Source organism: Cygnus atratus, chromosome 18, assembly GCF_013377495.2.
Source record: "Cygnus atratus isolate AKBS03 ecotype Queensland, Australia chromosome 18, CAtr_DNAZoo_HiC_assembly, whole genome shotgun sequence".
Lineage (NCBI taxonomy): Eukaryota > Metazoa > Chordata > Aves > Anseriformes > Anatidae > Cygnus > Cygnus atratus.
Window position 1 is genome coordinate 7001731 of NC_066379.1, and position 1153433 is coordinate 8155163.

General features: G+C 40.0%; 10 protein-coding genes and 3 long non-coding RNA genes across 34 annotated transcripts; 7 read left to right on the forward strand and 6 right to left on the reverse strand.

Moving 5' to 3' along the window:
- Nucleotides 1-5335: 5335 nt before the first annotated feature.
- CA10 (carbonic anhydrase 10) lies at nucleotides 5336-207513 on the reverse strand. 6 transcript variants are annotated; one of them, XM_050714394.1, is made up of 10 exons: nucleotides 207412-207513; nucleotides 206305-206790; nucleotides 169485-169559; nucleotides 127477-127619; nucleotides 49886-50071; nucleotides 17561-17656; nucleotides 17017-17089; nucleotides 9750-9904; nucleotides 7243-7417; nucleotides 5336-6468 (listed from the first exon to the last, which is right to left on the reverse strand). In XM_050714394.1, exons 2-10 carry the CDS (start codon nucleotides 206363-206365, stop codon nucleotides 6446-6448), a joined length of 987 nt encoding a protein of 328 aa, XP_050570351.1. In that variant the 5' UTR covers nucleotides 206366-206790; nucleotides 207412-207513; the 3' UTR covers nucleotides 5336-6445. The 6 variants fall into 6 exon arrangements, with proteins under 6 accessions (XP_050570351.1, XP_035414802.1, XP_050570352.1 ...); XM_035558909.2 differs by having other exon boundaries at nucleotides 206305-206392; nucleotides 207412-207483; XM_050714395.1 differs by having other exon boundaries at nucleotides 206305-206787; nucleotides 207412-207474.
- A 20523-nt stretch (nucleotides 207514-228036) lies between these two features.
- On the forward strand, nucleotides 228037-287101 carry LOC118253995 (uncharacterized). Of its 2 annotated transcripts, XR_007708983.1 has the most exons (4): nucleotides 228037-228140; nucleotides 228237-228327; nucleotides 269097-269199; nucleotides 284417-287101. It is a non-coding gene; the product is annotated as an uncharacterized LOC118253995 (long non-coding RNA). The 2 variants fall into 2 exon arrangements; XR_004780569.2 differs by having other exon boundaries at nucleotides 228046-228327.
- A 6524-nt stretch (nucleotides 287102-293625) lies between these two features.
- LOC118253996 (uncharacterized) lies at nucleotides 293626-301492 on the forward strand. Of its 2 annotated transcripts, XR_004780570.1 has the most exons (5): nucleotides 293626-293752; nucleotides 295902-296025; nucleotides 300177-300341; nucleotides 300440-300524; nucleotides 300629-301492. It is a non-coding gene; the product is annotated as an uncharacterized LOC118253996 (long non-coding RNA). The 2 variants fall into 2 exon arrangements; XR_004780571.1 differs by lacking the exons at nucleotides 293626-293752; nucleotides 295902-296025 and adding an exon at nucleotides 297710-297951.
- A 41062-nt stretch (nucleotides 301493-342554) lies between these two features.
- Nucleotides 342555-864380, forward strand: TOM1L1 (target of myb1 like 1 membrane trafficking protein). 9 transcript variants are annotated; one of them, XM_035558753.2, is made up of 21 exons: nucleotides 342555-342981; nucleotides 347492-347620; nucleotides 348509-348599; nucleotides 391247-391355; nucleotides 520912-521154; nucleotides 521528-521677; nucleotides 636213-636400; nucleotides 838957-839041; nucleotides 841259-841337; nucleotides 846939-847088; nucleotides 847524-847643; nucleotides 849463-849570; nucleotides 850173-850289; nucleotides 853088-853221; nucleotides 856104-856164; nucleotides 857477-857597; nucleotides 858452-858548; nucleotides 859051-859111; nucleotides 859930-860017; nucleotides 860290-860362; nucleotides 861127-864380. In XM_035558753.2, exons 7-21 carry the CDS (start codon nucleotides 636244-636246, stop codon nucleotides 861191-861193), a joined length of 1518 nt encoding a protein of 505 aa, XP_035414646.1. In that variant the 5' UTR covers nucleotides 342555-342981; nucleotides 347492-347620; nucleotides 348509-348599; nucleotides 391247-391355; nucleotides 520912-521154; nucleotides 521528-521677; nucleotides 636213-636243; the 3' UTR covers nucleotides 861194-864380. The 9 variants fall into 9 exon arrangements, with proteins under 9 accessions (XP_035414646.1, XP_035414650.1, XP_035414651.1 ...); XM_035558757.2 differs by lacking the exons at nucleotides 347492-347620; nucleotides 348509-348599; nucleotides 391247-391355; nucleotides 850173-850289 and adding an exon at nucleotides 518651-518708 and having other exon boundaries at nucleotides 342582-342992; XM_035558758.2 differs by lacking the exons at nucleotides 342555-342981; nucleotides 347492-347620; nucleotides 348509-348599; nucleotides 391247-391355; nucleotides 847524-847643.
- Nucleotides 553880-554837, reverse strand: LOC118253896 (uncharacterized). Its single transcript, XR_004780559.2, has 2 exons — nucleotides 554680-554837; nucleotides 553880-554584 (listed from the first exon to the last, which is right to left on the reverse strand). It is a non-coding gene; the product is annotated as an uncharacterized LOC118253896 (long non-coding RNA).
- Nucleotides 616392-618389, forward strand: KIF2B (kinesin family member 2B). Its single transcript, XM_035558752.1, has 2 exons — nucleotides 616392-617975; nucleotides 618030-618389. The coding sequence occupies exons 1-2, from the start codon at nucleotides 616392-616394 to the stop codon at nucleotides 618387-618389; spliced, it is 1944 nt and encodes a 647-aa protein (XP_035414645.1).
- Nucleotides 864381-864523: 143 nt separating the features above from the next.
- On the reverse strand, nucleotides 864524-866633 carry LOC118253894 (cytochrome c oxidase assembly protein COX11, mitochondrial). The gene is made up of 4 exons (XM_035558764.2): nucleotides 866289-866633; nucleotides 866045-866200; nucleotides 865284-865409; nucleotides 864524-864854 (listed from the first exon to the last, which is right to left on the reverse strand). The coding sequence occupies exons 1-4, from the start codon at nucleotides 866592-866594 to the stop codon at nucleotides 864672-864674; spliced, it is 771 nt and encodes a 256-aa protein (XP_035414657.1). The 5' UTR covers nucleotides 866595-866633; the 3' UTR covers nucleotides 864524-864671.
- An 84-nt stretch (nucleotides 866634-866717) lies between these two features.
- On the forward strand, nucleotides 866718-940442 carry STXBP4 (syntaxin binding protein 4). Of its 4 annotated transcripts, XM_035558882.2 has the most exons (24): nucleotides 866718-866887; nucleotides 868115-868227; nucleotides 872508-872556; nucleotides 875756-875829; nucleotides 876018-876113; nucleotides 876663-876732; nucleotides 877596-877670; nucleotides 881026-881111; nucleotides 881770-881899; nucleotides 882459-882591; nucleotides 885284-885390; nucleotides 885794-885977; nucleotides 886420-886498; nucleotides 889253-889347; nucleotides 889840-889936; nucleotides 891743-891855; nucleotides 892543-892629; nucleotides 893724-893789; nucleotides 900159-900335; nucleotides 902555-902671; nucleotides 903307-903356; nucleotides 903995-904128; nucleotides 923306-923363; nucleotides 937433-940442. In XM_035558882.2, exons 4-24 carry the CDS (start codon nucleotides 875763-875765, stop codon nucleotides 937542-937544), a joined length of 2133 nt encoding a protein of 710 aa, XP_035414775.1. In that variant the 5' UTR covers nucleotides 866718-866887; nucleotides 868115-868227; nucleotides 872508-872556; nucleotides 875756-875762; the 3' UTR covers nucleotides 937545-940442. The 4 variants fall into 4 exon arrangements, with proteins under 4 accessions (XP_035414775.1, XP_035414773.1, XP_050570355.1 ...); XM_035558880.2 differs by lacking the exon at nucleotides 872508-872556; XM_050714398.1 differs by lacking the exon at nucleotides 866718-866887 and having other exon boundaries at nucleotides 868113-868227; nucleotides 872410-872556.
- A 17625-nt stretch (nucleotides 940443-958067) lies between these two features.
- Nucleotides 958068-993976, forward strand: HLF (HLF transcription factor, PAR bZIP family member). Of its 3 annotated transcripts, XM_035558837.2 has the most exons (5): nucleotides 958068-958404; nucleotides 959420-959755; nucleotides 986407-986627; nucleotides 986760-986812; nucleotides 986972-987186. In XM_035558837.2, exons 1-5 carry the CDS (start codon nucleotides 958299-958301, stop codon nucleotides 987018-987020), a joined length of 765 nt encoding a protein of 254 aa, XP_035414730.2. In that variant the 5' UTR covers nucleotides 958068-958298; the 3' UTR covers nucleotides 987021-987186. The 3 variants fall into 3 exon arrangements, with proteins under 3 accessions (XP_035414730.2, XP_035414727.1, XP_035414728.1); XM_035558834.2 differs by lacking the exons at nucleotides 986760-986812; nucleotides 986972-987186 and adding an exon at nucleotides 989747-993976; XM_035558835.2 differs by lacking the exons at nucleotides 986760-986812; nucleotides 986972-987186 and adding an exon at nucleotides 989750-993976 and having other exon boundaries at nucleotides 958071-958404.
- A 9117-nt stretch (nucleotides 993977-1003093) lies between these two features.
- MMD (monocyte to macrophage differentiation associated) lies at nucleotides 1003094-1021523 on the reverse strand. The gene is made up of 7 exons (XM_035558722.1): nucleotides 1021254-1021523; nucleotides 1015142-1015223; nucleotides 1008570-1008730; nucleotides 1007654-1007728; nucleotides 1007175-1007276; nucleotides 1006293-1006362; nucleotides 1003094-1005386 (listed from the first exon to the last, which is right to left on the reverse strand). Exons 1-7 carry the CDS (start codon nucleotides 1021280-1021282, stop codon nucleotides 1005186-1005188), a joined length of 720 nt encoding a protein of 239 aa, XP_035414615.1. The 5' UTR covers nucleotides 1021283-1021523; the 3' UTR covers nucleotides 1003094-1005185.
- Nucleotides 1021524-1046167: 24644 nt separating this feature from the next.
- Nucleotides 1046168-1046452, reverse strand: SMIM36 (small integral membrane protein 36). Its single transcript, XM_050714447.1, has one exon. The coding sequence runs from the start codon at nucleotides 1046450-1046452 to the stop codon at nucleotides 1046168-1046170; it is 285 nt and encodes a 94-aa protein (XP_050570404.1).
- A 51811-nt stretch (nucleotides 1046453-1098263) lies between these two features.
- TMEM100 (transmembrane protein 100) lies at nucleotides 1098264-1102975 on the reverse strand. Its single transcript, XM_035558917.1, has 2 exons — nucleotides 1102832-1102975; nucleotides 1098264-1099101 (listed from the first exon to the last, which is right to left on the reverse strand). The coding sequence occupies exon 2, from the start codon at nucleotides 1099037-1099039 to the stop codon at nucleotides 1098635-1098637; it is 405 nt and encodes a 134-aa protein (XP_035414810.1). The 5' UTR covers nucleotides 1099040-1099101; nucleotides 1102832-1102975; the 3' UTR covers nucleotides 1098264-1098634.
- Nucleotides 1102976-1114170: 11195 nt separating this feature from the next.
- PCTP (phosphatidylcholine transfer protein) lies at nucleotides 1114171-1125254 on the forward strand. 2 transcript variants are annotated; one of them, XM_035558918.2, is made up of 6 exons: nucleotides 1114171-1115252; nucleotides 1118453-1118570; nucleotides 1122208-1122287; nucleotides 1122623-1122794; nucleotides 1123472-1123539; nucleotides 1124010-1125254. In XM_035558918.2, exons 1-6 carry the CDS (start codon nucleotides 1115025-1115027, stop codon nucleotides 1124073-1124075), a joined length of 732 nt encoding a protein of 243 aa, XP_035414811.1. In that variant the 5' UTR covers nucleotides 1114171-1115024; the 3' UTR covers nucleotides 1124076-1125254. The 2 variants fall into 2 exon arrangements, with proteins under 2 accessions (XP_035414811.1, XP_050570363.1); XM_050714406.1 differs by lacking the exon at nucleotides 1123472-1123539.
- Nucleotides 1125255-1153433: the final 28179 nt, after the last annotated feature.

Here is a 1153433-nt window from a genome sequence, read left to right on the forward strand (position 1 = left end):
GCCTGAAAGAAGGCAGAAAGCTGAAATCAGCTTGCTGCTGTATTACTGTATCACTAAGGAAGAAATGCTGCACAGGGGCAAGTCTTTTTTTCTTTTCCCTCATTGAGATTCTCCACCATTCTGTATTTTGCTATTGTGCTTATGACTTCATGTTGTCTTAACATATCTGCACAAGATTTTTATCACATTTGAATAGTTAATTCACTGTTCGCCTCATTATTCCTACCTTTTTACTATGTATAGTTTACAATCACTCATTTTACAAGTTAAATCTGGCAGCTATCCAAAAGTCTTTTAGACCTTAATCTTGAAATGATAGCATTGTAGAAAAGTTCCCTATCAAATGGTTAATTGCTTTTTAAAAAAACCAACTTGTTGTGTAGATGTATACATAAACACCACCCGCTTGTTCTTTTGCTTTTGGTCTAGTTATCAACTATGCTGATCTTGCTACTGGTGGGAGAATTTCAGGCCTGTTTCTTTCCATTCTGTAGCCCTTGGATGGGGGAAGTCCATTTTTTACTGCTTTCCTGGTGGTACTTTCTCTTCTTTTGCTGGGGGCTTGGTCATTCCACAGCCAGGTGTTGGAAATTTCCTGCCACTTTTGGACAGATGGACCAAAAATAGTAAATAGTAAGCCCTGAGTCATCTTGAAGTGTTCCAGATCTCCTCACATGTGGGAAAAGTAGGTGAGATAGTACCAGCAACCCTTTTTGTGTGCTCTTACACACAATGCAGGCGAGTCTGGGTGCAACAATCATAGTTACAATGGTTCATAATTAAGTCATCCTTCATTGTGAGCGTTTTGACTGCTCTCTCTCTTCCTCAGCTAATCCTACCATCGGTGAAACATGAGTGAGGTCTGCTTTGCTCTTCAGATGTTAGTTTTGCATAGGTTGTGTTCCAAGGAGGCTGAACTAAAGCAAATGTGTGCAGCGGGAGAGTAAGGGAAGCACAGCGTGAGGTATTTCTGGCAGTCTCAGATTTCTTTGCAGAGTGCTAGACAGTCACAAAATCACCTGCTATAGCACTGAGGGTGCACATCCAGAATGGAGTAGAGGAACTGGGAGAGACGTTCAGAATGTGATTCAGCATTGCTTTTCCCTGATCACGTAAATACGTTGCCTGTCTATGTTTCAATGTATGCCCTGGGTTTGAATAGTGGAATGCCTCAGAAAAATGTGATCTCTTTTTTCCAAATTTCAGTGAGTGTCTCCTTGTGCTGGAAATAGCTAGCCAAGGCTGAAGGGTCAGAGCCTTAACCTGGGTGACCATAGTACCTTGCAGCTGTAACTTTGTTCCACCTGGATTTGTTTTTGATCCTTGCTCTCTCTTCCCTTAGAGGGTGGGAGCTTCTGTCTAAATTCATAGACTGTGTCAGTTTTTTCCCCTCATATTTCTAAGGATTTTTTGCTCTATTTAAATGCTAAGGGTTATTTTCCCCTCCTTTGAAGATTTATTATCCTGTTTTTCATTTTCTGCTCTGAGTATGTGTTTGACACGTCTTTAGTTATTAGAATAGAAGCCTGACACTGTGGGAAACAGAAAATGTTTGCCCGCGTTAGGTTTCACATTATAAATGGATCTTGTTCTTTACCATGCAAACAGGCTCCTTGAATAATTTTACAGTATGCTGTTGAGAACTGTGGTAAGCCATTTACTAGTAAATCAGCATTTCTTACAGTGAACTCTGTTTTGTCAGCCATTACATCTAGGGAATAAAATGTAATAAAAATCAAAGTTACAGCTCATCTTCCTGAAAAATTTATACTGTTTTGAGCATAGGAACAAAGCATCTGGGATATTTTGGGCAGTGTCCAGTACTTAAAGCTTTGAGTTGCAATAGAGAACATGAAAACATCTGCCTTTGTGCTGCATTTTCAACGTTTCTTAGTTTTCCCTCTAGTTCGTGACTTTGGGGAAAAGCTCAGCTCCTGAAAGGAAATGCTGTATGAGGGATACCCAAAATATTGGAAGGGTTTTATTTGCTTCTCGTCTTGGCTTTCTGGGTGAAATCATATCTGATTTTCCAGCTCATCTTCACCAGTTAATAGGGGTAGCAGCTCACTTTATTTTTCTTTAAATTGTATTTATTTTATGGCAGTTTAAATGTACAAGGAAAGCACTTGTTACCAGCAAGAGTAAATATCAAGAAACTTGCCAACTTTTTTATTTCTATGGCAGTATTGCGGTCCTGTGGGGGTAAACCTTCCATGCATTGCTCAGAGCTGCTGATAATTTTAAGGCTTGTGTGGGAAGTAGCCAAGTGCGAAACCCTTGGAAGACCAAAATGGGGGCACTAACAGCAGGGTCTGTCAGAAGCAGAAAGATGCTGAAGTATTATCTCAAGTGTGTGGCTCTTTCTTTTTTGTTTTGTTTTAATTAAAAACAAGTGCTTTGAGAAGTCCTATGGTTTGAAACACTGTTGGATGCAAAGTACTTAAAATAACATCAGCTGCTGGCAACCCATTTTTCCACCAGGCATCCCCAGTTTCTCAGGTGCCTGACAAACTAATGTCATCCAAGCAGCACTTGTTAAATGGCATTTCTTAAGGTCATGGTATGGAACTGTGTATGAACACCCGGGAAGCAGTGCTATTCATTATAACAGAAATTTGCATGATTTTTAAGTTCTGATTTTTGCTGGCCAATTTACCTTTTTGTTTGAGTTTCTGGATCCACACAGGGGAGGACAGCCTTGCACACCTCCAAGGGTCATTGTTCCTAGACTTGCTGGGGGCAGCCAGAAGCTTGATTTTGGGTCTCAGTGTTCAGCACCTTGCCTCATCTTCTTTCAAGGAAGTGAAAGAAGAAAAGTGAGAAAAAGTGAGAAAATCACAGAAAAGTGAGTGGTTTTAAATGTTGAGAAAGGGTGGGTTTTGATTCAAACGAGTTTGTTTCATTCTGAAACATCCAGGCTTCCAGGCAGACCCCTGAGGTGTTTAGTCACTGCTTCAGCTTTCAAGGCTGGAATAGAATGGCAGGACAGAAATGCACGGTATCTACAGGTACAGTTATACTGAATGATTTTTCCTGTCTTCATCACACAGGTCCTATTTATTTGTTGGTTTTTTGTATAGAAGTAACTTTTTGCTTTCAATTAAAGGAACAACTAAGCTTATCAAACTTGGCTAGCTATTACAATCTTTTGAACACTGCTTGAAACAGGCTTTTTCAGAACTGTAAATTTGAATTTCTTTATTTTTTTATATCATTAAATAAGCTTTAAGTTTGGTACCTGGCTAGATATTACAGTCTGTGACAGCAGAAGATCAAATTTGAACGTTCACTCTGTGTTATGTTCTTAATGTCTGTCACCATCATGCCTTGGCAACATGGTCCTCCTGCTTGTGGCGGTGATTGCTTGCACACCACTGCCAGGTTTATGTCCCGTGTCAGGTTCATGCCTGCTCTGAGCCTTTTCACAAGTGACGAATCTTGTTTGTGATCTGAGCAGCTCAGGCAGGGATGGTACGGAGGCCATGACAGCACAAATTCAGTTCTTACCACAAAATACTGAGTTTGGGCTTCGAGTACAGCCAGGCTTCTTGTGAGCACCATGGACAGAAAAGACTCAAGTCAGAGGTTGCAACTTGCATGTGTTGCATGGACTCTGATTATCAGAAGATTGTCTGTGCCTGTTGTTTGTTAGTGATGCTTTATCTTTTTGCGTAAAGGCTTTGATAGGCTTTGTGTGGCTTTCTTTGGATGCCCAGTGTCTCCTGACACAGAGGAAAGTGCCCAATTTGAAATGCTGGAAATCAGATGTCTGAGCACCGCTTAAATGTGCGGGATGTACAAGATGCTTGATTCTAAGCTTTGGTTTGGTCTATTTCTACTGCAGTCTGTTACTAGAACAAAAACCCAAACAAATCACACCAAGATGGAGTTTATTGGTTCACTAAATGGACTTGGAAATGTTGACAAACGTATTTGCAGTGTCCTGGTATGATTGCCACGTTTCTCTGTTTGCAGTGTTTCTGTATTGCAGCCTCACCTAATCCAAAGCACAGCATGACTCCTTCCTAGGACTAGTCTCTTCTATCTTATCTCTCCCTACTCTTAAATCCCTTCAACCAGCTTTCAGTAAAAATAGCACATAAGTTTTATTACTTAATAAAAGTTTCATAATGGAGGCCTGGCTTATCTTCCCTACCTTCTGTCACTGACAAACTTGGATCAACAATTGCCAGCTGTTTGTCCAAAAAATATAGATTGAGCCATTCTAGACTGTACTCTCAGTAAGTTTACTCTATTCTTAATAATCCAACGAGAAGCTTTAAAAAAAAAAAGTATTGGAAACGATCTGAATACCACAAATTTAAAAAATAAATTTAAGATCACTGTGGCATCTAAAAATATTAAATGCATGTGACTTGTGCTATACTTAGTTTTTATTAGCTAGGTAAATTGAAGGTAGTAACTTTTGCTTTTTCAGCTGCAGAATTTGACAGTATTAACCTGCAATCTAATGGTTACTGTGTGGCACTTCTGTGGTTGTGTTGTAGATTTTTCAGGTTGCTGCAGTGTTAAGCTGATGCGTGCAAGCCATTTGAAATGCTCAAACTGAAGAAAGTTAGGGATTGGGTACTACATATGTGCTAATAGCATCCTGGACCAGGGTCATCAGCCCCAACTCCTGCTACAAATAAGGCCTCAGTGTGTCACATCCCACCTGGGCTGACTGCCACCCTTCCAGCAGTGATTCTGCTGCAGCTTTCACTGAGCAATTCAGTTGTTGACAGCTTCCAGGTTCCTTACAGGCTTCCCCCTATGTCAGTGTGCCTACTTTAAGAGTCCTCTGACTACCAACCTGTACATGTACTCGCTTTCCTGATACCTTTCCCTTTCATGTCACAGATGAAATCATACAGTTTCCAGCTCACACACTGCAATCTTTCCAAACTGCTGTCTGCAACAGACTGCAGAGTTTCCAGTCTGATGCTATCCACGCTGTTCTCTTTGGCCAAAGATGAAATAGTATGTTTGGGCATGTTAAAGCTGCAACACAGACTGGGCCTCCAAGATCTTTACAGCGTCCAGTCCCCTCAAACTTCTCATAGTACGTATTTTTCAATTTTGTACGAACACTTCGTAGTCCCTGCTTGGTCTTTTTTAGCTTCATCATCTTTTCTGCGAACTTCTACTGTCATTATGTGTTGCAAAGTGAGTGTTAGGAACTGGGATAGCGTGATAGCATGAGGTCTGCCCACTCTTCAGAGAAATAAACAATTCAAAACTTCTTAATGTGCAAGAAGGCCAAACATGCGTTATGTGAACTTGTTAAACACATTTATTGAGTTCTTGACAGTAACCAAACACAGTGAATGACCATTATAAACAAGAAAAAAGGCATTCCCTTTTACTTGGTCAGCTCCTGCTTTATCTGTAAAGAAAATATATTCTTTTCCGCTACCAATTTACAGGGTTGAATTTGTCTCAATAATGGACTGAACAGGGAAAATGGCAATTTGAAACTGAGATATTTCTTCTGCAATCTGCTTTTGAGCGTGGCCTGGCTCCTGTTAATGATGGACCATACAGCACAGTCAAAGTAATGCTGGCTTTAACTGCATTTGCGATTGCCATTAACTCACTTCACTTGGCTGCAAACAAATAAATGAATTTTTTTTAAAAAGAAAAAGAAAAACAAAGAAACTCACAAACAGTGCAGCCACAAATATTTAGAGGCTTATTTCAGAAAGAAAATAAACCAAAGCAAGTTTACTAAATTAATTTGTTAAACACATTTATTGAGTTGTTAAGAGTAACCAACACAACGTATGACCTGTTGTAAAACAAGAAACAGAAAATGGATCAATTCTGATTTTGGCAAATCCTACTACAGATATGTGACAAAGAGGGAAATATTTCAATTTCCTTTATATTCTGCAGTGATATATTTACAATACTTATCTCTCAAAGTCTGTCCCTTTTTAATTAAATGAACAGAAGGATCATAATCTAGAAATAAGTTTCCTCTACAGTCTTCTTGTTCTGTCTTGTCAGTATCCATTAATGATTGTGAAATAATGAGAGCTTTCCAAGGATTACTTGGCACACAGAACACAACTCCACTTTGATGCTGCACCGAGCCACCTTTTTTCTTTTTTCTTTTATTTTGAGGGAGAGGGGAAAGGAGGAAGAATTTCATATATACAAAGGCTGAAAAGTCTTTTTTTTTTGTGAAGCTAAATTAGTTCAGGAAAACTGTATCAAAATTGTAATCACATTTACTGTAATATTGTCTTTTTACTTTTTTTAAAATTACCACCGATCATATGAATGAATTTTTAGTTGAGTTTCCAACATGGCAGCTTTTTTCCTACAGCATGCTTCCACATGCTGCCGCGAACCCAAAGAGAGTGAGGTTGGGTGCATTCTAGATTATGTCAATTCACAGTAGTAGCATTCCACTGAGGTTATGGGTTCTGCCTGCTCTGTCTTACTTGAGGAGCCATTCATTTACTGAAAGAGAAACAAAAACAGTTATGCTTTAATAAACCCTACATATGAAACTGGCTAGATTTAATGCTCTTTTAGAAATTAAACAGATCCAGAAAAAGCCAGGAGACTTGTTTTCCTCCTTTTCTTGGAAAAGTGTTGCATCTGAATGACGGTTTCTCTGCAGCACTGCAACTCAGTCACCAGCTGTTCAGTTATTGGCAAAAAGGAACTTTCACACTGTTATTGAAGGTAATAGAAGTGTAAGTGCATAGGTTAAAAGATGTATAGGATACTCAGTTGAGAGCCCCCAGCTGTGGCAGCGTAAGGCCTTACCAGCAGGTGACTGAGTTAGTTCATTTGTTTAGTGTCCACTGTGTAATACAAAACTTTCCAATCTGGATGTGCATTATGGGGGTACACCTCCAAAGTGAAATTTATTCTTTTGTCTGTGATCAGTTGGCAGCAAGACTAGCTCATCCCCTGTTTTCTTTCCAAGTGGGTAACAGAACAAAATGCTCTTTGTAAGGTGAGAAGACTTTAAAATGAGGCTACAAAGCTGAAGGCCTGTCTCATCTGCTCTTGAAAAATACCATATGTCCCCAGCTGCTTTTTGTCATGGCTTTTCCTGGATGTTTCTGGGCAAATTTCCTCTTCAATGTCAAATATGCAATGTCTGACTCATACCGCTAGTCCCACAAGATCTGGACTTTCATTTGTGTTTATCTGTACTTTTTGTTACGCACTTGGATTTTGCAGTGTGAGCATAGAAAGGATTATTCTGGAGGTGGAACATACCTCTATACTGTAGTTTCTGTGCTCTATTGTTTGGGCAATCTTTTCCCTGTAAACTAAAGTTGATATTGGTTCGGATACATCGATTGTTGAGAGGCTGGACTGGTCTGAAATTGTCGCTCATGCTCAGAAATATCTGTGATGGCTGATTCTGGCTTAGCAGTCGTAAAGAATGCATCTATACAAAATACAAAACAAGGATTTTTAGTGCTGCTCTCTCCTGTAAGTAAACAACATACAACACTATTAAATCAGCTACTTAATAAATCCAAGTTAAACAGTTTCAGTGATTTGTAGTCAGAGGTGGGCTGAAAGAGTTAACTCAAAGTAAAACTTCCTTCTGCGGTCCTCTGTTTCTAAGCCCCATTTTAAACAGAAGTAGCTAGTTTTGTGTGGAGTAAATGAAAACGGTATGAGGTGTCCTTGGCTGAGCAGGAAACAAATGGAATAGAGTACTGGATGCTATCCATACTCTGCTATCCAGAGTGCTGGATGGCAGCAGCTGGTGCAGAGAAAATGAACTTGATGAATGACAAGAGAATTTCCTAGAAGTTCTGTAGCTATTATTGTAGCTTCCAGTTGAGAAGACACAGTTTTGGGTGATGATGCTCAAGAGCTGTGTATGGCCATACATCCGGTCAGGGTGGAAAGGGTAACTGACAGTCATGTTGCTGAGGTCCTGAAATTAATGATGTTAAAAAACAGATCCTCTCTCCGTTGACACAGGTGTATTTTGATAGTCTGGGATACCTAGACAGTTTTTCTAGTGGACTCTGGCTTTCTTTTGAGATGGTTTCACAGATCAGTATAGAGGGAATTACGGGATCACCCAGGATTTCCAGGTTGCCCAGCCGTGGTAAATGCAAACTACAAGCAGACAGCAATGGTTGTTGTACACATGGTGCACCTGTACCACAAGCATGTTCATTGGTTCAAGGCAAACCCTTTCATACTTTGTGTAGGAAACCAGGAAAAAAAATTAAATAATTCCCCCTGCAATTTGTTTTAAAAAAATTTTGGTTAAAAATATTAAATATATTTTCTATATCCATGTATAATTGGAATATTTAAGAGGTAGCAAGTTGATGCTTTCCTCTAGCTGGTAACTAAAAAAAATAAAATATGCTTACATGAAGAAATCCAGTAGCTTCATTTTACATACTGATAATCTTTAGCAGCTTGCAGGGAAAACTTGAGCTGTGAATTAGCTTTTCAGTCTGAGTACACAATGTAATTAGTAAGTATTCCATGAAATCAGTTTGCAGCACTAACGTTGGAGATGTAACTAACCAGTAAACCGTGACAAGGATCAAGTGTCATGAGGTTATACTCCAGAGATACTGGTGTAGGCTCCAGAAATACTGTTTTGTACAGTAATGTTGTAACTAAAAATGTTTCATGTAGGAAATTGTTCAGGTTCCCTGTTGGAAAAGTTCAGAATGCACAGCACGGGTCTGTCTTTGTTCAATCATGTTATTCTTCCAAATTACTCATTTAGAAAAGAAAGTGCTTTTTCTGCATCTAGACAGAACTGGGCAGAAAGAATATCACAACGATAAAACATCTCTTGGACTTCGTAAAGGCATCTTATTTACAGTGTTAATACTTTAAATCTAAATGTAACATGTAGTTCTTTTATTTTCCCTCACTTCACTTCTCAGGCCAGGTTTCATCTCCTGTGAGCTTGGGACACGCAGACTGTGGTTCAAGGGTTCCTTCAGGATTCTAGTATGTAAGAGAAACAGACTTTAGCTCAGCTCACCATTCTGCAGGCAACTCGTTGATGGAAGCTCCAGGGCAGAGTGCAATTGGTGCTGATTTGGTGGTTTTCTGATGTTAGGCCCTGGATTGTGAGCGAGTCATACAGAAATGCAGTCTTCATGGCTTTTCCACTAGTGTGTTTCCTCAGCAGCGTAATTTTGACTAAGAAATGAATTGTATTCCTTTTGCATAATTTATTTGTCCTCTTTCTGCTAGGGTCTTCAATTTGTCAATCTGGCTTTTCTGCAGATACTTACAATTTCTATCCTGCTGTCTTATTCTGTAGTAGGAAATAGTGGCTGAGTGATTTTTTCAAGACAGCCCCATGTATTGGATCTCTGTCACATCAACATGCTATTGACATGTGTAAACACAACTGACACTCATGATTTGGCTGTTTCTTTCTGACCTTCGAATGGTCCGGGTTACCCTTCATAATGTCAGTTATTTTTGTACAACACTGCTCTGTTTGTTTTAGAATCCCCATTCACAGAACTGTAACTTATCAGGTTGGTTCAAACTCTCACTGAAAGTAGGGCCCACCTCAAAGTGGGTGCTTGTACAGATATTCAGGTAGTTCTAAATAGTTAAGATTTTTATTTGCCAAAAGACTCTTCTTTGCTTTTGTAATCTGTAGAAGTTGCAAGCAGAGATCCATGCAGCAAAGGGTTGAATCTTATTTTATGTATAAAGGTATAGATACGTTTAAAATGTTCTTTGTACCTAGACTAGACCAAGTAATTTCTTACCTGCATCCTTGTTATGTAGACAGGTTTGTTCATTATTATCCAACTTGCTGTTTCATAGCAGGGTGGAATTGTCATTGACCCATCGTATGTAATGAAACTAGAGGTCTCTGGATAAAGTTCCTCAATATTAAGCCCCTGTAGTAAGTATGCATCATCTGGAGAATAAAGGGAGGAAAATAAAGATAAAACAATAGATTTGAGGGGGGAGGAAAAGGTATTTACAATTCTTACTTCAAAATATCATCATCAGTTTACTGATACATGAAACACATTCCTGAGTGCTCCAGCAGATTGGACAAGAATAAGTCCCATGAATTCTGTCATCCTGCTTGGGTTGGATTGTACTCTTAGATGCCCAGCACACCCTCTGTGGGAGTTTCACACAAGCATTCAGTGTAACTCTGAACCTCCTTTAGGAACTGGAGTTAAATCCTTCTCGAAGTTATTGATTTAGATGCAGCAGTCTTTGGAGAAGACTTACCATACTTTGGAGTGCTTTACAGTTTTTGTTCAGCAAGGCCCTGGGAAGGCCAGGAGTGTTAAAACTTCATTGCCTTTCTGCCACAGGAGGAAGTTGAGGTTAATGCATGAGAATAATGATGTTCAATGAAGTCCGGTTGCCTTTCATGTGCACGGTGGGGGGCGGATGCGGTGCTAGCTCATTCGGAATGCTAAAATCAGGGTGGAAGAGTATGCTGGAAAGCAGCTTACTAGGGGCCCTGCTTCTTTTATAAGCCACTCGGGGAATTAATGAGGTATCCCTCTGCAACAGAATTCACTCTGTGGGCATCTACCAAAATAAAACAAGATAGGGATTCATCTGTTAAATCATCAAAATTCCTCAGTCTCTTTTATGCTATGGACATTATTTCCCTTGTGTAATGCTGGCCTATAATATTTTTGGCAGTGCTATCAAAGTTGGATCTCAGATTTTCCTGCCAAATCTTCATCTGTAGGAGTTCCTTAATAGGAAATACTCGGGGAAAAAACACGTTTAACTTCTGGTATGCTACTGCTATTGTGCCTCTCAGAGAAAGCTGGGCTGGTTACAGGTAGTAATGCTGTGCAATCTCTGCATGCTTTCACTTGCATGTAGTGTTCAATATGGCTTATTTGCAGAATGAGCACTAAAATGTGGGCAAGGAAGGCTGCCTTTTTAGGCAGTTCCCCTTTCAAGACACAAGAGAAACTGGCACTGATTTTAATTGAAGACAAGGATGTAAAAATGAAATAGATTACTGCTTAAACTGAAGAGAAACGTTTCAAGTCCATGTTTTCAGTCAGTGTCAATAACTCGGGCATTCCTGCTGGATTCACTGGTATTCTTCATGTGCTAGTCACTGTAGATTTAAACAGTTTTTATTTTTCATTAAAAAAAAAAGCTGATAAACAATTCCTTGGCTATTGGGAAAAGAAGATTGTAAATGGAAGCAAGGAAAGAAATATGGATGATCAAGGAAGCTTGTAAGAATGAAGAAATAAAATAGAAATTTAACTGGAATTTAACATATAGCTGAAGGACAAAGCTTAGATGAGCAAAATGCTTGTCTCAAACTATCTAATGGAGGAACAAAAAGGACTCTACTGCATTGGGCAAAAGAAAAATCCAAGTACAGAGGCAAAACAAATGTGACTTTTTTTTTTTGACATAGTGTGGTTGACATGCTGCAGCCTTCCAGGGTATAAGTATTAGTGACTACAGCATCAGTTCAAGTGTCAAGGTGAGAGTGTAGTATTTGCATCATGTTGGCCAGTGCCTTACAGCTATTTTTGTATTTAAAATGCATTTGTTATTTTAGGAAAGATAGTCTAGGCATGTCCTTTCAAGTTTATTAGCAGTACAGCCCTCTGCCACCTTCCTGCGCTTCAAGGTAGTTGCCATGCCATATAGCTGGATGCCCAAGTAAAGTGGAAAGTACTGGCAGTGTCTTACAGGTCACTGGCACCTTTGTTAACGTGCTTAGCCTTTACTGGTCCATGGCCTTGGTTATCAAGTCTGGTTTTAAACTCTAAATTTTCCAGATGGAAGTACAAAACTATTGCTATGGTACTGCAGAGCCAAAATGCTGTTACATTTTAACAGCTAGAGATGACTGAATACACCTGTGTCCTGTGTCCTATTCATTAAAAACATTATTTGCACTGCAGCAGTAATTTTTCTAGAATTACATGAGAATGAATGCATTTTTTCAAGCCAGTGCCTGTTTTCAATGAGTCATCATGCTGCTTTCCCTTCTGCACACGAACATCCTGTTCATTATTTATGAGCCACGGAGACTGGTGTGTTAACTCCAAATGGCACGGAGTCAGTCTGAATAGATAGTTTCAAACTCTAAGAACCAAATCTGCTTTGTCATATCTGTATTGACTTCAGTTGGACTAAAATGATTTAAGTAAGGTACAATTTGCCCTGAAATATTTACATGGGGATGGAAAGCTAACTAAAGATTAATGCAGATTGATGATATGTATTTTTGGTGCATGTTATGTTCTAGTGGACTAATTTGCATTCAGAAAAGCGTGCAGATTATTAGCAATAGGTCTACTTACCAAAAGCAAGGTACAGAAGCAGATTTACTGCTGGCATTAGTGCAGGTAATCATGGGGATTTTGGAGTTGCCTTGCAGAGCATTAATGGAAAATGTAATTGAGTATTTTGATGGGGGCTTTTAACTTTTGCCTGTAGATTTAGTGTGTTTAGTCATTCTCAGAATATCATAGCACTCCGGAGTGGAATATGGTAGGTAACAGCATGGGAGCAGTGTGGGGCATGGTGGTCCCGCTCATTCAGGCAAGTCCAATGTATGCCAGTGCTCTGAAGATGAGGAGAGGTGGTTGTCTCTGCCTTACTGATTTTTGGATCAGCTGCTAGGTTACCTTGCTTGCGTGCTGAGGACCTGCAAAATGTACTGCGCTCCTTGTGTTAGCCATCTTCCCCACCAGCTTCCTGCAGTGGAGCTGCATCAAATCTGATTAATTGCCTCTGTGTTCACTTGGAGTGTGTTTAAGGAGATTCAGTGGATTATACTAGGTGTCAAAATCCATCAGGCATAATTAAAGGAAAACTGAAGGAGAAAGTATCACTTAAGGAAAAAGGAAAATGGATGTGAATGAAATGAGTTTGGCTAAGTAGAAGTGGTACTCATTCATCCCTGTATGTGGGTTATATTCCCAGTGAAAGACAGAAAACTCCATGGGAATGGCTCGAGAAGTTTACAGAACAAACATTTGGTTATCGCTTTTCACATGAAGAGCTCTGCTCTTTTCCTTTCCCAACAACTTAATAAAAAAAATCCTGTACTGGAACTGAAGCAGAACTTGGGGGGTTGTATTAATACTAGGCTGCAACACTTCAGTGTGTTGTCTTTTTTGATGATATTTCCTGCAAGTTTGTGTTCAAGATGGTTGAAAACAGCGGGTGATAGCTTGCCAGTAATAAACTTCCTTTACTAAACCTGCTCAGCCTTTACTAGATTCTCAGCATCATTCCTCTCCACAGCCCGCACTGTTTATCTTGATCTGCTTGTGCCTTGGGGTGATTCCTGAACTCATGAACTCTTCTTTATACAAACTACATTTCATTAGATTTCAGTTTCATTTATATAAAGGCCTCTGACAACTTTCTTAGCAAATAATAGAAATCCTCTTTTATCCTTAGATTTGTAACAGGTGTGTGGCGTTTGCTTTCATAGCAAAAACGTGTGTTCTCTTTAAAACACCAGTACTTCTGGGGTTTCTCTCATTCAGCTAATATATTCCCTATTTGATTTCTAAGTTCATACGATAATTCAAAATGGGACACTAAATAGAATAAAGGGTAAGGTATGTAGAGATCCTCAGTTATTTAACTCTGCATCAGAGTCTCTCCATTTACCAGCCTGCACAAGTCGCGCAGACCCAGGCTGAGAGTAGCAGCGACTCCCTTGAATGCCCAAGGTTGGTCTCCTGGGGACTGGTTTGAGACAGCCGAGCTTTTACTGCTTGTGACAGGAACTGCAGGAGCTCAGTCCTTCTGGCAACCTGCTGAAACGTGAACCTTGAGAAATTAGGAGTCATATCTCCAGATATCTGGATCTTAAGCTTTTTCAGAATAATCTGTTAAAATTGGAATACTGTTCGCTTGTTATCTATAAAATAGCTCAAGATTAAATTTGAGGAAATTCAAAATTTTAGAGCTCTTCTGCCTAGCTGGGTATGTGTGAGTATTTTGATGGAGAATGATAAGCCCAAATTTCAATGCAGAGTTGGGGGAAGATAAATTGTTACTACTTTTTAGTGGTAAGCAAACACTGGGCATAGCTGTTCTGAAAGAAAGGTAACTTATCCCCTCCAATATCACACTTGAAGTAGAATATTAAAGCAGGTTTTCTTTAGAGAGACTCATATAGCTGCTGAGCAAAGTCTGTTTGAAAGAATCCTTGTTTCAACTACTTCAAAGTGGTGTGATTACAGAATAAAATAAGCATTTGAAACCTGCTTAAAAGTTCCTTGGGGTCCACTTTACCTCACTGTAACCATTAATTATCTGAGAATAGAAATTCCCCTTTCAATCTACATTGCCCATGGAAATTTCATGCAGGATAGATCCTCATTTTTTGCTGTTATGTTAAAAGAAAAAAAAATCAGCAAAAACCACGCAAGTTTAGTTATGTTATTAACTATCCTGACTCCAAAACTATTCTCTGCTTATCATTTTCTCCACACCCTTACTGAGCCTAATGAGTATTGCCTTCAGGAGTGCACCCCTAAAACACAACCTAAAAACCTCCAGCTGCTAAAAGCAGAACAGAGAAATCCATGCGCTGTAAGAAGTAAAATTAGTTTTCAGCAATGATGCTATAATCCATCACACAAGACAACTGCAAAATTACTTTTGATAACACTCTCACATTCCCAATTTGCACTAAAAAGTTCCCGGTCAATACTTGTTACTACAGTAAGTAACCCAGTGCTCTGCAGAATGGGGTGTCTGTTGTATCCACCAAAGTTTTCAATTTAAGACACGCCTGTTAGTGATAAGTGGTTAGGAATTAGAGCAGTTCCAGTACACTTCGATTTAGCAATCTGTTATGCATTCATCTCAATATGAAATTTAGCAAACCAAAATTGTGTGATTGGAATTGCATTTTCTTTTAGAGAGACAAAACAACCAAGGAAAGCTGTTAGGATGCAGTCAGTCCCACAGTGAAGGTGTGTCCGCTTACAAATGCGGTGCAAAAAGAAAATACTTTGCAGTGGGAGAGATGTGCTTGCCTGCTCGTGGGGATGGTGGTTGCACACTCATTCATGCAGCAAAGCAAAGGTGCTGCTGGTTCCTTCCAGCCCTGTGGTGTGTCATATCCATGCCTGTGGCCTCTCCTCTGCTCTGAACCACCATAAGTTGTCCAGTCTTTGTTCTGCAGGCTGGCTCTTGGAGCACACGTGGCCCAGGAGCACAAGAAAAGCTGTGGTGACCACGTAGATGCGTGAGATGGGGTTGCTGTGATGGGAAATATGAGGAAGGAGTCTTCTCTTGCTCAGTGTGTAAGACCTGGCAGGTCTCTGTGTGTGCACATGGGGAAAATAGCTTTTTCAGAGGTTCACTGTCAGATCTTCTGGCTGGTCCACAGAAAAAAGCTGGGAATACATAATTAGGGAGTGTAAGAGCCTGAAAAAGCACTTACAGCCTTAACCATGGTTTTTCCTGTCCCTCCCTGCAGCAGTGCTGTCAAGCAAGAAGCTCTTACAGAACAGTATTGTGGTGTTTTTGTAAGGAATCAAGACTGGCGGTCTAAAATCTGGGCTAATCTCCTGCTGCTTCTATGCAGAGAAGAAAACACTTCACGCAGCTACAACAATCTGGAAAAAACGTTCTCAGGAGAATCTGTCAATCACATTCCTTCCTGTAGGTATTGTGGAGAAAAGAGTTTTATCACAATAGCAGCCTCTTATTTTCACAAAGATGTACCAAGGTTTGTTAAGTGGAAGATGAAATTAGATAAAATTAAATGGGAAGAAATGTGTGTTTATAGTAGAGGGTGTGGAACTTCAGAGTGGAGTTGGATTTGCTCCGTTCCTCAAGTTCTGCATCATGAGGCAAGATTCGGTCTTTCTACTGTTCTTTTGCTCAGGAATTAGTGGAGAAAATTCTGTGTTTTCACTTTACGTAGGTCTCTAATGCATAATTTTTTCTTTATGTAAACATTGTGGGATTGTAATCTTAGCTTTGCAGGGAGAGGAAAAGATAGAGTCCAGGCAAAGAAACCCAGCTGCATACTTGAGGGAAGTGTACAGAAACCTATCCAAACATTTCTATCATACCGAGTTCAGGGACTTTGTGGAAATTAAATGGCCTTTTTTGAGTTCTCTGGAGGTTCAGATATGAAGATGTAAACTGCGTATAGACTGATAGAGCTGGGAACTAAATCCTGCCATCCTGACATCCGGTCTAATTCTAGTTATGAACAACTCTGTCCTACTCTTTGTAGATATGGCAGACTTACATAATATTTTTATTTGCTTATTTTGCTGTGTACTTTTACTGTATCATTTAGCTTATTAACTTAATGGCTGCTTGGAATTCAAGTGAATATTTGACAAAGGGAATAAGGTTTTCAGGAGAAAAGGTTTAATTTGTTCCGTTGAGATCTATGTATTTTTCATGACTTTCTCTAAATTACCCTAATTTTCACTGACATTTAAGCTCCAGTTTTCCACATTTAATATACTAACATGGAATTATTGAGCATTATCAGTTGAAGGCTTTCTAAATGTGAATACAACAAATATATATGCTATGTTGATGACCTCTTTATATATCCATTATATGCAGCAATAGTTAAATAGAGATGACATTTTTCTGAACAAAATGAAAGCATTAATGAGTATTAAATCCACAGTTGCATGTTAAAATAGGTAATGATGCAGCATCTTGACATAATTTGATTTGAAATAATCCATGTTGCTCTTCATGTTACTTCTGCTGCTAACAGTAAGCAGTTTCTCCTGAGTATTCTGTGAGTGTAGTGTGTATATATATTTAAATTTAATTTCGTTACTTTATTGCTTGTTCAAACATAAAATAGGCTTTGAAGTTCAAAATTCACTCCATGAACTTACGATTTGCTTAGATTTCTTCAAGTTCACAAGTTTATCACAGAGTCACTGGTGATAAAAGCTTTGTGACTTTTTCCTGTAACGAAGCGTCTCTTACTTCAGTGGATCACTAAATACGTTATTTGATACTAAAAGCATATAGCTGTTAGCCAACGTAAATGAAAAGACTTACTTTTATACGTTATTCTTGTTATAGTGTCTCTGTTAAGCATACGATTTAGAAATGGATTTGATGATTCAGATACCTGTAGAAGAGAAAAATGTACAGTGTCAAAACCTTCAGAGAAACATGCCTTTTCTGCAAATGTAGCTGTGCTTCGTCCCCTTCTTCCATCCCAGGACCCCAGTCTACTAGGAGATGCTTACTTTTAATTATATAATTCATCTCATGCTTCATAAAGGAATACCAAACTTGTGGAGTCAGTAACTTTAGTCAGAGCCACTAAACTGTTATGAATGATGTTTATGATACTAGTTTTTTCTTTCTTTCTTTAAATGTTATCCCTTATCCCTTTTCATTTTCCTTATGTTACTTTGTAAGGGCTTTTGAGCAGGGATTGTGTGTTCAGTTCCTAGGGTGATGCTGTCTCTGTATTCTAGATCGGAGCCCCCAGGCAGGCACTGCAGTAATGTAACGAGGAGTCCAGGTCCTAGATTTGCAGTTTGTGGGAAAAGTACATCGCCTACTGTAGGTGTTGATAACACTAAATACTTACTTTCATAAATATGGAAACTACCACCAACCCATTAGGACTCTTTGCAGCTTCTGTGACATTTGTGTACAGCTCATGGTTGTAGTGGATTAGCTGAACCTAGAAAACAGAGGAGGGAAATATTACAATTAAACAGTAGTAAATTATTCCGTATGCTGTTTGCAAATACTTTATGTACACCACTTGGTTTGTATTAGGATCGTATCTTTGTTCAGGATATTTTGTAACAGTGCAATTTTTCAGAGATTTGCAGCATGCATGATTTTAATAATTTCAGTTACCATCTGGCTTCAACTGGCACAGCACCAACATGTTTTCTTCCAAATTGCCAGTAAGTGAATTTACCCACATCAAGTTATGAATTGCACTGCAGGGGTTGACATCATTTCCCTATTGCAACAGCACTTGCCACAGGCATCAAGTAATCCATACTTTTCAGCCTCAAGCCAAACACAGGGGAGTCAGGGGTTGATATATTTGTAGAAACATATGGGATGCAGGGTTGGAACTGTTTAAAGCGGTACTTGCAGAATTCAAAATACTAATATTCATTGGCTCCAGATTTTACACACTTGGTTACAAAAGCTCCTACAGTTAGGTGCTTACTGTATTATTGTTAACCAGGTTCTCCTTAGCTCCTACAGCTTCCCTTCTGCTTGCTAGTTTTATAATTTGCTGGAACTCATCAGAACGTGTATTTTAATTTATGAAGGTATAGTTCATCTCTCTCTCGGAGTAGAAATACATTACCCAGAACAATGCTATTTTCATTTTTTCTGAGACCACTGGAAATAGTTACAGTTTACATTGCAATTAGTAGCTTTTTTTTTTTGAGATGAACAATTTTAATGAACTCATGTGAGGCAGATAAATACTTCTAAGAAATTGGAAGACTATTTAGCTTTCCTAAGCCTGCAGATACGTTATCTAGTTTTCAGATGTCCATTAGAAAAGAAAGGTCATTGTTCTGTTCATTCAGAATTGCAGCAGCCTGATGCACGTATTTAAAAATCAGGTGCATTTTCCATCTACTGGTGTAAACCTAAAGTTGGTCCAATGAAATCTGTAGACTCAATTTGATTTATATTTGGTAGTCATTTTAACTAAATAAATGGCCAAAGACTAATGCTTGCAGCAAAGGAATTTTTTCATATAGGGCTTTCCATGTTTGTAATGAGGAAGAAACTCCTTCCTCCATCCAACCAAACAACAACAAAAAAACACCACAAAACCTAAACCCACTGAAATGTTATCTAGTGACAGCACTGGTGATTTTGCCTCTTGGATGAATGTGATATCTGGAGCATCACTACTGTAAAGCAAAATACAACTGCAATGAGTTCTCTACAAGAATGACTTCCCTATATAATCTGCAATGTACATTCAAATAACAAAGACAAAGCCTTGCTATCTGGATATGTTCACCATCGTGTATGCTAGCAGCGATCAGAATGATAACAGCATCCCAAATTATTTGTAACCTACACCATTATCATCTCAGTCTATGACAAGTTGAGAAAAAAAAATGATGCCTGCGAACTCTGGGAGTATTCAGACAGTTCTACTTCCTACGCTCTGCCCTGACTGTAAAATGTATTTTTCATATGTCATATGCAAGTTACTCAGAATAAGATCTTATAGGAAGGATTTCCTAATGTAAAAATCCCCCGAGCCTTGTTTGCCCCCTGTCCCAATCCCTCAATAATGCAGTTTTAGTGCTTGGGCACTGATGCAAAATGAGCAGTGGAAATTCTGAAAGAAAAGAGAATATTTGTATTAATAAGATCAGATCTTTGTCACATAGCTTTATTATTTACAACTAGTGGCTCACAGACAAAAAAAATAAAATAAGGTAAGGGTCGAGATTACTGCTAGCATGTATTAATTTTGGTTATTTCTGTCCTTGTTGGATTGGGAACTGTTGGTTGACCTTTTTACAAATCACACGGTAGGCATTTTTTAAGGCAAACAAACCAAAATGGACCAAAAAGTAAAAATGTCAAAGTAGCCAATGAAGTCATTACTAAATTCTGACAGCTAGGAAGCAGGACGAATGCAGTAAGTTTTCTAAAGGTCTTGTGAAGAATTACAGCATTTACTGTACACCACAGAGACATTGCAGACACTCTTGTGAATTACTGGGGAAATAAGGGATGAAGTCTGCTTTAGACTTGAATTGCTTCTGTACAAAGTTCCAGAATAACAATGGATTAGATAAACCAAGCTTATCTAATAAACCGAAATGTTTAGTGCAGGAATGGGTAAAAGGAAGGACCACATTCTTCTTCTACCCTTAGAAGCCCTGAGTCGATGTCAAGCTCTCATTTTTACTGATGGGACTTATGGAAATACAATTCCTAGCGTATATATGCCACATACAAGATACGTGTCTCAGACCCACGGCAAGGACTCTAACACGTGGTGCAGTTCTAGGAGGATGTGTGGCGCTGCAATCAGCGGTACGGGGTGCAGCAGTGCCCTGGCTCCAGTGGAGACCTCTCTCAACATCAGCAAGACACCGCTCAGTCTGTGCAAAGCTGGCATGCAGGCTGCAGGCAGTCCATAGCTGGTTGTGGGAATGAGTTAACACACTTGTAACAATTAGAAATTTATAGTAGTTATTTCCTTTGCAGATCCCACAGTGATCTCTCCACTGTATGCTGCACTGTCTTTACAAGGAAAATACTTGTCAGAGAACTTTGTCATTCTTTACTAGTGCTGCAAGTGGTTTTCATATCAATTTTTCCATTCCTGCGGGTCTGTATGTGTCTGCCCCACTCCACCTCTCCTTATCACACCTCAGATAGGTTCTGAACAGTTTTGGAGAGTGTTTTTGAGAAACCTGATTTCACTACAGTTTGAGATTGTCTCCCCTCACTAAGCATTGTTGTTTCTCAAAGCAGCTAGTGCTGAATGAAGACTTCTTTTCTTCTGAGAACTGTCACATGCTTTATGTTAGTTGTATCCTTTCTCCCTGCACCTGAATCAATTTTAAAGCTGTTTCCATGGCACCGTGGTTAAGCTCGTTAGTTTTTTTAATTAAAAAAAAAAGAGTGAAACAAGATTGCTGATGCAAGGAGACAATTTTCAAAGTTTCTCACATGGAGGAACAGGCTACTTTAAAAAGGTACAAATGAATGAAAGTATCTTAGATATAGAATACTATATGCAGGATTAAAATATAATTCCCTATTAAATTCTTTCATTCCAGAATAATTTCTTCTAAACTGCCTGAAATACCTGTAATCCTGCAGTCTGCATTAAATATTACTAGCTTTTTCTATGAAGGTGAAACCACACAACTAAAATTGGTTGTATGTGAAAATCTCCCTTTTCCAAATGATGACATTGTATTAAAAACAAAACACAACTAGAGCGAACTTGCAATACTAAAAGTCCCCTTTGGTTCTGCCTTGAGTTTCAAGGCTCAAACACAATAAAAAATCTTGTTATAAGCTATTGATTTTCTTTGGAAGATTCCCCCTTTAAGATTAATTTGCCACAGAACAACTTATAGCTCTTTGTTTTCCTCAAGCAATAGAAGTTCTATTTTTCAGGGAGTAGAGAATTAAGATTAATTACTCTCATTTTAGCCGATGAAAATCCACAATGTGCCCTTGTTCCATCACCCAAAAATGTGCACTGGACCAGGAGCAGACGCAGCACTTTTTTAGACAGCTGATATTGGCGGTGCTGGGAATGTTAGCAGGAGCTGGCTACAGTACGGTAGGGTTAATTACTGAGTGTGCACTCCTCTGCCCCGTGGGCGGCGTCTCGGGCAAAATAACAGAGGCTGATTCTATGGTTTATGCTCTGGCTGCTGTGGGGAAAAACCTACCTTCCTTTCTCAACATACATGTATGTGTTTGGAAGGGTAATAACCTCTTCTTTGCCTGTGCTTTACTGAAGATTAGCCCTGCACTCATAGTACTCATATTGTCTGCATGGTACTAGTTTTCCTCTGCAATGCATTTAGGTTTTTTGATCCTTCACCCAGGTGAAATGTGCATCTTGGGGCCAAGCTAGCAGCAGGATGTCTTCCCTGTGGCATTTGGCCAAGGCTCTGTGGCTAAGCAGAAGGAGGCAGTTTGCTGCGGTGATGATTGTGCGTGCTAAAGATTCCAGGGGTTCTTTTCAGCAATCTTTTGGCAATTTTTCTAACTTGAGCAAAAACCTGTGTGAATTACAGAACTCTGTTCTAGGATGCACGTGTAACGCTTTTATAAACGTCACATCACTGCAAGATGCTCTGCTGCAGTGAGGTATGGAGAAATATGAATTTAGGATATTACAGTATCACATTTTTTGGAAAGTCCTGTTAGGAGTAACAGAAATAGCCTTTTTTCTCTCCTGGAAATGTTATAATTGAGTGCATAAACATTTTGATTGATAAATGACAAGGGTTCTAAACCGGGAAGTGAATGGCAGCAGGGAATGGGTAATCTGTAACTGCAATATTTGTATTATGCTGTGCTACCTGAAAAACTGTTGAGACAACTGATTGAGAGTGAGCACAAAGCACATTTCTAGCACAGCAGGGAGGAAAAGCAAATGAAATTGCTCAGGAAGACGAGTTCAGTGTTTGTTTTGATTCAGTGGCCAAGATCTCATTAAGGAAAATAATTATACATTTTTGATTATGTAAAGTTAAATAAAAACAGGAAAATAAATGTAATTTTAGCGTGGCAGATGTCCACTAACTAAAATAATTTTAGGTAAAAAAATGAGTTTAAAACTCATGAATAGTGTTAGATAGTCCTATGTTAAAATATATTTGCCATTACAGGTTTTGTCAAACAATTTGGAAAGAGCAGTAACAGCATATCACCTTAAAGTTATTTAAGGCATTAATTTTGTCAGTCCAACCAGGTGTGAGATCTGAGGTCCTCACTTTGTGAGAGAATCATGGAATTATAGGAGGGGCTGCATTGGAAGGAACCATTAAAGATCTTAATGGGACATAGTCCAAGCCCCTGTCAGGAGCAAACCAGTTCTTTTCAGTGTCTTGATTCTAGGATGTGTAATTTGTGTGGCCAACAAAAATATCTTTAGATTTGTCTTAATTAAATTAGATGCACCTTGTGCTTCATGGAAAGGCATAGCACCGTCTGTGAGAACACAAACAAGGCTCCTCAGCACCCGTAGTCCTGATTTGTCTCATTTTGCTGGACCAGTGCCTGGCAGTGCTCCGCAAGCGTACAGTGATGCAGGGGGAATGCTCCTGTCTTTGGCAGGCGCTTAACAACAGGACTAAGTATCTCGTGGACTGTTCAAGAAAGAAAGAAGTTCATTGCAGTTTGTTCATAGCTAGGCTTTGGAGATGGATGTTAATGTTGTATCTTCCTGAATTGCTGTAATGCTCAAATCTTGTTTGTTCACACACACTTCCTCCCATGTGAGGAGAATAGATTAAACTTGTACACGTTTAATTACTGCATTTTGGTGGTTACTGTTGGCCTGCTCAAGGCACAAGTCATTGCAACTGAAGTGGGACAAGAACTTGGACTCTGGGCCAGTTCTCAGTCCCTTTTTGCTTTCAGTTTGCCTGTTCAAAGTAACAGCTGGAGAGCTGGGCTGGTAGCAGGCTCAGAAGAATGTTGTTAAAACAGTTTAAGAAGATAAAAATTAAGATTTATTGTAATTCTTTTTGGAAGAAAAAGAAAACATCGTTCTTCATGCACAAGGTACTCTACCAAGACATGTTAGTACCTGCCAAGACAGTATTACCCCCATACTTATTAATTAACCCGTAACTGTACCGGTCTTATTTCACGTGTCTGAGTCCACAGCAGTGAGGTGGTGTTACTTGTTTGTTAATTGGTAACATAAATTTCCCTTGACCACGTAGACTTCCAGCAGTTTACTTAGCATTTTTTCAGAATACTGTGGTTTTAAGATTAAAATAAGTGTAAAAGATTTTAGTTTAAAGCAACTAAGGAAAAGCGCCCGAACCATTTGTTTTAACTATTTTTTTCTCTCTTTTCTATCAAAACTCAAGTTCTCTAGGCTGTTGCTGAGACATGTTGTTGTTGTTTTTCTGTACTGCTTTTGACAGTTATTTCATGATTTAGAAGAAATGCCTAGAAAATAGTGGTTTAATAGAAAGACTTGTCATCTGCATTTATAGCAATATGCCAGCAATTGTATCCTAGATAAATAAAATATAATTCTCTTTTCTTTAAAAGACTAAGCCTAAGAACACAAGACAGGAACTCAGTTTTGTCCTGTTTATGAGTAGATAACTGCATGTGCAGAGAAATGCAACAATGCATTCTGCAGTAAAGTGGAAATGCAGTTTAGAGTTAACTGTACCTGGCTGTGAAATCTGCTTTCCTAGAAATAACTATATCCGAGGAATTAGCACTTAAACAGCAAATGGTGTCTAACACTTCATTAGACCAGTTGGTAACAAGAATGAGCGTGTAGTACCTCTGTTCAGCAAATGGTACCCAGTGAGACTTATCCAGGGTTCCACTGGAAGTAGTTAACGCTGTGTTATTTTCAGCATGTGACTTTTTTTTTTAAAGTAACATCTGCTCCTTTAGGTTTAAAGTAATTATCTCTAGTTGCAGACATACAATTGAAAGGGAAGTAAGAGTCGTGAGGTTTTGGGGCATCTGTTCGAAGGTGCTCAAACTGGGTGTTTTACTGTACTTACGAAAGAGAGCAGTGTGAATCAGATCTGAAGCAGGCCAGCCATTTTGGCTGCTGACCTGGTCTTTTACACCTGTGAGGCTACTAACAAAGCAAAATATACTTATCCCTTCTGCCCTTCTGTTCAGTAGCTTGTTTATAGACAAACTGCAGCCAGAAAATAAAATAAAAATAATCATTGACCTGAATGAAGTGTAGATGATCTAAAAGTATTTATTTTTTAAATATTTTAGTATGCTCTTGATTTCTTTTGTAAGCCTTTCTCTAATGGATTTGCAAACAGGAAAATAAGCTATTTTAGCCAATATCTAAAACTTGCTTTTTCCACAGGACTACAGTAAAAACTACAAACTCACCAGCATAAGAGGCCAGATGGGCTGTGCATGCCTCAGAATCTATTAGGACTTTTCACCTATGTGCTAACACCAAAAAGTTAAGTAGATGATAGGCTAAAAAAATAAGTGCAAAAGGTGACGGATTGCTGCCATCCAAATGCTGCCAGAATTGTGTTCCAAGTGTCACAATCATTTGCACCCTTTCCCAGAGAGTAGGAAACACAATGAAGCAAAAACACAAGCTGAGCCCCAGAGGTACCTACAAGTGTCTGTGATGCTGGTTGCTGTGTGACATTAGGGGAATTTTTGACAGGGCAGTCGTTGCTGAAGCCTTCCACTGCTGATTACTCTTACCACGGGGTATTTTTGGCTGCCCTGCCAGTCCACCACTCTTGTCATTCATTGTTAGCAGATGAGCAAGAGCTCAGTAAACATAAATAAATGGCAGTGTTCTGTGATTCACTTTGTGTGAGGATCAAAATTAAGTCTTATACTCAAATGTTTAATGTTGATTATGTCTTGGATGGTGTAAAATTTCACTGCAAGCTGTAATTTGGCACTGACCCAATCCATCATCAACAAAACCTGCATCTTAAGAGACAATAGAGGTAATGTAGGGGGAAAAAGGCTTAGACGAGCCTGTCATCGTTCCTGGATTTGTGCAGGATTTCTGACTAAATGCTACATTTAAATTGTTTTCTCATTTTAAATACAACAGATGCTCAGACACCATGATGATGAATTCAGTATAAATGCTCAATTTGGGAGATTCAGTCATGTAACAGAGCTCTGAATTTCTGGGAGAGTTCTGTATTTCTTTAGCAATCAGTCCAGAATGCAGCAGAAATTGGTTCCTGCAAGTTAAAAACATGGTAAAATGGCCATCAGTGCTATTTTTGTTGTTTGCTTTGTTACCCTAGGATAGTGTGTCAAAAGGATGCTTGCGCAAAGTCACTGCACAGTGACAGAGATGCATTAAGTTCAAACCTTCCCTAACAATGTGATACCACGACGGCTCTCAGTCTGCCTTGCCAAAGTGGGTGGGCACAATGGGCAAGAACAGAGAAATGTGACAGTGATGGATAAAAGAAGGAGCAAGAGTAAGTCAATACAATTTAGGCTAGCACAAACCCAGTTGTTGTTCTAGGGCTTATCCCTTTTGGCCTTATCTTACAACCCAGGAGGCAAATAATAATAATAAAGAAGTCAAGCTTATTATACCCCATATAGCAACATTCCCAACAATCAAAGAAAAGGTTAGCGTTAGGATTACAAACCAGAAGCGGAAACTAAGCAATATATTTATCAATTTTCCTGGCTACTCTTGAAGTTAAAAGTATGTTATTAAACCAAGAATATAATTTTCCAGTGGCAAAAATAAAGCGTAGGATTTTTATATATAGAAAATGACAATGAAACGTACACATGATGAAAGCATATAATAACACTGAGGGTACATTTTAAAGAAGCTATTGGTGCGATGCGTCTGGGGTCCACGTAAGTCCTCACCCAGCTTGTTTGGGCAGCGGCTCCTGCCTGCCTCCCTGAGAGCTATCTTGTGTGGCCCTGTGTAGGATGGGAGGGGAATTTAGAGGGTGTGTGAAAATTGGCTGCTCTTGCAGGGAGGAGAAGGAAGGGAGATGGATCTGCTTGCCTTTTGGGAAGAGAAAGCAGTGCATAAATGTTGAGGATGGATATGTGCGTTTGGGGAGATCTGCTTTCTGTTTTAAACTAATGGGGTTGCAACCGTTCGTTTAAGTAGTAGTATATCCACTAGAAGTTAAATGTGAAAGCACACAAATGGTCTTATGGGATCTTTCTGAATGATTTATTGGCATGGGCTTTTTTTATATTTTTAAGAATTTCCTTACCTTTTAGTGATTGGGTTGCTCCCATGTGACCTGAGAAATTTAGGTTCAACTCTGCTCTCTGCCTTAAGGAAATCTTCCTACCATTTCAGGTAGGAAGGCTTCAACTTGGCAACCCTGAAGCAGGAAAGCTGCCCTTCTCTAGTAGCAATGTTGTGAGATGCTCAGATGTAACTTTAATGGCACCAGGAAAAGCATAGAGAGTACCAAGACAGATAATGAATGTCATATTACGAAGTACAATTTTTGTTATTGATCTGACTGTATGTAACACATCACCCATAAAAGGTGCAAAAAGGAGCTCACAATAAAGTAGTCTTGGCAGAAAACTGCAGGATACTTGGATTTTCAGCATCTTAAAGAGCAATAACAGAGAAACACAAAGCCTGATAAAAGGGAGAAAAAATATGAAATGGATATAATTGTCAGTGATCCTACCATTAAATCTTTTAATGTAAGTTGAAGTTTCAAACACAGAAAAGTTTGAGGCAGCCCTGCTTGACAGAAAATAGCCAAAAGCATTTCTGGAATGAATGTTTTATTGAATTATTGAAGTTCCTTTAGGATATTAATACTGGAGTAGATGAGATGATATACTACAGAGTCAGATTTTTAAACATCATTTGAAGAAATCTCACACCAGGATTTCCTGTTTAAGGTGTAGAATCAGAGATAGAGAGGAGAGATGGCACAGATCTGCCCTGCAGGCAGAAAATAAGTTGCCATTCCCTCCCATCCCCCCAGTATCTTGGAGGCTTCTTTTAAATGTAAGGAAAGTACAACTGTCTTTTGTTGTTTATGTAAATTGCTTAAGAGATTTTCAGCTAGTAGTATAAAAGGTAAGTTTGAAGATGAGGAATAATGAGTACAGCCAAAACAAGAGGACATGAATTATCTAAGAAAATGAGATAATACAGCTTAAGGCAGACAACTATAAAATTATCTTGTTGCTAAATGAATTGAGTGACGTTATACTCAGTAGGAAAGATAACTTGCACTTAGAATTTATGCTCTAAGTCAGTTATCAATTACAAAGTAAGCCTTTCAGCTCTATCTGCAGATTTGGTAAAAGAAAGCAGGATATTGGCAAACTCTACTTAACAAATGTGGTACAGCATAAATTAAAAGGGCACAAAATGACACACAGCAGCATTTGTTTAGCATAAGACCACATTCTTCTGGGTACCTTGTAAAGAGTACTGAGAATTACCCTATGGTAAGAGCGGCTCAGTACAGCCACACAACTACAAATTAGTCCCGTTTACAAACAGAGGAAAAAGATGATCACAGAAGCCTTTCCTGTAGCCTTAATTATACTGCAGTTGGTTGAAGTTCAAGGATCTAACAGTGGTTTTCTTTGTTAAAGGTATTTTCTGCAATATCCTGTTTTATATCATCTCTCAAAGCTGCTTCTCTGCATCCACAACAAATAAATGGCTCAGCTTTGTGCAGACAGCAAAAGCTCTCCTCTTCCCTTTGTCTCAAACTTTCTAATGACATATTACAGCACAGCAGTAATGTTTTTCTGAACTCGTTGGTAATTGTCACCCAGACTAGCTAAACACCAGTGACCTCTGCTTCACAGTTTGTCTTGCCTGTATAACACACGTGGTTAGAAATGAGAAGACACCTGAAAATCCCATCTAAACACCAGGAAGTAAAGCTGAGAGTTAGCCTCTGTGAATATGCCCTGAACCTACACTTATTCACAAGTTTTAAAATTTAATAAGTGAAGGTCACTGAAAAATAATGAGAACCAATTGCAGCTCTTACAGAAACACGCTAGCTGCTGCGTCTGTTTGTGGGCTGTTTGAGCAGTGAGATGCGAAGGCTAAGCCAACAGAAGGGCGAAGAATGAAAATCGGTTATGCAGACAGGTTCGTCATGAAGAATTGAATAGCACTTTAATTAGAAATCAGTCCAAGGGCTGAATGAACATAGAGGGTGAAGCTAGGGTGCAACATCCCTAACCTTAAAAGCAGATCTGCCTGTTGGGCGTTGAGGTTTGTGGAACAGAGGCTTGTGAGCACAGACTGCTTTGGGGCTCCTGTGTGTGTTTTCGTGATATAATCTCTGTTTCATTACAAATCTGGAATCTTTTAACTGGTAATTCATCTCTTCACTGGAAAGGGAGGTGAGCACAGCAAAAGCACTTCAGATCTGCAACATAAGTGTTTTATGTGCCGTTCTTTAAAACATAGCTGAGTGCAAAGAGTGCTAAGTCGTTTAGAACTCAAAATGTGCCTCATGGCCATGATGGCGGTGAAAGGGGCAGCGATAAAATCATGCTTGTCATTTGTATCAGCAGGCTTTCCACATCAGAGAATAGAAGTCAAAGCTTTTCTTCCTATTAGAAAACACAGTCTGTATTCATTTGCAAGACAATTTATGTAGCTGAAATGCTGAAAATACTGGTATGGGAATACCTCAAAGGCCAGATCGATGTTTTTCCTTAATGAAAGAAAACCAGGGAATGTGCCATGCTCCAAAATGTAAAACTCCTGAAGAAATCTTTAGTCTGTTGGACTTTCTGCTATTGGAAGAGGTGAATTTGGGTGATGATCCAATTAAAGGCTTTTAAATTTGTTTTGTCTATGCAGGAAACTATTTCCTGCTGGTGGATAGCCTGGCCTCAGCCATGCTGTGAAAGCAGCTTCTTATTCTTCCTGGCAAAGGGCCTGGCCTTCAGAACGTCCCTGTGACTCCCATGCCAATACCCCACGCTGTTTACTTCTCGCTGCTTCCAGTTCCCACTGAAAGAGCTATAGACCCCTGAAACACAACCTGAATGGGGGTCTGCAGAGTCACTGCCACGGGGAAATCATGTGTGAATGAAGTGAGGGGCTGCGAAAGGAACAGCTGCAGCTGTGCCATGACTGCCTTTCAACGTGCCCCATCCCAGTGCTCTTTCCTTTAGCAATGTCACTGATCCTAAGTGGGGAAGAGAGGCAAAAGGCAGTAGATGGTGCCTGTCCCTCTCCCCCCCTTGGCAGCAGCAACCCCTACATGCCAAAGCACCACTGGCACGATAATTGTCTTAAAGAGTGAATCGTGGGTCGTGTTTTCCCAGTGCAGCTGGGGGGCTGTGTGCTTGCAGTGTGACTAGTGCTGGGCTGTGGCAAATACCGCGGTTAGCTTTGGGCCCACGCCAATCTCATAAAATCGAGCAGGCACAAATATTTACAACTGTTGGAGCATGGCAACTGGAATGGTCTTGCTCTTTGTTAGATGTGCAAGAAAAGATCTTTTAATTCTAGCAGCATCTCTTGTGGATTTTGTGTTATTTTTACCCCAGGAAATTATTATTCACAAATTTGACCAGCTGTGGTTTCTCCAGTTTGTCTTGACGCTGCACCTGCTACCTCTTCCTTTATTTAATTTCTTTGTTATGTACGTTATCCTCTGATGTGGCTCTTGCACAGCAAAAGAGAACCTTTCTGTTAGTGCATAGATGAAATGGAGCTGAAAATTAGAGCAGATAAATATCGAGCTCTTCAAACTGTAATGTTAAGAACTCTTCAACCAGGGTAGACACCTAATTGAAGATAATGTTGACTGTATCCATGACTTCATTACTTTGTCAAGCTTATATCATTAAGTGTGTATTTGATTTCCTTACGCTGCAGTAAACAATTTTGTTGTTGTGATTATATGCTGCTCTGTAATGACTGGAGAAGTTGCGTTGTACTTTAAATGTAGATAGTGCTGTCTCTAGATCTTGAGTTATGGAGCAACACTGTAGTTATCGCATTACCTTGCTAAAACATCAAATTAATTGTGAGTGATGCAAAAAAAAAAAAAAAAAGGGAACCTAAATGTGAGAAATTATAATGGGAATCGGTACTTTAACAATATCAGTTCGCTAGGCTGTTCTGAGGAAAATATCCTGTATAAATCCCATATAAATTATAGCAATGGAGACTGTATATCACTAAAATGATACCTAACAAAAGATTGATTTGTGATTTTAATAAGTGTAGTGTATATGTGTAGTATGAGTTGGGCTTTATAATTCATTTCGATATGTATGATTAAATTTTACTGCATAATACGTTTCAAGCTGCTAATGCTATAGCCTTTGTAAAGCCAATTGCTGCAGGTTTAAAGGGGGAGACAAATAAAAACAAACAAAAAGGAAAAAACTATTCTTTAAAAAAAAAAAAGTCATTGAACTTTGAGCCCAGCTTACACTGAGGATTCTGTCTCCAGTGTTCCCTGATCTTCTCAAGCCAAGAAGTTCCCGAATCCTATTAAAAATCACAGGTTTCTCTGCAAACAGCACGAGTTTTTCCTGGGAGAAAGGTTTTAATAATTACAATTAGCCAATACTGAAGCACAGGAGATTATTTGATCTTGTTTAGAAACTGACACTTTCCAGAAGGAAAAAGAATGCAATCTCTAAAATCATTTTGTGGGAGTCAAGCAGAAGAAATTCACCTCAGAAGAAAAGAGGGCAACTCACCAGGGAAAGTTTTGCTCAAAATAATTGTGAGCTTGAACATCAAGGTTGAGATTTTTAGGACATTTCCAGAAAAAAAAGAACGAAACTGTAAGACTCGCAGGATGAGATGTAAAAATGTTTTTGTTCCTGCTTCAGGACGTTACAGCTCTCAGACACATCATATGAAGTTGCTGTTGGCTTTTGTGCTTCAGCCCAAATTTCAATTTGTCTACTTTTGCCCATGTAATTTCAACTAAAACCACCTGTTTTATCAAGTCAGTCTGTATTCCTGCACAGAACTGAAAATGTCCCCATTCCTTTAATAGGCTGAAATTTTGCCCTAGTAGCCCCTGCTACCTTTGGTTACTGTCAGCAGATGAAAATATGACATCAGAAACATGCCAGCGGATGCATGTGCCCAGTAACAGCAGGGTTCCTTTTGGGCTGTGCTCTTTCCAGACTTCCCTATCACTCAGGCTGTGTTATTTAAGCCCATCACATACTCCTTGCCCATATTCTGACCCACATATTCCTCTGCCTTTATGAACACCAAACTTGTCCCCTGCCCTCCTCTGTCCTGTTTCTTCCTGTCACTTAAAATCCATCATTCTTCCAACGTTAGCACTGTTATCCAGCTGTGCCATTCCTCACTGCGCATTTCCCAGAGAAGCGAAATGGTCCTCGAATATATCCTAGTTTCCTTTCGCGGTGGTGTTAAGAGGTTAGTGAATATATGACTGAAACCAGGCTGCTGCTTTTTCAAGGGACTATCACAGTGGGAAAGGGCAGCACTGCTGCTCTGCTGTCTACATCATTTGGAGGATGTCACAGGTTGCTCATGCAAATGTTTCTGAAAGCACAGAAAAATAAGTTCTAGGTGCTCTGGCAGGTTACAGCATCACACCTCTTCTTTTTGCTGCCAGACTTTATCAATGCATTATGCTTTTTAGCTTTGATGTTGCGTAGTTAGAGTCATTAAAGGTCAGGAATGGAACAAACAAATAAGAAAACATGTTAATTGTGTTTTTAAAGTATTATTCTCTTTTTATCATAAGAGCAGAGCAACATTAGGATACAATCCAAGTGTGTGGCGCTGCAATTCAGAATTAATGCTGTAGGTGCAATAAAAAACCCCTCAGTTTTCTTGACCTGTTTGATTATCTCTGTTTGATCTCTTTCTGTGGCAGAATAAAGGAAAAATAGATCAGCTAAAAAAGTGGAGAGGGAGGCAAAACAAGACTGGATGAAAAAAATCAAACAAATGGATGTGAAACCAACTTTTCACATTTCCAAATTTTGGAGCACTGAACTTTGACAGTCTGTAATATCATAGCTAAGTTATTTGCATTATCTGAAGTGCTACAGCATACGTATGCTGTTTGTATTGAATAAGAAAAACAAAACCAGCAGTGACACAGGACCTGCCTTTAGCATAGAACATAGGACAACGTGCACAAGCTAAATTTATTCGTACTATGAATAATGATGTGAGACTACTGTAGTTGTACTTCTGATACATGACCTCGTGTCCTTATTATCTTTGCTAAAACTCCTAAGGTTTAATTAAGGAACAATGAAACAGAATTTACTTTTTAGCATTTTTCATGCTCTTGCTGTGCTTTGCGAGTGAAATAGTCAATACCCAGTAGCTGCAGAACATTGTGGAGTTGGGGCATGGCAACTGCCAGCAGACATCAATCCTCCTGGCAGCGCTGGGAGTTTTATGGATGGCACAGGGGCAAGTTAAGCTTGCTCACAGGTCTGTGCACTTTTATTCGCTCCTTATCCTTGCACTGTTCTCAGCCAACTGAAAGTCTGGTGAATAAACAATTTCACAATGGATAAAAGTAGATCTACACTGACACTGCCATGCTCTGTAGTTCCTACTACTTGCAAAGACCCTGATAACACTTGTTCCCTTGGCTGAGGTTCAATCACAGGTCACTGTTGCAAAGTAGGTGAGACAACGTTATGTGGTATTGAATTGCTCCATTGCAAATGACTTCTGCATTATCTGCTTGTATTTTCCAGGAACTCTTTTCCCACTAAGTACCTTTGACCATTCGCTCCCATCTATGCTGCAAAACCAAGCTCTAATCTCACTACAGGCAAAACTTTTGAACAATAACAGCAACAAAAAATTAGAATGAGGATGCTGCCATGGCAAACAAATCTTCAGTAAATGATACAGACAGGTCAGAGATAGCAGTAGCCAGCAGCCGGGCTTCTGTCAGCTCCTCAGACACTAGCTTCCTTGCAGTTCCTCTACTGTTAATAACAAACAGGGAAAATGGTTAAAATAACTAGCAGCAGTAAAAGCAAAAAAGCCTGTAGCAGTTCCATAGTACAAACTACTTAAAGTAGGAGCTGCTTCTATTGCTTCAGAAGAGGAGGAGGAGGAGATTTTTCCATGAAGCAAAACACCTAAGACATCCTAAGCAAAAAAAAAAAATATATATATATATATACACATATATATTTTTTTCCACCTAGCCAACTTCCACCTGGTCCATTCACTCACAGCAGCTCAGTGCAATTGCTGCTGTTATTGTTTTGTAAACATATAGGTTGTAGCTCTTGCTGGACTGACCACTCTAGAAAACTTGGCCCAAATCCTTGAAATCTAATGCATTGCAGCAGGTCACATAAGCAGACTTCAGATTACAAAGTCACTGTTGGTCTTTCTCAGTCAGTGACAGTTTTACTGTCTGCAGTTGGAGGTGTTCACAAGGCTTTACATGGCTTTTTTATTTACATAGTGCCATTGCTGGCACCATAAGTTAGATTTCCAATATAAATTAAAATTATGAGGGAAGACTGTCATCATTTTGCTGTCACTGCTGTCTTGTTGTTTGTTTTGTAGAAACTGATATGGCTTCACTTTCCACATAGATGATTACTGTAAATAATGTATACAAATGGAATATGTGCATGTTAAGGAAAATTTGCTTTATTTGCTTCATTAATAGCAAAGTGATAAAACAGTTCTTTAGTTACAGACCTACTGATTAGAATCAATCAACATCTCAGAGTTTGAACGCTGCCGAGAAAATTAAATGGTTCAATAAATCTGAGATTATACTTTCAAACAACAATTACCGTGTATTTAGAAATATTTTAAATTATATTAACTCTGTCAGCATTTCCTAAACTTTGAAGACTCATCTTTGTAAATTATTCTCACTGCTTCGTTGACTTTTAATATCATCAATGCTTACAAGCCTACTGCATTTCAAAAGAAAGTACTTTAAGGCTTACTTAGCTTGGCATATTTACCATGCTACAGACTTTGGTATTTGGCAGTGTTTTTATCTGCCTCTTTAGCTATATTTACATTACAAGTTTGAAGGTCTAGAAAGCACTTGATCTGAGATAGCTGCAGGTATAGATGATAAAAGGTTTTCTGGGTGGCAGTGATGCATATGTGATGGGAAATTCATGATTGCCTTTTGATGGATTTGGATGTTGTAGTCTGCACAGGATGGTGTGAATTGGGGTGATTAACTTTTGTTATAGAAATAATGACAAGATCTTCCTATTCAAGATAACCCATGAATGAATTTTGAGGAAGTAGGTAGGCAACACTTCTGGGACTTTGACTACATCACAACATGTTGTGCTTTGCTCTTCGCTGTGCCATAGTCTGTTGTCATCGCTGCGGTTGACTCAGCCTCTTTCTCAGCCTACCCATTTGTAAAATCTGCAAAATAATTATACTGCAAGGTAATTGATAGTTAATGGGGAACGTGTTAATGACTGCAAAGCATTTGACAAAAAGCATTACAAGGGATATCATTATTGTCTGCAGCGAGCAGTTATCAGCATTTGTGAATATCCATGGGGAGCACGATGTGACTGCTTCCAAACCCTGGTCATAACTGAATTTGGCTTTTGGTTCGGGCCCAACTCTAAACAAAACAGCAAACTAAAAGGAGACAGATGGTCTCTTCCAGCTCTTTGCTGCACTTTTCTTTCCCTCTCACAAACATTAAAGGACAGATTTTCAGCTGATATAAGATGATACAACTCAGTAATTCTCTTAGTTTCCTAGACTTTCCCCACTTTTTTATTTTTTATTTTAAACAATGTAGGTCTTTAGATTTAATCACGGGCATTCGCTTTGAGTTATAAGCTGCCATTTTTAGAGCACAAACTAAGGAACACTGTCTAGCAATACACTGGTAAAATCAATGTACTTCAAGCTAGCCAAAGATTGTTTGATGATCACAAGCAAAATATTGATGAGTTTACAAGATTATTTGAAAGACGGATGGCATCACAAAACTGATGCGTTCTTCTGGGCTAGCAAGGAATTCTGTTCATTTTAAACAGAGGAATTTGTCTAAAAATAAGTAATAGCACAGTCCTTTTCATTTTCTCTTCAAACAGTGTTTCCATTTTATTTTAGATAACTTAACATTTTAGGTCATAAGATTGGAAAAATTGGTTCTGTGTTGTGCCCAAAGTACTGTGAGAAATTATTTGGTAATATATTATGTGTTTGTAGCAAGATTAAATGAATATGAAGGTCATATATAAGATCATAGTGGAGCCAAAACATTTTAAATTTATATGGGTCTAAATCATCGATTCAACTATTTTAAATCCTGTTTTCCATCCTGCTTTCCTGGAATTGTGTCCAACTTTGTCATGCTCCCAAAAGCTACAATTGCATCATAAACATGCCCTACTGTACTTTTATCAGAATACTGTACATTTTATCAGAATGCCTACAGTTCCACTTTTTTTTAATGGGGCTGATAATACATAGGAAGATTTATGGGAACAGACCCCAGAAATGTTGCCTGGAAACTCAAAATTCTAGCAGAAGATTTCCAGCTTTCTTTGAGGCATTTGTCTCCAGCACTGAATATATCTACAATGTAGGTACGTATTTTCAAATAGGAAAAAGGATACTGAATTTTACTTTTTTTTTTTTTTTTTTTTTTTTTTTTTTTACCCTGCCATTTTTCCTTTCATCATTTGCCTGGATTTTTAGAAGAAAATCCTATGAGAATGAAACAGATAGACATTCATTAGAATCTGGGAGAATAAAGGTGATTTTTTTTTTTTTTTAATTAGCTGCCCAAGGGAATAGCTCTGCCGGTTAGGATGGAGAACAGTTCGTCTATTGTGCCTTTTGTGACTTAGGAATAGGAGATAGGGAGGCTCTAAGCTACAAATCAAACAGTGAAAATCCTCTTAACTGAACACACCCTTGGGCTTCACGCAGAATAAGGCCTTGGAGTAATCAGAAGCAGAACTAGTTGGGATTTTTTTTTTATTATTTTTTTTGCTGAAACAGTGTTTTTGCTGGAAAATGCTTATGTGTCAAAACCCAAGTACCTTGTGGAGGGAACTTGATTTCAAAGAACTTTTGCTGAAACACAAACAGAGGCTATGGGAAACCTCCCTGATTTCCTGCAGGCTTGTCTAGTGATTCAGCCAAGAGCCTGGGCACCATCCTAACTTATTTTACAGTAATTTCTTGGTTTTCCTTTGGTGTCCCTCCCCTCAGCAGGGTTGGAAGTGTGCATAAGGGTTTGTTTGTAGGTACAGGCAGATTGTCAAAGGAATGATCTGGGCACGTACAACTTGGGAGCTTTGAGATTTCTGCAGAGAACTCTGCTTTAAAGCAGAACAGTTAGGGAAGCAGGAAGGCAGATGGGCAGGGATCAATTGCACTGTTCAAAACCCCAGCAGTAGCTTTCTCCCTAGTTTGCCCATTACCCACCTCCCTGGAAGCAACTCACAGCAGCCACTGCTCTAAAGGTAAAAATGGAACAGTATGTGCCAAAACCTGATTTAACTGGAACAATTTTGGTGCAGTAATTTGGTTTTCAGGTAAAACTGGCCCCATAGGTCAATGTCACAATACTCTTTAGAAACAATCCACAAACCTCAAAGCCACAAAGTGACTTCACAAGGAATTCTGATTCACACAGAATCAGAGCTCTGACCACCTCTTTGGCTGTTTGTTTCTGTGTTTGAAGCATAGGCATGTCCTGATAAAGGAAAGTGTGATATAGAGGGTTTTAAGTTTCACCCATGATGGGTTGTTCTGCAAATACTTTATGTATTTTTAATTATGTTTTTATTGGGAGCATATTTTTCTGATATTTTATTGACCTTTCTCTGTTTTTTATGTGAAGAAAGCAAGAAATGAACGTTAACCTCAAACCACTTGACAGCTGGAGTACACTTAGTTCTAAGAAGCCTTTTATCCTTCTCTGAATCACAATTCCTTATTTCAGACAAGTGCACCAATTCATCGTGTATGCATATTACCATAAGCTTTTTTGTTCTTGCTGCTTCTGGAGAATCTAGAACCAAATTTGAAAGCCAGGATCCTCTACTGCCTGATGTAATGATTTATAGCACAGTGAAAAAGTGCTGCAATGATAGTTTGGTGGATTGGGGCAGGAGGAAGAAACTTCGTGCTACACAACCTCACCGGGTGTTTCAAACTTGCATGGTATGAAGGAGAAAAACAGCAGGTAATGAGAACTGGGTGGCTGAACTCTCGCAGCCATGGATGCTGTAAGATTAAGTCCTGAATGAGCGTGAAAAATAACAGGCCTCTGAAGGCAATGTCCACCTGCTTTACTTTGGACACAGACTTCAAGTTACCTGGCTGCGTTGGAGATAGTGGCTAGGACTGATAGCTAAGTCCTCGATCACTTTGTGATTAGATTGTCAGAGGACCCGAGGAACTAGGAAAGCAATCGCTAAAGGTGAAAAGAGCAAAAAATCATGTAACAAAATATGCCCAGTGTATAATGTTCACATTGAATATGCCTTCGAAATAATAAAAAGCCCTGGTTTTTATCCATAGGAATTATGTATTTGAGAAAATATTACAGCTGTTTCTGATCAGTCCTATTCTGAAGGTTAAGCAGATTGGCTGTGTTACTGATTCTGTTATTAGCAGAATTTCCTGGGCCTAGATGGCAGCGGCATGTTCATATGTTGATAAGAAAGAGTAAATAAAAATTGAGATGATGGAAAGAGATGGACAGTAATGGACTTGCCCTTTCTAGCTAAAATCTAGAACTCTCTTTGCCTTTGATATAACTTCCAGAGTAATAGCTTGTGTGTGGTGCTTTTCTCATGTGCCCGTGGCAAATTGTAAGTTAGAAAATGTGTTCATGGTAGTTAGAGTAGAGGAAACAAAAAAGGGGGGGCGGGGGGGGAACCTACTGTAAAGTAACTTTCTTATTCTGTTAATTTCTGCTGAGTTTTAATCCAGCAAATCTTGGCAGATGTGTGAAATAATGTCTAGTAGTTTATCCAGAGATAAGAGTGCAGACAGGTAAAGGTGAAATGTTAGAAGATAAATGGAAAGAAAATGGACTTCAAGAAAAGTTTCAACCTTGTCAATTCTAATTCTCTGTAGAGTTAACACTGATGCTATTGTGCCTGCTATTGCATGCTAGTTTAAAGACAGGTGTGCTTGAGAAATTGGTGTAATAGTAATAACTTTAGAAGGACATGCCTGTAAAGCAATAACCACAACTTAAGTTTACTTCCCTTTATTGTTTGTAAAACATCCTAATCCATTATCTATCACAATTTTGTCCAAAGAAAAGAGTGTTTTAAACAATTTCCTTCTCAGTCTTTACTGAAAGCATCAATAAACTAGGTGGCTAAAATACAATACCTCAAAGTTGAAGTATTTTGACTTTCTAGGATGCGGTGTATACCTGTGTGCTTTTAATTAAGGAGAGGTCTGCAGTGATGGTGGAAGGTCAAGCCAGCATGCTAAATGAGAACTGTAACTCTGCAACCTCACAGCGTTCCCTGAACATGTAATAAAAAGTCAGCTAGAATCGACGTGATTTAGTTGGCTTTTTAGTAAGGCACTAAAACACCTCTTAAGAAACTATTAAACATAAGGTAAGGGACAAAGACATAACAAAGGAGGAGCTGAAGCTACAGAAATAAACTGAAGGTTAGAGAGTTAATGGTAAGGCTTCACAGCTGCTACTGTATATTAAAAAAATAATAATAACTACCAGGGAGGAAGGAGACTTCAGGCCCCTCCCTGGAGATAGACTCCTGGGCTCATTCAGTCTCTGGAGGCTGTGCTCCCTGCCCCATTCAGGTCCCAGGGAGTGAGCAGAGCACCTGGGTGGGATGTGGAAGACCTCTTAACGCCATCTTTGCTCCTTCCTTTGCCTGATTTGGACATGGGTGTGAGCTAGGAATTCCTGCCTCCCCCAAGAAAGCCTGGCCAACAAGCTTGAAGTGTACAGAAATGGGGTCACAACTGCTGTCTGAAGTGCTTCCATTTCTACAGAGTAACCTCAAAATTACTGAAGACAGCTTCCAAAGTGAATCCCTGCTCACTGGGCAGTAAAGGCTGTTCTTGCTCTCTCTGGCCTTTAAGATCAGCTGCGTTTGACTGCTCTCAGGTATGAAACAACTCAGTGCAGTCAAAATACATGTGGCTGTGTGAGTGCCCAGCACCAAACGTGCAGGTGTCAGGGATTTCACTGGGTTTGGTGGTGATGGATCAGTATCTTGAAAGTGTTCTGTGTCATCTATTACTTGACTTTGGACTCTTCTGTTACTGGTCTGATAGCCAGCATTCATCCTCCAGTCCACAGACAGTATCAGGTAAAAGAGACTGGGCTAAAAAGATTTTATTTTTTTTGCAGTCTGAGGGCAATGGTTAGTATGTACATAACAAATCATACAGTCTTACCCAAGGCAAAACTGCACTGTCTTCATTAGAGTTTTGTCTAGGGAAATGATTGCAGTAATTGTTCTCCGTTTTTTATTCTTTTGGTAAATTGCAAAGATGATAAAAAATTCACGTACGCTAGCTTTTTATTTTCTTTTGCGGTTGTCCAGGAACATTGCTGCAAGAACTTTTGCATAAGGAATTAGTTCGTTTCCTCCTCCTCTGGAACATTACATTAAATGTATTTGGGGAAAAAGTTAAAATTTACAAGAAGTATAATGGAAAAATCATTACCAAGTAACATAAAACCCACTGCAGAATGAACACATTTTTTTTGGCTGCAGAGGTAAATTGCTCTTTAATTAAAGAAGAATCACCCCATAGCAAGTAAAGTCCCCCCAAGCAAATTATAATAATTTGGAATAAGGCAAAATGCATACTTCATAAGTGACACTGGAGGTTTAGAGGGCTGAATGTTTTAATGTCCCAGTGGTTTAAAAGAGCAAATCCTACAGCTGCTACTCTAAGCAGAAAAACTCCACCTTATTGCTTTATGATGCTGGATTTTAAAATTGAGGCACCAAAGGGATTTAGATTATAGTCTGTGACAGACTGTGCTCTCAGTACATTGACACTCTCTTCCACTTCTCCCTCCTACCCAAAAAAGAGAACAGTTGGTAACTGAAAAGTAAACATGAGCAAAAAAAAATACTTATTACTAAAGGGATCTGTTTCACTCAGTATCTAAGTGATTCAACTTTTATTATTCCATGCAGCAGATATTTTGTTGTGTTGCTACATTAATACAAACTGACATTTTCATAGAGCTTGCAATTTGCTTGGACAGTTCTTACAGTTCTCCTAATGGATAAATAGAATGAATCCATCAGATTCAGAAAAGTAGTTTCCAAAGAAGAAAAGTTTTCTGGCAAGGAACATCCACATATGTGTAGATAATGAAAAAAAAAAAAAAAAAGGCAACTCTAAAAATCTGCACATAGGTTTCTTAAATTTCAATAAATAGCAGACAGTGTCTGTGGAGCCTGTGTCACAAAATCTCAAAAAGCAATAAACAGAAGCAAAAAATACCGAATTTCAGAAATGGAGCTCCTTATACCAAGCCTAGAATATTCTACGTAGAATCCAGGAAGAAACACTGAGAAATATAGGGAATTTGGGATTTGGATGCTTTCAGAGTTAGGTGATGGAACAGCAAACATTTGCAGAAACATTTCTGGTTCTTGCCAAAACTGACTTGAGAGTAGAAGTCCTATCACACATGAGTAGAAGAGGATTTTAATACCACGTAGCAGCTGGTACCTTAGTCTCAACAGCTTTCCATTCATTGCTTTAAGAATAACTCATATACGAAATTTTCTAATACATGCATGTCTAACAATGCATGTGCCTTCTATAAATCAGTTAATAATTTAGAGGAATCAGGTGATCTCAATATTGTTAGTTGTCTGAAATGTTAAGCTATTCCATTATTCCAGAAAGACTTGATGCAATTTGTTTGAGGCAAAGTCTAAATAATCAAAATGATGACACACTTGTATAAATGTAAGAAGGAGCTTCATTTATTTGATGTGATAATGAACTATAATTTTTCACCTGCACTCCTGGCCCCAAATATCAGACTAATCTGATAAAATGTAAAAGTACAAACCTAAAGTTCAAAATCCTGTCTGAGTACCTGAAATTTAGTCCCAAATTTTATAAGTGGTTAAACACTTGTTCTAAAGCATTCAAACTCCAGATGGCATCTAATGATTGTTTGGGATTATAAAATTAAATGACTGTTCCTTTCAATTATATGTTATCATTAGTCTTCCTGTTGAAAGAAATAAATACGTAATTTCCCCCACATATCTTTTCCTTAGTTTGTATCCTGCAAAGGGCCATAGCTGCAGCGAGGTCCAATCCCGATTCCCTGTTTGTGCAATAACTGCGCTTCTGTGGCTTATACACCAAGAGAAACAGGCTATTACAATTCATTTCAAAGAGAAGCATTAAACTTTTCCAGTTTTGTCTGTGCATTCAGACTTAGATGTATGACATAAACTGTAAATTCTTCCCCTTACAAAAAATAAATCAGTCAAAAAAAATCATTTGTATTTCCACTGCTAATCAAGTTTCGGGAAGGTGAAAATAGCATTAATGGTATTTATGATATCAGAGGCTGATTGCACATGAAGTAAAATTCTTTATTGCTGATATAAAGTTTGAGCATATATAATTTGATTTTGTGTAATTATTTTTTTCCCCAGGGAAGGATAAAACAGGCTATTTCTAGAATCTAATTTTCCTTTAAAAATGGCAGCATGACTACAACAGCCCAAAGTGTAGGACTGACTGCAGGATAGAGGCATTGCCAGCAGTACAGCCATTCCGAGGAAACAGCTTTACTTGCTGCATTTTTTTTTCTATTTATTTATTTTTCTCTTGATGGTCAGCAATTTATAGTTGCTATACCTCCACTTGATTCTGTAACTTCTCCTTGCTACTGAATATTGGGATTTGTTATTTTACGAGCATCTATTACCTTTGAAGATGGCTCTCTATAGCCAAAAGTAGTACAGGGAAGAACATAAGTTAAAATTCAGTGGTTCTACTTCAAAAGTGTTAATGATGAAAACTGTTTTTGAAGGTCACCAAGGTTTAAGGTGCGTTTTTAGCAAGCAGCCAGTGTAGGAAGCGCACTGTATTTTATTGTAAAATACGCCATAAAAAAATAATTCTTTTCATGTTCCTGGAAATTCTGCTTTCTTGTGGATTCCAGTAGAGTAAGTTCAAAAGGAGAAGCTTCCTTGATAAGAAACACTGACTGCATATTCCATTTTAAATATTGTCCATTTGCTGCTTACAAAATATCTGGATGTCAACACCTTATTCTGACTGCTGCTTTAAAATTGTTATTACTGCCACGTAGGCATGGATGTTCAGACAGTTCAGTTACTGCCTGGCTTTTCACCCATTTTCAGCTTTTGATTTCAAGGAATCTCTGTCATCTCCTCTCTCCACGATTCGTTCTATAATTCACGTAAGTGTATATAAATGAAAACCTGCCACAGAAAAATAACACCAAAATCTAATGGAACATGAAATCAAGTAAATGGAATTCGGTACAGCAATTAGTTTGCATTTTAATCTGCAGACCTGTTTATTATCTGTCAGCAAAATAACCATTAAATGTGTGTAACTCAGATGCTTTGAATTGTTTAAGAAAGAAAAATAGACAAGAGTCAGAAGAAAATAATATGAGAAATCTGGGAAATAAACCTACCATTGCGATTTGCAGTGCTAGATTTTTCTCGGAAATTATTTCTGTATCTCGTGAACCCTGCAGATATTTTGTGGCTTAGATGTCCCTTTCTATTTCCCCATGTAGCCACAGGGGGTTAAGTTACTTGTTCAATTGCTATGTGCCCAAAACTTTTGTATCCTTCAGTTGATTATTGTGTATTGTTTCATGTCGTGGTTCTGGAGCAGTATGATCCATACCTGACAGGATCCACACCGTACAGCGAATTGGAGTATTATCTTTATCTTCCCTTTCCATTCATACTGTACTGCTGTCACCTACTGTGCTATTCCTGGTTTCAGGTGCTGTAAACATCACCAACTCCTTTGCTTTTGCTTAGCAACTTGCTTTATGGTATCGCTGGGAAGTATTCTGGGAACATTTAAAAATAATTTTGATGAGTTTCACTGTATAACTCGCTGCAAGCCTTGCTGCCTAGATTATCTCACTGGTCTTTTCCTTGGACTGTGCCTTCCCCCTCCCCCCCCCCCCCCCCCCATGGACCACACTTTTGGATCTGACAAGATTTAAGGCTGTCAAGAGAGGTGTGTGTGCATGTGTGAGCACGTAGTATTAGAGGGGAGGCAACCTGGGCACTGGCCTACTAAATCACATCTCTGTTAAAATGCCTAATTTACTTATAGAGCCAACTGAGAGCGCAAAGGAATTTCCAATGGACAACTCAGAGCTCAGAAACTGGCAGACCACAGCCAGGTGTGAAATAACCCTTGTGCTGATATCGCTCAATCCTGTTTTCTGTTATATTAAACAGCAACCCCGCCCAACTGAAAATATGAAATTGATTTGGGTTTAGAAAAACACAATATTCATGTGTTAATGAATAAGCATATCTTTTGGACTGCAACTCTGCTTTTTATGTGCATGAATATGTTATAAAACTTGTGGTGGAATCCACCTAGAATCTTTAGGGTGGACAGAGGTGTACCCTTGCACCTAATGCACGCGTTCGTCTCCCACTGATTTTGAATTACTCACATGAATAGCCTCCTTATCCTGTAGTAATGACAATACCACCACCTCTTCCTGATTTATATTCTATTCCTCTAGCAATTTAATTCATTATCCTATTGACTTTCTCCTCTGAAGCTGAACATTAATCTGAAGGTTATAGAGATTTTACTAAACCACCCTTCCATTAGACATGTGTTCCCTCATCTGGTACTTTCCTCAGAGGCTTATTTTTCAACATTAATCAGCACGGGAGTACAGTAAACTTGTCTGCTGGCTGAAACACTTAAAAATGACCTGTATCATTTCATAGACAATTTCCAAAATGTAACGCAGGTGGACCGTGGCAACTGACAGATCTGAATTTCAGACTTTTTCTGCAGGTTGTTGGCAGGAGTGCCCGCGGCACGGGGCATAGCAGGGGCGGGCTTGTGCCCTGCCTGCTGCGGGAAGGCAGCTGTGAAGAAGCAGGAGGCTGCTGTCCTCTGCACCCAGCCTCAGCAGACCTGGGTGAGGAATCTAAATGTTGGGTAGGGAACTGTGTGGAGAAACATGTTTTTGTGCAGAATGGGCACATAAGTCAGCACCTGAGCCAAATTTCACATGGGAGTCACAGCTGAACATTTACTAGGTGACAAGTTTTGGAAGAAGATGGGGGCTTTACCAAACGAAAGGAGAGGCGGGTGGTTTGCTTACAGTTTCCTCTGACATACTAATCAGCCGTGACCCGTTGTGTTTTGCCTACATAACTGAAGTCATAGTTCATACATGGCTACATCCTGTCTATTTCGGTAAAGTTTTTCTGTTTGCTATAAGCAATACCAACAGAAGCAATTTGAGGGAGACTATTTGGAACCACACAGGCAAATCAAAGGTGTGCCGAAGGTCTCAGTGACAAAATCACTGCTGCTGATTTAACAATTGAGACCGTTCTAATTCTGCAGCGGGCTGGATTAAATTATTCCAGCTGGCCTGATGCTTCTCAGAGGCTGTTTATCTGTCAGTCCTGCTTCTAAAAATATCAGAAGTTGGATTTGCAACACTGATCTCTCTGATAAGTAATCCTTTAGTATCATTAGAAGTTCCCTACTCAGGGAAAGTTTGCCTGGTTTCACATAGAAATCAAAGTAGTAGGAGAAGGCTGGTATTTCAGAATTTCCGTGTTTCTTCTCCCACTCCTGTTTTCTTATATTTTACTTGGTTTTCTTAGGGGTTTTTAGCAGTAGCAGAAGTAAATATCTGTTTCAAATGGTGTGCATAGGGTTCACTTATCTAGTTAGTGTTCTGGCTCTCATTATATTTCTTATCACTGTGTGTTTATAATGTGTCAGTGGGTTTTCAAAATGTAACTTGGTGGGCAGAGGATTTTTTTTTTTTTTAAATATATTCTGGACTACGGCCTCTTGTTTGAGAGTTTCTAGATATTGAGTATGTGAAAAGTACATAACCCCAAATAATTAAGCTCCTTAACTTTCTTTTTAAAGTCTACTATTACAATGCATTACCATAAAATGATTGGAGCTCTCCTGCAGCATGTTTATTTATTTATTTATATGTATATATATGTGTATATATATATATATATATTTTTTTTTTTTTTTTGCTTAGGAAACAAAATGGTGTTGATTTGTAAGATTTTGCCACATAGTAATATTAGAGGGGCCCATTTTCAACATGAACCTTTTGGAGATTCAGTTACCTGATCTATTTAATTTTTACTTTAACAATGTAGACAGAAGTTGAACAGCAGCACTATTCTGCCATATTTTCTGCTTCTTCTGTCTTAAAGAAGGGTCTTTTGTTAAATGATACAGACTCGGAAGGATTAGAAGCAGTTTTGCATAGAGTTATTAGGCAGCAGACAAGATTGATTCGTGTCCTAGCTGGGGACTTTGCTTGAGCCAAGATTTTCTTTTAATTGTTATAATACAGTAGGATGCTTATGCAAGGAGTAGAGAATTGAATGCACTCAGCTATGTATCTGAGGGACAAGCAAATGCTCAATTTATTTAAATATTCCAAAGCCTTTCATTCTTTCCATGTTAGCAGTGTCAAACATATTGTCGATAATCTGATACACAATTTTAAAGCCCTTATACTCAAGCTATTTAAGCATTAGTTCAGTTATTCTGTCTATTAAAGTTATAATTATAGGCTAAAAGGTAACCAGATTATTGTAGAGATCTCTCCTGACAGCCTTTAACACCTAGTTAGATGTTAAAGCCTGGAAATTACAAGTCTCTCAGTATCACTTAGACACAGTACTTCTTGAAGCAAGTTGCTATTTCTAGATTTTTCTCATTCCATGGTACTGCTCCAGTGCTCTCTAGCTTGCTCCAAGTGCCTGTGCACTTGTGGAACATCTTCATTAGGCAAAAAAAAAAAAAAAAAGTTCTAAGAACAAACCTCTTGCTTAGCATGGATCTTAGGTTGGATTTTCAGATGTGTAAACACACTGCTCCTAGTTCAAGATGTGCTGAGGCTGTCTGACAGCTTCTGCCTGCCTTCTCTGATTTGGATGTCACTTGGTGTGTTTGAGCCAGTCTAGCAGTTTGCCAGTGCTGCTGCAGAGGCACTGCTCTTTTGCCCAGCTGCCACCCAGGGTCCCTTTTCTCTCTCCAATACAGCGACTTTAACATGCACTGGAGAATTCAGCATCAGTGAAAGTGAGGGGACAGAAATGGATGGGAGGAAAGAGGAGGAGGAACAACGAGCTGATTGTGTTCTACTCGAGTGCATCACACTGCTTGAGTAACTTCATCCCTGGGCATTGTTTCCATGGCAAACTAGAGGTTGCAGTAAACTCCATAGTGATCTTGTCCAACACAATTAAGAGCAGCAGCAACAGAGCAGTGTTGTGGGTGTTAGTGTGCAATTAGCAACCAAACAGTGTAATCCTGCAATGATTTTTCTCTGCTTGCCTTCACCTGCTAAAGCTCAGGGTAGCAATTCTTCATTGCTGTGGTTACCTGACCAAATTAAACTAATGCAGTTATGCAGTTATTTTTCTTTATCCCATCTCTTCTGACAGTATCACCCACCACAGAAGTGATAATAGTTAGCAGCAGCAGACTTGAAACATGTTACCTTATATCGTCATGTACTCTGTAACCATAAAGTCAGGTCTATAGTTTCCTTATTATAGTTGCTGAGAGCTGTAAACGTTACAGCTCCCAGTGTTGGGAGCTTATTGAAAATCACTTATTTATACAGACAGCACTTGTATGGATGAATGTATATCCGAAGAACGTTGTCAGCTGCCATCCTTCACTGAAAGTTTGCACCCATGCTAGTCAACATGATTGATTTGACTCTGTGCCTGTACTTTGGAAACAGTACGTGTTTTATTAATAAAACTTAACTGTGTAGATGCAGATTCAAATTAGTAATTAATACTTGACCTTACTGGAGCTTACCTGTCTGGCTGCCCACAACAGCTATCTGAACCTTTGAAAAGTACATCCTTGAAGGATAGAATTCATCTCAGCATCTGAAAAGGAGGCATCTAGTCTAAGCTACTTGGCCAGCTGCTTGTCTCTGCTCCGTTGTCAGGGGAGATGCATTTCCACAGGGTGATTTGTCCTGTCCTAAGAGATATGTCTCTGGCTGTCAGGAATGATCATCCTCTGAAGATGCCAATCTCTCTCCATTCACTGCAGGAGGAATTCAGATAACTAGATGAAACCTGCGTATGCTGTGGATCCAGCTGTGCGTGACTTACTGACTTACAGTGGTTTCCACTTAGGTGGATTTTATGCTTTTATTAATAAAAACTTGAGGTCTCTGTAAGCAAATAATACCAAATTTTAATAACAAAATGTATTCCTGCAATAAGTCAGAAGTAATAAGAAGGCAATGATCCTGGTCTAGAAACTCCTGAGGGAACACTGAGGGTAGTGGAAGCTAATCGTGCTGTCTCACTGCTGATGTTGGCAAACCAAGTTAGGAAGCTGACTTTTCTGCTCAGCCAGTAAATGGGCTGGGCACTGCCTGGAAAAGATTCAGGGCATTTAAACTAGGGCTCCAGCTGGCAAGTGTGACAACTTAGCTCTGCATCGTCTAAGGTTCAAGCTCAGTGGTTTCACTGAGGACTGTGCTATGAACTCCAGCGGCTGTTCACAGGCAGTCAGGCATGCCTCAGACGGGTGGGCAGCTGGGTCAGCAGCTTCTGTAGCTGTCCCAGCCGAGCAGCTGCTTTGCTACCCTGCTCTCATCCAAGAAACCATCATGTTATCTCCACTTTGAAGTCTCACTGCCTCTTTTGGTATTTTGGTGTGAACCTTCTTTAAATCAGTTAGTGATGTTTCAAGCACAATAGGGCAGTGTCTCAAATATAGCTGTTTAATATCTGGTTGTTTCAGGAATCAAAATTTCCTCTGGCCATGTGGATGTTGTTTAAATTAGTATTATCCTGGCTACAGGAAAAAGAGCTGAAGGAGAATGAAAGTGTCATAAACTGTCAAGTCTAGTCTCCAGAAAAGAAAGTAAAAGTCTTTCAGTTCAGTGCCAGCTGCATTTATGACTGTACTTCAAAACTTTTGAAGCCAGAAGAGCCTGGTTAAGTATTAACATTAAGTATAGCAAAAAAAATAAGTGCTCTACATGTTTACTTTTGTTATAGTCTATGAGTGATGAATTTCTGTCTTGTCTACTCCTTTAAAAATATCTGAAACCATACTGATATGTCATATCAAGTGCCTGGTATGTTTCAACCCCATTTTTGCTTTCTTCAGTCAAACTGTTTTCATTTGGATAGCCGCCTTCTGTAAATTTGTTTAGCAAAGCAAAGACCTTATTTACTACAACACTAGATCCTAACTTTCAGCTCTTAAAGGAGCAATACATTATAAGTCCACTTATCACAGAATTTAAACAAGGCAATGGGAAGGCAGTTGTGTAAGGCATGAATAATTTATTGAAAAAGCTGCCACTGGCTATATTAATATATCTACATAGCTTATCAAAGCAAATAATTACCATCAATTACAACATTATTTGACAATTCTGCAGTTAATAGCCTACTCTTAAATAACTGCTGTTGCACAATGCCAAAGAAATTGCCATGCATTAATTGTCTCATCACCAGAACCTGTGATAGACAGCTCAGATGGTAATTTGGTTATTCTTCCCTAACAAAATAAGTTCTTTACTATGAAAACTATTCATTTTGGTCTTCTGAAAGAATGGTAACAGGGTACTTAAGAGTATCTTTAAAAATAATCCCTACAATAATTGACAGCTACTCTGAAGCATTGCCTTATTTGTGGAGCAGAGTTGCATGCCAGTTCACGGTCATGGCACGGGCTGATGGAGGATGGGGTGCTACAAAACCCCTGAGTCTCTTCTTGCTTGTACATATGAAGAGTGAAAAGATTCTGCTTTGCGTATCAGAAAATCTGCAAACTTTCCTATATATCTTCAAATAGTACTCCAAGGCTAAAATGTTTATCCGACAGAAGTAATGAGCTGTCCTGCAAGTAGTTATCAAGATCATCAAATTATGGTCTTTTCTGGGACAATTACAGATATGCATTTAAAAGATAAAGTAAGTACTGATTCTGCTATTGTTTACTTGTAGGGTTTATTTCTTGAGCAGAGCAGCAGAGTTCTGTGGAACCATCAGTAAAATTAAGTTTGACCTTATTTCTTACATAAATTGAAGGCGGAACAATGGTCAATGTAAAATGTTACATGCCAGTGAGCAGTAAATTAGCATTTTATTAAAAAAAATAGAGCATCTTCAGTGTTACTTCATGGTTAGTCTTGTATTTGCATTTACTAGGGAAATAGAGGACCAACCAAAGCATACTCAATTACTTTGTAAGCTGTTTGTTTGTGAATATATGGTATCTATGAGTGCAATTAATACCACAGTTTCATTTTTAGATATGACTCACATGGCAATGCATGGGCCAAAAAAAACAACACAGCCAACAACCAAAAAATGAATTTCTCACGGATAAAGTGGGGATTTTTATGAGTACAAATTAGTTTGCAAATACCTTCAGGCAGAAAAGGAAAGCGTGCCCTTTCAGGCTGGTTCATTTGTAACTCCATGTGTGCTGACATACCTCCCCAGAGAAAGCCTGTCCATTGAGTAGGTGCTCTGATCCCTGGCTGTCTTCGCTTCCAAAGTGTAACCGGATTTCCTCGAGGCGGTGGCTGTATGTCATCGGCCCTCCAGAGATGTTGACCAAATGCTCTTTGTCTAATCGTAGAGATACGTGTCTCCCTGTATTATACATTGTCCCGCTGACCTAAACAATATCAGGGGAAAAAAAAAAAGCATTTTGTCAATATCATTTGTAAATCCTTGAAACCTGTTACACGTACTTCAAGCTTTTGCACCTTACACACCTTCATTTAAATGTAGCAATGTCTCTCATTGTTGTGAGATGAAATACACAACCTGAGGATATACTTCAAGTTCTACTTTGAACCTTATACTGTATATTCAAATATTTTGCTAAATCTATGCGTACATGTTTTATCCAGGGGCATGTGGTTAACACAATGAATAGGATTATTATACTTCTAAATAAGTAGGCTTTTAGAATATTTTTTATGTGAGATCTGAATAATGACTTCATTACAAAATTTCTCCACTGAAAATGGGTACATTTCAGCTGGCATAAATTATTTAAGTATACTCGGAACAAATCTGAAATTTAACTCATTTTTTTCTTCTTTTAATATTTATAACAAAGTTATCCAAAAGTAAAGGTGCTACAAAAGCAGAGAGATAATTATTCATAAAATAGGGAGCCCTACTCTTCCTGGTGCTGCAGGTAAAAACTTTCATTGTCCTCCTCTGCAAGACCCTGTTATGAATGCTTTATGTTTGCAATTGACAGGTATTTTAGATATAGTAGAGCAGAATTAATTACAGTTTGATCATATGTCTCCAGTTCCTATTACACCTTAAGTAGCTGTAATGCTCTTTAAGATTCATCTTTATTTTTAAAAAGACTGAATGCTATGCTTCGTTTGAAAACTGATTTACAGTTGCTGTAATGAAGAAGAAAATGATTGTAGAAATGTTTAATATGGAATATATTTGTCATATTTCCCACTGCCGGGAAAGGTTCCTATAGTAAGAAGTTCCTTAACTTATGCCATTAGAAAGTGAAATACGCCAGCTTGGGTTAAAGTAGAATCGTGATTTAAGAACATTCTGCATGGATACAAATGGTACACTTGAATAACATTCATTTACTTTAAGAAGAGGAAGTGCAGCAATAATATGCTTTGTTGCATTTCAATTTAAAATTAAAGACATGACTATTATGTATTATATCCTGTACTACATCAGTGCTATAGTAATTAACATTGCTGCAGTGTCATTTTATCTGTAATACTAATTACGGAGTTTAAATGACGTGTTTTGTTGCACACTATGTTGTAAAAAGTTACACTGCACAGACTGTGCAATAGAATTAAATGGATGAGATTAAAACCGCTTTTGATTATCGTAGGTTTTTAAACTTTGATACAGATGTTCTATTTTTTGTTTATTCCAATTGAAAAATAAGGAGGGATTTTTTTTAATGAAAAGCAATAAACACAAATATTCCTATTCATTTCAAATAAAACACAATGATTTTGTTTGTAAATGCCCCGTAGTTTTCTGCTTGACTTTGCATGCATAATAATTAAATACCAAGTTTAGTTTAATAGGTGAAAGAAGGTCAGTTTATTGGATTCAGTTTCAGTACACTGCATATGAATGACATAAAATTGCTTATCATAAGTAAGAAATGTAATTTAAAAACAAATAGGGGGAAATGGTGTAAAGCCTCTTATTCACATTCGGAAACTCATGCTTCACTGAACACTCAGTTAAATTTAGAAACTGTGCAAAATATTCAGAATTCATTTTCTTACTTAAATTGCTACAAATCTCAAATTAGGTTACCATTATTTTCTCTCTCAAGGTAAAAGTGACCCAAATAACCTCTAATATGAATCAAATAACTCTCTGTAGAGCAGAGAGGGGAAACGATAAGAGACAAATGCACGAACAGGAGTAACATTTGTCTTTCTCATTTTCCCCCTCATAAAAATGCAGTGCTTGTAATGAGATTGTATTGACTCTTTTAAAACAGAATTTCCCTACATGAGTGCAGATAAAAAACACCAGTAATGAAATGAAGTATCCGACATGCCTCATTTCTGACCTGCAGGGAGGGACGGACACCTGAAGTCAAACTCTAAGAGCCTCCTGCATGGACATAGAAACTTGTCACCAGGAAGGACAAAATCTAAGATCTTCAATGTCAAAAATGCAAGGTTTTGCCCTTTTTTTTGAGCCTTTTCTGGCTTAAATGAAACACTGGCTTTCTGGTTGTGATTGTGTGCATGGGGTAGAGCAGCCACGTATACCAATCCAGATCCTGGATGCAATTGCACCGATGTGACCCTGCTCATTTTTTTTCTTGAGAGTGTCAAAGTCCCCCACCCTTACTAGTGACTTCTAATGGGCGTTTCTGTTGAGGGCGTTTGCTCACTGCAGGGAGAACAGAAGTGTCTTACATTTGCCATTTACTTCGAATACATACAGATAAAAGATGGAAATGTTAAGGAACTTTTTTTTTAATAAATAAATAAATCTGGAGACTTTCTGACCTGCAGTGTTTGTATAATAAGGCAGTGCCTGATTATGGGAAGCATTAACATCTTGCTGTGTGAAATTCTCTATTGCAGTTCAGGATATTGTCTGGTTTATATACAAGCTCAACGTCTTATGACCTTTAAAAGCGTACTTTTTAGTGTAACCACTTACAGTTGCAGGACATAGTATTGCTTAGTGCAATCACCAGCTTGCAAGCTCAGAGTCTACAAATGCATTACACTCAGTGGGAAGGTGTCATGCAAGAAAGTAAGAAGTTTGCCTTGCATTTTTTTCAGCAGAAAACATTCTATTGTGTTTTAACTATGCACACCTTTGATTGTGGCTGGAGAAGAAGTAGGTTCTGATCTTATTATTTGAAGCTCCTAATAAATAGGGCTTTTCTATATTTTATGGTACTGAGCCTTTAAAGTGATGGTACGTGGTCACTTTGGAACATCAAACTCAGCTGGTCTTGTGGGCAGCAAAGTTGCGTGTGGTCTTGTATCAGGCCTCAGGCACAGAAGTTGGCTCGGTGGTATTCTCTGTATTTTGTACATTTTCCTATAGGATATGCGGTAGGAAGACAGGAGTGTTCTCTGAGAAAGATCTTGACTCAGCCTGATACAGACAACAATACCTACTACTCCACAGAGCATAGAATTAAATTTTTATACCTTTCTGTGGATCAGGTAAAATGTTATAGGGTAGTTTAAAAGGGTAATATAAAAGATCTGTTAAGATCTGTGTAACTATTTCCTTAATTTGTCAAATTAATCTTTGGTGCTAAGACCTTTACAGTCATGGCCTTTGTGTTGCTTCTTGCTCTGCTAATAACATTTTTGTTTTACCTTGATGTTTGACTTAAATATATGTATTTAACTTTACTAAAAAATGTTATGTAATGATAATTACATAGCAAACAAGCTTAGGGAAAAAAAAAGCAGTATTTCCCCCTCCTCGTTTTCAAAAGGATTGATATTGACATTTACTTTATCCACCAGAAATAAGTGCACTAAAGAAAACATATATCAAAACATCAGTAAAAGTCTGCCTGAGAAAACAGCTGCATCCAACATTTTCAAAGTTAACGATCATACCACATTCTTAGTTGACCCAATTTTCCTCAAACATTGAGAAGTATTTCCAAACAGGTAATTTTACCTATGGCAAAATCCCCAAGTAGAACGGAGAATGTTGATGGGCTTTAGCCTTAATTGTGGAATATTTCAACTTTGGTAGGCTTTAATTAAATTATTAACATATTCCTGATGTAGTTATTTTCTATCTAATCTCATTCATTTTAATTCTTGCTTCACAGAGCTTTGTGCACATAATTCCCCAGCAGCATTATTCTCTCTCTCTATCTTGATGCAAGACAGGCACGTACCGCTAATATATTCCATACTACATTTCTAAGGAAGCTCTCAATACTTGTGCAGTACGTGTGTAACCTGCTAGTCCTACGATCACAAAGAAGTCCAGAGTCTGCTGCTTGAAAGGTGGAACACAAGTAAGATCAATAGAAGTGCTTAACTAATAAACACAAATTCTTTGATGCGTGTTTATCTTGGAACCGCACAGGTCTTTATGACCATTAGAAAAAAAATTAACTGAAACAATCTTTCCTAATGTTATTCTTCAACCCTGCACTTATGAAAACATTTTGTTGTGTCCTAGTTAACCATCTATCTTGCTCACTTACTGTTTTCTTCCAGAACTAGTCCTGAACTAAATAATTTTCAGAACTTCTTTCATGTCCTACATCTTTACATTTTAATCTATGATTAAACAGCCTTCAAAACCCTGTGCAGAAAAGGTGACAGAAAGAGAAGCCTGTTTGGGGGCGAACCATGCTAGGAGGGTAAGCAAGGAGTGCAAGAGGAAAAGTGAAGGAGTTGAGATGGATTCTTTGCCTTTTAGTCCCATGCTACAGCAGCAGCTGACTGTCACGTTTCTTCAGCAGGCTCTCTGCTTCCCAAGGGTCTTGACAAAATAGTGAAATAGTCTCTCGCTATTTTGGATTTATTCAGGTAACAGTGGTCTGAAGATCAGTTCCAAGAACATTTTTTAACTTGTATCAGTACCTGCCAGTGGAGCAGCACTGAATGTAAGGAAGCGAGAAAATCAATTGTGTATGGCTCCCTGCTATGGTGTCCTTGGATCTTATCTGTGGTATTAGACATTTCTTTCTTTGGGATGAAAATAGGTACAGTCAAAGGAGGCCTAGCGCTGGGTAGGGAAGCAAATCACCAAGTATTGAAGAGTGTTTTGAAGGTGTTGTAATACCCCAGTTTTATACCCTGCAATAGCCACATTTCTGTTGCCTGCCAACTGGCTTCTGTATTTTCCTCCTGAATGCTACAGTTTATGGAATACAACAGCAGCTCTGCAAGCTCGGGGGGGTGGGCTTTCTGCCCCTTTACCAGCACCTGAGCTGTTAATGCCACTTGCTTTGCCTTGACTTCACTTTCTGCCCTTCGGTGTCAATGTGGTGAGGGCAGCAGGTGACCCGGATCCTACCTAAGGGACACATCTTGTGCCAACAGGTTTCTGCTCATCTTGTGGCCCTAGGAGGCTCATGGAGGGACCAGGGCTCCATGAAGACATTAAAATAGTAATATTAATCTGTCCCTAGTATCTGCCATCTAGGGGTCTCAAAGTGCTTCACAAATGCATAAATAAATATGCAATTGTCTTCTGTCTCCCAGGTGTCAGTAAGCTTTAATACTAGACTGTACTGTTTTCTGCCTGGGGATTGTCCTTTTGGCAGGATTGTCCCCTCCAACACTTCTGGCTGTAGCTCAGGTCACCCGAGCTTGAGTTTCTAAGTACAGCAGCAAACTGATTAAATTTTTTTTTGAGTACTCCAAGCACTTTCATTTAATGATTGTTGTTGTTGTTGTTTGTAGTATCTTGACCAGACGCTTTCTGTGATACAAATATTGTTCCCATTGATTTGGATTGATTGTTCTGTAGTAAGCTGCTTGTATCTCTCTTGTGCAAAGCAGAGACTGCTTCAGGGTTGGAAAAGAGAGTTTCCATAGACTCCAGGGCATGTCTGTGATTTGAAATCTGACTTTAGGACTGTGACTGAGCATCACACCAAAGTAGGAGTTGAGATGTGCTAAGACACACTGCTTAGTTCTCTGCACCAGGATTACCTTCCCTTATTTCAAAGCAGCGCCTAGAGAAGAACATAACTTTTCTTAATGTTGTGCTTATGGCATCCAGTTAGTTTTAGAAGTAGTTTTATGCTGCTGTTGTGATTTTCTAGAAGTTGTTAACAGGGGACTTATGATGGAAAATAAAAGATATTTCAGTGATATTCTTCTAAGGTATTTAACAGTTGTTTAAAACAGTATAATTGTTTTTAAAGTCTTCTCTTAAAGAAGAAATTGATGTTAAATAGGAGACAACTGTTGTGCAGATTTTTTACAAACTGTCATGGAGAGCTCTGTCCTTGTTCTGCAGTATTTCTGTACGCATACGTAAGGATTGTATTTCTTTAACTGTTTGTAAGCAATTGCTTTCTACAGAACATTCAAGTGCATTTGATGTATCTTTGTACATTTGAATATTTATTCTTCATAATGCTTTTTCCCTGCCTGTATCTTAAGCTCAACATGTGCAACATTATGTAAGGAAACTGTGGAAACACTGCTCATATAACATCATTTCCAGAATTATTTCTGAATAATTCTGAATTATTTCTGAATTTTTATTCAGTATAATGAAGAACATACTTTCTCGGACTTTTAAATTATGATATTTTATATATTTGCATATAGATGTCTTGGGGCTTTAGACATATATTCAAAGTATTTCATGCTTATATTTTAAGGTAGATTCTAGCTGTGTTTCCTGCAACCTTTCCCTGCTACCAGCAGAGAGCACTGTTGACCCATACCATAGAGCTATCACCTCTATACCATTGGGACTTCCACGGCCAGGAAGAAAATTAAAACTAAAATCATTTGGTTGGTTGGTTGGTTTGGTTTGTGACACGGCTGTAATCCGTGCCTTCGGTTTCAGAAGTGGTAGTTTTGGCTGTGGGACAGAAGTGTGGAGTCTGTCGCATCGGTCAAGCAGCTTTCTTCTGGTCTACCCCCCTGTGTTTGGAGGCTGCAGTTTCTGCAGGTGGCTTGAAGGCCATCAGATAAGCGACGTATCCAGAGTGCTTTTTTTTTTCTGGAAAAAATACAATGTTGTGCTTGCAAAAAAAAAAAAAAAAAAAAAAAGGAAAAGAAAAGAAAGAAAAAGTTTTCTGGGTGGGAAGAAAATTAGAGATAAGGAAATCCCAGAGTTTAGATACAGTACCACGTACTGAGAGGGAGCTGCAGCGTCAGTGCTGAGCTTTGAAGAACAATAGGCATCATCATCAATATTTGATTAAAAAGGTCTGTATGAAGAAATGTAAAATGTAAGAGAGAAGGGTAAAGATTAAAATAATCTTTTCATCTTGCAAGTTGAAAAGTTTTAAAAAGGAAATGATGTTAATGAGTCCAATTAATCTATTTACCTGCTTAACGTAACGTGGCATGTTTCAGCATATGGCATGACACACTTTTTTTTAAAGCACCATTTTCAGTAAGAATCTCTGCCATTCACTGATCTTCAGTTTTGCATGTTTACTTGCGTTAAGTGTCTGATCTGTAAAAATCTTGGAGCAAACCTCATAAATTAAATATTCAGGCTTACTGGCTAATGAGCACAATATGTCAATTTTCAGTGATCAAAATAATGTGCTTCAATAATGTATACACCGTTCTGTAACGAAAATATAATTTTAATAGAGGACCGCAGGGTCATGGTTAGCCTGAGATAATTATATGCCACAGGATGTGAAGGAATGAAACTGCTCCTAGGACATTGGTAATACCCCACAGAGTGTATATGCCACATGCTGCCTTTTAGGGATAATAAAGTGTTTTATTGTATTTCTGCTACTACATTAATGCAAAGGTTTTACCTTGTTAGTAACCATGAAGGCTAAAGTAGATGCAGCAGAATGTATGGTGTCTAGCATTAATAATTGCTGTATGCGTGTTGATGTTTACTGCTCTCCCTTAATCTAAAATATTCCAACTATATTTAAACCATATGTAGCAGATGAATTAGATCCCAGAGCTTTCGCTAGATTTTAAAATGAAAATCGAATTCGTGAAATAGACGAGCAGAAAAACTGGCTTCTGTGACTGGACAGCTTCCACCATTGCTCGCTGAAGCCTCAGGGACCAGTAAGGCTTTTAAGTGTGGGATATATCTTGATTCTGAGAGCTTCCTGCACATTGGATCCATTATATGCTGTTTGGTGTGAAAAAATAAATCATTAAGAGTGTTTTGCTCTAAGAAAGCAGGCTGGATCTCAGGGTCCATCTTCTGCTCTGTAGTATCTTGAAACCTGCAGCCTGAATACTTGCAGGGAAACTGAAGCATGGAGAGGAATGTGTGAAAACAAGTTACCTTAAAAGACAGCGTAACCTCAGAAGGCTTCTTTGCATGCAGCAGAACTGTGCAGTATCAGTGTAAACAGCATGCGGTTACTCAGAAGGTAGGGTGAGAATAATCAGGTGTATCTTCAGCCAAGTAAAACAGTGAAGGGATTGTGTTGAGTTCGAGTTAAACGTGGTCATACGCAGAATGGGGCACAGCCTCCATCCTGAGATCACTGGCAGGGATTTTTAAATAAATACCTGGTAGTGCTTCAACAGCAGTCACAGATGTGTCTTTACTATGGTAGATTCTGGAGTGACTTTGGTTTATTAGCAGAGAACTTGGGTTTGTTGTGAAGTGTCGTGTGCGTGTGTCATGCTCTGGTGTTTAAAAAAAGATGTTTGGGGGCATTCTAAACCAGACACACACTGCATTTAACTAGACTCAGCAATTTCCAGCCCTGTGCTTCTATAGCCGCATTTTTACCACTGATGACAAGACTTATCCTTTGGTGTGACACAGTTACAAGCATTATATGGAAGAGAAAGAAGGAAAAATTACATTTGCATGCTCCTTTTTGTTCATTAACCTTATTTTAGAATTAGGCTAAGTCAATAAGTAATTGAGAGAGTAACTGGGGCTTAGAGAACCCATTACCTTAATTTAGTCTAGCAATCTGTAACAAGATTTTAGTTTGAAGAATCCGCATTAAAAACTGTGTTAGGAATAATTTTTGTCTCTGTTGAAAGGATGTCAGAGCTGCCTTTTTTAAACCTAAAGGCTTAAGAGCATTTTCAAACTGGTGAGAAATCCAGACAGATGAAAACTTCACCCTGTCCATTTTAAAGGGGGGCTTAAAATGTAAAATTGAGTATGTTAAAATCCCGAGGCTCTAATTAAGTCACTATTTAATGAGTGATATTGAGATGCACTGACTCCTGGTAGCTGCCTGGATTTCAGAGCTCTTTCTGCAGAGTGCTTTGGTTGAAATGCCAGCGGTTTTCCAATGGAATCCCGATCGGATGGAAATTTATAGCACCTGTATTGAAGTTAGTGGTTCACTTCCCTTATATTTTTCTTGAGTAAGGCAGACTTTAGATAATATCTCAGTTGATTGTGTATTGATAAATGTATCCAGACTTTCTAATATCTTTATTTTGCTTGTATTTTCTCTTCAGTGCTTCCTTTCCTAATAAAACTTTCAGAATTTCCCTGCTGAACAGATGAGGTATATCTACTTGATTGATTTAAATTCTTTTTGAAACTGTTGCTTTATATTCTACTTTACTATTTGCATGTAGCATTAAAAAGAAGGCTGCACTAAATTAGTCTGGGAAACGTTTTTCAAACTAAGTTGTAAATAACACTGTAGTAAAGTGTAGATTATTAATACACTCACTACTTTATTTACCTGCATCCATCCATCTATGCATACATATATATGCATTTCTCTCAAAGTATGTATTTGTATATATACATACATAGAAATAAAATCTTTCCTTTTTTTTTTTTTTACTAACTTCTGCGGATAGAAAGAGAAAGAAAAATGCCTGTCCTCACACCCAGGCCTGGATTAATGAGTTGGCAAAACCTTCTTGCTGTGGTGCATCCAGAGCATTAGCTTGCTGTCCAAATGACTGAGAAGCATACGGCTTTCTGAGCAGGGTAAAAGATGTGCATACAAAGTTCATCTGTTTTACACCGCAGTCAAAACATACCATTATTAAGTTTAATGATACAATTTTACAAGAGCCCGAAAACCCCATTTCTCTAATTCTTTTTGCTGCTAGGAAGCTCTACGTTTCTATGCCTCTTAAGTTTTCTATCTTCTAAAGTTTTTCATCTTCTAAAGTTTTTCATCTTCTAAATTAATGAAGTGGCCGCTGCTGCTTTTTGATATCCTCTGACCGCTTGTTCTGCTTTTTGCTGGGATAGAGCTCGTTTTGTTCCCAGTACTGGTGTGGTGCCGTGTTTGGGATTTAGGCTGAGAATCACACTGGTAGCACCCCGATGGCTCGGCTGCTGCTGAGCAGTGCTCACGCGGAGCCAAGGGCTTTGGGCTCCTCGTGCTGCCCTGCCAGCGAAGAGCCTGGGGGTGCCCCAGGAGCCGGGAGGGGACACAGGCGGGCCAGCTGACCCGGGCTGCTCAGGGGGATGTTCCCCACCACGGCCTCAGGGCTCAACCCTAAAATTGGGGGAGCTGATGGGGGGCTGCTGCCACTTGGGGATGGGCTGGGCGTCTGTCAGCATGTGCTGAGCAATGTCATTGTGCATCAGAGAAGCGTGGTAATGCTTCACTGAAACTGGAAATCAGTGGAGATGAAAAGAAGAATCTATACAGCTCAACGTTTTAGCCAGGAAATGGATAAAAGTATTACTAGCTTTTTTAGCAGAAGTGTAACAAGTTTTTGAGAGCAGTGTATTTCACAAGTTGCTTCCCAAATCACTGCCAAGGAAAAAATGCATAATTATTGCAAAATAACTTCCTGGGCCCTGTATCTCTGGAGGTAAACTAGTATTTAGATAACTTGAAATTTGACCTCAATAAAATTCATTATGTGTAAAGGCAAATCCTTTGTGACATGCAAAAATCATGAGCTATTCTGCCTAGTAGCATAGTTTGCTGTTTTTTTAGTTTTATTTTTTTTTTTTGAACAGAAGGGAGCTGTTTTGTTCTAGTTCTTTAAAGAACCTTTAAAGAAGGTGAATAACTTAGCTTTTCCAGTAACAAATATTACTGTTTCTGTTTAACAGAGGACTGTTTTACTTTACTCATTTTATCTGCCTCCAAAGCATTTGTGTAGCTTTTTATGTTGAGAATAGAGGAGCTGCAGTAGAGGTAGAAATAAAAACAGGCAAATCTTATCCTGAACTTACTTTTGTTTTCCCAACAATGCAAGTTGAAAAAAAAATAATTAAAAATTGGATCTCCCTAATGCTGATAGCTATCAATTCTAGCTTAGCTAGAAGAATCTCCTCTGTGTTTCAGCATGCCTCTAATTCAAATGTATCTGAATTCAATGTGCAAGTTGGATGGAAGATAGGGAAGGTTGGTCTGCAGCATGAACTGGAGCTGCAGGCTGAATGGCAGCACGGGGACAGCCCTCACCTCCTTTGGTGGTTCCAGACCTGTGGCTACATGGTTATTCATCATCATTCTAGCAGGTGTAGATGTGAAATTCTTCCACTCAGAAAGCTTCCTAAGGCTTCACTTATGAGCACTATTCTGCTAAAAGTTGCTCAAGAGATTTTGTGTTAATTGTCCCCCCATTCCACATTACCTGCTGTGCTTTTAGATTGCATGGCTAGGGGGAAAGAGCTGGTTGTTTGATATTCTAATCTTCTGTACATCTCTACATGTAGTGGAGTCATGAAAATTAGCATTTTTACAAGTGATCAAAATGACACAATGTACAGAATTCCAAGAATCAATTTTTTACTCTTATATCATTCCCAAACATGTCCTATTTTATGCAGTGAACGATGCTCTTCCACTAGCTCAAATATAAAGAAATGATGAGACGCTACTCTGAAAAAGGCTATTAGAAAAGCAATTTTTGCATCATGCTAATTTACCATCGGTTTCCCTCTGTTTTGCTTTGTCACTGTGCTTACCAAAATACAGATTTTTCTTGCTTTGCAAAGGAGTCCATGGGGAAAAGACGAAAAGGGCTGATGGGATAAAGTTAGCTAGGAATCAGCATAGAACTGAATGCTTTTCCAGTAGGGGTACAATTAAGCCTAGGTAGGGTCTTAGCTTTCCAGACATAAAAGGCAAGTTCATTTTTAAGGAATGTTTTATCATATATAGTCTAAAGAGTTTCAAGAATGTTTAATCTGTTGAAACAAGTTCATTTTTATTATCTTCCCAGGAAGAATTTTTTAAAATAGTGGCTTGTTGTCAGTAACGAATCAGCATTCCATTTATTAGCAATTGCTTTTCCCCTTATTTCTTACACCTTTTTCCTTCTCTACAGCGTGCAAACCACAGGCTGAAAAAGCTCCCATATGGTGCTGAAGTGGTATCTTCCCCACCTCTGGGTGTTTGCACACACACTGGTGTGTTCACACTCCTATTCCTGATGAGTTACAGCCGAGAAGTTGAAAGGTACCAAACATTTTATTTACAATGTAAAGACAACCTTGCTCTCTTTATCCTAGACGAAGACACGTTTTAGAGTTCACTCTCATAGGTTTGTTCTCCTTGCCTGCAGAAAAGGAAAGTAGTTTGTGTGCTTATGTTCTTATGAATTAGATAGAACTTAGGTAGAAGTTGGACTGGAGCTTTCAAAAAAGAAGTCTTCCAGATCAGAATAAGTATTTCTTACAAGGCATTACTGAGAATTTTAGCACATTTGGTATTTCTAACAATTTGATATGCGCTTAGATTCTGAATAATGGGTCTGCCCACGAGCAACTGAAATTTGTGAGGAGTACCAGTTTTTAATATATAATTGGTGACTGATATTGTCTAAAGTAAAGATAGGAAATACTGGTCTACACTTACAGAAAAATATCCACTCCCTGATGTAATTGAAAGATTTGTAAGTCTAACGTGGCTTATGTCTTATTATTTTCACACCAACTATTTGTAAGTCTAGATGATGCCTAATAAACAACTCCTTTAATCATCTTTAAAATGACAAACCTGTTGATAAATTGAATTTTCTCCAACAAGATATTGCTATATTGATTTTAGTACTCCATTTTTAATAAGCAGAGACTGTTCAGAATTGCTTGCTATGACAGTCTTGAAAGTAGGGCATCAACTGACTTGGCAAATGGCTGAATTTATTGGGGAAGTTTTTGCTAGAACTCTAATCCATTATCCTTTTATTGTTGACATTAATTTGCAATAAGGACACTGGGCCAAATCTGCTGCAAATAAAAAATAGACAAGTATGTCTACCTAAAAGTTTCTGCGGTACATTTGCTCTTTTCAGGAATAAATAACATATCCTTCTAACCATGCCTGAAGTCACCAAATTAAATTCTGTATATAGGCAGCCTTCCTGCCCACTCCCATCCCTAAGTATGGGCAGATCACTCACTGAGCAAAGGGCTGCGCCTGCTTAATGCGGCTGCTTTGGTTAGCGTGAGCAGCAGGTATGCAGGAGTTTCTAGACCCTAGCGCTAGAGGTAACGTAAGACAGCAATGCTGAAAAAAGGTGATGCTTTTTTTCATAACTTGGAGGTGAACCACCATGGTAAGGGAAGGAAGATGCTATTTTCCTTAATTGCAAAGTTTCCAACAACTGATTATTTTCATTTGTAGCAGAATAACTTCAGTGTCTTCACCATATAAAAGGCAGGTACATTCTTACCTCTGGCCTAGATTATTTTGCTAGATGGTACACAAAATACTTTTAAGATAATGTTACGGCTAACCATATAACTCAGAAAAGGTGATGGAAACCCAGTGGCTGGGTCAACATGTAACATTTAAAATATTGCTTGTAATTGCAAATGCATTTTTGGAATTTATCTTTCTTTTCTGTGAACATATGACACATTAAGGAATATAATGGTGTTTTCAAACATCGTATGCTCAGTCTACTTACTGAAAAAGGGTTACTTGCCTTAATGACTGTTTATATTTCTTTTTGGTTAAATTGGCAGAAAATTTATATGAACATAGCATGTCTATTACTAAAGAAAACATACAAGATGGAAACAATACAAAATTCTTGCACACTTTAAAGTAGAATGAAATAAATGTAGAAACAAACATCCTAAAATGTTTCGGTTTGAGATAAAGAAATATTTTTGATATTCTAACTTCCACCTCAAGTGTGAGTGTAGCTGGTGCATTAAAACTGTGCTTTTGTACATGTACAAACCCATTCTGGGACTAAAAGCATATCCGTAATTATCCAAATACACAGGTGCACATTTGCATGTCCAGCCAGTGGTATGTGTGGATATTTATTAAAGCATTGTCTTCTTTTTTTTCCACCAGCTTATGCTTCCCTAACCAAAAAGGAAAAAAGGGAGGGGGGATTACTGAACAAAATGTGATATACACAAGTTGACAACTGACAATGTAGTAAGGGGTATTGAGTAAAAACCTGAATAAGAATGTCATGGCCAAACCACCTTTAAGGGATTTCAGGTTTCTGGTTTAAATACTGTTGCTTGTTGCCTTTTTCATTTATATATTAAAAAAAAAAAGATTTAATACTCCTAAATCCCTGCCTCTCATCCCTTGTATTCCCTGTCAAGCAAAAGCAAAACAAAATCAAACCAACAACTTCTAGGATAAAAATTCTACCCTCTAGGTCAGTGTTCCTCAAACTCTGAGCCCTGATCCCTTCACACGGAAATGGAGGCACAAAGCAACAAATGTCAGTAACTTATTTCCCCGTCAATGTAGGACTGCCATCTACCTTCACCGGCTGGCAGGAGCCGAATCCCTTCAAGGCAGTGGTGTCCACTGTGGGACCTGCAGACACGAGAAGACTGAAGAGCCCAAAGTGGTCCACACATGCTGAAAGCCTGAGGAATACCGATCTAGGTCAACTTTTTCCACGTTCAGGCACTTTAGCAGACGTGACCTGATTCTCAGAAGTGCTGAGTAAACAGAATTCTATAAATGATAACATTTCAACAGAGAGGGCTGCTTTTCATATACTAGAAAACTCCTAAATATGTCCCTTAGGTTATTAGGAAAATGTTAATCCTAATGTTTTCATCTGTAGTTGTGTGAAGTGATTTTTTCACTTTATCTTTCAGTGATTTGGTTAGTTTGGTCCCCTTTTTACTGTCCTACATACATGTGTAGTCTGCACTGTTATAATTGTAAGTCTGCTTTTCCTAAAATACTTGTTTCTATGTACCTCTGAAACAAGTTAAATACGTGCAGGAAGATCCCTAGGGTTTTCTGTTCTCCTGGGCAAAAACATTGTCTGTTCTGCGTCTCTATTTTTTGTGATGTTTGCAGAAGGATTTCCAAATGTTTTTTGCAGTATGCTGCCTGAAAGATACCTCAATCCTGACAAAACATGTAGCACAGGAATGTGTTTTCTACCCAACTAAAAATGCCCAGTAAATGCCTTTCTTTTTCAAACTGTAGGGCTTCATCCAAGCTAGTGAACACATTTTTCTCCTGATCAAGGCTGTGCAGCAGATTATAAATTCTTATCTTATCTGAATGTTAATCTGGTAGTGCTGCAAGAGCATATGACACGGGAGAACCTCAAAATGTAGTCAGCACTGACCTACCTTTAGTTCTGAGTTTAAAAGGTTGAACATATCCTTCTGTATCAATACCACAGTTACAGCCCTGAGATTCTCCTACTGAAATCATCAGAAGCAAGATCAGGTGATAATTGTCCAGATGTAAAAAAAACAAACAAAAAAACACAAAACGAAAAAACCTATCCATGTGGGAAACTCTTATTTAACTGTAGGGAAGCCTAGAAGGTTCTATAGAAAGAACTTCAAAAAAGCCCATTGTGATTATTCTCCAGGATTCTGAAGCTATTTTGCAACAGTATTTTACAGAGAGAGAATAGTCTAACATAAATATTTCAAACATCCCAAACTGGGAGACTTCAGATTCTGCTACAGAGTATCTGTGGAGGAAGATATTAAGAAGTCCAATAGAAAAGATTAATATTTCTCCTGTTAGGAATGTAGGGCTCCATCATTCAGCATGCACTGCTGACTACCTGTCTCGCATCTATATTTTTTATATTAGTAAGAGAGTCCTATCCATTTATTTTCTGTATTCACATCATAAATTAGAAGATGCTATTCCATTAACTAGTGAGGAAAAAAACATTTTGGTTACATGTGGATAACCAACCAACATGTACTCAAAACCGTTACTTGTGGTATTACTGTTCTCTTCTTCCTGAAATGTGCCTCCTACCCTAGCCACAAGGTATTCAGAACCCCTTCCAACCCCTCACACAGCCCCAGCATTTCTATGTACAAAGCTTTATTCTGGAATAAATGCACAAATAAAGTAGCAGCAGTTACACTAAAATGATTGAACAAAACCTCGTGAAGCACAGAAGAAAGCATGGCTTAAAACCCGGGATGACTGGGTGAAGTCCATACACTTTTAATTAATATTTCAGCTGGATATATCACCCCAGACAGAATAATCCCAGCTGCAATACCAGCTAGCCTACTGATATGCTGTTTCTAGCAAATCAGGGACCTAAGGCTTAATCTACATCATCTAGAAAGCATGTGTGCAGAAAATGTGTAATGCCAGATCTTACTACAAAAAAGAAGATTAAGGCTGAAAAAGGATTAGAAATTAATTAAGGAGCTTCTTCATGTTTCCCAATATCCTTCTGATCTGTTACCAGCCTATCTTCAGAGTCTCTGCTACTGATGCAGTTGTTAGTGAGCGTTCAAACCACAAGCACTACAGAGGATTATCATTATGCTTTAGGACGAGCTGTGGCTTGGGGTTTATTTCCAGTTCCACACTTTCAGATTTTTGGCAGGGATCAATGGGAGAGCTGCAGAGTCGGAGCTCAGGTAGGGACAAGGCTTTCAGGTCTCACACCACCGCCAGCAAGCGGCCCTTCTGCGGGTGGACGGGGCTGCTGCATCCCTGTGGGACTGCAGCAGGGAGCTGATGCTCTGAAACAGCCCCAGCTGGTGGCGAGGGAAGTGGCCGGGGGCCAAGTGGTTCAGGACCCTGAACTAACGAAACAAGGGGGAGACACAAGCAGCTCTCTGATCACTGTAGGCTCTTTAATTTTTCAAAGTAAAGCAAAGTTATTCCTGTCCTCAGTTTTGTGAGCGTGACAGCTGTGGGATTGTTTAGCAACCTACAATACAAACACAACATACAAGTTAGGTGCTAACATGAAAACCATCGCCTCTTAGTTGCGTTCAAACTTTGTGGTGTGCCCTCTGAAAGTTTTCATCCACGTTTGCTCTACTTATACAGTAAGATTATGCACCAGAGAATATTTCACTCTGATTAATATTAATTAGTTCTAGTTAATATTAATCATTTTAAAATTAATTATGACATTTACTATGCAGACAGTTTCTCACTTATGACACGGGGTGTTTCTATTTTCTGAAACTTGATTATATTGAAAAATTCAACCTTCACCCCACTGAGGCAGAGCAATCATTATTTTGTTTGAAATTCACAGGTTAACTTGCACACAAATGGAATTAACACCGCATGACTCTATGAGATATTCTAGAAACAGGGCCCTCAAGCTTGTTTCAGTGAAAAATCAAATGTATTTTATCACCTTTATGAATACATAGCTATGAGCAGGTTCTGAAGTAGAGAGAGAATCATATACACTGACAGCACTTATGAAAGCAAGTGGTGATAAAGGAACAGTAAACAATTTTTTGAGGAAGGTGAGTTTCGTTTCAAATGAAAACTCTAGAAATGAGCAGGGAAAAGCTGACTTGTCAAGCAGAAAGCCTTTTAGTGATTACGTCTATTCTAGCACAAACAAACAACACCCCTGAAACCCGCCCCCAAACTCATGCCATCAATATATTAGACAAACTCAAAAATAAGCAGCGTTAATGATGTCTGCAAATTACTATTGATTATTATTGCAGGATGCAGCGAGATTCAACATGAATTGAGACAACATGAAAGCATCCATTTCTTCTTACAAAACTTTAATAAACGAGTAATTCCATACAGCTGTCATGCTCAGCTCTGCAGTACTTAAGCATTCCCTTTTCCAGGACAAATTCACAGGAGGAGCCTACCCTCTTCTTGCATACATCTCAAGAGTTGTTCAAATTTACATTTTCAGCTGCAGGTTACCACATTTCCATATTGCTATGGGCTGGTTTAGCAGAGCTGAAACTTTCTTCTATTCTAACTTTTCTGTCACAGTGTTTGGGGGATAAAGCAGGACACTTCTGCTTTTCATCCACACCGGCACATTTATCAGATCCCACAAGGCCGTCCTTCTCTCTTCCCTCTGCTTAGTTTACTGTCACAGCTACGTGCTGCCCTCCTCTCCATCTCTGAAGCAGAACGCTGAAGCCTTCAGGCTGGGTTTCCATAAGACAGCAGTGCTGGACTTACTCTGCTTCCATGAAATAGCGGTATTTCAGAGAAACAGAATCAGATCAATAGTGAGCATGTCCATGCTGTGTGATGGAGCTCACACAGGCAACTCGGAGCTGCTGCTAACAGAAGCAGCCCCAGAGCCAGGAGCAAAACGATCCTGATGGCAGCTAATTGGCCATGGCGAGCTGATACCAGAAAGCTCTTCAAAAACAGGCTTTGCTGAGACCTGTGCAGCCCTGGATTCATACCGCCTGTGACACGCGACCTGTCTTCAAAGTACTGTCAAATTGTGTTATCTTTGATAAGACCCCAGTATATAAAATATTTGTGATCTGTGCAATAAGCGGGATTGATAACTAGCAAAGCTCCCTTCTATTGTTTTTGAAGCAAAATCCTATTTACAGAAAAGCCTGTCGTTACAGAGAATCCACATACTTTTAAAGAGAAAAACATCTGCTTACTACTAAAAATATATGGGAAAGGATAACTTCAGGGAATATTTAACAATACCTGCAAAATACAGAAAAGGATTCAAATCTGTTTCCAGTATCACATTTAAATTCCTATGAACTTATTCATTATGGAAAATACAGCTAGCAGCTGTTCCTCCTTGTCTTCTGACATTAAATTAGTAATTATTGTGTGTCATGTGTGTGCAAATATTTATTTACCATTAGGTTTGTTTCTCTTTCCTTTTTTTTTTTTTTTTAACCACCATAGTTATTCAGCTCCTCTAAGTCTTCTAACAATTATGTAAAGATGCCATTTGGGAACCCTGAATTGTACATTTTCTCCATATGTGGCACACCCAACCTCCTGTTCTCACATATACATATAGATGACTGCATCAACTTATCTTACATTTCATGCAGTAAACCAGTTTCTAAGAATTACCATATAAACATCAGGTGAAATATAGCACTGCTTAAAAGGGCTTCGTTAAAATGTATTTATCCAATAACTTCTGTCAGCTGGAATGGACTCTAGAAAGCTTCTTGCCAGTTATTTCTATGGAGTCTGGTGTTCTTTTTATTGGTGTCAATGGGAAACTGAGTGGTTCTTCCCTCTTTGTGGACTTACTGTAGTATAAATCCACAGGCTTCAGTATAGCTACTTCTGATTTACACTATTGTGAGAAGAGATTCAGATCCATAGTTTATAGATGAGAATTTTTAAGTGACCATTGAAAAGATAAAGTATTCAATATGCACAGCAAAAGATGCCTTCTGAAGATAAATAGTCATTCTTTATGTATAGTTCACTTATTTTTCTGCTTTGAATACTCAGTCAATGATCATTTATGGCAGAGTGCATATAAATCAGCCTTATGAGGTATTAAATCACGTTTAGGGTAAATTTTCAAGTTATCCTAACTAATACAGCTGACAAATTGTGAGCGTGTTTACTTGTACAAGTCAAGTGGCAACTCTTCCCATGGTGGCATATGCACACGTGAATTTAAGCAAATACATTTGCCTAAAAACTACAGAGGTTATCTGGCAATTTGGTCCACATAGCTAGCATCTCATCTGAAACACAACACTTCCTTGTGTCCAAATATTTTGTTTTTCTTTAAGATTCAAAATTCCTTGGTGATTTTTTTTTAGATGAAATAACAAACTATCTCCTGGCAGCACACGAGATCTGAGGATTATTGGCAAGTGGGGCGTTTTGCAGACCTGTGCAATGTTGAAGAATTCACAATAGGCTAATTAGCATGCAGGTTGTCCCAAAACAAAAAGCCAGGTTTGGATTCAGAAGCATAGCAAAATCAGCTGAAATCAGCCTGTTTGTTCTGGGGAGAGGGGCACCACTCTGCCCCCACTTCTTGCGATTTTTTGGGTGCTAAGCACAGCTTGAGATCTTACTTGGTTTTGATAGAAAGACCTCTTACCTTAGGGTGAAATGACATCATGTCAGCTCCATAACATAGGGCACAGACAGCAATTAGCAGTGACACCGTGTGCCATCCAATTTGCGGGGAACACGAGTATCAGCAAAGGTCCAGAGAAAGCGCTCTGTGTAGAGCATCGCACAGCACACAGCTGAGCGCCCTGCGCATCCCCCTGGGCGCGTGTTCAGGAGGGTGAGACGCCTGGGTCTACCACCTGGCTGGCAGGGTCCTGGCAGAGTTAGAGCTGCCTGATAGACCTTTATGTTTAGAATTTCAGAAAGTAATGTACATATGAATGAATTATTGTGCAAGTTAAGATGTAGGATGGCTGTAGAGAGCCATGTAATCTATGGTTCACAGATTAAGATGTGTAATTTTACATAACCCTATGTATGAAAACGCTATGCAGTTAAGTAGCTTCCTGCTGGGAGAAATGTGCAGTGAGAGGCAGGGTGCACCAGGTGGGCTAAGGTATTGAAGGGAAGCAGCCCAGGCAGGCATCATCAAATCAAAACTTGGCACAGCAATCTTACTCACAGTTTGATTTCCCTTGGCCTAATGCTCCTCTGCCTGCTGCACCCTGCAATATGATGTGCCCTTAAAAGCACTTTATTTTTTGTTTTGTTTCATGTGGACTCCCACCATCTTCATATTCTAAATATATTATCATAAATATATCTATAAATGTATTTTTTTAGATCTGAAATGATGCCTTTATTCTAGAATGTCTTTATCTGGAGACTATGTAATAGTTTACATGGGTTTAAATTTAATGGATAGGAAACCTAAGTACAAGGCAGACAGATCATGGCTTAAGAGGGGCTGTATCAGTGTTACAAAACGGATTCGCTGTTAGATGAACTGGTACAAACTGAATTGTAGGCTTGGAGTTCTGCTGGCATCAGTGGGAGCTGGGGAAGATTCAAGCCAAGTCCTTTTCACTCAAATGATGACAGCAGAGGCATGTATCATTTATTTCATTTATCAAGGGAGAATTTAAGAGGCTTGATCACTCAGAAAAAGCAGGCCCTTGTCCTCAGCTGTACTGAATAAAATGGGCCTTCACCGAGCTCCTGGAGCATCAGAGTATAGATGGCTGAAAATTCCCCCCACATGACCACAAACCTTTCAAAAGCTTTCAGCTAACAACAGGCTGCTCTCTAAGGCAGAACATTTGCGTTTGGATTCCCACAAGGTTTTCCTGTCCTGTCTCTTATTCAGGGTATATTTTGAACTACTAGGGACTTAAATGCCAGCAATATTCACAAGACAGCAATCTCTACATCAATAGAGATAGCGCAACTGGGCTAGCTTTTCAAGTCCTGAGAGACATCATAACAGCATCCCTGTCTTGCCTTGTTCCAGGCAGCTGAATAGAGAAATACGGCTGAAAAAGAGTCAAAGAACCAGAATTTTACTAGCAAGTGAATGGCATAAGTCATTCAGTGTAGCACTGTGTGCTTCTCAGAGATCTTAAGGATCCCATCCCTGTTCCTAAACACTCAAATGAGGTCAGTAACCTGACTGCATAACAAACTGTTTGATCTTTAAGTGTAATAATAGGAGAAGGTGACATGCTCCTCCATATTGAGACAGAGACTCCCCACCAGCTAATGTGGGGGAAGAATTCAGTAATGATCTGAGTAGTACGTAGTACTTTCTCTAAACATAGGCTGTGGTAGATGGTCTTTGTGCATTTGTTATGCATGTTAATTCTGCTTAGCTTTGTGATATCCACTGTCTGATTAAATTGTGCCCTGAAGTAATACTAGAATAAAGCTGTAAGTAGTTATTATATGCAGCAATGTCTTAATTGAAGAGCAAAACCATTTACTGAGATTTCTACAACTGCAAAATATGTTGATATTACTTGAGAAACAGCTATTTCCAAGCTCCAATTAGGAAATTACATTTATTGATTAAGGGCTGACATCAATAACTTGCAAAATAGACAGCTAAAGAAGCACTAGATCAAATCCCTCCTTGCATTTTCTGATTTCAGTCAATAGTTTTTCTTCCACTAGGTGGAATTTGGTGATACTGTCACACTGTATTTCACAATTTTTTTAAACAACTAAAATAATAATTGCAACTCCACTATTTTTACAATGTTCATATGGCTAAAGACTTGAATAAACATGTTTAAATCTGCCAAGTAGGAATGGCAGGAATGTATGTAATAGAAGCAACGTGGGGCAGAACTGAAGGAAATACATACGCTGCTTCTTTGCACAGTGCAGAGGTGAAGTCTGTAAGATCACCCAGAGCCCCATCTGCAGCTTGTTGGACACAAGTCCTCTCAAGGCTCAGTTGTTGAAGTTCACCACCCAGCCCCATGCAGGAAAAAGAGGTGGAAGGTAGCTTCTTCTGGAGGAAAACTTCCCTTCCTGCCCATCCCCAGTCCCTGGAGAATGTCTTGCTAATGTGTTCTGGGCTGACAGTAACAGATAAGACCATTAATCATATTATTTGGATCATTTTCTTCCCTAACTATAAAATGATAATGTAGAAGAAAAGACATTTGGAGGATTATTTAAAACCAAAACCAAGCTAGTGCCTTTTATAATACCAAACTTGTACAGAATAGTCAGGTACATCTGATAATTTATAAAGATATCATTTTTTGCTTATGCACTCCCTAGGCAACAAATTATAATGATCTAGAAAATACTCTGGAAGTGTCTAAGCAACAGAAGAAAACTGAAAACATTTACTATATGACTAACTGCATTAGAGTAATTGAATTTCCCTAAATGAAGAGGAAGAATTAAATTAATGGAGCAATAGTTTGACAAGCTTGGCTTCAGTTACTAGACATAAGCAAAATCATTACTTAAGCATATTGTTAATTATGTTCAAATCAAGAACAAATTGAGTGATAGCTGTTAATTAGGCTTGTGTGCACAAGAAAATAAGAGAAGCAATAACATTATAGCAGTCTATAAATACGTACATGTGTTTGCACAATACTGTTATACAGATGAGATGTGGGTGTGGGAGAGGGAGTGCTGGTGGGTGTGCACACATGGAGACGGGGAAGCAGGCACCCTGCTTGCTTTGTTTCAGGATGAAGTTGTTTTATTGTTTAATATATATGAATGAACACAGGATGCAATTCTGCCATCAGTTCACTCTGGGCCACTGATTTACCCATTTTTCACGTTAGGCACGCCAGTGAAGCCATGCAGAGCAGCTTCAGGATCTTTATGAAATGCAGCCTCATGCATGCGGCTTTAGCCAGAGGCATGGATCTGGGTTCCACGGGAGGTGATGGCCTGGTAACTGGTGGGTCACAAGGCTACAGTCCTCTAAATATTTTGGATGCTTAAATATATAGCATCCTGCAGATGTAGTAAAAGGACATGTATGTGTTCAGATGGCATTAAAGTTTTTGATAAATGAAAAATAATTTCCTGTGAAAAAATACGTATCAGCTTGTATGGAGCATCTCCATATCCCTGCCTGCTTTTCTAACCTGCAAGTCATGCTAGAATGCTCTTGTGTCCACATGCATACATGTACATAAAGAGTCTAGGAAACGAAAGATGAGCTTACATTAAGTGATAAGTTCTGTGAAGCACACTGTTATTTGTATATACAGGCTTCTTAATTCAGCAGGTTAGCTAGAAGGATGGTAGCGGACATGCAGGCATGGTGTGCCGTGTGAGCAGGGAACGGACATCAGCGTAATCAGGCAGACATCGGCTGACCTAAATCTGCACGGCAGCATCGCTGTACTCACAGCGACGGGAACAGGACAGCTTTGTAGCAAGCATCATCTGTGAGAAATGTCTTAGGAATTTTGCACTTCTTGAAATTTCTGTTCTCAAAGTCTGGGCTGACTTTTGATCTGCGTGATTCTAATAAAAGTAAGGAAACAAATAAGTTTCCTTTGGGGGAAAAACCTGAAACTGTTATGCTTTTGTGCCTTCCTGTGTCCTTTTCCCAAATCCCACTCAGTAGATTTTCACTCACTCACTCACTAAAGAATCGTAGTCTTTCTATTGCCAGTTACAAAAATGCCTCCTGATGCTTCCTGTAAGATACTTCTCCAGTAATTTATACTTGGAAGAGTTGGTGTACAATTTGACTGCACCATGTAAAATAAGCCTAAATACATAAATGGGATGATACTAGCTTCGGAAAAGGTGAATATTCTCTCCATTGAGTGTGCCAAACCACAGCACTAGCCATGCAAATCAAATTGATTGGAATGACCCAGACTTCTTCTTTGCTGTGCCATAAGAAATTACTACACAGGGAAAACTTTATTTGCAGTGGATAGACAGAATGGGTAAACGGGCCGTGTATGAAGGCTACTAATAAACTGTTTGGTCTTTTAAAAGAAAGCTCAGAAGTTTAGTTCGCAACTGTTCAGTGGGACATGAAAATCCTTAGCGTTTCTAAAAATTACATTGTCACTCTAGGGTAGAAGAGATACTACTCCATATAATAATAATAGAATTAAACATACAAACAAGTGCCAATCAACAGTGATTGCAGGAAAACAAAATGTTTAAAGACATCACATAATAAAATTCTCAGCCATAATAGTGCACGACTGTAATTTTTTATATTCTTCTGATAAAAAGTCCTTCTGGTGTCTGCAATTCTGCTCTTACTACTTTTGTTGCTTCCCGTTAAGTTATGAAGGTGGAAGAAAATGAAAGGTTATCATTAAATTGCACGAGTTATAATTTAAATAAAAAGTCAGTGTTAAAATAGTTTAAACGCTGAATAGACATTGATAGCTAAATTATTGTACGGAAACAAGCTATCTGTGGTGAAAAGACACTTTCCTCCTTCCTAGTGTCACAGGGCACATGCTCTGTATTAGTTGGGAATTCTTTCCTTGTGGTCTCACCGCTGACCTTTCTTTGTCAGGTGCTCAGCGAAGGCAGGGTCAGCGTTTCTCCACCTGCAGGACTCCCATCTGCTTCAGGACAGCTCAGACCTTGGCCTCCTTATCACGCACCTGACAGACACGGTCAGTTTTTGAAATGCAGTTTATTTTGTTGTGACTAGTGGCAGCCTGTAACTCATATATGGGAAAGGGGGAGCAGTTTTGAGATGCACCGCTCAAACTCTTTCATGTGATAATAGTTCAGGTGCTGTAACTTGCACCTTTGCCTTTTCATCTGCTTCTCTGTTCAGCTGCCAGCACAGCAAGTTCAAGCTCATGTTCATGTCTTCTCCAGTATGTGGACAATACTTGCGCTCTGACCAGTTTTGAGGGATATCCAACGAGGGCAAGGTTTGCAGAAGCATTTTGCACCCAGGAACAAAAACCGAGAACAGAGGAAGCTAAGGGGGTTGGTTCAAGAGAGTGGTGGTTCAGTTACAGTGTTTGTAAACTGGGAACTGAGCTACTTCAAAAATCTGATCAAAAAAAAGATGTGCATAAAATATCTGTCATTGCCTCTTAAGTATCCTGCTAAATCTAAAGGCCAATTCAAAGTGTTCAAAATTCCCATGAAACATCCTGATAAGACTGTGGCTTAAGAAGTGATTATGGAGTGATTTTTATGTGACTTTTACTGTTTTCACATTATCCTTTCATTTTTATTCCCACATCCATCAGCAAAGAGCACTTCTTTTAAAACAATAAAGGCTTCATTTTGTATATATCCTATCCTTAGACCAAACTGCAGGACTTTAAACAGTACATTAAATTGGGAAGGCCTGTTACCAGCACTCACTGAAAATCATCTCTTTTTTTGAGGGAGGGATCAAAGAAACAAAATTCCAATGTGTACTCCAGATACTACTAGGAAGTGTACCCACAAAATAATATGTAAATTGAAAATAAACAACTGATAAAAGTTATGAATTATAGCCCATAATATTAAAAGTACATTTTCTATAGTTGCTAGCAGTGAAGAGAGGCAAAAACATTTAAATCCAAGCACAGCTCCCTTTTTTCTCCATAAGAACCAAGCACAGCTAAACTAAATTAACTACGCATTAGAAAAGAAAGAAATATAAAGATTGAAGGAAGAAGTAGTATTAAACTATATAGCATACATGTAAAGTCAAACATAAGGCAATAAAATTTCAACTTTATGAATGTGAATCTCTAAAAATGTCAGAAGGAAAGTAAAATCTTCATTAAATACTGTTAGTTAATGATAATAGACAGCTCTCTTCAGGGGAAAAACAACCTACAGCTAAACAATGAAATTCAATTAGCAGTTACTACCCTAGGTTTATAAATACCATGCTCTCTTGGAAATGCACATTCATGAATTCTGATCCTTATTACCCTAAAGTAAATGCAGAGTAAGTCCAAGAAAATTATGTGAACTCAGTGTAGATACAGACTGCCATAACTGGAAGTAGATTGGCCGTAATCTTTTGCTGGTAATTCCCACTGAGTTGATTATGCTGTTTCAAAGGCAGTCAATGATGTGCTAAAAGGAGAGCCCCTATAAAAATGTCAGTGCAAACGAAGGGAAGATTAGGATGATTTCCCCAAAGCTGATGGAGTTCCTGATGCTCCAGATGCTACTTTGCTAAGCAGCTAAGGACTTTTCTCTGGTACCTATAAAGGGATTTCTGAAGAACAAATGTTTTGCTAAAAAAAATCACTAAATTGCACAAGATAGAAGGTATTTTGAAGGCACTTCCCAGGGTGGTGTCTCACCCTGGAAAGTCACAGTTTTCCACTTGTTTCAAATCACTCAACACCTAAGTATAACAGTATTGGGAGGAATGTTTCCAATAGACGTGCTAACTGCATACCACTTCTTTGTGCTGCTGTGTGCTGCCTACTGGACGAGCTTATCTCAAGCTCAAAAAGAAAGTGGTTGAAATAATAACAGACTGAAATTGAGGGCACGCTTATACTACAAACTGTAGTGCTGTGAACAAACATTGCCAAAGTTGGCTAGTGAAAACATTCCAGCCACAGTAGTAAGGATACCCATGTGAGGGTTGTTTTTAAATATTGCTTCACTGTAAATTTTATCTGTAGGATAAACTTGAAATCCAAGGCAAGGCACCAAATGCAACACAAATAAAAAGTCAGCGATAGATTTATGTTGGATAACAAAGAGAAATCCAAATATTAAAAAATATATATTCTGCTCTCTTTCTTAGTAAGTCTCTGAAACTTATCTCTAGGCATAGAGTAGCTTTTCCTAACTGCAAGATCTTGGGTGAGAAGATGTGCTGTCCCAGATATCAGATGTTTTGGATTGCTGGAGGGGGGAGCTTTCTGGCAGAAGCATGTTTTTCAGATGCGTCTTTGAAAGCCCCTGCCTCCCCCCTCACATTCTTGTCCTTGCTGTCTCCCACCCACAAACTCTGATGTAAGATTTTTTATTTCTGCTAACTTGTTGGGTGGTTCCACAGATTTACTAATTAGTCCTAGGTCAAAAAATAGTTTGGAACAATTGTGTCTGTATTAGTAAGTAGCACCGTGTAAAAGGAGCAGGTGTGTTAGGCAAGGTGGTGTGTGGAGGGTTAGCCTGGGACAAACTCCAGTCTGGACCCAGGCAGGGAACACCCGGGTGTGGCTGTGGGGCCCTGGACTTGCTTTTGGAGCACCCAGGTTTTGTTCAGTCCTGAGGGAACCTGGCTTGCATGCTCTGAAAGCGCAAGTGATGTAAACTAAGTGTCAGTAAGCGGAGATGAGCAGATTTGCTTCTAAAGCACCCTCTTGAGCTGAACTACAGCTCTACAGTAGATGTGGATTTTAAAAATTCCAGATGACTTTTGTGGGACTGGGCTGTTAAAACAGATACAGTTTTTTGCTGAAGGTATTGACCTGCTGCTTACAGCTATTAGAAAGTCTGGGCAATGCTAGCTTGGCAGCTACAGGTGATTATACAGTTACCAATGGGTTATTAAATCTCCTCCAAATCAATGCCTCTTCTTCCGGAAATGGATTAAAAAAGTTGGGGAGGTACAGAAACACCCAAGGGAATTATACAGAAACCATCCTATATTTTTTAAAAATCTAATTAACTGTAAAGTAATTTCACTCCACAGAGACCATAATAGCACAGACATAAGAGAAGAAGCAGTAATTTGTTTTCCTGCCTATTGATTTCTGGAAGGTAACTGGAAGAGGCAGGTATTTTTAGTCCATCTTAAAAAGATAGTTTATAAGTAAAGCTTTTTCAGCGCCCAGGGAGAAAATCTAAACAACATTTAAATGTCTTGTTTTGCTGCCTGCTCTCTTCAGACTTTGAAGTTTCATCAGTAAGCAGGGATACATATTTTAGAGATATAAAAACAGGCTGGTGTGTGCTTTGGTGTTTTTTTTTTCCGATCCACCAGGAGTATTGACTTTGCAGCCCCCTCTTCCCAATACCATATTGATGGAAGGTAGCTCTGCAGGCCTACCTGGTCACCTGCAGAGGTGCTCAGGACTGCGTTTTGCTGCTTGTTGTGCTGTCTTTTCTTTTCAGTTACACTGTCACTATTTTCCAAGGAACACTGAAAACATCTGCCAGCGTTAATACCGGTAGGAAGGCCTTTCCACCCCGAGCAGCCGTCCGTCTGTTTGACAGGGATGCTCACATACCCGCTCCGCAGACCGTTAGGAAATTCCAGGAGCGCTGAGGCACATCTTGTGCTGGCCACCAACGCTGCTGCTGAGGGTTGACACCTCCACTCTTGCAGAGAATGGCTGCCAAGGGGTGGCAGCCTGCAGTGAATTTTACATGAACCTGTCAATATCATACTTAACGTTACAATTTTGGTGCTCCTCAGAGACTTAAATCACCAAGACATCACCTCATAATTTACTGCAACAGAAATCTTTTGTCTAATATTAACCAAATTCTGCTCTTCTTCATGCCCTGTTGGGTTTGTTTCCGAATCATTTCATGCACGTACAGCAGGAACATTGCTGATGAACCTGATTCTGCTCTCAGTAATAGTGCAGGAATATTGATTTAAACACTGGTGTTCTGGCTTTCTCTCAGTCTAAGGGCACTTGTAAACACAGAAAGTTCAAAGAATGGAGTCCCAGTCTCAAAATAAATACAAAATCCCTATTGATTTCACTCAAGGATTTTAAAGCTAGAAGGAAGATGTGATGATAAAGCTTAATACGGAAAAGGGGGTAATTTTAACCAGCGCATCTTTTTCAAGATTTGAACCAGAAATCTGTCATAGTTTAGGCTTTTCTGGGTCAGGAACCACTCATCTACTCATCTGCCACAAGGACAGTGTGAGCTAGATTTGAATATGTGAAATGCATGTTGTGCTTCAGATTGCTGTCAAGCACTCACAAAATGCATATGTAAACTTTGAAAGGATAGCAATATCCTTCCTGGTGCTGCCACGTCACTCTCTCCTTGCATGCCTTGATAACTTCCCTCACTGGTCTCTTAAAGACTCTCTGTTTAGCAACTAGTTTACGCCACTTTCCTCGCCCTCAGCTAGGGAAATGATTTAAAAACTGTGAGTCTGTGAGAAAAGAGTTTGTCATATCTTGAGTTTTGATTTTTCAAATGAGTATCAAAATGCAGCTAGCTACTTGCATACCAGAATTTCTATGCAGGAACATGAGCCGCGACTCCATTGTTCACAGAAAAGCAGCTGCTTTGTGAAGACAGTGAAAGAAAGGGACAAGGTGTTGAACTACTCAGAAGTCAGCAGTGGTTGACTGCACTGGCAGGTCAGGTTTCAGACAAAGTATCTAACGTTGTGAGGAATACGGTGTTTCTGAAAGGCCACATATTGATGCTTCTAAGCAGATATTTCATAGAAAATATATTTTGCGGAAAATGGGAAAGTTACTTCTGATCTGAATCAGGATTACAAAAAAAAATTAAACAAGATAGTTTGACAATCTTTCTTATAGTTTGTCCACATCTAATACATCAGGTGAGCGTTTTCTCTCTAAACAAAGTGAGCTTTCCAACTCAGTGTCACAGCATCCTTGGTTGTGCTGTAGCCATAATTCCAGAATAAAAATCTGGTTTGATATTTTAAAAGTCACCTCTCTGTTAAATTAATCTGCCAAAGTCAGACTGCTGCAGTTAAACTCCTTCCCACAACTTATCACCCCCATATCCCCTCAAACACACACAGCTACTCCAGTTGTCCTATCTCTTGCAAGTAATAGGTTTTCCTTTGCACTTAACTCAGTGTTTTAATTTTATTTTACTCTCTTTCGAAACCGGAAGGCTACAGTTTCCCTAACCCTAATTTTTGTTCCATCTGCATCTAAACTTCAGGGTAAATATTCAGTGTTATGATAAAATGAAGCACTTAGGGAAAAATTCATATCAAAAGTCGTGTTTCTCAGAAGTAAAAGCTAATATGCACTTTTGGGAGAAACATTACAGTTGCAATCCTGTGCACATAATGCGACTATTTATCATTGTTTGGCACTTTCGACTGGATGATTCAAGATCTACTTGATAGTTTTGAGACATTTACAAGAAGATAAAGGAGAAAACATTTGGTAAAAGATGATCCCATACGTTATAAATAATGACTTCTGTGGTGTCACCATAAAATATCTCATAATAATGAACCAAGGTGAATAATTCACACAATTTTCTATTGGCTTGAAAAATTAGATTATTTTCAGGAGCTAAATGAACAATAAATTTCAGTTCCAAACGAGTAGCTTTGCAGATAGTCTCAACCCTATGCAAATATCCATGGGTAAGGGAAATAATGGCCAACAGAAGTGCACATTGCTGGATGCTGTTCATATACAGTATGTCAAAGCAATAGGACCATGTAAGTCATGGGTAGGGTATGCTCCACCAGTCTAATAATTTTTAAGGGCTTTTAAAATAATTTTCATATACTCCTAAAGTGGTCTGTCAGTTCCGTTAGAATTATAATTACTTTTCCAATGACAACTAAAGTATTAAAGCACTGCAATCAATGAGTTTGCTCAAAACTTAGCCTTTATTTTTCCAGAGAGGATTATTTTCCTCGCAGAGTGGTTGTTGCCATAAGGTGTTCAGTAAATGTGAAGATTTGTTACTGCATTCAGTAGCAAATACATTCTTGTAAAATACACCTAGGTGCAACTAAATAAAGGTAAAGGCTGAAACTCTTCCTTTTTATTGTCAGCAAGAATGACAAGGTATATAGAAAGCTCAGAGGTTAATACACTAATAAAAGGAAAGTCAACCCCAGTGATTTGGTCTGATACATTGTCTGCTAGGTCTGTGTAACTCTATCCAGAAATAAATATCCTATTTGTTAGAAATAATGAGTATTCATATCAGCGTCCTTCTTGAGAATTGTTACATACAGATATCAAACTGCATTTGAATTACACGCTAGGAAACTAAAGAAGGAAATTTCTATTTTTATTTTTTAAATAGCCATCATTTTTGCAGGCTTAAACCCCAAACATGGAAAGCTAGCCTATTCATAGTAAAAGGACAGTCTACAAAATTAAAAGAAATCTTAAAAAAAAATAAAATCTTTGTTCAAGAAACTGATTCAATACTGCCTGCTGTATTCTAGAATTATGAGTTTCAATGTTTAGTACTGAAGAAAGACCTAATATTAATTAAGATGGCATAAAATATATAACTTTGGTTCCCTGTCACGCATCCTTCATCCCCTCCATGTAACCTAAAGTTTCCAGTAATGAAACCTTCCAGCTGCTCTCAGTGCCAAGGGAGCCAGGCACATGACCGCTAGCTGCTACTGGGACGGGCAGTAGGCTCCTTTACCTTATCTTCTCCCCAACTCAGAAAACAGGAATTTATCCTTCATGTTTAGATGTTTCCATGTAGCTGCAAAATATACCTACCTGCCTCTTCACATTTGGGGTCTGCTTATCTTTGCCTTGCAGATTTGGTGGAGGAGGATTAAAAACAATCAGAATTTCACTAGTGCAACTGAGACACTTGTCTCAGTGCATGTAAACACCCGGCAGCAGCCAAGCTGAGCACAGAGATGGTACAATACCACACGCGCAGCAGCCTCTGGCAGCAGCGGAGCTGTTCAATGACCAGCACGGAAAGCTTCACACCATCAGCTTTCAAATTCTCATGCTGCCTCTGCATCAGCAAGTCCATCAGTAAGTAGTATTTGGTTTAATAAGAATTTGTTCCAACTGACCACTGGCTTCTCTCAGTTCTGGATGTAAAACCTTTCTCCATAGAGCCTGCCTATTGCTCAGCCTATACGTAACTTCGTAACTTCATAAATTCTCTTCCTTGTGAAACCATTATTATTAATATCCTATTTTGACTCATAAAATTATATCCAGGTTTTGATTTTCAGGTTAAAATATATATATATATAGTTTCCTTGGCACTAACCAAGAAAAAATCCTTTGAAAATTAAAATAAGTGGTTTGCTTGAGATGAATTCTCTAGATCTTGGCACAGCTACAGAAATAATTCCAGGCAAAACAGGCATCCACCCTACCCCCACATCTAACAACACTTGACAGTAGGAAAACAATTCAGTGCAAACAGAACCTTTGCAACTGCCAGGAATGAATCCTGGCTTACTGAAGAAAGAGACTTCTGCCATTGATTTCAGTGAAGCCAAGTTTTCTTTCCAGGTCATTTGAATCCATGTCTCACAGCTGGTTGCCCAGGTCTAGAAGCACCACGGAATGGTTTTTGGCAGTCACACACAGAGCTAGAATATCCAGTGTCTGCCTGCTACTTTGGCCCGTGGATTTCATCAAGTCAGAGCTGGTGTCGAGCAGAATCAGGCTGCAAGCTGCCAACACAGAGAAATTTCCCATTCAGAAGAGGGCTTTTTCAGGTTTATGTGCACTACCAATCTGTAGGCTGTTTGTGTCTGGAGTCCCAGTACAGTGGCAGCTCATTGTGTTGATGAATACAGAATCTGCGTGATGCACAGCTTCTCTAAGTAACCACCAGTTTCTTTTATTTAAATATTAGTAAAGGTAAACAAAACTGCTTGCAGCTCTTACTGTATACTGCCCCTAGGCATAAAAGAATGTCCTTTGTGAACACAGTAGGAGAATACAGCAGGCTTCATATTGAATATTTCTATAATCAGTAAGTGATTTTTCATAATTTTTTTTCAGAAAGAGGTAGAGCCTGCCTCGTGGTCAGTGTTAACCTCATAAAGTCAGTAAGATGCCTGTTACTTTTAGCTTTTTATTATATTAGAACTATTGAGCAGTTATACAGATATTAAACATGAGTTTTTCAGAGGAGCCTGAAGAAATTACATGTAATAGAACTTAAGCATGGACTTGGTAACCAATTTTTAAAAAGATCTATCTAAAACTTACACATTTTTGTGACTCCAAAGGCTTGAGAAATACAGGCATCTGATTTATCCTATAAATAGAATTTTACAACATCCTAGAAGCATCTAATTATCTTGGACCAATATTCTATAAGCTATAAGGAAGATTCCCCACAGCATTGTATCTCCCACAGTATTTTCTCATTTTGACTTCTTTGCATTTAATTCACAAATCTTTTTTCATCCTGATGCATTTCCCTTCCCAAGAAGAAAACCTACAACTCTCTGTTCTGTGTACAGGTAATGCCATTATGTAAAGCTTTCCAATCACTTACAAATTTTCGATAGCTTTCTTCCCTTCAACACCTTTGATTGGCATTAAAAATATTATCTTATTATTCTGCAACAAGAATTCAGGGTGTTCACACGTACACAGATATTATTTGAACAAAATGTTGACCTTGTGATTTCCTGACATAGTGTACTACGGGGAATAAAAATAGTTTCAATAGTCTCTAGTCCAAAACCTTAAATGAGATTTAAGGAAATGTGTGGAGGTGATCAAGCTGCTAATGCAAGAGTCTGGAATGACTGTGTGTTTCCAGTTTGTATGAATTTTTTGTTGCTAGCTCTCAAGTGAAACAAGCTGTTTCACATTGTAAAGTGTACTCTTAATTATGTTAGGACAAGTTATGTGTTTTTTGGAAAACTCTCAGAAAACAGGATTTGGAAAGATCTCTTGAGTTTTCATGTTAGGAGGCTTATCAAAAGTATATTTTTCTTTATATTCTATTCTGTGTGAAAAGTTACTGTGGATGATCTTGCCAAACAAAACATTTCCTGCTCCGTAGTTTAGAACAGAGATAGCCATTTATTGTAGAAAGAATTTCATGTTTAATGTAGTTGGATTCAGTGCTTCTCTGCTCCTTCCCTTTCTCGTTCACTCTTATGCATACAATTTCTCTATAAACCTGTCCCAATGACTTAGGAAGCATAAAGAAAACAGAAAAGCACCCTGTTCAAATCTGAAGTTACTGCTTACAGCCTAGCTTTAGCTGCCAAAAACCTGAGGTGTTTCTGGAGAGTCCCTGAAATCCATTAGGATTTCTGCTACTGTTACTGAGTTCTGATGGTTTAGATGAGTTTAGACGCCAGAGTGATAGGTGGCTCTATAGCTACAAATGGAGTACTGCACCAGGAGAATTGCTTCTGTTCATTTAGCCATTATTGACTCAAGATGTGGACATTCAAGGGAGCAAGGTACTCAGCTGCCATTGAATTTCAATTGCAAAATGGTGCCCAGCTCCACTAGGGACTTTTGGCCTAACTCAGCCTAAATTTCTAGGACCAAAGCCAACGAGTGGTCAACTGCTTATCAGCTGCTCTGCATGCTCTGAGCACCTCTCTGAATCCTCGAGTACATTTTAATGTACTCCTTTGCATGGGCCTGTGACAGGGGGAATCAGCTGCCATTATTTACTGAGCTCCCCGAAGGAATTTGTGAATGAACTGCATTAAGAAGCTGCTGATACCTTGTGGGAAATCTCTGAAACATCTTGTTTGAAATCGATTCTATATGTGGCCTATAGCATATTTTCTCTATTTATTTTCTTCTGTGCTGGAATCCTTATGAGAAAAGTTGTTGCCTTTTTGGGGGCAAGATTTCCATTACTGTCTCATCTCTGACTCAATTTCCATGTCTAAGTATATGCTGTTTGAAGCAGCAATTAATGCAAGCTCTATTCCCCAGAAAGAAGAGGTTGGGATTTTGCTCACAGGGAGGAGGAATGGAAAATAAAGGAGACGCCTGCATTAGCTAAAAAATTTGTCAGCTTGTCTGATGAGGGTGCAAGAGAGACCTAAGAGAATGAGGAGCAATTTATTCCCTTCCCTGTATATCGCAGCTAGACATTTTCTAAACATTTCTTTCAATACTAGTACTGAGCCAAGAGCGTTTGAAAGTAAGGCTGCATACTGCAGTACTGAAGTATGACAGTAAAAATGGCGTTGTTTAATTTATTTTAGTTTTTACAACACAGCATAGCACAGTAAGTGCATTAGATATTTTGGGATTCTACCTTCTCACATTTCACTGCTGTTATCTCAATAAGACAATATTTTAATGAGAACCTGCCAAGAATATTAGATGGGACCCAGGACCCTAACTGAGTTTTTCCTCTTCCATGTGACTACAAACGCTACAGCTATGGCTGGACAAGCTATGCCTTCAATTACACATAAGAAAATGTCCTTTCTTTAATTATATTTTGAATTACTGCCCCAAAATATCGGTAAGGTGGCAGAGAAACCAGGTGCGCAGAGCCTACAGCAATGTTTATGTGCCATAATGGCTCAGGAGCTGGGGCACTGGTTTGGCAGTGAGAGGCCTGGCAAGCTCTCCAGAAGGGCTTTTCAGGAAAACTAAACCTTTACACCAATGTACTTAAGTTGATACAGAATCAGTAAGATACACTTAAATCTGTACTAATCCCTCACTAGTTAAATTTGCATTTCAGAGATGAAACACTAAAATGAGTATGGGGGGGCATAAGGAACATGATTCCTTAAATTCTTGTTTTTGAGGGCAACATTGACAACTGAAAAAAATAACGGCAATTGCATTACAAAGGTTGAGGTGTGTGTATGTTTCTGATACTGAAATTATAAAACTGATGCAAAATCTTCCCTTGCATGAAATACACAAAGCAATAATGATAATTTCTTAATGATGGAAATTGCATTTTAGGATTAAAATCCAGTCCTAAATACAGCTAGATAATGCCAGTGATTTGGGACTGTGTGTAATTAAAAGGAAAAAGATCTTTGCCTTCTCTAAGAGTGATCAGGGCAAATCCCAGTTGGTTGCAAGAGTAACAGCATTTGGCTCTTTGTAACTGAGAAGTCTAATAAAGAACTGCTTTATCCTGCATTTACTACCGAGGTTCATACAGCTGAGCTGAAATCTCTAGCAGCTTTATGTTTGTTCAAAAATACCACTCGATATTTAAAGGTGTGTTACAAGAGTAAGCCGCTCCTGTTGCCTGATCCTGTGCTATAGCTCCCTTCGGAGCCACTATTGAAATAAGATCATCTTCTAAAATAAATGAATACAAATGCATAAAAACATTAAAACATATGAAGCTAAACAGTTTCTACTGTTGGAGTATTACCTGTAGGTGTGCTCACCCAAGTGATTCAACATTTATCCCTTCATTTGAAGTTGCTCAGTAAGTTACGTGTTCCTGTGTGCTTAACGCTGAATGCCTAAAGCCGCTGGGGGACCCGTGTGCGCAGCCACCGCAGCGCTACTCACCCCGTCCTGCTTCTGTAGGGAACTTCAGGGCCGGAGGCACATGCTGCTCACATTGGCTGAGGTACAGCAGTGCCGAGTTAAGAAAACTTGACAAACTATATATGGAGTATCTCTTTTTAGCCAGTGATTTCCATTTCCACTGACTACTCATGCTGAAAATACTTCCTTTCAGACCATCACATTGCAACAATTGATAGGACAGTTTAGAACTATTCATTTGCAATTAATTCAAGCATTTAATTTCAGTTTTTTGAAAGGTTTATAGGCCCCAATGACCATAAATATTAATTTTATTCATACACATGTATCAGAGCCTTTCCAGAACATGGCAAGGAGCTCAACACCTCTAAGCAGCACTTCAAAATAGAAACAAGCACTCCATTGGTACTGAGAACGTAGTAATAATTCAAATTTTTTTTTTTAATAGAAAGGCTGATTGTAGAAACAAAAAGATGCAAAATGAGTTTAAAGTTTAAAAAAGATTGTAAAAAGGGCAGAGGAATTTTCACCTTTGGTTTAAGTGCACAAAGGGGATGAAGTGAGTGAGAGGGAAGAGTGGAAGGAGGCTACCAAAAGCCAAATACCTTTTCATGATGTTTTTTCATTGCTTACATATTGCTTCGATAAGTGTATCTGACTGTTCTCAGGCAAATTCTCCCCTAGTCTCTCTTCCTGGTGGTTCCAAACTGAACATACAGTCAAACATAGTAAAGACCAGCATAAGTGCACTAAATCGAGAAAAATTACACCAGAAATTATTTCTGTCCTTTCAGTCTGCTTTTTACTACCTTTTGATGTGATTCATCCTTTTATTTTGTTTTTACATCTTCGCGTATTTTCTTTTTCATGACTGATTTTTCTTCTATTTTAGAAAAATATACTGGCAACATGATTTTTAAAATTACACAAAAGTACAGTGAGAAGCCAGAAACATGAGGCTAGAAAGAAAACATATTTTAAATTACTATCTTATTTTTGAGTTCTGAATGTTACCTCCAGTCAGAAGCATTTTAAAGCTGAGAAAGAATTCGTGTACACTTTTGAAGTAAGTGTCTTGGAGAAGGTGGAAAAAACAGAAGCATTACAAGAACGAACCCTTTCACAGAAGAATCGTTTACAATTTGTTTTCTGATTTTCTATGATAAATGTCTACTGCCTATTATCTTAGCTGGAAACTCTAACAGTTACTGTGGCACAATGTAAAATAATATTACAGCTTGCTGACATTAATTTATCTTGATTATTCTAATAATTTTATATTTTTATTGGTGCACTGGAATGCAAAAAAAAATGCAGTATAATTTAATTTTCACCATCATATGTGGGGAAATCACTGGAGGCATTAAAATGATGAAAGAAGAGATATGCTAATACCACAAAAAAGGATGCAAAAATGATTTATGTTACTTTCTTCTCCTATTTGCAGTTCATTAAGTCACTGTCTTCTTGTAATGACCAAGTGAAAATTAAAGTACTTCAGAAAAGAACTTTAGGTTCAAGCATCATTAGAGGAAGAGAAATGGGTTCTTTGATGAACTTGACTGCGGAAATCTATAGAGCACAACTTAATCAGACTGCACATTGATCTTTGATGCTAGAAGGCAGACGTAAGATTGAACAAATCATTTTAATGCATATTTTTCCTTTAAAAAGTAGCATATGATGCATGAGAATGATTTATATTTAATATACTTCAAGTTTATAAGGTATAATTGTACACTGCACTTTCTTTTTTACTCACTTCAAACCAAAACCTAGAAAAAATAGGTACTTATAAGGTTATGCATTTCCCTGTGCATTCTGTATTTCAGAGGATCTATGACTTTCGGAAACTATTTTTTTTTAAAACTAATAAACTCACAATTCACTTAAAACACATAATTTCCATTCCTTTGAAACGTGAACCATGAGTTATACTGTCAGTAGATAACTCTGGATAGTAAAAATATCTTCAACCTATTTGCTTTCTCTTCTCCAAAAAGATTTTTTAACAGCTTAATTAGATGGTAGGTTGAATTTCACTGAGGTATTTGTAATGCTTACTTTCTGAGGTTACTGCAAGCTGAAGTAAGGCTGAAATCCATAGAAGTTGGTCCTCTGGAAAGAATAATACAGGGTTGCCTGCATCACTGTGGTAGGGGGTAACAATGATTCTGATCCAACAATTAGTGTTCAGGAGGAAAATGTCTAACTTCTAAGTTACAATAGGAACACAGAAGAGCAGAATATAAATCTGTATGTTTTCATTTTTTTTGCCATGTTGAAATATGAAAGGTGAATACTTCTTCCTTTTCTAGAAGGATCACATAACTTTTTGTGGTAATAGGTGAGAACATATGCCCATACTTAACACATGGCAGTAACTCACATTTTTATATATGCTTTCGTACTGAAGCATCCCATAGTATTATTCACACCTAATGAAGTGGGGTATGAATATTTCACATATTTCACGTCTTCCACTTGTCTGTTCCACTCGCAAAAAGAAGATGTGCTAGCCCAGCAATAATAGGCTTTAAGATATCCAACATTCTGGGGGGAAGTTAGAGTTCAGAGGCTAACCATTTTGAAAATCTTGTCACTATTCCAGTTGATTGTTTTTTATTTATTTATTTATTTTTTGTTGGGTGGCAGTGTAGATAGAGAAGTTGGAGCCAAATGCATTGCTGCTATACGTTGCTGTAAAGTAGCTGTACCAGGACAAGATTGAGCTTTCTGAGCCTCTGGTATTTTGTTCTAATTATGCTTCGTTCTTGAGAATCTTCCCTGAGCTATCATCGCAGAGGAAAAGTCCTCCAGTATTTTGAATAATTTCTAAAGAACCCTCTTCCTTCCCTCCCAAGAAACTGTGATTGCTAGTCAGATAAATATATAAGAAATTAAATAATTTCTAAAATTACTACCTCCTTTTTCACTTTCAACTTCTCCAATTCCCCCTATTTTATTTGCTGCTGAACATGCCCATTTGATAGAGAAATCCCTTCTCAGCATAAACCAATACTGTCTTGGCAACAAAGCCGCTTGGTATTAAATACAGAATGATGGAGATAAATTTTAATCAGGTCAATGTGCTCTAATTACTATAAATTAGATTTTATTTCTGTAAGCAAGCAAACAGTATTATTTAGGTTATTTTAAAAAAGTGCTTTAAACAGTCCAAGTCATTTTGAAAAAACAGATTATTTTAAAACAAAATTACATTATCGTTCTCGATGTGTCAATAACGTTATGCAGAGTAGCATTTTTCTGAGAAAACAAGTCATACAAACCCCATGAAATTGAATTTAATACTTGTTGATACCAAACTTCCTAAAATTGTGAAGAAACAAAGATCAGGCATGAACAAATAGCAAAAGTGACCTACCTATATGAAGTGTACAGTTCTTAAAACAGTGAGCATTACCTGTAAACCATCCCTCTTCTGCGTTTTCAGTGGATGAAGTACCGTAAGCAGCACTACCACCAATCCTGCAGCTGGATTCCCTTGGCTGCATCTTTGCACCAGTGCAACCTCTTCAATTTTTCCTGAGTTCAGCAAGCGCGCTCCACAGGACAGATTTTTGTGCCAAGGAAGCCACATTTAGTTAGCAAAGATGTTTATCTAGAATCATCTCAATAGCTGCAATTTCAGACAATGTGAGAACACTTTGCAAGTGGTATTACTGATCTGCCAGTGACAGATTTTACACAGCAATATGCTACACTTGGTCTTTTTGCTCCAAATTAGATACTGAACATAGATTTTTTTTTTCTTCACAAAGGTTATCCAGTGCTTTCCCAAATATGAAACTAACTAAGCCTGTCCTTAATTTCAAGCTAGGGGACACATAACAGACACAAAATACAAATCCCATGTGTAACGGGTTTGTGTGGCAGAAGGTGTAACAAACACTTGCTCACAGTTTAATACAGATACTCTTACAGTCAAATGGTAAGATTTCATATTTAGATAATGCCAAGTCTTGATTTGTGGCAAGCAAGATTTTGTTTTCCTGCTAAAGTAACAATAGGCCTGCATCTTATGGTTCCATTTTTGTAACAACAGCTAAGTACTCTGAAGGTATTGAGAACAGTGTGCCCCAGCAGCTTTCCTAACTGTTCAAGACTGCTCTGGACTTATTTATTGCAGGCATTGTGCATCATTAACCAAACCTTTGGAATACAAATAGGATGAAGCAGAGAAGAATTTAAGGCTCCCGCATAATTTAAAACAAACTTGTGTAAAATAAAAGTATGGAGATAGAAACAAAGTGATTTACGAGAAATTTATGAGCCTAGAAATGATTTAAGTTGCTTAATTTTTGCCCAGATTCTGGTATCAGTAGTGTTGTCCTTGACTCCCATCTTCTTCCCTCCTCCCATCTTGGCTTGTGGGAATAAAGTAAAGGATGATATGAAAAACCTTTAATTTACAGTAAGTGAGTATGTGAAAGCTTAGGAAAACTTTTCTTACATGCTGCATGAGCTGCCTCAAACTAAGTGGGTTTCCAAGAAGCAGAAACAGTCAGCAGAGACACCAAAGTGTAGCAGTTGCAGGAGCTCTGCCATTAAGAGGTTCTATGGATGGTCTTTGCCTTTGATGGATGTTGGTATCAACAGAGTGGAGACACTGCATTAACTGGCATCACACCGTTCCTGAGGTGAATGCAAGAAGTAAGTATTCAGGAGGCCCAAAGAGAAAATTTGGCAAGCTGAACACAGGTTTTTACTTTTACTTTGGCAATGCCGCATACAGGAGTACTTGGAATATTTAATAGCCAGGCAGAACAGCAAGTGAAATCAATAGGTAGGTTGTAAGCGTATAGCATGGGGCTCTTGTATGTTCTCTATCAAGTACATTTAAATACTAAACCCTTTGCTATCTTCAGGTAAGGGGTTACAAGCCCTCTCTGTAATGCTACAATTCTAGTTCACGGCTGTGAGTGACAATGACAAAGCTTTCCACTATCCTTCTGCCTTCTTCCATCATGGCCTGTTTGTCTCTGTCTGTAACACGACTATTTTATTAACAGATTTTCTGAACGTTACTCCATGATCAGCTGAATTTGAAGGAATACAATATTTGTATTGCATAATAAAAGAGGGGATAATTTTTATAGGTTTTATATGTTAGGTAATCAGCTTCAGAGATGATCGAAGATTAACTTTAAATGGATGCTGCTAAGAAAGATCTTCAGTCTTAAATCAGCTTTTCTGCTTTAAACCTTTCTCTTTAATCCTCAGCTTCAAGTAATTTTATAAATAGATAAAATTGGAAAATCTTTTAAACTATAGATGTATAATATAATCAGATGAGCCTCAATGCTACCTTTTCTTTACTCGAGATAACTGTAAGAAAATGTAAACAGTTTGTCTTCGTAAAAGGTGCACTTTGCATCAGAACAGTGTAAAATGATTAATCAACAAAACCTGCATCATTTTAAAAAAGCAAACTAAAGCAATGTAAGTCCTTTCTCCTAGTTACATAATATTTCTGAGATGCTTCTGCGTTGGGATTTAAAACCAGAGGCTGTACAGTGACACCAGCACCTAACCAGCACATGTGTACAGCTGCAGGAGACTTTTCAGCTACAGTGGCCATGTGCCATGCTGTATTTCTGCCGTGCTGCATAGTGCATGTAGGCAACCCAGCAGGCCCAAAGGCTGCAAGGTGCCACAGCAAAGATAGCCCCTGGCAACAACTACCTTGTGTGCAGTCTAAATGCTTCTGCAGTTACGTAAATATTTGAAAAATGAAATCTAGAAGTTTTTTTTGGAGGAAACAGTTTGTCTTTTTTTTTTTCTTTTTTTTTAAAGTTTATTCAGGTATTAGGGCCAAGATTCATCTTGCCTTATTTGTTACTAGTCATACCTAATTATCTTTTAAATAATTGTCTTAGCTACCTGTATACTTACTGGAGAGTGTCAGGTGCCTATCATTCACCTATCTTTGATCACTGTGTTAGAGTAGGATAAATTACTGCTGGAAATGCCCCTCTCTCTGCATTGTTGCAGCCTGAATGAAAGTGGTTGGTTGAAGTACAGCAGATGAATCCCACTCTAGGAATCAGATCATTAACTCAGTTGCACAAGTATATATCTAGAGTAATTTGAACTCTTGCTGAATTTATGCTGTGTGACCCAAGCCAATCCAAACCTCAATATGCTTCAATCAACTTGAGATATGCAGCTTAATAAGAAAGGTTTAAACACAGTTTGGATATGAAAACATATCCTGAGATCCTTGCCGATTTGTGAAGTTTCATATTCACAATAATGAATAATAAAAGCGATAATAATAAAATGCTTTCCCTACTGCCAAAAAAAAATCACATAAAATGAGAGAAAGTGATTGTAAGAAATGTTGTTAAAAGGGGCGGGGGAAAAAGCCACGATTTGGAAAATATTTTATGCAAATTTTAATTACTTCTAGTGTTACTGATAGCAAGGTAAGTAAAAGGTAAACAGTTTCCAGAATATAACGGGATCTTTAAAACTACAATATTCTTGTATACGGAAGTGGTAGACCTGATTTTACTGACATTTAAATTGGGTTTGCAGTGATACCAGACCACTAGTTTAAATGCAGTTATTCCTGATGTGTATGAGTGTAAGTCAGAATACAATCCTACGCATTTCTTTGTTTTGACAGTACGCATATTTTTCCATGCAATTTAAATAATCAAATCCCCTTTCCTTCTTACGCACTGGTCACATCTCATGAAGTCAGTGAATACTTCACAACTCCAGTAAACAGTAGAAAAGACATTTAGAAGACAAACTATACATAATCATTAAAAAGACTAAGCATAAAAAACTACCAGAGCTGCAGGGCAGCAGTAATATTCACAGACAAACTCTACATTTATATTCAGCAATAAAAATAAAACCAGATAGAAACTGTCACATCCAGTGGTATGTAGGCTAGTCCTACAAAAAACAGACTTGAAAGAAATGCATACAGATGGTTATAAACTGGTTTTTGAATGTCATTAATAAAAAACAAAAGTTGCTCTGAAAAACGTTATAGAGCCCACTTAAGTATTGTACGTTAAAGCATTCAAGATGAGTGCTACAAGACTCGTGTTGCTAGGAAGAATGAATAAAGTAGGGTTGAGAAGAAATTTCGGACTGAAAATTAAATGCATTCTGTTGTGTAAAGGGCACCTACATGTACGAGCATGTTCAGGAAGGCTTCTCCTCTTCAGCATGTGTTGATTCATATAGTGAGAGAGCAACTAAATATTTTAACTGGATATTTTTAACCTCATATAATTGCAAAGTAAAGTAGCATCATTGACAAGGAAAGCAAAGGAACAGGGGCTTCCTGTCAAGGCCATTGTGTCTTTCGTATTCTCAGAGTATTTTGAGTACATCAGGAAAAAAAAGATCAGTTTGCAGGGGTTCTTCGGCATGGCTCCTTACAGAACACTTTGTCCAGCTCCGTGTTGAGACTCTCAGGCAATAAGAGCATCTGCCATTTTGCATGGGAGACTTTCATAGTCCAGCAGCTCTCACTGTTGGAAAGTTTTTCCTGATATTCAGCTTCAATTTTCCATTAATTTCTTCCCATAACTCCAGTTATGTGCCATTTATGGCTCAGCAGTGTAACCCAGGATCACAGTCTTGGTCTTTCCTTTTACAATTTTACTGCCTTTTTATAATTAACAACCTGCAAAATTCTCTGAGGAGATACTCAGGTTACCAATCTGAAAAGACAAGACATTTCAATGCCTTGGGATTGTTACCTGAGGCAAGATAACATGCTATATATTTCTCTTCTGAGGAAGGGCATACTGACAGGCACGGGCTCTGCTATCCTGCCTCTCTAACTCTGCCCATGGGTGGCATGAATTTTTTGTTATAATACACATCTAGGGCTAAATTGCACTCTGGATCCCCTTTCCAGAGCTGTGGGCGAATATAGTGGAAACCAAGCCACTAAGCAGCAGTACTTAGAGCTGTTGTGATGGTTCAGAGCAGACAAGTAACATTTTAGTTTGCTTTAAACCTGAATAAGCATTTGAATCAAATGAAAGTGCTCAGAAAGTTTTAAATCCCTCCTCTCCCTCACCCCCCCACCGTTTTTTAACATTTTTTTTCTTTTTATCTTGCATCATCCATCTAGTGTCAACAAATGCAATCCACAGAAACGATAAAGGTGCCATGGCAGCTAGCTTAATTTATTGCTGGTGTTTGAATCTCATCTTGATGGTGTAGAATATGTTGGACTATAAGGAAATACAAACAAAAGCAGAATGGTAGCAATTATTCATTCTGCTGGCAAGGTATATAAGTCAGGCATTAAAAAATGAACAAAGAGCAGTAAAGATTCTTTTGCAAAGCTAATACAATTTTCTGAATTTCTGCATTATCAGGAATACATTTACACTTGCTACTTCCACTGGTGACTAAACAACTCTAAGCCATGGCACATTTGTCTCAACCCTTTTCCTGCTGCTCCCATTTTTATCCTCTCCTTGAACAACAGAGTATTTCTTAATAGACTCCCAGATTAATTATTAATGCTAGTGTTTGTATTATAAAATAAAAATGGAAATCTGGTCTCCTCTTTTCAGAACTAACATTTTTAGCCTACTACTAAACCTGTGTTATTTTAGCACTTTAATCATTAATGTTTAATATGGTTCCAGTGTGTGTTTCAAACATCCTTTACTCAGCTGTACTAAAAACCATATAAGAGAACTAAGTTTAAAAACATCCCCTAAAAATCCAGTTCTTGTTAACCTAAAAGCAAAGGAAAATGTCAGTGAAGATGAGTGATACTTTTGCTTATTACTGCTAGGCAGAGTTTGATTTTGAGCTGTTTTGACTTTAGCCCTGTTTGGATTAGACAATTTGGGTTGGGGTCAATTCGTAACTTATGGTAGAAGCCTGCAAGAGAAAAAGCAATGTGTTCATCCAGATAAAATATTCTCACTCTGCTTTCCAAATTCCTAATCTCTGTGCTTCATCAGCAGTTTACTTCTTACTGAATCTTTTCAACACCGCAGTTATCCTCCACTGTAAAACTTTATTACCAGATTAAGGATGGTGGCCAAGGAAGCCAAAGCCCCAGGCAGGGCTCCCCTCCCAGCCTGCGTGCACTCCTACTGATGCAGCTTCTTCCCTCTCCTGTTCCCCCCATGGAAAAGCGCTGGCATCAGGCACCAATGCTCTTCAGGGCAATAAACAGCATTATTGCTTTGATGCTTGTATTTTACAGCTCAGTGGAGCAGGTGCAACCTGGAAACAATACTGCTTTATCTTGGAAAGTCATAGCACTTGCTGGTTTTCAGTTTTGTTATCTCAACTAATTTGCTTCAAAATGCAGGATGAAACAGAAGGAGCAGGCAGAGCTGAGAAATATTTGACTCTGTTTTAACCCTCGTAAGAACGTAGATTAACCCATCTTAGGGATTTGTGGAGCAGTTTCAAGGTGAGTATTTCAAAAGGTCTTCCTAATGAAAAACCCTAAAGTTTCAGGTTCAAAAGAGATTGAAGGATATGCCAGGTGCTCGTTACTTGTGGGATGGGTTTGGAAAAATTATGTGAAAATAGTTTTGGATAGCTTTTTCTCAGGTATTTCCCTCTTTTAGCAATGACTACAAAACAGACAATGTGACCCTTAGATTTTATTCAGCCTTTCCATGATATGTTTGGATTGTTTCCAGACGAGAATCCTCCCAGAATATCAAGCTGAAAGCTTGTAGGTGTCTTTTTGCTTTGTCTTAAGATAAGTTATGGGAGTCAAACTAGGACAAGAAGTAGCAAATCAAAGGAGCCTGACTGTGAGTAGTTCTGAAAACTGCCTCAGTATTTCTGTACTTCTGTTAATCTCCAGTATACAATCTTTGAATCTTTTTTTAATTTTTGATGATGTGTTTGTGGTCTCCACAAAGCAACTGCTCACTATTTGTATTTCTGTTGTGTCTAGGGACTGCTAACATAGATTGGGCATCGCTGCTACTGAGTCAGGCACCATGAAATATGTAATACTATTTCCCAAAGAGACTGCTTCCATTATCCTTTTTTCAAAACAACTGTTAATACTCTTCCTGTAGATGTCTGCCGTCTCAGCTCATTCTGGAGATGTATTTCTCAAACTGATGCTTGAGACTGCTTTAAGGACTGCTGACATTGTATAGATGAGCACCAAAGAACAGTGGACAAAGACCACTGAATTGAAAATTTTCCTTACACTAGTATACATCAGGAGTGATATTAATGTCTCAGCTGGAGATACTGATGTGCATATGATGTGACCCTCTAGTGTTTTTGGTACGCAGCTCTGCTCCCCTTTCCTTCTTGAACACATCACCTCAGAGTCTGATATCAGCAGTACCACTAATGTGACTACTGTGACTTTACAACCCTGCAAAAAGTGAGATAATGAGTTCAACTTTATTTTAATGGGTTTTTATTTTGGATAATCTGTGAATATATACAGAAGCTCTACCTATACAAATGCATAGAAGAGCATCCCAGCATAAATATATACCGAAGAACAACCTTGTTAAGAACGCACTAGCTTTCTGAGGAGGCAGGGATAAAGAAAACACATATAAATGATGCTATGGTTAAAACACATGGCTAAGTATATGTAGCTTTCAAACCACTCATTAGAAATGCCAGCTTCCTTTGTAAACACCTGCTTGGATACCTGAAGAACCATACCACAAAGAGTCTGAAACAAGTTTAGATGAACCTGGAGGGGCTACAAGGGAATGAGAGTTCATACAGGCTCCACACATCTAGCTCCACTCAGAAAAAACGATTTGCATAGCAGGCCACTGGATGAATCAGACTGTTGACATTTTCATGTGCAGAATTCCAATTAATTCTGCTGTTCATGGAGGAAATACTTGCTTTTAAAATGGACAAAAATAAGAATACTCAGCTGATGCCCATCTGTCATGAACATGGCAAAGGCGTGGGTGATAAACCCATGGCTTCAACTCACCAGTACCCCTCCAAACCATGGCAGCTGCTCTTGCATCATTCTAAGATTTTCCAGATCTAGCTGGGAAGTTTCGTGATGCCAAAATTTTAATTTTTTTTTCCAACTCTCTGTCCAGCTCTGCAAAATTCCCAGCAATCTTGATTTCTCCCTTTACTTTCTCTCTCTCTTCTCCCCCACCCCCCTTTTTTTTTTGGTCCATTGTCAGCTTTAATGTGGCAGCTGAGTAGTGTGTGCAGTTATGATTTTACTTCCCTCGATTTTCCTGTAGGGCTGACAGGACAAATCTGCTCAAGAAGGCAGTGATTTGCCACTTGTGTCTCAGTGGCAGGCCCTTGGCTTTTGCATTATTACAGTGGTGTCTCCCGTTATCCATATAAATATAAGAAGCCGTATTGGCTTGGCTGGTTGGTTGGATATAAGAATAAGGAGCTGATAATACAGGTAAAAAGAGATCCTTTTCTCAGGACAGCTTTTACAGTTGACTACAATGGGCTCAGCTGCTATGGCAAGATGTCTGAAGTAGTACTTGAGAAGACAGCAGTAGTAAGAAATGCATCTTGAATGTCCATCTATTGAGGTAGGAAATGTGCTATTAGCACTAGACTCTTTGATATTGTGTTACGCTGTCAGATAAGAGACCTGGTAATTTTCTATGTGGACATAGCAGTGGACATAGGGACTGAGATCTGGATGTAAGGTTTACAAGTGGGTTATACTCAATAACTTCTTTACTAGTACCTGTGATGGTCTCTCTGTTCTGACAGTAGGAAGTTACAATACCCTCGGGTGGCTGGACATGATTACAGATTAGGAGTTTTATCATCCTGTAGATACAGATAAGCCTTTTACTTGTAAACTGTTGGTGTTGGGTCTGTAAGCGTCAGTGAAAATGGATGGAATTAAGGAGAAAAAGGACAATCATTCTGCAGATGGCTTTACTCTTCAGCTTCTTCTGATGTTTCTTCAAAATGCAGATAAAGATGCGGCCCCAATGCAGCCTGAACAATGCCCCCTTTTCCCAAAACTCTGTCTGCCACTGTTTTTCCATAATTTCACCTCTATTATTCATAAGATCTCTTTTATATTTTCCTGCTTTCAAGGTCAGAATTTTGAAAATTGAGTTGCTGATTAGGGAATAGTTTGCCTTTTGCACATTTGTATTGTGTCTTTAACCTTGATCCAAGATGAAGACAGCAGAAACAGCCCCTGCAGGGAATGTTTAAAGTGAATTTCACTGCACCTGGCATAGAGTCTACACTTTTAAGAGCTGAAGTGATTTTGGATTACATAATGACGACTTGCAGCAAAGGCTGCACACAGGCACAGGTGGAGCAGGACACATGTACAAAAGGTGTATAGAAGGCTGCTCTGCTAGTCAAGTTCATCTTGACAGACGGTTGCAAATGCACAGAGGACAGCTCTCCACACAACCGGCAGGCCGCTTCCATTAGGCACTCGTTCTTTTCTCAGCCTGCATGGCCACTAAAAATAGCTTTCTGTTATTATCTGAAAAAATACTCTCTTTCCTGTTCCTCTGCATTTTCCTGTACTACATCTGTTCTCAGTATTTCTTCGCAACTGTACCGTATGAAATATAAACACTCCTGTGACATTCTCCTCACCAACTGGGTCACCAGTTTTAAACTGGAATATTAGGGAAACGTATAAAAAGAGAGAATATTATGTCCTACAAATGCCTGTAGTTCCAAGGAGACATGTCTGTAACCTCTCTGATCACCTAATCAGTCAACTGTCTGCCAAAAGAAGTTGAGCATAACAAAATCTAGTCAGTGGTAAGATGAACAGAAAAGTGGAAGAGGTTCTTATGGGAATTCCCTAAAAACACAGATTTCTGACATTTGAGACAGCTGTGAACAAATAGGTTTGGTTTGTGAATATTCAACAAAGCTGACGTCTGTCAGCTCAGCAACATGACATGCTTAGCCCAAGCGTTTCTAAACACATCTGCGGTGTGAACTTTTTAACGTTCTATTAATTCAGTGAACAATGGAAACTGATAGTGTCAGAATACAACTGTAGTTGTATATCTCTGGATTTACATCAGTAAATGTCTGTATTTCAGGGATTTTAAAAAGGCTTAACTCATGTTATGGAAGGTTTTTTTTTTTTTTTTTTTTAATTAGCTATATATGGCCTATATTTTAAATGGTTCTTCCCTGAATTTTAGACACGTGAAATGGTTCCAACTCGTTATGAACTTGAAATATGGTCGGCATACTTTTCTGAATGAACTATCAGGCAAAAATATCCCACAGTACCTTCTGAAATGCTTATGCTCCCTTGACAGCACAACTATTGATTTCTTAATCCTGTTAAAAACGGGGTGGTGGCACAAAAGGCGTGGTATGTGGAAACACCTTGTTTCACAAGTCAGCAAGGACACTTAATTTGTGTCAGATTAGCTGTGGATGTATTGCAGCAAAATTTAAGTTCCAGTGAAAATCTGTAGTACTGAGCAAAGGTTTGAAGAATTGTATTCGCAGCTTCCTGTAAGATGTTTCTGGGCCCCATCCTGATATTTCATTCCTCATTTGAATAATTCATTGAAGTAAACATAACAATCTGTATAAGGAAGAAAAAGGTGGTTTGGGCCTCGCATAATTCGATTAATCTTCTGTAAATCAGAATATGCTAGACTTAATCAGGTTTATATTTCAGGTAGAACCTTTTCAAGTCTACTCAGGGGAGTAGTTCTAACGTATTACCAGTGATGTCAAGTAGGGGGGTGAATCTGTAAGTAAAACAAAACAGAAAATGCAAATATTTTCCAGAAATTTGAAGAGCACCCAAGAATTATTGCCCTGATCATCAAAAGCTGCTAATTTTATTTCCTAGATGTGTAAATAAATTACCATTTTCAGAGATGCTTACATTTCAGCCACCTTCACTGTTCTGAAATCATATGTGTTTAAAAAAGAGTGTTTTCCAGTCATTTTCCAAATACAAGGCCCAATCCAGAAATACTCATGCAGGAAGAAAGGCTTATGGGATTATTTATCATACACACAAATTTGAAACAATGAGCCTCTTCTCCATTGTCCTAATTATCTTTCATAAAATGAAAATCTTATTTTGACAGGTGTAAACGTCCTTCTCACTGAGGTGGAAGTGGAAGACCAGGCCCACCAGAGGAAACCTACCTTGCAGGTAACATAATAACTGTATTTGAGCGTAATATGTCTCCCTCCTGATAGGATAAGGACTGATGAGTCATCCTTGCAAAACTTCCTACAGTCAATTCAATTGCAGTAATATAAGAAAGTTTCTGTCATTTACCTTGTGCAGGATGCAAATGAAGTCTGAAAGCCACTTGCAGTTACTTAGACTGTGAAGTGCAGAAAGGAGAAAAGATAAAACAGAAGAGAAGAGCAGCCTTGGCTACAGCAGTGAAGCACAAACACTCCTCCAATTAGCTATACACTCTGAATTTCTGTAACAATCCATAAAGCTGCTCTGGGCTTCAGAAAAATTTCTCTGCATTCTCTCAAAGCCCAGGCTGTGTGCTTTAGTGGCACCTTTTGGTCCCTAGCACTTAGGAAATTAATATGCATGTGCAAAAAATAAAAAAAAAGATAGTATTTTCTGTAAAGTGTGACAGTGCCATCCATCTTAAACTCTTGCTGGGGGGCGTTGGGTTGTGTGTATAAGCCCTTTCTTACCCACTGCTCCATGTGTGATGCAGGTGTCGTCCCTCTGCTGGCACACCCCGCTGCAGAGACGTTTCCGAGCAAGTAAACCTGCAGCTGCGTCAATTTTAGCTCAAGTCCTGTGCTCCCTTCCCGGCATGCTGCCTGCGACGTCTGCTGTCACACCAGCATTTGACAACATTTTGACAGTGAGAATTGTTCTGTTAAGATGGGGTCTGACATTATCCGTTGAGGAAGCTTCACAGGAAAGCTATAAAGCCCTCTGGTGAGTTTGAAAATCTATCCACCTACATTGCAAGCAATTAATACTTAATCATTATAATCTGCTTGTAAAATAGGTAAGTACTGTCATTTGCACTTCTCATAATCCAGCCTAAACCACTTCCAGGGCTTTTAGATGCTAACTGAGCAACTCAGAAAAAGCTGTGCTGCGTCTGGAAGAGAGAATCCCTTCCTAGATAAGCAGACAGGTCTTTTTTCACCTTCCAATTGCTGGCTGTGAAACACTTTGAAATGGATGCTCTCAGGTCAGGGAAGGTACTGAATACAGCCTCTGATGTCTGCTGTGCATGTTCTGTGTATTTTCCAAATATCATATAGGAAAATCTGGGTCAAACGAGATGTAAAACACTTTTCTAAATTAAGCACCACGTAAACAAGTGAAACTCCCACTTGCATCAAAAGCAGTTATGCTCACCTAAGCAAAGCTGTAATTTGGCTCCTCTGTCCCCAAATATTCGTATCTTAAGCAGTATCTTTTAAGAGAAAAATACTGGCTTGAGAAGTTGGCAAAATAATAAAAATGCACAGGGAACTCACATTCAATATGAAACATTTGAAAATATTAATTTCTCTCTAGTTCATAATCAGACAGCTTATTTACATCAGAAGTGTAAAATGAGCAATGGACAAATACAGGTTATATAAAACGGAATAATAATAAATAAATAAATTTAAACCATACAGTGTACTCCTAACCATTTCAGAATCATATAAAGTAGAACTGCATGATGAATCACCACAGAATTCACATTAAAAGAATGGATTTTTTCCATATCTTCCTATGAAACTCTAACTTTATTCCTCTGAAAGTGCTTTAATGAACTCTATAAACTATTTGCTTGGCAGAAAACTATATAAAAATGAATCATCAGCTATATAGAAAGGGGAAAATTGTAGCATATACAAAATACCAAAATGAAGAGACTTGCAGTTGCTTGGGAAGCATATACAGGAATGGGACAGGGCTTGCTGGTAGCACAGCAGCTCTGGCGGTTCTGTGGCTCTGGGAAGCCTTACAAGGACGTTCCTCTAGAGTCACCGATCTGTCTCAAAGGAGGACAGAGCAGCCTTGGCGACCCTGTTAATACAATTCTGAGAGACATTACTTGAACGTTGAGCTACTGGGGATATTGCTAGTTGCAATTAGCATGGAAGAGCAGGAACAGTCTGACCAAAGAAGTGCAGGGAATTGAAATTAAACCAAAACAAGCAAATGCTTTATTAACCCAAAGTTGTTGTTTTAAAGGAATTTATTCAAAGATGCAAGTTTCTGAGAAAGTGGAAAATATTCATGGGAAAAAGGCTTGCTTTTCATTGATGACCTTGAATGTCACTGCTGGTTACCCTTGGCAACAGCCAAAGAACAGCTGGGTTTCAATAAAACGAGAATGCAAGGGAGAGCAAGGACCAGTGTTGCCAGTGAGTTTAATTATCCACTTTCATGTTTGTATTAGTAATTGGTTTCTGGGGTGTTGGGCTTTTTTAATGTTTAATCCATATGGATGGTAATACCCTCTGCTACTGCTGTTCCTCACGCATGGGTGAGTGCTTTTGTGGAGACGAAACATGGAACTCCGCAGCCACCTGGAGAGCTTTGGGAGCACCTGCCTCCGCACGAGGCAGCCGCCCCCTCCATGTTGTGCTGCGTGCTGCCTCTATGGGAGGCTGTAGGCTCTACCGTGTTGTGATTTGCAGTCTCAGGTAGCAGCCACTGTCTATTCACCAGCACATTTAAGAAAAAAGCAAAACACCTTTTATTTGAGGGAAGACATGCCTGTATACTGGGAAACCCAGGCAATGCAATGGCTGACACCAGGCTTGGTAAGCACAGTGGATGTTTCAAGGTCATCACAATTGCCTATTGTGCTTTCCTTTTTTGCCCTCAAGAAATAATCAAATTAATGATCCCATTTCCTGACAAATCCAGAAACTCTATTAATTTTAGTGATTCATCCTAATACAGTGATCACTGCCAAGAATTTATTTCTGTGTTTGGTGTGCAGTGAAGCTAATGTAATTTGAAAATTATAACATTGTAAGATATGTAGTGACATAGGATTGATTAAAAACACAATCTAAATGGATCACATGCTTGCTTCCCTGGAAAGATTAGTAATGGCCAGTAGAAGAGAAAGAGATGAGACTGAAAACAGCAAGGGCATGGATTTTAAGCAACCGAGACTCCACGTGTTGGTTCGTCATTGTTAATCCAGCCTATAACACATATGGTGATGCTTTTAAATCACTGTGCATGTTTGGGTGAAGACATTTTGTTTGAATATGAGCAGAATAACATCTAAAGAAGGTGTTCAACCTATTTCTAACAATAATCTCACTCTTCCCATCGCTAATTCTACATAGTTACAAGCCCACAAACATCTTGGTGATCTGCAGTCTTAAAATTAATCAGCTTTAAGGAAAGCTGGAATCATTTGTCCTAAACAATTCAGTCATGTGATTAAAAGGAAACAGGTGTGAGATGCAAGAGTCAGAAAAGAGATTCTACTTTGGGTTTTTGTTTTATCTGAAAAGCCAGCCATCTCATCTGTTGCATTCATTCTCCTTTAGGAAACATTAATCTGCACAGATGGTGAAACCTAGTAATCTCTGCTACCAGCTGCAGAGTGGAATTTTTAATGAAATGGGAATTTGAAGGTTTTCACAGAAAGCACTAGAATCACTCCTATTATTTCCCGTGATGCCCAAATTACTTTGACTGTTATTTGACATCTACTGTACTGTAAATATAACAGCCGCATAGCTTCGGTCATAGCCCAAATACAATCATTTCAGAACGGCCTTTGTTGTTTACAAAAGCCAGATGCTGAAAGCATTTCAGTCAGAGAAATGTCATCCACCATCAGCAGATATACTACAGAAAGCTCGAGAACTTAGAACCTGTTATTTGGAACTTTATTTTACCTTTCTCTGAGATTTAAAGTAGTTTTAGCATGTTTGTAAGCCATGAAGCCAGAGATCAATCATAAAATAAGATTTGTAAAGAAAGAAGACACCTAGAAAACACAGTCACTGTCAGTTTTTTGGCCTTGTGATACAAAGGTTTTAGCTAAAGAATGTCCTCCAGCCCTTAGGTTAAAAACAACAAAAAAACAGTCCCGATCCATGAAGAGAATCATAAAGTAACAATTTGGGGTAGCAGTCCTAGTCAATAGTTACTAATTCAACGTGTATAATATGTATATTAAAGCTATGAAGTCAGAGCCATAAAGAGATATGAATTTTATCTTGATGTTAAGGTTAACCATACGATTTCTTTGCAAGCTTATACCTTTAAGAAAAGCATCAATTTCTATTAAAAAAAATCCTATAGTATTTATTTTTATAAATAAACACTAGCATTACAGTGCAATCGATCAGGTTCACTGAAGTGAGTAGGTATTTTATGCATGTATGCAGGACAGCTGCTAGTCTTTGAAATTAAAGTTTATGAAGTTTCCATTCTAGTTTCCTTTCTGATGTGTATTTCACCACAACCTCCCATTAAGCTAGTTTCACTTCAGGGATTGCAGTACTATGCTCTATTGTAGTTACAATTAATATAGCTACAACTGAGGTTTGCATTTGTATCACAGATAGCACACGAGGTATATGCGTGAGAGCAGTCACAAAGGCCAGATTATTCTTGAGTAAGTTTACTTTGAGAAAGTTCTGGAAGAGTTATAATGAAAGAGGAACACTCTTAACTGTGAAAAGCAGTAGGAACTTTATTGCCAGAAGGATCAAATCTTCTGATAATACCCGGGTGCACCAAAACTCTCCTTATTTGTGATCATGCAGGAGCATGGAGGAAAGGAAACGTAACAGATTAAAGGAAAGAAGTCATAAAATATACCCAGATTTACTTTTTTTTTTTTTTGTCCTAAAAAAACTTAAACACCTTTTTGGGGAAGAATTTATATTTAGGCTCCATTTCTGAGTAGTTTATTAAGGGTTTGTAAATGATCAGCACAAATTATGAGTATGGTACAGTTCTAAGGTGTTCTATATAGAGGAAGGATAGTGCAAAATGTCTGCCTCTGGGAGCACAGATTCATGCTCTCTTTCTGCCTTCTCAGCACAGTTACCTCAAGTATTGCAGAAAAACCAGCAAGCTTTTGGGAATAAAAATTTATCCTGCCTTTCTGCATCACAAAATTGGCAAATTCTGACATGGGTGAGAGCCAGTATTGCTCCTTTGACTTCAGCAGAAATGAAACCATTTATGCCAGACCTGATTTGTTCCTTTCAGTCCGGAAAGTGAGAGACAGAGACAAACAAGCACCAAAAGGTGCTTCTGAAGTTACACAACTTCAGGCCTAAGCTCTGAAGCCTTTGCTGCATTATTATGAACATGAGCATATTGTACAGCACTTTAAATAAGACATGTAAGTTAGTAAGGCATTTACCCCTGGAGACTTGGGACTTGTGTTTTACCCGCATTTGCCTGGTTAATTTGGTCAGAACCAAAAGGCCGTAAGTTGAATCAAGTAAATGATTTGTATTATATGTGTGCACTCTCCATGCCAAACGTGCTGTCAAAGTGTTGAGTCAAATCAAATCAATCAGTTAAAGTGCTATAAAATATGAATGCAGAATGAATAGATGAGATCCTGATGTGAATAAAAAATACTCTATAAACTATCTGAAATAAATCAATCATCCTTTCACACAAAAATACAAAATGCAATATACTTCATATTAACTGTGGCTGAAGTGAAAATGCATTCAGACGAAGATAAAATATTGGATGTCTATTTAATCTAGTGGAGGACAACATTGCTTTAAGTGATCATTTACTTCACAGAAGTCAAAGGGTCAGAATTTAAAAGTAATTCAGTCCTTAAGATACAAATAGGCGCTTGAAGTGATTTTGAAAGACAAGACTCATTTTGGCGCTAACTTCTCTTAATGAAAATGGGGATTAGAACATTTGTAAATCCTCATTAGGTATGTAACTACCTTAAAAAAGTGGTCCTAGACCTCTTAGAAAGTTTCCTCTGAAGTTTCTGTAATGGAAATGGCTTTATGCTTCAGAAAAAAATGTTTTAATAGAATACCTTTATTTCTCTTGAAAACATTCTTTACTGTGATACTCACCCCCGTAGTTCAGAAAATAGTCAATAAAGTACATGCTTTTCAGAATTCATGTTTTTAATTAAAATGAGCAACAAACATTTTGATGGAAAGCACGATGGAGAAAAGAGCCCTAACAAATTTATTTCAAACAAAAAACTCCCACTAAAAGCATCTGATTTTTCTGACTACTCGTCAGAAAAAGCATTCTTTTAGGTATATGTAATCCACCAGTCAAACGCATGCATGAAAAATGTTGATTTTCAGCAAAAAGAGAATATCCATTTACAAAAAACAGTTTTGGTTAACTCAAAATGATTTAAAAATTATAAAATACAAGCATCCTATTCTATTTCTTTCAAACATGTTCCATGTATTCATGTATTATTCTGAGTATATTTGAAAGTATACAATAAATATAAAAAAGCTAATTGATATACATGACAGAGATTGGTAAAATAACAGTAAGAGAACAGAGATTGAAGATTAACCTTTGTGAGAAAAAATTCAAAACAGTCTGTGAGAGCTTCTTTCCTAAACTGAAATGGGAACAAACAACTCATTCCTTTTAGAAGGAAAGGAGATTTCTAAAGGAAAGTCAATATTTTTACTCTCGCTACTCTTATTTCCAGTTCTAAATGCTATGGGTGAAATACTTAACACATCTTCAGATGACACCCACCTTCCCAGAATATCCACACAAATATCTGCCAGTTATATTTTTTTCACATTCAGTGACTTTTATCTCTTTCTGCACTTCATCTTTTCTGCCTTGTGCAGATACAACATGTGCATGTTTTCCAGAAATGGTACAGCACAATCTGTGGATGAGCAGTTACCTTTGAACGTATTCCAGTGACTGTAGATTAAACACATTTTTCCTGTGTGTGTTTTTTCTTATTATTCAGAGTGTCTGCTCTGAATTTGCCTTCTCAAGGAGTCATCAAAAAACAGGGTATTCATCTGCATCCAGTTCTTACAAATTCCCCAAAGGGCTACCATGATGTAAATGATCTTCCTGGTTCTCAGTGAGGCTAAAGAATGTCACGTCTCCGTATTTAGCCACAATTTTACTGATTCAGGATCTGGCCTTTTAGCTGAAGTTAACAGGGCACAATGGATAAAGATATTCAATAATAGATCTGTGTTTCAGTAATACTGGTACAAATCCAGATTTACACTGGATTTGCATTTATCTGAGACAAGAATATAATGTACAGAGTTTTTTAAATACTATTAGAATGTTTTTGTATGCATAAATGGGTAAATATTAGTTTCCATAAAAAATGTTGCTCTTGTAGAAATGATTAAAGGACAAGATGAAAGACAAAATCCTCAGTCAGCTGCTATTTGGAATTGCTAACCAGATTTTTTTCTGACTATCACTTTATCTGATAAATTCTGTTTTGCAGCATATGGCTTCAATATAAGCTAGTTACCAAAATTCTATTATTCCTTTCATATTTGCCTTTTGTAGAAGATAGAAGGGCAAATTTATAAATGAGAAACACTGTGCTGTAATTCACAGCAATAAACAGTAAAAAGGTTGTCTTTGTCACCCACTCCAAAATATTACATATTCCTTCCTCAGATTGTAAGCTTCCTTCCATTCATACTGTATGAAATTATAGACCTTTCATGAGAGTTACTGACCTATGACTTACTTTTCTGTTATGCATTTTGTGCTAGCTGTTAACTATAGTGTCACGTAAGTGTCTAACTTGCACATATAGCCATGGTAATATGTAAGTACTATGATGTGTGCCAGTAAGTTGGGGCTGAAAAATTGCAAGTGCAGTTAGTTAGCTTGTCTGTATCTGATAGCGAGACCCACCGAAATATGTAAGAGTATATCAAATGACCTTCTGTTGGAATAATAATAATAATTAAAAAAAAAGATTTTAAAGCAAATACTCTTGATAATAATATGTTTTAGTAAATTTTAATTGCTTAAAATGCTGTTCAGGTTTTGGTAACTCAGCATTACAAAAGCGATGCAATTTGTGTAGCAGAGATTCCCTAGCATTGAAAATATTGTGGCTCATAATAGTCCTGCTTCTATCCACCTCCTTTAAGTGACTAAATGTTTCTGGCTCCAGCTTTATTCTTAGGAAATCTTTGAAGTGGTGAGGAAAGTAGAGGTAAAGATAACATTGAAAAAAAAACACCAAACACAAACAAAAACAAATCAACACAACAAAAAAGGAAAGCATGAAACAGAGACAAAGGGAGTAGCAACAAGGGGAAAAAAAAAAGGCGTTGGGAATAAAGGGGGCCTCTTGTGGGGTGGGGAGAGGAGGCAAGGACTATCATCAAGAACCTCCAGGGTGATTTAAAGAAAGGCATTTTACTGCTTTTATCCTGAGCAATTACACCAGAACTATCTCCTGTTACACCATATCTGACACAATGAAAGCCACCTGCGTTATTAAAAATGAGAAGGAAAGGATCTATTCGGTTACATGAAGGCAGCACTACAAAATTTCCCAGGCCTTGCAAGACAAAGTAAAGAAAAGCTTTTATTTAACATCGTGGCTTGTTGAGCACAGCTTCTCTTTGTGACGTGTAGCCTTGCTTACAATAAACAGCTTTTGGGGTTTTCAAATGCCTCAGCTTTGCTTCAGTGTGTTTAATCACCTGCAAAAGCTGTTTATTGCCTTGTATACTTCCCCCATCGTGAACATTATCCTTTAAGTATAAGGCTTTATGGTGAGTTGAAACAGACCAAATGATGTAAGGGTACAAGGCGATATCAAAGCTATGTGCAAGCACAGATGAAATGAATCCATATGGGGACTACAGACTATGAAAGTAGAAAGATAAGCTATAGTAATGCAGTGAAATGATTTCACAGGCACTCTGGTTATCCTTTAAAATGCACCCTTGTTTTTGAGAGCCACACTGGCAATCTCATATGCAACTATCAAAGAATGACGTAGGCATTCAAAGAAAATTATGATCATGACAGACAAAGACAGAAAGGCTAATAAAGGACACATGTGTACTTCTGAAGGCTTCAGCTAAAGTGCATTAAAACAGATGCAAAAATAATAATAAAAAAGCAGAACACTGATTAAGTATTTAAATGAAAAAATGTGGTATTACATAGAGCACTTCCTTTATCAATAGAGAAGGACTATATATGTTTGTAAAGCACCTTCTGAAAGGATATCAAGACCAGGGACAAATAATCAAAGGCTTTAGCTTTTGCTCCTGTGAAAGGCAGAGAGAGATTGTTGAATTAAGTTCAGATATCTTTAAAGTTTTTTTTGCAGGTACTTTTACGTTTGGTTAAGAAAATAATATCAAAGCATCTAGCAACTGGGTTGCTGCTGAGTTTGATAACACTGATACAAAATGGTGGCCAGCATAACATCAAAGCAATGACCATGACCTACCTCTCTATTTCACAAAAAATATCTAGCATCACTAGAATTTTTGATTTCTGCATGGCCACTGTTTATGGAGAAGAAGAAAAACAACAAATTCAAGTGCATTAAAAATGGGAAGAGAAAACTGACATGAATTGTAAATTGAGAGAAACATGCTGGGCCAAATGACCTTTCTTGTCTTTAATGTCCTGAAATATTCCCACAGAGAAGGCATTTTACAGCTATTGACAAGCAGTTTGCCAATTCTTACTCAAAAGTTATGAATTTACTGTTCCCCTGTGTGTGTCTTTATGTTTTGTTTTGTTTTTTTTAAATACTAATCATCTCAAGGCACTATTGTCTCTTAGATATGCGGCCTGGATTTCAGTGTCTAATTCTGGTTACTCACTACATGAAGGGACTTGGACTTTTAAATTAAATAGTACTAGCTCAGCCAGTAAGAGTCAAAGCCATAAATCTTGCAATACATGTTTATATTGTGCAATGTTGCAAAAATAATTCAATCATCTTGTTTTTTAAGGAAAAATAAATATATTCGTTGTAATTTCACTGTGCTTATAAGATGATCAGTTGAATTAGTAAGCTAAAAATGATGACATTTGAAGTAAGTAGTGTTACAAATGCTAAACAAGTGGTGTAATTGCAAATTCATCACGGGTTTCCATAAATTCCAATCCATTATGAAGAAAATATATTTCCAGTGAATGCTTCATCCTTTCATCTCATCAAATTCACTGAAAATTTGTCTAGCTACCTTTAATTTACAATGCATTTACTTTGAGTTGTCAAATACAGTCTGAACTACTATATATTCAAGAAATGAAGAGGAAAATAATTATTTTTTTAACTGTAGCCATCTAAAAAGCTAGGTTTTTCTTAGGAAAAAAAAAAGGCAGGCATTTCCACAGGGTATTTTTAGATGTCTGTGTTAAAGCGGAGGAATACTAGTCAATGTTGTGGGAGAGAAACTAGAATTAAAGCAGCCGGAATCTGTTCAACAGACACAGACTCAGAGCAATGTTGGTTGTCAGAGCTTTCTGGCATTTTCTAGTCCAACCTCCTGCCTGCTCCAAGTGGGACTATTGTCAGTCCTACATCAGGTAATCCATGGCTTCATCTAGCTGAGTTCTTTTGTTGAAAACGAGAAAGGGAAGAGGGTTCACCTTCTACCTAGTCTATATACAAACATCTCTCGCTGACCTCAGTTTAACAAAGAATAGTCCTCACCTTTTCCCTGTGACTTTTGCACACATTTGTAAAAATATTGCATAGATATGTACATATCTACATGAAGGAAGATGCTAAATTTTTAGTTGTGGCTAATGAAATGCTACAAACAGCTGCAAGTCCTTTGCCCATTCAGTGACTCATCCATGCTCTGAAAACCCCCAAAAGCAAGACCCGTGGTAATTCCATTTTACCAAAACAAATTGGGATGCAAATTGTACCCACAAGACTTCATTGCATATATTATTACAGTGAAATGACAGCTTTTGGTTACAGCTGTAACCAAACTATCTACTTCTGATAGAACATTTTTTTCCTGCATTTCCAAATCCATCAGCAGTGAATGTAGAAAAGCAAACCAACAAGTGCTTAGAGCTAATTCCTACTTGTCGGGTAGTTATACTGAACTTCCTCTCCTTTCTTAGAAGTCATACTGGTAAAGCCGTATTTGTTACTATCTCTTGCTAGCAAATGAATTAAATTTACCACTTATCCAAGCATGAAATTATGTTTTCAATAATAATTCAATAAAAGCTGCATAAGCTGCAAACAATTATATATATCATTGAAGAATCCTTTATCTCCAAAAGTGTCCATTTGAGTCATTAAATAAAGTGTGATTGCATATCTATAGAACATCAAGAAAGAAAGCCGACCGTCCACTTAGCTGCAATGAGACAATGCAGGATGCAGGTAGCAAAGCTTATTGATTGGGCTCAAAATACCATAAAAATGTAATGAAATGTAACTTTAATTTTGCGAAAAATTGCAAAGTGCATCTCTTTAATGTTTGTGGGCTCTTGCTACCATAGCAGGTCTTGAGATGAGAACTATCCTCATTCTGGAGCTGCTGTTCCAGTTTCCCTTTTCTTTGCAGCTAGTTTCTGCCAGCTCTAATTGGATGCTGGTCCTCATGCACTGTACAGTAGTATCATTGTTTTTAATAATGTTTGATGTGCAGAACTCCTCTCTCTTTTTGTCTTCTTTCGCTATTAAAAAAATGATTGCAGCCAGACTAACAGTAATATTTATAAAGTTCATTGTAATAACTTGACACACTCAATTTTTCACCTAGTACAGCTGTTGGTTTAGAAAGATGATGGCAATGACAAAAAAAAAAAATATTCCCACAACCGGGAAGCTTTTAAAATAAATTTACTGTTTGCATAGATTCAAATTCTACAAGACAATGTAATTTCTTCCTACACAGCTTTAACAATTCTTCCCTTTAAGGTGTCAGGAAGATAAGTGGGTGATAGTGTATTGATCCAAAGCCGTTGCCTATAATTTCCCTCTTCTCACAAATGTCATACAAATATTATATTTTTTGTATCACCAATAATGCCATGATAATATTCAGTTCTGCCTGCCAATTCATTTTAGAAGTCTTTAAGGACCAAACTGGTTTTATAATTTGTAATTATGGAGGGCAGTTAAAACCTCTCCTGAACTGCTACCCAGAAGTTTCTGATGCATCCCTGGGAGGAAGCCAGTTTTATCTAAAGAACTGTCTCCAAAGATTATAGTAGAGGATTTGTTGCTAAAACTCTCTCCATCATCAAACACTTGAGAACAATCACAGAAAAATTGTGTTCTATCTGATAAACTGCTTTACCATTGTGCCAATGCGACTGATTGACACTGGTTGGACAGGACAGTCACTCCATCGTACCTCAAGAGATCTACCTTCTAAGGAAATCTGGACTCAGCTGATATATCACTCTTTCATAACACTGGATATGCAGAACTGCTCTCTCTTTCTGCCTCTTTCTCTCTCTTTCTGCCTCCTCACCTATTAAACAGTAATTGCAGCCAGACTAACAGTAATATTTATAAACTTTGTTCTAATAATTTGCCAGACTCAATATTTCATCTAGCACAGCTGTTTTATTCTCCCATTACGTACACCAGATGCTGTAATATTGTTCCTAATTTATGTGTGGAGTGTTCAGTTAAAGGCTGCTGCAGACTTCCACACGGCTCCACACCGGCTTGCAGCTCAACAGCGTGGCTCTTTCTCCAGTAATCACCTCTATGCTGCTCACAGGAAAAGAGTAGTCCCAAGCCTACTGAAGATAACAGATGGTATCTGGTGGAAGCAGGAAGAAAAGTTAAGAGCTGGCATGTATTTTGCACTTCCCAGTAGCTCTTCTCTTTAGGAATCTCTTTAGTATATGGCTCACTGCACATCCCTTTATTCATGTGAATATTTATGGTGTACTAAAGGACAAACAATACTAGACAAATGATTTTAGATATTGAAACGGATATGTGGTTTTACAGCTAAAATACTTTCAGGAAAAGATGAGGCTACGTAGAAGAGGATATGAGCAAAATCCGCTGGCCAAAAATGCTTAATCCTGTCAATGAGATAATCAGAGAGCCCAGAACTAGCTGAGGAAAGACACTGGACTGAGAATGCCTCATGATTAGGAGAGATCTGCAAATGAAACAAGTTTTTACCCAAAGAAAGATGTAGCTGCAAGTGAAATACTCCCTCACTTACAATGATTTCTGGGTTCTTATTAAGTGCCTTGTAGAGGTTTTCATTAGCACAGGCTTCGATGAACAGAAATTTTGGAGTTTGTAGTCAAGAATATATTCATAGCTGTGTTTCCGATTTTATAGTTTTTGCTTTGATTGTAGGGGATGAGAGGTAATTGTTAACAGTCCAGGCAGAAATGCAGACAGTATGGTAGTCACAGCACAGGAAAGGCTGGTCTTTCATGAGGATATTATGCCTTCACTTGCAGTGGCAAGTATGTATCATGAAAGTGGTCTAAGACTTCTTTGTGTGAAATGATTTCTCCTCTTCCTATGCACTGTTCTGGGAGAGCAGGAACAGGAGGTGATAAAGCAGCTGGACACATATAAACATCTTGATGATATTTGCAGTGAAATTCTAAAGAGAACTGAGCAAACCTTCAAATTCAAATAGCATTTAAAGAACCTGACATTTGGAAAAAATATCAGTCCATTCAAATACCCCGAGCTGTTTCAGGAGAAGTTTTCCCCAAACCAAAGAGACCAATGCAGAGATGCCCACCACGGCTGTTGGAGCTCTGGACCAGCTGGGCAGTACCAACTCAGCTGCCCAATTTTCATTATTTGAGCTGATACCTTTGCTTGTTCTTCTCTGAACTAGCTTGGGTACTTCTAAGCAGATTCTCCTGTAGTGCACCTTTGGCCTGTGAGACTTATCACGTAACTGTATGAGGATTTCAGCTGTGACCTTGCTCAGGATGAGTATTGTAGTCCTTACACATTCTTACCACCTTTGCAGTGGTTCCCAGAAAGCTTTGTCATGCTTAGCTTCCTGACTTGAATTTATCACAACAGTAAGAAGACAGCACACAATGTATGTTCAAACGCTGCTGGATCTTCTAAACAGATGAAAACTCCTTGGACAAGACACAAATCTTTTGTATGCTGTTAAGATTTTTTGTACAAGCAATGTTACATTCCTATTAGTTTACTGACTTTATTTTACTTAAATATTGAGTTATCAGTGCTGCACTCCCTGAAAGATACTGAAAACGATGCATTTCTGCTGGAGAAAATAGCAGCCAAACACTGATGTGCAAAACTACAGTACTAACAGCTGCAATATACAGGATACAGAATTTCTTTAATATATATCTACCTTTGAAATTTCTTGTTTGGTGCATAAATCCCTAGCTTCTATAGCTCCTGCCTTCATAGACACACATGGCTTTCAGTAAGATGCCTATGATACCACAAATAATTCATAATAATAATAACTGCTTTTGACCCGTTTTCTACTTTCCCTTCAGTAACTCCTGTATTTGCTGGCCAGTTTCATCCAACTTTGACAAAGAAGAAGATATCTAAGCGTTCTGTGGAAACTGTGTAGAAGGAACCAAAATATTCTGTCTTAGAAAAAGGTAGGTAAAATGAAGGTATTAAGAGATTGCTGTTAGCAGCAGTCAACTGAGCAATCAGCAGGTGCATTTGCAGGATGGCTGGCACAAAGAGCTTGAAAATTCCCACAGCATCTGCTGCCTTTGCCTTCTAATGAAGGGGATTTGTGAAGTGGTAACAGGGAACAGAAGCTATAAGGAAGCTAACGTGATTCCATAGGAAACCAGGCTTCATTATTTCTTCTGTTTATGGAACATTTTGTGTTAAAAGAAAACCTGCATAACCTCTTGCCACAGAGAGCCCCCCCAGAAGGTCAAACTAAATACGAAAATCATTCCACTAATATGTAGCCACTTCAGTGACTATGGGCATTTGGGTGATAGCAAATGGGCACTAAGATGGCACACAACTTTGCACAATAAGAGAGGATGATTCCATCTGAAATTTGACCACAGATGCTGGCATACATCTCCATGCTTCCAAACAATATTCTTCTAGTATACTTATATTTATTTATACACTTACACCAAGGAGTTTGGTGTAAGTTCTATAGAGCCTTGATACAACAACCATCTTGTCATGGGTAGACAGTAGCTTCATTATAGCAAGAAGATGTCAAATAAACAAGATAAAGCGCCAAAGGTTTAAGCCTGAAGTTGAGATTTAGAGGCATGGATTTAGTGTTCTGTATCTGCTGAATCTGAGAATCTCTCCAATATCACTGCCTTCTGTCCATGTCAAATCCTTCTTGGTAGTGAGGTTCTGGGTGCAGAGTTTCTCTCTCCAGCATTCAAATCTGTCCCTTGGCAACATACCAGGAGACCTGTTTAGCAGTATTTCTGCACTCCTAATTGAGCAATACCTAGTAAATGGCCCCAGATGTGTCAAGTAGGGATTTACATCCCAGTCTGTCTTCAGGCTATAGGAACCATGGCAGACTGTCATTTTTAATAACACACTGAAAGAAAAGATCACGAATGTACATTTGCATCAAAAGCTGAAGTCACTCGAAAGTAGCTATTAATGTCCATCACATAAATAATATGCTTTACAAAACTAAACACAAAAATGCAGTTATACGGAAGGGCTCTGATAATATCAAAAGGCCATTTGTGTGACTAAAAGTAATGCACATTTTGATCTTTTTTTTTTTTTTTTTTTTTTTCCAAAGGCTTCTTTGCACACTACATTTGAACACTATTTTGGGTAGAGGTCTGAAATAGTCCTAGATGAAATAGGACTAGATGAAATACTTAGTTAAGGCTAAATCCTTAGTTAAGGCAAAGTGTCTTCAAAGGAGCTTTTATGTGCCACCTCAGCACAGCTGTACTGCCCTTGGCATAGCCCTGGAAGCTGCTGTGATCTAAATTCATCTCTGCGATGTATTTCTTTGCACTGTTTGTGTGGCAGGGAACAGAGGACTGCAGAATGCAAGTAGAGGGATTTAATACTATCAGTAGCAAGTTATGATGTTGATATGCTGCCGCCAGCTGCTTGCTGGGGCACAGTGGAAAGTATATGGGAGTAAAGGATATACACCCATGCCTTTTTCCTACATATCCCAAGGAAGTCACAATTTGTCCTTATTAATCCCTGTCCACTTTTCTCCTTCCTGCCCCCAACCCCAATAAATATCTCTAATGGATCAATGTGGCAACGTGCCATCTAAGTAAGTGTATTCTGTGCAACACCCTCTTCTCCTGAACAGCTTCCCTGAGACAGGAGGCACTGAGCTGTTAAGTAAGTAAGTAAGAGTGCAGTAGATTTTTTTTTTTCTTCTGTGTGGTATGTCACAGGCTAGAGATTAGCACTACTTAAATTTATATGAAGGACATTTTTACCTTGGTACCAAAAGCAGTTTTGAAATAGTCAGACCTTGCAAATTCATAATAGCGACACTGAAACCAGGAGTCATCTTTCTTGAAAAAACAGTATTATCTTTTAATAGTCACTACAGATGCTCCAACTGTCTTGTGAAATGATCCCCTCAGGGAATATAAGCACCCAAATGAACTTTCTTCAGATAGTTTTAAGTTATGATGCAAGTTATACAGATTTAAGTTAAAGATAACTTTCCAGAAGCCATCCCTTTAGCCATTTTACAGCATTATTCAGAGCTGGGGCTGATGCAACAGAGACAAAACATAAATTCAGAAAATAAACAGTTTATTGACTTTCTTTACAGATGATGCTGTTTCTTTAGACTGATGCTTTAATCAAATGTCTTACAGTGAGTTTCTGGATTCTGAAAAATTCTGGAAAATAGACTGCAGATGAAATCTTATATGCTTGTTCACTTTTATTTGACTGCTGAAATGATGAATGATAGGATACAGCCTTTAGGAAAAAGGTAAGGTGAGAGTCTCATACATGTACAGACAGAAAGATACATATAAACGTACTTATTTTTCTTTCAAGACAAATGTTGTAAACTGAGATAGGAAAGACAAATTGGATTCTAGAGAAAACTCATGAAAATGAGACTGTTATGTATTTGGGTTTTTCTACTGATGTACCAGAATTCTGCACTTTCTTCTTTTATCCAAGTTTAGAAAAGGAGACATCAAAAAAGGTTTCTTTAATCATCTTCTCCATATTTGTCAGTTAAAACAGACTCCCCAGTGTTTTTTGGCAGACAAGTTTAACTTTTTTTTTTTTTTTTTTCAGTTTAGAAGCTAAGATTTCCATTGTCAGACTTAAATTGACAGTTTGGGACTGTGTATCGTTCAGGGACATGAGCAATAACTTGATAAAGAAGCTGGGTTTAAAACTATTTAGTTATAATTGCTTTCAGTTGAAAGGTACATACACTGAACTATTTATAAATTCAAACACTTACCTACATGACACAGAGGGCTGCCACACATCTTAGTAATAATACCATGCGCTATGATTTTCTGTCATTTTCTGTACAGGAACAGCGTATCCCAAATAAAAAAGGGTACATGCAAAGGATTATTTTCTCTTTCCAATTTCCTTGTACAGCTTGCAGTCCCCTGTAATATATACTGCCTCTTACATTAAGAACAATTTCTTGCCCCCAATTCGTGTACTTTTTCTTCCCCTGCTTCAGAATTATTTACTGATGTTTTTTTCTCAGCCTGTTGAGTGACACACAGGTTAAATACCCCGACTGTTTCACCATCCAGTTCCCAGTTGGACGAGGAGCTGCTGATCACAGATTTGTTTTTAATTATTAGACCACTAATTCACTGGTGATAGATAATTGACCTTTGTTTTTAATTATTAGACCACTAATTCACTGGTGATAGATAATTGACCATTGTTTCAGTTTTTGCCCTTACCCTCCTTTCTGGCATCAAATTCTAAAACACTTTGATTAATTCTCCTATCTATAAGCAAACTGCCCGCTTCACCCTTCAACAATCAGTGATTAACAGTATCAGGAGGAAGAACAACGAACTTGCACTTCTCTCTAACACTCAAAGTTCTGAATGGCATATCTGACTACCACAGCAATTTGTATTTCACCCTGACAGCAGTGTTATTTATCCTTGTCTTCACTAGCTTGCAGCAGAATTGACATGTGTCTATTATAAAGTCCCTACTCCAGTTGCAAGACGGGCAGAAACCCCTGCCAAAAATATGATGGTTTCTTGCTTACATTCAGTATAAAACAATGTAAAGAGATGCGACTGTGAGAACTGTTATCTGCTGTGCTTGAGACAAAAAACCAATAACTTTTAAAAGCACCATTCTTGCAATTATTTTGTGCTAATTCTCCAGCCACAGAGCAGGTTTACTTGTCCTTAACTTTCTTAACTTTTATGTGAATGACCTGATGATAAATCTGTGTCAAACAGATTAGTTATTTCCTGATTGTTTCCTTATTTGAGATCGCTGCAACTCAACAAAAACACAGTTCATAACTTTAACCATCAGGGATGAAAGTGAGACCTAATGTACAAAACTAAAGAGAAACTTTTCTCCAGCTTCTTTAAGGGCTGTGTCTGATTCCAGTTCATTGGGTGCTGGATCTCTTGCAGCTCACACTTCACAGCTGCAGCCAACAGGCCACAAGCTATCGCTGTGCCTGCTGTCTGCGTAACTATTTGGAAAGCTGACTTAGCACCTTTCACCCACAAACAGATCTTCAGCCAAAATGTATCTGCTGCCTACATGGGCAGCAGACACGTAGCATACATCATAGCCTCCTGTTCCCCCACATACAAACAGATTCCCAGCTACACTCCATTACAGAATTCCAGAGCAATTTGTTAATCATCTTCAGGAAAAATGGCTTGAATATAAACACATATTCGATGGGTGCAGGCTATAAAGGCTGAATGGCTAATAGCCTTGCCACCAACTGCCAGTGGTGAAGAGCCAAGTGCATAGTCAAGGTAGTGCCTTACATAAGCACTGTTTGCTATGCAATATACTCACCTGCCAACTAGGAAGCTGCAAAGCTCAAATGTTTGAACTCACATAGGAGAATAAAATAATATTGAAATAAGAAGAACTGAAGAAGAATTATTTATGAACAGTTCAAAATAATTATTGTAAGTTCAAGTTGGCCTTACATTGATTACAAAGAGAAAAAAGAAAATCTGTGTTGGATGCTGGATAAATTATTCTCAAACGTTTAAGAAACTGTTGCAATGCTGTTTTTAAACACAGATAATGTTAGCTACATTGCTGTGTAGTTATTTAAAATTCAGAATATATCACCTTCCTAAAGGACATTCATGGCACTGGTAGCAATATAACGAGTATCACACATTTGCTTAGAAAAAAAAGTCTCCAATATATATAACCAGGGATCATAAAAGCTTCTTTCCAAAGTGCAGTCTTTTGCCATTGAATTGAGAACAAAAAGTCATAAAGCTTTGAGGCCATGATTTACCAGGAGGGAAGGTACGTGGATTCTCATTAGTTCTGGTTGGCATGGAAAGTGTTTTGCTTTAATTGACCTAGTGGCAGCTGAAAAATAATCTTACATATGCTAGTATCTTCTCCGTATATCTTGACTTTGATATGATTCATTCCCATTTATTACATCAGGTTGTCTGTAAAAAGCATTTATTTAATATTATTCCAAAAATATCTGCTTGTAAGAAAACATTATTATATTTTAATAGGTTTCAATATAATGTCATACATTAATTATTGTATGTTTTTAATGAAAAGAAAGAAAGGGAAGGAAAATGAAAGACAAAGAATGCATCTGAGACCAGGAAATATGTTTTAACAATGCTAAAATACAAACTGTATTCCATTTAAAGTACGTAGTGTTAGGAGACTTGTACACCTTTACTATGTGAGCAGTGCAAGAGAAAAAAAAATCTTCAGCTTTTCCATATAGTGGTTATAGCCTCAAGTACAGCATCAAGTACAAAGACAAGATATATGTTACTTTTACTTCTGCAAGGTTTGAAATAAACATCTAGGTTTATAAATAGACTTAAGAGCAGGATGAAATAAATCCAAATAAGATAATATCAAAATACAGCACAATGTATATTAGTAGATAGAAAAAGACCATTTAGAGCAAATTTTTACTTTTGAAAATTCCTTTGAATATATCAAAATATTTAGAAATCGGAGGCCAGCTGCTACTTCAGCCACCAAGGTACTTCTCTCCAAGGTACTAGAAACTTGAAAGCAATTTATTGGAAGAAATAATTGAGGAAGGAAAAAAGAAAGCAGTGGGCAAGACCTATGGCTGGTGTCAGTTAGCTCTGCTTCAGTAACAGCACTGACTCTTTCATGTTCTCATGGTTCTACTGTCCAATGTCCACATCAGCAGATCCCCTCGATGTTTCAGACAACATTACAAATTTTATCTAGGGTTTCATCAAATAGTCTCAAACATCCCATGAATGCTGCAGACTAACTACAATGTATGAGACGTATCTGCCCACACATTTGTTCAGTTAAGTTACTGCATGCTTAAATCAGCATAGGAGAGGGTAGATTTGCCCCCTTCTTGTATATGTACATATGGCTTTTTCCTATTAATGACATGGGAAGTGCATAGTGCATACTACATGCATTTCCAGGTTTTGCATAACCACCTTTGCAAGGATACCATGGGTTGCTTTTAATTACTACATAATTGCAGCTGAGATACAGTTTGACATATCATTTGAAAGATGCTGCTGTCAAAATCAGACATCCTGAGATCCAAGCCAGGGTACCATATAGCTTGTGAAATAATCCCATTAAATCACTTCTTCCTGCCGTATCTAGGCTTTCCTAGGAAATTTCCCATGGCAGACAAGTGAGTTTGTTTTATGACACTGGACAAGATTAAATGGCAAGAAGAGGAATTGTATTGCAGCAACAAAACCTCCATACTATGAAGAAGCTGTAGAAATGCATTCCAGTGCCCTTTTACGACTCCTTCACGATGTCAGTGGTGTTCCACCATCATAGACAACCAAAAATTTAGGAAAACACAACAAGATGCACATCTGAGTTCCCACATATTCCAAATTAATTCAATCTTAAGATAGGATCACTGAAGCGATAAGGAAGCAGGAGACCCTGTAAAGAGACAGATCTAGAACCTAGATAAATGCTTTTTCCTAAGTACTTCTGAAAAGATACAATTTTTTTTCCTGTCCTAAACAGTGACGAGGACTAACAAACAACAGTTGCTTTAAAGTGCTAGTTTTGTTTTATGTTCACTTACTAATATATCTGAGAACACGCAATGCTGCAGAAGTATTAGAAATCGTTTAAGCAGCAATACTGTATCACATTTTTTATTCATTAAAGTTTTTGATGTTTGCATCAGATTTTTGACTTTCTAAAGCCACTCTAAATCAAAACCTCATATTAGTAATCTCTCTAAAAATTCATCACAAATCAGTTTACAGATGACATTGATGTCTTATTGCTATCCATTCCTCCTGGACCATTTCTAACAATTCATTTTTTATATTCCTGCAGTGCTGAAATATGGTTCACACCAGTATCTGTCCTTTTAGTAATCACCAAAGCAAAGCTTGGCAGTTGTCATATATTGCACTCTTGAGAAAAATGCTAGTAATACTCTGAATTGATTGATCAGTGTGGAATCAGAACTAGCTGGCAGAGAAACCATTAGCTGATTTCAATTCATAAATCTCTTCTCTCCCACCCTATTTTAGTTTAGAAACTGCTAAATATTACCATTATCTTGTGATGCACAGGATGAACCCATAATTTATAAATATATTAATTTAACTAATGTGTGATTGCATTCATTAATGCCCTTATAAGTAGGCAGACTTATGGATTTTACTGAGCAACTTTCATTTATGTACACTGAGCTAGCAAATGTATCTAACAGCCCTTGGCCAGCAGACATCACTCTCTTCATCTCGCCAGAGGTCAAAATCAGGCACAACGTTCTTCCTTGTCTTAAAAATAAAGTGATTTTTTTAAACAGAACTTTACCTGCTGTAAACAACAATTTAAGTCCTCCAGCGTGACCTAAAATGATTAGTAACACAGGGCATTGCTTACATGACAAGGTTTAATTAATTGGCAGGGATTCAGTGTCTAAAGCAAATGCTGTTACTTAACATGTTTTAGGAGAAAGAAAAGAAAAAAAGTATGGCCAAGAACAGGTGAAAAACTGCTAGTTGGTTAAAAAGATTTCCTGAAGAGATCTTAACATCCCATCAATAGAACTAAGTGCACTATCTCCAAGTACTTAAAAATCTAAAGGCAGAAGTGGCATACATGTAGTTTGAAGGTGAGTGTGAAATTACCCACTGGAACTTACAGGGAACAAGTTTTGGGGGAACAAAGGCAGAGATCTTGGAGAAGAGAGATGCCAGCACTGGTGAATGAAGGAGGAAATCCCAGCAGAGGACTAGCTCAGTGCAAAATGAGGAGATTTGTTCATCTGCTACTAGTAGTAGTACACACGTGATGGTCCAGAAAGCCCCGCTTTATAGACTGAAATCCATAGTGCTTGCTGCCAAAATGGCACGAGCCTGCAGCAGCTCAGCAGCAAAGTTATTCTGTTGTACTGTGCTAGTTGCCTTGGTGTTTATGTGAATCCAAAGAAAAAAAGTAGAGAAAGTAAAACTGTATTTTCCTTTGTGACAGAGTGGAGAAGTGTGATTTGCATATTAATAAGGGTTTGTATTGTTTATTAAAAAGGGCTGTTTATCTGAAAAGGGCTGCATGTTAAATTCACTAAAATGGATAATCAAGAGACAAATCTGGGCCTGAGAGAGAGCTGAAACTTTGGGAGTTTCCTCAAAAGCAGCATTTCTTTGGGGGAATTTATCTGCATGTAAACTCATTAAGTATCTTGTGCTGAGATTCTGGATCTTGAAATCCAATCAGCTGTACCAATGATATTCAGCCTTGAGGACCTGAAAAGCCACTTTCTCAGGAAATGGAGAAGCACAAACATACAAAATAACACAGCACAATTCATCTGACTACTCTTGAATTGTAAATCGCATGAGTTGATACTGCACTGCAATGGTTTAACAGCATATAAAGCAACATACTGTTGCTCACTGCATCTGTACTGTGCAAATTGGATCAAAGATATATTTGGTAAATTGCACTGCAATCCCATTTGCTTCTGAATGGATTGGGAAGAAGTTTCTTCTCAGCCTCAGGTCAGAAGTATCAACCTACCTGCTGGGTAACAGGCCACAGGCTCGTGGTAGGCTGTGGAGTAGGTAGACAGTAATGTTCTTCCTTCATACTCTCCTTTTAGACCATTCCTTTTCTTTAGGAACACGAAAATATATATATATATTTTCCCCAAGTGGTCTAAAAAAATGCAGGAATACCTCAATACAGTTTACTAAAGCGTCTTCCACTACTAATACTGAAATAAACTAAACTCTCTGTTGAAAGAGGCTAGAAAGGTGAGAATGTGAAGTGGAATTCTCAGTCCTGATAAACTGAGGAATGGAAATGGTTCGGAACAGTTTTGGTCTGTTGTTATAGAGATTGATAACTAAACAGGTAACTGGTTTACAGAAATTAAGCAACACTCTCCAGCCCCAAAAAATAAAGCCGCAAAAGAAACCAGTGGTAGGGAATGAAAGTTCGGAGGAAATACTAGGTGTGTGAGCAAGTTGCCCAGCTGTACGTTACTTGAATTGCTCTAGACTGGGCTTGAATTCTGTTCCTGGGGTTGAACCTCTTCTGTTCTTTCTTAAGTTAATTAAAAAAGTGACGAACACAAAGTAGAAATGTAGTTTTCAAAATCAGAACTCAAATAAAAACGATTTCTATGTTAATAGAAGAAATCTTTGTTAAAAATTTGAAGTTACTGTTTCAAGAGTAACTGGTATGAAAACTTCCTTCCCTCTAGCTGCTCTCCTAAGGCATGACTCCTCCAGCTCCCTTTTCACAAGCCATGTATAATTTTGTCTCTGTATGCAACTACCTGTCTCTTGTGTATTTAAGCTAGTTTATTATAAATTTGATTTCAAACCATATCAACCACCTTTTTTATTTATTCATCATTTTTCTTAGGATCAATTCCATAAATTTCTTTAGTGTAGAGCATAATCAGAGTAAAGTCTTGCCTAAGAAATTCCCTGGCTGCTGTACCAATTGGTTCATTGCCCTGAAACTGAAGTGCTTCAGCCCAACTGAAACACACCTCAGTTTTTAACGTATAAAACACATTACCGAAAAAGTGAGCATAAATATACTACCTGCCAAATCAACTCCACACTGAAGCCTTAACTATGAGAAAAGATTTTTTAAGGCATCAAATTGCAATCTTTTCCTTAAAGGAGAATTTTGATTCAGCCATTTTAGAACTATCTCTAAAATAGATTAGCCATAACTAGAACAAATCCTGTTCTCATAACACAATAGAAAGCTATCACTGCTTGACAGCAGGAGGATAACATTTGTAAGATAAGAATATCTCATTACTGATATAACATCTCCCAGGCCCTTCATGCTTCTGATATTTTATTAATAATCAGACATTTGCTTCATCCTGAAATGGGATAAAAACCAGTTAAATTCTTAGAACTGCTGAAGGCATTAAATAGTCTGAAACTCCTTGCTTTGATTCACTGACAATGCCCATGTAATTTTTTTCTTGACTTTTGCAGTATGTCATACTGTAGTTTATAAAGAACCTGAAAAACGTCATTCTTTACATACATAGCAAAATTGATACAGCTTTTTTTTTGTATCAAAATGAAAAGTCTCAATGCATTTCTGTGTATAAAGCAAAACGTGCATATTCCCCTGAAATTTGGACCATAGTTGGGAGCATTACTGTCCTTCAGTAAGTAACAATACCACCATTTTCTCCTTTCTCTGACGAAGTTTACATCAATTCTGGTCTATGTGCACATGTACCACCAGAAGCTCAATGGGAAGTACATTTACAACTTCCTCGCGAGGGGGAGTGGAGAGACAGGTGACCTATTCTCCGTTATCACCAGTGATAGGACCCGCGGGAATGGTGTTAAGCTGAGGCAGGGGAAGTTTAGGCTAGACATCAGGAAGAGGTTCTTCACCAAGAGGGTGGTTGCACACTGGAACAGGCTCCCCAGTGAAGCAGTCACTGCACCAAGCCCGTCTGAATTTAAGAAGAGATTGGACTGTGCACTAGTCACGTGGTCTAAACTTTTGGGCAGACCTGTGCAGTGCCAGGAGTTGGACTCGATGATCCTTATGGGTCCCTTCCAACTCGGGATATTCTATGATTCTATGATTCTATACAGAGCAAATTCCCATCTCACATTTTTTTCCAGAAGAAATCTAATTTGTCAAGACAACAGGAGAAGATAAATGATTTTGGAATACCTTTTGTTAGTCTCTGCTAGTTCCAATATTGTAAGTCACAGTGCTTTTTCATTTGCATTGCTCTGTGTTACAGAGACTGAATAAAAGAACTGTCCACCTAGAATAAGCAACAAATCTTTAAAATACCATTTTAAACATGCCCACGTAGGGGAAGAAACAAACAAAACAGAAAAATTAGGAACTAATGATTGTTTCCAAGTGTACTAACAGGCTCTACTAGGAACAAGATGTTTAATTTGTAAAATAATTTGAGAATTGAAAAATATAAACCCTCCAGTTGGATGAACAGAATTGATACATCATTTTTTTGAGGATTGCTCTTAAACTTCCACACTGTGAATGTATTATTTAGTAAAAAAAAATAAAATCATTAAGGATAATCAAATTAATTTCAAATTAATATTTCACTCGGCATGGTAATTTTGGAACAAAGTATATCTCAGAAATGGAAGTGGCTGATTCTTTCAGTGCTGTCTGCTAAAATTTGTCTGCACCCCTAATTTTTAGTAAGTATAATTCTTTAGTAAACATAAAAGGGAAGAATGAATTAGTACCTAACCTCAGTGATGCAGAAAATCATTTTAAGAACCATGTATGTAAAACGTCCCTAAATATGCTACTGGTATGAACAGGAGACTATTAAGAGTGAAACATACTTGGGATCCAAATCTGCTTTCATTGTTTAGATTTCCTAACTTGCCACATTTTTTTTATGTTATACACTGACATATAAAAGTTTTAATTCTGCTTATTAGCTCTGAGTCAGCAAGCACAAATGCACATACTTGAGTGTTTTTTAAATTCATAGCCATAAATAATTTCTGGTGAATTACTTTGACCTATATGCATGTATTAGCACAACACTGCAATATCTGAGTTGCAAAAACTTGTAGAAACATCACTGAACTTGAGTTTTTTACTACAATAAAAAACTTGTACAAATTTTAGCTTCTACCATAACTTAGATACAGTATAAAAAGATCACTAATGAGGACCTATCAGTAGTATTCTGGTGTGTACACATACCTCAGACACCAATCTCCACCTGTTTGAACAGCATGTCTAGGTTCCTGAGCCACAGGTAGACACATTAGCTAACCCAAGATGACTGTGGTTGCACACCTCTTTTTTTTAAGATAAACTTCCCAAATCTGTTTAAGCAAGATAAGGTTTCTATATACAACATTTAAAAAGTATTATTGGTCAGAAACAGAGCTTAACAGACTAGTCAGCCATGTCAGTCACTTTTCAACAAGGAATTACTGTGCTGATTTTATCTGAAAAAAAAATTTTTAAGCTGAGAAAGTCTTTGTCAACCTAACGTTTCCATCTGATCCAATATCTTTGGAGATTTACTTATGACCTATTAAAATAAATGTCATTTTATTTTCTAATTAATGTATGTCAGGATATGTCCAATAAAAAAAAATCTTCCTATGAGTCTAAGTGACAATACTCTCCAGATAACACAGAAACTAGGTTATTTTTTGAACATGTTTATCTGCTTGTCCTGTGCCTGGATATGAATCACATAGTTCCCTTTATTTCTTAATACAAATAAAGTCATTCATCCCTTCCTACCCCTTAACATGATGTTACTGCAATGTTATCCTGATTTAGATGAATAAAAGAAGGTTCTGGCCATCTTAAACAGCACTTTTAGAATAATGGCTTTAAAATGCCATTCAGGGTGAACACCAGATTTAATTACAAACACGCAGTTTCTAAAAGTGAGATGCTTTTCTTCCAGACAGCAGAGTTTCATGTGAAATTATAAATATGGGCTAGAAGACATCTGAAAATGTACAGCTGCTGTCTCTCCAATGGTGAATGAAATTGAACAATTTGCAAAGGATTATGTTGCTCTTATTCTGCCTCAGATCCGACTGAGACAGAAGTGTAAATGCTTTAGAAATATAAAGTACAGCTAATGTTTGTAAGTCTATTAATGTCTTGTTTTTATACCAGAACATGATAGAACACCTACCTTTCTTCCCCCTGTGTTTATGCGAAGTGGTGTTAAGAAGGGATCAAAAATCATATGGCTGGTTTCAATATTGACAGGTGACTGTCTTTTCCCAACAGAGCAAAGATTCCAAGCTGAGTTCACCAAACCCCAAAAGGAGGGAACTGTAAAACAAAAAAAGTGCAAGTTCAAGAAAAGTCTGGAAAAAGTAGAGAAATACATGCAAGGCAGATAGCCAGACAATTAAACTTGTCATGCTCTTTGCATGCACACATTGGAAGTGAACACTGGCAAATTCATCTAGCACTTGATATTTAAAACTTCCTACACAAAGACCAAAATATATTGTTTCATATATTTTTGTATCAGGAAAGAAGGTGTAATTTTTTTGCCTTTATGAATGTACCTAGCTATAGTCCCAGATTCAATTATAAATAGCTTCTTTGTTGTCAGTCTTATAGAATATTTACTTAGCAATAGGTATGTGACTCATTTGTCCTTATGCTAATTTTACACACATACTATGTGTCATTGGACTGAAACCATTCCGTTTTACTCAACTTCTTAAAAGTTTTTATATTTAGTAGAATTCATTAAAAAATACAGCTTAATTGTAGGAGAAACGCACAGTGTGGTCCCAGAGAACAGGCCTGCCCTCTAGACAGGTTCTGTTCATTTCTATTCCATTCACCCAAGTCTTTCTTAAGTCAGAATAGGATCTAAAAAAAAATCTTGTTGGAAAAGCCATGCTCTGGTGGTGATAGTTCCTTCCCTGTATGTGCAATGGTTTGGAACATGGAGGAACCCCTGACTTTTGACAAGCTGAGTTACTTTAAAAGGTTCTGTGTCCCTGATTGGAAAAGGAAGAAACGTGATCTGGTTAGCTATATACTGCTTCTCATCAGATAACTGCAGGTTGAAGGTTCCTATTGCATCTAATCTGCAATTTACAGACTATGTCAGCCTCTCATTGGATGCTGAAAAAATCCTGACTAAATGAGCAATAAGCAACTAATAAAATACAGGGAGACAGATTCAAACTTAGGTGCACACTTTATCCCTATCTAAAGTATATAAGGCAACTTTGACTTTATCAGAATTATTCTGTGTGGTTTCGTGTAGCAGGTGGGAATTTCAGTGGTGCTCATTTGGCTGTTCTTTGTTGGTTTTCTTTTTTCTTTTTATGTTTTGCTGAAAGTTTTCTTAACCTTCGAGCCTCTCAGCATTCTTCTAATCAACTGTGTGACAAAGGCTACAAACCCAGGCTGGGGGAAGGAGCCTGTGGCTGAGCCCCTGGGGCAGAAGCACAGGTGTTTTGCCTAGAGGGTGGAGCTGCGCACAACCCATCGCTGCTTATAAAAAGCCTTCTGATTGCTACAGCCTGCTATTTGGAGGACTTTGTAGTGTGAATACTTGCTTCTGCCTGCAGTTTTTGGTTACTCTAGTGAGAACCTACGTGGAGCGTTGCTTGGATTTGACCCAGATAAGTCCATTTGCAGTGGACTTAATGCATTGGGAAGGTATTTCTTTGAGGGGAGACAGGAGGAAAATCTCTTCCAAGTACTGTAGCCTCAGGACAGTGGCTGATACTTGTGTTTATGTGTTATACTTTATAGAACAGCTCATTTTTTTGCCCTCAAAGTTTAATGTTGACCCAATCAAAGTTTAATTTTAATCTGTAAAATAGTATATAACTTTATGTCTAACTGTGCTACAAAAGTAAATAATCTTTAGGATTTCTCAGGATGTCGTTGCACAGCAAAGCTCTAGCTTAAGTATCTACATAGAAGTGATGAAAAGTGTTTTGCAGTGGAGTATCAGCCTATTGCAGTAGCTTACAAGCTATTGTTCATAGATGTTACTTCTTTTACAAAATTCCTGAAAACTCTTTTTTCAGTGAAAGGTTTTTCTTTTTTTCTACTAGTCTCTAGTCTGTGCACCTGCACCTCCTCTGTCTACTCTACTAGTCAATTTCTACTTCCATGGGAAATTTAGGTAACCTCAGGAGTTTCCAGAGTATACTAAGCAATAGTGCTAATGCGCTGAAAATGAATAAAATAAATGTAGTACAGTTTAAAGTAAAACAAAGTACATTTCATTATTTGTGTGCCCTTTTTTTAAGGGAAATACCATAGGATCTCAGTATGGATTTCATCAGAGAGAAAATACCTCATTATGCAGAGGCCTAAATTAAGTCTTGCTTAATTGAGATGGTCAGGTTTACCTTGATAGATCCCACTGTGGTGTTAATTCAAACAAAATATTAATGATGAAACTGTAGAGCTGTAGGCTCAAGAGAGAAAACATTCAAAAGGAAATATATTACTGAGATGGTTTCTAAAAATTTTTTGGGCAAGAATACTTCTGGTATTGTTAAAAGTGCGTAGTTCTTTAGCAATCCTTTTAGAAACAAACAAGCCAGACATGGTAAGGGCAATAAAATGGTAAGCTAAATAGGGCAGTCCATTATATTCAAGTCTGTATTACTTAAAGAACTTATGATGTAACTGAGATTGTCCCAGAAGAGCCATGATGGAAAATATCTTTTATGAGTGGATATTTCATAATGTCCCTTCTGGTCCTGACAGGTCAACTCTGCATTCTGTGCACTGCTGGTCATGCTGGCCCACTGCTGGGAAGTCAAGGAGGTGGAGCTCTCACTTGATGCAGCACAGAAAAGGTTAGTCTTGTCACCCAGACACATAACTTTGTGCTGTTATCTTTGATGTCTTTCTAAATGCCTGGGTAGTTTATGCTTGAGCATCTCCTCAAGATGTGTTTGGTGCTATCTCTATTATATACGGTTGGACGGAAAGTACAGTAATGGTAAACTTTCCTCTGTGATCAGAAAGACTTTGCTTATGCTTCAACCAAAGGTTAATTAGGGAAGACTGACCTAAGTGTGCACACCTAAGTTAACTAGTGGATGGGGATATCATGCAATATTAATGTCTAATTATATTCAATTGAAGTAATTAGTGTTGCTGCTTAGATGCTCAAAGTAATAGAAAAGTATTCAGAACCACGATGGAAAAATCCCAGCAGTATTCATGTAGAAAACCAAGGCCTAAATTAAATATAAGTACTGAATTAACTGATTAGCCTAAAGAAATTAGTACCTGAATTTAGGAAAACATAGCAAAATATTCATTATTCTATTATTCCAGGTTAACTATCAGGGAAAGTTCTACTAGAGAGTAGGTCATTAATGAAACAGTACCTCCTTCATCACCATTACGTGCATTGTATTTCCATAAATATCTGGTCATGTGTGAGTGGGAATACGCTGCATCTTTTTGTGTGGACCTCTGAAGCATTCTTGACAGCAGCCTGGCTCCTGTGCTGTCCAGCAGCTGCTCTTGTAAGTTAGTTTGCATGCAGCCCACACAGGAGTTTACAATCTCATTTAACAAGGTTCTCCAGCTACTGGTCATTCTGCTAAAAGTTTCAGTATATTGATCATGTCATCTCTGCCTTTGTCTATAAATCCTCCTAAACTTATGCTGCTTGAGCTCATTTCTCACAAACATGTTACACAGATATGAGGCGACAAGTTTTTGCCTGACCAGTGTCATGCCTTCAACATTCTCATAACAAAGAAAATTGGATAAATTCAAAGTCTATTTACTTTGTGTTTGTGCACTATGGACAACAGGTTTTGTGTGTGTTATGTGAGGAGGAGGTGAGGGGATCACATTTTATTATACCTATGCAAAAATTGCTGATATCCTTATTCATAGCCTGGATCTTCTTGCAGCTGCTAGTTTTTTCAATTTACTAGGAACGAGTTATATTGAGATATATGAAAATGCTCTAGTATCAGCATGACACGGTAGAATGAGGGATTCTGATGGCTTTCACCAAAGTTATGCATAACAACAGTGAAATAATAGCAGCTAGAACAATAAAGTAAGGATTGAATGCAATTCTCCTAGTGATCACTACTGTGGATTTGCCTGAATGAATGCATCTCAAGAGGAAAAGCAAAGCAATGAATGCCAAGTGTCCTATAAGGACGCCCTTTTGTAGGTACAGTGAACTCGCAGGTAAGTGTAATCATACCGTCTGTAGTGTGTGTTAGACATGTAGCAGTATGCACCCATGTTACACAACCACAGAACGGCTGAGGTTGGAAGGGACCTCTGGAGGTCATCTGGGCCCTGCTCAGGAAGGGTCACCCAGTACCAGCTGCCCAGCACCATCTCCTGATGGCTTCTGAGTATCTGTAAGGAGGTAGAGGAGGCAGTAGTAACAAATCTCCATGCTGTGAGAGGAGAGGCAGAAATTTTCCTAGTATGGGATCAGAGGTGCATGCTGTGTACTACATCTGAAATATTACTTGATCTTAGAAAAGATGCTAGATTGATAGGTCTAAGTCATGAAAGGGTTGGGGACAGGTAAGTACTGTCTCCCACTTTATTTCTCTGGCACTGGAGGGCTTATTTATAAAGCAGTTTGAATTCTGCCCTGTTCTCTTTCTGCATCTTGCTCTTAGCAAAGCCACAAGTCTAACTAGAACTTCTTTGAGGTGCTTTCTGAAGAGTCCTTGAGAGGCACTGGCTGAAAGAGATTTGGTCTAGTTCAGAGGAGAAGAGATGCAACCCTCAGAGTGGGGGACAGCTTGGCACTTCTTGCACACATGGCTCTGGGGGCACAGTGCTCCTGGGGCTCATCCTGTAGTAAGGCTGTTCTGGGCTGTCAGTTTGCTACATGGAAATCCCAGATGTTTTTCATTCTGAAATGATTCTGTGACTCTCTGTGTGACTGCAAAGCTCTGTAATATCCAGGAAATATCCCAGTGTTTCTCACTATAGCTTCTGAGTTTAGAGTAGGACACAGTAGCTGTTCTAATATGTTCCTTGTTGCCTCATATAAGTAGATGAGATAGAATTGCAGCAGAACAAATAGAGGATGTCTGGGAGAAAAGCATGATAAAAATAAAATAAAAATAAAAATGACGTTTTCAGTGATAGAACAAGCTGAGACTATTCTGGCACCAACCTCCTGTCTACCTCATGTGTCTCACTAGTCTGGTCTTGCTTCCTGCACTGGGCGCTTGGAATAAGTAGGACAGTAAAATCATTTCGGCACTGTTTTTAACACGTGGTAAGGGGAGCGTTTGCTGTGCGAACCTTTCACTGAGGAAGCAACCTCTGATTTAGACCTGAGCAATGCAGAGACTCTAGTTTAAGAAGCCTCTATAGAAGAGGTGCTCTGTATAATAGATACTACTATACTGAATTTAATATTTTCATACATAAATTAAAAACCCTTATATAGTGAATTTTTGTGTAACCCCTTTAAGAAAAAGAACTAAATGGTAAAATGGACACTGGGACTGCTGGAGTGTAAGCCAAACTGGGTGTTGTGTGTTTATTCAGAGCCTATGTTTAAATAGGGTCAAGGAAAAGTCATTAAGTGTCAACAAAAATGAAGAAAGCTAAAGTAAGAATCCTTCAAAAAATGGTGTTCAAATAAGAAAAATGGAAAAAATGGTAACTCTGACATGTTAAATATAAAACTAAATAAGACAAGTCAAGAGAAGATATTGAACAATTTGCTAAAATCATAAAAACCACTAACAACTTCTCTCAAGTGTATGAGAGGCAAGGTTCCTGTCAGAGTCTGTAGGACCAGCTGGTTGTTGCAAAAGAAGCACATGAAAGATAATGTAGCAGCAAAGCTATATCAATTCTTCTCCTTATTGCTTACAAAGGTGCCTAGGGAGGTTCCCTCACAGGAGCTTCTTTATGGGGAATGAATCTGAGAAACTGTCTCAAACTCGAGCATCAGAAAATTACTTTCAGTATAAACTGACAAAATAAACAAATTCACTGAGGTCAGTCAGAACTCTTGGATGAATACCATGGTGACTTGAATTGCCAAAATCATCACTTAAAATCTGTACTGCTTCAGAGGATAAAAAGTAGCAAATAAGATCATATTTTTAAAGAGACTTAAGGAGTCTTCTACTTGCAGGTCTCCAGACCTAAAAGCAAACAGGCACGTGGAATTAATTTCCACCTTTTCCCTCCCCATAGAGAACAGGACTGAAGAATTGAGCTATTTGTTGCAGAGAAACCCTAAATAGCAACTTGCTGGAAGCAAAAGGAAATAGTGTTTAATAGTTGCTTATTTTTCCCAAGGCTTCTGCTACTGGTCACAGTCCATAATAGGAGATGAGATCTAGACAAGACAGTGAAGTTATTTGTGTTACACTGAGACTATAACTTTCTCCTTGAAATTTGCTCAGCTTTCAAGAGCACAGATTTTGTGAATTTAAGTTACTCTAGAGTCAACAAGTTTAAATAAAAGGAGTCAACTTATTCATGCAGCAGTTCTTGTTTATATATTTAAGCTTTACCATCAGCCTTGGCAATAGCATGAAACACAATCAGATTGTATTTGTGCAGCAATTATTCTTGCCCTGTGTAATTACTGGTCCCTCAGATAAAATCTCAAGCTACTTTATTGAAGCTGGGAATTGAAACCACAGAGAGAATCAGCTATCTATGTACATCAATAAAGCAGTCCATTAATTATTTCCACCTACTCAACTTGAAGAAAATTACCATACTAATGCCTCTGGATAACCACATGACCTGCTTTGCTTCTACATAAAAGCCAAATGTAAAGTCATAAAGGCTTTGAGAGATAAATCGGGGACACTAAAGAAATGACAGTATAGAATGGCATTCATGTAAGTAATTGGTCACAGAAATCTCCAGACCGCAGTAATATCACACAGTATCATAATGGCTTCAAACTTGAGAACTGAAAGTATTCTGATTTCTTTTTAACAAGCAAAAAGTTGATAGCTGAAATACATCACTGAGAATAAGACAGCACTGCGATTATTGAAAAGAAATAAATTTTTTCACCAATAGATCTTGAAACGTATCAAAAAGTAGGAATCATGAAGAACTCAACAGCATCATACTAGTCGTTCCATACTGGTCTGTTCAAATGTCATCTTCCCTTTGTATGGAAGATTCTCAATGACAGGGGAAGTTCAACAACTCCACTGGCTAAATGAGGGGAAAAAACTAGAAGGGGTATATGAAGGGTTAAGATTCTGGAAATATACTTTTTAGAAGTGTAGCTTTAATACAGACACCCTGCAATACTCTTCTCAATTTACCTTTTAAATTATAGCTGCTCATTTCTGCCTAATTAAGCATTTTCTTCAATTAAAGATATTACCCAGAAAAAAAAGTATTTAGTAATCACAATTAGTGACCTCTAACCTTCCAAGCTTTTGCTTATTTTCATGTACACATTTGGGATACCAGTGTAGATAACACCACAACTTCCTTCATCACACTGATAAGAGCAAACTAATTCACATTTATAAACCACGTTAATGATAAGGTAGAGAGCAGTTATACAACAGTATGTAATTAGATCTTGTGTCACAATGTGGACAGTTAACACGTATCCTAAAACTGTACAATCACACGCTACTTCAGCCTTTCCCAAAATATAGGTCAGCTACTTAAAAGGTACTTATAGATGCCTTTCCCATTCTCTCATCTTTTGCATTATTAATATGGCAGTGGTGTGTCTACAGGCAGAGGTATGTCCAGGTCCAAGACTAAGCAGCTTCAGTAAGAATTTTCCAGGGTCTTTTTTACTACTGCTTTAAAAATGCAATGTGCTTTCTGTTGTTCAGAAAGGAGATATAGTCTTGGGAAAAACTGTTTGTCTCTGTAATGTTAGTGAAGTTCGCACTGCTGAAAGATTTAGAATAACTATGGCAAGAAATGAAACTGATGAAAACAGGTTCAAGGACGGTTTGCTTTAAAGGTTAAAGAAACTGAGCTTTTAGTGGAGACAGCACAGACTGAACTCTAGTCTTGGATAAAGGAAATCCTTCTTGGTAGAACAGCTAAAAATTAAAAGATGGGGTTGGGGGGAAAGCACCACCCTCTTCCCCTTTTCTGAAAGAACACAAGATACTGAGAATCCATGTCTGGATCCCTGCCTGCCTTCCATTCAGATAAAACATTCGTCTCCCTTATGTCTGCCCATAATATCCCGGTGCCTGGGATGCCTGTATGAGTAACTAGCTGCATCAATTACTTGCCACTAGCTGGCAGCTTCTCATCGAGCCCGGTCAGTCTCTCAGTGATCAGTCACTGCCATGGTTCAACACATTCCCCTTGAAGCAGGCAAAGAACAAGTTGGCAACCACAACTGAGTAAGTTTGCTGGATGTTCATTGTAACTTGTGGAGAAGAGTTTGTCCTGGATTTAAAGGTAGACTGAAAGGGCAAAAGAAAAGCAAAAGAGCTGTGATGGTCATTCTGTCCTTTAAACTGAAACATAAGATACTCAGGTTTTGAGCATCACATACCTCTAAACACAACCTTTCCTCTTCATGTTTCATCTTTCATTTTTCTGTTTGTGCTGTTTTTCATTCTGTAAATCTGGGGACTTTGTTGCTACTAAAATGAGTGACTGATCTGAGGCAGGGTGAAAGCACTAAGGTTTTAGAGAAGATCCAGAAGAAAAATTGAAGAAAGCTTCAAATAGATGAAATTGGGACACAGTAGAAAACTGTTCAGATAAAGTAATTTAAAACATTTTTTAAAGGAAAGAGAGAGACTTTAAAGGAAAGAGAAAGATTCAGCAATTATGTTCTATAGATTGTTTTATTTCAATGTCTTTGGGATATTATTGATCCTTTTTCTAAAAAATATAAATGAAAGAAGGAACATACATATGCTTTCTTGTAATGTTTTATTCTTCCACAAGTGCTCTTTCTGGAGTACTGGATACTGCAGTGCTTCACAGCAGACTTACTAAAACTCTGTGCTCAGGTAGTAAGTCGGAACCTAGCTATTTCTTGCCAAATTGAATGTCTGCATCTGTTGAGCGCTTCACTTGTTCGTTAGCCTGGACATAACAAGCATCATGTTCAGAAACTGCAGGGCATTACAGGATTCAGTTTGGAGAAGGCTGGCACGGAAACTTAAGGGCAGTGTGTAAGGAACATCAGTGAGTAGTCCTGATCTCTAAAACATTTGTGGATGACAGTGGCCTCTTGAGAATTACTTGTAGCTGTGTACAACAAGACTCTTACAGCTAATGACAGCACGTAATGCAGAAATGTCCTGGCTCTGCTGACTTGCCAAGACAAGCGAGGAGCAAGCACAGAGCTCGCCACTGAGTGCTGCAGTTCTTATCTGTAATGACAGTTCAAGACAGTAACACTGATGTTCTATACTCTCATATTTTCTAGAGTAATCAGATTTCTCTGACCCCATTCCACAGGGCTATGGCCCTGCCTGGGGATGCTGTTTCCACAGTAAGTTTACCAAAGCTCTAACTTTGATTGTTCTTGGAAAGGCCAGAAGTCTTTAGGACAGCTGACTAAATGCTCTTACAGCCTGAAAATATTGTTGGGGAAATACTCATCTATTAGAATTCCAACACAGTGCTGCCAAGCCACAACTCTAAACAGAGCCATTACTACAAAATGTTTTGGGATGGAAAGAAACCTTGGCCTCTCCTTAGCTGCTACATCAGACCACTCAGCTAACTGCTGTCCAGGAATTGATCTTCCAAGTAATCTACTCATTTTCCTAACTGCAGTTATGCTCTGAATCTAGTCACTGCTTTCTTAATGATTTGTACATGCAGCACGTGGTACACAGCCTCTGCAGATATGCTTCTGCTGCTGCATACAGAAGCTAGAGTTACCTAGGAAAACCTGCATGTGTAGGAAGAATTTCACTCTTATACTGAGTGATTCAGCTCAAATACTTGTGGCTATTTCTGCTGTGCTGCATGCACAACCAAGAGAAGCAGAGAAGGTTTAGTGGTCCCTCTGATTTAGGGAGAACTTGGTTGCACAGGAGCCCCAATAGCTAAGCATCTTCTAGAGGACAGTCTCACTTGCTGCCCTTTCCCCTTCCTCCAGAACAGGTGTTGTATCCTACTGATCTCTACATTGGACAAACCCTTTACATAGGAATTACTGTCTGAGATGTAAGTGGATAGCTGAGTGCAAGGGTATTCTTCTGGTTGATGCCACATTATCTGATTTTTGTATTCTGTATGTGCACCAAGGGACAAATACGCTGCATAGGAAATGTAATGGTTTTCTACCCAACAGATCCCTGCATCATCAATCAGCTGAATGTCAAATGGTAACTAGTATAGTAAGTGTAAGGCTGGTCATTATTGGTTTAATTTTCAGAAATGCTGAAATATATTCTCAGAATTCTCTTAAATCAGAGAAAACACAGGACGATGTGGAAGGTCACTTTCTTGAAAAACTGGGCCGTTTACATAATCTGAAAATTCTATCTGTGTGCTGTCTTGTCCAGAAAAATTCTGTACAAACATAAATATTGAGAAACTGCTTAAAAAGGAAAGAAACTGCATTGGTACAAGTCTATCTGCAAGCCCCCAAACAAACCAGAGAAGAATGAAATTAGCCATTTGCTGACAATGAATAAAACGTACCAAAAGCTGAAGTGGCATCTCATGTCACTCACTTCCTCTTCTGCCACTGCTTGTTAGAGTTACTCAGGCAGGTTAGTCCCTGGTCGTGTCGGCTTTTGTAGCAAATGCTACTTGTTTACTCACGGTTTTGCACACCTATCATTCAACCAAGTTTCCTTAAAGAACTTGCCATTACTGGGAGCTGTTCTACTATTGGATTAATTGCCATATGTGTTGCTCAAATATACGGCAACTTTGTTAATCACAAGGTCATATTTCAAACCTTTTGGTCCACTAATGCATTCAGCTTTGAATTCTGCTGTGAATCTGAGCTCCCAAACAACCTTGCTGATCTTGCTGAGGCTGCTTTTGAAGAGAGATGCAGTGCATGAAACTGCTGAGTTCTGCTGTCAGTGAGAAAACATTTTGAAAATGTATTGGTTTTCACAAGGCTATGAAGGTTCTTAAATACTCACCTAAATGTGTATTTAATGACACCACTAAGTGTTTTCTTATTTACTTTGAAATTTCTGTATTTGCGGTTAAATACAGAAGAATGTTCTGCAGCGCTCCCATCAGACAGGCAACTGGGAACACTCTCAAACTGGTTTTGTCTGCAACCCCCCCCCTCCCCCCCCCCAGTACAAATAATCTAGAAGGGAGGGGGAGAAGGGAACCAAGCAAATTGATACTCTGGCATTGCTTGAGAGTGAAGAAGGAAATAACTCTAAGGAGAGAGTGCTGGATTTTAAAGGAATGGCTTTGTGCAGGAATGTATAAAGCAGTGCAGGGGCAAGGCAATAAGTGTGGGGACAGTGAGTAGGTGGGCAGGGTACCCGGTGATCCACTGTTGTTCCACATATTTCTTAAGAAAGCCTACAGATTTCAGCTGCTGTAGACTTAGCCCATAGGGGTTGAAGTTTATGTTGAACTTAGCACAGAATATGCATTTTCATCTATTTTGCTGTTGAAATTTTGAATCAACTCTGGAAGAAGGTAAATATATATATTTGGATATGTTACAGTTACTAGGCCTTTGGTGCTAAGAAATCTAAGTATGTAACACCAGGGCATACATGATTTTCTTAATGCTTTTTTTTTTTTTATGAAAAGGCCTTTTCAAATGCTACAGTGAATTCTTAAATCAGAAGATGAGAGTTCAATGCCAAAGTATTGTCATAATTTCATCTAAAAATAGCCGCCAGAGGGCAGACCGTGTGTTCATAAAAGGTTTGTGTTGGGCCAGGGAGCTGAAATGGGCAGGACCCTATTAGTGCATCCTCTGGGTTCAGTGTCTGCAGTTCCTTTGTAAATGGATCTTGGGATGGATGGGGTAGAACAGGCCAGGGATTATATAAACAAGGAGTTGGAGGAGGGCGAGCACGGAGACTGTGCAATAAGGCAGGGCTGTGCAACGCAGCAGCCTCCCAGCTGCTGGCAGGAGGCCAGGAGCTATGTGACTGAGCATCAGGTCAGAGAGCAGACCCACAGGACAGCCTGTTCAGACAAGATTACTTGCAAACAGCTCAAGGAGACTGTTAGTGTTCGCCAAGGTGCCAGAACATTATGGGTACTCTGAAGATGGAGGCTGAAGGAACTATCTCCTCTCAGTGTTGTAGGGTGATGCTATCACACTCTTGTGGGATTCTAATATACTGCTAATGCTGTTTCTAATCTGGTCATGCCTGATGGCACTGTTAACACATATATACAAAGAGTATGTCCCCAGAATAATTTGGAAACTTCTGACTGCTAGCAAACATAATTCAATCTAGCAACTGAATCAAACGATCGAATTTGTTCTCAATGTGCCAGTAAAAAAATTGATGCGGGCTATTGGCAAGGAGTGGACACTTCCTCTTGATGTAAGACAGGATCTGTAATAGTGCTGCAATGCTGCCATCAGTGCTTGAAAATGGAAATGCACCACCTCACATAAAGCCAACAGGACCAACCGAGCTGTGGACGCCAGGTCTGTGCTCAAGGTTAGATCAAATAGCTGCCACAAGGAGAACCCTTTATTATTTCCAGCTAAGAACTCCACAAGTTATGACTGCAAAGCTGTTCAGCACAGCAGTAATCCTTCCTGAACCTTTCCTTCGCTAACTGTTTTCTTAAGCTGTGGGTGTGTATGCGTGCCTCATGCTAGTGTCAGTCAGAGCACTACAGAAAAATGCTGCTCATCTGACCGGTACTGGTAGGTGGCACGAGTTTGTAAGGCACTAACTGTGTGATGCTTTCTTACCATGGCTTGCAGCGACTTATTTCAGTTTGTGCAAACTGACAGTAGCAAACATTAGGTATGTGAAAAATATAGCAGTGCACAAGCATCATCCAGTCTGCAAGGTAACTGTTCCACCTTGAAAAGCACCACAGCAGTACCACCATGTTTTAGCAAAGCAGTGGAGAGACCACTCAGAGGTCTGATGCCCAGAATGCAAAACTGTAAAGCCACTCACAGGCACAAAAACTATAATCTACTTCTCAGAGTGTCACAGGGAGAACAGACGACCTGTAGCTCTAGAATGCTCCCGACAGCCTATTTCTCTCTGCCAGAGACTGTAACAGCTCAGAAAGAATGAGCATCAATTGCTTCCAGGGGAAGCATGTAAAGGATAATGTATGTTGCCTTTCTGGCAGCCAAGATTCACCAGAAGATAGTGCCTTGGAGGCTTTATTACTTGTGACCTTCACAGAGACCCGAATACATCTTATTTTCTGAATTATTCCAGCCTGTGGACACAGCATTTGATGGTCTTTCTAGCAGTATAAGAAAAATCATACCTTCCCTGAGAAAGAGGTTTAGGGGAAAGAAGTATTAAATGGTTACATCCAAGTGGGACAGAAAACTTATGGCTATGTACATGGAAAAGGCTGCAAAGGTGACTAATGTCAAAAGTACTTTCTAATGGTTCTGAGCTCCTAAATCACTCCAAAATTCATTAAGAATTATTATCAAATACACTGGGTAATCAACAAAACATCATTTGCAGGCAAAAATTGTAGCCTCATAACCACTGAAAATGTAAGTTCAAGTTGACTTCTTTGTTACAGACTTGCTACCATTTTTAGAAATCAAAATACAAACTAATCCTGGAAATATGACCAACTGAACTAGTAATTCTGAAGTCTTGGCAATTATCAGATTGTAACCTTTCCTACCTGGTTTTCTTTTGGAAGCAAAAAATTTTGAGTGAAGTTGCCACTTGGTTTTTCAGTTTTATGTTGAATTAGTTGAATAAACATACTGAAATAAATGTTCTTCGTACCAACAGAGAAATTGCTCCTGTCTAACGATCATTTAGGACGATAAACTGGTTCCATACAGTTGGCCAGTGTCTATCAGTGCTCCAGTCTGGCCTTAACACTAGCAAAAAATACGCATTTTTAAACACAAACTGTATTAGCTGAATACATTTACTGTTAGTTGGCATGATTTTAGTTTGTACTTTCAGTGAAAATGAACACAAATTATTATTTATGAACTGAACATTTATTTTTGTATAACAGCCTTTTGTGCTTTAGATATATGGCAGTGTGTTTTACTATTGTGCACTTCCAGTAGAAGTAATATTCAGAAGGCTTAGTAAGTACAGATTAGCCACCTTTAATGTTCTTACTTCTGTTTAAACTTGGTCTAACACAAAGCTACCAAAGCTAAGTCAGTAATCATAAATCCTATTACAATTGCCATGTACAAATACCCATTCACTACAGATGAAGTTTACTCTCAACAAGTTTTTCCAGCATCATCTGGCCAAATAAAGAAAAGTAAATACCAGGCTTACAATCAAAATTGTATTTCTTTCTGGTTCACTTCATTGAATTTCAGCACCGTCCCTGGCTGACAGGAAAGGGAATGGAGAGCCTTGACAGGACAAACAGTTTTTCCTTTAGGAAAAGCTTTCTATGTTCATCTCACAACAATACATATAATTATTTTTCTGTCTGAGCTTTAAGAATGGTATTTCAAGAATCAAAACAATTCACTTCCTAGCCTGCTTTTCAAACAGCTTTACTGGTGTACATTGAAATAAAATCCCTCTTGGTTTGCATTCAGCCTAGCGGAAGAGCAGCAGTAGGTTAGCAACCATGTTATGTGCAGTGACTGAACTTACTCCAGTACATTTGCATTTTTTCTTTAACAGAAAAGATTGAATATGTTACAAGGAAAATGGAGAGGAAAGTGCTTGTTTCAGGAATATTTTCTAAGTGGAAAGTTGAGCATGAATCGTAAAAATAAATAAAAACTAACCTCTTGGCTAGCATTAGGAACATTGTCTTCATAAAGTCCTACCTGAACAACTCAAAAGAACTTGGGCTACATAATTGTGGTACAAGAGAAACAGGGCAAAGTCTGAGTTTCCCAGCTAGGTAATTATCACTGGAAGCTTCATCTACATCAATAGCGATGCTTTTTCTTTGTTCTGTGCTATTAGCTGTTGTCAGTTAGGGCAGCTGATATATCTATTATGGTTCTGAAGAAAACCAGCAGAGCAATATAATGACAATTCCTGGAACACTTATCACTAGGCTACTACCTAATGTACAAGAGGAGAATTCATTTATTTTCTGTAGCATTAACTGTGGCCTGTTTCATAGGAAAATAGTCTCTATACATCATTGCTTGGTACTTAGTCCAATGATTTGCTCCTCAGTCTTGAGATTAAACTTTGCTATCTTCACATTCAAATGTGAGATATTTCAATACCATAACAATGCTTGGTGTTCTTGTTAATCTACTGTTATGCTATGATTGTGGTTCTTGAGTAATAATCACTCTTTTGAAGCCTCAGTGTGACTTCAGTGGCAACACTTACTAAGTTTGAAGATTTTAACAGCTTCAAAAGGAAACAACTTGAGCACTGAGTATTTCCTAACAAGAAAGAAGTAGTAGCTAAAAATATTACTTGGTTTTGCAGAAAACAGTTTTAATCATGGTGATTCAAAATGGATGTCTTGCAATGTCTTGCAGTTTTTTGGTTTTGCTTTTGTTTTTTTGTGGAAGAACATCTCATTTTAGACTATCTAAAGCACCTTCTCCTTTTGTGCATGTTTCAAAAAATTCTGATTAGTTCTTCAGCAAAACAGTCTTCAGTGTTGTTTGTTTCAGGAAAGCCATGGTTATCAGGTTATCTCAGATTATCTTTCTTTTCTAGGTGAAACTTTTTTTTGTTAAAATACAATTAGTGTTTGTAGTTAACTCCCTGAGCTATATAAACATTCTGAATACACATCACTTGCTAAAAGGTACTATATTATCTACATCTAATTGCAAATTTATGCTCAATGTCTCTTACAATCTCTGAATTTCCCCTTTTTAAACTTCTGCTTCTTGGCATGTTTCTATGTTTGTTATGTAGCTTATAAAATCAAAGTGGACATAGCCTTTTAAGCAGAAGGGATATTTGCAAATGGCTGAGGAAAATACTGTATTTTTGTTCACACAGTTGGGCTTGCCCATTTTTAGTTTCTCTTCCTTTAAAAACATACACTGCACTTTGCAGGATGAAAAACTCCATAAATTGTAACCTCTGGGAATTTTCTTCTCTGATACCACCTGAAGTTTCCTGCTGCTATCGTTGGTGGGAGGATTTTGTGATGCACTTTAAATCAAAAGTTCATGTGAAATGCCTGGATAAAGCAGTTCTGATGGACTGCCTAGTGTACAAGTCTGCAGTAGCCATCACCAACCTGCCTGGGTATCCCCAAAGATGCCAGTGATTACAAAGCCTCCAGTTCTAGAATATTCTTTGAAAAAGTAGAAAGCATAGTTTTTGCAGCACGAGGAAGTTTCATTAAGATCTCTTCTCCCTGAGGTGACACTTTCTCATAACTCTTTAAAAGCCTGGAAATGCTCTATAACTCATTAAGGAGATGAACCTCATTTTCTGCAAAAACAAATATTACTTTCAAGGCAACTGAAGCTGCATAAAGCTCACATTTAAAACAGGTGTTAACAGTGTATTTTGAAACAAAACAAAACAATTTTGATGGACTCAAGTTTTCTCCCAGGATCTATTCATTATTTGCATGTTAGAGGTGTCTCCTTCACACATGCATTAATTGCCCACATAAAAGTAGTCACGAATTGTACTTCCTAGTACAATGCAAGGTCCTTCTATAACGGCCAATGAGAAAATCACCTAGTGAACACACTCAAACCTAGGAGGAGAAAATCTCCTCTTCAGAGATCTGATTTGAACTCCATTAGTCCACTGTCACAATGTGCTTTTGAGTAACATGTCATTAGGTTTAGGACAATTCCTGCAACTTTCCAGTCTTTATACAAAAACTTACTGAGATGCACAGGATATATTTACTTTACTTTTAAGCTGTATGTTCTATGTTTATTTTATTTCTATAGCCTCAGGTGCATCTAGATTTGATTGTAACAAACCATCTACTAGGCAGATTTTGATGCATTATATGGATGACAGATGAATGCAGATAGCTTGTCTATTCTGTCTGCTCTCCTACTGAAAAATAAGTCTTTTAACTCAGCTATCTTTAAACATTTTTCTTTAAACTTAAGCAATATGTCCCAGGATGTTCTGTGGCTAATACTCTAGGAAAAAATTTTCAACATGGAAGTGTTGAAACTTAAACACTTAACAGTCTGCACACATATCCTGTTATTTTGCTATGACTGAGGCTTAAATTGAAATTCCTGAGTTTGTCAGTAGTTATTAATCTTTTTTCCTAGGTTCTTGTTATCACTTGTACATTAGCATTTCTAAATTACAAAGAAATTTGGTTAAATTTTGCCTTATCAAATTTCACAGAACCTGAATTTGGCAATGACCAATCTGGCTGCTAGCTGTACGGGAGCAGGTGGCACTAGGTACAATAAATAGATTTAAGATTCAGTATGCTGCTTTTCACCCCTTAAAAACCAGATAACGTTTCATGCTTAGGCTCAACATCAAACTAGCTGTAAAATTAAGGATGCTTCCCTGAATATGGTAAAGACGCCTTAGAGTCAAATACCTGCCACAGCTCTTAAAGCAAAATGTTCAAAACCTTAAGCGTGTTTCTAATTACCAGTGCTGCCTTTTGCCTTGACTTTTGCAGAAGGAGAATAAATTGTGATGCCAATTCGGGGGGTATTTCCCATTTTGTATCTCTGAATCTGTCTCTCTCTGAATTTGGGCAACTGCAGAAACTAGGTAGGCTTGTTCAAGTTTTTTCATTACCACTGATCCATCCCCCCTTAAATGCTGACAGAATCTGACATTTTTATCTGCCTGTTACTTACTGTACACATATTGCTAGTTAAAATTATCGGTAAAACTGGCTTGCAGCTTATCTGTTAACACTTGCATGCAAACCTGTCAGTTCTTCACATTAAGATACATTTACTCTTTTCAAAACACATTCAAGCTGACTACTAATTCTTCAGTCCTTGACTTCATAGGCAGTATAAACTTTTAAATGGTAATTGAGTCATCTTTTGATGAGCTGAAAGGGAGAGCAAAGTATGATGTTGCCAACAGCACACTGTTGTTTGCTCAGCAGTAAAGTTTATGGAGTACTGCTTTATTCAGACAAATTATTAGGTTCAGTACAGGTGGTAGGTGGATGACACACAGTCATGATGTACAGAAAATCCATACCCATTATCTAGCAGCAGCATCTAGCCTTGAGATCTGTGAATTTACAGCTGACTTAGGAGCTATGACCAACAGTGACACTCAGTGTGCAGTCTGTGCCCCTCCCCGTGGAGGGCATAGAACTCATCAGTACGAAAGGCTGGCAGGAGGATCTACTTTTTGTGATAATTACTAAAATTGAGATTGTCTACTGTTTTTTTTACGTTACTATTTAGAGTACAGATGGGGGAATGGGGCGTTTCTGTATGTCCTTCCGCTTCATGCACCATGTTCTTTTGCTGCAGTGAGTTTTATGAACTACTTATTCTTTAGTTTTTAAACTGTCTAGATCATTCATAATTACATAGCACTGTATTTGTTGCCAGCTTTTATATCATTGGCAAATATAACCACTACCAAAAAAGCATCCTGCTGCAATCCATTCATAACCAAGTTTTCTCTTTCCATCTTGAAATACTACTTGCATTGGCACATTTCATTCTGTTCTCAAATTCTGAACAGTAACACTGTATTATGATTTTTTTTGTGATCAATCTTTTACTTTGAACGTCACCAAAAGTGTCTGAAACTTAGAACCATTTTCTAATTCAGTTTCTCCTTCCTCTGTTGACTTTAGTGCTTAAAACATCTTAAAGCCTAAGCGCCTCTTAGTCTAGACCAGATTTCGTGTAGACACTATACTTTTTCCTTCAGATGATAATTATTTCTTATACTTTAAATAGAAGGCAAAAGGGTCAAGTATGATTTAACATTTATCAGCAGATTTGAATGTTTTTCCAAAGTGGACATTGTTTTTTAATGCTCAATTAAGAGTTTAACACTACCTGTGAGGTGTTTGCAATGTCATCACCTGAAAATCTGCTCCCTTTTAAAGGTTTTACTGATATTGGAGCAGGAAATACTTGCTGCAAACTTAAGCATTCTTCTCTGTTAAAATTCCTATCAAAAGCATGGTATAGAAGACAACACTAACTTTATGAAAAAGGTTCTAAGCTTCCAAGGCTCTGATTAAATAGAATCATACTGACTTTATTGAAAAGGATTTGGTTCTCCATTACTTTCTCAGTTTATAAAATATATCCAACTTAGCATTAACCATCCAACATTTTTGAATGAATTGCCAAATCCTCAGATGGCAGTACTTGGTGAACATATAGCATAAATATCATTCCTCCTTATTTGGTACTTAATACGTTCGGGTTTTCTGTTCATCTGAGAAAAGTCTGGTTGCTGTCTCTTGTTCTTATGTATTGTACTGCACTTTATAATCTTCTTATCCTCAACAGACTTGATGCCAAAATCAGTGTTAGAGCTCCCAACAGAATGATACCTCTTCGAATTCAGCCTTGTCTGATATTTCACCTCAAATCGAGGAACTGAATGGTTATGGCACCTTTTCTTTACTTGGATTTCACACACTCCAGATGACAGGAATTACATTCAAAAGGCAAAGCAAAGGGTTAGAATCTATTTTTGCAGAATCCATTCAAGTATGACTTGCACATGCCTCTGTCCTGCAACACATGTTTCTGAATGATCTATAGTTCCAAATTCCTTTTAAACAAAATTTCCCCAAAACTTGCGCTGTGGGCTCCTCACACTGTCAGGCAGGCCCCTGTTGTAGGCAATAATATATTTTTCTGACATCTTCATTTCTTTCCTTCTGTTAAGATTAAAAAGAAATATAAAAAAATGCATGCCTTTCTGTAGTTTTTTCTATAATGTCATTTATCTTATTCTGATTCTCCTGACAGTTTGTAATGCTTCCAGAGCTTACATTTCAAATAACTTTTCAGCAATTCAATCTCCTTTTGGGTGCCGTGATCCGGCCTTAATTCACCCAGATGAAACATGGCCAAGGATTTTGAGGAGCAGCAGAGATTTATTTCAGTACAGTTAAAGGTGGAATAAGCATCAGGCTGCCTCCACCTTCAGCAGTTCTGTAAGGTTTGGCTTAGCTCTTCTGAAGTTTCCTAAATGAGGTTGGCCACAGGTTGCATTGAATGTGATATATCCCCCCAAAACTGTTTTCTCAGCATCTAATGGGGCAGCCGTATCAGCTTCATGAGAATCAAATTCAGTAATGGCAGAGGAGAAAGTATTTTGGAAACCTTCATTGTCTCTTTTCTCTTCCTGGGGTGAAAGTGCATGGAGTACTAGCAGCAGCAAATGGCACAGTCAGGGTTAAGTTGTTGTAACTGAGGATGAGATCCTTGCTATGTCTACAAAAGTAGACAGCAATAGAAATCTTCTTTAGAACAGAAGAAGAAATCAGCAATCTATTTTTTGTGACTAACAGAAATCCCTTTATGGCAGCCTATGCAACAAATTAAAGTTGATATTTAAAAATTATTATTTAAATATATATATATATATATAAATATATATAATAAAAATATATAATAATTATTTAAAAATTATGCACTGAAAGCACATGGAAACACCATTTATAGTTACTGCTCAAAAACTTGGATGATCCTAAAAACATCATCAAGAAAGTGGTAAGAAATTTCACTTATTCTACCATTGTACATTAATTAAACTGTTTAGTGCAGAGATCAGCATAAATAAGGAATTAGCAAACAATGATGAGCATAGGATGATTTGTAATATCAGTACATTGATGCACTGGGCTCAGATACTGTAATTTGATTGGCAGTGCTTTATTAAGTTTTGGCAGCATTTAAGTAGACTGGGAGTGCTGTTATGAAGCTCAAGCACATTAATCCAAGCTCCAGCTCTCATTAATACTGATGAGTGAAGGCAGTTAATTGAATTATGTATGAAGTGCCGCTGATTAAATAATATTTCACTCCTTGCTATAGAATTAACTCTGCTTTATTAACAGCCACTGTTGTCTCTAATAGTGAATGTCAGAGGGACCTTTTCTCAGCCATCCGCTTTCATTTTTTTAACCATCTGTTCAGGTTGCTTATATGTTTTAATCTTTTCCTATCATATTCTACTTGTACTTGCCTTTGAAAGAACTATTTGAGATTTTCAGAAGTGTTGGTATGATACTGGAAGTCTTTTATTCCCTTATAGAAAAGGTTTAGATTAAACTTTTCAATTCATTTGTTCTCATTGACAATAGAAAAGGATTTTACAGATTGTAGAAACATTTTTGATGCTATCTTATGAATGAAATATAACAGTAACTGAGTATTTGTTTTGCTATGTTGTTGATTTCACCTTTCTTTTTTTTTTTTTTTTTTTACTGTTTTGAAGTATTACATATAGAACAAGGGACACACTGTTGATGAGGGAGAGAAGGGAAAAGTCCATACACAGAATTTGAAGTCACAAAGAAATTGCAAAGCAGGGCTTCAGAAAATAAACTAATATCCTCTTAGGAACTCTTCTGAACAACTACAAGAATTACTGTCTTCACCAGTTGGCAGATGTTTACAATTAATCTCAATGGAAAGACACCTGAAAGAGATCAGCTATTTAGCTGTTCAAAGACAACATGGCAAAACCTAATTAGGAAAGTGGCAATGGCTTATAAACAACAATAAAAGCCTCAACATTGTCAAGACACAGGAGTTACTCCTGGGCTATACTGTCAGAAGGTCAGATCATGGTGTTCTTTCAGCTTTGCAAAGAGATGTTATGAGTTGGCAAAACATTTGAAATATTAACTTAAACTGTGTACTAACATATACATTAAAGAATACAGAAAGCAATATGCAAAATGTAGAAAGTAACAGCTTCTAGTTAGAAATAAGTGTTTTTAAAATATGCAGTGTTGGAGGTCTGATAGAGAGCTACTTTATTTTCAAAGCAAAAGATGCATACCTTTTCCATGATCAGCCTCAGAATATTCTAAGACTAATCTTTCAGGTGATTGTCCTATTCCTGGACCTATGTAGAAGGTTTTCAGTGAAACAAAATGAAATACTGTAGTGTACAAGTGATGGTAACAGAACACAGAAAATTAGTGTTTTAGTATATCAAAACACACGTGCAATGTTTTCACTATTTTATATTACTTTGTATTCTGTTCATTTCTTAAAGACAACTGAGGAACAGTCTTTTTAATGTGTATTTGTAGAATAGAAAGCCTGAAGCTAGTACCTTTTTATAGATGTATTAGTGTTTTGGTTTTTTAATTCCAGTGCTTACACTTGTGTGTCCCCAGAAATACAGGAATACAATTTTTCTAATTAAATTAAGTGGATGTTATAACCAGAAACCAAGATGGAAATGCTTATAAGATATTGTTTAATGAAAGTAAATCAGATATTTCTTAATTCAAACTGCAAGAACACCAACAATTAGGATCAGAGGGTACAACAAGGCCTCTAATTAAGGTTATTCACTGCTTTGACGCAGTTTTCCCTTGGTACTCTAATTATGATGTTCTAAAAGAAAATTTCAAGAATACAAATACTGCCACTGAAACCCTGTTTCATGAAACAAGCTTGTATTTTGATATTGAGATGTCTTTTCCAAAAGAGCTAAATGATGTGCATGTACAGTTATGAATAATGGAAATGGTCTGTGGATGGTGCACTGAACTCAGAACCAGAAAATCTGGGTTCCTTTCTACTCATCTATGAAGTCTTGTATAATCTGTATGATAGATGTATATAACTGACATGCTAGTTTGAAGCAAGTCCTTTCTCATGTGGGGATAATAGTCTGTGTTACAACAACTAGGAATATTCAATGGAGGGAGACAAAAACAGTTAAATCAGGGCTAAGGGTAAGATTTCTTTTAATTCACCAGGCAACTCAGATATGACATATGCGAGTCTTTCAAAAAACAGAGGCATACCCGTAATGCTAGCTACTTGCCAAAGAGGACTAATCTTCAATCTTCTACTGAAATATGATGGTGCCATAGCCAGACTAAAAAGTGAAAAATTCCGCTTTCACAGTACTGTGAAAAACAAAGTATCTTAATCAGCAGACAACAGGAGGTCCCCCTCCCAAACCATTATGATTTCTGTATTTAAAGGATGGATCCAAGGAACTGAGTGCAAGGACCAAAGGCCCTATTAAAACTAGAGCTAGAAAATCTGTTTTTCAACTTAGAATCTGAGTCACTTTGCCACTGTAAAGTTTGTCTTTTACTTTGGTAGATATATTTGGGAGAAGAAAGTTTCTTGAAAAAAAAGACTGGATGATGAAATAACTTTACCTTGGAGAGTGCAATCCCTATTGTTTGGGGATGAGGACTTCCAACACCAAGAACCATTGGCTAAGCCCATGCAAAAAAGGAAAAAAAAATGGTTACCTACAGAGGCTGGAAGCATGCATGCCCATAGAAAGTCCAGATGTAATTTTCAACCGCCTATGAAAATACTGATTTCGGAGTCACAGACTGAGGAACGGATGAGGAGGAGGCAGATAGCCATCTGTGGAGGAAGCTTTGCTTGCTTCTCATAGGTTCCAAAGATCATGAAGTGCTGTTGAGGCTGCCAGCTGGGCTGTTGCCATGAGGCTTCTCTGTTCCATTAAATAATCTCTGGGAAGTTTGCCTGTGAAGTCATAGCTTATATCCCAAAACAAGTACCACTTGATGTATCTTCACTATGAAAGCCTGCTGAGAAGCAGGTTTTCTTTCCAAAGATGTTCAGATTTCAGGTCTTCTATTGCCTGATACTGTTGGGGGCAGAGCAGTGTGTCTAGGGAGTTGTCAGTAGTACTGTAAGTCTTAACACCTGGTGTTTTTTCTTTGATCATTTTGGATTGCTGATCAGGAACACTTCCACATGTCCCTCCACTAGAGGGAAATGGAACCCTTTTCATTCTTGAAAAGAACTGAATATTGAGGTTTTCTGCTTTTATGGGCACATTTAATAATTAATCTCATTGAACTAACCAGATAAGAACTTTTTCATAACTAAGCTGCATATTTTCTCCTTTCTGTTCTTTGAAGAATGTTGCTCAAAAGTCTTATTAGCGTAAACCAGCAGAGGACCTGGTACAAGTGACAAGGCTTTAACCAGTTGATTAGCTGCAATATCTACAAAGTTGATTAGCTGATTAACATCAGTTGCTTAGCTGATTAGCTGCAGTATCTACAAATTAGTTTCAACAGTATGCTAGTCAGTAGCAGAAGGGCAAGAAGCCACATACTAAGAACTGTACTGTCGTGTGATGAGGCCATGACAGTGCAAAAACACTGCTGATAATTTTGACATCACTGTGATCGTATATACAGGCTTCTATCAGGGGTAGCTTAAATATCGCGACATACCTTAGGTACTTCCAATACTGTCTTTTGCTACTGAATGGCAATACCATGTAGAGCAGAGAAACGAAAGGGTATCTGAAAACCTCAAATACAAGAAGATAGCTGGTTCAAATATAAGTTCAAAACATAATTCTTTTGGTCAAAGATGCTTTGGGATGCTTTCAAAACAGGGAACCAACCTATTTTAATAAAGCATTTATAATCAGCTTGAAAATGGAGATTAGAATGGGAGCTACATACTAGTCTAACATATTTATATATTATGCCCACCTTAAAAACAAGAGGATAGTCACTTTTACTTATCTATTTTTACTTCTATATCTCATTACTATTATTTTGGCTGTGGTAGAATCCAAAAGCAATTCTCCAAAAACAGATTATTCCCCACACCTGTTATGCCAGGGCAAATCTGAGGTAAAAAGTAACTGAGAAGAGACTTAGTCCCACAGCCTCTAAATTTAGAACAAGAAATACCTACAGAACATGGTGAACTCAGTAGGTGATTCATTTCCTGTAAAAGATGATTCCTAAAAGCTCAAGTATCTCCAGAAGGTCACTCCCACCTTCAGAAAACATACACAACAACTTATTTTTAGACTTCTGTAGAAATGCCATGCCCACACAGTAAATTGGACATATGTTCTTGGATTTAGCTGCCAGTTTTGTTAAATTCTGGGCCTACTGTTTTTACTAAATAAAATTCCCATTTATTTCAGTCAAAGCAAAACCCCATTTTGCATAAAACTATTGCTCATGCACCTAGCAGTCAGAGCGAAGTCTGCTGTTGACGTTCTTATACTTCATGTATACTTATACTAACTTTAGATAGTGCAGCTGGAAAGGATGTTGGATTAAGTGCATGCTAACTTGCATTGCTAAATCAAAATGAAAGTGGTTAAGTCTCTTCCTTTTGCTTTCATTTGCACAATATGGATATGCAGTTTCTGTAACCGAAATGTTACAAGAAAATCCTCCCTTTTCTGATTAGCCCTGTTAGCTCTCCATTGTGTCTGCACAGGAGTACTGCAATAGTGGTTAGTTTATAAATATGGGATATAAATACCCAAATTCCTACGATCTTTTATCAAATGAATTACAGTAGTAGATTCAGTGCGGTAGTAGATTCAATGCTAGTCTATTTCAATGTCTCTCCCTGGAAATCTTGTCTACCACAAAATCCCAAAGAAGATAGTCTTTAAAAATTAGTGTACTTCATCTTTGATCATTATGATCTTTTCTTCCTCATTTATTATCATTTTTTTTAGATTCATCTGTCATTGTCAGTTTCCCCTCAAAGTCTCTCGAGTTCACTATTTACAGAACACTTGCATTTATACTCTTAATTCAGTGGACCCTCCTTTAAACTTCACCAAATGGATTTCCTGTTGTTAAAAACATATGGAGTAATTTAATTTCAACTGAGTGAAAGAATTTTTTGCTCAACTGTTTCCAATGATCGAGTATTGTAATTTCATCCATTACTTCTAAACCAGATGCATAAATTGACAGCAACTGATATGCGTATTTGATCTCTGCTCTCATTAGAAACATGTACAAAAGTTCTTACAGTGTTCACCTTAAAGTTGGCATGTACTTTTGTATATGAATGTGAAATTGGGCTGGTTTGTCATTTGAAGGTTCAACAATCTATGTTTGAAATTTAAAATCAGTCCAAATCCTGAATTACAGCTATTGCTGAAGACATTGTTTTGGATACAGTGCTCTAAATTGTTCACAAATGGCAGTGTACAAGCTATTCTTAAAATAGTAGGAGCATTTTGAAGGTACATGAAGGTAACTATGGTTGTGCATCACACAGTCTGGTACCTGAGAGCAATGAAACTGGAGGAAAAAAAAATAAATCTGGAATAAGAATTCTTCGGAAATAATGAAAAACAGGTAGACTAAAAGCTCTGGACAGGCATCAGAAGTTTCCAATATGGACCTCTCTTTTTGCATCTGCAAATAAGACAATAGGCTTTTGCCAACTATTGTTTGGCTGACATTAATGTAGAATTAAATACTCATCACATTATCATATCATACTGATTTCCTGTGGCTTATTTATAGAAAACAAAATTTTAAAAGCCCAAATCATTTCAGGAAAATATTCCCTGAAAATGTAAAACAACGACAACAAAAAATTGCATAGATACGGTGACTGATTCTTGATGGGACAGAGATGGGAAAAGTTGTGCATCTCAGTAGTTGTTCCAATTCTTAAAAGAAATAAAACCATGATAATTTATTTGTGCATCTTCATGCAAAGATGCCACCTAGCATTCAAGGAGCAATTTATTCATCTCCACATAAATTCCACAGAACTAACCCTCATTTTATAGTATAATTTACATCTGCTGTTCAACTACTGGATTAATTTCTATCATAGAAGTGTTTTCTGCTGTTGTTACACAGCTGTAGATCTTATATAAGGAATGCTACAGATAAATGTTGTATATGTCAAGCACCTCAGTGATAAATGTTAGAAATGTTTGAATTATATACATATACGCATATATGCACCTGTATACATGCACACACACGTGTCTGTATGCACGCCAACTGCAGAGCCACATAGTAGAGTAATTCTGAGATGGAACTTGAAAAATGCACCTAATTATCAGCATGAATAGAACAATTAATTTAAGCTGTTAAGAGTTTAGTGAAATTTAATATTGTGATCATCTCCTTTGGCTTGCACTAAGCACTGGCTGGTTGGAGGTTTTGGCTGTTTAAGAGGAAGAAAATACAAAAAGCAGAAATTGATCATTTCTTAGTGCAATGTCTAAAAATACAGCTATTTCTGCTTATTCATTGGACTGGGCAGGTTTGTAAGCACCACCAGCTAGCTAATGTTGCTTCAGCAGAGACAGGCACTAACAGAGGTTCTCAGGATAAAAAGTCTAGCTGAGCTCATGGTAAGGTTAGACTAAAATTTGATCATTTTTGTTAAGCTTGATAGTGAATTTAGACTCCAGTCAATGAATAAATTTGGGCGTTAGCTCAGGCAGCCAGTGAGTAGATGTAAATATATTTGGGATTATGTCCATTCACAATATGACATTTTCTATCTATTTAACAGTTACTTGCATGCGAAATATGTCAGGAGAGAATGTAAAATAACATGGCGTTGTGAGATTGTCTTAACTCCAAAAGGCTATGGGTATAGTGTTATCTTGGGGTCACTGAAAATATGTCAGGAAGTAAGGAGGACAGTTAGGGAGTCAAAACGTACCAAATCCAGAGATTCTGTGAATAAGGACACTTGAATCTAGTCCTATTTCTTACAGTTTTGCTGTAAAAGGAAAGTGCTTTGCTAAAATACAAATTTGTCTGCATGTTTAACACTGCAATATGGGGGACTTTTAGAAGTCACATTCAGTAAAAACTCCTTATCATAGAAGAATATATGCTGGGCTAGACAGCCTAATGCACTGTTTCTGACAGCGGACTCTGGATATAAAAGCAAATACATCAAGCCACAGAACAGGCTATTTGGAGGGAAGTGGAGCTTTCCTTTACGGACACAAAGACAGAAGTTCTTATGCTATTCCTTTTGTACAGAAAAGTATGACTAAAACTTTCCTTTACTGTCTCTATACTGGGACAGCAAATGGCAGGGTTTTTGACAACTGTTCTATTTATAAAAGTGCTAGGATCATCCAGAACGCAAAGAACAACCCAGTAACCCTTTTTACACCTCAATCCCTCAAACACAGTGTTTGCAGACAGGTCATGTTGCAAGATTTAGCATGCTATTTCTCTGCAAAGGCAAATGTAACACAGAGGGTAACATTCTGTAGTTTAATGCAGTTTAGGAAATGTGACTGTAGGTGTGTGATTGGTAAGCAAAAATACATCTATTAAATGGCTTTGAAAATATTTCCTTATTAAAGCTAGCTAACATTATTCCAACAGCTTTGTGTTTAGGAGCCTGCAAATAAGAATCGCCCTTTCTCCAATTATGAACAGCACGCTCCACAAAATTCTCGCTGTAAATATATGGCCCAGCAACAGTAGTATGTATTAAGTAGTGGAATGTGTCTTTATGTACATTATGCACAAAAACCGATGCAAGCTCATGTTGCAGAACGGGGTCAAGCAGGAAATTGAAAATTAAATGCCAGTATCTCAGTAACAGCTTCCTGAAGGGTGCATTAGGAACAGTTTACCAGAAATCTTCCCAGAAGGAGTCAAGAAACAAGAATACCTTTCACTTGCACCTATTTCTTCTGCCTTTACTGCTGCCTAGCAGTCATTTAATTTTCTCTGTATTTCCATTTAATATGTGGCAGGGTTTTAGGGGTAGGGGTTTAACTTAAACTTCAGTTATTCACACCACTCAACCCCTACAAGAATAAAGAACAGTCTTCCAGGGACTAAATTCTCACTTAAAGATGATTTAGATACTTTGAAACTCTGCAGTGAGAATTACCACGGTCTTCAGGCACTGAATGATCTAGTAGGTGCCTACTGGGATCATCTTATCTTCTTGCCTAAGAAAGTTGGATGCTAAATTCCCAGAGCCTTTGAGAGACTGTGCATCTTACCTACTTAGCTCCTTTTCCTTATCCAGTTGTTTGCATTTTAAACCATTTAAATAGAGTTTCTCAATCTGGCCATCAATCTTAAAAAGCCACTGGGACTTAGATTGCTAAACCACTTCTGAAACTGAAAACTCTTAGACAGAATTATCCTGTGTTTTAATCTGGACTTTCTAAATCAAGAAGTGTTGCTTATGAAACTGAGTAACTTTTCAGTATTTTAATATTCATGTTCTGGAGCTTCTTCATGTCTTTATCTTTGCAATCTATTAGTGATTTAGGTAGAGTTTTGATGCAAAACCCACACAAATGTAAAGTGCTTATTATGTTTAATGGATACAAATAACCATAAATACTCATGACTTGATGTAACAACCTGGGAGCATTTCTGTTATCTTCAATAAATACTTGTAGCCCTATATGCCTGCTTAACTCTGTATTGCTGCCTGCCTGAATGTACTAATAATTCAAATAAGGCTTTAAGAAGAGTAGTTACAGAGTCAGCAACAAAGGAGAAACAATGGTAAGGCAGGCAGAAACCTGAGCATCAGTAGTACAGGCAAAAAGCCCTATCTCTTTCATTTCAATGCAATTTTGCCACTTTAATCACTAGTTTCCCTTTGGTCCTTTCCAGAATTCCAACACTGTGTTACATTGAGTTAGATGTGTAGGAAAAGAGTCATGTCTCTGCTCACAATTCGCATCTCATTTCACATCTCAGTAAATGTATCTTCATTTTTTATCTTTTTGGCCTCTTAACTATTATTTTACTTAAACTACGCATAGGAGTTTTATGAAAAATACTGTAAAACAAGTTGGGATACAATGTTTAAAAGTCTATCTAAAAATGAATTTGCACTGGATGGCATTCTTAACTGGGAAGCTATATCTAAGCAATTGCCAGAATAATGTGACTATGGCCTGAGCCACAGCCTGTTCAAGTGAAGTGGAAGACTTCCACTGATTTCACCAGGCTCTGGGGTAAGGCACTGTCTTCTTACCATTAAACTCTAGAATTAAAAAGCCACAAGTCCAGCCTCAAAGCAATATGCCCATAAACATGAAATTACAATGAGCGATAAAATCTTGACAGATTAGTTTCTCTATTACTTTAATTTATACTCTTGTTAACCAATTTAAAATGCACATTAAAGTACCAGGTAATTCTAAAGATGTCAGTATCTGGATAATAGAGCCTGGTGAGGCCATGCAATGTAAGTGTTTCAGCCAAATCCTATTAAACTTCAGTCATTTATTTCCTCTTTATTTTAAGAGAGCCTAATTTAAAAGTAGGAAGAGAGCCATTTGAAGATGCCTAACTACTAGATAGGAAAAGCTAAATGGAATCAGAACTCGCTCCTGGGAAATGGCCCAACATGCAATAGTGAATGGGTATTCTGTAGCCACGGCCTACATAGTCTTTGTTGAAAATACAGCTCAGAAAGCTTAACTACATCATCTGGGATGCTTTCTTCTACGTTATATGCTATATCCTGTGAGTCATACAGAACAGCTAAATTCCACTGTTCTAAATTGGGAATTAGCCATCCGTCATATCTGCATGTTGTAGAAATGCAGCTGGCTCATGACAGAGCCTTAACTACATCTGAGCATCCTATTCACCCTATATGGTTAGTGCTCTGGTACCACTAGTGTGATCTCAGGTACAAAGGTTTATTCCTTCCATTCAGCCTCTCCTTCCCATAAGAAATAAAGGATAAAGTATTAAAATGTGATATCCTGAAAATGTACATTATTAATGCAATTGCAGTGTAAACACTAGAAAAAAAAGAGGTGGATACCATACTGCACAGCTGTGTAAATAAGTTAATTTCACTCAAGGTAAAGAAGTTGGAGGGAGTTCTTTTAAATATAGCTATCATAAAATGAATACAGTCTTGTAAATATTGATGATTTTTAAAAGAACTCATTTCTGATGTCCTTATCAAAGGGATGGAGCACTTGACTCAACAAGCAAATCCCACTGGTTTCAGTGGGAACTATTTTCAGACAAAAGTAATAACACAATTTTCAAAACTAGCAGTGGCTGGCTTTTGTACAGACTACTGTGGCAAAGACTTGCTTTCCAATATTATAGTGTATTTTTTTTTTAAATAATGCCTGGATTCCAGAGACATTATTGAAATAAATACAACATGAAGTCTTCCTTGTAAGCAAAGAAGAAAACTTTCATCTCTTTACCATCTGATGATTTTTACTGAAGTACCAGTGTTTAAACGCTACTGCTTCTCAACTTTTGGGTGTTTGAATTGAAACACAGCAGCTGTGCAACTGGCTGTTGCTTGGCCTGCACCTTTCTTCCTCTTCCTTTCCACTAAAGCTATGCCATACTGTGAGATAATGCCAAAACTTAACTGTGAGTAATCATGTAAGTTTCATCAACTCTATTAAAAAGAGTCTTTGAAATAAAAAATCTGCTAATGGGCATGAAGTAGGTATGCCAAATTCACAGTGCCAATCCTGTTGGCTACTGTTGCTTCTCTGTTGGGGCAGCTGTACTGCTTCACTTTAGTCAGCCAAAAGGCACAGGTTTCTCCAAAGGACCTGCAAGAACATGTTTTTTCTTTTCTAATCAACAGCACGGTGACCCTAGACAGACTAGCCTGATGATAACAGGCATCTCAAGTGGTTGGTTAGTTCTCCCAGAGCCTGCATTGTTACCTTGAATTCAGCTTATCTTTTTCGTTACCTACAACTCATTTAATATTTGTAAAATGACCTATCTGTGTAAAGATCTCCATTTTCCACATAAATCCCCATAACTGAAGCTCCTGGTTATTAAAGACATACAGAAAATAAGTTAAAGGGAGGTCATAAGATGGTCCTAAAAAAAAAAAAATATTTCTCCTTTGGGGGGCAACATCTATCAGTGATATGTTCTGGTGTCAAGTGAACGACTTCCAGCATGACCTGGTTATTTGCGTCACATATTTCAATATTTTTCTCTTTCCACCAGATCCTGAAGGCTGTAGGCTGTGATGTTGTCTACATGCACTTGTGAATTATAGCAGTGCCATTTGCACAGCTGTAGTTAACGACCTGTCAGGTTTCCCATTATGATGTTACGCTGTTATTTTCAGGGTTTATGTCCTGACTATAAAGTTGGTGACTGCTTGGTCTGGAAACACTAATGCATTTTTGTACATTTTATAAATACAAAATGAAAAAGTGCCCTAATAAAAAACCACACTCTATTCAGAAAGCAAAAAGTGGCAATTCTAAGTAATATTTTCACTTTTTGAAAAAAAAAAATCAATAACATTAAGGAAGCTTCCTTTTTTTGGCCAGAGTCATTAATTCTAATGCAATTTACAGCTCTGAAAAGGGTCAACAGGTAGCTGGAAATGCATTATGTAGGTGACTGTTTTAAGGTGAATTTCTTTGTAAGACATATTAAATGTCTTGGTGACTGCAAATAGCATGGATCCACAAATACCATGGTGGTATGATGTTATATGATAGCTGTATTTTAATATGTGTAAGTAACAGCAGTAAAGTTTTGCCAAATAATCATTCCACATACTCTTAGGCAGGCAGACGGCAAATGATGAGCATGGATTTTGCTCCTGAATTTGTTCAATGGATGCACGGTTCAGTGAATTCACAACTGACCTTTTTAGAGAGGTGCTACATGAGGAGGAAATTTTCACTGAGTACAAATGAGTGGTTTTAGACTATCAAGTCAATAGCAATCCCATAATTGAAGAGTAATCCTATACATACATGCACACGCTGCTTTCGGAAATAAATCTCTTGCAGGCTACTGAATAAATACTATAATATTACAGTCCTCTGATTCCATATTTACGATTTAAATCATAGCTGTCTGTAAAGAAAGTACTTGCATATGGTATGACAGATCTCCTTTAGGCAAAAGTGTCATTTCCTTTTCTTTTTGACCTATTTCTCCCTTAGGCAGGGGACTGGATTTGACAAGGAAGTTTTGTGAGCAACAATAAATCTTTCATTGATGAGAAGTAACCGAGAGAGCATGCTACAACAGACCATATGCAGTGTAACGGTGTGATCTTATTCCACAGAAGTTTATTTCACTTATAGATAAGTGTGTCTGCAATTAGTATTATTTTCCTCTGTATGACTTGGCAAATTCTACCCCAATGACACTAAATTGTACTAATAAGATGTACAAACTGAAAATGGCATGCTGTATTAATAGGAAATCCTCAGTGGTGCTGGGTTCATCACCCATGTAACACTCAGGAATAATCTCCCTGAAGACAGTGTAATAAACTGATGTAAATATTCTCACCAAAATAAGAGATGGATTCCTAATTGTTACTTGCAAACTGTAATTCTTAAAATATACTTCTCTTCATCAAAGTGCTTTACAAGAGTGTTTTTGTAAGTGGGATAATGATAGGAGGAGTGGTGAGGCACTCATTAACTGTTTCCATGCTAAACTGTGATCCCTCCCGGTTCTATTCCCCGCCCCCCACTACAGTTTTCTAGAAGTACCAAAGCAAACTTAAGCTGCAGCATTGTATCCCTTCTGTGGTTAAATCCAATGACGTGCCATTACAGAAGAACAAAGAAAAATACCGTTTCTTGGTACTCTCAGTGACTTCTTTCTGTATAAGGAGAAGTATGGATTATTAATTTAGAGAAGTTCTTTGGGTCTCTGAGATTGAATAGCCACTGATTCTTCTATCAGATTTCTTTGTGCTTCAATTCTGCTTCTCTAGGACATGGATACTATCAAACCCCTATTGCCAAAGGGTGATATGAACTACTGATACCACAACTACTGTGTAAAGAGTAGCCTGTCACGGCATAAGATAAGAGAAACTTATTGAATGTAACAATACGTATACTCAGTGGCACCAACATGCTGGAGCTTTGCTGGCTGGCACTTAAAATCGTTCTGAGCAATCCTTCAGACAAAGTAAGGATTTACAAGCTTTCAGTTATGACTTAGTCATGGACTACTGCTTTTATATTTGCAGCTTGTCAAGAATACAATAAACCTTTTCTGCTATATACCAGTATTTATATTTAGAATTCCTTCCTTTGCTTTTAGGTCACAGTGAAGAACCTAAGAAAAACACTCCTAGTATCGGCCTTATTGTTTCAGTGCAAACACCCAAACTTTAAATGATAGGTCTAAGGTCCTGTACAGCGATCATCGATTCTGTAACGCTTTTGACTCCACAGTGTGTAGGACAGCAGACCTTTTGGAGACTTCTCCTTGTTCTCCTGTTTGAAGGTATAAATGTCAACCACTATCTCTTAAACTTCCTTACATCTAGAAGCCATCTTCCACACAAGTTGTGATAGCCCTACCATCTACAGCTGTCACAAAGAATTAGTTTAGCTGTTCTTTCTTCTTATAACTCATACTAGTGTCACTGTAAGGTAAATAGAACAATTTCAAAAGAGTGGGAAAGAGGCATTTCAACTTCATCGGATAGTAACTGGAGTTACTTTTCCCCAAATTGGCATCTGACCTTACAGTAAAGTGTGAGATGCAGTAATTGACAAGGATCTGCAGATTAGTGCCTTGAACATCTTCCATATTAGGGGGGGATATTGCTTGTGTCTTAGCAGAAGGAGCCTGCGGGTTCATTCAGCAGGAGGGGTACAAGACAGCTGGTAACACAGCAAGATACATCAGGCTATCCAGTGCAGTATTTGTTATAAAGGGAAGGCTTGACCTTTGCAGTACCTGACCGTGGCTAGAAATAGACAGGCAGACAACTTGAATCATTTGGTCTTGTCACCGTAATAAAGCAAAGTCTGAGACACATCTGTTAGATGCAATTTTCATTCTGTGGATGTTAACTGTAAATTAGGAGAGGAACAACAGCAACAAAAAAAAGCAGCCAAGAAAGGTAATTAGGCTGTTGATGGGAAAAGGGATTGGAGACCACTTCAGCAGAGAACTGTGGTCCAACCACAAGTACAGCAAGGTTTAAAATCTGAGATTTTCAGAGATCTTTACTGTGCTTAGTTCACAATAGAATGCCCTGGAGAACTGTGTAATGTCTTGAGGTCCTGTATATTTTTCTCTGCATGGACTCAATATTTTGTTATAGTCTTCCTTTACTGCTAAGCGGAACTAATGGAGAAAGTGATAAAAAGCTGAAGTTGCTTTCTTCTGATTAAGAAATATTCTACCTATTACTATCAAGCATAGAACATCTATAGACAGAAGGTTTTCTTTGATTCTGCCTGCTCACACTACCCACCACTGCAACATTAAAAGTCCACAGGCCACAGATGAGGGAAGAAATCAGATACGACTGGGCCAAATAGTTTATCACAGTTTTTATAATGTAGTTTGATCAAGATAATGTGACTAACACATACTTTCCCCATCGGTCTCTTGTTTTATTCCCTTTCATTCTTGTCCTTCCTTCCTTTTGCCATACTAACAGAAAGGGAGTTTCCAAAAACCCCTCATTGCCTGTCAGCCTTTGCATCTCTGGACAAAACACCATCCAGAAGGCGGTAGTGGCTGTTTTTCTTCCTGGTTTGAGGCTGACCACAGTTATTAATTCAGGAAACAGTCTCTCAGAAAGCATCCAGGGAGATCTCTAGGTAATTCAAAACTACCTTGAAATGAGGAACCAATTAGAAGAAAACTTCCAGTGCAGATTGGAAAGCCACTGCAGAAGTTGGATATAGCTTAAAAAAAATATTCCTATTTAATGCAACCATCTTTGTTGGCATGCCCTTGTAAGGGCTAGCCACAGCTAACAGAAATGTCATCAAACAGGGAGTTCATATCAGCCACAGTGGTTTGTGCCTTTGAAGTTTGTTTTGTACTGCTTACAAGGTAGATGAGAATTCAGGATTCAGCTTGGTTGACAAACCCAGGGAAGGATCACTACCAAAGCTTTTAAGGCAAAACCCTTAATCCTGCTTAATTACTTAGAGTTACTGGACAGACAAAATACCACTGGGCTACAGCCAGATGAATGAGCACCTTATGTGTTCTCACTGGAACTTGCTATGAAAGTGCTGACGAGCTGAGCAATGTGCCCCTAGTGCACATCCCAGAATGCTGTTAAATTTAAACTTCTGTTCAGCAGCAATTTCTTAAATTAATAAACTAATACCATTTCTCGCACATACAGCTTCACAATTAATGTCAGCTTTGATTTTTCTACCGCGGCTGTGATTGTTATTGAAGGGGAACATTGCAGATCACCACCCAAATCGAGTATCTCATTATTTCTCCATCTATTCATGAAAGCAAGCAGATTCAGATTTGTATTAAAAGCAGGTAAATACATAAAACGACTCATGATATTTATATTTGCTTAAAGCTTTGTGTGATCTAAAGTTCAGAGACACAGCTTGAGATTGTTAAATACACTTTCTGCCATAAGCAAGTATGGCATTGTTTTTAGTTGTATCAGTGACTTGCCAAGGGATATTTCATCTCACAGTAAAATGTGAGCCACTACATAACACGAGTATTGGAGGCTTTGCCAGGAAAATCTAATGCACCAAACCTTTATCTGAAAAATTCAGAATTTAATTCAGACAGTACCCCAAAAAACCTTTCTTTCAGTAAGAATAAAAGTAGACTAAACCTGGAGACCAGGTTGTATCACATGGTATTATACTTCCTTGTGAAGGTATACTATTATGTAGAATCATAACCAGATCCCAATATGCTAAGTTCCATATTTATTCATATGTTTTCATATTTAACTTCAGGGATAAATCAAACCATTGAGGTCTAAGTTGCCCTCTAACCAGCCTCTTTATATCTTTAAGATAAAGACTCAAATTTTCAGGCTGATTCTGATGGTCTCAGTAAGCACAGTGCTACTACTCATGGGAGAAAGTGATAAAAATGATCTCAAACTCAATGCTGTAATTTGGTTTCAATTCAGAAGATGAGCAAATGATGCCATATCTGGTATTAAAAATGAGGCCATCAAATGTCCACTGTCAATAATTTTCCTTTCTTCTTCCAAGTTAACAGCAGTCAACTCACATGTTCCTTGCTATTTTAAAATAATAGATGGTATCAATTAATTCAAAAGTGAGACTGGCTTTACTTTTTATTGTATTTGACTCCCATAAAACAAACAAAAAACACTACTTAGTCTCCTTTCTGATTACAGTATTTGTAAACAGTCCATTTTTGCAGAATCACCGAAGTAAAAAAAAAAAAATCTATTACAAAATATATTTCCTTCGAGCTATCTTTAACTGACAACCAAAGCTGAAATATTGTATATACTAACCTAAGTTCCAATCAATAAATGAATGCTTTCCAGAATCTATGCTTTATCACCCTGCAGAAATGAAGTATTCCAATATATTGCTTTCTAAAAGAAAGACTGCTATTATTGTTCCAATAAATAATTATATATGCCTGGTTAATTCTTCAGAGTTGGCACTAGACTGAATGATTTTGAGAGTGCATGCAGACTGTTTAAAACACTATTGTAGCTCAGACAGCACCACTGTTTTCACTGACAATCAAAATGCACCAGACGGTGAGCAATGCTACAGCCTCCTTAAGTCCTAAAATAAGACAAGAAGAAATGTTACAGTTAGTGTAAAAGGGAGCAATGCGGGAGTAGCAGTCAGTAGGTTTATGTTTTGTATTATGTAAGCAGCCAAACTAAATGATTACTGACCTCAACATATAAAATAAACTTTCTGAAAAGCTCATGCACTAAGCCATCCTCCAGTTACTCACGAGTTTAAGATGTCTCTGGGTGTGAAGTTTCATACCTCAGTTTCAGGCCTTGGACAAATGGTTCATGGTTCTTACAGTGACCTATCTGTCAAAGGTTAGTTTTGAACATGCACATAAATTTGTAATTAAAAAGAAATCTTAATGACCACACAGGAGAAACTGAGGACACTTGAACTGCCTGCACAGGCCACAGCAAAAACATATTGATAGAGCAGGAAGTTTAATACCAGGTTTTGGCACTCATGACCACAACTGTTGGATATTTCAGGCTTCTTTTTCCTTGTAAATCACTACCAAATTCATGCATTTCCTTCTCGGAGGGAATTTCTTAGTGCTTCACAAATGCTGGCCCTGTGTTCCTTCTGAGTCATTGTAGCTTTGCCAGCTGGTCTATGTTAGGGCATAATCCCATCAACAGCAGTCTAGCATGAGCAGCATTAATCTCTAGCCATTTCTTCCCTTTTACAGTACAACGAGTTACAAAAGGAACTATGAAAAACAGATTTCTCATCTCAGAGAAATGGGTAGCCTTTGATTTCGTGATCTGTAGCCAGTAATGAATCACTGCGGAATTAGATCTTTATCTGGAGTGAAAGTAATTTTACAACTTCTAGTATACGGAAGGAGAAGAAAATTATCTGCTTCAACAAAATGGCTTCTTCCTCATAGCTAAGATTAGCATTATCACCATGTAAAGTAACTTCACGCTTGCTACAATTCAGTAAGGGTCATGAAAACAGTGTCTTCCCAGAGCAAGAAACATGCATGCCCTTTTATTAACATATATTCCACAAATTTGGTAACAGGATGGAGTTTTGGCAAGAGAAGTCTATGACCACAAATTAGATTTAACCACCTTTGTATTTTATACATACCACAGCACACTATTGTGATGTTACAAAAAAACATGAACGTGATCAAGAGAATCAATACAGTCAGACACAAGAGCATCAAAGGTTGTGAGCATGTATCTGAAGTACAAGAAATGGTACAGAGCAGTTCGAAATATTATTGCTTTTGCCACCCTGAAAATGCTTGCATGACTGCAATACACAACATATTGAAAGTCACAGCAAAGCTCAGCCAAACAAAGGATATATCAAGAGAAGTATTTTAACCCATCATGAACTACTTTGATATTCCATACAAAAAAAGTCTGTGTAGTGAAAGTATGTAATATAGATTATTTGATTATTATGCAAATCACCAAGCTGAAAGAAAAGTACCCATTCTTCATCCTTGAACATTCCCTGAAGTTTAATTCAGAACCTAATTTGCATTCAATTAACATTTTAAAGCACTACTTCCTAGTTTGTTTGCCTACATGATTTAAATCATAAGAGCCGTTCTTTGCTTTTAGGAACAGGTGAGAGATGGAAAAGATCTCTGGTATGCACAGAGACCCAGCCAGCCACTGATGCACCCTCCTTCCTGTGCTGAGTAACTCTGCACCCTTAGCAAGTAAGGCTTAGCACTAAGACAGACCTGAGCCACAGTTACTATGAGAAAACTGAAAAACTTGACAGTCACCATCACCCTCTTCTCAGTTGAGCAGTGCAAGAATGGGGGGTTGAGAAGACACTGTGAGGGGCCTTGTAGCTCATCTCTGCTTATATCTTCTCCTAGCTGTGAGATACAAATCAGTGATTGTAAGCCACTGGTTGTTAACATGTAATTTAAGCTGGGAATTCAAGATTCTGGGAAAAATAATGTGTGCCGCTACAGGTGTTATGACTGGAAAGGGATTTAAAATAATGTTTCTAAAATCTGTCCCAGAATATACAAAGAGGGGAATGTAATGAAGTATGGTTTGATTTTATGAAATGCTCAAAAACAAATTTTTGCAGGATCCACAGCATTAGTTAGAACCTGAAATACATCCAAAACAGTATTCAACTGAAAAACTTATGAATGGAATATTCTAATGTAGGCACTTTGTGGTATACTCCTAAATGTGCACTTACATAGCTATAAATGAAACAAGAAGTAATAGTGCAAAATAAGACAGTGACTTTGCTTTGAAGTAGGCAAACTATTCATACAGCCAAGGCCATGACAAACTCCTGGAACTCATCCTGAAGTGTTTCATAGTACAGTTACCCTCAATTAGTCATCTCTATGCCTGTGGTTTCTCCCCCAAGCAGATAAAGAGCTGTATTTGTGTCAATCACATTGCTTACACTGACAAAAGATATCAATTTTGAGCTGCAATGACAGAGGCTTGGACAAATACTCCTTTCTAATAGCTTTTGGGGCAGTAACTTCCAGCACAAGGACAGGACAAACAGCTGTAGAAGGGAAACATCTTTGCACATGGCTATAGCTGTTTGCTTCAGGTGCACCAGTCAGCACTTTCAGCTATAGCTCCTCAGGCTGCCCATCAGCTATCATCTCTCAGGTGTTAATTAGCATCTCATGTGAGATCTGATGTGTGACTGCTAGCATTATGGATGAGTTTAATATGCACTAACATATCCTTTGTGATGTGTTTCTCTGAGATCATAGCCATAAAATAAATCATTGAAATGCTTTAAATGTGGTTGTCAAAGACTCCAAAGTTGCTGAAAAGAATTAGTTGTTTGTTCTGTAAAAATTTGTGGGAGTTCTCTCTTCTGCTGGGGCTCATAGGTTGTAGAGTTGAATTTGAAAGACATGTGACGTTCTGCAGGGAAGGTGCCCCCAGATTACCCTTACTTTCTGCATGGCTACATCAGTGAGCTGTTCATGATAGTCCTTCTGGACCAATTATTCTTGATTATGTATGCTAGGTTAGTCCAATATTTAACATGCATGGGTAATTCCAGGTTCTTTCAGAAAGGATGTCTTTCTCCACACTAGTCTAAAAAGTCTTCCGTCTTGAATGTCTGAATCATGACTGTTCCCTCCTGATTCTTCTAAGGATATTCAGCATGTTCCCAAGCCCAAATTTCTCATGGTATTAAGACTGGAATACCACAAGCATCTACATGTTCTTCAAAGCTTACTATGATTTCCAGGTTTTCTTCCCCTCTGTTAACATTAGGAACTAAACATGCACACGCTGTAGTGTCTGACAGGCCAAATGATTCTCAAGTAAACCTGAAAAGCAGCTTTGTATTGCATCAATATGAAATTAAGCTCTGGGCTTGTAGATGTTGATTTTTGTATGTATTTTCACATGAATTTCCATGCCAGAAATGTCTGCATTGAAATATTTCATCTAATTTGCACTAGTATTCCTACCGAGATAATCAACATTTGGATATTTCTAATGACTGTCAGATTTTATCTGTTGTCACAACACTGAAAATATCTATGATAGATTAAAGCAACAGATTCTTAGGAATAGTTCGTATCATGGCAAAGTAATGTGTTCTAGTACATTGAGGAAATAAAGATCGTGTAACAGTTTTTATGGTGAATTCATGACAGAACTTGAACCACTGTTTCAACTTATAATACATAGCTAATATAAATAAATTAATACATGTTTGTCTCAATCACATTGAAAACATTGAACAAAATCAGTGAATGTCTCTGAGTATACAGTGAATGCATACTGAGCAAGCAATGAATAGCAAATGAACATTGCTAAAGTTTCCTGTATGCCCCCTCTAGTGGAAACAACTAGTCAAATGGAACAGTAAAGGCCCAAAAAAGTCATTTTGTTTGAAAGGAAGAATAAAATAATTTACAGAAACGGAGCACAAAAAGATCAGGTATCAAATGAGAGTCAAAAACAAAATAAAAAGAAGTCAGTCTAAGAACAACTAGTACCTCAGGCAGCTTGAATCCTGAAATGTTAGAGAGAGAATTAGGAAAGAGCAAGCTAAGGCCTAATCAGAGCGCAGGTTGTTTAAGGAGCATATATCATTAGGATTTCTGGTATAAATGTTTTGGAGGAACTCTACCAGTATTGAGAATACTGGGCTACTGCTATCCTGAATTTCACTTCTGTCTATCAGGTAAATTCAGTTGGCATTGCTCATTTATATCCTTTTAGCTACCCACTGATTATTTACCATTTACTAAATCTTACTGAAGCCAAGTTAAGGTTTCGTCTTCCCCCCCCCCCCCAGTGTTTCTTGTTTTGAAAACCAAAAACAGTGGAAATTTGCATGTTAGGTTCATGTTTCAATTATGTTGCTTGTTGTTTTCCTAATACACTCTATTTATAGAAATGGGATTGTCTAAAAGTGATAAAAGTGACATCACATAAGCACAGTCCTCTGCTTTTCAGTCTTCCCTTTCTCTTTCCTATACGCAGAGCGCATTCACTGTGAGAAAACAGGAATGTCATCAAAGCAATTTCTCTTTCCCTGAAAACAGCGATGGTCTTCAGAGGATATATTGATAAAAACTTTTCTACCTTTAATAATAATATGATGTTGATTACCTGTGTACTTCACATCTTTGCAGTCTATTAAAAAACAAATCTAAAAAAAATACGCCACCCCAAACCCAATTATACTAATTTCCAGTGGGGGAAAAAAAAAATAGAAAAAAAAAAAAAGGTTTTTAAAATGCACTTACCTGGAACAAAGCTTCCCTGGACCACCTCCTTATAAGCCCACCAGCCCTCATGGATTTTTGGTGAATTTTGTTGAGCTAGAAAGAAATAAACAAATCATAAAATTAACAAAAGGCATAGGAAGTATTTAATTACAGAACTTTGGGAACTCTAAATAGAATATCATCTTCAACAGAGGAGCCATTCCTTAAGTTCCCAAATGATGTCTGTTCAATTTACTGAATTATGTTAGTGCCTCTATCTTAGAGCACCTTTTCTGTTTCTCAGACAGTAAAACATACTTTCTGAAGAACTGATCACTAAATGTAAAATTTCAAATAAAAAGTGAGAATTTGTAACACTTGTGAACACTTCTATGCCAACCATAAATTCAACACAGTATAAAAATACAGATAGAAAGAGTGCACTGCAATCATTTTTGGTAGTCAGTATCGGAGCCCGAGTTTGTAGACTGAGCAGCAGTTTCTCCCCTTCCTTTCCCAAGTTCTCCAGTAATCTCTCACTTTGAATAGGAAGAAGTAACGGAGTGAATGGCAGGCAACAGCTGTATCTGTAACTGTTTGTCCTCTCATCCCACGTGCCCTGAGTTCCAAAACTAGAATGGAAATGGGTAACCCATGGCTTTACAAACATTGGCTCATACTATACTGCTCAGGCAGGAAGATAAGTTTTTTCTGCCATCTTCTCTGTCCGCAGTGTAGCACCCACTAGTTGTCCCCCACCCCAGTCATACTGTAAGCTAGGCAAGATGCTTGCTTCTGTTACCTATGACATGCAACTCTATAGCACAGTGCAGTTAAACAATAAAAGCCTTCTCTGACCAATATTCTGAATGCCATAAAGATAAAAATCTAAGCTTTGGATAATATTTGTCCCTGATGAGACTGTTGCTTAAATAACTTCTTTACGTTCCCTGAGAAGCAAAGAATAGAAAGGTCTTGACCACTCCACGAGGTCATTGCTTCCTTTTGACTTGCAGGAAATCAGCACTGGCACAAATTTTATGGTTAAAATATAAAGTATTAATACAAAAATACACAATATAATAGTTTCAAAGCATATACAGACACAGCAAGACGAACGTTCAGTTGATTTCCATAAGACAGCAGATCAGACAATATGCAAATGTTCTGCCATCACTTGTGTTTTGCTTGATGTCTTCATGTTTAGAGCAACTCTCTTTCACTGAGCTACAGAAAGCTCAGCTAGGTTGTGTATTATTAGCTTTTTTTTTTTTTAATCAGATACTTTCAATCCCTTGCACTAGGTCTAAGAAATTTTAACATCTAGTACACAGCTACAAAGATGCTGGATTTAGCAGCTTTCTGCTGCAGTTTCATTTCTAGATCACATATTATATACAGAAGGCACAATTACCCTGGGAAAAGTTCCAATATAATAAAATTGTTGTTGTCGTCATTAAAACTTACAAAGAGAATGTGATATTCAGACTAAAAGGGATAAAAGATGAGGACCACTACACACTGTTCTATCAGCAACAAAATAATAGTTATGATTTAACTGACTGTAAATTGCAGAAACAAAAGTAAAGCTGAATTTAATTAAACATACTGACAGAAGGCCCAACACTTTCTGGTTACCAGAAGCCTAGGCACACAGTGGAACGGGGTACTTCTGGATGTAGAATTCCCTTTGCAGTACTCACACTTGTGCCATCAGTTGAATGGTGACATGTTAAACTGAAAGGGCTGCCATACTGCGTACTCTTTGCCATCTGCAGATGACATTACCTTCACTTTTTAACCTCTGTATCACTGTGTAGAGAACTCAAACTGTGTCTGGCTTTGTTGTGCTGGACTACACTATAAAAACATTTGGAAAATGGCAAATCCCAACCCACAATCCAAAATATCTGAGCAGCAAAGTATTCATACCCAGTCTGAACGGTGATTTTTGGAATCTCAGCACTGGTTCACAGAGGTTACTTTTATGCTTATGTGCAACAGAAGGCCTTAAAGATTTCAGGATGCTTCAGCAATAGGAGAGAACACTAATACGTGAGTCCCAAAAAACACAGCAATTATTCTTCCACATAAAATTCTCCAGAAAATTAAAGTGCATTCAAGTCATTGCTAATACACACATCTAAAGCTAGTACAGCCAACTGGGCAGCTGCATTTTAGAAAAGGGTGAAAAAAGTATACATGTAGATACAGGTAACTTAAGTAGACTTCAGGGAGACTGGAATTTTCAAAAGCAACTGTTCTACGTCAGCATTTATAGAAACATACACAACAGAAAACTGTATAAGTTTTCCCAATCTAAATATGTGCCAGGTCCGAAAGAAATAGTCCAGTACTCAGTTTAAACCAAAATCAAAGGGCACCAGCTCTGCAGTTCTGTTTCATTGTGTTGAGCCAAACACACACACACACACACACACACAAAGCAGTATCAGGAAAACTAAAATTTTTGCCATATTTTTAAAAATCTGTTGCATTAGTATGGAAACAAAGACTGCATGAGATGAGCAAGAAAATTAGATTATCAGAGCTTTGTACTAAATAATTGGATGTCTGTGCAATCACTTCAGCTATCAAAGAAGACCATGACTTGGCATCACTCTGCACTTCCCCCAGATACCAGATCCTTATCTCTTCAATATACATGAAAATGAAACACACAAAAAGGAATGCAATAAGCAAAATAATCTGCTTTTCCACAGCTATATAAAATGCCTAAGATAGAGCAAGAGCACTGGTGGGCTACTGCCGATTCACAGAAAACTGCGGCCACTGAGGAAATTGAGAAGAAAGGCACATTGTTGTTCTGAGAGAGGAGCTAGGGAGCTGCCCAGTGCCCTGCCAAGGCTTCCTGAACCCTGAAACCTCTATCTTTTATACCAGTTCAGGCAAAACATCCTGCAATAACAGCACAGTGACTGAACACAGATTTTCACTCTGTCGTGCATATGAACTCTAGCTTGGTGCCAAAGATTTACTCCGATTGATCCTGCAGGGACTTTGCTTAAGGAAGAAGATTTATAAAGCTCTCATTCCTCTTACTGCAGAAGGAGAAGGGACTGGTAAGGGCAAGAAGCAGTGAGTGTCTTCTGAGAACTTCTCCTAACCCATTACCCAATCTGTCTTTTGAAAGTGGGCAAGTGGTCTGATCAGAGGAGCAAAAAAGCTGTTCTCTGTTTATGAAACAGACCCATACCTGTATTAGCAATGGAACAAAGGAATATAAAATTAGAATGAACAGACATATGGACAGTCCTTGCTGGGAATCCTATCTGGGCCACTTACACCTGATGCCCATACAACACAGGGTCTGTACAATTGGTGTATCAGTGCCCATCTGACAGCATGGCACTGTGCCTGGATAAACAGGTTCAACCTTATGGCTTAGGAATTATTGCCAAGGAAAAGGATTCTTCCTATGTGCCACCTCATGACACTGCAAATAGCAAAATTCTCTCCACATCCTTCTTATTTCAATTAAAGAGAAACTATTGTACATCTCATTGCAATTCTCCTGCTTGAGGACCGTAAAAAGAGACGTGTGCTTGCTTTGTAGCTTCTGGTATTCCTGCGTGCCTACCTGAATAGAGAGGTGCCTACGTGGCAGCTCCTTTGTTTTGGCAGGACTTGTCACATAAAATACTGGGGAGGCAAAAGGCCTAGAAAGCATTTCTGTGTTACTGGAGAGGGTTAAGTAAGTAAAATAAATCATTTCCAATACCTCAGGGACTTATGCTTTTACTGCTGATTTCAAAATACCTGGGGTAGGAACTTGTAGAGAACCTTTACGTGCCTTTTGATTCCAAGAAGCATCATTGCTTCTCTAAGGCATCAAAATAAACAGGCCAAACCAAAGAAACACTTCACTGTTTGGAACAGAGCACAGGTAGCTCTGCAACAGCTATGTTAGCATCAACAAGGTATTCTGCGTTAGCAGGGAAGATCCAAAATGCCACGTTTGTCCAAAGTGCTAGAGGATATTGGAATGACCTCCATTTGCTACAGTGTTCTCTCCCTCCTACTGAAATCACTAGTATCTGAGATTAGTCATCATGCGGATATAACGCCATTATGTCAGACCTATTGCAATGCAGCTGCTGTAGAGGAGACAGGATATTTATTCAGAGCAGAAATGACGTGTTGCTTTCATTTTGTCAGGTTATTGGAGGTCTATCTTATTGTGGAGTGTAAAATTAAAGGCTAACCTCTGCAAGGTGTCAAGCATTTTCGTTTCCTTGTGATTTCCATGTACAGGGAAGCAGCGCTTCCTGTATTACAGCTACAGTGCTATAAACACAAACGCCAGACGATGCCAATGCCACATAAACTCATCAGTTACCTATGTCTAGCTTATTGGTTAAAACCTGTAGGCTTGCAATTCAAAGAGGAGCTGTGTACTCAGTAAAACTGTTTTAAAATCATCACATAACAGTGTACCCAGTGTACCCAGATGCTGGGTACAGCATGCAGGTGCTGAAATACCTGCATAAGAAGATTCAGAGATGCCTTCATCTAGTTGGATGGCTAATGCTAACATAATATAAAACACAATAATTAATATAAAATTCCCCTCAATAAATATGTCTATTTGGATTAGATAAATAAGTCATTCTATGATTAGTTATTTACTTTCTCTATTTAAGCAAAAGATAGAATGGCTTGCATCTGATGCCATCCACACCTGAGCATAAGCCAGCAGCATCCTGCCAGATCAGAATTCTCCATTCCTTGACTACCATTTCACACAGATGAAAAATGCTGGACTGTGGAGAAACCTTTTTATATTTGAATTTTATTGATCTGAGCTCTTCTGATTGATATATTAATCAATCATTCTGTATGTTTCTCTCATAACAGTCTTGCTTTTGATGACCTGATTAGCATTGCTCTGGCATTAAATACATAAGAATATATATTTAAACAAAAAAAAAAGTGTAAGAAGAAGTTTAATATTTCTTCCTAAACTCCATTTCCAGAATGCTAGGTAATGTACACACTTTGTAATTATTTTAAATTCACAGTTTTAATTGCTACATTTTATATGGATCTTCTGCACACTGTTAAACCCAAGGATGGGTTGCCCAAATTCTGGAGGGAACACAGACTTGCTCAATCTAAACAATCATTTTTGACATCTTGAATCATACACGTGCCAGCTTTTGGCTCACACCAACAAATGCCTCTTAAAGCAAATGGAACAGACATGTTTAAAGTGGACCAGACAGCAGGGGAGCTAAGCAGATGCAATTAGCTTAAGATTCAGCCTTCTAAAATTAATGTTCACTTTGTTTAAAACAAGTCTGTACATAATTGTAGCTATTATTTAAGACATTTTATGTAGCCTTTTATATATTAAAAAAACAAAACAAACCTAACAACACATGCACTTCAGGCACTATATAAAGCATCATTTATAAATGAATACTTACAGGACATGAAAGGTTAGCCTGCTTATGAATATTACAGCCTACATTGTATGCATCACCATACGATGAGGGAGGAAAAACAAAACAAAGGATTATAAAGGGATCAATAAATAAAATACTTTCATCAGCTATGCCAGGTTTTTTTTTTTTTCTGGATAACATTTTGCTCAGAAAACATGCAAATGCTCTTTCATTAAGTTAATACTTTCCAATTCCATAAATCCTTCTTCCACTGTCCCCATGTGTAAAAGCTCTCACTGCTGCTGTGAATTGCAAACAGTATTCAACACAGGCAAAAAGGGACGTGACCTGTTTTTATCATGTCTGAGGGCAAAAGCAAAGTACTACCATGGGAACTCTGCTATGGCACAGAGACTTGACTATTCTCTGTATTTTCTACTTATTGTAATTTTGTGTTCCAGTATGGCTACAATTAAAAACCTGGGCCAAAGGGTAAGATTTCATACGAGCAGGCTCATATGTATGCAGGCAGTAGTGACAAACTACGTGGCATAATATCGCAATATAGCTAACAGCTGCATCTACTCTCCCTGTGTAGTTGGCTTTTGATGAGAGCCACCAAGTGTCCAGAGCCGCTAAATGCTTATTGAAGAACCTTAAACTAAGATGTTTGCTACTGCTTAAGCCCAGAGTAAAAGGAAAAACATTCTTCTTACAACACTGTCTAGCCAGAACTCTGCAAGACTTTGGTAGTATCCGGCAATAGCCTGGTTTGCAGGACGTGCAACATGTATGTAAGGCTGAGCTCTGTTCTGTGGAGAGGCAGGTCTTGTGCAGGTATTACTCTCATCCCTTCTGGTCAAATACATTTGTAAACCTTTTGACTGAAGAATTTCAAAACTTAAAAGGGAGGAAAGGGGCAAAGGTAAGGGATAGCCAGTCTAGAAGCCAGTGCACAGAATCAGCAGGAAGGGCTTCAGAACTTCACTTCTTCCTTTGCTATTAATCCTGCAGGTGACTGTGCACTTCCACTTACCTACCAGTAAATATGAGTTGTAATACTAGTTATCATCCTGTTGTGTTCGAGAAAAGGAAATGGCAGGATTTAGTAGAAGGGATCACATGAAACTGTGCTTATTAGGTGCTTGTTAAAGGCATCTGTATAAATAGATGGTTTTGAGTGGTGGGTCCTAACTTGTGATAAGCACTTTTTCATAAAGGTTATATGCCTAACCATGCAACCGTTATTTAAGTTCTAATATATTGAAGTAATATTAAATTTAGTTGTATCTAAAGCTTTTAGTCAGAAAAAGTTGAAATCACTTTGAAGTACTCCTCCCTGAGCATCTAAATACACCAACGTAAATGATGGATTGCACTGCAGGGTAAATTTATGTCACTGCGCCCAATTTAACATGAAAACTGCATACTGTTCCTAACTCCAGTTGTAAAACATCAAACATCCCTGTAAAGACATCCTTTTAATGTGACTAATGCACATGTAAAATAGGAAGTCCATATAATGTCAAAGACAGTATGTTAGCCCTCTCCAAATAGTTTTTGGCATTAATGGCTGGAATGCTAAGATGCTGTTCCATTTAATGTTATTCGCTTCAATTTTTAAAATAATACTTTTTTGGTTAATTTTCCTTCAGTAAAAATTAACTTCTGAAGAGGTTAAGAAATAGGGAACTTCAATATAGCTCTCTGTGTTGTCCAGGAAAGCTGAGCAGATTTGTTTGATATGACAGAATATTGAAGGTTCTATCCACAAATTCCTATCAACTAGGGATGTGACCCTCTTCTTACCCAGATCCCAGATGCATCTGTGGGACTCACTTTGCTTTTGAATGAGGTATGGTTGGCACAAGAGTCAGAACTGCATCAAAGCTGAACTACTGTAAGAAATCAAAGCAATTAAATTAATGCAGGAGAAAAATACATAGCTCTATTGCAGCAATTAGAACAAAATACTGTTTGTAAGTGGTGCAGGAAATTCAAAAGGGTAAGCCAGAGACTCAGCACCTTTCATTTCAAGACAGTCATTGATGGCATGCTTAGGGTTTCATGGGTCCTAAACCTTGTTAACACAATTTGGCTCTTGCCGTTTTCCAGAGTTTCCTCTATGAGTATCAGCACACAGCATAGTCTATTCTGTGTTGTGATCGATGGGGTAGTTTCTCTCTGATCAGTTGCTTAATCATGTCTAGATACAAAGTCTGAAGAGCTCTATAAAATAATGTAGTAAGAAGAAGCAAGACATCTTGTGATATTAACTTCGGAAATAGCTCTTACTTTACATTGTGCTGCATGCCCTCCACTTCCATTAATTTCAATGCAGTTTGGGGACACTCAGCAACTTCAAAGCAACGGCCTCAATATCCTTGAGCCTTTAAACTTCAATACATTATTAATGCTAAATTAATAGGGCTTCCTTTAAAAGGAAACCACTAAGTTCCTTTCACAGGAGCACACATGATATTGACATCTCATCGGGTTTCTGACCCTACTTGCTCTCTGTACTCTCTAAACATAAAGTTACCAACCAGTAACAGAACAAACAGTCAGAGACCGTCCTGTTAAGTGCCACAGGCAGATTTTTTTTTTTATTCTTTTCCTTGGCTACAGTAAAGAAAAACGATTTCTTCAGCATTCTTCCCGTGAGGGAGCTGTGCCCAGAATTTAATATTTGTCACTGCTTAGGAAAACTCGAGGGGAAAAAATAAAGGTCTTCCAATTAACCTCAAGACAAACGGCATGGCATCAATATTAGGTGCTTGATCCTACAGAATACACAGCAGCCTCATATCACACTGAATTCTACAGCTTCATGAAACCTCCACAATGTGATACGGAAACATTCTGGAGGGCTACATCATACACAAAGAATTAATAAATGCTTAACCAATCCTATTACAAATATTTCTACAGTCTTAACAGTGGGGACATACCTGAAAAAGAAGCAAGAATGCTGCCTTTAATCACCCTTGAAAACTTAGCAGAACTATAAATGACACTCTGTAGGCCTTACACACATGTTACTCTAACTTCAGTTAATATCAAATGACGCACTTTCCTGAGACGGCAAGAATTATGTTATCCTGGCTAACAAAGCTGCATATAAACAACTGCAATAACACAATGTCATTCAAAAGATAATAGAGGGGAGGCAAAATTATTCTGATTATGCTGAATTGGATTCAGAGACCTAGATTTCTAGGCATACTGGGGTTAACAGTCAGGGCACTAATCCAGATCATCTCACAGCTCACTGGACTACTGAAATCCTCAGCACTTAAACCTTATGTCCTGATGTTTTCAGAGATCAAAAAGTCAAAAAACGTTTTTCTGACCATATAATAACAGCTTTGCCACCATCAAGAAGAAACCTAATGTCAGAGGATAAGCCAAGATATGGATCCATTTCAGGCAGTGGTATCAAGACAGAAAATTGAACCCATCATAATGTGACTTTCTTGCAATTGCTCTTCATCAGCACTTCAGTTTATTAGTTTCTTAGCAGAAAGTGGTTCTTGGTTACAGTTACTAGACATTTCTTAACAGAATACAAAAAAAAAACAACAAAAAACAAACATAACTTTCTAGCTAATTTTTCTGAATTTAAAAGTGACATCCTTTATGCCAATGAGTAGTAGATTACACCATAAATTCTTTCAGTGGTGTTAAAAAGATTGTGAAGTATTTTTCAACATAAAGTATTGTTTCAGACTGACGTAGATTTTGACTTGCTCAGAATAAGGCTTCTACATCGTGCAGACTTTCAGAAAAGCCCGTTTGTGCATATCACCATCACTACACATAACAAGTGTAGAAGAGTCTTAAACAGCAATGAATTCATTAAATTCCCTTTAAACTGCCAAAAAGGGTTAGATTCATTGGGTTTAATTCTGTGTGCAACCAAACACTGAGATGCCACAAACTGTCAAAAACTCCAAGGCCCATGTTAACAATACAAGGTTTATATATACATTTCCTTCACTCCATTCCTGGAAAACTGTGGAAAATCAGTGTATATTACTGGAGGCAAGAAAAAGGACTGAAGAGAGATATCTGCTTGCGAGATACAAGGGCAACTCAGAACAAGAAAAGATTTTTAGAGACCCTGAAAAGCAAGGAAAGACTGGCCCTGCATCATAAAAAGGTATTGAAGGTCACAAACTGAGAGTATACTTACTCACTACATCATTAATGAACCCCAAATCATTTAATAAAACAAAGTGCACAGCTCAGAATCCCTGAAGTATTAACCTGGCCACAAGACAAACATGAACACTGTGTATCAACAGCATTAACTTACTTTGCATAAATTAAATTTATGATACCAGAGGCAACTTAGTAAAGTAGAGAAGAAAATAAAGTAGTCTCATCAAAACCTCAATCCACTTATTTCCTTGTAACCTAAATGATGGAGAGTCAGCCTCTATCAATAAAATGACATGCATATATTTCACCACTACCTGTTTATCCTAAGTAACCATCAATGTTAAGATGAAACACTATCCAAACTTAGAAAAAGTGAAGAAAAGCAGCTTTTTTTCAGAGTTCTAAACTTAGCAGCAGGAAACAACTGGGGAAAGTTGAACTGCAGTAGGAGAACCAGAGGAGAAGCCAGAGGGAAAAAACATTTGAGCCAGATCAGCTGCCAGGGTAGGACAAAACAGGTAAGAAACAAATGTCTTACTGATCTCAGTAGCCAGCCATGTTGTATTGTATCGACATTTCCAATTCCTTAATTACTGCTTAGCTATTACAGTGATGACGACCATATAAATTCCCAAACGTACAGCTTTTAGTGGCTTATTTTGAATTATTTTTGACAGCAGACATTGCTCAAATTCTCCTAGTTTGGAAGCATTGCTTGTTTATCTCCCTGGTCCAATGAAGATGGGGAAGAAAATAAAAACTTCTCTCTTTTTTTTTTTTTAAACTTCATCATGCTCCTGATCTTGAAAGAAGACAAATCACTCTCTCTGCCTCTCCTCACCATTTTTGCTTCCCTGCAGTTCTGTGGAATATCCCTCAGAGATTACTTCTATCATCCATCTGTCCATAGTTGTATTTATCCACTGATGCTGGACAAAGTCATACCCTTCCCCCTCTCTGGACTGATTCCTGAGATAGCAGCATTATTCTGGCACTCTGCTACTATTCTGTAGTTTACGAAACATTTTCAACAACCACCCTATTCCAGGCAACAATACACTTGGCTAGAAATGATGCAGCTATGTCTACCTTAGGTGACTGTAGAGAACAGTTTATCCTTCCAAACCTTACTAAATTTCTTGGCTTCTTGGTCCTTGCAAAGGTGTCCCCTATGCATCCTCCTCAGCCACTTCTTCAGCCATTAGTCGAAAGCAGCGATATGCTTCTTTCCTCTGTCTCTTGTTCAGTTTTGAAGTTAAGATGGAAGACATTTCACACTGGCTGCAATACCTGTACCTTCTTCATTTTGCTGTTTTAGAATTTTAATCACTTTCTAAATTTTTGATGTATAAATCCCAGGTAGGAAAAAAAAAAAAAAAACACCTTCATTTGGTTATCTCTGTTGTTCACAGCTTGCTCTCCTTGTCTTTGAGAGATGAGACTTTGGACAAAGATAAAAGAAATAAAAACACTAAAGGTAAGAATTCAAAAAATATATTTAGTTTAAGGGAACTGTATGGAGAAATATGCCACTGCAAAGATTTCATCAGGGATTTCCTAGCTTTCCTTCTTTTCATCTGTGTTCCTGTTTCTTCCAAGTCAAAACCCACAGAAGTTTCAGACAGTCTTTTATATTTGCCAGTAGCAAGAGGAAGGAATTTTCTTTAGTGAGGACAAAACCAACTCAGGACTGGAAATGGAAGCTGTAGCTTTTAAATGTGTATGTTTCCCGTCTTATTGGCCTTGCATATCTGAAGCAGAGATGCCTGGCAGTTTCCAGTGTCCTTTGAAAACCAGACAGCATTGCATCTGCTACCCAGGTTTCCTCCATATTTTATTTATGTTTACCTTTATTCTGAAAACTTCTCAAGGTCTGCTTCTATGCTAAACCTTGTTATTTCTCTATGTTTCATCTTTGGCCGAGACCTTGACTGAAATGAAAAAAAAAAGAGAAAGAAATCCTAGGAACTGTGAAAGCCCTGCCTCCTTCACACTCCATGGGGCAGAACTGGTGACAAGCTGCAGATGGGATCATCCCAGTAGCTCAGCCACAAACACCAGCTGCCCACCACCTACTGAGCAAACTACTGAATATGATGGCAGTACATGAAAACCTGTCCGTCAATAATACTCATTGCCCACATCATTTAATTTATAAACATGCTGAACAGTTACCCATCTATTGATATGTGTAGATACCCACTAAATCTCTACCTAAATGCAACCACAGTGAAGTACTACAAAGTAACATACTACCTTAGCAGTAAGCCCATGAGCCCCAGAACAGCAGCTTTCAAAATACCAGAGACAGGGAAAAACATCCTCAAGTGCAAGGCAATTCAGAGAAGCTTTCCTTCTTTCAGTTAAGATCCTTATTATTTTAAATTTTTATCAGCGAATGCTTCAAAGAACAATTGAGGGTAACTCTGGCAAATTCTTCTATGCAGCTGCCTGCAGAAAACACTACATACCCTGGGGACACAGACATCCCATACCTGATTATGCACAAATAAATGCCTGCTGAGCTTTCCACATATGCTGAGCACTGGAGATGGGAACAGAGAACAGTAGGATATGCAGAACTACAGACCTAGTCCATAAACATGGCATCTAACAGAAATCAGGCCCTGATGTCCTGTACTTGCTTCTTTCTCTGTGTTTCAGCCTGTCACTTAAGCCTTTGATTTATGCTTTGATTTATGTATGCAGAATTGGTTGCAGGTACAGATGAAAAAGCTGCGGCCAAGCGGCGTGCCCACTTCAAAGCGTCTGCACTCCTGAAAGGAAATTACCAACTACATTCTGCTGACAACTGGCTTGTTGACATTGCCTTTACTAGGATTTGCCTGGAGTCACACACGGCATAGATATCCAAGCAGCTGCAGACTGCTCTGTCTGTCAGCAGTACCAGGCTAACTTGGCTCTACAGCTGCAGGATTAGACCTGGTCTGTGCCTGGGCAGTAAGGAGCACAAACAGATATGGGCTGGCTGGAAATGCCTGTGGAAGTCAGTGACAATGCTAGCAGAAGTCAGACTGGAGGAACTAAGTTAATTCCAGCCCTTTGCTCTTCCCACTAGAACACACCAAGTTTTATATGTAACATCTCAGCTACTCGATAAACTCTAAGTCCACTTATAATAGCCTTCTGAATGTTAGACAAACTATCCAGGAGATTGACAGGATATTTGGAATAGGGAAATTAATCTAACAAAAACAAACTTTTGTTTGTGCCGCCCCCCACCCCCAAAATTAAGACATTTTGACATTAGTCTCAGATATTAAAATCATCACAGCAGCAGCCAGGAGAAACTGACTGAATGCTGCACATCTCAGTTCTTCCCTTAATACAAATGCCTGCCGAGCTGTTCGTGAAAACTCTGCACTAGCCACCAGGGAAATGCAGTGAGGGCTGATGAATAATGCATAAAAATCAAAGTCCATTACATCTGGCTGGGTGACCATACAATTATGCAACGAACAATACTACTGACTCTGTAAGCTTGATTTTGAGCCCCGTTAGACAGATGCTAGGGTCAAAATTGGATGACAAAACTGGATGCATGGAAAGGATCTTACACCAGGGTCCTTTATCCAGCTCTCAGCTTCATACCAGGACAGGTTCACTGCAACTGGCATGCTACGATGCCAGGTTTTCTCTCAGCTACACAGACAACAGAGCTACAGTACCAGAAGATGCCAACTTATTTTACATTTAGTCAGACTGATCCCCACCCTTCCATACATTCTTGGAGTTGATCCAGCCACATACCTAAAAGGAATCATGTGTTTTCTTAAATCCTTATGGTACTGTGTATGTGGCATCTGTTTGTTTTTTCCCCAACACAATTTTGTGCAGCAATATGTTGGTAAGACTGCTCTTATTTATTTTTTGTACTTTTCGCAGCACCGAAGAGTTGTAGAGGTCATATGCTAGAAACAGCATAAAACACAGAGGACCATCAATGTTCAAGAGCTTAAGAGACACCATTCTTTAGCTGGAGAACGAACAGCTTAATCGTGACTGTACCTGCTTTAAACTATTCTACGGACCTTCAGAAGTTAGGACAAATCCTTACTGTATGCATCTCCAGTTTGTAGTGTTTGCCAAAGCCCTGCCTTCACCTCCTGGTTCTGAAAATCAGGCATGTTTACGGTCTTCTTACTGGTACATCAATATACATAAGGAGCTTGAGTCTATAACTCGCAGTAATGCAAGCAGCCCATGTAACTCAAAGGGATTTCTTGTACGAGTGAAGATTAACAAGATTTAACAAGACTGACACAGTGCTCTGCAGAACACAACATTTTGATAAATGGTGCTCTTGTAGCAGCTTATTCTAGGCCCATTCTAAAAGATTTAAACTGATAGGAATTATTCTACTTCAGATAAGTTCTGAATAGAGTTCCAGAACACACATCTGGAGGGAGACCCATCTGTATCACCATCTTTCTTTTTGAGTTTGGATTTCTTTAATTGTGATTTCCCCAACTGCAACCCAAGGCAGAAGTGAAGAATGTGGCACTGGGCTTGTACTATTGCTACACAGCTCAGCTGGTTGTGTAGCTGTGCCATCAGCAGGCTTGCCCAGTGATGTGTATTTATTTTACAAACAGTCACCATTTCTTTTCATTATTTTCTGCCATTAGAGGGTAGCCTGAGTGTATGGGAGATGTCAAGATAGTAAACAAAACAACCACCTCTGATACTAAAGACGTAAGTGAGGTCTATTTACTCCCCAAGAACAGAAGACTACTTAAACAAAAATAATCAATTTTAGGTTAATGCTTTCTTAAAATACGGTTTTCTTCTACGACAATCCAAGAATTGTCAACATTTACACAAACAGTTGTTGTAGGGCAATATTTATCCTAGCAGTCTCTGTAGGGATAACAGCAGTTTGAGTTGAAAGATCTACTCCTTTCCCTCTTCCCCACCACAAAGACAGCTCATAATAAAAGAACAAATTTTCTTCTTTGGGTGGGATTTAGTTAATACAATTGCAAAATTTTTTGGTGAATTTGGCATGAGTAAAATGACACTTTGTTATGGCAGGCATTTAGCAAACTATCTTTACCACATTAGGATATCAACATTTTCTTTCTTGTAATTCTTTTGCTAGCTATTCTATGTAGAAGAAAAAAAAACAACCAAACAAACATGTAAGGCTTTGTGGACCATCAAGCTATACTTTTGAAAATTAAAACAAAAACCCAAACGATTAGGCATTCCATTTTGGAAATTAACTCAATAATCTAAAAGTGATCACTAATCACTTGTCATCATACATCTTTAAAGGATTTTTAATTCACAGTTATAGACTTGTCACAGATCAGAGGCTAAGTACACATTAAAATGTTAGGCCATAACTGTTCTGTTTCTGTTCAGCACAGTGGAAATCCACGGATAACACTACAGCAATTGGAATAAATGTCAAGGTGATACAGAAGCCTAGCAAATTTTAACTGTCTCAAAAAGCACAACAATTCTCACATCGTGTCACTTCTGATCTCAAGTGCTAATCTTTCTCTTCTTCCCCAAGCAACTTTTCATTCATCCCAGGTTTAGAAGAAGACAAAGAAATACTAGGTATATATAAGGAAAATGTTAAAGCCCAAATTCCAAACACCTGCTGAAACACCACCACCATTTCCTTACACCTGTGTTCAGCCATGTTCTTGAATTTAGTGCAGTATAATGTGCACAAGTGCTATAGTGAAATGGGGTTTGGCACTAGAAAATGATGTGGAGGACATGCACTGGCATATTTTCTTAGGACAATTTCCCCCCACGTACAGGCATTTTGCATAAAAGCTGCTTCTTCATAATTTAACACCCCCTACTCTTCTCCTTGGCACTGTTTCTCAAAGAAGTTAATCTGCAAACCCAGAAGCTACAGGAACTCATCTGACATCAGTCAAGAGAAACTAGTACAGTACTAGTCAGATTAGCATTCCAGCTATAAACACAACCTTAAGTCAACATATATGAGATCAGAATCAACTTAAAATGCCAGCACAGATATTTGTGCTGGGTTTAACTAACGCAATATAAAACTGGTATCATTTACACTATTTCATCTTTGAGTATCAACTAGCTGTGTGCAGCCTTATCTCACGTAAATCTGCAGTAAAAACAATGGAAGATTTGGACCTGGAATCCTCAAAACCCTCAAGGTGTCTTTTTATTGCTTTATAGTTTGTCTGGGAAATTATTTCTGTGCAATGTAGTGCAAAGCCCTGTGACACTGATTTGGCAGTGAGATATGAGTCCACTCTTTGACTTACCAAAGAGGGTTCTGAGCAGCAGCAACTCTTTAATGCTCTGCAACAATTAGGGGAAAACATTTTGACATACCTGAGCAAAAGGTACTACAGAAAGTTCTGTTTAAATGAATTATATTTCTCTAGGCTTTAAGAACCACAATCCCTCCTAATGGATTAAAAGGTGAGATATTTTACTTAACCTCCTACCCACGCTGATATTAAAAGGCTAGCATAGGAATTCTTTAACAGTCCTCCATGCATTACAAGACCTAAATAGTCTTTACAAAGGAAGAGATTTCCAAACTTCACTCCAAATCACAATGGAGAAGAGGATTGCTACACTTCCAAAGCTCTAATAGCTCTGGGCATTGCCTCGTTTTGTAGAGAGAGCAAAAGCTGTCTTTTTAAGAGTCTGATCCCTTTCTCCTCCACTGCAGTCTGGTCAAATGTACAGTGACTTCAACAGAACAAGATCTGAACCCAGATCTGCACCTAGCAATTATGTAAGAACCTTGTGGTTCTTAGGTTAGGTAAGTTAGCAGAAACTCAGGGGCGGCAACACTTGGAATCATAGAGCTGACTAAAAGGAGGGGACTGGTTTTGCTTTATGCTTTCCTTTGGATGGCTATTTGACTATTTTTCACAACCTTACACTTGGGATGGAGATAGAAAGGCAGCTGGTTAGACTCTCAGTGTAGAAGAGAACCCTGAAAGGCTCATCATTATCTGAAGCCAACCCAGCAATGTTATGAAAGGCCACTTCAGTCATAGTCTTCCTAGCATTTCAGGGTAAAAGTATCGTGTTTTTTTTTAAACACATGATTCAAACTCCTAAAATGTTTGATTCGTGAGCACTCCTGAGGAGGTGGTGTCCCCTTTTTTTTACAAATTAATGCTACAGTCAAAGAACGATACTCCCCAGATCTGCTTACCCAATCTGTGGCCTCAGTGTACAATTTTTACTATGCTTAGACTTGCACAGCACTTGATACATACGAAACATTTCTCCCATTGACCTCTTTTAGCTGTATCTGCTCGGCACTTCTGCAAATGGGGCCTCAGGGGAAAGAGGAAACATGTAATTAGTGACCACCCTTGAAAAGTTTGATTAAAGTGAGTTGCCAAGCAACACAAACTCTGGCAGAGACAGGGATAAAATCCTATTCTCTAGAGAAGCCTTAAATTCCTATGTGACTATCTTTTCCTCTTCCTGCAGTCCCCTCTATTCACTGTGTCCCGCAACCTCTGCAATAAAATGAGAAAGTGCTAAACTAGTAACTGTTGTGCAGGCAACAATACTTCTGTTATTTCATACTTGGAGTATTAAGATAACTTTAGATTGTGAGAGTGTATAAATTCCTCACTTGCCTCTCCCCTTCTTTTATTTTAAAGAAAACTAAAAAAAGAAAGAAAGAAAAATCTACCAAATGGCATAATTCTAGTATCTACCAACGTGGATCACAAGGTTAGGTCTTTCCTCTCCTTGCCACACCTGTCTCAGACCTAATTTTCTCCTTTCTCTCTCTGCCTCCCCCATTCCACAGCACCTCATTCAGGCACAGTCTCCTCCACACCAACTGTCTTTTCGTCTCCCCAGCCTAGCCCCAGTACAGCTGTCTTCACCCAGCCAGCCAGTCCCAGTTACAGCAGGTACCGAAATCCAGCCCAGAGCACTTCATCTGATAAACATGCGGGCTTTGTAACTTATTTGAAGCTTATGAAGGAGAGCTGATTTTCCCAGATGCTGATCCCATTTTTATCACGCTTACATGTACATGTGTGTGACATGGTACACATCTGTTTACAAATACGCATAATATTTAGCACCATAATAAACATTCATGCACTTTACATGAAAGTAAGAACAACAACAGTTCAGATCAAATAACCTGGGAAGCAACCAGTAGATGAGATGAATACTTCCTTTAAGAGCAGGTTACAGAGGAACTTGTGGGAGGGGGAAACACCCAGGGAAGTGAGCACATGGACCAGCAGCTGCAAGAAGCTTGAGGAAAGGGGCAGGCACTGCACTCAGCAAGGACAGGATCAGAGACAACAGCTGTTGGAACACATTTTACTGAGCCCCACTGATTGTGAGTAAAGGTCCTGAATGTAATCCCAATAGGAGAAAACTGTGTGAACCAGTGCTTAAGCCTTAAGGCCCTAACACCCATGGACTGTCCTTGCTCACACTGACATCCTTTCTCTGGCAAAGGATTCTCAGAGCCCCTTCAGCCCATAACCTGTATGCATTTGAAAGAGAGGCAAACAAGTCTGAGAACTGTTTATCTGCAGTAATAGCCATCAGCAAAAGCTTTGGAAAAAATAAAAATAAAAATAGCCAGCCAAGAGAGATCCTTTATCTAAGACCTTCCAGCCATTGCAGCCAGAGGTTTAGGAATCTCCTGAGCCAGGGGTTGCACTCTATTAACCTGGGAATAACTGAGAGTACCAGTAATGACTTCTTGCTTCAAGTTCCTTACTACTTGCAGAGCAAAATAAGGCCCCCAGCTCTCATCTCAAGGAAGAGACAGCCTACAGCTAGTGCGCGTCAGATGTATATTTAGCGAGATCAGTGGAGCTGAGCTGACTTACTGTGTACAATATCAGTTAAGCTGGAGTACCATCCAAAAGCTCCAATTAGGAGGAGAGCTCCATCCTGTCAGGCACTAGATAAATACCTACAGTCATGCATGCCCTATCCCAGGGAGACAAGCTAGGCTGCCTCATATGCTTCTAATTGGGCTTTCCTTGAAACAGATCCCAGGTCTGCAACATTTGCAGAATGTAGTTGTTTGTTTACTCCACTGGACTGGAACATGAGAATTACTTTACTCTACCCCTTGCGAAATGCAGGCCTTGCCAATATAGCAAAGGATAGAACTCAAAGTCTAATAAGACGGTATAAAACATACCTTCATTCTCCAGGCTCTAGGTATTTGACTGACTCATCAGTATCTGTCCATCATAAAAAACAATAAATAATTGTATCAGCCCTGTAGGCACAAGGAACAGGACATTCATAGTTCAGGCATCTTCAGCTGCCTGCAGAAAGTTGTTACCTCCATCCAGCACTTTCAGGTGACATTTTGGCCCGCTGATAGCTAATTTGCTCTTGAGTCACCCTTTTCTGACACAGCCTTTCATTGTGCTTTTTTCATTGTCATTTACAGATTGTTTTAAACAGCTTGCATAAGTGTCTTCAACAATGTAGAAATGCTGAGCATCTAAATATGATATGAGATCCATACTGTGATTTACATCATAACTAATCAACTCTGTTAGAGGAATCATTAAGCTCATCATAAATATCTTCAAAAAATGGTTTTGAGCTAGATAAAAGAATGAAAACAAAACCCAAGTCCCAAGTCCGAATGATGTATAAATTCCGTCTTGTAAATAACAAGCAGAACATTCTCTTGGGGGCAGTGGGAACTAAAACTAACTGTTGCCCTTCTTCGGGAACAGCTATGTTAGGTAAGGCACAAGGGAAAAGAGGCCACATAAAACACTTGTAATGTTTCAGCATCACCAGAGGTTAACCTGGGAAAGCTTTTACTGGAATGCTTCCAACTCTGCCAGCTCTTTTTTACATAGCGGATTTTATTCCACAGCTGAAGACCTTCAAAATAACAAAACTATGCAAAGGAAAAGCAGATTGACTTTTTGGCAGGAAGTCAATGTGCAAATACTAATGAAATAATCTGAGTAAGCAGTCAAACTCCTCAAAGGTCAACAGCTACATAGTGAAGAACTTTAGAGCATTTATGTTATTAACAATTTTGTCTTTCAGGATTCTGACGGTTTTTGTGCTCCAACTTATGGGTTTAAAATCAAGATTTGATGACTGAACAGTCAAGCTCTCTATATTTCTATCTCTGTGATTCTTCAGACAAAGAGATTGTCTTGTTCCTATGGAAGCCACCAGACTCCTGAACATTTAGGACCAGAACTAAAAGCGATTAGGAAAGTGGACTATCATCAGTGCTCTTTCTCATTTGTTTCTGACAAAGCGCACTACAAAAAACCCAATCCCAGTGCCATTTTCCATTGTCTGCAACCTTGCTATTAGTATATATCCTCATTCTTTTACCTATTCCTCCATTCTTTTTTTTATTCCATCCACCACAACCAAATGCTTTTTATCCCCCTTACTGGTCTACTCCTGTCCTTTCTCTCTCCTATCTTAGAATTAAGGAATGGGTGCAAGCAATGACAGGAGGTGAAGAAAAGAAAATTATGCTCAGGAAAGCAAGTGTATGACCTCATACTCCCTAACCTTTGAAATACTTTAGCTTTAAAATATGTCACTTCTATTAACAGTACAAGAAAGAACATTTGCTCTACTCTTGGTTGGTATCATCTTCTTAAGTTGGGAATTTAAAGAATCTTTTATTTTTTTGATGCTGCTTTAGGTGGCCCCCTCTTTTTGCAAGTCTCCATGCGTATAACTTTTGCCTCTTAAATCACAAGGAAAAAATGTGCATGTAAGGTTAGGCGGTCTTCCTATTTAATGCTCAGAAAGTACACTGGATAAATTTAAACTCTATTAGATTCACTTTAGGCCCTTTCCAAGTAAACAACCTAAATTAATACAAACAAGGTTGATTTCATTTTAGGAGTGCCTACACTACTTCTTGTAGCCTTTTAATTAAATTGATGTATTTAAAATCACTTTTTATTTAGGCTTCGCCTACAGAACATGAAACATCCTTAGCCAACAGAAAATCATAAATAAAAATACAAAATACTAGGAGAAATTACTGAATTTCCAATTCTCACTGCCCATTTAAACCACCTGAAACACAGAAGGGTTGAAATGGTTCTTTCTGTAAAAACAGTACGGGGTTGATATCATTTCCACTTACTGTACTACCCACTTTTTAGCTTCCTTATCCCTAACACAGGTCAACTATAAAAGAAATGTGAACTAAATCTTAACCTTCCATGACCCACGAAATCAACAACAGCTTAACCTTTCTGATCCAACATTTACTAAAGAAAAGAAAAGATTAAGAGAAACAAGATGGGAGCACCCTATTTCTGGCTATATTGATGTGCTTGGGATTGCTGGTCAGATCCCATCAGTTCCAAATCAGAGTAATAAAGAAGCTGAAATGAGACTTCTTATCTGCTAGTTGTATTTCTGCATCTCTCACCACCAATCTGAAGCATACGGAAAGCAACTTCCATGCTGGCACGATGCCCTTCCAACCCACACATCAAAGCGCTGTCTCTTCAGACATTGGAATTGAGAAGGCCTAGAAGTAACATCTATGTATCTAACTTATTTAAAGACTGTCACCACTGCAGGAGAAAAAGAAGAGCTTAGAATCACAGAGAAAGCAATCTTAAGGAAAAGCAAGCAGATGTAGAAGGAGGTGGGAAATTAATACAGGTATCTAGGTTTAATGCCCAGCATTAAGAACCTAATTTATATAAAAGGGAAGAGTTGTTGGCTGTAACACTACCAAAGAATTTATGGCAAGTATGAAAGAATCACAGGCACCTTATCCAATCTGTGAGAAAATGGGACATACCTGGGCTTGGCTAAATCAGAAATATTCAATCAATGTATTTTTAACTCTACTGCTATAGTACTCAAAAGACACTGATTGTGAAAACTGATCATGAATAGCACAGTAAGTTCCAGGCTTCTAAGCACTTACTGCAGTAACATGGTCTGTTTCCCAACATCTTTGCAGTCCTTGGAGAGGTGTAGATGCAGATTTAATGAGCAATGCATACCATCTGTTAATATTGCCTTTAAGAGCAACTGAGAAAAAAACAGCAATACCAAGAGTGCAAGAGATGGCAGAAGCTTTAAAAAATGGCCCAACCATAACAGGGTTCTCTTTGCATGACTGCTGTAAAAACAAATCCCCCAGAATGAGCAAACTACATGTTTATTTGGTAACTGTTAGAATATTTAAGTCAGTCTTAAATCTGGATTAGAACCATGGAATAAACATTTCCGTTAGCAGAGGTAGTGGCCATATGACTTCCAATTCAAAGCCTAACTCGCCACACTGATGCATCCCAGATCCCAGGGCCTGATCCTGCAGCACACATGCTTTGAGCTAGCTCCTTTATCTTACAAAACAGAAAAGATCTTTCAAGTTGCACTGATTTACATAAACACAGGATCTGTTTGCTTGTTATTTTGCACTCAAGCCTAGAGGGTAAAAACTGCTGTAATTCTAATAGAGTAGTATTTCTCACTAACTCACTGGGGTTATAGCTACTTTGGATGCTAGACACTGGACAGTCAAGCCCCTGGTCCCTAAAGTGTCTAAACAGAGAAAGGTAAGTCTGACAGCACAATACATTTTCAGCTATTAGATAGGGCTACTCAACTTCAAATCTACTCAACTTCAAATCTCCTGAAGCCATTCAGTAGACAGTCACAAACACAGGGATACAGAGAAACTACTTTGTGTTGCTCCACTCAACAAATGCCTCATTTGTCTGCAATGTGAACCTGATCAAGTGGGAAGAACTGCTCAGTGGCTGGCCAAAGTGCTAGCTAAAGATCCTACTGTGGGGCTGTAATTTAGAGCCAGATCTAAAACCCTTGCAACATGTGGTTGAAGCTTCAAAGCCTTTCTGTGGAGCTGCAAACATTACTCAGATCCCATATGTTGGGAGCTTATATAATGTCTAGTTCTCACAGATTAGTCTTCTGAAGAATATTATATGAGTCCTTGTATTTATATAGCACCGTGTATTTCCGTTTTAAGTAAGAGGACACTTTTTCTTTTCATTTTCACAATATCTGTTCTCATTGGTCTACTCACCTCAGTAGGTGTAACAGTTGTTTTCATTTTGATGATGAACTCTCATTTCCTGGAGGATAAGGACTGTACTTCCTAAAGGCTGTCAAGACAATTAACTTCTTAAGGGATCTTGCCTCTTTCATATAGTCATACATTTCAGTCTTATGTTAATATTTTTCTCTTTTTCAAGTGAGTTTTGAGAAATTGCCAAAAATCCATTTGAACATTTCAGATTTACTTCCACAGTCCCAGTTTTATTTGAATACACTATTCAATCTGGAGGGAAATAACTGTAGGTCTGTAGTTTGCATGATGAGTTTTCTTTGGCCTAGTTTATCCTACATAGCTTTGTGACAAGAGCAGACGTAAAAGCTCTTTGCAGTCCTTAATCAAGACCTACTACTACTGTGATAACCAGAAGGCAAAAGGATAAGCCAAATCACCAGGGTTCAGAAACAGAGATGGTCACATGAAATAAAATGTTTACTTTAATTACTAGAATTCCCTGACAGAGTTGTAAGTTAAAGTTAAAGCCATGTTACCTTACTTTATGTTAGTATAAACATGTAGAATACATTTGTAGTAAGTTAATAATCATAAAATTTTATGACATAGTGACCCTTTAAATCAGAAATGCATTCGTTTTCAGTGAGTTTAATGGGTAATTAATTTATACTCCCTTTTCCCAAGCAGATTAATGCAATTGCAGTTAAAATGCAAAAGCATACTTTCCTACGACTTTTCCACATCTCCTGCAGTGAACACAAAAGCAAAATATTTCTGCCTGTTTTCAGCATATAATGATAGGAATCAAAACCCCATTCAAAGCAAGATATAATTAGATGATAATTTAAGCATGCTTCCTGTTAAAGAGTAAGTTACGTTGTGTTTTAAACAAACACCAAAATCTAGTTGTTTAAAGCTAGACTGTTGTCATTATTTATTCAATCAAAACCCATTTCATCTTCTGTATGTCATGTAGAAATTGCATCTACACCAATCTGGCAGGCACCAGGTACTCAACTCCTTTCATCAAAGGAAATCGTATTTAAAAGAATGTATTTTACATTCTCCTATAACAAAATCAAACTCTTTTTTTTTTAATTACACTTTTAGAATGGAGTGTTTCAGAAAATTACAAACACTTGAAAGCCAAAACAATTCCAATTTGCAACTTTAAGCACAGATGTGGTAAATAGGGCCCAAAACACATAATAAGGGCCTCCATCACTCTGCTTCTCTAATATAAAACCATCCATTCAAATTAAATGTCCCCAGAACTCTCCCAGCCACTATCAATCTGATTTCTTCTGCATGCTGTTCCCTCTCCCCTAGTTCCAGTCCCCTCCATATTGTACTGATGAAGACCTGATAAAGCTCTCTTCATGCCTCTTCTTTATAGATCCCCGCTGAAACCCAAACCACTACACTGTAGTGCCCAAAATTTCCTCATATCTCTCTAAATGGATCAACCATTTCCTCATTGCTTTCCTCTTATTTTTTATACATTGTTTTTCATTTGAAGAAAACTTCTTACACCTGCACAGAAATAAGTACTGAAATTAAGCCTAGCCAGGCTAGATCTCTGGGAACAGCCCTGAGCCCTACTAATCCAAATCCTACACTGTTTTAGAAAATAAAATTTCCGCAAAGCTCTAACTAATTTTGCATTTTGCTACATCTTCAAATGCCAATGAAATCCACCTGAAGGTGGATTTCCACCAGAGGGTGGTGAAATCCACCAGCACTGTTAGCGACAGACAGACTGAAGAGAGGTAGTGGATATTTTGACAGTTAGGAGCAGTGACCACCACTTCCTTGTACCAAGGAAGTTAAAGCAAGATCTAGTTTCTGTTGTTCTTACTTGAGCCTCTACTAATAACAACTCATCTCTAAACAAAGTAAAACTTTCTTTCCACATTCATTTAAAATGATATAAACTTTTACTGTGCTATAGAGTAATATAAATAAAAATGTATAAATTCACTTCCATTCAGGAAAAGCCCAGATCAGCATCTCAAAGAGCAATAAATAATGGGATACTACTAACACCAAACATCAAGAAAGACAGTTAAAAACATTACAAACCGTATCTCAGTAACCTAACAATCTATAGGTTCAGTCAATTTAAAAGATCTAGGAACAGAGGTTTAGTGGATTAGTAACAACAGACCATTAATCTCTGCAGCCTCAATTTTAATCCAGTAATGACCAAAGTGATTGAAAATCATTCTGACCACATGACTAGCAAAGCTTCTAAGCATGGTTCTCTCACATACCGGAATCCCACAGCAGAGGTCACAGGGTGTTTTTAATGGGACTTTTTACCACGAGACCTCTACTTAATACTTGACTAAACTCAATGCCAACATTTTTGGCAGAGTAATTCCATTGCATACTACCTCTAGGAACTAGGAGCTGATCTGAAGCTTCTATTTTAGACTTTATTTCAGTCTATATTAGCAAAGCTTGTACTTCCCCACCCTCCCCCCGGCAGAATATCCAAAACACATTTGTGTAAAACAAATACATTTTTGTTTCTACGTAAGACTTTTAATCAATGTGTAGGTATTGACGACTGTCATTCCAAGCAAATGCCAGGAGATTATTTCTGTACCATTTATATAGTATGAGTGAAAGTAACATCCAAAACACTTAAGAGTTTTTTAAATGAACTAGTATTATGCTATGTACTCTGTTATTATACCTAAGAATGCTCTATTTCCAAGATTTTAGGTTCTGGGGTATTTAGTGACTAGAATCAATTTTTAGATGTCAAGCAATGTGATGATATTATGTGATCAAGATACAACTTCATCTTTTGGTCCTCCAGAGCAATTACCAGGAAATCAGTAAAGCAGCCATTGAAAGGGAGACCTTTCAGAAACGATTTATATTCCACTGTTATGTGCTGCGTTCTGAAATCTGAGTCACAAGCTCTTTTTCAGGAGCATTAAAAGGAAGATGATGACTATCTTGTCAGATATGCTCTTTTAATACTGTGAAGTAAGGAAGTATTTAAAAACATGAAGACATAGAAAGTCCCAGTCACAAAGAGTAATGAAGTTAAAATGGGAGAGGTAGGAGCACAAGTTATCAGAGTTATGTTTTTGTGTAGCACCAACTAAAACCAAAGCAGGATAACGGCTGGAGAAGAAAAAGGAGAAAGTTTGCAGGTTCCAAGCCCTTCGATAGTCACAGCCCAAATACTTAAGTATGATGTAAATATATTATAGAGCTTTATCTATCCATTTTTATAAATAGTGCAATAGTTAGGTAAACTTTCTTACCACAGTATAAATTTATTCTTAACACCACATATGAAGCCTGACCTCATTTAAGACATGAAGAACTTTTCAATTGATACATACTGACTATGCTACCACCTTCCCTCAGGAGTAGATAGGCAGTATTTGGTTTGTTTTGGTAACAGACAGAGGGATAGAATGAACCACACTTTTTTTATATATTCCCCATGAGAAGTTCCCTGTATCAGCTTGACTAAACTCTGCTTTTGCAATTTAGACCATCCCAGCTGCTTGCACAAAATTGGCATGAGGTTTACCCAGGCACCACTGTTCAGCACCCAGTATTGTGGGTCTTCCCTCATCACACAACCCAGCAGTGCACACAGGCAGCCCCACAGCCCATCCCTCCAGCAGGCACATAGGCAGCCCCACAGCCCAGGTCTCTACACAGGATGTCCTCTTTATATCAGTACTTGAGGTCTGATCAAAATAAATTTAAAATTTGTACTGGAAAATAAGTGGAACAGAAAGTCACACATGAAAATGATTGTGTACTGTCACCCATCTCTTGCTATTTTTGTTTTTGTTTACCACAGTCTAGGGGTAATCTATTTACTGTTGTGAAAAATGGCATCTGTATCATTCAGGGCATCCATATAGAGAGAGTTAACTAATTACAATGCAAATAATTTTAATCCTGATTGTACTCTCTCTTGCTATGTTAGTCATACTAGAAAAGTCCACAACTTGACTTTACCACACAAAGAACTAATATGATTTTACCTAGATCAAAACTATTTTCTATACAACTGTTTAACTTAATCAGCGATTATGAAAATTTCTGCTCATTTTAGCTGGGCATTTCCAAAGATTTTGCATTACTCGTTTATGATACCACTGCTAGTCCTTGATTCAGCAAAGCACTTAAGCACATCCTTATTCTAAGTTATTTTACACAATTGCATATTAAGACTCAGATGCAGCAAAACAATTAAGCATGTCTTTTACGCTTTGCATTTTGCTGAATCTATGTATTAATGTATACCGATAAAATCTAAAAAGGATGAATAAGTTTTTAGCTGACAAGTATGAAAACACATTAATGTTACCTAATAAAGTTAAATCGTATTATTTATTACTCTATATTGCATCCCTTTCCATAGTGAGCTAAATACCTGTGACTCTAGAGCAAAGACACAATTACAGACTGGCAAAGATGAATTGTTAACACCTTGGAGAGAGCCAAGGGGTTTACTGAGGATAAAAATTATTCATCTGCAGGTAACTTTAAATCCCACTTGCAATTACTAACTGCCTCAGGATCATCTGGGCAAATGAGAGAAGACTGGAGTCCTTGCAGATTATTTTGCTTTCCAGCAGGCATGAAAACTTACTACAACAATAAGATACCACTTATAAATATGAATATTAACAAAAAATATATATAAATAAATGGTGAAGCCAGGCGAATATACTGGAAAATAAAAAGCAGGAGTTAAGACATCATGAGCAAAATGCCCTGAGATGAGGCCACAAAATAAATTCACATATATATATGCACAGCATATCCAGTAACTAGAGTAGTAAGTAAAGGAATCTGTTGGTCTGCTGATACCATGAACTCCAAAGAAAATGTAGGGCCAGAATCTGTGGTGCCCTCAACCTTCTGTTGTTGCTTACGCCAGCACAACGCAGATGTGAAACATGAGGCATGAATGTAGGTGCTGCACTTCAAGGAACCTGTTCATTACTCCTAGTCACAATAAAAACTTAAAAGAGGCCAACTGAATGAATGTTAAAAAATTTAAGCAGAATTTAAATAACATGTTTATGGAAGAACCTTGTAATACAGGACTGAATTTTACCTTAGTAATACACTAATTCCTGGAAAGCATGCAAACCAATTTAAGTTAAACTCTAATTGATGTGATTCTTAAATACACCATAAATGTACTTCCTCATACCTTCACTGCTAGTATTATGAAGAAAAAAAATACCTTCTAATGGACAGGCAGAGAGAGGAGGAGGGATCCAGACCCTGAGAGAACACACCAGGCCCCATGCCGTGACTGTTGCATGAAGCCATGCAAGTTTAAACACCAAGGATAATTATGGTCTGAATTTTTGGGTAGACCTATGTGGAGCCAGGAGTTGGTCTCAATCATCCTTACGTGTCCCTTCCAACTGGGGATATTCTATGATTCTATGATAAATCTAGCTGAAGCAAACTACATGAGGCAAAGGAGCAGAAACTACCACAAGCTCATAGCCCTTCAAGTTTTAGAAGTTTGGAAATGGTTATTTTATGTTTCTCTGGGGCAGATTTGCCTGGTTTTCATAATCCAGCTGCAGCTGTCCCCCTTCCAGTCAGAAATCGAGAGACAGCTTAGTATGTACCTCACAGAAACTGTTTCCAGGAAGATGTTTCTAGAAGGCATTTGCAAGCACAGGAAGTGCCACAGGGGGCAGTCACCTGCCTGTGGGGCACAGTGTCCCTGAGGTGAACAGCAAGTCCAAGGAGAGCCACGCAGGGCAGCCACCCTCCTGCCATCACCAGGCACAGCTGTGGCAAGGAGAGGAGACATGTCCCTAGCGAGAAGGTCCGCTGTCAAGCCGATTAATCCAGTCAGTGAGGCGAGGTGAGGTGAGGAGCGGCAGGGTGCGCATGGCTGAGGGGCATGCGGGGGGCTGAGGTTAAAGGCATTTAGTTCTGAGCCACAGAGGCACCACACGTGGCTTCTCTTGCCACAGCAGTCTGAGCCAAGGCTATGTGGCTGTGTAGGATCAGAAATGACGTGGAAGGGAGAGGCAGATCCTGGGGGTGTTGGGGTGAGGCTGCAGAGCCCGTGGGCTTGCCCCCCAGGGCCTGTCAGCACCTTCTCTCCTGGCTCCGGCACCCACAGGCTCCCTCATTTCACTGAGGTGATTCAGTGTCAGAGCCTGACCAGAAACAAGGTTTAAGAGTAATTCAAGTGCTTCAAGGTGCAACTGAGAGTGAAAATGAATTGTAATTAAATATTTATATTGCTGTTGGGAGACTTGTCACACATTTTACCTCAGATTCTCTGTTGTGGAAGTGTGACCAACACTACTTACTATCTGCAAATTCTTCCAAGGTTTACGAATGAACCACACCATTGTTTTTTCTTTTTTATTGAAGTACAACCCAGTCTCTTCCCATCCATTACTTTCATTCTTGGAAAAATCCAGGCTGCACAATCCCATTCAGACAAATCTGCTGACAGTGGCTGTTCACACCCTCCCAAGCATCAAACACCTTTTCTTTCAAGCAACAGTTGCCCTTCCTTTCCATAACTAACTGCAGCTTCCCCTATAGGAAATTACATACCTGCAAATGCTATAGCTTTCTACCCATGTATGAACAAATAGCTTATTCTCCATATAATTTCATTTTTAGAGGACTGTGTATGAAAGTATTACTATGATTTACTGCCAGCATGCACCAATCTTCAGTACCACCTTGCTCTTAAAGAGAAAATTAGAATCAGTTTCTTTTTTTCTGCCACAGTGGCAAACGCAAATTAACGCTCCTTCTAGCAGCCCAAGTATGTCATTTGGCCAAACAAAATTTAGCTGTGGCTGTAGCAATCCTTCCCACTCCCTTCAGTTACCCAACTGCCAGAAGAGCTATCAGGCAGTTTGCTGGAAGGCATGGTCATTCTAACATCACTTTGAACGATACAGTTTTCCATACTCAGGCACACCAAAAGGCCTTTCAGTATTGCTCATTATCTTGCAGCATTAAAAAGGCAAATTCTGTAGGAGTCCTGCTATGCTAGTCTTTCTACCCGTGGCAGAACAGAAAAACGCCATTCTGAGGACTATTCTTGAAGCAGAACAGGGCATTATAGTAGTTAACAGTAGGAAAGAACTTAAATTGGAAACAACCCACAAAACTGACAAGATGATTTTGCAAAAAAAACCATTTTCCCTCTAAATCCATCTACTCAAACATTACTTCCAAAAGCTAGAGATGTCAACACATTTAGAGTTTAGCTTCCTCCTCCCTGCATGTGCTTAAAAGCCACTTTGGACCAGACAGTGCACAACTCTGTTCCATGCTTAAAAGCCAGATGACAAACATAGGGTATTCTGAGCTTGATCAAGTTAAGTGCTTGATACAGAAAGGAAGAAAGAATGTCAGAATGAATAGATAACATTATGGATAACACCCATCTTTATTTCATTATCTTGTTAAAAAGTACATTCTAATTATTATTTTTTTGTGAACTACAGCTGCTGTGATATTTTTCTAGTAATAACATTACAAAAGATGACACTGTGGGACATATTAATTTAATATTGTTTTACTACAGAAATACAGATCCACAAATCTAAACCACAAGTACTTTTGTATGGAAAAATACACCAAACAATGAAAGCATCTTTTGTTTAGTTCTGCCCATTGCTTTCATTACTCTGGGTCTGTGTGAACTAATCACCAATCATTTTTCAAGATAAATAAAAGATAAAAGGAAATATTTTAGGGCTGTTGCCCTGGATAGAGCTGTACATGGCACCCCATTGTTCTCAACAGCAGCACGGAGATCTGCCATTTAAAGCTTTTCTCATTGTCAAGCATTAAGTTTTTGAAAGTTGTAAGGCCCAAATCTCATTAACACTAAAGCCATTTATAACATTTTCAGAGTTACAAGGTCTTTTAAAGTGTGTATAAATATAGGTTTCCTTATGCCTTCTTACCTCAACTGTCAACTGCTAAGTACTGCATGAAACCTTTCCCATATTGGTAAATAACATTACACTGCCTATGACACAGCCAGTACTTGCCTGTATCACCAGAAAGGTTACTATGCTACACAGAACATAGGTCTAAAATGTTTTAGTCATCTATTTTTATGACAATAATAACTTCCTATTATATCTTCAAGATCCAGCGGAATTTCAGTGGAAGACCCTTGATAGCTTTTTAACAATCAATGGTTAAATCAGCAATAAAACATTCTACTTTGAATTCAAATGTAAACAGTTTGGGCTATAAATTACCCTATTACCCTGTTTTTAAAGAATGTATTTCCTAATTATTTAGCATTACTGTTTCAATTTATCTATCACAATGGAATTTTGTTCCATTTTTTCTCCACTGTATGGACAGGCACTTTTGCACCTTCTGATGGCATTGAGGGTTGGAACTACGATGATCTTTTAGGTCGCTTCCAACTCGAGCCATTCTATGATTACAATGGAAATACAGTCATACTAGACAATATTGCCTCTAAACAAGTCATTAAAAACTTTGTTGCCTATTTTCTGTTCCTCCCAACATGATGCATAGTTAAGATGAAAGGAAGATAGGATCAAAATAACACTTATCACAGTATGTCAGTGTTGTCCATAACTGTCATCTAGTTTTGTCTAATGCTTGAGCTGGTAATAAGATGATGTTAAACAGGCTTATATAGTCTTCTATTAACAGCCCAGATGGACCGATCTTCATTCTTTGCCATGTTAAGTTTAGCAATAAACAATTGGTAACAGTGAAAACAGCAGTTCACTCCTCATCTAAATGACAGCCTATCAGCCAAGTGGGAAAGCAATGCTTTGACCAATAGCAACAAATCAGAAAATCAGCCTTTTATAGTAGGCAGAATTCCTTGTTCATTGTTATACAAGGAATATTCATAATGCAGATGGCAAGCCCTTTCAGTCCTTGCTGAATTCAAAATCTAGCTGTAACAGACTTTAAAACAAAAACATTTTCAAGGGCAAAATTTCTCTCTAACATCAGCTGTATCTTAAAGACTTAAAGAATACCTTTAAATTGAGAGTGCTTATTTGAGTTGGGGTTTTATTCTTGTTTTAAATAATTTTGTTTTGGAGGGTTAGTATCTAGATCAATTGGATTACCAATGAGGCAACACAATGAGGACAAGAGGTCCCTTTGAAAACTGGATATATTCATCACTGAGATTTGGAAAACAATAGCAATGATTACCAGTTTCTTCCCCTCAGTGTATTGGATGGAAAATAGCTCAGCATAATATGTGCAAAACTATTCATAAATGTTCCTTTCTACTACCTTTACATAGGCTAAAAATATTGGTGTTGTTTTGACACTTTAGCGCCTATCTGGTCACGCTCTAGCTGTAAAACTAACAACAAAAATAGAATGATGAAAAACACAGGACACGCACACACAACCACACAAAAAAAAAGTAAAGCAGACATTTATAGGAGACTACAAGGCTATTTCCATAGAATTCTAAAGCAGAAACATCTTCACACCTTTTGAAAAGGCGGCAACATCTCTGAAGTGAGAAAGCATTCAAATGATAAGAAACTGAGAGTCTTTGGATACAACATATGGCCTCCATCCTGTGTTTGAATGTGAGCAGGAGGATTGAGTCCACGTGGATTTTCAGTAACATCAACAAACCCCATGCAAGCATGAAGGTTTGCCCACACACATGAAGCTGTGGAGATAGGATAAAGCAGAAAAGAATACTATAGTGGATCGGATGCCAGAAGCTCTTAGGCACCAGATGTACCAGGCTGCATATTCCACATGCCTATGTGCCTAGTGATTGCTTTCCTCTCGCATATATCTGCGCTATGAATAATTTCTTCCCCTAGGATATCGCATTTCTTAACAAAAGTGCCAGAAAACGCTATTTCTATGACATTATTTGAGAATAATTAACGTGGTTTCAACATTTTTGTCCAAACATAACAATGAAGCATTCAGCATTAGCTACCAGTGGACATGAGAGCCTTGGTATTCTCTTCTACAAGCACACATGCTGCCTTGAATTACCTCCAGTTGTACAAGGGCAGGAGAAGAAGAGTTATCAGACCTTACACATCATCATTCAATAGCTAATTCAAGCCCTGGCATAATTTAGAGATCCTATAGGACATCTGTGTTATGCCAGGTAATAAGAGCTCAGAGACCAAAGCAGCAGCAAGATGGAAAATGAAGTGCAGTTGTGCTCCAAGAACACTCATAGACCTCAATGCCAGGAGATGCTCAATACACAGGAGATTCCTTGATACCCAGAAGTTTTTTAATACCATCATAGTTGTTCATGAGACATGATTTATGACTCCTGTGTGTTCTGTCAAACAGGCTGAAGCAGTTATATCATAGAAGGGATGTGCCCCTACCTGACTTAGGATGACAGCAAAGGATGAAAATGCTTTCAAATAATGAGAGCTGTAGGGCTTGCATGAATTTCATCCATATTAGTTCCCACAAGCCAAAACAGTAAGAGATAATATATCAATTCATAGGAAGCCACAAGGATGTTGAACATGCAGGTTCTGTAAATCATTTTGTTGATGGATTAACAGAAAATGTACATAGATATCTTCTTAATCAATGCCTACTATAGTAGCACTTCCTTATTTAAATGAAGTATCCTGCAAGGGTTTGAAAACAGCATTCTGATTTTTATCCTGAAATTGATTTTTAATATGTAGAATCACAAAGGGTGCGCATGGTTTATACAAATGACTATGCAAGCAAATGTGGCAGCCATTAAGGGATCAAAAACATCTCACTTACAGCTGAGAACACTGATGATAATTAATCTTAGGTAGTATTCTCAGCCAGGAAGGATATTTTGGTCATCATACCAACAACTATAATTCTTTTTCTATACAAACAGTATAGTCCCCATGCTATGATTATCTGCATCTTCAACGGAACAACAACCAGAGGGGTCTTAATTCAGCATTCTATCTACAGGACATCTTCACTTCAAATACTCTGTGTTCCCTTTATGCTGTGCTATCATAAAAAGGAACAAACCCTCGAAAATCATAATACAAATCATGACTAGTTTTCCTCAGAGACTACAACTCAAAGGAATAAATATGCATCATGACATGCAAGGAAAGAGAGGGCTTTCATTTCTTTCTAAAGGACAGAAATTGTTTTCTTGGTCCTTCAATTTATTCTTATTTCTTGTTTGCATCTGTACAAAGAAACTAGACTCTCCTTTCAAACAAACAATTTCAAATAGCAAAAGCCTTAATTCAGTATGTCAAGAGAACAAAAATACTCCATTTATGTTCACTGATACATCATTTCCCAAACATACAGGGTAGTAATTAAAAAATATATATATATGTCAATTATCAGTACCATTTCTTCCAAACCAAGCAATCTAACATACACACAGGTAACTGACCAATAAATAATATGTTAGGTATAAAATATTTTGAAAAAATATATACCTCTTTTTAATAGATTAAATTGCTTTCCATATTCTAAGTACTCTGAAGGTACTACCAAAACTTACAGTCTTACAAAAATTCACGCAAGACACCAAAAAACCAATTGTATGTTATATCTTCATTATTTAATCTGATGAAGATACAGTGTAAGTACTACATTCAGCACATTTTATGCGTAAATGTCATGTAAATACATACCAAAAGTGTGACGTTACATCAAACCTATCTTTAATAAATACGTTTACTAATAATGATAAATTACTCATAAGCTAACTTAATAGTCAATTCTGTTCAGTGACTAACATCATCCCTTTGAACAGCAGCCCTTAAAAGGCCCTAGTCCAAATATCCACTGAAATTAGTAGGAAGGCCATTACAGGTTTAAATACACACTGAATTTAGTCTTTGCTAATGTTCAGGAAAGATCCACGCACAGAAGAACAGTCTTCATTGCTGAAACAATTAACTCACTAAGAAAAGAAAAACACTACCATATTCCTTAATTCACATTTCTGTAATTTGCAGCAATGTGCTCAAATAGTGTCTTTTTTAAGAAACATGTTGAATGAACAACCAGTGCTGAAGTGCTAAAAATACATAGTTCTGAAAACCAGTGTTAAGCTGCAGCAAACCTTAAGAGGCTTCATTACACTTTCTCTTACTTCGACTGCTATCCAGACATCCCAGCTATATAATATGCTACAAAACGTAGTGTAAAAAGGATGACAGATACAAAGCATTAGTGCCAGTCAGATATCTACAAATCTTAATCCTTTTCACCAAGATGACGAAGGATTCCTGAAAAAAATAAAAATCCCTAAGAAGAAAAAAAGAAAGGCTAAATGCATGCATTCATCCTGTATGTGGTTTAAACAAATTATCTGAAACCACAGCTTTAACCATGAAGCAAAAACATCCTCATTCACTTATTGAATGTATTCCTCAAAAAAAAAAAACAGAAAGAAAAAGAAAAGAAAAAGAAAAAGAAAACAGGCTGCTTTTAATGCTAGAGGGAGATGGAGGGTGCAGAGATCCCCTGCAGGACTGATCCCACTGTCGGTTTCAGATGCCTGGGTTCCCATGTCTGAAGGTGAGAAAAGGAAGGGGGAAGGTTAGGAAACCCTGGCAGCTAAATGCGTGGCATAAGGACCTGCACAGAATGGGACAGCTTTTTTCTGTCTCGAGATATTACTGTCAGAATGGCCAAAAAAGGGATGAGAGTTTGTTTTTCCATTCTCACTGTGGTACTTACAGAAGTGTGTAATTTGAAGGGAACTGTACAGGTGGCATATCATGCTGAGCTAAATAGGTAAGTGTGAGATTTAAATGACAAGAGGCGGCAGGTTTTGCGGTTCTAAAGAGCGAGAAAGAGAATTATTCTGATGGTACCAGTGGGCACAAGTGGAAGGTCAGCTTGGGGTGCTGCCAGCGTCACCTGGATGGCTGGTGGCAGATGGTGCCGGTCTGTAGGGATAAAAGAAGGACTCGCATACCCCGCAGGCTGAGAGCAACAGAATTTGCTCAGGAATACAAGAAGTTTTGGGGTAGGCACCGGCAGTACAAATTAATGTAGATGCTGCCACCCCAAATGTCAGTACCAGTGTCACCAGTCCAAGGGTTGCAGGGGTGGATCAGCCGGGCAGTGCTGCAGAGAGTGCAGTCAGGCAGGCGCTCTCAGGGCGAGATGCTGCAGGTGCTGCAGGCTAGGTGCTAGGCCAGGCCTGTGTCTGCGCGGTCCGAGGGGAGCTCTGGAGCTCCCTCTCCCCAGGCACCTCTGGGGGGGGCTCTGTGATGCCCACCAGGATGCCCCGCTGCCCCCCTGCAGCGTTCTGCCTGCTGTTGCTCGCGTTCCCATTTCTGGACTTATGCAACAACTCGGGGGCAGCAGCCGCCTGCAGGGAAGCGGAGCAGCAGGAGCCGCAGGCAGCTGAATCCCCACGGGGCTCCCCAGAGTGTCCCAAACTAGAAAACTGGCCATCTCCCCTCCACTGCCTCCTGCAACATAATTATTCCAGCATGACTGACATGACAAATTAACAAGGCAGCCAGGGCTTTTGCAGCAGAAGGGAGTGTTTTCCCCAGGAATAAATTGTTCCAATCCTTTACGCTAGACACCCGGCCGTGCCTATTCATTAATTGGACAAGCTCTGGTGACAACTGAAATTACCTGATTTCTACATACTGGAGAGAGAGAGAGCATTTCAAGCTTAACATGAGAAGCCTAAAGCTGGAATCCCAGCCCCCAAGGCATTCTTTGGATGGGGTTATTAAAATAAAAATCATTTTAAGAGCATAGGCACAGCAAAGCTCCCGTTTAAAAGCAGAGGCACGTTCATTAGTATCATTCCTCCCTTTGCAGTCCCTGAACTGTGGCAGCAGAACATGACAAATCTGCCAATGAACCGCAAACCTTGTAAGATCCACAGATCAACCGAGTTTAAGAACTTCAGGAACTATGAAATTCTGAGAGTACTGTGATGGTGGGATTAATTATCACAGCCATTAGCACATTAGGAATTTTAAGCATCTCCTTAACCAGCACGCCGTGGTTATTTCTTGCAACCAACGTATCATAATCACAAAACAGGCAGTGGAATTAAGGGGGGCACTATGGTTGGGGATTTCTGTCACGTTCCACACATGATATGTTGTTCACGCATTTTTTGACTACTGTTTTGACTTGGATGTAGCCGTACCTCTTGCCCCTTGCTAAGGGAAGCCCTGGGAACCCTGAAGGGTATTTTTCCCCCACACCCGCCTTTTCGATGCCAGTTGCGTACCTGAAATGCAGACGATGAAATTCGCTTGCAGAAGAAAAAGCACCTCCCAAACAATTTCCATCCTCCGATTCTCATGCCAAGTGCATCCCTCGGCGAAAAAAAATAACAAAGATCAATATCGCAGTTTGAACGATCCCAGCAATTTTCCTTTCGGACTTGCAGCCTGTATTCCCCAGATGTGCTGACAACACATGTCCGAGCTCTCTCTCTGTACGGCTCAAGCGAGATCCCTTCCCTTCCTTCGCCCTCCAAAAAAGAGCACGAAGCCGACCGCCAGCACAGGGCTCTTCCTCCACAAGCGAGTAAAAAATCCACCAGATTTCCCAACAAGACATAGACCACAAACCCCAACCGATCCGGTCCGGAGAGTGTCTCTATTCCAGGGCGGCCAGACGCGAGTTACCCCAAACTCCGCACGGCTCAGCGGGGCGCTGCCAACATGCCCGGGGCAGGGAGGCGGCGGGAGAGGGCTTTCCTCCCCGGCTGCTACAAAACGAGCGGAAAAAGATTAATACCCGCTGCAACGCCTTCTCCCGCCCCTAGAGCCCGGGGAGGGCAGCCCGGAGCGGCAGCCGGCTCGGCTCCAGCCCTGCCGGGCTTTTTCTGCAGTCCCAGCGAGCCCAAGCGGCTTTCCGCCGCCCGACTGCAGGGGTCGGGCTTGCCCCGCGTACGGGGCTGCCCTTCCCCGCCTGGGCTGGCCCCGGACCCGGTCCTGGGTCCCCTCCCCGGGTCGCCCCCGCCTGTCGCGGTGGGGCTGGGGGGGTTACATCGGCTCTGCCCCCCCCCCCCGGCGGCTCCGAGCTGCCCCAGCGGGGCAGCTGTTAGCAGCGGGGGCTGGTGCGCAGCGCCGGCCGGCTCCGCTGAGGCTGGCGATATTTTCAAACTTGTTTAAACAAGGAGGGAAAGGAGAGAACGCCGAAAAATAGCAAACTTCGGGCGGGTTTGGCGCTGGGGAGGCAGGCGGAGCGGACAGCCGGGAGTTGGCGAAGTGCTGGCGCTGCAGCGCGGCTGAGCGCATCCCGCACCCGCCGCGCTCCTGCAGAGGCACAGCCCCGCTCCCCGGCCCCAAATAACAGCGTCCCCTGGGGGGGACAACCTCTTACTTACCCCAAATCCTCCCGGCGGTTAGCTCGCTCAGCTCACCCGCTGCGCCCCTGCTGCCCGCGGTCCCACAAGCGAATCGAGGGCAGGCTCGGAGCCGCTTTGCCGCAGCCGCCCCCCGCCCGCCCCCTCGAGCAGCGCGGAGGTACCGGGGTCGGCCGCCCCCCCCCCGGCCCTATCGCCGACTATTCGCCCATCGCCCCCCGGCCGGGAGCGCGCTGCGGGATGCCGCGGGGCGGCAGCGCCGGGCACGGCGGGGGCTCGGCGCGGCGACGCGCACGGGCGGGGGGCGGCGGCGAGCGCGGGGCTCGGAGGAGGCGGCGCCAGGGCGGGGGGGGCCGGGGGGGCTGCGGCGGGCACCGGGCTGCTACGGCCGGAGGTGGGGGGGGACACACAAAAGGAGGAAGGTTCCAGGTCGCATCGGCTGTCCGGCTTCCTAGGGACGTTCTAAGAGCTGCTGCTCACTTTGGTTTAAATGTGGATCCATTTTTTTTAATTATTATTTTTTATGCTTTTTTTTTTTTTTTGCCCCAAAAAAACGAGGGCACCTGGCTCGGGGAGGGGTTGGGCTTCCCTTTCTGCGGAGATAGAAACCGGCAAGGAGCTGGGGAGCCGCGGGGCAGGGGCTGCCCCTGGCAGGCTCCGACCGGGAGGGCGAGAGGGGTCCGGGGATGCCGGCTCGGGGCAGAGAGGGGCACCTGGCTCGGCTTCCACTGCGGGAGCCTTCGTGAGCACCGTGTGACGGAGGGAGGGGAGGGAGGGAGCTGCTTTGGGCTTCCAACAGCTCCCCCAGCTCCTGGCAGGTACGCAGAGGTCGTATTACAAATCCTCCAGCGGGGGATGCATGCATAATGGAGTGAGCATGGGGTGGCTTATAAACAGCACTCCAGCCCGGGGCATGCTTGTAAAATGCACCTTTGCCTGGATTCTAGCAAAATGGGAATGCCTGGATCTCTGAACGGGGAAGGAGAGGATCTTCAAGAGACGAAACCACAGCCTGGGTTGTTATTTTCATCGGCTCTGAGAAATTTGTAGGAGTCATAGGTTTCAAGTCATCCTGACAGTATTTAATTGCAGTAGATCAGGTTCCTTGAGTGATTCAAAGACACTGGATGGGACAAAATCATCAGTATTTGAAAGGAAGAACTGGACTGCAGGTGCTTAGTAGTCAATATAAATTCCTGTATTCGTTTTGCCAGTTTTTAAGGTAGTATAAGTGCTCTTTGCACTGCAGCAGCCTCTGCTGATGTTTACTCTCTCTCTTCTGATGGGTTAAAAGGGACTCAGAGTTTTAAGAAACTATTTGCCGTCATCTGGGCAGTGAGACCAGCTAAGTGAGGCTGGTCAGGAGCCACTGTCATTCAAGGCTCTGAGGACAAATGACTTAATTTAAAGAATTCCCATAATGTTCTATGGATTTTCAGTAAACAGTGGGACTGTGTAGCAAGAGGGATTTCTTTCCTTGATAGGATTGCAGAATGCTGGGTTTAGTTTGAATACTTAAATTGAAGGAAGAGGGAATTATCTCTCGTTAGTAAAATTAATGTATAGGAGTTAGGGAACTGTGGGCGAGCAGGCATTTATTAAGGATGTCACAATATAGATATGCCTTTGGGCACCGAGTTAGTTGTCCAGAAGCACCAAACTAGTATAGATTTTTAAAGAGGTTGAAATATGATTTGCATCTGGTTCTTGAAAAGTTAATGAAATAAGAACTGCAGGGAGCCCTTCTGAATCATTCCTTTAGGATCACATTATCAAATGAAGACTCCAATAAGCAGAAGAAACAATTATTATTGGACCCAAGACCTTGTTTGTTGAGCATTCTGTGCTTTCAGAATCATATAAAATAGCATACAACTCTTTTTTATCCCTTTTTTAAAAGCCAAGTTAACACCTCCTGCTCTGGCATTATGAAAGGAATGAGTGTCACTCTCGTCTAGACATATTTAAGCATGCCTTAGGAAATTCTCTCTCATTGATGCTCACTAAACTCCTTTACTTTAATTGATGAACATTTCCCATGGAGTTGGCTGTAAATTCTCTTTTGGACTTTCCCAATTCATTTCTTAAAAGAGCATCCCTATCCAGAACACAAAGAGACCCTTATCTTTTATGTTCATATTTACACAGTCACCCTTGTTCCTAAAACAGTGCTCTTGAAATTATGGCGTCATATGTGGGGAAATGAATGTCTCAAGCAAGTAAGAAATATGCAGGATCAAGATGCAGATGTGAAAGGCTAGCATGTCTTTTAACGTCTGTATTGAAATCACCTGTTGTAAAAGCGTGTGTTGTCCATTAAGCCAGCAAGGAATCCGACTGGTGACAAGAGAGAATGCCAAATCCTATGCAGCAAGCTCATAGTTAATTCCTGTTGATATTAGTGGAACTTTAATGTCAGTTTAATGGCAGGAAATAAATAAATAAATAAATAAATAAATGATGCTGGCTGCTAGCAGATAGCCAAAATCCCAACTACATTAATGGTTGTTCATCTTTTTAGTCTGGTATATTTATCCTATCCTCCTCATGCAATCCTCATGCTTATTTCAGTGGCCTGAGATAAAGAAGTAGTTTGCGTCTTAGACCAGCGAATCTAGGAGGAATGAAAGGCAAGCTGAAAATTTTTGTCACCTGGAAAATACAGTAGTGAGCTCAGAAAATACACACTTTTTAAAAAAAAATCTAGATAAATAGTAATGAGTTCCTTCTGCTGTTGTTCACTCGCTCTGATGTTATTTGACTGGCAGTGGCCTTAAAGCTTGGTTTTGAAGTCATTATGGCTGCATTGGCTGCTGCAGCTCCACAGGAAAGCTTCCTTCAATGAAGTTGAATGGATGTCAATATGGGCCGATTCCAAAGCCCACTGAAATCAATTGAAATATTTCTGCAGACTTCGGTGACCAGGCTCTCACTGCCAAATTTGGCACAGTGTATTTGGTCCCAAGAGAGATGCCTTAATATAGTATAGTGTATTTGGGGGAGAAGGAAAAGGTACTATAGAGCAGAATGTAACTCTCCTGTGTTTATTGGTGTAGTTCAAAATAGACAAAAATGCTAGTTGTGGCATCATTTTGAATGGAGAGTAATTTAATAAAAAACTCCTTCTGTAACTCACTAAAATGAAGGGGTTTGGTATTTGCTGGTTTTATCTGATTTACATTCGTATTTGTACAGTTGGCTAAACTTCTTAAACCTAATCTTGCCAGCCTTTGAGCTGTACTGAAGTCATTGGACAACTCGTGTGCCTAGAGGTAAAGATGACTATAAAGTGTTCTTAGACAAGTATCTGAACCACGTTCATATATTTTAATTGTGAGGATTTTACTGTCTGGAAGCTGTGGCTGGGATTTTCTGTCAGAGTTTAAAAGTACCTAACATATTAATTACAAGCCAGACACTTAGTATCTTCAGGCCAGAGTTACAGGGAAATACTTTTTGTTTCAGCTATGCTAACAGAGTTCAAAAAGTACTCAAAAAATTCACATGCTTAAAGGTTTTTATACCAACGTAAAACATTCCAATTCAATAAAACAAAACTATGGTTCGTACCTTCTCAGAGGAGCCAGCATTTTGACTCATTTGACACAAAATGAGCTTGGATGGGAAAAGATCAATTGTAGAAATTGTTTTGGGCTGGGCAACTTCTGAACAAAATGGGTTGGCCGGTGGCTCCTGCTGTGTCGATGGAAGAGGTTGCTGCCATTCATCACTACCAAGCTGCCGAAGGTTCCCACTGAGGTGGTGCAGCAGCTTGCCTGTGCACTCCCTGGCTCATTTCTGTCAAAGTAAATCAGATCAGCAAAGGCCTGCTATTGAAGTTGTCTGAAGCTTCTGGCATGTTTCCAGCAATTAAGCTGGCAGAGCTGGAACAATTCCTGCTCAGACTTGTTTTCCCCTGTCCGGGGGGTTGCTGGCCCCATGGCAGGGCTGATGGAAGAACTTGTGAGTCAGCTTCCAAATTGCCACTGGGAACAGGCTAGGATGTAAGCATGAACCAAAATCAATGCTAAATCAAAATCAAAGAAAGGGCTATCGCTGCAGTTCACTCAGGTGGAAGAAAGCTCAAGGGTCTCCAGATCCAAATGGGGATTTGAAGATCATCCAAAACCAGCAGTCTATTAGTGTCCAGCTTAGGGAACCTCATCAGAGTGTGTAAAAGAACTGGACCCTGACCACTATTAAAATGAAAGTGGTTCCTTGGAATAAATTATCATAGGGATAGCACTGAGCCTTGCTATTGTAAATCATTTGAGTATGATACCGTTCCTCCTTGTCTTAAGTTTATCCTATATTTCCACTTATACTCCAGGTTGGACTTGCAGTAGTAGTTTATTATTGCAATTAACTAAATTGTTTGTAGAAGTAAGACAAAAAGGACTTTTGTGTTTAGGCTGTACATTTGAATGTCTTTCAGTGCAAGTTCCAACAGACTTCAGATAAGGCAGTAAAATATCATAATAAATAGCAAAACCCTTCCAAAAAATTTCTGTGCATTCTACGCAAACATTTGAAGTTATAATAAAGAATAACACACAGTTCTTTTAATATAAGAATCAAAACTTGTCTACTCACACCTTCAGTCTTTATTTATTTCCTCTGTAAAGAACTCCAATCTTAGGAAATGAGTATGGGATTAGGAAAGAATTCATAGTCCTGATTGTGCCAGCATTGACTATAGGGCTTTGGACAAGCTTTCTGTATCTCATTTTCTTGCATTTATAAAACAGGCTGCAATTTAGCAAGGAATTCAGTAAGACCTGGTTAAGAATTTGCAGTAAGAAAGGTGGTATTGACTTTCGCCACTTCAGGAGTAAGAACAGCTCACAAGTGCCCAAGCTCCTCTGAGGCTATAGAGCACCATGAGCCAGCAAGTACGGAGGCACTGAGGAACTCAGCCAGCTTCCAGGCCTTCCTTCCTCAGCTCTTGCAATTTTTTTTCAACACTGCTCACTCTCTAATGCACTGTGTTCCCTTCTCCCCACAAAAGCAGCAGCACCATGAGGCCTGCTGCATTGGTGGTCCAAGTCAGCCAAGGAGGATGAGGCTTAAAGGCTCTGCTGTAGCCCTGCTGGGATTTCATCATCGTCAGCAGTCTGCTGCCTGTGACAATTCCCTGCTTGCCTACATGTGAACACAGTCTTCATAGTCATGTGCCTCATTCTAATCTTTTAGTTATCCCCCTCAGTTTCCAGAGATGCTAAAGTACCTTCTTGGTTCAGGTGTTAAGCGAGTTAACATTAGAAAGCCACTAGCAATAGGTGAGCTGCTGACAGTGTAACTATAAATAGTCCTAGTGCTCCTGTTCCATATATTGTTACTGCCATGCTTTCTTGTATTTTCTGAGAATATCCTCAGTGCTTATAAATAGTGCTGACCTCACTAAGGAAACTGATAAAAAATTTAACGTATCATTATAAAAATACAGCTTCTAAGAATCCATCAGTGCAATGGACATTAAGGTAATTATTTTCTTGTATTGATGGTCTTTATCAAAACTGAGATGGAATTTACATTTTACTGGTAGAGATAATGATGCAATTTATTTGAAGTTAAAAACACCCCTAACAAAGGAGTGAGGAAAATGACTGACAGTTAACTATTAAGTCAATCAATGTGTTTTTCCCGTGACTCAGTCTATTCATTATCATAAAGACTTATTTTCAGTCCAAACCTCCTTCTTCATATCTGAACTCCAATAAACAGTGTTAAGACATCAAGTATTTGTGAAATAACATTCTTCTAATTCAAAAAGACATACGTGAACTGCGGTGATTTAGTTTTCCTGGAAGTGAGAATTTAGTCAGAAGAGTGTTTAAAACCTCTTGCTGTCTTGCAGTTCCTCAATAAACCTCAGTAGGTTCCTAGGAGACTTAGCAGCTGTGCGCCCACAGAAGTAGGTTTTTCTGAGTAGGCAAGTGGAGTGGGAAAACTGTTTCTTTTTTCTTTTTTACTAGTATCAGTCACCAGATAAAATTGACTTCAGGTGATGCAGTGATTACAGTTCTTGTAATATTCTTATTTCCCTCAGCTGGGAAGTGTATCGTTGATCTTGCCTTTAGAAGTAAATGAAAAGCTGAAAGAGCAGTGTTTAGACGTAAAGAGGGGTTGTTTTGAGTGTAACTGACTGCAGTCTGTTCAAGAGTAGTGGATGATAAGCTGGGGCATTCTTTTAATCCAGCACATGGATTTGACTAAATTCAGAGACTGTATGGACTGATATAAACTATTCCAAGTGCCTCGTGTTCCAGCAGGGTTCTTCTGGAAAACAGCAGTTATTGGCCTGTATGGGTGCCTATGCTGTGTCCCCTCTCATTTAGCTGCACTCTTGGCATCACAACCACAGATGGGTTGGGTTTAGCACACTGCTGGGCTTTGCCCCAGAATCCGTGCATGTTTGCCACCTTCAAGGTAAGTTTGGTTTGGAAAAAGGGCTGCAAAGTTGCTGTCATGTACCTCAGAAAGTCACTCTGTGTTTGATTGTTTCTAATGCTACCTGCAGTGGATATAGGAAAGAGAACTTCTTGTTTTCTGTTTTTCTGCCACAATCCTCCTCTCTTGCAAGTTTGAATTAATTAAATGATCAAAAGCAATATATATTTTTTGATATCAAGGATTCTTTGTCATCTCAATCTGAAAGAAAAGAACACATATCTTTAAAATGATTCTGATATGGATCTTACTGGTTCCTTATTACAGATTCTGACAGTCAATTGTCACCTAGTGCCTATTTAATATAATTTCTTATGCCACATAGAACAATGGTGATTGCACTATCAGATTAATAATATATATATGTGTGAGCCAAGGCAGCTATGTTGTAAATTTTCAGGCTATGCTCCTCTCGGAGCGGATTGAGTAGGGAACTCATGTTTCTTGCTAGGAAGTAAAGGCATCTGTTCGCAGGGGATTTCCCCTATTGTGCTAAAATCTACTACCAGGGCATTTGGAAGGAAAGAGGTAAATTCTGAGCGTACCTTGTTTCCTGCATGACAGCCCAGTGAGAAGTGCGGGAACTCATTAGAAGTTTTCTCTGCTGAGCTCCGTGCTTGAACCTAAAGGATGTATATCTAGTAAAAAAGTCATGTTGCCTGGCTTCTTTGTGTGCGGTTATTGTTTAGGTTTGTGTGCATGTGGACAAGAAGACACAATCTTGTTAAAATTGTCTATTTATATTCACTGTTTTTTATATTAATGCATGAACCATCTTGCTTTCTGTGGGAAATGCATTTTTTTGTTGGTGGTGGTTTTTGTAATTACAAATAGCAATTAAGAGGGAAAAGGAAGAACACAGTAAGTAGTATTGTTCTTGTCTCTTTCTGGATTTTGTCTTACATTTTGTAATCAAGGTTTTCGTTAAACAGATCTTTATTATGCAAGAAAATACTTCTCCAGTATTTTTTTTTTAGGCAAAAACAGTTAATATGAGTATTCCAAAAGCAGAGATTAATACAATCATTGTAGCGGTAGATGTTGTTCCCTGCTACTTTTCACATGTTGCAAATGTCCATAAAGCATCAATTATGGGCTTGAGCTTGGTTCCATTACAGCGAATGGGAGGTTTCACCCTCTGATTTTTACCACATTTCCTTTGAAATTAAGCCTCAATTCAGCATTTTGCCAGCTGGATAACTTTCATCACAAAAGTAATTCAGCAAATGGAATTATTTATGTGCTTAAAACAGATTATGCACTCAAATTTTTTTTTTGTAGGAGGCATCCTGAGGCACAGCGTCTCATAGTGCAGAACTGCAGTTTATAGTCAACAGACTGGAATAGCTGCAGTCTGCATGGCACTTCCTCAGCTGCTGTGTGAACCAATATTTTGTGTTCATTTGCAGCATTTCAGAAGAAACTAACCCTCTTGTAACTCCTTCCCCTAAATCTTACAGGCTCTGGGAAGAATTACTTGTACTGATGCTTTGGTTTTGTCTCCCTTAGTTTTCCTTTGTAAAATGGGAATAATCCTCACAAGGATGCAAAAAAAGGTTAACAGTTAATGCTTGCAGTAAGGTCTGAAGATAAGAACCATGTAAGTCCTAGGAAAAGATGTTACTCAAAAAATTTCCTGGCTGGCTGATCTGCAAGTGCTGTCAGTAGAATTACAGGACCTGTGAAACTTATGCATTGTATCTTTCTAGAAAGAGAGTAGGGGAATTGGCACCTAACACAATTCAAAGGGTGAGAACGAGCCCTCAAAAAGAAAATAAGACTGTTCTGACTTTTAGAAATCTTTATAAACGTCATTTAGTGTCATTTTCAAATACCTTGAAGGGATCATAAAACTTTGCTCTTCTCTGATCATTGTACCACTTAGAAGAGGAAAGGTATGAACAGCCATAACCCTGGCACATTTTTAACAATACTCAGGACCAAAGGGGATTGTAAGATGGAAGCTTTGATAACAAAAACATAAAGATGTCATTGTCAACTATCTCAAAATATACACGCTTGTTGTAAATGTCACATAAGCCTACAGCTAAGTGATGGATCACAGTTTCCTACGTTTTTGAAGTACTCATGTTGATGAACACTTTAACTCCTTCACGAACAAGTTATTCTTTGTCCCAAAATTTGCCTTCTGTCCTTGTGCTTGGAATCACTGAAACAAAATGCCTCATTTAATACGAGTCAGTTGCAAATACAGGCTAGAATTTCGGTTCTGCTCTGCACAGAGAAAAACAAATACTTGGAAAATGTTTGGTAAAAAACACGGATAATACCATAGATCTCTTTGCTAACAATTGGATGAAATATTTCCTCTTCATTAAAATAATAATGGTAGTAAGTAGTAAGCTAAACTGAGTATCAGAGACCTAAGGACTAACTTGTGCCCCAGTATATGTCAGCAAAGTATTTAACCATAAGATTAAAACTAAGCAATTGAATGTAAGCATCCTTGTTCAGCTCAGCACATGCTAGACCTCTTGGCCGAGTAAAAGGCATACAAAACTGTTAAGAACATCAGGTATGTCAGGATAGATGTTGGCCCATTAGGTCCTGACCCAGTGATCACTCATATTTGCTTGTGTTTGCCATCAGACTGGAAATTCCTTCTAACAGGGACGTTCATTATTGCAGAGTCAGGTCCTCTTGGTGATCTGGAGGCCTCAGAGGTTTAAACTCTTGAAGATTGCCATCTTCTGGTGCCACCAAGCCCTGCTTCGTGTAGACTCTCACTGTGTGACATGGAGAACATGCTGCTTGGTTTTCTACATAATTAGGACATGCACACCGTAGCCCATAGAAGTGGAGATTAATTAAGTGTTTCAACTTCTCTATCCATACTACTTCTGGACTCTGCTCCTATTTTTTTTTTTTTTAACTTGATCACCTGTTCTTCAGTCATCTTTACCAAAACCAAGAGTCAACAGTCCACTTTCCATGTATAGTTTGCTCAGATAAACTTGTGTGTTTTTTTTCTCCGGAACTCTTGGACTTTTCTTTGTGTTTAGAGATGTTTATACTTTTTAACTGGCCTGCTACAGAGTAGAAACAAAATAATCATCTCTCAATAGAGAGCTACAGGTGCATAATACAGAAACCATGTATTGCCAAAATTTATTAAGTTCATTAAGTTTTTGGAAAGAAACTTCATCACATATTAAAATCTGTAATCCCAGTGAATTAAAAGATAATTTGGAAATTACAGGCTGGTGGGTAGTGTAACTCAACTGTTAAAAATCTGTTCTACAGATTGCAAGTCATTAATAATTAGTATTACAAAACCTATTACATCTTTGATTGGGGGGAAATGGACTGAGGCTAGTATTACATTATTCAATTAGATTTGATTCCATTTGGTGTGTATTTTGCTTTATTTCAATTGCAATCTGTAAAAGGATCATGGTAACAACCATCCAAAATGTCAATTAATATGTGTATAAAGCAAATAGCACACATAATAATTTCATCATATAGTGCAGCTCTGTTGACTGACAGTGGAAGTGCTGCTAGGCTTACTATGGTTAATTAGATTTCTTTATGCATTGTACAGCAGCATTACAGGCATAATTTATAAATGAGTTTATTAAAATTTCTATGTTCATAGAGTGAAAGCATGTTAAACTTTCTTAAATGTGTATGTTCTCACCTTTACACACTTTGTCTGTTCACTAGGAAAATGTAAAATGTAATACTGTGAGCAGGGAGGGCTATATCCATCCAACCTCTTCTCCTTTCTACTCTTCTCCAAATTAAGGCCTTAATTCTTCACTCTGAATTTTGTTCCGTGCACTGCTCCCACATTTATTACGATTGCTTTCCTTGGGATACATAGCATCTTTTGTTCTGATGATGCATCTCCATTAGTCTGAAGATTTAAATTCCTGTCCTTCTCTTTCCTTTATCTCCTTTCACGTGTCAAGTTTTGTTTACTCTTTTATTTGTAAGAAACCAATCCTACTTGCATAAAACTAATTTATTCCAAAAAGAATCTTAATGCACCATAAAACTAACAGGAATATTGTTCTCAAGGTGCTCAATAATCTGACACAGCACACAGACTTTATTTTATGGTGGTATTGCTATATGCAATACCATATATAACATTCTGTATTACTTGATTATTATACAGAAATCATCCATTTTAGAACCTTGATCGCTAGACAAGTCCTTTCATCAAAATATCTGTGCAAAAGTAAACTTCAAGGTTGGGAGGGATATCTTTAAGATGTCTAGCAGAGAGTTCGCCTTGAAAATTCTGCTTGGAAACTGCTGCCTCGTCTGAGCTGAACATTCCAGACACAAAACAAAAAGGAACTGGCCAACAAGTTTAAGTGCATCTATTTGTTTCAATCATTTTCCTAGGTGCAAAGCATTGTTACACAATTTTGCTGGTTAATCTACCCGAGATTCAGGAGTATGTGTAGTAGTTGGTAATTTATGGATGTAGTCAAGCATTACTTTGAAATCACAGTAGTATGTAAAAACTGAACTGAGCCTCAGTGACAAAAGTAGTAAGGAAGAGGACAAGTGAAAGACCAAAGCAAGGAGGTAACTTGTTCTTATTCTGGCCACACATAGTAGTAGTGCTGTAGTAAGTGAATCATTTTTATATTTAGCCTGTTACACACACAAAAAAATCCTCCAGTAGAGGATTTAGTAACCATAATTGAAATATTTTTCAGTAAATTTCATATATCCAAATCCTTTGCTCCTTATTCAGCACTACTGTTTTACTTTTGTCCGGCCTATTGTTTCATGCGTGGCATGGTTCAGCAAACTATGAAGTCATCCTTGTAGATGGTCTTCAGAAAGAGAATTGGTGACATATTCTTTGTTACTGGGTTTGTTTTAAGAAGTTGAAACGTAGCAAATCTTTGAACTAAGCCCTGTGTTCTGCAAACTAATAAATGTATACAGTAGTATAGCAGAGCACAGGAGCCTTGACTCTCAGTTGTTCATGATGGGAGATTCCTAAGAGTACTAAGAAACTAAGAATTCTAGTACTAAGTACTAGAATTAACATGGCAATTCCTTACAAATTCCTGTTAGCCTAAGAAGGAACAACCAGGAGTTCGCAATGCTATTGTGATATGCTTACAGTCAAGGTCATTGTTACTGATTTTTCTGTGCTTATAAACAGTTTAGACATGAAAAAAACATGACACACCACAAACCAGGTCCATATAGACATTTAAGTGCTTAAATCCTACTGGGTAACAGAGCTAGCTCACTGTGATTACTAAAGCTCGCACCCATTTTCCCCTTAGCATCAAAACCCCGATTCCAGAAGGACAAATCTGAATCAAATGTTCCATCTTCCTACCTTAGACTAAATGGTCTGATGACATTCCAGCACAGTACATAGATGGGTACTTCATTTTTTTTCAATATACATATGCAGACTTGTGCATACAAACTGGAATGGAAAAGAGGTTATTTTTATTGCCTAAGATATACTTGTAAAAAAAAAAAAAAAACATTGCTATATTTATTTTAACAGAGCTAAATCTGAATGTAATTTTTTCAGTCTTTGAGGCCACTTTCAGAAAGACAAATGTTGCACAGGGAAAAGTGGAAGAACTGGTGTAGAACTGCCCACACTACAGATGAGGAGCATGACTACAATATTTTCTAGCATGATAATGAATTACCTGGTACTTTAGCCGAATTGTCAGATATGAGACCTTAGATCCTGCAGGCAGCAAAGCTTTCACATGCATTATATTTGCATCATAAAAATATGCTTCTATGAATATGCCTTGTAAAATTCATGCCCGTCATTCTTGAATCTGAATCCGGTTGCCTACAGATATTAAAATCACTGTTGCTACTAATAGGCTTCTAGCACAGGGACTTTCTCTTTTTTAGAAAGCAATAGCAAATAGGAGGGAAAAGAACTCTGAATTTTTTCGTGAAATAACCCAATTTTGCAGAATCAACCTGCCTTCTGCTACCATGGCATTTTTGCTCTGCTTGTTTGAGACAGTCCTTTCACCTCTGCTTTATTTCTTCTGCCTGCATCGAGTCCCTGTGGATGACAGGCTATGATGTACAAAGCCTAGCACAGCTGGGCCCTGCTGTCATCTGATACTACTTTATGAAATGCCGCTTCCACTGCTGAAATTGCAAGTCCCATTGCTTTGACCCGTATTTCCCTGACAAATGCTTGGTGTATGGTCTGTTTTCTGGTAGCATTACTCATGGTCACTTTCTGTGAAAATAGTCATAAGCTATGTTCTTATGGCCTTCTTAGATGAACCTCCAGGAGGGGCTGTGATGTAAACTGAGGTGTGGGCACACTCCAATTTGAGAATCATCTTTCTACCACTTGGAGGTGTGCTAGTGGCCAGTTAGGGGAAATTCATTCCCTCCTGGAGATGCTTACCTTCCAATTGACCTCTGCCATATGTCAGAAGCTATAGTCCTGTGTCAGACACATCATCATGGAAAAGAGGATTCTGTGGTGAGGAAAAATGAAGATGCTGGAAAGGCACCATGAGAATGATCCCAACTAATGGGGTTCTGTTATAACAGTGAAGACAATTGACTAGGTGACAACTGTCATCTCTTCATTTACCCTTCTGTCCCCCTTTATGCTGTCTCATTGCTGCATGACTCTTCCTTTTCCCTTAAAGATGTGTAACCCAGAAATTGCTTTGTGTGGCACTCCAGAAGATATTAATTCACTACTGCTTGCTTTGAGTTCCCCACCGTTTTTTTGGAAATTCCTTAATGTAGAACACATCTTGGAATCCCTCATGCTTTCAAGGAATTTCCCAGTCCAAAACTTTCCTAGAATTTCCCCAGAACTTACTAATAATTCCTAGTTGTTAAGCTTTTCTAGCACTTTACTGATGGAGAATCCTTCTAGGAATTTTTGAAGAGCTTCTCAGATTTTTCGCAATGGCTTTCCAAGAACTCATGGATCTAGTATCTCTGTTATGTTTACGTAGATCCCCTGATACCTAAAACCCCAGGAAGACCCTAGAACTCTACTGAGATGGCAACTTCTTAATCCTTGATATCTAGATCCCTTGGTGTGACTACCTACAACCTGTCCCACATCATCTACATTTCATCTTACAGTTTTATGGAGCCTTCTAAAAATGCAACATGGTGAAATGATTGCTTAAAAAAACCCAAAAGACAAATTAAGTCCCATAAAGTACAAGGACTGTGACTCTTTCGTGAGAGACATTAAAAGAGAGAAATAAACTTTTTCCGGTATTTTACAAGTTACTAAAACTGGGGATAGCAAAAGCAGGAAGTATTGCCAAAAAGGAGAATCAAAACAGTTCAAAAGTATGATATGTCACAGGATTTGAGTTAATAACATCTCCACCATGCAGTGAGTGTGGAGTTGCTGTTGATAAATAAAGTACTGAGAACAGGCCTGTAGTCAGAGCAGAACCACAAACACATCTGAAAGGATGAAAATGGCGTAAGTTCAAAACACACAGGCCTTCATTCCCCTGTCACGTAGTATGTGACTTGAATTAAGAGCTTACTCTTCGCCCCTAATGTTCTCATATTTTATTGAAGAGGCTATACTCCACAAAGACTGAGTGTAGTATCAAGTAATAGAAATAACACAAAAAAGCACAGGAGAGGACTGAGATATATAGACAGAATTGAAGATAAAACACAACCATATTAAAGTCACTGTGTTAAAAAATAAGTAGACCTGATTTTCTTCTGCATCGGAGCTTCCTTATGCCACTTTGTCAGAATAATGGGGCCATGAAGTGTGTATAACTGTAATTACTCCTACTCCAAAGGTCCTTTAAGTTGACAGACTGGTATAAATGGAGCATTGTATAAATGAGAATTGAGTTCCTTGTGGAGTAGATCGCATGTTCCTCTGAATTCCAAATGTATTCTAAAATTTTAGGTAGAAAAGTGGCAAGGCTATTTCCCTCTATGGAAAATATGTGTATTTGAGAGTCAACATTTTTTGTATAGGAGAATTTCATTGGGCTTCACTGTGCAACTTTGCCCTTCATACAAGTATGGTCACCTATGCAAAGGCGGTGAAAATTTTGCAAAATCATACTGTTAAAATTCTGTAGCAACGTTTTTTACAGTCACAGCTGAACAGACTCAGACTGTGAGATCTTAACATGAATCCAGATCAATTTAGAGGAATGTTCCGAGACTCTGGAGAAAACTGAGGAGAAAAAAAAAAAAAAAGGAGGGGGAGAGGACCCTGTCCCAGAAGGGCGTTAACCCTTCTTTTCTTTCAAAGGGTCTGCGGCTACCATTCCAGTTGATTCATCTGACAGTTGTTCTGAGACCAAAGGATGCTTTAATGGGAGATTCTCTCTTTCTACAGTTCCTTTCTAGACTGAAAGGCTGGCTTTCTGTGGCAGCATTTCTTAGGTATCAGAAGCATCAAATACTGCATAGAGCATATTCTCTACTTACATAATAAATAGATGGCCAGCCTAGAAAGATGCTTTTAAAATCATAAGATTTCTCTAGGGGTAGGATGAGGTCAGAGGAGCTGGGGATGTAATATGTTTCCAACAAGGAAATTGAAAAGCAGGTGAGAGAAACTGCCTTTCAAGATTCTCCTTTATTATTTCCCTTTCTTCACTGAAATTCATATCAGGACAAGACCCACACAACACTTAAACAATCTTGTAAGTCTGCTAGAGTATAAAATGTGCTGATCTGCTCAGGTGAATTGTACCTACCGTGTCTGTATAGGTTAATGAAATTTAATCCTGCACTCTTGATAAAATCCATTAAGTAGTGACCAGCTGTTTTAGCTGGAATCCCAGCACTGCTCTATCTCCCCTTCTCTCCCATCTGTCAGTCAACAAGGTTTCTCAGGGAAGTTTTCCATTTTTGAGGTTGAATTCTGCAGCTCTGCTGCTTTTGAATAATTTTGAATAAATAAATAATTGTGTAAAACGCAAAAATAAGGAGAATTTCTGGGACCTGGTTGTCAATTTGTTTTGGACTGTTTTATTCTGGGAGCAGTCCCTTGAGCGTGTATGATAAATACAAACAGGGTTATACCAATTATTCCCTATATTGTTTGGAAACGTTTCCTGGCTAGCTAGAGCTCTTACTGCCTTCTCAGTCTAAACACAAGAATAGCTGCCCTGGAGTCTTTAACAGCAAATTTCACCAGGTAAATTATCCTGATAAAAGTACATCTGGGAATTTGAGAGATCACCAGACTTCTGGCCAAATGCAAATTTATATGAGAAGAGTTAACCACTTCTGATTAGTGCTTCTGGAATTTTAGCTTGTGAAATGACTGCCGAGCCAAGATGCACCCACCAAAATGCTGTTCCTGCAAAGCACTTAGTCATGATCTGAAGTTCTTTGCTGAATTGGGGCTTGAGGCTGAATAAGTTTTAAATGGAAACATAACCTCGACTGTTACATATACACTGGTAAGTTATGTAGAAAAACTTCCGTTGTTATATTTTCATTCAGACAATCCAGCGGAATTAGTCAAGAGGAATAAACCTGCCATCACTGACAGGCCCAAGGGATAATCCCTGATTAGCAATGTCCTCCAAGGCCCATCTTTTGGTATTAGCCTCATTTTAAAAAAGGAGGGTTTGTGTTACAAAAGTGAAATTGAATAACATCCTGCAAATAAGTCTGAAATATGTACAGTCCAATTCTACAGTAGTCCTACCTACTTAAAAATATATTACGCAATTGTGGTGTCTCAAAAAGCACTGCTCATCTACAAAACAGACAGTAGGAACAAGAACCTATACTTGAGAGTACTTTGGTGAGAAGAAAAAAAAAAAAAAGGAAGCGATAAGGAAAATCCAGCCACTGCTTTTCTTTCTGCTGAAGAAATAGGAGAAATAGTGATGCTATGATCTCTGACGTTTTATTAACAAGGTAGTCTCTTCCAGAGGACAGTGATTCATTGCAGGCCACCTTATCTGCATTTGAACACACTCACCTCCAAGGCATCCCTTTGTCATATACTGTAACTACAGATGGCAATAGATTCCTTGTACTAGCAGAAACAGATCCGTGAAGTTTAAAGTGCTACTTTATCCTATCTGGAATATAGAAGAACCTTTAATGAGATTTAGAAAGTTATGGATAAAGCCTAGTTTAACTTCTGTAAGAAAACATACATCGACATCTCTAACTAATGTGTATTGTTGCGGTGTAAGCCTGTAGAGAATAAAGGGTGTCCTATTTGCATTATAAGTTGATAAAAGGAATATGATACAGTATTTGAAGGTGGTACAAAGGCTGAAATTTTCTGTGGGAATAAGAAAGAATAAAATGACTTTTTTGATCTTGCCGATTGTATTTTGCAAATCAAACTGCTTCAAATCAAACATTGGACTGTCAATGATGGGTAAAAGAGTATTCCTTACACAGAATAGGTAAAGGGATCCATTCTGACTGCCCTTTCAGCCAAGGTTTGGTATGCAAACTACTAACAGTGACACTCTGAATTATCCAAATGAGAAGTAATCATGGCTGAGACACTTTTTTTTTTTTTTTTTAAAATATGACCAACACAAGTAATTGTGTCTGTGTAGTTACAGTTTGAAGGGGAACTTTTAACCTTGTAAATAAAAGGTTGTTTTTTTTATGATATTTACCTAGTTTCTTAAGTTCTGGATGACTTTCGTTCCCACCTTACACCTATGTATGTTGCTTCAGAACTAAGTGTTGGATATAAACGCAAATGCCCCATGATCCTATCTGGAGCTAATAGCTTTGCTACTTCCCTTCCCTGATTTACACATAATCAGTATGTGTAAATTATGTAAATGTCATTGCTGTTTCTTCCTCAGTACAGGCTATTTTCCCTTTGTTCCTAGTCACAGCTGGTTAATTGCCACTATCCAATCTGGATAGCTCATTTTAAACTCTCCAGATGTAATTAGGATTTCTAGTACATTCATATTAAATATTTTATCAGACATAAGTTATACATTTATTCTTTTAATGTTCGTGACCTATGGCGCATTATCATTAGCTGCACCTAAACTGGAGGGCTTGGGAGTGTCCCATAACTTGAAGGTCTGGGTATGCTTCCACACTCTATTGCTTGCTTTCTACTTCATGACCTTGTTTTCATCAGAGCAAAACCCAGACACAAATAGAGCAAGAGCCATGGCTCATTTCAGAGGTTTCCCAGTTTGGCAATGGGAAGACTGTTCTCGTTGTGAAGGGTGCATCTTTTGTCATTTAAGTGTGGTGCCTAGAGAATGGATGTGACATATCAGCCAGAATGACAGAGCAGCAAGATGTCACTTGCTCTACATCTGATTAAGACAAACTCTGCCATCAGAAAGCTGTAGAAATTAGCTATTTGTAGTTATACCTATTTCTAATATGCATGTGAAGAGATGGCTCACATGGGGACTTCTGAAGGGGACAAGGCAGAACAGTGTGGAATATTCCTAACAGGGCAAGAATCTGATTTTACTACGAGCAGTAGGTAAAGCTGATTCCTAGTAGACAGCTGAGAATGTGGGAAGTGCAGTTCAATCTCTGTTGCCACTCTTCTCTACCTCCAAATATCTGCCCTCTTTGATTTTTGTCTGTATTTCTTATTATAATATAATCCTATGTGTTTTTGAGTGTGTTTTGATTTAGTGGTCTCCTTGGGCACCTTCTGCCCTTGTGAGTAATCCTTACTCATAAAGAGCTCAGTTACAGTCAATAGTGGTTTTTTTTTTTTGTTTTGTTTTTTGGGGGGAGAGGAGGGGAGGAACATTACTCCTTGTATTTACGAAGATCTATTCTCCTGAATAAAGATTTAGCTTGTGGTAGATAATGCCGGCAGCTATAGTCTGGTTCCAGCTATACCAACTCAAATGAGCTGAAAACTCAACCCCCTGTCAGTTTTCCAACTTGGAAAACTAAATAATTCCATAATATTCAGAAAAGTTTCTCCTCCTAGTAGATTATGAATTTTCAAAGTGATGCTTAATTAGTCTTGTTAGTTGTTAAGAAAGTGTGGAAGGATATCATAGGACTGGTAAAGAAGAATAAACCTGGGTATCACAAAGTAGCCAGGAGCTGGGAAGCAGATTAAACAAACCTCCATGCTTTATCTTTTGTATGACAAAATTCTTTAATTCAATTTGCACTACACACCCAACATCAATACAGTGCTAGCTGGGTGACAAGGGCGGTGCACTAACAAAGAATGCGACTGAAAGACCATGAGGAATCCACATACTTTCCTTACTGTTTGAAAAATGTTGATTAAAACTGGTGGTCATGGTAACTTCTGATGTGACATAATAAAAGAAGCATATTGTCCTTAGGATGTAGCCCTTTTCTTTAACTGAATATGTAGAAATAGATAGATAGATAGATATTTGATAATTTGTGTTTTCTAGCTCTTCTACTGGTAGGATAGCGGGTTTGGTTCTGGTAATTACTGGCTGCCTTCTCTCTGGTTTTGGACTTACAAAGTCTGCCACATTCAGGTGACTAGCAATTGAAGAACTGAACAAGCTATGTCATTATATTAACAATATAGTTCATAAACCTGTCTAGGAGAGAGAAAGTCAAACAGACAGTGTTGTTTTTTTTTTCTTTAGGTGTGGATTGTTCTTACATTTCCACGAAATAGACATAAGAATGAAGCCCCCAGCTCTGCCATTTCCTCCTGGCTTCCAGTGACCCTTCAGGGCTCTCTGGCCATTGGTGTCACATTTAAGAAAGGAGTCTCACTTGCAGGAGGGTGTGAGAGAAAATTAATACAGTCCAGAATTCTTATTTTTTGAAGGATTACTGGGTGGTGTGATATATTTGATCACACTAATTTTCTTCTGGCCTGCCCTTTGCGTGTCTAGGTAGCTTCTGGGCCAGGGCAAATGCTCAGTTAGGTGCAAGAAAGGGATGGCAGAACCCTGTCGGACAGCTCTTGAGCCCTTCTGCTTCTCCGTAGCCCTCCATCTCACTTGAGGGGAGCATGGCATGGAAAGGAAGGGTCTTCTCTTCACATTGATGTTAAAGATGTTCACAAAGTGCATGTAAGCACTTACACAGCTTTGTGAGTTAGGAGGAGCAGCATTACTTCAGCAGTATTTTTTAACGTTTACGGATGGGTGTATTGTGAAGGAGAGCTGGTTTCATCCCTAGCTGTGGTACAGCCTTGCTGTGTGACCTTGGGCAAGCCACTTAACACCTGTGTTTCCCTATTCCCCGCTGTGTAAAATATTGCTGATGCTTATCTAGATTAAAAAAGAGCAGTGAGGCGATGTTCATTAATTATTGTTGGAGAGTGTTCTGAGATCCAATCCAATAAAAGCATAGGATACAATGCCTTGCCCTTCTAGAATACATTCATTTGAGGAGGGTAAAGTATTATGTCTTCCACTTTATGTGAAAAGAAAGAAAACTAAAACACCACTTGGAAGCCTTATTTTAATTGGCCTTGGGTTTTGTGGTTTTTGTTTTAAACCGTACCCAAGGCTAAACTCACAGGTTTTTATAAAACACAAAAAGATGGAGACAGGCACCTTATGTGATTTGTATAAATTGTCTAGGAATCTGCTCCTAATGGAGTCAGGCACCTAGCGTGCTTGGGTGGCTCCATCAGTCCCAAGAGAATGCCCACCTACATCCTTAGGTGGCTAATTTTCTCTGTCAGTCTAAGCTGTAGATTTACCATTTCTAATGCTTAAAGATATAGAACAAATGTAGGGAAAAAAAGTTGTGAAGCTATTCTACAGTATAGTCCTCCATGCCATATTGGATTTTTGAAATATTTTGTAATATGAAGTTTGGGGGTGAGTCATTAACATTTTGCCCTTATTTCTTTCTGCACAGTAGTACCATTTCATTTCTGAATTGCATTGCTATTAGGGGAATGTCTTAACCGATTCCTTAGATGTAGACTCTTTCAGTACTACAAAAGCTGAACAGGTTGGAAAGCTCTTGGATTCTATCGAAGTAGTAGAGACTGTAGAAAGTATTCTAAGATGAATCAGAATAGATCCATTTCTGTATTTTCAGAGGAAAATGTAAATATTTCATGTATTCTTCATGAGATAAGTATGTGCCTCCTTTGGATGTGCTGGAAGGAAATTCAGATTCTTTGGATAATTCAAATTTTTAAGGCAGTAGTTTATCAATTATTTTTGTATTTGAAAAAGAGAATAAATTTGTTGCGCCAAGTTCTATTTTTTTTTCTGCATAGCAACGTTGTAAGGAAAAAAATACAGACACTAGCTAATGTGACAGTGAGCTGTAAAAGTCTCCTTCCAAAACAGACCAAGGAGAGAGGAGCCATCAGTCCTGCGTGGCCTTCTGCACTGCGGGAAGTAGGGCATTTTATTACAGAACGGCAGGTTGTCACAAAAGCTGATGCTACAGTCACTTCTTAGCTTGGCAGTTACAGAGTTAATTTTCTGGGACAGTATTTTCCCAGGTGGAAAGGCAGCAGAGAAGAGAAGTATACCTGGGAGAAGAGGTATTGGGTGGTTGCATAAATGCTTCGATTGGAGCCAGGTGGGTTGGATTCTGAGTGCTACAGGAAATTCCTGGGCAAAGCAGAAACAGAGATGGTTGGGTCTGTATCGTTTTAACTATTTTGAAAACCTTCTATACTGCATATATGCTTCTTCTATTTTTATTTTTATTTTATTTTAATTATATAATTTTGTCTCTTGTTGTCCTTCCATGGATTTCTGCTGTTCTGCTTTTGAATTGCTCTGTGGGTAACTGGTAAGAATGAGGGAATTAATGGTTGAAGATTGCAAGCTGTTGAGCAGGGTGTTTTCACTGGGAGAGCAGTGCTAACACGTGGTCTTCTTAATGTTTTATTGGTATAGATACTTTAAAAACTCGTATTCAAGAGACAACGCTATTTTACAATAAAAGTTTCTTAATGGTTATGGTATTCTCTTAAATGTGGTTTCTTCTGCAAATGTGTATTTTTACTTTTTAAAAACTATTAGCACAATACGGGAGCGCACGATTCAAATGGAGAACTCTGAATGCTGGCGTAGTACGTCAGAGAACAGAGAGAGTCTTCTCTTGGTATACAGCTGCATACTGCCATATGGCTGATTCTCTGGGAAAGTTCGTGTTAGTGCTCATGGGGACTTTGCCAAGTGTGCAACTCAGCGTGATGCTCTGGAGAGAGCCTCTCCTACTTGGAATTGGAGAAACTCTTGAGGGAGGGGAGAGAAACAGGGAAAGGTTATTATGAAGGTTGCAAAGACTTGCTTTAAAGAGGGTTTTAATATTTGTGTACATATCTATTTACATTTGCACATATATAAAAAGGCTGTGGTGTCTTCCAGTCTCATGAAGATAAGAGCTTAACAGTAGTTGCACTGCTACTTTACATCCATTTCTGCTTTGATGATTATAGGTTCCTGCTCTGCTGTTATGTTTTGGCAGTCAGTGAGTCTGTGCATTTCCTCCCTTCCTCCACCAGGCACCATTTCTTTCTTTGCGAGATGTGCTGGGAGTACAGTGATTGTTATCATCCTGAATACTTAGTACCAAATTAGATGTGTTTTTTTTTTTTTTCCGGTCGCTGCTCTGAGCAGCAGCTGTCTTGGTTGGATAATAGCTTACTTTGTTTGATACAGTTGGATGAGAAATTGAACAAAACAGGGAAAAATCAATAATTCTCCCTGTAATGAAAGGGATGTGTATCAAGGATAGTTTTCGTAGATACGTGCGTTGAATCATCTCATATGCGACCAAATATTAGGTAAATTCCTTCTATTCTTATTCAGAGGAGTAGTTCCAGATAGTCAAGAAGTAAACCTAAAGAACAGAGTTTAACTTTCCTTTCTGTACTATAGCTCACCAAAACAGGTACTGATAAATTTTTTAAGTGGCTGCAGATGTTTGGATATTTAGTATAAAAGAGACTTGATTTATTCGCCCCCCCCCCCCCCAAAATAATACTACTCAAAAGTGCATAGTCTGTACACCTCTAAATTCATTTTGGAAATTTTAGGCTTTAAAAGACAAGTGTTATATCTTACACTGTTTCCCCAAAGAAATTGTTGGGTGTCTATTTGTTATTATTTAATATTTGCAGTTCTTCTGTTGCCTTGGATGTAGTCAAGATTCTTTGGGAGGGATGGGGAAGAGATATTTCTGAGGAAAAAAAAATGACAGAAAATGTTAACCTTTTCTATCATTCACTTCCTTCCATAGACAAGGGAAGCGACTTCCCTTTGTGTTTTGATTTGCTTCTTTTCAGGTTAAGTAAGACAAACAGAGAGGTCAGCATGGTTTTCTCCTGATCTAATGCTAAACCTACAGGAGCTGTCTGGTGTGTGAACCTGGTGGGTCAACACGGGTGAGCTTGTTCTAAAGTCTTGAAAAAAGAGACAGTAAAAATAATATAAATAACTTGGCAAATAGCAAGGAGGAGAAAGATTATTAAAAATATATGTAGAATCCAAGAGAGTCCAACAAATCTTGGAGACATATCACTTGGACAGAACCTGGTGCAGACACAACCAGGTGGAATATGGACATTTTCTTTATTCTTTGTTTCTTAAATCTGAGGGGGGGGGAAGCCCCAAGACTAACAAGAGAGTTTGAAAGAGACCTGTGAAATCTTTCTTTCTCTTGTCCTAAAAGCCTTCCTTGTCCATGCTGAGGTTAAACTGATCAAGAGCCTAAATCAACAAGACCAATATGAGTGTCATGAGTGTCCAGGAAGTCATTAAGGGTGGTGTGATATTTTTTAAGCCCTTTCCTCTCTGGGTGTTTCTGTTTTAATAGCACACATTTTAAGGACAACTGCATGTGTGAAGTGAAGGTGCCTTTTCCCTTTTTATTTTCCTCCCTCTCTTCTGTCTTCCTTTTAGAAATCTTTTGCAGACTGTCACCTCTAAATCATGCTTAGAGGCTTCTGATCTCTGAAATATACACTACGGTGGCTTGTGCCACTGCTTTCTATTGTAATATACTAAGCCATTTAACACATGGTTGTCCCTTCAGTGAGCTGCTGGAAGGCCTTCTTTAGCTTACAGTGTTTGGGAACTTGAGGTCTTGACTCTAAATGCAGAGATGATTCTAGTATGCAGAAAGCAATTACCAGCCTTGGAACCTGTCCAGAACAGTGAGGTTAGCAGCATTCCTCCTTTCAATAGTGCCCTGGTAATATTAATAATCAAAAGCTCTGTTAGTATATCTTCCTGGAGACATGCATTCTAATAGGCAGTCATGGTCATATACTTACTCTTCTCAGTTTTCATTTGAATATATATGAATACTTTTAACACCAGGCAGAGCAGGTTGAACAGGGAACTTGCAGATAGATGTGCAGCATGGAGACTTATGGAATGCATGCAATGATAAAATGGGAGCAGGTAAATTATGGCTGCTGTAGTGTATAATCTGCACTATTATCATAATTGCTATCTGCATTATCTTCTGAATGGAGATGAAAATATTTTATATAACAGAATTAAATACCAGTGTTTGTTGTACTATATTTAATACTTTGATACCTGATAAGTAAGTTATGCTGTAAAGAATAACTCAGGTGGAATTTAGATCACTGCTTATAAAAGCTCTGAGATGCAATGTCTGAAGTTTGAGTGTTGCCAAGGCTTCTAGAATACTTTGTGAATGCAAGACCTTGAAATTGAAGTTAATTAAAGAGCACTACTAATGAAATAATAGGGTTGTTAATTCTCTTTTACAAAATTGTTCCAAACTATGACTCTATTCCACTATCCTGGTGTTTGTTGTGATTAAATGTCTCATGGCCAATTAGCTCCTAAGTCTCGGTGTGCCATTCTGCTATAAACTATTTCCTTGTTCGTGTACTGAAGTGGGTTTTCTGCTCTGGTGCACTTAGCAGTAGTCAAAGGAGGTGTCTTTCAGTTTTCTGCTCGTGAAGACCTCTGTGCCTTCAGCTTCACAACAGGCTATTGGAGTTCACATTTCTGGGGTCAAAAATAAGCAGCTCTATGTGTGGGATTTGCAGCTGCTGATAAACAGCATTTATCTGGCAATTTTAAGAAAACTCTCTTGCAGTTGTATTTCGGTTCTTTCTAATATGTGACTCAAATGTTAATGCATTACATCAAAGGCCTGATAACACCTCAAAGACTATCTATGGTTGCGGCCTTTCTGTACGGACAGACTCAGTCTCCTCTGTCGGGGCATTTTCCTTTTGTTCTTCCCAAGATTTGCTGACAGCACAGGTTCTTGGTGGGTGTGGAAGACTCAGGCAGGATAAAAATGGTAGTAAAAAGCATAAATCTTACTTCCTCTGCAATAGCTGGGGATGAGTTCTGTCTTCTGGCTTTGTTAGCAAGGTTCTCATGTTCATTTTGCATCAACAGGGAAGGAGAGTAAGATGGAGAGGTTAAGCATTTAATCAGCCACAACTTCAGGAGATGTTAGCTCAAGCTCCGATGTTGTGCGTGCTTCCTCTGACACTGCCAGTGTCACTGGCATGGGTTTTACTCATGTATTTTGTGCTGTTCTCAGATGAATACATTTCAAATTGGTCAGGTAAAGGATATGGGAGAGAAATGTTTTACCCTCCATGTAACCATCCATTAAAGAAAAGAACAATCAAGATAAACTCATGGAAATGGGTGATAGAGTTGATACTGTACAGGAACAGCACGGGGTCTCCTGTGTTCACAGACACCGGTGTGATCCCTGCAGTAAAGCTAGAGTACCGAGTTTCTCATGGAGTATTAAATGCATATTTTACCCTACCTTCAAACTGGAAAATATCCAGTCACTCATGAGAACTGTTCACATTTTATGTACCTAACTTGCTATGCCTTTATGGCTTGCAGGCAAACTTACTGTGTATGTGGGGGTCATGAAGCAAGCGGAGAGGATCTCACACCTGGTTATCTTGCCTGTGTCATGTACGGACCCAGCTATTTCCATCCTCCTGACATGGGTGGGATGAATGGTGTTCTTTGGTTAGTGTGTGCTTCACCCTGAGTGGTGAAGAACTTCTGGAGAAGGAAGGGGAGGTGTTGGTTAAAACACGTACCCCAGTAGTTGCGTATTTGTGTTTTGGTGTCTGCTTAACAAGACAGGGAAGTAGGAAAAAACTTAGAGGACCAAAAGCAGAAATGTTATGAAAAACAAAGAAAAGGCATCCTACTGTGATGATTGAAGTCGTCCCTTTTTCTTCATAATCTGCTCTGCAAGGAGCAGCCCTTCTGCTATGACTATTAGAGATGCTGCATGTTATCAGACCCACTGCCTGGAGCTCTTGGGACAAAGAGGTTTGTCTGTCTCACTAGTTACGGTCTGTTCTACTAGCGGTTGCTGGCACGTGCTTGTGATAAAGCTCTTTGTATGCAAACAAAAAGCATGTTACGCTTTGATTCACAGGATATTAAATCTCATGTAGGCTCAAAGGAGCAATTTGCTGTGTGGCACAGAATGACCTGTCCAACTGTAGCTGGTGACCTTTATCCAAATGCAAAACCTTCTTAGAAACATCTGCCTTAAATGAGGAAGATTTCTTGAACACTAATGTTGAATACTTAAATGTGGGGAACTGTAATGCGTTTTGATTAAATGAGAACAGTTCCTGTAAAGTTTTGGGAACATTTCATTACCATATTACAAGCCACAGTAGAAAGCAGTAGGAGTTGGTTAGCTTTGTTCACTTTTGGATTTTCTTCCCAGTTACAGAAGCATGGATGCAGCACGCCCTGGAATTCTGGTGCTCAGGTCTCCAAGGACTTTCCCAGTTACTGAAGTTTAATGGGTATATAAATGTCGTGCAACAATTGGATTCCAAAGGGCACGTAAAAATGTTGAATGGTATATAAACAACCAAAGCTGGATCCAAAGCTCATTGAAGTCAGCAGGGGTTTCCTAAGTAGGCTTTGATAGATGCTAGTTCTGTCACCTACTGATTTGAACATGTGTATGTGTGTCTGTTATTCCCCCCATCTACGTGTGTCACACTAAAGACACGAGACTATGCCTGTGTGCTTCTAGTATAATATATGTAATTTTTATATATAATAATTTTACATATTTCATGACATTATATATTCTGAAATAAACTGAATACCTCATTTGGCAAATAAAAAACTTTATAATGTTTTCCATCAAAGGTGCTAAATATCCAGTAGTTACTTCCACGTAAGTTCATATGAATGAGATTGTTAGCCTGAAGATTTGAATGACTTGAATCATCCAAATGCACAGTTAGGGGTTTATATTTTATCAGTAGTTCGTTAGTCTATAGTTACATGTGCACCTCTTTGCTAGGCTAAGCAGTTCCTTCCTGCAGGTGTTCATCCCTGCCTTTCATAAAGGGGCTGTACAGGTTAACATGCAGGGCCTTGGAGCAAATGGGTGGGCAGGGCAGCTGCTGCTCAGGCTGTTGTGGGGGGCAGTAATGTCTGACTGCGGTTTTGTTTCCTTTGGATCACTCTCTTACAAAACAATTACCAAATGGGTAATATAATTCTTATCCTTTACACTTTTTTTTAAGTGATCACTGCAGACATAGTAGGATGCATTTGGAATGCTTCAGACTTTTTGTCTAATGTGCCTTTTTCCTTAGGCTTGTTTTCCTTCTTAAGAAAGATGAATTGTTGAATATATTTACATGCCGTTGTGCTTGCAATTATGTATTCACAGATTTTTTTTGTCTACACACAACTAGCTGGGCGTAGATACCCATTTTTAATAAGAAAGTGGCAAGATTTCAAGACATTGTTTTCTGATTTTCTGTTTATAACAACAAAAAAAATGTCATTCTCCCCAAGGAATTACAAACGGAGATGAGGCAGATTGAGGGCAAGCTTGTGGTAACAAACAACTTCTGAATAATTTCATTTCAGATGCTCAGTGATGACTTTGAAAACTTTGCAGGTAAAACACAAACTTTTCAAGTAAAACCAAAACACATCAGATCAACAATTCCCTGTGAGTGCATGTTCATTTTGCTTTTTCCGCTTTGTTACTGTGCGACAAGAAAAATCTCAAATCATTCTGATACCCTGTTCATGCAGAAAACTTCAACAGTTGAATGTATTTCTGTTCTTAAATCAGACTTTCTTAATTAAATCTCAGATCTTGTGCAATGGTTTCTCTTGGTTTTGTAAGAGGACGGTAGCATTGAGATATTTGGAAAGAAGGCTTGAGAACGTGTGATAAGCTATAGAATACTGAGTCTCTTGTTCTCATTGTTACCCCACACAGCTTTGAAAGAAACTTTGGCAAAGTTCTTCATGTATCTGAAACTTTTTAAAGGTGGTTAAATAGTTAACTAAAGGTTCTTCCATGATGCTGGTCAAATTGGGAATAAAAGCTGTCTTTTTCAAGTCTACAAGCTTGCATAAGAAAAAAATTCTCGAGTCTTCTTACCACGTCTTAGAACTAGGCTCAAGTTTTTTGTTCCCTGTCCCCTCCCGGTCCCCCTTTCCCCCTTCAATGCAGGGTCCTTTGGTTTAGTGAGACCGGTGGAGGGAAGCTGTCTGGAGCTGGTTTTGCCCATTGCGTCTGGCTGATCTACCCTAAGCTTTGTACATTAGAACATTGCGTATCTGCTGTGGAGGAGCTGGCTGAAATAAACTGCCTTGTAGTGCTCGTGCAGAGGTAGTCAGCAAGCTCCTGATCCTGTTAAAGGAGCAGCCGTGTGGCTGTTTAATAGCTCCGTCCATTAGGCCTCACTGTCTTGGTTGTGCAGATGTAATCGATGTTCTGACCTCTCTGTCCTGAAGTTATCATAATCTTGTTTCCTACTGCAGACTTCAGTAGAGTATAAAGTATTTCTAAATTGGCTAATCTTTGGCCAAAGTTGTTTGTAAACCCATGCAGATCTTCTAGTGGTTTCTAACAGTCCCAGCTGTTGCTTCCACTGTTAATATCCCATAGTTCCTTCAGGCCAGTGTCAGCTGGTAAGATATTTTGCTCGTTAGTGTTGAATTCTGAGTCCTAAAGCAGGTAATTTTTTTTTCCCCCTCTCAGCACGTAGTGCTCATCTCCTGGATGTTGTAGTGGAGTTAAAGCAGCATTCATAACTCATCTCTCATTGCTTTGAAGAAGCAGATATAATCATAGCAGAATCAAAAAATGAATGTTAAAAAGGAGGCAAAAGGGTGAAATATATTACACTGATGACATTATGGCAACATAATGAAGAAACTGAAAGGCACAAAATGAGATCTTATATTTTCCTTAAGTTTAGTAAACCCATTCTTTTGAGCTTTATGGATGTGATGAACATCAATAAGATTGATTAAAAAAGGCTGTAGAATGTTAAAATTATACCACGTTGCTTGCAGCTCCAGTATTATTCATGCTTACAATGGGCCATTATCTATACGCTGTTCTTTACAGGGAAAATAATAAATTAATTGCTTTCTTCTGGTTTTACCTTGCCTAAAGCTTGTCAACAACTTGTCTTTAAAGATTTCTGCAATTACCATTTGCATAGTAAAATCGTCTTCTTCAGCCGGGCAGAATCTTTGCCATAAGCCTTGTTTCTTCTGAATAATTTGCTCTGCTTGCTTACAGCACACAACCTGCTGCAGTTTGATAGGAGCCATAGGAAAGGGAGTGTAGCAAGCGGCAAGGCATACTGGGGACAGACCTCTTAGGGGTGGCAGGGGCTGGAGGGACAAGGACAACTGAGCTGTTCCAGCTGAAGCTGTTAGAAGCCTTGCCATTACTATTATAACAGAAACCAAATCGAAGCCTATGGCAGCCGCAGGTCATGTGGCACTTGTTTTGTGTTTTGCAGGAAGTTTGATTATTTAAGCCGCCTTAAACCTCATACTCCCATCTACGGGCTGCAAGGAGCTCGCACAGAGAACGAGTTCCCCTTGACTGCGTATCAGAAAAGTAAAATCTGTTTTCCTTCCAAAACACTTCTTCATCTGAAAGAATAATGAGAAGGACTAGAGATGATGTAAGGTTGATTTGAAGAGAAGCAAAGCTGAGGAGGAATGGTCAGGCTGTATTTATGTCTATTTAACTTAACAATAGAGTTGTGTTTCTCGGAGGAGAATGCTCACATGAGGCAAATGTAAGGGGATTAAAAAGGGAATTTAATCTTTCATCAATTTCTCTGTGGAGCTGAAAATGTTTGGGTAATTAAACTGTTTACCTATGTTTTGTGTGCCTGCTGTTACAGCTGGATGTTGTCACCCTCATTTTTTCAACTGTATAATTTACTGCATTAGCAACTTGCTGAGACTTGCAGCAAACACATCTACCCTTGGAACGAGAAGTCTTTTTGTACTCCGTGCACAGGCTTCAGGAAGCCTCTGAGGGAGAAGGATCATTTTGTTTCATATGATATGTACATTTTTAAATTATTTGTTCCGAATTGTGACTGGGAAGGCAGGAGGAACGTCTCTCCTTTCAGATGATGAAGGGATATCTGGGCAATTGAAGAGCTGTAGGGAAGCCAGCCAAGACATTGCTCAGAAACCTGCTCCTGCTACTCTGAGTGTCTGACTAGATACCCTGTAAACTGAAAAAGGACTATGTTTTATTTGCATCATGTGCATGCCTCGTGATTTCCTGAGGTTAACTTGGGTATTATCTTTTCTGAACAGGAGGCTGTTGTGCTCCTTCCACTGCTTTTTGCGTGGTGATGTCGGGAGGGAAGGCAGCCAGGCCCCAGTGGGAAGGAGCCGTAGCAGGCACAGGTGGGCAGGGCCTCCTGCAGCTCCCACAGGGCTTCACCCCCTTCCTGACCCCTCAAGTATTCCCTTAGTATTTTTCACCCTGTACCGCCACCTCTTTCTCCAGTTCTGTTTCACTTAGCCTTTGCTGTTTTTTTTTTTTTAATTTCTTTACCTGATGTTTAATAACTCCTCCCTGCACCTGAGAGAAAGAGCTGATGCTTGTCCAAGTTCGTTTGTGTGATAATTTTTTTTCTTTACAAGAGAAGGTCTTCAGGGCAGGAAGACTTCCCTACCCTGGGTGCCTAGCATAATGGATTCTATTTATGACTGCCCCTATAAATGCAACTAATAGGCTTAATTAACAACATTACTTGACTTGAAAAATCAATAGAAAATTAACCCTTACCACTCTGAAAACTCAAAATTAATTTCAAGAGCTGCTATTTTTAAAGGAGTCCGCTGCTTACAGCTAAAGAAAAGCATCTTTGGAACGTATCAGTTTGAGAAGTGGGCACAGTTTCTCCTTTCCATCTTCTCTAGTAGAAATAGAAGCACTCCCTTAGCATGTAAATGCCATAAGACACTTTTTTTTCTGTTTGTGTTAATGGTTTTCACAAGATTTATACACAGAAGCAGATATGAAAACCACTGTTTCACACTTAACTTGCTTTCATGTGCTTCCTGATGCTTTATGGGAAAGAGTGCCAAAGACTGCCAGTGAAATTAAACTTTTAGAAGCAGGCATAAAGAAATGAGACTTCTCAGCCACGGAAACATGGTTGTGAACATCTATGGCTTCTCTGTGAATGGAACAGCATCTAGAAAGCTAGCAAGCCAGAGTGATGGAAGGCAGACCAATCTATTTACTGAAGCTGAGCAGGATAAGATATGTATTAACGCACAGTAAATATTTGTGTGTATTTAAGTTCCTTGAATAATCCCCGAGGAACAGTAGTGCTGAGACAGTGCCATGCCAGTCTCTGCCCCAGGCTAAGGAAGAAGAAGGAAAGAAGCACGGGACACTGAACAGTTTATGCAAAACCTGAAAACCAAACCAAAATAGCCCAGCAGATTCACAATGAACATCCTGGGCAAAGACAAGCCTGAGCCAACCAAATTCCTTTTTATCCTGATATGATGAGATACTTGCTAGGTGGCTTTGCAGATACCTCCTCTAGTCTGTGGCTGCTATTCCCAGCAGGACTGCTAATGCGATATCACACTGAGAAATGCCCGTGCAGCACTGTATAGGGGCCTTGAAATGCTTGAAATATGAACCAGGACTTGCTGGTACTGTGTCTGATCTTGATACAGTTTGAATTGGTAGCTTTTTATTATTATTATTTTATTTTTTGCATTACATTTATATTAAGAAGGGAAATTCATGTTCTTTGCTATTAAAAGCTTGTATGTATTTTTCATGTGGAGGCAGACTTGATTTCAGTGCTTATTTACTAACCTCAAAGTGTTATTTTGGTCTGTTTCTATGTTACTGTGTATGTTATTCTACGTTATTTTTTCTCTACCAAAAATCATACAGAAAACAGTTCAGTTATTCATTTCAACAGACTTTGCAAAGTAAGAAACAAAGAAAGAAAAACTTCTATGGAGTATACTGTAATTTAAAAATATATATATATATACTTCTAAGTTGCTCCTGAAAAAACAGAAGCAAAACCAACCAACCAACCAGTGTCTGAAGCTTGAAGCCCAATCTGTTTCTATTGTTAAATCGAAAAATACTTGGTAACTTCTAAAACTTGTGAGAAAAGCTCTTTTCAACTACAGCCAGTTCTGAGCCAGCTGTGCTCCACTGTGGGCAATGCCATGCTGATTTTATTCCTTCTATTTTGGAAGGCAGGAGTCAATGAGATATGCAGGTTTTAAACAACACCATGTGGTAGCATTGTACAAAGATACTAATTAAGGTAAAATGATTCTGGTAGAGATCATGCAGGCACATAAAAGGGAGTAGTCCTGGGGAAACAGAAGAGTTTATGAATACTTATTTGGATTTATTGCATCTACAAAACACATTAGAACCCTAAAAAATGCCATACCTATAAAACTGAATGAGCAAACAAACTGTATACAAAGGTACTTAAGGTTGCTGAGGGCCACCTTCTTGAAAGAGAGAAAATAGGAGGAAAGAATTATATGTTCTTTCATGCTGCAGTGGTGCTGACAGTCATTTGTTTGAGACTCTGAAAGCTTTTATTCCTCCTTGCATGCAGTATCAATATTCATCCAAGCTTCTGCACCTCATCCTCAGCACAGGAGCCTTGTTGCAGCATTTATTTTATTTTATTTTTTTACTACTTTGGGGAAGCTACTTTACCTTTATGTCAATGAGGATATTGCTAGGGGTTTGTTCAGAAGCTGATCTGTGCAAAAGCTCAGCAGTTCAATTATTTATGCTCCCTTTTAAGGGAGATGATCAAAGTAGTAGATGGGGAGCCATGAGTGCACCAAACCAAGGAGGAAGCAAGTGAATGTGGACAGGAGCACAAGAAAATTTCCTTTTCTTCCTTCAGTCTGATCAGAGCGTAGGGAAGAATCAGGTTGGAAAGCAGCTGGTTTGTAGTCTCTGTGCGATGGGAAGCTCTGGCTGGTGTTGATGACAGAGCCTTGTAATGAGAGGGCTCATGGCTCTGTTGTGTCCACATATACCTGAAACCTTCTGTGCTGGGAATGAAAGGGGAAAGCAGAATAGGGAATGAAAGGGGAAAGGAGAATACTGGCATTTGGGTTTAGTTGTAAGTGATACCTGTATGGTACAGGAATATAATTACCTACTGTAAGCCCTGTTTTCACTTATCCCAGTGTTGGTTTTGTTATACAGAAGTGTGAGAATAGGCTGCATTATGTATTTGTATCAGGGTAAAATCTGAACTTTAGGAGCTTATTAGCTTGTGCCAGTTCTCTCTGTTCTTGGCTTTTAAGGACCAAGAGGACCACCGTGTTCATCCTGTCTGCAGTCCTGCAGGTGATAGGTTTCATGCAGTAATTCTTGGAACCAGACAGTAACTTCCAGCACAACTGGACTGTAATTTCATGGCTTCTGCAAGAGCTATTGCCAGATTTAACTACAGCATTTTACAGATGAAGGATAAACTTCTTCACGAGGCACTTCTTCCCTAACTGTACAAAACCTTTGAAAACAAACCATATGTGCCATGCTGTGCAATTATTATAAACAAAGCCCAACAACAACAAAACAAACAAAAAACATACCAACCCTTTTAGAAATGTCTGTTGTATTTTTTGGGGGGTAACCCGTGACCAATCAAGAGTTTAATTCTTTTAGATCTGGTGGCATCTAAGCTTTGGACTGGGGAGTTCTAATACACCTGTGCTCTTTTAATGCCTATAGAAACTGTTTTTTGCAAATATTGCAAACTGTTGGCATTTCTGGCCTTCAGCAGGTCTATTTCCTCATTAGTGTGTTTTGGTTTTCCGTCTGTTTTGTTTTGGATTACACTTCAAATCTACACATCTGATATAGTTTCGTATCTGTTTTGTAGGTGGCAGCTATTTAATTTAGGAGAAAACTGTCTGCTCTGGAACTCTGCAGCTCAATTACTAGTTGTTTCTAATAGAGATGTTTATGGGAATTGATACCTACTGCTTTCTCTAATGGTTCTACAATTCAAATTGCATGTAAAATATTTTCACTTTACTATGAAAAGTATTGTCTCCTTCCTAAGCTAAATTGCATTGTTACCTGAAACTTAACATTCTCTTATTAAATGCTGGAGTGTTTCAGATGTTTCGTATATTGGCTTCCTGAAGAAATGAGCCCTCTATAGTTTTAGTGTTCTCTCCTGCATTCAAATGCTTTCCCATATTTTATAGTAACTTTGAAGATTGTTTAAACTAATCCCTTTGCATAAATTGCAAGCCATGAATATTTCACCATGAGGAAAATAGTCAAGTGGATCTTTAAAGGGGGAATATGAAGATGGGCTGGGGTGAGAATGAGCAATAAAAGCTTTTCCGTCTAATGAACATCTAAGCTTTCTGAAAATATTTTTCTCAGAGCAGAGATGTAAAGTTCAAACCTTTGAATGATTTGTGAACTGAATCTAAAAACAGTATGCACTAGGTTAATCAAAATTCATTTAGTTATTGACATTTTACACTTGGAACAAAGATTAAAAATACCCTACAATTTTGAAGTCCAAATGAAGAAATGTGTTGCTATATGTCAATACATGACTTTCCAGCAACTTAGTTTTTCTGCTTTTTTCTTCCAGAGCAGAAAATTCATCAGAACAATAAAAAATAAATCTTAAAACTGCTTCCACAAAATGATTAGCAAATAAGCATCTTTTAAGAATTACTTAAAAATTAGAGTAGCTCTGGCTGAGATCCTTCGGAAAATGATGCAAAACCATTTGACCATTAACTAAGAACTTATTGTCTAGCATCTCCTTTGGTGATTCCCCCCCAAAACTGCCTGTATGTCTTAATCTTGAATGTTTGGTAATGTTTTGATGTTAGCTGCTACAACGTATGCATAGTTCTTTCCCTAACCAAGTAATTTTATGTAGTCAGTCACATAAAAACTACCAAATATCAGACGAGATCCTTAAAGAATCAATGTAATATTACACGGGGAATTGCTTCAGCCAGGAAGAATTTCTCCTGAAAAGTGAACCTTGCTAGAGGAATTGCTGATGCCTCCCCCTTCCCAGCAGCAGTATATGGCACTCAATTTAGCATAGGAATCAGCTCATCAAATCACTTAGGAAGACAGGTGCTTATGTGCTGCTGAATAGAAGCTCTTGTCGTTGTCTTTTCTTGCTTCATCTTCGTGTAGAGGAGCAGAAAGGAATTTCACGGTTTCCCAGGAATGCTGCAGCTGATGCCAATGCAAGGAGCCTTGTTATTAGGGTGATTGCCTGTCAAGTGCGCTCACTCTCAAGCTGCAATGACCTGATGCTAAACACTTCGAGCATCCAATGTCTGGCATGCAATTATTTATTTGTATGCTACATTCCTACCATGCATTTCAATCGATATTTTACTGAACCGGAGGCATTGTCTGAAAAGCTGAAAGCTATGTGTTTTATGTTAATTGACAACATAACGTCTGAATTTAGAAATACCTGGCATGAAGAAAATGTAAACCAGGATGATTGTGTGATTAAATAGTTGACTTTTATATTGTATATTAGTCATGCCATCATCCAATTAAAAGCATAATGGAAACAATAGTGATTTTTAATTTTTAAACCCGTGTGGGCTGCGTTAAGGGGATTATGGAGCTTTATGAAGTAATTTGCATAATATAATGATCGAGAATAGAATGAGTCAAAGCTGAGCTGCACATGGTAAATTAGACAACTTTTAATTTCTCCTTGAGATAACTTCGGACAATAAATTTTGAATATAAAATGCAATGGGAGCGTCTCCAAGTTGCGAAGATGTTTGCAGAGCATGGTTGTCATTTGTGCTCTTCGAAAAATTCCTTTCAGGCCAGGCTTTGGCTTTAGCATGTGAATATTGAGGTCAAGATGGCCTGCTGAGGGTTATGTGCTTTACTGGACTGGACTTTACTCTTTCTTCAGCTGAGGCTGATTTAAATAATAGTGGTTCCTCAATGCCAATAGCTGCCCCTATATCTGCTGCAGCCTGGTTGCTTACTACCATTAGTGAGCCTTATTCTCGTAATTAACCTGGTGATCTTCTGCTGCGAGATGGATAAAGATATAGTAGTGTGGCCTCTGATACCATTGGCAAAAGTCAAAGGAGTTGAATGCGGATGTTTGCCTATGTGACCAAAGAGCATCAGGCACAACTCAGTGCAATCTGAAGTGCCATGGGAGAGGTGTTGCATCTCTTTCCCATCTCCTTTGACGTTGACAATAACCACTACTCAGTCTATTCAGTTCAGTTCTGTTCCTTGCAAGACAGGGTATTTCAGGTATTAGGCTGTTAGTGCAGTGGAGCTGACGTTTTTATAGCAAGGCTTTTTGGTCTTGCTTGTATGAAAGTCTCAGCCCTCACATAAATCTTGTCAAAGGCAAAATGTTTTATATGTTGCATAAAATAGCTTCACATCTGCTGTTTTTAATGTTTGCACATTCAGAACTCCTTTTTTTAAAAAAAAACAAAAACAACATTTTGTAACCCAACATGTCCTTATTGTTCTATAATTCTTTAAAATTGTCTGATATTTTTAATTTTTATTCTGAAATTTCTGAAATTCTGAAATTTCTTGATCATTATATCATGTCACAGGGATCATGAGTGAAACTGACTGGCAAGGATCAGATTTATACCGGTACATTAATTACCTAGATTAAATGATCCCAGTGCTCAACTGTATCACAAAAGAGAGAAACAAGCCTCTTCATTTTTAACAGGAAATCCCTTAATGCAGCAATAGATTTATAGCTTAGCTTCTCTAAATTCATCAGTCAGAGTTTTGGTGGTTTAACACAAAGATGGTCACTCTGGGGATACCTGGCTGAAGGAGGGTCTGAATTAGTACTCCTGGAAGGGGATGATTTAAATGGCTTCCTCAAGTTGCAGGGGAGGCGTTTGTAAAGAAGCCCTAATGATGTATAAAACTAATTGAAATGTAAAGCTGTTTTTCCTGATATCCTATTGCATTTGACAGTCTCTTTCCTCCTTCATTATTATATGTGAATATAAGGAAGAAAAAGAGAGAATGGGCTACCAGTCTGCCTTTTTTTTATTTAATTTCTGAGGCTGATTCTGCATATTTTTCAGTGTAGAAATGCTAGTACTATAAAGAAGATACAAACTGCCTGAGCTTATCTGTACAAACAGATACAAAAATAGAAATGCTCTCTTTCCATGGAGCTCTGTTGGATGGTAGGGTGCATTTTGCAGAACCCTGGCTTTCAGAGCAGTGATACCACCTCCTTCCCTGCTCTCGCCAGTAGCTGATTGCTGTAACTCGGAGGTGTCAAAGGACAGGGACATGAGGATCGGTGTCCTCTGTGGTTTGTTCACAACTCAGAAGACTGAGAAGTTCTTAGTAGCCCCAGTATTTTACAGCATATATTAAGTGAACTGTTCAGTGCTATGGGAAAAAAATTGAGCATGTCTGGATGTGTCCTATTACAGCTATAGAAAGCAGGTGAGAAATGACCATTACAGTCTAAAAATAAAGCATTGCCTGAACATGGCAAGAGCCATGTTAGAGGAAGATGTCTGCAGAACAAGCTATGCACCAATTTTGTGCACAAAGAACTCGGGTCTGGCTGCTATGGCACTGGCTTGCTGGGATTTCACAACATGAGGTGTTGGGGGGGAAAAAGGGGGAAAATCAAACAGGTAAAGTTATAACGGGGATGTAAATGGATGCAGCCTTGAGGAGAAGGTAGCAGATCTTTGTTGCATACTTGCATCAACAAGCTGCAAGTCTGACTGGGACTGGTGGTATGGTTGGTTCACAGCTCACTAAACCTTATGTGTGTAGTTATTTATTTGAGAGAGTGAGTGAGGCAGTAAGAGAAAAGATGCCCAAATGTGGGCTGTGCTCTGGGTCACCCTGGGGAAGGAGGGAATAAAAGCTCTGTGGAAAGGCGAGGGGAGGCAGACTGGAGGGACTGGGGTGTTGGGCAGGAGTCTGCTGGAAAGATACCGTGATCCCTGAGAGGGACGGTTTGGGGGTCAGCTCTGGTCACAAAGCCAACCGAAAGCAGCACCTGGAGGAAAACTGTGCTGCAAAACATGACTGAAGGGACCTGTCATCTTCTTCGGTGCTGTCAGAGGGGTTGTCTCTGATCCTTTTAGTTACTTTGTCTTCTTCAACAGATCTGATACTTCTTTATATTTAAGGGCTTATCTTCTACTTTATCATTTATTTTATTTTGTAATAAAAATGTGGCTTTAGAGACTAGGAACTTTTTCCTGTCTTTTGGTGCCTCTGCTTAAAGGAGAGAAGGATGGGAAGAATAAGTCCATTTCCAAGTTTTAGCTGAGTTATGCCATCAGTCAGCCCTGGAAAAATCTTCTGCACTGTAGTGGAAGAGAACCAGGTCTGTGAGCTGACATTTCAATATTCAGTACTTTTGAAAATACATTTGTTTAAAGAGGCTGCTTTAGAACAACAGCAGAAATTCAGGTTCCCAAAATGATATTGCCTGGGACTTTCTTTTCCCAGACAGTGGGCATAGCTGGCTGTTGAGTGACGGATGTCCAGGGAAATTTGTTTCTTGCTGTTGTGATGTGAATAGAGTAGTTCAGTTGGAAGGGACCTACAAAGATTGTTGAGTCTGACTGCCTGACCGCCTCAGGGCTAACCAAAAGTTAAAACATATTAAGGGCATTATCCAAATGCCTCTTGCACATTTACAGGCATGAGGCATCAAACACTTCACGAGGAAGCCTGTTCCTGTGTTTGACCACACTCATGGTCTAGAAGCTTTTCCTGATGCCCAGTGTGAACAGCTGCTGTCCCCTGGTGCTGCGTTGTGCCATTCCCACGTGTTCTGGCCTTCGTTACCAGGGAGAAGAGGTCAGTGCCTCCCTCTCTGCTTCCCCTCCTCAGGGAGCTGTGGGAAGCAATGAGGGCGCTTCTTAGCTTTGTTTTCTCCACACTAGACCATTCAAGTGTCCTCAGCTTCTCCTCATAGGACATGTCTCCCAGAAGGAAGGCATTTACACTCATCTCTGTGTTAGCCAGGCATGGGCTGGAGTTTTATGCTTTCCTTTTAATCTTGTTCCAGCCTGGCATCAGTCTCAGAGTGAAGAATTGAGGACACTAGGGACTGCAGACAGTTTTGAATAGCCTTGACCTGATTCGCCTCATGCTTAGAAAAATACAGATATCACCCAGGGCACTGAAAATTTCAAATCAATGATTTCAAAGTCACATCAACTTCTAGTGACTTCAAAGGAAATGGGACTTGACTGCTTTTACCCCTCATCCTAAGAGTACGTATTGGATTTCTCATACCACTCTCTTCTGCTCCCACAGCTGATAGAGCAGTGGTGCCATACAGTGCTCCTCTTCATAGGTGCTAGCCCCACAGCAGGGCAGCAGGTGGTATGTGAGCAGTAGGGGAATCGAGCAGGGTTCGATCTTAGAAACAGTCATGTTGGAGGCACAGCAAATGGATGACTTCCCACAATGAAACATTTGGGTAATCCATTGCCATCTGTCTTTATTTTGCAAACCCACTCAATTGGCCGACATATTCAAAATATCACCGCAATGTATTTCTCAAAGAGAATCTAAAAAAATGGGATTTAAACCTGATAAAATTACCTACATGGTTTTTTTTCCCTGTTCAAATTTCTTTACGTTCACATTACTGTAACGTTTTGTAAACTAGGCTTCTCTTGGACCAAAAACCACTCTGCAGTGGGAAGTGTAAATGTATGGTACCTTTCAGAAATGCTGTAATTTTGTTAGGTAACTAAATAAACTATGATAATGAACTACTTCTTCCAAGTAGGCTGAAAGGTAATGACTCAAGTCTGTGTCATATTTATTTGGGTATGGATGGTCTAGCACTTAAAGCGGTAGTATTAGTGCTTGTGCTCAGCTATCTTGCTCCCTCCCTTGCCTAAAACATGGAAGAAATTTCTATTTTCTTTTCATTTACATTATCTGAATGCCTGTGCCACATTTTTTTTTTTGTGGGGCACATTCAGAATGAATGGCAGCAGCAAGTCAGATGACTTGCACAATCGAGCTGTGGGACCGCCATTAATTTTGGCTCATCTGACCGCCTTCTGTCTTAGAGGGTATTACTGGGCAGTTAAGAGGTAAGGAGGATAAAGGAATGTGCTATTGGAGAATGAGTAATCCTTAAAGTTTCTTGAAGGATGGGCAACTTGAAAAAAACGGTTATTCTGAAATAAATCTTTTCCTGTTCTTGGTTACAGCTTGTCTAGTAGCTTTGCATCTCCATTCACCAATTTATTAAAAAAAAAAAAAAAAAAGAAGAAAAAAGTTAACCATTCTTTGTATCTTGCTTATGGTATTTTGCTGTATTTACGTTTAAATGAGACAGAATTCTCTGAAACAAATGAAAAGATTCTTGTGGCCATGTAAATATCTGCTGATAGATGTCCTAGAGAACTCTGAGCTTTGTGTTGTTTGTGTTGTATGCTCCCCACACTGGGCACTGTTCCCCTTACTACTACAATTGCCTAATAAACCAGGTTCTCCCCCTTATGGTTTTGACCTTATTTAACATTTTCAAAATTAAGTATTCTATAAGGAAAGCTGGGCTAAGATATGAAGGAGAACTGTTTGGGGGAGTTTGGAAATCACATCAGGTAATCTTCAGTTTTCATAGTCTTTTGTGCTCCCATACCAGTTAGATATCTGAGTATAAAACTGTTTTCTTCACAAGAGTGCTGGCAGCTATTTTTACACGTCTGATTATTCTAGTATTCCCTCCAGCCATCTCCCATTAGTTCTATTACACTTACGATATGGTCAGATTTAACACTTTGGAATGCAAATTAAGTTATTTCTATCAATAATTTCATTTTCTTCATGCTGTACTACAGTGTTCAAAGTGGGCATGTCCAGAGCGCTTCTCAGGCAGTGCCCTCTCCAATGGCAATATTGGGCCCATTGTAAACTGAGTCTTCTAATGCTTCAAAAGCAGCATTAGTAAAGAGCCCACTATTATATTTCTAAGAAGGAGAAGAAGAAAACTGCCAGTAACCTTTTAGAAAAATAAATAAAAAAAAAATCCATGTTCCATGCCTAATGATACAGTTTTAAGATCTAACGCCTCTAAACCTTCTAGGAATGAAGTGAAATGCTGTGTAAATCTGCTGAAAAGCAAGGTAATCCTTCCGTTTCACTGGTGTCTGGGAACCATGTCTGTCTCTCTCTAGAACGCGCAACATGCTGGACATTAAATCCATCACGCTGAGAGCTTTGAATCCTGCCTATCTTGTGTCTTGGAGGACTATAGTTAGGAAGGAGTGGGGGCAGTGAACTATGGAAGGAAGTAAACTTTGGAAATATAATCTTTAAAAAAATTAACTTCTAGAAAAATAGTTAACTTTAAAACTCCCTGGAGTTAGGACTGTTGCTACAGCTGAAGTGGGAAGCAGAAATGTCTCCCTATGGGAGTTTTTCTGTACCATCCTGATGAGCAACACCTTTACGAGGAGTGTACAGCTGCAACACTTACAGAGGTATGTGTCAGAGAGAACCTCGAGATGCATGGCTGCGAAGGCCTGCATCTAGCTAGGAGGAGGAGGAGATTGTGCACTTCTGTTTGTTAAATTCTGAGCTTAATTATTGTCCAAAGGAAGAACACATCCAGTTGTACCATTTGTCAGACCTCCAGGTGGCTGTCTTGGCATGCAGAACATACTCTGGAAGGTTAAAATATGTAGAATATTTTTAAAAAACACCACCACCAACAAAAAAACACAACCACACAAAATCATAGACCTGGTGCAGTCTCTAACCCTGTTCAAATATGCAATGAAAAGCTTATTTTGTACATCTTTTGCTTTTAGACAGCTAGGGAAATTAATGCTCTAGCCTGAGGCCTTTGTGTTAATGACCCCTAGCTATGCACTGATGAAAGGTTTTGTACATCAAGTTGCTCCTTAGTGCTGAAATTTTTGTGGAGCTACCTCCTTTTATGCTGAGACCTTTAAAACTTAAAATTGTAAGTGTATCAAACATGGGCATTCTCCTGTTTCCTTCCTCCCTCTTTGCATTGAACTGTGATTATATTGGAGCAGATGTTTACTGGGGAGATGGTCTCTTTTTCAGAGTGATGTTTATGGAGTCTTAATTAGTCTGGCTAGTGTGCTCTGAAGATTAGGGTACTCCCCATAGATACAAAATTATAAAGTAGACTTGAAAGAAAGCATGATATCATGATTTTTCCAGCTGCCTATGATTCAGTAAACATCTTCCCCATCCCCCTGCTTTGCATCTATTGTGGATTGAGAGGAAAAAGCTCCCTGACTCTGCCCAGTATTTCTGGCAAGGCACTAACTTTACTAAAAGGCTCATTTGCTTTTCCAGTACAAAGCCCTTATGTTGATGCAGGGGTCTGTCTGCAGAATTGCTGTTCTTCTTTTTCTCTCTCTGTTCTAACCTGCTTTCAGTTTTACGGCATTATCTTAACAATCCCTGGCCAGGTCCGAGAGCAGTGGGAATGCTGGCTTTGTGAAGGATGTTAGTCAAAATAAGGTACTTAAAGGCTCCGTTTGACTGTAGGAGGAGAGCATGCCCTATGGATCTCTGGCAGTATCTTGGTGTTTGCTTGAAGAAAAGAAGAAAGTGAGTTGAGAATTAAGCATCTTGGATCAGTTCTGGCCTCAAAATAAGCTCGAATTTTGTTGACTCTTACAGATAAAGGTGCTTCAGACCTTATCCTGTGCACAGTATCCATTTATCAGTGTGATCATTGACACAATGAAAAACCACTTACAAAGCAAACTTGAATATAGGCCAGAGGAAACTGAATCCAAGCATGAGAAAATTTATAGCTCCTAAGGCCAAGAAAGGACCCTTCAGGCTGGTTAGTCTGACTTCCTGCTGAGTGATTCATGTTTATGTGGACCTCAGCTTATTTTCCTAGTAAAAATGGCAGTTCTTTTTTGTCCTTTGCATCAGCTGTAGGATAGCTATTAACCTCTTTAACTGGTATTGTATGTAAGGTATTGGACTATTTTGGTATAGGTTAGAATGCTCTGGAACGCTGTGTGTACCTCTGGGATACGCTGGCATCTCTCTTTCTAATGCAGCAATGTCTCAGCTACAGGAAGTATCAGGTGAGGGGGATTTCAGGATATTTCTAATCAACTTGCACTAAATGAGGTCCTTGGCTTAAATGAATCAAGACATGAGTGCTAGTACAAATCCTACAGGTGGGAAGTCTTGCATTTAATTTACAATCCTTAACCGTGGTATGAAGATGGACTTAATTTAGAACCAGATCATGATTGTTCTTAACATCTTTTTAATTACAGTTGTTCCTGTTGGAATGGGTGGTGGTGATTTTAAATGTGAAGTGCTCTGTTTATTGCATATGAACAGAGCTCAACTCAATTTCTTTTTTGAGAGTATTTGTGGGATGCTTTCTAAAGCACTGTGCAAACATTAATTCATTTCTGATTATCAAAGTTGTGTTTTTGAACACCATTTCCTTTGATCGACCTACAAGTATGTTTGGTTTATTTGTGGGGGAGCATAACAGGAAAAGGATGGTATTTGGATTAGTTAAATTGAGTTGCTGATCCTCTGCCTCGTTACAATTCCAGCCAAGTGAATAATATTAAAACTGGGGCTAAAAAGGGACTTTCTTATATCTTTAATTGATAGTCTGTTTTAGAAACTTGTATACACTTAGTTTGCTTGCACAAGAATCTTATGATACTCTTCACAGACTCTTTGATCCCGGGATATTACAACATGTTGATTTACTGACTGAAATTAGAGACTCGAAAACATGCTTTAATAAGGCCGGTTGTTTTTGCATGTTAACAAAATGAACATGATAGGCAGAACAATCAGCAGTTAATCACTGTTAATACCACTGCCATTCATACAGGTAGCATTAATTGATGTGTTTGGAATGCAGCTTGTTGTCAGGAATTTCATATTAATTTAGAACTGAATGCAGAATAAAAGCTCAGTGCTACAGGACTAGACTTTAGCATGTCTGTATCACTGTACGCTACCATGTTCTGGGTACAGGAAACATAAGCGACTGAGTTGATCGCACTTTTGCTTTAATGTTCTTTGTAGCATAATGAGTGGAATGCAAAAGGGAGAGTTATCTGAAGAACTGCCTGAATTAATGCAATATTGTGGTTTGAGACTGCAAATGAGAGCTGCTCAGTGGCTGGACAGAACAGCGTGCAGCACCGTCCTGTGTGCGTACTCGCGAAGGATGCGTGTTTGATCCTGAAGCTCTGCTGGCTCCTGTGTCACCTTCACCCCCAGCTGCTCATTATCTCTGTGCTGATTTAGCTTTGAGGGTTGGATGAATACTGCCATGCACCTCCCACCTGTAACAGCAAAGAAGTGTCCTGTTTTGATATTCGTTCTTTTCTTTGTTGGTAATCAAATACTGCTGTTCTTTAAATTTGCATCGTCTCTTCAGCTTTAAAATTAATATATCTTTATGATGGGTGGGTGAATTTATGTCTCAGTTGTTTCAAGCTTCTGACAGACTTAACTAATAAACAGGTTATATGCTGCTTGACAAGCATATGCAGATGCTAGATACTCCATGAAATTTATATTAAAAATTAGTTTTTGGAGAACAAGCTACCAGCAACTACTAACCATTTCAGCTGCTGACTTCTGGTTCTCTTACTGCTTGGTCTGTTTCTTTCTGGACAGCAGAAGGGCCTGGCAGCAGCTTTCTTGGGAAGCCTGGAAAGATGGATCTGTGATCAGGGTGTGCCTTGAACATCGCTGCCTGCTTCAACTCTCAGGAGTTTATACTGTTGATTAAATTTTAAATAAATAAATAGTTTCCATTTTAATCACAGCTATGTTCAGGGTTCTATGAAGAGGTGGTTTTGACATTTTTCACACCTCAATGTTTAATTAAAACACACTTGAAAACAAATAAAGAATTGGGGATGACATTTTACAGGAGGAGTTACCTGAGCAGAATTAGAAGGCAGGCTTTTGGAAGCAGCTGTTTAGGATATGGATGAAATGTACTATTTTATGGCTCCGAGACACCTGTAAGAATAAGTCTCAGCAGAAGCTAGCAGAATAATCAATACGATAAGCAAAAACTTTGGACAGTACAATGTAAGCTTAAAAAGTGGCAGGTATTGCCAAAATATTTTGAATAGATTTCATTTTCAAAGCTAGCCCTTCCACACCCCAGCGCTCTGCACAATCAATACCATAAATTAACATGCAAAGCTGCCAGAAAAATGACAGATGAATCTATAAGCGGTGTGAGCTGACTGTGTGGTTGCAGCCGAAAAGAAACGTGAGCTTCTCTAGCAGTTCTGTCGGACAGCTCTGTTGTAGATTTAGGGTAATTTTTCTACTCCAGGGGTAAGTGCTGTGTCATTTGTGACACCATGGAGTTCAATTAGGCTCCATCTACGTTAAGGTGGCACTTGATGAAAACGATGGTTTTTAGTGTTGTCCACAGATGTCATGTAAAGTGAATCTATCAAACTGTAATTGGAAGAGAAATCAAGTCTTAAATAATTCTGTGTGGCATCTTCGATTATATTTAATAGAGGATTTTTTTTCAGGCTAATTCAGCTGAGAAAATAAAATGGGCTTGATTTAAAAACTCTTTTAATAGAGGTAGATTCTCTGTGAAGTTGCAAAGAGATGCAGGAGGAGTACAGACCCTTACAGCCTCGCATCCCTCAGTGTAGGCCAAAGGACATTTTGCTTATAAGTGGTATGAAATAAGAGGCTGCCATGTGGTGATGGCAGTGTTTTAAAAGCATGTCTAGCTAGAGCATAAGTTCCGACACTTCTGGAGTTAGAAAAGGCAGTTTTGCTAATCACAGTTTGTTAGGGCTGACAAGAAAGATGCTTATCGTATGTTGTCATTTTTGCTTTATGCTCCCCTTTTGCCCTGGTTGCTTGACTGCAAGGCAAAGTTGGCTGATGCTAATAGGCATTTAATAAAATAATCATGACAGAATAACCACCACACTGACATGTACCATAGCCCATGTCACATTCTTTAGGTTTTCTGATAATGGCCATTTATGTTGATGAGCTCACGTGTTATGATGTGAAATAACAGACTCTTACCTGAGTCCCTTTTACACTGCTGAGGTATTCCAGGAATCTGTTGCTACACCTGAGGACAGATCCCTACCCGAGTTCAAATGGCTGCAGAAGTGTTGACAGCAGTGGAGTGAAATGGGGGCAATTCCCATCAATGTCAAGACCAAGGTAAAGTGGGTATCTCCAAATCTTAACTGTGTTCATGGGTCAGAAAAATCCCAACTCTATTTCCATGAAACTAAGGCAGTGAGATGCTCAATGAATTGCTAAAATGAAAATCTGGCAGACCAGAAACTCAATCCTAGTTCTTTCTGACAGTTAAAGTGATAAATCTGGACTACCTTTCTCTCTTATCTGAGAAAATGTTCAAGTGCAAAGCAGGTTTCCAATAGCTAGAGCATGTCCAGAGCAAAGTAAGGTCCAACATTGCTGATGCACTTGCTCTGACTTGCAGCTGCGTTCTGCTACGCGTGCCTGACCTGTACTTGCCACAGAAATTATTTTTCCAGTTATCTCACTTTTCTTGCCACCAGATACTTAGAAACATACTAGATCAGCCTCTGAAGTAGACTGCAGAAGCAAACTTGATGGTAAATTTGGTAGATCTTGTTTTAAGTGAGGGATCCCTCATGCAGGAACTCTGCCATATCTAACTCTGATCTTTTTTTAGTCTTCCTCACAGAGAATCTACAACCCTCTTCAGCCAGGTGTGCCAATACCTAAGTAACGTGTCATTGAACGTGCTCAGAAACTTTCAGCATTTGACCTGTATTAAAATCTGTGAAAACATGTTAAAAACAAACAAACAACAACAAAAGAGTAAAATGTGCTGTTTGACTTCAAGATTTTACATTATTATAGTATTGGAGTTTTTTGTTATGTATGATTTTTTTAGCCTTTTTTTTTTCATGGCTTTATCGTTTGTAGCTTGAAATTAGTGATAAGTCTCTGATTTAACCTCCCTGCAAAAAATATGACTCTTAAAAGTACACTTATCCTGTTTACTGTCTGTTTTCATGGCTGCATTTTAATGTTTTCTGATGGTAGTCTACATTCTGATACATACAGTACAATCAAGGGAACATATTAACATACCCAGAGTGAGGGAAGGCATTTACCCTGTACTGTTGTAATGTCTGTTGTAATTCAGAAAACATTATCTTAAAAACCACAGCTGCACATCAAATTTTTCATATCAGTCTTCCAGGCCTGATTATCCTTCAATTTGTACCAATGTAAATTAGCAATAAAACTGTTGAACTCATTTGAGCTCTGCTGGAATAAAAGTGATATAGGACAAAAATAACTGGTGTTTAGAAATAATTGAAACACTAAAATAAAATTTATACATTTAATGTATAAATGTATGTTGACTTGAGAAAAGGTCCTGGAGATTGAGTCAGTAGACTTTTATTTAAAAAAATATATACACACAACGCACACACATATATAGTCTGGGATTTTCATTCTCATGCTTGTTGTTTCACAGAAAAAAAAGGCTTTATTTCAGCTTTTTTGAGTACCTCTTCTGCATTTATTTTTATATTGTTTTGTAAAAGTACATGGACATTTAATCACTTTCTCAGTGAAAACCAGATTGGAAACCACTTGAGTGGGTTTCTCCAATGTCCTTTTATTCATGAGGGTTAAAAACTGGCAATCCACCATCACATTCAGAAGCAATCCAGCTCAGTTGTCATGGAGATAGCCAGGATGTTAGCGATCTGTTTTATTATTTAAAAACCACTTCCTTGTGTGCTGCTTCTTCCCTCTTCCTTGATCCTGAGATCCATCAGGCTTTGAAAGTGCAATGTGCTCTTGAAAGTGATTTGCCTTTTAAAAAAATTCCTTTGGCAGGAAGAAATATTGAGTCAGGGTACACATCACCCTTCAGCTCTGAGCCTTACCTGCTTGTGCCCTTAGGTTTCGTGCTGGAGGATGCTGTGGACGTCAGTCCATGCATATGAGCAGTAGCCACGAGTGTGGAGTGCTTTGTCACTTTTGATGCCCTCGTGTTCCTATGTGCATCTTCCCGGTGTGGGAGGCAGGGTTATGCACTTGCTTGTAGACTGTATCAGTGGTAGAGCTTGATGTGCCCCAATGGCCCAGACCCTGATTTCCCTGGGGAGTGTTAGGTTTTTGTGCGCAGGGAGCAGGGCTTCTACTGGCTGACTGCTGCTGGCTGAGCTGGAGAATTTGGGATGAGCCTTACTTTATGTGATAAGGTTAAATGTTTAATGATATCTGTAATTAAGTTGTCATTAGCTCGTATTTGGTACCCTGAAGCAAACTTAATTTAAAGCTTGAATTACCAAGACTGCATATAGTTGACAAAAAGAACCTATAATCCTATATAAAAAAGTAAAATAAAAATGAAACACCAGTCCCAAGATATGAAAGATGTTTTCCATGCGTAAATAGTGCATGAGGTGTTGACAAGTTTTAAAACAAACCATAGAACTTGGGGGGAGATGATAAAAAAAAAAAAAAAAAAAAAAAAAGTGTGTGTGTGGGGGGAAACAACCAAACAAAAAGCCTTCATTTATGGTACCTGTCCTTGAAAGGTACCATGTAATGTTTCCTTATTTATTCATTCCACTCCACTTTGCCCTCTGCCATTATGCGGGCTCCAACAAAGAAGGTGACCCCCAAGTATTCAAAACAAGTCTGGAGTAATATACTAATAAAAATTCATGTGGTGTTTTTTTAAAAGAAAAAAGCAAAGCTCAAACCTTTGTTCAAGGTCCATTAAGATGTACAGATCATTCTACAATACTTTCATTAGCAGATTCCTTGCTTGAAAAAGGCCTGCCTATTGTGTGATGAATCCCCAACAGTATTATTGACTGTCTTGTCCTCTCCAAAGGTAGAAGATAAAAGAAATAGTAGCATGGTGGAAGGATGATAGCTCTTAAGTTTCATACGCAGCCTAGCATATGATATGCATTAGCTTTTGGCAAATTCTATTTGACCCCGTCTCCTTTGGCCATTCGATATCATTGAAGGGGTCTATAACTCACAGTGGAAGTAAATGAAAATGCTAGCAAAGGTCTACATCAGCTTATAATATAATATTGGAGTCTTAAACAGAGCTCTTCTAAGGCTACTGTGATGAAGTAAAGGGCAACGAAAAATAGAGGTACGTGCGAACTTAAGGACTGGAATAATTTATCACGCCTGAAAACCCTTGTGCAAGAAGTGATCATTTCAAAGGAGACACTTACGTTCTAGCAGGTCTTTTCTCAGCTTTAGGGGCTAAGGGACTAATGTTGCTTAGGAACAACCTGAATATTTAAACACTGGTTTAAATCAAAATACTGCAATTCAGTTAATGAATACCAAGCTCCAAAACTCATTTGTGGACTAGTACATCTTGTCTAAAGGCTGTCTTGGCTTGCAAGGGTATGAAACCATACAGGAGCAAGTTCTCAACCGTTCAGATAAGCTGTAAGTTTATTCCTGTTTTGTTGTCTACCCATGAAAACTTGCTGACTAGTGTCATACCCTTTGTATTTCAAGTACCATGTATACTTTCAAGGCTATGTAAGCAATTGGGCAAACTGAACTGTCATGATTTGGTGCCTCTACAACTTGAGAGCCTCTTCAGCTGCAGATAGCAAGCATTCCTGCCTTTGAATCCAGATTCTCGGTTTTCCTCTTCACATTGACTTTGCATAATGCTGAAGTGCTGCACAATGCTCAGTGAACTGCTGTGACTTGGAGCATTGGAGGGCTGAGAAATTGCTGCTCGGTCTGGAGGGATGATGGACTGTGAGGATGCGTACAACCACAGCAATACCTTTAGCTTTGCATCTTGATACTGTAATTCCGAGAGCTTCCAAGTCATTTAAAACCTGTTCAGCAGCTGAATTGCAAGTATTAGGTTGGTGAGCATTTTCACAGCAAAACGTGCAGGGGCTTGCTTCCTACCCCATGGCTGCTCAAAAGAAAAGAAGGGAACAGTACAGGTGACATGACTACTTGGCATCCTCCTCCTCCTCAAACAGTCTATGCCTGATGTTGGACGATAGCTCTCGCTGAATCAAGTTTCTTCTCAGGGCTATTAGGTCTGTGGCAGGTCTTTCCGATATATCCAGTTCTGTGAAAAGGATCTTTGCATCCTCGAGGAGGGTGGTTGGTTTTCAGTTGGATTTGCCTGAAAGCACAAGTGCTTTTCCAGCTCGTTTCTCTTCTGTGTTCTGTTGAAGGCTTTCTAATTATTCAATAAACGTATTAAAATGGAAAGGAAGAAGGGAAATCTAGAAGATAAAGGGCTTAGAATCAGCTCAGAGAAAAACAGTCACTTGTGATAAATGTAAGGTAGTTTGTAATTGATCACAGTATTGAAGAATTTTACCTCCATTAGCTTTATGGGCTGTTACATGCTTTCTAATCTAAAGTAAAACTAGATCCACGTGAGCTTTTTGTAAATAAGATCAATCAGGGCTCCTTTAAAGATTACCAACGTGATGAAGACATTTTTTCCAGTCATTGCTCTGCAGCCCTACTCGTATGGCTTGCTGGGAAGTTATCTCTGCTTTCTTGTAGTGACTGGGGGCACTTCTGCCCAAGGTGTGGGGGTGAGGAGGAGGTAGGGGAGGGGAGACTTGGGCTTTACCTTATGTGTATAGTAGGAAAGGCGAAGTAGAATTTGATGAGCTCTGTGTCTTCAGTGAACACCACAGAACTTCATAGGAGACAGAGTTTAAGATCTGGCCAGGGTCCAATAAGTCTGGAATATGAGATCAGTATCAAAAAGACACGATTCCCCTAAAACGTGTACAAAAGTTTACTTTTTTGATTGCTTTTTTTTCTTGTGTGTAGCTTCCTATTTTCTTCTATGAAAAAAGGGATGAGTGTTCTTTTCATTTTTGTATTCTTGCCTTTGTGGCTACATTTATGCTTCCTGCTTACAGTGAGTACAGATTTCAAACATCATACTTAGTGCTTATTGCTATTATCCATCAACACAGTGGCACACAATTCCACTGATTTTAATATAATTGAAGCAAATTAATTTTAATAACTAAAATCTGAACATTAGCATTAGTTGAAATGGGAATAAAATTGCTCCCATCTCACACTTAAATTACTGCTTCTTTTCAGAAATTTTAAAACAGCTGACTCTGAATTCCCACCTGCGTTTTGGGGGAAAAAATTATTACCACTATTTTTTACCAGGGTTTCATGCCGAATTCTATCGGGGCTGTGGTTATGCTAAAGATAAAGTGCAGCAAGAGGGCTGACTGCTGCACCAGGAGTGTACAGTGGAGACCATTACGGTGTGATTTCCTAGTCCATAACTGTGCATCCCCAAAGAGGGGAACATTGTTTTACCTTCTCAAGTGGTGTGAATGGATTGAACTGGAAAGAAAAATCAAAGCTTTCAGTCATTAGAATAAGATTTTATGTCAGGTTTTGTGGAATTAACTTGGTTTATTGTTCTTGTATAAAACCCTCAAACTGTTTGGAACAAAGGTCAAACTACTTCCAGCTTCAGCTTACCATAACAATTCCATTAGGAAGTTTTGGCTGATGTTTTTTTCCTTTAGTGGAGGGGACATTCTCCTGATACTTTTATGACAAAATAACCAAGTTCTCAAAATGCTCTCATTTTGGTCTGATCCTTGCTGTCTCTTAGCAGTCTGATGTTCATGCTGTAGGCAGTGATCCACAATTTTGAGGCTCACACCACATGCAAAAATAAGGGAGTTCTCATTTTGTCTCCTTGCTCTATTCAAAAGAAAAAGCAAGTGAAAGACTTGATATTTTAAAACCATCTTCAGATTTCATTGCCCTGTTTTTCTATTGATGTAGGAAGCCTCTGAAGGTATCAGAGCTGTGGAGAACCCCCGTTACACTGCCAGCCTGTGCTGTTAGCGGTCCACATTTACAGATTTGGAAACTGAAGGCAAGAAAAGCTGGAGCTTAATTGAATATGGCTTTTCTTATTCAGGCAGACTGTTTTGTCTGCTTGTGTTGAACTTTATGGAACGTGTCTGTATTCAACAAGAAAAATGTTTCTGCACAACTCGACGTCTCTGCTGTTTGGTATTTCACTTCTGTGCCACATTTGTGGCTCTGAGCAAGGCAAGTCTATCTGCAGCAAATAGCTTTGTCTGGCTGCTTGTATTGATTCGGGAAGTTACAGTGGGTGAGCACATTAGTAGAACTGTGTATTAGTAGAAAAATGCAGTTGGAGGATTTACTCTGGTTTCATCCCATCATGACCTGGTTGATTAAGCAGGCGATGCTGCAGACTTGTACCTGTACTAAGGAGCTGTGCAGCCCTCTGAGGGTTGTGTTTTGATTGCAGGCATATCCTGCTCTGGCAGCACACGTTTGCACAGGCTGGACTCGCAGCCCGAGTCTGGGCAACCCTACTGAATTTTACATCATGGTCTTGTGGTCTGGGGAGATGCTTCCCTGTCTCTGACATTCTGTAGCTTTTCTATAAGTAACTTAATCTCTCCTGCTCACAAAACTGTTTGCAAAAAAGCAAGAAATATAAGTCCGTGGTTTTGATGCAGACTAACTCTTAATTTGAGTTGAGCTTGACGATAAGTGTGCCTTATCTCTGCTGAAATTAAGTGAACCTTGGAAGATTTTCTTTGCTGCCCTGCTTTCCTCAAGTGTAAAGGATACACACTGTTGGAGCGGTGGCAGAGGGGATCATGTGGCAGATGATTCTTGGAGCGAGAATTAGAGAGTCCTTGCACATGAGAACTGCTAGCAGTGCAATAGCATTAAACTTTAATGGCTGATGTGTGTGTGCATGAAGGGAATAGGCTGGCTTCTTAATTTGGGGTAGTGAATGCTGTTAACTTCCTTCATGTTTATGAAAATTAAACTTTAATTATAAGGCATTTGTTTTGAAGTTAATTTCTTTCTCTTTGCCTTTTTGCTCAGGTTGAGAAATGGAAAGTGAGATTACATAAATTGTTTAATTTAATTAGTAGTCTCATGGTAAATGTTCTGCAGAGCACTAGTGACTGACCTGTGCCCTGACATTATTGAACTATAAAGCAAATACCCATGAGAAGAAACTATGGCAAATTAATGGATTTTCTAGCAAAAGCTGAAAATTAAACTCTTCTCTCATATAATTGTTTCTACAGAAATCCTTGTATTATTGTATCTGAGAATCTTTTACCTGAGGAGGTAAAAATTAGTTTATTTCGAACTCGTTGTTGAACAGAGGGTGTATTGCTTTATGAATTACTGCACCATGGGGGGACTGAAGAGGAGAGGCAGCCCCAGCTATTGGCCCGCCTGTGGCTGCAGAAGCTGACTTGATGGAGCCTTTTTGTCAATGGGGATCTTCCACTCTGAACCAGGTTGCTGGGTCTGTATCCTCTCTTCTGGCGTTAGGATTCAAATTCAAGAAGTGCAATTCAAAAATTCAGCTTTATACGCACCAAATATCTGTTAAACTCTGAAGCACAGTTCCTGATTAGTCTTAATTGTTTGTACTTGCTGGGAAGTGGACTGGTAGAACTGCATTCTGAAACCTTCCAGTAAGGTTTAACCTGATTTACAACTCATTTATTCCAAAGGGAGGGTGATAAAACACCTCTTCTGACTGTTTTCTAATAACTCTAACCATTCAAGACATGGGCAAAATGTTGTGGAAGATGACGTGAATTTCAGCCACTTCAATAGTGTCAATTCACTGCAAAATTGTTTAATTTTTTTTAAAATAAAATCTGTACATGAAGCCTAAGAGTAATCAATACTCAGATGGATGTTTTAATGTGGGTCACAGTACAATTACAATTAATTTGGGTAATTTTTCTTTAGGGATCTGTTGCTAATAATTCATTTCTTTAATTTCACAAAGAAGTTAGTAGCATCTCATACAGGAAATGTAAACTTTATTTTAGAATAAGAAGGGGTAGAGGTTTGTGTCTGAATGTGACTCTTAAATGTTTCTAATGCTGTCGTCTACCTAGGAAAACCAAGCCATCTTCTACGGTAATTCTGAAAGAAACCTGTGATAATTTGGTTTCGGTAGAAGATTAGACTGATGAATTTTCATCCATATTGAAAGCTCAATGGTAAAGAGCAGAAAGCCCGTCACTGCTTACTGGTATTTTATGAGCTGTGTTTTTGGTGTGTGGTTTGATTTGGCTTTGGCTTTGGTTTTTGTTTTGTTAGAATTTCCACTACTTCCCGCTATCTTGTTATCTCTTGCAAGGCTCTTGCAATGCTGGAGGTAACGGCACTGATGGATAGATTAAGGAAGAACGTTATGTCTTAATGATACATTTAATGAGAGTGTAAAAACAACATGGTATTGCTGCATAATCTCTCATTAACACTTTTACAAATCTAATTGCAAAATGTTTTAAAACTTTGAAACCTTAATCTCAGACGTCTTCAATTCTGTTATGAAAGTGTGACGTGATAGTTACGTGATGGTTTAAAGACTTCCCAGCATCCTACAAAGTGATCTTAGAGTTTCCCTTTCTCTAAAAGTATGGTTTCTGAAGACATCACCATTTACTTATTTACATCAGTATCTTCATTGCATCATCAAAAAGCAAAATATGTATTATAGCTTGAAAGCAGCACGTGATGCAGTGATCAGAGAGGGGAATGAAACGGGGCTTTTGAACAGCTTTTCCAAGAAGGTGCAATGAGGCTTCTCAGCGTTATCATTAGGTGCCAGCCTCATCCTGCTCTGAATTCTTCAAAGCAGCAGGGCTGTTGTTTCATTAAAAGAATATATCTGCTTTTAAAGTAAGAGATTGTTAATTAAATAGTGAAGTTTGCTGCCAAATATTGATAATATTTGAAGCGCTAAGTCAGGGCTTGTCAAACAGCTCAGCGTGCTATTTCTGGATGCTGAAGGCCATCTACCAGGCCGGACAGACCATGGCACTGCCTCCTCCCTTCAAGCTGCCCAGGCTTGGAGCAGTTTCCTGGCTGGGAGCTTGAAGGTAAATCATTAAATCCATTGAGTCCAACGTGCATCTGCTGAGACTGCTGATGCTGGAGAATAAGGGATACCAGCTGGCTCCATGACCAGAAGTCAGCTAATTTCACATGCCTGCTTCTCTGGGTTGCTAATAGAAATGTTGGCATTTACCTGCAGGAGCTCCTGTGCACTTGTGACACAACTGTCACCTCATTTATTTTAATGGCAAACATTTAGGTCAGCAGGTAGACATACATTATATATATATAATTATTTTTTTAGGCTGTTGGTACGTATCTGGAATAGAAGTTGAACTTAAAAGAAAATGCCATCCAATTTCTAGTACCTGAAATTCCAAAAACTGAGGGAGCTGTGTGTGTGGGAATTGCCTTGCACCAGCCGAGGAGATTAGCTTGGCTCTTTCAATTAGATTAGAAAGCCAGAGTTAACAAACCTCCCCCAGGAGCAAACAGCTGTGGTAACGATCACAATTTATAGTCGGGATTCTTAGGACTTCGGGGAAGAATGGGACAGGAGGGGAGAAATCTGCCTGAGTGCAGGAGCTGGCAGTTGTCTAGGCAAGCTTTAACTTCATAAGGCTTATCCAATTAATCCCTGTGACTCCTTGGCTCTTCTGCAATACCTAGCAGGTGGGCTTAATGTACTAAACAGCCCATGAGCAAAGGAGAGAGAGCTCATGGTACAAACAGTGTAAAACAGCTCCCAGCAGAGTGCGGAACTGGAGACAATATCATCTCCTCAACATGATGCAGTTGTATAGCCTCAAACAGTACACTTCTGGAGCACGCTGCACAGTAACTGAATGAAAGCCCTTAAGCAAACCAGGCAGAAAATATAAATTAGCTGAGAAGGCACATATATCTGAAAAATCGATTTAAATCCTGCAAGGCCCTTGCCAGCAGGACCACACTCTCAAACTTTTCAGATCCAGCAGAAATGTTCAACACAAATGTATTTTTAAGTACTAGTACTAAATAACAGACTTCTGAGCCAGTGATCTGGAGTTCACTGAATTATCCTCTATCTCAGTAAGGCACATCAGAAATGTTCATAACTGGGCAGCATAAATGAATGCAAGTTTCCATCTCAGACCCTTTAGAAATCAAGTTCTGCAAGCCTTCATATAGTACGGTAAGATAAAATTATGGCTTCACTAATGTTTTCCATTAGCTGCTATCTGCACCGCTGCTGAAAGCATTTGTGCCTTTTGAATAGGGTAGAATTCGAGGCATAAGCAATGCCTTGTAGCTCCCAGCACTCCTCTCCCTTCCCTTGTGCAGGGTGCACTGAGGAGCATTTGCTCCCTACACGCTTAGCAAATGCTGAACGCTAGAAATCATTGCGATGGTTATTAATCACTGAAAATCAGACATGCCCCAAGCAAGAGTTAAAGTGAACGCACAGCTCGCTTTATCAGATTTATCAGATGTCTGTGCTTTCAAAGTTCCAGTAAATTGCTCTTGAAATTGGTATCTGTACACAGCCATAGCTTGAGCAAGTAACTGGAGGGGCTTGGACTGAAAGGATGGGATTTCCAGGGGTGGCACGGGAGGCAGCTGGCCATTCCCACCGCTCGTGCTCTGCCTGCATGTGCCGAGCTCCTGTCAGACTCCGTACGGGCAGCATATATTGCATATTCTGGCCTTATTCAAACACATGCCTAAGTAGGAGCTGATTTTTCTTGTTACTTTTTTACGTTTGTGGGTGAATTCATTTATTAGACTTGACTTAGCAAGTTTATTAGCTTGCAGGGAGAGGAACCTGGAGAAGAGATACCTGATGCTGGTATTGCAAAAGAAAAAAAAAAAAAAAAAAGTCTTCCATTATGAAAGCAAATGGAGTAATGGGAGAAAATATACTGAGGTGACAGTTTCTATTACTTCATATTATGTGAACTAACTTCTAGCTATAAAATTAAGGGTTTCCTTTACGAGCGCTTCTGAACAAATACCACTTTTGCTCAGTTTCCTTACTCCTTCCAAAGGAGCCTAATCTCTGTCTGTGGCATCCTCCTTCACACGATAGTGATGTGGAAGATTACTGGGTGACACTGTAATGATTATGGAAGCTGAGCAATCAGTAGAAGACGACCGCTTCCAGTTCTGTAGACAGAAAGTCCTCACCCACACTAATGACAATATTAAAAAAAAATAAAATCCACAAGCTTCCATCAGCAAGACTTTGGGATTCTTGAGAAGAAAAAAAAAAAGGAAGAAAGATGTAGAACTGACTTACTATCGAACTTTTGATTCTGTAAAGGTGGAAAGTGAAAATACAGTGAACTTCAGCAATCTACCAAGAATACTAGGAAACAAAAACAAGTACTGAGTTGCACTTTTCTGGTTTGCATAATATTTTGATTTCCCAGTTGCCTTTCACACCCACCTCCATCTTAATTGCTAATATTTACTGACCCAGATCCTTCAGAAAATATCTAACAAATGTATTATAAAAAAGACAGTTTCTGCTTGCAGTGATTTTGTTGGCTTGGTGGTTGTTCTTCACTAATTAAAGAGAATAGCTCGTTATGTTAAATCTCAGTTCAGATACAGGTGATCAAAAATTTCCACGCTTAGGTTTCGTAACTGATGCTTATCCAGAGTGAAAATGCAACAGACCTGTTAAGAGTGGGAACTGGTAGGTGCCTGGAGGTATCAAATCATATAATCTTTGAAAAAGCTCCTGAAAATTAAACACGTTGAAATAAAACATTGATCAGAATAAAACATTAGCAATCCTGTTTTTGAACAATGTGGCTTTGGGAACATTAGAAGTCTTTGGAGATGATTATTCTTCAGGAATCTATATGTGTTTATGGAAACAGTATTCTTCAAAGTCTTTTTTTTTTTTTTGTGTGCATCCTTTCTTTTATACCTCTGGAGGCCTTAAATGTTGAGGTCCTAGAAGCCATCGAATTGTGATTATGACAATGATGAATGGACTGATGATGTAGTATTCACACTACAAGCAAGGCACCTATTTCTGTAAGGCTTTCACTGTAACAAAGTAGATGGTTTCAAATAGCAAAAAATCTGTTGCAATGTGATGGATTCAGTATATATGAAAGTCTTGTCTATCTTTTCCTATTTTGACATGTCCAAAGAGAGAAGAAGAAGAAGAAACAGCAGCCTTTCCCTAGACTCTACTAATAATGACTTAATAAGGGACTTAAAATGCAGCTGGAGACTCAAAGCTACGCTTTCATACCCAGGTCTCTTCGACTGCAATTTTGATAGCCACCTTACATTTGAATTTTATACACAACAGTACATGCCAGCCACAACCAGCTATAAAAGTGTCATTACATTATATTATCAACAGTTTTGAAAAGCCGTTTTATTTATGGCATTTTATACACTGTTACTTCAAGAGAATGGCACTAATGTTTACAGCAGTGTTGTCTAATCTCTGTGGTCTCCTCAGCATGGTAGTGAGGGACACAGGCTCTCACTCCTTGTCTCCCCATTTCCTTTTGATGGTGAATAATCTTGTGCAGCCTGGTGCTGAGAGGGAAATAGCACTGATCCCCAGGCACCCTCCACCAGTCAGGAGTTTGCAGAAGAGCACTACCTGCAGCCTTTATATTCAACTCTCTGAGCATATTTATTTTTAGCTTTATATCATCGTTTTATGCCAACTGAACAAATAATAAACAAATCCTTAAAAAGACTCTGTTGTTCCTGGCTGCCAACCTGGAGCAATGCCAGAATCAATTTGAAGAATTGCCTTGACATCCCACTGTGCATTAAATTGAGGGCACACTGCTTTGCCAGCAAGGTGGGCAAGGAGAGGAAAGGCAGGTGGGGAACCCCTCTTGCTCCTCTGAGTAGCCCAGTCTGGCCCCCTCTGCAGCTTGCTCAGTTCTCGGTGCCCTCTTTTGTCCCACCCAAATGTTTCTCTGAACAGTCCTTGTTGCAGAAATAGTCAATGGGAGGGGGCAGAGTTGTGCATGTCATCCCAAATTGCTTATCTTAATTAACATTTAGACAAGAGGGTGTGGTTGAATGAGTTTGGGGACAATTGAAAATGTTCACCATTGTTTTCTCATCATGTTTAACGTACTGTGTGCATGCTATAAATAGGATGACTGGTTTTGTTACTGAAGTCTGACAATTTTTCATCATTCTAGTGAAGGTACCCATGAGCCCATAACTTGGGCTTTTGCTGGAAGAATAGGGGAAGAAAGAGCACTTGTGCAATTCAAAGCTTTGTACCTTAAAAACTAAAGACTATCCCAAACCTTGTATGCTAACCTGCTGATGAGAGAGAAGACACACAAACCCATAGACTATCAAAGCAAACTCCATTCCATTATTCATTTCACAGGCAGTTCACTGGTTAGCAGCTTGCTTTCAGAGCTCCTGGAACAGAATTTTTGCTTTTGGCTTGCTCAGAGCCTTGGAGAAACAGGCTCCAATTACTATCTGTCCTGGTTTCAATTAGGACAGAGTTAATTTTCCTACTAGTAGCTGGTAGGGTGCTATGTTTTGGATTAGGATGAGAAGAGCGCTGATAACATGCTGATGTTTTAATTGTTGCAGAGCAGTGCTTACACCAAGCCAAGGACTTTTCAGCTTCTCACTCTATCCTGCCAGCGAGCAGGCTGGGGGTGCAGCAGGAGCTGGGAGGGGACAGACCCAGGACAGCTGACCCAAACTCGCCAAAGGGGTATTCCATACCATCTGACGTCATGCTGAACAATATATAGGGGTGGCTAGCCGGGGTGGGAGGGCCGGCTGCTTGGGGATAGGCTGGGCATCGGTCAGCGGGTGGTGAGCAATTGCATTGTGCATCACTTGTTTCGTACGCATTATTATTAGTAGTACTATTACCATTATTATTGTTATTATTATTTTCCTGTCTTAATAAACTGTCTTTATCTCAGCTCACAGGCTTCACTTTCCCGTTTCTCTCCCCCATCCCAGAGAGGGAGGGTGAGTGAACAGCTGTGTGGTGTTTAGCTGCCGGCCGGGTTACACCACAACACTAACACAGAGACGACTCTCCCACTTGTACTTGCAGGTCATAGCTGCCATTTACTCAGCTCCTGCCTTTACATTTATGTAAGGTATTACTGCTAGGTCTGGGCAGAGTGTGTGTATTCATGTTTGCCCCGGATAGATTGTTATGTTCCTCTAGAAAAACAAGGTGTGTGCTCTTCTTACTTCAAAGTAGCTGAGCCATGAGTACAGATCATGGTTACCAATTCATCTTAAACCACCTTATTAAGTATTCCAATTGTTTGTATTTTTTTAAACTGCCAGATAATTTTTTTCATTATGTTGGGTGAATTTTCAAGAAACAGCCACTCATCCAATTCAATATATACATATATATATATATATGTATGCATATATATGTATATATATTTAGAGATTTTGTCTGACTACTTTTATCTGAAATCCACATCTTTTTCCTCAACCCTGCAGTAACATTCACTACTTGATAAAGAGCAGCAAACATAAAAATGTAGCACTTTTACCTTATTTCTCCTCTTCCAATTAATACGTGACACACCTGGAATTACTAATGTCATTCCTGAAACAACACTTGGTGCAGTGAGAGTGCTTGATAAAAATCTTGTGCCCTGCTTAGACCCTGTTTCTGGGAATACATGGGCCATGGCAAAGAGCATGCTGGCTTTAATTACACTTCAAAAAATGAACTCAAATTGCACTAATTGTGATGATGCTTTGCTGTCTGATCTGGTAAGACAGTGAACAGCAAAGCGCAGATGGATGAGTACTGCCAGGAAAGATGAGTTGCAGGTGCAAGTTGCAAAGGTTGGGGTTTCAGCTCAGGTGCTGGGGTGTGGGTCCCAACATGCATAGCCCTGTGCCAAGCGTGGATGGAGGATCGGCTCCAGCGAGTCCTTCCTCTGAGGCCCGCTGGCTGTTAGCCAGTGCTGGGGGCAGAGGCTTCACGTGGGAAGACGGGGTTTGAGCAGGGTTACAGTTCCCTAGTTTTGACTGAATAGTGAGAATGAAGGTGGGGTTGGTTGGTTGTTTTTTCCATTTTGCTTTCAGGTGACTGTACTCGAGGGAATTTTGACTTTTTTCTTTGGCATTTGGCAAGCTGCCTATTTTTCACATAACATAATTAAAAACCTGAGCATTCAGTCTATATTAAAAAGGAGACTAGTCCATCCTCTGGGAATAGCCCTTTTTCTTTTTTGTTTATGCATAAATAAGCAAAGCACTGTGCACAATGGCTGAGCATGGTATATTTTGTTTCAAGAGACCCAGAGTGCCCACAGCTATACTTGACTTCAGCAGGAATTCTGTGTGTTCACTTCTTCTGAAAATTAGACCCTTTGTTCTTTTCCTAGAGCAATGACAATTTGTGTCTCAAAAGTAAAATCATGCTGCACCATAAGCTGTGGTTATAACAATATGCTCGTGGTTTTGTGAAGTTTGCAAGTTAAAAAAAATAAAAGGATTTTGAAAACATAGTTTTGATTAACACCTCCTTCAAGATTTTAAAATCTTGAGTGTCTTTATTTATTTATTTATTTCCCAGCTAGTATTCCTAAGGGGGACTTGTCTCGCTCTATTCTGTTTTAATAGAGCAGCAGTAAAAAATGGGTTGCCATTGTGTTTTAATAATGGTCAGAAAGCTCTCTAGGTGCTTCATGGAGCAGAGCTGCAGGAAATGGGAAATGGGTAGTTCTTATTTTATTTTTACAGGTACTTTTCCTTGCTCTTACTAGTAATTGTTTGAGAACAGAATAAAATTCAAGCGTGTTGCCAGATCTCGTAAGCATAAATGTAGGCACCCGAACTATTTCTTTGACTATTCAAATGTTCTGTGGTGGTTTTCTATAAAAAGAAGTTGTGTTCATTTCCGCGTCTAAAGTTTGGATGGTGGGGAATGTTTACTTTACAGAGGTTATGATATGTGTTCGCAGTTACATTCCCACATTGGACATATGGAAACGGGTATGTTCACAAGGGCTTATTTCTTGGAAAGTAACATTTACCCTCTGAGTTTTGCTTACCTTTTAAATTTCCCCTAGGTATTCTTGTCAGGAAGTTTGCTGGATGGCAAAACCGCCTCTCCTACGCTATCATTTTGTGGTAAAGAAGGTTGTGTTTGGATCACGTTCTAAATAGGCAAAGGTGAGAGGACCAAATCAATGTGTGTGTCAGACTATCTCTTGGCTTATCTCTAAGACCCATCCATGTTTCAGCTTCTTATCTTCTTTCAAAATGTCTTTATTATTGACTGGGTTTCCCTAATCTGCATGTGTCCAAAGTACAAATACAAATTAACTAATAATCGCATACTTAAATCACTTATATTTGTTGTCTAAGGAGATAGTAAAAGAGATTATCTGGGGTTTTATTCCTTGAAGTGTTACAAACTGACAATTTCAAGATCAGAAGCACAGCACAGAGTGAACCTTGTGCTAAGGACAGAAGATGGAGTTGGGGAAGGACCAGATGCTGGCAGGTTTTACGGGGGTGGAAAGGGAGAACCAGTAGGAGGGAAGGGTGGCAGCACTGAAGAACCAGTTACGTTCACGTCATACTGTAGAGTTGCATTTGGAGACTGACCTGGTGCTGATGCAAGCTGTTATATGCATGCAGAAGGCATGCAGCGGTATGTATCTATGTAATAAGATGTGTAAATAGATGCCCCTCATCCAGCGATCTCCTCCCAGGCTTGCAGCCCAAGCTTGCAGGTGCTGATAGTTTGAGGGTCTCTGCAGTTTTCTCTGTTACTGTGTGATATGTACGTCAGCCTGGAAACAAGGGCTTTCTGCAGCATTCCTACCAATGACTATGGAAAGAACCAACTAATGATTATTTATCAAAGACTGTGTTATTCTAGAGTGGCAAAAAGGATGACAACAGTCATGGTAGGTGGGATTGCTCCTTCACAAGCCTTGTGTCCTAAATGTCTTAAGCATTTGTCCATGGAGTTTTGTCATACATACTCTCTATTTTTGGCACTTACTATTACATTTCCTAAGGCAGACTAAAGTTCTTCTAACTCACTTCTTTAACGTCAACACCACACACCTGGACCTTCTTCAGGTTGCTGAAATATGCAGTTCTAATAGTGCCCAAGTGTAACACTTGCTGTACATGCTGGCTGCATGTCATGTTTTGATGGATGCATTGCGATTACTCTTGAAACAGTAAAATTCAATAACTTTATGAAGCTGTTTACATTGGTTACAAATAGTAATTACTGTTATATAAAATACTTAGTAGTATTTAGTTGAACTTCCAGTGTTTTTAGTTGAACCTAATTCTCAGTGTAAGACTTGGTCACTACCAGTCATTTCTATGTTAATTTTAATGGGTTTTTAATAGTAATATGTAAAGTAAATGAACTGAACATTTCAGTAGAGATCTGGTAGAATGAATGGAAATTTCAGAATAATCTGAGTGGTATGTTAATTGCTTGGTAGTTACATTAAACTGAATAGCAAAGTGGATGGTATTCAAAAGAAGCTGAAAATACTCTTCTGACTCCAAGATGGCATGTTAATTTAAGTTTTAAAGGGTTTCTAATTTAAATAATTGTGTTAAATTTTACCGTCTGTCATCTTATAAAATCAAAGTAATGAACTTAATAGCAGAGAACATATTTGAAAACATCTTTGTTGGAGCTGACTGAAAATTTTAACATAACTGTTTTTGATCACAAATAGTAATTTCATCAAATAGAAATGTTATCAGAAAGCATGATGATTTTTTCAACAGAATAAAGTAAAATAATTCCTTTAGAATTTTTCACTTTTATGTTTTTTGAGATTCACAAAGAATTTCTTTGGATGACTTCTTAATTGTGGTTCTATGATAAATATCCAATTTTTTGTATTGATTTGATACTTTGAAATGGATTACTTTTGGAATAGAAATTTTATGACAAAGTTAAATCATATTAATCAGAATAGTTCTGTATTTTATTTAGTGGCATGATGAAATAACCAATGTATTTGACTAGAATTGAATTTCTGAGTTCTTGATCCCATCATCTTGGAATAGGTGTTGGGATATAAGGCTTAACACTTTTTTTTTTTTCCTTACTGTGAAGTGCTAGGCATGCTCCTTGACTGTTCTTCTCTGCTATAAAGCATCATGTGTAGAGAATTAAGAATGAATGAGGTAAGCACATAGTTAATGAAGTTCTGAAGTGCCTTGCTGAATTTCGCTTTGAGGGGAATTAGCTGGAATATGTCAAGCAGTAGCGATCATAAAGGTATAGAGCGAAGTACTAAGCTATTTCTGAAAAATTACCATCTTTGAGATGTTTACTGTTGTAGCTAGCTAACTGCACTTAGCTCATTGGTAGCTATGTGAAATTTAGTGGTTTGCAATCAATGTCTAGCTTGCTGTAACATTTTCATCTGAAGCTAAACCACCACATATACTTTGAAAAATAAGCAAAATTCAATGTAGGTTCAGGATTATTGCTTAATAGTGCCTTCCTATTTATTTTTGGTATGGAAAGTGGAAAGATTAAATTTCATTGGCTTTATTTACAGAAACAGAAATCCTTGCTTTTCATGCCTGTTACAGCAAATTGGTTTATTAGGCAAAAAAAAAAAAAAGCAGCAAAGAAGTTGGAGTAAATATTTGCCATTTTCTGCAGAGAAAAATGTTAACCATGGAAGTATTTATTCACACAAGAAACCTGGTCTAAGTGTTACATTTATGTAGTCACGATAGAGATGGTAATCGTGATTGCTCACCACACCTTGTGCAGTCACTTCTGTTTGCCTAAATTACTGCATCAGAGCAACAGTGCTGCTGTGACATGGGCTACATGAGGGACATGAAGGAAAGGGGGATTCCCTTCTGTATGACACTTGGCTTAGCTGTTTCCTGGTGTTGTCTTTGGATTTTTGTCTGCGCACATTACCAGCCAAAACTGACCTTCATTGCAAAACCGACTTGGTACATAAGTAGAAATTAAACCACTGAGCCCATAAATTATTTCTGTTTGCTCGCCTTCAGTCTGTGAAGGCAGATACGTAATATCGTTTTGGCACAAAAGAAAGTCCAGAGTGTAAGCGTTTGGCTGGGCCATGGCCATTCATGCTGCTTTAGCTGATGATTTTACCAATGTCCTCCTGGAACAGAAGGTTTGTCTAGACTTCAGTTAACAGTAACATCAGTGAGCGTCCCAAAGTGACAAGAATGAAGTCCCCCGAGTGGTTTGCAGATGCTTTGCCAGCATCTCCTTTGTTGTCATGTTTCTTCTTGTTTTCTTACTTTCCTTCCATTTTTGCCATTGTTTAAATGAGCTTGCAGCAGCTTTTAATTACTGCCTTGTAAAACTCAGTTCTGTCAGTTCATGTGATGTTTGTTGAACTTTTCAGATCATTTTGGGTCTGTGGAGCTTCTGCCTGGTGGGACTTGTGTGGAGGTTTGGGCTCATTAAGCCTTTGCATAGCAAAGCCAGTGTGGAAACAAATTTGTCAGACTTTATTCACCTGTTACTGTGTGTGTGTGTTTGATTGTTGGTTTTGGTTGGTTGGGCTCTGTTTTGTTCTTTACCTTCAGTTGGGCATCTCTGCATGATGATGCTTGTAAAGGGAAGTGATAGGACTCAAACAGCAAAAGAAAATCTGACACTGAAACCACAGAATGTTGTGACCACCATAAAAATCAATTGGTAATTCTTTGCAGGGGCTTGAAACTCATTTTCCATCCATTTACTCTATTTACTTACCCTCTTTCACTGTGCTTCATCACCACAGCATCAAACACAGTTGATCAGCAAGAGATTTTACGGATGAAAATGAAATGATGAATCTTAGAATATTTTCTCCTCTCATAACTGTGGTAATTAGAATCTAAAAAAACATTAAAGCATAGTTCTGACGTTGCAAGCTGTGTTTGAATTGAGCTTCCAGTCTCAAAGTGATTCTTTTTGCCCAGCTCTTTGTGTTCCTTCTTACAGTAGATCAGTGCAGATTTCCATGTTCAAGCATACTCAGCCTTGCAAAATTTAGCTTTGGACTTAAGTTGAGAACTTCCTAACAGTTTCTAGCTTCAAGTTGGTCATGGGATGATTCAAAACCTAAGTGAAAGATTTTGCTCTTAATGGATCCAGACTGGGAAGACATGCAATGTAATTTCTCTGTTATTAATCAATAGCAAAACCAAATTGCCCTTGATAGTAAGGATGTTTCAGGATCATTAAAATGATCTTCCTGGTTGTTTTACTGGCAGTGTCCGTGTTACAGCATGGTTTGATTTTGCTGCTGGCCAGGAAAATTCAAATCTACTAACTCAGTGCCTCAAGGCATCAAAATAGTGCTTGTTGGGTTGGGAATGAGCTGGACTTGGTGCTGCTGCAGCGAGGGAGATTTGGCCTCATTGGGAGTGACTGTTGATGCACCCCCTAGGTAAGCAATCAATAATATTGATCTGCCTGGGTGAATTGTGTGCTGCTTGTGAGGCAGTGGCACATGCTGCAGACTAATAGCAGAACGAGCCGGCTCACCAAGCTGCTGCTGGCTTGAATTACAGGAGTTAGAAGTGACGGATGTTGGGAAGGCTAAAGGATTAGCTACTACCCAGGTTAGTGCAGTCTAATCAGGGACTAAAGATGATGTATACACTTGGCTCTGCTGCCCACTGCCTACCTGGGTGGTACACGTGGACATGGAGCCTTGGAGGGGACTGGCATCTTCTACACTTGTGCACCTCAGGTGAGGCAGTGTGAGCTAGGTCCCTGTAAGGCAGCTGCGGTATCGCACAAATAAAACAGAAAATGGAAGCTGACAAATTGTTTCTCTCTAAACTGAATATTCTAATAGCTTTTAGTTGCTTTCATTACTTTCCATGGGTACAAGGAGAGCTCTAGTATAAATGTTAATATTATGAATGAAACGTGAGTCCCTTTTATCTGAGTAGGGTCTTCAGATTCACTTAGTTTCTTTCTGGTAGAATGATTGATGGAATGTCTGATTCAGAACCGGACTGACAACAGAAATTATAGTTAAGGAATACTCTAATTTTTAAAGTGTTTAGCTTAGATGTTAGTAAGAGTTGAACACTTTTTAAATGTTTTGAAAATAATCTCTGCTAACACAATCTCACTGACAGACATTAAGAAAGCTTCACATATTGGCAAACTTTTCCTTCTTTATTTCCCCATCCTGCTTCAGAATCTGTTTTTCTTTCAGTACAAATGTGCTATTTATGGAGAAGCTTTTGCTGGGTAATCGAAACAATTCTGTGATAAGAAACTTGTAGCCACCTCTAATTCCAGTGTAAGGAGGAGGATGAAATCTCTGCACTTGAATATACTTTAGATAATTCTTCAGAAGTACAAACAAATATTTTACTCACCTGTGCACAGAACTTATATGTGACAGTATCTAACTTCTTTCACACCCCAGATAGCACAGGGTGCTGACAAGGGCTGCAGATATTTGCGAAACAGATGTGACCACTTTCTCCAAAAGCCTGTTGATGTGCTGGCACTAACTGTAGCTAAAAGTGACTTGTGCCATAACTACCTCCTAGATTCTGTCCTCTGGAGCAGGAATAGTCTGGGATCGAAGTATAGAAGTAACACCAATTCTTTGAAAAGAAGACAAATACTATATAAATTTTTATCAAAGCGGCTAATAATTAAAGATGCAATTCCTGAAGTTCTCTGCTATGAAATCTTTAAGAGGCTCTACAGAGCGTATGTGGCTCTACAGGAGAGAGAGGATTTCAGTAGTCAGTGGTAAAAGCCCTGATCAGGGGTTACGTGGCTGAAACTTGTCACCGCAAGGATGGAGATGATCTTTCTGCTGAATCCTACTGTAGTAGAACATGGTTTTACTCCGTGGGTGGAGCAGCTTTCTGTGGAATTTGTTGTAGAGTCTCTGTATAATCAGCTCCTGTGTCTACTCCCCAGAGGAAGACGTCTTTCTGATAATTATTTGCTTTCTGTATAGAATGTATTTCTTTTCTTCATAGGCAGAAATTTTATTCCAAAAGCACCTAGCTCCCCAAATCAAAATCTCGCATGATTCATTCATTCATTGAACTAGGAAATACAAAATATACTTGCACGTTTTTCTACTGAAAATAAGAAGTGTGGTAATAGGGTAGTTATGTTTCAAACACTTTTGCATATGCATTAAGACATGTATAAATTTACTTCCAGTTTAAATACTGATGTGCATATTTATATTTGTATGTGAATGTCCCTGAATGCTTGTCTTTTGAACAGATTTTTCCTCTATGGTATTGCAAAGCTTTGAAAAAATCAATTCTTTTGAGTTAAAGCAATACTGCTAGAAAGAATGATCATCACTGGCTTTAATGTGCTCAGGAACCAAGAGTTGTATTCTTGATCAGTCATAGCAGAAAGTCTTTTGTAGGGGGATAGGTATTTTATTTCAAGGTAACTATTTTAAATGAAAATCATACTAAGGAACAGCTAGCCAAGACAGTATATGAACCTCGTAAGATAGGTCATGGGTTTTCCTGTCAAAAAATGTCATATAACAGACATCTCTTTTGACAATTTAAGTGAGTATATGGCATCACAGTCTGATTCTTTTTACAACCGTGATTAGTTTGCTTTAACTTGGATTTTGTGATCACATTTTATAGCCATTACATAGACTGTGTTCTCTACATGTATTTATATGTTTAAAGCCTTAACAAAAACTTCTAAAATAAAAATAAGGCGCTAATAAATATAGCATTATTACAAGTTCTACAGGATTTGATTTTTATGTTAGGTTATGTATTTCTAGAGCTACATGTTGGAATTAAAAATATATATTTGATATTAAAATACATAAAATACATAAACATTCAATATTATTTCTTAAAGGTGTGAAGCAGAAAACAATTATACAGTTGTTAGGTAAGTGGAGTACCTGTAACAGTAGGAACAGTTTTTTCATCTCTTATGGAGAGCTGCATTGGCAGGATGGGCACTAACAGAATCTCTGCTGATATTGGACTGATGAAAAGCAGAAGTATAAAAATGAGACTTAGTGCTGTGTTCAATTTGAAAAGATGTCTGCACCCTTCTCTTTATTCTACATTTTCCTTACAACATTCAGGCTTTCATTTAAAAATAACTTTCTCCTCCTTTCCTGCCAGGAAGTTATCAGCTATCCTTGTGTAAATCTGTGCTGACACATGTTAATTCAACCTTGCTGAGAACTGTCTACTTTTAAATTGCAGTGGCAGCAAATGCATAAACTCTAGAATTTACTGAGGGTCACACCAGTATTAAGATGCATCAGCACAGCAGTCTCAAACCCTGGTCCTGCAAATGGCCATGCTTACAGGCAACCAGCTGAAGCCCTGGAGAAGTTACGAAGTTCTTCCAAGGACAGAGCTGGAGCATTAGTCTTCATAGAACACGAGCATATTTATTCAGTGGGAGTAAAGATCTGGTTGGACCTTAGTTCAGCTGTGTCTGGTCATACTTGAACAACATTAAAATGCTTAGGGTCAATCTTGGAGGTGTGCAATATGATATTTAATACCTTGTGCAAGTCTCTGGTCCTGTGTATAATGGCACTGGTCACATAAAAGGTCACAAATGAGCCCATGTTAGGAGTAGAAATATTCACTAGAGGTGCATATATGATCATATAAATGAGCGCAGATGATCACAGAGATGAACAAATCTCACAAGCTGGCCTCTTGGCTGCCCATTGGTGCAAAGAGAACAGATTTTTATAGTTGGCAAATGAGACTTTTAACCTAATCACAACAAAGCTGGTTTATTTGCTACATCTCCTGAGTTTGGCAAGGTTATACACGGAGAATTAAAAGGAGCTTATTTGAGATAAGCAGTGAACAAATGGGTAGTGAACAAAGAGGTGAGGCAAGGAGACAGCACTGGTAAGCCTCACGCAGTCACTAGCTACCAAATTTGCTGGGTATTTTTGGAGGGGTAACGAAAAAGGAGACTGATTTTTGTCTGTGGCTGCTGCCCAGAGCCAGTCCAGAAAAGTGCTTAAGCTCTGTTTAAAATCATTCCTATTTAGAAAAGCCATCAAGTTTAAATGCTTAGCTTTTAAGCATTGCTTAAGCCCATTGGCTTCAATAGGACTTAAACTGAGGGTCCTTAAGGAACGGGGATAATTCACTGAATCAGGGCCACAGAGAACAACAAAAAATATATATTTTCTCAGGTACTGGATGTACTTTAGTTCTCCAGAAAATATGCATTGCATGCAAAAGAAGTTGCTTAATTTTTGAAGTAAGTAGAATCATAGAATCATTAAGGTTGGAAAAGACCTTCAAGATCATCTGGTCCAAGTATTTTTAAGCAGTGCAAGTGCTTGCAGGGTTGAGAGCATAACCTCCAGGATGGTTTAAGTACGCTCTCTAAACAAAATCAAGACTGACAGTATACCTGAATGAGGAAAAAAAAAGGAGGGGAGGGGGGCAAGAAAACCTGTATTTTAAAGCTGTGAAATCTTGGTGTCTATATGGATAAGTGCTTCATAATTCAGTAATAATGTAGTCATGCATTTAAAAAAATCTAGGATTAGAAAAGCATGTAATTCCTTTTTCACATTTTGCTTCTTTTCCTATGCACACACCAGACCTTCCTTTCCCCAGCTAGTTGCTATACAGTGAAAGGTTTAGAAGACACCTGAGTGCAGGAAGATATACAGAAGGCAGAAACGTGCATATGCCTCTGTTTGCAGGTAGAGTTATGCAATATGCTTTTCAAAATCTGTTTGTTTGTATGTTTTTAATTGTACTGCAGCTATAATCTTCCTTACATTATACTTATTTATATAACAGCAGTCCTTTATCTAGCCTTATCAAGAATAGGGTTCTTTTTCCTTCTTCATCCATTGGCCTCTGATGAGCTTTTTTTGTGTCCTTTAAGAGTCTGGAACAGAGTTTTACCAATGGTGCTGAGAAAAAGGCTAACCCTTTATAGCAAGTAATACATTAATTTGTCCTTTCTGGAAAAATGTCTTCGCCTGAGGCCCTGATTCACCATGCTCTGAGGAAGAAAGAGTATTTTTTCCGCAGTAGTAATGGTCCAGCCAGGGGAATGTCACTTAGCACCAAGGGATGTCAACATCGCAGAGCATTTGCTAATTTCATCAAGATTAATATAATCCTTGGCACTTGGTCCTAAATCATTGGTGACAGCTCATGGCAAAATGGGAAATATCACAGGGACCAATGACACTTTCTACAGCTTTCCCTTCAGCAATAACACTTCTGACGTATTTATCTTAATTACCAGCAGCAGGAGAAAAAGAAAGAAATAGAGACAGAGAGAAATTTGATTGAATTTGAGAAAGATCATAATTTAGAGTGTGTTCTCTGTACAATTCCAAATGTAGATTTTTGACAGAGAGAAAGGAACACAATTCACTCAAATGAAGGGCAAAAAATGTTATGAAGCTTACTGGAATATATTTCATAATTTTTCCTTTTGTTAAGCATTAGCTCTAAATTCGAAATAATAAATACATCAGTATGTAACTTGTTCAGAAAGGCTTCCATTCCTTTATAGTAAAATCTTCCTAGCAATGGAAAAATAACAACAACAAAAAAGTAGTGTCCTTGCAGGCAGCTGAAAACTGAATATTTCAAGTTGTTTAAGTTTGAAATGCCTTTAAAATAAAAAATAAATGGGTGGAATGAAATATAAAACATATTCCTAGATGATTCAATTATCCCATTCTGTTCTGTGTTTTTGGAGTATCCTTACTCCTACAGCAGTAAGTGTAGGGGTGCTTCAGAGCAGTGTCATGAGGAGCTCAGCAAGCCCTGTCTGTTCATCCCCATTTCCAATGATATATGGCTGTGAAAGTGTAAGGTCAATCAGTCTCAAGTACTTAAAAAAGTACTTTTTAAAATTAATAGGATGCCTGCTTTTCAATCCACCAGGCTATCTCTAATAGTTTATAAACATCTATAATTTTGAATTGTTGAAATTGAAGAAAAATAGGAATTCTGCTTCTCCCAAGTCTTAACTTTGTTCTTCAAAATTTCTGAGTGAATCTTGCCCATCAGTGCTCTACAATGTGAGAATTTTTTTATTTTTTTTTGGTCCTGTTAAAGAAATAGAACAGCACAGAAACAGTTGGAAAGAGCAACAAAGGTACTGGAAAGAAAGACTGGTAAAGGGATGAATGAACAACTTTAAAAGAAGGATGTTCTCTGCCAAATTACTGGAAAAGGTGGTTTAGGCCTTTATAGAGCCAAGAGTGGGCAAAATCCAATAGCTCAAGATGTATAAGATAAAATGGTTCTGAAAAGCAGCTACAGAAGGACTCTACAGTAATAATGGCCTTATACAACCCCCTTTCATGTACAAGGTTTTGAATTGCTTAGTCTGACATGCCTGTGCAAAATGAGGTATGCCTCCTTTATAGAGGTGCCGATGGGGATTGCTGAATGCAGCTGGACGCACAAACCCCACATGTACCTGTATGTTACCTGTATTGCAGTGGTAGCTTGCATATATCACATGGCAATTATACGCCTAAGGTATCAAAAAATCTGCACTCTATAGGAAAACTGAGTTAGCCAAGGACTAACTTAGTGTGTAGCATTGCTGCTCACACCAATATTTCTGTTCCCTGACTAACTGGATTGTTTCTGGGAGGTGAGCAATATTAAAGTCATCTTTTTTCCCTGCTGTCAACTGTATCAGTTGCATTTTCTCCTCATTGACAAGTATCTAATAAGCTCAGATCTGCTCACTTTCATCTTTTGGAGATACTGTACATACATTGAAGGCCATTTGGTCTTGTAGACAGATTTCTCCTTCTGTCACATGCTTGGGAAGCATAATATCCTGACCAGCTTTACCTTGGGAGGCAGATACTCATTATTACGATTCACTTGCCAAATGAACAGATCTTCTTGCAGAAACTGATTGAGAATTTATGCATTTTAAAGCAATAATCTTTATGAAAAGCAAACTTTCCCTGGGGAAAAAAAAAAGTGCATATGAGAATAAAATGTTTAACAATGCAGGTTAACAATCACTGGTAAGTGAACTGTGAATATTTAAAAATAATAATAAAAAATCCCAAAGCCAGCAGAAGTGTTTGGGTGTGATGCTCTGTACAGACAGCTGGCTGGGATATCTGTGCAGATGAGTCTATATGAGCATTATCAAATGTGTGAGCAATGGAGAAACGTCATGCTTAGCCTATTCTGAATTCTACTTGAATTGAGCAGACTATTTTAGGTATTAGAGTCAAGGCATTAGCAGTTTGTAACACCTTAACTGGTGGGTTCACTTGGTGGGTGGGAATAGACAAATGTTTTCAGCAAGCAGCTCGGTCTCGCTCAGTGAAATAAAATTGAATTTGGCTATCTTGCTAAAAATGTACTTGTGGATAATCCAGCTAGCCTGTATCATGACTCATTCTCAGTCCCTCGTTAGTGGGATGTCACACTATGGATGTGACGAAAGCCATAGTGCTACTGCAGTCGCAGAGGAGAGGTCTCCGCTTTTGCTGTGATGGTGTGAAGAGAAGGTTGGATTCCACCAGCATTGATTCAGGCTTTGGGTTTCAACTATTGGCAGAATTTAGGTCCCTTCCAACCGAAGTTGTTGTTTGAACTGATCCACTTAAGTTAAACAGCTCCAATCCAGCAAAATATATGGTCTGATTATGGGAAAATGCTGAGCAGACTGGCATCGTTAAGTCTGAATGAGCTCCTGTGTCTTGAGAAAATTCAACAGATCTCAGTGTGTGGAGAGGCAAGGTACTGCCCTGCTGCTTTGCTCAGATGCAATTTCTAGAATCATTCAGAAATCCCAAACCTGCCCCTCTGTAGAGCATGTCTCCATGCTGCAGGTGCAACCACACCAATGCATCCCTGGTGTCTTGGACATGTGCTGGGTGTTGGGAGAGCAGTGCTGTGTGCTGTGCCTATAGAGCAGTGCAAAGAGGGGGTGCCTATGGCCTCCTTGTTTGCAATTCATTATAATTAAACATTCAGAAAATAATCTGGCTTTGCTTTGGTGTATACCTTTTGTTAGGAATACTGGACCCACGTGAAAGGAAAGGAGAGATGTTTGTGTGTGTTCCTGAAATTTCCAGTTTCTCCACTTTAGCATTTCTTTGGCATTTCATTTGAGATTCTTATTACTTCCTTTGTTGTACTTGAGATTTATGTTCTCTTGCCACTTACCCAAGTGACTTTATTTTCATATCTGTCAGTTTGAGATGTTACACACACAAAAAATCTGCCATCTAGCAGTTAGTCTTTTGAAAAATTAAAGCTTTTTCGAGACATACAACAGGACTGATTTTTTCTTAGTGGCTTGATCTCAATCTTAGGCTAGAATAAACTCACATAAACTAATAGCAACAATTAAAATCTATTTCTTCACTAGAATGTGCTTCCATTAATCACCTCAGTTTTCTTTCTATCCTGTTTCTCAATTTGGGCTTTTTAAAAAAACTTCTTGTGTGAGATCTGATTTTAGTTAAACACCTATTTAGTACTTTATCAGCAAAATTAGCTTCCAGTAGAATGGTGATAAGGTCTTTAAGGCAAGTTGTGCAAACTTCTAAAAGAAGACAATTACACTGCTTTTTGTGTTTTCAGTGAACTCTACAGTAAAATATTTGCTCTTATTTTTGAACAACTTGTATTTTAGTTTCCTGTTTGATTGACTGAGTGGCACAATTTGGATTTGATTGCATCAGGACGCCTTTTTTCCCCACCTCTACTCCAGAAGTAGATACAGGACTAGATGAGTGAAAAATAATCCCTGTGGCCTAAAAAATAATTAGTGAGAGCCTTTAAAGTGAGAAGGTTCACTGATTAAATTAAAATTCTTTGCAAAATCACTGTGATTTTAGAGACAGGCAACAAAAACTAATTTTACAGTCTAGGGAAGGATAGGTTGAAGGTGTGATCATCAAAACAAATGAAAACAAAACAAGCAAAAACCAAAACAAGTGGCAGAAGATCATATTGCAGTATGAGTTACCATGAGACCTGATGTGAAACTTAAGTGCTCCCACACTCACTAAGACCCTCATTTAGGAAAACACTGAAATGAGTGTAGAGCTATGCAAAGTAATTCTTGATAGTTGAGGATGGTATGTCTAGATTTGTAAGGGGTCGACCAGCTAACCCTGGTCCCACCTGAAATATTTGGGATGGACACTTTGAGGATTTCTTCTGTAAAGCACGTAAGCCTCTGACCTGGAATGGCTATAGCAGGGTAGCTGCTTTATGCTGCAATAATTGCTATGGAAGTAGTTCAGCTCTGGTGAGTCTGAGATACGGGGCATCATGCACCCCATACGTCACAGGCGAATATTGAGCAGGGATGTTAGTAAGTACCTGTCGGCTGCACACTCCACACTACGGCCTTGTCCCTCTCTGTGAGGGGGCTGTGCGATACAGGGCATGGGTAACTATGTGTACTGATAGAGCATTGCTCTTGTTTACATCTGGTGGCTCTGCCTTGGGTAAATCAATCTGTACTGCTTAATTATTCTGTAGATTTCCAGAAAAAGCACCATCGGATTTGAAGGAGAGGGAGAGATTAGCCTGACTTCAGTGAACAGGGGTTGTGTGCTGGTGGAGGAGGCACAAAGGCAAGGCTTCGGGCTGCTTCTGGAGATGCTCCACGGGGCCTGTGTTAAAGGCTCAGGTGGAAATTAAAGGTGCTGTGGGCCCTGTGCTGGTCCTTTGCACAAGGGTGAATTTTTCCTCGGGCATGGAAAGGGGCTACAGTTGCTGCCACAAACAGATTTCTCATTCAGCTTCTGGTCTCTTCATGCCTCACAGGTACTCCACAGGGAGCCGCCTCTGCTGTCGGCTCTGAGAAGTGGAAGGTTTTGTGCATATATTCAGTTCATTCTGAAATCTCAGATGTCATCTCCTCAGCCCATTTCCATAATTACTTATGTGGAACCACATCTTGCAGCCATGATGAAAATGGAAAAGAAAGAAAGAAAAGAGTAGGAGTTAAAAACAAAAGAAAGAAAAAAAAAGGTGTCTAAAAACCCCACTAGTCTCTGTCTGCCCAAACCATGGAGCTGATGTCTTGCCTAGGGGAATCTGTGCAAAGATCTTAGTTCTGTGTCTTTTTAGCCTCATTCCAGAAGTCCCGATTTCAACTTGTGTAAGATAAAAGAGCATGTGTTTTTCAGTATGTTTTAATTAGCTGTGGTTTTCAGAATCTATAATTTATATAACTTTGAGAATCTACTGACACCGAGTCAATTTTTTGGATTTTTGCTTTTTTGGGTTTATTATTTATAAAGCTCCTGGTTTTTAATATTTAAATAATCATTCTTGACTTTGAAATCATTCCACATCTTGCCCCCTCCCAGTTCATTTCTCTCTCCCGTGTGGGCTGGACTCCCAGATCCCTTGTGGTTTGTGGCAAATTTCCCACAGAACTCTGTGACTAACCCCAGCCTTACCAGTGTGGTTATTGCCTTGGTGACTGCTGGAAGCTGTACAGCAGATTCGCAAAGGGAACTGACTGGACAACACGTGCTGCAGCACCCCCTCCTTTCTGTCCTCTCCGGATGCTGTGGAGTTTTGGTTTCATTCTAGAGGTAGTGATTAACTATAGTTCAGTCCTATCACTTTGGGAAGCAAATAACCCAGTTCAATTTTTTTTTGGTTAATTGATGGGCTGAGTAGTCCATAGCAAGTGTTTTAATTTTGGTCTGTCTCTGAAGTTATTAACATTACAGAAATTAATTATCATATGTGCATAAAATTGCCTTAACCAAATTGCATTTCTTCCTGGGAAGATTACCGAGCAGATATCATTCTATTGCTGCAATTGTACTGTAAAGGCAAATGTTTGTATTGTGTTATCTCAACTAAACTTAGGAGTCTATAGTCTTGTTTTATTAAGTGTCTCACACAGATTTATAGTTTCCTTTAGCTCTGGCTTCTAGCTTCGTATCAAGCTCTTCTCTGCAGGGAGTGAAGAAAATATTTCTAAGCCTATAATGTTCATCTTTTCCTGACATGCTTTATTGTGATATATTAATTATATTTAAATAACATTCATTAAAACTGTACTTGTCCCTTCAAGATTTTAAAATCGGTGTCAGGGAAAATTAAAGCCTTTGTTTCAAATTCTCTTTCTGATTATCTTCTCTCTAATTGACTTTCGCTCCTTTCCAGTCAAGTTTTAATTTCCTTGTGTGGCTATATAAAACTGTCCAGTTCTATTTTTCTTTCTTCCGTCTTGCTTTGCATTTCTGGCCTACTGTTGTGTAACTGATCCATTTTCATTGCCTACTAAGTACTGTGCACAATGAAGACCCTAGGATGTGCCTGTGAAAAAGTTGTGGTCAAAGTGCTCTTTGCAGACCAATTTTTATTTCATATTAATTTTACTTAATGTATTTAATCCTAGATTTGTTTACTAGTTTCAACTATAAAACCCAGAAGATTTCTGATCCCCACTGAAGAAGAGCACATGTATGAAACTGTGTAACTTCGCAGTCAACTGTGAAGAGGTGTAACACAATAATACCAAGCCATAATTGAGATGCATTGGATGTTTATCATGACTATACTGACAAGAATTTGATCACCCAGTGCCATTTAACAGACTGTCTCCCGGAAGTTTGTCCTGCTTTCTAGGTTGTGTTAATGGTCTGACAGAAGTTCAAAACTTACTGCACATCTTGTTGGCAAAAAACAAAGGAAACAAAATGCCCCAAACCAAAACTGTAACATGCAAATAGATACTTCATCAATGTATTCTTTAAAAGAGGAGTTATCAGTATGCTTTGTATTTTTAAAGGAGGTAAAATAGAACCACTAACAGGACACCCGGGTGTTGTGTCTCAGCTAAACAATATGCCTTCAAAAACATGCTTCTACTTTCACAGTGTTTCTTATTCACGGCTGACAGATCAGAGTAGACATACCTGTTGATGCTGACCTGCGTGATAACATCCCTGTGAAGTTCATTGGCTAACGACGTGCCAGCAAACCAAGGTGCACTTCGAATATAAAGTCGGCAGGGAATTAACTGGGGCTTTGATCCCTTTGCCATCTGGTGGTACTGAACTTAGCATTCCCTGAGGGGTGGGGAAGGAGTATTGCTCCTTTTGCAGTATTTTGCCTACTGGAGAAAGATAAAGTTGATTGAATGGAATGCTTAAAAATCATTGCCACATCTGAAAGTATTATAAGGAGGAAGATATTTGTAAAGATGGAAAGAAGTTGCCATAATGTAGTCAAAGCACAAGTAAACTGAGAGAAAAGGCTGTCAGAGAATGAAGTCAGTCTTCATCATTGATAAATATTGGCTTCATCAAGTGCAGTGCAGGATGCAACATCTCCAAGGCAGAATTTTTTTAATACTTTCTTTGACATCACAAGGAGCTGTTGTATTCCACACTACATCAAATATATGTTTTCCAGCAGACTTTATTAACTTATTAAATCAGCAAGAAGAAATAGCCACTTTGTTCTATTTAATTTAAAACAATAAAACTAAATAATAAAAGTGTGGCTTCATAATGTAGTCTCATGTTAGATAAGAAGGTCCTTTATTCAATATTAGAATTTCTTTCAGTGTTAATGGAGTTTTCTTTACATCCATATGTTTAAGTACGTGACACAACATAGGGGCCTATATGTTTGATAGCATGTGCCGTATAATTAAATGTGAAAAGTCTTTGTTGATGCAACTAATAAGGTTCTGAATTTAAATGCACACAAGTCTATAAAGTGAAACTTATACAAAATTAAAGAAAAAAGGAAACACGATTATTTAGGTTGCATATATTGTATGTGAAGGTATGATAACTTTGATAAGAACATCAAGCTTTTATTTTCATAGATTCATAGAGCTTAAAGCCCTGCCTACCCTGTTGTGTACTACAGCCATAGACTTTTTCCAGACAACTTCTATATTAGATTCATGATGTCCATGTTGGGGAAATGTAAATTTATGAATTTATAAATGAGAATTTGTAAATTTAATGAAGGTCTGAGTAGTCTATTGAGCATGTCACCCTAAGATAATGTTGAAAACAGAATTTAAAGAATGGGGTGACATGAGGAGTGATAAGAATATCCAGAACTAGTAATTTTAAATCCTTGGCTTCACAATCTAACCTGTCCCCTAACTAACTGAGGTTTCTCTGTCAGCCGGTCACTTCACTGGTGTACCTGAGAGAATTTCTTGCACTTTCCTTCCAAGTCACCGACACTAGCTGGACTTGGACAGAAAAAAATTGTTTGAAGAAGTGATATGGGTCTGATCTGGCAGTTGCTTTGATATTATGCTATATATATCTGGAAGAATTACATCAATTTTTAAATCCTGTTCTTGATTTATTTCATATGCAATGATACTGATAGCCTAGAAATCCCTCCAAAAGTACTTGGAGCTTAGCTGAAACACAGGGATGAATGGCATGAGGGAGGGTTATGCGAGTCAAAGCCTGAGTTTGGACCATCAAAAAAGCCTGTGATTAAAAACAAAAAAAAAAAAGGGACTTGACTATCTGTTTGATTTTTGACACCATATCCTAGAAGTTAGTGAAGTCCCAGTCCTTCCTATTGAAATATCAACTCCTATAGCTTGAGAAAGCGTCTAGAATTATATACAAGTGGCTTGGCTCTTCTGAAAAGAGAAGACCTACCTCATAATTCTCATTTCTTGAATTCATGTTAAAGCCAACAGGAGCTCTGGATACCTGGTGCCATGTCAAGGAAGTGCTCAGTTTGCCCACTGCAACTCTGAGCTCAGACTCTTGGGTTGTAAATATGGAGGAACTTGTCAAATATCTTGTTTCGGAGCGTGAATGTGTTTGTTACTCTCAAGTCTGTGACAGATTTGGAATAGCAATTTTTTGAACTGACAAAAGCTTTCAAGAGCACCAACAGTAACAGCGTGTCAGTTTTAACAGTGAATTTGGTGTCTTCTGTCAATTTGTGAAACCCCTGTTATGTTATTTTAAATGTTTCTACGTTATTTTAGGTGTTTATTTTTGCATTTGATATAAATGTCTTGAAAATATTTGGAGGCTACAGTTCCAGCTTTTTGATTTGTGCTCATGCTTTACTTAATCCACCTGTTTTTCTGCCTGTGCATGTAGAAGTCTGGAGCAGACACAAATAAATATGAAAACATAGGTGCATTGTAGCTTTATTTGTTCTTTTCAATAAATATAGTTTTGATCAACTTTAATACTGTGTTTGATGCAATAGTTTCTCATAACAGCTTCAGGAGCTGAGACTCCTGGTCGATGCTCCCTGTATGCTATAAAACCTGCATATGAGCCTTCTGCAAAGTTTATAGAAATGGGGTTTGCAAATGAGATACTATTGCTCTGGAATAGTTAGGTGTTGCTATTCTTGCATTATTTTCATTTACACAAAAGCATGCACAGCTAGGAGTTAGGTCTGCTATCAAAAACTAGGGAAGGGATTTTCTACCAGTACATGGCTAATCAAAATATAAAATACAGAATACTGAAAAGGTCACCATGGCAAACAGCTGTATTGTATTTCACTGAATATATTAAGCATTTCATTTCTAATGTGTCATTCCAAAGACAAAGATTTTAATGAAACTGGAAAATGGCATGAAGCTATTTTTATCTGGGTGTGTGTTGCAAAGCAAATAGGCAGTTTCAGAGTCAGGTTGCCATTATTTATCAAGATCTTTGAGGCCACAGGAATCTAACTGAAGCCAACCACGTCTTACATAAAATAGGCAGGTATTTGATTAATTTATTGCTTTTTTATTATTACTCAAAATAATTAACACTCGCTGCTTACAGTAGTTCCCTCTTTCCTCTTATTTGTAGTCTACTTTTCAAAATGAAAGATGATTTCGGGAACCACAGCCCCTCTACCCAAAAAGGAGGATCACTGTTCTTCAGGGAGTTATCCGAAGTGCAGAGGGGTGATTACAAGTCTGTAATGGAACAGCTAGATGGAAAACTCCATTCCTTTCCCAGCTTCAGAACTCTATTTTTTGCCAGGTTTGCAGATGCTTTTTGAATTTTACAAGTACATTAGGAAATAAAACGAAACACGGTGATTGAAATTAAATGCCTTAAAGGATGTGCTTTTTATTTGTGCTGAGATCTCACTTAATGTAAAAGATGTCTCTCAAAATTCCTTATTAGTAGCTTGTCATGCAAAACCAAGTACCATAGCCTGTCTCAGGGAAACAGGATAGTGAGCTGTCACCCTCCTGTTATGCTTTCCTGAGAGCCCCGCAGCCTGTCCCCCTTGGGCCCAGACACCTCTCTGTTCAAAGAGTTTTAAATGTGCCACATACTGTGGGACAGGAGTATCTGCAGCAGCAGTATGTGCCTGGTAGGTCACCATGTGGAGTGGGAATGGAGCTCCTTGCTCATCTGGCCATGTGGTTGGATCCTGTGTGTGGTAGAGCTGCTGTTAAGATGGATGTGCCTTGCTTGTGTGTGCAAGGAGGATGGGGGTGTAGGCCCTGCCTTCCCCTTGGTTGTTTGCTGTGCCCAAAGGATTAGGTTAGAATTGTCCATAGGTGGGAATTACATGGGCAAAGGCTTTTGGTGTAGAGTACCAGTGTACTGCACGCTTTGTTTAGCTTGTCCTTCTTTCCTAAGAATCAGTAGAGATTTGATGAGGAGATAGCACATTTAAATTAAAAAAAAAGAAAAATCATAAGAGCAAATATGTTTTGGTTTATTGCTATATTTGTAGCCTTAGGTTACAGATTCGTGAACAGAAAGAAGTCTGGTGAGGATAAATGTTGTCTACTAGCCTGTTAAAAGTACACATCTACAGTACAGTTTCTTTATGCTGAGATTCAGCTGATGTGGAAGTGGTCCATAGCATTCATCAGCCTGACAAATGCTTAATTGGATAATTTGTAGGGTGAACAGGGATATTTTTGAGCAGTGATTTGACATGTTTCTAGTGTATCTACCTTTGTGCTCCTCCCCTCCCTTTAATTATGTAAGAGACTTGATTTTGTTTTGAGTAGTTATAATTAAGAGTTCAGTCTGTAGCAGCTATAGATTATTCATGAATCGTCCTTTCTCTTCTGACAGAGAGCAAATCGTGCCACCATCTCAAATCTTACAGCAAATATTTCACATTTCCAGTCCTACTGGGACAAATGCAAGAAGCAAATATTTATTTTTCTTGTAAGTCAGGAGGCAGTCATGCTGCTGGGGAAGACGAGGTAATGACATGTGCTCTGTGCTGTTTGTCATGTCCCAAGCTCCAGGGATCCAGGTTCTGCTCACTGGGCAAAACCATCCAGCAACGGATACACCTGTAATTGTAAAGAACAAGGGATCATTTCCAAGAAAGCTGAGTGTTTCAACAAAGCCTGTGTAGGTAGGTGTGGTGGAATTATAAGCAGAAAACAGCATCTGTTTTGGCTGGAGTGCTGCAGAGCAGGGGCTTCTGGGATTCGGGGACCAGAGATTCCCACTCTTTTACCCCTGGGAGAAACCACTTTCTGCTGCCTGCAGAGAGTGTGCAGGGGCATTAGCGTGGCCAGGCTGTAGTCGTTTTTTGTGGAAACCCTCCAAAGCATCCCAACTAGTTTTGTATGCTCAAAAATCCTTGGTCCTTTAAAAATAAACAAACCCCAAAGAAGCCATGTTTCAGTTCATTATGTGTACTGAAAATTCCCCTTACAGTTTTTGTCTGGATATGGATCTTTTGGGGACTGTAATAATGTAAGGGCAGTGTTCCTTGTTTTTATTTTCTGTTGTAAACTCTGGAGTCGTTATTTCTATGTGTTGTTACTCTGCTGGTTTATTTAACTGACATTTGGAGCAGAGAGAAGGCAGGTGCACTAATGTAGGTGGGATTATATGCTAAATACTTAAGATTGGCTGGAGTTCTGAAATTTGCCTCTCTGTGAGGTTTGAAGAGTCAAAAGTCTCTTATTGAGCCTGATGAGGTTTTGTGTACATAAGGGGCTTATTACCATGAAGCTAGTTATGGACTAAGAGAACAATCTATTGGGGGGGTGGCGGGGGTATGAGCTTAATTAATTGTTTAAAATGTTTTTTTTCGTGGCTTTCCTGTACAATTATTAGTGTCTCTGACATTCATGATTTTGAGACTTTTACTGAGAGGTGTGCTGTTGCTGCTATTGGACAGAAGAGGATATCTGCTTTCAGTCTTTGTTTTTTAAATAATGGTTCTATTTATTTATTTATTCTTTTTTTCTTTTCCCTTCTGATTGCCCCCTTTCTCTGCCAAAGATCAGTCTATAAAGTGTGGTCCAACCCCAACTGTAAGCTAAAAGCTGGGGACCTGAAGGCAAAACCGAACAATTAAAAAGAAATTTAAAGGATTTCTGAAGTTGATGATGTGGCGATTTTGTCATTTGGGGAACTGTTGATATATTTTATTCAATGTGGTTGGCAACAGTAATTTGAGAAAATGCTTATTTTGCTTTGTTTTTAAGACATCCACTTATTTAATGTTTTTTCTTTGAGTAACCTTTTGATGAATTATTGCTAATATTCTATTTGAGTTGAGGTTTTCTGTTTTGTTCAGCTTTACTGTCCCCTGTGTCTGACCAGTTCCCTTGACATTTTCTTAATGAACCTGTTTTCTTCACACACTTATCCAGGGAATAAGCGTACTAAGTTGATACAGTGAGAAATGAGTGTTTGCTTTTCCTGCTCAGCTGATAAGATTTGTATATTCACATGTGCAGGTATCGTGGGGTCTGCAACTGTACTTTGTGTTTCTCATGCATCAATACATAGGGAGGCAGACATAGTTGTGAAGTATATCCTTTCGTTTTATTTTCTAATCTGTTCTAGATAGGTGCAGCTTGAGATGATTCATTTAGGAAATGGGAAAAAAGTGCAATGCGGAGTATTTTCGATGCCTTTGGTGGGACAATTTTCTTAAGTTTCTTGAAAGTTTTAGATGATGTTTAAGGAAAAAAAAACAACTTTGAGTTTAATACAAACAAGCGACCCATCACCCCACAAACTCATATGACTTACACTAAATAGATGTGCTTCTTAAATATTCTTTTTCATTATATCAACAACAAATTCTGTAATTCACTTTGATTGCAATAGATGATCTTTGGTTAGTTATGGAAGATGTGCACTAAGGAATATTAGAATAGATACACTATTTCCTTCATCCTGCCTGCTTCTTTGTGTGGGTTGACTTAAAGTTGTCTCTGTTCAGGGATTTTGATGTTCACTTTATATACTAATTTGTAGATTTGAGGCTTCAGATTGTTCATCTTTTCTGCTTTACTGCAGACTGTTGTTTACTTGCTTTGCTGCTAAACAGTGGCCATGCAAGTATAATGAATGCATTGATTAATCATTTCAGTGTAAATCATTTGTATTCCAAATTAAGTGGCTTGAAAAAAACTGAGAACAACTTTTATTTATTTATTTATTTTTAATTGTTTCTCTTGCCAGAGCCTGAGCTGTCAGCACCCGTCAATCCTACAAATCCATCAGGCACCTACTTCTTCCAGCCCCATTCCTAACCAGAGAAGTCAAACATCCCTACTAGAACCAACAATAGTATCTAGATACAAAATTTACATGTAAAGAAAATTCAGTCCCACTCTAATGTCTTTGAAGGAGAAGACCTTAGGGTAACACAGGAGGAGTTTTCATTCTTTCTTTCCATGTTGGAAGAAGCACACACAAAGCCTGTCACCTCAGGGTGTTAGCAACTCCCAAAAGGTCTGAAGGCTCAATACAGTGTTTCCCTGTAGACTGGATGAGTATTTGGGTGCTCAGCATTACAGCCCAGCACCAGTTAGGTAACTCTTTCACCTGCAGACAGTCTCTCCAAGTGACGTCTGGAGCCTTTTTGAATTGTCCTGGAACATGCTGCTATGAGTGCACTGTGCACTTCAGCTGGGGAAATTGAGGCACAGAACAGTAAAGTAGCTATTAAAAGAGCTGGGAGTAAGACAGTTCTCTTGACTCCTTGTCCTGGGCTCTTTTCAAACTCTGCCAGACAAATAGACCCTAAACACTAGATTCACAAATTCTTCTCAAGTCTTTCACATCAGCAGTCAGGGTGAGGGCTATCAGAATTGGGCCTTCTTGTCATCTCAAACCTGTTTGTTTGGGTTTGTTAGGTCTCAGAGCATAGTAAAGGCAAATGAGACAGTGGCTTTCTTAGAAAACACTATTTCACCTAACAAAATGTTTCTCTACAATAGCAAAGAGCATGTTTTATTTCAGCCAAAACCTCTGCAACCAAATGGACAAAATTTATCTGTAGCTTGGCAGCCAATATGCATTATCCTCAGGTTCCTTGCTAAACTATTAAAATTAATCAGGTGGCAAACTTTCATTATGCCAGCTCTAATAAACAAGAAATCCAGGCTCCTAGCACTGGAAACATCAGTAAATAGAGCAGTACAATGAAGTGTCTGAGGAAACTCTCCAAAAGCTAGTCAAATCAAATTAAACTGTGCATATACCAAACTATTTATTTTTATATTGAATCCTTCTTACAAAAGTATCACAACCTATTATATGCCATATAATAAAGTGCAAATGCCACCAGCTTGGGGATGAGACTTTTCTGTGTACCCCTTTGGCAGTTCCATCAGCGCTGATGGTGATGTGGGAATCAGCATCTATGGGTAAATTATAAGGAAGTTAGGCTCAGAGAACATGCTTTTCTTATTAGATAAAGAAGGCTAAATAATGCCATTGCCTAGGAATAGATTGCGATTTGACACAAGAGTCGGGAAAATGCAAGCAAAATTAATCAGGCAGCAAGAAGAGATGCATTCGGGGCATTGTTTAAAATAATAGCGTTAAGATACCGCGCTCACAAGGTTCTCAGGTCAAATGGGTCTGGAATGAGGATAGAAAAGCTGCAACTCTGGCAGTTAGAATCTGCTGGGAGCGCACAGCACCAAAACATCAGTGAATTACTCAAGTACTGGATGGAGCCCGTATTTAGCATCAACAAATGGAAGAGAATGAATCAGAAAGCATGAAGCTACTAAGAGACCTTGAGGTATTGTTGACTTTAAGTGCCTGAAAGTTTATGGGAACCTCTTTGAGAAGTATGACTGCATCTATAAAGCAAGAGAAATAATAGGTTGTAGTTTCTAAAGGAGCAAGGTAAGCCAAGCAGAATTTTATGTTCATATGTGGCCATCTAACCTCCTCAGGGTTTTCTGAAATTTCTGGGGAAAAACTACTCAAAACTACTCAGGTTTCTGGGACCCCTAGATTTAACCAAAGTGCCCAACAAAGAAAATACTCTGAGAAGCTGACCCCCCCCACCCCCAAATAAACAAATAAAATGCAGGGTACTTCCTGTGCTTCCTGATGCTCAGTCAGGGGAAGCTCAGTGTAATAGGGATTTTTATAATAGGGATTTTTCTGTGTCTGAGCCTGGCAAATTTTACCAAAGGTGGTAGACTGAGAAGCAATGCATTTGTTTGTGGCATGCCTGTGAGGAAACACATCTGTGTATGTGCAAGGCAGCCAATATCCACATGGTGGATTCAGGCAGTCCTGGCAGCACCGCCAAATCCAAAATAAGAGATCTGCAACACAGGGCTGGAGAGATTTGTTTACTAAATTGGGATTAGGCTCAACAGCTGCAAAGTCTTTGTGGTTGGCACTTGGGGAATTATCAACTTGCTGCAGATGAGGGCTCTCACCTGGCAAATTAATTTCCACTTTTAAATAGATCCACCCTGACTACTGACTGAGTCTGGTTGTTGTGTGGGTCCCAGCACTACCTGCAGGTAGGTACTGCTTTGGTGCTTCCTGTGCAGACTGCTTTGGAAATGAGGCAGAAGCTGCCTTCTTGTTTATTTAATAATTGAAACTTTTAGGCACCAGTGGGTGCATTTAATCTGTTTTTCTTGGCGCTTGTACATTTATTTGACTATGCTCTTCCCTCATCATGAGTGTTGATGGAAGGTGGCAATTACATTAATCATCTGTGCTGTCACCCCTTGTTTTGAATTTGCTCAGGGTAAGTGCTCTTCCCAAAATTCTGTGCAATCTGTTCCTGCACATGGAGAATGTTTACCCAGCAATGCAGGACCACCTCCAAAGCAATCTGTGAATTTAGTAAAGTCACCCACAAAGACCAAGAAATAGATATTTTAGTGTATGGGACTGGTAGCCAACACTTTCAGAAAACTAGTCTAATAAACTTTCCCAAAACCAGAGAAAATTCTTATCTGTTTTCCCCAAAGCCTTCTTGGTTGTTGTACATGATGAGAGAGCCTTTGGGCTTAATGCAAGGCTGCCCATTGCATTCAGCATACAATAATTTCACATGTCAGTAGCTCATGGAGGGGTTTAAAGTTGTTGGCTTTTTGGGATGGGGGGTGTGGTTTTTTTTTTTTTTCTTCTTCCCAGAATACAGACTAGATATTTTGTGTTATTTGCAAAGGAGACTCTGACAGATTGGATAGAAGATCAGCCAGTCGTCAAGTGACAAATTAGATAAGATATTTGAGTTTGGTTTTGGTTTGGACATTAAACAAATGAAATGACTCATACTAAAAGAGGACTGACTGCTCTGCAAAGTGTGCGTGGTAGAAAAGGCTGTGCTTCATCTTGCACGATGTGCTGAACATACCAACAGCCCAGGCTGATTACGAGCTGGTGTGGCTGGCTTAGGAGGAATCTAGTGAGGGAGGGGGAAACCCATAACGCCCTGATCTGTTGGCACCTGGGCCTCTGCTCAGAAAGTTTTGTAAACCTGCCTTGTGGGGCAGACAGAGGAAAAAGCAACCCGTAAAAATTTTGTGTGTCCTAGAGAATATTCTATTCAGGGATCACAAAATGGGATACGGAGAGTTGTGAGTGGCTTCAGGGAAAGGGAAAGCGTTTGAGCATCCCCTCTAACTGGTATGGTAGGATTTTAGCTGACACTGGAGAGCCAGTATCCACAAGCATGTCACAGTCAGCTCAGTATAAAGAGAGGGATTCTATTATTATTATTTTGCATATATGTATCTTTCAGTTGCTGCAATGGAAAAAAACAGGTGGAGAAATATTGATGGATCCACTATTAAGATGTTCAGGCCCTGCAATTTCAGGCATCAATTTAATCAGGCCGATCAGAGTTAATGTGCTGGTCTGAAATGAGATAATACGTGGTTCTTAAGAAGGAAATGTTGGCAGACTGGAAGAAGCTGGATGGTTTTCTGGAAATATCTTTTTATATTTCTGATCCAGGAGGCATGGTAACCAATGGAGAGCCCCCTGCCAGGCCTGCTCTTTCTCTGATCAAACCCCAGGAGCTTGGCCCTCCGGTGCAAGGCAGCACTCATTTGGTTGGCTGCCAGTCGGCAGGGTCTGACTTAGTTAGGCTCTGGTTTCTGAGAGTCAGTTATGCTGCACCGAGTCCCAAGCAGAAGTTCAATCTGGGCAATGAAATAAAATTTACTTGCAGAAAAACCCACGATGTTGGAGAACTAATACAATACAGACATCCATTCATCCTTGGGCAAGTCTTGTCAAAACTCATAACTTAAGCAACTGCAGGTCTGCATGAGAGACTGGCAGAGAAAAACACTGGAGTAGGAAGCAAGGCAGATGGTTCGGCTTTAAATCAGGTGTGCCCCACTAGCATGATGTCCTGTTACGTACCAGCTCTTAGGTGTAGGGTTATATTCACTGTGCAGTGTAGCTGTAGACTGGGAAGATGACTTTGCGTTTGAATACTGAATGGTGACTTGGGAGAAATAAATTTGATTTGTGGCTTTGCCACAGGCTTCCCATGTGAGTAGGCAGCTTTGCATGTTGCTTATGTGCTCTGTGCATCAGCTGTGAGTGCCATGCAATTAAAACCTGAGCTGCTCAGCTGGAAGAGTGGTGGTACCTTGAAACACAAGATAACCATTAATTTCTTTTTTTTTTTTTTTTTTTGTACAGGAATCACAAAGCCCAGCCCTGAAGTGCTATTTTTATTGTGGTATTATCAAGCTGCCAACCAAGAATGAAGACCCAATATAGTGGGAACAACACAATGGGAGAATAAGACTCTCTTTTCCCCAAGGTATTCGTTGCTTTAAAGGCTCATCTAAAGCAGAAATGTATTCTGGTATCAGATAAAGCATGAATAAAACCCTGTAAACCAGTACAGCATCATAGGGATCCTCCGATGCCAGATTAAGAGCAACTTCTTTTTGCCTATATTTTTGTTTTCAATGATCACACTTTTTTATAGGACAGCTGTCAATGAAATAGTTTAGACTGGCATGATTTACCTCCATAAACCCAAACGTATGGAGTATTCTTTTCATCTCTTAAATTTCAGTGTGTTTTGCAGCTGTTCTATATTTATATGTGTGTGTATGTGTGTGTGTGTGTGTGTGTGTATATATATATATATATGTATGCACACACACTCTATATCCTTCCAGAGCTGGCTGTATTTTACCCGTGAGCAAAATGATTCCATAAAACATGCTCTGTAAAGAACCTGAGAGCCTTTCAAATGACACATGCTCCATCAATGAATGGCCAGTTGTTACGGTGGGTTTTTGTGATACACAAGAGAATGACAAGATGAATCTTTCCAGGACAGGGATAGAAGGGCAGCAGGCAGGTGGCATTGAAATGACTCCCAGGGAACAGAGGGGAGGGACAAATCCTCCCATGGTGTAAAATAAACTGATTCATTAAAAAGTTACTTCAGTCAAAGACCTGACCCATAAGCTGCTCCAGATGCTATGACTGATGTAGTAGCTATTAGCTGAACCTGTTCTACAAATCTTCATCTGATAAGCAGTCTGAGCTTCTTCTATATTTTAATATTTGTATAATATGATTAAAAAACATTAATTTAATTATTAGGGAGAAATTACATGGTTTCTTCCTTAGTATAAGGATGTTGTGTCCAACCTAGTTCTGCATATATTAGAAAGGAAGTAGGTAGGGAGGAGTGTAATGCAGTAGCCAGCTTTTAATATACTGTGAACTGCTTATAGGGTGAGAGCTATTTGTTCCAGTGGTTATTTTCTCATTGTTTACATATTCAGTTGCATCTGCTTCTAAATAAAACTCACAAACTGATCTTAAATATTTCAAAGCCTATAACTATGAGGGCTATATTTTAAAAAGCAAACCCATCTGACTTAAGTCAGTACATTAAATAGTAGCATTTTAATTAACTCAGAAATATTTTCCCTTATTTATTGTCTTTTATTTTTCCTCTCTTACCTAGCTCTTAAGAGCAGAATGTTATGAGTTCCCCATGGAATTCTGTTACTATAGTGAAGGTTTTCACTGAACTTTGAACAGACAAACCCTTAAGGGTATTGAAAAGTTTTCTGCCAAAAATTAAGTATTTCCAGGATTAATGGAAACACCAATTCCAGTGATTTGCTATATGCTATTCACTGTGTTTTAATGCCTCAGCAACTTGATTCAAACTTTCAAGTGTCTGTAGAGCGGTGTTCAAGATATTTCCGCAATGCTCGTTTCATTTCACAGAGCAAATCTATTCAAATAAACAGTATACACAATTAGGGAGCTTTATTTCTCTGAGATACAGCTACAGGACATAATCCTGAGGGAAGGGAAATTCTCAGCTCCTATAGACTTCTGTTGCTTCCAGGTAGCAACAGAGACATCTGACAGACAGCAAAAGCAAGAATGATTCAGGAAGTTGGAATACAAATAATTCTCAAATTCCATCAGGTAGTTGACTCAAGATACTTAATAAAGCACCAGGGAAGACTTCTGGGATTATGATCCTCGCATAGGAGGAGATAATAAGAAAACAGTGGCATCTGTGCAGTTCCATTAGGCAAATTCTTGGAATTTCATTAATGGAGCTTTAATGAGCAGAAGACATCTTGTCAAGGCTGATCTGTGTCTCTGGAACCTGGATATCAGCAGTTTATGATGGCCCTAATCTTCATCCTCTGAAGTCAATGGCATTGTAATCATCACTTATTTCCTGCACTTCTCACATAAAGTAAGTCTGTTTGTACTTTATACAAGAATTAAGGGCTTATGAAAAGTCTTGGGCTGACAGCCCTAGAGACTGAAATTCTGTTTATTCATGGAGCAGGCTGAGCTTAACTGAGAGTAGTTCTGCCACTTCATCTCAACCTGTTGGGCTGGGACTCTCTCTATAGGCAGGAAGATACCTCAGCAGCAATTTCCATTCTCTTCTCACCTCTCCCAGAAGTGCTAAGGGAGGCTACTAGCTACTGAGCACTGTTATTTTTCCTGGGCTACAAACAAGGGCAGAAATAAATGACCTTCTAAATTTAATTCATGAATATATAGGTTTTACATGTCAGCAAGAAGAATGCATTACTTTTGTTATGGATATTTGGTCCTGTTCGGACAAATTTCCTCTGTCTGCATGAGAAGTTGAATTTTAAAGAGCCAGGTTTGCAGACCACTGAAGAGCCCTCAATGGTAATGGATTTCTGTTGCGACCAGCGAAGGGCACACTGGAACAATGACCTCTGGGTGAGAGGTTCAATATCTTCTTACCAAACCTCTGAGGCCTCCAGTCATATTGATGGATTTCTTTTCACATTGCTTAGATATTAACTGTATACTAGAGGAGGAAAAACCTAAGCCATAATCTGTGAGGCAATAAACATCATTGAAGACAACCAGAAAAGTATTAATAAGTTTTATTAATATTTCTAAATAATAATACTTCAGGGGAGCTGTAAAAAAGGCAATGCACAGAATATACAAATCTTAACAATTTTAAAGTGAGAATTTTAAATATCCTTGGGGAAACCGACTGGAAGTTCAGTGGTTATTTAGAGTTTGTACGGTTTTGTATGAGGATGTCAGTTCAAACCCAAGTATAAGCTAGATGCCTTAGTCCAAAAGTCATTCATTCACTGGTAATTTGCCCTGTGACAGAATAAAATGTGAGAACTTTTTTAATGGGATTAAAATAATATTTCGGAGTGGATACATCTTGGGTTTTATGAGCTGCAATAAATGCAATTGAAGCTGTAACATTCATTTGGAAACAAGCAAATGTGTACATGCGTTTAGGAGGCAGAATTTGGTAAGCATCAATTTACAGCTGGGTCGATACAGTCATCTTCCCTGGGTTTCACGGCCGATCGGTAGCACTTCAAGGAGCTGGGAGGGATTTCTTTCTGTGAAGCAGAATTGCATAGGAAGAGTGGAGCACGTTGGGGGATTAATATCAGGTATGGCCCGTTCTAATTGAATCACACACCAGTGCTTGCTCTCAGGAGAGAGGTTCATCCAAAGAAATGCATCTTGTCCACAATATTCAGGTAGTATATTTGAAATTTGCTGTTCAACATCTTATATTATAAGATCCTTATTTTTATGAAAAGTTTGAGGTATTACATGAACAATATATATACATAAGCCACTTTCTCCTATGATCCTCAAAACGTACTGAATAAATGCTGGTATCTCTTTCTAGAACTTGAGCCTAAAAAAGAATGAGATCCTACTGTTGCTCCCAGGTAATGGAGTTATTTTTTCAATGTCAGTGATACGGACTAGTATTTCTGGCATGCTGACAGACAATAATAAAGGTCATAACACTTGCTGTCTCCAAACTCCCAGTGACTTGAATGGGAGTTTCAAGTGCACAGTATTGAACCGAAGAACTACGGCTTGAGAGAAGCGTGTCTGCTAATAGTAATTTCTGATAAACACCAGGTGAAAAAAAAAGAAAACCCTAACGCTTCTGGAGAAAAGGAGAAGAGGGAGAGAGTGGAAGCTGTGTGCAATTTCTTCATTTCTGCTAATAATATTTAATCCTTGCACTGTGTTTTATCTGTGGACTTTGGATAATAAAGATGCAAGTACCATAGAATAATTTTAGGCACAGAAAAATGAGTTGATTAATCCAAGTCCTTTGATAGATACAGGAACTATTTCTCCAGCTTCTAGACTCTTGTGTAGCCCCAAGAGAAAGCCTAGGGTTTCAGTGCTTCCTGTGCTAATTTCTGTATAATTTAAACTAAAACATTTTGTGACGGTATGAATTTTTGAAAACTTTCTTGTAGTGATTTTGTTCAGGTAAGTAAAAACATTTTCAAATTGTTTTATTTATATATGTATATGTACGCACACATTTATACACATATATATTTAAATGCCTTTTTTTTTTCTAGTGAGCCATATTTTGTTCCAAGTTAGTCAATGAATAACTCTAGATAACTATGGTAATCTTACCAGATCTGTCTAAGGCAGGACCAGGTGGACAGTGGGGCTAATGTGCAATGCAATTAAATCATATTTAACAAAGCCCTTGGAGCTGCAGCCTTTATGGATGGATGATGATGGCTTGAAGATCTGCACAAGTTGATTCAGATAGTGTTTTTCCTACACAAACTAACTAGGGTAGGTACAAATGCTATTATGTAGCTGATGTAATCAAGCATAGCTTGTTTTCTACTCCAAAACCGTACTTTCAAAGTTGGCTGTCAATGTTTTTCCAGGTTCCAATTGTTTGTCACTGAACGCCGTTTATTGCAGAAAACATGATTATTTTCTCAGCATTTTGACAGGAAATACAGGGGAACTGTGAGTAAAGCTTCTGAAATATTCCCATTTTTCATCTGGGTCTGTCATGGAGTCAATGAACGACTCGAAGGCTCCCACCCTTCCTCTTCTCTTCACTCCCTCAGGCTCCACATTACTCCCAAGATCCTGGACACAGGGGAACCAGTGAGGCTTGGCTAAACTCGGGGGTGGAAAACAAGAAGATGAAAGGGGACTACATGCTTCTTCAAAACTGTGAACCAAGCCTTATCTCAACTCTCTGAGCATCAGCAGAAAGGTGGAGAGAAGTAAAAGCACAGCCTATGGTTTCAAGCTGTATTTATCCACTGGAAATGGAGAAGACGCTAGATGGGATGTATTTGAGATGTTTAATGGATGCTGATAGAAGATATTGTGCAGTACCTGACATAAGTTCTGGGATTCTCTATCTAAATTGTGTTAGAGACTGGAATGTGTATCACAGTACTTATTTCTTTTTTCTAATATCCACAGTTAGCTACCTAAACTGCTGTCTAGTGGGTGCAGGATTGAAAGCACTCCTATTTATACAAATAACCAAAAGCTTTGTGGCCCGGGAGAGAGAAAATCAGCTTACGCTAATTATCAGAAGCCAGCAAGGTAAGGCTCGCAGAAGGTAAATTTGGATGTCTGCTGCTGTAGAAATTGGTGCTTGTGGGGAACCTTTTAAAACCAATTTTCTCTGTTTTCTCTTGCATGCAGTATAATGGGAACTCTGTTTTCAATGAACAGAAGAGTTTGTAGAAAAAGATAATAAATTTAGTCATTTTCTATTTCATGGCATTATTATACATGTTTTATGATGACTGTACAATGTTTGCCTACCTAGCTCTTCCTATGTCTTAGAGTGATTTAATCTTTTTTATTCCTGGTTGTAAATTGGTTTGTTTCCTTGGGCTCTTGTTTTGTCAAAGGGATGTTTTGACACACTGCTGAGCTAAGTGAGGTTATCCCAATTACATTTGACTGATAATATTTGTTGTCTGGTGCCTTCCATGTGAATAACTGCATGGAATAAAATGCTGCCTTTCATTTCTGTGTGATCTTGCTTTACTCATAGGCAATTTGTACACAAATTAGGATCTTTAATGCAAGAGATTAATTATGAAAATCAGTGACTAAGGCCTGAGATCAACCAGGGGTTTAAACACCGTAATCACTAAGAACAGGAACAGTAAGTGCTGATGTGGGACTCTGGTATTCAGCTCCCTGTTCTTCCTGTGCTTATGGATGGTCTCTGGGAAGTCCCTCAAACTCTGTGCCTCAGAAGGCACGTTTCAGTATTGAAAAGTGTCTCCTCTGGGGAGGGTGAACCTTCCTTAATTCCTGGATAATGCTTGCTTAATAGGGAATGTGTGAAAACAAACCTAACAGTAGTTTTAAACTGACAGCGGAAGTGCTACAGATGTACAGAAAAAAATTTCCTGGTTAAGTTTGGACTCTTCTGAGAGTGATCCAGGTCATCTGTTTGGCTTTACCAGTCTGGTAGACAGACCCATAGTGCCAGCTCCCAACAAGAAAATATGCCTTTCCAGGATTAGACAGCTAATTTTTAGACAGTCCTAGGATAAGGGAGGATGTTGAAGACTAATTTATTACAACTCTATTAGCTTTTCTTTTTCTAAATGAGAGCACAATTAAAAATGTGGCACTATTTTTATAAAGTTACTGCTAACTGTTCTTTTCAGCAATCAGATTTTCCATTTTCATATTGTTGTGACATCTTCTATCAGGGTATGGCAGTTGCATGAATTAAGTTAAGTGCTGTTGTTCAGCTTGATTACAAGGAAACTGAAATATTCTCCTCATGGGCATTATCTGTCATATTGCTAAATACAAAACCAGCATACAGCTCTGCTTCATTCTGTAAAAGCCTTGCATGCCATGCTCTGAATGCTCTTCTGTGAGGTTCTGAATGTCTCACTACTGCCAATGTCCTCTTAGTCCAATACCTTGTGGTGTTAGACCTTATGGCTGAACTACATGTGGATGGTCTGATATCCTGCTGGAGAAAGTGACAGTCTGGGACTCATGCTAAAAGAAAGCTTTTTGGCTCTCAACTGTTGCAGTGTTGGAGACAAATCTCCCAACTGCAGCTGTGCTTGATGGCAGGGAAATATGTAAATATTTTTACTCCTAGTATTCTTCAGTAGTAGCATGCCTTTAATGTGACAGAGCCCCCAGCAGTTTGGGGGTCCATTGCAATCTCAACACAGAAAACAAATAAGATGGAGGCAGCGGAGCTGTTATTCCCTTTGATCAAATGGAAATTTGAAGAAGAGGGGAATTAAATGACTTTAACCAAGTCACGTGCTGGATCTGCAGCAGAACTACGAGCTTAACTCTGCACCAACCAAGCACAAGACATCATGTATTTTCTATGTTTTTTCCTCTTAGTAACTGTAGCAGAGAGCTGGAAATTCTTTGCAAGCAACTGAAAAATAGGTATGTCTTTTAAATAAACCAGACATTTTTTATCTCTTAAAAAAAAAAAAAAAAGGAATCGTTGTTGCTTAAACTTGTTAGTTTTCTATAACATCCATGGGTTAGGATGCCAATGGGGTACATTAGCCATCCAAATATTAGTATTGGAAGTGTCTGATGATGGGGAATGGATTGCTGTCCTACAACACATGGATTTTGTTGTGTTTTGGATTTCTGAGATTGCTAAGGTCTTTTACAGGAACGCTCTTCAAATACTCTAATCCAGCCCCTTCAAACATGGAAATGACTTTTGTGTTCCACCTGAGGAGGATGCAGGAAGTGTAACTCATAGCCTCTTGACATCTGTAGGCAGATGTTCCCCTCTCAGCTGTAAAACACAACATATTCATAATCCAGGTGGCAAAACAGAGCAAAACTTTTCCTATAATCAATAATTCCATTTATGCCCCCAAAGTCACAGTCCTCACTTTTGTGAAGCGCTTGGAGGTGATAAAAATATTGAGATTAAAATATTGTGGTTCAGTCTTTAATGATCCAAGTCTCTTCAAAAGTCTTGCAGAATTGTTTTCTGTCCTCCTTGTGTCATCTTTAACGTGGCCTGTATGCTCATGCCTTCTGTGCATTGTTTATTTAATACCTGTCCTCGTTTCACTTCTATGACTGAAGAGTCTATTTTAAGCCTCCCAGAATCTTTTCTCCACCTGGTTAGAGCCATGTTATTTTGCGTGCCCTGCTCTGAAAACACGTGCCTCAAGAATGACTCAGGGTCTTGAGGAGTTGTAACATGGAGGCATAATAGTCCCCCTCAGACTGAGAAAATTGGCTGCTCTCAACTGTAAAAGCATGCTTTTGTTTTCCAGCTCATACAGACCATATGTACAAGCACTGGCTAGCCTTACATTTTAAAAGAAAAATTGCACCTTCGAAATGTTTAACTGTTTGTGACAACCTCCACCACCTGCCTTATAAACGATCTTTACATCAAAGAGCATGTAAGGCCAAAACAAGAGAATTGATCCTTTTAATTCTATATCTCTGCTTTGAATATATTGTCCTCTTTCCTTCCTTCCTTTCCTTCCCCAGTGACCCAGTCATGATTTCACATTGTCCCCCTGGTCACGCACTCCTGATAATGTGGGCATTGTCTGGCTTTCAGGGTAGGACTGAGACCTGAACTGCGGCTGACTTTTATGTAAGTGCTGACTAAATTAGTTGACCCAGGTTGAGGTACTCAGAAAATAAGGCAGTGTATGTGACATATGTAATAAAAAGAGATTTTTGTCTCCTAAATGATAGGATTCCAGGAAATGAAAACTTCATTGCGACCTGATTAGAAGCCTACTTTCTATTTAAAGAAGTTGTAATTCAAACAAGCTTTGAAATGAATGAAGAATTTTGTACTTTGAATCTTCTGTGTGAAGGGCTTTCAATTTTGACTGTGTATGGTTAATAATACCTGGACAGAAAACCTCTGTGTGGTCACATTCAGGGGCTGATGGCTATTTTGCAATTGAATTCTTAGCGAAGGGCAGAAAGGTTTGTAAGTCAGCCCCTGAGGAAGTGAGCGAAGTCACTCTCACCTTGTACCTCTGTTGTCCATCTGAAAAAGGAGGGAGTAGCTGCAGAAAGTTGTTGCTTCCTCAGTGTGTGTGTGTGTGTGTGCATGCCCTGTGCCTGTTGGTCAGGGGATGGAGCAAGGAACTTGAAGCTGTTCCTGAGTGCCTCTCAGCATGTTTATCTTCAAAATGTCCCTTGGAGGTGGAGTAGTGGTTTTGTTCCCACTTCCCACACAGGCTGCGGGGCGGTCTGCGCCTTGCGGGCTCTGTGGAGCAGTACTTGAGCTGACTGAGTGCCGGAGGCGGCGTGTCTGCCTTGCTTCGGCCCTTCTCCAGAGGAGCAGGGCGTGCTAACCTAGGCAGAGCTTCGCAATTGTTATTGGTGCTTCTCAGTTGTCTGCTGCCTGCTGCTTACACTGTGATTGACAAAATCTCACTGTAAGTTGGTGCCCGTGTGTGGAACTCAGCCACTTCCCTTGCTCCCTGATCGGTATGTGAACATCAGAGCATCCTCCTGGCTCTCTGGTCCGGCTGCAGGCATGCAGCCGGGGAACATTTCTGTGGAAGCTGTTTCTTTCTCCTTGCAGGAATTAAGTCTCAGTCCCTCTACTTACGTCAAAAAGCCTTCATGCAGTATAGCAGTCACGTTGTAGGCTATGGGTTGGGGTTCGTCTTAGCTTGAGTACTGTATTTTCTTATACTATTAAGTAGGAACCTAATGTTGGTGCCTTCTCAACAGGTGACTTAAAAGTTTGATGTTAGCTATTCTAAGGAATAAACTGTGCCTCCTTTTGAAAACATGTAGTGTATTTAATATTGACCTATAATCTTAGAAATGACTAGTCCTTCTACATGGTTAACTTGACAACTTACAAGACCTTTCAGAAACAGGTAAGTACTTACTCTCTGTAAACCAGCATCTTCTAAAGTGGCAAAAGATGGATTCCTAGATCATTTCAAAAAAAAACTTTTAAAAAGCTAGGTGATTATCCTCAGAAGTTTAGGAGTGTTTCTACACATGCACTGTTTTCAAGCTGAAAAAGAATCCAGCTGCTTAAAGGAGCAAATTACAGCTATTAGCTAGCTTCAAAAAACATTAAAAAAGGTGATATAAAACAAAGTATTTTATAATAAACAGCATCATTTCTTATCCAGTCATAGCTATTTAGTTTATAAAAGATGTCCTTGGTGTGGCAAAGAAACTAAGGGATTGACTTACATATTTTTAGACTCCACCCTGTGCTGTAGTAGTTTTAAGAGAAGCTATTGAAGAAGGAAGAGGAGATGAGAAAACTCTTAAGCCAAAAAATGAATCCAATGCATTAGTTTAACTAAACATGCCTTCAGGCTTTTTTTTCTTTTTCCCACAGGAGTAGGTAATCAAGGTATTCTGCTATGAAAAGTACTTTGTTTCAAAAAGAAAAGAAGAGGGAAAAAAATCACTAGGGAGAGCATTAAACTTCTGCCTGACATATGAAGGTTTCAAGGCAAGTGATAGGCAAAATTTATGTGATTAATATCCTTGCTTTCATGCTGCACCCTCTGTCCTGTGACCAAAAAATTGGAGTACATTTTACACACCATTATGCAGTAACATAAGAACAGGGTCTACTTTTATTTTTTCTTGAAAGCTTGTCTAGTCATTGTTTGCATTTTTTATTCCTTTTATGTACTGCTGTGGGACATTTAAAATATACCATATTCCCTTCAGAGTTATATAAATACTGAAGGTTAAATTGTACAAATGGTCTGTGTCTAAACACTTGATATCAAATCTATGCAGCTTACCAAGGAAGATGCTTTAGAGAACCAAATAAATCTCTTAGTGTTCATGTGCACATGCGTATTGATACAGATGTATTGTGTCCTTACCCTAGCCCTCCTGAAGTAAGAAAGAGCTCTGTACTTCCTGTAGTAAGGGACAAGTTTTGCAAAATGACAAGGAATCAAGATCCATGAAAGTCTGGCTTTCTCATCACTGCACTTTGTGCATAATTTGCAAACTTAATTTTAGAAAACATCTTTCATTAACTGCAGGAGAAAATTTATATTGCAGCCATTGTGAAGAATGTAGAGTAATAGAAAACAAAATGAGTTGATGTCCATTCTGTTCAAGAAAGAAATCCAAAGACTTATTGTTACCTGAATTACAAAAGTGTTCCTCGAAACTTTTTCTCAGTGGGAAATAACACAGGGGTTATGCTCTTTAACGGTTAAAATGCTGTCATACTGCAGGACAGCATTTTGACTGCTTGATTATTACTATTTTTAAATAAAGAATTGCATATACAAGCATTAAAAGAATAAAATTTATCTCAGTATTGGGGATCTGGTTAACAATTTTGATTTATAAAACTGTTGATTTCAATGCTGTTAATAAATTGTGGGTAAAACTAACTGATTTCAGTTGTTTTACAAAGTAATATGTATACTCTATAAAACAAGCAACTTTTTCAAAATACTAATAACTATGAACCAAATTCGAACTTAAAATGATTCACTTCACTTTTTTATGGATCGTTGCTAACCGGTGACTTGCAATACACTAGCAGATGAAACCTACCTAATGCAATAATTTGTATATTCTAAAAATAAAGTTACATTTTAATTTAACTGAATTTTAACCAGTTCTTGTTATTAGATCGGGAGTAAAAAAGGAGCCTAACAAGTGTTTTAGAATCTCTCTGCCTTTAAGTGGAGCTCTCAGAACCACGCAGCAGCTCCTGGAGGGATTTATCTCATTTGGAATTACATTAAGGGGATGTACGTGCATTCAGAGCTCTTGGAAATGTGATGCTCAAAATCCAAAACCTACTGCAAGTTATTAGCAACAAAAGCCATTCTCTCCTCAGATAAAATATGTAGTGTCCATATCCTATAATTCAGGATTTGGCCTATCATTTCAACCAGAATCAAATCACTCTAATTGCAAGAAGCAGTTTGCTACAGGACCAGAACTGTAAAATTCAGTATTTTTTGTACTTCTGTGTTGTTGATTCAGTTTGTCTGTATAAGCAAGCCCAAGAATTCAGACTGGAATTGTCAAAGAACAAAAGCATTTCAGTATCTCATAGTGTCGAGCAGGAAAGGGCTTTCAAATTTGGTTCAAGATGGGCTCTTACGGCCTTTGGATTCAGCCTGTTTTCTCATCATGAACTCCAACAATGCAGTTGTTGGATTGTGGTGCTGCTATTTGAAAGAAAGAAAAAAAAAACAACAAAAAAAACAGGATTGCTTGTACTTAATTTCAAAACCAGGGATGAGGATAAAAGTAGACGTTGAAGTTATTCAGTGCTCTTGGTAAGGTTTCAGGGGGAATCACCTTCTTCCCTACTTGTAACAAGACAGGCACGTTATTCTGTTTCATATATGAGTTTAGCATGACACCAAAAACATCCAAAAAACCACACCGCATCTATGATTTATTTAGCTGAGATCAAAGATATACAGCTGCAAAGACTCTAATTAAAATTTGATGATGCAGCAGGCAGGCTACATGTATTATTTAATTTGGAGGTTGTGATCTTACACAAAATTAGCTGCCAGATTTCACTTGCACTCTTGGGCTACAAATACACTTGTACTCAATCATTTTGATATGAGGTTGAACTGCCAAAATTTCACAACAGATCCTCACATGTCCTATGTGGAATTTATTGTCAGGAAGAGAGCTAATAAATTCCAGCTTTGGACCAGCTGAAATCCATTTCTGACGACATGTTGCTTAGCACTAACACAGTTCAACTTGTTTTGCTCCAAGGACCAAAACTAGTGTATTTTGAAAACATGGCTGATTACTGAGGCATGTTCAGAGTGGATTCAGACACAGCTTTTGACCTTCTCAAACTATTTAATGAGTTTCTGAAAAAAGCTTTAGAAAACTTTTTTAGAAAAAGTTCTAGCTTACTGAATAATTCCAGCTGTTTGTTTCATGAAAAGAGCAGCACAGAGGTCCACAGTCTAATTAACACTCTTTTTTGTTTTCTCCTTTTTCTTCTTTAGAATAAGAGAAAACATTTCCTTTCTATAATCTCATGATAGAAGACCAGGTAAGAAATTACTAAAATAATGAATTTTCATGGAAAATTGTTACAAATCAATCACATTATGCACAGCATTCCCTTATAAAAACAAGAAGCCCTTGAATTTGGCTAACCTTGTACCAAATCAACAAACAGCCCTGGAGATTAACGTCCTTTTACCAATAGGTATGATTTCCATATGTGGGTGGTGTGTGTTCCTCTAAGCAAGGCTTATCTTTAGCTATGCTAGTAGCCAGCTAATTTAGGTATGTGATGCTGAAGTAAAGGTAGAATCTGGTGTAAAAAGCCCAACTCTGATCCACGGGCAGCCAGCTCTGTGGAACGGGACCATCCATTGTCCCTCTAGCCTTGCGCTCCAAGTCAAGCATGTGCTAATTGGTCCCATCTCTCAACCTTGCTTTGTGCCTGTCTTCAGAATTATTATAGTTTCTCTCTACCTTGCTTTGTGTCCATCTTCAGAATTACTATAGTTTTCACATCAACAGTGGAATTTTATCTGAAGTTATAGACTGGCAATTTTAGTTCTGGTTATCTGTTCCACTGGAGATTTAAGCTAAGTTCTTTTATACTATAAAGCAGCACTCACATGGCTGGGCACTTCTTTTAGTTTAGAAATGGCCATCATTAGCTGTGAGAAAGGTAGCTTCTGCTTCTTAGCTGAAATTGATGTCTGTCTACAGGAGTATTCCTAGTTCACCTATTTGTGCTATTGTGTGAGAACACTAAGATGCTGCTATATAACCCAGCTCTGCATCTTTCAGGGTGCGAGAATGGAAAAAAATCTTGCCTGTCCTAATTTCAACTTCAGACCTGTACTTATTTCTCTGCAGCTAGGACAGGGATGGTGATGACTACAGAGAAAGTGTAGCGGGACTCTGCTGTTTGGCTCTGAGGTTTAAGGAGAACAAAAGTAGGCTGAGAAATATTGATCTCGCTTTCTTTAATGCTTTTACTGTTTGGTCTGGGAATTTGTTGTGAAATACAGAAGATGTCACTTGCAGAATCCACAGGGTTTACTTGAGATCTGGTACCTTCGCTAAGTGCATCAAGGGAGTCTGAGAGAATGGCTGTCCTTCATTACTTGCTGAGATACTCCTCCATAAATCTCATCTCTTTTATGACCGCTGAATGTGTTTGTACTTCTCTTTTTTGAAGGTACCCAGTGGCCTAATTTTGGCTTTCTTCAGCTAAAAACCAATCCAAAATCAAACCCAGATGTTAAGATGACTTTTTATATTGTTTTTATTTTTATTTTAACAAATAAGGTAGAAAGAAAGTTCTCTTTGCTGTTATTTTATTTCACTGCAGAGAATTTACACAAAACATATCACAGATTAAAAGCAGGTTAATCATATCAATAACAACCTTCAGATTTCAGATTCACCTGCTTAGGTATAAGTTTGGGGGTTGGATAATTAGAAGGTCATTGAGTCCTCTGTGTTTAATGTGTCAAAACAGAGTAGAAGGCAGAAATATACTTAACATGGAACTACGGAAGTTAATTAATGGTTTTGAGGAGGATTTTGCTGATTGGCAGACTATTTCCATGTGAGTTTAATGCTGTTGAAATATGATGCAAATGACTGAAATAAGAGATTTTAATAATGTAGAGTGGGCCTAAAACAATACATGTTTTTGATTACTGGGCTGTTTTGTTTGTTTGTTTGTTTAGTATTAGGCTTAATCAAAGAAAAAACAAATTTCAGTTAATGAAAGGAAAAAATGTGACCCAAATCTTTAGGGAGATATAACAGTTAATTGGATTTCAAGTACTGTAGCTACATTCTCAATACTGTTCCATTTTCTTTTCAGGATTACAGTTGTTTAGTTCCATTAGCCTAAATGCACAGGGTCAGCTTTTAAATTATACTGCATTAGTCTACCAGTTTCTTTTGCCTTATTCTTACTCTTTTGCCTCCATGGCTCCTCGCACAGCATTGACCTGCCTTGGCAGAGGTCGCTTGTCATAGCCACGAGAGAGAGCTGCCGCTGGAACTGACACTGCTCTGCCTAATGACTCCTGCCTCCGTTCTGGGCCTCCAGTGTGTCACTAAGAAGTTAGAGCTCTGCCTGACTCTCAAAACAACAAACCAAGGCTACTATTTGCTTGTTAAAATTAATGTATACCAACAAACCTAGTCTTCCAAGTGAAAACAAAACAAAACAAACCCCTTCACTTGGCAGCACTCTGTAACATCTGAACACAAATGAACAGATACTTCTGATTTATATTAAATTCCAGATTAACAAGAGAAATTATTAGGTGTGATGTTGGGATAAATTTATGTATCCTAGAGGAAGCATTTTCAGTGCTGGGAAGGATAGGTTCTTCAGCAGGGCAAGTTATCAGGGTTGCATGTCAATGGCATCATGCAAGGCTGTTATTTGCATGGGGTGTTATGGCTTTCCATATCATGGGATTTGTTAAAAACATTGACTTTCAGTCTTTGAAACTTGTTGGCATTTGATTTTGACAAATACCAAGTACTTTGCCAAATTTGATTTTATTTTTATTTTTTTTATGAATAATTGTCCCTTATTTTCAGTAAGCTCTCTGCATGGTGAAAAACAAGAGTAATGGATTAGAATGATGTTGGCCATTACATTCATACTTCTAGAGTAATTGCAAAACGATTTGATAAAATACCTAGCAGATTTTTTTCACTCAATTCTCCCTTTAAATTCCCACATCCTTAAAAAAAGAGAAGCATTCCACCAATATGACTAAGAGTAAACACAGGTAGTGATGAGAAGAAGCTACAAAAGCACTATGAAAGTGCCAATCTCTAGAGGCAAGACATTTAGTTTACCATAAGTTTTAAAAAATGTGTCAGCATTGTTTCTCTTTCAAAGAAACATACAATGCTTCAGTGAACTTGACATCTTTTAGAGCTGACCCTATTAATTATTTTTGACTTACTATGTACTATACATCCACAGGGATTTGCAGAGGATCAAGTGCGCTATTGTCAAGGGCTTTTATTTCTCTTTCAAATGTACTTGTGTGTGTTGGAGAGTTTACATGCAAAACTGTCTATTAATGAATGCTATGTGATAGAAGGGTTTAAAGAAATAAATGTATCCATCTTGAGGGAGAAATATGCATAGCAGATTAATAAAATGCACTTTAAATGTTTTATCTATACTGCTCAGAAGTTCAGACAGCATATAGACTACAATATCTAATTTTCCTGGAGCTCTTGAAAACTTCTAGGACCAGTTCTCCCAGTAGAAGCAGTCTGGAATATGTTCTTCAACACAGAGGACCAAATTCTGTTCTCAGTTTCAAAATCTTACTCCAAATTAACATCGGTGTGACTGAGAACAGATTCTCTCCCTGATATATTGTTTGCTCTTTGGAGATCAGTGACACTGAAAAAGTGATAAAGGGATTGGCATATAAGTTACACAGTAAAAAGAAGGGTAATAAAAGTTGGGGAGAGTAATGAGTTGAGAAGAAACTCACACAGATGCTGAGAAAATTCTTTTTTTTTTTCTCAGTCATTCAAGGCAGAAAAGATGTGAACAATAAGAAGAAAAAGAGTGGTAGAAGGCAAAACAATAAAAATGTGTCTTTGTGCAGTGGAAAGTCATTTCCCCAACTCCCACACATGCACAGGTCTTAAGAACAAAATGTATTGCTTCATGTTTCAAAAAAAAAAAAAAAGAAAAAGAAAAGGCCAGAACAAACTAAGGTGTTTTATTTGGTTGTGTTTTTTGTTGTTGTTGTTGTTTGGTTGTTTGTTTTTAGTGTATTTTTTATCTATATCTATATCCATCTATCTATATTTATTTTTTTTGTGCAAAGAGAGGTTCAGCTTGGAAATTAGGAGGAATTTTGTCTCAGAAAAAGGCATGGGAATGGGTTGCCCTGGGAGGTGGTAGAGTCACTGTCCCTGGGGCTGTTTAAGAAAAGGTTGGATGTGGTGCTTAGGAACATGGTTTAGTGGGTAAGGGTGGTGGTAGGGGAAAGGTTGGACTAGATGATCTGGGAGGTCTTTCATAACCTTAATGTTTCTGTGATATATATATATATAAAGGTAAACTTATATTTTTTTCAATAATTTTGCTTCTCCCAGAAATTCAGCTGAAGGCTAGGGCGCCATGATAAAGATAGCTTATATCCATAATAAACCCAGCATGGTTCTGAGTTTAAAACCTAGCCTGAGCCAGGCCATACCTCGGCATATGAGGATTTGGAATACAAGTTGACAAAATCAGGAATCACAGTGAATTGCCTTACCATTGTCAGATAACACTGATTTACGTTGCAAGACTGAACTTAAAAGAGAATAAGGGGGCACCATTACACTGATTGATACAATACTTAGCACTATAACATCTGCTTTTTTTTTTTTAGGTTTTATAATTCAGCTGACAAGTCATGACATACCTATATGACTATTCTCAGTTGCCAAGAATGTGGGAAAGCATCAGTATAAATGTACTGGAACAAGATTGACTCATACAGTAGTATAGTTTTTTAATACAGACTACCATTTTGGAGTCTGCTCTGTATGGATGGTCTCTTAATAAGAATTTTCTTATGTGAATCTGATTCCAGTGTTCGATCACTATCTTTCAATTGTTCCTTTTTTTTTCCCTCTGAAAAGTACCATTTCTACCTCTAAGCATTATCCAATTCATCATTTAGAAGCAACTGCTATAAGTAAAATGGTTAACTGTCTGCTAACAGTTGCCTGTAGGGTTGCCTGTGCCAGAATTTTACCCTTTACTTAAAACAGCAGAGATGAACAAAAACTGAGTGCTACTGCAAGGAAAACATGGATTTCTAATGGCATCTTTATAATCAACTGGCAAAAACATAGAAATGGCATTGAAGTAAATGCACTGTACTTCTTACAAATAATTGTGTGATTTCCTTTGCATGCTATACTGCAGGAGAGGAGATGGCAGTCCACTTTGATATTACAGAAGATGCACCAAGTCATACTGCTTTCATGGAGACAGTGGATTAACTGGAGTATAGCTGAGTAAATTATAATCTGTTTTACCTCTGTATACTTTTTAATAAGCTCTACAGAGAAGGACAGCATTACGCTAGCCTAACACCTTACAAATTTGTACTTGATTATTCACTATAGTGATGGGGTATAGTCTATAAGACTTCTGTCTTAGAACCAAATAGATGATACAGAAAATCTTGAGGAATACTAAAACTGACTTTTTAGAATTCAAAGCATTGGCTCCTGCCTACCTGCTGTTTGTCCTTGTGGTCTGAAATCCAGCCAGCCTTGCTAGCAAAAGCTAGCAAACTACGTGCAGCTGGTATTCAGGCTTCATGGACTGACAAAGGAATGTTGAGAGAGCTTTAATGTTGTAGACCATGAGCTGAGTCAGTGACCTACTTCCTAAAAAAATGAACATAGAAGAGATTAGAGAACAGAGACTTCTGAAGAGTTATATTTGAAGTATTTAAATTAGTTGATGGATCAGCTCTGAATCCATACAACTATACTACAGCCACTCAGAAGAAACTAGCTATAAAGAGCACAGTGGATATTATTATCAATCAGATAGCTTCACACCTAAAACCAGATCTTGGCTAGATTATAAATTCTTTTTAAACATTGATATACTTGAGGCTTTTTCTCTGATGGCACTTGTCATTAGTATTGCTTCTTTTTAAACCAAGAACAAAAGATCACCAAAACGTTGTCATTAATACTATGTGAATCATTGTTTAATTAGATTTTTCAACTTAAAGTTCAGTACCTTCTTTTAAAATAAATTAGGTTGGCAGAATAACAATACTTTGTATTTTTTTATTTGCATTTTTCTGCTGGAATATGCTAGAGCCTTGCTCTTCATATGAAGTGTTTAGTTTTAAGTGCAGTGTTTTAGTTTGGGATTTATTTAACATTTTAATTAAGTATGTATTAAAGTTTGCATAAAGATTTTTTTTTGAAATTGTAGTGTTTTACTTTTAAATGTTTTTAATGAATGCCTCAGCTGAGAGACTGAAGAAAAATCAAATACTTTCTGATTCTCGGAAACCTGCATTTTTCAACTGAAGACAGACTGAGTGAATACTGTGAAAGACCCTAATTCCTGAAAGACTTCTTTCCCCCCACATTGTTCAACCAAGGTATGTATAGATGATAGAAAAAACAAAGTATACAAAAACAAACAAAACACAACAAAGACTAAAACAAAATGAAAAAAAAACTCGAAAAAAAACCTCCTGTCACTTAAGTAGTTATAAAACAAGCCAAGCATATCTGAAGGTGAATGTTAATGACTAAGGAGGCTGACAGATGGTCCAAATTGTCTTTAGGTGGTTCATCATACTTTATTATTCTCAGAAAATTGTCTTAGATAAATGGATATTCAATGTTAAATGGATTTTGGGGCAATGTATGGGTCACCTTTTGATTACGGTCAAGCAGAGTACATTTGATAGCTTTCTGCCACTTCATGACAGGTCACTTTTTTTCAGAGGTTATTAGTACATACTAAACTCCACATTTATTTCCTTAACTTAAAACCAAAGTGTCATTCCACAGAAATCATGGTTTGTATTGAAGTTTCATGTTCACGACATTGTGAAATTTTCATACTAATACGGTTGCTGGTAGTGCAGGATCACTACTGCAAGCATTGTTATCTCAAGGGACGGTCTGGATCTTTCATAGAATATTTTGTATCTTGATCTTTTGGATATTTTGGATCTATATCTTTCATAGAAGACTCTGGATCTTTCAAGAAATGCTTTAGCATTGCAAAGGACTGAGACAACCACATTCCTGTTTTCTAGGAGCAGGAACTTTTTTTTTCTTGTTGAGTAATGATTGCAAAAAATGTACGCATTGCTAGCTAACCAAATGAAACTGAAAATTGGCTAGATACCAAATGCTAATACTGATACGACAAAGACTTTTCTTTGGTCTAGAGAAAGACAAGTAAGAGTATCTCAGGAAGAAGAGATGGCTTGTCCTATGACATCTTCCCCTTCCCACTCTCAGCCGTACTTGCCATTGATGATGTAAAGTGTGTCTGAGGTCTGGCTGCAGTTTGGAAAGACAGTCATTGGAATTAGAAACATAGCACCTTTTCTCTAGCCAAATTTGTTTGTCAAGAGGTCAACAGTCACCCACTTAGCAGTAGTTTCCTTCTTTTCAATACAACACAGATCCCCTAGTTACTGTAGTAATGCACATGGAAATTAGGCAAACCAGTATTTACAAGACTTAAGTTTTGTGTGTTTTGCAAGTACCAAAATGTAGGAGCAACAATTTACTTGTAAAAATTATATTTATGCAGGGGGAAAACAAGCCAGCTTTTTAACAAACGCCTGTCATTAAATCTGTATGTCTACTTCCTACTTGATGGGACTAGACAAAAAAACACCCACTGACTCCAGTTTCGCAGTGTCACAATTCTATGTGTCCTCTGCAGTTGTATGTTATTTACCAAAATATTAAAATATTACTGTTGCATAGTGTGTAACATGTATTAGGCTTCCCATTAATGTATAATATTGTATCTGGCATGCTGTGCCTTGAATTCTTCTATCAATTCACCTGTGTAATTGACCAGCGTCTCATGGGTATAGATACTGCGTTTCAGAGAATTTGAACTCCTGCAAGCTGGACAGTAAGATAGTTCTGGCCAATTTAATTATGCAAATTGAAATTCAGTTTTTCAGGAATATATTATCAGCATTACTTCAAAGACTTGCATAGAATTCTCTGCTATCATCTTTTTATTGGTTCTTTTTCTTTGTTGAACAGGAGAAAATGAAATATTACAATACATTGAGAAAAATTGGTGAGAAAATAAATGAGCTAGATACATTTTCAAATGCCTCCTGCTCCAGTTAGAGGGTGGTAAGCCAGGAATAAGGAGATAGCAATTTTGCTCTGTCTTCCTTTCCTGTTGTGCACATATGCTTTTATGGAAAAATTCTTTGGAATTTAAATGGAAACAGCATTACAGGTATTTTAAATCTCATCACAAATTTAATTGAATGTTGAGGCTGTAGCATTCTAGTATGTATAGAAAACTTTTTTAGAAAGAAATTTTCTCATAAAATCTTTTGTTTTGCAGAAGTTATTCTTTACAATTTTAAAAGATTCTACATTAAGCTACAAGGGTAACAAAGCTAAATATTTCATGTCCTTCAAAAACTCGCATTTTGAAATTAGCGTAAGAATTCAAGAATGAGTGGCATTTTGCACTACGTGGAAACTTGAAAGTTGTATCCTAATGCATATAAAGTTCTAGGAATATGAAATTAGACTCTGTCCACATTAAGTATAATTAAGAACTTCGGCACACTGATGCAGCATCACTAGCATAATGAAATTAAATACATTGGGATATTTAGACAATTGTTTTATAATTTATTTGAATATTTTGGTGAACTGTTCTTCTCTTTCCCCATGTTTTTCAAGCTTTTGGTCTTTTCTTAGGTTTACTAGGAGGAGACCTGAGAGAAGAATAGAAAATCCTGAGCTGTAAGGAACCCATGAGGATCATTGAGTGCAACTCCTGACTCCATACAAGGCAATCTAAGAGTTAAACCATGTACCTAAAAGATTCTTGTCTGAACACTTCTCGAACACTGACAGGCTTGGGGCCATATGACAATTTCCTGAGTGAGCCTGTTTCAGGGAAGAACTTTTTCCTAATATCCGATCTGAACTTCCCCTGAGAGTAGCACCCAAATGCCACAAGAGTGCCTGCTTGGCATGTTGGGGCTGAAGAAACTTCTCTACCTACTCTCTCTTTCTCTGCATTAGTGCAAGACAGAGGCAGTCACCTGCATAAACTTTGCAAAGTAGACTTATTTCTGGGACTGATTTTTTTTTCTATTTAAATTTTGAGTTGTATTTAATTAGTGCATGATTTCTTTTTGAAAGTGAATTCTTTTAAGTCATTTCTAATCACTCATAGAAGTGGACATATTTATCACTTCAGGTCTTGTTCTCAAGGAGTGATGGTAACCATAATTATAAGTGCAGGTCAGAGCTTATAACATATCCCAATAGCTTTGAGTGCTATAAAGTCATAAAATACCTTCACATTTCCATTTTTATAGTACGAGAAAATCTTTCCACAATGTAAGATGAGTTGTAGGCAATCAACCTGTTTCATGATCAGTCAAGAAGTGGACTTCTAAAAGTCTTTAAAGGGCAGGACCACAATGTTAATTCAGGGCAAAAAAAGAAAAGTTTTTTGGTGTCATAAACTCAAATGAAATTGTTCTGCCATTGAGACTGAGCTGACTGAGGGCCACCCTCGTGTGCTGCTTTGCACTGGTCAATCATTAACAGTAAGATTAATTTCCCCTAATTTTAATGATGTAAAAATAAATTATCTTAAATAATTGCTTAAGATCCCTCTTTAGTAGAGGAAAAAGTAATTCATACCTCCATAGTGTGAATTGTGTCACCTAGTAAAACACCTATGTTAGTGCTCTCTGTAATTCCAGTGAGAAACTAAATGAATAATGTGGATTAGGATGCTCTAGTTAGGTGAAGGAAAATGACTAGATCTCTGTGCTTTGCACAGAGATTATGGATAAGCTACTAAAGATCATTATCGTGTTAGCTCTCTAGAACAACCGTTCTCAGCGCCTTGGTGTATTTGCATTTTACTGTGGTTTAGAACCAGGAGAAATGAAGAAATATGAAGTAAGACTCTGGCAGTAGTTGCTTGAAAAAAAAAACAAAAAACTGAGTGATAAGTCATTTAATACATGATTTGCATAAAGATTAAGATGTGTTCCTTAAATTGACTTGTTAAATCCTTACTCATTTTATAGATTTAGCTCAAGTATGTATAGAACCAATCACTTGCTTAGCCAAGAGATCTACTTGGACTACTTTTGTAACCTGACAATCATATCTGTTTTGTCCACATGACAGGCATCTTTCCAGTTATTTTTTATTACTAATAATTTCACAATTTCAGACCGTCAGGCTAGTGACTAAGCTATTGGCTTCTGGGTTCTGTTTTCTTTACTGCCACTGATTGCCTCTTTAATCTTGCATTCCTTTGTCTCTGTTTTCTATAGATCATGAGACTTTTCAGCACAATGCATCATCTGGAGTACTGAGGTACTTGTTGGCTTTTAATCAATCATCCCATTTTTATTTATTAGTCCATTTTCCGTTGACACTGTGTAACATAAGGCCTTCCCCAATGAGCTGGTAATGAAACCAGTAGGAGCTGTGGATAATCAGTCCTTGTTTGAGAGGTAGTCACTGTCTCAAAGAATTGTGCTAAGAAAGTAATTATAGCCCAAACTGTGAAACTCTCAAAGGCTTTTATGAACATCCTATTTTATATGCACATTTCAATTTACAAGGTTCATTTGAATCAGTGGCTAAAAGGAATAATGCATAATATAGGTGACAGATACCCAATACTTCAGATTTACACATTCAGTTGATTCCTTAATGTCACTATTCAGTGACACCATCCATTTCTTCATTGTCTAGTTCATTGGTATAGTATTTTTGATTGAAAGACAGTTTGACACTCCTGCTTTTCCCCTGTGTGGGATTCTCTTACGATCTCATACTCCCTTTTTAATTTTGCACCAAGAATCAGTGCAAACCTGGAGAGGAAAGCACAAAACTTAGTCTTCATAAATGCATGACTGAAAAATGTTTTTAATGTTTAAGATCAAGTAACTGGTGACAAAAGCTTGCTGGTAGTCTGCTCTTTAACATTAACACAACCTTTGTGATACACATGTATAGGAAAAAAAGTACTCTGTATTGTCTGGCAACTAAACATCTTAAACCACTGTTTTGCTGTCTGTATGCCACAGAAACAATGTTAAAATGAGATTTAGAAGCCAAAAATCTGCATACCATTTAAAGTAAACTACATGTTAAATAACATTTCTGCCAGCCTTTAAATTGGCAAACATACCCATCCAGTTCTTGTTAAATATCATTAAAAATTATGCTCACTGAGAAATATGCGCGTTAATTCTTTATGATAGTAGCTAGACAGGCCAGTCTTCAGATTGAAAGTAATTTGCCAAGACTGAACACAAACCACTGAGAATACCTCCCCCAAAAGGCCTACGGAATACAGGGAGGGCAAAAACCAGACAGGCACAGAGACAGGGAGCAGAGGGAGATCAAGAAAACAGCATTGGCCAGCATTAAGTAACGATCTTAGCACAGTAATTGTCTGATGTCTGATTTTGATAAGCAGGACCATCTTGAGTTATTTTTACAGCCTTTGCTGCTAATCAGCACAAATTTTGGAGGTGGACCTGCTACAGTATGAGCGGGCCCCAGCCCCTCAGGGCCTGCGGGCCCACCCCAATGCCAGCCTGGGGCCTGGCCTGTCCTTGCCTCTGCCCAGACCAATGTCACCCTGCAGCCACAGTCCCTTAGGGGTGGCTGCGCCCCTTTGAGCATCGAGTCGTGACCCTGCACCCTTGAGCATCTGCAGCCCCAGAAAGCCCCAAAGCTGCCAGTCTGTTTGGGATTTTTCTAATTTTTTTTTTGTGTTGTTTTCGTCTTAACACTCTTTCACATACGGAGACAACCTCTCTGTGTGACTGATTGGAACTATGGAGCCCGGGTGTTTTTGGAGGGCTGCTGTGGGGCTGATAGGCGGTGGCGGTGACTGGCGCTTGTCCCGGCCCTGTCAGCCAGCAGCTGCCCGCGCCCTCCCACCGCGCCCTGGAGCCGCCGCGGGGGGGAGCACGGAGAAAGGCGGCGGCAAAGTGGAGCCTCGGGCCACTCCAAAAGTATTCGGCATTCTGAAGAATTCTGAGAGGCAGATTTAAGAAACAAAGCGAGTTATGATTATGGTAAATGTTGGCAAAGCCATTTCCCTGTAGAAAGAATTGCCTTACTGTAAATTTTGGACTATTAAAGGTTTGTTCTTTCTCTTCTTACTTTCAAATCATTATTATTATTATTTTTGTCACGAAATGCTGCCTTACGTAGTATTTGCCTACATCTTCAATGTCTAATTTAAAACATATGAAAGGCATGAACACACAGTCTGGCAGTGAGCAGTTAGTACAGGCCCTGTCCTCCTGATACAGCGCTGTGTCTCAGGTAAGGTGCAGGCCGCTATGAGGGTGGCAGGCTGTGTACATGATAAAATAATCCATTTTCTGACAATTACTGCTTGTAATAGAATCATACAACATTAGGGAGAAAATAATCTGTAATTTAGTAGTAATTACTACTAGGATTTTAATACTTGAGCTCAGACCTTGCAGGGGCAGAGAAAGATTTTCAAGTATTTTTTGTTGCCATCTTCACTGCAGCATCAGATTAATACTGATATTTTTTCTGTTATCAGTCATTTCAGCCACTCAATGCTAGTAGCGCTTGAAGTAAATAACAAAATAATGCCTCTTTAACAGGCATATTTTGCGGAGTATGTTAAGTGACCAAAGTCAGTTATAAGCTAAAGACAAAGCATGGTGGAAAGAATGGAAATGGTGAGAAGGAAAATGGCACTAGCAGATTAGTTAATTTTTATTTTATTTGTTTCCCTTGCTGTGGTAGTGCCTGGGACTGGTTCAGAGACTGGTGTTCTCTTGTGAAAGGTATTGGTCTGGTCACAGGTTAAAAGATTGGCCCTACCCTGCCAAACTTACGGATTCAAGCAACAAAACCAGCAAAGAGTCAGGGACAGTAAATTGCATAGGTGACCAACTGCAGTGCAGAGATACTAAATTACGTGCCCTTTACTGTCTGGGCAGCAATGGAGTATTTCCACTGCAAATTGCAGTATGGTGCTGGGGTACCTGGGCTTTCGTGACCTGCGTATATAGCATCAGAAGCAGCTCACATCTGCATATGTTTCTTAGTTAGAAATGAAGGCCCATCAGCGGTGTTACGATTCAGAATTTATTTTAAGAGAAATTATAAAAAATATTATATTGTTATACATTAATATTAAGTCAAGCAGTGAACTATGAGACAATTACTTTTTATGGTTTTATCAATTTATCATAATTTTTACTTGTATTTCATCAGCATCCACCATTCCCAAGTGTTATCAGAGCACCTCTCGAGATAGGAGCTGCATACAGGAGTAGTAAGTTGGTCCCTACTCTGAATTACCCTACACAGTAAATAAAACATGCCCTACGTGGAAGGAGGAAAAGAATTGCAGGTTGGTCAAGTGGTTGCACTGTAGCCACGCAGATATTCTAGCTGAAATAGTTACATCTCCTGGTTTGGCCATGTGCGCATTCTGCTTTTGTGAATCAGAGCTCCCTGGTGAGTAAAATAAATCTTCTGCTAATATATTTGTCTCTTAAAAGATTTTGCTAACTAGGTTTCAGCTAAGGAATTGCAGTTTAGCCAGGCATTTATAAATGGTCTTCTTCATGTGGGATTATGTATTAGGCTATTCGGCAGCACATGATTTTGCTGCGTGTTCAGATGACTTTAAAACTAAAAGAATAAGTAAAGAGTATATGTGCAATATGCTTCTTCATTCAGGTTTTGAGCTAAATTATGTTTTTTTTCAAAATCTATGAAAACTTTTAATTTACACATTTACGTACATATTCTGGTAGCATTAAGTAATAAAAACAGTGAATTCACTTCTATTCATAATAATATTATTGAATCAATCTTTGTATCATACAGAAAACTGCAGTTCTTAAGATTGTTAAGGATTTCTGATACTGTATATCACAAGAAATGAAGAAAATACGAAAGTTTTTCACTGGAAAATAAAAATATATGAAGGAATATATATATAAAATATAAAAGATATAAAATAGAAAATATATAAAAGAATATATGTTGCAATGTTTTTTCAAGTGTACAGTTTACTAATTTAAGCAACCTGTAAAAGGAAAACTAAGAAAAGTGATACACCACTCCAAGTAGCAATTGTGTATTTACAATGAATTGCTCATGTTTGCTTCTGAAAATTCATTACCTGAGGTAGAAGTGAAAAATGAAACAGAAAAACCAAGCATGTAAAATCAATTGATGTGCTGGCTAGCTACCAGAACGTCTTTATTTTCAATAACCATGTTCAACCATGTTCTATATCTATTTATCACTGAACTCATTGGGCAGAACAAAAAAGGTGCTAATGTTAACACCTCATGAATATGCACAAAAAATGTTCCCTTTTGGTTAAATATCAACATTTGTACTAACCTTTTTGTTCTTTTGTGTTTAATAAGAATGAAAGATAGTGGGTGCTGTGGGCTAAGACTTCATTTACATTGTTCTCTTGGGTATTCTTGACATTTAATTTGAAGACACACGTGAAATGAATGTAGATACTGTATTTAGTATGCATATTAAACGTCTGAAAAAGGCAAAAGTAGTGAATGTACAGAAATTCCGTAGACTTTTTGAAAGGCAGATCCCCATTTTTAGGGAAAAACAGTGTCTGATGATCAAAATGAAATGTCACAAACGTTTGCTGGAATTCAGAAGAGAAGATGGAAGTTCCAGATCAGTGTGTTTGCTAAACATGCCATTAACATGAACAGCACATCAACATCAAGCCTGTTTAGCTTACAAACCTGTTTTTTTTGCCACCAACAATAAATTTAGTGTACCACTCTGTTTAGTGTGAAAAAACTCATGAGCATACGGAGAAGATGTGGATCATCCTTCAGGGTGAAGACATAAGGAGCAGACAGACAATGTCAAATAATTTCACATATTATAACAACCCACTCGTAGCAGTTCTGCGTGTGATGAATATTGTTTAAGCCTGTCATCTGATCAGCGCAAGCACGTATGTATGCATGCTCATGTATATATGTTTCGTGTAAGATACGGAGCTTTTTATAGTTCTTGAATATTTTGGTCTGTTCTAGTGTCCCATCTGCAAAGCTTACAGCTGCCAAAGCTGGTTACATTAAAGTTAACCCTTTTAATTGATGCACAGAGACTGCTTGTAGAAATTCTGTGGGAGTTGAAAAGATGCAGAAGCCTTTCCATCTCCTCAGCAGGAAAGCGTCATGCCTCAGTACAAGATGCATGTAAACCACCTACTTGCAAATGATGTAAGTGGTAGAAGTGAGTCCAGAAAGTCCAGGTCTGTTGATGGCAACATGCAGAAAGCAACTCATTCTTACTTCAGTTTGCCTTAGGTACTCAGCTTGTGTTCTGCAGGGTTCTCAATTAGTGTTGGTTGGATGTCAAATGTCTGTTAATCTGCTTTATCTCCACATCTTCAGCTTGATTCCAGGAGAGGAATGGAGCCATTCCGTCAGGAACAATGCAGGAGAATAATCACTTAAAAAAAGGTTTGTGTGTATCCCAAAGTCATTAACAATTGTGCTTGGCCCAGGAACTCAAAATTATTTATAGTAACTATGTATTGACTTTATATAATGATTGTGGATTTCAACCACATTAAAAAAAATAATAATCCTTTGGGGTAAGTACTAGTTTGCTCTGTGTGTAATGCCAGTGCTCTGGCAAAATTACTCTTATGTGTTCTAGATGAGAAGATAACTGACATTAGAAAGCAGTCCTCGTTACACCAAACTTTGTTTTTATGAGTTCCCACATAAATTTAGCAGGTGGCCCTTGTAATGTAGATGGAATACTATTAGCTGTAATGCCCTGATCCTGTCCTAGGGAGGAAGATGTATTTTCTCTTCTGAAGTTACGATCATTACAATTATTTTAAGAGAAAAACTCTGGGAAGAACTCACTGTTTTCCCTGTTAAAATACATGTGTAGTTTGAAAAGAATGATCTCTCTCCTATTTTTCAGTCTTAGGTTTGAGGGAAAGAGAAGTTGTGACACTGACACTGTCTTGATGTGTGGGCTTGTCTTGGTTGAATCCTCTTGTGTTCTTGCATCTGTTGTACAGTCTGCTAGCTCATATAAAGGATTTTAAAATACAATCACAAATGACATTTTATGCGTTTTTATCTTTTTTGAAGAATTGAAGTTTTGCTTGGCTTATACAGTAGATTTATTTCTGATATCTTGGAGAAAAAAATACTTAGAAAACTGTATAAATCACTTCTAGGCAAATAAATAAAAAAATCTTTAGGTGACACAATATATCTAATGTCTAATTTCACAGACAGCCATATGTTACGATATTGAGATATCAGCTTTCAGTAATGCTTGTATTTTCAAGCTTCTCTGTTTTCTTTCTCTTGCAAAGCTCAGTGCATTCTCTAAGAAGAATAAATGTTAATAGTCTCATCTGAAACATGAGAAATTGAGGCATGAGTTGTTGAGTAATAGTCTAGCATCAAACAGTATCAGAAGAAGAAAAGGAAAAGTAATGAGATGGTAGCCTAAATGCTTGGGGTTTGCCATCTCATTTTGAGGATGATATCTGAATAAAAATATTAGCAGTAGGTGTTTAAATATTCTGCCTAGAAAATGAAACCAAATGAATAAATACAGTTGAATAGGGGGGAAGAAGAGTATTTTCTCACAGAGCTCCCTCAGACGGTGTCTGTATGGAGCAGCAGACTGCTTGTGTAATTTTTAAGAGTCTGAGGTACATGTGGAGACTGTCTGTGTGAACCTGAGGCTAACACAAGCTTGCGAGTTAATGGTGAAGAAGAGGAGATGAGTAGATTATTTTTCACAGGGAAGTTCAAATAGTTAACCTCCATATTCCCTCTTTATTTCCTGTTCCTCTTTCTTCAACTTGGAGCGGAGAGTGGGTAAATCTAGATTTGTCCTGAGACCCCGAAGGGAAGGAGCAGTACTGTAACTTCTAAATTTATGGTAGAACTCTATTTAAAAGATGATAATTGTATCAACATAGGGAGGAAGATACTATGACTACTGTGCCCTGCAATGAAAAACAAGTCTTGCCCTGTCTGTGGATACAGTGCTAAGTGGGTTTTCATCTAATGTGCAATCAGAGCGCCCTGTGTGAAAAGAGATGCTTGCTGATGATCAAGCATTAGAGAAACAAGAGTGCTCTGCAACTTTTAAGGGAAATCAGGTGAAATCTTCCTCCAGATGCCGTTGCTTCTTTATATGCTATATTGCACTGATAGCATACAGTGATGAATCATCTGTCATGCCACTGTATGACAGAATACATTTGTGATGAATAATGTCCTAAACACAAATTTCATTGCACCATGGTAGAATTTATCCATCTTATACTCTCCTTGGCCTATACCTACGTAAACCCATCAGGCATGATTTTGCACAGTGCAGGGGCACAGTATGGTTCCCACGTTAGGGTGATTGGTACTCCGTGTCCTCTGAGTTACCTATGCTGTGTTAATGGGATGGAGGCTCAGAGACAGGTTGAATAGTTCATCACAGCCTGAAGATCAAGTTGTGATGGGGTAGAGAACTTGACTGAGGGCAAGGATCCTTTATGAGAAAGCTGATTCCAGTGACTGCCCTTGCTTACAGAGTATCCACACAGAGCACGAGGCAGGGCTGCCCAGTTGTGTTCTGCAGTGCAATACAGTACGAACTCTTGGTGTCCAGTACCTGGGGACATCAGGAAAGGCAGAGATGATACATCAGGAGGAGGTGAGTGAAGCACTTCTGGAAGCTTATGGTTGCAGACAAATTCATTTGCATTTACAGAGTTGCAGTAGGATCATGAGAATTACCTCTAGGTTTGCATGTTAGCTGTCTGTAAGCATTGGTTTCTGTTCTTTTCATTAATGGCTGGATCTCAGCGTTGCTAGCTTAACTAAAACTTTTTGTTTGGTTAAATTAATGTCGACAGTGTAGTCTCAGAAAGGAGGGGCGACACCAACCTGTCTTTTATATGAGGGAAGTGTTCAGTTGAGTCAGTTGAAAAATAAACATGTGAACTGCAGAGTATCCCCCGGGGAAAGTGAGGAGGCATTTTCCAAGTCTTACATTTTTCTTTAGTGGCTTCATAGAGTTGCACATGGGCTTGAGCTACCTGTTCCTGAACAAAAATGCGTTATAAAGTTCCACGGTCTCTTGCCTGCTCCTAGCAGACACAGTAGGTTGCTTTCCTGAGTCACCTAGGACTATACTGGGCTGGAATACGAGTATCTGAGTAAGGGAGAGCGTTTGTGCTCTCTTCTGGGGGCTAGTGAAGTCTTGTGTAAAGACTTGTGAGAGGAAATAGGGGCCACGCTGTATTTTTCTTTTGACTTCTTTGTAACTAAGCCACTTGCTAGCAAAGGATTTGGGATTCACAAGGCAGATGCAAATGAATTTTCCCTGGGGAAAAGGAAGTTAAAGGAAAAACTTGAACCTGGGGAGGCAGAAGGAGCCTGAATTTTCAGGTTGCTCCCTTGACCCCTTTCCCCTGTGCCAGAAGCTGCTTGCACGCAGTGCATTTTATTTCCCATAGCTCAAGGCTATGCCTGAAGGCACCTTTTAGTATTACCCATTTATACTAAGGCTACACACCTGAGACTATCCACAACATTTGAAAAGATTTCACAGAGTAGAAATCCCCCTCTGCGTGTGGTTGTCTAATACAGAAAAAATTTAAAAAATCCAACTGACTTTGTTTATAAAGGGAATGTGTATTTTAAAAGCAAGTTTGCTTCCAACCTGGATTAACAGAAACATTCAAAAGCATCCTTAAGAACAGCAACATCTTGCCACACCTTACTTCCCCCCACTCTTGAAAAAACAGGTTGTTTCCATATATTTAAGTTCACTAGACTTCCTGAAATATCTCCTGCTATTTTTTTTTTGAAATTCAGTCTATTTAATATGCCTGCTAGTTTAGAGATAGTAAAATATTTTAAAAAAAAATGAATCTGTGATGCTTTTTTAGAAGGAGGTATTTTTATAGTGGCAGAATGATAGAAAAAGCTATCTGCTACAGACAGAGCCCCTTTGATGGGGAAAATTCAATCAGATCTTTAAAAAGTGCTTTAGCAGAATTCTGCGAATCCTTTCTTCTCTCTGCCACTTTCCTGAATGTCTGCAGTTGGTACTTTTTGTGCTAGTTCTGTACGTAGGAGACTTGGGAAAGAAGCTCATGTGATAATGTTATTTTCTTTTTTAAAACTGCAAGAAACATATCTACCAAAATACAAATACTGTCTTAACATAGCTTGTTTTGTAGCGTTAAACACTAAAAATCTTCTGTCATATGTGAATGACTGGGGGCTTGTTTTCTCCCAGTGTAAGAAAGGGCAAGGTGCGTAAACCTGCAGCTGCAGCAGAGCAGTTGTTAAGGTGACAGGAAGCAGCTGGTCACTGTGCAGTCCCAGCCCAAATTTGAAGGTGACTTCTGGTTAGACAGAATTTTTGGCAACTAGTTTCTTAGTTACTGTCTTTTGTTGATCCCTAACTAAGTGATGATGCGAGATTAGTAAATGTTGGTTGAGAGAACAGGGGAAACAAGTCCATGCCACAAAATGGCTTCCCAGGCTAAGTTGGGAGTGGTTGCTCAGAGTGAGTTGTTATCATTTCTTCTCCACCTGCTGCAATTCTGTGATTTGTTACCATTTCCTCTGTGCTATGATGAGCATTAGTTAGGGCTTTGTGCTCATTCATGTGCAGAAGCAGTGTTTAAGTTTCTCCACGAGGGCAGGAAGCTGCCAGCTCTTCTTTTTGTGAGGACCATTGCTGGGTTGTCACTAGCCAAAACCTATCCCAGGTGGGCTTTCCTCAAAAAAGGCCGTGAACCAGGTAGGCTTCACAACTTGATACCTGGAGTGTGTATGTAGACTAAAGGTTTTTGAGCCCTGCATGTTGAGGTTGCTAACCTGACTTTTCTGTGCCTTTGAATTCATTTTTTCATGTCTGCTCCTGAAGTGATGTGAACCCCCTTGCTCTGATGTGGCACCTTTCCCATGCCTGCAGCTCAACTTCTTACCATCCTTTTGATAAGGAAAAAAACAACAGAACAAATCCCTTTATGCAGTGCAAATGTTTTTGAGCTGCCTAGTAACTCAAGGCTGTTTTGATGGGAGGAAGGTGGCTTTAACAAAATGATATTCTTCAACCTGGGGCAAGTTTAACATCACTGCTATTACTAAACAATTGGGGTTCTCCCCTTTCAGGTGTTGCCCAAAGCACTTCTCAGGCTTTCACCTCAGCCTTACTGCAATTTTCCTAGGGATTTTTGCTAGTGCCTCTGAAAATAAACTGAAACATATTTAAAAAAAAAAAAAAAAAAGTAAACTTGTTCTCTTTGAAGTCAATAGGCAGTCTTTAAAGGACTTGCAGTGTTCCCTGAAGTGCTGCTAGTAGAAACAAAACATCTGGAAATAATATTGTCTTGGTACAGACCTCTGTGTTAGAGCTCAGACCCACTGATTGTGGCGTTGTTCTCAGAACAGCAGAAAATCTCAGGTTGTGAGAAGATCGGGATGAATCCCTTTCACAACTCTGAGTAAGATTCCTTTCTCTTTGCCTTATCTGAGCCGTACCTGGACAGGGTAAGTAGGGCCACACAGTTCCAACTAGTATATTAAAAGTATCTACCTTAACATGTAGACTCTTTCCAGTTTCCTCTTTCTGTTTAATTATCAGAAGGACAGAGATCTGGTGCCCTTTCCTGGGACCAGCTTCAGCCCACCTGGCTTTGTTTCTTGAATTTAGCTGTACTCAATCACAGGTGACTTTCCTGAATTCTGATGCTTTTATGGTATGGTAAGAGATTAGAAGCAGATCCTACTATACAGTTAGAAGTCCAAAGGGCAAGCTATTAAGAAATGATTTTCAAGGAAGAATGTTAATATGCTGGATGCTCTATGAGGAATGCTGATAGGAGAAGGGAAATGAGGAGGAATTGAGAATAGTTGGCTGCTGCTGCATGCTATGCTGGTACAGAACTGCAGAAGATTGGTAGCAAGAACATGTTAAAATGTGGCATAGAAAGAAAGTACGTATAAAGGCTCGAAGAGAAGGTGTGTTTGCCAGTAGAGGAGGGCTGTTTCAGCTTCACAGAAATGGCTTTACTCCTTAGGGTAATAGTGCAACCAAAGAAAAGTTCAGGAGAGGAAGTGAAGAAGATAGTACATCCTATTGAAACTGCAGGGGATATCCCTTAAGATGAATATAGCTACCCATGCTGATGTTATCCAGGGTAATGAAGTAAATGAAAGGTCTCACAGGATTTGTATTACCTCCAAAATTACTCAGTCCTTACTGGCCTTGAACAAAATGATGCATCCTGCATCGCAGAACTTTCATCCTCGTTAAGGCAAGGGACTCCACAAGGCCAATGTGTTAGTATGACTGTCAGGTTCTAAAACACTGAAATGGTATGCAGCTTTCCAGTATTCCCAGATACATGCAAGAATACTGAGAGCAACTATGGTGAAATTGTTCTGAAGATTTGTGTCAGGGAACCTGAGCTTGAGAAAAACGTATTGTGAAGCGGAACAGAATATTCCTTCCTCCCAGGGAATATCGCACTGTAGGTCTGAATGAGTATTTTACTACCCATTCTATTAGTTTAAACTCACAAAAATTATTCAGCTTCTACTGTTAGAGACAATATTTGGCCCTATGGTAGCTGAAACAGGAGATAGTTTATTGTTGTATGTTTTTAAGAAACAGCTGTTTCTAGTAGCAGGAAGGCAATAAGAAAACACACAAGTAACTCTGGTTCTATTTTGCTCCAAAAGAGGGTTTCACAGAAAGAAGGGGGAACATGCTGTGTTTGGTAAGTGTAGCTTGCTGTCATATTTCTGCTGAGGATGAGTTAGGGAAACGTGCATGGTGGCTCAAGCACCATGTTTTTGGCTGATTTTGAAGATGCTATACACCAAACAGAGCGGGTGGCCTCTTGAGGTAGGTGCATTACTAATACAGATGTGTATACAATGTTCTGCCCCAAAGCACTGAAAGATGAAGTACTCGTACAAAAAGAGGAACATGAGAACAGGCAAAGTGAATTATGTGACTGACACTACTTTAGCTTGTTTTATGGAAAAGAGTGTGTTAGGTAGAATGGTCACTTACTAACTGGTGCTTGATACTGCCAGTGATGTTGGATGATGAGTTCATTGAAAAAAAACCAAGCTGACTCGATATTTGTGATTTGCTCCCAAGACAGTGTTCCAGTTGTGCAGCAGACCCAACCTGCTGACGTTACTTGGTGGTAAGGCTTTGGCTTCTTAGTTAAGATGTTCCTTTTGCAAGTATGATGTGTGATTTCTATACTGTAGTTTTGTTTATTTTACTGAGCAAAGCAACTTTGGTACCATAATGGATTCTGCTAAAAAGTGCTTATCTGATTGGGCTCAACTTGGCTGGTAAAGACAACAGGCTTCGTACAACACCGTGTCAATTATTTCCATTCTTGTTAGGAAACATGACCAAGAAGCTCTGAAAGCATAACCTCATATTGCGCTTCTATTTGTTACAGAGATTTCAACAAACCCAGACTGTTGTGCTGGCTGAAAAGAAAAAAAAAACCAACATGTTCTAAAATGCTACAAACACAAAAAAAACAGGATAACACTACTTCTTAATACAGCAGCAGTAGCTGACCCGCTGTATAAACAGAAATCAGTCTGGTGCTGCCCATGTTAGTTAAGCACTCCAGATACAGCAATGTGCAGGTACATTTTTCTCTCAGATAAGAGAGTTTTCACTGTTGTGGTGTGTTTTTTCACCACTAGCTCTGATTCCCTTCAACATTTGATATCCAGCAATGCTCATTGACCTCCAGTAGTGCTTTATGGGTTATTTGTTGGTCACTGAATGTGTCCTTTGTGGTTCTCTAATTTAATTGGATTTTTTCTATTTACCTTTGTTTGTCTCTGGTATATTGCAACATACTTACTTGCATGTGAAAGTACTCCTAGAATAACCGTAATAGAAGCTAGAATATTAGGTTGGTTTCTCTATCAACTTATCATACAACAGCATTTCTATACTGCATGCTTTTTTTTTTTTATGAAGAAGCACTAACACAGAGCTGAGTAGAATGTGGAAACGTACCATAAACTATTTTTTGTTATTTAGATCAAAAATTCTATTTGAATATTGCCCTTCTTACTGCAGCCTAGTCCAGGCTCACTCAGCTTCATGCCCCTTTTCTCTGTGGCTTTGCAGTTTTATATCTGAGTGCTGTTCCTTGGTATGCAATGAATCTCCTTCCAATCGTGATTAGTTTGGTGAGTAGCCCACTTAAGGATCTCTGGCTCACAATATTACTGGTCCTTGTAGCTGAGTTTGTTGGTAATATTTTGCATTCAGAAACACGGTTACCGTAATACCCTTCTCAAATTGCAGTCTGTGTTACGTTATGGCCTGGGAGCCTGCATCGAGCCATAATTTATTGGTACATCCATCCCAGACTTCCATGAGCCTTAGGGTGTCCTTGTGACCCGCTGAGATTTCTCTGAGAAATCTGACCTGGCTGAAGCAGCTCTGCCAAGCTTCTGCCAAGTTCTGCCGATATCAGTTGCATGCCATAGGCTTTTAAGGAAATAGAGCTGTATTGTTTCAGGCTGGCATGGAGAACATGAGCAGGGAAAGTATTTGAATATATTTGCAATTATTTACTTACTGAGGTCTGCTTCTGTAGGGAAAAAATCTCTAGGATCTCAATAAAATCAAATATGTTCTTTTGCCCTTCCCCAATCTTGCCAGCAGCACCTCAGTCAGCTGTAAAGATACCTTGGCGATGCCTGCCCTGTACTGAGACACAGCAGTTATTAGATCTGTGAGCTGCTGCTGGACAATGGGTTCACGATTGCTTGAGGATTCCAGTGGTAGAAAGGATATAACAGACCTTTCCATGCCTTGGGGGATAAATTGCGCTTACTTGGAAGCATGTCTGTGGTGCTTCTGAGTCCCACCTACCAAATTCTTTTGACAGAAAAGGTAGAATGGAAATAACTGGGAACTTTCTGGTAATGAGAAATGGTAATTTTACATAAACCTCTTCCCCATAAACGCTGCATGGAAGACAGGGTGGAAGGGAGAGCAGTAATTACTTGCTGGTATGAGTGAAGCATTTGCTATTGCAAAGGTAATCGAGTGTTGCTGTTGACGGGAGTGTTAGATTAGGACCCTGAACTTCTGAGGAAGGTTGTAGCTCAGGAGCATTTTGACCCGAACATGTCCCAAATGCCACTAAAAAGCTGCACACTGATACTTTCATGGAGACTTCAGCATGTTTTGTTAGGTCCTTCTTGACTTGAGTACAAGTTACGATGTTTTAGAAATCTTATTGGGGGGCAAGTTTCTAAAAATACCCTTCTCCTGATGATCTCTTCCTTGTTTTGATGTATGTAGATGTGCAACAGACAAAAAGAATGCAAGGCATGCTTGGCAGCTGGTTCAGTGGGATTAGAATAGTAGAACAAATGTCAGAATGTATTCACCTTTTACAAGGAGGTGTGATTCAAGAGGAAAATATTATGAAACTGCTGTCAGAGTCTGGTGGGTCAGGGACTTGTAACATTTGTTATGCAGCCATTTTGATGTTTCTAAATGACAGTTGAGAAAAATGAGGCAGACTGGTGTGTTCATGACAAAGAAAATTTGATTTCTTTTCGGAACAAGTGTGGCTGTATAGTGCAGAAGTATTTACCGCAAGGTGCCTGCAGATGAACTGTATGTACTGTTACTTTTTGATTTTTTTTTTTTTTTTTTAGAATATTGTACAAAATGAGAGGATAATTTTAGACAGACTACATCTCAACACAGCTGGGAATGGCTACTAATTAAATAATTCTTATGAAAAGGTAAAAACGCTTCAAATATCTCGTCTTAAATTCAAGCATCCCAGAAGCCCAGGAGTGATTGCTCAGAGTTAATATATCTAGCAAATCCTCTTAAGTAGGAATGCCCTTAATCTGACAAATGGAAAGATGTTCACTACCGTGAAGTCTTTTTGCTGCATACTCCATCTGCTTCACGTGAGGGGCTGTCTGACTTGCAGCTTCCAAGAATCCTCTGAAGGTAGATGAAATAGTTGTCATACTTGTGAATAGTCTCCTACTTGTGAATTTGATTCACATATATCTTTGTACCCAGCATAGTGTCTGGATTTCTAAGGATTCTCATGTATTCCTAGCATAGATTGAGTTTTTAACTTGAACTATTTGACGTGGACAAGAGATGATGATTCCCACTTAACTTGGCTTGTAATTGCTTTAGGAGTTTTGAAGACTTGGTCAATAGGCCTTGAATCATTCATAAATATCAGAAGCTTCACAGAATCTCAGACTGTTTCCAGACTGTTCATTAAGGTTACCTACTCTTCGAGGGAAAGTTTCGGATTTGAGCCTGATAAATAGGAAGGCTTTATTTGAAATAACTTCAGATAATGGGCTGCCTACTAAAGGGTTCAGCTTGCCTGTGCTGTACCCACTGCCCCACACACGAAGTCATTCTTTTGCAAAGTCTACTCCACCATGGGTGGAGTGATGGAGTTTACTCCATTGGTTCAGTTTTAAGAAGGAAATCTTACTGCTATTAGTTTTTAAAGTTCCTTAGAATGGTTCAAGAATGTTTGTATTAAGAGTAACTTTTTACCCTTGTTCTAGCCAGATTGGCATAATACCCCAAACTACAGAAGATCAATCCCTGCTTTGAACTTTCTGGATCTATTGAGAGAGGGGCAGACATTTTATCTTGATAGAAGACAAGGTCAGCTCTTTTCTAAAACTTGGCTCTTATGTAAATACAAATCCAAGTGGTGCAAAGAATGATTTTTCCTGATTTATGGTGTGACCCAAGTCCTGTAATGTCCTTCAGGTCTGATTTAATGTTGGCACAGTCTCTGGTTTTGACTTTCCAGTTATTGGCCATTCATCAAGAAAATGGATGAATTTGGTCTATTGTTTTCTCGGGTGGGACACTGCTCCTACCACGTGCTTCACAAATTCAGAGGGATTTAAGCCAAAAGGGAGGGTTTTCTGATTTTTATTTTATTTTTTTTGGTCTTAAATTTTAATGTGAAGGTTTTAAAAAAAATGAGAAACAAGTGTCTTCCGTGGCTGTTATCCTCCATATAGGGCAGGCTGAACATAGCGGAAACACAAATACTATAACATTTCTGTGTGTCTAGGTCCCCTCACTGTGAAGGAACCATCAGGAAGTAATGAAACAAAAAATATGAAAAGTTGTACAGGGATTTCGGAAATATTTTCTGGTGCCTCTTTCTGAGCAGATAGATGTGGCCTTTGAATGATGCAAGAGATCTTTAAGGGCCGTTTACTGATTTCAGTGTGGAAGAGCCACAGGAGTCAGTCAGTAAAGTGAAGCTGTTTCCCACTGTTTAAAAGTGGATCATTAACATCCTGTCAAATATGCACAACTAAGATGAGGCTACTTAATTTGACATTTAGGTTGAATTACTGGAAATTACCTGTTTGCTCTACCTGGGTTCAGTTATAGGCATTTAAATGTTTAAGTTAATTTCAGCTGAGGGGCAGCAAAATAGTAAAAATAGGGAGTTCTTACACTAGACTGTAACAAAAAACAGGCTGTAAATTTGACTGCTAGTTTGTTTCTGTATGAAGAGATAGGTATCTAACTTGGGAGATAACAGCTGGGCCAGCTTCATCAAGGACTCTGCCATGTCTGGTGCTTAGTCCCTAACCAAGAAGCCTCTAAAGCTCAATGCTGACAGACTGCATATGCTTAAGCTACTAAATGTTTTCACCTCCCACTGGCTTTGTGTACTTAGGCATGGAGAACCTTGCAGTAGTGAGCTCTAAATCAGTTGATGCACTGTCACAGCTCCCTGAATTAATGGCCAAGTCATAGCTGAATTTTATTAACCTTGCTTAACTTTAACTGCGGGGGCAAATGCTGCTTCCTTTGCTTTAGTAGATGAGGTGGAACCTGTTGGATCTTTTAAGTAACTGGGGTAGGACTTGCCTTTGAAGTAGTGACCTACAAGAATAAATTTATTATTATTATTATTTTGAATTCGGTGGGAAGTATAGAAAATATTCAGGAAGGGAAGACAGGCAAGCAGTGACTAAATACTGCCTGGTTACCAATGGAAATGATGTGCCATGCTGCCATTGAAGTTAATTTGGGAGAAACCGGAAGTGAACCATGATTTTAAACAACATAATAAGCAAAATGAAAGCATCAGCTATACTGCTACGGTCAGCTGGAAATCTGACAAATAGCAGGTTTTATGGCTGAGCCTAATGCATCCTGGACTTTCTGAGGTGTGAAGGTAAGGGTTACAGATCAGCTCACCTGGACCTGCTTGGTGTTGTTATAAATGGCAGTGTGGTTACAGAGGCAGGTAGGCTGCGGTCAGCCCTGCAGGGGATGGTGGGGCAGGTAACTGCCCACGGAATTTCTGGTGCTTATCACTTTCTCTTGGGGTCTTTGTCAGCTTCTGCCAGTTGAGTGTTGTAATGATTATGACTAGAGACCTTCTTATATGTGTACCAGGCTCCCAAAATGAAGCCAAGGTGTGGAGTTTCTGTACAGGCTCTGCAGGTGACCTGTGGACTGGAATTTCCCATGACTTCCGTTATCAGTCAGTTCAGGTGATTAGGAATCCTGCTTAAGACTTAAGGCTGTATTTAAGCATTCTGTCAGGAATGAACATCAAAGAAACATGGCAGGTGTCTGCAAATGGTGTGGCAGCATTCAGTAAGGATAAAATGCAGAAAAGCACGTAGATGGATGTAGCATCTGGGGCAAGTAAATAACTTTTCTGTCTGAACCCAACCAGAAAAAAATGGTTGGTACTTCTGCTGCTTTTACAGCCAGTGAGATATTAAATTTAAAATGGCGTTAATACATGTTGTCGTATAGTTGGTGGTGTGATACAATTTCTGTAGCCTGCTAAATCTGAGATTACAACTTTAGGCCTCAGATTTAGGAACTGCATCATAAAACTTGAGGATTAACAAGTAATTTTGCAAAAAAAAGTTCTTTGACTTAACATAAGGCCCAAAGGATTTATGGAAGGAAGGGTGTATCAGATCTCTCTTAGTCAAACTGTGCTAAGTGGCAATGGGAGTACTTTCACCTGCTCTCTGTATTGTCTTAAATCACCTTCATGTACTGTCCATGAGAATACATAAAATATTGAACGGCTCCTATTAAAAAAGGAAAGCCACTAGTCTGTTTCCTTGAGTGGAAGCTGACCCATTGTGTATATACAGAAAGAAAAGCATTTAGTCCCATTGCTAACACAATACAGCAGGTTTTATCCCCCAGTCAGAGGTTTACAATCTGTAGTCAAAATTCTGTGATAAGAATGAGCCGTGCACAGATGGCAGAAGTTAATAGCCTGATCCTGACATCAGGACACACAAAAGAAATCATCAGCCATAGAAGATAGAACAGTTCTGATGGCTTGGAATAGATCTGTGCTGCCCTGTACTTTGTACCCTAATTTACATAAGTATTACCATTCTGCTGCAGTTAGTATTATCCTTAAAATAGCATATATAGTTACACAAGGCTGAGGATAATGTGGAACTGCAAGACCAAGGCGAGGAGTGTGGCATAATCTTGAAAGGAAATGCTGCCACTCCCATTGATTTCAGCTGCAGTTAATGGAAGATACTACACTGACTAAAACAATGTTTGAATTTGTCATGTTGACGAAACTCAATGAAATTCACTCGGATGCTTTCATAGCTCACTAAATGGGGAATGGCAGTGTGCTGTCCAACAGGGAAACTTTGGAACAAATACAAACCCTAAGAAACCAAGTAGTAACAGAAACCAACACATGTTCTAATGCAGAAGTGTTCTAGTTTGCTTAAGGTTCTTCTGTTTTTTTTCTGCTGAGTAGTCCAGACTTGACTTCAGCATTTCTGACCTGCTAGGTAATCAGAAGGGCAGGCACTCAGTACGTGTGATGGCAAATGAGTTTGACACCACCTGAATTAGCACAGAAGATGCTTGACCTATAATCCAGAGGTGACAGGAATAGTTATTGTTGGGCCTGATTTCTTCAGCGGTTGACTCACTTGCTTTATGGTTTAGTCATTTACATTCCATTCGATATTTTGATCCATGTGACCTTACTGACTTCTCTAATTTATTTAGAATATGGGCAAATGCTTTGGCTTCCATCACTGTTTTGAAGTAGGAATAGAAACAGTTTCTACAGAGTGATTCATATTCAGTAGATCCCTTCTGTCCTTAAGATTAAAATAGCTCGGAAGGGAACACTCTAGTTTCCTATGAATGTTTGAAGCCAGTGGAAAAGATACCGAGATCAAAGGAATCAAGGTCCATGTTTAACCTACTACGTGAGGTAGCAGTATGCTGTGTAACTCGTAAACAGCAGCAGTAAATTCACTTACATGTGAAAAAGGAGAGTTCATTTACATAATTTTTAAAAATGAAAATTGTTTGATAAACAAGTAAAAACATCATTGCAGATGAGCCTGCACCTTTAAATTAGTCGTTCTGTTTTAGATCAATAATAAAGCTATAATATATGACAAGTTCTTAAATGAGTTAGCTTATAACGTGGTTTATAAGGTTTAGCAGCATGCTGAAGGAATTTAACTGTGTATTGAAGGCAAAGAAATAAATAACTGAGCTTAAGGTTATGTTTAAATCAGTACCAAGTGGGAGCTAGAACTCCTAATATAACCCAGTTTTCAGAGGATGCCAATTTAGTTGAATGACTTTTCACCTGTGTTTTTGATGGCAAGGAATGGCTGTGTAGTTAGATCAAATGCTAATCCCCAGGCACTTGCATCTAATAGCCACCGGTGGAAGAAAGGTCACTGCCTGAGCCAATTTCGAGCCGATTTCCTTTCTGCCTGGGGTTGCCCTCTGCCCAGAGGTGGTGGGATGTGTCAAACGTTGTTCTGGTGGTACTGTCATTGTGGCTGTTACATGTTAACGCTGTTGTATCTATGCCTGGTTTCATGCACATACTGAGGAGAATGGAGACGTCCTATGTAGCCAATGCAAGACTAGTAAGTTCTTTCTGCTTGCTCCTCGGATGGTTTTAGGAGTAAGCACTGCCATTGCGATGCAGGAATTTCTGCTTCTGTGACAACACTTGGCGAGTGCCAAGTCATCTTTGTAACATAACCTTTATCCTCTGCCATGAAAGGCTTATGTTGCAGAATTAGGAATTCTTTCCTCTTGCCTGGAAACTTAATTCTGAAGTATCCAGTGTGCTGGCATAATTCTCTGTTTACTTGAATCTGGTGCTCATTGCTTTCCTTGTCAGGGTGCCTGGAGTCCAAGGTCAAAGTCAGAGGTGTGCTGCTGAGGGTAGATTTTCAGTCAGGTTTCATAGCACTGCCCTTGCATCGCTAGCCAGTGCTGTAACTCTTGTACTCATAAGCTAGCTTACTTCAACAAAACTGAGTTAATAGATGTCCAAAGGAATGCAAGTTCTGTTAAAATAACTGAAGACAAAGAAAGACTGGTGATCCCATTAACAGTGTGAACAGTAACAGTGCAGTGTAAGCTCAGTGCTTATTAGGCACGAGAGAATGTATACCAGTTCAGTCTTGTTTATTTACTGTAAGTAGAAAATCACTGTAGATTACTTCCCCTAAGCAGTTCTGACAGAAGAGGATATTTTTCATTTACCTGCTTATTCTTGCAAAAATGTTAGTCATTTTGAATTAAAGAGCTGAATGTGATTAGTTCAGCTGTTCCTCGCATTAAAAACTTTTCTTCCAGTGTTTTAATGGTTTTTAATGTCTCTGAATTTGCTAGAGTAAAATATTTATTTTATTATTTTTTTTTAGGGGAGGGGTGAGAATGGGATGCTTACATCTAGATTAGAGCCAAATAAAACATTGGGTCAGAAAAACAATAGGTTGTTTAGGGTTCAACTGAGGAAGAGCTGAAGTTGATGGCTATAGTAAAGCCAAAATGGTAAGCAGTGTGACTGTACAATCAGTTATGTCGTGAGATTGCTATCAGTGGGGATTTGAATCTTGAATATGTATCCAAATACAATCTCTTTTCTCTGGTCTGATTCTGGAATGATATATTTAAACTTTCCTTCTAACATTCAGAACTGATTGGCCCATCTTTAAACTTGAGTATAAACACCTTGGATATTTTTTCCAGCAGTTCACAGCACCCCACACCTGTTTCATGCCAGTCTTCCAGCACTTTCATGTACTGCTGAATAAGGATTGACTACTGAATCAAGAACGTAATCACAGACATAAGTCTTCTTTTTTTTTTTTTTCCAGCAGAATTTTAATTATCTGTTAATGCTTGAAATAATAAGAAAGTCTTCACTCTTGGATGGCATACTGAAATGCAGTTTTCCCCACCCAGTACTTGTACTGGACCTTTGCATTCAGTGCTTTGTTTTCCCCTTCATTGTCTGGAAACTTGGAAGCATTCTAGGTTCCAGGTATTGACTAATAAAGGTAGATTTTTGTCAGAAATCTTGGTCTCTAGAGCAAATTCAGATTGCAAATGGAATTAATACAGGTAGTTAGGAAGCTGAACAAAAGTCAATATAAAGAAAGAATTAAAAACCAAATTAGACAAATTTCGTGAAAGGTAAGGATGGTTAGTGGGATAAAGTAAAGGGATGAAATTATGACTGAAGCCTGGTGTTATGTAAATCAGTACAAATTCAGGAAATCTATCCAGTATCCATGTGAGGAATATATTCATTCCGAAGAGCACATTAATAGTAGTCATCTTTCTGATGCCAAATTAGACTGTGTTCCTTTCCTATAAGTATGCACGTCGGGTACCAGTAGTACAGATATTGGTCAGCCAAACAGTTGTTCTTTGGTAAATAATACTCCGTGGTCTGAATTTTTTATTGGATGCATTTGCTTCACTGATATTTCAAATGACTTGCATTGCTCATTTCAAACATTATCCTTTTTTTTTTTTTTTTCCTTGTTGCTTTACAGAGTAGCCAGCCTTACAATCCTTCCCTTATTGCTGGAAAACTGTGTGTTTTAAACCTACTATCAGCAATGGCAGATCAAATCGAGAGCAGCTACCCTGGGGAAGGACATTCCAGTCCGAAGGCTGCCATCCTCATATCAGGGTAGTATTCTGCCCTTTTTATCAGCAGTGCAAACCAGAAATAATTCAGCAAAACCATTATTCATTGTTTTTCTGTTCCTGATTTTGTGAGTCATATTCAGGCATGAAGTTTTCAGAAAAATGCTCCTGACAGTAGCTCATGGCTGCCTGCTCTATTTGGTAAATAAATGCTGTTGCAGGAAATAGCAACCTGAGCAATTGCCACTGTGTTAACTGAGGGACAACGAAGAATTAATCTTTTCTTTTGATTGGGAGAATTATTTTGCAACATACGTTATCTCATATTGGAAACCTGTTAGGCATGAAATGACGAGATAATTTGGGTGACCATCACAGGGGGAAGACAGCTGGATCTCACTCACTGTCTTTTTTAGATGGTGGGAAGCTGACTCTCCCCTGCCAATTACCAACCTAAATGCTACGAGTCTGAGTCTCCATTTGGTTTGGCAATGCAACTTCCAGGTCAGTTTGGATATGTGCATATGCTTTTGCATAGATGTAAAATTAGCACAACCCTGCCTTATGCAGACCTGTAGGAAATAAGCCTACAATCCACATATAGTGTTTTTTTTTCTACTTCCCAAATGATTTAACATGGATTTCATTTTGAATAAGAAATAAATTGCAGAAAATCAGCTCTATTCAGGTATAATTAAAAGGCAAAACACTGTCATTTCTGAAGGAAAATACTCATTATGAGTAATTTGTTTGGCTCTCATTAGTACAGGAATGGCAATTTCTAGTATATGCTGTGTGTAAAATTAGCTTAGAAATATTTATTTTTAATGAGCTACAAAAATGTTTCTGACTTTTTAACCGTTCCGTGATGGCTGTAGTCACTGTGTTCCTGGTGGTCACAGACACAGGATAGTGTATCCTGGAAATACGATTATCTGTTTGGGAAATAAAAGTAGTCTTGTAATGAAACCCCTTGAACAGAGATACAAGGGCTCTAATGTGGGACATGTTTTCTTGGTTCCACTCATCCACAAGAGCATACTGATGTGCAGTTTCTTCAGTGTAGGTATCCTAATACTTGGGTCTTGGGTTCTTGGTCTTGGGCAACTCTGGCTTCAGTCATATTTCCAGTAATTGTGCCGATTTCCATTTTCACAGAAAACATGCATCTGGATTGTAAGTGCAAAGTTAGGACTTACAAGGATTTGCATGTCCACTCTCATTTTATATGAGAGCAAGCTCATCAAAATAAATAATTATGCTTAGGCATTTCAGGAAACTAAGCAAGTGTGTAAACTGCTTGCATGATCAGATTGTCTCCATAAAACAGCATCAAGGTGAGATGCTTGTTCTTAGCTGACACAGAGATAACTGAAAATTTTCCTAAGCCAATATGTTGCCTATAACGGCCATGATAAAAACTACTGTTTCTGTCGTGAGAGGAAAAAGTAACATGAAATTGCGCTGTTTTAAATGAGATTTGTCCTAAGGCTGACAGCAAGTGTGAAAGAGCTTGTAGTTCACAGGACCTGTGGCAAGAGCCGAATTTTCCCAGTATGTAGGTTTTTGATTCTTTGCTATCTATTTTATACAACATTTTAAACTGGCATTTCAATTTATGGCTCTTGAATTGCTTTCAAAGATCTGCTCTAGTGTGGTTTGAACTTTCAAAATAAAATAATCATTATTTATTACACTAATTCTATGCATTATTGCAGACACTAGTGGAATATATGGACAGTATAATTACATTAGTTCATCACTTCCCAGGTGTACCATAAATAGATTGTGAAATAGTTTGGAAATTGCTCGAGTTTGAATCTTCCACATCCCTACAAAGTAAGTTTAAAAATTTCTCATAATTTCTATTATTTCAACGTTATTTAACTCACTGAAATCCCAGGACCCTGCTCCGCTCAAAATAGAACTTACAGTTTTAGCCCCATTTAAAAAGTGTCATGCAGCACATGTTTAGGAAAAACTTCAACTGCAAATCTCAAACACAAGATACAGCCCCTTTGTAAAGCACTTTTGACTACATCAGGCCAGAAGATACAGGCAGATGTGAAATAAATCAGGAGCAAAACAGACTAGCTTAATGCAGGAAGAATGAATGAATCAGTGTTTATCAACTTGGTCACTGGACAATGAACACTCTGATTCACGGTCACAGGGAAGTGAAACATCATTACAGATAAGTACTTCAAGTGAAGAACAACAGGAAAATGAAGGCAGGAATGGTGGAGGAGTATGTTTGGTGTTGAAGAGCATGGAAACTAACAGAATACCAAACAATCGTGAAGCTAAGGATCCTAGTTCTAGCTGTGTTGACAGTTTTAAGCTATGTATTTTAACAAGTTGCTTACTGCTGCTTTGTAAGTTGCACCCAGAAAATGTAGCGAGGTGTACTACATTCTGCATTGCTCTGGCTTCCAGTGCTGAATGGGCATTACCACAAGCAGTGCTAATGCTTGGCTTTGTCTTGGGCTGCGCAAGTTCTACTGAACCCCAAGTTCTACTGAATGGGATCAGATCACCAAATTCTGCTTGGACTTTTCAAAGTTTGTCCTACCTTAAGTAGACTACATAATTTAAGGATTCCTTATGCATTCAGGTTGTGTCTTGGTTGGTATTATAAACTCTTCCTACTATTTGAAGGCAATTCATTTTTAAAATAGCTTTTAAAGTGTGTCTTTGACTGTTCCTCTTTGATAAAGCTCTTTAAATTTTCTTTCTCCATGGAGTTGTGGATGTTTTTATAACTAATGGTGCTGCTGATGAGAAAGGGTTTCAGTAATACATGAATGGGAGTTGAAGGAAGCCAGCTCCCTAAGATGGGCAGCTAATTGGGGGCTTTGCTTTTTGTGTTAGGGATTGGGCTATGGGAAGGATGTTACACAATACCTTACTTTTGAATCAGAAGATGGTATTGTGATTCTCTGTTAATTAAGGAATAGAGATTGTGGCCTTATGTTAATGGAGTAGATATAACTAGATTGGAATGTATACAGAATGAATACTGGGATTGTTTTGGTACCAGACATCTCAATAAGACACCTGCAAGGTTAAATTGTAATAGTAGTGTAACCATGGTAATGCTGTTGAGTTAGGATTGATGTAATGTTAAGGACTAAGACTGATGTAGTATTAGATGAATAAATTTCAAACAAATATTCTTGAGATACTATCAGGTATGCAATCTTTTGTAGATTAAAAAGCTCTGTTAAACATTAAGGCATAGAAAAGCATGTTTATCAGGATTCTTTTCCACTTGTCTCCTCCCCCCACACCCCACTGTTCGCAGTTACTATTCCTAAAGACTGTGCGTGAGAAATGTGACCTTGCAGCTAAGGTGGCCCTAAGTATCCTGAGCTGCAGTAAGACAAGCATTGCCAGCAGGTCAGAGGAGATGCCTCTCTACTTGACACCAGTAAGACAGCATCTGGAGTGCCCAGGGCTGAATTTTCCAACACGGGAAGGACATGAATGTTCTGGAATGAGTGTGGCCTTCTGGGCCACGAAGACAGTTAAGAGGTTGGATTATCCAGCATATGAGGACAGGCTAACAGAGCTGGGGCTGCTTAGCTTAGAGAAGGCTTGATGAGATTTTTATGAATGTATAAATACCTGATGGGGGGGAGTAAAGAAGATGGAGCCAGATTCTTCTCAGAAGTGTCCAGTGAACAGACAAAGGCAATGGGCACAAACTGAAATATCTGATGTTTAAACAGAATTTCATGTATAACTTTTTTTTAATGGTGAAGATGATCAAAAACTGGAAAAGGTTACCCAGAGAGGCTGTGTAGTCTCCATTCTTTGAGATGCTTTGGGTGAGTAACCTACTTTAGCTAACTTCATTGTATCTGAGGAGTATTGGGTCTGGACTGGTCCTCTGGAAATGATCTAACATCAGCAGTTCTGATTCTATGATGGTGCCTTAAGTATCATGTTCTCCTGCCAAGATGATCAGGTTAACAGTTGTGAATATGGAAATACACAACTATTTGCAGTCAGGCTTTCACATGTCTCCATTTTAGTGGTAAATCCTTACCTATCATTTTCTGCTCTACATACATAGTGTTTCTTGCAATGACTTATGTACCGCTGTTCAGAAAGATGAACCTAATAAAGCAGCAGATGTGGGCTCTGTGCAAGGCATCAAATGCTGTATGTCCAGTCCAGAACGCATGCATCCACATTCTTCCTTCATTCTTGTAGCACGTTGAAGCTTAAATCTTGGATTTTACTCTGATGGTGTCTTCAGTACATACAGTGATCTCTGGTGTATGATGGGCACATTCCTGTTTTTGTCGTGGCTGCCCAAATCTGTTTACATGTGTGCTAAGGAGACTTGGAGGCAGAGATGTTTGCTTTCATCTGCTTGTGTGTGTGGAGGTGGAAGGGGAGCAGAAGGGTTGAAGCCTTTTTGATCCTTTTCTCTGATTTGAGTGGGAAATTCTTGTTTCAGAGCTGCAGTAATATTTGAAGTATACAGCAGCATGGGTTTTGCTTGAGGAGGGGGGGGGAGGCCCTTTCCTGAATATGGGTTCTACTGAGTTGCCTTCTTCACCCCAGCTATTGTGGGACACTAGCAGTTTTGGCTTTAGTCATGGGCAGCTTTTTCTCCCCTCCAAAAATAAGCTATAACAATTAAGTACAACAGCACTGGCTACAGAAAACAAACTCTTAATGTAATTTATATTAAACTATAATTCATTTTTCTAATAAACCTACTCTGCATTAATATCATATTTGACATTTTATAGTCCTATCTACCTTCAGAAATTTAGTTTAATTAATCAAGCCCTCATACTTATTTCCTGCTGTATTATTTGTTACCTCTTTGGCTCAGGGTAGATCACCATTATTTACTTCTTTAATTAGCTCTGCATCATTAATCTATGCTGCTTCTCATCTTTCTTTAGATGGAGTAACAGTTCACATTTTGAGGGGAGCTAACAGTTAGCTGCTGGAGTTCTCTTGACATCTCTTAAGATGTGTTAAGACCTCTGTGCTTTAGTGCAAGTGAATATGGGATTTAGCGTCAGTGTATTGCAGCCAAAGGAGTTTCTTTAGTTTCGTTAGGTAATGGTGCACCATCCCCTTAAAGCTGCTTGAAGGTGACTTATCCTAGTCAAATCTTGGGGTTTGTATGAAACTGAGCTGCCAAAACAATTGGGAAAAATGGTGTTTAAAAAGGCTTAGTGGAGCAACTCTGTGGATGTCTATCATTACTGGAACTTCCTGCACCAATAATGTGATGTTAGACTGAAGGGCCAGGTTATGCTTACGCTGCAGAAGTTAAGACTTTGAGCTCTCTGCAGCAGTACACGGTAATGTATGTTTTCATATGCTGCAGTTGATTTCTGAGGAGTCACCTCCTGTGCATTAGGCTGCAAACTCTGAAGCAACAGGTGGCTTGTCCTTGGGAAGCTTCGGATCGCCTCTGAGTGGTACTTGTCTTCCCTCTCTCCTTTTGCCCAGGGCTACTCATCCCCTGGGAGGTTTGTCTTCATGCATTTGTGGGAAACGAGGCTCTGATAGTCAGAGTAGTAAATGGAATTGTGCCCTTTCCCTGAGGCCTTCTGAGTTTGCTGTCCCCAGACTTTCTGTAGTTAGGATCTCTATCGAAGTTTAACTGATCATCTTGCTTGCCACATGTTCCATGTCGTTATTTTACAGACCATGTCTTTGGAGGAATATTTCTCTGTACTTGCATCTTGATAAGATCAGGTTCGTTCTAAAGACCAGTTCTGGCTTTTGAAAGATACAGATGATGGGTATGCTATTTTCAGCACTTGACTTTCAAGTCATCCTTCCTCTGCCTGCTCTGTATGTGAGGGGATTGTGTTAAGAAATCGCCTCCTCTTGGGCCCAGCTCTTGTTCAGGATCTAGGCAGGAATTTTGTTATTTCTCAGGATTTTTCCTTGGTAAGCTTTTCCTCGTCTTTTTGTTGGTGACCTGTAAATGCGGAGATGGGAAAACAATCAGTTTTCTTTCAGAACTTTTTATTCAGAGAAGAACTTCCCTGTCGGGATTCTAGCCATCCAGCTAAGCTCCTACCGTGCTGAGCTATTCTAATGTGTACCTGCAGTTACATGCAGTAATTAGGCAAAGGAGGCTTCTCTCTTATGTTAGAGAGAGAAACCTCTCTCTGAAGTTAGGGGCACACTGCTGGGAAAGGGCCTGCTTGTACCTCCAGGAGAAACATTTATGCTACCATGGGAAATGTGGAACATACTACCAACAGCTTCTCCCAGTTTTATGTCTTGAAATGATTCACATTTTGCAGAGAGTATTTTGATTTCATTGATTTGTTCTGAGATCCTTTAAGTGATCTCAAGAGGATTAAGATGCACAGTTCCCATTAATTTAAATTGGAATTACCAACAGTTAAATACCTTAACTGATTGGGGAAATCTGTTTATTTTATAACATTATTCAGCACAATTAACATGCAGAGTGGGAAACCCTGAGTGAGGTGAGCAGGTAGAATAGTGATTTGTGTTGGTGCCATTTTTTAATTTTATTTTAATTTTTGACAAATCTGGCTTGATTTGGGGCTCAGGAGCTCTTGCATGGCCTGTGACGAGGCAGCATGTTTAGTGACAGGGCTGCCCAGGAAGGTCAGCCATGCTCACAGCTTAGAGCTGCTCTCCCAGCTGATGCAGTTTCTTTTAGACCATGGTGAGGAGGGCACTGCAGGTGGAAGGTGCTCCAGAGCTGAGAACCAATATCTATTCTTAAAGAAATTGTTTATATAACATATATGATCCTGTTACCTATGTGTCAGAAACAATAAATTCCTGCTATGCTATCAGTGGTATGCAGGATAATCCATCCGACTGCTAGATTAGATTCTGCTGCTCAAAAAATCTACTCTTGCCTGTTTCTTGCCTTACATTTTCTTGGTTAGCCTGGCTTTTCTTTTAGGTGTCTATTGTTTCTGTTACTCAAGAATAAATCACTGAAGCTATACCTGTAACTTGATCTGAGAGGGCATTGCAGTAATTTTTGTCAATAGCTGGGAACTTGAAAGGCCCTAATTTGATTGCAGGCTTCCTGCATAATCTTTAGCAAGATGTGAGCTCTTTCTGGCTTTTTTTTTTTCAATTACTCACAGGTCATGCAGATTCCATGTATAAAGGAAAGGAGAGCTTCAACTGGGGTGCAAAGCTCTGACGTTGGAACCAAAGGAGCCAGTGTCTTCATCCTCAAACCTGTGGGAATATATCCTTAGAAGTTTTAAACGGTACTGTCAATACAAGACTTAATTGTGACAATAGCCAAATCATAATTTCTAGCCATTTTGAGTACAAGTTTGAATTCATAGCATTTTTAAATGGCAAATTCTTAATGAAGAATATTAAAAAAAAAACATTTTTAGATGGTTTGGAAAGCATGAGCAACAAAGAAACAGAACTGAGAGACAGCATTCTTAAAGAACTTCCTTTGTTTCACTCAGCTTGTCATATCCCAGCTGAGTAAACTGTATAAGGGAAAATCAGTGTGAAATCCTCACCAGGCATTAGTAAAAAAAATTGCATTGGAAGATGAGGAATATTCTGAAATAGTGTTGGGTGAGTGGTACTCCAGGTAAGCATACGTTGGCGTACTCTTCAGTTGTAAATTACAGGCAGAAATGAACGGTGCCAAACTGGTCTAAGTAAATGATCAGAGTCCCTTATTTCCACAAAAAGGTAGGTATAGGCAAGAATCAAATTTCTCATCATGGGTATGAGAGCACTACTCTGGGAAATAAGTACATTAGGGCACACAGCTTTCTTAGCATCAGCTATTATATCTTTTTAAGCCATGTTTGAGAGTACATTTCCTTCTTGAAAACTGGGAGTTTGTTCTATTTTTATAGAAATGAAATGAGCTTGTTGCAAATTGGCATACTCTGCTGTGTGCATGGCTTTCTATGCCACAGAGGGACCGCAGGGCAATTATCAGAAGCATCCATTGAAGGACTTGAGTAATTTGCCAAATGTTATTTTGTTTTCAGATAAAGTAAATAGTTAGTACTGAAGTGCATTTAAGTACTCCAACTTTTTGTTTAGTTTAAATTTTCTCTTACCCCTTTAAAAAAGCATTCTTCTCTCTACTGACTTTTCTATTTTTATGTTCTTGAGCACAGTTATGTGACTGCCTGTAATGCCTCCCATGAATCTCAGCATAGGGGAGTTTATCCCAAGATGGAGCTGTGAATGGATGTTGATTTAAAGGAGGTCAGTCAAACTTCATTAAATTAAGCTTTTTTAAAAACAAGATCATCTGTGAGGAGACAGAATGATGTCATTGATAGCTGTGGTGCTCTCCTGAAATACAAACCAACGCCTGATAGGAATGGTTTCACAAAGGCTTGACTCACACCTGTAGTGGATTGTCTCTTGATTCTGCTCTTCTGATTTTTTTAAATGGCTCAGTGATCTGTTTCAACAACAGTAAGCAATGTCACGTGATGTGTTTTAATGCAAATCTTCAACACATACAAGCTGTTCCTTGAACAACAGAGCTAGTAAAGCATCGTTTACTTACCTCCAATGTTTCCTGGATGCAGAGCAGTCTTAAACCCAAATGGTTGGTCAGATGTATGCTGCTAAGCTGTTGGGTGAGTGAAACACAACCGTTCTTTTCTTTTAGAGCGTGGTTTAGCCCTGTTGAGCTGCTCTTTCCCATGAAGCTGTTAGGAATATAATACAATGACTGTTGCTTGGAATGGTGGTTGGCCAGGTTCAGAAGCCATTACAGAGGACTGACAGACTTTGTGAACTCACAGGTCTTGTTTTCGTAAGGAACCCAGTCTAAAATTACCTTCTTCAATTACATGGTGTTGGATTACATTAATTAATGTGTGTCTTCAGGAAATGATAAATGCCACGTAGCTTACATTACCTGTGGCACTGAGTGCACTCCTAGTCCTTGTTACTGCAGTAGTGCTGTGAATTCCTAACACCTCTTCCTTTTTGGAAGGAGCCATGTACCTCCCGGTGCTGTAGAGCTCTGCTTTGTCAAAAGCTCACTTCCTTTCCTTTTAAGTTCACTTTTCTCTTGCTACTGGGGTACTAATTCTGTCATAACAGTATACTTACTACCACCTCCCAGCAGTTTCCCAGAGAGGAGCAGGTCTCTGTTCAGGGAGGGCAGTGAGGGTTGGAAATGGTGCAAAAGCTTTTTGCAGTTGACTTGTTCTTCCCTTTTGCCACTGTACAGAGAATTCTCCATGCTGGCTTCTTTCCTCTGACTGCTTTATCACCTTCAGCAGCTAGCCTTACCTAATCCCAGCCTCTGTCAATCAGCAGTCCCCATCCTCCTGCATTTATACCTTTTTGTACTCCAAACTTTTCACTGTTTTCAACACCTTCTTGTGTCTCTACTGACAAGTGGTTTTGAACATATGCCACACTGCACCTTGTCAGAGCTGTTCAGGAATATGGATCTGATGACTTTGCTGCATGCAAAAAAGAATTGGCATCCAAATTTAGCTTTCTGTGTATCTGTTTGTTTAATACATTGAACGTAGTTTCTTAGTTGGAACTAAGTAGCTGTCGTTCTTGTGAGGATTTGATTTATACTATGTTGTGGTACTTTTTATAGTGAATTTATAATTATTATCCTTTAATATAATTAATTTTCCAGCTAAGATAATATATATGGTAAAAGTGAAATAGTGTCCACCATTCCTAAAATGTTGAATGTGTAAAGAAGATCGGTAGGTCACTTACAGTGATAACAAGTGTTTGAATTCATGGTAAATGACCCATGGCTGATTTTTGAGTTGTAGGGTGGATTCTGTTGATTTTCCCCTCCTCCCCTTCCTTTACAAAAAAAAAATAAAGTCATGTGGGCTCTGCAGTTTCATTACCTCTTGGTTCTTTACCAAGTCATCTTGCCAATCTTTGCTTTGGAATTAAAAAAAAAAAAAAAGTGTACCATGAATACCTTAATACAGAAATCAAATTAATAAACAGATGATTCTTCCACTTCGTGTAAACTTTTATCCCTTGCTATCTAATGTATTGATGATGGTGTTTTCTACATCTATGTCCCTGTTTAATTTACCTTTTGTATAATCTTTTCCTGGGTTTTACAGATGTATCTAAATGGTGTTAACATCAGGATCTAAGTACTGAGTTCCTTTAATACCAGAATTTGAGAGCAGGATGAATGAATTCCTTCATCTAAAATTGTTCATGTTTTGGCATTATTCATCTCTGGCAGATTGCTTCTTTCAGTATAAAGGTGGCTGGATTGCACTATGCAAAAACAGCGGGCTGTGGAGCATGCAAAGCTTCATCAGCCTGTTCTATATTTTTATAGAATGCCTCATGGAAAAGAATCACTGTTGGCCAGCTGTTTTCTTTAAGAAAGCTTATTTGTCAGGCAAGTAAAGTGAACTAATCTGGTCAGCATAGAAGGCTGTTTACCTTGTTTAATCTTTGACTTCTGAGTGTGGATCTTAGACTTCGCAGGGATATTTTGCTGTCTCAACAACTGCTTATGTGGCCTGTTCTTTTCCTGGCGTGGGGAAGAAGTAAAACGTTTGCTGTGCCAGATGGTGTATATTAAGCTTATTCTGTGTGGTCCTGTTCATTCCTGAGTCTTGGTTTTTATGTGAGGTTTTATCCTCTACCATTGAAAAGTCTCGAAATAATCAGACACTGATGGTAAGTACAACAATAGCAGTGCAATCTTAAAACATTTTCTATAGCTTTATACTCTGTTCTTCACCTTTCATGCTAGCAAAGACCTACATTTGTTCAGTGCATTCTGCTTTGGGATGGTGGCTTTTCACATTGCATCTTTTAACTGCTGTAGTATGTTTTGTGTCTTTGCAGATTAATTCTTCTGTGAAGTGTAATTTAACTAATGACCACCTTAAAATGAATGCTGAAAACCATTATTGCCGTCCCTTTAAATTATTTAATTTGGAAGATACTTGAGTGTATTTTATAAAAGCCTCACCAGCCTGAGTTTCCCCTCAGCATGGAGCAGCAGCGATGCTTTGTACTTTCTTATAGTGGTGGTTGCAAGATAGCAAAATTAATCTTAATGCTGAAGGAGCCATCAGATGAGAAGAAAAGCGTTAAGTTTGCAGTCTGTATTCCATTCCATGACTGATTCCCTGTATTGCTGAAGAGGGAAGATGGTTACAGGTTGCTTTCAAGGGATAACTAGACTGGGATATAAAGTACAGGCTGCCGTGGGCAGTTTGGTTTGTCTGATTCTGGGTGTCATGGAAGGAGAAAGTAATTAGAAGGTCTCTGACTAAAGACCGGAGTAGTTTTGAGGCATGATCCAGGGTATCAGTCTGTAAAAATAACAAAAAATTTCTAAAAGCTTCATTGGTGTTTGTCAGATCCTTTAGAATAGAACTTAGATCAGCTTTCAAACTCTAGCAGACCTTTATAAAAAAAACATACACAAAAACTCATCTTCCACTAGAAGTTTTCTCTTCAGTGATTGTTTATGTCGTGTGCTAGGTGTGAGGTACCTAATTGTCTACTGATGGATAGGAGGGCCCAGCCTCTACACCCGCTGAGAGTGTGTTGGTAATCTAGTAATTGAGTTCATTTGGCTGTAATACGTGGTTGCTTTTAAAAGATGTTTTTTTTATCCCTTTTAAAAAGAACACACACACACTCTCTCCCTGCCTGGGGAAATGCAGTTTTTTTAAATGTAAAATCTCAGGTTCAGCTTTGGAAACTGAGCACGTGGCTCTCAAGTGGAGCCTAGTGTAAGACAAGGGGGTTATCTGTTCATTTCCATTTGCGTGGAACAGCATTCAAGATGGGGCATCAGCGTAGTGTTAATCCATAGTGTTAAAGATAAATTGCAGGTAAAACTGATGATGCTGGTCACCAGTGAAAGCATTCCTCAGTGACTGAATGTTTACATTAGGGCACTTGGTGTATGGGCATGGGGTCTTAAAAAACAAACAACATGTTTTTTCCTCACTATGTAAGCAGTGTGGTTATGAGCACTGTCCTTGAAAGCAGGCAGCAGACAATCTGATGGCTTTTCAAATTGAATGCCTCACCTGCTCTTTGTAAACGTGTTCTTCTCTCATTTACCCTGTTACCGAACAAACAGTCATTGATTTCAGTTGCACGTGTGTTTTTTAAAGCAGCAACATCCCAGATTGGATACGAATCTGGAGCCTGTCTGGTTATTGAGATATCCAGCTTAAAACTGAAAACAACTTAAACTATAGGCAGTCCTTTTTATTGCTATTGATTCTGGTAATAAGGAAGACGAAGGCAGCTGAAGAGAACAAACAGGTTATTAACATACACCTGCCCTGGGAAGTATGAAATTCGGAAATTATATGAATTGTGTTTGACTGGAATATTAGCGAAGGATAGCTTCACAGCAGACAAATGGTTAAGACTGTACTTCAGCCGGTCTTACCATCAGAATAAATTGTGAACTGTCCTACTGGTGCCAGTGTTGTGATGGAGGGCGAAGTTTGTTCATTGTTCTGGAATACGATCTATGTTTTCAATAAGAAAAAGGCACGTTTTGTTTTATAAATGTAGACTTTGTACTATGTAGGGATTGTGCATATCCTTAACTATATATATTTGTAATTTGTTTTGCTTGTTGCCTTAGTTACATTGGTCAAATTGTCATGTGCATATCTGATCTGTTTTCCTGCCCCTCTCCAACTCAATTTGATTTTGCAATAGGGAGGCTTCCAGCTCTTCTTTCCATTTGTGTTAGGTGCTGTGCACATCTGGAATGGGAGACAGGCTTGCTTTTCATGTAGTATCATTGCTGACACTCAAGACAGTATGGGAAAAGGAAATTCAACTAAAAAACAGAAGATGCAATATAAAGGCTGGAGACTTAGGCTGTGATTTTCTATGGAGGTCAACTTTTTTTTTTTTTGAAAGTATGGATAATAATTGAATCGTGCAAAGAAATCTACTTCAGGGTGGAATTAACTCAAGTGCTGAAGTTAGACTAGTTTGCCTTCAGGTTTCAGAAACTGAAATTCACTCATTGTTCTGATCAGAACTGTCCCTTAATGTAGGTGCCAAAATTTCCCCATGGTTCTCCATTGACTATGTTTAATGTCTAGAATTGATTAATTATTTCCTAGAATCAAATGCAGAACTTGTGAGTTCATCTGGTGATGAGCCTTTTGCATCCTTAGAAATCCTGTAATTCATAAATCACAAGACACTGGTAGAAGACTGTGGTGTGACAATAGGTTTAATTCCAGCACTAAAGGATGCCTTGATTAGGCTTTTCTGTAGTTGGTTTCGAAAGCATTTCCCACTCTTTGAGAATGCTATTTCCATATCTTTCTGGGAACAGAGTGGTTTCCCAGATGTGTCTAAAGAGCTCACTACATTAAGTTTATTCCACATGTTAAAGGATGAATATTACAGCATTGTCAGTCACTTGCCTTGGGCCATAAGTCACATACATTTCTTCACAATAGAGTTACCGAGTACCACTGATGATACAATATATAGTTAAGGCGTGTGGAGTTATCAGGGAGAATATACAACAGCCTTGTATAATTTCATTAAAAGGTGAACTGCATTCTTCCGTGTACAAATACCAGGTTAGTGTGTGGTGATGAATCCTCCATTCAGAGGAAGGGTCTTAGGCCTCTAAGGCCGAAACTTTCACAAGCCTCAAGACATGAAAATGCACCAATAACAACAAAACTGGCTGATTTAATCTAATGAAAGAAGAGTCAGTTTTTCTCTGCTTCGGATGACATGGGATATTATTGGTTATGTATCCTCATTCCAATACATAGAGCGTTCTCCAAGCTCTTGCTGCCAACACGCTGACAGAACTGGTTACCCTTTGTATACGGCTGTGCCTTCAACGTTGTCCCTACTAGAGCGTTCTCTGCAGAGTGTACTTTGCTGCACAAGTCTGCGGACAGAGCAAATAACCCCAGTCTTGTCCAGCTGCCATGATGCTATTCAGGCCAGCAGTATTTACAGAGAAAACCAAGACTGGTCAGCATTGGTCCTCGTATATGCTGTGAAGTTAACTGACAGTCTTCTTAATTATCAAAGCAGATCTAGACTGAGCAAAAACTCTTGTACTTCTATTGAACAGGTTAGCTCAAGTTGAGCCCCTGCACTTAAATGGCCAGCAACTTTTAACCTTGTGACAGTATGTCCAATATTCAACAAGTCTGACTGTAGCACTGCATTGCCCTTATCAGTCAGATCTGGTCAACTGCACTTAATGTGGATGATGCCCAGCTATGAGCTGATTACTCAGTGTAACTGGCGAGAGCCCATGTACGTACAGATCCACCAGCCTTACTTAAGCATTGTAATTCAGAGTACTCTTAGTGTGTTCACATTGCCGTAACCTTTGTTATTACTTGTTCTGGAATTCTTTGTGGTTTTGACTGAGGCTTTTTAAAGCACCACTTAGGAGAGAGGTTGAGGAACCCCTAGTGTGGGTCACCAGTGATAGACAACAGGAAATGTGAAATAAAATTGTATGTTTTCCTTCAAAGTTCTACTGCAAGCTTTTCTGAAACTTACTGAAACAAATGTTAAAACAAGCATTACTTTTCTAGGCCTTGTTCAAAGACTGGAGGAAAAAAAAGGCAGCAGTGTCAAACAAGGTCTGTTAAAGCAGCAGGCAAGCATGAATTTGGGCTCACTTTTCAGGTCTAGCACTGCTTGACCATCACAAATTGTTGCTGTGACAATGTTAAGTAACGCCTGAGAATACATAAGTGAGTCTTTTTGTTCCTTAAACATTAGATGCTGAAGTTTTCATTATGTATATTCTTAGACATTATCTACAGCTGCTACTGTTCCTCTTACAGATACTGACTGTCAGTGAGATTCAGTGTGGATGCTTATGGGGAGCGTCAGCTGATGAGATTTCTGCATGTATACTTACCTCCAGGGCTAGCCATTTAATTGAATCTAAAATCAATTTTCAATTAGTGGTGGTTTAGCACCTCATATTAACTGTTAGAATTGTGAATAAAGGTAAAGAGAAAAGCATGCAAATCTATAATTACTTTTATCTTAATGAAATGAACAATAGCAGTATTAGGAGGCCAGGTGCTGAGTGGTTAAGAAAGTTCCGTGCGTTCCTCCTAGCCCGGTGTCACAGCACGGCCTCGCAGGTCGCTGCTCTGGTACCTCCGAGGAGGCAGCACAGAGATGGGCATAACGGCAGGGACAGGGGAAGCGCGACTGTCTTAAACTCTGCTGCTGGTATAACTTAAGTAGAAGGCTAAAACTGAATTTCTCTCCATGAGAGATCCTTAATAGGAATAAGTATTTTTAATTCACTTATGTCTGTATATGGCATGCATGCGTTAGTGCCCTGGAGAATATAACAACTGCAAGGAGTTGCAATTGCTGGTCATCTTAAAAGTTTTTAAGGAGTTCTTATTTGTGGTTTTCCAGTTGATAGAGGGTATCGGTCCTCTAGTGCAGGAGTCCTAGCTCATTTCCTATCAGTAGTTATACCATGTTATAGTTGAGATCTGGTCAATAACTTTGCATTCAGTTCCATACTCAACATCTATTCCAGAGTGACCATTATTTTGCAACCATTGCCTTTTAGGCTGTTTTAAATTGTTGCAACATAAAATCAATACAACTGAGCAGGGCTCAAAAGGTAAACACTGAAAATAAGAACACTGTTTCTCCTGCTAACCCTTCCACATATCTTCTTAGCTTCATTATTTTAGCACTGGGGATTGTTTCTTCCTCCAATTTCCAGCAAGTTTTGTAAGTGGCGTAGCTGAATTTCTTTCAAGTGGTTCATTAGAAAGTCTGCTATGATCTTTCCACTTTTGGGATATGTTTAAACACTGGCAGTGATGAAGTGATTGGAATGTCATGAGGACATACTGGACAGTCTTCATATTTCACTTCTCAAGGGCAGTCATTTTTGCTCTTGATCAGTATGAGTCTCCAAATCTGAGTTTAGAGGGTTCAAAAGTCTGAAGTTGTGCAGTATTTCCACTTATATGAGAAAGGGCTTGAAGCTCTCCCACACCTGAGTGTCAGGACATTTTATCTACTTTTTACCAGGGCAAACCATCAGTCTGGCTGTTACACAAACAACATAATGTCTCAGGAGGTTCTATGTAACGAGTACCTGATATTTTCTTCTCTGACTCTGTACTAGGCCCTGCATCATTAAGAATTTTTATCTGTGGAGACCACCAGCTGTGCTTAACTCACTGTAACATGTTAGAGAAACCATCCTAGGAAGACTGTTTTGGTTTAAACTAGAGTATTGGTCACACGATGATGGTATGGTCTAATTTTGTGCTTGGAGAAATCACATTCACCACAAAACTATTATAGTTCAACCACTTTATCAAATTAAGTTCCTGAAGGTGATTGACAGAGAGAAGTCGACTTCACATGTTAAAATTACTGTATTATATGGATTGTCCCATTAGAGTACAAATGGCTGGCATTACGAAACAACAACAACAAAAAATGCAGTCTCCATTAGTGAGTCACAAGGTATGAAAGTAACTTAATGCACGTGTGACATCTGAAGTATGAATTAGTCTCTTCATATTAAATGGCATTATCTGAAAGCTTTAGATTTTTGGTTAATAATCAAATACTTAAACTACAGTTGTTAGGGATTTTTTTTGCTACTGAACATAGGATCTTGCTACTGCACATCTACTGCTGTTCCTTGTTTGCCTTAAGAACAGGGATGGCATAGAAATGGTCATCTTACTGCCATCTGACTGTGCACGTCTGAAAGTGCTATTATTGCTCTTAATGAGAGACTTTTCAGTCTTGTTTAGGATTGTTAATCCTTGTATGGGTTCCATCATTCTAGTTCCAGCATGACTGCTACTGTGCTATTGCGAAGGACTGGACTTGAAAGGCTGTATCCTGTCCTGTAGCAAATGCAGATGAAGTACATTTGTGGAAAGAGGGTGTCCTTTGGTCTCCTGCAAATTCTAACAGCACCTGATTTCTACTTTGGTCCCTTGTGAATGCTAAGCCAGCCCCAGAGCTGCACTGATGTAGCCTGACTGCTCATGGACCCAGAACTGTTCTGTGAGCAAGCGTTGAACAAGTCGCTGGAGATTTCCCCGTCATACTTCCTCTTCCTTGGTTGTTCCCTTCATGCAGACTGGCACTGTATCGATTCTTTGCTACAGGAATGGTCCCTGGAGAACGGGCTGTTGCTGTTAGCATGCTGATGTATCAGCATCCTTTGCTGTTCTTCCTACTCCCAGCCAAATACAAGTAGTAGCAGAGAAGTTGCAAGAAAGTTTGAACATCCCTATGGATTTTTTGTCTTAATGCTGTTATCACCAGCTGACCAATTTTTTTTCAGGTATACTGTGGCTCCAGATGGCCTTGATTTGGCATCTGAGCTTAAACTTCTTCCAATTACATCAAAGTTCAGTTGTAAGGCTAGGTCATAGCTTTCTGACAGCACCATTTCTAGCAGAAACACCCTTTGTTGTGCTGCAGTTTAAATTGATTTCCTGCAAAAATGGAGTTGTGTGTATATATTGATTAGGATATTTTGGTGTATTTTAAACTATTTTTTTTCCAAATAATTTGTTAATGGATATGTGACAGTTCTAAGGAGTAAGTACCGTTTTTATTAGTTTCTTTTGAGGCAAGTAGTAGGGCAGCTCTGAAGAGGAGATAACTTCTTTGAAGTCAGTGTTTTTTCCACTACTGCTTTGCTTAAATAAACTTGCTGGGGAAGAAGAGGGGAGAATAGGTGGTATTGATTTTCTGTATTAATTGCATGTAGTTAATGACTTAATTTTTTTTCCCGTCTCTGCTCTGTACATCCCTAAGCTTCTCTGTGGCTTTGTATTAAGTGTTTTGAAGGAATCCCGTTTGCACAGTCTGAAGGGGAATGTTTGGTCCTTAGTGCTGTGGTGAGTAAGTAACCTGAGTTATTTGTGTCAATGAGGATGATCTTGTTTGAACAGGACATAAAATAAGTGGCGACAAAGATTAGCAAGAATGCAGTATATTTAGGTAAGGCAGCTATAGCAAAGGCGCAGTCTTCACCATACAGGAATTTTAGGTACAAGTTTATAGGATGATGCCTATCAAATTGCCTTAAACATGGGTCATATGGGAGATGTCTTGCGTACTTCCTAGTGCATCTCAACTCTTCTGCATTGCTCCTTGTTAACTCTTATGTCAGTGCTGCAGTTCTTCAATGACACAAAGGAATACCAGTCAATAAATACTTAACAATGGTATGAATTATGTAAAATAAAGCATGCAAGTATTACAGGAGGAAAAAGATTAATGTGTCTGGGTACAGAGTGCTACAAAAACACCCTGAATCTTTCCAAGGAAAACAGCATTAGCTGTGATAAATGAATATTTGCAATTGTTCCTATGAATTTCTGGATGTTTATTGAAATGTTAAATGGGCTTGTGTGAGAAGCAATTGGCAACTGTAATTAAATTTTCCCTAAATATATATAATTCATGGCATGCTTATTCCCTGCAATAAGAGTTTAAAGGCTTAAGGAACTTCAGATGAACTGCAGCAATGTCTTAAGCTTCTACATCTTACTCAGTGCTTCGACTATCCTTAATGACTTTTACTGTTGAAGTGTTCTAAAAGTTTATTTACCAGTCTGTTTACAATCATTATTATAGTTGTTTCAAAATCGAAACACGTACTGCAAATGCTTTAGCTCAAGATATCTTATTATTGTCTTGATGAAGTTCCTATCTGTATTGCTTCACCACAATTTTGATTGTTGATTTCAAACCTGGGGAATGCATGGAAATGTATGTTGGATGTAACTATGGATTTTAGCTGCCCTTTCTGCAGGATGGGTGTTGCTGTGACAGTCCTATTATTAATAAAAGAAAGAAATGAGCTTTGAGAGGCTCAAAGAAAAGGAAAGCCTTGTGAAGACCCTCCATGTCTGTCAAACTCATATTAAGCTAGTGATGGCAGATTAATAAAGTTTCTATTATACCATTTAAAAGGCTGGTTCTGGGCATGCTTGAAAATTCAGGCGTCCAACAAAGTTGTACTCCTCGTGCTGACTCGATTCTTAGAAGTTTTCTGCTGAGACCAGTGCTCTGTCAGCACAGGTTTTCTGATCTGTGTGCACTAAGGTAATACCGGAGTTTCTGATAGAATTGTGAAGTGGAATAGCTGACTATGAATTATGCTTCTCTTCTTTCTGTGAATACCTAGGTGAAGTAGGGAGTGGCTTGCTGTCCTGTACCTGGAGAATTTATTTAGATGTTAGCAGAGTCCTGGGGGCTTTGTATCACTGATTCTTTATTTCAGTGACAATTAATCCATATTGTGTAGCAACTTCTTTTTCAGTCATTTCCATCCACCACTTTCATTGACAGAGTATTATTATTCTTGGAACTTTCAACTGCCCATGATAATTCCAGTGAAGAATAATTGGTCTGGGAATGTTACAACTAAGTATAATTTGCAAGACTTATTTCAGCTCTATGCATTGATTATTGCTACTTAATATTTAAAAATCAATGCTGTGACACAGAAGAACTGGTATGATAAATAGAAAGATCTTCAAGCCTTTTTTAGGTTCAGAAAGAACGTGTGTATGTAAGTGCTGCAACTTGTGTAATACTGAAATACAGATAATAGTTCGCAGATATAGAATGGGCATCCTTATTACTCTTCCGGAGACTTCAATATTTTAAAACTTATATTCACAAGAGACAGGTTGTCTTGGATCATCTAATTCTACACTTGAACCTGAGAACCTGACAATCTTTTACAAGCAAGAACACCTCAGCAAGTGAATATTAAATTGTAAAAATAAGGAAGAGTTCTTTCAAAGGGCAGAATACATTGGTAATGTCATGAGTTATAACCTATAAAGTGTACCCATATAAATACTTGAAAGGCTGTCAGACTTCAGGTAAAAAATAAAATTGTTTCCAGCAAGTAAATATTTCTAAAATTTTGACCTTTATTTTTGAGCCAGTTGAGGTATGGAGGAATTACCATGATCAGGAAAGTTCCATCAAACTTATTTTCTGTCATAATAGGTGTTATCAACAAAATTGGTGCTACACTAACAGTGGTATCCATAACAAAAACTCTAGCTGTTAACAAAGTTCAAACCAATTGTAAATGATTTCTGGAGACTGTAGCTAAATTTAAGTTTGGGTCTTCACTTTGTCCAAGATTTTGTATAATGGACACTTAGGTGTCTTTAGTGAAGAGTTCCAGACCTTAATTGCATCTTTTGTGGGGTGAGGGGGAAGCACCTCCTTTGTTCTGCTTGTGTCCCACTAGTTCACTTGCCTCCTTACCTGTGCAGCCCGTTCTTCCCTTTGTGAGCCTTCCAAAGGTTTTCTGCCGCCTTGGGCATGCACGATGTTAAGCAGCCCGAAGAACTTGTCTCTTGTGTTCTAGGACTCCTTGAATACTGAGGAAAGAAAGAATACATGTTTCCATCTTTCAGGCAAAACACCGAGAAGGAGGTCCTTGTACGTGGCCTCTGTGAAGAGTGAGAGGAAGGGTCCTTGTCTGAAGAAGGCTTGACCGAACAAAGTTGTTGCTCCCAGCAGTTTGACGTCTCTCACACGACCTGTGTTGAGGGTGTGATACGTGAGGCACCTTACTCAGCCAGAACTGGCAGCTCTCTCATCAGTTAATGCAACTGCAGGTGCTCCAAGGGGTTCTCTAACTGGACTCTGCTGTTCAGGAAGGGAAGTGTAGTGTATTCAATGACATAGATATACAGAGGTTTTCATTCCTTCTGAGCAGTGTTTTATTGTTTCTATTTGATCCCTTTTCGAATTCCTTAACTACCTCATAGCTGCCCTGTGTTAGACAGAAAAGTCTAAACTCTGTGGGTAAAAAAAAAATATAATTTAGTGCTTGAGCAGCACTAATGCAATTTTGGTCTTGCTATCCACAATTTACTAGGAAGCAAAAAGTGTACAAGCAAAATCCCCTCATGAAGTCCCATTTCATATGTGGAACATGCAAGTTTTGGCTGGGACTTGTAATCTGACCTTATTTTTAAAGTAGTAAAGTAGTCAAACCATGGCATACAAAACCAACAAACTGCCAATCCAGGAAGGCTAATGGAAGGCAGTAATAAGGTATGCCAGAACTCCTCATTTCATGTACCTCCCTCTTGCTGAGCTGTAATGGAGCTTTACAAAAAGTTCTTCAATAAATTCTCACTCTATAAGTGACTCGTGTGTGCCCCAGTGCCTGGTCACCGTGGCCTTGTCAGGCGTGTTTAGTCATCGCCTGGCAGGATATGCTTAGAGACCTCCACAAGAAAGTTGAAAATTTTCTTTCTTTAAAGAATGAGATAACTAGCACCCTTCAGGCACATACTGTTAAAGGACAAGACTAATGCTGCCAATGTTATCCTTATTTTTCCATTACAGAGAAATTTTAACTTTGAGAACACTGTTATTTTTAGTTGCCTTTTTAGGCAGCTGCAGGTATGTCACTGCAGTCTGAAGGGCAAACTTTTAGTGGTGGCTGGAGGACTGAACTGTGTAGCTCAGAAAATTGGCTTTAAGTCATCTTTATACTTTCCCTAGACAAAGCTGGAGGTGCTGAATTTACCCTCCTTAAAGTTTTTTTAGTGAACTGAAATGGTGGTCACCAGTTGGCTCTTGCACCATCTTGGTCACAGCTTTCTCTAATTGTAGGCACCCCTGAGCATAGCAGTGCTGTGGACACTCCTTAACTACAAGTCATCTCCCTCCCGCACTTTTGGCTGGGTTAAAGGTTGCTTTGTTTTGGTGACAGAGCCTAGAACTGCCAGTGTGGGTAACATTGGCTGAAAGGGTTGATTTTTTGCTTAGAAATTGGGTTCTAAGTGACTTTCAGATACACTGTGCATATAAGATTTTGATGAGACTGAAGAAATGCAGAAACCAAAGCCTTTCTGACAAGCAAACTGGGAAAGCATCAGCAAAACAAGTGTTGGTACCTGCTTCCCAGGTTATATTCTTCCCTAGGCATCTGCTTTGGATGTTTAGCAGCTGAATGGGAAGTCTGGAAGAGTCTGTGCAAACAGGTGGAGATCGAGTGTTCACCTGAGGTCCACAGGTTGGGGCTGCTTTGGCTGGCTAGTGAAGGAAGCTGCTTTATGGAGATGCTGCAGGGGGAGATCGTGGACTTAATTTAAAATTGTGAAATGTGGGCATGCGTCTCTGTGGTTTTGGAAGATGTTTTTAACTTCTTCCTACTTATCTTTTGGTAAGTAGAAGTGTTTCAGTCAAAGCTTCCTTCATTTTCCCCATACATGACTTGAAACTCGGAAGCACAGGTTTACCAAAACATGACCGCTGCAAACAATCCATGTGCTTGAATGCAGGGTGGCCAATGTAACATGAAGCACAAAAGCTGACCAAGTCTGAGGCATCTCAGCTGCTGCTCAGAACTGGATAGTAGAAGTGTTGAGCAGGGTCACAGAACTGGAGCAGTGGGCAGTCTGGGTGCTAGGCTTGTTAAAATACCATGTGTTCCCCGTCTCTTTAAAGGGCTGTAGTGTGGCTCCACAATGGTGCTGTTACAGTTGCTCAGGTCAGCTGGCTTCTGGCTTTTTCTAACTTGGAGAGCTTGGCTTCGCAGCCTTGATTATGCCATTTAAGCAGTAATTTGCATATTGCTTTTACAGGAGGTTCAGTGAATAATGATGAAATTTCTTTTCCTTGATTTTGTACACAGTTAAAGGAATGTATTCCAAGAGAGCTTCCCTAAGTTATTCTTGTAACTCTTTGGCTTTAATTGGTAAATTACTTCTTGCAAGTCTGAGATGTAGAGCCTCGTTTCCTGGTGTGATTTGATTGGCAATTTAGAGATGATTTGTTAAACTGAAAGAGTGTATTTCATAAGATTAAATATGAAATTGAAAAACTGCTCGAGGGCATAATTGCCCTGCTTTCTCCTAGAAACATTCTTGTGCTGGAAATGTATACAGCAAACATGTTTTTGCAACACTGGTATTGGAAAAGAAACACACCAAGTTGCTTGGAATTGAGTTGAGCATCCACTTAATCCTTAAGCCTGTTCCTCTGCTAGCGCTTATATTCTAGATAAACCCCCAAAATACAGTGTAAATAAATGAGCCCCAAACCATAATCTCAGCAGACCTGTAAGTGATCTCTGTTGGACCACCTCAAGGTTTTTATCTGGTTAATGCTTTTTGGTTTATATGCTTGTAAACTGGGCTTTTAAAAACTTTTTGTACATGTATAAGAACTTGTTTTTTGTTAAGCAATAGATTAGGAGGTCTGTTTCAGGGATTCCAAGAAATTCCAAGAAATTATCTTCAGAGAGACCTGTGGCAATGAGTTCCACTCTCTCATTATATTGTTTAATTCATTGTTTTAATATCATTCAATCCTTTTAGATCTAGAATGTTTAGAGTACAGTTGCTCATTTGGCAAAAGATGACCTCTTCAAATTTTTCTTTTTGCCCTTAGGCACATTTTTTTCCATTCCCCTACACAAAGCAACATAATGCTAGAGCCTGGTTATACTACTGAAGACATTTTTGAATTTTTTCCTTCTATTTGAGTTTACTTTGTAGTATTGATTTCCACCCCCCAAAAAGGAATGCAGGGAAATGATCAGGAAGGCCAAGCATATTAGTCTTACTGCCTTTAAAACTGTTTTCAGCAGTAAATGAGTGAGTTAACAGGATACCCAGGAATTTCTGTTTTTTGGTTGTAGAAAATTCCAGGAGCTATCAGCCAGGGAATTGGTAGTATGGACTCCAGTTTTCTCCCTCTGTGTTCAATAGCTCATTTGAAGTATAGCTTTGAACAAGACACACCCCGTGTGGAGTCTAACACCATAAACACTGTCCCCTTTAGGCTCGTCTCACACATCTGTCCCCATTCTCCTTTTCTGAGCAGACATAAGCGTTTTCTCCTGTGTATCGTGCAGATACTTTGGCAGGCCATGTTGCAGCCATTTCACATAGGTCACTGATTCTGACTTATTTTTCCCATCCTTTTCGACAGCAGCCTGGAAGAAAGGAGAACTGAGCCAGTTAAATATCATGTTAACATGGGCATGATTTTCTTACTAAGAGGCCAAGAAACAAGCTGTTTTATTTTCAGTTTTAGTTTTAAAATTTTTGTGTCCTTTCAAAAGAAGAAGTTGCATCCAACTTGCTAGATGGGAAGAAAGAAAGGCAAGCACATAACTGGCCACTACAGAAAATCTATGCCTAGTATAAAGAAATTCATTGATTCTAATTTTTTGGTGCTTCCTCTTTTACTATTCAAAGGAGCTAAAAGAGTGGTTTCTCTGGGCCAGTGTGGAGCCTACCTCTAGACACTCCAGCCTGAAAACCCTGACCTATAATTGTGAAGGGATGTACTCAGAGCCAAATGGAGTCTACAGCAAACTCCACAATGCAGTAAGCAGATTCATTTACTGAAACTGGTCATTTGAGGTGACTTTTAGATAGCGTACTTAACAGGAGGAGCTGACTACCACTCCTGCTGCCATGGAAGTTTATAAGGAGCAGCTTTGAGAGCAAAGACCAACATAAACCACTCCATTACATCACCAAACCAGTCTGTTCTGAGTTGTAATAAAGAAATCTCAGACTTTATGTTTCCACATATCTATCAGCAGGAAACTTTTTTTCCCCTTCTCTCATTTGAACTTCCGTCCGTGAGTTTGTATACTCAAAGAAACTTTGCCTTGACAGAAGATTTCAGACTGTATAATGTTAATGCTCAAGGACTGGGCAGAACAGCTGGGGTCTCCCATTGCCAGGAGAACAGGTGGGGCAGGTACAAGTTGATGGAACGGGCGGCTGGAGGGATTCTCTGTGAGATCTCCCCCCAGTATTGCCTTTTCAGAGCAGACTTGAAATGAGCATTCTGGGTGACAAGATCTCAAGTTGAGAGATATTTTGGCAGCCAGGACAGAAGGAAGACATTGTGCCTTCAAAATGACTGATACAGGCTGCAAATCACTTACTCAAAGAAAAGATTAATGAAGGCCAGGTCATCTGTAATGCTTTGCTGTAAGTAATTATCAGTAAACCATTTCATCTCTTATTTGACTTGATGTTGTCATTCACAAATTAAGGGCCACTCAGTCTCTGGGACTTCGGAGTGCAGAAACTCTGCTGATCTGTTATCACTTATTCCCCGGGACATTAATAGGCTTTATCTCATGTTTCAGTAATAGGTTAAATATTGGTCTGCTGGAGCACCGTAGCTGTCACTGACTAGCCACTTAAACTCATCATTGATTTTTTTCCTTTTTTTTTTTTTTAAAAGCTTTGGTATGCTGGATGTTCACAATTTAGGACCTCGTCATCATGTAACCCTTGCTTGTTATGGTGAGACCTTCATCACAGCTGCCTGTTTTTGCTGACAGTAATGAAAGCTATGTATTGTTATTCATGGCTCTCTCAAAAGCCTCAAGCGTTTGAGAATACTGTCATCCCCGTCGGGCTATCTAGTCCCAAAATCCACTACAGTTTTTGAGTCTGTCAGGAGCAGTGCATTTTTCCTTTTGCATAGGTAAATATGGAGTATTTAACTCTACAATTAACAGTGTGTGTTCTTCTGTATTCTAGATGGTTATAATGTTAAACAAGTTTGTATTTTAACTGAAAGAGAAGCACCAGTGGGAAAGACTCGCTCCCTGGAGTGTGACTGGTCTGCTGCAGGTGCTGGAGGTGAGCCAGTGTCAGGACAAAATGCTGCTTCTCTTAGGTGTCTCTTGGTAAATCTTAGATCTTACTGTGAATTAAACCAACTGTCTCCCCCCATATAGTGAGGGAGGCCGATGGAATTTGGTAGGAACTGAGCACCCATCTGGGATCTTTGGCCTGCCCCTCAGCATCTCCGCAGCAGTGCGGGATCTCCGTGGGACTCCACAGAGGGAGTTGACACAGGCAATAAAAGCAAACAGACCTCTTCTGCAAGGGAACTTGGTCTAGAGATGTTTAAATTCAGGCCTGTGATTAATCATTTTTGTGGTTTAACCTGGCCAGCAGCTAAACACCACACAGCCGTTCGCTCACCCTCCCCCCTCCCTCTCTGGGATGGGGGAGAGAAACGGGAAAGTGAAGCCTGTGAGCTGAGATAAAGACAGTTTATTAAGACAGGAAAATAATAATAACAATAATAATAATAATGATGATGATAATGGTATTACTAATAATAATGTGTACAAAGCGAGTGATGCACAATGCAATTGCTTACCACCCGCTGACCGATGCCCAGCCTATCCCCGAGCAGCCGGCCCTCCCACCCCGGCTAGCCACCCCTATATATTGTTCAGCATGACGTCAGATGGTATGGAATACGCCTTTGGCGAGTTTGGGTCAGCTGTCCTGGGTCTGTCCCCTCCCAGCTCCTGCTGCACCCCCAGCCTGCTCGCTGGCAGGGTAGAGCGAGAAGCTGAAAAGTCCTTGGCTTGGTGTAAGCACTGCTCTGCAACAATTAAAACATCAGCATGTTATCAGCGCTCTTCTCATCCTAATCCAAAACATAGCACCCTACCAGCTACTAGGAGGAAAATTAACTCTGTCCTAACTGAAACCAGGACAATCATCAAAATGACTGTGATAATGTGTGTTTTTTAAAAAAAGCTGTTTGTTGCTGTTCTGTTCATCAGCAGTAGTGGTAACATTGGAATACTTATTCTAAAATCTAGCTGATTTCATGTTGTTTTGGAGGACTGTAAGGTAAACTTGCATTCCTGCACAGGCAGGAAGAAGTTTGAAGATTTTTCTAATATCTGACTTCGCTATTTTGTTAGCAATCAGTCTGTTACAAGCTATGGCAACATTTTCTGAAGGCAGTTTTCCTGAGTTTCTACAGCTCCAGTTTTTAAGTGTATCTGGCTTTCCTTAAACCAGTGGGACTTAGGCAGCCAGACACTTTGGGGAATGATTTAGAAGTTTCTTGAAAACTTGACCCTGACCTGTTTTTGAGGTAAAAAAAAAAATAGTATTTGTATGTCACTTGAGTGGATTTTTTCCCCCAGCAATGTATACACAAACCTATTTGTAAAATTTCCCAGTGCCAGTATTTGCTATTTGTGGCTTTGGTTTTTGAAACTAAATTGTGCTGGATCTCTGAATCTCACTTTTCTTCTGAGTAGGAAGAACTAAATATTGGTCAGCTGATAATGATGATGTTTTTCAATTTCAAAAGGAAGAAGTTTCATATAAAATGCTTTTGCCTACTTTCATTCTAGTAGTGGGAAAGGCTGAAACCTTCATTACATGCTTCTTTTAAGAAAGGGACTAAGAAATGAAGAAATAAACTGATGGGGCGATAAGGGGCAAAAATGAGGCTGTACTGGTTTCTGTGATGAGATGGGAGTTGCAGGAGGAGCTTTTTTCATTGTTAGCATTCACTGCCATCATGCATGGCGCTTGATCTCGTGAATCCCTGGTCTCCAAAGCCACAGTCAATGTCTCCATCAAAGAAACTTTTCCATCTTAACGTAACGCTGCTGTCTGCCAAGCAAGCTAATACATTTCTCGTGTAGCTTTATTTCAGACTTTTCCCCTGCAAGCTCTACTTGTGGTGTGCACTCCGAAAAGCACGGTGAGCCATGCATTATCCAGCGTTGCCTCCCCACCACATCCACGCGTGATCTCTGCTTTAGGGTCATTCTGCAGACTGGGCTCACTCTGTTGGAAGAGGCCATTCGGGCTCTGCCTGGAGGCCTCTCGTGGATGTTGGTGCGCAATGACTGCACCTCACTCACGCTGAGAAGAGCTGTGGTGGGTGTGTTTATTAAAGTGAATTTCAGAGCAGAAGAGATATGTGTGCTCAAAAATGGGTGATTGTGTTTCTTGATGTAATTCCTTAGTAAGTTGACATGAAGTGGGCCTTGGACTTACACTCTAAGGATAGATTAAAAAGGAGTATTTGAACTGTTATGCTTTGTTCATATACTGCAATTATCAAAAACAAAACAAAAACCTCAGACCACCCTTTCTCAGATAAAAGAAATGAGCAAAAATTAGGGGTAATTACAGTACTTTTATGAAGCCTTGGTGGGTTGAATGTACCACCTGAACATTACAGCTGAGAGGAAAATTTTTTTCTGGCTTCTAAATTCCTGCTTTGAATAACTGGGTAATGCTAGAGGACACCCTGGTGAGGATGGATTTTTATTCTATGAATCTCCTATACTGCTGAAATTTAAAATTGACGTGACCCCCCCTAATTCTTTAGGTTACTATACCTCAGTGTTGGACCAAAAAAAAAAATCAGGATGGGATTCACGAGAGCTTTTTATTTTTTTTATTTTTTTCCCCACCAGGCTCCCTGTAATAATTCTTAATGTGTGAAAGCTCTTGAGCTAGCTGAGAAGTTTGTTCCTTTAATAGGCAGTACAGGAATTGTAGTTTTCTGTCTGCTGTTGAGCTGGTTATGGATATTTGCTGTAGACAACCTGTTGACTAATTGGATTGTTTATACCTGGAGGCTGCTTGAAGCTAGCACAGCAGTGCCTAAAAGGGTTTGATAAAAAAAAAAAAAAATACACTTCTCACATAGGGGTTGTACAGATAAGAGTCCGAATTCGCCACTGAGACCCTTTTTCTATGCTACTGCAACCAGGGAGAAAGGGAAGAATACAATGGGGAATCTGGCATGCTATCTTGAATCTTTTAAAAGCCGCCTTGTTCCCAATACTAAAGTTTCTCTCAGTTGAATTGTTTTTCCTTCCAAAAACGTTGAGCTCTGCTAACGTACCTGAAGAACAAAGTAGAAAATGTTTTATGTCCAGCATGGATAACTTAAATCGTTTCTGAAGATGAACTTGTAGCATCTGAGACAATACACGAGACGTAACGTATGTGAAGATTCCTGTGGAGCTGAATATAATAGGATAAAGGTGTTGTAGATGGCTGGAGATAAAGCTCTGAGGCCTTAGCTGGCCGCTTAAGGAAAAGGCAATGTCATCTTCTAGCCTTTAGCATTGCATTTCTTATTGCGTATGGGATGATTTCAGTAAGTGCCAGCAAGGAGCTATTAAAACCCTAGCTCACTCAAGGGTTTGGCTGTTTTGTAGGGACTTCAAAAGAAATTGGAAAATGAGGTATGAACAGAAAACTTTTTGTGTTATGGGATTTCATTTTGGCCCAGAAGCCACAAATCTCATTGCACTTATTACTGAAGTCCCAGTGGATCTGATAAATAATTGATAGAAGGGGACTGTTCTTCAAGGAAAGGGGAATGGAACTGCAAAGAGGTCAGCAGCAGGTTTGCACAAATAGATGAGCAGTGACACCTTTTAGTGTTGTATTGATCAGTGCTGGTGAAAGGGAGAGATTTGTGTGGGGTCAGGAACTACATTATCGAGGGCATAAAAGCCTCCTTGGCTTTAGCCCTGTGAGATATGGAAGGAAAACGAGTGGTTAGTCTGAGGAATGGCCGCTGCTTGGGAAAATGTGGACCTTGGCATTGGACCCACAAGAGTGCATTTTGTTATGTTATATGGTAAAGGGGAAGGAGGAGGATTAAGGGGGTTGAAACAGTGGTGATGAAATGACTTAAATGGCTGGAAAGAGACCATAGAAGCCAAAACGAATGCAGTTCTTTGCCTTGTATTCTATGAATATTGTCTGCTGCTGACCCCATGATCTTGTTTATGCAGGCAAATTCCCCCACCCGTGCAGAAAGCCACTCCATGAGGGTAACACGGCAGCACTTGTACTGCTCTTAATAAGCTTGGAGGAGTTTCTTTATGCAACTCTTTGTTTCCAACTAGTGTAAACTGAAAAGTGTGCTTTCTGATCAGCCATTTGATGATACTTAGAAATTCTCCATGTGTTTCCTGTCGTCTGTAATGAAAATTTTCTATAACAAATATTAAATATAAAATAGAATGCATTTTATAAAACCATCCACTGTTACAGATAATTGGAAAATATGCATGCTCCTAAACCAGAGATGAATCATTGTTCACAAGCATTTTAAAGCAATATTAAATTAATGAAGAAAAGTGTACCCTTGTTATAAACATGAGGTCTATAGTAGTTTTTTTGAAATAAATTTTTCTAGGCTTTGTATGCATTTTTGCCTTTATGGCAAAGCTTTCTGCCTAGCAATTGACAAAACTAAAATGCGCAGAAATATTTTGACTGTCTCAGGATAAGAGAAGGAGCATCTACATGGTGAATAAAGAGGAATTTAGCTGCTCATTCAAGGCATCTTGAGGAAAACCCTGAATTTTGGTATGGTTAGGTTCTGCAGTATTTTCCCGAAGTCGAACAGATACTCTGTTTCTCATAGCTATGCAGTGGTGCAGTGGCATTGTGCTTTTATACTTGGAAAATTTGTAGACAAAGAAGGCGTCGTCTTCCAAGTATGGAAGAGTGAATGGATACGATGGAGGAGGGGTTGTACACAGTAAGTTGATAGTGGCTCAGCGTGATACACATGTGCAGTAGACTCTTTGCATCTTTGCTTTCCAGTTGTTGTTTTTCTCACCCTTACCTGTATCAGCTTACCTGACACACTTCTCGTGTTCTTTCTCTTAACCCTCCTACCCCATCGGGAGCCAGTTTCACCCAGGCTCCCTTGCTGGCTGCCGTGGTGTGCAGCAGTGAATTTCATCAACTCGGACTGACTTTGTGTCTTGCTGGGTCAGTGTGACATGGCAGAAAGCAAAGCTAAATGCTTGGCTGTTTGCATGAAATATGGTATAAAAGTGTTTATTGGTTTCTAAGTTAGCTGCAGCAATGGGAAATGGGAGCAAAGGAAAGATGATTGTTTAGTAATAACCATTACGAGGTTTGGAGACTTTGTGGATTCATTCTGCTATAGCACACTGCATACAAAACGATGCAAAGCTGATTAAGGAATAGTGGCTTTAAAAGCAGAGTTAAATTTTCCCAAGCTTTGCTAAGAATTTATTTTCCCTGATATTACAGTAGGGTGATACCCTATAAATATAGGCTAAAACTAAGTATTGGGGCAGTTTGGTTCTGGTTTTATGCAGCTCCGGCTCCTCCAGTCCTGTGGCTCTTCTTCAGACACCCCTGGGGGTAAGGACTGACACCTTGTGATGTTTTAAGGCCTTTGCAGTGTTGGGTTTTGTTGATGCTTTTGTTGGCTTTTCATCTAAAGAACAACAACAACAAAAGTGCAATAGTCAGATGAGCCTATGGGGAGGCAGCCATTCAACTCTCAATGCACGGAGTGCCCAAACTAAATCTCACAGTGAATTTGACTTAAAATGATGTCATTAGCTTAGACGTCGGTTTTAGCCACAGCATGATTTTCTTTTCTATGCCTGAATAACTTACAAGCTAGGACAGGCAAGTGAGCTCACTATCTAGATGCTAAAAGCTACAGGGGTCTGTTCTATTAATAGCCCAGGTATTAAGATTAAACTCTTTAGGGTTTTGCCCAGGCTCTGTTTGGCTAGAAGAGACGTGCTGTCTGGCTGCACCGCGCTTTGATAGTATAAAAACAGAGTAAGCCCCAATATGCTGGCGACATTTGTTTGCTTTATTATAGGTATTCACAGTTACTTGTTTTGTAAAGGTGTCTGAAAGTTCATGTAGCAAGAAATCGTAGGTGGCCTGAGGTCTTGTTTGTATGATCACCCAGAAGCCTGGAGTACCTACAGAGCAAGCAGGGTAAGGAATCCCACGGAGCAATTTTTCATGACATCTTGGTAGTTTGATTGGATAAAACAAGGGAGTATGAATAAAATTCAGAATGGGACAGAGATTATCAAAGCATGGAGTTATGAAAGATTCATTTTGTCTGATTTGAGACACTGCTCAAAGACTTTGCAGTGCTTGTTAAAAACTTTAGAGACAATTTCATACTGAATTTTTTTGACAAACTATTGTTTTTTATCTGAGAATGGGGGTAGATTCTACATCTAGAAAGCAAGAACTGAATCAGATAAAGAAAACTGTGCTAGTGTATAAACCGGAACATGTTCAGTGCAGCTGTGTGAGGAATTGCTGTAATAGCAATGGTATGTGGGCAGTATCCTCCAGTATTCTCTTTCCCCCAGTCTAGGATGGTGCAGAACGAAATCCCCCTCCCTTGCAGGAGCATTGGGATCTGAGCTGAATTCCCTTATCCTCACTGGGTGAACTTGACAAGGAAATTGGAGAGCACTGAAATGAATTAGCAGGGGCACCCTTCCTAAAAACTTTCCTATGGTTTTGTCTGAACTGTGTCCCTGTGCTGTGCTACCTTCCACACTACGAATACCTTCATGCTGTGTGGACGGCTTGCTTTCCCCTGTTTTATCCACTTCTTTCCCTTCCCTTTCTCTAGCTTATCTGTTCCTAACAACCAACTGTATTTCCTGAGAGCAAAGTAGAAATGGTGGCAGTGGTTAGGGTGTTTGCTTTATCTGTGTGTTTTGCCACTTTAAGCCTGTTGTGTCTGCCCTGTAGTTTATAATTTTCTTGGGTCAGGGACTTGCAACAGTGTGTGTACAGTGCCTGACACAATTTGCCATTAATCTGGCTTGGGCATTAAGTGCTATGTAATAATCATAATATGAAAGAAAACTTATCAGCTTGAAAGCAATGCAATAAACAATTGGCATAAAGTTTCTCACTCATGAACTTTATCTGAACTGAACAGCTAGGGATAGATAATCCAAAAAAAAAGAAAAAAAAGCACCACAAAAAGAAAACCACCAAACCACACGTGCTGTAACATCAGAATGTTTTTGATCCTGAAACTGGGACTGTGTGATTAATCTGGTTTCCCAGAAGCTAGCAGGCAGACACTTCCAAATGTGAAATTATTCCTCTTCTGCAGAAATGAAAGAATTCAAGAGAGCTGCCTCAGCAGTTTCTGCTGGGGCTGTGCCCAGGGTATGGCATTTATTTTGTAATTTCTTTCAATTAGATTATTCACTCTTTTTCAGCTATCTGTTTAATCTAATTCACTTGCTGGTTTCGTCCTGCTGGGGCCCCCTCTGTAAATCCAATAGTGCTGGCATAGCACAGACCTTGGTACACCTCCTAGAAGCTTTTGCAGTTTTCTACTGGCCATGCTTACCTGGACCAGGATCTGCGTTACACAGAATATTTCCATTCCTCTTTTTATTTAGCTGGGAAGGATTTGGGTGGAAGGCAGTGTCAGAATTGTATATATCATTCTTAAAACAGAGAAGCATTTCAGAAGAGCATTTCTTACAGGTCACCTTCATCCATTCCTCTCTAGCCGTTTGTTCAATATCCACATTTTTTGGTGGGAATGGCCCATTTCCAGGTTTGCTTGTAGCCGTGTGGCTTGGTATTCAGCTGCTTTAGAGATCCTCATATGGCAATGAGGCTGTCTTAAGTGTTATATAGTACTGGAGTAGCTAAACATGCACCAGCAAAAGATAACAATGCTTTCTATCTGGTTTTAGATATTTAATGAGGATCATTAAAACTACAGCATGCTGTGGCCATTTTTGCTTGTTGCAACAAACAAGTAAACTGAGGACTGTCCAGCCCCTGTGGAAATATTTCCATTAGCTTCTGTGAGAAGTGGAATCTTTTTCCTTGTGAGAAACTGAGCTATTGAAAATAAGATTGACCTCCAGATCAGGGTATAACTTAGATGTTCTGTGTAACTTCATCACCATCTGCTTTGAGTTCTGTTCACGCTGCAGAAGGTCACGTACTGAAACTCAGAGTAGATTTCAGAAGTGCCCTGATGTCCTCTAAAGAAAAACATGAGGAATGGAAAACAAAAGGTGGTTGTGTTGCCAACTGGATGCTGATATAACTGTGGGAGTTGGTAATCAAGAAAATGTTATGTACACTCTTGGAGCTGTACTGGTTTTTGTAGATATCCAAGTAGGATGAATATGTTCTTTTTCTTGTGGTTATTTTAGATGCAAATGTTTCCCAGTTCTGATTAGATAAACAATGAAACATGCAATAAATGTGTATTGAAATTAGATAGAATTCCTCTTACCGGTTTGGGAATTGCCAGTGCAATAAGCAGTAACATTGTTTGTTTACTGCTCTCTAATTTTCAAATAAAATGTTTAGTACATTAAGATCAGTATGTTTAATAATGAACCATACGCAATCACATATCTTTGGCCTGGTGCTCTCAGACCACATTAAAAATGACAGACTTGCATAGCTCTGAGTTAGGAAGAGGCCATATGATGCTTACATCGCTGAGTAGGGAAATGCAGACTCCTCTGGAGTGCATTATTTATTGTGTGATACGTATTGGAGATACAGGGAGCACTTATTTGATTCCTCTGTAACATGCTGACATGTTTGGGTGCTAAAAATTATGATAAAAGTCTACTAAAAAGAATGCAATTAAATGACCTGAGTAGATACATCAGCAGTCTGAACACCATCTTTGTCAATTTATGTTTGTTTCAGGAGGAACTGACTTTGGTGTTCTTGTAGACTTGGTTAATCTTGGAGGGTTTTTTTGACCGTAAATGATGCTGTCATTGCATTAAAGAAAATGTGATTGTTAGCAATTGCTACTCATATATTACAGTAGCTTTAGAGAGCGTATCTGCAACCCAATGCCCACCAGTGCATCAGTGGCAGAAGTCTGTTCTTCCCGTAGCCCAGTAATCTGCAATTCATTTATGTTCTTCTGTCCGGGAAGGCTTCACATCATTTTGATCATGTAAAAAGACCATCAGGTAAATAACTAGCAGGAAGCATTTTCCATTCTGATGGTACAAAAAGGAGAATATATACTTTTTAAAAAAGAATTTATATTGCAGTATTCAGGTGTAAAAGTAAGGATGGAAAAGTAAGTAAAATTAAAGTGTACTAGTCTAAAACTGATTGTCATTCAAACACCTGTAATCTTTTCTGGGAGGGAACAGGTGCAAAATGTTCCATTTGTGCCATCCCTTCTCTTTTCGATTCTCTTCCTGTCATTTTCCTGAGCAGGTTTCACATAAATAGAACATGAATGGAGTTGCCTGCTCTAATCCAGATGGGAGGATACAGTGCTGGTATAATTTTAATGTGAAAGATGCATCAGCTTTCATTTCAATGATGTAAATATGCATGTTCTTCACTGAATAAGTGAAGGCAAACTGGGAGGCGTAGATGTTTGTAATATATGGAAGGCGTGAACCCTCTGAATTAACACACACACGGGTTTTCAGTGTGCTGCTTAATGCTATGGATGAATCACTGACCTGATCTTGCAAACAATTACACATGTGCTTAGTTTTATTTACTTACATAGTACTGTTACAGGCAGTACGTTAAGTGAATTTTGGGGTAAGTGCGCAGTCAATAGACCAGGTTGGAATGAAATGTTAGACAGGAATGTGGAAATTGTTTGCAAGCATGTATTTGAATTCAGCTAATTTAGGCTCTGTTTTATGAAATTACTCCGATTATTGCAGAATTTTGGACCCCAGGTAATAGTATCATTAGAGAGCAGGCAGAAGAAAGCAACCTTGAGAATAATTCACTTTTTTCCTGAGGTGAATTCCAAGGCCTTGAGTCTCTGGGTTAATTTTTCTTCTGCAGCTGACAGTCCAAACTGAGCCAAATGGATGGGTCTGGCAGCTACACACCTGAGCATTTTCTAACGATGCCATACAGAGACTGAAATTTCATAGCAGTCAAAATTATTTTGAAAGACTCAAATCAGTGCATTGCTCTAACAGGCCTGAATTATTATGAAGTAAAATATGATACATGAGCTGTACAGGGACTAAAGTTCCATTTTGAATAGCAAGTCTATTTGCTGGGAGGGCTTGGAGAGAGCTGTGCACAGGTGCATGTATTCATGTTCCACATTAGAGAAATAAAAGGTTCTCCCTTATTTTTAGCTTTTTTTTTTCTTTAGAACAATTCTATTCCCTAAAGAGAACTAAATTTAGGGAATAAAAATGTGACTTGGTATGCATGGCCACAGGAATAATTTTTTTCTGCAGTAACTGGGCCTGCAATAATAAACGTAGTACATTCCTGTGGTCCAAAAACGCTAACAAATCAAGCTCATAATCTAAATGAAAGGGAATGTGTGTTGTTTCCCTTTTTTGACCAGTTATCTCACATTTGCACAAATGACTTTCTTCGTTAGCTCTGGTGAAGCTGAGAACTGCAGTGGTGCCAGCTGTGAAGATCACGACTGCTTTCCTTTATCAATTTAAAGGAATTTATTTATTGATTTAAAGGCTTTAAAGGAATAATTTGAAATAATCTATTGACTTGATTGCCTTTTAGATATTGATGTCTGTATATACTTATCAAATACATTGTGTGCGTGTATGTATGTGTGTGAACCAGTGGTAATAGTACAGATTTTGATTTGTGATATGAACTTCGTGCTGTTAGGGCAGGGCTGATTCCTGAACATTCAGAAACAAGACACGATATTGTCCGTGGAGGCTTCTACAAAAAACATATTGTTGTCTTTCATCAAAATATTTATTGGGAAAAAAATGTTTTTCCTTTAAAAATATATATTTGGAATTAAGAAGCCACTCAACAGTGGAGAATAGGATTTGGAAATTATATCGCAGGTGGTGTTTCTTCAAAATACAGCATTTACAGTACGCAGTATCTGTGTGCAGCTTGGAATGAAGGGCTTATTAAACAATTACAGTATGCCAGAGACCAATATAACTGCATTTGCTTTTTTAAAATTTGCTTGTTTAATTAGAAATTGCTTCCTGAACATGTCTGGAGACTTCTATCTCTAGTCACTTGTTATTGATACTTTTTTAAACTGTTGTAGTATGTGATTAGCAAACATCAGAAAACATTATGCATATTTTATATGGCATATATAGTCCCCTATTTATAATTTACAACATATGTTGCTAAAACATTTATTAAACATTGATAGCTGGTTTCATGTTACTACTACTGTGTATTATAAATACAATAAAATTACTCAAATGTGCCCACAACCTTTCTATCAACATTCACTTATTGTTAATATTTTTGCAATCTGTGGCAGTGTAAAAATGACCATAATGTATCATAAATGATTTATGAAGTAATCTCCACCTGCTCATTTGTCATTTAGGTTATGCACCACAAACCATTTTAAAATCTTTTTAAAAAATAAATCGATCTGCAAGTATTGGAGAGAATCAACTCTAGTTCAAGGAAATACTGGGGTTTTCAAACAAGTTTTTAGTAAGCAAGTCCATTACTGATGTGTAGCAACCTGGGTTTACCTCCTTCAGAAGACCAGCTTCTTTAGCAAACCAGCCTAATAGTTTTTTTGCCCTTGCCCTCAAGGGCTTTTTGCATTGTTCAAAACCTTACTGCTCTGCAATTGCTGCCTTTTTTTTTTTTTTTTTTTTTTTCTCCCCAACCATTTTTCTGCATGGTACTACTTTCATTTCCTGCTTTAGTTATTATCACATCATTTCCTAATCTGCCATGGACGACACTAATCTGAGGCAGTGAAGGAAGCTGAAGTTCCTCTGGTTGGTGCTGGGCTGCTGCTCAGAAAAAAAACCCTGCAATGGGGCCACACAGCAATGGAATGGAGACCTTGCAAGTGGGCGAGCAAAGTACTCTTTGGAGAGCAAAGAGTAATAATGCTGTTCTTTTCTTCTTGCTAGTTAAGCTAAAAATCTCTCATGTGCAGTGCTCAAGCAGCTCTTGAAGCAGAAACTAGAGTTTAGGGACCCCCCCCCTTTGCTGGTGCATGGACAGTCACTCTTGCCTCCATCATCTCGTTAATGTGGATCAGAATCACAGCCACTTCTGTAGCCTGGTACATGCAAGATTAATGATTCTCCTTGCTTCTCCTATTCCTTCAAATCTCTCCTTTAGATAGTGCAGTCTAGATTGATTTGTGGCCTTTGCCCGTGCCCATACATCGTGATTCTGACAGACAGTTTTTGAGCTCTGCTTTAATGTACCTTTGCAAGTTGTTTTGCTGTACTTCTGATTTGATGCCTGCAGAGAGGAGTGCTTCTAAGGCCTGTGCAGGTAATTGGGAAACGTTGTAGACTATGCTGTAGCTGCAGCAGAACTTCCCACGTTGCCTTGGCATCTGGCTGTTTCATTACTGCTGTATCACCTGCTACGATACCTTTGCAGTGGTGAATGGGTATTTTGCAAATGTGGTCCCTGGACCGTTGGATATATACCCCGTTCTGAATGTTGGAGCTGTGTCCCTGAATCAGAACTAGCCATTTTGTGCCATTTTGGAGCAATGCTGGAATTCCTTGAAATGGACATGGCACAATATTATTTTGCTAGTATCTGTTGTTGCACTGACTATCTCGTGAATGCAACCCTATGATTTTGTACAATTTAATCTCTTCCATTTTATGTGGTCCTAATCCAGTTAAGTGTTACTGTCCAAGAAAGAATTTGCAGCCATTACAGGTATGTTAATGCAGCTGGAATTTAATCAAAAAGATTCGCGTTCAGAGATGTTGCTGTGCAGATGTCTGAATTATTCCACGGGCTATTTTTGATCCTGCAGTGGTAACTAGAAGTAGTAAGGACCCTGAATGGTGTGTTTGAGATTCAGAAGGAATAACTTTGGTGCTGTGGATTCTCCCTAGCTAAGTGTAAATTAACTGTCCATATACAGCTTCAAATCATTAATTTGATGTTTTGAAGCCTTTTCTTAATAAGGGAGGAAGCTTTGTAATCTAGTTAAAAACATGGTAAATCCACGTAAATATTAAATTTTGCAAGTACAGGCTCTTATATTTTCATATAGAGTAAAGAATCTACGAAGACGTTGATAACTTGAACAGGTAGCACTTGCTGTGTCAACACTGGTGCAAGTCAACCTGTACCTTTCTTTCCTGATCAGCGTTGTACTGGAAATAGCTCTGAGGGCTATAACAGTCATGTTTGTTTAATTCTGAAAATACGAAGAGGTTTTTTTCTCTGGTGCTTGACTGATGGCTAGGAATGCAGAATGGCTGTCTGTGTACAGTTGTATTGTGTGGTGTTATCAGACCTCTTTTCTTCCTTGTTACTAGATTACAAAGAAAGGACTGCTGGAACTGCTCTGGCCTAAAGCACAAAAGTCAGTATATGTGACTTGAGTTTGCACACATAAATTATACATAAATCATGTTCCAGGATTAAGGAGATCTGAGTTTTAGAAGTTTTGAAGAGAGGAGTCATAAAGGCATAAAATTCAGTTTCTAGCATGTTCCTTTGCAGAATCTCAATGCTGAGGCAAGCAGTGGAGAAAAAAAAATCCATAAAAACAAAACTTCAGAACTGGAGACGAATGTGATTCAAACATCCTGAGGCACTGTTCATTCTGAAGTAGACTTGTTCAAAATATTTGGAGTTTTCCTAGTGCATTCTAATAAATAGTTAGTGCCATCTTTCACCTGTTTGAGAGTTTTAGGTGCTTACAGTATACTCTTCCTAGGACGAAATAATTTCTGATCAAGTTTTACTGTTAAATTCCAAACTACTTTTCTCATATGAGAGAACAGAAGTCAAATGGTGATCTAGCTAAGTGTTGAAGTCCGCTGTGAGTTGCTCACTCTAAAAGGCAGGTGCTTTTGAAAGATGCAGAGGCTTTCCAGAGGAACGTAGCAACCCTGGGGATTCTCCAGTGCCACCTGGATGTGGTCCTGGGCAACCAGCTCTGGATGACCCAGCTGGAGCAGGGGCGTGGGACAAGGCCTTGAGAGGTCTCTTCCAACCTCAGCTGTGCTGTGATTCTTTGATATTTTATTAATCGGGCCTCTAATTCAACTCTCAGACCAATGCTTTATTTTAACCTTATTTAATGATGCATTTGCTTAATGAGGCACACAGAAAAATCAAGGTCCATTTGAAAAAACAAGACTTTTCCCTTTGCATCCTTTTAAACAAAAGGAAATAAAAGCAGAGAATTCTTCCATGAATTGTGTGATTTGTATTTGTTTTGTTGGTAATGAGCTGGGAAATTAGTGAGTGCATGGAACAGTCGAGAAGTTTGGGTGTTGCTTTGATTTCTACTACTGCTATTGTTGCAATATTAGCAGATGAGAAACCTAAGTCAAGCCAAACAGAAATTCAATACCAATATTATTATTTTTTTAGATCTGGGTAATGACGTGCATAGTGTGGGACTCTAAAGAGCAGCCCTTGAGCCCAAGCTCCCATCCTAGATGTCGCAGCGCTTCACTTAGGCTAATGGGAACCGCTGCAAGTAAAACAGCAGCAGCCCACTGAAAGAAAACCCGGGCTCGTGGCTGGGCAGCCATTTTGCAGAATGAAAACCAGCAGTTTTTCAAAAGATTGAGGGATGTGCCTGTCCAATAGCTGTCCGACAGCGAATCTACAGCAACTTCAGTGGGCTGTGGTTTGTCTTTTTAGCGTGCATAAACACGGCTCTTTGTGCGTAGCTCTTAAATGAATTGCTCTTCAGTGTGGTCGGTGTGGTGGCCTTCACTGAGGTGCCTTCACTGTGGTGGCCCCTCACTGAGTGCATCTCTAACAAGGCCTCGCAGCTTTGGGGAACTTACAGCTTTTCATGTGCTTTAGATGCTGGTGGCTGTGCGACCATCGCCGTATTCAAAACCCATGGATGGAATCAGTGCCAAAGCTCCAGGAGGGCCTAAATGATGCAGGGTAAGGCAGTGTCCCCATACTGTCTCACCTTATTTCTAATAGAAGTTCTGACTTTTTGTCAGAAGAGGTTTATCCTTCTATCAAAACGTTTCATTTGCAAAGGTTTGATCACAGCTACTTTGTTGTGGAGTTTGAAGCTGCTGGTGGGACTTCTTCTAACTGTGGTGCTGTTTGCTTTGAAACATAATGATGGCTCCAGATTGTTTTGTGCTGTAGGCGTATGAACTGATGCCCTCGTTGTTAGTGGGTGTATTTCAAATCACATTGATTTCTTGACCAAACTCCAGTCCATTTCCTTTCAAAGCTGAAAGGAACAATTTAAATTACTGAATAACATTGCTTGAGAAGCCAAAGTTACAGTGCTCTAGTAAAATAGGATATTTTGCTTATTAAAATGCTAATGGTAAAATGGAAGCTTGCAAAAGATTATATTCTTCTGTATCATTCTGTTGTATATTGTTCTGTTAATTAGTTGTTTTTTAAGTATATCCTGTATTTTCTTTTGGTGTTAGGATTTAAGATTTAATTTTGATAGTATATAAGGACTTTGTAGACAGATCTATAATTATAGATTTATTTGACGATGCACATTTTCTATTATGACTGCTTTGTAGATTAGAGGTGAAGAACCAGACTTTACATATTGTAAGTAAGCAGGGACTTATTTAAGTAGGATAGAAACAGTGTGATGTGAAATACATAACATAGTACTTTGTGCTAGACTGGTGAATTTTCTTTACTAGGGTTAGGGAAAGGTCATCTAGCCCAGACTTGTAATTTGCTGAAAATCTGTAAGTACTTTATAATGTCTCTGTAGAGTGATGCTCATATTGGTACAAATTTAGAAATTAAAACAAATGAGCAATAAATGCTAATTGACTCAGAAATCCCCAGATAGCAACTCTGAAGAGCCCATTTGCAAACACTGGGCAGCCCTTTTCCCAAACGCCCTGGGCTCCGCCTGTTACGCTGCTGGCCTCAGGGCTTCACAAACTGTTGCTGAGGCAGGTGAGAGCAGCGGTGGGGAAAGCCAAGAGTTCTTGGTGAAGGAACACAGATCTTGTTTGTATACAGAAGCGTGGGCTAGGCACTCAGTTGTTTTGTTGTTTTTCCAATGGGCTGGCTGACCTACATAGGATTGGATCTCACAGCTTGTGGTCAGAAGTCTCATGGATAGTGAGCGGATGAATTCTGAATTACGGGATGGAGCCCCAAGCCACTGTAACTTTTCTCTAGCTAGAACAGTCCAGAGGTTGGTGTTGGACATTTCATCTTCCTGCTGTGTCTGTTTCCTGTCTTACAACACAAACACAAGAACAGAATCTCATCGAAGTGCCATCACCTCATGATGTTAACATGTTACTCACAAAGTTTTCTCTAATGTGCTAATTATGTGGGTGAGCTGCCAGAACTGATGTTTTGTTTGCCCATTAATTTTATATCTGTAGATTCCCTACAAGTGTAGATCTTCTCGGCACGGCAGCCATAACACAGTGCAGATCGGGGCAGGGGTGACCACAAGATGCTCATGATGGTGGGGCCTCAGGCGTGATTGTGACTGCTCAGTGTAAGTAATGTGTCACTGTTCTGCTGGGTGTACCAGACACTTGTAAGTTCTTTAGATTAAAACAGGCTGTTGGAAAACTTTCAGGTGTTGAGTTTCTTTGCTCAACTACATGTAAAGCCATGTTTTTTTATCACGTTTAACTGGCACAGTGGTCACTCACTTCACTAGGAGAGGATCTGGGAGGAGCTGGGCTGCACTGATGTGATAAATCCCTTCATCCATGGGAACTCCTGATTGTTTTGACTGTTGCCTTGAACATCTGCTGTCTTCCCTTTTGCAAAGCCAATACTCAAAGGGAGCTGCTGCCTTCTGCTCTCTCTCAGGGTTTTGTGTGCTGGAGTAGCTCTTGTTTTCCACAAATATGGTCATTTAAGTAAGGTGTGGTGCTTTAATCACTGCTAAGTTGTAGATGTTTATCTTCTGTTGTAGTTTGTGACAGGTTATCTGTGATAATTTTGTTAATTGCCACTTGGAAGGATCCCAATTTTTTTCTCAATATGTATTCCACACATAAAAATGTCACAACTTTACACCCATTTGCGTGAAATGCTACTGCTGCTTTGTTGGAGGATTAGCTGGAACTGCTTGACAGGAGAGTGTGTTCCCATAATGGGTAGTATTCATGCCTATAAATACATTTAAACAGCAGAGCTGAGTTACTGGTGATGGAGAACTATCTGCAGGAGTCAGCAGGCTGTTCTGAAGCTCGTAGGGTGGATGTGAGTGACAGCACATTCGAGCCCTCTGAAACTGGCAGCTTTGGGGACCACCCTGGCTGCTCTGGGTGGGGACAGTAGGAGGAGGATGCGGTTCTGTGCTGTGTTCTTCCAGCTTTTTTGCAGGTGTAAAGGAATCATGTTGGCAAAAGCTGGAGGGATGGGGGAGTAGGATCCTGTGCTTCCCCTCTTCTTTCCCACACAACGTTGGTTAGAGAAGCAGAGATCGTAACAAATGCATATACAATTAACCTTCTGCTTCTTAATCTTGAGGGAGCTTAGAGTTGACAGCAACAAGAAAAAGTGCAATTGTAAGCTTATTTACTACATTTGTTAACCATCTGGGATATAAAACCTTCTAAAGTGAAGGAGCTGTCAGATTTCATTCTAGTTAACCCTCTGGAAGCAAATGATTTTAATTTGTTTTCATCAGGCATTCAGTTTAGTAAAAGCCTTGGACAAAAAGCAGTACTGATGCAAATATGTCCTTTATGTCCATGTTGTCGTAGGAGCTGCCTACTGACAGAAGTCACCAATGGTCAGCAGGACTTCTGCTGGAAACAGGGGAGGAGGTCACCAGAGGGTGATAAATTCCTCCCTGACTCACGTTGTCAGGTGTTATCGAAGGTGAGGGATCCATAGCTTGAAGGCTGATAACTAGGCCAGATGCAATGCTCCCCTTCTTCAGTTAAGGGACTGCAGTAAGCAAGTTTGGTCTTGTGGATTATGTGGATTTTCTGCAGCAGAATGAATTTGTTTTAATGGCTATGGTAGATGGAAAGTGAGATGCTAATCTGGCCTGTTGAAGTTGAGAAAAAGGAATGAACTTGGAGACCTCAGGAGGCTGCAGGATGTAATGAAGGTGCTGTGGCGTGCCCTGCAGCATGTTGTCAGCTCTCTTGGAATTTGCACAGAGAGAATGGCCAGGATCCATCTGTAGTTTCATAAGTAGGAATGTAAGAAGAACCAGCACAAACTGTAACAGTTTAAGGTACTAGAAATACTACAATCAATAATGTAATGGGGATGGTATGCTTTGCTTTATAGTAGTGAAAAGTGCTCTGCTTTTGTTGCATGGCTGTGGGAACTGGGCTGAGCCCTTTTTCTTTAATTTTTCTTGCTTGTTTAGACCTGTACTAGCAATGTTGAGAAGTGGTGCTGCTTTCCCCTTGGACACTAGTGATCAAAAGTAAAGAAATTAAGGAAGAGAAGTGACTCAATGGAAAAACAAATAAAAGCAGCTCACAGCAGGGATCCAATTTTTACACTGTAGCAACCTTGGCTTCAGTGGAGAAATCCAGTTCAGATGAGAGAATTTGTCCCTGGATTCTGAAGAAAGCGAGGAGAAAGGTTCTCCAGTACAGATTAGAAGGGGGAAAGCCAGCATCAAGGATTGGGATGCAGGACATGAGATTACATAAAGCTGCTGTACGAATTCCCTGTAAGGTCCATGCCTTAGTAGGCATCTCTTCAGTGATGCACATATTCTCTGGCCTTGAGTTCTTGCTGGTTCATGCTCAATTACCTTTCAGGAATGTGCATGAGATAGCAAGAGGTGTGGTTGCTCCAGGAGAAGTGAATAGGGGAAACTGTAGCCCTTTTGCTGTCTGGGAGTTCAGTGTTCTGCACTACTGAGAGTCGGGTTGCTTTGGTGCCAAAATATGGATTTAGTTGCTTAAAATTAAGTCTGCCTGTGTCCCAGTTTCCCCATCTGTAAAATGTATTACAGCAATTTCAGCTAATCCTATTAAATTGTAGTACTAGTGTTTCACTATTAATATATCTCCAACGACATGCATCATGGTAACTTTACCCCATGGTGGCTGAAATGTCTGTGGTAGCACAGCATAAAATAACCAGAGCCTCTGGGACTCCAGAGCTCTCCTTTATTTTTAATTGGTTGACTGGAAAGAAATTATGCCAATTTTCTCCAAGCAAAGATTTGGTCTATCCTCGCCATGAGAGAGGGATAGCAACCTATTTTTCAGATTAAGATATTTTTACTTCCTCTACCCTGCTGTTTTGGAGTATCAAGCAAGCAGTATTTGATGAGAAAGCTTTGTCTTTTCTTTGCACATTAAACTTCAGTTTTTTTTTTCCATCTGACACTGTGCAAGGAAGGACTCTGTTGCCTTCAAAATGCAAAGACTGCGTGTAATGAAAAGACTTCCTGCTAGGCAAGGAAAAAGCTTCAGAGGTAATTATATCTCAGTTTCTTCAGCATTTTGTTCCATTTAGTGTTATATTAAACCTCTCACCTGATCTTTGGTGTGTGTATGATAAAAGGAAGTTTGTAGTACAGCCACCTCTGATAGATGATATAATCCTTTTAGCAGGCAGGATGTAAAATAGGTCCCATAACACATCGGGATTACCTCAGAAATCCCTGGCAAGGCTAATTATTTTTTTCCTAGCCACTGAGCAATTGCTAACTCTCCCACAGTTACTAAGTGCTTCTGACCTTTGATATTTCTTCTACACTTGTGCACAGATTGCACCTAGAATCCCTCAAGGACACAGCACCTGGAGTACTGCTTCCAAACAGCTCACCATGAAGGACATAGTTTTTGACTGATGCAGTTTCTGCTTGCTTGGTGTATTCCCTGAAGACAGCAACGTAACGTGTTTCCATAAGAGAGAAAAAAAAGCCTGTCTGTCTTAAGAGTCCATTATATTAATAGAAATCATTAATACCCAGTTGATTGCAGTGGCAGTGCAGTAATTACAATATATCTGAAATGTCACTGTCGGAGGGATTGTAGAGGAAGGTTACAGCATGAGATTGAATAAATCCGTAGATAAAGGGAAGGTCTAGAGTGTGGTCTAGATACCTGTGTCCCAAATTCTGGTCAAACATCCAGCCTGGTGCTGAAGCCACAGTAAGTGACTGCTGCCTGCCTCCTTTGTGGTGTCTTTAATGTGAATTAAGAACCCAATGGTCACTCGCATTTTCCTTGATTTAGGAGCTAGGCTTTAATTAGGGCAAGAATTTCAAATGTTCACCAAGATGTGGGAACATTTTGGATATGCAGATTTTTTTTCAGGTATCTTTAGCTCTTCTGACTGCTTATGGATGCTTTGTAATGCTGCAAATTATTAAATAATTAAAAACAGAACTCACTTGCAAAAATGAGAGGCCTAACCTTCTTGAAATATTAGTTGTTTCAGAAAATTAGTTTGCATTTAGTTATCTTTACTGTAATTACTTTAAGATTTCAGCCATGTACGTAATTTAATGTGATGGGCAGGTGTTGAGAGTTTAAGACGCAGGTCATATATAACTTAGAAATGAATATTCTACCTCTTATTTTTTATAAGTTAAACGTTACGTGTTGCGATGCTGTATTTGAAATCAGTTTCACTGGAGGCCAGGTCAAAATCATTCACCTCATTGTGTCCTCCAAAGAAGTTTTCTCAGACTTGAAGCTTGCTCTCTTCATAATGTTCTTTTGCTTCGAACCCTAATGATGAATGGCTTCCCCTTCTCCCCCAGCTTCTCCAGACAGCAGCTGATGCCTTGGAGGAAAACACCTGGGGTTCCCAGGCCTGTCTGTAGGGAACCTGTAGGTTCCTTGTGAATGGGAAGTCAAGACTAAAAAGCCAGGCTCCTCACTGTTGTAGGCACATTTGCTCTTGAAACATTACAGTGAAGTGTCTGATGGTACCGTTTAAATAATCACCAGGGCCACATTTCCATTCAGTTGACAGCCTGTTTCTTATCTCAGTAATTTTTATGGTTCCCCAACTGGAGCTCAATACACCACATACACAAAATAATTGCCATGAAGCCAAGTGTTCCTTTGCCTTCTTTGCTGGGTACATTTTTCAAACGTTCCCTGGGAGGGAAGAAAGCCGAGAAACTTTCAGTGCTGTTATAACTGTAACTGAAGCTGTAATTAGGCAATCAAATATTAAATCTTTAATCAAATGTTCTGTATTGCTGTTAAGTTAAATCAGGAACACCCAAACTAAAAATAAATAACACAAGCTAAGTACATGATTGGTCAATCCCAATACACGTTTTTTTACAGATCTGTCCCACTACATGTAGAGGAGGCCTTATGTGAGTTTCTTGCCACCAAATGTGATTATAATGTGAAACCACTGAGGGCCAGCACAGAGAAGACAAAATCATTGCAGACTGCAGTGCCTAGCACAGTACGGTCCTCTTCCCTTAGTGAAGACTCTAGGCACTTCCTCACCTCACACTAATAATATACAGTGTCTATTAAAAACAATTCTTATGCAGGGTAGAACAACTTCACAGGTACTTAGCTGCAGCACAGACAGTGAATGGCTTGCTCAGAGATGTACAGGGAACTTGAGCGCAAATGGCTTTTAAACCCAGCTCTCATAACTTCTAGAAATGTTCTAGAGTCAAAGGGAGTATCTTTCTGTTAAGGTGATTATTATAATAAATATTGCATGTGATACTAAAAGAGCTGATTGCCTGAACTATTCCAAAGGCATGTCTGGGGTCCTTGCTAAAATGGTATTGTAACATTGAACATCAACAAAAATGAAAATAAATGCCCCAAATATATTTCCTGTCTAGTTGCTGAGTTGTCTGGTACATGCAACAAAGCTTATCTATGCATTCTGGAACACCTCTTATTTATAATTCGGGTGTTTTTAATCTAATTGGGAAGTAAAGCTGAGCAGATTTTCCCGAGTATGACACCTTTCTTGACTACTTTTAAGGCCTTTATATTGCTGGAATAGCACAGTAAAGCTCCTGTGTAATGAAAACCTGAGTCATTCAATCTATTATATTACTTCTACCAGAGGTAATTTTTAAAAGCACAGATATACTCAGTAGGGCATGATCCTTGTAGCTAATGAGATCTTTCCCTTTCTTTGCATTTGCGTGGAGTTTTGCATTTCTGAGACGTTTCTGCGAGCTCTCTGTAGAGCGCTGCTTTGCAGCCTTTTCACTGGAGACCCAAGCAGTCTGTGGTCTACCCCTGAGAAAAATTTGCTTTCATTATTATTTGTTGTGTTTGCTTTAAAGTAGGACTGAAAGTCTGTATTCTCTTTTTGTATTGATTTAATATTTGTGACTTCAAAACTTGTACTTCTGTCTAATTTTTGTCATGGCTTAAGCTCCCATTGCATTACAAGTGAGGCAGAACGAATGGAGGCTTACTTCTCCCATCCCCTTCGGTTTGTATGTGGTCACTGGTTGCACCTGGACCCTCCGGTGGTCACTACATCTTTCAGGTTTCCCTAGACTCTCCATTTATAACTAAAAAGCGAGCATTTTGCTCTCTATATATGCTGGTGATCTAACCCTGAAAAGTGATGCAGGTTGGAGTGTTCCAGCTGATAAACAGGAATTATGTACTTGTTTCTCTTTCAGAGGCAGAGCAAAGCAGGCTCTGCAGGGAGCTGGAATTGCTTGCAGCAATATTTTTTGTAATATGAATCCAAATAAGTGAAGAGGCAAAGCTTTCCACAAGGGTAAACAGCTCACAGGGAAGGAGTTCCTTTCTCAGACTCCTATAATTCATTTTTGTAGCAGGGGAACTTAGGAGGAGAACTGAAAAATGAGGGTTGCCCAGTCTCTGGTTTTGCTACAGTCTCATGTAGAGCCAACAGAGCTGGGTACTGCTGTAGCCCCCTGCACAGGCAGCTTCTCCTCTGCCAGATCCTGGCAAATGATGTCCAGTGATGGGGTTTCCAGAGAAGTGTCTAGGGGAAGGAAGAGTGTGGCTGGCTGAAAATGCAGTTCCTCACACAGGGGTGCAGTGTATGCTTTCCCTAACTGTCCTTTATACAGGCAGTGGGATTTTTGTTTATCTTAGCAGTGTGACTGGGGGGCAACGCCTCTAAGCATTACGTGGCAAAGATGTGAACTTGTCCCCTATTAACGTTTGTCCAACTTAACTGCTTTGAATGCTTTAGGATACGCAACTAATGCCAGATCCTGGGGAACTTTAACAGAGTACATTAATAGGTCAAATGAATGTTAGGGGATACTGTCAATCATTCAGAATTCCCTTATTTCCAGTGATTTAATCTTTTAAACATCAGTCCAGTATAACTATGTGCCTGAGGTGGATCCTCTGCATCCTGGATCTAGACTTTACTACAGAAGTAACTGAGAAACAGCGGTAAATAGTCTTCACCATAAATCGCGCTTCCCATCTATACACTATCACGAACTGTTTTGGTCTGGAGTGCTGGGTTATGATCACTAAGAGCGAACTGCGGGAGTTAAACTGGAAGCTCATAAGATGAACGAAATAGTCTCTCCCTGTGGTTTCAGCACCTACTGGTGTCAAAACCCAATTCTTCACATCCTCATTCAGGGGAAAGGGCAAGTAGCTCTCCTGAGCTTCTCTGTTAATTCTGGGCTCCTTCAGTTCATAGCAAGGTGTCAGCAGAAAATTGTATTTCTTCAGTTGCATGCCAGGTGTTGTATCTTTCTTTTGTCTTTCTTCTTGCAGCTGGTAAAATTGGATAACGTTTTATTTGCTGCTTATCTCATTGGGTAACCTATGACAGATATCTTAGAACAAGAGCCATTGAGCAAAGATGGTAATAATGCATAGTGTTTATCCAGCATGTTTTTATCTTCAAAAGGCTTTATTAGCAGAAATTAAGGAATAGCAAGTGAATGAGGAAAAGTACCCCAAATGTTCCAATTAGTCCCCCACACACCACCAGTGAAGTGGTCGCATCATGGCTGACTGCATAACCGAGCTGCCAAATGCTAGCCAAGTGCCACCAAGCGAGTTGTCCTGAGCAGAACCACAGCTGCACATCTGTCACCTCATGCAGGCTAAGTAGTATTAGTTCTGACAGAGAACGTGCCAGCCTTCTGGAGAATAATTGGGCTTGATAACTGGGCTTCAGTGCCATGAAATGGAGAGAGGTAGGAAAATCTGAGTGCTGCTGTGCAAATAGCTGCAAATGGTGCTTGGGCGGGCTTTGGGGAGTGTTAGTGCATGCTGTGCTGGGCTGCCTTCAGCACCCTTCTCTAAATGTGTTTGTACTTTCACGTCAACAATTAATGTGGCAATTGTTTGTGACTCACTTTTTACTGCCTTAAGTAGAAGGCACCACCAATACCTACATCAGGTGGTATCTGCTGTCTGAAGAGATACCAGAGCCACTTCTGGTACCAAGAACAGATTTGGGGTGGTAGCACAAAGGCCTTCATGGCCCTATTTGAGGCACGTGCTTCCCAAACCAGCTGGACTGCTGGATCATGGTAGCAGTGTGTTGTTCTGAGTATGGGCCTATCTCCTGGGGCTTCTGTATGTGTGCAGTTAGGCTCTGTTATGTCAGCCCAGTCTCAGACTGTTGTAGAGATGAGGATGCTTTCTGTGCAGTCAGAAAAGGGAAATAATGGGATCGAACTTTATATTTTATAGGCTTCATGCCGCAGAGCTTGATTCACGCTGCTTGAAAGGCCAGTGCATGTCTTGGCATGGCAACTTTGACATGTGCTAGATCTCTGGGGAGAGAGTGCATCTGTTAGCTGTTTATTTCATGTTGACCCTGTTGTAATCGATGAGTAGCTCATCACATAGAAATTATTTGTGCAAAGGACAAGGATATCTATTTGTAAAATACCCCCAAAGCACTAAAATAATTCCCTTCTCTGTTGTAATCAATCATTATATAGAAATGTGTGTAACAAATATTGAACTACAAAGTACTGTTATTGTTGAATCTAAGCTATTTGAAATTCTAGCTGGAGACATAATCATGAATCTATACAAATAATTTTATACTGCATTTCCTTTCAACATTAAAAATAAATAATAAAAAACCGTGAAAAGGTTTTATCACTACTGGCTTGGGGAAGAGTGTTTAGGATATCTTTTTTAAACTAGTTTAATCATGTATAACACAACTTAAAACCCTTTCACAAATAGATTTTAGAAAGTAGATGCAAATTACCATTTAAATTACAGACAGTAAGAAGGAGACGAGAGTGTAACAGAAGTTAAGCTAAGAGTTTTGAGGCAACCTGTAGAGATGTTCCAAAGAAACGTGTAATTCTGAGGCTGCGATAGGACATTCCTTTTCAGTGTTTAGGTATTCAGATCCTCACAATTTTCTATCCAATCCCCATTTTCCATACAGGAATTCTGAAGAAAGACCTTTTCTCTGCATTTCAGTTTGTGGAATAGACCCCAAAACTCTTCTATTCCTTGCTCCAGCTGTCAGGACCATTCCCATCCTGGAGCACTCTGTGAGTACTGCTCTGCATGCATCTAGGTAACGGACCCTTATTCTGAGACCTTCAGCACTGGGAAATAAATACATCCTTTTGCAGTGAGCTACCTCAAGATCTGCATGTCTTAAATTCTGAAAGTAGGGTCTTAAGTGCGCTATCCTGTACAGCAGGGAATTGCAATTCCTGAAGCACTAGCACCTCAGGTACGAGGGTGTTAGTGGACAGCAGAGCTCCTTTCTGCTTGTGGCTCTTCTGTTGTGTTTGTCACTATTTAGGGTAACAGCTTATCCAAAACCTCTAATTAGGGTCTCAACTCAGATGCTATTTTACAGTCCAGCTATGATCGTATCCCTACAGACTCTTTAAGTGTTAGGTGGAGACGGATGACAGAGCTCAAAAGTAACAGAAATAGTTTATCCATGCTGACTTTGCATTTTACACCAACTGTGAATAGTCCTCACCGTGTCATTTGGGGAAAAAGAAAGAAAGGGGTATGGGGAAAGACAGCCCAAACCTATTACGGGTCTTATCCCATAGTCTCTGCTGAGAAAAGCTGTCATGTGCACTCAATTTTTTGTGAAGGAACTGTAGTTTGCTCCAGGTTAGAACACATCTACGCTTTTTTTTTTGCAAGCTGGACAACTGGGGCATGTGAGCTCTGGAGTGCAGTAGAGAGCAGCTGTACGGATGTGCCAGGATGTTCTTGCGACTGTGGCTGCTCAGAGTGTTCAGTTCAGTTTATGGCTAGCAACTGCAGCGTTTTAGGATCCTCTACACTTTTCATGCATGCAGTGCCATTTACACTTCTCAGTTTGAAGTCCAGGAATCTCATAGTTATTAAAGAAAATCAGAGAGCAGAACACTGAACTCAATTTGTCATGCTAATTACTGGAGGCAAACTAAAAATGTGTTTAAACTTAACCAAAATAAATTATTTCTGAGCTTGCCCCTCTTCCTTGTTAAATACCAGTTCAAAACCTGTTAGAAGCAGATCTGATACTTTGTGTTGTTCCGTAGTTGCATTGTCCATATAGCAATGGAACCCTACTCCTGAGTAGCATTTCTTTTCAGATTATACCATAATGGCCTCCTGTTGAGGTAAGAACATATTTGGATATCGGAATATATTTTAGACTTTCTCTGAATGGTAGCATAATGCTTCTGAGATATTGCAAGAGGAATATTAGCATGGGCCAAGGCTACCGGATTCTGATACAGTTGAACAGCCTGAGAAGTTGCTGCTGAATCAGAATTCCCAGGTGATTTGCCTCTATCGTGCTACAAGTTCCTAAGTCTGCAGTTAACTTCCATTGGTACTTTATTCCTATGAGTATCTTCCTGAACTAAAATAGCTGGAAGAAAAATTCTATGGCCTTTGTTCAGAAGTAGTTCTGCGTTTGCATACATCAGATTTTGTTGTTTTGTGTGCATTCAGAGGAATAATTTCAGTTTAGAATTCTGCCAGAAGGAGTCAATACAAGCATAATCTATATAAAGCAATTCCATCAAATATAGGTTGGTTATGACTATTTCCTGATACTTGCTGAATCTACAATCCTTTGGCCTGTCAATATTTTTCCACTGGTACTGTCCAAATGCAGCTACTACATACACAACCACGCAATATCTTCTGTCACCATTCCCACCTCGGCCTCCAGTCAAAAAATCTAAACTAGGAACATTAAACAGGGAGCAGGGCTGGTAGTGTTGCATGTTGCTGTTGCTTTCCAAGCCACTTTTTACTTTCCTGTCTCTCTGGGGAAGTAAAGCCACACTAGGAAGCTTTGCCTTGCCTAAGCCATTCTGTCTGAGGGCTCGCGAGGCCATCAGTGCCTTCCTGCTGCAGTTCCTTGGCAGGGAACGGCTCGGTGTCTCCATGGAGCAGGCGATCGGAATGCTCTCCTGTTTAATGCCACGCAAGGCTCAGTAAGCAGTGTCCCCCACTGGACGCTGCCCACGCAGAGTGGCACAAATGATTCGTGGGTAGCTCATTTGCAATTAAACGACATGTTTTGAGCAGCTCTCCCTTGCATGTAACTGCATCACATGGGCTTTGCAGTGGATGTGAGAGACATCAGCTGCTGGGACGGCATGCTACAATTATCTTAAACAGGCCTGCTAACAAGCGTTAACATTCTGTCTTCGGGCTATATGGGGATCTAGGCTGTATGGGAGCCAATATATCTCAATTCTATAGCTTTATACAGGAGTTCTGAAACTGTCTTGTATGGCACAATTTAGTTCCCTGTCAAACTGTCTGAAAAGAACTGGGAGGGAGGAATGGGGACCTGACATCATTTAAGAGCTGAGAAAATGCACAGACTGACTGTTGGTAGAAATGGTTTTGTTTATGCTGCTGGTTTTTATTTTTTTCCTCAATTGATACGGTATTTTTATTTTAAAAAGATGCTTAGTCTGTACTATGTTATTCAAAATCTTGAACTTATGCTGTGTGGCTCACGCTCAGCAACATAATACTATTCCTGCTTCCTGGCTGAATAAACATTGCACCTGTAACTCAATTGCAGGAGCCAAAGCTTGCGGAAAATATGTTTTAAAATATATTCTGAGGAAATTGTAGAGTGTCTAATTTTTTTTTTTTTTCGAGTAGGGGTAGTAGAAAAAATGAAAATAACAAGAGATCACACATCTTGGTGGAAAGGTTGGAGGCAAGCAATCATGAGCAACATAAATTTGTTTAAAGACCTGAATGATTTCTAATGAAAAGTGCTTCATGGTTGTTGTCTGGGCATACAAGTGTACAGGGGGTCTGCTTGTGCTCTTCTGGCAAAATATGATAAAGGGCTTGGATTATTTTTGCATTTCAGTTTGGAAATAATCATAATCACTCTAGAAAGTATTTTGCAAATATTAAATTAGAAATTGTCAAGATTCTCTTTTCAGGAAGAAAAGTTATTGCTGCCTCAAGAAATTGCTAGGTTAAATAACTTGTCTAAAGTCAATGGAAAAAAAAAAAAAAAAAAAAAAACCAAGGCTCAGACCAGAGATAGTAGTGCAAAATGACAAAGTAAAACGTTTAGAGTTGCATTGAAGTTACTAGCCCTAAATTCCTGTGCTGCCCAGAAGGCTTGGGGCTTGATGCTAGCTTTGTCCCTCGTAAACAGTCTAAAGGGAAGGCCCTTAAGATTCTGTGAGCTGCATGGTCAGGGGAATGGCACAGCTGGTGCAAAGCAAAATCCATTGCAGTGTAGTTTCATGGCAAGACAACTGAGTGAAAAGTCCTAATGGAGACACAGCACTGGGGTAGCTTTCACCATGCCAAAGCAAGGTGGGCTTGGCCCCATTTCTGCAACCCAACTCCCACAGTTGCATTATGGTGGAAATTGTACAACTGTCTCTACTAGGATTAAACGTAGAAGATCTGGTGCCACTTACCCAGAGGGATTTGATATTTTTGGCAGCAAAGATACAGGGAGGCTCTTGGGGGGGGTCTCGGTAGCACTGGGTATAAATTAATAGGTTATGAGAGTCTGTTACAAAGTTGCCTAACGTTAATCTCATTGGGTGTATCTGTATTTAGAATTAATTGTGTTTCTGCTGATACAGGCTCACATAGGAGCTGTGTTTGTGTGCCTCCTCATTTGCATGTTAATGGGGTTCTCCGGGGTTTTTCCTTGATCTTTAACAATAGGAAAGATTGGCTAATTGAAATTTATTTGTAAAGGGTTTATTTGCCTCTTGGGTTAGGGACAATAGACTATGACAGCAGTGGAAAGCTGCAAAGCTCATGTTAGCAAGTTGGATTTTAATACCTGAGCATACCCACGCTGGCAGGATAAATTAACAAAGGGGGTGAATGGCTTACACTCATCCTTCTCGTGCAAACCACCCTAAATTGGTGTTGGTCCAGCCTGTTCTTGCATTGACAGCTTCAACGCAGCTCAGGTGGGAAGCCCTGATATTGGTGAAACAAAGGACCCATGTGTAAAGCTGGTCATGGACAGTTGTAACCTCCTAAGAGATGAATCTGGCTCACGAATGTAGGAATGACAGTGTGCAGACATCTGTCCCAGTCACCATCACTCATACTCCCCCAAAACTGTGGGTTTTAACCTGGACATCTGAACTGTCCTTAAATGCGCTCCATTGAATCCTGCTGTGGTTTATTGTCTTGGACTCCCTAAACCACTCATTTCCCCTGTTGCTGGGGCAAGACATTTCTGTCTTGGGTCCTCGGATCTTTGTGGAGCCTTGCATGCAGTCCCTATCAGAAGTGCTGGGAAGCAGTGGTGAAGCGTAGCAGTTGCTGGAGTGGATCACCGCGCTCTGAGAATTACCTTCGGGCTGGGAATATTCTGATGGCTCAATTCATCAGCTGCCCCCTTTGCCAGCACCATCAGTCAAATAACTGGAGCTGGAGGTCAGGATTTCAGTGTGGAAATAACATTTTGGGTGAATGATGATGATTGTTTGTTGGGGGGAAGGGTTGTATATTTTTACTGCTTATTCTCTGCAGTCTGTGTTTTCAGCCAGCTGCAGCAGAGCTGTTGTGATGTGCACCTTCTGGGGTCTTTTAACACAAATATTCTGGTTTGTTCCTGTCCAGTTAGTCACCGAGAAATACTGCAGGGCCTGATTAACATTACACTAATCTCTGTGTTTTAGAACCTGCATGTGATTTAGCGGTCTCAGTCAATCTCTTTGCAAATATTTAACTACTGGGTCAAATATTGAGGGTTTTGATTATGAAGAGTTCATTATGTGGCAGATAGCACATTTACTGGTACAGAACAGAGAATAATCACAGCTGAAGCACAGCTGTCAGAATAAAATAAGCAAGTGCAGCTATTGCTGTAGTTGTGTTTACATACTCATTAGCTCTGAAAACTTCACAGGCCAGAGTGGTTCTGCTGCTGCGCTAAGCACCAGGCTGCTGCTCTTCTGTATCCTGAGTCCGGCTGCATTTTGGCTCTGTCCTAAGACAGAGCTGACTAATGCTTGAAGAAGAGCATGGAGTTCCCTGGGCTCTTCTGAGGCAGAGAGAAATAAATGTGACAGAACACAGCAAGGACGAGACTGTCACCCTGCCAGAGGAGACAACAGCTAGTGATGGGTCAGGGCAATCAGTCTTAGGTAAGTTTAATTGTTACTTGAGGAAAATACTAGGTGCAACGTGGTTTAGGTTTTGGCTTTTTTCTCTAAAAGTTTTTGGTATGAAGACCAAAGAAGGGATTAGTCTCCCACCTATGCCTATTAGTGAGCAACTCAATTGGTCTTAGCAAGAGCAATATGAGAGCCTGGGTTCCTAAAACACCCTGCTCCAAGGTAGAAGATTTGCATGGTTAGCAATTAATAAGAACTGCCAGGTACCAACAATCTCAAAAGTTCAGGTCCTAGGATTGGCAGCAGCCGATTGGATTATCAGTTGTTTGTCAGCTCTTTGGTGCAAGATGCACTGAAGCTGAGGTCAATAAGTAAATGCAAACCTAGTCCACTGGCCCTTGTTCATCACAGCACGGACAATGCAGTATACAGAGAATGGCCCAGTGTTTGCTTGAGGTCAGATGGGCCATAATCACCAAGAAAATGTTTCTCTGTTGGTTTGTTTCTTCTCCGTGTGTGATAGAACAGAATCACAACGAAGCAGACTAGAAAGCAAATTCCCACTGAGGAGGAACGGTGAGCACGTGTATTTGACTTCTAATAGTTCACTGGCATGAAGGAAAAAAAAAAAAAAAGCAGGTGCTGGGGTGGTTCAGACTGGATGCAGACTTCGGCTTCATGCAAGCTATACCGCTTTATTCTTAACAGCTATTTCATTCGTTTTGGCCATACATCACAGTGAACGTCCAGTCAGTCTTTGTAACATACAACGGAGGAAGTTCAGTTTTGCTGTAACTGCCAGCAGCAATAGCAAAGAGAGGTATGGCACGAGAAAGTCTGAGTTCTCTTCAGGTGTAACTCCACTGTACCGTATAAGCAAAGGAGACTCAGGCTATCTAGCAGGGAAATGCAAAATAATATTCTGAGATGGATTTTACTCAGCTTTGCATCCGTTTGGGGAGTGTTCCTGCAGTTGACTGGAAATGGTGTTAAAGTAAGCAGCAGATGTGCATCCTGATATACTGAGAAGGTCTTAAATCAGTCTTTGTTTTCAAAGTATTTTGGAAAGCTGAGGGAGAGAAATAGAATATTAACAGCTGAATTGGTTTGTAAACTCTGCAAGCACTTCAGAAGTACCCTTCAAAGAAAGGATGTGGTAAACTTTAAATTGGTCCTAAGGGAGCTAGAGAGGACCATCATCAAACCGAGCACTTAAATGAAAATGTGTCAGGGATATTTTTGTAACCAGCTGCTGTTTGGAAGCATGAAATTTTTCAGTTCCGTCCAGCAAGACCTATTCGCTCTGTACCATATACTGCAACTTACCTTTGTCATATCTCTGTGGGTTTAAGCTGATATGTGCTGGAGCTTACAGCTTATAGCTCCTGCAGTATCACTGAGTGCTGTGATGGTTGCAGTGGCAAGTTATCCCACGGTACCCAGCAGTGTCCCCTCTGCCCAGCAGCTCCCACACAAAGTCAGTTTTTGATGCCCACCTTGCCCATTAATGCCAGCCGAAGTTTACTTGGGCCTTCAGCTTGTCAGGCTTTCATTCATGTACTTTTTGCTTGCATGTTGCCTCCTTGTGCTTTACAAGGGTTTCTCACCAATTCTCAGAGTTTTCCTGGAACTCTTCAAATCCTTTTTGAAAGCTGCCGTTACGATGTTTTGTAAAACTCAGCACTTAGGAGGCCGCTGGACTGTCTCAGCACCGCATCCACATGCTGGCGAAGGATTTGCCTGCCCGACGTGGGGTGAGTGGTGCAGAGATTTTCAAGCCTCTGTTAATGCAAGTGCCTGTGTGTGTTCACACAGTACAGCACCACTCGGAGAAATGAATTTCCTCCCAGTCACAGCCTGAATGCTGTCTCCACTAATAGGCCGTGGCTTTCTGCTGTATGTTGCTTTTTTCTTTTTCTTGGAGTAGCAGCTCTGCTATGGGATTGAAATCTGTTGCTAATTATTTCTTTTTGTGGTCTCTTGACTTAAATTAAAAGGTTTTGCTCTGTTTGTTTGGTGTGTAACAGAAATTTTGGTCCTGTTTAATGACTGGAGGTTTGAGACTGACTGTAGGAAGCAACGTTAGTGAGGGGGGCTTCCCTGCCAGCCCCCAGGTAAGAGTCTAGATATTGGAAACTACTGAGGCTGAATGTCAGTGAGATCCCATGCAGGCACAAGGCTTAATTTCAGAATTTAGTTAATGATATGCTTTGTTATGTTTATTCCCATTTAAAAAGAAAGAGGAGGAAACAAGATTAATATTGCAGAGAAACTATTTCCCTTTACCATGGAGTTTTAATTAAGTACTGGTGAAAGAAACGTAGACTAAACTGATTTTGCTTGCCTGGAGTAATGGATCTGGAAGCTGAAATGAGTCTTTTTCTTGTCTCAATACATTATGAATAAATAGAGGATTGAAAGCAACAACAGTCCTTCATGTAAGCATTTCAAAAGCCTTGTAAGGATAAGCCTTCAGAGGCATATCCTGCTACAAATTTTACTTTAAGTGTTTGTGCAACTGTTCTAATAGTTGATTTTTAATGTATGTTAGAGTTCATCTATTAAGCAATGGTTATCATGCATATTTGCACTTGGCAGACAGTGAAATAGAAAGTTTGACAGGCTTGCTGTGACTGATTAAATTCTTCTTCCACTTCCATTAGAGTTCTCAATCTCACCTTGAAAATCTCATCCCACACCCTTGATGTGATTTTAAAGTGGCATTTATGCTGTGCATGTGAAACACACTAACTTCTGTAAGCTCTGTGTTTAATAATGAGACTGAAAAAATACTTACAGGTTGCTCCTAGGAAATGGTAATGAGATTCCCAACAGAAGCATCTAACACTGTCAGAAATTGCTGGTGGTGGGTCTGCTCTCTCTCCTGCATCTATGTGAGATGCAGAGTGCTATTTCAGCAGGATTATAAAACAGAAAAGACACCTTTTTTTCAAAGCCATTTCCTTGCCACAAATGCGTGGATCAGCCCTTCTGATTCAAGTTCTTAGAACTTGATGAACTGAACAAAGTGGAGTTGCGGTTGTTTGGGAATAGCTGCTGGTGGGGCGCTTGCTCCTGCAGTAATTTCTGATGAGGAATGTGCACCGAGAGAGCTGGGGTTAAATACGGGAGCAGAGTTTGGAATTTGCCAGGTGGAAGTGCAAGTTCCCAGGCTTCTGATCTGCTTTTGTGCATTCATCACCTCCACTTCAGTTCTCTCTTCTCTGAAAGAAAAGAGTGTGCCAGTAGTTCTGGGAAACAGTCTTCTTCAGAACGATGATTTACTTGGTTTAATGATGTACTGAATAGTGATATTAGAAGACAGCTTTACGTGGAGCAACTTGTTTGTTCGAAAATTAGCTGTATTTGTGTAATACCAAGATGAGCACGCTTCGACAGAAGTTCCGTAATGTGGATGCTGAGATACCAGTAAGACCATTCAAGCATGTACATCCCTCCTGAACTGTGAATCCTGGACTGATTCCTGGGTTTTGAGGTGCCCATCTTCAGGATCCTAGGAACTGACGTTTGAGGAATGTACAGTCTAGACCATGAAGGTAATTTTTTTGACTGGAAATGTCTGTAGAGCAAAATACACAGCTCTGGCCAGTCTGCAGTAGTCTGCAAATTCATGCGTTTTCTGAAGTTCTTGTTTTGGAGATCTCCACCTTTAGGATAATCTTCCCTAAATGAGGACACTTTTGTGTTGCCCATTTCCTTTTTTCTTTAAAATAACTTTTTCCTGAAATAACCATTCTTTTTTTGATTAAAAGTACCATTAACTTCAAATTCTTCAACTTACATTTCTCCCACAATTTCAGCATACCCACAACTTAAATTCATTTCAGATCCCAAGCAATTGGAGGTGAGGAAGAAGGAAAACATAAGAATTCAAAGCTATTATTCACCCAAGCTTATCTGCAACTCCCTTCAAAATCAAAGCAAAATTGAAATCAGAGACAGATGATGGGAAGCAATGGGGCAGCCAGAAGGCAATGAATCTCCGGGGAATCTTTGGAAGGCTGATGCCAGCAGCTTTACATGCACATGGTGACAAATCCTCATCCTTTGTCAACTGGTGAAGCTCCACTGATTTCCCAGAGTCTGGCCAGAGACGTGCTTCTGAAGGCACATGGCTGCTCCACCAGGAAGGCCCTGCTGAGCAGCCCAGGCAGGCTGCAAAGAGGCGGTGTCTGCAGCCTCCCTGTCTCTCATTCCCTGAAGGCACTCACTCACTTTTTTTGTTAAAATTAGGATTTATTTAGGTTGCATGAAAGCCACTGCATATTCAGATGCTGCAGGCTCCTGAATGCAGAGGAGGAGGGGGGCTTTTCCTGTTGATCAGTGAAGGCCAGGAACGGTAGGTTGAAGGCTCTTCTCAGGCTATTAATGCAGAAAGTGTCTGTTAGCTCCAACTGACCTGTGAAGATGAGTGGCAGTATGCTTATCCCAGTATCTCAGCAGCATGATGGCAGCATTTGGTGGTGTTCTTACTAGAACAAAAGCTTTGGAATGCAGGGGAAAGAACCAGAAGCGTATTCCCTCATTCTCAGCTGAGCATTGCAGGTAGAATATTCTCTTTTCCCACCCTCTTCTGAAGACCTGCTGGAGATTTTTTTTAACCATAACAGTGCAGCGGCTGGTTTCAGGCTTAACTGTTGTACATCTAGCTGGTTTTAATAAGACTTTGTTACTGATTCAAAGGTCAGTTGTTCCTCCGCTCTCCCTTGACATCATGCTTGAATAAAATTCAACCCTCTGCTCTTACAAAATTTGAAGTGGGAGAAAATGCAGATGTTATATTTATTTCCAGTAGTTTTTTACTCCTGTTCAGGGAGACTGGAAAACACATCAGTGTGCAAAATGTGCCTGAAGCTACAGTTCTTTCATTTCCCTGTACAGTGCCCATAAGAATTATTAAACATGATTTTCACAAAGGCAGGCATTTGTTTTTTAAATCAGGATTGTAAGATACACTGGGGTTTAAGAGATTTATGTGCTATTGCTTCTTTTATAATTGTTTCTGTAAATAGATGTGAAAGTTGAATCACTTAGTATCGTTTGCTTTTCTGGAGAAAAGCAACAAATTTTAAACTGAGCTTATTTTCATAGCCAGGCAAGTGATCTGTTATTGCCAAGAATGCCTTGGTGTTAGGGTTTATTGTTGCATGTGTATTGCTGCCTTTCCCAGGTGGAAAAGGGGAAAAATATATACACGTATACAAACAGTAGATCATTCTGTCAAAACCAGGATGTCTAAATGTCTTTGAAAATGTGCATTTTTCTGTACCTGAGTAAGATTGATATTCACAAAGGATGTTCAAATCCTCAGCTCTTACCAATTTTGCCAGCTCAGTTCATTTCATTGGTGCCAATTTAACTTGCACCAACTTTGAAAATCAGGATCCTGGATGTGTGTGCCTGAAAGACAGCAACTTCTTGCTCAACTATCTGTAATCGAATGTGTGTCTGTGTGTATGTATATCTAGCCATATATGTATGGGTGTATATATATGTACTTATTTATGAGAGTGAAGTTTAACTCAACTAGTTTATTGCCTCTTCACCTGTTTTTGTATATACACATTATATCACTATTATGTGTATAAACTTCTACATACATGTATATAACTTATATGGACACATATGTATATGTGCATATATGCACACAAATAAAAAGCAAACTACTGTAAAAGAGAAAACTACAGAAATTCAGTGCTGTGCCCTCTGAGTGAAGCAAGGCCGTTCTGTAGCTGTTAGATGTTTGTCCAGAAATAGACTTGTGGATTCAAGCTTCTGTATTCAGAAGGAGTTTGCGTTAAGGTCAGCTGAGACCTCATTAAATCTGCATCCCAGTTCAAAGTATTTGCACTAGTGCAGTTTTCCGCACTTAAGAGTCCTGGGGAGTTGTTCAGAGGCAGATCCACAATTACAGGTGTGGATTAAGAATGACCTACTGCAAGACTTCCTCAGGGCAATGCCAAATTTTCTTATTTTGCCAGCTCTTACAAGCAGAGATCTGCATCAGATTCACATCTTTGAAAGGGCTGTTCAGACTAGCAGTGAGGAGAGCAGGATGAAGCTCACTTACTCTGTTTGTATGTGTAAGGAACAACGTTAAGGAATGCTGCTCATCTCTTATTACTGTTAAAAATGATGAAGTAGCTGATTTTTGTGTGAGTGCAGCACCAAAACTGCACTAAAAATTAAATGTAGAGTGTGGCATGCTGAGATGAGAGTTGTCACATAATTACCTTCTTGGTCTGTCATTGCAAGTGGAAAGAACCTGACTTTCAGATGGAGCCTTTTCTGTTGTTTTTAAATGTTTACCGATGTGAAACACTCAGTTTTTGTGATGCTGAGACATGTTAGAGTGCATTTTTGCGTTATTCATGATCTGGCCAAACTCTCACACAGACTGGCAGTGTGGTTTCACTCAGGAGTCCATATGCAAAAGTTGAGCATACCTTTAGGTCAGAGTTACTCAAGTAGTTTTGCTCATTATCTAAATATTTATAACTGGAAATTAAGGATGCAATTTTTCTTCCAACAGAGAATGAAATCTTACTTTAGGGACACGTAACGCAGTCAATGCTATTAATTTTGCGTGTAAAGATAAATAGAAATTTTAAATAATTAACATTAGGGTTTTTACACGTTTGTCCCTGTGAAAGAGAATTAGTTTAAGATACAGAGCAAAATACATTATTCATAATTTCATGGTAGAAATAAGAAAATCGATATGAGGATATTTGGCATGGACTATAAAATCTCATTAGCAGCAGTGTTCTGATTGCTTTTGTGAGACTTGAAGATATTAGTTATATTTCCTCTTGAAATGAATAGTGCACAGTGAGCAAGGTTCCAGAGTAAGTCATTCTGCAAAATGGCTTACAGACTTAAGCTGCTGTGTAAGCAGACGTTTTCCTATACTATTTTTTGCTCTGTCACTGTTCTGAGCTTGACTAAATGAAATACTGTGGTTTCAAGTACTGGCCAGCTCCTAACCCATGGCTGCATGCAGTTACAAGTCTTGGCAGTGTTTTTTCAACAATCTTCTTGGAGAAACTTTGCTTCCTGAGTCCCAAGAAAAGCTTCTTTCAGTGTATGCATATAGGCGATGTTTGAAACGTTGAGGTTGCCCTCCTTGGAACCTGCAGGCACTTACCCGGCAGAAGTATAATTAAGGCATTAAGATCAGCATTAAATATTCTTGTAATCTCCCAGTAAAATAATTAACTCTAGTTTGGCAGTTTGATACAGGGCTGAAGGTCTGTTTGAAGAACACGGTGTCACTAATTACTTTTTGTGATTGCATGTGTTGATATTCCGGTACGGAGTCAGAAGGCAGGGATCTGTCAATGAACTGTGTTTCTGGCAGATGACTGGGGTGAAGTCCCAGGCCTGCTGAAGTCTGCAGTAAAAAAAACCCTTTAGCTTCCATGGGCCCAGAGCTAATGTGCTTGGGTGGTGGCACGCTCTCCTTTGGCAGAATTCTGCACCTTGAGCTAAATGGTGGAGACATCATGAGAAGTTACACTGACAGCAAGCACTGATAGTCCTTGGAAATGACCAGGGGAATATAAGGAACAAAGGACCAAGGAATAAAGGTGATACTAAGTGTTTTAACTGAGCAATAGTAGACACTCACAGCTGAGGCTAAGGCAACCCCTAGGCCTTACCTCACTGGCTTTTCACAGCAATGTAAACCAGCACGTTCTCAGTGCATGCATTTAGTACCGGTTTGGCATCATTGCTTTCCCTACAGCTGATGTCCCCTTAATCCGCTCCCCGATGCGCAGTGGTCGTGTCGCCGAGGTCATCGCTATTTCAGTGGGAATTGTTCCATTACTGTCTGAACTCGTTCTGACCCCTTTGAGTGCACTATTGCATGAGGTGGATAACTGGGAGTGCCTAATGAAATACTAGAAAATAATTTATTTATTTTTAGCAGTTTCTTGCTCTAGAGACTTGTCTTCTGAGGTCAAGTAGCATCTTGTTTTCAGAAAGCACTGAGAATATGGTCACAAATTCATACAGCATCATGGAAAGCATTAAAAAGCATTTTCATAAAAATAGTCTTCAGAGGTTGCTTATGTTAGTAGTTCTTATTCTTATTTAAAACAGCACTGTGAGACTACTCAGAATCAGATAACTGCTATTTATTTATTTTTTCCAATAGGCTCTTAGCTTACTTGTAGGTTATTCTGTAGAGTAGGAGTTATTTAAAGTTGCCTGTTTGTTTTTGTGGTACCCAGGGCAGCAGAAATGTGCTCCTGATGAGCTCTCTTAGAGATGCTGTTATAAAATAAACTGTAATCTCACTAAAACTAATCTTTAAACACCGTTTTTACTTCATATGTCATAATTTTAATTTCCATCTAGCTATTGAGTCCTTCTCTCGCTCCCTCTCCTTGTGTACTTGTGCACTTCTTGTAACCTCTTACAAAAGCTTCCTGTAATGGCCATTAACATTGGCAAGGAATGCTGCAGGTAAACACGATAGTGTACATTTTAAAACAACATGGTTTTGTAAGAGTGGAAGGAAAAATTCACCTCTTTATGCTGAAGATTGATGAGGATCTGTCTGACTCTGGTAGATGTACTTGCATTCCAGTGATATGGAGGACCAATTACATGTGCTCACTATAGCACAGCAGGCACATCATCTATTTTATTAAACTTGCAGCATCTAGCTTAAATGTTCTAGAGGTCCAGAAGTCTCTAGATAGTTCAGATGGTAGGAGATACCTTCAGAGATGTGATTCAGGTTAGGTGTATGCTGGTTAACCCCTTCTCTAGGTCTGCGGAATGGCAGTTTTGATGCAAATACCTAGTTGGCCTGCTTGCTTAGGAGTTTAAATATTAGGTGAAGGGTTTCCACTGCTAGGTGAAAAGATTTGTTTGCATGCAAACACTGGCATCACAGAAGCAAGAAACTAAAGATTTTAGACACATCCAGAAAGGTGTTAGTGTGTCTGGTCTGCAGAAAAGGATCCAAGAGTGAGTGTTAGGGGGTGATGTATGATTTGGAAATGTCAGCCAAGAGGTTTCTTAGTTTTGGGGGTATAGGCTACTGCCTCTTCTGCAACTCAGCTATGTAAAGAGCACCTGATTCCTCAACATCTAACCCTAGCAATTTTGGAATAGAATAGGTTAGTTCAGTTGGAGGGGACTTTGAGCTGTCAGAGTCCAACTGCCTCATGCCTTAAGGGCTAACCAGCAGACAAAACCTATTGTTATGGGTTTTATCCAAATGCCTCGTGAACATTGACAGGCATGGGGCATCAACCACCTTGATAGGAAGCCTCTTCCAGTGTTTGACCCTTCCCAAAGTAAAGATGATGTTTTCTAATATCTAGTCTCTATTTCTAAAGAAATGTTTCCTAATATCTAGTCTGAACCTCCCATGGTGCAGGAGGTGACATTCCCATGCATCCTATCAAACCTTGAGAAGAGAGACAGTAACATATAGATAGGTCCACCTGGAAAATCAGCCATAACATTTACACATTAAATTCAGAGGAAAATGCATACTGTCTTTTTTTGCAGGAAAATCTGGATAATCTGAAATGTTTTGTGCTGACTGTAAACCTTGACAGGTTTTCTCTCTAATACATACACATGCATGAGAAACAGAAATGCCAGGAACATGAGCACTACGTGCACTGAAAAAAAAAAAAACCAAAAACAAAAAAGTTGGGAGAGTCAAAAGAAGTTTCTCCATCTAGAGAAATCAGCTCCTCGGGGGATCTATAGGTAGCTGGCTGAGGCTGCTGGGTGCTTCTGGGCAGTCCTGAGACTGATCCGTTGTTGCTACTCTACAAATCTGAGCCTTACATTTAAAGCCTTTCCTTTGGAAGATGTAGGCGTCAGTCTCATTATTCAATCATTCTTATTTTTAAACAGAGGGAACTATTCCATGGTGTTTTTTTCCTTTGCTGATTTGGTATTTGTAGCCTGTTAAAAATTTGCATGTAATTGACACTCAAATGCAAGGCTGTCTAAACCAAAATAATCATTTAGATAAACTGTGTCCTCAAAACATTTTTTCCCTTCTATTAAGAAAGCAGCTATTTGAATATTGCCATGTTCCTGCCTGACATATCCCTTTCAGCAGCTTGCTCAGAAGCACAGTAGACACAACACAGTAAAAGCGAACAGCTATTTTGCCATTTTTCATCATTGACAATGTAGCTAAACCTTCCATGAAAGCTCTGTCTCTGGAAGAACAGGTGCCTGACAGAGAAACTGCTCCCGACTGAAATGAACAGAATTGCTTTCTCAGATCTGTGGACTTTTATTAGGACAAAAATTCAATTTCCAGACGTTTGCCCAGGGATCCTTCATAGGCCTTCCATTGCTCAGTGGCCATAAAGAAGCCTGTAGTGTATGGGTAAAAGCAATGCTCGTGATTGACAACTACCCATGAGCCTTCCTTTTAATTTAGGATGCACAATGCTGGAATATGATTCCTGTATGCACTGTCGCTTAAGAATTGTTCCTTCCAAAAGAAGGTCTTATGTGACCATAAAGTGGAAGGATTTCTTTGTGCCTATAGCATTCCATGTACATTTTATGAGCCAGGGGAGATAAACAGGAGAAAGGTGCCCAAGTCGTGTTCTGTTCTTTGAATGTGGAAGAGTGTTCCCTGCCTTTCAGGAACACAAGCACGTGTTGGGGCTGAGAGTGGGAGCAGATGAAAATGAGCTGCGCAGCAAGCATCCGAGCACCAGAGGCGTATCAACTGCCAGTGTTTACAGAAGGAACTGGTGTTCAGCTTAATGTCAGTGGTTAGAAATAACTTCTCTAAATCTCTAAACAGGGGGTTTCAGAGAAGTCACTTCGGTATTTTTGGCAGGTCCTTGATCTTGTAATCTTAATGTATGAGCTGTGACAGAGAAGGGGAGAAGGCTGCACGGGCATGGATCTAGTAAAGTACCTGCACTGTCATGCATGAACATGCGGCCAGGGTCCCAGCAGCAGTTAAGTGTGCTCAGCATCTTTCAAGAGCAGACCCTTCTAGCACCATCAGAGTTTATAGCTGTTAGCTAGCTAAATTATATAAATAACTACAAGTTACAGCCCTGTATGATACTAACTGTCCATCTTGGTTTGCTAAAGGCACTCAGTTCCTGTTGACCTCCAGATGAACTAAATAAAAGCTGATGTCAAAGGGAGTTAAAAGCACGCAAAACACTTCCTTCTCTTTGGGAATAATTTGAGCCATAAAACAAGCTCTTATATCAGGAACCTAGTCTGTTTTTTCTTTACTTCTTGAGTTTTGTTTATATATGTGAATAGGTGTGTATGGGTCATATGCGTGCACATAAAACAGAGAAAGAATGAACACCAGAAAAATGAATAAATATGGAAAAATCCTAACTGACAAAAAGCAAATGTTTTCGTAGGGAAACTGCTCGTTGGAAATTCCATGCTCAACTCGGAGAAAGTTTAAATTACCTAATGTGTATATCATTGATTTTCTTCCTGAGGCACAGCTCTGTAATCTAGATGTTAACACAGCAAGATTTGTGTGTTTGGTAGCATGGTTTGGTTGTGATTTTGCTCATGGGAATGTATGCAGAGAGTTCCCCCCAGCAAGTATGAGGACAGTCTCCTAACAAGGAGCCTGCAGTTAGAGCTGGGTCTGTAATTGCTGTTCGCTCCTCATCCCACTGCTGCGGGGTCTGCCGTGTTCTGGGGGCAGTGGTTGCTGGACAGGTGAAAAGGTTTGGTGGGTAACGTCCCAACCCACAGAGATCAGCAGTCACAAGGTACGTGTTTGCTGGGGGTGGACAAGGTTTAGAGACTGAGCTCTCAAGAGGCAGCCTCAGGTGAGGGTTTGCCATCCAAAAGCTAGAAGCGAGCAGGGTTGGGTAATGAGTGGGCTGGGCACCTGCTTCTCTGGCGCTCTTGTTCCTACACCCAACCAGGTGTGTTTGATGACCCAAGGGATTTGGAGGAGTGGTGATACACATGCTCAGGACCTCACTTTGTGGGACCATGATGTGTTAAGGTGGAGAAGTACCGCAGGAATCTCTTGAGAGAGCTGCGTTGTAAGCCTGCCAGTACCATCCTTGCTGTGACTTGATGTGGGCCAACTTCAACATGTGAAAACTGTCCCTTGCTGAAGGGCTGGTGTGGGGCTGTCAGCTGGCTCATAAGGGTCCTGAATCATGTACACAATTAACCCTGCTGATGCTTCCCAGACACTGATACTAGCCCTGGTCTAGGGTGCATCTGTGTATGCAACAGACATCTCAGGCAGCTCGGCTGCCAAAAGAATTACAGCATCAGGTCATGGTGGTATGGTTGGGTGTCCAGAGTGCTGGGCTGATGGGATCATCTCCTTTCAGACAGACTGAGCACTTTCATTTCTAACACAAAATTATTTGCCTTTGAACAAGGGGTTTTCCCTGTCTTTCTGCTTCTGTGTTGTACTCGTGTATTGTGGTTTCTTTGTTCATGCCAATTAAAAGGTTATATTGCTTTTATTGAACCTTTTTAATGCTGGTTTCCTGGATTCACTTAGTATTTCCAACTGCTGTTCCTAAAGCCCTTGTTGTTTAGATAACAGAATGATTTAATCTTTTCTGCTTACACAATGTGGGTTGTGGGTTTTTTTTTTGTTTGTTTGTTTTTGGCTCAGTCCCATATAATTATCACTCTACCCACATTAAAAAGGGTACCTTTCGGAGTTCATAATTTCAGAGTATGTCACCACCAACAAAAATCTGCTGTTGAAATATGCTTTTACTTGGAAAAAAAGTAATCTGCCTCCCACTATGTAGGCTGCAGTACACTTACAGCAGGGAAGGTGCTGTGGTAGAGCTAGACAGATGCTCCCAGTAAAGTCTTCAATAGCTGCAACTCTAAGTGCAAAACAGAGTGCATTAAAATAACCAAATTTAGTGAGCACTAAAAAGAAATCCTTCAACATAGTAGCACAGAACCCAGTATTAGGCAAATGTGCAAAAGGTAAGATATCTGGAGGAAGCAAAGGACCTTCTAAGCAGATGAGCTGAAGCAGGCTTTATTGTCGTATCGAAGTTCTGTAAGTAACTGGGCAGTGCTGGGCTTGACCCACCCATGCTGGAGCTGCAGCGTGCTTGCGCAGGGAGTAATCTGCCACCATGCTGTTGATGTGGTGGCTCTAGTCCATCTGCTGTGTTTGTCCCTTCATCCCATGTTAGAAACCACTTCCTCCTCATTGCTTTCTCAAAGGGTTTTTAATGTTTCCTAATAAACTGAGGACACCTTTCCCATACTCATGTTTCAGATATTACAAACTGCTTCTCTGTTTGAGCCTTTTCTTTATCATGCTGTTTTTTTTTTCATTTGTTTGTTTTTTTTTTATGAGTTTGCACTGTGCTTTGTATTTCTGGGCCATTAATTTTGAACGCGGTCAGGGATTTCTTAGGCTCATTTCACTTTGGTAAGGTAATCTGCTACTGTGATGGTCTTGCCAGGTGTCTACTAGATAAAAATGATTCTGAAGCTTTGGTTTCCTTGTTTTTGTAGCTATTCCTTTTACATCTTCTGTTCTTTGTGTATATCTTGGTATGTATTACAAGGTCTCGTGAATGCACCCCTCAGTCTTTGGAAGATGATGCTGTGCCATTTGTTGGAATCGTGATGCTTTGGGAGACTTTGTTGTGGAATGTAATGTGCCTTGAAATAGCACCTGCCTTTGATTCCAGCCAGCTGCTCCTCACAACTAGATCACCAAATGAATCATAGCAGGTGCTTTTAGTCTGAGTAGCAGAGATCAGTGTCCTATATAGTATATGGAGAAAACTATCATGAATCTCTATTCAATTTGCCTTCTTTTTTGTGTTGTTTGATTGCCGTGTGAAACTTAAACAGTGTGGAGAAAGATGGTGATGTTCTTACCGTGAGCTTTCCTGCATGCACTCACTAATGGTGCTCTTGATCACAGGAAAAAACACCTTTCTATTAAAAACTCAAGGATTACAACACTTCTGAGGTGTTTTTTCTGTTCATATGATCTAAGCGAAGTATAAAGGGCAACTTTTTCCTCTGGTGATGAAAAGCATAATCTTTTCCTGAATCTCTCTACAGGTAGGCTGTAGATACGAGATAATGCATATTCTCTAAGTTGTTGGGAGGCTGAAGTATTGAAAGGGAAGATATTGGCATAAGTTCAAGCTCTTAACAATTCTCAGAATGAAAGTGAAAAATCAGGGAGCCCTTGCGTATAATAACCTCCTAAGGATTGAGGAGCAAAGTCATAGATATGTCTTAAAAAAATACAGCGGTTAGTATGAGTAATGGATCGGTATTCCTTTAATTACAGGTTGTGAAACAAGAAATAAATGCAAAATTAGTTAACATTTAGAGTGACACCTTGTATTGATTGGCAAGTTCTCTTTACCTCTTCTTTTTCCAGTCTAACCAAAGTCTTTGTAACAGCTCAGTAATGACTGTGTACTTACCGAGATTGGGAAAAATTCTAAGGAATCTAAAAAGCTATGGGGCAAGAAGTAAATCTGTCATTGATTAGATAGTGGTAAATGGTTCAAACAAAATTAGACATTCTGTATTAGTGAAGCAAAGGAAATAATCTTTGAAATATCCTTTTCTATGGTGCTAGAGGATGAATGAATTACCTATTGGTCAGCTTTAGCTGGTGAAAGAATAGAATAACCAAAGCAGGCAAGGGTATAGACAGCACATAATCCAGGGAGTGTTCTTAATCTTCTGAGCTATAGTTTGCTGCGCATATAAAGGATGAAATAAGATAATATGGATTTATATTAGAAGGCAGTAGAGGATGTCCAGCGTGCATGTGTTTAAATATATATATGTATATTAAGATACCTGTGGCTTTTGGTTGTAACTTCTCCATTGCCAGCTGGCAGCATGTGACTGTTTATCTTCTATTAACTATCTCAAAAGTGCAGTGAAAGCTGTTCAGTAACTTTAATATAAGAAAAAGTTTTAAAACGGGTCACAAAATTGCACTTGAAAATTGACTGCTTGGCTGAAAATACATTCATAAAGTTCAGGAAGCCTTGGGCAGAAGAGAATAGATGAGGAGGAAAAAAAAAAGTGAATGCATTCCAATTAATATGTTTAACTCCCAATTTCCTTAAATTATTCTATTCAGTATGTTTCACTGAGAATCCACCCAATGAAAATACTTCATGTTTTGCAAGAATTGCTCCAGGAAAAAAAAATAGCAGAAATTGCTCAAGGAAATACATCTTAATCTTGTTTCAGTCATTGATAGTTTAAACATTTAAGAGAGGGAGGATAAGATTACTTGATAAAAATAATTAATCTTTCCTCCATTTAAGACTTGTAGAAATTGATTAACTTCATAAAAAAAAAATCCATCCTGTTGTAACTTGCTAATTCCCAAATGTCATTTTTACAGAAAAATGCCAAGTATGACTTAAACTGGTTTATTTAGAGATTTGGAGAATTCTTCAATTCCTAACATATTTTCAGTTAGGAAGAGAAGTTCATGGACACATACTCCTAAAATCTCAAAGGGATGCTGAAATCAATAATTTTTCACAGTGAAATAAAGTGAATATATGGTACTTACCTGTGTAGTAAAGTGACTTTTTATGTGCCATTAATTATTAGTTTCTGAAAGTAGGCGAGGAATGTTTTAGATGCTTAGATTATCTGTCTGGGATGCTCTCGCCCACAGTACTTGGGTATGATTTATCTCCTATCAGCCAGGAAAAAAAATTTCTTTAAGATTAAATGCTAAATTTCCCTGTAAACTTTGTGAAGAAACTGTTACATCCTACATTTCTCCGTGTCCCTTTGTGTTCTGCAGTGCCCTCCTAAGGTATGACATAAATATTGCTCAGGAACTTCTTTTCAGCCATAATTCATTTGAAATGTTTCACTTTCAGCACATAGAAATACAAACAAACACCAGAAGAAAGGGATGTTTCAAAGGTGATTAATATTTAGGAAAGGTTATTTTTATGTAGTGAGGAATTTCTTTTGTTGCTTTGCACATGTGATCTTCGCAGCAGTAGCGACCTACAGCCCTTTTTCTTCTGCTCAAAATTAAATTTCGAGTCCACCCATGCAAAATCAATATATTTCAGTCAATCACATTTAAAGCTTTACTTGATAGCACATGTTCTTCCTATAATATACTGGGTTATCGTCTTCAAAATTTGAGAGAGCCAAGGCTTTGGGCTGAGATAAAAAATATTATTGCGGTGTGCAGTTGAAACAAATCAATGCAGCACTCGGCCCTGAACGAGCAGAGTAAACAGTTGATTCTCATTTGACATGCAGCAGTCCCAGTACTTAGCTTGGCCACCGTTCCTGCAATTTGTTTTCATTTATGTTGAACCACTCAAGTCTTTTGCGCTGCCATTAGCACTTTGGAAGCATTAAGAAGGAAAGTGAGACGGATTCAAATCCATATAGGTAAAAAATCAAAGTAATCTTCTTTTGTAGCTGAAAGTGAAACTCTGAGAAGCTCAGAATTCTTCAAAGTCGCTTCTCCAAATTCATTGTTGAAATCATCAAAGCACTGTTTTTCTGCTTTATCTTGGTCTGAAAAGGAGAACTTACTTTTCCTGACAAGGCAGTGTGTTTTATATTCCAAATACAATCCAGCGTTTGCTCAAACTGAACTTATTTATTCCTCAGAGTTACAGATGGGAGAAAAATACATTGTCCACAAAATGACTACATAAAATAGCATCTGTGGGAGAGCAGAACATGGCTAACAGATCTACCATTTACCACAGAAATATAATTAAATATTTCTTTAAAATAAAGAGATTTTCCTGGGGTCGGCAGGAAACCCTACTGAATTCTCTGTCCTGTTTTGCTTTCTGTGCATGTTGTCAAGCTTGGTAAATTTTTTAGCAGCTGTCAAAGTAAATTTATTACAGAAGAGGTCTAAGTTCTTGTGTAATCCAGAAGGGAAAAGCCCTGCTGACTGGTTTTACTTCATCTTTTGTCTTTACAACACTTTAAAAGCCTCATGTAGTTAAGATTCAGGAACAGCACTAGTTGAACAAAATTTTCCATCTGCTAGAGAGGAGTGTATTTGTGTGCAAAATATGTCTATGTTTAAAAGTAATTTCCTAGTGGCCTACTCTTGAATAGGTCTGTTTAAAGCATGTATGTTTTCAACTAATGACGTGCACTTGGAAAGCTGCAATGAGCATACTGTCAACTCAACTGCTCGGAAACAGTGAATTTTTACCGATCGTTGGCTGAGGGAACGGAAAGTTCTGTGCGGGAGGAAGGTTGGGAGGTACCTGACCAAAGGATCCAAGGTTGTGTTATCTGGGGGCTGTATTGCAGGAACTGGGCAGCGGGCCTGGTGGGACGTGCTGGATGTCATCAATGCGGAGAGACCTCTTAGAGAACCATGTCAAATAGGAGAGCAAGCCAAATCAGGAAAAAATCAGTGTGTCATCAGAGGTATTTATATTTATTAAATATCCTGGCACTGAACCTACACTTCATTCAGGAATCTGTTTGCTCAGAGACAGGCAAGGACCATGGGTTACCTCTCGCTCTCCCTCCTGCTCCAGCCTTGTGTGAGGTGCAGTCAACTGGTCTGTGTCTGCCAAGTCACTTCTGTGCTGCTCGGCGAGGCTGGGTCACTGGCAAAGAAAGCACTTTGGTGTTGTCACTCTCAAGAAATTAAAGTTAAGCAAGGCACTTAGGAGCACTTAGGAGGGAGCAGTCAAAATGATGATGAATAGCAAGTAACAGGAGGAGGCAGAAAGAAATGGGAGAGGTTTAATTTTTCGATTCATTTCTACAGGAAAGTGAAGAACTGTTTTCCTAGCAACCTTCACTTAGATGAACATGTCTGTGTCCCTGCCTATCAATTTCACCTCAAAAAAAAAAAAAAAAGCCTAGAGTTTACTTAAAGCTAAAGAAATACATTAAAAAAAAAAAAAGGAAAACCCACAAAATTACATAAATAGAATAATTTGAACTCAAGAAGGGATGTTTTGTCTTTGGGGACTGCATATTCAGCTCTCCACATGCTACTGAGCTTCTGAGAAGAATGGCTGGCTAGGTGTGTGGACGACTACAACCTCCTTTTCAGTAGAGTCACAGATTATGGAAATTTGCTGACCTTAACTGAAAGCTTTTATCCTTGTGATTACTCTTTGAACATCTGGATTCTTTCTTAGCATTTTTTAAACCTTTGATCAGCATTAGCATTTCAGAACCTGAAACACGTAATTTCCCCCTTGAATCTGTGTCTATCTGTGAACATCATGCCTGGATGACTTGAGGCTTGCCAATTCAGTTTTACGGCAGGTTTAATTTAACTGAAAGAAGGTCAATACAATCAATCTGCCTCAAACTAATTTTATTTTTTTATTTTTCTTAGCAGGAGGTATAAATGAATGAGGGGAGGGAAGACTGGGAAGATTAATTCTCTGTGAAAGGTTGCATAATTTGCTACCCAACTCTGCTAATGAGACTATCATTGTTATCGTTTTTATGGTATTTACTACATCAGTTCTTTATGAACAGTGAAATAGTACGGTTTCAGGTTAGTTTTTAATAGTCATTGTTATTACATTTTGGGGAAAATAGTTATTTGCATAATACTGTAGTTCTTTATTCCTTGTCTGTGTCTTCCACGTTTGCCATGACTTGCATAACTAATATTCCTGGCATGTGAGATTGACCTACATTTGCTAAAAATATTACCTTGATATATGTTTTAGAATAATTTATGTTTGCAAAGTATTTACTGTTTAGGAGATGTAAATACAGAAAATTGCCCCTCTTTGCCCAGTCTCTAAAAGAAATGTATAGTTCTTAGAAAAACAGTGTAATGTAGCTTTTAATGGTCTCAATAGACTTAAACTGTGAATATTTTATTTTTTAAACTTTTTGTAAATGTGTGAATTTGTTAAAGACTTCAACAGCGACCTAACTCTGTTCCCTCTGAAGTTGATGGAAAATAGTAATTGATTTCAGCAGAAGCAGAGCGGAGCGAGGCCAACAGTAGGTAATTATGAAAATCGTACCCTAGTGGGAGTAGTCTTAAGTTAAATATTGCAAAGCACCTAAGTGACTTAGGACCTTAAGTTCCATTGATTTTCATTAAGGGTAAATATCTTATCTGGAATTCTGCATGCCTCTAGCATAAGGCTTGAAACTGCATTTTATTATTTTAGGATTAGGTCACCTTTCAGATGAGTTTATGAAACTGATTTGAGGAAAACTCATTTTTTCTCTGTTCAGTTTTCAGGTTCAGTGTGTGTCCCATCTAGGAAGTGGGTCATATGTGCATACATCCTCACGATTTAGAGATTCACACTCAGTTCAGTGACACTTAGGCAAGTAAGTGCTGCCCAATACGAATAAGGGCATCAGGATAATTGGTATTGCTTCTTTTCACAATGCCATAATTTGGAAGTAGAAGGCAAAGTGGGGTGTAAAAGGTGATAAAAATAAATTTGTGCATCAGCTGGAACTGCAGCCTCAAATCTTCTAATCTTTCAGGCTGTAACCTGCAGTTTCTTCCAATTCAAAATTCACAGTGAAGTCACTGGGTCTATTTCAGTTCTTGAGCAACTCCACTGACTGTCATTATCGATGCTTATATCCAAACTAACATCTGAGCTACCAGTTCTGATTGGCATGAAGCCCTTTTACATGGCCTGAGTGGTTAAAGAGCGATGGAGTTAGGGCACACAACATTTATGTCTTTATTCGGATCTCTGAAAAGGAAAAAGAATGGGAATCAGATGTGAATAAGAATCAGCACCGTTCTGATCTCAGTATGGCCAGTTTCAGGATTGTGTTCACATAGCTGCTACTGTAAATTTTATCTTCTGCTTCAGTTTTTTAGCATCAGACTTAAAGTTCTCGTGGTTTTCTCTGTGACCTTGTTACCTCCAGGATCTCTGTATTAAATTTGCAGAACCACTGTTCCTAAGTTTCTCTAAATATTACAGATTTGGGCTCTGTTCTGATTTCATTGTCTTACCCACGTTTGCTTCCACTTTTCAGTCCTCTGCATCATGATCTGTATGTTCCAGTTATTAACATTCAAAGTGCGTATGGGTTAGGGGGTAGGGGTGTCACCATCACTCCTGGGGCATCCACCTGTCAGCTCTGTGAATCTCAGGTTGCTTCTACACCAAGTTTTTTTTTTTTTTTATGTAAGAGAGTTTGGGATGGAAGATGTCTGCAGTTTTTCCTTCTAAAAGGCTCAGTTCCTCCTTAAATAAGATGTGTGTTTGTGTAATGCTTTTTTTTTTGTCTCAGGCAGAGATCCTGTGGACATTAGTTCATTGCATAATAGTCTTGTAAAGTAAATAAAATATAATCCTCAATTTACAGGTAGGAAAACCTGGGAAGAAGCTAAGGCTTTCTAAGATAATGTTGGAAATTTGCAAGCATTTAGGATTTGAACTCTGCTACTTGAATTCTCATCAGATCATAATGCTTCCTTAATTATAATTCTAGTTAATCATAGATCTCTAGTTTATCAGCCCAGCAGGACTAAATTAAAGAGAACGGTAAGTTCGTGTGGCTTTCCAGCAGTACCTACCTTCAATATATTATATTCATGGAAGGCTTCAGAGATGCATTTGTTATCACTAAGGCTGTGTAGTTAGGAGCTTTATAATGTTACCTTATGTTAATGTGATTAATAATTAACATCTTTTTGTTAATTAAGCATTGCAAATATATTTAGGCAGCTAAAGCACTTTTTCTAGGGATGCTAAGTAAAACATCCCTTGATGCTGGTTAGGAAGACATAACTAGCTGAAGACATTACTTAGGGGCTAGGTAAAGCCCGTTATGTATGGAGCCGTGTTGTGTCGTGCCCTCCCAGTACATTGATTTATTTCATGTTTGGTTGTGAACTTCTCTTGAGCAAGATTTCCTGTGTGATTTTCTAGCTCCTTGCAGCCAATGGCAAAACTTCCTCTGCCTTTGAAAGCATGAGGAGGGGAATGTCTTTGAGGATGTGATTAATAAGCATTGATAAACTGCTGCCAGAAAAATTAATGTTACTTAATGGTAAGTTACCTCTATTGCCTGGCACCTGTGAATCCACACAAGACAGAGCACTGGCCTGGCCCTGCAAGCAGTGCTTGAGTTACAAGGGAACAGACTCTTGTTCCTAGATGATATATTAATAAAAGATGTTGTGACCCGGAATTGAAAATCTTGGTACCAGACATTTAAATTATGGTTTCAGATTATGCAAAATACTTGGATATAGCAATGACCACATTTTTATACCTCTGTTCACAAAGAATCAATCAAGTAACTGTAGCACTGTAAGGTTAGGATCCAACCTATCAAATGAATCAGTCACGTTAATCGTACCGTGCTGTACACACCACCCTCCTCTTGCCAAGCTTAATCCTTTCCTAATCATGCCTCTGAAGAACTAAAACAATCAAGAGATATCTTGAGGTAGAGCATTATTTCATGCACTTTTAATGGTAAATTTCCCTCAATTCCCATTTAGCGCTGAAAAAAGAGTGGAAATACCTCCCCTCTGCCTTTTTACTGGGAAGAGATTATGTCAGACATGAGGAGAAATTTGGTTGGCAAAGTTACTCTGCTGTTCTTTACTTTTTATTTATTTATTTTTAGATTAGCTATTTTAATACCGAATTGTCAATATTCCTTTAACTTTGTGACTTGCAAATACGAGAAAGTTCTTACTAAAAGGAAGATCAAAACCATAGCTAGAGCCTTCCCAGTTGATCAAAATTCTTGGTGTAATGTTTAAAGCCCCTTGACACAGCTTGAGGAAAACTAGCTTTGTTTTTCCCATGTTGAAACACCGTCACAATTTTCCTTGAGTCTTAAGGTGATCACATCAACTCAAGCTCTGTGATGCCATGATATGTTAAAAGAAAACTGGTTTCTTCTTGGAGAAGAGCACAGTTTTGATTGACAATACAATGTTTTTAATAATTTTTCCTAGAAAGTAGACTTGTAATAGGCTTTTCTTTCAGCCAATGAAGAGAGAGACAGGAAAATATTCCAGCTACAGAAGTCTGTAGGCTGACTTCAGCAGTTTATAAAAAATATTTTATTCTGTGATATTTTAGGAATCTCTACATATTCCCAATGCAGCATCTTTTTTTTTTCCAGAGCTGTACCATTTGTACAAACAATTTGTAAACAGGGAAATAGCAAAATTGATCAAATAAATTATTCACAAAGGAATTATTCACTCAGCTCAAGTATTTCTTTTAAACAAAACTAAAAGCTGTCAGTTCATATGTCTTGTTATAACAATTGAAACAGTGTTTTGTTTAAAAGAGCTCTTTATGACAAAATAGAAAAAAGGAAAACAATCTATACGACAGAACTGCAGAGCACGCTGTTTTCCAGCTGGTTTGGGGTATCAACTTTTAAATTACATAAAATACAGAGCACAATACAAAGAAGTATCCCATTAAAGGGATTCAAATTTTATTGTCCTTTCTGTGCATCTTGACTATAAATTCACATAAAATTTTGAGAAGCAACTACGTGAGTTAGAACAATATGTTTCTTTGAGATGTGGTCTCCTTAAATAGTGGTTCATTCAAGAAATATTCCCTCATAGGCTAGGCAATAATCCTGCAGTTGAAAGACATAAGTAAAATGTCTTTCTAACTGTAACAGATTTTATCTATAGTTCTATAATCTATTGAAAAAGAAGATTTAAACCAGTCCTTACTTAAAAGCTCTTTACAGAAATGTCTTTCAAAATTCCAAAAATCTTTGAATAACTTGTTGTAGATTTGTTTTACCAGTTCTCAAAAACTTGTTTGTATGATGACTACCTTTTTCTAGTTTGCCTTTGAACTTGGAAGCAAAGTCAAAGCTTCTTACTTGCCCTGTAAACTTCTAGTAGATGGTGATTACTGGTAAAAGGTATATTTAATTAAGCATTTAATTACTTTATATCATTCCTAGGAATTAGCCTATCTTGTTTTTTTTTAGAGCTTTTAGAACACAATTACGAACCATACCTGGACTTATGCAAAATGAGTTATTACCTAAAAATGAAAATATGAGGAGCAAAGCACATCAGAGAGACATTGAAAATTCCTTTATACTTTCTGTCCCAGAGGCAGATAAAACTAGGTTTTCTCCTGCATGGATTTTTTGACCTCTTTTTGGCTAACAGTAAGTGCTTAGCTGTTATTGGACCATAGAGGGGAAAATACTGAAGTAATTTACTGGCTTGTCATTTTGCCTGAGGGTTACTCCAGCGTATTCACTCAATAACCTGTTTTGTTTATTACCTCTACCATATTCTGAAGCATTTTTCCCTCTTTCACCATTACATGCACATCAAATTTTTATGTGAGGTGGAATATTGGAGCAAGCTACAGTCTGTGAAGACAGGCTTTGCAGTATATTGTGAATAAATTACTGGTATCGTTCATGAATACTCATACAAACACGAAAGAAGTAAACGTATTGTAAAAGTAGAGGAAATGTATGTGTAATAATGCTGAAGATGTAGGTTAACATAGCGTTTCAATAAATTTATTGACTTAGCAGCCATGCATATGTTAAAAGAAAAAAAAAATTTTAAATCAGAATTTTAGTACCACCCAGCCTACTGATACCATCACGCGAAGTCAACTATTTACACCTCTAAAGAAGAACCTCTGATATTTGTGTGGTATTGGCATGTAAAACAGGATTACGTGTATTTGCTGATTTTCTCATTTTGTTTTTAAACAAGTTAATTTAGTAAATAATTGCTCAGCAAATAATAGTCACCCCCCGCCCCTCTCATATTAAGCATTAAGAATTTTAAAGGAACGATTGTAGGTTTTTTGGTTTGAGGGAGTAATCTGAGGGAATTAAATTTCTTTACCTACTTCTGTATTGGTAAATGCTTAACTAAAGAATTTTATAGAAGACTGGGTGGATAACATGTTGAACTAACTTGGGATATACATATATGTGTTTAATCTTCCTTTCCCTACCAGCTTTCAATATGTAAGATCAATATAAAATATTTTTCTACAAAGCAAAGGCACAACATAGGTGAAGATCCCTATAGCGCTATGCAGTGTTTTTATTCAAAAAACGTTTTAAGCTAAGAGCTTTTTTTTAAAAATAAATTTAATGAAAATTTTAAAAACAACTAGAAAATCTAATCAATAAGAAGTTTTAATAAAAATGATATATTAACAACTAAATAGTCCTTTGATTTTAATGGTTTGTAAAATGAAAATATAATAATGTCAGACAATTTTTATGATCTCTCATTTCTTCTAAATTGTAGTACATCTGATCATGGAATTATGACTCCTTGATTATGGAGTTATGATTAGTCTATTAGCTATTATATGAACTTAGCTATTGTAACATGATGCACAGTCTTCAAATGATAAAGCTCAATTCCATTCCTTTCTTGGAATGCTTAGGCATTGCACCTGCTATGTAGTGACTCACATTCACTTGATCAGTTGTCACAATGATGGGTGGGCTTTGTGTGTTGAAACTTGTTTGTTAACAGTATGTGAAGATATGAAACCTTTTGATGGAGGAGAAACATTAGGTTTTATTAATTCTGCCGAGTTCTAATGCATCAGATGCTCAGGGTGAACCAAGAGGAAGATTGAGTTGCAAACAGTTTGTAGCATGAGTATATTACTACATATTGGTGGCTGATTCAGGCTTTGTCATTCCAGTTGTCTAGGTTTGTCTTTTTTTTTTTTTAGTTTGCTCCTTCTTGTTTGGAAAGACTCAGCAGATGCATGCCTAGATCCTGTTACTGCTTGTGTTCACATATGCCTTTATTGAATAGCCAGTCACATCAGAGTGTCAAACAGAATTACAAAGAACTGGTTTCTGCTTTTGTGGAAAAATAGGTACTATCAAAGTTGGAGTTTTATGTTGTTTTACTCAATAGTTTTATTGTGCAGACTTTTAAATCTTTATTATTCTTTTCATTTTAACTTTACTGTAGTATAGCTATGTCTTCCTGATAACTGTATCTTCATTACAATGGGCCTATGGGAATGTATCACCAAGATAAAAATTAGCTGCTTCAGTAAGTTTAGAGAACTCTGATATATTTCTACTGAGATGTAATTGACAGTGAGAGAGCAATACATGTATAGAAAAAAATGATGCAATTATTATTTTGCAGTTGGGGCCCTCACTTTCTTTCTCGGTTTTGCATAAATGTGTTAATTATACTTAACCTGACACATGGATCAGAAATGAATTCTTTATAGGTGGGGCAATCAGTCTGCTTTTCTGCACAGCTCAACAAGTAACTGTTTTGGCATGTATACTGGGTGTTGTGACACAAAAAAATGCCCACTTTCTTTTTCCCAGTTATTCTTGCTGGCTAATTCATATATACAATAGTCACAGTTTTTTATTTAGCTTACTGTCTAGCTGAATTCAGTGAAAACAGTACATGTTCAGAGTATGGTATTCTGTGATCAGTTCCTGCAAAATGCCTATTGATTTGAGGGTCATAGAGTTAAAATCAGGATGCCTAAAGCAATTAATTTGTCAATATTTTAATAATTATCTACATTAATATTTGTCTAGCAGTTCTAGCTATGATTGATTAGAGACTTAGGATTAAGTCAATTCTTCCTTCATTTCTTTGTGGAGAGCTTGGCCCAGCAAGATCAGATGGGGCAGAACACGGCCTGGTCCTGGAGCTGGTGTGTTAGCAAATTCCGAGGACTCTTCAGTTGCAGGTTTATGTTTGAATTAGGGCCACACTGTTTCCGTGGAAGTTGAAAAACTTTGCCAATACTTAGAAAGCTTCAGATAAGGCCTTTAAGTGGATTAAAAATTGTTAGTTATGGAAATGAATTTATTAACAGGAAATATTTTAGGTCAAATACATAAAACTTGGAGCAGCAGATGAAAAGTGTATGATAGTTTAGTGGTTCTTTATAGAAAAGTTATTCTAAATGTAAGAACCTGTGGGGGTTGCTGAGACCTGCCACATTACAGGGAGGCCTCATGGTGGCCTGCATCTCCCTCAGAGGGGAGAGGAAGGGCAGGCGCTGAGCTCTGCTTTCTGGGGACAGTGACAGGGCCAGAGGGAATGGCAAGGAACTGGGACAGGGGAGGGTCAGGGTGGGTGTTAGGGAAAGGTTCTGCACCCAGAAGGTGATCGGGCACTGGGACAGGCTGCCCAGGGCCATGGTCATGGCACTGTGCCTGCTGGAGATCAAGAAGTTTTGACAATGCTGTCAGACATGTTGTCTGCTTTCTGGGGGATCCTTTGTGGAGCCAGGAGTTGGACTCGATGACCTTGTGGGCTCCTTCCAACTTAGGATATTTTATGATTGTACGTTATTGATCGGACCGAAGCATGACAGCACTCCAGGGGTCTGGCCCAAGCACGTGCCTTGGATCAATGCCACTTGGAACAGAGCTTTAAAAAATGGAGAATTGCCAGTCTGAGTGCGGAGCGGCCACTAAAGCAGAGGTGAGGTAAGGAGTTAACAGCAGGTCATGGAATGTGTTAGCAGGCACAGTAACTGTAAGTAAACATCAAATGGGCTGCTCATGATCTACTGCCAACATAGCTAATTTGTTTTTCCAGAGGCAGAGTGGAGGACATTTGCAGCCTGTGTAAAGCTGCGTCTCTTGTCAGGATGAGGCATCGTGCATGGTTTGCTCCACTATCTGTAGTGATAGAACGATGTTTTAAAATCACTGGCAGGATTTTTAAATAAAAAAGGGCAAGATAGATAAAGCTCCAAAAGAGGATGATATCTGTTAAGTGTGTAGTTAAAGTGGGATAGAGTAATAGAAAGTAATGAGTCTTGGCAGGCATCTTTCTGTTTATAACAGCTGAATCAAGGCCTACACCGATGGAATCCTTGCATGGCAAAGCAGAAATGTGGGGGTTCCATGAACGAGGAAGTATTTCCTGATCAAATGTACTTTTCACTCTGAAATAGGTAAATCTATTTTTTGTTTGCTGTACTCTATAGCCTTATAATTCGTTAGCTGCTCTTCAGGCTTCAGTTCAACTGAGCAATTAAATCTAGTTTGGACACAGCAAAGTCCTTAAGAATTAGAGACTCTGCATGCAATTTCTGGCTAAACGTTAGTGGGATTTTATGTATTTTTTGAGATGTTTTATTTCACTCATCAGTGTTGGATCCTTCTATTCTGAAAGAATATCTCTGAACTTTTGTAATTGGGCATATCCCTACATCCAGGAATATTAGAGAATTTTAAAGCATGGCTGAATGAAAAGTATGTAGTTTGCATCTACTCTGTTTTAAAAGAAAGGAAATGATTTTCAGAAAGATACTTGGAGAGATTTTGTTTTGACAATCCTAAATAGTTTTATGAGTACAGAGACATTTCTGCAACAATATAATTAAAAACATATATATTTCTTCAGAAAAAATAGCTTTGGACCTCTTGTTACTTTTAACACCTCTTGTTACTTTTGCTTCAGTGTCAGGGAAAGATATGGTATTTGATTATGCTGTCTCTCTCTTACTTCCAGATGTTGTTTTCTGTATTCTGTGTTTTCTACCCTCCTTTAAAACTTCTGGAAGGCTGTATTTTTTCTATCAGAATTGTTTCTTGATAGCAAAAGTGGACATTCATATAGCTCTGCTGTGCTGTCTGTGTTAAAATGCAAAACTCCTGGCTTTCCTTTCTACGTGCTTAACTTGTCCATCTTAACTGGGAATGACCATCTGCAATTTCATGAGTACCACAGGTTAATTTGACTGAAATATCATCCTTTACAGGAAAATCAGATTTTCATAGTTAGTCTCTTCCCTGTGCCCTGGAGAGAGAGCACTAAAAACCAGTAAAGATGACTTCTATGTAGAAAGTATGAATTTCTCTGTGCTTCAAAATCCATCTTTATCATACACATTACTGCCTGAGTGTATCCACCTGAAACAGGGGCCTATCTGCCACTAACTTCCCTTCTTTTAGGAAACAGAATTGAGTGGGATTCATTCTAGGGGTGTATGGGTGTCACATGTGCTGAAAAGATGCTAGTGATAAAAAACTTTATAGTGTTTTGAATTCATTTCTGAAACTGTCCATTCAAACGCATTGTTGGAATTGTTGGAATATAGGTGCATACAACTGAATATATGAATAATTCCTTCATCTGAGATTCACAGTTTTCCTTTTTTTTTTTTTTTGACTTACTGTAATGCATCATACCTAATTAAAGGGCACAGGGCTGTTATTTAATCTGTACACAAAAAATAGACAGAAACATGATTAGTGAAATGTTCAGTTTTATGGACTTCTCTGTAGGATGTGTTCCCTAAGCTGATCACGAAAGCATTCACAGATGCAAGATGTAACTACTATATCTAAGCCTCCTGCTAATGGATCTTAAATTTTTCTATAGCACCCATCACTGTTATGTATAAGCCCTTAATCTAGATTTCTTAAGAACAGCATATTGAGTTTGATGACTGCTAAGTTCCTGAAGGGAGATGTTTAATGGCTTTTGTACCATACCTACTTTACTGCATTAAAATGTTTAATTATATAGAAATATTGCTTTTGGTTGTTCTGATCTTAATGACTCACATCTGTGGAGGCAGATGATACCTGGGAAAATAAAGCTGGCACACAAAGGGGCCAATTTCCTGCAGCAAGAAAAGAGCTTCTCATATCTGATTGTAAAGAGCAGGTTAACTACTTGCTGCTTCTGCTGTGAGGGACTTTCATTCTTACACTTAACAGAAGCCCAGGATTAGAAGAAATATTATTTACAAAGCCTTTTTTTTTTTTTCCTGTTAATAGGAATTGCTCTGATGTCTAGACTGATTTGTCTTATGTGCTAAAAGAAAAATTAATCGAGCAAAAGGTGTCCATAGAGGTAAAAGAAAGCCTGGCTGAAGTGTATAAGGGATGGTGTAGGTAGAATACAATGGAAAAAGAATCATGTGGATGTAGTGTGTTCCTTTTAGCTTTACACACCTCTATGGCACAGGGTTTTATTTTTTAATGGGATCTATATAGTTCTTTAAGTTTTCTTCCTTTATGGGTTGCCCACAGACACACTGAAGTGCTCAGTTGTGATCACTGCGTTATTAGCAAATGCAGCCATCTCAAGGAATTGCTTGTGGTCACATACTTTATCCTTTATGGTTTTTAGAGGCTGTGGTGTCTTTCCAAACCACAGAGGTTTCATGGTGCCAAACTACAGCAATGCTGAGGAGTCCAGGCTCTCCTGTTTTTCACAGTTAATCTAGGTTAGAGGTAGACCCAGTGCCTTGAAAGTTTTGTAAGCATCTTCATTTTCTTTAAATTCAGATGTATCTTTAGCACATTTATGGTATCAGATTGAGAACTTCTAGAGACCCAGAGTTCTACTTCCTCTTGAGATGTATACATATCTGTGTATACACACGTGTATATGTATGTGTGTATATATACATAGATATATAGGTATATTCATATATAGGCCTGAAGGGGCAAAAATTGCAGGTGGTAAGTAGGCTGTATTTGAAGGCAAGAGGCTGGTCCTACCTGCCTTCGCAAAACTGGTAAACCAGCTCGGAGAGGTTCCCAAACTGAAATGATACAGTCAGGCCTGTATTTTGAGCCTTGCCTTTGAAAAAGGAGTATCCAAGGAGTAGATCCTACTGCTAGGGAGCTCCAGGAGAGCTTTAACACTGAATTTTGGATCATGAATTGGGCCTGAAGTAAAACATAAGCATGTGCACCCCTATTGCTAGAGATTGCAATCTTGGTGGCCAGTCCTTTTCTGAAAGCCATGGGCTTTATAGGCAGCACATCCCAAATCCTGCTTTACTTTGCTGACTTGTTTTCTTTTCGTTGTGTGGCAGATAACTGAATATCTATTACTAGGGTGAGTGTGGGTGTACCTGTAGAGAGTTAGTGACCTGCACTCAATATTCATTCAGGATTATTTGCAGGAATTACTGTTCTCTGATTGTATTTTCTCCTATTTTCAAGATGTTTTTACCTGTGTGATCTTTTAGCCTATTAGAGAACTTGGGAGAAAAAAATAGTTGTAACAAAACCAGAAGATTCCTCAGTGAGTTGATCTCTTCCACTTGCTATATTGGTGCTTAATTGTTTGATCGGCCACCTGATAATCCATGCTCCTGTTAAACTTTTCAGGGTCTGTTATTACTAAGGGTCAACTAAATAATCCATGAAGATCAGACAGCTGCTGATGTTGATCTTCACTTGTTTGTATATATGCCTTGCAATAAGAGTTTACAGGCAATGCTTACAGTTCTGTTGGCTGTTCTTTTTTCAAAGTTGCCTCTGCATAGAAATGTAGGCTGAAAGGAAAATGCTTTCTTTAATGGAGGTTTTTCTAAATCACCTTTTATTTTTGCAGTTGTGCATATCAGTGTTAAGAAATATAAATGCCTGCTGCTTGTGTAACCGGAGAATTTTCATTTTCTAGAACTTACACAAAGAAAATAGCTGAAAAAGCTGCAAAACAAATGAAAATCAATGTTCCAACCTTTGTTCTGACCTAAGGAGATTTTTAAATTGTGTATAAGTTTTCATATGATTTTGGTACTTTGAAGGAAGCAATGTTTTAAAAGATACAAAAATATTCTGACATCATTCATATTTCAATTCCTTTGTAAAAATAATTGTGTGGCTTTTCACTTTGCAAATGAGTTTTTCTTCAAACAGCTGAAAAATAAGCTTCTGCTACCTCAGAAGCTCCTACAGCTTTCTTCATGGTCTTGAATCAGAAATGGGGCGTGTTGCTTTTATGATATTAGGCCTTCTGTTAGCAGGGGAAAATACTATAAGAAGTATATAATGTTACAAAGAAGACACTGCAGGTTTTATGAAATCACTTCTAGTTTCTTCTAAACATAGATAACCCTTGACAGAATTATTTGGTAGGGTCTTGTTTATCATTATGCTCTTCATGCAGTTACTAATCAGAAACAAAGTCCTAGATACTTGCCATGAGCCTTGAACATGATTTGGGCTTGTTGCTACCGCCCTTAAGAAGCCCAGACTTCCACTAGCTCTGGTAAGAACTCCTACGGAGAGCGTGGGGTCCTGGGGTGTCTGCATATCCCCATGCACTGCCACCCCTGGTGGCACAGCTCTGGTTTCATTAATGCCTTAGATACTCGATGAAGCTGTCATAAGTGAGCAAGCTGGCTTCTCCCTCCCTTCCTCTCTCAAAATTTCTGATGAACTGATGTATGCTGACCCTGAAGAGACCTGAAGCATATTTGAAAGGAGTACTCCAAGTGTGATCAGTGAATACAATCCTGTCTTTCAATGTCCTTATGAATACTATAGGATAAAAGGAAGTGTGGGTTTTTTCTTTCCCTTTTCTTTCCATAACAGCAATTCTTTGACTTGAGGAAGTGAAGCTCTAACTTATTTTATGCATTGCTTTCATCATCTGTGTAGCACCAGTCATTTTAAATGTGCTGGATTTACATCTCATGTAAATGCATAAAAATAGGAGACTATATCCAAAGCTCGATAGAAATTCCATTTCTTACAAATCAAACTATATAATTTTTCAAAAGGGTTAGACACAAAGTGATAGTGACATTCTTATCTTAATAATTTAACAAGCTATTCTTTCCCCACCCTCTCTGTCATGGTGGCCACCTCATTGACAATCAGGGTGTGATTATGCTGGGAGCAGGACCACAGGCACGAGACTTCTCCAGCAAGAGGAGCATTATTCGAGAGGATTTAAAGCATCTGAATGGCTGCAGGTCGGCAGAGAAAGGGGAATAAACCTTTTTTTTTTTTTTTTTTTGGCTTAGGACCTATTCTAAGCCCCAAATTGGATACGGACACCCCCCCCCACACACACACACAAACTTCTCTATTTAAGATACATGCTCACGATAATCATATGCTCCCTTCCGTGCCAAGTACCAGTCATTGTTCTTAGTGGCCTTTGGATCAGGCCCTAAACCCCACGGCAAAGGAATTGCAATTTGACCGTGCATACCAAAGGAATAATTCCAGCTCATTAGTATTACTTTATTCAGTCAGAATCGCTGATGTGTACCAGATGCTTTGCACCACTCTGCAGACACAAGGCAGATATAAACCTGGTGAGGTTGGGTTTATGGCTGCAGCCTGTTGGCAGGATAATAGAACCCAGCCAAAGCATGCAGGTAGATGTGACCTGCTGTTAATTGAGATAGCAGTAATCAAAGATGTTTATGCTTATTCTTCTCATGGGGATGTAATGTCCAACTAATAGTTTTTGGGAAACGTTGTGCAGAAATGGTGAAAAGATAGTTGAAATCTTGTATAGTGCCTATTGAATTTGAGTTAATTGTGGCAAGATTATACCTTGAATTGATGCATGCAGAAGCAGTGATGGAAATGCAGATCTGGTCAAATGCCACCACCCCAACTCCCAGTTACAACTGACAGCCAGTTCTTCAAACACTTGCTTTTCTGCCTAGGGCTTTACATGTGACAAACAGACTTTCTATGTCCAGCCTGAGACAGATACTTTTGATTTAGCCTTAAATTTCGAAAGACAGCATACTTTCTTCCATGAGGCTTCCTCAGGTGTTGGTATTGGTCCCCTAGTTTCTTGCAAACTTCCTGGTGGGTTGCTGAGCTCTGGGACATATTTATCCATTCTTTTGGGAGCTAAAACAAGACTGCATAAAAGTTCTTCAAAACTTGAAGCAGCAAATCTAATTTGTAATCCAGGAATGGGGCTATACCTGCAAGCAGTGCAGATGTCTCACCTGGAGTGTGGATATGTAGAAAAACTTTTCAGAGGTTTAAAACTGTCGTTTCTCAATATTTATCTTTCGGCTATTGCATTTTTCATCCTGTGATCATTCATGGGTGAAATACTAAGCTTCTCTCTAGATCAAATATTTATAATATATATCGTCCATAAAATAAGAGACAATATTGTTCTGCTGACTGCGGTCTTGAATGCACAGAAATCTGTGCTAATTCTGAGGATTCTGGAGTCCTGGTGTGGAAGCTGATTCTCTAGAAATCAAAATAAGAGCTTACTTGAAGGAAGAACTTGTTCCTGCTGAGAGAGAAATCAGTTCTTGGTTTTGGCCTAATATATTGAGAGGCAGGATAACAGCATGAAGTAGGAAAGGTATGCTATTCAGGTATGATGTATTACAGATGGTAAGGCTTCGGAAGATTTCTTTCTCACTTTCAAAACTTGTCTCTCTTTATTTTGGCCCACTCTCATGTTAGTAAGCATATTGACTAACACAGTGGGTGTCTACCAAGAGAAATCAGGTAGCTTAATTTTCTGGTGTCTGTGGTTAGAAGTTAAAAGCATATTTTTCAGCCCCCTGGAAGTCATTTTGTAATGTGATATTGAAGGAACACAAGATCTACAGGTATTCCTGCAACTAATTTTGGCAGAGAAATAGAACAGAGGAAGCAAGCTGTCCTTAAAGCACATCATACTAGGTTGAAAATGCAGGAGTCAAAAAGGATATAAGAACTCTGAATATGGGTAAAATCCCAATGGGTGTTGAGATAGGAACTCTTTGGGGACTGAGTTAAGTTATTCATCTCCACCTACTGTTCCACAGAAGATACTAACCTCATGCAGATTTTTGTGTTATTAATATTTGTAATAACTTCCCTCATCCAGAAGAAATGTTTAGCAAGAAGCATAATTCTGTGCACCTTTCTCAAACAATGTTCCCATTAATTTAATGTGGAATATGGAGTTAAATCTTCATGTTGTTTAAGAAATGCTGTCTTTTGAGGTACCTCTGCCTCCAGTTGACCCCCACATGTGCAAAGTAAAATGTGAACCAAGAGGGACTGAACACCTAAATGGGATGTGTAAAATAGCTAAGGGCTCTTTCTTTGAAAAGAATTCTTCCTACAACTCTGTCAAAGTTTTTCTCGCTATAGAAATGGATTTTCAAGACACAGGCAAGGAAAACTCAAGTTGTATGGAAAGAGGTTTCTTTGTGATTCAGGTTCTGATTCAGATGACCTTTGAAAGCAAAGAATGGTCTATGTTGAAATCTGGCATCTTAGGCAGAGGGAGGAGAACTTCGTAGTCGCTTGATATTACAAGAATATTTCATGTGTTTTAGAATAACACTGTAACGTTGGTACCTTTCTAATGGTTGGAGGACCTGTCATACACTTCATATGGAATAGTATGTGAGCACCACCACTCTGCAGACTTAAATATAGTTACATTTCAGAGAGAAAACTGAGTTCTGGCTTAGGAAAAAGGAAACGTTTCTTCTGAATGCAGTTCCTACAGCAGCCTGGATCCTGAGTTTTTCTTCCTGGTAATGTCTGCACAGCTGGGAAAGGTCACTTATGATGTGAAGCCTGTCTCTGAAATACAGCACATTTTTAAAAAATTCTGCCACTTGTGACTTATCTGGGAGTTGCATACCGTCTGGGGGGAGAAAGAAGCAAATACCATCCTTTTGAGCAGAACGTATCCTTTTCATAGTAGGTTCTATAATACATTGAAAGCTTTTAGACTAGTAGTCTTGCAAGGAATAATAAACCATCCAAAAGAGACAAACCATTCCAATTTAGGAAAAATATGATGTGTTAAAAGTAATTCTATTAAAAGGTGCTCAATCTGTTTTATTGTAAGTTTCATTTCATTATTGTTTAAACCTTCGTATATAGGTTTATATATATTTTCTGTCCCAATTTTCACAGAAACAGATGGTATATGTCTGACAATCGATCTGTCCTGAAGTGGCAGAGTAAAACACTTTTATTATAGCAAAAATTATTTAGAAAACTCCTGAGCTCACCCTTTTGTGTACAAAATTGACTTTTGGTGCAAACCAAGTTTTATTGCTGCTTAAACTAGTATTGATCAAACTATCAAAGATTGTGTTATGGTTTGAGTGGTTGTTCTCAGAGTACCTACAAGAATGATTTTTTCTATCTGAATTCTGCAATCAATCCTGATCCTGTTGAATATCTTTTTTTTTTTAAACTAATTTTAAACATGGTTACTTCTCTGACCTTTTACAAGATAAAAGGATAATTTGAAGCAGTGTTGTCCTTTTTTAATTTCCTCTTCTGAAAATAATTAATTTAAATGTTAGAAGCCTTTCTACACACCTTCAGAGCAGCTTTAATTTTGGAACTAAAGGGACCACTTAAGACTCCAGTTATTAGAGACATCCTTAACAGTAGTTAAGTCTTTACTTAATTTTAGTAAAAGGCTCTTTGTAAAATCTAGATGTAGACAAACTTTGGGCCCTAAATAAGTGCATTGGTTTTGACTATAGCACTTTGGCCTCTTGCCTTCTTAAGCCAAGAACTGGAACCTCATCCAGTCTCAGCTGTGCCACAAAAAAAAAAGCAACAAAAAAACACAAAGCACCAATACAAAAAGCTGTTACACACAAATATAGTGGCAGAAACACTTTGGCATTAAAAACAAAAAGTACTGGAACAGTTTGTGACCACAGAGAAGCTAAGAGTTTGTCACTTGGTTGTGATTAGCATCAGCAGGTTAGCAAAATGGTCCAGGGCTCTGGGTGGAAGCATTTATTGCTAACAGAAGAGATTCCAAGTTATTTATTCCTGTCAAGGAATGCTTTCTGTGAGAAGACAGATCAGTTGTAGTGGAAGTATCATTGTCAGTTTATGATCAATTAGACTCACAATCTAGCATGACAGAAGTAAATGAGGAAAATACATAATGTATAGATCTATATTCTGGTTGAAAACCTGGAAGCAGCTTACATATTCTTCTAGTACAATGGAAATGATTAAATCATTACATGTGAGAAACTAAAGCTCTGGCTTTTTTTGGGAGAGAATCTCACTGTTTAGATGTATGTGTGGTTTTAGAAGAGACTTAGCTTTTAGGCCTGAATCTCGGAGGTCAGCCCCGTCAAGGTTCATTTTCTCCCAAAAAAGTGGGTCAGGGAAGGAGAGAGGTATTAATTACAGTTAAAATCTCCGGAGGGCTTTCTCCAAATCTAGATATACCAAGGTAAGAAAAAGGTGAACTGAAAATGGCCTGATTTCTACTATTTCAGATAGTGCTGTTGACTTTTTTAATATAAATATCGTCAGGCATCTTGAAAAAGCAAAGACTTAAACCCACTCAAAGCATTGCCTTCAAAAGCTGTGCTTTTCAAGACCATGTCTAGAGGAATGCTGATGACTGGTGCATGTGGGGAAGCGCCTATTGCACTGTGGTGACATGCGAGCACCAGTTGCATAGTGCTCCAAAAAATGGGAACCCTGTGAGATGGACCCTTACTGTGCTCTGCTTTCTTCAGGAGATGCCTGAGTCTCAGTGGTGGACCCTGAGCTCTTCCATTTATTTTCAAAAATGCTTCTTAGGATTGGTAAAATTTTATGATGCAAGAACTGTAGATAATTACTGTATAAATATTGGCATAAATTAACCAGTGCAATTTTAGCACTTGATTAATGGAGTGAGTAAAGTTACCGAGATGTATTAATGTTTGCAGATGTAGACCTTGAAATAGGAAATGAAATCTATATTATCCAAATAAAATTAGCAGGAGAGTTCACATTAGAATTGTGTAAAAGCAGAGGGGAGCTCATGTAGCCTGCGTGAGAAATCTTTTATCCCTCAAAGCAAATGCAGACACCCTTTTCTCATGTATAAAGGGTTAAGAGGGAATTATGCCACCCAGTGCCAAATAGAGATCTGCCCCAGAATTTTAGTCCAAGGAACAAATAATTGACCTAAAACCCCATGCTCATTGCTAAGGGGAAATGTCTGTGGTTAATGTACTAGGTACTACTTTCCCCCTCACGTAAAACTTGATGCAAAAGTAGTGGCAGAAGGGCCTGTGGTAGCTGGCTGTGTGTTGTTCTGCGCAGAGGGTTTGTTCCACTAAATTGACATTCAAATGACCTGAAAATCAACTTTCTTTGCCTGTGTCTTTTCCCAGATAGATCTGTAAACTCCAGATTTAGTAAGGAAAATATGCAAATATTTGTTGAGGGGAACAAATGTGCTGTTTATTTTCTGTACTAAATTGAATTTGCTGAAGATTTAACAGAGCAGAGCAGCACCTGCTAGTCTAATATTACATTAATATCAGTCATACAGAGTGGGGCCCTGCTTAATGACTAGGTTGCTGTTTGCCTGTGCTCAGTAATTGAGATGCAAGAATTTTACTCTGTGCTTTGCTACGGGAGCACTGTGTTTTGTTAATCACTACTTCGTTACGGTTGGATTGCTATTCAATAATCTCTTTGATAGAGGGTGTGACTGACGAACGAAAGAAGAAGGTTAGTCTGGTAGCACGTTTGCTCCTGACTTGTGGCTTTTGCAAAATCAACACAAAGAGCAGATATTAACCTCTGCTCTGAGGTGAAAGAATTATACTTCTGCTCTGCTGTTAAATTGGCCTGTGATAATATCAATACAGGGTGGTGGTAAGCAGAAAAGCATTTCTGTTGTGTTTTGAAATTGAACTGATGTTATTTTTTAAATTAGGAACTGAAACACTGAGGATCCCCAACAATGTTTTTTTTTTTTTTTTTATTTCCCTTTTGAAAAGGATGAAAAAGAAAAGTTATATCCAAATCCAAAATGCTAGTTAGTACAGTAAGGAAGAGGTTGTATTTAAGAAACTCTCAGGGGCACTGGTTTCTGCTCCTGTTTTATAGTGTTCCGTTGCAAATTTCCTTTAGTTTTCCATTAGTGAGAAGAGGTATTTTTTTCCTCAGTTATGGCATCAGTTGTTATAACTGTCGTAGGACAAGGAATATTTTTTCATTGGTCAGTGGAAATACAGTTATGACTCTGATTTCAATTTTCACCTCCAGGTTGTAATGGTTAGACGTTAACACATGATAAGATAAGGCATAAGAAAGTACCCATCAGCAAAGAAATTAAGATGCAAGCTTTTTGGTCCAGTGGTATTATAGAGAAGAAAACTATGCTAGATATTGGAAATAAAATGCAATTTCCCATTTGGTTTCAACTGATTTCTCATAATTTACATTCAGGTGACAGTGTTTCCGAAAGTCATTGGTATCAGTGCTGCAGACAGAAGGGACAGTGTGAGTGTAGAGATGGTGTGATGAGGACATTAATAAATTCTGCACAGAGAGGTTTGAAAAACAAAACAAAATGATTGAATAGAACCTTCAGGTTCCCAGGTGACTCCTTTGTGACAAGGAAGAAGCTTGGCAGAGAGTTCAGAAAGTTGGCAGGATTTTCTGAGAAGCAAGTTCAAGATGATGCAGTTCTGGTGAAATGTACAAAACCACCAGAACACACAGGTATTGCCATTATTAAATGGAAAATGTTCTCCTTTTTCTCTGGTAGTATTTCTCCTCAATTGGTCCTTTTTTTCCTTTTTTTTTTCCTGTTGTGAAGAAAGTGTTTAATTTTCTGAGAAGGACTTCCTTGAAATGAGAACTCAATGCACTGCCAGGTATTTTCTCGGCAGGACCCACAATCGTCTGATAAAGAGTGGAGAACCTCTTGCAGTAATTTGGTGGGCTGAGATAGAAAGCATCTGATCTTATGGGGCTACTTACTCCCAACATGGGCTCTAATTCTGTTTGGAAGAGCACCTGTTAATGCTGAAATGATTGTCTTGTTAGATTTCTGTAGGGCTCATCAGTGGTTTTTCTGATGCCAGCTCTGTTCAGTGCTGTGGCATGTGACAGTACAAGGATTGTGCCTGATTACAGGGAGGCTATTGAATGTTACGAGGTTTCAATCAATTCTTTTAAGCTTTGTACACAATTGTTAGATAGCGATAGGTACCTCCTGTTCCAGTGAATGTGGTCATCTAAGTAAGCTGTAAGGCGTTTCAGAGGGAAGCTAATTGATCTCATTTTAAGTACTGTAGTTTCTTGTCTGATAGCTCCCTCGTTCATAAGAAGGTTCAGACACAATGAGAGCTGTCCCATTTCTTCCTATGGTGCAGTAGGGATAGAATTTACTGCTTTGAACTCATTGTCTCTGTCAGTCAATATTAGAAATGATTAAAGATTGAAATGATCTCTTCTTGTACAAAAATAAATCCAATGTAAAACACCGAAGTCATGTTAACCCAGCTGGTCAGTTCTGTAGCAGAACTTAAGAGTGTTTTTTTCAAGTTTATGAATGCTCTAACTTTTATGCTATACATACACATAGGTTTTAGTAAAAAAAAAAAAAAAAAAAAAAAAGTAATTTTTGTTCAGCACTTCTTGCAGTAACAGTTTTCCCTCAGGTCAACTAATTCAAATTATACTCCATTCAGTTTTTCTTTACAAGCATATGGCATAGGTGGGAGATGGGCTTTAGGTATTCACTCATCAGCAATGCTAGCTTGGTCTGTTGAATCTCTAAAGGGTTATTCTGTTGCCCAACATAATGACCACCAGAAGATGCTCTTTTTCAAGACATCTGTAAAACTAATGTAATAAGAAATAATAATAATAACAAAAGGAGGGGTGAGACCACTTCACACCTAGAAAACAAGGCCATCCCCAAAGTAATCCCATCTTGCTAATTCTTTAACTTAATTCTTCTATCCAGAAGTACCTTTCTGAATACCAGTGAAAAATGGTTTTAAAGGATTTTAAAGATTTTAAAGGCATTTAAAGATTTGCCTTGAGGTTTTTCTGTGTATTTCACTAAAGCTGAGAGAAGACTAGGTTTTATGGTAGAAATCATTGGTCTTAAAACATTTTGGTTCAGTTCCTGTTGCCTTCATTAAATTGTTATAAATCAACATTTCAAAATAACTGGCTACAAATAACTAGATTTTTAGAAATATTTAATGTCTTAATGTAGATATGTCATAATTTTCAAAAGTTCTTAGGCACAAAACTTTCATTAACTTTCATGCAGATTGCGGCATTAAATAATTCTGTTTTAATGAAATGTTAAGTTCTTAAAGGCTTTAAAAAGTGTTATCTCAAGTTCTAAAGTAGTTTTGGAAACCAATAATTAAGCAGTTTGTCAACAAAACTCCCAAAGGAACTTTCCCCTTTAGCTTTTATTAAAATTTAAGTCTCAGGCGTTTCTAAGCTTCTGTTTAATTAGCCTCAGACTCAGACCTGTACATTTAAAAACAATGAAACAATTTATTCTCATGTCCTGGCGAAAGGCAGTGTCAGCAATTTTGGATTTCTTCCCACTAAGATACAACCACTGGGGCCTCAAAGTTGGTGATTCAAGTATAGGGAAATAAACAATAAACCCCAAATCCTCAAGACAAACTAGAGTAAATTTCAGTTTTTAATTACTATTGTGCTAATGGAGACTGTGATACAATAAGGAAATGTTTCTAAAGGCTGATTAAACGACTAAAACTGAATTTCTGAAATGTCAGTCAGGAGCAAGAAGTGAATGTCTTGTGGTCCTTGTAAGCACGTGTAGAAGTGTGTGTTTTATTCCGGCTGGATGGTCCAACCCAACTCCATAGAAAGGAAATTCCAGTTTTGCGGCAGGGATGTAGAATCCGTATCTGAGAGAGAGAGTTTGATAGCATGCAATAAATGATAAATCTGACTGTTCCCATGAGAAAGGTTTGGCTGCCTTGCTGGGAGCAGCAAGTTGTGGAAATTCGGGAGGCCTAAATCTCCTTGTTCTTGGTGCTGGCAGTACAGAGGAGTGCAGAGGATTCTTGGCCGGCTGCGCAGGGGCTGTTCCTCAACAGCAGCCGCTGCCCTGGGAGGTCAGCACACAGAGATTGTCAAACAGTGGCAGAGAAGGGTAGCGGAGGAAGAACAGTCCAAACTGTTTGTTTACAGATAATGGGAATAATTTATTTTCTTTACAGTCTGTTTAAATTTTCATTAAACTTGAGTCCTTTCTCTCAGGTCTAGATTACTGTGTACTTAGAGTCAGCTCTGCCACCAGGAAGGAATCTCATTTCTATGGAAATTAAAACCAGGTCTTCAATCCAGGATTAAAGCAGAAATATATCTTTGTTTCAAAGACTGCTACAGTAAATTGTCTTTATTTAAAGCTGTATTTCCAACCTGTTATGTTAATTACATTTTTGGGTGATGACACTATGAAAGTGAATTGTATACTCAAAAAAGATTCCTCTAATGTATTTGATTCACTATCACAATTACTCACAATACTCTTGGGTAATAAAAAATTAATTCCTGCTATCTTCTTCCCCCCCCCCCCCACCTTTGATTACCATTTTGCTTTTTTTTTTTTGTCAATATGCCTGAGTTTTTTCTTTATAACCTGTCTGTAAAATAATTTGAGAGCAATGCATTTATGCTTATTTTGCTCATTTGGAAATTATTCAATTATTTATTCTCAACCTGGCATGAACCTGGGGGAGAGAGCTTGGAAAAAAACAACCTGTAAATCCAACTATTTTCACGAAACTTTATGTTTGAGGAAGAAGGAAAGCTTAAACACTTAAGAAGAATAAAAAAGTGCCCTTTATTGCTGCCCATAGAGTACCAGGATAGAGAGTTTGTGTTTTTTCCTTATTCTAGTCTTGGTTTGAAAATATGGTCTGTTTAAAAGCACAAGTATGTTACCCCCAGCTGAGACCAATCCTGGATAAAGGTCACCAATATATTCCAAAACAATTGTACCCCAGTGGTGTGATTGCCCTCAAAACCTGTGCTGCTGGATAACCGAGTCCCCAGCTGCTAGCAATGGTATCAATGTTCCCCGGGGGAGGCTGCTGATTGCAGTGGTATTGCTGGTGCCTGTGTATCGTGGAGCCGCAGGTGATGGACATAATGCAAAGCTTAAGTATGGCAGGTGTTGAACAGTCTTTGCCTGTTACCAGGAGCTTCAGGCTTGAGAAGTTGCACATACTGTTCTAGTGCTTCGACAGATTATAAAGAGTATATACGTGTAAATATTTACATAGATCAGAAGAAAAAGCAGCAGGGAAAGCAGAAGCTGAGGCTTCTCAGTGCTTTTCAAGAGGCATTTCTTTCCTCACTGGAGCAAACATCAGAACCCCAAAGAAAACTCTAGGAGTGGGTGAGCAAGAGAGTGCTTATCTCATCAGTGCTACCAGGTAAATACAGTACCTGTTGGGGGTGAGGGGAGGGAGGAAGGGTAATTTACTTAACTAACAGCAGAAAAATACACAAAACAGAACCACAGTCTGTTAAAGGCCTTGCAGTTCTGATCTTCAGAAGCTTCCCAGGTGGGCACTGCTGTGATTTCTGCTAAGTTGTCAGCTCTGAAGTCAGGTCTTAACCTGAAGACGAATGCCGGTTGCAATGGTTGCCTTAAAGTGGGCTTCGACAAAATCTTTTCAGAAGAGCAAAGCAGTTTGTTATTCTAATATCTGAAGTCTCCAGATGAGCAGCACTTGTAAATAATAGTAATGGAATATGGCATTTTTAAAAAGCCTATTTGGAACTGGCTTTGTAGTCTGTGCTGCCTGCTCTGTAGTTTGGGGGTAAGCATGTCTGTGGAGGAGGGCCACTTCCCTCTATGTACTGACAGTGTGAAGGATCATGTATCAGTATTCACCACTTCCCATCCTTTGTGATCACTTACTGTTCTCCAGGGTTGTAGTGATCAGAAGAGTCTTAAAAACTTTGTTGGGAGAGGGGTTAGGCAGGAGAAAGGTTGAAGGAAGAGGTGGGGCAGTATTGGTCTGTGTGTGGCTGTGTGCAGCCATGTAAGCAGTTGTATTTTGGAGCTTGGATATCTCTTCAAGGCCTTTATTTTTCTTGGCATTTTGGATTCTACGAAGTAGATTGTGCTGACTTTGCCTCACCCTTGTACTGCAGTACAAGTGCAGGAGTAAAGGTGACGAGATCTAGCTGCCAGTGCTTTAATAACTTACAGCATTGCTATATTAGAAAGTGGCCTTTCCACTCCTAATTGCTACAAATAACTTATTCTTAAAGCCACTCTAGTGGGGTTTTATTTAAAAAGTTTTGTTATAGGAGAAAGACAAATGATTCCTGACCAGCTTTATACCTGTGACTTCCTCCATAAATTTATTGTCATGTTTAATTGGTCTTGTTGAAACAATTAAAATGAAAGAAAAATATGCTGATTAGGTGGAAAAGTCCAGTAGGGAAATTGACTTGGTGTTCTGTTAGGGATAAAAATAAACTGTATAAATCATACCTGATATGTTGAGAACTTGAGGAATATTTCAATTTGGAGCCATTGTTACTCCTCATCAAATCTGACAGTTGGGGCGTCTCCACTAGTTCTCCTTGAGCATGATTGACTCTCTCACAGACTTCAAGAAATTTGAATCGATGCTGGCTTGCAAATAGATAGGTCTCCTATTTAACTGTCTGTCAATGGGGGAGCTTTTTCTTTCTCATCTCTACCATCATTAAACACATGATTATAGTATATGTATGTGTCTTGTCTTTCTACAGCCTGACACCTAAAATGTATGCTGTGTGACAATATAATTTACTTTATTATCAGATGTATCAGCCATTCCTTAATTTCTAAAAGAGTAGTTTAGGCAACGTGTTTGCTTTTGAACCTATACTGTACCTACGATATTTACTTACGCTGTTTCTAAACATGGCAATTCTGATTATTAAGTGGTGGTAACAGCACTGTGCATCTTTTGGCTGCTTGCTTACCGATAAAGACCCAACTTCATAGAATTGTCTCTCAGACCAGAAATCAGAATTTGTACCGAGCCCTCCTATGAACCTACTCCTCTGGTTTCTCTGTTAGGTCAGGAACCTCCCCCTGCTTCTTCCCTTCTCCGTGAAGTTTTTTGTCGATTTGGAGTTTCAAGGTGTCTCTCAGCTGTCTCCTTGTATAAGGATGGACGGTTTTTCCTGCCAGCAGGAGAACCTGTTAATACAGACACTCATTCTGATGTTGCATACATGGAAAGGTAACCCCAACCTTTGGTTGCTCAAGGTTTGAGTCTCTCAGGCTTGGCCACAACTTCTGCATTATCCTGATTCACTCTTTCTGAGAAGAGGGTTTCCTTAACTTGTCAATTTTTATCTTGATTCACCTTGCCCCCAAACAGTAGACAAGTTTAATGGTAAACAAAGAATGCATTAAACAAGACTGGAGGTCAAGGTTTTCAGGGCAAGGTTGGAAACGAAAGATCACAAGTAAACCCAATGTAAAACACAGTCCTGGTTTATCGTTGACAATATTTCTTCCAGCCTGCTCCTGTATCTCTCATCTAGAATTCTGTGTCATAGCCTCTTCGCAAACAGCGAGCTCCCAGGTTCACAGAGGCGTTTTACTTTTCAGAGGACTGGATACCTCTTCTCCTAAAGCAGCCCCACTTGCATTTCACTGCAATTGGGAGTGCATACAAATGTAAAAGCCCTGGGTGGCTCTGTGAAGCAAGGTGTGTTGGGTACCCTAATGTAATTACCCCCCCCCCCCCCCCCCCCCCCCCGCCTTGCCTTGGTTCATCTCTCTGTCATTCCTACCAGAATAATCACACGCCGCACACAAACACTGCTGGGTTTGCTCCTAGGCCCATGTTTCCGTAGGCCTCTCTTCCTACCCAGCTTTGTGCTAGCTGTTCGTCATCTTCTCCCCAGGCCTGTTGAGAGGAGCGTTGCATTCATATTAAATGTTAATATTGTTAAATTCATAATTACATGTACAGCCTGTGAAGCACATGATCTTATCTTAAAGCTAAATAGCTTTCAAAAGAGTTGTTATACTAAATATTTGTCATTATGGTTTGTTCCTCTGTTAGTGAGTTGCTTTAGTTTGAACATGTTTAGGAGTAGGATTTTTTTCCTGCTTTCATTTGCATTCCTGTGTTGTCTTACACTTCTCATGTCCCCAAAACACTGATCCTGAAATGTATTTTTAGGAAAAACGCTGCTAAAAATAGTAAAATTCAAGAAAAAAGGCTGTGAAGGAAGAAGCTCAGCTGAAGCAGCTACTGATGCTGACCTGATGCAGCATTAGAACTGCATGTGACATAGTGACTGCATAAGACAGTGACCTGAAAGGTATCTAACGACACACACACACACAAAGCTGGATCTTTTAAATTCTACAAAAATTAAATGCAGAAGAGCTCACTTAGTTGTGCTTACAGGTATTCTAAATAATTCCTTCAGAAGATTTTGTTACCTTTACTTTGAGGAAAAAGCAGCAAGCAGTAAGATCAGTGTTTATAAAAGAAGGAAGCCTCTGAATTTTCTTTTTTTTTTTCGATTTTTAAATATACTCAAGTGGTCTAGACAACTTTATTATCCATTTGATGACCTTTCAGTCAAAACAAAAACTGAACAGGCTTGAAACGTAAGTATTGCATTTTGTTCTCTTCTTTTGAATCTTTGTCTTCCTAGGCACCCACAGAATCATCTTTATTCTAACAGTTAAGTTTCCCTAGGAACCCGTAGGGGTTTTACACAGGGATTTTTCTTCACCATCTTTACTGCTCTACAGGAACCATTTCTGTGCAGAAACGGGCCAGATAATGCTCAGAGCAGACTATTCCCTTGTGCCAGGGAAGTGCAGAGGCGACCAATACATACGCTGTAGGCTGAAGCAGGCACAAAAGCAATTGGGAAATGAAGAACAGTGAAGCCACATGTGGGGTGGCTCTGCACCTTGCTTTTATTTAGAATTTACTCTTTGACATTACCTCCTTGGGTGCAGCCCACAATGGGAAGCAAATTTACACCGTTGTCCTTCTTCCCATTTACCCCTGCCGTTTGGGATGGAGGGACAGAAAGGGAAGGTGGGACCAAACCTGTATTGACCTACGTTGATTTGGAACAAAGTCCTAATACAGTATGGCACGGAGGTGGAGAGACCTGGACTATTCACCAGCTGATTAATGATGTCTCAGAGGAGCACTGCTTACTATAGCCTTTCTTGCAACATTGCTTTTCTGCAACCTGTTGCTTAAAATCCTGTAGCAATGGAATTTGCAGGCTGCTGCTGTCACAAAGCATCTTCACATCAGATATTTCTAACTCCCTTTGGGGCTTAAGTCTACGGTACTATAGGCAACATCTCTGCCTACTGTAGAGGACCAGAAAAAAAGTTTAATTATTGGCAATTCTTTGCTTTTGCCCTACTAAATCACATTGCTTGGGATACTGGAAACTGACTGGCTGGCAGAACAGAGCTCAATCTCTGGTAATTTGCCGGGCTTATGGGTACTCTGACCTCCCCACACACTTACCCCGTTTACTTTTTAAATGACCAATTTAATCAGGCACACGTACAATACAGAAATGGGTGTGTGAATATCTAAATATATGAGAGAGGGAACTTCAGATGTTTTATCTTTCATTAGTTAATAACAGCAGTAATGACCTCAGCAGCACAGGATGTCTTTTGCAAAATTAATAACCACATGAGGGTTAATGGCCCAAGGCGATGAACTCTCTCAGACAATCATTAATCTACCTTGATGATTATTGCTTCATTACTGAACACTGAAACCTCCTTGGTGTACCAGTGAATGCCTAATTTCTGCCCTCCCTACTGATGTTCATAATGTGCCCTCTTATCTTTCTTCTGGGTATGCAGGAGAACAGGAGTAAAGCTCCGAGATGCAAATGAAGGTAACCAGCAGGAGAGGTACGAAACTCATTTGAATATAGGCTTGGAGAACATGTCTCCCAGATGATTATCTGTTTTCTACCTACATATTAAAAAGAGCTTTAAGGGCTATTTTTTGTTTATGGTTTTAAGTAGCTGTAGTGTGAGAAGCAATACCATGGCTCATGAAGCAAAGGCTTTCTGAGAAGGTTATGTATATAGGCTGTTTAATTGGTTGGTCTGTGTATTTAGATAGTGCCTATTAGTACAGAGTCCTTGTTTTCCTCCCTCGGAATAGTATCCTGCAGCTCAGAGCTGCAAACATATCTCTTTCATTGCTGCTATTTATCTGAATTTAACCCTGTAAACTAGACATGGAGAAATGGAAGCTGAGACATCCTAGAGAAAGCAGCATGTCAGGCTATTTAACACAACCAGGCCCTGCAACAAACAAATTTTTATGGCAACTTAGTCTTCTGTTTTGAATAGTCTAGCTTTTTGGAGCAAGGCCAGTATCTATAGAAGGAAACAGCTCTGAAAGCACATCATCTTGCTGGCTGTGTAATATAGAAACTTGCACAATCCCACATCTAGCCTTTTTTCCTCCTTGTCAGCCTATGACAGCTGTGAACATTAACCTTCAGAACCTGTTTTTTTCCTTTTTTTTCCCCTGCTTTATCATCTCTGCTGCCAGGATTAGTTTTAGTTGGACAGTGATTAATAAAGAGAGGGTGCTGCATAACCAGCTCAGATTTGGATAGGTAATTAGGACCTCTGGCTACTAGCTCCAAGTTAGGAGCAGCTGCAGTTCATTTGGATTTTGTAGCTGCACGGCCCTGTTGCAGAGCGGATAAATCCAGAATATATATTTGAAATTTCTCTGCGTTAGTGGGCTAAAAAACATAGCAACTGTTTACACTTCTCTTGCTTTGTTTTTTGTTTGCCTTTGTGGAACATGGGAAGCATAGACAAGCATTATTGATGCAAAGAAACTGTAATTATCAACAATTATGATTGAAGATGGTTTATTGGAGGTGGGAGAGCTCTGTAAAACTCTTCAGGAACATTCTGATACTACACAAGTGTAGCCTGCTGACATTATGGGAGCTTAACAAAACACTGAAGTGTCTGTATCTGAGACATAACCTGAGCACTGGGAAATTGCCATTGTGAGAATTCATAACCTCAGTCTGCAAGGTTTCTTTCCTGCATTCTCTGATAGATGGAGGCAATACAAACCTTCTTAACCAAGGCTTCATCCACTCAGCCTGTCCAAGCTTTAAAGGTAATTTCCTAATAATATGCAGGAAAAGTGAAGCGCACCAGGAACAATAGTAATGACAGCAGTTAGCAGCCACTCCGTTCTGCACATGGCTTCATAGTTTTGGCTGTTCTTGTGCTCCCCTTTTTTTAGGGAGATCCATGTACATTGGCATTCTGGACCTCCACTAACTCATTCTTCTGTATTCCCTTGATCATAAGCCGAATGTGTGGTCAACAGCAAATTTGATGGGAGATTTTCTTTGCCCTACTCTCTAGTGAGTACTCAGTGTGTATCTAGTGATTACAAAATCTCATTCCATTACACTACTAATTTACAGGGAATTAAATTATAAACAAGGTGATTACTGAATGTTATTTATGGCCCATGTAATTATATAGCTGTCAAAGCAATGGATGCAATTGAATTGGTTTGGTTTTTTCTTTTTTTTTTTTTTTTTTTTTAAAGCCTTGGTCTGCACTTTTTTCCTGGTCTACTGATTTTGTTAATTGTCCACAGTTGAAAATACTTCTTTTACATTGCAAGATCACCAGCCTTTACTCTAAGAATGTAGCTGTAGCTGGTTATAATTAGCTGCAGAGCTGATGAGAAATTTTACCTATTGGGCTTGAAACCTCTTCAAGTAATGAAAAATAGTTTACTTTTTTGCGTACTGGTCGATGAAGAAAAGAACTTCAATTCCCTGAAAAATAGCTAGGATGCAACAGTAGTAAATAATGAAAGAATTACTTGTCATAACTGTTGCTTTTATAAAAGATACCTTGTCTACAAGCTGGTAGGACGTATGGTCATATATAATGCAAGGAGTAAATCAGAATGAAAATACTGAACGTTTGCTTTTGATAAGATTATTGACAGCATATGCATAATTTTATGATGGATTAAGCAACAAATCTGTAGAGACCTACATGGAATTGCTTTTCCACAAGCATTCAACCAGTGGAGAAAGGTGATAATACAATGGCATCTCCTCTGTTTGGAAACCACAAGTACACTTTGGAAATGATGGTAAATAAATTATATTAACTAGTATAATCCACAAACAAAGAATGAAACGGCATTGCACATAGGTCTGTTAAATAAACAGCTAAACATATGTAGTGTATATATATATATAGTTTAGAGTCAGAAGTCTTGTCCAAGTATTATTTGATGGGAATGTTAGGAATAAGATACGGAGAAATTACTGTGTCATTGCTAGGTTACCTTTATACCCTTCATCAGACTACATCAATAGTTTTAATTTTCTGAAAAGAATTTTAAAGGACAAAATCACATTTCCTTTAAGAATCTGTAGAAAAGCCTTGATTTATCTTTCTTATTTATTTATATGTATATATATATATATATTTCCTTCTTACGTATGCCAGGGATGTGGTTGGTACAGTTTTGCATTTGCTTTTCTTCTAAGAAGGAAAAATAACCTATTTGATCATTGTGTTCATGGATGCAGACACTGTTTCGGCGTTTTCAGTCTAGCATAGACTTGTGTCTCCTGCTGAAGAGTGTTGAATTTTGTGCAGCAGTGCTACTCAGTGCACTAGTTCCTGTCGTCCATCTATGCAAGTGTAAGTCAGTCTTGCTCTGGGGGCAAAAAGTTCATCTTGGTTCTATTAGCACTTTCCTCTGAAATTTTCCTCTGAAATTTTCCTCTAAAATTGTTGTAACACGTCAATAACTCAAGGCTGCTTTAACTGGAGGCTAATTGTCAGTGATTGTACCATATGTCATATGTCATGGGGGGAAACAAGAGCATTTGTCACCTATTCACAAGAAGCTTGTGGCAGTGCCTTATAATTTTTTTTGTTCACCTGGTGCTTAACTTATTACGACTGTGTTGAATCAATTTTGTCTGCCATGCCTGAGAAAGTATCAAAAAATAAAATCAAGATTTGACAGAAAAATACTGATCAGTAATATCTCCATGTGAAAACACACACACAGATTTCTCTATATCTGTAAACTGTTACTAAAATTAAACCTTTTACAGTTGGGTAGCACCACATGGAGCTCAGTCCTGTCCCACAGAAGAAGCCTGAGTCTTCAGGAGTTTGCAAACACAGAGTGAACTGTATGAGTATTGCCTTTATATATATAAAAATACAAACGTGTGTGTGTGTGTGTATATATATATAAAAGGCATAGGTAGGCAGGTGAAGCCTCTCTAGAGCTTGCAGTTTGTTTACAGCACGTGTCAGTGTTTAGGCTAAATGCCCTTAATTCAGCTATCAAAGCTGACATACAGTGTCTATTTATTAACGTCCCACCTTTGACCTTCTGTCCTACCTGCTTAGAGGACATTAAACACTGACTTAAGGAAATGCTTTGGTGTGGAGTTCTTAAATTAGGTTCTGAAGCAATCAACCTTTTAAGTAAACATTCTCTAGTGTACTTAGCTTCCCTGACTTCCTCCTGCAGGAGAGAGCTCACACTCTGGTTCTCATCTGTTATTCCCCTTCTTCCGCTCTTTTCCTAACATTAATACTAGCTTGCTAGCAATTGAAGTTTTATTCAGAAAGGCCTTTTGATGTGTGGCTTTTTTTGATGAGAAAGATGGCAGAAGGTTAAACAAAACAGACTTGTCTGCTTAGCGTGTTCTGCCAGACAGCTGCAGTATAAAGGAGCAATGTGTTGAACGCTTTGTGGTTGGAGATGTATTTGCAGCGTCATTTGAATGCCAATGTCCAAATCTTAGACCATCAGCTGTGCCTTTCACCTTGTGGCATGGTGTATGCTCCAGTATTCAGCAGTGATGTTTGAGGGCTATCCGTCACAGAAACGTGTATTTGAGTACCCAGACATGGAAGAAATGTGTAAAGTGGAGCTAGTTGGTGTTAACATCAAATCTTTCTTAAATAGCTGGTATGAACTGGGAAGATTAAATGACTCCTTTTGGTGTAATTCCTTTGCCAGTAGTTTAACCCACCTGGCCACAGACTGTTGTCACCTGTCAGTCTGCAGTCTGTTACACAAGATTTCTTCCTTTTGTATTCATTTCAATATGACTGTCTACCTTTCAAAATATTTCAGATTCAAATCTGGTAATCAAGAAATCAGTCCTCTTAACTGACTGAATAAAGAAGACTTGAGTCAGAACGAAAGACAGTAGCTGTTAATGTTAGAGAAAGGAAAGTTGACCCTTCACAACTGTTTTTCTAGAACATAAATATGGCAAATAAGTAAATAAACTTTACATTCAGTGATAGGTCTGAAATCTTCTGGCTAATCAAGGCACGTGATAAGAGGCCAAATGTGAACATTCTCTAACGTCACGAGAGAGTGGAGCTGGATAGCAAAAGTCTCCATTCTAGGCTGGAACTGTGCAGTCTGCAATTAAAGCAAAGCTCTAACTCACCTTGGTGGGGAAAAAAAAAAAGAGAGTTACAACGCAGAAAGAGTCACTGCTATATAATCTACTCATGGAAGGCTGGTAGCCTGCAAGTAGCCTACAGCGTGGAGGTCATGGCTGTAAAAGGGAGTTAAATTAAGAATCCACAGTTTTCAGGTTAGCAGTGCAGGTTGTATTTTCCTACATGAGCAGGTTATGAAAGGCTTGTCTGAAACTGGTGAGTGGGGCCAGACTTAGATCAAGAACTTGAGTGGAGGTATTACCTGATTTCAGTGTTCTTGTAAAAGATACATGCCTTCTCCCCAGCAATGCAAGTTGGGATAGCTGTATGTGGTGATTGCTGTTAACAAGCAATGTCTACTAATTGTCCCCACACACTGTGGAACGCATAATTTTCTCCCAGTCTAGATGTATCAAAGGATCTTCTGGATTGATCATTTAGTGGAAGAGAAGTGAAGGAGTGTAGTCCTAGGAAGACTGTTGGAGATCTTGGTTTTCCGTATATTTTTATTACAGCAGAAGACGATAAAGAGATGTTTCAAATTATCTTCAGTTTATCTCAAAAGGAGCAAGTGACATGACAGTGTAATAATACAAAATATCATTGTGCACCAGCAGTCTGGTCCAATTACCATGTTATATCGTGATGGATTTTGTGTTAGTGAAGCCTCAGTAGCACAGTGATATGATACAGGGAAAATGTCTGGAGAAAAACATCTATTAAAATAATTAAAAAAAATTGCTTGGGTTACGTACGTAAGAATGCAAGCAATCACCAAATAACCAGAAGGAAAGGAGAATATGATCCACAGTCTGCTAAAGTTGTTGGAACAGCTCTTGGAGGCTGCAATATCCAACCTCAAGTTCATAGTACTCTGTGTACGGATCACTTTTCTTCCGAGCTACGTTTTTTGGTACGTTTGTGCAGACAGACTTTCGTGTATCCATTTTATTATTTTTCAGGATTCTTATTGATTCTGGATTTCAGGATTATTTATTGATTCTGCTAACAAAATCAAATGTTCTCTAGTGCAACAGTAAAATTGTGTACATGATGTTCCCCAGTGAATAAAAATCTCACTCTATCATACAGGAGAAAAATCAATCATATATGCCTATTTTCCTCCAATGAAGGCCAAATTATTAGTGTGAAAAATGACTGAGATGGTCTGTATGTTGCAGGACTTCAGGCTGGGAGGTCTTTTTGGCTTTAAAATGTACCCTTTATTTAAAGAAAAAGTCTCTGCCAGAAAATGTGAAATTACATGAAGTAGTCTGTAGCTCTAGAGTGGGATTGCAAGTTGTTGGCTGGCTGTACCACATTGACAAAAGCACTGAGAAAGGGGGAGGCTCCTTTCGCCTGTGGGTTTTGTGGGGATTTTTTTCTTGTTTGGTTATCGATTCAAGGCTATTATCTTGGATGATGATATCTGGAGTTTCTGTGCTCGAATATCTAAAAGGGCCATTTAAATTACTTTGGGAAAATTACTAAGACAATTATGGGATTGTAATATAAAGTACCATAATTACACTTTAATGCTTCTCATCGATTGTTGAGGTTTGTACTTTGCAGTAGCATGAAACAGTGAAACTACGTTTTCTTTGCCCACCCAGAAAGTTAATGTTTTAATAGCGCTTCTACAATGACAGCTTTTCACAACTTGGTGAGTAGGAGCTTGTGAGATGAGAGATGTGTGCTATATATATATGAATGTGCACACACTTATTCATCCTGCTTTGAAAGCCATGCATCAGTATCTTGTCTTTCAGGTTCTTCCTCCGTCTTTAAGTAGTCCAAAGGGGCAGGTGTGTTCATGTCCGTGCATCGGGATGGAGCAAAGCTCCCCAGGTGGGGAAGGGTGAGGTGATGCGGTGGTGGCGCTCGTGCTTTGCGTGCCTAGAAGAGAGCGTGTTCTCTATGAAAGCACCAGGACGTGAAGAGGGGACAGGCTCTTTTTTGAAGAAATATTTGATCAGGGTTTCAAAATACCAGCTCTATCAGCTTTTTGGTGGTGTAGTCGAAAGGCAGCTTCTGGATAGCCTTTTTAGAAACCAACAAGAGGAGATTCAAAGAAGCTGCTTCCAGTTATTTCCAGGGTAATGTGTAAAGTTAAACTCTACAAAGAATGAAGGAAAAAAGTGACGCTGTCTTTTTCTGTTTTAGTTTTCCAGCCTGAGAATAATGAAGTATCTCTTGCTTCTTTTTCAAAGACTTTTGTTATAGTGATAAAGGAAAATAGCAATGTTCAATCACTGCTATAATTCCTTAGCATTCCTGTGCTTTCAGTGGCTATTAATGCTGTGTACCTGTATCGTCCCCTGTCTGCCACCTCAGAACTTGTGATTCCAGGACAGCCTGTGCCTCCAAGGCAGATACTATGAGGTATGGCCTTGCCTTCCAGTGCCACGTATAGGAATCTCATTCCCCCTGGTTCTGGGCTCTGGGCAGTGTTCACTTAACTTGTTGCTCTCCCTCAGATCTCTGCTTGAAACTTCTCTGTGTGCTGGTACCTCCAGCAGCTGAGTGATGACCAGGGCCGGCGCACAGATGCTGTCTCCTCAGTGGTTCCCTTTCTGCTGCCATCTTCTCTACAGTTGGATAGGGGATGGGGTGAATTTTAACACTGTTTACAGCAATTTGCCTGATGGAAGTTCTTACACAGAAGTATGTCTTGGCCTTGCGGTTAGTTTACAATCATTTATATCTATGAAATTATGGGAATATGAGAAATACTCTATCAGGTCCCACATGACAGGCTTTAACAAAGCCTGAAGATTTGCATTCGCAGGCCTTGCCTTCCCTTTATGAACTGAGTTATTCCCTCCCATCTGCCGCCAGGCCTCAGGAGGCTCCTCTGACGTTTGGATTAAGCTCTGCCATAACAATATTGATTTGAGTGTGTTAATGGTCAAGGAAGCAAAGCTGTCCTGTTCTGTAAATGCTGTATCATTATGCTATCAGAATCTTACCTTTTAAACTGTTGCAGTGTACAGTGGATTTGTCCTTCACTCGCACAGTGCACACGCATGGTCCTTTCTTCTTCTGAGGGTTGTCTGCCAGATGCACTTTCCTCCGTGTGCACGTTCACCTCTTCTGTGGAGCAAGCTATGAGCGTGCTGCCATCTCATGGCAGGCCACTGTTCAATTAGATATGACAAACAGTGCAGGACAAATTGGGATTATTATCATGCAAATGTGACCTGCCCAAATCTATGTAAATAAAAAATAAAAAGAATTCCGCCTGTGTTTTTAAACTGAGAACATTCTCTGATTTCCGTGTAGTGGATAATGAGACCTTAAGTGGCAGAGAAGGTGTGGCTGAATCCATTGTGTATCCTTCTACATGTACAATTTTTGTGCCTTTAGAAAAGTAAAGGACCTTGACTACACAGTATTAATATTAAAGATGTCTGGGATAATGCAGCAAATCCCACTGAACGTTACTATCAGTGCAATTCTCTCCTCAGAAAAACATCTTCCTTTACTTTCAGCAGCAGGTATTGGTATACATAGTAGAGGAAAACATAATTAAGTCTATTAAGGTGACTTGTTGCAGAACACGAATGTCTGAATATTGATGGAAAAAGAAAACATTTTGTCTTTCTCTTCTGAGGGTAGATAACACCGTCTTTCAATTTTTATTTAAGAATTCTCATTCTGTGAGGCTGTTCAAACATCTGACATTTCTGTGTTCAGCTGGGATTTCTATTCTGCACCCAGCTCTGTGGTATCTGGCTGCTATCATGATGGATGTTGTGCTGCTTGAAATTGTTGTCCCGTAGAGTCTTCAGTTATCATCAAGGGTATGTTGGCACAGGGCTCTAGGGGAAAAACATGATTTCATTGTGGTTTGCTTTTGAGGTCTCTATTTTAAGGCAGTGGTTTGGCCACATGGTGTTGATGTACTGCTCAGAGGACCTGAAATCCGGGATGTCACCCAGAAGGACCACCTACATCGGTGTCCTGCTTCCAATAGCAGCCGTGGGTGGTTGAGCTGAACTGGCAGGTGCATATGTGCTCATGACACAGTTCACGGGATCCGCCAAAAGATCTCTGTATTTTAGACAAAAATCCTAGTGCAGATCTTTGTTGCAAAGGCCAGGCTGTAATTGTTCTGCTGGCCCCTGCAGCAGCTGGGAGAAGTGGTGGCACTTCTCTCCTCTCCTCTGCAGTCAAGCACTCCTATCTGAGGATCCCTAATGACACGGACTGTCCTCAAGTAAAGCACCCCTAGGGAGTATCTACCAGCTCCTTGTGTTTTCAGGGAGTGAGACCCTGTCACCCATGCAGGATCTCTTTCCAGTTCTTTCGTGTTATATTTTGGGGACTTTGATCCTGTCTGCTGGTCCTCTTTCTCATTTACTGCCGACCAGAATTATTTCATTTCTCACGTTTTCAGTGGGCTCCTTTTTAGGGCTAGCTTTTAGGTTAATTTGGTGAACTGTAAGGAAGAGTGGGTGTATGCTGACACCTAGGACCAACGTAAAGGTCAGTCCTTGAGCACTAACTTGGCTTGTCTGTGGTGGGTGTCAGTTAACTAAGAGGAAGGAAGAAGGGCTGACTGGTATTTCACAGTGAATAAATTTGTGCTGTATACTGCACATCTGAGCTTCCAATTAAGAAGAGTTAATGGATGGAGCTTTGCAATACATAAAGTTACATAAATTGACAACTGAAAAACTCCCTTAACCTTCTTGCAATTTAATCATAATGCACCAGCAAGCTTGTGTTTCTGAGGCAGAAAATCATTTTTGCTATAGTCTTCCAGTCAAACATTTTACCCTTCTTATCAATGTAAACCCAGCTTTTGATACATTTGCAGGTAAGAATATATTTTCTGGGAAGTTGCTTCCCTGTTCCCCAGCAGAGTTTGTAGCTGTGTATTAATACTTGCAGCTCCGGGCTGAACTACTCAGATTTGCACCTACCATTCATCTTGTGAGCACAGAATTGCTGGGCTCTTTCATACCGCACTTCTGTCTGTGGATTTAGTGCTATCTGGCAAAGCGAGTACGTAGGAGCAGCACCACTTTACTTATATTATATTGACAGGTGAGGACCTGGTGTGCTCTTTCTGATGACTGGTGTGGATGAGGAGCTATTCTGGTGTTGAGTTCCTCTGCAACCTCTAGAACTACGTAATTGTTTGTTGCTTCATCCCTAAAATAAGGAAATACGATGTTTGTTTGTTTTTTTTCCCTGTGATAGGAGTGGGAAGTTTTCCTAACTTCAGCTGATGAAATGCAAGGATTACATTACTATGTCCATTCAGTGAAAAAATTGGAAGAACTTGTAGTCTCATGGTTGACACATCTGTGAAGTTTCTTCTGGGTTATTTCAAGGGGTAAAGCGAGAGAAGATACAATTCAGTATAATTATCTCTTCCCATCCATCTCCATGCTCTGGGAATGTCTCTGGGTTGATGCAGGTGTTTTACACCCAGCAAATAGAAAAGCATGGCACTCCCCAGAGAGCTTCCTAAGCTGCATGCTCATGTTGGGCTCTAAAAGAATGCTGGCATTCTCAGATCGCGTTACAGAATCCAGTGCGTGAAATAAGTTTTAAACTCCTCTGGACTTTGACAACTTAAATCTAAAAGGCATATTTATTTATTTTTTTACCTAGAGACCAACTCTGTCAAAATCCAAACCTGACACCTGCTATTAAAAGGCTGGTGGGAACTAGGTTTTATTTCCTTTATTTAAAAGAAATCCAGCCAGTCAATTGGATTACAACCAGTGATAGTACCCAAAGCAAAGGGTAACAAATGCTGCCTACACCTAAGCCTTGCCACAGGTACTCTTGCTAGTGCCAAGTGGGGTGAGATTTCTCCTAGTGTGTATGCAGTACCAGGAAAAGGAAAAATACAGCTCTGAAAATCTGCATATTAGTCCTGTGTATCAGGCATCCACACTGATATCTTCATTACTGTTTTTTGTGTGTTTTTTTTTTTCCTCTCAAAATTGTCTATAAGTAACTCTTCTGATGATGGCCAAACTTAGAGAAGACAAATATTCAAAATAAGAGTAAAGTTTTAAGTGACAAAATTGAGAGTTGCAAAACAATAGAATAAGCTGAACAGGTTTTTTTAGGATGTTCTTGGCTTATTTAGGAGCCTGGTGACATGCTGCCTGCCCGTCTGGGAGTGAGTGATACAGTTTTTCTCCTTGAATGCATGTTCCCCTTTTGCAAAGCACAGCATTCTTTCTTCCCTCCGTGCTCCTGTTCTTATTCTCAGTCTGGCATGTGCTGCCATGTAGGGCTTAATGTAATAAATAGGTCTCGTCCTCCCCTTTCTCAGGAAGAACCTTAGTTTTAAGACTGTGTTCATCTTTTGGCATTTACCTGTCCTCTGCACGTTCCAGTATTGTATGAAATGTATGTATGGTATTTTTGTGTGTGCATGTTACTGGATTCACCATCTTTCAATCACTCTTAGCTCTTCTAAGAGGTCATACTGGAATTGTATTACACAGGGTGGACTCGGTGTAGACAGTGATTCTTCTGAACTGCTTTTCCTTACCACAAGCCTTCTTTTATCAATTTTAGGGGTCATGCTGTCGCACCCATTCAAATAGAAATATTCCGGCAACTTTCCTCTACTTAGTCTCTTTGTGCTTCTATAACAATAAAAATTATGAGAGGTTATTCATTGTAGCTGATGAGAGGAGAAAGCATTGTGGAAGGCGGTTGTTGTTCCCCCAGGATGATGCCATATGAATAAAAGATTTAGGTGCATTTCTATGTAATAATACATTGCCTTTTTCATTAGACATTCAGTTCTGCTTCTGATATACTGAATGGAGATGTTGGCATTTCCCAGTCCAGCTTGAGGGCTGACGAACAGGAGTTCTTAATGGCTTATTGTCAAAGCAGCTGCCTCTGCTGCATCTAGTGCTCCTCAGGCCATGGCCTGCCATCGTAATTGCGGATCAGACACCAAAGATTAGCGACTCTAGCAGATTCATGGACTTTATTGCTTCATGATTATTGCAGAGATTCACCAGGCACTAGGAAGACATCAATCCTTTTAATAGATGTCAGTACTTTATCCGAATCTCTCCTTTGTCCAGCTGAACAAGGAGACCAAGTTAGTAGTTAGTGTTTGTTTAGTTTAGTTTTTTTTTTTTTCTACTAAGATGTTTTGGGTCTATATTACCCTGCATGTGGATCATAGTGTCTTCAGGACACCTCCAAAATTGTTTTTTAACAACTGACGCAAGAAACATTCCAGCTGACAGCACTGGTACAGCAGCAGTCGTACAGTGCACACCATGGCTGGGACTCACAGCAGACCCTTCATTGTTCCGCTGCACCTAACGCTCTTAGGTTGGTTCGTACATAATGAGCTAGCTCCTAACTGTTCATCTCGTCTAAAGTATATAATTGTTAGTCTGCATTTTCTTAAGGGTGAGTTTAAGAATTATAGGGAAGTAGAGGTGATCAACACCCCTGAAAGTCAGAAACCATTTTTCTATGAAAACAGACATAACTTCTCTTAACTTCTGTGTAGCATTTGTTTTAAAGGGACACACCTTGTCCTGTTAAAACCTGAGCCTTTTAAGAGTTCTGAACCTAACACAGCACTTGAAAGAATTGGATAAATGGTGTCATTGTTACATCCTGACACTTTCAGATTCATTGTATGAGAGAGACTATACCGAAACAAATAGAATACAATTCAATTCGTTCTTTTCCACTGTAAGGGAACTGTTTTACCCTGCTTAGAAAATGGATGTGTTATAAAATTATTAAACCAAATGCAGGACAAGATAAGGGGTATAAGATGTTGTATAGATGTGAAAGCCCAGGAAATTGTTTTAAACATTGTTTTTAAACCCAAGACTGATTCTTAGCAATGCTTTCTAGCAATGTGTGTTTTATTTTGTAAACAATTGTTCTGATCTTCACTGATGTTAAGTATGGGGAAGCCTTTTCTGTATTACTCATTTCTGGTAGTAAGGTACATGATGTGAACAAAGCTGTCAAAAGATATTACTTCATTCAGAAATGCCCAAGTTGTTTCACATGGCATTGCAATATGTTGGAAAACCATAAATGTGCAAATCTCTCTTGCACCATATGGTTACGTATGGTACAGTACAGAGACTGACCCGATAGTATTCAGTGGCTGGACTCCTACTGATTTCATTGCAATAGGGATTTCTACTGAGATGTTAATCCAAAGCCCCTGTGTTCTTCTTTTTCATATCTTGCTTCTTCTGACCCTAGCTGGGTCTTTTATGACATTTGGAGAGCTGGCTTGTATATGCACCACAGCAGAAGATTTTGAACTGCGTTGTGGTCGAAAATCTATTTCCCTTAAATTAAGGAAGGAAATAGATTAAGAAATGAGCAGAATTTTAAAAATAGTCTCCGATGAAGTATTTGGTTAAAGTCTTGTGAAACCACAAAACATAGGCTGAGATGTCCTTCTTCCATTTTCTTCCCTCAATAAAGCCAGTTACACTTCTGGTGCTTTCACACGCAGACAGTTGGGAGGTGTTGGGTCAGACCATTGCTCGGTCCCAGGATGGAGAGAGAGAAGGCTGCAGAACAGCTTTTAGGTATGCTGACATTAGGGCAAATGATGTCTTCATTATTTTTCAAGAGTTGCGGATTATAATTCTTTCAAGTTAATAAATTGAGATTTGTATATTTATGTCAGGCTAATGGCATCAGGGAAGACTTTAATATCATTTGCCAGATGTACCCAGATAGTTCCACTGATTTCAGCAGTATCAGCTGGGTGCGGAGAATGTGTGGCATATCACCTCTAATCTCACCCATCTCTTTCCTGCCAATTTTTAGAGGGGAAACAAGATCGCCTGAGGCCAGATTGCAGCTAATGTAACAGGAGAGACCGGGAGGTGCTAATAATTCACTCACACATGGCAATATTCAGGTTCAGTCCTGACCCCCTGCACTATCTATCACAGGAGCTATTCCTTTCCTGGAGCTCTGTGCAGTAAGAGGGGCTCATTGTGGATGCTCTCAGGAACCTGCCTCTTCACATCGATGGGCTTTCTACTTCTGTTAATGCCTCCTTCTTGTATATGTCAGAGTTCACTCTTGCCATCCTTACATTTTCAACCTCATATCTCCAAGTTCTTTTTGTTCAATCTACTGAAGGAAATAGCAAATCCATTTTCCTTGCTCTCCTTGTTGAACGGTTTAGTTATCTTCCTCGAGAGAGAACTTCATTTGTGGTGGTCCAGTGAACAAAGTTGAGGATGCTAATTAAATTATCTGTGTGGCTTTAGTTTGGGTAGGATAGTTAAATGGGTAAATCTGCACAATCTCAATGAAAACTTAGTACCCAATTTACCCTAAATTTTTTTTTGGTCACTGTAAGTATCCAGCTTTTGTGCTTAGCCATCATTACAGTGAGCTTCCTCAGTTTCTCTTAGTATTTGCCTGGAAAACTCTAACAAGTCATTTATGTTAAAGGCTTTTAAGTCTTCATCAGACTTAAATCAGGTCCTTCTGATTTCATCCACTTTTTCCTGTAAGCCTGATGAGCTGGCAGTGTTTCTTCTGTTCCTTCTCCTTTAAAGGAAAAAATGCTGAGAAATATATATTGGGAATCAACTTTTGCTGATGATGCAGATTACCAATTGCCTACAATTAGTCCTGAATTTTCTCTTTCCCCTGACACTACTGTCCTGTAAATTTTCATAATAAATTCTGAATAAACACTGCTAAAATCCCCCTGATAATAAGCAGGATTAATAGCAGCAAAGCCCAAATTACTGTTGTGTGCTTTATAAATTAACACAAAGGTGAAAGATATCAGAAAACCACTTATTTGTACACTGGGGCTGATTCTCCACTGCTTTACAACTAATCTTGCCATTAATACTTGTACAGTGTTACGATGTAAAGTTAAATGGTATATTCCAGTGCTACAGCTTGTACTTAATTAATATCGGGACCCCATTGTGTTGGATGCTGTATAAATGCTTGATAGGGAAGCATGAGTTTACCATTTGAATAAGAAGACCTGAACTTGTAAGCAGAGACACAAAAAAAGACTCAATTGAAGCCATGTTTTGGATCAGTAGCAAAGCTGGGGGGAAAGTCGAGTCTTGACTGATTGCTGCAATAGCTATGGGGGCTCCAGGCAGAAAACCTGAGCCAACTTTGTCCTTTTGGAAGAGTTGTCTATAGCTGTGTTGAATAGGAAGGCTTAAAATGTCTCTAGTAAGGAGAGCTTCTACCAAGCTCTCTGTTTTTAGAGGATTCTTTCACAGGTGTATCCAATCGAACAGTACTCTGTCAATCTTCACTGTCAATTGCTTCCATACCATCTTAACAGGGGCCTCAAAGGCATTCATTTCCCTGAGAAGTTGTTTCGGTAAGGCTTTAGTCAGAGCAATTAAGTGCTCTCATTCCATCCAGAAAATAACTTAGAAAGATGGTGTGTTGTATTTTTATTTATTTTAATGAATGGAATGTTATCTAAATACTAATTTTATTATTATGATTTTTTTTCTATTAGGCCTAGTGGTCAGAAACTTTTCAATTGCATCCTGAAGAATAATAGTGTACTTCTCTCAATTCACAGCTTGGCTTTACAAACAAAAAAAAATCTAAACAGGTTCCTCCAAATCAAACGCTTTGAGCAATAATTTCCCACTACAAATAGCTTATATGACATGCTGGAATGAAATAAGATGATACAGGAAAAAAATAATTTCCCAATCTAATTTATTTTGTGAATTCTTTTCCTGGCAGTTTTAAAGGCGCCACAGGTCATATTTTCAGCTGATACCAACTGATGCATTGCTAATTGAATGGGGAGGTGCCATATTAAGAAACCCAAACTTCTGATTTTTAACTCCTTGTACCCATCTTAACAAAAACGTGTGGGCAGCTGCATCCCAAGTGTGCCCATAAAAGATCCCTCTGTTTTCTTCCTGGGAACAAAATTCATGTGGACTTTTCTGAGTTTTCTTTGAGTTAGTAAAGCAGAACTTGTCTACTCTTTCAAAGCACTATGGAGTCTCTCTCATACATGCTATTTTATTTTGCTGTTTATGAATAACAATCTTTAATAATAACACGAATTCACAATCCATATGAAGTATTCTCTGGGGTCTCAGTGTTTCAGTCTGAACTCTGCTTGTCTGAAAAAGTTATCCTAGTTACTGTTGTAATTCTGTGTGGGTTGGTGAAAATAATTTGGTCTGTTGACAGTTTTGGGGTTCTTTTTCATTTGTGCTCTGGGGTAACCGTTTTAGAAATGATGAACATTTTTCTGTAGTCCTTTTGTTGTAGGTAATGGAATGATCACTATTGATTGTGAAGGAAGCAGGTCAGCTGATACTGAGCATTTTGAAATGTCCCTCTGTGTCTTACCCTGAAGTATGGTATTTCACTCTCCTTGGCTATGGCAGCTTGCTCATATGACATTTATGTGCTGTGTCAGGGTACCCTGCAATCACTAATACCTCTAAAGAAGGTTCTGTGTGAAACACCTGTGGTGTCCTTCCTTTCTTTATCCTTTGTACATAACAAAGGTACAGGAATGATTTTTTTTTTCCTATGTAGTTACACTGATGCCTTCCCACTGCCATTTCCTTTGAAGGAAAGCTAGCAGATCATTGCAAAAATGAAAATTACTTAAAAATATCTGAAGATGTCTCCTTACTCAGATAAATACAATCACATAGTTCTTACCCAAAATGTGAAGAGACGGTGGTGTTTGGCCATTCTTACCCTTGACCAAGTGTAACGTGTTTGACCTGAATATAACTATTGAATGAATGGATTGAGTAAGCAGGAGTGCTAGTCACACTTGAAGTAAAATCTTAATTATATTTAGTGTCTCTGCAAGCATATTTTTTCTGAAATTAAAGTCTTGTTGCTAGTTCAGAATAGCTTCTCCATATATTAAAGGAAGCATCACATTCTCTGACTTCTGTGTTGATGCCTGTTGATTTGCCTACACAATATCAGCACAAAGGACTGGCTGTTTCAAAGCAGAATGTGAAGTTACACGTGCCACTAAGACCAGTGTCTCCTACTGAAACATGACTCTAAGGGCTTGTAAATACTGGGATTTGTTCCTGGCTTGCTTTTCCAAAGTAAGTATGAAGTCTTACATTCCTCTTTGAAGACTCCTTCTCCATGAAGTGCTTTTCTTCTAGTGAGACTGTATAATTCATTTTTGAAAGTGGTTAGGATTAAACTAGAGAGAGGCAGTCATGTTCCAGCATAAAAGTTTCCTACCTGGAGAACTTTTAAGTTCACACACCTGGCTTTGTTCCAGAACAACTTTTATGTGTAGACAAGACTATATTTCCCTGCAAGACGTTTCCAATCAACTCTGGCCTGTGGGCTCTCTCTGGGAGGCAGAGTTGCATGCAGAGAACTTGCTGGATTGGGTCCGTTATGTCAAGCTTCCTTCCTCTCACCTTTCAGAGTAATTCTGAAAACTCACGTATTGTACAGAGCATGCTGGCTGCAAAGACCATCCCACGCTGTGTGCTTTCTCTCTTTGTAATCTGCTTCACTGTATTGAAACAGCTTGTATGCTCCGATTACAAACCCTCTAAGGTAGGGACATTTTTGTTACTTGTTTTGCTCAGCTCGCCTACTATAGTGTTCCTTGTTCAGCTGTTTTTGAGCACAGTGTATGCTACACCAAAATAATTTTATGTTAAAAGAAGTTGAGGTTTTGAACAAATAAATGATAAGCTTTGGGTTTCTTACTTTCATAAATTTTAACTATTTTATCCTGTATATTATATGGCAAGACAAACCTATGCAATGAGAAGGACTCTGCTCATGGCTCTTCCATGAGTTCAGAACGAGAGTATCTGATATTGCATTGGGCTGTGCTGACATGGCCTCTGCTACTTCAGGCAGTGTAATGGTTACACTACACAACATCTTGGGAGACAGATTTAAGTCTTATGCTCTCTGTTGAAAAGGAAATACAGTTATTTGGTGTGTACCGCCATACGCTGTTGCTTGTATGGGTAGCTGGCGTAAGAAGGTAAGGTACAAGCTTTTTATTGCCCTGCCGTAGCTTGGGTCATCCCTTTGCCTATAGGATATGTGCTGCCACTCTGCTTCACAATTAAGTGACTAGTGTAGCTTTTTAAATGTGTATTGTCTTTGTTTTTATGCTAAGGTTCTGCATCATGACTGTAGAAATAGTGTGGATCTTCTGGTTTTTAAAAAGCCCTATAACACACGGAATATTTTTCTGTACAGGAAATATTCTCAGATCTGATTTTGTGCCCTTTGATGCATATCCATCTATGAATTTATGCTGAGGACTTCACTTCTTTTATAGTCTTATGGGACACTTTGGCACAAATGATTGGCTTTAGTTTCAGCTGGAGTCAGGATTTTTTCTATTCTTGTGTATGCAAAACAAAGCTAGTATGGTTTACATACATGAATATTTTCAAATATTTGAATCTCCTAACTTCTGAAATATTGTTATTTCTGTAAATGCATACACAATGACCTGAAATACTTTCCTGCTCTATAGAAGGTAACAAGATGTAATTTGTATAGCTGAACTCAAAATACTTCTCCTATCGTCCATTCAGCTAAAAATGTGAATTGCTTTTCCATTTGTCCCCTTTGTCGTTCTTTTTTATTTCTTGAATAAACTATTTTTATTATCTTCTTAAGCTTTTTATCTAATTCTATTCACTGGCTTTATTGTGCCCATTGCACAGTCTTTTTATGATGGTTCTCCCTCTTTCTAAAGTCTTTTATTAATGCAGCACATATGTATATTCTTTCATTTCATTGTGTTGCATTTTTTTCTTGCTGTCCCTTTTTTCTCATCTCCAACTCATTGTGATAAATACCATTTTTGCATTCTGTTTGTGATTCTTGGTCTTTACAAAAGGCAAAGATGCTTATTTGACATCACAAAGAAAATGTCAGTGTTTAAACATCAAGGGCTTCATTTTGTAAAGGTTGAGAGTGCGCACAGTCTCCAGCAGTTCCACACTGAAATATAGATGCTCACTTCTGCAAAATTGGTTTTATTGCCTTACTTTTTAGCTGATAATAAACTGATAATGAATGCAGGACATTGCTGAATAAACATATTAATCATTTAGTGGCTGTACAAGACTCCAAAACTTGAAAATATCAAATAAAATGCAGAGATAAAACTGGGCATCCTTTGGGGGCTAAGTCTGCCCTGTGTCAAGTACTAGCTCCGTTTAAATACACGTAAATGTCACCATTACTTTTCAAACGAATGGATATAAGCTGTGGACACCATTAGCATGAGAGTTAAGGTTTCTAGAATTAGCAATATTTTCTTCTGCCAATACATGTAAAGAAGAAAACCCTTCAAATGAGGGGAATGCCATGTCTGTTGTTTGAGAACGCCTTTGGTGTTAGGTAGATGGTGACTGCCTGGCACTGAACGTAAGGCTACTGAGCCCTCAGGGTAGGCTTTGATTAAGACTCAATCACGTAATCTATTGACTGGAGTAATAATGACCTAGTCAGAGACTTCAATAATGCAGTCACAATCCTTTGTAAGGATTATTTTTCTTACCATGTCCATGTTACCTGCTTTGTCCTCTTTTTTTTTTTTTTTTTTTTTTTAAATCTTGAATTTCTGACATTGTGCCAGCAAAACAATTCAGCATGTGCTGGACTTCAAGCACGTCATTAGTGGGATGGGATGTGAGGGTGCCTTTACCAGCACTGGATACAAGAGCAGCTTGTTAGCTCTAATACAGTCATTTCCAGTGTTGCTTTGTGGTACGAGCTAGGACAAGGCCAAGACTCTTGTAAACGTAAATAACAATAGACATCGGCAGATGTTTGGGAGTTACAGAGGATGGAGAGCTAGGATATTGTTATTAAAATATTTCTCCAGCTTTATTCTTGCTGAAATTTTCTATGTCTAAGATGAGTATTTACTGTGCAATCTTTGCTGTTGAGCTCTGCCAAAACCTCTCGTTCTCCTACTCGTCAGTGCTTGTGTTTTCCTCCCAGACCTATGCTTTTCTGGAGAAGAGAGATCAGCTGGCTCAGTAATAACATGTCTGATGCATGTTCTGCCCCAGCCTTGTAGGTCACACTCAGGTTGTGCTCCCAGTCTGATGGGTTTTGCTCACCATCGAATAAAATAAAGTTTCTTTATTTCTGAAAAGCCAAACAGTTACTGTAAACCTTTCAACAAGGGCCCCCCCCCCCTTTTTTTTTTCCTTAAGTGATACCTGTGTTAATAAAGGATTTGTGCATTTCTAAATTTGAAAATGCATTAGCAATTGTTAGGGGTTTGTTTGTTTTTCAATTCAGATTCCCTCACTGTCATCCACTTCATTAATTCAGCATACTGCATTCCTTCCAGGTTTATTCTAAAATGCTGTATCGTTTACTCAGGTAAATTAAGTGATCATAGAAACTTTGCTAAGTATTAGGTCTTTTCTTACCGTTTGGCAGTATATTTTTGATTTTTAAATAAGTTTCTTTTTTCTCTTGTTCTCTATGTTTTTTTCTAATAGATCTGCTTGAAGTAGTTGTAATGATATGAATAGGTAGTTCTTCGTACTGAGCCATGTGGAGAAGTATAACAGGCCCTCAGTTTGAGACTGCATAACAGTAGCATCCAGAGTCAGGTAGCAGGGAAAAGAAGCATTTTGCAAGCACATTGAGTTTGTCAAATTATTTTCCTTTGGTGCTTTGAGCTGCTGTTCCTATTCTCTACAGTTATTAAAATAATGATTCATATATATATATATTTTTTTTTTTTGCTATTGATAGAAAAGGAATCCTGTAACTATTTGAGCAAACAGGATTAGGTGAAGATTTAAATAGCCATCTTTCACAGCTTTTTGATTTCCAGTCTTCTTGTTTCAACAGGTGTTCCATCTGTTAAGCTCTGCTTCAGGAAAGCACTTAAGCACATACTTAAATCAGTCAATACAAGGAAGACCCATAAGCCTGGATTTAACTAGGTGCATATTTCTGAATCAAGGCATTAAGCTGCTTGCTCAATATGCAGAAAATTTCATCATTTTAATCACAGTGGTTGTGTACTTCCTTACCAACATGAAGTGCTATATACAAATATTAACTACTGAACTAGCTTGAGTACAATGGGAAGTATGTTTTCTTCATGGAAAACAACAACTCGGGATGTACGTATAGCCAGATATTTTGTGATGATAAGAGAAAGAAATACCACTTAGGTTTTAGCCTTACTTTCATTGACTTTTGCTCAATAGTATAGGATTAAACGCATGCTGTGTTTGGACCAGTTTGTGACTGGAATTAATACATGTGATGACTTGGAAATCAATTAGATTTACTTGCCCAACCAGCATGTTTGTCTCTTCTTGCCTTGTTTTCCCCATTTGTTAAATACCACTTCTTCCTCTCCATGGAGATAGTTGCAGAAAGCATAATTTCCCATAACGTTACTTGTCATTAGTAACGTAATTTTCTGATGTGTTTAAGTCTTCAAAGAGAATGAATGATAGACTCTCCAAGATTTAAAATATTTCAATGGTAAGTGAATAGAATGTAAATAGTGGGCAAACATTGCTGTATATTACTATATTTTTCTTTTAAGCATACTACATGTGAATATACACGAAGAAGTCTTGCTGCACAGCATTTCAAGATGTAATGTATTTTCTTTCTATGAACCTTCAGTTCTACCATTATCGATCAAAGTCCATGTGTGCTCTTATAAAAAAGAAAATGTCTTTCTACTGTGCGCTCAAATGAGAGCATACAGTGTCTCTCTTGTTGCAGAGTTCCCCAGAAAACAGTGAAATGTGCAGCTCAGTGGTGTATACTAATACAGGAGTAGTGCAGTGATAGCATTTTGCTGTCGCAGTAGTAACTTCCATCAGGTAAGTTTTCATTAGCAGCATCAACCAGCACACATTACTGTTCCCACGTTGAGTGCATGCTAATATATCAGGTAGAGAAAATAAATTTGGTAATCCAGGTTGAGACATGGATCTCACTCTTACCTTTGAAAATATTTCCCCTAAAGTACAGTGTTGCCAGTGAAAGGTGGCCACCCAGGCTGCTGTTTTATGTCTTCGAAAATCCTCTTGTTAGACCTTTGCGGGCTTGATACTGTTAACATTTAACACCTCAGTGTGTACTACTTGCATAGCCCCCTATGAACTATTAATGGAAAACAAGTTATTCTGCTGTATTTGTCTGATTTTCCTTTAACAAAGAATTTTTGCTTCGTTGGAATCAGAAGTGATCTTTAGGAAAGCCTTTCCATTGCAGGTTACTTCACTGTTCACTTGAGCCTCTGGCTATAAACAATTACTAAAAGAGAGAATAGTACAAGAGTTGTTATTTTCATATGATGACTTTTTTGTAATAATATTCTTTATTACAATAAAAAAATCTAAATACACATAATAATTTTAAATTTCTAGATAAAATCAGTAAGCGTTGTTTATGGCCTTTGTCCTTTGAATGCAGCTGCAGGCAATGATAACCAAGGAATAAATAATCTGTGGAGTCAGTGGAAGGTACACTTCTTACCTTGCTAAACTGTTTTGGATGCACGTGTGGTTAATTGATGGACTGAATCTGTGCCATGTCTGCATGTTGTTTTCTAGCTGTTGCTGTGAGCTAGTGGAGAACAGGCAAGCTCTGTGTTGAGGAATCATCCAGAACTTACCTAGGACCTGTAAGAGGGATGGTGTGCTTGATTCATCAGATTGCCATTCACTTTATGTTAGTACTCATTACCTGGTGCTGCCAACCCTTCCACTCTGCCAGCTGTGTTTAGTGCAGAATGATGTTCAGTGCTGTTCATATAACACTGCGAAATGGCCATCAGTATATCATAGGGAGAAGGAGGAAGCTGCATTTAACCACAGTTTGAAATTTATTCCTTTAAGAATGTCGATACAGAAAAGCTCACTAAATAACAAAAAAACCTTAACAGCCAGACTTGCAAAAGCTGCCTCAAATTCAGTTTCTGGTAATGAGCTACACGCAGGAGTGTATAAACCAGCGATAAACCAATTTGCCAAATTTGGGAATTTGGGGCCTGTTTTCAAGAGTGTTTAAGTGTGTGACTCTTCGGTGCTGTCCAGGAATCCTGATTCAGGGCAGGCTTTTATCATCCCTTGGAAGTTTAGAAAAAAAGAAATCTTAGAAAAAATATTTGTCTGTAAAGGTAATTAACTCAGTGGAAGAATATGAAGCCCACTAAGTTACTCTTTTCCTAGCAGTATTGGTCTGACTACTCTGTGCTTCTTCCTTCTTATTTCTTCTTATAAATTAATTTTACATCTGGTATCACCTCTGACCACTACAATTAGTTGGAGGAAGAGAAAGTACGGAAGAACAGGGGAGAAAGAAGGGAGGAAATGTTGTTCTTACAGAATAAAACTCACTTCCTGAAAATACCACCATATTTTTTTTTCCAAAGCAAATGATTAATCAAAAGTGAAATAAAGGAGACCTCAAATTTGTGATTCTGCTGTTGGGTAAAGCAAACAAAACCCATGTATTTGTTGGTGCTCTGGCTTGCAGCACCCTGGGTGTGTTTAGAGCCACAAGCAGCCTGTGAAAGTTACGTGCAGTTTTGATGTTCCAGCAGGATTGGTGGGCACAGGGAGCTGCTGTATGCAGGGTTGTGGCTGTGACAACCCATAAATTTTAGATGGCAAGTCTGCCTGGCCATCCTGCAGGGTTCCCGCACCACAGCTCCACCTGCCCGAGGCTGGGACTCCTTGGGATGTCCTTGTCTGCTCCAGGTTGTGAATCACTCCGAGCAGCTCCTTGCTCCTTCAGTCTCTGAGGTGTGCCATGTCTGCCGTCGTCCGGGGAAGATTTAGCTGTGCAGCTTAGAGAATCAGGAATTTTAGCTGTTCAGTCTAATAAGCAAGAGTATTATGTTCCTGTATTGTTCCTCGCCACAACTGTTCCCAAAATGAAAACAAATGTGTTGTTTCCGGATGTATTTTACCAATTTTTATAGCATGGAAAACAAGGGAGAAAGAAGCAACTTAAAATGGATTTCTGTTTGATTTCTATTTAAACAATCAAAATAATTAACTTAAGAAATTACTGGGTGTTTTAAGATGGCCAGATTGTTTATATTTGAAAGCCCTTTCTGGAAAGATGGCTTATTCGCTAAAGAGTGATCTTTTAAATGCCTCCTTGTAAAACATATTTTACCATGACACCTTATAAATATTAGAACAATGCGCTTTGCAGAACAAACAGATCCAAAACCACAGAAATACACAACAATGATTCATTTCTTATATCAGTCATTCAATACATTATTAACTTCCCTGTGAGCAGGAGGTGCATTACAATCTTTATGCCCTAAGAGCAGAAGTCAAAATATTCCCAGAGCAGCAGAGGGAAATGTATTTTACAGATACTGCTATTGCATCTATTTGCAAGGTGTCTAAATGCAGAAATCTGAATGCATCTATATTCAAATCTAGAATTAAACCCAACAGTACACCCTATTAAGTTTTCCTGTGAGGTTCCTTTCAGCTCCTGTTATAAATTTCCAGCCTTATTGGGAGTTTGTAGTGCAAGCAGAAGAGAAGTCTGCACAGAGCTCCACTGTCCTGGAACATCAGGGCAGTAAGATTTTTATTTTTCATTCTGCAAGGGAGAAATTGTTTCTAATTATCCAACATATAGTCAACTCCTTTTATTTTTACTTTTTAAATTAAGCGTGGAGCATGAGAAAAATCTGTGTTGCAGTTTAATGACACAATTCACTCCTTGTACTTTTATAGGATTAATTAGCATCTAAACAATGTGTTTTTTTTTTTCTTGTTACAGCTCTAAGCTCAGCTTATGCAGAACCAATTATATCTCTGCATTTCAGTCTGTTAGAAGCTTGTGGCACAGCAGTTGTTCTGAGGAGGTCAGCAGTGGTAATAAGTTGTTCTTAGGGACTTTGTCCACTATTTGCATTTTGACAGTTAGTGTGCGCTCTATTTATGCTGACAGGTCCTCTCAGCATCCACAGGTATTAAGCCATCTGTGTCCTTGTCCTTCCTGCACTTCTTTGGCAGAGATCTAACGCTTACAGGGACCTGCGTAGTACAAGCACTGTTACTTGTGTTAGTGAAGTCTAAAATGCACGTAGCAGAGTTCAAATCAGGTAACGTTGTTCTTGTTTTGTATCGGTGGAAAGTGTATGGGAAGTCAGGGAACACTTAGGGCTACTCGTCGTACTGGTCTGAATCAAACTCAATTCTGTAATGTGCAGAGAGCGTTTGAAATGGTGCTGGTTGATGTTAGTATGCAATAGAAATCAACCAGAGGGTGAGTATTGATGGGGCTCTGATTTCCAAATCCTGACATTGTAATACCTGTTACCTCTTCGCTCTTCCTCTCTGAAAATATCCAAGAGCAGAATTCACAATAAGAGCTAGGCTGGGGTAAGACTACGCTACAATCCTTTCTGACCCATAGATCTCTAAGATGTAGCGTGGCTTCTGGTTCTTATGCAAGTATAAACCATAGCAGTGTCACGAATCGATTTAGAAGTTACATCGGAGATAAGAGGAATTACCACTTCTAATGGCAATTTCAAGAAATCCCCAGGTTTGTGTGAATTGGTACTGGGTGAGGCGATCATCCTGTGGGTAGGGAACTAAGAGGATGTCCTTTAGAGCCAGTTCACTGGAACGGCCTGGGTGAAGAAATGATTTCATTTAGGGTAAGGATGTTGATAGCATTAGGTAATTAGCTTTCTTGCTAAAATCCATATATTTTTAAATTAAAAATTCCATTTGAAGTGATCATCAATAGTTATGCTAGATGGGAATTTTTCCACTCTATAGTTATAAGTTGCCACAGTTTCTTGCCAGATACCCTGGTTAATTACAGACAAGTTAATTACTCTGCAGTCATGATTTACTGTGGCTACTGGCTGCTATTTCCACTTGATTGCTACCACATCTCAGAATGACAATGAAAAATTATGCTCCAAATTGTATGTGAAAGGAAAGAGAAATCCAGTTTAAAATGCAAAACTGAAAGAGCAGCAAACCTTGGTAAACTCACTTCAGAATGGAAAGGCTGGAGAAAATCATTCATTTTTTTTCCTCTGCCATTGTTGTGGATGCTTGAAACTACACTAATTACCAAACCCATGAATTCAGAATAGCACATTCATATTTGTCCACCCCCTGACCCTGTGTGTCTGGTATTGAGCTACTGCATCTTGTCATAAATTATGAATTCTCTGAAACAGGGTCTGCATTTGTATCAATTCTTACAATGCAGAGCAGGTCAGCTTGATCCCCAGGTTTGGCACCTGCAGTTACAAACTGCTGCATCATATCACAGTGGCATCTGTAACTAGAAGTCATAGAAAAATGTTGTAACTTAGATCCCTTCTCTTGTATGTTCTGATTGTTGTTGATTAGGTATTATCATGGTGTAATATTTGTGTGTCAGCTGGAGGTATTTTCATGGTGATTTTTGCCCATCATTATTGGGACGGCTTTCTGCTTTTGCATCACGTGCAGTGAACTGAAGGTGGGCACTATCCAAACCACCCATGTCTGGTGGCAAGTCAGCCTCACCTAGAGGCTCTTCCACCACAGCTGTGAGCCCAGTTTTAGATCCACCCTGCCTTTGAGAGCAGACAAAAATGCTTTCAGATAAAAGGAGATGGAAGTGAAGGCAGAGAAAGGAGAAGAGAAGGAATAGAGATCTCGTGTGAGCAAAGAGAGAGGGATGCCTGGGACTCCACTACTGGGGTCGGGGGGAGAATGGGGAACAGAGCCCCTTGCTCTGATGGAAGGAGTTCTGGGTGCTGGGAGGAAAGTTTGTGGTTGCAATGTCATGAAAGGGATGGGCGAGCAAAGACATGAGGGAGGTAAAGGAGATCAGCAAAGAACTAGCGTGTACTCTGTGTCTTGACCTGCGGTGGCTACCAGTGTGTTTGTGCCTCTGGCCTGCAGCGTTTGCTCAAAGTCTGGCTGTGCTCCAGGTTTTGTACAATTCGGTGAGATTCTTGCTCATTCTGGTCTCTCCCTGTTTGCATGCTGCTGACTTGAGCACTTTCCCTTGTTTTTCCATTGTGAAGGATCAGAGTTAGAATCAATTTATGCTAGAGTAAAAATTTGTAAAGTGTGGGCAGACACAAAGTGTTTTGCTTTGTCATCAAAATTTTGCAATTCCGAGAGAATTTGACCACTGAGACTTTTTGGACACCAGCCTGTTTGATCTGTTCTCTCTTCTCTGGGTTTCTTGAGAATTATTTTGAAAACATATTAATGAGAACGTCAGCTCCAGCCATCACTAATGGTTAAAATGACAAAAATGTGTCACAAAAAGGCTGAAAACTTGCTTTACCTTGAGATTCCCAAGGACATTTATGTACACGTTTCCTCTTCTAAAACAGACTCTGACTTTCCTGTTCCAAGCCTGTTCTCGCTGCACCCAAGCATTCATGGAGAAAATGTTTGTACAGTGCTTGCAGCAACTTGGGTACATTGTGTATGAGGAAGAGAAGTTGGTTCTCATTAATTAATCCAACAGTAAAGGCAATTAGTGAAGTGCATCTTGTTAGGTATCTGCTAAGATCCTACTTAATGGCTCATTACTTGTAAGCAAGCAGTCTGGTAACATTTCTAGGAGTATGTATAATAGTGTGAGATATATGGAGAAGCATAAGGGGGAGCAAGCAGTGCTGTTACTAATTTTCATTTTCTCTTTACTTCTCATAATGATGGAAAAATGAATTAATTCCAGTATGAAACTGTATTGAATCTGTCCTATCTCACTCCTTCAGCCCAGCAAGCACAGGGATTCTTTTTACTTTGTTCGGTTAAATACGTAGGATTTCCAGGTTTCCAGGATTCCAGGTTTCCAGGAGCCTTGTCTGATTGCCTAACATTCTTCACCCCCCCCAGATTTATTCCTTGCTCCTTTAGTTACTTCATACTCCGTAAAGAGAGATGGAGGCCTGTGAATGAGAACTGCAGTGATGTTCTAAACCTGTCTCTCACTGCCTTGGAGAAGCAGCGTAAGTCGTGTGGGTGATGGCTTGTGTGGTTTGTTAGCAGTGAGGAAGAGACGGTTTGCATTGCCATGCAGGCACAAGCAGGTCATTTAATTTGTACAGTGTCTGACTACTGGTGATCGTTTCCTTGTTTGTTCAGGCAGGGTTGAGTAGGCAAAAGAGACTGTCTTGTTTGGTGGTTATTGCTGCCTAATGACACAACAGGGATCTTGCAGTTATTAAAACCCTGTGTTTCCCTTTATCACAGTCTGCCTTAATGCTTTTCTGTGCAGGCAGTCAGCTACTCCATTATTTTTTGCTCCATTAGATTTTGTTGTGGTGGTTTGCAAATAACTGGCTGCTGGATAGACAGATCCTTCTAAGCAGTGGCTCTTCCCTTGTGGCAAAAGTGAAGCACAGGTCCCTCCCTGAACGAGCCCGTGTCCCCGTACCTGCAATGCCAACCTGCAGGGACAGGACACTGCGAAGCCAGCTAACAGCTGGAATTTCAAGTTTTCTTGAGATTTCCCTCATACAAAACTCCCTTGAGATCCAAGTATTAAGAGATGGAGCTCAGTCGACTGCCCTGGTGTCTGAGCAGTCATTATCCTGAGGAGCCCCACGAGCAGGTTGCACTATTTACTACCGTTACCGTCAAATAACACAGTGCTCTGTCTTGCTTTAAGAAGGGTAGTGATGCTTTAAAATGAATGGCTGCTAACAGGAGTAATCCTATAATCAGGATAATGTTTTATATACAAGTCTATTTTTGTACAATGCCACTACAGTAAATGAGCCTATTCTGATACCATTGAACAAGTACTACAATTTTCCAGGTGGGCAACTTTGATTAGACATTGGTCTTTTTCTTTGTGAACCTGAGGTTCTGCTAAACAACATACTGTGCTAAATTAGTTAGCACATTGAGTTTAAAATAAGATAATTCCTCTTTATAAATACTTGTCTTTCCACTGTATGCCCAGAAAGACTTTTTTTTTGTCTAGCAGTGTGGGGTTATGAATACTTAAATACCTAAGTACTCTGTCACAGCACTGCCTTCTCCAGCAGTATAAAATTGAGCACATAACAAGTTTTTAAAATTTATCTTGACTGTAAACATGCATGGTTAGCATCACTTTTTCAACTATTTTATTGAATTTAAGTCGTTGCTTTTGGAGCAAAACCAGCTCAAAGGTGCAATTTTATATTTTGATCTGAAAGCCATGAGATCTGTGGTTTCCTGTGCTGTTTGCCATGGCTGTGGAGGTGGTGGGGAGAGGTGGGCTGCTGGCATGACCTTTTCTGGAGCAGGCAGCTTCCTTCCCCTGGGGAGAAACCAGTCCTCTGGGAAGGAGGAGCATGCACCTGCATCCAGCCCAGCATGTCTGCAGACTTGGCCAAGCTGACACGGATTTAAATTCAAGATCAGTCACTTGCATTTGGCTCAAGTGTCTTTGGGGAGCCACAGCTTTTAAAATGACAGTGGAAAGCGGGGGGTCTGGACTCTATGTTGAAGAAGGGAGGGTGGCTGCTCAGCAGAGTACAGGGACATCAATGTCATAGGCGTAAAATTACATATTCTTAGTTAAGGTTTGAAAATGGATTTCCATTTTCTTCATCAGCCATGATCTTGTTATTTAATATAATGGCTTTCAGTAACAAGTGCTGGAGATTAAGAATTAACAGAGCCATGCTCGGCACAGCCCAGCTGAGCAGCAGTCAGATGCAGTGACAGCCAACTTGAGCAGCTGGAGCTGCCCGCGCTGAGCATCGCCTGCATGGTGGCAGCGTCTGAGCCCCAGCAACGTTGGTTCTGCATTGAAAATGTTTAACAGGACAGTGTGCTTTCTGGACTTCATGGGTCTGTGGGAATCCAGATCACCTCCTCTGGGCTCGCTCAGTGTGTCAGCATTACATCTTCATATGCGTGTAGGAAACATGCACGAATGTGCACTATCCATTTTAATTACAGATAGACTCCAACTCGGATTCATCGTCTTAGTTCCCTTCAAGACATTTTTCTGCACTTTCTTTGTGCTTTGAGTATCATTTTCATGGTTCATTCTGTAAGATTTTGCTTCCCAAATTAACATCTGAATTTGACATTTTCTTGATAATAAATAGGTAGTGTTATGATGAAAGTACCCAGGAAGGCTGCATTACATTCTCTAGCAATTTATTTTAAAGACATGTGAAGTGTGTCCTTCTTTCCAGGCAGAGCTGATGCTATTCCATATAGCATATCTCAGTGCTTTTAAATCCTCAGGGAAATTATCTTTTAAATTACTTAGGGGGGGGAAAAATAAAAAGGCAGCATGCCTTGACACCAAGGATTAACTGCTCCTACATAAGTTAATTTGGTTTAAAGATGTGATACTTTCTGGATATTGATTTGGATATTTTAGTTCTGTAACTCATAAATTATAGGCAAGCTTAGTACATTATGAAGATACTTGGCTGGATATTAAAATTTTAGAAGTACTCATGAAATAATTGGTAAAGTCATAATTGCTCTGATATTCGGGAGTTTTTAAAAAATGTAAAAACAGGGAGTAATACAGGAGAAGTGGGAAATAAATCCAGTCCTACAAAGACCAGCATCATTCATTAAAGCAAACAAATAAATCCCACGTTTGGGACACACCATCTGTGTCTTTGTTGTGTCTCTCTTTTGTACAAGTTATGCTGAGTCTTCTACAACTGATTCCAAAGAGACGTGGGAATATATGGCATGTGGAACGTTTGTCTGTGGAATATTCAGCTGGGAGAAAGTAACATAAAAAGCTTGCATCTCTTGCACAATCATTATCAGTAATCCTTGACACATTTTTTTCATTAAAGAGATTTTTTTTTAATTCATCTGGAGATTTAAATTAGTGCTCAGTGAAAAGAATGAATATTTTCAACAGATAAATAGGGTTTGAGAACCAATAAGACATTGTCAAGGTGTTTGTAGAGTAAACTATTTAATGGAAATGGTCTTAATAATAATATTAGGTAGGTAATGACAAAGGAAAACTGAATCACCACCACCTCCAATCCCTTACACCACCCGAAAAAAAAGACAAACCAAATCAACCACCACCAAAAAAATTTATTTTTTTTTTTAATATATATGTAAAGAGTAACTGGGCCTTTGTAAAATATGAATCCCCGAACCCTGGAAGTGATGGCATTTGGCATCTCTTAGTGGCCAGTCATGGGTGCCACTATTGCAGCTGTGGATTTGTGCCATCGTAATTTTCTCACACTGCTGAGGCGTCCTGGCTGTTGAGATGTTCCACCTAAATCAGACAAGGCCAGGGGATGAAGGCTGTGCAGCCTGGCTGGGGAAGGGCTGGCGGGATTTTTCTTCTGCAGAGGCTGCTGCTGGTAGGCAGAGAGGAGCGTGAGCTGAGATGTGCTGCCCAGGCAGGGGGTGCCTTCCAGCAGCGCCTCCAGGAGAGGGCTGGAAGGTGGAAGGGAGCCCCAGAGATGTGTACCTATTATTTTCTACCTTTGCAGTGATTCTGCTGCTTTTGCAGTCCCTGTGGAAATGAAGTTCAGCTAATTAACAGTAATGAACACCATGCTGTGAGCAATGTTGCAAATAAATGAAGGTTTATAGAACAGAATCGAAGACAAAAGTCATGTTTTTCAGCACTACCAGAACCTGCTGATCTGAGATCTTCCATCGCTTCTAGCCTGGCTGTAGTCACCATCACTTTTTCTTGTTTTATCTTTGTCCCTCGCAGTAATAATTCCTCTGTACTGAATTGTAGTCCGTTTATTTAGCAGGGATCCTTTGATCATGTTTGATTTCCTTCGTGCTTCAAGATAGAGATTACGGTGTGCTTCTGCGGAGATTCACACTTCAGACTACTTCTCTACTTTCTTTTTAATTGTCATGTGCATAAATTACTGCTGATCTTCTTTCATTTGTAGATTTTTGCCCTGGAGTTATGTAGTCTCCTACTGACGTTTCTTGTTGCTTGGTTTTGAAACACCTGTCACTTTGTGAGGATTTATTTCAATGTGTCTCAGGTTTTCTTTTGGCTTCCCTATGGAATTAATGCAACTTTCTTTTTAATGAGAACAATTATTTCTCTGTCTCCATGTCATTATATTTCGTTTGCTGAAATGAATGTGTCATTAGAATTCCCTTCAAATAAGTCATAAGGGCTTCCCATATATTCTAGGTGATATACAGATTATGAATTAATAGAATAGTGCTAATTAATTTCTTCTCTCTATTTTTCTCCTTTAATTCCACAGTATTACGTGAGTAATTGTCAGAGATTCAGGATCGTTTCTAGATTCGATGACTTTATTTCTGTCACTTTAAAATAAGCATGAATTACAAGATGATGATGATGATATAAGTTGATCGTACTCTGGAGTCTGCCGTTTGATGAAGTTTCTAAGAGGAAATTTAATGCAACAAATACTCAAATCTGTAGCATACAAAATTACTAATTGTTCTCAATTTTTAAGTAGACTGACTCTTTTTTTCTGTTTCTCTTTTCAAGTGGAACTGGTCCATATAGTCTATTACAAACATGTAAAAGAGAGACAAAAAGTTAGTAGTAAAAATGAATATAAGCTCTTTACATGGACATCATCTCTCCAGCATAGCATGTGCTGCACTGCAGTACTTTAAGCGGTGCCCTGAATACAAATCGTTGAGAATCTGAAGCCTTTTTTCAGATGTGGGTTTACTGGAGAGTGAAGGGGGGAACCTGGAGGCACCTGAGCATCTTAGCGGCAACCTCTTCTCAGATGAGTCTGTGGAGTGGTGATCTGGGCTGTTTTCTTCTGGGAGGGAGATAGGAAGATAAAATAATGGGGGACGTTAGCCAAGTTAGGCAATGCCCGGTTGAACAGTACACGCTAAGCTGATGAATGTGGACTATTTTTCTCTGTAGAATCAAATCTAATAGAATTCCAATATTTTAATTAAATTAGGTAAAATTCATATTCCCCTTGCAGTGTAATGATTAAGGCACAGCATCAAATCACATTGATCTGAGACTAGAAACGATACCTTTCACCTTAATTTTATGCTTACCTTTTTCCCAGCCATTAGTCAGGATTCTCAAAAAAATTTGATACAATTTATTTGAGAAAGATAAAATACAAAAACATTTATCAAAATATATCAATATCAATATATCTTGTTCATTTTCTCCCTTTCTTTCTTCCCTTTTAGCAGCTTAATTGAAACAATATTTGTGTAACTTGTCATCTGATTGTCTCATGGGCTTTCTGAGTTCCCACCCTGTCTGAGGACCCAATATCCTTTTCCATATGATCAGAGCAGGCACACATCATCATTCCCTTTCTGTCTGCTGCGTGGTCAAATAATTTGAAACATTTTCCTCTTGAAAATTCTGTTGTCATATTCTATTCTTTTCTTATTAAAATAATTATCAACCTCTACTATAATGGATTTTTTTTCCACTTAGGCTTGTTTAAATAAGTGCCTAGCAGTCTACTTTCAAAGGATCTTTTGTTTCCTCATTCAAGGTGTACTGGAGTGTTCCCTGAAATAGCTCAATTAGTTTTCATTCTTTTTCCTTTTCTTTCCTGCAGCCCTATCCATTCACTTTTGTAGTTTCTTGATCTCTCTTCAATAATTACATCTTCATCTCCCCAACTTTTCTTTTTTATCAAACAACCTTGAATCAGTGTGATGGTGCTATGAAACTGAGTTGGTTTCCCATTTTTGTGTCTATTCCCATTTTTGCACATTCTGTATTAATTTTCTTTCAAGAGAGCTAGTATGACACCGCTTTTCAGAATGCTTTGCGATAGCTTTTTTTCCCCTCAAATTTGAGGATTTTGTTACTTCTATTCAGGTTCAGAAGGAATATGTCGTTCAGAATACCATCTTCCATGTTAGAATACCCAGTAGCCCATTTGTCTTAAAAATGCGGCTTTTGAAGTCAGCCTCTGGCTCAGTAAGATAGTGTGTTCATGTGGGTCAGAAGAACTGGGGTACTAATAATCTGGTTCTGGTACATAATCTGGTTCTATAGCATTTCCTACCCTTTTCTCTTACTGAAAGCACCAGGAGAACGCCCCATTTCTGGTGTCATGGTTATCCTTTTACTGTACCAATAAATGCTTTAGGCCTCAAAGCCTTTTGATTAAAATGTACCAGAAGGGACCACTTCTGCAAACAGAAGTTTGGCTTTGAGACAGGATTAAAAAAAGTACGAAAATGAAACCAAAACCAAACCAGAAAAATGCTGGTTCTACTTGTCATGTAGCAGTTTCCTCCATGAAAAATGGCAAGTGGCTGGAATCTACATGCCAGCTCTGCAGGAACATCACACTTGTATGCTAACGGCTCTTTGGTAAGCCGTGACAGCTGTGAAGCTAAGAACGATAGTGAAAAGCTACCTAATACAGAGGAGGGGGGATACGAGTCTCAAGACCAGCCTCATCATGATAGTCTTATATCTTGCCAATTAATAGAAGGTACAGTGAGTGAAAATAGCACAATTGAGAACACAGCAGGGAAAGCAAGTGCTATTAAACTCTCTAAAGCTACCAGAGGAAATACATTAGTTCTTTAATCAGCAGAAACGGTAATTTAACAATGCAAGAAGAGGCAAAGGAATCTATTATTTTAAAAAAACAGAAATTCTAATGCAAGTGTGAATCATAGCAGAATGCCATATTAGGCTCCATTCCTCATTATGCGCAATGTGGACAAGATTGCCCCTCTCCAGCTGTAGGCTCTGGGCTCGTGCTGCTGGAGCAATCAGGAGGACGTCAGGCAGAGAGCTGGATGCACTGAGTGCTGGATCCAAATCTTGAAGGATGAATTATTGGGGCTGCACAAAGGCATTGTATACAGGATGCTTTCTGACCTATAATGTAAATAATGCAAATCTCTATTCAAACATAATTTTTTCCTCCTTGATGATGTTGCATTTTGTTACAATTATATATAACTTGCAATTGAGCAATATTAGGATTTTATTGTGTATTGGAAACATATAAAATTCAGGGATTTGTACGAATCCCAAAGACCACAAAGCAACATGGTAATGCAAAGTAAGTATCCGTCAATTAACATAAAAATGACTTCTAGTTAAAAAACAAAACAAAAAACTGATAGGAGTTTCAGGTGATATAAACAAGCCACAGCTATTCAGGTTGGCAGTTTAGTCCTCTGATAACTTCTTTTACTTTTGATTGCTGGTTTGCAAAATGTCTGTCATCAGGTGTATAGAAAAGATAGGAAATCTAGCAGGTTCCTTCGTCATGCTGTTTGCTGAAAGAGAAATGCTGTTCCTCCAGACTCCCCTTAATATCTGTGATACCTGGGAAACTACAGGTAGTTTTGCAGGCTCATGTGGATATGCGCCAAAAAGTCCTATTGTCCTGGCCAAATCCAATGCAGTGTCAGCAGCTATCAGAATAAAACCTAAATTAATTTTGAAGGACTTTTATAGGTCCTGATGGCTGGTGGATCTAGTATGTTATGATTCTTGGGCTGTCATCTTGTTTTTGTTACTTATTGTTATCTGTCTATCTATATAGTTGAGATTTTATCCGTCAGGAAACCAAACAAAAAAATAAAATTAAATTAAAAAAAACCCTAAAAACCACATACATAACCACTTGTCTTCCAGTTCTTAACATTTCTTAAATAATGATTTCTGCTTTCAAAAGAAAGGGAAGATTGAAGGGAAGCGCATGCAAAATCTCTGACATTAAATTCAAGGACCCCCTTAATAACATCGTGTACTGGGGTCACCGAATTTCCCAAACAGAATTGTGGGAAGGAGGAGTTGAATATTGTAACTACGATGCTGTGAGAGCATGAAGCAGTTAACGCTGTCTCCTACTGTATTAATGGCTTTCCCCCCTCCTTCTATAAGAGAATGCAAAATTCAAAAGTAATAGAAAAGCAATATAAATGTGTTACAGTGACACTGATGATAACGCTGCCTGTAAAATTTAAATATACTCTGAATGGATGTAAATTAACAGCTCTTGGAGCTGTGCCTTGTAAAACTCACTCATATGTGACTTAATTTTATTACATTCCTGTTGCACATACAGAGCTGAAATTACACATGTGAAGAACATTTGTAGTGGAAAAAATGAATTACTGTGTGTGTTTAACAGTTAAGATGTAGTGGTTAAACAACATAATTATGATAATCGTGGTGTTAGAAAGCTGTGAATCCATTACCACCACTGCTTTGCATTTTTTTTGAGCACTTCTCCATGAAAGCCATCAGCAGCAGAAAGATTGTCTGGGAGAGGATGCCAGGAGCAGAGAAAGGGGAAAGGAAGATGTACTAGGCATTGATTAGATGTGTTCTCATTAATGCAAGCACACTTACATGGAGGCGTGCCATATTCTCAGACTGCAAATTTAACAAGCGAGGCAGGTAAACAGTTAACCTAATGATGAGTGGGACTAGTTCTTTAGCAAGGGCAGGGATCCTTGTAATGAATAATTATCTAAGGACAGTCTCTTGTACCTGATTTAATTAGGATATGACTTGTCCTGTTTCGTTGAGAAACTGTTTGGCTCTCTGTTCCTAAGTAGGACTGTGTGACCCAAAAGCATACGACTAGTATTTGCAGTGGTTTAAGAATAATTCTGCTCCTGAAGATCTAGCTACCCTTGACCAAAATGCTACTGAAAGAGATGTATAATTGTCAAATGGTGGTTTTCTTCGAAAGTATAGAATATACAAAATAAAGGGGCTTAACATTTTGGAAACCAGAGCTGCCCAAAATATGGAGGTTTAATTATAAGTTCATTTAATTTAAATGGCTTTTTGATTTCGCTTTCTGCACCAAAAATTTTGTCAAACTTAGTGACTGAATATTTTGTTCTGCAGAAACATCCAGAAAGCTTTTACTTGAGATGAAACACTTGATAGAAACTCAAATGTATTCACAGTAGGATTAAATTTCTAAAATGGAGTGAATACTGCTTCTCTCAAGGAGTAATGCCAACAGGGAAGGGTAATAATTTTCTCTCTTTTTTGTGTGTGTGTGCATGTGGAGCGGGTGTAAAAAGCTATATTGCAAGCACACAGAGTTTTAATCCTTCTTTCCAGTTGTGTACTGTCAGATATAAATCTCTGCCAGGTGGAAGGTGGTGCAGAGTCAGGCCCCTTGGGAGCACGGCTCCTGACTGCGTGGTCGGACAGTGATGCAGGAATGCCCGGAGGGATGGCTCTGCAGGCCACGGGATCGCTAAGGGTCTTAGTTCTTCGGAAGGAGGTAACTTTCCGTCCTCTCAATGCTCTCCACTGGCAGCTCAAATCTTTCTATGGTGTTTTAATTCCAAAATGGTGAAATTGGCTTTGTGGAGATTATTCCCATCATCATATCATCTGCGTCCAAAGCACAGCAAAGTCGAGGACAGCCTTTCATTCTCAGCAAAGTACAGTGTATACTGTTATCTCTTTGGGGAATCCAGAGAACCTTACCATGGCCCATCTTCTGAGACAGGGGGAGATGTTTTTTTCTCTCTCTCTCTTTCATGGTATAGTTTCTCATATAATAGCCATAATCTTTATTGCTTTGTGGTGTATAGTGCTTGCCATCAAGATTGATTAAATGCCTCGGCTTCAGTGCGCCTCCCATAAATGGCTATAAGGATTGATTAAATGCTTCAGTTTCAATATTTAATCAAACTCACCAGCTGTCTATTGCTGTATACTACAAAATCATGAGATTATTCCTTAAATAATATGCAATAAACCAAATAATTCATAAATCAGGTACAGTATGGTGTATCTCTATAGCTTATTTCCTTTTAACTAAGGAAGAAGAGAATGGGCGATGTTGACTGCCCATGATAATTTTGCACCGTAATTTTTAAAAGTAGCACTGCATAAAAACTGTTTTCTTTTTCCTAACATTAGTGTGAGAGAGAATTTGTTGTCATGTCTCTACCAGTTAAAATCAGAGATGTGTTAGATTAAACACACTGAAGGTTTCATGTTCACCAAGGATTTTTTTAATTTATTTTTTTAAGATATTACTTGTTTTGCTGTGAACCTGTCAGAAAAAGACTAATGGAATCAGTAAACCACTGGAGCTTGTTGACTTACTGAAGGCATACTAAAAAGCCAACTTTCCTGTTAATCGAAGTAGCTTCTGAAAGTAAAAGTATGGCCATGGTGAGGTTAGAGAAATGAGTAGTTTGACAAGTGTGTTAAATTGTGAACAAATCCTGCCCATGGAATGGAGCCAAAATAGGGTGCTAAGCAGTGTGAATACCCTGGTGGTTTTCTGCACTGAATACCGTGTTTCTGTTAATCAAGCTACTAAAGCTCTTGCTAAACTTTCCGTCTTTTCTGTGGTAAAAACCAGGCCACTTGACATTAGTAAATCTATGAACCATTAAGGCTGTTCAGTACAGTCCGTGGGACTAAGTATGCTACTTGTGTAGACATGGTCCTCAGTTTCTATCTCTCTTGAGCCGTCTGAGCAGTTGTCACTGTTTTATTTCTTGGTATTCTTTCTTCTTTGTGAAGAAAGGCAGGAGGACAGATGCCCTGTTAACCTCTATGCAACTGATTACATGGGGCTCCTTAAGGGTGGATATTGTCCATGTGCGAGGATTTGGGAAATCAGCACAGCTGGTCTGAACAAGGGATTTAATCTAACTATCTGCCTAGGTGCCTGCTTTGGCACAGGGTGCCTTTGTACAAGTACCGCTTTGTCCCACTGCTAAAGTGAGGCTGGACATCAGGGCAGGTGCGTGTTGGGGCCGTTTGACTCTCACCTGGAGTATCTTTAAGGGAAATGGAGTTGGCTGGAAAGCAAATACTTCTCTCATAAAAAAATTTTGTAATGTAACAGTGAAAAATGCACATTCCTTCAGGAATTTTTGCACATCCTTAAGAGTAAACTTGTTTTGTTTTGTATTGTTTTGTTTTGCTTTGCTTTGCTTTTGTCTTGTTTTCCCAGTCATTTGAGAATCTTATTATGGTTTGGCTGATAAGCAAGACATTGAAGTAGCATTGGGAAATATTTGAACTCCTCTGTGACGTGATTGAAAAAAATTAGTAGAAGTAACATTTTCCTGCAATTTAAAGAGAAAACTTCAGAAGGTTTGATTTTTTTAATGGGAAGTTGATAAGACACATTAACTGTACGTGCTGATAAATCAGCGGTTACTTTGGTCTTCTGGTTATCTTTAGGCAAAGCTCCAAAGTCTTTATTTGTACTGAAGCACATTCCTACTTCCTTCAACATGTCACTGCTTTAGGGAGGTTGTAGGAAGGTTTTTTTCATTGTCCTCATGTTATTTACTTATAAATAACAAAACAAGTTGAAAAAAAATACTACAATAACTATAGTGCTAACAAAATTTGGAACAAGAAATATCAAACAGAACAATTTAGATGAGATAATACAAGTTTTCTGAATTAAAAAGAGAAAAAAATGAACTAGATTATTTATAAAGGTACTCTTTTTTTTTTTTTTAATCATGTCACTGCTGGGAAATAAGACTCCATTTATTTTTACACGAATTACTATCAGTTGCTGATGTTATCACATGAATAAATAGCTAAGTATTCATTCTTTATGTAGACTCCACTGTGCCACAAATGAATTCATAGCTTGTAATTTACATTTTATTTAAGTACCTGGTGGTTGAGCATCAAAATATATTCAGCAAATCCTCCCGGCTAATTGCTAAACAGGAATAACTAATTGTAGTTTATTTGAACGTGGTTAGGCTAAGCGCAGAACCATGATTTCTGAATAACTGGAGAAAAATTGCCAGCCATCATCACGGTCCTTGTAGGTCGGGGTGGCCTACTGTACATTGTCTAGGATCAGGTGATACCGGTGTGAGTGGGAAACAGCAGCATCTCCTCAGGTTCCTACTGGCCTGAGCTGCTGCTGAGGCTCCATCCAAGAATCATTCATCAACCGGAGTCATGAGCTCCACTGGGGATTTGGTCCTGCAGCACTTTATTAGCCTCTCACTTTATTTTAGCATTATCAATTGCCAAAAAGCATTCTGTTTTGCAATGAGGTCACTTTTGAAGGAGAGGGAATTGAAAAATGAGGATTACTTTTGATGGTCATTCAAAGAGGGGTAGATGTCTGTAGATGGGCATTTGTGGTGATGCAGTAAAGGCTATGTAGGTAGCAGATAATATCTGAAAATGGTAAATGAGTGATAAGTAAATGAATACAAAGAAGGCTGTAAGCGAACAAGGAAACAGCGGTATGAATTGCTTAGTGCTAAATTAGCAGATCACTGGACTCATAGTCAGGGATTAAATCCTAAATATAGGTGTACTTTGTAAGATTTGGAGGATCTGTGTATAAATTGTAGGAGCAGGATTTGGTGTGACTTGTACTTTCAAACAGGAATTAGAATATCCTAGCAAGACACCAGGGACCGAAGATGTAAATGACAGAACAGTTCAAATACCTTGGTATTTGTGTAGATCTAATCTCAACTAATAACTGTACTCCATTTAGGGAATTGCTAAATTCAAACAAAACTCATCCTGATTAACTGACGTTCTGTTGTAGTGGAGATGAGACAAAGACCAGAGGAAAAAAAGAATATATCAGCCTTAAAAAAAAAAAAAAAAAAAAAAAAGTAGTAGCTGACAAATACTCTGAAAGATGTTGCTTCCAGGGAGAGGTGCAGCTCACTGTGCTTCCTCCGGTGGGAACGGGAGCTGAGGCAGGATGCTGGCAGGCAGCGAGAGACAGCAAGGACTGACCAAAGGTGAGCATTAGAGTCTTACCAACAAAAAGGGCACAGAATAAAATAGCTTAGCTTAAACCATATGCCAAATCAGCGGTGGAACAAGGATTAATGCTCTGGTTTTACAACAAAACTGTGCTTCCATGGTTTGTGTCCAAACACCTGAATTTCCCCAGCTCCTAATAAGGCCTTTTATTCCCCCATCTGATCCCATGTACACGCCGTGTTTGTTAATGTTCGTTAAGCATCGAGCCTGTTAGTTTTCACTGAGCAGGAGGTGAAGATGAACTGAAGGTCATTTTCTTCCTTCTCCCCCTCTACATATTGCAGTGGTATGGCTTTGGATGCTTATGTCCCAAAGATCTCTGTAGGCCTAAATATATCTACAGAAATACACGTCCGTATTTTTGTGTGACTGCATTTCTTTTCCAGTTATTATCTGCAGTATTATCTGACTGTATTTTACAATCCTCTCTCACATTTTCTGTGCCGTATGATGATAAGCCTGTGCAATAAATGTTAGCAGAAGTCTAAGAGTTAGGAAAGATTGTTATTTAGTGTTTTGTGGTGGTCTTTCCTTCTTGAAATATTTTTGTGTCATGAAGTGATTTTTGCCTGATGCAGAATTATAGAAGAAAAGTACTTTTTGCTTTAACACATTTACCAAAGAAGCAATTTCCAATTGAGGAAGCACTGTAAATGCTTTTAGAAGTCTTTTTCTTTTAAACTTATGGGCTAAGTTAAGTAATACTGTTAGAGGTTACCCAGACTATTAATTATGTGCTCTTTGGGCAGGACTTTGCTTTCTTCTGTTGTGTGAAAAATAGCAGGGTGCTTGTGTCTTACTAGTTTACAGCTGATGGGATGAATGCATTAATGTAGTCTTCACAATTTACAGCGTAGACAGAAGAAACCATTGTCTCCATTTTATAGATGGAAAAATATAAAAGAGGAAATTCATCACATAATGAATATCTAATAGTTTTTTCAGCCTAGAATAGAGTTGAGCAAGGAACCATTCTTGAGTCCTTAAATTTTGTATTGAAAAGGTCTTTTTGGTGTTTGATTTTGGTGTAAGAGAAACCAATACTGCAGATATCTAAAGACTATTTTTCTTCATGTGCTGTCGGGGAGTACTGCCTCATTAAAGTAGGGTCAGGTTCCTCCTCTGAGGATCTATGATTTATCTGAAATCCCCCTTTTGTTTTTGAACTTGATGCTCGGATCCTAGCAATTCCTATGAAGTTCCCAATCTAGTCTGTTTCCTCCCTTTTCTGTTCTCCCAGCGTGGCATGGAGTCTCCTGCCTCCCTCCTTCCTTCCTTCCTTCACCGAGGTTTCTTCCTCCTCCTTCCAGAAGCATCCTCCCTTCTGTAAGGGAAACGAGGCCGCCTGCTCCTCCTGGGGAGCTGCCTTCCCTTTGGGTCTCCTTAAGCACATGGGTAGGCCTTGCTGGCTAAAATAGAAGGAAGAATTTATAATTCCAGAGGTGGAAGAGGCACTGTGGAAACTCCTTCCCTTCTCCTGTCCATCCTTTCTTCTCCAGTTTCACAGAACAGCAGCTCTGAATGCCTGGAGGTGAAGCAGTCCCTCAGCAAACCCCCAGCAGCTCCTGACAAAAGGAGGCAGAGCCAGCAGCCCTGCTTGGCTGGTGCTGAGGTGGCTAGAGAGGGCTATGGCAGTGGATTCTGCCTGGCAAGCAGACATTTTAATCCACTTCATCACTACATTTAATAATGTTTCTGCAACCTCCTGTAAAATCAGGGATGATGGAGGCCTTACGCGAGCTCTGTGAATAGCGTTATTTTGCTGAGGAGCGTGTGACGTACCTCATTCTACTGTATTTTCTCATGGCTGAACCTTGACTGTGTGGGGAAACACCCAGACAAATCCGTTTAAGGTTTTTTTGTTTTTCTCCTTTTCTCCTCACTAATGAAAGAGCTGCAGAGAAGGGAAGAGTTCCCTCAGTTAATTGATAATTTTCTAGCTGACAGCCACAGCCAAGTCCCTGGTGTGAAATGCTAGGAGAAGAGAATCCTGAGTGAAAAATAAAAATAAGAATAATTAAAAATAATAAAAAAAGAAACTAGCTATATTTTGCTCCATAACTTACTACTCCTATTTAGGCTCTAGAGATTGCTTCTCAAATAAATACCAAACAAGTAATTATGTTGCGTCGTGAGCAACAACTGAAAAGAAAAAAAAAATAAAGTGTTCTCCTAGGCAAGTGGAGAGGAAAATACACTTGATCCTTTGGATAAATATAGTACCAAATCTTCAGATAATAGAGATTCTCAAGTAATTGCTTTAAACTCCAAGCAACTATAGTGGGATGAATATTTTGCCTGTTCTTCCCATGAGTTAATGAATTTTTGGATGATTTCTGCTGCTTCTAGGAAATGTCCTCAGTTCAGAATTCTCCCAGTAAGGCAGGAAATACCCTTCTGTGTGAGTTGGGACAATGTCCCAGTTCACATTTAGTCAAGACAGCCTGGCAAATGGTGTAATAAAGGAATTAGACGCAGCAAATGTTGTTAGCAGTGTTTCTGCACCATACGATTGCGGAGATGCGATATTTTAGGTTCTCTCCCTCACCTACTCACAGTTGACTTGAGCATGTTGATGTGACTTTGGATTAGGTTCAATGAGACGTAATGCTGCTTGTACTTGCATGACAGTAGTTTTATTCTGAGGTATAAAATGACCTGACTCCACAGTCTGGAAACTGGCACCTTAAACTTAATAACTGGAGGCTGAATTTTCTTTCTTTGGCTGAACCATCACCTTCAGACCCTCACATATAGAGTTCCATAAATAAATTTTTGAGGTTTATTTCTTCCCTTAAGAATCTAGAATCACATAGTACTCTTGCTTCCCCATCACCTTTCCTTTAAATTCACACATGAGCATTAAAGTGTTAGAAATTCAGCGCAAATTTATCCTCCTGGGATTATGCTGAATGGTGATATTCAGTTACCGTACCTTGATGTCAGCCTGACTTTGGGGGAATCTGCTCTCTCTCCAACGTGCACAGAATACCCAATTCGGATATTACCATGAGGATCTGAGGGGGAAATTTTACCTCCAATGCCTGGGTGCCACTGGGATTTCTCATGCTATGTATAATGCATGATGCAAGTTGCTGCAGTTTTTTCCCCTCATTTTTGTCAATAGCTCTAATCCTTTTGACCAGACTTCTGCAGCACAAATACCTGTGAAAAGACTTTGTACTGACACTTAGTAAATGCTAATAAATGTTCTTTAAAAAAAAATATTCAGTGGAGGTGCTACTGAGGCTTGATGAAAGCGCAGTTTGCATTCATGTAAGTAAAAGCCCCATTATAATGAAATTTTGACCACCGGACAAAGGTAGGTCCAGAGATTTAGCATACTGCAGGGAAGGAGAGGGCTCTTACCTTGCTTGCTCATGTCCTGGTTGGATGCAGAAGGTGGCAGTTGGTGTAACAAAAAAAAACTTAGCATCTTGAAATGACAAAATTGAGTCTGCTTTTAGCGAAATTCAGAGTCTGCATATATTTCAGCATAGAACTCTGTTCTGAAGGAAGAATTGCTTGGAAAATAAGATCAAGGTTTTCAGTCTATAAGTGTGATGCCTTAAGAGAATAACCTCATTCGTGTCTAGAAAGAGGGGAAAAAAAAACCCTTAAGGATATGTATATCTTACTCATTAAAGCAAATAAGGCTACTTAATATCCAGCTGCAGCACAGCCTAACTTTGTGGCCCAGTTTTAAATTCTGGAATCAATCCCGTTTATGGTAGCAGGACTACTCGTGATCCATAGTCAAGCACATAGCGAGGTGTTTGCACAGGCCGTAAGTGAAGGGAGAGCTCTGCACGCTCAGGACCTTGCAAGCTAGGCATCTGGCTCTCCCTAACTTGACAAAGCTTTTATTTAGGCTTTTATTTATTAAAACAAATGATTCACTAGCAGAATTTGAGTTTTTATGAATTTCAGAAAGGCCTTTCAGTCCGGAAGTGGTAATGAGGTGAATAAAGCTGTGTGATGCTTCAGGCATTAGCGATTCCAAGCACAGCTTGAGAAGAACAGGCCTGCAAGTTCACCATTAATGCTTTTGAAAATTGATGCTGAAACATGTGTAATTTAGTCTAGAAGATTTTTTGTTTGTTTATAACTGTGCCTTGAGGATGTTGGTGTTCTGTGTAGGTTTTGGCTCTTAATACCAATGAAGTTGTGTAGGCTTTGGGGGGTTTAGCTCAACCAAGTGCTAGTAATTGCAGCAGGATGAGGAGCCAAACGAGCTGTAAGGCTGATGAGTTACTGAAGGCCATTCCCACCTGTTGCTCCAGCCATCTCTGTTTGGTGGCTGTAAACTGGGATTTCCTCTGGTGAGCTGCTTTTCAAAGACCTGCTCAGTATAAAAGGAAGGGTGGAGGTAACAGGTAAGTGGCAAACAGAGCAGGGTGGCAAAGGGATTTCTCTCTTACTGCAGAAGCAAACTTGCTGAGTGACTAGCATGCTGTAAATCAGGAGGTGGGTAAAAGAGCAGTGGGCACAGACCAGTGCTAAATTATGAGCGTTATCATTCTTGTAATTAAGAAATTAAGCAGATAGCTAAGGTAAAGGGGAGCAAAAGATAAGTTGAACCTCTTAGGGGGGAAAAAAAAAAAGTAATTTGGAGGGAAGCTGAAGGAAGGGTGGGAACTGGCCTTGGAAGCTTTTTGTAGCTTTTTGACTGTGAGTAGATTCAAGTAAATGTTTGGCAGAATATTTATTTGTAATGAGTATTTAAATACTTGGGTTATATGCTGAGAAATACTATTTCTTGCACTTCCATTTTCACAAAAAAGATGCTCAAAATGAGGAATTGTTTCTAAAAGCATGAAGGAATGTTTTCTTACATAAAATCTCAAGAGCTGAATGTTTTCAGAAAGTGCCTACAAGCTGGCAACTTCAACCCCTGGTCCCAGTTAATAAAAATCATCAAGACACTGGATACAGAGAGGGAGGAAGAAAGGTTTCTCTGGGAAATTCCAGATCGCATTCCTTCACATTCTGGCAAAATAAATGTAGCTCTTGTCAAAATTGAGTACAAGCACACTCAGTAAGTGCCACACGGAGTAGTTAATGTTTCTCAAGGAGATCTGTTTGTGCTCACGTGGTGTTTGTTAGCTGCTCTACACTGAACACCTTTAAATATGGTTAATAATGATGCATGCGGGCTTATCGGAAATAATTGCAATTACAGTTCACATGGGGCCTTTAGATTCCCAGCTCTGGTCTGGAGTGATGAGTAGCTATTTCACCTCACCGGGAGCTCAGGAATGTACCTGTGTGGCACTTGCCTGCGATATTCCTGCTGGTCTGGCCCACAGAATACGTGAGCTCTCCAGCCTCTGGTTGGCCTGCCTCAGGAGCTTGAACAGTTGGAAATTGTTTTCTGAGCTCTTCAAGTACCTTGTTCAGTCCTTAGTGGTAGGCAGCTTCACATGCAGGGGAAGTTTGGGGATTTATTTTGGATGAGATTCTGGTAAAAGAAAATGTCAGGAGTTGAAGTGCGTGTGTCACTTCGCCGTTCTTCTCATGCCCTCCAAAGAGGAAAGGAGAGAAGCTCCTGAAATTCGCAGCCAATAAAGTGCACGTCTCTGACTGAAATCTTCAAACTGGGCTATGATGCATGAGCCCCGCTCAGGAGCATACATTCTTGTCTGTTCCAGAGACAACTAAGTGTTGCTCTTGTTCTTTCACACCTACATCTTCTGTCTCTGCCAAGATGTTTCCTTCATCTGTGGCCTTATTTAGCATGCTGTCCACCTACTAGCTGCGTTCTCATTATGTATTTTAAATGAGCAATAAAATACCCATTTGCATAATGAATACATTTATATTGATATGTTATATAATTTAGAGATGTACTTAATTAAAACTTGTTTATAATTAGGTCTCTTGCTATGCCAGCTAACTCTTATGTTATTTATAAAACTTCAGGAATAGTAGAAAAACATGAATATTAGAATGTGAAAATAGACTTTGTTGTTGCTTCATTTGTAACCCTTTTATGCCTGTTTCCATTTATCTTGGGGTGTTCCTCTTTCGCTGGGATGAATATTCTTTGGAAATACTTTGAGTATTTGCTGGTGAGGACATACTTCAGAGACATCATTGATCAGTCATTGGATTTAATTTTGTAATTGTTTCAGATCGAGGGTAGAAATGGTGTTTGGTTTGAGTTTTTTGTTTGTGTTGTTTTTAAATGGGCATGACTAAATCAAATAATGCAATCGTTTTGGGACTTTACATCCTTTAGAAACTTAAGCGTGAAATGTACAAATGCTCCCCAGAGAGGTGGACACCCAAGCATCTTCTGAATTTCTTTGATACAGCTTTTATTTTTATGACACCACTCGTTGTCATCTTAAAGTCTTTCTTCTGTTGCATTAAAATGAACAGAGACGTGATATGGATGAACAGGAACAGTCTGCAAATAAGACTTTGGCTTCAGAGAACTGATTCTGAAGCTCTAGCTGTTGTAAGGAAGCAACCTTCAGACCTTCGATGGAATGGTGCATTGGTGAGAAGCTTACCTCCTTACCAAATGAGCTCTCCTAAAAACGCTGAAGACGTGCTTCCCAAATTAGTGAAAACTATCATAGTGTTCAGTCAGCACTTTCTGCATGCGATGTTCCTTAACCAGAATTATCACCGAGGTCAAACAGCACTGTTGTTTAGAGGGGAAAATAAGTTGAGGTTTCACACATTAGCTATTCCCAGCTTGTTTATCTTTTGCTGAAGCAATGACCTATGGTGCCTGTCTTGCTGAGCGTGGTTTCCATAGAAACTGGCTGACTTGTAGCACGGCTGTTCTGGCAGCAGCCTATAATGGTCTTTAGCCACGTATTGTGCTAGGGAGAGCAATAGTTGGGCTAACCATCAGGAAGGCAGTCGATGGTCTGATACTGAAGTTGAGTGTACCAGAGGCCGAGAACTGCTGTGCTCCCTTGCTGCGGTTATAAGCGATGTGTCACGTGCAGGTAGCACTGTAGGCTGTGGGTTGTGCTGGGACCCCACAAGAAGCACATGGAGCTGTTAGAGCAGGTCCAGGGGAGGCTGCCAAGGTGGTCAGAGGCCTGGAGCACCTCTCTGGTGAGGAAAGGCTGAGAGAGCTGGGGCTGTTCAGCCTAAAGAAGAGATGGCTCCTGGGTGACCTCATTGCAGCTTTTGGAGGCTTAAAGGGGGCTTATTAAAATGAGAAAGCAACTTTTAGCTCAGTCACATAACGACAGAACAAGGGGGAATGACTTTAAACTAAAAGAGGGGAGATTTGGATTAGAGGTGAGGAGGAAATTCTTCCCTCAGAGGGCAGTGAGGCCCTGACTCAGGCTGCCCAGAGAAGCTGTGGGTGCCCCATCCCTGGAGGTGCTCAAGAGCCCGCAGGATGAGGCCCTGGGTAACCTGATCTAGTGGGTGGCATGGCAGGGGGTTGGAACTGGATGTCTTTAAGGTCTCTTCCAACCTGAGCAACTCTGTGATATACAGAAAGTTGAGTTTCGGTTTACATGGTGAAAGTTATTTTTGCAAAGGTCGTAAACAATCACCAATGAGAAATAGAGCACGCCAATAACTAAACATTCAGCACTTATTACCAATGAAAAATGACAATTTTATATCGAGGGGCAGCCAGTTTTCTCTGAAAGGTGAATTCGGTTTGCTTATCACATGTGGTTCCCCCTCCTCCCTTGGGGAAAATGCAAATTCAAAAATATTTCAGACTGAATTCTGAGCTCTCTGTGATTCTTCTAAAATTAAATAAGGCAGGTTGGTCTGTGTTACCCAGTAAGAAAGCTAGAACATTCCTACTCAGTTTCTACTATACCTCTTTAGCTTCTTGTAGAAAAAGATATGTAGTGAAATGTCTAGAACTTTTTTTAAAAACACTTTTTACAGAGATAAACTGGAGGAATAGACATAATAGGGAGAGCAATCACCCATCTGGAGAACATGTTTCGGCAAGGAAATGAAAACAATTGAAAATTTCTGCTCTGTAAAGTAATTTTAAGTTTAATGTTGGACAATTGAAGAATTTTAGTTAATATCATAGTATGGTCAATGGGCATCTATGTTTTAACAATGTAGAAAAATAGCAGATACATATCAGGACAGAACTGCTGAAGCATGTTGCTCGAATTCCTAACAAATTTTCCTTTAATTTTAATTCCAATTAATTAATTGGCTCTTGGATTATCACACATTGCTTTTTGCTCCAATGCAGAGCTGTATTTCTGTAGAGGGTATGCTGTCCTCTTCACGTAGTACAGACTGACCTTGCTTTTGCTTCCAGTATGTGACATCTGGCTTGTGTATTATAATATATTAAATGCCTTTCTAGTTTTTAGCTCTTCTGTTTAGTTTTGATTGGAAATAGGTTTCACATAGTTTTGTTTGCTTTGATTGTTTTTAACTTTCTTCCTGGATAAGTCTTCTGACTGTCCATTATTTCCCAATTGATTACTTTCGTGAATGTACCTTCTTGAGAAAGAGGTGCTTTTTTCCTTCCCTTTAAAAAAAATGCTTTATATTTTTTTTAAACCATACTGATGAGCTAGAATAAGAAAATAGAATATGGAAACAGTTAACATTTAGTTTAGTGTTGTTTTTCTTTGAAACATATACAGAATAAAAGAAGTGCTGGTTGTAAGGAACCTCTGCCAGTCTCTGATCCAACCTCCTTCTCAAAGAAGGACCATCAGGTCAGCCATGCTTTTGTCTACCTTAGTCTTGAAAAACCTCCTAGGGTGGAAGACATAACGTAGTAGACTTGTTCAGATCTCCTTGAAGTGTATAAATCTTTATTGTTGATGCTCTGTTTTTCCTACATACCTCTTCTTCAGATTATTCACAGGAAAAAAAATGAGTCTCTTTGCATATTTGAAATAATCTCTTAGAGGAGTTCAGGTTTCTGACCACAGTAGCAGAAAGAGTTTTATTTTTTGCTTGAAGTGGAAAGAAAGGACTCCTTCAGTGTTAACGGAAGATTTGTATTTTGTGTCTAAAGCTTAAATTTGAATGCAAATTCAATAGAAATCAACCTCGTTCTCTCCCTAAACATGCTCTGGAGAATTATGGCCAAAATCCAGGGCTACGATATGCCTAACTTGGCAGCTTATTTATTGCTTTATTGATTAACATTCAGAGAACAGCAGCACTAGTGAAACACTCAGTGCAGTTTTCCATCTCTTTAGTCTTATTTTTCTCTCTCTGTGGATTAACTCATGTATAATCAGTAGAAAATGTCAATTGTTCTGGTATCTTGTATCTCAAAGAACAGACCAGAGATTTTAAGCTACTTAGCTGTACTTCTAACACATCATACCTATAAAGAAAAACAATTGGCAAAAAATGATCATTTTCTTGGTTTGGTTTATTTGAAAGACATTCTTATTCATACAAAATATCAGTTGTATAGTACTCCAAAGAATAAAAGCAAGAAAACAAGCTGGCAGACAAAATAGCTGCTTGAATGGATTATAGTTTTGATTTGGTACAGTAGTATTACAGGTAATGGTCTGTGAGAGTCAGCACAAGTAAGAATTTGCATAAGAGGTGTTCTCCATGGGAGTGATTTGTAAGAAGAGAAGGGAGGGCGTTCGGTGAAAGGGAATTGGAGTCTCTTCATTGTATTGAGCAGTCTGGAAAGAGTTTCACGGTTGAATGGCTGGGAGAAGGACAAATGGGGCTCTTGTGGGAGAAGTGTGTATGACACGTAGGAAGAGAACAGGTTAGACATAAGTGGCATGGAACTGCATACTGCTGTGATTTCTGGTCTCTTTTCTCTAACACCATAATGGAGCAAAGAAAAATCTTAGGATTATATCTGGATGGAAAGCCATTATTCTGTCCTCTAAAAAATTTTAAATTAAAACATGCCAAGGAATTGAACCTCTGCCATCGTTATGGATACTTCTGCACTGGAGGTTGCAACTTAAAACACTTTTGGAGGTTGTTTTAAGATAGGGCTTTTTGTATCTTTTTCTCATGCTCCTGAAGCAGACAGTTATTTTATTATCTGCAATAAGGAAGGGTTTCCAAAGTTGGTTGTTTTTAGATTGCTGTACTGGCTTTTTGATCAGTGGGAGTACACACAGGACTAAATGTGCACAGCTAATGGTAGCACTGAGAAAAGGCTAGAGCATAACAATATCTGCATGATTACATGAATAAACACTCCCAGTCCTTGTTAGCAGGTATGTCAGAGTGACGCAGGACTCGACTCATTTGAGCAACACAGATGTGCCAATTGAGTAGGACTGCACTGGAGTCAGCATAGTTGCTATTTGGAACAAATTATACTCTGTGCTTAGAAGGTGAGATGCTGCGTTACACCCCAGATAATGAGGGAAAGATATGGCCAGGCTATTGTTTAACATGTCCCAGGAGTATTTAAACAGGAAGACCAGAGGAAGCTTTCCCCATCAACCAAAAAGTAGGGGGTAGAAAGAAAGAGATCAAAGTGTCTCACTGGCTCATTTTGAAGACTGTGAATTAGCTCTGAGCAAGGTGTTAATTAAAAAACGACCCAGAAGAAAGTTTCAGAATTTGCGTTTTGCAACAAAACTTGACTTGAGTGATTTGAGAAGTTTATCGCAGGTTAAGAGAATTTTCCTCTAAGCCTGGCTTGGTGTGCGTTTCAAATAAACGATGCAAAACAGCTATCAGCAAGGATCAATGCATTTGCCACATCAAAACTGCGCTGTGTGATTTACGTTACCTGGGACTGACAGGAGCCTGATTTATCAGAGTAGCCCAGACATAAAAGCCTCCTTCTGGAGTTCCGTTTATAATTTTTCTAAACCCTTTATTGAGAGTATTTTTGTACCTTTTCTCCCTGTCACACTGTCTTTTAACAACATAAAAAGTGAAAGACTGAACAGTCAGGATTCAGGGAAGTTTTAAGATCCAGTGGGTCTTAATTTGATCTCCTGTGTGCTGTTGCTGCTTTGTGATTTATTTTTTTAGTGATTTGTCTATTGAGTAACTTGCTGTTCTCAGCTGTGTTGGTATGAATAGAGATGTGCTTCAAGAAAGCTTGAGTTTCATCACTCTTACTTGAAACCCAAGGCAATTTCATTACAAAGACAGTACTTTACCTATTTTGAAGGAGTCACTTAAAAAACTGGTAGTGATGTGGGATGGCAGGAGGGAGGTCTGATTTGCATTGCAGGCTTCCTAAGAGGTGTTGAAGAAGTCGTTCAGTTTCACTGGGCTACTGTTCTCTGCACAAACAACCCTTTTCTCCTGTGTATCTGACTTCTGAAGCCACCAGGAATTAGGTGAAAAGAGAAGCAGGGAGCCACTGTGTACTGCTGTTTTTTGGTTTGAGAAATTAATAATAAAGCACTTAGAATTTTTTAGTGTGCTACAGTAAATATATTGAAAAAGACAAGACAGTAAGTATTGCACTTAATTGATATAGTTGTGCTTTTTTTCTGTTGTTTCTACAGTGTATCCATGCTGGCTCTCACAGGAGGCACCCCTTTTCCATTAGCTGAATTTTAACTAGCAGAGCTTCCCAACACTGTGTGAGATTTATGATCTCATCTCTCTTCCAGTGTCTCTATAATTAAGCAAACCTAAGGGTAAGATTTAGTCAAATGAAGCTGAAATTAAACTCATTCTGCATGTTCTGAAAGACTCCAAACTTTATTGAAGCCAGGATATTGAATGTAAACGTGCTGTATTTTAGCCTGGTTTATTCTTCCTTTAAGACTGATGGAAAGAAATTATTTTTCAGCATTTCTGAAAAGTAACAGATCCACAGCAGTAAAAAAAAAAAAACAACAACAAAAAAACAAAACACAACAGTTCCTCCATACATGAAGCCTCGTATATGTTGTTTAGGGTCTAGAGATGCTATTGCATCTTTCTATCTAATTGTATGCTTTTTGGAGCATGGTATTCATGCATTCTGCTGTAAAAGACTATGGTATCAAGCACTGACTTGACCTCAGAGCTTGTAATCTCTCACGTGCTTTATTGCTTCAGTTTGAAGTGATTCTAGAGCTTCTGCTCTGTGCCTGTTGATTTTACAGTGCAAGTTGGAGTCCTTTTTCCCTCTACTTCGACATGGAAAGTGGTTGCTGTTATTTCTTGTTTTATTGTTGGTAGGATAACAGTACTCCCTGGTGAAAGAGTACATCATACTGATGTGATTGGCTAAAAATTTTTGCATTTTAGCAAATGAATAAATAGGATTTTTTGTTCTTTTGTGAAATAAGAGGTGAAAATATCTTCTGCAAAGTATTCTGAGATCTGCAAATAACCATTTTTCATGTACATTTCACATTGTATTTCTAACTGTATGTATAAGAAACCTAGGTAACTCAGATTTAAGTACAGGATTGCTGTGGATAGGAGAATAAAGAAGCCCACATTTCATTAAGTCAGACAATACAAGTTCTGGAGGAGGCTAATAAGTCCACCAATGCCTACGGTGTAATGTGACTCACCACGCGTTGGAGAAGAATGTTTTAAAGCGCTGATAGGTGACATAGTTTTGAGGCATCAAGTGGAGAGAGTTAACAGGAAAATTATGGCTGAACTCAGGGTAGCCACAGTGCAGTTGATGTTCCCACTGTAATTACAAGATACAATGCAAGTTCTCTGAGTAGCCTCCAAAGTCTCAGTTCCTAAGTGTATGTATTCCCTTTTCAAGCATCATTTTATTTATATTGCTTTTATTTTACTCTTTTTCATTGCAGTGGTGCTGAGTGACTATGAAATCATTATTAGAGTCGAGAAATTTTAGGGCGGTCCCATTTCAGCATGATGCTGAGTCCAGAATCTTATCAGTAACTTGCTAGCAGAAATCAAAAGGCCTCTGGCAGTCTTTACTACAGTGCTTATTTTTAAATATTTTCTACAAAAGTAAACTGATTATCATGCTTATCTCAGTGCTAATGTGCTACCCTTCTGAGACTGACTCTTACTGTAACAGCAAGTAGAAAGGCTTTATTCTCTTCTTAGGAAGAATTCGCTATGACACTAGGTCTGAAACCAAGTGGAGATTTTGATTTGACTTTGATTTAAGGAAGGTCCTGTGCGTAAAACTTAGGGTTTTCAGAGAACCCAAGTCCCTCACAAACTTGGGATAACTGATTCCTGGACACACGAGGCAGACTTGGCTCAGAGTGCAAGGTCTGTCAGCTTTGAATAAACGCTGGCTTCAGAGCTCCCTGTTAGGCAGGAATCCTTCCATTTAATTTGATAGAGGTGCAGAGGGAGAGCGGAGCGGTCTCCGCCTGCAAAGCAAAATTGCAGTGAATGATGTGCCCGGAGTGAAGTACTTGCTTCAGCTTTAGATTCAGGTTCCATGGGGACTTCATTCTGTGTGTTTCTGTACAAAAGACAATAATTTTCTACAACAAAAGCAGCATCTCTGAGCTATTTCAGCCTATCTATTTCAAGGGAAAATAGAAAGTGAGAAGAGCCATCAGCATATTTCAGTTAGTGTGGGTGCTGCGTGTAATACAGCGGTGTCACCACCTCAGGTGGAAGTTAGTGGCTGAAGTATAAAAACAGCAAAAAAGACAAATAATATAAGTCATGGTTATTACTTAATAACGTTACCATCTATATATCAAAATTATGAAAGAGGTGGGAGACAAGACAATACGGACCTGAAAACTCCTTCAGCTCCACAGGTTATTGAAATATGGAAGCAGCTGCTAAACGAAGGGCTGGTGTTGGAGTTCAGTGCTGGCATTTGTCTGTGCCTGAAACTTAGAGCGTGCCTGGATTTATTTGTTAGCTTTAGATTGGGCTAACTATAATGTCATTACTTCAAAAACCAAGAGAGCTATTGCATCAGTTTTTGTATTGTCTTGTTCTCTAGCAGTGTATGACTGCAATGTGTGGATTAGAGGTACATGCTATTGAAGCTTAAATGTAGATTGATTTATTTTATATGAGTATAGGCAAGCAAACTGCAGTAAGGAGTTGCAGCTTTCTCCAGTGGGGCATCTTGCCTTCATATACCCACAGGATCTTGTCAGTGGGTGGCTGACTTTTGGATTAGAATGCTAGCCAGTAATCCTGGGGATGTGTGGTGGTGGTGGTGCAGCGGTGCCTTTTTCACCCTCCTGCTCGTCCAGGGCCCTGGGAGCTCTGAGCTGTCCCAGGACAGAGGTGGGCTCATGCATGCAAGAGCGGAGGGAAGCAGCAGCATCCCTTGCAGTAATGCCCTGTCCCTGCTCCCACCATGGCTTCTCATAACCTCCTCGGCAAGCTCTCTGTTTAGGGGAAAGGGAGAATTTCTGTGTTAGTTTTAAATTGGGTATTGTGAACGCCACAGTTGGAAAAACCCTGTTATCATTTAACAGCTGCAGACGCTCACAGTACTGACCTGAATGGAAATTAAATTAATGTAAACGTGATGTTTCCAGGATTATGTTAAAATGACATTTTAACTTTCTGCACATTTTTTCAGTTCATTATTGCCCAAGCAACTTCATTATTCTGCAGTGCTGTATCAGAAGCTTCCCTCAGGTGATGCTTCTTTGGAGTGATGGGCTCAAGGTGGCTGCCTTGGGATGCAGCACAGAAGGAGGCAATGTGGCAATTAGCAGAAGGGCAACAGCTGTATTTCGAGTAACACTGGTCCAGCTATCCCCCTTTGTGAGGGTACAGGTAGAAAAGAGCCTGGGTATTGACCTGCTGCTGCTTTCTGAAAGCCATGACAAACTGAAATGGACACCCTGATCATATAGGTAAGGAAAGCAATTTCTCATGTAAGGGAAACACCATAAATGATTCATAGTACCCATATTTCTCACGCTTATTTCCTGTGGGTGTAGAGAAGCAGGGATTAGAAATGAATGGCAATGCTTACTGCTCCTAAGGGGTTTGCCTGGAGGTGATTTTACTTTAATCTTTACAATTAACTCTGCAGATGCCAGTCCCAAAAGCTAAAGTCTGAAAACCCTCCATGAGCTTCAAATATGCGAGAAAAGCCCAGTAGTTGGGAATTAAACACAAAGTGCAAGTATTTCAGGAAGTGTAGGGTGTTCGAAAAGTAGAGGTGTTGCAGCACCAGCCAGTGCTGAGCTGCTGCGAGTACAGGAGCAAATGGTACGTAGGGCATGGGAGGGGACTGTAAAAGTGGGAGTGGTTGCTGGTATGCAGCAGAACTTCTCCAGATGATACTTTGCTTCTGGTGGTGGTGGAGTCCGTCGTGGTCCTTTGGGCTTAGTCGTCTGGTGCGTGACAACTCATGGAGAGGAACAGGCAGGCAGATTTCCAGGGCTAGCATCCAGCATCCCCACTGGGTGACCCTATGCAAAGCCTGTGGGGTGTTTTTTTGGTTTTATTTTTGAAATTTGTTTCTTAATCCTGTTTTCAAAATAAAATCAATCTCCATCACCTGGAGATGAAATCCAGTACCAGTCTGAAATCTCTACCCTACTTTCAGCACTTCATGATGGTCTCTCTGGGGTGACGTGAGCTGATCCACTAACTTTGCTGTGAAGGAATTTGCTCAGTACCAAAGTTCCTGTTTGCCATGCCTATCTGCAGGATCAGGGCCAGCAGGCAAATCGTATTTTACTATTTACATCAGACCAGAAATTTTAAATGATTTTTCCCAGTATTATGTACAATCTGTGACACAAATAACATTTAAGCCCTAGTCTCCTGAGCCCCAGTCAAGCACTTTAGCCATAGGATGAATCCTATTTCTTTGTAACACAAGTGTGGTTTAAGTGCAAAGCAATACACGTGGGGATGGGTGGAAACTGTCTTTAATTTTAATGGAGATTTATGTGATATAATATGACTGATATTGGACTCTCTCCTGAGAGAGAGGAGATATTGCCAGGAATAAAAATGGTGCAGGAAGAAGATCATAGATTCTATCAGTGAGCAATTAGGAGCTTTGCAGACTCTGTATGTTTTGTCTGTATATCTGAATGAGCAGTATATGATATGCTAGATATACTGCACAGACTCCATAATCTCTGAAGTTGAGTACTGCAAACCAGCGTTCGCTTAATTTCCTTTTAATTTCAATTTTCACTTAAAAAAAATAAAAATATGCATCATATAAGGAAAGTATTGTAATATGTGCTTGTTTTTGTCAGTCAGTTTGACACTTGTAATCAAAACCTTTTTCAAAGCATCCTTCCTCCCCATCATTCTGTATATCAGCACTAGAAAGCCTGCTGTTTTTTTTTCAGTATTATGTTTTGCGAAGATCTCCTCACAGAGAGGTTTCCGTTTGTGCAGGATGTATATTTAGCAATCAATAGCTGTCATTTGCTGTTTAGAATAGCTTTGGTAATGTCTTAAATCTGTCCAACTAGCTGTCATTAAGTATTTTTTTATTGTGCTAGGAAAACAAAATAATTGGTATAATTCTCCGTAAAACCCTTAGTAGTCCCAAGGGTTAGGTTATAATGCAGCTTGATGGTGTGCATGTACTCATGCACAATGGAGTCCCAGTGAAGATGTTACACAAATGCCTTCTTTTTGTTCAGTAAGAAGACCTAACTTCTCGTGTCTGCTTTTTCAGAAAGGATTTTGCTGGCTCTGGACAGCTCTGTACCTTTCAGGAATAGGTCAGGTTCAGGCAGGCCTGAGATGTCCATATGTTTAAATCTCTGTTAAAGCAGATTAGGTTGCCTTTAATGTTTAATTTAAATTTTCTCTGCTGAGCAGCTGCTGAGCTGCTCTCCAATGGTTGCACATCACTAAGTATCAATGTACTGCAAAATGAAAGATTATATATGTTTATAAGCTGCCCTGGTTATGTCTGCTGCACAGGCACTGTAGTATTGGAAAACCCATCTCAAAGAAAAGCTTCAAGCTGAAGTCTTTGTAGAAAATGAAGGGAACAATTTCTGTTGATATTTCCTCTTGCTGTTACAATTTGTGACAGAACAGCCTTTTTTCAGCAAATTAATTACTATCAGGGTGAACCGTACTGCTTTTACTGTAATTTTTAGGAAGTGCAGGCTTTAAGTATGACTTCAAAATAACACAAAACTTCAGAGGATTTACCAGTGTGAAATTATTACTTCCCCCCCTCCCAAGATTCTGCTATATCATGGTGATTTCCTCAGGGAATAAGAACAAAAGATAAGATCACTCTCTAAATATTTGGTTTTATTATCAAATGTGATTGTTAACTCATTAGTGTTTAATAGTTCAGCGATATGGTGATTTCCAAGATTGAGATTACTGCGTAAATGACAAGGGAAATGCTGCAGTATCTCCTGTATATGTGAATATGTGATCCCCTCATTTGTCTGTTCCAGAAACTGAAGACAGCTCTCAATGACACCATTGTGCGTTGCCCTTCAAGGGAAATACATCTGAGCGTGCTTGAGACAGCTACATGTTGACAATTCATTTTTACATTTACATTTAATGAATACGTTTCTGGGTGAGATTCCTGTTCTAGCAAAACCTGTCCTAGGATCTTTAATAATCACAAATAGATGAGATACATCTTTGGAATTTCATCCGTTTCTTTTAGGAGAGATGTAATTTTTTCTAAGCCTGGGTAAATAGTTGTTGTATTTCATGTCAAACTTGATGTCAGTGTAAAACAACAGCTAACGAGCTATTTGTTGTGCTCTTGATTTCAGTAGCTGCACGGCACTGATTCACATGATACTCGGATTGCTTGATTGAGGAGATATCTAACAGCTTCTTTGTCAGGGGCTTCCTTCAGCTTGCGAGAGTCCTTGTGTGAAATAGGTCATGCCACAGCATTGAGTGACCTTTTACCACAGCAATACTGGAGCAGAGGCTCTAGGCAAGGGAAAGTAGACATAGCCAGAGAATTGGAGACAGAACTTAAAGCAAAATATCTCAGGTAAACCATGCTGTTAGGTTTTCCCTCTTCTCTCGTTCATGCCTCTGTTGTTCATGCACCATGTGTTCAACGTCCCACGTGTAGAGCTGCCTAGAGCAAACAGTCCCACCAGAGTTGGATGGGGAAGGCTGATCTCCTTTAGAGGGTGTTCAGCTTTTTTTGGTTGATATGCTCTCCAGAGTATCTTCATTATGTATTAAAAAAATAAATAAAATAAAAGTTCTGTACATATTATATCCAAGTGATTTGATCTGATATAGAAATGTTGAATGAAGCCAGGTGTCCCCTGGAGTCTGTTTTCAACTTCACAGGCCTTGATCTTAAAAAGACTTAATTCACATGCTGTGCTGGTACTTAAGTATAAATAATCCTGTTGATTTACTGTGCTTATATACATGCTTAGTGTTGGGAAAACTAGGACACTAATAATAATGTGTGCTTAGGATGGGTTTTAATCACAGAGCTGTATCTACATACTGTAAGATAATTTTGCCAAAATCACAACACGTGAGCAGAGGAGAATGTGTATTTCTTTTTTCCTTGTAGCTATTGCCAAGCACAAGTATAATTTGTGAAAACTTACTTTGTTTAATGACATACTCTCGCTTCCTTGCTGCTTGATTTTAAATGGCTTTGCCTTACAGTTGAGAGAGGCTGGTGCATTGCACTGAGAGCTGCTCTCATGGCAAGTCATCTGCAAACACAGGTAACAAAGACATGAAGCTAAAGGTTAGTTAATTGTATGCAAATATGCGAAACTGCTGTGGCCCACCTTCAATTGCTAGGTATTTCTGCCTTCCAATACAGGTTGTCTGTGGTCATTAAGAAACCGCATGAGAAATTTTTGAATAGGAAGACTGACAACAGAAATGACTACAAAGAAGCCCAGGTGTTCCCAATTGCACCTTGCTGGCACTGCCACTTACAAAGCTAATAGAAATGTCAGTCATGGTAGCTGGCAGGATAGGTTGTATTTAGGGAAATCAAGATTTCCAAAGTCTGTTGCTTTTTTAAACTTGTCCTGCACTCAAATTTACCAAACAAACTTTGCATTTAAAAACAACAAAACAATAACATATTGTGCAAGGTTATTGCCATTTATTTAGGACCCAGCCTTGCCGTGGGGATGTGGGTGGGTGCCAAAATGGCCCATGACAGTCCAGCTGAAGGGTGGGTATTCAGTGTGATGCCTCTGCTCCAGGATCAAAGATCTCCCTTTTCTGTTCCGTGTTTCATATCTAAATGGCAGAGTACAATTCTAATTCATGAGAGTGGTGATTTTTTGCTGGTTTTCCTTGGTTGGGGATCTGGCTTGTAGTCAAACTGGAAAGAAGCCTGGTTTACAATTTTTATTTTGTCTTCTTGATTTAGACCCAAGAGAGCAGATCTTTCCAGATCAGTTGCCTTGTTGAGATTTGTCCTTAGTTAGACTAAAATGTCACTTGCTTGAGTTGTGAGATTTCAGTGGAATCTAAAACAAACGTAGCGAATGACTTGGCTGTGTCAAACCTGTCTAAAACCTTGTTGAATCGGTCTGGATCTGATTCTGGATTCCAGTGCTGTGTTTACAGCCTTTGTCTAATTACATTTTAAGGGCATAAACAATTCAAGGGGAAATACACAGCTAGGGGAAAAGATATCTAAGCAATATGCTCCTCAGTAATGAAATTCAATGGAGTATTGCTGGCAAAGGGTTTTATTTTTAAATGCATTTACCGTGTTTAACTGCACTTATTTAGCTTTTCAATATCTTATCCTAGCCAGCATTTTACTACTTTTTTTCTGTGTTATATCTGTGTTTACAGGAAAAATCACAACTTGTCCATTCTTCAGTTGAATAATCCATTGGAATTGCAAATGCTGTTCAAATGATCTAGCTGAATCTCCAGATGTTCGTCTAATTGCATCCAGAAAAGCTATATTCAGTTGCATATAAATCTCAAAGTTCATTTGAGAAGCATAGGCAATTTATTAATCCACCTGAATTGTTTCTTCCAACCCTGAATTTAGCCTGATGAAAATTCAGTTCGTTTAAATGTACCTTTATTTTTGTCCTCTAGGAAAACAAATACTTGTTTGCATAGAAAAGCCGCACTTAGCTGTGGTAAATAGCTTCTTTGAATCATGGACAGAAGCTTTATGGGACTCCTTGTGATTCCACAGGAGTCTTATTTTCATTTACTGCCCTACTAATCATAAAAAGTTGGCAGTCACTGGAAAGCAAAGTGACTAATGTCATCTCACTGTTCTTCACACCACGACAAGAAGCATATTCCTTTGATCCAAATTGCCATTAGAATTGTTGTTCGGATAATAACAGTGGGAGATTTAGCTTAGATAGTAGGAAAACCCGCCATCTCTAAGGACACATGAGGACTTGCACAAATAACGCGGAGAGCTTGTTATATCTCTTGCGCTGAAGGTTTTAAAAAGAGGTTAGACAAATATTTGAGAAAAGGGTATAGTTGACCTTGTTGTGTGTCAGCAGCGATTGCCAGGATGACTTCTGGGCACTTAGAGGCTCCAGCTCTACATGTGCATGGTTGTGTGCTGGCTGTGACATGTGCTGGAGTCTGGGAGGTAACACGAGGCATTGTGTTAACCAGGTGCCCTGGGGTTGGGAACAGACCTGCTCCATGTAGTGGCCAGTTTGGGGTCATTTCCTCTGTAGGAACCAAAACACATGAGCTTTCTCAGGGGCTGGTACCCAGGTATCTGTGCCACTGCTGCTCTGCAGCATGTGCTGCCAGTCCGTAACCACACCGAGACTGGGAAATGACACTGCGGTGCTACAACAGAGGTCCTCTGCTATGCTCCTGGCTGTGGGACAAGGTGTTCTCAGACTGGGGGCACCACAGTTCGCAGTCATGGGAACGTGAATTTCCAGAAGCAATTGAAAATGTTTAACGTGCTTTTTCCACTTTTAGAACAGAATTATTTTTGCCTTGCCTGTTTTATATTGGCTACTTGTACAGTACCAGCACATGGAAACTTCAGCTTAATTCACTTGTCCTGAAGAGGAGCATAAAAGCCTGTGCATCGAGAGGCTGGATTTAAAGTGTACTCCAATCTCAAAATGCTTTATTTTTTATGCGTAAGGGTAAATGTGATATGCATTCAGCAAAAATGTTGCCGTTTCAGTTGCATCCAAAGAGATTAAAACACTGATAACAGTCACAGACTTTCTGGCTTAACATAAGCGTTGGTTATTGAGAATTAATGGTGTCAGAAGTGGTACTTTCAGGGAAAATAACTTTTAGGTTAGGTAATACATTATCTGCTATTTATTTCTCTTGAGGGAAAAAATAACTCGGAGCTCTATTTTGAGAGGCAGAAATAAAACTAAAGCTATCAGATTCCCATATGAAATGACCACCTCTGCATTTTGCTGCTTAATGCAGGCAGAGGAAACTAATTACAGACCTGTGTTCAGAGAGAGCTCTTCAGCCCATGCAAACCCAAAATGCTCAGACAAGGTTTTTAAATAGGACTCCAGGAGCTGATGAAAGCATACAGGTGTGTAATGAAGGCTACAGAGCCTTAGAGCAGCTTTGGAAAGAGTGAGCTGCTGAGCTTCCAATCAAATATGTAAATGTATGTGTCAAAAATAACCTCTCCCCATTATGTTAGCCCAGGCAGGTGTACAGGCGAGAGTTTGGGTGGTCCTGAGATGGCTGCCTCTGTATAGAAAGGGAGAGCATTAGGCTTTCTTAGGATATTGAAAGAAATTAGGAGATGCATATTTAATCATTCAATTTAAGGCCTTTGCCATGATTTTTTTTTTTAAAGAGCTTATCTCTAAATATTACCCTTATTTCTGAAACATCCTTATCACAAGATACTACATCTGAACAGGTGATGTTGTGTCAAATCTATTTTTGCTGCACACCACGTACACACTTTGGTTAGTAATTTGCAACAATGGAGGTGGGATTTCAAGCTATTTTCAATAAAATGTGCTCTCGGATATCTTGCTGCTGGCCCATATTTCCTCATTCCAAAAGGTTTGTTTAAAAAAGAACTAATGAAATGTCAGCTAAAAGGACTGCATTTAAATCAGCCTATATTTAGCACTGTTAAGTTTCAGAATGGTATCGGAAAAGCAAGGGGACGGTTACCTACTGACACTTTGTTTGACAGAGAAATGGGGGAAAAAGTTCTGTGCTGCTAGGAGATGGTATCAGTCACTGGGGCCTGTGGATGTAGAAAGGATGGATGAGAGAACCAACCACTCAGTGTGATTTTTGGGTCCTTAGAGCAGCTACCAGCACAGGGACATGATAGGGAACATGGTGGCTAACACAAGGGTTGCCACGAGAAACTTCTTTTTTGTCATGTATGGTGTCACCTTCTGAATTAGTAAGGAGAAAAAAGCAACAAGACCCCACAAGCCCACAACAGTGGGAGGTGGGGAATGGAAGCAGCTTTGGGGGGTGAGTGTGGACGAAGGATTTTTGCTTGTATTTGAGAACTTGTATGGCATCATTACAAATCCATCCTCATTAGTATTAGCAGCCTGGGAGATAAATTATGGGGAAAACCTTAAAGACAAATTACCTAGAACTAATAGAAAGTAGTGGTTGTGCTATAAAGGGACTTGCGTTAAATGATGCTGGTCAGCCAGGATTTGCTTTGGACTCGGGTTGGGGTCAGGCTCGTGCCCTCTTGCAGGCTGTGTCTGCTTTATTCTCTGGGCAGCAGCCTGTGGTTTCTGGCTGTCACCTGCAGGGCTGAGCGATGTGCCACCAGACCTTGCATGCTGGGGCAGGGGCTTCTAGAAATCCCAGAAAAATGACCCCTGGAGGTACATACAGTGCATACAGAGTGTCACTACAGTGAGAGTATTTCCCTGGAATCCTGCTGAACTTCAGCCTAACAGAGGCTGATCTGTTGGATCTGCCTCTTCCAACTGCGGCGACACACAGTGTAGCCGTGCCTATGCAAAGCACTGTGCATTCCCCCTGCTTTGGCACTCTCACAAGGTAATATCATTGCTGCGATACGTCTCCTATTTTTGGTTCAATTATCAGATCTTTGGCTCATAGTCTGCAGACTTTGATTGTAGTTTTTAATAAGTGTAATCTTAGTAGCTTAGACCATATGAGCTGCTAGGGAAGTGGAGGGTAATTCATCCTGCAGTCAGAAAGAAGCTAGGTGTTCCCCACAGCCAGTTTGAGCTCTTTCTGGCAAATGTGCAAGGTCTCATTGCTCCCCATACACGAGGCCAGACAGATGGCAGGTGCAAATGGGCGTCTCTGCACAACTTCCCAGCACTGTGATCATTGCAGTCCTGCCCAGCTGCATCCCTGGGCATCCCCGTTTGAAGAAAGGGGCAACTGCACACCAGCATGCATCCCGTGCTCTGGAAGAGGACAAAACTGCTCTCTTCATTTTTACCGCAGCAGTTGGTGGTTTTATTTTCCTTAACAGCAACCATTTCAAAGAATTCTTCTCCATAGTCCCCTTGAGATGAGTTTTATGTCCTTTCTAATTAGTGATCATGTTAGATAGCAATGAATGTGGTCTGTTACATATTGTCATTACTCTGTTATCAGAAATACATCATAATCTATATTACGTTATCGGTCATGCAATAGATGCGTTTCAAAAGGTACTGTGTTACTGTACTGGTACCAGTTTGAAACCAAAACTTGGCTACTATCTAAATTTCTAACCAAGCAACATGTTAATGTATTTTCCCTATGCTCCTCATTACTTGGCAGGGTTCAAGGTCTGAATTCTATAATGTATTTCGGTATTACTTGGCACATGATGTTTCAGAGGAAAAGAGCCTAATGTTCAAATAAGGTAAACAAACATAGGTTGGTAGGTTAACCCAAGAATAGGATTGGGGCTAACTGTACTTCGATGTGTTTTTTCAAGAACACTATATGATGTAGCTTTGTTTGCCGTACTCCATTGAAAAAAACTGTTTAGTAGGAAAGCTTTATCTGACAGTTGGAATCTGAAACGTTCTTTGAAATGTTTTTTCGTTCTTCTCTCCATCCTACCATGTATTTCTCTTATAATAGAAGTGTAGGGGAATAGGAAGAGACAGGAAATAAGATATTTTTCAGGAACATTATGAGTTATTCATGAAACTCAAAATCATTTGTTTCCAAACTAAGAATAAAATGTCATGGGGAAAAAAGAGAGCCTTGTTGCCTTGTTTGGAGGGTTTAAGCAGGGCTAAGGTACATATGCACTTCACCTTTGCATGAGAATGCATCGTATGTATTTTGAATAAAACACTTTCTGTTGGAAGTGTAGGACATCTAGAATCTGTTCTGTCCACTTATACCCCTTCAAAGATACTGGCTTCACCTTACAGCCTGGGTCTGCCAGTATTTGCCCCATACAGTGCTTGCCCTGAATTTAGGGATTTATTTTTCTCTTAAACAGCTTGCACAGTGTAGCCACTGCAGATGTGTTCTGAGCAAAAGAAAGAAGCTGGACAAATTCTTTGATGTCTCCCTACACTGTTACGATTCTTGATAGAACAACTATTTATCAGCAAATGAATTCCTAAAGGAAAGACAGCATATTGGATTTCTTTGCATTTTATCTTTCCTGTAATGTAGCAGAATCATCAGTACATGCACCAGTGGAGAGCAGGGAGGCACTTACTGAACTCAGAGCTGAACTTGCTCCAAAACCGCATGTTGTTATAATTACAAGGTTTAAAATTTTTAAAAGTCGAAATACTTACTTTTTTTTCCCAGAGAAGCTGATGAAGTGATGTGCTCTATTGCATGTTGAAGATGTTCTAATATACCCAAAGGAATAGGCCCTTCTGCATTTTCTGGAATTTAAGAAATGTATTAAAATAAAATTGGTATACCCTACTTTCTACTCTTAGGAGTAAGAAAAGAAAAAATCCTGTCTAAGACACTGTTTTCATTTGAGATGTAAATGACAGGCTCTTCTCAATAGATTCTGCAGCTGTGAAATGGATGGTTGCTCCATGTGTGCTAATATGAGGCTTCAAGGGCATCAGTCGTTTCAGAAGACTTTCTCATTGCATGGTAAGGAAACTTGTTCAGGAATAAAGTACTCGCCTAACTTTCAGGCTTTCCATATGGAGACATCTTCATTTGCGAATATATTTCCCTCTTTGCTCCGTGGGCAGAGCAGTTCAGTTGCACACATGCCAGAGCCTTGTTTTGGTGTGTCTGGATACATGACACCAGTCCACAGGGTCGCTGTCTTTAGCCACCCAAATTAAAGAAATGTCTGAAAGCTGCCAGAGCATCTCGCTTTACTAGTTGATCCTGTCTAGGTCAGGAGGAGTGAATTAGATAACCTTTAGAGACCCTTCCAGCTCTGTTTTTCTTACTGCTCCAAGATAAGAGCTTTCAGGTAGGAAATTGGGCAATCAGCATCATGGTCCAAAAAGAAAAAAACATAAAATAATGGTGAAATCCCTTCTCACTCTTGTGAAAAAACTTTGGAACCTGTTTGGCCTGAGCCCTAGAAGTAGCTCTCGCTGGCTATTTCAGTACACAGAAAATTACTAAACTGCGGAGAATTGTGCATCATGTCATTTAAGCTGGGAATTTTATACAGAACTGTTTTGCCACAGGAGGTGAGGTTGCACAGTAGTCCTTCACCTTTTGGAGACTTCTTTTTTTTTCTTGCTGTTTTGATTTTTCTCTCTTGTTTAAAATGTATATAGTTATGTTGAAGTAGAAAGAAAGGTAACATGGGAGAAAAGTATATTGCAAACTCTTAATCTGCACTCAAGAAATGTCTTGCCAACCTCAGTAAAATCTGAACTATGTTTTCTGTCCTGATCTCTTGACTTCTTGATGCAAATTCCTCCCAATTAGATTTCTTTAGAAAACCTCCTTATAGCTTCTTTCAGTGGTATTTAGTAACACTGAAAAAAGCTAACGTGTTTTGCATGAGGTGCCTTTTAAAAAGTTTTAAAAAGTGAGTTTTGCGTTGTTGTAGGTTTTGTTGTTTTTTTTTTTTGTTTGTTTGTTTGTTTTAGCACCAAAAACATTAGGACATTGTGCCAATAAAAGCTCATCAGCTTTAAAGACAGGTATTTGAATTTGGCTTTGTGGGTTTGCTTATCTACTTCTTCAATCTAGGTCTTGTTTTATAAATTGCTAATTTATGACTTTTCTTAGTATCTTTATTGGATTTCATTGCAGAACGAACCATGGCTCTGCCAGCAACGTGTCTGCGTGCCTCAAAGAGAGGAGCCCCAGTACTCTGAGCAGCTGTTGACAAATTATTTACTGCTGAAGCTCCCATGTTGTTCAGTGCAAGCAAAGGAGTACTCTTTGCATGCTCCCTGCTCTATAATTGTTGGTTTTAGTGCTCTGTGTCTGTGGCCAAATTGCTGCCTGAGGTGTCAGAAAATCAAATGTCTCTCTATTGTTTATCTGCAGTGCACAGCTAGAAAGCCCTAACTGATGTGCGTTCAACCTCTGTGCAGTCGATTCCAAAGACGATAGCATCCTTAAAAAGAACAAAGCAGAATGAAATGGGAGCCCAGAGTTTGCATGTGACACCATTTTGGGGCAGCAAACACCTCCGTTCAAGGAGGCTGCAGAGGCCTGAAGGTGGTGTTTCCAGGTATCGGCTTAAAAATCACGTGGGAAGTAGAGGTGAGCACGATAAAAAACGCTTTGTGATCCTGTGCCAATTGGATTTGTCCTTTGGGGAACTAATTCTTCAGTCTTATATAGTGGACTGCTGCAGGGACTGCACCGACGAGAAACTGTCGGATACGGCTGTAGTGAGATCAAGTGAGATGCTGGGTGTCAGCCGCTGAAATACGGCTAAGGTGAAAAACACTTCCAAGATGCTTAAATGATGACAGTTTGTACGTTTGCTGGGAAGGAAGGCTACCAGGAATTTAGGGTAAGGGAGGTTTGGAGTTTGAAAATTCATTTGCAGGTCTTGTACTGTTGACCCTCAGGAGAAAAAAAAATCATAGTATGTATGTTTGGCTAGCTGTGATCCTGTGCATATTTATAAGCTGAGGAGACGGCAATCAAAATTCAAATGTTCCACAGAAATACCATGTCAAAACACTGTCAAGGAAAAGAGAAGGACAAGGGAAATTTGTGACATTTTATGGTGCTGGCAAATGTAAAGTAGCGGGAAGGTTTAGAACGAGATTCTTACACGGTATAAATCTTTACTTCTAGTGGTGCTCAGACTCCCCATGAGCAGAAACCTGGCCATCAGACTGCAAGCTCTTTTTCTTTGTAAATCTCTGAATATAGCCAAAACCAATGTTATCAAGAGCTCACGTTTAAAAACAAAAACACCGAAAAAAGCAAAACCAAAGTGAACCAGAGTCTGCAGGAGGCAAGGACAGGCTAGATGGGACCAAGAAAAGCAAAGCAAATCAGAAGAGTGGAGTTAGCAGTGCTGAGTCATAATAAGACAGCAAAGGAGGAGAAGGCTGCTGGGGAGAAAATCCATTTCCTTCTTTCGCTATCTGTCAGGAAGATAAATCTTTCTCTCTGGGGTAGCGTTTCAGCCCTGTGCGCCCCACTCTATACTCATTAGAGGCACAAAGCCCCTGCTTGGTGCCAGAAGTTCAGCGCCTCTCCTCTCCATTCCCACAAGCAGTTGGCTCCGGGTTAGTGGCAGATCAGTACTTGGATATAAACAGGCAAGTCTGAAAGCAGGAGCATGGATTACAAATTCAGGTGGTGTACCCGAGGTTCAGCCCCATCTGGGGGTGCTCTGAGATGCAGGCTGCCTGCAGGGCTTGTGTACGAGTCTGCGTGCAGAGCTCATGCTCCTTGGCTGTGGTTTCTTCTCGTGTTCTTCACTAATTTATATCAGCCTGCTGTTTGCATATATTTAATTCATTTACTATTTTTCATATCTTTTCTGTAAGAAATACTTTCAGTTTTCCAGAATAGGAACTGTTGCTCTGGCAATAAGAGTGGGGAACCAGCATCAAAGCTGCTTTTACTGAGACTGCCTGATTTTTATTCTTTGCGAAACTGCAAATATAGATTTCAGGCATACTGTTGGATAGCTTTCCTAATGCTCGCTGCAGCTGCACAATATATTTGCAGTGCCTCTTGCACACACTGATACATACTTACATCTGTGATGTAAATGAATAAATGTATCTGTGGTCTGTGCAATTAAAAATGAATGGCCATGCAAAAATGATAGCGGAGTTGTTTCCATATGATGGTGATACCCATAAAAACAGATCATTGCACAGTAAATGGTCTGTTTATAGATGCAGTTTTCTTTTTTTCTTTAAAATGCCAGTTGGCTGAAGCACATTCCCACCTCTACCACCTGCTTGAGTTATTATTATGGGCTTTTTTCCTAATACCAAACTAACATTGAAATATAAATATATTCTTCATTCTTTGAAGTTCTGGCACTCACAAGCAGTGGTTATGTGTCTGTGTGGGTGTCTGTAGGTGGACATTGCTATGCAGCTGCTGAATTCACTCGTTAAATTACTAGGAGGAAAGTCCTGGCTCTACCAAAGCAAGTGCATAATTTCTGTTACCTCAAAATTCATCCAACTGTCATTGTGCCCAAATAAATGAACAGTTGAGGCAGCTTTGACTAATCTCACTATTTTATTTTATTTTATTTTTTTTAGATTAATCTGTGTTGTCCACCATAGTAATACATTGGAATGCTCTAACAGGGAGTTAATACCGCTTTTTTTCGAAGGAGTGAGATCTAACTGCAGCTGCAGCTGTTATGGCAAGCTGAGAAACTTGTCCAAGTATGCAGAGATTTTTGGCCAAGGGCCGAATCAGACATGAGGACTGTTTGAAATCTGGGAAGGAATTATTCCTTAGAAATAGATTCATAAAGTATTGTCAGTGCTGGAAAAGTCCAAGTTTATTAGGAACTTTTTTTAGGATGCTAGGAAGATCCAGATATTAACGTAATAAGAATTTTTACAAAATATCAAAGTAATTGATTTAAATTGAATGTCATTTACTTGCTGCTCACAAGGAATGTTTAGTTGAATACGCATGCAAAGAAAGGAGGTTTTGGAGGAAAGCGACAATTGGTGGAGACTGGATATTCCCAGGGTTGGTCTCTTCTTATTCAGCAATGCTTGTTCAGTGTTTTATGACAAACTTAACAGCAGCATTAGGTAGGAAAAGCCATCTGTCTTGAAAAATACATAATATCGCTGTTTAGCTGATTGACAGTCATAACCATTACCAGCTCTCATACCGAGGAATGTTTGGGATTCTAAGAAATACTCTCAGACAGGAGGCTGGACCCCAGAATGCAGTGAGGTGTGCATGGAAGCAGCGCTTTGAGCTCAGCTATTCAGCCAGGTCATTTTTCTCATAATACGTGCTAGTTCTGATGTGTACATGCTGATGCATGTAAATAGGTAGTGACTATATTATGCTAAAAATACTTTTTTGTTTTTTCCCCTCTCTGCTCTGATGCTTTCTTTCTTATTTTTCTGTGTTTTGTCAATGCCGATGTTTGTTTTGTCAAATTTAGCGGCTCAAAGGACGGAACCACTAGTGGATGACAACACAGTAGGTTTCAGTCGTATTGTTCAACATTCCTCAATTGCCAGTGTCATTTCCAGCAGAAGAATATCTTGAGCAACGTTGAACTAGCAAACCATTTAATTGTATCAGCTTTACCTGTTAGAAAATGCACACAGATTTGGCAGGGATAGGTCTTTAAGAATGTCAGGATGTTTAAAGCAAACTTTAAGCAGGCAAGCTGCTAGGTTCTTCTAGCTCATAGTTGTAAACCTACTCTATAAAAGTAAAATGAGACTTTCAAGTGAATTGAACTGAATTGAAAACTTTCCACTTTTCTTACTTTCATTTGCCATGTGTTTGTTTATCGTACATGTCTACGGATCCTTTAGAAGGTTTCCTTGTTTGCATGAGTGTGCAGAACAGCACAGACTCAGCAGACCAGCCCTGCCAGGCTGCACGTTCTGCTGTCAGACTTTCCTGGGACTGTAGCTGTCATGCTACCACTGTCGAGGTACACAATCATTTGCAGGCTGTGCTCAATGGATGCATGCTAGCAAATAGTGATGTTGTTGCACTAACCACCTTACAGAGAGATTGGGTAACTGTTAGCATCACTGCATCAACCTCATGACATCTGAGGGAAGGTGTCTGGATGTAAGATTGGGTTTTGAGTTGTTTGGAGTTGGAGCCCGCTCTTCCCTGCCCCCCCCCCCCCCCCCCCCTTGCTGTGGCACTGCATTGATATTTGTGCTTTTAAAATGCCGCATGGGTGAGATGCTGTGGCATAGCTATAAATGTTACAAAATAGAAAGTTCAGCATTGCAAATGAGACTAAACTGCCAGAGTAACACGCTCGTCACTGGGAAGATAAATCATGTCAGAAATTCCAACAAGTCTGTCTCCTTCCTGCAAGCAGAAATCTCTCAAGTGATCAGCATAGATTTCCAATAACATAAAATGAGAATATTTTACATTTTAATTCTATTTTTCCATGTATTGACTTCTTATTTAAACTTGACTCTCAGGAATTGTCAGGGAATAGAAGATTCTGTTACTTAGACATATGAGCATTTATTCAGGTACTTACCTAATTATTCAGAATTCTTACTACACCTCATCAAAAGGTGCTGAACCTGTTGTAGGCATAATTCCATTGAAGTTAGTTAGTTCTTTGTGGGAGGGGATGAGGGGATGATGTTGTGATCTATTTATGTTTGTTGTTGCTGGTGTGTTTTTTTTTTTTTTTTTTTTTAACCATTTGTGCACAAATAGTGCATATTTCCTGCCTTCGCACATGGCCTTTGTGATTTTTCTCCACTGTAGATCTTTCAAATTCTACAGCAGTAGAAATACGTCAACATCCCCCACATTATGCATTGGATCAGAGCAGGAAGGGATGCTAAATCACTTAGCTGAGGGCAAAGAATGATGATTTGAGTAAGAGGCCTTTGGATTTCTTATGCAAAGACCTGAAAATTAGCTCATAATTAAGCTGATGATTGTTTCTAGTGAAAATGTTATAATGGTATCATAAGCTTCTGTTTAAGATGAACTGTTTCATGTTCTGAGATGAGTAACTTTTCCTCCTGCTGTCATTTACCATACTTTGATCCTTATCTGCTCTAGTGAATCAAAGGTCTGTTTTTGGCAATAAGTTCAGATTTTTTTCTTTTTTTCCCCTTCCTGAAGCCTCTTGAGAAGCAACATTAGAAGTTACCTTCTCTTGTTGTTTACATCAATGATATTTTTCTTTCCTGTAGCCAGGAAGTGGAAAATTGCAGAGTGCTTCCCATTCTGTGAGTGCATGGGATGCTTCAGACTGCCTGGTGGTTGGGCTGTTTCAGTTACAAGCCTGAAGTCCCTACAAATACACTGAAGGTCAAATGCTTGGCTTTACGCACTGTATTTGTGACTTCTCTCAGTCCATTTTTATGTACAGTAGACTCTGACTTATCAGCTGTTAGAAGAGCATATTGGTGTCAGAAACGGGAAAAACTCCAATTCTCTCCCTCATTTGGGATATTATCGCGAGTTCAGCAAACAGCAAGGTATGCATTCAAACCAGCTGGAGAATGCCAGGGAGAACACGCAGCCCTGTCAGCCTCAGAGCTCGGCTGGTAACAGCACGAAGCCTGTCAGAGATGTGCAGGCCCAAAGGTCCTGCTGGAGAACTTCTGGGCCGGCCTCCTGCTTGGTGGGGTTATTGCCACTGCTGCGTCAGGTCAGCCTTGCCATTTCTTTGTCTTTAAAGCCTTCAGAGATGTAGTTTCCACAGCCTCTCCTTTAGGCCTTTCTGAGGGCCATGGTGCCCTGTTGGTGAAAGTCGTTTCCCCTGTACAAAAGGGCCAGCGCCACATTAGGCCCTAAAAGCTGAGCTGTGACCATGAGGCATGTCCCTCTGAGGCAAAAATCTCACCCTGCGCAGCCTTTCTTACAGCCACCTCCTGAACAAAGGGCTTTCCAAATCCTCTGCAGTTTCTGGTAGGTAGAGGTATGTCAGGGAGAAGAGCATAACGTGAGCATGGGTGGCTTTGCACAGCAGGCCTCGCTGAAAGCGCTGCTTAGTCATTGCTTCTCTGATGCTGACATGTTTTGTAGTGCTCTTTATAGAAGCTCACTGTGGAAAATCATAAGATTTTTGTAGACCAGTACAGCAATGTTATAGCAATATATTGTTTAGTAAACAGACTTTCATGTAGTCTGTTTCATATTATCATCACATATTTCAGTTCAGCTTTCAAGGGTCCTTTTTTCTTTTTCTTTTTTTTTTTTTTTAAGCCTAGGTATCTAATAGTGATGTCTGTGGTTATTTGTAAACAGATTTGCAAGCAGTTAGAAGGGTGACTTTATATGTATAAGCACAGCACGCATTTTTGCTGGAAGTTTCAATCTCCAATAGGTAGCATCGACTTCCTGCTGTGACAGATACAGATACACAGAAGATAACCTCTTCCTAGCTCGGGCATTCAAAAGCTCTCTGATACAGACAGGACTAGCTTGACTTTTCCAGTATTCAAGCAGCGTGTTTGAAACGTCTCCAGCAAATACAACGAAGCAGGACTTTGATACTGCAGGAATTGTGTGGTTAGGAACCCCAGAGAGGTCAAAACAGGAGTATCTATGGGCCGGATTGTGCTTGCTCCAGAATGTACAGACTGAATAGCTGCAAAGGGACATAGGGATGTGCAAAGTGGGAAGGTTGATTATTGCTGACAGTCCTGCTGTGTCAATTGTTCTAAGAGAAATTGGTCCTCCTGATGCAGCAGCTCTAAGTTGCACTTATAACAGTATATCCTGAATTACCATATTATCTAACAGTTGCAGAAACTGGGAACCTGAGCTTTAGGTTCAGTTGTGTTTAAAAGGATGTCTCTAGAATAGGCCCTTACTTGCAGCTTGTTTTCAAACGAAGCAATGATTAACCCAGATGTAGCTTTTTCGTGTGGTGTATTCATTACCTAGAGCCAGTTGAGTTAAGGAAAAAGCACTGCAGTGTGGAAGCACCATGTGTTAGCATAGCATCTTATGGACAAAGTGAGGTATTTGGACAAAAAAACAGCATTTGAAAGTGAATGTTTAATCATGATTTGTCTTTACCAGAATGCTTTTATTCATTTGTTAGCTCATTTGTTTATTCTTTAGCACATTTATTGGATTGCATTGCAAGGAATAATTGTGATCTGCTTCTGGTCTTTGACAAGGACCTTTCTGTTATGTTTTATTTGGAAGGAGTTTCTGTAGCAAAGGTATCAGGCAGCATCTGCTGACAAGTATTACAATAATTGTCATTTCTGTAACATCAAAACCACTTAGTAGCAGCCTTGTTGGGTGAAGAACTTTCTACTCTGCTGTTTATGGGAGCAAGGTAATCATTATTGTGTTTCAGAGCATGACAGGATTTTCTCCTAGTATCGTATATCTGTGCAGAATCTTCTCTTGGGTGCTACTTACATAAACTTACGTTGTATTTAAATTGTGTTACCACTGTGCTCAGTTAGGGGAAATAAATGAAACAATGCAGCATATTGCTCTGCTTTGTTCAATTTCAATTTAGACTAAACTATTCTGTTTGTTTCTGCAAATAATCCTTGGTCGCAAACAAACCGGAAGAATGTCTATTGTGATCAAGTTAACAGCAGTAGTTTACATGTGGTCTCAAAGCAGCATCAACTTGACAGATACAACAGTTCTGGGATTTTGACTTCTCTAGATAAATTCTGGAGGGAACTGAAAAACAAGAAGCATAAGAACTCATTTCTGAAGAGAAATCACAATGGGAATTAGTATATTCTTGTTAGAACTGGGAAATATGGACTGTGGTCTGGGGATGAGAAATGAAACCAGGCTGACATTTCAGACTAGACTGGTTGCTTTGAATGAATCTGGGGAATCCCCCTGAAAGGAATATCACTTCTTGAAATGCAGATTAATTCTTGGTATTTATCTGGGTGGAACAATTTCCACCCTAGACCTTAAAGGGGAGCTTCTATGAAGTTGTGCAAAGAACAGAGAAAATTTGTCTTCTAACATTGACTTTATTGCAGACCGTTCAGTAGCCATCCTCTGTGCAACTCTGACTTGTTGCAGTTTATGTCTGGCAAGTATTGTGTTGGCAAAGTAATAAATCATGTTGGTTTCCAAAATGTTTATTATGACTATGATGTTATCTAAATAATAATGATTGTGAACAATATCTGTGAACTTGCTGTCAGCTAGATTGTTCTAGAGATTCTAAAATTAGTGAAGGGCACCAGCTCTCGTGCTGCTATGAATGATAGTTGACTTGTATTTGGTTTACTTCTCACTCTTTTAAAGCAGTAACTTTAAGTCTATTGGTTCTGTTTTTCAAGTCTTCCCCCTCCCACAGCCCCTGTGAGAACTGTTGAATTGCATTTCATCCCAACCAAAATCGGTTTCATGTGGCTTTACCTTCCAAACTCTTGTTTTTCGAAAAAGTTATATAAAAGTTATAAAACATTTAGAAGGTATGTTTATAGAGGTATGTTGTAGTTACGTTTGCTAATTGAGAGGAATATTTTTCTTTGCAGTGCCAGTGAAACAGGAAATAATTGTAGTGAACATCTCTGGTTTTGTTTTTTTTTTGGGGGACACGAGACATTGTCTCTCAGGGCTTGTGAATAGTATCTGTGCCTTGTCTTCCTTTATACAGGAAAATAAAGGGCAGAGGTTTTGTAGTATTCCTGTGGTGGTCATTTGGAATGGGATTGGCATGATGATGGGGGATGTCACTGAACTAAGTAGCTGTCATGTGTCAAAGTGATCTTCCAAACTTGTAATAAACATCTAGCTAACGTTTTGTTTGGGGCTTTTGAGAAAACTGTGCTGACAGGTAGGCAATTTTTATTTTATTTTTTTCCTTTGAGGGAAAAATATCAGTCCGTAGAAGTGCTATAATCTCTTGTGTCATTCTGTACAAATGTTTCTAATCCATTTGCTTTGAGCATGCATTACCAATTGCTGGGGAGTGCAGCTTCAATGAAAGGTCTGAGTTTTGTCTATTCACCCTGCACTGTATGAAGCAATTACCTTTACATATTAATAAGTGCTTGTAATTTGTTTTTATTTTCTTTCTTCAGACATAAAAGCAAACACTTCTGAGAGGGAAGAAATACTCCTTTGTCAGGAGCTCTGGTAATTAACAAATAAGCAAACTCAGTCTCTCCTTGTTTGATAATGATGGTTTTGTAGGTGGAGTGTTTGCTCCCTTAAAATGGAAAAATGTCAGGGCTCTGTGTGGAGTTCCCGTGGTGGCAAAGTGAGGCAGAGAGGAGGTAATTTCTTTAACTGGCTGATTAGCTGGTTTGTTCTCTGCATTTAGTGCGGACTGCTTACGGAGTGGGGAGTGCTGCACAGCTTGCACTGGAGGAAATGGAGACAAAAAGGGAGGAAAAATACAGTGGGGGGCAGGAGGAAGGAAGGTTTTGTCTTTGTTGTGCTGGTCAGAAACTCAGTGAACAGGTGTGTCATGCCCTTCTGCCGTTTATCATCTTGTTAGGAATCTGAAGTTTCATGTGATTTTCTTTTTTTTTTTTTTTTTCCTCCTGGCTTTCAGGTGTATGTGAGCTGTTCCCCTGTCCCCCATACATTTATATATATATTTTTTTTATATCTTGTTAATACTCTTTGAGCTTATAATGGGTTAGGTCCCTTGCAGGCTGCGCTGTGACTGACATGAGCTTGTCTTTGTCACCTTTCCTCCCAGGCTGTGCTTTTTGGTGGGATGTAACAAAAAAAGTGAGCTGGTTGACTGGTACCTTGTGGTGGGTTATCCAATTTTATCCTTTTTATACATTAAAAAATGCCACCTATGCATGAACATGAAAAAGCTACACCTTGTGCAGATTCAGTGCCAGTTCAGCAGATGAATACGAAATATATTAATAATACAGGGACTGAAAGGAAGGGCAAAACCCTAGATATTCCCTGAATTACCACCAGAGGATGAACTAACCTGATAAAGAAGAGAGCTGACCCAGGCTGAACTTCGGCGACCTGTCCAGACAGGCTTTGTTGTGATGTCCTAAAAAAACCCCACCATAAGTCCCACATCGTTGCATTATTAAGTGTCATGCCTGTCCTGAAACATTTAGGTTTCCTGAAGCTTAGGTGCTGTTTGAAACCAGGACTCCTTGTTTCCAGCCCAGCCTGCTGCAGCGTGTAGGAGCTGGTTCTGTGCCTACTCTGTGCAGGACCAAGCTTCTGCCTCTCTGCTTTCATAAGCACGCTGCCAAAGTGCTCAGGAGCTCTTGAACGACTCCTCTGCAAAGTCAGCTTTGCTTGCATCTCACTAGCGTGTGCTTTGGGACTTTCTCACTGCTTTTCTTTTTGATCATTATTTTCACAGTTCTACCGTCTGCACATTTTATAACTTCTGTATTAAGAAACTCATCTGCTTTAGCAGCTATTAATCAGAATATTTTGAAATTGCTGTGGATATTGCCCGTTTGCTCTTGAACAGTTTAGGAATCATAAATGTGATGTGATATAAATCTGTAAATGAAATATTACCTCTCACGTGAAGCCTGTGCACATATATATGTATATATATATATTTTTTCACTTTGGTAATTTTAGTCTCTGGTCTGTGGTCAGTTATGTATCATCAAGTCTGAAGATACATGTCTCTTGTATATATAAAAAAAATTCCACTAATTATTGAACAGTCTCTCTAAGTAAAGCCAAATCAGAACTTAATGACTTCTCAGACTCAAGCTTTCATCCTTCTAATATTTCATACATGTTTTAATTGCTGTTTGTCTAATTGAAATACCCTGAGAATGTCCACAAATTGATGTCATTTTCTTTTCTCATCTGTAATCTCAAAACAGAGAACAAGAATTACCCTCTTTGCTGTGTTGTTTTTTTTCTTCCCCATTTAGTTTAATTTGAACACTATAGACAGATATTTGTTTCTGTCATCTGAAGTATCAATATGCTTTGGGCATTTCAGGTCTTTTTAAGGCTGTGATAAATTAAGTACACCTCTGATTTTTATGCTGAGTAAACTTTAAAAAAACTTAAAATTTAAGATCAGTACAGACTACTGCAGGTGTTTAATCGAAAATATTTGAGGCTGGGGAAAGTCTCTAGAATTTTTCTTAGCCAAAAATTTCATAACAGCACTTTGCTGTGTGAGGTAATTCATTTTACAAATGAGATCATTTGAACCATTAAGAAGTTTTTAGTAGTCTTGAGAGGAAAAAAAAAAAATAGACCTTTGCATTTTTCCCTTTCTGTACCTTATAAAGTTCCTGGAGGAGGGACAAGATGGCATAGATCACCAAAAAATAGTGGTGATTCAGTTTGCCTACTGCATCTCAAAAGAATGATGATTGATAGACTGAGCACAGCTATGTTTCATCACTATAAATCTGAAACTGCAAATAACTTCGGCTTTGCAGTGGCTCTGCCAGGCTCAGAGTGAGCTGACAGAATCATGAGACTGCGACAGTGAATGGACCTATGACAAATTTACACCAGTGCAATTGAGAATAGAGTTTTATAGAATATTTCTTAGACAATAACAATGATTTTCTGCTGGCTCTTTCTACAGGTCTGCAGGTCTTTTTTGTATAGTAATGAATGGTTGAAAGGATTTGCTTAGTAAATGGGTGTGCCATATACATTTCTTGATGATGTGATAGCAATGTTTCTAATCAGAATAAATGGTAGTCCCATTCACAATATGCCTTAAAATGAGGTCAGGAAAGTCTTATTAATTATTCTGAATATTCTCTGAATTATTTGGTTTGATTGCAAATGATACAAATTGTTTACTACTTTACAAGTGAGCTTAATGCCTAATATGACATCTACACGTAGACATTACATATATGGAAATATTAATGGGCTTTTGGGATCTTGGACCATATTCTTTAAATAGCTGCCTTAATGTGCAGGGAATGTGCTGACCGATAAACTATCATTAACATGACTGACTGTCCTGCCTGATTTATTTTGTAGTCATCCTGGAGAAATCACTTTGTGGTTATGATTCAGCCAATGCTGAGGAACGTACCTCTTGCCAAAATTACTAAACCTGAAACTGGCTTGCTACTCAACAGAAAGAAGGAAAAACAGGCAGCTGAAGTATGCTGGAAACAGTATCCATTTGGGATTCCAGGAAGAATCAAGTGAAGGATAAAAAGTAGTCTGCAAACAAATCAGGCATATTAAGGGTCATGCAATGCATCAAACTAGAAAAAGGTGAGCTGACGTTTCTGGTTATTTGTATTATAATTCCCTAATTGATGTTCTTATTTTAAGTTGCACTAGTCAGATTATTTTGACAAACCGTTCTAACAATATTTTATTGTGGTCAAACTTTGAGACCATTCAGTGTTGTTATTATCAAAATTAAGAAGTTTGAGATGACTGTGGCTCTAGCATAAGGAGAGTTACTGCAGGGAAGCAAGCATCTGTTCAAATTGTTTCTGCAAGGTCTTTATAGTCTTTGCTAACAATAACCAAAAATAGCCTGACCCTCAGTAATTTTCCACATTAAGATTAAGAAAATCCCTTTGATTAAAGGATTTGTGATTTATGATTTTTAACCCTTTTTTTTTCTATTATATTTTAGGATTCCCCAAAAACAAGCAAGTGGAAAACTTCCTGCAGGAAATGGGAAGGAAGCACCTGAGCATTTTGCAGACCTGAGATTGCATCCAAATGCCTTTGCAAGGATCCAGGCAAAAAGACTTTCCTTTAGTCCTTTCCAGTGAGACTTCAGGTAAGAAATGGATTTCACAATGCTACTTTCTGTCGGTCCAGCTGATGAAAGCATGCAATATCCACCTGAGTGGCTCATCGCACAGAAGGGTGTGAGTACATCAGCAAGGTCCGCTTACGCAGAGCTTCTGTCTAAGCAAATTCAGACTCTCCTGTTGTCCAAATACCTTCTGTGTTTCTTTGATTGCAGTCATTAAGGTTAGGGATTTAGTCACCCAGAGTTGGACCTGGTTTTATTTTTTGATGTTGAAAGCATTCTTCTAGTTGGAAAGGTGGAAGGTAAGTGAGTTCCCTTGGAAAATATTGGTCAGGTGTGGACTCAACAAACTTGGTGTATGCACAGAAATTCTATCCTTAACTTTCATGCGTTTTGAGGAACATTGTTCCACTCCATGTGCTTTCTGACCAAAGCTGTGCTCCATGAGTGCACCTAAGCTGCCACTGCTACTTAGAAACATAAAAAGACATCACTGGAAGATTGTTGTCTGTTCAGTATATGGTGATTTTTATGTTAGAGCTGGAGATATTTGTACCATTGCATTTTTTTTGGTATGTTTCTTCTCTAAACTTTTTAAAAACAAATTTCTTCTAATACTGCTCATAAATCCAAATAAATGCACATGGCAATGATTGGAGCTGAAGGTTTGTAGTGATTAGTCCTTTTAGAACGCCAAAGATGTGAGAAATAAGTTTGGCTCAGAGGAAGCCTGGCAGGGAAGGAAGGATGCAAACAGACATCAGACTAAGTACAACTTTCTGAAATTAAATCCTGTAGGTCAAATTAGAAGCATATCTGTCACAACGTATTCTTATCACATATAGAACAGCTAATTTAAACACCATTATAAAAATTTAATTAAGCATAATCTGCAAAAACCTGAAGTATAAAACTAAAGGACTAAAATTAATAGTGTAAGAATGAGATTCGTTCAGTTTCAAACTAATGGTTTTTACATGATATCTCCTGTTAAACCATAGACTCATTTGGGGACTGCAGGATAGTAAATTTTTATCAGCATTTAATTTTGTTTAATTTAGAGCAGAGTTCTATAATAACATTTACCATGGAATACTTGAATTAGACTAATAACGTGCGTCAATTTTTGTCCATAAATCAGTTTTAAAAATAGTCTTGGGACACAAGGTGGGTAATACACTACATTAGTGATAATGTATTTTGGAGTGGTGTTTATGTTTGGATGCAGAAAAAAACAATGGTGCTGTTCGTTGTGTATTTGTAAAAACTATAAAGACACGAGAGGAAACAACAGAAGGTTTGATGAGAAGTCCCTTGATTAAGCAAGGCAGGTTCTCCTGAATGGCCATGAATCAAATCCAAAACAGAATTTAAGCTATTCCTTGGAAATGATGTACAGAACATGTCCTGACTGTTTCTTTACAGTGATTGTAAACAGCTTTTCTAAGAAAGCAAACATCAGTCATTTTGTCAGTCACTTGAAAACCTTTTCGTAAAGTACAGGTATTGTATGTAGCATTCCTCAACAAGTGGATAACAAAAGGGAAACCTTCTGAGCTGCAGGTGTTGTCTTGTTGACAGGGTTGTCTAACTAGTGGTTCGTATAGCACGTTTGGAAAATGAATCGATCCACCAAATTGCTCTTTTATTGAAAGATGTTTCTTTTCCTAGCTGTCACAGGAACACATATTTCTTTCTACCATGAAGATACGGGCAAACATCTTCTTTTCCAAACGCAGATAACTGTTTTAAAAATCATTTAAGTTACTAAGTGACCACAGCGTACTCATCTGCCATGTTATTTACAAATCTCAGGAAGTTAACAGCTAGAAAATGATTACTTAAGGGATGTCATAAATCTTAACACAGCCCACACAATAAGCACACTGGCCTGAATCCAATTCTTGCAGCTGGCCAAAACACATTCTTTATGTGACCCAGAAAAGGAGAATTTAAATGGCTCAGGGTGGAAAAGTCACCAGTTCTGCCCATAGCACAGCCTATAGTAGGTTCGAAGTCCTTGAAGCCACAGCTTGTAGCTTCAGGAGATGTTCTTGAACATAAGGAGCACTGGGATAGTCTGGTCAAGCAGCAACCTTCAGGAGCTTGATGCCAGGGACTGGGAACGGGGCTATTGTGTGACTAAGCTGTCAGCATGTCACCAAAGAACAAGTTCATCATGTGGAATAAGTCAGAAGTTTGACAGAAGGGGGGTAATAAAGCCCATTTAGTGGCTTGCAATCAGAGCTCGAAATCTGAGGTATTTTCCTGATGAAACAGAAAGATTTCCTCATAACCTAACTCTGACTGATAGTTACTGGCACGAGGTGTGGTATTAGTTGGTGTGATTTTGGTACTGGAGCATACTCTTTCGAAGGGGGGGGGGCGTAAAGTGCACCTGCAGCAGTGCTAGTGGGTACAGTGTAGTTTTGTCGTATATGGCAGATTCTGAGAAATCTCCAGGATGAATTCAAATTCCAGTAGAAAGCCATTCACTGGATTCCTAGAAAGTAGATCTGGTGAGCCGGATTAGTCGTGTAACCATTGATTCATCTGTATAGTTGATCTAATCACTTTTATCACCTGGATCTTTTAAAATCTAATTCTATTTAATACACCCATGTTTTCTCTAACAGTCCTGTTGCTGTGTTATTTTAGTGGTGAAGCTGAAATCAATAAATGAAATGGCAAAAAGAAAGGGAGATTGATTTTCTTTTATTTTTAATTTTACATTCCTTTCCTTTTATTCTTTGTCTTCTACTTTGTTTTCTTCTTAGTACTCTAGAGAAAGCTTGTTGATTTTTTTTTTTCTCTATGTAATCCTGGAGTAGCTAAAAGCTTGTACTTAATGAAGCAATTGCCAATGCCCAGCAGAGGCCCGATTTGTCCGTGCGTTGTGGGTAACTCCATTAGCTGCAGTGAGATTGCAACACCCATTTAGGAATTATGGCTCTAATCATGTTGTGGAACGTAGTTTTGCTGATGTTCCCAGAGAATATAGATTTGTCTGTGATAGAGAGCTTGTGTGGCATAAATACACGTGCACACAGCTACAAACAAATTAATATTTGTGATGGAGCAAAGGGTCATAGTGCAATACAGAGAAATGATGGGAGCTCAAAGTGGGGAGTGTCTAGGGAAGTTGTCCTGTTCCCACCACACAGTATGATGTGAGGAAGCAGCCAGCCGCTTGACCCCCAGTGTGTCACAACAGGGACCTGCTGGCCAAATCTTCCAATTGGTCACATTGCTTGGGGTTTGAGGAAGGAAGCATCCCTTGCTGACGGAGCCTTTGCATACGATATCAGGAGTTCCTCCACATACAGCACAATTGCAGACAGAAACTATTCCACTTCTGAAGATGCTACCTGGTGTTTTTGTCCCACACGACTCCCAGCTGGCACATCCCAACATCACTGCAATGTCACGTTCCCAAATGGCTGCAGGTTGTTCTACAAGAGAGACAGAGCTACTGTTGATGAATTACTAATAGGGTCATTTTCTGTGTTTCATTGGTTTTCAAGTGACATGAACGTCAGTGAGATGTGGGTGGCTAGCCTTCTTGGCATAAGGCTGCACTGAAATTTGGAGATTTGTTTGCATCCTCAGGGACAGCGCCTAGACCTACTTTAATCTGGTAGCGAAAGTATATCAGCACGGACTCAGCGTGGCTGCTGATTGGGCTGCATTCTGAATTCCTGGAGAGCTCATTCAGACCCTGCTCAGCCTCCTTGTCACGGTTGCTATTATTTCCTAAACTGGTTCATTTGAAGTCTGTGCAGATGTGCCTACACCCACCACACTGAAGACTATACACATACCCCTAGGCTCCTGGAAGGGCTGGTTAATGATGTTTATTCCACTCAAAGACCCTTTAATTTAGCCAGCAACAACATAACATGATCCAGTGTCTGAAAATGAGAGTTGCAAGCCTTCAAGTTGGAAATAAAAGGCCAGCTTTTTAACAGTGCAGGTAATTAATCATTGGCATGGCTTATCCAAATATTAATTCATTTTTCATGTAGTTATTTAAGAAAGGCGTGTAATACTCACTTAAAATATAGGAGTGTCTTCTTGATGAAACACCTCTGTAGTAAAGGAGCTGCTACAATTACCAGAAGAACATCAGACTCATTCCTCTTCAGCAGCAGTTGTTAGGGCTTTGTACAAAGGTGGATGCGTAGTTGTATGTGGCTTGTGAAAGGCCCGAAGCCAGACCAGATTTTGGTCTTCGCTTTTGGTCATTTACAAACAAGAGACAGGTGCTTGTACTATCAGAGATTCATGTTTGTGTTTATTGAATGATTCTTCACTAATATGAAGTGAAAAAATAGTATAAAAAATAAATCCATCTACTTGAAAAAGTTTTTGCTTCCCTAGTGCTACTTGAGAACCAATGTATTAAGGTATTTTCTTAAGAAACAAATCACTATTTATATTGTTTCTGTCCTTTTCTTACTTAGTCCTGCCTATTTCCCATTTATTATCTCTCCTTGTAGCACGGTGCTAGCTGTTTGTCATATACAAGGCTTCACTGCTGAAATAATAGGATATTCATTGCTAGAAGCCTGATAATGGGTAAAAGATCAGTCCTATCTAAAAGTGCTTTTGGCTTTGAAGAGTTGTGGTCTTCTGTAACGAATGTGTTCTGGTCTTCTGTAACTAATTTAGTTGATATCTTCTTAAAATCGAGTTTTGTGCTGGCTTTGTACGTGTTCATCACATTGCATGCAAATTTCTGGTGTTCGGTAGCAAGTTGTGAATAATATTTATTAATTGGCTTACCTTTATTTTGCATGTGATTCTTCCCATTTCACTACCAAATTTCAGAAGTTGTGTTTCCACTGAAGTCAAAATCCTATTGAACATCAGGAGAGAGAAAATTAAGTCTCAGTAGTTCTTAATGAGTTCTGAATGAGAGGTAAGATCCAGGCTGGCACTCTGCACAGAGATGTTATCAGCTTTCTGTTTCCTTAACTCCTGTGTTCTTTTTGGACACACCTCCATGTACACACTAGTGTCAGTCCAGTAGACTCAGATAAGAGTTTTCCATTTAGAACTAGATCCAAGTAATGCAAGAGTAATGAGATCAATTTGTTCTGGTCTTTCACTGACTTTCTGATTACTTTTAGCTCTGGCTAGAATTCAGCATGGATAATTACATTCTTTCTACCTAATTCCCCTTGTAGCTTCAGTTGCATATGGCATTTTTTGGCTTTTACTGATTTTTTTTTTTTTCTGTTTGCTGGAAGCTATTAAACTGTTCTACATTTCACCCCAGAGTTGGCTGCATTTCAATAGCTCGTGAAGTGTTTCATATATTGTGGTGTTTGTAAACCACCTTGGGACTATTTTTGGTTTAAGGGTCCTATCTGAATTGAATATATTGTTTCCATCCCTGACATCCTTCATAATGTGTAGATCTTGGAATTTTGCTAAGTACTTCTTCATGGAATTGCTGAGGTTGGAAGGAACCTCTGAAGACTGAATGGTCCAATGCCCTGTTTGGAGCAGGTTGCTGAGGACTGTGTGCAGTTTCGTTTTGAGTATCTCCTGAAATGGAGATTACAGTACCTTGCTGAGCAACCTGTTCCAGTGCTTGGCCACCTTCACTGTAATAATTTTATATATATAAAAGATAAATGTTTTAGCAGGATTTCCTGTATAACAATTTGTCTCCTCTCGATTGACTGAATACCACTGAGAATAGTGTAGCTCCATTTTCCTCACAGTCTCCTCTCAGAGATTTATACATCTTTTATACATCTTCATAAGATCCCACTAAGCCTTCTCTTCCTCAGGCTCTCAGTCCCAGTTCTCTGCCTCTCTGTGTGTGTCAGATACTCCAGTCTGTCCACTATCTTTATGGCCATTTGCTGGACTCCAGTCTGTCTGTGTCTTTCCTGTACTGGGGAGCTCAGCTGGAGACACAGCACTCCAGATGTGCTCTCCCCAGTGGGTAGAGGGGAATAATCATTTCCCTTGACTGGCTGGCAATGCTTTTCCTAAAGCAATTGCAGGTGCTCTTGGTCATCTTCTGCCACAAGAGCACAATGGTGGCTTCTCATTCTGTGTTTTCAGAATTTTTTAAAGGGTCACCCTCCTTTTACTCATAAATCCTTCACTTCTTTTTGTCCTTTGAACCATCACAAAAAATACAAGTATTGTTTTAGCACCTCTTCATTTTCAAATCTACCTGCTGTAATTTCTGTAATAAAGTTTTTTATATTCTGGCCGGTAAAGTAGGTCCCAAAGCAGAAATTTCAGGAAGGCATGTGAACCTGAAAAGCTTTATTTCTCCCAATACTTTGTAGAATTTGAGAGTTTGCATCAAATTGTGAGTTAATGAAATAAGACTGCAACTGGAAAAATTAGTATTACGGTATTACAGGCACTGTGATTCAGGCTTTCTGGTGACTGAGGCTGTCCTATTATGTAGTTTAGGGCCTCTGAGGAGGGTTTCAGCAGCATGAAGAATTGATTAAAAATAATATAACCTATAACACATGTAAAAATCTAATTAGAGCAGTGTAAAGGTTTATAGCAATCTGGCATTCATTTCTAGCTCAACTGCAGACCTGTTGAATAACTTGCACAAGTCATTTATCTTTCCAGGTCTTTATATCTTTATCAGTAGAATAAGGAGGAAAGGCATTCCTGGATGCTTATTGTTACTTTAAAACCAGGGGAGGGGGAGTTCATCCTTGTTTTGCAGAGGTGATCCAGAGGGGAAAAAATCTGCTTAATTATCAGTCCTTCAAATGTTACAGTAATAAGAGCTGTAGATATGCATAAAATTATGTATCGAGAGATACTGTTAAAACTTGTGTTTTCTGATAAGCCACAGTTGTCCTTCATTTTAAATAGCCTATGGCCAGCGTCATCATATTGTACTGCCTACTTGAAATGAGAATTTAATTTACAGCTCAAATTCAGGGAATAGTTGGGGAATTATGTGTGAATTCTAAAAAAAAATACAAATAAAAAAATGAAGTAAAGGTTTTTTGGAATTCTTGTAAAGCCCATTAAATGGCAGTTACAAAACCAGTATAATAAACCAAAATTGTGGCACGTTTCTCATTGACATGCACGACAACTTCTGCGGTTATTTTATAGTTGAAAATTCACTTCTAAGGTGCATTAATCTCTAATTCATCCTACGGACTTTTGTTCCAGCATTCTGAATTGCCAAAAATATAAAAATACCTCGCTTTTGTACGCTGTCACTGCTTTGTCTAACAAGTTAGGATCTTTATCAGTTGTTGGGGTAGGATTTATTTTATTTTTGTTTGTTTTTTAATAAATAGAGTTTATAATTAGTCTAGCAAAAAAAAGTGTCCACAGACATTTTCAAAGCTTACCTGTCAGGATTTCTTGTTGGTATTAAGCTTATGTGCATCCATGCGAGGATTTTTCTCTTCTGTTTCTAATTAAACTCATGGGAAAACTTAGACATAACTTCTGCAGAGCTAATTCCCTGTCCAAATCTGATCATTGATTTTATCTTACTTTTTTGGCTACGTTCACCATGGCAGACTATTGCTTGCACAGTACCTGCTCCATACTTCTGAGAGCTTGCAGAGCTTTTATGATTTTCAAGTATTAACATCACATCTTTCCTAAAGTGTAGGACTTGATTGTTTTTAGTTGCAGTAAAATCATTTTGCAAATACAGAATTTCACTCAGGATTCCCAGGCTGCAAAGATGTAGATATGGTCCCAAAATAGAGAGCTGAATCTGAAACCTGTTGAGAAGCAAAATCGATTTTCAATTCTAGCTACCCAACAAAGGTCTCTTTCTTTTAGTGTGTCTTGATCTGAAAGGTAGTGCTGTGATTTTTGCAGTAAGTCTACAGTTATTTGAAAGATGAATTAATTTTGTTCCTTTCCAAAACAGAAAATAGAGACTATGAAGATACAAAATTTTGTACAGAGTGATTTTAAAAACATGATTGTTCTCATTTGTAATTTTAGGCTGTCAAATAAAATCTGTTTGTAGCAAGTTAACCTAATCTCTTATTACAAGTTATGTAATGTTTGTGCTACTGTTTTTTTATAAGATCAGTGTCATCTCCCTGAGACAGGAATATTATCTTCTTTAAAGCTGGTGTTCCTAAAATATCTCACTTTAGTAATAGTTTCTGTCACAGAAGGTGACAGGAATGGCATTATGTCTCTGACAGTACTGGAAGAGTTATTAGTACACAGAAGGTGAGCATTTTGAATGCTGCCTTCTACATGCAGCATTCATTTTTCAGTCTTGCTGTATCCTGTGGTGTTGCTGTTTCCACTGTAGCAATTACTGTGGCATCATCCCAGGTTCTGTTGCTTGCAGTATTTCCCAGTCCAGGAGAGTTATTTCTCTATTCCAGTGATGATTGTTAAACAGGGGTATCCATTACATCTCGATGCTCATAGTTGTAGTAATTTAGTTTGGTTCATCAGGATATTGACCCTAACAGAAATCTCTGGCAGGCTTTGGCTCCAGCTCCAAAGGCAGATCATATTCTCAAATCCTGCGTTTTCTTGGGAAAGCCTCAAGTCAATGGAACCTGTCTAATCTGGACTTGGAAACTTCACCTGTTTTCACTTTATAACATGAATCAAGTGGGTGTGACTCATGGTCATAAGTATGGTTGTATTAAGATCCAGCTAAGGCTGTTAGCCCACATTAACTTGTTGCCAATGTGTAGCAGTGGTTTATATGGTAAATGCTAGACAATGCCCATTATTCAAAAAGATGCAACCTAAAAGTGAGTAGTAAGATCATCTCTCAGACATTACACAAAACTGTAAGACTGTAGTTTAACTGAGTTCACAAACTATGACACTCAAGATTTTGTGATTTTTTTTTTTAGCCAGATACCTTTGTTTAGTAATTTCTTGAGAGAATTTTCATTTTCTGTTAACGTTCTACAACAGAAGAAAACCAAATCTAGCACTGAACTGAAATATTTTAACACTATCAAAACAGAATACTTGACCATCCTAGAGGCATGTAGATATCCAACCTATGTAGAAATTTTGAGACCTTGCAAAAAGTGAGTTCTTTCAATGTTTTTAAAATCTCAGATGTTCTCAGAATTGGGACGGGGGGACTCTTTAAGTTATCAGTGTTTCAAGTGTTAAATTTAAACTGTTTTCTGAACCACAGCTTAGTGGGATACGTGAATTTTTTCCTTTCTGAAGTTTAGAAATTAATCACAAGTCTTTTGTAAAGCCCTGTGCATACTACGCGTGTTCCTCTCCAGCAAATTCTCCCTTGCTGTTTGGATAATACATGCTAAGCAAAGCTCTTCACCTTGCTTACCAAGTTAATGGCACCTTGTGTTTGGTGGCCTCATCCCTTTGAGTCATGAATGGTAAAGACTGGAGAGAGTAGTTACTGCCTCATGGGAGCAGCTATTTGATAGGAAGTATCACCCATTGCAACCCTGCTCTTTATCTTTTGACTGAGGCTTGGGGGTTTAGACTTGTTTCTTAATAGCTTTACTGTAATTCACACTTCTCGTTGTGATATGTATCGAGGCGGCAGGTATTAAGTATTAATAAACCAGCTATTTAGCTTGGTTTTGCAAGGTAGGGAAAATTGAGATTCTTATTTGTTAAGGCATTTAAAAGCATGTTAAAAGTCCCATTAAAATCAGAGCAACTATTTGCGTGCTTAAAGATAAGCCTTTATAAAGACTGAGACCACTGCTCAGCACTTGACAGAATATAGTCCTAAATATATTGTCTCTATATTACCACACACTCAAGATTTGCACATTAAATAAATCAGTCATCCTTACAAGATTACAGATTGTAATAAAGCATTTAGTATCTGAAAGCCTTCGCTTTTTCATCTTACACAAGCATCATGAAATCTTAATGTTATTAGAGGTTAAATAATTTATGTTGCATGCGTAAGAGAAAATGTCATGGAGTGCCTATGGTCTGTGGGCTTGATTTTTTTCTAGATTTCTTTTACTGACAAAATACAACAACATGTATTTGAATTAGGAAAATATTTTTCACAAAAAAAAATATGCACCACCACTAAAAACAGAACAACAACAAAAAAAACAGAGGAAAATAACAATATAAATCAAGAAGACAATTCAAAGAAGAAACAGATATTGTGACAGTAGAGCTCAGTTATTTTCTAAAGTGACATTGTTTTTTCTATGCAATAGTAGATTCATCAGTCTTTAAGAATTACACAAGTATCTGTTCATTCTTTCCTTTAAAAAAATGTATTGCATGCCAACTGAAATATATGTGGACCAAGATTTAATGGTGCGCTCTACCATCAGCTGGGTTGAAAGATTTACAAGAGAAGCTCTTGCACTTATTCAGGTAGAGATCTTACTGAGTTTGTTTCAAGGTTGCAGTCATCAACAAGGAAGGCATTTAGACATGAGGCAAATGTAGTTTATAGATCTGTAGTTGGACTGGGAAATTCAGAAAGTCATATGCAATGTCTGCAAATAGCTGTCTAAGCAGATGGTTTAAATCCCATAAATTGTGCAGAGAAATGAAGAAAGGAGATAAGCCATTGCTGTTGGTTTTTTAACTTGCTGATCTGTTTCCTTGTGTAGTACTGGTTTTGTTTGGGGTTTGGACATCTATTTTTATTTATGTCCTTATTTTGAGTGCGTCTGACTGGAAAATTACATTATGAAACAGTAAAGATTCAAGTTAAATTCCAAAGATGCCTGTGATTTGGGTTCAGATTCAAATGTTCCCAAGACTGTGAACATAGGCAAGGTTCCGGTGCAGGGAGATCAAGGATTTAAACTTGCCTCTGAAGTTGAACTCTGAAGTTCAAATTCATCTTTTTTCTAAAGTACCTCAAAAACTCTTAAACCTTCAAAATAAGGTAAATTTAAGAGAATAAAACTGAGGAAAAGTTTCCTCTTCCATCAAAGCAAATCCTCTTGCTTCGTTCAGGGCTTGTGTTTGTGATTTCAGTTTCTCATCTTCCAAGCAAACTGTATTATCTGAATTTTGAGTCTAATATGCTTGGTTGTTTGTGATTAAGAACGCTTTCTCACCGTACACTTGACTGCTACAAAATAACTAAAGCTAATAAATGCTAATAAGGAGAAAATTAATGATGTTATTTACTACTTCTAATTAAGGGCATTAAAACAGATGTGCATCAGGGAGGAAAAAAAAAGATTAATACAGGCCAATAATTGCAATGTTTAAAATGAAAGCAGTTTTAAAATATTTACTTGTGAATAGCTTATAATGGAATGCTTAATTTAAGAAAAAGGTACACAATTAAAAAATCATTGTACCCTACTTTCATTTTTTTGGCCATAAACCTGATGATTTCCAGTAGGTAGAAGTCCAAAATGTAGGTCCTATCTGCTTAATAAATGTTCAATTAGAACAGTGTGATGCAAGGATTTGAATGATCTGATTTGAAGAATTTAGCCACCAGCTTTACTGCAGTGTAAAGAAATTATAATCCAAATGCAAAATAATACGCAGAGAGCTGGTGAGAACTGCACATTTAAAGGCCTGAAAATTCATGAGAAATTACTTGATTGTGGTGACAGCCAATAGATACTAGAAAATTGGCCTGCTGTGATGAAAAATGACTGAGTTAAGTAAAAGTTTTGCATGGATGCAGCTGGATAGAGCCTTTACCTGATGTTTTAGCACAGTGTTTGAAATGGGCATTGTCTGTGGGTGCTGCCTTTTGGGATAGGTAGCAAGAAGTTTTTGCTATCACATCTCATGCACATAAACACATTTTAGAGATGAAGGCACCCCACTTACATGGTTTGTTCAAAGCTGTAAATGTAGTCTTCAGTGGTGGAGCTGGGGAAGAAGTAAGTTCTATTGTCTCTTGATCATTGCTTCAAAATCAGCTTTCCTTTTCTTTTACCCACTCTTTATTTAAAATAAACAATATATGTATTCTAGTTGAATGGCTTCATTCAATGGGAAGTGTCTCAGCTGTATGGTAGGTGCTGGGAAGGTCTCAAGATGATATCAAGCACTATCCTTTATTATTAAGAACAACTTTTATGAGGGAAGTAGAATGAAGATGCTTGGAAGGTGAGTCTTCAGTGACCCTCTGATAGTAATGTTGTATGAACAAGTTGCTTTTTTGTAGTTTGCAGACAGTTGATAGAATAGGTTTGGGCTATGGGGGTTGTAGCCTCCATTTGAGTAGTAAAAGGAGCGACAGCTCTTCTATGAGGCCCGCACTAGTTGTAGAAATCCAGTCGCTCCTGTGGGTAAGATTGTGAAATAAGTGAAGAGTTTCAGGCTATCTTGCACAAAGTGTTATTTTTATGATTTTTTTCCCCTCCTCCCTGACCTTGGAAAGGAGATTTTGAGTCAATAAAGTGTATTTCTCTTTCCTGCTGCAAATAATTCAGTGTTGAGGAAGTCTGCTTGGTTGGTTTTTCTTAAACTTTTTGGCTGATTCCCTTGCCACTCTGCATGTTTTCTGATTGGACCTCTCAGAATTACAGTATTAAAATTTCCACACGGAAACAGTTTTTTGACAGAGTAATTGTAAAATCTTTATTACTGAGGGATTATACTTTAGTGACTAACACTGGAAAACATACTGTCCTTCAGGTAAAGTGTCTCTACTTCGTATTTTTCTGTCTCTAACAAATGCTATCCAGCTCTGCTTAACAGAAGCATCTCCGTCATGTGGTACCTTCTCCTTGTGAGCCCCATCAATGTCAATGAAAAATCTATTACTTCTGTGAGTTTTAAACAAAGTCCAGGCTCATGAGAGCATCTCCATCCCACACAGGCAGTAAGGGGGGGGACTTGCACTTAAGCACAGAAAAACAGTTTCATTTGAAAAATCTGAGACACTCACTAGCTCAGGCTCACCCAAATGATTAAGTACTCAGCTGAATTTTGGATGTAGTTAATGAGAATATTGCCAGAGGTTTCAGTGGTTACACAGCCTGGTACAATCTGATAAAGACAACAGGCAGAAGGGTAACATGCTGTGGGGTCTCCTTGCTGTCTGCGTCAATTGTCACTGGTGTCAGAGCCACCACGTCCTGCTGTTGTCAGTGCAGTTTCAGCGAGAATGAAACAAGTCTCTGAGGCTTTGGCTGTGTACGTAGTTTATTTCTTCTTATTGGAGTGGGAATAAACACTTTGAAGGAATAGCTTTGACAAGTAAGCTAACACCACTGAATGGTAGTAGATGGGGTTAGATGGCTGGGGTTCTGCTTCTTCCTAGAAAAGAATGGGAATGGAGGTTAGTGGAAACAAAGGAGATTTAAAAAATGACATCTAATATGCAATTCAGTATACAGCCTCAAATACTTAAATATACGTATACAAACTGCAAGTACCTTAAGGCATATAATAGAAACCCTAGACCAAAATCAGCTGGTGAGCAAATCAAGTAATGTAATCTCATGATCATGTGTTTACCACCACGCTTTGAGTCAATTCCAACACTATTTCTGAATTTTTTTGGTGCTGGACACAGCAATGGCAGAAAAATAAGTCAGTTATTTTGAGAGAGCAATGCCTTGCATTGCTTTTCACACTCCAGTGCCTTGCCATTGTTTAAACGTTTGCATCTGAGGCAAAGTGTATTTCAGCCTTTTTCAAACCTTGGGAGCAAGCTAACAGGTGCCCTTTGTACCCTATCTTCATGCATTTGCTTGACTTGTGCTCCAATTCCCAAACGTTGTTTCACAATTTCAGTTCAGAAGAAATACAAAGCAGAGACTGCTCCATGCAATGGCAATTACAATAATTATTACGGTTCTGTTCCTCTGTTAAAAATCTCATTTTAGATTGGAATCTGAGAGCAAGGGCTGAAAATATATGCCTTTTGATGGTTTGTTGGCTTTATTGTCTCTGACTAGCCAACACAGTGCTTGAAAGAATGGAAGATTACTCTTTCAGTCTTAATTTTGGTCAGAAAACAATCATAGCAGAACAGCTTTTATGAATGGATGAGCAGTATCAAGCATCAATCTTTGTTAACAGTTTATCAGTGGTAAAGCAAACCCCTAGTCGATAGATTTTAGCAGAAATAATATTGAGATTGAAGGCTGCAACAGTGGAAATAAAAAAGGAAAAAGAAATGACTATTAACATTTAGAAGGAACGAAGAACAAGCACATAGACATGATGGAGATCCATCAGCCATTGCAGTAAGCATTAATTTAGCCTTCTGGATGTAACACTTGGATAACTCAGATGTAAGCCTGGTGTGGAAAACAACATGCACATCACTGTTAACTCTGCCTGCTAAAATGTAATAGCAATTCTTTCCGCTAACTTAATCAACTGGTATCAGGTTATTAGATGCAGGCTGCCAGGATGGTATGTTGTGCAAAATGTTGAGTTTAAAAGAATAAACACTTCTCATGTCAACATCTATTGGAAAAAATAAAAATGTTTTTGAGCTTTCAATTTTCTGTGTGTTTATGAATAAGTTTTTAGGTTTTGGTTTATTTTGCAAAGGGGAAATGGAGCAGGCTTCTGAATGTTCACAGTGCCATGAAACGGAATTTCAGTCATTACATAGGGAAGAGAAGCCATTCTATCCAGTATGAGCAAAGCTTTGGGGTTGTTTGTAGGCTAAAGGAAATTAAAATAAGTGTGCAAGGTTTTGATTTAGAGGCATAGGAGGCAGGGTTGGGGGTATCTGAGGACATACTCTATTTTGCAGGATTATTTGAGAGTACAGAGGTGGATAGAAGCTATTCCAAACTTAGAGTCTAACACACTAACACTACCTTCTGCTCCAAATTTACTGTGTAGTTCAACTGAATGGTTCACTGTGAAGACACTAACGTGCTGGATTTTCGTCTTCCTGAAGACAGCAGAATCATGTGTCCTCAAAGGCTAATGCCCATCTAATGCCCATAGGAGATTATTTGGTGAGAGGAAGAGGGGGAGCAGGAGAAAGGGATAGGAAAAGGAAAGCGTGAATAATGTTGCCAGATTTTGCCCTGCAGGTCAAGTAATTACATGGATGTCTCGACTTTCTATTTTTCTATCTGTACTTCTAATTAACTTTCTTCCATTTAAGTATGTTTGTGTCCTTAAGCATGAAAACTGCAATCTAAAATATAAGATCAAAAGTTCGCTCTTCGTGATACTGCTCAGAAACTAAACTAATCACTTTGGGGTTAAAATTAAAAACAAACCTAATTTATAAGGTTTTGAATACCCAATCTGGCAACAGCTTGCTAAGTTTAGGATAGGAAACTCCTTTGTTGGGGGGTTAAACATAGAGCTGTGCCCCAGTTAACCCAGGAGTGTCCCCATTCAGCCAGTGCCTGCTAACATAGCCTCTGAGGATCTACTCCTGAGAGATGTTCAGCATCTTTTCCTTGTTCAGTCTCAAAAGAAGGTATGCAAACAAACCTAAGCACTTCTCCAAGCTGGTCTCTGAGACTTAGTTCAAAAGATGTCACGTAAGGGCTCCTCCGAAAAGTATACGAGATTCAAAGCGTAGAGGCTAGGGGTAGGGAATAAGGCAGAGAAGGTGTGTGTAATGTAAAAAGAAATGGGAGCAGAAATACAGCTATCAGGAGAAGTTTTGAAAGTGAGAAGAAATAAAAGCTTGATCTTGCTATGTCAAAGAAAAGAGGAGTCAATGAGGAGATCTGAGGATTTCTATAGACTTCCTAATCTCCAAAAGATTTTTAAAATATTAACTTTTTTATCATTTATAACTTACTATATGGGACACAGCAGATATAAAAAGCCTCTAGGCATGTATAAAACAAAAATACTTTTTAAAAAAATGAAAATACTCTGAAAAGCAGCCCAACTCCCTCAGATAAGAGGAAAGAAAGACTGAGATTTATCATCTTATCCAAGGTGAATAACCTAACAAAATTCTAGCCCTGCTCAGTGGCAATTCAGAACAGAAGGGCAGTAGTTTCCGGAATAAATTGTGAGACAGATGATTGTCAAGTGGTGCAGGTAAGCACAGCCTCTTGGACAGATTTTGAACATGGAAGCCAGTTATTATAACAGAATAAACTCAGCATGCTAAACAAAACTAAAACTCAGAAGCATGCCTGGTCTTCCTTTTTGTGATTGATGCTTCTGATCCCATGGGAACTGTAATGAAACGATATACTGCAAACTGTCCCAGCTGGTGTTACTGTTTTTATTGATAATGCTACTTGGAAGGAAATTGTGCTTGACCTTTAACTGGGTAAGCTTACAGTAGAATAACAAGGAGCTGACAATTAGTAACTGATCAATAATGAGCATCATTGGCTTGGTAGTTTCTTTCCCTGCTAGGTTTATACTCTTCTCCTTCTCTACAGATGTCAGTAGTTTAAGTTCCACCAAGGCCTTGAAGGTGGACATCTGCGTAGAGGCAGAAAGCAGTGCTGATGCAGCTCAGCTGCCCAGCTTGACTACTCAAATGCAGGTGGTGAATGGTACTTGTATTTCTGCTGATGTATTTTCAGTTGCTTAAGAAGACAGGTTTCCAGAGTGTATCAATGCACTTGTCCTCTGAAATCCAGGTTTCTGTAAGGGCTCTGTTGGTGAACACTGAACCCACTCTACTTCTCATGTTTTAAAATGAAAATCTCATTGTTATAAATGTCCAAAATTATTTCTGCACTGTGCAAACTGGTGTCACAGTGCCACTGTGTTTGCAAAAGTGATGAGCAGCACTGTGGGAATATGATGAAAAACAGCCTTATCTCATGTGAACTTAGTGAAATTCTAGAACATTTGGTGTTTCGCAGTCCCAAAATTCTGGATGGCTACAGTATACATCTCTACAGGTTGACGTTTTGATGGTAATTGTCCCTGGAGAGAAAATCTTTTGCCTCAAAGGGTTTCTCCAATTAGTGTAGAGCTTACAGAAGGGACTCTGCACTGCCCCTTCCAAGCTGCATTATAAGTAAAATGTCAGAAACACATCAGGGTGAAGAGGAGGTCAGAAAGGATATAGGATACTTCCAAAAAACTTAAACTGTTGAAGCTCTGAAGGTAACATGACATCTTTACTCATCAACCCTTTTCTATTCAAGTGTGTGTCTGAGATTCAGGATGCTGGCTGGGACAATGCGGTGTGTTTGGTGGCAAAGAGCTCACCCAGCTTTGGGGCAATAGTGGGCATCAGAGGAGAACACTATAAATAGGGAAGATGTTTGTGGCAAGCTAATGGAATGCTATCTAACTGCTTGTGGGAATAAGTAGTGTTTTCTTTAAATTACCTGATTCAAGGCACTACCAAAAACCTGTCTGTACTATGAAAATGTGCTTTTTCTCCAATGAAGGATCTTATGTGAAGTAGTTTTGATAGACTGTTGTTTATTGGTTTTAAGCTAAATCACAATTGAACACGGTGTATTGCAGTTTTAGATGAGAGGTCAATCTAATTGCCAAGTAATTGTCTGAAAATTACATGAACAATAAAACAAAGTTGTACTCTTTGTAACATACAGTGTCAGGCTGGTAAGAAAGGTTTTTGCATTTAATTGACATTTAGCAAAATAATTACAAGTCCTTCAGGATAATTAGAATACACACTGTATTTGCAAAGTGCTTAAAATACTAGTTGACCTTTAGTAAGTGTGTTAATCAATAACAAACATATAACTTGCTATTATGCCAATTAAATATCTATGTATTTGTTTCAGATATTTAAAGGTGAAGGTTAAATCATGTTAAATCATTACACTGTCAGGTTGGGCATTTTGCTGTGATGCGTTGCATCCAGTGAAAGCATGCAAATATCTTCTGAAATGCCCCAGGGATCCTACTGGTGCATTTTAAAATTTACAGCAGGGATTTTAAAATCTTGTACTCGTGTGAGTTACAATCCTGGGACTCGTTCTTAAGATGCATAGTTCTGAAGAGATGTTCCTTCTTGTGCCTCTATTTAGTCTCCTTAATGAATTTACATCAAAGGGCATGTGTCTGTGGTAGGTGGTGATCTCCAAGTGTCCCTGTTAAGCTTCCAACATCCAGAGACACATAATGAGGTGATGGCAAAATTGCCTTGAGCATAATGCCTCTTTCACCCAAGAGATGGTATCTTTTATGGAGACAAATACCATGATGTTTCATGTGTACTAACAAGTTAATACAGTAATGCTTAACGTGGAATTAAAAGATATTTGTGTTGCTTTCCTATTACACTCAGTGCGTGACCTTATGGGTAAGAAGGGGAAATGATTGGCACATACAAATACAAGTGTTAGATTCTCTGCCAAATTCAATGAAGAAGCCAAAAACAAGAAAGAAAGTATAATCTTTCTTTCTGCTTTTGTAGGATTTTTTCCAAGATGTTCTCTTTGGGAAAAAATAATCTATTCACGGTACAAATGAGCAAGAACAGAACTGTTGCTCGTGTGATGCTTAGCCATTGCTCTACCAAGCTATAGCAGTTTTAATCTGTTGAAGATCTGATTGAATACATTTTAGAGAAAGGTGCAGTAAATTAGTATGGCCATGCTCTCTCTTTTTCAAGAGTAATATACTTTTGACTTTGCATAAAGGTCAATGGAGTGTTAAATTGAGGGTGATTAAATACAGTGGGAAGGATATGACTCCAAGAGCAAGAATCAGTGAGAATAAAAATGTGAATTAAGATGCAATAAAAACAAGGTAATTGTTGAATAAAAAAAACACCTTCTGATATCCAGAGTCCAAAGCTGTGATCCTTTGAAGTAGCACATAGACCACTGAAAAAATCAAACAAAACTCTCTCATTTTTACATAATTGAGGCTTGTAGTCACATGAAAAGCATTTGGCACTGTCCCTGTAATGTAGTGTTTTTACAAAAGCTATGAGGCCAGAGAGCACTGAAATTCTAGAGCAGATGCTTTAAGATTTAGCTTTCTTTTTCTCTCTCTGTTTCTTAGGAATGATAGCATGAAAAGAAAAACTAAGTAAAAGAATTTTGACATGACTGTAGGGATAAGAAACTTCTCAGTTAAGGTGCCTCATATATCTTGTTTATTGTTTATAATGTACTGCTGTAACGTTTAGAATGAGGATTATTCAATTTAAGAGTTGAATTTCCTTAGGTACGTGGTAGTTTTACTCTACTTCTCTTGCCGGAATTGGCCACAATGCTTCTCTTGCTTGAGACAAAGCACACAGTAGATACATTTATATTATTGTATCTGGTTGGAAGAAAAGATCTCTTCCTACTCACGCAAACACAAGCATCAGGATTTTGGAGTATTGATACTGTATGTAATTGTAGGTTCTGTAGTCAACAAATATCATTGCATGACTCCTTAAATTGTATAATCCTGCCTAGGGATGCAGTCAGGAAACTTACTCAGTGAAAATGCGGGGGTTCTTTTTTCTTTAGTCTAGAATTGGTTCTCTTTCAGTTGTGGAATTATGACTTATTCTGAGGTTTCTGAAGCCTATGGTGAACAGTGATATATTTTAAAAGGAACGGAAAACAAAGGCATTGAGTCAAGGAATTCAGATCTATGCTTTTAATAATATAATCCCCAGGCACAGTGCTTCCAGGAGAATCCCTTTTCATAACTGTATAACGCTTCCATTCCTGGCCCTGCCTTTACATTGCTATCGCAATGTAAGTTGGCAAGATGCTTATCTTTAATTTGGTAAGGACATGCAAATCAGTAGATTTTCCAAGTGGTATGTAAGCTGTAACCATTGTAAAGCAATTTTTATTCACAAAGACTAAATTTACCAAAAAGGATATGAGGAGCTCTGTGTTGTCTTAAGATGCCATGGAGTTCTCAGTTGATACTGAGGCCATTTTGGACTGGAGGTTCCCGTGTTGCTCCGACATGAGGTTATGGTACAATTCCTTGTATTCACTTGTAATATCTGTCTATTGTGTTTTAAAGTGTGGCACACAAAAGAAAGTGGACCGTCTATGTCTAGATTACCCATGTGAAATAAAGCCTTATTTTACAGATACTGCCTTGTGAATAAAACAGTGCTCCCAAGACATAATCTGATTCCCCAAGCGTAAAACAGAATTCTACAATGAGGTTGATGAAACTAAAGTCAGACTTGAATCAACAGAAACTGTCCCTAAATATTCCCTAAAACATTCTTAAACTTGAGTAGTATACTTGGGGTTTAGTATACACGGAAATAGAGATTTATTGTCAGTAAGAAGTTGATGATGAAAAAGTTGAAAGACATTTTATGAGCCCTGAGGCAACAAAATGCCAAGTGCTGATATCAGTCAGGCCATTTGAAATAAAAGCCCAGAAATCACTCCCAAAGAGGGCTGCTGATGTTCCATGTTAATAATTGATAAAATAATGTACAAACATCTTAGTTGGAGTTGTAACTGCCAAAAGCTGTGAAGCTGCATTAAAACAAACTGCATTTCTCTCCTCTAGAAAGTTCAGTTTTCAGGATGATTGCTGATTCCGGTACCATTGATCTCCATCATGTATGATTTGGGAATCTTATTTGCAAGTTAAGTTCTTTCTGGTTGATGTGAAGCTTTAAAGTGTGACCCTCGTTGGATGTTTCATGCAGAAATAAGCTACTAATGATCCATTCGTGAAGCTGTCCCAGTCTGATGTGATCTTTCCTGAGCATTGGTGCATAAGATGGAACATGGTACTCCAGATGATATTTCTCTAATGCTCTGTAGAGTGGCTTTACACTTTTTCTCTTTGCTTCCAAAATGGATCGTGTTACATTGGCTTTTTCTGAGCTGTACCACTGAGTCCCATCACTCCCATTCTCTTGTTAAAACTTGGATAGAAAAATGGGTAGGGTGGAGAGAGAGGAAATGCTGTTACCCAGTAGTTGCGAAACTTGCCTAAGGAGCTTGGGATTTATTTATTTTCCATAGTCTGTAAGTCTCTTGTATGTGCTTTTTGGCAAATTATAGATCAAATCTTGCAAGGTAGTAGTGTTTTTCCACACCTGTCTATGGCCAAGCCACTGTACGTTTTGAGCTTTGGCCTTCACCTTCTTACTTCATTCAGAAAAACCATAAATTGGAGTTCCATGAATAGTTTCTGGAGTGGCAAGTGCCAATGAAGCCTAATCTTTACTGGGGGCCCTTTGAATCCACCAAAACACAAATAAATGCAGTGGACTGACAGAGGTTTCAAATCATTGCTGGTCCTTTATCTTTGCTGATTTACTTACTGTCCCAGCCTATGTCTGTAGTCTGACCAATATTTTTACTAAAACTAGAATTAATTCAAAAGTGAGTGTCTTAACGATCAAAGAGCTACATCTCATCAGAGCTACACCTCATCAGTATTGCTCTGTGTACAAGATGTGAATGTTTTAGCAGACATTAGCAAACACACAGGCATTTAAAAATGCATCAGGGTGCTAAGGATCATGTGATGGCCATACACCAAAATGTTCTTAAGCTGCAGGGGAAAAATACTGTTGAATAAGAAAGCAACTTGAGAGTAAGTGAACCATAATGGGAATTCAGCATCTAATTCTCCCTTTTGCACTGCAGTGAGGATGTAGTGACTTAAGAGGAACAATTACTTCAATCCCAGAGTAAATGGTAGTCAAGAAAAGCTGAAGGAATTTAATATGCCAGAAATAAATCAATGACTGCTTTCATACGGCTTCATGTCAGGCTTCTGTTTAGTTTCTACCTAGCAGCTAAACTAGGAAAGACAAAGCTTCCTTTATAATTCCTTGATACCAAATGCCTGTGTGGTGTAAAAATGGAGCAGTTCCATCAAAGTGAGGCAAGGTATTGAATGAATATTTGTCCCAAATTTAAAGTGTTCATCACTATGTAATCTGTTACAAGAGCCAAAGGAAGTTTTATGGGCATTTTGTTCATCATATTTAGCCTGGTTCTTTGTCTGCCTAAAGTGTTGTACTGAAGCCTCAAGGAAGAATTATAGTCTCAATTATTCCTTCTGCATTGCTCCTATATTAGTGCTGAATCCTGAGGGAAGGGTTACTACGGATAATTAATCTTTCCCTAGTTTCTCCAAGTGAAAGTACCAAACCTGCAAACAAGGGAGGGTACTTTTTAAAGGGATGACTTTGCTGCTGTGTAGAATTCAGATATCCATGTACAAATGTAAATGTACCAAATAGGCTGACATAAACTAATTACTATATTGCTTCAGTTACAACATTTAATTCCAAACTGTTACTCTGAATTGTAGCAGTCTTTTTGAAATACAACAGGCAGATTTCACACGTTGGTTCTGTCCTGTACTCGCTCAGGTCAACCATTTCAATAAATCATATGGTAATACAGAGTTCAGATTAATGTGTACTGATACCCTCTGCAATAATTATTGATACTTGAACTATAAATATGCTACTTAACCACCATTAGGTTATCACCACTTGTGTTTGTTTTTTTTTGTCCTTTATTTGCATGTTCATAGTCTCTCTTAGCTTATGTAGGGAGAGGTGGACATTAAAAGAATTGGATGGTAGGTCCAAAAAGCAAATAGCAGGCAGACTGACCTTTATTCTGCACATTTGCTTCATCTCTTGTGTGGAGGGCCGTTGTACATCCTATATACTGCTTAATTGCTAATGGATAGTACCAAGGTGAAACCATAATTAGTTGATTTTATGCTTCTGTCTGGTCAGTGATTTATGTCTCGTAGTGTATACGTTTTATTTAAAAACAGTCGGAGATCTCATTCCTTTCCTGCTTGCATTCTCCCACTTCAATAATTGTTCATAAACATCGACCAATTTTTGTTTTCTTGGCAAAATGACAATTATCTCATTTGAATTTGCTTCTGTGTTTAGATTTCAAGGAGCATCTGGAGGTCGCAAACAGAGCTCACGTTCGTTTCAGCTGCGCTTATAGATCAGAGCCACTGTCAGGCTATGCTGAGCATTACCTGCGCCCTTCAAGTCTCCGATCTTGTTACCCTCTGCCGCATGTGTCACTGTCTAGAAGAATAGCTCTGCTGCTTTCAAGAGTGTTACACCTGTGGGCTGTAGAGAGAGACCCAGCACTTTTATAATAGCTTTTAGAAAAGCAAGCCACACATCCCCTTAGAGTTTGAGTCACCATATTTCACCTTGTGATGTGGCTGATTCTAGGGTTTTCAACTCTGTCAAGCTCTTGCTGAGGGCAGAACAATGAAGGCTGCTGGGTGGTAGGAGCGTGGGAGCTGGGTAACAGCATGTTGCTGTCGCCATCCTTTCTATAGAAGCATTTTGCTATTCATAACCTCAGCAGTATGGCCATCCACCACCATGGAAATGGAATGCTGGAAGCAGTGTCAGGGCTTATGAAGTGCACAAAAGTTAGCCCTGATGAATCACTTTCTACTCCAGTTCTATTTATTTATTCATTCATCTCCTCTCTGTTCATGGTGTAGATGGTGGTTTGACATCTGAGCCATCTACTTGCTTAGGCTCTGGCAAAGTTTGGGGTCTCAGGTTTTAGAGACTTCAGCTTGCTGTGGTGAAATACTGATGAGATGAAAATATCAATGCAGTTTATGCAGGAATCTAATCTACTAATGCCCCAAATAGAGTAAGGTTGTTGTACTTACGAAAATGGTACTTTGCTGAGTTTCTTTAAATGAATTTAGTACAATTAACACATTTACTTTTTAAGTTGTAATACTGCCAGTTTGAGGCTCTGACTTCTTCAGGTATCAACTTTAGCAAAATCTCTTTTACTGCTTGCTCTAAGTAAATATTTGTTGTTAAAACACATATCATTATTTACAACTTGAAAGGTATTTGTTGTAGAAAAGTTAAGGGTTTTTGAGGTTTCGGAATGTGTCCTGAAAAGTGGTGTAACCTTTGTGAACTCGGTCACCCTGACTCAGCTCCAAAGTAACTTGAAATCCACTAGAAAGACTGTCCTTGACTCCAGTAGGCTTTGGGACAAATTTTATATGCAGCCATTTAAGTCCATCTGAAGCTTGCAGGTTTCATAGTTTTAGATGTGAAATTTAACGTTCTTATTGATGAAGCTTTTTCTTCACCTCTTCTTTCTTACTCTTTTTAGATAGCATTTGCAAATTTTTATTTATTTGTGTTTTGCACTTTGTATATAATTGCAATGCCATTTTCTACAAGTACAGTTTACTGCCTTTTATTCTCATAGGATTGTTTTTTTTTTCCCTTTTGGACAGTAAAATAATTTATAAACCTTTTTAGAAAGTTTACACACATTATAACAACTCACACGTGAAATACAAATACCTTGAGTTAGGTGCTTAGGTACACTGAAACATTTACAACCACTCAATAGAGCTATTCAAATTTGTGCCAAGGTAGGGTTTTTTTCTTTCATATCCACAAAACTTACATCATGTTAAATAAAAGTGGCAAGTTTTATGCAGCTATCAGTGAGAATTTGTGTAACTGAAAGCAATTAAAAGCTGAGAGGATTCAATCTTAATGTTACTGGTTATTTTTAAAGGTACAGAATATTCATGACCATCACTCTGCTTTTAATTCAGAAGATGAACACTGATGTGTTGTCCGTGAATGGGGATAAAATGAAGGAGAACATGTATGCAAAAGTGAGTTCAGCCACTTCCCTTTATACTACTTGACAAGTTTCCTCAAAATTAGTACATCTATATTATTATTCACAGCCATGTATGAGACAGCTTAAAATCATGTTCAGATGATTTAAAGTTGTGTATTTTATATATTCTTACAAAGAAATAGATTACACAAAATGAGTTGGTATCTGCCTGAATCCAAACAACTTTTTTCAGCTAATGTAATAGCTAATTACATGAATTTTCACTAGTTCATGTAATAGGTGGTAAATTCACAATCTGAGCCTCATTTAAATATTCTTCCTTTGCTTCAGGTCTTACTTTAAATAGAAAAATTAAAAAATATGGCTCTTAGCCTTGCTTTGGTGAGCCTAAGCCACGATGGCTACTGTACAGTGACTGGGAGCCTAGGGCCAATCTGGGGGATCCCTCATGGACCCCATCAGAGGTAATTGTGTTAAGTGAGGAATCTCTGATTCACGATGCAGAACCATGAAATGAACGTGGAATCATGAACTCAGCCTCTGGCACCACTGCTTTTCACTCAAAGCCTGTGAAGGGCTCTGGAAATGTACCCACATCTCTCAGTAGTCTGAAGCAATCAATAAAATTAACCTAGGTTCTCTTTCATTAGGAAGTATTACCTGATCAGTATGCTTAATTTCAGAGCTGCAAGTATGCCTGCCAGCTGTGACAGCCACCAATCCCTGACATCCCAAGTGGGTCACACAAGGCAGCTGAGTAGATGTTTCAATACAGAGCGAAATGAATTAAGCCATTGCTGATTCCAAATTACCCTTGCTTTTAGTATTTACATTGGCCCAAGCCCCAGGACAAATTCATCGCACAATGCAAAATAGAGTGGAAGCTTCAAAGGTAAAGTTTGTTCTCTGCTCTGCATATTAAGATCTTGGTTTAAATTCTACCTTTTCCACAAGGTGTATGTTAAAATAAATAAAAATATAGCAGGTCTGATTCTCCTTTCGATAAGATAGATTTCACAATTCAAGCTTCCAATGCTTGCAATAACGGCTTTGCTGGCTCAAATTGCAGAGGAGAAAAGAAAAATCAAACCACAAAATACACTATTTAAAACTGGACAAGAAGTAGGCTAATGGCTCACAAGGTTGACCGAACCAACATAATAGCCCATAAAGCATTCTTTGATGTTATGTGCCAAGGACAGTCTTAGAATTTGTAGAAAATAAGATATGAAATGAAAAGCTCAGCCTGATCCAGACATAAATATACGGAGTGCTCTGAGAGTTTCCTTTATGTCCAGCAGATGTCAATGTGGTGATAAACTAAAGCACGCTGGGAATCAAAAACGAGCCCGTCTGCTCTCAGAGTAAAGATAGAGTTACAGTTTGCATCCCAAGCACCAGACTCAGCCATGCTCTCACAGCATGGTAGAGCACTCATTTAGTTTTTTGGGATTCTTTTCCAAAAATGGTTTTGTTTTTCTCCATACTGTCAACATTTATTTAAGCACGGTTTAAAATGTGTTATAACTTCTGTGATGTAGGACATAGCTTGGCATTTTGCTTCCCGTATGTTTTCATCTTCATTTCCTGCAAACATGATGGTCTTGTTTTTTCCCATGTGCACTATAGTTACTGTAGGCTGCGGTATCCATGTTTTCTCTAGCGCTGGGCAGACCTTCCCTCCGGCTTACCCTGGGAATTCCCTATTGTGATATTTGTTGTGTTACATGTGGTTTCAAATTATTTATATTTGAGTATATAGTTCACTGATATCAATTATGTAGGAAACGGGAACAATGGGCAGTAGTTAAATTTTTGTAGGTGGATAGATTGTTCTCTTAGTAGTAGTTCTATTTAGTTTTTAGTGTGGTTTGAATACTCCATTGATTTTCTGTAAGTTCATTATATTGTTTAGCTGGTTTTTTAGTCTACTGTACATGATGTTTGAGTATTGCTGTATTGATTTCCCAACAAGCCATTTTAGTTTCAAAATATTAATCACTCAAACTATAAGTACTCATACATAGGTTTTCTGTTTCATAAAATCATGCAATGATGATCAAGGAATAGGAAAACTTCCTGTGCGTCTTGCATTTTGTTTGGAAACATTTCTCTAGAGCAGTGGTTTGCAGTAGGCTTTCGATGAAAAAATAGAATCTGTCACAGAATTGATAAGGAAGTCATTATCTGGATAAGATACCATAATCATCTCTGTGATGATTCACTGAGCAGAGTACTCTGGTGAGGACAAGCCGTGAACGAAAGCTCAGAGCTGATGTACTGCAGACATCCAGCAGGTGCTGGCAATTGTCACCTACAAACAGGTTCACATGGATTTGGTAGGGGTGGCAGTTTTTCCTCTATCTGAATGCTTTGTGTCATCCTTTCCTGTATTAGTGGTAAGGCTTTACAAGAAGAAGAGGAATCAGGCATACTTCAGGATAAGTGTGTCTGTTTGGTGTGGATTACCACAAGGCTGTCTGAAGCGAAGTAAGCTTTGGTGTAATTACACAACTTTCAGTTCTTGCCTCAGACTGTCAGTAGTACTCCTCTGTGTGCCGAAAGCCTTATTCTCCAAAGTGAAAATAGGGCTACATGATGGCTCATTACAGAGTTTAAATGTAAACTCTAAGGCTTGTCTTTTTGAACACAAGTGGAGGACTCCTCCACTGGAACGCAGTTCAGGAGGAGCAGATGTGTCTCACAGTTTGTGATCTACTCTTACTAAAGTAAGCCTAAAAGTAATGACTCAGAATCTAAAGGAAAGGATATTTTTAGTCTCTGTCGCATCACATCTGAAGCTCCTTTCTTAGCAGTGCTGCTTAACTGAGGCCACTTGTTATCTCTGGGATTTCAGAGCCACGGCCGACTTTTTCCAGTGTTCCTCTCTCCCCCGGCTATTAGCCCCGTGCTTGGATTCTCCGGGGAATAACTGCTAATAAATAACGATAAAAGAAGGAGGAGACTTCCCTCCCATTTTTGTTTCCCTTACTCCTGACCTCTGTTTCCTTGGATGAGAAAGTGGTGATAAGCGCATAAAAGAACTGTTCTCTACTGTTGAATATTTCATACCAGTTTCTTGTCAAAAGATTGAGTTTTGCCACAGCTCTCTGACTTTACTTGTCAGGATGAACACACACACTGTTTTGGAAACGTAAATATGGATATTTGCTCTGTTTTCTGTGTCAGAGAACCCTCTGACTATGGTCTGTTCTGCGCCCCCCTTTTCCACAATAATTTGCAACCTGTAAGCAAAGAAGTTGGGTTTAAATTGCTGTTCAGTTCAGTTGAGTTGAGAACTTTTCACACCTGTATATGTAATGTTTGCATAAATTATTATAGTCAAAGACCAATGTTTGGCAAATCACACAAAAGCAACAAGATGACACAACATACTACAGAAGATACTCATATTAAAACGTGTCCTTCTTCCTGGCACTTGCTGTACGCTACTATTTGTGTATCTTGAGATTTTTAAAACCTGTACTGTACGGTTATGTTTTAGCATAGTATCATATCATAGTATCATACTTGCATTAAAACAGAGTTCTTGCATAATAGAGTTTCTCTGACACCAGCTATCATAAGGGACTAAAACAGGAGAAATTATATTACTCCATAATGTGAACACTAGACTTGATTTTAACAGCCTAATAAATACATTAGGCCTGCAACCTTCTGCATTCAGAGTTGCTCTAAAGCGATCTTTAAACACCATAGTGCATTTCATTTATTGGTTTTGTGATGACCTCAGCTGTTGTGTGTTCTTTGGGTTACCGACTGCAGAAATCTGAAAATGTTAATAGGAGCTACTTTCAATAGCAGTCTTTTTATTTCCTCCTTCAGCCAGTCTGCCAATTTTATTATTTTTTTTTTGCTTGTTCTCTGGTGACTTTGTGAGATGTATTTGGCTCGATTCGTGCCCAGTCATCAGTTGTATTTGTTTGTTTTAAATTTTCTGATGCCCTGCTGAAGGTTTTTATAAGCTACTTCTCTAGCCTTTTTCTTGGCCATTTGGAGTGAGTGGAAGCAATGTCCCCTGCTGCCAAAGGAGGCAAGTATTCAGCACACTCTAGCAGTGAGTAGGGTTACGTGAGGGTATAACCCCGAAGTTGGTCTGAGGGGCTTGAAGTGCTGCTCTTACTGAAGGAGAAGCCCTATATGCATCCCCAGCTTACGGAGCTCTAACTAAGCGTGCAGTCATTGGGGATTGCTAATTTTCCAATTATGTTTTCAAGAGGATAATGTGCTCTTCAGAAGAGGTCTTGAGATGGCACTCACAATCACTGTACCCAAGACAAAATGATAAGGAGTGGGAGGACTGGAGAGGCAGGGCAGGACACTGCACAGGCTGTGCAGGATCACGGCCAAAGAGGCTGTGGGCAGGGCAGGAGGGTAATCTTGCATAACCTTGCAGTTAAGGCTGTAACTTGCAGTCATCCTGATTCAGCGGGGGGTGTTGTTTTTTAAATCAAGTTGTGTGTTTGCAAATACCGTAAATCCCTTATTTTCAGAGGAATAAAAATGTCTTTTTTTTTTTTTTTTTTTGCATTGCTGAGTGCTCCCTGTGGGTGTTGCCAGTCCAGCAAAGCTCTCTCCATCCATGCCCCAGGATGTGGCCCCTGCCAGCAGAGAGCTAGACCTGTGCAGCAGTGCAGCCTTCACCAGGACGTGTCCCGCATGTTAGTGCACCATGTCATCTTGCGTAGAAGAGAAGTTACTTGCTTGTTTGCCCTCTGTTAGTCCTCAGCAGTTAACCATAGATTATTTTTTTTACCTAACAGCTATATGGAACCTGGGGGGCAATACCCACTGGGATCTGTCTGCTGACTTAGATCAAATTTCAGTTCCAAATATATTTACTGTCACTTCCTCTATATGGGACTTGTAAATCTTTTCATGTAGAAACAGTGTGGAACTAAAGGTCTAAACTTTCCCTTTGATGTCAGTAAGAACTTCACTTCTTACTTGGATTGAGCTATAATAATATACTTCCACTGAAAAGAAAAAGTTAATGGGTTGTTAGAAACTTTACAGGAATTTTTAAATTAAACTTTAAGTGAGCGTATTGTTAAGGTGTAGGTTGGGGAAACATACATAAATATATATATATGATGAAATCAAAAGTATAAGTCATCTAGATATTCCTATTTTTGTGCAACGGGCTTTCTAAATCAGCTATATATATGATTTAAATCGTAAATGAGCTAAGGATACCATATGGTTTCAGTATGCATCCAAACTAGCAGAATCTTTCCTGAGGAAATATTATTAAGGGCATTTTATTCTAGACTTACTGCAGTATTTCTTCCGAGTGAGAAATATATTCGGAGTTGCTCTTGAATATAGGCATGTTGTGCATTCTGTAATGGAAACAGATGTGTTGATCTCTTCCTTATATACAATACCCGTGGGGGAAAAAAAAATCTTTTAGGGTGTGGTAACTACTCTGGATCCTATTAATGCTTCCATCCTATATCTCATGTTGGGGTTTTAAAGGTAATCACTGAGAAGTGTGCGGGGAGAATATTTGTTCTCTTCTGATAAGTATATATATTATAATCACTACACCTGGTCAGATCCTTTTGCCTTGACATTTTTAAAGTTATTTCCAGAATCTTCCCCTATTTCAAGATATGTAGACCTTTATGCAGTGCCCTAATACTTTCTTGTGTATATAAATTTCATCAATGTTTTTATATATTGATCTTCATGGTTTGGTGCATGTAATGAGATTAGTCCTTCCTTACTGCAACTGCTTTGAAGAATGCAAGCTGATATAAATATGCTAGCTACAAGAGACACTACTGTGTTGTGCAATGCCAAGTGGGTTAATTTAATTCCTAAACTAATGTAGGCTCGTTGCGAAATATATTAACTGTAGATTTTCCAGAATACTGATTTCACATGACTATGGATTGATTAACATGTAATTGAGGAAAATAATAATTCTATGCATTAGAGCTCTGATACACTGTATCATATGCAGTGCTATCTCTAACAGCTTTTGCCATTTTTGTTCTACATTTTCTCCATTCCAAAGCAGCTGAATGTGCTTTCTTAAAAATGAGTATTTCAGTTGTTAGCTTTTCATAGTGCAACAGTAATGGGGGAAAAAAGGGAAAATAAGAACAGTAACTTCTACTTGTACAGCATCTTTCATCTAAGAGTTTCCAAAGACAAACATCAGTAATGAGATAAGTCTGGTGGTTTTATTTCTGACCTACATCAAGGCTATGTTTGCTTATATTTCTCTCAAGATAATTAGCTAACAGAGAATGGGTGGCTGGCCAGGAAGAGCTTGGGTGTTACCAGAAGTGCTGCTGGGTACTTAGGGAGCTTCTCTGATTTCCCCTCTTGTGAGAAAATGGTGTCCTACCCTGGAAGAGACCTTCTGAATGGAACATAAAATTGAGATTCTAACACATGTTAAGTCATTAAATATCTTACGGATTATTTTGTGAGAGCAAGGGTCCATCCCAGTTAATTCCATTTCAGCCTCTGATGTTCTTCCACAATTTAAGTGAATAAATATTCTGCCTTCCAGGCCTTAATTAATTTGTACTTGTTTAGTTCTGTTGTGAGGTATTGAAAAGCCTCTGATCTCATCTCAAAAATCTGCTGTGATTCCTGCCTCTGTGATGCAGCAAAGCTCATTCAAGTAGCAGAAAATTTGGAAATCTTTTGCTTGGTAGCATGATACTTCACAGCTCTGATTCTGCTCTTCTACCAACTTAAATCAGAATCTGCTCTCTAAAAGCAGTTGTTTTTTCCCTCATGCCAGTTTTAGATCGGTGTTTCAGATCTGACCCTGCGTTTTTCCAGTGGTGATGTTGATTTTCATGCAGACAAACCAAAACGCAGCAGCTTAACTGAACTGACACTGGCAAGTGCTCCAAGATAACGATGGTGTTTGAATACAGCACCGACACACACCCCCCTGCCATCCTCAGAGGTGGTGGGAAGAAACTCAACTCATGCTGATCAGACCTTTCCTCTGATGGGGTCCTAGCTAATGATGTTGTCATTACCAATAGAGTCCTTATTGATCCAGTTCGTCAGACTTCCACCAACTGTGTAAGAATAGCATTGTTCATATAAACAGTGTCACTAAAGCTTATTATAAGTTTGTGCACTTTCTGCAGTGATGCTGATCTTGTCTTACAGCTATCATGGTGCGGAGTGTTGTCTTGTTTGTCTTTTATTTCTCCTCTCCCTTCACCTTTTATGCTAAGGATATAAACTATGTAGGTTAAGAAGAAAATTTGTATGGCTTATGCGTACTAATGTCATCAGGAGATTCCAATCCACTAGCTGGGGGCTGTTGATTTAACTGCAATATAGGTAGAAAATACATGATTTGGTTCATATCAATTTGAGTAAAAATCTTGTGCAAAAAACAAAAACACATCTTTGCATTTGGAAAGAAGTTTAGCAATGGATTTGTCACTAAATTTCTGGTCTTTGTCTATTTGAGGGGAATGAATATAGCTGATATTTTTTCAGTCAATTACCACATCAAAACTATCTCTAAATACACTGAAGCTTCAACAACAGAGTTATCAGTACACTGTGGTGTGATTTATGGTGTGGATAGAATGCAGATACAGAGAATCCAAAAGAGAAATGGGGTTCCTTTGCACTTCTGAAATATGTACATCTGTTTCTGCTGTTGCATAGAAAAAGAAAAAGCGGTGCAATGTGAATTGGAAGAGAAGTATGACAGTCATTCTTGGGTTAAAGAAAGGGGAAAAAAACGTGTGTGAAATCATTTTGCTATCCCAAAAATGACAGGGAGGAACATTATGAGCAGGGTCTCATATTTCCCCAGTAACTAAATATTGCTTTGGCTTTATTGCTCAGTTGACTTACAGAGAATGGATTTGTGGTTAGAGGAAAGAGCTTTAAAATTGCAACTAGATTGCTTTTTTTTTCCAAAGATTTTTTTTTGATTTAAAATGTCTTGAAGCTTAATTCCATTTTTTAGAGGAGCTCTTTCTTCAGTCAGAATTTTACAAACATTTTTACAGCAACAAAAAGATATTAAATTACACACTGTTAATTTTGCTCTTCTTTTGCCACATATTTTTAAACGGAGCTCGAAGGCAAAGCTAATTAATGATAAGCACATACATAAAGTGAGTTCAGAAGTACAGAAATCCTGATGTCTCCTCAGGTTAAGAGACTTGAACATGATGAGCTAAACATAGACTGTTTCACTGAGAAATTTGGGTCTTAAATTCAGACCTTCCCCTTCGCCCTCCTTTCTTTCAAGTCATCTTGTTTAAGATAAATTGATTGACCAAGGTGGAGTTTTCCTGAGTGATTTGTGGTTTGAAACATCCAAGTACTTTCTGGTTCTCTCTTTTCATTTCCTTAAAGTCTGAGCTTTAAAGTGAATCCTTCCATCTCGGGGCAGGTGGAGAACAAACCCTTCTGATTTGAGAGCCCGGGAGATATGGTCTGAGCGAGTTATCAGTGGCTGTTGAAGAGATGGGCATGCCCCTGCTTTTACAGAAACCTAGTCCTGATTAATAGGAAAGAAAAAAAGAGAAATCAGTATGCAATTTTTTGAATACAAACTAAAGACTGAAATATAAAGATTGAAAAGGTTGTACTTACCCCTTCTTTTACATGTTTGTGATCCCTGGGCAGTGGATCTCTGCATTTTGGAGACCTTCATGCTGTTTGTAGATTCCTAGTGCGACAAGACTTGGAAGCTTTGAAAGAAACCTTGAAAATGCAGCTCTTTCACTGAAGGTAAATCCAGTTACCACTGAATATTTAATCTCATTGGTCAACCAGTGTATAGCATGATCTTTTGCAAGCTGTGCCATGTGACTTGAGTTGGGGATAATGGAAATTGAAAGCAACCACGAGCATTTCTCTGGGCTATGAATATGTTGCCTCTTGAAAAATGTGAATACGAATTCACATCTTCATCTTGGGTCCTTGTTCCTGTGCCAGCAAAACATTTGATATCACAATAGAAAAGAGTGCTTTATTTATTGTAATGTGCAGTTGGAATCATTTTACTTTTTTTTTGCCTCAACCAGTACGACCGTAACTTAAACTGACAGTGCTAAATGCTGTGGTAAATCTGAAAACAGTTCCTTTCTTGCTTGATAAATTAAACTGACCTAAAATAAGAATCCCATTCCAAAAATATGTCCAAAGTATTAATATAAATTTGTCCAAAATTCAGAAATGCAAAATACAAGGCCAAGTACAGTTTTCTTCTGCATCTAACTTCAGTGACACATCTTTCCAAGTAGGTTTCACTGGCATAATGAAAAAATCGGGATAATAAATCTTTTCTTTCAAACATGTTTGGCTGAGTATTGGAAAAGGTTGGCTGTGCTGTGCCAGGCTCTTGGAGGCTATGTGCTTCTGTAAGTGTAAAACTCGATTGCAGGTGCGTCTCTGACCCCCTCTGAAGAACGGCTGAGGGCACTGAGCATGTGTAGGCTGCACCCATGGACATCTGTTAGGGATTCCTCCAACTCTGGGTAAAATCTTTCAAGGAAATGCATAACACATTTTGGATTATAGAGGCTTAGCCAAGTTTTTCCTTATGTTATCCTCCTAAAGTTTTGACTTAAAAAGAATTCACCATGGAGAGGGATGCTGAAGTCCTACAGGGCAGGAAGTGCTCCTTGCATTTCTGTGGCTTTGCTTTTCATTAGGCAGCCCAGACTCGGTGTGCCTCAGACTGAGGTTTGCCTGCGGTCATGTCCAGCGCCTGCAGATGGCCCAGCGCAGTGCCTGCACCACGTGCACAAGTGAGGCTCCATGGCATAATGCAGAAGGCGAGGCTGACCAGCAGAGTGTCAGAGCAGCATGCTGCAACTCCCTAATACTGTATGAATGAGTCAAGGCTTGCTTGGAAAAGCCAGGAAAGAGAGTGATGAGCAAAAGGACATTACTGAGCAGCAAGAACCCCAGGTGATGTTGAACTTGAGCAATGAGCCCAGAGTCCTGGCTTGCAGACTAATGGGAGCTGTTCCTGCAGGGTAAGAATCAGATAGGAAAACAACGCTGCTTAAAGTATGCTTTTGTCATCCAGAAACACTTAAGCTGCATGAATAAAGTTGCATTCAGTTTGCCAGGGGCATGAATAACTCCACACACTGAAGAACAAGTGCCTAAGCTTGGATGATTACCATTGTCAAGATAGCAGGCACCCCTAACTATTTACAATGGAGTTCTACAGAACAAGAGAGGAAAACAATGTCCGTGGCTAGGAAGTGGGTCAGGCACACAGAAGAAAAAAAAAAAAACAACTGGAGAGCCCACAAGCTGCATCCCAGCAGCTCTGAATGTGGGGATGGAATCCGTGTAAGGACAAATGCCATTTTTCTTATCCTCAGCAAAATCTGGCAGACCTCCCAGGCTGCTTTAAAGGAAACTTGCCTTGTCCAGCAGCTTTAAGTACTGTGCATTAAATGCTGCAGCCTCTGCTTCAGGTTCCTAAAGCTTGATTTCTGACAGTAGAGAAGTGCTTTCTCCTGTTAAGCGGGGCAGGTCTCTGACCTGGGAAAATCCTTAATCCTGGCAGTGATGGTTCCTTTCAACTCCCTGGGTCAGGCTTAAAATAGTATTTCTGTGAAGAAGAGAGCTTGATGGATGAAAACAAGGCAGCTCGTCACTTCATTGTGCCTGGTGAGCTTTCACTGTGTTTTGTTTAAACCACAGAAAGGGACTGAACATAGAGCTGCCTGTCCCTGTAACATGGAGCACTGTAAAGGCTTGGCCTGATGCTGTGGAAATAAATAGGTGCGTGTATTTTGTGCTTCAGGTTATGTGTTATTTGTATGCAGACTTAGAGCACTCAGAGAATCAGGGTTTTCCCCCAGTTCAGCCAGGGAAAGAGCTGGGTAAGGCAAAGAAAACACAGAAATGGCCTTGTAGAAGTACAAATGGAGAACCATCCATCCGTCTGCTGCACCACCCCTCTAAACACCCCAAATGAGCACAAGTTAGGGTATTTTTTTCTGCTTTCTTCATGCTTCCTTGTCTTTTCCTCCCTGGGCAGATTTGATCGTGCCTCTCCTGAACATGGAAATGATGCCTGATGGTAGCGTGAGGCTTGGGTTTGGGTCCTCCTTGTACCCCAAGCTACCCATGCAATCCTGAGCAAGTCAGGGCTCAGTCTGTACCCAGTAACTGTGCAGAGCATCATGCTGCACCTGATGGGTCTTGTGGTAACATGAACACCCAAACAAGCCATCCATGGCTTGTGGCTCAGTTGTTCAGCTCAGAGCTGCCTGCAGATCCCTCTCACCAGCAGCTCTCCTCCTGCAAGCTGTGGCACAACCCCAGTGTCACTGCAGGCCGAGGTTTTGGGCTGAGGTCTCACCAAAAGCATTTGGTTTACCACCTCCTCTCTTGTAAGGCTGCTTCTGTTTGCAGTGGCTTGTGTGTTACCCTGAGCTATAGATCTTCATCTTACCACATGGCGGTTATACAGGTGCTTTAAGTGACAGCTCACTTTCCCATCTTCCCGCGTTTTCATTTTGTAATTGAAGAAAACTTATGATCCTATTTGCAAGTTGTTGTTTATTTGTGTTTTGTGTCGAGAAGTTATGGCCTTTTGATGGATGTGTTATGTACATGCTGACTGATTAAATATGACAGTAATGAAAATATATTCAATAATACGGGCTTGGGATGGCAGCCAAAGTGTTCATGAATACATCCAAGGAATGACAGAGGACGTGTGGGTAGGGACATACAGGTTAAGCTGTGCCCTGCAGCAGGGTCTGGGGTTGGAAGAAGTGTCAGGTCCAAAGAGTTGGTCCCACTAACGGGTTTTTGGAAAGTCACACCCACCAGGGGTTAGCTTGCTCGGTACTGCACCTGCGATGGAAACCCCCCTCTGTATACTTCTCTAAAAGAGCCTGATTTCTGCCTGTTTGTTTTGAATCCTAACAAATGGCAGTGTTGAAACCAAGGCCAGAAGGGCTGGGGAGGTTCCCCTGCTCAGCCCCAGCCTCCATGGTGGTGTGCCCATCCCACCGGGTTCAACCTTTCCCAAGTCTCCCGAGGAGTGGCTGTGCCTCAACTGTCCTACAGCAAAAAGCAACTTGTTCAATTAAATCCCCTGCCTTCTGGGATCAAAGCCCTGTGGGATTGTTCCTGAAGCCTGTTTACAAACCCTGAGTTGTTTACAGAGCACACAAATCCAACACGGCCTGTTTTACTGTGGAGACTGAAAGGAAAGCATTAACGCTTTCACTGTCAGAGTTGAGGTGACTTCAATCTATTTTTCTTTTATACAAGTACTTAAATACAGGAAAACTGTGATGTCAGATTGTAGTCTAGGATGAAGATCAGGAAGCTTTTTACAGGTGAGCAATATTTTACCACATGCATCCTTTCTTTCCCCATAACCAGTGGTCTGCAGAAGGCTTTAAAACGTTTGAAGTAGTCTATATCTTCCCATGGCACTGTTAATGTTTTAGTTTCATAGGTCCCAATTCAGCAAAGCTCTTGAACACGCACTGAGCGTCAAGGGTGATCCCAAAGTTCTCTGGAAGGGATTTACACAGAGGAATAGCACCCTGGCCCAGTGAAAAGCTGTCACCAACAGAGGGAAAAAATTATACCTTTGGTATTTCGATACTACAGGTTGGAAAACCTGGATTAAAAAAAAATAAATCCTTGAGGAGGAGAGCAAAAACTTGAGTCTTCAAATTACAATAGCAAATGCAGACACTTTCCATCCTCTTTAAAGGAGAGACATCACCTCTGCTGGCAGGGACCTGGATTTTGTTTTGATAGACAGCTACGTGTTAGCTGTGCCTCTAGTTTGAGATGTGCTCTTCTAGTCTGCTCCCAACCTTTGTACCCTCTGACTATCCACAGCACAGCTTTTTTGCATCCTCCCCCCCCCCGTATCTGTGCAAGCTAATTACCTCAGCCCCATGCCACGGTGAAGAACAGAGCTCAGTCAAGGCTCAAACGTAGCGGAAAGAGGAGAAAAGTCATAAAGGGAAAGTTAATGGCCCAGCAATCTCTATTGGGAGCACTACTGAAATGGGCTCTCTTATTTCTGCCATATCAATCACAGCTCGCTTAGGGAAGCCTTGATGTTTTCCTTGCTGCTGCTGCTCCTGGGGGAAGATCCAGGTGAAGAACCCCCCAGAGCTCGGCTGCCTGCTGGGGGCTCGTTCACTGGGGAGGGTCTCTGACATTTATCCTGGTGTCACCATGTAGTGCTCAGCTGGCAGAGCAGCTCCATCTACGCCGGTGTCTCTGGAAGCAGTCATTCACTCTAAATTAATAGTTGCTTGAGTGCTGACAATCTGTTCTGGGTGCAACAAGCTGGTCAGGGTGCTGGTACAGAACAAAAGGTTACGGACAGGTGCTACAGAGCAGTATTAAAAATACACAGAGCTTTTATTGATGTTCTTTGAAGAGGTTCGGTTTTGTAGTTAGTTTATATTTGGAGAAGCTTCTAGACCAGTTATAAAGATCACTTTACCTGAATTTACTAGACCTAGTCATGGTTACAGTAGCTAACGAGGATTTGTGGATGCTAACATATTTAGAAAGTAGTTCTTGAATGTAATGATGGAGGTCTGTTAACGATATGCACATTTTAAATCAAGTAAAAAGTTAAATCTGAAAAAGACTTAATTTTCCTGGATAACACAAATGGTGCGTAATGCAAGCTGTAAGCTTTGTATCAGAGTAGTTCTTTGTATTTGTGGGCATGCTGTGAGAGAATGTCCAAAATTTCACAAATAGTGATACATCTTTAATATCCTCAGTTACTTGTTGTTATTTTGAATATTGCACTTTGATAAAGACAGTAGTACGGAACTGTTTGTGCCTTTCCTTACTTGGGAGGAGTATAATGAAGCAGTAAAAACATAAACACATGTTTTGCGTAGGATTCTACAAGCTTGGGGAGGAATAAGATCCTCTCTAAGCTTGTTTTTCCCTGTTTTATTTCTATGCATTTGCATTAGTTATAGCATTGTGGTTCAGACATTCCAATATAGTTCCGTGCTCACAGAAGAACCCGATGAGACCTGGATTACCACGGTTTTTTATTTGACTTCCACTCTAAAGCCTTAATATTTGCAAACATGAGTATATACAAATATTTGACTACAAGCTTCACTTCTGGGCTTGCAATTGGGATTTGCTTTGAAAATGTCTTTTCCTGGCTTCTCTTTCCAGCAAGGAGTGTGAGATCTTACAGTAAGTCATCAGAGGATTATGGAGTCTCAGGGTTGTAGTGTTCATTGCTGTTCCTGTCGGGTAATGACTGAAGTGAGTCCAAAGCAAAAAGCTGTTGTTCAACGCTGGTAACTTTCTGCTCCTACAACTGACTGTACAGAACATAGGGAATGGGAATGTCTCTTTCCTGGAATATTGCTGCTGACGTTTGGTCGGAGGTGGATGGAGAGGGAAGAGGAAAGGTTACTGTTAATGATGCTTTCACTAAGAAATGTAACCTGGAGCTTTGGAAGTGTTTGTTGCACGTATTCTTTGCAATTTCCCTGTGTTATGTTGTAGCCCCTGCAGCACACTGAGCAGCATAAAGCAACTGTTTAAAACTGACTCTGTGAAGGTGTAGGTTTGATGTGTATTAATGACTTCCAGATCAAATTTTCTGAAACTACTATTAAATTGTATTTTTCTAGCTGAAAATAATGCTGCTGGAAGGTATGTGTGTCCCACTAGTCATCTCTTCGGAGTAGCACCCTAAAGCGTGTAACTGAGGACAGCTACTGAGCACGGCACCTTCCAGCAGGGCTTGCTTAGATGTGCCTGGTGTGGTCCGCAGCACAGGCAGGCTCCCTGTCAGCTGCTGACGGTAGCCAACACATTTATATCCCGGAGAGGAAAAGGCCCTTATGCAGATGTACATCTGCATAAAAGAGGTGGAGCTGCTTTGGGGGAAATGCTTGCCATGCCCACAGGTACTGCGCCATCTGAGCCACAGGGAAGCAGGGAGATGTTTGGTTTGCGAGGATTATAGAAAACCAAACAGACACTTCTCATAGAATCATAGCATATCCTATGCTATGTGAGGTTGGACTCGATGATCTTGAGGTCTCTTCCAACCTAGAAATCTGTGTCTGTGTCTGTGTTGGAAGGGACAAACGGGGTTCGTGCTATGCCTGTGCTGCCTTGAGGCAGAGCACGGGGACTGCAAGGAACCCTGGCCGTTGCCCTGAGCTGGTGAAACCCATCACAGCTTCCATTAACTTCAGGAGAGCTGTGCTGTTCTGTACCAGCTTGCGGTTTTCCATCAGTCTCTCCAAGAAGCTGACTCGCTTCATGAAGAAGCGAGTTCCTCCATCGTGAGAAAGTCTTGGTGCTAATTCTGGGTGAGAGCCGAGGGACAAGTAGGAGAGTCCCAGATCTTATCCCTGCACAGAGCCCTCACGCTAGTCACTAGCAGTATAGCAACACGCCAGCCAGCATCTGTCTTGGTAGTTTCCTTTTTGCTGCTGCTGCTAAATGACTTGATGTTACCTAATGAAGATGCATATACTGTGGAGAAATTTGTGATATACATGTGAATAAGGAACACTATTCAGAGCCTCGGTGCATAGAGGGACACGGGAAAGTAACAGTAGATTGCCTGTTGCCACTGTGACTGCAGTAAGTTGTGCTTAAAAAGATTGAGAGGATGGATTTAGTAATATAAACTGCTGAAATACAATGTTTAGAGTGGCAAGTTATCATGAAAATTATAAAATATATTTAGCCATTACAAGGGCGCTGCATTTAGTGTATTATTATTCTTAGACTCTCAGTAAGCCACTCACACGCTACCTTATGTTTTCTGACATTTCCATTATTAAATTCTGGTCGTAGACATAAATAGTATTGCAGAATAACAACCCAAAACCTGAAGAAACCAACTCAATTTACCTTCAGGTTTTAAGAACTAATATTTATGCATATGTATGGAGAAATAATGGCACATTATTTTACTGTAATAAAGTCATCACTTTCTCGGCATCCAGACAGCAAGCTGTTGGCTAGTGAAAGTGTTTCAGCAGTGGTGGAGGGCCACCCCAAAGACTACAGAAAGGGAAGCCCTGAAGTAGTGGAGACTGCTCCAAGGGCAAGACCACCCCATGGGGTCAGGTAGCAAAGCTCACAGGAGATGAGCATAGCCCAGAGATGTTGTTCGCTGAGTTTGCATCTCACAGTGATTTTTCCTTGGTATCCCTTAGTGAAATGAGCCTTACCTTTTAAAACGCATCACAAGCCTGGCGTGAGTGCCACCCCACCTGCCTTGTCACATCAGCAATGGTGGCAGCAGGAGAAAGGAAGCACGAGCAGGCTGGGCTGGCCCCAACGTGGTGTCCTGCAGCCCTCTGAGATGCAAATCCTGGGGATGTGGTTGGGAGGGAGTTAGGTTTCTCATGCTGCTTATCTTACAGTATCATCTGCAATATGGCTGGCTACATGGGAAAAAGAAATACATGGAATAAAATTCAGATTGCCATTAACTTCTTTGAAGTTTAATGCAATAGGAAGTGTACCAACAAGAGCGAATTATAAAAATCACCCCTCCCTGACTTTGATGGATGCACCCCGCACAAACACACCACATACTGTTTTATGAACAAGATTATTTGCCTAAGTCATCAGCATATGATTGATTAAAGGAGCAGAATGAGTATGTAATCACTTTTGCATATCTTGCTTACTACAAATAATAAAGTTTTGTCCACCAATTTATTAGAAGCTGATGAGATTAAAGTAAATTGTACAGTTGGAGCCCTAACAAATGCTTTTTAGCATTGAAATACTCGGTGATTAAACAGCGTAGCCAGCTGAGTACTGATGCTTTCATGTCTGCTGCAGCTTCCAGAACTGTACTGTCAAAACAAGCCACCAAAATGCTGGGGCAGGAAATATTGGCTACTCGAGGGGCTGGGAGACAGTAAGTCAATTCATTTTTCATGTCTACTCCATTCTGACTAGTGATGACATCTGTATAAGAATTATTCCTTTGAGAAGGAAGGAAAAGTTCTTTCTTGCTGAGGTTTTTAATAAATGAGAGATAGGATTGGTAGGGTGGAAACAAATCCTAAATTGTAATTTTTCAGAGCTCTGAACTGACAGCAATTTTTTAATGTAGACATCCTTTTATGATATAAATTTCAAGCATGTGGAAAGTATGCATATGTTTTTATTAAAGCGTGTGGTAATACAGAATCTAAATAAAATGTTTAATCTGAAATCTAGAATTGAGGCTGCGGCACATTTGTTCCTCTGTCAAAGAGTTACGCATTTGATCTGCAAATGTAGAACAAGTACTGAAGTGATGTAGTGTAACTTGTCAATTTTAAGAAAAAAATGTGGTCATAGTAAGCAAAAGAGATTAAAGAACAAGAAAAATGATATTATATTGAAGAGCCATGGATTTTAAGTAAAATATGCTCCCAAGGTATCCAAAACTGATTCAACCTAATGTATAACCAGTCCTGAGTAAGAGGGTAAAATTGACACTTGAGCATTATATGAGTAAAAAACCATCTCTGGGCAAGGTCCTGTCTTTATCAAAGTCTTATAAACTACTCAGTTTGCTTTCAGAGATCAGTCTCTCTCCCTCCCCTCTCTCAAATTATAAATGATGGGCAAATAAGTAAAAGAAAGCACTTATTCTCTAGCTAGAGAGAAAAGATTGTCTTAGGTGTTGCATTACTTAACGTGTTGATGGGCACAATGTAATGTAATAAGTGATATGATTTCTCCTTCACCTGCTATGATGCGGGGGAACAGGTCTCATATTCCCGAGTTATTCTCCAAGAACACAGTCATGTCCAAAATGAACTTGCCCTTGGCAAGTAATGCCTAGATATCTCTGTTGTTGTAGCAGAAAACCACAGGTCCATCTCATTCAAATCAGTTGCGGTCATGAAAGTGAGCAAAATTTGGGCCGCTATAGGCATGGGAAAAGGCATGTATATGTCAGCTTATTTTTTCTAAGGGTGACTGAAACAGAATTTAAGTGGTCCTGAAAGTATCATGTGTTAATAACTGACCTACAGAGGGTCCCCAAATAGTATGAACGCTTCTTTCAAATTAAGTTAAAATCCCTTTGTTTTAAATAAAAGGGATAATTTAAATTTAATAGACTTTTCTTTTCCACATGGCATTTTTTAACAGTTTCAGTAAATTTATAAATTCTTCTAGCCATGCTCCATCAATCTCCTATTTTCTGTGAGCCCATTTTCAGCAGAAAATATTAAGAATAATTCAATGGCATGTAGTGAGAACTTAAGTAATTCTAATTGCATAGGTTTGTTTGTTAGCCTTAGATGCAGAATGATTCCTAAGCACGTGATTAAACTGATGGCTACTCACTTAAATGGCTTAAAGCTAAGCATGTGTTTTTGTTGATTGATGGACTGGTTAACAACCACTTAACCACCAAGCTGGCTGCAGTTTTTGCAGAAAGTGACACAACATGTATAAAGAGGCCATGGTCAGTGTGTTACAGCCTTATTTATCATTAGGAACGGAGCTAACTGAGCTATTGTTTTTAATTCATTTTTAATTTATTGTTTTTTAATAGGGGAGAAAAATGCCCAATGTTATAGTTGGTACAGTTCTGTAAAATGTCTACCTGTTATCCACGCTTGTTTCATGTAAAAGACAGGCTTATTAGTGTCTCAGTGCTGTAGATTGACGCAACACATCATTAAAGCTCAGACATAGTCATTACCCTGTGCTGCGGTGCTTGGGATTATTAATATTTTCAGTTCTGTGAGGACACAGGAGATGTGCCGCTGCTGCACGCATTTCTAAGCCCTGTGATGGATTAAAAAAAGGAATGCCTAGATACAAAGCCTAATAATACAGTGCTAGCCCTTTTTAAAACAGTCTTCTTTCAACGTTCAGGGAGACTTTTCTATTGTTCCACTGAGTGTGTGCTAATTAAACCGATGGGAGGACTGAGAGCTAATTGATGGCGGCACGGGTCTCCAAAAGCACTGCACTAAAGGGAGCAATATCAGATGTGCTTTTGAAGATTAAAGTTCTAAATTAGGACCCATGTAGATTCAGTAGACCTTACATTGAACTGGAGCCTAATCCCCAGAAATCAGTAGTGAGGCTCTCAGTACGTTATGAGTTCATCTTGCAGCGTCTGGCAGACATACTACAGAGCAAAGAGGACAAAACACTTCACATGTTCTCTTCTTCCTAGACACTCAGTTATGACATACTGCACATGGCCATTGGCGTAAGCAGCTCTGCTGTCTGCGGGGTGCAGGGAGAGTTGTGCAGCGCTGTCCTAGAGCATGCTACAGACTGCTGAATTTCTCTCTGGACTCAACTGGAGGGGCAGGTGCTGCTGGGTTGAACACATCACGCTGTTACACACGTGTAGCCTTTGAAGCATAGGTGTTGGTTAACCAGTTCGAAATTCTACACATTGTAGAAAAATACATGTGCATATACTACTGTGCCTAGTGCCAAGATGAGGTGCAGGAGAAATCTGCGCAGGAGGGATTTTAGTAGCATAGCTGATGCTATTCCTCTGCTCAGAATGGATTTCACTTGTAGGTTGTTTAGGTAGAGCAAATCAGTTGTAGTGAGGTTTGTGACTGTTTGTGACTGTGTCAGAAATGTCTTCTAGGCTAAATTAGGTATCCAGAAGGGTTGCCTACTGTGCTGATGTGCAGAGAGAAGGTCCCTGCCTGGGGACTGTGTGTACCTTCCTCCAGCCTAAGTACCCCTTCTACCTTTTGGTTTTGCTCAGACAGATTTCTTGAATACGAAGGTGCAGATTTTTATGACTGACTGACGTGAGAACTCTGGTTCAGTGTTTGGCTCATTGAACTCTTCTTTGGCACCACAGTGGTTTTATAATTATTATTGACTGAGCTGTCCTTTTCAATACTTAATTCCATTGTATTTTGCTGACCAAGGTAGATGCTTTAGTTGTGCTCTTACCTCTGATGCTTTCTATAGACACCTCTTGAGGTTTCTATATTTGCTCCTTGCCTGCAGAACAATCCTTGATTATAGAAGTTTCATGCATGAAATGAATGAGAGAGTAACCTCACTAGAAACGTGTAGTATGATGTAGAGAGAGCAGACCTCTGAGACACTGGAAGGGAAATTTAGTCTTACAACCTTTTGCACCAGCTTCTTTTGTTGTATTCTGCAGAGTTTAGAAAGTGACTGAGCTGTGTGCTCTCTGTTCTGCACTTTGCACGTTACCTTTACCCTCTTGTACTGATGCATTTTAACTATCAAACTTCACAATTGACATTATCTTTTCCCTCTCTATAGAGATTCGCAAGGCTAAATTCTTGGGTGAGTAATTCCACCGAACTGCTGTAGTTGCAGTGAAGTTAGTGGACTTTTGTTTTCTTTTAGCTGATAACCTGCGCCAGCCCTAATGGTACAATATTTTTTCAATGTGAATTACTTTTTAGTACAATAGTTTCTTTTTAACTGAGTGGTGTTGACTTGCCATAGGTTTGTGTCATACTTCCATCGTAATGGGAAATGACTACCATGTTCCAAAACAACTTTCCAAAAACCTCTTTGACAGAAACTGCGTGGAATACATTTTGGCTAGCACATATGTGGAGAGAGAGGAGAAACAGTTCCACAGAGCTGACATTAGCTATTTACTGATTGTGTAAGATAAAAACAAAGCAAGTGAGAATGAGAGAAAGCCAGGAACAAAGCAGTGTGAATAAACCATACACCGTACCAGGTTGCCATCCAGACTGGAGATACTTCAGCTACTATGTGTGCAGAAAACTCTCCTGTCTCTTTCTGTGTAAGACCAGCCAGCAGCCTCAGAGGAGTTGTTCAGTTCTGGCATTTTAGGATATCCGGACTTAAGAGCTTTCCAAGAATTATATGGTGTGAACTCACAGATTCCCATTAAGCTTCTGGCTGTTTTACTTCTTTTCTGCAAAATAATAATTTCTTGCCTAATGGACCATTGAGCTAGTGTTTCAGAGAAACCCCGAGCAGTTAGGCATTTGGCACCCATTGACTTTCCACCTTAGTTATTATATTGGTTAATCCAGATCATTTACATCAGCATTGCAGAAGCAATAAGCTCCCCATTTCAACGGGTTACACTGCTGTCAGTGTTTATTGACTGGTTGACAACTTCAGAACTGTTATCTATCATGATTCCAACAGCTCAGCAGGTAGTAAACATTCTCTTTAGTGTAGCATATTGAACAAAATTTGTATGCAAGTCTATTAGCAAAGCTTGTAAACACTTGACTAAACTGTGTGGCTCAATTAGCAAAGAATAATGGAGCAATAAGTAAAGTATGTGCAATTTTATCAACTCCTTGCAGCTCAGCAAAGTCTACACCATTATCAGGAAAGCATAAAGAGCAATTTTCAATGTATCTCACTGAATATTTGCATATTACCTTTGACTAAATCACAAAGGCATGTCAGAAAATCTGAAAAAAAATTATTAATGGCATCAGCATTAAATGCAGTGCAGTCGGGTGCATATATTCATTAATTAGCAAGTGTGTACTACTTGGTTAATTAAGAATATAAAAATGTAACATCTGAAGTGTGCTGTTTAATGAAATAACAAGGTTGATCACTAACATATATTACACAAACAGCTCCTTCATGAGAAGTATATATACAGCACAATTTTTTAATTATGTAAGCATGGACACAATACTGCTCTATAATCAGCATATGAAATGGATGCTGGCAGGAACTTCACTGGACATAAGCTCCGCTTGCCCTAAGGTTCAGACGAAGATTTTGGTTCAGCTGTATCAAAGTATTGGCAGTTGTCCTTAAGTGTTTCATCTTCCAACAACTTCAGTTGCTTTTACACCTGATTCATTAAACAGACAAGTTTTGTTTTCATCTATATGAGCTGCAGAGACAAAAAATTGCAATATGTAAAACTCTATTTCCATTTGTTGTGGTTTAGCCCGGCTGGCAGCCAAACACCACACAGCCGTTCACTCACCCTCCCCCCTCCCTCTCCGGGATGGGGGAGAGAAACGGGAAAGTGAAGCCTGTGAGTTGAGATAAGGACAGTTTATTAAGACAGGGAAAATAATAACAATAACAATAATAATAATAATAATAATAATAATAATAGTAATAATGTGTACAAAGTGATGCACAATGCAATTGCTCACCACCCGTTGACCGATGCCCAGCCTATCCCCGAGCAGCCGGCCCCCCCACCCCGGCTAGCCACCCCTATATATTGTTCAGCATGACGTCAGATGGTATGGAATACCCCTTTGGCCAGTTTGGGTCAGCTGTCCTGGGTCTGTCCCCTCCCAGCTCCTGCTGCACCCCCAGCCTGCTCGCTAGCAGGACAAAGCGAGAAGCTGAAAAGTCCTTGGCTTGGTGTAAGCATTGCTCTACAACAATTAAAACATCGGCATGTTATCAGCGCTCTTCTCATCCTAATCCAAAACATAGCACCCTGCCAGCTACTAGGAGGAAAATTAACTCTGTCCTACCTGAAACCAGGACACCATTTTATGCTGATGCGAGGTTGTTCTTCAAGGAGCTGTGCTGCAGCTCTGTGCTGTAGTATTAGAGGTCAGTTCTCAGCAGGCTGTGGCTGCCATCGGGTCTGTCACATACAGAGGCTGTTAAAATGAAGGTGAGGGGTGTGCTGCGATAGCCCAAGGAGAAGGATGTGTGTCCACCACAACATAAGACATGCAGAACATGTGGTGCTCTGCTGGGTGCTGCTCTGCGGTCATTTGGAGGAGGGGAGAGAGGAGTTATGGTCTCCTCTTCCTGCCACCTACAGTAAATCAGCTCCCGATTTCCCTCTTGATTAGAGATTGATGGCAATCCAAACGTGTGTAAGGAGGTGATGAATCTTTCTCAAAACACAGCAGAAAAAGAAGAATGAATGCTCCAGGTACATTTCTGTGCCCCACCAGTAATGGTCAGTTCTTGGTGCTCTGAGATGAACATGCTAGGCACCCTCAGCAACTTCCTCTGCAGTATTTCATCTAGCTCAGGTGCCACAGAGATCAGGAGAAGAAGCAGTATCAAAGAGACAGGTTGGGTTTATTCTTTGACATCTTTGAGAATAAAATCCAGGATCTGGAGTAATATAAGAGTTAAAATTGTATAAAAGTTCTTAGCAATATTTGAGACCTGTACAAAATTTACAGCATTAAAAGATACCTTGGTAGTATCAAGTATTTTGAATTTAAGACATTTAAAGTCTGGATCGTTGTGGGATTCTTACCCACAAGGTAGCTGGAGACTTCTTCTTCCTTTGAGTTTACTCCCCATTTTCTGTCCAGGCTTACCTGGTTCAGGGGCTGGGGAGCATCAGTCCCAATAGGACGTGTAATGTCAGATAGTATTAAATGTGTTGGGATCTCTTTCCCCTGTCCCGCTTCCTATCTTATTCTTCTCTCCCAGCCCAGTTTCCTTTACTAGCCTGCCATCTTTGGGTCCACAAATTTGCTGCAGTACCAGTGGGAGAGCATGTCAACAGATTTTCCTACTGCTGGTAAGGGGACAAAGAGAGGAGAAGAAATAGCGGAAATGTTATCCAGCCCGCTTCTCTTCTCTTTTTCTGCTTAGTGTATCATCCCTTCTCCAGCCATGATTGCTGATGAACTTACCCATCTTCTTTAAGGATGATCATATACAATATTAACTGCCCTTTCTTTGTTGGTCTGTCTGTGAGGACTTCTGTAGCAGATGTACTGTAAGCACTGGAGTTTTCTGCCTGATGGCAAGAGATTATGAGGAATAGGGCAAGATTAAAAAGAATATTTAAAATGCCTAAATCTTGTGCTCTTTGAAGAGATGACTTCACGTCTTTGAAGTTTACAAGTGTCTTAATGCAAAGCAATGTCTTCTCATGCAAAAAAAAAATAAATTTAACATAACTTTAAATCTAGAGAAGCTGTTAGTTAAGGGCTTTCATATAAAATGGCATTCTCTTGGTTTTGATATTTTTTCCTTTAAATATATATTTCTTTAAAAAAGCTATGTACTGATAAAGAACACATGATTTTGATCAATAGTCTCCCCTGGGGTGCATAAAGTCTCTAAAATTGATCTAACAGCTCCACGAGGTGATTATGGGTAGGGAGGTCGATACAATATCTTGCCAACTAATCTTCAGCTGTAGAGGGTTAAATTAAAGAGCTCGCACTTCCAGCTCAATATGTATTCATTCACACGGACATGTTTTGATCACAATCATTTTTCTAAAGCATCATTCTTGTGTATATAGGAGAGACGATATCAAGTAAAGGCAAGCACAGTAACACTGAAACCGTTATTGGTGTAGTCAGTAAAATGGCAACTCTCATGTTTGCACTAGGGCAGTTCAGAAATTAATTCCTTCTGTCCCTTTACTAAACCAATACTTACATTTAAACCTTCCTATATTTTTTTTTTTCAGACAGGCATCTGGCACTGAAAAATGACATGTTAAAATGTGCAGGACAATAGCAGTTATGTGGGGCGAGGTTCAGCCCTTGTGAATTACGAAGTCCTGTTTTACACCTTAAAAAAGCCTAATTCTAGGAGTGTACCTTCAGCTGAAATCATGATCCCACACATTCAGATGTGCTTTGTCCTCCCACCTGGAAAATTCCCATCTTTCTCATCAACAGCAGATAGCTGCTAGTTTGAATATATGGAAATAATTTCTCACGATACAGGCAAATTGTCTAGGAATTACCAGAAAATCACTTCGTCTTCTTTGGGAAGAGCCTTTTAGTCCAAACTCCAGCTTGCAGGCTGGAGGTAGATTAGGGAAGAAGAAGAAACAAAACACACAACCAATTGCCAGGAATAATGTGTGAAATTTACTGGTAGGGTATCTCAAGTGAAGGCAAGAGAATTACAGCAGGAATGAACTTGACCCGAAGTGTGTTTTTTTTTTCAGGTAGAGAAAGGTTCATTATTTCATATATCACTCAAAGCAATGTAATTGTATAAGTGTAGGAGACTTCACAAAGGTAGAAAGCGTTTTTCTCTATATACTTAAGGAATTTTGGTTAATATATCTGTCATAGTATAAAGAAACAAGACACTGGTAATATCTATGAATGCTTTCTGTTGTGGTCCAGCATTCAGAATTCATTGTCTGAGGTACACAGAGTCATAAAATCAGATCTGAACCATCAGGGAATTCTAGTATTTCTATTGCTTTGATTCATCCATCTGAAGGCCAAGGGCATACAGGGGGCTGAACTTTTGCTGTTTTTTTTTTTTTTTTTTTTAATAACTGTTGTTGTTACTGGCAGCTAGTGGTAGCTGCCACGTGGATTAGTGATGGATAAAAGCAGTAGCAGGCTGGAGCGGCTGACATTCAGAAACACAAACAGGTTCATCTCTTCTTGAAAGAGGCTTGTTAATTAGAATTAAAATGCAAAGTTAATGTTTGCTTTCTTCATTAATGTTGCCACAAAGCTTCATTAGGGTCTCAGAGAGTCAATCTTGTATTTATGGCTGATCATAGCAATGTAAAAATTACAGCAGTGTATTTATGTAAGTGTTTCTGTTCTGTCTGGAAATAGAAATGTATTTGTTGAACTCTTGACCTGATAAAAGCATCCTATCATCAAAGAAAAAGTGAAAATGTTGTTGCACAAGCTCATTTGCCTTTTTAATGTTCTTTAGCTGACTCCTGTGATTGACAAACTCTTCGAGGAACATTAGCTGTAGAGGTACACAAACAGTGAACAATTCTATCCTCTCACCTTAACTGGAGAAGAGGGGAGAAATAAAATATGTTGATAGCAGCTCATGAGTAACTTCAGTGGATTTATTCATCTCTTTTGCTTTAGCTGTGCGTTAAAATATGAATGTTAAACATGAAAATCAGTAACATCCGAGATTCTTGAATGGCACTAGGTTGGCAGTTGTACAGAGGCCATGGTTGCTTGTTTTGCTTGAGGTCAGGGGAATTACTTTAAATGAAAATACAAATTGCTTTCAAACTACATTCGTGGAGATTATTTGACATTTATGGGATATTTCATGTGGTGCTGCCCCTATGATTTGCATTGTCTAGTCCTACTTCAGGGGACCACAAGGGTCAATGCAAACCTTTTTTTCATCTGGAAGAAGTGTGCGTGCATGTTGTGTATATTGTAAGGGAGTTTCCTGCTCTTCTGTGTGACATCTCTCTGGCTTTGTACCTAATTGCACTGGGAACAAGTGGCCTGGGTGAAAAACATCAAAATTCATACGTTTCCAAGGTTTTCCTCAGTAACCTATAATCTGTTGGTGGACTCCGTATGTTGCCTCCATGATACTGTGAAAGCACTGAGAGGTGAGAAGCTGGGTAGCTGTATGAGCTTAGTTAGCTGAGTAGGGAAAAAAAATGTTTTAGTAGTTTACAAGTCAATAAACCACAATATAAAAATCTAGAGGAGATCAGGCATCCTTAGTTCTGCTGATTACAGAACTACTTGTTAATAACAAGATGGTATAACCTGGGCTTGAAGAGCCAAGGTGCTTGGTGCTAACAAGCTTTCGTCATCTGCAAATCAAGGCATCAGGGAGGATGCCATACCATCTTAGTATTGCATGCAGTGCCCAGGTTCTTCAGGGGGCAAGGCATCTTTGCAGGGCACTTCTGTACATGGTGGATTTTCTGTGGCTGCAGCCGCGGCTGTAGACAGGCAGTTCAGCGCCCAGCAGTGCTCTGCAGTGTGCTGGGAAGCTGTCAGATGGGCAGTAGCTGTGCAAGCAGCAAAGACCATATGACTTATAAGTGACTGACTTTAAGGCTGGTTTAGCTTAATCTCACTTAGAGATCGAGGCCTAAACTGGCTCCTAGACAGAGCCCAAAGACCTTTATGCGTTGCATGTCTCCCTTCAGCCTTCAAGGCTGCAGTTAGAGAAGACCCATGTGGTATCTGGGACTTGTGCACTGCCAAGGCTCTGCTTTCTCTTTATGTGTTTTGTGGTACCAAGTATGACGTTCAGCTCACCATGGAGCTGGGTAAAAGGTTTGCGGCTCCCAACCTCTCTGCTGCTCATCACTGCCCTCCTCCCAAGGTGGGTTGAAGAAGTGCTTATGACTGAAAATACCCATGGGTTAGGATCGTGTTGGTAGGATTCAGATAGCTTCTCGACCTTGCCAAGCAGCAGCCAAGCAACCCTTTCAACTCCAGCCTTAGTTTACTGTTTTAACAGCCTAAGGGAGACAACTCGTTTCTAGCATGGCATTTCATGTGGAAATAAAGCGGAGAAATAGAGAGAGTGCAATATTCAGGCTTCATTCACTCCCCTGCACTTACAGAGAAAGCCATTTTCAGTGGTCCCATCAATAAGGAAATTAGAAACATTGCTTGTTGTACTCTAACATGGGGGTGAATTTAACTCCTAGTTGTTCATCAGCTGGACTGTCAAGTAACAGGTTTTACGGTTTTATCCAGCATGCTGTATTCCCATTTTGTTGAACTATATGGCATATTCACGTGTACTTTTCAGTTATTCAAGCTTTTTCTCAACAAAATCAAGTCTGCCTGTACCCAGGCAGAGCAGCGATCTGTCACGCTGCATTAGGTGACTGTATTTTTTATGATAAAGAGAACAAGATTCCTTACGGACACAATAAATTGCAAGAGAGACCTCTAGAGCACTATGAATCTTCAGGCTAGCGGGCTTTTTTCACCATGAAGCCATTAAGTATGGCATTAACTACAGCATATGAATGGGTACCACAGATTATAGCCATAGGAGGTACTGAGAATCTGCCCCCTCTTACACTGTTTGTGGAAATGCACTCATGTTGTGACGATTTATGTTTTCATTACTGAACAATTCCCATAATGACAGGCATTGAATATGGATGCTTAATGTTGAGTACAGGGGAAAAAAATAGAACTACACTTTGAGTAATAAGTTTTGATTGAATGAATGGCTACTTTATAAACTTCCATTACTGTGATTTGGTCTGGGGGAAATAGCAGCTTGTCAGAATTTTTCCAATGGAAAATTTAATCAACAGAAAATGACGCATTAGGAGAATGAAAAGGCTATCAGCGTCGTTCTGCTGGAACCCCATGACTCTGTCTGCCTTTCTAATGCTTTGACAGCTTGGGCTTTCAGGCCATGGACCCTGTTCCTTGGGATTTTGATGGGATTGTAGTGGTGGGTGTACTGGGAGCTGACAGAGTCTGCAAAAGGTCTTGAGAGTTTTTTGGCTACCTTCATGCAAAGTGTGATTTTTCATCTTTTTTCCCCTGTGTTTCTCCTGGTTGAAAACTCCAATTTGAGAGGAATCTTTTTACCCAGTGTGAAAGCTTTTTGAAGGAATCCTTCCATATCCAACCTCAATCCTAAATGTTCATAGCAATTTGCTGGTGGCTTATCTTTCATTTAAGTTGCTAAATGGTTTCTTTCCTCTACTGATATACTGTCATTTTTTACCAATTATCCATCAGTTTCAGTAGTTTTGTGCTTTAAAGATGAACAGCAACAACTTCAGCCAGCAAGCTGTATTAAATTATTTGTTCTGCACTCCTAATCAGGAGACTATTAGTCTACAAACTTAGAAGAAACGTAGAAGTGATATATATAACCTAGACTGGGAAGTTGAGGATTAATTATATTGGGTCATGCAGATAAATTTACCATATAAGAAAGTGTTTGTACCAATATATATGCAAGAACCTACAGCACAACTGGGTCACAGCACATTCCAAACAATGACTAGAGAAGTACATGTATTACGGGATCCTCATGTTTTTTGTCTTGTTTCAGTGTTCTCTGTCAAATTACATCTAACAGTTTCTCCCCTTACTTAAGCTGTTAGTTGGCTTCATACTTTATATTCATTATGTACACAGTTTATGCTGCAGCAAAACAGCACAGGTGCATTGTAAATGAAAATCCACAGTTTAGGGAGCATGTTTTTCCATCTTAGTATGTTACCTATAATATGTTGTTGTGACTGCAGATATAAATTAAACGCTAGGGTAAGTTTAGCGTGACACAAATATGTCTTATCTTGAATTCTGCTTGGCCTTCTAGAATAGTCTGTAACACAAAGTCTGTCTTGTCTCTGGCAAGAAACCCTAATCAAGGAGACGTGCAAATCTGGTCACTGACTTCAAGAAAACCTAGACTTTGGGTATCATTCTGTGCACAAAGGGCAGCTTCTCTGCTGGTATAAATTGAAGCTGCTCAGCTGAAGTAAAATATTTAAGACACTCATTATGTAATTGCTCACCTGTTGGGTACATGACCCTCTCAATCACTGCCTTTCTTTATCTGCTTCTCTGATTCGAACAGCGGGTGTGATCCTGCGTTCTCACAGTTGGAGTTGAGCTCTTCATGCACCTATTGCATATGCATCAGTGAATGATGCTGCAGATTTGCTTTCAGCTATGGAATTTACTAACTTGCATAGTAAAAAGAGCACTGTACTGTTGTACTGTTTGTTAAAGAAGCACGTTACTTTTGTCTCATTTTTCATGGAAACAGCATATACAGACTAAATAAAATAACATTTACTCTTAAGGCATAAAACTTCTAGCTGGGCCAAACATAGAAAAGTCTAGTGTGCTCCTTAACGGTTTTCTCTGCTGGTAGATTTGAAAAGAAGTTACAAACTGATTTCTTCATAAAATTTTTGATAAGTCCCGGTGAGGTTTGAATAATCTTTTGAGGACTTCAGTCTGCCACTGGCAGAGGAATGATATGTTCCCATGAGTTACGTGCAAATTCAGTTCAAATCTATCCAAACAGGACAGAAACTGAACATACCACATAGCAAATGACTGTCTTAACCTTTGACCTGTGAGCTTGTCTTCAGGGACTATTTGTTTTTTCATTTCAGTAAAAATCCTGAAAGATCTCTTTTGCTTCTCATTTTGGAACCAAACTGAATTTCCAAGCTCATGCTGTTGACAAAGTCTCTGTTGGTTTCTGACTGCCCTTTGTGGCTACAGCACAAGTAGTACTCTCCCAGTCAGTATATTTGTGTTCAAGAGCAACTTTTAGCTGAACCAATGCTATATTGGTGCTTCCCAAATACCTCCCAGGTTAGGACTTAGGGAAGAGATCAGGAAGTGTGTATGACTGTTGATAGATTTAATTTGTTCATAAATGAAGACCCACGTTTTCAAGTCTGCCATGGTCAAAATGTTCACACTGATAAACTAAAGGCATTTGAAAACAGGGGGATGATGCCAAGAAACACAACAGAAGAACCTACATCTGGCATGTATTGTCTAGCCAGGCCACAGGTTATCTTTGACAATCCACGTGTAGTTTAACCTTGTGTAGTTTAGGTGGTAAGTTCTCTGCTGCAATTGCAAGATACTATTCGAGCTATACAGAAACGTTCTTCACAGAGACAGCTCCATTCATCCTGCTCATCTGAAGTTCTGCAGTATGAGTCAAAGAGATACAAGGACTAATAGAAGAGGAAGAAAAGTTGGGACTATATCCTATATCCACTTGCACGACAGGCTTCTCATGAAAGGTTTCACATTGGTTTGTTTTTGAAAGTCTCTGCTTGTGCAGGGCTCGATAAGGATGTGCTTGAGACCCCTCTGTCACTTAGGACAAAGCTCTTTCAGTGGGAACAGCAGGAACCAGAACGCTATTGCTCATCTCTCCCAACAGCATTTCCAGCTTTCAAAGCAGAGGATTTAATCACTATGAATGCCCTTGGAACACTTGGAAAAACCTTCATTGGCCTTTGATAGGGGTATCTTCAGCTGCTAGGAGGATTCTTACTACAGAGAGGTTTTGTGGCCTTTTTAAGTCTAGAACCTGAAGGCTGCTATTGATGTGGTGAGGCAGTTGAAGAGACCAGTGCAGCTACAACAGATGTATCTCCTCTGCATGAGCTCACTCCTAAATCCTCACCCTGATTGGAAACGCTCTCTACTGTTAAGCACTTACGAAATACAATCCCTAAGCAGTATTTGCTCAAAAAGCATTTGTTTCCAAGTGTCCCTGTTTCATTCTGCTAGTGATGCTGTAACTCAGAGTGACTCCAATTTGCCATGCGTCCAGCAGCTGTGCCAGCGTCGGCAGGCGTCAGAGTGGTGAGCACAGACCAGGCAAGCTGTCCTGGCACCCAGGCAGGTAGTGTGTGCAAACCAGACCCCAGCAGGGCTCAAGGCAGACATGGGGCACAGCTGCTCCTTTCACAAGCTGCTGTTGGGGTGAAAGAGCTCCAGCGGTCCCAGGTCAGGCTCAGGAGAAAGATGGGTTCTTGGGGGCCTGCAGCAGCCTCAGCTTCTCCAGTGTGCTCGTGTGATCAGGGAGGCAAGGAGCTGGGTTTACATGAGGAAGCTTTAGCAGTGATACATGCATAATTCCCAAGTCAAGTTGAACCGATTCAATTACAAAAACACTTCTCCACTTCAGCAAAGCTTTCCTCTCCCATCCTTGGGGGAAAGTTCACATCCCTCCACATTGCCATAATCCCTGTCAGAAGTATTTCCAGGGGAGAGGAAATGTCCATGCAAATGCCTTCTGAAATTCACACTTCAGCTTTTGCTGATAAAGCATTTCCTTTAAAACAAGTCTTCAGAAAGTTTGGTTGGCTAGCTTTGACTTCTGCTTTTTCAAGGAGAGGTCTTGCTACCTGGAAAGCACTGGCTACTTTTTTTCTTTGGCTCTCTGTATGTAACAGCGGCTCTTGCATACAGGGCTTTGATAACCCATGCACATCTCCTTTGAAAATATACATTCCATCTCTTCCTCACCTCCTACATCACTTTCCTTTGTGATAGAGTGACACCAGGCCACTTTTTGCTCTTATCCTGCCCTTTTCTTCTTTCAAAGGATGTGGAGTTCCCCACTTTTTCATTCTTTGTGTGCACATCCCATTCACTGGCCTTTGTTTTTCTGTTTGATGATTTATTGATAAATAGAACGTGTCGTGTTTCTCTGTATGATTTTGATCCTCAACCAAAACACCACAAAGCTAAATAAAAATCCAAGCCACAAGAAGTAAAGCCAGTAGATGGGGGAAGACAAAAAGAAGGGAGAGTTTTGTAATAATAATTCTTTCTTAATGCTATTGCCCCTTGCATTTTTGTGAGGCTTTTCTAAACCCCATACTGCAACTTTGGCCATGGAGTAAAGTGCCAAATCATTGTTTCATTTACAAATGACTGGAACTTCCTTTTCTGATGGCCTGAATGTAGACAGAAGAGTATTTACAAAAGATATGTGTATTTCTCATTCTTCTATTTAATTAAGGAACTTGTGGCTTGTCCATAAGATCCAAATCTTTGCAAAAAATTAAAAATTTCTCTCCTCAATAAAAATGGTGAAATATCCAAGCTTTCAAATGAGACCCTCTGTGCAAGCTCTGTAATAAACACACCTTCAACACATTCTGACCTCTTCATTTTTCATTGCAAAGATTAATAATAGGTAGCTTAGCAACGATGCTGTATTGTCAGCACATGTTAGAGACTTGGCAGCATTCAAGGTCGATCTGCAATAAGCTTAGATTGAATGCCATTAGCTAGATGCCACTTTGCCTCTGGAGTTTATTGCTAAATTTTTATTCCAGGAGGGAAAGAAAATACCGTGCTGACACAGTTAATATTTGGACCACAGCGGAAAGGTCCGGATCACTTACATGACTCATGTATTGAAAAAAAGCTATTCTAAATTAGATCTTAACCATTTGAAAGCTGAATCTATTATCATTTATTATTAAGTGCAGAGGTGATTTCTGCATGGAGTAGTCAATAAACTCCATACAGTTTTGAACGCAGTGGTTACATTATTGGCTCATGAGAATTAGGGTTCAACCAACAACTCTGAATCTGGAAAATCTCATACATTTGATCATTTGTTGGCTCACTTGTATGAGAAACTGTCTCCCTTCCGGGAAAATAAGATCCACAAAGTGGTGTTAGTGCCTAAAAGCAGAGATGATGTACCTACATCCAAAATTTGTAATCTCGAAATCCTCATTTAGTTGCTGCCCAACCCAAGTGCACTGAAAGATCCATTGTATAAAATCTGTAAGCAGGCCTTGGGGCAAGGATGGATTTTGCTGAAAAGGAATAAATGATGAACTCCGCTTATGGAATAGTTCTTAGAACTGGAAAGATGCTCAACACAGGGGGAAGAAAAATGAAAACAAAAACCAGGAAAGAAATATACCAGCTCATCTTCATGGCCACAAGTGAGATACAACCTGTAAGTACGTGCTTGATCAGTAATCTTCCCCCTCTAGAGACAGTTGACCAGATTTAAGGCAGTAATAAACTTTAGTTGACTTCTGAGGGAAGAAGGGTTTCACCCCAAAACTGTTTGACTAAGACTGAAAAACTGTCAAAACTCTGGAAAGGTGCACGGGGTGAAATTTTGGATATGGAATTGTTGTTGTTCGCAAAGCTTTAAACCCTGCAGTGACCAGTCATACATGCAAAGCTACATCATTTTAAGATTGTTTTCAGAACACTGAAAAACACAAGACAAAAGGTTGGAAACTTCTTTCTGATGCTTTAAAATGATTTTAAATGTTACGGCAGTAGTATGCTCCCATATGTAAAGCTTGATATGGCTGCTTAGCAATGTATGTGAGCTACAAAGATTAGTTTGTGAGGAAAGATTAAAAGAAATAGAATAGATTTTCCCAATCTGTTATTTGATGATGTAAATCACAGCTGAGGCATCTGATCTCTCTGCTCTATCCAGAGCAAGGGTTACTGCCATGGCGCTTGGGTAGTTGACTCACTTTTACCTCCAGAAAGCCCTGAATGTTTCCTCTAGGCAAGGGATGGAAAATCACGTGGCTGGCTTGCTCTGCTCCAGTTGGTAAATGTACCAAGGGAGTTTATCAAGATCTCTTCTCCCAAGACCCTTTCCTATCCGCTTTTTTCCTCTCCACCCAACTTTTGTGGCTCTTCATGGCAGGAAACTAGCTGCCTCAATAAACAAAAGGTTTTTCTCTGGCAAGAACTTCAGTGCACGAAGCCTTTGTTCAGATGTAGCCTAGCTGTAATACATGATTCAAGTGTGATGCAGAGATGGGAAAGCAGTCTGCAGGTGGGGATCTGGCATAGTAATAATGTTTCTCTTTAAGATAACAGGCATTACCTAATTTTCTTAAGCTAAGTCAGTTTCATAGTCATTATGTGCAATTTAGAATTTGTGGAGGGATTCGTGGGAGTCTTCACAGTTGTCACAGACATTGAACCATAGGATGGTTTGGATTGGAAGGGACCTTAAAAAACATTTAGTGCCAACCCCCTGCCGTGGGCAGGGACACCTTCCCCTATACAGTTTACCCAAAGCCCCATCCAGCCTGGCCTTGAGCACTTCCAGGTAAGGGGCATCCACAACTCCGTTGGTTCAAATTGTTGTGAAGAAAACAAAGCAGCAATAGAGTAGTTTTACGTTGTGAGGGGAACACAGATAGCCGTGTTGTCCCTTGTAATTTCCATGTTACCAGTGTAAGGAATCATTTGAGAATGAAAAAACAAGAGAGTAAGGACAGTTAAAAATAAAAAAAAATAAAATAAAAAAATCTGATAAATAACACTTGCACTTGGTGTTCCTACTATCACACGGTTAATAGCATGACTAAATTTTTCTTTCCCTTGCAAATATTTACTTGGTAAAATGTCATTTCTTGTAGTTTTGATTAGAGAAAATGCAATTATAAATCCAGATCCTAATGCATAGTCTTCTAGTAAAGTCAACTTTCCCCACTATTCCTATACTACAGCCATCCTCTAATTTATTTTTCATTAGGCTATGGCATCGCTAGGTAGGAGTAAAACATTCAGAAGTACATCAACAGGCCTGAGAATATATATATTTTTAAAGAATAATTATTAAAAAGATACAGAAAGGTAAATTATTGAATCATGGTTATGCTTTTTTTCTTTATTTTCTAGTCCAGAATTTAAAAAAAATCAACTCTCTCTCCTTGTGGTTGTTGTTGTTGTTGCTTTTTTGTTTTACATTTTATTAATTTGTACTCTGGGTAGTCTGTCCCAAATGCATTTATCTTGAATGGTTGTCTGAAACCACTATCACCAAAGGAAATCAAATCAAAGTTTATTCTAGCTACTCATGTTATGTTTCATATTGTATATTCCCTGTGGACTAGATAATGAGTTTTGAAGTCTCTTTCTTGAAAAGAAGTAGCTTGCGCTGGTTGGCAGTCTGTCTAGCATTCCTGTTTTGGAATCAGACATATAGTAGTAGTTCTTCACTCCTTATGTGGCATTCAGTATATTACGTACAGGGGAAAAAGTTCAAATCAGTCAGCATGCAAACTACTGCCTCCCTTTATAGTCTTCTTATATAGCAGCCCCTTTTCAAGAGCGCGGTATAACGTGGGACCTGGCTCTGGTCCCATTTATTGATGCTTTCAGGCATGATCCTCAATCAAATTTAAAAAGACCCATAAAATGGAGTATAGTCTGAACTTAATTCTTCAGTTCCATCCCAGGGGAATCGCTGCTATTGGCATTGTGCGGGTTGTTCTTGTGTCGGCACACAAAAGCTCGCCAAAGGACCTGTGCTGTGCGGGGAGTTCGAGAAGGCAAAGCCTCCAGCGATCAACAGGCACTGAGGGATGCTTCCCAACCTGACTCTGGGCTAATCAACAGACTGTAATTGCCCGTATTATGTTCAGTGAGTAAACAGAGAGTGTAGGAGAAACTATTAGCTAGATGACTTTTAAAATCAATATGATAACCATCCAGACCGATGTATACATAGGAAAAGTTGAAAAGCTTTTGGATTTGCAGAAAGTACTGCATTTCAGTCATTGATTGCCCCATTGAACACCACTGTTTGTCTTAAGGAGATTATGAAACCAATGCCCATAAGCAGCACAGCACTATTGCAACAAAACTGGCATTTCAGGGTGATCTCAGATCATCAGTGCGGTACCCCCTGCATCCTTAACATCTTATTAACACACGTTTCTAGAAGTCTCAGGAAATTATTGAGGAAAGACTGAGCCTCACCTTTAGGTCATTAGTTCTACTCTTGTGAAGACTGGCAGTGCTAAAAAGAAATTGCTCCTTTGCAGAACACGTAGTGACCCTTCACATATGGGTTATGTCGGTAACTTCTGCCTCATCTGTGACAGATAGGAAGGGCCTTGCCCACAGAAACCAGTAGGCCAGGTCACTTGTTTATTGTCTAATGCAACAAAATAGTGAAAAGCATTAACTGTTATTTTGGTACAAGCCAAATAAAAAGTTGAATGGTACAAGTAATAATAATACAACAAGTGCAGTGTGCTATCGAATCACTGATGGTGACGGAACTGTAGCAGTAAATAGGCAGTTAACTTCATAACCACACAAACCATTCTGCTTTATTTGTGTATTACTTTTCCCAGTGTGTTGTGATAGCAATAGCAAGTTAGTAGTGATGTATATTATGAAAATAACCCACTACAAAATGAACATCTGCTTTCGATTAAACAGGTGTGTGGGAAATTCAGCACATTCATAAGCATAATTAAAGATTGTTATTACTAGAAAGTAGAGAGATACTTCAGTAATTAAATATAGCTGAAAATTATTTCACTTTTTCTTTATAAAGATATTATCTTTCTTGTTTTAAAAAAGTATCCGTGGTTTATTGAACTCAAAAGACTACATAAAGCCTCATTTTGCAAGCTATTTAGCATAAAGTGTTGACCTCCGAAGTGAAACTGATCATTTTAAGGAGTACATTTATAATGTAATCAAAATTTGGGAGTAGAAATATATTACCTTTAAAACTCACCTTACTGTTTTAAGATTTTTGACTAATAACCTAAGGTCATTTGCAACTTCAGTGCCCATCTAGGCTTTACTACGAGAGGCTGTTATCTGCTTTCTGGAATACTGGGCCCTAAGTGCCAAAAGTTCAGCATCCACAAGTGGAGACACCTGAAACTAGTATTCGTATTAGCAAATGCTGACCTTTTACTCATGTATCTCCCTCAAGGCATTTGACTGAAGAATTCCTGTGTGAGACAGATATTGCCTAGGGATTATGGAACAAAATGTCAGAAGTGCTTGGAGAAATTATTGGTAGTGAATCTGGTTTTGATGAGCCAACTAGAGACAGCCAAGGAGTCATCGCTCCCCAGCAAGCTTGTAGGGTTTGTGACATGAGTTGTAAGCTAATGCAGTAACAACTGATGCAGATAGTCAAAGCCAGACCAGGATAAGAGCAAATAAGTAGTGTTACAGGCAGTTATTTTATAAGCAGAATGAAAATGAAGTTACTTTCCTTTTAGTAAAAGAATTCCAAGTATCATACAAACTGGCAGAAATTGTACTTCAGAGCAGTTTTGCTCCAGCCCAACCTCTGTTAGGGGCTTCCTTGCTAATTATTGGATGATAGACATGGGTAAGAAATACTGAAGCTCTCTGACACGTAACTGTTGTGTGAGGTCAGGTCGTTGCTCTCTCTGGTGTTTTTTGCAGTGTCCCTTCCTTCCTTCAGTGTTCCCTTCTTCACTCCTTTGGATAGTCTGCCTCTTTAAAATAACGCAATAAATACTGTTTTTGTCTGCTCACTCATGAAAGAAAAAGCTCTGTGGTCTCATATCCAGTCTGGAAAGCCAGATAAATAAGAATCTGAAGCAAGTATGTGTTATTACTTCATAAAATCATGGTAGCTTTCCTTGACTTGCCTATGCCTGGTATGATGGGGAGAAGAGAGAAGAAGAAAAAAAAAAAAAAAAGGGAATTCTTGATACGGTGTCATTTCATTATAGTTTTTCTCCTCTGTTGCTAATAGTTTAATTGATCCCCTACTTTAGTGCAGTTACTTGGCAATTCACTTGTACAGCTGAGTTTGGTTTTCATTCCTCTGTGGTTTATGCCCAGTCATCATCTTCGGCTACATAAATTGTCTAACTTTAAAACTGCTGATATAGACCTGTCATGGTCTTTTTCTTAGCTTTATAAATGATGTTTTCTAGGTGAAGGACATTGTGTTCATGGACACTCTGTATATGGCTGCTCCACTTCAGACTGTTGTCTGAGAGATATGAGAAGTCAAAGTGAACTTCACACTGCTGAACATAAGCAGGGCGGAAGAGAACAGCAATACCTGAGAAACCCTACAGTATGACCAGAAAGTAAGCCTAGATCTTTGTCCCAGACCTGTACCCAGCTCTCTCCTTGTATCTTACCGAAGAATGAGGAGAGAAAACGCTATCATTAATTTTCATACTAAATGAGCCTTAATAGCTTCTCTAGGTACTTGTGCAGTGGGGTCAGCTGCATGGTTCGTTGGCTGGGCTGTCGAAGCACTGCACAGAGCATTGAGCCAGGTGGCAGCTTTAGAGCAGTGAAAATAGAGCACTCAGCTCTGCCTTTCACTTGGCATTAATGCAAGGAGATCTACACTTGTCTAATGAATTTCTAAAGGTTTCTACCTTCATCTAGTTGTTCTCCCTTGTTTCCCCTGTTGTCTGTGACGTGTTCATGTAGAATCCATGTTTTTTTCCAAACTTTTCATCTTCCAGTGTGTATTTTCGTTTTCTTACCCACTTACACAGCAGACCAAATGTTGAACCATTGAGTTCAAGTAGAGGTAAAAATGAAGAGTAAGTGGTTGAAATACTGTCCTTGTTCACTCCATGTAAATCTGAGGTAATTACCAGAACAGGCTGAAAATGCAGTTTTCATCCCATGGGCATGTCCTTTTAATTTAGAAACCATACCAAATTTAAGAGAGTTAAAGGAAGCCGAGTTTAATGAGACATTTTGATTTCCGAGAGTCTCAAATATTGTTTCATTTCAGTTATTTCAGTGTTTTCATTGGATAATATAGCACTGCTGAGAAAATGGAAATGAAATGCTTTGCTAACTTCCTATACCAAAGATTAAGGAATCTAATCTATTACCATGTGCTTTGATTTTTGTAGATCAGCATTATTCAGTGGAACAATGATCTATAGGAAAGCTTTCAACCAATTTTAGGGTTTACCTTGAATAAATAGGTTAGATCATATTTTCAGACAAACCTACTGCCAAAATAACCTGACTTACTGTGCATACCCCAGAGTCTCTCACAAGCACCAGTGCCAGTGAAATCTAGTCCAATAAATCCATTAACATTTTTTTTCTGTATCCCTTCACCACTATGACAGTTATCGTCAATGGAAGAGCAAATTATTAGGTTCATTCAGTTTACAATTACCTTTTCTTTTAAGTAATTAATTGGCACTTGCAATAGCCAAATTTAGCTAGTTCATTATAAAGCCTGAAATAACTCCAGGTATTTTGCCTGTTGTTCTGGCTTCATTGCATGAAGGCTTTGACTGAAGTCTGCTTCAAACTACTGTCAGGTACTCACAGATCTCTGTTCTCTGTCATTTCCCCACAGAGAGCACAGACTATTTGATTATGTGTTTATTGTCAGAAGTTACTGGTGAATGAGATTCAAGGCAAGTTGGAAAATGAACAACATTCATTTTCAATATCTTGAAAAAGAGCTAAGCAAGTTGTAAGTACATGAGATAGTATACGCGCAATTGATTTTTTTTCCCATTGATTTATAGCCAATTTACAAGGTGCTTTTAAGTAAAATAGTTAGAAAAAAATAAGGGCTTTGAAGTCATTTGGAAACATCTCTTTGATAGGTGTAGTATTTGGGTTCAGTGGTAAACCTGCATTTTTTTTCAGTATTCCAAAGTGAAGTGTCTGGAAACATTTATATATTGCATATGAAAGATCTCGTACTTGATTCTTAGTTCAGTGGAACTAAATCAGACACTTTTACATCTGGGTTTTTGCAGGGCTTTTATTTATTTCTTCCTACCATCACCATAAGTGACCTAAATTTGAGACAGAGTGAGAGAGAGAGCAGTTTCAATTTCTATTTTTATTTTCACAGCAGTATGAGTGTTCATCATACTTCATAATATGACAAAATGATTAAATTCTGCTCTGACTTGCACATCTTTTAATTTGGAGCAACTTCAAGGAAGTTAGTCCAGACTTAAATATGTAAGTGGAAGTGGGAAAATTTGACTCAGTATGTGTTTGATTCTGATTTCAGCTGTGATTGTCGACACTGTAGCTCATATTTGATTCAGAACCTTGTGTTAAGTGAGCTGTGCAGTAATGTACTTTTTAGCTGGAAATTATTGCAGGACTATTTAAAGAAAAACTTAATCAGGTGCCATACAAACTCCTGATTAAGGTTTTTAAATAACAAACTTGAAGTTAAAACCAGCAAGGCATAAGAAATTCCCAGAGCAGTGAATACAAAATCATTAATCTGAACCACTTTTAATTTCTACTCAGAATTTGTTAGTAGAGTGGTAAATTAAATTGTGGTCCTGGTTTTAGAAAATACCTGCCGTGAACGTACACTCATTTTTGCTAATCAGAAACGCGAGGCAATAGTACTCATAGGAACAACTTGTCATTTAATTTTCAAATACACAATAAAAAAATCCCATGGAAAAGGTTTTCTTTCTTATGGAGAGCAATCACTTCAACATAAGACCAGCGAGAACATCAGCAGGAAAATCCTAATGCCTGGCAAATGACACAGTAATGAAAGACGATGTGGGGGGACCAGGACTGAGCAGCATCCTTTGGTATCAATAATTACATGTGGCTCCTGTTTGCAGTGGTATAAAGCAGAGATAACAGACAGTCAGTGGGATGATGCTGATGAAAAATCAGAACCAACAAGCTCAGAGTTAGACCTATGAATTCTCTTGTACTTCTTTCTGTTCACTATCTGGGTTTGCTTCTATTCCCAATCCACTCTGCGGAAGCTGCCAAGCCCATGTGCTGGTTCCACATTTGAGAGAACCAAAGCGATGCTTTGTATTCTGGGCAGTGTCTTCTGTGTCTTCAGTGTATGGAGTAGTTGGGCATAACTCAGCTGCAATTTTATCTCTACTAAGGAAGAAAGCTTCTGATGTGTCAGTCGTGTTGATGGGCTTAGTTGTTTTGCTGAGGCTACCTGCATATGCATATTGGCCATCAGCAGGGGGGCTCGCAGGAGACTCCTCGGAACCCATGTTGTCCTGGGAGGGAGGTAAGATAAGACAGCATTAGGGTGGTAAAGCTGTTTCTTCAGGAAGAGAAAAGCCTTGCCTAAGGCATCATCTTAAGGAGATTTAGGTTTCTGTGAAGCTTGTTAGTCCTCTAAAGAGGTTAAGTATTAATGGTCTTTGGTGTTATAAACAAACATGGGAACTTAGATGAAAAACCTGTAAATAACCACATTAACTGCCTCTGTGCTGCGCTCTGGAAAAACTTCTCTACTTGCCTTCCACTGCTGTCCCGTGAATGTTTCCTCAATCTGAATTCTCTAGCATGCAAGTTTGACTCTCTTCTGCTAAGTTACTGGGTTTTGAAGAGTGCTATTGCAATTTTCAGAATATGGAGGTTTTCTCAGCACAGAATGGGCCCCACCAAGCTAAGTATGATGTTTCTGCCAGCAGAGACCATATCCTCACCACTGATCTTTTGACTGTGTAGAGACAGCAAGCGTGAGGATGCAGCCAGAATCAGTACAGATGGTCTCTCTTGTTCTGTTTGTTGGTATCTGTCCAGGTCTGCCATGAAGTCAGTTGAGACACCAATTAAGATATGCCTTCATATCCAAACTTCATGGTTTCTTCAAACTTCGTTGAAGTCTTGAAGTGAGAAAAGAAATAGCACTGCTCAGGAAGAAGAGAACTCTTCTTAGTCATCTAGTAAAAACAACTGTAGACTGTAAAATGAAAAATCAGCCTCTTGTTGGCTTCCCAACAGCATGTGCTGTGGCACTGTGCTGAGCTCAAATGGCGGATCCATTTGAGACAGCTTGCAGGAATTGGCACAAAAGGACAGTAGGCAAAAGATGTTACTCCATGAGGTCCAATCCAGACTAATGCTGAAGTACCACCAGCATCATCTCCTGAGAATCACAACCCCACAGACACAATGCCTATCTGTAGGTGTTGGTGGCTTGGTTTGTGTTCTTTTATCGTTGTGTTTTTGTTTTGTTTTCCCTAAATTGAGACTAAGCAGAGGAAATGCTTAGCGAATGGCACATTCATCTGGCTTTAGCAGAATGTACATTTAAAAAATGGGAAGGAAGAAGAAGGGAGACCCGGTTTCCTCCCCAGGAAGACTTAGAGGTTGGACTAGGTGATCTAGAGGTTGGACTAGGTAATCTTGGAGGTAGGTCTCTTCCAACCTAGAAGATTCTGTGATTCTGTGAAGAGCTAGGACTTCACTTCAAGAAAGCCTTGTCCTAGAAGTCTTGTGCTGCATGACTTCAATCAGTGAGAATTTTGTCGGCTCTGGCCTAATTGCCTTTCCTGTGTTCCGTAAATGTGCATAGCTGAGTTTTAAGCATGTATTTGGATCCTGCTCTCTTTAACAAAGCTCCTCTGTGTATATCGGAGTTCTAGTAATTTTAGGTCCCTGTGAAATGCCTACTGCTACAATTTCAATTTAGTTAAAAGGCGGGGAGAAGGCTCAGCCCATCTCAGGAGGTTCCCAGCTGCTCTTTACAGGACTGTCCCTGTAGCATGAATTAGGGGATTTCTTGGACTCTCCACGCAGCAGAGCTCAAGCATGCAGCTAAGAATTAAGACTTTTATATAGGTATTGTTACAGATTCATTAATTTAAGGAAACAAGTTTTCCACAGCAAATAAACACAGGGTATGTGCAATGAATATAGCACTGCTTAAAAAAAGGGAAAAACAACAACAAAAAAAACACCATAATATGTTCTGTGTGTGATTGGAGTATCTGCAGTGCTTATTTTTCAATTAAGTGAAAGACTGCAGAAAAACAGAGAATATGTAAAGAGTATCTGTGCAGTCACATCCAGGATATTGGTAGAAGCAACTACAATAATTTTTGTCTCACAAGAGTATTGTGAGAATTAACTCATATATACAAAAATACTTTAGTTCTGGAATGAAAGACCCCGGGCAAATATAAAGTATTTTAATATTTTGAAGCAGTCTGGTAAATTTTCTTACGTTGAATAGCACCTTGTGCTATAATCCCATTACTTTTGCTAGAATTACTTATTCCAGTAGATGGAAATAAAAATAAGGGTATTAAGGACGTTGTCTTTTGTTGCATATGAGGGAAATCATTGCTTGTTTTAACTGCAAATCACCTATAGCAGTGAAACATGCTTTTGTAGCGTAGCCAACACTGGTGTCGTTGACAGTCAGTGGGTTCTTACCTCTAAAGGTTAAAGATTAACACAGGTCTGTAGGCTCCCAGCAAGACAACCAGTAGTGGTGGCTTTCAGTGGCATCTCCCCGTCCTCCACTAAAATCTGTGTCTAAAATCACTTGTAAGCTGCTGAGCTGTAAAAGAGCGTAATGCATAGACGCAGGGTTTCTAGAGCACACTGAGAAGCTATTTTTTTTTTATTTCTGAAGCTGAATAGAGAGAGTCTGGGACTTTTTATCCATTCAGTTCATTCCTTACGGAGGAGAGTGATTAAATTTACTGATTAATTATTGAGCCAAAAGAGAGGCTGTGTTGAAAAGAATGGAAATAGGAAATATATACGTATGTATATACACATATACAGGGAATGAATCCTGAAAGCTTGTTCAGAACTAAACTTCAAGCTCAAAACATTATATTTAAGGATTTCACTGGATTTTCCAGTGAGCTGTAATTTACTCTTCTGAATGCTATGAGGAGCAGGAACTGCTGATGTTAACGTTTTGTTTCCAGATGAACGAGCCATTGTGTGTAGCCTGGGCAGTGGAGCTGCTCGAGCAGCGTGCCGTGTGTACAGTGGGAGGGCACCCTGAAAATCAGAGTGAACGGGGAGGAAGATTTCAATTTGAAAAAGAAAGAAGCGGAGGGTTAGATGCAAGGTATGACAGAGGGCAGTGGTCTGATTTTGAGGCACAAGGAAAAATGAATGCTTCAGGAGCTCAGCAAGAAGTCTTTATTGGAAGTGGTTATGGTTCTCTATGAACGCTGGTTGTCAAGGATTTGACAAATGGCTATTAATCCTCAGTCATAAGTACGAATAATCCATTCCCAAGAGAAAGCAGTGAGTGTGAACCATGCAGGAGCTGAAGAATTCCTCTCTGATAAACCAGAGCAGATGCCCCGGGAGAGGGGAGACTTGACAAGAGAGGTCACTGGACACAGCAAGAAGCTGGTGTTATCTGGATGGCCGTGATGCAAGGCATACGAGGATGTTCAGAGTTCAAAAAAGGTGGAATAACTCTTTTCTTTGGGAGCTGAGTAAGGAAAAAAAAATCTACTTCTGGATTGCAAGCATTTGGATCTTTTGAGCCAACCAATTCTTTTGGGTTAATTAGAACATTTTTCTCTCTTTCTGGTATATTTTGGGCTTCTTCAGCTTGCTTTTCTCTGTGGTTAATTTCCAATATCATCTCAAAGAAATGATACTTTTACAAGATCTTAAGGTCAAGCTTCTGGAAGCTGCATTTTGATCTGGATCTGTGTTAAAGAGGAGGGAGAAGTTTCTTGCCCTGAAGAACACACAGAAGTTACTAGAGCAAAAATACTGTCGAAAGCTGTTTGGATCCTAGAAAGGGAAGGCGACAATTCGATGGGCTTATGTGTCACTGGAAATGCAGATAGAAGAATGGGTTCTATCAAACCTCATGCTTAAGGACTGTGTTTCCCTAAGTTCTTAATGTAGTTGGCATGGAAGTAGATGGGGATCTTTCTGGTTAGTTAAACAATAAGATAGTACTTGAAATCAGTTAAAACATAACAGTTTTAGGCTTTTTATGATATCAGACAATGACTTTTCACACACAAGTCAGAATTTGGCACAAGTGCACAGATCAGTGGTGCTTGTGTTCGTCTCTCAAAACTGCACACAGAAAAAAAACGTTAAGTAAATATGGTTTTGAAGCCTAAAAGTAGAAATACTAACTTTGAAAGTGTGATATAAAGTAACTAATCTTCTAGAGAGTCTGTTGATACGATATGACAGTGCATAATTTTTATCTTATCAGTGAGTGATATTTTGCATATGAGATTTGCAAACACAATATGTTTTTGTCATATAAAATACAGTTAATTTTCCTCATCGCCACAAGGGAAATTTTGAGGTAATTTTGTCAACATGCTCTGTAACGAAATGAATATGGGGGCTCACAGGCTCAGTAGTTTTCTCCAAAGAAGAAATAACACTTCTTAGACTCACTCTGAAGGTTGCTGGCAACTATAAAAACTATAAATATTTTAAATGGTAGCATTTTAAAAGGTTAGAAATGAGCCATGAAGAAATTGGCTGCACTTTCTCTAATTTCAGGAATGGGTAAGAACAACAGCCAAGGGGAATGGGGGAGAGTGCTTGCACACGAGCAAAACCTAAAGAAAATGAACCCAATTCAGAGCAAGGAGACTGAATTTTAATAAAGAATGAGAGTAATTCTTAATCATTTCTGCAAGGATGGATGATCCAAGACATTGGCAGTATGTAGGTATCACATCTGTCTTAAACGGCTGTTCACTGGTGGGTACCCTGGTTTGTGTTGTATTTACTGTGGTGGGTGTCTGGCACAATGTCCAAGGTTGAAATTGAGCAGCTGGTCAGAAGGAGCGGATATCGTAGTGGAAAATCCATTCCCTAAGACATGGTCTTTTGGCCCAGGCCCAGGCTATCACTGCAATTCTTGCATGTAGCTACCTATCCATATGTAACACTCTCATTTTCGAGTGATCTGAAAAGTACCGAAATGCCTTCTAACACAAAGGCACTGGCATGGTATGTGAACCACGAGTAAAATGGTTTGGGCATTGGGGTACTCGTGTTACACAGGGGACAGCCGAGGTGCAGGCAGGCTGGCTCCTAGCAATGCTCTCCCTCTTTAGCAAAAGGCCCCGACTGCTTCCACCTCTCCTCAGGACCACTGGGCTTGGTTTTGTGCAGCTTCTTCATGCAGCAGAGAGTTGCTGTGACATTCTGAGACACAGGTGGGACGAAGTGAGGCCCAAGTATTGCTGTGCCAATGTTACATAATCTCAGGCAAATTAAAGTTTTATTATTTGACTTAGGCAAGTTTTGTAAGTCATGAAGATAGCACACTTAAGTGCTAAATCTCCTTGCTCCATTGACTTTAATTAAACTCATCTGCAGCTTATGAGTTTTGGTGAGCTCATTACAAACACACACAAACAAAACTTGGCTTGTGTGGCTGAATTACCCTGAACTCCCCATTTCCACATTTTGCTACCTCATGTGGCCTTCTGAATAAACAAATTAGAAGTAAATGTTAGGCAAATTATTGCACTGGTGGTGTTACTCAAGTCAGGATTGATTGAAGGGCACAGAAGACTGGCTACATTCTGGTTTTTATCAGAAATACGTATTTGCACTGAAGTCCTCGTGGGCGTGAAATGAGAAAGTGAGCATCCTGGTTGATTGTCAGAGTCTGGATCTCAGGCAAATGCTCTTAACAGTGTCTGCATCTGATAAATTATTGGAACTAGGGTGGCATTTGAGGTGCCTGGATAAAGAGGCAATAAAAATATTTTGTATTTGTTTACACTGAAAAATATCATATACTGAACTGTCAAGTCTGAAAAATTGATGCTTCTGACTTCACAAATATTCAGCAGCCTAATAGAAATGTCAGATGTGTGTGGTTTTGAGAGAGAAAAAAAAAGAAAAATCAACCACACAACAAAAATGTTCATTTATTTTCATCAGATTTGATTCTCTCTCACATAAGTGATGGATCCAAAGACCAGGAAAATTTATAGGACTTTTTGTCTTCCTTATTTCAGTGATTTTTGATTAAGCACCGTAGACTACTAGGGGTGAGTAGCAGCTCTTTTAACATCTCTAGTTCTTCTTGCTGATAAAATGGGTGTCACGTGGATCCAGTTGCATGTCATTGAAGGGAAACTGATGAAGCTGACTTGTCACAGCCTCTCATGTGAGGAGCATGTGGTTTTGGTGATCAGGTAGAGCTATCCTGGCTGTGACTGCTGCCATCACGCACATTCACTGCTCCAAAAAGCCTCATTGGGAGCCTGGTCCCTGCTCATCCACTGGGATGGTGCTGTGCCTACTCTGACAGGGTGTGTTAGCTCCTGCCGGTGTAAATGCCATGCAAAGGTGAAGGCAGATAGGATGTGCAGATTGCAAAAAGGTTTACCTGCCTTCTGGCTGCCATAAAAAGCCCTTCTCTATGGAACCTACATGGATGTTGTGCCAAATCTGACCCTGTTCACATGAGACAGGGGAGCAGTGTAAGAGGGAGAGATATTCTATCCTTTCATGGCTTTAAATTTTTTGGTAATTTACTGCTGCTTTGTGCTTTAGAAAGGAAAAAAAAATGAAGTCACCGACCTTAATATTGAGAGGGTTTAATTTATTTTTCATATGATTGGTTGAGACTGTAGTGTTTTGAATTACAGCAAGTACAGATTGTGCATGGGTGGCAGGGAAGGAGGGTAAACATGCAAACAGTAGTAAAAAGGGGCTTTTGGAATACAAGGTTAAAGGCTAGGAATACTGAAGCTGGGTCATTTTGATCACTGTGGATATGAGGATGGTCGTGGGCAGGAACATCAGCAACTGGTGTGAATTGGTATGCGCTTGACATTCTGCAGGTGTGCTGTGGCTCTAGATATCTCGTGCATGTAGTCACCTACAATGAGACAAGAAAAAGGTAGAAACTCTGGTGTTAAAGCCTGCTAGAATACAAGAAAAAGTCTTATTCTTGCTCCTTTCAATTTCTCTGAAAACAGACTTCAGCCCCTAATTTCTAAAATGGCACAAGCCAATTTGGATCTGTTTTATGATGGTCTTTGTTTTCTGGTAATAGCTTAGAACAGATTATCCTTTGGGCAATAGCTGTGTTTAGGTTTAATTATGTAATTAGAGCGAACACATGTAAATCAGATAAATGGGACTTAATCAGTTATAGGATTTTGTGGCAAACATACACAGTGCATATGAAGTACATGATTTTAAGGTTCAACTAATGGAACTGTCAGCAACCATTAAGGATGATAAAGCTGCAGCTTTCAAGACATGGCTATAGGGAACGGGAAGAACGGGTATATACTAAAAATGTAGACCCACATGGCTTTTTCAGCTGGCAGTGTGGAGAGGGTAGGACCAGTCTGTGTATGCCCTGCTGCTGTGGAAGGAAACAAAGGGATTGGGGTTTGGGGAACAAAATAAATTACAACTTGGGGCACCCTGGATTTTGAAGGCTATATTTATTTCCTGTGTGCCATTTCTGTGTCAGAATAATGTTTGATAAACTAAATTTCAAAAGGGGTGTGGTAGCAGAATATTGAAGTAGGTTAAATATTAATTTCTTCTCCGAGGCAGAGCTTTAAATTTTATCTAGCCCAAGCAACCCGCTCTGTGTACAAAATGTCCCTGGGTATAGGAAAGGCCAAGATAGCAAAATACCGAGATTGAATGCCACTGAGAAGAAGAATATTGTTCTTATTTAGTCCTGTTTACGACAGCTACTTTGAACCCAAAGCCATTTTGAACTCAAACCCAGAATAAAGACGGCAATTCTTTACGTACAGACCAAGAGCTGCATTCTCATAGGAACTTATTTACAGGGATGCTTATTTTGGTCTTTGACCTAAACTTGTTCTTAAATCTTAAATACTTGCTAGGAATTAAGTCAAAGCTTACAAGATTTGAAATTACTCTGTTTAATTGTTTCTCGTTTGCTGGGAAAAAGATGGCCTTGGAAAAAGAGCCTGGGTTTGGATGAATGGGTATTGTTGTGGGATAACAGCCCCTGATAGTCTGGAACTTTTGTTCATGCAAATTAAATGGTACAACTTTTAATTACGGTAATGCTCAAATCACTGTAATGGATTGCAGGATCTTTATGTTGTTGAAAAGCTAATTCAGTTCCTAAAAAATGTTTGATGGAAACTTGTTCGCAGCCATACTGTCATTATGCTGCCGTTCGTTTGAATAGCATTGAGATTCTCAGGGCAGAGTGGCAGAACTGCACAGATGAGATATTGTTGTGCTCCAGCCATGCTATAAATAGCTGATTGGGTTGTCTTTTGTTTGGGCGCCTGAGTTTTGAAATTGCAGCACTTGGTATTCCCTTCTCTGCACAGTGATGGCTGCAGAGGCACGGCAGCGTGCGCGAGAGAAACAAATGTCCTCACACTGTGGTTTGCGTCTGGCTTCTCAGCCGAGAGAGGGTAATCTCCTTGCAGGAGTCTCTGGAGGTATCCCTAGCTGACTCTCCCGCTGCAAGTAAAGCAGTGTAGTGTTTCTTAAAAACCAGTATATATTACTCCTTGAAAGAATGTTCTAAGTTGAAAAATAGGTGCCTTGGACTTTGGGACTATTGAAAGGAAGAAAAGAAAATAGGAAAGTTGATTGAGGCAGGTTATATTGAACTGCCTGGAAACTCTGTGGAAGTAGTGCTTTGGAAAAAGCAGCAGGGGTACAAACAGATAAATAAATCAGCAGTAGAATTGCCAGCAACTGTCAAATCAAAAGCCGCAGTAAAACAGAAATATACAGTCAGTATCAGGCTGAGTACACATTCGTTAAAAACACCAAGGACAGACAGACAGTTGTGCGGAGCCATAACGTCAGTGTTTTCAAAAGACAATTGTTCCTGTGAATACTGGCTGGTAGTCAGTGCTCTGCTCTGATGAATATGCCTATTTCAGTCAAATGAATAAGGAAACGGCACCATGAAACTATTTTTAAGAGAAAGCAGTTCACATGTTAGTAGTGTTTGATGGAGTGATCCTGCAATCCTTTTTTCACTGAGAGTTTCCCATAATGGAGTCTGCTCGGAACGGAGCCTGTCAGGAGGTGAGGTGCAGTATTTAGGGAAATATCCATCAGCTGGAGACCCGGCCTGGTGCTGCACTCCTCGGTACTGCAGGTAGCTGGAAACATTTGGTTTCCCCACCACAAATATTCTTCCAAAAGTCAACGGTGGTGGGTCTCTCAGGTCAATCTGTACAGCTTTGGTTCATGCACACAGCAGCATTCCCAAAGGTGCTATTTGGTAAGATTTCAGCAGGTGCAGACTAGCAGACTACCTTGCATATCAATCCACATCAAATGCGTGCTAGAGAAATGACCAAAAAAAAAAAAAAAAAAAAAAGGTGTTCACTGACAGCCCACTGCAAAGCTGAGTTCGACAGAACATTGTCTAATGTGTAGGTAACAGACAGGACCTGTGACCTCTTGGTGTCCATATTTAAGTAAAGCTGAAATCCATGCTTGTTTGTGAGTTTTCCAGGCTGTTAACTCTGGCAAGCTAAGAATCTGGCTTTTCCTGGGCTGCAAAGAAGGACTGGTGAGATAGGTTTGGGCAGTGGAGAAAGGATACAGCTGGGGATTTCAGCCACTTCACCTGCTAGTAAATATGGGGCTGTGTTTTATTAAAATTAGAAGTGATTTTAGCTGGATGAGCTAATAATGTAAGACCATCCCTCTGTAATTTCCCTATAGTGACTCGCTTTTGCACGGCATCTCTAAATACACTTGCCACCGTTTGTGCAAGTCGTCTGACACTGCAGGAGCAGGCCACCTGAAATGCTCCCGGAACAATCTTCCCCAGTGCCCAAACAAGCTCCTTTGATAAGGATGCTCATGGCATACTTCTGAAACAGAAGGCAGCAATTGCATACTGCTGTATTCATGGTGTGGGGAATATTTTAGAAGATTCTTTTTAATGGCCTACTTTGTTTTTTTCATCTGGGATTACATCTGATAAGGACAAGCTAAAACTTTCTCTAATAGTTACAGTGAAACTCTATGCAGATGTGAGCTTTTCTGTATGAAAAGGTTCTCTAAAAACGTGCAGCTTCTAAAGCCAAGCCAAGTTGAGAGAAGCTGTGGTACCAAACGTGCATCATCAAAGTTCACAGCAGTTGGGGCTTTCTTTTCCTTGTTCTCATCCTTTAAGATACTGAGGCAGCACGCTTCAAGGGTTTGACAAGAAAGAGAAATATATATTCCCTTTTGTGCAAATCTGCTTGATGCTCATGAACACTATTCATTCTGAAACACCCTTAAGATACTCTCCTAGAGATGTGGCTCTGACAGAGGAAAACAGAATGAAATCTACAGCTAAAAAGGAGCCATCTTGCAAATCTGCTACTCCAAAGAAAACATTAATTAACATACCCTCATGAACGGGTAAGTGGCTAAGATTATTTTTTTGGGGGGGGGTGGGGGTGGGGGGAAGAAGTGTGTCCAAAAATTAAAGAATTAAAGTAGTACAGCAGAGGCATAGGCTTCATGAGCAAAAGTTGCCAGGCCCTTTGGAGCCTGGTCCAGAACGCAGCGTATTTCAGAAATCAGTCTCCTATGCAGTGCAAGCAGAGAGTGAAGCTCCTCATAATGAGAGCTGAATCCTCCTTTGAGAAAGCCAGTCTCTAGGAAAAAAATGAGGGATTTTTCTGAACCCTAACTTCCCACTTCAGGTGCTGTACTACCTCTTGGTATGTGACCCAGACCTAAATGAACAATTTGGACTCTTTTGGACTTCCAGTTGATGTTTTTGTCACCACAAGGTATTGTGTATGCAGGTTCCTTAAATGACCTGCTTTAGAAGACCTACAAACGGTTTACAAATGGTTTACCAAGGAAGTGTGTACCTGATTATTTGTACGGTTACACATCACATCTCTGTAGCCACTCATCAAATATGCATTATGTGCACCGCTGTGCAAGCAAAAAGGCTTCAGTACCTAAAAGCCTACAAGGAATTTCACAGAAAAGGAGGCAATGGGTGGATGCAGGCAGATGAGTAGTAGGGCAAGACAGAATATAGGTTTAAGATAATTCAAAATAACAGACCTTAACAGAAAATGCAAGTTTTGATAAACTGTTTCAGAGTGAAACAACTCCTTTCACTTTCACATTAAAATATATAATAAATAATATAAAAATAAATTGAAATGTCATTTAGAAACAGAGGACTGATTTCAGTCTTACAGTCAAAATGTTTCAATCTTATTCTTTGTCTTGAGATGAAATTTGCCAGAATTGATATATCCTGCAGAATATTTCAATTTTGTAGAAAGCTGTTTTCCTCCAGAAAAGTAATAATTGCAAATTTTTGTCACCTGTTATAATCTTGATATTTTAGGATTTTATTTTCTCCCTGAGAAAAAAAGTTGGGGCGATACTCTGGTCTCTTTTGTGCTGTGAAAACCAGATGTAAATGTACAAATATAGACCTGAACTTATGGTTTGATTCACTTTCCTGAGGTTACCTCTGCTGTTCTTCTGGTGAGTTTTAATAGTTTATTGTGACTGATCATACTTCCCATTAATGCATATATCATAGGAAGAGGCGGCTCAGTCTGCATATTCAGCTTTTATCATCTTTTGAGTATGTGGCAACTAATGCAACGTAGTAGTTGTGCTAGGAAAAGTGTCTGGCTGAGAAATTGTTAAAAATATAGTGTTTGAAAACCTCAATAAATTACTGTCTTTGTGTATATTCCGTATGTAAAACAACTGCTGTGACTTTTGACAGCTGGTTTTAATAATTCTCAAGGTTAAATTTTCTACTACTGCAGCTACGCATGGTTGAATATTATTTATCAAATGAATTATTTAACAATATTTTAAATCAATTATCAACTGATTTATCAGGGAGTATTTTTTCTATCTCACTATGCCTCTCCAAGACCATCTGAGTAAACACAGATATGATACAGTATATTTCTTATAATCTTTTTAATTAAAAAGATGCTGAAAAGAAGACACACCAAAAAAAAAAAGAATTGTGATCTATCAATACAACTGCTGGCATGGGTTTAGTCACAGTAGCCAGAGTACCAAATGAATAGGACCGAGTAGGAGTTAGACTGCAGTGATGGCAAATGCTCTGGCAACCTAAAGACCTCTGCCCTTGCGTGTCTTAAAGCTCTGGTTTGCAGTTCCTCAACAGTCAGATTTTACTTGTTTTAAAAAAAAGTGAGACTCAAAGATGCATTAAGTTCTTGTCACGACAATCTGGACGCTTTTTGGTAACTTCAGTGGCTGTAAACCTGTAAGTTTCAGTTTAGGCACCGTGGCAATGCCTGCCCTTCTGTGGTGGAGCTACTAGTGTCTGGGGTTTGCAGCTGCCGGTAGTACATCTCAGAAATGTGTCTTCACTTGAAGCATCCACAAAACAGTAGTTTCTTCAGGGATCGTACCATGTAATTGCACAGTTTACTTCTGTGTGTCAGTGACATACGTGCTTTGTTCAGCTTTAAGTGAGTTCCCGCAGTGGGACATGGGGCGTTTCCCTGTCTGCATCCCTGTAGTGCGGTTTGGTTTCTGAGCTGCTTCTGGGTACCCGCTGCAGGCCTCCCTGGGAGCAGGACTCAGCCTTCTGCTGAAGTTCTGACTCTACCTGTGGGCCATCACGGGACTGCGGATGGTGCCTTGGAGCAGCAGTGAAATAGGCAGTCCGACATAGGATAGGGGACCAGTGCGTATCAGGAAGGCATTCCCATCCTTCCGGCAGCTGCTATGGCAGTGTTGTCTCACCATGTGATTGTCTTATTAAGTAAGTACATTATTACCTGTGTCTCGGCGTCTCCTTTTGTTCCTTCCCACCTTCCTTCTCTCCCCTGGATGTGTGTAGTTATTTTAGTAGCACCTCAGAGACTGAAATGCAGCAGGCACCCTACTGTTTTAGGTACGGTTAATTAAGTTTCTCAATTCTCTCTTTTTCAAATGCTTAATACCCATTAAGTGTGCATTGTCTGGCACACAGGAGCCCCTGGCAATGAAGCAAGACCCCAGTGTGGCAGATGAGCCTGCTTTCTCCCTGCTTTATAAATCCTAGGTAGATGAGCTGGGATGGGATGGCAGGGAACAGCCTCGGTTTTGCTACAGACACTCTGAGGATGCTTTTCTCTGGCAGTTCAGTTTGGAAAAGTGATTACTCTGGGTTGTTTTGGGTACCCTTTTGATGCCCTTTATTTACTCCCCACTGAGTAATATTTTATTTTCCTACTAGACCCACTAAAATCACTGGGTGATAGGTGCAAAATGGAACCCAACATTATTAAAGAATCAGAAATGTGCCCATGTGATTGAGACGGTCTTTTTCCTTCCATTTTATATATTAATTTGATACTGGAGAGTTGTGGAAGGTTTGCTTTGGATTCGTTTTCACTGATTTTTTTCATTACTGAAAGAAAAGGAGTGAGAGAAGTCGTGAGTGAATGCAGATTGTCGTACTGAGAATTTTAGCTTAGGCTTCCTCAGTGTAGTTGTATGACCCTTTTGTAATCCTGCTAAAGTAGATACATTATCTGTGGACCACCAGCTGCTCAATGTTCAGACATGTAACTTACTCAACACAACAAAATGTTGTCCAAAATGAGGGCCCATATAGGGACCCAAGGGACTGCAGTTTGTTTATTTCTGTGTTTCCTCCTGCAAATACATTTGATAGACTAGCATTAAGTGCCATAGGTGACATAGTAAAGGTTTCATTTTGGGGCAAAGTCAGTGAAAAAATAGATCTGTATTTACCAATGTGGTTTCATTTATCTTTCTAGCAAAGATAAATATATTAATTTGTGCAACTCCGAGAGGCAGTAAATACAAAGACAGACAACCTTAAAAGGTCAGGCAGGGTATGATCCAAGTACAGTTTTCTGCATAATATCTGCTTCCTCCCTAATTGGAAGGGTAAGCAGATATCATGCTACTGCTTTCTTAACTATTTAGGTGAATACATGGGTGGTTTTGGTAAAAATATTACCATGCTAATGATAACAGTGCAAGCAGGAATCTTTAGAGTGTTTATGTGTCCTGCACACGTAACAGCGTAACCTCTTCTTAATATTCTTGACTTCACTAATGGGTGGCAGAATGGTAATCTAAACACAAAATAACATGCCTGCTAGTACATTTCTTTTCTCAGAACAATAAATAGGCCTGTTTTTTGGATGATTTTGGTTAAATTTTTCATTGTATTTTCACTCCTTCATGTCTCAGTGGTGTATGCTGACTGCCATCTACTAGATCTTTGATGGCAACCCTTGGTGACAGACGTGAGCTTTTCTGGTCCACAATTCTGTTTTTGGGGAAAAAAAAAAAAAAAAAAAGGAAAATTACAGGTCCTAAATGAAAGCCCTTTTTCAGCTGGTATATATTAACTCTTTTTTCATTGACATCTATGGAGCTGTGCCAATTTGCATTAAAAATGTGGCCATGTATATGTCTGTATTGATTTTTTGCTGTTTTCTGATTCGTTCTGCGTCTCTCTTCTGCCCCTCGCAGTGCTGCTTTTCACTCCTGGCTTATTAGGTTGGCTGAAAGATAAAGCCGTGGAACACTGCCAGCCTGGGAAATTATAAGGCTGCTTTTAGCTGTTCCTGGTGTACACAGTGAAAAAGTTAGAGGGGGAAATAATGGCCTTCCATAATGCTCACCTGAGAAAGCCTGCCACGTAAAAATGAAAACGCAGAATGAAATACTGGAAATGCCCAAGGAGAAGTGATACACAAAAGAACCTAGTGCTGCTGAGAGCTACATACCCCTGCTTAGTGGGGAGAGGTGCAGATCTATTTCTTTTCTCTTTTTTCTTTTGTCTCTTTTTTTCTATTTATCTGTTTTAACTTTAACTTTAGAAAAGATACAAAGAAAGAAAAACAAAAGATTGATTCATTGGCTACAGCAAGCTGAAATCGAGCTCCTTTACTCTGTTCATAACCCTGTACAAATCTTTAGGTGTAGCAGCACCCTTTCCTTCCCCCCCCCTTACAGTGCGGTCTGGGGGTTGAGTTCTGCACATCCCAGGTCCTCGTGGATCTCCCAGCATTTGTAGAAAGCAGGGAGTGACTCCTTGAAATGACAGTGCATCGTTTGGGAACCTTCTCATCGAGAAGGCAAGTGCCAGCATAGATTGGCAAACTCCTTTCCCATTGCTATCAAAGGCAATTTCTGAGTAAGGCTGCATGTTGGCTCCTGAATGAAAAACAAACAAAACACCTTCAAGGTAGTTATCCTGCATGAACAACACAAACCCCAACCTCGTCAGAATTCCTCTGCTCCTGAATGCCAGGCCAGCTCTAGACGTGCATTTCAATCTGGCAGTGATGGTGCACTCCATCCTCTTTTCTTATTCTTTCTGAAGATGCTTGTTAATGAACCTTCTCGAAAAGACACAGAGGAGGATAAAAGGCCAGGGCACTGGGCGGAAAAGCAACGCAGATTGGAAAAGACGGAAAGCTTATTTAATTCTTTCTTTTCCTGATCTCAACTCCCTCAAGTTATCTTTAAAAGGATGTTTAAAGCTTACAGTTAAAACTTTTCTGCATTTAACTGTAATAATTAAAAGCAGCTAAGGGAGCATTCAGTTCCAAAGAGAAAAATTTCAGAACTCATTTCAGCCACTGCTGATTATGTGTTTGGGGATGGATGGGATCTTGAGAAGAGTTCACAGTGGCATTTTTACCTTGTTTTTTTTTTAAGTCTGTTGTGTTCAAATTTCATTTGTTAAGCTTTAAGGTCTTCATCATGTGCCTGTAACTCACCAACCCTCTGGATTCGAAAGGAGGAAAATGGGAACTAATGAATCACAGTGACACCAACCTAAGCTTTATTTGAGGAAGTGGTTTTATTACACTTCCAGTGAAGCAAAAGATGTGGGTTGGAAGGAGAAGGAGGTGGGGATGTGAGAAAAGTAGAAGGATTGCAACAAGCCTGATTAGGTCCTTAGGAAATGGTACCGCAGTTTGCATGCTGCTCGCCATGTGGAGCACTGTCCCAACGGGATGCTCAGGATTGACTCTTTCTAATGAGAACATAAACCCAGGAAGTCTGGTATCCTGCCTACATCGACGACTAATTCCAGCCAGATAAAAGGACATAAAAAACCTATGATGAAGCTACTGATTCTGTAAGGAAAGGGAACTGCCGATGTGATATTCGAAATACCAAGATCTCAGTCAACATAATTCATGTTCAATCACAGCCATCATCTGCATTTCAGAGTGGATTGTTAAAGTGTCTTACATGCAGATTGAGAGTGTTACAGGGGAATGTCTTCAGTTTCTTCCAGGGCAGACTGGGGTCACTGGTCTAATGGCTTCTGGTCAATCTGAAGTTTTGATGTTGTAGTACCTCAAGGGCTTGGTTTAATCCTGCATCACTTTAGATCTGAAGAAACAGGATAAAAGGTAAAATATTTCTGGACAACGGCCAATGGGATATCGCATACACCTAGAGTAGGGGTTAGACATAGGGACGGCCTAGAGACTGGCACAGTTTGGGAACAGTGGTGAACAGTATCTTCACAGCTTTTCTATTGCTGTTAATCCCTAGAAATAGGATGAGTTTGCTGTCAATTCAAGTAATTTTTATTTCTTCTCCAGGTCACTGCTGCAGCTATGGGTTGAGACAGTAGAGTACTGTTAGGTTAAGGTTAGGGTTAGAGGCAAAAAGGCTCTGATGAGAGCTGTGAAGGACAGGGGTCAGCACTGATCTTGAACTGACATCCTTAGCAGAGGTGCACCGAGCGGAGCAAGTAGAGACTGTAGTATGGAGCTGCACCCTGGAAAATACTCAAGCAGAATTAGTGTTAGCTTCGATACAACTGCTTAGATACCCAAAGGTAAGCCCCAGTTCAAGCAGCTGGCTGGACTATTACCTGAGGTCTCAGAATTGCCAGGGAAAACAACCTGCATGTTTTGTGGAATTGTTCAGTATGAAACTGTCTTTCCTATTAACAGAACATCTTCTGGAGTCTGAATGTGCAGCACAGGATTTTCCTCCTGAGGTGAATTCTGTAGTTCAGTTCTCAGCTCACATAGAGCATCATGTAACTCTCATTACTGAAACACTGTATGAGTATCACGTCTCAGTATGTAGAAGTAAACTATTAGTAGAGCTAATGCAGTTTCTCAATTAAAATATGTAGATATATATATAAATCTTTTCTACTACATCTCTGAACAGGGAACAGTCACGGTGTTGCAGTGGTTGGATGAAGAGTGACTTGGCCAAGCCCTTACTCAGAGCAGTGTCAGCTAGGGTAGGTAACTCAGGACCTTCTCCAGTTGAGTTTTCTCCAAAAACGGAGATGCCACAACTTTGTTGGGCCACCTGTTGATGTTTTCTGGATATGTTAAGGCTCTAAATACAAACACACAAATTAATCTTTGCTGCAGTTGCTTTGAAAACAATGAAGTTCGGACTAGCAAGCATTTCTCGAGAAAGTTCATTTCTCTTGTTTGCATTTTTATAGGATGTCTTGCTCAGTCATACTATTAAAAATATATTTTCAAAGAAACATGGGGAAATATATATTTCAATACATATACAATTGCTCAAATTTATTAAAAGTACAGTGAGCTTCGTGTCCAAAAAATAAATCATAGGAACCAGTGGGTTACTTGCAGTTGGTACTGAGAAGGCTTCAGCAGCAGGCATCTCTGTGTGGATGCATGGCACAGCACTGCTTTTTAGTTGTTCTTTTCAGTCTCATTTTATTCCACAGCAGTAAAACTGCAATTTTAAAATCGTGCACTGATCTTTTCCACCAGCGCACATTGTACAAATCTGCTGAACTAACAGCAATTGAGAGAACACAGACCTGTAGGTTCATCTGCCACTGAATCATGATATTTAGTGTTTTTCAGGTACTGTGTCTTGTATAAATTGTTAGCATTGGAGTGCTACTAAGCCCACATCTTTCTTGGACCTTTAGCTTGCACAGGTTGTTCCCCACATGTAACTTACCACACAAATCACCATTTATGCATTAACACAGCCCTTTGACCCAAACTGTGTGGGTCCTGCAAAGGCTTGTTCATTGCAGCACTAAAATCCAAGAGAGTTGTTTCAGGTTATTAATGCTTCAGTAGGGATGCAGACAAATCCCTTTAATTGCTGATGGCTTTCCACTACCCTCCCTCCAGCTGTTCCCTTACCTGGTGCTCAGGTCTGACATGGGGGTTTTTCCCCACATTTTTCTGGAGCTTAATGGTAGAGTGCTGAGCTCCCTGACACACAGGGAGGCAGGGCCAGCCCCCAGGGATGTTCATGGATCACTTTGGCTATGCCTTTGCCTCCAGGCTCAGCTGCTGTTTGGTTCTGAGCTACTTGTCCAGGGAAGGCTTCAGGTCAGACACAGGAGCAGCAGCAGAGCTCAAGACCCCCCTGCCTGGTAAGGGAAGTACCATCCTGTATCACAGGTGCAGATGTGTGCAGAGCACCATGCATCACACAGGGCACTCCCTTCTGTTGCTCTGCAGTAGGAAGTGGACTCAAAACAGCCTCTGCCTGCTTCTCCAGTGTCTCTCAGGCTTTCTTCCATGCAGCTCCTGCATACAAATTGCAAATCCACAGCCCAGGTAACAAAGCCACTGCCCCTTTCCCTGTTCAGGTGCCTTGACGTTTCCATTGGTAAGAGCTGGGGGCAGTCGTTGATTTTATATGGACGTACAGATCATAAATAATGGCTCACCAATTCCAAGGAGGCCACCAGTGTCAAATCACATCAGCTAAAACGAAGTCAGTCTCCCAAGATACCATGCAGAAAAACGTACTCTCTAAAACAGAAGCTTTCTTTGCCGGGTCCCTGTGCCTGTTCCACTGCTTATGTATTTAGACTGTAAAATACTTCAGGTAGGGATTACCTCTCCCTGCTGTGCTTTACTCAGCACCACATGTACCACTGTCTCTTTATGCAATAATTAATAATAAATCTTCTAGTAATCTCATTACAGCACAATTTTCAGACTGTTACTTCCTCTGTGTGTTAGATAAAACAACCCAACAGATGATTTTTAGACTGAAGCAGTGCAGTATTTGGGGTTTTTCAATCACTTTAATATTGAGAGACTTACCAGGAAATCTGGATTATATGGTAGAATATGTGTTTGTCTGCTGTTGCTGTTACACTGGAGTAACATAGGAATAACTTCTCTGAAGTTATGAGAATTTAATATAATCTTCTTAAGGCAGAAAGCTTCTCACAAAGCTATGTATCATCACAGGTAGTGAAACTAAAAAAATGCTAATACCTAGCTCTTTGTGGTTACTTCATGCAGAGTATAGGTCTTGAAACTGTTTAAACAGTGCCTTGTTAATGAGCAGCATTAGCCTTGTGTTAGATCTAAGTGATACACAGGCCTTTTCTGGGCCTCTGCAAAACGCTTTGTGGTACCTTTCATGAAATGGTGGACATCATAACGCTACACAGGCATTTATTGTAAGATACCAGCTTGGTATCGAAGCAGGCAGCTCTGGACATGGAGTTCTCCTGGCACCTTTTCTACGACATCACACCTGGAGGTCTGCAGTTTTGGTTTCCACCAGCTGCATCAGCCAGCACAGGCTCGTCTCCTCCTTATTCCTGTCTTACACGTTCTGAATTGTCCCATTTGCAAAACCAGGGAAGGCTGTGGACAGGTCTGGTTTGGAAACAGCGCAGATTTGCATCGGTGTCTTATTTGCAGGGATAGTCAAATCCCATGCCTGCTTGTCTTGGATAGATTTTTGCTGGGAGAAAGCAAATTTGTGTATTTGGCCAACTAGAAAGGGAAAACACTGCATTTTTGAGTGTGTATGTAGCTGACAATTTGCATTATGCAGTCTTCTAATTCCTTCCTTCTGCATGTGTATATTTAACAGCATTTATGTATATGGACGGAGAGAAAAAAGGAGAGAAAATGAAGCTGACTACCTCCAGAATCCTGGTGTAAAATGGTTATCCCTAATGTCTGTACAGTCTGTAATTTAGGAAATTGTTATAACTGGAGTGAGGTTAAGGAAGGGGTATTTCCGAAGCTCAAGTACTGTTTGTATTTGCTGATTAATTCCAAATGAGGGCAGAAGCACTTAAAGGAATACTATAAAGGTGCATTTTCTCTTTTCATTTAGAAACATAACATCTGAGAAGCATTTATTAGCAAAACATCAACTCTATTTGCACATTTCCAAATAGAATATTAGAGCAACTGAATTTTAATTTTCATGTCTGTAATTTGTTAATATAATTATGGTACAGTACAGTTAGGTGCTTTCAGATCTTTCAGTGTTAATTAAAAAGCTAATAACTTGAAAAGCTATAAATATTGAGGTAGAGGGGCTAGTGCTTCAGGCAGTTAATCCTTTATTTGTCATTTACTAAAGATCCATGTACTAGAAAGCCAGGCTTTACACCGAGCATAGCACTTTGTGGCTCGGCTCCTCCTTGCTCCCTGATAGGTATTCCCACCACACACAAGCAGCCCAGGGTCTGATTCTCTAGCACAAATCAGCACATGCACAGCTAAATGCAAGCAGAAAGCAGAAGACATCCCACCACTTTAGTCCATTAAGTTTTCTTCCTTGTCTGATTTCACCTCCTCAGCCCGATCCAGCCCTGCCTCTCTGGATTCACGCTGGCACTATGTGAAACAGTCCATTTGTGGCTTCTTCTGAAAGATGTACCCGTCTGGCCACGAATAGGTTTGTGTAGTCTGTTATGTAGGAGCCACGAGAAACTGTCTGAAATGTTGTCAGCTGCACCAGGCGTAGCGGTGTGTGTTTGTCAGAGGTCGTGTCCTTGTGCTCACAGGGGCTCAGGCCAGCAGATTTAGGACATACACCTCGGTCAGCTCTGGTTAGAAATGGTTGGGATATTTACATTTTCAAATTTGGGGAAATTGTTCGTGGTTCCAAATTGAAAAAGGAAAGCCACTATTCATGCTTTCTTGCTGGAATCTTGATTATGAGTCTCCCAAAACAACTCGCTGCGGTTCCCAAGCAGCATGTGCCTCATTGGGACTGCCCAGGTGGCAGAGGGGTCAGTTCGTGCCTCTGTGCTGGTGTGAAGCCTCAGACCAGCATGGGGCTAATCCCAGCTAAAGGGAAAAATGCTCTGTGACTGTCATGCGGTGTCTTAAAGTAGTTGTCTTTATTCCCTCACAAAGCACTTAAATTCTGGTAGGCTAGAATATGAAATGGTTTCTGTCCACACAGTGCTTACTCTTCAGTCAATGGAAATGGAAAAAAGATTTTATATAGATGTAGTGATCCTGTTTCTGAATTAAACTTAACTGGGTATAGTCTGGTTTTAATAGAGTGACTCCTTATTGGTGCTGGTAGGGGAGAACAGTGTTTTGCATTAAATGCACTGTGTTCTGGTGCTGATTGTTTTAAACGCTCTCAAGTAAGTCATCTACTTTAACAGAAAATGGACTTGCACTTCAGTTACGTAAATGAAGCACGAACAAATGAGAATGTTGTACCACACAGGAGGAAAAGCTATGTTTTAAATTCTAAATGGTACCATTGTGCCAGAGAGCGTGCACAGCCAGATACACGCACACATGCCCAACACAAAGCGGGTGCAATTAAGAGAGTTTTTAAAACAGCCAACAGGACAAACATTGGAGCTGGGAAATGACATTCCCTCTTACAAAGGCAAGTGTTTGAGAGTGTACCTCAGCTTTGTTTCAGCACATAGTTATTTACCTTACGGAAATCATTAATTCTGCCCAGCGTTTTTGAAGAATAGCTTGATGATGAGCTTCCTAAGAGGCACTCAAAGGAAGCATTGCTTTCTGTAGTTGGTTCAACTTGTTTAATGTTTGTCAAACTTGAATTGCATTCGAAGGATACATTGTGAGTAATGGATTTCTCCTGCTATTTACACATGGGCAAGGCTGCACAGCCACTCCATGCTAGTTTATTGCACTGCATTATGTATGAGGTGGTTTTGCAAGCAGACACATAAACACAAAAGGGGGGAGGGAAGAAAAACACAAGAAAGCAGATCTGTGTATTGTCCAATATACAAGCATTAGGAATAATTTAGAAAAGTTTTAAACACTCGTGTATAATTGTTTGGAACTATAGCACCGAAATGTTATTTACTGCATGCTTAGCAGAAAACATGGTAGCTTTACCATGAAGCTGCTCCTCCTCTTGTTGGAATTAGTTTATAGCTACTGCAGTGTTGTTACATGACCCAGGCAATCCCAACAGCCTTTATTGAAAATATAGGGTCACATCTTAAAAAGAGCTATGCCGTTTCATTTCTTATTGCTTTAAGGGGATTTTAGGTGCTCAGTCCATTTGTAAGCCTGCTGCTCAGAACCATTAAGATGTAGGTGTGTGGTAAGTAAGAATCAGCAAATGGCTTAAAGACACCCATCACGCTGTGATTTCAACAGTCATTAGGGTATGCTCTGCTTAGGGATTTATCGCTAAATCCTCCTAAGCTCCTATCTGTACTCTCTAAGTAGTCAAATACCTGTGCTGTTCAAGCTGTGAGCACCAACAGATGTTCAACACCTCACAGACAGATTCACCCAGGCTGATTGCACCTTTCTGAGTAGCATGCTGCTGGTCCAGTGGGACCTCCTTCAAGTCAGCTCATTCCCTTGGTAATGGCAACGAAAGTGTAACGGCCGGTGAGAGTCACTGCTCACCCCTGGGAGTCCCCAGAGCTTACAGCATGGCTCTGCAATAGGACTAATCAGAGTACGTTTTCACTTCATGTGAGGAAGGGTGTCAGGATTTGACTCTGTCACTAGTAAGGTTACTGCCTTGGAGTTTGGCATCCTTGTAGCTGGGAATCACCACTGTCTGGACCACAAGATAGCAGCATCTTGTCAGTACGGTTCCTTGGCTTTGAGAGCTTGGAAGGGTTCGTTCCTATTTCTTTAAACCTCCCAAATACCGTGCTGGACTGAAGGTGACTATGGCTTTCCTGGGTGAGCTGTGATGGATAGTGAAAGGAGGACAGCACAGTGCATACTACAGCTAATACCTGGGCACTTGGTGTCTGAATATGAAATCCAGTGTCAGACTGTGATTTTCCAGGCAGCAGTCTGAACATGGATGTGTTGTCTTGGGTATAAACTTGTTTGTTAGTTCTGGAACAAGCTAACTAATGAGCACTACCTTGGTACAGGAGTCAGGGAAATTTTTATAAAAGAGATCCAAAGGGATCTGACAGCCATTACAGTGAACGATACCAAAGCTACTTCAGCAATCTTTGTGCAAGCTCTAATTCAGGTCCCAATAGTTTTCTGTGACTATTTATCCTCAAATGTTACGTTCTTAATTTGGCAGGAGAAATGAACTTAACCAAACAAAGACGTTTCTAAGCTGTACCTGACAGGCTGGATCCCTGGCAGCACTTCAGCCCTTCTGCAGGTTGGAACTACTACTAATATAACTAAGTAATACTAGTCCATGGAAGAAATATATTAACTTTAGACAGTCTTAATATTGTACACAAGAGCCTGAGGATTGATAGTCCTTGTAATCTCTTATCTAAACATAGGAGGGCTGCATATGCTGTTCATAAAGCGCTGAAATCAATCATTACAGTGGCAGGCAGGTAATTGGGAAGCAAGCTCCTACTTATGCAGACCGTGAGGGGATAACAGCCTTCAACAATTTTTTTACAAATATTATTATGTCTCATCTTTCAAACTTCAATCCATTTGTGAGCACTTCACAGGTAGCATAACTTTGAGAACTACAAAAACTTTGCATTTCCCATTACTTCAGAGAGCATGAGGGCATCCAGCACTTCAGGCAGAAAGATCTAGAAATGTGGGAGTGCCAGAGTTTGACATCAATTGCTGGAGCTTAGCACAGACCTGGTACCTGACTGCAAGGAGGGGGGCTCAGAATCGTAGATCCAGGTAACAAATGAAAAACAGCTCTTAGAGTAGGATCAGATTTTAATTAACATTGGTTAAGTCCTTTGAAATGTTAAGGCTTAAAACAATTATACGACTGCAGAGCTCCCTAAGTTTTTTTTTCATTGAAAGTCTTGTACAGGGGATCTTGGAGCATTTAAGTACAAGACTGTTTACACGTTCAGCCAGTTGAAGATAGTCAGAAGGATTCAGTAACTGGAGTTTGTTACTAAAAGCTTCTCCATGTATTAAACATTAGCAGAATGTTTCTAGCTATGAAATGAATTAGGCCTAACTAAACCGTTGTGTGAATTAGCAGTATTCGCTCTGATTTTCAGATTAGTTACATTAATTTTAAATACTGTTTTCTGCTGGGAAGACTAGTAAATACATGATAATAAAAATTGACTGTGTCCCATTAAAACATTGAGAAGAGAATATACTGCTTTCTTTGTTTTTAGTAACTCATTGTAATCCACAACTTCCATTGAGTTTGCTGGAATTTATCCTCTTTTATAATGACACCAATAATTATCTTATTTTGTTTTTTATTACTTCATAAGATGAATGAAAGTTGTTTCCATTGCTCAGAGGAGCGCAGTTTAGCTCTATTAGAAATGTGAGGAGTTGGCAGTGGTCCCACTTCTCTACAGAAGGATGCAAGTCCTTTAGGCTCCTCGGTATGGTAGGCCCCATCTGTGCTTCCCCACCTGAAGAACAACAGTTGTTTCCCTTATGAAGGCTTGGGTTTTTTTTGTGTGTATATTTTCGCTCGGTTTCTTCTTTCTTTTTTATAAATTATGATTCGGATCTTGGTCTTGCAAAAAACTTGTGTGGGCAGATCTGAGCATCCATACAGCTCCCATGAAGTGTGAAATACAAACTGTTGTTTGCCTCATCACGTTTCATCTGAATGCTGTTTTTCTGGCAGGAAGGACTGGTTGTCTGTATTAATGTTGAGGGTTGTGACCACAGCTTTTTGCACATAGGGCGAGCTGACAGTTAGCTGGGTAGCAGTGGAAAAGCGACAGAAGAAATGTGGGACGTTTTTTACATCCTGTGATACTAAAGCATCTTCTTTTAGCATTATATATCTTCGCTGCTGCACATTGCATTTATTCTCTGATGACTCATAGCAGGAGCAAATCCTTTACTTTCTTTCTTAATGTGGTAGTATTTTATAAAGTACAAACAAAAAACCTCATGTATGTTTGCAAATTATTTGAAGGGTGTTTGAATAAGCTACAAGTTTTTAAGCTGCTGCACAGTATGTATTAGCGTTTGTTTCAGGGCTTCTGTATAGATAAACAAAAGCTTTAAAGACTCTGGAAAAAGGCTGATCCCCTCTCCTCCCAAGAGACACCGTCCTCTTCCTTTCCTTTCCTCTCCACTTTGAAATTACTGCCTATAACCCCAGCAAAAATCACACCGAAAAAAAATTGTCTTTCTCTGGAAATATTTACATGCTGCTTAGCACAACAGGGTCCTGATTTTAATGTAAGGCCTTTAGATGCTGCCTTAATGCTGGTTGGTAAGTAACCTTTTCTAAAAATACCTGAGGACATGAATCTTGATTACACTGTAGCATTCAGGTCTGTAGCAAAATTTCCTTTTGATGATTCTTCAATTCTAATCCAGCATAAACTTTTTGCTGTGTTATAGGGATAACTATTTACTACCGTGATAAGAGTTCAGCCTTTTTTGCCAGATGCTTGCTTTTCTTCTCCAGGACACTGCAGGGAAATTGGAGCACTAAGGCAGCAGTTTCAGTTAGTTTGCTACTTGGGATCTGAAAACAGACAAAATGAACCTCAGAGTGTCCTCTTCCTTTGAGTCCTGATTTAAGTTGGCACTTGGCTGGGAGAAGTGGAAGGGGACTTTCGTGTCTCCACATGTTTGGGTTGGCATGAGAAGCTCCTCTGGTAACACAGGGCACCTGGGACATCGGATTAGGGCTGTGGCTGTGACATTCCACATTTGTCAAGGACTTAAGCACCTCTCTAAGGTAACGTGTATATACAGGCACTCTTGTAGTTCAGGAAGAGGATTTTACAGTTTAAATTACACTTTTACATTCCTTTAAATTACTGGTTAATTGATCACTGTGTTGGTCTAATCTCTCGTTTTCCTCATTTGTGTTTGATGTTAAAAGCTTGCTGAAAATGCATAGCCATCAAAACCATTAATAGTTGTCAGAGTTTAAAACATGCAATCTCAAGCCAAGTACAGGCTTTCTAAAAGTCATACTCTATGTGATGCACTTGCATAAATATTAACTCTTGTGTACAAAATCACACCAGAGAACTGCTGCAATTAGATGCCAACATGATGAGGGAGCAGCAAGACGCTCCTGTGGGTGACTTATGGAGCAATAATTCACAAGAAGGTACTGTTAGAGAAAGGCAGAAGGCCGAGTGCTGTTAAATGCAGCAGGTGTGAATTACTGCACTATAATTCACAGGCTTGGGTGTCTTATTGGAATTATAAAGTAGCCCTATGCAAATATTTCTTAAAGATGCAAGGACAAATAATCAGACGTAGTTGGGCAATCCCTCACCTAAGGATCTCAAAGTCTTAGGCAGCAACAAGGTATTTCATCAGAAAAGTAAAGGAAAAAAACGGGTTATTTTAAACTGAATAAAATAACTGAATATGAGTACATTAAAACTGTTTACTTTTAGTTTGCCTGCTTTTTCAGTTAGCCACTGAATTTGCCTGTCATGAACTCTCCAGAGCTCCCCTGTTCAGTTTTGTCCTACTAGGGTCTCTTTATGGTGCAAAGGCAGCTGAAGTGCCTACAAAAACAAGGTTCTGATTATCCTTGTTCTAGGAGCTTCCTCACAAGGATTAATCCATTCTATAAATGACAGGAGCAGATGGACAGGATCGCTGTTTTTAGAGGTATGTTCTGGTTTCGAGTACCCACCTTTAATACTGTGATGAATTTTTACTCCTACCTGAAGCAGAACTCCGAGAAGGCTGCAATTATCTGGAGCCTCTGTAAATAAGGCTGCTTCGTTTCCCATTAAAATGTTAAATCTGTAGGTAAATGGCAAGTCAGCCATTATCATTACATATACAGCCTGAAAATCGAAGCCATCCCCTCTAAAACCAAACGTGTTGATAGATCCAAGCACATTCTTATTGTTATAAAAATACCCAAATTTCAACAGATGGGCTCTCAGGAAAGAGCAGTTAGTGGTTTGTTTAAGAAAGGACAATTGATGAGTGCTTACTGTGAAAGAGGGGCTGGGATGTAGGCTGAGCTCATGAAGAACTAAATCAACTTCAGGTTGTGTGACTGTGCCAGGCAAACAGAGGAGCCTGGTGTGATCTAATGAGCTCAGCAGCTGCTAGGTGTCAATTTGCAACGATGCTATAAAAAAATGATTTGATGTTTTGTCTCATGGGAGATTCGTATTTAAAACACATATTTGGATATTTCTGTTCTTCAGAATGCTCCCCAAAAAAAGGTCCAAAATGATCTCTGATCAATAGCATTATTTCTGAGTTTGTTTGTTTTTTGTTGCTTTGGGTCATTTGCACCATTGCTAATTTGCAGGTTTTGTAACAAAAACAATATGTAGTATTGTTATCTTTCTATGCTATTTTTACTTAGCCTGTGGTCCAACCATGAGAAATGGTGGCATCTTTGGCTTCTTTTTGGGTCGGAGTGTTTGAACTGTAGTTACGTTATTTCCTAGGTGTGTTATCAGAGGTCATAAACAGTCCTGGCCCCACACTGGCCTTCTATCTGTCGCCATTTCTATGTAGGCAACGTGCAAGTGGCAGCATGCAGAAGTGTCCAGCATTTCTTCAGTATTTGTTAGTGATGAGGTGCTTTCACTTTGTTGGTGATTGTATTTTAAGAGCATTGGAAAAAGAATCTAGATCTAACCAAAATTCCTTAGCAAGCCTCAGTCAGTCAGGCTCCTTTAAAAAGCCGTCTTTCTGTGAACAAGGCTTTAATAAGCTTAGTAACGCTCTCCAGATTAGCTTTCTGCTATGGTTATTTGGGGCTATTTCAATACCTTTATGAAATTGAGTCATCTTCTCTTACAAAGATATCACTAATTAAAACCAAGATGAGCGACTGCTTACACAGTGTGGTGGGTATGATTGCAGAGTGCATGTGACAGCATATGTATCCTCTAGGAACATCCCAGGAATAAAAGTTGGTAAGCTATCCAAGAGTGAATGTCAAATTCCTCAAGCAAAGGCTTGACTGAACTGTGATGCCCATCAGAGATTCTAAAAAGGTCTCCAAACATCAGACAGAGAAGTCAGCTGGCTGGAAGGATCAATTTCATTACGTCCCTCTGGCCCATTCCTGGGATGCTGCCTCAGCCTGCCACTCCAAGGTGTTTTGACCTCTGGATCTGACAAAAGAATTTGCCAAGACTCATACTAACAGAGACAACATTGCCGTGGAAAGCAGAGCAAACCTTTAAAATCAAACCTTTGCTCTACCCTATATCCTTGATGCTCTGTGTTTCTTCAAGCTTATCTAACAGTGTACATGGCAGGCTTTTATCTCCGAAATCTAGGCAACAAGTTGCTGTCATTTTACTACTCTGCACCCTTCATCAGGCTGGCATTTTCAGGTGGAGACCCTCTATAATAGTGACATAATTTCACCACACAAAAATGTTGGGTTACATTTAAAACACATGCAAAGGCATGAGGATTTAGTAGCACACAAATAGATGAAAGGAGCAATAGCCATGGTGGCTACATCCCCAGACAAAAATGTGAATGTTAATTGCTCCCCTTTGAGAAATTATAACACGTGTTAATTGGCATTTTGGCTCCAAAGGAGGGTTGGTAAAAAGGATATCCAGGATTGTCCCTATCGTTAAGGTTTGGTGATGTCAGCCTGCCTGAGTTCATAATTTTAAGTTACCAGTCAAAAGGCTTAATGGGGTTAATTAGTTACCTTCTCAAATAAACCTTCCAAGCTGGTTTTATTTACTTCAGGGTTATGTAAATTTACCACTATTTCTGCAAGTGTTCTTCTGAGGGCTATTACGGCATTGCTTATTTTTGTAAATAACATTCCTTGTCACTGAACGTCTGTATCTACCTGCCAAAATGAACCAAAAATCTTTAACAGACAAGCTGTTAAAAAGATTTTCTTGTAGCTAGAACTTTGAAATTCTCTATTCAGGAATCCACATGATTGAAGAGCATTACAGAAATGAATTAAAAATACCATCAGTTGTTCCACTTATCAAAATGGTATCAAATCCTTCCTTGTGGTTGCAGACGTACCCACTGCACTCATACTGCAACTCCAGTTTTCATTCATTTTCTCTTAAGCCCATATTTTGTTCAAGCAGGATTTCAAGGCATGAAGAGGCCTTTAAAAGAATTCAAAATTTATATTCAAGGTAATTGAAAACAACATGTTGCTTTCTGCATTTTTATGTGGCCACTGCAGGATGAAAATGCTCTCCTGAATTTCTGTACTTGTGTCACTGCTGTAAATTCTTGTGTCACCAGCACTGGCTTAACACAACGTGACTTACCTAATTGGACACGATGCGTCACAGCAGCTGTGCGCCAGCCTGGATACTCAAATAGGCCTTTTCAGGTGGTGGCAGCTTTATATGTTCCTTCCACCTGTAGCAGCTGGTTAAAAACACATATACGTTCAAAGCCGACCCCAGTTCTGTAGCCGTGAGGGCCATTGTGACACGGTGCTGGGCGCTGGAACACAGAGCCCCAGGGGACTCCAGCCCTTCCTGTCCCAACCAGGGGCTCCTCCACTCCACAGCTGCGGCCAGGGCCCAGGGACAGCATGGCCGGGGAGTTCGGGCTCATCCAGCTGGGCACCTACGTGGAGATCAAGCGTAGCGATGGGCGCATCCATCCGGCACTGGTGACAGAGCTCCATGAAAGCACCTCCAGCATCACTGTGGAGTGGATTGAGAAAGGGACCAACAAGGGCAAGCAGGTGGATCTCCAGCTCATCTTTGACCTCAACCCTCACCTGGCCCCAAGGAGCCCGTCCACGAGCAGCATCGAGGCCCCACTGTCAGCCAAAGGAGACCAGAGCCAGGTGAGTGAAGGGCGGCCACAGCCCATCAAAGTGGAGAAGCCGTCTGGGGACAGCAGGGGCCCTGTAGCAGTCCAGCTTGGCTCCAGACCCAGGTGGACATCACCAGGCATGTGGCAGATTGAAAGGCTGCGAGAACAGCGGGAACGCCATCGGCTGGGGATGCAGGAACAGCGAGCTCAGCAGGCCACCGCGTCACTCCAGTCCAGGGCCAATGTGCTGGCCATGATCCAGGAGTGCCGCAGCCAGCTGGACTGCAAGGCACTGCAGGCCTCCATGCCCCGGCAGCCCCATCGCATCTGTGTGTGTGTCCGGAAACGGCCACTGAACCAGCGGGAGGTTGAGCTCAATGACATTGATGTGGTGATGGTGCCCTGCCAGGACGTGGTGATGGTGCATGAAGCCAAGCAGAAGCTGGACCTCACGCAGTATCTGGACAACCAGATCTTCCGCTTTGACTATGCCTTTGATGACCATGCCACCAACGAGCTGGTGTACAGGCACACCGCCCAGCCCCTGGTGGAGACCATCTTCCGGGGGGGCATGGCCAGTTGCTTTGCCTACGGCCAGACAGGCAGCGGCAAGACACATACCATGAGGGGAGGCTTCTCTAGCAAGAGCTCTGAGTGCTCCAAGGGGATCTACATCCTGGTTGCTGAGGACGTCTTCCGCAGGCTGAAGGACCCTAGCTGCCTGATACTGGAGCTTCGAGTCTATGGGGCCTTCTTTGAGATTTATGGGGGCAAAGTGTTTGACCTGCTGAACTCGAAGAAGCGGCTGAGGGTGCTAGAAGATGGGAAGCATCAGATCCAAGTGGTGGGCCTTAGGGAGGAAGAGGTCACGAGCGTGGAAGATGTCAGCAAACTGATTGAAATGGGCAGCAAGTGTCGCACGTCAGGCCACACTTCTGCCAACACTCACTCCTCCCGGAGCCATGCCATCTTCCAGATCATACTCAAGAAGAGAGGGCATTTGTATGCCAAGTTTTCGCTGATTGATTTGGCTGGGAATGAGAGAGGAGCTGACATCTCCACTGCAGACAGGCAAACGAGGCTGGAGGGGGCTGATATTAATAAAAGCCTCTTGGCACTCAAGGAGTGCATCAGGGCACTGGGATGTAACAAAGCTCACACCCCATTCAGGGCTAGCAAACTCACCCAGGTCCTGCGGGACTCATTTATAGGGGAAAACTCACGTACCTGCATGATTGCCACTGTCTCTCCAGGGATGAGATCCTGCGAGCACAGCCTTAACACCCTGCGGTATGCCAACTGCGTGAAGGAGCTGGTGGTGAATTTAAACTCCCTTGGACAATCCCGTCAGGAGGTGCCCAGGTTCCTGCATCGGCTAAAGCACATGAAGAAACCCTTGGCGGTTCAGAACTGCCCTGGGACACCTGAGTTACAGCTTTCTGGGGTACAGCCTGACAAGGAGGTATCACCCCAGTTATTTACTTTCAATGCCAAAGGAAAACCGCGGAAGAAGAGAAAAGAGACAGATGAGAAAGTGCTTCTGGGGGAGCATCAGGAGTCTCTGCGATGGTTCAAGGCGTTCTTAGAGGTGGCTGAAGAAATAGACTACAATGTGGATTTTTATGCTGCGCAGTTTGAATCAGTCCTGGGTCAAAAAATTGGCACCCTAACCGAGATTCAAGAAAAAGTCAAATTATTCCGGTCAGTTCTTTGCAAGGAAGAACAGGGCAGCAACCAGAGCTGCATGAAGAGATCTCGTGCGCTGTAAGCTGTGCTGGAACCCCCCAGCCCCCGGGACTGCTGGACGATGAGAGCTGTTAGATACCAACGCTTCAACTGCCTAACAAATCCAATGCTTAAAAAATCATAAACAGTGTCTGCAGGGATATTCTGTTTGTTGGTTTGTTTTTATTTCTTGAAAATAATGGTTTCATCTTGTGGGAGAACAGTCCTGTGTTTTTTCCAGGAATTTTTCACTGCAGAAGGTAAAACTATGCAGTTGTGAGGATCTAATCTGTAGGAAAAGAGTTTACAGAAAATGTATCTCACCTCATTTGGGCAGGTTTCCCTCTCATGCCTGTAAAACATATACCCATATACATTTATATGTGCCATCCTCCATGTGGCCTGCTATGGGGTTCTGTCAAACTGCACCAAAATGGAAGTCCCATTCCCAGGGTAGAAGGCATTTTAAAAGGTGTCTGAGTGCAAAGCACCATCATTTCTGAGCTTGATACATTTGGGAAATAAGGGTTATTTTGTCATGGCGTAAGCAGTGGCTTTTTATAGCATCTGCTCACTTTTTTTCTCTCGCCCTCTCTTTCTTAAGTGTGTTCTCATGAGACATTAAAAGGAAAAAAACACTAGAAACTGCCTTCATAAAAAGCAGACTAACGAGTATGGCAATTGCCTGGCCTATGGGGAGAAGATGGGCCTGCAGAGTTTGCAGAGGGAAGCAGGGGAGTCAGTGCCCTGTATCAGAGACCTGACGAGAGATTTGCCAGACCTAAAGGGTCAGAAAAGCTGCGTCTAACAAATCCCCACCTGCTATGGTGTGTATCAGTGCAGTGGCAGCACATGGGGTGAGGCAGCGCTTCATCCCTGAGGGTAAACCCTGCAAAAGCTGCTTTCTGTAGACAGGTTGAAGCACCAGGCTCACGTGTATGCATATTATTTAATTTGGAAATTAATTAGTATAAATTCTTAAAAGGGTAGCAAGTAAGTTGAAGAAATTAAATAGTATAAGTCATATCTAATTAATCAATGATCTTCCTCCATTTTCTCATACTGCCTTATCGCTCTCTGGCTGTTGGTCCCATCAACCAGTTTATCCTGGGGAACGTTTTAACCATCTGATCCAAAGTGTGATGAAGCCAATGGAAGAACTTCAGCAGTCCTTCACGCAGGCCAGAAATCTGTTTTCAGTGATGAAATCATTAGACACCAAACATTGTTTAAATGCTGGTCATCTCCTAGCGGTAGTAATATGCTGTGCTTTTCAGCTTCAGTGCACTTTACAAGCATTTATGTATTGGCATCCTGCTTGTTTTGATATTCCTAGTTTCAGCCGCTCATAGCATTCAGAGATGCAGTGAGATGTAAGTACTACTTGCCAGATTAAGATAAAAGTGTGTTCTATACAGCAGGAATTTACCATGGAAGGGTTTTCTCATTTCTAAAAAGAAATGTCTTTGAGATTGCTTCTTTAGCATTTTCCTTAGATTCTTGTATTTGAGGTGCTGGTCACAGTAGCAGACCAGGTTGTGAAGCCCAGGTACCCCACCACATGGTACAGGACGTGAAAGCAAGCTGGCTCCATGGTCCGTTGCCTGAAACTCTCTGGCAGGGTCCCTTCTAGCTGGTGTAGGAAGCGTCTTCCATGCAGGACGCATGATAGATTCACTCTTTTGGCTGTCTGTGGTGCTTGCTCCAGGTCTAAGTTCTTGCTGCTCACATGCTGTGGCCGCGCGTTAGTTATAAATCATTAGCATGAACTGTTTTGGCAAAAAGGGCTATGAATTAATTGAGTTGGGCACAGTTCTAGAAACACAGTTTTAATGAGCTGGAACAAAGTCTTACCAGGGTGTGATGGTTTGCAGTGAGTAGGAAAATGAATTTTATTCTCCCGTTGTTTATACTCACATATTCAGGAGGCTGTTTGCGACTAAGCACAGAAAGTGACTCATGAGCACACCCTACTGCTCCTTAAAGCAGATGCAAAAGGAATTAACTAAATTAGCCTTTTTTTTTTCGTGCTTATGTGAAATGTTGATTGACCTCTTTTCTTTATTTGATGATCTTCATCTACGTAGTTTCCTTTGCTCTCTAAACATAAATCCTGTGTATAGAGGGTGCAAAACCCATTCTGCCTATTACCTAGACTTTAAGCATGACTTCTTGTCTGGTTTCTATGAGTTTGCAGCTACAGAATACCCCTCTCTTTAGGGGGTTTGGAAACGTAGGTTAAGCATATTTACACATGCCCACAGAGCCCAGCCTATACAGGTTCAAAGGTACAGTGAAAATTCTTCCTAATTTTTATTGGACCAAGCATGCCTTTGTAATGAAACCAGAATCAGATAAGTGTGCTGAGTTCTAGGTTTGCATTGCTCTGGTGACCATGAATGTTCAATTAAATAAAGATCCCTAATTAATTATAGTAAGGTCAGCCATTCACTTAGCCTGTTAAACAACTGAAACACTTTTATGGAGTGCATCCCTGTTTATAAGTGATTGTAGCTGAATGAACAAGAGAAGCAACTGTTGCATAGACAGAGCCTGGCTAATCTAATCATTCTATGCCTGATAATTAACCATAAATATTGCTATTCTGTTATGTCGCAATGATTGAAGCCTGTTCTCTTGCTACTTTTGTCATTTCTGGGGGAGATTTCACTGGTAGTTTTGGTGTGAGACATAATTCTTCGGACATCCACCTCAATGCTTCATATGCCTCTGCTTGACATCAGTGTTTCATGGGGACTGAACATACGTACCCAGAAGCTCCTCGGTCAACAACTGACAGTAGTTATATATATATATATATATATATACATATATATATAGGTCTAACTTTCCAGCTGCTGTTTCCTAGTTCTGAGCTTGGAACAATAGAGCTTGGAACATCTTTGGCTGCAAAATATATTCTTATTTTCCATACTTCTCCAGTGTTTGCCAGGTAATTTTGTCAGAGCAGTGCTGCAATGTGTTCATAGCTTGATTCAGTCTCTGTTGAACTCCTTGTTAGGGTTTCTCATTGTTTGTTCCAGCTCTTGCATGTTCTTCTTCTGCAGTCCTCAAAGGTTTGAATTCCCTCACACTTAAAGCAACTGAATGGCTGTATGTTCCCTTGAGCAATCAGGACAGTTCAACCCATAACATGTCATGCATCAGCTGAAAAATAAAACTGATTCATCCACTAGTTTTTTTGAAATATTCAATTGCTTTGCCCTCTGCTCTCACATTCACTTACCTTCCTATCTACTCTTCCCATTCAAACTGCCTTTTTAGCTGTGTCTCTCCACATCATGCTGTTATACAGTAATTCTGTTGAGTATATCTCAAAATCTTTCCTTTCAGAATTTTTCATCATTGCCATTTCTCATGTCTCAGAAAATACATACATTTTTAATTCTTCTAGTACCTTCTAGAATTTTTTAATTTTTGGAATCATACTTTTTTGAGGGTGTGGGGGGGGCAGTTAATTAATCTTATAGGTTTCTTAGTAGCAGAAAAAAAAATTGGAAAGGTACAATCAAAATGCTACTAAGCTGGAAGGCCATGTTGAAAAATACATTTACTGAAACTTCTTATAGTGTGTGTTGTGTGATAGGAAACGAGTGAGGTACAACCCCAGCACGAGCCCCCAGATTCCCACACTGCAGCATTTGGAGTTTCCAGTTCATTTCTGAGGTGTCAGGCAAAATGGGGGCTGCGATGGATGGATCAAAATAATCTGTACCCTGCAAAGACAATCTGGGAGAACAAGACGCCTTCTGGTACTGCCTCTGCAGCAGGCGGTATGCAATTTGCTCAATTTAGCATCAAGTAAGCATGGCTGAATATAGCCCTGTATTTTTGGCTTTATTATTATCTGAGAATTACAACTCAGCCCATTATCATGAGGCTAACTCACAAGGTTTTATTCAGATTTTTCTCTGTTTTTCTGCTCAGACAAAGCCCAAGGCAACTGGGATTTTCCAGAGGAGAGACTGTCTGTTGTCACTAATAACAGCGTTAGTCAGCAACATATGTTTAGTGATGTACATCAATATTTCTACTTTCACAGATGCTTAGATTTTGTATTTTGGATATCATCGTGTCCAGGAGCATGCTTTATCTTGGTGCTCTAAAAGTACATGTAAAATACTGAATTTTCATACCTTTACTTCTCAAAGCTGGAAGCCTGTGGCTGAAATTCCTCAGTGTTGTCAGGCAACTTTATATTGCAAACCATACCATTTCCTAGTTTGTACCAGAACCCTGTAAATCTTTGAAATATGCATCTCAGCTATGATTTATGAGATATTCGTATTATTTTTCTTTTATTTTTCTGCAGAAGCAGGCAATATCTCACAGGGTATGTTGAAAGACATTATGTTTTGAAGCAATTCACCTGGTATTCTGCCTCTCTTGCTCTGTAACACTATAAGGAATGCATGATGCAAACAATGTTGTAATTTCTCAGGAAGTTCCTTGAAGTTTTCCCTTACTTCTACTTTTATATTAAGACATTCTTCTTCCTCTGACCTCCTAATCGTTTCCTCAGCAAGAGATTGGGATGTGATGTGCAAGGAGATCATTTCAAATGAAGAGGAAAAAAATACACCAGAGAGGAAAGCTGAGATGTAAGGATGCTGTTTACATGCACAACTTTCAGTAGATAGGTAAATAAATACAGGAAGGTTTGATTCTGCATCACAATGTTGTCCAAACAGCAAGCACAGACTTGTCTGCAAACTAGAGAGAAAATTCCTGGCAATTCCCTCGTGCTGGACTGCATGGAGAGATTTGCCCTCCTCGTTATAATGCTATTTTGAGGTTCAGCCCACAGCAGCAGCATTTAACCACAATGCAAGCAAACAGGAGGAGGAAGGAACACATGCAAAGCCAAGTACCTGGCCTCTACCAAGCCTGGTGGGGGCCGTATTTCTGCTCCCCTTCTTGGAAAAGTGAGATTGGGCTGTCCTTGTAGACCCTCTCTGTAGCCGTCATTCAGTGCAGAGGCTTTTATTCCGCATGGTCAAATCTACATGGTTATTTGCTTCTGTACCCTAAATACCTGAGGAAAGTTTTGGCATTTATTCACATAACACGAGCAGTTTTGTTTGAAAGAATACCTATTTTTGTGTGCAGTTCAGATGTTGTCTATCCAGAAATGTTAATTTGCCTCCATTGTGGAAGGAAAAAAGTTTACTGAAAATCTGGCATGTGGCTTTTCTTAGTTTTATAGACTTAGGTTTTGCTTGAATTAATTTACATCTTCCAAACTCATGTTAAGAAACAAAAAATTCAGGAACCTTCTCCTTATCCTAGCAACTGAACAGCACTGTGCACCAAAATGCTTGTCCACTTTTTCTAGTTATATCAATTGGTCAAAAAGAAGCATTTTGTTTCTTGTGTTACGACTGCAAATAGGGTCCCACAACCACTGAGCACAGACATTTTCTCCCAGTGTACTGTGTTATTGGTATTGAGAAAGTCAGAGCAGTAGCTGGTGAACAGCTGCTGTATAATAACCCGCCTAGTTTCCTCTGTGTCTCATCCTGAAATTGATGTTTAAACTCATTCTCATTCGTTAGACTTCACTGGTTTTGCTCATCACCTGAGAGCTGACTCTGCACAGGCCTCACTTATAGCAGAGCAAAAGGGTACCATGCTGGTCCGGAATTTCTTATATTGCTTGCAGTCTAATTTTCATAATTTTATACTAATTTCAAGCAGTGTTAAGAACCTCCTGAGACAGGCCATTAGAGCTCAAACTTCACCTGGATACTTATTCTCTTCTCTTGCAGACTAGTCCTATCTTACTGTTGTGGGATGTGCCTGTGATGCCTATTCCTCTTTTCTTGTCTCTCTACAAAGCGTGGCATATCCTTGGTCTTTACTGTTGAGTGAGTTTGTACCTGACATCTTCCATGTAATCATTCAAAGGAGAGGAGATTAAATACACCACCACTCACCCTTGAAAGAAAGAAGTCTAAGCATAAACATTTCCATCTCTGATATTTCCTCAGTTAAGCTTCCCACATCCCTTTTTCTTTTTCTCCCCCTCATGGTAACTTTTGGGTAGTGGTCCTATTCTTGTGTTTACCAATTTGCATAAAGGCATAGGAAGATATCTTTCTGATTTTGTTGAAACTGGCTTTTAAAATCTTTTACAATTTTTGTGTATAATTCGACAGATGAAAAGAGATGAGGAGAGGCAGGATCCATGTTTTAAAAAGTATCATGTGTCAGAGAGTGCCCTGGCTTTTGCAGCTTTGAGCAATGGAGGTTGGAACTACCAATAACTGTAAATATAACCCATTTTTTTATTGGCAGAACAGTGACATCTATTGTTTGATATCATACATCTGTGACACTCTGAGCAACTGCCTACAGGTATTGAACTGATCTTTCTCAATTTCATAAGATGCAAACATGCACGGTGAAATTATTGATTGAAAGAATTATGTAATAACACGTACTAATGCTACTAGACAGCTATGCAAAATTAAGTCTAATTCATTTTGTCATAGCATAATTAACAGATCAATGTGGACTGATGCACAGGAGAAACATTCTGCTAGTGAGAGCGTCAGAAGATGCTGCTTTATGAAATCCGCATATCAGCCACACCGCTGGCATGTCTGCAGCAACGCTGCATCTTTCACACTGTGGACAGGCAGAGGCTGGCAACACCCAGCAGCAGGCTTCTCCCAGGAAGAATGCTTTTGAATTCATCCACAGTGCAACTTCATACTATCTGCCCCTCTACAATCTGGATCTAACCAAGGGAACCCTGAATATTCAATTGCAAGCAGGCAAGTGTTGTGGGCAAGCAGTGGAAAACATTATAGCTTGTTTACTTTTCACTGAGTGTTTGCTGTGAGGCAGAACCACCTAAGCCAGCACTGGGTCTTACCCAGGCCCCTGAAACTTGTAAAAAACAGCCCTGGGGGTGTACAATGGCCACAGCATGCCAGGTACTTGTTCTGGGTATTTTCAGACCAACTCTTGCACTGGAAGCTGCATTCCAAAGCATCAGGCTGGGAGAGTTAAGAGAGAGTAACTTTTTCTGTAAGTCCTTTCTTCTTGTCGTCTTTTGATTATCTCTTCTATCTCTCTCTTTCCTTTTAATAGAGGATACAGAATTCAAATAGGAAAGATTTTAATATAGCAGTAATGAAATACAGGGGCTATCTAGTGTGTCAGACACTGTGGCTGATTAGACTTTCTGATTCGTGAGCTAGAACTCAAGGGAACAGCAACTGTCTCTTTTACTGCCTTGTCTATGAAAACAGCAGAAGGCTATGTATGCTCATTACTATTTTATGTGATTCTGAACATTAGAGGAGAAGTGGAGAGAGCAGAGCTATAGAAAGATACTTTTAATAATTTTAATGGAATACCACGTTTCATTCTTATATAAGCAAACTCTGGGTAAGCAATTACTCTCAGTAAAAATATTTGATATTGGTAAATGAAGCAACATAGTTCCCTTCTTTTTATGCCATAAGTTTTGATACAAGGATGCAGAAATGTAAGAAGTGTGGGTAAAGGGAACACGTTGCTTATAGAGCATGCTGTGAAGATAACACTGAAATACATCCTAAACTACCAGCTGACACTTAGAGTCTATCGGGGTATATAAATGCTGTCTTGAATAGCCATAGCATTTTCCTAAATTGAGGATGTAAAGATGGGGAATGTTGCATAACCTACCTGGCCTACCATTCTTTGAGAAAGAAACAAGAAAATACGTGTCTTGTCTTCAATGGATCTGTACATAGATGAGCTATTCCAGTCCTCTGTTCTACAGTAAAGGCTGTAGGATGAAATATTCATATTAAAAATCTTGGATTAAAATCTGTATCTCAAGTTTTTCATGTATTGTCCTCCAGAGTGATGTAAACTCACATCTAATTTCCTATGTTCAAGCTTCCCTTTTCAGATGCTCTCCACACAGTAGCACCCAGCTGCAAAATAACAGCAGCTGTATTTCTAAAGGCCTACGTTGAACTTCTGTGCTTTCCAAAGAGAGCAAAAAATAAATGATATAGGAACAAGTAACAGATTTCATAAATAAACAAGTTTCCGAAGGTCTCACTGTTCCCTCAATCAAAAGGGAAAAGGAGGGAGCATAATGAGAGCTCTGAGTACGTGCAGTGTGGTAGGGGCTGGAGATGCAGACATGCACCAAACCCCACTGGGCTAGATTTCATGAGATGCAAATATTCACAAAAGCAATGAAAGATGTTGTCTGTGCCAAAAGTTTACAGACTCACCAGTGAAGAATTAAGAGATCTTGAGGTGGCTGGAAGGAACAATGGGTTTGCCATGGGGCAGCAAGATGAGCAGTCAGCAGCTCAAGCTCACTGCCCAGAGATGCCTTACTCTGTGTCTGAAAATGTGTGGAATGGTGATAGCAGCTGGTACCACAGGCCAGGGCTGCAGTCAGGGGAATGAGAGAAAACTTGGAGCGTAGGCAAAGGCACAACCCTGGGAGTAAAGACAAGCACCTGCCAGAAAAGTCAAAACCAACCCTGCAGGAGTTACCTGCCGTGGTGAAGAGGCTTCTGTGGTGGGTGCTTTTAATAGCTGTTGTTAATTTAAAATGAAAGCCCCCAAATGGCTGGTGTACTACACAAGGAAGAGCTGTGTGTGCCCAGGGATAGTTAGCGGTGCAGCTGCATCAGCACCACTTGGGATGCAGCCGGCTGTGTAGGTCTCTTTTTGGAGGAACGTTTTCTCTGACAAGTAGGAGCATTCAGCAACAGCACCCTGACCACGGTGCTGAGGGCAGAGGCCTGGCGGAGCCGCAGGAGGGGAAGGCCCTTCACCTTCAGGAAAGCTATCCAAAATTACACGGCTTAAGATCAGGGCCAATCTTGTTTTTTGATTTTTTTTTTTTCCCTTAAAAAAAAAAAAGTCTTTCAGGAAAGCAATGCCCTATGGTTAGGAAATTCAGTTTGCTAATACATTTTTAAACATTCCCTGCTCCATCTGCACTAGCTTTAGAGCTCTTTGGAAAATCTGGCCTGTGTGAGAACTGAGCGTTTTGTTTTTTGTTTTTTTTTTTAACCTCACATGTGCCTCACATATTCACCCAGCAGGTACCAGAGGGACCAATAGCTTGGAGAGAGCCTTATCCCTAGCACTGTCAACAACAAGCTGACCAGTCCCTAAGGGGAATGTGAAAGAAGGAAGCATTTTTAACTGCATCCCGACACAAGGCAGAACTAATGGCAGTGCCAGGCTGGCAGCAGCTCTTGAGGAAAGTGTTGCTAACTTGCGGCGCTCTCAAAGACCCTGAGCAGCCGTAACAGATCCTGGCCTCTCCAACCTCTAGAGAGGCATTTCCACTTCATTTTCTTTTTATGGGCAAAACCTGAGATCTTTATTCAGTCCCTGCTTGGTCCCTGCTTGTTGTGCCAAAGCAAGTAACCGTGACTGGAATGAGTAAAAACTACGAGTCAGGCCTCGGCCTGGAGGTGGCCTAGGGGAGGAGCCACCCATTTCAGGTGAAGTTTCCTCATGTTTCTCCTCACTCCAGAGCAGATTTTCTCATCTTCTTCATGTCTGCACATAAGGTAAGTGTCCCTCCAAGCCACCCTGCCTTCCTGTTCTGGAGAAACTGAGGAAAATGGCTCTTGCCACCGACTGCTGCTGGGGCAGAGGTGTGAGATTTTTCAAAAGACCTGAGGGAGCTGGGAGCTTGTGTCACGCTGAAACTCAGAGGGCGCCACACAGTTAATTCCCCACACATAACCTTGAAATCCCAGTCCTCTGTATTTATTTATTGTCTGTGAACTTGCATCCCTTTAAATTGCAGAAGCAGAGCATGAGTGATAGTAGGTTCTGAAAAATCAGTGTTAGCAACATGCAGGCAGCCCCCAGTCTGAGTGGAAAGCAGTAATTTATTATCTATTAGGTGATCTGTCAATCAAAGAGGACTAACAGAGCAATAAACTTTGAAGAGATCTGTGGAGCTATGCCCATACTACTAGCTGGCTATCAGAAAGGTCAGGTTGGTAAGATGAATGGTTTCCTCTTCTTCAGACACTCCATCTTTTACTCTGGTGACACATGTAGCTCTCTCTCATCAGGCCAGATTGTCAGATATCTCCTGTGGATGCAGTCGACTCCAATCCAATTGCATGTTTTACTGTTTCAAAGGAAATAATTTATTTTATTTTCTTCTGACACACTTTCAAGTGAGGCCCCCATTGCTCTGCTGCTGTCAGAATGGAGCCATTTCCTCACAAGGCTAGTGCTCCCGAGAACTTCCAGGGTGGTGGCCATATGTTGAAGCTGTGAAGCTGCAAGGAGACTTTGTCAGAGGCATTATTCCCCTGTGTTGTTCCACTACAGTTGGTGTGTCTGGGCCCAGGTGCCAGACCTCTTACTTAGGATTCAAGGAGCACAGGCTTATTTCGTTTGTCTTTCACCTGATTCATCATGCTGAGGGCTCCTCCAAGGTCAGGCCCTGATCACCCTTCAGTGAAAGCTGAAATTCAGAATTCACTAAGCCAGGAAGAAAGCATGAGAGATTTATATACCTCATCTCTGGGAAAGAGGGGAAACCTTAGATTTTGGTCCAGGACCGCTTCAAATATTTCATCTCACCCTTATTCCCAGTAATGCAAAAGCATTTCTGGAGGCAGCAAGTAAAATGTGTTTTGAAAAGGTTTCTCTAAAGCAGGTTGCAGAAGCTGTCCCTAAAACGTGAGTATTTCATCATACCACTCTAAACAGACAGTCTCGCTCCTAGGATGCTGAGGAACTGTATTTCTTTATCAGACTTTTAACTCATTTGAGAGCTCCTCTCTGAATGCACTGCACAAAGCAGCCCAGAGCACTCTCGTGGTGGGGAATTAATCCACTCTCTGACATGCTCTCTGGTCCGTCCTTCCTTCCTTCCTCACTCCTTATTGCACTGACATTTGTTACCATACTCTGGCTTGCAGCTGCAAGGAAAAGTGTAACTGAACTTTCAGGCCCCTGGGAGGGAAGTGGAAATTGTCCCAGCCTCAGATTCCAGCCTGAAATACAGTTCTGGTATTCCCCATCCTTATTGTCATTGCAATGTTGTGTACATGTTTATTTGTCATACTCTAATAAGCTGTATGTGAACAGCAAGCTTGTTTATTCTCTAAGGATAGATTAGAGCAGCTAGTCTCCTCCAGGAATAAGTGGAAGTTGAATTATTTATTTTCTTTTCTTCATAAGAAGCTTATAGCATGCTGGATGAAAGGTCAGAAGTAATTAAGAAAAATACTGTTCATTCAAACAGAAGAAATACATGTAAACCAGATGAAATGAGTATCGCTACTACACCATTCATGCGTAACAGGTCACAGCTGGTCTGAGTGTGGTCTTGTGATGGGAAGGGAGGATCTTTTGGGTGTTACAGGAGTCACACTGGAAGGATGCAGTGATGTCTGTTGTTTTATATGAAACAATTACTCATGTCCACTTTCAACAGCATAAAGTAAGTTTATGGATGATGCCTTTTATCTGTCGTCGTGGAACAGTTTCACCAAGCAGGCCACCATCATGATGTATGTTTTAGAAAAGAGGATACTGAAGCGCACAGAAGGAACAAAATTTTGCGACTTGGAACAAGTTAGCTTTTTAATTACACTTTCAAATTAGGCTCTTTATTTTTAAAATATGGTTTCTTTAAATATGGTTTCTTTTATTTTTTATGCAGACAGTGTTTGAAAATACTCCTCCATTTATATTGCCTTTATAAAGGCCTTCTTTCTTCTCCAAAATATTGATACTTCCCGTAAAGCAGAAATTTTGCTTTTATGAGTTTATATTCATTGGTCCAACACCTCAAGTCAGTGTTCTGAGTAAAAGATAATATTCTCAGCCACTGAAGTTAGAGCTGGTTTATAAGGTGTGAACTAACACCTGTTAAAAAAAAAAACACACAAAAAAAAAACACCTACTATTGCTTTACTGGTATTGCGTTCATTTTACATTGCCCTAATACAAGGTTAGGTGTGTCAACTTGGAAGCATTACATATACAGAAAATCCTTTAATTATCATTTTGATCACATGAGGAACACAATTTTCTGAAACAGATTTAAGGAAAAATTAGCTGTCACGGACTACATTCTCAATAACCCCAATTGCTGGAATTCCATTTGGGAATAAATAGCCTAATGTGCTCGCTTCAGTTTAAGAAAAAAATACATGAAAGTAAAGGTATTTTGAATGAAAATGTAATCTCCTTTCCCATTTCAGCACAAACTGAGTCCATCCCACATAATCATACTTTTTACTATATACAGATCTGTGATTGCCCATAAAAACAGATTCTGTAGGTTTAAAGCCAATTGCTGCTCATAGATAAGTGAAATTGCTATTTTACCTGAGGGACAGCAGAAAATATGCATCTCACCTTATTACCAAGCCCTTAGAGTTTAATTAATGGATGTTGAAGTGCTTTGAGATCCTCAGATAAAAGATAGTTCCTAAGTGTAAATGTGATGAGGACTGCCTTGGCTAACCTGACCTGGAGATCCCTGGAGTTAAAAGCATGAGCTGCCGCAGGGGAGGGAGAACAGCAGGGCTGTCATGAGGGGCTTTAACAACCTCGCCGCTACGGATCTAACACAACAGGGAACCTATAAGCAGTGGGTTACACAGTTACCGTTATTTACTGCTACAGGCAGAGACCTATTAAACTCAGTAGGCCAGTAGATTAAGCACATACCCTTTCATTCAGACATTTTTAAGGTTAAAATCCTATGGAGTACTTCAGAGCTATGAAATATCCGTATTTTGCTAGAGCTGAGCAGAATCCAGCTGTTCAAAGAGAAGAGTTTTCCAAGACCTCCAAGGTACTTAGGTACCCAGCCTCCAGCGCAGGTCACCAGATATTACCCCAAAACTTTCCTGGAGTCCTTTGAAAATCGTGGATGTGATCAAAAACAATTCATGAAAGTTTTTAGCTTCTCTGGGAATGGGATCTGCGTACAGCTGGAAAAAAAGTCTTCTGTTATTTCTGTGTAAAGTAAATACTTTTGTATATATTTGAGGTTCTATAATTTATTATTACCAAACTTCATAATTTACCATTCTAAAATTCATTACATTCTGCACAGGCAATGTCATATTCTCTTCTGGGCACCATTGTGCTGTTGGCTTTCACAAGTTCCTTTAAACCAGGTTATTGAAATGTCCTCTTGGCTGAGGGTTTTTTCTTTCAAGCAACCTCCCTAGAACAGCCTTGAGTTAGTGAAATGTATCTTCAGACATAATGTATAGCAGTATATGGGATATAAGATTAATTGACTTAGCCGGGTTTAAAAAACTAATCCTTGTTCCCTAAATCTTGGACAAAACATTATTTTAGCTTGAAATGTTATGTGGCATGCAGTAATTCTTCCTTGGGCATAAAATTTTATTTCTACTTCAAGCCTGTTTTGGAAACCTTGGCACTTTCAGCTTACTGCAAACAACTGCCACAATGTGAAAAGTCTTTTGTGATGCTGGAGAGCAAGGTGCCCCAATGCTTTGTGATGTAAAAATTCATTTAATTGTAGGAAGAAACAATAGATTACAATTTCAGAGTTAAAACATTATCAGTGCTGGGAACATTGATGTGAATCCTCTATTGAATCCAGCATCCACTGTAGAGGGCTGACTGATGGATTCAGAGGACTGCTCTCACCCAATGTTGCCTGGAAATTGAGTGGCTGTGTGGGTTAGAAGACCCGCTGGGAACTGGTTCAGCCTCCCAGAGCTGCACACACTGACTGCTGTCTGTGGGAGCATGGTGCGTTGAGAGCAGTTGCATTGCCTGCAGCCGTCGCACCCCACCCAGCAGACGTGCCCACCAAAGCAAAGCACTGTCACTTTCACCACTTAAAAAAAGAGTCTGAATATTGTCAAGAGCCCATCCTTGTTTTATCTGAGCTGGTGCCTGATGGTTCAATCCACTAATTGTAAAGATTTAGCTTACAGCGGATCATATTTCATTGCTTTGAAAACTCATGCTCATTTTGCAAGTTAAAATAAATAAATAAATAAAAAGACAACTATCAGCTGCCTATTTTGGGAAGCTGTTAAAGCCAATACAATCCTAAACAGAAGAATGGAGATTTGGGGACCTCTCCTTTGTTGTTTTTGTTTCCCATTTAATTGTTCAGCATCACCTATATTTGATTTGTGGTCAGATGTCCTAAGCTCTGGTATAGGTATTATCCTTATTACCATTGCACATTCTTATTTAATATTTTTTAAACATCCTGACCCATTTATAGAATAAAAGTCATGAATGAGGTTAATGTATAAATAATGAGCATGATGACAGCTCAGAATAATGATGAATGAGCTGAACAGGAGATCTGAGGAGCTGTCCAAGGTCAAAGCTCATGTGGGAGTGTTAATGTTTCCTGACACAGCTTTATTTCCTTCTGATTTCCTATTTTAAATAGATTTGTTATTCTTACAGAGCTGTTAAGCCATTTAAAGTGATATGAAGATGTTCTCTGACCTCTGAGTAAGGAGTGCTTCTTGCTGCTAACCCTTTATACCATCTGCCGTGAAATACCACATCCAAAATCCATTCTTCTCTCTTGAAAGAGAGAAAGTTTTGAGGACATTTGATCTGAGGGAGGAAAAGAAAACTAACAAACAAACCTAAAGACTAATTATTGACTAATAGAAAAAAAATTGCATCAATTCCCATATGGCAAATATTGTTTACTAAAATAAATATTTATTGACACACCACAAACATCATTCCAGACTGATTTTTGAAGAACTCCTGGCCTTTCTAATACTGGTGAGAGTTTTGCCATTGGCTCTGGCGAGGCCATGAGCAACATCCCACATAGAATAGCACTTGGCTGGTGAGGGAGGTATAGAAATTGTATATTGATGCACAGCTGGACCCCATAGTTTAATTCATATAGGTAACTGTCCTGTATGTCATATAGGTACTGTCCTGTGATCCAAGCCTCCCAGCTGCCACTGTAATCTGTATGGTACTGGCAAGTTTTACAGCAGCAGCAGCAATTAATTCCGGCCTTTCTCCTTACTTAAAGGTGGGCTTGTTCATCAGTAGCCTTCCCTGTGAAACAAAACATTATGGATGATGGATGGACTGCATCTCAGGATTGCTCTGAAAACTATTTATGTCTGCTGCCTTTGGGGTTTGCTACACTGGACCATGGCCCAAGCCTGGTGGGTGCCTTGAAAATTGGCAATTTGTCTAGTTGCCATGTTTTCCACACGGTCTTAATTTACTCTTGTCTCAGGGAAGGAGGAAAGGTTTTCTGTCTCTCTAATCATTTGCTATGTATGCTGCTGCTACTTAATTTATTTTCTTTGGTCACTCTTGTCAGAGTTTGTACGCCTCTCTCAATCATGCATTGAGTCAACTGAATGCTGATACACACGCTGTCTTTCCACAAAAAGGGTGCAGAGTGTTATGCAGATTCAAGAAAAACTGTAACAAAATGCTTGAAGACTATTTTTTTCAAAAATTGCTTTTTTAAAAAATGACCTGAAACTTGTAGTTCTTATCACAGATGCTCCTCATGCAAACATGCTATTTTGTCCATATGGCCAGAACCAAAAAGCAGGCTGTGAACCCAGTACAGAAACACAGCCCGATGTGAAAAGAGGAGCATGTGGTTGGAGCAGACTCTGGCCTACACATATCCCCTCAGAGCTGGAAGAAGGCTGTGACCATTTGGATCACCTGTGGTACCTGGGGGATGCAGAATATTTCTGGCCAGCAGAAAAGCTGAAAACATTGTATTTCAGGCCACTCAGGAGCATAAACATGATTTCCTCCAGTGTTAAAGGAATATAAATCCTATGATTTGTTGACAGAGCAAATGGTATAAAGATTGTGCTAATTTTCCTTAAGGAAAAAAAAAATGTATTCAATATGCTTTTATGCAGTATGTTAGAAGAATAGGTTCCTTGTAGTGCATATCTGTTACTTGAGAGCTGGGATCACAACAAGAAAGGTAGGCAAAGGCATGGAGATATGTAACAGCTATTGGTATAAACCTACTGAATGAAAATAATTAGGGTAAAATTAGAAACACAAAATAATGCTCTGGATAAACTGTCACTTATAATTTATATGATTTAGAGTGAATTAACGTAAATCCCCAGCATAGCATATTTAGAAATTGCTTTCATTTTATCATAATCATAAGCTCAACTTTTGCTTAGATGAAGATGAATTTAACAGGACATTTATCTGCTGATGATTGCCTATAAATAGGATAAATGCAAACTAGAAACAAGAAAAAAAGTCCTTTGTATTTCCCAGAGTGCTGTATGAACAGTGGTGTGTCACCATGCAAACATACAAAATGCACACTGTGCCTTTCTAATTTTTAAGTTGAAAGTTTAAAAACAGAACTGAAAATGAAGGAAAAAGGCAACATATAGCACATCTGTGGCATTATATGCACTATACAAAAAGAGCGATCTTCAGAGTTGCTCAGGTCACAACACACAAGACAGTCCCCATTTTATAATTCAGGAACAAAAGTCAGAGGAACACATGCGTGACTCTTCCACGGTTAATATCACGGAAGACACCTGCTGTGACGTATTCACATACCCCAGGACTAGGTGCTGATTTTGTGTGGTTCTGGTGGGCAGACAGAGGGTATCGGTGCCCCATAACACGGCAGAGAGGCTGTGCAGGCAGGTACAGGTGCAGACTCGAGCAGTTTGTGCAGCTTTGCTGGTCGGGGCCCTGCCTTTGCTGGGGCTTCAGGTCACTTTCCTACATGTTGCGTCTCAGCGGAGAGCAAAGCATTGATCTCGCCCAGCTGCAAAGCAGTGAGGATATGATAGTGGAAAGAAATTAAGTTTACTCTGCTTTTCACAGTACTTTCTGTCACTCTAATAACTTCATAGATATGAAATTTTGCTTGGAATAAAACGCAGCCATGTCAGAAAGCTGACATTGGGGACTAAGTGCCCAAAACATATTTCTCATTTTCTCCTGCTGGATTTTTCCTTTTTCTCCCTGTATTTTCTTTTAGCTGCTAGGCTCAAGTTGACTCACTATTCAGGTTAGGTAAACCTCACTTCCTCCTTGGAATAGGTAGTGTCCTGTTCATGTTTATTGTTTTGTTACAGTACTAGTCCAGCTTTTTTTATTTTTTTTTCTTTTTTGCCATGATGCCTGCTGAAGCAATATCTTAATAACAGGGAAGACAAGATAAGTAATACCTTTTCTAAGAGAAAATATACCTGAATTCAACCAAATTCTGAAACGTTAGTTCAAAGAGTATAAACATTCTTACTTTCTAATGCAGACTTTTCCACCCATTTTGGAAAGGGCACATCCTCTGACGTGATACACTGTGGTTTCTAGATATCATTAGATAATGACTGATCTGACAGCACCCTCCAGGCACAAGATTTTACTTTTATTGGGATGAGTTGCCATCAAGTACAGTTCGTTAGGAGAAAATCAGAGAAAACCAGTCTCACTGGTGTACAGACCCAGCTGGCATGGGTCAAATTTAAGCAGAGGAAGTCATGACTGCAAGAACTGATCTCTCTAAGCAGTAACAAGAAGTGCCTGGAACTGAAAACAGGTTTGAGATTTTCCAAAGCTGGGTGGGCTTTGCTGTTTTTTCTTTGTTTTGTGTTTTTGAAGAGGGTAGAATAAGTGGAGCTATGTTATGTTCTTTCTAAAAGTGAAAACCGCAATAAGCGATGTCCCACTTGAAAAAGATGGTAGCATTTTGGAAGTGTGAGATGTGTGGGCCATGTGATTTGTGCTGGTTGCTAATTAATCATTCTTGAGCAGTGTTAAAAGGTGGTTTGAGGATTTAGAAGCCTAAATAGCTAATCTATTTCCTTCCTTTTGTGTTTCTTTACAGAACTGTGACTAAACCATGACGAGTTAGAAGCATGTGTAATATATGCATGAAATCTGCAGCACCCTTCCTTACAATTAATGCAGATCAACAGACCCTGATTGTTTTGGACTGCAGAGCAAGAAGCAAGTCCTACAGGCAAGTCCCCTGCCAGCATTCTTCTCTGGAGAGCATCAACAGGAAAAGATCAAGTATGTGAATGTTTCTGATTATGTCCTTAGGTTGTTAATGGGAGAAAGTGGAGGATGAACATTGGTTATCTTCTAAAATTTTAATATAAATTGCTTTTCTAGCAAGCCAAGAAACTCTGGGTCTCTTCGAGATGGGATGGTGTGCTGGGTCCAACTGGGATGGAGTTAACTTCCCCTGCAGCAGCCCATACTGTGCTGTGCTCTGCAGCTGAGACAGCCCTGGTATCACACCAGGGTTTTGTCTGTTGCTGAGCAGTGCTGGTGCAGCACCAGGGCTCCCTCCAAACCCTCCAGAGCCAGCAGGCTGGGGATGGGCAAGAGGTAGAGAGGGGATATCACCAGGCAGCTGACCTAAACCATACCATGTGGTGTCACACTCAGCAGTAAAAGGTGGGAAAGGGGAAGGAGGGGCTCTCGTTATGAAGACGTCTGTCCTCCCAAACGACTGCACATGTTGAGGCCCTGCTTTCCAGGATATGGACAAATATCACTTGTTAAGGGAAGTAGAGAACAGTATTTTTTCCTCTTTCTTCTATTTTGCCCTTGTTTTTGTTTGTTTTTCCCTCTTTTTTTTTCTCTTTAATTAAATTCTTTGTCTTATTCATGAGCCTTTTTCTTTTCCCCTCTTCTTTTAAGGAGGGTGAGTGAGAGAGGGGTTGTGGTGGAGTTTAGCTGCCCAGCAGGGTAAAATCACCACAGATAGATGCTGTATTTGGTTTGAATGTTATGACTGATTTTGAAGTCATCATTTCATGTATTCATCTGCATATGTTTATTTCATATGATCATGATTCAGTGTGTGGAATTGGAGAAAAGTATGTAAGAAAGAAGTTGTTATTCTTGTTACTGAACTAGTTCTATGCTACGATGTAGTATCAGAAAAGATTAAGAGGATTGGGATTTTTTGTTTGTTTTATTGGTTCCTTCCTACCCATTGCTTCTTACATAGCCCTTGCAAGAACCAAAACCAGTTTCCATTTCAGTACTTCAAAGATTATTTTTTTCCAAAGTTTGTTGGTTCTACTGTATTCCAGAAAGTGCAAAGTTACCATTTTAGCTCTCTCTACACCAGGAGGGTCACATTCACTCTGCATTACAAGGTGTAGAAGCTTAGATAGAAACTGAAAATATGTCTGTATGAGTTTGGACACAAGATTGCTGTAGTCCTTTCTTGAACAGTGGTTTATAGCAGGGACTTCAAGTAAGAGGTACATGAATATAGCAATGACTGAGGTGGAATTATTATTATTATGAGTATTTTCATGCTCAGCAGAGATCTGGTGAGGATCAGCATTTTTGAGAATAACAGCTTTTCTTATTGCAAACAGAAAAGAGCAGTTATGTTCTCAGGATCATGCACTAGTTCTGGTCTCTTGGAGCTCAGAAAGTTGTTCTTGGCAAAATTTCACATAGTTGAGATTACTGTTCAGCTCCAGATTGAAACCTTGGAGTCTATTCCAGTTTGCTACTTTTGATAGTTATTTAGAAATTTTTAGTGAAATTTGCACTCCACATTTTAGAAGGCTTATTCACATCATAAAATACACATCACCCCTTGCCAGTGACTCCTCTCAGTGCCTCGTGTCTAGGTGTAACCTGTAGATACCATTTTCCCTTTGTACTTGGCACTGTAATCTCAAATAAACCTCATCCTTACAAGACAGAAGATACTGAGGCTCAAAATGGTAAGTCAAGGGCAACAGAAGTCCATGGCAAAACCTTAACCCAGGTACCCTGATTCTCACTTCGGTAATTCATGGCCTGGACTTTTTTTGTTTTTCTCTCGGTAACTGGAGTTTAAATGTTGGTTTATTTAAAAACAAAAACAAAAACAAAAGCCAAAGAATTTGCAGCCAGATGTATCTGTTCTCTCCAGCTGCTTTGTGCCATGCCACTGATTCAAAGTGGCTGTAAACCTGGCCTAACTAGTTAATGGGCTGCATTTGTAACTTATTTGCGTAACCAAAGATATAAAGGCAGCATGTACCAATGAATCTGGTCTAACATCATCTGTAAAATGCTCTATGGACATTCTGCTCCTCCACAAACTTCTTTCCCTCTCTTTACTCTCAGGGAAGCCAACAACACCATAATGTTACGTGCAAAGCTGCTGTTCTGTCTGTCCTATTTCCCAAACAAAGTCATTGCAGCAGCTTCAACAGAGGCTGTTCCAAGTTAGTAATAACCTAATAAAAGCTACTTGCTCTGCCTCTCATTTGTGCTAGATATAGTTAAAATGAGAAAATAGTTTTTGCCATAAGTGTTGCTGACAGAATGCATGATTTTCCATAGAGGCCTAACTGGAATAGCTGCAATTCAGCAACCTGATTGTTCTTTCAGGTTCTTGATGAAATAAATAATTCACCCAAGGTCACACAGTAAGTCAGTAGCACAGCGCCTGGTCCTATTTGAGTGGCTCGCTGCCTTAGATTGACAGAACATGATTCATGCAGATTTCAGAAAATTCAGATTACGGGCGGGACTGTAGCAAAAATAATCTCTACTGATAACAATTTCTCCTTCAGATCAAAAAAGCATTGAACCTAAACCAAAGGAAGCTGAGTTAGATGTACAGAGATTTAGAAAGTGTTACAAAGCATCCCAATTAACAAATAAAAAATACAACATTCAAAAGGAGTTTCTCTTTACACTGTATGGGCAGAAAGAGACTTGTAGAGAAATTCTGTGATAATCCTAATCTGTTGGATGAAATCTGCGTATACCATACCTTTATTGCCACATGAAGAACACCCACGCACGCTTTATCTTTGTGTATCTGTACAGGTACTTATGGAATTTGGAAATGTTTGTTGTAGTAGCCACATTCCATTAAGAAGTCCTAAAACTGCAGCAGTATTTCAGTAAGAGGACAGACAAATTCTGCTCTGCACACACAGATTTGCAAACCCTGGGGAAACTGAATACATTTCCTGCTAACTGTTCACATGGCAAAAATATTCACTTCTTTTATTCACGTTTTTTTTTATTATTTTTTTATTTTCTAGCTTTCCTAAGCACAGTAGTCTCTGCTAACTGTTGGTGCTGCTCATTTAATTTGATACCTCAGTACTTCATTTGAAAGTTTGAAGTCCTTCTACTGTTACCCCCAGTGATTTCTTCATATTAATTAATTGAAAGCCTGCTGGTCCATTAGAGGAGTGGTTAATGACTTCTACATTCAAGTCACATTTGACTAACACAGCTATTCTACAGCATTTGCTGGATAAAGCATGAATGAAGAATGCCCTTAATCATAATAACAACCTCACTGACCCTAAACAAATTTGATTAAAGCCAGAAAGTATGTCTCAATAATAAAAAGGTGAAACCCTAAAAACACTGTACCTCCCCTTCCTATTTCCAGTTTCTGTAGATTAGGTCAAACCTCGAAGTTCCGGCTCAAATCAGCTATTAAAAGGAGGAGTCCTTGTTCCAGTGACTCATTAAAACAGAAAGGGGAATGCTATCAGGCAGACTGGTGGGAAAATGAGAAATATCAGCCCTTTTTCACTGTAATGGGGAATTTACTTTTCAAAGAGTAGGTTCACTTCAACTCTGTATTGCTCACGAAGAATTATGAAGTGCATTTAGACCTCAAATCATCCTTTCATCAATGTAATTTAATAATTCAGTATTATTTTAATGAATTTTCCAGCACTGTCTTGTGGTAAAAGCCTAAGGTTACCAACGAATGATAAATGAATAATCAATACCTGTTACATAGACACTTTTATTATTATGTTACACTTTATTGTGTTGCTTAATTAAAAATAAGCTGAACCCTTGGAGAGCTCAGCAATTACTTTCAGCTCAGTGACTATAGAAGGTCTCTTCTGAGCAGAGCTCAGAACCATAGAGGATTTTGGATCTGAGAAAGTCAGGGAAGGTGCCTCTTCCCTGCAAGAAATTTGCAGAGATTTTACCATTATTTTCAGTCTGAAATCAGAACAGAGTCCATCTGAAATGGTTTCTTCAACTTGGCAATCCCAAAAGACTGTCAACTTGGTTCAGTGAAAATATTTTGATTTGAAAGGTTTGAAATATTTTAGTTTCAAACTGTATTATTTATTCCGTTCTTTTACATGCGTGTGCACACATATGTGCACACACACCAAGAATTTCTTTAAAATTCAGGGGGGAGGAGAACTTCTTGTATTTTTTAATGGTGTAGTTTTTTTTCTTTTTTTTTCTTTCTTCCACCTGCATCCTGCCTATAATCTGCCTTTCTGCTGTGCTTCTGTTTCAAGTCAATCTTTCCCCTACCTTTTGTGGTAGAATTCAAAAACTCCCCAAATGAGCAGACTCAGGAGGACTCAAAGAATAAGTCACAAGGCCACTTCCAGGAGCACTTCGAGGGTGTGCAAGGCACTGAGTAGAACTTCATCTTCTTCCCTTTTAAAATCTGGTATCCTAACAGCCTCCTAACCTTCATGGGAAATCAGTCCTGAATAGTTTTTCATGTCTGTCTAAATAAGTTTCAGATGGATAAACACTCGCATTCCTAATTCAGGTGCTGGGAGTTGACTCTCTCTTCCAGTCAGTGCGTGGCGGTTAGAGAAGTGATTAACAAGTTGGAGCGCAGTCTGCTGAAGCTCACACGTGGAGAGAGCTGGTTGCCAGGGCTTAGAGCCATGCAGGCATGAGGGAAAAATGATTCTGCTTCTTTTTTTTCTTTTTTTTTTTTTTTTCTTCCTGAGCGTATTTGCCAGATCCTGGGCTCTACCTTGTCAGTAAAAGCTTGGCTTCTAAATAACACTTTGGGGTGTTCTTGTCATTGATGCTGTGAATATTTGCAACACCCAGAATCATTTGGAAAAGCCCATATTGTTTAGCTATCAAGGTTGTCTAATATGCAGAGGCTTTGGGAAGATTTTGGTCAACGGTAAGAAAAGGTCTTGCTACACTTTCTGCATTGAAATACGGATGAAAAAGATTCAGGTTGTCTCAAGTAGCATTTGCAATTTTGCAAATAAAACTTCCCTAATCCAGCTTAAATGTGAGAGTTTCAAGGAGCTGAAACTGAGAGATGCGAACAAAACTGGAATTATTTGTCAGTGAAATTACTTCCCTTTAGAAAAAGAGTGAATGTTTTTTCTTGCTCTTTATATTCAGTTTTCAGATAAAAGGATTGATGCCCAAATTTGACAAGTTCTCTGCTTGTTTGTCATCCTTGGAATATATTCACCGGAGTTATAGAATGCGTACACAGTATTTTTATTTTATTATTTATTAAAAACTTGCCACGTTGTGTGAGTAGAAAAACTAGAGCCTGCTTCTTCCAGCAACAGTATCAGCCAGCCTCAAAGAACAGAGTGCAGATGAAAAGGGACATTCCTGAAACATCCTGGGAATTTATGCTCCTGGCTGGGGCCATGGGACAGGTTTCTAGCCCCTGCAGAGCTGGCAGTAGGGCTTCGAGGCTGCTTTCAGTGTGATGGGGTATTCCCTTTAAAAACCTTTGTTCTGCTTAAACAAGGTGCAGGCCTTGCTGCCTGCAGGTTGGATTTGGCATGACAATACCTTTGGCCATCTGAGCACCAGTGTTTGGAGTCACAGCTTAACCACCCACCAGTGTGTTCGCTGATGTGAGGGCACCACTGCTTTGGTGGCAGGAGAGATGCACGCCCAGTTGTGTAACGAGGCAGCGATTGCTTCGTGCAGACCCCAATAACCCAGGTAAGCTCATCCTTCACCATCTGGATCCCAATTTAATGACAAGGCTTTGAGGTCTTGATATGTCTAGAGAAACATTTCCCAACTTCTAGAAAAGTTCCAGTATTCGATATGGAAGAAAAACATTTTTTAAAGCTTTGGAAAGTTTCTTTTTTGTTGTTGTTTGGTTGGTATTTGTTGTTTTTTTCCAAATCAGAACAGTCATTTTGGGGCCAGCTGTACTTGGCAGTTTCTGTTCATGGGAGGAGATGCTGAGCTGGGGGTAGCGCTTGGCAGAGTTCTGTAACACCCTCGTTATTGTCTGTGTTCTGTTCCCTCACTAATTTCATCTATTAAATAAATAAATGAGTGATTATGCCAGATGAGTTTGGTTGGTGGGTTGGGTTTTTTTTGTATATCTTTTTCTAACATTGCCATCTTGTAGTGGCAATTACCCAGTCATACAGCTGTTGCCTACAGGCAGGTTTGAAATGATGATTTTATAAGGTGTATAAATCACACCATAAAAATAAGAGACAAGTAACTAGTCAGAAGAGATAAGTGAAATAAAAAAGCTAGGGGTCTGGATTATACCTGGACAGCTAAGGCTGCCTGTAATCCGAGTCTGATTGTGATGTGGTTTTGGATGATAGCAAAATCAAGCAAGGCTCAATACTTAAAAATAAATAAATAAATAAATAAATAAATTTTTACATGTGCTGAAGTGTTCATTCCATGAGCAATTCAAGCAAGTTATTTTCTTCTGCTCAGATTCACTGTGCAGAGTTGAGGAAAAAATCGTGATGCAGGAAGTCAAGTAGATGCGTCATGTTTTGGAGGATAAAAGCAGGCCAGCGTGAAAGCTTTGAGGAAACCCAAACCTCAGACAGTCCCAAACTCACGATCTCTGCATGCAACACTTAGCTAACACATTGACTCATGCATTTGGATGAAGATCCTTCCCAACATATGGTCTGAAATGGGTCTCTCCTGTAAATTTCACAGAGTTATTTTCTTTATAGCTTCACTCTTCTGAAGCCTAGTAAAAATGCCCATTTTCTGTTTATTCTGGCTATTTAGTCTAGCAATTATGTAATGTTCATGAAACAGAAGCAGCACATAATTTTTATGGTTCATAATCTCTCCTCAGCAAAAAGCTGGCCACTCAGAGGAATTTTCTTATTCCCAGGATACTTTTTGGTGTTGGCTCTTTGGCAGCACCAAACTGCTGCAGCACAGAGGGAGTCATTTTGTAACTGATTGACTGTTCCCTTCTTGCTTGCGAGTGTTCATAACTTCCCTTGCTTCTCTCCCTTGTTTTCCCTTTCGTATTCCTGAGGCGACGATAGGAGAGAAAAGTCTAATTTTGGCTTATAAAGCTGCCAGATTTCAGGGTGATTTTGTTGTGGGTGTTTTCTTTTTCAGGAGATATTGTGTCAGTGCATTTAGGAGAGGTTTAGAAACTTTATGGATGTTTTCTATTCCATGTTATAGTTCAAATGTGTTTGCACTGTACAACTGTGATCATATCATGGTGTTTTTATTCAAAACCACGGGACACTAACCAAGATATGTGATCCCTAACTCTGCTCTCATTTTCATGCAAGTTTGCAGTAGTGCCAGTGAACCCAATGGATAAGCACTGGTTAAAAGGACGAAGACAGCAGAAGTGAAATCCTGAGTCGTCTTGTTTAACTGCTGTGAGAAAACGGTGAATCTGAATTTTAAGGAAAATACAAATTAACTAGAGAAGGCAGTTGAAAAAAAAAATGCATGATTTGGTTGGTATATGGAAAATGGACATGGATAGAGATTGTAACCTTTATTTGAATGGTGACTGAGGTGACGGGGAGGAATATTTATAGGAAAGATGTGAATTATTTATGGATTCCAAGATAGCAGAGTTTAATAGCATCCTTCCCCTGGATTTGTTACGCTGTAAGCTGGGGGTCGCATGCACAGTGATATTGTAGCTGATACCAGAGGATTTGTGTTGGACATGAGAGACTGTGTTAGAGGGAGGGGAGCAGCTCTGTTTGAGTTTGTATTTGAATTAGGTACAAAGGCCGACAAAAGCACACAGCTCTGAGTAAAGAACATTCAAGGCCCCATAAATCATTGATCTAATGTTATTATGCTACGATGGCAAATTATGCTGGTTTTGTCTCTGCAGTTAGACAGTGCAACAGATGGCAAAGATTTGCACAGCCAGTAACATGCCTGGCAAAGCAAATTCTATGAATTTGTAGCTGAAGAGTTAGTTGAGATATGCTGGTACGCTGGAATATCTGTACCAAGTGGGGGTTAGGAGGGACAACCTACTTTTTTTTTTTATATATATATAATTTCTCCTCCATTTAAAAAATAAAATAAAATTTGACATATTTGCCTAACAAGCAGTGCTATTATACCAGCGTTTCCATTCATGCTTGCATTATGATGGGGAAAACTGCCAGCCTCAAATTATCCAGGAAGCTGTTTCCAAAGGGGAAGTGCAGAGCAGGGAGCAATTACAGGTGTTAGGTCTGCTTGGGAAAGCCGGCAATAGGACACGTCATGTTTGGCTGCACAGAGCACCGGTCTTGTTCTGGTGCTTATTTACAGGCTGGTGGTTCCCAGCTTTGGCACTCTCAGCCTGGTAGGTGTGAAGGAAAGCCAGGCACTATTCCTGGCAGTGGAAACACAAGGGGAACAGTATAGAAACACCTCATCTAACTACCAACTAGTCTATATTCTGATTTCTCATCTTTAATTCATTACTGTGTTATAGTCATAATTTTACACTACAAAGACTGTAATTACATTGGAGGTTTTATTAAAGCTACAATGCAATTTCAATGCATTTTAATACATAATTATCCGTTAATAAAGCTGAACTGTTAATGTTTGGAGTACCTTTTACTCCAAAAGAATAATTCTGAAACAAGTACTGTTAAAATCCAGGTATAATAACAAAAATGCTCCCGTAATTCTCTGTTACCCAGTGAAGGGAATTGGTGCTGATTTTAAGTGAGTGCAAACCCCCGTTTACCAACAGTGCAGTTTCACAGTTGTGTTACAGGGCATCATGCTCTGCCAGTTGTTTTCTGCACTGCACGTGCATATACAGAGCCGTACATAAAGCTGCAAGGAACGGGATGTGGGTTTGCTCCTGCACTATTTATGTTTCTTGGATGGGTTTTTACAGTGAGGTCGGTGCTCTTGCAGCTCTGCCAAGAAGCACATCCACCTGCTGTGTGAAATGTGCTGGAGTGGCTGTATTTTCTCAGCATTGTGTGTGGCCTAACCTTGGTAAAGCAAAATGGAGAAACTTGTAGGCCAAACACTGCTTCTCACTGGTGCCTTGTTCAGATAACCTGGAAGGAACTGAGAGGTCTCCTGTCTCTGCAACACTTCCAGCCATCGATCCTAGCCTGAGCAAGGCTTGGGACTGGGGCTGATGGTGGGCTGTAAGGCCTAGGGAGGTTTTCCTGAGAAACCTTCATGCTTGGAGTTCTGCCTGTGTCCCGTGGTCAGCCTCTGGCGGGGCTCAGCCCAGGCACGAGGAAGAGGATTAGCACACGTGGGGGACATGCCTCCCAGTGAAAGTCTAGCCACAAAATACAGTCCTTGGGTTCTTTGTTGGAAGAAGAATGGACTGTTATTCCTCCGAGTGTCATCAAACCTAGCTTCAACCAAGCTAGGGCTGTGCTGTCGTCTCACTTCCCTTCAGTTTTAATTTGTGTGTGTGTCAGTAAGATGCTACCCTTCTGGAGAAGGGTGAAAACCAACCTGAAGATAAAACAGATATTTGTTCATTTCTCTACCAATTCACCTTCAGAGAGAAGAAAGGCAAGCAGCCCAGCCTCACTTGCGATAGTGATTTTTTCAATGCTTTTGATACATTTTTTTAGAGATTTTTTTTCCTCCAGGTTCTTCTGTATGATCCCTGCATGCAAAACAACTTCAGTCAGTTGTGTACTTGGCGCTACTCTGTCAAGCAGCACATGCATCTGCCTAAAAGATGCCAACTCCTTAGTGACTGGGGCCTGGACACAGCTCAATTTAAGAACCAAAGTCCCACAGAAGTCAGTGTAAGCTCGGTATCAAAAAGATTTTAGGGAGTCTGCTTCTGTGTCAAATTTGTGTCAGAGATGAGTGAACATGCTGTCTTGTACGATTAATTGGGAAGCAAAAGAATTTTTTTAGTGCTATGACTAAATCATTCTCAATTTGGTGACCCTGTAACGAGGCGGAGAATTTTCTTGGTTATTGTCATTCATTCTCACCAAGTGTCCATGAGGGCAGACCGGTGATGTTTGACTTTGAGCTTTAATTTTACCTGGCTGTTTCTTGGATTTATGTTATGCTATGCTATTGACTTCTTTTATATTTTTTTTAGCTGTAATAATCCTGAGAAAAATGTTGAGCCTTAATTTCCCTTTGCAGATAAACTGCGTGTCTGTGATATGGAAACAAATTGCTAACATTCCCCTCTTCTGATCAGTAGTTGTTTGGAACAGTTCTTTATATTTGCTCAGCTTTACAGATTTCTACCTAATACTCTCCGTAGCCTTCAAACACTTTGGAACATTGCTGCCGAGACAAAAAGTTGGTTTTCTTCAATTATTTTCTTAGTTACAAACTGCTGAGTGCCACACTACTGGTACTAGTTTTCAGGTTTGTAAAATTTTCTGTGGATTTTCATCTGCCATTTTGTCATTGTTTCAGTGAGTAACTGTGACTTTACATAGCCTTCTATTGAATTTGTAAAGGGTTTCTAGCTATGTTCTGGTGAGGTAATTTGGTAGAAAATTTGTTATTTTTAATCCCAAATATAATTTTATCTTCGTTTCTTACAATGAATTAGAGTGATACTTTTCCCAATATCTAGCTCTAAAACACACGTGCATAAAAGAAGCATTTTACCTTTGGAGCTGGAAATAGTCCAAATAATATATTCAGAGTAATTAAGAATAAAATAATTTTTGGCTGCTTACAACAGTCCCTAAAGCCTTCTAAGGCAGACGTGCAATAGGAATTCTTCTCTTTTAACGCAGAGATTCAAAACATTCTGCTGCTTTGTATCACAAGATCTCCCAGTGTTCTGCCCTCAGAAAGAAAAAAAAAAAATCCATCTGTAAAAGACAGAACAGAAGCATCACATTTTCCCCTTCACTTTAGTTCTACATAAGCCTTTTTTTTTTTCCTTTGGTTGTTGTTGCCAGAAGCTGGAATAACTTGATTTGATGGCATTACAGAAAAAGTTTCTTGGGTTGGGATGCAATCATCTGGGTCTAATATGATCCAAGTCAATTTTCAAGGGAAAATCTGATCCTCAGACTTCTCTTGTTCCATTTTTATTACCAACTTGCTGTGTAAGGTGTTTCTCAGCAGCCTGGCCCATTTTTTCCCCTTATTTGATAAAGGTTCCTCTTTTGACACGTTCACAGGAACAAGTAGGGGTGGGGGAACAGAATCAAAATGTAAAAGCGTGCCCAGCTGGGCAGGGGTTGTAGAGTGCTGTCATGAACTTCGTAATGCACAGCTGATCTCTCTAAGGGTATGTATTCCAGTTAATTGGAGATCTCCCCTAAATGTTCAGTGCTATAATTGAAGTTTTTTGTTAAGGACAGAAGCAAAATTAAATCTACGTGCAGCAGTTAGCTAAATGAGCAGATATTCCATGACAACATTTTTTTCATAAAGTAATTTTCAAAAGAAAGAATTAAAAGTGCATTCTTCTGCAGTTCAAGAAATAGGGCTGAAAATAGTTCTATTATAGGTTTGACTTCTCTAAATTTACATTAGTTAGGGGACAGTCTTCTCTGTCTTTAGAAGTAAAACTTTAGAAAACTAAAAACATCCTCCTTTCAACTCCATGCAAAAATAGTTCAGATAAATGTCTTTTTTTTCCTTTTTTTTTTTTTTTTTTAAGGATCCAGTGACTTAAGTGAGGAAGATTAGAAAGAAATCCTCACACCGCTTATCTGCCCAAAATGAGTAATAAGAGTAAATTAAACAATGTCAGGTAGAGGGACCCTGGGGAATAAATGAAGGTCATCGCACTTGTGAATAATTGCCTTAGAGGGCAGAGAGGGATGCAGCCGGCCACAACTTTCCCAGAACAATGAAAGCTTTGGGGGCTGAGGTATGGATGTTTTGTTGCTTTTCAAAGGTTTCTTTGATGGTTTCCCTTTCAGCAAATAAGAAGATGCTGAGAGGCAAGTGATTTCTAGTGCTGCCTTAATGATTGTGTTTAATTTTCTTGGTAAGTGCTTGAAATCTGAAACTGAGAGGGAGGGGGAGAAGAAAGGCAGCTAGATGAACAAAATCAATGACTTTTAATTTTCTCTGATGTGTCTTTGGATAAAAATTAAATCTCCTGCAGCTGAATTTGTTAAAATAGGAATTGATATTGCTATTCTTCATCCTGTGAAACTTTATTTACTACTAGAGAATCTATTTTCTTCTATTATGGCAAGGTTTCTATTTTTAACCTAATTTCCTGAAGTACTAATACTGAAGAGATACTGATCTCTTCCTTTATCCCCCACTCCTCTCCTCAATGATTTGAGTCCATTGACTGAATTCAGTCCAACCTGCAGAAGGGTAGAACTGTCCCAGAGGCAACTAACTGTTGTGGATTTCACAGGGGTAGGTGGCTGGGTAGAAATTGCTGCAAGCACTCTTTGAGGGAGAGGCTAAATGGAGAGCTCAGACCCCTTTCGAAGTCTAAAATAATCAGCACAGAGGGAGATGTTAGGAGAGCTTCAAATGCAGGGAGATCTGCAACTGGAGCTGGCATCTTATCAGACCTCAGGAAAACAATCCACGAGATCCAGAGCACTCCAGCCCTATTTAATTCTGCTGCTTGTGGAGCAACCTGTTTGCTCCGTAACTCTAAATGTGGGAGTACTTTGTATTTTCACAGCTTTGCATCAAGGCTTCTTGCTGTCCCTTTCTGTCAGCCTTGTTTTGTGCAGGTTGCTAACAGAAATTCAAAGCAGGATTTGAAAGGAGGATGTTGACACAGATGAAGCATCTGACTGTGATGATTAGATAGAGGCAGGCTGGCTTGGCTGCCTGGAAAAGAAGAGACCTCCTTAGGGCTCTGCATCTGCTAAGGAATTGATTTCTGGCTCACAGGTGAGCTCCCCAACTCTACAAAATAGTCTTGTGAGTCCTTGCAGTGTTTTTCACAATAGGAAATGTGCTAAGAGTACATCAGTACATTGGAGCTAGGAGGGGAAGTGGGGAGTGGCCCAAGGACCCTCGCTGTATGTCACCTGCCCCAAAGCCTGTTGGGCCTTCAAAGGGTCAACCAGGGGTTTATTGTTAGTCAGCCCTGGTCAGCCAGGCAGGGATAACTCTGGTCTTGGCAGTCCTGGCACTGTGGAGAGGGAAAGGAGAAATGCAAAAGGTTGTGGCTTTGCTGTGGTGCCTCCTGCTGCGGTAGCACAAGGTTAGCAAGCCCCAAATGCTGCTGGGCTGAACTTCTCCAGGCAGAGACAGATGAAAAGTTTTGAGCCAAAAAGAAACAAGTCTGTTGTAAACGAGTAAAAATCCCTGAGATGAGCACCTGGGAAGGAATAACTAATAAAAATGTCTATCCTGAGGAAGAATACCAGTTCTGAGGCTGAAATGCTATCCATGCTTTAAAGGCTGGGACACTTTGAACACTACTGAACTGTCTGGTTTATATGAGAGGGTGAATTCCATCTTCCTCACAAATTGAGTCCATGCCCTGAAATCTGTAGTTAGTTTTTGAGTTGGGCCTTGTTAGGTCGGTAATCAAATAATATCTTCATATCTTTTTTCCTGTTTCAGAGTAATTATGCTTATAAGCATAAATATTAATTTCTGCTCAATATATATATGCACTCTGGAGTCCCTAGGTGTGAATAACTGTCTAATTGCAGAAATTAGAATATTCATTAAACTCTCTCAGATAATCTTTAGATGGGTGTATTAAGATTCAGATATGTGCTAGCAGGAGGCTGTTGTGCAGAGCTGCTAAAGGCTCTTTGAAGTTTCCCTTTAGCCAGGAGGATATCACAATATACAACTACTAGCACGAAGGGGAAAAAATAGGAAAAAGGCTTTGTGTGGCCAAAAAGTCTACATATCTACAATGGTACATTAATGCTATGTTTTATATAGTTAATTCTAGCTTTTTAACACCTTGATTAGTATTTTAAAATCAGTATTTTTCATAACCATTGCAAGGTGAGCTACAATGAGAACCTTTATTTCATGATAAACCAACACTCTTCTAAAAACGATGTAATGTGGAGTTTGTTTCTTTCGTTGTAATTATTCTGAATCTCCAGAAACTTTGCATATTGTACTAAAAGCAAGGTGAAATGTGGATTGGACTGTGTCTGCTCATTTGCCACTCAGTAAAGTCAGTTTTAGGAGGGCTTCCTGAACTCATAGGAAATAAGATGGAAGGTACCCCAGGAGCCAGTCTGTGCCTTCGCTTCCCTGAGCCAGGACCAGCTATGGAGGCGTTACTGCTCCCTGATGTTTGACTTGGCATTATGATGCTGCACCATGTTCATTGTATTTATAGAAGTATGCTACTTTCTCATTTGCAAATGAGAAATCTACATAATTAATAGACTCAGCATGTGTTTTGTCTCTCTCTTTCTCAAGTTCAGCTTCCCGTGTAGTAAAATCCTGTGATGAATCATACAAATTTAGGCACTTTATAACCTCTTGTTTTCAAACTTGTAAGGATCTTGTCTGAAGATTAGTGGGAACCTCCCCAAACTAAACTCCCAGTCTGTTCGTAGTTGCTGAGTGGGTTGAGTGAGTTAACTTTCAGAACGAAGTCTGTTGGCAGCTCTGTGAACGCACAACAGGTGAGGTAGTGCATCCCAACCTTGTTGTTGAGATCTGGCAGCCTTACACCACTTACTGGATGCTCTGCAGCGGCAGTCCTACACAGATTTGTTGCAGCTGATGCACCTTTGAGCAAAATTCATGGGCATATTGTTTATCTGCTTTTCCTGCTGGAAGAAACAAAGTACAAAAGAAGTCTAGAGTCATATGTAACTCAGAAAGAGTAGTTTATAACATAAGGACACAGTGCAGGCAGTCTTAAGGAGACCATCTAATAGCCTAGCTTGTTGTCTTGTTGTCTCTTTTTCTTCCCCTCATTTCTGAACATGCTAATAGCAACGCTTACCTGATTTCAAACTGAGATGCATTTTGAAAGTCAGGTGAGTTACTCATTTTGACTGGTCACTGTTTAAATCTATTCTGTGTAGCAAGAGCTTTGAATTTTTTCCATGAATCCTTTTGCTTAAATCATACTTCTCAGTAACCTGAGTTTTGTATTCTTTTTCTGTTTGCTGCTGACTACTAGTGTGTGGAAGGATCTGACTGGTTAATTCAGTCAGGTGTTATTGTTTCTGATTTCTGACTAAATGCCCAAAACTTTTTAAACAAGGGAATAACAGGCAGTTCATAGTGAATTACCAAGCACTCTTGATCCCACAGGAATATCTTTGTTTGCATGAGAATATATTCATACAGGAACAGCCACTCCCCAACCATTTGTGCAAACAAAAACATGTTCTCTTGAATATTCATGAACAACAAGGGCCACAAACATGGTTGAACCAAGCAGCTGCCGAGAATTCATTCAAATGTTTTGTAAACACCGTTTTGCAGTATTTGACCAGCTCTAGGTACCGCTGTCAAACAGGCACACAAATGAGCTGAAATGTTGACAGTAGTAACAGCAGATTAAAAATAAAAAAAATCAGTGATACATTTACATTCTCGTTAAATCTTACGTTGTTAAATTGTTAAATCTCATAAAGGCTAACTGTGATAATGAGACCAATTCAGATTTTTTTAACTTTGATTAAATACACTAACATAATAACATGTCTCATTGGTCAGGCACCTTTTCTCAGACTGTTTTTGCTGTCTCATCTCTTCAGGTATTTTCTTCCTTCATTATCTTATTTCCATTCTGCAGTCTTGAATGCTGGAATAAATTACTTGCTTGAAAATTCATCCTGCATTAAATATTCTGCTTGATTTCTTAATCCTTTTTTCTCCACTGCTGTCCATTCTTTCCAGCTGTGAGCAGAATTATGCCCTAGGACGGGAAGTGGAGCAAAAATTATCTTTTTAGTCTGTGCTGTCCTGGCTGTCTCTTCATCAGCTCCCAGGGATGATACTGCTCTTCTCAGAAATGCTGGTGTTTTAGCTGGAGAGAAACAGGATGTGGCTGTTTAACAATGGGTAAAACTCTCCAGGTTGGTGAAGAAAATTGCAAAGAAAAATAAGTCTCTGAGGGTTTTGATGAATAAAAAGGGAGACAAGTTTTGAAGAATAGCCTGGAAGCTGTCCTCAATTTGTTTTTGAACTGCTGACTTCCCAAACCAATCTAGTCACTCATCCATGAAGCTAAATAGACTTAGATGCCGCTTTATTTCTAGGAGAATTGTGGAAACTTTTTTTTTTTCTTTTTTAAATGTACTTGTAATCACTGATGTTTTTTGTACGTAAGTGTTTTCTGGGATTTCTGGACTCTAAGTGAAAAGGTATATGAAATCTAAATTAAATTCATAGCTTTAAATTGAGAAACTCCTGATGTCTCCAGTATTTGTAAAACAAAAATCAAATTTGGTATTGTTACCTGGGGGATGTGACATGGAAGGTCTGTGTTTTAGTAGTTGCTTTGCAACCAGCTGTGTAAGTTTGCAAACTGCAGTTTCCCTGTTCACAAGAGAAGGGGAAGAGAACTGTCATTAAGAGTCAGCTACAGCTTGGGCAAACTAGTTGAAACTGGAAACCTCAAAGAGAAAGTAGTTGTTACCTTCTTGCTTGTATGATTAATTTTTTGGTTTTATGTGGAGCTGAATTAATCATGAAATTTCTTATCTCCCTGTGTGTTTTATAAAACAAGTAAAACTTAGTCGTGATCCTTTATTTTTTTTCCCCTTTCAACCATGTAATCTGTTACCGGGGATAATGCCTGTGCTCCATCCAGGCTGTCCACCTCCCATTGAGTGCTCAATGTTTGTTGATGTTGCTCAGTTACAGTTATTAATATTCTGGCAGCAAGGCTGATGCAGGAACTACAAAGTTGAAGATTAGTACAAAATAATACAAATAAGTTGGTTCTGCTCAAGCAGTTTGTCACATTAAGTAAACATTCTTGGGAATTATTCAGCAGAAGGTGGAATATATTTAGAAAAAAATGCGTATTTGCATAATGCAGCAAATTTCTTAGCTTTTGTGTACCAGTGAATGTAGATGAGATATTCATTTAAGAAGTTTACAATTCTGCAACCAGTCTGATGTCTGCTTATCATAAATAACTGTGAATGTGGTTTGAAAAGAGGAAGGTGATCTCTACAGCCCTTGGCCATTAGCCGCTACCAGCCAGCTACATTTTTAGCATGCTCTGTTTATATTGAAATTAGAGGTTTACCATGGAAACCTGTGTGTTACAATATACTATCTCGTTCTGAGGTACAGGAGAGTTAAAACCATGAATATACCATCTAATGCTTTTAGTCTGAAAGGATCTATTCTAAATATTATTTCTTCATATTTCTGTATGCTTTGTTGAGGTTTGCTCTAATGACTCATTTCGTGCAGAGGATGGGAAGTCCCATCTAGAGAAGACGAGCTTCCTTTGAGTCCTCTTCTCCCTCCAAATTCAATACTTTTCCATGAAGGGTTTCATCTGAAACTGTTGAGCAACCTGAGGCTGTTGGACGCTGCTGCTTCTTTAGCTAAACCTCTGAGCAAGGAGGAACAAATTTGAGCGTTATGTGACTGAGCTATGTGACTGAGACCACTGATTACAAGTATGGCTTCTTCCATACCTTTGGGCCTTAAAGCAGCTCCTGCGTGTATGTTGCTGTTTGTATTTTAACATATGTCAAAAATGCCTTAGCAGCTATGGACTTGGACCTTTTGCTGAAATTCATTAGAATGTAAAAAGCCAGAAATCACATCATTCTCTTTCTTCCTCTGCTATTTTATGTAGAGGAAAACTAAACTATGGTAGGGTGGGGTGGCAGGGATTCAAAAAATATAAACTGAAACAACAATAGCTTTAATAGCACTTTTTTTTTCCTTTTTTTCCCCCTTTCCCTCACCACCTTCTCCCCTCTCCTCACCCTAATCTCAACTTCTAGCTCAAAATTGTATCCACTCCTGTATCTGGTGGTTTGTACATCACTTGTCCTTTTTGAAATATTTTATATGAAAAAGTATCTCAGTGAATGAAGGGGGAAGCAGGGCTTGATGCAGCCAAAATAGATGAATAAATTAAAGCAATAACTCTTACAGAAAGCAGTTTAATAACCAGTGTGGCAGGCATTGCTAATGTTAAACCCACTTTGAAGCCTGTTATGTAGTTAAACTGGGATTTCACATCAAAAAATGTTATTTACATTTGCACATGCTAGCCCAGCTTTTGTTAACAGCACTAGAAGATTAGATGTAAATGATCTGAGACCAGTAATACAAATGCAGTAGTCTGAAGGCATTTCTCAAGGAGGCTATTACAAGACTGGGGGGAAGAAAAAGTATTCAAATTCCTAACCATGTTCCTATCATTCAAAGCATATTTTCAGATGCCAAAGCAATCTCAGCAAGCAAAAGTGAAACTTATTTGCTCAAGACTCCCATTTGCTGAACTTTACTAACAAGACACTTGAGACTTAAGTTTACATTTTTACAATGAAAATTAGATGGAATGATGCAAAGCCCTTCTTGATGTCTTCTCCCTTGAAGTCTCCACTTCTGATATCAGGGGGTTTAACTACAGTAACTGCATCTTACCCTGGACTGTAGTGTTGTTCTGATTGCTACTTGAGGAAAAATAATTCTTGGAAGTAGTGGGATTTTTAGAGAATAATAGGTAGTGTAAGGAAACTACCACATTGTTTCCCCATTTCAAACCTTGGAGTTGTATTGGGTAAGATGGGTGCGTTTGGATTTCTTGTCAGTTCTGTACCGTGAGGCTAATGCTTTTTACCTAGGCCCAGATTCAGGTCTCAGATGAGGTATTTAATTTTAGGCATCTAGATTCAAGCACGTAAGTTAGGAAGTCAGTCCTCACTAGCAGTGTAGGTGCAATGTGAATCCTGTGTGGAAGCAGGGACCTCCCTCTGATTTCTAGGGGGAGCCCAGGTTTTTGTTACAAACAACCTGATTAAGAGCAGGAAGGCAAGTAGGATACAGCCTGTTCTTCTGAGGTAATTGTGCAAACAATTACGCTATTTTTCTTCAAAGCCTTGTACAAATATCAATTAATTCTCACAAAGGACAGTCAAGATGAGTGGGACCTTGGGTCATATTTTGACATGAATCCATTCTTATTTCTGGTTCTAGGCAATCTTCAGTAGATTTCTCTTTGCCTAACGTGAAAAGTTCAAATAATAATACTGCTACTTAGAGTTAGACTTGCTCTATTCTCTCTTGCCTGGACAGCCACCGCCTTCTAGAAACCCAGGAATGAGGTTACATTCTGAAAGTAGGCAAAATTTTCTGTGGCTTTTTTTTTTTTTTTCCTTGGTGTGGTGATTGTTGTTTTGTTTTAAGGCAAACCACGATCTCTCACCGCTTTTGAACCACTTACCAGATTCTTTCTCCATGAGAGATTCAAGTAGAGAGAAATAAAAGCCTAATTCTTCTTTCAGCAGGAACAATAGGAAATGAAGGGTTATTCCACTAAGGATAATTTAATTTAATTACTAGATGTATTTTGCAAGTGAAAATCATGTTTACTGTCAGTAATAAAAGTTAAAATGAAAAACTGACAGCAGATTAAACAAATAAAAAGTCAACTGAGATTCTTCTGACCTGTTTTTGAGAAGGTCTTCATCAAAGGAACCTCAGTGCTCCTGAACATCAAACCGCTACTTCTTAGTTTTAAACAACTGATAGGCATTTAAGACGTATTTAAGGAATTCATCTCTCTTGAAAATCATTGGAAATTTGGCACCGATTTCCGTTAGGTATCTTTTGAAAAATCTTACTCTCTGTATTTTATCCTACTTCTTAAGTACCTAAAGTCATTTCATTCATGGGCTATTTGCTGATTATAAGGTGAAGTCTGGTATTTGAGGCACCTAAACAAATTAAATTTCTTATCTGTAAATTCGTTTGGTTGCTTTTTTTTGTTGTTGGTTTATTTTTTCACTCATATCTTCAAAAAAAATGCACTTTAATTGTCATTGTACTTTTTTCCACGCTAGGGCTACGTTGGTTTATAGCCCTGCACTATCCCTCTTTCTTTTTTCTTTTTTTTTTTTATTTTTTTATCAGGAAGATATAGCATAGTTCTCAATAAATAAACTTGATGGAAATTCTGAAATGAAGGTTACTTGCATACTTTATGGAACCTCTGAATAGCATCGGATGAATAGCCCAGTGATTGATTCTGATCACAACCCACATATTAAAGAGGTTTGCAGCTCCCTAGAATTTGCTTGGCCTTTCACAGGAGCTATGTGTGCATTCGTTCCCTGAAATGTTCATAGCGTCAGACCTTGGGAATGTAGTTAGCTTGAATACAAAGAAGCAGACCATGGAAAAAGAGACTGTTTGGGTCAGCCTCAGTCTGTATTATACTAGCATGAATCTGGCCTCATAAACAGAGGAAAAATAGATGATATTGTCCAAAATTTACCGGAAGAACATCTCAAGTCAAATTGTACTTCATGTGTCCTTATCCAAAAACCTAACACTGTATCACCGAACACATCTGTGCCACGTTCATTAGTCAGTTCCCTAAAAACACACTACCATGAGGATGAATGCTTATCCCTATAAAGCTCCTTTTGTTATATTGTTCATTTTACTTTAAAAAGCACAACTTCAACAGTGGAAGTGAGCTGAGAAGTGGGGGTCGCTGAGAAGAATAAAAAAAGTGATTGGCTTGGGATTTTCAAGAAGCCATGGAAATGTCACTGCCTTTTTCCCTTGGCTTGGGCCAAGGGCATCAGCTTGGGCATCAGACTTATTCTGGGCCTTTGAAAATGACAGACTCTGCATTTATGCTTTTTTTTTTTCATTTTCTGTTGATCAAAATAAGAGAATTTCCATCTTTCAATTGTCAGTAGTGGTGATGAGCAAAATCAGATAAACGTGGGGAAATTCTTATTCACTGGACCCTAGCTACATAATGCAGCCATTATCTTTTAATAGTTAACATAAAACATAATGGTTGTTCGGCTATTTTTGGAAAGCAATGCATGGCAGGAGTGTCATCCATTTGATTAAATCAAAACATGTTTTAACCATTAATTTGCACTAGCTGCTACAGGCTGGAGAGCATGGCAGCTTGTGTGGAGCATTTTGACAATATCCTTCCATGGCTGCTACCGAAGCTCTTGCTGATGCCATCTCAGCAAAGATGTCAACAATGGCACAGGTCAAATATCAGGTATTTCCTGTTGTAATTCCATGAAATGATTTACCAAATTGGCCGATTGGTCAGCTAATTAAATGGACCATTAATTGGCAACATGCATGTTATGCAATAGGTAGAAGTGGTTTTGCATGTCCCTCTCAAGTTAGGTTTGAGGCAAGTTCAGTGAGTTACTAGCAATGAAAAGAACACCAAGTTAGCCTTTCTGCAAGGTGGTTTTTAATAGATGGTGGATGTTCCCGGTGGTATGTAGGAAGGAGATGCTAGCAGAAAAGGTCTTCAAGGAATGGAAAACTAGGCTTGGAATGACTGTGCTTCAGTCTGTGCAGTAGCTTGGGGAACAGTGGGAATAGGTTCCCCTAAAAGGAACCACCCAGCAGGCAGATGGCTACTGCTCAGGTAGTTGCTGCCTCATGCTCCTTCTGTAGCTGACTCTTTGAAGGAGAGATTCATCTGACTTATTTTCAGTGTCTATCTGAGAATGAGAAAAATCTTGACCTAGAAATGCTTTTGTCTACTTTTTGCTTAGATGAGGTTGGAGACTATTTCAGGGCTCACCATCTATCTTCAGTCATTCGTTTGTACTTAAAGAATATTAAAAGGTATAAGGAAATTTTAGCTTCTACAGTATATGCCAACATATATTATTATAAATATAACAGTTTGGTTTAAAGCAAACCAACCAACCAAAAAAAAAAAAATCTTCCCAACTAATTCATATTTTGGGTCAAATCCCAGTCTTCTCTCACCTGTGGACACAAGGAAGCAGCGAATGCTGTACTGGGAGATGTGTCATTCTTGGTTTTCCTTTCTTTGATTTCCTTTGCCCATAAGTTGGACTGGATGGCCACAGATAAGGGTCCCTCAAGCAAAATCTCTGCAAAGCATTTGACTGTCTCAGGAGAACAGAATGTAACTTGCCTATATAAGCAAAGGAAGAAATCAAAACTCATTTGCAATCTTGACAGTTAGTGATGTTTCTCCTGTGCACTGTTGCCTCTGTGTGGCAGCTGAAATAAGTAGAGAGATGATTAAGCCCCTGCTATGGTATTGCCATATACAGATGTCTGATTTCTGCCACTTGTATCTTCTGTCACTATTCAATCCCTGCAGTGATTTCTCAGAGAAAAAACTTTTATTTAGCAGAAATAGCAACAGCGCTTCATGGCTGGTCTGCTGCAGCTGCGTAGCGTGGCTGCCTGTGGTGCTGCTCCCAGGGTGCTCTCCTGCTGCATCTAAACAATTATTTCTTGATCTCTCACTAATATTATGTTGAAGGAGGAATTTGGGGTCCAAAGATAGAGTGGGCAGATAATCTGTTCTGTGTTCAGTTCAGTGTTTCATGCCAAGAAAGAACAAAAGGGATAATAATACCTTCCCCCTCAATTCATGCTCTTTCCCCGCCATGCTGATGGCGCTTAAATGATAACTTTCAAAGCTTTTCTTACGCATGTATGCAAGTTAGGATCTTCGCTGACTATTCATGTGTAGTGGGATGTCTGGTGATACCCGAGCACGTCAGAACACGTCCTGAAACATCTGAGCATGTCAGAATGTGTCCTAAACCTTCTTTTTTTCTTTTTAATTTTAATTTTCAGTAAGTCTTGCTGCTGTTCTTTTTTCTTTCTTACACTTTAGTTGCAGTATTTATCATCTGCAGCTAAATGATAGCAATATGCTGGAGAAAGATCCACCAGTCATATTGATCCGCTGTTTCTTCCCTTGTCACTCCCAGGGGGGAGGACAAAATCAGATGGCAATTTACAGTTGTCTTTTCAGAGTATCTCTGCATTGGTCTTGTCACATGTAGAACATGAGTAACATTTTCAAGTTCCGTGTGCAAAGTGCCAACTTGCTTCCCTGCTCTGAAGTTCCTCCTAGGTTTTAGTTAAATGGGATGTCTCACAAGATGTTGACATACCAAAAATAAAAGAAAATCAGCATCAATCTTTGTTTTAAAAATAAGAATTTGAGTCTTCTTGAGCTATATTACCATTTCCTAACAAAAATTAGATGAGGGGTAAGTTTAAAGGAAATGTACCTGCAAAGGACCTCACTGAGGAGAGTAATTTTTAAGAGCAACAGCCATTCTAGGTAAATGCCTTACACTAGAAAAACAGTAGAATTCCCCTATTAAGCTACAAATATCCTGACATCAATACTGTCATCAAAAGCAGGTTTCTCTGTGACACATCATTATTCCAGGAAATAAGCAGAAAGAAAATGAGAGATGTGGTGGCAGATTTTAGGGACCTGAAAGAAACTGAATCCAGTTTCCTCTCATGCTTATGTAGTTAAGTGAAAACATTTCTCTGAAATCCCAAATTCTATGGAAACAAATCCAGCTACTGATTTATAAATACTAGATGCCTCTTTTTCTGGGGGGTGGGTGAAGGGGAGGAAGGAGGTGAGATTATAGTACTTTAAATTGTTGATATGAATATAAGAAATTGTTGCCTGTAACAGACAAAAGGATACACTTCCTACCAACTTATTCCTGTAAGTGTTTCTGTTGCTTTGGTGGGGCTCATTCTCTGACCACAACTCACAACCTCTTCACTTGATGGGCTTCTAACATACCTGGAGAAGTGAGCCAGAATCAACTCCAATAGCTCTTAAAAAGCTTCGTTCTGAGAATGAAAAAAGTTTTCCTGAGGTGACACTTCCCCAGAGCATAATGTGCATTGTCAGAACTGCACCTTTCTTTAGAGAGACATACAACAAAGCTTCAGTAGCACACAAGCACGCTTAGAGTTGCACATGGTGTAAGGGTTATATTTATACATGGTTGCTGCAGTGTTTCTACAGAATTATTTACTCTTTATTTTTATTTATTTATTAATTTTAAATTAAGGTAAGAGTATTTCTGAGGGTTTTAATCTCCAGTATTCCCTGTGACTCTGACTTTTTTTTCACGCACTTTTTCAAATGATGATTTTGTTGTGTTCCTCTATCTAACTGAAGCCTATAATCTGCAGTGTGAATTGGCAGCTTGCCACATGCAGCAGATGGACTTGAGCATGCTTCTGCCAGGGAGCTAGCATGTGCACCAAGCTCTGCGCGTGTGGCATCCATTTCCTAACCAGAATGTCAAAACAGCTGTCTGTGAAGGACTTCTGCATCTGTACTAACAAGATCTGCCAGAAGTTCTGTAATTTGGAGCATGGTTTCTATCTGAATAGTTTGAACAGTTTTAATGTGCCCAAAGCTAGAGCAATGGTCTCTGAGCTCTGTGATCTATAACAGTTTGTAGGAGGATTATCCTGCAGGACAGTAGGAGTGTGTGTCTAATGCACATATACCTAGCTGTGTTCACAAAGGTGCTGAAGAAGGAGACTCAGATATCTCTTGGTAACCATTTTAGTGTGGTTTCAGAAGTTCCTGGCTTCCTCAAATGGGACAGAAACGTAAAAATCTGTTTGGATGAATTTCAGAGGATTTCAAGGGAAACAGGTGCAGCAATAGTTGAGTGAAGGAAAGGTGCATTATCAGCCACTGGCAGCTGCCAGCAGGTGCTGGGAGGGAGAAAGCACTGTTCCTGTCCAGTGATGCTTCCCAGCCTGGTGGGAAGCGGTTTCTTCATTCAAGGTCCCTGCAGTTTTACATAAGCTGGCGTGCTTGCCTGCTTGGCTTTCACTCTTGTTCAGGGGATTATTTTTAATGATCGCCCCCAGTTTTTTCTTTTATAGGGCGTTTCTCTTAATGAAGAAACAAAAGTTGAAGTCTGCATTCTAAAAAATATTTTGATTTCTCCATTTTATTCATCTATTGCTGGCTGTCTGACCTTTTGTTTCCCAGTACAAATAATCACTTGAATTTTCTCAGACCTTATGAAATGGCTGTAATGAAGGCATAGCACTTGCCCTTTGGAATAGACAAGAAATTAGCCATTTCTGTCTGTAGCTGCATCTTACCAATGAAGTTAAAAATGTTTTCGAACCTTTTTCTCAATAAAAGTTGAAATAATTGCCCTATTCCAAATGTTTTTTCACCTAATTTTTCTTGTTCTTTTACTCTCACAGGCCAAATGGCAAATGAATGTTTTACTTCCTCTTTCCTTCCCTAAAATACATGGCAATAACTTCTACGAGATATTTCTGAGGTGACCAAAAATGCATTTGTCTAATCAGTTTTACTTTCATTTTAAATGGTTCTTCTTGAGATGTGCAGCAGATGATCGTATTGCGTGATTTCCTCTGGTACTCGATCATGTAGAATGGGAAACTGGGATTAATGGTTTGTTGTAAGGTCGAATAACTGTTCAGATCCACGGGATCATGTTCTGTGGCGTTGCTTATCCCACACCAACACCATGGACTTACGACCACTCTTTCATTAGACATGTTAGCCATGTCTGTGTAACACATCTTTATGCGTAAAAGATGTTAGTAGTCATTAGAGGTCCAAAGAATTTGGGATGGATTACTTCGTGCTGTTTATTTGTCCTTGCCTTTTATTTTGAAGAGAAGTCTCAGATCCTTAGGTATCACTTTTCATTCCTACTTGGCTTATGTTCCCTGCCTCTGTAAATCTCGTGTACTGGCTTTGACTTCAGATAGATGTAGGGTGACCATTAAATTGGCTTGTAGTAAAGTGAGGGCTAGCTAAATGCATTGAAACTGCATCAATATGTTGAAGCTAATACAAACCACTTGTAGAAAAACAAAGTAACCTGAGGGTGCTATTAATTTTAGATTAAGAATGCATCAAGGAATGAAGGCTAATCCATTAAACCAGGATTGTTTTGCTATGATTCTAATGTAAATCAATGTCAGAAAAGTAAAGATATTTGCAGCAACTAAGCAGTTTCACCAAGATCAAGCCAAAGCTTGAGAGACATCCTCTTCACTTTTGTGGGTTTGCAATCCTTTTTCTTATTCCTTATACAAAATTAATTAGTAAGACTGGAAATAATTCATCTCTCAACCAAAAAAAATCCTTTGGAGACTAGCGTGATGTCTACATAGAACTCATAGAATGACACAGGCTTATTAGGTAATTATGTACAAGAAGCAAACACTGAAAAAGTAGTAAAATAATAAATCAGAAGTATATAGATAGATTTTTTTTTTTTTAATTTTTTTTCCCTGACAGTTCTTTTAACTATTTGTGCTTTCTACAACCACAGATCAAAACTGCAGGGAGGAGTGTGACTTTTAAGACAAAAATATCCTTTAATTTTTTGCAGTTTATTATGCGTCGCTTTAGCTAGTAGAGTGAATCGCATAAAAAATCTGTCCCCATGTGCCTCTGTGTTAGTCTTTGAAGGTAAAAGGCAGTCACCTGCCATGGGAGGCTGCAGACAGTCCGCAGGCTTCACGAGAACAGCTCCTGCTTCCTCCCTTTTTTAGGGAGAGCCATTTTGTTGAGGTAGTCCCGATTATTATTGTTATTATTTGTCCCTTTATCAGAGTATTCTAGCAGTTTCCCGTCCATTCTGATGTTACAGCACATTCAGGCAGAGCTGGGATGAGGCTCCAAGCAGCCACTGCCTTTGACTGGGCACAAAGGAAGCAGTTTCCTTGGCAACCGCAACCCCAGAAAGGTCCCAAAACAGCATTTCCACCTGCCTGAGATTTCTTTTTAATTTAGGAGTTTGCACATCGGCTTTGCATGGAGAATTGGGTTCTGTCCTAAGGTTTTAACCGAAATTGCTTACAGGAATAACATAATTTTTGCATATGCATTTATACTTTGGACTGACTGGCTTACAAGAAAGACTGTCAATTTATGTAGTGCCAGTGGATGCTGCAGTAACATGTGGTAGGATTCAGGAAGGACATGCAACACTAAAGCTACAAAAATTAAAACACCACAAGAGAAAAAGCCTATCTAGAGAGGAATTAGCTTGCTCCTATGTCTATGTTAGAAATTATGAGATCACAGAAACTGCCAAACTTGCTTACATCTTTGGGTTGTACTAGATTTGTCAACTTGAAGCTGAAGCAGCCAAAGGGAAGGCCCTTGCATAAAGAAGTGCTACAGGCAGGTGAGGCGACTCGACTGCCCTGTGGGCTGGGATCCCCCTGTTCTTCAGCACCACTGCTGAATTCACAAAAGAATGGCCGGTTTCACAGAGAAGGGCTCATTTCTGCTCCTGAGGTCACTCAGAGCAGCTCCTGGCAGTTTTTTAATTAGGCAGTTGATGTGAGATGTTGTGTGCACAGCTCCCTCCCCCCGATGAGGGCCAGGCTGGGCCCTGCAGGCCCACGTAGGCCGCAGTGCCCCATAGCCTCCCTTCAGCTGGAACCCAGCCACCCACAGGGACCACAAGCTTCTCCTCCGGAGTGCAGAAGGATAAAAGGAAACCCTGGCAGTAACTGTGGAGTTGAAGCTCACTGTATCTGCCACTGAAAGAGTTGGAAAATATCTAAAGTGAAGAGCTACTGTTGTGGCACTGTGCTGGTGCCATGTCGGGCCAGCAGAGCCCCCAGGACCTGGACAAGGCTGGTGCTGGAAGAAACCGAAGGATGGTCCTCTGGCCTCAACATCTCCACGATTAGCAGAGGTACAAACTAAAAAATACCACAAATGCTATAACAGCAGGCCACAAGATGAGATTCTCACATGACTGACCCCTTCACAGCCATTTTATTTCGAGACACCAATGAAATTTGAAACCAGAATGTGTTTAATTTGCTTTTGGCTTTCAAATATTATCAAAAATAGCTGCATGGGGAAGGAACTGAGCACGTGTTTCTTGCCCACCACACTGTGGAAACACAGGACTGTCTTCTTAAGACAAAATAGCTGTGCCACGTAGGTGACACCAATTAGCCCCAGTGCAGGCCCTGACGAGCAGGAGGAAATTGCAAAGAGCTACAGCAATAAGGAGTGGGAGCTGGGGTAGTGTGAGGTATCTGACTTAAGGGAGAAGAGGTAAAGGAAATAACTTCTGAACTCCAAGTACAAGTGAAAGCAGAGCATTAGCTGTACAGGCAGTAAAGCTTGGTAGAGTAAAATGCTGCCTGTGATTGTAAGCCAGACCTGGAGGACAAAGGTGAAGCCTGCAATCAAGGTTTCTTAATAAGACAGATGTTCCTCAAAGGTATGTTGTTGCCTTTCCATGTTGTATTTTTAGTTTAGTTTTGCAATACTGTTCTCGCAGGGAAGCTTTTCTCTGGTCTGACTGGTGCTGTTGGTGCATCTGGTGGTACCTATTTCTGCTGCAAAGTTGTTGGGATTTCCGTGTGTAGCAGCAGTTCTGTTGTTCTCCTGTGGACTAAAGCTTACTAGAGTATGTTGGGAAAGGGAGCTGCAATCGTTTTATGATTCTTTGGGCGTTAGGTTGCTTCTTTAGCTTGTTATGCTTTTCTGCATGTCTTTACTTCTATGAATTGGCTGTCCTAAGACCATTTGCCTGTACAGATTGTATGTCACCTTCAGATTTACCAGTGCTGAATTTTGTAAGCAATTATGTGTGTGTTTTTTCCTGTGTAAGAGACATGCCTTTGTGTAGCACATGAGCATTCAGATCTGAAGTAAGGGATTTTCCAGTCATTGCTGCAACACAGAGAAATAACAACAGAAATCACGTTTTATTGCTTTGCCAAAACAGTGTTTGTGTTATAAATCTATGACTGATGTTTCCCTTTTCATGAGCTGCACCTTGAGAGGGGCTACTTAACCTTATGAATTGCAGACAGGTAGCCCCTCTAGCAGCTCTGGTGAGTGCCTTGAAAGCAGAGGTGCTAACTGAAGCAGCTGAAGGTGATAACTAAAACTAAGCAGTGACACTGTCCCTCCTCCACCTGAGTTCCCAGCAGCCAATTAATATTTCTTGAACTTGAGTGATAAGGCTCAGTGTGACTCTGTGCTTAACAGGGAGACAAAAAATTCTTCACAGCTGCAGCAGCTATTTCAATCCCTCTTTGGCAGATCTTTAATATGACATTCTTGTCTCCCTAGAAGAGCCAGATCCCACTAGCATGGAGGTATGTGCCATCTCGTTAGGAGAGCTAATGACCTGGGCTCTGTTGTTATTATCCTAATAATTAATATGTCATTTACTTGGTAACACTTCACAATATAACTTGTTTTGCTGTGAATGAAATAAAGTCAGACCCAGAAAAAGGTTTCCACAGCCTCCAGATTTGTGTGTGTGCAGAGGGGAGGAAACATTTCATGTCTTTTTCCAAGGCTCTGGTCAGAGAATGACTCTAATACCCGGTGGAAATGCTCTGTCAACAGAGAAAGACTAATGAAAAGGCAGAAGTTTCCAGGTACAAGAAAGTCAGAGCTCTGTCAGCTTTCCAAAGTGGTAGCTTGATTAGCATCTTCCATCCTGGTCACCTACGTAACAACATTTATCCATTTTATATAATGCCTCAGTGAAACTCATGAGTCTTGAAGCTAAATACTGGCATATGTGATCTCCACATATTAATGTCTCCCTCTGGTTTACACATCACTAAAATATTGCAAACCTGCTGGGTTTGAGTTATATGTATGTGAGATGACAAATCAAAGAAAATAACCTGTGTGACAGTGATATAATGAGGAAGGCAATGACCGGCCTAATGGGAGGATCAAAAAAGTAGCCCAATAAATAAAGGGGAGTTGGAAGTGTCCCCATCAGTGGCAAGCTAATATGTACACATATTGTTGTCGGTTTACCAGCTGAGCCCCTGCACAGCTGTTGGGGATCAGAAAGGCTTGTGTGCTATTCTCTGCTTTGCCAGTCTGTCTGAGCTCCCAGTGCTCTGCTTCTCTGGCAGTCAGGCCCCTGACTTCTCTCTCTTCTATCCTTGCTGGAAAAGCAAGGAAAGTGGTTCTTGCCTGAGAGAGGAAACATGAGTTACTTGCCTGGTTTTGCCTGAGTTTGCTTCCCCTGCAACAGATCCTGCTTGTAACCTCGTGTAAATTGCTTAGATGGTCATGTCCCGATATGGATTTTGGCTGCAGGGTGTTAGCGATAAATGTTCCCATTTCTCCCTCTCAGAACTGTGTTTGGTAGGGACTTTACTTTCTAAAATTAAAATTCTTCTTGTTTCTCTGTTTGGCCTCTGGTGCATGGAGAATTCTCACGCTGGCTGCCCCGGTTAGTGCTTAGGTGTGGTTCAGTCTTCTTACTGATGAAGATGCTTAGCTGCCTTCTTGATTTCTAGGGATATAGAAGTTGTGTTACAGTTATGTGATGATTTTTTTTATTATTTTTTATCTCCCATTCCTCAGTGCTTCAGATCCTCATCTAAAAGTGCAATAATTGTTACCAACACCACCATCTTTTTGGGAATATATTAAGGACTGGATATACTTGGTATTCCATACATATATAAGGTTATGAAGATACAGCAAAATAAAAATACCACTTCTCTGCCTTCTTTTTGGTAGGCTAACTAAACCAATGTCTTCTAGCTGCATTTCTTACGATGCAGCTTCATTAATTCTTCATTTCTCATCCTTGTAGTGTTCATCCTGTACCTCAGTTCCAGTTTGCCTCCCACATTTAAAAAGAGCAAATGCATTACTTCGCATATGGCTTTTCAGTTACGGACTGGCACAGTGGCAGTACCCACTGAATGGATAGATGGATAGGTGCATTAACGAGCTTTGCACGAGACCTGTAATTTCATGTGGCAAGGGGGTCACTAGGCTTCCAAGATGCAATATGTGTGTTGGTTTTATTTTTTCCTATTTATTTCAGTGGTAGTGGCTCTGATTTGTTTTATCCTGTTCCACCCCACCTTTCTGAGAAACAAGATCTGTATATAGCTTTGTTCTTGCAAATAGCTGTAGATTGTGCATGTATGGATTTAGTCCTAACATGGGTATCTACAGTGCTCTGAATTCTGCACAACTCTTCTGAACACTATCTTAATATCTTCCAATTTCTAAGAAGTGGTAGTGGCTGAGCACTAGGAATGCATATAACACTGTCTTGCAAATTTCCTTGCCTCTTAGCTTTATTCTGATAACAATCTAAACAAAATTGTTGTGAAACTCCTGTTGCTGATTTCTGCATTGTTAACATCAGCGTATTTTTAAGGTGTTTTAGGTAATGGAACTAGATGAAGGCTGAACTTTGAGGTAAAGGATTTTATCTATTTGTAGCAAAACAGTAAACAGGCATTTAGGAATTACCTCCCCGTGGACAATGCAGAAATGAACAATTCTGCCTGTGCCATGAACTGGAAATTCCTTGTTTAAGTCTGTTACTTTGGGACAGTGATTGTGGAAATCTTTCTGTTTCATGTTACTTTGGACTTGTACATGATCATAAATGTGATGAGACAATGGTTGTGTAGAATTAGAAGAGTAATTAATTAGCATGAATTATTAAGGGTTAATGATGTGTGTTATAACTGCAATGTTCTTATTAAAAAGACTAAGAAATGTGAATGGCTTCATTTTTACATTCTCTGAGTACACCTATGAGATTTGTGATAGAGAACGTTACAGCAGGTAATTTTCCAATTTACTACTTTCTCTTTTTGGATGCTCCTATTTTTCCTAAAGCACTATCTGGTATGTCCTAGCATTATCTGGGCCTTATTATACATGTGTGCACACAAACAATGCATGAGCCAAAGACAGTAACCAAACGAAGGGGTTGGGGTTGGACCATGATCCCTAATTCACAGGAAGGAAACTGATGTGCAGTGAGAATCCTCAGTTGATGTAGCATTTTCCATAAGTAGTATACTCCCTGCGTACACCAGTACTACTTCTGCACTACGGAGTTAGAGGTTTTGTATGTAACCTTGCCCTTTGTACCTTTCTAATCTGAAGTGCCCCTGAGAGGAGAATAATTTCAGTATTTAGTAATGATGATAGTGGACATCATAGAAATATGTCAGTGGAAAAGTAGATCCTATATATCTTAATAACTTTATTTTGGGTCATCTGAAGCTTGAATAAATTGGAGAATTTCAGTGTTAAAAGGGGGTAGGATGCATTAAAGATTAAACTTGAAATTTCATATTTTTATAGAAATATGACAGACAATGTTACAACAGATGACAGACAATGTTACAACAGATGACAGACCATAGGGCAGATTATTCATATACTCCAGGGGTCCCTAAAAGAGAGCAGCCTTCTCTTACTTTTGCATTCACGTTATGTGGGAGAGCTTGTTGCTTTTTGCTGCCCAATATTTTTGCCTCTTCTGCCTGTTCCATTTAGATGTCAATGTCTAATTAACTCGATGCCAGGTAATCTACTCTGGCCAAGGAGAACACAGCACAAAATAAATTGAGGAGAAAAGAAACCAATGGTGACCTTTCTAAGGTTTCAGTCTTAGGCTGGCTGTAGATGATTCTTGCTGCCATGTTTTCTTGCTTGGGGAACTGTCGTTTAGCACAGACCACCTTTCACATCTTCTAATTTATATGAAGGTGCCATATCATGTTGCAGGATACATTCAAAAGACACCACAAAATTAATGGTAATTCATCTCAGTGTCAAGGAGACCGTCTTCATCATGCAAATGTGAAGGTGAGGCGTTTGTAAGGACCTACGGTGAGGAATGAGCATAGTGATTTTTATTTTGTGGGGTGGAGGTGTCACTAGCATGGTGTTAATCATGTGTGTGCTCTACTTCTTCATGAAAAGCACGTGCAAGTACTCTGGTGAAATATTTTGTGTCATATCATGTACTCATAGCCCACTTGTGAGTGCAGTGCAGCAGAGAGATAGACCAGGCATATTTTTAAACTACTAGGAAAGCTTGTTGAAGTACACAAGGCTTTCAAAAACAAATATTATACAGAAGTAAAAGCCATTAAATCAATGCTGTGCTACCATTCAGTGATTTCTGTGTATCTTGTGCTGATACCAAGATAAACATGATTTTTAAAGCCAACAGGTTCATGAACATTGTGACAACCCTAAATATCTGTTTATTACAAGAAGATAATCAGCAGATCAATAACTGTCTGAAACGGTTGTCTTGCAGTAGTATTGGATTTTATTTTTTGCACTAGTCAGCGTTTTCTGAAGGGATGATTTTCCCAGAAAAGGAGTCACATAACCAGTTGCTGGGTCATTGTTTTGTATGGCTAAGAAAGAGGAAAGATCTGCTCTGATTGTAGCTCCTAATTAGCAGGGAACTTGGTCTGACCCCAAAGTTTATTTGTAGGCCAGCAAGGATGTCTGAATGGAGGAAAACCTAAATCTCAGATGACCTTTGATCTGTACTACGTGTGTAGCGACGCTGGTCTCCCCTGGCTTCAGCTGGGCTCTTAAAGGAGAGCTGCACCCAATGGTGATGTGCTGCGGGGAAAAGGTGTCAGCCCACGTCTAAGAACTACTTCTTAATTCTGGCTGTAGACAAGAGAAGACAGAGCGGAGGTTGTAATCCTTTATTCTCCAGTTTAGATTTTTACTTGCTATGCTTCAAAAGCGTGCAAGGAGATGGAGGACAGATTAGCACATGCAGTTGCTGATGGCTTGAATTGATGAGAAGATGCAGGTGCTGTAACCCACAGCAATTCATCCATGCAGTGGTATAACTTGAAACATTGCAGAGTCAATAGAAATCAAAACAATGTTGACTTAGATATCAGCATTAAAAACAGACTCGGATTTAAATAAGTACCAAAGGGGACAGGCAGTTTGTAATAACATTATCCCCACAGTGCTGTACTGTGGCTTCAGCAGAGATACGCATGGAAGCATCCAACAGCTGGGATGTTTCCACAGTGATAAAAAGCAAAGCAAAACCAGCCAAAGTGGGTACAGAGGGGAAAAAGATGGTTCACCTGAAGCCCAGGATTTTGTTGCAGCCTAGAGAACCTTTTGAGCATGCAGAAATTACTTGGATTAATGCAAGAAATTCATATGCGAAGAAATGCTTGGCTAAAAATTCACATTGTGTGAAATTTCAAGTACTTTTGCAAACAGCAAAAGAAATGGCTGGGAGCTTCTGATGCCTGCATTTTATAGTAGTGGAAGTAAGAGAGGGAATTCAGCATAAATTGAGAAAGGACATTTAATTAGTACGAAGCCAACTAGTAGGAAATCAGTCCAACTAATGTATTTTAAATTTCTTACTTGAAGACATCAACTATCATAGAAATTTCATTAAACATGATTAGTTTAATTATTTTGTCCTTAGTGAAGAGTGCTAATTAACTTGGGTATGATAAATATGCATCTGAATATCACTTTGAAATCCCTACAGATCCTAATTATTCTTAAAGACTGAGGTGTAGACTCTCTTATTATAATCCTTTTCAAAGTAAAGATTTCTTCAAGGGTACCAGATATTTCAAAGGTGAACAATTTTTTCCCCTGGAAAAAAGGAAGCAAGTTTTGATCAAAATCTGAGGTGAAATTATGAGGGCTCTGAAAATAACCTTGAAGTGTGTGTCTTCTTCCTAGCCATGGATCCTGCCTATGAATTGAGACCAAATGAAAATCTGCAAAGAGGGATTGCTTAACTGCTAACCATTGTAGCAGCTTTGAATATGCAATCAGGATGTACATAAGAAAAGCATTACTTACCCTTGAAGGTAAGAAGGAACAATATATGGCAAACCAGTTTAGCATACATCAGGCCTTAATTTGGGGCCATTGTTTTGTAATCACAATGGAGTGAAGATGTTCTTCCAAAAATCAGTTTAAAATCCTGTATGAATGCTTTTTCTGGTGAGCTGGAGTTTGTGATCTCCCTGACTTTTGACTAGATCTAGGACTCTCTTTGAAGACTGAGTCAAGAGGAGGAAAAACAGAAAGTGCTTTTTCTGACAACTTAAGTGCCTGTTTGTTTTTACCACCCAGAAAACTTTTACTAGAACAAGCATTTTTACATTCAAATAGATGGACTAATGATACTGTTAGGCTATCTGTTCCACAGTTTCATCTTTTGACTTCATGACAAGCATAAAAATAAATTAAAGTAGATGCAATTCCTTAAAGTGGAAATGAAGTAAAGGTGTGCTAATTAAAAATGGAGTCAGTATAGGTGTACAAAGGTGTTTTGTAGGTTTGTTTGTTTACTTATTATTCAAATTTCTACATGTCAGGATATGTTAGCTTCTAATCCCTGACCCTGTCAGCTAATCAAACAAAAGCATGTCTGTCTTATAATTAACAAAAAATTTCCCTGGTGGATACAGATGTTCCTATAAATCTGAGATAAACATCGGTGCAATTAAAGTGCCGTTCAAGTTTCTGAAATTTATTTTGGAATACCAAAATATATTGAGTCTGTAAGGAACTGATTATCACTGAAATGATTTGCACTTATTTTGTAGTAAAAAGGAGTGTTTTGCATAAATTTTACTATCAGTAATAAAAACAGTGCTTGACCACATTGTGGCTAGAAAATACTTTTGGTTCTCAAGTTGAGATAATTATAAACAGAAAAATATAAGATGAGTCTGATTTTTTTGTCAGTGATCTATCACTGGAGCATCTTAAAGTTGCAGTGATACAAGGGACATGAAAAGCAAAAAGGATCTAAGTGCCTCGACTTACAATGATAATGAGTACAACAGTTTGCTGGAGTAGCTGTAAATCAAACGTACTGTAGCTATAAAAAGCCCATAAGACATTTGGATATGATCCTGGACTGCTTCTGCAATATAGAAGCTGTGCATACAAATGAGAAGTCATCCATATTGTATTATGGGGAAGACTGCATTATTGAAACTGGAAAGATGATAATAGGAAGTTGTTTTTGGAAAACTACTGAAGCTGAGCTTCGCTGCGTTGGCACCAAAGTAGGGCAATTACATTTGGGACAACATCAATATCAGTTAAATGGAGGAAATGTAATAACGAAGGAATATGTGATCATCAGGAGTATAAATTAAATTAAATTCTGCAGATGAGAGGACTCTATATTTTAACTTGATTTTAGCCTGATTATTTTTGCTCTCATTACTTATTTCACCTTATGCTTTATTACTTTTAACCTTTTTTCTTTCTTTCTCATGGTCTGGTTAATGCTTATGACACCTTCATCCTGCATAGTGAGCTTAATTGAACTTTATATAAAGAAAGCTCTTGGAAGAGACATTTAAAAATCAATGTACCATATATAACACATATTTGAAAATGAAGGAAGATGGACAGTGCTGAGACTAAAGGGATTGCTAGAAGTTCACCTGAAAACACATTTTTCTCAGGAAAAACATGCCTAATGATTGAGGTAATGGTCTGGGAGTCAGAGAGTGTGCATTCAGTGCCTGACCCCCTCATTGCATGGCACGTAATTGTGTGTGTGTAAAAGCAGAAGAGCATCCCCTCCTCTCGCCCAGTTCCTATATAGGCATTCTTCTTCTTTTAAGTCTTTAATCACTTTTAAGTGGGGATTGGTTTTCACAGTGCAGTGCACTTAATTAGCATGCTGATTGCATTTGGAGTTTAGGTGTTAATTCTAGTGTTTGTGTTATTGTGACAGAACTTAATATTACCTCTTGTTGTGGTAGTATTAATGGATTTTTTTCATTTGGGCATTATGTCAGGATAAGGATGGGACTGTGTTCCTAGTCTGGTCTGGGAGGATCTGTCCCATAATGGCCATGCACTTGATCTACTGGAGGAAAAATCTCTGAATAGGAGCATGGTGACCTGGATTCTGTCCTCGTCTGTGCCCCGCTGTGAGCTGGCAGGCTGGTTCCCTGGTGCTGTGCCTTGGTTTGTCAGTGTGTGGGTGCACAGTAATAGCTCTCCTGTGGGGTGAGGTCTGAGTATTTGCTAAATGCTTTGTGCTCTGGAAGAGGATGCCTTAATAGCATGCTGTATTGGAGCTGCCTTATCTTCCAGTGACCAGTTAAGCAAGTCTCACAGGTGTTTTGCTTCAGCTTTTTTTTTTCCTGCTACTTTATTTTATTTTTAAAAAGTACTAAGAAAAGGAGATGTGAAGAAAAAGGTGAAAATTTGGAAGTAAGTAGCAAGGCTTTGACTTGAATATGTTGTAGGTTAAACCAATAACCATTTTCTTCTGCAGGATCAAGGTGGAAGCTTGCTTTTAGATCCCTATGTTCATAAAGCAGCAGTGATCTTTTGTTCATGCAAGTTCAAGATAAGACTTACGGTGATAAGACTTCCCTGGGCAGCATGTTCCAATGCCTAGCTACCACTTCTGTGAAGAAATTTTTCTTGATGTCTAATCTAAACCTCTCCTGGTGCAGATTGAGGCAGTTTCCTCGTGTTCATGCATAAATGCAGGGTTTACCCCAAAGTCCTGTTGCTGTTGGTACCAGTTAGCCATTGTGGGGTCACTTTTTTTTAACTGTTTCTCCTGGTTTTGCAGTACTCCAAGGCAGAGAGAGTTATTTTTGACTCTATTTCTTTTCCAATCTGAATTTAAAAGTTGTCTTGAAGGCAGAAAGGCATAGTATCCACCCAGAAACCCACTCAACCCTGGCTGATTATTTTTTCAACACATGCAGACAACTAAAAAGCCATTTAAAAATGTTGCAGTTGAACGTTTGATTCACAGATTAGTATGTCACAAAGTAATTGCTGGAACATGATTGTGTTATATCAGTTAACATGAGTCTAATTTAATTTAACTACTAACCCTCCCCTTTCCTGAAATGCTGGCTTTTGAATCTTTAACTTCTCACATTTGGAAAATGCCAATATACAAAAGCTTGCACTTTAGAGTGGGACACGTGAAAATATCAGGTGTAATATGTAGGTGATAAATCTATTGGGCTCTTTAACAGCTTTATTGATTTTTGTCTGGTGATATTTCTGTCAAGAAGAGACATCTAATCCAACTTAAAATGGTGTTATGTATAGCCCTAGCAAAAATAATCAAAACTTCTTATCTGCAATAAGTATATTTATGTACTATCCTCACACCTTGGGTACTGTTCTCTCAATTACATTGGAGTGACAAAATAACCCTGTTCCCCAGAGGCCAAGTGAATGGTATTGGTATTTTTATTTGTTCTTTCCATAGACACGGCACCCATGATGATTAATGGGAGCCATGCACATTAACCCCCACAAAACACTTATTTCCTGATGGATGGAACATCCCAGAATTGACACAGGAGGGCCAAATTCTGACAAATAGCTTCTCATCGAGCAGTTTTACAGGTGTTGCCATTGATTTCTTTCCTCTTGGTAGAGACAAAAGAGCACTGAGTCCCAGCTGCTATGAGAGTGCCCAGAAGCAGCCTAGGGCTAGGTAAACACCGTGAGGTGTGCCGTAAAAGAGAGTCACCTGCAGGCTTTCCCTGGCTTCATAATACCGACTCTAGCTTGTCTGGGCTGGCGTGTAACTGCAGGGTATTCTCCTGGAATCCTGTGGTTCTGTTTCTCCTTCATGTGTTTCTCAGCCCAATGGACGCAAAACGAACACCCCCAGGTAGACAAGAACTTCTTGTGGTATATCTTCTTCCTTGGGAACCCTGTTGGTGGCAGCAGATAGGCAGGGAATGGCAGAGACGTGTGCCTGCAGGGCAGTGTGGTGGATCTTCTCAGACTTGACTTGGGAAACAGGTAAAAACTGACATTTTTTGCTGGAAACATTTATTTCCATATGACAACATTTATTTTCTTATAATGGTAATAGTAAGTTCCTAAGTCCCAATCTATCTACCATTTTGTCTTTTGTTTGCTCGTTGTTAATTAACCATTACAGCCAATCAGCTTCTCTCAGACAAGCTCTAATTCAGACTGTTGTATCTGACAGAATGCTTCCTTCCACCTGGGTATTCTTTAACAGACAGCATAGGGCTTATCTTTTCCTTTCAAATCCATTGATATTATTTACTACTTGAAATAGCGTTAGTCTCCTGGGCCTCCTTATTTTCATGCTAGAGCTAGTTGGCAAGGATGGATACCTGTCATGACTTAACACACACATCAAAATGAAATGGGAACTTTGCCATTTGTCAGTAACAGAAGCTATTGAACATGAAACCATTCTAACATACAGTTGTTTTTCTAAAAAAAAAAAACACCTCTCAATGCTAGAGTACGTAAAAGAAAGGATTGTTAAAAATGTTGAAACTTCATCCTTTTTGCTATCCCTTCAGAGACAGGCCAAAACAAAAGCTGCTGTTGTCTTAGCAGTGAAGTTGGATGCATGCAGAGGGACCACAGCCAAAGCAGCGTGTGCTGGCGCGTGTCCACACCACGTTAGCTTGCTCAGTGGAGCTTCTCTGATTGTGTGTTTTGGTCAGGATACTGCCCACCAACTCCTGACATCTTAAAAATACTAATTCCTCCAGACTGATCCTTCAGTGTATTTGAACAAGAGCAATTACAGAGAAACCAAGGATATTAAATTCTAAAAACATGGTCTAAAATTATTGTTTCTTGCAGCTTCAGCTGATTTCAGTAGTAGTCTACTGATACCTGGGATGGCCAGCCGTGATCTCTGAGAAGGCTGAAACAAACAGTCATCTGTTTTCTGTTAGAGTTTACATATTCCGATCTTCTAAAATTGTGGGTAACAATTGGGTGGGTACAGGGAGCCACCTGCAAATGCATAGCACCAAAATTTGTTGTGGAGGGCACTTGTAGCCTGTTTTCCACCAAGACTAAGTCACTCCTCTCTCCTTGCTGTTTTCCCAGAGCAAGCACATCCCATCTCTTTTTTGTGCTTTTTTGTCACTTCTATATTCAAACATATACAGTAGTCGGGCTCCTAAAAGAGTGACAACTGCACAGTGATGTATAGTTATCAGTTATAAAAATACAATTGCCATAAATTAGGTGTGAGTGGGAATAGATATGAATAATACGTATTTATAAAACACATAAATGTCTTAGAAGCTAAACATAGATGAACGCCCTTGGTGCCAAAACACAAAATAAATTGTGAATGTTAAGCCAATTCCACACTGTAGCTGATGCCAAAACCACTTTGGGCCATGCAAGAGATCTGCAGTCCCACCTCATCTGCCTGCAACTTCCTGCTGGCAAGGTGAGTGCCACTGAACGGCTGTGGATTTGAGGAATTTGGTGGTTTGTGTTTGTTCCATAAATGGTCAGATTATTTTTGATACGTAAAAAAAAGTATACTAGAGAGGTCCAATTAAATGACAGCCAATAATAAGGTACAACTGCACATACAATAGGGCTCTTTATCTTAGAAGAAGACCCTGCAAGATAAATCCAGTAGCTATTGCAGAGCAGCAGTGCTGGTGAGCAGTGCTGCTAGCAGTGACAGGGCAGAGATGAGCCCGGTTCTGTTGGGAGAATCATGGTGGGGAGGTCTTAGTGCAGTCGAGCAAAAAGAGACCTCAGAAATCTGAGTTATTAAGCTCATGACTGAAGTAAGAACAGGTGTTCATGCTGAGGGATATAATATGCATGTACTTCCAGGCAATGAGAAATAAAGCTGCTCTTCCAGAAGCACAGCACTTCTTGGGGGTGATTTAGTTTTAGATATATTCATACCCATAATCAAGATGCTGAATAAATTGATCAGCGTGAGCTAGAATGCAGAGCGGGATGGATGGAGAAGATACAGACGGGAAAGAATAGGCTTTATTTTTGAAAGTGAAGGTCTGAAGAACAAATGGCCAGGCTAATGTTCACAAATACTGCATGGAAAACAATTTCCACTAAGAAAACACCTTGTGGCACTGTAAGGACACGCTGCTTTTTCATGTTCAGATTAATGCTTGCTGGAATACTGTCTCCTTCCTTCCCTGCAGAGCTGCTCTAGGTGGTTGTCCTAAGCCCGGTGTTGAATGTTCCTCCTGTCCCACATGCAAGATTTTGCGTTAGAACTTCACGAAGTTTCTGTCGGCCCATTCCTTCAGCCTGCTGAGATCCCTCTGAACAACAGCCTTGGAGTGGCATCGGAGCATATTGGTTGCTTCTCTGATTTGGTGACCCATGCGTGTTTGCTGAGGGTGCATTCAGCGCCCCTGTCCAGGTCACTACTTGAGGATGTTAAGAGTATCAACCACTAGTGACCAGAGGCCATTTGGACTCGAGACTGCTGACCATTTGTCCTTCAAGCCAGCGGTCCAGCTGGTTTTCCACTAACCTTTTAGCTCACCAGTTGAATCAGTATCTCAGCAGCTTAGATAAGGACGCTCTCTGCTATAAGGATACTGTGGGAGAGTGTTGAAAGTCAAAGACTGGAACATTTGCTCTGATGCTCTCATCCACAAAATGTGGTTATAGAAGGCAGTTGGGTATGATTTCCCCTTAGTGAATCCGTACTGGCAGTTCCAAATCACTGCCTTGTCTTTCATGTGCCTAGAAATGGCTTCTGCGAAGATTTGTTCCATAATCTTCTCAGAGACAGATACTAGGCTGACAAGCTGGTAGTTCCCCACATCTTCATTCCTCAGTTGTTGTTTGGGAGCAGCAATGGAACTACTTTAAGGGGAGCAATTAGAATAACAAGATTACCTAGACTTCTTCCCCCACCCCTGTAGGTATTATATGAGGGTTATGTGTGAGCTCCCTCACTGAGAGGCTCACTGTATATATGTTCTGCTTGCAATGACAGCTGTAAGGAGGAGAAGTGAAAATGGCACTAAGACCAGCCAATTACTTACTGACCTGTAAATGCTGAAATATTGTGAGCAAGTACCACTAACATCCAGACCCTGATGAATACAGCAAATGTCCTATAAGGAAGAAAACATAAAGTCTCAGCAGGGAAAATTGTAAAAGAAGGGAGGGGAATGTAGTGTTTATCCTAGATAATAAGCCATTTAGGGATAAATATAGAATTGTTCTTCAGAGGCCTGTTACAGAAAAAGTACAAAAATATACATGAATATAACTAATACACAGAGTGAGCAAATACCCACTCCAGAAAATGTTAATCTGTCATTTGAATGTCCTCTTGTGCAGTGAGCTGAATGCTGATGAAAACTAGAACATAAATCTAAGGAAAACGAGAGGGGAAAAAAAATGCATTTATTCAATTTGTTTGAAACCTGCTAATGATAGTGGGTGGCTTTCCCTGAGATGCTGTTGTTAAAACAAAGGAAATGCCAGATTATTTTGTACAAGTGACTTGCAGGTTTGGATTCATGACCCTTATCCTTCTTTCTGATGTGTGAAGGATACAGCAAGCTGCTCATTGCTTACGCCTTTGGTAGCAAGGCTGTGGGCATTTCTGAGGCAGACAGTTTCATTCAGAAGTTACTGTGCTTACATAAAATCCTTGGGTGAGTTTCTGGACATCACATTAAGTGTTAGTCAGTGATGATCTATCACTACAGTACTTGTGTAGCCCCTAACACTGCAGAAGTCAAGTGACTCCTGCTGTGTTTAATCTTCCTAAGCCTGTGAAGAAGGGAAGCACGATCAGCCCGTGGTTACTGGTGAAGGGTCTGCAGTGATCATCCCAGAAATACTCAATGTGCAAATGAACGTGATGATGACAGTGCCAGGCAGTACAATGTCTAACATCAGGCACAGCTCCAAGCTCCTTGCCACCCAGTTCCTCCTGCTGGACATGGCAGGATGGAGGGAGTTCCCTGGGGACAATGTGCAGCACATGGGAGGAACCAGGCATCTCGGTGAGGGAGCTGTTTGTCGCTGTGCTTGCAAGTCTCACTTTTTTGAGGTGCTGGCTGCTGCCGTCCAGAGACTTGCCTCGAAATCTGACCCAGAGAGGAAACACAAAACTGAGATATAATGCCAAAGGCAGAAGGTGTTGTTTCTGAGAGGAAGTTAACCTAGTTGTTGCCCAGGGTAAATAGCCAGTTTCAGGCCTACTGCAATATGAAGCAAGATGGCTGATGTGTGCTAGCTGTTTGCAGAGCTGAGAATGTTTCTGCAGAAAAACAGAGCCCTCTTCTGTTAGCTGGCACTAATACCAGAGATGGTAGCTTCTTTGAGCATTAGCAATTAGATAGAAACATTCACAAACACTGAGAAGTCATCCATCATCGGGCAATGATGCACGTACATCCTAATGCATGGCAGTACTTCTATTATTTATCCATTAGCTCCTCCAAGAATCTTTCCGTCAGTATTCAATGCCAATGTTTTTGGTGTTAGTGTGTTTTGCAAGAAGCTCGAACTGCGCCTGTCCCTTTTATGAATTTGAATTGTTAATGTGAACATTTGAGCTCATTATAACTCTGAAATGTTGCCTTTGTTACCAGTAACTGACAAACCTGCACACACTGCTCTGAAAACAGTAAGTGCTATTTCTAGGATTGTATTTTGTTCACTGCTGTACACAACAATATGCTCTTGCCTTCGCTAATGAAGTTTTTCTTTAATGAACACAATTAGAGCTAGGCAAACAATGCAAAAATATTTTCCATGAATATTCATCCAGAGTCTTAAATGAATTCCTTTCAGTTATGTTTGCACCCATTCATTGTCCTCCTTTAGAGAAGTCTTCCAAGATTTAATCTTTGATGCTTGAGTAATGAGGGGAGAAATTAAGTTTCAGCTCAGGGGTTACCCTTCTAATGTTGTCTAACTTGTTATTTCCTATTGGTATGTGCATTTTTGCAAGAATATCTGGATGGGGAAGTAGCACTGAACCAGAAATGTGTATCTGGCCACTGTTACAATGAGGTTGGAGATGAGACCCAGGCAACAGAGCCAAAAGTAGGATTTTTGAGAGGAGAAGGACAGTCAAGAGGTGTGTACAACTACTTACTCCAACTGAGGGACAGCAGCTGATGAAGACAGGCTTCTGTGAAGGTGTTGGTTCTTTCCTTTTCTATTTTTTCTTGAACAAGCTTTTGAAAAAAAAAACAACACAAAGCAAGAAAAACAATGCTTTGCTGTTGTTTCTGAACAGAACCCTGATCAATGCACATATGCACATGGTATATTGAGAGGTATTATGTTGCATTTCCATATTTAAATGGAAAAATATAATAAACCCTTAAACTTGTGGGAAATGCCAGTGAATAACCCAAGATAACAAAGAAAGCTGAGAGGTTAGTGAGTTGGTTTTAGATGTTTTCCTGAAGAGAAAAGCAGCAGCAATTAAATCAATTATAAACTCTTTGCTAAATTCTAATTACATTTAGCAGTGTGGAAGAGCGTAGAGCCTCTGCTGAGGATTGTAAGTGGGTTTTGGAACCTTTCATGTCTCTGCCACTGGTGCAGGCATCTCCTCCGGGACCCTCTGAAGTCTCAAATCGTGTCAAGGCTGCTTGGTGGTTCACAGGAAGCCCCCGGTTAGGCTGCAGTGAGCAAGGATCCCTCTGCAGCAGGAAAGAGGCGACTACACGAGCTTGTGTTAGTGTTCACATTATAAAGGAATTGCCAGATGAGGCAGATGTTACCCAGAAATTATAGGATTGGTTCTTTTTCCTTCTCTCATTTGCCTCCTCAAAGCAAGAATCACACCTTCAGCATTAAATTTCCCTGTAATTTATTGGAGAAATGGGTTCTCTTTTAAGTTCTTCCTCCCTGTTCTTCCAAAAACTTTCCTGTCCTTAAAATTTATTTTTGACTCTGCTTGGAGGCTTCCTGATCAGGATGAGTCTCTATCCACTTTATGCCTGTACTGTGAATGCTCAATGGTTAAATAAGAAAATGAGTAGATACAGTAATCAAGATCAGGAAACCTGGCTAGTTACTCTAAATTGTCCGTATTAAACATGTTTGGTCGTTGGTGGGTTTTTTTGTTGTTTGTTTGTTTTTTGTTGTTTTTTTTTTTAAAGGGGGGTGGAATCAAACACTTGCAAGGCAAATGGTTACTGGTTGATGCCTGAATCAATCGCATTTTTGCAGCTTGAAGTTTTGGGGATAGGGAACAATATTGAAAGATAAATGTGAAGACCTCACTGTAAGTACAGAGAGCTGTTATCTTGAGGGCTTTGGGAAATAAAGCTTAAATCCAACCGGCTGCTGTATAAGCCAGGTGTGTAAAAGCAGATTATTATGTATTTCATATAGAAATCTCCGTCAAGGTCACTTTAAGTTATAAGCCTTTTTTTTTTAATTTTTAGTTTTCATTCTAACACAGTTCTTTCTAGACCTCAAGTTTAGAGGCATTCAATAAGTATGACATGAGCAAAAGATGCTTTATTTGGCATGGTGCTGTATCTGATCAGAAATAGAGGAACCTCAATGGAGCGAAGATTGAGATGGGTTTGGATATCAAGGTAAACAGCTGCAGAAATCCTCTTACTGCAGAGACATTAAAATGAAAAAGCACTAAAATATTCAGAATACATTCTTTAATATCATGGTATTTGGTGGTGGTTAAACTAGCCACCTCTTTTTGTTGTTGTTTGGGTTCTGTTTTTGTTTTCCCATGTCTAAGTATACAAGCATGTATCTAAATCAAGAAGGCTGTTGTAATGACTTCTAAACGTTATTTAGATTATAACTTTGGCACGATGTGCAAGCTGGCTTAATGTGAAGAGCTACTGCACTGTGCTGAGTGAGCTGGTTGTATGGCAACACCTGAAGTCTGCTAAAGGTATAATAATTACAAGGTCTGTTTTCTGTGGTGTGGGGGGAGCACAGGCGAGCATGGCTTAATTCCCTGTTTGCTCACATAAACCAAATATTTTGTAAGGGGCACCGGGAGAGGGGACAGCATAGCTGCAGCCGGAGAGGGCTTCTTGTAAGTTGAAAGAGGAATGTTGGGAAAGAGGGAGATGCACTATTTGCATCTGTGAGCCTGAATATAATAAAGCACTAAAGCATGTGTTTAAACTCATTCCTGTTCAAGAAAAGCTTTAGGAATGCATGCGACCACCTGGAAATGCAGTGCCTGGGCAGCTGGAGCTGCTCGCCGAGCAGGGCCAGGTGGCAGCACTGCCTGAGTGCTGTCTCCTGTCCTTCCTGCAGGAACCCCTGTCTCTGGCTCCTCATCAGACTGCTAGAAGACAATGCCAAGCTCAGATCTCCATGTCCTCAGCTTGTATTGCTGCCTCCGAACTGGTTGCTGAAATCCTTACGCTTTTGCCTAATTAGTGTTACTAAGCTGGGTCTGGTATCTGCAGACTTAAGAGCAGTAATTACCTTCAGTAGCATTTGTGGAGATTTGTAATGGGAAAGCTGGTGTGTAGCTCTGTGCAAAAATAAGGCATGAGGTTGCCCTTTGCCACAGGGATGTGGCATTTGCTCTCCTGCCCTTGCTCTATCTGTAATAGTCGGCAGAAACCTGGCTGTGGGCAAGCCTTATGCATGCTGCTCACGGCCAGGTACGACCTCGGCACAGTGAGCTTGTTTGAGCGTGTTTTTATGTCTGAGGTGCACCATTGATTTGTGGGCTTGAGAGTAGTTCAAGAGAGCTTGAATTGTTAGGTATCATCATTGCCATTTCTCGTTAGTTCAGTAATGGATTTAAATTTAAAAAAAAAAAAAAGAAAAAAGATTGGGCTTCTCTTGGTTCAAATAAGGTTTGGGGCATTTTGATTTTTTTTAAAATGCCCTCATTTCAAAAATTCTAGTTTGAGACATGTTTCTTGCAGTATGTGGTAGCAGAAATTGGTAATCTTTCGTAACACCTGCAGAGGGATTGACAAGAGATAAAAATAAACATTAGATCATCTCCAACTCCAGCACCTTGTTATCCTCAGCCTTTCTAGACAAACACAAGCTACCTCTAAACTGTATGACCTATGGATTATTTTGGCTCAGTATCTGCTTTCTTAGAACAGACTCTCAGTACAATTTTTTTTAGATCCCCTTTCAAATTCGACGTTGTGACAGAAGGTTAGTTGGAAATGATTTTCCTATCCAGTGAAAGTCTGGGAGAAGGCAACTGTGCCTTTTAAATAATAAATTAATAATAATTAAAAAACCCTGGTTCTGTCCTGTGGCTGCAGGAAGAGAGGAAAAAACAAGTCAAATGCATCAAAAAAAAAAAAAAAGGGCATCTGCATCACAAAGTCTTTGGGTTGAAAAGAATTGCTTTGTCTGGCTGATTTCCAGCTTCCCCTGTGTTAACATTGACTGTGTTTCTCCTTGGCTCCTTGTATCTCAGTGTCAATAATCTACGTTTTACAAGGGCCTTTTCTGAATGCTCTTCCAAAGTTCGGGTCAAATACTTGGAATTATTTTCAGTAAATGTAAATAATGAGTACTTGCATCATATATATCTTCTGTAGATCTACTTTGTGTCTTCTCCCCTTCAGTTGCCCTGGAAGGGTTTTTGTACTAGCCAACCTCTCAATGCCAGTCGTTGTCAGAGGGCTAGTATTGAAGCCTCTTGTTGAGGCAGTTCAGTAATAAGCAGTCAGAGAAACAGAAGTTGTTGACAAAATGCTATTGAGTGGAATGAGTTTTCCTTTAAATTTCTTTTAAACAAAAGTTCAGTGGTTGCTCTGAATTATGTTCCAGGAGAAATGGCTTTTTGGAGAGTCCTTGTACTAATGGAAAATCTTTTCTGAAACAGGCGCACAGAGGCTCTTTGGCATAAGGGAAATACACCTTTAACTTCAGTAGACTCCAAGAGTTTGTGTTAATTATAAAAACAAAAGGATGGGATGGGTGGTGCCCTACTAAGATAACTGCTCCAGCACAGTATTTAATCTGAAGCAAGACCCTCATAATTCAGAAGCTACATTGCTTGTTCATGTGCTGTGCCGTGGCAGGGTCCGATGCTGGTGATGATGGGCACTGCTGCAGAGCTGCTCTAGTCCCTTTCCAGGAGAGAGGTTTTAGACTATTGCTTCTATGAATTAGCATTTCTTCGTTCTTTTGTCACCGGTGCGTCATGCTGCCTGGTTTGTTTTGAAAGGAAAAATAATCAACCAGCCTGGCATAGTGACAGCTGCAAAGATTTGTTCCACAAATTACAAGCAACAAGTTTCCTGTCTTTGACATACTGCATCAAAATATGCAAGACATTATTAACTAATTACTGCGTGGGTTTTTTGTTTGTTTTTTAACCATTCAGCAAAAGATGTGAGCTGTGACTATTGTGCCAGTTTAGCATATAAATACATATATATATAATATATATATAATACATATATAAATACAAGTAGTTTGCATACCTACAAATCATCATTTCTGTATTCATCTTTGGAACCAAAAAGCATCTTTTGTTAGAGGTGCTTTTAAAGCACTAGGTATATTATTAGAGCAATGCGAGTGATAAACAGCATTCACATACACCGGGATAATACAGCATGACTGTGCACTCCAACAACAGTATTCCATCGTATTCCATCAGAAAGGCCAACTAAGTCCCTGCTTTTAGATTATTTCTCTCCTTTTTATGGTGAAGGACCTGCAACAAGTGGAAGGTCAGAAGCTGTGTTCTTCTTATTGCTCCAGCAGGTAGATCATACACCAATGGGACTGAAACGAACACCTTTTGGATGTTTCTTGGCAGCTCGCAGGGCTTGTGCAGCATGCATTATTAATGAAGTTCAAGAACTTGGGGGTTTGAGCTGAACGAATCAATTCACACTTTCATGCAAATCAGATCAACTTTATATAATTTGGAAACATCTGAGCTGAGTCATGGAAGTTTTTTAGAGCTTTCCTCAGTTAAGTGAAGATCAGCTGTAATTCTTGTTGCATGGGAGACATCTGTCCTTCGGTGCCTTCTCCTCTCCCACTCTGTACTGTGATTTGCTGTGGGAACCCACCATTTATGAAGGGCGTAGCCTGGGGAAAGGTGGTGCTAGAGTTACTGACTGACTGCTCGGCATCTTCTCCCTATTTGTCTTCTAACACTGTTCTGAATTTACCAGCGTTTTTATTCAGGTTAATACAAATTTGGTTGCTGCTTAGTTGTGATGTGTGGAGGCAAGGGAAATCTCTGATTTGAAAATTATTTTAATGCCATGAATTCTCTTTTCACAGAGTTTCATGACCTTTGTTTCCCCCACCACTTACCTGTCTTGCCCCTGTTAATGGCTAAGAAAACAACTAAATCAGCAGACCTGAAAAATGATATTCAGTTTGCAGCAATATGTGAATTTTTTTCCCTTTAAAATAAAAAGCAATGGTTTCCATGGGAGTCTTTTTTCCAGAGCTGGGTGAATAGTGATCTCTTCTCTTTATTTTTAATTGAATTTTAAAACCGATTATGCTACTTTGTTTCTCTGCACTGTGTTGTATTTTCCCTGTCTAATATTTTAGCAAATGAGTTAATTGGTCAACCTCAATCGTGCTTGCCCTTTGTAGTGTAGCCAACCCCCTAATCATTTCTTACAGGAATTGAGGATTAGTTCCAAGTGACACCTTTCCTCAGCACCCATCCTTTACTTCTTCCCCCCAGCCCCAAGTAACATCTGTTCCCACCAAGGTTGTAGTATAATTTAAAAGAAGTCTGAAATAGTAGAATCATAGTCATCTAGGTTGCAAAAGACCCTCAAGGTCACCAAGTCCAACGGTGACCGTGACCTACTGAGCCCTGTCCCATAGTGCCACAGCCGTGTCTCAAGCACCTCCAGTAAACACCTCCGGGGATGGGGCTCCACCACTGCTCTGGGCAGCCTGTTCTGGTGCTTGACTGCCCTCCTCATGAAGAAATTCTTCCAAATGTCCAGTCCAACCCTCCCTGGTACAACTTGAGATCCTTTCCTTGTGTCCTGTCACTTACCACCTGATAAAAGAGACTGACACCTTTCAGGTGGTTGTAGAGAGTGATCAAGTCTCCCCTCAGCTTCCTCTTCTCCAGTAACTTTTAAGTGAGTTTTTAAAATAAAAATGGAAAAGTGCTTTCTTTTTTTACCTGTACTGGTTGAGATACTGCTACTATGCTGGAATTAGCAGTGCATCCTCATAGACTTAAATATTCAACTATGTTTAACTATGTTCAGATGCTCTTTTCTACAAATTAACCAACGTATGTTTGCACAGTGTCAGAGATGCTGGGTAACTAACTTGTCAGTCTAGTCAAAACAGCGCCCCTTTTGGTGCCTGGCTAAAGACCAGAACCAAACCCAGGAAGTAATTGGTGAACAGTTCCAGTAAGAACTGTGCTGGGAAGGCTGTGACCTGCTCCTGCAAAACAACTGCAGCTGCAGACAGCTCTCCCTCTCCCACCTGCCTCCTGATGTGTTCATGCAGTCATTAGCATGGGTTTCTCCAAATTCTGTTAGCACACTTTTTCTTCCTATTATGTACTGTTCTTTATTCATCCTAGTAGGTCTGCAAATATGTATCAGGGTTGGCAGAGATGCAACGAAGGCACCTTAATTAGCCATTAGTGTTTGCATGTTTTATTTTCTGTAGTTTTACCTCTAGTGTCAAAAACCACAGGCGAGGTCCTTCAGGATGAAGAAGTTCAGGGCGTTCACTAAGGGTCGTACGTTGCTATTCAGCCCCCAGAATGAAACTCCTTTCAGTCTAATTAACACACAGATTTACTGGAAGGGTAGTTTCGTAAAATTCAGATTGTCACTGGAAGATGCTGCAGACAACTCAAGCAGTCTGCCAACAAAAGGCATTTTTATTCCAGCTAATTATTTTTTAATGATGCTATTAGCAATTGGAATTCACTGTACACAGCATCCTCCAGATAGAGATCTCAGCAAGTTTTACATAATAGGAGTGTGAAGCTTCAGAACCCATTGAAGCTTAGGGGAGTGGGATTTTTTGTAGCCATAAGGGGCACAGCTGAACCAAGTTACACCCGGGCTAACACACTGGTCCTGAGTCACGCTGCTTCAGAGGCACTAAGCTCGAGCTTGAGGGTCCCATGGCTCTGTGTCCCTGCCTCTGCTCCCTGTTTGACTTCATTTGTTTTGCTCCCTCAGGGTAGTGGTTGTCATTCTCACCCAGGGACTTGGATACACTGATTTAGTCCTGTGCTCTCCAGCAGGTGCACCCTGGCCCTTCACCTATGCACGAAGGCACTGCTGCAGGTCTCCGTGCTGGAGCAGCCACCTCAGCCCTGTGTGAGCAAGCACAAGTAGGGAAGGAAATCTTTGCATGTAGTCTGCCAAGGTTCAATTTGTACTGCTTCACCCAGGAGCAAACAAGAAGCCAACAAATTGTGATTTTGCAAAAGATTAAGCTGCTGACTGAGTAAAATGAAACCTAAGCAGGGTAACCTGTTCTTACACAGCATGCCTTTGCTCTGAGTGCCACGTGGCCTGGGCCAGCAAGGGGTGGGCGCACCTGCCCCTGCCTCCAGCTGCCTTTGGGTGGTATTGTGAGGATTTCTGCCCCAGCACTGAATCAGCTCTCGGTGCACTAGAGCAGCAGCCTTTCTCTTGCCCACTAGGAAAACCTGTGCTGTGGGAGCAGGTTTTGTTATAAGGGGTTTGGGCTTCAGGTTTGTTTTTCTTTTGCCTGTGTTTCAAAACACGCTTTTTTCCCCCACACGCTTTTATCGCTTGTACTTTTTCTTTCTTAAAAGTTCTGTGTTACCCCACGTTAATTAAATTTTTAATTAGACCTGGTTAGAAAAGCTGTGTTTTAAGAGGAGATAGGACTCAGCTGGACATAGGAAGAGAATGGAAGAGACAACTGGTCTACTTGAAAAGCATCTTACCAAAGTACCAGAGAAGTCTTTAGGGATAAGAAACTCAAGCTGAGTACAGGAGAAGGACTTGGCTGAAGACTTATTTATGTGCCCGGGGCTAAGACTGGGTGAGAATGGCCTCTGTTTACTACAGTAGGGCTAACTCAGAAGATAAGAATTTGCCTCTCTCAGTGTTTCCTGAACAAAAGCAGCCCCCAGCTATACTTGGTTCCTTTCTTCAGAGGCGCTCTGACCTTCTGTTCCACATCTCTTTATTCAAAGCTATGCAAAGATAAGTTTGATACATAACGTTTCTGAACCGTTGTCCCTTCCATGTAAAATAAGCTGCTCATGTGTTCATATCCACTTCTCAGAATTTAACTCTGTACTTTTATTCTGTGGTCAGGCTAGCCACAAAGCAAGTTGTTTTTAGTGATGTTTGTAATGTCATAGTCTTCACTGCAACTTGTAAGAACAGAGGTATTTTCAGTGTTTAAATTTATGCAGGCAAGAACAAATTTCTTTTCTTGCTGTCTTCTGCAGAGATGCTTCAGCTTCTTAGCTTTTTTCATCCTTAAGTCGTGGACAGACGTTCATGTATAAACAGAGGAAATATGTAGACTTTGGGGTTTTGCTTTTGTGCTCACTAGAAAGTGAGATTCAGTAGTCATTAACTCAAAAAATGAATTCAGTCCATTTTAAAGCTATGGCTGTACTAGGTGGCTTTTGGTTGCTAAGCTGTTCGTATATCTGTCTGAACTTGAAAGATAAACTATAGGGGGAGCATTCCTGCCATATCTCATTCTGCTTAACTAGTTTTAATCTGTGCTATCAAAAAAAAAAAAAAGTAAAGAAGGAAACCAGCAATGCCAAAACCAGGTTTTGGTGCTGATCATAAAGTCGTGTGCTTGCAAGCGTAGCTCGTGTTTGCAGGACGTGCTTACCTAGCACTACTGAAGGAGACCTAATGAGTAACACTTTTCACTAACTGATTTTGGTGCTTTGGGAATAGAAATACAGAAGTAAGATTGCACTTCAGAAGAAGTGAAGATCAGTGGGTTGTGTCAGCAGAAACTTAGAGGTTTCTGCACATACAAGGATTATATGAATAGAAATATTTCATGCATCATACAAGGATTGAATTAATAGAAATATTTTTGAAACTCTTTGCAAGTTTTACTTAATATTATTGGAAGGCTGGTATGTAGATGGGGGGGGACAGGGAGGAATAAGAAATTAAGTCCAATGCAGCACTCGTCTAATAATTATAGCTTGGATGTACAGCCTAACTGGAGAGTGAACTGAGGACTAGTACGCGTTTCAGACACAGAGCTATATTACATTTGACTTTTAAAAGACTGTAGAAAGCTACATAGTAAACTAAAAAAAAATTCTTCTTCAACCCACATCTTCTACAGAAGAAGGTCACACCAAACGCTGTCAAACAGAGATCCAGAACTGAGTGAGTAGAAGCTTTCCCGTGCCTTACCAGGGTATCAGCATGTAGGATGGAGTCCAGGGAAGTGAAGCGATGCGAGCTAACTTACATTTGGTAAAGCCAGATTTTAGCTTAGCTTTGCAAGGCAGCTTGCCCAGCATTAGTTGGGATTTAATTGTTCTACGTTTTTAAAGCAAGCAAATCTTGACAGGAGCATCTGTGATTAAAAATGAACTGAAAATGTCAACTCTTGAAATTAAACAGCCTGTCTTTTCAAGCCTTTTTGTTCTTGGAGATCTGATTTTGTGCTGTTATGCCAGGTTCAGTTCTCATTAGTTTATGTGGAATTACACTTGGAAGTGAAGGGCAGATTTGACCTCATGGCTATCATTTTCTTCACTCTGCAATTACTAACACAGATAAACCTGGAGAAAAACATTAGCCTCCTTTAATTTTCATGAACAGCTGAAACATACCACATTTCTAAAGAGGACAAGGCCTAGCAAGCACACTTCTTGTCTCTCTCTCTTCTATTTTATTTTTAATGTCACTTGAATGCTATTGACCTCTCAGTACTTAATCAGGAAATCCTTAATTAGAAAATCTACTTAACTGGGACATCTTCCAGGGAACCGAGTTAAGCCTAGTGGTATTTAATTATGTTGCTTAGGAGAGGTTCGGTTTGTCTTCTGTACGTTTTCATAGCCAGTGAATTTTGGAAACTCTTACCTTACTCAGAACACTACTCTGGGACAAACTCTGTTGATCAAAGGGAATGCTGCTCCTAGGTTCTGCTCAGTCAACCTGCTTCATTGCCAGAGCATCTTCAGTTTTATGCAAAACAGGATCCCTGGCCAGGGTAAAATCCACCAGTGCTCAAGACCTCTGAGCAGGCTGATAGATCACAAACAGTGGGTTGTTGAGACTGAAGTAGTGCACAGACTTTGTTCTGGAGTTTAGCTGTGGGTCCCTAACAGCATTATAGAAACTTTAGTCCACAAGCTAATTTTATTTTTTTTAATGCAGTTCCTTGTCAAATAAAGCTGCGTGGAGAATATCGTAGTACAGCTTGGTCTGAGCTTTAAATTGGATCAGAAGGTATAGATCTCTTTGAAACATAAACTTATATTCAAATCCATGCCTCAGTATTTTTCAAGGTTGTTGATTATGTCGCAGTATGATAGCACACAATTCAAATGTAAAGCAGAGGGGAGGGAAAGGCTTAGATGTATCACTTCTGACACTAAAGCCACACATGTGACAGTGAAAAATGAGAATTCAAGCACTGGTGCTGCTGCTAGAATTAATTTGTGGTTCACAGTGTGAACTGTTGATGTGTGATGACCATGTATTTATGTTAAAAATGTCATTGCAGTAGAACATTGCTGTAGTTAACTAGGTCCATTTTCAAATGAAAGCATCAAACTTGCAAATCAAGCAGTTTGTTGTTAATTGCTGTGTTTTTATCTCTCTTCTAACAGAAGAGATTGTGTCTTTTTGCATGACTCAAAAAATTGCTCAACTGGAATGCTGGACTTTGTGCCAGAATTATGACTTGTGTTTAAAGGTATGGTGCTGAAATGAAATAAATCTGAGCTTCCCTTAAATTACCACATGTGGAAGAATTTTACTGATGAAAATGTATTTAACAAATACATTCTTCAAATAATTTTCTTTTGAGTAAGTTTTGGGGCATCCCTGCTTTCTTAATTTCCTAGCCTGTCTCCATGTGGTTTTCATAGGTAATTGACAGGAGCAGCCTGAACCAGTGCAAACGAGATTTAAACTGGCCAACTGGCCAAAGAGCAGGCTGCACTGAAATAAGATTTCTAGCTGATTGAAAACTTACGCAACTGCTGAGCATAAGCACAGCTGAAGGTCAAACTCAGTTCCATTTCCAAACATCTACCTGTGAGCACAGCCTGCCTGTTGCAAGACATTTTTGTCGATTTTTCATGGAAATTGTCCCATTGATAATAATGAGTGTCCTGTCATCATTAGTTTTGAAAAGTAGCTTGAAGTAAATTCAGCAGCAGGCAAATGCTGGAGCTGGGCAGCCAGCCAGACTGGTCCATCCATCTTTAATGAGAAAACCATATTTCCCATAACATTTGAGTGAAACCATTAACCGAGCTCGTGGTGCTTTGTGTTCTGAATTACCCTTAAAAACAATCTACCTTTTAATCCTTTCATTCTGGCTTTCAGAAGCAGCATTTAATGCCAATTTCAGAGATAAGCAATTGCTTTGGACCTGGTCGTATCAGGAGTTGAGGCTGCGTCTATAGCAGTGAATGGGGAAGCAGCCCAGCTCAAACCCAAGACCAGATGCCCCGTGAGCTAAGGCTGCTTCTGCTGCTGCAGTAAAGGTTTCTGGCAATTGAACAGCACAAACACAGAACGGATTTGAATAATTGCATCCTTGGCTATGCCCAAGTGGTACATGGTAGATATTTACAAATCAGGATGCTTTCCAGACATCAACACAGTTCTGCGTTGGGGAGGTGGAGTTCCACTGATTTCATTTTGTACAGCAAAGTGAGAATAAGAAGTGGAATTAAATGAGGTAAGGTACTGATTCTGTGTGAATCTTCATGTTGTGGGTTGTTATAATTTAAAGAAGAATATGCAGCCCCATTCATGTGGCCTTTATGGATGAGATCCAAGACAGTTTTATACATTGGATCTTGTAATGCTAGGCAAAACAGATCACTGGTGCTTTAACCAAAAGCAGAGTTCCAAATGAGTTTTGATCTTGGAAGCCATTTCCACAGTTAAGCCTCTGACTCAGATGTGTGAAAGTTTGGGAACAGAAGATTTAAAATCTCTGGGTTTAAACCTGGTTCTGCTGGTTATTCACTCTGTTCCACTGGAAATGTGTCTGAAAATCAAAATAAAATTTTCAGGTATTCAGTAGTCCACACTGGTTCTGAAGGGGAAAAAAATGAGATTAAAGTTTTTTCTTCTTACAACAGGGTTGTTTTAGTTTCATTCAGACGTATTTAAATAGAACATTTGACTTCATTAATAACGAAAAATTCACAGAAGTGGTTAAAGGAAAGAAAGTAATTTCATTTCTGGGGTATTTCACATTGTTTTTTGAAGAAAGTAATTTGGTCTGAAAAATACCATTCTTTTCTTGGTTTTCTTATCTCTGTGTTGGGTTGGGAATCATGCATCTCACCTTAAGGAAGAATTAGATATCCTGCCTCTGAGTAGCACAGAATACATGATATTACTTGACTTTATTTTTTTATCCACAAGGATATTGGAAAAGACCAGCTCTTAAAATTAAGCCTTCAAGCTACTTTTTTTGTTACTTTTTTTAAACCACTTTTAAGAACTGAAAGATCCAATACCCTGCAGCAAGTGCACAAAAGCACTAGACAGCAGTTGAGCTGATAAATGGCAAGGGCTGTTGGAGCTTTGGGGCAGAATTCGGTGCCATGGAGGAGCGAGCTGGTGCTCCCAGGGGGGTTAGCTGAAAGCAAGCACACCTCTGGGAGCGGAGGAAAGAGGAGAACACAAACAAATGGGACTTGTTGTGCCCTCAGAAGTGCAGCAGGCGCTTCCCTGTGCGAGGTCTGGGTAGACTCTTGGATTTGGGGATAGAGTAAATCCCAGGGGAGGGAAACATTCCCTCCCCACCTAATTGTAGTATTTGCTTGAGTCTCCACCAGAGCTGCTGTGGTGACCCTAGCACCTTGCTGTCGCCGTTTACTTTCTCTGTGTGTTCAAGCAATCAGGTTTTATTTGCACGAGTGCCCGTCAAAAGCACTTTTGCAGCTGTGTTGTAGAATACAGGACGGGCGTTTTCTGAGACAGTAACATCAGCCCTCCCTTCTGTTCATGCTCAGATTCTTTCTCCTTTCTTACTGGCCCCATCCCATCTCTGAAAATTTTAGTGACCCTATATCACACAATTTTTGCTCAGGAAATAACTTCTATTGAAGCCCTAAGAGAGTCTTGCCTCTGTAGATTGCCCTTTCCCCTGTTCTACCATGTGAATAACTCCCCTAGAATAGAAGCTGCTCATAAGCTGTGGAGGCAGAATGGGGTCCCAGGGTTTAATCCAGTGACTCAGTGCTTTGTCATTTAAAAGGCTTTCCTGTAGAGGGAAAAAATGTTTCAGAAGTTTAATACTTTGTAGAGATAAACTGTTCCTTTTAAAGTCATTGTTGTCTCAGTCTGATACATCATCTGTGAAGAAATAATTCAAACACTTTTATGTCCATCTCTGTGCTGCCTGCAAGTGAAATATTCAAAGCAGGTTGCATGCTCGAATGCTGAATTCAGAGAAGGGAATTTGGTGAGGTTAGGGCTCACACCTGACTTTTCGCTATTTTTCTTATCTGTGCATTTGTTTTCTCAGATTATCCTATGTGTTAGAGGAGGTCAGAGCAAACACGAGGTACCCTTTTGAGAGAAATTCAGCAAGGAAGGACATCAAGTAGCAGCAGTAGTTCTGTTCTGCACCTTGCAGCTGCAGAGTGCTGCTGGTCCTCTTCTCCCATCCAGTGGTAGCAGCGGTAAAATTAGAAGGGGCCCAGCATCTCCATTTCCTGAGATATCGTGTGTTTTGTTTTATTGTTTTTAAGAAAAAAAAATGAAAGTATTCAAAATGGGAAAGGAAGCCAAGAATCTCCACCTATAAAATGAAATGAAATATTTTAGGCCCATTGTGATATTTGACGTCAGCAGTGTAGCTGTACCATAAAGGAAATGTCTAAACAAAGTTATTTGAAACAAAAGAAATGTACAGTCTGCCCAGCAGGTATGTCTCAAGGAAACTTCATTTCATTATCAGCATGCTTTTATGTATGTCCCAAAATGAAGTTTCCTTGAAACATACCTGCTGGGCAGACTGTACTTCAAACAAAATAGCTTAGAAGAGAAGCTTTATTTGAGAATCCAAAAAGGATTTAAAAAAAAAAAAATCACAATCTTGTTGCTATAGTAGAGAAGTCGGCTGCAGATTGTGTTGAAGGGGAAAGCACCGCTCCTCCCAGCTGATCCTGGGGCCTGTGTGCTTTGGCATGCCTTGTGTGCTCTTCTAAAGCCTTCAGCTTTGGCTCTGAGCTGGTGGTGCTGCCTCGACTCAGCAACGAGGCTGTTCTGTTCCTGAAAGAACCTGAAAATATTGGGAAACAGGACATTTTACTATTAGCTGCTTCAGCAGTGAGGCTGTTCACTGGTGTCATTTTTGTCTTCTGTAACCATCTTGGCCACGATTTTGAATCTTGGCAAATTATTTTCATGCATGTCAAATGATCAGATTGCCTACGCCACGAAACGTGGCAGTGTACCAGGAGCTGGCCTGAATTCTGAGTCTCATCTTGAGTCAAACAAAGCTAGAAAAAGTTTTGGTTTTCTCCGTGAATGGTCATGGCCAGAGGTTGGGATTAGTGGTTTGCAGGCAAATGAGCAGCTTTCCAGTGGGTAAAACCAGCAGAGGATGGAATCAGACCAAGCCTGAGGAATGAAATACTGCAAACCTCTATTGAGGATGTGCATCTTAAAATGCATGGCACCTGAGGTCTTGTTTAAGACTGGGTGTGTTTCCAGAGAATAATGGACATTTTGTCTTTTTTTCAAAGACAGCAATTCCTGGCAACCGCAGAAAAGGGAGGACAACATTGCATTTTTGAACTATGCTTTTTAGACTTCGAAACTGAGAGCTTTTTACATTTGATTCGGACTTAAGAGGTACAGGTGATGATTTTTCTGGCCTTTTTGCACTAAGAGTTTCCCCATGCATTATGCTTTGAAGGCTGCAGAGTTTCACTTTAAAAGCTAAATCACATTTAAATTGTGAGGACATATAATAGCCCATGAAAATGCTAATGCTATTTTTCTGCTGTTTATATGCCAGCCAGCAAAAATGGAGCCAGGGACTTGTGAATCCCCACTGAGCAGTCTAGTCCTTTTATTTTATTTTTTTTATGGCTCTTGGCAAAGTGCAACTTTCTTACTAATTTCCAAAGAAGAAAATCGCTTTGGGGCTTAATCCTTCAGCTGAGGACTTAAGCTCATTTGCAGTAACAGCATAAGCTTAATTTCATATAACCTGTAGTTTACAGACATTTAGCATCAGCAGACCATCTTTGGGTTCCCTCAAAGAAAATGAATCCTCTTGTACATTTGAAAAATGTACTGGATGAAAAGATAATTACACTACTTCGTATCTTCACATATGGGTGAATATAAATGGATCAGGCTTGATCAGGCTTGCAGGAGACTTGGAGACGCTAATTTGGGACTAGTAACCTCAAATTTGTTGTGATGCGCTAGGCTATGTCAGTTTGAAGTTTTGCCATACAAACTTCTGAACATTATTCTTTCATAAGGGTATGACTTCCCTGTCAAGCACAGAATATAAGTGGAAACCTCTACATTAGATACAGCAGTAGCTAACTTAAATGTTTAATGTGCCCTTTGCATTTCTATCAGTCATCTGTCAGCAGCTGCAGGCAGCTATTTAGGGAGAGATCAGTACGGGGTATAGCAAGGTTTGATCAGCTCCGAGATGCACGTGTGTGACTGCATATGTGTTGGGAACAGGTGGGACATCGCCCATTCCAATCACTGAAGAAAGAATCCGGGCTCCCTTTATGTCCCCAGATAGATTAGTTTCTAAATGGCAACTTAAAAATAAATAAATAATAGATATTTTTTTTTTGGGACTCATTTCTAAAAGTAACTTGGGATGCTAAAAGGATTGGTATACCTTCCTCTTGAAAGCAGGTTTTGTCTGAAATAATGAGTTGGCACCATCTGAGACTGGTTCAAAAACCAACCTGTTATTAGGTGCTGAGACAGCAACATGCTGGGGGTAAGGACACTGTCAGTGTGTGGGCAGCTTCGGCACCCAATTAATTTAAAGGGTGACTATGCTGAGAGAGCAGGAAGGATGTGAAAGAGTGCTGTAGAAAGGTGATGTATTCAGTGGTGATTCCTGCCTAAGTCCAGGTAACATTGCTGCAGTAGACACCGAACATGGGACAGGACTGAGGCCACAAATGGGTGCTGTGACCTCTGGGATCTGGTGCACAAGGAAATACCCACCAAATCCCCTGCCAGTGCTCTCTGTTCTCCTGCAGGCAGCTCAGAAGTAGACCTGAAATGGTGTTCCTCTCCTACTGCCTAGGTACAATGTCATGAGGAAATATCATTTTCCACTTCAATTCGTAGGATCTGTCATGCTTTCCCTTGCAGTGTCCTGTTCCTGGCACGACAGTGCTAATGAGAACAGCAAATGACAATTAGACATGCAGGTGCAATCAATGTAATGAGGAATATGGGTCAGAATCGTCTCTGTTGTCATTTCCATCACATTAAATTGCAAGCCTGGCATCTCTTGCACCTTCCTGCGATGCTGATTTTGAGCATTAAGGATGAGGCTGATGGGACCTCCTCAAGCAGCTGTTTGGTAATTCTGGCCGGGAAGCACTCCTCCCCGCAAGCAATATCACACTGCTCACTTTGTTAAATACATGGTGAGGGATTCGCAGGCTCAGGCTAGAAGAGACTGGTTGTGTATCTCTATATCATGCCAAAAAAAAGAAAAAAAAAGCCTCCAGAGATAATGATCCTTTCAAAAGTTCTGTGGTGCAGAAGGTGCTGGGCGCACCCTTCCCCCTCAGGGTGCAGTCAGCCAACACGTAGGGTAGAGTGAATGGTCCTTGCAGCCTTTCTTGTGCTCTTCAAACAGACAGGACATGGTATGAGCTGGAATAGTGTATATTCCTGGTGGTGATGTTATCTGCCATTGACTTCTTGCTAACAAGGCTAACTGGTCAGTTATCTAGGAACAGACAACTTCTGCTTCATTTGTTATGGATTTGCTCAGCCGGTATGCCAGACTGACCAAAGCAGCAGTAAGATATCTTAGAAAGAGTCCTGCTTGCCTTTGGATATACATTTACTCTTGAGAGGTTGTACATGGTGGCTTCTCTTTGCTCCAAAAAGACTCGTCTACACAAACCCCAGATCACATGCAAGTGCCTATCCTCCTTTGGGGAGAGTGGCAGTGGTCAGAAAGAACAAACGGTACAACTCCAGTTCCTCACGTAACATCTCTGATTACCCAAGTACTAGTACAGCATGAGGGTGCAGGGCAGGCTGTTGAATTGAATTAGATCTTGTGCTTTTGCTGTTTTCACTCAAGTTATCAAGCCTCAAGTGAGTATGTGCATTTGCCAATATATGTGCTGCAAAAACACTCATATAGCTGTGTTAAGAGGAATACTCCCTCTTGTTACAGGTTACAATTTTGCTTTCTTGCTAACAGGTTTTTGCTGTAACTTGAAAATAGGTTTCTTGGAAATTGCCAGTGTGGGTCCTGCTGCTCTGTCTTATTTCCTTTCCAGATCTTTCCTTGCATATTAGCTGAGTATTAAGTTGTTCAACAAAGCATGCCAGTTGGCAATGTAAATATATCTTATATTCCCCTGCAAACAGCTTTGAAAGAAAAAAAAAAGTACGAGGCAGTAAAAATTAATAGGAAGGCAGTATTGTATGGGCTAATTCCATTTTACTTCTAACTGTTTCATAGAAAGAGCAGCAAGCTTCTTATTTTGCTAAGGCCTGTGACTTGGCACTGTAATTGGTGCAAACTAGCCTACCTGGACAAACTTGATTCAAATAGGATCCAGCCCTGGGAGGTGGGAATGTTGCTGTGTGGAGAGTCTGAGAGGTTTTGGAAAAATCTGAAGCTGAAAAAAATTCCATAAGTGAACAGTGATGCACAAAGCGATGCAAAGTTTCCTTTATGCTTTTTCCTTTATGCTTTAGAAGAGTTTAAAATGGAAAGGCACAGCAATAACAAAACCCAGCTCTTCATCCTCTTCATTGTCTCCAACTTCCACAGCTGTGACTTCCCAGCTGCTCTGGGATCTTTGAGTCCTTGTTCACTGTGAACTTCACCCTTGAATCGAATCCTTGTTACTCCTCACAAGGGCTCAGAAAATCCCTCCTGGGGATGAAGCTTAAGTATTAATCTTTCACCTGTTAAGTGGCACTCCTTCTCCGGACACCCAGGTAAATCCCTCCCACAGCCACTCTCCCCGTTAGGCGCTGTCTCTGCTCAAGTTACCACCTCTCACTTCTGCCTTTGAGCTTTCCTGGCCACCCTCGCAGTAACAAATCTGGTTGACCCCTAGTGCTGTATGTACAGCAGATTCAGCTGATACATTTAACACTCCCCTTTTCTCTGCTGCCCAAGGTGGAGGTACAGGAAGGCTTGTTTAAACCATCAAGTGGGTTTCTTGCTTTAAAAGCCTCCTGCTTTTCTGCAGGATCACCTGCCTGGTCCCACTCACCTGCAGCTGCACAGCTGCGAGCACTGAGACAGAGAGAGGGGTGAGGAGCACGGGGGCAGAGGAGGGGAAAAGGAAAAGGCTGCCCCATTAATCAGAAGCCTGGTATTGAATCGTCTTACGCTGAGTGTAGCTGTGCTTTTAACATATGTTTAACTACATAATCCACTGTGGTGTGAAGATACCTGAGTTGGCTCTGAATGAGCTGCCTTCCTCATTTCCTAAGTCCCAGATGCGGTATAGCTCCATTAGCATGGCAATACACCCAGACTAATGAGTTTGGGTAAAGCTGATGCTGCTATATTGCCTTCCCTTCTGGTGCTAGCTCATTGCCAGCCAGCTCAGATATTTCTTTAGTGCTGTTTTGCATGATACAGATAAACCCTAAATAACCTGTGCAAGGCAAACATGGAGTCCAGTAACACACTAACAAATCTCTGCTTCCTGGACTATCCCTCTGATCACCAGACCGGTTAACATCCAAGGTAGTATTCTGTATGTAAGGTAGGTGTATGGCTGCGTGCAGGCATTGCACTGCTTATCATCTTCCAATAGTATTGGGAGTTTGCTGATCTGAGCAGAAGGAAAAGGACTCAGACAGGCAATTCTGAAGTCGAGAGGAGAAATTTCTCACTGCAGTATCTGTTCATTTGAGGTTTTTCATTTTCTTTTTTTCCTTTTTTTTTTTTTTTTTTAGCTACACTTACCAGATGTTGAAAACGTTCGTTGTCGTTCCTTAACTAACTTGAAAGCCTCAGGTATTCAGTGCTCCTCTAAGCCGTAAATCTGGGAGGCCCCTTTGGAAATAGCAGCTACAATATGCTAACAATGACTGCATCACACAATACATTGAGATGAAAAGGAGATCGTTTCCTTGATCTCACTTCAGAAGACTGGCATGTCTCTTGGCAGAACTCATTTGGAAGTTGCTCTCTGTAATTAAGGAGTGTATCATCATGCATACAGGGCTTGGTTGAAATAAGGTCTCGGGGAGGCTGAACTAAAGTTGCATGGACAACCTTAATTTTTGGCATTTCCTAATGTTCAAATACTCGATTTGCAGCTTGAATGGTATTTCTTTCTGTGAAATTTTTTACAAGCGGGTTTCTTAGGGTTATTGATTTTCTCGTTTAACTTAAATCTGCCATCAAGTAACATGTACTTCTTGGTCACATAAAACATCAGCAGGGCTGGACCAACTTGTAAATTGGATTGCTTACAGAGTATCTGTGGTTGTAGGTTGCCATTCCACATCTGGACCTGTGCTAATTTGAGAAAGGCACGTAGCCATTGCATTTAACAGATGGTGCACATCAGGAGTGAAGAACCTTGGTTTCTGGTTTTGGTGCTCGTCTACTCAAACTTTGTCCTTTTTTTTCCTTTATTTTTGGATTATGAAGTAGTGCATCATTCTAAGAGTTTTAAAACCAGGAGTTACCATCTTCTTCCCTTACAATGCACTCCTCCTCTCAAACCTGGAAGAGCTATTTTCATCACTTCACGTTTTAAATGTCTATCTGTTTATGATTATTAGTGCAATCAACCCCCTTCATCCTTGGACTAATTAATTAGGATAGTCCTGGTGATTTTCTCTGGAAGCATAAAAATAACTTGGATAGGCAGAAATCAAGGAAAAAACTCCAGATCAAGATGTTCTTCAGCATACCAGTCATACTATGTGCACACACTTATGGCATATATAGCAATTCTTTCCAAAAGTAATATACCGTAATAGTTCAATGTGGAAGCACCTGTGTTTTCTCAGTAGCAATCTATAGGTCGTAAAGCTGAAAATGCATCTGCTACATTGTCACTGTTGCTTTAAATCAGGGGTATTTGTCTGTGCTTTTGTAGGTAGTGTTTCCTTGAATTTAGTGATTTTTGGTGGGGTTCTGGAACAGTATTGCAGTCCTGTCTTACTGCCACGTGATGACAACTGTTAATATCACAACAATGATTCCTAGATAAATGCAAAAATAGAGAATAGTTGCAGGAAAAATGCTATGGTGGGAATGCATTCAGTGGCTTTATGCTGCACTGTTTATTTTAGGACCTTGAGGTCCTCAAGAGTGAATTAGATGAAGAAGAATCGTTGAAAGAAGGATTAGGTCATCTTGTTTAGACGCAGGCCACAAAATTCTTCCTTTGTATTCCTGGACTAAGGTCAAGCAACTTGCTTTTCTCTAAATCCACTCTGTCAGAAAGACATCTGAAACTCCTGGAGGGAGAGAGACTTCATGATTTCCCCCTGGTAAGTCAGTGCAGGAGTTAGGGGAAGGGGGTAGGACTGAGCTGCACAGGGGGCAACTTGGAAAAGGCAGTAAAGAGGTCCAGGAAGCGCAGGGCTCCGTAGGTAACTGAAGTCTAGTGTTTTGTCTGATTATTTCAATTAGGGCTTTTTAGATTTAAAAATCTGAACAATGATAAATGACAGCTTTGAAGACAGAGCATTCTGTTCCCTTAATAGTTCAGTATAAGGTAACGTAACATCGTCTACGTCATTCCCTTTTATCATGTCTAATCAATGTTATACTTAATGCAGCATGACTTTTCAAGTGATTAAGGACCTGGTGGGGACATTAACAATGTAAAACTTTATTTGCATTTACACTAACGATTTTATAATGAGAGTTTTATTATATTAATGAAGACTGCTGAGAGAGGAGGGGAAAAACAAAGTTGAAACTCCCCTAATGTCTTTCTTTAATAGAGTGCCCTCTGCTAACACTTTGTTGACATAGGTGCTTGTTTGCATAGAGGAAAATGTGGGTGCTTGGAACTATTAATTACTGAATGCTCTCTGGACTTTATGATAATTATTGAGTTATTTTAGGAGGTTTTTTATGGAAATTATTTATACCATAATTCAGGAGGGGGAGAAAAGTTTTAAAATAGCTACATTTGTATCATCATGTTACCATGTCTCAATAACAAAATATGGGATAAAACTACCTGTGCAAACTGCTTACCTCCAGGAAGATGTATGCAAAAATACCATAAACTGCCATCCCTGCTACATATTGTTTCAGTGGGTTACAAATCTTTTAGCTGGAACCGAAAGCTCACAACCGGAGAGCTGCTGGCTGTGAAGCCCAGGCATTGCAGGACCTCCCAAGGAAGGTAGCTAGTCCTGGATGGGACTTTTGGGGGGGTGGAGGCAGGGAAGGTAACTTCTCCTGCTTATTACCACTTCTGGATGCTTCCTGGAGGAAAAGTTTAAAAGCAAGTAAACAAAATACCTGAGCAAAACAAGCTGAATTATTGGAACGGAATACACTTTTTTGAAGAAAGTTTTGTCCAATGCTAGACAACCTAATAGTGTAAGAAATGAAGTAGCTTCACTCAACTCCTTTGATTTTCAGTGTCACTCTGAGTGCAACTTCATGCAAACACCTATGCTAGCAGTTTGCTATGTTTTCGCATCATATTCGTCACAAAACTCTTCTGAAAGTAGGAGATCAAAAAATGTTTTCTGTCTTGTAGCTATGTCAAGTATAGCTCTGGCATGAAAAAATGAAGATATGTTAATAAAACAGAGAAATCCACCTATCAATATTGTTTTCATTCTATTTCATGGCTTCACCTAAACTCTCTTGCTTTGATTTCCTCCCTGCCTCTCCCTCCTCCAGTATAGTTAGGACCAGCAAGCTGGTTTTCTGTAATTCCTGCAAATGATTGGTTGTGTAGTAATTAGGTTTCTTCGCAGACGGCCCTAAAAGTCAGCTTGCTGTCAAGAGGTTTAATTTCATTGCATCTTACTCTAACACACGTGATGTGACCTGTATTAATTAGGAATGCTAGGAACAGAGTTTGGGGAATTAAGAACGCAGTCAGGCATCATGAGACCATAAGGCTCCTCAAAGAACCAGAGGTTTGTAGCATGAGTGTCTTGACAGAAGCAGAAAAAATATCAGGTGAGGTCTGCCAGGACCCCTCACTCTTGAACAGCCAATGCTCTACAATAACTCAAGTGATGCTGCTGGAAAGGTGGTTCAGTGGAGGAGGCAGGTGACATTGGGTGGGATTGCAGGCACGTGCTGGCTGTTGTCTGGAATCTGCAGTGGCAGAAAGGAAGAGCTGGGAGAGAGAGGGCCCAAAGTCCAAATTCTTTTGCGGTCTTTTCCTAACAGCATAAATCTTGATTAAAGGACAGTGAACTCTGAAAACTGTAGTTCAGCTTCAGCTATGACATAATGTGATTTATAGCTCTGAATCAAGTACTCTCTAGGTACCTCTTCCAAGGACTGCCAAAGTGAAGACAAAGATGGCAGTTGCATCCAGAGGCCAGAGAGGCCCTCACAACCCCAGTTGAATCCAAAGGAAGTCATTCCACTGGCTTCAGTGGGTGAGAATCTTTAATTCCTGAGTATGCTTCATATGTACAAAACTGTAACAATGATTTTAGGCAATGATATGTATGTTCAGTACAGATTATTCAGAGCACAGAATTACTATGGGACCAAATGAGTGAAACTCTGAAGTGGGTTCTGTTGAAATCGTAGCTTTCTTACAATCAGTGCTATTTTTAACGCATTGAATATCATAACAATATAGCAGCATGAAATAATTCCCTAAAAACTGTTTTAAGTAGTCTTTTTCAAATTAGAGATGGCTAGTTCTGAGCTTGCAGCACCCATTAATTAGCTTGTGTATCAGACTGGTTCTCCAGCAGTTTGCCTCATTAAAAAAATGTTACGTAGAAGTCTTCCTGCATGAGTTACCAGAAACAGATCATGATCCAAAACTTCAACTTTGTTGTCTGGTGAAAGTAAATATTTATGGTCCTGGAAAATGCATGTTGTCATTTTCCATCCACAGCTCTGCATAAACAGAGCATTTAAGTGGAAATGCAAATGTCCTTTCTTCTGCACTTCTGTGAACACCTGAAAGATGTATAATAGCGAAGTGCATTTTTTTCAGAGGGTTTCTGGAAATCAGTTTAAACTTCTCTAAAGATTCTAGCAGGAGGCAGCTGAAAAGAAATGAAAAAGAGTCGTGCCAAGGAAATTACATTACTGTCATTGTTAATTTGGTTTAAATAACCGTGAAAAGTAGTAGTCCATTCTCTGTTAAAATTTCCTATTGGCTTAAACCAACCGGTGAATATTATATTTTATAGACTCTGACATGAAGTCAGTGTTTAAATATTTATCTTCTGAACAGCTATGTTTACAGCTAAACCCTTCCTCCAACTTAAACTTCAGCAATAATGGGATACATTCCTCTTCTGAAGTTGTTCCAGGTGAAACTGTATTAGCAGGTCAGGTTTTATAAAGTTCTCCAGACTTCCCACATTTTTTGTTCAAACAGAGGTCGGTACCTTTAAAGGTCAAAGTAAAAATACATGCATTAGACCTCATTCACCCTTGCTTGTAAATTGGTTGGAGCCTTTTGGACTCTTCCATGAAACACCTTACAGTATTGACTGCATTGCATGCAAACTTCGCTGCAGCCTTTTGAATGAATAGAAGAAATTGAGGTCTTATTGCCATCCTGTGAATTTGCCAGCTTTCAAAGCCTTTTTGCAATCGCTGTTGATGTTGCGGTGTCCGGGCTCTGATGCTTCAAAGCCATCAGCTTAGCACTGCTGAAAGCCATTGTGGATGGAGGACAGGCCATTGCCGAAGTGATCAAAATACCTGCCTGTGCTTCTGCTTGGTTTTCTTCTGCTTAGTTCTGTTTTCCAAACCGTGAAATACTTGTGAGTTCCGAGACGTCTTGCTTCCCTCCATGTGCCATGTGAAGGAAGCACTGCAGTGTCTACTGTCATATAAAGAAAGGATCCTTCAAATTTATTGTGTCTACAGCTGTGGTTCAGAGAACATGCTTGAGCAGGTATAAATTTTGGTTGAGAGTCAGTGGGGCCTTGTAAAGATGCCACTAAAGCCTGCAACTCTTGAGTACTGAACTTGTTAGTGTTGTAACACCAAGGGAAGATATAAATCTGGGTTAGGTGCCACATCTGTCCCAAGCGTATGCAAGTTCATTTGGCACTGGATACTGTTGTTACAATGTCAGTTGTAATTAATTCAGGAAAGATTAAAAAGGATAATATGTGTTTTAAAAGGAGAACCCTTGACATTAAGGTCAAAAGAAAGGACAAAGTACGGTGCTGCGAGCCTCAGGAGGCCGGGCGGCACATGCAAGGTGGCAGCAGGGGCAGGGATGCTGTGAGCCAGGGCATCATTTGTGGCAGGGCGTGGTGTGGGAGGACAGACCAAAGTCCTTCTGCACGTCCAGGTCTTGGTACTTCAAGCAGCCTTTGCTTTTACGGGTGTGGAATACAATTGCAAATCCTCCAAAGCAGCTGGGGGACTGTATTTAATATCTTCACCTGGAACAATGAAATCAAAATGTCTTTTCAAATTATGCTCCAGATTCTGCTTTTGCATGCAAAGGCACTTTTCCCAATAGTGAATGTTAAGACCAAATAGCTCCAAGATTTCTTTTACGTATTTTTTTGTGTTAAAGTGAATCACCTTGCTGAAACTGGTATGCAATTTACAGTATCAATATGTATCAAGGAGCTCCTCTGAAAGGCAAGCCCTTTGCTTGAGGTTTTTTATCTCCACTGCTAGCAAAATAAATTGATTGATAGCAATTAGTCATATTAATGACACAAATGCTAGCCGAATAAGTTCTGCTGGCTTTGTCTGATTTGATTTATTTGTGTCTTCCTAGGTTAATCAAATATTTCAAAGAAAGGTGATCAGAGAATACCAAAATCTTTGAGTCTATCAGTATTCCAAGCAGTTGTCCCTAGCTCTGCAAATTCACTTGAGCTGATGTACATCTATTAGGTGCAATAGTTACTGTCCATTCAGATTCTTTTTTTTTTTTTTTTTTGTAAATGTGGTGGTCTTGCAATTAATGAAGCTCTTAGAAGCTTTTTGCAGGAAGCAATGTCCTTCACAGAAATACCAAAGGCATTTCACAAAGAAAACACATTAGGAAGATATGGAAGAAAAAGCTGCCTGATGCTCAAAATTGCACTAAGTAATTTTGGGTTTTGTGTATTTTTAATTGAGTTATTTCTGAATTTCATCCCAGTAACCATAAACAGAACCTTCTAAGTGCATCATATGCTTTTCTCTGATCTTGAAAATGCAATTTCTAATGTGTCTTTAAATTGCAGAACTATGTCAAAGTATATTTCAAAATAAACGGTTTATTGAATAAACTTCTGGGGAAAAATTGCATTTCCTAGATAAGAATATGTGAAGCATTCCTTGCTGGCATCTCAGAAGTATGGCATTTTAAGGATTGTAAAGGTGGAATCTAAATAAAAGTCACTTTTGATTAGAGGTACATTTGCTGTGGTGATGCAAATGATTTTTCTAGAGGAAAAACTGTCGTTTTGTTCAGTGCAGAGTTAGAAGACAGAACTTCATACCACTAATAAATTGTGAGGTGTTCAGGAGAGTTTTTCCTAATTGCAAGTGACACTTCTGCTTTTGATGGTCAGCTTCCTAAAAGGAAGTGATACCACGTGCCGATATCCAGATCGTCCTTTACATCCTTGTTGTTTTATCCAGTGCTCTGCTTTGGCAGCTCTTGCCATATGTGCAACCTGAAAAACGCAGTTGCAATTTAAAAATTAATCTCGGACTCCAGGCGCGGTCTGTGTGCTGGATGGAGCCCCTTCCTGGTGGGGACTGTGCTGTTGTGCCTGTTTTTAGGGCTGGCTGTGGGGCTGGGGACACAATTATTTGCATCTGTTGCTAAATTCTTAGTTGAGCATTAGCAGTTGGGTGCTTCTCCCCAAACCCTATCATGGTGGTGATGGCCTTCAGCCACAATCCCGCACGAAGAGAGGAGTTACCTACACTCGCCCTGCCCTGGAGCATCCCTGCCGTGCTCAATCCCGTGGCAGGGTGAAAAATGCCAGCCAGGCAGGCCAGAGAGGAGCTGAAGGTTTGCTTAGCATTCAGCGGGGAAAGCAGGGAAATTCCATTCTTTACTTTTAATAAGTAAAAGTTAAATAAGAAAATAATTTTATTAATCTCATTAATGTTGCTTTGTTTTAACAAGCAATAAAAATTATAAATAATTAAACAACCAGGGAAGCCATGTGCTAGTGGGTTATTAATGCAGGCCTAGGGCACATTATAAGTCATGATGGTGAAGGCAAATTGACTTTAATCAAAAGGCCTGCATTAATTACTTAGTAATTCCAGGCCCTTTCCTTTCCTTGTCATGATAATATCAACTTTTTTTGTTTAGTTTTGCTTCACATGAGCAAACAAGTACATTTTGGGGACAAAATAAAAGAAGTTGAGAATCTTCAGTATAGATTTGAATTTAATTAAATTTACTGAGTTTGAGCCTGTTACAGTCTCCAGCCTCAGTACCTAATTTTCAACTTCCATGTAAGAGCTTCAGCTCTCCTGGAGCTCCCCCCATCCAGTCCCTGATGTTGATGAACAAAGTTTTCATGCCTGGTAATTTAATCAAAACCTCTTCTGACAAAGCAAGGTAGAAGAATGCTGCCTGAACTTGTGTAAGCTGAGCAGAGAGGAGCTAGGCTGTCCTTGTGTTTGTACCCGGAGGATTCCTGCTTGTTGCTTTGCTGCTTCCTGGGCTCAGTTTTGAAACCTCATTTAGGCTCAGTTTTGAAACTTGAAGCGTTGCGAAGTCCTTGTCCTGTCACTGTTCCAAGGGCTGAATTCCCTTCAGGGTGAGAAATCCAGACTCCGTTACACCAAAACACTGATGTGGGCATGTGGAAACGTTTTTTCAGGCCTTGATTTAAGAGTTGAAGCAGACTCGAAAGGGTGCCTCCAGCTTTTAAAGGGGAAGGTGAAAACCTTTCGAAATTACCTCTGGTCTCTGCTGCTACACAAATCACAGAGCTAGGTGTATTTATTTATTTATTTAAACAACAGTTTAATTACATTTGAGGAACTTGAGGGAAGCTGAGGTGAAGGGCTCTCAGGAAAGCACGGTTAGGTGGGCTCAGCATTCATTACTGAGGTCTCAGCACCTGCAGAGCAACATCTGCCCAGTTTCATTAAGGTGCTTGCACAAGAAATTAGCTCTTCTGGCTATCTAGCCCCAAATTCATTTACAAATCTAGTTTTTACTGTTTTAGTTTTGAAGGCAAATTTGTAAGACCTCCCTTTTCCCCACTTTGTCCTTTCTGTCTTGTAGCTAACCCACCAGCCTTTGGAGGCAGTGAAGTTTTATTGTTTTAGGAGGAAATGGGAAGCTTGGGGAGCTAAGGGAAGGTTACCTGTCTGAAACAGGTAACTGTTACTGCCATCAAAAGCTTTCCTGAGGGGAATGGATCACATAGGGCCTGAGTCCAGCCAAACTGTCTCTTACAGAAAGGTTAACAAATGGAGCATTTGCAGTCATAGTCAAAATAAGAATAAGGCTCCTCCTATCCCACGAAGTCAGCTTCAGAGGAGTTGCGGTGCCCACAGGGAGAGCCTTTTCTTCCTCTTGGGGTAAAACCCTGCTAGCATCAGTGCCACTTTCCTTTAGCTGGCTCCAGAAAGAACTTGAGAAGAGCAGAAACCCTGGGATACTCTTAATGCTAAAATGGGAGGCTAATTCAAAATTAGTAAGACTCCAGATCTTTCACCGGATTCATGTGAGGGCAGATTGAAGATAGTAGAGAGGAGAAAAATAATTTATCTGTCATCAAGGCAGACTGAAGCTCAGTGAAGAAGCTTAGAGAGAACTAGAGCAGCAGATAATTATCCAGGAGCAAGGATACAAATGTAGGAATGATGGTAACTTTTCCCATGAACTGTGGTACCAATAAGGAATTAAAGTATCGAAGCAATATGAGATGACAGGCGGTGCATGTCCAGATAAGTATAGCATGCCTCAGGTAACACTGTGAAGTGGCTTGACAGCAGGCTCGCATTTAGCTTCTACCAGGTCTTACACCTTTATCTATCAATCTCAAGCGACTTTAATCACCCAAAAATGCATTGCCCGGAGTATCTGGTGAAGGAGCTTGAGACAAGTGATGAGAACAGGGAATTTGCCACCCGGAACCTCCTGTTTTCTAGTTTGGTTTCCAGCCTAACATAGGCCATACTGTATAACATAACATACACGTAGGAAATGGATCTCATGGTGTGCAGCTGCGAGGCTGCTTTAACCAGGCAAGCAGAAGTGCAGTACCTTGCTGTTTAAGGTGCTGCATCATGGCTGAATGCTTGCCATCGTTGCACCATGTGGCCACGTGTCCTGGCCAAAAGCAAGCAACACGTTGCCATAGTGTACAACTGTCTTGGAGCTGCACCTCAGATTGGAGGTGCAGAGTCAAAGAGGAGAAAAGGATATAGTATTTTTCTTGAGCATACTGTGTTTCTTTAAGAGATGCTGATTTGAAAGAAAGGAAATGGAAGACCATCTAGAAACATGGCAGAAATTTGCTTAGAATCCACATTTCTTCTACAAAAAGAAGTTTACTCAGCCTGTGCCTGGTCTGTCACCGGTTGCTCAGCCAGCAGCACTGACAGCTGACAGTAGGAGGGGTCTGGCTCCCATTGCTGTTCCTTAGGAGCAGGGTAGCCTGCTTGGGCTCCGAGTTTGTTTGAAGGCCTCCGTACCAAAACCTTATTCTTTATTTTCTGCCCTGAAATTATATTCTGTGTTACTGCTTCTAGACATCTTGCAGTTAGCCACAATGCAAATTCAAAAGGCTGCTCTCGGTGCTGTGCTGGTTTAATTGCTAAATGAAGACAAGCACCTGACAAAAATGTTAGCAACATGACTTGTACCAGATGCAGGGATGCTTATTCATTCAGATGAGGTAAGACTGGTAATTAACGAGAGCGGATTTGATTGTGTAGGCTGTTCAAGCTAGCGTCTGTCTCAAACCTTCATTGCAGAAAAACCAAACCCTGTCCTTTACTGCTGAAGATCTTTGATGCAATGCAGTAAATCTACCTGGTGAAACAAGCTCCAAGACTTGTGATGACCAATTTGTTGGGTGTCACTTGATTCCTAGATTCTGTGGTTAGCTTTGGATAACTGTAGGTTCATACAGATAAAACTGGATTTCTTTAGTATGTAAATGGTTATGGTACTGGGTGGTGTGGGTAAAAATGATCTCTGCGTGTGGATGGTTGTGAGTCACACACCAAAACGCAGTTCTGCAATCAGGACCCTGAATTTCCAAGCTGATACTAAGCTGAACAGTGATGTCTAAGCAAGGATTTAGGCAGAAGTTAGGCAAAGTGTAAATGGTGACTTTTAGCAGGATAATATCAGCTCCCAGTTCATGCAAGCAAGAATAATATTATCAGAAAAGCTTGCTTGGTTTCATGAGTTTGACATATTCCATGCAACAACATTCAAGAGACAATGATGAATCACGTTTTTGGAACTTCGCCTCAGTGGGGGGCGGGGGGGAACGTTAGATCTGCTTTAAAGGAAAAAAAAAAAGTGTTAATGTAAGAGAGACATGCAGCTCCTCTAGAGTTCCCTCCACTTTACTGGAGTCATCACAACCTGATAAACACTTGATAACAGACACATCGGTAAGTGAATTGTATAGACAGAGGTCCTTTTACTGACATCCTACAAAGCTTTAAAAAAGCTCTCTACTTAAACTGTAATAAAAACATCAATGGAGATACATTTTGCAATGCCCATATATCTAAAATGGCATAGACTGGACTAGCTCATTTTTCTGAGGTTCCAGGGAATCTACATTCTCATATGCATATTTTACAGCTATTTTGACAGCAACTGCATAAGCATACAGAATAAATACAACTCTTCAGCTAAGAGTATTCCTAGACATTGTCATTTTCATTTAGGTTTGCTGATGGTATACAAAATAATCACAGGAATATATTTACTGAGACTAGTGCAGGTTGCTGTGGTATATTATAATATTAAAAGTACAAATTCCCTCGTGGAGAAAGAAGTAAAATATGCAAAAACTTCAAACAAGTGGCAAAAGCTGTCACCACCAGTCATTGAAAAGGCTTCACCAAAAAGGTGCTATGGTCAGGTGCTTGATTTCGTGTATGGAGAGAAGTACAGAGCAATGTCATCCTCTAGACCTGGCTCCTAGGTGGTCTGTACTGCTTCACAGTACCATTGCCATTCATTGCCACTTCCCAAGTGTTAGTAAATCCTTTATCCTGTGAATTATTTTCTGTCTTACCAAGATCACTTAGAAGTGCTTACATGCATGCCTTGCTACCTTATAACTAATAAAACAGTTCATGGTACCACAGAAGATTGATATGCCCACTCTGATATGATAGTCCCACTCAGGTGTAATAATTACTCTCCAAAAATGGGTGAATGCAATTAATGCCGAAAAGACTTCATAGAAATGGTAAAGTTGAGGCTTTAAGGAGCATTAAAAGGTTTTCCATCTTTTCAATTGTAAGGAAGAAAACAATTACATGGAATGTCTGTTACAAAAATAAATGTCGAGTACATTCATACTGTGCTCTAATTAAGAAACTTGATAGAAATTATACCAAGTAAGGCCTTAACATCCTGCTGTCCTATTGTGTAGCATCTACTACAGAGCACTGCAAAGGCGTTATCAATAAACTTCTGTACCAGAGAACACACCTGTACTGGGCGGGGAACAATAGAGAGCTACCTTTTTGGATGCTGCTAAGAATGTAAACGTGGTTTCCAGAAGCTCTTTAAGAGGACGACTCATGCTGACTTCTAGTGCAGTCTTTCCTAGCTACCTGACTGTAGGCACCCAGAGGTGTTCCTCTGAAGTTAGCAGGGGGTGCAAGTTTGCAGCAAATTAGCTGGTCTGTGGCAAATCTTCCTGTTCTTGGTCTGTCTGGGGTTTGCCTCATCCCGCCTTGACCTAGGAGGGAAGTTGCTCTCCCCCCTGCAGTCGTTCTGGCAGGGGTGGGAGTAGCTCGCAGCGGTACCGTGGGCTAGCCCGTTCCTGCAGTCCCTTGTGCATCCCCACCACATGGGTCACGTTTTTCAAAAAGGAGCGTGAACTCAAGAAGCAATGGATTTTAAAAATCCCCTCCCCATCACACTAGAGGGACAACATTTTCATTTCCAACTTTTTTAAGCTTATTCCTGTGCTATTTATAAGAACTTGTTTTATAATCCTAGTGCTTTATTAACCTTAATTACTCTGAAATGCGCATCAATGCCCTTTACGTGGGTTATATAATGCACACAGCAGAACACACTGAGCTGCTTCTGCGGTGTAGTCACAACAGGGATGAGTCTGGTGTGCTGTATGCAAACCAGAGAGTGCAATGTTCCAACTGCTTTTTGTTCCCCTTGGTCTCCTTCCCAGCATGATAGCCTAGATTTGGAGTATACCCATTAATATTATCTACTAGACACAACACACTGAATAAGAAATTGAGTGGTGTGTTTTTTTTAATTGCCATATAGTGTTAATGATTCATTTAAAGAAAAATGTGCAATCTCCCTATTAATTTCGGGAGAGGAACATGTGGCTGTTTCTTAATTCATTCTAAATTCACCATGTTTCACATTCTATACCTTTATGAAAACACTTATGCTCCCTTCAGATATACATCTGTATATGAAAGACATTTTTAAAGCTGAAGAACATCTCTTGCCCCCAGAATGAAGAAGGAATATTATTTAAATTTTATATATGGCTTTGGAAATCCTAGCTCTATAAGGAGAAGACAAGAAGACATTTGCATATCCGTTGCTTCTTTCTGCCACACCACTTCCTTCAGTCTTATGGCAGTCTTCCTGCACTTCTTCCAACTTTCATCTTAATGTTTGCTTCTTGGAGCCTAGAAGGAGAAGGTAAGTGTTGTAGCCAGCATTTTACATATAACTACATATTTGTATTTCTTCTTATTTCTGCAAATTATTTATGCTTTATACTAGTTAAATAGGGTTAAAGTCCACTCAAGGTTTGGAAAAAAAAACACTGTAGAAGTTGTAGGTCATTTGAGAAAGTGGATGGTCAACAAGACTTTCTGTTTTCTTTTTTGTAAACATGTAAGAGTCTTAGGAGCGTTCTGAGTGCATTGGAGGTGGTAAGGGTGGCATTTGAAATGGCTGATGACAAGGCCAGATGTATTTAAAGTGTCTGCGTGATAACCTGATGTGCAAGATGATCTCACATCTGGCAGGCTCAGAACACCAGTGCTGCTCCCTGAAACATCTGGCTGCAACCAGGAAGAGCGCACAACACTGCAGGGACCTTTTGTCTGATTTGGTATAGCAGTTTCTAGAGCTGAATCTGAGCATTTCCCACTTAGCATATATTTGGTAGAGAATCAATACATGTGTAAAATCATGTTCTATAGGGTGATTTTTAGGTCTTAGGCATCTTGGTGTAATTACTGTACAAACCTTTGATAGAATGATTTTTTTTTTAAAAAGAATAAAACTACTGGACACATTTTGGGGCACTAATATAATAGCATGAAGTTGCTGTTAAATGCTCAAACATCTTAGTAAACTGAAAGCTTTAATTCTTCAGTTAGATAGCACAATCTGTTATCCTAAATTAAATTTCCAAAGGAGTATTTTTTCAGATATTACATACTTCATAGCTGACAGGGACACTATCTAATTAGCTATTTATATGCAAGGCATACCAGGGGATAATTAGAAACATGGATTATGCAAAGGCAATCAGACTGACAGAGGGCAAAGGAAGCTAACATATTAAATCAAATTTGTATATATGCTTATATAGTTTATCATGTGTCGTTTGGGTTGTATTACATTAATGCTTCATTTAATATGTTGTTATGCATATTACTGTAATCCACTAATTTGTAAATTAAACATGTGCCCTCCTAAATACAGTATCTGTTGGCCCAGTGAATCAGTTAGGCCTGCAGAAAAATGCTTAATTAAGTTACATATGTATTCCGTCTCTCGGGAAATGCCCTGCGCATCCCTAATTGTGTTTGTTGTCTGTGTTCAAATACAGTCTTTATGGGTTATTGCTATCCCTAGCACATCTTATTACATACTCAGTATTTCTATTGCCAAAACAATGGTGAGCGTGCCTTGAAATGCGTGGGAAATGGTTGCTGGGTCAGCCGAAGGCAGGGTGAAATGGGGAAATGCTTTTTTCTTGAGTTGCAGAGAGGAGAGACACCATGTGTTTGAATTGAAGCAGATGGGAAAAGAGGGTCATTTGCTTCGTAAGGATGTATAACTTCGACGTGCAACCTGGCTTATGTAACTAATGGGAGAGGTAGGCTCCGAAATCAGCCGCTCGGAATTGCTGCGTGAAGGTGGTTGATTAGTTGTTGCCCTGACGGTACGGAAAGTCTGAGGGGCCTGGCCAGCCCAGACAGACCCAAAGGATCAGCAGCTTGAATATCTTCTCAGGTGTGTGCCTGAGAAAATAAGGTGGTCATTTGTGACCACCATGGACAACCAAATGTTTTAAATGAAGGGTGGTTTGGGATGTGTCAGGCCTATGGCAAATGTGCATACACCTACACAGATCTATACAGGTCTTTGTAAAATGTTAAAAAGCAGGCTAATTGGTTTCATTGGCATGAAAAGGTTAAAAAACAGGCAAATTGGTTTCACTGTCATTTGGCAAGTCAACAGGAAACCTGATGAAATCTAGGTGATTCCCCTACTTTTAATGTAGACTTAGCCTAGAGTTAAAAGAATATGTCTAGTGCTTTTATTAAACTTTCAGAAGAAATTCTTTCCTTTTTATGGTGAAAAAAGGGTAAATTCTTTTGAAGGTCTTACTGTAGAAAAATCACGCAACAAAAGCAAAGGATGCGTAAAAGCAAGAGATGTGAGTATTTGTTTGTACAGTACCTGTGAGACTGGTGGCCTTTTATCTGGAAGGAAAGAAGAATGTGTGTTGTATTTTGTCCTCAATGACACCTAAGGCAAACAATGAAGGAAAATGCTTTTTAGGTTGGTTCAGATCCATCCCTTCCGAGGAATTCCTTTTGTTCTCTTCCGTTTTCTTCTTATAAAGCATGGCTCTTGGGTAGCCATCAGCAGCTTTTTCACCGTGAAAGAGCTGATGTGATCGTGTAGGAGCCTAGATACACCTGATGTTGAAATTGCTTCTGAAAAGATACTCAAATAACAGTTCTTCCTCCTTATATCTGTCTAGTTCTAATCTATAGTGACTCCATGTGGATATTAATGAATTGGGGGGGGGGGGGGGGGTGGCGGGAGGGCAGCAGGGATTCCTCTTCATGAAATCCTCCTGATAGTTCTTACAGTGAAACTGGAGCCATCCTCCAGCTCATTTCTCACAGGAATTGTCCATATTCTGCTTATGAATAGTGTGCCTCCCAAATGTCGCAGACTCTGATTTTATTCATGCCATAACCCTAACTTAAATAATTTTACTGGAATATGATCCTTGGCATAAATTAATGCGGAATTTGCCTCCTGGACTTTTGTATGCTTTTAATATTTATTCATTGGTCTGTAATAGAATATTTGTCATCTTAACTGGATTTCTGGATGGGAATCAATGGATCATTAGTTTTAATTATAATATATCAATGTCATACTAGTACAATTTATATCTAATGAAATTAACATCTATGATATACTGTACTGTCATCGCTAAATTCTTCATGATAACTATAAATACAAAAACCTGTTTTCTTTACAATACCTACAGTATTCATCCAGTACAATCTAATTAGACAGACAGTATTTTAAAGATGACTGCATATAAACATTGAATGAGGTACGGTTATCCTGGCCTATCCAACACTGAAAAAAGAACATCTTGCATAGCAAGAAAAAGGTAGACCATGTGGTGGGAATAAAGGGTTGGACTGGGAATCAGGAAACTGAGTTTTGTTCCTGCTACTGATACTGCACTATGGATTATCTTTTCCAAATTATTTGTATCTCAGCATCTTTATTTGTCAAGTTGCTATTTTTCGTTGTGAATTTCTTTGATACAAACAAGAAAAGCTGCTATCTAATAGCTATTTGTTGTCATTGTTAATAATAGTGTGTCATAACGAATATGTTTTACTGGATCAGGCTTTAGACACTGTTACCCAAATTGTCTATAATGATTGCCCTCAACTTATATTATATATCCTGCAATTAAACTATCCCAACCAATTTCACTTTTGCAGATGACAGCACAAAAAAATGTCAAGACAAATAGACTAAGTTAGAGGCCACTGACAGCCAGATAAAACAGAACTGATTAAGGGTACAATAAGTCATTTTTATTACTGTCTCACAGATGGGCAACAATTATTTAATTGGTTAATAACAAAAATAAAGCAAGATTAATAGCTTGCATTAAATGAAACTAGCTAGTATTTTACTATTTTAAGAAAGAGTTTTTAAAGTACATCGAGCACTCACCTGCAGCACCACATACACTGAGTCTAATGCTGATGCCACAACAGAATTCACAGCAAAGGTTTCTTGAGAAGGGCACATACATGAAGCATTCCTCTGAAAGAATATAAAGCTAGGCATGTAATGACTGGGGTTTTTTTGATCTCAAAGTGGAACTGCTAGCAGAGAAACAAGGTTGTTTGGGGTTTTATTTATTTATGACCAGCTGTTTTCAGTCCACTCAGCTAGGAGAGAAGATGCCTGTTCACCAGAATGCGTCTAGACAGAGTTTGGTGAACTTCACCTTGTGTTGGCTGCTGCTGTGTATGATGGATATTTTTTGCAAGTCTAGATGGTAATGATGCTACAGTAATTCATTGGCAAGTTCTTGACTGCACTCTACCAAGATGAAGGCATTGAGATCACTTGTCGTACATTTGTGTTACAGGATTAAGGCCTTGCTTTGTAAGCATGTACTGGATTTTTGCTATTATTTCTTTGCTTTGTTGTCGCTTCCTATCACTTGTTTAATTTAGAAAACTGGCAACATAATTGAGGTATGCACATGCGCGTGAAGTAGTGCTGCAGTATTTGCAGCTGGGCATAAGTTACCATTTACCTATCCGTGATCTACTGAAGGAGTTTTACCACAGCCTTACCTCCCCAGCTTAAAGAGACCCAGTTGGAAACTGTTAAAAGGCAAAAAAGCAAACAAAATCGGCTGGCCACTGATAATATGCAAACAAACAATCCTTGGGTGGTGATCTCCTCTTGGAGAATGTTAAAGCCGTCCAAGGTGTTTGTCTACGTGTATGGCAGTAGCAGCAACTTCATGCAGATTCTTTGCATCTTTCATCTGCAAAATCACTCCCAAGTTCTCTGGCAGAAGGACCCTCATACTGCAGGCTAGCGCTAGCCTTTGAATTTACGGCAGTTTCCTCTCATGATGACTGTATCTGTAAGAGCTCAGCCCGTAAATGAGGTAAAGCTTGAAAATTAGTGGAAGGTAATTCCCCCCAAGCAGTCTTCTAGAACTCTAGGATCTACGTGAACATCTGGAGGCTCAAGTGATGACGCTTTTCCCTTAATTTCTGCAGTTCAAGAAAATGGTCATTTCAAAAGCTTTGATTTACTCCAAACTAACATAATATTCTAGTCTAAACACAGCTTCTTTTTAATGAGATCTGTTGTTAATTTACTTGCCTCTGAGTCTTGTTGCTCATAGTTTCCTACTCTTGAAGGCTAATTAATTTTAATATGCTCTGTAAGAATAGTTCTATCTCCTGCGTTAATGAAATATTCTCTTGGATAGCTCAGAATATCCAAATCACTTTGGCAACTAGAGGTATGGAACAAGGTATTAGTGTAGCCCATGTTTATTTCCCAACTCTTCCTAAATGAAGTTTGCAACTAACTGTTCTTTGCTGAGGAGCGGTGAACAGTGTACAATAATGAAATGACTATCTGTCTGTGTGAGAGCATCCCTTCCCTTCTGCCTGATATGTGTCTATATTTTGTTGAATATAATTATAGGCTTCCCTGAGAGAATCCTTTCCTGTCTCTGAATGGAACTGGAGAAATAGTCCTGTCGTAAATTTGTGTGTGGAAGGGGAGTGTGCCTATGTGGGAGAGAAAAAAGCAAACATGGCACATCGCCGTCACTGGGGATATCACAAATAAGCATGCGAGATCACTGGCAGAGCTAGCTGCATATCTGTGTGAATTTTACAGCAGCTAGCTCATCTCTGTAGTTCCAGAATTTGTTTCCTCAAAAATGGAAAAGATATGTGTTTATTTCATGCTTGGAAATGTTTGGTAACAGCTAAAATTTCTACACAAATTTCCAAGAAAAGTTGAAAAGGTGGCTCTACCACTTCATCTCTTAAGTGTTATAACTTGAGGAGATGGAATAAGATTTATTTTTTTTTTTTTTGAAAAAATAACTAATCAGGGATGGGAAACAATTGAACATGGATTCCTTTTGAGAAATATTCGTAAGGAATATTCCTCTCTTCCCTATAGTACCTGAGGTCCTCTGAAACATCTCCAGTTTTGGCTTGCAAAGTTTCACAAGAGATTCAGGCAGAGTAACAGTGAAAAATATTGATGTGTGAACAGTCTGGGACCCCACATGCCTCTTCCCCCAGTATATAAAAGGTCCCAGACAGGATTCTCCTCTGCTCCTAGTCCAGGACTGGTTCCAAGTGTACTGATGCTGGAAGTAAGTCTTTACTGAACTTTGTTGCCTTGCAGCAGCACTTGTCTTGCATTGCTGTTACTGCTTCTGTCATCCAGACCAAATCAGGAAACAGAGGTAAGAATCATGAAACTCATTCTTGTTATACATAGTATTCCTTCAGTACAAAATGTCTTCCCTAGTCCACTACCTTCGTCATGTTTAGATGTAGTTTGTTATGGTCAATAATCTATTACCTTAGGTATCTGATTATAGAGAGCAAGGAGTGTTGGTGTTTCTCTTTGGCAAATGGAATTTCCTGCTGTTTTCTCTTCCCTTTCTGCTTAGGTGAAATATTGCGGCTTCATAGATGGTAAATTAAATGTCAAATATAATTTGGCATCCAAACCGTGAAGTCTATTTCTGTCCTCAGAGCAAACCTGACAGATGCCTTCGTGTACTGGCTTTATAGAGAGCTATATTGGATGATAAATCACTTTTTAGTATGTCACCACAAATGGTTCAGCTAAACTTCTTTATGAAAGTTTAGCATTTTTATAAGTGCCTTAAAAAGAAACATATTTTTATACAACTAGTAAAGTCAAGTCCTGGAGCAGCTTCAGTCAGCTTCAACTCTCCTATTTGTTTTCTCCCTTAACCATGTAAACATGCATCTAGTTTAGAAGATTGAATTAAAGCGTGAAGTGCTTGGTTCCTAAGTGTTTGATCACAACATTACCATGTGAAATGCCCGTAATTCCTTTTTTAATATAGAGCACCAATAAAACAAGGAACAATAGGAGAGTGATAACTCATGTAAGAGAGGACCCCAGAATTCCCTACATGAATCTTCTTACTTAAGAAGAGCAATCTGCATCACTAAGCAAATGTCCATTTTGTTCTGTGAACGTGGTTTCCTTAAGGTTGTCAGTGATGTATCTTCAGCTGTTGCATCACATTCTTTTGCCCACAAGCAGAGGAATATCTCAAAATGCCAAAAAAAATCATTATTAAGTGGTTTATAAAACAATATCAACGAACTACCCCCAAGCAAACAAGCAATAAAACCACCCCTACACCAGCATCTATGATAATGCTGGGAAAACATAACCAATATTCCCAATGAAAGAAGTGTCCTAATTGAGGAAAAGAGGAATTGGGATATAATTGACATAATGGTTGAAAATCATGCACATGATCATCTGGTGAATAATTTGACCACAAATATATTATCCAGCAATGCACAGTGCTTAAAGTAATGTTTGTCCATGCAGAAAAATGTCAGTGAGTGTCTGAATCAATAGTGACATTTAGAATTGCAATAAACTACATAGTCGACCAAAATCATTGTATCTGGGTAGATCATAACAGACTTTAGTCATAGTGGACTCAGTAATGTGCAGAAATCCTGAGTTATCTAAGTTGACAGGAAAAATGATTTTTCTTTACCTAGTGTTTATTTTGTCATTGTTTTCTCAAACTCCTTAAGTACATGTCAGCATTGACCATTACAGAGATAAAGGAGCCTGAGTAGATCATTATCTAGCCTCAACGCTGTCTTCAAGCTTTCAAAATAGAGAGATTAAATTTGTATGCTGGGTCATTCATGCAGTAAATACGATGAAGAAGCAAAGCAGAATATTTTATATAAAATTGATAGTATTTTCAGAACAGAAACATGGGAGTTAATGTATTGGATCAGTCCAGTATCTGTGTAGGCCAGAGCTGTCACAGATAGGTTTAAACCACGGGTTTCAGAGGCAGACCAAAGAAAAGGCAATTGTAGTCCAAGGAGCTCTAGGGGAAATATTTCTGCTATCTTCAAAGACAGGAAAAACACTTGAAACTTCCCCTGAAGCATGGGAGTTTATATCACTTCTACAGCATTTGAAGGCTGAGGCTTTTGTTTGTTTTGAATTTGTAATTAGAACTCTAGATATGATTGATATTCTTGCAAATTCATAATCTCTCTGTAACTCCTCCTGAGCTTTTAGACTTGCAGATGTACTGAGTCAAGAAATCTCACAGTCTGACTGTTCATTTTTGCCATCCTTTCTGAGAATGACATCTAGTGCTGCTGGCAAAGAAGAATGGGAGCTCGTTAGCTTTATTCCCCCTCTGCAAAACGGGACTAGTAGCACAGTTTCCATAACAGGGCTCCTTTGTCTCAGAATACCCGTTCCTCGATACATCAGGAGGAGCCACATTGGTTCCTAATCTGTGGCTCCAGGCAGATGGAAGCGAAGTGTCGTTGCTAGATTTAAGCACCTGGTTAGTGGCAGCACTGGGAAGACAGCCCTGCTCACCTGGGCCACTAAGATGCTCGTTAGACCAACGTCTCTGCCAGCCACTGCTCAGTGATAAGCATGACAATGTATGTAGCTTATCTGGTAGTATGGAGTAAAACACTGTGCTTTATGGTTCTTTAGCCTCTGTTTTTATGGTCGTGTATGAAATTAACGGGGGGAGTAAGAGCAACATGCCAGCAAATATAATGCAGAAGTCTGTGCTCATAGTGTTAATAAACAAACTAGCGTGCCAAATGAATGTAGCTAGGGAGCATAGAGCAAATATTTTATTCATTTTCTTTCTAGCTGCCGAAAGGTGATTTTTATACTGAATTGCATAAAGCACATGCAGATTGATATCTCCTGGCAGCATATTTACATAAAAGGAAGTTGAAACAAAAACCCTCCCCAGGAAAACAGTGTCCAAGACCATACTCACATTCATTGTAACTTACTCACTTGTCACCGAATGGGTTACTCCCGCCTTCCTTACAGTAGTTGATGGATAACTCTCCTCCATCTTGCAAGGATGTAACGCAAGAAGCTATGTAAAATGTAAGAAGCTTTTGAAGTGTCAGAACTAATGCGAAAGAAAAATCTAGTCCCTGATCTGAAGCCTGCTGCTGGTGTTTAACCCTCTGTATGTCTCACAGAAATGAAGGTTGCTAAGTGATCGGTACATCTTGTCCGACACGGGATCAAGGAAGGTGTTGGTTATCCCTGCCTCTTTCTGTTGTGGGGCACACTTGGGTTTTCCAGGCGTGGGTCCTTACTCTGCCAGTGTCCGCTAGGCACGGCGCACACAAGCGCAGCCAACGCCGTCCTTTGCACTTAACTTCAGCCAGTAGTTTCCCCTCAGGTTTTCTAGAGGTTGCTGTGAAATTCATGGCAAGCATAGCTGGTTCTCATAACAGCCCTTTGAACAAAGGCCTGAAGGCAAGCAAATAGTTCGCTATGTGCTGTCGGTGTGGGGGCTACAAAGTTCTGTGTTCCCTTCATGGAGATGGCCTGGGAAGGCGTGTGATAACGTACTGTTACTAACCAGAAAAGGATATTTCCTGAAGTATTATTGATAGAGAAAAATCCATCCTATTCATGATCTACTCCATCTCTATTATAAATCATAAGGACTATGGCTACAGTAGGAACTTTATCTCTATATTCCCAGCGTCACAGTATGCACCATAGGAATGCTTTCGTTGGCAGATGAATGTATTAGCTAACTAAAGGAGGAATGAGGATCCGAGTCTGCTCCTAGCTGTGCAATGTACAGATGACCCTGTGCTCTGCATCGGCAGTGTGGGCATAGCAGTACCTGCCTTGCTAGAGTGCTTTGACAGGTCTTATAAAAGAGCATTAGTACGTCTATCTGATAATACCCAGACACATTTTTGTTTTATAAAACAGTAATGAGAGAGAATTATGTGCATATATTTTGGTGAGGTGATAAGATGTGGCTTCTTCACACTAAAATATTCATAGCTAGGGGTACCTTTCCCATCAAGTGACTGTAAAAACTGAAGTAATGGAGTTCGAGATTTATTGTCTTCATGAATAGTTTTGTGTGAGTTTTGTTCTCAGTTTGTAGCTCATCAGAAGATTGTTTTTAAAACTGCAGGTATTTACAATGCAAACCAGATCCTTCAGAGACTGTATAAAAGACCCTGTAGGCAGATTACTTTGAGAGCAAATTAGGGTTGGGGTGAGCTGAGGATTCTGGAAGGGAACTAGGACTGGGCTGAATTAGAGCTGGAGTTGAGGGCAGCCCCAGAACCAAGTGGATATTTTTATTGACTGGCCTGGGATCAGCTTAGATGTTGATTGCAAGATGGGGGCTCTGAATGAGTTAAAATGGAAGCTGTGCACTACAGCTAGGTCCTTGCACAAGGTTCATTTAATGCTCATTTCCAGTGTTTTAGCTGAAGTCATGCAGTACACATACTTGGCCTGCGTGTGACTTGTTATGAGATTGGATGATGTATTTTATGATTATACTTGTCAGTTATGTCTAATCTGTCATTTATTAATCTAGCAGGTCTATAGCTCCTAGCTCTTTTTATTATCATCTTTTTCTTCCTCTAATATGTGTAACTATGAGGCATGTTCTGTGGGACTGCTGTTCCCACTTCTGTATTGTCCACGATGGTATATTTTCCTGCTTCCAAATAGCTAGTAATCCTAAAATGTTTCCATTCCAGTGTGCTGAGGCACATTTAGGGTGTTACAGTGGAGGCCATAGGCTTTCAACTAACAATCTCTTGAAAAAAACTCATGAGTCTTCTTGAAGCAGTAGCCATGGCTCTCTTGTTGATTTTTGGCCAACTCTTTCCACGTATGCTCTTTTCCCTTAGTGTTTTCTCTGTGTTTGTCATCTCATGTTTTTATTATTTAGCGGTCTGGCTACCCTTCACCTGAAGAGTCTATAAAGTTTCTGGTTATGGGAATATCCAGTAATATACACTGCATAAGGAGGTGTTTTGACAAATGTACAGAACAAGAAAGGTAGTTTTATAATCTCGAATTACCCAAATTACATGAGCGACTGTATCTCAGACCCTGAAGGATAACTTGGGTTCTGTGAAAATAGTTTTTCTGGGTCAGACCTGATGCATCTCCCCTCCAAAACTCTGAACATGGCTTCCTGCATGGTTCAGTGCAGCAGTGTAGCATTCAGCCCCACTCCAGCGCTAGACTAGCGTCTGCTCCCCAGCCTCATGCAGCTGCCGTGCACCCTACAGAAAGTACCGCATAGAGCGGATGGCGTGTCATCAAGAGTGCGATGTGATGAATCAAGAGAGCAAATCACAAGACTGCTTCTTTACCCTCCAGTTAATGAGCAAATAGGCCAACATCTCTTCTAAAGGAACGTTCATTATAATTCTAATTAGTAATATGTATAAAATTGATTTCCATATCTAAAGGAAGAAAAACTCCCTCTGAGAAATGCTAGAATTACTGGCTTAGGAAAAATAAAACACAATCCTCTGAAGCAAATCTCATATTTTCTGCTGCAATTAGCTGGTTGCTTTTTTATTTATTTATTGTTTATTCTAAGCCTTTAAATGCCTTTTAAAGTATCAAGTGGCTGACTTTGTACTTGGAATCAAAATACAGCTGATTTCAAATCAAAAGGGTTTTAAGATTCTCCTTAGCAAGCTGTTCTGATGATGCAAATCTTTGAGCTGGTATTATGTCAAGATAAACTGACAAAAAGAAAGCCAATACACATATTTTGATATTTCTCTGCATTATGAAACAAATGAGGACAGAAAATCTGTCATTCTCTCTGTCTGTGGAGTATCAAACACCTTTTCATGATTCATAAATAATTAATAGTATGAGTATTTGTTAAAATCATATTACAGGAATAATCCGTGACATTCATGTAATGCCTTGCATGATCAAGTGCTTTATAGACATTAATTAGAGTTGATTTGAATCAGTAAAACAATATTGAGGCAGGTCTATTAAACAGCTCATAGTGAATAATTGCAATATCGAAATAATACATAGCAGTGTTTTCAGCTGCATTATAGGAATTATATACATGATCTGCGGGCATAATAGTGCTTACTGGACTGAACAATGTTCTGAGTTCTAGTTCTTTGTAATTAAAACCAGGCACAGAAAATAAGAGTGTTGTTGTAACTGTAGCTGTTTGTTTTATGTTAGAAGAGATACGGAACGTTTAACATATGTTGAAACAAGTCATATTTGTAATTCAACATGTATTCAGTCTTTTAAAGCAAACGTGTGGCAGAAATATGTCTAATCTAATGGCAAGAAACTCAAAATTCAGCAGAACTGAAGACTCAAGCAGTAGCTCTGGAAAAATGTTCAGAAAATCACTCAAGCATGATCTTCCCTTCTAAGCTTTCAGTTCTAGTAGTAGTCTTTAATTTATGTTTTACAGCCTCAGAAAGCAGTGTCCTGCTCCCCGGCTAGCACTCTGTGAAGCTGTTTTCATACAAATATGCGATTTAGAGGAACGACTTCCATCAAATCATTTAGGTTTTAATACTCCTTCCTGAATTTAGGGTTCCTTTTAAACCTTTATTCAAACCTCACAATTGAAATGCAGCACAACAGCGCTGTCCTGGTTTCAGGTAGGACAGAGTTAATTTTCCTCCTAGTAGCTGGCAGGGTGCTATGTTTTGGATTAGGATGAGAAGAGCGCTGATAACATGCCGATGTTTTAATTGTTGTAGAGCAATGCTTACACCAAGCCAAGGACTTTTCAGCTTCTCGCTCTGTCCTGCTAGCGAGCAGGCTGGGGGTGCAGCAGGAGCTGGGAGGGGACAGACCCAGGACAGCTGACCCAAACTGGCCAAAGGGGTATTCCATACCATCTGACGTCATGCTGAACAATATATAGGGGTGGCTAGCCGGGGTGGGGGGGCCGGCTGCTCGGGGATAGGCTGGGCATCGGTCAACGGGTGGTGAGCAATTGCATTGTGCATCACTTTGTACACATTATTACTATTATTATTATTATTATTATTATTATTGTTATTGTTATTATTTTCCCTGTCTTAATAAACTGTCCTTATCTCAACTCACAGGCTTCACTTTCCCGTTTCTCTCCCCCATCCCGGAGAGGGAGGGGGGAGGGTGAGCGAACGGCTGTGTGGTGTTTGGCTGCCAGCCGGGCTAAACCACAACAAGCGCGCATCAAAATTCCCAGTGACCAAGTTGTTCTGAAGCGTAATGGACTTTTGATAACGTTGTGATTTCAGAGGGAAAACAATAATTTAGCCCATAGCACGGTAGACGAAGTGTTTTTATTTTATTGTTGTGTGTGTACGCCTAAGTGTGTGTGTGTATATATATATATCCACATAATATTCCTGCAAATGTAAATGAAAACACAGTCCGTTAACATGCTGGAATTGTTCACATTCTACCATGTAAAACACTAATCCTGGTTTGATCTGCAGTTACATACACATGTACTGCTTGATATACAACCATTGCTTCACCCACTACTCTGTGACAGTGTATAGCTTCTAATTGTAATGTAATACTGAGGGTCTGAAAATTCAGGCAAACAATTTTCTTTATTTCATAGCAAAATGTGCAAACATAGTTGCAAGAAGTGTAGATAGCTGTCTTCACCTGCCTGCTGGCATGGGGAAATTATTTTCTAGCTTTGCCAGGAAAGATGTTGCTAGGTTATTTGCTTTTTTTATTCAGGGATATCACTTGAAGTTAATTTTATCAGATAATATCTTTGAGGAGTCTGATATTTCTTTTCAAAAAAGAAAAACAAAGCCCAGCACAAATCCTAAGCCCACCCGCAGCACATTCATATTTATTTGTGATAGTAACTTTAAAAAGAGAAAGCAGACTGAGCCATCCATCAGTTGGACACATCACCAATTTATCATTATCATGAAAATGTGGATTGATGGCCAGTGAGTTATCCATTCTTCCACTGTTCATATCCTTAGTAAAAGGGAAGCACTGGCTTCTCAAGGTTCTTACCAGAGAACATAATCCCAGTCTCAGGTTTCAAGTGGCAGAGAAAGTACTAAGATAATGTTGATGGGTACACACATCTGGGAGGTATCTCCTGTCCCGTACAAGGACAGGAAGAAAAAAATTATCTGAAATTAGTCGGCTGTTGTTTGGAGTGACTTATTATGTATTATCCTCCATAAATGGTTTTTCTCTTTCTTAGCATGTTTACTGAAAGAAAGACATAAAATGTTTCTGCAAAGCTGTATCCCCTCTCTGCTCCTCTCCTCTCCTCCTCCTCTCGTTTCTTCTCCAGCCTCCAGTGCAGGCAGTGCCCAGGTCAGAGCGTGTGCAGCACCACGAGTTAGCAAAGACACTTGCAAAGCGCAGTTGTGCACGTACAAGCCTGTCATGTCTTAGAGAGGCTTCTCTTTTAGTTTTCATTAATTCAGGGGAAGGGAGGAAAAGAGTATCGGTGTTTCTGAAACCATAAATTTTTTCATATATATGACTACCCAGAGTACATATTGTGATGAGAATAAAGCTAAGAGGCCAGGGACTATCCAAGACCATAGGAACTGGAATCTGTAAACAAGCTCATCCAATATATTGTCAACAGGAGACGTATATTTATGGTGAAATGGTTTTCAGAGTCGAAACTATTGGGTCTTCTTTTTTTTATCTGTTCTCTGGCAGAGGAATGATTTAAAGAGAACCTCAACTCACATTTCAAATAATAGATGACAGGAGCTCATCCATTTCAATATAATTCATTGCACTGCATATGTATGGGGGAGATTTTTAAAGAAAACCAAGGAGTTATATTTTCAAGTGAGCCTCTAGATTTTTAAATGTGGTATTTCCTCCTTGTTTTCCTTCTATTAAGTTTATTGCCTTCCCTGAGTAGAAGATTACATTTTTGTGTTAGATATTGCTTTTTATCTGCTCTTGTTCTCATGCCAGCTCTAAAGCTGCGGGTGCAGGGTAGGGAACTTTTTAGTTTTGCTGTTCTTACTGTTATTGATAGCTTTTTGTTGGTGGTGTTGTATGTTTTGTTGTTGTTTCTGAAGTATTAGTTTCCTACACTACTATTAACTTTGCAGTAAAGCTGTCAGGTCTCAGAGCTCTCTCCTTCCATGTGTCAAACACATGAACTCTAATTCTCTCCAATATCATAAAACTGAAAATAAAGTCATGTCGTTTGAGCTTTCTTCAGATTTCAGGGTTGGGTTGTTTGAGGGGAGCATTTTTTTATTAATGTTTTATTTAAATCCTGCATAATGCCACTTGTTCTCTATTGAAGATATTCCTTGAAGTCTTTGAGAATCCCATATCAGAGACTGAGAGTAGCCAAACATTTCCAGTAAAAGTAAGCAAGATGAGGGTGCTGGGTGCACCCCCAGCTCAGTACTCTGTTTGGGTGAAGAATCTGAAACCTTACGTTTTTGTTGGGGGATGATGTCCAGGCTTAAATCCCATGCATATGTTGCGTGTAAACCAAAGCAGATGCTAGCATAAAAAGTGTCAGAGTTGCTCTAGGAGAAAAATCAGTCTTTTGTGGTTCCAGGCAGTTTTCCTACATGAACAGAATGTTTTATTTTTTAGAGACAACTGCTCAATGACATGAATGACAGATAGGCTTTCTTTCTGAAGGAAACAAAGTGCGTAGTCAGTGTTTTACTTTCCATTGAGCTACAAACTTATGGTGATCTTCAGCTGATGAAAACAAAAAGAAATCATTTTAAAATGATGAGGGTCAAAGCATTTTGGCATAGTAAAATCGAAGGGTATTGCCATTATAAATTGCTGCATGTTAGTGTTGGCTGGAAAGGCTTTCATCAAGACATTCACAAAACCAAAAGATATCACAGCAATCTGGGACCTGGCAGCCAGTGAATTCTGGGGCAAATAGGATAAGAGTGCCAAACCAGCTTAAGTGATCGTGTTCTCCTTGTAGCCATTTGTTTATCATCTGCTATTCTTCATAATTCCTCTTTTATTTAATTCATTTCCCCGCTCTTGGGAAAAGTCAAATTTAATAATGCTAACCTGTACAGAAAAGTATATGCATATTCATGAAAGCTCATGAATTATTGGCAAAATCAAAATGAGTCAACATTGATCATGGCAGAAGGCAATTAAATCTACTTGTCTTGTAAAATAATCTATCTCAACTGATTTTTTTCCTCGATCACCTGTAATGTGAAATGCATTTTGATAAAAAATAACACTTTAAATGGTATTGATTAAGGACCCCGTATTTCCTGTCTATAAGTGCTCTATTCTTGTTCATAAAAGTAACGTGTTTTCAAAACCTAGAGATAAAAGGGGTTTTAAAAGTTGCTCTGGGGTTAAAATCTAAATTCAGCAATCCCACCAAGTTTGCAGTGCATTCAACTTGTCCAATTCTAGTGCAAGTGTCTTCTGCCTCATTTTGTCATTCTAGGGGAGCTGACTCACTGTCTGTAGGGAACATTTCCCTGACTGTCACAGGATGTTCAAGATATGAGGACTAGCATGGGTAAAAATTCTTGACACAGCAGCATCCTGTCAGAAAATACAGATTAATCAAAATTTGAATGTCTCTCAGGGATGCTCGAACTTCTTCCAAATTATAGGTGGAAAAATGTCAGTAGGTTCACCTTTGTTATTGCTTTTCATGCCTTTCCGCTTGGACTTTTATACTGATTTTATTTTCCTTTCATTGAAATGTTTCCATGCTTTCAGCACTGTATTGCTGGGAATTTCTGCTCACCTGAAAATTTTGAGAAGCTGTTTTGTTCTGATCTGACAAACAACATGTTTCCTTCCATTTCTACTGGAATGAAAATTCAAATTTCCAGTTGTGGTGTGGATTTCCAAATCTGTTCTCTGTTTCTATGTGATCAAACCTGTGTTCACGGAAGCCTGATCCATCATATAGCAACTGCTTTGAGAAATCCACCAGCCAACCTGTTCAGCACACACACTCAACAGTTCTGCAAACCATTTCTTTTCATGAAATGCTCTGAAATCAGAGCAGAGAACGGGGGCTGTTTGTTGCTTTATCATGTGCTTAGCCTGGTCCATGTCAAATACGTGTTGGTCTTCTTGCCCCTTCTGTTCTCTACATTTGAAATGTTTTGTTAGGATTGCATTAGCAAAGGGATTACATGGAAATTCCTATGTTATACCACTGAAATAATGTAGGAAGTGTCCTCAGCAATGGGGAAGTCAGAGTGGTCTGGAAAGAGTCCATCCGTACACTTCACAAATGCAAGATCAAGTATCCTTTGTGTTCTGGGCTTTGGGCTTTTACTCCAGCACGAGTGCCGGAGCACATTCTGGGCTGTCTGCAGCTGCATCCTTTGTGCTTCATGTAAACCCATTAAGATGTTGCAAAGCTTTTCTGCAGTAATCTGCTGAAGATTTTTGCCTCAAATATGCCTTATGAGAACATCCTTCTGGAGTTATGTCCTATATTGCAGCAGTTCTAATATCAGACTCCCAAAGTCAAAGTTGCACTTGGAGGAAATACAGAGCTTTTCTAGTGCTGCTAAAGGAGGAACACGATGAGTCTTCCCTTGAGGTCTCTGATATTTCCTGGGTACAAAAAAGCCATAGACCAGTCTTTTGCTATAGAAAAGAGCATACATGGCTTCTACATGTGTTGTTTGGTTTTTTTTTTAAATCATATTCTTGTCAGTGTCCACATTTCACAGTCAGAGGAAGCTACAACAGGTAGTCTACGATCATGTTTATGTAGGTAAATTTAAATCACTAATTTGCATTTCAGGTAGTTGTGTGCGGCTCCTATTGAAACTAATGGGATTTCCACTTATAAATTCCATCACATCAGCATGGGAGTACATCCCTTGCCATAATTCATGTTCTCTCTTTCATTTGGGATCTTTTTATATTCAGTCATTTATAATTTATTCTCGCAAACTGGCTTTGAATCTCAACAGTGGTAACTTGAAAAATTACATTAATCTTTTTGAGGTGAATTAACCTCTTTTTCCACACTGTTGGTCCTTGAGTCAAATTTCCTTGATAAGACACCATTACTTCCGCTGGCTGGTAATAGTGCTAATATTTTATGTCCGTTGTAAGATTTCTGAAGCATGTATTTTTAAATTCAATGCAATCTCCTCCTTTTAAAAGAGAATTTTTAATTATTTAGCATTTTCCCCTAGAGACAGAGCCACAAGATTCTATTATTATTATTATTGTAAAATACCAAATGGCTTATACGAGTGTGTTGGATAATTTTCTTCACTGTTCTTTCATGTGTGCACTCATTTCTCGACAGGGGGATCTGATCTGAAGTTCCTGGGGTCATTCACTTGAACAAAGACTGCTTTAGGACTGCTGAGTGCAATTACCAGCCTGTGCACACTCACCTCCCATGTACAAAATCACAGGAAATTAGGTAATCCTGAGGAAAGCCCGGGAGTTATTAGCTCCAGACTCTTCAAAAATTATTCCCTCTCCACCTGCTAGTAGATGGTGTAAGTGAGGCCACATGGAGAATTACCCATGGGGAAAAAGACCTCCTTTGGCTGCTGTTTCATCAACAGTTCCTACAGAAGTAAATCTAGGGAGTATTCCAAGTTAGGTGTCTGAAATTATGGCTTTCCCCCCACCCCCCAAATACGCACATCTTTTTAAAAATATACTGTTACAAGTGGGAGGCCATTTGTAAGTCTATGTAGGTTTATAGTTTTTCAGGTGTCAAGCAAATGTAACACATCTAGTATAAGAGCATTCAAATCATCCAGATGCATCCCTGATATTGACAGTAATGCAATCTTCAGGGTTCTTTTCTATTTTTATACCAAACACTGCTATTTTCTCCCTTGTCCTTCACATCACTCAAACGTCTCCTTTTCCACCTTCTTTACCTGTTCCAGTATCTTTACTTCTTCCCCTTATTTTATCCCCATACTCAGTGAACTTAATCCTTGGGCTGGTGAACTGTGCACAGTCGCAGTGAGTGAGTTGCTTTGGGAGCTCTGCAGGTGTGGCTAGATGATACATGGTTGGGATTAGGAAGCACTGAAGTGAGGGCTTTCTGATTTGCTCTCTGAAATTTGGATGTGCTGGCAGCCTCATCTGTTTTCGGACCCGTACTGCAAACACTGTACTGCATGTTTTGAAGTAACAACAAGAAAATCAGTTTATAGTTTCTGCTCCTAATAGTACTCCTTCAGGAGGATGTGTTCTGTTTAATCATGTAAAAACACTCCTACTGTGCGTTCATTTGCAGGGTAGAAGAAAGCAGAATGAAATGCATAGCAATTAGTGACTGCCCTATGAAAACATATGCAGTAATATTCTGGTTTTAGAACTGTAGCTTGCAAGCAAATCTGGGAGGCGTGGAAGGGATTTGCACAGGGTATAATCCCAGAAGTTCTTATAATAAGCAAGAACTGACATTTATTTCCATTATCTGGAATTTTTGTTGCCACTTTTAGTAGCCTGTGTTCTACACAAAACTATGAATTCCATAGTTGAACACATAAATGTGGTGGTGTTTTATGTTCTTGATGGTTGACAGAAAGATACTTCTAATAATGCAAGGTGGTGTTTGTTAGCCATTCATTGGGTGTCAAGCTTCATTGTTTTTCCTGCTGTCATTTTTCTTGAAGGAAAAACTCAATGATAGCATGCTGAAGGACATACTTACAGCACTGATTATAGTTGTATTTCTCCCATACACCAGAAGACACATTCCCACTGAATTGCTCTTATTTTAGGTGAAGAGCATCACAAAATGAGGGAGTGCAAAAATAGAGTTTTCAGAAAAGAACATGAGATGAGCCAGGTTCTTATCATCATGCACTTGACAGTCATGTCTGGACTTCTTGAGTAAAATGCCTGTAAACTGCTCTTCAGGGAGAAAAGCTATGATTTACGTCTCTTATGAAAAGAAATAATTGACCAGCAGGAGAGATAAATGTAATGTGCATATCTCTTCTCTAACAATCTCTATTGCAGTCAATACAAAATGGCTTCTTGTCTCTGTATTGAGACAAGTCCTTGGTTATTTCAAGGTGTAATGTAGTAAAAACAAACTAGTTGATTTGGATGGTTAGTTTTATAAAACAGATTTTGAATATCTCCTGGCTTGTTGTTACATAAAAGAATAACTTCATTGAGAAACAAGTAATCAGGCCAGTGCAGTGATAAATTCCCTTTTCCCTTCATTATCATATCTCTTACCCACTTGACTTGCTGGGGTGTTTGATCCTGTAATGATTACTGTAAACATGTGGGTGTTTTTTAGGAGTAGAACGAAATTCTGGGTCTTTGTGCTTTTAAGAGCATCCCACCAAGAGGAGCTGGTGCCTCTCAGCAGCACAGAGGGACCAGTTCTGTGAGGGCTTATGCAATTTCTGTATCGTCTTCAAAGTTTCTGGGGACAGAAGGGTTTTCACTGTGGCAAGGATCTCCCAAACCTTCTTACACCCAGAAATGCAAAGCCACCAAGCTGAGCAGTACTGCATCTAGGTTGTCTGCAAGGGACAGGGGATTTGGTACACCTGGACATGTCTTTACAGCTCTGTGTCCTGCTTGTGGAAGCCTCAGGACGGGGAAAATGCTAACCCCAGGGGAAAGCATCTGCTGAGGACTGTGCGACATTACGGACTAGTAGGTCAAAGGAAGAGAGTTATCTGCGCAGGAAAAAAGAAGAAGGGAGAAAGCGGAAACCAGAGGCTAAAAGGAACTGTAAATAACAGTGAAGCGTTAAATATCAGGGCTGGAGAACAGCAGCCTCACTGTTTTGCAGCATGCCCTTACTGGACCAGAAAAGATGAATCAACCTTCCATGTGAAAAGCTGAGATAGCTTGTGTAGCAAAACTGTAGCAATACCTAGGCTGTACACAAAGTCATAAGGCCTAGTTTAATGGTTGTTGAGTCTGTCCTTCATCCATACGTGGCTAGCCGTTTTCATGTGCTTGCAGGCAGTTCCTGACTTGGTTGGTGTGCTAAACCAAGTGAAACAAGAACAAAAATACAAATGTGATTTCATGGCACTGTGATCAAGGAGATACAGTTCCTTGCCTTCTCTCAAGCCTATATGAATAGTGTCAGAGGAATTGAAAACAAAAATACCCTCAGATGGTTTGCATAGTGATGTTTCACTTCTTCATCCAACATCAGCAATAGTTTCATACACCAAAGCAGGCCTCTCGCTACCTGCGGACAGGCTCTGTCCATGGGAAACCTCCTCTGTGTTTGTGTTTCATTTGCTCTTCTAGAAATATAAAACTTCCTGTGTTGTTTTCTCTGTAGAGGTTGTTATTAGATTTTAAAACTTCATTTATGAACAAAAATTATGCCTTTATACTTAGTTCTTGTACTAAATATCTCAGTTTTCAAATGTATGATTTAGACACTTGTAAGGTGTTGAAAAGTCTATTTGGGCTCCTGTGGGATCCGTTAAAAACCTTTTTGTAACAAAAGGCTGGTGTTTATAATATTGCTTTAGAGATTAGAATGCTTGATTTCTTTTAAATTATTGACATTATTTTAGGGGTGTTGACACTCATGACTGTCTGAGTATCTTGGGTTCAAATGCAGCAAAGGTCAAGAGTTAGCAGAAATTGCTACATCCTCTGTTGGTGAATATTCGTGCAACGCAGATATTGTTAAACAGACCTCCTTGGTATCAGAGACAGGTAAGGGCTGTAGGCGGCGGAGGAGGGAGGGGAGTGCTGGTGCTGGTTTCAGCCTACCTCACTGAAGCAGATTTCTAGGTCCCGCTCATCAGTTAAGGCTTTGTCAGCGGCCTTTTTTGCCAGTAAATGGATTAGTGAAATCAGGACTCCGTGGCATTTGTTTTGGACGTGTTCTTTGCAAAGAATGGAATATTAGAGGATCCAGATCTCGGGGTTGTTAGGTTGCTGCTTTTCAAGCAGACTAAATTCAAATAGAAATGGTTCTTTCTCAGCCTGGTGCATCAGGACTCGGAATGTATCAGCTTTTTAATCTGGAGATGAAACAAGCACTCCAGGTTATTCAGAAACAATAGAGACTCTGATTGTTTAATACACTGATAATTTATTTTTTAAACACATTCTTATCTGCTAGCTGCTGGGATTGCTTGAAATTCCATTAAATGCTAATGAGAGAAGGCATCGCAGACAAATTAATAAACACCCTATGCACCAATCTAGAAAACACCAGCCTCAAACCTTTGATGCTAAAATGATTAAAATGAGAAACATATTTCATGTGAAACTGCTCAGCATATTTCAGTGTATTAATTGAGGCATAATGAAAATAGAAGATGCAACACAGAAAAGGAATAAGTCACTGTAAAGTAGGCAATAGTCCTGCAAAACACATACGCAAATGCACCCGTAGTTCACGCACATGAGCAGCTCCATAGGCTAGTAAGAGCACAGGAAAAAGTTAAATATATTTGCCATTTAAGAGCATTTTGGTTGGTGAACTCGATGATTTTATTTCAGTGAATTTGTGCATGTGTTACAAGATCATAAGTTCTTTACACATCTGCAAAATCTTCAGTCCTGCATCTCCCATTGGTCCTGAAGTAGGCTTATAACATGTGCTGGGGGAGGAGGGAAGAGTTGAAAGGAAACAAAGCTAGATTTAAAAGACAAATCTCATGTATTTTACCTTCCTTAGATTAAGTATAAATTAGAAAAGGAAGTAAGAAAAGGAAACTGGTGGTGTTAAAGCAAAAAGGAAGGTGCTGGTGCATCTGTTCAAGGCATTATGAGCTCTCAGTGCTTCGCGTTCGATGAGCAGGGGTTGTCCTGACAACCGCCGGGCGTGGGGAGATGCAGCACAGCTCTGAGCAGAGATGCAGCACAACTCCGAAAGAACTGAGGTGCCAGCCTGTTGCACCTCACAAAAAACATTATTTGCATGCAGAGTCCCAGCCCAGGTCGTGTCATCAGGGTCCTCGTATGTAGAGGTGCCCTGGCACGGGTATTTCTCTGTCCTTCACGCAGAGGGAGGCTGGTGGTACCCGCATTTGTTCTCTCGTGGAATGTGGCTGGGGGCGTAGGCATAAGTCGGGGATGTCATCTCCCATCTGGATAAAACAAGGCAATGGTTCCGAAATAGTATCTTCTGCTTCCATGATATTTGTGGCATAGCCATGGATGGAAAATCACAGTTAGTCTGGTCCAGCTCCAGAGCTGTCAGAATGGGGCAGAGAAGCCCCCAAATGAACTCGGAATCAGAGCTCCCTCCTGGACACTTGCAGCACAGGCATATAGACTTGTGTGTGCATGTGTTCCTTTACTTCTTTTCAGATTCTAAGTTTAAGTATTGTTCAGGAATCTTGTTCTTTAGAAATAATTTAAACTAAATGTTATGTATTTTTAAACAAAAGTGAGTCCATTCACTGGACTTCACAGCAAACTAAGCAGCTGTTCCTCTTCATCTAGTCATTCTTTTTGACCAATGCTACAAAGTTCATTTTTAACTGTGTTCTTCCACAAATGAGAAATATTTTTCTTGTAGCATTTGGAAAACTGATATTTTGTCTGTGGTTATTTGTATGAATCAAGCCTGCATCAGTGAGGTGTGACACACAACACAAAGATTTCTGTCAATGCAATCAGTAGGAGCAGGAACAGCCCATTATTCATTTTTGATGAAAAGGGAAGAGGAATAAACACTCCACAATAAAAAAATAAAGTGGTAGAAATGAATAAGAGTACCCTGAACACCAAGTTTGTGCTTGGAAGTCTCTGAAGCAGGCCTTTCTTCTGGTATTCATGAATCTTATTTTCCTGACAATGGAAGAGTTACATTTGATGGTGCTAGAAGTTCTGGTTTTGCTTAAGTAATAGAGTTTATTTCAGATTGAGCTATTTTAGGTACAATACATGTTTAATAAGACTATCAGTGACTAATCAGAAACAAAGGTTTTCTGCATCTTTAGTTACATATTTTCATCAAATACATTTCATAGCGATCGTACTACATCTGCAAGATGTGAATTTATTTATTTTATAGTACTTCAGTTTTACGCTTGAGTCAGGTCCCTGTCTGAAAGCCAAAGAACTGAGTGTGTTTTAATGTTCAGAAATAAGATGTACAGTTCCTGCCAGAAGCTTTGTATACGCTGTCCTGGGTACTGCTCACTTTCCTTAACCAAGCTTTCTGTATGTTAATTGAAGAATCCAACACTTCTACATTGAAAGATATCATGTATTTCTTTAAGAAAAAGAATATAGTTGTGGGTAATGTGCAGTTTAAAAGATATTAAAATATTTAAGGAAAGGTACGGGTATTTAAACTGAAGCCTCTTGGTTTTGGACTTTGAGTAGGAAAAGAACTAAAAGAGTGGTATGGTACAGAATACTTACCTGTGGTGTCCAGAACCCACTATTACCATTTATTTCAATAACAGCTTTTATATGGTTGACTGAATCTGTGGAGATAAAATATTTTTTTTTTCATTAGGACCAGTTTGCATCAGCAGTAAAGGTAGTTTCGGTACAGTTTTCAGAGTACAGGCACAGTTTCTGAGTACAGGCATGCTGATTTAGGCAAATGAAAAATTGTTTCCCAGTTCCATAGAGATGGTTTCTTTTGGAAGGCTATTGCATCCTTGGTTATCATTTCTGTATCATTCATAATCTTTGTGCGTTTGTGCTTGATTTGATGAAGCTAGAACCCTAGAAATGCCATGAGACCAGGACTTGATGCAATATGTAAAGCTTTATTTGAAACAACAAAAAAATTTATTATAGCTTTTGTCTTGCCTTCATCCTAGTTTGTGCTGGAAAATCTAAACTAGAGCCAGGCTTGAACCCCTTATTCAGGCATCGCTATTACCAAAAGCAGCACAAAAGGACACAAAGATTTGGTCATTAATGATACATTGGGTTGCTTGCCAGAGCAATGCAATAAAACCCCTCAGTGTGGAACTGACATAGTGTCTCTGAGTATATAACCACCAACATTGCAGGTCTCTCTGAAACAAACAATAATACATTTTTCTTACATCTTTCTCATTAACTTTTTAAAGCCTCTGCTGGCTTTGTGGGCTTATTGCAGTGAGTTTGAAATGATGTATGAAATGAAAAAGGAAAGGCAGGTTGTACACCACAGTCACTGCTGCGTAGTGTTGGGTTGTGTTATACTGAGCTCATAAAAAGCCAGGACAGGTCTGACTTTTATGAGACAGAGAAAGAAAACATAGGTACTCCTTCACACAGCGAAACTGGCCATAATCGGTGATTGCCTCAGTGCTGTGTCTTTGCTGAGTTTTTCCTGTTCCTTTCTGCTGGTCAAGTCTGCAAAGGTTGTCTTTTGTAAGCTTGTACCTACACCAGGAAGGTAAATCTATACTGAACTGACACCCTCTAGGGCAAGACGTAAATCATGAGTGTGGCGATGTTTTCCTGCATGACTGTGCCCAAGTTATTTAGGGAAAAAGTGCCTACAGGTAATAGCCCAGTGCCAGGGATGGCTTTTGTTTTTTATTCAGTGACATACCGAGCACAAGTTCTACTTGAGCTCATTAATAATATTTTAGTTGATGTACTTGTTTCAAGACTTCTTCTTTTTTGACTCTTGATACTCTTCCATCAGTTCCCCACATGCAAAGGAGAGTAAGACAACAGCTTTTCTTCCACTGATCTTCTTCTCTGTTGGACTGATGGACCTTTTAGACACTTTCCATTTTTTTCCCAGCTCTTAACACCATTGGTCCCCCCCCCCCCATTTTGTTTTGTAGTAAAAATAATAGTAGTATTTGCACACTATTTCATACACTATCTCTTTATGGCAAATGGAGTTTTATTTGGGAGTATGTACCTGTTCAAATGTCAGTTGTAAAGGTCAGGTGCAGCCAGAAACAAAAGTTAGAGGAAGGTATAAAAAGGTACAGTAGGAAATGAAAGAGAGAAGAGGAAATAATATGTGTATGCTCGTTTGTGTGTGATCCATTTCTGTCTGTCTTTCTGGATCTTATTGATCTATGATGTTGAACCTATCAGTCAGACTTTATCTGAATTGTAATCAAGCCCATCCATGTGTTTTTGTCACGCTCTTTGAGAGATGCTGATTGAATGTTAATTTGGTGTGATGTAGGGGACGGGGAAAGCGGAGCATTGATAACAGTGAAAAGTTCAACCAAAATGCATTTACTTCCAAAATAATGGGCAAGCTTCGGCCTCAGCTGTGCAAGTGCATGTGCTTTTGATGGATGTTTCAGCAGCAATGCTGCTCTCAAGGTTCATCCGCAGCGAAATAAGCTCCACTGAATTAATAACAGGCTCTGGTGGCTAACGAGTGTTCGGGCACATCACGCTTCACATGCCTCCTTCTCTTGTCCACACAGAAGGGGCTAAAGAGCTCCCAGTAACACATGTAGGAGGAGCACTAAGCACTTAGCACTGGAAGTTCCTACCCTGGTTCAGAGCAGTCCTGGGGGGGTCTGAAGACTTGGGAAGTGGAAGGGGAATTGTGGAGGTTGGTTTGGAAATGTAGTAGGATGGCAGGAGAGGAACCTACCCAGCTGTGTGCAACAGGAGTCCTTGTCGTTTCTTACTAAATGCGCTCTTCCAAGTCAGTATGAATCATCAGTCAGGAGACTTTCTTTTACACTGGTACCAGATAGCTGGCACCAAAATTTACATATTAAATGTAAGAAAATAATTATGGCTAATCCCTTCACATTCAACATGAGTTCTAAATCTTTTGTCTCTAATGATACTGGCTTTTATTATGAAGTATGTTAGAAGCTTATAAAATAAAGCCAAGACGAAGCGAATATAAACTTTGAAGAAGCCTGATGATCTCCAGACAGTTTTGCATAGCAATTTGAAGTAGTCAGCTATGCCGGTTTTGTGTCCTTTTCAACAAATCAAATCTTCAATTCATGCACAGTCACAAGCCGGCTGCAGACATCTTACAAAGGCCTATATGATCACCTCCCAGTCCTTTTCATTAGCAGGTTTTTACATTTAGGTTAGGAAAAAATGAAGACCTTATTCTTCATTTCAATCCATGATACCCTTTTTTACTGCGTGTATGTGGTACTTAAGTCGTTCAGCACAATATTAAAATTTTATTGTAATTGCAGTCGGGGAAGGCAGTCACACAGATTGTTCCAGTACTGACAACTTACCTTGTGAGGTGCTGAATTTCCCCAGGAGACTCCAAAAAGAAAAAGACTAAATATTCATTAAATCACCCAAGATTGGATGCATTAAGAACTAAGTCCCCAGCCACAGCGCAGGGCTTTCCTTTTAACTTCATCACCTGCTCTTCTGCGCTGTGCTTGTTGCGCAGAGAGTGGCACCATCTGCTTCTCAGAAATGTCTAGACATAATTGAATACCATTTGAGAGAATATCAGAAGTGGATTAGAGATCCCTTTGTAGCTTCATTGCGGAGAAGAAGCGAAATAAGCCTTCCTGCTACTGAGCGAGTCAGGTAGGCTGCTCCTCGACTTGGTGGGCCCCTGGGGCAGCGCATCTTGTACAGTGCCTGGTGTCCCAGGTAAGGGTGCGCAGTGCCAGGCAGTGCTGCCGGGGATGGCCAGCGCCTTCCCCATGGATCGCAACAGATCTTGTCAAATTCACAGTAGTTTAAGCAGTCTTTTGTATTGGTTTTGGTATGGAGTTTTTCTCCTCATTTATTTTGAACAGAAACGACTCTTGTTCAGCTAATAACAGAAGAACAATAAGCTATTCTATTATAACAGGATATCTTCTATATATATTATATTAGAACAGTATATTATTCTATACCAGTAAGATGCTGATGATTTAAGGTTTGGTCATTAACTGGGTATAAAGAAAGGAACTGAATCTTCTTTACGCACACGAATATGGACACGTGCATTTCCTTTGAAGGCCACAGACAATATAATTAGCTGTAACATACGATGTGGAGGCTTTCATTTTTATATTAATAGAAGCTCTATTCAGTATAATTGAAAAGTAGATTTGATGAGGTTTGGCAATCTCTTCTCGGAAAAGCTTTGCTACTTTTTTTTATGAGAGGTAGAGGCTTTTCTTTTTAATCTCTCTTTGCCAATAGTATCGCCATCTTTAAATTTGGCCCTCACCTTTATTGCTGAGACCATACACTTCATCCAGATGCTCTCCTGTGAATGCAGAGTAAGTTGGAGACATGATCAGAGACCCTGGAAAGTCAGAAAGAGGAGTTTTTTCTTTTTTTCCTAGCTACTTGCCTGTGGAGTAAGCCTCTGGTGTGTAGTTCAGCTGCTTGTTAACGGGTGCTTCACACCCTACACATCACAGCATTGTAGGCTATCCTCAGGCTGCCTGTTAATTTTTTAGAAAGAGTTTAAGTTGTTGTTTATTGGTCTATAAAACTCTTAGAGGTTGGGAACCTGTGTAGGATTCCCTCTGAGTGAATCTTCGGGGTTGGGGGCCAGCACCAAGGCAGGAGAATGAGGTGTGTTCTCTGGGCGAGGTGCTCGGAGCTGGGACTGCCCAGAGAGAGTCCACACTGGGACTCCAGCTGGGCCTGAAGAGCCTCTTCTCGGCTGTGCAGAAGGCAGGGCAGGGCTATACACAGTCAGGTCTTTAGAAAGAATGAGAAATGTCTGTTACAGAGTGGTAGGGGCCTTAACTGATGGTGTGTATTTTCCAGTTCTTTGTGTTTGAATCCACAACATGCTGAAGTAGTCCTGATGTTGGTGTAATGTTTTGACTGATCTTATGTTTAAGCTTACGTGCACAAATTTGTACTTAGAGGCTGATAGACACCTTTTAATAAAAAGTTGCTGTCTTTGGTGTGCATGTTTGGGTAGGCAGGGATTTTCTTCTAGTGGTTTCTCACAGAAAAAAGTCATAAATTTTCCTTCTTGATCAAGGTGTGAAAGTCTCAGCATGGATTCCCTTGATAAATGTGAGCTGATTTCCTAGCGATTCAGTCATGATCATTTCTAGTGTATTGCTACGCCCGTACATTGAAGTTGTGAACCTTTACAATAAAATTCAGTTTGAATCTCAGCGTTCCTGCCAAATCTCGATAAGCACAGGGATGATTTGCTGACACATTTCAACAGCAGGCTCTCAGGAACGTGTCCCTGTAAATCCTCCTTTGTCTGTTTGGCCAGTGATGCTGTTTGTAGAGGGGATGCTGCTGGGTGCTATCTTGTGACTGCTCTTCAAACCACGATGCGTGCGCTCAGTCTGTGGCTGAAGGAAGCCAGCAGCCCAGGGAGTATTTTATAAGGCGAGATGCATCTTTTCAATATTAAAGCCACAAATCTGTAAGGAGTGCAAATATTCTGTCACTAGGATGCCAATTCCCTTTTACGAGTCCCTCAGTAATTATGGAGTAATATTTATTACAGAGAAGTATACTAGGGAAAACGTGGGTTTTGTAGCTGGGACCAAAGTGAAGCTAAGGTGTTTGATAGCAGTGAGATCTGTTTGGTGAATCCAGGAACATTCTTGAAGTAGCACAAATCAGGCAGGAGTGGATTTTAAAAGCTATCTTGTGATAAAAATAAGTAGTCAAAAGTGTTTGCAATGGGTGTTATTTGGGATGCAGAGCACAGCTTGTACTTCCTTGCAAAATTTTCTTCTGCTGCCCCACTGCTCCAAGTGGGTTTCATCTGGCATGAGGAATTTGCGTGAAATGAGCTCGATTTCCATCAGACTGCTTTGACCTCGTGGGGTGGCTGGTACCAAGAACGTTTATGGAGGTTATAAACTCCTAAGGGTTCAGATACAAAGCGATTGTGTGAGCAGATCCTAGCACAGTGGGACTCATCACTGGCTCAGGTTTCTAGGCACCAACACAACACCAGTAATACCTTAGATTTTATTGGCATATGAAACTTTAAGGGCAGAAGGAACCATCAGGCTATCCTGTCAGTGCACTGAGTCGTTATTGTCCTTCAGAGACTGGCACAGATGAGATGGTAGTGCTGGACTGGGGATGGAAGAGTCAAACCCAGGTCACCCAAGTACAGGCCTAGGTGCAATAAACACCTCTTCTGAGGGATAAAATCCCTTCTGCAGAGTTGTGTTTGCCCATTGTCACTGACCTTGGCTGGGATTTCTAAGTCTTGCAGTAATGCTGATGTTAATAAAACTGGCTACAATCTTAAGAAAAACGTGTGCAGGGGAAGTGAACAAAAGCTATTTGTTTCTACCCGTCATTGCTAGTTTTCCTTTCCAAACGAAGCTTGTCACAAAACTGTGCAATGAGGATGCAGAATGCACATATTTGCAAATGTGTGCATCCATTATATTTATCACCTCATATAGTTTGTATGTATGCATTTTAATTTTTTATGTGCATGTATGAATAAGCATATCTACATGTGTGTATATATGCATGCACGTGCTTTATTTCTTTCCCATGTCTGAAATTCCAGCAACGTGAATGTTAAAAGCTTTGTTTAAATGAAGTTATGACCTTGAGCAAAACCAATAAAAGCAGTTTAATAGGAAAAGAAATGACTAAACTCTTCAGCCTAAATGTAGAATATCACAGTTATTCATTTTTGCTATTGAATGGCATCAAGTTTGTAGTGACAGCTGAAAATTTCAGCCTTTGCTGAGAATTTCCTGGCTAGTCTCAAGACATTAAGATATTTTTCATTGTTTAATTATATTTAATGTTTTAGGGCTGACTAAATTAAATGGGTATGGTAAGCTTTTAAGATTCATTGATGCTATCTCATTTTAGTAAATGCGCTAGGCTGTACGCAGGGACGGAATAATGCCCTAAGCTGCAGCCCTTGTGCCAGTACTTCACTCTGAATATCCATGTCCATAAAGACAGAAGTCTTATTCCACTCCTTCTATGATACATTAATATTTTATGGAGCAGAACAACACAGAGTCAATAGACAATTTCATATTATGATCGTGGTGACATAAAGCCCGGTACTTGGCATGTCTTTCCTCTGCAAAGTCTCCTGCCTGCACATGATTCAGATTAGCTCTGGCTACATCCTCCTTGTCTCCAGACATTGATCTGTCTCGCAAAAGGACTTTCTGCAGGGAGGTGCTGGAAGCGTGTCTGGCTACCTCCAAATCCCCTTCTGTGCTCAGGTAAGCGTGGTGCCACCTCCTCTGGTGGGACTGCAGCACGTGTGATCATCTGTGCCAATGGCCACCAGCAGAGCTCTGCGTAGAGGAATGGCCCCGAAGATGAAAGGAAGGAAGTTCCTTGTTCAGGCCACTGAGATTAACATTGTAAGAAGTGCACTGGGCTCCTTGTCTGAATTTATAAATATAACTAACAGTACTTAATTAAGGGCACTTAAGGAGAGGAGGAATTACTCTGAGCTTTGAAGTGCAAGAAATTCTGCGGAAGGAAACTGAATTTGGAGCAATAGGGATGGAAATGAACTGGGCTCTGCAACGTGCTATCGGACTGGTACAGGTGTGGGTGGCCCAGCAAGCCAGGCATTCCCTCTGAGAAGCCTGCAGGTTGCAGCGGGGAGAGTAGATTCTTACCCTTCCCCACCTGGAAGGAAAAGCATGTTGAAGCAGAGAACCAACTCTGTGCCACTGCCCTGCTTAGCCTCCCGTTAGTGCCTGTTTAGAGAGGTCAGGGGAGGGCACAGGCTGTCCACTAGTTTGTTTTACCAGGATGAAATTTCAGCCTGTGTTCAACTTCAATCTCTACATACCTGATCTATGACATGTGAGAACATAAGACATGTACTTGGGTCAGAAAGGGGTTCTGAGTATCTCAGGTACTCAAATGTTGACAGAAACAAGCCGCAGACACTTTGGAAAGGCATGTAGGATTAGGGTAAGAAAGGAGAGAGCACCGTGTGGCACAGGTTCTCAGCTCTCCACCATGGCACAGTGTGCTGTTCAGATGAATTCAGATACTTCACTAATATATCTTTAGCTATTGAACAGGAAAATGACAGGGAGAAATGAAAGGTCTTTCCTGTGCTCAGAGAAGGATGCTTACTGCAGGCAGCATTAAGAGAGCTCAATTTCCCTGCTCCCTCTTTCATCCTGGCTTTCTGCCTAAAGCACGTGGCTCAGTAAGCTGTCACAAAGACAGCAGCCCTTTTATTTTGGAAAACAATCCACAGTTGTTGGTTTCGATTTGATATTTGTTTTGCTTTGTTGTTTTCCTCCAATATTTCTGCTCTGCTCCTGGTGGGGGCTTCTTTTCTGTAGGACTGCAGGATATCTTAACATTTTGGCCTTGGTCGTGGCGTGTGTGTACTGTGATTGATTGTGTTCATTAGGAAGGTTGACTGTTGTTTGTTTCACTATCGATAGATATGTTAGCAAACAAGGTAAGTGAAGACCAGCAAACTTGCTGTAGTAATTACTGTAGGTTCAGATAAAGCATGTAGCACTGGGGCCTCACCTTAATGAATCCTCATTGATGTGAAATAGGAGATTTGTTACATATTAGATGTTGAAATCTTTCCCCAGCCAAAGTGGAAGAGTTGCAATAAGAGAAGAAAACACCTAGTTCTTTAGGTCAGCATGTGCAGCACTTCAGATAATGAGAGCATAGTTAGTGCATGGCACCAACTCTTGGCTGAAGCATTTTTTGGGAGATCGAGGGACAACAAAGTGTCTCACAAAATTGGATCAATTTTGATGAAATCTTACTGCAAAACATGGCAGCAGCAAAATTTATTTTACTTCAGCACAACGTCTTTGGACATTGTTGCTTACACCTTCACATTTTGAAATATCTTCCTCTTTTATTTAAAATGCAGTCTAGACCTTGAAATTAGAACAAAATATTTTCCAGGCACTTTAATGTTCTTCACTAACCCCCCCATCCTCTGGGTTTTTTGTTGCTGGTTTTTCCAAACCCTGACTCAGCATCCCTATTGCCTGCTTCTTCATCTCAAGCTGTTTCTTTCCACCGTCTCTCTTCTCCTCTCCTGCTGAACTGGAAAGAGCAATTGCAGAGAAGCGCTGCTCACCCCAGTGTGCTCAGAAATGCCTCTGCCAAGCTAACAGCTTCATCCTCGGCTGTGCTAACCAAGCACTCTCACAGCCCTGGGTCAGCCAAACGGAAACAAGAGCTTTGTCTTGTTTTCAAAAGCAGCAAAAGGAACATCCCTGCAATTTATTTATTTATTTATTCATTTATTTGTAGTATGGCCACAATTTTGTGTTGTCTGCTTCCTGGAAGCAACTGAATGGTTTAGTAGAAATTCTAAAAAAAAAAATAAAATAAAATGTGTTGGGCAGGATGAAAGTGTACAAACTTCAGCCAAAGTGGTTCAAGGCTGACGGTAAGTGGCCCAAACTTGTCAGGAACCTTACCTCTAACCTATAAATGGCAAATCAATAACGTGAGATATTTAAATCTTGACCCCAGAACATGTTCTGTTCAGTGGAGATGCCCTTTCCTAGAGATACGATTTTGGTACACTCTGGTTCTACAGACAAAGGACTAAAGAGAGGAGGGTTAAGCAGGCAGAAAAAAAAACAACTGAGGTTCCTTAAGCGGGACAACGTCTGGGTAAATACAAACCAGAACATGGCAAGTTAATACAAAAGAAGGAGATAAAAAAAAAGGCGAGTCTTTGTGGTTGTACATATCTCAAGCACTCAGAATCCCAAAGACTTTTTATGCCTCAAAAGGCAAACAAGCAGCACGTTGCTGGCAGATATAATTTGAAAAAGCATAAAACGTCATGATCTTAATTAGTAACATTAGTTCAGTATCTGCCAAACTTACCCCCTAGTCACTGTTTAACCAGTAGTGCAGGGGGTGTTTATATGTGCAGCAGGTGAGGTAGGTGTGTGTTCCTGCATTATTTTTAGTGATTCCTGATCTACTTGATAAAGATTTGTAGCAGCACTGAATAGCTCTGATGCTTTAAAAAGCTGTCAAGGAAACTATGAAACAAGAATTTGCAGTCCTACACGTTATATCTACCATGGGAAGTTTTAAAACCCGGTAGGCAGAAGAGAAAGTACCTTAAAATAATTTATTTTAACACCAAAGAGGCTTTTGGAAGCCATTTGTGATCATTATCCAGCTCTCTTATCTCAAGCATCATTTTCTGCAATGAGGTGCAAAGAACAGATGAATAAGATGGATCTCAGTTACCTTCAAAGGGTGGGGGAGAGTTTCGCAAAGAGGACAATATAAGACAAACGAGAGAGCCCACTGAAAAGAGAGCTACAAGCATTCAGTACCAACATCAGAGGTGATAGGTGAAGTGGTGCAAGTTGTTTGGCCTTAATTGAGGCTCCCTGATGCCTCTGCAGACTCATTTAGATCTCTCACCCTCTTACTGCGCATGTAGGAGTGATTCTGAGGGACTGTAGGTTGCTACAGTGGCTATGCTGGAAAGCCAGAATGAAAGATACAGCAAAGATACGTTATAAAGGCAGTCATCCTGAGAGCAGTCACTGCTTAATCACGGCATTATTTGCTGCCATCCGAACTTCTGAACCCCAGGCACGCGAGTGGCATCAGCTTCGTCTTACAAGTGCTGCAGAAGTAAGGCGTATGTGGCATGAGCCTGTAAGTTAAAATAAATGAGTCTTAATAAGCCCCAAATGATCGCTTAGCCCTACATGCATTCGGAGTAAGAACATATAAATCAGAGCTGTCTTTCTGGATTTCCTCGAGTTACAAATCAAAGCAGGAAGTCCTGAAACACAGGTGGGAGCTGTGCTGTGGTACAGGACAACACAGGAAGATTTCAACGGTATCAGTGCAAGGGGACCTGTGCAGTCTGTAGATTTCAAGTAGCTTAGAAAAATCAGTAGTCTTACAGTAACCTGGTCTAAACCCGAAGTTCAGTGGAGCTGTCATGATCCACTAGTGATCGCTATTTTTGTGGGTCACTGTGAGAAACTGAAGCTGCTGAATATCTGTGTGTAGAGACTGTACTTGAATTACGTATTTCATAAAGAGAAGAGTTTTATGTCATGCTTTTAGCTTTACTTTTTTTTAAAACCTAAACAGCACTTTTTCAGAGCAAAATAATAGTCATATCAATATAAACCTAAAAATCGTTGACTTTTATAACCTGAGCTCTAAGAATTTAAATAAATTTACAGAAGAATTCTGTAAGAAGGTTGTATGCTTCCTTTGTTTAACATCTTAACATGGATAAAACATTCGTTATAACTGCAGAGGAACCACTCTGGCACCTTCAGCAACATTTGTTCAACATCTTGTCTCGAATCAATGGTTTAAGGTCCGGGGGTGCCTTAGCGGTTTGCTTTTAAGCATTGTCTGTCTGACAAGTCTGAGCTCTTGTGCTGAGCCTCTGAATTTGGGCACACGCTCTGCCTACAGGCCAGGGCTGTAACAAAAGGCATTTAATTATCATATTATAGCGAAAATAAATGCTAACTGTTCTAGTATCATTTTGTTACCACCGAGCTCTGACTGGTTGACATTGGATATCAATTTAGCTGCATGGGAGTTGGAGACAGTCCTCACTGAGGTTGTTAAGTGGATGATCCATTAAGCACTAAATGGTGTCCTAAAAGTCTGTTACATCTCCTAGAAGAATGGTCAGCTGAGCTGGCCACAGGGATTTCTCCTGAGAATCACGTAAGGTGAAGCTAGCAGAAGTTGGGGTGAACCATCTCTCCCTGTAATTTGTTTGGCTTTCCTAGGAATTCTCTCTTGAATTGCACTACTGTCAAGTTAGAGGTGTCAGAGAGCTATTGCTGTCTGTACTGCTTTAAACAGGGCGGCTTTTAGCCACACTGCCTACTGTGAGCCCGGCTTTCTGTTTGCTCAACTTCCCACACCCCTCTGCATCCCACGGAGCATTCTCATTGAAAACCCAGCATGACAAAGCTGACTTAGAATTTTAGACCTTCCCAACTGGTACCATGCCCTCCAAACAGAAGTAATTGATTGGCATATATCTTTAATGGCCTATAATACGCATTATGCTCTTCAAAGAGCTTCCTAGCCTACTTTCTGGCAATGTTGCTGCTGTGTTTTTCTATAGCTATTTGTCTTTCTTTGTGTTACTTCTAATGATCTCATGTAAAGCTGGTCATTTTGCTTTACCTTGAATATGAATTATTTTTAAATGGTGGTGATTCTGAATGAGATTCATGCTGGCCTTCATAAAGTATTTTTTTTTCCTATTAATCTGCAGCTATTCTCTGATGGTATTGGCTCTGCTTCATGAAGGTAAAAGGTAGATGTGAAATTTTGTCAAATGACTTCCAAAATGTAAAAATCCAATCCCTCATTACAATGACTCTAACACCTTTACAAATTCAAACCACTGTTGTGGTGTGACCTTTCTTGTCTCAACTTGTTCCTCCAAAGAATTCTGACCTTAATATAAAGTGTTTGCTAAAATGTTTTCTGTAAATTGTAAGCCTACCACTGTACTCAGTTCTCTCTTAATGGGTCTGTACAAGATCTGCCAGCACCTTTTTTAATCCCATCATTACAGTGGTTTTTATTAAACCTCTGTCATTTGTTGTTTTCTTTCAGCACTGTATCATTATTATGTTGTTCCTTGGTAAGATCCTATGCTGCTTCTGAAAGAAACAGCTTTTTCCTGTCTTCATTTTTATGGACGTGGCTCATAAATGCCATGCTTCTTTCAGGAAAACCACATCTGCATTTGCATCTGCCCATTCCCTTCTTTTCTGAAATGGAAGCAGTTGCACAATTGTTAGATATTTTTCATTTCCACCTGCCTTCTAATTAAAAACTAAATAAGTGAACTAAGATCAGACTCTGCCTTGAGATTAATTTGGGTTTTGCTTGTGTAGCTTTTACTTCAGCATTGTTCAGCTGATGTTGGCAGTTATTTCTGATTTGTAAGTGTGTAAATTTGAAATCAGAACCATACTCTGAGGCCTCAATCCAGCTAAGCATTTAATTCACTTATTCTCCTTAACAAGTTTATGCAAATAGTCTCTTGGTTGGCTGGTTGGTTTTGTTAATGAATATGTTGTGGGCCCTGCGTGTTAACGGAGAGCTGCCTGTCGGTGGTAGCTTGAAGACACGTTGTTAGGGGATCTGGGCTGAAATGGTCACCTAGAAAAGCTGCGTTCAGTGGGCATAAACACAAGAACCACAAACTAGGGCACCTTGTTAGCTGTTATGAAGCTACTGAGTTTTGCCAGAGCCGAGAAGAAAGAGATGGCAAGACGCTTATTAAATATGTGACTGCTGAGTGACAGGAGGGATGTGTTGTCAGGGGGGCAGCACAGGGGAAGAGTCAGAAATGTAGGATGTTCTAGAGACGGAGTGGAGGGGAAACTCTCAAAAGCTTTTGAAGAAGCAGTGGAGAAAAAAAAGAAAGAAGAAACAAAAGCAACCACCTTTACGTACTTTATATTATATATAGACTTTTATTTAACCTGTGCTTGGTGTGGTGTGTATCTTTTGGATGAAACACTTCAGGATTCTTGGGTTTGAAGAGGATTTTAATTTCAATCAGGATCATCCCAGGTTCTTAGGGAGCAGGTAAAGGCACAGAGCTCAGGCAGGACTACGGGGCTGCTGGTGGGATGGTGTGGTTCTTTCCACAGCATCACATACAAAGCCGAAACCACCCCGTGGCTGCAGCCATCGCCCTGAACAGCCCATGGAAGAGCAGCTGAGAAGCTTCCAAGTATTAGTTTGGCTGGCAGTTCTGACACGTGCTTGCTATAGGAACCTCATGATTTTTCTTAACCAACATCTGTTAGTGTCAGTGAAGTCCTTGTGCTTCAGTTTGGCGTTCGTTACGAGTCTGCGAAACTGGGCTTGAGTCTGTCTGTGGCCTTTATCTCAGCCTTCCTTCTCTGCTCAAACACCGATGGCAGATACAGACATAATTCCCGAATGCCCGCTGATTTCATGGAGAGCCTCACCAAGCCCAGAAGTACGGTACCACGCTGTCCAACAAGGCAAAAAATTACATTGCGCTGCTTAGCCTGAACTTAGCCAAAATGGAAGGCTGATCCCTTGAACAGCGCACTAATCCACTGGCTGATGCGGGTACTGCTTTAATTTCATTCCTCAGTCAAGGCTTGTTTCTAGTATTTGCTGACTTGGTTCAATGTTCGTTTAAATCCACTGTGGGATGAACTAAAAGAATATCATAAACACGCACCTTCAGTTGGTGCTGTAATTAAGTTCTAGAACAACAGACAGGTAAACCATTCGTGCACGGTACAAATGCTCTAGTTTCAAAGTAGTTTCTAAGGATAACTGTTTTCTTCTCTGGATCTTGGAGCAATGGCTAAAGAAAGGACTATTGCCATGAGCAGCATGTCGTTTGCTTTTGAAATGCTTTAGACGTGGATTGCACTACATGGTTTATTTTTGTAAAGAAGTCACTTGCATGTTTAAAAATTACTTTCCACTCGTAATAAGCTGCCCTAGGTGACCGTGAACTGAATTATTCAGTGCAAAAATTAACAAATAAGGGAGGTCTTTGATGACATTGTTAGAAGATCAGTGTTTGTCACCAGCGAGCCCTCCCAAGCTCTGCAAGCTCCCGATAAAAGCCTAGGAGCAGCTGCAGCCTTCCGGGAAGGAGCGAGGAAGGAGCAGCGTTGCCTCCGCCTGCATGCCCCCGTGGCTGGCAGGTGGTGCAGTCTGAAGAGATGTCATGTGTGGGGGCACTTGGCGGTATGTCATTAGTTTCTAAATATTTGGATATTAGACTGCGCCCTGACAGTGAGCCACAAATTAGCAATTCTGATCATGGTTGTATCTTCCTTTGCTCTCTGTATTGAGTTTTTGTATAAATTAGAAGAGCATTTGATCCAGGCTGCACGTACTATTCGTCTGCTCCTCACAGGCTTCTGTTTTTAAGGGACGTGCTCTTGGGGTTAAAGTTAAATGTGTAAAATAACAGCGCCCCGCCGATGGGCTGTTTTATTTAAAAGCCTAAGACTTCTGAAATTGATTCCCAAATTAGCAAAACCTAAGGCAGTGCTATGAAGGTGTGGGTTTATCGGGGTGTTTTATCCCTTTTGAAATGGCTGCATTGCTTTTTGGTGAGCGAGGGAGCTGTGGAGCAGGGAGGGCTGCTTTGGGGTGAGGCTCCCAAGGCTGGGCTAGGGTCTGGGGTCTGCGCAGGCACCAGCCCCACGGGAGGCTGCACCTCCGGCGTATCCTGGGTAAGCGAATGCTGGAAACCAAAGATACTGGGGGGGGTTCTGGGGACTGAGTGAATTTTAGTGTGGAGCTTGAAGATACTTCCTTTTTTTTTTTTTTTTTTTTTTTTTCAATTTGTTCCCTACTCTATTAGAAGGAAAAGTTGAGCTTGCCAGAAAAATGAACCTAAGGTACCGCCAAGGTGGGAACCCGAGGCAGGAGATGGCTCTGATGCTCCTGTCCAGCCACTGCTCCCAGTTCCCCTGGTTTGTGTGTGCAGGGGGTTATGCTGCAGGTGAGCCCTTCTGTCCTGATACAGGGAGTGGTTGGCAGAGCGGGTCTGAGGCAGGAGTCCAAACCACGTTAGATGCACCGACTGATGTTACTACAGCAGTGATGTACGTCTCATGTCCAGAACTAAGGAAAGGTTTTAAAAATCTATTTACATTTAAATACCTAGAAATGTATATTTACCATCTACTTACGTTACCAGGGCCAAAGCTGAACTCTGTTCATTTCCTTGGTTCTTCAAATCCTCAGATCTGCTCTTTGTCACAGCGCGTTATTAGGTGATGTACACATTCACACGCTATCTGACTTTCTGGCTGGCTACAACAGGAGCTTTGACAATGTTGGCAGCATGAAGCTAAGACTAAAACTAATACCATAAGACATGAATATGTATAAAGATATTAAATTCAGTTCTGGTAGGGGTTTTTTTGTGCTTTGTCGAAGGCTCTAGTGTTGTGGAATAGAGATTTTCTTGCAGCAACTTTTTGATTTATATTTAATTGAGTTTCTGTAAAAATCATCTGCATTTTCATATCATGTTTTCCCCACAAAACAATATGCACCTTTTCCGCATTTTTCTAATAATGCGATAAAGATTACATGTAAAATGTACAAATATAAAAATGAGACAGATAGGAGCATCTATTCTTAGTAATGAGCTATTTCCAATTTGCTTATTCATTTTGTTCATTTTTTAGCAGGTCTGCTTCTTTAGTTTGTTTAAAAATCAGCAGAGGGTGGAAATTTTGTGGTTTTTTTTTTTTTAAATTGTTGCTATTTACTTGTTAAATTATAGGCTAATTAAATATTATATCAAACCTTAATTAATTAAGAATTTATTCCTGCTTTGGCCCATCAGAATGCAACAGAAATAGAGGCTAAATTTCTGTTCAAAAAGGATAACTGCCCCCCCCAAAAAATAGATAACACCCCTGATATATTCATCACCATTGCCTCAACTTAGTCCTAAAAGATCCTTTTGTCTCTTGAAGTCTTGTAAATAAACAGAGGCCTTTTTCTTTATTCAGGAAAGCTTTAGTTTGAGGTCAGAGCATCAGCAATGGAGGGAACTTGCCTAGAATAACAAGAGGTATTTCTTTGTAATTGAGGAAACCTTTCCTTTATGAAACTTGTTCCGACCTGCTGCAAGTCACAGGCTGTAGCTGTTTACTGATAGGAAAGGCTGCTGCCCTTAGGAAAATTTTATTTTCATGATCCGTTGCAGTGAGCTTTAAGCTTTTTGCTTCCGGACTTGTGTGGTAAGGAGGATGCTTAGAAAGCACAGCAGCGAGCTGGTGAGATCTTCAGGGCGCTCCTGCTCCGGGCCAGCCCCGCAGAGCTTCCCCTCGCGGAGCAGCATCCGAGCTCAGCAAAAATTGGGGCAGGATTCGGTAGGCAAGCAGGGGCTCATTCCTGTTTAGGAGAGAATAAACAGTTCATTTCTGTGCCCCTATATGAGGTGCTGCTGCAGGAGGGCTCGATTCAAGCAAAAGTGATCCCCAGCAACTTCTCTCTCTCTTTTTTTCCTCTTTTTTTTTTTTTTAAATGTAGAAGTAGCACAGCAAAGCTTCAGCTTCACCTCCACTGATGCCCAAGTTACTTTTCAATCAGGAGCTTCCCTGTTCTCCCCTCTAAGTGCTTTCTGCCCCATACGGCACGTGCACATTCCCTCTCCCACTGTGTGCTTTGACTTTCTCCCAGCACAAACACAGAATCTAATACCTTATTCAGATGGCAAGTGGAAATATGAATATTGCATTGGATGCCTACAAAATGAGTAAGTGATGAAAAAACTCTGTGTATGCACACCCAGAGCTCATTTGGAGACTGTAGACTGGTTCAGAGATGCTACATTTGCTTCAGAAGGATCTGCAGTATTAAGAGGGAGAAGGAAATGAGGGGACGGCCGGTGAAGACTGAGAACAGGCTTCAGCTGGGAACAGGGGAGCAGTTCAGTAGGTGGAACTCCAGCCCTGAGTAAACCTCAGTGATAGCATAAACCAGCTTTCCTATTGGGAAAGTTGTTTTTCCATATCTGTGAACATCTTCCTGTTCACTGTGGATAATATCCGTTACTGAGATGTTAATCAAAAGAGCTTTTACTAAAACTGAGCTTTCTGAAGTGTTTGCTTTGGTTGTGTATCCTGCTTTATTTATTAGCTAGCCAAATAGAACCAGAAGCATGTCACCCTGCAGGGTCGTGTATATATTATGCTATAAAAGGGTTTGCTATAAAAAGGTTAGAAACCTTTTGTTTCTGATTGTCAGTTATTTGGAAACTATATGTAGTACCTCTAGAAATAAAGGGGATGATTACATTTTATAGGCAAGAAGGGATTAATAAAACTCATAATGCTCAAAGAAACAGCTGTTTCTCTGTTCTGTAGTGCTTCTAAACCCTCATCTAATGCCGAGAGAGTCAGCTGGGAGACGCCACTAGTGTTAAAAAAGAATTAAATGGAAAAGTAGTGGTTATTATTTGAAAACAATTATTCTCTAATTGTGCTTTGAGGGGGGAAAAACAAGAAAGAAAACTGCTGTTAAAATAATTTATAATTGGAACAAAGTATAGAGTAGGAAGAAAAGATCTGTTAAAATAAAGACTTCCTAATCCATAAGCAGAGATGAAGTGACAGCAGTAATGTTTTTATCAGCCTGTTTTGGAAAGGCTGTGTTGTTCATCAGTGGCCCTGGTGGAAGCGAGGGGAGCCGGGCTACTCGCGGAGTTGCCGGCAGGGCAGGGGGGCTACTGCAGCCTTCCTAGCCCTGCCGTTCCTCTGCTCCACAGCTGGGTGTCCAACATCCCTGCCATCTCCTCAGCCCTATTTCCTTCTGTCTGTCTGGTTTTGTGGGTGTTCCTTGAACTGTAGAGGATTTGAAGCAGGGACTCTTGACACGTATATGTAATTGTGGAATCATTCAGGTTGGGAAAGACCTCCACGATCATCATGTCCAATAATGCACAGCTTCAGCTGTTGAGTATAAAAGGTGTTTGGTTTTTTTTGTTTTCATGCCTTTACATATTTTTTTTTCTGTTGCCTGGAACATTGATGTGATTTTGCTGTCTGAGTGGCAGAGGGAGAAAAAAGCTTGTATCTCCATTAGGCACTTTCCATTAGGAGCACATGTATGTAATAGCTATGGCTTGCAGTGACCTTAAACCCTGTGATGTAATCTTTAGGCAATTTTTAATAAAGGCAGAATTCCCATCAAGTTTGGGGGTCGTCAATGTGACAGATACCAGGATTTAATCTATTAGATTATAAAATATCCTGCCCTGGTGCCTTACCTGCTTTTGGTAATGTATTTTAATGGCATCTCTGGAAAAGCAGGAATACTCTGTGATGATTTGATAAATTAATGGACTTTTCTAGTGGTTTTTGAAGAGAAGTGTGATCACATAAATACCTCTAGATTTACAAAAGTTATCTTCATAATTTATGTGCAGCATTCGTAACTTGTGTGCAGCATGACTTTCATCACTTGTCCTTTTGTTTATTTTTTTTTCCATTTCATCTCCCAACTCCAACATACCCCTCTGCTCTTTTTTTAGTTTTTGTTTTGTATTTTGAACTAAATAGCCAAATCCAAAGCATGGCAGTAAAGGGAAATAAATCTCTGTTCCTAAGTTTTCTAGGGAATTGGCATTCAGACACTTACATTTTACTCTTATATGAAAAAGAAAGGAGAAAGAAACTAATAAAAAGACACAGTCATTTCATCAATAGCCTGAGAGCCAGAGGAAATGCTGCTAAAGATCTCAGTGCTTCTTTTTTATTATTATTTTTTTCCATTTTTTAGCTTCTTCCCTTTTCAGTTGCCTGTAAAAATTTACCAGAAACTAGACTGACTTGAGGGATGAAGAACCTGACATGTTTTATATAATTGCAGACTGTGTTAGCGTTATATGAGTGATAAGGCTATAAAACAGAGATATATTTGGAGAGACACTGGGTTTCCCTCCTCCCAGTTGTCTCTGGGATAAATATTGGGCTAGCAGCCCTCCTCTGGCTTTAGCCAGTGATACCAAGCCTGGATTCATGTTGTGGAGAGCAAGCAGAGACTAGAAGTTCAGCAGCTGGTGCTGACCTTCTCCCTTTCAGCTTCCCTGGGCAAGGTGTGATCACACTCGGGATAATTCTGGGCATCGGTGGCACTGAAGCACAGCACTAAATGGCACCATTGCCATGCTCCAGTGGCTCTAGGTGACCCGCAAGAGCTTTGGCTAACCTTCACATGCTCATCTGGCAGCATTTTCTCGTTTGGCCTTGCTGACATTCAGGGATGCTAAAATTTACAAAATTTAGTCTTTGGCTGCTTGTTAACAACCAGTTAATGCAGTACCAGGATTTACTGTCACTGCGGAGCCGGCGAGTATGTTAAGGGGTGTCAGGAGGTCGTGAGACTGAATAAATGGGATACTGTCTCTGTCTATTTATTGCTATTTCTAGAAGGTGTTGCAACATTACACTTCTTAAAGTTCACTCATGGGAAGGTTGAAAATAAATGAAGAAGACCTTCTTGAGGCTAAAGAAAAATTCTTAGTCCCGAGGGCTGAAGTATATAAATAGGAAGGCCTGCAGGGGGCTAAAGAAAATAAATTAAACATTAAAAGATGCTATTTTGGAGACAAAGATTCATCATTTGAAGGTGTGTAAGGGCTATGCTCGTATTCCAAAGTTTCATAAAGGAGACTCTTTGTTTCTTCTCTGTAAAATCCATTAGGTTCAGAAATACAGAGCCCACTCTGAATTTCCTAGTACCTGCTGTTTCCTCACTCCATCTCGCTCCTGGAAGAAATTGCTGTTCCCTCTTTCTGTAAAATGAGGCTGCTATGCTATTTCCTTTGCAGGTTATTTTGCATAGAAAAAAGGAAATTGTGCTATTTCGGCTCTCAGGCCACGTGGCAGGCAGATGTGCTGGTTTATCATTCACTCTCATGAACACACCATGGGGGTGTTCGGGGGGTTATCATTAAGATTTTCCTGTGTCACTAGAAGAACTGACAGTTTATTTAATTTTGTAGCAGTCATAAATGGCTCCTCGTCAGCCCAATGTGCACGATTAGTCTGGGAGTAAACCTTAATTTCTACAGTATTTTGATGGGTACATTTCAACATTGCTGGCTTCATCCTCCTGGTTGGCGTACAGAGGAGCTCCAAGAGCTCGGCCTGACTGCGCTAGGGTTTCCAACAGCTACTCCAAAGGAGAGGTAAAAGCGAGTTAGAATGTACAAGGCCTGGATCAAAGAGTTTAGCATTTACTTTATTTGACCTTGCGGAGTGTGCTGTGTTAAATCAGCTCTTCAAGACCCAGCATCCCCAAGAACATGCCTGCAGGGCAGTCAGATCTCTGGTTTGTGGTTTTGCCGCTGGCTGACAGCTGTAAGAAGTGTTAACTAATGAAGTATTCTAAGTGGGTAAATAAGAAAGGGAAAAAAAAAATAGAGTTGTAGGAAGCTGCCCATCCAGCACAGAATGAATTAAAGCTTTCTACCTGCAAAATTTACTTTCTTTCCGTACTTGGGCAGCAATTCTGTGGTCAGCATGTAAACCAGCTGTGAGTCCAGAGCAGTAGGCAACAAAACCCTCATTAAGTCCCTCACGTTCACTTTGTTTTAATTCTGATCTCAAGTTTTTCCTCTTGCACATCGATGCGTGCTGTCAGTACCTGGAGGGTACTGTTTTTAAGATGCTATAGTCAAACTCTTACCTTTGTGAGTGCACAGATCATGCCTTCTGTAGCTGCCGAAACTTAGAGAGGGAAACCCTATCCCTGGAGCTAACCCAGGCGAGAGGGAAACCCTATCCCTGGAGCTAACCCAGGCTGCGTTCTCTGTCGGCTGAACGTGTAATCCCAGCAGTCGTTCTCCACCGGGCAGAGAGTGTCTTGCTGCAAGGCGTCACCTCCTCAAAGCTTAGCTTGCTCACACCCCTGGCTTCAGAGATCCAAGCCAAACCTCCCACTGGGTTTTTACCCAGTTCTTGAGTGACTTCACCTGTCTGCTCCTCTTCGAATGGCCTGCAGAGGCTCAGCGGGCAGTAGAAGTGCCTCCTGCCTTCAGAGCTGAGTATCTTCACCACTGCCTTGCTGAGGGCTGACCATTTCCACTGTAGGAGCTGACAACCAGGACATGGGGTCACCTGTACACCATAGGGGCCCTCACGGTTCAGTGGGCACTCCTCCGAGCAGCTTGTCAGAGGGAGCTTGCTGGCACAGACATATTAGTTGAGCTGCTTCTCTTAGCAGGTAAGCTTGCAGTTTATAGGGAGCAGCTGGATGCAAGGAAATGGCCTCAGGCTGTGCCCATGGAGGTTTAGATGGCAGATAGGAGGAAATTCTTCACAGAAAGGGCAGTTAGGCCTTGGAGCATGCTGCCCAGGGAAGTGGTGGAGTCCCCATCCTCGGAGGTATTTAAGAGAGGTGTGGATGCGGTGCTTGGGGATGTGATTAGTGGTGCACTTGGTAGTGGTAGGTTGATGGTTGGCCTCGATGATCTTCAGGCCTTTTCCAAACTAAATGATTCTGCATGGCCACAGCTGGCACAGCTGTGAGCCAGCCCTGAGGAGAAAAGACTTTCCTCCATCCCCTCCCCAGCATCTACCATGAAATGTCAGAAATACTACAAATGACTGTAACCATTGCAGAAAGTTATGGTGCAGTTTGGGTTGCCAGACCTTGTTGTTTGCTAAGTGCTGACATTGTATTTGGTGCTCTGCAAGAAAGAGAAAATGTGTCCCTGTGGCCACAGGGCATGTAGCCACATAGGTGAGGGGCCTGAGAGGACCCGGGGAGGTTCTGCCTTGTTGTGGAAGGGATCAGAGGCAATACAGAAAGCCAGGAAAATACTGTTTTGTGTCACAATAGCATCCAGAAAAACTCTGTCACCGTAGCAATGAATAATTAAGCAAGGCTGTCTCCCCTCAGATATGTCACTTACTTGCCTGAAGGAATTTTCTATTATTTTTTGGGTGATATCAATCAGATTCAGCCTGAGTTATGTAACGTTATATAATGGAGATGTCTATTTTCCCTACTCCAGTGATATACAAATGGTTTCTTTAAACATTTAACATAAATTGACCTTTGGGGCAAGACAGGAGTACAGCAGGCCAGATAATGGCTTTGTGAGTTATCAGCAAGAGAAAACACATTTATGATCGAAGAAATCTTGCAGCCTAACAGTGGGATTTTAATGTGCTCCACGTATCTACACAGAAAAGTAGTGGATGTTTCACAAGTAGTAATAGAATGGGAGGAGTCTCCACATTGGCCATTCCTCTTCCCATGTGCAGATACAGAGGTGGAGTTCTAACTCTGGTTTATTAAAACACCAGCATTGTGTAAGCCACGAGAGAGGAAATGGGATGCCCTGGAAACTGCTGGCACAGTTCTTCCAAGCAGCATTTAACCACTCTGAGCCTCTTGTTTTGCTCCTGGGGGACTCAGAGCTTATGAAAAAGACTTTGTACTCATCGAGAACCATGACATGTTGCTTGAAACAGCTGCCACGTCCATTTCCGACACTTGCTGAAATAAGGAAATAAGTTTCCAGTTCCTCATTTTCCTGGCTATATGTTCATCCTGGGATGTGAAAGTCAAGCTGATTTTCAGTCCGGTTTACATGCTGTTGCTACTAGTAATGATGAATTATTCAGTGGGAGCTAAATGAACGAGCTTATTGATGAGTGCAAATCAGAAAAGAGTTTAGTTAACTTCCAGGAGCTTTGCTGCCCTGGGGAATTGGTTGATACAGAACAGAACTGCCCCAAGCTGTCATGTTGTGGGGGCTCCTTACTTTTGGAATTTGGTCTGGAGTGAAATTTTCTAGCAGATGAGACATTTTTGCCTGCCTCTATTTCAGAAAACACTTAAAGTATAAGGTTGCTATCTCTTTTGCTGTAAAAAACAGGAGTTCCTCATTCACCTTATGAAATATTGTTGCTTTGAGGAGAAGTAATTCAGTAATAGCATTTGGCTCATTAAAAAGTGATGACCGGTGTAACCAGTTTAAGCTTGATTCATTTCGACTATGCAGAGTCCTCCTGGAATCGGCATCTCTGTACCTTGGTACGATCTACTGCTGTGACACAAGGGTTTGGATTTCTGTGGGGCGAGTGGTGTTGCAGCAATAGAAGTAATAATTGTCCAAATGAAACTTGACCAAAACTGCAGGCTGCTCCTGTTGGGAAGAGTGCCCAGAGCTTTCCTCTTTGGCTCCTTACAGTGACAACAGCTATTAAACATTCAGTGCCACGTTTCAAAATTCAGCTATAACACTTCCAGCCCAAGCTCCACAAATACTGACTAGGTGATTTAAAGCCCACTGTGTTTTCTCTGTCTTGCAAACTCCTGCTAATGCTGACTTTCTCCTGCATGAAGTTGATTTATATGCATTGGCACAGACAGATGTGTAGAAAGGGAACTCTTTTCAAAAGGAAAGTAAGGCTAAAGACATTCTTTCTGCTTTTCTAACGTGACCATTAGCAGAAGTCACAGCACAGAAAAAAAGACTTCTCTAGGTTTTCTTCCACAGATCGTGCCATCCCACTTGTCAGATCTGCATGCTTAGTTAAGAGTTAGCACACGTAGTCAGATCCAAGGTTTTCACTATTCTGAGGTATTAAGTCTTTTCTGCTAACTGTATTTTTCTGCCTGAAAAAAATAATCATCTGCTGCTATTTGTGCATTGAACACAAGTAGTGTGTCTTCCCTCAGCGTTGTACCTAGTAAACAAGGAAAAACATTTAGCCAGAGATCACAAAAATCGATTTAAAATTCATTTGCTCACCAAAAAACAGATGTACATTTAGCTATACAGTTATGAATTTGTAACCTGTGGAGCAAAATGAACTTTTGCCTTGTAAGATACGCTTCCTGCTGTCATTCCTCCCTCTTTCTCTTTCTGCGTTCAATGCTTTCTGGGGAAGCACATCATAAAACCCACAGAGGATCAAATCTTTCCCAGATCTGGTTTTATTTTATAAAGGCAGCGCATTCAAATAATTTGTGTCATGCTGCTACCCTGCACTCACTTGGCATAATCTCCTCCAGAAGACATTAACAAAAGCACAAGTGTGACATCTATTGACAGTGCAGGCCTCGCACGCAGCTAGCAGGAGGAGCAGCCCTGGTTGCCTGCAGCTCTCTGCAGCAGGAGTGGTGGAAGGTCTGTAGGAGCACACCCTGCTGCAGGGCTAATCTCAGAGTGATAGCAGAGCATAGCAAAAGGCTAATCTTGTTTTCGAGTTGCATGTGTTTTTTGTGTTCTGTTTAACCTAGGTCTTGCACAAATTTCGAGAAGAATAGCCCACCCGGGACCATGAGACAAACAGATACCGGCTCTGTCTCAGGAAATCTTTGATCCACAAATTGCTGCAGGAGTGCAGCAGGGAAGCCATAGTTGATGCTTCTCGGGTCCATATGCTTTTCCCTAGATATCTGCTATTGGCTAACGATTAATGCATCCATCCGTGGAGGTCAGCGCTTGTCAGCACGTATTATCTCTAGAAATACCACAGTTATTCACGCCGGAGCAGCCTAAGGAGCCATGATCTGCTGTTGCACTATTGGCCTCTGGCAGAAAGGGGATACTGGGCAAGTCAAACCTCTCTTCTGACCTGGTCTGATGTTTAAGCTGAGCTGTGGGGATGCACTTTATTTACAGTTTCACAGTACTTCTCTGTTATAGACTCTATATAGGTAGTATTTTGACTTTTGAAGTGGCTAGAGGAGGCTGCTTGGAAGTGTCAAAGCACCTAACTTCAGGACTTCCGTTTCCTGTACTAAGCACAGGGAACATCTCGAAGCTGCCTTTTGAAATTTCCCTGGGGCATCTTGCCCTTTCTCTAGCAGGGCCCAGGTTTTCTGCCAATTCTCTTAATTTCTGTCAAATAATAAAGAAAAGCATTTGCACTTCAAATAGATAAGAGTTCTCTTAGACTCTTTATAACGGGCAGAGGGGTGGTCTTCTCCTCGTGGCACGCGTCAGACCTGGACTCAAAGGCAAAGTTTTCTATATTTCCCTTAAGTTCTGCTCGTGGAATTCCAGTCCCCCAGGTGCCCTCCCAACACCCTGACCAGCATAGACAACTCCGTCCATTACAAGCAGCCCTTGGCCTGGCAGCTTCTGGAGGATAACAACACAAGTTAGGACAGGGAAAGGTTGGCTTTGTTTTTGTTTTTCCTGAAGGCATTAAAGGGTTACAAGCAATCAGCTGGGTATTAATTACTAATGAGATCACTGACACATCTCAGGGGCCTTTAAAGGGGCTTGTATGCCTGTAATCATTTGAGTATTTCTGAAGGTAAATCACCTTCTGAACTGTATTCTGATCTGACTTTTATCTGCTTTCTAAGGTGTAATTGTATTTACTTTGGTGGGGAAACTCGTGCTTTATGTTGATATACGAAAGATTACAATCAGACTTATCTCCAACGCAGCCTGTTTTTGCTGAACCTTTGGAAGGGATTCTTAGGATGGATTGCCTGGCATTTTCAGTGGAGATAGCTTTAGGCAGAATATTTGTATCTAGATAGATCTTGAGATTTTAGGCCTCCTTCTTCATTACATTCCTATTATCAGAGGGGGGTTGATCTGAGCTTAAACTTCGATTCTTAATTTAACTAAACTATTGCCATTAATATTATTTTTCACTTTAAAAACAGACAATTAGAGTTTTTAGACAGTAAGAAGGAAAATAAGCCCAGACTGGGGACCAGGTTCTTCATACGTTTGAGGAAAGATGCATAAGTTAACATCCTAGTTTATTTTAGCCTATCTGTCTGTGATACACCTTAATGCGCCCAGCACCATCTGAGTGCCAAAAAGCACTAAGACAGAGGTCTGTTATCTTTCCCTTGCTCATCTGTGGAGAAAAACACATCCATGCTCATGCTGTGGCCTCCCTTTGCACTGGGACCATGCAAGGAAGTCTTTTAGTGTGTTCTAAAAGACAAGAAAAAAGGCTTCATTCTGATCTCAGTGAGTGGTGTGCTGCAATTTTCCTTCATTGAAAAATGTTCTTTGTCATTTGATGGGTTCACCTTGAGTCCCTTGGCAAGAGCTTTCCTGGGTAACAATTTCACCCATGTATGCCTGAAAGCAGACAAGCTTCTACACATGGGAGCTTATTTGTCTGAACTCCACTTTCACCCCATGGCAGGAACCCCGCTGGGATCGCTGCCTTTTTCAGAGTTACACGCAGGAGTTGTTGCTCCCTCTTGGAAAACAAATCCAAGGCATATCTGAAAGCATCAACAGAAGGATGTAACCCAGGGTCAAAGGTACAACTAAAGCACCTTCTCTTCTTTCTATTTCCTCCTGTGTTGCTGATTCTTAAAGAAATGTTCCTTCAGTAAATTAGCACAAGATGAAAATTTATGTGAGAGAACAGAGATAAAATATGCGTAATTTCTAAATTTGCCAGTTTTCCAAGCCCCATATGTTTGGTACCAAAATAAAATCACAACACGGGAAATTGGATGATGTATCCAGGACATGGGGGGAAATCTATGGCTATTAATTTGTAATTTTGTTTTGCTAACTGTGAGACAAGAAGGCTTTCTGTACACTAAATAATGATGGTATTTGGAGTGATAAATCTGAGCATCCTTGTGCTGTCTCCTGCTGCTGAATAAATCTGTTGGTCTGTTACACGCTAGCAGTTCTGGTGATGATTTTAACCAGGCTGTCACAGAAAACCGGCTTCTTTCCTGTTAGCCCCCACCGAGACTCTTGAGGAAGCACAAATGGATCCCAGCCCATGCAGCAGGCATGGAGGTAGGCTGTCAGAGGGTAGTGTGTCCTTAGTCCTGCTCTGCCCTGGAGATTCATCATCCTTAAGCTCTCTGTTACCCCCTGCTTCTCACCGTAGCACCAGTTAGACATACTCTTCTTTCACTTAGAAAAACTCAAAACAAGAGCACTCATTAACTGCTTACATGAAAGCCTTGACAAAAGCCATGTCAGAGTGGGAAAACTCTTTTACACCTGGCGTAAGGGGGCGTTAGTTAGCTGAATGGTTACAAGAAGTGTGGGGCCAGTGAAGAAGCTTTGGGGAGACAGGAGAACTCCTGTAGGGGTGTAGAAACCACAAACTGTTTACATCACTGTATGCGTAAAGGAGGTGATGATGTTTGGTTTTTAGCTTTCTCTTTTTTTGCTTACCAAGCTTCATTTTGCACTTGCTAGCAGCTGTTGCAATACGCAACAATATGAGTCAAAGAAGTGGCACACGTTACACGGGTGCATACGTTGGTTTATCACAAAATGACTTGCTCTTGTGCTGCCTTCGTCATCTATGTATTTTCAGGCTAACGTGAGAATTTTAACTGAAGTAATTCAGCAACAGAGAGTGGCCATGTGTTAAATTCCTTCAGGAGGAAGCAGCGGTGGCTGTAGCTGGTGCTGGCTGTCTCAAACAGGCAGTGCAGGAAATGTCAGACCTTGCGCTGAAGCAGCACATTTTCAAGTGACAATCACACATGCTGTCTGCCAGTAAAACACTTGTTCAGAGGACATGGTGACGATTTTCACAGAGAACGTCTGTTCAGATTGCTTCAAGACAGGTAAATAGGGTTTCAGAGCTGTTAATTTGGCAAATTATAGGTTGGTGGTGTTTGGTTAATTCATTGTCAGATGTAACTTACGGGAAGGTGATAGGGTGATGGCATAGTGAAGTTCATTATGAATTTTTCGAGGCTTGCCCTTTGTTGCACTGATGAAGTACAGGGGCAGAGACTGTGCTAATAACCTTCCCGTACTTCCTTCCTCCCTTCTTTTGTCAGAGTAGTTCCTCTGTTGATAAACAGTTGTAGTATCATTGTTGAATGCATTTGTGTGTGTACCTACACCGTGTTCACTGTGACAGCCCAGTTCACAGGGTGAACGTCTGATCCTTAGGCTGTTAGATGTATCTGCCCATGTTTTAGAACACAAGGCCAGTCCATTCCTAGTTCTTCGGAGGAGTGGTTGCAGAATTGTGGGTATGAATCCCAAGGGAAGTAGCAAGCTCTTTTGCACAGCTAGAGGTATGAAAACCTTAAGGAAAGAGCAACACTTCAGTCCATTGTCCATCCTCAACTTACTGTGTAGCTTCCTTCTGAGCATGTCAAGCTGGTACGTGAGCAATCTGAGCGCCCTTGGGCAGTCATCTGGGATGGCCCCAGATCTAGGGCAAGTTGTGTGTCAGCAAATAGAAGTGCTCCGCTGGGTACAGGTGTTCTGCTGGTACAGCCTCGTGCCTCAGACCTGTTGAATTCTTGGTTCTTGTAGGGGCAAATGTTCGAACCCAACTGAAAGCAAAGGCTATACATTTAAATCGGCCAAAAGAATGGGGGGAATAGTTGAAATAAAAATGAGCCGATCATTTGAAAACATGCCAAAAATACACTCTATTGTCTGGAATTCATTTGCTAAGATTCTACCATAATTAGAGCTTGAACATTCATTAATTATACGGAGTTTATTCAGAATAAGTCAGGTAATCGCCACTTTTCACAATTACTCATGACGGATTGCAATTAGAGCCCTTGCCGTTCTCAGATGCTGTTAAAGTGACTTGCCCTGCATTGCGAATCCCTGCCCAGCTTTGCTTCCACCTCCCTCTGCTTGGCAGCACTGCTCAGAGCTGTGAAAAGGTGGCACTCTTGAGAAGTGGCAGTGTTTAGAGAAGACCTTTATGTTTTCCAGTTTGGGGTACTTTTACCTTGTTGTGAGATTTTTATTATGCTAGTGTTACTTTAGAGTGAGCTGCTCTGGAATTTGTATATTTGGGAGACAGGGAAGAACCAGCCTAGAAGTGTGTTGTGGTTGGTTTTTTTTCTGTTAATCACCTACATCTAGATTTTAATACATTTTATAAATCTACAGCTGTTGTGGATTTTTGGAAAGTTAATAGTCGTATGTAAGATTAGAAAAATCAGAGCTGGGAAACAGTTAAAACTTTATTCATGATGACATAGCTATCCCTAATATAAGAAATTTGGAAGAAGTCATGAGGGAGGTTATTATAGCATTCTCCTCTAATGAGCTTGTTTGTGTCTTCTTCTGCAGCACCTGGATGCTGTAGGAAATATGTTGGATCATGGATCACTGTGACAGTCCCTTCTTTTCTGAAGTTACTGGCATAACACGTAAATTGTTTTTTTTTTTTGAACTGAAGACGTCTGAGGTCTGCCTCGACTGAGCATGCTCACTAATTTTCAGTGTGATTTTTATGGCCTTACTGAGGATAAACACTTCGTTGTTAACTATTGGAAAATGAGGCACACACAGAGGTTGGTATATAGGCTCTGTATTGTCAGCAGAGATAGGCAGGCAGCTCCAAAAGAGCTGGTGAAATTCAACTTTTAAAAAGAGCATTGGAAAGGGCAGAGAACATGAGAAGGAATCCAGGACACGATCCCTGTGGTTAAATTAATGCCGATATGCCAGTGACACCGTGTGCTCTTTTCATAAGTTCACACTCCTGCTACCTCTCTCACTACCTGTATTGTTTTAAAGAAGTCGTTACAGACTATCATACTGATAATTCACTGCCTGGAAATCCTTAAGTACATATTTGCATTGTTCTTATTGTAATGAGTTCTAAAGGAGATGTTATGGTTCAACATGCCTGATAACATTTAATCAACAAGTCACAGATAAGTCTGTGAACACTGTGAAATTAGATAAAAGGCCATAATCTTTCCTATTATTATTTTTATTATTATTAAATAATTCTTAAAATAACAGGTTGTAGGCTCAAACCTAACAGAGCACAGAGGATCAGGCAGTGCTGAGGCATAAACAGTATTGGTGAGGATGGTACAATTCAATTAGTTTAAGGAAACTGAACAGTAAATGAGCAAAAATGGCAGTTAGGTGTTTTGCAACAGCAAACAGCTGGTTCCAAGACACTTCTAAAAACATCCGGTAGTGTTGCAAGTGGTTCCATGTTGATCCTGTGTTGCTCACCTCCTTGTCCAAATGTAGATCTTTCAGAATTCCCATTATCTCTGGTGGGGACCAAATTCCCTGGGATGATCTATGGAGAATGATGTTATTGAATATTGCAGAGGTGGCTAGATCTAGCTGAACCGTGTTATCCTGTAGCTCCTTTGGAGTAGAGTGTTTTGGTACTGTTTTCTTTGAATTTCTAAGATACAATATTGTTTATGGTTAGGCGCACATGATTTTGGAATGGGATGCTGTTTAAGCTAGGTTTGATGGCATTATGTGAATAAAAAGTGGATATATATATTGTTGTTATTATTTTTAAGATGATGGTTAAAACTTGCAACCACCTAATATTCTTCCAGTTTTCATTTGTCTTTGGGGACCTGAAAAGAGCCTTGAAATGCAAGGAGAAGATGATGAATCAGACCAAGAAAGGTCCCATGATACTACCAGATCAATTTGACAAACCCCAGAGCTTATTACATCATTTGGACAAGTGTCATCTGAATAGCTGAATGCTTTTCTGAGACAACTCCCTGCGGCAGTTGAATGCGATTCAGCTATTACTACTACTGAGTCTGATTTGCTGTCATTCTGGCTGCAAGCAAGAGGAAAGTCCACTAGAAATAACAGCCCCAGAATTATAGGACCAGGGATAGATTAGAAAGGAGTTATTGCTGGCACTTTCTGTTCTCTCTTGGCCCACATAGCTATTTATTATTCACTTTCCTCTGTGTCTGGATTTATCTGATGACTGACATTCCAATACAAATTGAAATTTAAGCTTTAGATATATGTACATAGTTGCCTCTTCAGGCTGAGACGGTGTGAGTTAATGGTTAGTCCCTCAATGTCAAACAGAAGAGGAGCCAGACTGTGAGGGAAGAAAGTGGTATTATATTTGGCAGATGTTCTCAGTCTTCACAGCAAAGACATGACACTTACAGTAAGTAGAATTTCCCACAAATTAATGAAATGTTCTGCAAACTTGCCTGTCTGTCCTTTTAAGTCCTTGAGGTTTTTACACTCTGAAAATGATAACAAGCGCTGGAAAGTTGGAGGCCGGTTAATGTTGTCACAGGAGAATAATACACAATGAATTCTGTCTAAATGAGCACCTGATATAAAAGACGAACAATGATAAGACTAAGAAATCCATATTCACTATCCACTGTGCTACTCTCCAGTGATAATGTTTATATGCAGATAGCCACTTAAATGAATATCTTATGAATAACTCAAAGTCAGAGAGAAAAACAAGTCCTTCTGTAAATAGATAAAGCAAATTACAAGATGTCTTTTAGGATGAATCTCTTTGAACGCATTGTACTTGAGGGGCAAGGGGGGAGTTCAGTATTTTGCAGCTGTACTAGAAACGAACAGAGGGACATTCCCCATCCTCATTCTGAATTTTTTGTTTCATGTGATATGGAACTTGATTTGTTACAGCATTAAAGTCAAAAGTATAATATTTAACCTGCTGTGTCGTCCCCATCCATGGCCCTAATAAGCATGAAACAAACCCTAGTTGTCCTCATTGTGTCTATGGAAATCAGAGGTTCTATGGCAGCTCTTAGGTTTTCTTCAGGTTTGCAGAGGAAAGACAAAGAAAAAACGTGGTCCTCTGGATCAGATACTGAATTTAATAAAGATCTTTTCTATGGTCCTGTGAAGGGCATAGGGCCAAATTCACTGGTATCCAAGAATTAATCAAGGGAATACCAAGTTTAAATCATCTTGTTGCTCTTGTAGCAAATACATTGTCAACTTTCCTGCTGCTTTGTAGATACTGACAGCAGTTATATGGACTATTTAGTTTTAAATAGAAAAAAAAAAATACATATTTAGGTTGCAAAGTCAAGCATTCAAAAATTCATCAGGCTGGGGTTGTGGCTCTGGTTACTCCCTCCTCTCCCCTGAGCGAGGAGGGATGGGTGCTAGAACAGGAGGTAGTCCCTGCAGAATTCAGGTCAAAGTCGCAAGTGGGAAAGTGAAGGTTTTCTCACAAATTTACTCTTCTTTGTTACCTGGTTTTCATACCCAACACTTGTTCTGTATCATCAGGTAAAAATTCCCCTGCTATACCTTCACCACAAGACAGCATTTAGGTGAAAATGTCGGTGCCACGCAAACATCCTTGTGCTTGGCTGTCCCATAACAAGTGGCCAGAGAGCCCTGAAGAACCGCGCTCACTGCAAGGTGGCACTAAGTCACCTGTTACACAAAGCAGCTCATCCTAGAGCCACGTTCTCTCTCACCTGTAGTCCCCTTAGTTCAGTAAAACCCAAGCAAAATGGCCAATACTTGCTCTCCCCGTAGGCTTCAGGTCTGGGGACCACATTTACCTTTTGATCTTCACCAAAGAAACATTTATCTAAGTTTAAAAAGAATTAATATCATGCAGCTAAATCTGAGCCCAGTGGATTAGATTAAAGTTTATCCAATAAGATCAGGAAGCCTGATCCTCTGAATATAAATGACTGCATCATCTGCATGAGATTTAATTGAGAAAACTGCATCAAAAAGGCAAATTAAATACCAAGAACACAACAGATTTTCCACAGTGAAACACCGTGGGTAGTGAAAAACCATCTGTACAGGGAAGAACAGGATGACATTTCTGCATCACGTCAGCCAGATAATATTTTCTCTTTCATACATTATCTATGTTAAACATTTTGATAAGACAGATAAATTAATGTACTTTTGCCTATCACCTGACATTAGTTACTATGATGAAAAGATTATTGCAAACTCAAAATGACACATGAGTTCTAAATGATTTCAAATTTACATTATTTCTCTAATCTTGTCTAGTCAGAGAGACACAAACCTGCAGATTGTTAGGGGTGCTGTTCAGAATTTCTGTCAAACTTCCAGTCTGGGAGAATAACTTTGGAGCCTTAGGTTTGTACAACTCCAAGGTTTCACATCACATGTTTCCTAAAAAATGTACCAATATAGTTTCATTAGGATTTCCAGTTAAATTAACCCCACCATTAATAAATATATTTTTTAAAAATAAAATGTTTTGCAGCATATGTTTCAAAACCCTAGAAATGCTGCCATCTGCTTTTTCTTGGATAGGCATGACCAAGAGATGCTGTAAAAGCCCTGTAGCACCCATACGCCTTTAAATCAACAGGCATGTTTGAACCAGGATTTCTAAGCCCATATGGAGTAATGTCATTTTCTCATTGTTTCTAATGAAACCTGTGCTTCAGGCATGTGTGTCCTGGTTCCAGCCTCACAGTTCAATAGAAAACCCCGTACTCAAGTCTGTGCTCCTCATCCCTTGCAGACTTGTAGGGTTAAAAGAGCAACATGAGGTGTAGGACTTCAAGGGGTTTTGAGTGCATTGCTAGATTTAAGAATGTTTTCTCTAAAGCAATGTGATATTAAGTGTTTTTTCCTGCAATAGTAGCTACATCTTTGCAATTGAGGTTCTGAAGCTTAACCAGGCTCCCTTCAGAAGGACCTAGACAAGGTGCAGCTGTTCTTTACCTGCCGTTAATTTCTGTGCAAGGCAGTGTAGTACACACCACACCGGGAAACCGGGCGGTGAAAAGAGCTCGCTTGCTCTAAGCTGTCGGCATGCCTCTGGAGCCTGCAAAGACTCTGCAGAGTTAAAAAATAATGAACTGAGGTATCCAGACAATTATTTATTTTCAAATTGGTGAAGTGCCATTTTCTTCTCAGTTCAGGAAATTAACCTCCCCAAAAGCCAGCTTGCTCTACACAAAATTAATAAAGCAGAGCATGCTGGCAATAACTTGCACATGTTTATTTATGTGTGATGTCTCCAGTTAGAAAGGCTAAGATGAAAAATTGACTCAAAAGGCTGTACTCTTAGGGGATTTACTCCTGGTTTGGGCCCATTTTCATGTTGTTTGAAGTCTGAGTTGATGGGACATGAATCTCCTCTGGAGCCTATAAAAATTAAGCTCTTTTATTATCACTTTTTTTTTTTTTATCATGCCTAATATTTTCTTTTAGACAATAAGGTAAAGAGATTTGCCATGCGATGCTAAAGGAGAACACCAAGGGTAAAAAGGTGGTGAGGGCTGCAAGAGGAGCTGTTGGTACTGAGCCCTAGAAATAATTTTCTTTTTGTTCACTGAAGTTTTACATGATTTAAATTGAAGTTGTATTCAAGTTAAGTGCAGGTGAAATGTTCCAGCACACATACTTACATAGGCTGCTGAACTGAGCTGAGAAAGGCACTTGCAGAGTTTGTAGCACTGCCATGTCTAAGGAATGCTCTCCCAAGGCAGGTCTCAGCTGAAAGTTCAGCCATGGCCTATAAAGCTTGACGAAAGCAGGTGGTACAGTGGGGCTTAGGTACTCCAGAATGAACTCTTTGTCAGCCCGCTTTGAATGTGTCATGAAAATGCGGATGATAGAATAATTTCCCTGTGATACCATTTTTGCTTTGTTGTGTTTACTTTTATCGCATTTTTCTCGTTGGGGAGTACACGTTAACAAGAATTCCAGGTTGCTTTCTGTTCAATGTAGCTCTTATTCCCATTTCTTCCCTGATGGCTTTTCATTGTTGGCACCAGTCAGAACATTGGATTTAACCAAGTTTTAGCTTTTGGAAATTGGATTTGAAGAAGACATGGTATTAATTTGGGGTCACATCGGACGTTTTTGGGGACCACTGTGCTTTTATTCAAAGTGGAGCGTTCAACCGCTATCGTATATTACTTCTCAGTTTCTTTTTCAAATCATATCATTTAGCACCAGGCATCAACAGGGATGACAGCCCATACAGAAAGTGTTTCAGGGTGAAAACAGGCGTACAGCATTTCATAAACATTCAGAGTGCCGTCACCCTCTAATCCTGCCTACCCTAATTATGCTGAAGACTTGTCTTTTATCCAGAATAATCCCACCTGACCGTTCACTCAAAGTGAATCCAGTTCATCCAAAATGACCACCCTGTCAAAGTTGCTAAGTATAGAAACGTTGTAGGGATTTCATAACCTCAGGGAGAGGGAGTACTGCATGTAGTAGGTCTGACCCAATTTGCCTTTGAAATGTGTTCTTTTAAAAGTATAGCTTCTGTGCAACCAAAATAGCTCCTGCTTTGCCTGCAGACACGTAGACTCCAGAGACACTCAGATGCAACACCGAACACGTGAATCAGGAACCAAATACACATCCACCTTTCTAGCTCAGATTGCTGCGGCTGGCTTCATCTTTAGTGTCTGGAAGGCACTAAGGCACCAGCTCATCTCCTCTCATCTTTGCTTGGGTGTATCGTCAGGTTTGTCTGTTCGTTGGCAGTAGGTTTATTCTTTTACTACCAGCAAGCCCGAGAAGTACCACAGGTGTCAGCTCGGGTAGCAGGCTTTGCCAGCGCTTACATAGCCAGGAGTTAGAGGATGGGGAGCGAGTGCACAACTGAGCTGCCAGGACAGAAATGAGCTTGGAAGAACTGGGCGTGTTTTCTCCCTCTGGCTGCGGGTGGCTGCGAGCCTCTGACCAATTCTGTTCTGCAGTTTGAGGAAACCTCAGGAAGGCTTTTGTTACGTTTTATCAAGTCAGCGTTGCACAAATGTTATTTCTAATACCTCATCTATGCCCAAAAGTTTTCATTTTCATGCCGAAGGTGCCTAGAAGGGCCTTAGCAAATGTTAGCATCTTGTTGTGCTACAAGATAGTATGCTGCTAATGTATATTGTTAGGGTACACAGTGTAGTGAACAACAATTCCTTCATCTGGTCTCATAGAATCTAAATAGAAAGAAGTCCTTTCTGCCCTTTTTCCCCGATACAGAGGATGGGCGCTTGGAGAGTGAGTTTTACCCAAAGTTATGGAAATGCCAAGAGCCTGATAGAGGTAAGTCTGAGAGCAAAGCCTTGTGAGGGGACAGCTTAGCTAAGAATCAAAAGGCTACAGCTACCTAATCACGTTGAATGGTGTTGTTTCCTAGACTCATCTGAAATGAAAAAATGCAAAGAATACGTGCTTATACCAGGATTTTCTTTTAATTAGTGTTACTCCAAGAATTCAGACTACCTTTTGGGCAGATGCTTTGATTTCTTTTTGAACTGAATCCATGCAATTGCAAGGGAAGGCAATTCAGTTTCGTTTTCATTTAAGTCAACAGAACTACTGACTTCAAAAGCAAAAGCAGGCCTCAAATTAACACAAGACATGCAGCTCATTTGCTACATCTCTTGACCAAAATTACCATTGTTAATGTGCTTCCATTGAGGACTTGGACCACCATTATTGCTTAGTTTCCAGGGTTCAGTCCAGTTAGGAGGATAACTTAACACCAGTTATTTGATAGCAAGTGAAATGAAAGTCTCATTTTCAAACATCATGACTAATTTCTGACAGTTTTCAACTCTCCCCTCATTAGAAATACTGTCTTTCATGTAGTTGCCTTTATAATGATTTAATCTGCAGCAAAATTTAATGTATTCTTTTTGATACCCTTCCTGCAAGTCTCAATCAGAATGCTCTTGCAAGCGACCTTAGACTTTGGTCTTTAAAAATCCTTCAAGTCCTTAATACTGTCAGGGCGTCAAAGATGCGTTTCTTGGTTTGATGCAGATAATAACGTTGATCACTGAACTGTGAACCTCATGGGGTACATTTTATTTACTTTTTTCAAATGGAAATAGTTGCCATTCTTGCAATTCTAGGGCCAGAATTCAAGGACTGTGGAGTCTTGAGGCACCAAGACTTAAAGGAGTCGCAGGGTCTTTTGTTTTGGTAATAGAAGTGAATGGAAAGTTAGACTGAAATCAGAGGAGACACCACAATCTGGGAGGATGGTAAGGAAACCCTCATGTTTCTTACGGTGTCTCCAGATATGAGTCAGTTCAAGCAGTGCATTTCAGTCCCACAGTAGATGCAAAAATTTCCAAGCATGGAGAGAGTGATGGGGAAGGTGCTGATTCTCACTGCGCTCCTCAGTCTGCTCTTCTGACAGGTGTTCTGCTTAGTACCCAGCAAGTGCTTACAAGGGAGTTGTAGGATGCATGTTTTGGCAGGACAAATGTTGGCAGTATTGTTTATGTGAGTGCTTCCTGATAGTTTACAAGGAACATTTTGGCAAGTCTTACAAGCATGACAAAAGAATTTATATGCTAGGTTCAGCATTACTTGTAGAAGTTTTTTTAGGAAATTAATTAAAAGCATTTATTTTCACTTGAAGTGCAAAATATTTCTGTTATTCAAAAGGAAGTTGGAAGGAATAGGTATTTTAAATAAAGGACTTACATGAGCACAAGTCAAGTACTTGTCTTTCTGACTGATTGTTTGCTGTGGATTTATGTTGTTGAAAGGAGTAATCATTAGGTCTTCATTTATACAAATGTCTTCTGTAACCTCAGTTGCTTGAAACCATTTTGTCCATCAGTTCAGCTGTATGCATAATTGTGTTCTGGGATAGCTGAGATAATTACATTTGTAGAAACTCTAAACGGCAGCACTGGAAGGCAGGTGTCTGTTGTATGACCTGCTATATGTGCCTCTGCCTCCACTGAGCAGACTTTGCTTAATGTGGCATCCTTCAGCACCACCCTGACCTTCTGCAGTTCTTCACAGATAATTGAATCATGAATATTTTGGTCCTGTGATATGCCTGAGCCTAACAAATGAGCCTCTTTAAAAACCTGTATCCTTAATGGATAAAGGCAACAAATCCAGCATAATATCTATAGTTCTCTTAGTGGCCTCAACTGCAGAAGTACTGGCTAACCTACCTCTCACCTTGCAAGCCTTTTTAATAGTATTGATTTTTTGGTTTTTTGTTTTGTTTTGTTTTGTTTTCCCAGAAAACTAGACAACTATTGGATGAAAAGCAGCTTGCTCTAAAAAATCTGCGTTCTAGTTGGTCAGAACATCGATTGCATAGTTCATAGTATACTCCTCCCTGTTTTTCTAAATAGATATTGAATTGACACCAGATTTTCTCATGTTGAGCCAAGATAATTACAGTGATGTTCCAAAGTTGTTTCTTTTCTTACAATATGGGCCCTTTTCTTCTCTTTCCCTAGTTTCTGCTACCTGATTTTCCTCTTTCAGTCTTCAGGCTCTGTTATGGGTAAGCCTTTTCATTATGTTGGGCATGATCCTCCTCCTTTCCGTTCCCAGGAGTTTGGGATGAGATTCATTTATCCTAACATTTGTGCATAGAAATGAGATGTCTGCATTTTAGAAAGCCAGACTCTTTTTATAGTCAGTGGAGAGACATAGATATGTAAAATTTTACTCAGTCCCACTGTGTCCAGGAGTGTGCTTCAGACTGTAATGTAGACATTCAGGAAGATTTAATAACCAAATCTGGAATTTGGCCAGGGCAAGAAATTTGATGGGTATGCTTATCACAGCATCACAGAGTGGGTGAGGTTGGAAGGGACCTCTGGAAGTCATCTGGTGCAACTCCCAGCTCAAGCAGGGCCACCTGGGGCAGGTTGCCCAAGACCATTTCTAGATGGCTTTCAAAGATCTCCAAGGAGGGAGATCTGTTCAGTGCTCCATCACCACACAGTAAAGAATGTTGCTTCTGATGTTTGGACGGAACCTCTTGTGTTCCAATGTATGGAATATAATTTATATTGGAACATTATAATGCTGTGGAACATTAAAGATGACATGATTATGACCTTCACTTTTTACCTAACTGTTCCTTCTGTAGGAGCGGCTGTTCCTCAGGCAGATGTGGGATGGCCACTTCGTTTCAGAGGGGAGAGTGGTGCCTCCTGAAAAACAACAGCAAACACCTCTCAGGGGCAGGAGCTTAACTGGAACATGTTCTCCAATAGCATGGACCAGCTAAATGGCAGATTAAATTGCTTTCTTATTTAAGCAAATACACCAGAATGAGATTGTCCATTTTGTTTTATACTTCACTGTTGTATGAGGCCTGCTCATTAGAATTCTGTCCAAAATATGGACAAAATATGTCCAAAAATGTCCCTTCAGAGGTGGTTATTCTGACAGCCTTAAAAAAGACTTTGCACAAATGCTTTGAAGAGAACAGCGAGATTATGAGCTTAAATGATGAGCTCACTTTGTATTTTTAGCAAGAACTTTTTTGAAAAAGAAATGTTCAGTGAAGTAAGAAGTTGCTGCTCACCATGTTCACCCTGGTATTTTGAGATGCGTTTGCAGAATTACAGTGACATGGAGCACAAGTGTGCAGATGGACTATTATTCCCGTGATTCATTGACTTTTAATTTTCTCTGAATGCATCCTGGCTTGTGGCTCTTGGATGCCACCTGACATGTACATGACTCAAAATAGAAGAAGGAATCCTCTTTTTCACTAGATGCACTTACAATTAACTGCTTTTTTAATAAATTTAAATAAGTAAAGTTCTGCATTGTTAGTGGGCTCAAAAAAACTGAGAAGTAGAGAAAGATTCTTGATTTTGGCAGGTACTTGCACAGGAAGGCTTCTTCATTTTGTGTGTTATTGCTGACCTTGGGTCTGAACTGCGTATTTCTTGACAAAGATTGTGTGCATATGTTTTATGTATACTTTTATTTTTCAATTCTACAGCTTTGTAGGTAAAAAGAAAGACTAAGTTTTAGTATTAAAAGCGTAGGATATGTCTCGTATGTATAATGATGCTGGATACTGGGAATCAGTATACAGAGAAAGTCAACTCATCTAAGATTTTGTTTCCCCATGTATGCTTTAAAAAGTTTAGAAAATGCACATGCTTTTAAATTCTCGGTGGAGCAAAAAAAAATGCCAACTTTCCTTCCTTTCTACCTAACCTATGAAGATGAGATTTGGAATCAGTCTTTCAAAAAATCATGGGATCGGTAGTTTGTTTTAGGTTCACCTATTTAAAATAGTCTTTATATACTGTACTTTGGTATTTTTCCTATATAACATCTTCCTGTTTCTTTGCTGCAGTTAAAATAAGTTCTTATTCTATTTTAAATGTGGATGTGAGCCTTGGTGCGCTTGTTGCAGATTTTTCTACTTTAGTGCTTCTATTTGGCTTTCTAAGGACACGTTTCTGTGGCCTCTTTCACTTATCTGGCAAAATGGAGTTGACACCATTTCCAGTAAATGGAAAGGCCAAAGCTATTCAGGGAATATTACTTCTTCGTGTTCTTGTTATTGTAAGTAGTTGTCCAAAAGAAGCAGATTTTGTCATCTCTCATAGGAAAGTTCTCTGTGAGACTTAGAGCACATAAATCCTGAGACCAGATCCAGAATCAGTATGGCTCCATTGCAATCATCACAGAAGGGCCTGTTTCCTAGCATTTAAACCATTTAGACTTTAACAGGTCTGCAGATCATTATTTCTGACAACCGTTCCCAAAGGAGATCTCTTTAAATGTTTTTATGTTGTTCTGCATTCCTTGTGGCAGTCTTGGGTATGAACCTTCCTGGTTTATTTTCCCTGTCAAGAGAAATGAGCTTAAAAAAAAAAAGGGTGATGGAAAAGCATCCAAGAAAGACTTCTGGTAGAAAAATCTCAGTGGGGATGCTGGAAACCCAAATCCAGATTTGGCAGCTGTTCCTGGTTTGCATGTCCAGATACAGGATGAATAATTCCTCCAAGATGAGGAGATAGCATCTGATCACTAAGTGTATATGAAGCCTTAGAAATGCTTCTGTCATTCAAACTTCCACAAAGGAAATATAATTTGTGGTTATTCGTGCACTGCATAGACAGATGGAAGCACAGCAGGTAGATAAATACTGACATTCTCTTCTATGAATACCTTCAAAAGAAAGGTCAAAGGTAAGACAGCGAGGAAAGTGAATGTAGATTAGGCAGAACATCTGGTGAAGGGGGATAGTAGTGAAAACATTCATTGATTTTCAAATCGAAGTTCTGCTTAAAAATATTTATGGGCATCTGCTTAATTATAAATTCATTGCCATCCTTAATATTAGTCTTTCAATAAAATTTAAAAAAGAAAGAAAAAGAAAAAGCACCATTAAGCCCAAGAGATGATTAATCTGTTTCCACTCTAATACCTGAATTTGCTTGGACTAGAAATATCAGAGGGTGGCTTAGGAAGTATCTGGAGTACAAGAGGTGGGGACGAAGGACAGTTTGGACAATGTCAGCACCTTGCTCATTGTCAGATTCAGCAAAATGATAGAATGGAATAAATTCCTCTTGGCTGTTGCCTTGGCATGATGCTCCTAGCAGGACATTGCCCTTCTGCAGGAGCAGAACAGAGCTCTCTGTATTTGTTTCACTCCAAAACCAAAATTAGTGATATAAAATGTGCACAACACTTATCCTCCTACAACTACCCTGATCTCCATGAGTTTCAGAGCACGAATGAATATAGGCTCTTTCCCATAATTTTATATGAAGAAAAAAATCCCACTAATCAAACTGAGTGTGTACACGAAACGCAATATGTCACTGTCTCCTCTTGAACTTTTCATTGATATTATAGTTCTCCAGATTGATTAAATATGGCCAAAATAATCATTTCACTTTCATCGCTCTGATGGTCCATTTTTCACCGGTCTTGGCTATCGATTTAGCATGTTCCCTGTGCTGGAGTTTTATTGGACCAATTGTTTGTAATGGGTGAGTAAACAGATGTCAACACAGTTTAAAGAGAGTGGGAAGAGGCACGAATGGCACTTGAAAATCAATAGGATAGAGGTTGAAAATAGCTCTTTGTGGCATGGAAATTCTCCCCACAAATCGTTCTTGCATCCAGATCAGTTTAGTCCCTCAGGAACGCTTAGAACTGATGCCTCCTTGGTCAGAAATGAGCCCTGTTGCTTGGGCATTCAAATTCTGTAAAAATGGGGAGCGTGTAAACTCCCTCGAAAATGCATCTGGTAAAACTAGTTATTGTGCTAAGCAAGTAAATCCTGGCTCTGGTCTCCTAATGAACTGAAGAGAGAGACAGGTAAGCCCAAATGAACTTTTAGGTAGATTGAACGCCAGGAATTTGTTTGCACATAACGTCATGTACATATTTCGTATGCGTTAGGCAGCATTTAAAATCCTGAGCGAGGCTTGTAAGGTACACCCCGTTGCACTTTCATTGCTGCATGCGCAAGCTCATGGGAGGGTACCGCTGCCCTTAGATTGCTGTCTTGGCATGCAGCTAACGCAGGTGTTATTTGCACTGCTGATAATCAGCTTCAGATATGATCAGAGCTCTGCAATCCTTTTCCTCCTGACCTTTTGGCCATAAAAACCCCATTCAATATCAGTAAGAAAATGACTGCTAATATTATAATGACGTCCATTAATAAGGTGCCTGTCAACCTGGAGCAACCTTTACCTCATTCCATGTAGGACTGCAGCTGTCTGAAGTTAAACAGCAGTAAAGAGACTGGGTGTAAGTAGGCAGCTGGCTTATTCCATAATACTGATGTCCTGGTTTTAGCCTGCTCCTCTTGCCAACCACTGAATGACTCCTGAAAATTGAGAATGAAACAGAAAGGCTTTTCCCTGCATACGTGTGTGTGTCCGTATCCACACACACACAGACACAACACGTTTGTGGTTGGATTCTGAACAGTGGTCATTGCTCTCTGTGGTCTGCTGACTGGGACTCTCCTGATGATGTTAGACAGCTGTTTTCTTTACATTTCTAACCTGCTGGCTAAGACTTCTCCATACACGTAGTAGTTGTAGCACTGCCTTTTGGGATGGAGGAAGATATACGTGGTTTTCACTGTGTCCTGCAGCTGGCCATTTCCATCCGGAATCTAAAAGCTCCTTGTCCACCAGCCAGGGATGTGGGTGGGTGGGTGGGAAGGTGTCTGATGGTGGCGGTTGCTCCCCTGGAAGCCACTAGGCATTTTCCATACAGAGAAGAGAAACAAAATTATTGATTGCATAGTCAGTAATGTTTTGATGCTTTTAGCAACAGTTAATGTTTCAACAGGGTTACATAGCTGTACCTTCCATGCTTCATTTCCTATCTGGTTTTATTTTCAGACACACTCCCCTTTTCCCCCAAAGATATAATATCTAAGGATTGTCCAAATTAAAGAGTTCTCCCCTGTAAATTAATGTCTCATATCAAGGACTGGGGAAAAAGCTTTACTCTTAAATACTTCACGTAGCTGTAGTGAACATTCCTTGTTCAAAGAATTTCCATCAAGTGCCTTCCCTTCCACAGGTCTTGGTTTGCTGGAGGTAGTGTCTGGCTTCAAAGTCTCTGGGCTCCTGTCCAGGCAGGGGCCCTGCCTTCCAAAGGCTGTGCTTGCTGTGGTCAAGGGAATTTAATGCAGTGAGTGCAGTGCTAAAACATGGCTTTAAAATTTGATGCTGGTCTGAGATTTTACAACTTTTTTTTTTTTAATCAAAGCTTCTCTGATAAACACGTCTTAAGAGAATCTATTTCCAGACTATGCTAAAGAAAGGACACAGCAAGTTATTTTTTCTTCTTTTTCCTGCTAAATAAGAGAAATTCAAAACCCGTGAGATACCACTATTTGCCATATCACATACAAATATTTAGCAATAACCATATGTTTCTGTGTTTTCTTGAAGGCTAAAATCATTTCTTAAATCATCCTTTCTTTTCAACTTCTGTGTTAAAGTGCCTTTTTGGCAGCCTAAATTGCTGAGTGTTTAAGTGAAATTTGTTTCTAGAGAGAGCCTTTATATCTATGTATATTTGTTGTTTATGCATCTGAGTTCATTACGAAATAGAGCGGTGTGATGACTGAGAGAGCCAGAGACCTGTGTGGTCCAAAAACGCTCTGATTCAGCCAGGCATGCGGGGCTGACCAGGTGTGTCCCATTAGCTTCAACTCTGGAGCATAAAAGGATGAGTGATGAACATTAAGTAAGGTTAGAGAGGGATGCTGGATTGTGTAGGGGAAAAAAAAACAACAGGGGAAGAGCCTGCTGGAGGAAAAGGCAGGTTTGTTTTATGGTTGTTGTAAAAGTTGCAAGTAAAGAACCCCTTAGGGTAAAATCCAGACAATAATCCATTGTGTAATGAGCGGGGTCGGGACCTCACCTTTTAACAATTACCTGCAAAGAGCAAAGCCTTCGTGCATCGAACAGCACTCATAAATTTTGCCAGTCTCGAGCTGCCATGGCAAGGTGCCAGGAGCTGTAGGGTTGAACCTGTTCTGCACAAACCTTCACCATTCGGAGAGGAACGCGCACGCAGAGAGGTGATCAGGCTTGTTTAGATGCACTTCAAAAGCCGTGTTTCTAGGTGCTTACGTAAAGCTGCAAGAGATGAAATGAAGAAAAAAGAATCCAGGCAATTAAGAGCTAGAACGCGAGTATAAAACAAAGATGAATAGAAGATGGGTGGAAAATTCTCCAAAAACTCTGACTTTATTCTTCCAAACGTGATAAGCCTCTAATCCCAGAATATTGCAGTAACCATCCTACTCTGAGAAAGGGCTTTGTAAGAGACCCTGCATTTGGTCCGTGATTCGTAACAGACTTGGAACCACTTCAGTAACTTCAAGTTTTCAAACCACTCTTTAATTGAATAGAAAGTTGTCTTACTTTCTGAGATCAGTGTGACATCAGCAGCTTGAAATAGAGTTGCAAGCTTGCATGTGGAAAGAAGATTCTTGTCTGAGGATGTCAAATTTTGATACAACCTACTTGGCATTGTCAGCTCTTGGGAGAATCCGAATTCTAAACTTGTAGGAGTGTTGAAGCACCTTGCAAAATTTTCTCTCAGGCAATCACATTAGGATGCATAATGGAAACCACAATGATATAAATATTTAATTCTTATAACTAGGTTCTAAACAGGATAGAAATGCTGGCATAATTAATTTTCAGCCGCTATCTTTTTTCTTTCCCGTTCTAATTAGTAGAGTACAGCTGAGATGCTAGTGCATAATTGATAAAAATGATGTTTTTAATTGTGTATATATGATTGTTCTTACATGGTTACATCAAATTAATTAAATGTCACCTCCTTCTTTAACACAGCCCAAGGGCTAGAGAGGATATAGCAGTCATTTTTTGCTGGCAATAGTGTCATGTTAATGCTCATTGCTCTTCATCTGAAGATATCAAAGACCATTGCAGAGCTGAATAGATTATTCTGCTTCCATAGATGGGGCAATGGAGACAGATTAGAAGACACATTTTGAATCAGGACATCCTTCAATCATGAGATTAAAATAAGTGAATGATATTAAAACCCCAGCCTAAAAGATTTAGGGAGCAAGCAGAGCCCTGACCCAAGCCGTATCCCAGTGCACTAAAACACATTGTCCATTGCTCAGGGAGGTTGTCCAGGCAGGCAGCATAAATGGCACACCTGATGTTTGCAAAGACACCGGTAATGGCTTTGCTTTCTGGGAGCGCTATGTGCCCAGCCAGGCCTTCCCAGCTGTCCGGAGCTGGAGAAGCGACAGGCACCTCAACCTGAATTGGAAGAGCAATCCTGGCAACGCTGGGTAGGTCTCGATCCAAATTTACTAAAGAAAAAATATTTGGAGATTTAGAAAACATCAGAATCAGTCTTTTGAAGCAAAGGATTTGAGAACCACAACAGATTTTCTAACGTGGCTTGGAACATAAAAGTAATGATTTCTTAATTTACCCACCAAGTTGAAAAAATCAATTATTGCACTCCTCAGCTCTAGTGAACTGTTTGTTCCTTAAAGTAATGACAATCGTCTTCCAAGCAAATTAAGTCCAGCAATACTGAAAATAAAATATTCATTAGAAAAGTTATTAGAAAAATAGATCAAATTATATTGAGGCAGTTTATTCTCCATGTTGCTACAAGGTGCTTGTAATAGCATGTTGTCTGATTTTAGGTAACACCAGGACAGCCCTTTGCTGTTCCAGGATGGAATGTTTCCCATCTAATTTCTGGAAAGTCCTACACTGGAGGTAAAAGCATGCACAGTGGTATTTATTCTGCATGACCTTTGCTTCTATTGAGTACAAGAATTTAGGAGGAACAGAATGTAGCATCCGTGTCTGGGGAGAGAAGGGCTGTAGTGTCATGACAGTTGTGAAGAGAGGACTGAAAGCTGGATTTTAGACTTCAGGCGTATCCTATCCGAAAAGCAACACAAAAATTCTTTGCCTTCTGAAGACACTATGGAGCTGCATATCATTCTGAAGGATGGAGGGGTAGCTTAATACAATACAGAAGGAAACATAATCAAACTTCTTGCTGTTCCCTTTGGGTGCATAAGCTCATGGCTGTTTTGATTTTGTTGTTGTTTTTTATTTTTATTTTTCCCCCAAACTGGAAAAAAAAATGGAACAACAACAAGGTGGGTCTCCTACCCTGCCAGTGCAGCTGGTACAAAGAGCTTTAGGCTCCTAGCCTTTAATTCTCACCTAACATCCTGGAGATGGCGGCTGAAAACCCGTCTCCTGAGTACAACTTGGGTGCCTACATCTATTTTGGGAACTTCTGAATGAGAAAATGCATGTGCTAAAATCCTGGGATCTCTCCCATCCCTTCCTGAAGGTGTGCTTGCCTTTAAACCGACATGGAAATCAAACCAGACTCATCTGAAAGTCAAGTCACAGCGAATCTCAGCCATCACCTCTTCTACTCAAAAGACAACTTTCTATTCAGAGCACAGCTGCCCTGACACTCCTAGACAATTTTAACTCCTCCAAATAATCCTTCAGATTAATGTTAAAGAAGCAGTGCAGAGATGGTTCCTGGAAGCAAAATTGGGCTCATTTGACAGAATTTAAAAGGAACAGTTATAATTATTCTCTGTGATCTCTCTTAAAGTGCAGGGAGAAAGACAGAGAGAGAAAAAAAAATTACCTTTATTTGTGTGCCTGTTGATATACTGTGACTTTTTCCTTCCTTCTTTGCATGTGGGAATCTGTAATGCAGCTGACAGTGATTTAGGGTTTTTTAAGTGTTGGAACTAATCTCTGCTTTCTTGGGAATTTTAAGATATATATTGCCCTCATGTTCACTGACCTAGCTAGCTAATGATAAGAAAAAATATTTTCTTTATTAGTTTGAGTAATAATGGGCAGTGTCTGAATAACTGTTAATTACTGCAGACGAGCTCAGTTCATGTGATGAATGTAAACATTGTCTGTGAATAAGAAATTGCATTTGTCACAAAGCAGAGAGTAATATGGACCTGACCTGAGAGCCATTTTCTTAGATTAATTCATGACCTACTTGCAGATACACCAAGCAATCAGCCAGTTTTAATTTTTGGTAGGAAGTATTTTAAATGTGTACCAACTCCGCAGCAGATCTCCGCGCATTCTGCAGGATTGCTTTTGAATAGAAGAACAAGGTCCTAATTTGGGCTTTGGATAAACAGAACAGGTGGAGGAAAATTCTTCCTGGAGATGAGACAGCCCTCGCTGTTAACGAAGTAGTCAATATGTGTATGTCTTTTTGTAAGCTGGGCCATATCCAAAACCCTTCTCTGCACAGAGCGGTTTTAACAAGAGGGTTATCCACTTCTGTCACCGCCGGCACTAACCAGCCGCTCTGATTAGCTGCTGTTAAATGGGGAGAAGGGGCTGCAGCTCCACGCTCCATTCAAGGCAGCAGCCCTGTTAGGAAGGATTCTTGAATGCATGCTAAAGTTTAAAGACGTTTTTAAATGCTTTTCAGGGTGGTTTATAGTATACGGTAACTGCTTTTCCGCCTCAGGGCTTTAATTAGGAAATGATAGTGAGCATCTGTGCTTCCTGGCGGGTGTAGGAGACGAGAGGGTAGAAAAGCCTTGCACAGTAACCAGAGCTACAGCGTGGCGGCTTGGTGACTGCTCGCTGTACAGGGCCGAGAATTTTATCCTCCAGAGATGCCTCTGTCTCTCTTATGTCGTCTTTCTCTTATTATGGAACCATGTACTGAAAATGGGTAAGATGTATTTGATCGAAACCCTCTGACCTTAACAGGGGGTTAAAGCAACATCCATAGGAAGGAGAGCACTGCCAAGGGCCGGGTGCTTCACCTACAGACAAAGCAAAGCCTGGTTTGTGGGGCCTGAGGGGGTCAGGCCAAACAGCTCAGTCCACACGAGGTGGGGATAGGTCTGGCGTGTGTGAAAGCAGAGCTGTTGTTTCCTGGTGTCCTGGTAAGAAAACTCTTAAATGTTGTCAGGGCAAGACAGGGGTTTAAGTGCTGCAGTCTGGGGCTGGTGCCTGTGCTAAATCCAGGCGCCTTGTGGGCTGCCCACGGTTTGCTATGTAACACGGCCTGCCCCGAGAGCTTGTGCTGCGGGAGGTGCTGTGCAGTAGTGTAGGAACTGTAGAAATGGGAGAGAGGAACACCCCCTAATTTTCTGCCATAAGCCCCTTAAGATCACTGACAAGGGCCTGCTTGTTTCCTGATGAAATATTGTGGGTATGTTTTACTCTAATTTTTGTTCTCACATCTGAAAGCAGGCACCAGTGACATCTGTGATTCCTTGTCCCTCTCCAAGCTCAGGTGTCTGAGATTGTGTCCATACAAATTAAAATACTTGGAGCATTTCTGCTTGAACTCGTATGACATCTTTTTTCAGGTAATTGATAGACACAGATATTGCCAAGACTGGCTGAACAGTGATGGTAAATGATATTGGTGAAATTCTAATAGATCTTTCTGCTGCCCATTAACAAGAATGAGCACTGTTCAACAGCGAGGTGAAAAGAGGTGCAATGCAAGCTTTATATCAAAGGGGCTTTATTGTCCCCAGAATTTCAAAAGAAGCCATTTCACTACTTACACAGTGTATGGAGAATTTTATCTCTCCCTAAAAAAATAAAAATCAGAGCTAGAGATGTCTCCGAAAGAAATGGTACGATATTTTCGTATCGACAACAAAAGCTAGTTTGTGCCTCCATTCATCAACAGTGTACAATGATGTGTCATTCTTTTCTTCCCTCTGGTCAATAAGGAGAAAAACAAGTTCAGTGTAAGCAGCATTATAAAAGTCAGCAAAATCTAAATGTGGGTTATGTCTCCCCTGCACCCCAAGTGTCAAATTTCTCCATGTCATTGCTGCAGAGGTAAGCAATGCTGTTTGTGCTCACGGAATTCTCATCAGCATCTTTGCCCTTAGCACCCACAGCTTCAGGAGCAAGGCAAGGGAGAAATGGTGGAGGAAATTCCCCTCTTCTTCTTTCCATTTGATCCTTAAGCCTTAAGAATACTTTTCTGGAAACAATGCCGAAGACTGGGCATATGCTCCACGTTCTTCCATTCTTAGTATGATTTAATGCTCACAATATTGGCATATTATGCCAGTTATGCCTTAAACACTCGGAGATCTGTAAGTTTGTAGCACATCATTTGAGGCATTAAAAGGCAGTCCCTGTCGTAGAGAGTTTGCAAGACTGAATGTCTGGTGAAGTTTAAAGCATGTAAATAGATGCAATTTTTTTTTAAAAGAACAAGAAAAGGGATTTAGTAACAGAAATAACTTCTGAATACCCAAAGCAGTTTGGCGGAGGAGTTGATGCTAAGATCTTCTGCAGAAACTGGTGCGTGGGAAGAGGAGCAGCCAGTGCCTGGGAGCAGCAGCTCCCCTCCTGTCCTGTCCCCAGGAGCTCCCAGCTGGCCACAGTGGTGGCAGGGCAGGGACATGGGGACAATGCAGGGAGCTGAGGGGACACGGAGCACAAAGTCACTGCAAAATGGATTTTGTCAGCTGGATTGCTCGTGATTTTTTTTTTTCCCTGTTCTGGCAACCACTTTTAAGATACCCTTCCCTATTGCTTTGGTGTACGCATCTGCTTACAGTTTTCAACTGGCCAGCTTATATATGAGCTTGCAGTTTTCTCTCTCCTCCTGTCTAATATGAAGCAGTTGGCCTTTTGTTCTGGATTGTTTCTTGTCTTCATTACTTTCTTCCATTAATCTATTTCAATAGTGTGTTTCTCTCCCTTAAGTGCAATATTTTCACTTTCTTGAGCAATCGACTAGACCTTTGTTTTTAATAAATTGGTTTTCACAACATTGTGACTTTCCCTGTTGTTTTCAGGGAACTCTCAGGTAAGAAAAGGAGGATTTGGAGGGAGAAGGAGAGTGAGTTTCAGCCATCTCTAGGCTAATTGAAACTAGGGATGAGGGAAATACAGTGCAGTGTGGAACTTGTACCCCGTATACTTTTCATTCGAAACAAATAGTGAAATCAGTGTATAAGGGGAGAATTTCTCCACTTGCTGGAAAAGCCTGTGGCAGTTATTTTGGTGTTGACATCCAAGCTGTCTTCCCTCTTCAAGCTTCTTCCTCTTCTGCTTTGTTTTCAGATGCCTGGTAATTTGCATTTATTCTGCTGTGAATGGAAGCAAAATTTGTCACTATACAATTCCGGCAAAGAATAGGCTGTATAGCAGGTGGGGTAGACGCCCTCCCTCATACCTCAGTTGCCTTCAGACTTGCACTGAATTAGCTAAGCCAGTTCAAGCCTTAAGGGGTTGTGAAAATGGTGCCACAGCTGCTTGGGTGAGGTGTTGCTGTATCAGTCTTGGAGAACAACGCAGTGAAAAGTTTCTCTTTTCTCCCATGACATCCTCAAATATTCTACCCAAATAGGATTTAGCCTAGAGGATAAAACTACCTTAAATCTATGAGTCTCTGGTAGTGGGGAGCAGCAGCATAACCAGATCTTGTCTCCTACCAAAGGAGACAGCATAAGGCAGTTCTAAGCCCTGCAAATCCCCTGAACTAGTGCCAGCCGTGGACAGGATGCGGCACAGCAGTGTCCACTTTGTGTCACCTCCAAACATAAATGAGGTGCTAATCAAAGCCCCCATCCTTCCCTTTCTCTTTCAGGTTGGTTCTGCCAAAAACAAGCCCCCCTCGCTTTCTCTCACTTTGCTGCTTTTCTTTCCTGTGGGGAGTTAATTCCCCTGGGTCTCAGCAAAGAAGGTGCTGGAAGAGAACTGCATCGTGTTGAAAGGACACTGTGGAGGCATTTCCAATGTTTAGAAATCGTTCTGCCTTACCGCTGGGGGAGAAGGAACCAAAAGGGCAAGCATGTGACAGTGACAGAGCTGAGCAAAGCGTTCACAACCTCCAGGCCATGAGCAGTGGGGCTGAGCTCATTGCAGTTTGCACTGTGTTTACTGGAAACTTTGCACGAGGGTTGTGTAGTTTTCAGGTGAGCCTTGGTTCAGTCCGTCTGCACACTGGGTCCCACCAAGTTATTTAACTCTGAGATCCCTCCTTGGAGCCTTAGAAAAGAGGTATATATGAACATCTTGCTCAGTTGGCTTAACCCAGCAAAATCAGAAGCCCTTCCTTAATTTGAAGCCTGTGTGGAGCATGTCCTCTCTTAAATACAACCACAGCCAGTAACTGTAACTGAAGGCCTTGCTCAGGCTGTGTATAGCTTTACCAAATAACGCCAACTGTAAATGCAGTGGCTAGAAACTCCTCCCATTCCTCGGGCATGTCTTTGTGCGAGGCTGTGCTAGGGATATTTTGGAGGTAAGGATAATTCTGGAGGTGAGATGGGGCTGTGAATCTCCCCTGGGATACTGCCCACACAGCTGGACGTGGGAGCTCCTGGGGGAGGCAGTGGGCACCTGCTCTGCGAACTCTCTACCCACAGAAAGAGTGATGGCAGTAACCACTGCGACCTGAAGCTCAATTGTCTCTTTGCAGGCAAGATTGATCCTGCAGAGTTATTATCGTGCTGGCTCTGGTAGGAAATACAGCAGATCTGGGTTCTAATGTACCTGATTCTCCTGTCTCCTCAACCAAATTCTTGGCTTCTTTTTCTGGTATGTTTTGTATTTGTCTATTCTTATTAGTACTAATACCCTTACATCTCTTGAAAGCTTCTTTAAGGTTGTTTGGTTTCAGCAGGATGGTAACAACTCTCTGAAAATAAACTCGTGCATGAAGCCGCATATTTTTCTATCAGTTGGCTTTGTCTCCCTTTCCAGCTCTTTGCAGTGGGAGGGCTTTTCTGAGCAGGCTTTGACTAGGCAGAAGCACACAGCGTGTTGGTTGTTTCCACTCCCCGAGGCCCCAGGGGAGCATCCGAAGCAGAGTGTGAGCGAAGTCTAGGGAAATCAGGTAAGCTGCAGATGCCAAAGTACAGAAGTGCAAAGGAGCTTAAAACTTCCTCCCCTGCTCTTTCCTTATCACTCTCCCCAAGAGCAGAAACAGAAGAAATTAGAATCAAGATTAACAACTTTAAAGGCCATACTTGGTATGTATGCCAGCTGGTGAAGTGAAATGAAAATTGCTTTTAAGGTGCTCAACAAAACAAACTGCTCGAAGCCCTGGTAAGACGAATTAGTTCGTGGAACAAGTTATCCACTGGGTAGGTAGGAGGTAGCTGCACTCCCGAACTTGAAGGCTGGTTTATCTGTTTGATAGCTTCTCCTGCAACACTTGGATTAACAGCTAAAGCTCTGACCTTTTCCTTGCACTTGTCAGTGTTCAGCATATGCTGAATGTGTTTACATCTTTTTTGTGATTTACTTGTGTTCCAATACTTTTAATCTCTTCAGAAGTGCTTGGCATGATCCAAGTCTGTCGATGCTGGTTGCAGTAGACTTGCCAGATTTTTCTCTCCTTTTCTGAGCAGTTGCTTTGTATATTTTTCATCCCGCATCCTTGTTTTTGAAATTTGAGTGGTCAGAAAAAAGCATATTGTATATTCAATAAAGCAAATAAAGGATGCCTTACCCAGAAAAATACTCTAACACGGATTAATAGAATTAACAGCAAATAGCAAGTACTGAGCTTATTGGAATTTTCCTTCCTCCCTAGGATTTGAATTTTTATATTTGAGTCATTCTTTTGATTCTTCCTGGGGAGCTGCTTCACTGACAGAACAGGATGTGTATTCTAAATAGTTAAAAGCTGTCATCATCTCATGTACCCACGGCGCATTAACAACGGATATCCAGAGCCGTACCAGGCAGGATAGAGGGCTTCCCTGTCTCAGGAGCTCTCCCGAGGCTGATAACAGAAGAGGATAATTATGGCTGAAGTCTGCTGGCTGCTGCTGTAGCCCAGCCCTGCGTGTTACACACTGCCCTACGTGACGGATGGAACATTAAGGGCTCAAAATTATACATCACCACGGGTACTGCATCAACAAGGGGGAAAGCACCAGATCGCCTGGAGGGAAGAAAGAGGTCTAGAAACAAACGAGAAAAAACGTGGAGGTTTAGAAGCCCCTTGGGTAAATGAATCGCCTTTTCTGAAGTGTGATTAGCAATCAAAAGAAGACAACCTGAGCAGCAGACTTGTTGTTCCTAACCAAATGGACTGTCACATAGCAGCAGGCTCTCTGTCAGAGACTACAGCCCAAAGAAACAAGAAAAGGGGTAGAAAGAGCAGGTATTTGACAACTGAAATGATGCTTGCTATATTGCCATTGTCCCTGGATTTCAAAAGGCCAGAATCAAAATATTGTGACTCCCCAAATGTCATAATTAGAGTATCTCAGCTCACACTTGTCTTCTCTCTGTGCCTCAGACCTTATGTTTCATCTCTTTAATGTACTATAATTACATTTTCAGTGTGGATCAATTATCTCAGAATAGGGAAACAAATTACCATCATTATCTCCACTTATTCTTTACATTTTCTTCCAACCTTTTTTTGTTGTCTGGTTCTCTTCACTAGTGACAAAACTGTAGTTTGCGTTCGTGCTCCTTTGTTGTTTTTCTTTTGCCTGAACATATCTTTGGCACCAAGTTATCTGTCAAGCAAGGAATTGTCCTTCCCTTTGCTCCTATTCCCCAGTTCTCCTTGGTGGGAAACTTATTACTTTCTGCATATTCCAATAGGTTTGTTAGAAGTATAGCTCTCAAATAAGACAGAAGATCAGGAGCAGATAGATTCTTTTTAATTTCTTAGGTTCCTCACTAAAGTACTTACTTCAAATTAACATACACTGTTTCCACAAGAATAACATTGGTGTCTGCAGGAGTTGGGTTTATTGTGACAGTAATTCACAGGTTAAAGCTCACTTCATCTGCACTGATGTGACAGCTAATGGTTCCTATTACGCCAGTGATCCATGAATTATAGAGTAACTTGTTACCATCCCACTACAACTATAAATAAATCTAATGAAATTAGTGCTTTGAAGAAGTGCATTAGGCTACAATTATAGTTAGAGTCAAAGGCACTAAAGCAGAGAAACTCTGCTTCTGAATTTCAGCTGTATCTTGTGATTTGATCATTGGAGAAGAGTCACTGTAACACCACGTACGATGCTGCTGTATTCTGCACTCCCAAAAGGAAAATCTGGTCCTAAAACTCAGTCTTGGTAGGCTTTTTCACCTAAGTTATTAACTTCAGTCTCCAGGACAATTTATCTGAATAAGGTAAACTAGATTATGTATGTAGCTTGGGATACTGTGAGAAAATGATTTCTTGTGTTATACTGTTATTATCTGTTCAGGTCTCAGCTGGAATCTGTCAGTGAAGCCAAGGCATTCAAGCCTTGCAAAATTCTAAGTTAAGATTTTTATTTTTTTTTATGATTTTGCTGCAGGGATTATGTCTTATTTCTTCTGGATCAGCCAAACTTACTTCCAAAATGCTGCACTGAAAATCAAGTTTACTACAAAAGGAATTACTACTGAGAAAGGCTTATAGTGGTAACTCTTGTAAAACAAACCCTATCTTCCTGCCCTCCTCTCCCCACTTTATGTGGTACCTTTTCTCTTCTAAGTGCTTTTCCTTCCAGTTCTCCCTGTCCCCACTGCACACTGAGGCATTAAACAACTGCAGTGCATATGAAAAAGGCATGTACTTAGTTCAGAATTGCATCCCAACCTGGCAGCTGCTTGAAAATAGTGATTTCTATCAACTGTATTTCAGATTAAAATGCTGAAGCGCTGGAGAAACAGGGTGCAGAAGTACTTTATTTGATAACAAATTATGTTTATGGGTTGAGAAAATGATGTCTTTTCAAAATGGCTCCCAGTGTTCAATGCCTACCTGTTTTAATTACCCAGGTGTGAAAAATAAAAAATTGTGCTTTGTTGAGAACATTTCAAGGACTGCTGATGTCAACAACTAGCAAGGCAGCAGCAAAAACCCAGATGGTTAGCAGGAGGCTTTCCTGAACGGTCTAAACAGATTTACTCGAAACTCTTACAAATCCAGAATCCAATACAAAGATTAAAGCTATGCTTTCTTCTGCAGCACTTTATTAGCTTGTGTCGCAAGGCATGATTTTAAAACTGAGGCAAAGTGTAAGATTTGGGCAAATCATTAATGGCATTTTCTGTTCTTTCCGTTTCTCTTCGCTGATCTGCGCTCCTCTGGGTGACTCGTGTGAGAATTTGATATGCAAAATGACAACAAAGGTAAAGATGAGCACGCTGCCTGGGTTTAGGCTGTAATGCGGGCATCAAAAGCCGTAGTGATGTGTCAGCTCTTTACTTCAGAAAAGTTTCCTTGCTGCTGTTATTGGCCTGAGCTGCAGCAGAACCCATGAAGTCTTGGGAAGAACAGGGGCCACGCTGCAACTACAGCTGCACAAGAGAAAAGGGGGGGGATTTTTCTTCCTTTGTAAACCCTGTAATTTATGGTCTAGAATGTTCTTTAGTGAATTATTTATTATGACGGGCAGAAACCCGATAGATCAGTGATCCCTGTAATGTCCTGTTGTGGGGTTTCTCTGCCGTTGCATGTGGCTGTGCCTGCAGGGAGGCACGGCCGTTTTGCAGTAAGTGCAGAGACGATGCGAGCCCGCTACACCTGTCTCACATGGGCAGCCAGTTTGCTTCAGGGAATGATTTTAATTTGGGGATTGTCTAGGAGGGCTGGAAATTTATTACCTGGTAGGCTCAGCCACTGCAGTGTCTGGCTCCCACCTCTGGTGTTTCTCCAGGGTGCTCCAGGCAGCAGGAGGCCGGAGCTCACCCAGTGCCACCTGGCTGGGGGAGAGGGCATCAGTGCTGCTCTTCCATTCCTTTCTCTTTGTGCACAGGGAGTCTGCTCTAAGACAGACAAGTGCTCTGCTGTGGGCTGGACTTTGGCCTATGTTGTCTTACTGAAGTGTAGTATTACCATGTCTTTGTGTATCACCATCCGCTCGCTACAATAAATGCCTTGCGATTAGACTAAGCTTGTGAACGCGATAGCATACTGACTGCAATCTGTATGACACTAGCAGAGGTGAAATTCCAAGGCTTTCCCAGTATTTCTGGGGGATTTTGCCCTCAACCAGCTGCAGCTGAACTCACAGAAGCTTGAGGCTTGTTTTGAGATCTGTAAATGGTATCTGCAGTGCCCTGTTAGGGAAATGAGCGATGCCAAGGGGACTCCACCAGACCTCTCTGATGAATGGTGTGCCAGAAAGGAAATTGCTGGAATAGGCTCTTAAGGAGCAGGAACTGCTTCGTGGCTCTAGCACCAGGGCTGAGTGGTGATATCATTAAATGCCTTTGGCATTCATTACCTTCTCCAGTTGGAAGGGTGGTTACCAGCATTGAAAATGACGGTCATATATTAGGGTCATGAAGAGCAATCCCGTTAGAGAAGTAGGAGAGAGAGAGGCCCGTGAAACCCAGGCTTAATCTGACAAATCTCTCTGTAATGAACCCCTGTTGCTTCAGGGATTAGTCTAGGTGAAGGTATTGACGGAAACACAAGTGTTCACTAATAACCAAAATACGATCCCAAACTTATTGTTAGTAATCGCATGTGTTAGCGTACTGGAACTGCCTTTGTTTTCCAGAGCTCAGAAATAAAGGCTGCCAGCCCTTCTGAGGAGGCTGAGGGTTAAGTGTTTGTCTCGGGGAAGTTTCCTGAGAGTAGTTGTCTAATAAACACTCCGTGCTGGAGGGGAAAACAAGTGATATACATTGCAGTACAGCAATATAATGAATTAGTTAAAAGCAAACAACCCCCAAAACAGTAGATTGCCGGGGCAGGTCTGTTTCTGCCAAACAATATTTCTGTGCCAACTTCCCAAACGAAGCACAGCCAAAAATAGTAGTGCAATAACTCATTGTGAGGGGAGAAAGCTATTACAACGGGGATGAAGCAGCAGCAGTCTCTCACCGGTGACCCTAGATTATGGGTCTGATTCTCAGTCCTGGGGCTTGTGCAGTGCCTTACTCCAGTCCTGCACACTGTGTAAAGTGCTAACTAGGCAGGGCAGTCTTCTGCCTCTCTGCATAAGTGCAAAGTTGAGCCAAGTGTCCAAGGAAGAACTGAACTCAGTGCTTGTTTGGCTGATAGTAATGCTGTCATCTGTGGGGCCAGCAGAAGTGATGGGAGTAGCTCCCGTGTGCTTACAGCTTTAGTGCCTTTGCTCGGGGGGTGATGCAGCACTGGCACTGCTCGGTGACATCAGGAACACCTGAGGCGTTTTACACCACGGAACATAAAGTTGTCCAAGGTGAAACAGGGCAGGTCTAAAGGGTGACTTCTGCAGTCTGCTTTCCTGTTACGAGGCTGCAGTCGTTGCTGGATCTAGTGTCAGCAAATTAAGGTGAATCAGGAGGAACATTGGCCGGACACAGCTCGTTCTGGTCGCCCTGCCAAAGCCAGATGTCTCCATTCACTCCTTAACAAAGAAACAGCCTGTCTTGCCAAACAACTAAAATAAGATTCATCAGCAACATGAAATTCAACTTATTACACGCCTGAGTAACCATTAGTGGAGGAGAAGGTGATGCATGATTACTGCCTGCAGTGTGTGGTTAGTGAGGGAGAAGCGCCGGTACCTCAGTAGTGGGCAGTAACAGCAAACATCTGCTTCATTTGTAGTTTCAGAGACATGCAGGATCTGTCCTCTGACATCCGTATTCAGAACCAGGTCGTTCTTCTCATCAGACTCCTTTGCGCCATCTGGATTTGCTGAGAAATGATTTTGCAAGAAAAAAAGCTGGGGGGAGGATCATTACTCAGCTGTCGGTGGCAGGTAACACCCGTACATACGCGTGCTGAAAAGGTCACAGGAGTTGCAGTGTTAAGGGGCTGCTACAAAGTGTATGTACTGCCAGGCTTCCTGGGCCCCAGCTGAGGCTTCATGGTTCTTGCTAGGCCTACCAAAACTGAAAACTAGTATATACACGTGGAAATAGAGGTTACCTTGAGAATTTAAGTAATAGTAATATACCGAGGTTAAAATGGACCTTGAGTGCATTTTCTTCTCCTTCTATTCCTTCCTTTTTTCAACGCATTCTTCTCCCCTAGTCACCAAGTAACTTCCCTTGAGTATTTCACAGATATCCCCTGCTTCAGGGGTGAACTGCAAACACCGTGATCTCTCTTGTGAAGGAAGAAAGGCCTTAGTGGAGAAGCAGAGGCATTCCTTAATTTGGGGAGGGAGGCACTTGAAGTAATCCCTTGAGCGTATGTTTCATGACCACAGAGTGCCAGAATTTCAGATGTTTCCCTTAAGTTTCAATTTCTCAGCCTGATATACCCAACTCTGAGGCACTGGATATCACATACCCAACTTCTTCCATTGCCTTAGGTAAAAGTGTTTTATAAGCAGCATAAAGAACAGGCGTTTTTAGGACCATGCCGTGAGTAGAGATCCTCAGCCCTTTCTGCAGTGAAAATAGACTACTCTCTCTGTTTGCATCCTTTCCAAAGGTATTTACTAAGAGATGCTACAGCAGGACTAAACAGGTATCTGCTTCCTTCTGTACTATTGTAGAGAAGAGGTTGCAAACAAGGGCTAATGCGGTGGTTTACCTGACTGCAGTGTGTGGGATTGCCTCTCTTGGTTCATCCCTTGGATGCTATAGTCGAAGCAACAACCACTGTGGTTGCCAGTCTTGGTGGTACATCAAATATTTGGCAATTACTTTTGTCAAGAGATCATGAGTCCATCCTGCACTGTAAGCAATTAAAGAAAAAAAAAAAAGAGGAGGAAGAAAAGCTCATTTGCCCTTCCCTCCCTCAAGTTTTCGCTTTGGTTTGCTTTGTTTTTCTGAATTTATTCCTATTTTCACCATTAACAACACCAAGAATTCAGGATGTGAATTTTAATGGAGTCCATGTTTTACTCTGCAGTTGTCAAGGGGGGATGGGACAGGATGTCTTTCTGTGTACATCTCTTAGTGCACCACACCGAGTGGGAGCCGTTCACACGGCACAGGCTCTCCCCCGCTCCCCCACGGGCATTAGCTCATTGACAGCAGCCTTGCAATTACAGGATGCTAAAAATCATACCCCTGGGCTGCCAAACTGCCAGAAAATGTCAAACCGCTCTGTGTGTAAAAGCCAATAGTAAGACACTTAGCCAAAAACACAGAAATTGGCATAGTGTTCTGTTGCTTCAGATCTTTACTGCTATTTCACATGAAGGGTGAGCAAGGTTGGGAGACACGGTAACAAGCTGCCAGTTTTTTTTCTGTACCTCCCAAGGGAAAGCTGCATTTCTAGAATAAGATCCACCCTCTGTACCCGGTGGTGCAGGATGCACAGTAGGCACTGCACTTTTCACAGAAGCAAACTGGGATCTGTCCTGCTTCTGTTCATAAAGGACAGCCCCAGCCAGTCCCGTGTAGCCCCTGGGAATCTGTTGCATCGTGCTTAATTGGAAGACAAGATGGCATGATAGGTTTTTTAATTTTGTTCAGTGTCTGAGAACAGTAGGGAGAAGAGCAGCAAGGGTAATCCATAAATTGGAAATAAAATATTAATAACTCTGGAGGAAAGTTCTTAGGGACTCTCCACACATATATTGTGGCATTCATCTCCAGCAGGGAGCTGAGCAGAGCACCTGCAGGGAGGACACTGCTCCCTCTCCAGCTCTGCCAGCGACTCCTTCCAGCGCCCTGGGCTGCTCGCTGTGACAAGGCTCGTTCCCATCCTGAGCAGGAGCTGACCACAGCCGTAAATCGAAATGCAACCATTCGTAGTGATGCTGGAATGCTTCTCGTGGTTGTAAAGTGATCCAGGACCCTTCGATGTGAAAGGTGCTCTGGCAGCTGTGATATATTGTTACGCATTTTGGCTCGCAAGCAGTAATCTAGTCCCAAATAAATGGGAGAAACATGAGCAGAATTAGAAACTGTATTAGAGAGGGAACAAAATTTGGGATAAAGCCGTGAGAAGTCTCAAGTAGGAACTACTCTGGAGGAGAGGGGATGTGTCATACTGCCAGTCTCAAGGGATGTTACTTAGAAATGTGTGACAAACTCAGGGCTAGCCACATTTGTGTGCTGAGTAGTTAAATAACTTAAGGATTTTCTAGATGAGCATGTTCTTTGGGATTATGGTTAACTGGCATGCTTGGTATTTAGATCTATGACATCTTTCACAGAACCTTTGTACGGTGTTCATGCAAATATGTGTCCAGTATGACTTTATGCAGCAGAGTCATATTCAGCAATACAGGACAGGGATTTGCAAATTATTTTTTTTCTTTTTTTTCTTTGTTCTCTGTCTGAGTGTCTGCAGTTTAGTAAGAAATGATAGAATTAGTCACCCACATGAAATTACATCTATTTTTACTTAGCAGTCACTGAAATGCCAAAGTATTCTTAGCTGTCTTTGAAAATTCACGTAGGATATTAGGTAAACACTACAAATTAGATGTAAATGGAATCAGAGAAACAGCTGTTGCCTCTTTTGCAAGCTGATTAATTTTTTTTTTCTGAGCCATAATAATTATATTTCAGTATGTTCCCCCCATCAGGCTCTTTAAACACTGGCTGCAGTGGCTGCACCTCCTGCGTGGAGAGGCTGGGGGGCAGTTCCCTGGCAGTGAATTTCTGTTCATCCCCAAACCGTTCGGCATGCCCGCACCTCAGCAACACGTAGCGCTCTCCCCGAACCTTCTGTGGTTGGATTCTGTCTGCTGCACGCAGGAGCCACGATGCATTGAAACGTGGCCACTTATTTAGTGACTGAATTTCCTGGAGCAAGTCCCTGCAGCCCTCCAGCCTATTTCCAAGCCCCGTGCCCTTTGCCAGGCATTTCTTAGCTTCCACTGTCCTCTAGTGGTGCTTCATTCAAAACCCTCCTGTCGGCTGCTGGCTGTGCTGCATCCAAGCCTGCCCATGCCACCTGTACTTGGGGTTTCTTCCCAAGCTGGATTCGGACCCAGGCTGGGGCGCTGGAAGTTTGTGGGCTCCTGGCAGCCGGGTGGCTGTCTCGGGTGAGAAGTGCTGTCTGAGGATTGCCTTTCTCCACCTCCTCATCAGCCCCTTCCATTGAGACTCCGGGCTTTGCAATCCAGCAAATGAAAAGCTTGAAGGCGTGCCTCCACCTCTTCTCCAAATCTTCGTTGTCTCACGAAGCGGTGTCCAAGCCACTGGTTTGAAGCGTGGTGTCCTAGCTGGGGATATACGTGTGTGCTAGTACAGATACCACCACAGTCAGTCTTCCTAGTTACAATTTATTTCAGTGAGAACAGGTGTATTTTTTTCTTTTTTTTTTTTTTTGACCCAGGCTGTAATTATTAGATTAGTGTGGATGTGAGCAGTAGCACGTAGATGAAATCTCCTGGCTTGGTTCTGTGCTGTATGAAGGGAGTGCCGGAGCTCCTGCCGGTGTGCAGCGTGACAGCGGGTGCTCGGCTCAGGCCTTTGCAGCTGGGGCTCGCCAGAGAGGGGCTGCACTTAGGGTGCACGGAGCAGCAAAATGCTTCAGGGCAGTAACAGGAAAAGAGGCTTGCAAATATAAAATATTAACTAGCCTTTGCTTTTAATAAACCTGATTACTCTAAGGAAATCAGTAATGTTTGTTGCAGTGTGACTAGTTTTCTCGTATTTCCTGAATTCGCTTTATGAGTATGTCTTATTCCTCACCTGTATTAGAAAACCAGGTGAATATTTTACAAAATCACCATTTCAGTAGTATTCAAATTGTTTTATCAGTATTCCTACAGATGATGCAATCATCAGAATGAATAATTCTCAGACAGCTGTTTATTCAACAAGCCTAAGCCCAAATTCCACAGAGACTTAGGTGTACATTTAACATTTCTCAGGGGAGCAATACTATGGGATTCAATGTCAATATTTGCATGAGTGAAAGTTAAAACATTTATGGCTTTCTCCTCTCCTTACATAATATTACAACCTTGAATTAATTAGATGACTGATACATTGATTTATTTTTTTTATTTCCTCCTTTAAGCTGACTGTGACATGCTAAACTGCCAGTTGGGTTGGTTGTGAAAGCTTAGCTATTGCCTGTGATCTTGGTGTTTTATGTTGGGATAAAACATACAAACACTTCTAACAGTGCTTTCATGCAAGGATTTCCTAGTATTGTTGGTTGGTTGTTTTGTTGTGGGGTTGGTTTTTTGTTTGGGTAAAAGGATGGCAATCCATTAATCTGCCTGTTGTTGAACAAAGGATAAGGTGTTCTCCAATCCTTTATCTGCCTTTCCTAGCACACAAGCTCTGCAGTGGATATACTCTTCCGATACAGATTTTGTATCCCATCCTAAGCTTTTATTATGTAATTTAGCCTACAATATTGTGAAGTTTTAATATAGGTTGTCTTTCTCTGCAGTTCCTTTTCTTGAGTAGTGGCAAAAAGTGGGATACAGCAGAGTGACTGGTGAAGACAGGTTTAAGGATACAGTGATCAAAATGGTTGTAGTAGAAAAAAAAAAAAAAGGAGGCTAATGGTAGCATCTGACTCCAAGAGTACCTGAGGCTGTGGTTTCTTAATTGCTTTACAGTGATTTGAACACAAGTTGCAGCCTGCCTCATGCAGGTGCCTGGATGCTTGTGTGGGTGACTCAGGCTGGGATCTGTCCCAGTTAAAAAACAATTAAAAAAAAAAAAGTAGAAATATTGGGGTTAACTTACAGAAGATGTGAAATGAGACCCCAATTCAGGTGTCCTGAATCAGTATCTGAAGCAACCTGAAGGCTGCCATCTGTGTAGGACCCAGACTCCCAACCTCACATGCTCTGAGTTGTATCTAAACCAAACAACTGAAATAGATGGGGTGAGGCCCCTATTCGTAGCCATTAATTTACCTGGGATACCTCTATAGTTAATGAAGACAAGATCCTGTACCTCAGAGGCTAGGCAGAGCAGGAGCTTAATTTAGCTGCTCAGGCTCCTCACCTGGGAGGGCCTATCTTTCTTTACTTGCTGTAGAAAGGAGTCTAGGGAGTTCAAACTCACCGGGCTGATAGTAGTCCATATGAATCCCTTCTATCTCTGTATTCCCTCAATTGGTGTTTTTTTTGTTGTTGTTTTGTTTTGTTTTGCTGTGGCTTGCTGCAGTGTAGTCACTGTTTATAATAGAAATAATGCCCTCGGGAACTGCAACAAGTGCATGCAAACTTAATACCAGGCGTGTAATGGAGGAACTCACCTACAGCATATGAACAGGTACAAGAAAGACCCATGCCACTATGACCGTACTGTTTTCTCTCCTGCAGTGTTGTTTGGATATGAATATAAAGGATATTTACTGTGCTCTTCAGCAAATATTGTTGACGTCAATATTTACAAGTGCATCAGCTATGGATTAGCAGTATTCGTTCTCTCTGGAATAATGTTTTCTGTTCTCACTGGAGAGCCTTCTAAAAGAGGACCTTTAACCTTTGCAAGCAGCTTTTTCTACCGTTTCGCCTCCCATGAGCACAAGAGAGCATCTGAGTGTTAATTAAATTGGAGAGGGGGAGGGATTCAGGGACAGCCAAAACACCATGAGGCTGCTGGAACAAATTAATCTTTGGTGTAACTCAAAGCTCCTGGAAAAGACCCATAGGAGTTAGTGGGATCTTGCTGTTGAAGTCCTTAGCTGTCCAGGAGAAGCTTTGTCTCCTCTATAAAACTATAGGTCTTTAAATGTGCAGTAGGATTGCATGTTTGGGTATCTGAGCCGCCCCAAGATAGGGGTCCTCAGAGGTGTGACCCCCATGCACTTGGCAGGAACGGTGTCTGTCTGAAGTGTCCAGGGTATTCTTAATGTCAGCCACCAAAATTAAAGTGTTCTTGAACACAAGGAGAAATAATCTGAAATCTCCAGTATTAACTGAAGACCAGTTTTCTTTCTTAACTGTACTTTCAGTGCTGCATTTCAAGGGGAGTTAAATATAAAATATATCTTGTTATTTAGCCAACACTTTAGTATGCCAGTGTTAACACCAAAATGCTGCTCAGGAAAGTGCTTGTCTGTGTGTGTGCTTATGTGAACTTTTATCCAACCTGTACAGTTGTTGAGATAGTTTAGGAGAAATAACAGTAATTTCCCTCATGGTTTCATTCTGGTGGTTTATTTCTCCAGGTTATGCCATAAGCTTCTTCAGGGGAAACTAAAGAGCCAGACTTATAAAGGGAATGGATAATTTCATTGCAAAAAAAAAAAACAACAAAACTAGCATTATGCATGTTAAGTTAAGGGTAAACAAATCTCATGCTTCAGGGCACAAAATGATTTCCTATTGGGCTCAGGAAGGATGTTTTTCTCCATGTAAAGCATTGTACGGTTGGCTAGATGTATTACTAAGGGGTTTATTTGTTCTTTTGCTGCCCTCTGAAGCATCAGTTTAGGAAGCTTCGTTTTAGGTTATGCTAGAGGCAGGATGCCAGACATTGTTATAATTTTACTTAGCATCAAGAAGCATGCACTATAAACTTCCTGCTCCAGCAGACCTGTGATGCCTGCAGATGAATAATGAAGGAGTCCCTCAAAAGCAGACCAGACTCTGGCTCTGTGATCCAGCATTGGCATATCCAGACAGGGATGGAGCTGCTACTCCCTTATATTCAGGGAAAAACAAACAAAAAAAAAGGTTTCATCTATCCCATTTTCCTTACTCTTCTTCTTCTGCTGCTTGTAGGATGCAAGCAGTTGGAGTTACTGTAGATGCCTGGGACTCCCAAGATATGTTATTAGGGTGGTCATGTTCAACCATGCCATGATGTCTGCCTGCCAGGTCCACCTCAGTGCCCCAAAGGAGCTACTGTAGGTGAAGCAAACAGATTTTTGTCTGTTTTCAGCTGAGGGCCCCAAGCATCCTGCCTGCATCCTACCTGCTCTGTGCAGAAAGTGCCTGCAGCTGCTGCTGCCCAGGACCGCCTCCATGCTGCCTGGCTTCAGGCGCTGCCAACCCACGGTGCCTGCAGTCGTTCGTCGTTCAGCCTGGGACTGCAGCACAAAGACAGGCAGACATAAAAGCAACTTTGCAAGTCCCAACGAGAAACACCCGTGTTTGATACCTGAAGTCAGAGTTTCCTTTAAGGAAATGGAAAGAAAGAGGATTCACTCTAACAGCCTTGGTAGTTTCTGCTTCTAAGTGGGCAGACCACATAATTTGGTGGAAACAGAAGGAAGCAGAATCTGTGAATGCAGCAAAAGCCACAGGAATTTAAATGTACGTAGTTGGGAAATTCAGCAACAGGAAAAGGAAGGCTTTCAGTTAAAACGTTTGTATATACCATATGAGCTCTAATTTGATTCTGGTGTTTGTCACGCTTGTTCTGTAGAAGTCACCTCTTCTCTCTGTGCCTATATTCTGCATTTGTAAAACGAGGGTGACAACACCACCTTTGCCCAATTTAGGTTGCAAGCTGCTACAGCCTGGGGCAGTTGCTGTATGCAGAGCTTAACACAGTATTTAGTACAAACAGCCACACTGCTTTCCAGACAGGAACGATCTTGTTGAGAATAAGGCTGAAACGTTTTTCCCTATCTAAAAAAAAGTCTGGGTTTTCATTACTGTCTGTCATTTCCTCTTCTCTCTAGCTGGACTGTTATATTTTTGAAACCTCTGACAGCTCCAGAAGTAATCGCAAACATCAGCCTGGGCACAGCTATTTTTGTAGTGATTTTGTAGTGATCGGTATTAATTTGCTGGGGGGGAGGTCTGCATGCGGATCCATGAGCGTTTTGTTTGGGTGATGGATGATGAGTCTGACAGCTCCGTGTCTCAGGATCTGTCATAGCGAGGATCAATTGCGTTGAGCTGTAATTGCAGCCTTTAAGATAAAACCGCCTTTTGCAGCGGGGCTGGGGACATCTCCATTACTGCAATCTCGCCGGCACCGTTGTGTGGCTCAGCCAAGGCTATCTCTGCTCTGCACCGGTTCCTGCAGACAGGCGGCTCAGGCTGTGGCTGTGACAGCTGGAGTAGAGCACGCAGCTCCTGTAGGTACAGCTGAGCTACCTTGGGTGGCAGAGTTCTGGCAACTGAAACTTTGCTGCTAGTTTTCAGAGTGTGTGCAGGAGTTGGGGAGCTGGCAGGACACCAGTTCGTGTTGAAATCCTACTGACACGTCCTTCTGCAGACCATTTAGATGAAAGCAGGCTCACGTGCATCTGGGTTCACCCCTTACAGCCTGATGTAAAGTTTCTGTTCTCCATATCTCCTAGGTCTCCTAGGAGTCTTCCTAGTGCCATGTAGACATGTTTGACTTGGGCAGGGATGAGAGGGAAAGAGTCAGTCCTGGACCAGAGGAGAGGAGAGGAGGACATCCTTTGGCATGAGGGTGTTGTGGGATGGTGAGGAAGATGATTCCTCATGCAGACGATGTCTGGGGGGTTTAACATTGCCCTCTTCCAAATGTTTGCCTTATAGTTATCCTTGTGCTCCACTTGCTGCACAGCAGAATTGGGATGAGTTGGACCTGAGAAGGACTTGGTTTGAGAATGGGAAATTCAGTTGCATGTAGCAGGATTTGCATGTTACGAAGGGAGGTGGCCATGAAATAAGATCAACAGCCACTAGTGGCTGGAAGAGATGCCTTGTTTGAAGGTTAAATGGGTTACTACTTTTATTTGAAATACATTTATACTCTACTTGAGGCACTTTTTTAATCATAAAACTACATATATTTCTTTTCTAGGGAAGGTAGCTATAATTTCCTGAAATTTAAAACTTCTGAAGAGCAGCAGATTGCAATTTCAGGGGCACCTTGTCCTTAATAGATACAAATACTGCATCTCCATTGAGAGTTGCTCTTCAAATTAGCAATTCAACCCTTAGTCTTTCGATCAAACAGTACTAAATAAAAACAGCATTAAACTTTTGCTGTCACTCTTCCTTGAAATGGAAGATAAAAAGGAGAAACTCTGCTGCTGGTGCCTACTCCAGCAATTCCACATTACTTTGTCAAAACCTTTTAATGTTTTAACATGAGTTTCTGAATTGCAAATAGCTGGTCTTAGAAGTAATTAAAGAACTCCTACACCACTTCTACCACGGACCTCAACACCTTGTACAAATGTTACTTTAAAACAGGCCACTTAGATAAAGAGGAAATTGAGGAATGGAAGACAAGATCAACCTGGGAGGAGCTGTGTTACCACTTGCGGTGCAGCTGAGGCCACAGATCCCACTGAGACTTGTACCACCTATAGCACGGCATGATGTAAGCACCACCTAAAAAACAGGTCCCTCCTTGAAGACTTTGTGCTCCACACTGACAGCAGGACAGAGGGAACTGCAGTCATCAGTTTGTAGCTGGGAAAGCAAGGACCTTGGCAAAAATCATGCCAACAGTCTGTAACGGGAATTATGTTTTCCTCATGAGAGTACTGGTATCTTGATCCCAAGACATTGTTCCTTCTGCTTCTAGTACAGCGCTTCTGTACGGAGGATGGGACCTTTAGCCTTCAGAAAATCAGCTCCTTGTGTATGGAATTAAAGATACCCATCCGTAGATGTCTACCTGTCAGCTGGCTGCCTAGGAAAGCTTTATAATCAATTGTGAGAACTGGGGACTTTTACATTTATCTCGTCTTACCTTTTGCAACTAGATTGTAGTCCATAGTAAAAGCTGCAAAGCAAGGTTCCTGTCACGACCTCTAAGTCAGCTTACAGCAGTTGGGTTTTCCAGGTGCCGTTCATTTCTGTGCAATGCCCTCTCATTTGACACCATGCATTTTACCCTTACCAACAGCAGGAGATCCTCACAGTTCTTGGCATGGAGCAGGAGGCCTCCCGTCCTTCCCTTAGTAGTTCCTGTTCTGGAATATGGGGTAATGTCTTCTCCACAGTGGTTGAATGAGGCCATAAATGCAGCAGATGTGCCCACCAGGAGGTAACCTCAATGTGTAGAAGTATCAAAAATAAAAATGTGGAGGAGCAGTTATGGTTAGAGCTCTGCAGTGCTCCAGCTGCTGCAATAGCTCCTGCAGCTTGGCCACAGCAGAGCACCTTAAAGCAGTTCTCACTTGGAGATACTTAATGCCACAAATCAGGGAGGAAAGTGGCAAGGTGAAAAGGCAGGAGTCACTGTGAACCTTCAGCATAGTTTGGGCAGAGGAGAAAATTGACTGAATACACTTTATTCTTCATCACGTAATGCTGTGCTGGATTTTTTGCATGGAGCTAGTTCGGTATAAAAGAAAAATAAGCTCTGAGATTCAAATGTCTCCCAGTGTAAGAGTTTACCTGAAGGGGGAGGGAAAACATTAGGTCAGAAACAACTCCTGTCTTTTTCCACTGCCAAATTTTGATGATAAAGGATTCTTGCAGGAGATGTCAAACCAAATTTGTATTCGACTTCATTTACAAACATATGGAGAATGTTCTGAGGAAGATAGGAGTTGACTGGAAAATGCTCTTCCAGGCGGATTAGGAGGCACTGAGCAGTTGTGCCAGGTGGCACATTTGGAGGACATTTGCTACCTGCTAACACAGGTTGCTTGAGGAGCCCACCCCAGGCGGGGGACGGTTGCTGCAGGAGCTGGCAGGCTGTAATCCAGCACCAGGCTCTGCGACAGCCTGGAAAGCTTTGTTTCAGGGTTGCTTTTTCCACAGGTTTTCACCCAGTTAAAATAACCATGAACAGACCAAGTGTTACAAATTTGAAATACTTTTGACAGGATCAGCGTTTTAAGAAACAGTACAGGCAGCTTTTTATTAGTAAAGGAAAGACGGCTGCAAGTAGAGTGACTGATGCAAGGGAAAGACCCTCTCCCCAGATTTCCAGTCAAGGACAGTGCGAGTTCCCCAGACCCATATGTGCAGTCAAATCAGCAAGTACTCAATTTTTATGTATTTTTTAAGATGACTTAAGGCGTGAGAGGTGTCCAGGCACAGGACCAGGCCCTGGCTCTCTGTAGGCCTCACTGCATTTCTGCGGCCTGAGTCCGCAGGCCTGAACTCAGGCCTGTCTTTAAGCTCCCTGGGGCAGGACTGCCCTCAGCAGGGCCTTAACTTCTGACTTTCTGTTCTAATGAGTGTGTTCATCGACTTCTCCTTGACATGATTTTTAAAAGTTAAGACCCTTCAGGGAAGCAGCTGTTGAATTCTTCCCAACTGAAGGAGCTCTTTCTTCTGTTTGTAAGTACCCACAGTAATAGCTGTTTCTCCTTAGCACCAAAAGAGCTTAGTGTGGTCTAGCTCCTTCTGGGGCTTGCACATCATCAAAAATATTTCTTCTGTGCTCTAATTTTTCTTTTCTGAGTATCGGTACCAAGTAGACTCAGCATAACTGGGGCCCATGTAATAGGCTCTGTGGGCAGACATGTAACATCTTTTGTTTTGTTACTGGCAAGAGAATCACGTTGAGATTTGATTTCTGAAATCGAAAAGTTGTTGGCTTGTCTGAAGATTTATGAAACAAAATACACAAAATAGAAATTAGACGGCTCCTTTGCTCGTTTCTTCCTGACTGCTCATCCAGTTTGTTCTCACTGTTGCAGTCTCCCTTGGAAGCCCTCTGTCGTCTCCATTAGAATCTGCAGAAAGTCCTAGTGCTGCTCCCGAGGGCTCTGAGGCTGTTTGTGGGGAACCAGGGTAGTTACCCCCACCTCCTCCTTATGCCAGTAGCTGCCAAAGAAACATCCCACAAGGAGTTTTTACAAAATCAGGAGAAATTCTTTTTCTGTCAGTGGTAATGAATTCAAGAAAAACAGCCCCAAAAAGAATCTTTTATCCAAACTCCCTCTTTCTCTGCAGGTTGGGGGAAACCAGAGCTTGGATGTTCTGGCTGGAGGCATGGAAATTTATTACATCTGCCACGTACTGTGAGGGCAATTTTCTGGGAGTCTGCTGCGTGCTGAAAACAGCTCCATCTTGGTTTTGCTCCAAATGTATTGAGAGAAACACACTGTGCTTTGTCATTGTGCTTACTTCTACATCTCAGCATCTAAAAATAATTTAAGCTGAAAGGATATGAATTTTGTTTGTGCATGGAAAAAGCATAATGGTTTCAAATACTGTGATTTTGGAGGAAAAAAATGACAACTTACAAAGTCAAAACATAACCCAGTCTGCCTGTGTTGTCTATGGATTGAAAAAATGCTTAAAGCAAGGAAATTTAGAGCCATTTTTCCCATCACTTTCACCTAAACAAGTGAAGTCAAAGGGAAGCATAAATCAGTACAGAATTGTACCAAAGAAAGTAGTTGAATAAAACAGAAGAGACTGGCAATTGTCTCAGAAAGAAAATGACTTTAGATTTAAATTCAGTATTAGAAGTTGGTGGAGTCAAGGTGGAGAGCCTGTAGTTTTGTTTTAAGCCTCCTTGTTTTTTCCTTTTTCTTCTCTACTGTAGCAACTCCTTAGGAACCAATACGTACTGTAGATGAAGCTTGCTGAACTGGAGAGCTGAGTATTTCCCTGGTGTCTCTGAAAAACTGTGGAACAAATTGGACTGGGTATGACAAGCTGCACAGTGTTATTTTAGTTGCTGTAGATAACTGAATTCCTCCTTCTAGGCATGAAGTGTCACTATTTCACGTATTAAGAGTCAGATTCTGCTGCCAGCCACAGAAGTGCAAGTGTGGAGGGGCTCCAGCATAGACTCAGCAGTGACCGGAGAAACTCCTTGTTTGTCGCTGTGCCGTCCAGAGCAGGGGCTGCCTTCCAGCGTTCCCACGTGAGCAGCTGTGTGGCAGTTTGCAGCCAATTATAAACTTCATTTACCCTTCAGGGCTGTGTGAATTCTTGTCTGCTTAATTTGGAATAATTTGTGTAGGTCCAGCAAGGCAGTAGAGTCAAAGGGGCAGATTTTCTGTTGTCCTGGACCAGACCAGGCTGTCAGTGAAGTCCTGTTCTTGTGACTTGGTTTTGTGTCTGCAGCACTTTGTCTACATGTGATGAGTTGTGCAGCTTCTCCAATACCTCCTGTGTACTGGAAAAAGGAGGTTATTGTGCTTGGGAATGAGGGAGCCCAGTGACTTTGAGCCAGGTCTGACATTAAAGGCATCTGGGCTCTTTTCTTGTTGCAGCCATTGATTTCTGGTGTGACCTTGAGCAAGTAATTCTGCACAAGCCAGCTCCAAAAACAGCAGCAAGATAGCCACACGAGGGTAACAGTGCTAATTAGCCCTGGTTTTGGACCTGAATAGTGCCTTGATGTAGTATTGTGCAGTGAGCAAAACTGCTTGTGGCAGCTATTAGACACAAATACATATTCCCTAAAGCTGTTTTCACCGTGCTCCATTGCACAGTGCAGACATGTCCTTAATCTCCTTGTAGCTCAGTCCCAGGTTATTCTGCTTATCTTCTGGTTTGTTATGGGGGGAAATAAACAGGTAGTTAAGTGTCTCACAAACGAAGGTGAGGGGGAGTTAACAGCAATACACAGCGAGATGTACGAGAGAACAAGCTCCCTTCCTCACTGTTTAAACCGGGCTCTCCAAAGGGCCATGTAGGAAGTAAGACAAGATATATGTGAGCAGTACTTTGAAAATGAATTAAGGTAATTCACAAAATGCCCCATATTTATAATCATGCCATTGGTTTGTTGAAGCAGTGGCAGTGTTTAAAAGACAACACATGGTTACTTGTGCTTAATAGTTGCCTCCAGCAATTTACATCTGCTAATGCAAAAATGGATAAACTTGTCTCTCAGATACTGGTGACAAAACCTGGCGTCAACTTCTTCTTTAGTACGTAAACATATGCAAGATTTTATGAATCGAGAACAGTGTATGCCATTCCCAAACACAGACTGCAGTAAGATGGTAGCCAAGTTTTTTCTTTATTGCACCTTGAGGTACTATTTCATTAGTGGAGGAAAGAACAAATTTCCTTTTTATCTCTTCCTTTACTCTGAATTAAATCATGTACTTTCAAATTATGGACCTGAAATTACCAACAATTTGGACTTGTGCAGTTTCCCATAGAATGTGCTAATACTGATTTGTGTACTTCATACTGTTTCAGGTGGATTAATATATCAAATCTGCATACATTTAGTATCTCCTTAAAAGTGTTAATGTATTTGATCTTGGAGATTTATATATTTTACGTAAAGCGGTGAGATGGCAACATTTCTTTGGATCTTTCATATACATTTGTATCACATCCATTAAGGTCAAATAGAAGTGACCACCACAAGTCTCATCGTATAACAACTAAGTGCAAAAATAAATATTTGCTACCAGAGCTTACCACAAAACTTAGCTCCGTGTGCAGTGTTGAGATAGGGCTGTTTGCTCATTAATTTGTTTTAAGGTTGGGCTGTTTGAATTGTTTTTATCCACTGGACTGTGAGAGTTCCAGTTCATGGTTAATAAGAATACTTGTCCTCTAATTGTTGGGGAGAGGTGTTGACGTCATATGCTGTTAGGCTAAAAATAGCTTCTAACTTTGAGAAGGCCTCCAAAATATATGAAGCAAAGTCCTGACTAACTTCCTCTGTAAATACTAGAGTATATATGTAAACAAGAGCTTACCTCCTGGCTGTGTGCTAACTCAAGCACAAACACGTGCACGAGTGCAGGCCCTTCTTGGGTTCCCAGCTTGTTTTCTCCAGCTACCTCCAAACATGAGCGTCCCCGTACAAGACCACAGAGTGTGGCCCAGAGCTGCTGAAGTGGAGGCGAGCCCTGGGACAGCCCCAGGACCTGTGCGTTGCATCCTGTTGGTAAATGCGTGCTCGGTGAGGAAGGTGGAGGAGCTTGTGTGTTCCCTGAGCATCAGTTTTACGTGATGGGTAAATGCTAATGTCAGAAATCAAGGGAGCAGCAAAAACAGGAATGAGTTTTGCAAAGGTTTATACTTTGCTTGTCTTTATTAACTGCTGCTGGTGAAACTTCTAACAGCTGCTTTGGAAATTGGGCGGACAACAGGGAAAAGCAGCAAGGATCATAATCTTCTGAAGGACGCCATAAAGATGAAACTAAAACTCCCACTGAATTACCTTTCTCACACACGCACACATTATAATAGAATTAGTAACTCATGATTCACCAAAATGACGGTTTCTTGCCCAGTGTGATTTAATGGGGTGGTTGCTTTCTGGCAGGGGCTGCCAGCTAAAATACTGAATTGATGAGCTAGCTTGCTAACTAAAACTCTGTAAGCTCCCATTTTTTTAAACCAAGATCCTTGAATAATCTAGGCTGGTTCTCTCACATCTGGGAGGAGGCGTCGAGAGGTAAAACAAGTTGAATAGAGTAGACCTGCAGAAATATTTCTAACGTGAATATTCTCCTAATAACCAGTACAGCCATGACTGCAATATCTAGGCATCAGGGAACTGTATTATTTTTCATTTCCGTCTATAAGAATTTAATCAAAAAGCCACCGGAACTTTTTTCTTTCTTCTTAAGGACTTTCACCAGGTGCTGTTAGCCCAGCTTTACCTCCAGAAAGTCTGATACAGTGTTTGAGAAGACTGATGAGAGGGAATTTTCCTACTGAAATGAGAATAAATCCTCATTTTTTCATTCTGTAAGACCTGCTCATACAAATGGGATACTGCTACAATACAAAGAAAAATTTTTTATTTTACTGCATGTGCTATGGAGTCCAAATTACCTTTGGAAGTTGCAAGTCGAGGTCTGTCCTCCAGGTGATTTCTCAGACCGAGCTCCCCAGCTCACTGTGCCAGATGGAGGAAAAAAATGATTTCCTTTTGCAGTTGCAGGACCCTAATGGCTGTTAATGGAATAAGCAGCATTCAGCCGGAGTTGTAAAAGCCAAATATAGCTTCAATTTTAGCAAAGATTGAAGTTTGTAGCGCAAGTGTTTGTGCTCCCTGTTGTCAAGCAGTAAAACAGGGCAAAGGGTTGGACTGCCAGGACAGCCGGGGGCAGTGGGCTGGAGCCATCTCATTTACAGGAGCTCCCTGGGAACCTGTGTCCCTGGGGTTTGAGAAGGGGCAGGAGCACTCAAGGGTTTAAGTACAGGAATTGTGCAGTCAGTGTTCCCATAAGAGCAGGGAAATAAATTCAATGACTCGGAGCTTCATCTGTCTCGTGTTTCTGGAATTACCTGTTGCTTTCAGGATGAGGGTAAAGACAACATCTTGCTCTTGGTTCCTGCCCTGCTGCAGGCTAAGAGATGCTGGTTATGTGATTCCAGCCCAGGCTGTCAGAGGTACTGAGACAACACAATAAATAATCTGTTGAGATATTGAATATAATGAACTTTGAAACTGTAATTGCTGCACTATATAATGTGAACATATTATAACAGTATTTTTTACCAGTGGAGATAGGTCCTAGATTTAGCTGAGATTATCTGACGAGGAGCTCCTGTAATATCTGTTAGATCACTGCAGACTCAGGTACAGAGCTGTGCAGGGAAAATCTAGCAAGGTATCTTCTTGAAGAAGCAGAGACATTTCTTGCTACTTATCTGAGTTGTATCTATCCTGTTTGTGTTACCTCCACTGCTGGAACATTCCACCTATTGCTGAATACATAAGCACGCTATATACTGTGCTATTGCAGAAAGAGCACGTTTTTATATCCAGAAACTGAAAGTGAAGCTTTGGTCTTTTTAACAAAGTCTTAATTTTTGTTTTGCAGCAAATAGGTTTCTTAGGAATTGCTACAATTTTAAAGCAGGTTCTTTTATATTCTACATACGGACAACCAATATAAAATCTAATTGTGCTAACACTGTGTCTATTATCACACAATAAATCCTTTATGCTGTGCATTGCATTCAGATTTGTACATGGGACTTGACTGAACTCAAGGTAAATGTAATACTTAATATTTAATACATAAATGTAATACTTAGAAGTGTTGTATAGAAGAGGGTCTGTGAATTCATTGTGATCTATGCCCAACTGTTCCGTTTTATAGCTTACCATGCCATATGGGGTCTGCAGTTGGTCATGAGTAGAATGAGAGTGCAACATATGAGAAAGCTATGTCTGAACATTTCTTGTGGGTTAAGTGGAATGCCAAAATAACGCATGTCCCAGTGCTTGTGTTTAATTCAAATACTGGCTCTCTTCTTACTCTGGAGTAGCAGACTTTGCTTTGCAGTTTCTTCCAGCTGAATCTGATACAAAGAGCAAGACCCATTCTGTCAGCAGGATGAAGTATATAGAATCCCCCCTTAGCCTCCAAGAAATGGTAGGCTACGTTTATGTCCCTTTGGGAGTCCCACCAAGGGACTGAAGGGTCCAGGACCTGGCATGAAATTCCTTTGCCGCATTGCTGTTGCTAACCTGTAGCATAAAATTCATCAGAGGAGAATGTTTCTGTAATCATTGTAGCTGCAGGAGACTTTGGGGATGGTTATGATGATGTGCTGAACTACTGTGGAATCAAGAGACAAATTATACAGGCACTGACTCTTACCATCATTATTTTTAAGTAATTTAACTAGGAGCAGTCCACACCCTGTCCTTTATCTGCTTATACAGCAGCTGTATTGTGGAGGCCAAGGAACTGCTCAGGTCGTGCAGTGAAACAGCCTGATGTGTACTCAGTGGCGGTGGCTGCAGGGAGCAGACTGCCTGCCCAGCTGGGTTGCAGAGAGATGGATAAACTCCCTTCTCTCTGAGCAAATATCCAATTTGCTGTGTGTGTGCTGAGAAGCGTGCAAGTATAAAGCTGCTGTTGTCAGCTTTATGTTGTATCACATAAAGTTCTTTGTTCTTGAAATGTTACATTAAAAAGGCCAGGGCATACCTTTATGGTGCCCAATAGTCACACCCTAGTTAGTTTTTGTGGATACTTATTCTTCTGTTCAATCAAAGAAATGAAAACTACTTACCATAGCAACCTTGGCATCAGTGATAGCTTTCAGGTATGGAATGTTTCTTCAGGAAGAAACAGGCTTTAAAATAGTTACTTTTATGTGCCCGTGGGTCAGCCCGAGCCCTACACGCTGCCTTCTGCAGACCTTTCAAGTCTGTGAACATGACACTTGTCTGTTGGCCTCCACCTCGTACTTTCAGGTGACACAGCTGTGGGCATGCATTTCGGTCCGTCTCCCTTTTTAGCACCCCATGCACCCTGTATAAATGAGGTGACCTTGTGCTGGAAATAAATTCCAGAATGGCTTCAGGAAAAGTTTTATATATACAAGTAACCCAGATGATATCACACGTGGTTTCGTAGGTGGAAAGCTACAGGTTTAAGGAGTTTCAAAGTAAGGGACTCAGCTATTAATAACAGGGGAAGCACCAACAGGGATTTAGACTGGCATCCAGGACATCACTGTAGACTTTCTTCTCTCTCCAAAAGTATTGAATTACTTCCTAGCATAATATATTCAGGTATGGTAATAAAGAAATACATCATCCAGACTTTTGCCCTTATTCCTTCTTACTGAGTTTTAAGCATTCTGTTCGTGCTGCTTCAAGGACGATATTAACATGCAGCTTATTTCACTACAGAGCTGTCTGCAAGTGTTTTCAGATGTGCACAGTTATATAGAGCTTCAGCTCAAAACTGCAGTTTTTGGGTCTCATTATTTGTTTTATTTTTTTGTTCTGTGTTGCTGTTTTTTTTTTCCTGAAGTGAACTGAGAATGTTTCATGTTTGAATTTCTTCCATTCTTTTCTTTGAAGATATTAACTGGGAAAAAAAGGGGGCATGAATCCAAGACAGGTCCCTTATGACATAAGAATTCGTTCCTCCTCCTGTTAGTCTTCCAGACAGCTGCTGTCTAAAATGCTCAAAGAAGTCTCTTTAAAATAGGTAACAAGAGCAGCCCACTCTGCTGGTCGTTCTCCTCAGTGTGTGGTGGGATGCCACTGGGGACATGCTGGGGAAAGGGAAAAGCAAGGTAAAAGTGGTGTTCTGCCATCCCCAGTGATGTTGGCACCAACGTCCTCCACACACATGGCACCAGCAAAAGCAATACCGGGGAATCCCTGGTATTACAGAAAAGGGAAGGGGCTGCTGGGGGCTCCCTGAGAGAGATGAAGTTGTAGAGACTGGGGGCTCTGGCATCTGACTCCTCTTGGTTGTGCTCCTTCAACCTCTGTGCATCTCTGAGGATCTGCTTCATCCCTGCACCTCCCTCAGGGGGCTAGTGGGGCCTGCTTCCTCGTAAAGCCCTTTGGGATCTCTTTTTGAAGGAACTGGGTGTTATTCCATGAAGTTACCAAGGGTTATAGTTCTAGTTACTTGTCTGTGTCAGCTCCTGTCTTCTTCATCGAGCACTTGGAGGCAAATGTGCTGAGCCGTGCATGCCTGGCAGAGAACAGCAGGGACCTGCGCCCCTCGGCAGGGTGAGCACCCAGCTCTGTGCCCTGCGAGCACCCAGCGGCCGGAGCTCTTGTGCTGCTGGCATGGAAAGAGAAGGGTGGAGGTGGCCACGGCAGCTAACGGCACCTCTGGGGTCTTCTCTGCTGGGCTTGAAGGGGTGAGTCTGAGCAGGAGCAACCTGGGCTGAAGCACGGACCGGCCCCGGGTGCCAGGAAGGTTCCTGCTTTCCTTAGGAGTGACAAAGAAATAAGAAGGAAAGCACCGATGGCTTTTAATGCGGGAGGGAATTAGGTTTGCGGTGCCTTGACTCTTGCTGTGCCACCCTGGACAGAAATTGCCACGAAAAGTAACATCTCTTATTTCAGTATTCCTCCCTGCAGTGTGCAGCCTTCTTCCTTACTTCTAGGTATTGCAAACCATGATTAATATTTATAAATGTCTTTTTTGGTCTCTAAGGGAGAGACCAAATTCCAGTGCAACACTAACCCTCCACGGCCTTCCAGTTGTGCTTTCTGTAATTGGTGTTCCCCTGCTATTCCCCAGACCTCCCCGATGCCATGGCAACATTATTTAGTTTTAGGGACAACCGGCCCACTCCTAGAGATAACTCTGGTGTGCCACAGTGTGCTGTGGTTCGACTGCTGTGTTGATGCTGGTCTCAGTGCTCTCAGGGCTAATTTCATGTTTTATTCTAAATATGTAATAATTATAATTTCAAATTATCAAGCAGAAAGTACTGAAAAAGGAAAATAAGTATAATTAACTTCTCATCAGTGTCAGGGTTAAAAACCAGGCTTTCAAACAGTAAATAGCGTAAGTGGGTAGTAATTCGTGGTGCCTTAAGAGATGTCACAGAGGGACACAATTCTAAAGCAACATACAAACAAGAGGGTTGGGGACCCCATTAACTTAATGGAAAAGTCCCGTTAGTTTCAATGGGAGAAAGAAAATGCTTGTGTGTCAGAATATTACTAAATTAAAATTAAATGGGGTTAGAACATTACTGGTGTGTGGTGCTGACACTGGCTGGAGGTAAGCAGTATTGCATTAGCAGCAGATAATTTTCTCGGTAGCAGCCACCTTTCTCATAGCAAGTTTTCTTCTTTTGGCAGGAGAGATGCCACGATGAATATTTTAATGTTATTTTTTACTTTCTGGGGCTATAAAGTTGTTGAAGCCATTATTTTATGGGTTGCTTTTTCTTCCTCCAGAACAGAATCAGCCATCCCAATCAGGTTTAAATGTGCACATGTGGAAACACGGCAGGCAAACTCAGGCTAAGACAGAGTCAGCAAGGGGCATTTCAGCCCAAATGGTTTAAGCCTGGCAAAGTCATGAACAACAGAAAACAAAGTCTGGTAATGGAAAACGTCGAGCAGTCTCACTCATAGGTATTGCTACCTGACCTGCCTGAAGTGGGTGTTTCACGTAACCAGGTAACAAGATAGCCATTATTTTTCTTTTTATTCCCATTAATCAGTGCGCTGCTGCAGATTCGTAATGCACGTTGGCAGGAAGTTTTGTCTTCACCCTGTTCCAAATCTTCTGAAATGTCATTGACTCTGAAGGGGGGAAAAAGAGAAAGCTTTCCCCCCAGAATCTGTGGTACATTTAAAGGGCTATTTTCCGTTCTTCAGGCCTATCTCAGGACTCTTGTATTCAGACGCTGCCAGCTCTTCTGCCTCTCCAGCTCTCTGATTCTCCTGATCTTCTGCCCAGAACATGCTGTTATTTCAGACAGACTGGGAGCTCTCCTAATTAAAGTAGCTGTTTTATTGGAGCTCACATCCAATTGGATCCCAGATAATTTGGTCAGGGAAACCAGAGTTGCAGGAAAACACCCACTCTTCATTTTTGATGGCTCCTCCCTTCCTTTCCGTAATATTGTAATCTGACCCTGATTTGACCTGGTGTAATTCAGCAGGAACATATGCAGCACCTTGCTCTGCAGTTCCCCATATGGCACAGTGAGGGAAGGAAAGCCTATGCCAATTGCAGATCCAATTACAGCCAAGCAAGGTTGCTCCATTATTGCATTTGAAGCCATAATTAAATTTGCTAACCGTGAAGAGGTGCCAAACCTGCCATTTCTTCGGAATATGGGACATCTGTTTAGTGCTAATGCTAACATGGGATTTGAGAGGAAACATCAAAACTTCCATCAGATTCCGCTGTTTCATTTCTTCATTAAAAAAAAATCTCCTAGTTAGTAGCTCTTTGGTTTCAGTTTTACATTTCTTAAGGCATTTCTAAATTGACGGTTGCAAGAGCTCTGGTTTCTGTGCGAGCCAGATCCCTTCTGAAAATGTGTATAGATGCATAAAGCAGTGCTGTTCCGGAGCTAATATACCCCTTAGTGTTTTGTGTGAGCACTTGGAGCTGATGCAGCTAAATGCCTTCCATTCTGCCTGTACCCATCCTCCTGGGCCTTCCTAATTGTGGGTCCTCACCAGATTTTTTAAGAAATGCTTTTCTTCTAGATGACAGCATCTTTAACTGTGACCAGGGTTTGCGCTCAGAGCAGCCTCATGCTCCGCAGCATCCATGGCCTTGTGTTCCTCTGTCTGCTTGTGCTCTGCCTGCCTCTGCCCGGAGCTGCCCCTTGCCTTTCCCTGAAGGCGAAGCCATCCTCACAGGCTGCTGGTTACAGCTACGTGCATGCTGCATGAACACCAAAGCTCCTTGCTGTCTAGCACCACCTCACTCAAGGTCAGCAGGGTACAGGGCTTCTGATGGGAGACTGTAGAAACCCTTGCACTTTGTAGACCTGTTACACCTTTCATTGCAGGCATGCACTCCACCAAACTGCTGTGCAAAATAATAGAACCGCGTTTTTCGTGCATCTGGCAGCATGAGGAGAATTTTTTCTTCTGTACATTAATATAGCTGAAGTGGTGATTTTGCTGCCGTGTGACCTGTTGATTTCAGTGCAATGTGAGGCAGATTTTGTGCCCAGTGGCCCTTTGCAGCCTCGAGTCTAACCATGTAAATGGATGGCTGGAAACACCTCTGTGTAGCTCAGCAAAGTAGAGGAGCCATGGCCCTGGCCTGCTCTGAGCAGGATAAGAAGGAGGATGAGCAGCAGCAGGTGCAGGGCAAAGTCACCATGTGAAAGCTTTAAATGTATTTCAGTGAGTGGGAGAAACCTGAGCAGCAGGTACTGCTGTTACCACCCAGGCACAGCAATAGCTTACCCACTGCAAGAGCAACTCTTCGAGGGAAATGAAAAACAGAGCAGTGCCAGGGTTCAGGCAGTGACAGGTACGTGCACAGGTGCAGGGAGCATTGCACCCCTGGCAGGGCCAGGACTTCGTGCTGGCCCCCTCGCTCTGGCATCATGGTGGCTGCTGCTGTGTGTTGTTGGGTCGGGGGGAGCAAAGCAGCAGGTGCAAGATGCCCCTCAGCATTTCAGCATCCATGTCTTCTGTGTGCAGGATAAAGCTCTGTGCTTTGACACTCGCTTCTGACATAATTTTAAACAGTTAGATTTGAACATCTATTTTTACGTTTTTCTTCTTCACATGCTTTCTACTTCCCTGTTCAGAGCATGGGTTGCTCACTCTTAAAATGATAATACAATTTAATAAATGCAATGTCAAAATACATGAGGGAGTTAGATACACTCTCTTCATCTATTTTTCCACCAATGAGTTAATAGTTTTTATGAACTAATGTCCTTATAGTTAATATGCAGCCTGGTAATAGAAAATGAAAATATAGCAGTTCCATGTAGGAGCAGGAAAAAAACAGCACGGTTTAGGTAAAATGCCTCTAGAGATTCAGTTGTAGACAGGATGATGGATTCAGCCATATATAACGGCTGTGAGAACAGGCACTGAAAATATTGGAAATTAAAACATGGATTTCCATTATTGCCTTCAAATGGCAGTTGAGAAATGTGTGAGGTTTAGGGTTGAGAGTGCATACGTTAAAAGCTGGCCTATGAGAATGCTATTTGCTGCCGACAGATATCAAAATGCAATGTAATTACGCTTCTAATCAGACATGCGTGTTTCATAATCATATGACACTTTCAAATGCATTTTTCCTCAGGGTTTTATAGAAAGCAATACAACTTAAGACCCAGAAGACTGCAGTACAGGTATATTTGTAAGGACTTTTAAGCATGCATTTGGCTGGCAGCCTCAAATGTTGAAAACCAGTGCAGTTTGCAGCATCTGCCTGAAAAGCAAGATTTCGTGATTCTCTTCTCTTCTTTTCCCTGAGCAACTGGGTCTGCAAAGATGCCAGGTAATGCCTTGGCTCTTTTTCCTGGCCAGGCAGAAATTCTAGTTACCCATCAGAGTCTGAGTGGTTAAACAGCATCCTCCAAAATCACAGTCCCTGATGAATTTTGGCTCTGAATCATTCACAAACATGTCTACTCTTTATTTTAATTGTACTAGCCTTTATGTACACTTCTCTGAAAGCTGACTATAAATGGTACATATTATTAGATATGGTATAATTCTTCCCTTTACATTTTATTAGACATCTGCATACGAAGAGTCTTCGGAGCTGGATACATAATTCAGTTAAATTATCAGTGGGACAGTAGACCAAGGTCAGTGCTTCCCTCTGTTCATTTCACAAATTCTGATTTTTTTTTTAATTCACTTGCCAAAGTGTTAGAAGAACACCATTAAGGAAAAAGACTTGTACAAGTACAGCTGGGTATGGGGTTTAGTACAAGGACTTCTCCTATACTGCTGAAGTGCAAACTTGAACAGTATTTCCAACCAAAGAACATAAAGGTATGATACTGCTCCTCCTCCTTCGTGTTTTGCAATGTATTTTCCTTCCTTTTTTTTTTCTCTGTCCTCTTATTAGTTATTCTAGAAAAAGAGGTAAATTTGCAAATTCACTGACTTGTTGGTACTTTCTGAGACATTTTATGTACCAGATTCTTTCCTGATCCCAAATGGTTTTATAGCATCTCATTTCTTAGGATTCCTCGGGGCATTTTCCAATTCAGTTATGCCCCTGCAACAGCCTTTGTAGTGACCCAGGAGTTGATGAGCTTTGTGGGTCCCTTCCAACTTGGAATATTGTGTGGTTCTGTGATTCTGGGAATACAAACCTGCTTTTCTTTGGCTTTTTGTGTAGCCTCAAAGCAGTTCGATTTTGTATTGTCTAGCTCTTGCCTTTAGATATTCCATACCCAATCTGAGAGACATTATGGTTCTTCCATGTGGGTTAATAAGACACTAATCAACCACAGTGAAATGTCTATGGCCAATTCATTTGCAGAATATCAAAGGAATAAAAATAATGGTTCAATAGTGCTATTTATATTATAATCCCTCGCAACTCGGTAACTTATAGTTATTTCTCCCAGCCTGCTGTGAGAATAGGAACTAATGTCGCCATCTGTTACTTTTAGGGAGCTCCTTTCGCTCCCATGTGCTTCAGAGGACATGCACGCAGCCCCGAGTGTCACTCCTGGAGACATGAAGCCACATTTTCAAGTTCACAGTGCATTATACAACAGCAGGGAGGGCAATGAGGGCACTGGAGCTTGGATGAAAAAGGCTGCCAGGGATGTTTATTTTTTAAATGACCCTGCAGACAAGACAGCGCACATGGACACTAATGTCTTGTCCATACGTTCAAGCTTTGAGCTCATCAGGCGTTTGTGATCTGAATATTTGTTGTGTGAAACCACACAAAGTGGCATGACACTAGCGCACTGTCAACGCTTTTCAGCTCTGTTTTATGGCGTAGGTTTACAGCATAGATTAGCTTTGAAGCCTTTCTTTAGCTCTGACAGCTTTTAGTTTATTATGGGATGGTCAGGGGGTTGTAACGCCAAGGGTACACAGCTGAAGTCAAGCTCCTGTGGATATTTCTGTTTTCAGTGTGTTTTATGCTATTTCCTACATTTGCAGGGAAGTGGCTCAGTGACCTAAAGGATCCTTTCCTGTCACCAAGATGAATGTTTCTGAATTGAATCTATAACATTCCAATTTCATGTAATGAATCACTGCTACTGGCTTGGCATAAAACAAAGTGAAAATCTGCAAGATGACAAAAATATAAAATGATAAACCAAATATCAGTTTTTCATATCCAATTTCTTTTATTTCCAGGACGTTTTAGGGTTTTTGTCATGTTTTTGTTTCAACATATGTTCATACTTGTTTAGAAATAGTTTACAAAACAGAAGTTCCAAGATTTGACAAGCTCTATGGGGGTAAATAAAAGAGGTTTGAAACATGCATAACTTGGAATGGCAAGATACAACCCAAGCACGATTTCGTGTGTGGTTCTAGCTAGAGAGATGAGCTATTTCATGTCTGATATTTTACCCCTCAGATCATTCATTCTAGCGTATCTATTCCTCTGATGTCAACTAAGTGAAGGCAGCAAATGATTATGCAACCTCTTAGCAGGTCTAAGCACCCTGTCACTAAGAATAAATCTGTTTTCCATTGGTGTTAACTTATGAAATATCCTGTATCACCTTTTCAAAGGATCTTTTGGAAAACCCGTTCCTCTTGTAATCTGGCAGTAAGCTCAGGGCTGCTGTCATTCTTCAGCATTGCAAGTGATGGAGGTGCCATATGCGAGTACTCGGGTCAGCCTTCATGTTTTAGCCATTGCTTCTTCTCTGAAGCTGCACAAGGTCAGTCCAGGCAGTAACACGTCTCTTCGCAGGGAATTTATTACATGGAAGGGAATGTTGCAAATATGCCAGCTTCTTGTTGGACTTGCTTGCTGATGGCATTAATTTTTGAAAGTCATTTGTAGTGGATTCGCAGAGTGCTAAGGCATTAACCTGCAGAACTGATGGATGTCCTGCTCCATCGAGGAGCTTGGGGAGCCCTTCTTGGAGGAGCAGGGCAGTCAGTGGGGCTGGGTTTTCGGGTGGCCGTTAGGGGCAGAGGCCCATGGAGCATTGATGGCATTTTCATTCCCAAATCAGTCTTAGTCTTCTAAAAATTCGTCTGTGGGTCCAGTCATATAGCAACTTAGAGCTGTGAGCAAGTGAACTTTTAAGTGCTAAAATTTCCAGAAAATAGCTGCCTTCTCATCTTCTTCTTGTTCTTTTTTTTTTTTTTTCCCAAAGAGACTGGCCTTAAAGAAGTATCCAAGTCAGCAGATTAAAAGGGATTGCTCACAACAGAGTCTAGTGAGAGGAACTTCCCTGAAATAAGCTGTTAGGGGAGAAAGCCAAGTTAACGTTTTATCAGTGCTATAAGAAGGCAGCAGTGGTACCCTAATTGCCTGTGGTTATCGAGCATCGCAGCACTGTACCAGGGAGGACAACAATCCTGGGTCTTGTGGCCATTAAAGATGTGATTTTTTAAAAATAATTTTAGGGTTTCAGTCTTCAGGTTCTTGATGCCACTTGCTCACTATCAAGCTAGCCCTGCAATGCAGGTACCACCCTCATTAGCCATTGCAGGGCCCAAGCAAGAACCAGACTTCAAGGCATGAATTCCTGGAAATGAAACTTCAGCATTTCAGCTGTTCACAAAATGAGGGATTTTTCAGTTAAAAATAAAAAAATGCCTAAATGTTGGACCAGGAACATTATTTGACCAGATCTTAAGCTGGTATGAAAAGATAGAGACTGTTGATGTGTGTCGTTGGAAAAAATCATCTGAAGCTTTAGCCACAAAATTTTCAAGTAAGCACATAAGCCTTAAAGAGTGGAAAACAATAATTATTTCCAAAATGCTAAACATCTTTCTCCTAGGGAGAATCTTTAATTTACTGCTGACATTATATTAGGTTTTTAGATAACTGCTGAGGTGATGCCAATATTTGCTAATGAAGAAGCTTTCAGAGAAAGTAGTAAGAAGTCTGCAGAGCTCATCAGCTTCATTTCTGCAGTCTTTGGATAATGGTAGCCAGTCCATGCTTCAACTAGAGAGCCTTATCTCTGGCATGTTGGTTCTTGAAGGTTGTGAGTGGATGTATGGCCACACTTCACCAGGGATAGCTGCATCACGTTTTTTTATTTGTTTTCACTTGGAAGGCAGGGAATAGAAATACATTGATTTAGTAGACAGAGCTGCATGAGAAACAGAGAAATGTGTTTTTGTGAGCTTATATATTCTGGACTGTGATAGGTATTGGATAATATTATTGTTTCATCTATGAAACTTTGCAAAATGGATTATCCAAGCTTTGGTTCAATTGCCTGACTTTGGAAAAAAAAAAAGTCCTGAGAACAAATAATATCTCATTATACCAAGTCAGATTACATTAGAATAAAACTGATGTGATGAATAAAATCAAGAATCAATTTCTATGTTTGAAATTAATTTTCTGAGAAGGGAACCACTGAATATTGCAATAATTAGTACGTTTGTCATCAACTTATTAACGCATCTTTTTCAGGGCTGAATTTACCAGATAGTTACAGCTTCTGATAGTTAAGTGCTCGCCATCATCAGCCAGAATTTCAGGAGCACAATTTGTAATGTTGGCACCAAGAATATGGCCAGTGCATTTCTAGGTCTAAGGAGCTCACTGTAATTGTATTTTCAACTAGCCCTTCTTCATTAAACAAAAATGAGGTTACCTGTGGTTCGTTTTCTGGGCTTATTGGTGTTCCTAGGACAATAAACAGGTCTGAGGCTAACAGGAAAGGGGAAGACCATACATTTTCTCATACGGGTTTTCAGTGAGCAGTTTGGGGTGGACCATTGATTGCCCATTCTGCCCCCATGCTGTCTTTGTCTACAGGAGAGTTAGCATTTGTGGCGTCACTCAAAGTGAATTTTTACTGCCCACAACAACCTATTTCTGTAGCAAAGGTCAGATTTGTTATTTATCAGGATGTAGCAGCACAGTGGAATAATGAGTTGCCTCAATGAACTGGCCTTTTTACCTTCTGAATGGGCTTCTAAATCAAGCAGAGGGAACATTGACTGAAAATCATTGGGTCTGTCTACTCAAAAGGTCATAGCCTGAAATACTGCGAGATGATTTCACCTTGGTTTATACAGCGAAGCGGTCTCTAGTTCAAAACCCACCACCTTCACCAGTTGTTCATTTCTCTAGCTTTCTTGGGATTTGAGGTGATGATTAGGGAAAAAAGACTACCCAGACCTGTCATAGACCTAAATAAGTCAATGAAAGATAGATAACAATAATGGCTTGGCATTTCCTTTTCCTTCCCCCTCTCTTTCTCTCTCTCTCTCTCTCTCCCTCTCTTTTTGGTATCATAAAAGCTACCATAGCTTGATGTGACTTTCCTTAGGAGGTACATAGCTTCCTTAAAGTCAACATAGAGCTGTCTTGCTGACTTCCCTGGCCAATGCTGGAGCATACTGCAGCTTGTGTGCAGGTTGAAATCTTTCCAGGCCTTGCTTTTTTTTTTTTATTTAGTCTTGCTCAATACTCAATTATAGTCATTTCCTTCCATCCTTACTTCCCATTTCTAAGGCCCTTTGCTTTACACCCGTTGGTCAAGATGTGGTATTCCATAAACACAGGGTTACAACTTGCAGTGTAGCCAACGAAGTTGCAGCCTCCTCATTTAATGAGGATGCCTGCCATTCACGTTCTCTTGGCCTGTGACAGCAATCTTTGGCTTTTGATTACAGTCAAATGTTCGTCAGTTTTGTCAAGTGGCAATGCTACATTCACAGGTGCATAAAAGCAATGCTCAGCATTAGGCAAGTCAAAAATGAACTTTGGGAAGTTGTAAATTAAGCTCTTAAGAAATAAAACTGCTGCTTGACCTGTTTTGGAATGGTGCTCACATCTTGGCATATGGGTGAGCATCAGATACAAGGCAAAAATTTCTGTCTTACCTCTAACTCCCATTTCTTTTATGGGCAAGCCAAACAAAGCTCATTGTCAATAACATTTGAAATAACAAACAAAATCCCGCTATTTAAGCAAAGAACGTCACTCTAGACAGGGTCCAGTTCTCTACCTGAAACTAGTTTCATACTGCTATGTTATTTAACTTCATGATGTTGGGTCTGTACTACCAGCTTTTTCTAACAGGCTTAAGGATATCTAGTTTTACTGCTGCAAGACAAGATTATGACTTGCAGAATATCTTGAGCTCCTTGACCTGAGAATTTCACCTGAATGAATTTGTCTCATTGACACAAATCCTTCTCTGTTGCAGGGCAATTTTAACTCTTTGCTGCAGGAAGCAGAGGTTTTTTGGCTACAGGTCTGAGGCTGCAAAGCAAAGTACCATGTGTAAAGTACCATGTGTCACATACCACAGAGCTTTCCACCTTCCATGTCAAAACCCACCAAGCCCCTGTGACTTACTCTTTCCCTCACTGAATACAGAGCTGTGGGTAAAAAAAAGAAAAACCAAAACCACATGCACCATATGAAAATAAAACAGAGCACTTAATGTCTCACACAGCTCTCTCCAGAGGCAGGATGAAAGAAAAAGGAATAAACTGTGTCTGACAGATTTTAATGAAATGCAGAGACTCATTTTAATGAAACACTGGAAAGCAGCCAGTCTATTGTAGTTAGGACATTATAAACCGAATGGGAAAAGTAAAGGACAGAAAGAATTTCATCCTTTTTTAGAAAAGTATCCTTCTTTAAGGATATTTGGGAGAATTTTGTATGGTTGTCATAGGGCATTTCCATGGATGTATGAGCAGAAACCCCTAATTCCTGAGAGGCAAAAGGAGTGCTCCGATGACAGTACAGTTCTTTGGCACAAGAACAGCTCCAGCCAGATCTGCTTGTTAAATCCTCCTGGAGCTGCTTGGGGAACAGTTTCAAAAGGTCACTAAGCGCCACAAATTCCAAATGACAGTTCATGAATTTGCTGCAAAAATAAGTGGCTGGATTTTTCTCCATTCTCCCACTGCAGATGCTGTTCAAGCAGTTCCTTGGTTAAAATGATGCTGCAGAACAGCTCTTGCTGAGGATACCCAAAAAACCTCCCAGCTTTCTCTGCAAATCTGTCAGCTGGTGACACTGGCTGCTGTTGCTTGCAGCAGTACAAAACTCTGCCTGGCTGCTGTGAGCTGGGTTTTGTGCTGCATGCAGCCTGCTTTTGTTTTATCTTGCATCACCTGGGGTGATTATGATATTTAAATGTAATACACTTGAAACAATATTAGGAGGAATAATATATTAAACTAAATGTAATAAAGAGATAAAGAAACGTGCACCAGATAGAATGCTAACTTTAAATATTAAAAGAAGGAGTTGAGGGAACTTGTGGTCCACCAGTCTCAAGATTTATTCCACATTATTATATTAACTTCAGGATTTAAATTTGACTTTTGTTCCAGGTAGACTCCTTAAGGGGATGTGGCTAATTTTCAACATATTAAAGCGTGTACACTGAACTCTCCCAAATGAGTAATTTCATTAATTGCTTGGTACTGCTGCTGCTTGGACTTATAATCCTTTTTTTTAATCACAAAGTGTATTCAAGCCAAGACATCTTCCCTACATGCAGCACCATAAAAGATTACCCTGTCTGATTCTGCTGCTGTTTACACAGTGGTCCTCTGCAAATTTCATGATATTTCTGGAAAGGGATCTGTTTATAATAATATTAATGTACACATGATTTCTACAAGCCTTTACTTTAATCTTGGCTAAATAGCCAGGTTATTAAGTAGTAATTCCTGGTGGTGGAAAAACATCGTCGTCCCATGAGACAAAACAGGAACAGGAAATATTTAAGCCACAGGCATTTTAAAGCTAATTTAAGGAGGATTTACCACAATTAGAAAAAGAGATAATGAGAGATATATGCAAATTGGCTAATAGCAATCCACATTCTACCCCATGCACACATGCTGAAGTGTAGGTGAGAAGGGCGAAGTCCTGCCTTGTGTGCAAACACTGCTGTGGCTGCCACGGTGCCAGCAAAGCACCTCCGGTATCACTTCTCCAAGAATCAGTGTGAGAGCAGCTGTGAGTAGTATTTAATAGACTAACAAGACTGAAATCTCATTGAACAGAATGAGAAAATGTCTATTTCTTAAAGCAAAATAATTAACCCTGCCTTCAACTTCGGCTTTTCTACAGGAGGAATACTTAGGATAAGTTTTGCACTTGTGGTTTCTGCAAAATAAGGTTTGTTCGAAAGCGGAACGCTAGCTTAGGTCGTCATGTTTAAGAATCTGTTTAACTAGAGAGGAGTGTTGGTGCCAAGTCAATGCCATCAGTACTCTACAGGCTCGAATCTCAAGCCTATCTTCTAGCACTCATGGTTCCTAGTCCCCTCCCAGTGGTTATATAGACATTATTCCTGTCTGCTCCAAGACCGGGTTTTCCCTGTAAGGCTACAAGTGTGTGTGTGTGTGAATGGATCAAAAAGGGAATGGAAGGAAGAAAGGAAAGCAAGCAAACAAGGCAGACGGGCAATATAGTAGGGTTTCTGAGCTCTTTCCAAAAGTGGCATTAGTAGACAGGGGTGTGAGAATGGCAACTGGGCTTGGCAAGAGCTGAGCTAAAATTGGATCAATGGTGGGAAAAAGGAGGATTGAGCCATGGAAAGTAATCCATCTGCAGCTGACAGACCTTGCAGAAGACCTCTGCAGGATCTGGGGATCCGAATACACTTACAATTCCAAATACATTGGCTCATCCATGTGAGGTGGTTTTTAGGTCTAATGAAAACCCCAGGAAGATTCCCTAAATAGGTGTAAAACACATCAGTAGCATTGGTGTCAGTATTAGCAGATGCAGTTTTTTGTTGCAGTGTTGTTACATTTTGCTGTGTGTTTTTCCTGGGAGAGGAAATACCAGGATCTTCACAACACATTAGTCCAAATTTGGAGTGCTTACTTTATTCATTGCCTCCATGTGGCAAATTAAGTTACAGGGCAATCTGAATTAGGTTTTGGACCAAGTAAAAGGATCAGCCTGAGGGTTTCCAGCCCCATCAGTAATGGAGCTTGTGTTCTAATATAATATTAATTCAGCACATCCTGTTTTACGTGGATAATTTAACACAGCAGCTTTCAAATGCTCTGAGACTGAAGGCTAAGGTCTCAATAAGTCATTTAAAACGTTTTCAGAAAATTGAGATGTAGTAATTTTTCAGCTTACCTGTCTCACCAGTAGGTTTTTTGCCAAATAGACTCTTTGCTCCTTTTTAAGCCTGCACTATTTAGAGTCCCTACTGATGTAATTAAAAAAAAAGATGCAACTATAAATCGTTTGTTGTGACTGATAAGCAGTTCAGCAAGAGACATACTGTGTCTCTGTAGCTTCCAAGTGTGCTTAGTACTATAAAAACAAGCCTGATGCAAACTTAAACCCGAGCTGTTGATGCAGCCTCCTAGCAGGAAAGCCCCTGGAGGAAGGGAGGTGTGTGGAAGAAAAGTGGAGTTGATTGAAACAAGGAGGCCTGAAATTAAATGTGATGTTTCTGGTCTTTGTTATGAAATCAGGAAATGATTCCTTTACATCTTGAGTTCTCCAGATTTGTCTGCCGACCTTATTGTTCTCCTGCTGGTCTACTTGTCTATATTTTGTTCCCTGAAATCATCTAGAATTTTTTCAGGAAGGTTTTGGTTGTGTTTGTGGCTTATTGTAGGTAGGATAAAAATTCCCTATGTGTTTCTAACATGCTTCAAATGTATTTAAAACTTAAAAGTTTGATCCTTTATTCCCTTTCTGTGTTAACTCTGTTTGCTAAAGTCTTACTGCTGCTCTAGAGAAGCTGGATTTGCCCTTTCTGTACTTCTGTAGAACTAAAACCAGGGGAAAAGCAATAGCGATATTAATCTTCTTATGCCAAGGGGAGAACAAATGTGTACCCTTGTGGTCCATCTCTGGGCTAGAACTGGAAGAGCTCCCACTTTGTTCAGTGCAATTTAAACGTGTCACTGCAAATGGATTTCAGCCAGCCTGGTCGCAGCCTGTCCCTGCTGCCCCTGCAGCCTCCTGCAACTTCAGCTCCTGCTCTGGTCTCTTTGTAACAGATCCTCATGCCATTCTCCTCACCTTGGAAATTTTCAGTACTGCATGCCTGACATCTCACAGGCATGGCTTGTTCCTGCAGTAAGTACTGGGAGATGGCAGTCAGAAATAGATTGCTCGCTGTGCCACAGGGGAAATGTGCTGACATAAATACAGTCTCGGGCTCCTTTAAAGTTTGGGCAATTTTCCCCTCCTCCATCCTTCTGGTCCCACAGCTCTTAAACTGGGTAGGGAATATTAATGCAAAATAAGTAACCAATACAGTGCAAACGTTCACATAGAAACACACAGTTACTGAGGTCTGAAATAACGTGGTCTTGACATAAAATTCCCACCAGGTAAGTAAATCTGGCTGCCCTTAGCAAAGAAGGGTTAATATACTGCAAATCATGCTTGGAGTAACAGTGACTACTATAACAAGACCAAAAACCATCTCCAATCCTACAAATGTTTTTGGCTCTTGGGCTGTTTTGGTTGTTTCTTCATCAAATTGGCTCTCTAGAGTCAAGATAAAGATGCAGATGTCTTGGGCATGTTTACACAGTGCAGCAGAGATCTCTGACCTGCTCTGTTCCACGGACACAGGCGTGCACAGTTCTGCAGGAAGATGCCAGCCCTGGCCCCGAAAGCAAGACGTAAGCTACATCTGTGCACACCTTGGCAGACGCCTCAGGCTTACTTCTCAGCGCGGGCTGTAATTGCAGTGAGGCTTCCCACTTCCAAAGCCAGGCTGGCACTGGACGTGTACAGATCTCCATGTTGTCTGAATTTTATTTTCCATGTTTCCAACAGTTGCTTTTGATTCTGAATAGGAGAGTTTTCATGTCTCTTATGGAATAGGGCCAATTTGAAATTTTGATTCTAGGTTTTTTGTTTGTTTATAAATACATGGTTTTCCAAATGAAAAGGGCTGTGCCCGAGCCCTTCTGAGTGCTGTGCTGGTGCTGTGCCCTGCTGCCTGGGGCAGGAGCTGTACGGGGCCAGCAGAGTCTGACCTGCAGGAAGGCGAGGAAAGGGACAGGGCAGCCAAAAGGTCTCGCTGTGAATCTGAGAAAGAGTAAGGCTGTCTTCACAGCTATCATGGTTCATGCAGCTAAATCATGGGGAGTTGCTTGCTTTCCCAAATGTGTTTTAATCCACAGGGTTCAGCCTGCAATATATTTTAAACATGCAAGAAATATCCATAATTTCTGTCGCTGCACGCTGGCCTGCTGTGCCCAGGAGGTGAATCTTCCACTAGGTCTGTGTTCTGGCAGGAGCCCGTGGACGGACACGTCGCTGTAACTGTGTGCTTGGTTCTGCAGAGCACGTGTGGGCCTGCCTCGAACAGGTCTGCTAGTGAGCAGCATCTGGGAGCATCAGAGAGTTCTAAACAAATACAGGATTAAATCAATCTGTCCATCTTAGAAGTATTTTAGTTCCTTTGCTGTTTCTATTTATGGGGCAGTTGTTCTTTTACCACATGTAGCTTGTGTAGAGAAACAGATAAAGAAACAGAATAAATAAGTTCTTAATTTTTTTCATTGAAGAATCTAAGTTACTAAGTCATTTGAGCATACAGCTGCCTAACCTCACTGGCTTTAATAAGATTTAGCCACATGCTTAAGGTAAGTAGGTACTCAATGCCTTTTGAAAAAAGGGATATTTAAGGAAAGCACCTAATCATATAATAGTACCTTTTTGTGTATGTAAGAGGCTTAAGTTCAATGCAGAAGCATGGTATTTAACTGCAGAGATCAAGCTAGTTCTCCTGCATGCTGCAGGGAGGGAGAGAGAGAGAGAGATTGAGAGAGAAGGCAGTCCTGGTTGTCCATATTTTTATGTCTTTTATAACGATAGTGATCTGAGCCCGATGGCCAACCCACCAGCTCCTGCAGTCAGGGCTGTGTCTGGATAACCCTAACTCTTCCAGCTCCCCACTGAGCTGCTTTGAAAGGGGGTTCTTCCCTCAGTGTATGATACCAGTTATTTGGGTACTCACATTTCATGGCCAGTAGTCACCTTCATGAACAAAATTTCTGCTCACAGTGGCCTGGCCTCTGTTTGCCCGGCGGAGCGTGCTGCAGCCTGGCTGGGCTCTGTGACACCGGGACACGTGCGGGACAGTCGGGTAATGATGGTGTGAGGGAAACTGCTACTGCTTTCCCAGCCGAAGGTTGTCAGCTGTGACAGCGTTGGCTGATGTCCAATGAACCTTATGCCATATTCTAAGAGTACTTAGCACTTGACTGTCTTACCTGACAGGGCAATTCATGAGTGGTTTTTGAGGAAAAAAACGGAGCAGGGCTGAGGAGGACAAGTAAAATTTTAGAGAGAGAAAAAAAAAAAGGTATGAGGCAATGCTTGACTCATCAAAATAGGCTTTGAAATAGGCCATAGAAGAGATGAAACAATAAGAGAGGCATCATAGTGGAAATAACTACAGCATCATCCATGTCAATCTGATGCATACTTCTCACTGGCTCCCAAACCTGCCTGATTTGAAAACAGTCTTTGACATTTGTGCTCCATTACAGTATTTCTTGCCAGATCACTGAGTAGTTTCACAAATATTATTGAAGGCTCACATAGTGCCTGTGAGGTAGATCAGTGAAGTTATCTCATTTTTCCAGATGAGTAAATTACAGCTTAGGGTAGCGAGTGATTTTTTTGTTCCTCGTGACCAAAGCACCAGCTTTAAAGCTAGAAGCAAGATCCCAAGGGTCCTGGCTCCTCCTGCCTACTTTTATAACCCGCACTGTGCCATCTCGGATTTAATAGAGTCTTGATAAGTAACATTAAATACTTTTTCTGATTCTGAGTTGTGATTCAGAGATCAGCATTGTGTTCTTAATCAAAAAGAAACCCCTAATAAGTTTCTTTTTAAAAAGCAAAGGACAAAGCACTAATATTTCTGGCTAAAATATATAATCAAACATTAGAAATGAAGAAAGAACTGGAAAAAAATATAGGGAAATAAAGATTGATTCAAGTGGTAGCTAGATATTAAATATTAATAGTGTTCATAAGAGTGAGGCCAATTACCAAGGGCTTGTCGAATGGAATTGTCCAAAATGACTGACTGAATCCAGAAGTTAAACATCCTCGTGCAAAGCCAACTATGTGCTGCAAAGGTTGTTGCCGTTTCCCCGTAGGGTTTCACTATTTCACTTTGCAGTTGAGTTTGTGTTGGTGGGGTCTTTCGGTGTTTTGTTTTGTCATATATTTTTTTTTCAAAAATAGCTTTAGTACGCAGACTGGTCTGCACTAAGTAGAGAGGCTTTGAAACCAATTCCCTCTGCCTACTGTTAAGCAATACTAACGGGTTATCAGGAGCAGCTTTGCTATGTGGTACTGGATGTGAAGGCTACAGCAGCCACGCAATGGTTAAAGATCAGAGGTTTAATTAGCTGTATTTTTCTGGTCCTGCCTTTAGGCCTCAGAAACGAAAGGATGGAAAGAAAAGCAAAGGAATGATATTTTTTGTCTTCTATAAGAGCAGTCTCAGGAGCACAGCCTGCCAGAGTGCTCTGCACCTTGTCTGGGTGGTTGCACCTATTACCAGTGTGTTACTTTTTCAGGATGAGGCAGTAGAATTATTTTCTTTTATTATATCTATATTCCATTAGCACAGAATTTACTAAAAAAATAAAATAAATTTGATGTGAAACACTGAGAAACTAGCAATCACTTTCCTGGTGTGTAAGTAAACATGCATCTATATTCAGGAGCCTGCTGATGATATTGCACAATACTGCCTGTTTTGAGCAACAGGGACAGCAAGAGTAACTGCAGCTCAAGCAGCCTGCTCACATGATGGTGGTGCACTGTTAGCTGAATGAAAGCTAAGATTAAGCACTCCTTGAAGCTTATTACCATTCAAGTAAGACTAGTTAAAAAGCAAGCACTAATTTAGAGCTGGCAACCTTGAGCTGTAAGTGTTGTATTATTAGATGCAGATGAATATGGATTTGGCTCAGTTGAGTTAAATTAGGAGTAGGCATGAACTCCGTAAAGAAATTAAAAGTAACCCACCACTGCACAAGAGGCTCTCTCTGTCTTGCTTTCAGTCCTCATTCCCTGCAAAATCAGAAAATTGATGGTAAGTGCACAACATCTTACAGTCCATGGGTGGTTAGAGAGTTCCAGATTGAAAGAGGCTGAGGTTATTCTTGCCTAGGTGGTGAAACGCTAACTATATTTCAGAGCATTCGTGTATAGCAATGAAAAACATAATTTGTCTTGGATGACAGGAATGACATTGCTTTTCATTAACCTTAAATAATGACAAGGCTTTGTTCTATTACTATGTAGGTACATGTACTGTTGGTTTCTGTGCATATGTGTAGATACAGAATTAAGATACCGTTGGGAATTCCTCAAAACCTTGCTAGGGTTAAGAGCTTATAGCAGGTATTTATTTTATGTTTTAAAAATTCAATATACTCCAGTTAATCTACCCTCTGGTAATCTGTAGAATAGTGATTGAGCCAGACACTTAGCTGGTGTAATGCAGTGAAACTCTTCTGAAAGCAACGGTTAGGCTGCCTCTCTAAGATATAAGAGGCTTAGGCTCAATTCCCTGATTTACCACAGATCTCTTGTGTAACCTTGGGCAATTTCTTATTTCGAGATCCAATAAAAGGTTTACAGGCATCGAACGAAGTTTGAATCCTGACAGTGCTCAAGTTTCCTCCACAATGCATAAGGAGAATGAGGCCGATTAAATGGAATGCAAAGTGAAAAATGTAGCAGCCAGCCCCTAAGGAGGCACTCTCAGCATCCTCACATAATTTCCACATGGCTTCAGGCAGCCACTTCTATGAAAGATAGGCATAATCCTGCATGTTTCCATTGAGAACCCTCACGTACTGCTTACACCCACAGAGCAGCACTCTTACTGCTTACTCTTACTGCTCCTCTCAATAATGGGCCAAACTACTTGTGTCAGTCATGACAAAAACATTTGTGGACAGGCACAGAAGCCAAATTTTTTAGCCTGTGGTCAAGCCACAGCTGAGAGCATGTGTCAAGCATCAGATTGCTGGAACTAGGCCTCGGATGAGCGACTTTGGGGAAATCAATGACTAACTTTTAATCTGTCTGTTGTTGCTATATGACCTCAGTGTGGAAGTGGAAGGGAAATGCATTAAGGAGCATAAAGCACTCATATTCTATAGCGATGGGGACCACATAAAAAATAGCTAAAATTAATCACAGCTAAAATTAATAGATGCTGTCATGTATAATTGCTGAGAGTTTGAGCACCAGAGTGCATTACGAGTGAGTACAGTGGGAAGGTTTGAGCTCTTGGAAGTTGCGAGACTTGTATCTGATCTGTACAGGTGGAGCTGTCTGGGAGTGCGTTGTGTGGCGATGTGCCAGGCTATAAAGGTTGATCCTGCAGACAAGACTGGAGAATTGGCACCTTCAGAGCAATGAAGCATGGTGTAGATGCTCCACGAGCAAGCAGTCAAGTGAGCAGTGATGTCAGCGTTCATTTCAAGGCTTTGTGTTTAAGTTAATGGTGGAAAGAATCTTTATTGTGGACAGAGCTCCAGGAATAAGTGGATGGAAAACATTTTAGGGAACAATTTTGACTAAAGAATGAGTGGAGGAGTGGGCCTGGTAACACTTCTACTGGCAAAAAAAAGAAAAAGAAGAAAGAAAAGGAAACAAGTAGCAGAAAACATTAAATCAAATGAGAAGTGTATGGCAGTGTATGGCCTTCCATGAAAATAAATGAATATTTTGGGGGAAATTGTGCAAAAATACCATGGGACATGTAACTATGGAAGGTGAGGGTGTGAGTGAGTGTGCATTCAGTACCTCATACAAGTGTCACACTTCTCACCTGTGGGACACTGTTTTGTCAAACGTTGTCTCACCACAAACTGAAAATTATTTGCTCTGTGCTACTTGCTCCGCAGCTGACATGTTTTCCTTATTCATTTTAAGTGCTGTTAAACTGCATGAAGTTCCTACGAAATCAGTGTGAACAGCACTCATTGTCCCCGTAGCAGGGACTTTTCAGGAAGGGAATTCCTGTCCAAACTGGTAGTCCCGAGCAGGCATTTGCCTTCCTTTAAGAAAGAGTCCTTCCTTTAATCCTTCCTTGGTGGCTTTTTAGGCCATCCCTGTCCTTCCTCTAATGCATGTTTGATTTGCACTAACATTTTTATAAGCCTCTTTGTCAAGCACTTCCAGTTATTTTTAGAATTACAAAAACAGTTGTTGTCCCTTAAAAGAGAGAGAAATTAGTCTTCTACTTCATGCTATATATATTCTCAGTTTGAGTAACAATAACTGTAGTGTAAACAGCTAGTTCCTTCACTTACCTTGGCATCACACAAACTTCTTTCTAACTAACAATCTAAGAAAATAGTGGAATTTATTTATAGAGGAAAGGGAAGTAAAATGAACCCAGAAAAATTGTAAACCAAATTAAGAACATGCATTCATAAGCTTCTTTACATTTAAAAATGAGACAGAGCAAAATCTGTTGCTATTGTTATTCTTATCCTGAGAAGTCACCCTGCCCTACAATATACTGAAAGGTACTATGTATCCTGTTCACTGTAGAACAGCTAAACATCCCTGAGTCATTTGTTTAATCATTTCTGAGTTTTTGTGCCAAGCACCTGCCTTTTAATTTGCTGCGACCAACCTGAAACATCTGTCAATTTTTTCCCCATGAATTAATAACTCTGTAATTAAAATCCAGCAGAGAGCTCAGCTGAGACTCCTGGTTAATTAGGACAGCAGATAGCCATGTGAGCAGCATGGCATTACATTAGTTGGAGATGGCTTGGATTTGAACCAGGGCTCTGGGGGTGACACCGAGCTATCCGTTCATTGTTCAACTACGAAGCTTTTGGATATTTGTTACAGTAACCAGTACTTCTGCTGTGGGCAATCAGATCTTGCTGCAATTATTTAAAACGGACTCAGCGCGTTACTATTGCTATTTGCTTTAACTATTTGCTTTAAACTATTTGCTTTAAATGCGTATTTTCAAAGGATCTGGTTTTAGCTATTGCTATTCTCCAAATATTAAGAAAATGAGAGGACACAGTGCAGGACTAAGCTCTTGCCCGGAGCTGCTTTGCGAAGCGGCAGCAGGAGTGTCACTAACAGCAACGTGACTTTCATGGTAAAGGCCATACCCACTGCTAATGTGCAAAGGTATTTTAGTTAGAGGATTTTAGTTTCTTCCAGGATTGCTTTCTACATTGATACATAAGGATTTGGGAATTGTTTTGTTGATTTTTATTTTGTTTTAAAATAGCAGACAAAAATATTTGTTATATCATGTTTCAGTACAGCTGTGGATGCAGGTGTCCTATCTGCACACCTCATCTCTTGTCAAGTAATTTTTAATTTTATAAAGTGCACCAATTAATAACAGAATTTTTCAAGTTTGTTCATTGGAGGCAAAGAAATCTGTATTACAGCTGAGCAAGATGTGAACAACTTTTAATAACTTAATAAAAAAGCTATTTAAAAACTTAAATAGTTTTGAAAACAAAATCAAATTAGCCTTGTAGCACACAGCGATGTACACAATGCTCTGTACCACAGAGACGCAAATTATCATAACTTGAAGGCATCCCTGTTTTAAGTGGACAATTGTGTTCTATTACTGAGCGAATTCACAAAGGAATCACTATGAAAGAAACCTCTTTAAGTAGCCTCTAATATAAATAAATGTGGGGCGAGTTCATACATTCTTTATCGACAGCGTAAAAGTGAACCAGTTACCTGCCATTTTCCTCTGCAGACAAGATGACAGAGAAGTTCCTCACTTCTCATATGCTAGTTTGCTGTGAAGCTGAATTACCAAGTTCATTTTATTTATTTCAAATTTATTTTCTAATTAGTTTGTGACTCTTATAGCGTGCTATTGAAGCAGGATGTTTTCCACTTCGGAGTCTTGGTATTGGGGAGAATACAGATTTGCCCAACGTCACATCAAAGCTGCAGGACAGTGAGGGTGTGCTGAGGCTGCGGGGTCCAGGAAAAGCAGCCCTGAACTGAGTGATAGAACCTGACTTGGTCAGTCCTGCGAAATACCACATCCCTTCCCTCTTTTACAGTCAGAGAGCTTTGCATTGCATGCACAGAGGTGTTTTTTGTTTTGTTTTGTTTTTTTTTTTCCCCAAATGACAAGACAGCTTTATAACACTAAAAAGCTGCATTTGACCCCCACTACATGTGCAAGAAAACTTGATGTGACCGATGGGTATTGCCTTCCCCATGCACCAGCCCTCGCTGCCATCAGCCGCAGCATGAGCAGTGGGAGCTGGGTTGGACAAGCGTGCCCCTGCAGGCCACGGCCACCTCCCTGCAGCACTGCTTCCCCTTCCTCCATGGGCAAATTAAAACTGCTGTTAACGCATCTGAGGTTGGATTTTTTTTTTTCAATAAATAGTAATTACTTCAACAGATATTTAGGGACGGCTCTGTATTCCTAGCGAGGCTGGGTCTCAAATAAGACGAGCATTAATTTAATTTGCCCAAATGGCTCTTGATTAGGTTTGCTGTTATCTGAAGGCAATAAGCTAATGGAGATTATGCAGAAGGGATTTGATCTAGCCCTCTAGCTGTTTGTTCAAGCTCGGCTACCAGCACAGGACCTAACCAGCATCTGGTCTAATGAGGAACAGAGAGAATCCTGCTGATTGTATCTTTGTTGTACAGGATAACGAGGAAGATTCGGACAAAAACAGACTTCTGGTGAATGCTGGGGGAGTAAACGTAGCTCTTGGGAGACAGGGGAAGGAATACTTTGCAACTCCTCAACAAATCTCTGCAGAAATAAGGATTTCTTTAAAATCTCTGCTGTTTTTAAACTGTTCCAAAAGTCATCACCATGGTTTATAATTTACATACAGCAAATCACAGCAGTTACAAGTCAATACCATAAATCAGTCTATAAATGTGACAGCTATTCAAGTGAAATACTTAATCTGTTGTGTGTGTACATAAATCCTTGAGAATAAGACTGAAGACTAAATAAGGTAAAGGTGTGATTTTTTAAAAAAAACTAAATGATATATAATTAAAAAAAAACAGCAAAACTAGATTAATTTTTAAAAATATGTCTCTGCATAGCTATGGCAGTTAGGGATGTGATTTTTATTTGTAATTGACAAGGCAGTATCAAGAAAATCTCTAGTACAAATAAAGTTATATTGACAAGCCTGCTTATGCTGGTATAAAATGTTCAAGAGGCAGGCATAAACTCAAGAGGCAGACATAAACTATGCCACTAGACACTTTTTTTCCAAAATATTTTCCAAAGAGAAATTATTTAGCCTTACGAAAACCTTAAAGGTTAACCTCAGATTGTTAAAGATGGAGGAATTCAAGTGTGCAGGTAAGCTTTATGTTATTGCATGTGAGTTTACTGCAAGTATTGCAAGAATTTCCAAAGTCTGTAGGTATCTGATACCTCAGAACTGATAAGAGTAAGGCCTTTGAAATCTTAAGTGTCTTGTCAGTATTTTTAGGAGTTTTTTTGTGTTTTTTTTTTTTTTTTTCAATGACATAAAGTTTAGAACTGAAATCCCACTTTGGTTCTTAATTTCAAATGTGAGATGTTTGATACATCTGCTATGATAGAACAGAGCCCGAGGAAACCTAAACTTCACAGGGACTTTGAAGAAGCTGAAAGCTATTTTTCTGTACATTCTTGAAAAGACTGAATATTCTCGTGCATGTTTGGGATTCTTTCCTGTTTTTGTTTTAAGCTCTTCCTCCTTTCTTGCTCTTTTTTTTTTTTTTTTTTAACACTAGTATATATACTATGTGTGCTTACAAAAGATTGAAAATGTCCCTTAATTAAGTATAACGTTTCAGGTACAATAATAGTAAAATTGCAAGGATCACTGAGTGCTAAATACCAAGGTCTCCAGTCCAGAGGAGGCTGAGGGGTCAGGCAGGCACCTTCTGTGCAGACCCATTTCTGAAGCTCTCAGGATGTTTGTAGTTCTAGACCAGTAGCTGATTTCATTGAGTAGCATTAAGCAGTAAATTCCAATGAAAAAGGGCTTCATTAATTTTTTTCCTCTCAGCAGTGCAACAAAATATGTTCTCTGAAACAAGATCTGACTCAAATTGCAGGTTTAACAAGGGCTAATTTAAATAGACCCTTATTTCAGTTTAGGTATTAAAGAGTAAATGAAATAAACACTAACTTTAGAGGGTGTCTTTCTAAACTCTGCATGCAAGAATAAATCAAGTCTGTCTTTGATAGATGCTGTCTGGTTTAAAACCAAATGACAAGAATAACAGAAGCATAGAAAATCGAGATATGATCATTAGAAAAAGTCTCAATCTATATGATTAATGGCACCCATTTATTATAGAAAGTGTCAGAAAAAGACGCAGCTCCTAAATTCACTGTAAATGCAAGAACTTACAGGCAAGTTGATCAATAACTTGCATTTGTTGAGATGTTCGTAGGTACACAAAAAAGTATGTTCTTCTCCAGCCTTTATGTTAAAGCTGTCCAGTAGATGGAGCCATAGAGTTATGCAAAAGAAAGTGAGATGAGTTTATCCTAGGAAGAACTCTCACAATCAGTGCAAATACGGCTTTGTTAATTCATTAAATTCTAATGCCAGGCAAATTACTTATTTGGTTATATCATTTTTTGATGTATGACTGATTAAGCTGTACTCAAATGCAGGTTAAAATGATTCCATGTTTGTTTGATAGTGAAATAATTACAACTCTCAGTCAACAAAAACTACAGCTGAGATTTTAATTTTCATTCATGCCACATTCCTTCCCAAGTATTGTACAGGTCTGAGATAAAGTCAAACTTGTAATGAAGTGGCACAATGGAAGACATTGATAGTAATTGTAGCAAGAAAGTCCCACACGTGGAAACGTGTATGCGGTGAGGAATGTGTTAGTGGTTCCTACGGAACACAAAGGGTGACTTCAAGGATGTAACTTGCATGCACTGCTTTTTTACTGCTGCTTTGAGATTGGTGCATCGGCTCCTTTTCAACCTGTGAAATGGAAAAAAATATCTGGGTTTGAGAAACGTGGGCAGCCCTGGTGATTTCATAGTGGTGTTTGAAAGTTTGAAACGTGTGTGCAGTGTAGCGTCGCAGAGCTTCTCATTACTGCTTGTGCTATTCCTTTAAACTAAATGAATTGTGTAATCAGTTTAATCAGCAAATTGCATCAGGTATCAGTGTAAAAGTGTGAATTCTATTTTGCTGCATTTGCATAGCCTCCTTTCCTGTGGTGTCTTACCTGAAGTGCAACTTTTATCACTTAGCTCATAAAGCTGAGCTTTAGATCAGCTCTGCTACGAGAACAACAGTTCTTTAACATAGCTGAAAACACACAGTAAGTGACATAGTTTGTCCCCCGGCACCGATGGCTGTAGGTGAGTGTTGCAAGGCAGACTTTTTCCCCCGCAAAAACTCAAGTCCCCACGTCCCGGGAGCCCCTGGGGCAGCGGCGAGCCGCCTCCCACCGTGACCGAGAGTTTGCGGTGGGCTCAGCGGCCGGTCCCGAGTAGAGGAGGGCTGAGGGAACCCCCTTCTGCCGCCACCGGGGGGCTCCCGGCCGGTCCCGGCCGCTCCTGGCGATGGCTGAGGCGCCTTCCCGGGGTAAGCCGCGCAGGCCGCGGCCGCCCGGCGCCGAGTGAACGTTTGTTTGCCCAGGCGGGGCGGGGAGCCCCTGCCCTGGGGGCGGTGCTGCCCTGTCCTACCCGGCCCGGCCCGGCCCGCTCCCGGCTTCTTGCTGCTGGTACCTGCAGGCGGCTCCGCCCCGGCCCCACAAGGGAGCGCCCGGCGGGGGCAGGAGGCGAGCGGCCGGGGACGGGACGCGACGGGACGGGGCTGTCGCCGCCCCGCGTAGCCAGCCGGCAGCGGCCATGGCCTTCGGGAAGGCTCCGAAGGATCCTTTCGGTACCGCCGTGGGCAGCCTGATCGGTGAGTAGCGGGGGAGCCGCGTCCCGTCCGGCCGTGAGGGGGAACCGGGGGGCGGCCGTGAGGGGGAGCCGGGGGTCGCCGCGTCCCGCCCGCCTGAACGGGTCCCCCTTGGCCTTTCAGAGCGGGCGACGTTCGGAGCGCTGCAGACGGAGGAGTGGGGGCAGTTCCTGCACATCTGCGATGTGATCAACGCCACGGAGGAGGGGTGAGCTGCCAGGGTCGGTCCCGGAGAGGCTCGGGGCGCGGTGGGGGCTCCCCAGGGGCTGTCGCCTGCCCGCCGTCTCCTGCGGGAGGCTCGGTGTCCGGGTTTCCATGTTAGGGGCAGTTCCTACTTCGTACCGTGCTGCTCGAGGGCAGGACAAAGTCAAGCAGGTGACGTGGTGAACGTATAAAGTTGCCCAAAATGAAATAACAGCGGAGAGCAGGGATCTGTGCCTGTCCCGGTGCCCCTTGCTGAGCCATCAGCACTCTGAGGGATTAGGCTTGGGGGCTCTGCCCCATGCAAGGTGTTAGCTTAGGTTTCTCACCTGCATCTGACGTGTTTCAGGTAACCCGTGCTGCTTGTCAGGCTGAACAGGTCCCCCCTGTGCTCTGCAAAATCCCAACTGGGAAAAGACCTTGGGCATTTGTTCTCCTGCAACACGGTTTTAAACACTGTGGCCTTTTAACTGAAGCAGGTTTCCCCACGAGGCAGTGTCACAGCCCGCCTGCCCTGCAGCAGCAGGGTGAAGAGGCTGGCGCCTGCCCGCTGAGCTCCCCAGGTCACGGGGCGCAGGTGGGCCCTTGCACCCAACAGCCAGGTTCTGGTTTGCTTGGTAACTTCCATGCTGTCACCTGTAAAAGGGGGAGAAGAAAATTAACTCCTGTGTAAGATCTGCTGCTGCACTGCATTGCGAGCACTCACTAGCAGGGGCATATTTTAACACTGACTGGAGGGTTTTCTCCAGGAGAACAAGGTATGCCTTAGTTTCTGCACAAGTAGCTTCTTTTATATCAAATTTCCCTTCTTTTCATTTTTTTTTTCATGATTTCATGCTCTCACCTGGGGCTCTTAGAGCTTGGAGGGTCGGTAATAACTCCTTTCCAGTCGCTGCCAAGAACTACAGCACTCTTTGTCCCTCTTTGTTAGTTTTTATGTGGAGTTTCTATGCAACAGAGCTTTTTTTAATAAACTACTTCTTGTGTACAGCTTATGCTTACAGAGGAGGTCCTTCTAGGCAACTACTACTAGTCCCAGTCTGTAACAGGATGTAAGGAACAGCAGAACTGCTGTATGTTATTAGGCAAATGGTTATTTTAATGTAATACCCAGCTCCTGACCAGAGCATTTCCAGATGCTTCAGAGAGGGAGCAAGAAGCAAGAGCGGTGTTGTGGTGTAGCTTTCTGCAAGGGGAAGCTTTCCTCTCCTGCTCCCATCCATCACGTGCATTTTGACTTGATACATGGTACTTGGTATGGCAACTCTGCTGCCATAGGATAAAAAACATAGAGAAATCTCTTCTCTTTTTCATATGAAGTATAACAGGCCTTTCAAACTGAAAAATGCAGTAGTGCTAAGTACTCATTTAAATTCAATGACTGGAATTTTCAACAAAGATTTTTTTTCTTATTGAAATATTCAATTTAGGCATATGGTTTCATCTTAGATTTTAGAGAGATCCTAAAGAGGCTTTAGGACATCTTGTTTTTGTTGATCATTGAGCTGACCCTAATAGGTGTAATATCTGGGTACACTATGCATAGTCCATATTAATCAGCCAAAATTATTTCCCACATGTGGTAAGCTTGATACCATCTTCCACCCTCTTCCTCCTACATAGATATTTAAAAGATATGGGGTGTATATATAGAAATGAAAATGACTAGGATGGAGATGCCACTATCTCTTTGGTGGAATGGGTTGTCCGTCTGTACATGGTAATTACTCAGATTAGTTAAAAGCATTCAGCAATTATAAGATTGGAAGTTAGCCAAGACACCCCTACTTCTTACAGCACTCTCAGGAGAATATTTTTGATCGCATCGTATATGAAAAATAGGTACCAGCCAACTCTCGATACCTTTGGCAATTCCTATTACCTTTCATAGCAATGAAAGTTAGATAAGTAAATCTATTGTACAGCAGTGAAATAGCATAATTTTGGAGGAGACCCTGCAGAGAAGAATCTCTGCACAAGCTCAAGAGTAACGCACAGCCTGCAGTAACAAACCTGATTCAGTGCTTTGTTACTCTAGCTCAGTGCTGAAGTGATTTTGCTGGAATCATTGGGGCAATTACTCTGTTTTTATGTGGGTGTAAATACAAGAATGAATTTGGTTCCAAATCTCAGACCAGTATTTTTAGATCTAGGTTGAAGTTATGAAGTAGAAAAAAAATGCTAATTTCACTGGTAACCTTTTCTATTTAATTTCTTGTCACAGACCTAAAGATGCAGTTAAAGCGTTAAAGAAAAAGCTCTCCAAAAACTGTAACCATAAGGAGATCAGGCTTACCCTGTCTGTAAGTACAGCTATATTAATATTAATTAGACACTAAGAAGGAAAACATTTTAAATGATAAGATGGCATGCAAATTAGCACTGACGTGACTCTACAGGACGTTTTCTGTCTTTGTTGTTTGTGTGTATAGCACTACCAGTGCGGGCCAGATGGTCTTCTGGTGCTCATTTTTCCTGAATTTACTGTTGCTTTTTTTTTTTTTTTTTAAGCCTACACTGAATAGGAATAGTTTGGTTCTTATTTACTCCTGTGACGGTCCCTTTGTGAGCGCTCCACCTGTTTGTGAAAGATACCGAACTTGGGATATTACATAAAAGCCACATTTGACTGTTCTATTACTCACCTTGTGGTACTGATCTTGGTTAAACTAAGTATGCTGTGTTGTGTGGTGGAATGTGTGATACTCATTTTGTAAAAGCAAGTGTTATTGCATACAGTAAGAAATTTGAACGAAGGGAAAAAAATGGTGAGCTAAGAGAGGCAATAAGACACAGGATAATCCCCTGCAAGGTTCAGATGTTATGACTAAGGGTTGGAGTGACCGGGAATATCCTCGTTTGAGATAGATACCCTGACCTTCAGAATATGACAGTGTGTTTCAGCTTTCCCAGAGTTTGGGATTTCAGTCAATTTAAGATTTACTGGAGCACGCTAACATAGTTCTCTGTTCTCCACTACACTGATAATGGGGGCAGTAGCAAGAAGTTCTTAACACTGTCCTAAGTCCAGAAGTCCCTACTTGAGTTGGTCGTGGCTGACAATAGTACAGTTGTGAGAAGAATGATGTTGGTTTTTTTTTAAGCTACTGCGGATTTGTCTTTTGTTATTTTGTTTAGAAAAAAAATATACATATATATACACACTATATATACATGTATATACACAATTTCCTTTTTTAAAAAGTGTATGAGGGTATAAGGGTATAAGAGGCTTGTCTGCATTACACTGGGTACTATTATTCACAGGTTTGGTATTTGTTGTGCAACATAGTTATCTATATCAATACATGCAGAGAAGTGATTAAGGAAGATAAGTGATTGATAGTGTTGAATTTTAGGTCACTTAGCAATTGCCTAAGTGTCACTTGACAAGTCAGAGATGCAGATAAATGTGTTGCACATACCAATGTATACCTTCAGCTCATTCCACTTCCGCACTTCTTCCCTGATTTCCTCCTCCACTGTCTCGTGAGTCACCTTTTTGCGTGTTCTGTGTGTTTGCATAACAGAAACACTTGGTTTCCGCTGCAGTTGTAATCCCTGTATCAGATCTGCATGCTTTCTCCTACAGTCTTCGTGCACCTTAATCCTCTGAACATCTGATATGGTCAACTGGAGTTTTGATGGTCCAGTGCTTAAGATTTCAGAGTCTTTATTTGGATATTTACTCAGCAGTCATGCTCAAGGTGCTCTTCTCATAGAAACAAGAGAAGGATCATGTGCCAGGTGTATCCAAGGAAAAGCTTTGTTGTGTTTACCTGGAAGCTTTTTTTATTTGCTTAGAGGTGGAGTGTGTACCAGGTTTAAGCTGTGCTTCTAGTTCAGCACTTTCTCACGGTCTCTTTACAGTTGCAGGCTCTTTCTCCACGTCTGTTCTCACCCACTCCCATGTACACATTTAGCCATGTCTGCTGGGCAATCACAGCTTCATATTCCTTCTCTGCGTGTTCCTTAACTTTTTTTTTTTAAATAAGTGCCAACTTATTTATAGTTGGCACTTTTATTTATTAAATAAGTGCCAACTTATATTCCTCTCTGTCCCTGCTTTTGTTCTTCTGTAAGACCTTCTGTCCTTACCTCCTTTCTTTTTTTCTCCTTTTCTACCTGTACTGCTGTCAGTTTAGCACATGTAAAACCTTTCCTTTGATCTCATTGCTAACCGTGTATTACTTTACCTCCTTTGTTCCTAAATCAGTCCTTCTGTGTGCTATTTTTCTGTTCTACTTTGTTGATTGCATGAATTACGTTGTTCCTGTTTCTCATTTTGAATTGCTTGGATTGGAACAATAAGTCATTGCAAGCAGAAAAAAACAATTTTCAGTTTCTAAAAAAAAACCACACACAAGACTACCCTCAGCTATTACCTTTTAAAAATCCTTCGTTTTCTATCAGATTTCTCCAAAAATAAGGTCTCCTTTTTTAAGAGCTGTACTTTAATTTAATAAAGCTTTGCTTTATTGCTTGTGTTTCCTACAGTGAATGCTGACTTCATGCTTTTGAGACAGTGTATCACGTTGTCTCTTCTACCTACAGTAGATGGAACTATTAGAAGGAAACAGATCTAGAAGCCACTTTTGCTTTGAAATGTTCCTCGTTACACATTTGTTTACTCGACTATAAAATTTTGGAATTTAGTCTTTCTAATGAAACTGCTTTCTAAAGAATTTCCTTCCCAGAGAAGGTACACAGAGTGAAATGTGAAAGTCCTTGTCTGAAGTAGCATGACTGCATGGGTTAGCCCTGATTCTGTCATCAAGACGTGTTAAATCTCAGCAGTGTCTGCCTCCTCGTGTGTCTTAGATGAATATTTATTTACTTGCAGGAAGAAGGGAGAGTGCCAGCTGTATAATGTGTTGGCTGTGCCTTAACTCCATGTACTCTGATCTAGAGAAGTTACCTGGTGCTTGTGAAGTCACGTGGATTGAGGTGTATGCATGTCAGGCCGTGAAGTTGCGTTGTACTGTCTTTGGTAAAGCCAAGTGATCAGGCTTGGCAGCCCTGATTTTGCAATCAGGGAATGAAGAGGATTAGAACTTTTAGGCAGGAATCCAGCAAAATGTGTATGTGTTACTTGCCTCCTTATGATTAATAGGCTTTGGATATGTAAAATCTGTTTACGTAGTTAATGCTGAGACACCTGTTCAGATGTCTCTGTAGATCGCCCTTGGTTTTTTTAAAGCATTTACTGCAGTGCCCCAGTTCTGAATCTTGTAAGGTCTTAGGAACTGAACAGCACGTGGGGGAGTCATTTATTAAATGTGTCCTTCTCTGCACCTGTGTTAACACACACACTTACATATAAAGCTGTGGGCAGAAATGTAAGATTTTATTGCACTTTATGGTGTGTATGGACAAAGAGGAAAATAAAAGATATTGAGTGGGAGCAAAAGTAATCTGTATTTCAATGCATGTTTTTTGAAAAATTCAAGACATTCTGAAAAATCAGTGTTTTGAAATGCAAAAGTATCTTTTAAGAGTTGGCACATAGAAATAGTGTCTGCTGTTCAAAACCTCTGCTGGGTAGAGCATCACTATAAATTCAGTAGAGTATAATCCTGGAGAGGGATTAACAATTTATCTCTCAGAAATACTAAAAGGCAAACTGTTCGTTTGTGTTTCTTGCATTCACATTAGGTTTGAGAGGTATCTGTTGCAGACTAAATCCATTCACTACAGCTTTTGGACAACATCTGGCTGCTTTAGATGAGCAGTTAGCCCTACTGGATTCTTAGTAAGGCCTGTATTGATAAGGAATATAGTTGACTTTTCTTTTGTTATCCTCCATAGCTTCTCCCATCTTGTTTCTGCCATACGGTTTTTAACAGTTTGCCTTTTATCATCTCAGTTTTCTGTGAACCCCAGGGCTTTGACTGTGCAATTCTCCCTCCTTCCTGCTCAGTGCAGCTCTCTTAGCTGGATGTCTGGTATCAGTTAGCCTGGAACATAGCAGCTCTGTCAGTTCCAGCAATCATCCAGAGGAAGGTTAATGAGTTGATTCAAGTTAATTTGCCATTTCTGTTATTAGAACATGTTTCTGTTGAGATTTCGTTGCGCTATGTGAAGCACTGCTTGACTTGGCCCCCTTGGATCCATTTGTTCCAATGGAACTGTTTGGGAAGGTGCAGTCCTATTAGCAATGATACATAACCATATTGAAATTCTAATGAAAGGTGTTATTAGTATGAAGTGGCTTGTTCGTGAATGGTCCAGTTAAAAATAATTAAGTCAAATTCTTCTTTCTCTTACACCAGCTTAGTTTCACTGTAAGTGGGCTGGACTGGCGTAATTGAGTGGAGGATCTAGCCCATTAGCTTCAGTACTTTCATTCAGAGGGTAAATACTCGGTCCCTTATATAAAGAATTAATAATAGGGAGTAGCATACCAAATTTCCCATGCACTGGGCTGAAAATGTTCTACACAAACCATCTTTGAAGTACTGCACAGGCAAATGACTTGGCTTATTAGCATGTGTTTCATGTACTCTTTCAAATGAAAAATAACGATTTGAGCCAAGATTTTTTGGTAATTATCTCTCAGTTATTTTGCACAGCAGTCTGCCAGTGTCTCTTTGTTCTACTCTCTTTTCATTTCAGCAATATATCTTCTTCTGGTCTTAAGCATCTTCTCCCATAAGTTCCTGATCACACTGGGAGGAAATCCCCAAGTCCTGAGGCTGGGAAATGAGTTACTAAAATGACTTCAACATAGCCGAATATAGTCTGCCCTGAATAGGAGAGCATATTTAATCTACTTCAATCGTGATTACAGTAGCATTCTTAAAAATCCATGTATCCTTTTGCAAATACATCCTGTCTATTGCATGATTCTGGGGAAGTTTTATGACTAAAACCACAACATTTTGCAAACTTCTGTGAATTCTACCCTTTGCTTTCACTTTTCCATTCTCACTCTTAAATTGGGAGAGAAAATAAAAATAAGGATGATGAGTGAAAAGCAGAAGTGATTATTTTTCTTTACATGGGGCGTCATAGTCCTCTGGTTGGCCTTCAGATTTAAGCCAGGTGAGGTGAGTTCTGTTCCTAATTCTGCACATGATCCAATCAGCCTCAGTTTCCGAACAAAACTTGTATGGGGCTGATTTCAGGTGGTTGGGACATACTGACAGCCTTTGATAGCTCTTCTGTAACATGGGAATTGCAGCCAGCTACCTCCAATGTACAAGGGAGAAGTCTTACATGACGGTGACATGCCTCGGTACTTGGTAGGGCAGACATACTGCTTGCACGGATCCCATTCTGAGCATTCCAGGCAGTTTTTAAAGTAGACTTCTTTTGTGAAGATGAATCCGACAATTGGAGCAATTCACTTGTTCTGCTTCAAATCAATGTGACCTTTAAAACATATGGAGAAATTGTACTCTGAGTAGTTGAATTTGTTCTTTTCTATTTTTTCATTAGTCTCTCACTTTAGAGGACAGATTAGAAGAGATGCATTTAGATTCTGAAGAGCTCTCTGGGAGAAGAAAACAAGCTTACTATTAGACTAGGGTACCTGTTCGCTGGGCATTGAATTAATTCTGTTACTGAATCTGTACAAGTCATTTTTTCAGGCTATGGACAGATTTCACACTATTAAAGTACTGCATGTTCAGTAGCTGCTGTGACATGCTTCTCTGTTAAAATAGTTTAATTCTGGGTAACCCATTTCATTTTGTATCTGCATAGGAATGGTGAAACACATAGTGAACTTAGGTTTCCTTCTAGTAACCTCCTCAGACAACGTGGGAGACTGTTGGCAGTAGTCCATATCCATTAGTACTCTTTCTCCACAACACCTTGGAACAATTTAAACAAAAAGAAACAAAAGCACTCAAGTTTTTCTGTTCATAGCATCTTTGTAACAGAAGTTTTTGTATGTGCAGCTGCTTGACATGTGTGTGCAGAACTGTGGTCCTAGATTGCAGTCTTTAGTTGTGAAGAAAGACTTTTGTAAGGACAAGCTGGTGAAACTACTGAATCCAAGATACAACCTGCCAATTGACATGCAGGAGAGGATCTTGACCTTCATCATGGTAAGTCTAGAGTAAACTGAGTGTTTTGTTTCTGCTGTATGGTGAAGATTTAATGATGCAGCCAGTTTCTGTACTGCAGTGTACCCGTGGGAACCTCTTACTAAAGTGGACTTTATTCCTCTGCACCTGCTTCATGCAGTAGTAGCACAGAGTGGAAGACAAAAAGAGAGAACTAGAAACAGTCCTGGAAAACTGTCAACCTCCACTTTTTATGTTCCTCTCCCAGTCTGTGTATGTGCTTCCTCTGTGGGTGTAAGCAGGGTGAGAGGCAACTTCAGAGCTTTGGTGGTGGTCCTCCTGTTTTGAGTGGGGGGAGAAAGCATTCAGTTCACATGGAGGGAATCGCCTGCCTTTAGGACTGTATGTTTTAGAAGGGCTTGTCTGACCCCACTGGCTGTCCATTTCTGTGGCTAGTAACAGTTGTTTCAAATCCAGACATGGGCACGAGGGTTCCAAGGAATGGTGGATGTGACCGAAGTAAAAGAAGTTTATCTAGAATTGCTGAAGAAAGGAGTGGAGTTTCCATCTGCTGACACCAGCACAGGGGGACCTAAGGTGGGGATACACAAGGATACTTTATTAAGTCATTGTAAATCAGAAACAGGATGTGTTAATTGTATGAGCTCTGTGGACATAGAAGGTGTGTTTGTTTTTGTTTTGTTTTTTAAATGCTTCAGGGCAGAGTATGACCAATCTACTTGAACACGTGAGCAGAAATCAGTTTCAATTATAACAGCTAAGATAACAACAAAGAAACTTGGCCTATATACTAGTGTCTTTATTTTACTTCAAGCCACAAATTAGTGAGTATGTTCTTAAAAAAGAAGCATGTGTCTCTTAAAACTTCCAAAGCATTTAAAGAATTGAAATGTTTTCAACTAAAATGATTAAGATTTTCATGAAAGCACATACCATTCAGAATTTGAGCATTGATACAATCATAGAATGATTTGGGTTGGGAAGGAACTTAATGATCACATGGTTCCATCCTCTGCCACAAGCGGAGACACTTTGCACTAGATCAGGTTGCCCAGGGTCTCATCCAATCGACCCTGAACACCTCCAGGGAGGGGGTGTCCACAGCCTCTCTGGGCAAACTGGTCCAGTGCCTCACCACCCTCATAGTGAAGAATTTCTTCCTAATATCTAATCTAAATCCATTCTTTTTTGAGTTTAATGCCATTACCCTTTGTCCTGGCACTACACGCCCTGGTGAAGAGTCTCTCCCCCTCTTTCTTGTAGGCCCCCCTTTATTTATTGGACGGCTGTAATAAGGTCTCCTTGGAACATAATCTGTTTAATTTTTAAACTGAGAGAGGTGTAAATCTGTAAGAGAGGTCTCTCAAGTTGTTTGCACATCTTATACACAATAATATTTGACCTTGTGGCTAATCTCTACCTTTGTTATTTAAGCATATATCATAGATACCATTGTGTAGTGTCTAGGATAAAATAAATGTAAATGTGTTCTGAGCTTTGGGCATTGGCTGAAAATACAGTACATGCTTTACAGCAATTCTCTCCAGAATTTGTTTTCTAGTAGAAGAGTTTTCACAAGACTTGGGGAAGTGTGAAAGCATTCACTATTGGGTAGAACCTTGCAATTATAGAATTAGATGTCTGTAATCAGTGTAGACAGGAATGATTCAATCATCCTGAGCTTGATTTGGTGACTGAATAGTGAAGTGCATAAAAGCTTGGGTATTTATGGCTGTTTGAACAAGCTGTATTTCAAACATTTGAAAGAAAGTGCTTTCACTGGACAATAAATCTTTCCTCACCAGTTGCAGTAGAGACGATTCTGTGTACCACATATATCTGTCCATTAAAGTCAGTCGCAAACCTTCCGTTGATCTAGGCAGCAGCAGACCTGAATGCAATTTTTAGTTCAGTCTCTAAGAGATGAAGGACATGACCTATGCAGTTTTGTGTAGGGTCTTTTTTACTGCAGTCAGTTCAACTGTAATACAAATGGAAACACTCCAACCTTGTCACTGCTCCCAGCCATGAATGCATTCTGAACTAGTCTTTGCTGTAAAATTGCAGTGGCCCTTTAGGAAGGACTCTCCCTGTTAGATGGCTTCAGAGGTCAAGGAGACAGCCTGTTCTTAGCCGTTCCCATTTTATCTGTGATGGGATTTGCTAGCAAACCCATTTAAAAGATACTTGAATTCCAAGCCTGATTTCATTACAAAGTAGCTATTAGATTTATTCTTATAAATAGACCTTGTTCAACAAATTCCCTGGGAGCATTGATTATGCGAAAGCTAATGCCCAGTTGTCTAGTCTGACAGACGTTTTGTAGCACTCTCATCTGGATGTCAGTTTCAATTCTTTTGTTAAACTCAAGCTCTGCTCTTTTGTCTTTTAACAGTCTTCATCTCAGCATCCTACAAAGTCATCACCATCTTCTGCTAATCCCACCAAACGTTCCTTATTGCCTCTTCCCACGGGCCCAACATTACTGTTGACTGCTGAGCAGGTACAGTACTGCAGGTTTGGAGGGGGAGGGATTTTCTGCTTGAAATGTGCTGGTGAAATTCTCCTGAAGATGCTTTACATGGTGGTTTGCCAAAGCAAAGCATGCAGAAATCACTTAAATAAATGCCAGGCTGTACGCAGCCAGAAAGTGGAATCATTTACTTGAGCATGAGAATTTCTCATGATCTCTTATGATGTTGTTATGCAAATCAATAAAAGTTACTTCTAAGATAAGAGAGAAAGCCAACCTTACTTTTACATAAGACTAGTGTCTTATGCAAATAAGAGATTATTCTTAGAAAGAAAAGGACAGTTCATTTCTGTCCCTGCTTGGCCTGTAGTTAACTAAAAAGAGTAACAGTCTTCTCAGTAGTGAGAGGCCCTAAGTGTACAGAAAATAAGTAGGGTTATCAGATTTAGATCTTAGTGTGATTGGACATAGAAAAGCTGAGCTAATTCCTATTTTCAAGGGATGTCACTGGCGTAAAATAACGCTAATTAGCTATGTTATACCTAATGGGGAAGAAAGTACATATTAGAGGTAAGAATTATTCTGCTTGCTCTGTTCACCTGCACAATATTCTGTCATGTTGAACTGAACAGATTGGGAAACTGTACAGTGAACTGGATATGGCAAAAATGAATGTGAGAGTCATGTCATCAATATTAAAAGAAAATGTTCCTGGCTCTGAAAATCCGGATGATATGAATCTTTTACAGGTATGCACTAACTCTGTCATAGGAACTCTTTGTTTGCTCAAAGCTGATTTTAGAATATGTTGTACCCTTTCTCATAACATCTGGATTTAAACTGCAAAATGGAAACCAAAATCAGGTTTCGATCTCTGGTTTTGCTCAGCTTTCTCGTCTCCTTCACCTTCCTCTTACATCTAGATAGTCATGAAAGGACAAAACAGCTTGCAATATAAATTTAAGCTCTAGGGAATTCCAAGGGCAAAGGAATTTCATAATGGAGCGTTCTCTGTTAGGGCTGTTTGACAGAACATGCTTGAGAACATTCCAGGTGAACGCAGTTGCCTTCTGGGAAAATAGGTGATGACACAATCTCTCGTATCCATCCTGGAGTTTGCAGGGCTCTCTTTATTATTACCAGTACCTTAAAGGCAAACTGAAGGACAGTGAAGAATACGAAGCCTTGGTTTTGTGCGCGTGACCTCAAAGATTGGGAGCTTGCTGTGCAATAGGTGAAGCCACGTGCTCTTTAAGTGTAGCCTGAAGGAAGTCTATTGCAATAGTCATTTAGATTTGATAGCAAATATGCATACATTCTACTTGCCCAGGCTGTTTTCTGTTTTAGAAATCAAAAATGTAGTATTACTTTAGCATTTCAATAGTGACTTATCTTAAATGGACTTTTTGCTGTTTCATATTTTCTGCAAGAATTCAAAAAGCTTTTGTCACATCTTTCTGTTTCTAAACTTACCTCCAAACTTCTATGCAAAGGAAGCATTTTTGGTAATTTGTCAACATCAAATGCATTGAAGAACTGATCTAATTTTTACAAGCCTTTGGTGTGGTTGTCTTGCCCAGTGGAGAATTATTCCTTCGCAAGGAACTTTTTATTGGGTACTCTTGGTTTGCCTTCAGGGTTGTGCTGTTCAGCTGTGTCCTTTTTTGGATGGGTTCTCACTGAGATATGGAGAGAGAGCAGTAGTTGGTCCCTGTGTATCATCGTCAGTGACGGGCAGCGCTGCTGGCCTGGGGGAACCAGATAGGAGACAATCCATCTCTCAGCGGTTTCTGCTCCCCCCGAAAATTCTTGACATCACCACCACTGTCTCTTTTGCAGAGCTCTGTGGAGCTGCTGGTCCAAGGGGGTAGAGGTGAAACAGAAAAAGTGTCGTTCGTTTCCTGCCTCCTACAGCATGGCCCTTGTGCGTGTGGGTACGCATATTAGGTTGCCCACAGTAAGCCAGTGGATTCTTATTGGCACTCCCAGTAATAAAACTGTTGGCAAAAGTTTGAGGACAGGGTGTGGAGTTCCCATTTGTGGGGGAGTGCCTAAAAACTCGTTCCTTCTATGTTAATTTCACTGTTCTTTTCCTCCATGCACTGAGTGGTACAGAACAGCAAGCATGGCTAGCCTGTTTCTTTAACTATGCTTAATGTGCCCGTTTGTGGCTCTACCTGGATTGCTTGGATTAGGCTTTTGTTGTTGGAGAACAAAGTCCTTTATTAAAAGAGCTGCTTGTTTAGGCTTTGAGTGAGTTGGAGAGATGAATATCAGTCCTACTGAGTATCCAGGGTTTCTTAATGAAAAGTTTAACAGGGTAAACTTTATCAGCGCAACATACTTTCGGTTCTGTAGCTTTGTTAGTGACTAGCTCCTCCCTTTCTCCACCCTGTTCTACAGAAGGCTTAAGATAGCAGATTTCTCTTGAAATACTGTGCTTACCTGTATAATAGATTCATAAGAAATGCACATTTTTTGGAATGGGGTTAATGTAATAAGGTGTGGAGTTGAAGAGGTTTAAAATTTAATTACATGCATTAAACTGAATACATTTTTGTGTGTTTTATCCTGGGCTGTGAAAATATAATACCAGGAGATACAGTATTGTGTAATCCTTATGCAGGTTTGGCAAAGGGGTATAAAATTTCTTTTTACACAAGTTCCGTGTAGATTTTTTTGTGTGTGTTTTCTGAGAAAAGTCAGATCAGTTTGAAAATAATGCCAGAGCACTTTTTCAATAGCAGTGTGCAAACAGAGTAAGTTCCCCCCCTCCCTTTTTTCTTTTTATCTTAAGCAGAGACAGACAGCATTTGCAAAATATACTGTGGAAAAAAGATTTTGGCTGAGATGAAGCTCTTGATGCTAAAGAATGTGTTTCTTTGAACATGCAAAATCTGCAGGGGGGAGGAATGTAACTAAACTAACTTCCATTTCAATTGGCAATAATGCAAAAATCTACTCAGTAAATCCTCATACATCTCCTGTCAGCTGATTCTGCTAGGTTTATAGAGCTTTCTCAAAAAGTGCATGAATTAAGTGCATCCAGACCTCCCCACTCAGAGGAAGAGGCAGAGACTTGTGTCACAGAGCACTTCTGTCCTGTACACTACTATTGTCTTTTATTCAAGCAGATGTTGAACCAGGATCACGTTTGTTACAGCCATGTGAAGTGTCCTACTGTGTTTAATCAGCTTCAATCAGACTCAGATCAAATGTGCTCTGCATCACCCAGAGGGGTCTTCATTATTTTGCAATTTGAAATTTAGACTTCAGAGACAGATGGACCTTCAGAAATGAAGGTGGTAGGTAGGGGCTCCATAGGGGTAGGAGTGCTGGCAGTGATGGTAGTTGTTGTCAGCTTGGCTTTGCAGAGATCAAAGACATGAAAATTACACTATTTGCAACTCTTGGTATGTGTGGTTTGTATAAATTAAGGGATGTTACCTGTGAGTCTGCAGTACTTGACTGTCTTATCATTCTTCTCCAAAACTGACAAATTAGGAGACCACAGTTGTGATTTTTTTTCTTCCCCTCCCTCGGGCAGAAACTGTATAAGACCTGTCGGGTGATGCAGGAGAGGATCATGGAATTGTTGGTGACAGTGGAAAATGAAGATGTGATAGTTGAGTTAATACAAGTAAATGAAGATCTGAATAATGTTCTCCTGGGACACGAAAGGTAAGTACAGGATCTCTTTTCTCACATTTGGTGTCCTAACTGGATAAGCACACGTAATGGATACAGATGGTCCATGTGACTAATGCTGAATCTTTACAAGGAGACATTTCTTTCCTTAAATCCAGAAAAGAAAGTTGACAACAAAAGGAGAAAATTATTTATTTGCCTTCCCCTAAGCATTTCAGAAGCAGTTAATAAGCTAGTTAGAAAACTATTAGAATGTGGTAAAACAAGTTAACAGCGTAGACAGGAAATTAGATGGAGGCACACAAAAATAATTTTGGAATTTGATGCTCCTTTCTAGTTGAGCACAGTGAATTTAACATCAGTCTGCTACAAACCCTTTGGTCCTGGTGATGGTCCTTACCTTTGTTACATGTATACGCTTCCAGGAAAGAATATTTGCTGTCCTTTCTGTACAACTTTGACAGCTTTACTGCAGAAACCAGCCATGGAACAGCATTCAGCTTTATTGCATGCTTAAGAGAGTCGCTTGCTTTTCTCAACTGAATTGAAACAAGCTGTTCTACCTGCCTTACAGCAGAAAATGTTTTTCTTTCACGCATGGAAGCACTGCAATACTTGCGTTGACATCCTTTGAATTTGCCTGTTATCAGTGGTTGCATGACTAGATGCTAGCAAAAATGAAATGAAATTTAAACTCAAAATTTCAGTATTATCCCCCAAAATATCACAGTGAATATACTCATGGAGTGTATTCTGGTTTAATAGGAACTAGCCTTTCATGTTAAGTAGTTTATGTCCTCCTTGGCTAGGAAATATTCTAGAAATACTTTTGTACCAAGTACAATCGTTCCAGGAGCAAATTATAATTTGCTTTATGCATGTGAAAAACGGGATCTTCCAGGGAGACCTGAAGAGTTCACTTACGGGGTTTGGGTGAGTTGAAGTCCTTTATCCATTACACATTCCTCCATCCCTTCCCTCTTATGTCAGTCAATAGATTGGCATTAAGGAGACAAAATTTTCAGGTAGTAGTCCTTGTACAGAATGCTATAAACTTCTGACAGGTGTTAGAGGTAAATTGACTTATCCTTTACTTTGTTCTAAAACCTGGACATATGAGAGAAATGTGTTAGAAGGTATTCATGTAGTGCAGGATAGAGGAAAGGAAGGACATTCCTAACAGATACTTACCTTACCTGTAGTTTTTAAAGCAATGATTTTCTAAGACCCTTGTTTAAGTCATGCAACGCAAAGCAAGAGGCAGGAGTTTAACATGCTTCAAAAAGTGCTTCCAAGGTAACAACTAGGTACACTGCTGTTCTTGAAATGCTTTCCCCTTCTGAACAGACAGTGAAATTCCACATCTTTATTCTTGTTCTTCAGTGTAAGTGAAGAATGCTGGGCTCGATCGTGCTCCTAGTATCACTTCCACAGAGAGAAATTGCATGCTCTAAGATCTATTTCAATGGAAATAAGCATTTTAAATATTGCAGTATGTGTTCAGAGTTGGGATGGTTCCGATGAGATACTATGAACAAAAAAAAATGTAGTAACTTTTTGGTTACTAGAGCAAGGAGCAGTGCTTCAACTTGAAGGTCAGAGGGCTGTCAGTAAAAAAAACCAAACATTTTGTACAAAATATTGATGTGGCTACTTGACAGTTGTTGTGGTGATGACTATGCTATAAGGAGCTGTGGTAATCTACACTTTGTAGATACACTTTGGTGTATCTACAGGTACACTTTGGTGTATCTGAAGGTACACTTTGTACCTTCTGCCAAGACAAGAAAGCCTGGTCCTTCAGAGTTTTAGCACTACCTTAAGATGGATGGATGCTAGCAATGCCAAGAACTTCTTGAATTATGAATAATTCAAAAAATTCCTTTTGGAAGATACCAGGTGATTGAAGGAGCAATTAATAGGCCATTGTGAAACTGGACAGAATGCTTATGCATTTTAATACTATAATGTTATGGTTTGTATGTAGCAAGTCTTTGTGAGTGCAGATGCATTTGCACTTTGCAGTTGTTTAAGTATTAAAATTTATTTCATTAATGTTTGTTGTGGAAGGTTTGTTTTTGGAACTCCCTCTGAACAATGAGATGTATAAAGGACAATCTGATTTTAACTAGCTGCATGTGTTTCGTACTGTGTGCATTGTTTGAAGACAAGTCATGCTGCATTCTCTGTTTCTGATTGTTGATGTAGAGTCCAAATTAAATCAGGAGCAGTCACCATTGTGCAGTAAACTGGCCTCATGTATGTAACAATAACTCCCTCTAGTGGCCTTAGCAACTTTTAATTTCTTACTGTATTTCAGATAAATATTTGTTCTGCAGTCAGAAAGTTTTTTTTTCTTCCGTTCCTCCCTACATATATATTATCTTTGTAGGCCTCACCAGTATGGTAACCCTGAATACCAGGCGCAGCTCTGTGGATAGTCTCATGTCCATGCCACCCTAAGGGTCCAAGACCCTTGCTTCTCTAACAGATTGGCTGTACAGGTCTGAGTATCACCTGACTGGGCCTCAGTCATCACCTTCTTGGGACACAGTTGGTCAGAAGGAGCCAGATTTGGCACAGTACATGTTCACCATCACTTGTCTGGTATGAACAGAGGCAAACTTTGTCAGCTGTGCCTTTGTTTGTTTTGGAAGAAACAGATGGCTGTCTCCAAAAAGTGAGCCCAAAGACAAGGTAACTTGTGGTAGTGTAGGTCATTGGAGGACCACAGCCCTGGAGTAAAGTTAATCAGATTTCCAGCACAACAGTGCCCCAGAGAAAAACACCTGTAGTGGTTGTCCTGTGTCTATCTGCAGTCCTTTGATAATCAGGCTTTGGTTAGAACTGCCAGCTTCTTACATAGCACATTACAGAAATGTCAGAACAAACATCTAGCTTTGTAATTTTAACAGGTTCTCTCGAAACAGAGTTCGTTTCTTGGAGAATCAGAGAATACAGCGTGAACGTGAAGAGGTGAGTAACGATATGTGAACTTGTGAGCTGCAGGACTAAGAACATTCCTATTTCTGTTCATTGTGAAAAATATCTTTCAAGTATAAGCAACATTTTATTCTCTAATTGAGAGGTATAGCCTGCTTTCTCCAGCAGGATGATGCTACTCTTACTGATTTTTAGAAGTCTCACTTGCAGAATTTCATGCAAATTTGTGTAACTAAAGTAACAAACAATGTCAAATCTATGATGTAAGCTTGACTGAGAAAAATGAGGCAAAATGAGAGAGATCTATTCAAATTCCATTTTATTACTTCTATAGCTAAGCACAATTAATTATCTGCCATATATGAAGTGAGGAACTATAATGTTTTCTTTCATTTATTCTCTGTAAGTATTTACATACCAAAATACTACTACACTATCAGAATTCACTATATCTGATTTTTTTTCTCTCTGTGAAGTTGAAGCTTTTTGAGTTGTGAATAATGGCTTGTAGCAAGTCTGACTGTCCTTTACTGATTGATAATTATGGTTGTTAATTATATTGCCCAAAGTAGTTTTGCACGTTTCAGCTTCTCTTAAGACATAATTGAACAGTCATCTGGGGCTCAGAATGAAAATGACTGCATTCTGAATGCTGAAATACAGCTGATAATTATTAAAGAAAGGTAGAAGACAATCTTGTTTTCCTTGAAAAACTGCTGTTACTACATCCTGGTTATGTAGGTAGATGTTTTTGCTTGATGAATGGACTGTTGGATTAGTTTGTAGTCCTAATGGTGCGGCCTGTGTATTTTAATATTATTCAGGCATCTCCAAGTTTAAAATGCCTTTTTTTTTTTTATTAATCTGGTGTGGCCAAACCCATATGATTCAAGCATGTGGTTTTTATTAAAATCTTTGGCTGCTTTTTTAATTCTCTCACATTCACATGAGAAACAAGGGAAACCTTTCTTCTGTGCTCTGGGAAATTCTGTGATTCTGAGCTCTTCCTATCCAAAACAGAACTGAAAAAAAAATCTCCTAATTATTTTTCAAATCACAATAACACACATAAGTAATATGAATATAATTTTACAGGATTAAGCAGAAGGTCAGTATCAGACTTGTATCTAAACAATCTTAAACTTTGGAACTGAGTCAGTCCCGTATCCTACTATTGAATTTTCCTAAATTTTTGAAATGGCAACCTTGCTGAAGCTCATGTTTTCTAGAAAGCTTTTCTGTTTCATTAGTTATCACTTTCACACACATACACACAATTAAACTGCTTATTTAAAACTAAATATGTTCCTGTTTTAAAATAATTTATTCATTTTTAAATGTTAAGCTGTACAGGAAACAGCCATCTGCTCCCTCAAGTGATCTACTTGACCTCTCTACAGATTCTCCATGTCCTGTGTCAACAGTGTTGGGAACTGAATCTGCAGCGTCTCAGTTTTCAGGCCTTAGTAAGTGATGAATTCATATTTCCCTTGCTGGCTGATTTCCTAAAACAAACCAACACAAGCTTAGTGGAGGGATCAAGACTTTCCTTGTAAGAGAGTAAACTAAGATACTCCTTAACTTGAAGAAACATGAGAATTGATGTGCATACACACATTTAAAAAAAACAGCATAAGGTTCCTTGTAACTAGTTTACAATGGAAGCAATAATCTTTCTGCCCCATTTCTTAAATTTGGAAAAAAAAAAAGTTTTCTGTACAATAAAGCTCCTGAAACAGTGTCATAGTTGCTTGTTCTGTAGGCTTGGAAGAAAGAAATGGAGATACGCTTTTCTTGTACTCCCTTGATTTCTTAATTTTTTTTAAGGAGGCACTTGATGTTAACAGCAGTTCACTCTGAGAAACATATTTACCTCATCTAACTTTAGGCTCCTTTCATAGGGAAAGGAGTGATTAAAGCTCCTATCTTTGGTACCCTGAATTACTGATTTCAGAAGTCCTCGTCTATCCACTCTTTAGGGGAGTCCATACACCTAAGTTAAAGGCATGAATATGTTCCAAAAAATAAATACAGATAATTCTATTTTAGTTTTTTAGAAATAGTGGAAGGAGTTTAAATTGGTATGTGCCATATATAGCACTACTGATGTTCTGACAATGAACAAGAAAATAAATATATTACAACTAATATATTATCAGAGTTGTTATAATTTTGTCTTTCATACGATAAACAGAATTCGTTTCATATTCTTGATATACCTTCCAAACAAAACTTTATTCCGTCAGTGATCATAGTACAAGTAATGGAACACTTGATTAATAATGTTTAAACAATCATTAAATATCACTTTGAATTTCAGATTGCATATCTGCACACCCTGAAGATGCAAGAAGGCACCATCCATCAATTTATCCACAGCTAGATTCAGCAACTACTATAAAAGCTCAGCAATTCCCGTGAGTAATCTCTTATCAAGAAACGTTAGCAGGTAAAAGATAATCAGAGCTATTAGCCCTCTGTAATTGATACAAAATTTTCATAGTAAGCTCTGAGAACAGAGTTATTTAATGTTTCTTCTACACGTTAGTCAAGTAAAACAAGTGAAAACTACCTGTATGCTAAATACACAACACCTGCAGCACCTTTTAAATACTGACAAACATAAACTTAGTTCAACATATTTGGGATATATATGACTTCCTGCTTGAGTCTTACCAGTGCTGTGGTTAAAGGGAGAAATAGATGAATTGTACAAGTCAAGAAGAACAGTTTAAGATAGGAAAAAGAATCCTTGCAGATTCCCACCTATTAGGTAAATGGAGCACTGTCCCACTTGCTCTTGCTGTTCATAGTTGTGACATAAGGTGAAGACAAACCAGTTAAAAAAAATAATGCAGCTATTGTGATATATAGTTTTAATATGTTGAAAGTAACTGAGAAACTATTGCTCTCTCCTAGATTTACAACGGAAGCACAAAACAATAGTGGAATCACCCCAGCTGGACATACATATAGCAATGTGAGTAACGCTCATGTTCAGAATAATCTTTCCTTGCTGGCAACTGTCAAAAGGAAAACTGTTTGGATTTACCCTGACTGCTGTCCAAATGTGATTTAAAGATCTGCTCTGTGGCACTTCTCCAGACATCAGGGAACGCTCTGTATTTGCTGACCAGGCCAACTTTCCTGTGGTGATACCACAGGTGCCAATGTGGAAGCATATTTTTTAGGTCTAGCATAATCTCAATGGAGTTTGCAAAAAGTTGCTGTATTGTTTGTGTTTAATCTGTTACCGTGTGAAGCAAGCTGCGATCTCTTCCTGTTGTCATTATGTTACGGTGGTGTATTTCATATCTCAAGTAAGCATCTCTAAAAGAAATAAATTAAAAATCAAATACAGCATAGGACAAATGCGTATGCTGCAGACAAAAAAGCCATGACAGAAGGAATACAAAGAATATGAACGGGTTTCAAGGTATTGTTTTGAATTTGTGGTAGGCGGTATGAAATAGAAAAGAAGCAGCCCCACAAACACACACTCATACTCCTTATTTTAAACTGCAAGTAAAATGAGACATCTGTACTGCCACCTTTGTGTAGTGTAACAAATTACACAGAAGTAAATTATACAAATGTGCTATAAATAACCCTAAAAGATGTTTTGAACTTCATTGTGTGGGGAGGGGAGATTAATTAGATTTATAACTCTTGACCTATTTTTGGAATTTACTTGTTACAGTCTGAGAGTCTAAAGATAAGTCAGCACTTACGCAAGTTAAGTCAAACGGGTTCTCCTAGATCAATCTGTTTATGTGCTGTTTTGCTTGATTTCCTCAGTTGGCAACTCTTTTAAGCCCAGTACCTCTGAATCCAGTAAATCTGCAGACTGGACATACTACATCATTAAATGGATCGTCACCAGCAGGTAATAAATACTGCAGGCCACTTAATTTTCACAAAGATCTTTTTATTTATTTATTTTTGTTAGCACTTAAGTGCTTTATATAGTGCCTGTTAAAGGCTAGGAGCAGCAACAAACACTGACAGAAATCTTACATAGCTCATGGCTTCTCTGCCCATTTAAAGCAACTAGATACATGGGAGAAAATCTGCTAGTTTCAGAAAGATATAAAAAACATGCATTAAGTGTTCTTTCAGTTACATTTCAATCTGTATTTAACTGTCTTTACCCTTCAGCCACATCAAAGAACAAGTCACAGTCACCTCATTACTACGAGATAATGGAATTTGATCCTTTGGCTCCCACAGAGTAAGTAGCTTTTAAAATAGATAATTTATAGTTCTCTTAGGTGCCAAACAAGAATTCTGAGATGTCTTTTTCTTCTGAGAGAAGACCACACTATTCAGAGCAAGTTTGCTGACCAACTGGATTGCTAATATAAATTGGAGATCTTTAAAGGTCGCTTCCAATCCAAACCATATTATGATTCTATGAGCCAATCTAATTTCTGTTCAAGATGACCTTGAGTTTTTTAAAAACGTTCTGCTGAATCTCAAGGAAGTCCTCTATTTAAAATATAAGCTACCAAAGGGAACGGATTTGAGGAATCTCCAACGGACCAAATAGGCAGAAAACTAGTAAGAAACTAAAATTCTCATTTTTACCAGTAAACTGAGAAAAAAATGGAATCATCTGCATAAAACTTACTTTGAGGAACCATCAAATTCTGAGGTAGAAAAATCTCAGCAAGGCTTTCTCTTTTTTTTTACGTAGTGTAATAATTACGTGTCTCATGGCATGCAGGCCATTTGCATTTTGCAGTCACATTTCCAAGTTTATTTAATCAAAAGTGATGATGTCCAGAGATTTCTCATTAAATGTATAGTCACAAACACACCATAGGACTGGCTCTTGCTTCTGTAGAAAGCTGGGCAACCTGCTACTCGTGTTATTTTAGTATGTAAACAACTTAAACTCTTGGCAGTTCCTTATTGGGCAGGATTTCATTGGTGCATTTTGTCTAAATAAAACAAAACTGTGATGTAGGAGTTGCCCTGTTCTTCTTCTTTCAGAGCTATTTATGAAGAAATTGATGTCACTGTGCTGAAGCCAGAAGTTAAAAAGGATACAGAATGCTGAAGAGGGAGGTGAAGTCTTTTACTGAGCACCCAAGTTACTCTCTGATGCTGGTCCTGGGCACTGCTTCCTATCATAAAATTGTATAATATCCTGAGTTGGAAGGGACCCACAAGGAACCTTTTTTTTGGATTTTTACACACTAAACAATAAGTATTGGAACAGTAAGTTATGTGGAAGAGTTACTTGGATCCACACCTTGAGAATTTGTCTTAAATGTTTGTATATTCTTCAAGGTGACTTACATTATTTATATTTTTATTTCTCTAAGTTTTGGAGTCTCTAAAATCTGTTTTTCAAAGTCACCTGCATATGAAGTAACTAACACTTGATATCTGGTAAAAGTAAACTAAAAGGACTCTCACAGCTATAGAAAAAAGCTTTTCTTCCGAGTTAACTGCTCCTTTGGACTGCTTATCCCTCCATATGGAGGAAACAGAACGTCATGTTTAAAGAAACTACGTAATCCAATTTCTATTTTGGCCTCACTGATGTCTGTGTTAATCTCCGTAGAAATTTATAAGGGTTTTTTGATATGTAGGACTTTTCTAAAATTGGGCCTCTTGATAGGTATCTCAAGTACAGTGGTTACTTTCTTATATTCATATTCTGAATACAGATTTTGTTTTCTTTGTAAAACTCTGATAAATAATAGTGTGTGGGACGTAAGGTGCTGTCATCCATGATTAACAGAACAGAAAAAAGCTGCTTGTTGCTATGTTGTTGTTACTTTCATTTACTTGGTAAATATTGGAAGGGGATCAGTCATTTCTTCCAACGTTCCTGCCCTGGAGAGATTGTTTTCTGGTGAAGGAAAAATAATCATCTACAATGCAGATGAGCATTAGTTATCCATTTATTTTAATCAAATTGTTTAAACCTGTTGATAACAGTTTTATCTTTTAATAAATGAAGTGCCTTGTCTATTTTAATGCTGAATGTTAAATCTGCACTTTTAACAAGTACAGTTCTCTTAACTTATAATTGATACAAATCTTGAGAACTTGGTTCATGTTCACAGCTGATAAGCTAACTGGCTGCTTTTAAGTACTGTGTTTTAAATCTTCATTGTTAAGTGGTAACAAGTTCTCAGTCTTGTGCAATTTTCGTAGTGTACAATTCCCAATAAAAGCAAATGCTTTCTGAGTACTTAACCCTCAATACTTCCAAGTTTTTACCAGCTGACATGCGTATTCACATGATGACTGTTTTGGAAGTATTTGAGAGTGAAGCCATGGTGTTTCAATTATCCAGTTAGCAGTTTTGCAGCTAGCTGGACCAATAGAACACTGTGAGGAAGTAAAGGGTTTTTTTGTAAGCAGAGGTGAAAAGGTAAGCCTCTTTACCATTATTCCTCTTTTATTATTTGCAATGGCCTGGACAGCAGCCTGAGAAAACTGTAGAAAATAGGATTTGAGGTGGATTCGTTTTTCTTCTACATCTTAATTATGATGTTAAAACCCTAGCATGCCTAAGTGTAACAGGTTTAAATAGGCTATTTCAATACGGTAATCCCTAATGAAATGATTGCTAACTGAACTTTTCCATATTTAAAGATACAAAATTACAGATATGAAGGCCGTGTGAGAAACTCACTAATTACTGAAGTTAGAGAGCTTGTTTTGTTGTTGGATTGTGCTCAATATCCATGCAAACTTGGGCTTTCAAACTCAGGGGAAGACTCACATTTTTATGAAACTGGCTTCATCTTTATGAAACTTGTCAAGGGGCTATTCTTTTTCTCCTAAAACACATGGCCAGAATAAAACAATGTGTAGAAAACTTCCAGAATCAGTTCACCTTTCAAAAAGACAATGGATTAAAGAGAATCCAGGTAAGATTTTTTTTTTTCTCTCCTAGATTCCAAGATTAGTTTTGATAGCATTTTTTTCTGAAGCACAACTGGAATTTTAGATTATAAGGCTTGCTGATATATTCACAGAGATGCTTTTCACTTGTGTGGGATCCACACTCTGCTGGATAAAATGCATAAGAGATATGAAAGCATTAATGAAAAAGTTTTAAAACTTTAATAAATACACAGTGAAGATAAGACTGTCATCGAGAATCTTTAAACACAAAAGATATTTGGTACAAAAATGCATTTTAAATGTAGCTTCCAGTTATTTTCAAAGAAGGGCACTGTTTTTTTAATTATTGTATGCAAACATAATTGAGTCTGAAGTTACTTCCATTACCTTTTTAGTCTTAACAACCATTAGTCTTAACCTTATTAGACCTCATCCACTGAAAAGGGTAGAAAGAACTGGCCTATTAGATGAGATGCTATGTTGAGATTAATTCCTGTCTGAAAATGGGTACGTCACTTAAACCTGCTCTGCAACTCACTCCTTATTTGCAAGACTATGATAAATTATTATTATGCCTATCCCATAGATAATGGCAAGAAGTTACATAAATACTGGCTTACATGTTCCAGTGGGAAACACTGAGTAGTACCTAGGTGGACCTCAGATCAACTGGTATGTTTCTGGACAGACTTTGTCAGACTCTGAATGGGGTTGACAGTCTTTTGTTTTTTTCAGGAGACACCTCTGCTATTAATTTAGCCTGCAATTCAGAGCAGTTGATTATGTACCGCCTTTCCCTTCAAAGCATTTCATATGTAAGTCTAGCTTCTCTCTGTGTAGGTGTGCCCAGTATACAGCCCTCTCAGGAGTGAAAGAGGAATTATTAACAGTTCTGATACTCTAAATGAGTTTTCTGCATAGAAACCATGCAGGAAATATGCAAAGACAAAAATAAGATTATTTGCCTCTCAAATCACATGCTTCTGCAAGCAGTCCCCAGATTTGAAATGTTTACATTTAAGTTACTGTTCCCCATTCGGACATCAACAGTTTTAGAGCAGTCTGCTCTTACCAAATGAACTACTGATTCAGTAATAATTCAAGAGAGCATCATCTTCTGAATCATCCTATCCTCCTATGCTATGGGAGGGTTACAAAGCAATACAGTCGAACTTTGTTTAGTTTTGAGATTTCGTGAACTGATTAAGTTGCTCTATAAAAAAGTAAATATCTTTCACTGAATACAGGCTAGCTATTTTTCAGTCAGCAATGCAATTTTAGATATTTAATAAACTGATTTGTTCCTCTGTATTTAAAGATCTTAGTTTACACTTTGGTTTAAAAATTTTCCTCATATAATTCATTTAACATCTATCATCTGATAGAAAGACGGCTTTGAGACAACCTTCTCTGTTCCATTAACAGTTCCCTCCTGCTCTCTGATGGAGAAATAATATTTCTAATTATTTCTAAGAAGTAATGTTCCAACTACACAAGTTTAAAAAAATAAAATAGAAATACGTGTTTTCATAACACCAGCAGATGTCCACAGTAGTTTAATGATATCATTTCATATTGCACTGTACTCCAGCAGTTTTTCCTTTCATAGAAAAATAAGTTTCAAAACTGGTAGTCAGGTAGTAGAAGTCAAATTGTGTAGAGATTGCCCATTACTGATATCCAGGAAGTGCTAAGTGCTGTCCTTCTTTTGCTTCAAAAAATGTGTAGGAGAGGGTGATCAAATCAACTTTAGCCATTTTAGGGTCCTCTGCAAATTCTGGATCAATGTAGAAAAAGACAGGCATGTCTACTTCCTCTTGAGGATTCAAGCGCTGTTCTTCAAAACAAAAACACTGTATGGGGAGGAAAAAAATAATTAGAAAATACTGTGAAATTTCTCCTTGACAAAGTAAGAAAAGGCTTCATTTTTTTAAACCAACTCCCCTTCCATGTAGATCTCAAACCTGAGGAAGGATCATCCATAAGAGCAGGAGGACAACAATTCTGTTCCTCTTGTGTGACAGGAAAAAAAAATAGCTTTAATGAAATGTCTAAAAGCACAACTTGTCCAGGCTAGTTCCAATGATTACTGTCTGTCCACTTGGGAACCACTTTAATTGGACATGTAGTCAAGCTTTTTATGGAGATAAGGCTAAAAATAAACTGATGCATTGTAATTTGAAAAATTTAAGGTATTTTCTTAAAATGTTGGCACACACAAAGAATAACAGTCAGGATTAAAATTTGAAAAAATCATTTATTATCACTTGTCTCAGACTTACTTGTATTTTATTGAAGTACTGTCCTGCTTCAAAGGGCACTACATTATAAGTAGAGATTCCAATTATTGGTTTGTCAGTAGGATTTTTTGCTTTATAAAAGGCCAGTGCAGTCTCTCCTGGTACCACCTGTATGAAGTAATTGCATGGTGATTATTAATACCCTGCAGCCCTCCAGTCCTCAGAGTCCTTTAGAGTTCAGCTAGAATGACTTCATTTTCTCTTTTGCCATTTCAAATTAATTACTCCACTATTTCACAAACGTTTTGCTTATAGACAGCTCACCCCCATTCTAAATTAAAAGCATCAGCGATATTACATGTGTGCATTTTGAATCTTAGCCAGTTTGCCGCTGGGGTATTATTTATTTCAGCAGTTTATCAGCATGCAGAGCTATTTTAATATGTGGATTTATACACAGCAATACTTTTTGGTAGCTTGAGGGAAGGGTCAGGGGCAACTACAATTTAACCAAGAGGAAACAAAAGTTTACAGAAACCCTCCGCTTTCTGTGACAGGGCCCCTATTTCGGTGACAGGGGCCCTGCCTTCCCAAGCAGTGCTGGGGACGCAGCCTGCAGGGTAAGCTCCAGCACCGGCCCTAGCTGTGTTTTCTTCCAGATCAGCGCCCAAATGCACAAACCGGGTGCCCTGCGGGATCGGGACGTGAGGCGACAAAACCGCATGAGGCAGAACCTCAGGCCTGCGAGTTGCCTTTGTGAGTATCGCTCCGTTAGAGGGACGAAGGGGAGGAAACCCACTCACGTAGATTTCGCTCTGCTGCGGCCTGAAGTTCCACTGGAGGCTGGAGTGCACGTCGGCGTTGAACGTGACCTTGACGACCCGCTCCTTCACGGCCTCCATCTCCTCGATCCTCGCCGCGCCGCGCCCCGCGCCCGTCGTTCCCCCCAGCCCGGTCGCCTGGGCAAAGGCAAAGGCCGCGCTCAGCACCGCCGCTCGCTCCCCACGGCCCCCCGGGGGCGGGCAGCGGCCGGGGTCTCCCCGGTACCTGGCAGTAGAGGCGGTAGAGCGGCACGGCCGCGTACGACATCCCCACCATGCCCACGGCGGCGGCGGCGATGTAGGTGAGCGCCGTCCGGTTCCGCCGCCGCCATTCCTCCTCCTGCCCGCGGGTGAAGGGGTTGGAGCCCCGCAGCCCGCGGGTTCCCCAAGGGGCCGCGCCCCGCTGTGTGGCCGCCCACAGCCCGTACCGAGCCCCGGCCGCCAGCCTTGGCGGCGCCCACCTGACCGCCATCGCCCAGAGGCAGCGCGGCCCCAGTGCCAGCCGCAGGCGGCCACCGCCGCCCGGCCCCATCCCGCTGCCGGGCCCCTATCGCGAGATGGCGGCGGGGCCTGGGCCGCGCTCCGCCTCCTCCACACCGCTCCTCTCCGCCCGTGGGGCGGCGCCGGGGCCGGCTCAGCGCCTCACGGAGCCGGGGAGGGGAGAAGCGGGGAGGCGGGGACCGCCATCGCGCCGCTGAGGGGAGCGAGCGCTGCCGCTGGGGGGTCGCTGCCGCTCCCCCCGCTGAGGCGCTGGGGGGGAGGCTCCCGCAGGACCCCGCCGTTGTCTCTTCCCTTCCCCGGCCGGCGGACCCCTCGGGCGTCGAGGTAACCGAGCCGAGCCCCGTGCCCGGCGGGCGGCCGCGCTCTGACCGGGCTTTGTCCCCGAGGCGGCAGAGCCCGCTCCGAGGGCGGCCGCTGCCCTCCCCTCACCGGGGACTGGGGTCGCGCCTCAGGGCGCCGGGACAGTCCCAAACCTCTTGGAAGTCGCCTCCGTGCCCTCGTCCCCCGCACAGCCCCGCTGCCCTGCTCCCGGTGCCGCTCCGCTTTTTGTTTAGATGCTTTAAGTAAGGGAGCAGTGAAGCCCAGAGCGAAGCCGTGCTTTGTAGCATTTCTCCTGTGGTTTGGGGCGTTATTTCTGCACCTCCAGTGAGAGATCTGAAAACTTTTACTGCTACCTGCTGCAGGAAGACTTGGTGCCTTCCAAAACCAAATTTATCACTTCATAGAGGAATAAAGTGCTTGCATGAAGCTGTGTTACTGCGGAGGCTGATGCGGGAATGTGCACTGCTCAGGAAGCAGTGTTAGGGGCAATCATTTGCCCCCTTTTACCCCTTGTACCATGTCTCCAGAGCAATGGTTTGTAGTCTTTGGCCACGTGAGGGTTTAGCCAGAGAGCCCATAAGGTCAGGAAATTTGCCAGCAATACAAACATATTTTTGCATTGGTGCTTTTGCAGAATTTTTTCAAATGACTGTAAATCAGTACGTTTATAACTGCATTTCTTAAAACCTGTTGTATGAGCTAATAAAAATGCAGTGTGTTGGTCCATAACCCCATCTTGCATGCCTTGTTGCCCATGTCTTACATGCCGAAGTCACAATTTCAGAGGTACTGAATACTAGATGCCAAGTGAAAAAGTAAGACACACGGAACACCTCATCTTGTTCATAACGGTATTACGCTCACCTGACCTTTGTTAGAGGAAAATCAGACATTATTTTTATCTTGCACAATTATTTTATCCTGGTATTTTAATCTCAATTATATATATATATATATATATGTTTTTAATCACAGAGTGTTCAGATTTACTTCTACTTCCTGACTCATGAATTAAAAGTAAATTAGGTTGTCAGATGTTTTGGTACAATATACAGCGAAGTCTGAATTATCTGCTTACTGTTTTCACCATTGAAGTGTATCTGGTTTATCATGAAAATTCTCTTCTCCCACTGGATTTCTGCTAGTCAGTAATAAGTAAGAATTGTTGTCAGTGCTTGAAAATAAACATAGCCGTATAAATTTCAAAAAGTGGTTTCTCCTTTTTTACAGCAATTATTGTCTTGGTTATGAGCCAGTGCTTCGTGTTTCAGAATTCTTCATTTTGAATTTTTAATAAAATTGAAGATGTCCAGTATGGATCCCCTAACAAACCTGAATAAAAAGTAAGTACTTCTTTTTTTTTTTTTCCCCACACACGTACAGGAATGCAAAAATTACTGGCTTGTAATATGAAAATTCTTGAAGTTTCCTTAGCAGGATCTTGTTTTGCTGGTGTCTTAAAGAAAAACTTTAATATTGAAACAGTTTGAAGCAACTTCTTACAAAAGGTAACACCAACACCGGTGAATTTAAACATAAAGGGAAGAAATAGCTCTTATGCTTTTCATCAAGTTCATTGGCACTCAGTTTAAGTTGGTTCTCCAGAGCTAAAGCCCCCCATAGAAATTTAATACTTTTGAAACTATAAAAACGTACTTGTAAGGTATATAGTAAATGACGTCCTTGTGTATATGGGGTAACTACATCAACATAACACACTGAATGGAATTTATGAATTATAATACATTATTTTTAAAGAATAATAAGTATGACTAAAGTATTTTATGTGCAGTGCTTTGGGACCATCTTTTTGTTTTTTGTTTTAAAAACAGTGCCACGGGATATATAATGACAGTTATATTAATTCCATAAACAGTAATGTTACCTACTTAAAAGTTGGGTCAAATTCTGAAGGACAAAGTTGGATTTAATCATGACTAAAAATCATAAGTTCAGACTCCTCCCAAACTGCTAAATAACCATGCCAACACTGTCATAAAAAACATAATTAAAAACGGGCGCAGACAGCTTTTATTCGACTGTATGACATTTACTGTGTTTACGCAACAGATTCCAGCTAGTAGTACTCAAAGACATTGTCAAACAATTTAGCATAGGTTTTGAATTATACCACTTTGTGAATAACTTGATTTAAAAAAAATCACAAAGCATTTATAAAAAAAAATAACTCCTTTATCCTGGGATTTGAAGATGCAATTGATCTGATTATCAGACAGAAATATGGGGTGTGTAATACAAAGGCATATCTTTAAAACAGCTATGTTTTGTTAGGTCCATATGCAAGGTATATTGTATAAATAGTTAATAGATCACTGTTTTCTGAAAGCAGTTTTTCAAATAAGAAATTAATGTGAAATTGGTGCATAAAACCATACTTGAGCTACATCATGATACAAGACTGTGATTTTCTGTACCTTTTTTTTTTTTTCTCGTCTGGGAGCCAGTATCAATGTAGAATGCTTTAAGACTGTAGTTGATCAGATGTTAATTGAGGCTTACCTAAACTTTAAATAATACATTTTTTCTCAATGCAAGGGGTTAGCCTCAAACCATTCATGCTTCTACTTAATGACAAGGTTGCTCAAGCTTTTTTTTTTTTTTCCATGTTTAACAACTGCCACATAATGATACATGTTTTCTTTTAATCTTTATGACCTAATCAGCAAAATACATTTTTGAATAATTAGTGTTTTGGGATAGATCAGAAGAAAGAGTTTGTTCATGCTGTCTCTTGGCTGTGGTCCTTAGTGTCAAAACGAATTTTTACCTTTCAGGGTTTGTGAACCTGAAAGGTTATGGTTGCATAACTCACTTGTATTGGATTTTCATAAAAGACCTTCTTTACTTATGATAAATTATCTTGTGAATCTTGCTGCAAAAGATTATGCAGATGTTTTTTACTGTTTACAAAGTTATCCTATAATTCATCTTGGTTGCTAAAGCATTACAAAATTTCTTTTGGGAAAGGTGAGTCATAATTAATAATGTTGCCAAAGAGAATAGTTTACTGTCTGTTTGAAAACAAATCTTGGTCTGCTTGCTGCACAAAGTAACAAATAATCTCTCTTGAAAAAATTAGTCTTATTTGCAAATATTAGATTTTATGGTGGTCTTTTGTTGTTGTTGTTTTTGTTTTGTTTTTTAAGTGTTACTATGTTCCAAGTTCCTTCTAGGAGTAAAAAGTGATTTGAATTCCACAGAGTATGTTCTTGAAAGGCAGAGAGTTCTCTTGAACTGGCAAGAGAAGCAATATCAGTTTTCTATATGACTCCGTTAGAAAAAGCAGCACAGCAACAGAATTTTAAGGTAAAGAGGGACAGAAGCCTTGGGGATGAGTTCAGGAAGCTGAACAATGTATGGTTTTACCTTGAAGAAGGAATGGAGAAGCAATTTTTGAACAAGTGATGTATTTCTGATAACCAAACTCTAGAAGAAAGAGGTTGGAGAAATAAGGAGGTTAATGCTACTTTACATCTGCATATATTGTTGGGAAGTTTGTCATGTCTGGTTTAATAAAAATCAATTTTTATTTTTTAATAACGGAAACACATAGCCTTGAGTCATATTTTTAAGTGTGTGTGTGTGTTTCTATTGCAAAAAGCATGACACTGTGAAAAAGCTCTATTGTTCTGAGTGATTTGTTTTGACAAATGCTCTATATACTGATACCACAAATTGAACTCCACTGGTATTAAGAACAATTAAAATTTTGTGATAGAAGAGCTATTGGTATTTTACTGGCCTTCTTCTGTAACTTTGCCTGGAGCTAATCAAATTGATACGATGCTTAAAATATCAGTGACTTTTCCTTCTTTGGACTAACACCAGAAGCACTAGCAGAATTAAACTGATTTAGGAAAGACTACAAAGGCACACGTTTTCATCACTAAATGTATGTGAGCACTCCAAATGAGGCCAGTGGGAGTCCTTCGCTTTGTGGGCATTGGGAAGGCTGCTTCTATGTTCCCGCTTCCATCACTGGACTTTTCCTCAGTCTTTTGTAGGTCACGTCACCTTTCTGCCTGTCTTGGATTGCAGACACTAGGGGCTGACCTCAAAATTCTTGAACATCACATAGCACGTTGCTTATAAGCACGAATACTGTTTTCCCAGAATGATTACATGCTAATAAAAACAGAGTTACTACAACTTTAAAAAAAAAAAAGTGCATTAGCTAAGCATATGCATTCCTTGCATAGCCAAGCTGTCCCACTGCGCGGCTCTAGACGCTGACAGATGCTGTCTCATCACAGGTTTACTCCCTGCTTTAGACAGGATTCATCTTTCTATTTAAAGGCCTTAGTGAACACGGAATATTTGGTTTTCATTTTAAAATGCAATTTTTTAAGATCTTTTAGAAAACAGGGCGGTAATGGGAGTGTATACTGTGGTATAAACGTGGAAGAAAACAGTAGGTAACTAAAACTGCTGTCAGAAGCTCAGAACTTCCAAAAATATGCATTATCTCTGCAAAGACCAAGCCTCAGGTCAGAACAGTCTTACCTCTGGAAATACTTGTATAGTTTTTCTTTTTGGAACTATTCTCAATGTAATGATAGAAATTCATTCCTTCAGGTGTTTTTCTGATGTTCCATTGGGTTTGTTGAAATAAGAAGGCCCTGCAAAGCTTTGTGGCTTTTTTGATAGCTCAAGGACAAAGGATTTCTGGAAGTAGGCATTGAAATGTAGGGGATCGTTTCTGAGGCTCATTTAGATTAAGAATGCCAATTCTGAGCATTCAATAGGAAGTTAAAATGTTTTGTGTTTAAAAGAATAAGCCTCAGAAACAGAAGGTTCACAGATCATTTCTAGGAAAATGGGACTTAGAGAATCTTATCTACTGTTCACCTACTCATGCTATAAAAATCATCAGGATATGTAACAAAATGCAGTCATTTTTTGTACCAGTTTTACTTGCTTTCACAAAAAACAAACGTGTCAATGTCCATTTCTACTGAAAATATATAGCCCAAGTTCTGTGTAAACTTCTGATTGTTGGATACTGAAAGGCTAAAAACCAAGTTAAAGCATGCCACAAGTCAGTACTGTAACTGAGAATGCGAAGTAATAGCATAATGGCATTTGCTTAATGCTTTCAGTCTGTCTGCTTTGTGGGCTTTCTCTTTTGTGTGCAGATGTATATAACCCAGCCTGCTAGGCAGGTTGCTTTGGAAAGGTTGAGGGTTACTGCTTTTGACCTTGTTTGTAGGGAGCATGTAAATAAATAACCGGAAGAACATGAATAAATAAGTTTAATTATTTCATCTGCTCGCTGCTGCTAGCTATAGATTGCATAATCCCAGTTTTAATAAATGCAAGTAATTTTTCCCTCCTCTGCATTTATCAGTATTTAAAGTTGCTACAAATTGCCATTTCAAACAGAAAAAGTAAACATTGCCTGGATAGCTGAATTAGCCTATGTGACGCAGAGGGTTTCAGAGAAGATTAAGTAGGCAGAGACACTCGTCTCGGGCTCTGTCTGTTTGACTTGTTTTTTTGGTTAGTAGCAGAAAGTGTCCTGCTGGTAACCTTTATCCCGTTGAACTGGAAACCTCCAGTGTATTTTGGTTGCTGTACTGAAGAATGTCCTTACTCTCACCAGGAGATGAAGATGAACCAGAGCGTTTCGATGGTCTTTCTCTCTTATACTGGTATGCTTAACCTTTGGGTTCTGATGGTGTTTCTCTAGCCTGTAATTGGGAAGGGTACAGTTGAAATCATTTAAAAGCTGTAGCCATTTTCAGCTGCTTCTTTCTTTTATCGTTAAGATTTTGAATAAGTGCCAAGTAATATCTATTCTTGAGGGAAGGGTATTATTCTTCTATTGATAAGTCTAGCTAAATATTTTGTTTGTGGACATAAATGACTAATAATTTCTCAGGAATACAGAACAGAATAATATCTAGAGCCATGTGTTCTGATGAGTCACTAGAAGGTATAAAACAGAAAGCTGTTGAACTTCCTTGTATGTGCTGATAACAAAGTAATAGAAAAAAAGTATCCAAGACTTCATTTTAATTGCCTTTACTAGAACATCTGCACAAAATGATGCACACTTAGTCTATTAGCATTCCAGGACTTCAGCTGAAGTGTTGTTTAATATTTTGTCATAATTTCAATGTAACAAAGTCATGGTCTTGCATGTTGATTTCAGCTATTGCCTCAGGTTTTTTTTTTCTTCTGTGTGCTAAAAGCTTGCATGCAAGTATTTTTATATGACTTCTATAGGAAAGAGCAGTGACATTTAACTGATTATTTAATTTGCATCTTTTTCTACAAAGAACATGAATTATTTTTGTTACTGCTGCCAATTGGTTTATATTCTCTGTATCCTCTTAGTCAGAATCAAGTTTACGTTAGATCTCTTTGGAAAGCATTGCCTGTTACTTATAGAAATGTAGATCCTTTTGTATTATGTGCTCTGTGCCCTGATTTGATAATGTCATGATCTTCGTGTACATATACTGTACTGTGTATTCCTTTGAAATATTGAAGACTTAAAATCTGAGATCTGATCTTCTAAAGCTTCACATAAATAAACTGTGTAAAGCTGAAGCTCAACATTTGTTCTTGCTTTTTCTTTTTTTTTTTCAAACGTTATGGTTAAAGCAATAATATTCTGTGCATGTGTTGAGATAGGTTCATTTGCTACTCTATTCTTCACTAATAATACAGAAGATAAGGAGAAAGTACAATATTCTTGATGGACTATTATGGCAAGAGTGTGCACGGACAAATTAATGAAGGAAAATGCAGTTAAATTGAGATCTCTATTACTGGAAAAAATACATATTAAATAATAAATGGCAGTTGTGTGGATCTCTGCAATGTACGAGCCAATGACTACTATGTGAAAACTGCTAAGAGTATGGCAGCACAAGAAACAGCAATAGTGAAAGGCAAAACAGGAAAGAAAATGGAAAGAATAATTGCATATTTTAAAGATCATTTTTTCATGTCTAAGTTTTCAAAGATGGATACAAATCAGGACAGCTCTAAAGAAAGTGACTAATATATTGTCTTTCAGCCTTAAAACAGCTTAAATTCATGGGATAATTGAGATGCCAGTACTCAGCAATAATGCAAAATGATCCACTGCTGTAGTATAGAAGTAGTTTACCCAAAAAAAGTTTTGTTAAAGAAGTAACAGACTTTGGAGTTTATTCATCCTTTCAAACTATGAAAAAATAGAAGTGATTTGGTTCACTTTTAGCCTTATCAAGTGTGTCTTATGCCCTGTCACACCGTAGCAAGGTCATGTGCAGTCTTGGCAGTGGCAAAATACACTGACTAGGCTTCATTGATCCTTTTTAGCCTATGGAACAGATACTGAGAGGAATAATGCAGTGAAAATTATAGGACGTTTGACCTGTAGACTTCCAGTTTATTTTAAAGATTAATTATTAGGTCTGTTCTTATGGCCAGTCTTTCTGAAGCAAAGGCTAATTTTGCAAATACTTGGGAATTTGATATTGTGGAAAAAATTGTCGTGTTTTGTTGTTGTTGTTTTTGTTGGTTTTTTTTTAAGTGCTTACTCCTTGATAAAAGACTCACAGTTTTCTTACACAAAAGTGAAAGATTTGGGATGTTCTTTGGGACCTGAATCTCTTGCCTTCTGCTGGAATTTAGGAACATTTGGACCTTCTGGGTTTCTGTCTTCCCTGGCAGGACACCCTGTAATGGCATGTACTCCTGATTTTGCAGAAACACCAAGTTTCAGGCTAGGAGTTGAAGCTGCGTGCTGGATTTGGTTGCATGGGAGGATTTGGGTCACTATGTCCTCCATTTTGATCCCCCCCTTCCCCCCGCAATGAATTCTAGTTGTTCCATTTCACTTCAACATCATGCTCTAGAAAATACTACTTGTTATCTAATACAGAACAATATGTATGTAGGTCAAAGCAGAAAAACCTAAATTGTGCTTCTGCTTTTTTGTAGAAGGTATCTGGTGAGTCTTCTCCAAAAACGCTATAGTGGGAGGACAAAGGATCTATGACACAACTTTTTTTTCTATACTAGTTCATCAAAATGAAAATTCACAAGTGGTAAAGCGTGGCCAATTACTCTGGATTTAAAGGAATTCTTAGTGTTTTACATTCTCACAGCAGGACACTGGAAATGTTTGTGATGGAGTTGTAAATACGGGTTTCAAGGCTCTAATTCTACTTTGTATACTTATTTAATTCTTTCCCATTATCACGTGCGTACAAAACATTCATCTGCCTTTAGATGGCTGCAGGTGCTATCGTGGAATTCTGACCTGGGGTTGGAGGGTGCACAGAGGAGCAGGCAATAGCGTTTGGAAAGAGGCCTTTATAAACAGAAAACTGTTGAATAAGAAATGAAAGACTGCAGGGAAAAGCTTACGTTCATGAATAACCACAAAGTTGTATGTTAGATATCTTAGCAAATGTTTTTGTATGCACTGTCTTGGCTGTGATTCTGTCTTAATATTCATTAGCTGATCTGAGATGTTATGATGTGTTTTTCTTGCCTAAACATTAAGCTGGACCAGGTTGTGGGATTTTGCTTCTATTTAATCAAAATCCTTTTACTATAAGTAAAGTGGGATTCAGAATTCAGCCTAAAGTTCTTTGGGGAGAATGGAAATAAACTAAACATGCTTTATTTTACCCTTATCATCTCATATTTATGATGAACTTACTGAGTTTTCACTGGAGGGGAGGGGTGGCACAAAGGTATAAAATAATGTAAAGTTGACAGTCAAGAAGACTAGTTTTGGTTTGTATTAGAGTTAAAAACATGGTCACTGTAATTTCTTCTGTATTAACATAGCTTTATATACATTTACGTCATTAGAGATTTAATGATTTTTATTTTATTTCATAGGACGATTATGGGCCCTCATGGAATCAATCGAGCTGTTCACCGCATTTCTTTTTCTGATTGTCAGAATGGATTAGGTAATTAGATTGCACATTCTGTTGATGCAGAGTTAACCAGACCTAAAAGCACCTGGTGTGCTTTTCCAGTTCACACTGACATCTGTAGAAGTTTAATTTATCCAAATTTTATGGATTTGACTGTAAATCCATTTAGCACAGTAGATGGAATAACAATTTCTTGCCTGTTTCTTTTGTTTGTTGTGCAGGAGTTAAAATTATTGGAGGTTACCGGACACAAACCGCAGAAGATTATGGGATTTTCATAAAGAGAATTCTACCTGGAGGGGTTGCTGCTGTAGATAGTAAGTAATTTAAAATGTATTTTTGCAGACGTGCTGTAAATAAAAAGCTTTTTTGAGATTCCATCTTCTCTTACGCAGATTGATCATTTAAAATAATTACTTCAAATGTGATAGTTCCTACACTTGAGACTTGCAAAAGGTTAAAAATAAAAATGGTTCTAAAAAAATATTTTAGAGATGTCTGTGTCAAATATAAAACATAGATGCATGTAATTTATGCATGGTAGCTTACATGCATGGTATCAGCAACATTCAGCCAAAAGTTACTCCCAAAACTATGAATTCCAGTGCTGCAAATATTTGTGCTGTAGTACAAATAACGTTTATTTTCTGTAGCTGTTCTGTGATTAGTAACACTGACTGATTGTCATTAGTCTTACAGTGGCATAGATAAATCAGGATCAGAACCTAAGCTGCTGAATGTCATAAGGTTGTTTATGCATTAGATCACATAAAATTGAAAGAAAAAAAAAGCTGTTTTATTACCATCATATAATATGTTCACCACTTTCCTGTTGATTCATGAGTTGCTGTTGATTTCATTACAAGGCCGTTTGCTCACGGGAGACCTCATTTTGGATGTCAATGGAGAAAACTTAATTGGAGTAACCAATGAAAGGTATGTTTGTACTGTTGACTAGATGTGCATTAGAGCTTGAAATGTATTTATTTATTTGTGACTATATTGACCACTGATTAACGACCACAACTCCACTAAGGTCACAGGAGTTGAACTGGCAGTGAATTTATCCTATAAAATTAATCATGTAAAACTATCATAGAAAAGTGACAGGAGTTTAAATGCTTTTGTAATGACAGAATAAGATAGTTTTGTAATGATGCAGATTATAGAATGTGTGTGAAAATACCTTTAAAACATATTAAGCTGTTATGATATTTTATGTTTACATGTTGGTTGAATACTGGTGAGAATAAATGGTGCAGTTAACAAGTATCATTGTAATGGGATAATTAAGGAGGCATTCCTTAGAAAAAAATGTAGAATACGTTTGATGGTTCCTGTAGCTGGATCACCAGAAATCAATGTGAAGCCTAGTTTTTGAGTAAGATGTGGAATTAAAATTTAATGCAAAATTACAGTATATGTTGGTGAGTGAAATCCTGACCTATGGAAGGTATCTGAGCAGTATTCTTTCTCTGGTGTAGGCTGTTAATCCTGAAGGAGGTCCAGCGTCCAGTAGGATGGACCAAGGAGAGAAGGGGACAAAAGGGAAGGGAAAGAAAGAACCCAGTTTATTCCCATCATCAGGCACAGACTCACCACAGTCCGTTTTTTGCTCAGTTCTCCAGTGCTTAATTTGGGTTATGCTGCTGACAAACTTTTCTCTCTGTATCTGGCAGTCAAAATTATTAACTACATTAAGAATTTGTTCATTTTCCCATCATTTTTGCATTACCTACTGTGTACTTCTTGATAGAACCCTGATATGTTTACTTTATTATTTTTCCCCCTCCTTCTAGGGCTGTTGACATCTTGCGAACAGCTTCAGCCTCTAATCACATGTCTCTGCTAGTTGCCAGAGATGAAGAAGCAAAGTAAGAGAAAAATAAAGCATTGCGTTAACCTCAAAACTGACAAAATCCAATGCAGTACTTAAGTTTGAGAAGGCATATCTTTTTAATTTTTTTTTCAGATTAGAATTAATCACAAAATTGCAGCACTTGTCACAGTTTTCAATGTTATATTTGATAGCAATTCATTTTGTTGTTGTCCTGGGCAGTAAGTGAGAAATGGAATACTGATTTTAATTAGACTGCTCACATCAATTAAAGTGGTAAGCTCTGGCCAATTTCAGTTCAATGAAGAGGATTGAAATGTTATGTTACCAGCTAATACCCTTAGAATTATTTGCTATAATAATAGTATTTGTTAACACATCTCACATGTTAAAATAACAAAAAATGAGGAAATGCATTACACCTACAGTACCACAAAACTGTGATTTAAGCTGGTCTTGCCTTCTGAAAAGGCAAATTTGGTTATTGTTTCGCCTCAGTATTTTGCTTTTCAGTTTCTAATGAGCTCTGAATTAGTTTGGATAAGTAGGTTAAACTGTTCGCTGCAGCAGGTAGCCCAAAATACCTCCATTATAAGGGCATATCTGTTAAATATCCCTTTAATCTTGTTGTCTGAAGTTAAGCGTATAAACCAATATTGGCACAGAATCATAGGAAATATTAGTATCTAGGCTTGTATCCCCTTTTGACTTCAATCTCTGCAGGAAATTGCTGTTACACAACTATATTTGATAATCACTGTGAGAGTAGCTGCTGCTATTTGCCACTGCTAGGATGTTCCACTTAGAGTAGTCTCTCCATAAAGAAATTTTGTCCAAATTCCTTTAGTCTTTTGTCCGACTTAAGGATCCCTTTTCTGCCCCTTTATTTTTGTATTTAACAAATTTAAATGCCTCTGTACTGTAGCCTCTGATCTTTCCTTTTTCCAGGCTGCCTAGATACATGAGGTCCACTCTTAATCTGCTTTTATCTAAAGAATACTGACCTAGTTCCTCTAAACTCCTTGAATAATTAAAATCCATCAGTCCTTTTACCGTTCTGGTGGTATGCCCAGTGGCCTGCACAGAATGTGCCACTCCATACAGTCCCTCACTTAGACAACTCTGAAGGAATTTTTTGTGACTGTGATAAAAGATTCGATTTACACTGAACTGTGTTTGTGTGTGTTCCCTGGATTTGACGTTAGTTCAATAAATTTTCTCTGTCTCTCTTTTTTTTTTAATAATACATCCAACGGACTTCAATAACCCTCTGCGGTCACTGGAATTACATGGGAATTACATTTACTGCAATCAGTTAATTCATGTCCTCTCTCTCTAATTCTATAATATTAATTTGATGATGCTGCTGGCTTATACCATTCTAGATTTTATTTTATTTTTAAATCTTTTATTACTGAGGTAGTCATAGCTCAGATTATTAAAAATGTTTTTTTTATATTAGGCTGCATTTAATATTAGATTATTAAGACTATTACTACTTGTTGCTTTTTTAACACATGTAATACAGGATCTTCATCTCTGTTGCTTTTTTGCCAGCTTGTTATTTCTGCAAAGAACTTCTATTTTTGATGATTATTTTTTTCAACAGTGCAACTGACCGTTTTTTCTTTATGTCAAAAATAACTTTATTGGTTAATTGATAAGTGCCTTCATCTGATTTGATTCATTTAAAAGCTTCAAATACTATTGGTCTTAAAAGAAATGTAATCATTAATCAGTTTTAGATTACTGCTACGAGCCTCTAACTTGAGCTCAGTAGCTGAATTTTCTTTTTCCTTCTCAAAACTGGAATGCATGAATGAATGAAAGAGAAAACCTGCAGTGTATTGAAATAAAAAGTGTAGCGTTGAATTTTACCAAAATATTTGAATAAATTGGCAGTATTTCTAATGAAATCTATTGTAATGAGATGCAATAGATTTATATATTAATATATATACATAGGCATATAAAATAAATCAAAAAGTGTAAAAAGCAGGGTCAGGATAAGGTTTACTTCTTAATCATTTCCTATTCGGATAAACTGATATGGTTAAAAACAACACAAAAATTATCACAGTTTATGTTTCAAAGTAGCTCTTACCAGAAGAAAAGAAGGGAGATCAGCTTGTTACTGTGACTTCACTGGCTTTCCTACTGCACAAAGTATAATGAGAAGCAAGACAGGATAGCAAAGAAAGCAAGACTGCCTTTGGAGTGAAGATAACAGGCAACAGAGAATGTGCCTGCCTAAATCCTGTGGATCAAGTCTGAATTTATATTTTTGTGTAGGAAAGAAAAAGATAAATTCTAAAGCTTTACACAGAAAGATGAATCAGAACTTTCTTTTCACCATTCACCATGAGGTTGAAAGAAGAGCTATTTGCGACTTCTGTTTTCGTAAAGTGGGCATAGCTTTGTGCTTTATTACAGCAAAAGCTCTTGTTTTTGGTCCATCTTCATATGTGTATGTTGTGATAGATTTTTCAAGGCATGTATAAGAAAATAATAGATAGTAAGCAGATAGCCGTTGGAACTATTACATATTTCAGATGGATAACATTTTTTCACAGATGTCTTCCTGTTCGATTGTGACTGGTGTTACTCACCATCCAGTCAACTAGTACTGTAGAAGAAGACATTACTGTGAATGAGAATTGATAGCTCAAATATTCATGCACAGCTGAAGAATTGCCCTTTATTTTATCAGTTGGAGATTTTTAAAAGATTTAATCATGAAAAAGATAAGCAAAGCCCAAGCACATAAAATATTTAATATATAATGATATCTACCTCTGATGAAATGGACCACATACTTCTGAGAAAGCTAAGTAGAAGTTAAGAATTCGTATCTGTTTTACTTCTTCTTGTATAACTAAGAAATATTTATTTCTATACTCTTTTTGAGCAGGGCTAATGCCACAACCTTGATGGCCATTCTCTTGTGGGTTCTCGTTCAAACTAATTGAAATAAAAGCATTCTTTAAAGATACAAATATACTATGGGTATATTACCTGATTCCATCTAATGTAAATAATTTGTTTTGGACCCAAGTAACACCACTTGTCTTATTATCTGTAGCTGACTTGAACTACAAGTTTTGAAAGTTTTGAAATCCAGGGTAAAGAGAGGTAATAATTAAGCTTTTCTACCAATAGTCTGTTTCATCCATAGTTTGTTGCTATTCCATCCTTATCCTTCTGGATTACATTACCTTTTTCTTGCCTCTTCTGAATGTTTTTCTATCTGACAGGGCTTTCCTCTTTCAGTTGAGGGAGAACTTTGCTTTCTGAGGATTTGTAACTGTTCAGCAGAGAGACTAGCAGATTACAAAGAGTGCGTTTAGAACTAATGCCAAGTCCTGACAAAGAGGAACTTTTTATTTCCACAGGAAAGAGTTTCTTGACCTGATGGATAAGTATGGCTCTCACAGTGACACCAACTCTGCAAGAAGTTCTCCAACACAACTATTAACTGGTGAGAGATTGCTTCGTATCCTGACATAATCTTGTAGGACAATCTTCATACTTCTGTGGACTAGACGCCAACACTGAAAACTGTTTGGGGGAAGGGTGTATTGGAGCAAGAGAATATCAAGCTAAAAACGTGTTTACTTACGACTTTAACATTTACTTTGTGGTCTAAACATCTAACTTGATTGGTTTGTGTGTCAGTTTCCCCAGCTCTAAAATAAATGTTCTACCCTCTACTTTAAGCAATTTTAATTAATGAATAGTGTGAACCGTGTTTGGTATTTGTAGATGAAAGATACCACGAGATTACAAAGTAATAATAAAAAATTGAACTAGAATACCATAACTTCTAATGCTCCTGGAATTGTTGCCTAGTGAGAACGTCTTTATACAGCATGGTCAATTACTCTTTAGGAAAGACACTTACGATGTTTTTTTCACCCAGTTTGAAAAAATCATTCTTTGCTATGATTTAAAAAATTATTCCTGGAACCCCTGGCTCAATTTTTAGCTGCATAGACTTAAACTTTGTTGTGGTTGTCTGATTGCTTATAGTTTTCTGCTTTCTAACATGAAATTAGGCCTATGATTTGAAACTTCGTGCTTTTTCCCAAATGTGTGTTTTACTTCTTTTTTTTTTTTCATCCTTTCTATTCTTATAGGAAAACCTGTAGACAACCTTTCGTCTGGGTCATCCTCAAGGTCACAGAGTCCTCAATTGCATCCAAAGGATATTATTACCACCATTAGCAGAAATAATTCTGTCCCAGCACCATCACCAAAGCTTCCAAAGTAATTCCCAAAGCTGATTGTAACTGTCTTGTGTGAGATGTAGAAAATGTTGTATTTGGCAGCTCAGGAAAATTTTGGGTTGAGCATTGAAGTGTTCAAAAATCATTGTTTTTTAAATCCTGTAACATAATACGATTGATATTACAAAGTTTCAGGTTTTGCAAGTTATTTTTCTCCTCATTTTATCTCATTTATTTATTGTTTATGTGGTATAAGTAGATTAATCAGGTTGACTGTTGATCTCAGTACCTCGTAACAAATTAATGCTTCTCATTTACATTGTAGCTAGGTCATCCCTTGGTATATATAGAAGAGAAGTTTAGTCTTGCAAAATAATATATTGGTTACTCTTGTAATTGCCTGAAGTAACACCTGAAGTTGTTGATTTTGTAATAGAGCAGGCACGATAGCCTAGAACATAGAGATTGTGTCCATTTTATCTGTTTGTTACTGTGGTACATATTTGTGAATCAACAAGATAGACACTGTATCACTTGTGGGTCTCTAGTGAGTGTCTAAATCTGTGAAGTAACTCTACCTTTTTTCTTTCTCTTCCTAGGGATAGTGCGTTTCAGATTATCTCTGTTTGCAAAGGAACAAGCCTAGGTTTGAATATTGTTGGAGGAATTGACAGAAATGAAGGGCCTTTGGTATACATTCAAGAAATTATTCCTGGTGGTGACTGTCATAAGGTAGATAAAGACCTCTTCTTGCTACACTGTTCAGTCCCCTGTATTTTTTCCTTCGTTTTATACCTACTTTAGTATTATATACATACATTTATATTGTAAATACTAATTTCATTTGTGTTTCTTTTGTGTTTCTCCTTGGTGTCTCCCTAGACAGAATTATCTCATTACACCACAGCATGGTTACATGGTAATGAAAATTATTCATGAGTTTGTGTGAGGTACATGAGGATCTTATTTCCCAATTTCCAAAGCAGAAAGTAAGAAAGCAATTTTTTTAAGTTACATGAGACTAGCTAATCATCAAGGATGGGACAGACATACAGTTTGCATCTTTTTTTTCACAGGATCATAAAATCATTTAGGTTGGAAAAGGCCTCTAAGATCATCTTGTCCAACCTTTAACCTACCGCTGCCAAATCTGCCATTAAACCATATCACTAAACTATGTCACTACATCTACACAGCTTTTGTCACTCAGACATTCAAAAAATCACTTTTCCCTTGGACTTGGTTTAGCTGAATCCTTGCAGTTGAGAAGTATTGTATAGGGAAATAAGAATTATAATTAAAAAAAAAAAACTGATAGTGCAGACTAATAAAACATATGAATCAGTACTGATTACTATTTTCATTTATGACAACTGCAATATGTAAAACAGGAGGTCTTGTAGGTTTTTAAAAAATGAATAAATAACAGCTGTCTGGTTCAAGTACACAGAACTGTTTATCCAAGTGTTTTCTTGTCATCCTATGTTATTATGGTTATTCTGACATGTAGATAAACCAATGTTAGCCATCTGCCAAGCAAGAGTGTACAACTTAATTTCACAACCAAAGAGTTTTGCCCCCAAAACAGTCTTAAACTATTTGTGACTGAATATTTGTAGATTAAGATTAATCCCAAAAGGCAGAGATTGATAGAAAAAATGCAATGTTTCTCCCAGACTTTTTAATGAATAAAGGGTAATCATTATTCTTTTGTTTTCTGCTGTTTTGTTACAGCTTTTAAAAATCTTTCAAATTGTAAATATATATAATTTACAGTCTCTCATGCTTATAATTGATCGAGTGAGACCGAGCCATCGGTATGCAGTAGGTTCTAATATTAGCAATATTAGAGGTAATTTTCCAAGCTTGGTTAGGAGTTTGAGAAACCTAAATAGTGGGTGTATTTTAAATCTTTGCCACAAGAGGGCAGCATTGAAATTGATATCTTTTAGCAGGCTTTATGCAAGAGAAGTTGTAGATCTAGAGCTTTTCTTTGTGATGGAAAATATAGTAAAGTGCTATCATAGGCTGAAATAACATAACTAAAATTTGATGTATTTTTGTATCAAATATGTAAAATTATACTGGTCTTAAAAAGATATTTCACTTACTTCCTACAAATCTTCCTCTGTACATAGTTTGTTTCACGTGGTTAGTTTGCTTCTATGAAATATTTCTTAAACACTGAAGAACACAGACATATTATGTATAATTTCATGTGTATTACATTACACAAACGTCATAACACTGTAACCATAGGTATGGACCATGTATAATACATAGGTGAACAACAATCATTTTCAGTTAAATTGTTAAGGCTTCTTTAGAATGTGAGTAAAAAAAGCTTTATATTAGTGAAAAATCTACCCAAGCATATTTAAAGTATTGTCTTATAGTTTCTGAGGCAGAAATGCGATATGTTACTGTTTGCTAGAAAGTTTGCAATGAATAATTCAACAGAAGCGCAAAGTTGACAGTTGACAGTATTATTTCTAAGGTATTTTTGACTGGTGAATTCCTAATAGATGAATCTGTTGTTCTCATTAAGATGAACATGGATAGTAAGTGCCTGAAAAGTCCCATGTATAGCCAATAATGTCTGTTTCTTGAAAAACAAATTAATTCAGCTCTCAGCTGAGTTAATTAGCAAAGAAATTTCCTGTAGTCAGATGGGTTGATACTCCTTGCTGAAAAAAATTACTTTCTGTGGTTTCTTCTTTTTTAACAGAAGTATATCCTTGGGTCAGGTTTCTTGACACAATTTCACTGAGATCCATTCTGTCTGATGAAGCTTTTAAAATGATTGCTGTCATGCAGATTAAATGATTACAGTAAATTTAGAGAATAGAACATCTGCTTTAGTTTCTCACTTTATTTAAAAAAAAAAAAAAAGAGTATCTGTTACGTGAGGCCTCGATCGTGTTTTTTATTCAGGTGAAGCCCAACTATGTGGAAATGTGAGTTGGTTTAAATGGAATTCTGTACCATCTTGGGAAGGTTCCCACCTTGAGAAAACTGAATTACATCCATTTACTTAAGACAATTTAGTTTTAGTATTTATTAAATGAAAATTTAAACAACTAATTAGTTCTACTGAGTGAAGTGGTTGTTTTCCACTGTTAATTAAGGGGTACCTAAGAAATCTGATATCAACATGAGATACACAGTGTAAGCTGCTTTTAGGGTCCTGACATTTCCTATGTCATTAATAAGGAAACTAATGGTAAGCTGTGTCTTTTTATCTTCTTCCATCATTTGATCTGCTGTTTGTTTCTGGAAAATCGTTAGGCAAAATGTGTAGCTATTCTTCATATCTCATGTCTTAACAGATCCAGAGTGCACGCTGTGATTGTGTAGTTCTTCCTGCAGTGTTAGTTGTTAACACAAAGTCTGTGGTTTTGTTTTTTTGTTTGCTATGGGTTAGGATGGACGATTGCAGCCTGGAGATCAACTAGTATCCATAAACAAAGAGTCAATGATTGGCGTCTCCTATGAAGAAGCAAAAAGTATAATCAACAGAGCAAAGATGAGGTATCTGTTACTACCAAACTGCTAATTCCAAAATGGGTTACTATACAATATTAATTATTGCAGTAATGTGAAAAGTCTTGTCATGAGGGCTTAGAGGAAACACAGGGTATATTCATGTTTTTGAAATGATCAGTTGAAATACTTTGCCACATAAAAAGACTCAACTGAACCTTTTAGCACTTTAAAATTATGATATATTCATTCCTTTTTGAAATATATATATATATTTTTAAAGCACTGCTTACTTGTTCTAATGATAGAGAATAGAATATCCTTTTAGAAAAATAAAAAAGAATAATCATGCACATTGTCAGGGAAAATACAGTTGTTACTTTAGTAATATATACTCTTATGAACAGAACAGTATACAGTATGCTAAAAGTTTTTTTAATTCTAATTCTAGGTTTGGAAGTTTTTGGGAGATAGCTTTTATAAGACAAAAAAATATTCCCAGTTATTCAGAGAATCTGCCACGTCCTTCCAGTCTCTTAACATCTTCTGGAACGTACGGAGGACAACAAGCTGCAGTCCTTAGTCCTCTAGCGTCTCCTGATGGGAAGCTTGTTTCAACATTCACTCCTAATGCTGTGAGTATTTATATTACTCATTAATATAAACTGAGAAAATAGTTGAATAAAATAAAATGTTCCTTGTCAAACAGAGTCAAAACAGGTGATTCTCAATTGTTTTTATATTCATACTCAAGATTCTTGCCCACTTTTGTTTCCCATCAGAGCTATAAACATTGAAGCAGGCTGCCTAGGGGCTATGCTGTCTTCATCTGTCAAGTTCTTCAACCCCATCTAAGCTTTGATAAGGCCCCGATCTAAGTTTTGAATGGCATACCTTCTCACCATCCCCATCCCATGCCTTGCATTTTCTGCTAGGGTTGTTTGGATGTGTCCAGCCCTATTTCCCCCCCCTAGACTTCCTTCCTTTCCCTCTCTTTTAGTTTAATGTGTATTTCTAGTCTGGCTTGTGACCTATTTTAGAAAATGGTATTTCATGACTTCTGATTTTCTTTCATAGATGGAAACTGGAGTCAAAATGGAAGAGCAATCTCCAATTACTTCTGCAGAGGGCAGTCCTACTGATGTCTCAGTTCCTGGTAAATGCTGATTTAATTCCCTGTCACACTTTTGTTCTTCAATAATTGTCTTAACAGAAAATAGTACAGACTCCATAGGCTTCCAAAAAAAAGTAATATTGCACCATTTTTGTAGTACTAAATAAAGGATAAAGATCAATGGATTGTGCAGTAACTTCTGTCAGATATATCAACAAACAGCTGAAACCAAACAAAAATGAGTGATCACAACATTTGCTATATAGCAGTAATGATAACAGACTCAGTCGAAACCAGATAATGAAGACTCACATATAGATCAAGATTAGGTTACCATAGAAACTGTGCTTTCTTGATTTGATGAAATTCTGTGGATATATACCACTTGCATTTTTTTTTTTAATCAAGGATTTGGAAGGATAGAAATAACATGCAGACCTCTTTAAGACTTTTTCAATTAATAACAAATAGAATGCATATGTGTATATTTATATATGAGAGCCATGACATTCAAACTAAGAAAATAGTCCCTTTGATTGTATCTTTGAATATATCTTATGAAAACAACACTAAGAAAAAATAAAGAGGGGTTCTAGAATTTGGTTAGAACCGAATCTGAATTGAATGGTTGTAATTCCTCTGGGAAACCAATATGCATTGTATTTATAGACAGTGAAAATACAGGCATAACCATGAGGTTCTCGAAGGAACAATAATATAACTGATCCTGTTTTGTATTTCTATATGAAGACTTGAACTATATTCTTTTTCTTTGGGCAGCATTAAGTAAGAATAACCTGTGCTCCCTAAAGTCTGAGGGGAAGACTGATAAGGTGAAGGACAAACATACAGAATCTGATTCATCCTAGATATTGCTTCAGTGACTATTTAAATTGTACTTGGGCTTATTAAGGTCCTAATTAGATATCCTAATTTTAAATGAAACAATCTCCATATTGCAAATCTGACCAGTTTGCTTCCTTCCCTGAAGGGTGAGCTGACTGAATGTGAACTTTTGAAACTGGAAAAGTTGTATTATTGAATACAGCTGGCATTTAATGATCACACAGTTTTCTCGTACTGATGATTAAAAACACGCTGATTAAATCAAAGGCACAAGAAAAAGTCTTATTTCTGAATATACTCAGAATATAAGGCTCTTGATTAATATAATGCAATATGCAGGAGCCTCATTCTTTTTTAAAGAGACTAAGAAGACCATAGTTTCTTAGTCTATTGAAATAACGTAGCTAATAGAGTAGGAAGCAGAAATTCTTGCAGCTCCAGTTTGAAGTTTCTTGTCACTTTTCTTTTTTGTTATAGCACATCCTTAGCCAAAGTTGCCACTTCTCTCATGCTGCCCCTTTTCAAGGATAACCTTGAAAAATTGAAGTAGCTCTTAGATTTTTTCTAAATGCTCAGAGAAAAATCAGCACAATTTTTGAGAAATTCTTGCAGAAACTCATACACAAAGCTTTTTCATTCTGAGTTGAAAGAAAGTATGCCAATTCATCTGAGGTTCTAGCCCAATGTCTTCAGAATTTAATATAGCATGTGAGAGGTGTTAGTGTCAGAGATTTTCAAGATGTTTTCATTTATGCTTTTGGCATATAAAGAGGATGTAAATTACTTTGAGCTTGGAAACAGATATACTGTGAAATTAAAAAAAAAAAAAAAAGAATTCTGTGTGATTCCTTCTGTTTCTTTGGAGAGGATCTCAATCTGCATGGTCTTGTAGTTTTCAAATGGTGTTTTTGCTTTGAGTACCTCTATAGTCCATTAATGAAATAATTAATTGAGATGTAAATTACATGTATAAATAATGAATAAAAGTAAGTATTTTATTTTCTTCTGGAAAAAAAACAGGCAATGAATTTGTTCTGTTTATCTAGTGTAATATATCTAAAAAAAAAAAAAAAAAGTTGTCTATGTTCAAGGGCTTCCAAAGGCTGCTGTTTCTTTTGTTTGAAACATGACAAAGCTGTGGCTGCATTTTTCAACTTCCGTTAGAACAAAGGAAAAAAAAAGGAGCAGTGTTTTTGAAATCTTGCACAGGGACTGCTGAGTACTGCTACCTTCTTTTCTTCTCCTCAAACTAATCCTCTGTAAATGCTGGAAATGAAATAGATTCACCATAATGCATTAATCAATGCAACTAGTTAAAATTATGTAAAATCGTTGCATTTCTGATTGAAATAATTGGACAGAAGGTGATGAACACTTTGGATACAGAGCTTAATGGATGGTAGTCCTTGGAAGAGAGTTCCTCCCCAGGAAAACATGCAGAGGAGCCTGTTGGAATGCAGTCTAAAGTAATTCCATGCAGCCTTTAGTTGGCATCAGGTCATTACCTCTCTTTCACAGTGTTTTCCAGATTGCTAGATAGGCTTTTAGGAACTGTTGATTATGCCGAGGGTGTGTCTTGAAGGTCTCTCTTGAAATTCACAAGTGTGTTTCCCCTTCTGTTTCCAGAGTTACAGAGAGAAAAGAAAATACCATGAGTATAAGCCATATGTTTGATGAATTGCTTGAAGTTATTCCTGGTTTCTCTCTGCTAATTTGCTACTTGTCAGTTTTTGATGGACAATTTCAAATAAGTTTGTTATTGATACCTATATTTTTGTTTATTATTAGCATTATGCCTTTTTTAAAGAAAAAGTCAATCTAAATATTAGTATTTATTGTGGCAAGTGGGTATTTAGCTGGCATCCATTTGAAGAACAGAGCTACATAACAGATTTTTCAAAGCGAGCATTACAACGGAATCATTTCATTTATTTATTTTTTTTGTTCTAGTCATTGCACCCAGCCAGAATGATGATTATGAGCTGCAAGGAAGGAAGACTTTCTTGAACTCTACTATTCGTCTCAAAGCAGAAAAGCTGGAGAGGGTAAACACTTCGCATCCTTTAAGTTTTCCTTTCTCCCCCTTTATGATATATGTAAAATATCCAGAGAATATTTCAAGGTTCAAACTTTAAGGTATAAACTACATATGAAATTACCTGTTTGGGTAGTTGTTTCAGGTCGTAGGCCACTATTTCATTTTATATATTGGGCAAATTACTGTTTTTGTTAATCTAATTACTGATTAAGTCTTCTGGGAATCTGAACATCCCTCCGGATTTTTAAGGAAGTTATTAAGGACAAAGGGTTTTGCTTATTACACTCACCAGTATTCAAGGTTAAATAATATCTGAAGATCTCTCAATTAGAATGAAGAGTCACAAAGATTCTCTGGAATAAAAGTGTTGTCAGTGAGAGTGTACTATGATACAAAAGCTCTTTGAAGTGCAGCTCTTTAATTACTCCCCCATGTCCCTGCAGTCATTATCCACAGCCTTTTTTTTTTTTTTCTCCAAAATAAGTTTTTTTCCTTCCAGGCATTGAATTATCTGGGGATTCAGCCCACAGTTGAACAGCAGCAAACGCTAAGGCAGCAACTTCAGAAAGATTCTAAAGGAACAGTGTCTTTTGGAGGTAATCATTTGTTAATTACCCTGAAAAATAATGAAATGCACAAATATAGAAATGATAGATAATAACTGTTAATACATTTTCTGTCAGTATTGGGTTGCTACTGCAAATAAAACAACACTTTGGGGTAAAAACCTTACTCTAGTTTATAAAAATAAGCTTGGCATTCTGAAACTAAGTAATTGTAAATGTAATTACAAATTTAATTAACAGCAACCTTGAGAAAGTTTTGGGGTTTGTGCTCACAAATTTCTGAATTTTTGCCATGAAAGTAGAGTATTTGAATAGTGTGAGTTTTTTCAACAGACGTGCTTTCTCCTTAAGAAAAGATTTCATTAAAATATTAAAATGGTTTGCATTTTAAACAACTAAGCTGTTTATTTTTATGTTTTAAGAAGCAGTCAGATGATCCTCTGTTAATAGTGGCTTTCAGTTTAGGTGTAAATAATTGTAGAAGATAACACTCTTGAAGTGTTCTTAAACTATTGTGTCCAAGTCAATATGTATATACAGATAAAGCACACTTCTTTTTTTTTCTGAATTATCAAATTTTATTGTATTTAAACTTAGTAGAATGTAGCAACAGTTTAGAAAGATAAGCTATGGGATTTTTTTCATTCTTGTCTTCATTTATGTACATAATGTTCATATGATTTTTTTATGACTAAAATCAAGACCCCTTAAAATGTAGAGGCCTCTACTTTTTAGGATGGATACTGTACTACTTTCTAGGACAGGTACTGTAATTGTTCCAAAAATTCTTTGGGATAGTATTGGTGATTAAAGTGACTTCTTGAAGCAACTAACCTGACTGACCATTTAACTTGTTTGGTTTGTGACAACCAAGAACCTTTCAGCTATTGCATGTGGAGAGACATTTGCATAGAGACCATCACAGTCTTTTTTCTAGTTAAACCTAATTCCGATGGGAATGAGTTTTTTTCTGTTGGTTATGACAATTTTGGTAGGTGACGCTAACAGTTTAAGAATATTTGTGTTAAACTGTGAGACATGGTAATTTCAATTTTCCTGAAGTTTATGAAAAACAGCATCAAGCACTGGTTTAAGAAAAATAATTTCTTGTACTAAACCATCTAAAAAGGCACTGGATTTTCAAGTATCTTATCACTAGGGATGGTAGATCTTCCATCAGGTTTTATGTGGTGTATACTAACTGATCTTTAAATTTCCCCTTTTCTCTCAGGTCGTAGCAGTAAGTTTTCTTTTATACATTCGAAATGAATAGCTATATTGATTAAAAATGCTGCAGTGTCTATATATAAAACTTTCTTGCTCAGCATCAATTTTACCAGGTCTCTCTATCAGTGGTTTAAAGGACTTACTTGCAAATGTAAAGATGAACTGTGAACTAGCACAAAATTGCCCCTTTTTCCTACAGAGAGACTGTCTCCTCTGGGAAGATCAATCTACTGAGAAGATAGGTGTAAAACAGATATGCAGGTCTCTCTTAATTTTTCACACAGGCCTGCCAAATGTACAGCATCTCTAACCAGGTACTTTGAGGTTGAACTTCGTACCACCTCCACCTTTTGTTTTCCTTTCTTCTACACAACTGAAGAAGCATTTAATCCCAAGACCTGTTCTGAATTTTACCAGCTTTACCAAATGTTTCTATTCAGAGAAATACGTTGGACAAAAATGTAAAAAAATTATGTTTTCCTTTAGGAAGGTTAGGGAGAACAGACACTGCATTTATAAAGAGTAGACCTTACATGGTGATATTAGCAGTTGTGTTGCATCTAGTGATGCTGCTACTAAACTGAACCTGCAGGCTAAACTGTTTTTTAGATTTCATTGAAGTTTCAAGGAGTCTGTTCTCCATGCAACTGAATGCAACAGATGGTGGCCAAAATCCTGTAACATTTGGGATCAATGAAATTGCCGGTTTATTACATTCACAGGTAAAATATGTGTTTGTACAGTGTTTAATTGTTTTGAGGAGATTATTGGAAACTTAGTATACGTGAGATTATTCCAAAGTTTAGGCAGGTTTTTAGAACAGCTCTGTATCATGCTGTGCTTTAAGATAACCTAGTTTCTGTGAAGCTTTTTAAAGCAACCTACTTTGCAGAAAGCAATTCATGTAATTATGTTGTGAGTCGTAAGTATGGACAGCAGTGATTTACCAAGGTTTCTTAAATGGAATATATATTGCTACTACCTGTGTGACTAATAAACAATTATGGGGCCCATTGATGTGAACTACTGCTAGATGGAATATTGCTTTATTCTGGAGGTAACTTTTAAAAATGAATGCTGAAGTAGTCTATTTGTAGCATAGGAATACTTGAATAAAATTATGTATTATTTAAAATATTGAAGAAAACAGGGACCATTAATGCGTATTCTTGGCGAGTTTTGTTAATCTTTTTTAACAGGAAAAATAATTAATCCTTTGGAGGATAAGTTGGTCAGAATTCCTTTTAAAATTCTTAGTATTTTCAGTAATGTTTTCCAGAGCTTTGAATTATTTTAAAATTAAGATTATCTTCTCATTTTATTAGCAAGACCTTTTAAGATTGGATGTAAAAGATATGGAAGATGTGGTTAGCACTAGATTCTAACCTGGCCTATTTAATTATGCACAGTTTGTAACCTGTGGTTCTTTGGAGGATGACATGGAAAAGCTTAAAAAAGAAAAGGATGAAGCTTTAAAAGAAATGAGCAAGTTAAAGGTAATGCTTAATTTCAACCTGTTTTAATTTATTTTAGAGACTAATTTTTTGAGTGTACATATTGTGCACTTTACTGTTTTTCTTTTGAATTTTATGTGCAATATTTGATGAATAAATAAAGAGGCAGAGCAAACAGCCTAATTATGTTTGAAGTTCATATGCTCACAATGTATTTCTGGAAAACATGAATTATATTTGTTATACTGAATACTAACACACTTTTTAATCTGATTCACAGGGAGATGAGATTAAACAGACATTTCACCAAAGTGAATTTGGAGAAGTGACTGATTTGCATAGCAATTTTATTTAGAAATGTGTGATCCTAGTAACCAGAGTGTCTGAGCATATGCTAATGCTTTCGAAAGAAATTAACTGGAGGGTGAATTAATCTGTTTGCAAAATTAATACAGATTTTCACATACACTACAAAATACGTAAAACAAAAGCAATTAATATGTTTAGTTTTACTTAAAACTTGGGTTACAACCATTTTCAAACTGATGGTTACAACCATTCTACAACCACTCTAAAAAAAAATAGAGAAATTTTTTAGAACTTTTAACCTTCTGAAAGTGGTGCAGCCTGCAGCAGTGTAGCCTTACTACAGGCTTCTGGTGGAAGTTGGCAAGTGAAAGTGTGGTCAAACATACAAACAGTATTGAACACTGTTGAACATTCCTGATGTGAATGTTAGGTTGCACAGCAATCTATTAAAGTCACAAAAAAGTCTTTTATTCTGCACATTTACCAGGTGGCTAGGTAACAAGAAACTTAGTGTGTGTGTTTAATTTGTATTGCAGAAGTGTTCATTGTATAATCCTAGAATGCTAAAGAAACCTAAACAGCATATTATCAATGAACTCTGAAAAAATAGCTTTTAGAGATTAAAAATTGATTTTGTCCCAGGTATAGTAAAAACATTTTGATTATTTATTATTTCCACCAGAACTTTTCAAATAAGTGTGTTTGTGTTTATTCAACATTATTAGTGGAGTGTGGCATGACCTAGAAACATAGCAGTTGTAAGCAAGTTGGTAATACAAACTCTCTCTTGCATAACTAGTTATTTCTTCCTTTTTTTTTTTTTACAGGAAGAATTGTCTGAATCTGTGAATTTACAGAAACAGTTAACAGAGGAGCTACAAATAGTCAAGCAAGTATGTTGAGTTTCTTTAAAATAAAATCTCTTTTTCTCTGTCTTGAAAAGAAGGAGGGAGGACTTCTTGCGCTCTTGATGTTTGTATAGACTGTACCTTCACACTGATTTCAACTCAAAGTGTTTCTTTTGCTGCTACAAAGCTTTTGATTAGAATTGGAGACTATATATCCAATTCTGTAATTATATCCAAATTAAGTTTTTGAACCAATGATACTTTTTTATTGAACTGAGTTAGGAACCATAGGAACCATAAGACAAACTGGATCAGGTTAGTTGGATATCAATGTAGTACCTTTCTCATCTTAAGTGTAAATGTTCTTTAAGTGACTTTGCTGTTCTTAGATGACAGTATGCCTAATCTACAGTCTCAAGTTTTGCTATTTTATATGTCAACCAGAAAGCCAGGTATGAAATAATAGATACGTCTGACAATGCTACCTGGTGTTTACTAGGGAAAAAAAATGGTAATAAGCGTTTTGTGAGAAATGTCTTCTTTCTGTCTCCATATCTGTCTATAATTGTGAGAGAAGAAATCCAAATTTCTTATGAAATTTAACCTTCTTTTGTGTTTCTTAAAGTAAGTTTCCAATTATATTTAAGTCTTACTTTGTTTATAGCCCAGATTCAAAACCAAGTAAATTCCCTGTTTCCTTCTACGAACATCCTCCTGTCAGCTCTTCTTCTGAGCTGGTCAGAGAGAAGAAATCTCTCTCATACTGCTGCACACATTCCTTGCGGGTTCCTCAAGGCTATCTGTTGCATCAGATGTTTTTGTAAAAATGCAAAATGTAGGTTAAAAATCTTAATGTTTACTGTTATGTTAAAATTACTTTTACATTATGGCTCATATATGCGTTTTTTTGTTTAGCCTGGTGGTCATCTTTTACTCCACGAATATGAGAGAACTGCTTGAAAGCTTTCTCTGTTAATATTGTGGTGTTGCCCTCTACACTGTGAAACACCAATGAAAAAAGATAGATTTTTTTTTGGATAAAATTTAACTGGAAGTATGTTACAGTAGTGGACCTCATGTTTCCATTCGCTAAATGAGTGTTCAGTCTATCACTCCAGACTAGAGTTGATGTTCAGTCTATCAGTCTAAACTAAAGCTAGTAGAAGGTAAAAACCTGAAAATGCAAACAATATGGACATTGGGTCCTCCACATAAGGTGTTTCAATTCACACACCTGCTCTTACTGGGAAGGTAGACTTACACAGAAACTATTCCAGTTTTAATTGGAAGCAATACCTATTTTCTACCTCAAGAGGTCCTCCTACTTTAATTTTTCTGTCAAGTACTGTCATGGGATTGTGAAGGTCAGCTTTGCAGGGAACAATACAGACCTCCAGATTTTCTATTGAGTGTTTTAAGTAAATGCTGTTGAAAACGTTCCAGATAGTGAAATAGAGAAACAATAAGTTATGTGTAGTTTCAGCAGTGCTTTAGCCTGAGACCTATTTTAGGAGGTAAAAGCAGGCTTTTGATCAAAATTGTAGTTCTGTTTATACTTTACATATTTTCTAGTGTTTTATATATATGTGTCTGCAGTTCAGAACCAATGCTGACACTGAGATTTATGGTAATACAAAGTTCAAAAAGTAATAGGCTACATAGTACTAATTACCATGTAATTGCCAGGCTTCTTATCTGAACCTCTTTTTGAATCCTCAGACATCTAGATATGGCTACAGCCAGTTACTCTGCATTGAAGGTGCTCAGGGTTTCAGAAGAGGTAGTTGTGTTTCCTACAGCAAACACTTGGATGTACCTTGAAAAGTACACTTTACAGTTTAGATTTAAACTTGAGATACTTATCCACACATAAGCGTAAAGACAGAAAGACTGCACATAACCTTCTGAAATATTATGGGTGTGATGTCTCTAAGGTGGTTTTATTTCAGGAGAAATAACATGAAAATTCGTATAGTGAAAAATCAAGGTGAAAAATGCATGAGTGACTTTGTTCTTGATGTACTAGCTAAATTGACCTCTCAGCCTTCTTGCTGCCAGTCTGGAAGAAGCCACAACCCAAATGCTGCCTTTTTCTTGTATATCTATTAAAAATAGATCTTCATTATTGGAGTTAGTAGTACAGTGGAATTTTTCATCACTGTAAGTCAGTTGAGTCAGCATTAAAGTTATGATTTTTTTCTAGGCATATCTGTTTGGGGGCTATTTTATAAAAGATTTTGCAACTTTCTCAGCTGTGTAAGTAGCCATTTCAGGATTTCTTTTCTTCTATTCTCTAGTATGCTCTTAGTTCAGGAGGCAAAGAGAGCTTAGTGTCAATTCAAAGAAGAAAGCATCTGTAAATTGAAAAGAAAATCTCAAGAATGGATGAAATAGCGTACTTTGAGCATTTACTGCTTCAGCTCAAGTTAGTGAAATGAGTTAACAGGAACATTACTGAGAGCTAATGGCCCATTTCAAAGTAAACAAATACAATTTATGGGCTTAAGGTCTTCTGAAATCAGTACAATTTAAACTTTTAATTCATTGCTTTCCTGAAAAAAACAAGGCTTTAAATCAGGATGCAGGCTACCAGTCATATACAGGAGTATCTTTTGTGGTATTTCCATTGTCTGCTAATTGTGAATCCCAGAGATTGCAGCTTAACTAGGGCAGGCATACAAATATTCTGTTTAATGGATGTGCTTTGTCAGTACCCATTCATTCAGTGGTGCTTGAATGGGTAGCTAACAGGATAAACAGAAACTCTCAGGATTAGAAATATAGCTAAAATATTTGAGATTGTGATACTGCTCTCCATAGCTTTGGGTCTTCCATGAAATCTTAAGGAAGCTGAAATTGGCACAAAACATAGAGTGGTGCTTTTGAGTACCTGAAGTCTTGTCAGTGTTACAAATGTGAGATCTGTAATGCTGAGATTTATCTTCCTGGAGGAGTCTGACCGTATTCTATAGTGCTTGGAAGTCCAAGGTCATACCAACCTGAGTGATCTCTTCTTCACTACAGCTTTTCTATGCAAACATTATCAGCCAAAGCACCTTAGCTAAACACAGTAAATGTGAAAGATGCTAAAGTTAGGGTAGTGCTTGTGGCATCCCATTCCACTGGACTTTTATTTCATAGGGGTTATATTTGCTATTCTGTGCTTCGGTTTTCTAAGAGGAAAAGTGGTGCTTTGAAGACTCAGACTTGAATGGCTGCTATTTTGGTAGTAGTATATAATTTATTTCACCCTGCCTGAAAGAAGCATTTGGTTTATTTCTATTTCATTAACTTTCTAATTCTAATATATAATAAAAATAATAGAAGTTCTTTAAATGATGTTTTCAACATGTTGTTTTTATAAAATGAATGGATAAGCATAACTGAATCGTTGCTACACTTTTTCAGGTAGTTTAAAGAATGCCTTTCTTCCAGTGTTTGTGGTGGCTGGAATATTACTCAGATGAAACCTGCTTTAAACACTTGAATTTATTCAAGGGAAAAAATACCTGGCTTTGTAAGAAACCTGCACACGAATGCATTGATTCTGTAAGGATTCAGTTTCTCTCCTCCAGCCTGCACTTTCTTATTTGTTGTGGTGGCTTTATACCAGATTAGGACAAATAGTTCCATCAAGCATTTATACGGAGGACGTATTAGCAGCTGCAGATTCCATTTCTGTTGTGTCTTCCTTGATACCTGAAAGGGACAAGAGAAAGTGTTGCTGAAGCATGCTGTAATCCATCTCTTCTTCTCTGGTGGATGCCCCTTACCCGCACGAGTTAGAGAACCCACCAAGTCACTGCAGTGCCAACTTCAGTAACTGTAGAACTGGGAAAACTGATTGTATCATGCGCTTTGTGCCTCCCTGCTCAAGCAAAGAGCTCTGGTTTGTCAGAAAATTCTACAAATCCAGTGATAATGTGGGTAATTGTTTCCTTGTAATATAAGAACCCATTGTTCGTTAATTATTCCTTTAGGTCTTTCACTGTTGAAATCTGGTCATACTTAGTCTGCTATTACAGAGAAATTAATATTCAGCAGTTGGGTTTCTGCAAAAACAATGGACGAGTAAAGGCAATTCTGGGTTATAAGAGATGAAACCCTTAACTCAGGGAGGTCTTATTTCAAAACAAAGACCTTCCTTTTCATTATAGCAATTTTCCCATGACTTATTTGATGTCAGTTTATATAAATAATTACCATTTGTGCATTTTTACGATACTATCCTTTGTCAAACATCTGTGTTCATTTATATTTGGCAAACTTAATACCAAAGTATTGTTTTACTTTTGTCTCCAAGAGTCTTTTCCCCACCTCTAGCCTATTACTGAACGATACCTTCGCTACTTAAGGCTATGAAAACATCCTTTATATCAGTAGGGCCCACCTTTTCTTGCTGATGATTCACATTGTTTCTTGCAGTCCCTGTACAGAGGCAGTAAGTTTGATTTCTGTGCGTATAGATTCATAAGTTCTTAGGAGTCCTTGTGTTCGCTGGATTATTTGGAGGAAAAAGAATTGCTGTGAGCCACTTGCAGGAGGGATGGATTGTTCTGGTGGCCTTTGTGAGCCACAGCCAGTCTTCTGGTGAGTGCTTGGGTACTGTTCCCTTGCACAGCTCTTAGCGCTGTGCAAACATGAGTGTTAAACAAGCTAGGTGAATAACAGAAAGACACAGCAGTAAGCTTTCAAATAGTCTGCTTTTCCAGGTATAGATGGCGGTCATGTAAAATAGATGAATCTAATGCTTCTTGTGCTTCTAAAAGAAAAAAAAAAAGTACTTGCTGTCAAATTAAAGGTTATTTAAATGTATCTTTTATCGTTTATAATGGAAAGCTCTATATTATATAAACCCAGTGTCATCTGTATTCACTAATGATGTTGCTGTTTGCTACATGTATGATTACTTCTTTTAATGCTTTATTTTCTAAGAGACCAGAATGCCCCTGCCAATTATCCAAATTGGTATTATGTTGCTAAACCATTGTAAATGTGAGGTAGGTGATGTCCTATGTATGTCATTCAGATTCGTTTACTTATAGCATGAAACAAATATATATTGTTTATAAAGGCTAACAATCTACAGGTTAAAAATCACCTGAAACTGAGACTGGTAGAACTGGTGGTCATTTTACAGGAAAAGCATTAAGACAAAGCGTAGGAAAATCTGGCTTAAAGAATATTGATTGCAAAGAAGAAATGCTTCTGAGGAAATAATAGAATTAAATCTTCATTTGTAAGTTTAACTGACCTCTCTAGACATTTATATTATAACACCCATTAAATATTATATGACATTTCTTCCACAGAAAATTGAAGTTGTGGTCATTTAGATTTTTCAGGAAAAGTGGTTTCAAGTCCAGGCTACTTACTACTGGTTATGGATACTCAATGTCTGTTTCTCCTGTTTCCCCTCTAGTCCCATTCCCAACCAGGATATAGCTATAATAATAAGATATAACAGGTAAACTAGGAATAGCCTATATACTTAAGTATCCTTAGCTGAGGAATTTGTACAAAGAATTTCTAGTTCTGTGAATTTTTCTATTTAAAGGTTATAACTATAATGCTTCAGGAAATTCATATAAAGTATTTTCTCTAGATTAAAAAAAAGCTAAGGGTTTACTGCTTTTGGTGCCAGTGAGCCTGTAGAGCCTGTGAGCCATTCAGCAGTTCAGTCTTTTATAGTGTAAACTAAGCTGTTGTCCAGACCTTTTGTTTGACTTTTTTGAATTTACAAACCAATGTTAATTTGAATTAATATTCAGTAGTAAAATGAAGTGAGCAGTATCCTTCTCTGAATTGGATTTTACAGCATTTATGGTTTACTTCAGATGAATTAAAAGTTAACAGCTTCTTTTTTCTAGTTTTCCTTACTTTGTTTATATATAAATTTTAAATAACACTCTTCTGTGATAACACAGAATAACAATATAAAAGTGGGAACTGGGCAGAAAAATTAAAAACAGCACTAATTTTAAGAACAGTTTAGACTGAATACTTGCATTAGAAGTCCATCTACATGATGTGGAAACTCTGAACTGAGTGTGAATTCAGGCAATAATAGTAAAATATCAAATAACATTTAATTAAAAGTAGTTTATCTTGTACAGAAATGATGGGACAAATTAATAGCATCAGATACATTTCTATAAAACTTTTCATTCAATTAGATTTGCAGTAGTCATAGAATTAATGATGTACTTCTCAGGAATATCATCTCTGTAAAAACCTGTTTTTTCTTTGTGCATCATTCATTGAAAAGTCAGGAAATGAATTGGCTAACCACGAATCCTAAAAGGTAGCCCTACTGCCAACTCCAGTACTTTTAAGCTAAATCTGCACTTTTTTTTTTAAACCTTTGTTGTTAGCAGGAGTTGTAACTTTTCAATTAAATTCTGAAATCTATAGGAAGCCAAGGCAGCTGTAGAGGAGACAAGAGCCTTGCGAAGTAGGATTCATCTTGCTGAAGCTGCACAAAGACAGGCTCGTGGAATGGAGATGGACTATGAAGAAGTAATTCGCCTGTTAGAAGCTGAAATCGTAGAGCTGAAGGCTCAGCTCACTGATCATTCTGGCCAAAATAAAGTAAGCAAAGCAGCCAGTCTCCTGTTGTAGTTACCATGGTTTCCTTGCTGTTGTCATGTATCTTGTTTTCATTTTCTTTTCATCTGCTTTCCTAAAGTAGGTCACTGTTTGTCTTGTATTATTCAATAACTGGAATGATGCAGAGTGAAGGGGGTAATGTGAAGTGTATGAGTCTTCCTTTATCCAGATATCTTTGGGCTGCAAAAACAGGAGCTAGAAGCATATGTGGGTCACAGGTCAATATGGAACATCTCAAGCATTAAAGCAAGGAGTAGTTTCTGGACTGCAGGTATATCATCTGTAAAGCCTACACGTGTATTTGTATGCTTTTGTATATATGTACAAGTGGTCTTAATATTTTTATGTTTCTGTTAGACAAATAATAGTGATAATAAAGTCCAGCACTGTTCTTAAGTAAATTTGGATTTAATCAAGATAATCACCTAAAAGCTACTAACAGTACTCTGCCAGAGAAATTTCTTTTTTACATTCAGCTTCATATTTTAAAACTACTTCATTTTCAGCAAGTCGTTTCAAAACATGTTAAGGAATAAAATAGTTGAAGCACTTTTTAATTTTTCCCCATGATTGAGGATTTTTCTACACACTGTTTGAAAAACTGCAGACAGGTTGGCGTTTGTGTGTTTACCTTTTCTCATGAAAAATGGATGTGCATAGGAATTAATGGTGAAGGAAACCTACTGAAATGGTGCCTTTTTCAGCATGAGAATTAGTTCAGCATTAAAAGGTTTTAAAAAGGTTAAACAGACCTCTATGGTGTACAAGCTTACAAAGAAGCAACATAGCCATGATGTGTAATTCCCAGGGAGGAATTCCTCTCACCTAATTGTGAGTGTGCATGATAAGATGTATTACACCCTAGAAGTTGTTCTTTCTGAACATCTGGGTGAGATGCCCCAGCTTTTATGTTTTTTTGGTGGTTTTGTGTGTTTTTTTTAAGTTTTGTTTGTTTTCTAGGACTTGAATAAATATAAAAAATATTAAGAAATTCAGAGCATGTGGGTTGCTGTATTAAAGATTTGTTTCTAAGATGCTAGCTTGAATTCCTGAAATTCTGATTGAGCACTTGAAAATCTGAGGTGAGATTTGGTTTTGTGTGTTTCTTATTCAAAAAAGCACTATCAGGTAGCTATGACTGTGTAGAGTTGATATAAAGTCTTTATATATTTTTATGTAGCTGATTTTTTTAATTTTTTTTAATATTAAAGAGTATGGTTTCTCTGAGGGCTGACCAGCTCCTTCTCCAGCAGTGGACAATGAGATTACAAAAAAAGATGTTTTAATCGACAGGTTCTCTAGCATCCTAAGTGAGGGTGATTCTGCTGCTTTGTACATTATTCACAAACAAATGGGTGCATTCATTTGCTTCAAGTAAAGATAATAAAAAGTGGCTTTTTGGAGTTTTTGTTTTAATAACTTTTATAGTAGGTAGTGGGCTTTCAGAAAAGATTACCTACAGGATGTGAAAATTTGTTTTAATGATAGTGATATTTTCTTAGTTTTGGAGCATATTTTGGTCTAGACCGTCTGTTCAGCAAATACCTTACCTAAACAAACATGCCCGTGTACATGTGAAGACTTTACTCATGGTCCCCACACCTGAACAGTAGTACCAGGGACTCAGGCCAGAGCCTGGGGCCTCCAGAACTCAAGCTAATGAGTCAGACTCGGTAGCTGAGGCTCACATTCTCTGTAGCTGAAGTAGAGAAGAGATGTATAACACTGATCAATAGGTTATACAAGTGCATGTAGAGAAATCCTAGGGGGTAATTTTTTCCAAGATATGCCATAATTACTCTGTTGGCCAAAGGATGTACAGATGCAAACTAGTGGACTGAGCTCATTCACACGCTGGCTATTTATGCCACCCTGCTGACAGGTACTGCCAGCATCAGTTTGGTATTTTTCATCCGTTCATGAATCAGTTCAAACAATCTGAAGTTTCTGCCCTATCACTGTTGTTAGCTGCCAATTTCAATTTACCTTGATATCATAATCCAAAATGTGTTGTTGTTACTTACGACTAGATCAGGCAAACGTGCCTCAGGAGCAGTTACGTTTTTCAGAAAGGTAGAAAAGATGATGTGTTAAACTTTTCAGACATCCATTTGAATTCACACCTTGTTTCTTTGTGAGCCATGGAAGAAAATTATTAAAATAAAAGCCTTAAAATAGTGTGGACCAAATCTCTTTTCCAGGATAACATCCAAGACTTGAGAAAGAGAGTTACAGTGCTTGACTGCCAGCTGCGGAAATCAGAATCGGCTAGGAAGACCTTTGAGGTGGCTACTGAAAAATTACTACAATTTATAGAGGTAACTTTGCCTATCATTTCTAGCAGCATTTTATTTGGAAAGTGTTGTATTGATGTTTCTGAGGAATAAACATAATAAGCTGACTGTAAACTATAGTTTGTAGAAACCATTCCACAGCTTGATGCAACGTGCTAGAAATGGTGTAGAAGTGCACAGGTCTGCGTAGGAATTTACTTAGTCTTTGTATCTTGCTGTACACAGAACAAATGAAACTGGACAGATATTTAAACATAATTTTTCACAAACATCAACTTCTGTGAAATTCCCCGGGGGGGGGGGGGGGAAGCAGAAAAATAATATTTAATAATATTTTGAAATGCTGTAACACAAACAAGAAACATTATGGTATATATTTCATGCAAAGGGGTTATCTTTTTTGTTTGTTTGTTTTACTTCTGCCTTTACTGCAGTAATCCATTCTGTATCATTCTGTAACTTCTGATGACAGTTTTTGTAGCCAAGGGTCAAACTGAATAGGAAATAGTTTTAAACATCCGGATGGGAAAGACTGGACTCCCTAGTCTCTTGAGATACAAATCAAATCCAATGTCCCCAAATAGAGCATCTAATTATAAGGTATCAAGTTATTGATTGTGTTGATTTATAAATGTTAACTTTTTGACTATGGCCAACAGGTTGTACATGAAATACTTTCAGATAACTCTACTCCCTCAACAGTTCTAAGGTAGGCAGATCTGAGCTCTTTTGTAATGAAATGGCAGTTATTCATATAATATTGAAAACCTCTATGATTGTTTCAAAGTCTCCAAAAATTGTTTTGTAGCTATTTTTTCGTATAGTTTTCTTCAGTATGTTACTGAATGCAATTATAATTGTGGGGAAGAATTAAAAACTAAGCTTTCGGGATGCTGCTTCATTAAAAAACAGAGTATTAAATTAGAAGAGTTAATAATCTCATAGTTATGGCCTATAACTATGATAAGAATTATATAAGATATATAAGATGAGATATATAAGATATATAAGATAAGAATTAGGTACCCTAAAGTAGTGTCCCTTCTTAAATGTTAATATGAAAATTAATTTTAAGGAATTTACTTTTCTGACATCTACTGAGGTTTTGACACTACTTTTTGAGGCACGAACTACATTGTTCCAACTGACCTATCCAACTTTCCTAACACCTTTGTTATACAGACAGAACTACTTCTGAGACAAATTTATATTTGGTGGTATGAATCTTTTGGTTCATAGAATGAGAATAACACCTATCTAGAAACACAGCTTTACTTTATTAAAAATAAATCTTTCTATTTCTAGTCTTACAAACAAACACTCTTCTTTTTTTTTTTTTCCTATTAGTGACAGAAGAATAACCTTGTCTTCTAAAGCACTTCTTGCCCGGTTGGGAAGGATTGGACCAACTGTCACCACAGCTCTTGCAGCGGAAGCCAGAGACCTTGCCAAGTCTGTCCGTGCCATTTTGGAAGTAGATTGTGAGTGAGTGCATGTGTCTGTGTTTGTATATACACACATAAATACTTCCTTTCTTTCATCAAATGTTGTAGCTTTAGCATCTTGGCTGCCAGTTGAGACTACTGTTTTTTTTTGTTAGTTTTCAGTTTAAAGTTTCATCCATTTATACTAAGCCAAGGAAAGAAGTATTGCTCTTTTTTTTTTCTTTTTTAATAAGAATACCTGTTTAATAAACCAAGAAATTACTTATTCTGAAGCTTAAAACAGGGAGTTGGTAGACATTTCTGAAAATACCTAATAATTCAGAAAGATACAAAATATTTCACTCCATTCTGAAAGGGTTGACTTGGCAAGTGATGAGCGTTATGCCAACTGAAATTAATGACTTGTAATAGACTGCAGTAAAGCCAGTGGCTGGTAATAGAGACGTCAGTGATTTGCTACCACTCGGCAGATCTCTTGGAGATACAGTGATCTCTCAGTGGATCCAGTTTTTCTTTTTACTTTTGTTCTTCAGTTTCCTTTGCCTTTTGCACAGTCTTTTTACTTTTGCATTCATCAACAAGCTTTTATTTAAAAAATAGCTCATGAAAAGAAGAAATGGAAGTGTAATATTAAACAGTTATTTTAATTCTGTTCAATAGCATTCATTGCTCTTCCAAAAACATACACCAAGGACTTTATGTGGTTTAAGATCGTCTTGCTCTAATCATTAGAAGGAAGTAGTCAGAAATAAGCATCACATGGGATTCTAGAGACCCGAGTTTCATTGTCTCAAGAGGCATAATCTGAAATTCATTGGTGGGATATTTCTGTTGATGTTTGTGGGCTTTGAACAAAAAACGTGTAGTAAATGCAGTCTGAGCTGACAGGGTTTTGGAATATTAGCTTTAAGATCTCAGTATCTTAAACCACACAAACATAAACCCTCTTCTAAGATGCAAAAAATGCATCAGAATGAGTAGATTTCTCCAAATCTTTAGAAAATCTGAGCATTGTTAAGAATTTTTAAATGTGGACTTGTGAAGTTAGGAAATGTCTTTAATTAAACAAATCCTCCAGGGCTTTTAAATCTGGTATCAATTCAGCAGCAGAGTACATAGATGTTTTTGTTTAAAATTGGGTGTGAACTGGTAGAATAAATCATTCATAGCACCAAAGCACAATGCAGATTCAGTGTCAGCTGAGTATGCACCTTTATCAAACTATAATTAGAATATAAATCCCTGGAAAAATTAAAGCAGAAATTTAATGTCAAGATGAGGAATATGAAAATCTCCAGAATCATGTAAAACCAGCAGAATTTCCTGACTATGATGTTCTATTTTCATAAAAGAGTGTTTACAAAATATTATTCTGTTGAATTTATGAGAACATTTATCAACTGGAATCTTAATGAAGATTTTATTGCTTTAGGGAGTGAATGTAGCCTGCAGTTTCTATTGGAGATAAGTGTATTCCCTCAGTTAGGTCATTAACAGAGTTCTTGTTCCCATTGGTCAAAATTATGCTGGTTCATGACCAGTTACTCTAATAAACTGTATGCAGTTGGAAATCTAAGAAGCAACTGTGGCTTATTAAAGGATTCCCATGGTTGCATATTTTGATTGTATTTACCTCTAGATGGGCTGATATGTCAGTTCTAATCCAGATTAGATGGATTGCTTTGCAAAAATAAAACAGAAATGGTCCAACATATTGCAGGAGGTTTTTGAGAGCTGGAGAATTATGGTGACAATAATGATTGTATCAAATATTTTAATATCCTTTATATGTTGATTGGAAATTAATTTAGAAGGGGACCGAATAAGTATATTTATTGAGGAAACGTTTCAAAGTATGAAAAATGTCTTACTTGCATCACATATTTATGCATCATGTATAAAGGAGAACGAAGCAAAATAAGAAGATAAAGAAGAATTACCCAAAATATTAGAATTAGAATGACTGGAGGAGGTGAAAAGAAAAACAGTGGCCAGGATAGTGGGGAATTTGTTTACCACCAGTGACGATGGAAGTCACTGGTCTGTCACATTAAGTTGTTTCTATCACACTACACAGGAAATCATGCAAGGAAAACTTTTAGTCCTAAATGCAATTGAATTCTAACATGTGGTTGTGTCAAGAATAATAGGTAGGTGTTGTGGTTTAGCCCGGCTGGCAGCCAAACACCACACAGCCGTTCGCTCACCCTCCCCCCTCCCTCTCCGGGATGGGGGAGAGAAACGGGAAAGTGAAGTCTGTGAGTTGAGATAAAGACAGTTTATTAAGACAGGGAAAATAATAATAATAATAATAATAATAATAATAATAATAATAATAGTATTAATAGTAATAATGTGTACGAAATAAGTGATGCACAATGCAATTGCTCACCACCCGTTGACCGATGCCCAGCCTATCCCCGAGCAGCCGGCCCCCCCCTCCACGCCGGCTAGCCACCCCTATATATTGTTCAGCATGACGTCAGATGGTATGGAATACCCCTTTGGCGAGTTTGGGTCAGCTGTCCTGGGTCTGTCCCCTCCCAGCTCCTGCTGCATCCCTAGCCTGCTCGCTAGCAGGACAGAGCAAGAAGCTGAAAAGTCCTTGGCTTGGTGTAAGCACTGCTCTACAACAATTAAAACATCAGCATGTTATCAGCGCTCTTCTCATTCTAATCCAAAACATAGCACCCTGCCAGCTACTAGGAGGAAAATTAACTCTGTCCTACCTGAAACCAGGACAGTAGGATACATGTTAGAAAGCTCTAGAGCCATAGCAAAGATCTGTTTTATGAACCTGTGGGTTAAAAATAGCTCTGCAGAGAAGGATTTAAAGATTGAACGTCATCCTTCTGAGTTCATTCTGATTTGGAGAGTATTACAGATAGACTTGTTCTCTGATGAGCTTGTGTGTAAGATTAAAGCTTTAAAGCTCTCAAAAAAAAATTAGTTAAAGCAGAGTAACTGTTTAATAGCATTCTGTCTGCAGTCCTCTATGCCAGATTCACACAATACATTCCCCATGTGATCTTCTGTTTTCTTGCAGATGGGCTGTCATAAAAGGGGGCTTTCATATATGTAGCACTTCATAAATATCATACATTAAAAAAAAAGAGTATAATAGACACTACATTGAAGACTACAGGCTATACCATTGTTTCCAGAAAGGAGTCTTCAGCATAACAATTTGTTAATGAACTCTAGGAATGAGAGAATTTGAGTGAGTATTTTTGAGACTGCTAAGTGGATAAAGATGTATTGCTGGGCAATTATCGTAATGTATTTTACCTTCTGAATGGATCTTCTCTTTCTGTATTTGTTTCATTTTGAACAATGAGAAGTAAAGGAGCCCTAACAAAAATACCTTTTAAATTTATTTACAATACATGAGAAACACGTCTAGGTGTAAAGACAAGCTTGTGGAGCATTCCTCCAAACCAAAACTGACTTTCCTGCTAAAAATCATCCTTGACATCCAGGACAAAATGGCATATGTATGAGTTAGCCACACTAACTGTCCTCTTCCTGTGTAAGAGCATCACATTTTCCCTGAGGGAAGAGGTTTAAAAAATTTCAGTGTGTTCTTGAAAATCTCTGAGTACATATTGCTTTGTCTGTAATAATGCTGCAGATCAGTTTTCAGCTGTGTAGGTTGAACGACAGCTGTGTGACATCAGTTTGGCAATTCTTTTAAGTGAGGAATCTGTTTAAAAACAAAAACGTTTAAAAAAAAAAACAAACAAACTTGTTTTACAGTGCTTACTACTATAGTATCCTCAAGATCCAGAAATGCAAATCAAAGTAATAAACAGAATAATCAAGCTCATCCCTTGAAAGATTTGTTCTTCTTCATCTTGAAAAACTGTTAGCTTTTTTTAGACACTAAGTCTTGGGAGGCCTTTCTCCTTTGCAGAATACTAGCATCTCCTGAAGACATAAAGAAAATTACTTTCATCTTACAAAGCATAATAATGCCTCAGTGAAGAACTGCAGCATTTAAAACTCGTTGCTGGCTGCACTTAGTAGTCCATATGGTGAAGATCATACTAAAAAGAACTGAGAAAGCATTTTCTTCTTTTCTATTACAAAATTAAAAAAGAAATATACTTGGTGCTGGTAATGGTAAAAATCTGATTAACCCTGGAACACACTTCTCTTCTTAAAATAGCAGGCAATAGGCATTTTGAAATGTGCAGTAGCATAATATAGCTTTCAAGTATTTTGAATGCTAATTTCCTCGCTCTGCTTCTGAAATTTCTATCCAAAAATACAATCTTGCTCTTGTTGATATAATCCCAGTCATCAGTATCTATTAAGTGCTATGACGCCTGCTTCTCTGATCAGCAGGAGCTCAAGCAATGGATCTTGAGCTATTTTTCCACCTCATTTTCCTTTAATCTGTTGTCAGCCTGAAATCTGATACACGGCAATCATGCTGAAGTTCACTACAATGAGCTCCAAGTTAACATATTGTCCAAAAATCCTGTTTACCTTCTTGATATGGATCTCATTAGATGCCATAGCCTATACTTAGGAAGATCCCACAAGCAGAAGTTGAGTTGCCTAGGCTGTGCCTTCATTTTTCATGTATCCTGACTGGCTGTAAAAAGAAGGCAATGGAAAGTGCTGGTTGTCAGTGCCTATTAGTGCTTGTTCTCTTGATAGTTAAGTTGCTGTTACCTTTTGGACCACAGACAAAGTCTTACATCCCAGGCATTAACGGCTGAAATACGGAGCCTATCCATTTATTTGGTTTATCTTTTTAACTATATTATAGTAAGTTGCCACCATAATTCCATATTTAGCAAGCTGTTATTTGTCTTTTTGCATTCCATTGACAAAGTTATAAGCTGGTAGCAGAAAGTTATAATATAAGGCAGAGTAGCACATCCTCTGGAATAACAATTTTGCTATTTTGAGGTGAGTTAATAGTGATAAATATTCATATTCTTTTTATTTATAGATTGCAGCTTTGGTATGTTTATTGTAATAGAATTAATGCCATATACATTATTACTGTTTTGTTCTTAAAACTAAAGATACAGCAATGCTATAATTTCGTACAGCTTTATGGCTGTAGTTCATCAGGAGAGTTCTGAAAACACTGATGTGTAAGCATTGGATGTTCCCCCTGCCTTTTTGGTTTATGTCTGTGCATCCAAATCCAGCTGTAATTGTAACATGGGTAGGCATACACTGGCTAACTTGACTTTTATTAGTTGGGCTAGTCATATTAAAGATGCATTTGCAGAGACCAAATATCAAAATACTTCTCCTCCAGTGACCCCAGGAGTATTATCTGATCACTGACATTTGCTGAAACTCATGCTGCTTTGTCTTTTTATCTTTTCAGCATCAGGGAGAGAAAATTATTTCCTGCAGAATCATTTTTTCTGGGGACAGTTCTGCACTGGGAGGATAGCATACCTATAATATACTTCCAGATAATAAACTAGAAATGTACCTTTTCTTCCTGACTGAAAGGAAGCATATAACTAAAGACATAACTCTGTATGTCCATTGTTCTGGCAAGGCCATAAATATTGCAGTGAATTACTGAAATCAGAAATAGTAGAGAGCTATTAAATTGCAATGTACATCCTTAAAGTATCTGTACAGCTCCCATTTTTAATAGCTTTTGACTAGTAAAAGAAATAAATCTTAAAATCAATGCTGTATACTTTAAAGATATAGAGGTTATATTTGTTAATTAAATATTTTCTGGCACAATATTTCTACTAGGAAATACTATTTTAGTGAAATGAAAATGTGCTATTTCTTTGACACTTTTCAGCAACAACAACAAAAGAGGTGATTTTTACCATAAAGGAATTTATCAATTCTTTTATCCAGTAGAAAATTTCAGTTTTACTAGTCCCTTAAGGTTAGAGAGTTGTTCCCCAAAACAAAAATATTTCATGGGAGGGTAATTTCATTTTTATAGACAACAATAACTTTAAGTTACTAAATGATTTCTTTTGTTGTTGAATCTTTTTTGAGTTGGCAATTAACTAACAACAAAAGCAGCAGCAGATAAATCCGAGAATCACTCTGGTAATTTTAGAATATGGCCACATCATCAGTATCCATCCACCCTGCAGAATCATGCTTAATTTTGACCTCATGGGAACTGCTCTCTCTTGCCACAAACTGTCAGTGCTGTATTTCTCAAGTAGCATCACAGCGTTATAACAAATGTTGTCAACTTCTCAAGAAGGATGTTCTCAAATCCAGTTTTCCTTCTGCGAGGGCAGGAGTAAGTGTGCCTATAGCATGTCCTCCTGGTCTTCACTGGGTTCTGAAATCAGTGTGAGCCATAAAACCTCTTCCTTATGTAGCAGAAACACCTCCCAGTTTGTCTTGAATTTGGAATTTAGTTCCTTTCTTGTTTGCTCAATATCATCTTGTAGTGACAAGACAGAGCAAGAAAGAAGCTTCATGCTGTCGCTGAATGCATCACTTTATTCAGTTTCTGTGGGGCACAGGTTTTGTGGTTTCCAGCTCTGCTCAGTGGAAAACTTTAGGAGGAACATAGGAGGAACTAGGAGCAGCTGTCTTGCAGTTCATTGTGTGCTCTGGCTTGTAGGTCCCTGCTACCAACCACACACTGGGTAAGTGACGCTATGCAGAAACTGTGGGTGCTATGCAAACTGATAGTTTGTCCAAATATTAAACTTAAGGTAGTGAGAAATTTTAATACTACTTCTGGTTAAATTGAGGAGTACCCATGTTTATTTACTGATCTGGGTTCACTGTTAGTGCAATGAGGAAATATAGTTTGGGGATTAAAGTAAATTTTTCTAATTTTCTTTTTACATCTTCAGTGATGTAAATTGAAAATAACCTTGATTTCATTTTAATTGTTCCAGTACATAAAATCAAATATATATGAGATGACAAATGGAGGCCTTTTGCCCTGCAACATAGACAACATCGTTGAATTTTTGCCTCATTCTGAAAATTGGAATGTTTCAGAAAAAAAAAAAAAGTTTATCAACAACTCTTTAGGTACCCTGCAAATCAGATAGAAGAAACCCAAAGGTGAACAATGTATATACCTTCAGAAAAATCAAAATTCTAAGTTGTATAACAGGCCAAAGAACAACAAACAAACAAAAAAGCAAATTTAATATAATTTTGCAAGGACTGAGTCTAGATTTTAAAAGCTTATTCTACATATTCTACGTAACTGTTCCCTGCAAGACGTTGAATTTTCTGCAAATTGTTTAAACTTGCAATTTTGTCTACATCATAAATAAGAATGAAGATTTGTAATTTTGCCAGTGTTTGTGGAAGTGTAATTCCAAAAAGAAAGACCTCTCCAGGAAAATGAAAATGTTTCATTGCAACAGTAGAGAAGTGTTCCGCTTCAGAAATGTAATCATGTACAATATTTAAAATATTTCCAATATAAATGAAAGTAAAATTAGTGTGCATGAATATTAAGTTTAAAATGGTACACTCCATTTTTAACTTCATTGGAGTGCCTGTAAAAGTAAATAAGTAAGTAAGGCCAGTGAAGCCAAATCAGTGTTTTAATAGTTTTAGAAAGGTGGCAAACAGCAAATAACTTTCACAGTTTTACCTTTGGTGGTTTGGTTTTGGTTTGGTTTTGGTTTGGTTTGGTTTTTAGTGTGATTGATGGGGTGTGCGTTCAGGTGCTATCTGGCAAGCCTTAAAAAAGGAACAAAAAAGCCTGTTTTTTTGGCCAGGATTGGTTTGATTTTACAATGAATACTTGGAAGGAGACAAGTGAAGAATTGTTTGGTAGATGATCTGATTTAAATGTATTACTTCTGTGAATACAAGATATAAAAATGCCGTGTGAATGGGAAGCAGGAGAAATGTCTACATGTAATGTAAATCACACACAAGTTTACAAAATTAGTACTCAGATAGTACTTTGCCTCCAAGCAATCCAAAAACATATGACTAGAAATAGTCTCCAGCAATTAGGTAGGTAGTGCATCTACCTGCCTGCCTCCAGCAAAATGAGTTACATCTGCGTGAATCGAGCCAGGTATTTGTCGAATGTATTCCACAGCTTTTCTAGGCAAACTGTTCCCATGCTTAATTGTCTTTGCCGTTAGAAACCTTTGGCCTAAGTCCTCCTCATTGCGGTTTAAGTCTATTACCACTTTCTTTCATCCCAGTGATTTTTGAAAACATCCTTCTACTTTCATCTTTGTGGCAGCTTTTAACATTTGAAGAACATATTGTGGCTCCATTCAGTTTTCTGTTCCCCAAAATAAGCCAGTAATACCAGCTCCTTACAGAGTTTGTCTTCTGCCCATTTTATCATCCTTGTACTTCTCTGGATTCTCTCCAGTTCGTGCATATTGCATTGGGCTCTGTAGCTGAGACCTTCCGATGGGAGACGAAATGGACTAATAGGTTGGTTTGTTTTAATATATAGCACACAAGCTCTTATGTCCCAAAATGATTTTCCTTTTCCCTGGTAGTTTCCTTTTACTGATTCATATGAGGTCGGTGCTTTCCTATCCTTCCAGAGCCTTTTCTCCTGAACCAACAGCTAGTCAGATATACCCCACTTGCTTTTGTGCAGTTGGTTATTTGTACCTAGGGTAGTACTTTGCTTTTGTCCTTATTGAATTACACCCTATTTATTTCAAACATCTGATCCAGTTAGTTGAGATCTTACCAAATTCTAATCCTGTTTTGCAATGACATTTCAAAGAAATGTCTGTTCACAAACGGGTTTCAGCCCTGAACTCTCCTGACATGGACTAAAATCACGTTTTGGTGAACGTGAGGAGTGACAGTGTTTTCACCTAACTGGCCTTACTTGTGGGTATTATTACAGGATCTAGAAATTAGAACCCATTGTTTAGTTACCTGTCACTCGGTAGTAGCTGACATGTATAAGGACAGAATAATTTTATAGCCTGATCATATCTAGATGATTGAACACGTGTTATTCTCAACGTTTCACAGCAACAAAAAAGTCAGCTCAATGTCTAAAGTCTGTGTTTAAGAAAGTTCTTTAATGTGACCTAGATTTTAGAATTCTGTTGCTGCTGCTAGAAAAGCAATTTATTCCCTCTCCATTCACTTACCTTTAATGAGGAAAGATGAGTCAGCTTTTGAATAGGCACTGTCTGTACTGACTTTCAAATCAAAACATTTTAATAATGAAAAACAAGTAAGTGATATTATTATACCTTAAAATGCAGATGAGCTAACAAGATTAGGAGAGTCTTGTTAGGTTAATTTCCAGCATCTCTGATAGAAGACTTCATTAAAGAACAGACCTTTAAAAGTCTATGGACATGTTCAGTTCATACTGTGACCCTGCTATGAAAAAATTAATTGACTTTGTGCCTCTTCCCATACAAGTTGTACTTGCTCTTGGTAGCTATGGAGACTGAAGTCAAAACTCTCTAGAATCAACAATTGTACAGGATGGTAAGTACTTCCCAAATTCCCCCTATATGAATTTCTGATGACATAACGCTTAGAATTTTGTTGTATTAATATAATTATAGTATAGTGTCTTTGACAAAAGAGGGAAAAAAAAAAAATACTGAATTTTGTAGCATGGAGATGCAAATTGCTCATAGTCAGAGGAAATAGGTGAGACCGGAATTGAACCATGAGGTTCTCAATCCCAGACCAATATCTCAAACTCAAGGCTACCATCCCTCTTTTTATGATTTGCAAGCACAGTTCAGACACATTGTGCTGGTTATCAGGAGAGGTGGGTGGCAGATGTCTGTCTGTGGGTATGTGTGTCTGCACACCAGTCAGGGAGTGACTGTCTCATTAGTTCAGGTACCAAAAAATAAAGCAACCATTAAAAAAAATTTATTTAAAAAAATAATTTTAAAATAAAAAAAATAAAAAATAAAGCAACCATGAAGCTCAGCCAAAGGAGTTGTACTTTTGTGCAGTTAATGGTGACTTAATTTTCCATGGCTTTACAGCTATGAGCATCCTGGGAGAGCTGGATTAAAGCTGGTGAAGGGGGGGGGTCAGCCCCTTGCTTAGAATGTCAATGAATGTGAAAACTATCAGTGCTCATCTTCTCTAAGAGGGATGGCATGCTTTTCTGTCAGTTCCTTCAGTTGTCACATTTCTTCACTTTTTTTTCAGTAGGTAGGAGTGAGAAGCTGAGGGCTAGCAGAGTTACTTAGACATATATGGTGCACAAGTGTGATAATTTAAATGGAAAGAAGTACAGAGAAAGTTGATTGCCAAGAGTGGCATAGGAAGATTTCAAAAGTATATTTTAAGGAGAATTTGCAAGAGCAAAACATAATTACTTGATGCTTATGAAGGAGACCTAAATGAGAGGTACAAAATGTGCCTAAGTCTCATACTAGATCTATCACCTCATCCCATGAAGTGTATAGAACATTAACTGGAAGCTATGGAAGGTGATTTGGCCTTGCATTAGTGATTTGTACGAGTATTATGTTTGAAGCCTTTACAGTTAGGATAAAATAAAGTATGCTAATTTCAGCACATGGAGAATGTTTTTCTTCAAAATTATTAAGAAAAAAAAAAAAGAAAAGGAAGGTACCTATTCTAGGCTCTAGGAAAGTTTGACAATTTTTTTTTAATATGCTGGTTCTGAAGTCATGTTTGTCTCTAAATTAAACCCTTCTTTCACTTAGGTGTACTTACAGCGGCTTTTGTAACAGGCTGAAAGGATGTCTTTTGTTAATATATTTTCACAATTTTTGCAATATATTATTTAGTTAATATATTTTCACAGTTCAAAACAAAAAAGTATTTGATTATTGCTTTGGTCTGTACTTACTGTGAAATGAGCTCAGCAGAAAGTAGTTGTGTGTCTCTTAAATTGTAGGTGGTTCGTGCCAGCCCCCTGCGCAGTTTAATTTCATCATCAGTGCATAAAAGTAAGATATTGCTTAGCAGTAAAGGTATATCATGTAATAGTATTGCTTTTTAAATCTCAGACAATTTCTGCTCGATTCTAATTTTAGACAGTCATTTTAATTTGTTACCAATGAATGCTTTCTAATTAAACTTACATTTAACAATCACGTGCGTCAGTGAGCCCTGTGAGATGACAGTGATGGAAGTGGGTGGGTAGCACAATAGACGCTGACAAGAGAAGATGATCCAGTAAGGAAAGGAGACAGATGAATTCCAGAACAGAAAGAGTAACTGAGAGAAAGGGAAGCTGAGGAAAAAAGAAATGGTTTAGAGTTGGTCCATGCAGTGAAGTATTCCAGGCTGTTCCTACTTAGTCCTGGTGGTGAATGCCCTGTCTGCAGAGGCTTGTATTTCTGAATGAAGAATGTGCTGTTCCAGATTAGTTTAATTAGCTGGAAGTGGCTAGTACCAATTCAGAACAAGAATGTTCTCAAGGGATCTGTTTACTTCTATGAACTTAATGTTTTTAGCCTGTGGAGAAACTTAGGAACCAGTACTAAAATCTAGTATATATACATGGCCTTTGTGCAGATTTCCTCAGTTATGGACCATTTCTCTAATTTTATAATGCATATTGTGTTTCCTGCCTCCTCTTCAGCAGTTTAAAGAGAGTCATAGGCGTAAACAAAGTGAATTTCAAATTAACTTAATAGTTCAATGGTTCGATCAACGATGAAAATAATAGTGTGTTCTTCATCAATCACGGACACTGTCATGTTAACAGTGTAGAAACGTATACATGCAGACTGCAGAAAAGAGTCTGCAATTAACTGATAGAAAGGAATATTTTTATTAAAATGTTTCTTTATTAGTGCAGAAGACTGAAAAAAATGTCATGGGGAAGATGCTTACCATTTTTAAGACCTTATTGGGGAACACTATTATCTATATGATCCTAGAGTATTGTATTTCTGTTACCATGTCATTAATTGAGACTCTGTTATTGTAGTTTTTAACATTAAAAGCAAAATAAAACATCTTTAAGTTGGCAAATTAAAACGGATGGGAGCCACTGGAGGATAAGGAGCACTGGTATGATTTTTTTTTTCTTCACAACCTTCTCTGTGAAAGTGGGAGCTTTCTGCATTCTGCAGTTTTCTGATTTTCTGTATTGCCTCCACCTTATCCACAGATGCTTCAATCACAATGAACAAAAGAGGGTGGTCACTGCATTTTTACAGTACTGTCACTGGACAGCCAATAGCATTCCAGTAAGAATCCGTGTAGGTAAAGAACATTTTTTTAAAATGTCAGATAATTAGTATCTTTAAAAAGCAGATAGTATCAGCTAGATAGGTTATGCAAAATTCCATGTTTGGTCAGAATGAGCTAGTCTCAAACTCCTCCCTGTTTTCATTATCCCGCACCTCTAAGGGCTTATGCTTTATTGACCTTATGATTACACAGACATATTATATTCATGACCCAAATAGATATATGTTGAAGTAAGTACTGCTTAATTATATCTTGGCCTCCTCACAACTGATTGTTGAACTCCTGACTATCCAGTACCTGGAACGTGAAAAGGCACTGGAGGCCCAATGGGATACATATTGGTTGTATTATAAGCAGATTGAAATAATGTTTCATTTTTAATGTTACCTTTTTCAATGTAAGTTGTTAAATAATTCCTTTTTTTTTTTTTTCTGAAAGGTGATTATTACATTACCAAAATAATAATCAATGGTGTTTTGAGTTCTCTTTATGTCAGAATTTCAAGGAGTGCAGTCTCTCTTGGGTGTTTGCATGGTTAGAGACATTCCCAGTTTCACATCAGTAGTTTGTATAGACGCACAGATTCTGGCCAGTGACTAGCTAATGGCATGAATCATCTGTTTTCCCTCAGGGCTAAAATGAGGATTTCTCCAAAGGTCATTGTTTGTTTTTGTTTGGTTGGTTGGTTTGGTTGGTTGGTTGGTGTTTGTTTGTTTGTTTTTTCAGTTGCTAGTGGCTTATTTACCTTCCTTCTTCTCCCAGAAATATTTATCTTCTCCAGTGCACCTTGGAAGAACAGCTTCCATTTGGCGAAACAGACAGGCTCAGGGCTTAATTTGCTGCACTCTTTCTGCTCCCCTCGAAAGGCAGTCAGAATGTTTTATAGTAATGCTATAGTACTGCAAGCTCCATTGACTTCTGTTGTTTCTGTATAATTGGTTGTATACATTTGCTTGCTATCAGCTAAGCAGAAGAAAGCATTTTGTTGCTCTTGTTAAGTGTGGTGTGCTTATCTTGTACTTTCACTACTGACCTCCTGCATGGATAAAGATGAGCCTCAGCTAGACTGTTCACTTCTCATTTTAATAACAGTATAAATAGCTTAGAGCTTACAGAACCTGAAGGTTTATTTGAAAGGAGAATATTAGTAGTTAGTTGAAAAATATGTATTTTTGTTTTAAGTAGTATTTCCAGCATTCAGCTTCTGAAAATATACATTTTTAAAGTAATGTCTCAGGAAGATAATTCTTTCTCTTGAAGACACATATCAGCAACCACATTGCTTGGATTACTATAGCTCTCACTCCTTTCTGAAGAACTTCAGTGTGCATCCTAGGCAGTTTGTTCTAAAATTGGATTTTCTTATTCCTTAGCTAGGAAAAAAGTACGTCTATAATAATGTCTGATTCCATGTACTGAACAGAGGTCAGTCTTATTTCCAAAAATATGTCATTTGACTGGCCATTGTTGATATCTTAAAAGTTCCATTGTTTCCATACTGTTTCTGATTACCTATATCAAAACAGTTCAGAATTTCAAAATTACTGTAAGGATTTTAAAGTTGATCATATAAACCAATGTTCTGATAAAAATGGGATCTTTCTAAGCTTTCACCATAAGAAGCAATTAATTTTTTCTTAACTCTCATACTTAACAGTCACTTAATGTGGCGTATTTGTCTCACTAAGAGATGAATGTGTTTCCTGATATATTGGGTCAATATCTTATGATTAATAGGAAATGGGAAAATACAAGGTCATCTTTCACCATGCCCTGGATAGCCAAAGTAAGGAAAATATTTTTCTGAAGTGTGGTTTCTAGGAACACTACTGAATGGAGACAAGCCAATCTGCCAACCATACTCTAAATTAGCATAAATTTCAATTACTAGTATTTCCCAGATGTCTCCACTTGAAAACTACTTACTCCGTCTTTGTTTTATTAAATCAACAAAAGAAAAAGGAACAGTTTCTTTAGAACGGAATTTGATATGTGAAAGAAAGGAATGGAATGTCCCCTTAGCAGAGTATTATTCATAAAATGAAACGCATTTGTTTGTGGGAAGAGCACTTGAAATGGTCTAAAAAATAAAGTGGCACACAAACAAAGCCAGAAGCCCGTAATCTCTTCTGAAGGCTGTTTTTCTGAACCTGACTTTTTACAGTTAATTTGCAAATAAGTACTAAAATAAATTATATATTATTGGCAGCCTCAAAAAAGAGTCATTTTATGCCTGATCTCCACTGAACACAGCTGACAAGCAAGATGGATATTCCTCCACAAATTTTTGTTTTAGCTGTGCCAAATTGCATAACCCACTGAGGAGTTCCTCTGCCAGTCTTGCACCATATGAGGTTTCTAGTCTCGTATCTGGGATGTTCCCATGTTCCAGTAGTACTCAGGAGTCCAAGACCAGGCATCAGTTAACCAACAAGTTGAGCTTTCCATTTTTTTTCCATCTTTTCCCATCTTTTTCCTTGCATTGCCTAGATAGCTCAAGGAGAAGAGCCAAAGGCCCTGGGAATCTTAACTAATTAATTTTGCATTATTATTGAAGCCGCAGGTGGAAGGTTTGAGTGCTGATAGGCGCATCTGGGTGAATTGGTGGATGTTAAAAAGAGATCAGAGTTCTAAACGTCATTTACCAAAAGATGTAGAAAAGTGTGCTTATAACGTCCCTTAGTGAATCTTTTCTATCAGAAATACTTTTAACAAATAATTACTGTTTCTTCAAAAACTTCATCATTTTGCAGAATTTTAATATTTAATATAAACAAATCACTAGTTCTGAGGTAGATCATGCCCTGTTACTTAAAAATATATGTGTAATTGCAGAAACCAAGCTAGGTAAAATGATACGTAAACAGTGACATTCGTATTTGTTGGTGGTCAAAAAATGCATTCATTGTGAAACTGAATAAATGCACCATGTGGTTTTTGAATTCCAGATAGATGTTTCATCCTTTAAGCTTGATGCCTCATTAATTCCAGACGAGGTGGTTTAATGCTCCAGCCATGAGATTGTTTAGCCCTGACAAAAGATATAACTTGTTTTTTTAATCATCTGAATAGTCCCACTTTGACCAAATCTAGATAGAATCCTAGTGAACAGTAAATTTTTGATCAGCTCTTACTATAGTCTCTGAATCTCTCATTTCTTTGAGTAATTTGGTCAGAAATAAGAAAAATAAAGCACAGCAGCATTTAGCTGTTAGGAAAATAACTGTCGCTTTTTTCACCTGAATGTTTGTGCTGTGGTATCTGCTTTTATTAGTCTCATCTGCTGATCTCCACATTTCTTTTTCTATAATAGTATCTCTTAACTAGCTTATTGAAGAAAAAGAATAACATTATGCACTACTTACAGGTTTGAAATCTGCCCAGTAAAATGAGGTTCTTCCCTAATTTCTGTGCTTTCCCCCTTGTTCCTTTAGTGGCGTACCTTGATTGATGATGCAACTTTTATTCCAGGAAAGCTGGACTGAAGCACAGGGGAGGGTATATGCGTTCTGTCTTAGAAATAACAGGCAGGATCTTCCACTTCTGTCACTCCATATGAGTTTATAATTTGGCCTGGTGTTTGTCTTTCTGTTTGCTGCAACCAGCCAAGTATCAATGCTGGTGTGTTTTCTTTGTCCTGTTCACCCAAGGAAGTGATAAAGATCACTGAGATCCACACCTTTTGAAGTATCAGGAAAATTTTGCAATCCCTAGGGTTTCATTCCCTCTCTGCCTTACACAGTGCTAACTTTACAACTGTGGATATCGCAGCAGGCATCTTGCAGCTGAGAAGGCAAGCAGTCACCAGGGATACCGCCGTGCTGTGACCGTGCCAGCTGCAGCAGTACTGGCACACATGCACACATACAACAGCAAGTGGTTTGTTGTTTTTCTTTCTCACAAAAAATTATATACTTCTCTTTTGCATTAACCCTAATTAGATGCATATACTCTGAACAAAATAATGGTAGGTTATAATGTATTTTGGCTGACGTGGTCCCTTGGGAGACTAATTGTTCTATTTGGGCAAAGAGTGCTTTGGACTGTATTCCATCTGTTTTGAATGCATAGTTACTTTTGCATTATTACTTTATCCTTACCTTGCAAAAGATAAATAATCACAAATATTTGGATAGCAAAAAGCCTTGTATTTTCTGCTGTAAGGAACCTACTTTTAAATACAGTAAATCTGACTTTTTTTAAAAGATTATGTATGCAGACAACTGCAGCCAAGATATATTATTTATGAAGTTTCATCAAAGAATGTAGCAATTCACAGAAGAAATGATAAATATGTAGGAAACCTAAAGATTGCCGCAGTTTTTATAGGCTAAATCCTGTATGTTTCAGACTATGTTTCTGTTTGAGCTCCTTTACCTCCCATTTACTCCAGGTGAGAACTTAGCAACATTTCAAAGCAAATCCTAGGAAAGAAAGCAACTCTGACCCTGGGGGGGCGATGAAAAATTACGGCACTAGGAAGTAGATCAGCTTATGAATGATTCATGGAGAAAGTGAGCTTGAAGTAAGTGGAGATGATGCCTGGGGAAATACAGTGCAAAACATGAGAGCCTCCTGGCTACCATGGGAAATACCAAGAAATACAAGTACAAATCTAACAGTGAAGGAAAGGCATGAAGGGAACAGAAGTGAAAGACTAGTAGTGAAAGAGTGAAAATGTTGAAAATAAAGGCATTAAAAAACCCATATATGTAGGTGGAGCTTTGAAGCATACGGATACTGAGGTGGACATACAACCTAATGCATATGAAGTCAGCAAGACAAATAAAGCTGTGGGGATATCTCCAGTTTCATTTGCAGCTGACAGATTTATTCAGTATGTATGAAAAGTGTAGTTTTTCATGGTTAAGAAAAGAATACAGAGCATTGGTTATCATTGCTACCTACTTACCATTCTTCATTTAGAAGGGAAAAAAAAGGAAATAAGTTCAGTCAAATTACTAGTGAAAAAAGTGTAATTATCACTGTTGAGTGAAACAGGTGATGTACGGGATCTGGGTGTGCACAGAGCAGCTGCTGAGGTTTTTTATTCATAACTGAGCGAGTGTATTGTCATTTATTTTGGATGTGCATGTTTCATGCAGGAATGAGGAAAGGCCAGGGAAGATAGAAGCAATTGAAGGATGAATCCTGTTCCCATTCAAATCATTAGAAAATATTCATGTTGAATAAAGAGGAAGGAAGAACAAGTGATCAAGTCTAGTGTATTTATAACTTAGAACACCCTTTTCCTACCTTCCTTCATAGAAGTTAGAGCCTGAAAACTGTTATACAGCAACTACCATGTATTTAAAGGAAAGTGGCAGTGGATTATTCTCTCTCAAAAGCAGTAGGTGGCATCTTTTAAGGAGCAGATTGTATAGACTTATGCCAAACTGAAAATGGGAAGAAACCTGAGATTAGCGAGTAACATGGGGTAAAAGTGACGGGAAGAAAATTAATCAATGTGCTTTTTGCTTTTAAAGCTGTACAAACAGTGATGGCACTGCTCTACAAGTACCAATGCTCAAGTTACCTTTCTGAATTCTGGAGTTTCGGTAGACATACTTTTTATTGTTCGCTTGGTGCCTACCTACAGTTATAATTACCTCTTAGGTGGTTTGTATCTACTTCATTGTGCCAGTAATGATTTAGTAGCTGTAATGAACTTTGTTTATCTTTGAGAACTGAAGTCATCCCTTTCCAGATTTTTGAGAAGGACCACACTAGAGATAAAGGTGTGACAATCTGAGAAAATAAGAAGAAAATAAGCCTTTTAAGAAAGAAGTAAAAAAAAAAAAAAAAGTGCTCACTTAGAGCATGCCTCAGTATGAAGCTTTCAAACATCCTATGGTGCGTGCAGTCCAGCATGATTTCCAAATACAAGTTTTAAATCTAAAGCAGGCTCACAGATGGTTCTAATGAGCTGGTGTTTGAGATAGACTGTGGCTTGAACAAAAACTGTTTAACTCCTAAAACACTAACATTTCCAGATGACTTTCAAGCTAAAGTACTTGCGTAACTATTTCCATGCATCTTTTAATTTCATAGATATTTCTAGTCTACAAAAAAAGGACCTTGCACTTTTCCTTATCTACATTACAGTACAGTATCACAAAAGCATACATCAGGAGCACTTTTCCACACTGACTGATGGTTCTTTCTCCAGCACTTTTTAAGCTCTACAGGTCATTTTGAACAAGTAGTAATAAAAAAGTAATTTTTTTTTTTGTGATATAATATAGTGTCCTACTAAGAGTATTACTCACCTTGCTCATGGAAGGGACTTCTAAACTAAGAACAAAATCCAAGACTGCATTTTCAAAATTAGCATGCTTGATAATTAAAAAAGGGAAAAGGGTAGCAGTTTCTTAATACATGTAAAACACCACCCTTTCAAAATTCATTTTTAATTTTTGCTAAATGATGCGGTGCTAAATATTTTAACTCCCAGAATTGTTAGTGTAAACCACAAAAGTAAGCAATGCACTTAGAAAATTCACCTTTGTCAAGATCTGTAGACATAGAAAAGTATCCGTATGCATATCTGTATGTATTTTCTCTGACTCTCTAAGTATCTTGGAGTTCGTCTAAATTTCCAGAGTTATGTATAAACACAGGAGGTGGTGATAAATCAGACAGCAGAGGATTTGATTCAGCCCAGACTCCTGCCTCATATAGTCATTGGCATATGTATGTAGTAGCTGTAAAAACAAATTAAAACAGATCTCAGTAGACCACAGGCATGGTTGGTTTTTGTTTTGTTTTGCTTTTTTTGTTATTATTATTTATTTAATGGGTGTGAATTACAATAAAAAGTTCAAAAGAGTTAACTGCACTCCAATTTGACCAGACTGTCAGCTTCTGGAAAAGAAATACCAGAAGTATCATTGAGTTGTATATAGCTTTGTAGCTCAGCAAATATTTATTAAATTGCATTGTTTATATTATTACCTATTACAAAAAGAGTGAAAAGTCTTTTGTAATCATTCTATGAAATGGCTTGAACTTACACCACTTCAAAACCTTGTGTCACCTAAGCTTTGAGACAACTTATTTCTTTATTTCGTCGTAGGTCTACCTTATGGATGGGAAGAAGCTTATACAGCAGATGGAATCAAATACTTCATCAAGTGAGTATTTCTGAGAGAAAATGGGTCAGAGCTGAAATAAAAGCCCATCAAACTAAATGCATTTTTAAACCTAGAATTAACAGGAAGAAAAAAAAAGGCAAAATAACAAACTGTTCATGTGTTTTCTATACGTCTTTATTACCAACATCACTTACTCTTTCCTGTGGTTTAGTACTGCACTGTCCACAGGGTCCTAGAGGGCTTAGTCAGAAATCCAACTGAAATTCAGTGAGAACTGTGTGACTTAATCCTTGAGATGTCTTTGAAACCCCCAGTCCACAATGCTGAGAACTTACCAGGTCATGAGTCTGACCCTGTAATGGACCTAGGAGATATGAAAAAAAATCTCATCCCCTAAAAACTTTACAAGTATATATATGCATTTTTAAATGTTCTTGTATTTGGGGGAAGTGGAAGAATTCTAAGAGCCAGATTTTTAGAAAATAACAGTCTCATTTAATCCATGGATTTCAGTTCCATTGTGGCTTTAAGGAGCACAAAGTCCAAGAGTCTTACCAAATTCATCAGTTGAACTAGTACCTGGAGTTTTGTGTCTGCTCCTCTGATTCTGCCAGCACACCTTGTAGTGCATTATAACTAGAACATTAGTAATTTTCATTTTACCTCCTGTCCTGAATGGGTGTCTTGAGGGGAACTGCTTTAACAGTTAGTTCTGCCTTGTCTCTGAACTATCTCTAGCCATTGATGTTTTTTTCTTGATGACATATCCTGCTTCTTTCTGTGGGAATAAGTTGTTCTGTTGCTGCTAGATGGTGAATGAATAGGACTGAAATCATTTAGTTAAAATCAGAAAAGAATCAAGAGATTTCTGACTGCTGTACCATTCATTTAGAAGAAATCCTCATAATCTAGACATTACACTTAACATGCTAAACAGCATCTTACAAACTTAGTATCAGATTATTGACATTTCATGTTGTCATTGGCTGCAGGTTAAGCAACTTTTATTCCATTGATAATGCCACTGAAGCTGTACCTCTTGCAAAAATCTTCTCTTGTATTCTGCATATATACTGTTTTTGTTCTTGATTTCTACCCTATGAAAATTATAAATTATACCTACAGTTGCAGTTTCCTTAGGCTTTGCTTTATACATTTTAAAGAGGGTGCCAAAGATTAAGCTTGCTAATAATGTAGTAATTGTAATAATGAGTAGTTGTTACCCCCCTCCTCCCCCGCAAAAGAAAAAAATACAGAAAAATATGTCTGTATCGAGAGATACCTGCATTTTTTGGAAGCTATTGCAAACGAATAAATTTTTCAAACTCTCCAGAGATTAGAGGAAAGGTGATACTGATGTTACAGTAACAGAGTGTCTAAAGCATAAAGAAAACGTCTACAAAAGCTTTAAAAGCAGTAAATCATCTGAAGAGGTGATCATGTGAAAAAAAAGCACTAAGATTGTGACCTTATTTTTTGCTTTTTTGCTTTCCTTAATTATAAGATTTCTGTAATGATTTCTGAAAGACTAGAATAATATAAAAAAAGCTGTGTAAATTCATTATTTACCAACTCAAAAGTATAGTTTATATCCTGCTAATGTCTTACAGGTAGAGAATTGGAAGCTTCTTTGGAAAGACCTACTTGATAAAAGCTATAGGAATTTGTGGTATACGTTAGGGAAGGTTCTTTTCAATTGTGTTCCCAGATTTTGGAAGAAAAAATGCATGAAAAAGAAGTAGCTCACTGTATCTTCCAGAAGCTTCTGGAAGTGAATAGCACAGTGTGCGCTCCCCCCTCCCTCCCCCCCCCAAATATACTGATAACTAATTCATATAATAGTTTTCTTTATTATTCCTCTAACAGATTGAAACAATTGCTGAAAAAATATAGTTCATCTCCATTCCATATATCTCATGAATCATTGTTTAATTAATAGTTAGATATTCTGGCTGCTGAAATTTACATATACTTTAATTCTTATAGTTGTGATGAAGACACTATTTTGCAGGTGGACTCACTTCTTAAAAGACAGGAAGGGCAGCAAATCTTTGCACTGAGATACAATTACTTTTATCCCAAACTCTTGCACAAGTCATGTTGAAGTTTATGTATTAGCTAGCCAAGAAAAGCAGGGACATTTTTTTTTTCTTTTTTCAAACACACAGTTCTGTTGTCCTCAATTCACCCCATGGTGCCTCGAGCTAGTCGTATTAAAGCAGACGTGATTTTTTTTGCAGAGGTTTCCAAACACACCATATATGATAGCACATTCAAGCTCTAATCAAAACGTGGCTTTCATTTTCAGATAGATGTAAATTCTGGGATTTATACCAAAAATGTAGAAAAATAAAGGAAATGAAAATGAATCAACAGCCAATTTCATTGCAATGGAAATAAATATGAGAGCCACTGTTAAAACAGAGGACTGTTCCCTTGGTCTCCATCTGTTGATAAAGGGAGCCATTATAGCACAGTTGGAGTGTTAAGGTGAATGCTGGATTCTGTCCTGGATAAAACATTTGCAACAGAGGTCTATGCCAGCATAATTGGAAACTGAGCTTGAAGGTAGTATTATGCAAATAATATAATAGCAAATACAATTTAGCAGTAGAATAGAAGAATTCTCACATTCTTGAGACATTTCCCCTCTTTTCTTTTTTTTCTGGTTTTGTTACTAGTGTTTTTCATACAAGTACTTATCTGGATGACTAGGCGGAAGCTAAACTTGCTAAATATGCTCAAGAAATTTCTTTTAAGATCAGCACTTGGATGCTGAACTGTTGCAGCTGTAACAATAAGGTGCTTATTAGTAACAGTAGAATCTCAGCTAGTCTATGTGGTGGAATCCTAATTTCACAAAACTTCACGTTTCTCATATTGTCTCCACTTGTTGAAACTACAGATTAGAACTGAGTAGATCACATGCTTTTTCAGGAATTTTTGCATATCTGACGTTTGATCAATAACAGATCATAAATGTTCTTCCCTCTTCTTAATGTGCTCCTAGCATTACAAGTGATAGGAGCTCACATCATTGTTAGTTACCTTCTGTAATCTGTCCTATGCAGTTCTCCATGACAGTCTTTATGCGGCAGGCAAGGAATATCTATCCGTTTTAATTGCAGAGAAGGGAATGAAATCACCCTCCGTGTTCTTCTGAATGGAACAACCACCTTTGTTAAGAGGTCTTAATTGAGTTCATTGGAATGGAATTAACTGAACACTGGAATAAGACATCACAGTAATTAATATTCCTTTTTACCTATTTCCTAACATTGCTTACGTGACTGGTGCCAAATGTTTGTACAGAGCATAAACTAGGCTTTTTGTATGCTTGAAAATTCGTACCTCTTACTACTCTTTGTAATGTGCATGAAGTCCATCTGGGAAGTTAACAGTTTAGAGCAAGGAACAAGGGTTGCAAAAGTCTCTTGTTTCTAACAGTTTGGTAGAGATTTCAAGATGAAAATTCTACCTAATGTTGAAAATATCTTTTTCTAGGAGGAACTTAGCTTGACTTCCATCTTTATCAGCTGATCCTTTTCAGTAGCAGTTAATCAAATTTAAGTTTAAATGAGGATTAGCAGAATAGTTGATACTTTACTATCTTGGTACTAGTACTATAGACTTGTTCTCTTTGGCTGTGAATTTCAATCCTTTCATTCTCTGGTGTTTAGAGCAGCCAAATCTTTGAGGGCATTAAGAGTTATTTCAACACTAGCCGACTCCAGTGTATACAAACAGATAGAAAAGTGTGTTATAATTCTCTAAGTGTAGCCACAATTAAGCTGATCTTATATGTGGATTGTCCCTTTTCTTACGCAGTTATGCTATGACGCAATACAGAAGCTGCAGTGGCTCTGTTCAAATCCACAGCAGTTTTACAATATGCTGAAGACAATCAAATATTATTTTAATTAGTAGTTGCCTTCAGTTCCAATGTGTTTTATTAGGCCATCAACTAGTTGAGTCCATAAATCTATATGTTATAAATCTAATGCAGTAAACACCCCAGAATGGAATCTTAATAGCGCATAAGCTTGAGACAGCTTGCTGTGAAATTTCCATAAATATCTCTGAGGGGGGTGTAGCAATATGAAGTGCATGAGAAATCAGAGTTTAAAAGAAGCAAACCAGCTGGCTTGTGTTACACACTAAAGTGAAACCCACTTATGTGAATAACTGACATGAATAAAACATTTACATGGCTATATTCCTAAGAAGCTGAACTGCTCTCCACCTATAAGAGAAAGCTGCTTCTTGTCCACCAATTCTCACCTTAAGTCAATTTTTGAAATCACCTCTTCTACTCAGCAAATCATTTCAGTCTCTCAGTAAATTATAATCAATCAACCAGGTTGCTAAGGATCAGTCAAAAAGTACTGGCAAGTGTGAGAAAATTAGCTTTTAGACAGCTAGTGTGTCATAAACTCACATGCTTTGGTGCTAGGCATTAAGGTCATGTGTATAAATTTACCATGAAATATCAGACAGTAATGTAAGCCTCTCTGATTTACCATGAAGGATCAGACAGTAATGTAAGTCTCTCTGAGTTACATCTCAGTATGCACTGGAGAAAAAGAACTTCTAGTGTCTAACAAATATAATATAAATTGACAGTTATCAAGAGGACAAAAATTACACCAGTAGACTAAAAGGCACTGATCAGCTTCATTGGTAGTATAGCTGTGCTTTCGTCCTGCTGGAGAGTAAAAGTTGAATTTGGCCACAGTTATGTTTTGAAATAATGTGTTTTGAAACAGTGTGTTTTAAAGTAAAGGAGAGGCAAGCATTATTTTATTTTGCATGTAGCAATACCATCAGTCATTCACACACAGCCCTAGATTCATGGCCCATCAGTTGATGGATAATAGAAATGCATTACTGGTGCCTGTTTCCTCACCAATTTACACTTGGTATTTCTATCCCTGTTTATATCAGCAAATTCGATCTAGAAGAATTGAGATTCTGACCTCATTAACTCAAATGGGTTAGCAATCATAGAAAAGTCTAGATTGCAATAAATCTCTGGAGATCAGCTAGTCAAACCTACTGTTGAAGAATCAATTATATAAACTAAGTCTTGAATATTTCCAGTGATGGAGATTCCACCACCTATCCAAAACACCCTATTCCAGTATTTAATTATTCTCACGGTGAAGATTTTTTTTTTTTTAATCTACGTAGAATTTCTCCTGATGCAGCTTATGTCCATTTCCTCTTGTCTGTCACCGTATGTCCTTGTAAGAGTGCCTCCATTTGCTGTATAACTACCTTTTAGGTACTGGAAGACTTTGATTCTACCCCCCGAGCTTTCTCTTGTCTAGGCTGATCAAACCCAGTTCCTTCAACCTTTCTTCATGTGCCAAGTTCTCCAACCCTCTAGTCATCTTGGTGATTCTCCACTGAATCCTCTCCAATTTTTCTAATGTTTGTCTTGACCTTGGGGGACCAGTATATTGAAGAGATCCCACATAATAAGGTAAAGAAGTTGGATATTAATGAGTTTTACCTATTAGATGATTAAGACTGCTCTTCTGTTGTGACAAATTCAATTACTGATGTTCTAGTAGAAATTCCTGCCCCGAATAGAAATTTTATCTGTTAGGCCAGAAGCAGAAAAGGGCTAATGAGCCCTCATCTCACCTGCATTCGGATGTGTAGGCATTTAGCAGTCAGCTGAGTGGCATTAGGATGGGAAAAGTTTTGTAAGAGAAAGCAAATCTTGTTCACTTTTAAAGCTGGTCATATGGTCATTTTTGCCCAAGTTTAGTTCACAAATAATGTTGAGTGAGTTTACTAAGTGTTGTAACCACTGCTAGAACAAAATTTCACTTTAGTTGTATGATCTGGAATTAAAGTCCTGTGGAAGTCACAGCACAGCACCAGTGCAAACAGAAAGACAGCGTATTCTGTCATTGAATGGGTTTTGTGATTTAGTGACTTCTGGGTTTGATTTTTATAATAGGTGAAAGAGTCTATCCAGAATTTTGCTCCCCGAGTATCAAATATGCTAATTAATTAATGGATGTACACTGGTTGTTTAGAATCACACAGGAACAGCATAAAAAAGCATAGCTGGGACACTAGTTTTTTTTCCCAGAAAACCCATCAGAGTTACGCTCTTCCATCCTCCCACTATGTTCACCTTTAACATATGGCAGCTCTGTATCATGAGACTGGCACCTAAATTTAGGTAGGGCCTTGCTATTCTCCCTCCCACTCCCACCCACTCCTTGCATATGTATACAGTTTGTAAGGACCAGCTGTGAATTTTGCCCCTGTAAACACTGTTTTTCTAGCTTTTTAATAGGGCTAGATTCCACCTATTCCAAATTAACTGTTACTTTTCTCAAGAACATTTATCTTAAATTAAATTTGCCTGAAAGACAAGTAGAAGTTCCCAAAGATGTTAATCTTTTGGGATGTTTTCCATTAGATAAATTAGGGCCTGTGATGTTTTCTATCTTATACCAAAAAGGAAACAGTAATGTTGAATTTAGTATTATCTTTTAGTAATTTACCTAAAAATCAGAGGCTTCACATTGAAGCATTCCGTACTTCAGCGTGACAAAAGAGGCACTGAAGGTGCTCTGACCATGTATCAGTATAACAGAATAGAATTTCGTACACGTTCAGTAGCAACCTAAAGCCAAACAATACTTAAAATACAGATTAATAAAAACACACATGATGTGTTCTGGTAGCTTTTGAAATGATATCTAACAAATCAAGCTTCCACTTTGTAAAATAACAAATCATACTTAGTTTATCATATTCTATTTTGTTTGGGTTTGCTTGGGAAAGAGCCATCATTAATTTTACTGAAAGCAGGGCATTCACAGAAACTGTTCATGATTTTATGACTCAACTAAGAATAGCAAAGCATGTGTGATAGATGAACTTCTGTAGTATAAACACTGATGTTTTACAGCACTAGAACTAAAGGTATCATCATAGAAGGAAAATAAATCACAGTTGATTTTACATACTGTATGCTAAATTGAAAAAAACAAAGCTGTTCCTTTGATAAGTGTACTCTACATTTCTATTTCTACTGCATTATAAAGAAAGAACCCAAAAAGCTAACATATCAATGTGTGTTCAGTTTTTCCTCTGCTATTCCATTGCAGTATATATATGCTAGTATATTACAATATACTAGTTAAGCGTAGGTTCTCTAAGTAATGGTTGGAGTGGCCTTTCTTAGAAGAAATCAAGTTCAATAAAGTTCAAATTCTAGCAGAGGTGATCCAGGAGTAAACTTCTGTATGTCCCACTAACATTTATGTTTCAGTGACTTCAAAGTAGCAAGGTAAGAAAAACTGTGATCTGCTGTACTGAACATGCAATTGAAATCCCCCTGGACAGAACCCAGGACCAGCTCTGCTTTTAACTCCCTCCATAGCGGTAGGCAAGTCAGTTGCACCAAAATTGTTATTTATCAAAATCATTATTGTGGATGTACCCATCTTATTAACTTTGATGATTTGTGAGCAGGAGTGGATATTTTGAGGCACAGAGTACTCTCTGTTTCCACTGAGTTCAAAGAACGATGCAGTTTTTTTACGTCTGTGAAACTGGGCCTTTCCTATTTTACACGTCACTCAGAAATAGAGGTTGCTTTTGAAAATACTTCCTTTTACCTGTCATCCTCAAACCCTCCTATCTAAAAAGAGAGGAAAGAATAGTTATATAGTCACAAGAATTTGCAAATATTTAAATAAAGCTGGTTCAGACTAACCAGTACTAACTATTACTACTACATCAACTCAACATCAGTTGAAACACTTTCAGATGTAATTGTAAGAATTTGGGTAATCCTGACATATTTCCTTTTGATTTTTTGGATGTCCAGCTTGTGACATCTCAGAGAACTTTTATTTTCAAAAAATCTTAACATCTGGCATCTGAATATATACCCCTTTGATGTGTCTCAAATTGGTCAGTAGGAATAAATATATACAGAAGTAATGTTCCTCTTCAAAAATTGTGCCCCCTGGTTGTTATTTGTTCATTGTCATTGTTGAATTAAAACAGACTTTAAAAGAAACAGCAGTGATTTAGTGTAAGACATTTTGCTAACTAAAAAATCATGAGGGCTTAAGGATAGCTGGGATAAGATGAAAATTCAAAATAATTTCTAAGGTTTGGAAGTGGTTTGTTGCCAGATGATCAAGTTGCGGGGAATTCAGTTACTCTGATTTCCACTGAAATCCTGTTGCATGAGTATAAGGAAAATGGCCTCAGATGTAAAACTAGGAAACTTGGCATTGGATTTTATGATAACATGAGCTTGTAATACAAGAATGTTAAGACCTTAAGCTGCTTTTGGTTGGATAATTTTTTTTCCTGAGAGGTTGTTTGTTTTTTAATTTCAAGAACCAAAATGGAGAAACATTCTTTCAGCTTCCACAGACACTGCACACTCTGTCCAGGTTCTGGTCTATCATATAAGACATCTGTTAACGTTTCCTCGGTGAGGAAATACTTGAAGCTGAAATTATTTTTTGCTCAAGACTTGTAAATCCCGCTGAAATCAGTGTGTTGATTTCTGTTACCTCTGCTGGGTAATTTTACTCTTAGACTGGTGTGATCAGAGGTCAAGTTTTCACCCATTCAGTTACTGCTATGAATAGAACTGGAAATTTGAAAGTTCAGACTCCTAGTAAGGTTTCCTGTGTTGGGGCAAGATTTGGCACTTGTGGGCTAAGCTGTGTCTTCCTGGGTTTTGAGAAAGCCATCAGAAGCAGAACAGTGCACAGCAGGGTTCTTTTCTGTATGCATTTCTTCTGCACTCAGGCTTTAATGCATTTCAGTACACACACAGTTTAAATAACCCTTGAGCATGCTCTAGGCTGTAGTAGGAAAAAACTTATATCATCTTGGCCCAATTCTGCTTACCAAGGTATCAGGCCCACAGTAATAAGACAGGACTGATGCAAACTGAGCGTGTTTGTACAAAAGGCCCCTATGTCCCATGCAGGATGGGTGTAGCAGGGGGGCAGGCTGATGGACCCTGGGGCACCCTGAGAAGAGGATGGGTTGTCCCTCCCTGTTGGAGCGGTGGTAGTGGGGCTGGACTAACACTGCTGGTCTAAAGCTAACTGCTGGTCTGTGTGGTATGCTGCTGCTGCAGAAAAACTGCACCAGAGTTTTTATGATGTTCACTTAACAGACACAGGATTGTGAGTTACTGCATATTTTTAAAGAGCACTTTTAGGGTAATAGCAGATGGCTAATATCAGGGTGAGGTAGATTTCAGGTCATGCTTTAAAACTGCAAGAGGCTTGCATATCCTATCACTCAAACCTTTGGGCTTATTCAGCCTTGGCTCAGATCTACCATTAGTACTGTTTTCATTTTCAATAGCCTATTAGTTTGTTGTGAATATTTTTTAATGATCTAGCACACTATTTAGATGAACCATCCTAGTGGTAATGGCTTTCTGAAATTGCTCATAGATTTTTCTTAGTAGATAAGTGTTTTATCAAGGAATAAATAACGAAAGTTTCATCTGGAGTTTCACTTTATATCCCTCAATTTCTAATTACTGTTCAAGCAAAATCTTCAGTCCCTGAAGGAAATGCAAATAATAATTATAATAATAAAATTATGGCACCTTAGGACACAGTTCCAAGAGCTGACAAGTGCTCTCAATCTTATTACAGCCAATAAAAGGTAAGGCCTACATTTATATGCTGTGTATGTTCCATGCCTTGAAAGAGGGTCCAGTTTTAAGCCAATTTTAACAAAAGAGGGGGAGGGGGAAAGAATGTTTAATTTCAAATCATATGATTTTCATAAATACAATACAAAAACCCTTCCCAAATTACCTGTAAGTTCCAAGTCTGGAAACTGTCTTTCCCAAATGCTCTTGGAATTGATTGATTGTACTTGCATCAACTTCACTTGGTTGTTTTATTTTATTCTAATCCCTTATATACAAAATTAAAATCCTTTAGTTATAGCTAAGAACTAGTTATTCCTTGCAGAGCCTCCCAGTATCTGTTCCTCAAAAGACAAATGGGTCTTGTACAAGATTGCTCCTTTTAAGTAATCCTGGTGGAAAAATTCAGCCAGGTGTTACGGATGCGGTCCCATGTCAAAAGAAAAACAAAACTCCAAAGAATACTGCATGACTGCTTTGTGGCTTAGCATCCTGCACAGTGACTTACAGCAGCTGTGTTGTCTGCAGGACTCTTCACAGTCCCGTTAGGATCCAGAGTTTAGCCCTAATTGGAGAATTCAATTCAAGGTGAAAGCAAAGTTTTGAGCATTTTGATAATGTTCAAAACCTAACAAAGACACAGACGTTTTTACACAATTTTGTCTTAGAATCTTCTTTGAATGATGCTTTTCTTGAAAGACTGTCTTAAGTTTTCATTTTAAAAGAAATCATTTTCCTTGCAAAGAAGTAAGAGCCATAAGGAGGGTAATTATATTGGGATTTTAAATAATTCACTACCATTTCTTTGCCAGAAAAAAAAAAAAAAATCTCATGTTTTGTTTTTCCAAGCTCTAAAATTTGTCCTGCAATTTGGTAACGTTAAGAAGATAAACTAAGCTACTGACATATTTCAAGATCAAATGTTTTTGGTTTCTAACAATAACTTTGGCTTCCCTCTGATGTCAATAACTTGTTTGAAAACCTGCAAGTCTTTAAATATTGTTAATTACTCTGAAAATTTGAAATGGATCTTTTGAACAAGAACATTTGCAAATGGAACACATTTTACATTTAGAATGTGTAGTGCTGGCTTTCTATATCTTCTTTTAATATTCAGAACAGTTTCTTCAATTAGGCAAAGTCTAGAGGTAGGTTTGAATTCCCTCTAGCTCATACTGATGGCCCTAACACACAAATCAGAGAGGATATATTTCTAATACAGGAATGTTCTGCAAACCAGTAAATCTGGGATTATCTCCTTGGACTGATTATGTCAAAGCTCTTGAGCCACAGCACTTGTGGGGAGCTAAAAATAAATAGCCAGGGATTTATATATTTATTCTTTACCTAAATAATCTGTGCATATTGTGTGCGTCTTTCTACAATGGGAGACATGTTATCTGGACTTAATGTTTATTTATAAGAGTTCTTTTCCTAGTAAGGATTTTAACAAAGGGTTTAAAACAAACTGTCCTACAAGAAGCATTCATAGATAAATCTAGTGCTAGTTTAAAAGAACTGAGTTCAAATCAGAAGCTTTTACAGTTAATTGACATTAGAGAAAAATTTGGCCTCAGATTTTGAAAATGGATGAAAACTAGTTCTCTTCTATCATACTGTTGATTAACCAATGTTATGCCACTGTATAGACAATTTTATTCCACACTGTAGTGCCACAATTCTGCATTATTAAAGGACAAAATAATTTTTACATTTATGTGTATAAGAACAAAATCAGGTTCTTAAAACAGTTAGCAAAAAGGCATGCTGTCATTTGCTTCCTGGTCCTAATGTACGAGGTAAATCTTCTGAATAATAAACACTTAACAAAGAATTTTTAATTAGTTACATCAAAGACTCATGAATGCTTTTTTCCATAACTCTTCTACTCCTATGCAGTATCTCCCATTTCACAAGACTGATACAGCATGCTCATGAGAAAACAGAGCTAATGATATAGGTACACCACAGGTCAAGGCATGCTACAGGGGAAAATCAAATGAGAAAAAAGTAAGATTTTAAAATAATTTGGTTCTTGTTTAAATTCAGTAATGGATTGCTGAGAAATGGCTTGATAAAAGGAGGCAATATAAACACACAAGATAGTACTGCAGGCAATAAATCTGACATTGGCATAGATGGAATGAATGGAGTCTAGTTCACTCAGCTCCCGTGATTCTGCAGGTATTGGAAGGAGTTCTGTGTCTTAATGAAGATAAATGATATCACAGGCTGGAACTTTAATTTAGAGTGCTAACTTCAGTGTTCAGCTATAATGACTGATTTTTTTAATGAAAAAAATATGTTGATGGCATTTCCTGACATTATAGAAAACACTACAGAAAAGTACAGCAAAGACGTTTTCCTTAGTAGATTTACAAATGCAAGTATATTTATAATATAAATACAAATACGTGTTTCCCTGTGTTGGGGAATAATGGGAATGATGCTCTTCATTAGATAGATTTCCTCTTAAAAGCACATTTTATTCACAGTTCTCTCATAAAATATTGTATAAGGACTGTCTTCATATTCTTCATACTGGTTATTGCCGTACTTTCTAAAGGCAAACGTTGGAAAGTTGTGTTCATTGCTAGTAAAAATGGTACATCCACTTTCTTAGAATTAAATCATTGCAATGGTTACTGTACTTGAGAAGTGTCTGCTGTGCTGTGTTTGCTCTAGCTGCATGTTCACTCGTACTTCCTGAGTTTTAACTTTTGTGAAATCCATCCCTGCAGCTCCAGTGAGGTGATGCACATGTTTGTAATACACTCGGGAAGGAATGCAGTCCATCCAGTGCTGCTCTGACCAAAAATCCAACCACCCAAACAAGCAAAAACACTTATGCATTACCCTTACAGATAACTGGAGCTTCTTGTTTTGTTTGGTTCGGTTTGGTTTTTAAGGATAAGAACTGAGGGTTGGTTTGTGTGTTTTGTTTTTTTTTTCTTGCTTGGTCCTTACTGAGACACTGCCTCAGTTGAATTACTGGCTACATTCACGGATTACCAGTTCAGAGATAGATTAGCTAATTAATGCAGCTCGATACGTGATTTATGCTAGCATCATATTTTCCTCTTCAGGAACATTATTGTTGTGCTCATCACATTCAACTTAGTCTAAGCTCAGTGAATTCAAATGCAAGGTGTGAATGCAAGGTAAAATCATAACATGGTCATGTTACTGGAAAAGCGATCCCCATACCAGTAAGTCAGTGTAGTGGAACATTGTCTCAGAAATTCCTACTTTAATGGATTGATTTCCACAATCAGATATTCAAGAGAGCATTCTTGAAGACAGAAAGGGAAAGTATTTTCACTTGAACAGGTAAATCTAGAGTAGTTCCGTCATAGCACTTCATATTTAATTAAGCTGATGCACCTGAAAGATGAGTATAGGCATGGGCTTTAGGTACACATTATGTTAGAAGTTGTGAGATGTACTGAGAGCAACTGTTTGTCTTTTATGGTGTATATTTTATGTGCCATATTTTTCAGCTACTTTTTGTAATGAACTTGTATTACAAAATTCATCTTTGCACTGACTTGACTATAAAAACGGTGAATTTATTAGCAAGATTTTTTTAAGTGAAATGAAGCTATTTCCTTTACCAAGAACATATTATTCCAGAAGGGAGAAGAGGCTGTGTCTTGCCCACACACAGTATGGCTAGCATGCATACTACCAATCATAAGGTGTACAGTGTTCTCACCCTCAAACAGTAAGCCCATTCCATTTGTCTGTCCTTACTGAGCCTTGAGCAAGTTCTTTCCATTCATGTAGAAGCTTAACAAGAACTGTAAAGCAGCTTAGACTGCATTTCAAGTATAGGGTTTAAGCCTTTAAAAAATAACACTCCCTTTTATTACTTACATGTGTAAAGGCTGTGGGAGCAGCCCCGGAAATTGTTCTACAGGATGTGTAAAATGCATCCTTTTTTTAGGTTTATTCATCAACATTTTTTTTCTGCAAGAAGAGAAATATCTTAATGATGAGCATTTGGTCAACTTCCTCTTGTTGGCTGTGCCTTAGTGTCTACCTGGTCTGATGGCAATGTTAATATAATACCCTGCTAGCTTCTTGGAGTTTTGTAAGACTGATAGTCTGGGCTGTACGTTGTTGCTGGGTTAATTGCCTACAGTTCTATTAATTAACAGGAAATGTCACTAGTCTGTATCAGGAGTCTCTTACAGAAGCATTCTCTCGTATTTATTTGGAATTGAGACCTTCAGTCCAGGTTTTAGCACCCAGAAGGCTCCTCATTTTGTTTGTAAAATCTCACAGCTAGCAAGACAAAACAAATTCTATATCTGAAAGTGTTGTAATGATCAATATGAGGCCAGAAAGTTGTGGATTCCATCTAGTACTTCTTGTTTCTGAGGTTGGTAAACCTCTTCTGGGTTGCTAATAGCATTTCTTGGTTCTTTTCTAGCCATGTGACCCAGACAACATCATGGATCCATCCTGTAACCAGCGCACTAAGCTTGCGTTGCTCTGAGGATGACGACGATGGAATAAGAGAGTCTCCTGGGTCCAAGAGCTGAGGACATTCTGCTGACAGAAAGTAGTTTGTCTAATTTCAGTACATTAGTGAGAAGATGCACACTTTTTAATCTAATTACTTTCTAGTCTGATGTAATAGTACCCGATGACACTTCTCCCCTTAAGTCAGAGAGAGCACTGCCATTTGTTTAGGTGGGTTTGTTCTTGGGTGCCTCAAAATCTGCAGAAGTCTCAGTGCAGTCCTTAACCTGCCCCAGTTCAGTGTGCAGGGATCAGGCTTACCTTGGGAGCTGATCCAGTCTTTTCATGACTTCTGTATTGGCATAACTCCATTGACCTGAAGTCAATTTTCACAGTTTTGACCAGCATGAGAGTTAGATTGGGCCATTGGATGTACTTCACCTGGTAAATTCCAGCTGATGCTTTGCTGAAAGGTGCGAGGTGAGCTTTTGCTTTTTTTAACCAATGCTAGTGAGTGTAATGTAGATAGATGCCCTTTGTGCAACTACTGAATAATCTGATTTTTATAGAAGAAGTTTGTGAAGGAGTTTTGCTGATAGAAATTTGGTAATTTATTACAAGTATTGGAGTCCTGATGACTTGTAAAACAAATACTTTATTAAGATCAGTGGTTGGACTTTAGGAAAATGAATCTTTGATAAGTTGTCAAGTAAAAAGAAAAAGTTTTGGTAGAGGACACCATGCTCTGTCAACAATATGAGGCCAGAAAGAAAATTATTCTACTTTTGTGCTCTGCTAAACCGATACATACATGCATCAAATACTTCAGTGGAAGCTGTGAAGTTTCAAGTACAATGAAACCTGTGAAACCACCTCCAGGATCAGCAGAAATCAGTCACCTCCTCAAAGTTGATCTTTAAGTAGAACAAAATCATTTTGTAAACATTGGTGATGATTTAAAGAGGATAAAGAAAATGACAGGGAGTGCTACTGCAATCTAATGAACAAGTTTCACTGTACTTCAAAAGCACAAGATATTTTAAATCTCATTATTCACAGCTCAACATATGATGCCAGCTTAGTCAAATATATGATTCTATGCTGTTGTTTTTTTTCTGGAGGCTCTTTGTGTGTGTGTGTATTATATATATTATATGGTAGGTGTTGACTAATGAATGAAAGAAGGATCTGAAACTTTGCAGAGGCACTGATGAATATCCCAAAGGAAAACCCTCTCTCTGATCTTCAGGCCAAGAAGGAGAACAGTATTTTAACAGGGTGAGAAAGGCACAGGCTACAATCTGCATTTTCCTAAGGTGCATGCTTCAGGATTTCAAAACATCCATGAAAAGGTTGAGGCACCCATCTACACTCCACCACATCCTTACTGGCTGATACAAAGAAATGAGGCTGTACAGCCACATTTTTTAGAGGTCTGTATCCAGCAGGTTTGTCATTAGAGTTAAAAATCCATGCAGTCAGGGGAACGGATATAAAGACCAGACCATGCCAAGTCAGGCACACTGTGGCTGTTGATCCTTTTGAATCAAAAATGATACACAGTTTTAACCCAAGTCAAGTCTCTTTGAATAGCAGTGCAGCAATTTACTGCATATGGCCTGTGAGCTGCAGAGCACATCACCAAATGTTCTTCCTGCAGGAACAAAGTGCAGCTCACAAAAGAGTTTTTTGCAGGCTTTGCTGGAAGAAGATGTCAGGATATTTTGAATAAGCAAATAGGAAAAAATGTTTTGTACTTTTAACTAGGTCAGAACCAAATTATCCATGAATCTACACAGGTGGTGTGGATTAGAAGGAAGAGCTTGCTCAGCAGACCCACAGTAACATATATTTCTGAGAAAATTTCTCATAGCAGTAACACTTAAATGCTTGTTTGTATTTCGCTCCAATGGCTCCTACGTGCTTCATAGCCTCCTTTGTGTTCCCCAAGAACAGTCTGAAGGCACAAAGCATGTGCTTCAGTTTCAGGGCCAGGCACTCTAGATGCACCTCTATTTAAATCCCTTTTCTGAAAATGGCATAGACTCATGACCCATAAACTGTACGTAAGGTTCTGAATTCCTTGCAATATTTAATGTAACCTTAGTAGTAATTTGACTGATTAATGACAGGCACTTCTGGTTCATAATTCCATGGTAGTATGCAGTTCCAGATCACATATAGACTCCGGTTTTCCAGTTCTGTTTCAGAGAGTTTTGAATCTCCACTTGACCCCCGCAGTCGATTTATTCTGCTAGTGGCTTTCTGACAGCTAGCTGGGTGTTTCAAATAGGCGAAGCTATTTAGGGACAGAGACTGTGGATCAGGCAGGCTTCATCAGCAGAGGCTGTATAGAGACCTAGCAGCAATTTAAAGCTGTTCTGCTAGATCAGCTGGAGGAGGACAGCTATGCGCATACTGCTTGCCCTTCCTGAGGAGCTGGTAATGATCTCTTGCTCCGAGCATGCAATGCACAGCCTGCTGTGCACGAGAGGGGAAGAAATCAAGACAAAATGCTGGCGTTCTGCTGGCTTTGCTTACTGCCTCCACCCCCAGATGAGAACATTTCAGAAACCTGGAGACTATTTCTCCCTCTCTCTTATAAATTTGCCTAGAAATTAAAGACGTTAGATAGATGCAGAGATCTATTTCTAGCTTCTTCTCCAGTAAGCATTATCTCTTCAGATAATCCACTAGATCAGATTCTCTGCTATTGAGGCTACATTTTCATACCTAGAATCTCCAAATGTTCTAATCTATTTTTGTACGCTGGCATACTTGTTTCCTAGGTTATTCCTCTCTATCTCCCCTTGTCTCTTCCTTTCTGTGAAATATTTTGTGAAATTGTTTTGATTAAGGGGAACTGCGTATATTGAAAAAATGGTTCTAGGATAATTTCAAAAGAATTTTTAAAGAACAGTTGTCAAAATATGCAACACTGTAAACAATAACTTTTCATTTTTATTGCAGAATAAAAAAAATACATGGAAAAAAAATGAAAGCGCACTTTTGTAACATTTAAAATAATGAAACTATGGCTTTAGAAGGGAGTGGCAATCGGGCCATAAATAATTCCTGTACCTCCATTTATTTTCCATGTAAAGATGACACTGAAAAATACTGTTCTAGAACACGCTGGTGTCAATCTTTACGTGAATACTTGCACCACACTGCCCTTCAAATACTGCAAATACTCCAGTAAACTTAAACTGGCACATTCTCCGTCATCAAAGCAAGTAGCTTAACACAAATGCCTACATAGATATATTAGATACTCAACCTCATAGATGCTAAATAATTTCCTTGTAACACTACTCGGTGTCTCAATAACTTCAATGATCCTTTCAACAGCCCCACCCGATAAATACATGCACACATACATATGTGAGCTGGCTATTCCATGGGCATTGCATAAATTTTCAGGCGTGTGTGCTGGCTGGTGCATGGCCACACTGCCTAACCTGTCCTAAGCCACTGGTGTTTTACAAGCCGGTTAGTGTAATGGCTGCACTGTAGTTTTCTACAGTAAAGTCTATAGGAAAGATACGGATATTATGTAAGCAAATACATGTAGCCTCTATAGATTTTTTATGATCGATCAGAAAAACAAACACAGTTGCTGTTTGTGCACAGACATTTGATACAAGGTAAGGGCCATCACCTATGTTTATTTGGACACAACCTTACAGCACTAAATCTCTTCTGACACTGATTTTATTTGGAGCCTTCAGGATTCACGTGGGTTTGCTGTGGTGCTAGACTGCACTGAGAATTTCAGTTTCAGTTCTCAAGTAGTTTCTCTCAAAGGGTGATCCTACTCAGACTTTGCCTAGAAAGTCCCGTGCTTAATACCATACACTTTAAAACCATAAATGATGCAGATTACCATTCCTCTTTGTATTTAAAAGTATTTGTGCTGGTGGAAATCTCTTGTGTATTTCTAAGTAAAGATTTCAGTGATAGAAAGTACTTGCTTCTTATGTGGTTACCAGTCACTTCATCACCTACTACTCAGGCTATGCAAGCTACTGAATCAGCTCTTATGTATTTTCTGGAACTGTTGTAGGCATGTAATGAGACAAAACCACAAGTTGGTAAAGGACAGAGAGGACGGATCCCACTTTTTCTGCTTTAACATAAAATTTTTCATATTTTTAAGACCAACCTTTAAAGGAAGCTGGAAAAGCAAATCTAGCTTGCTACATTTTCTGTGCAGGTCTCTGTGGAGCCACACATAGTTTACTTACACTCTACCTGGTTGTAGTTTAAGGAACGGAAGCCAGTAGTACCCGATCTGGAAATCCATCGGCATCTTTGGCCGCCATTATAAATGAAGGAATAAGAAATTACACTAAAATGAGAAACACAATATAACAGGGGCAATTCCTGTTTCCCTAAAACTTCCTATCTGCTACTGATCCTTGCAATTAGCTGGTTTATTTCAGCACATACTTGCTTCGCGGACACCTCCCACGACACAGGGCGAGGGTGTCTGCAGGCATAACCTGAAGGCAAGGGAAATCCTTTTTAAGAAAAACGTTTGTGGTTGTGGAATAGGCCAGGTGGTGAAGGACTGACTGGAGGCAAAGGCCTGTACCTGCACGTTCTGTTGTGATGTAGCCTGTGAAAGTCTGGCTTTTCTGGGAACCGATGGGGTTCTTAATGCTCTGCTCAAGAAACTCCCCGAGAGCTACCCAGCAACTTTAATGCTGGTTCCAAATCTAACACTGAAATTTGGTGCCCTTTTTGCAAATACTGGTCAGAGTGACTTTTGCAGAGTTCTAGCTTAAGTCTGCAGCAAACCTTCAAGTCAGCTCTGGAGTCTTTGTTCCCTTCTGTGCTCCCGGTCCTCGTGTGTTGTCTGCAGCACCCTGCTCCAAGAGACATCCACTGGGGCTGCAGAGCTGTGAGCGAGCACAGCCCCATCAGTCTAAACAGAGGCGCCTGGCTGCTCCAGCTCTGGGGCCAGCTTTACAAAGATGTCAGCAGCTTAAAGATGTTGATGAAGTTAATGGGAATTAGGCACCTAACCTACTTAGATGCTGCTATAAATGCTGCTATTCATGTTTAGGTACCTAAATACCTTAGTAAATCTTTCCCCTTAGTGCCTGCAATGGTAGTGCGCCAAAAATCAAATACTAATGAAGAAAGCCTGCCCTTTGTCCTCTGTAACCAGCTTTGCCTTTCCCTGGGGATTGTTTTCATGTAATACTAAAAATACTAGCTGTCTCACAGGTTGTACCATCCAGATACTTTTCACATTTTTGGTGGCTTGATTATTTGTTGCTTATCCCAGCTTTTTTTTTCCCCAGGCAGTAGCTGATGTTGCCACAGATCTAATAGTTTGATACTCCTGCAACATTCTTTTGAGATAAATTATTTTACTACAGGGTAGAAGTATTGAACTCTCTTCCCAGAAAGATGCAAGATTCAGTATTAAGTCATATGGTTGAAAAAAAAATGGAATGGGCCCAAACCTGTTACAAGTAGAGCCTATTGTTTCCAAATATTAGGATGGGAAGTTGAAATCTAATAACTAATACTGATTTTCCTCTCCTGCTCACAGTTATACCTTCTTGGGATTGTTCTGGGAGGTTTGCACATCCCCTGCAGATTTTGTCCCTGAAGCCACAAGGCTATCGCTGGTCTTCTGTTTATGATAAAGATCTCTATTTACAGCTTCCAGGATTATCTGAGAGTAAATATGTACAGGGTTAACTGCTCTCTGAGCATATTTTCTTGAAATAGGGCATATATGTCTTTTATGTTCAGTTGTTCTCAGCATGACAGAAAGGACAATGATCTGGTTTGTAGTTGCAGCAGCTTCACTGCAGAAGTTGCTCTAAAGTTAGTTTTTTTCGTGGCCTTATGTACAGGAATTAATGGGAAGAAATATCTGTAATTCGTGAAGAAAATGGGTTTAGGGTGGATTTCTTTGTTATTTGAAGACAAATAAGAATTTAGTCCGGCACCTTTTCCAAACCATACATAAGCTGTGTTCTCCCTTCAAGTTATAAAGGACATTACAATATTGAACTGCAACTATATGATGACTTATTATTCACCGGGGGCTGCAAATGAGGGAGGTTGCTGGGTGATCCTGTCAAAAGGGAAATGCTTGCTGGGCTTGGTGAAGAAGTATCCAGCGTCTCAATAAAGTCACAGAAGCCTGTGGTTACCTGGAAAATGCAGCTGTACGGAACAGGAAATACTGTTGTCTTTGAAGGGAAAGGTTTGAGTCAGAGTTGTGAGGAGTGTTTTCTTCTACCAGTATCCAAGCCTTTGTTCATTTTCCTGCCCAAAGTTTGCAGGGTCAGAGTACTCCAGGAGCTGGTGGTCTCTGTGACTGCTGCAGACCCACAGAGCCTCCAGCCAGCCTGCCCCAGGAGCATCGCAGCTGAGACAAGAAGCACCTTTGGGCAGGTAAGCTGCAATTAATACGATGTCTCTGATTTAGGAGACCTCTTTTCAAGAGCCGTGTCCCTTTTACATTGCCTCAGTAACAGATGAGGTGAACTAATGCAAAATCGGTAGCTGATACCATTATGGGGAATGTCAGTTTGATAGCTAGACCTTTGGGTAAACGTAAACCATAAAAAGTCAGCGGTTTTGCCACAGTTTGGGTAAGTCATGATTTCACCCTGACCTCCAGAAGTCACAAACTGATCAGAAATGCCTTAATCTCTTTTAAAGTACTCTGCTCTTTAGCTATTAAGCAGTCAATATTTCCCTATGGCCCAATTATTATTATCATTAAGAACATTCCTTGTTCTTGTATCTGAAGAGAACTCATTAAAACATGATTAAAATGGAAAAAGAAATAAAATGATGTTTGTGGCCTAAAATAAAAATACAACAGTAATAGCACTGATATGAGAAAGAGAAAGGATCTCTGGAAAGGCAAAGCACTGTGGTACCTTCTAATGCTTTCATTTTTATTCCAAAGAGTCTGGTAATGCATCGCCATTCCTTTCCAACCCCAATAGCCTCAGAAAACCCAGAGCCCTGAGCTCTCGAGGGACAGTGAAGTTTTCAGTCCCCAAGCAGTACGCTGAACTGCATTTATTAATCTCTAGTCTGTGTCACCAGGGACCCTAACGTTAGGTACTGTAATTAGTCACCATGGGGGTTACAAATTCCAAGTCAAAGACAAGTGTACATAATTGATGTCATGGCATGAAGAGGAGCTGACGAGCCCATTAAGAAAGCTGCCTGTCACTCTCAGAACATACTGTTCCTTCAAATTAACTACAGAAGTGTTGTAAATGATAAAGATGCGGAGAAACAGGAAATAGGACACCCACTGTGTTAAAGAATGACTGTCTTGTTGTTGGCTATTTGGAAGATGCAGCTAAAAGGAATCATCTTGTTAAAGGCAAATGTGTGGATGCAATTAATCTCATCTTGTTCATGTAGTGTCACTTCAACCTAAGTTCTCAAAAATATGTATGCGCTTAACTAGTTCTGATTTTATCTGCTGAAGCAGCACGAAAGTAGCACAGTAATATGGGCTACGGTGTTCCAATAACCATTTAGGTCCCTGCAGTAAATGATATAAAAAACAGAAATCAGCAGTAGATGCACACCAAGTGGGAAGTCCTGTGGCTGGCTGAAGATAACCGAAAAGTATTTCACTGCTGTGCTCGGAGATGTTCGCTACAAAACTCTGGCGTTTATTTCAGTCAGGGTTTGTTATCATCGCTTGTCATGACTGTTACCTCTACACAAATTAACCTACTTAAAAGTGAATACAGTGTCAGGGAAGTAAGGGAAAAGGCCTTAATAACTTCAGCATGTTCAGAAAATATAGTTTCCCTCTTACAAGAAAACTACTTACCCTGCAGGAATCAAGTTTTGCCACAGCACAAGAGGGTGCTACAAGAGGACTCTCCCACGCGAGGGACAACTACTTCGCTCAGAGGTGAGCAGCACAGCAGGGTAATTAGCAGTGTGGTTTCTGGTGTGGCTGGGAGAAACTGCTGCTCTCCAAGTAGGGAGAAATTTTGGCTGCTACAGCCAAATTGGAATGGCAAGTCGGGGCACTGGGTGCAGCTGGGAGTGCAGACCATGGCATGCAGCCATCTCATCCTTGTTCAGGGCATCTCATCCTTGAACCCGCAGCACGTGAGGTCTGGTTCCTGAGAGAGGAACATTACCACGTACGCTCCTCCTTGCTCTAACACCTTTCAGCTTTTCATAGTGGAGAGTGCTCATTCCAAAAAAAGCATAGGTAGTGACAGATTCTGATTCTGGGCAGGAGCCTTAAATGAGTAGAGGTGAGCAGAGATACCACAGAAATGCTTCTAATTCCTTGTAAACACCAAGAGCACTGCACAGCCTCCTGAACACTTTCAGTACTGACTGCCTTTAGTAGTTATTCATGGTGCTGATGCCAATGCAACATCTATCTGCAGCTCTCCTTTTTCCCTGTCACCTACCATGTTTCCAAGGGAAAAACTGCATCTCTGGCACCTCCCGAACAGGAAAATTGAGTCTGCAGTAATCTCAAGTACCTGTGATAAGAAGCTCAGCTCTGCCATGGAGGCTGAAGGTTTTGAGAGCAGGGAAGGACAGCGAGTCAGCTGGACGTACGTGCATTATGCCATGTCCCTGCCAGGGCTGGAGCCTAATTGGATTGCACAAATGCGACTTCTGTGTCTCTTGATCACAAAACCAAATTAAACCTCAAGAACTTTCAAACAAATCCCTACCTGAAAGTTTGCCTTGAAAAGAAAGTGCTGATAGCTGGTATCATTTCAGCTTTTCCTCTTCCCCAGAATGAGAGTAAAATGAAAACTCCAAACTAAAACTATTGCTTTAAGGCAAATTAGAAGAGAACAGAAGCAAAGCAAAGCACAAGCAGCAAATCTGCTGAACTCCTGGATGCACTGAACAAAATCAGCCATGTGGTAATGATGAGATTTTCTAGAAGACCTTTTAGGCATGCAACTTCTGTATTAATCTATTCAGAATTCCCTAGAACATCTGTTTCTTCTCTAAAATGAGAATAACAGCCACTTTTTACAGTGCAATGACAGCTACAGATGAAAGCACGGTAATTACCACTAGTGACTACTGCCTATCAGATTTTCTTGCAAGTTTCTCTGACAAGATTTTTTTTTTAATCTACATGCGGATTCTGGATAAGAATCTCAGCCATGATAGCCCCAGTTCATGCAGTTTTGGGAGGGAGGGGGGATTAACATTGAAGCCTCTTGAATCCAGGTCACAAGCAGGCTCCCCCTTTCTGGATATTTGTGCGTGATTCAGAGTGCAGAGAAGACGGCTGCTGGCAGGCTTCCCCTGGGGCCACCCCAGCAGTGGCTCAGGGTCTCCAGGGCAGCCCCTGCTGCATTCACAGCAAGGCCGGGACTCGTGAGGACACCCCAGTTCGTCTGCAGAGCGTGAGGCAAGCAAATGTTGCCCTCACTGTGCAAACAGCAAGGCACACGAAGTCGCTAAACCTGATTAGTTTGGTATGATCCCAGCGCTCAGGCAAAAGCTTGCCTCTTGAACAACCCCGTGAGCATACCGCTGTGGGTTCACTTGGCACCAGGCTGTTCTGATCTTTATGCAGCCGCATGAGCAGCTGTAAGACAGGGACCAAAAAGCCAAGGGACAGGGAAACATGGAAAACTTTCATGCAGAGCAAAATTCTGCTGTAGGAAACCTGGCTGACATCTCTGTGTGCAGCAGGGAATGGCAGCTATTGGAGCAGAAATAAACCCCATGCCTGAATGAAGGTGAAGAAACCTTGGGGAGGCCCCAGCTCTGGGTGTGCGGGGCCAATAGATCTGGGCTGTTGGGGGCCACGTGGAGCTCGGTGCCACGTCCTCCTGCCAGGGCCCAACAGCTCCTGCCCTGCAGCACCTGCCGCCTGGAGACAAGAGAAATCAGACAGCGTTTTGTAATTTTGAGAGGAACTCCTCCAAATATTGGGAAAAAAATCACACCTCCTGTTATCTAGCATAAAAATGGAAAGCTTAAAATTATCTTTTTTTTCGGCAGTTGATTTGTAGATTCTCATTGGTGCTGTCTGTGCTGATTTCCCAATCATAAGGGTGTCTCTGAGTGCTGAAATATGTGCTCTCTGAATGAACCAAAAGTGCAAAGTTTCGCATCTGTAACTGCAACGTGTGTTAGAGCTACAAAATCCTACCCCAGGAACTCATGGGTATTTTACTTCCTATTAAAATTTACAAGCAACTTTAGAGGACAGGAAAGTTCATATTTATAATAAAGCCAGTGTTACCTATTCGGAAAAGACGGATCCTTTTCTGACCTGTATGGCAGAAACACAGTGTTTCCACAGATGTCTTTGATTTTAAAAACCAGTCTGCGTGGCAGTGAGGTACAGTACCAGAGAAACTTCAACAGCCCAGTGAGAGTGAACTGTTTCAGCAGAGATTACTTATGAGCTACTAATCTCACCATAATCTTGCCTTTGACTGGCTTCCAAAGGACCTCGGTGCAACTCATAAGTAAACCAGGCTTACCTACCAGTAACCCCGAGCAATCAGTGCTTTCTTATGGGCAGTGTCCTGCACAGATTTCCTTTTCAAGTCATCTGACCCACAGCATAGGGAGTGCTTCCACCTCCCTCTGATGGGCTGAGGATGGCTCAGCCCAGGAGAAGTGTTCAATGCCTGGCAGGATCGAACCCTCTTGCCCTGGCAGGGCTCTTGGTTCAGGTTTCCTGCGAGGAGCAGTTATCAGACAATTTGTCTGTGCTAGCGAAGTGCAGCAACCTGTAGCGCCCAAGATCAATACCAGCTCGGGTGCTAAGCAGCTGCCATCTCCCTGCCTCTGAACCACGCATTAACAGGGCTTGAGAGAGCAACAAGAGGGTACTTGTGTGAGGTGCAGGCAAATACAACGTACTGCTGCAGAGCTCATTGCTAGAAACACGTACCCGGCTGATGTGTCCAAGAGGCTTGCAATCTGTCAGTGTCACAACAGACCTTGTTACCTTATTTATACATGAAATCACATAGCTAACTCCTGCAAATATTCACCTGGGCTGCTGCTCTTGAGATCTTCCTGCACCTTTCAGAGCTGTGGCATGCTTCTACACACCCCATTAGGATCTCCTTCTTGAGGGGCCCTGTAGCTCTAGGGAAACCCATAGCAGGTGTATGTTACTGCTCTGCATCCCCCTCCATAAATACCTAGTACCTCCTAGATGCACTTGTGCCAGTTTCCCACACAAGCATTCTGGATCTGGTGTCCTTTCAAAACTATCTACATTCCTCAGTGGCAGCCTGATTCCTGCAGGTCAAGCTCCATTCTTCCCTGACTGTAATTTGATGCTCTGGCCTTTTCACCTGATTTGAAAATGCTGGGCTTTGTTTCCATTCTGGTTTCCAAAAGACTTTCCCACTTACAGACAGTTTTGTTTCCTAGTCTCTGAGGTTAAAACCCCAGTGTAATGGATTATAAGCAGACCAAGGATGACTCTGTTTCTTAAACCTATGACCAGGGCACAGGATGCAGATAGCTGAGAGCCCATGGATGCCCAGGTCTAAAGCCTACCGCTCAAGCAAATTTCAAATAATGAGACAATATGGCACTGCTCACAGAAGGGACAGCTTTTCCAAGGAAGAAATCACATAACAGTTGGCAAGTCAGTTAGATAATGACCAAGAAAAAAATAATGGTGTTGGATGTCTGAGCAAAATACAGAAATATTCTAAAAAGCTTGCCTAGAAGCTTGCACCAGTGGGATTTTTGCTGCTGTTGCATGGAGGCTTTGCGGCCATGGAGACATTTCAAGTGCCCTTTGGCTTTGGTTCTGGCCAGGACAGGGGAAGAAGAGTCTGAAGGAGCAGAATGGGCAACACTCGGTCCTACAAGTGCCAGCGCAAAGTGTTGTGACAAGCTGAGTGTACCGAGCGTACCTAACGGAGTTACCGCGTGAAACGCTGTATCCATGGTGTCTACGGAGGTGACTCATGTCACCGCTACAAATTCTGAGTTGCTTGCAGAGAATATATCCTAGTAAAATCTGCATTTGTACTGCACTTGCACAACAGTCTTGTGCTGAGATTCCAGTTCTTCCAAACGCTAACGGCACACAGTGATGGATAGCTCGGAGGAGGACGAGGCCCAGGTGTAAAACAGCTGCAGCCCAACAAAAGCTGTGCTGGGTGTGCTCTGCCTCTCCTGTTCTCTGCTGGAAGCACTCAGGGCTGAGAACCGGGCACCGTACCCCTGGCAGCACACAGCCCTCCCTGGGCTGGGCATTATCAGGCATTGCTGTCTGTGCATCAGATCAGCACGGGAGCCTCTTTGTGTACGTCTTCAAGAGCTTAATGCAGTAACTGCAATTAAAAGCATTTGCTCCACATAGAACTGAGTAACTGAATCCTCTCTGACATCATTAATGCTTTCAGCTGTTAGGAATATAGTGATGCCACCTGGAAAGAAACGTAGCTGCAAATGGGATAGCCATTAAATAGCTGCATGCCAGCTTATGTGGATCTTTCCTGGGAAGCAAGAATGTTGTAACAGAGAAGCTGAAAGTTCCTAGAAGAAACAACAGCCCTGGTAAGGTAAAGGCATCAGGCACAACTCCACTGACAATCTGGAATTCACATCAGCGAATAGCTTTGGATGCTATTTGTCTGGCCTCCACAGGGGAAAGGGGGAAAAAAAAAAAAAAAAAAGAGGGGGTGGAAAAAAAGGCATCCAAAATGGGAGAAATGCTGTTCACTTCTGAGTTCAGTGCCACTGAAGCAAATGCAGAGATGTCAGTTGGTTTCAGATCAAGTTGCCTACCCACCTAGCTTAATGAGCACGGACACGGCCTCCCTCTCCTTCTCTGTCAAAATGCTGAGGGATGTGAGTAACTCCAGTGGGGAAGAGAGGACTATACTTGTGTCTGTTCTGTAGTCAGAGGTCTTCAGGTAATACGAACAGGATTTTTAATAGTATACTGAATTCTTAATGATTTGAAAGACAATTAGCCAATTCTTTAGAAGAAATAACTTTCTCATTATGAGAACCTGCTTCTCTCTCCTTAAGAAACGTTCCCTAGCTTAGTGATGGTGGAAGAAAGTCAGGAAGATGAGTTGGTTCAACACTACAAAGTTTGGAAAAAAATATTAAATTAATAGACAAGCGCTTCTCCATCCACATTCACAAACCAGATAAAATCTAATAGATCTATTAATTTTCTGCATGCGTCATTGTATGCCCTGTGATTCTAATAAAATTGAAAAATAATTGTTTTGGATTCCATCAGCACCTCCCTTACTATGTACCTTTCCTAAGATTAGTAACTTAACAGTGTATTAGATTTCAGGTTACCCTAACCTTGGTTAGTTTAAATGTGTAACAGCATTTGATTCAACAGCGAAGGATGGATAGACAGTATTCCAACATTGCTGTGAACATCTGTTCTGAGTTACCAAAATTCCAGCTGAAAAACAAATATTTCCACTATAAATCAACCAAAACATTATCCTGAGTGTTGTAACAGATGCAAAATGATTCTGGCTCGCTCTGTCCTGTGGTTTGGCTCCTTCCTTAAAATTGCTGTGAATACATTTATTTACACACTTCAAGAAATACATGTTTGAAACGGCTATTTAAGCTTACTTAGAATGTGTCTGATGTTCGTTCAAAGACAATGGGCACTTGATAGACTATCCTTATTAACTACAGATACTGCCAACTACCATAAACTCTACCTGCGGCTTTCCAGATAGACCTGGTCCAGAGCAACCCTTAAAGCACTTTTCTGCCCAAGTGCTCTGAGCACTTCAACCCAATACCACTTGAGTTGGTGACTTGGAGTTTGAGCAAGGGGGGCTGCTTGGGTTTTTTAATTCTATTCCACTGTGCTCTAGCATGTTTGGTGGTGGTGTTGTGTTTGTTTGTTTGTTTTGGTTTGGTTTGTTGTTTGTTTTTTTACCCCCATTGTTACTGCTGCAAATCATCTTTAGTTTCACGAGCCAAATGAATCAGAAATGATATGGACTTAAGAGGGATACAGAAATGAGATTTGTTTACTAAACATGAAATTTGGAAAAAGGCTTTGCAAGAGACTTCCTGTTTAATGGTCTCAGTTTGTGAATAAAATGCTCTGTTTAAGCAGATGTTGTAATTCCATACTTTTAGGTGTTTAATTGCATTAAGCAGCATATGAGCAACTCTAATTAAAGATGCTTCCCTTTTTAAAAATGTTTTGTGTGTTTCAGGTAAGTCAGTCCAGGAGGGAACCGTAAGTAACAAGAAAATCTTGCAAGGGGGAAAGAGAAATGTCATTTTGGTTTATTCCTCTTTCTTTGCGCAATATATACTTTGCTGGGGAAGAAACAATGCTGTGTTTTGAGGATGATGTTTTGTAGTTGTTAATCATTTTCTGTCCTAAATGCTCGGAGGAAAACTGTGTGTAGACTAAATATAACTGTGCCTTTTGTGAAGGTTGGGAAATGGTAGCTGCAGGCTAGTTATCCAGCCCACAAAGAACACATGGTCCATCCAAAGATGTGATGATGGCGAATGGAGTACTTAAGGGAAGTAAAAGGGAACAGCTTACCCTGTCATTGTGACTGCAGCATGTGTTGGACAGCAGCTTTCGGGAGTCTGTCAAAGTGAGTGGCAATCAGAGAGGGCTTCAGCCATAAGCACTCGCGTGATTCCCCTTCAGAGATTTCGAAGTTATTATGAAAGTATAGGACCTTATTTTCTAAAGGCAATTTGTTAATTAATGCATAACAGTAAAGAAAAACCTGCATATATTTAAGCAGCATAAAAATGTGTATTTTGCTGAACAATTCTATTTGTGAAGAGATTAAAACACATCGTATATAAGAGACAGCAGGCTGCATCCCCTTTATGGCATTGTATATTTGCTTTACATATCATTAATTAGACCTAATTTAGGACTCAAAAAGAAAAAAATCTCATTAAAATTCTGATCAGTGATGTTGGCATCTAAAAAGCCTCTCTATTTCTTCCTTTGATAAGTTTGAAACAACTATAGCAAACAGTAAAAATAAGATCACTCCCTTCTTTTTTATGCCAATCAAAATAATGTGTTCTCCAGGTCATAAGCCATTTAAGGGAAAATACAGGAGGACATCTTTATTTCCTTGCATGCACGCTGTCAGATGGCTGTAAGTATGCTTATGCCTTTTGGCATTAAAAAATAAACAAACACCACTGCCTATGAAAATGCTAATTGTGAGCCTTCATGAACAACTTACTCTGCAAGGCAATTAATTAGTTTAAATATTTTTTTTAAAGACTTAAAAAGTGAATGGGAAAAAATTAATAGAGAACTGTTCTAATATGACACTAGTTATGTCTGATGGATATGTCAGGATAGGTTTCTGCCTGAGGCTTTCAGTATAGCTTATAGTTTAAGTGCCTGACGAGGAAAACATACAAGCAAGAACATCTTTAGTCCAAATATAGTCAATTATGCATCTACATTTCTGCAGATCAGGGCAGATAATTTTAAAAGAAAACATGAGTCTTAAAAAAAAAAAGTCAAAGGCAGAATAAAGAAACAAGCAAGCAATCTTTCTATGTTTTCTTGTCTGTATGAATATTTAGGGTTTATATGATGCAGCTGTCAGCTATCATTGTTTTTATTTAACTTATACATTTCACTAAAATGCATGAAAACAATTTACAAAAGCTGAACATGTTTGAAATGGCAACTACTACACATCTCTTTTAATGTACATCTTTTCCATACACATCTGCCCTTAAGGGAGATGCGAGTAATTCATCCACTCTTCTAAAAGAATGTATGGGCAGCAGGACTTCTGCAGGGGGCTGCTGACTACAGCTGAAGGGAGAGGTAGGAGGAGTCATGGTGCCCAGCATCTGCTCTTTGCACTCAGCACAATTCCTGGTGCGCTGCTGCTCCATCCTGCGTCACAGCAAGCGGCAGCCCTGGATGCTGCTGAGGCAGAGCCAACAAATGATTATGGGAAAATACCTCCTCTTCTTTTGATAAACACTGAAGCATATGACTGAAGCACAGATTTTGTATGCTCAGTGAGCATCAGTAAAGCTGATTCTATGTTTGGAAATACATTTTAAAAAGTTACTAATACTCTTTTTTTTTTTTTTCCCCCAAGCCCTTTTAAACTGTAATCTTTAGCAATCTAATCAGAATTGCTCTGTCAAATAAAGTATGGTGATACATGCACAGGATCCAGGGTACATTTTTGTCTTAAAATGGTGTTCATTGTTCATCTCTGCATTATGGCATTTGCAAAAGTAGGTTTCCAAAAATACAGGAACCTGCTATGCTGCTATTAAACATATTTGATGTATATATTCTGATACTGAGATAACAACTGGATTCCAACTTAAATATCTGGTAAGAGATTTAAAAAATAAAATGGGCCATAAGAGAGACATGAGTATAAAATTTAAGGAAGGGTGCTGCAGCCTGACATGATATTGAGAACCTTTTCCATTGCTACATGTAACTGAAAGTGGGAGTACATTTAAAAAAAAAAAAACTCATCTTTCCTAATGAGACATATCATGACTTAATGCCTTTGTTTGCAAGCTTGATTGCTGTCTGTTGTAAAACTGGGAAAAGTCCTGCAGATCAGGCTTCCCTGCCAAAGAAGCGAGGTTTACTGTATTTCTGGGGTCTTAATAATACCATGGGATTAAAACTGGTTTGGGTTCTCTGCTTTTTTTTTTTTTAATTATTATTATTTTGAAGAGGGGAAACCCAGGAGCGAGCCGAGTATTGCAGAACTGAGTGCAGAAGTACAGGACAGACAGGAGTCCCAGGCTCAGGGCAGGGGCCTTGCAGGACTGGACCCCAGGAAGTACTGGTCTGGTACAGGGTGTTTGGTATCAAATTTTACAGATCCAGATCCAATAAGCCTATGCATGAAGAATACTTCTGGCTAAATTCTGCCTGACCTTCCCCAGCACCATGCCTCTGGCAAGCTCACTGAAAACAGCCATTTGAAGTCAGAGAAATCTGGGTCACTGGCTTCAATAGAAACTGTGAATAAGGAGGAGATGCTCAGCTCCTGCACCTTTCACTCCTTCCTCCTTTTCCAGCTCTGCCTGTTTTATTCTCTGCTCGTGGGTGCTCTTCCATCTCCAGTAAAACCAGCGCCAACTTCCAAAATCAAACAGCCTGAGCATGTAGGAACAGCTATTTCTAACTGTCTTCCTGCTGCATGCAAGCCAAAAGTGAGAAAGGAATAGGAATGGAATGCAGAGGAATAAATGGAAGGATCGAGTTGTTTCTCCCATTGGCACCAGCTGGGAGTTGTCCTTATTCAGAGAAATGTCCGACTGCAAAACAGGCCAGCTACTTCTTTATCACTTGTCTTTGTCCAGCTCTGTCATCTCATTTAACTGGTTGGTTACACCTACTGGGTTTAAATAATCCCCCAAGGCACCAGGCACTTGAAACAGGCTTGGGAGGCTGGTTAATGCTTTACAAGGTTACGGTTGCTTTAAAAAGCATAGCAAAGTATTTGTTCCAAAAATGCAGTCATCAGTGAGAGTAACGCTTGCTGGGTTCAAACCAGGTCAGCTGCCCAGGCACGTACATGTATTTGATCTACTGTCATGGTACGGGCTGACTGTAAATGTTGGCAGAGAAAATTATTAATCTTTCAACTCAGAGCACGTAAGCAGCAACTAGTAATTCTTATTTTTCTGAGAACTGGAATGTCTTTTGGAACCACCTCAGATTACTTAAGTTCCTCTGCCATCACCCCAAAGCAGTTCCAAACCTGTCTCTCCTATATTCAATTAAGTCTTAAAAAAAAAAAAAAAATCTTAAAAAGGTGGGGGCAGATCACGGTTCTTCCTCGTGCGAGGTGCCACAGCAGCTCGCTCAGCTGCACGCCACGTGGGCAGCAAACGGCAGTGGAAGCATTGAAGGACGGGAGGCTGTAAGGACTGGGGAGGGCCTTGGCTAGGGCAGCCAAGCAGAAGCCCCTTCCAGAGCCCTCGTGATGCTGCCGGGAGCGTGGGACAGGCTTTGCTCCCTGCGGAGGCTGCTGGTTTTCAGCTCTGGTGGCGGTGAGGGCAGCCAGGCGCGGCGCTTTTTGTGAACCTGAGTAACGTGCCAGCCGCCCAGGGGGAGATGTAACACCGAGGCTGACACCGGGCTGTTTCGCTGCTTTCGGGCACATCAGAGCTCCAAGAGGCTGAATATGTACGTAGGCTTTCCCACTCCTCCGTGCACCTCCTCCCCCTGCCTCGGGGGCCCTTCCCTCAGGAGGCAGCAGCACGCGGCGGGGCCGGGGCCCCTCAAGGGCCGTGCGCGTGCCCGCGCCGCCGCCTCAGTGGCCGGGTCCGCGCGAGGTGACCTGAGGCGAGGCGCGAGGGAGGGGGCGGGGCGGGGCGCGGCCGTTGCGGCGGTTCCAGGCTCGCCGCGCCCTGCCATTGGCCCAAAGTAGGTCAGGCCGCGCGCTCACGCGACGGCCTCGCGCGCCTAACGGCCCCCTCCCTCCGCTCCCCCGTCTTACTCCCCCCCCCCCCCCCGGTACCGCCGCGTGAGGGGGGCGGACGTTGGGGCGGTGGGAGGTGAGGGCAGGGCTGCGGGGAAGGAGGACCGCACGTGCCCGTTTGTGAGACTCCCTGCGGAGAAAAAACAAGGAAAAAAAAAAACAAAAAGCACAAAAAAAGCCTGCATCAGCTGCTGCACTGCCGCTGAAGTCCGTGTGTGCCCCCAACACCGCTGGAGTGCCTGAGGCACTGGTATCGGGTCCTGGTGTGGAGGTGGAAGGACGCCCCCCATGTGGCGGTGTTTGCAGCTTAAGTGGTCTTTTCAAATTGTCTTTGCTAGAGGATAATTAAATTAAAAAAAAAAAAATCTCGGAAAGTGATATATTAACTTACATGTATGCAGTTCGAAAAATTCGATCTTTGCGCCGTGAATCTGATCACATTTCTGTGATGGAAACACCAAGGGCACAATCATAAACGTTGGCTGAGGGTTTTTGGTTTTCCAGTTGGGGACCAGTCAAGGTGCCTTCTATACAAAAACTAAATGGCTGTCATGGTCCTTCACAAACCATAAACTTGCTCTGCATGAATGCTAAGAATACACACCAAGTTGTTGTACATTTGACAGGTTGGAAAATGTAGAATTCCAGTTAGCGTGCAATTAGATGGGTCTGGGTTGTGTTGGCCTGACCTGGGGTGTGGTGTGAGGGGTAAGCCAGGGGCTGAAATAGCATGAATGAGCGGTGGGCCCCTTGAGAAGGTGCAGCCATCGGTCACCAACGGGCAGGTACCTGCCCACAGTCCACTCGGTGTCCTGAGAGCCTGCGAATTGAGGCTGGTTGGAATGAAACCTGCCTGTGTGGCAAGACTGGAGTTAAATCACTGCTCCTGTTACAGTGCGAAATTGAAGAGCACAGCTCCAGCACCACCAGTACTTGGGTACTTTTCTCAGTTTTTCTGGCTGGTCCATGTATTGGAAAGTGTTGTTAGAGCTTCCTCAGCCAGGAAATTCCCAGCTCCTGCACGGTCTGTAATTCTGTTTGGTCCTCAGCATGTCTTGTTGCTTCTTGTTCTGTGCTTGCACAGATCTAAACATAGTTTATCCTGTTCAATGCCAAGTGGTGAAACAGTACGGTTTTCATGTCATTTGATTTCATTGAAAATGCTACTTCTCTGGGTATATTTTGTCTGAAATGTCAGTTACATCAACAGCCGTAAAAACTTCAGTAATTCTGCCCAAGCCGAGCTTTCATTACATCCCTAGCTAATCTTGCTTGTTACTGGCATTACCCAATATCCTTATTACTTTTACATCTTCTATTTCTGTTTACTCTCTGTTGCCTACCAAATCTCCTAAACCTATTTTTTTCTTTATACTGCACAAAAAAGCATTGTGCACCACGTCTACACATGGCTTGCCAATCATTGCCCTCTTTACGTCCCTCGCTCTGTACTTTTGTAATTAGAGGCTCTCAGTAACTAGCAATTTGGCCATCTGGGGCACCGCCGGAATGTGTACAATCACTTAATAACCCCCTGCTCGTTTTCCTGCCCAGGTACCACACACATTGCTGTGCTGTTACCCCGTTCTGCCTCTCCGTGCCGGGTGGAAAGCTCCTTCACAGCCGGTACCCCCCGGCTGCGGGCCAACACCACTTTCCTCCCGCACTACCGGCGAGGGAGCTCTGTGGGGCCTCCGGTGGGAGGCTGGGGAGGTCTAATATCCCTGCAGGGCGGCCGCAGAGGCCATAGCTGACGGAACGGGCAGCGCCCGAATCCCGGGAGGGCGGTGAGGGGTTGCCCAAGCGGGGGTGCCGCCGCCGATTCCCTCAGCGCCGCGCGGGGCCGGCCGTTGGGAGGCCGCGAAACGGTTACCAGGGAAACCGCCCCGCCCCGCCCCGCCCCGCCCCGCCGCGTGCCGCTGGGCGGGGGGAAGGAGGGGGCCTACACCCCTCGAGGGGCGGGGCCACCACGAGGGGGTGGGGCCACAACGAGGGGGAGGGGCCACCGGAGGGGGCGGGTACATTAAATCGGGGCGTGGCCGCCCGCCTGTCCCCCCGCACCAATGGCGTGGCCGCGGCGCGCCTGACGTCAGCGGCGGCAGCGCCTGCACATGGGCGCGCGGCCGGGGCGCGCGGCGCAGAGCGGGCGGCGGGCGGGCGGCAGGAGGGCGGCAGGCAGGGCGCTGCGGGAGGGAGCTGCGGGAGGGAGGCAGGGCGCTGCGCGGCGGAGGCGCCTCTCCCGCTCCCCTGCTCCGGCGGCCTGCAGGCGCCCCGAGGCCCGGCCCGGCTCTGCCCGGCTCCCCCCGCCCCCACTCCCGTCCAGCAGCCGCTCCGCCAGCCGAAGGGGAAGGAGCCGCCGCAGAGGCAGAGCCCACCATGTCGCGGCCGCTCCCGCTGACCCCCCCGTTCCTGCCTCCCACCTACGGGGTGCTCAAGTCCCTGCTGGAAAACCCGCTCAAGCTGCCGCTCGCTCACGATGACGGTGAGGCTTCCTCCGGCAGCCCCGACCCCCCTCCCCCCAGCCCCACGGAGGGGCAGGCGCCCCGAAATGGCGGCCCCCGCCCCCATATCGCCGGTTTTATCCTCATTTTGTGCGTCCCCCCCGGCGGTGAGGTAACGGGCCGCTCCCGGTGAGGGCCCGAGGCACCGTCCTGCTCGCCGAGCCCCTGCGAGGGCTGCCCGGGGCTGCTGGCGGTGGTCAGGGGGGTGCCGAGGCACGGCGGGGGGCAGGAGGCTTTAGCTGTTTAAAGCCTTGCAAATATTTGGGAGAAATCCCGTGTTTCCCTTAAAACCGTTTGTTGGAGTCACTGGGTGTTGTTGTAGGGATAGGTAGGAAACGTGATTTTAACTTTTATTTATGCTTTCGTTCTACCCTTGAATTTTTTGCTAGCTGTCCTGCATGTCAGAATACCTCTTCTGTCAGGCTTTAAAAAAAAAGGCTGTCAGTCTTAACTTAGTGATGTTAAAATATTAGTAAGATTAACAGCATCATCATTTATCTAAATAATACGTTATTTTGTAACTTACTGCTTAGTATGAGGCAGGCAAAGCAAGCAAAACAGATATTTAATTTGACAGCTACTTTGCTTGTGTAAGGACTAGCAAGGCTAGGGCCTTTATTTTTTTTAAAGCGTGACAAGATAATAAATACCTAAGGTTGAGGTCAAGACTATTCCTTTTCAGCAGTATATAGCAATGTCTTCCAGCTTGTTTTAGCTCAAATGCTTGCTTTTAAGTCCATTAGTATTTATTGAAGCTGACGTTCAAATCCATGCACGCAATGGAATTGTTAACTAAAAGCAGGGGGAAGGCTGGATCCTGCAGAGGTGCTCAGTTGACATGACTTCTATTCTCTCCTAACCAGAGTGAATCAAGGGAGTTATTTTTGTAAGCAGGTATTCATTTTCTGCGTTTCCTAAGAGTGCAGGAAAAATAAGTAGTAGCAGTGATATTTTCATTACTCAGTTCTTATATATTTATTATGTATTTTGTTTAAGCATTCGGTAAAGAAAAAGACAAAGAGAAGAAGTTAGATGATGACAGCACCAGTACCACAGTCCCTCAGTCAGCTTTCTTGGGCCCAACATTATGGGACAAGACACTGCCATATGATGGAGACACTTTCCAGTTGGAATACATGGACCTGGAAGAATTCCTCTCAGAAAATGGCATTCCACCCAGCCCAAACCAGCATGAGCATAGCCCGCACCAGCCAGGTCTCCAGCAAGCTACCTCAGCATCACCTTCTGTCATGGACCTCAGCAGCAGGGCTTCTACTTCAGTCCATCCAGGCATGGTGTCGCAGAACTGCATGCAGAGCCCGGTCAGACCAGGTAAATCAGCCCTAAGAACTTCCTATGGATTTTGGCGTGAGCCTTCCTCCCCGCTGTAGATCATTACTTCTCACTGTACAGTTGACAGGCAGTTTAGAGAGGGCCAGTATGATTCATTTGCATGCAAAAAAAAAAAACAAAAAGCTCTAGATACTGCTAAGTTGCTCCACAGGGATTTTTGGTTAAATTGTGTCAGGAAGCTGCAGGAATTCCAAGGAAACTCCTGTCACCTTTTCTTCATTGGTAGCCTAGCTGTTGGCAAGTAAAAAGCACACAAGCAGAATAGTAATGTGTAAATGCCGTGGTGTTAAATAAACAGGGAGGACAATGAAAGTGAGTGTTCCTTTTCTTGACTAGTATTTGATGCAAGAACATAGGAGACTTGGCATGAGTAACTATTTTGAAGATGAAATTTAGAGACAATGCTTCCTGTTTGGAATTCTGGCTGCAATCTTATTCTGTATTGAACACAGTAAAATTTGCCACAGTACGTGGGGCAGGAACTAAATTTTGTAAATGCATTATAGTCTTGGTTAGAGCAGCATAAACTAAGTATAACTCTGACCGGCATTGATAAATTACCTCTATAGTTAGCTTAAGGTGCAGGAAAACAAGGCATCATGGAGCCAAATTCTGGTCATAATGTGTTTCCAACCTGTTTGGTATCAGCGGAAGTCTTTTATTTGTTTATTAACACTTTAAATCATCCCTTCAGAGGCTAGCACAAATCCAGAATAACTGCTATGGCTTGACACCAGCATGGCTGAGATCGTGATTTTGGGAGTTCTGTCAACATGAAAGTTTAGAAAACATGGAGCTTTGCTTTTTTTTTATTTAAAAAAAAGTGTAAGGGTGACTTACTGTGCTCTTCTGCTCACACAAGGTTTGCTAGAGCAAAGTGTGCTCTTGGGAGCAGGAAACCACTCCTCTCCCTTCTGCTTGATCGTTTGCCATGCTCAGCGTGCGAAGTCATTGTCAGAGTCATCTGATAAGGAGGCAAAATAAATAAATAGAAGGACAAAAGTTGTGGAGCAGGATGAAGTGGAAAAGTCTTAAAATCTACAACATTCCTTTCTCATTAAAAAGAAATAAAATACCCCACAAAACACCCCAAACCTGTCAACAGACTCTTTGGCCCCACATCAGATTAGTGTTTAGTCGTGGATTTCATTTACTCATGTTACGTGGATTTTACTTTTTGTATTTCAATTTCAAGGCATTTCATAGTTAACCAATAACTTGTAAGGGTTTCCAAAGTTGAAATATATTTGGAGTTGGCAAGAGTGGAATATTTTAAAAAAAAAAAAAAAAAAAAAAAAACTACCCTGATTTTCCCAAGCCAGTTCTTATAAATAGTGTGGGTATGCTACCCCATTTTCTGTCACTTCTGCACACAAAATTAAAAGCAGATAATCTGTCCTCATCCTTTTTTTAAGGGAGGCTGGTTTTGTGCCAGGCTTTTAATGATCACCTGTCAGAATTTATTTGTAATCATCTGCCTGCATGACTTGCTTTCATTTCATTGATTTTTGGGTTTTTCCCTGAGCTGTTTGCAGCTGGGGGTTACAAACTTTTCTCACTAAAACTGAATGCTTATGTATGGTTGTAAAAAGGAATCGGGTCTCTTGGGGTAGGATAAAGTACCTTAGCTTGAAGGTATTTTTTTCTCCATACCACCTTGTCCTAAGAATAATAGGTTTGGATTAAACTCCTTTTTTTGGAAGGGTGAGCTCATTCCATTTCTTAAGATTTTTTTCCCCTGTTGCAGATAGGTACTGTGGCTTAATTAACAGTAGTCTGGTTTATTGTCAGATTAATGGATTTTTTTGTGCTGTCATATAAAAATCTGACAGTCTTTTTTTGTAGGGATCGTCGTGGATTTTAGTGTTTGAGCAATCTTTAAAATACACAGGATTAAAAACATTTCTCGTGAAAATAAAACGATCATTTAAAGTTGTCATAAAAGTGTTGAGGCAAATGTGCTGCTTTGAAATATTAAAGCTAGTCTGGAGCTAAATGTTAAAATTATTATAGTAGAGCCTTTTGGTTAATAAATCCTATAAGACCTTTAAAGACTCTTTTAAAACTGTCATATGAAGAAAGGTTTTTTTTTAATTGGTGTGAGCTACTGTTTCAATATACATGGCTGTTGTGATTTGTATTATTGTAATAAACCCAAGACAAATAATATAAAGTACACAATTTCAATAAAAATTAATTCCGCATGGTTGTATTATTTTTAGGAAAACTGAAATTTCCAGGTGATAGTAGTTCTTCTAAAAATGTTTTGTCTCCACTGACTTTTATCTTAATTTTTTGATGGCCTGTGTGAGTATGTGGTGTGGACTCGGACTGAAGCAAGGGTCAAATGTTGTGCTTCTTGCATCCCTACTTTAAATGACTCTGCAGCATTTAGCATCAGTATATCACGTGTAGTTGGGCAACAATCTGAGACTTGCGTAGGCTGTGTACGGGCAAGGAGGTATATGTGAGCGTGGAACACCGAATGTGGGTCCCATGCGTACGTGGTGTAGCTCAGGCAGAGAGGTCTACACAGAAGTGACACAGAAGTGACATGAGAAGATTTAATTTTGTGCATGTGTTGAAAGGCAAGCCTTACCTGTCTTTAGAAACCAGTGGTGTCACCTCGATATGTGTTTTATACTGCCTATGGAAGTATGGAAGAGATCTGAAAATTTGCATTGCTTTTCAGTGAGAACTGGGGTCAGGTTCAGCAAAGCTGGACTGACCATGGCTCTAAACATGATACTACAAGATCCTTGTGGATCTTGTAATAGTGGAAAGCTAACAAACAAAACCCAAAACAACAACAAATGGTTCCTTATAAGTTTATCTGAGTTCTTTATTTCCAGCTTGCACTGTCTGGTTGTTGGAAAAATGTTTAGTCTCACCAGTTTGACATTTATTCTCTGGACTATAGCAAATAACAAAGTGAGCACCCGCTGTCTTGTAAATTTCTGTTTGGGCAATCTGTGCAAAAACTGGTCTCCTTTGTGAAGAGAAGGGATGCAGGATAATGGTTTTTTTTTTTCAAAACTGGAATCTATAGTACTGAAGTATTTCTTTTTCATAGTATCACTTTAAATCAAAATGCTATTTATTAATTTTAGTGTTGCAGACAGTCATTCATTATAACACAGATGTATCTGAAACATTATTTTTCCCTGTAGTGGGTGCCGATTAGTTGGTTGAAAATTAATCTTTCTCAGTAAAAGTTATTTTAAAACTAGCTTTTAAAGTTACCTGTTACTGCAAACGTGTTCTCTTATTTCTTCTTCTGTTGCAGATCTTTTGTCTTTTGCTGTTTTTTGGTTGAATGTAAATCTGTGTTTAACTGTGGTGTAATTTAATGAAATTGGGAGTATTCATAGCTGTTTATATATAAAGGGAGTATCATATTTTGAAGTTAGATGGGGGGGGTTGCTTTTACCTGTCTGTTTTTTCTGTGGGTAGCCCCTATTTGGGTGAACAGGATAGCAGCGTAAAGGGTTTGCATGGAGTGAATTAGAGTTCAGAAGCATTAGCTAAGTCTGGTGGAAGACTCTAATTAGAGGATTTGTGTTCTTCGAGATTTAGATGTGAATTTTCTGTTTGCAGCAAAAGCCTTGGCTATAGGGCTACATCAGAGGGGGATCCTGCTGACACAGTGATGTCCCCTGTGTTGTTACAGCCCTGCTCCTTATGGAGGATAGGGCCATGGGAAGTTAAAAAAAAAAAAAAAAAAAAAAAAAAAACCTCCTGTCTTTGCATTCCTGTGACAGTGGTTTTCACTCTGCAGTGTCTGGATTGCTGGGTGCCTTAGACTACTTGCAAAGGATCTGCCAAAGATTAAGGGGAAAAAAATAGAAAAGCAAGCTTTGTAATCTGTTGCAGAAATACAGATGTGAGATATCTAAAAGTCTTTGCTTTCAGTGGCAAAATAAGATTCAGAGGTGCATTCATCAAACAGAAATGGTGTTCAGCTTTTTGAAGTGTGCTCCCCTCAGCCCCCCTCTTGGAAGAACATGAAGATTTATTAAATGCTTTATTGTACATACTCGGCAGAGAGATTTCATCTAGAGCACGTTACCCATTGCCTTTTACTTCTTGCATGGATACTGAATTGTAACAACTGACACCAGGCAGGACTGGGTGGGTTTTGGTATTTTTTTTAACTTGTTTGCGATAGACATACTGCCGATGGGGATGGTTTGCTCTTGCTCCATCCGGCTGCTCAGCTGTGTACTGGGAATGACTTGGTGAAGGGGGCAGCCCACAGAAGGGTGTGTGCAACACTCCCTTTATTGTAGTCTTCCTTCCCCTGTGTTTCTTAACGTGACCTTCTCTTCCAGCACAGCCTTTGTAGTGTGAAGGGCAGCATTCCCAGCAGCCAGCTTGTCTGCGGAACCCTCTCCTGAGCTCTAATCGCTGTTTACAAGCGGTTCAGGGTTACGTGAGCCATAATGTGAGCCCTGTTCCTTAGAGGTGAGGGCTTCTACCTGCAGCACCGAGAGGAGCTGGGTGCTTCCTCACCTTTGGTGTCCCACGTGATAACAAGGGAATGACCAGCTAAACCGCCCGGCAGGCTGTACCAGAGCTGCTCTTCACATTGACTCTCACGTGAGGCTCTGAATGGCTGCTGCCTGCACCACCATGTGCTCCGGGCACGTGGCAGTCCCCTGTGCAGGCTGCTCAGCACGGCCTGTGCTAGAGCAGCAGGCACGCGTGCGTGGCTGCGTGCTCCTGCCATTACCAGCCAGTGCCGAAATTGCAGTCAAGTGGAAAAGCGCAGCTCTGTGCGCTGCAAGGGGAAGGCAATATCCAGGCAAGCCTCGCATGCTGCTTTCTGGATCAAAGGAAGATGCAAAATATATTCCGGCAAATATTAAAAATAGCCTGTCACATGATAACAAGGGGAAAAAGTGCTGAACGAACAAGCCTTGTTAATGCTAGAAGCAAGAACACTGTGTCTCTTTCAAAAGATCTAATTTTAATATTTGCTATTAAATGTTGATTATTGGTTAAATAATTGCTCAACTACGTGAAAGAACTTGAAGTTTCTTAGGAGTTCAAACAGTAAACAGCAAGAAAGATCTTGGGTTTTGTACTATACTTTAAAAATGTACATGGCCTGATGCTTGAGTTCTCCTGTGGAACGGTGCCTTCCACACAGATCCAGCCGTGTAAGCGTGTAAGGGCTGTCTGGTGTTAGGAAGAGGGTACGCAGAGGGAGCAAGCGTGGGTTTTGTCCCTTGAGGAAGGTGTTTCAGGGATGCCAAGAGTTGAACTTGTTGCAGTTACCTAGGAAAATGCTGTGACTTTCTCCTAGCCCTGCTTCCCACCTCAGCGTGTTTGGCTGACTGATCGTCTGGTGCAGGGGTTTGATTTTTAAGAAGCGAGTACACCCTGAAGTCTTTCATGAAACAATATGTTAGAGTTAAGAGACAAGATGTCATCAGGAGATGTATATAAAGACATTGATGCTATCTGATTAGATGAAGCTACGAGGAAACATACTAAATTGTTGCAATCTCTACATATGTATATGACAGCAGATTGGCAGTTGTGGGAGCCAGCAGCGGCCAGATTCTGCCCAGTGAGTCTCAGCGATGAGTACTTTACTTCTCGTGTGGTGCCGCTGATTTCAGCACAGCTTGTTGACTGCCCTCCTTCAGCAGCTCCTAGGTGGACCAGCAAAATGTCACCATCCATTCTCTTCTCATTGATCTTTCTGGACTTTTTTAAGGGGGGTAGCTGGTCTCAGCATACCAGTGGAGCTCCCTCAGAATGGAAGGACATACTTGTCATCAGTAAAGAATACTTTAGATCATTATGAAATCAGAAGCTTGGCTGGCAGAATGCCGTGCAGCTATTTAATATTTGTATTACACACTAACATAATCATTAGCTTGCTTTTGAAAAGTCTTACTTTCATAAAATATATTGCAATATTTTGTCAGGATTCCACAAAAGATTGTGAGGATCAGGAAGGAGCATTTCAACTAAGTTATATGCAAGAAAAACAGTGGTTTGAGCTATTCTATGTGAGGTAAATGGCGAAGGGTCTGGAAAAAAGCAATTGTTTAAAGCAAACCTCAAATCCGGTAGGAACTAATGGAGTAAGTTATATGTGAGGAGTAAATATAGAAAATGGATGTTAAAATGCACATCTGTGTCAAAATGAATACAGTATAAACAGATTTTGTAGCTTGTATGGCAATGTTTCATGAGCAAATGGCATCGAAGGAGCCAGCAAACAGCGTTAAAGAAGCTGTCTGTCACAAAGCTGAGCTGGGACCTGAGAGCTTCAGATGTAACGGGGGGAGAGCTAACGCGGGCAGGTAAGGCAGTGTCTGTTAGGCATTTCATCATTTCTTTTTTCTGCTGGGGTTCTTCAGGGCACTTCAGCTTTGTGTAACTGAGGTGCCATCCATCAAGTTTTAAATGACTACAAGTTATTGTTCAACCGCATTTTCTGACCAGCTTTGAAGCTGTTGTATAGTTTTGCTTCCCTGTCCCGTTCTCTGGTTGAACTAAATCTTGCCAGGGCTAAATTCAGCCCAGATTTTCATTGTACACCATCCAGCACCCTTGCTTAGTGTCTCTGATGTGGCACTCTTTTGCTTAGGGGTTCTCTGCTCAACTTTTAGAGAAACAGCTTTAGCTCTTCATCTTACTGCTAGTATTCTCTTGTTCATATTATTTGCTGTTTAATGAAAACAGGCATCGAGGATTTTGGCACCCTTTGCTCGCAAGCTTGTGTTTTGGTGTGTGGCCGTTTGTAGAACAAAGAATAAAAAATCCAGATTGTGTTAGGGTCCTAGAAAACTCAGGTCCTCGTTAACTGGAGTGAAAATGTAAGTTATTACTGGAAGATAACTTGGCAGGTACCCATAGATCAATGTTTTAGCGTGTGTTTACTACAAGCAGATGTCAGAGTGAACTATGGCAGTAGCTCGTCTGTGACAAAATGTCATCCTTAGATATTCAGGTGTATAAGCAGAGAGGTGAAAATGCATTTTGTGACAAAGATAGGTTGAGGATGGATAATAGTTTTAAAGGAAAAAAGTTCTTTTCCAATTAGCCTTAGGGAGCTCAGCTTGCTATAAATTCTTTGTTCTGGAACATGGCTGTGGACAATAGGTCAAAGATTAAGTAATTCATTACAGAGCTGGTTGGTACTCCTGAATTTAATAAACAAATGAATGAACAGGGCTCTCCATCCCCAGCAAGATCCATTACTTTGTGTGGCAATGACTGGACCTTAACTTTTTTTGGAACACTTGCAAGGCTCGCCACTCTCTTAATTCCTGTATGTGGATGCAGCGTTATTTGAGGTGACCTGATAACTCAGCAATAGTAATGCAGAGGAAGGCATCCAAAACTGAGTTTAAATGTGGTCTCACTAGGAACTGCTTATGACTTGAGATTCTGAGGAGGCAAGGAAAGAAACTGTAGATTGCCTTTTGGAAAAGGGAAGAAACATTAACGTGAAACTTCGAAAGACAAAATACTCCTGCAGAGCTGTTTTATGGAGCAATCAGTGTTTAGAGAATACTGAAGTAATAGTACTAAACCTTCTCGTAGAAGCCTATGTTACTCTATGGAGTATAGAACAGACTCAAAATGAGAGGGGCTGCATTGAAATAAAGGAGGTGATTTAAAATGGTTTGGTCACTTTCACAAACTCACCATTGCAAGGTTTGGAAATGAGTCCCACTCCAGCAAGAAGTCAGTTTCAAAACCAGCTAGGTGCTTAGTAAGTAGGAACTGGCAGTTGAAAACAAATCCTGCTCCTCATCACAACAGAGAGGGTTAAACTGACTTAATTTGAAGGAGCCTGCAGCAATCAGACATACCACTGTGTTCCCTCTGTCTTTGTGCTGCATAGTGGAAATACAGATGTTACTGACGTCTGTAATCCCTGCAGCTGTGGCCCCATGTTACAGCGTGGGGCATTTGGCCATTTTGTGTATGTAACTCTTGCAGCTCTGTCGCTGACTGTGATAGATGGATGTTGTGGGTTTTCTTGCATGATTTGCTGTGAAAGCAAACCTTATGCTAGGTGTGTATGGCCTCTTGTGTGCTCCTGATCGAGATTTTTGAGTATATAGGCTGATTACAGGCAAATGTGGCAAGCAAGTTGAGATTCTGATAGAGTAATTAGACTGCTAAAATGTCATGAAAATAAATGACTGGATATGATAGGAATATGTTAGTGAGCAGGAAGAGCTGTAATGTTAATGTGCATTTTCTATATCAGAGAACTTACATAAAACCTTTAAAATGCCTGATGTGTGTGAAGTGCTTCGATGAGAGCTGACACCCTTCTAGACACCATGAGATGGTGATTCACTTTGAGAAACAAATCTACAAGAAACGAGGTTTAATTGGTTGCCAGCGGGTGTCAAACTTTTTTCCACCATTATTCTTCCTTTAAAATCCTCGTCTCCTGGAGTTGTGTGATTACATGACTCTAAGGTTTCATTTAAAAAGAGAAGTTGGAAAACCAGCTGTATGATTTGCAGGCGAAATCCCAAAAGCACCAAACGCAGGTAATGGAACAATCTTGATCTTCTGAAGTTGAGCAAAGTTATTTTACCTAAAAAGCTGAGCGTTTATGCAGCCTTGCTATATCCTGTTCCTCTGGTGCAGCAGAAGCGCTCCAGCTCCACTGCCCAATTTGAAACTCCCTTGCAGTCAGCCAAGTTTAAATTTGAGGCCTGTTATCTTATCACAATTATTGCAGTATCACATGTGGGCACACGTCCAAGTGACCTTGTGTATGTGTCCTGCCATTCATTCTCCGCAGTGCGTTTTAGCCCGGGCGCTCTGCACAAAGCTTCCTTTTACAGCTTGTTCTAATCAGTGTAACTTTCCATCAGGGTCTGGGGTGGAGGTGGGTTAGAAGTGAATGAGAAACATGGGACAGTGAGAGTGGGCTAAAAATGTTCAGGGATCAAAGAGAAAAGTAGGTCGTGGCAGGGTATGTGTGCTGGGAGGAGGAAAGGGGGAGCGGGAGCTAGGGGAAGGCTTGTTTTCCTATTGGCTTTTCGAAGTTGTGCAATTTAAGAATTGGATTAACCTGATATGACTTTGTTTTTCTGCCAGATTAGATATGTTGAGTTTCTTGGCATTGTGAATTGTACAGTACATTGTGTGCTGTAAATATGGGTGTGTCGGGATAAAGCTGTAATGACACAACACGCTTGCAGTCTAATACGGCGCTGCTGGATCGACTCCCCTGCTCCCTTCGCATCCCCTTCCCTCTGCCCTGAACGCACATACTTGTCAGGGCATTTAGGAGTCTGTTACAACAGAACCACCTTCTGCTTCCAGCCCAGCACCGAGATGTTTCAATACCCTTTTTGGTAAGATAACACTTACCTGAGTCCTGAAAGTACGTTTGGTCTGACACTGGCATCATACAGTGGTATACGCTATATGAAGCGTCCTTTTTTTTAAAAAAAAAAAAAAAAAAAGGGGGGGGGGGCGGAGAAAGCTGTATGGAAACTCTCGAGTTTCATCCTGCTTTCTCAGAACTAAGTTGGAGAAATTTTATATGGAAATGTTACAATTTTTTTTGCTTTGCCTATTTTTTATTTATTATTTTAAGCTAAGTCTAAGACATTGCCTTGAGCTTAACGTTGAGAGAGTAAAATTCAGGTGCAGTTCTGAAGTTACTGCAAGCGCCGAGCTCAGTGCCACTTGAGGTTCATCACAGCAGCATATGGATGTCTACGTTAAGTTTTGACGACAGTATATATTTTTTATGTTTCATGCATTGTGAGGTAACTTCATGTGGTACACCCATTGTGTACATTGGGCCAGCCCCACGGAGGAGCCCTGTTCTCTTTGCTTACGGCAGGGTGAGGGAGGAGCAATGAGGACTTGGGATGCAGGCAGTGCAAGTCGGCACCTGGAGGTGGGTGGTCAGGATGGCCCCAGTCAGCTGGTGAGTGCTGCTCTGAGGAGTGCTAAGGAGTGTGCAGGCGCTGGGGAGTGAAAATGAGAATTGTAGGGCACCTCTGTTTAATTCCCACTCATGTTTCCAGCCTTCTCCTGGGACTGCAGCTACCTGAGCAGGTTAGTCCCAAGGCCCTGACCACAGCCTGGCCTTTGTCACCAGCTGTGTAGGGCCTGCCCTCTGCACCACTGTGAGTACAGTGATAAGCAAGAAATTAATTCCCCTGTTGGTAGTGAAGATTATTTTTCTTGGAAGAGAAGAGCATAGATATCCAATATGGGTTTAAATCGGATACCAAGATTTTGCCATGTTACTTAACTGTGTTCTCCTAATGCCTTACACTGCATTTTGTCCTGTGTGAATTAGAGTATTGATAAGGTGCAGGTTTTTCTGAAGTGGTACTGGTCTGGTCCTTATGGTGATTGAGCCATTTGTTGAGAGTAATACAGGCTGAGTAAATGGGAGCAGGAGGTTGACCTTCTGAACACCTGCATCACTTAAACTATGAGAGAATTAGGAAAGAGTACAGCATAGTTAAAGTTCACCTGCGTATCCACCTTTTGAGGAGGTTAGACCTCAAGCCTTCAGCTACAAGTGTTGGACAGCTGCAGTTCAGGTGTCTGTCTATTTGAAACACCTCTGTTAAGTTGGTATCTCAGCACTTAAAAAAATCAGGGCCTAGATTGTCCAGTCTCTGAGACCTGACATTTGTCCCTTCACAATCACGTGGCTGCTCACAGAAGGGCTGATCTCTGTTGGACTGGACATAGCGCCTGGTTTAGGACACACTTTTACATATTCTTATCTGTTCAATTTTCTCAGTGCGACGCGGCTGAAGTCATTGTTGAAAGTCATGGTAGTCTCTGGAAGCTCTTCTGAACACGTGAAAAGAAACCATGAGCCAAACAGAAGGAAGGAGCTGGAGGTGTAATTGTCAACCCGTGTGTGTCTCTGATTTCACCAGCTACTGCACGTGTATAGTTTATCAATTTATTTCTGTTAGAAAGTAAACAAATCTCACTTTTCTTAGGTGCTCTCATGAGCGTTTCATCTGAGTTGCTCTTATCTGCAGCAGGGATGTGCTTCTCAGGGCTCCTTTGGTGGCTTCTCTTTCTGCTCCTGCATGCAGTGTGCTCTCAGGCATCACGTGCACTTCTGGTGCTGGCCAGGGATGCTGTTGATCTCTTCCCGAGTCGGTTATTTGAAAACGTTATCACTGCTATCATATATACTACCTTATAATTGGGGCAGCTTCTGGCCCATTATGCCCTGTATGTTTTTCTGGATTGAATCCTCTGGCCAAGTTTTATCTCACTTCATGAATGTTCCTCAGTGCTCAGTACTACTGTCTGGTGGCTGTTCCAAGTAGTGTCAGCAAAATCTGAGCCATGGGGGATGTGTACCACTGTCAGGTTCATAACTTTCCTTTACTGGGCCTCATCCTGAGAGGCCTAAGTACCTCTAATTCTCCTGCATTACGGGACTTGAAGTTGTGCAGTGTTTTTCTGAGCTACTCACAAGAGGCTCTCCTAATCCTGTACTGTGAAGAATTCAGTGTTTTTTCAGAATCAGGTCCTTTCAGGGTCTGCATGCTTGGAGGAGATGGTGTTTAACTGCTTATGTCCAGGTGAATGCACGGTGCTCAGCACTTTTGTAGCATGTGCTGAGCCCTGTGAGCCCAGTCAACCCCTACTTAAAACACAGCCCTGTCGACATGTGTTTAAGCAAAACCCCTTAAGTGATTTTTCTTCTGCCCTTTAGTTTATAGCCCATGGCTTGTTGTTTCCCACTTTCTCACGTTTTCCCAAAGCCGCTGGTGTGTACAGTCTGAAGATCACATTTAACCAACACAAGGAAATCAGCTTGGCCCGACTGGCTTCTTTATCACGTGGCTGAGAATGTGTTCACTCTGTTCTGCCAGACTATGGCTAGCTGAGCAAAATACAGTGAAGCTCTGGGCTTCTGGCCAAGCTTTTATTTCAGTTTGGAGCTTACAGCCACATATTTGCTATTTGGCAGGACATCCACTGGGGTATATTTGGATAGTAATCTAGCATTGTTTTGCTGCCTTTTTCTTCCTTTTTTTTTTTTAATACACAAATAGTATAATCCCAACACTTACTTTGGCCAGTCTGTGCAAGATTTCTCAGTGTGCACCGTTATGTACGTGCAGTCAGAACTTGTAGTCATGACCTTTGGTAAATATAAGTCAAAGCAATTAACTTTCTTTTATTGAAAAATTCTTGATGTCCTACTCTTTGCCCCCTGTGTGCCGATAACGGAGCTATGTTGTTACTCTTTCCAAGATCAAAAGCTTCACTAGGGTTTGATTGAAGTCCAATTATGGAAGGAAATAGCTTTGCTGGAGCTCTGAAAATAGCAATAATTGTTAAAATAATAAAGTCTGTCCTTGTGTGTCTTTATAATCTGTAAAACTTCTTTTTGGGGGGGAAGAGGGTGGTTTTCCTCTAGTTGTAAGATGAAAATATTAGCAAATATCTGGGGGAAATAGGAGTGTGCTGTTAGAAGAACAAGTATCCCACTCTGGATTTGGTACTGCAGTCCTGTTCTGCATCCCAAGCTCGCCTTCCTCCAGAGCTGTTTGCATGCAGCCTGACTCATGCAGGAAAATAAAGCTGGATTTGATTTTTAACAGTATGGGAGGCTTTGGGTTTGGGGGGATAAAGGCTTTATGATGCAAACTCATTTATTTTTCTGTGAAACAAAAATGGGCTTTTCAGAATACAGTGTGTTTTGGAAAGTTGGCTCTGGATTTGAAACCCTAACATCTCGGATGGCACCCTTGAATGAAAGAATAGTACAAAAGCACAAGGCTTCAGAAGGGGGCACAAAACATTATCACAAGCAGTGGTGTTACTTTATGAAGGGACACGTGTCTCTCTTGAAGTGTGGGGGTTTTGGGTTGGTTTCATACAGGCAGTACTCAGCCTGGAAGCCTGTTCTTATGGCTACTTTATCAGACTCCTTGAGCTGTGTCTGAGCAGACGGCCACTGGCGAATGCTGGCATACTTTTTTTCCCGAAGTCTTTATGTAGTTCTGTAGAATGTATTTACAGATGCCTTCTCTTAATGTCTCCTGCATCCTCAGAAAGAAGAGAGCCTGGGAGAAAGAAACCCCTGGGAAGTCTCGGCTGGTGTCGACTGACAGTGGCTGATGTCGACTGACAGCTTCAGGCAGGGAGAGCTTGGTTCTTGATGTTAGAGCTCGGCTTGTGTAAATGTCCATTTATCAGCACTCGGTTAATTGAAACATCAGGATGAATAAATACAAGACGGGATGAGAATATGGAGGGTGCTTAATGAATCTCTTCCAGCGTTTTTCACTGATTGCTGTAGGTGCTGCTTTGATAATACATTTATGTCTAACTAGAGTTTTGAACTTGGATAAGCTGTGGAAAAATCTTGGTTTTTTTAATCTCATGTGCATATGCGTACAGCTTATATAGGACAGTATAAATCCCCGTGTGAAAATCAACTCTTGTACTTTCTCTTTAGACTCAAACGCTAATTACTTGAGTAAAATCTTTGTGTTATACATGAATGGTATTGATTATTAAGCCCAGAGGATTTTACAGATCCAGCGAAGCCCATTGATTGTCACATTTGTCATGTGAATCTTTAGAACTATAATTTTCTTAGCCCCTTGAATTACCAGGACAGGACCTGTTACTTATTTGTGAGAATCTTGCTGTTATGCTCTGTCCATTGCAGTGAGAATTTAGTCTTCATTTGCTTCAGCATTTTTGAAATGGATTTCTTCTGACCATAGGATAGTTTTAAGATCAGTTTTATGTCTATATTAAATATTCTGCCTGAAATAGTTCAGTTCCCTGCTCTTACCAGGTTTGGATGGGTCACTGCTCTACAAATTGCTTCATTGCCTTCTGAAAATCTTGGCTGTAAAAAAAAAAAAACAAAAAACAACCACCTTAGCGAGGGGTACCCTGTTGGTTGGCTTAAAGATGTTTATACAGTCAGCAGCTTTAGCTGCTCTCAGAAGCAGCCTTGCCTGATCTCCAGGAGCTGCTGAAACTCATCAAGCAGGTTCCTGTTAACCAATTATCCAGTTAAGCAGAAAGAGGAAAGGTGTTTCTCCTGCTTGTTTTTCTTTGCAAAGTTTAACTCATTCTTCCCTGAGCTTCCATTATTGTGAGCATTTGTAACTCTGCAATAACAGCAAGGTGAGTAAGAAGAAGGTTAGAAGGAGTCTTTGGTCCTGCAAATACTGAGCGGTGTCAGTGTCTAGCCCCCAGCTGGGCAGAAACGTGCAGTTTCCAGCATAAATCTAGACACTGATTCTTAGCTGTAAGTCCTACCCAGTGTTCATCATCTAGCTTTTTGTCCTGCATTTTAACAAAATATTTACAAAAACAAGTCAAAACACTCCCCACCCCAAAGCCAATAATGAATGTCCCATTGCTGCCAGAACAAATCTGTTGGTTCCCAAACACTCCTGCTGGGTTTTATTGGAAGACTTCAGTTGCTTGCTACATAAGTGGTGCAGGTGATTCAAAAAAGCTCTTTTCCCACACAGCTTTTAAATATATGCTCAGGTGCTACCAGACAGCTTGATTGTCCACATCTGACCATCTTCTGCAGTGATTGTTAAGACAGGATATGTCCATGATGGTTTTAATGGCTATCAGTCCTAGATGTGTCTGCCGAATTCAGAGGGATTATCAAGTGACAGGGCAGTTGTCAAATAATTTTGCTTGTTATTACTGGAAATAGTAAATGAGTGGGTGGGATAAGGTGAAAAGACTCCTCTCATTCTCTACTGGAATTACGCGTATAAGTGACTTTCATGACTGCCATAGCAAATGATAACTTGGTAAAGATTTTTCTTCCTTCCTATTAGTTCCATGAGTAGCAAAATCTCCATGGATTCTCTGACATGTAACAGAGATCGTGAGGCCTTCTTTCGGTCAGGGAATTAAGAATTTCTTTGTTGTTTTCACAAAGCTTGTTAGTAATACATGTTTGAGACTGATATATCTCTGCCAAATTTGTTTGAAGTTGGCCAACAGCTTCAAAAGTTTTTGGGAAGAGGCTACGCAGTTGTGCACAGCATGGCCACACAAAATTTGTTTCTCTAGGAAATTGATCTAAAGAGTAACTGTAGTCGGGCACTGAAATGAAGCTTACAAAGTGGTCAGCAGAACTAAAGGCCGTTTGGCATCTTAATTGCGTACACAGCCTTTAGCCAGGGACACAAGACAGTTCTTGCCCAAGGGTTAGATTCATGTAGGCAGACTTCCACCTGCCCAGGGCCTGTCCTTGTAGCAATGAGGTGCAATTGGGTGACTGGATTCGTTGTTTTGCAAGGGACTGGAAGAGCTTGCAAAGAGGCAGGCACAAATACGTACCGGCTTAGGCTGTGGCAGAGCTTGAGCTGGGGTCTGAGCTGTGCTAGCAGCTCAGGGCTTCAACATAGCCTTTCATTATCAACAGGTTTTCTCTAGTATCCTGAGTAGCCAGAAGGTGGAACTGAATATGTACTAATGTTGCTTATTTTTTATTTTTTAAAGGAAAAATCTGTGAATGTTTGAGTTGGAATTCATGTTAATAACAAAAATTCAATAGAGCCTTTCAGTCATTAGTATTTTACTGAGTTTTACTCGTGCATGGAATACTGGAAGACCTTACCCCGGCAGTGAAATGGAGGCAAACAAGGTTGAGCAAAGTTCCTGTGACAGTCAGCCAGGGAGCTGCAAAGCCGGGGTGGCCACCTTGTGCCTAGCGGGTAGGAGAAATGTTCCCAAACAGGTGAAAATAAGGCTGCTGCTTCAGTAGGTGCTTCTTCCAGGCTGCAGGTTAAGCAGCTGAGGTATGTGAGCTGAACAGCATACTGTGCGCGGTGGATGGAAGTGTCATCTAAGCTGGGTGTGAGCGGTGTGGAATGTGTGTACATAAATAGACCCGGGCATGAGGAAGCAAGGTGTTTGTACCTGTGAATGGATTAGTTACTTCTGGTGAAGTGCACGAGAACACAGGGTTTGTTTCTGTAGGAAAAACCCCTTAAAGGTAGCACGAAGCATCGTTATCATGAGACCTGCTCTTAATTTATTTCTGAACCTCTGGAGCACCGTAAATATGGTCAATGCTATTTTCTTTATTCCTCCTGCATATGTAAAAGGAGAACAAATAAAAATGTTACAGACTTCACTACGTTTTTAAAAGTATCATTTATATGGTGCAGCTCTGTTTTCTGTAATTTTTTATATCCAAAATAGAGAGCTTTAGAACAGAGGAAGAACTGCATATCTGAGTTTAAGATAAAATAAGATGATCTCTGTGACAGAGACAGCAGAAATGATGTGATATGACAGTTGCTGTAGCAACACCACCTACTTCATGAAAATCAGAGTTAACAGGAGTGTAAAAGGTAAAGCCCACATAATTTTCCAAGCCTGTGAATTGTTGCTGCCCTCAGCTTGCAGTGCTTTACATCTCTCCAATGTTTCTCCTTTCATTTTGGCACGGGTACGTGGCCAGCTCCTGCAGACCTGTGCCTGCATTCAACAGGGCATGTTGTGGAGCTCTGCACAGGCAGCACGTGGCCTGCTGTGAGCAGAGGAACAGAACAGGTAGGGTTGGGCCCCCCAGAAAATCCTCGCAGAAGCCTTGGACAACAAAGTGCTGTAAGACCCGTGCTGTCTGTTAGGTATTCCACTTAGAGAATACAACCACCATCATAAAAAGGAAGCCAGATCATCCAACTGTGGGAATCAGCTTATAGGAAGGCACTGTTATATTTAATATAAATGGTAAGGATTGTTGAGACCGCAGCTGTCAAAGGTAAGTACACCGTCCCTTTCCTCCCTCCCAGATAAACCCTAAATAATGGTGTTGCATAGCAGTGATACATTGCCCCTGAAAGTAGGAAAACACATTGTCTTTGATTGGGATGGTGTTGAGCTGCTTGTTTGGCTGCTGCCAAGTGTTGAGCACAGCACACAAAGGGCTTTGTTCACTGGCAGGCAAAATTACTATATTTGAAGGGGGTAGAAGTGTCTCTGTTAAAGAAATGTTTCAGTGCCAAGATATTGTTTGAAAGTTGGGATGTCTGGATTGGCAACTAATTTTGAAATTTGCAGCTATGGCTACTGGAAGAAAAATGCTGTATTAAAAATACATTTACTGTAAATAAGGTTGCCATTGGCTTACACTTAATGGTAACTTTAAGAACAAAGTCCTGTTTGCTTATGTATATATTTTAATGCAGACATATTTAAAAGCTTCCATACTATGTGAATTGCTAAGTGATTTGCCAGTTCATGTTGCCTTAAAGACAAGCTCAAGCTATTTAATATTTTTGAGTGCTTGGCAATGGAGGGCCAAGCAGTGTGCAAAAAGTAAAATCTCCATTACACGCAAATTGGGGGAAAAGTGGAGGTCACAAGAAGGAAAATAAGTATTAGTATTCCAGGGTTTCTTCAAATAATATTCTATCATATACCTATTTCATGACAGCTATTTCTAAAAGATAAAAGCTTAAAGATCTTGGTAAGTGGTGTTTTCATTGGTCACTTTTCTCTGAGATGTTTTGCTTATTTTACCTTCATCTCTCTACGAGAATGTGACTGCAGTTCTTGAGTGCAGAAATCGCTGCAGGCATTAGTTTGGGTTTTGACACTCAACATCATTTTCAGCTATTTTCTGGTGCTAGATGACTCTCTTACATATAAAAGTGAACTTATGAGACGACGTCTTGCCCATTGTTCAATGTCGTCATATCTTTTTACCAGACTTAATGTTGCAGCTCCTTGTTTTTTGTCTGCATCTGATGTGCTACAAAAACCTACACTGTGCAGCAGCTGTAGAGAAATACAGGCCCACTGGTAACGTCCATATGCAACAGTCTGGTCTCCTGGAATTTTCCCTAGGCCTCGGTTACATTTTCCCTTCCTCCTCTGACCTATTTTTCTACACAATGACTGATGCATTTGTATACTTTATAAATGAAGATAAATATATCAATAGGGAAGATGCAACCACACACCCTTGTGCTTTCTTTGTCTGTGCTTACTGAGAATAAAACGAATATGTGAAACCAAATTAGGCCTCTGTGGCTATTGGGCTGTAAAAAAGAAAAAAAAGGTTTTGGGGTTTTGCTGTTTTTTTTTTTTCCTCCAACTGTGTTAGGGGGTCCTAAATTAAGTTGAAGAGAAAAAAAAAGTACTAAGCCTTATACAGAAGGTTATGGGAACAATGTGTCCTCCTCCTGGCATCTCTACTTCTTAAAATGTGATTGTTACACAAATCACCCTTTGCAAAGCTTTAATTTTGTCACCAAAAGAGTGTAGTTTTTATAGGGAATAAATGTAAATAAAATAAAAAAGCTACTGCAGTAGTTCAACTTTGTGCTGTGTACAGAACAGCTCAAAAGAGAAGGCGAGATTGCAAGTTGCTATAACTCTGTCCAGTGACCCCTTTTTCGTAAGGGATATATTCAGAGAGCAGCTGATAGCATCTGTTGTCTGTCTCTCAGGCCTGCCATTAGCTACTGACTGGGAGTTAGAGGAAATGTACCTGTTTCACGTGGCTTTTCCATGCTATTTGAAATCTCACTCACCTCTGTTTTGATAACACACCCAAACCAGATGGGCTTGGGTACCAGAACTGGGTAATAGATACATGACTCATGGGTGGCATATGCTTTCAGGATTACATGGTGGCTTTGCGAGACCTGTTTACTGACTGGGAGCGTGCTGTCCTGGATGTTCATTAGCCAAATAAATAGAACAATGTGAGAGGAACTTGGTCGGGAGTCTTGCAGAGAACATTGGCAGTGACATGAATGCAACCTGGGGACAAGTGCCATCTTTGTTTGAAAGGGGTGTTTATGGATGCCATATGCGGCTGTCACCTAAAGCAGAGGCTCAGCTAAAGTGTGCTGGTTGAGGATTGACTTACTAAAGCTGGGTCTAAGGAAAGAGAAATGGATTAACAGATTAACAGTTCTGATGCTTTTCTGGATCTTTCCCCTTAAAAAAATAAGGAAGAATTGTACCTTCTCAGGAGCCTTACTATATGCGAATGATACTCAGAAGGGTGTCACGAAGCTCCAACGCACCAGAGAGTACCAACATCTTGAAGTGAAACGTGCTTCTGAGCCGAGTGTGAATTGCAATAAAACACACGCGTCCCTACAGCTTCTCTTCAGGCCCTGTCCCCACTAAATGTCATCTTGGCCTGTCTTTTGTAAGGAAAGCAGCACCCTACCAAAAATCAGTCATTTAAGAGGAGTGTGGATTTTGGGCTTTTCAAGGATCCCAAAGGGGAAATGAATCCCTGTGACTTGTCCCAGGAACAGGACAACCCCCTTGCTTTCTGTGTAGCATTTGTGCAAGGGAAATGTTCTGAATGGGGTCTGTTACTTCCAGCGTCCTGCACAGTGGTTGTCAGGAGCTGCTTTGAGGGGGATTTCCTGGTAGCTGTCAGAAATGGGGCTTCATGGAAGAAAGTGCTGCCTTCGTGCACGTTCAAGGGTAAGGTTTTCAGAGTGTGGATCTTACAGAAGAGCAGAGTCCTAAGTACAGTAGACATCGTGGAAAATTCTACCTGGTGGTGCCTCGGATTTATTTATTGCTTTAGAAGGGCACATCAGGCATAGCATATTACATGCACATAATGCTAGCCACATGTAGGAGTTGCAAAGTCAAGCCCTCAAAAGCCTGCAGACACCAGAACGAAGGCCACGTGTGCAGCTTCAGATAGCACAGCCCTCTCCTTCGTCTGCTGTGAGATACAGGCTTTAATTACATATCCTCTTTTTTTTGCCTTTCCCTTTTGAATGCAGAGGTCAGACCAGCTCTGGGTTGAATCAGGGCTGCATCAGGAAGGAAGCAGTTGTCTGTAGGATCTTGGATCTTGACCTCATTTACTGCAGATGTGACAGGACACGAGAAACTGCAGGAGAAGGGAAAGTCTGGCAGTAACGATGGAGCGATTTTGTCTGGAGAAACTGGATTTTGTTACTTCCTTTGCCATGAAGTTTAGTAGAATTCCGAGCAAGTCAATTAATTACATTAACTTGTCACACTGAGTATTTGCTTCCCGTTTCATGAGGAGCCCAGTTTGAAACCCTGGGTAGCCCTCACATATATCGATGTACAGCCCCCAGCCTGCAACAGGAGTCAGTGACAGATGATGTGAAATGCAGACGATGCCATGGTATGTTGAGAGGCTGCATACATCTGATTTAAAGTATCTATACCTCTCTTCTTCACCTGCAGAGAGGAAGGGCTGTCCCTTCTTTCCTGTGAGGATTGAGGGGAAAAAAACCTCTCTGTGAAGCACGCAGATGCAGGAGTCAGGAATGCTGGAGCAAACTCCTGAAAAGTTGCTGGTTGTGTCTGCACAGGAGGTTAGAATAATTTGTGGTGAATAATGTGGGGGTCCATCTGGATAAGTCAAAATGGGGGAAATGAGTGACTCCACAACAACTACTACTCTGTGGACAGAAGAATTACGCGATCAAAAGCTTAGAGATTCTTGTGACCGTGTATTCTTAAAACCAGTCTTGTAGAATCGCCTGAATTTAATTTTAAAAGTGAATGGAAAAGACGACCTGCATTTTCTTCCTTGCTACCCCAATGTTGCGCACATTGGCAGGGAGCGGGCCTAGGCCTGGGCCCGGCAGCGGCCCTCAGGCCTGCAGCTGGCACTGGGGCTGTGAGGGGCTATGGAGCGGCCGGGGGCTCTGGGGCTCAGCACCGGGGGGCTCAGGGGCTCAGCACCGGGGGGCTCAGGGGCTCAGCACCGGGGTCGTGCTGGGGCTTAGCACCAGGGGGCTCTGGGGTCAGCACTGGAGGGCTTTGGGGCTTTTACCAGGGGCTGCGTTGGCCCCATCAGACCACTAGCACTGTTTGGTGAAGAGCTGGCCAGAACTTTTTAACAGGTTCAAAACAAAGTATTTTTGCTGAAACTTTTTCGGGAAGCTGAGGAACCATTCTGGCAGAAACATAAATTGGCGCATACAAATCCAAACAGAACGGTTGTAATCTGGCAAAGGTCTAAGGAACTGAAGACGGCATCCTCTAATGGGAAGTGTCAGGCAACCTTAATAAGACTACCAGTCCTGCCTGTAATAATAGTGCAGAGGCCCAGAGCGGGAGGCACACAATGCTGAGAGGGGAAATGACAATGCTTTCATAATTAAATGCACAAGATTTGTAAACAATGCTGATATCTTAAAAAAAGTACATGTTTTAAAAACAGTCTCAAGTGCCAGTCTTTTAGTGTGTGTTAGGAGCAGCGAATGCGTTGTGGTTGCATTGGATTATGATACTTCTTTCCGCAGGAAGGGTTTGCAGTCACCCCAAGTTCTGCAGAATGAAGTTTGTGTGAGATAAGAAATAGAGGAATGTCTGTGGGGGTTGGAGCAGTGGGCGAAATACGCTATTGCTTCGGAAGAAAATAAAGCTCCTCTGATAATTGCTCACATAAATGCACCCGAGGGTGAGGTATCTTCGTCTCCCCAGGCAGAGTGGCTGGTTTTGCCTGTCCATGTGAGGGCTAGAAGATGAGGCTGTGTGGCTTGTCGTGCAGGTGATGGTCATAATGGCCACACAGATATTTTGGTTTCAGGAAGTCACTAAAATCCTAAGAGCGGGGAAATCAGACAGGAAGGTAAAATGCAGCTTATAGTGTCATAACTGAGGATTTGTGACCTGCCGAAATACTATCTGTGGTTAAAAGCCTCCAGATACCTGGTTTGGTTTTTTTTTTTTAATCTCTCGATTCCTAAACTCTGCCTTGTGCTGTGCATTAAGGGACTTTGCCTGGAGGCACAAAGAGTTTATGCAGAAATAGATGGCAGATTAGTCTGGGACAGTCTGTGATTTGGAGTGAGAGAAGTATCCCAAATAGCTGGCCAGCCGCCAGCAGGATAAACGGTTTGGATATGGTATCAACAGAGCAGGGGTGTTCTCCAGAGCAGCTCTGGGTGAGGATTATGTGTCAATGCACTGCCGTACTATTTAGTATAACAGACATACCCAAAGTGCCTTTAGTTTATAAAAAGAAAAATGATTAGCAAACACATATTTTTTCCCTGGGCTGTTAATAAATTGAATAAGAAACTCCTCTTTTCCTTCCCTCCAACATCATATGTGTTAAAAATAGGGAAAAATATTTTGATTAGGACATTTCCACTTCTTTTTCTTTTCTTTTCTCAGTCGCTGTTTTCCATCCAGCTGTTGAGCTGATGACAAGTGTGGAAGGGCTGTGAGAAGGGAGATCTTCTGAAAATCAGGCACATTTCTATGGGAGTTGAATGATTCAAAATTGAGTTCTACATAATTCATCGGGGATCTCTTGCAATACAAACAATAAGTCTGTCAAGCAGTGGTACAGTCGAAGAGGTTATTTCCGTCATAAGTCTCCTGGGCACTGCTGGTAGGATGTTTGAAGAGGGAGAAATTACTAATCAGGATATCATGATTGAGCTCCCCACAATACCTCTGTGTTTTGGTTTTGTAGGTATACGCAAGTACTTTTGTAGATACATAAAATGTTACTGTACTTTTGACTTGTGAATTTTAATTATCACAAGCAATTAAAAGCTCCTCTTTTTTTTTTTACCAGCCATTCAGTGACCTAGATGACATGAGTGAATGGCCTCAGTCCATTTCTCTTTGAACAAGGAACCACACTGAAAATATTGCCATTACGTTCGACTTCCTCGCTGGCAGTCTCTACTGGGAGGAGAAGGACTGAAAGGGTTAGAACAGCCAACTTTCGTTCAAGTCCTTCCTTCTGGAAAATTTTCCGCTGTTGCTAATATGAGCCAGAGCAACACCAAGAGCATTAGCGAAGGCAAGGTGTTGGGACAGCTGTAACTGCTGGGGTTGTCAAAACCTGCTGCTTTCTCTGCCGGGAGCGACCTGGAGCTATGTCTACCCTGGCATACTCGGTACTGCTTGAGTGGAGCTCTACAAGTGGGAAAGGCTCCAGACAAAAGGCCAGTGTTGACATAGTTGTGGTCTCTCCAGGCCATGGTTGAGACACATCACTGGGGTGGTATGAGGGGAAGTTTCCATTAAGCATTGTTCCCAGCTTGCTTCCACTACCACCACCATGGAGTTCTGCAGCTGGATTTCCAAAAGAACTCAATGCTCAAGAGCTCTCATTTCAGCAACTTAAATAGAGGGGCTAAGTTCTTTCCAAAACACTTGGCAATCATCAGCCCCCATTGAGAACAAAGCTAAGTGCATTAAACAGCCCAGCCACTTCACTGTTGTGAAAATTTGGCCGCTGTCGTGAGTGCAGAGTGTTTAAATAATACAGAGACTGGCAGCAAAGGCATCTGGCTCCTGATGTTGAGCAGAGAGGGGCTTTACCTTCACCTGGCCTTGCTGGCTGGCACTGGAGGCTTCCTCCTTGGCTGATTGCTTGCACATCACAGCCTCTGACCGGCTCTCTCTCTGGATGTTGTGACAGCTGTGAAGCTTGCTGATGTGAGGATTAGTCAGCTGCTAGGCACATGACGTTCAGATTGCTGTTCTTATTTGACCTACCTCTGATTGCGAGGAATTTAGTGCATAAAAATAACACCCTGAACAAATTTGGCAGAAGGATGCACAGCTAAAGTGCCATGCACACAGGGGGAGAGGAGGCTGGAGAGCAGTGTAACGTGAGGCCACATACTGTACTTGTGCAGTAACACCAGTGCCAAGTCTGGCGCAGCCCACGCCGTCGTCTTGGGTTACGAGGAGTTCCAGCACCACATAGATGCAATGGCCATTAGCCAGTAAACTAACGAAGACAGGTTCCTGGCTTGTATTATTGGCAAAACTTGACAGAATAAATAAAAAGATACAAAGTGCCAGGAGTTGCCTAATGTAAAACACTGGACAAGGAAATACTGGTTTCTCTGCCTGGGGTTTCATACACCCTCATTAACTCTCCTGTGCTCAGTGCAGTTCCTGATAATTCACAGAGGGCACCAGAACAGGGAGCAAGCGCAGCCTGGCAGAGGTGTGCAGGTGGTGGGACCGTGTGAGTGCTGTACAGCGCAACGGGCTTCAGCCTCCTAGGTGGCAATGTTCAGCTCTGTGCGTAATTTTCTCAGGTTTTGCATTAGTGAAAGCAGTCACCTTTTATGAGCCTTGTGCTGGCAGCTGGGACGTTTCTGGTTGCTGGAGGACTGGGCCTTCAGTGTTGAGGGCTTCTTAGACTGGGCAAAGGGAAACGGGCACAGGTAGGGAACAAGGCAGTTCTGGATTACTGGCAGTTCTTCTCCCAGATCACCTGGAATGCAGTGCTCTTTGCTTTATTGAGTTTGACGTGTTTTTTTCGTGCTGTTGCATTGGGCAAGATGCAATACTTTGTTTTCCCATGTTGGAAAGGATCATTTTTGCCCTTTCCTTCTTCAGAAAGATATTGTAAAATTTCTTGAGACTGCTGATTACAAACCTCATATAATTATGTAATATGGCTCATTACAGATAAATGACAATACCTGAGCTGATACCATGTACCTAGAACTTCAGCAATATTTCAATACCGGCTCTTTTGTTTAGGGCAATTAGAAAGCTGAGGCAGATTGCACAATCTCCATGACTTGTAGGAACACCCTGCGTGCTCACCAGAAATATTACGAAGTAGTCAGAGCTGGTGGCTTGCTTCATTTTAGCTGCATTACAGAATTTGCAAGATTTGTACATGCATATGTCTATATATTTGTATGCATTAAAAAATAGTCTGGTTGCTCTGATACAAGTGTGCTAACATCAAAGGAAGCTTTCCTGCATTTAATCCTTTAAATAAGCCTGTTTCTGCCAGCCCATGTATCTGGAATGAGATAAGCCACCCGCTCAAAGCAAGGCTACAAAAATGCCTTGGCTTTGCGAGCCTTTTGGGCTGGCTTTAAAATAGTTAATAGCCACCTTTAAAGACATAAAAACGTTTTAAACACACACCTACGTATCACCCATTATCTCCGGGGCTAGCTGGAAAGCCTTCCCATGAAAACTTCCCTCTCCAATGAGTCTCACCACAGCATCCTGGAGCCCGGCCCCTACAGCCAGTGTTCACCCACCAACCACTGGCAGAGGCCCTGAGCGGGCCCAGGTGCCTGCACCGAGCACCAAACACCAAGCACCAAAAACCCAGCACCCAGGTCCACCCAGCGAGGCTCCTCACCAGAAGCACGGCCAGAACCACGGCGTTTTCAGCACCCGGGCCTTGGCAGCAGCGTGCCACGTCCTGCAGCAGGAGAGGAAACGCGCAGGGCTGGCACAGTGCGGGCAGACGAATTCTTTCCTCTCGCTCTCTCTCATACAGATATATATATATTAATCAAATAACTTTGATCCTCCTGTTTTCTTCTCCCAGGCCTTTACTAACCTTTCCTGGAAGCTGATTTTATCAGTGCTATTTTAAAATCGGAGTTACAAAAGACGAGCTCTCTGCTAGTAAGCCCCGTTTTGCGCAACGCAATTCCCTGGTGCATTTTCTGTGTGGCTCCAATATTGTTGCTGCAATCTTTTAGATTAAAATAAAAACTACATTGTTAACACTGGCCTTGATTTGGAATTAGAAATGGCATTTAATGTTTACCATTTTACACCATAAATATTGCAGATACAGACACAAATAAGGAAATACTATGCAGTCACAGGATGTTTGTGTAGTTATTATGAAAGCCGTCACATCTGTAAAGACAAAGTGAATTAGCTAGTAGCCAAAATTTTAAAAGAATATATCCTTCAATCACTAGGCCCTCTTCTGAAGTCTGCGATGCTGGTACTTCTGAGGCATGTGAAAACTTCTGAAAATTCTGCCCATGGGGACAGTCTGTGTTTAGGCAGCTGACTTTAGGATCCTATTTTTGGAACCTTTGGCTGAGATTTTTAAATAGGATTTTTAGTGCGAATGGTGCCTGAATTGCTGCTATAGCACTGAGGTCTTGAAGGCTATATCAAAGATTAAAAAAATAAAAATATGGGATATGTAGTGCTTTCCTGGGGGTAGGCTCCTTTTAACTAGATTTTATATATCATAAAAGAGCAACGTCGCGTAAATAAGTGTTCTTCCATTTTTGCAGAGCATTTTCAAGCAGTCATTGTAGCCTTTCACGTTGCTACTTTCCTTCACTGTGTTTTAGAACATTGCCAGTAGGATTTCATAGAAAATAGTTAGCAATCTCCTTAGTGGAGTGCTTTAGCACAGCTTGACAGTACATTTTCATGAGATTTTTGTCCTATTGCAAATACTACACACTGTCAGATTCTAGAAATCTGTGTATGAGAAAACTGGGAAGGATTATGGCGTAATGGATAAATCAGACCTAAATTACAATACTTATGATTTGTTCGTGAGGATGTGGTGTTGAGGCACAGGTTGGCATGGTAAATCCTGTGCCTGCATTCGAGTGCAGCTCTGTTGGATTCATTGATCCTAAACGGGCATTCAAGATTGGCAACCAGAATTAGGAACCAGTCTTGAAAATAATGATGTGAGCATGTCTGGACCTGAATATACACCCTGCAAAATGAGCAATGTAATACTTAACCAAAGTAGCTACCAAAGTTGCAATGAAAGCTTAAAGAATTACTGCTTGTAAATTATTTACAGAGTCTCTCAAAGTCATGTTCAGTGATATTATTTACATAGTTTCTTCTAACATAGCTGAATACATGCTTTGTTTCTGTAGGTCAAATCTTGCCAACAAACCGAAACACACCAAGTCCCATTGATCCTGAGACTATCCAAGTTCCCGTTGGCTATGAACCTGACCCTGCAGATCTTGCTCTTTCCAGTATTCCTGGCCAGGAGATGTTTGACCCTCGTAAGCGCAAATTCTCTGAAGAAGAGCTGAAACCACAGCCAATGATTAAGAAAGCTCGCAAAGTCTTCATTCCAGATGACCTGAAGGTAAATTGGAACTGGTGACAACATTGTTTGTACACACTCTATGACAGTTGTTCTCTCACATACATGTTTATAGCATGAATCTGTTTTTTCATGTAATGTAAATCTGCCATACTAATTATGACTTTGTTGTAGAACAAAACTGTAACACTTCTGAAGAGGACTGAGGCAAGAATGTCCCTTATACGGTAATCAACAGCTGAAATTCATGAGATCAATATTAATTTCCTTTGTATGCCAGAAACTTCCTGCGTGACTTTGGACAAGCTTACTTTGTCCCATATTTCCCACTTATGAAACAGTCTGATCATGTTTCCTTTTCCTCCACTCTCTGTCTGTCTCATCAGCATAGATTGTAAAGTCTTCAAGGAAGAATCTCTCCCTCACGGGGTGTAGTCCACAGAGGCCCCTGATAATGACAGAATGAAATACAGTTTGTCTTGTTCGGAAGTTTCTTTAGCTCTGCATATAACAATGAATGGGAACACTACACTAAATACTACTAAACTAGGTGAAAGGATCTAAACTAGTTGAAGGGAAGCAGAACAAAATAATTCTGCCGGTAAGCGTATTTTAATACAATATTTAAAATATAATACAACAATAATGCAATAATTAAAAACAAAAAGAACACTTGTTTATGTTTCTCATTGCTTCTGAGATGTGAAGAACAGAGAACTTGCTAGAAGACAGCTGAACAAATTGGTCAGCTGATTCAGTTTATCAAATAACTGTGAAAATTGTCATTATTTGCAAAATTCTATTCCCAGTATGTGATTTCCAAGACGGTCTTTTTTTTATCAGAAGTAGTCAGTGAAGAATTCTGCTGTGGCCCACCGAGATACAGACTGAAAGCCTGTTGGTGTTGGTGGGAATCTTCAGCTGTGCACACAGAGGCTGGGAGGGCATGTGTTTACACCCAGTGATAGCATTAGGGAAGGAAGCTGATGCTCTTCACTATTTTCGAGGATAATGTTGTGTGAGCTAAAAGAGCGCACAACACCAGTGGTGTCACTATGTGGTGTCCTCAGTTTTCATTCAGAAAGATTTCTCTGCACTGTGCCATTATTTTTCAGGCAAATTTTACTGCTTCTGATGCTCTGCTGGCATTGCAGTGTACTGAGGTCTGCCTAAAGAGAGGTGTTCAGTACAGAAATGGCTACAGAGGTGTAAGGAGACTGGAGTTTGCCCCTCAGTGTCATTCATTTTGTGCTCAGTGTCCTTATATTGTCAAAGCAAGCTTTTGCCAAAAGTGCCCTTGGACTGCTTCATACCAGATGTGGAAAATGTCTTGCATGCAGCAGTGGAGCACCCAAGTTCTCAGCCTAAGACTGAAAGGGTTCAGTTCAAGGTCTCTCACTTCTCTGAGATACTCACATCAGATGCCCTTGACTCAGTTCAGAATGCTTGACCCAAGCGCTGCTTCTGCCCTGGCGTGTGGAATGGCTGTTGAGTTCTCGGGGTGGGTAAGCAGATTAGACCAGTCAATCGTCTCTGGGTTGCATGTGATTTTGAAATGCCAGCCTTACCTCTTTCGGGTCTGGATTAAGGGATTTGCCATAGCAATTTGTTAAAATAAAAATGGATGAAGCCTAGGTGGCACACTAATAAATTGCTTAAAGCTGATTTTTTGGAGTGGAGTGAGATGGGAAATTATAAACAAGATTCAGGTCATAGCTTTTTGCTGCATGCTTGTTTTTAAGAGGATTTTTGGGGGGTGGTCCTATCTAAGTGCAGGTGAAAAGCAATTTAGAGATGCACTGACTCCAAATCATCTTTGCTGCACAACTCACAAAGCTAAACTAGTATAAAGCAGTTGTAGAGTACTTGTAGCAGTTGTTTCGCTCTTGTTTTGTCTCATGCAAGCAGCGGCAGAAGATGCAGAGCAGCAGCATTAGGCCTGGCTTGTTTCCTGCAGAAGTATGAGGCAGTGGGGGGGATTTCCCTGCTCAGTGCAGTGGAGGACCAGATGGCTCCTGGTTCTCGCCCTGGATATGGGGCTGTGCTGCGATGCTTGATGAAGCAAGGGCTGCCCTCAGACTGTAAGCAAATGTAAGCATATAAAAATGGAGGAGTGACTCTGGGAGGGCAAGTTTGAGCTGGACAGCTCGACCAGGCAGTCTGAGTGTTGAGTGGCTCTATCACTCTCTGCAGGGGATGGAATTTCCCTTTTCCTGAGACACTCTGCCCACTTTGTGTTCAGTGAGTTTCCGGATTTCTAGGGCTTAATTTTCATAGTAGTGCAGAAGCTGCCATTTCACTGAAGGCCATTTCATTAGAAAAGCCACAAAATCAAGTGAAATTAAGTAGTGACTTGCAGTCTTTGCACAAATGCAACTAAGGTGATGTCCTAGAGACAAAGCTTTAAGGACAACACTTTGGGAATGTGTTAGCTTATGAAACTTTAGAGATGAGTGGACCTATTTCTGGCAAATGCTTTTTTCTTCACTGTCAAAGCCTATTGTACTAATCTCTTTGCGGACAGTACCAGAGCAGCCGTCCTTGTTTTGCCATTCCTGAATTGGCTGCGAAGCTGTGCCAAGGGATCCTCTTCCAGTGGTTCTAGAGTGCAAACGTGAACCCTTTGGGGTGTTGTAGCGACAGGGAAAGAGCTGAACGACAGAGGACATGGATGGTTCCAACAAGCAGAGCGAACCAGGTGTTGGCTGGCAAAACAGATGAGCAGGGACATACAAGAAGTAATTAGTACTGCTCCAGCAACCGGTAGCATGAGTCATCACACGTGAAGCTGGATGTGCTAACTATAACTAGGTCAGCGGAGACGTGCGATGGGTTGTACTGCTGGAATAGCGCTTCGGTTGTGCTTGGAGGACTTCATGCTCAAGAGGATGAGGGGCTTAGCCCCTTTCATTTTGGCAGAAATACACACAGGTCTCTGCACTCGCTCCCTGGGTTATGCCGTGTAAATCTGTAACTTCTGTCCCAGCAGTGCCTGGCATTGTCTGGGCTCGTTGGCCTGGCAAACAAAATAGGCCACGGCCAGCAAAATCCATGGTGTTAAGTCATGCCCAGCCCCGAGGCTGTGGCCGAGAGCACATCCTGCTGGCTGCTCAGTTTACTGAAATCTAATATCTTGTTTGTTTCCTTCTGTGTTTAATGAGCAGGATGACAAATACTGGGCAAGGCGCAGAAAGAACAACATGGCTGCCAAGCGGTCGAGGGATGCCCGCCGGCTGAAGGAGAACCAGATCGCCATCCGCGCCTCGTTTCTGGAGAAGGAGAACTCGGCTCTCCGCCAGGAGGTGGCCGACCTGCGGAAAGAGCTGGGCAAATGCAAGAACGTCCTTGCGAAGTATGAAGCTCGACACGGCCCCCTGTAAAGTGAAGGGAGGGGAGCGGGGTTTTTTCTTTTTTCTTTTTTTTTTTTTTTCGGTTGCGGGTTGGCATTTGAATAGATGGACAATGTGTTTCCTGTTTGATAGCACCACGCCCAAACCAACCTTTCTGTCTTCAGCACTTTACCAGAAGCAGAAACAAAACTGACTTATGTTCTTTTTTTTGTTTGCGTATGCGTGTACCTGCGTATGTGTGCACGTGTGTTCACACGTCTGTACATGTGTGTGTGTGTGCATGTTGTGTGTGTGTGTGTGCGTGCGCACGCATCTCAGCACTTCCCATTTTTACGAAGCCCTCTTCAAAGGGTGCCACATTTTTACCTGGACTGTTGAGAACCGCCATAGTAAGCTTTTTATTATATTTTTTCAGTGCTGCTTCAGATTAGGGTTTTTATGTTATTGTAACCAGTTCCATCCTCCTGATTTACTTGGAAAGATCCCAGTATAAATTATAAAAAAAGGAAAAAAAAAGAAAAAAGAAAAAAAAAAGTAGATCTCAGTTTTTCGAGAGTAACAAGCTATTGTTTATGTCTAATCAGAAAAGTTAACGCTAATAAAGTGCACAAATAATAATTTAGTACTACACTGCAGAGTTATTAATTTATAGATTGCTTTTGTTGTATTTTAAGTTTTGGTGATAATTGTCTTCAGATTTAAAGTGCTGTTAGACTGAGTTAGCTATACTCATTATAGATCCCATAATGGCTTCTCTATAGCTATTAAGGTTCCTTTTATTTCCACAGACCCCAGGTAGATAGGAGTACTATTGATAGACCACAGCGTGTGTATTTTGCACTGTCTGTACCTGAAGCAATAATCCTATTGTACGCTAGCGCGCATGCTGCCCGGATGTTCCTAGTGGACGTAGGATGGTTTCCCTACTCAACAGAAGTTTTCATGTCTTTAACAAAAAAAAATTTAAAAAGTAAAAGTCACATTAATGTGAGCATGCTAATTGTATCCCTGCAATGGGGAGCGCATGTATAAGAAGCAGGATAATTAGTTGAAACAACAAAATTAATAATATCAAATCAGATCCGATGTTGAAATCAGAGGGGCTTTTCTGTTTTCAGTTAGTTATGCATTTCTTCAAGTTCCATTTTGTGATTACAAATTAAATAACCTAAATTCAGTTGTTTCTTTCCCATGTTTTGTAATATACTTTCTGTGGATTATATCTTGCTGTTTGAAAAATCACTTTTATTCAGTTAGAAGAAGTCACTGGTTTGCAAAGCCCATTTTTCCTAGTGATTGTTGTTTTGAGTGTGACATGAACTGATGGTTCTGAACTTTAGTGTTTTAAACTCTATTTGCTTTTGAACACGTTCTAATATAAAGTGGACTTCTGAGAAATGAATGTAAGAGACACTGGTGTATTTCAGAAGGGGATGGTGTTGTCATATACTGTGGTTAATCCAATCAATCTAAGTGTTTACTATAGACCAAAAGAATAGATATTATAAAATGTATAAAGTTTATACAGAATAATTATAGTATGTTCGTTTTGTACAGTATTTTTCAAGTACAAATACTGACAATGTATTTTGAAAGACATATATTATATATAGCAAAGAGAAAAAGCTATTCCGTGTTTAAAATATATAGCAAAGATATATATTCTCCATTATTGTACAGAAAGGAAATGCTTAGGGGTTTGTTGGTTTTTTTTGTTGTAGTTTTTTTTTTTGTAATCTTTAATATTTTAAGCCTGCCACTGGCACACCGGCATGTTCTGTGCTTTAAATTAAATTTTTTATGGAAGTAATACGGCTTTCAAGGATGTTCCATATTACTGAAAAAGAGAGACTTTATTATTTTCCATCAGAAACACATAAAGAATCTATTTAATAGGGACAAAGCACAATATGGATTTTAGTCAACTATTAATTGGACAATACAATATTTTATAAAGGCAGAAAAACAGTATATAATAAAAAACATAGTCTTTTCTAATTCTGCTGATGATGATAGAATCTGTTTCCAACTGATTTTTTTAATATATATCTCTGTTCATGTATACAGTTGTACGTACTGCATACAGTTATTAACATGTGAGGAAAATATGGTGCTACATGTCTTGCTCACAATTTTCTAAGTGTTTTGACATTATTTTCAAATAAAAAGGTTGTTCATTCCATTAAATAATTATTCATGCTTCAGGAGATTGTTGCAAAGGACCCAACATTTTGTTCAGCATAAAAAATATCCTCACATCAATGGCATTTTTCCAGTATTTTTCCTCAAACGCACCCAACTTGTCCCTTAATGTGCAGTACTCGCCTCTGGACCATTTATTCAGTGAACTGAATTTCCATGTGCTGCAGCAAAGTTTAAAGTGTAGTAAGTTATTTTCTTGAGGTCAGTATAAGCCACTGGATGCATGGGTAGAGAAAGGAGGCTGACTGTTTGGTATAAGTCAGTGTATCTGCTATATCCCCTATGAAATAAACCTTTGGTTTTTCCTTTGGAGTAGGTTGTGTGACAGTGGGGGGGCTCAGCCAGCCAGCCACTGCTATGAATATGTTTTTAGCAGCAACATGGCAAAATGCAACAGCTTCTCATCACCCTTACTATGAGTGTTCTTGGGGTGATGCCTGAACAGCAGAAATTAAGTATATGAAATGGGCTGGTACATAAATAGCTAGAGCCATCAGTGCACTGCATTGTGACCACAAAATGTTCTTTAAAATATAAAAGGCAGCTTGGGAAAAAAAATGCAGATGATTATTTAGTTTCTTTTGGGCAGGGAAGGGGTGGGAGATGGTAGTTTTGTAGGTTGGCTATCACAGATTTATTAAGTCACGGCCACAGAGGAGCAGAGGCTTCCAGCAATGACCTCGTCCAGCAGCAGCCATGCGCCCGCTTGGAGCTCAGTGGGAGGAGGCAGTGTCTGGGCACCCAACCGGGGCATCGACAGGCTTTTGGGGGACTTTCATAGGAGCCTGTGGGGCTTGGGCACTCACCTCTTAGTGTGGGAGCTCAGTACCCAGGCTCAGCTGGAAAGAAAATAAATGTGGGCTAAAACCTGGAAAAAAGCCACAGGTTCTCCAACCAGGCTGTCTCCCCAGAATGGCAGTATCAAGGAAACCCAGAAAGTTTAGCTCATTTTCAGGTCCTAAGGTCAGCTTAGCTGGGATCATCACACCTCTGATGGCTTTGAAGGAGCTTGTAGGCATAAGAAATTCTAATTTTATAAAAATAGAAATATATATATTTGCAGAATAATTACTATTGTGTCTAAATAATTCACTGACCTCTATTAAAACATAAGCATTGGTAAAATGCTTTTTTTTTTTTCTCTAAGTCTTAGAAGTGAATTCTTTCTTTTTGAGAAGGAATATCCTCTAAAAATAAATTGCATTTGAGATGTGTTTGTGAATATGAGCACCTTGGGACTCTGCTTGGGAAGGCACGTGGCAGAGAGTAGGAAGGAGTTACTTTTTCCTTTTTGAATGGTGCTAAAAAGTCACTAAACCAAGCACCATGGAACTAAAGTTTTGACTTGAATCCACATAAGCAAGAAACAGAATGCAAGGGATGCACGTTAGCTCGGCTTCCTGCTTGACTCGCTCAGCACTGCCTGCACCTAACAGCACAAACGCTGCAGTGGCAAGCTGGAAGTTGGGTGCGTTAAGTGGTGCCGAAGGACCCCGAACATTTGATTATCTTGCCTCCGTGGGTTTGTAATAGCCCCAATTATTGCTTTAAATCTATTTTTGCATGTGATTTATGATAGAGATGTGCAGTTTATTTTTATTTTGTTGATTTTTTTATGTGAAGAAAGAAATATGTATGTATTAAAACTTACAAGTGATCAACCATCGTATTTCTGGCAACACCACAAGACAGCATCTGTTTAAATACAAGTTTAATAAATAAGATCAAATTAACTGTATGACATGAAATGGATTGCATCCTGTATGCTGTTCAGCCCAAACCTTTTTTTTTTTTTTTTGTCTGTTATTCTTAATGTTTAATAAACTTTTAAATTTTTCTTCTCTCACCTGTGTGCTTCCTTTGGTCTATCAGGGCTTGGGCTCAGGGCCTTGGGGAGGGAGGGGTATATTTTCAGGCGGTGAGGGCAGCCTCACCGCCTCCTCTGGCCTCACTCCACCACCTCCCCATCCGCCTTCTGCTGGGGGACCAGAGCTGAGTGCAGCGCTGCGGGGGGGGGGGTCTCACGGGAGCAGCGCGGGGGGGAGAATCACCGCCCTCACCTCCACCTGCTGGCTACAATAGCTAGCAGATAAAAAATGACAAATTTCATACCTAAAAGACAGATATCACTGATATAAAGGTCTGTTTTAATATGCTGCATATTATCTACAGCGTAAATTTATTACACAGACACACACATGCTCTCTCTCAGTGTCTAGCCATATAGAAATGAACGATCTTCATCGGGCATATTTAGCTAAATTTATTTAAAAAATGTTTTATATTTATATTTATATATATATATATATAAAATATATGTGTGTATATATATTAGTGTATATATACATAAAGGTTTGGGTTTAAAATACATCTTATGCACAAAATATATTTTAATAATTCATAAAAACATGTATATGGATAAAAGTTTAATTATTTTCATATATGTTATCTAGCAAAATTTATTTTTAAAAGACCAGTTATATATATATATACACACACACGCACAGTAGATTTTATTGATACAAAGATCTCATATCTATCTATCTATCTATCGAGATATAGAAAAAAATACTTCAGGCACAAACTTTACTTGTTCCACTATACATACATGCACAGTCACACTCTCTCTCACCCCCTGTGTGTGTGTGTATATACATATATATGCATACGTATCCATCTATATATCTATATATCCATATAACTAAATATACAGATTCCATGATTATATTTTCATATAGCATATTTAGTAGAATTTACTTGATCAATACAGATTTATATATACATACACATTTACAAAGAGATTTTTTTTGTTTGTTTTACTGATATAAAGGCTTGCTTTTACTACGTATGTTATAGGTTATGGACAATATGTGCTTGCTATACTAAATACACACACGCACTTACACGCTAACCTCCACCTCCCACTCTGTGTGTGCATTCACATGCACCATCCCATATACGTCTGTGTATCTACATACAGATATAAGTTTAATTTTTCATATCGTGTGTTTAACAGAACTTACTTAATTGTAAATATTATATATATTATATATAATATACATTAATAGATTTCATCACTAGAAAGGTTGATTTTCCTTTTATGTTACAGATTATGCACAAAATAGTGTATGTGCTGGCCAAAGCCCCATCCAACCTGGCTTTGAGCACTTCCAGGGAAGGGAACATCCGCAGCTCCTCTGGGCAGCCTGTGCCACGGCCTCATTGCCCCCGAGTGAAAATATTTCTTCTTTTTATCTCATCTAAACCGCCCCTTTTTAGTTTAAAGCCGTTAACCTTTGTCCTGTCACTGCACACCCTGACAAAGAGTCTCTCCCATCTTTCCTATAGGCCCCCTTTAAATTCTGGAAGGAAATATTGTATGTTATAGATACATAATACAGATTGTAGTGCCAGATAAAACTTACTGATAAGTTGTATGTATACACATTTTTAATATGCATACATATGTGTATATTCTATATTGTATATAAAGCGTGTGAACACACTGCAAGATGTGTACAGACACATTTATACAGAGAGCATCCCTGACCCCGCCATGTCCCTGGTGCCATGAGGCCTGGGCCTGCCTGTCCCTATGGCTGTGTTCTGTGGCCTGTGTCCTGGTTGCCTTTAACATCACACCCTCTGCTGTCTCTGCCAGCTGTAGTGCCCCCAAAAGCACCTCTGGCAGCTTGTGTCGATGGGCTGCTTCAGGTTTTCAAGCAAAAACGGGGGCTGTGCTCAGCGTGTGGCCTTCGGCCAGCCAACAGAACCTGCACCCAGGCTGGCGCAGAGGCCACATCTCCGACCTGCGTGAGCAATGCCCAGCTCCTGGCAGCCTGGCTCTTCCCCACTGAACTACAGCTTTGTTCGCTATTTTTAGGGGATTTCGGCCTTTCTCTGAGGAGCACCTGCTGCCTCAGGGTGCCACCAAGGTCCCACTTCAGCTAAAGCTGTCCTTACCGCCTCCTCCTTGCCCAGTGGGATGCATGGCACTTGACAGCCTCCTCCTCTCTGGGAAAGAGGGCATCTAAAAGCAGCGCCACGAACTAATTAATGGCTGTTGCTGAATGCAGCGAGTCGGGGGGTGGGCAGCTGAGCCCCCAGGGCTGAGCTGGACACGGCCGCTGTGCGCCACCCGCTCGGTTAAACCCGCCTGCACCTCCATCCCAGCAGCCTCAGTTTCCATCTGCCGGTGCCTGGTGCCCTCTGGAGGACACCGGAGACCTCACCACGGCCATGGCCAGCCGCAGCCGTCCCCGTTTCAGGGATAGAAAAGCCCCACGGAGACACGAAATACAACGTATTTATAAAAATTGCCTCCAGAAAGAGCCCACAGGCAAGAAACTACGGCACTGTAACCTCAGCACTGAGCACTGGGTCCTGCACTGCCTTATGAAAAGAGTCACGCTCCTGGCTCTGTCACACACAGCGTTAGCTCCAGTTCAAGCCTAGCTGTGTTGCTGGGGTCGGACGGCTTCCCTTTGCCTCCGGACACACAGGTCAGGCCTCGGCTTGGTACGTGACAAGGCTGGGCTGGGGTTTGCGTTGCCCCAGCCACCATTAGCAGGGCTCAGCAACCTGGGTGAGATCTTCCTGCTCATCCTCTTCCCCAAAGCACATAAGATATAAAATAAATACGACTTTACCAGGCGCAAAGAACACGTCTTGGATCAGCAGCATCAACAGGAGTTGGAGTCGATGATCCTTGTGGGTCCCTTCCAACTCAGGATGTTCTGTGCTTCCACGATCCTATTAACACAAGGGTGTCACTTATTTACAGTGTTTTAAGCTCTGCTTGCTGGCAAAGAGGCAATGATGGCTTTGGAGACCTGGGGGGGTCTAATGCTGACAGGGCTTAGCAGCCATTTTGGTGCCCTGCTCAGTGTGTGAGCACTCTTTGCAGCCCCGCCATCACTGGGGTAGCCCGTTTTTTTTTTTTTTTTTTTTTTTTTTTTTTTTAACTCAGGCCACACTTTTCATGAAACCTGTAGGAATTTAAAAACTTTAAGAGTTTTTTTAACCCTCTATTAAGCTTGTTCAGCTGCTTAAAAAACATTACTTTGGAGGGAAATAAACAAGTAGGTGCATGCCTGGCAGCTGTTTTCCACAGTAAGACAGGCCTGGAAAGAAGAAAGAGAGAAAGAGAAAGAAAGAGAAAGAGAAAGAGAAAGAGAAAGAGAAAGGGAAAGGGAAAGGGAAAGAGGAAAGATAACAGAGCCTTAAAGTGTTACTTTAAAGAAACAAGTAGGACTCACCATCATGACTGAATATGACCTCTCAGTTTCTGCTGCATATTTGCTTTTCATTTCTACATATAATCATACCGCAGAGGTGAGTGTGCATGGGAGAAATGGGAGATACCGTGGGTGTGAATATAGAGCTGCATGTCATCGCCAACTACAGAGAAGCCTCTTGAACAACTGCAGCTGTATTGGCACAAACCCTCAGTCACTGCTGCAGGGGGGGCCTCACAGCTCCTGCGCCGTGTGCCTGGCTGGGGATGCCAGGCCCCATCCTGCAGCACTGGACCCTGCCAGCTCCAACACAAGGGGTCACGCACGAGCTGTGCTTAGCTCCTGAGAGCTGGGCTCAGATCCAAACCGCCTTTTTTTTTTTTTTCTTCTCTTTATGGCTATCATCTCCCTAATATATTTCTCTCTCTGCGATGCTGCAGCAGGACAAGGGACCCTGTGAAAATGTGGGGCCAGGGCCTCACCAGTCCTGGTAGTGAGAGGCTGCAGGGCCAAAGGCCAAAAAGTCCCCAGGGCCAGGGTACAAGGACTTATCACCACATCAACACTACAACTTTGTTCTGTACTGAGCCTGATGGCACTGGGACTCTCCTGAAGCACAGGCACAGTGCTCCCTGCCTTCGTCTGAACCAGGAAGCCCAGGCTTCAGCAATGCACAGAGACAAAGGAGCATTTAGCAGGAGATGGGCACGGGTGGGACTGCCACTGCCCGCTCCTGGCACAGATGGGTCCTGAGGTCAGGTCTACAGCACCAGCTGGCACGCAACGGCCCCCTGCATGCACCCCAGGGCAGGCCTGGTAATGTGGCTTGCCTTCTTGGGCTGGTAGATGCTGGTTTTGCTCACTTAATTTCTATCTAGGTTCTTGTAGCACACCTACATTAAGCACATATATACTTACATATTTGAGCTTGTGTAAGCATTTAAATACACATGCATATGCAAGGACTCTGTGTAAGGTTCAGTTCAGGTTATACGTGCGTTTCAGTGTCATAACGCAATGATCTATGTTGCCTGATTAGATAAGGTGGGGCATAGGGTTGCTCCTTCGAAAGGGACCTTCCCATTGAGAGGTGGGTCAAACTTCAAGCACTGATGCTTCAGCACAGCCTGGGACATGAACTCCAGGGCCTGAGGCCAAAGAAAAACCAGCATAATTTAAAACAAACAAACAAACAATTATATCAGATAGTTTATCTGAACTGCTTCCAAACTACACACATACTAGATGAGATAAGCACAGAGCCCCAGTGCTAATGAATGCAATCCTGCTGCTCTGTGCAGGCACAAACAGCAGGGATGTCCCCAGCAGCTGTGCCTAAGAGGGAAAACCAGGCCCTTTAGAAAAAATCTGGGCCTCCCAGAGCTTCAGCCCACCAAGTGTGTGGGTGGCTAGTACTTTTTTTTTTCTTTTTAACACTGGTCAGGGTTTCCAAGCCTTTCTCCCTCAGGCCCCCACAGTGGATGGCAGCCTCTCACACTGTGCTGCAGCCACCACAGGTGGGATCCAAAACACCATCACCACCAGCTACGTAGGAACATATCATCTCCCACTGCAGCCCTTTGGTGCTACGAAGACAAAATCTTGGTCTCTGTGGACCTCTTGGGATTCATTCATTGCTTAGGGGACACCTGGATCCACATAGGCTTTCTTCTCATGAAACACAAAAGGTGCATAAATCCCCTGCAAATTGCAGCGTTACTGGAGGGTGGCTGCACTGGTTGTGCTTGGCCAGTGTTGCCCTTCTGCTGGTGGCAGGAGTGGCCCAGGGGCAGGGAAGCATGGCTGTAAGAAGGGGGCAAAGCACCAAAAGCACCATGCCCTCCTGCCCTTGCACCCTACAGTTGGGGGTCACCTTATGAAGAGCATAAGAAGGACAAGAACTGCTGGAGATCTGATACAAGGTATAGAAAATACAGCCTGTGAAAAAAGATTGAAGGAATTGGGTTTGTGTGAATCTAGGGGAGAATAAAGGAACGGAAGAAGCAGCTGTCTGCAGACACAGAAAACCTCACTGTAAGGGCTCTTCTCTGAGCACACCGCATACAGGACTAGGACTAATGGGCTTAAGCTATAGCAAAGAAAATACAGTTTAGATAGCAGAAAAAAAAGTATAAGAGGGCAGAGGGTGAAACTGAAATAAACTGCCTGGGAGGATTGTGAAATCCCCATTGTTTGAGGCTTTTTAGAGCAGGTTGGACTATCAGGAATGACAAGCAGAGTTCGTCCTGCCTGCAGGCAGAGGATGGGCTAAAAATACCTGAGTCCCTTCAAGCTTTATTTTCAGTGATTTAGCAGAAGGCTGATTAAGCTGCTCAGCACCACCATCAGCTTCAAGACAAAGGCTGCTTTCATTCAGTCAAACACATTCATAGATGAAGGTTTATTTAAAAAAAAAAAAAATCTGCATTCCCTTCCTAAACTCATTCTTAGCTTCCCAAGTGTATGGTTTTTAATTAGAGAAGATGGTTGAACTCCCAGAGCAATGACACTCAATCCTTTAGTGTGCATCACTAAATTGTTGCTCATTGAGGCCAAATGTACCATGGATTCCCTACGTTCACTGGGTGTTGTGGGTTGGGTTTGGGTGTTTCAGCATATCCAGTAACTAGAGCTCTCTATCCAAACAAGCCTGTGGTCTGATCTGAATGTCCAGGTGAGGTTCAGTCCCCTGCTGACCACGTCGAGGAAGCTTCATACTATCACCGGTCACTGCCTGCTCCCCAAACCTCTGCGTCGCTCCTGGAACCAAACACAACACACCAGAAAGCAAGAAGAGCTCTGCTGCAGCTAAAGCCACTAATTCGGTAGGTCCCTACTAATGGCTTTTCACCTACATGAAAATTTAAGGGAGATTTTCAAAGGCACCTAAAGGATTTGGGAGCACAAACCCACAGCCAGCATGGCTCATGCTGCTAAGCAACAAGGACATGAGTATATCCTTCTGAGAGCACCCGAGCCTCATTAGAGTCAATGATGTAACCTCTGTTATAAAACTGGTGTTGACTTAACTGCTAGCCTTTTGCAAGAGGATTTTGGTTCCCTCGCTTATCCTTAGTAACAAGAGCCTTGGTTGTACAAAGGGAACAACATTGCCACCCCTACTGCATGCAGTCAGACTCACCACGTACAGGATGGAGATACCTGGTGTGACACAAGCCATCAGACACCCAGTTCAGTAACAACACGTCAGCCTGCTGCAACATACTACCCGATCAGGAATTTGGAAAACTTTTTTCAAAGAAACCCCTGCTTTCCCTAGAAGTAGACACTATAAAAATTAAATACTGCATTATTTCAGACTGTATATTGCATGGACATTCTAAGGGTCTTCAACTTGAATATCTTTGCATTGAATTTTCAATGTAGGCTGTAGAGCACATCCAACACCCAACATGGGGCAGCCTGGGGGCATTTAGCTCCAGGCATGGCACTGCTGCTACGCCACAGTTGGGCCAGCACAGCTGTAATACCAAATTAAAAGCATTCAAATGTTTCCAAATAGCCACTAGTGAACATTTCAGGCACCTTATGTACATTCCCTTTTAAGACTATGACAGCATTTCGTGAATTTAGCCAGACAAATGATGAAAATGGAAAGCGAACACTTCAAAAATAATAAAAGAATGACAGCAAACAGCCCCTAGCTGTTGAAGAACAACTGTCTATGCCACAAGCTAATTAACCTGCTTAACTTCACAGGAAAGGCAAGGAGCAGGCAAGCGTCCGCCTTGTCCTCCCGGTCATTCTTTTGTTAACTATTTTTAGATTTAATCTTCTGACACCTATTGACAGTGAAAGCAATTAATGAGCAGAGACTAACATCCTGCATTCTTTTAAAAATAGCAAAGCATGGAGAAAAGACTTAGTCAAGCACATGATGTGAACATGACAGACTTAGCCTCCAGAGAAATCATGTAGCTAAATACACCAGAACTAAATAAAGAATTGAGTAGGTGACTCAGTTTTCCAAACATGGGGCAGGGTCCTGAGTGTGAGGAAGTCAAACAAAAGGATTAAGAGAAAAACATTTATGAAAAGCTTAGTATCTTCTGTTTAAATGGCTCATTCCGCACACGTTTCAATAAGAAGCAACGCTAAAAGTGCTATTACACCCATGTGATTTACCAACTCCAAGATCAGCGTGTAAGAGCTCAGATACGAGCTCTGAAAATCATGCAGTAAACTATACAGGTCTACCACAGTGACAGCCCTGAGCCCTGTAAGTGTGTTATTCCATTCAGCGTACTACTGATACTGTGGCAATGCTGGGATATGTAACAAGAGTGCTGCCTAGGAGACACAGGCTTGGCATTTCAAACTAGAAAAAAATTTAAAGAAATAGAAAAAAACATGTAAAAAAAACATTAAATATAACCATCTTGTATCTGCTAATATTGGGCCATTCTGAATATCTAGAATTTAGGTATCTTTAAAAATTTGGAGAAACTGATAAAAAAGCTTTCAGTCCAATAGATACAGCAAAGGCTGCAAGAGTTATTTTTAGACACTCGAGACTCCTTTGAACAGACTTTACTACCTTCCTAGAACTTGGAGACAGTAATACAATTTCTTATGATAATCAAAAATAATTAGGAAGGATGTGGGGAAGACAGAACTGAAAAAGAAGTCTTTTTTATGACTGCTTTTCTTAATAGAGAAAAAAATACTTGAAAAAATCATTGAAATACAAAAAACAAACAAATCGCACTCTAGCATAAGTTCTTCAGTGAATCTCTTCAGGTAACTCACGATTAATTTACTTTGAGATCATAGGAAAATAAGAGCAGCAGACTGTATTTCCAGCAAAGAGTGTAAAGCTTTTGGCTTAACGAAGACTCAGGAGGGAGGGACAGCTACTGCAAACATATCAAATAGCAATGATTGAAAGAGGTCAGCAGCTTCTCATGACAGTGTGCTGGATTATTTTTCCTGTCCATGATCGAGGCTGAGGGTGCCATTCATCAGTAGACACATTTTACCACGAAGGTGCAGAGCTCCCTAGTACCCAAAGTACCTGTTGCACCCTGGGTATCTCTGGAAAGACCCATTTGCAAAACTAAAAAGCTTGTTATCACTGCTTCATTTAGACTCAGTGTACTTGTTGCAATTCTAAAACCTAGAGACATAAAAACTAGAGGAGCAAATGCTTTTAAAAAATTTGCTTCCAGAAGATAAAGAAATCACATCTCTGTTACTGCAGAAAGCATTACCAGAAAAAGTGCTATTGTTACTCCTGGGAGGAATCAGCCTGGAGAGCTCAATTAGCTGGCAGAGGGGGGTGGGGAATGGAACACAAAAGGCTAATTGACATAATATTTGTTTTGCAGACAAATGCATTTTTCTTTCAGCTTGTCTATAATTTATGCAATAATACACCTACAAGGATAAGATGAAAATTATGTATTTTAGTGTTGTATCTTTGAACAAAACCAGTACAAATGAGAAAGCTGATCTAAAATGGCAAAAGTAGCAAGGTCCCAACATTGACCAAAATTTACACATAAATTAAGTCGTCTTCTACACCCACAGCACAAATGGAATCATTTGAATTGTAATCCTTCCTATATTTTTATAGAGTTAACCGTGCAAACATGATGGTTATGTTCATACCTCCTGCATCAGGAACAGCAGTGTTAGTCCCCTACTTCCCTGCCTGAGTATTGGAGAGGGAAGATATATTAATACAGGAATACAAGGGTTTCCAAATTGCACAAAATGTTTATTGTTAGTCTAGTACATTCAATATCATATTGACTAGAATACAGTAATTCAAAAATATTTTTGGCGAATTGAAATTTTTTAAAAACCATTTCAAACACTCCAAAAAGCAATGCCATGAAAAATTAACTTAAAATTAAAACAAACATTTTCAAGCAATAGTTTCACTTTTGACTACAGAAAACCTTTACATGTGTTTTAGTGGTTTTAACAGTACTGCATTTAAACAAAATATATGAAATCACAAAAAGTGGAAAATACTAAAATACACAATGTTAAAAAACTGAGGCATCCAGATGTGTGAGACTTGTACTTGGAATTACCTGCCCAGTTGTCCCATTTGTACTCTTTTGGGGCAGTTAATTACTCTGCTGTAGTGGTGCTGTTTCTCCAATTATCTGCTAACACTGTACAGCAACTCTTCTTCAATGCCTTAAATCTAAAGTTTGTCCCTCTTGTTAAGTTCCATTTACAAATGTATATAATCTAAAATATGCAACCCATTGACAAATCTAGGTGCAATATTAAACGGTACCTTGAAAAACATCCCTATCTTGCTACTTATCATTTGAAGATAGGCAATATTCAGAACAAAATCTGAAAAAGGCAACAAGTTTTGCTTGTTTTTGAATACTGACATGAAAAACAGTAAATTAGAAAAAGGATAAAGTCAATCTTAATATAAGACATTCATTATATAGTGGGACAGATTACAATTATTGGATAAACAGTATTACAATGACTCTTTTACAACTGGTCATTTAATGCACATGTTCTACAGTCATGACTTACTACCACATTTTGTTTTCCTCTATGGAAAGACAGCAACACAACTGAAGACCAGTTTTACTCTGTGTTAAGTCCTAGAACGACAAGTGCCACTGAATCAAGTTCTTCACTCTTTCCTCCCTAAAAGGCTGTACTTGTGAAGAACCAATAGCCATGAATTCAAAGTGGTCAGCAGTTGCTCTCTACCTGCTGTTCTAATGAGGATTTCCCAACAGAATGTCAATCAATCACCCCAATCAAAGTTGGTGGGAAGTGGTTCTGCTGGCCAATTTAAATCCCCTTGAAAAATCCAAGCCTTAATATTACAGCACCAATATACGTATACATATTTTGGAAAAGTTACTAACCGTTTTGGATAGAGCGATATTAGCTGGGCACCTTCCTTAATACTGCCAAGGTCTGATGTCAGCTTTCATCCAAACTGCTGCTTTACTGGGCAGCACAGAGTTGAACTGGGAATCTTGAGAAGAAACTTGTGTTAATTACTTCTTTAAAGCACTTCATTTCCATCACAGATAGAGCCAAATTAAGGTGCTATTTAAGTGGTACTATAGATGAGCAGAATATTACCACGTTCAAACTCAGCAAATGAGCATTTATATTTCAGTTTGTAAAAGTGGTTACTATAATTACACCTATAATACAACCCTTGGAAGAGGTACATTTGCTTGTCAGTACAGTATGTGGAATGTAACCATTTCTTGCAAGAGATTTTGCAACATGAATAACTGCATAGATGACAGTTGTGTGTTTTCAGTTCAGTAAATGTACTTTTAAAGTTTACAAAAAACACAAAAAGTTTCTATAAAAGTCATATTATATCAAGATAATGGGTGGTAAAAGATCATTCATCTGTGATTCATGTTTAATAAATGACTAGTGGAAAGGTGACAGAAACCAAGTTCAAATCAGAAGTTACATTTTTGCTATTGCACTGACTTCACTTGAATCACTAATTTAGAAAAATTCATGTAGTTAAAAATTGTAAAGTTAAACTAGAATACAAAATTTATTTGTAAACATCAGGTAGCCAGTTCTACTAACATGGAATGGACTCTTAGTACTGCAGTACAGTATCTTCGTTATTTACAGCACTTGCCATACGACGGACAATTCCAGGACACACACAACATCAGTTCACAGTAATTGTGTTCAGAGAACTACCAACGTCAGTGCAGTTTTTCTGTGCAATTTTCCGATTTCCCCGAATTGCTTAAGTCAAATAATACTGTTACAGAGGCCAAGTGCAGATTACTCCCCCCACTCTGATATATATGTATATATCATAAGTGACGAATGATGTCTGCAGGACTTCTGTAAAGGTACTTCCAAATGGCATAGTAATGAACAGCAGCTGCTGTGGCCACAAATACGTGCCAGATGGCATGGGCAAAAGGAATGACTCCATCGCTCTTGAAGAACACCACACCAAGACAATATATCAAGCCTCCCCAGGCAACCTCCTGAAGTCCATCGGTGTTGCTCTGACAATTAACAGACAGACAAATTAGAAAACCAGTATACTAACATTTAATTACACCTTGTGAAATACTTTATACAATATGTTTCGATAGTACAATAGAACTAATAGTGGGATAAATCAAAAGTTAAGACAAGTCTGATATTTTGCATCAGGCTTGTTTTGTTAGCAGAGCAGACAAGCATGAAAACGCCATTTGCTGAGAAATCATGTTTCTCAAATACAATGCATTAGTCTGATAGAGTTCAGCTACTTCTCATCCACTCAATTTCGCCCTGCTTCACTGAAACGAAAAGCCTCTAGTAAGAGGCAAAAAGCTAGCTTTGTTCCACATAAGTCATCATTTTTAAAGGGGCAAGAGTCAATCTACTTCCCCCATCTTGACCCAGACCACAGAATCAATTAGATTTTACCCAAAGCTCTTCAACATACCAAGAAAAAAGGACAATTTGTTATCAGAATTTCATTCTACTGTCCTAAAGAAAGCTTCTCTCCCAACTTCTAAGTCTTGAGCAGGCATCAGATACATTCATGAACAGTAAAATCTAGAAGCATTCCATGACAGGTTAATATATTTTGTATCTTCATCATTTTTACTAAAATCAAGGTAAATTACTTATTACATTCAACATCCTTTCAGAGGTGGGGATCTTCATGAAGTTTGGAACCCAAGCTCTTTTTATCTAGACTCCATGGCCCAGGTTCAACAAAAGAAGGTAACATTTCACTGAATGCAAGCTATAAATCCAAAAATATAGCTGACTATATTTGGTTCTCCTGCAGGGAAAGTCTATAATTATGGTGGACTAAAATTAAGATCTTTTCAGAAGAAACAGAGCTACACCAGTTCTTAAATCAGTTATAAAAGGAAAGTTTGTATATTTGTAATGTCAACAATCACATTCCTTACCATGGAGGTCACTACCAGAGCAGGAGAAAATCCCATCGCTAAGTAGAAAAAGAGTTCAACGATCTTATACCTAAAACAGAGCAAAATGAACCATTTAAGGTGGAGTACATAAAATACAAACATCTCCTTCAACAGTAAAGAAGATATATCTAAGATTTTATGTTAGCATGAGTCCATTCAACTTCTCAAAAAGCTTTTCACACAGATATGTTTTATTACAACAATAAAGCTGTTATTTATCTCTGTGCATGCTACAGTTGCAGACAATACCTTCTTCACTGAATACTGCCTAGATGCATTCATTTGCATTAAATACTAATGAGAATAAAATATTCAGACAACTTATATTCTCTTATTTGAGAAGCTCAACAGCTCATTGCCAAAACAAAGAACAGTCTGTCTTGCCCACTGAAAGTACGTAAGAGCAGGCTCTAGAACTTGCCGAACTCAAGGATGCATATTTCAAATTAGAAACACTACTACTACTATTAGAAGGTAGCAGGAGTTAGTAAATCTCAATATATATGCAGTATAATCTATACATATTACTACATAAATTAGTGGCATAAAAAAAGTTAAAAAAAAAAAATGAGGTGACATTACCCACTCATTCCTGTTTTCTTGCAGTAAAGTTAAGAAGTTTTAAAATTGGATACTTCCCTCCCACCACTTTAAGAGGAGACAACAATATACCCTAAAGACAGGTTATGACAGAATGAATACACTTAACATTTGACAAGATAGAATTTTGCATCACTCATCACTTATTTCCACCATCTCAAAGGTCTTATTTCCATCTATGAAAGGCCAGGTACTTTAAGGAACATTCAGAAAGCAAGAAAACCACAAAGTTTAAAGTTGAATGCAAATAATAATTCTTACTTTTCATGGTAGAGAAATACATAAATGGTTCCTCCAGCAGCCATCAGCCAGATAAACCAACGCATGTGAGATGCTAGAGGTCCAAGCTCACGTAGATTTAGCCTGGAAGTACAGAGATTAACAGACAAAATTAATGAATGAATGAAGCATACTGATACAAGAGTAGGAGGCTTGGTAAAAATAAATATTCAGAGCTACAACGTAGGCACAATGAGGGAGAAAATATTTGGACATACAGAGGCAGAAGGTATGTTTATATTGATGTAACGACAGCACAACGTGGAATATACATAAACAAACAGCTTTCTAGTGCTTTCAAATACTACTTCCTGTTTTGCAAATCCCAGGGGATTATTACGTTCCATTGCACAATGCAGAATGTAGTCAATTGCTTATATGAAGACACCTATAGAATGTGAAATGTCACAATGATAGCCTGTTTACATTGGAAAAAGCTTTAATTCTGAAGCTGTGCTTACCACGGCGCATATGATGCTGCAATGAAGACGTAGATCATCATTCTGTCACACATGTGAAAGCAATGCTCCATTGTCCTAGTAGGAGAAAGAACAAGTTCATCAAGTAAGATACTCGAAAGATTTTTGTATCATCACATTTTCCTGACACATTTTGGAATTACTTTAGGGGAAATGCCATTATCTCCTTAACCTCTTAAAACCACTTGAAGGACTGTCAACCTTTCTTCTACTTCACAATGTCATAAGCAAGACATGTAGGAGATGAGCACTCTTCCATCCCTTGCATCGTACATTCTGCTCACTGTCAAGGAGGCAGAATGCTGTCACATCAACCCTCCCTAATCCAGAAACTTATCCTGTTACTACTAGTTAAATGCTATTTATGGCCCAGAATTATATAGGGGTAACAAAAAATACAAAGAAAATCACACCTTAGTTTTCCTGTTGCACCCTTGCTCCCAAGGCTGTTAGCCGTGTATCACATTTCATTTCTCTTGGCAAATTCTGTGTTAAAGTATTTGAGCATGCCATAGTCCCATGCTGTCCCCATTTCTAAAGTGGGCTTATATCCATCATGCACTTGTATTATGTTCTTTCAATGCAATTGCTAGATTAAGACACATTAGGTTATCAGTTGCGTTGGAAGAACAAAAAAAACCTTCTCAAAAGGCACCAAACATTGTAAGCTTGTTTGTACATGAACTTGGCTCATTATTTCTTCCAACAGAATCAAGGGTTTGGTTCATTTTGTTTTGCTGTTTTTTTTTTGTTTGTTTGTTTTAAAGTGATTCATTACAAGGCACTACCCCAACCTTCTGTAAAATCATTACTTTTTGACTACTTTAGAAATACAGTGTTAAAACATCACAGAACATGAAAATAAATAAAACATCACATACAAAAGCTATAATGATACCTTAAGTGACTCTTTTTCCAAGAAACTATATGAAATACCGTGGAGACAATGAAGAGCGCACAGAGCCCCATGCCATACATCCATGCTGTTATCTTTTCCCATCGATCATCAGAAAGCCGGTGGAGAAGGGCACTACCCACAATTGCAGGAACAATAAGGAACTAAAAACCAAAACAAAATACAAACAATTGTTAAGACTGTACTTGCTACCAACGTAGCTACTACCCACAGTACTGTAACAGCAAGGTGGATGGTTTTAAAACATGCTGCAGTATTACATGTATGACATTTGATGGCAGCCTCCCAACTAGCAGAAACTTTTCATTTAGTTGCAAGTTGACACGCAAGGGTCTAGACTTCAGCAGTGTCTCAGACAGCTAGGTTATACCTGCCTGTGATAAGTTTCTCCTCACATGGAACTAGGATAAGCTACTAGCTCCTCTAGCCATGATACAAAATCAGACAAAAGGATTTACAAAGTCTGACTAGTTGTGTTTTTTTTTTTCCTCCCCATTCTGCTTTGTATTTCTATAAAGGTTTTCATCTAACTCCAGGCTGAGATCTAAACCACCACTTGTGCACAGAGGCTAAGCACAGGACAGACCAAAAGAAACTTAAATCTCAAATGAAAAAATAAAGTATTTCAAAGTGTGCAGTTAAATAGAAGGTAACATAATTAATCAAAGGCTTTGCAGAGCCTGGGTTTTAGATATGATATAAGTTACCTGCAGACTTTTATGAAGATTCTTAATGCACAAATATGAAGTTCTTATACTGCAGTGTATCCCTGACTGTTTTCCTTACCATCTCCCTCTCAAGCAGCTTTAATTCAGATTTTCCAAAGTGACCACTGCTATAACATCATGATGGAATTAGCATGCTCACATGAAGTATCTAAGAGGTGGGCTGCAGGTTTCATAGAATCATTCTCCTCTCCAGGATAAATTATCTTATCTATCTTTGTCTCATTCAGGGGGAAAAAAAGAAAAAAAGAACATGTCAAGTTAAGTATTTAGAGAAATGTCTGAGACAGCAGGCTCTTTTCTACCTGTCTCCTTCTACTATGAAAGAGTATCTTTGTCAGCCTTTAGGTTAAAAACTCTGTAGAAGTTCCTTTTCAGACCCTACTGTATATCTTAAACATGAATTAAGTCACTGGAATTGGAACAACTTCATAGGTTAAATACTTTATAGGTTAACCTAAGTCTCACATACTAAACAAAGCTAGGAACCACTAATGTTTAAACAAATCTGGCAATTCTGCTCTGCGCTACAGGTTTGATAGCTTAGAACACAAAGTGCAGGCTAGACCAGAACTATCTTTGTCCTGTATCTACATGCAGACAAGAAATTGAGGCTCTCATCACAGCTACAGTTCAAAAGATGCACAGCATACTGAATGAATCTGTAAAGCAGCTGGTTAATCCAGAGAAAGGGTTAAAAAAAGACAAAACAATTCTTTTACTTCTGGATTTTGAAGTACCTCACCTGTCACTTCATTACTATTATAGCTTCTTCCTTTCTGCAAAGCTTGGTACATTCAAACCAAAAGCTGTAGAGCCATACAAATGAGAAGTATGGCATTCTTGTGTCTACAGCATTTGGACCAGAGGTGAAAATACTTTGAGTTTTGCAATGAGACTATGGAAGTTGACCTCACGCACTTTAAGGCCAAAAATAGTCTTCCAGTCTGGCTTCTCGTTTATCACAAACCACAGATTTCCATGTATGTATCCTGGAGAGCCCTCAAATTCAAGTAAGGTTAAGAAGTGTTTCACTCCTCTGGAGATTAGTCACTCCTGATTTCCACATATGGCATACAGTTTAAAGTGTGGCTGAAGCCCTTGAGACAGCAGGGAACTGATTAGATGTGACAGTTGTTTCATTTCATATTTGCAGGAGACAGGAAAATGCTAAGCTCCAGAAGTTGTTTTTTTTTTTTAGCTGGGCTTCTTTAAGCTGCAGGATCATGCTGCATCTACATTTGTCAGCTTGCTTCCCAATTTCTGATACAAATTTCAATTTGACTAAACTTGACAGTGAACTGAAAAGTTTCAGAGATATTCTGTATCCACAAGTGTCACAAGCATGACAAATCCCTACTAAATCTCTGTTACAGGCCTAGGCATGAGCTGCTCAGAGATTCCACCCGGAGCTCCAATTGAGACCTTCTCATAGGAAAGAAGGCCTCAGAGGAAACTAGACTTAGATATTACAGAACATCTTGCCTTTCTTATGGAGGTATCCCAGCTTCTTACCAGTCTACTAAAATAAATGTTTCACAAGATAAGCTATAATGCATAATGCTCAAATGGACCAACACATAGGTTGCTGCCAATCGCTTTTTCCAAAAAACTATTGTATATAAAGTTTCAGGATAAAAAACAAGCAATTTTCTGATCCTCTCTCTTTGCACCTTCAGAGAAAAGAATACAGCCAGAAATGAGTACGTGGATGAAGGGCTGAATTCATCTCTTTTCTGCCTTGTCAGGTCTCTAACGAATGATTCTATTTCTCACAGGGAACAATACCATACTCACATGAGAAGGATTTATTGTGTTTTATTTTTCTCCCTAAGTATTCTATTTGGAAACACTTTGCCTCTGTGCCCAATATGCATCATGGGAACAGTTAGACTAAACAAGAGATGTTCTATTGCTTTTTTTCTGACCAAAAATAGCTAGATTAAAAACAAAATCCAGAAATGATACTCTGCTGTTCGAGACAACTGGATAGAAGTTCTTTAGGTTCTAACACCATACCACATAACATGTGATACAATGGACTTTATTAAACCTAATTTCTGTCTCACAAAAACAAAAACAAAAAAACCACTAGTCAGCTAAACAAGACATCTTCATTTCAAAAAGTTACTAGCACAAAAACAGTATTCTTCAGAATAGAGAAGCAATCAGTCCTTTAAAAGGAGTGGTATTTACCAGAAACTTCGGCAAATAACCAGAATTGATAGAATGAATGTGATTGTGCTGTGTCACTTTACAGGAATGACATAGCATATCTAAGTTGCCAACATTCCTAATAATAAAATTAGCTAGAAGTTAAAGAAATTTTGCTTATTTCATCATGAAGTACAATTCTTCCAAATGAAAATTGTCACCCACCAACTTAATGTACTGTGAACAAAACAAGACCGATGATGCTCCAATTTACTGACTCCATTGCCTTCACTAATACTTGCTGAAGCAGAAATGGGACTGGCAGAAGGATTTACAGAATGAGAGAAAGGCAAGTTTCACTAAGTTTTCTGGGGAAATGCCAGAACAAAATGAGCCTGAAGTTACAACAACAATACAAAAAGACGACGAAGGATTAAAATATATTTATTTACAGCTACAGGATGGAATCTTTAAGAGGCAGCTTAGGTGCAATCCCCCCATGATATATTTTGCAGAAACTGACTACCACAACCACTGCTGTCACAAATAACAGCCACTGTAAAAAACTAAGGCACAAAGAAAGATCCAGAAACAGTAAGCTGTAGACCTGAGCAGTCATACTTCAGTGAAATTACACTCTCTAGGTATCAGTTTATAGGTATCTCCCATCTTTTTGGGATTGCTGAGAAAACTGGTACTTTGGTCAGTATTTTATCTGTATTTCTTCCATATCTCTGTGGGCAATCTCTCCCACAGAGAGGTTTAAAAAAAACTGTTAAAAATTGCTTTTGTCTGGAACATTCATGCCAACTTAAATTATTTCCTTTGGACATGAGGCTATGCAGCTCATACAGTCAACAACACAAACTTTGATGCACAAGCCACTGTGGCAAAGCATGTATTACCATGGGAGAGCATATACATACTCTCACGTGCCCTTTATTGAGAGGGAAGTGCTTATAGCATAAAGATAGCCCCTACAGTTCCTCTGTGAAAAGGAAGACAAAGACCAACAAAGCAGCCAAAAAAGCCACGTGACACTTAGAACTATGAAAGACTGTCCATCTCAAGCTTCCTGCTCCACAATCGCAGCCCTGAAGCCATGTAGTGTCTCTCTACTCATGAATTTTCTCTTCACGAATAAGGAGACAAGCGTCATGGAATGAGAAGTCTACTGGTGACTTGGGTTTTGCACTATACAGAGGACAGAGAAACTGCTACTATCAGTCAGGTAGAACTGAGACATTTTCATCATAAGAGCACTTCTGAAATTTTGAAGATTCCTCTTTCTGTGCTCCAATGGCCTGGAAAATGCTCCAAGCCTCATTTTTGAAATATTTACTCTTTTTCCATGCACTTCACAAACCAAAACTAGAACTTATTTTAAGAATAGTTCCTCCTTTCAAGGCAGTTGGAAGCAGCTTTTAGAGCAGTATAACACAAATTGTGGCTAAATTTTGAAGTTTTTATACATCAGAACATGTCTTTTGTCTGATAAACCATACAAGCACTAAAAAGTTTCAAGATGAAATAGCAACTTGCCCAATGCTTTTATTTAGCTTACCTTACAATTCAAATGCTTATTACTCCTGCTTCTCAGTTTCCTTCCTGTTCTTCTAAACAGAGAGCAGTTTTTCTGTCTCTACATTCAACTGCTTAGCTGCCCTTCCTGTCTCCTAGTGACTAAAGACAAGTCAGTGCTTTGTTTAAGGTTAAAGACATTTTAAACAGCCTTTCTAGTTAGAAATTTGAAGCCACCTTACTATGCTACAAAGTTATCTTTTAAATTTTGAATCAAAAAGCAATGTATGGGATTCTGTATCCCCATTTATTAATTGACGTTTTTGAAGCAGGTGCTTAAACTGACCACCATATATTTTTAAACCAAAACCAGAAGAGATACCTACCTGAGGACTACAGTTATGCTCATAAAATACAAGTTGACTATTTTCTGAATTGCAAGTAAAAAGAAATAGGAGGAAAATGGAGAATCATTGCTATTAACCATAAGCTATTTTGTATATATTATGTCACTGCCCTAACTGAAAACTTATCTAGCAGCTACTACTCAACTACTTGATCTTCTAACATTTAGTAAAACAGGCTGTAACATGGAAGAGGAAAAAAAGCATCTCCCCAGCTTTTTCCGTATAATCCACTGTGTTTTCCCAGAAGAGATATCTATCTCAAGGCTTTAAATTTTGATTAAAAGATATTTATTGCATACAATTTTATTTAAGGAGTAATCCCTCTATTGTACTATACTTTATACTATATTTTCTTCCAAAGCATATGTTAACATATGCCCAAGTTGTGAGCAGATCACGGTAGATTTTAGCATGTAGCATGACTGTTCAGAATTAGACAAATTCACCATAAACAGCATTATACCACAAAACACTGATATAACAGCAGCAGGTTACAGCCAAGGTAACAGGCAGGAATATGACATGCCTGTTGTTCAACTGGATGAAGCTTAGAACTGCTAAGGAGTACAGCAACTTCTGCCAGATATCTTGAGAGCCAACTTTTTGGCCAGGATTTGTACAAGGATTAGGAGATAAACTACATGCTTGTGCAAACTAACAGAATGTTGCTTCATTTCTCTAGACAAATAAGCACATACTTACATAATGTTGTACAACAGACCCTTGGCTTAAACACACACAAGCTTCAGTCAGCTTTTCTATATGTAAACCAAGAAGATTCCATTTCTACGAGTAACACAGAGCTGCATGTTCGTTATTTATAAAATACACATGAAGGATCTAGGAAGAGCTCTGTTCTTAAAGGACTGGAGAGTCCCATGCACCACACCATGAGCATTTCTATCTGTGGCTCACTCAGACACATTGGAGGTATAAGAATGTAGCCAAAGTCAAACATACTTCAAATGTTTGGAGTAAAACAAGAGATCAATGAGAAGCACTGGCTGCCTTAATAAAAGGGCAAATGCTAAGTTAAAAAAAAAAAAAAAAAAAAAGTTTAGGACTCCTTTCCAACTACAAAAAAAAGTGGGACTGCTTTCATTATTTTGTATACATATCACATATTCAAATTTAGTATGGGTCTTTACATTACAAAAATAAGGACAGACTAGGATTTTTAAGAGGGCTATCTAGCGTTTATGATCGGCATTGCTATTGTCCCTTTCAAAACAGGGAATTGAAGAGAATCAAAGAATCAGTTTACAGATATTAAGTATCAAAACTAAGCCATTTTAGCTCTTCTGGCTATTATTATCCACATTATTATGTGTTTGTTTCTTTTTTTTAATGAATCTTTTGCATTCTAACCTGAATAAATCTCTGATACTTCCAATATAGAATTCCCATATTACTACATGAGCACAGCACCAGGAAATCTGAGTTGCAAGATTTACTAGTATATTTATTTATTTGCAGTCATCCTTTCACTGGCACAAGGTAAAACCACCTAAAAACATGAAATTAACTTTGGTAAAAGGGAATCTTGAAAAGCATTTGGAACTTCTGGAGATTCAGAACAAGGACTAGTGATTACCAGCCATCTAGTTAGTGTTACATTTAATGGGCTGTTACAGCTGAAGCTTACACAAAAAAAAAGCAGAATAGTTATAAATATATGCTTGGGCAAAGTTAAGTATTTAGCCACATAAAAAAAATTACTGAAACACAGTTCAAAAAAAGTACTTACTGCATGTGTGTAACAGTTAGCAGCATGTTCATAGCAAGTGGGTTTGTAGCGGCTGTTCGCTGGAGCTGGGTGGTTCATGAACCTGTTGAATAATTAAGGAGTGTTGTTAGGAAAGTTAATAAACCATCTCTTTGGAGCATCATGAAGGAATACCTCCAACCCAGTAACATTAAAAATACGTGTACAGACACGTTTAAGGTAACTGTTACAAAATTCAAGTTTTTCTCAAATATGTTCTCTTACCAGAAAGATCAGTTGACCATTCAGTACACAGACAGTCACAGAAATGTGTTTATCTTTAACCAAGGCTTTTCTCATTTAATAGAGGTTGCATACAGAAGTCATACCCCTCCTCTTTTCCACTTGCTTGGTCAAATAAAGAATTGTCTCCTGTTTTAAATACATAATACTCAATTTTTTCTTGAATTATGGCCTTCATGATAGCTGCCAAGGGTTACTCTTCTTGAAAGAAATTCTTGGAACTCCAGCAATATTCCAGTTCTATAACACTTCAGAATAAGCCAACTTGAACTTTGTCTTTCCTACTCCCATAGCAAGCAACATTTGCTGTTGGAGTGTCAGATGGCTCAGTTTTTTCTTTGTGGTTAGTGTTATCTTCTGTCTGTAACTAAAAGAAGTCACACAGAGAAGAAAGGATATGCTAATCGTTAACTCAAAAGAGGAATCATTTCAAGAGGATTTCCATGACATTCCATCTTTTTCTCTAAGAATTTTCAAACATTACCTAACAAACAATCTCACCAAACAAAGCCTATGCAAGTCAAACCAAGTATGATGAAACTTGAGAAAGTTGTGGAAGAGCTAGCCAAAACAAATGTTGCATTTAACTATTCCAAGGAGCTCAACATTTGAGTTGTTTCTGTAAAACTACAAAAATAAAGCGGGTGTATAAAAACCTTGGAAAACCAGCACACATCCATATGCAACCAAAGTTAGAAGCTACTGCAACAACAGTACCATGTGTGTTAGCCTAGCGCAGTCTACTGTCATACAAAAGAGCTGCTTTCACTAATAAATTGTCTTTGTATATTCCAGGTTATGGCGGACTATTATAAAACTAGGTATTGGCAATTAGTCAGGTATCCAACAAGGCAGGAACAGTGTCACAACAAATACAGAACGTGTCTATGTTCAGAACTGAGAACAGCTTTATTAGCAAGATTTATATACAGGGCTTGTTAGAAAAACTTTGGTCCTGCCTCACGTCCCTCCTGGTTTAAGTGAGAAACAATCCTATTTTTGGGACGTCTATAAAATATTGACTAATTTCAAAACAGTGAGAAAAAAGGGGGAAAGAAAAAAAAACACATACCAAAAAATCCCCACTCAACCAGAATCTTGTCATATGAGCATGCAGTTCCTGATTTCTGGGATAAGATACTTGGTTTACAAATCATTTAATAAAACCATTTTTTTTTCCTAAACTGATATATGAAAATTTGCTAAGACTTAAACAGCCTTGATAAAGTAACACAGTATCATCATGTCCAAATTATGGCAATTTCAAAAAAAAAAAAAGTTTCAAATGTTACGAACGTAAAGGATTAAAAAATGTGTATTTTAGTCACAGAAGCTGAGTATAAAATGTTGTTACAAATGAATAGTTCCAAGGAAGTTAACGTATAGAAATGGCAATTTTTTTGCCAGTGAAAAATAACACTCTTCTCTAAGAGGATAATGAAATTGTAGTCATATGCACAGGCTTGCGGAACATTTGGAAAACAATATTGTTGCCCTGCGCATACAGATCTTCAACAGCTGCTGAAGACCATCTCAACATCATCTAAAGATGGAACATTCAGTTCACTCAGTTCTGCTTCCAAGTTTGGAAAACATTTAAAAATAAAAGCATCTGTTGGCTCAGTTGAGTGACCAGGATTAGACTGCCCTTGCTCAACTCCATAGACTCAAAGTCACAGAAAACCTTCCACTGATTACGTCTAGAATATTATTAAGTTTCTCCAGAGGCCATGGCGGTACCTTGGAGGTCTTACAAGAAGAGAGAGGCTACAAAAACCTGAAGAACACAAAGGAATAAGCTTATCCTCAGTGTCACAACTTCTATTGTTCAAAACTTCTGTATATTATCATCTAATAAGCTATAAATAATTGAAGGTAGCCTGCTAATGGGATCTTCCATTACCCATTAGAGGATTAGAACATAAAGATATTAACAAAGCTAACCTTTCTCTATTATCTACGCAAAGGGCGTTTTCCCACTCTTGGTGCCAACACAAGAATGATGCAAATATTCATTTATCTACATGGTAACTTTGTCTGAAATCTGATGCTTGCCTGCTTTTCCAGGCAAATTTCACACATGCACCTTTACTTTCAAAGCATTTCAAACATCCTTTTTACATTAAAAAATATTTCATTTCTATTCATTTAATTTAAAACAATTTGCTTTTCTTCCAGAGTTCTGGCAGAGTAATACCATTAAGAATACTTAATCCATCTCTTCACTTACTTGTTTATACCACCACCACCACCAGCATGTTTTGACAGGAGCCAAGAGTTAGACTTTACCTGTACTTTAACAAACAGGCTCTCCAAACAGCCCAGCACCTAACCGCTTTACATTTGACATACTTGCACTTCTCCTTTCTGAAAGGTGTCAACTGCCATAGACTGCAAGACCCAGACAGCAAATGCTGTGGCATATTCGGTCGGGTCACTGCTCATGGACAGCATTTTCAGTAAAGCAAAACTTCAGTTATCTCCCTGTGCCTTTTTATAAGACTATTTATAAACGTTACAACTTCTGAGGGAAGATCATTCAAAAAGTGGTCGAACAGGGGAATAATCAAATGCAGCCAGTGCCACCCTTGAGTTTGCTTCATTTCCAATTGACTGTTCATGTTCAATGCTTTGAGAAACAGACCTGACATTTGAAGATAGCTCCTTTCTGTTAGTACGTTGAAGAGCTCATCAAAAGCAGGACAAATCATTTTGACACATTCAGTTTAAGAAGTCAGTCATTTACTCCTCTAGTTAGGTACACATAGGGCATTGCAACACGAAGGCAGAAGAATTTGGTTGTAGACTTATTCACAGTGTGGAGGCAAAAACTGCTCCATTCCTTCTTCAAGGCAAATGAAGAAAACAAACCACACCACGGGCAACAGCTGCTTTTGTTTTCTGCAATGTGAATAGTGCAATACAAGGACATTGTTTTGCTTACTATTTACAGGTCAAGTTTGCCTCTTCTGAAAAAAGGATAGTTGTGAGGAATCAAACTTCCTCTGTTAGGAAGGTGTGTAATGACAGCACTTAAATGTTATTTACTCCTAAACAAAGGCTCTCCATAACACAGCGAGTAAGGTTATTACCAAACGCAGGACAGTCTGAGAAACTGCACTCCAATTTATAGGAAACATCTCTAAGTGAATGCTTTTGATTCTCAAACAATCTAACATATTCTTTAACAGCAGCCCTAGTGAAATTGCAGTCATTCATCAGGAGATATACCAGAGTATCTCACAAGAAAGGACATATATGTCTCCATTTAAGATATTGACAACCTAAAGTCTTTAGCATAAAATACTAACTCCTTCAACATCAGAAGACAATATGGATATAACTACAGAGTCTGAAAAATTAGTTTGAGCATCAGGATGCAGCATTTTCAGCTTAACTCAGCCCAGCAGGCTTCGCTGCCCGAGGACAAACACATTGAGCCAGGACAGTACCACTGACTGCTCAGACACAGCTGCTCCAAATTCTACGTAATCTCTTGGTACTATGTTCAGTTTCTTACAGATAGCCATGAAGAATATTAGCATCTCCAAAGTTTCCTGATTTACTTTAGATAAACCATGATATATTCTGACTTTTTGTACTAGAACTTGAAATTTCTGAATCTAAGACTAATAAGTACTTGGGGCCAGCCATGAGATCATAATGCTTTTGCATTCAACTCCGTTATAAGTTTAAGTAGCAAAAAAGTTTAAAGTATCCATGCTTGGTGTCAAATAGATCTTGAACTTTAAGAATGTTCCAGCTTTATAATTTCGCATCATATAAACAACATTCATTAACAAGTACATTCCCAATAGAATTGGAAAAGACAGTGAGAAAGACATGCGACTTCATTTAAAACAGGGGAGGAGAAACTCATACCCTCGTTCCCTTTACACAACTTGAACTTTGATCTTGAAATACTTCAAACAAATAGCATTTTAAATATATAGACTAATCTGTTTTTTTTTTTCCCCCCCCAGAGACCATTGATTTCTAGTTCCTGTTCATTTCCAAGGGGACAGATGCTGTATGACTCACTGTGATCTCTTAATTCTGAGATCACTGTATTTGGGAGAGAAAGGAGGAGGAAAGTCAGAGGGTCCTTAATGCTTTGTCTTAGCTTGCAAACCCAACTTAAAAAATAATAATAAAAAAAAGAATCCTAAATCTATCGCACATACTTGTGTGGCATATGTTCTCTGCTATCACCGCAAGTTTGTACCCAAAACTGCAGAAGAGAAAACACCTTTCAAATCTTGCTTTGTTCTTGATTCCCATCTGCTGAATGAATTGTTCTTTGAAGCATGAAGCAAAACATCATTAAAAACAGCAAACATCAATAATGGTCTCAAAGATCTAGATTTTTGGGGGTGTGGGGGTTTCTTTTCAGGAAGTATATTTCCTTTAGTCAGGTCAAAAGGCCTCATACTTCCTTTTAGCAGCCTAAAAAGCTCATTGTCTCTTTTTATATCATTTTTTTTTGCCTTGTGCTTTCCAGCAGCAGGAGAGACCAGTGAGACCTCATAAGCCACAAATAACAGCATATCTCCAGAAATTGCAACAAGGTGGGGACACACAAAAACAGCAGTAGCATACATTAAGCTGGGCTGTACATTTAGATACCAAAACAGTTTGTTATGTTGTCTAAGCTCTTTACTTTTGAGAGGAAAAGCAAAAGCCACAAGCAGGTCAAAATTGATCAGCATCGCATTCTCATTTATAACCACGTAGGTAAGGTTTTGAAGAGAAATAAGCAGGTTTATAAGCAGCTTGATTCTTTCTGACCAAATCAGTAGATATTGCCTCTTTATGAATTCAGTCCATTCTGTTCAAAACAGAGGCATATTCCTCTGGACTTAGTACCTTCCTTCCTGGGATTAGGAGGTATCTAGTCATGGTTTGCAACTATCCAGATAATTTATCTTTACTACTGCTGAACAACTGAGTCACAGAAATAATTCTGATCAACAGAAGCAGATCACTTGTTTGGAAATATCCGTGAAATTGCATGTGTAAAGATTCATGTTACAGCATGACACTAAAGACTACATGAAATCAGCTATAATCCAGGAATCCATTAACAATTGTGGTACCATACACACATCAGGTCCTGGAAAAAAACACATCTGTGCACCCCCACTGACTGCCCAAAGGATTCCTCAACCTCCTGGCAAGTACAAAAGGCAAAACCTCAACTGAAGCGCGGGCAGAAGTCACACCGGGTACAGCACATCTGGGCGCAGGGACAGGCTAGCACATCACCCTAGGTGTGGGTGGCTGCAGAAACGAGGTCTGATCGCACTAGTATTTCCCCCTCCCTCACTTCCCTTTCAGTTTTATTTTGCTTTTAACCCCCAAGCTTTGGTTTCTTGAGCGAGGCGGTGGAAGAGCAGCCCTACAAGAGCCTGGCCTCACCTGGCGGCAGCCTGCCTCCCAGAAGTTACCAGCCCTGCTCCTGGGCTTCGGGTACCCAAACCCCCCGGGTACCCGCGTTCCCCTAAGGGTCCCTCCGTGAAGGGGAAGGCGGGCAGCATCCCACAGCCGCCCGGCCCCACAGAGAGCCCGAGCGTCCCGGGTCGGCAGCCGGGTCTGTGACACACGGCCGGATGCGCGACCCTTCACCCAGTTAAAGAGGGAAAAAAATTAAACAGTGAAAACAGACACACGGGTCCCCCTCCCGCCCCGCTGGAGAGGCGCTGCTCGCGGCGTGTGCTTGCCCGCTACAGCCAGCGATGCCCCGGCCCTCAGCCCCGGCGATACCGAGAAACGCTCCGGTGACTGCCCCCACCCGGGCAGCCTGACCGCGGGGGCAGCCGGGGGTCCCGGCCCGGGGCGGGGGATCCCTCACCTCCTAAACCTCTCCTGGAGCCGCCGCATGGGTCCTGGCCGCCCGCCCCGGCCAGGCGGCGGCGAGCAGGGGGTCGGGACGGGAGGCTTCGGGCGGCTCCTGAGGCGGCGAGGGCCGGAGTCCGGGCCCTCATTGGCGTGCGAGCCGCCGCGGCGCCGTCCGTCGGCGAGGCGCGGGAGCCGGGCGGGCGATCGGCGGCTGCGGGCGGCCGCTTTAACCGGCCCCTCGGCTCCCCTTCAGCCCGCCCGGTCCCCGCGTCCCTCCGCCCCGGCCCGCCCCCGGCCGCCCGGCCCGGCCCGCCCCTCGCTGAGGCGGTGGCGGGGCCATGGCGGGAGGATGGGGGCAGCTTCATGGCGGACGCGGCGTGAGGCGTCCCCCGCCGCACCACAGCACACAAACAAGCACGTATCTGAGGGTTTGGCTATTTAAACAGGCCTGATTTTTAAACTACAGAAGCTGGAAGAGCACTTCCGTGAGGGAAGCCGGGTAGTGGCGGGCTCTGAGCACCACACAGGCCCTTGTCCCTGTACCACGCTGGGAGCTGCCCGGCAGAACACAGCAGAACAGGCTCCAACAGCAAAGCTGTGCCTCTGCTGTCGCATAGAGCTGCACGTGGGATAATTTACTGTGCTCTAAGCCGAGGTTACAGTGGCTGGGCTGCTGCTGATAACCTGGCTAGCTATTTTACTAGTTCCTCCAGCTGTAAGCCACTGAGGTGTTATCTACTTAAACCATAAACTTTTCCAAGCAAGGGTTATTTTACATGAATGAAGAAATGTTGTCAACAAGATTTCTATGAGATGAACGTGGAATTGCCTTCCATAGTACAAACTGGGGCATGAATTAGGAGAGTATTAAATTCTTGAATAAGCTTCTGTCTTCTAATCTAAGACCTTGTTTACAATGAGATTTGAACTGTTAGAGCCCTCAACAAAAGCAATTAGTACAGGCACACCAAAGCAAACCACCGGTTTAGACAAATAAACTATATCCGGCATCAATATCGTTTATGGCAGGGCAGAGACAGGTGGGATCTGCTGGCTGCTGCCGCACTGGTTTACGAGTTGCCTCCCCAGCTGAAGGTGCCACCTCTGCCAGGCAAACACCTCCACTATAGGCTGTAGAGGGAAATGTGACCATTGTCACTTGGCTAGTAGTCAAGCTAAATCTGGCTTTTCATGGCCCTCAGTCCCTTTTACTAAATCTTCCTCCACATCAGGAGTTAACAAACGATTAGGTGGTAACAGCTTTGTAAACTGCCACAGCAAGACTTGCTTGACCCTTGGTTTCTCTCCTTTCCTGATGAAGTAAGCTCTTCTGGGACGAATTGCAATTTTCAGTTTCCCACAGGGGCTTGCTGCAATGATAGCTGGGGCTGGAACAGGTGCTGCAGACAGGCAATAGCTCAACTTTGCTCCAAGGCAAGGGTAGAACATGGGGCTGGAAAGGAGAGCTCCTGAAATGCAGAGCCAAGCTAGTTCCTGGATGCTTCTCCTGAGTTTCAGGAGGGCTTAAACTACTTCCATTAATCTCAGTGAGGTATCACTGTTAATAAAGTGGTACAATCTGTCATCTGATTTAAGTGTCATGGCTAATAAAAGAAAGCTCCATGTTGCAGAGGTACATCCTGCTTATGTTATGTATTAACCCAAAAAGAGCAAAGCCTGAGGACTCCACTGAAGAACCCAGCCACACACGCATGACTGCATTTTATTGGCATCCCAATAGCGTGGCTTTATTTTGAGGTGGAACTTGTGTTAGTACAGCTCCTTTCCTTAACACCACATACCCATCCTTGCATTCCTCCACTACTGCCCCAATAATTTGTTCTTTCAGGCTGTAAAAATGTTCAGGAAAATACAATTCTGTGGACACCAGGACTGGAAGACTGGCTTTTCGTGGTTCTGGTAAGAGCTGGACTGGCTCCTGTAAAACAAATCTTCTGCGACCTTCAAAGGTGCCCACAGAGTCATCGCATTTTGTCTCCATCTTCTCTCACTCCCTCTGCTCTTCTTTGGCTGCTTCTTCTGTCTCTTCCCAAACCACTCTCATTATCTTTTACTTCCCTGCTGCTTTTCACATTTGATCTAGATTCTACCAGGAAATGTGTCACAGAGGCTTTTTCTCCTCTGTTTTCAAAGCCATTTTTTCCATGTTTGTTCTGTGGTCACAGATATCACACACCATGAGATCTTCAAAACAACAATTACTGTAGCTTCCTGTTGTTGGAGCATCAAAGATTTACAAATTAAAGATCTAGTTCGAATCACTGTTTCAAACTTGTTTCTTTTGAATAACAACAAGAGCATTCAAACCATGAAGCTTGAGAGAGTGGAACCAGGTTAAGCAGACCACCAGCCATCATGAGAACTGTGATGAGACTGGAAAGTTTTGACAACACTTGTATTGAACTGAATCTCCATGTCTCTTAAGGATAACACTAAATTACTCAGCATAGATATTTTTAAAGCGGTCCTGGCCAATAACTCTTTTTTTTAGTACCAGTGATTCTGGTTGAACTCATCACTATAATTGCTTTTTATGATCTAATGACTCAGAATACTTTTTTTTAGTTATTATTATTTAATATTAGAACAAAAGAAATGCCTTATTATGGATGAAATGACTGTTAAATGTAAATCCTAAAATTTGGCATTAAGAATACAGAATTAAGGAAGTAAAAAATCTTATTAATTTGATTACTTTTATCAACAAAGTATGAAAGACAAAAAAAAAGAACTTTAAATACAAGTGTTTTTTTGATTCAAAAGTGTTCTCAAGACTAGACAAGTGATAGTAAGTTCAGCTGGAAAAGTATTTTAATAGATGAGTCAGGGTTACAAGAAGATGGAAGAAATTTCTTTACTGGCTGCATTGCTGCTATAGGGGTCTCTTATGAAGTGCATTTAGAAGAAGGACCAATGGAAAATAAATGGAAAAGAGCTCATTAATAAGGAATTTAGCTTATATTTTTCATTGGACAAAGAGAATTTAATTCTGATCAGTGCTGTGAGGTATTCATAAAATGGATTTTACAAGATGAATGAGGCAATCCCACTTTGATCCCTAATAGAAGGTGTTTGCATAGCAAGCCCGTCACTAATTGTACTTCTTGACAGTCTCAGCAGCGTAGTAAGTGACTGCAGGAGCCGTGTGGTTTGCCCTTATTGTTTCTAGGTCAAATTTTACCCACACAGAATCTCGTGCACATCCGTCACAGGAACTATCTACAACCTAGGGACAGAGGAATTCGTTCTCCTGGACATTTAATCCATCACTTTTATGAGCATTAAATTGACACAGATGTATGTCATTTCTTAATCTGACATCAAGTATTTTTATAGTATTATGCAAATATGGACATAAAAGTGGGGTCTGTAGTTACAGAAATGGTGGTTTTCACTCTATTACAAAATTGTCGTGGGTTGCACAACCCTATCAAGCCAATAGGCAGGACTTGCTGAAAGCTTCCTTTTCCCCAGCCAAGGTGAAATTCTAAGTGCCACATGAGATGTCAGCGGGGAGTGAAATTCTATCAGGAGGTTAAGCTAATAAAACTAAACATCTCACACAAAAACTGAGTTTCTTCTAGCATTTTGGCACAGGTGAGTTATTACCATAAGCCTCCACAATAACTACTCTCCTGATCTGTTGAACAGATAGCAGTCACACAAACATTTGTAAGCAGCTCCACAGCTGCCAAAACAGCTGCATCAGGGACATGACACCGTTAAGAAATGTTCCCAGGTACTCACTTTTCGGAGCTGCTGGTGCTGACGGGCTCTGTCAGAGCAGCAGGACGGCATGCGATGGCTCGGGAAGCTCTCAGCCAATTTACACAGCAGAGGCGAGCTGAGCAGCACCAGGCCCTTAATGAGGCACGGGAACAAGTCTGACAGGTGAAACTCCTCTCCACTCCCAGTTTACATGAGAGAATAAATCAAGCGTTTCTGGTAAATAAGGGTGGGGAAAAATACCTTTCTGCATTCTTTTTACTTCATAACAAATAGAATATGGGAATCCAGCCTTCGCCTTCCTGCCTTAGTAGTGTATGTGCTAATGCATGAAGCTGATGGTTTGACAGGGGTTTGATTTAGAGGCTTGAGAGGCAAAGCTCCTTCCCTTTCTTGGGTTTAGAGTACAAATTCGGAAATAAACAAGGCTGTCACTGAGTGACTGCTTCAAACGTGCATGTGGTCATGGTAGATATGCAGTCTGACAAAGATCTTCTTGGCTGGTAAAACAACTTACTGATGCAATTTTTGAAGGAAATCCTATTCTTCAAGGTTCTAATAGGAAAACTGGTTTTGCAATAACGCTGCCTGTAAGACCAGGACAGCAACAGGTCCCTCATGAGCCCAAGGCGAGGCCCTGAGCACTCCACCGAGCTCAGACTTGCACCCCCTTGGCTCATGCCCAGGTGCATCCCCGTGGCACACAAGCTGGCAAACCAACCTGGGGTCCCTCAGAGGTGGGCTTGGTTTTTTTGACATGCGTGGGGACACGTGGCAGTGGAACGTCCTGCGGTGGGCTCAGCCACAGCGTGGCGTGGCCTCCTCAGGGCCAAGGCTGCAGGCTCCGTGGAGGTAGCCCTCTTTTTTTTTTTTTTTTTTTTTTTCCTTGCTGCAAACTGACCCGGATTTCTGCTTTACTGAGTCTTTTTTTGAGCATAGTGTGAAGGAGAAGCATCCCATACTGAAATGCATGTCAACGGTCTTGTGAAACAAGCACCCCTCCCTCCCTCGGCCTTCCCCCAGCCTAACTAATAAGGTCATCCCACTGAAGGCAGCTTATAAATAGCTTTCCAAACACTAATGGAATTAGTTCTGCCCTAGACAACTTTTCCAGGGTGACACAGGTATCTAAGAAGGGCTGGCTGCTTGGCATACACAGCCACTCGCAGTGGAAATAATGTTGAAACATAAACATTTACCTGATGTCATAGCACTCTTGCTGCCAGCATTAAACCTGAAATGGGATTACAGCATTACTTAGTAATATAATAGAGAAGATTTACTGCAAGTAAAACAAGTGATTTTAGAGGGATGTGCGTTGGAGCAGATTAGATTAGGTTAGGCTAGATAATTACATTTAAAAATCTGCTGAAGGTTTCTTTCAGTCAGTGTATTTGAGAAAAGGGTATTTTTTATGGCTACACAACTCTCCATATTTTGTGGGGACAATGAACAGCTTTGTTGGGGAATAATTAAAACGTACTTCAAGTCAGTAGGAATCTTTAATATTCTGGCAATCAATAGAAAATGAGTAGGCTAGCTATAAAATCTCAGTGACGTTTTAAAATTCTTTTACTACTTAAATCATCTGTGAACTGAGCCACTGAATCCCTTTGAAAGCAATAGCTGAATTACGAACACCTTAAAATTTGGTGTGAGATCTACAATTTTATACTAAAACAAAAAATGATTTGTTTAGAAAAATTACACTAAATTTCAGAGACAATACGCATCGATTGTTCACTGATGTGGGGACTTCAAACCAATTAGACTTAAGCTCCTAAACAAGAGACGGACATGAAATTATAATTTGATTATCTATGTGATTAATGAAGTTTAATTGCATCTTCAGGAAAATAATACAGAAACATTATTTTGCAGTCATTTGGCCTGTGTATCAGATAACAGTCCTGCCATGTATTGCATTTGAAGATGAGCCTGTTTCACATCGTAAATAAAATTACATAGATTTCAAATTACACACTGAGAAAAATAAAGGTCAAATTTGATACTAATCTATCCTTCCCAACAAACAAACAAACAACAATATGAAAAAGGCCTTTTTGTAAATGTGATAATATCCCATGGCACACTTAGTCATAAAAACACAGCTTCTCAGATACCAGTCGTTGACATTGCTTTTAAAACATTGAGACTTTTTCATGTTGTGATTAGCAAATGTGTGCTCATCTGGATTCACAATGTACCTCAAAGGTATTTCAGCCAGGTACATTTTCTAGTAGGATTGCAGTGATGTGTCTTACAAGAAAACTTTCTGTTGGAGTGAAAGATCAAATTTCTCCTGGTGTATGTTAGGCGTTCAACCCTCTGAGATGAAGAAGCTCCTACAAGGCCAGGAGGTGCTTTGTGTGCCTGAAAGGAGATTAGAGCCGCAGAGAACAAGGAGAGAAAAGCAGCACTTGTTGGGCTGGGTACTGGCCTTGGACCAGCTGCACACATTTCTGAGTCACCAGGTGAACCGAGTCTGTTACTGACGGCAAAGAACTTGTATTTCAAACAGCACAGAAATATCCTGCTTTCCAATATTGATCCTGTAGTATTTCCTTTGTGAAACGTTAGTCATAATGTACCAGAATTCAAGGCTTGTTTAGAAACAACAAATGTCTGTTTGGTTTGGCTTTCAGTAACCGTACTTTAAGAGAGATGATCAGGGATTTCAACCTGCTGCTTACAGCTGGGTAAGTGCGGAGCCCTTGGAATCTCTCTTAGGTCTTCCAGCAGAAATAAGTATGTAATTTAAGCTTACAGGCAAATGGGAGTTTTTTTAAAAGACAATGTAGTAGTTAAATTCAGTCATAAATAGAATTTTATACACAAGACCAAATCAGGACAACAGGACCTGGGAGCTAAGCAGCTGCTGCTGTATTCAGGTTTGGTTTGGACGGTACTGTCAAGGATCCCTGAAAAATTACATTTCAGGTTTTTAAACCAAAGGCATAATAGAATTCAAACTCATGAGATTTGGGGTTTTAGTCTGCCTTTAGGAAGCCTACAACAGTGAATAAAGAATAACTCTGACTGTGCTACTTTCAGTGTTTTTAGAAGCCTTCTTTTGAACGTAAAGCTTTGACAGATGGTGACAAGAACTTGTCTTCCATCTTTCTCTCTTGGGGTCAAGCGTGAGTGGGGAGAATTGGATCTGGCCTGAAAGTGCCCATCATTTTCACCCTCTTAACCCTGCCAGTTAGGCAGCACTGGGCGAGCTGCCTCTCTTGGGGCTGTGGCAGGGCAGGGGAGGCAGCGACTTACAGGCATGGAGGTGACATGAGATCAGTGCACCTCTTTCCAGGGAGTTCTCCTCTTTTGGCCCCATGAGTGGAGGCTTTTGAAGATTTTTTTTATTTTTATCTATCTATATATTTATTCATTTAAACAACGTGTTACCCATGCAGAACGAATTGTTTCTCTTTGGCCCCGGTATTTCATACATATAAACATTTTTACTTTCTAAAACTAAATGGAAAATGTTCACACTTATACCAAAGCTGGAATAAAACAGATCTACCTTTAAGTCCCTTCCCGCAGACAAAGCAGACTACTTTAACTGATGTTAGGTTAAAGGCAGTTTGCATGGCATTGACGTACAAGAACTTTTATCCCCCTTTTTTCTTCCTGCCATTGTTTTTTTTTTTTCTCTGCAAACATGTCTGCCATCCATAATCACTCTCCATACCTCATTTTTGACATCACAATCAATGAAGTGAAATAAGCTGTTACTTAATGGGTCTGACATAAAATCCATTTAAGTTAAAGGAAAAATTCTCATTGTTTCCTATCAGCTGTAGGTCAAGCCTAAAGAGAACAGAGGGAGTGGAATTTAGCCCATCATTTGTCATCCGAGAGGAAATGGTTTCCACATCCCATTTGGACTACTTAGAGATTTTAAACATATTTAGCAAAAGAAAACAAATTGATTTCTTGTCAGTGGTTAAATGGTTGGAGTTTTACTGTGATTGGATATTCTTTCATTTTCAGATTTTTAAAATAAGTTTGCCTGAATTGTATTATTTTTTATTATTGTATTTCTGCTTACAAAGCTACTTCCCCCCCCCCCCCCCCAATATTTTAGAAAAATCAAGTACAGGGGTTAAAGCCCAAGATGAAAGGAAGCCAGCAATACCAACGAGGAGCCTGACTGCCTGCATGGCCATGGAACACCAGCTCGTGCAGAGCCAGGCAGCCTCTGACCGTGGGCTGCACCTCCTGCCGTGACCCTGCCAGGCTTCTCACAAAGCAGCTGGCAGCCTGTCAGTTTTATTTTGTGTGTGTGTGTGTTCCTTAAATACATTTGGAAAGGGAGAAAACATCTATCCTCAAATGCACATAATTATCTTGGGTCTTCTAGGTTATATAATTAGAGTTAGTAAAGCATGAATCCTTTTTTCTCTTTTGCTCACGATCTTTTCTAAATGTAACTCAAAAGCAAAATGAACTTGTGTGTTACTAGAGGCCAGCAAATGCCAGACACACTGTCCCTGACATATCTCCAGTCTAAACAGCACTTGTTAGCCTTGCATTGAGGGAGCAGAGGGGCTGGCAGGGACAAGACAAGCTGGGTGGTCATCTAGCTTGGGATTCTCCTGATAAGTGGAGATAAATTTCTTTCAGTGTTTCTGCAGAAATAACCTATGGAATTCAAGGACAAAAATCCAAATGCTCTCTCTCTTGGTTGTGGTATGCTATGAAGAATGAAAGAACTTCTGTTTCACAACGCCCCTTCTGGTCAATAGGAAGCTCCTGGTGTGTACCATCTAATGCCAAGCTGCGGGGAGTCATGGCACTTGCAAGAGGCGATGACACAGAGGTGTTGAGGGGTCTGATGCTTGATTTAATTCATCTACTCGGCTAGCAGGTAGAGTGATTGCAAAACAAACATCATTGCCATTAGCAACCTTCATGGGCTTTGCCTCCACCATCCAGTTAATTTTCACCATGTCCTTGTGAGAGGGTTATAAATTGCATTATCGTTGGTGGAAGGAAGTGTCCAGACAGATTCTGACCTGACTTCCCTTTTGGTTGTGGTGGATGAAAGCCTGCCGAGATCTGGTGGTAGATCTGAGGTGGCTGAACCCGTGCTGCTGAGGCTCTGACCCGTCATGTAACAACTGGAAGGCCCAAAGTAAAAAAAAAAAAAAAAAAAGAGAAACCCTAATAACAGGGAGGTTTTTAGATGCCAGCTGTACAGAGAGTAGGCAAGCAACAAACCACAAGGGCACAGCGTCCCTCGAGCTATTTTTCAGGACTGCAAATTCCTGTCCTCCAGATTCCTGGGTTTGAGGCTCAGACAGCAACATTTACAAGGAGAAGATAAGCTAGTTTAATAGACTCAAGAAATAACAGACAATGCCCCTGCCCAAGAGCTGAAATAGGGGTAACTGCATGTACACAGCACAGCTTTTCAGGAACAGTTCCTTTGGAGCAAACCAAGGATTGGCAAACCTCAGCAGGGCTTATCTTGTTCTGCTGCACTGGATGGTACAATCTTTTTATCTGTAGCTTGTGGATGTAAAATCTCAAGGCCACATTTTTGGGAACGGAATGCAAAGCCTTGGAGAAAGGCCACGCTTCAAAATATGTTTCCTCTGTAGCTTCCCCAGCGGCTGGGATGCAGCACTGGCAGCAGATCACAGCCCGGGAATTCCTGAGCTTTGCTTGGACCATTCCTCTCGGTTGAGGTCACACCACTCTCCGTCTTTCTGTTTGCTTTTAGCAGGATCAATTTTATAAATTACAGGGCGAGATAGAGCGCTGGTGTGAGAGCGAGCCCGGGAAAGGCACGCAGCTGCCTGCGGAGCGTCACGGCTAACCACGGTGGCAGCTGGCAGTGCCCTCGGCCGGCCCCGCTCTGCTGTTATCAGCCGTGCGTGACTCACTGCAAACAGCCTCACGCTTAAAAGGAGTGTTGGTTGCCGAACTGCTACCGATTCTTTGTAATTTCACTGCAATCTTATAATGGTTTTTTACTTAAATATCAGTGTACATTATAGTCAGAAAGCTGTGAAGCTCTCAGCACCCTTGGCAGAGGAAAAACCTCTGCAGAGGTCTCAGTGAAATGGACAAGAGTTTTTAGCTGAATTTTCAAGTCTGATATTTTCAGTTCTGGTGCCATATTGCAATTTTTCAGTGAAAACCCCAATTCCAATATGTCGCCAGTAAAGCTACCTGGGATACATTTGAACTAATTTTAATCATTTAAAAGATCTTTAGAGTGCTTCAGGGAATCTCCTTCAGGGAGAGATGTCTCAGCACACAACTGATCCCTCTCCTCTTCTTCCAGAATTTAAGGGAGCAGACCCTTAAGGTCTGCAGATTTAAGGCCAGTCTCTGGGCAGTTTCTCTGACCTGTCCAGACCGAGGGATGCTCTGTGGCTCTGTAGACACACTTGCAAAGTAGAAGGTTAAAACAAATGGACCTTAGGCTGTACAGCGTAATAGCTGTTAGTCATCAATAGATTGCTGTTGAAAGATGACTGATACTTTTAAATATTCAGGTTATGAATGAAATGTTAAAAGAATGTTTCCTTTTCACTTGAGATTTTATGATATCATGCAGCCATTTCCATAATTAAATAAGTGCTCAATTCTGTCTCCTGTAAAATAGATATTAATGGGGAACTTACTAAAAACAACTGCCAGAAATGTCCCTGGACTTAAACTTCAAAAATATCAATATCAAATTACAGTGATGGTGTAAGTCTAGTGTGAAATCACTAAATGAAATTAAGGTTAAATGTTTTTGGTTTTGAAATCAACCAAGACAGTTTGTTCCAAGTGTTATTTTTGTTGAAGCTTTCCTCCAGGCTCCAGCAGAGACCTGTGCTCCACCACACAAGGGGCGGCTTAAAAATGAATATTTCTAAACACAAAATCCCTCCACCTACAGCACAAAGGAATCATGCTGAAGCTGCAATATCAAAGGCCTTAACGTTAGGTAGTATCAGAATCAAAGTCACTCTTAGTCTTTCTGTATATGTCTGTTATGGCACAATGTTTAATGCCAAAATCAAACCGTATTTCTCCTGCAGGAAAAATGACACACCCGGCAAACTGTTCACTTTGGAAGCAGCCGTTTGATATTTCATTTGCTCTTTACTTTTCAGTTCATGGCCTAAGGTTTTATCCAATCTGGGGATCTCACCAAAAGCCCTCCTGACAATCTGGTCTCATCCTGGGTCATTTGCAGAGCCATCCTAACCTAACTTGGGCACTGGCTGTGCTGTTGCTTGGATGCTCACGGCTTGATCCTGCATTCCGGCATGCAGATGGATGCTTGTGATAACTAGGTACAAACACAATTGTACTCTTGGCTGGGGATCTAAAGGTGCCCTTTAGACTGTTGCCTCTACCCAGTGCTATGCAGCAGTAGCTAAGCTGCACATTACACAACCTACGGAAGAGAGCCAGAGGTCTGTAACAGAAAAAAAAAAATGGATCAAGATTTTTGTAACGAGAGAGAGGGACCTTAAATGGAGATGTTGTTTGTAGGCATCCCTTTGCTGCTAAGGAGCAGAGAACAAATATTTGTACAACAGCCTTCACAAATCCCCTCCCCCGGACAATAACAAGCTGCCAAAAGCTGCCTTTCCACTGAACTTTGCTGCAGGTGATAAGCGTGCCTGACTCCGAAAGCGACCGTGGCACGGCAGGAACAAGCTGGCCCTTCTGCTCAGCTCCAGGGGCTGTCGCTTCCGAGAGTTGCGACCCAGTGCACCTTCACTCTGACTGATCAGCTCTGCTTCTCTGTGTCCCAAATCCTGCTTTTCCTGTAAGCTGAAAAGTAAAAAACTCAACTGAACTGTTCAGGGTGTCTGTTTCAGTCACCATTTACTGCCTGCAGCTGGGATTTGATGGAGGGGGGATGGAAAGCGGTGTCACGGGAGCACCAGCTCTGCCCATTGGCACTGCAGCCTTAAACTCATGGAATCATCTGGGTGGGAAAAGACCTTCAAGATCATCAAGTCCAACCATCAACCTGACCTACTGAGTCCCACCACCCAGCCATGTCCCTTAGTGCTATGTTCCACATGTCTCAGATACCTGCAGAGATGGGGACGCCACCACTTCCCTGGGCAGCCTGTTCCAGTGCGTGACCTTAGCACCCACCAGGACAGGTCAGCCCTCGGGAATGCAGCCTGGTCTCTGCTGCTGCTGGTGGAGAGTTCCCAGCTTGGAGGGGGCAAAGGGAGGATGCCCGTCCCTCCTCCGATGCTCACACTGATGAAGGGATGAAACCATCCTTTTTCTTGCCAGAAAAGGGCAGGGTGGTGGGGACAGCCTGTGCTGAGTCGGCCCGGGGAGCGGTGCCAGCTCAGCCCAGCCCTGACCTCGCACAGCCCGGTGACTGCCGCTCCTCAGCGCGGAGCAGGGCTTGTTGTGACGGCCGGGTAATTAATGTGCCTCGGCTCCCTGGCTGTAAAATCCCCGGGGAGACAAGGCGTGCATAATTTTACTGCGCCACAGCTAGGTGAGCGTAACGCAGTATTCCTACTCAGGGATGACCGTGCTTAGCTACCTGACTGTAAAACAGCTGCTTCCCTCGTTTAGCATTGGCAGAGCTGGTACCCATTAACCATCCTGCTTTAATAAATAATACCAGCTTCCCAGAGAGGCCACCGTCAGAACATTTCAGCTGCAGCAGGCTGGTTTTTGACATGGCCAAAGAAACTGCGATCACTTTGTGGTGCTGGGACTTCAGGCAGCATTAAAGAAGCGAGCCCTGTCCCGTGCTGCTCTGCAGGCAAGGTTTGAAGCTGGCCTCTTCCATTATAAAATGGGAGCTACCACCAGTGGGGCGATGCCAGAGCCAAGAAGACCTCGACTAATGGCAGATCCTGCTTTGTGCAGAGAAATCCCACCCTGGTGCAGCAGCACTGAGACTCCTGCCATGATTTAGGACCTAAGGGAATCCTTATATATGCACATACATCCCTACATACAGCAACATCCATGTCTGCAAACTTCTGCTCCATCCAGTTGTTACCCTGGTTTCATAACAATTCCTGTTTTCTCCTCCTTGGCTCTCCTGGCAGCTGAACTGTTCTGCCCTGGTTTGAGACTGCTCATGACCTGCATAAAGGCACTGAAGCAGCATCAGGGAAAGGTTTACTGACACTTCTCCTGTATTTCTGTACAGTTTAGTTGTGTTCTCTATGATTTATATTTCGTTCACTTCACCATCTATTTTTGATAATAGAATCTGCAAATATACATATAGAGCAAGACTGTTTTGTATCTGTATTTGATGTTGATAGAATAAATTACCTTTCCTACAGATTTTCAGTTATATATCTGCTTCTATCATGTGCCGCATAACATCAACACGAGAAGGAAACGTTTGCCTTTACAGCCCTTTGCAAACATGGTTCTCTTCCAAGCTTTCTGCCTTGCTACTAAATAAATGTGTACACAAGATAGTGCATGTGTGTGTGTGTTACTACAAAAGACTATTATTTACACAACATCCAAACCTGTACAAACTCCAGTTGAAGCAGCACTTTCTAAGCCATGGGGCCATGCCCACATCACCTCCAGGACCAGAACACCTGCACGCAGCAGAGCCCAAACCTGTGTTCCTCTGCGGAGCCTCTGGCACCTGGAGCTGCTGTCCGCCAGCCACTTCCAGCACCGCCTCGACACTTTGTGCTCACTGAAGCACGCAGCACAGCAGGAGCCTGATTTAAAGGTCAGAGGCTGTTTCTTGCTTCACAGGCAGGCAGCAGCATGGGGCGGCTGGGTCAGAAGCATGGGGTGAGGAGGGAGAGCTGTGTGCAAGTCACGGGCTGCCTTCAGCTGACTTGCACTGGACACCTCGAGGGGATGGAAACAAGAGTGAAAAGGAGTCATCCCTCTCTGTCCTCTCACTGTCCCTCTTGGCACTGACACTAATGTCTGAGGGACTGTGGGACCGCAGACCGGCAGCACTTCCAGGTGCCGGGTCTGACCCCACAGCAACCGTGGTTCATCCTGGCTGCGGGATGCAGGGAAAGAGGAAAGCACTGAAATCAGCATCTCCTGACCTTGTGACATTCTTACTGCCATTTGTGCATTTTCCTCCATTTTAGTTGTACAAGCATGTTTTCAGCTCCTGGAAGCCTTGCAAAGGTGTACGTGTGTATGCACTGAAAGGTGGCCTGTGGTTTGCCATCTAGATTTGGCTGCAGGAGTGATAGAGATGGGAGCAAAGACTGGCGTGATTTATACCAGCTGAAGACCTGGGCTATATGTTGCAACATACCTCTCGCAAAGTAAACATGACCTTGCATCATAAACCAGAGGCTGTGGCCAAGAAACAGCTCAGCTGGAGAAGGCACAAAATCAGGAGAGCACAAGCCTGTTCAGGTAAGAGAGCTGTATCTAAAAACATGCCCTGACATACTCACAAGAGGAGGGTAGGTATTTCTGAAGCTGACTATTTTTTTCTTGCAACTCCCCAAGCCTCTGAGCTCATTAAAACGAAGACGCTCTAATTTCCAGGAGGGGCCAAGAGGGAAAGGTCAAGGAAGGACTGCTTTGTAATGTCAGATCTCAGATTCCGGCAAGAACAGCAGCGGAGTTTTCATCAAGCCACCGTCAAATGCTAAACTACTGTGCTACTGACAGAAAGTAGGACAGCTATTGCCTTCTGTGCAAAAGGCAGTGAAAGAAATGACCTGATGGTTTACTGCTTGTGTACAGGTCTGCCTTCTGCGATGCACAGGTCACTGTACAGGCCTACCAGAAACGAGACCTCAGCTTGGCAAAGCCACAGCTCTGGTGACAGCAGCTGGCCCTGCCTGGGTGAGGGCAGCCAGCACTGCTGTGCCCGTGGCGTCACGTGTCCCCTCCACACCAGGGGCTTTCATCCACAGGAGCCCAGTTCTGAGGGCACAAAAACACACAGAGAATGTGGTGCTTTGCCAAATACTGAAGTCTCTAAAACAAGCAAAGGAGCTGTTTTCGTTGTTGCACCAAGCCTGCAGCAATGCAAGGAAGCCCAGGGAACCCAGTGCAATCTCTGCTAAGGGGCATGCTCGGCCTCTCAGGGGGGCTCAGCTGTAAGCCCAGAGCCGCTGCTTGTCTCCTTGGGCTCTGCATTTCCTGACAGGCATCAGAGGAAGGCAGTCGGATTAGACAAATTCCAACTGAAACAAATATTTGATTTCCTTCATCCCATCTGCACTTTGAAATTCCTGCCTGGCCCAACGTACCTAACGAGTAGCAAAAGCCATGGCTTGAGGCCCTTAACAGAAAGCAAAGGGAGGGGCTGCCTCCCAGGGTGCTGCCTGCACCTCTCAGCACAGCTGTCCTGTCTTTTAACAGTTAATTAGCTGGAGCAATTAGTGGTCATGGTGTTGTACAAAGAGCAACATGGAGTGTGAAAACCACAGAGAGGTGCTGGACCTGAAACCAGGGTGCAAATGGCAGAAGCCCTCGGGCAGCTCCTCCAGCAGCCCCATCACGTCCTGACGCCAGCCACACGGTCACTGTGTGGCCCCATGGGCTCGGACCTTCTCTCCTGCTCCACGTGTGCTCCCAGCAGATCACCAGCGTGCAAATCCTGGTGGTCCGTGGGGAGACACAAAGCACACATGGGGGCTGTGCCTGGATCCCAGAACACAGTTTTTGGGAAGATGATGCTCAGGAGGGCGACTGCTTCACGCAGCTGACTGTCAGAGCACCTGCACTGTGGCATGAACTTTTGGGAGAAGGAAGAGGGAGATCCGAGGGGCAGGGAAGGATAAGAATCAAGCCGGGGTGACTTCTGAGTTAAAGTCGAGATACCATAATACCAGGTGAAAATAGAAACACCTGTGATCTTTATACAACAACCTGTAATTATGTGCACAAAGGCACATGTCTCCGAGTGTGTAGGTGTGTGCATGCATTATGCATTAACATGTACAACAGCCAAAGAAGCTGGCAAAGTTGCTTTTCCTTCTATACTACCTTTAACTAGGAGACACACATTACAAATGTTTCAAGTTTTCAAATCCGTGGCAAACATCACAGCACCTTCTGCCTTCTCTTTGAAGGCCAGAACCTTCTGCTTTGCTTCCCCCTGTACCCACTGTGGCAACCCCACTATGACAGGGTGCAGTGCTGCTGGGCAGCCCACCTTGTAAACAGGAAAGCTGATAGTGCAGGGGTGCAATAGGGTGGCACAGGGAGGCAGTGAGCCCTGGCACATCATCTTCCCCTGTACAGATTTGGTGGGACACAGCAGCCCCTGGAAATCTGCCCGGCACGGGTGGGGGCTGCGTGGGGGGACTTGTGGGAGGCTGCACTGCCCCACAGCCAGCACCGTGCCTACAGACCCGCTGGTGACCTGCGGCCACCTCACCCTGCTCCGTCCCGGGCACACTGGTTTTAACCCCAAAGTGTCCCTTTGAACTCAGAGCTTAGCTGAGCCCTCGTTACCTTCTGGCGGGTTATTCTGCGAGCCTGAGCTGGGCATGATCTGGCCAATGAAGCTTTATCTGCTCAGGCAGGGAAGCTGGTGCCCTGCAGGAGCAGAGCTAATCTGGCAGGGTGGTGCAGAAACAGCAAACAGCAAATTTTGCCAGGTGCGAGATGATGCTCTCAAGGGCTGAGCAGGATGCGGTGCTCAGGAGACCACCCCATGCCCACGGCACCAGCTGGGTAGCTCCTAATAGCAAAGCTGGACCTGGCCTAAACCAGGTAAGAGCCAGACTTTGTGAAGTGTATCGACAGAGAGGCACACGGAGGGCACAGCCTGGCCTTTCATCATTTTCCTTCACCTTTTCCATCCAGTGAGCATGCCTTCACTTCTGCTCTAAAAGACAGCAGTGATCTGGGCTCTCCAGTTTCTGTGCTCTGCTCCAGGTTACCCCGTGCGCTCCCCAGCACAGACAGCACAGCAGGCCCACGGCGCGGCACGCCTGCTCCCCACCAGCTGTTCTACTTCAGCAAAACAGGAAACCGAGATCCTACGACATGACCGCGCTGTGAAGCTCTGCCCCTGCGGCATGCACGCTGTAACTTTCGGGGGAAGCTTCAGCGGGTATGCTTCGGCCCTTCTGATGCTGCAGCTTGGTTTTGCCCTTTTGCTGAAGACACCTTTGCTTGTCCCTCCCAGATGCAATGCACTGAGCTGGGGGTAGGGGGGGGTGCTCCCTCCCACTGCACGCCAACATTTAGGATCAAAACCAGGCATTCACCTTCAGCAGATGAAGTGGGGAAAGCATTTTCTTTTTGCAAAAGGGGAAGAGTGGTGAGTCCAGCTGCAGAGCCATTTCCCATTAAGCAGCCCACAATATCGTCTTACATCCTCCTAGTGACAGTTTGTCTGCTACCCCACAGAGCAGCTGGACTTTTGTAACGCTGAGAACACAAAATCCCAAGCGGAGGGAACCCTGGGGATCTGCCATGTTGCAAAGCTGGTGAGACAAAATCAGCTGGAGAGAAAGGAAAAGGATCCCTCATCCCTCCAACACTATAAAGATAGCAGCAGCAGAGGAGCACGCGTCCTCCCAGACCCAATAACCTTGCCCAGATGGTCACAAAACCACGCAGGCTGGATGATGTCAAGCCATGTCCTCCCTGGTGGTGGCTGTAAGCTCCCCCTTGCCCTAGCAGCTCCCTGACCCCTACCACAACAAGCTCGTAAAACCGCTGTCCTGCCAAGGAATGCAACCACCAGCACGTTTCGTAACTACCCAGCCCAGGGTCGTGGCGTTAACACTTCACAGTTATTTTCTCCATGCCAGAATGAGTTAAGGTAGGAGCCTCTGCCCCGGCTTTGAATTTCCTGGCTTTCCCCATCTGCATCACAACACAATTCTTCCCAGCCAGCCTCTTCCTCAGATGTTCAGAGTTAGCATTGGGAGCCCAGCCAGCTCTCCTTCTCAAAACAAACACGGGGCCTCCTGATGCCAGAGATTTGCCTTCTATTCGATACCCCAGGGACAAAGCTCTCGGCTTTACAAGCACTGCCCCGATTTTCAATTCTGCAGAGGTATATAAATAAAAATGCAGCTTTTAGAGAGCCTTGTCTGCACTACAAAAGACTTGATGGCATGTCCCTACAAGCTGCCTCTCTGCATCAACCGTAAATAGAGCCTCAATTAATTAAAGCTGTTCTTTGCCAGGTTAGCATACACTGTTTTAGCAAGGAAAATAAGGCTTATTGTCAAATTGCTTTTTCCTGGTATAATGACATCTGCCTTGGAGTTTTTGCTAGTAATAAAACCACCCACCCATTATTAAACCACCCTGAAACCTAATGCCTAAAACTGTCTAAACCTAATGCCCTGAAAAATGATAAAGTACCCATCTTGATAGAAAAGCTTTGCTTTCCCTTCAGCAGCTCTGGGTTCACATCTGCTCTGCTGCTGCTACCTGCGTGCTTTGCCTGGAGGGCCAGGAACTGCAGAGCTGCTGGTGGCTGATGAGAAGTGATTCAGTGGAAATCCTGCCTTGAGCCCTGAAGATAGCAAACTACATCACCACACTGCCGCGTGCAGGCAACAAGCTGAAATCCAGAGCGATCCATCCTCTGCGCTAAGGGAAGTGCCCTCAGCCTCCAGCAAGCCAGGGCTTCCCCTTCTTTTGGAAGAAGAGGAGAAAAATACGCGACTCATGGCAAAAATTTGCTTAATATGCTCCTGAAAGGGGAAGAACACACAGAGAAAAGGAAAGAAAACACCTGTAATAAATACTGCACTCCTATCACTATTTATATTCTCCTATCAAGTAGTGTCTTTTTTGTCGGTTGGGGAGGGTAAGAGGCAAACCAGCCATACCCAATGAACATGGCCTGTGCAGACATTACATCACGTGCTGCTACTTTATTCGATCCACCTTTCCTGTGTGTATTGGCCTTGATCTATGAGTGCCCAGTTTCCAGCAATAAACTTGAGGCAACTCCCCGGCGCGTCTGGGCCTCTGTGGCATCACCTGAAGGCAGGTGTGGAAGGGTTGCTGGCCTCCTGCCTCCGCTCCCTGTCTTGTGAGGCTTAGGCCCAGAATTGGCCTGAATTTGTAAATCTATTTTATTTCAAAGTGGTGTGGTTGGGATAAGAAAATAACATAAAAATATTACCTAATGAAACTGTATGAAAATATCAATGATTTAGGCAACATCATTAAGATGAGTAGAGGTGGATGCTAAGCCTGTATTCTTTGCTCACGCTGAAGTCAAGAACAGCTAAGCTCAGTGTATTTTTAGGGTAATGGAAAGCTATACTGTGGGCCCAAAACACAGAAATACTGAAAGAGCAGTATGTGGGTGCTTCAGCAGTACATCCAAGTCTGCTGTGTGCTCCGGAACAGACACATGTCTAATCAGAGTAGATTAATAATTCATAATTAACAGTATCTCGATAGCACCACCCATGAAAGAATCTCATGTTCCTTCATAAATATCAATTAAACCAACCTGACACCCCAGCTGTGTAACAACGATTACTGCCATTAGCAGATGGAGGAACTGGGGCACGGTTTCGCTGCCCACATGGGGCACCCATTGCAGTGACCCAGCCCCAGCCCGGGGTGAGGGACATGGCACTGGGTTCGGGTGCCTTGTGACAACCACCTGCCTCCCAAACTGTCACCCCGACTGGCATGGCGGGGTAGAAGGTCCTTGTGGAAGGGTGAATGCCAAGCACTGCCATTTTGAGAGGGGGCCAAGCAGCAGCACCTCCAAGGAGACCAGCAGTCCTGAGGAGCAGCGAGCGAGGAGACAAAAAGAGGAGCTGGGGTAGGAAGCTGGAGATGGCAGCAGGTCTGGTTTTCCCATTTTTTGTATTTCTGGGATGTTTTTCTCTTGTTAAGCTAGGTAGCTTTCCACTGCGAGTGTCAGGGTGATTTGTAAACGACTCGCTTGGCCTTCCATCACCCCAGCACTGGGGAGTGAATCGCTACCCAGGGTCCCCCCAGCTGCCCCAGGAGCCCTCCCAGGCAGCGGCAGCTGCCCACAGACACCAAATGCCCTCTCACAGCTTCCTCACATGCATATCCTCACCACGGCTCTGGCCGTCACTTCATCTGGCACCAAAAAGCAGTTATTTGGGGTTCAGGCTGCAAAAGTCCTCAAGGGACATTAGCGACATGCCTGCATGTACTTTCAAGGCCCAGGCCCCTACAAAACAGGACAGATGCAGAACAGGGAGTTGGGCCCTTGGGAGAGCCAAACACTTGGGCTGGAGCAGTAGCCACAAGCTAATGCTTTGCCTTGCAGAAAGTACAGAGGTAGCTATGAGATGTGCAGTTTCTAATCCACCTAGAAGATGGCATGCCAGGCTATAGGGCTGCCCTGCACCTGAAGCAGTATTGGCTCCTGTCTGGGAGGACAGCGCTTCTCATTAAACACCCCATATCAAATCCTCTGCCTCTCGGTGCTCCCACCTGAGTGGCAGCACTACACAAGCTGAATAGCTGATATGGCAGGGGAGGTGGGTCTGGGCAGCAAAACCCATTCTTAATCTCTTCTTGCAGCCAAGGGGTTGTACTTGGATGTGTTACTGGGCTTCTATACTTAGCACCATCAGAGGATGAGCATTTGCATCACAATAACAACGTGCTAATAAAAAATGAGGGAAAATCTATCCCTTTCAAAATTCTAAAAACCTCACTGCATGGGAAGGAGTTCTCCCTTGTGAACATGGGTTAGTCTGTCTGGCCTAATCCCCTATTCATATGTAGTGGCTTATTAGGGATTTTTAAAAAACACTGAAGGCTTAGACAGTATATTTACAGTGGAACAGACTCACACAAACTATATATTTTATTTAAGCAGTAAATTTAATGATACATTTGACTTGAATTAATGTTGGAGAAATCTAGAAATCTGTTCTTTTCTTTCCTGTTACTTCTATGAAACCCTTTAATAAAGGCTTTACAGAAGCAGTAATATATAACTTCAAAAGGGCACTAATGCCAATTGAAAAAGAGCCAACACAGACTGAATTCCTGCCTCCTGCAGAACAGCAATAAATCCTCCCATCAGCAGTCAGTTCCATTCAAGCCACAGAACTGCAGCCTGTCTGAGCCCTGCGGTGACCACAGCTCACTCGAAACAAGAGCCCTAAAGGCCCTATGGCCACATTTTCCCAGATTTACAGCAGCTCCCTCACCGACTTCTCTGCTCTCTGTGATTGGGGTATATTTTGTTTTGTTAGAAACTACCGGGGGTGGTTCATGGAGCAAAATTCAAGTGCAGCCTCTGCATGCCAACTCTGTAGTGACCCCATTGTGAACCCCACAAATGTCTGAGAGAAATCTCATTGCAGAGGGCAGAGAGAATTAATGTGAAACAGAGCAGAGAGAAGCACAAGGGGAACATGAGCTGCCAGGGATGCCCCACAAGCCAAGGGCAGAGCTGTAAACAGAGCTGGTTTCCTAAATCACTGTCGATTCATCCAATGCTCTCCAACTCATACTGCTTCTGAATAAATGCTAACACCATCTTTATCACCATCTTATTCATGTGCAAATGGCACTCTAGTTCAAAACAGTATTTCTATGCTAGATATCCAGGACTTACAACATTACCTAATCCTCTAGGCAAAATACATGTCCACAGGGGGACAGTTATGATTAAGTGAGGCCCAACTCCACAGTTAGCTGAATGGCAATGGAAACGCCAGATATGGAGCACGTGCAGAGGGCTACATGGCAGGTCCAGCAGCAAAGCCTGTTCTCAGGATGCTTTTTATACCACGGGAATCCCAGCAAGGGATGTGCCCTCGGTCAGCACACTTTAAGGAAAACGGTTGCACTGCACAGCTACCCACACCCATGGCAGAGGACCACAAGCACCCAAGGGACAGCAGCTTCAAGGGTATTTTCCGGCGAGCTCAGCCTGGTAAATGCCCATCTGCAGGCACTAATCCTGCCCAGCCGCAAGCAAAGCGCTGTAGCAGAGACCTCCATAGAGCACTAACACCACTCACAGTGTCTTGGTTATTTGTGATTCTCCGTACATAGCTGAGGGCGCTCTCCCTGCTTTAAGTACACCAATGCTGTTCTACTATAGGCAAAGCTTTAACAAACCCATTTTTCCCCACTGGGTACACAAAGTCCTGTTGCACTTTAGACCCTCATCCTCCGGAAGGGGATTTTGCCTGCTGTTCATAAGTCCTATCAGGAGGAAAATGTCATTTGCTGCTTTTAGCTCCACGTTTCAGGGCAGAGTCCACCAACTCTATCACAGCCGATAAGTTTTCTTACAGCTAAGCGCTGTGCTCCTCAGAACTGCTCCCCTGCTCACAGCGCCCCGGGCACTGCCTGCAGCATCGCAGCCGGGCTTCCTATCTACAGCTTTAGCAAGAAAACAACCACACCAAAATCAACAGATTTGCCACTGATATTCAAGTAGCCAAGAGTTTTTGGTTGATATACACAAAATATTTGCTGTTAGAGAAAATTATGCATCGGGAGAATTTCTGCTACCTGAAGTATTTATTAATGTAGCTTTGCAAGTCTCTATCTCTGTATGCATAACTGCTTACTCAAGCACACGTTGTGTCAGAAGTACAGCGCCTGGGTTGTGGTACCATTGCACTATTTCCATGACCTTTGACAAAGAACTGTAGACCTTTCTGCTGGCATCATGGCATTTTATACAACATCTCACATCAATAAAGAAAACAGCTGTGATGACACTGATATTTTTGATCTGTTTTGTCCCCTCCAACTCTTCTCAGCAAAGATTATTATTGCTGGTCCCTAACACCAAGGATCCCTTATCACTGAGGAGGCTCCTTGCATGCTAGATGATGTACACACATACATCAAAAAGCTTTAAAGAGCTTACAAGCTAAAGATAAGGCAGGCAGGAGAGCCCAAGGAGTGGTAACGCTGGCCTGCCTGGGTGCCACAGGCCACAACATACCAACAGCTCAGTCACTGCCAAACTCTGCCAAAAGCACCAGAACCTGCAGTTAATTAACTGAACTTTTTTAGTGCTAAACAAACAAAACAAGGCATTCAACATAGTTATTTCAGTACGATATGTGGCAGAGGACCATGCCACCAACAAAATTTATCAGCTGTTTCACCATGTTGTGGTTTTTACTCCAGTCCCCAGCTCTCACCTTACTTCCAAAATGAGGTGCACCTCTGACCCACAAGGCTGCAAAGGACAGCTTGAAAACTAAATTCTTGAGGATGAGATCAGGTTTTGACACCCCTTCTTCCTCCCCCCAAAAAACAACCAACCACCACCATCACAGAAAAACCCACATTCTGCCTGTTTCTTTCTTAATTCAGAAAAATACAAAGCTACCCTCTGTCTCAGGATTTCTTCTCCAGCGCCAGGATGCTCTGCAGCCTGACATGTAAATCAGCATGGCTGGGGATGCAGCGCAGGTTGCTGCCCAGCTGGAGCACAAACTGTGCAATCCAGCTGACAGCTTTGCTCAGTCGTGGTTTGAATTTGCTGCAGTTTATTTCTGGAGGCGTTTAAAATGCCTGTCTAGAAGGTGTCAGGACCGCTGCACCCAGTGAGTCATCCACTACGCCTGATGTAGGCTGGTAATAAATCTGCCCCAGTGCTTACTAAAGCTTTCTACAGGACTCGGCAGGTACTTCGCACAAAGATGACGTAAAACAGCGAATAGGAGAGAGAACTGCAACTGTGTGGGTCTGGTGCTATTTTTCCCTTAATAACCTTTTGTTAGGATCTGCCAGTTAAGAAGTGCCGTACACAATAACTCCAGCCATCTGCCCCAAGGGATGCAGTAACATAACATCAAGCATCCTGCATTAGGATTTCAGAGAACAGATTTCAGTTTTCTGCGCTCGGGTAGAACAAACCAACTTACATCATGAATTTCCTGTAGCCAGATTAGTGTTATATATATATATATATATATATATATATATGTATGTACACGCACACACAAACATATATATGTATAAAAAGCTAGCTTGGCCACCAGTAGCAGAGTGCAGCAGGGACCAATGGGGCCAGTGGCTGCCCAGCACCCCGGGAGGGTTGCAGCCCGGGCTGGGGGTGCAGCAGGACCCAGCTGGCTCCGAGCAGCTCGGAGCATCTGCACAGTGCTGCAGCCGCTCCAGTGGCTCCGAGCTCAGCATCCCTGTTGTCTACCCCTTTGTGCTTCACCTTCAGGACAAAGAAAACATTTCCCTTTCTTCTGGGAGACGGTAACTTCAGGGCAAAGAAGGAGAAAAGCAGCAAGATGTAGAAGAAATTAGTTGGCCAAAGAAGGCCCTTAGCTTGTAGCTCCAAAATTATGGGAAGAACAACAGAAGCCAATGCAGATTTACTGGAGATACAACAACAACAACAACAAGCCTTCTTGTGGCCCAGAGACACCCAGCTGAAGAGGGGCACAGCCAGAGGAAGGCTCAGAGGTGAGAGGGATGCACAGAAACGCGCACAGAGAGCCAGGATGCGGCTGCACCGCTGCAGGGCCTGCTTCAGTGGGGAGGACGGCGGCAGTGACTGATTCCTATGGCATTACTGGTAAATCTACCCCGGTTCACACTTTCCTTGGGGAAAGAGGCATTGTACCAGGCTTTGCCAGGAAGTATTTTGTGTCCTGTCACATTCCTGTGGGTCTCACCGTGGCAAGGGGCTGCTGTGTGCTGCGCATGGGGGATGAGTGCCGGGACAGACTGGAGCTGCCCTCGGGGAGCTGACAACAGCACGGGAAGTATTGAATTCTGATGGGAGCAGCAGCTGGCTGCTATCAGAAAGGCGCTATCTCTAACCTTTTGAAATCCTTAAGCATTTCTTTTCTCACTGGAGAGATGAACAGCCTGCCAAGGTCATTTGCACTTGGAAGATGTGCAGAGGCTGCAGGGCAGTGCAGCTCAGCCCATCGGGGCTGGGATGCTTTGCACAACACTACTCCTGCAAAAATAGTGACACCAAACACGACCTGCAGCTAAACCAAAGGCCCTTCTCCAGTGCTGGAGCAGGTAACGTGTCACTGCCTCCAGCTGCCAGCAGGCTGCGAGGCAGCACCAGCATAAATGGAAATTAGTCTCGTTATGGATGACAGGCAGCAGCGCAAGCCTGTATCAGCACAGGATACAGCTGAACACAAAACGACCCCTTTGGCAATAGCGCTGTAGCAAATAAATTGGCATCTCAGCTCACCTTGTGAACGGGCTATCCTTTTGCAAACGGAGAGTAAACATAGCAGACGAGGCAGGCTGATCGTCAGGAACTGGAGCAGAGGGCAGGTCCCTTCACACAACAGTAGTCCTTTTCCCCGGCAGGTCGGAGGCGTTCTCGTACGCAGAGACGAGTCCCTTTGCCCAGCGGGTGCCTGGGGAGCCCTGCTGCATCACCACCAGCCGGATGGGAGGCTGGCTGTTCGCAGGGACTTCGGGAGCATATTCCTTGCTGGGATCCTTCCCCCTGCAGTCATAGAGCACGCAGGAGATCAGGAAAACCAGGAGCAAAATAACATAGCTAGCTACCAGAATGATGAGATTCAAGGTAACAGGGTCAATCTCCAAATAAAACTCCATTTGATCCCATACTACGGAGTGCAAACCCGGACAGTGAAGTTTCATATGCACGAGTGAGCGAACGCTAACTGATCAGAATAGATGTATTGGCTTTGCGGTAAAAATACATTAATCCTCATGTCTCCTGTAGCAATGGATTTCCCCGAACTGGATGATTAAAGCAGCTCAGTTTAATAACTTAAGCTCCTTCTTTTAATGCCACATTGCCTACAGTGGCAGAAGCTAAATTTGAATGCTATATTGACAGCAAAACATCCCCCTTGCTCAGGGACTCTAGCTTTCCTTGACAGGCAGGCACCAAACCATGTTTCCTCTAAGGGCATTTTGCAGGAGCTCCCCTCTAAAGGTGGGTTTGGGCCCCAGATCAAGTCACTGTGGCTGTGGGCTGAATAAAACCGAGCCATTCACTAGTAAATGAGTACATAGATAAAATAGGGAGAGAGTCATTTGCAAGGTAACTTTTCTCAAAGACTAGTCAGCCTGATTCTGATTTCAACAAAACCTTTGTGCCCTGCCCCTGGGCTATAAAGGGCCCTTGAACATGAATTAAAAGCTTTTATTGCCCACTTCCCCATCAGCAGCCCCAGGACACATCTCACACTGCTGCAGGCGATGCCCAGCCAGCACTCACAGCCCTGTCCCAACCAGCCAGGTCTGTTGCCACCACAGCTGCTCCAGCCCGGGCAGCACTAATTTCTTTTCCCTACGCAGACTCCCCGCTTGCCAAAAAATGGCCAAGCTGGCAGCGTGGCTGTCCCGTGCCTGGGAGCGGTGCCAGGCTGCCCAGCCACAAAACTAGCAAGAACTTTTCGCACCTTCAAGGTTTGCATTTCTGAAGCTGATGAGGGAGCAGCGACACACACGCAGCTGCCACACATTGCCTGCTTGTTTCCATGGAAAAGGAAGCTGGAGAGAGCATCCCTCCTCCAGACAGTGTTGTAACAGGTGTAGGACACCAGGAAGGCAGACGGGAAGGGCAGGAGATGATGCCAACGAGCACCCAGACCCTACGTCAGCACGCTCGCTGCTTCCACGCAAAACTCCAAGGTTTTGGTCAGCATTACAGCACAGGAGGGTTTTAGTAAGAGATTAGGCTGTCTCAGTCTTAGTGCTGCCAGAGCTGTGGAAAAGGGCTTTACGTGTCAGCGGGAATCCAATCCGGCATGTCTAAGCTGTAAGAAATATGTCATGGGGCCATCCGGCTGCCGCAGACCTCGACGCACGCCGCTTGTTTTAAGGCCAACATCGTCTGCGTCCCCCAGTCTGCCCTCCCAGCCCTGTTTAGCCCTTAAGACATTCATATCAGGGAGAAATAAACACAGATCCGGCACTGCAGGAGGCATGTTGAACAGAGAGGAGGGGAGCCTGCAACAAGAGGATGCACATTTGCGCAAACCTCGTGCTGCATTTGTCACCCATCACACTCACATCCAAAGCCAACTAAATTTGGCTTTTGAGCGTAGTTTAGACCAAAACTGTGATGTTTCAAGACAAGCTAAGGCGTTCCAGTATGCAGTTCCCCTCCAAAGCAATGATGAATGGAGCTGGGACTTGGTTTCAGCTTCTAGCTGGGAACATTTGAAAGTCTTTCTAAAATCCCTCCTTAATGACTCAGAAGCACAAGTACCTTTGAAAGGCAGAAGGGTTCATGGTTTTAAAATTCAATCACATTGCACTACAAAAAGTTAGTACCAAAGTAATAATTTATATGTAGTTCACACGTTGGCAGAGATTTGTGAGAGTACACTTATTTCGGATTATGTTTAGGGGGATTTTAAATTAGTTTAAGTCTTTTAGATTAGTCTCCAAATAAAGCCTAGGCTCTGTAAACTCAGTACCATCCTCACAAAAGCAAGTTGATGTTGTTTTTCTCCCTTTTATTTAAAGATCACCAGAAGGTGAATTTTCTCTAACTCCTCCCCCACTGATAGCCAGCACTCAGATTTTGATCTGATGTTGCAGCCAGGAGATGCACGATGTTAAGCATTTAATTTAGCAAGCTTTTAGAGGGACTTGTCAAAAAGTAAAATCTGGAACTTGAGTATTGCACCATCTCCTGCACGGCAAGAGAAAAGCCTCCACGGTTCTACATCTCTGCAGCTTCCCAAAACAGTGCCTTAGAGCGAAACCACGCCGCGTTCCCAAGGCGCCTCCTGACGGCTGCACCCAGACCCGAAGCACAGCGAGCAGACCTCGCATTTACGCTTATGTTGTGACCCCTCGGGCCCCATCACCAAGCTGTTTGCAGCAGCCTGTGCACTGAGAACTGGAGTCTGCAAGCGGATTTGTCCAACACACATTGCTTCCTCCCAGCCTGAGTCCAGAGCATGAGGAAGGTGTTGACTTTGATACTCCTGAGCCAAGAACTGCCAGGGTTCAGTACTGTGGCTGGCACCCTTGCCAGGAATATCACGCCTCTCAGGATCCCGTCTGCACACATCCCCAGGCTCTACACGGTGCAGTCTCACTCCAGCAAGCCAGCATTTCTCCCTGGTCAGCATCCCGCCGTCCCTCCCTGCCCAGCCCTCACCCTGCCCGTGCTGTTTGTGCCACACACCCCGCTCTTAAGAAAAACCTTCCAGATCTGTTTGCGCCTCTGCTGATGGAGTGCTGACACCTCTGAGGTGAGCGGGTGCGCATTTCTCCCTGAGCAAATGTGAGTCTTGGAAGTTTTGCAGGATTTGGAAGAACCCAAGCAAGCTGGCGCATGCGTTGGGGTGAAGTGCTGCTTTTCTGCAGGACTGGTGTTCCTCGGAAGTCTGCAGTTCAGCTCCGCTGTAACTGCTTCAGAGCCAGATCAGCTCTGCCAGAGCACAGAAGGGCAATTTGCACAAAGCCTCTGAAATACTCTCTAAAAGTGGATTTGCTGGAGTCTGCTATTTATTTTTTCTACTACTTATTTATTTCACCATTCTACCATTTAAACAACAACAACAACAAGCCTATGCCAGGGTTCAGAGCTCCGAGCTGAAGATCTGAGCCCACCAGTTGCCACCAATGCAACTCCACATTCAATTCTTCCTGCAGTTTTTTCCTCTTTCATCCACATTGATTTATAGATGCTTCCAGATGAAAACACCTTTTTTTATAAGCATCCAGTTCAACTGGGGTGAGATATAGAGAAATAAAATGTGCATAAACTGAAAGTTATGTATTTTTAGAAATTTTGCTTGAAACCACTGTATAGTGACCTTCACAACAGATAAGCTCTGAGGTTATTAAAAAAGGAAACAACTCCTTTATGATCAGAGAGAAATGATATTACAGCAAAAGCCTTGGGAAGAGGCCCCAGTGGGACAGTTATAAGCACTCCCCTTGCTTCAAGTGCAGCCACGGCACAAGTTGAAAGGGGACACAGGCAATGGCTGAAGAAATCAGTCTGCAAGGAAGCACAGCGTCATCTGGTCTGCCGCAGAAGTCCAGCGGAGCAGTGTTTGTCCAACTTGGCCAAGTGAAGCAGTAGGTACCTGCTGTGCTGACTCTGAGCAAAGCTGGTTAGGGCTGACCCTATGAGCATTTCAGCCGGCAGATCCCAGACACAGCAGCCCGGATGGGTGACATGTAGCACAATGCGCTGGGACGATGCATGCAGCAGAATATCCCAAAGGGAGCAGCCATATGGAAACAAAAAGCAGCATTCAGACCCGGTGCTTCCCAGATGCAGCCGAAGCAGTCGAGAGCGCCGGCAGAGCCTGGTGCGTTGCGGGAAGTGCTGCTCGATGCAGCTGACCCCATTCCAGCTGGCTGCACCTTGGAGCTGCCGCCCAGCGAGAGCCATCGGTGCTGGGCTTGATTGGCTTATCTGCAGTGTCACTGCTAAAAATAGCCCCTCGTAAATAAATCTCTTCAATCCTGGTGCAGTGTGAACAGAGGGGAACATCGACAACAGCAACAATAATGAATTTCAGACAGAACAATAAACAGGCTGAAATGGGGTGTCAAGAAGGACAGACCAACCACAGGGATTCCATCCTGGCCTTTGGAGTGGGGCACACCAAAAGCCAGCGTGTGGGTTGCTGTCCCAGCCCATTGGTTCCCCCCAGCAGAAGGCCGCAACATTGGAGGGAAGCAGCCCACCACGGTCAGCAACCAAACTCTGGTTACTCCAGGACCTACAGCCCAAATCCCAAACACCCAGAGCAAACCCAGCGAGGGCAGCTCTGCGACACACATGCCATGGGGAACTGATGCAGGGCATGGGACACCTCAGGGGCGAGCAGTGCCTGGGGCTCGCAGAAGGGGCACACACCCCTTCGTGCTTAGCCTGCGGCATGGGGGGGCTCTTTCCCCCCTTCCCACGAGCCGGGCTGGCAGGTAGCTGCCCCTTCACCTCCATGCCCTTATTTTCCATGGGTCTCTCAGCTCAGCGCTGCTCAGAGCCGCCCCCCGGCCCCCGGCGCAGCGCTGCGGGCCGCCCACACGGGGGCGCTGGGATCGGGGGCACCCCGGGACCCCCGCGCTGGGCTCTAGGGGGCAGCGGGCTCCGTCCTCTGGCAGCGCTTTAGGGGAGAAAAGGTTTTTCCACCGTTGGGGTTTTGCTATGCGCTCTGTCAGGAAGCATTTAAGCGCAGCGGTTAAAGCATTTCCTGCTCTCTCTATACACATATATATAATATAATCTATTTGATCCCTACAGCTTTAGAAAAGAGCTGCTATAACACTCCTCTTGATATAGGAATAGAAATTCAAGAAGATAAAAAGGAAAAACACAGTATAGCCGCTATGCACAGGACTTGCATACTCAGTTATCTGGGTTGGGGTCCCCTCCCAAGACCCTAAACCCACACATCTGTCAGTCAGCAAAGCACCTGCCTGCAAGACTACGGATGATCCTACAGAGGTGAAAGAGGCAGCTGGCAGTTGAGGTTAAGTGGATCTTGCTGAAAAATGGCAGAAGCTCGAAACAAAGATTTAAGCCTTACCATATCAAGCACTGCTCACAGATATTGCCTGCATGACTCTAGCTCCCATCCCCAAACACTTAACCTCCACTACTCCCAAACCCACAAAAACACTTTTCACCCACAACCCCTCAGCACCCAGCAGGCCAACATGCTGATTGTATCTAATTTTCTTTATCTGCAAACCAATTTACGAGAGAGGACTCAGCTGGAGGGGATTTGGTCCTCAGGAAAATGAGCACAACTGCCATAAGGTGGCAGATGCTGCTCGGCTATCTTTCTGGTTGTGCTTCCTTTGTCTCAGGGCTCCCGCTGAGCTGTATGGGATAGAAGCGGGGTGCTGGTGTTTACTCCCACCTGAGCTCCTGCTGGAGGGCTCTGCTGGCATCAGTCCTGCTCTCGTTGGTGCTGCACAAAGCAAAGCCCAAAGGGATCTGATTTTGTACCGCGATATTTTTGTTTTGGATGTAGATTTTGCAGGCAAAATACTTTTCCCACAGATGAGTGTGCGCCACTCCAGGATTACGCATGGCAAAGGAACTGAGGGGTTGGAGAGCTGGACCCCAACCAGCGGGTTCACTAGAAGGAGTGGTCAGGCAGCACTCTCATCACACTTTTTGTGATCTTTAGTAAGAAGTAACTCAAATGATGCTGAACTTTTATATCAATTAGCTTAACACTTAATTGGCTATTTTGTTAACATGGAAGTTACGAGTAATGTGAAAGGTAAAACTAGATTTTTAGAACTGTGGTCCAGATCTACATGAGATAAATCTCTATAACTTTATCTACTTGCCTGGACTAGTAACGAGAGAGTGGGTGCCTATCAGTCAGTGCTACTCTGTAGGGTGAGAGCATACAGAGGAATAACATCTGAAGAAAAGGAAACATGCTCATTTTTCATCTCTAGGTAACTTTCCAGCGAGAGCCAAGGAAGCAATGTGAGGGTTTTGACATCTACCCAAGTAAAAGAAACCTTGTCTGTAATGCTGCACCCATGACACAGGCAAGCACACGAAACTACCTCAAACTGTGGCAAATCTAATTTCACTTGCTGTGATATATTTAATCAGTCCACATGTCCTTGGCTGCTTGAGAACTATAGTAAAATGTAATTATGTCATTATTAACGTTGAAATGACTTGAAATCAGGAGGAAGAAATTAAAATGCTTGATATTTAATGCAATTCTCCTGGAATGGGTACAGGAGAGCTCAAACGGTATTTCATTTCTGTTGGAGTCAGGCTGCTCGCTTGGTTTGTCTTCTGCCCCATAGCACATTTTATGCAAGAGTTAATAAAGATAATGCATAGATAAAATCAGAACTATGGAGAACAGTTGCATCAAATTCAGTGCGTCTCCTTTTGCTTATCCCAGCTGAATTTACTCAAAATTGCACCATGTAAACTATCCTGTCCTCCCCGCTGTTCCCACTTTGTGCTGCACAAATCATTTTAGCCAAGTCTCTAAGGATACACTTCCCTCATGTCCCTGCCACTGAAGTACATGCTCGTGTGCCTTGCAGAAGTGACGTGGATTTAGGTGCACACAGTGTTTAGCCCTGCCATGCACATTGAGCTGAACCTGGGCTATTAACTACCTTGTGGCTGCCAGAAATATAATTACTAATGCAGGTAGTAAAGCACTTAGTATGAGCAAGAGCCATAGCTTCTTGGTGTAGAGTGCTACAGCGTCTTGCTTTGTTACTTATGAAGATTGAGGGCTATATTTTTTCCTTCCGTTTTTTTCCCCATAAACCAGGATTTTGCTAATCTGGCTCCCTGTGACTGCAGCAGGCTGGACAAGAAGCACTTGTGGTCACCTCTTCATGGGCACAGCTACAGCCCAGAAGGGGAAAAGTGGTTACTGGCACCCTTGGGTGACTTCCCAGAAAAGTCAGGTGCAAAAGACATGTAGGATAAACTCCAATGCCCAGCCTGAGAGAGGGAAGATGAGGAACTGAAGGCTCCAACTTTTTGGCAATGCTGCACACCATTTCTTGCCATTAACAAAACGTGCTGCAGAACAGTTTCCCAGCCTGTTTGGCACAAAATCTATACCTACATCTTTCCACAGGATGACATCTGTGTATTTGCCTCTCTGTTTGCCTTGAATAAACCTCTGTGGGGCGGGATGTAAGGAATACATCACTATTCCTGGGGCATGTTTGAGTGCTGGCGTGATCATGTTTCAAATCTGCGGGCAATAAATCAGTTTTGCTTCTGAATTCAATCTGCTTTTTCTTGATTTGCTTTCAAGACTCTGCTACCCTGGGACAACTGGCAACACATAGCTAACTTTCAAGGAACCAGAGGACTTGTATGAGCTGGGAATAGGTAAAAGCTCTTTGCCCGTGTGTGTAGGTTTAGAAAGGCAGAATAAAACACAAGTCACTGCGGTCATGAGCAGCCCCTGCTCAAGTTGCTCTGCAAAACCAGTGGCTTCCAGCTCCTGACTGCTGCCTTGCTGAGTGCCCTGCTGGGAGAAGGAGACAGAGAGGAGCTGGATGATGAGAAGAGGAAGGGTTCTCTAAAAGTTACTCGGCAAAATCAGCCTCAGAAGGTCTTGCAGAGCTCTCTGCTTGATGCAGCTGGGGTGCAATGAGAGGGAGAAAACCCCTGAGGTTTTCTAAAGCAGCTTTCCTTTTTTGGTTTGATTTTTCAGGCTCCTCGCTAGGATCTCTGCAAATCTGTATAACATACTGTGTTTGAAGGCAGCAAACTAAATTACCTTTACCTGAATTTAGCTCTTTTAGGCTTTTTCAGGGAATACAGGCCTCAAAAGAGGATTCTTGAATACCAGTCAGACACCTGGTGAACAAGCCAGCTGTTCACAGCTGTTCTTTCCATCTCTCTTTTTCATTGTTTGCAGGAACAATGAAGTGATCGAGGACTAAGAGGGTTGAACTGACAAAAAAAAAAAAAAAAAAAAAAGAGACCCAAGTGCCAAGCTCTTTAGTGCTCTTTGTAAAACCCAAATAAAGGGAAAAATAAATCAAGCTTAGACATCAACAGGAAATTGAAAAGTTACATCAATGGAAGGACAGAAATGTATACGTCAATCATTTGGCTGGAGATGTTGTGGTATAAACAGATTTTTATCACATATAGCTCTCTATTCAAATAATTATGTCCTAGATTTCTTTTGTAAAAGTACACAGGGTACAATTTTGCCAAGAAACCTCTGAGAACAAATATGAAAAATAGAGCAAGACTGGCTTTGCTGTCCCTGATTTTAAGTTTGCAAAGTATTTAAAGCACAAGTTTAATTCAGAAAAACAGAAGAGGCTTTTACACAATCCTCCACCAAGTCTTCAGGACTTGTTAGATGCCTACAGCTACGCACATGATGATGTGTTCTGCTGAATGGAGATGGTCTCCTTGAACTGCGCCATCCCCACCATGTTCAAACCGAGTCAGCATTCTCACCTCTCTTTTCTCTCGTTTCTTTTAGTTACTTCGGACGCCCACAAAGAAAAGTTGAACGTGACAGCAGCCCATCACCAACCGAGCGCCTGGAGCTCCTGTCCCCGTCACTGCACCTCGCAGCCGACACACAAGGTCAGCCTGGCGCCACCTCCATCGAAAGGACATCGTCCCTCATCATGGGAACCATGCTGCTGCCAGTCGCCCTCAGCGCAGATAACCAGCCCTCGCGGACAAAGCCTTTGCCTTCCTTTTGAGATGTAAGATATCGGTATACAAACAGTAATAAATAACCAGTGTGTCAGCCCGAACTGAATCCTGTTCCCCTGCCTCACCCACTTCCACTCCATTTACCAGCAGGATTTTTTTTTCTTTCTCTGCTTCTTCTACACCCATGTTTTTATTTCTTATTCCCTTGGACAAAAGCGGCTTGCAGCAAGTAGCATCTCCTGGGAGTTTTCCATTTTCAGTGAAGAGGGAACCATGTCCCCTGTTGGGAGGTTTGGGCCTCTGGTCTCCTCCTTCCAGCTTTACTCCTGACACTTGGCCTCTCTCTCCCCATTATACAGCGGTCAGTCCTACCACACTCCTTGGATTTCTTTCTTGGCACCAGGCACATTTTTCTGCTGCAAATATAGCCCAAATCATTTTTGCATTGTTTTCTCCTAGCTGCTATCTTATCATTGCTGCATTGTTTCTTCTTGGCTTCCTCTGTGGTTCCTATCTGTCTTCTGGCTTTTTGTATATCACTGTAGGCTTAACTTCAATCAAGTTTTGATGTCATTCATCAGAGCTCTTGTTACCATTATTTCATAGCCTTCTGTTTTCACTCTGTTCCTGTCCATGCCTATCAACCTCTCTTACTCTGCTGAACTCAAGTCAAATGTATCGTTCAACTGAGTGAAGAGCCCTGAGCTGAAGTGGAAGTCCAAGTTGTGTGAAGAAGGCCATGAAAATGTTCACAAGCACAACATGAAATGAGGACTTGTTTGCCCTGAGCTCGCCCCAGAATCTCAGAGCTGAGCCCATCTGCCTGAAGCCCCTGTGATGTTCTACATGCCCAACTATGTGACCTTCTGCCAAAGTACAGTTCTGTTTTGAAATCAGGCGCTGCTTATTCTTTCACACATGATTTGTTGAAAAATCTGTTTAATACCCATCATTCTGGCTGAGCTCTGCACTGATACTTCAGGTTGCTTTTCCCTAAAACCAGCAATAATAACACTTCCATATGTTGGTAGGACACAAATGCCACAACTGCGATCTGCTCCAGTCTGGAAATGAAATTGAAATGCCGAGACAAAAATAAATTATGACTCCACAAAAACGTAGCTAGATGTCTATGTCAGCCCACTAATCAACACACTGGTTCCAAAACAGGGAGTTCATACAGATGGAGCTGTGCAGGTGTCTCCAAGGTCCCTCAGCTGCTCCAATTCCAGCCAGAGGCTCTCGCCTGCTTGTGCTGACATTTACTTCTACTTACTGCTGTAGAAAGTCTTGTGTGGAAATGCTGCCATGTTTGCTGTCTCCAAGTGACTGCTGAGATCCCAGTTTGCCAGATCTTCAAGCCAACTTGATGCACATGTGAACAAAATTACTTCTCTTTATGCTTTCCTATAAGTAATCAACTACCCAGTAGCACTTAACTGCATTGGGTCATCCAATGGAGAAAATTCAGAAGCAAAATTGACACACACACGATATTCTGAGAATGGCTTCAACTTTGTTAGCCAGTTGCTCAACAGTCTCCTTTGATTAGTAGCATATTTAATCTTCATGTAGCAAAGTTGGCCAAAGAGGAAATTTTGAGAGCTTAAGCTTTATATCCTCCAGGCATTAAATCCACAATTTTTGTCAGAAATAGGTCATCCTGTGTAAAGGGAGGATGATACAACAGTTTATGTTCTTAGACTGAGTGCCAAACTATATAAGAATGTCTATGTTCAATTTAAGAAAGCAACCCTTTCTTTTCTCTAATGTTTAGTGGCTCTTGGCCACAATTATCCACAGATAACCAATAATCCCTTGGGATCAAATTCTTAGCTACATGCCTTGTCTGACCATGAGTCAGTGATGCATTCCAGAAGCCACAGCCCACAGGAGCACGTTTTGTGCAGAGACATAACCAAACCAAAGGGAAGCTTTGTGCGATGTGAGACTGGTACACAAGAACCTGCTCTCTGGTGTCACTTCACACTTCAGTTACATGAAGGCTGCACCTGAGCACTGATGGCCAAGCCTCCTGATAGAGAAAAGCCTGAACCCACCATCGGTATTGTCCTGGGATGAGCAGTACCTCAATAAACAAAGTCCAGCCAAATGTTGTTTTCATTCTTACTCTGACAGATCAGCTAATTAGAGCACAAAATAATATTCTCATGCTTGGCAAACCCCTTTGACCTTGAAAGAACTGGCCTCCTTTTTTGCTCAGACAACATGGAGACCCAGTGCTAAACGATAGAAAACAAATTAAATATCCAATTTCAAACAGTTGGTCTGGAAGCACTTCAGTTTTTTGCCATGATTCAAAAGAGAAAAAAATAATTTCATTTTGAATATTGTAATGCCTTTTAAACAGCACATTGGCTGACCCATCCTGGATCATGACCTCAAGAGCTTCACATACTTGTTTTTGAAAATAAGTTTCACGCCTTGCCTCAAAAAATGGGTGCTTGAGCTTCACAGCTGCAGTAAGGGGAGAGGAGTTGCCCACCTGCCCCTTGGTGCTGTTTCAAGGGCGACACGCAGATGTCTGACGCCCACCCCAGCTGCAGGGCCCTCAAGTGCAAAGTAGTACAAGGAGCCCTGCAGCAGATATGAGAAGTTCTTCAGTGATGAAGGGAACAGTTCACTTGTGAGCATGGAGGACGTATCTTTTCCACAGACACAGCAATTTTGCTTAAGGACTTTCCATCCATCCCACTACTTTCCAAGAACCCTCTCTCCTTTCTGCTCACCTAGCCCAGCAAAAAGGGCATTTTTCAGACCCAGTGCTGAAACCCCACAAGAAGGCACAAATCCCTACAGCTCAGGTGGCAACCAGCAGCCATTCCCCAGTACCCGTCCTCCAGCTTCACAAAGGGCAGAGCTTTAACGCAGCAGCACCCCGGCTTTCAGAAAAGTCTTGGGACACAACAGGAGGTAAATGAAATACCTGATCCTGCAGAGGAGCTATCTGTACTCAGAGGCATGCTAAGTTTCACAAGACCCAGCACGCCGCCCAGGCTCCACACGGACCACCCAGCTGCACAGCAAGAAGCCCTTTTTTTTTCTCATGGTTTCTGCCATGTCTTTGCGGGACTGCTGCTTTTATAGCTCTCTTGTTTTCCCAGCTGGTTTGTATGCCTGAGATCAGGTCACTGAAAGCAAAGGGCTTGCTCAGAAGTAAAACAAAATCTCTTTTAAGTTTAAAAAGAAAGAAAAATAAAAAGCCCACCTGCAGGGAGCCCCCTTTCCCAAGGAAGAAGAGGCTGCTTTGGGGACCTTTCTCCAAGAAATCCATGCCGAGGTGGCCCATAACCAACGCCACCAAGGTGTGTGGGGAAGTGAGGTTTGACTGCCTCTTCAAGAGAAGAGAATTTCAGGAGAAAAATTCAGCAACAGATATTTCTGCCCAGGATTTAAAACAGGGGATCAAAACCTCTTCCTGATATACAGATGGCAGAAAAACTGAGAGGGCGGACGGGACTGGCAAAAAGGAGAACGATACTCAAACGGCTGCACCCGAGTGTAGCAGCTCAGCTCCCACCACAGCCACAAGCATCACGTATGAGCGTAAGAGCTGCTGCAAGGAGGAATCCAGGCCTGGCTGCAAGGTACCAGGAGCTCTTAGGTCACCTGAATAACAGAGGAACAAGGGAGAGCCCAGCCCTGGCTCTCTCCCCCATCCTCGTCTTTGTTCACCAAAAACCCTGGGGAGCAAACGAGGAGATGTTTCTCTCAGTTTTGTTTTTCTTGGAATATGGGTCAGGCCCCTGCTCTGCGGGAAAACAGAGGCAGGCCCGTGTTGCACCATTCAGAATGGGCGGTCCCACCCCAGACAGCTGCTGAGCCCTCTCAGGTAACTTGGGACACACCAAAAGTAACTGGTCTGATTTTACTCTTCGAGACCAAGGTGCACAACCTACAGCTGTGAGCAAGTGGCAGCCAGCAGCGAAATCCCCTCTGCCCTGCGCAGAGGCAGTCAGGGGGCAGACATCTGCACCAGCACCTCCAGGCCTCATTGTCCCGAGCATGCTCACACAACTGGTCCTGGGGGAGGACCTGCAGGATACGGCCCAAGGGAGGAGGAGCTGTAGCACACCATCCCCAAAGGCAGAAGCTTGGACCTAGGCTCTGCCCCCAGCGTACAGGGAGCTGCCAGAGTGAAGTCCCATCTTCTCTTCAGGCTGTGCCACTACCCAGGTGCTCTCCCGGCAGCAGAATCAGCTCAGCCACAAGCAGTGAAATGGAGATGCATGTCCCGGTGGGACAGCATCTCCCCAGCACGTCTGGGCTGCAGCGCTGAGCAGCACGGAGGAGCTGGGGTGGAAGTTTCCCCAGGCACATAATGAATGCATCCAGTTTTACTGCTGGTCAGATTTCCAAGAAACAGACTCTATAATCAAGTCATTCAATGGTAGCCTTCTTTTTTTTTTTTTTTTCTGGAGCACAGAAATCAAAACTTGCCTGGCAGGAATGGAAGAGGCTTTGAAGGAATGAGAATTACTGGAGAAAAATGTACAGCCTTGAACATCTTACTCAGAAGACCAATAAATGTCAGCGCTTGGTGGGCACGTTGGGGTGTCGTACATCCATCCTGATATAAAATATGTTTTACACATACTGTCTTGATTTTTAAAGAACTGCAAGAGCAGAAGTTTTGTTCCCATGGAAGCTATTTTTTATTACACTCCTAAACCTAATCTTAATTCTTCCAAGTGTATTTTGGACTGTGGCCAGCCCACGCACGTGTTGTAGGAAGCTGCCTCGCAGAGCTCCCTGCAAAATGGGAGAACTGAGAGCAGCTCTGCGGGCTCCTGCGACATCCGAGGGCACGAGGAGGAAGGAAAGGCAGCAGCAGAAGGCAGGGCCAGCAAGGAGGGGGCAAGTGGCATCTCTTGGGGACCAGGGAAGTGGCTGCTGTCACAGTAATGGGGTGGGAAAGCGGCATATACAGATTAAAAAAAAGAAAACAAAAAACAAACAGCTACAGCTACTATGATAGCCTTAATATCACAACCAGGAGAAACTTCCTGGCCTCGTATTTTCCATATAAACACTCTCCACTGGATAAAGTTAATGGTTCCCCAACTACAACGCAGAAGGGCTTGATCAGCTCAATTGACGTCACGGATTGAGTATTTTAATGAAACGGGCTGTGCTTCCCCCATTTATATGTTTGACCCTAACCTTTACCAGATGTTCAATTCACACTCCTGCACAGACACTGGAGCGCTGTGTTTTGGAGGCGCTCAGAAATCTGAAATGCTGAAGTGGAAATAAAATGCTCTGACACGGAGTCTGCGGTGCAAGTTGCTCCCTGCCACAGCACGGAGGGCTCTGCTCCCACTTACACAGGAGACTATCCAAGAGAGAGGGGGGAATAAGGCCAAAAGGGTTATACTGTGCATTTCGTCCCCGTGCGGGAGCGTACAGGATTCCCCTATTGCTGAACTGGGCTGAAATCACAGCTCTCCCCTGTGTCACCCTCAGGCCGTGTCCACAAGACCAGCAAGAAAAGGGGATGGAGTAGAAAAAGGGGTGGAAAACGTGAACTCAGCATTTGCCTCTTCCATGTCTCCTCACACAAACTGCTTCTGCTTCTCAGCCTTGTTTCCCAGCCAGAAAATGGAAAATATCCCTTTGCCCCATCACACCCTGAGGTTGTCAGGGGCTGGGCAGTGGCCACACACCTGGGACCCCAAAGGATTTCTTGTGCCCTCCCCAGACAGCCCAGGGCTCTCCTTGGGCATCAGCAAGCCAATATCAGGAACTGCAGCCTCCATGCAGTGCTCCACGGCAAATCTACTCCATCCTGGGACTTCCCTCGGCTGCTCTACCTCTACAGCAGTTTGTCGCTGAGCTTTGCAAAAAGCAAAAAAAGAATTTAAAAAGCAGCTTCCTCAGACTGACAGGCCTGTGTTATTCTCACCACAGAAAAATGGAGAGCACAGATCCCATCTGAGCTCTGGGCACCCTTTAGAGGTTGCTGCCGACAGCCATGGAGCAGCCGCACTGGTGTGGAGAGGTGCGAAGGACCAGAGGGGAGTCCGAAACCGCCTCAGTGATTTCAGTCTTTTAACCAAATGCCATCAAAAATTTTCTGGTATTTGATGCTCACTTGAAAAAAAATAAAATCTCCAGCTCATTCTTTCTACAAAGAGAAGATAAACGACGGAGTAAGAGTGGGTTAAGAGGAGGTCCATATTCCTAGACCTCAGTTTGGTTTTAGATCAGTTCATTTCAGATAACTTGGATGCTGAACCCAAGCCACACTTCAGTTCTGGGTTTGGATTAGCAAATTGAAAGTCACAGAAGAGGTTTTGCAAAACCAGACCCATATCCTCGTTGGCCTCCTCCTAGCTGAAATGGAGCTAGCCCTGAGCAAAAATAAGTGAATCACTCCTTCAAACACACACACGAAAAATGCTGAACTCAACAACCACAAACGGAGGGAAGGAACACACGAGAGCCTGTGCAACACGCTCAGTCCTTTTAACCCAGGAAAGACCAAACTTGCAGCACTGGCACTTCGCAACACATTAGACAGTAGGAATATTTGGAAGTGTTTAATAAATAAAAATCGATGGATTTTTTTTTTTAGTAATTCCTTGTATACTTGTATAACCAACGTATTCTGCAGCCAAACAACTTGCATCTGTCCCTGAGCAGATGACAGCGGCTGTTAGCGCAGCAGCCTCAGACCAGCCTGAGTTTCTCTTTGACATCAGCCCCACAGACACATCTGAGGGGGTTCAAGCAAAGGGGGGCCAAGGCTATCCTGACTCTGGAATAAAGACGTCTACACAAAGAGCCAGAGCAGCACAGCAGCCCTAGCCCAAAACAGCAGAAAGGACACATCCAAGCTCCCACCGCAGGATGGACCCTGCATTAGTTTGTCCCCCGGCTTGCACCAGTGTGCTGTGAGGATGAGGAGATGCTCATGAAGGACAAGTCCTCCCCTGCCTGTGTGCCACAGTGTGCAGCAGGGGACAGGACCCCTCAGCCGGGCACCAATAGGGCACATCCATACAAAAACCCAAGCTCTGGACACGGGCTTGTTCCCATGTGCCAGAGGAGACGTGGCAGCGGGTTGGGGTTCAGGCTGCCCACTGCCCCAGCCATGCCACCACAGCGCTGCCAACGGCTCTGCCAGCCTGGGGTTTTTCTTCCCAGAAGTTGCACAAAGAAGCGGGAATCGGCTGGTAACTCAAACCACATGGCATGAAGCAGCTGCTCTGCCCGCGGGTCTGTAGCACCGAGGTGCTGGGGCTTTGCTGCGGGGCAGCACAGGCACAGACTCACACGGCTGCTGCAGATTCACAGCAGGTACAACCTGAGCATCTGTGGTTGGAGTGTTGAACCAGAGGCAATGAAAGGGAGTGAGCAGGGAAGGAAATAACATCTTAGTTGCATTAGGGCTGCAAACTCAACCAGGACATCTTCCCTGCTGTACTGCACACAGCCCCACAGCCATGCCTACTGGGAGTGATTTCTGCAGCCAGGCAGGAGACGGCCACACGACCCTCATGAGCCTGCAAGGGATCACAGGCATCTGCCCCCAAAACGCCTCTGCCTTGCTGGTAAGAAGAATGTGGAGGGTTGTTTTTCCGGTATCCCTTAAGCCCTTAAGCTCAAACTTACTGGCAATAAATGTTCCATTTCTCCAAACACTTCTTTGATATTGGTTTGAATTTTGTTCACTCATTTGTTGTGACAGGGGTGACAAAAGACTCTCTAGGTTCGCCACATCACACACCAAAGCTGACTCAGGGTGTGTGGCTTTTCAGAAGCACTTAAAACTGCTTTCAGCTGCTGCCCCCAGCCCCTTGAGGGCAGACCCTGCGCCAGCCTTGCTTTCCTCATCTCGCCTTCCTAAGCACGACTTTTCCACCAGCCCTTCGCCCCGTGGAGGGACGTAGGATCGGTTCATCCCGGAGCTGCCCGGAGGCATCCAGCCTCCATCTGCAGCTGCCAAAAGCCATCCATGTGGAGTAAGGTCAAAGCTAGGCACTGCACAGAGAACTGCCCCATGGTGCTGCAGGGTGGGATGTGAGCCATGTGCAGTGCTTCAGTCTCACAAGAATAAGTTGCAAGGGGATTTAGTAAGCCCGGGACCTGCAGGAGGAGGGTTCTTCTGCCTTTCTCATGTACACTGTAGTTTCTTGGTTCCCACTAACAGAGACCAGGCTCACCGATAGGAATTTGTACCCTAAAGGGAAGAAAGTCAAAAAAAGACTGAGCAGCAATTCTTTAAATCCCCAGAGAACTTGAGCATCACCTGGCACATATTGTTTGAGGACCAGATAGGTCTCCCCGTTGGTGTACTTCTCTCCCTCCCAGTTAAAAAAACACCGAGAGCAATAAGCCATAATACCAGCCAAACTCAGAGGTGGGATTGCTGTCCCATCTGATGCACAGCTTCCCGGCAGCAACCAGCTCCCTCACTGCCCCAAATCTAACTACAAGAGGGACTTGTTTCAATGAAGGGAAGTGGAGCCAACAAAGCAGACAGCAGAGTACTTTTTCTTCTGTTTTCACAACGGGGCACAGACTGACAGTCTGAATTTATGGCTGGGTTTACAGCCTTCGCTGCCTCCCAGCAGCTGTTGTGCAAAATAAACCACCACCCAAACCAAAAATCACTGAGTCAAGACCACTCCTCCTGAGACAAAAAAACATCAAGCAGTTATTAATAAAATTAGTTAATAATAGAAAATCCAAGAGGAATACACATCTATCATTCTATTGAAGTGAGATATGTAACTCTTTCTTCCTTGCATTCATTAATGGATGCACGCTCAGGAGCCATACTTGGCAGCCCCAGCACTTGTCCCGAGGTTTTCAGTAAAGGCTTTACCCAGCCCTCTGCTCTGGATAGGGTTGAACTGGAGGAAGATACTTAGAAAAATGTGGGAGAAAAGAGTATTTAGCAAGCCTCAAAGAAAAGGGGAAAACACAAGGAATACTTGGGCCTTCCTTGCCAGGTAGAGCTGGACACAGTACCCAGCACCAAGGTGTATCTGGGCTCCCACACGAGATGCACAGACCGCGGTCCAACCCATGGCATTTCAAGCCCTGTGCACAAAATGTGCCAAAAGCCTGCAGCTCCACACAATCACTTCAAAATGTTCAGAAAGATTTGGGAAGAATTAAAAAAAGAGTAGTAGTGCAACGATAGCACAGACAAAGGTAGGCAGAGGGTTGGTGAGAGGGTTAAAGGCAGGGTTCGCAAAGACCAGTTTGGGGCCAGCACCAGCAGCGAGCTCCCTGCTCCTGCAGAAGGAGCAAAGGAAATCTGAGGATGGCCATCGTAACAGATATGCCAAAGTCACTGCTGATTTTAGGCCAGAGAAGGATGATCTGGTGCCTCCCCTGGCCTTCTTGGCTCCCACTCATAAAGGCACTTAGAGAGCTGTTTAGCTTCAAGTGCGTGCTTAAGTGCTTTGCTGAATTAGCCAATTAGCATATTTACTTGCCTGCAAGTCTTTGCAAAAGTGAGAAATTGAAAGCACCGGGATTTTGATGACTGCGTTCGATGATGTTTGGATCAGACCACAGGCACCCAGCCTCCCCTCCCTGAGCCCACCTCCTCGGCTGGTGGCAGCCCTGCCCTGCTGAGCTGCTGTGCCAGCAGCACCTGAGTTTTGCTGCTTGTCTGTGCCCATCTGTCAGTGACACCAAGGGAATTTTTGTGATCAGCTTTGTTGTGTCATGTGCAACACTCGGTGCCCTTTGGAAACTCTTGGCTGCATGAAGCAGAGCTCAGTGTGTCCTGCCAGGAATGGGTTTAAATGCTTATATTTGGAGTTTGCTTTTCCTGCTAACTGCAGCTTTGAGCTCCAATGATGCTTTTCCTTTGATTTAATCAAGGGAAGCAGTTTCCAAGGAATTATACATAAAGCTCACATCAAAGACTTCAACAGCAGCGATGCACCCCGAGATGCAGCGGATGTGATTCAGGGTGACTCATGGGCTGTGTCCAGCTGCCAAGTGAGTCAGCATCTGCAGCAACCTCATCATAACCCACGGGCCAAAATTAAGGACTTGCAGCACCGCATCCATGCCAGGTGGATGGAGATGAGCTCCAGCCATCCCGTCACCCCTTGGACCACAGCGCACAGCAGCCGCCTGTCCCTGTCCCATCCCCGTCCCCAGGACAGGCTCCAGCAGGACCTGCCGGCTCTGTGCCATCACAGACAACCTCCCCAGAGAGGAATTTAAAATCTTGCCTTGCTCACATCTGTTTTGCTCATATGAAACGCAGCAAAAAAAAAAAAAAAGCTGAATTTCTGGTGAAAATCAAGCTTGGGTGCAGAAGACCTCAAGTCTTCTCAGCTCATTAAATGCCAGACTCCAGCCAACTCCAAAGGAACTCGTAGCCAAATGAAGTGCTGAAACAAGTTATTTCTGTTAAAACTTCTGTGGAAGCAATACTCTCGGTGGTACAGCCCAAGGAGGAAGATCACTGTGCTGGCCCAGGTACCCATTCCTTTTTGCCAAACTGTAGCAAACAACGGATATTTTTTTTCCCCTTGACGGAAAGTGTAATCTGAATTCTAGCCGATTCTTGTAAAATCTGAAAGCTGAGCAAGCCTGGCTTTTCCCCACACACTCTCAGGAGCACACACCCCATGTAGTTCGTGATGCATCTCTGCAGATGCAGGGGGAGGATGGCAACCATCTGTTTTTCCAGACAGGAGAGGGAAAGAGCTGGGAGGAAAGTTCTGGTGAGCCAGTTCAGTGCGGGGATGTGATTTATAGCTGTTAATATAACAAATCCTCTCCAATTGCCCTGCCTTTGCTCAGGAACCAGCATCCAGCTAATGGAGTAACCCGAGGTCAGGCGAGTTTAATGACGACCTATTTGACTGGGAAAGTGAGGGAAAGGCCAGCTCCGTTGATACCCTCGGGGCTGAGCTGCAGCCGCAGGACGGAGCAACTGGCACCAGCTCCCAACCCAAGGCTCCGAGCGGCCGCGGCGAGGGGCAGCAAAGTCCCATGGAAGCTTCAGGCACTTCTGCAGTGACAGGGACACGTGTGCTTGTGGGGCACCCCACTGCTCCTGCTCCACGTTTGCCAACCCTGAACCTCCACCAGGGCCATTGGAGCCCCCTCTCCTGCCCCAGACGCTTCCTGGCCCTGTCTCACCTCCCCTTCCTCTTTGCTCTGATTAAACCCCCTTGTACTTTTCTTCCCTCCATTCTTTCAATTTACAAGGAACTCAGCTGCTTTTCAAACAGCATTAGGTTTCATACTGATTTCTCTTCCTATATTTCTTTTCCACATCCCCCTGGAAGGCAAAAACCTAATTTGCCATTTACACCCAAATTCCCCTAAGGAGGGAACTTTCGCATTTCTGCTACTAATAAAATATACAGCAACGGCTTGAAGTAAATGAACAGTATTAGTTCTTCTATTAAATTAAATGTTGAGTGTATCTGCCGAGTGGGGCAGCAATAGGGCAGTGGTCAGATCTGCCCCAGCGTGTGTCAGTGCAGCCTGCAGTGTCGGCAGTCCTGATGAGAGCAATACTGGCATTCTCTTTTGGACAAGAATTTGTAACGGATCCAAAATTTCATCTTAAATTCTGTGGGTGTATTTTTATTATTATTTTATAACTAAGTTGAAGAAAATGCTGAAGCTGTCTCCCTGTCCCAAAATGGAACACCTTATTTTTGAGAACTAGAAGAGGACGTGGAAGTTATTTTTAGACAAAAAAAAAAAAAAAAAAGTAAACCAAAGGTTCAGCAAACACAACATAGGCTCAAAAAATAGCTCGATGACACCAAATCTGCACTTTTCAGTGGAAAAAGCTGCATGAGAACTGTTTGCCTGTGTTTGCTGAGGGCTGATGGGAATGGACAGCTGCTGCCACCCCTCTAGGGCCTGTACCTGTCCCCTCCGGGTTGGGGACACCCAAGACACCCCGTGTCCCTATCTACACCGCTCTGCAACACCGACACCCAGCTGTCCCTGGGGACACTGCAAGCATCCAGCAGGCTACAGCAAAGCTCTGGGGAGAGGGACAGGGGGCACAGCGCTAAACCCCAGCTAGAGGGCTGCACCCTGGGCTTTCCTCACCCACCTCGCCCCTGCAGATAAACCCTGCTCTGACAAGGCCTTATTTAATTCCATCCATGCTGAGCACCGAGCCTCACGGAGCAGACGGGCACGGGGTAATCTCAGACAGGATATCCTCCAGGGAAAAGCTTCTGCGCAGTGTACAAACAATAGAGCTCTGCCTTTAGAGGCACAGGCATTTTAAAAGATGTACAGAGTGCCCAGCCTCTCCTCCCCACAAGGCTGGGATGTCCGTTATCCGCACAGCACTCAGCGCCCCGTATCAGATCGATGGCGTAATTTATTTCCTGCTGTCTGCCCGCAGCTCCCTGCAGCGTCACGGGGAGTAGGGTGGGCTGGGTCCCATGTCTCTGCCTGCCCTGGGATGCTGCAAGAGCTCCCTGGTGCCTGACAGCTCCTACACATGGGGAGCTCAGGGGCAAGGGCAATATTTGGGGATGAGCTGGGATTCAGCATCTCTTGATCCATGATCCTCTCACCATGGAGTAACCCAGGCTGCATTTTACAGAAAGATTTTAAGGGTCCAGGTTGGTCATAAAACAGCAAATGTGCAAGCTGTTGGTCACGGTCTCTCTGGTTTGGTCACGATAATCTGAGGGAGTCTGATGGCTGTCAGCTGAGCTGCTGGGCACTATTCTGCTCCCAGTTGTGTCAATGCAAGTTTGGCACAACCTTATTGCCTTTCAGAGCATAACCTAATTTAAGGGAAAGCAGGATTTGGTGTGCCTTCTGGATGCATGCAGCGTAATAGGGAACAGACCTGAACCTCTGACTCATTAGCAAGAGAACATTTTGAAATTAAGACAGCAGACAATGTACCGCATCACACCGCCAGGTTAGTAGAGCTCCTCAGGGCAGCACAGATCAGGCGTGAAAATCCCACGACCTCTCAGAAGACTTAAAAGAGATTTGAGCATTTGTTCCTCAGCACTCATGTTCACCCACGGCCCCACAGTCCCAGCCTCCCCAGCACCACAAGGCCTAGCCCCCACCTGCCCCTGCTTCCCATGGCACAAGGACCCACCGTGCTGAGGGCTGGTAGGAGATGGCCGGGCTTTGTAAACCGCTCTTCTGCTGCTAATAGATTTGTTTGTACTTGCTGAGGACGCAGGACACCCCCAACACTATGAACTCTATGAACTACAAATAAGGAGCAGATCATGCACATGAATAAGCTGAAAGAAAATTAAAAAATCCCTCGAAACCGACTCCACCGCAAGCAGGACCCCAGCCTGCGCACTGGGTGTATTTCACAGCGATAGCAGCGTTTCACTTCATCCCAAACAGGAAGCGGCCAATCCCGCCTGCGGTTTCTCTGCTGGGTACTTCTCTCTCATTTCTCATCCCCGAGCCAGTGCAGGATTTGCAAACATTTAATAATTCCAAGAACAAGCGCATTAACGTCTCAGAGCAAGGGGAAAACCCTTTTCCTGCCAAAAAGGCATGTTATTGTCAATACCCCATTGTTGTGCTTGCACTCACCACCCCTTAAAGCCATTAATGGATAAATCAGGGGTTTGTCTCTGGCATTTCTGTGGGTGGAGTTTATTCCCATCCTTATCTGAGCAGCGGATCTTTCCCACCACTAACCTGGTGCCAGGGTGTCCCACAGCCCGTGACGCTGGAGCGCACTGCAGAACAAACAAACTCAATTATGGGAGGATATTTACAATTGCTGACCAAACTCTCGATTTCCTTGGTAAGCTCAAGACAATATGCTTCAGACGCTGGCCTCCAATTGTACTGTCAGACATTGATACCCAAGAATGAGAAAATATTGTGTTTAGATTTGTGATAGGCAAGCAAAACAAGCAAAAGATGTTTTTGGAAGGTTCCCTCCCCCTTTGTGTTTGTTTGTTTTTGTAGGGATAGGACAGAATAGGGCGAGCCAGGGACTCCCCTGGCACATCCTGGCCAGCAGCACTGGCAGCCACTGGTGCCACTGCCCCAGGAGGGTGAGGAGGAGGAAGAGGACGTGCCAAGCACAGCACCAGACCTTGGGCACAAGGCTGGACAGTGGTAATGCTTGGGTCTGCCAGGAACAAGGAAGCCAAGCTTTGTTTCCTTTTGGCAGAGGTTCCATCACGGTTTCAGCCCTGTCCCTTCCAGACCCAGCTGGGAGCAAGGGGCATGCACCAAGACCACCACCCCACATCCAAACCCACGCTGCAGTGCCTGCCACAGGCTGCTGTCAAGTATGAGACTCCTAAAATGCTTGAACGTGTCTGTGCTTTCCCATGGGCTGCTTAGAAATGCTGTGTTATAGGCAAGGTCTTCAGGGGTTTTGACAGAGCAGCTTCGGTGCAACCTTCATTTTTGCCCTAAGCAAAAACTCAGGCTTACACCTGCATGTACCTGGAATCACAGAGTTCAGCTCTGCACAGGTTGAAGGTTTAATCTTTGGACCAATTCTGTTTCTTATTATGCCAAGAGCAAATCCTGAGTGACAACACTGGAAGTAGTGTTTTCCAGATTTGCCCCAGTTTAATGAAAACCAGAATTTGGCTCTACATCTTAGGAGATAACACTCTCTGTACTCATGGCCAATATGTTAATGTCTTCCAGCATTATGCATCTTTCTCCAAAACCTTTGTAAGCCTTCCCGTATAGGTTATCCAGGGATCAAGGTCTGCAAATCCATAAAACAGACTGTCTGTGGAACTTCTGCAATTAGCACAGCATGGAGCTTCTTATCACTAGGCCCTCCCATTTGACTGAGGATCTCCATTTGTTATTTAGGGAATTAGGAACATTCAACAAGGAAAGGGAAGAGGGGCAGGTTCTGCTAGCAGCAGGACTTTAACTCAGTAAAACACGTAAGTAGAGGCATTACTCCAGGTTTACACCAGACTAATACCAAACTCCAGCCCAGAGATGGAATATAAATTAGTTAATGAGAACTGCATTCCAAGCAGCTGGTCTGGGATCCCCTAATATTCATGTATTCTACTTCTCTCCTTGCTCTGTTAATTGACTGCAGGCCACCCAGGGTAACAATGAAGACGTATGACAGAAATAAAATGTATATTTATGTTGGCTCATCTTGCTGTAATCTCCTTCAGGGTATGACCCAGCTTTAATAACTCAGACTTACCCTATCACTTTCTGGCTTATTTCCTTATGGGCTTATAACATATACAGTGCTTTTCAGTTTATTCCTTCAGTACATTTTTGGGGAAAAATAGGAGATGGAGAAAGAAACCAGCTACAAAAATTCACTAAAATCAGTTTGAGGCTCATTGCTTAGGGTCTCCTCCAACTATTTATTAGCACAGATCACCTCCTGACAATGTTTCCCCATGGCCAGTATCAGCAGCTTCAGAGAACAACTGGACGTTGTGAGCACTGGCGCCACTTCCAGCCTCAGTGCTCTGAGAACTATAAACATCTCCAGGGCCGGGTAATTCATCATTTTGACCATTACAAAAGGCTGTACAAAAAAAGGCAGGAGTTGAAGTAAAATCAGGTTAAATCGTGGGAGGAAATCTGATTGTAAAGGCATACCAAAATATCTTCTAATACATCAGCTTTCCTAATGACTTGCAGTGGCTTGTATATCTAGTTCTCTGTAGCAGAGGCTGTATAAATTGATTTAAAACTCTTTATTTTCAATTCTTCCTGTACTTCTGCTATTACTACAAATTGCGAGGTGACACTACTATAGCTATGCTGCTAAATATGCTCAGAGAAGCTATCCAAATTTAATAGCAATTTCTGATTTGTTACTGGGTTAAGAAGGAAGTCTTCTGAAACAAGACTTCAGAGCTGAGGAGCAGACAGGAGCAGCTGGGTTATTGGAGTGAAAGTCCATAATCTACGATTTTGCCTTATGGTCCACAAACAGGGACCAAAAGCAGCTCCTTTAGATCCTACAAGCCTGCATTCCACATTATTTGTCCAGCCAGTCTTGAAGTGGGTGGATCCTAGAACTGAGATTAGAAGTGGTGAGAGTATGAAGATAATTCAGGACTAATGGGGAGGCTAATCCCAACTAAAAGGACAAGAACTGCCAGCCAAAAAGAGGAAAAAAGCAGCTGTGAGCAGGTTGAAGGGGGTGATTCACAGGCACAGTTGTTCCTTTAGGATGCAATTAAAGGATTCAAATGAGTCAAACATCTTGAGGAAAGAAAACAAAAGAATTGGCCTCACGTGAACTTCTATTTTGTCCAGAAATTTCACCCTGGATCAAGAATTACAGTGAAAGTTTAGTTGGAATCAGCATTTTCCTGTACAGAATTTCAGCTTCAGCAAGTGGGAAACTTTTTCCCATGAAAAGCTAGTTTTGCCAAATTCCTGGCCTACTCCAGTATAAATTCAGTACAAACAAAGGTGCTTGACTTTTGTCCATAAAGTACCAGACATGTTGGCACAGTTATCTGGGGCTGACAGGGCAAGGCACAGAGGGACCATTTAGGGAGCCCCTAGCAAGTAGTCTGCCAACAGTCCTGGAAGCAAGTTTGGGGGTAAAAAGAGCCAGAAAAGAAGGCAGCTGGTTCACATGGAAATGTAGACCTGCCCCTGGATCTGAACCAGGAAGCTGTGAAGCACAAGAAGTATTTGAGACCTGGGTTAGAGATACTGAATCAGGAACTGGCATATTGCTACTGAGCTTGGTCGCCTTCCTATGGAAGGAAGGAGCTCTTGAGTGGTGAGGAAGGAAGGAAGGAGCTACTGCAAATACCAAGGAAGTACTGGAAAAAAGAGGGAAGAGTGAGTAGAAGCTGTTGGGTGCCCCAGTGAGCTGCTCCAGTACAACACAGCAGACAGGTGGTCATGGACAGGCCCATGAGTTGCATCCCATTACCCAATAAAATTTTACATCTCAGAGTTGTTATGAACTCTTCTTTATATGAGTATAAAGCACACTTACAGTCCTCACAGAAGCTGAAGACTTCATTTGGTTTATAGAAATGAGACACGGTAGATTTGTTACCTTCTCCATGCGGTTTTATCTATTGACATGATTTTCTTTGCAGATTCTAGTTGGCAATGACTTGTTATTTTTAGCACAGGAAAAGAGAAGTGCAGAATGATGCCAGTTAGCTCTGCTAGCTGTTCTTCAATTTGCCTTTCAGTTGGTGCTCTCAGTTCTGAATAGATTCAAGAAGTCATTCAAAGTCTGAAATCTTTTGTCCAAAGGTGCAATCATAATCACTTGAGCACTCAAGGAACCGCTGGGGAATTCTTTACAAAAATTACCCGAAGTAGGATGAAAAAAATCTGCCTTTATCCTTTTATATAGAAGCACGGATCAGGAAGAGATCTACAGAATGCCAGACAGTTGTGACATGTGGTTGCTCACATATACCAAGCTTCATCTTAGGAAGAAAAAACAGTTTCTTTCCCACACTCCTTTAACTGAAAGTAATTCTCTCCTCTGATGGGGAGAGACCTTCTTCCAAATTCCAACCCAAGTATATTTATGGCCAGCCTACACTCATTTGTTCTTGTGCCAACATTGTCCTGTTTAAATAGCTCTTCTTCCTCCCTAGTGCTTACCCCTCTGATGTATTTATTACCCTCATGATATAGTTAAATGAGGGCTGTTTGTATTCAGAAAGCTTTTATATCTTTCCCATTGGTTGCTTATGGATAGAAACAACGTGCTCATCCCAAGCCACTCAAGAAGTAGGGGACCAGTGCAGTGCTCACTGTGCCTCACGGCTCTCTGAGCCAACAGCTTGGCAGCCACTGGCTATTCAGGATCAACTCAAACAGCTTACAGTCAGAAAGAGCTGTTATTCACTGTTAACCTCTCTGAAAATAGATACAGGAAGAGGAGGTTAGGAAGAGGAGGTTGTTTTCATAAACCTACCATTAAGTTAGTGAAATCCCAATATTTATTAAGAACCCAGGCAATAAGACATAGTATTTCCTAAACTACTGGACTTTCTTAGAAAGAAGTCCACAGAGATGTAAGCTGTAAGTGTATAACTCCATCTTTTATCTTCCAATCAGCAAACACCACCAGAGACAGGAGCCAGTGGAGCTACATCATAGCCCATGACATTTATTCCCAGGTGCCGTTGGCATTCATGCTCACACAGTGCTAGGGCTCCAACACATGCATGTACTGGCATTTCAGAACAGCAGAAATGCAATATACCATCCTGGCAAGAATTAGGGTACAAGCATAATGAAAGGCCAGTAAGAGCCACATCTCACAGATCTGAATACTGATTTTGACTGCCTCAAGATCTGAGGATGTTCATTCCTGAATGTTTTTGCTCAAGCTGCAATTGGAAAGGAATTAGCTTGGCACATTCACACTTGGTGCCTTTCTTTTGCAGTGATCCTATTGTTCTAAAACATAATAGGGCAGAGCTTTCTATAGTCCCAGTGGGACTGTATCAAAATTGACATCAGTAATGAAAAGCGTGCTGTGTAATGCTGCTGCCTACTCTTAACACCACAATTTCAGCCAAGAAACAGTAAATTATTCACATTTACTCCCAGTGAACTGGAAGGCCTTTTATTCAGGCTCCACATGAAGTTTCAGCTACCCAAAACAGTCTCATTCTTATTCAGGTCAGTGCTTTTGACTTCTTAGGCTTGCACAGTTCCCAGAGCAGCTCAGGCCTGCAGCAGCACTGAGGAACTCTGTTTTTTGTGCTGTTGTTACTCAATAGCATGTTGATTTAAGGCACTGGTTTTATTCAGACTCCTTCAATCCATATCCAGTAAAGGAGCATGGAAAACAAACTAGTCAGACACTGTATTTTCCCCCAAATTCTGAATTCTTAGCCACAACCTCACCTTTAACATCTCCTTAGATCTGTACTCTAAGCTAGAGCTGATTTAAAAATGAGTTCATACCTTCAGCCTTGCACCAATAATACTGGTTGGGGTTAAGTCCTGTAGAAAGTCAGAGAACTGAGCAGGCTGATAAATAGATATATTTCAAATTTGCATGCAATGAACTCTTGTGAAGCTTTCCTGGAAGCTTCCTTCCTCCTGGACATGCCTCATCACGGTAGAAGCCCTTTCCCCACATCCAGGGTCCAACCAGACTGACACAGCACCATACACCCACGCTGCTGTGAGCAGCACCAGCTCCCAGCTGGGTGAAGCCCCAGGGAGCTCTGGGCACCCCACGTAGAGCACCAGGTCAGAACTGAGCAAAACCCACAGCTGACACCAACAGCACAGGCAGAGAGCAGCTGGGAGGAGGGCGATTAGCTTCCTTCTACAAGATCAGCCAAGAAGGTATTTAAAACCAAGCCTGATGCCATGTGATACGTCTTCATGTGCTACAAAGGATAAAGCATGGACACACCTGAGCTCACTTGTCTCCACTCCACAGGTTTGGGTGTTAGAAACCCCCAAAATAAAGACATGGGGGAATTTTGGGACCTGGGGACATGTCAGCACCTGTTTGTAAATGCAGCTACTCCAAAATTAGCCAGGAGAAGTGGAAGAATCATTTGTCAGCTCCTGGTCTCCTCAGCCATCTTTAAAAAATGTCACAGATACATTGACACTTCTGCTGTCGATTTAAATAGCAGCCACCATCCAGGATCGGCTGCTGGGCGAGGGGCAATGCGTAACTCCTGTCTCCAACTCCTCCTGTATCAGATGACTCACCAACATGCCTGAGAAACTCCCTTCTGCCACAGACTCCAGTAGCAACCCCACAACAAACAGTTGTCCAGGGCTCGCAGTCATCCTCTGGGGTTTAGGCGTAATCCTGCCGTGCTTGGGGAAGGGGCTGTAGGGTGGCAGCGCTCCGCGGCTCACTTCTCCTGCTCCCCATGGCCAAGCTGGGGGACTGGGATGCAGGTGACATAGAAACCCCTCATTTTACCATAATAGCCTCAGCCCCCCAGTAATCTGTTCTTTCTCTTGGTCCTGGTTCTTCACTAGTAAAAGAGCGATAGCAAAGCCTTCTCCTTGCTTTCCTGGTTGACCCCTGACCTCCTTGAACAGGGGAATGGGGCACACATCTGCATTTAACTGAGTATTGTGCACTACTCCAGCTGGGCCAGTGTCTGCTGCTGTCTGGGCCATGACTGCTTTTGTGGAGCCCCACTGGAGCACCTTGGTGCACAGATGTATCCTCAAAACACTCAGTTTGTTCACAAAAACCATTGTACCCCAAGAAAGCTAGCAAAGCCAGCACCTCCTGTCAACAAAACAAGCTCAGAGAAGTTTCTACTCCAGACAACGCTTTGGCAGCATGAGCTGCCAAGCCTGCCTTTTTAACATAAAAACAGAGAACTCCTAGGAGTGACTTGGAAAATCATTTCCCCTCCACCTCTCCTATCAAGCCGAGGGCAGGAGCCGTGATTGCAACGCTCCCAGCCCTACCCCGGGAGAATTGTAGCTCTACCTCCGAAACGCAAGCTAAGTGTCATGACTCTGCCGCTGCCCAGCTCTGGGGAGGACACTCCTAAACAAACACTTCTCTCATCTGGACCCAGAGAAGCTACAGAGCTTCCTATGACCTCATTGTGATCCTCACCGTGACCCTCTGCAGCTGCACCAGACACACCTTTGTCCCTCCCTGCAAGCAGCGCTTGTGCCTGAGCTCCCACAGCTTCGCAGGAGCTCTCTGCTCGCAGTGTCACCGGGATTAGCAGAGCTGCACGGGCAGTTAGGGGCAGCTCTTTAATACAGGTTCTCAAGAATAGACACTCAGCTATCTGAGCTGTCCTAGCAAGATCTTAGCACATCGACTATTTTCTCTGCATCCATCAGGAGAACTTGACCAGTATCCAGGGATTTCTCAGCAACTCTGGGGAAAAACAGAGCTACAGATGATGTATAGTTTTCAGTATAGTTTCAACAATGAAGCTATTACATAAATGACTCCAGAGCCAATACAAATCAACCATTAGGTTTTCATCTCTTCCAAATGAGATTTTGCTCTTACCATGCCAGCTCCAGTGTTCTGTAATAGTTACAGCAAGGGATTACCTACATTTTAATGAGAAACAAATAATTTTGGTAGAAAGCCAATTGCTGGAATAAACATTTGCAGTTTCTAGAGTACAACCTTTAGGCCAAGTAGCAAGATCCTTCTTAACATTAGAAAAGAAGGTAATCATTTGTAGGCAACTTTCAACTGGAGCTACAGCAGAAAAAGTTGCAGAATAAAATGAAGTATAAAATGAGCCATCCTTCCTGCTCTAAGCTTCCAGTTTCTAAATGCCCACTAACTCAAGCTAATAGATTTAAAAGTTTACTTTGCGGAAGTTTGTAATGCTTTGAAGAAAGATAGTGTGTTTATAGCTAAAGTTCTCTTTATTTGGAACCCAATTCTTCAAGCAGATAATTATGTAAATAGTCCCTGGTCAGCCAAGAAAACGTCTTCAGGATTTGTAAGCTGCGAGCCAAAGTTCCCAATCTGCTGGAGCTCTGTGAGGAGAACGCCCGTGACAGGCACCAGAGCAGCAAATGCACATGCAAGACCTGACTCGGACTGGCCCTGTTTGCCTGTATTTATTGCGCATTTAATGCTCACCCTCTTTTGGGGAGCCAGTTCATAGGGTCTTGCTCCCCAGACGCAGCAGGGTGCACAGACCGGTGCTGCAGCTCCAGTGCCTTTTGGTAACCGCTCATTCCTCACCAGGCAGCAAGCACTGCCCCTGGAGCACTGGTAAGGAGCGGGCACCTCTACCATCACTAACTGGATCCCTTAAACACACGCACATCACAGCCAGAAGCTCAAGTCCTTCCTGCCCCAGGTCAGAGACCGGTCCCACCAACCCCATACCCCATCCCTGGTGCCAGCGGCTCTGGGAGATGGCGGCTCGCAGGCGGCCTCGCAGTACGTGATATACAATTCATTGTTCTCGCGTACCCACGAGAGACCCGGGTCTGTGTATATATTCAGATGGAACCGCAACCCTTTCTTACTGCTATCTACCACACAATGTTTATCAGGGCCTACAGACCACTTCCTTTTTAAAACCCTTATTGAAATTTGCACAATAAACAATTTACCCAATTTGTTTTAGGAAGCCCTCAGCCCTTTTCCTTTCAAAGCAAAAACAAAACAGATGTATTTATTATATAGAAGTGGGCAGGGCTCTGGAGGGGCCAGGGGAGGCAAGCAAGAGGGCTCAAGGCTATGGATGCAAGCACAGATGCTAGGAGGGGATGTACCTGTCCTATGAGGCTATCAGACCTGAGGAGACAAGGTGTTCATCCTCTGCTCCAGACACCAAAAAATCCAGATCATGTGTTAAAGACCTTGTTCTGAAGCATGGCAGCAGCACAGGTTTCCTGCAGGCATGGCCTCATGCTTTGTCACCCCACACTGCCCATCAACCAGTAACCACAGATGGAAGTGTGCTTACTGCCATTTCCCCCAGCAGAACGTACAGCATTCACTTAGCTCTGGTTTGGATGATGAGGGGACCACAAAACTGCTGCTTCACCATCCGCATGCAAAGCCTCTAAGCTGCTTGAGCTCACTGTGCCCAAGTGCACTGCAGCCAGGAACTGCTCTGCCCCCAGCTGGGGCTTTGGTCCCTGGATTTTCCTTTTAGAACTGCCAACAAATCATCCTTTACCAGATTAGGGTGCCACAGCTGGAAGTAGAGACACTTTCCCATTTGACCTTCAGTTATCTCCCAACTCTTCCAGCTGCAAAACACTGCATGAATGTCACATCCCCCTAGGGTTTGCCTACCTAGTGGGGTAAGGATTTGAAGGGCAGGAACTATGAGCCAAGCATGCAGGCATTGTGACTTCAGGGCAGCGCACGGGAGGCTATGAGAAAAAAAGGAGGAACTTTCTTAAGAGCGAAGGTTTATCTTCAACTCCACTCATACTGAAAAGATGGGACAAGAGAAGCAAGCTAGTACTTGTTGCTCAAAGAAATGGCCCACTTAAAGTAAGTTTTCAGAAAGCCATGTAGCTGTAAGGAGGACTCAGGCTTGTTTTCATCTGAAAGATACAGAAATTAAACCCAAGTCAGGCAAGGGTCAGTAATGTCAGTGCAGTCACAGGGAAATTTCTTGAGCCTACGGCAGCTCACAAGTAAAGAAGATTCTTGTCTGGCCAAGAGAAGAGCAAGCATCAACTCACAAGCAGGACTTCAGAATATCAAAATAAGGAACAGGAAAGGACATAGGATAAGACTCAGACCTTCAAGGACTTGGTGCCGCTGCAGAAACCCTGCAGATGAGCACCAGAACCAGTAATACCCTTGCTGACCAGGGGCTCTTACTGTCTCCCAGCACTCAATGTGGGCATATTCCTTTGCCAGTGGGCTTCATACCATTGCCACAAGAGAGGAGCAACAAAAGTGACCCAGAAGTGCACATTTTCTCCTGTTTCTTTGGTAAAGCAAAGACTTCCATCACCCAGAAACCAAGACCACTTCATCTCCTTTTTCTACCATGGAAGACAGTTGTGGTTTTGGTGGCATTTTTACAGTTTTTTTCTTTCTGAGTCTGCTTATATTATGGGATACAGAGGGGAAAATACACATTGATAGTATAAGTGATTTACTTTATTCTTCTCTTTCTACCTGATATCATCTGTGAGGAGCAGAAGAGCCAGGATTCCCTTTCCACCCCAAGCTGGGCAGAGAGCTGGCATGTCCAGGAGCTCCCAGGCTGCCTGCAGATTTCAACTTTTGCCCAGACATTTTCACACCTCAACTAGTAGAAATATATTTGCTAGGTAAGTGCAAACCTTTTTGCATGGCAGGAATTCACAGTAAAGCCTTGAACGTGAGAAGAGCAGCAACACCCAGTAAGAGATGCCGTATTAATGGTACACTTACCACTGACAGAGCAACTTTCTTATTAAAGAGTTCCATGCTTTTAAAAAAAACTTCACAACATTCACAAATCTTGTGCGAAATGCAGCCACGTCTGGAGGTGAAGGAGTTAATCACCCCTTATCAGACACTGCAGACAGAAGGGGAGAAGTCAGGGGTGGATACAGTGGCAACAGGCATCTATCAAGTGCAAGATCATTAGTGCTTTCAGAAAGTGCTTTCAGAAAGAGGGCAGAGGATGGATAATTTTGCTGGAGTGCTTGGGATAGGAAGCATCACAGCTGGAGCTGGGATCGCTCAGTCTTGCAAAACTCTGTTTGTATTCTCTCAAGGCAATGAATACTTGCTGGACAAGCCAAATACAATTAAATCATGGTAAGAGTTGGCAAGTACACTTCCATCCCCAGATTTCCACCCTTCCCCTCCATCATGACACACATATTCTGCCTCCAAAAATATATGCTCATCAGGAAAGAAAGTAAGGAGGAGTGCTGTGTCCTGAGCTCCAGCGCTGCCTCCAACATTCAAGGTTTCCCAGAGTCAGTCACTTATTCTTTCTACTTTGGCTGGTTAGCTTCTCTCTGGGAGAGAGTAGCAATTAAATTCACAATTAATCACAATTTTAAAGCACTTCACTATTTTCTTAGAGATTCTACATATGGGGAAGTGCTAGAAGTGAGCAGTAAAATGCAGTGATTAAGCACCTGAAGGTCATGGATGTCCTCTGCACATAGGACAAACACCCCCACCCCCCAATCCTCCTTGATAGCACAGATTAAAAGCAAAGCCAGCTGTTCAGTCTGGAGTGACTTTAGTTTAAATCTGTGTCTTGCTCAATAACCCTTTCATTATAAGCTTCCTGCTGGGAAAGTTTGTGAGCCAAGGCATGCTACTGAACATACAGCACACTGTCGGCAGAGGACAAGCGCCTGAATCCACATCTTTGTTGAACTGTTACAATTTCAGCATCCGATGAGGCAAATTGGAGGGTGTTGGTTTTAAAAAATTAAACCTTAACAAGCCATGAGAAATTAATCATGCGCTGGAAGGTTCTCTAGCAGCTTGAAGAAGCAGCTTGAAGCAGAAGGAAGCAGATCAGGGATTTGTGTGCAACACACTGCAGGGCTTGTTTCATTTGTAACACAGCCTAATTGAAACAATTTGTTCACCTATGAGCTAGCTTCGAAGTCCTTTGAGGTCTGTAGGAAATTGCTGAGATCCTAGATAGGCTTTTGCTCAAGTTCCCAGTTGTTTGCATGAAGGGAAAATATGGATATTGATATAAACCCAGCAATTTGGAGGCCTTGCTATCAAACACTAGATCTGGACAAGCACTCGACTTTCTGTGAGGGCAGAGAAATAAAACATGGTCAGAGAACTAGGGTGGTTCACTGAAAGCATTTACAACTGCTCCTTGACTCTGGTGCAAGCCTGGAACACTTACCATCATTTTATCTGGTATATAAACCGCAAAATCCAAGAGAGTCCCATGTAGCCTCTAAATGCCTTCTCTGAAACATCACTTCAGAGGACAGTGCTAAGTCACTCACTCTGGGGCTAGGTGACGTGACGTGGCACAGAACAGCACTACTTTCCACAGGTATACACCTGCCGGCTTCCAGAACTCCAGAGGAAGCTGTCATGGTGCACGGAGCCTAAGCAAGCTAGCTGTGGGCTGTGATCAGAGGGACATTGCACTCAGGGAGGTGCTGCTCGCTAATGCCCACAAAGTGAGAACACACACAAAGACTGAGAGCATCGAGCCTTCCACCTTTCAAGCATCTCTAGCACTGTTTTCACTTCGGCCGAACCATAATTAAGTCAGCGACCTCCAACAAACTTCAGATCAGTCCGCGCAAACTGTGTTTATTCAGACTTGTCAGCAACTTCAGAAGGCATACTTAATCAGGCTGACTACACCCCAGCAAAAACACAGCACTCGTTTTCTCTTCAAACGCTTCCCAACCCAACATGCAGCTGAAACCAGAGAGCCCACACCAGCCCTCCTCCCCCAGGCACCCGAGCTGAGTAATGCTCAGCCAGGTCCACCACCTCCGTCCCCAGAGCTGCCACCTTCTCTCACCCAGTTACTCAGTTCTGAGTGTATTTATTTGCCCTGTGCTGGACTGACCCGTGCCTGCTGACATAAGAGATCACACGGCAGCCGCAGCCTCTCCCACACACAGGGAACACGCAGAGCGTGCTGGGGCTCTTTGGGGGTTTGCATGGCCCAGACCTCCCAGGCAGCTGGGCTCAGGTCTGTTTGTGTTGATCAGTCTTTCAGAGCAGTGGCTGACAGGTTTGTTTTAACACAATTGTCTAAACAACCAAAAATCCTACTGCTCTTGTAGTGCAAGAGTAGAGGGAAAATTTTTCTTCTGCAATGAAAGCTGAATACAAGATCTGTTTCAAATGATAGAAAACAAATGTTATGATTTTGGAATTTAGTATGCAAGTGGAAGAGAATATGGCCTTCTACCTCAGAGAGAGATTCCACTGTGCAGCTACAAAAACATGCTGGGGAAGGGCCGGTCGATGCCAAGTCCTAATGACTTTCAGTAGCACTGCAGCACACCCCGAGTTTTACTGCCAGGGCAACATTCTTAGAGGTCATCACAGCCCTGCATCTAAGGGCCTCTAGGCTGAGCCTGAGCAAAACACCATTCCCAGGATTTCATCAGTAATTTCTTCACTTTGCCAACAGCCTAAGCTAGAATATACCTTTTAAGACAAATCACATCCATAAAAGTTTCAGAGCAATAGAACAGGCTGCTTAATCTCATGTCCTAAAGGCAAAACTGTCATTAAACAAGTCAGTAATGTGCTAATTCAGGGGAATATCTTTTTTCCAGAAGGCTAGCATTACAAAACAGTGTCACTAAATACTACCAGAAAAACAATCCAGTCATCTCTAAAGTTCAGCAGCATCCATGACGACATTCCTGTCCTGAGACTGCCACTGAGATGTTCTCATACAGCTCACTCATATGGAAATCATAGCCCATGCAGAGCAGCTGTGTTTTTTGGAAGTGACTTCATATTTTTGGATGTTGTCTACCACATGGAATCTGACATCTTCAACAGCAAATAAAGCTCTTCCTTTCATCCCATGCCATGTTTCCTCCATGTAATAAAGGTGGTAGATGATTTTTAACTCTACAATGACTTTTTCTTTTTTGCTTTCTTCCCTTAAAACACAGCAGCTGTGTCTCTAAATGCCTTTGCAAGCTTCTGCTATTTCCAACAAAATTTGAGCTGAGATTTTATTATATAAGGCCATAAGGATCCTTCCTCCCACTTACCTCTCATCTGCACTGATGTGGATATTCTGACTCACGCCAAAACAGTCACTCCTTCAAGTCAACTCCTTTCCCAAGCCACAGTTCATAATGACACCCCTGCTATCTTAGGGAGAGGTCCAGGCTGCATGGGACGTGCCAAAACACACCCCTGGACCCTGTCCCTGTGGCCAACAACTCGGAGAGCTAGGTGGTCACCAACAGCTGACATCCCCAGCCTCCTGTTGCTCAGGTGCTGGCTGCCACCTCTTGCAAGAGGTCAAAGAGCCTGCAAGGCAGGCTGCAGTGACATGGCAAGACGAGGGGCTGGGGTTGATGCTGTGCATTGGGGGAAGCTGGAAGGAACAAGTTACCGAAAGCAGAATTTTGGTTCTCACTGACGCCTCACCCTCCAGCTGTTCCCATGGGTGCGATCCGTGCAGGGGAAGCAATGCTGCTCCCCACACATTTAGGCTGACGAGCCTTGGTGCAACGCCAGCCTGTGGGGTCACAGCACATTTCCCACAGACATCAGCCAAGGCAAAAGCTAACTCTTCGGTCAGCCCCCTCCTCCCCAGCTTTACGTGATAGCCAAGTCATTTCTCAGTGTCCCCTTCAGTAAACACTGCTCAAGCCTCACTACAAAAAATGCAGTCAGAGAAATGTCCTTTTATCTGAAAGGAACATATTTGACAAATAAAAACAAACACTTCCATTTGGAATAACAACCATCTGTACATACTGCAGTAGTGTCTCCGCCATTCTGCCTCACCAGTCAGCCGCTCACCCCTGGAAAGTGGCTGGATCTTCACAAACCCAAATGGACATGCACCATGGGGAGCTACTGTAGTGCAGGGAACATGGCTCAGACCCCACAGTCAGGAGTTGTCCCAGCTCTAATGTGAAAAGTTGCGTGAGCAACTCTTGAATCCAGTGGACCTGCAGGAAGTGAACTGGAGTAAGAGCCGTAGGCCAGGTGACCATATTTACTCCCTGGATTGTCAGGTATAGAGGAAAAAGCATTTAACTTCAGCATTTCAAAGTAACCTCCAGACACGCCAGGATGTTCACCTGGATATATCAGACCAGCAATAAACTGCAGACTTATAGAAGCATCTGAGGACCCAGATGCTCAAAACAGTGTCAGCTCCAAGGATTTACTTAGTTTTTGAAATCCCCCAAAAGCGTTATATATACACACCTTTGTGTACCTTTGAAAATTGGAGGTGTCTAGGTGCAAGCACTTCAGGCACTCAGCACCTTCACTTCAAATGGACAGACTGAGAACGTCAGGGTTTTCCCTTAAGACCTCCAGTAAGTGCATTTGCTTTCCAGCATCCATACATTGAGAACACAGCTTTAGACCAATGGAAATCTGGTCCTATTAACCAAGTTATGAAGTTCTGCGTACAATGATGAAAAGATAAAAAAGTGTGAGGTTTTAAGCCTTTTTTTTTTTTTAAATCTAGTTTAAAACCCAAGGCAGTAAGAGAGAAACCTTCTTACAAAAAAAGGTAATAACTTAGGATAGATGCTAATATCTAACAGTTTAGGTGATTACTCTCAGATACATTTTCTTCATATAACTGCTTGGGTTTGGAGTGCCTGACCTGAGGCCTTGGTGGGGCTCCCACTGCAGCACCAGGTAACAACCCCATCTTGCACAAGCACAAGCCCATGCTGCAGACAACAGTAGTTTTCCCGTTCACATCCTCTGCAAATCAGGCTGTGCAGCCTCAGTAAGAGTCATTGCTTACAAGATCACATTAAAAATACACTGCTAACCTCCCCATATCTATAGGGGATGTTTATAATACCCACAACAGAAGTTACAAAAAGTGTAACTGAAACAGTAAGGAAATGTTTTGAACAAGAGTGGTTCTATTTATCTACAAGGGTGTGCCAGACTTGCAGAGAGATCTTTGCTCTTACTCTTTCAGTTTTTACTCAGTTTGCAGGGCCACAAAAATTGAAGCAAAGCAAGCTTTTGCAGTGCCCAGATGACCCCTACGAGTCACTATAGCCAGCCAGCAAGAAGAGAGCTCCTGTTACTTCAGGCTCACTCCACAGTACTTGTCTGCAGGTGCCCAGTGTCAGAAGCAGGATCAGCGGGCCTTGGCCAAGCAGCCATGCTTCCCATGGAACAAAGTGCCAGCAGCGTCACTACAACATGCTCACAGACACACCAGAGATTCACTAGATGAGTTAATAAAAAGCACAAAACAATATGGGATGGTCTTCTCCACCCAACCTTCACAACACAGATTTCCCTGTAGACAAGGAGCAGAAATCAAGGCAGGGACATTCCCCCAGAAATAGCTCTGTGGCTAAAGCAGTGACCCAGGACTGAAGAAAACAACACCGTCCCTATTTGCTTCAAGATTTCCTTACAAGCAAGACCAGACATATTTACAGAGAATTATTTGGTGCAGAAGAACCCAAGTTTCCTATTACCTAGGAATGTCCTACACAGTCAGGCAGAATCTCATCAGTGTGGACTTGCATCTCTTGCTGTTCTGCTCTACCCCATCCACCACTCATTATTTTATGTAAAGCAGAACGTTTTCCTTTAGGAATTCAAAATTCAATTCAAAATACTTGTCAAGATATGGTAGAATGCAGAACTGTTGCCTCTAGTCATGCTCAGGGCACATGGGGGGCTGAGACCAGGACACCCACGCGATGGGTGCCACAGCACCCCGCTGGGAAGCTTTTAGGTGGCAAGTCCCAAACACCCACAGGCTTCAGCAGTTGTCCACCTCAGGGAACATCATTGGGGTGGCATGGATGGTTCAGTCCTTCCACAGATCTAACCCTGTAGTGCTTTTTGAAGAGATACCCAGATTGTCCTATTCTCTTGGATAAGACCTGTCTAGAACTGAGAATTTGCATACGTACACATATATGCAAGCTGCTGCTAGCTAAGAGGGAAGTAAACAAGGAAGCAGTCAGGAATTGGGAATAGCAGTGTGGCTTTTAGTTATTTAAGGTACTGGCTGAGCCAATGGGCATGCTTTTCCTGTTTTAAACAGACACAATAAGATAAAGGTCAGCAGGGGAATTGGTTACATTTCTCTTTCCCACATATAGGTGTACTGCTGTGGAGGATGTAATCCTGCCCAGAACACTTTAAAGATTTAGAATAATTTGGACGCTTCATTAACCTCATCAGCTCCAAGTACAACACATTAGAGGTACTAATCCCCTGTGAAAGCCAGGGGAATCTGTGCATTTTGATATTCAAAGAATCAAACTGAAACCCTGAATGCAGTTAAGGGATCCCCATAGGAAAACCTTTAATTTAAAATCAAAGCTTTCTACCCTATATGCTTATTATGGTAATAGAAAATCTCACATTAAAGGGAAAAAATGTTTTTAATCAGCTTCCTTATTCTTCAGCAGTCAATTGAATTAAAAATTAAAATACAACAAAACGTTCAATAAATATCACCAAAATTGATAGTTGCTTGGGCCAGGCAACAAGATACTCAGTGGCATTCTTTGAGATTTATTAACATTCTGACTTGATACAAACACAGAACCCATCTCTATTTTACTGTCCTACCACCTTAAAATGAAATCAAACCCATATTATTTCAGTATAGCAGACAGCTACAGAAGTAGCTCTACAATACCGTGATGTTACAAACCTACTGAGATCAGTAAGAGCCTTCATTTTACTGGGAACTCAGCCTGACTAGCAATTGCATTTATAATGCATTCTGCTTCATTAGAAACCAATTAAGATCACTGGGAGCTATAAATAATTCAGTTAATCAATTGCTACCTCAATCACCTTAATTTAAAATGCAAAGAAAGGGATTGCTCTAATTATAAAAGTATCTTCAAAGATCGTATCATTTTTTGAAGGGAGAATATTAAGCGTTGTTTACATATATATATACACACACACACATATATATACACACATGTATATAAACTCAAGAGACTTTGATTCATGGAGAAGCATAGAAGGAGCCATGGGCCTGTTACATGGGCCATATCCTGGCCATTGCTTCCTTAGCCATAAACATGAAGCTTGAGACTGACCTTGCAAAACATCCATTGGTCTGCCTGAGCCTCAGAAATGTTGTATCTTGTATATAGGTTCAGTTTTACCATTTCCGTATTGCTTCCAGAAGCATTGCTCTAGAGAATGTGCTGGTAACTGAAAAGAAGTCAGAATCCTGCTGTCAATATCCCAAGGAAAAGCAATAACAGAAGACAATTCTTAAGGTGTGATGTTCTTGGAATGTTCCTGAATAAGGAATTTAAAGCATTTGTGTTGTATTACTTTTGTTTTGGAAAAAGAGTTATGAAACATTACTCTGAAAATCCAAAATGAACAAGAGATCCATTCCCACCCTTTGTTGTAAAAAAACATATCTTGCAAAATCTGTCTTAATAGCTTATTCCTTGTCCAGGGATTTCAAAATGTATATGGCTGTTCTCCAAACCTTCCTTGAAAGACATGAAATAAGCCTGTGTTATGTTTCAGCTTAGAAAAAAATGTTCTCATTGTATGCAGATTCCTCCCCTAGCCTATGGGAAAAATACATCATAGTGACTGTGAGTTGTGAAACCTTCACTGTGAGAACCCTGACATGCAATTTGAAAGCCATCGTATTTCACCTTTCTGCCCAACCAGTAGAGCTGTCAGTGAAGGATAGAGGTACAAGGTGCAGAAGGGTGTTTGGTTCAGGAGTTACATGCATTTGCTTAGGCTTGGCTCAGCACACCATTAGCACCCGAGCTTAACCTCAAGCATCTCTGTTTTCTTTGCAGAGTTTGCAACGATAGCAGAAAATCACTCCATGCTTTTTATTTTCTCACTTTCTGGCATGTAGGTATGATCACTAATCACGCTGGAAGAGGCTGCTTTGTAGAGGTACATAGTCATTTACAGACTTAAAAACCCTTTCAAATGACCTAATGTTTTAGAACACATTCTTCCCCTGTTAGGAGCCTTGAGCACTTCTCTTCAACTCAGAGAAGGGGCAGCCTCAGAAGTGCAGCCTGCACAGTCGCTTTTATCTAACAAAATGCATTCAATGGTTTCCAGAGAAAATACGTAGACCAGGGAATAGGGGCATTTTATATTGAGTTCAATTGTTATTTTCTGGATGCATTTGAATAATACTGGTTTTTGGAAAGGCTGCTTTCTCAGCTCATTGTGGTACCACCTCTGGCATATGAACAAACAAAACGAGCATTGAAGAGGAGTGAGACGGCTTTGTGATATGGCAATTTAAAGAATAATGGACTTCTAGTGACAAAATCTCCACGTTGTGCTATTATGTTAGCAATTATTACAGAGGAAGTTTGTTTAGGATTTAGGCCCAAGGTTCCCTAAGCGAGGCTTGTAAACAATCTGGAAGTTGACTTTCCTGTTGGTGATAGAAAGATTGACAATTAACAGCAATCTTTTGTGTAGCAATGACAACTATGATTATTTGGCAGTTTCACCGCAGTGTGATTAGGTTGTAATTAGACTGTGGCTCCACTGGATGTTTGGATTGCTTAATTGATGGCCCCAAACCAAATGACTTTCACTATGAGAAAAAAAAAAACTCTGAAATTTGAATTCCCTGACATTTAATTGGTTTAACGTGTTCTAGTGCAGTTTCATGCTTGAAGCAAATGTACCTTCTTTCTTTACTCCCTATGGATAAAACCCACAGAATGTGTGGGCAGATCTACTTATGGATTCTGGACCTGTGTCCAGGTGACTCTGCTACAGGCATCTGTAACTTAAAACAGATTTTAAACAACCTCAACTTTGGTTGAGAGAAATGGTTTTCTATTTTGATGTAGAGGAAGATACAAATTTCTTTCCCCAGTTCCATAAAACTGTCATGAAGATAAAACTCCTGTTACAATGAAAAAGAAGTTGTCAACAGAGACAACCGTAGGCAAAATCTTGGTTTTATGGGAGTCTGAAAGTTTTGTTATTATCACCAGTGAGACAAAGATACCAGCTGGTGGATTCAGAGTGATGCAAGCTTTGTAGTTTCTTTATACCACATATTTTTATGGGTGTGTCACTCAGGGCACATTTCTAAACTTGGAAAATTAAGATTTTCAACTCTTCTACTTCAGTGACACAAGAAGTAAGGCATAATATGATGATTGTTTATATGCACAAGAATAATATATGTTGTTTAACTGAATAGATGTTAAACACACAAAAAAAGTGAAAAATATAACTTTGAGAAAACCAAACTGGAATCAATTTAATCATTTAGGAGGCAGCATCTAATGGGAAGTATAGGCAATGAGCCCATCTCGGAAAAATTTAAAATATATCCAGAAACTTGAACGACAAGCTTGTGTTTGGCAAACACTATCAAAATGTTCCAACATCGTATGATAACACAAACAGCCCATGCATGAGAAAGTTGCCTATTTATGCTTCATATATCATATAAGAGGATGGACACATGCCAGTATTTCAAAAGTTCCTAAAAAATTAGAGACTTTTCTTCCCATTCTCCGCAAGAAGCAGTAAATTTAGAGAAGATGATGACAGGAGCTGAGTTCTGCTCTTGGACCCACTATCAAAGTCCCCTTACAAACACAACCCAGCTTTTTATTTTCTCACTTTCTGGCATGTAGGTATGCTCACTGATCACACTAGAAGAGGCCGCTTTGTAGAGGTACATGTTCATTTACAAACAGACTTAAAAATGCTTTCAAATGACCTAATGTTTTAGAATACATACATCCTCTGTTAGGAGCCTTGAGCGCTTCTCTGCAGCTCAGAACCATTGTTTAGCAGCTGCCAGCTATGCTCCAGGCCCCTCTCTAATCAGTCATTCCATCATCACTTTAGGACACTTGTAATGCTTGACAGGACTTCAATATAAAACTTCCCAAGGCAGTTGTCAGATGGCCATGAGTTCTGACCATGATATAATTCACATATTCAGGACTGTAATTTCATGCTATGCATGTTGCTGAACTGCAAGCTTTTAGTTCTGACTTCATGGTACTTAATCTTTTCCATGCCAAAAATTGCTTCAATAGCATCTTTTATGTTCAGCTGAACTGCTGCACTAGCCCAGGGGAAAACTTTGTTTCAAGGTGGATTTAATTTTTGCTGGAAAAAAAAATAAAAAAATCTAATCAGACCGTTTAATACCCTTTACACTGTTGCTCCTCCTGCCCACGATGCGCAGGGGATGCAGAATGGCTCTGCCCACCTCACCTTTCTCACGGACCGGCACACAGCCTCTCTGTTGCTGCTTTTCTTCTGGGAAGGAAGTTAAGGCTGACTTTGTGGGGTGTCCTTCACATGGCTCAGACTTGTCCCTGTGATTAAATTATCCCTCTGCACAGCTAGGCCAGCCCAAAGCAGCTAAAATGAGTGGCTGAGTGAGATGGAAATAGCAGTTGTCCCCACAGGTGGTGTGTCAACGTCAGGAGCTAACTGTGCCCGATGTGAGCCTCCCAGCTCCTGATAAGGGCTGGCCATTTCTCCCAAGAGCTACCCAGAGAGCAAGCTGTGACTACGGCTTCTCTCTCAAGCATTTCTCTGTCTCACTCACTCCAAACTGTCCTTCAGCCCAACTGGATGGCTGCTGCCCTGTCTTCAGACTCCAGCTTCCTGCAGCAGGGGCTGGTTTCCCAGCCACATGATGTTTGGGGCATGGTGCTAGGGAGAACTGAGCAGATTTCAGTCCTTTCAATTGACGGATCTGTGCAAACGAGAACTCTCGCAAAGTACTCTGCAGAGCTGATGCCAGTCACATTTGCAGAGTTCCAGCAAAGTAACAAAGACTTCACTCTGGGGACGGGAGCATTGTCCCGCAAAGGAGACGGCAGAAACATCAAATCTATATGCCAGATGTCGATGTTGTAACTTGTCCTGAGACTCCTTTCTCTTTGTACACTTGGCCCCACTGCCTGCAATGTGCATTTCCCAGCTGGAAAGACCTCGCACACTTCTAACACTGGGAAAAAGAAAATTGCCCAAAGGGAAAAAGTACAAAAGATTTGCCTCTGCTACAGGAAACTGAATCTGCCAACAGTCTGCTTTGCTGAACTGAGTACGTCGGCAGAATTAGGGTTTAGCAAGGTATCTGCAGTGTGTGCACAGACAGAAACAGAGAGAAAGAATTTCCCAAGTCAGGTTATTTTCTCTCAAAACAACAGGGCAAACTGCACAGAGAAATAAAAATTCAGGGTTTAGAGCTCTTTGCAGCCTGGGATCTCAGTCCATGAAGAGTTCCAGATTTGTTCTCATTTTGTTACCTTCCCAAACTGGGATGCAAATCTCAGTCTCAGGAGTTTAATGATGGATTTAGGTATCTAGCTTTCATATATGTGTGTAATATTTCATTTCAGCAAGGTGAAAATGTTTCATGCCATCTTTCTCTTTTTGACATTTTTAAAGCAATGTAGGAAAATCAAATGTCTTAATATGACTACAATTTCCTGTAAACATGAATAAGGAACAAAATTGTTACACCTCTGTGAAATGTTTTGAGTTAATCCATGCGTCATTTTCCAGTGAAGGACTTATTCATTTGGGAATTTCTGACCAGCAGTAACTCCAGCATTTGGAAATCTTTCACCTTGGGAAATTAAAGAACATCAGAAATGTGAAAACGTGGGAGCGTGGTGAAGTGCTTGTTGGGACACTGTGGGGAAGCCTGCCAGTCAGGGGAGCACCGGCGTGCTGAAGTCTTCCTTTCTCATTCTTTTCCTCAATTTGACACCTATCATACCTCTTAACAAAGAATACTTTATACATATACATAATGTGTACAAACAATTAGAAAACAGATAAAACTCCAGTAGATGGCGCTCAAAAATATCCATAACTTGTGTCCCTGTGTGGCTCTAATGTGCCCTGGTGCATACAAAGGGCTTCTTGTGGACAGATCAACCAGCACCTCTCATCCGGGGAGTTTGGTGCAAGGTGCTGGTCTGCCCCAGCGATGTCGCGCTGGGCCCTTACGGGAGGCAGGAGAGGATCCAAACTGCAGCACCCCTACACAAAGGCTGGCTCAGCACTGGCAGGCGGCTACTGCTCACCCATGCAATGGGAAATGGAACCCCACACATGTGCCAGTTTCCCCTCCTCTGTCATGCAGAGCCACCAGTTGCACTTGCTTGTCACTGTCCATCTCAGTGTGAAGCTAACAGAAAATAGACATAAAGGTAATGGATGAAGAGATCTCAGAGTCCTGTAAAAATGAGTGAAGTTTTGCAAAAGTGCTGAGATCCAGAGCAGTAGTAGAACATGACTTGCTGGGTAAGGGAATGTCTGTCTGCCAACCCCTGTGCAGTTGTATTGTTCAGTAATGACCAGTTCTGGTGCCAGTTTTAAATTTTGCAGCTCTGACTGCAAAGGACTTGTCGTACTACAAAGGCAATTCAGTAGTAATTCTTCAACAGAAGCACAAATGGTTTTACCACCCAGGGAACAGTTTTTATTCAACTTGACCAAAGAGTAGAGTGAAAGTTGATGCCATTTGACCAAGTCCCTAGCTGGCAGCCCATGGGAAAGGATCTAGCAGCCAGTTCCTCCGAAGCCCCACAAAGCCACTGCCAGCAGCGCACTAGCAGCGACACGCTGTGAGTCATGAGACGCTCCAGGGTGTCCAGCAACACTTTGTGCGGAGCCCAGATCTCCTGACTGTCATCTGCTTTATACAACATAAAACAAAGCCCTTTCTCTAGCCAGGGAACACATACATCAGGGTCTGCAATGGTGAAAGTTTTTCCACACTGGTTGCCGATGGGCTTCAGTCCTCCTCTGAAGTACTTACCTCTGCTTTAACTGTAGCATGGACAAAACACACAAGTGTATCTGAATTCTCTTCTTCCTGATTATTTTTTTTAAATTTTTATTTTGGTCCATTTCTGAACTCCAGGCTCTATGCTTTTCACTTCTGGTCACTTCACAGCCCAACTGCACTTCCCCGTGTCTGGGGATAAGTGCTTCCAGTCCTGACTGGCACAATCGAGCAGCTACAACAAGGCTGCAGTGAGGAAGAGGTGGCTGCTCAGAAGAGCCACCTTAGCCCTACCACTGTCAGCACACTGTGGGGCAGGACTTTAGCAAGTCAGTGAATGTGGCGCGGACGCTGTGCCCAACATGTACGGTTCACACCTTTCATAGTACTTGGAGCTGGTGGCAAGTGAGACAAGGGCACTTATGTATCAGCTGCTGTGACGGGGAGACTGAAATATTTTGGCAAGGGAAGAATAGCTTGTTTTCTATATATTTTTTTTAAGAGGCAAATTAAGCTATTGATCCTATTATGTATAATCACTCATTTTGCAAGAGCTGAAACGTAAGCAATAAGCTGTCTCTGATCTTTGCGCTGGAATGACATTACTTAGCACTTTTTGCCTTTGGGCAAAAAGTGTATGGGGTGACAGGGTGGTTTGCTTCAAGCCTGAATTTCATTAAATTTCATCTGTACCAGTTTTGCTTCCAGATCAGGAAACATTTGATCCAGTCATTGGACTTCCCTATGAAAACTCTCTATTTATAGGGAAATAGCTATGAGAGCAGGATGTTTCTTTACAAACTTATTTCACAAACCAGAACGATGGCTGAAAACCCCTGTGCTTGTGTGATAGCAGAGGTCATCCTCTGAAGCACCATCAGTCAGTAGGCAAAGAATGAAATTTTCTTTGTCTCTATCTAGCTAAAAACAGAAACAAAGCAGAAGTAGCAACACAGATGGTCATACACAACATACCTCATCAACTCCAGCGGGACTAACCCTATTCGCACTGACTGTATCTGACCTCAGCACTCTTAGATGAGGAGCTCTTGAGCTGCATGATGTGAAACAGTGGGATTTCTGCTTTTCCACTCCATGGGAGACGAGGATAAATGACCGTGGCTTGATTCAGAGGGGAGGAGCTGGCTTGTGAGATCAGATATTTCTTAACCATCAGTCTGCAAGGGGAGTGAGAATGTGGTGAGCACTGGTTTACCAACTTTTGTTTCAGCTGCAGCCCCACCATGCCAGACCCTTCTAGCAATTATCCCGGCTCTTGGCCATCAGTCCTGGGAAGATGCTTCCTTTGGAGAAAGCATCTCTATGCTGCAAGCATTACAAGTATACATGTCTCAGGTTATTTGACCCTACATGTATTAGCGGAGCACATGCTCACTTCAGGGATGATTTGGACTCCTCTAACTCACCACTCAATCTCCCAGCAGTTTGTCCTGCACAAATACTGAAATGAGCTACCTTTTCCATTGACAACAGTGCAGTATCAGGAGAAAGCTAGCTGCAAACCATTTCAAGCTGATAGCTCATTTTCCCTTGCCAGTGTAATTCCCTAGGGAAGTGGTGAAAGTTGTTCAATGGAGCTTTTGTGTTCTTTTGGGGAATCTTAGCTAATTCACATACAGACATACTTTGTACTTTTTTTTTCTTTGTAAAGCAGCCATTGTACTATCTGCAACACAGTGAGAGTGCGGGCGAAAGAACAAAGAGCAGCAGGCAGCGAGAATGTGACACCATCTCTTCCCATGCAGCTCTGTTGCTGCGGCTCAGCTGGCTGGATGTTATTTTAGTGGCTGTGCATCCCACCCATGCGTTTCTGTGGGCCCAGAAGCTGCGCTGCTGTGACGCCTTGTGAGCTCGAAGCTTATTCATGTTCAGGAATGGGAGGGTCAGGGCCATCGACACACACCAGCATCCTGCTGCCTATTATTTCCTGCCAGCGCTGGCGTCGCACCAAGCCCTAACATGACAGGTGGATGGAGTTCACAAGGAAATAATGTCATGGGCCAGTTTTCCAGGAAAGCTGTTAACTCTATTCACAAACTCGGGCCCTCAGATTGAAAGGGAATGTGACTGAGAAGTGTTGGTGGAGGGCTGCTCTGGTGTTATTTACACTTTTTTTTTTAATAGATTTTTCACTGACATCTCTTGTAGCAGCACAGAAATCTTCACCTCTATGTAGTGCCTACTTCAAAATTAGACTGTGCCTGAATGCTGTATAATTTATAAAAACACAGGGGCATTGCCTCTGCAAATCCCAAATGGCTCCATGATTTCAGTTAGATTGCAAAAGATAGTAAGAAATTAAACTTCAGCTTTTTCCTGGGCAAACTAGTGCCTGGGAAACAGAAAAGAAGAAAAAATACGAGGTGAGATGCAGGACTGATGCTAATCTGGGGTCTTTAAGCATTTTATAAGAATGAAACCAAGTATACAGCCAAGAATGTAACAAACAAGACTTACATATTTTTAAAAAGTTTCTGTCTTTCAAAAAGGCACTTGTGTGAAGTTCTGCTATCCCTGCATGACTCTATGCAGTGTCCAACATTTGCTGTGATGTGTTCTTCTCTTTCTTTTGTCTTTTCCTCTCTGTTTTTGAAGCTTAGTACTATTTTCTCTTAGTCTAGAGAGCACAGAACAGTTAAGAAGTGAAAGCAGTTAATCCAAAAAAGTGTTTTTCAAAAATGCCATGTTTGTCACAAATGCAAATCTTTGGATGCACACAGTTAGGACAATAGCCTCCAACTGGCTGCTCACAAGAGGAAGGATTAGGTCCTCTGTCATGTTAATAGTGACATCAACAACCTGAATAAAAGCCAACAATTCAAGTCGATTCTGCAGTTTAAGACCATTGTTCTCCATATATTTTAGCCTGTAAGATTTAGTCTACCATAAAGTTTTACCAGTTTTTACAACAGTTTTACATCATGCAGTGCAGTTCTTTATTTGTTAATGTACTTTTACCTATAAAAGCCCTTTGTAACTGCCAGAGATTATACTGAGATAGCTAAAACATCCTACAGTCTAAAGGCATCAGAAGTATTGGAAATGCATATGCAAAATGATGGCTATCAATATTGTTCTGCTCTTCTTATTTCGGAACTCATTGCAAAAACAAATTAGGTGAAACCTGCCAATACCTATGTGACCACCTCCATCTCCGATATAAAAAGAGCAGTAGCCCTGGACTTTGGCTCTAAATAAGCAAAGGTGAGGCAAGAATACAGAGTATTCCAGAGAGCTGGTTCCCGGCCTGAGTCTTCGGGATCTTGCTGAGACCCTCAGGCCTTTCTTCTTTTACTACTCTGAGCCTGGTTCCTATGCTGTAGAGCTGCAATAATGCTGTACATTTGTTATTTGATAACAGGAGCTCTCCCAAGTGTCTAAGGCAGTGAAATTTTTCTAGACACAAGTCCAGAAATTAACCTCTCTCTCTCTTTTTGCATTTTTTTGTTTGTTTTTTTGTTTTTAACCTGGCAAGTTATGGTATTAGAACCACTGTGACATACAAAACATAACCTGTTATGCGGCTAGGGACTCGTAAATTGGGCGTTTGGACTAGAAATAATATTAAGCATTGTCATACTAAACTGATTATTATTTTAAAATTCTGTCCCAGGCTATAACCGGCTTTGTGTACAATAGCAATACAGGGTGTAGTTACAGACACAATTTCCTGTGCTTAGGTTTTGAAATTATTATTTAAGATCCCTGTAACATTTGCCCGGTACACCACTGCAATTCCCCTATTAGATAATTTTCTATCCTTGTGAGGGCAATTTTTCTTACGCAATGCTGCTGGAGCTTTCAGGAAGGGAGAGACAAGCAATTGTGACAATAAAATTTGCATCAGCTCCCACCCAACCTCTCCCACATCTGAAATACCATTTGTTGCATTCAAAGCCTTTTCACACCAGAAGGGAAGGTGTTTCTGTACTGGAAAGTCATTGTGATCTCCACAGGGTTGCATCCTCCAGGCTGACTTTCGTCTTTTGGGTTCCCACGATAAACACCAGGCAGCAATTGTGGAGTTCCAAATGGCTTTACATCAAAGACTTGGATTGCACGACGCAGCATCCGGGCATGAAACCCCAAACCTACCCAGGGTAGGTCATGAGGCTACAAAATTAAAGCAGAACTTTTGTGTTTGTAGCTGACCAGTTTTGGGGGGGAGTGGGGAAGGTGTTGACCGTTGTGAAATCATTGGCCTGTTTGCCCTTGTAAAAACATTTCAGATCTAGCAGTATCACCATTTCCTGGTAAGATGAAGGTGCTAAGCCTGACACACTGTACTCTTGTAGCACCTCTCCCAGTATGATTGTTTTTTAAGGGTGCAAAAGGGTGAAGGGAGACAAATGATATTAATGAAAATGTCTGTAATATATCGAATACAGGAAGGAAAGAAAAATACAGACTGTGAGACTCATGTTGGGTGTCATCATTGGCCATTAAGTTGCCAATAACGACTTCAGATTAACCCAAAATCACAGACACAAACTATTTTGGAGAAGTCTCTGCCGGTTTCCAATTCTATGAGCCAATTCAGCAATGAAACATGCAAAAACATCTTCAACAGCACGAGATGTCGCACTGAACTGTTTATAAACTCTGCCTTGCTCCTGCAGGACACCAGGACCAGGTACTGGGACCCTTCCCCACAAAGTTACCATTTTGCTTCTCTGAATACAGATACAAGTGAATTCCTGTACAGACTTTCACCAACGGCTTGATATGAAGATTCTTGTGCACGTACCTTGTCTCACTAGGATACAGCCAATGCTACTGAGCGCAGCAGTTTGTGCTAAGGCAGTCCCATATATAAAAAGAGCAAAGATATGGGAAAGGAAATCTCCTCTAGTAGTAGCAGAGCAATGCTTACTCAGTCCTACTCCTGCAAATTTGCTGTCGTAAACTGGTTGCCTCTGTTTTCATTTGACTTGGAGCAGAGCCTCATCTTGTACCTCTACTTTCTTGCTACATGCTGCCCACCACATGCAAGCTTGTTGGCATCACAGCAATGACGAAGGGAGGACCCATGCATGGGAAAAACTTCTGAAGAGGGCAAGAGGCCTGCTTCTGCTCTTGGCTCAGCCTGGGAATCATCAGGCTGAGCTGCTACACATGCGTACTGGAAATCACTGCTTCTCTACAGACCCAGAAATTCTCTCCTTGCTGCCTGCAAAATTCCACTGAGAAAAGAGAAATGGGGAGGGGGAAGAAGCAGTCAGAAAAACTATTGTGTTCCCAGGGAAAAAAAAATAAACAGCCCTATTTAGTTTATCCAGCTTTGTTAATGTCAATCACTTTTCTCATTTTAAACAGGAAAGACACCACTTTAGTCCACCTGTTCCATTATTTATCATGCTATGTGTTTCCTATGAATTGTCACTCATGCAAACCTGTACATCGTAAGGGGACACCCTAATATTTTTAATGACCTTAAGCAAAGTGATTGACATTAGACACCAGTGTCAGATGTTCTGGTGACGCAACATGTTCTCCTAGCAGCAGGAAAGCTTCCTGCCGTGATTAAGTTGGAGCTATGGAAGTGCTAAAATGTGTTGTCAGCTTTCCTCTGATGCAAGTGATTTTATTATAGCGTCTGGTAACCACGGAGTGTGGCAACGCAAATACTGACTCCAAACATCCCCTCCTGTACATATAGCTTGCTCTATTTAAAACACGAATTGCACTTTGCAAATCCGGGGATAAGTTATGGGTGTAACGAGCTTAAACCATGCAGGGCAGAGGAAAAGTCAGCACTAAAGCCAGAACGGTTGCATGATTTCAGCAGGAGAAGCATATGGCTTGGGGATGACCTGCAGAAGGCAACCCGCTGCAGCACAAGTTCAGCAGGTGCGCTCTGAGGTGGCATCGCCACAGCCATTGTGAGAGCCAGCGGCTCAGTGGTATATGTATTCACAGCTATTGTCAAAGATGTTGTTCTACAAAAAAGAAGAAGAATCATAAAGCAGTTGAAGATGCAAGCTATCTTGACAGCAATAAAAAAAAAAGTTTTTCTAAATGTCTAGCAGCACCGAATATTATTTTAATGAAATTTACTTTTTAATTTTATAGCAAAATAATCAAAAGTGCTAAGCCTGACCACTTTAATTTACAAAAAAAAAAGTCTCATATTTTAAGCTATAACCATACCTCGTTATTTAGGTTAGACAATATAATTAATCATTTCTACCTATTGCTATTCAATAGTATAACAAAATTAATATTAGTTGTTTAAAAAAGGGAAAAGTACCACAGATATTGGGAGAGGGAAGTTATGAAAAATATAATAATCAGCTTATTGAGCAATCTGCAGTTTGTTTGGTTGTTATTGCTTTTTTTTTTTTCTGAGCAACAATTTAAGTCACAGACAATCTGGCCATAATCTTGCAGTCACTTCAAATGCTGTGACTTCTCCCTTGGTCAAATGTCACAGTGTGTTTTAAGGAGATCTCTGGCATTTCAAGTCAGTTCAGATTATTTTCTTAGTTCTCACAAGTTCCCTTTCCAACACAATCAGCATGTTGGAGAATGCAGTTATGATGATGGCAGTTACAACAGTTTTTATGCAGGAAAAGGTTTTTTTCCTCTGTCATGGAAAGAATCACTATTAAGTCTGCAGTAAGAAAAACATTAAGAGCATTTGCAGAGTTGTTAAGAGCCTTTCTTAATCCATTCTGTTTCCATTTCAGTTCATTTCCAATGTTAAATTAAAACTTGCAATCTGTCCTACTGATAAATAGTCAAGTTGACTTACAAGGCTCTATCTTCTGTCCAGCCTTCTCTTGGTTGTCTTTAACCAAACAAGGTTCGCTGATGTGCCACAAGTGCTGTCTGGCTCTCCCGCCTCTTTGCTTTCTTGTTTTGCTGCCTGATTTTCCAGCACACTGCACTAGAAGCCAACAAAAGGAGTCCTGATGACAAGAGGACTAGTCCAAACACTGAGATGATTGATCCATGGGAATTGAAGCTGTATGCCACAGCAGTAACCACGATGCCGGCTATGAGGATAACCACGCCAAAGGGAATGGTGCAGCGGTAGCAGGAGAGTTCTGCTCCCCCTGTGGCTGCAGTCAGCTGGCATTCGCTAACAAGGGGGATGGTGGTTATCACGCAGTCATTGTTATTACTTTTCTCCGTGGTTACAGGCTCAGGATGCTTTGGAGTGCCCAGGATCTCTTTAATAGGTTCGTTTGTCATCTTGATTCTCTTGACTTGGTTGGTTCTTAGGCTAGAGCAGGCTCTGCTGAACACACATTGCACTGTGGAGAGAAGAGCGTGAGTTCAATAAAAAGTGTTGCTGTTATATGACAAAGAGGGACAGAGAAGTATCTCAGTCATGATGGCAGACAAGCAGAGGCTCTGACCCCACAAGAATTTATGCACAAGCTTGACTGTAATCCTACTGATTGTGGTGGATCTGAATCAATTTTTACAGTAGTTGTAAATGTGCGTTAAGTGCTACATAGAAGAGACTCACAGACCTAGAAAGACACCAACTTCAAAGTGTTGTGGGATAATCCCACTTTACGTTACATCCTAAAGCCAGTAGTTCTGGATGCAATTTAGATTTACATTTTCTGACAAGGAGGTGAAGTCCCCAGACTTTTTTGGTTAAAAATTCTGTTGTTGCTCACACACCCTTTTCACAGTTTTTCTTTATAATATACACCTATGCCACACACAGTACACAGATTTGCTCCGAAGTGCATCACAATAACATGGCAAAAGCTGCCCCAGCAAAAACAAACAAACAAACAAACAAACAGAAAACAACAACAACAAAAAACAGACTTGTTTCTTTATCAGTTTGCTTCTTTATACCATAATTGGAATTCTTATGTCTTTTGGTTTTGTTTTTCCCACATTTAAAATAAATGACAAATCAGTGCTGGAGCACAGATCACCAGATAGTGAGTCTGAACATTATAGCTTGCATAAGTGTACACAGCATGCATACTCCAAAGAATTGTATGCACACTGGTTGCTGGACTTGATTACAGCTTGACAGCAGATTTACATAAGAAAAAATGGATTTAACTGTTGTAAAACCCTAACATGTACTCACCTACTCTCATGAACCCAGTGGAGTAAATGTGTGTAGAACTGGGATGTAACATAACTGGCAATGCAAATGGTACCGTTTTTTGTAATCAGTTGTCCCCCTCACTAGCAAAGTATCCTGAGAGAAAAAGTTTAAAGCTTCCCATTTCCCATGCAATGAACAATAACAGATTTTTTTTTTAATTAAATGATATTTAAATCACTTTTTATTGATCTGTTGATGTTAGCATCAACAACAGCTGAAGCTACTCCCATGAGTACAGATATTGATGTCTGTAAGAAAGTTTTCTTGCCCAGGGACTTATAACTATTGATCATAGTTGAGTTTTCCGAAGAGCTGAAGGAAGTCACACATGGGAGAATTCAGTACTGCGGCACTGCAGACTCCAGCAACAGTGCCAGGTATAGAGTGCTATGGGCAGGAACTGCTGCCTCTGTGTTCCTCTGTACAGGACACAACACTGCAACTCAGATTGCTGGGCCAGGGACGAGTAATCTGAGACCTACTGCGGAACTATCTTCCTGGAAAAGTCAAACTTCAGCTCATTCTCTAAACCAGTCCAATTCATCTCCCTCTTTACATGCTGGTTCTGAACTCCTCTGCTCATCTTTTACGTCCAACATGTCAAACTTGCCACCCACTGAGGCAGCATAGCTGTTCTACCGTCACTGAACAACAAACCATTTCTCAAAGCAAATGTTACTTTGCGAAAAAGTACAAATGGACATGATGAGGTGTGGGTGTGAGGAGAACAGAGATGAAGACAATTTCCTGCACTCAGGAACTGCCAGCCCAAAGCCGGTGAACCTACTATTACAACACCAGTGCTGGACTACTGGCTTGCCATTTAAATCCGCTTAATTGAAAAGTAATAGGTCCCTTATAAGCCCATGAGATCACATCCATGTTACTGTGAAAGAGGAAGATTTGCAGCCATATCCACTCATCTGAATTACAGCAGGTTGCTTTCCTCCTGTCTCATATCAAAAACACACTATCGGCCCTACAGGCAGCATGCACAGTTCGATCGTATCTGAACCATAGAACAGAACAGCTTTTGGTTCCATGGAGCCCAGCGCAGAACCAGAGGCCACCCGATCACAGCAAGGCTGGCCCATGGCTCTCCACTGCTCCAGCTGCAAGGACAGACCTCTGCCATCCTGCTAGGACTCTGCTGGTCTGGAGCTGCTCTACTTCTGCTGCACTGCCTTGGACCAATTTGGGTGATCTGTGCACCCCACCACACAAAACAGAGAGTGGGACACTGGGAAACCACTGGGTTTCCCTGCTGGGAATAGCTCTCAGGACTCCTCCACCAGCCTCCAGACAGGCTGTGTAGCTTTTGCTGTTACAAACAGCATGGTATGCAGCCCAGAGAACAAGGAAGAGTGTTGGCAATGCAGTAATGCTTTTATCACTTTTATCACCTTCACATCTGTGACTAGGAAGTTAATTGCCAGATACTTGTATTCTCCTTTTCCTTTCCCACCACTCCCAGCCTTGTTGCTAAGATATATTCCTCCATTGTGGAGAGCCCTTGGTTTTGTATCTCACTACCTCACATAACTGACAGTGTGTTTTGCAAGAAAGAGGATTTCTCTATTTTTAACACTCCCACACCCAGACTATACCATGTACCTAGTCAGAGAGTTTGTGTTTGAGTTTCTCTGAACACTATTGAGAGAAGGAAGTTCAGATCTGGTTTGACAAAGTTTTGCTCTACTGTTCTAAGGAAGAGCACTCAGCTCATTATTTTCTCTTGTGCACAGCTGTCTTCAGGGCTCAGTCCTGCAGGATGCTCAGCAGCTACCAGAACGAGTAGCCTTTCCCTCCCTAATGACAACACTGAAGGTACTTGGTATCCCCAAGGGCAGGCAGGGGGATCAGAGCACTGTTTAGCAGACAAAGCAAATACATTGTGCTGGCACCTTATACACCTTAGGGTTTCTTAGAAACTGTTGCTTTTTACTCTAAATCATAATGCATGACTCAGAACCTTTCATATCAGTTGAAAGAGACTAGCCATGGATTTGTGCTAGAATGCCAAAGATCTGTCTTCAGACAGATCTAAGCCCAAGTTCAGCATTTTCTATGATGATTTACATGACAGTGAGGCTCACACTGTTGACATTATGTTGCTACATTACTTACCCACTAAACATTTCTGAACTTCAGCACAGTGGTAGAATGTGTCCACACAAATGCCATCTTTTTTGATTTTACCATTAGTAGAATTCAATTTGTTCAACGACTTATTCTTAAATTTGTGGGGTACCTGTTTCCAAAGTCCTTGTCTGTTTGCTTCAGATACATCCCCAATGAGCATTAAGTCTTTTTGACATCATTTAGAGATTTATGAAGCAAGAAGAGATATTTATACAGTCAAAATTAACATGGATTGAAAAAAAAAATAAGAAAGGTCTCCTAAACTACTGAAACTACATCAATGACAAAATACCCACTGACTTGTGAGGAGCACAGTTCATGCCTGTAATAGGATGTAAGCAGACAGGCATTCATATAAAACAAATAAACAAACCTCTATAGAAATACTGTAAGTTAAATAAACAACAGAACCTATCTGAAGCGTGAGTAAAGGTATTCATCCTAAAAAATGGCCCTAGATCCTCAATGCCAGCAAAATAATTTCTGACTTGCTCCAACAGGTGACTTAGTTCAGGTTTCAGGGTAAGACGTTGAGGCAAAGTTACTGGGTAACACCAGCATCCTCTCGCTGATCATACCAGAAGTACTTTCTTAAGGAACTATTTTGACTTGGAGGAAGAATGTGTTTATGTGGCAATCTGCGGCTAACATGGGATAAAGGAGAGAGAGCAATGTTTTACCCTGAAGCATACCATACCCGCTAATAGGTGTAAATGGAGATTTGCCCAAAAGACATGAAATCCATCAGCATGCACACCTACCAGGTCCATGAGAAATCCATCACAACAAATCCCTGGTTTCAGCAAGCAGAGAAAGACATCTTAAGATGTCTTGTCTGTCAATTCCAGGCAGAGTCAGGCAGCAGAAAGAGCTGTTTCAGGCTTTGCAGTGTCAGATGTTGCTGAATGATGAATCGGAGGTGACGATGTTCTAATATGGAGGTTTCCTACAAGAAAAGTGGTTGGATATATATCAGCTTCTTAAGAATAAAACTCCTGCATGGAAAAGTTCCCACTGTGTGCTGACCAAAGCAGGAGATGTTCTCTCTCTGGCTCTCCTAGTGGTTTCTGCCTCTTTTCTTGGCAGCCTTCACGAAGTGACTTCTCAGTGCTGAGCGTCACAACCCAGGCAAGTGCCCCTGAAAGAGTTAGGCAGGAAAAGGGAATGCACATGAACTACTGCAGTTATAAGTCTCTTTAACTCCATTTCTATCGCACACTTCACCTTTGTGAATCAAAGAACCAAATCCCAAACTCAGAATACTTGTGTAGTTGTCTCTTTTATGTTTCCAGCGTCTTTGAGCAAATCACTTAATCTCCTGTGTCTCGGTCTTCCTAGCTGTAAACTGACAGTGACAACATGTTTCCCACCAAAACTTCCTTTTACATCTATTCTGCTAATAATAAAAACTAGGTAATATAATCCCCTAGGTAAAAAATTAGGTTATATAATAATAATATATTATAATTATTATAAATAGCAATACATTGTAATGTAATAATAATTATTATTACATTTAATAGTCTTAATTTCTATTATCTTTAAAAAATAATAATCATAACTCAGACAGGGACTGGGCAGAATCTGCAGCAGTGCAGTGTGACAACTTTGCAGAAAACAGTGATGGAAATTGTTATCAACTGCAGAAACTTCAGCAAAACCACAAGACAACTGGGTAAAACTTACAAAGCAGCAGAGATTTATGTTGCTGATCTTATTCAACGTTCCCTTTCTATAGGGGCACGATTATGGAGGATCAATTTAACACTGAAGCAGAAGCTCCTAAATGGAGATGAAAATCAATGCATGAGTTCATATAATGATTTTCTTAATTTTCTTTGCTTTTTAATTTCTGTATACCATGCTAACATTTCACAAGCACAAGCAATCACAGGCACAAACTGCTTCTGTTGTTCTGTAGAGGCCCCTAGGAATAAGCCTGTGACATATCTAAATATATTTAGCTGATCATTGAAGTTAGCTAATAATAAGGAAGTCTCCTTGCTTCTCTCTAGACTATATTCTTGTGCATGCTATCTAACAATTAGCTTGACTTTTTGAAAAGTGTGGAAGAAAATGCAGAAATACAAAGACTTTAGATGGATAATCTAGATTACGTTAAAACAAAAGCAGACATCTGAAACTATCTTGCAGTCAATTTCTACTCACATTGTAAGAATGGTTACATTCACTTGAAAGTCTCTTCCTAGTGCAATTGTGCCCCCTAAGCTACTCTCCAGCTTCATTCTTTGGGAAGATGAATTGCTCTGTCAGTAATTTATTTGTATTTGCCCTTAAATACATGAGTTTAGGTGATTTTTTTTTTAATTAATGACTTTATGAGAAAAAAAAAAACACACACTAACAGTTAGAGCAACTTTTATAGTCAGGATTTCTTCCCTCATCCTTCTCTCGCTCACCACAAAGCTGAGGAGCAGAAACACATGAAATCCATACCTTACGAGTCCAATGTTTTAACTCTGATTCATTTCAACATAGCACTCTCAGGGGGCTTCCCACATACCGAGGATCTCTGTGTGACTGCAAAGAGCTGGTATTTCTCAGCCACGATAGTCCTCTCCCTTTTTGCATTTACTCCAAACCAACAGGACACATTAAAGTTTTCATGTCTTCAGGCTCTGGACCCGATTCCCTGTATCTTGCGTAACATTGCAGACACCCTTTTTTGCTTATGTAAAATCCCAATTAATCATAATGCCCATGTTTCACACTTGGTTTTGCATTAGACCGACTATGAAAAACAGCAACAGGAGTCTGGCTGTACTGAGAGGAGAGCCAGAACTGGAATTCAACCCACTAAAATAATCCTATATAAAATCCTACAGCTCTTCCTCATGGGAATGCTCCTGGAAATACAGAACTCGAATTTATACTTACAAGATTGCAGGATCAGGCCCTTAATGAAAGGAGCAGGAGAACGCCTTACACCCCTACCAACTGCCTGAGCCTCGGGATGCAGATAAGTTTCCACCAGCAAGTTTTTAGGTAAACTAATTGCCAGATTCGAGCTCTCACGCACCTTTTTCATTTTTCAGACCGAGTCAGGGGACAGGAGAGGAGCCAACCAACCCCCCCAAACCCCAACAAACTTTCTTATCAGCACATCGCGAACCCTTCAAACACGTCCGTGAGCGCCGCGCACACCTGGGGCGCAGCACGGCGTGTCACAGCGACCCCGGCACCTCCCGGGGAAGGAAGGGACGCGGCCAGGCGCGGAAAGCCCTCCGGCTGCCCGGAGCCCGCACCGCTGCCTCGCGGGGTTGTGGCCCGGGGGAGCCCGGAGCCGCCCGGCGCCAAGCACGGCTGGGACCGGCCGGCTTGTGCGGGGCCGGTGCTGCGAGCCGAGCCTTGCCGAGCCGAGCTGAGCTGTGCCGAGCCTTTCTATGCCACGCCGAGTCGAGCTGAGCCGTGCGCTTCTATGCCTTGCCCTTCTATGCCGTGCCGTGCCGTGCCGTGCCGTGCCGTGCCTTACCTCTCGACCGCCGGGCAAGAACTGCAGCGGCCAGGAGCCCGCAGCGAGCCTAAGAGGGGGATGCAGCTCGCTGCACAAGGGACTGTAAACAAAGTTCTCGGTGCGAGCGAAACGAGGCAGGGGCCGGAGCAAATTCAGCGGCGAAGCAGCCGCGGGCGGGGCGGCCGCTCCCACCCGGGCAGGTCCCGCTCGGCGCCGGCCGGGGGAGGGCTGGCTTTGGGGGGCCGGGCTGAGCCGAGCCCGGAGAGCGGCGGGGCTGGGCTGCCCTTCCCTACCTTGCCCTGTCCTGCCCTCCGCGGGCCGGGGGAGCCGAGCCCACGCGTGTCTCCCGGCTGGCCGGCCGCCGGGGTTAAGCAGAGGGGCTGCGAGAGCCCCTGCAGGTGGCTGCGGTACCAAGGGCCGGCCCCGTTCGTACCGGGACACGCGGGGGGAGGCCGGGGTGCAAATAGCTGGGGTGCTGCGGGGTGCTACCAAGGCGCAGCCCCTGCCGCAGTCCGTCTGGGACTTAAACAAGGACGAGCAGAGCTTTGGATGCCCTCCGTAGGGGATAAAGCCTCATGTATCAGCCAGGAGCGTTTTAATGGGACTTTCCGTGCTTTAATCGCCCGTTGAAGTGGAACGCCAAATGCCACAGGGGTTTGGAGTGGGTGGGTGCGGGTATGTGTTATTTTTTATTGTGATTTCCTTTCTTTTCAGATAAAAACCAGACATCTTGCTTTTAAAGCTTGTAAAAGGGCATGTTTGAATTTTGTGGTTAAGTTTACCCGAAGCCTGTATTTAAAAGGCTCTATTTTATCAATGATTGATAAAAGAGCAGTACACCAGCTGTATTTAATCAGCCCCTCTGTCTCGGAAAGCATGCCTGTACTTTTGACTCCCTTTCCAGGGTGAAATCCTGGCCCCGCAGAAATTAACAGCAAAACTTCCATCAGCTTCACTGGGGCCAGGATTTACCCTGTGTGTGTTATTAAATCCTCCCAGTGACAGAGATCCTGCCAAGGGTTCATCTCCAGCCGAATCAGCCAGGGGGCTCTGGAAGAGCTCCACAGCTTTATACAAGAAACTGGCATTTTTTCCCCATTTGCTAGTGTTCCCTCCAAATACGTAAGCGTTTCAGCAGAAATGACAAGCAACCAGATCTGAGGGGAACCGTTATTACAGAGGACATTAGAGAAGCCATCACATTGGTCCTTCCTAATACTGGCAGCCATGCCAGGTATCATCTTTATGAGTTTGCCAACTTCCACCTCAAATCAGCAAGGTTTCCTATTTCTCCTATTGGAGACTGTGAGCCTTATTCTGCTGATACCTAGGAACATTTGTCTTGCCCATAGCTGAATGTATTCACAGACAATTATGTATGGATGAAAAACCCTCCGATGTCCTAAGAGGTAGAAATCAGATTGTCTTATTTTCAATCATCAGTTTTCCAGATGAGGTTTTATCTTTATTTTGTGTGGAAGTATTTTCCCGTCTCTATCAGAAACAAACATTTCACAATTAAACCATGACTGTTCACTATATTTGGATTTTTCTCCAGCATTGGTTCCTTTCAGCACCTTGTATCAGAAATTCTTGCTGTTAGCACACATATGCATGACCTAAATTTCACCCCACTCTTATTACATCAATTCCTCTCTAGTCCTTCCAGTGTATTGTTTGGTATATTGGATATATCTCCTACACTGATAAGAGACCTCCCTCCCCTGCTTACTCCACCAACATTTTCATTAGTACATTCTTACTTTTCCATGCCAAGTTTATTACTGAAAGTGTTACGTAAAAATACTGAAAGTTTTGCATAAAATAACTCCTGATGCTGATTTTTGAGGAACTAATCTGAAGGGCATATAAACAAGCCTTGAAGCTGGTCTTACAGTTCATGTGTTTTGGTACATGAATGCCCTAACGCTAGGCTAGAAAGTCACAGTCTCTTCTAGACCCAGTGCAAGTGTAACTCCTTTTAGTGAAGCAGAAAAGCTGCAAGGGGAAGTGATGAGAAGGATGCCTCCCTCTGCTGATGGAAGATTGATTACTGGACTCTCCCCTAGAAGGATGGGGCTGGAGCTCCCAGGCACAGAAGGGCTGCGGAAGACTTGGGCACCACCCCTCTGGCCATTTTAGAAAAGGGTGACTGACACCTCTGCCTTTTAAGGTCCTGCTGTGTTCTGAGCATGACTCTCTGAGGATATATGGACAGAAGAATGAACCATGCCCTAAGCAGCACGGCACCTGTAAGAATTTCAGTGCAAACAGCTGAGGAAACTTCAGGACTAAGCAACAGCTGCGCTGAGGGGTTACAGGTTCACACTTTCAGACTGCCATGCCTAAACGCCACATAGTTCCCCTTTAGGACCTGCCCTAAATGACAAAATCTCCTCTCTGTGGCCTTAACACAGCTGCTTCAGAGGAGGTGCAGCCCCAGCAGCTCAGACGATTCACAAGAAGCATGTGTGATTCTGGAACTCATGCAGTCTATTCAGAGAATGGAGTTTTACTCCTAAATTGAGCAATGCTGTTGCTCTGCCTACTAAGACACACTTGCAATACTTCATGGCTTTCTTTGAGCTTCTGGTGGTCTGCTGGGCCTTAAAAGCACAGCAAACAGTGACTCATTCATCTGGCAAAGTGCAACCACCATGGGCTCCCTATTCAATTAGTTCTTGCCTTTTCCCTAACCCTCCACTGACTTTTCCTTTGTTTCCTTCCTAAGCCCACACATGAACACAACATACCAGTTGATTGCACTTACTGGAGCTTTTAGAAAGCAACCTTTCAACACGTTTATGTTGGAAAAATTGTCCCAAGTCATGCCATGTATGTGTTTCGTGGCTGGGAAGACTCCTTAACAAAGCCAGTTTAGCCAGAGAACCAAACCTCTATTTCACATAAATTGCTTTAGCTCCCCTCTCATTAAAAGTTTGCAGCACGTGGGAGGGAGTTCAGCCCTGTTGGTTGATAGCTGTGCAAACCACCTACTCCCTGTAATCAGGTTCATGAAATGGATGTGCTTATAATGACAGAGGGAGACCTCTTTGGTGAACAGGAATATGCAAAGGAATTTTCTTTGAACTTCATTAGATCCTACCAGTACTTTGGTCAACATCAGTTATCCTGCTGAGCATTTGAGCTTTATTATTGCACTATTTGACTTTCACTTAATCTTCCTGCAGCGCTGAAGAAGACAGACATCTGGAACTGAAAACAATTATTTTTATCTCCTACTGATTTCATAATTACATGAAGTTCTCATCTGAAGAGCTGCATTCCTTGTGTGGACATGTGCCTTCAATTAACAGAGGGATGTGCCACACCACCAGAAGCCAAATCCTGAATCTTGCACAAGTCGGTTACAGAACCTCTGAATCTTTAGCTGACATGGCAGCTTTCTGGCTGAGCTAGGGGAGGGCTAATAACAAACACGAGACAACGTAATTTCACCACAACTCTTCTTTGGTACATTGTTAGAGACTACAGTTGGATCCAGCAGATTGTCACGATCTAAGTCAGGGTACGTATGACCTCTTCCCATGGCTCTGCAGGGGGCTTTTCTTTTCTTTTTTTCACCTGCACTGAGTGCCCCAGAGAATTCACAGGACACAAAAACACGTAGGGAAATGCAGAGAAAGAGCTGATAAACGGGATTTGTCCAAGGTTACCTAGCAGATAATGTCAGGAGATGTTTTGTATCTTGTGTTCCTGCTCTGCCAGTAGTTATGGCATAAAGAACACATGCTGTTCCCTCTCCAGATGGTCAATGTAATGAATATGGAGCACTTCAGCCAGTTCTAATTGACTCTCCATCAGGAGAAAGAACATTACAATCTTTCAGCTAACCTACACAGACCATGAATTGAATTACTTTGTTTGAAACAAATTTCTCCATAGGATCCAGACAGCTTGGGAAAGTTGTTGAAAACGGAAAGAAAGAGTTGGGGGAAATAACCGCTTTCGATCTATTACATCCTGCAGAGCTCCATTAAGAGTTTTCTGCCAGCATATTTATTAACTCCCCCACCCCAGTTCAATACACACAACCATGCACACAACAGGGCTGCCCCAAACTCATGCAGGCGACCTTTCTCTTTCAATATATCATACCGTTTACACTCTTGGGGCCCACATCTTTCTTCAGACACAAAATGTAACATGGACATATCTCACAGTTTGGCAGCAGGCTTCCTTCCATTAAGCTCCATGTAAACTATTTGAAGCCCTTTGTGCTCGGGATGGAAGGCAAGCCCAGAGGAGGATGAACTATAACCATTTCCCTGACAGAGGGAAAACACAGACGATGATTTAGTCTCTGCAGGGGCTCTTCATCTTTAAAAGTGCTTCATAACTGCTAAGTGATAGAACTGAATCTGTTTTAGCAAAAAGTGCTTAGGGAAAGTTTAAAGACAAACACATGCTTAGGTGCTTTTCCAAGTGCGGCTGGGTTTAAGCAGATTAAGTCTGGACACAGTTCAGAGAGCTGCAGCAGCCCTTCTCTTGGTCTTCTCCCAGCTCACAATGCCTGCTGCTATGAGCCAGCAGTTTGTCTTCCTAGGCCATAGAAGCAGCAATAGCTATCGCCTGTGAAGGAAATATGCCTTCTTTTGGCAGCCCCTTTTGCCCCTCTACTGTTGCAGTCATGGCTATAGTTTAATGCAGAACTTCAGACTTGAGGCAGAAATTCCTGGGTAAAGTTATCTTAAAACCTACCAGTCTTTGAATTATATTAATCAATTCACTAGCTCAGGATTGGTTCCAACCGAAAAGGAAAAGATCTGTTCCCCACGGGAATTGCTAAGTGTGCACAAGGGTTTGCAGGACACAGAAACTGAAAGCGTAAATTCCCCAGAGAAATGATCTGATTTGCCCCTGAGATCATACAGCCTGGGGAAAGGCCTAATTCTGATCTTTAGACAACTGATAGAATGAATGGTAAAACTGCAGATCATTGGCTTTACAGAAAGCAGACATAAGGCACTGGGGCGCCCTGCTTCGCTATACTTACTTCAGTCACCTAGGTTCAGAGGAAGTTTCATGCACTGGTACTAAAAAATAACCTACAACAGTGTTTTCAGTTTTTCCTCTGAAACATTTGACTATTGCCACAGTGGATAAACTGTTTTGTGTTTCTACATCAGTCAGAGGTTTGCTGTATCAAACCATGTTACTCTGTGTTGGCAGTAACATTTAAGTGGCTTATCAGAGAAACATCAATAGCTATTGATGCACAAGTAAATGAGTTTATGGCCAGAAGAAGCCTTCAGATTATCTTGGTTGACATCTTGCCTAACACAAAACATTCAATTTCACATTCTGTCCAAGATCTCTACTATAACACCAGAATTTTCTCCTTATCTGAGGTTCATTTTTCACAAAATCATTCAAACAAGATGGAGAATGTCTTTCTGGTTTGTTCAAACATTACTATCTTCATTGTTAAAAAAATGAATTTTATTTCTTTTTTTTTTCTTTTTATTTTTTGATTTTCTTTTTGTTAATTTTAAATCTTTTGGCTTTTACCTTTTCTGATGAGTCTTTCTTGTCCTTCTCCAATACATTCCTTGGGACTAAGCTTATGTGAAACATCTATCTAAAAGACTGTATACAGCTAAAAAAAAACATAACATTTTTTCTCCTATATAATAGATGACTTCTGTGAAATCAACAGCAAGTCAAGTATCTGACCCAGAGGATAGTACCACAAAGAAAGAATTATTGCAGTAAGACCAGTCTTGAATATTCCCACAAAAGAAAGCTTTCCATATATATTATTTGACTTAGCATCACATGCTGAAGGAAATGTTTAGAAATATTTCTATATCCACGTAAACAGGTTAAGAGAGCAGAGGGTGTGGTAGTGGGAAACATGTTCCAAATCAAGATCTAAATAGCCTTGTTTATTTTTTGAATGAGTCATTTTAGGTCATGCAGACGATAGTGCAATCCTTTCTTCAGCTAAATTTTAAAATTACTCTTCTTTTCTCAAGGCCATATAAATAGGCTGCACCTCACAATCTCTCTTTTATTTGCACAGGAAGGGCATTACTTTCTTGGAACACTGTGGCTAAAAATTGTAAATAACAAGCAAACATGACCAAATGAAAGAGGTGGACACCAGAAGTCCATATTATCTTTATGAAAGATAAAAATATTTGGTATTAGAAAGCAGGAAATCAGCTCTGTTGTAACTAGATACTCAATACAGATATAGCCATGACTTGGGATTAAATTCATCTCCATGAAAAAGACCACAACAAGCCAGTGTTTGATGGCCACTTAAGACCTCTTCTGATAGCTCAAAGCAGAATGTCTTATGCTAGTTCTTTGCAAAAGAGATGATCATCACTCTGGGTGCCCTTACTGCCTCTATAAAATGTAAAAGATATCAGTGTGGCAAACAGGATACATTTGCTGCATCTTCTAAGAGTGCTGAAGAAACAGATTTCCCTTTGACTCACACGGGAGAGGTGAATACAATTTGCCTTACACATGTACCTCTCAGGTGGGAGAAGCTGTTGTTACTTTTCAGCTTTCTGGATGAAGAGCTTGCTTGTTGCAAGCTGCAAAAGTCATGAAATAATTTGAATAATTTGTAACAAAGGCTTTTATATAATGAAGTCAATAAAACAACAGTAGCAGAAGACTGTAATTAGTTTGGCTGTGAATAATAGAAATGTGAATGTGCATACTGTATAAATGGTATGTCAGGACTATTCAGCACTTTTGCAAAGTTTTTGGAATGCACTGAATAAAATTAAATGACAATAGTATATCAATGTCTGGACTGCAGTTGAGTCCATCAAAATCCCACATCTTTATTCCATTTTCAAGACTTTCTCAAAGTGCACCAGTGCCACACTGAGACAGATGCAGGAAAACACAATATAGCTGGTAGCACTCACTCACATATGGATACTCACGTCCAAAACAAACACAAATTCATCTGGGGCCTGAAAACATCAATGTAACATTCATTGCTGTTTGCATTTCTGGCCACATATGATTTCCTGATGGAGTGAGGAGTTCTCCAATTGACTGGTTAGATTCCTCCCTGCAGAATTCAATGGATTACTTGATGTTGATTTCAGCAGTAGAAAGGTTAGGTGCTAGGGTGGAATTAATAGAGATTGCTCCCATTGTAAATAACAGGTGGACATTTTAGTTGCACTAATCCCATTGAGAGTCCAGATCTGCAAATTTCCTTTGAGGCATTGTTTCCCCCTGAAAGCAGCAGCAGCTAGATACCTAAGAAATACTAAGTATGTGGGTCAAGTCATGCGGGCACTTTCAAAACTCCCCCTCATTGCCCCAGAATAGTAACGGTGTATTTTCATTCAAGTCAGTATTTAGGTCCCTGACCCATGTGTGGGACTGGATCGTGCTGTATCTAGGCTGCCTTTGGTAGCTGTGCTCAAGCTTGGGTTCATGTTCCCACAACCAGCTGCCCTGAAGCAGTTGCTATCCCACTGTCTGTTGGGGCAGAAATGTTAGTCTAGGAAATGTTAGTCCCCACTGCATCACGACTCACCCCAGACTACAGCCACACTATCTAGCACTGCAGATATCAAAGGGTTTGGGATCTTATTCTAGCTTCTGTCCCTAAGCTAAGGGCAAAGACACGGCCATACAAGCAATAAAGAATAATGCTTACATAAACAAAAATGAAAATAGAAAATAAAGTCTCCTTTCAGAACTGTTTGTGCTTTCTTAGTAAGCACCACTCCTTATTTACCAAGAAAAAAGGTCACATATTAATGTCATTTTCAAAACACTGGTCCCTAGAGTAGCCTGGTGAGATAAATCTCTCTTTTTCCATGAAAGTGCTGGGGGGAGGCGAGAGTGGCCAGCCAGCGGCAGCCAACTTAGTGCTCTGATGCCATGCAGACAACCATGTAATGCAAACCATTTACTGTAAAACAGCAGGTAACCCTGAGCTGTGATCACTTTAGTTCTGTTGCATAGACAAGGCTCCTTAAGAGATCATGAAATCTCTTAGGCTTACTTACAGGCATGTGTCCTTGCCTGCTTGTTAAACAGCAACTTTTGACTCCTGACTCCTTTTTCATATGCGAGACTCTCTACAAATAAGAGCCACAAGCTCTTTCAGTCTTGCATGAGTCCTATTTCAAACCATGAATGGGATTTAAGTGAGATAGAAATTTGGTAAAATTGCCGCAAAAGTAAAATTACTGTTTAAAGAAATATTTCTGCAAGGTAGATCAGTCTCACTTAGAGATCACCACCTCATATTCCATTTCAAAGTCAGGAGCCTCAGAGCAGCATAGCTCCACTGAAGCCAACTTAGTTCAGTCATACAAAATGTATTGTCATCATGTTTTGGAGAACCAGCTGGGGCGACTGAAAGCACGACATTGTAATTCACAAAGAACACAAACAAAAATATTTATACATATTGTATAAATATTAATAATAAAATGCCATAATACATGTAAACATATGAAAATAAAACAAAAGAACTGGAATGTTTGCACAACAGCTTCATTGAGACAGTGGGAGGAGGTACAGAGGTACAGAGACTTATTGGCATTCGTGACATCATTACAGAAAGAAGCTATAGGTCAAACTCTGGCATTAAACCTGGGCAGGAAAGGACAGTGGGACACCATCCTGCCCTCCACCATGAGCTGGTCTCCAAAAGTTTTCTGGAGCTCTTATGAACCCGCTGTGCAAGGATGACGCTCGGCTCTTATGCCCCAAAGAGAGTCAGCCACAAATCCTCATGCTCTGCTTGCAAACCAGTTGACTGGAACTGGAAGGGACAGCTGACATAAGTGAACTTTTTGTCAAAGAAGTCAGCAGCTTGGCAGAGAAGCTGGAAAAACCTAAATGTTGCCAGACTTGCATACAGGTTACCATGACCAACACTGGGCTAGTGCTGGCAGGCAGGCTAAATTTTAGTAGGTTTGACGAAGCCCCATACCCATGGGACTGAACCACAGGAGGTTTCATCGCCTTATGAGGAAGAACTGCTTTACAGTTCGGGCGACAGAGCACTGGAACAGGCTGCCCAGAGAGGCTGTGCAGTCTCCTTTGGAGATACTCCAAACCCATCCGGATGCCATCGTGTGTAACATGCTCCAGGTGACCCTGCTTGAGCAGCAGGGTTGAACTAGATGACCTCTGGAAGTCCCGTCCAACCTCAACCATTCTGTGACTCTGTGATCTCCACCCTCGGGGAACACATCAGAAGAGGCCCAGAGCCAACTGGATCCAGCTCTGGGGCGCGACAGCTCCCGGCCCCATTTACCGGCTGCCTCCCTACCGAGACCCCACCGGAGGGCCGCATGGCAAAAGCGCACGGGGGTCGGCACTAAGCTCTCGAACGCCCCGCGGGCTCCCGGCGGCCCAGACCCCGGATCCCAGACCCCAGACCCCAGACCCCAGACCCGGACCCCAGACCCCAGAGCCCTTCCCGGCCTCGGCCCTCAGCGCAGCCCCGTACCGCCATGACAAGGCCGGGCGGCCCGGCGGGAGGGGCGGCGGCGGCCATTGGCTGGGCCCCGCGCTACCGCCACCGCCTCCCGGTGCGGAGAATGGAGGCGCCGCCGCCTCGGGGCTTCTCCGAGGAGCAGTTTCGGGCCGCCTGCCGGGAGCTGGACCAGGCGGCGCCGGTGGCGCCCTGGCAGCTCCTGGTGGAGAGCATGGGCGTCAGGATCTACCGGCTGTACGACGAGGTGGGCGGGCAGGGGAGCTCCCTCGCACCGTGGGCGGCGGGGCCTCGGGCGCTCCCCGGTCGGGCCCGGGGCGAGGAACCGGGGCCGGGCCTCGGCGGGAGGAGCGGGGCGGCCCGGGGGCGGCCGGGCTGCGGGAGGCGCCGCCGTGTCCCGCCGCCCCCAGCTCGGTTTCCCCGTGCTCCCAGAAAGCAGCTTGCAGGGTAATGCTATTAACTGCTGCCGGGGAAAGCCGCTCTGCCGCGGGGAGCTCCAGGCTCGCCAGCAGCCGGGGTCGGGGCAGCTCGTGGGGCAACGGCGGCCTGGGGGTGCCGGGGGACTCCTCCCTGCGCACCTGTGCCAGAGGCTGCCGGCTCCCTGCCTTCTCCCCCTCTCCAAAATCCCTTCCGAGCTGAATTTTTCACCTTTCTGCCCCTAAAATCAGGAGGTAGTTCAAAAACGGTGGGGGTGAAATTCTGCTTTTATATGGATGGACTGTTAAGCTGGCTGAAAAACATTCAGGTGTTTTGTTTTGCCTCTTGTGCACTGACCCCGATTTAGGGTAGGTGGAAGGACTGGGTAGGCTGCAAGAGAACGGCACAGGTCCAGTCTTCTGATTTTGCTGGGAAATAAGTCTCTTGTTTATTCTGTCATTCAGTTGCCTTGAAGTGCCCCAGGAAAAGAAGAACCATATCTGAAGAGGAGGGTCTTCACTTCAAGTTGTTACTGGAAAAATTGGTTTTTAACACTTACTGAACTGCACATCAACTGTAACAGTGGTAGTTCAGGAAGCTAAAGGCAGCATTTATATTTTCTGTTGCCTTCTCTTTCCATCTTCTCTTCAGGCTACACAAATAGATCTCCCAGGCTTTCCTGTACACCTTTTCCCACAGCTTTTCAGTGCTGTATTCCAACCCGTTGATCAATTCCCCTACTGATAGGCCTCTGAAACCTGAAACATTTGACTTGTTTTAATTTTCTTGTTGTAAATTGCTGTTTTCATTGACTGTCCTTGTCTTACTTGCTGCAAGATGTACTGTTCACTTGTCAGATCATGATGTGTTGTTTCATACTCTCTCAAAATACTGCCTTTTCAGTAAAAGGTATTCAATGAGGTATGGCACAATTTGTCCAGCAGTGGAATGCTTAAACTGGTAGAGAAGAACAGCATCATTTCTACATGAATAAGCTGATCCTTCTGGAGCTGTAGTACAAGAACTTGAAGGCTAAAGATGACAGAATAATTGGACTGATACTGTGAACCAGCTGAGCAGCTAACTTTGAATGTAAGGTAGAATCCTATGTACTGGGTGAGGAGATTTGTAGCAGTTTCTGAATTCTTTGGCAGTAAATTACATCATTACCAGCTCTATTTTGACCTCTGTTGGAAGTTCTGCCTATAGCAAAAACGTTTTAAAGACCAATATTGTAAGCATATCTTTTGATAGTCCTTGATCAAAAAGTATTACTGGCACTTCCAGCTGCCTGTTGAGTGGAACATAAAAGCTTTAGAAACAAACAATACGATGTAATAGTTTGTGTTCCTAAAGCTTTTACTCTGTTTAGAAGTGTAAACTATAGTCTATTCTCCTTAAATTATGAAGCATACAATTCTATACAAAGTCTTTGAGGCAAGCTCTGGTAGTTTAAATGAAAGAATTGCTCCATGGCTTTCCTCTGACAAAAAGAGCTAAAGGATTAAGAGGAGCTAAAGGATGCAATGGAACAGGGGGTGTGCTGGTGAAGAGCTTTATATATTGGCTGCGGAATTAATGTTTCAGGTGGGCTTGGTTTGTTAACTCTCAAATACAGTTGTAATTAAAGTCCAGGAAAAGAACAGAAAAATGTCTCTTCAGTGGAAGAGCAGCTCAGTGACAAGAGAACATAAGACTTACAAATTATTAGAAGAGTGAGGAAATTGGTGGTTTGTATAGTCTCGTCTTACATGACACTTAATGTAAGTACACATACACGTAAGATAATCCATATAGCATTTCTGACTAGTGACCCTGGAATGAAGTAGTGCTTAAGCTAAAACAAATACTTTTGAAGTACCAGCTTAGTGCTTTGGCATAGACTGAAAGCGTCCCTTCCAACTCGGGATATTCTATGATTCGTACTGGTGGTCTTGATACAGTTTGAAGTATGATATTTTCAAAATTACCTGCCTTGTAAAAAAGGAAATGCGGATGCCTTTCACAAAGGTGATATGAGTTTATGGGGTTGCATAGGTGCTCAACAGTTCAGGATTGAAGCTAGGGATTTATGCTTTAATGGTGCCACAGCGAAGATGAGTAACTTAAGTTTCTTGGACCTGTTATTACCTTCCAGTACAGCATCTTCTAGGGTTGAGTTGTAAAGTGTGAAGAATGGAAAAGAAGAAAGATCAACTATTCACTAACAGAATGTTGTATAATCCTTCCTTCCCTTTCCCTGGGAATGCTTGAATTTGACTCCTACACTGTATTCTCAAAATACTCTCATTGTTATAATGTAGTCATGAACCGGTACTAACAATAGTACAGCATTGCTCTATAGGCACAGATGTAGTTTCCATATGTTTAAAGAAACATTAGAAGTATTGGTGTTGGAGATATCCTGCACCCCACCCTTTCACTGCAGGCAGTTTTCAGAAAGAAAATAACTAATAGGTACTCAAGGCAAATATATGTAGTGCATCGTATATAAGCATGAACACTATAAAGCATTCTTATATCACAGTCTCCGGGATGAGCATACCTAACTTTCAGGAAGGCATATTCCGGATCATGTAGTACTTGGTAACCTCCTGGAAATAAATGAGATCCTTATGTCCATTACATAGAGCCTTGAGGCTCTGCCACAATTAAATGCTCATGTTCTGGTATGCTTTAATGTGGGCAGGATTTAGGCCACACTGACCACTGGAGATGAAAAGGGGTGCGTGTGCGTGAAGAAACATGGTCCCTCTGGAACTACTTATGAAGTAAAAGCATACTGGTGTAAGGGAAGGAACAACCATTGTGCTGGGCAGGTCAGCCTGTCTGGATTTAAACTTTCATGTATACATCAAAAAGTCGAGAGGTTAAAGACTGAATCTTGCATTGTTTTTTCAACACTTGCTTTCACAGCTCCTGAGCGTATTTGTAGTATGTGCCCCACCTAACTTCCTTCAGCTGTTCTCTCTGCTGCAGAATACTTCCCTTTCCTGTGTGACTTTTCCTCTCCCTATTCTGTTTCCACAGCAATCAGGACTTTATGAGTATAAAATCTTCGGTGGGCTTGCTGACTGTCCCCCAAAACTGTGCGCAGATGTCTATATGGATTTAGATTTCAGAAAACAATGGGACCAGTATGTTAAAGGTAAGCTGATCTAGGCAGTTTAAAAGCAAGTTTTATGTCCGCACTGACTTCCCACTAAAGCTTTCTTCAAAGGTATTTTAAAGCTGTATTGTCCAAAGACGTTGGGACAGACTCACTTGTCTTTTGGGATAAGGTTGCACTCTGCAGCTATACAAGTAAACACTGATGTGGAACAGTTAACATCTCACCACCACAAAGCTTCCTTTTGGAATGATTTTTTTCCATGTCGGTTAAAGCATATAACTTTAACATCAAATTTACTTTAACATCGAATAACTTTAATGTATGAATTTAACATCACTTGTTATTCTGGAGCACCTAGCATCTTCAAATACTGTTGTAATTTGTTAGTTAAACTTTAGTAGGTGTTCTGTACCTTCTGTGCATCTTTGCATATTGTAGCAGGGGCTGGAAGAGTGCAGTGGGTTACACCAGTTTGATGTGTAATTTATTTTTCCTGAAAGTGGTTGTTCTTGGCACCTTTTACAATCAGAAATGTTTAAATCCAGAGAAGAGTTAGTGATTTGGGGCTTTCACAGAGAAAGGAATAGCTAATTTATTTTTGTATGTTTAACGTTGTCTTTGAAAAAGGGGGTTGGACCTGGATATCCAGATGATGTTAAAACATCTTAAATCATCAGGGACAAGGCAAGGATTTAACTGATGCAGGTCTCCCATAATCCATTTATTTAAAGATAAGGAGACATCCCATTTCAAGTCTGTGCATGAAGTAAGTTCAGGCCAATAAAACTGAAACATATGTCTTGCTGAACAAAGAACAGTGTTACAAAACCAAAGAATTGTTAAATGTTGTGCTTGTTACATTGAGGACGGATCTATTGTGAATGATTGCTGGTAATGCCTTTGGCTGCATTTTCATAGAGAACCACTAATTTGGTTCACATCAGTACTTGGTCGCAATTCAGAAGCTGTGTCTAAATTAGTAAAGGTGTTATCTGTCTAATTGGGCGCTAGCTTTCCTGTAGCAAAGGCTGCTTTTCCACTAATGAAATAAAAAGAGATGGAGGTGGACTCTAAATACATAAACATTATCATATTGGATGTCAAACACGACAAATACACAAACATTATCATATTGGATGTCAAACACCTTGTGTTAAAGTTACTTCAGTAGTCTTTGATTTAAGTTCATTTAGGAGAACTGAATCCTTTTTAAATAAGGCATTTTTTTGTAACGCCGTCTTTGAGAAAAGAAAGGAAGCAGTTGGGGGAAGCTACACCCTTAGACAAAAAACTAGATAATGTAGCAGAGCTGGAGTTTTTATCCTTGCTGACCATGATATGTTCATCTGCAAGTTCATACTTGTGCTCGTATTTCAAGTACAATGTTACACAGAAGTTTACTGCTTAAGGGCATAAACATAATATTTAGGCTTTCTTTTTAGCTTAAAATTTAAGACATGCCTATCCATTCCTTAGAAGTGTACTTACAATGAAATAGTGCTAGCAAACGTTTTTAATGTAAATTATATAAGTTGTTTTTTCTGCCTTCACATGTAGGGAAAAAATGTGAAAGCTTCCACTCAGAGCCTTCTTGCTCTTTGTTTTACTATTTGTATTCCTTGTTGCTCTTGCAGCTTGACAGTAACGGCAGTCCAAGGAGGAGTTCTCTGCTGAACTGCTGGCTGGCATTGAAATAAAAACGAGACCAGAGTAGCAGTAGCTGACTTTTTAGTTGAAAAGGTAACTGCTCCTGCACTAATTGTGAGAGGAGCTAACCTCTATCCTCTGGTTCTGTTCAGCAAAACTTTTTGTGAAGGCCTGACTGGAGGCAGATATGAACAGGATTCCCGTGAGTACTCTAGAGGCTCATGCTTTGATATCTTCTTGCCAAGGATTTGCCCTTGGCCTCTGAAATGTCACTGTCAGTCTGTTACTGCTGTTGCATTGCTGTTAGCACCCCGGCTGCTTCCAAAGCAGGCTCCTGGATATCCATGAGAGCAGCACCTCGCAGCTGTGATGGGGATATCTTGAGGCCTGGGGGCTTGACCTGTGCTGCAGCTGCCAATTTATCAGGGAAGCTGTGACTAAACGGTAGTGACTGAAGTACCACATGCTCCTGTGGTATGATACAAAACAGTTGGGCCTGAGCAATACTGAAACTTGTTGCTCCTAATTGGAACACTGTCCTGACTGAGATCATACTACCCAGAAATTTAATGGTAGTAACTGACTGCTAAAGTAGCAAAGGCTGATGTGCCTATTATGAAGAAATCAGTCTGGTGATACATTGTAGGTAGGTGAGTTAGTTGCTAACAGTTACATCAAGGTCTTTAAATCAGTGTCTTAATTTCTTTGAAAAAGCAAAGCTCCACAGTTAGAAATGAAAGTAAAGCTAATAAACCAATGCTCCAGTGACCTCTGGTGGCAAGCATAACGCTGTAGCTTATTACAGCACTGGGAGTATTGTGCATCTGATACTGCTCCGCTTTGGAGAAGAGGAGAAGCTGTTTTTGTGGGTGACAGCTGACTGGAAGGGCATGCTAATAGAAGCCTAGTTGGGAGCATGTCATATAGGGAAATAATCTGCCACTTATGGCACTCTTCTTGCCTTAGCAATGAAGTTATCTGTCTGTTCTAGACTTATTTTCAAAACCACAGAAAGTGATCCGGCAGGCTTGCATTAGCTCTGAAGGATTTGTAGTACCTCAGACAGAAGTCTGCCCTAATGGAGGGGAAAAGTACTCTGCCTGCTGATGTGAACCACCTGGTCTGGATCAGTCTTTATAGCTGAACCCATGAAATGACAAGTCCCTGGACAGGCAAGAACTTACCCCAGCTCAGGTCTGACACCTGTCATATCCTTACCCTGACAATGGCAGTTACTGCCTGAAAAGATGGTGCTACACAGTAGACGGTTCTTAAAACTCAGTTTTGTAGTTTGATTTGAACTATTTTTCCCTCCTTTATGCCACACTACTCCTGTCCGAGTCACTGTCATGTTTTGGGGGTTATTCTTAGCTATTTTTTCCCCATTCAGCTGCCTTCTGATTGAGTTTCCAAGCAGACTGAAGGTTGTATAATGGAGGCTCATAAACTGTTCAAGCTTCATGTTCACTGTTGCTTTTATATACTGTTGCGAACTTCTGAATAGCTTTTCCAAATTTCATTAATCTGTCATGTAAGACCTCTTAAGGTATTAGAAAGCAGTACTTGTCCGAGTTCCATAGTAACTCAGAATCATTTACAAGGATAATGACGTGCTTCTGAAAAAGAATGTTCTCCTTGTGGTTCAGAGTAATGCAGAATATGCATCGGTGAGGAGAAGGCTTTGAGATGGAAAGGCTCGGACTGAGCTAACTGTCTGAAAAGAAATTTGACTGTGCTTCCTCCCACATTTATCCTGTTCATTTTTTTCTTTTTGCATCAATGAACTGAGTAGCAGCAGAAAAAAATGGGCCACCTGTGTTTGTGTGTTTGGTTCCTGAGCAATCTTGCTACAGACTTATTTTTTTTAATCATCTACTGCTACAACTTTACATGCATATCAATTTTGATGTAAGGGTTGCGTGCAGAATGGGTTCATGTCTGAAGTCTGAACAGTCCTTAATGCCGTATATGCTTGTATTGCACTGGAAATTAAAAATATCTAACAATCTTCCTTTTTCAACCGTAGAACTGCATGAGAAAACTTACGACGGTGAAAAAATAATCTACTGGGAAGTGAAGTACCCTTTTCCTCTCTCAAACAGAGATGTATCCTTTCAAGCTTTTCGCTTTCATTGTATTTTTTGTCACCTGGTCATCCAGGGATCCTGACGGACTGCTGACACTACAGCTCTGCTGCACTTGATCTAGCACCTCACAGTCCTCGTGTTATATCAATATGTATAGCAGGAAGAAGAGTGTGGGTGCTTCTTCCCACACACAACTAAAGCTTGCACAGCTGAATTATCACTCTGCAGGATTGAATCCTGCGTAAGCATAAGAAATAACTTGAAGGGGCTGGTATTTGTAACGGAATTCACTTGTCAATTCATCATATGTCAAACTGACACTATTTTGACATGCCTCCTCAACTCAGAACACAGTATGTCTATATTCGTGAATGTCAAGAGATGGATTTTGATGGGCGGAAGATCTGGGTTGTGTTAGCTCAAAGCGTGTCTGTTCCTCAGTGCCCTGAAAAGCCTGGTATTATCAGAGTTAAAAGTTATAAACAAAGTCTGGCAATTGAAAGTGATGGCAAGACCGGATCTAAAGGTAAGAGGTCAAAAAACAGGATCACAAGTCATGTAGCCAAAGAGCGTGTGCATTAGCAAAATGCATGAAGAGGGAGACTGGAGATTTTAAGCTAAAACAGTTACTATGTAAAGTGGATATACTGAGCTCTAGTAGTATTTAAAAATGAAACTTGGAAAAATCCAGCACAGTGTTTTACTGTGAAGATCTTTAATGGTTGGGCTTGGTATTTAAGAATAGATTACTGATCACTTCACTACAAAACACACACACCCCTGTCTTTCTGCCAGTCAGCTCAATTGGGTAGAGTTGGAAAGTGCTTAATTCATCAATGATTTAAGTACCATGTTTGACGGATTTATAGATGACAGGCTTTGCCTAGAAAGTGACTTCTGACTCACTTGTCCTTTAAAGACACATTTATTTTATAAGACAGGCTGCTTAAACTGGTTTGGAATAGCATAAATTAGTATTATGATTCTCTGAGCTCCTCAGGGGTTAACTAGGAATGATTATACTTATCTCAAATTCCAATTCAATACAAGTTTGACTTTTTTTTTTTTTGTAAAGAACTTGGAGCAGAACTCTTGTACTTAGTGCTTCAGTCATGCGCCCTGATAGTTTCTGTCATATGGTATTAGAGCTAATACCTAAGCTATGTCTGGATAACTTTCTGGTAACTTCTCTCTCATCTCCAGTCTATATGTACTATTTTGATAACCCTGGTGGCATGATTCCATCATGGCTGGTCAATTGGGCTGCCAAGGTAAGTAAAGGTTGACAGGGCAATTGTTTCAAAAAATCTATTCACTGCATCCAAACCTGTCTTCTGCATGTTGGGTAAAATTATTATTTTTTTATTCTGAAATGGATGTATTCATCCTCCTAGGTCTTCCGCAGTCTTATTTTTAGAGACTCAGTGTTGCTCTCTTCATAGCAATTGTCTTAATATTTTTCGATTACTATCAAATTCCTTGGCTTAGTCAGTGGTGTAGGTGCAATTTGTGCAAGAAAAACAACAAATCAATGTTCCAGATTGTATGTGAATAGCCTTAACATTTGCAAACTTCGATAATGCAGTCTGGTCATGTACTGTTAAAAGAATGGTCTGCTTGTACCAGATCTTAAATTGTCCTGTATTTGAAGGCCTCGATCTATATGGTGGGAATACTCATCTTGCTATAATTCTTTTTGATTACATTATGCAAGAGTGACTTACTGCTTTTCTCTTTACAGAGTGGCGTACCTGCTTTCTTGAAGGATATGCAAAAAGCTTGCCGTAATTATTCTAAGAGAACATAAGTCACATTTGATCTGAATTATTTAATTCCTAAAGTACTGCACTTACAGGAATGGCTATTATACACTGGATAAAATCTACCTCTAACATTGGAAATAATTTTATTTTTGTTGGTTTATGCCTTGAATCTTGTTAGACCTTTGTTTCCATCTCCAAGTGAAGAGCTAGCCTCCACCAAGTTAATACAACATCAGCTGTCTCCTTTTCATAGTACTTAAATTTTGTCATGTCCCCCATGCTTTGCTTACGCTGATTGCCATAGGTCAGCTAGAGGAGTTTTATTGATTAAAATATTACATCCTCAGGCAAGAGATGATGATTTTCACTAGGAAAAATGTCTGAACTTGTACTGAAAATTTTCTGCCTGGATCTGTCTTTGTGGCCTTGCAGGGTGTCTTTGTACTGAAATTGAATAATGGATCTTGCATTGCCTGGGAGGAAACACTTTTGCTACCTGAATTTATCATTCTTAAAATTGTCTGCATGCTATTAACCTAAAAACAATACAGAGTGTGTATAGGTAAATTACGTGAAGTCTGCGGTAGGAGCTGGAACTTTGTTACTAAGCTTCCTTGTGATGGCTTTAAGTCCAGATATAAAAGCACATGTACCTAAAGCCTAGTGTTCACACCCAGTACCCCGATATGAAAAGTACAGAGCATTAGCTCTGTCTAGCTAGCAAAAAAGGAGGAGTTGGCTTCCGTGGTTAATTTAAGGGGAACACGTTACATCTTCAGAGTCAGTAACTTCACTGACTGCTTGGAAAGCAGTTCGGACACCAACTCTAAATTGGAAGTAATTTTAAACCGGATGCCTGCAACTGATTTAGACATACTTGTTTCCCTGCTTGTGAATGAACTTGATATGAAACTTGGGATTGCTTGCATTTTTAAATTTCATGCTGATATAAAGAATGAAAATGTTCATTTTGGATGGTAATCCACTAAAATCACAACTGAGCAGGAAATTAAATTTGCAGCATCTTTGCAGGGGGAGTGCATCAAGGGTGAGGGGGCCTCGATCTCAGGGATGTAAAATATTCTGCATCTTTACTAAATCTGCTCCTGTTGTTGAACAGATCTTGTAATGGGGTAGCTTTATATTGTTAAAAAAGAAATGGTTGAAGTGATTGCCTTTATACCTTATGTGAATGTTTCTAATAAATCATTATTCTATCCATGAAGTCCTTTTGTTAAGTCTCTCATGTTTAAGACTGGGCAGGTCAGAAATGACAGGCTGATTTCACGTGCTGTTTCATTTTTGAAGACTTTTTGAAGACTAACTTGTGTTCATGAGAACTAAGCAGGATTCCCCATGTTCTGGCAGCAAACTCCTCATCAGTTTAGGCATTTTTTTCAAGTGTCTTTTAGTTGGAGAACAAACACCAACAGAGAATAGTACTCAAGCATAATTCTCCTTAACTGTCCATAATTTTTGTACATATGCACTTACTGGAGCTGGACCCAAATTTGTATGTCAAAAATTAATCATATTCATCATGTCAAAAATATGATGGTGTTTTACTTGAGCATCTTTTTTTGGGCAGTATTTCCAAAAATTACGTTGAGCTTCAGAAATCATTTTTAGCACTGATAAATATGTAGGAATTCAACTGTCATAAGCAATCACAAGAATACTGTTGCTTTTGAACAACAGGATTGGGATACAAGTTATGTCCTGAAAGAAAGTAGCAAAGGAGGAACTGGGTGGATTGTTCCAAAAGACAGAAAAGCAAACCAAACTGTTCTAGACTTGAAGATAATGGAATTTTAAAAGGGGACTAGCTGAGTATGGATCCTCCTAGATCAGTCATGGAAAGTAATGGATTTCTGATTGCGTGTGAGATAAACTACCCCTGTACCACAGTAATATAAAACCTATCTGCAATGTAAATCCACCTTAAAACAGAGTTCCAAGATTTACAAGAACATTTACCTATTGAACTGAGTATGTGCACAGAGATGAATCATGTACAGATGAGTTAATTTTCTTAATTTTTCTTCACCTATTCCATAATTTTGTTTAGTCTTTAATGAAAGCAGGATAAAGTGGAAGCATTTTGTGTTCATAAGTTCATGATTGCCTCCTTGTCATTCTTATAGTCACTTGTCATCAAGACATAGTACACATTTGTCTGCAGCAGGCTGAAGCATTAAGACTGAGCGTTCAAGAAGCTGAATGGTCCCATTGTCAATCTTGCTGAAAACTTGATTTCCTACAGACCTCACACTGAGAGCGTAGAATACATGGCATTTGCTCATGTACCCTTATTAGAAGCCATTGCACAGGCAGTTTCTTGTGCTGTACACAACTTTCCAAATTAAAATTCAAATTTGATTAAACAGTAGCTACTGAAAACAGCTTTTCCTTTATTCACAGCAACTAATCAGTGAAGTGAGATGAATACAACATCAAATCTGTTAAATTTAGGTCCCCATTGCCTTTCATAGTGATATAAATATGCAGTGGCACTTCATTCTTTTTATTTAAGTATGAGTTACTACACCTATCTTTTATTGCTAGGGAGGAAAAAGCTGTTGCAGCTTTGTGTGGTGGGGCTTCTTGTTTAAGTGGGAGATTATGGCCTGGAAAAAAGTGTTTGTATTGTTAAGTTTTTGGATGCAGAAGACTTATTCATACAGCATTTTAGAGCCTTATTCAGGACTGATTAAATATATTGTTCATGTATAAATTATATCTGCATTGTGAACTTTTCTGGATAGCTTGAACAGAAATGTACCTGCTGTGAAAGTTGTAAGGCATGGTACGTTGTAAGTGCTGTGCACAGAACTCAAAAAATGCCAGCCCTGTCCCATGCTGCTTGTTCATGTAGTACCTGAAAGTTAGCTTTCTGTTGCTACCAGCTTGCCTACGAATGGAGCTCTGAATTTGTGCTTGTAGAATGATATATTGTGAGTTATAGCATCTTTTGAAGAAAAAGAATGAAGAATTTCCACTAGATGATGACTGAGCCTCTTATTTTAAATATCCCACCCTTATTAACAGAACAGTAGGTACTAATGAAGTTTTCCTGATGGTGAAGTAGAACTAGGAAACTGCTGTAGTTTCTGGCAATATTACAGGTATCTGATTCAAAGCTCGGTGATCTGATTTTCTATAAATCATAATGAGCTTTGGCTCTATTCTCATATATAAATTTTTTTTTAAAGTTACTAGGTCTTCTAAAATCCTATTTTTGCGTGTTGTTCACAGAAAGAAGTTGTTTGGTTTTGGCATTACCGCTCACCCACCTCCTGTTTCCATGAGGACTGATACTGGGCAATTTGCAGCACTTTGTCCTGCCAAAATCTGTATGAGAAAACTGACAGCCCTCCTCCCCTCAAGTCATTATTTTATGGCTGTGACAGCAAATGGCTTTGTTGTAGCAAAATGCATATAAACCATTCTTCTATGTCGTGTTCTAGTCATTCAAATCCATTCTTTCCATGTGATCTCTATAAAACTATTGTATTTGGGTTGGAAGGTTAAGTAAAGGAAAGATTCTGAGTAACCCAAAGTCAACACAGTGAATGATGTCAGATGTGCAGTCACTGTAGTTCTGCCTCTCAGAAGATGATGTGTAAAGGGAAACACAAGTTGTCTTTGCTCAGGAAACATCTGGTTGATACTTTATTTCTCAAGCAGGTCATTGGCTTTTTATAATTTAATGGAACAGAAAAATGTGGGAAGATAGGGGGATAGACGTCTGATACTAATGCACGCTAGTAGGCCGCCTATCTTCCAACCAACACTTTGGGTTTCCATTATCTTAGTCTTCTGTGTATAAAGAATATTTTCAAATGAGACCTAATGGTATTTAAATTTCAATTAGCTGGGAGTAATCTCTCTTGGAGCATGGATTTGCCTTTCTCTAGGCAGGAGGATATTTCATAACCAAATTTACTGCCCCATGATAGTCTTCTGATGAAAGGGGAGTACTACGCTTCCAGACAGCACTTCTTCCTTTTTCACTCATCTCCATAAGCTGGTAAGACACTGAAAACCTCCATACAAAAACAGAGAGGAAGACTTATGACAGGAGGTAAGTTATTATAGATCTCAATGGACTACACTGAAGATAAATGCCCTTTGAGGACTAATAACAAGAAGAAATCTCTGTAGCAAGATGAGTTTTGTTAAGTGATTTCAGACCATTCTGGCTTATAACTGCAGACCTAGGAGGCATCCTGACCCAAATAATAAATAATGCTGGTGTTTAAGCATTCTACTTTTTTTTTTCTTTTTTTTTGTCTCTTTTTTTCTGCAGTGGCCAATTAACATACTAATTAGGATTACATATGAACACATATGCACACAGAAAGAGAACATCATCTTTCCCTGTTGGTTTAGTATTCTCTGTTCTTTGAGAACTTGACTATAACCCATTATTCTCTGGACTACAAAAGTAGCTTGGAGTCCTGCTGTGAGATGGGAGCGTGTTAAATGGGAACGGCTCTCCACTGGAAACCTTCATTTCCCAAGAAGGAAGAACTGCACACTGTGAATAAGTGTTTCATGGAACATGCCATAATAAATAAGGAATTATGTTGAATGGCCTCAAATATAGGTATAAATATTAGCCTCGAGAAAAATTGCCTGCATCCCAGCTGTGCACCTAGTTAAACTGAAAGTTGTTCCTACAGTTCAAGCACAAGTATCTGTAAAATATTTACATGAGTTTATCTCTTTCTCTGTCTTCACTAAATATTTATGCATACTTTTAGATTTTTCTAAGACCTGTTTGATCACTGGAGGTAGAAGAGATTATAAGCATTCTGATGCTGGAAGGGACACTTTTTTGTCCCAAATGTACTTCTCTGATAGAGTCTCTCTACAGAGAAACTCTTGAGAATGAATTTTAATAGACTGTGTTGTTCCTAAAATGGCAAGTTTTGGATTGTAGCAGTTCTTCCAAGAGATTCTGTAATACTTAAGGCCAAAGGTTACCTATGTGCTGTTCATACTTGAAACAGATGCCTGCTGTTAAGTTACAAGTCTCACCACCTTTCTGTCTAAGCATATCTTGAAAGGTTTTAAGCCTTTCCCTATTTCACCTAGAGTTCTGGGGGGCTTGGCTTTTAATATCCCTAGTGTATATACGTATCTTCCAAAGCGTAACAGAAATTGTGTGTAATTGGCTATAAGTGGATGTTTCATATTCAGCTGCAACTTGGAGTTCTAGTTTGAGAGTGGGTTTTAAACATTTTTATTAAGACCAGGCTACTGCTGTGCATTTTAAAAGTTAATGCACTTTCTCAGTATGGAAGTCATATAATTGAGCTGTATATTTGAATGGAGAGCGTGATCCCACAAGAAGCCAAAATTGCCTGGCCAACCCATTTATCCTGTGAAAGGCTCATATGATGCCGTTCACCTATTGAAATAAAAACAAACAGTAGGAACATTTCTTCAGCAGGAAATTACTTTGACACTAAAAAGAAAAAGGTCTATTGTCTGAGAGTGTGAGGTGGGCATGTGAGAAAGCACATTGCCTTCCACTGTTGGTTATTTTTGTTGCCTTTTTTTTTTTTTTTTTTTTTTTTTGTAACATGGGTATAAACTGACCCTTGATAACACTGAAGGCATAGTTCTAGAAACCATGAAGTGGAGAGCAATGTCACTAAATAATTAGCTTGATGAATTCACTACAATGAGAGGCCAGCATGCCAGCAATTTAGAAAAAGGACTTTGAAATCCATTTGGAACAAGTTAGAGAATAAGACTAAAATATTCTGATGACTCTTAAAGGTCTTTCAGCAAAGACAAGTCTAGAAATATCTACCAGATCACCAAATGCAATTACTTGCATCACATTAATACAAGTCATTCCCCTTCATAATGTATGTTTAACAGACATGCATTTAAACCATCTCTTTCAGACTAGTAATTTTGTACACTGAATTTCATTGCTATTAAGTTTATTTTGAAAATATGATCTGAGTAGAGAACTAGTATTTTGTTTTTCATCTGTTTTATGATCAGTAGATATCAGGATATTTTATAACAATATGAAGGAAGGTGGTTTTTGTACTTCAGTGTTTTTATCAGTGATGATGATCAGCAATGAAACAAGTTGCTCAGACAGATTACGAAATCTCCATTTTTGGAGATACTTAAAGCTCAGCTGGACAAGGCCCTCGGCAATTTATCTGACTTTGAAATTAAAGCTAACTTCAAATTTGGTGATGCACTGGGCTGCAGGTTGGAACAGATGATGTGTTGACCCCTATATGTCCTTCCCAAGCTGGATTATTTTATGATTTTTATTAATAAATCCAGGAGATCACCGTACAAATCCTTCTGAGTAGGCAGAATTATTTTCTTTTCAAATACTGCTATTTAACAAACTGACTTGAATAAGCTAAATTCCTACAATGTACAATGAGATGCACAAGAATAGGAAAATACTGTAATCGAACCCATATTACAAACAGGTATATTCACACTTTTGACAAGAGACTTGTGGTTAGCTTGCATTATTGTTTTAATTTATTATTTTAACTATGATTACTGGTTGGAATTAGGTGAGAGAGAAATCTGGGAAATTTAAAGTAGATGAAATGAAAGCAGAATTTCTGAATCTTTGCTAATGAAGCCTAATGTTGTAATAAATACACTACCGAGTGACAACATGAATGCTTTTGGAAAAGAGTAGCAATGAAAAGACAAACTGAGACTGTGCTGCACACTCAGAAACAAGTTATTGATGCCAGTTGTTATGGTTTATTGCCTGTTGCACCCAGCAGCTGTAGATCATATGTGAAAGGTTAAAGCTGGGAAAGCCTCAACTGGGCAAAGTTGTGATGTAATAAAAAGACAAAATTGAATGCAGGTTTAGAATATCTAAGCATTCCACAATGATCCTCTGGCTTTACCTGAACCATCATGGCACAATATTTTTAAGGCAAACATGCCAAGCCAAACAGCACTCACAAAATTACAGCCTTATACATCCTGAGACTCCCTTTTTGTCAGATGGGAACATGCATTCGATCATATTTAATTCAAACTGAATTAATATTAAAGGAATATTTAGTGTTATTAAGTGGAATCTTCTTCATAAGACCTGATTCTTACTACCAGCCTAATTCAGTAATTAGGAATAGAGGACAGATCTTTGTATTGATTCTACAGTGGGCTTTCCTATACCTGGTCCAATGGTGGATATTTCCAGTCAATGTTTACTGGTGACGTCTTTTACTCTCGCATGCTTTTCCCTTTCCCTTCCCCCTACAGTACCGTGTCAACATTTGGGATGAGCCCAAATCCTAATGTGTGATCTGACCTTCTGACATCTTAGCCCAGTGAGCTACCAACTTAGCCGTGCTTCCTGCTCAGGAGAGTAAAGGACAAATGTCATTCTCAAGGATCTCAGTCTGCTTACTTATTATTTTTATGCTTGTCAGTTCTTGTGCATTTTACTGTATTATAAAAATCCTGGATGTATTTCCATTCCCAAAATGAAGACTTATTTTGAGATTTTTGCTGTGCCAACTAAACAAAGAACAAACATATTTGCTACAGTCCCAGCAAATTTTGTGTTCTGACATTGAAAACCTGTATTAGTTTAGCACTGTTACAGTAATGGAAACACCAAGCTCTTAGAGCATTCTTCCCTAGATAAGATAGCTTCAGCTTTTGCAGTTTCCTGTTTTCTCCAAATATCTAGAAAAGTTTAAAAAAATCAACAACCCTGCATTGCTCCACTCTTGCTTTCCACAGTCACAACTTCAATTCAAACAGTATTTTGGGGCTTGCGGGTGCACAATAAGTTCATTGGCCACAGAAGCAAATGAGGAGGAAAATAAACAAGGTTCCTGTTGTAACTCTTCAGTAGGGCAGTATTACTAATATGCATTCAGTAGTTTCTACAGCAGAGAGATCAAATGAATGAAATATCAGCTACCTGGGGTAGCACAGTCTATTTTTGGTAGTGAAGCAAGCATCCACAAAGCTCATCTGGCTCACCGGGGATATTAGAGGAAATTGCAAGTACTGTAGAAGGCTATTGTAATGTCACACGCTCTTAGGTGGGTTAAAAGGACAAACATTAAACCTTCCACTTCGGATTTCTGTCAGTTGCTGTCTACCCAGCAAGGTGGTGTTTTGTCTACAGCACCTCCATTGTCCCATGATTTTTTTTAATTTTTTTTCCCCAAATACTAATAAATACTATGAGGTGGCAAAGTACACAAATAAGCAGTGGAATAAGTTCAAATTTTCCTGTCTAGGTTTTGAAACATACTGTAAAGAATATTGGATTGGTTTCAAATGCCAATACAGAATATTTAAGCTTTTTCCCAATTCATTTTCTCCCATTTTACATTTTTTGTTATTAAATATAAAATCAATGAAGATCTAGAGAAAGAACAAAGAGAAAGATAACAGTGAGGAAAAGAAATCTTCACGTTTTGGAGGAAAAACTGGGACAACACTCATGGAAAAACGTGGAAAACAGTATTTTACTTTTGTGAAACAAATTTAAGATATTTCAGCTACTAACAGCCTTTTCCAACATTGAAAAACAACTGATACTATTGGAGAAAACAGAGACAAAGTGTTCAGTCTGCAGAAAAAAATAATTCTCTCCTTCCCTCACAGCTGTATGGCACAAGCAGCAGTGGAAAGTCCCCTGCCCCCAGTGTTTAAGGATTTTAACCCTGGCTTTGCTGCCAGCATTACTTCCCTCTCAGTAGCGCTGTTAGAAGAATCCTGCCCTTTTCCCCATTGACCTGGATCAATCTGCCTATGCTGAGACGAGCTGCTGAGCAGGGCAGCACTGTTCAGGAACACAAATGTTAAGCGCTTTAACCTGTTTATGGTAATACCTTGTAAAAGACTCAACACCCACCTCGAAGCCAGCAATTGCAAAGTAAGGCAACTCTGCCCACCATTTAACTTCAAATTCTACTTCACTTGTATTGGAAGGCTATGGTCTGGGAAACTAAAGGGGCTTTACAAGATAGGAATAAATGTATCTATGGTTGTCTTAACTTTTGTTCCAGTAGATTTATCAAGATGACTAACAGCATCTGCACAGGAAATAACATCTTTATTTAATGGACTTAAGACAGCAGATACTGATTACTTGAGGACACGGAGGAACAAAACCCATGTGTTCTGATCCAGCAGATGATACTGCTAAATTGGCAGCCTCGTTGTCTTACACAATGACCTTGCATACGCAGTCTGGTGGGTCAGCTGGCAGAGGTTGCAAGCACAGGATTACAGAGTCTGAAATGTGGCAGAAGGGAAGGAAAACAAAAATACCTATGCACAGAAAGGCATGCATGTGAAGTAAATGAGGGCAAAGCAGCACCTGGAAAAGGGCAGTAAATAGAGCTTAACAGTGAGGAAAGACTACAGGAAACTGGGTACCCAAACACAGTAGAACCAGGAAGACATTTCAAAGCGTTAGGAAAGGGCCACAGGTACAGCGTAACAAACAAGGGCACCACTGGGCACACACAGCTTACTGGTCTGTGCAGACGACAATGGCAGGGATTTGGGGAAATAGAAGCAATGTGGACACAGTATAATTTTTTTATCTGAGAAGTCACATCAACATTTCGTTTCCTTTTTCCTGATACTTTCCTGATGTTTCACTAGAGGTTGGAAAAAGACCAGAAAAAAAATTTAAAAAGTGATTTTGTTTTACAAAAAAGTATTTGGCTAATTCACACTATTCAGAGGCTAAAATATAAATCTAACGATTTTGCTCGTTAAAAAAAAAAAAAAAAAGTAGGATATAACTGTTGTTTGAAGAAGACACGGAGGAGAGGCACATGCTGAGCTGGGAGTTTTGGTTCCTAGGAAGGACCCTCACTTGGGTCTGTGTGAAAATTCAAACACTCATATATACAAAGGTAAATCCTGGTGAATATATTATACAGAAATTTGACCATGCAGTTTCACTGACTCAATGAATCAGAAAACTCAATGCAATACCTTCAAAATTATTCTAATAACATCCTTACACGCACATGCAAAATGGGTATTTCTGTCATATGATAGTAGTTATCTTAGAAAATTTGTTTTCAAGCTTACTTCTTAACCATGAAGATTGAAATATGCTTGAAAAGCAAGCAAGTACTAAGATTTGGCGACTGGAAGTTTTAAGTCTCTCACAAATCATGAAACTCAGCCAAATGATGAGCTGTCAACCTTGTTGTTAGATTTGTTGGATCTATTAATCACAGCCTGCAACTGCCTGCTATAAACACAGGGTGAAGTCCTATACTAAATCAGTGGGAGTTTGCTTTGCCTTCCACCTACTCAGTCTCTTTTCAGTTCCTGTGCACTTTGAGATTGACAAAAGAAATGCATTCTTTTTATCTTCTGAATTTTTCCTGGTCACCACGTGAACAAGGAAGCATTCAATTTCATGCTTTTATTTACTACTACTACTACCAAAAAAAAAAAAAAAAGAGGTGAAATGTCATTTGCTCTTTTAACTTCTAGCTGATTATTAGTCAAAACTGCTAAGATCAATATAAAATGTTCATTTCACCCCACCTTGAATTCACCAAATATTTTCTCTTTAAACAAATGAAAAATTTGTCTGATTTCTTTTTTCCAGTAGCAGTTCTGTATGAACAGTCCGTTTTTGTTAGGTGTGACATATCTTGATCTTTGCAGATCCCAAAATCTGGAGCTATACCTGGTTGTCTATGGCTTCATTTCTTAGTGCCTCCACACAGACATAAATTCTGATGTCTTCTCAGTCCTTAGCCTTCCTTTTTTCAAGAAGTGACACAGCAGCCACCTAGAGGAGTCTATACATCAGCTCCTGCTATGCTCATAACTCGGCATTTCACCTATTTGTTTTTCGCTTCAGTGCTTATGCTTACTAAATCCTTACAGTGCCTTACCATTAGGCACTGTTCTATGCCAGCCCCACAGAGCAAAATGAATAGTGCTTAGAAACTTGTCACATTTTCATAATCACTTTCCAATATGCAGCAAATAGATTAAAAAAAAAAAGTCATCTTTCCCTGCTGAAGTGAATCACTAATAGTGAAAAAAGGGGAAGAATTTACAAATAATTTTTCCTCAGGAGATATGATTCCAATCAACATGTTAGGGCTGTAAATTACTCTTTCATACTAAGCAAATTGTGGTTTTAAACATTCTGTGATTTTACCATTTACTTAAAACAGCGCCTGTGTTATCAGGTTTCTTTAGTGACACCTCATGGTGATCATACAAAATAGAATCCCTGTATAACAGTAAATTAAGACACTGGCACCACTGAGAATAAAGGAGGTAAATTGGGGCCATTTTTCTCTGAATTTGGCAAGTGTTTGCTTCTTGCTTTTTAAAATTATGGCTGTGAAACCTCACACAAATTGCGAACAACGATGGGAAACTTCCTGTAAAGTTCTGCAGATATTTTATTCTCTCCATAATCTACCCTGGATGACTTTTTCCTGCAGTACTGCAAAAGGCAACATCTAAAGTATTTTCTTATACCTCTTAAACACCTTGCTTTTCAATCTCATGCTGTATGGTACAGCTGAACATTGGACAGTTTCAAATTATATTCTCAATTAGAAGTAAAAGTGTTTGGTTCCTGTAAAGTAAGAGGCTGATGCTAAATCAAATGAATAAAACGCTAAGTCCCCAGTAATGCACCTGCAATTGGTTGCTGCTGCCTTCATTTATGAAGACCGATTGTAATGTGCATTCAATTTGCATAAAATTCATTGTGATCTAATGATTTATTAACAATAATTCAACTTTTATTAAAATCAAAGCCTAAAACAAATCTGCTTAGGTCATGGACATTTAATGACAGAAATTCTTCAATGTCTCTGGACTTTTAGAGACAAATATTTGAAAAGATAACTAGTATAAAGCTGAGAATCTTTTGCTAAACTCATGTAAGGTTAGAAATCTAGCTTTTAGATTCAGCAGAGGTAAATGAGTTTATTTACTCAATTCTATTACTGGTTTACTATGTTCCTGTAAGGCTCACTTTATATTTGTGTGGTTCTTTTCACACCATCTTTCATATGGGTCTAATTACTACACCAAAGCTTAATGGTTTCAAGGAACTTCCCCAATGAAGCACATGACCAGTGCACATCAAATTGGGGTGTTCAAAAAAGTGGGAAAAGACATTCTGGATGTCATGATGCTTGCTTTATGCCTCTTAGAGAATGTTATTCATAGGAATAAATCTGCTTCTGAAAGCCACATACAAAAACAAGTAATGAAAAAAAATGGATGAAAAGAAAACATAGCAGATTTGGGCTGTTTAGCTGCTTTTGGTATTTGAAATTAACTACAGGAACAGTGAACTGGAATTGGGCTGTGTTTCTCCACCCCACATTTTCCTGTAAATACAATTTATTTAACTCAAGCCTCCACCAGTAAGAGCAATATCATTTTATCAGGTCAGGATCTTATCTCTCCAGCTTCACAGTATGTAAATGCATTAGTAGCATCTTCATCACAGCCAGGGAAACAGATTAAAGTGTTGTTTCCTACCTCATGGGAGCTGACAAATACTAATTACAGCCAGCCACATCTCACAGCTCTGTAGACAGGACAGACATTTTACCAGCATCAGTAGATCACTCATGCTGACCATGGATGGCAGTGAACTAAGCAGTGTAAGGAACAACACTGTGCTATTTTGCTTTCCTAGAAAAGGGTTGGTGGGTTTTGTCTTACTGGGAAAGAACATTTCATAATGTGAAATTCCACGAATCTAAGCTTTAGCTCATACAATGTGGAAGGGAACTGAATAAGTTTCATTAAATATGTAAAAGGCAGTTTGCAGATTGGAAGGACAAATAATAAAGATTTGTTTAAAATTATAGATGTTGTAGCCAAAAAACAATATACTGACATTCAATCATTTTTACATTATTTATTTTGCTGCTGAACAGAAATGCCTAAATCCTTAAAGCCCAATCCAAAGTCCCTCAGAGCCTTGAACTTACAGATCAAATCCCCAGGTTCTTTTTCTGAGCAACAAGTAGCTATTATAAAAATCTGCAGTGCAGAGCAATGTCTGCTTTAGGCAAAGACTGCTCTATTGCACGTTGTCATCACTTGGCAGAGTAATGCCCTCTCATTACTCTTCAAGCCTTCCAAACCCCGCTTTCAGTAAAACTGTTTTTAAACTGAGGTACTGGCCTGAACCAACCTTTTCATTAGTGAGATCACTCCAAAGCAACCAGAAACCTTTGCACATTAGAAGAAATATTATTTTGATTCATTACATAGGCTGTTTGAAATGGCACCATCATAGTGAGTGTGTTTTCAAGAGGAGCTGAAATTAACATTTTGAAATAAATTCTAATCCTTAAAAGTTTAATGAATAATAATTACATTTCACAATAAGTAGTCCCAACATCACCAAATTTTGCACGGAGTGAAATAGCAACCAACCTGATCTAGAAGATCAGAGTACAGATATTCCACTTAGATTTTATAAAATAAAAACGTAGCATCTTAAATGTAGACCAAGAGGAATTTTAAGCAACATCCAAAATACCACTCATGAAAGTTTCCTGCAGTTTGCAGTTTCTCACTGAGACTTACTGAGGTATAATATTACCAGTATCTCAGACTGAAGCATGTTCTCATTCATGAATAAATGTTAGCACTAACATTTTAGTCTGAGGAAAAAAGAGACTGGGAAGATCTAAATTATTCTCTCTCTCTCAAATACAGATATACATATATACATATATGTAAGTAACATTCTATGTCACTACGTAGTTCATGGTAAAAATGTATAAGGGTTTACCTCTAAAGAGATTTATATTGTAAAGGCTCTATTTATGAAAAAAAGAGGGAGAAAATGTAAGCATGAAAGTAAAGTGGCTTACTGGTTCTGTTCATAAAGTATCCATTCTGCCTGAAGGAGCACAGAATAATGAAATACAAGGAACGGTATTGAATCCTCATTATGGCTGAAATGAAACAAGAGGGTATGAGTTAATAGTCAGTAGTAATTATAAGTAAATCCTGCTTTCATTAACCTATCTCAAAGTGCTTTCATAAACAGTTAAATATCATTACTTGCATTTTAAAGACAGAACAGGAGATAAAGTGATGTGCTCAGTCAACAGCAGAACATGAAGCGAAACTCTAGATTTCTGGATCAATAAGCTTAGCCACTACACAACCCTGCAAGACCTTTTGACTTTATCATGAAATATGCAGCCTACAGTTAACTCTACAGCCTTCCTTTGGGTGAACCTTGGCTCAGGACACCTCACTTAAGTTCATTCACACATTAGCCAAAATCTTTGCCTCAGCGAATAGAGCAGTCTTCTTAGTCCTCAATCAAGAGATAGTTTGGTGAAAGTAATAGACAAAAATCCATCTTTGATAAGAGGAGGACTTGGACATTTATTAAATCGATCATAGCTCTGTACCTTTCAAGTGAACACATCTATCATGTTAATATCAGCACATTACCAACAGAAGCTTTTGTATAAAAAAAGTAAGTATTTAACAGATCACATCTGTTTTGGACAATAAGAACAGGGAATCATGCGTGGTTATGTCAATTTACACCTGATGAACATCTCCATGCAATACTAACTGAAATTACAGTTTTTTACACTATGCCATTGACATGAATCACATTTATCTCATATTTAATCTAACTGCATGGTGGCAGATTTGGCTAACAGTGACATTCATAAAGCTGCTTGATTTTGCTGGGGTCTGAACTAACAATATCTATAGTTTTCTTGGCAGACACATAAAAAGTAGAATTAGCTTGCCCTTGCAGGGATGTATGCTGTATGCAGCATGAGAAATAATTTTTGTGGTCAGCTTAGATCAACTTCAGACTGTAGACCAAAACAAAGTCAGGAAAAAAAAATAAATCCGGTTCTACTTTGCACTTAGTTTATGTTTTTCAATACAGATAACTAATGACACAGTGAGCTGATGATTTCACTGGGAAGTGTAATAAGTTACTGCCATCTAGTGCTATGAAGTAGACTCAGCCTCTGTCATGCAACTGAAACAAATATTTTAATATGACACGTGGGAGCATTAGATAAAAGGATTATGTTTCCTATCATTTGATCTATGAAACCAAGGATACAGCTGAGTGACATGGTGAATTTTGCTATGGCACTGTGATCTGTCCTCTATATGGAGTAAAATAAGATTTTAACAATGGAAAAGCTCCAAAATCAGACAAGAAGCATGGTAGAAACTGTTTTGAGAACATCTAAGTGAAGACTATTATCTTCAGAGACAACATCAGAGGAGTGGAGTGTCTCAATAAGTCAATAATCCCTAGCCAGAATAGGGCAGTCTTTTGCTCTATTGAATAAAAAATAACAGAACACTCAGATGGCCTGCAGATGGTTTCCTATTAAATTTTTCCTAAGACCATATGGTAAAAATTTGTCAAGATTTGAGACTTTGGCAATTTCTTGGTCAAAATTCAGACCTTTGACTCACAATGAAAAGAATATAATTAAAATTTTGGTGTTTGCTTTATGAGACCAGCTTCTGGAAGCTGATAAGATATTTGGATGGAAATGATGCCAAAGGAAAAACATATTTAAACTGTACAGATTCTGAGCAGTGTTAGTTCTGCAATTAAAATAACTTCAGCTGTCAGCACTGGGTATCTTATATTTATTGACATCTGCAATTGTTACTGGTGCAGTAGTAGGAAATTTGAAATTAAAAAAAAAGAGAAACAAAACCAACGCTAGTGTGGAAATAGTTTAAAACTTGATCCAAAACTTATCAAAGTCCATGAGGCTCCTGGTTTGAATTTTGGACCAGCACTTTGAATTGTGTAAAGAAAACTTCAAGTTTGGCTTATGACTAGCACGAACCATGCAGAGTTGAAGCCTTTGCAGGAAAAGACTGATGTGAGTCTTTTCTGCATCTTTGTCATTTAAAACTCACTACTATTTCTCCAAATAGAGATGCTACTCAGTAATGGTTGGGATAATTATTTGCTAACTTTGGTCAGGATTGGAAAAATTCCCTCAGCTATACCATTCTTCTTTATAGTATATTTCATAGCATGGTGATAAGCTCATTGTAAGCAGTAAGTATGAGCTTCATTGAACACCCACTGAAATCTTTACAAGTCTTTTATTAACTTTAGTAGTCATCTTATTAAGACCTATAAGTAAAATTATAAGTTTAAATCTAAACCAAAAGTTTTTAAAAGATTCAAACATATATTTTCAAACATGTCTCAAAGTAAAAGGAAGCAAATGACATTCTTTGTCAACCCTTTATTTTGGTCCAGATCTGTAAGTTCTTATTTATGCTTTCCTTTATACTGTAACAACTGAACAGTATCTTCATGGTATGTCCCACTAAGATTAAGTAGCTTAAATTATATAACATATCAAAATATGATATTGTAAAATCACTTTCTTTTATTGACAAAGGAAGAAATGTCACACCAGGTTGTCACAAGGTTGACAGCCTGTTAGTATAATCAGTTTTATATATTTTATCTAGCTGTCTTCATTTATCCTTTTGGTAAAAGTTTACCATAAGAAGTCATTTACTTCCAGTTAATAGACTTAACACAACTTGCAACTAGAGTGAGAGTAGTACTTCAGTATAATTTCTAGGAGAGCATATAGAAAAGCAGCCCATTGAGATTCTTTCAGGATAGTTCAAAGATAATCCATTTCTAGCTACTTCTGCCTTGCAATGTGCAATAACCCTACAATAACAACTAGCAAAATAGACTTTGGCCCAACTTCGTCCCATAGTAAATGGAATGCTAAAAACAGTAAGATCCAAGCCAAATTTGTAACATTTGTTTCTTGATTTTAATAAAAATACCAAACAGGAGTTCTGGTGAGATCTGCAATTGCTCTCTGATGTTATAAGAAGCAGATTACAGATCAAATCTTCATTTCCTTTTGCCCTGCATTGGAGTAGCCTCTTAAATCCTTCATAAAACAACAAAAACAGTGGAATGCTCTGGATAATTTTGCACTGTTAACTGTGAGAACAACACAAAGTCAATCCTAAAGTGGTAAGGTTTGTAAAAACAGGAATGTGCCTACTGTTTGGGGCATCCTTTAGTCTTTTTCCTATCCAACAACCAAAGCTGTGGTTTTACAATTCAGCCTGCAAGTCATCCTCACCGCTACAATGATTCCACAAGCTAATCATTACCTCTCCATTTTATTATCAAAGAACATAGCAATGGTGTGTATAAATGACCCTCTTGTACAAAGACCTGCAAGCTTGGTCTCTTCCTCCCTTTTCTGGTTCCTCTCCCATCTTTAAGCATATGCAAGTCATCATACAGGCTTGTCTGAGATGATACTTACCACTTTCTAGGATCAGTATCTGTTCACGTCTTCTAGCATCTGCCAAAGATGTACAACCAATAATGTAGGGTAGGAATGAGCTTTATTACTGGAATTCCTTGTGCAGTACAAACCCACACAGTCAATAACTCAAAGCAGGCTTACAAATCTCCTGGCTTTGCAAAAAATACATCTCACTCCAGGGTACCAAAGAGTGAAAAAGTACCTAAAAACCTGCCCATTAGCTTTTTATTTTCTTTGCAATGTACACAACTCACCCACCCTACTCCCCCCACCCCAAAGGAAAAAAAAAAAAAGGAAATGTAATTATTTCCCACTGAAGAGAAAGTATTTGCTTTTCTTAAGTTATGATCAAAATAAGCTTGACATGCATTAATAGAGGAGTATTTGCTTTCAAGTCAAACAATTTCCTATTGTTGCAACGACAGCAACAGAATAAGAAGCTGAGTAACTGAAGTAGCAGTGCTGGGTGCTGGGAGCTGTTAATGATGGACCTGAAACTGCTTTTGTTCTGTGACTGTATTGATAGGTATAATACAAAAAGAGAGGTTGCTGTAGCATATAGGAAACAGCTCTCTTTGCAAATCAGACTTACTAAAATCAGCTTCTAGAAGAGACTGAGACAGACTACTTCACAAGATTAAAGGAAAGGCCATTCCATCAAGGAAAGAGAATAGAAATCTTCAATTCCTGAAGAAACAGCACTATTATCCATGGGACCTTTTTCACTTCCTCTTTGAATGACCAACGTCTTTATTCTACAGCGTGAATGATGTCGCATAAACTAGGTAGTAGGATGATAACTGGAAAAGCTGATTCAAAAGAAGACACCAGCATAAACAGATCAACCATAAGAAGACAATAAAGCAAGAACTCAACTACAAAATTGAAATTGCTGGCCTAAAGTCTGAAAAGCAACCTGAAAGATTGTAACTGCTAGTTCTAAACTCAGTAAGTCCTACCAAGCAAATATGCAGAAATATCCCTATGGGAGACTGAAAAAATGGAGCACGTTACAATGGTAGAATGGCTTTCCGTCAGATTATATCAAAATAATAGACAAAATGATTCGTGGCATGGGAAAGTTTGCTCTTGTCACAAGGGAAAGAACTACTAAAAAGGCAGCCTGGGATTGTCTCAGGGGTAATGATTTTCCTGATTGAGATTATTTATAGAGAATTATTTTTTATGATGGGCGTTTTATTATTTTCTTTTTCTCTTGAAAATTCCATCCATTCCTTGTTATTCTTTTCAGATGTTCCACATGAACGGAGCATATCAGCGTGTTCTTTGCAGAAAAAAATCCAGCTGCAACTCAGTAAACTCACCCTCACTGTAAGTAAATTCAATAATATGAAAATTACTGAAATTTGTCAAAAATATTTTGTCTTTTCCGTGCCAATCAGCTAAATGCATTGGCATACTTTAAAGTGAATCATCCACATCACAGAATGTGTATGTGTGTTCTGTATGGTGTAATGAATTTCTCTCCAACTAGATCAGAACACTTGTGAGCAGTTTGCAGATTTAAAATGTTTCCTGAGCTGCATCTGCCAGGAAGGATGTTTTGTATGCGAAACTGATTGCTACTTGGTTTTTATCATACTTGCAGAACTGGATTTTCTGCAGCAGCTGATTAATGCCATTGTATTTTACCAGGATCGTTATACCACACTGTCTTCTACACTTATTAACAGTCCTATTATGTTCAGCATGATTATAATAACCATTTCCATTCTCTGGAGTTTTCTATGCTTCTACATTCCTCATTAGTGATTCTAAGGAAAATAACACTTTCCTCGTTTGATTAAAACATCCTGTGGTCAGGCTTTCTTTGACAGTAAAGGATTTTTATATCAACATTTAAAACCATATTAATGTAAGAAAGTGTGTATTTATGAAAAGATAAGCCACTTTAGGAAGATGATTAACTTAAAATTCAGATACAAAGAGATACACCCACATATTAACATCCTAACATGCCATTAAAATTTCAGGGCATACACTTAGAGAGCTGTTCTAATAGACCTTGTCCTTGCCCATCTTCCAAACTTTTGTTCAGATCATGCTGGATCTCTGTTACTTTTCTCCCTAGGAAGACTGCAGGAAACTGGTAAACTGATATACCATATCCCACAGCATGTTTTATATTTCCAGCATCACATTGTCCTATGCCCATTTTGTGTGAACAGAGGCTTCTACATGTAACATATCCAGATGCCAGGATGAGAACTGAAATGGCTAGAGTGACTGAAAAAAAAAAGAGAAAGAAAGAAAGAAAGAAAGAAAGAAAGAAAGAAAGAAAGAAAGAAAGAAAGAAAGAGAAAAAGAAAGAAACTACCACAGCAATCAGCCTTATAGCTGATGTAAATCATCATTACTTCCTCTGACTCCCCTGTAATTCTGACTGTGTCAGCCACCTGAGATGCGGGTCATCTTCCTGCAGTAACAAGGGGAGTATCGTGTTTAAACACAGCTCTCAAAAATGGCAGTTTTCACTTTGACCACCCTTCTGCATATTTAACAGGATGATGGGGAAGGAATGGACAGTTTCCATACTTTAAAATATGGTATTTTCCTTCAATCCCCCCCTTCCTGTGGGGGAAAAAAAAAAAAAAAGTAGTTTTTTTTCAAACGTAGTTTTTATTTCCATCCTTCTTTTTTATCGAAAGATAATTTTCATTTCCCATCAAAATCTGAAAAGATAATTTAAGGTGGATCCCTCTCTAGAGAAAATTATAAAACAATTTCTTCAGTGAGGAGTGATTCAGTAAGTGACATTCATCCATACAAGCACATAGGATCTTTTAGTATAATTAGAATGGAATCAGTTTACACCCAAGTGCCTTGTGCCTCTGCTCTCCTAAGGTATTGTCTTTCAACACACTGTACATCAGCTGCCTAGAAGATATTGAAGCAAAGTGTGAGACAATGCAGGGATCGGTCCTTCAAATTCTAGGTCTGTTTCATTGGAAAGTAAGTGCTTTAGATAAGCAAAACTGGCTTGTAAATTTAACACGCTGCCAATCCTTACTTCAGCAATTGCAGACTTCCCATTTAACATTCCCTTCAGATTTGAATTGTTGAATAATTTCTTGCTTCACCTTCTAAATAATAATGTATATTGTTTCTTGCAGAGTTGCTTTTACACTTTGTTCTAGAAATGGCTGCATTATAAGAGTAGGTTTGGTCTTTGTATGCTGCTTGTGAAGTACCGCTTTGATATCTTTTATGTTTAATACCATACAAGTGCAAATTATTTTTGTATAATTACACTAATTGTCAGGAGTAGCAGACTTTGCAATAAACCATTGGAGGTGGAAGAAACTTATTCTTGCAGGGAAGATTTAATCTGAACTTGCCCCAGAGAAAGTGGAAATATCTGCATGCTTAGCATTAAAGAAACGATTACAGTGATTATGGTTTTCTTAGTTATAGCATTCACAGAACAAAAGTGCCTCTAAGAAATACTTAATGTCTCACTGTGCCTCTAAGAAATACTTAATGTCTCACTGTGCATTTATCCCTGTATTTTCCTGTTCAATTTACTGTATTTTAGACCTTTTCAAATAATAATGTGTGTGTACATAATGGGAAGGAAGAGAAACTGTAAACTGGTACAAATCAGAACTTTTCTACTATTTTAAGTGGACCAACAAAGATTTATCTCAACTGAAAGTTTATCTCAACTTGGTTCGTATGTGGATATTTCATCTGATTCTTTTTAATAATTTCCCTGTCTAAAGAACTTTTCAAAACAAAGTGATCATCAATCAAAACAAAGTGGGCATCAATTTCTTTATTCAAAATTAGAAATAATTTCTCTAATGACGTTTGGCTTTATATGAGTCCGATGTTTCCACATGCAAACCATACATAATAAAAGAATTATTACTGCTATGGTCTCTTTCCCAGAGAACAACAGTGTTGTATTTGATTAAGGCTGAGAATGTGTTTAGCACTCTCTACAAGAATGAAAAATTAGCAAGCGTATTTGTCAAATTCAAACTTTATGGAAAGAAAGGAAGTAGAGAACTGCGAAAAAGCAGTGCCTCTCTTACATGAGAAACTGAACAGCTGTTTGGGTCTCACGGGTGTTTTAGAGCGATATGCCTCCCTATTTCATGGCTTACTTTTCTTCTGTTAGCTCTACATGAAACAGTACACATGACTTCCAGCAGCAGTTCCAGTTCATGATGTCCTTGTAAGACAAACAGGGGATTTCTTGTCACAATATTCATCAAGAACATCATTTTTGGCATTGAGGTGGGTTTATGGTTTGTACATTTATGAGAACTCTTTTTCCCTTCCTCCCTGCTCACCTAAAGACTGCCCTCTGCCTGCAACAGTTGGGCCCTCTTAGTTCAGTCCATCTGATTTTTCATTACGTCTTTTTGTTTTCTGTCCATCAAACTGAAAAGAAAAAGCTGCCAGGGGATTTTAATCTGTCCTGGTAAAGCTAGCACTTTTCAAATAGTAGCTGCTAATGAGCTTGGGCTCAAAGAATCCACTTGTCCCATAAAAAGACTGTTAAGTTTTGTTTTCTATTTTAAAAGCTGGAACTGAAGTTATTCAGTGTCAGAAGATCTTCTATACTGAAAGATTAAAGCTCCCCAACTTCAGCAAGGCTACAAACAGCTACTGTAGTGCTGGCTGGTAAGGTTTAACAACCAATGTAGGAGGGCACTACAACTAAGGATACCAGATATTCAGGTCCTTTCTTCTGATGTCACTTCAGACAAATACTTTAAGATCTTGGTTCCTCATCTGTGAAATGAAAATAATCCCTTCTTGTTTCTTTGGATGGGAGGTGCTGTATGAGCCAGTAAGCTTATTGGAGCAACACCAACACTAAATAACTAAACAGTTTTGCTGCAAGACAATGAGTTTGTGTCATAGGTAGCCTGGAAGCTACTCAGCTTGTCTTTGTTAATAACATTAACGGTTTACTGTTTTAGAAGTTTTAGAAGAAGTTTGAGAAGTTGTAGAAGTTTTAGAAATTGATTCTGACCTACTCTCTGCTCCAAACTTCAAGGTTTGGTCTGGCACAAACAAAAGGATGCAAATACAATGCACTATGAGACTGCAGGAGCACCAGACAGTGGGCATTTATCAGAGTTCACCAGTGAAAGGCTTTTTATGTATGCAGTAAGTTTGAGCAAGTAGGAAAAACTAATAGCTTTGACTTCAGGAGGCCAGACAGTCTGTGGGCAAGCACTGTGCAGATCTCCAGACCGCCCTGCGAAGGCTCCTCAGTTCTTGCCCTCAACACTGCTATTATTCCCTTGCAATTGCTGCCAGTTGGCTTGGTAACCAGGGGCATATTTGAACAGCTGAATTCTTCCCTCAGTTACACTTGGCACCACTATGGGCTTCAGGGGAGCTACAGGGTGTAACTGAGGGCAGGACTTGGCTCCCAGCATCCACTACAAACCAGGTCAAGGCCACAAAATGCATTTTTATCCTTAATGTTTTAATCCATACCATTAGCACTAAGAACCCACAGCATTAACTGTATTACCTTGCCTGAGAAAGCCTGGCCCCTTCGTTTGGGCACAAGGTTCCGCTGTGCATGAAGCTCTGTCAGCGTGCCAGCTGGGGTGGAAAGAAATGCATTTCTTGTACCTGGGGTGCAGCCTTGGTGTCACTCACACGGCCGTCCGCCCACCTATCACACCAAGTTAAGCCAGCTTCCGGAGCTGGAGTTGAAACAGTGCTTTGTTTTAACCACATATTTTTATTTCATAAAACAGAGCTAAGTATCCTGAAACTAAAGGAGTATTTTTTCATGCTGCTATAATTTGTGAAATAATGAGACATTTTGGTCTGTTAACTCCTCTTAAGTCTCACCGCAACGTTATGCTTTGACTTCATTTGTGGTTGCAAAATATTTACTTTTCTCTTTAGCAGATTATATGAAGCTGTATATTTTGTCTTGGGAGATATATACATATATATTTATATATATATATTTAATCTTAGTAGAAGCCGTTAGTAAAGTTATCTTTGTGCTTTCAGCTGGTTTTGGATCCTCTTTAAAAATATTACAAGAACAACACGGATTTATTTGCTGATGTCACCTCTTCTCAAAAAAGGGTAGGACATAATAATATTTTTATTTTTCACTCTGAAGGTGATATGCACACAAATCAGTCTTCACATGTACGTGGAATATATTCCTCAAACAAATACTTAATAATAATAAATGTTCCCTCATTAGAGATTATTAATACAAGGTATTAATACAAGGTATTCCTGGAACTGCCAAAGGGAGTTAGAATCTTAAGCCTTCTAAAAAGTCAGAGCGAGCTGTTACTAGAATGAACTCCAGAATAAAGGAGACAATACTGTCTGCTTAGGACTTAAACAGCAGGACACTTGGGACTTCTTTCCACTCTTTTCTCCCAACATTTGCTAGCTTGCATCACCAAAAATCTGACCATCACCCATTTATTAAGTGAGCTGCTATCCAAGCAAAACTGGGAGAGTGAAGATCCAATCCAAAACCAAACAGCTCCAATGTTTATGAGACTTCTGTTCCTACATTTGAGCCGCCTGTTGTTACAGTGCTGCTTATACAATATGACAATATAACAATTTAATTTAATGCTTGTAAGAGGTTACGATATCTTTTGAAATAAATGCATATCTATTCATATTTGTCTCCCCCCAGCTCTCCAGTGTAAATTCAAATATGATTTTCTCATTGTCTGGGAATTCCCCTTTGTCAAGTTTTTTTCTCCTTTAATCAGAGCCCATCTTCTCTAGTCCCTTTTTCTCTTCATTCCCTCTCAGCTTAATACCTTGATGCCTCTATTGCTGTCACCTTGGGCACCTCTCTGTTTTCCCTACAGAACCCCTAAATTTAGTAGCTACTGAGCCTTTTGGGGATAAGTTTGGCATCAAGGGATAAAGGAAATTGCAAAGGAATTCACTGCACATGAAGACGCTAACATGCATCATTTCCACAAGCTAAAGGAGCTTTTAGTAATCGTTTTAATCATTCCTGTGGCTCTAACATAAGTCTGTCCAGACTCTCAGCAATTTTTACGATGTATGACACTTGAGCCTGGCTGAGATTTCCAGAGTTGTATCACCGGAGCCAAATACAAAGACAAAATATAATCCCTCTACATTTATGCAGCATTTCCTTTTCCTAATCGCAAGGATTTGCATTCACTCTTATGGCCAAGAGATTCTAGAGGAGAAAACTCGTGTTTCATTGAGCTTTCTGCAGAATTATCTTTTTTTTTTTCCCCCCACAGATAGCTTTTCCCATATACATGGTATTTTACTCACTTATTCTAAAATACACTGTTTAATGTCCCCCTCCATACTGAGTGTTACAGAATCCTGTCAGTGATCTTCATTTTTCATTTCTTAGTTTCTGTGTCAATTAGTTTACATTTCCTTTATGTCTGACCTGAAACTCTAGACTTTGAGAGAAGTAGATTTTCACAGGTCTTTAGGCACCTAAAGAAAGGCATCTCTTTATACTATTAAGAGGCATATAGAAAAAAAGTACCTAATTCCTGTTAACTGCAAAAGGAAAAGTGTTTAAAATATTTAAAGACTTCTAATAGTTTTATTAGCTCCTCACATGTATTGTAAAGTCCCTAAAAACACTTTTGAAGATAACGACCTTTGCTTTTAGTTTGTGTGGTGTTTCCTCTTGTGGAAGCAGAGAAAAGACCAAGAAATGAACATAAATTCTGTATACTCTGAAAGTTTCTTTGTATTGCAAGAACAGGATAAAGGGATGCTTGTTGTAATTCATACCTGTGGGCATGCACTATCTTTTAAACACACTTCCAGCTATGTACAATCTGCAATGGGGAATCTTTATGCTAAATATCTATATTAAGTGTAAGATTTAAAAAAATATTAAAGAAAATCAAACTGGACAAAACTGCATTTTTCCCCCTAGTTTCAAAACTTTAAGATAAGAAATTCCTGACCTTTGGTTTCATTCATATGTTGTATTAAAGTATAGGAGGAAAGGGGAGGAGTGAACAGGAATTTCTAATTTTTCCACAAGACAAATCCTGGAAAAAGATGAATTAATTTAGGAAAGAACAGATGCATATGGCTTCCAAATGTCTCCATTTCGGGGGGTGTTTGTGAGGAAAAATGATGTGTTTTGTTGTTGTCTTTGATGCCCAGCGCTGATCAACTACTCACAGCCCCAGGATTTCTCAGGCTTAGGTTACACAGGAGCAGCAAAAACTTGATTCAGTGAGACAGGCTGACATTGGTCTTGCATCTCTGAACAATGAGATTCAGTTTTCCTGAGAAATCACAAGCTGCTGCTTTGAAAACAAACATCAAAAGAGACACTAAAAATTTTCAAAGCAAGCACTGAGGTGGTATTACAATAATCACATATGTTTTAATCTCACAGGCACTTCTGTGTTTAGTCAGGGATAAAGGTCTACATAGTAATAAGTAGCTAGTGAAAAGATGTTATATACCAAAAAAAAATGGGCTAAGTGAAGTGAAGCACTACATGTTCATTCTCCTTTTCAAAGACCTTAGCTAAAGGTTGACCTGTCCCAGTGATAACTTTACAAGAACAGATGCTTATAAAGCGTTGATCATGCGCCTGTTTCATCCCTGTACACCAGAGGGCAGTAAGGCAATACCTATAAGATTTGTCAATCAAATCCACCAAATTTTCATATTAAAAGTAAGCATTAAATTATTCACTCATATTTTTACATGCAGAAGACATTAGACATATGAAAGCAACATCTGAGAAAACACTGATCATCACTCCTCGATGCCTATATTAAAGCAGTTCATACAGAGTTCAATTTAAATGTATGTCTTCCTACACAATTTACACTCCAAACTGAAAACAATGAATTCATAAGAAACCCTGCAAGGCTCATCTCCCATTCTACATGATTTTATTAAAGACACCACTTTATATTCCCTATGCCATCGCACATTTGCAAGCCAAGCTATGCTTGTTTCAGTACAGCCTTTTGGCTGCACGAATACTATCTTGCATTTCTGAAGCTCAGATTTAGCTGATTTAAATTCTCTTGGCTGGAAGTAGGGACGTACAGTTTAACTATTCACCTACAGTGAACAAGCTCTGGAAGTAAGAGTTACCTCCAGCTCTCTCCAAAATTAAAGGTGAAATTAATTTTGCTTATGTTCATCTCTGTCCTTCAAGGTGATGAGTACTCCTGAGAAATCAGCAGCAATGGCCGAGACTATAGTTGATTCATTCATAGTAATGTGGGAACTGCATGTAGTAGTTATGGGTTGCTCCAAAACTTGGTATGGACTGTCCTAATTTGCAACTGCTGCTTCAAAAGCCCCAGTGGAGTGATTGAACTAATGCAATAATTCACTTGTTCTCACCTTGTAATGACTTATTTCCATGTTTCCTATAACTTTTCTAACTGCATCTTTACCAGCCATCATTCTCATCTGTACTTCTGACCCTGCTATATACACAGAATAAGTAATGGCATCTGTTTGGACAGAGGGCTGTACTTCATTCTGCCCCTTCATCAGCAGTCTTATTATTTCAGTGCCCTGAGCAATACTCAATTGGACTTTCTACGCAGGTTTCAAGGTTGCCCACTGGTGACATGAGCTATGGCTTAAGGTGTCTTCAAAGGCCTGGGGTTAAAGGGTTGTTTACAATATTTGACTAGATCACATTATAGGAGTAAAATTTATCCCCTTTATCATCAACCTTAGTATGTTGATCTGGCAAGTAGCCAGGCCCCAATTAAAAGTGTGCATAAGTATACATGTAAATATGTATATCAGAACACTAAGCGACTGAGAATCAATAGCCACCCTCACAGTAACAGTAGAAAACTATTCCTTAAGTACATTATATAAAATTACAATGGGATCATATTCCAATTGTTTTAATAAAATTACTACAATATGGGGCATTGTTTAGTCAGGGGAGGCCATAAAATTCTGAAATTAAGCCCTAACCTGTATGTAGCAGAAGGTTTCATGTAAATAATGCCAGCAAGACAAATGGGGATCCTTATATATTGCAACCATAAAAAAGCTTATGGAGTGTTGCTTTGCTTATTATGGATTTTATCAGGGTTTTGTTGAGTGAAGCAGCAATTAAACTAAATATGCTGTCCCAGAAACCATTTATGACTGTTCTGTCTACGCAGAGCAGACTATACTGAAAGAGACCATGACTTGCATTTCAAAACATGTTTAGGCTTTCTTTTCAATGGTTGTAAAGAACCTAGAATGGGTCTCTTCGCAAGGGATCCAATGCAGCCAAAAATCTATAAATATTTTTATTTTTCATTCTTATCGCACTTGCCTAACCTAGTAGGCACCTTTTCCAAACAATTCTTAGGTTATTTATAATGAGCTAAGGAATTAGGTGATTTATGAATTTAATAATACAATATAGTGTTCTTATAGTCAAAGGATATTTCTGTGTTTGATGAGCTTTGGAACAAGTCTTGTAGCCCACAGATATTTTTTATTCTGTAAGTTTATCCAGAGTAGTTTAGACTCAAGAAAACTTACAAAGAATTCCAGTGAAACTTTTCTTTTCCTGAGGAAGTGTTAAGAAATCAGGATCTTTTGAAGGAAAAATGCACAGAACCACTTTTATACTGAGACCTGTCCAGTCCTATGGACAGTGCTGGGGCTGCACTAGCACGGAGTCCCTAAAGATGCTGGAAAACTTTTGCTCACACTCTGCTCCCAAAAGAGGGGTGTATGCAAGGAGGGATCAGTAGGGAAATCAGTAATTAGAATCTGTAAATAATTAAGTTTAGAGTGAGGTTGGATAAAGATAGTATCTTTCAAAGGAAAATACATTTTCTCTAGTCTGGAAAGACAGATGCTGCCACAGAATAATTGTGACACTTCATTAACTTTATCTGCTAGCACTGCCCACAGAAACAGAGATTTTTGGCAGAGTTCTGCTTCACTGTTTATCTGTTTTTTGCAAGGCAGACAAACCTGCCTTCATTTCCGTTTGTCCATTTGTTTTTTATGAAAATAGATTTTAATAGTTCAGCTAGGAATTTTAATATATGAAACTCAACCTGCCTGCAACATTTGTTGTCCATGTTCAAATGTGCACCAACCTAGTTAGCAGCAGCATTGTTTTACTCTGTGATAATCCAGTCTCATCCTGCCATAGACATGTATAACAATGAAAATGGACTCACAGACAAAGACAGGAGTGGATAGAGACAAATTGTGAAAAAAAAAAAAAAAGTAAAGATGTATTTAACTGAACTCTTCAGTGAAACTAAAATAAAAATATTTCTATTACACAATGAAATAACAAAGTGAATTGTCACAAAAGTGGCAAGGAAAAGTGCTTTTGTAGCTGAAGTATACCCTTCAGTCTTGAAATTTATATTCAGCTCCTCTCTCATAAACACTTTGTTTTACCAGGGACAAATCACTTTCTCTATGCTATATTTCTCTATGTGTAAAACTCACTCTGTTACACTAAAACAGCAAGACATTTGGGACAGAAGCTATGTACTTATGCTTTTTGTACAACCTTGTAGCAGTACTGGCTGATCTCAGCTGGGACTGCTAAGTGCTGCTTGTAGAACAAACATTCTTAGATTTGGCTTTATTTCACTGCCAACACTTTAGGTCAGCCCCTAAGCTGCTTTAATATTTAATTAAAATACATCAATATTAAGCTTTGAATGCCAGTATCTCTCTTGTTTCCAAGTACACACTAATTATGTTGTCCTCATTTACAGACCATTTAATTATCTGGTTGTTATCTGGAGAAATTCCACAGTATTTTCCAGAGCTGTGGGTATACTGGCTTTTTCCAAAAGATGTCTGCCCTGCATGTAGAAAGCCTTTATGAAGGAAAATTCGACTCTGCCATCTTCCTCATTCCCCCCATGATTTCTACATGGTAAGAAAGTCTGTCATAGGCCTGTCATTGTCTTTAAGTCACTGGTACCTGAAGAGGACCAGCTGTGTGAGGGACCAAAATTAATGCAATGAGAAGATTGAAGTAGATACATAAATCAGTTACCAGAAGAGTGAATGTATACACACACAAGTGCT

Coding starts and splice junctions, on each gene's coding strand:
- KIF2B (XM_035558752.1), top strand. CDS start 616,392: ATGGCCGGGGAGTTCGGGCTCATCCAGCTGGGCACCTACGTGGAGATC. Junction 617,976..618,029: donor TTGGACAATCCCGTCAGGAG/GTGCCCAGGTTC, acceptor TTGGCGGTTCAG/AACTGCCCTGGGACACCTGA.
- TOM1L1 (XM_035558753.2), top strand. CDS start 636,244: ATGTGTAATATATGCATGAAATCTGCAGCACCCTTCCTTACAATTAAT. Junction 839,042..841,258: donor ATCAACGCCACGGAGGAGGG/GTGAGCTGCCAG, acceptor TTCTTGTCACAG/ACCTAAAGATGCAGTTAAAG. Junction 859,112..859,929: donor CTGGACATACATATAGCAAT/GTGAGTAACGCT, acceptor TGATTTCCTCAG/TTGGCAACTCTTTTAAGCCC.
- STXBP4 (XM_050714398.1), top strand. CDS start 872,489: ATGTCCTTACTCTCACCAGGAGATGAAGATGAACCAGAGCGTTTCGAT. Junction 881,900..882,458: donor CCATCACCAAAGCTTCCAAA/GTAATTCCCAAA, acceptor TTCTCTTCCTAG/GGATAGTGCGTTTCAGATTA. Junction 886,499..889,252: donor TACTGATGTCTCAGTTCCTG/GTAAATGCTGAT, acceptor TTTTTGTTCTAG/TCATTGCACCCAGCCAGAAT.
- LOC118253894 (XM_035558764.2), bottom strand. CDS start 866,594: ATGGGGCCGGGCGGCGGTGGCCGCCTGCGGCTGGCACTGGGGCCGCGC. Junction 865,410..866,044: donor CGCAGCAGAGCGAAATCTAC/GTGAGTGGGTTT, acceptor TACTTCATACAG/GTGGTACCAGGAGAGACTGC. Junction 864,855..865,283: donor AGTACTTCAATAAAATACAA/GTAAGTCTGAGA, acceptor CTCCCCATACAG/TGTTTTTGTTTTGAAGAACA.
- PCTP (XM_035558918.2), top strand. CDS start 1,115,025: ATGACAAGGCCGGGCGGCCCGGCGGGAGGGGCGGCGGCGGCCATTGGC. Junction 1,115,253..1,118,452: donor TCTACCGGCTGTACGACGAG/GTGGGCGGGCAG, acceptor CTGTTTCCACAG/CAATCAGGACTTTATGAGTA. Junction 1,123,540..1,124,009: donor TGGTCAATTGGGCTGCCAAG/GTAAGTAAAGGT, acceptor TTCTCTTTACAG/AGTGGCGTACCTGCTTTCTT.
- HLF (XM_035558834.2), top strand. CDS start 958,299: ATGTCGCGGCCGCTCCCGCTGACCCCCCCGTTCCTGCCTCCCACCTAC. Junction 958,405..959,419: donor GCCGCTCGCTCACGATGACG/GTGAGGCTTCCT, acceptor ATTTTGTTTAAG/CATTCGGTAAAGAAAAAGAC. Junction 959,756..986,406: donor GCAGAGCCCGGTCAGACCAG/GTAAATCAGCCC, acceptor TTGTTTCTGTAG/GTCAAATCTTGCCAACAAAC.
- CA10 (XM_050714394.1), bottom strand. CDS start 206,365: ATGGAAATTGTTTGGGAGGTGCTTTTTCTTCTGCAAGCGAATTTCATC. Junction 127,620..169,484: donor CCAGGGAAGCTTTGTTCCAG/GTAAGTGCATTT, acceptor TTTGTTTTACAG/TTCCCTCCTTTTGGGGTTTG. Junction 17,657..49,885: donor GACAGGCTTTCTCTGGGGAG/GTATGTCAGCAC, acceptor TCTGTTTTCTAG/GTTCAGCTAATCCACTACAA.
- MMD (XM_035558722.1), bottom strand. CDS start 1,021,282: ATGCGGCGGCTCCAGGAGAGGTTTAGGAG. Junction 1,008,731..1,015,141: donor CTAACTGTTACACACATGCA/GTAAGTACTTTT, acceptor TTTGGTTTTTAG/TTCCTTATTGTTCCTGCAAT. Junction 1,006,363..1,007,174: donor GTATTTCTCTACCATGAAAA/GTAAGAATTATT, acceptor GCTCTGTTTTAG/GTATAAGATCGTTGAACTCT.
- SMIM36 (XM_050714447.1), bottom strand. CDS start 1,046,452: ATGGAGTTTTATTTGGAGATTGACCCTGTTACCTTGAATCTCATCATT.
- TMEM100 (XM_035558917.1), bottom strand. CDS start 1,099,039: ATGACAAACGAACCTATTAAAGAGATCCTGGGCACTCCAAAGCATCCT.